The sequence below is a fragment of the Dryobates pubescens genome, chromosome 28 (genome assembly GCF_014839835.1).
Source record: "Dryobates pubescens isolate bDryPub1 chromosome 28, bDryPub1.pri, whole genome shotgun sequence".
In the NCBI taxonomy this organism is placed as follows: Eukaryota; Metazoa; Chordata; class Aves; order Piciformes; family Picidae; genus Dryobates; species Dryobates pubescens.
In genome coordinates this window covers 4,613,940-5,767,372 of record NC_071639.1, presented here as the reverse complement: position 1 = coordinate 5,767,372, position 1,153,433 = coordinate 4,613,940, and the positions used below count along the sequence as shown (strand labels likewise).

At 43.8% G+C, this 1,153,433-nt stretch overlaps 5 protein-coding genes and 1 long non-coding RNA gene across 7 annotated transcripts in view; 3 read left to right on the top strand and 3 right to left on the bottom strand.

Annotated features, from left to right (window-relative positions):
- Nucleotides 1-18,789, bottom strand: part of LOC128898621 (uncharacterized) — a 20,516-nt gene extending 1,727 nt beyond the window's left edge. Inside the window, exons 1-2 of the long non-coding RNA XR_008462921.1 lie at nt 18,724-18,789; nt 17,847-17,909 (exon numbers count right to left, since the gene is read on the bottom strand). This is a non-coding gene — a long non-coding RNA (uncharacterized LOC128898621). The remainder of the gene's footprint in view (nt 1-17,846; nt 17,910-18,723) is intronic.
- Nucleotides 18,790-30,441: 11,652 nt separating this feature from the next.
- Nucleotides 30,442-127,438, bottom strand: TRDN (triadin). The gene is made up of 13 exons (XM_054173987.1): nt 127,384-127,438; nt 101,080-101,289; nt 93,839-93,880; nt 86,880-87,020; nt 84,899-84,925; nt 70,441-70,491; nt 63,646-63,705; nt 61,112-61,171; nt 59,246-59,305; nt 55,674-55,733; nt 55,241-55,435; nt 50,642-50,701; nt 30,442-30,563 (listed from the first exon to the last, which is right to left on the bottom strand). The coding sequence occupies exons 1-13, from the start codon at nt 127,403-127,405 to the stop codon at nt 30,442-30,444; spliced, it is 1,110 nt and encodes a 369-aa protein (XP_054029962.1). The 5' UTR covers nt 127,406-127,438.
- A 68,643-nt stretch (nt 127,439-196,081) lies between these two features.
- Nucleotides 196,082-771,424, top strand: NKAIN2 (sodium/potassium transporting ATPase interacting 2). Of its 2 annotated transcripts, none has more exons than XM_054173996.1 (7): nt 196,082-196,253; nt 437,423-437,560; nt 492,503-492,583; nt 686,279-686,479; nt 743,339-743,399; nt 763,428-763,509; nt 770,788-771,424. In XM_054173996.1, exons 1-7 carry the CDS (start codon nt 196,200-196,202, stop codon nt 770,795-770,797), a joined length of 627 nt encoding a protein of 208 aa, XP_054029971.1. In that variant the 5' UTR covers nt 196,082-196,199; the 3' UTR covers nt 770,798-771,424. The 2 variants fall into 2 exon arrangements, with proteins under 2 accessions (XP_054029971.1, XP_054029970.1); XM_054173995.1 differs by lacking the exon at nt 196,082-196,253 and adding an exon at nt 327,675-327,754.
- A 56,914-nt stretch (nt 771,425-828,338) lies between these two features.
- On the top strand, nt 828,339-876,251 carry RNF217 (ring finger protein 217). Its single transcript, XM_009909539.2, has 6 exons — nt 828,339-829,136; nt 856,768-857,001; nt 865,516-865,680; nt 870,175-870,376; nt 874,286-874,357; nt 875,978-876,251. The coding sequence occupies exons 1-6, from the start codon at nt 828,474-828,476 to the stop codon at nt 876,049-876,051; spliced, it is 1,410 nt and encodes a 469-aa protein (XP_009907841.2). The 5' UTR covers nt 828,339-828,473; the 3' UTR covers nt 876,052-876,251.
- Nucleotides 876,252-906,222: 29,971 nt separating this feature from the next.
- Nucleotides 906,223-957,625, top strand: TPD52L1 (TPD52 like 1). The gene is made up of 9 exons (XM_054173986.1): nt 906,223-906,241; nt 906,634-906,654; nt 929,226-929,341; nt 934,497-934,645; nt 943,550-943,651; nt 951,288-951,302; nt 953,624-953,662; nt 955,913-955,973; nt 957,365-957,625. The coding sequence occupies exons 1-9, from the start codon at nt 906,223-906,225 to the stop codon at nt 957,494-957,496; spliced, it is 654 nt and encodes a 217-aa protein (XP_054029961.1). The 3' UTR covers nt 957,497-957,625.
- A 3,309-nt stretch (nt 957,626-960,934) lies between these two features.
- HDDC2 (HD domain containing 2) lies at nt 960,935-971,340 on the bottom strand. The gene is made up of 6 exons (XM_054174059.1): nt 971,273-971,340; nt 970,255-970,376; nt 969,420-969,522; nt 965,214-965,282; nt 963,119-963,257; nt 960,935-961,066 (listed from the first exon to the last, which is right to left on the bottom strand). Exons 1-6 carry the CDS (start codon nt 971,333-971,335, stop codon nt 960,972-960,974), a joined length of 591 nt encoding a protein of 196 aa, XP_054030034.1. The 5' UTR covers nt 971,336-971,340; the 3' UTR covers nt 960,935-960,971.
- Nucleotides 971,341-1,153,433: the final 182,093 nt, after the last annotated feature.

Genomic DNA, 1,153,433 nt, shown 5'->3' with positions numbered 1-1,153,433 from the left:
TCTGGACAATTCTTCCAGTAAGCAAATGTTATAATTTGGAGACATTTTTTGGTGTATTTGTAATGTTTTTCTTTTTTTCTGAAGAGCAGAAAAATTTAGCAAGAACCCATTCTTATAGCACACGTTGATAAAACAATGTAAATATTTTTATTCTCAGCCAAGATGCCTAAAGTTTGATTTCTAAAGCATACTTGGGCATCTCATAATGTGGCCAGCAGGAGCAGGGAGGTCGTTCTGCCCCTGTACTCAGCACTGGTTAGGCCACACCTTGACTACGGTGTCCAGTTCTGGGCCTTTCAGTTTAGGAAAGATGTTGAGCTGCTGGAAGGTGTCCAGAGAAGGGCAACGAAGCTGGGGAGGGGTTTGGAGCACAGCCCTGTGAGGAGAGGCTGAGGGAGCTGGGGTTGCTTAGCCTGGAGAAGAGGAGGCTCAGGGGAGACCTTATTGCTTTCTACAACTCCCTGAAGGGAGGTTGTAGTCAGGTGGAGGTTGGTCTCTTCTCCCAGGCAACCAGCACTGGAACAAGAGGACACAGTCTCAAGCTGCACCAGGGGAGATTTAGGCTGGATGTTAGGAAGAAATTCTTCACAGAGAGAGAGATTGGCCATTGGAATGTGCTGCCCAGGGAGGTGGTGGAGTCAGCATCACTGGAGGTGTTTAGGAAGAGACTGGATGGGGTGCTTGGTGCCATGGTTTAGTTGATTAGATAATGTTGGGTGATAGATTGGACACAATGATCTCTAAGGTCTTTCCAACCTGGTCTATTCTATTCTATTCTATTCTATTCTATTCTATTCTATTCTATGGTCTCTTCCAACATTGACAGTTCTATGATTCTATGAACTAGGCTGGAATGATTCATAGAAAATTGTTCAGAGGTTTTGTAGGACCTTGAACCACAGAGGTTCCTTTGAAAATATACAACATTCATATCTAGGCACCTCACACCTGAATGAAATGAAAGACCTTACTGTAACAATCTGAACAATTAGTAGATCTCACAAAAGGAGGGAAAACTGTTGAGGTCCCTAAATGTAGTGACCTGCTGTAATACACAAATAACTGACTCAAAAGGAAAACAAAACCAAAAGGGAATGGAAGAATGAGTTATATTAGTGTAATTTAAGTCAATGAGCATCTCACTTTGTTCATTTTCGTTTTGGTCTAGGGTTTAACTTTCAATCTATAGGAGTGTGGCTGGGAAACACATATTACATCAAGGTTTTGTAGCCATTATGTCTTTAAACCAAACCAAAACAAACCAAAACACACCCAAGCTCTCTGGCCTCTCTGTAGTCTGATTTTTTTTGCTTAGTTAAGAAGAGGAATTTTCAGATGAAATTCCCCAAAAACCATTGTTAGGCAGTATATGAACATCACCCTAAATGCATCTTTGCCAACTAGCCTACGAAGAACAATCTGCTGAGCTTTAAGGTATTTTCTCTTTAAATCTTTACATCTGAATTCTGGCAACAGGAAATGCAAGTGTATGGCATGAGAATGATGTCTACACTTCTTGGATGCCATGTAACTGCATTAGGACACACAGAACACATGAACTTCAGTCTGGGTGGTCTAGAAGCCTTGACCAGTAGTAGTATGGTCTAAATGGCAGTATGGTCTGAATTTCCTTGGCAGTGGTGATAGGGCTATTTGGTATCCAACACTAGGGAATTCATTTAATTTTCAAGAAAAGCCCCACTTTTACAAAATTCAAAAGAAACAAACCCTCCCTCATTCAATGGTTTTAAACTAGAGCAGGGTGGATTTAGACTGGACATTAGGAAGAGTTTCTTTACTATGAGGGTGGTGAGACACTGTAACAGGTTGCCCAGAGAAGCTGTGGACACCTCATGGGTGAAGTGTTTAAGACCAGGATAGAATGATCAGAATGAGTGAGGCTTTGAGCAACCTGATCTAGTGGGAGGTGTCCCTGCCCATTGCAGTGGGGATGGAACAAGATGATCTTTAAGGTCCCTTCCAACTCCAGCCACTCTATGATGCAGTAGACTTACTATAAGAGATAAAACTTCAAAATCTGATGCTTTTAGTAATTTGGTGTCTTATCTGAAACGTTAAATTTTGCAGAAGTGTTTGAGGACAGGTTTCATATTCAGATCTTCTTAAAGGGCTTATGTTAACCATCAAATACTGAGCAATTCAAAATACTTGAATAGCTCTGACAACCCTAGCCATGGGCTTTTTTAAAAGCACCTGTGACAGACTTAAGAGGCTAAGCACCATAGCTAACAAATCCATCAGCTCTAGAGGACTGTGAAGCACCCTTTTCTTTTTACAGTTATTCTCAGGAGATATCTGAGGACAAGTTATATTCTGGTCTGTATTCTCCAAAAGCAAGCATGGTTGTACCAGCTCCCTTCTTCCCAGGTGAATGAACAGGTTCCTGACTAAGATTAAAGTACAGTCAAACTTTTTTTCCTTTCTTTTTTAAACTGTGTTATTAAAACCACACCAAATATTTAAACAAACATGATCTGACTTTGTTCTTATCTGTACAGGCTAAAAGGATCAATTTTGAATTCTAACTAGGAATGAGCATTTGGCAGCCAGCACAGATCTATCTCAGCAGAACAGCAAAGCAGTACTTTATTCTTTTGCCTCTTTTTAGCACATAGCTCAATCTTTTCCTCAGGCCTCGATCAGCATTCTTTTGAAGTAAACTAGCAGTACACAGTAACTGCAAATGACATCTAAACTACACATGGGGCAAGGAAAAAAAAATCCCTCTAAGCTTATAGAGTGCCTTTCGTGCCACTGAGTCAGTAGGAAGTTGGTAACAAGCCATTAGACAAGGATGCCCCAGTGCAGTGTGGTTGGCTGAGTTTAAACAAACTTCCCAAATGGAACATTTTAAGTACTGCTCTGAAATGAATTCTAGATGTGAGGTTCTTGAAGCTTTTACAGCTTTTTTCTTTTCATGCATGGACCTACAATACATTTCAGTACAGCAGATCTTCAGCAGCTCCATATCACCCATAGTTTTTATATGTAAAACTTAGTTCTAAGAAATATAATGGGTCTCCAATTGTACTCCCTTGAAAGGCTTCAATATATATGAGCATATAAAAAATAACCAAACCAAACTTAGATTGAAACTGTTACTTAGAAAAATTTATATTGCAGAGTCAATATATTGATAGCTCTGCTAATGACAAGCTGTTTAAAACAGCTGCCTAAAACTGCTTTCCCTTTGGAAGCATTATTTTATATGTTGTATCTAAACTAACCTTTCTTTGTGGAAACTGATGAAGGAACATGTCAGTGACATCACATTTGCAAGCAGAAAGTGATCTGAGATCAGTAGGCAGCCACGGTGAATCATCTGAAAGGCAGCTAATATCCTATCCAAACACTCTGTAACCCAATAGCTAAGGTTAAGGGTTCTGAGGATGTAAGGATTCCCGTGTACTGGCTGATCAGTTCTAAGAACCAAGATCTTGAGGAATTACTAGATGCCTCTGAAAAGTATGATTCAGTAAATTAAAAACTAAAGAGAAAGTTAATATGTTAATCAGTTGCTAAGGGAAGAATCCTCATTGTCAGCCTCAGCTAGCACTGACCACCTTTCTTCTCTATCTTTTATCTTCTGATCACATACTAAAAGGGGCTTAATGAAACACCACTAACTGGTTAATTATCTACAGAAAACAAGTAGGCCTATGTGACCATAGCTCCACCAGCTGGCTCAAAGAAGAATTTTTCTAATAAGCCTTACACACATTTTGTGGTTTTGCCTGGCTTCTACCACTTCTTAGATATTCAATTTGGTTTGTAATTAAAAGTAAGAATGGAAAGAGAGAACAGAACAGAAAAACAAACAGGAAGTTCAAGAATTAGAGAGAATCATGTTATAAAGTGGAAATTGCGTTTTCCAATCTCTTGAATCTCTTCTATAGTCTCAAACTGCACCTGGGGAAGTTTAGGCTGGAGGTGAGGAGAAAGTTCTTCACAGAGAGAGTTGTTAGCCATTGGAATGTGCTGCCCAGGGAGGTGGTGGGGGTGTTCAAGAGGGGACTGGATGTGGCACTTGGTGCCATGGTTTAGTAGCCATGAGGTCTTGGGTGACATGTTGGATTTGGTGATCTTTGAGGTCTTTTCCAACCTTATTGATTCTATGATCCTATGAAGTTAAAACTGTGCTGCTTTTTCAGTTAAAAAAAACAAGGCTCCTTTTATTCCTGACCAAAGCACACTCAAGATCATGCTTTGGGATCTCGCTTCTGGCTTTGCAAATGCAACACACCAGCAGAGCTTTTTAGACAAGTATGACAGCTAATGTTCCCTTTGCTGTCTTCAGCAAGAGTTCACAAGAGTGGAAATAAAAATGATAGCAGGTGGCATCCGATGGCTGAGAATTTCCATCATGTGAATGAAAAACATGATTAAAGTCGCCTAGAGACCAGTCTCAGTACAGCCTGCTCCCAAGCTAGCAGATGTACCAGAATTTAAAAACAATTTATTAAGTAGCAAGATCTGCAGTTAATGTGATTTGCAGTGATAAAAGAGCAAGGCACCCCAGATAGCTGAGCACTATGAAAAATGAACTGCCATGGAACATATAGTAATTAAACAAGCATTCTCAAACCTCCTGTTGAAATACGCTGTGCTAGTGCTACAAGTTCCTTTTTCTTTTCATTTATCTGGAGTTCTCACAACTTATCTCCTCAGACTCTTACTGGTTTCAACTAATATTCCAACACTTTGAGAAGTGTTCAGTTCTGAGTATTTGTTGCTTTTTAATTTATCCCACTTTTGACATTTTTACACTAATTGTGTGGCATTAATGAAGTACTTGGCATCTCACCACATCTCAAAGCTTCTTCATTTTGATTTCAATCACTTCTGAAACAGCAGATACTCACATGCAGAGGCATTTTATCAGAGTGCCTACACTTCCTATTGTAATGTCTTCATTTTACAATTAAGATCTAAACAATTTTGAATTATAGAGAATTAAATCAGTGGTGTTTCATCTTTTCAGTGGACTTCAAGTCCAGGAAGGCTCTATCAAAACTGCTCATACTAATGTAAGACTCATCTTTTAACACACTTTCCCCCAAACCCTAAAAATTTGACATTGGCACAAAATCCTTGGAGCTGCCAACATTTCTCCCACATGGAAAATTCTGTGTTTGGACCAACAGTTGATTTTGTTCCCCATTTTAATCACTGAGCATGATGTTGCCATATGCTCTGTGACAACTGCTGACAAAAACTCCTCTTGCCTTTCCAAAATATCATTTCTTGGTGAGCAGAAGAAAGGCACCTCACTGCACTGGCAAGGCTGAAAATGTGCACAAGGGACTGCACTGCTGCTGTTCAAGAGCAGTTCCCTGACCCATTTGGTGACAGCAATAAACCCCCTGACCAGAGTTTAACTGGATCTCTTTAATAATAAGCTGGAAATAACAGGCAAATCCATTGGCAAAGGCCAGGGAGCCTTGAATCACAGTCTGCAGATTTTGGGTTTAAATTTCTTCAGGCTGTAGGACATGGAGTGAGGGGAAACTGCAATGCATGTTACTATTGCTAGGTAAAACTGGGAGGAAGTGAGGCTTCTGGAAGGTAAAATTGTCTTCTCAAGCAACATGAGACTGAACCATGGGGATACAGAGGGGTTTGAAGAATTTAGGGCTATGAAATCTAGCTAGCTGACTAACACCTTCTGTTGTTGATTACAGCAGAAAATTTGTGGTAGTGCTCTAAAATTCTGGCAGATAATTTTCCATTGAAGTGAGATAAATACTCAAGCTTTCCACTTTGTGTGAAAGGTGCTCTCTTTCCTCACCATCTTCCCTATTTACTTCCTACTCGGTTTTAGTTTTTAGCTTTTGGATACTTTCTTCATTTTTTAAAAGTCCCTAAGTCCCTTCTGCTCACCAGCCCTTGTGTGTTCCTTCCCCACTGCATTATAACCTCACACCACTCTGTCCATCACTATTTACTCTACGTTCTCTACTCTTACTCAGCCGTGAGCTGCACAGGACCAGAGGCAGGCAGCAGCCTAAAACCCTCAGAGCTTTCCAGAAGGTTGTATGGCTGTCATACTACATGTTGCCTCAAACAGGTTTCCCCAGATCATCAAGAAAGTTTGCTCAAGAGTGAAAAATAAAGCAAGGAGAGAGGGACGTGAGCAAACAAGAGATTCAGCTACACTTTAAGGCAGAAGCAGCCTGCACTCTAGGAATACCTAGTTTCAACTCTACCAGTGATTCATGGCTCCACTAATTAGTGATTTCTCCTTTCTACTTTGTAATTGTTGAAATGGCTTGAATCTCCCCCACTGCAGAGAAAGTGGAAATATGTTCCACTGCCTTTTGCTTTCAGCAGGGGTGGTTTAAAAAAGCAAAACTCTGGAGGACGGTGTGAGATCACAGTCATCCACACACAGGAAGCTGTAAGTGCAGTTAATTGCACAACCTGCAGTCCTTTAGGGGAAAGGTAATGCTTTTTGTTTTGTGTGGCAAATGCAGGTAATAACATTAATTCCTAAAATACAAGAATCAGATCTTTTCCTGGAATAAACTGTCATTTGAATTACTGTAAATACTATAACAGCTGAACATTTTCTTCAGCAGTGTGGAGACTAGATACTCTCTAAATCTAGAGACTAGATACCCTCTAAATTTTTCTTAGGAAAGCTCAGCACCATTACTTTCTGAATGATTCACAAGAGGGTGTGTTCTTTGCAGTCAGAATAGACTTTAAGTGTTTGTATATTATGTGTTCTCAACATAGCTCTCTTTTTATACCTCTCAAGACATCCCATTTTCTTTCTTTCTATTGAATAGATGGAGGTACAGATGGTATCTGTAGACATTTAGGTCAGAGAAGAGGAGGCTGAGAAGCGATCTTCTTAATGCTTGAAAATATCCAAGGGGTGGATTTCAGGAGGATGAGGCCAGACTCTTCTCTGTGGTCCCCAGTGACAAGACAAGAGGTGATGGGCATAAACTTAAACAGGAAGTTCCATTTAAACATGAGAAGAAAGTTCTTTACTTTGAAGGTGGCAGAGCACTGAAACATGCTACCCAGAGAGGTGATGGAGCCACCTTCTTTGGAGACTTTAAGGCCCATCACCATGGTGGTCATGATCTGCTTTAGGTAATCCTGCTCTGGCAGGGTTGTTGGACATGATGATCTTCAGAGCTCCCTTCTAACCCCTAGCATTCTGTGATTATCACTAGGATGAAGATATTTTCCATGCTCCTATACACAGATGCAGCCAGCATTCTCACTTGAATGATCTCATCCGTTCATCTTGATAGGTGACACATTACTCTGATTACACTCTTGTAAGTGAAGCAAAATCTATGAGAAAGCAACCTCATGCAGAACCTACTGCAATCAAGCTAAAAATCAATGCACTTATAACCACAGCTATGTATGGCTGTTCCACTTAAGAACATCTGCCCATTCTATTATCCTAATCATTCAATAAGACTTCATCCGATTTACTTTCTCAGAGTTACATATAGCAGAGCTACAGAGCTGGCTCTGCTTCTTGAAAATCAGATCAGGTAGAGGCATTTGAAGTATTTACTGAAAGGTTATGCAATTGCAACTAAGAGTGAAGTACAAAGGGTGTTCTAAGTCAGGAATACCTCTAGTCTATGAACCTTTGTATGGGAGATTCATCCAAGAAACTGAAGTGGCATGACAGTCTTTACCAAATCTGTGCTCACTGCAACTTAGTAAATGCATTTAAAACTTCATTTAAAAGTCAAGGGGAAATTTGCTTCTTATTTTTAAATGTAAAGCAAAAGAAAGAAAGAAAGTCAACCTGATCCCAAGCTCTGAAGATTGCTTCTGGCTTATTTAGCTTCGGGTCGAGCCTTCAACTCATCTGTTGAGTGACAGCAGAAAAGAGATAGCACTGCACAGATATATCATTGGAACCTGGCTGGTGTCTGTGCATGGGTGTTTCACATGGAATAATTATCCTAAACATCAGGCCTGCTGACTCAGATGTACATCTTATTTTGAGGGCACAGAACAGTTTTCCTTCATTAAAAAGATTAACTTTGAGTTGTTTGAGGCATAGGCATTCTAATCCTGTTATTTCTGGATGTGACTGGAAAAATAAACATTACATTAATCCCCAGAACAACACAAACAGAGTTGGTGCAATAAATTAGATTTTTTTTTTAATTAAAGCTGTGCTACCCAGCTGCTTGCACAGCACAGGTACTTCATTCTACACATCTGAAAGTCCAAAGGCAAACTGATTATTTGGCTACCTGTATGGACTTTAGACTGAGTGTGCTTCACCTTCAAGCTTGATTATTTCTAGCATCACATTTCCCCAAAAGAAATCTCTACAAGAATGACAGCACAGCATCAGAAGAGACTGCTTATCAGACACTGAAGTAACTCCTGTGCCTTGTTCAAGGAAGATTCTTTTGCTAACTGTTAGGAAGAAGTTCTTCACCATGAGGGTGGTGAGACACTGGAACAGGATGTCCAGGGAGGTAGTGGAGGCCCTATCCCTGGAGGTTTTTGCAGCCACGCTGGATGGAGCTCTGAGCAACCTGATCTAGTGTGAAGAGTCCCTGCCCATGGCAGGTGGGTTGGAACTGGATGATCCTTGAGGTCCCTTCCAACTCTAACAATTCCATAATTCTATGATCAAAAAGTGAGCTTGTAGCGCAAGCCCAAGCCTTGTCCCTGTGTTCTGTATTTATTAAAGGGTTGATACCTCTAATTTTTTGCCATCTAGATCTTTCCACTATCATTCTCTGCCTTTCTCAAATTACCCCCTGCATTGTGCAGTCAAGGATGGGAAAGACCAAACAAACACATCTGGGCTGAGCAATATTTGTTACAGCCTGGAATACCTCAACTCACAATAGTCAGAAAGGGGGCCACTGAAAGGTGCTCAAAGCTTATTAATCTGCTGCTAACTGAGAGGTGCTTAATGCTTATTAATCTGCTGCAAACTTCTCATGGACAGAGCAGGCACCTCAGAAAGTGAATATTCACCTTCTATTCTAGAGCTTTCATTGTGCACCACATGGAGGTGGTCAAGGATGGGAAGGTAGATAGTCTCCTCTAAAGCTGATTCATACTAAAAGAAATCAAAGGCCACTCTTTCACCTCAGAGTTGCCACATCAATCATGATGAAGAGTCAGTTGTTAATGTGAGGAGAGGGAGAGACAAAGGGAAGGCAGGAAAAACTCTATCTCTTTGCATTTTACATTACCAGTTCCTGAGCACTGCACCCTGACCATGTCCTGGAAAGGCACAAGTGTTTGTTTTGGTCTTGGTACACACAATATTACCATTCCCAGCTGAAGAACTCTTTCAACAGGCAGTAAGGGAACATGTTTTCAGGAACATCACAGTGAACTTGCAGCCTCTGTACTTTCTTTCAAAAGTTATAGAGGCGTTTAGGAGCTTAGTTCTCACAGAAAATCAATGGGAGTTATGTGCCTGGCCTACTTTGACGTGCTTGCAAATCCCACCAGTTGCCATGCTACATCTTTAGGTCTTTGAAATCATGTTGTCAATCACTGCTGGTGATGGAGCACAGAATTCAAAATCTGCTGAGTGCTTTGAAACTTTCAGTGTAGGACATATTTGATCTCCCTTTTGTCTTGTTTCAGGAGGAAATCCCCTTAACAGCCAGTCACATGGAGACCATGGGAATTGCTTTTCTGATGTGTTTGCATTTCTGCTCTGACAGATTTGTTGCCCTGTCCTTCACTGTGACCCCATTTCTATTCTTACATTTTGTTGAGAGATATAATTTGTTGGTTTTTCTTTTTCCACTCAATAGCCATATCTGCCTCTTGATGATTTTTGGAAGCACCAAGTAGAAAACCAGGATTTCCTTTTTTCCATGGAAGCCAGGATACTTAGAGGAAATCCTGGTTTTCAAAAGTCATGGAGAGGAAGACATGGTTATCATTTTTCACTTTCCCAATGAATCTGCGAGATGGTTTTCTCCAGCTGCACTCCTGCACTGACTTTCCACTGCACTCTCTTTCAGTTTATCATGTGTATTTCTGAGATTATAGGCCCATAAAGCTCAAGTCTAGAACACACCATCATGTTATCTAGCCTGACAATTTGTTGTCAAAAACTCCTGCATTTCAACTAGGCACCTTTTCAGCTAAGGTGTGTCGTCTGCTAGGTAAACCATCACCCTCTGCAGACTTCAGGGAAAGCTATATCCAACCTGTACTGTGGCATTTTATCGCTCTTAGTGTTAAGAACATGTGCCTCATTTTCAGTTTGGATTCAGTTAGCTTCAGCTCCCAGTCATTCATTCTTGTTAAACTCTCAGTGCCAGTTTGAAGGGAGCTATAGTAGCCAGAATCCTTTTATTTTTTTTCTCCTGTGAAGGTACTTAGAATCTTAGAATCAATAAGGTTGGAAAAGACCTCAAAGATCATCAAGTCCAACCTGTCACCACAGACCTCATGACTACTAAACCATGGCGCCAAGTGCCCTCTTGAACACCTCCAGGGATGGTGACTCCACCACCTCCCTGGGCAGCACATTCCAATGGTGAACTACTCTCTCGGTGAAGAACTTTCTCCTCACCTCCAGCCTAAACTTCCCCTGGCACAGCTTGAGACTGTGTCCTCTTGTTCTGGTGCTGGTTGCCTGGGAGAAGAGACCAACCTCTACCTGACTATAACCTCCCTTCAGGTAGCTGTAGAGAGCAATATGGTCTCCCCTGAGCCTCCTCTTCTGCAGGCTAAACAGTCCCAGCTCCCTCAGCCTCTCCTCATAGAGCTTGTGCTCGAGGTCTCTCCCCAGCCTCATTGCCCTTCTCTGGACATGTTCAGGAGTCTCAATGTCCTTAAATTCAGGGGCCCAGAACTGGACACAGTAGTCAAGGTGTGGCCTAACCAGTGTTGAGTACAGGGACCCTTAGTATACACAAAGTCACTTCTTTCCAAAGAGATGTGTAAAATACTTCCTCTCTGAAATGAGCAGATGAATTGAACTCCACGCTGTGAAGCATAGCTTTAATTTGTAAATAACTTGAATGACTTTTCTGTTCTTTCTCCAGTTTGGACACCATATCAACATGCAAGTTCCAGTCTTCTGAGTGATCTGAAAATGTGTGGCCATGGTAGGTGTTTCCCTTGTTGCAAGATGTATAATTTCATGAGTGTATGAAAAAATTTCATCCCCAGCTTGCCATTCACCTTGTCCATTTTAAAGATGCTTTCCAGATGTAAATGTAAGTGGCAATATAACATGAGGCAGCAGGGAATTGGACCCTGAGGTTAGAAAGACTATATATGTGTGTCACAAGAGAATATAACCCTGAGTAATGGGCTAAAATTAAGCAAGGGAAAATTTAGCTGGACTGGAATGAAACACTTCTTAACTGTGAGATCTATTAGGTTGCAGAATTATCTTCTGTGGGAATTGATGAAGGCCCAGTTCCTTCAGATATTTAAACCTAAACTGGATAAAGCACTAGAAGATATTCTGTAAGGAATTATCCTGCCTATCCAGAGGGAAGGATTAGATGACCCAGTAGGTCATTTCCATCTCCACTTTCTGTGATTTTGTTGTACAAAGCCCCATAAACAGGAAATTTTTATCAAAGTCAAGAGGTCCCACTAAACCCTGTCTGTGCCAGAGGAAGAAGAGTGAATAACATCATCTGCTGGTAACTGTGCAGGAATGCCAGTCCAGAATTTCTGTGGCTTAATAAATACCACAAGTGCTGAGGGCTGGTGCAGGGCTTCTGTCTGAAAAGCTTCCACTAATGCAAAACTGTATCGGCCTAAAGCATTTCAGGCAGTGTGATTTGCATCTACTCCTCTAGATCAGTGTGTATGCCAAGCATGGTGTTTTTTCCTGAGTGCAAACTTCTGTCAGAAGGTATATTTTGATTATTTTTTACTTTTCTGGCAGTCCCACAGGTACTGCAGAATGGTTCTTCTGAGGCTGGTGTTACGCATGGACGACAGCCTAACATCTTTCTACCCATGAAAGCCACAGGATAAGGAGCATAGGGAAATAAGTAACCAGCTTATCATTTCATCAGGGAAGTCTGAACAGCCACATTTGAAAGCAAACATAACACCAGGCATACAGAATGAAGAAAAAGATGGGTTACCACCAGGTGTCAGTAGCTGTTTTCTTATTGTAATGGAAGGACTCATGTCAAGACTGCAATAGCAATGGTTAAGCCAAGGAAGTCACAAAATTGAATGGATTTTCTGTTTGTTGTTCAGACCAGGAATTTTTAAATGATCAGAGGAATTTGTCTTCCTGTCTATATAGAGTGCACTAGCAAAGGACACTCTGTTGGTGGATTAAGTGGTCTTTCCCCTCCATTTCCTTTTAAATAATGGCCTCTCTGCAAATTGCAATCATGGCATTTAAAGCAAAGGAAGTACAGCTGATGATAATAAATATGACAACAAATCCGTGGACACTCACTGGGACCTTGTAGATCTTGTTTGGTCTTCCCTGATCACCTTTACTCAGCTCTGCCTATCTAGTACTGTAACATCCCTCCTCCAAAGTGTGATTGAACACAGACTTTCCCACCAGCTATGGAGTCTCACCTGATCACTGGTTAGCAAGAAGAATCTGGTTAGCCTGGTTCTGTGGCATTCACAAGGTAATGGTTTCAGTTTTTCCATGTAAGATTAACATTTATTTTAAGCTTTCACACCTGAAGAGTGAATTTGCTTGATTGTTACAGGGACATAATTAAAATATACCTCAGTGTTTGTAACTTTAGACCCCAGAGGCTTTTCCTATCCAGGAGGCAGATTTACTTTAGTAGCTAGAGAGATTATCACCACTCCCTTCCTCTGCCAGCACTGCCTGGTGTAAAATATATGACATGGTATCATGTGTCAAGATACAACTTTATCACAGACATATCTTTATCAGTGCTGCATATGAAAGGATTGAGTGCACCCTCAATAAATTTGCAGATGACACTAATGTTGAGTGGGAATGTTGATCTGCTTGAGGGCAGAAAAGCATTACAAAGAGATCTGGACAAACTGGCTTGATGGGCCAATGGAATGAGGTTCATCAAGATCAAGTATCAGGTCCCACACTTGGGTTGCAACAACCTGTTGAAATGCTCCAGGCTTGGGGCAAAATGGCTGGAAACTGCCCAGCATGTGTAAAGCCCTGGAACAGGCTACCTGGGGAAGTGGTGTAGTCCCAATCCCCAGAGATATTTAAAGGACATAGAGAGCTGGCACTTAGGTACATACTTTAATGGAACTTGACAGTGCTGGGTTAACAGTTGGACTCAATGTTCTTAAAGGCCTTTCCCAATCCAAATAATTCTGTGATTCTATGGTAGAAGTATCCACAGCACTGAATGTGCAGCCCACAGCAGCCTAGCTCCCTGATTTAGACAGGGGTCACAGTGGTCCTTTTCAAGGGCTTGGATGCTCTGTTGGGAGCATGCATGTACCAGCACAACAAAATACAAGTCAAATCACACTTTTTTCATCTGGGATGAGTAGATGCTCACACCAAGACCTTGACTTGTTTTATCTCTGCTAAACAGAACTGCTCAGGGAGGTAGCTGGCTGAGGGAGCTGGGGTTGTTTAGCCTGGAGAAGAGGAGGCTCAGAGGAGACGTTATTGCTCTCTACAACTACCTGAAGGGAGGTTGTAGCCAGGTGGAGGTTGGTCTCTTCTCCCAGGCAACCAGCACCAGAACAAGAGGACACAGTCTCAAGCTGTGCCAGGGGAGGTTTAGGCTGGATGGTAGGAAGAAATTCTTCACAGAAAGAGTGATTGCCCATTGGAATATGGTGCCTGGGGAGGTGGTGGAGTCACCATCACTGGAGGTGTTTAGGAGGAGACTTGATGGGGTGCTTGGTGCCATGGTTTGGTTGATTAGATGGTGTTGGATGATAGGTTGGACATGATGATCTTGAAGGTCTCTTGCAACCTGGTTAATTCTATTCTATTCTATTCCATTCCATTCCATTCCATTCCATTCCATTCCATTCCATTCCATTCCATTGCCTAGAGATTCTTGAATATTTGTTTGTTTCCAAGCAAAACCACTTTCTTTCTAAAAAATCACTTGCATTTGTTGGCATGCCTGCTTTGCTTTTCTTCATTGGGGAAATAATGAAAGTATGTAAAAGTTTGGGATCTTTAGTCCAGCCAGAACTGGCCTGGTGTTCAGAAGATATATAAGACCTATGCCTGAGTGACATGTCTGAATTTCCCTGTGTGGAAAGTGTAGAAAAAGGCACTGACCACTTCTGAAGTGGTTCTAAGACTGACTATCAAACAATGCTGCATAAGACCTTGGTATTTTTATTTCCATTATTATTTGAAATTATCTTGCAGTCACAGGAAGGCAAGATCATCAGTGACAACTGAGCAAAGCTTTAGTTAGGAAATGGTGTAACAATCCTGGCTGGCATTTTCATGACTTCACAGCCTCATTTATTGCCTGAGTTATTTTGATCCAAAACAGAGTGCAAAAGGAGTTTGCAGCAATAAAACTTTAAGAGGAAAGCTGTGTGTGAACGTCAAGAATTTGTAGGAAAGCTGCTACAAGAAGAAGCAGAGAGACTCCAGAATGTTGAATCTCTGAGAAAAGGACCATCAGGAAACACTCTACAAGCAACCATGAGTACCTGAAAATACCAGTCACTGTGTGCTCATTTGCATGTTCAGCTGGGCACCAAGGCATTAACAGAGGGTCCCTTGTCTCATACTGCAGGCTGGAGCCTTCTGAGGTGATGCATGCCAAACATCAACAGCTTTGGGGGAAGCTGGCAAAGGCTCATCTCTGCTGAGGCTCAGCAAGCCCCTTCACAGGGATTTGGGCATGCAGCTCCTTTATCCAGAGTAGTGATGGATAGACTTTTGTAAAGTGCTTTGAAGTGTAGCTGTGGCAGACCCTTGTGTCTGACAATTATGTTTGTTTAAGCAAGACCTCTGAGTTTGTAACAATGGAATTATCTATTTTTCAGGACAATTAACACAACGTTTTTGTATGAGCTGAAGGACAGAGGATTAATGTGGTTTTATCTACAGCGCATTTTTAAGAGCTAATTAAGAATCACTCTGTTCAGTCTGCACTAAAGACTGCGAACATTTCACACGAGATGACTCCTGCTCCTCTGCAGCAGCAGAAAACAAAAGAGAGAGAGGAATGGAGGAAGACAGGAACAGAGTGAGCTGACATGAAAATAAACAAATACATCACAGGGATTCAGTTAACAGAGAGCAGTAAACCACTCCATTCTCATAACACTAGAGGTAAAATTTTCTCCTGGACAAAAGCACTGATTTGCAATATTAATCAACAAAGATATTCAGTATTTGCAATCACATGCATTCCTTGTTACAGGAAGAGAAATGGAGAGGAATAGAGGGAAGTGCTGCTCTCAGAACATCATTTCAGAGCTGTTTTTATCACCTAGTGCTTACAGAGCATCTCTTCCTCTCTCTTTTGCACCTGACAGCCTGTACACACCACTGCTCCTCTGTGAGTTAACAGGACTCCTATCAGAGTCGTCTAGAAGGTGAGGAGCATAGGTAGGACCAGGGTGCCAGGCAGCCAGCTTCTGCCAGAAGGAGCTTCCTGCTGGCATGGGAATAGGTGTGGGTGGCAGCGAGGAGGCAGCATGCCCCACACACACCTCGGCTTTAGGAACTGCAAAGGTTGGGGACAGCAAAATGAGACACAAAATCAGAGGCACCCAGCAGTAACAGGGGGATTTGAAAACCAGGGTGAGGAGTTTATTTTTAATGCAGTGGCCTCTGCCTCATTTTTTTAAATGGAAAAGGTAAGAAAATTGGCAGCTATTCCTATGCTCTTGCATTTGGATCCTTATCTGTGCTGCTGATTCAAGCGCTTCAAGGTTCGTTTGCTGTGGCTGCTGAAAGCCTGTAAATACTATCAGACATTGAGGTGCCTCATTTCAAAACTGGGCTATGCACTACTATTCTGTTGATCAAATGTGGCAATTATTTCAGGCTTAAAACCTTTTAGGGATAACAATAGGTGCTGCCAATCACAGCTAGAAAGTACACACGCATTCAAAGAGCAAGCTGAATGAGGAATAACAGCAACATGTGTAGGGAGAATATATTATGGATTACCATCCTCTCACACAAAGGCTGGCAAACTCTTCAAAATGCAGGGGCCTACGGAGCTAATAAAAGGGACAGAAATGTGTGGATGTCTCGATTTGTCTAATTTGTGTCTTTCTAGCATTGGTAGGATGACTCACTGGATTTAGCAACAGCTTGTGAAGAGGAGCGTATTAATAAATTTATGCTGCAGCTCTGCCATAAAATGTAATCTTTTACAATTCTGTATTCTCAAGTGAAATACAAGCTTGGAGCCAGAATAAAATTAGGAAAGATATTTGAATTGTCAGCTTATTTTCTTTTTAAATCTATGTTTATGCATTTAAAGATGCAACTTGGAGCAGAGTATTTCCTTTCATCACTATCCCTTCCCCAGCTTGCCACTCCCTACTATGAAAGACTTAAAATATGAGGCTACCAGGATAGTACTCCAAAGTATTCTGTGTCACTCTGTGTATCTTTATGTTGCACCAAACCTAAGTTAAGGTTTTTCTTGCAATCCATAAATACTTGAATAAGAAAGCTTCTGTGGGACACATACAACTCGATGGCAAAGAAGCCAGGTGCGTATTGAAATTGGCCTGTGGAATCCAGTGGCAATAATCAATGAGATATGTGTCCTTTCAGCTTTTGGTAAAATTCAACAGGTTCCAATAAACAGGTAACAGAGGACAAGGCTTTCCTTGAGGCCATGGTACCTATGGGCCTGAATCCTGCAATTCGGCCTTAAACCTTTCCCCAGAGCACAGTACAGTGTCAGATTCCCCTCCCTCCATGCTTCTTTTGCTGCACCCCAGGATGCCATTGGCCTTTGGGGCTGAAAGTGCACATTGTTGGCTCATGCCCAGCTTCTCATCCAACAATAACCCCAAGTCCTTTTGTGCGGGGCTGCTCTCTATCACATCATCCCTCAGCCTTTATTGATAACAAGGAGTGCCCCAACCCAAGCGCAGGACCTTGCACTTGGCCTTGTTGAGCTTCATGATGTTCACCTGGGCCCACTTCTCCAGCCTGTCCAGGTCCCTTGGGATGACAACCCATCCCTCTGGCACACTGACCACACCGCTCAACTTGGTGTCATCTGCAAGCTTGCTGAGGGTGCACTCAATTTCATTGTCTGTATCATCGATTAATATATTAAACAGCACTGGTCCCAGTATGGGCCAGTTTCTCATCTAATTTTATGCTAAATAGCATGAAACACAATGAATTAGGTTCAGGGCACTCAATAACTTCATTATTAACTTTTGAATAAAAAAATCTATTGTCTAGCATGGATAAGCCCTCAAAAAAGATAATTATTTTCTACCACATTCTGTGCTTTGACTGATGTCTTGATGTTTCTAATTATTACTTAAAATAAGCTGAATTAGTTAAATACTTCATGCAGAAATCTGTGTCCTCCATTCAGTCTTTCCAAGTCATGTACCCTTTGAAACCATTTGTGTTCGTGATTGATTTCGTGTGTAGAGAAGGCAGTGTCTCAAATGTGCTTGCAAAAGTCCCAAACTCACAGAATACAAATTGCACATATATTTAAAGTACAAAGTGCTATATATATAAGATAAAGGAGACACATTACACACATAGATATATATTAATATACTCTGAGCTATATAAAGATCTCCAGCTTGGATTCTGTGGTGATAATTAATTACATACACCCCCTACCTCAAATCCTGCAAAACCTGAAAGTGTTTACACCAAGTAGTCAGATACCTTCTGCAGAGAAAGACAGGCTTCAATTTCTTACCTGCTTTTTTGCTTTCAGGGACAGCTGTCTTCTCATGAGCTTTCTCTTTTCTCCCTTCTTTTTCTAAGATTTAATTAAAGAGTGCAATTTAATATGCTAGAATTCTAAATCATACACTCAGATATGAAGTCAGCCAAGTCCTGGTGGGCGCATGCTGGAAAAAAACCTGTGACTTACTTGGAAGTTTAGTTCAGATTATTCCCTTATAGCACTTGCACCCAACTAGTCACAGAGCAATCAGCTGAAAATGAAAATTAATCAGCATGCATCAACTATGGATGATTTGAACCCTTAATAATTCATCAAAGGCTAGGCAAAACCCATCAGTGCGTGAATGTGGCACCTTTTAGCTTAAGCTCCAGTAGCAATGAGATCATTAAAAAGTAATGAATGACAAAAATATTTTCCCATGAAAGCAAGACCTTAGTGGATTTTGGATGCCTCCTGGGAATGAATGATCTGGAATGATATTTAGATGGATATCAAGGCTTTGTGGTTTAGTCGTTGCAAGTTTTGGTCCTTCAGGAAGTGGTATACCATGAACCAGGTGACATCTCCCATGAGTTTTGTGTTAGGCAGTACCTCTATGTCCTGCTATATATAGGGACTCCATTAATGGTTTAATAAGCCCATAGATGCCCACCAAACAGGATGGTTTATGTGTTAGAATAAGAGTTTAGTATGTATCAAAAGCTGAAAACACGTCAGACATCAGATACTGAAGAAGCAGTAAGATGCAAATACTGGCTAAGAAACTAAGAGAAGGGCAATTCAGAGGCAGAAACATGAGATTAACCTAAAAAACACCAGTGAGACTTGAACCATGAGGGGAAATCAAAACTGGATGAAATCAATAAGAAACATTCCCAAATCATACCTTTCTTCTTAGTTTCAGTCATAGCCTTCTTTGCATGAGTCTTTTCCTCTTTATTCTCTATAAAAGGAAGCAGAAGTTCAGCTGATTGCTTTTCCATAGCTATACATGGATGCATGTATAGATATTTGGGATGGGCATCTCTGAATTAACTGCAGCAGGTTCTGGACTGGATAAATTGGTCACCATTTTATGGGTTTGCTATTAGCAGCTCAGAAATGCATCACAATACACAGAGAGCAAATGGGGTACACAGGATAGACCTAGAACTCACATGTACACCCAGATAATTACTTAAGTAAGTACTAATTAAAGAAATGATGCCTTTTAACCTGGTGTAATTAAGAGCTTACTGTGGTGATTCAGTAGCCATGCACTTGTTTTGCTTTTCATACGGAATTTGACTGAAGGGAAACAAACCTTGCAAGTGGTACTTGAGCATCAGCACAGAATGCCATGGAAAGCCTGCATGCATAATAGATCTGAATGAAACTTTTCATGACTTGAACCTTTGAAACTGACATTACAGGAATTCTGTTACTCGTGGAGAATCGCAGCTAAAGCATCACCTGTACAGGAACGTGACTTGTTTTAAAGCCATCCTGCCTCTATTTGTCAATTAATTTGACAACAGTAGGAAGAAGGATAATGGCTTCACCCTTCTTTTTCTTTTTTCTCCACAGAAAGCTAAAATTTAATTACTTATTCCATGAATATTATTAATGAGAAAAATGAGAGTTCAGCAGAATTGAGAAAGCCACAATTCTTGGTTTTCTTTTGGGAAATGAGTCCCCATTTTGATGGGGAAGGATACAAGAGTATAAGAAGAGCTGGTCTCAATGCCTTTTTAACTGCTCATCTGAAAAAAACATAATGTTTGGGTTTGTTACCTTCAGTTTGTGCTGCATGGCTTTGGCTGGTGCTGTGGTTAGTAGAATTCTAATTTGCTTTTTGTGATGTTTTACAGTTGTAAATGTAGATAAGGAACAAGTTTTATTGCCATACAAACCAGCACAACCACAGGACCCTAAGCCTTTAAGCAAGAGATTGTGTTATTTTTTTCCACTTGAAAAGCATTTACTCTATAGGAATACCCAAGAAGCAATAAATTGCATAAATTAACATGAAGATAAAGGGGGGGAAAATAAGAAGAAACTTACTTTTCGCTTCTCTAGCTACCACAATAGACTTTTCTTCTGCATGAAAAAATACATCCAGAGAAAGAAAAGAATTAATTGAAATATTGCACAGCAAGCTTCCTAAACCAAAACAAAATATGTGTGTGTTTGCTAGAAAAATTGCTATTGCCACAGAGCACATAAACCCCACAGTCTGTCCATGCTGGTTTCATAAATAAAGTTATTTTGCTTATTGTGGAGGCAATCTGTTTACCAATATTCAGGGTCTCCCCAAACCACATTTCTGCTGATTTTCTGACAATAGCGTTTTATGTTACGCATCATCTTGACGTGTGCCAGTTCCTTCTTGTTTTAAACAGATTTGTTCATTGTGGCTGCCTTGTTATTGTCTGGACAAGATGAAGCAGAAAATCCTTACTTGTGTTTCACAGAATTTTTCTGCAGTGTTTTGTGTGCTTAATTCTCCCTGCTCAAACTCTGAGCACGCTGGAGTTCGAGCTACAAATTCCTGTGTGTTGTGAGTGTGCTTTACGATGCTCAAGTTTTTAAAGTGCACATAGAGTACCAGAGTAGAGCCCATTCTCCACAAGCTTCTTTGGAGCTTCATTTTCTCATATATTTTAATATTCTTGTTATTGTCCATCTCTAGGGTTCCTAGGAGTCTCTCTCTGGCATGCTGTTCCAGAGACCCATGCTAGAGATGATGGCTTTTGCCTCAAAATGGAAGACACTTCAGCCTCAGATTAAACACAAGATGTTCCATAGCTCCATTTTTTTGTGCCACTTACAAGTTTTCAGTGTTGTATTTCCACATACAATGTTCAACTCTTCTAATTTCTTAAATATGGTTTGGTTGATTACTCTGCTTGATTCAGCTGAAACTGTTTAAAATATCAAGTCTATCAGTTACTGTCAGAAAAAGTTTCCTTCTAACTGCCTGCCTTCCTCTAGTCATGACTTCTAGTAACGAGAGACTGAAGTGCTGCTGGTACTTCAGTCATTTCCATTTTTTTTCTGAGTTAGCTTCCTTATACTTCTGGAGCTAGGTGATGCACATAAATAATTTGTAAGCCCAAGGTCCATACAAACAAGACTCTCTTTAATCAGAGACCATTTCTGCCTTTGAATTTGTAGATTTTTCATGTTTCTGGGACCCAGCTAAGCCATATGAAATCTGCTCCAAGTTTCATAGCAAGGCTCAGAGCCATATGTGTCTTGAAAACTACGGGCTGAGATATGGAGCCTTGAGAAGTGGAGTTTTGTATGAAGAAAGTGCAGGAAATGGCAAGAATTTTTGATGCAAATAACCCAGAGTACAAGGAGAATACATCCCTAGCTGCAGAGTTTTTACTGCTGAGGCATTTCACCAATTAACTCTACTGACATAATTTTCTTTTCAGGATCTCATGCCACAGTATTCAAGGTGTCCAGGGAGCCTGGAGACATCTATATTCATTATGAATTTTCTAGAGGATGATCACACAGAGGTATTAAAGGATTGTGGCCCCTATTTCCCATTAGGACTGGCCAATGCAAGATATGCTCTCTTGGTCAAGTCCCAGGGTTTCCATTCACAACTCATCTTCATCTAGCCCTACTGGTGTCCCTCACAGCCACAACTAAGAAAAGCTTATGTAAATGAGAATGCTGGGCATGGTAAAAGGATATTATGGAAAGAGCTATTTCTGATTTAAGGAAGCGATTCTGTCTTGAGTAAATGTATTTCCTCTCAATCTGAGTCGCTCACATTTAGATTGTTGCATATTAAGTGTGTATGTAACACCAGCAAAAGTTTCTAAAGCCATAAATGCAGTGGGTTTGCTCCAGATATATATATACAGCAGAGAAAATAATTATGTAAGAGCTGACATAGGTCATAAATAGAGACACAGACATAAATAGGTCATAAATTATATGAGCTGCCATAGGTACCATAAAATATGAACCCCAGTTTTTAATGAAAAGTACTTATTCTTTTTAGCTAGGAACAGTAATTCTGTGGATCAGCTGCATGGAGAGGCATACACAAGGAAACAGAAGATGATTTGATGTTTTAGTGTTGACTACAACATGGAATTCAAGTGCAAATGACTATTGAAAAATCTATTGTTATGGTTACTGTTTCTTAATGTTGTAATTAAGGGTATTTTGTTCACCTGGAACACTATTCATGAACCATATTTTCCATGCAGACTACAAGAGAGATGCACACAGAAAGACCTTGTCTACAAAAGCCTTTACAAGAATGCAACAGGGATATCTGCAGATGGCAGTGTACAAGACAGAATCAGTCACCAAACAAGCAGTGGACATTGCATTTAGCAAATTGTTTTCTGTAGACTCCAGTGGAGCTTTATGTAGTGAAAGATGGAATCCAGCAAGCGTGAGAAGTGTGAATGAAAGCAGTGCTGTGCTACTGAATAGGAAATGCAGGTAAATTCTTTTTTCCTGGAGGGCAAAAAAAAAGAGGAAGCATAGAATAGTTTTCTTGGGAAGTGGCTGGAGCAAAAAGAACAGCCCTAAAACAAGGAAGCATGTGAGACAGAATGGTTTGTTTCTGAATAAGGGATGAGGGGCTGAGGACACTGGTGGAAATCAAGTTGGTGGATTCAATGTAGACCAAGGAAGAGGTGTTTCAGTCTGACTTGCCTTTGCCAGCTTTGACAATGTCTTTGTGTTATTCTCATGGGATGTCAACTTATCCTTGGACAGCTGGGGGAGAGGAGATAACAGAAACATGCCAACAATGCAGCACTTGAAAACAGGCCTGGAAAGAGCAGTGTGTGACTACCAGCACTGAGCGGAGCTAAATTTAGAGATGCATGTGAGTTATTGGTCATAGTGTCATGAGAATGCCTCTCAGGAACTGGAAGGTGAAGGTTCTCTAGGAGTTTCTCGGTATTGCTCCAGAAGCTCTATGAACTTATGGAAAGATTGACCCTGGAAGAAATTATCAGCTCATCCCATCCCCCGTGAGAAACTGAGGTAAGGAGGGCAGTGAAGCGCAGGTGCCATGGAGAGGCATTCATATAACAAACACTAACTAATGGGACTGAATTCCAGAAGTTTGGAGATGTTTTGGTTCAGTTAAGCTTTCTAAAGTTCAGGTACTTATACAAGAATTATCTGCATTTATCTCAACTGCTGTTGTCAGGAAATCTCAGAAGAAGAGCTCTTGTGAGAGACTTCGGATATTGCCTGGCTTTGTGAAATACTGCAACAGCTTTTCTTGCCTGCTGATTCTGGTCCTGGCAGAAATGAGGAGCAGCAGAGAGATGTGTATACTCACTTACACACAAAACAGAATAAAACAAACATTCCTTTAGCTTCTTGTGAGAAACTATAATGAGGCTGAATGTGAGAACCTCATTCCAGGTAAAATTTCATCCCCCTTTTTTTTATTGTCAAGCATCACTACACCTTAAGCTGTCACTGGCATAATTGTAAAGATCGTTCTAAGGAAACCCCAACAATAAATTTTAACTTAAAAATTGTATTTCCTTACTGATTTTTAAGAGATAATGGTTTTCTCCCTTTGTTTTAACTGGTGACTGAAATCCTTTCCCTGCTGAACTCAATGAAAGCTTTGCTGCTGATTTCGGTGGGAACTGGATATTAAAAATTAAATAGAATTAAATCAACTTCAACTTTACCAAATCAAACCATTGGAATAACTCCTTGCCTTTCAGCTTTTGATGACATTTCTTTCCCCTTTGCATGTTGTTTAGGGTAGAGACTGGTCGGTTGCACTTTGGATTCGAAACAATCTCACACACATTCACACAATGAGGCCCCTTCAGAGTTACAGACATTTTAGAGGAATTAAAATGCTTAGTTTGAGACATCTTGGAGACTCATAGCTTTAAATTGAAATCTAAATTTTGAGTAAAAAATGACCTCAGCTGTCTCTTTGAAAAGAGCCCCTGTCTAGGGTAAGAGTGTCCTTGTTGGTCTGGTTATTTGCTCTGTGAGAAACAATTCTGTCTTGTCTCTGCCAAACTACTGAAAGGTCAAGAAAGATCAAAGAAACCTAAATGGTCTTAACCTAAAGTTGTTAGAATTGCTTCATTTCACACACAAACACACATATGCATGTGTACCCACATGCACTCTCTCTGATTTACAGGTGAGGGTTTGACACAGCTTTGTGAGGGTCTGTTCAAGCTGCACAATTTCATTTCAGCAGAGCAATGTAATACCATTTGTCCTCGTATTGAGCAAGTGAAAGACTAATGGGGCACACAGGTCATTAGAGATGTAGTACACCCTGAAATCCTAGACAACCTCTCCAGCCTGATTTTGCTGGTTGAAACAGCTTCAGTGTTTTCAAACCTCAATCTGAAACACTATTTGGCAGGTTTGAAGATTGCTTGTGGAGGTATTTTTGAGGTCTGTAGAAAGAGTGTAATAGCAATATCATGCTTGAAATTCCTAGTGCTTTCATGTGACCCACAGAAGTGTTCCTCATTTCTTCCTGTAGTGATGATAGGCTCTTTTTTTCATGGTGCTGTTGAATCAAGTGCCATAGCTGTTTGTTAACGGTGTGGGGCCATATGTTACCCTCACTAAACAACACAGTGGGGAGCAAAAGCATACAGATACCAGTGCAATCAAACCGAGGTGTGAAAAAAATAAGAGGGCATTCCAGCATCCATAACAAGATCAGCAATAGAATCTCCACTGGACAATGTTCAGTGACAAATATGCTACAGGTATGATTATCATGAAGAATGAAACTCTCAGACTTCCTATGTTATCACCTTTCCTAGCCAAACCAACACAGCCAAGGAAGCAGGGTTAGCCTTCTTGTTGCTCCTGACATTCCCTTGTAGGCAAAACAGAGCAGCAGCAGCTCCAGTGCTGGGAAGGGTTTTGATGCTGCTTTTTGTGGAGAATGCTTTTGAGCAAGAATGTCTGAGGTTAAGGAAAAGTGAGATGACTCTTTTCTTTCCAAAGAAATGGGGAATTTCTTCCTTTGAAAGTCCAGTGAATCTTAATCTAAGTAAGTATTTTCCATCTGTGGAGTGTCCAAAAGATTGTTCCTTTGCTGTAATAGCTAAAACCCACTTAAATAAGCTAAAGTAATCTTCAGAGATATTGGGTGTTGTTTTATGGGGTAGATTTTGGTGCATGTTTATTTTAAATGCATAATCTAGTATATCTAGTATCATAAATTGGTTTATTATTGTTATTATTAGCAATAATGATAAAACATACTAATATATCTAGTCAAAATATACATATTTTATACATATATCTATAAAAATAGAATCTATTTACATTTTTTTTCTTAGTAAGCATTTTCCCCAATTTCTGTTGAATTTTTTTCTGTCTTATGCTAGAGTAAAAGCAGTAGAGAAGAGCCTCATGTCATTCAGCAAAATGTCATTCAGTGAAATGTCAAGGGCTTTCTGAAATAGTGAAGACTTTGGCTTTTCTTTTTTTTCACCATAGCTAAATCATTAGAGTTTACTGCTTAAATGCCTAATCTAAATCATTAAATAACTCACTTTGAAACCTTGTGCATATTATTTCAAAGGTTTTACTGTCTTCAGCACAGGCTCATGGAATTGTGGAGCCCATATTTCTCACAACAACTTGGGTTTATGCTGCATATTGCCCTCTACAACTACCTGAAAGGTGGTTGTAGCCAGGAAGGGGTTGGTCTCTTCTACCAGGCAACAAGCACCAGAACAAGGGGACACAGTCTCAAGCTGTGCCAGGGGAGGTTTAGACTCGAAGTGAGGAGAAAGTTTTTCACTGAGTGAGTCGTTTGTCACTGGAATGTGCTGCCCAGGGAGGTGGTGGAGTCGCTGTCCCTGGAGGTGTTCAAGAGGAGATTAGGCGTGGCACTTGGTGCCATGGGCTAGTTGTGAGGTCTACCGAGACAGGTTGTACTCGATGATCCTTGGGGTCTCTTCCAACCTTAGTTATACCGTGATACTGTGATATACAGCAGCTAACTAAAGCCACCTGAACTATTTCTTCCAATCAACCCGATTAAAATCTTTCTCATTGTATGATAATTCTGACAGGAACCTTTCTCTTATTTTTTATTTACTCCTTCTGGTTTGGATTAAAAATTAAACAGGGATTTTAAGCCACCAGGCATGTCAGTATTATTAAATGTGTTCTAAATTTGGAGTTGGGTGGCGGGGAAATAACAATTCTTTATTTAGGAAAGGTTGGTGGCGTATCTCAAATCACTGCCTTTTGCTAGGAGGGTGGGTTTTTTTTAAGGGTAATTGATTTTATTATACAGAAGGAAAAAGAAAAGGGTTTTTTTTGTTAATAGAACAATCTGTGTACAGAAGAAAAGACAGCCATTGACAGACTGTACAGAGGCAGATTGATTTGTACAAGATTTATACACTTCTCTACATCAAGGGAGCTTTGTCAAAATTTGTATTGGCTTTAGTAATTTAGATACTCTTGGTTATATCTCCTAATGTTATATTCATGAAGTGAGGTATAGACTAGAAATTCTTCTTAAGAGAGTCAGACAGTGTGCATCCTATCCAGCAATAACAGAGATGCAGATTTCTATTTCAATGTCAATTTAGCCTCCACAGGAGTTTTGCAGCAAGTTATGCATTGCGCAGCAACTCACTTTACTCCATTCTGCAAAATCTGTAATTAGAGGATTCAGACAGTGATCTAAAGAAAATAGATTTTGTTCCACAAACATGCTCTGAAGACATTACAAAGATGTGAAATTCTTCTTTTTAAACTCATTCAGTGTCAGAAATAGCAGCAAGATGGCTAAGAACAGCCAATGCACTTCAGTCAAAGGAGAGGGATATTTCAGAGCCCATCATGACCCATTAACAGATCGGAATGGTTGTGTTGATGACTCTTCTGTGATAAATGCTCTCCCACTACACAGTAAATTTCTAGGACAATATAACCTGGAAAAATCATGCTCAAGTGCAATGCCATTCAAAGCTTTTTTTGTGATATGATGCTCTTTAAAATGGTATAAAGCATGGCCTGTTTAAGATTGTAAGTGATATATGTAAAGATGCCTTTCTACCAAGAGAAGAGTTTTGATACAGGTGCTGTGATCTTGTGAGAAAGCAAAGACATGCCATTCCGGACTAATTAATATGAAACCTTGCTGATAACTAACTAAGCCTCTGACCTTAGTTTTGACATTTCTTGTCTAACTGCAGCATTTTCCTGAGATATTATCCTGCCATGTCAGAGAGTGTAACATGGCATGACTATCAGTCCTTCTGAGGTGAGTGGGAAAATGGAGGAAACTAAGAGCTGTATGAACTGTCAAGACCTGAGAAAGATTCAAGAGACCCACTATACACTGCAGAACAGGATACCAGAATACCAGTGGATAGTGAAATACATGAAAGCTAGAGTTAAAAGAAGTGGAGAAGACTATGGTAAAGGAAGAAATAAGGTTCAGATAGCCATGGAGAACAGATCTGATCAAATTGCAGCCAGCAGCAGTGTCCTCCCTAAATGGTAGCATCAGTGTCACCTAAGACAAGAACATTGCTTCCAAATCCTTTTGAAAGCCCCAGACAAAGATAAGATAAAGGCTATAAAATCAGTTATTTTGCTTCCTGGTTAGCCAAACAAGGTTTCAAAGCTTGGATCACAAGTAGAAGCTATGTATCTCTTCACAAATTCCCTTTCCCTCTTTCATTCATTTTTGTAGGATCTTTTGTTTTGTTTTGTTATTCTCTTCTGTTGGTGACCTGAAACTTCAAACTCCTCACTCAGCTTTGAGCTTAAAATCTCAAGTTAGCAGTGCTTTTTGAAAAGAGCCAAACCACCATGAAATAGGAAAGCAACAATCTGTTCTTTTCCCTTCTGACCAGACGAGTAGAAAGCATTTTGCTTTCCGACCAGAACATATCTGAAAAGTTCAATTCGTAAGCCCACACTTCAATGCAATTTATTGCATACTGCTGGAATATAGTGTACAAATCAAGATTGTCTTACATAATGACCCCTTTTCCAAGAGATTTATTGCGGAGGTGAAGGAAGAGAAAATGGCAATGACAAGGAGAGATTGAGATTTAATACAAAATAACAATATGCTGTTTTCCTAAGACCTCACGAATTCAGCAGAGCGTACTTTCTGCTGGGCATTGGATATCATCCAGGAACAGCCTTCTGTTTGAAAGTATCAAATCATCTAAAAATGTCTGAGACATCTGGCACGTGCACTGCCACTATTTTCACCTTCTCAGAAATCAAGAATAGTCCAAGATTACCTAAGAAGGCAGTGGCAATAGTGAAAACCTCTTAACCTAGAAAATGAGTCAAATCTTTTCAGCTTTTACCAGCTGCAAGGTTTTGAATCTAGCATCTGAATATCGCTGGGCTGTAAAAGCCTACGGTCTAAATAGACTGGTTTCATAAATTTTCTGTGACAACCACTCTGTTACTTTCTACAGTTTCACCTTTTTTCACAGCTGAATCTTTCTGTCAAAGGCTGGGCCAGTTCTTCCATGTTATGTAAAGTTATACATTACAAATCACAAATGCTTGCACTTGTCCCCTGTTCTGTAAGATTATTATCTTCAATAATATTTATTGTAAGAAGAAATCTTCTGGTTTGATGTGGAGCAGGATGCCCAGGGGGGTTGTGGGGTCTCCCTCTCTGGAGATAATCAAGATCCACCTGAATGCATTCCTGTGTGATCTGGTATAGGTGATCCTGCTCTGGCAGGGTGGTTGGACTGGATGAGCTTTCAAGGTCTCTTCCACCCCTAACATTCTGTGATTCTGTGTGATCTGTCCCTTCACCTGGTAAGTGCTATCTAGTGATGTGCCATAAAGGTATGAAAGCATTAAGAAATCACAGACAGATGTGTCTTCAATTATTCCACAGATTTCAATTTCTCTGCCTACTCCTCTTTACCACCCTCTGATACTGTGCCAAATATCCCCATAAATTAGTTAATTATTTTACCCAGGGCCAAAATAAAACTTGAGGGTTTAGAATTCTTGAAGGTTTAATGTTTCCTAAATATGCACTGTGGCAGATTTTCTCTTATATGGAAATCACACAATAGTGCAATATAACAGCAGCATTTTGCAAGCAATTTTTCCTTCTTCCTTTCTTCCAAGACTGTTGCTTTAACAGTATTGTATCCTAGTGACTGGCCTCCAGCCTTGAAAGGAATTTAGTTGTGTGATTCTGAGCAGATAATCTACCCCCCAATTTGTGTGCCAAATGGATGTCTAATTTACATTCCCAATTACCTCAATTGCATACATAAATGAGCTAATGAAACACACAAATGTGTTACTGGTCATAAATAGTCATTTCCACGTGCAATTGCAGTAATTGTATGCTTCTCATGATTTTTAAAATCAAGAACTTAATGTTAATTTGATGCCTGTTTATGCTGAATAACTGTTATATTTAAAGATTAACTTAATCACTCAGCAAATGCAGAAGTCTCTTTCTATTATGTCTTCCCTCCCCCCCCCCCCATTATGGTTAATTGGTGGGTAACATTGTTTAACATTTCAGAGACTACTTTTTACTGATAAGCAGCATTCCAACATTTCCTTAAACCAAGAAGGACTGCAAATCTATTTTGATGCTGTATTGTGGCACAATAACCAGAGTTTTATGGTCCTTTAAACACTGTGTTCATAAAGCAATACTCATTTGAAGTAAGAGAGGTTTCAGGGAGAGAGATAATAAGTCACGTATCTGCTCCTATCCAAATGTTCTGATTCACAATAATCACATTAGAGAAACATGTAATTAATTTAACTCTTTGTTTTAGGCATAGGTTCTGCCAAAATCTAACTCTAATTTTCTGTTTCCAAATGCAGGCGAATCTTGTAGCTCTTGTTACTTATTCTGCTGCCATCCCATCTGTTTTTCTCTTAGATTGCAATTGCTTTCTGGATAACACAGAACTAAGACCCCTATGAGAGAGATTAACAAATGCCATGGTGTGACTGAATGACTCCAAACTGCTATGCAATTACATGAAAAGCCTCATGTGTTTTCCACTATTAAATTGTATGATGTAGAGACCAAGAACTTATATTACAATGATAGTTTTAAGTCATCAGGCATAGTTAATTTTAAAATTAAAATGCATATTTCAACCACTCTTACTGATATGATCAGACTGCAAACAATGTAATTCAATTGCAGGGGTTGTGATTTAATCTTCTGAAGGTAGGATCTGACTTTGTATTTTTCTTTCAGTGTCTTCTAACAATAAGAATAGGGTTGATAAATGCAAAGCCAGAAATCTTGTGTTCATTGTTGCAGATAATACACAGAAACATTGCTGAATAACAATAGCTGAAAGCGTAATCCAAAGTATATTAAGAGGATAATGTTGATTATGTTTAGAGTTAGATGGCAGCTTACGGCTGAACACCACCCAAAGCATTTTATGTACTGGGCCCCCATCCTGTAATCTGTTTCACTCAGGAAACAACATGAGCCATCTGTGGTAGTCCTGTAAGGAATATTTAGGTCTTGTCATACAAATATGATTGTGCCAATCACGTCCCAGGCCTAGTTGTTTGATCAGTTTTGTAATGCAGCTTATATCTAGAAACAAAATCCATTAGAACCGAGTCAAGTTAAGGAGTAGAAGCCACTAAAGGAGGAATAAAACTCAAACTTGCCTTCAATAGCTGCGGGTTTCTTTCTTGGACTATGCTCTAGAAGAAGACGAGGTGGCATCATTTCCTTGTGTGCTGGACCTGAGTACACAGATTCAAAAGCATAGAAAATGAATTCAGTAACAGGCTGAGCAGATTCACTGGGAGGCTGAGCTCCCTTCAGAATTGTTTGTGTTTAAATTATGAGACCATGCATAAAAGCTATTACCTTCCAGATATCATAGGAAAGAAATGCATTTGTCAGCAAACAAAGTAATTTCTTTTTAAGAGATATGTTTTCAAACACTGAAGTCCAAGTGACTCAAGGATATGTTGAAATGTCTGCAGTTCAATTTTTCTTCATTAGACTAAAAACTCTGAAGAATAATACTGTGATAATAAGGTTACATGCTCATGATGCCTCTTCTACAGTAAAAGCTTATTTTCTTCTGTCAAACAAGTGAGCTTCAGCTGGTCCCTCAAGTCCACTTATTATGAACTTTCTGAAATATCAGTAAAAATTATTATGTTTCTTATCCTCAAGGATTTTTCTTAATTAGCCAGTACCAATCAGGTCACACACTGTAAACACTGACAAGGTTCTGACTCCAGCTGCTGACTGAAGCACCTCTAGTCTCTCACAGTGTTGAACTCTACTCTTGTATTATTGAACTGGGACGTTCTGTACTGACTTAGCCTATGTACAGATACTGTGCTTTATCCATAACATTTTTCACTTCATTTCCCCAAAGATTAACAAACAGATCTATTGCACTCTGATATTACTTATACTTCTTTTCTGGCTTGTAACAGCTTTTTGCAGCCTTTTTATTTCTTTTTGATTTCTTTCTCTGACATTTATGCTCAGCAGCTCTCATAGAAGCAGAGAATGGTTTGGATTGGAAGGGACCTTTAAAGGTCATCTAGTCCAACCCACCCCCTGCAGTGAGGAGGGACATCTTTAACTAGATCAGGTTGCTCAGAGCCCCAAACAACCTGACCTGGAATATTTCCATCTGCCACTTCTCTGGGCAAGCTCTGCCAGTGTCTCACCATCCTCAGAGTGAAAAATTCCTTCCTTCTATCTAGTCTAAATCTCTTCTCTTTTAGTTTAAAAACATCACCCCTTGTTCTCTCACAAGAGGCCCTGCTAAAAATACCATCCTCCTCATTCTTGGAGGCCCCGTTCTCATGTCATTGTGATTCGAAAGAACAATTTGTTGTGGCATGTGAAACAAAATTAAGTAGTTAAATATAATATTCACTCAGTCATATGCACCAGCACCAGGGTCCACACACAATCAGGCTGTTAAATCTCAGCTCCAGAAACTCAAAGCCATGCCTCATGCGTCACGACAGACTCAGAAGAGAAATTAAGATCTTAATGAGCCCTGGAAGCTGTAGTATCATACTTACCCCTCTCATTTTACAAAGGTATGTATACTCCTGAGGAATGCAGGAGGAAAACATCATCTTGAAGACAGCACTGGGATTTGAGCATCATGGTCGTAATGTTATTGCATCTCATCAGCATGTGTACGATTGCAGGCAAAGAATTTCCAAGTATCGACTCTAGTTCATCCAGTAATTTGTACAAAATATCACCATGGAGCTGCTCAAACTTGACTCATACCTGAGCCCCTGACAAAATGCCCCCACACTGACAAAATCAAAGCATTGAAGCCACTGCAAATGGTAAAAATCATAAAAATTTGGGGTTCACACAAATTTCCTGACAGGGCAAAAATCCCAAGTGGCTATTGACCAATCTCATTGCAGAATGATTCTAGATTTGATATGGGTAGTAGCCAAGCTACTTCAGAATGGACGTGAGGAGGAAGTGAAGAGTGGTGAAGCCCTGCAATGGGTTGTCCAGGGAGGTGGTTCAGGCCCTGTCACTGGAAGTGTTTAAGACCATGCTGGATGAGGCTCTGGCCAGCCTGATCTAGTGTGGGGTGTCCCTGCCCATGACAGGGGGGTTGGAACTCGATGATCCTTGCAGTCCCTTCCAACCCTGACTGATACTATGATACTAAGCTTCACAAATCCAGAGGTCTAGCCACGACTTTCCAAAGATATTATGCCTTTAAAAATATCACCTTGAAATTGCAAAGAAAGCTAATGAGATGCTGAATGCGATTTGCTGCCAACCAGAATGGAAAATTTATATCCATAACCTCTGTCAACATGCACTAACTTCATTAATTGAATCCCTAGTTCAGACTGAAAACAAAAACAGTATCAAAATTAGCACACAGGTAAATAATCTTCTTCTTTCTGCTATTTTTGATTAAATTCATAGATTCCAGTTAAGTTCTTTAGTTCTTTATTTTTGCCTACACTTGACCACCTATCCCTGGATGGAAAAAAGTGATACCTTTTATAACTTGTACTAATTGTTTTATGTGAAAGATGGTAAAGGGCAGTGACTCAGAATGTTGAGTACATCAGTAATGAAGAAGGATAGTCAATAATTTGGACTGCAGTGTGGTCTCTGCTGTGTGGGGCAATGATCTAAGCACCCCTAGGTCAAAGCTTAAGGCTGGCTCCATTATCTTCCTGTTCTGTGCTGTAGCAGCAGTTTTCTAATGATTGCACCAGTGTTAGTATAATGCCAGGGCGATACCGCTTCTTGCTAATGACTTGTCAAGTTCTATTTTACAGTTTTGCAAGTTTGAAGCAAATCATTTATTTCATGTAAATTGACCACATGATCCAATATGAGAGTGTTTTAAACACCCAAAGCTTAAGCTTCATAGATCAAAAACTTTCCCTTAGGCCGGAATGTTTGTTCTGAGCAGGTTCCCATCCACTCCGATAAAAATCTTCTCTAATGTTTCCATGTGTTATTAAATGCCTCTCTATTCACTTTGATGGGAATGCAGAGGACAGTAGCTGAATAAATATTTTATCCAGTCTTTTGATGAAATATGTTAAAGGGGATATCCAAAGTTAAATTTCTATTCCTTTTTCTCTCCTCTGTAAGTTATAAAGCACAAGTGGTTTTCTGCAGTACAGAGAGCTCATAAATAGAAATGAGGAAGTGGCCTCAGCAAATCAGACCATTAGGATTAATGGTGTCTACTCTCTTGACTCCAGCAGTGGCCAATTGGACACATACCCGTGATGTAAAGGAGAGGAAGGCAGGATGTTTTTAGTGATCCCAGTGGACAATCAGATTAGTCTATGAATCAGGAGAAGTCATTATCCAGATTACTGGTATTATTATTGGACACAGAGTTATCTTGCTGCTTTAAAACTCCAGCCACAGAAAAGCACTGAACTTTATGTCTGCATATTTATTTGCTTCTCATGTCAAATGTAGGCTTCCTTTTCCTGCCATGAGATAAGACAAAAAAGTTCATTTGAGTTGATTTTGTGGGTTTGGGGTTTTCTTGTTCATTTTGTTTTGTTTTGGTTGGTTGGCTTGGGGGGTTGCTTGTTTGTTTATATATTTATTAGGGCTTTGCTACTCCAAAAATTTCCTATTGTAATTGCAAACAGAAATATGAATACATTTCTACACCTAATTTGTCCTGTAGCAGTTGTGCTGCAAGTACCTCCCTCACAGGATGTTATAAACAGCTGTCTGATGACTAATTACAGCTGATAGAAACTGAAAGAGTGAAATGTGTTGACTTTAAGCTCATGGGAATGTGTTCATCAGGAGAAAAAGTGTCATGTTCAGACCCGAGCAGCTTCCTCTACTGCCTGAAAGAAAACAAATATGCTGCACACATGAGTAGAAGCTTTAAGATTCTAGATGGTAGCAAGTGTTCATTGAAAACAAGCTACAGTCTTCAAGCACTGTGAAACTCCTGTCATCAGTGTTTATTAAATCACTTGAGATGTCATCAAGAAATTCATTCTGACATCTTTTATGAATATTTTAGATTTTTATATTACATGATAAGGAATACAAGACAAACTTTAATTACCTTACTTTTCTCAATCTAGGAAGTGTCTTTCTACATGTGTCAAGAATGTCATGTCCAAGCATTGAGGATAAATTGTTTTCTTACGATAACAGCAAATTATGTGGGCTTTCTTTCTTCCCTGATCTGCTCAGTTCAATTTGTCTGCAGCAATCTTAAATGACATAGATAAAGTCTCTAGATTTATCTTACTGAATCATAAGATCATAGGATATAATAAAATGCTTCTAAAATTATTATCTTTAAATGACTAAAGGCGTTGTAGATAGCTGAATTTTCGACTTGGATATGGAATTAAACAATGCTGTCACAGACAGCAACAAGCAGCAACACTCTTTCTATGGCTGTGCACGTACCCATACCCTGGTTATCTGAACAGCAGGAATCCTACAATCCAACAGCACCAAGGCTTTGTTACAGTATCTTTCTTATGGCACAGCAAAATGTCTTCAAATAAATCTCCTTCTGCCCAGATGTGACATCTTTCCCTAATGATAATAGAAACAATTGAAAGAAAGTGAGTGCGCTCTCTGCACAGTCATTTGTTATGAAAAGTAAATTCAAATCAAATGTTTCATGAAGGCTGGAATCAGCAGAATGAGGTGAGACTGCCAAATGTGCTTTTAGGGGACTGAAATCTTCATGGAGTCCCACCATTCTGTTCAGGCTTCCCGTGTTGACATGTGAGCTACTTGAAGTTAAAGATGAGCCTTTCCCACGTTATCAGACACTCCTCTTCAGACATGTCCTGGTTTAGAGCCAGAGCTACTCAGGACCAGAGGACAGAAAGATATTCTGCTCCTAAAGGAAAGATGTTAAGATGTGGAGTTGCTGGAATGTGTCCAGAGAAGGGCAACAAAGCTGGGGAGAGGTCTGGAGCACAGCCCTGAGAGGAGAGGCTGAGGGAGCTGGGGTTGCTTAGCCTGGAGAAGAGGAAGCTCAGGGGAGACCTTCTTGCTCTCTACAACTACCTGAAGGGAGGTTGTAGCCAGGTGGGGGTTGGTCTCTTCTCCCAGGCACCCAGCACCAGAACAAGAGGACACAGTCTCAAGCTGCACCAGGGGAGGTTTAAGCTGGGTGTTAGGAAGAAATTTCTTCATAGAGCAAGTGATGTGCTGGACTCTTTCAAGCAGCTCACTGTCTTTCTTGAACTAAGGGGCCCAGAAATGGACACAATATTCCAGATGCAGCCTCACCAGTGCAGAGTGGAGGCAGAGGTTGGAAAAGACCTCAGAGATCATCAAGTCCAACCTATTACCTAACACCTGACACCTCCTGACAACTAAACCATGACTCCAAGTGCCACATCCAGTCCTTTTTTGAACACCTCCAGGGACAGTGACTCCACCACCTCCCTGGGCAGCACATTCCAGTGGCCAGTTACTCTTTCTGTGAAGACCTTTCTTCTCACCTCGAGCCTATCATAACACAATGGGTTTATGTACACTAGTAAGTTAAATGTTCCCTGGGAATGTTACTAGACTCTGGAATTCAGACCTACATATCCTGCAATGTTGTTTGTTTTGTTTTCTAATAGCCTCCAACAATGTTGATCTATTCCATGTGAGAATGTCTTAGCTCAGGACTTAGCAGAGGCCAGAGACCATTTCCACTAGACAGCTGACCCATCTTGACCTAGGGAAAGCATAATGGATGTGGATCACTCTATGACAGAAGGAATCACATTCAAAGGAAACTTGAATTGAGACTGATTTACTAATTTAGATGTAACCCAAAAGTGTCAAAAATGATACAATTATGTCAAAAGGAAAAAAAGAAGTTTAAACAGGGTCTTAATGACCTATTTGGAACTCAATTTTTGACAGTGACAAATGGAATTAATGGATAATAAGATAAGCCCTTAAAGGAGAAGTCTATCCTAGTAGTCAACATATATTTCAGTTTTTCATATACACTCAAGATCTGGCTCATTATTAAATGGATAATCACCAAACATACACTGAAGCTATTTTTGTGTGAGGTTGATACTACTTGAGGAAAAATACTGCTAGAGTATATGCAGCAATTACCAGTACCAATACAACCCTTTACATTCTCACATTCTGTTACCCTGGCTATCACTAATTATTATGATACATGAGAAAAGAAAAAATGTAAAGAGCACATGGATAATGTCCAATTTATCTATATGTTCCACTTGAATTTGAAGTGTATTAAAAACATCATAGATAACAGAGTGCCTGACTTACGTGTAAAGAATGGTACTGAGAGATGCTTCTCCTTCAACACAGAATCAAAACCAAGCCTGTTATAAATAACCTAACACCCTTAGGAGGTTATCCACCTCTTCAGCTAAAAGGAAAGACCAGCAGGTTAACAGTGAAGGTGAAGTAAGGATGATAATCCATATGCTGTTTTGATTTGAATATGGAGAAGGATTACATTTCCCTTCTCAAGGCACCAAGCAAAAAGTAGCAGTAACTTCATATTCTCCTCTGTTAAATATGTAGAGATCTGAGTTAATCTTGTTTTTCAATGGTGCATTCTCATACACATTGATACCTGTATAATATATAGAATAGAATAGAATAGAATAGAATAGAATAGAATAGAATAGAATAGAATAGAATAGAATAGAATAGAATAGAATAGAATAGAATAGAATAGACCAGGTTGGAAAAGACCTTTGAGATCATCGAGTCCAACCTTTCATCCAGCACCATCTAATCAACTAAACCATGGCAGCAAGCACCCCATCCAGTCTCTTCCTAAGCACCTCCAGGGATGGTGGAGTCACCACCTCCCTGGGCAGCCCCTTCCAATGGCCAATCACTCTTTCTACCAAGAACTTCTTCCTAACATCCAGCCTATGTGGACATATGTGCACATATGCATGTGCATCTACACACAAATGCATACAGATATTTCTTTAGTGATATTTCTGAACAGAAAATGCCTTTTCTAGCCCTACTTGATCTGGTAACTGAACAGGTGTGAGATTCCATCAGTGTGGATTCCCGGAGGTTGTGTGAACATCAGTTAGCTGCTGCATTTTCACTCAGCCACCAAACCAATTAAAGTCACAGCTGGGAATAGATGTGTTGTTTTTTTGGTGTTGTTTTTTTCCCCTCCCATATTCTTTTTCTTTTCCTGTGGGTTTGTATCTCACACAATTTAAGTGTGCATGACAAGTGCACCAGTTGCAATAGAAGCATGGGTGCAATTATCAGTGGGGTTTTTCTTTCGCTGTGTTAACCTACAGCCAGTGCTATAGGTCCCAACCAGAGATGTATGCAATGTATCTTAGCTTCACAACAGGCTTGCACAGTGAAACCCATTTCCCACACTATATCTGTTGAGAATCCTTTTCCAGAGCCTTTTTTTTTCTTGCCAAATTGAAGCTCCAAAGCCACTCTTAGCTCAATCCATATCTTGTGAAAGCTGTTCTAATTTTTGTGTCCAGGAGACTGCAGTCATTACAGAGTTAAAAGTTAAGTTTTCACAGTTTTGTCATTACACATTAAGTAAGAAGTCATGCAGCCTTTCCTGACATCAAAAGAAAATTGAACTGGGGAAAAAAAAAAATAAATGAATTGAATTGTCTCCACTTCCTCCCATTATTTATCACATGCATTTAGCAGGTAAAAAAAAGAATCCTGCATGTTGTGTTTAGAAATATTAAATGATGGATCTCAAAGAACTAAGTCCTAGGACAGTGAAAATGATGGGTTATTGTGTAGAAATTATGGGCTATTATAGTAATTGGTACATGCTGGAGAGCAAAAGGACTGTAAAAGCAGATTATAGAATGAAAAGACATATTCAGCCTTCCTTCTTCTCCCCAAATAACCTTTAATAAATTGGCATCATATACAGTGATACCTAGCATAATTAACGTATCAGGAGCTGGGGTAGATGCTTGCTTTCCACAATAGGAATTATCCACAGGAAAATAATTAGAACAGAGAAAAGAAAACACTGCAATTAAATACTTGCTGCTAACAATTAAACAGAATGGAGGGGACTGATAAGCTGTTCCGATGAAATGTAGCAGACTCTGACTATGCCGTGGGATCGCTGCTCAGTAATTTATGAGTTATTTGTATTTGGTCTATCACTACTTAGTATCATCTCAACTGTCATTAGTCCAAATACATCTCAGGAACATACAGTGTTAGAGTCAGAAAAGCTGCCTACAATTTAATCCAAGAATGCTGAAACTTTATGTTGTCATCAAGACAGGTCTTGCTAAACAAAGCTGCCTGGAGTTTGGTCTCTTCTCCCTGGATACAAGGGACAGGATCAGAGGAAATGGCCTCAGGTTGCAGCAGGGCCTGTTTAGGTTGGACATTATGAAGAACTTCTTCACTGAAAGGTTTCTCAACCACTGGAACAGGCTGCAAAGGGAGGTGGTTGAATCCCCATCCCTGGAGGTGTTTCAAAGACAGAGATGTGGTGCTAAGGGACATGGTTTAGCCCCAGCCTTGACAGACTTAGAGGATGGGTGGGCTTAATGATCTTAAAGGTCTTTTCCAACCACAACAATTCTACGATTCTAAAACCAGCTCTGCACTGACAGAATCAAATTATTTGCATTATATTCTCTCACAATTTGTGGATAATGAATATGTTTAATAATACAGAAGTCTAACTAAATGCAAACAGCTGTGACCTCAAGCCAAGAAGTTTTTCACCTCTTACAATCTTTTTTGCCAGTATGAGAGAAACAATTTAATGATTATGTTACCTGTCTTGTCTGTACTTGACAATCACCTAAGAGCATGAATCTATAACCATTTTTTCTGAAAGAAGACTTTCAATAATGCAGTTTGACATTAGAGGGAAAAGAATTGAGAGATTTTTATTAGATCAAATATCAGGAGCATGCCCCAAAAGTGCAGAGGTGTTGGCTACTAGCTGTTCCTCCCTCCTACTGAAATCAATGAGAGTTAAGTATTAGGTAGGCGTTCAGTATCTAATACCTTTGAAGGTTAAGCTCTGTGTGATTAAGAAACTCAGTGAGCTTTCTCTGTCTTCTGAAAGTTCTAAGGCTGCAATAGTTTCTGGAATTATAAGAACAGGATGTAGTGATAGTAAAAAAAAAAAAATCTATTGAGATCCGAGGCTAAAATTTCCACCCTTTAAAGCATATGGTGGTGTTAGGCTTGATGCAATGCTCCCCAGCAGCTGTGGCTTTACAGCCAGGCAGAATACATGGCCTGGACTCTTTTGGGATGAAGAAATTTCAACTAAAGCTGCTGGTTTGTGTAAAGGAAGGTAGAATTGTCCACAGGCAGGAAGAATGATGAGAAATAGTGGAACAAACCACCTATAATACTGTAGATAAAGATTACAAGAAACCCACCATATTTTTTGGCAACTTCTGATTCTTTCTTCCCTTTCCTTTTCCCAGGAAAATTCTTCTTTCCTATAAAGAGGTTATTTTTAGGACAGAGTCATAGGATTTGCTGCCATGAGTTCCAACCCTTGTGCTCAATGTATGGTAGTGGTGATTCTGACTTAGCTTTCCATGCCTTTCATTTCCACCTATAAATGGATGGAAGAGAAACTTGAGAAAAAAGAAAAACTGAATGTGGAAAGCATGGAACAACTAAGAATCCCAAAGTTTAAATTCTATGAAAGTAGCAGCTCCAAAAGCAGGATCTTAGTTTGGTTGGTAAAATTATTTAGGCTTCTTTTGTTTGGCATATTTGGCCAGGGAATGCCCTTCAGATTTATTCATGAAAACATTTCCCTGTGGTTTTTTTTTGTTCTTCCCTTTTCTTACTCCCACAACGCTACAGAAGTGCTGGGGTTCAGGCCCCAGCCCTGGAGACATTCAATACTAAACTTGATGGGGTCCTGAGTAACCTGATCTGATTGAAGATGTCTTTTCTCACTGCAGGGGAGTTGGACAAGATGACCTTCAAGAGTCCCTTTCAACCCAGTGCTTTCTGTGGTTGTGTGATTATTGTTACTCATACTTTTCAGAGGGACACTGCTTTGTTTCTTCACTGAGCAAACAGCTCCTCATAATACCTTTTGTAATGTCATAAAACCTTGTCATTTCAAGTCCTTGCTTGTGCATTTTTAACATAGTTTCTGAATGCATGTCGGCTCCTTCTCACCCAGACATTTAAAAGTTAACTTTTAGACAGTTAAATCTGGATAAGTCACCCTAGGGAACCATTTATAGTCAATGGAGAGAAATTGGTACCTTCAAAGAGCAATTAATCTTTTCTATCTTGGGCATCCTTTTTAGGATGAAATTGTCCTCTGGAGGTCTCCATTTCATACCACTGGCTGTAAAAACAGCTAAAGGTTAAAGTTTGGCAACATCTCCTTTTGCATTTCTACACAAAGATCACACTACACGCCACCAAAATATTCTAGGACTAAATTTAAGAGCCACATATGATTTTTCACACTCTTAACTGCTGCCTAGCAGCACACTGCTCTCTAAGCCCCCAGCAATTATATGAATGAATATCACATAGAGAGAGATAGGATTTTGTTGTCAAGCATTGTTTAGGTTTAATGGGTATGGGCCTTGAGTGCCTTTTGAACTTTTGGTGTTTACTCTGTCAGAGAACAACAAGTGTATTGAAGGACAAAGTGAACAGGAGGGAGGAAAGTGAAGCACCAGAGGGAAGAGTAGTATTTCCTGATGAAATAAAAATAAATTGGTCCTGACTCATCCTAGGTATATGCCAGTAAATTGCATGTCTTTTTTGACAAAGCAGATACGTGCAAAAGACATGACTGAACCAAGAGCGGTGAGAGGAATGGACCAGCCATAGTTAAATGTCACAGTGGCTGTGAATTCGATGAAGAGGGAAGTGGTCATAAGCAAGGCAGGGAGAGCACACGCTGCTTAGACCACAGCTGAATGTCTTTCTGTGCTCTCTATTGCATGTTCTCAGAGCAGAAGAGGTGAGGAATTATTGCCAAGGTGGAAATGTTTCATGATGAAATGGATCTTGTCAAAGCTTATTGCTGTGTACAACTACCTGAAGGGAGGGTGTAGCTAGGTGGGGTTTGGTCTCTTCCCGGGTGGCCAGCACCAGAACAAGAGGACACAGTCTCAAGCTGCATGAGGGGAGGTTTAGGCTGGATGTTAAGAAGAAGTTCTTCCCAGAAAGAGAGATTGGCCATTGGAATGGGCTGCCCAGGGAGGTGGTGGAGTCACCATCACTGAAGATGTTTAGGAAGAGGCTGGATGGGGTGCTTGGTGCCATGGTTTAGTTGTTTAGAGAGTGTTGGAAGATAGGTTGGACTTGATCTCAAAGGTCTTTTCCAACCTGGTTAATTCCACTCCTATTCTATCCTATCCTATCCTATCCTATCCTATCCTATCCTATCCTATCCTATCCTATCCTATCCTATCCTATAGTATATGTAAATCCTATGCTCTTCTCCTCTGGTCAGTGTTGTGACTGTGGAGTATTTCTGTATAAACTGAGCTTCATTGTTTTACAGCAAAGTTAATAGAATCTATGTTTGGGTGAGAATAGGAAATTCTCTCTGTCTCACAGTGAAGCTATATGTTTGTCCTTGTTGATAAAAAATTCAGAAGAAAGCTCAAAGACCTTCAGTATACATTTTTCCTTCATCATAATGGTTCAGTGTATGTAGCACCAGGAGGACTTCAAAGGCACATTTGCACAGATCTCAGCTATTTTCTTTTCTATTGAAGTTGACAGAGACTCCTTGCATGATGGTTAACCTCCCTAGCACAGTTTCAGGAGTATATTATAAAGCTAATGGATTTGTTAGCTCACTTACAATTTAAAAAATGCACACATTTTAGAGATATATCATCTGGGTTTATACAACTAACTGGAGAAGATAGTGGGTTGTCATGTCCTGTCAAACACAGATGCTCACTTGCAATCCATTTAAGCCTCCTAGTTTCCCAAAATAGTTGCCGTTTAGGCTGTAGCTGGCTGGCTTGGTTGGATTAAGCAACTCCATGATGGCCTTCATGATTTCCCAGGCATTGAGGAGATTAAGCAATTGGTTATGGTCCTCAGAGACTATTAGGTTGATAAGTGTTAAAATAGAGATTCTACAGTGCTCAGTGTTACAATACCAAAATCTTTCTACAGCTTGCTCTCCAACGTTAGAAAACGACAGAATAGAATAGAATAGAATAGACCAGACCAGACCAGACCAGGTTGGAAGAGATCTTCAAGATCATCGTGTCCAACCTATCATCCAACACCATCTAATCAACTAAATCATGGCACCAAGCACCCCATCAAGTCTCCTTCTAAACACCTCCAGTGATGGTGACTCCACCACCTCCCTGGGCAGCACATTCCAATGGCCAATCACTCTCTCTATGAAGAATTTTTTCCTAACATCCAGTTTAAACCTCCCCTGGCACAGCTTGAGACTGTGTCCTCTTGTTCTGGTGCTGATTGCCTGGGAGAAGAGACCAGCCCCCACCTGTGTACAACCTCCCTTCAGGTAGTTGTAGACAGCAATAAGGTCTCCCCTGTGCCTTTTCTTCTCCAGGCTAAGCAGCCCCAGCTCCCCCAGGCTCTCCTCACAGGGCTTGTGCTCCAAACCCCAGATTTGTTGCCCTTCTCTGGACACTAAGAGGTGTATCTATAGGTAGGTCCATGCAGATAATCCTAAACTCTATTTGACTACAGTATTTGCTAACAGGATGCTGCTGAGCAGATGCTCTAGCCTGTGAAACAATGAAGTGAAGCCTTTTAGTGCCTCTCACTTTTAGCCAGTTTAGGAACATGTAAAACATTTGAAAGAGGACTGAAGGAAACAAATTATGAATGGTCAACAAACAGGAACTAAGCGTTGGAAATCAGTGATCTTTACTAGAAGAATAATCTGCCATGGCGAGTTCTGAACACTACCAGCTGGAATTTGGCAGAGCCATGTGGAGCTGACTTCAGCGACAGACTTTTCTACCAACATTGCCTATCATGCAATCTCAGCTCTCTCAACAATTCTATCCCACCCCTTTAAATAAACAGTTCCATCCAGAAATCCTGTCAGCAAAATCTGCAATATATATTAGGACTGTCTGTGTTCTTTTACAATATATAAAAGCTAATAAATCTAAGCTTGGAAAGGAGGCTCTTCCTTTTGGGAATTGTGTTTTCCCCCATACTTGAAGCCATCCAAGCTCAGAGAAAGAAACATATGCTCTTACAAGCTGACATTTGGAACTTATAGTTTTTAGGTTTCTAAGCTGTCTTCATGCCAACTATGCCTTAGAAATATAGATAAAACTGCTTTTGGCTTAAAGAATTCTCTTCTAATATTTTTCACGTTGAATTCAGTTCTGACAATGCTGAGCACTCAAGAAGGGTTATAGGGCTCTTATAATGCATCCAGTTTTTAACCCACTTGAAATACCATCAGTGCTAACTGGAAATCAGTTTTGAGAATGAGTCATTAAATGTAATAACTATTTTGCAAGGTCATTGCCTAATCTTATTTTTACCTCTTTGATATGAGACTCACTTTGTTTCTTATTACTGGCTTTTATTGCTGTTTTGCATTTAAGTTTTGCCTTTAAGTTTTGCCTTTACTTTCTAAATAGCTTACTTTTCAAACCTAAGGTGTTTGAGTCTTTGGATGATCCTCCACAACACAACTAGATTTTTTTCAGACACCTTCAACAAATCTTTTGAAACTTGATTAATGAACTGTGAGAAATGTCTGTAATAAAATAGAATCCGAGTGTGAGAACACTTTTGTTAGTTTAGCATCTCTTCCTTCACAGAATGGATTGATTCTTTTTTCCCTCCATGAAAATCAAGGAATTTGACTCATTTACACCAGCAAAGACTTTTGGTGTCTTTTGTATCACATAAGTCTGACTCCTCAGAGTGGCTTGCAGTGAACTATCAAAAGAAAGAGATCTGTTGCTCTCTGCAGAAGCAGAATACCACACATTCCCTGGGTAGCTGCTTCTGAGAGAGTGAAAGTCGTTTGAAATTCCTTTGGCAAAGTTACAATAAAGTGCCACAAGAGTGTTGACAGATGCAGCTTTGTGTGCCAGCATCTGGCTCTGATTCGCAGTGGGATGATATAAACAGGGAATAATGGATAGCTGTTCTGCCTCTGTGGGATGGCATTGGGATTGTGTGGCAGTAGCGTCCCCAGCAATTCAGAGTTTGACCAAAGAGACGCTGCTTTTGGGAGTCATAGACAAGAATTTCATTAAAATGGTGTCAGTGGATGTCTTCTCCTAGTTTTAATTGACTGGATAGAAATGTAAAGAAGCAATATTTAGACTCCAAGTGACAGCTGAAGCTATTGGAAGAATTGCTTGTTAATAAATTAGAAATTTTTCAATAATTCAAAGTTAATTTTCAGTTTCTCAGACACACATTTAAAATTCTCCACTACTTCTTTCCTTTCAGACCTCTTGAAAAGGATTCAGAACGCTTGCAGGAGATTACTAGAGGAATAAATGCTTCTGTCATTCGATCACCTCCATTTGTGTCCTCAGCAGAAAGAAGTATGTCAAGCATTGCATCATGTGAGCATCTTCTTTGTAAAAGGATAGACCATTAGCTGGTGACTCTGAAGATGAATCCAGGAGTCTCTGCAAGTTTTGGGGTACAGTACTGCCCTCAGAGGGGGAAGACTTTTTAGTTCTTAGGTACACTTCCTGTTTAAAACTGGAACACTTTCATGGCTCCCAACATCTCCCTTTGACATTTCACTAGAAAATGTCTGCTTTGCTTGTTTTCTGCAGCAGAAGAGAGGGCTGTTGAGAAGGCAGTACCAAAATGCTTATCTCCATAGAAAAAATAATATTCTCTAATGTTCTTTCCCAAGCATGAAAACCTATAGCTCAGCCCACCATTGTGCATGCTGAATTTCCCCAAACAAGAAGCAAATAGCCTGCTACTTTCTTATTTATGTGACTGAATTTTTGTTGCACTGCATCAAATGCCTCCCCAGAGAAACAACACTGGCATCAAAACTGTCTCCATGTAAATGTAATGTGAGAAGGTGGAAAGTTGCACACTGTCATTGACATATCCACAGCACATCCTAGTCTTTAACCAAGTACAAGTGACACTTAAAAATACTTCAAGAGCCTAAAGCGCTTTGCTATCAGAACAGCAGAGGGCAAGTGTTGAACTCCTGCGCTGCAGCCCACCCACTGCAAATACAGGCACTACCACTTCTAAAATTAGACACTTCATCCCTCTAGGGTTTGGTTTTTTGTAGTAGTAGTAGTATATTCAGTGATCTTATGATGTTGATACACATTTATACCTGTATCACCAAAAATATTTTTGTATATGAAATGGCTAGCATCATACTAAATTCTCTCACCACAGTGTCTATTAACAACAGTCCCTGCTCTTGGGCAGGACAGTTCTTGACAATGGAAGAGACAAGCCTTGGAAAAACATCATAGACAATAAGGTCATACAGTCTATCAGCTCTTTCTGGGACTAAACAGGCTGTAGGGTTCCCTCCTACTATAATTTGCCTGAATTTCTTACCTCTGGTTTTTTGGGTTGTTTTTTTTTTTTTTTGAGCATGCATGCAAAGGGTGAGGCTTCGATGACTTTTTACCCTCTGACCATGTAAATGTGCCCAAAAGGCTGCTGAATTCCTCCAATGAAAATATGTTTTTCAGCAGTATAACATTAACAAAATCATCTGCATCACCTTGGCTTTCAGGCCCTGGCATGCAAACATAAGATAAACAACATGAGGATAACCTGAGGAAAGGAAATAGTATGGCCACATTCCTTTGCAGTCTAACTATTATTTGAAACAGTCATGTAGTGGTGTAAGCTCCAGAGCATAACTGGGTGCTTCAGTGCAATGGGTTTAGGTAGGCTGAATTGTCAATACTTTCACATCTGTGCTCCCACAGACTTTGTTGTCAATTAGGTAAAGATCACCCAGTAGTGAGTCCAGCATAGTGTGAAATGCAAGCTGCTTAACCAAAAGTAGAAGACCATAAAAATATGTACTTAAAACAAACTTCCATGTGAGGAAAATGAAAACAAAATTTGACTATAATTATACAGTATGGCTGTAGGGAACAAGGCTGTGACATTTGGAACCGAGAGATGCTTATCACTCTTAATTCAGCAGCAGGCAGCATGCACAACCACATGCTGAGGTAAGCATGCAAAAAGACAGGCACATAAGAATCCACTTTAGGTAGCAGCAAAACAGTAAAGACATTCCACTGAAACAAATCTTTGATCTGCCAGAGTAACTCAGGAAATGTAAATGTAAAGCAAGCTGGCAAACATTGCAGGGGAAGCAGAGGAGGAGCGGCAAAACAGTACGGCACAGGAGGAATAAAACAGAGGCGATTCAGTTAATGTAGTGAAGAACGTGCTACTAGCCAAAAGAGTGACCAGCTAGTATCCTTGAAATCCATCCACATGGGTGAAGATTTCAAATTCTCTAGGGGCAGAACACTCAAAATACTCCTCAGAACAAAATTTAGGAATATCAAGTAAATGAGCAAATACATGGAATATATCCATGAAAGCGGACCAAAGAATGTCAGTGGCCTTCTGTGGCGGGAAGGTTATCTTGGACCTCAGCTATATCAGTGCCAGTGGAAGAACAGAAGTGCCAGTATGTCAGAACCAGTATGTCTCAGCACCTCTTATTTATAAGTTTTCCTCTTTAGGTTTTAACATTTTGGAAGTTAAAATTTGGAAAATTAGCCCTGGAAGAAATGTGTATTAGTTTTCCATTTACTGGCAGCCTAAAGGAGATCAAAGCAATTTGGACACAGTGATTTGTTAATGCTAGGACAGTAGTGTCTGGACTTGGCGAAGAAACTGTAGCCCAGACATAAATAAGATTAGAAAAAATCTATCCTTTGGAGGAAAGGTGGTTCAGGAATCCATCTGAGAAACTGTAATTTATCACATGCATGTTAGACAGAAAGTAAAATGTGCTGTGAAGATCCATACTTCCTCAGATAAAAATCAGAAAGCAATTTTTTGTTGCTGTATACAGTAGAACTCAAGAGGGCTGTCTATAAATGTCTCAGTAGAATTCAGGGCAGGTTACTGTTGCAGTCATGATATTCATGAGATAGATTTCTGGTTTAGCAAAACCTATCTGAATCTCTGGCTAAAACTCTGCTGATATCTATTGGAAAGGGCTGAATAGCTCAGATATATTTTAATTGTTATGAAAGAAAAAAATCTCAGAAGCTAATTGATATTGATACAATTACTGTGTTTTACAGGAGGATCTGCATGAAACTGGTCAGTATCAGGGGCAAATGTTGGCCTGAGAAAGAAGAAAACCAGCTAATGCTTCCTGAAGCAGCTCAGCAAGAACTCTCCTTTCTAGGTCTTTCTGCCAATTCATTGTGTGCAGTTTACATACATGTCATTAATTTTTGAAAGCTACCATTGCAGTGACATGAGAAAAATTTGCATAAATCAACATTTCAGCCTCATTTGGTAAAATCAGCACAAAAGCACTGAGTGAGCTCCAATAGATTTTTCAGGTGATTGTCAAAATACATTAACTGATCCATTTTGAAAAGTGCATATAATTCAGCCCAAGGGCCCCAGTTTTTATCTGATCACTGCAAAAGGCCATCTCAAACGATCTACTTTGCCATAAAATGATATATAAACCTCAAATAACTTAATTAATGTGCTTTTTCAATAATGGATTTCAAAAACACTATCAAAGAATAAATACTGAAGGGTACTAATTAATATGATTTTTTCAGTAAGGCTATTTCAAAACCACTATCAAAGAATAAAGACTGAAGGGTGTTGTTATTCCTGGCATTGTAAATCTGTATACTGTGCCTAAGGAATCTGATGAGTGGACACTGCTCCTATAAACCCAAGAAGACAGAAATTCCTATTTGCTGTGAATATTCCTACAAAAATACCTATGTGAAGCCACTTTCTATGGGAAAAACCTAGTTTTTCTTCTTCACAAATGGCATTATTGGGAAAGACAGAAATGATTCCTGGTTTAAAAGTATTGTGGTGTCAGGGTGACTTTAATTAAATTCCTTAGATGGATTGCACTCAGATCTCTTTGTTTGGACAATGTAATTTACCATAAAATATATAAACTGATAAAATAGAGCAGATTTTAAAACTAATTAGATATTAAGGTTATTAAAGGAATTTAGTATGCTGGTGTTTTCTTCACACTTATCTATGCAAGAAAATGAATTACAGTAATATTTCAGTTCACAGAGGTCAGTGTGAAATGAATGTGTTGCCTGAGGAAGGCAGTACCAAACGATGAGCAGCTCTTGATGGCACTCTCCTCAATGACTTCTCTAAAGACCACGAAGCTAGGCCTCCCTGGTCTTTACCTTTTTTTCCTCAGAGACACAGTCTGGATGTTTCAGCATTGCCTTTCACAGCTTATGGATTGTCTAAAGTTTGTGTTGAAGGCAACACTTGATTTTATCTGCCACCAAAATGTACCAGCTCCAACACAACCACCATTCACAACATTTAACACCAGATGTCAACAAGCTCAAAGCACAGCTTATTTGCGGGTGGACTTTTGGAGAGCCTATGGGGCTGTCCTCTTCCTTTCACCTACATATAGATGATTCAAACTGCATGATGACTGATTTTTGAGGCCAGGCTGGATGTGACTCTGAGCAGCCTGATCTAGTGTGAGGTGTCCCTGCCCATCACAGGGGAGTTGAAACTAGATGACCCTTGAGGTCCCTTCCAACCCTAACAATTCAATGATTTCCACTATCTGAGGCTCAAGCTGTCACCCCAGCTGTTCACCTCTAAGGCCACCTGACCACACAATGACCATGGAACATTTTTTCAGCAGTTTAACCACTGATTTCTTAGCACATCTCTTGCACAGCATGCTGGAATAACACAGGGCAAACACTAGGAGACAAGCATAGACAGACATGTCTTTTATCTTCTGATATTCAGTCACTACAGACTTCCTTCCCTATATGCCTGCTCCTCTTTATGGTCTTCTTGGTTTCCTCATAGCACAAAACGTCAAAACTTGAAAAGCAATCCTCTCCAAAACTCCCTCCCCACAGAATGTCTGCTTTGCCTTAGGAGGCCATCAAACAGCCCAGGGAGCAATCCAGAACAGAGGCCTGATATGTCAAAGCTCCTTCCAAACATCAAGAGAACTACAAGAGAGATCTTGAAGATCTCCATGCAAGTCTGTGTTGTGATATTTATAAATAAGACAACTGTATGAAGTCAGAAACTGAGTGAATCACATCTGGTACTGGCAGTTATTTTGTAAACTGAAGTGTAACTGAGGGTCTCTGGAAGGTTCTGCTAATTGTTCTCCCACTCTGAGCCTAGATGAGTCCCTCTGTAAACCTAGAGATAATAATTTGCTCATTTCTAGTGGGACCTCTTGTCTTTCCACATCATTCTTTGAGAACCTTCTTCCTACAAAATCACAAGCTGCTTCTTCTTCCTTCCACAAAAAATCTGTGTCCTCCATTTCCCCATTTTGAGAATCTTTTTTTTTTTCCCTCAGCTACATCCTTAGAACTTCCCAGCTTCAAGTGGACCTGAGTACAAGAGGGAGCCTAAGCCACAATACAAAGACAGAAAATACATCTGGTTCAGAGAAGTGGAGAGCTGCTTGAGCAAATAACTGACTAAAAGCTTCTCAGGCTTAGTGAGTCCTTAAACATTCCATTCTTGAGTCTTTCCATAATTACCATTGCTTATCACTCTCAGAATCTTGGCCATTAAATAAGGTCATAATGGATTCATATTATGAGATGATGAACAATCATTACCAGTAGCTCTAGCTTCTCTTCTGACTAAGAATTGTTTGTTAGATGAGCACAGAGATGACAGAGGAGAAAAGATGAAGCACAGACGTGATGGGTCACCTAAGCTATTTCACATACTAGCAACACCAGCTCTATTTCTGAAGCATTCTGGGGTTAAGGTTTGTTCTTTGTGGGGGAAAAGCCCCAGTAAATTCCTTCTTCTTGCAACTCAGCCAAAAGGAAAAAAAAAAACACACACAAAAGCAGCATGGAAAAAATTAGCAATTTCTGTAGCTTTCCATTGGCTCTACTTTTAACATAACTTCAATTTTAATCCATGCATTGTAGACACAAAATTAAAAGCTTTAATAACACAGCCATTAGCTCTCACGCTTTATTAAAACCGTTTGCACACTCTTTGTTGCACTTGTGAGGCCTTTCAACGATACAAAACACACTTTTAATACATCAAGGAGCAGAAACTCTCAGAGAAACAGAAGAGAATTAGAACAGAGTTCACCAGCGTAGGAGAGTACCTGGATAAAAATCCCCTTGCGCAAACATGTCAATCACATAGCGACAGAACGCATATTGATCTAACAGAGCAAAAAGGAAAGGGAAAAAAAAAAGAGAGTAAAGAAGAAAGCAAATTTGATATAACTTCTATTTAACAGTGAAGATAAAGCTTGGCAGTGCAAAGACATTCCAGGGGTAGTCACACATTTGGGGATCTTTTTTTCCCCCCTGGTCTTCAATTGATTTGCGTGTTCAGAAAGTTTATTGTCCAGATCTAATGAAAGTCACCCAGCCAAGAACTTCAGAGCTATCAGCGACCTGGAGCCACCAACATTTCTTGTGGACTGGCAGGGCACAACATGCACCCCAGGTCAATGATGTTTGAGAACAAAGGATTTTGTTAATATTGTTTTAACAGTATAATCAATATGTACGTTCAGTGAATGAGAGCATGAGAAGAGCTCTGTGTACTTACGCTCCTGTAGCAATGAGATTTTGTAGCAACAAAACTTTATCCTTTCACTACAGAGTTATTTTCCAAACATTAACCTTTACAAATATATTTTATATATGCATATATTATATCTGTATATATTAAAACTCTATTATCCAGACATTAAGCCTTCTGAATCTAAATGAAACCCTGATTTCAACAATGTTGATTGCCTATTGATTTCTTCTATACATAAACACACTTGAAGACCTTGGTAAAAGGTTTTTGCCATCAAGAATGGTGAAGAAAAGGAGTGCAGAAGAACTGCAACATTTCTGCATTCTTCAGTAGGCTGGGGGGCAGGGGAGAAGGCACATTGCCAAGTGGAATCTAAGGGACTTTAACTTTCAAAGCTCATGTTGATGACTAAATGTCTACCCTAGTTGGCATTTGAACTACTTCACAATGGTCCTTTATCTAAGCATAATCATCCCTCTGTTCCAGGCTGGTCTAGCACACTGCCTAGACTACAGCAATTACACCTCTCTCCATCTCCATCTGCCTCTTACTCATCTCTAAAGTCACTTTCTATTTACTAACTTAAAATCAATAAATCAATAAATTAAGCATATGTTGAAATATTTACAATTTGTTCCAATGGCACAACTATTGCATTTCACTGTAAAATAAGGTTCCCAAGTAACTCACACTCATCATAGCACCTGCTTTCTTATGCAGTCCACTAGAGCATCAGTAATATTTGACATTGAGGCATTTAGGAGATTACTGCTGTGTTGGAACAACTGCCATACAAGTCCTGAGGTGGAAAGCTGCAGCTTCCTAGTCATGATTTCCTAGGTGTCTGTAGAAATTAGGAAGGGGTTGACAAGCTCAGCAAACATGCAGCTATTCCCTGTTATGGAAATTGTGAGGGGAACACTAGTCAGAGCTGGAGAACCTGGGGCAAACCTTTCAGGATGTGCACAGGGCTGTGGCTAGAACCACTGCTTTTAACATCTTAATGACTCTTCATAATAGTTTCCACTTTTGTATTTAGGAATTCTAACTAAGCATTCTGGCTGGCTCCAGCTTTGGATTCCATCCTGAAGGAATCACAAGAATTTGGCTGTGATACCTGCCCTGAGTCTATGTGGTAATTTTCTGAGAAAAGTAGCAGTGTTTGGGTGAGAAAACAAGTAGCTGCAAATCTGTACTTAATAAACCCACTGAAGTAAGAAAAGTGATGGAACCGACTTCAATACACTTGCAAATAGGATCTCAATGACTGCTACTGCTAAAACAATAAAAGGACAAATACCATTTTTTTTTTTTTTAAGCTCAGAAAGCAAACTGTAGGGCACAGCTCTTGTCCACAAAACTCAGTTTTTCTTACCCCTCTTTTTTTCCCCAAAAAACAAGCTGTCTTCATCCATGTTGTCTGTTGGGGAAAGCCTCTGGAGCATTTTGAGGCATTGTACAAAAGACTGTTAGACAGCACGGGACAAAACTATGTCAAGGGACATAAGCTGTATGGACAGCCACAGGACAGAGCACAAGCTTGTGCTGCTCCAGTGGAGGTTATGACAGTCACAGCCTGAAGGTCTAGCAGCTCGCATCACTCCATTGATATTAAAATAATCCATTCTTTAAACACAGGAGTATAAACCAGGATGAAAATAGACTGTGGGTGTTTGAGTGGGTTGGTTTGGGGGTTTGTTGTTGTTTGGGGCAGGGGGTTTATTGTTGTTTGTTGATAAAATTTGGATATTTTTAAAGCCTTATCTTTGACTGTACCTGAGAAGAATGATATTGTCTTAATCTTCTCTTCATAGGATTCAGTTGGTAGCACATAAGACCCTTAATGGGAAGGTCGTGAGTTCAAGCCTGCAGTGGGCAGTAGTGTCCTCCCTACTCTAGTCATGAGGTCTGTGGTGACAGGTTGGACTCTATGATCTTTGAGGTCTCTTCCAACCTTAGTGATACTGAATACTGAACTTCTTTAGTAACTCAGCCCCAGATAAATGGGATTTACAAAAATAAGTGAAGGCAGAACGTTAAACTTCAAGCAAAAAGAACATCTCGAGTGTATGTGAAATAAGGTGAACTGTAGCAGCCCATGGTAGTTCATGGGAATTTTGCCAATCAGCAAAGATTGAAAACTATGAAAATTCTAAGTGTTTCTTCATGGCTAAAAATTTATTTCAGTTTAAATTCTCTTGTTAAAACCATAATTTCACACTCCAGCTTTCACCTTACGACTCTACAAGAGTGGCACAGATTTTTGTCTGAGTACTAGGAAATCACATCAAGGACCAGGACCAGTCATAGATATTTCTGTCATTGGATCTCACATGATTTACCCTGGGAAATGACCTCTCTCTTGAAATTTTGAGCAAGGAGCAACGCAACAGGAGGGAAATCATAACAACTCCTCTGTGATTACTGCTCTGTTTTTCACATGGTTGCAGCAAAGCTGGCAGAATACTCCCTTGAGCGAGGAAAAGTAATGAGTGCAAGATCACGAAATCTCAGCAAAACCACATTGACTTCAAAATTATGCTCACCTTGGGTCACAGTGGGACTGAAATAGAGAGCTGAATTTTCTAAGAGCATCCAGCTGGGCAGCAGTGGCTTATGGTGGGAAAAGGAAGGACAAAAGTACAACATGCAACTTTCACTGAACATGTGCTGCCATATCTCCAGCAATAAGGGCAGTTAAAGAGGCTACTTCCTTCCTCCGCTGGAGTTGCTCATTCCCCCTTTCACCTGCCAGGCTTCAGTGCACAGTCATTGGGATGACACTCTGAAGCAGATTACAAAGTGATCTGTCAGAGATGTTAAGACAGATCACTTTGCTAATATTTATCAGCTGAAGGGAGGGGGGAATCCCATAAAATCCAAACCAAACCAAACTCCCCACCACTCTCAGCTGCTTTCTGCAATCTTTGACCCCCTACTTACTTAAAATATTTTGCTGTCAGAGAGTAAAGTGCCTCATCTGCACACCATTGCTCTTTGAGAGCCTTATCCTGCATGGAGTGGATTCCACTGCATGCTGAAACACACAGCAAATAAAAACTGAGAGAGATTTGCACCTCCCAGGAGAGCTCAACAATTTGCTGAATTTTGTCACAGCAATCAGCATGAAAGATCCTGCTTTGATTTTATGCCTCAAAGGTTCCAATATTTCAAGTCAGAATCTAAAAATAACTAGAATACAAATAAAGTTTTAAAAAAGACTAGTTCAGTATATCAGAAAGGAGGCTGCTAGGGTCTAGATTTGATGCTTATGAAATTGTGAGAGTCTGGCCAAGCAGATTCAGATATCCAGGCACATCCTTACTGAAAGAGTGGTCAGACATGGGAACAGGCTGCCCAAGGAGGTGGTAGATTCGCCATCCCTGGGAGTGTTCAAAGAAAACTTGTGGACATGGCACTTCAGGACATGGTTTAATGGCCATGGTGGTGTAAGGCTCATGTTTGGACTTAATAATCCTGAAGGTTTTTTTTCCCAACCAAAACTATTGTTGATTCCATGATAAAGCATACAGCTGACCCCTGTTCCATGTTGATTGTTTTATCACTTGATTTCATGCTTTCACCAAGGCAATGGCATTTCTTTCTCTTTTAGGATAAATTTGAAAGTTGTCCACATGAAATTACATCAGGCAGCTATATCACTGTGTCATGCAATACCTGACAACATGACAATGCCTCATGTAATAATTTGTCTCACATCAGATTATACTTTATTTCCTCTGTTGATAATTTTCTTGTTACAGAGGACATAAGCAGGAGTAGAAACAAAGAAGATTTCTCATAGGTGCTTGGGCAATCTGTATTTCCCAAAATAACTGTGCCACAACCACACTACACAAGGTGATATCAAGCAAATCCATGAGGACTGAAGCCTATCTAAGAGAAATTGGTCCTTAGTAAATAACAACTTAAACTGAAATAAATCTGTAGCCATGACAAACAGTTAAAAAATTCTGGTTATATAGATGAAGCTAATTTTAGTCTCAATAATCTCCCTCTAATATTGTGAGATTCATCTGGGTTTATTTGCACTGCACTCTTGTTTTCCATTGGCGGACTTTGGTCCTTGCCAGCTCTAACTACTCTCTCTGCTCTTTCCCTACTACCTTTTACAGATCTTCATCTGTTTCTTCCTGGGTTTCTTTACCTTTCCTTTCCGATTTAGTTACAGTCTGAAGAGCTTTTTCCTCCTTAACTTTCGGTTTGGCCTTTATTAGCCCAACTTCTGTTGTTTTAGTCTCTGCCTGCTTGGCCTTCTCAGCCATCTTTCCATCTCCTTTTCCATCCTTGACTTCCTTTTTGGCTTTTGCTTCCACTTTGGTGCTCTTCACTTTCTTCTCCTCTGCAGGTAAAAAAGAAAGAGCTTTCAGTGTCACTCTTCAACGAGTTTTAAAATGGATCAAGCATAGAAACAACCCCTGGATTTTCTAGAGACATTTTAACTCAAATCCTATTTTAATTTCATTATAGTGTCATGTGGCTGATTTTTCATACACAATACATCCTCTGCTCCAATAAAATAAAATATATGAATTTTAATGCAAATTCTGGTTAAAAATGTAGTATAAATAAATCAATACCTTTGGGAGGAGGTTTCTTTTCAGCTTTTTCATGTCTTTCAGGTTTGTCCTTTTGCATTACTAGAAATGAGCACAATGATGCATTAGGAACAAAATCCTCTACAAAGAATGAGAAAATATCGCTGATACAACAACATCCCTGGAAGTTTCACATTTCCTCGTGATTCCTGTTTCTCAGTTTGCAAAATTCATATTTCCATTTCTCAGGGTTACATACTAGGGTAAAGAGCTTCAAAACATCTGTTGAGACTCAGCTAATCAGAAGACAAGTCAGTCACACAGATTTGAACCTTTGCAGGGAGTGTTTATACTGCATATTCCAGATGACACAAACTTTCTGAGCTCCTGCTCTGAGCAGACACAGGCTTGATCTTGTACTCCAGCCAACAGGAAGCTGTGCAGCTACATTTGCCTTACAGAAAGGTGTTTTTCTTAGCTTGTGCTGTCACACAAACACAGCCACGAGCCTGGTGCTCACTTCAGAGCCCAGCTCGAGTGAGTTCATGTCTGCACAGGATGCACTGTGTAAGCACACACTGCTATGTCTCAGAAAGGCTGTCAAAATTTTATGCAGGCTTCTTTCTTTCCTCTCTTGGTCACTATCCAGACACATTGCCAGAACAAACCTGATTTGAGAGTTAATTACACGTCTTCCAAGTAATAACTATGTGATAACAACTAAATTCCAGTCTGGAACTGCTGCCTGTATGAGCCATGATTGATATTTAGACTTGTTTTTTCTAAGATAGCTGTTTCTTAGATGACGTGCTTCACTAGCATGCATGTCACTGAAGCTTTCTGAGGCATCTAACAAGGGCTGAAGAAGTGCTTTAAGTCTTTTTATGGGGTTCAGAAAAAAACCAAACCAACTGGCTGACTGTGGGGGAAAGAGCCACCCAATTTTCAGTGCAGCTGTTCACTCAGGTTGGCCTGGACCTGACCATCCTAATTTCCTAGGGACTTCATGTGCTTGAAATGATCCCTCAGCATTGCTGGGAGCTGATAGAGTTTAGAGCAGAGTCCAGAGGGAACAGGGCGAGCCTGGCAATAGATAGCTCAGCAGCACATCGCAGCAGAAATGTGCCTTGGGAAGTGCCGAGGGCGACAAGTGCCCTTGTGCACAGAATTCTCCTACTGGGACTTGCATGGCATGGAAACTATTCAGGAGAAGATAGCAAGGCTGCATGTCACACCACAGCAGCAAATCTCCCAATCTACAAAGTGTCCAAATTCTTCATAATTTTTTCCAGCCAGTGACTAGAGTCATGGCTGCTATTAAATGCATTAAATCATTAAGTGATGACTCCATTACCTAGCAGAAGATAAATGAATGAGCAGGCTGGCTGTTCATTAGCAAAATCTCAGTGATGCTTTGAAGGTTTTTGCTTTTTAGGTCTGCAGAGACAATAGGAATTTTTTTTTTCTGAATTATTTTGGCATGATTTTACTTTATTTAAAAAATCCTATGCTGCCAAAGAATACACTGAAAGTAGAACAGATGACCAACTGTCCCCTTCAAAGAGAGATTGGAAAATGGCTAACTTTCAGAGTCTTTTAGGGCTTTTAGTCTCCATTCCTCTTTTCATCTTTCTTTGCTCCTGCTTCCTCTTTTATATTCTTCCTTAGAGTAAGGTCAAGTCCAGTAAAGAGTGGTTTGTACTTTTGAATCTATATTATCATAGAATCAATCAAGGTTGGAAGGGACCACAAGGATCATCTAGTTCCAGCCCCCCTGCCATGGGCAGGGATACCTCACACTAGAGCAGGCTGGCCAGAGTCTCATCCAGCCTGGTCTTAAACATCTCCAGGGATGGGGCTTCAACCACCTCCCTGGACAACCCATTCCAGGGCTTCACCACTCTCATGGTGAAGAACTTCCTCCTCGCATCCAGCCTGAATCTCCCCACCTCCAGCTTCATTCCATTCCCCCTAGTTCTATCACTACCTGAGATCCTGAGAAGTCCCTCCCCAGCCTTCTTGTAGGCCCCCTACAGATACTGGAAGGCCACAATTAGGTCACCTTGGAGCTTTCTCTTCTCCAGACTGAACAGCCCCAACTCCTTCAATCTGTCCTCATAGGAGAGGTGTCTCAATATATTAAAATTAAGCCTAATTAATTCATGCATCACATCATCCTCAGATTAATCTAAATGACATCATGGACTGTTGTTAAGATACACTAAGTAGTTTCGGTTTTTAAGAGTTAACTGAATAGAAGAAGAGGGAAAGATTGAAACCCAACTTCATTATAGAAATATTTGGCTTCTGAAAAGCAATACATGGCAAAAACCCACCAAAAATTCAAAGCAAAAACAATCCCACCCCAAACCAAACAAAAAAATCCCAAAAATCAATCTAAAAAACTCCATCCCAAAACACTCTCAGAGCAAAAACATTCAAATGCCAAGCCCCCCAAAAAAAAAGTTAATCTTTAAAATACGGCACAAAAGTGCAAGCTGATTGTACTTTTTAAATCCCCTATCCAAATCACAGCTAATGATGGAATGATCAGTTGAAAGAATACTGAAAAATCACCTCTCACACACAATGTTCCTTCATAGAATCAATAAGGTTGGAAAAGACCTCAGAGATCATCAATTCCAACCTACCACCCAACACATCATGACTAACTAAACCATGGCACCAAGTGCCACATCCAATCCCCTCCACCACCTCCCTGGGCAGCACATTCAAATGGCCAATTACTCTCTCTGGGAAGAGCTTTCTCCTCACCTCAAGCTTAAACTTCCCCTGGCACAGCTTGAGACTGTGTCCTCTTGTTCTGGTGCTGGTTGCCTGGGAAAAGAGACCAACCCCTTCCTGGCTACAACCTCCTTTCAAGTAGTTGTAGACAGCAATGAGATCTCCCTTGAGCCTCCTCTTCTCCAGGCTAAACACCCCCAGCTCCCTCAGCCTCTCCTCACAGGGCTGTGCTCCAGACCTCTCTCCCCAGCCTCGTTGCCCTTCTCTGGACACCTTCAAGAGTCTCAATGTCCTTCTTAAATTGAGGGGCCCAGAACTGGACACAGAATAGAGATAATTATGATATGTAACTCTTAACCAAAGCCACTTTTGCCATGGAGGACAGAACAACTCATGTACTGAAATAAAAATGTTATTGCAATAAAATAAAATAGAGGCAAGTAAAGTAAAATCTATTTTTGGATGGAATGGAAGACCCAGACTGAGGGATAGTAAACACCCTTGCATTAGATCTGCACCAGACTGAAAACTGATGTAGAAGAGAAGGCTTTCTTTGGAGGCAAATTACTGAATCCTATTGTGAAGCAAAAAACATCAAGGAATGTAAGCATAATAATCTTAGACTTGGGGTTTTTTAGCTGTACAAGAATGATTCATCAGTACCTCTGTGCAACAAAACAAAAGACCTAAGGAAAAAAAATAATATTATATGCTGAGGAAGTCTTCTCTGAGGGTTTGATCAAGACCTACTCAAGGAAAAGTGAGAGCATTCACAAAATGTACATCACAGACTAGAAGAGCTTTATACTTTAAATACTCATTCCCCACTGGAAACTTAAAATTGGGCAACATCTGATGATTTGCATTACCTTTAGAAGGTGCTTTCTTTTCAAGTTTGTCTGGCTTTTCAGGTTTCTCTTTGTGAATAGCTAGAAATAAATAACAACATCAATGTTAGTAAGCAAGGGGAAAAGCTGCATTTTCAGGGAGAAAAAGGAGATAAAAGAGCAAGAAACACAAGCAGGCATCATGGCTGTCCATGCAAAGAAGAGAAAGATTGATTCAGCTGCTGCTGTCTGTTGTTGATGCCAAACCCTGTGATTTGAACTTCAAAAAACCCCTCATCTGCTATCCCTGAAGTCTTTGCCATTGGCTAAGGGAGGAGTGGTCTTTCTGGTACAACTCTAACCCCATGAAAGATATTAATCAAGAGGAGTCATGCTTGTTTATGTTGTTTACTCCTTCATTTTGTTTGTTTTGCTCATACTGCCATTTCTTGGTTTATTGCTATTTTTCAGCTTTCTTGTTTAGTTCATTTCTGAAGGATTTTCTGAACCCTGCTTAACAACCCCCAGTTTTTTCCAGCTATGAATGATTAAACACTGTAATTAATTACAAATCTAATTGCAATGGCATTATAACTAATGCTCTTTGGGGTTTTTTGTTTGCTTTTAATTTCCACTTTACAAATTGAAATAAAGTACACTGTAGTGACTAGCTTTCTGGCTCAGGTTTCAGAACACACTTGAGTTGTGCAAGTCACCGAGCGGCGGATAGCCTGAAATAGTCTCCTGTGTGGGCTCTGATTTGCCAATTTTTGGTGATTAATATTTACACAGTAACTTGCCCACAGGTGTGCAGAGCTGATCTTTGTATGTATTCATATTCCCTGAGGTACACTGCAGGGACCAGGAGTGTGAACACACACTCAGCTGCCTATTTGACTCCCGCCTAAGAGTTTCTGCTAAGAACACAATGTCTGCGTGAGTGTTGCTACGTGCTCTCCAGCCTCGTGTTGGTGTGTCAAAGGAAAGAACTGCAGAAGATAAAGCAGTGCTGGATAACCATTTGTTGCAAGTAACTGCTTAAAAAATTAGTCCTGCCCTGTCCAATGCCTATGGACCAGCCCTACTCAGTACTGCATTTTAAATGTGGGGTTTTTTTCCATATGGCCTGCCTCATAACCTTTGTCTCCAGGTAGTCAGGTGTTTCTCCTGGAAGATCATATTCTCTTAGTAACCATATTTACTGTGACTTTGGGAAATACTCAGAGATTACTAGGAGAGTATACTAACCCAGAGTATAAAATATATTATCTCCCTTCCTCAGAAAAAAACCTCATCAACAAATGTGTGGAAGGAATACAAAACATTACTCAGTCTCTATATCTGCAAACCGTTATATGATCTCATGATCTTTATTCATGAAGTTCTATAACGTTTTTCACAGTCATAGAATGCACTGGGTTGGAAGGGACCTCTAAAGGTCATCTAGCACAAAACCCCTGCAGTAAGCAACAAGTTGCTCGAACCCCATGAAGCTTAACCTTGAATGTCACCAAGGATGGGGACTCCACTACCTCTCTGAGCAACCTGTTCCAATGTTCCACCATATTCATAGTAAAGTACTTATTCCTATTGTCCAATCTAAACCTAACCTGCTCTAGTTTCAAACCATTTCTCCTTGTCCTAGTGCTACAAACCCTTGTAGACAGTGCCTCTCTGGGTTTCTTGTAGCCCTTCTTCAGGTGCTGGAAGGCTGCTATAAGGTCCCTCTCACAGAGCCTTCTCTTCTCCAGGCTGAACAGCCCCAACTCTCTCAGCCAGTCCTTGTAGGAGAGGTGCAAGAGACCTCTGATCATTTTTTGGCAAAGGGATACATCAATGCAAGCTGAGTAGACAATTAGTTCTGGGGTAACTCAAAATTTAAAACAAGTTCTGAAATCAAATTGTTACCTGTATGCCTTTCCTTTTTTTCAGGTTTTTCTTGTCTGTCCAGTTTGTCTTTTTGTGTCACTAGGAAGGAAATGTGTTCATACAGAGTGAAAACAAACAAACAAACAAAATGCAACACAAACAACCAAACCAAAAACCAATAAAAAGCTCCTAAACAACGCTGTGGAAAAGCTTTATAATAAAAAATAGTTCTACTAAGATAAGCCTTAGGAGACAAAACTGTGAACTGTGTGACTCCTGCACTATCCCATGCAGACCTGCACAGCACACTACATGGATACAAGCAGGTGACTCTGGCTAAGGTGTTGCTGCTTTCCACCCTGGCCATGGCAACATGCCTCAACTCTTCCCTACAGTAACATCATCACTTGCAATTGTTTGTCTTCCTGAAGAGAGATTGTTCAGAACAATGTCAAGGACATTTTAGGGTGTCAGGTAATGATAGGACTAGGGGAAATGGAACAACATCAGAAATGGGTAGATTCAGATTGGATGTTAGGAAGAAATTCTTCACCATGAGGGTGGTGAGACACTGGGACAGGTTGCCCAGGGAGCTGGTGGAAGCCTTGTCCCTGGAGGTTTTTAAGGCCAGGATGGATGTGACAGTGTGAGGTGTCCCTGCCCATGGCAGGGGGGTTGGAACTGGATGATTCTTGAGGTCCCTTCAAACCCTAACAATTCTATGATTCTGTGATGGCATGACTATCACAGCGATTACAGTAAATGCTGCTGCCTGCATGGGAAAAAGGACATCACCTGGGCCACCTAACACTCTGTCAGGTAAATGCTCATAAAAAGCCTGGAATCAGTCCTGGAACATAAGAGCATCACATGCACAAATGAGACATCTGTCACTTTCCAGCTGGCTTGAGATGGATAACCAGTAATGGATACAGATAGCTAGTAACGGACACTAGCGGAGATCAGTCCCTGGCAGTGATGATCTCAGAGCCATAATTAGACACCCAGTCTGTGCAAAGTGAAAGCCAATATTATGACAGTGGAAACTGCATTATGCTATCCACTCATTCATGTAACATTTTCCACTCACTTTCCTTAGGATTTTGCACAATCATTTTCCAGACAATGGGAAATAAGCATGTGGATTCAGAGCCCTTGGGAAAAATCAACTGTGGAACTGCAAGCTGGCTTTAACTCTAACTCCTGTGGAGATTTCAGCTCAATTTAGTAAAACTCCCTTTGTCAAACATGAGAAAAGTGGAATTTTTTACAGTACTGTGAATTCCATAGCTAACTGGAAGCAGAAGAGGAAAGGGAGGCAATATTCTCATGTTTTTAGCAATATAGTGATGAAGTATGAGAGAATAAGCTGCAGAGTTACTCTGAAGTGATTGAGACATATCTAATTACTCTTATTAGATACCTTTCTAAACTTGATCACAGAAGCTGGTTAGAAATTAGAGGAGGATGTCATTAACTCTTTTCAATAACTAAATCTTGAAAAGGGAAAATATTTACAATACATCCCCCCCCCCCCCAAAATGTTGTCTTGGTCCCACCAGTCCAGCTTCTAGCAAGAAATATCCATTCTAACAAAGCCTGAACTTACTTCTATGCCATTAGCATGAAGGGCTCTAGAGGTTAACTCCATGTATTTAAATTTATATGAAATGGGAAAGCTCCAATCAGAGGCCATTAGAAAGGCACAGATGTCAGGAAGGTGCACGTTCACTTGGGTTCTGGGATTCTTGTTCTTGGGCTGAAATAAATCAGCCGTGGCTAGATATTGAGTCTTGAATTTTTGGGGTGATTTATTATGACCATTAGCCTATTCTCTTCGCTAGAATGGGTTTCTTCTTTCAGCCTGAGGTGCCATTAATCACTTTTTTTCCATGTAAAGGACATGTTCTCAGAAGGCTTGAAGTATTTTGACAAGTAGACATAACATTCTACTTTGCCAAAAATTCCCTCTCAAGAGGTAAACTTGATGTTGGCTCTTGGGGCCCAGAGCTAACGCGTGAGTCTTGGGTGGAGAGGAAGCAGTATCCTGATTCTGACGCCTAGTGCAGGAAGATCAGCAATTTGTTATTGGCTTACACCACCAGCACATTAGTAAATCCTCTTGAATACATCTCTGAAATGAGCCTGGGGAGTTTGTTTATTTTTTTGCTACAGCAAGTCTCTGAAGCTGAATGCCCCCAGGGATTGTACCCTATGTATTATAATTTACTCATTATGTTTTGCTCAGTAGTATTCCTAACAACAAATATTATGCTTGGATTTATTCAGGAAGACTAAAAAAAGCACCTATTTATGCTCTGGGCATCTTTTACCTAAGTTAATAATACAGTAAAAACTTATTCATTAATCTCTGAATATAATTTTAGCCTTTTAGCAGAGTGATACATTCAAAGTGCTTTTAAAATCCTCATTCTCCTTCCAGCTGGCTTTCACACCACCTCCTCCACCCTTAAACATAATTGGGATTTACAAGAAAGGGCTAAGAGTCAATAGATTAGACTGTGCTGAACCACTAGCAAGAAACCAAAGAGCTTCATATGTTGAATTCCTACCCTTTAAGGGTTCCTTCCTCTCCATTTTTTCTTGTTTTTCAGGTTTGTCTCTGTGAATTGCTGGAAATAAGAAAAAGAAACAATTAAAAAAACCCCAAACCCAGACACACAGTAAATCTGCAATCTGCAGGCATTGTGTATAGATATTACTTCAAAGTGATCACAGAGAATGATTTGTAAATTCAAATAACGGACTTCAGCTCTGAGTCACAAGTCCTAAATGAAGTATAGACCTTCTCGGTATCAATATTTAATTCCAGGCCCAAGCCAAACATTACTTCTTGAAAAAGCCTTCAGATGTTAAACTATATTTTCACAAAATAAGTGATTATTCAGCAAACTTCATCTAATTTGTGGGATCTCTTTTTTGGTCCTATTACACAAGCAATCCGAGTCCAAAGATTTCTGACAGAGGAAATTATTTTCAATCCTTGACAGCACAGCTTTCTATCATTAGCATATTGCTTTCCATGCTCTTTTTCCTTTATTTTTAGCTGTTACTTCAGCCACAAGATGGATTAACATGAAAACATCTCTTTTAATCAGAGCACAACTTCAGGAAGAGCAGCTGTTCAAACACAACCAATTACATGACCTGTTAGAACCAGACAAATAGTAATCTTCACGGACTCTATTACCCTTCTAATGGCCAGGCCATGTTTTGGGACCTGGTTGTATTCCAAATCAGAATGATTTGGATGGGCAAAAGAAAAAGGATCCTTCTCAAGCTGTACTATTAGAAGACCAGCATTTGCCTATCTCAGGGAAAAAAAACAACCCAATGTTTTCTTTGCAGTGCTCAAGTTTCTGTCAACAAGTAAACCACAGAAAACACAACTCTGATTAGGAGACAATTGTGAACTTCAGACACAAGCACAGAACTGACTTTGCATAATTCATTTCACCAGCTTTGCAGCAAATGTAATTTCACAGAAGGGCAAACAATATTTAGTTTTGTTGGTTAAGTACTTCATTATAAAAAATAGGTCCACATCTTTAAGAGTAATTATTCCAAACATTCAGTAATTGCATTATGTCTTGGATGTGTGTTCAGCCCATACCTGGGGCTAAAATCTTAACAGTTGCTCTATCACCTGATAAGCCCTTCCCAACAGGGAAAATGATTAGGAAGAGGAGAAAAGACCCACAGATTGAAATGAAAATGGGCTTAAGGAAGTGGCCAAATGAATACCAATGTCAATACTGGATATATAACATCATGCTCTGCCCTGGAAAAGCACAGCAGTCACAATATCCAGGAAAACACTCTTCAAGAGCAGAGAGGAAAGAAGCAAAAGAGGAACAGGGCAAGAAGAAGCCCACACAAGAGACTCTTAAGCAAAGCTCCCATCAGTTTGCCAAACTTCCCCTTCTATACTGAATGAGATGCTCATGGTCTGGGATACACCTGGAGCCAGCTCCAGTCAGCTGTCCTGGCTGACTCAGAGATGCTAATGGCCTGCAGCCCACAGCTGGTCTGAGACTGTCCCACAAAACCAAGACAATGTTTGCATTATTCAAACAAATTTCCAGTTGTAACAGGTAAACTATTGTTGATAACAATTAGCTGTGCAGTGTAAAGAGATTGAAGGGAGATTTATCAAAGCCTTTTAGGAGTCTGGACAGCAAATTTACACTAAAAATCCAGGCTGTGAAGGACACAGCAGTACTGGCAGGGCATTACTGAATGAACTGCAGACTGTAACTCATGCATTTGCTGTAGAACATTTAGCAGTACACCAAGCAAAAGCAGTCTCCAATCCCCTGCATTGTGTAGAACTTAGACTCTCAAACTGCGCCAGGGGAAGTTTAGGCTTGAGGTGAGAAGTAAGTTCCTCACAGAGAGAGTTGTTGGCCATTGGAATGTGCTGCCCAGGGAGGTGGTGGAGTCACCATCCCCACCCTGGAGGTGCTCAAAAAGGGACTGGATGTGGCACTTGGTGCCATAGTTAAGTAGTCATGAGATGTTGGGTGACAGGTTGGACTTGATGATCTCTGAGGTCTTTTCCAACCTTATTGATTCTATGACTCAATGATATTTTTGCAGAAACTGTAGCACGCTTTTACATCTTCATTTGCACTAGCAGGTGCTAGCTCTGTGCAAAACATGGCGCATTGTCAGTTTTGGATGGGGCAATGGTACAGTTTTGCAAACAATCATTCTGTGATGGTCAGTGGCGGTGAAACCTGAGCTTGGACAATAGTCTCTATGCCAAAAAATGAAAGTAAAACTATAGCTGAACTATGCAGAACAGACTAGCAACCCAAAAGCTTGCTTTTGGCCACAGAACATCTTACTTGTGTAAGGGAGACTGTTGTGTGGGTCTTTTTCATTTATTCTAGTTTCTCCTCAGTAGTCCCCTGTTTCCTGCTTTGGGTAAAAAAAAACCAACCCAACCACAAACTGAGTCTTGAGTGACAGTAAGTGAATTGTTACCAGACCTTGAATTGGACCACAAAATATTTCACAAAATCTAATTTAAGGTTCCCTCCCATCATCAGAGTGATATAAATGGCTAAAATGCAAGGCAATCTGAATATTTGTATAGCCTGCAAGCTAAAAACAAAATGTGGAGAGGGGATCAGTCGGCTCCTGCTTCAGAAATAAAGGTAACTTGATGTATCTGGGCAGGGAGCCTGGAATGTGGATAAGCAGAGACCAGGCTGGCATAAGCATAAATTGTTTTTTCTCTTCCCAGTGATAGGCTGAAGGCGTCAAGAGCACTATCCTGCGTGTTGATATCCCCATAGCTTCAGAACTTGCTAATCTCAGATCGTAATGTTTACCACTACCTCTTATAGACGCTCTCAGAGCTATGGCTTTTGGGTACAACCTTATCCAGGAAGGGCAGGTGTTGCCAAAAATTAAAGGGTTCATATTTCAGGGCAGTGATGTCTGGCCATTTTTGACTCTTCAGTGGCAGCACAGCAGGGACACCAAAGTACGTGGAAGCTTTTGATCTGACAAACTTACATATGATTTTTCTTTCGCATATTAACTCTGGGTTCACCCCCACCCCCGAATGTTTTTGTGTTCAGCTTCATAGATGGTCCTAAAGGCTCTGTTACAGAAAATAGTTTACACTCTACAGATCTTTTCTAGATGTAGCCACTTGTATATCTCTTTCTTTACAAAGGCTTAAGACATGCTTCTTTTCCAAGCCCACATTGCTATAGGTGCAAGCATTAGGTTTTAGAAATAAGCCAGGCTGGGCATATTCCTATTTTTCTGTGAAACAAATTAGAGTTAATAGGATTTTCTTCTGCATATATATATATATATATATATACCAACAAAGAGACAGCATATAAAAATGGTTTTAAGGCTGTTAAGTCAAGCACACTTCACCTGAAAAATGCTGGAAGTAAAACCGCTCCTTCAGCCTTAATTCCACCATTATATTTGCTTCACAACACACTTTGTAATTAAAAGATCGCCTCTTTCACCTCTTTTATTTTTCACCTTTTTTATTTCTTTTTAGTAGGATGCTGGCTTCATCCAGAAATCATAATAACAATTAGAATTAGTTTTATGACAATTCTGTACGATAAAATTTTCCCACAGCTTAAAAAAACAAACCACATTCTTGAGCTTCCTCGCAAATACCCCAAACAGTATAAACTCAGAATGAACTGTTATTTGCATTTGGAAAAAAAAAAATACAACCCCCCCAACCTAATTTTCACTAACCTAGATTTTGGAAATTGCTGAAACATTTTGATATGACTTTGAATGAAAATTCAGCCTGAGGCAAAAAGATGAGCATGAAAAATTTCCTCCTCGGTGGCTGGAAAGTGGCAAATTTATAAATAATCTCAAATAGGAGATGATAATGGAAAACTTTAAGGTAATTTAACAATGAATTCCAAACTTCATCATATAAGAATATTTCTATGTGTTTCACATAAAATTAAAAGCAAGGGGCATAGCCTATATCTGAGAGATGTTCTCATATTTCAATCACCTCTTGGTTTATTTGATTTGCATCGAGTGGAAGACAGCTAAGGGGGATGCGATTTAGTTTTCCTTCTTTGAAATGTTTGAGGTGGAGATATTCCCCACCCCCCCCCAAAAAAAAAAGCAAAGAGAAGAGAAGTCATAAGGAGGCACTAATTCCATCCTTAAGGGAAGTAAAAATAGTTTCCAGCTGAGTAAGTCTTAAATCTGCTGCTTAGTATGAAGCTAGGTGATGAGTGCAGTGAGCATGAAGCAGAGATTGCTTGCTCCAGCTAACTGACTAAGTGCTTGTCCACAGAGCAACACACAGGAAAGTGAAGATAAATGAACTAATACAATGAAGTTAGAGTGCATTAGTCAGAGAGCATTAAATCTCTGTGTAGAAGCTTTTATTCAGAAGCAAAGTAACCTTAGATAGTTATTACTTAATCCTTCTTGAGGGAACACTGGAAAAAAGGGAAAGGGCTTGATCTTGGAGAGGCATGGGCTGCCATATCCAAAACAACTGTGTGAGGAAATCCCAGCAATTAATCAGCTGTGGAGGCATTTGTATTCCTTACAAACCACTTCAATTGCCTGTGAAGGCACAGTAGCCTCTTCTGAGGCTTGTCTCTGAGTTTGCCCGGATCTTCCCTGACCAGCCCCAGGCGTGCACACTGTGCCCTGCCGCACCTAACCCTGTGCTGGAATTAGCCCTCCAACACTGAACGCCTATGTAAGCATGAGACAATGCCTCATGAGTTACATGTTTGTGTCATTTAAAATGGGATTTAATTGCAACAGTCAGACAGCATCACATCCATCTGAACAGGTTTAGGTTTGACAGCTATTGGTGGTCATCAAATTGCTCACAGCATTGGCTTTGCCCAAGGCTGCTGTAAATTTGTACAGCTACAGAAATAAGTGACAGCTGTACCTGAGCCACTACAGCTATGGTGCTCTTTGTACCATGTCACCCTACTTCACAGTTAACTCAGGCATATCTGTAGCCATATCTGCAGAAATCAGGGTAGAGAGCCCCTGTGTCAGATGTAAATAAGCCACTAATGATGCTAATTTTGTTAATTTATGTGGGTTTGTGTGGTCCAGCTCTATTTATCTATATAGCTGTCTCAAATACTTTATCTTCTGGCTACACCAGATTGCATTATGGTTACACATTACATTTGTCTGTTAATCTCATCATTTATCCATATGCTAAAGCACAGACAGCTTTATTCTGTGATGTTTAATATTTCCATTATCAGCATCTCTCTATTAAGGATAAGGGTAGGAAGGACAGATACGTGCTATGGATAGAAAAGTAAATTGTTTTGAAGAACCTGGAATCTATTTGTCAAATCAGGCTGAATTCAGAGATAACTTCTTTAAAATAACAAAAAAACAAAACAAACAAACACATAAACCAAACCACAAAACCAACCTAACCAAAACCCAAAAACAAATCCAGAGAGGCTCCTGTCAATTCAGAGGCACGCAATTATCTCTAAAACTCCCTAAAGGTCCACACCTGTGTCATGCCCTAGCTTGTGGCCAGGCAGAATGTTTTCTTGCCACTGGTCCTCCTATGTATAAGAAGCATTTTGGGGACTAAATATGAAAATGAAAAAATAGGAAAAAAACAATTTGTCCTATGCTTCATTAAGTGATTGTGTAATTAAAGGCTGCATTATCAGGCATAAAGGGACTTAACTAATGACACCTGAGTGCTTTTTTTTCCTGGCATCTTGTAACTTCTCACTAATTATTTCTGCAACATTAACATTCTTGTGGGTAAAGCAATGCACTTCTGCATAGATGAAATGGTACACAAGAGGCAACTTCATCTGTGTTTTTAGAATACAGTGCTTGAAAAGATCTTAGCTGTCATGTCTTGTTAATGGATCTGAGTTCATTATTGCCTGGCTAGCCTACTGATACCCTAAAAAATTCATTATCATGCAACATGATTTATTAAATAGTTGGGAAGCAGTTCTAGGCACTCCAGATGACCCTGATTAGCAGGGAACTAAATAGCTAGCACTAGAGGTGAATATCCTATGAAAATGTATAAAGAATATAGACAGAAATGAATATAATTGTGTGAAGGAGAGTTTGGGTACATACACCATGTTTCACAAGCTTTCTTGCTTTCTCCTGCTACTGCTAAGCATAGCACTAGTACATCAGAGAGGTGCTCATCACATTTTATATGGCCTAACCTTTACAGAGGACACTTTCTTAGGCAAAAAAATCATATGGACATATCCCAGGAAACCTCTTTGTTTACATGACCTCTGAAAACCAGTCCATACCAGTGACTCTGTGAATTTTTTGGAAAGTGCCAGTTAGAGGAGATTAAACAGTCTGAGAAAGAGTAGGCTCTTAAAATGGAGGCTTTTCTTATCTCTGATACACACCTGGCTCAACATTAACTATGACTTCCTAACTTGGATGGCATCCACTGGCCTATAAATTTGCTTTCTTCCTTGCCCAACACTTCATGCCTTTTGCACCAGAGGAAGTTCATCAACACTACTTTCTCACACCTCTGCTACAAAACAACCCCAACAAAACCAACAACCAACCAAACAAAACCAAACCAAAACAAAGGTGTCTGGATAGTTTTGGGCAGGAGAATATGATCACAACCTATTTACAATACAATCACACAAACCTTCAAAGTCGGTATTTGTCAATGTTTAAGCTACACACAATTTTTTTATCATTTACAGTCTATGCCAAATGATCTTTGAATGGTCTTCTAAACCAGCAATGGTAACATAAGCAGTTAAAAAGTACACTGTATATTGCATATATTTATATAGGGAAAACAGACCAAAAAAAAAGGAAGTTACCCTTTGGTGGTGTTCGTTTTTCATGCCTCTCTGATTTCTGCTTTTGAATTTCTGAAAGCAATGCAAAAGAGTTATCAATATTGAAGTAATCTTCACACAAAAATATCAGATGCATTCCCAGAATAAAAAAGAGCTACAATGAAATGCTTCAAATATTACAGCAGAGTCATGGCTTTATCATCGTACATTAAAGATCAGTGTTGTATGTATGCAAACTATATGCACAAAAATCCATTAAGTGACTTATGATTCAGTTTTCAAGTGAGCAATACAGCTCTATCTAAAGTCAAGAATAGCTTTTGCTGAGCTATAACAGCTAGCCAGTAACATCTATTAATCATGAATCAGAAAAAAACCCCCATGCATTTTCTAAACATTTTTCTTTATGTATCTTGAGTTGTTTAGCAGGATTAATATTTAGTGTTTTCCAAATTACCTTTGGAAGGGAAAAAATGTTCATTTTACTGTATTTTCATTTTTTTGTTTTTAAAGCCCACATATGGAATTGCTAGCTCTAGCACACAATAAAAGGTAGGCTCAAGGCTGTATACAAATTCCAGAGATAAAAGTTCCCAGCTTAGGGATTGTTGTCTCAGAGAATGACTCATTTTAATCATGCTGTATACCAAATCGCTGAGAACTGCCTGTTAGAAGACAAAGTCATATGGTATTTACTTGCCCTTGCTATGCCATTTCCTTCAGACAAAATTCCTGTGACACTGATATTAAATTACTGCTATATACTTCTGCAGCTTCTTTACTATTCTCTTTATTGTGCCCAAACCAGCATAATACTGAAAATGCCTTCATTGAATTTGAGAGAAAGCAAATCAGAACGGAACCAAGCTTGCACGGCACTGTTTGCATACAGTGATGGAAACTGAAAGGCCACTTCTTCTAGGTGCACAATGAAGTAATTAAGGCTATACAGGGTGTGTGGTTTATGGTATTGTCATATATTTCCTGCAGAAGGAAACTGGTATAAAATACTGGATCAAATTCATCTTTGACCGAAACACATGCAAATCTCACTAGACTGTGTAGGAGAGGTCTCCTTCTGTGTTCAGTCTTAGGTCTGCAAGGTCTAAATATCAACACTGACTCCAAAATTAACTGAACAGAGAAGAAGCTGTACGTATTACATCCCAGCTCTAAGGAGCTACTTTAATGCCTGTTGAAGACAATCGAAATCTTCCACCTTACAAACTACTATGGCAAAACATTGCCAAAGACACCCAGGAGAAAATGGTATTTTCCCTTCCCAACTCTGATTTTGCATAGGTCCTTGAAAATAAATGCAGAATGATTTATGGGGTAGTACTTGCCATCTGAAATGATGATTGTGTCTGGTTTGTGAGAAACATAACTATTCTATGACATCAGGCTATGCTGTCTGCAGATAGAGAGAACATTATTTCACCAAGATAAAGGGTAGCAAAGGCCAAAATGCATATCACTGTTAGCCACTAATGTATGGCAGCATAATTAAGCTAATTATACAATGTCATTAAGCTAAAAGGACTTTTTATTTAGTTTTCATCTTGTTCTTTGCAGACTGAACTGGGTAGTTCATTTATTGTTCTACAGACCTCAGAGGTTGTGATTAGGAAGAAATCATGCCCTATTGATTTGCTGTATTTCAGCTGAGCCTGGATTATTTTTCTTTCTGAAACGATGTGGGGATTTTTTCTTTATTAATTTTCATATTAGGTGACAGAATCCAGACACTGAATTTTCAAACTTTTCCAACCTGTTCTGATTAAAAGGATAAGTAAAGTATTTTAGGTAACTACTAAGTTACCTAAAGTACTCAGTTACCTAAGTACTAAGTTACCTAAGTTAAGTTTCAGGAATGTGCAAGGCAAGAAGAATTGCTCCCTTATTCTGAGCACACCTGAGCAGTTCTCCAGGCCACTGTGCCAGACTGCCTCCAAATCCTGACTTGAAGAAAGCTGAGTCACTTCCTCTGCATTGCAACATACTGCAGAGACACCTCACCCAGCTCAAGAGGTCATCCTACACACAGAGGTGAGTATGGCCCACAAAGTGATAAATCATTCTTCAGGCAGAGTCATCTACACAGACAATACTCCTTGTTTGCTCAGCTCCACTGAGTTCCTGCCATCTATAATGTGTGTCACCACAGGAATAAAAGGCCTCTTTTTCTGGAAAAAAATAAGTACTAACTTTTGTTACTTAAAAAATAAGTTTGGTTTAAAATGGTTGGGGTTTTAGGGAATTTCTTACTGCGAGTTTGACTGGAAAATATGTCTGGAGCAACAACTGTAAATTAGCCTCGAGTTGTATCAGCCCTGAAGCTTACTTGACAGAAATCCTTCAGTAAGGTGCACAAAAAGACACCTTCCAGACAGCTCTGTACACTGAGAATCTCAGCTAGCTTGCTGCTACAATTAGGATTCCACATATCACAATCCCCATAAATTCCTTGAAGTGAAATTCATCTTCATAACACATGTATACGTGTCTATATGTTTTTATATATTGCAAAAGTGTGCCATCATTAAGGTCTCCTCACAAGCTCTCCATTACAGTCTGAAGCATCATAAAAAACATTGCAGCCTGGAGCTCATAAATTCTGATATATTACAACCTAAATTTCCCCAGCACAAATAAATCTAATCTCAGCGTATATTGATGTGGATCAATATACAGCAAAATAGTGACTCTTTGCTAAGTCCAAAATATTTAAAACAAGGAAACACATTAGATTGTTGAAGGGTTTTTTTTCCTGTTCTGAGAGTTTTGATACTCTCTGCTTCATCTTTTATGACAAATAGCTTTAACTTTCTAGTAATCACATCACATCTTATTGCTGAGTTGACAAAGCAGCTATAATATCATAGAAGACTTTCATGGCCAGTTTAAAGTATGTAATTTATCTCTATCAGTATGACACATTGTTAATAAATCCTAAATATTATGAATTCATGTTTAGAAGGATGACAAAATCAACCAGCAGCAAGGATAATCTTTGTCACCACGGCAACCATCCTGATTCTTTAGAAGATGACAGCATGGTTTATTAAATTATTGTAAGGGAGTATGTATTTTAAAAGCTGTATTTCATTGTTTGTTTTCTTCACTTATCACAACATGTCCCCTTCTATTTCTTGGCATAAGTATTTAATTTCCTTAAATATGGATACTTCTTGACAGTGACTTCTCTAGACCTTGGGTCTTGTGCAGATATTCGGAACATGCAGGGTGATTACATTAAATAACCCCAAGATGGGAAGCTGGTAGTGTCCTCACTGATCATTCCAAGATGCTGACAGGAGATATATTTGATGATATTGTTAGCAGGCTGATATCTCTATTTACTGTTGACCCAAAGCAGGCCCTCATGATCAGCTGAGGATAAGTACTGCAGGCAGCTGTACTGAAAATCCCTGCTGAACATGCAGTTTGGGCACTAGCTTCCTCAGCTAATTTGCATTAACACCAGTTCACGTTGTCTAATGATAGCCCAGCACTGCCTGTGCACTACAAAGTGACCTTTAAGATCATAAGGTCCAACCATTATCTATCAACTCCGATGCTAAACCATGTCCCTCAGCACCATAAGGAGATTCTCTGGATTCCTGAAACCTAATTCCCTTCTTTGTCTGCTCTTGTGTTTCTGGGTTTTATTTTGTGTTACCTCCTTTATTTAATATGACAAAATGAATACCATTATTCTTGTCTATTTTAATTGTATTGTATTATGATAATGCCTAAAATGCTTCAGGTACCACATGGAGTTACCACATATCTCACTTCTGTAACAGAGGAGTTCAAACACTATGAGAGGTACATTTCTTCTCTTAGTGAGAAAGCACAGCCCAGCATCTTGCTTCATTAGAGGCTGATGCAGTGAGTAGCAATCCAGCATTGCTGAAGCATCTCCTGAACCTCACCCTCTGATAAGTTTCCATCTTATGGATGCAATATATCCAAAATCAAATAAAAATTGAAAATATATAAGAGGCAAAGTGAGGAAAAGGTTAGTGTTCCTATCTGAAAGACAAGAATGCTTTACTCAAAGTGGCTCAAAGTCAGGAAAAGAACTGGCAGTTTAATTCTGATCCCTGACACTGAATATTTTCTCCTCATGCTTAAAGCCATCCTGCTTCTACTTAAATACAGTAGTGGATGGAATACAAGTTTAATGTATCTACTGTTTGAAAGGTATAACTGAACAGATGGAATTTCACCTGAAATGATAATATGTTGTTCTTACTAAGTACATTTTGCCAGTTACTCTTACAGGTAACAGTGCTTTAACATTCTTTCTCTTGTAAGTATCTAAGTCTAAAAAGGAAAGTGAGTCCTACTCAGAGTCCTGGTGAACCAGAGGTTAATAATTTGCTTTTGAGCAGTTAAAACCTTTACAGCTATTGCCAGCAATTTAATGGGGCTGTATCCTTGCTAGTTTATCAAGTCTAATTGGTAGCAGGCAGCTGATTATCCTGAAGAGTTGGTGGAAATAGATACTGAGGGCAAGGCAACAGTGAGTGGTGTTAAGAGCTTTAGAAGATGAGAGGGATGTCATTTCTAATGTGTTTCTAGAAGCTGTCTGTATGAAGAATTATAGTCAACTCTCTTGCTGCTGGTATCCTCAGGAGAAATTTGCAATTGTGCAGCTGATGTCTATTTTTAATCTAGATAGTACCAGCTGGTGAGGGTGACAGTTATCCTTGTGGGGCCAGGAGGAAAATAAAGTAACTTGTGCATTAGAGCAACTTCCAGCTAACTACTAATACATCATTTAGAGGAAAGAAAACAAATTTCACAACAGAAGAAACACAGGGAAGAAAAAAAGAAATAACCCAAACAAAAAACCCAACAGGAAATATTTAACTGGGGAATTAAAGTGGTGTATTGTGCATATATTGAAGAACCAAAGCCTGTAACAGAAGGGTTTTACCACCACCATTCAGTGTTGGAGTGACACATATGACTAATTTAGGTGACTTCCCTACTAGCTTGCTAGCAGCACAGTCTTGTCCCCAGTGTTTTCTTGGGTCTTGCCCTGTTCTGAGGACTCCTAGCATCTTCAGCTTGAGGTACAGAACGACTTCTCCTGAAGTCATATGTCAGAAGATCTTTCCTGAAAATATGACAGGAGATTAATTGCCTCTTACTGGAGCAAATGCTGAGCAGTTTGTGTGCTCATCCACTGTGTGATGCACCAGGCTGCAATGCCTCTTAAGTATGGTTTCAAAATTGTTTATCCATCTCGTTGGAAATCAAAAGTACAGTTTGGAATGTGCTTTTACAGGTTAGAGGGTTCTTTTTTCTTATCTTTCTTCTTTTGTATTTCACAGAATTACACAGCATCTCTTTCACTTGCTGCATAAGACTACTTTTGGCAGAGGTCATGGAAAATTATTTCTCATTCTTCTTGGTGCAGACCCTCTGCTCCCGTGTACACTCAGCCAAAACAGCATGCTGTTCTCAACTATAAATGTTGCTGTGAAGTGAGGTTGATTGGTCCTAAACCTATCCAGCAAAGCTCAACTACTTCACCTTAGCTGCCTTTATTCATTCCACTTGATACTTTGCCTGGCATATACTCAACAGCTATCAGAAATACAAAGAATATGGCCCAATATTTCAGGACAATTTGTCTAAGCTGAATAGCATACAGCACACAAGCAAGCTTCATGTTCCCTCAAAAATGCAGGAATTCAGCATGGCCAGAACAGCACAAACGTCAGTTAAATCCAGTTCAACAGACATTCAATTGTTTCTACATTATTGCAGCTTCAATAGAATAGAAGATGACCTGCTGACATCATTTTCCTCATGTTAAAGAGTTCTTTGATTTCAGGGTGGGTTTTTTGTTAATCTTATTTTTGCAAGATTCTGCAGAGAGGGAGCTGCATTGCAAGGAAGGCATTTTCAGAACGCTGTGCTTGTTATTCTCCTGACAACAAAGCATCACAGCCTCTTTAAAGACCTTATTGTAAGGCACTCTTTCATAGACTCCAACTTTCTAAATGGGATTTATCCCACTCCTCCTTTCCTTGTTACATTAAAGACAATTAAGCATGCACTTATTTTGCCATAGTTTGAAACAGCATCCTATTTGCTGAGGAAAAAAATAGGTTCAGCAATTAATGGTGAGTGGAATCTCAGAACCAGAATCCCAGAAATGTATCACTGGATTACTATGTGCTCATTAAAACAGTTTGATCACACAGTCATTGGGACCTTTCCTTTTGGTTTTCATATGTTTAGGTAATTTTTAATATCTATCAGGGCTGCCAAAAAAAAAAAAATTAATCCCAAAAAAACCCCTTTCAATACAAAATTATCTTTTAGGAATATATTTATTTTTCCTGAAAAGCTGAGATCAGACAGAATGTTTGATAGAAATCCCCAAGCCTGAAGTATTAGCTGTAAACATGGGAGCTGTTATATACATCTCATAAGATTTGTTTCTTTGAGATAAACTGAGAAGTTTCAATATATCAGCCACAAGGAAAAGAAGGGGGGAAAAAAAGAAAGGAATGGTTGTGGCTAATTTCAGCTTGAAAGCCTCAATTTGCCCAGTCAAATGGAACTTAACACAGTGCACAACTATTTATTTTCTTTCTGAAGCCTTGTTGAGTTTTTAGGGGTTCCTTTGAGGGGTTTTAGTTGTGGTTTGTTGTGGGGGGGGTGGGGGTGTTAATTTATTTTTGGGGGTGGGTTGGATTTGGTTTGGTTTGTGGGGTCTTTCTTGTTCTCCTCTGGTAAGGTATCCATTTGCAGCAGAAAAGTGAAATCTTACCATAAAGGTTTTTAAGGGCAGTATGGAACTTAAAATCATCTTTGACTAGCTATCCTCTATGTAGCATTGGCATCCTTCAGGAAGACCATACACAGACTGGTGTATATGAACAACTTCTAATGAGTTGGCTTTTAAAAGGTTGTAAAGTAGGAGATAGTGAAAGATACTCAACCTTAAACATTTTTTTATGTTAAAAGTCACAGAATCACCGAATCACCAAGGTTGGAGGAGACCTCAAAAATCATCAAGTCCAACCTGTCACCACAGACCTCATGACTAAACCATGGCACCAAGTGCCACGTCCAATCCCCTCTTGAACACCTCCAGGAATGGTGACTCCACCACCTCCCTGGGCAGCACATTCCAATGGCTAACAACTCTCTCTGGGAAGAACTTTCTCCTCACCTCCAGCCTAAACTTCCCCTGGTGCAGCTTGAGACTGTGTCCTCTTGTTCTGGTGACATTTCTTCAGTGACCATCATTGACATGCTGAAACTACTAACTTCTACTAACTTTATCTGCAGACAAAAGCAGTTGAAGAGTTGTAGATCCACTCTGCAGGAGAGAGTGACATTGGCTTTGGGGTAGCCCCAAATTCCTGAACAGAGACCCTGGTGCAGCTTGAGACTGTGTCCTCTTGTTCTGGTGCTGGTTGCCTGTCATTATTCTTGCAAGTTTATAAATATGTTGAGACTGTTTGCTTTTGAGTTTTTTGGTTTGTTTTTTTCATTCCCAGGCTGTAGTTCTGTAACCTTGGTTCTAAAATGTAAAAGGAATGCTAATTGCACTTGGACTAAAAACAACACAAAAAATAACCACAAAAACCCCAAACCCAACAAATCAGAGAGAGAGCCATGTGATCAAATCCAGGTTTTCCTTTTCTTTCTGCAGAAAGTAGAATTGTCTTGACATGTTTCTCTGTACAGACTCCAGCCTCCAAAGATGTTACTGGACTGGTTTTAATTTATCTTTTCCATAAACAATTTTATCATTTAATTTTAATGCAATTTTATGCAGAAAAAAAAAAATGCAGGCAAAACCTGCAGACCTACATAGAGCAAAATGATATCTAGAGTAATAGATAAAATCTCACATCTTGATTAGCATCCAAGAAATCTTTTCCCATCCAAGCCTTTTCAATAAGCATTTTTTGGTGAAAGGAGGAAAAAATAGAAATCACAAGACTAGCCACAGCTCCTCTGCTCATCTTTAAAAAATGCCTACTCTGCAGATCCTATCTTGAAGTATTAGTTACAAATATATATTCCTATAAATTCAATCACTCCCAGATCAAGTAGATTTTTTTTTAGAGGTTTGGCATGCAGAAGAAACATACTGTGTCTGGGGGTCATAAGCGTGCGGCTTCCCTTGCTATATCCTCTCCTTGGCACAGCAGTAGCTGTGAGGAACTCTGAGTTCAGCTCAGAAACATGGAGGACCCACAGTTTTGGTGCTGTGGGATTAATTTTTGCTCTGTCCAGTTCTAGGGCCCTCAACACATGGACACAGGCTTGGTTATGGCAATGATCAGAGGGCTGGAGCATCTCTCCTACAAAGACAACCTGAGAGAGTTGGGGCTGCTCAGCCTGGAGAAGAGAAGGTTCCAAGGAGACCTCATAGCAGCCTTCCAGTACCTGAAGGGGGCTACAAGAAAACTGAGGGAGGGACTGTTTACAGGGGTTATAGCACTAGACCCAGGGGCAGTGGTTTGAAACTAGAGCAGGTTAGGGTTTAGATTGGACAATAGGAAGAAATCCTTTACTATGAGGGACGTGGATCACAGGAGCAGGTTGCCCAGGGAGATGGTGTGAGTCCCATTCCTGGAGACATTCAAGGTTAAGATTAATGGGGCTCTGGGCAACCTTATCTACCTTGCTGACTGCAGGGGGGTTGAACTAGACAGCCTTTAGAGGTGCCTTACATCCTAATGAATCCTGTGAGTCTATGATTCAGTGATTCTATGAACTGAGTTTTGGAAGACCCTCTCATTTCCCAGGTCAGGCATTTGCTCAGCTTCAGTCACAGCAGGCTCCCAGCTGGGGAGGCATCTGCCAAAACATTCCCCTCCTCTCAGAGTAAGAACCACCTCAGTGCTCTATTAATGAGACACACAGGAGGATTTCCCCCAATGTAACATGGATAGCTTCACTTCAGTGTGTTTTTTTTCTGATTTAACAGGACAGCTTAAACAGCTGCAAACCTCTGGACTGTTGCACTTCTGCCCAGGATTCCTACTGGCCTTGTAGGTCAAAGTTCTCTCTGTATCTTTTAACAGACAGCTGGCAAATTTTGATTAAAAAAAACACCAAATCTTTAATAGACAAAGGAATTATAATTGAACCTCCCTGTTCCCTAGTGGTGTATATTTTCTATTTTTTTTTTCATCTAGACAATATGGAAAATATTTTCTTTACCTTATGAAATGCTATTTTAATAGTGGATATGCTATTACTGTATTGATCAGAGTAAGTAAAACAAGATGAGATTGTTAAAAGAACATTAATAAGAGAAATGGATACCACAAAAAATGCAAAATGCAGAAAGCACATAACTGCAAAAGCAGTTTAACATCTGAGAACTGAATCAATCAATGATTTTCATCTTTTAACACAGGGTGTACTTTACACAAAGATATGCAAAATGCTTTGTAGTAAAGTGTAGCCTAGGGAGACAGTGAAAGCCTTTTAGAGAGATCTATAATAACAACTCATACACAGAAAAGTGAACATTACCATATGGCAACATAAAAGAAACTGAATTCTGAAGGCATTACCAGTACAAATAGATATATACTTTAGGGATGAATGGAACTGCATAATTAATTTCTAAGAAACACATATATCAACCACACCTGCAACACAGTTTTCAGGTTGCACCCAGGGTATTCTGAATTTCTTCTCTCTAGTACATTGCCATTTTGGGGTTTGGTTGTAAGCTGTTTCCTGAACATATTAACTTCAGAAAACCCACTTGTTTGTTTTGCCTTATTTGTTACTGTACAACAAAAGTAGTTCATGAGGTTCAGCAAGGTCAAGTACAAGGTTCTGAATCTTTACAGGAAGGTGATGGCTTTTTGGACACCACAAGGTACCCCGATAGTCATCAGCTGTCCTATAAGTGAGCACTTCTCCCATAGGTCCTGTGTCATTTCTGCCAGTCCCATGCTACATCTGAAACACCATGTGGTGTCTCAAGTGGCACTAGTCAGCTTTGTTTATTCACCTGAATCCTGCACAGTATTTTCCCAGTGTGGAAAAAAAGGTTGTTGTTTGATGATAATGAGTTAAAAGTTAAGCCTCCTAATGTATATAGGACTTCTTTGAGTTAACAGATGAGTGTAACTAACTTCTGGAATCACTAATCACTTTTGGAAAACAAAACAAAACAAAACAGAACAGAACAACAAAAAGTCTTCTTCAAAGTCTTGGATTACAGCCTCACAAGAATTGTGTCCCTGTTGAGTTCAGTGACACCTTGGCTCAGGGTGTCCTGGACTGGGAAATGTCTAGAGTATGGAGAACTTCTGGGCAACCAGCACCAGAAGAGGAGGACACAGTCTCAAGCTGCACTAGGGGAGGTTTAGGCTTGAGGAGAAAGTTCTTCCCAGAGAGAGTTGTTAGCCATTGGAATGTGCTGCCCAGGTAGGTGGTGGAATCACTGTCACTGGAGGTGTTCAAGAAGGGATTGGATGTGGCACTTGGTGTCATGGTCTAGTAGTCATGAGGTCTTGGGTGACAGGTTGGACTTGATGATCTTTGAGGTCTTTTCCAATCCTGTTGATTCTATGATTCTATGAAATTATCACTAAATTTTGAACAGTTCTTGTATCATTCTGGAGACATTTGCCCCACTCACTCTTGGGCAGCAACAAGGACTTCCAATTTTGTGCATCAGGTTTCTCAGCTCTTGGACAAACTCACAACAGATATCAGTAATATACAGCCACCCACCCTGCCAAAAAAAAAATAATTCTCCCTCTTTCTATAACAATAATTCCTAGTAGAAAAGGATCAAAATAGGAGAAAACATACAGCTGTCAAATAATTGAATTTATCTCTAAAGGTTAAACTAACCCTGAAAAGATGAGTAAGATTGCCAGTCATAACCATTGTTCTGGAAAGAAATGAAGCCCAAAACATATTAAGCCTGCAAGAAAGTGTTATTAGGCTTCTCAATATCTTTTGTGAAAATGTTCTGCAGCTTGAGCATGTTGAGAATATGCTTTGTTAAAGACTGCAAAGTCCTCTGCAGGATAATCTTTTGCCACCTCCACTGAAGAATACTCTTTTATTTTTTCTCTCCTGGACAATATCAAATGTTCATTCACTTCTAATTATTAAAGATAAATATTAATGATAAGTCTTGGGCTGACAAAAAATATTTGCAACCAAAAAAAGGGCACTTGAGAGGCATTTTCATCTTTGGTGAAGGATTCTGAAAGTGATATTAGTCCTGTTGCATGTGCAGGGGCATTGTCATTACTTGTACTTTTATTATCTTGGCTTTCAATTTACATTTCTAGGAACTCCATCTTTGCTTGCTTTGAGTCTGTAATTATCATTACACTTTTATTTCATTACTAGACAGTGTCCTTCCCACTCCCCTTGATTTCCGCCCCCCCCCCCCAGAATCTAATTATCTTGTGGGAGCAGCAATCTTCTTTGGGGTTTATTTTTGTTTGATGCCTATCCTTCCCCTCTCAATCCCTATATTCTGTTATAAAGTAAATTTTGTTCTAACATTTTAGAATCCATAAAACCTGTTAGGCAACAAATCAGAAGAGTGAAGGTTTTTCCATGCACCAAAAATAGGAATGGAGACTTTTGGACAACTCTCAGCTCCAGAATACCATAATAAACTGCAGGATAGATCCAATCCAAATACTCAAAAACCAGGCACAGGAACTATAATGCACATTGCCAGGGTGAAATTTGAGAGAAGTTTCCTGTAAATACATGCAAAAAGGCTATCTATTCATCTTCTGGAGACAGCAGTGGTATACTGCACAGTCTCACTGGGCTGTGTTTTTGTTTAGTATTTCCAAATGCCACAAGCAGAAGAGGCATCTAAAGAAAGAGCATTCACAAAGCTAGAAATAACAATACTGCATGGAGTGAAAGGGAATTTGATGCAGAAATAGTCCTTTATATGAAATCAGAGAAGGCTCCATAAGCTACAGATTTGGCTCTGATTTTGTGGATCAAACTACCAACATTTGGATACCCCAAAAGTCTTCAACTTCATTTGCACAACTGGGCATCCTAGCAGGAGTTACATGGGGAAACTCACAGAGGCAATGGCTTGGTTTGTTTTAGAATGTTTTTTTTTCTCTGGAGCTCTTTTTCCTGGTCTATAGATATGACAGCACACATTAGTTAGGAAAAGCTGCTCAAAGAGATCTGCACCTTGTGCTCAGAGGAACAGATTGTGATGTTTGTGAGAGTGCTACCTGCATAAGCTTGTCTTAGCCCTTGCCTCCTGCACTCGTGATCTTTAACCCTGGAAGTGAATTTCACTGTGTCTAAGCAGAAAATCTCTTCACTAGACTTTATTACAGAGCTCTCAGAAAAATTCTGTGTAGGCTTAGACCCCAAACAATTTAGCTCCATGATGTTTACATAGTTTTAAGAGAAGTCTGCAAAGAGAGAGCTCAGAGCTGCCTGTACCTGAGCAGACTCACCCAATACTCTGCACTGGAGTTTCTAAGATACTGGTGGCTTCAGGACACGTATGCTGTGTTTCTGTAGCCTAGAATAAAAGGTGACAAAATCAAGTATAACCAAGGTCCTAGCTGCCAGGATGACTACAGACTTCCTCTATTCACCTGGAAAGGATAACAAGTTACTTGAGGATCTTGCTGTGTGAAAGCTTAAGGTTATACCCAGAAAGGGAATTAGAATACTTTCTTCATCAGTACTAGTCAAGAAACATCTTTCTGCAGAGGATGTCCTTTGTCCTTTGTCCTATGAATGACGAAGGGAAATATCTTGAGCACACATCCAGGAAGAGGAAAAGCCCACTCAAAATCTCTTTTTCTGAGAAGGCAGATGAAGCGTGTTTGAAACTGGGGCTTTTCACACCTGTGTGACTGATTTGATCTTTAAGAGACCATCTCCAGAGGAATCACCAGCTCCTTGTCCACGTTCTTCACACCAAAACTAGAGTTTCTTAGGTGTTTATCTCCAGAGCAGGGCTGTGAGCTTTGAATACTGAGGAAAACATTTCCAGTTCACACTTAGATGCTCAGTTCCTCGGATGGAGGGCTTTTAGATCTGAACAAGGATCTCATCAGTTCCAACTGACTAATTTAAGCAATTTCCTTCTTCTTTTGATGGCTTCCCTGAATTCTGTTTCTACATTCTAGTGTCCCAAAGCAAAGTGTATGGCATTGAGTGTCACTGATTTCCAAAGTAGGCACTGCAGCGCTGACCATAGTGTTCTCCATAATGTTTTAATGCATGAAGCCTTCTTAGCAGTGAATTATTTCCATGTTATACCCCACCTGGTTAGCTACACTGACCCATGATGAGTAGACACCTTCCACCCCTGTACTCTTCATCCCTACCCAACAGCTTAAGGCTCTTTGCACCCACTGTAAAATTCACAATGCATTTCTCTGTTTGGGAGAAGTGACAGGGCAATGCTGAAACTTTTATGATTTTTACTGAGGGAGTAAAGAGATGGAATGTTTCCCTGCACTGTCTGCAACTTTTCTTTAGTCCTGACATGAAGGATCACCCATAGAAAGATGAATGGCCCTGGTCTTCAGGTCTATTAATTCCTTGGATGCCCTATCAAGACTGGGGGGAAAAAAAAAAGTGTCATTAAATAGAAGCCTGATCCAGTTCCAATTATCTTCAGAGAAAACTGGATTGTAATCTCAGCACCAGCTGGGGTGATAGATTCCTCAATTAGGGAATTTACCTTTTGAGGATTTGATGGATACCAAATTCAGATGATATAGGCTGGTTGCACATCTTGTTACTATCAAGCTGTGCTCAGTTTGGAGGGAAAAAAAAAACACACCCTAGTTTTGAAAGGCTTTGCATCCTATCACCAGTATCTCAAGCTTTCTTCTGCACTTTCATTTTGATTTAATAGAAGTTGAGTTTAAGTTTTATGTTTCAGCATAACAGTTTTAATGTCTGAAAAGATTTGTGTGATAAATCCTACTTGCTTCACTTGTCTGCTTTAAAAATTCAGGGATAACTAATTTTTATCAGAAGACTCAGAAGCCATCCTTATTTAGGGATCTACATTGGCAGAAGGTAAAATGCTTTTACAACACCCCACCATTATTTATCCTTAAATAATATCCTTTCTATACTGTTATTTCTAAGTATTTCTCTCCAGGCATAGACATAACTCATATGGCAATGAATAGGAATCCCACATGCAGGGCAAGGGTCCAGATATCATTTCTGTAAGTCTATTTTTTGTAATGAACATTTTCAGTTTTTCTGGTTAATAAGGAAACAACCAAGAAGTCTCACAAGGCAGCAAACAGCACAGTAAACATTATTGCTCAAGTTTCTTATCTAATGAGTTTGTTAATCCACAACACAACAAGGTTAGCAGACTGACATGCAACTAATGCCAGAATCTCTATCACAAATACACTAGTTAATTCTCAAAGTGTTTGGAAAACCTTTGCCCTCTCTAGTCAGGCAACTGACCAACCTTTTTTCAGGGCAGGTTCCACTTCACCTAAAGCAAAAGAAAAGAATAAACATCAGAGAACAGATAGCATCATGAAAAAACCCAACAACACAAACCCAAACGATGACAAAACCAAAACAAACAACCAAAGGCAAGAAAATCAAAAGCAAAAGCAAAACCCAACAGACAATTTTTCTCATGTTAGCTCATTTCAATTAAAATAATAATTTCAAAAGTCTGTTTTTTTTTTTTATATGCTAAGCAGCAGGCACTCTAGCGAGAGATTTTTGATTTTTCATAATATCTCTCTCTCACCATAGAGGTTTTCCTGTGTGTAGGGTAGATAAATTCAACGTGCTGTAGTAACCAAGGAAACGTCCAAATCTGTGTTTGTGCTTCTGAATGTTAACTGGTGACTAAAATTTACAGTTTGCTTGATTTTATGCATGTTTCCATATTTTAAGGAGAGGCCCAGCGGATCCATTTTGGCTCCAACTGATAAAACGTGCACGCAGGTAAGGAAGGTTGTAAATCTAGCAATGCTCCCAGTGAAATCCAAGGCATACTAAATTTCAATGGAACTTTGAGCAATTGATTGCTTCAGTGAGTTATTTCACCTCCATGAAGGACATGGAATTTAAAGGAGTTAGACTGAATGACAGCAGTGAGTGTGCAGGCTCAGCAGCACTGACTGCAGCAACCAGGGGCACGGAGCTCCCATGCACTTACTTTTGATGACACAGAGCACTAACTTCTCTGCTGCTTTTTCACACCCCTGCTAGATGCTGATGAAATTCCACCCGGACCGAAGGCTGAGGTTTTCAAGTGCTTAGTGAGCATTCAGATCTTGAATTCTTGTATGCCAAATATTTTATGACTTTTCCTATTTGTATTAACATTTATCCACTCAAGTATTTGAAAGTTTGCAGGCACTTTGGGAGCTGTGAAACGATAAATTTACACACTGTTCACGCATTAGGAAGCTCTCCCTGTTTCTCCTTTTCTGTTTCTCAACTGTATGACTGACTTTCTGCTAGTTGCAAATCACGTTTCAGAACTGGATGCCCAGTTCACAGACCGATATGTGGCAGCCTGTCTATTGGTATTCACACACAGCACTAATACAAACAGCTCGTGCACACATTTAAAAGGTAGAAATTTGCTAATATGTCAAGCTGATGAACAAATGGGTAGAAGCCAGTTTCGGTAGAAGTAAATTCCAGTATAGCCAAATAGAATATAAAGTAAACTACCATGAAATGAAGATGTCACTCTTACACCCGTCGCTTGTCAAAATGACCAATGCGATGTGACGCGAGGATCCACTACTGCTCTGCTCATAGCAGGGAACTACTTTTTTTTATAGCAGAAGGATAGCTATTTCCAAACTTGAAATGCAATTTACTTACACTTATTGGATGATTTCAGATGAAGAATACTACAATAATGGCAGAACAATAATACCTAGTAAACCGAATTATTTGCAACATGCAATCCAGAATCCCCTTAGTTCAGCCAAAATGCTGCATTCTCTTCGGCTTTTATGTTGTTGATTGTTTGCAATATGTTGTCTTGTCATCAATATATCAAACAAAAAACCATTCTAAGATTCTTGGTCTATCCTGTATATTTATCAGAGTTCTTTAGATTCTTGCTGATTAAAAGAAAATAGCTACTGCTGTTCTCTGAAGCAATATCCGGGTGCATATTTTGGTTGTGGCTTTGAAGTCTGGTATAAATTAGTGCTCTTTACTTGAAGATGTACTAATGGTAATATTTAATTCTGACAGCTTTTGTGTAATGGTACATTAAACACTAGATGAAAGCTAACAAAGAGACCAATTTACTGATTGGAATAGCCAGTGGATGCTTTATTAGCAACAACATCCACTTTTCATTTTGTTTGACCTTCTTGTCTGCCAGGTTAAAAACCAAGCAAGCCAACATAACGCCTGTAAAACAGCAGTTAGAGCAGGTACAGAAGACTTTACATTACAAATACCTTCATCACTGTCATCATCATCATCACTCCATACGAAGTCAGACAGTAAAGAAATAAAGCCATAGAGCCAATCAGTGGATTCTTCCAATGTCTCATGAATGATTCTCAGTGGTTCTGTGCTGAGCTTGTTAACAGATCTTCCTGAGTGCAGAGTTTAAAACAAAAGCAGTTGGAAAGAGATACTCCTTCAGTGATTAAAGTTAACCTTCATTTTATACAGCACTAATTATGCTACCTCCTTTAACAGAAACAAAGATGGTGAATGTTAATTTTTATTATTCAAGAGGACAGCTCTCCTCCCTGTGCAAGACTGGTATAAACTGTATCCTACTGTACTTGCTGTTCACAGAGTGATTAACGACCCGGTGGATAATTTACTCAGATACTGCACTCCAAGTCCTGACTTGGACAAAATACAAATACAGATTTGATTCTACCTAATATTTAAATAACCTCTTCCTTTCAGCCTAGTTGTTTGGGTTTTGTTGTTTGGGGTTTTTTTTTTCCCTCTGGCACAGGTCCTCTAACTCTTGATGCCTGTTTATGATTCACTGCTCTCTGTGTCCCACTTCGCATGTCACATCTCCCCTTGAGCCTTGTCCTTTACACAAGTCTAGCTAAGGAAATCGACGAGCCCTGGCTTAACCTCACAGACAAGTCATATCATTCCCATGGAGTGTACACAAAGGATGGGAAGAAACAAGCTGTATATACTCTGGCCGAAATAAACCTGAGTTCAGAATGAAGGGGGATGCAAACCCAAATTGTGACCTAGAGACACCTACATCCAAACATGTACTCCTGTGGATCTGCTTCTTCTCTTAATATTCTGAAGTTTCTTTCACATATGCTGGTGCACATCTGTATACTTAACCATTTCTGGTCTTAACTGCTCCTGCAGGTAGTACGTAAGCTGACAAACAAGAAAGATGTGGAGTTTAATGTTCTTCACCTTCTTGGGACCTCTAATGGAGGTGAGATGCCTGCTTCCTACTGTATCCTCCCACAGGGAGAGCAGCCATCACTGGATATTGCCAGTATTCTCTTAAAGGCTTTTCCACCTATGATTTCACCATAATTCTCTCTACCCTGTTCGTGCCAGCATGTTGTATCAGAGAAGCTTTCCAGCCTCTGACAGAATATTTCTTTTGACCTTTCTGGAGATCTGTACCAAACACTGCTTAGGAAGAAGGACAACTCTCATTCAGTCTCTGTTTCTGCCCTTGAAATGGCAGACTCTACCACTGCCCTATCTTTCCCACAGATGTAGACAATTGAAGGTATACCACAAATATGAGTTGAGTCATCAGCCTGGCCTTGTCCCTAGGAGTTTCAATAGGAATACCTCTCCTGCATTTAACTGTATCAAGATGGGAACCATATCTCTGTTTACCACTATCATTCTCTATGGAAATATCTTAGTAGGAAGTGAAACACGTGTCTCTTTGGAACTACTTCTGGTTGCAGTGTTCTGACTCACAAGCCAAATCTTAGCAGTAATCAGAAATGATCTCACAAGATCTTGCAGGTTACAAACACAGGCAAGGTGCAGGCTTGAAGCAACTTCTTTGAAGGCAGCAATATGAACAGTTATTTTCTAAAGTGCTGTATGAAATAGACAATAACTTTATCTGAGATATAGATGTACCAGTAAATAATGTCTTTTATTTCTAATTAACTAATCTGAAACAGACAAGAAACAGGCTGATTATCTATGACTATGCATCTGCTTATTAATAATGTAGACCAAAGAATTATTTTGGCTAGTGTCTTTCTTGATGAGTCTATTATATGGATATATGCTACTGAACAATCAGGCACATCAAATAAATTTAATTAAGTGCCATGAGGAAATGGCCTAATTGCAAAGAAATATGCATGATGTCTTCATTTAGTGTACTATTGTGTGCACTCTTGTGTTCAGAAAGATTGAGTAGTATAACAGGGAATAGTTCTGATATGGTTTATCATATGGCATTTGTTATTTGCATTAGCCTCATGCATTGACATGTAGAGATTGAATTTTTTTTCAACTAATTTGCCACAGATGTTCTTCTCAAGTGTTTACCAGGACAGTGTATGTCTATATTTAGGCTATTTAAAAATACATCTGTAACCTCAGCCCTGATGTCATTTGCACTTTATTCTAATCTAGAGGTGCTGAGGAGTCCAAGTGGACTAACAGAATGGACATGGCCAGAGGGGTCTTAGCATAACTGAGGTTCTGATTCACAAGCAGGGATGGTTTAACTTTGGACAGCTGCTTTGATTTCCACTCTGGCTATCCACCTACCCTTTACTCACAGGTTTCTTAGGGGTGTCTCAGTTGCTTTTACAGCCACAGGCTTTCAGAGCTGCAAGGACTACAGCTGTAAACTAAACAAAAATTGGTGTCAATTTATTTTAATATACTGGTCTATCAACTAGAAGTTAAGAACTACTTCACAGGTAGCAGAGCTGTCCCCCCTGGGCAGGCAAGGGAAATGCTCAGAGAAGAACAAGATCAAGAGCAGAGGAAATTATTCCAACCACCCCAAGGCAAGCCATCTTTGCTGATGAATCATAGCCCTCAACGTCATATCCTGGTCTTTAATTCACAACATCTTCATACCAAACTATGAAAAGGGATTAGAAACTAAGTGTCCAGAGGCAAAATTCTCCAGTCACGTCTACACTAGATCCAAGTTACAAAATCCTCTTTAACATAAAAAGTTTAGAAAAATCAGTTTGGGGCTGTGGAAAGGACACTTTATTGGTATGGACAAAATTATATTTTATATACAGACACTATGAGATCCATGTGAGGTCTGATGCAAGTGGCACAGGCCTGGCAGGCACAGGCCTGTCTCCTTGGGTGTAGATCTTCTGTTTGACCTCTGCTCTATTTCCTACATTTTTCAAAAGCAGAGCTAAGAGTAACTCTGTGTTGCAAATGCTGAGAACACCACACCAGGTAATGCTGAGGTGCTACTGATCAAATCCATGCTTTTAGCTGTCCTGACAGCTTGGACCATAGCACATTCTTTCCCTCATAGAACAAAACACACGAGAAACAAAGGAGTCACAGCAATTCAGGTAGTAACAAGGAGAGGGAAAGAGGTCATTTTCCTCACACACATGTGAAGAAAGAGAACCATTTCCAGAGGATTTGCATACTCTTGCTTCAAGAAGCAAAGAGAATGCTGATTTGTACAGCAAAGTTTGAGCTTAATACTATGTTTTATTTTGAATGATTACTATCCTTTTTTAATTTACAGATGTTTAGCAAGGGTGCAGAATGAGAAACTGTTCCAGAACAGTCTTGGATTCAACTCATTCAGACTGAATTAACACCCCTTGGTCTGACTTTTTATTTCTTGACAGACCTTAGAACACAAATTATTTTAAAACTAAGCTCACAGTGTACTTCTTGTGGGGGGTTGAGACCTCAAACTACCACACGTCCCCTGCTAGCATATGTTATATAGTATGCAATGTATAATTTGTAACTAATCTGTAACTAGAAACTGTACTTAATATGTGACATGCCATGTATGATATATTGTGCTGGGAGTAGAAGGGGCAGGATCTTGAATTAAAACTGTGAAGAGCCTTTATAAATTCAGAATATTCCTCAGATAGATACAGACTGTGAAGTTCTGCCTTTTGCTCAGCTTGTAAACAGGGACTGAGCCAATTCTTCCTTTTAGATAATGCAATAGAAAAATACTAAATATCCATCAAAGGAAAATGGAGGAAGACAGGGAAAGGGACAGGGAAAGGAAGTGAATGGCTGCACAGCAGGTTAAGCTCAGGCATGAAACATGCAATATCAAAACCAAATTTGTCAACAGTATGTAATTTGATTTAATCACAACCAAAGTTCAGATCATCCTGTCTAGCCAATTGTACTTGAAAGCCAGATGTTGAATCCCTGGTGGTTTCTAGACTCCCTCAAAAGCTAGTGGAGAAAGACATATTGTGACCTTCAGAAGGCAAGTCTCTCACTTTCCTCTGACACCTTTCCTAGGGCTGTATGAATTTATTTCCAAAGACATCCAACCCTTTCCATTGACTATGATGGAAAGGAGGTCTAAAAAATTAGTGTGGATGTCACACTTCTTTTTCCTACGACTGAGGTAGATGACATGGATCCTATTAGTGGTGTTCTTCCATATTTAAACTATTCTTGTCATCCTATACTTAGATTTGTAACTTTACATTCATAATTAATTCCAGGTCAATATGACTATTCACCTTGATAAATTACTTGCATTCTAGAGTAGCACTTTTACCATCAACAATGCTTTGCTATGACATTTCATTTTGTTATGGTCCTTTATTCCTCGGTACAGTGTAAGAGATGTTTTTTCAGTTCAGTAAAAGTTCAGCTCAGCTTGTGCTGGCACTTTCACTGCTATGAGAATACTTCAGAGTTCTGCCTTTCACTTTTCATTTTTACTGGGAACATAAAAAATTTCATTCCAGAAATTTCTGGCAAATGCTGCAATTTGGAATACTTAAAGGTGACAGAAAAAGAATCCCAGTGAAATTGAAGGACTTTGTATACTTGGTGCCATGGTCTAGTCATGAGGTCTGTGGTGACAGGTTGGACTCGATGATCTTTGAGGTCTCTTCCAACCTTGGTGATTCTGTGATACTTCCTTCCAACAAAACCTTTGTGTATGAAAGCTCATCTGAATTTAGTTGGAGAATGTTTGCTACCTTTTGCAGGTATCTGCAAGAGAAATCAGAAGCTTGTTTGGGTTTTCTTTACTAAAAACATGCAAATTTGGTTAAAAAGGGTCTTTAAGAAATAATTCAGATGTGTTGTAGGTATTAAACACTTCAGAAAACTCCTATGTATTTTAAAACAGTTTTTCATCATTACATCAAAGTTAAATGGCTACAATGCTTTTTAGCTCTCCAGCATTATCGGCACAGAAAAGGTAATTTGGTTCAAAAAGTGAGAACAAGAATTCTGACCAACTGATTTCTTTAGTTTTGAACTTTCCTTGACTCACAGTTTTGACTCCAATTGTGTTTTAAAACAGAATCCATCTTTTTATCGGTAATTAATACCTCACATTTCACTCAGGGCTGCGAAATCAACCAGTGACAGACTTTGAATATCCATCAGTCAGCATTTGGTACTTTCTTGGGAGAGAGGACGGTTTTCATAAAGCAAAAAACCCACTTCATCTTCAGCAGACTTGTGGTATTTGGCCAACAGAAGAAACCTTTTTAAAAAAGAAAAATCCGACCTGCTGATGGGTTCTGGACCAGTGGCTTTTGGAAATAGGAATTGATTACTCCCATGGCATGGCTTGTTGTGGCGCCTCAAGCAAATCTGGCTATGTTTCATGGTCTGTGTCCTTTATTCCTATGAAGTGCACAACAAAAAGTGACTAATTGATTTATCTGTGCAAATCACTTCAGTCATTATTCCACTCTTAATAACTCTGTCAGGAATGTAATCTCCTATCAATCTTTCTTTTTTTTTTTTGCTTGTCAAATAGTTAAATATATACTCAGAGTTCGACCTATTTAAAACTTGGGTGTTTTTTTTCTTTTAATGAAGTGCAGTGAATTACTTAGTAATTGTTGGATTTTCATCAATTACATATTTTGACTCCAGTGAATTGAATGCAATTAAATCACAAATGGTGGTAATTATCTGGTGTATCTATGAGATATAATCTGATTCATTAATAGTGACAAGGTACTGATGATGAAGACAGAGAATTTCTGTCATGTTTGATAAAATAGAAAATCCTAACACTAGTTTGTAATAATAAAACTTATCCTAGTTTTAGTACAATAGTCTCTTATAAGTGTAGAGACCTTCATTTTAATTTGAAAGTTTATATACTTTTAAGGATTAGTAGTAGTTTGTTTCCACTCTGTAGTCTTCTAAAGAGTAGCATCTAACATAAAAATCTTGATATACTCATAAAGTCTTCCATTAATAATATTCCAGTTTATCAGCCCAAGTGCCCTTAAGGTTTTTTTCCTTCCCATTTCATACATAAATATTTTTGTAATGTTTACAGCTCTAAGCCTCATGACAAACTCTGGTGGGTATCACTGAGTTATAAGCATAAAAATGATCATTTGATTTTGAATTATAAATATATTGAATTGTAAGTACAAAAACAAGGCCAAAAATAACCCAACCAAAGCAACCCTCAGACTCAGCTTTACTCAGTAATTCCCATTTCATAGGTATTTAAATCTTAAATGTAACCACTGCGGTCTGTAGTCGAAGTCTTCTCTCTCCCTCTTTCTAACATCAGCCTTAGATAATTATATTGAGGTCAAGTCCACAGAGAAAACCCCACCTGAAAGTGGACAAAATCAGAACAAAGTACCCATAACTAGAGTCTACTTGCCAGAAAATATCAAGATACTTCTGATTGTAAGTTTAGGATGAGCTTTCCATGCAGTTTCTGCGACTTGATTTGATATCAGCTGAAAGGCTTCTGGTTCGGTGGAACAGACCCTCATTAGGTGGCACTTTCTGAAACAGCCAGACATTTTATCAAAAGTAATTTGAAGCTTTATTTTTCTTCTCCTACCAAGGATTCACTTCTCTGACGAAGAGCACAGATCTTAACTTCAGATTAAAAAAGGCAATGCTGTTAAATAGCTGTACAATGGCATTTCTAAAGGGCATAGACGAGGGTAAAATGAGTCTTGTCTCGGCTTGCCACAATTTCCCGGCAATCTCCTGCCTGAGGGTGTCTCTTTGCTGACAGCTCTATTTCAAGCATGATGTGAAAGTCAGGAGGAGGCTATTGCACTGATCTTTGAGGCCCAGCCAGCCAGAGTTGGGGTTAGCAGGAAGCGGTGCTGGGGTTAGCAGAGAAGCGGTGCTGCCGCGTCCCGGCCTGCTGCTCATGCCCATGCTTTGTTATCAGACTCCACAGCCCGCGCGCACCCACACGCAATTCAGAACACTGCAGGCAGAACATCTTTACCAGGTGGTAAACAGGGATCATCACAATGTTGTGAATAGGTGGCTAGAGTGGATGGCAACAAGATGAACCCCAGAAAGTCCAATAAAAAAAGAGGAAGAAACACCATTAGCAATCACGAACATCCTCAGCTGTCGCTTGACTAAAGGAAGCAGTTAAGGAGTGAGGTGAGGAGTTATTTAATCTCTGTGGGGCTGCTGTTATGAAGCAGAAATTGGAGTTCATTAAAAAGAGAAACAATATGCTGTAGGTGTGAGATAATCCATTATGAATCAGAGCAATGCAAACCCATGGTTAAATAAGGCACAGGTATTTGTTTTACAAGTTACAAACATATTCTGTTGCTGTAAAGAATATATTGCATATCGTTGATGCTAGCTGAATTATTTTTGTTTCCTCAGCAGCAAATAACCAAAGAATGACATTACTGCAATTGGTACTGAAATGAATTACTGGGTTGTTTGGTTGGTTTGTTTTGTTTATAATTAGAGATTTCCCAGATACCATTATGGGTTGGCAATTTGGTTTGTGTTTTGTATCCCATGAAGTGCATATAAGTATGCAAGACTTCTTTCTTTCCTTAGATCCTCCCCTATTCATTGAATCAGCTTTTGAAATTTCATGTTTTCAACTTCATGACCTCATAAAGTTTGATCTAGCACAGTTTATCACCCTGTATATGCCAGACCTTTTGGGATGAACATGATACTTGCAGCACTGCAGGACTTCGTAGACCATCATTCTTTCCCGTATAAACTCATCTTCTAGGGGTTTATATCTCAGCTATGAGATTTGCTGCAGAATGAAACATGGGAAACAAGATCTCATCTGGGCAGCCCTCCTAAAAACTGAAATTTGGTTTACATCCTTTCATTTTTATAATTATGAAAGAGAGTGTAAAGGAATGTTTTGTAAGTTTTGGGTACATTTGTGGAAACCTTATACCATTCAGTTTCATTATGAACTTTGAGATGAGGAAGCTGTTTGCTCATGCTCTGGACTGACACCTGTAAATACAGTAAAAATTGCATTTTAAAAGGCTATAGAACTGTTTTGATCAGTTCCAAGGTGAGCACACCTCTTTTTTGCATCTCACTCCTTTATTGTGTGGGAGATTTCTCTAGGTTTTAGCATGCCATGCAAAACTTCTACTAATTGTTTCAATTTGGTGAGAGTGTGAAGCACCTTTTCACCAGGTGTTAAAATGATATATTCCATTAAGTTTGCTAATGCTTTAAACTAAGCCAGAAGTTCATTCTTTTTTCCTGAACAAGTGCAAAGGTAGTATCAGTTTTAAGGCTGGATGTACAATCACAAAATACAAGAGTATTCATAAGTACACTCTTCTTTTTGAAGTTCTTAGAAGTTTCCAGTGAACATGAGCCTAACAGAAGGACTGCAGTGTGTTGGCATTCCAGGACAAAAATGGATACATATAACCCTAATTTATCTCAAAAGAAAAAGAAGAAAGAAACCCAGTGGAATAGCTGTATTTTGCTGACTTCTGCTTCTCTTAGTGATGAAACAAAACACTGCACCTAGCAGGTTTTGTACCTTAGAGTTTTATCATGCAAGAGACAGTGGGTGGGAAAAAAAAGTCCATCTGTCAATTTTTCAGTAGAAGTTGTTTGGAGTCTGGTTCCTTATCTTTGTGTGTGAGAGGTTTCTTCCTGCAAAATGTAGAGGTTCATGTGAATTTATGGTTCCTGATGATTTCTTTGATTGTTTTCCCATGCTGGAGAATATGAATAGGTCTATCATTCTGAATGCACAGGGCCAGCCAAAAGCTTTCTGTGGCTACAAGCTAAGACAGGGAAATGGTGACTTCAGACTGTGTTAGTCAGAAGCTGTTGTGGGAAACCCCCCCAAGAATTTCACTAAATGTTTTGACATTAACTTAAAAAGGGGGAAAAAAAGACCCAAAAGAAAACATTAAAGAGAACATCTGACTGGAATCCCTGCTGCTTCTTGTGGTGCTGAGAGCAATGTGCCTCCATGCCCTGTTAGCTCCCCATTCCTGGCAGTCACAGGTATTACCTCCACAGAGATATGCCTTTGCTGCAGGTCTCTAAAAAGACTCTTTATGGTTGAGCAAAAACGAATTATCCACAACAAAGAGCCTGTTCTTCTTCATTATTATTTTTTAAACACTCAGGATAAAATGGCAAGCTCATTGTGCTACCTGTGTGTTCCATATTTGCAGTTAGGTTGTTTTCTGGAGAGTTTTGGGTTTTCCAGACCTGGTGAGGTTTCATTAAGTTTGATTTAGTCTGGCCTTTAGGTGACTGGCTAAATCACCATCAATTTACTCTGAGCATTGGACATTCTGGATCGGAAATTAGGGTGGTGTTAATTAGCTGTAATTGGTCACAGAGATGGCAGGGAATTCTGAACACGTTATTAGCCCATTAGCAAATATGTGTTCCTGGGCAATCAATCTTTAGGGCTAAAATAATTTTGAATTATTTAGTTACATTTGCCAATTAAAATGTGTAATCCAGTTATGTGTACAAGGAATGCGTGAAATACATTCATGACTTACGAAGCCAATTAACAAGGTGTTTTCCCTACCACAAAAGGATGGTAGTCACAGCAATGTGTTGCAAAGCCCACATCAAACCAAAAGGATTGTTTTTTTCTGCATTTCTGAAAATACTGAGAGTGTAGGAGAGGTCTTCCAATGCAGTGTGCTATTTATTGCATATTCATACACTCTGTGTGCTGCATGAGATTCGTAGCTCCTTATCTCAGGCTTTTGTAATGCGTGTCACCTTCGTACCACATTCAAAATATTTCAGTCATGTTTATAGTTGTACAATACAACATGATAGGAATGCAGGCTTTCATTTCTTCCCTCAAAGGAATGAACATAACACACGAAAGCGAAACACTGCAACTTTTAATTTCCTTCTGTGTAGATAGAACAGGGCTGACTCTGTCAGCGCTGCTCTAATGCCTGTCTCATGCTTTCTTCAGGATCCACTACCAAAGCTAACTTGCAGAACCCATCTCTGTTCTAACCTTTAAACAAACTGAGGCTGGAGCACCTCTCTTATGAAGACAGGATGAGAGAGTTCCGGTTGTTCCACCTGGAGAAGAGAAGGCTCCAGGAAGAGAACTTAGAGTGGCCTTCCAGTACTTGAAGGAGGAATACAAGAAAGCTGGGGAGGAACTTTTTACAAGGCCATGTAGCACCAGGACAAGGAGCAATGGTTTTAAACCAGGGCAAAGTAGATTTAGCCTGGACATTAGTAAGAAGTTCTTTACTGTGACGGAGGTGGAATGCTGGAACAGGTTACCCAGGGAAGTGGAGGAGGCTCCATCCCTGGAGACATTCAAGATCAGGCTTGATGGGGCTCTGAGTTGAGGATGTCTCTGCTTACTGCAGTGGCCTTGGACTAGGTGACCTTTAGAGATCCCTTTCAAACTAGTGCATTCTCTGATTCTACATTCTGGATGTGCAAAATTACTCAAAATAAATATTAAATCTTTCTGTGAGTGGAACTTGGCTTCACGTAATCTAACTCCAGCTAACTAAAGCCTGTTATGCTCCCACAGCCTCCCTCAGTTCTAAAGGCTCCTTTTCAAATGCTGAATAGCAAGGCCCCCCACAAAAGTAATTTACCACATGCATGTTAGGATTCAACCAAACTCCCAATTTTCATATAGCTACTTCTGGGATAAATTTCATCTTATATAAGTTGTCAAAATTCCCAAACTTTATAGTTTACTTCTAGAACGTGAAACCATAGTAATCAAGAAGATAAAATCTGTGGGTTGGCACTGTAATCAGAATGGCAATGTGAAGATTATTCTAATAAGTTAAAAGAATGCATAAGAGCTAAAAAACATATACTAATAATACATGTCCTTTTTGCCTTTAAGATAATGAAAGCAAAATTGTTAATTGCTGAAATAAGAGCAATGCCTCAGTTCAAGTTATAGTCTGCTCAAGTTCGTACTCTGCTGCTGTGTTGTGTCCCTACAGACCTCCATGAGTTTCTGTGTAATCTCTCAGGAGCAAAGGCTGAGAGACCTTGGGCTCTTTAGCATTGAATACAGCAGACTAAAATGCATTTAAATATCTAAATGCAGATAGATTTCTAAGGAGCTGAGGTCAAGAGGATGGGGCTGGGCTCTTTTCAGCGGTTCCCAGTGACAGGACAAGGAGCAATAGGTACAAATTAGAACACAGGAAGTTTCACTTGAACTTAAGAAAATATTGTTACTTTTAGGGTGCCAGAGCACTGGACCAGGCTGCCCAGAGAGGTTGTGGTGTCTCTTTCTCTTGACACTTCCAAAACATGCATGATCATATCCCCGTGCAAGCTGATTTTGGGGACCTTTCTCCAGCAGGGATGTTGTAGTAGGTGATCTCCAGAGATCCCTTCCAACTGCTACCATTCTCAATTCTGTGATCTAAGCAACTCATAATTCAGGGCATTAGACTTTGTTAATTGGCCAGTCGCTAGCATCTCTGTAATCAGGAGAAGCAAACCTGTGTAATTTCCTCAGCCATACAATTCCCAGCCTTGTTTAGTATATCTCCCTGCTCCTGTTTTCTGCTGCAGTCAATCCTGTGAAGTACACTCACTACCCGTGGCTCTGCTATGGAGACAGTCATTGCTGGCACAGAGACATAATGGAAGTCTCTGGTGGGAGCTTGTAGGTCAGAGTCCTCTGTCATCTTTGTAACTGCCCTTCAAAAAGCTGCAGGCTGCTCCTAGGCCACCCCTCAGTTTCCTCTTCTCTAGAGTAGCAGAGTTCAGCTCTCTCAGCTTGCCTCATTCATATGCTGTGCATACTCTCTAAACTTCAACTTCATGGAACTTCAGGTAAAGAAATGGGAAAGAAATTGAATGCACTGACTTATGAAAGGCAAGTGATATTTAAGGAAAAAAAGACACAATATTCTGTGTTTTATAGATTAAAACATATACAGATGAATATAATTTCTTTCCCACTTTTCATCTACATTTGAAAACTAGGAAATTAATCTTAATCAGGCCTGCAAAACTAAACTCACAGTCTAGAAAATAACTATTCACTGGTTTTTAATCAGATCTGGTTGTTCAAATAAGAGTGTCAAACCCAAGAGAAAATATCACTGGCTTTTAGATTTAAGGAGTTGCTTAATAATATGCTCCAAATTCTGCTTTCAATATAAAGAGATGGAATTACTTCCAGGGTCAACCTGTCAGAGGGTAAAAAATTCATTCTAATATCAATAACACCAGCCACTTGTCCTATGTGAGGTCTTCAGCTATTTCCATGAATTTTTCATACAGTGGGTTTAACTTGGAAAAATCAGACTGTGGAGGAAATCAGGAGGTGAAGCCAAAGGGTCATGACAAAAGCCATGTAGCTATTGCTGTATTTGTGTAAATATTGAAAATAATCTACTCCCAGTCTGAAGGAGCACAGGAATTCCTCCTCTTAACATTTTGTTGTTGAGATTCCATTTAAATGCTGGCATAACTAATCACTTAGGAACAGAAATGTCTTTGGGTACAAAAAAAATCATGCCCATGAACCCCAAGTACTGCAGTATCACATCTCAGAGTTCTTCACAAAATACAATCTCACAATGTAGATTAAATTATACCTTTTATTTCTGCAGACTGTTTTGGAAAATGCCTGTTTCTAGAGACACTTGTGTGATTTAAATTCATTTAACCAATGCAACATGAACATCAGATTTCCATTTGCTTAGAAAATTTCTTCCAGTCTCCAGCATAAATACAGATTCCCCATTGCTTAGCCTTTCCCTGACCAGTATATCAGGAATTGTTTAGTTTAGGAGTTTAGTCTGAGTTATGCCCTGGTTCTTTATAGATCACTGAAAACAGATTAAGAACTTGACTGATTGATTGATAGTTAATATGGGAAATTAAAAGCAGAACATAGTGGGTTATCTCTCTTGGTTTATATTTACATTGCAGTGGGTGGTGTCCAAGTTCAAATCTGATGCCTGTTTTGTTGCCCAAAAGTAACTTTACATTTTGCTGGGACTCAAGTGACTTCCTTCTGAAAACAGACAGGTGAGAGGCAAAGAATTTAAGAGAGGTTTGTGATAATATTTTCTCTACACTTCAAGCTTCTTTGTCACCCATTGATCCAGGATTGGTTGGTTTCTTTCAAGATCTATTCATGTCTCAAAAGCTTTTAAAGGAAACGTTGAGGTCAATATTGATATATAGCAGGACAAAAGAATCTATGGATTTATCAGTAAACTAATAAAGTCCAGGAAATTAACTTTGAAACATCAACTCAATTTCTTTTGAACTAGAAGGCTGAAGTCTGAATTTCAATTCCTAGTTAATTATTGTGAAAGGAGGGATAACTTCAGAGCTGGAGTTCTTATTTAAGAACAATAAGGACTCTAATAATTTGGTTTCTGTTTCACGTATGTATTTCCCAATGGATACTGGCCCTTTACCTCACAGAAGTTTTACTGCTGAAGTGGCTTCATGTATGCTATGTACCCTTCACAAACAGGTAGTTAATTTATTTTAGTTTTAGTTATATGTCATTGCCAGATACAAGGCAGAAAAATCAATCAGCAGTGAGGTACTCCATTCCTCTCTTTTTATTCCTCAGCCACAATCACAGTCCTTGTATCACCTACTTTATCTTTGCCCTTAGTAACCAGTATGTACCTTGAAACCTGATTTCATTCAGTTTGCCAAGTCTTCATCTAAGCCAGAACTGTTGCCTTATTGAAGAGAAGGATTGGACTTCACTATTATCAAGAATTTGGTCGTCTGTGCTTCTGGTTTTTGAAGGTGAAATTAGGGTTAGCATGTTTAGAAATGATCCTTTTCATTTCTCTTGTCATTGAACTGTGCAAGCAGATGTCAGAATACTCAGGCAACCATGAAAGACCTCCAAATATATCTGAGAAAATGTCAACTAATCATTACTTTCATTTTTCCTGAAATGATTTTGTATAGAAATTGCAAAGCAGCAATCTGTCCATCCATCCTCACGTATGTGTTACATTATTGTCAACATACCCATTTTCCAGGATGAGGGTGGGCTGCAGAATGGAGAGACTTAAATGACAAAGATATACGAAGTGTAAACAAATATGTTTTGACATTTGTCACAATGTGTCCTGTCTTGGTAAACTCAGCAGAGGCACTGCTGTCTCCAGGAAGGTGAGAGGCATGCATATTTGCATACTACACACTCCTTACTATGTTTAATATACAAGATGTAAACCAGAATATGCTGAATTTTACCTGCAAAGGCTTTGTAATCCACCAAGTCAAACATCACGATAGCTACTGCTGACCAGGTAACAATCAGAGCAACGACAAGAAGCCATGCTGCTGGTGAGCTGAACGTTGTCACGAGGTCTTCTGTGACTGATTTCTTCCCCACTTTCATGGATGATGAGGGAATGGATCCGTTCTTACCATCTATTATTGTTGTGGTTGTAGACATACGTCCTGGGGAAACAGGGCAGAGGAAACAGAATGTAACACTTGGAGACTAAGAATCAAGACTGTGAGTGTTGTTTTGAAATTGTTCTGCAGTCTACAATCTAAAGGGTGAGTGTCAGGAAGATGGAACCAGACTCTTCTCAGTGGTGTCCAGTGACAAGTCTGTGGTGATGGGTTGAACTTGATGATCTTTGAGGTCTCTTCCAACCTTGGTGATTCTGTGACAAGGGGCAATGGACACAGACTGGAACACAGAAGGTTCCACATGAATGTAAGGGAAAAAATAGAATCATAGAATCATAGAATCAATAAGGTTGGAAAAGCCCTCAAAGATCATCAACCTGTCACCCAAGACCCCATGACTACTAAACCATGGCTTCAAGCGCCATGTCCAATCCCTTTTTGAACATCTCCAGGGATGGGGACTCCACCACCTCTCTAGGCAGCACATTCCAATGGCTAACAACTCTCTCTGGAAAGAACTTTTTCCTCACCTCCAGCCTAAACTTCCCCTGGTGCAGTTTGAGACTGTGTCCTCTTGTTCTGGTGCTGGTTGCCTGGGAGAAGAGACCAACCCCCACCTGTTTACAACCTCCCTTCAGGTAGTTGTAGAGAGCAATAAGGTCCCCTGAGCCTCCTCTTCTCCAGGCTCAACAATCCCAATTCCCTCAGTCTCTCCTCGTAGGACTTGTGCTTGAGGCCTCCCCCCAACCTCGTTGCCCCAGGCTACCCAGAGATACTGTGGAGTCTCCTTCTCTGGAGGCATTCAAAACCTTCCTGGATATGTGCAATTTACTCCCAGTGATCCTACTCTAGCAGAGGGGTTAGACTGGATGAGCTTCAGAGGTCCCTTCCGACCGCCACAATGCTGTGCTCAGAATACTTCAAGCAAGTGTAAGCACTTCTTTATTAAAGAGAGGTTATTGTGCTTTCTGGAAGAAGTTTTTCCTGAACTGAGGTCACTTTTATTAAAGTTAATTTGGGACCAAACATGGTGAAACAGCCATGGCCAGCCTTTTTAATTATAATATGACATTTTTTTTCAGTCTGCCACGAGCAGCTACAGACCTAGGAGAGTGATTGATGAAAGCATAAAGTATTATTACTCTCCAAAGAACTGTCTTGTTACGGGCTGCAGGCCAGGCTCTCAGGTGATGTGATTAAGTGTGCTTCCATTGACTGTAATGGAGCTAATGCATCTATGCCACTCCAGGTTGGCTGGAATTCTGCTGTCAAGGACGTGTATCAATGGCAATAAGAGCGTGTATGTAACGTCTCATCTAGCAGAAACACAAAGGATTTACATGTCCAGTGTCCTTACAAGTTGTGAAGAGGCTTGAAGCTGATTTTTAAGTACCTTTCTTTGAGGCATTTTTTTTTTAACATATTGAAATAATCTCTTAAGAAGCAGGAGCTGCAGTGTCAAAGCAGGGTTAATGCCATAATGCATAGGTTTGGTACAAGAAAGCTGGTAGAAAGGTAAATACATTTGATAAGTAAACAGCTGAGACACATGAATTATTTCGTGAACAGTTGCCTAGTGACTTCATCTACTTCTTCCTGGGGTAGTAAGAAATGTTAGCTCTGGACACTGTCTAAAACTATGGCAACTGAAAACTGTCCATGTTTGAAAGTTCTCCAACTACTCTTCTTCACCAAAGGAAGTAATCCTAAATAATGCTGGAACATGTTTTCTATGATAGAGAATAACAATGGTAAAAATATTAATGACCCCACAGTCAAAACCAGTAGAAGAGCAAAGTATCTCCATTTGCCTTAGTTTACACTATCTGCTTGTAAGCTGCTGTTAAAATATGCAAAGTTATGTTATCATAGAATCATACAATCAACAAGGTTGGAAAAGACCTCAAAGATCATCAAGTCCAACCTGTCACCCAACACCTCATAACTACTAAACCATGTTATGTATGTTCCTGGCCTGGTTGATGATTATCAGCTCTCCTAAATTAATCTCAGAGATTTCAGGAACCTTTGTCTGAAATGTCAAGGAATCAGGAGATGCTTAGTTTGCTCATACTTTTACTTCTCACCCTTTGATTGTCTATCTTCTCTCACAGCTGATATCTATAAGGCTGATCATTTTCTAGGATGACAGAGGTAGGGGAAGGAACAGGGCTGCTCTACACAACCATAAACAGATGTAGTTTCACTTTTCACATATAAAATGGTAAATATGCATTTGGAAACTATCACCAAAGCTAAGGTACAAGGTTGTTGGAAACACACAATTACTTGCCATCACAATATACATATAGCCTTCCTTTCACAATCACTACATTCATATTCCTAAGGCAATAAATGAAGAAAACATTAGATCCTTGATATTACCTATAGACACATATATTATACCTAAAAAAAAGGTGAAAACTGTGCTTTAAAATGATACTGAAATGGCCTTTCTGTATCTCACCAATATCAGTAGAACTGGGAAGGACAATTCCAGTGTCAGATGTTCCCTAACTCTGAATCTGTCACATCCATTGAGTGCTCAAATTCATGCTCTGAACTGTTCCACATTTATTTTGCTTAATCAGTAATGCGTTACCTTTGTGTCTGCTTCCCTTAGCTCTGTCTTTTAAAACTGCTTTTGCACAAGCATCCTGACACTGAGGAGTGCCTTGCTTCAAGCCCCAGAAAGCTGCTCTTCTGCACAGCAGTGGCGTCTAAGCAGAACAAGATTGGCATATTACACAGTTTTTTCTTACTTATTTGAAATTTAGTTTCATTTGTGGAATGTTTTATTTCTGCCTATGAATAATGCCTATCTACCAGCATAGAATGTATACACACACACACACAAAAATAAGAATTAAATTATTATAAACCCATCACAGCTTTCATGCCTCCAAACATAAATTTTAGATCAAACATTTAACAGCAGGAGGGAAAATCTGCCAAGTGACAACTGGCAATAAAGATCAGCTTCCTAAAGTCAAATTCAAAATCAATAGCATTTTGTTATCCTGCTGCATTCAAAATGCAAGTAATTTGTGCATGCAACAGGTCATAAAAGACACATTATGCATTTCTTTCCCCTCAGGGATATCAGTCAGAGTTTATGATGTGTAAGAGAGAATAGAAAGGTACTGTCTCATCTTGACAAATCTGCTTAGTGCCACAGCATATCTCCAAGGACATACTAATGACAGATATTTGCACAGCTATAATACAGGCAATTAAAACCCTATGTGTGTATATAGAAATAGACTTATACATATAATTAGCATTCAAAGGATCATTCATCTAGGTCTGTTGCTATGTAAAACCAGTTCCTTCCTACTCAGTCTACCTAACTTTTTTAATTCAGACTGCTGTGTCTTCTTTGGTGCAGAAAAGGTTTTCCTGCAATTCATCAGTCTGAACAACACTGCAGAGATGAAGCTCAAGCACGCTGGAAGGTTATCTATTGCATGCTTTTGGCTGCTGAGGTAGGCAAGTTAGATTCCTCTTAAAACTCAGAATGTTCTACAATAAAATCACCACTCTGACACTCATTGAAGTGGGAGTGAACAGCTGTTGACTCAAATCTGACTGGAAGTTATCTGAGGAAAATGTTATATGGCCAGAGGTTCCTGACACAGGTGCCTGAAGTATGACTCAAGTCGCTAAGAAAGGTCTCCAGTGTTGTTAGATCAGAGATGTCCTCACAGGACCAGCAGACAGCATTAATAAGACAGTAACTTCTGAACCACCTAGATGAATTCATGTAGGGTGCCTTAAACCACTGAAAAGAGAAATTAGATTTTATGTCCCTAGATGCTAACAACAATAAAATTGGCTGGAGGAGTTTAGCTGAGGACTCCTGAGGAAGATATTGCTTGCTACTGTGTGATTGCACGTGGGGTGGTTTGCATGTAGATACTGTCATAATTTCAAACAGAAGAGGCAATAAGATCAAGATGATTGCCTTCCTCCTACAACCATTCTGCTATTGCAACACCCATGGTGCTGCCCTGATGCTTTTCTCTGCCAGTTCCTTACTTTGCAGTACCCAGGTGTCATGTGCATATTTTTCCATCTCCTACCAGTATTAAACTTCTCTCCAAACCTGCAAGTGATGCTATTTACCCAGCTAGACCAGCAAAGAGGAGACCTGCACATGGGCAATGTTTCTGTCAGTTCAGCCAACAGCAATTCTCTTTTTTCTCAGAAAAGCACCAAAGTTAAGCAGAGCTCCTGCCCACGAGAGGTGTCCACTGGAGGAATGAGAAGACAGGCATTTCTGTTGCTTTGAAGCCACCTGCTGCATCCTAGTGAGTCTTACTTTTATGACTGACAGGAGTCATTCAGTGGCAGGTTAAAACTAGATTTCTGAAGTTCTCCAGACACCCATGCTGCCCATATCACACATGTTTCTCTTCTAAGACAAATGTCACTGTCTGTATTTCAGCCAAGCAGAATCCAAGTCAGTTTACACTGCAGTGGATCAGGAGATTCATGAGCAGATCAGTTGTCCCTGCTTTGGAGGAGGCAACATCCGTCACAGGAGTAGAGATGCAGCTGAAGGCTGTTACAATTTCAGCCATCTGATTTTAATCCACCACCACATGTCTCCTAAAGCCTCCTGGCACTTTGGGTTGTGATTGCTATTGATTTTCAATGAGGATGGGAACTTCAAAAAAAAAAAGTTATATATACATTTCTATAAAAAGGTTACTCCAGGGATAGATACCTCTGACTTCACATCCCAATTTCTCATGCACACAGAGCCACCCCAGCAGGTCACAAATGTCACCTTTGTATCAACAGATTGATTTGCTGAACTCCAAAAACCTGAAACTCTCAGATTTTTACTATTCCTCTGCTTTCAGAGTTGTCACTTAGGATATAATTTGAAGACCCATAAAGTCTGGTGAGTATAAATAAACTGTGACAATTGGTGACAACTTTGAGGAGGACACTATGTGGCTTTCAGAGTCTGGAGTGAGCTTGCAGTCTTCCCAGCTTAGATAAAATACCCTTTGTATTTGGAATAGAATAGAATAGAATAGAATAGAATAGAATAGAATAGAATAGAATAGAATAGAATAGAATAGAATAGACCAGGTTGGAAGAGACCTTCAAGCTCATCGTGTCCAACCTATCATCCAACACCACCCAACCAACTAAACCATGCAACCAAGCACCCTGTCAAGTCTCTTCCTGAACACCTCCAGACACCTCCAATAGAATAGAATATAATAGAACAAAACCAGGTTGGAAAAGACCTTCAAGATCATCATGTCCAACCTATCATCCAACACCACCCAACCAACTAAACCATGCAACCAAGCATCCTGTCAAGCCTCGCCCTGAACACCCCCAGCGATGGCGACCCCACCACCTCCTCAGGCAGCCCATTCCAATGGGCAATCACTCCCTCTGTGTAAAACTTCCTCCTAACCTCCAGCCTAAACCTCCCCTGATGCAGCCTGAGACTGTGTCCTCTTGTCCTGGTACTGGTTGCCTGGGAGAAGAGACCAACCTCTGCCTCACTACAGCCTCCCTTCAGGTAGTTGTAGAGAGCAATAAGGTCACCCCTGAGTCTCCTCCTCTCCAGGCTAAGCAACCCCAGCTCCCTCATCCTCTTCTCATAGGGCTTGTGTTCCAAGCCCCTCACCAACTTTGTTGCACTTCTCTGGACATGCTCCAGCAAGTCAACCTCCTTCCTAAACTGAGGGGCCCAGACTGGTAAGCATAGCAAGCATAGGAGTCCATGGTCAAGAATGGACACCTGATTCTACACTTCAACAGCTATAGTTTTGACTACTCCAGAAGAGAAAAAAATACACAAACCCAAACAAAACCCCCCAACCAAACCGAAGAATACATCTACTCCATTCAGAGTCATTCACATGTAAAATGGTAATTTTCTGTATTTATGTTATTTCATACTTATTATATATGTAGCATTCCTCATTCTGCCAACAGCAAACAGGCACACACAAAATAAAGTACTGAATGTACAATGCCTTTTTAAAGGCTCAGAATATTAAAAGCAGAGGGCTAGTCATGCTGCTAGAGAAACCCCAAACTTGTTCCTTTATAAATAATAATATTGTTGCTAGGGCAATTCAGCTGGGATGTGAGAAGCCTCAGTGCAGTCTGCCCTAAATGAGAGAGCTGTAGATTTTAAGTTCTGCTCCACATCTTGATGAACACTCCAATAAATAGGCTACAGAGTATTCTGGATTCAGGTCATTAATGGCTCCTGTTCGACCTATTCCACTTCAGTTTGAATATTTAAATACTAATTAAGGGAACAGAGAAGGGAAAGAATGACTATATAAATTGACACTGTATGTTAAGCACTGGTTTGAGCCTTGGGCTTTAACCTGGTGACCTTATCAAATCCACCGCTGTTGCAATTGGGCAGGCAGGTGTCTCAGCCTATGGTAAGGAGAGCACTGCAGGGAGAAGAGGACGAGGGATTAGAACTCTTCAGTGAAGGGCTGTCTAATGGATATATGATAATCTGCTGCATTTTTTCAAGCCCAGCTCATCACCCCTAGTGAGTCCACAGACCTCTGCAGCTCTCAAAATAATCACTCTTTTCCTATGCAGGAAAAAATGGTTTCTACCACAAAACCCACCCTGTACCTGTGCCTGTTGTTCAGGTGATATTTATCCCTGACTGTGACATCCTCCTCTTCTCATCTGGTGGGTTTCTGGTCTAACAACTTTTGTTCAGAAAGCCTTTATCTCATTAGAAGCATGTAGCCAATTTCCCAGCGCTTGCATAGGCACAAGGAATGGATAATGCTTCACTGGACTCATGTTTTTTACCTTTTTGATGCATGTATGTGGGAACAAAATGCTGAGCAGAGAGAAATGAAGCCCTTAGTACCCACTGTAGACACCTGAACAAAGAGCCTCCACCATCCTTTCTGGACAGCACCAGAGGCCAAGAGATACAGATGCTGGACAATAAGTAATAGAGTACAGAAGAACTCAGAGGAGGATGACCAAGAGGAGTCCAGCTGGGCACAAACTTTTGCTGTCCTCCAAATGCCGTTTAAGTACCTCCTTGCTATGGATAATCTGCAGTCCTAAACTTTAATAGTTTAGGAACCTACTTAGATCCACTAATATGGATCATGTTTTCTATTGGATATAGATATACATGGTAAAATATAAAGGCAAGAATAGAATAGAATAGAATAGAATAGAATAGAATAGAATAGAATAGAATAGAATAGAATAGAATAGAATAGACCAGGTTGGAAGAGACCTTTGAGGTCATCAAGTCCAACCTATCATCCAACACCATCTAATCAACTAAAGCATGGCACCAAAGACTCTTCCTACCATGCTAGAAAGACAGATGGAAACAAGTGAAGTCAACTTAAATAGACAAATAGACAAAACCATTGTCTGAAACACAGTCTGTGAGTAGGGTATTGATCTACAGCTCAGTCCTGAAATGGATGGTGGGTACCTAGTGTACATCTTCTGAGTATGAAGGAGATTCCATGAGCTGTTGAGTAGAAATTTGACAATTCAAAGTTAATTTTTGTAGACACACAGATTAAATCTTTTCTTGCCATGGATAACATTCAACTATTTCCTTTCTGCTGTGTCATTTTACATCCCCATATGTATGAATGAGTGCAATTGGAATAACTCGAAGGGAATAATATGTAAAAGGAGTTTTGTAACCAGTAGTGGAGTTTACAGACTTCCAGAGTCTTACTCTACACTTTATGTCATTGTGCAAAGAGAATAACCTCTCAACACATATCATGTATATATTGGCAAACTTGTCAGAATTAAAAGGTAGACTAAAGGCTTAGAAGGCTGTAACTGGGGCTGTCTGCAAGGGAACATTTGCAGATTTATTGGTGAGTGATAGTTATAAAAATGTAATATTCTTTATGAAATGTGAAAAATAGGGTTGGAGATTGTGCAGCAGCCAATTCTACATGACAAAAGAAATAGAATAGAGATTATGGAATATGGAGAGGATGATGCATGAAAATTAACTCAATGATTGGATTCAGAAAAGGGACTTATAATTACATATGGTGCTGTGTACTCTTTTAATTTCCTTTTCTATTATTGTACCTGTATCAGTTTTATTTTTTGATCAATAGAGAGCATCTGATAATTTAAAGAAGCAGATTGTATTAATCTTTTCCATTCACTCTCCAAGAAATTATGTGCCACCAATCTTCTGATCTCATCTATTTCAGTAAGAAGTTTGCAGAATAAAGGATACTTCCTATCAAGCTGTTTTATTATCTAGTGCAAGGAAAATGTGTGCCAGTAAATAACACTGTGAGCAGAACTACTACTAAATACTATGAGGTGAAAACTAGAAGTTAATAATGCAGTATTCCAAGAAGTGAAACGTATTTTGGGATTGTAGTAATGACTTTTTCTCAGGATACAGTGAGGAGTTAACCCTGGCTGGATGTGAAGTGCCCATCAATATGCTCCATCACTCTCCTCCTCAGCTGGACAGAAGAGAGAGAGCATAACAAAAGACTCATGGGTTGAGATAAGGACAGGGAGAGATCACCAATTAGAGATATGGGCAAAAGAGACTCAATTTGGGGAAATTAATCTAATTTCTTACCAATTAAATCAGAATAGAGTAATGAGAAATAAAAAGCTAAATTTTAAAACACCTTCCCCTGCACATCTCCATTCTTCCTCAGTTTAACTTTGCTCCCAATTTCTCTCTCCCCCATCTCCTCCAGTGGCACAGGGGGATGAAGAATGCTGTTTGCAGTCAGTACTGTTATAGTTGGAGACATCTTTGCTTACTGCAGGAGGGTTGAACTAGAAGACCTCCAGAGGTTCCTTCCATCCCAGTGCGTTCTGTGATACTGTGATTGTCTGCTGCTTTTTCCCCCTCAGAAGGAGGGCTCCTAACACTCCTCCCCCACTGCAGCATGGGGTCCCTCCCACAGCAGGCAGCGCTCCATGCACTTCTCCAATGTGAGTCCTTCCCACAGGCTGCAGGGAAAACCTGAATCCAGTGTCTGGAACCCTCTTGCTCCTCTTTCTCCACCGACCTTGATGTTTGTAGAGCTGTTTCTCTCACATACTCTCACTCCTCTCTCTGGCTGCAATTACACAGAATCACAGAATGGTGAAGGTTGGAAGGGACCTGCAGAGGTCATCTAGTCCAACCCACCAGCTAAAGCAGGTTCTCCTAGATCAACTTGCACAGGAACACATCCAGGTGGATTGTATCACAGTGAAAGTCTTGTGAAAGTCTTCAGAGAAGGAGACTCCACAGAAAGTAGTCAATTTGTCTTGTATAAGTTTGAAGGAAGTATTAAAAATGCCTTCACTTATTCCAAAATCTTTTCCAAGGCACACTATGCTGATAAGACCTTTAACCTTCTCCCTCTGTGAACATTTGCTCTGTGTGAATGTATTTCAAAGAGCTTTTACATCATTCTGATTACTCAAGGACAATGGACACAGAAGGGGACAGTGGTTAGTTAGTAGTTAAAAGATCTTGTGTGCTGTTAAGGCTGCTCAAATAGTCTCATATGACTGATGGTATTATGAACCTGTCTGCAATAATTCATACCTGAAATGACTTTGGAAAGAAAAGTAAAGGGTTCCTAAGGACCAGGTTTAAAAGAGAGCAGGTTTTATTGGGAAATTTTACAGATCATTTTATTTACAGCTATATCAATTTGTATAGTAATTTCCTGAGAACACAGCAGACCACAGGGGTTAACAGTAGTCAACGCAGGTGAAAATACTTCTATAAAATCAAACCTGCAGGAAGTATAGTTGATAAGAACAAGAAAAGTGTCATTTACTGCACTTTAAACCAGGAGCTAAGCGTGACAAAGGGACACTGAGCTGCTCCCTCTCCAAAAGGCAGCAGAGTTTATCTTCTCAGGATTTGGAAGTTGGACGTTTAAATGTTGATCTTTCAAATAACTCTCCTGTTTGATATCTCTTTTTTACTGTTGCTTTTAGAAACGTTTCATTTCCAGCTTCTCCATATGCATATGAGATAAGAACGTAACTGAATCCCAAACGCTCAATCCTAAATGGCCAGCACCCTGAAAAATCCATTATTTGTTTGATTCCACACCTGAAATTGGTATTGATTGGTAATAATACCTTCCCTTCTTTAGAAGCTGAAAATAGGTGCTCTTAAACACCAAAAAGAAGTTTTACCTTCCTGTTCATCTTAGAAATCTGACATTTCAGAGAGACACCAAAGGGATATTTAGATGTACTTGTGAATTGATATAAGCTGAGAGGTACATCTTATCTTTTAAAATGTCAAAATGAAGACTGGAGGAAAACAGTTGCCATTTATCTTTAAATAGCATGAAACCTTCTGGAGCAAGATCACTGTATGCATTCCCCTTGTTATTTGTTTTTGGAAACTCAGCTCTACACATCTCTGAAACCTTCAGAGGGGATTAGAGAAAAAACATTGACTTCTCTGTTTGCTTGTCATGGAAAAAATTAAAGGGGGGAGGGAAAAAACAAATCTGTTCCCATCTGTAAAATAATGATAGTCATAATATGTATTGAAACCCACTGGGGTAAATAGTAGGTTACAAAATCCTCTATCTTCACCAAGGACAAGTGTACCAGTTTAAAAACCTCTGCAAAGACAATTCCAGATTTGTTCTTCTGTGCTGGTTTTCTGTCTGGGGGATTGGCAGCAGAGGAGGGGGCTACTGGCATGGCTCCTGCAAGTAGTTCAATTTGTTGGGCAAATTCTTTTATTTTGAGAGCTCTTCTGTTTAGAAGAGGAGTGGGGCTTGAGAGAGAGGCAACCATGCAGACACCGGGGTCAGTGAGGAAGGAGGATGGAAGCAGATGAGCACTTCCACTGTCATACAGATATGGGAGAGGCAACCATGCAGGCACCGGGGTCAGTGAGGAAGAAGGAGGAGCAGATGAGCACCTCCACTGCCATACAGATATGAGATTCACAGTGCTTTCTAATTTATCCTAGTAATGGCTACACTATTTGTCTCCAGAAATTGAATCATTCTCTGTAATTCCTAGAAATATCCCTCATTAGGCAGCAAGATATCCATGTGGCACAGAATCCTAGAATCCTAGAAAATCTCAAGTTTTTCCTGTTTCTTGCAAAAGATCTTACTTTCCCACCTGACAGAGTATACCCAAATCCCAAATGAATGTTTTTTTCAAGTAAATACACCACAACATTTTGTGTTAATGGTTTCCACCTAAAGCAATAATGACACAATTTGAAAGTAAAATCTTTTCACTGAGAACAAAATTACCAACACTAGCAGAGAACAAGTTCCTCATGTTATGAACATATAGACATTGAGTATTACTTTGATGAGCAGCAGAAGTAAAAATGACTTTTTCAATTCCTCCTTGAAAATGTAAATATTATTCCATATAAAATTGAGGAGGATGTTTTTGTTACAGGGTTTAGGCCTTAGAAAGGGGGAAAAAAAGACTTTCATTCCATGGTTAAATTGTTAAGTGACTCAGAGAAATGATATCTTCATCTTGAAAATGATTCATGTGAAAGAGTTGGTGGTAGGCTAACAGTGCTTTAAAGTTATTCAGTGACAGATAAGATCTGAATTCAAAGATATCCTAAAGCAGAGGATGATTTATTTTTAATATCTATCTATATAGGGTATGTCTAAAATATTTATCTTTAAGCTTCTAAGCATACAACCCAAACTTCGAAGAATACATTGCCTATGTGTTTGCTTAAACAAAAGTAATCTCTAGTGAGAGACAGATTTGTGGCATTCTTTGAACAACAGATCCCAAATTCTAGCAAATACATTCGAACTACACTTGCTTCTGCAAAGCATAGAATGGTGCAAAATTATCACTCATTTTAGTCCACTCTCTTTGCATTTTTCTAATCAGCACTAGCATAGAAATGGAACAGAATTCTTGAAACATCTCTGTGTTGCCTTTTCTGGGCACATCTCTGCCCTGTGCAGGGGTGTGGGATCCATTTCCTTGAAGTTCACAGCCTCAGTTCTTGTGTCTGTGTTAAAATAGTAGACACTGACTGAGATAAAATAGGGCTTCACCTCATCTGGCTATGGAAGAGTAATTAACACCTATGCAGACTTCAGTAGAGCAGTCCTCAAAGAAGAAAATCTTTCCACTTTTTTTAATGGCATAATCAGTCCAAAAAGGATTCACAATGTTAAAATCTTGCCTCAGTGCAGGTTAAAAGATTTTATTCTGAGTTTAAAAAAGCCTTCATCTCAAGGTGGCCTCTGTATGCTGTTACGGTTAACTGGAATAGAAACTGAGCTACACCAGGGGAAAATTTTGACCTGATTGGAATGCTAGTTTCCTTATTTCCTCCCATGGATTTTAAATCAAATAATCTTCACCATCTGCTGTAAACATGCACAAAGTCATTGCAAAACCATTCAGGTCTCATTCACAAGCTGTAACACCTCCCCACATTCTCTGCAGTAGCAGATCCAAGCAGTAGGACTCCCAATATTCCCATCCCACAGTCACAGCAGGTGTTGCAAAGTTTCCACCCTGCTTAAGCATCCTGCATGCACATCAGGCACTTGCAGGATCTCTATAATGTTCCTGGCATCTTGCCCCAACCTTAGTTGTTCTGTGCTTTGTTCCTTGACTCTCCTGGTGATAGGAAAAGAGAAGAACAAGGTTGCATATGTGAGGCTGAAGTTCAGCCATGATGTTTGAAAAGGATATTGCTACATGTTTCCCCTGATTTCATCCCAATCTTTCATCCAGGAGAAAGCCCCTTTGGTTCTAGATCAATGACACAGAGACAGCAGCTGAAAGAACATTTTTCACACCGATACTGCTTTCCAAGCAGCCTGTGTTATATTCACAAATCTTCTAATGATGCTCAAACATGTCCACATGAACATAATATTTCCCTGTTTACTAGACCTTCACCTAGGATTAAGTCATTTTCAAAATGTGTAATTGTGTTCTGGGTATTTTCATAGATCTTCTAATACAGATTTATTTACCCCTGGTCTTCTAATATTTATCTTTCCTCCAGTTCACAGTTTAGAGATGTAAGGCCATAGTATTTTCATTAAAAACAAACAAACAAACAAAGAGTGATGGAGCAATCAAGTGAAGAGTAAAGGCCATATTGGAAGTCTACAGGACACAGAGCTGACCATGTGTTTTCTCTTCAAAGTTCTTGCTCATTGCTCCTCTACATTGCATAATGATAGAATCACAGAATTGTCAGGGTTGGAAGGGGCCTTAAGGATCATCTAGTTCCAACCCCCTGCCATGGGCAGGGACACCTCACACTAGATCAGGTTGCTCACAGCCACATCCACCCTGGCCTTAAGAAATTCCAGGGATGAGGCTGGGCAACCTGTTCTAGTGTCTCCCAACCCTCAGGGTGAATAATTTCTTCCTAACATCCAATCTGAATCTACCCATCTCTGGTTTTGCTCCATTGCCCCCACTCCTATCACTACCTGGCATCCTAAACAGTCCCTCCCCAACTTTCTTGTAGGCCCCCTTAAGATACTAGAAGGCCCCAGTAAGCTCTTCTCAGAGTCTTCTCCTCTCCATATAAATATATCCCATGCTTCCTCTAGATGTAATTGTTAATTTTCTTTGCCCATCTTTTCAATCCATTTAGATAGATAGCTAGATATAAATATAGAAATATATAAATATAAAGATATATAGATATATTTATATACATTCACTATGTGCAGAAAGTTTCTTGAAATCTTTGCATCTTGGATTTGAAGAATACCAAAGCAACTGCTACTTTTTCATTTCAGAAAACTTTCAAGCAACCCTCTGAAGTGTCTTGAATATTAATACAGCAGTCTCAACTCATAACTTTATCAGTATAATAAAAAGAGATGGAGATGTCCTGTGCAGATGTAAAAGTTGACAGTCCTCTCTAAATTTTTAAGAAAGCTTTTGAGCTCCACTTAGTCATTCTGTGTGCGTCCCTGCAAGATTTTGCTGGCTGTTATATTCTGGCCAAAGGCTTATTCATCACCTAACCTTTCTTTCTTAATTTCCTTTTCCATTATATCAATAGAATGCAGCTTCAGCTGTAATTAGATAAGTGCTAATAAATAAAAAATGCACACTTTCACATGTATTGAAGCTGAACATTTACATTGCAGTCGATATTTCAGCCTTACAGCTTACAGTGACTCGCTTCTGACGGTCGCGTAACTGATAATCTTCTGCTCGCGCACACAATTCATCCCTCAAAAAGTACAATACATTCAGAATGCTATTAAAGTGTTATGATGGAAGACAGGAATAGACACAAAATGTGGCTAAAATAGTTGAATGACTAATAATGAGTAACATTCACACTATGGAATAGAAGTAGGCCATAAGACACTGTAAGAACTTTCGTTAAGCAGCCAAGAAAAGTTTTACTTAAGGTAGTGCTCCATTTAAACCTTAGACCAGGTGCCACACAAGAAGTGTGGAAGAAACTCTGTAGGATGATGCTCTTAAAGAACCTACACAGTGAGCATCATCCCATGTGCTTCCCAGGACCTGCAGGCAGGCAGGCAGGCTATTATGTATAAATAAGTGGAGAAAGCTAAAGTGCCTTTATGGTTCTGCCACAACTGGGAACTGCACCATAAGGTTTGCACTACCTAACCAGGCAAAATAGTCTTACATCTATTTATTTAAATAAGACATCAGTCTTATTAATGGCTGAGCCTGTTTCCACATCCAAATCAACATTTCATTCCTGCTCCTTGTACTATCAGGACAGGAGTGGTATTACAGAATCACAGAATTGCCTAGACTGGAAAAGAACTTTCAGATCAGCAAGTCCAATCATTAACCTAACACTGACATGTCCTTGACTAAACCATATCCCTAAGCACTGTGTCTACATAACTCTTAAACCCCTTCAGGGATGGGGGACTTCACTACTGCCCTGGGGCTCCTTTTCCAATGCCTGATACCCCTTTCAGTAAAGAAATTCTTCCTAAAATCCAATCAAAACATCCCTTGGCACAGCTTGAGGTCATTTCCTCTTGCCCTGTCACTTCTGGCTTGGTTGAACAGACCAACTTCACCTCAATACAACATCTTCTCAGGTAGCTGTGTTGAATCATAGAATCATAGAATCAATAAGGTAGGAAAAGACCTCAAAGATCATCAAGTCCAGCTTTTTAGCTTTTAAAGGGCATTCATGAAATATCTGTGTGTGAGAGAGCTGCCATGTTTTCTTTGTCACCAAATGGGCAGGTGCAGGTTAGATTTTCTTCTGTCCATGTCCAGAAATGCTCAGACCTGGCAAACTACAACCTGACAGAGTGCCTTGGGTATGCATTTCTCAGAGGGTTCTATTCCCCAGTAAATCACTACACAAATGATCTTGAGAGCCCATTAAACATCAGGGCTTTGTTAAAGTTAGCATTATGCCCCTCTACTCAGCACTGGTTAGGCCGCACCTTGAGTACTATGTCCAGTTCTGGGCCCCTCAGTTTAAGAAGGACATTGAGACATTTGAACGTGTCCAGAGAAGGGCAACGAGGCTGGTGAGCGGCCTTAAGCACAAGCCCTATGAGGAGAGGCTGAGGGAGCTGGGATTGTTTAGCCTGGAAAGAGGAGGCTCAGGGGTGACCTCATTGCCCTCTACAACTACCTGAGAGAAGGTTGTGGCCAGGAAGGGGTTGGTCTCTTCTCCCAGGCCACCAGCACCAGAACAAGAGGACACAGTCTCAAGCTGTGCCAGGGGAAGTTAAGGCTTGAGGAGAGGAGAAAGTTCTTCACAGAGAGAGTTGTTAGCCTTTGGAATGTGCTGCTCAGGGAGGTGGTGGAATCACTGTCCCTGGAGGTGTTCAAAAAGGGATTTGATGTGACACTTGGTGCCATGGTTTAGTAGTCATGAGGTGTTGGGTGACAGGTTGGACTCGATGATCTTTGAAGTCTTTTCCAACCTTACTGATTGTATGATTCAATGATTACTGTGACCAAATGCTGAAAATGCTTATAACAATTCTGCAAGAAATTGTAAGGCCTATTCATCATGGGAAAATATTGTCAGGATTTGTATAATGCAGTATAGCTGTGTCCCAACCGATTCTTCAGTTCACATCACTTTCAGTCAGGAGCTACTCTTCTACAGAAAGAAGTATAGATTAAAAAGAGTTAGAGTACTGAAGCACTTAGTAGTGGAAACTTGGCCAAGTAACTTTCATACAGAATAAATTCAGATGATACCTTCAGAACCACACAAGCCATGAAAATGATATTTGCTCAAGAGATCTGTGGAAAATTAATAGTCTCTTTGTTGGGAAGCTCACATCATTCATGTCCATGTCCCAAAAAGTGTTCACAAAATGCTGGTTATAAAATCAGTGATGAATAAACTAATTTATGAATTCCTTATCTTCCCACTTCATTGCCCTAGCATTTCAGCAAGTTGGAAACAAAAAACCCAAAGGAAAAGTTTCTGCAACTGAAGGTAAATCAGCAACTTACTAACTGATAATAAAGAAGTGAAAAATATGTGCTCTTTCACATAGAGTGATCTTTTTTTCAGGTTATGAGACACTACTGTAGTTCTAGTTCTTTTCAAAACCATTGAAAACACTCTCTCCAATCACTGTGAGAATAAAAGGGAATATTTCTATATTTAATGTAGCCAAAAGAAAAAGGTTGATTCTTCCAATTAAAATCATGAAAAGCATAAAAGAAGAGGAAAGATTGAAAGCAAACATAGATATGAAGTTCTGAATCTAGTCCCAAGCAAGAAAGCCAAATTCAGAGACTTAACATACTTCCTATTGGCAGCCTTCTTTAAAGATGTAGGTAAACGCATCTACTTTTTGAAGATGTAGATCATAGAATCATGGAATCAATAAGGTTGGAAAAGACCTCAAAGATCAGCAAGTCCAACCTGTCACCCAACACCTCATGACTACTAGACCATGGCTTCAAGCAACACATCCAGTCCCGTTTTGAACACCGCCAGGGATGGTGACTCCACTACCTCCCTGGGCAGCACATTCCAATGGCTAACAACTCTCTCTGGGAAGAACTTTCTCCTCACCTCCAGCCTAAACTTCCCCTGGCACAGCCTGAGACTGTGTCCTCTTGTTCTGGTGCTGCTTGCCTGGGAGAAGAGACCAACCCCCTCTTGGCTACAACCACCCTTCAGGTATTTGTAGACAGCAATAAGGTCTCCCCTGTATTCCCCTGATTCAGTTAGAGACAGTAAAATAATGCTCAAGTAAAAGACAGCAAGGATTGTGTCAGTAGTAATAGCAACAATAGTGATTTCAAAGGTGTTAACTTGGCATATGCAATGAGTCCACAAATGTAAATGAATTTATAGCAAACAACCAGCTGTTGACCAACATCCCTGGGTCATTTCCCAACAGGCAGCCCCTCTTGCCTGACTCTGTAGCATTGAATGAGGTTGTTGAGATCCATGTGCAGGACCTGACGCTTGGCCATTTTGAATCTCATGCAATTCACCTTGGCCACTCGATGCAGCCTGTCCTAGTGCCTCTGCAGTAATCCCACTGAATTTGGTGTCACCTGCAAGCTTACTGATGGTGCATCAATCCCCTCATTAAGATCAATGATAAAGATACTAAAGAGAACTGGCCCCAGTACTGTGCACTGGGGAACACCACTAGTAGCTGGCCACAATCTGGAGTTAACTCTTTGCCCCCAGTCATCCAGCTAGTTTTTCACCCAGCTAAGTGTGCATCCATCCAGGTCATGAGCAGCCAGTTTCTCCAGGACTATGCTGTGGGAAACTGCATCCAAGGCTTTACTAAAGTTTGAGGAGACAGCATCCACAGCCTTTTCCTCATTCATTCATCAATATTTATAGCTAAGCTTGCAAAGCAAACAGCCTTTCCTGAAATTGCATTCTCACATATTTATCTATTTCCTCTACAATTTCCAGTTACTAAGTTCCTCTCTCTCCAGAATAACAGCCACCAGCAAAGTTTCCCTTGTGATCTTTCTTACATGAGCCCTGTATAAATCACTAAAAGAAAACAACAATAAATCACTGGAAATCTCTGGTTCAATAGCAACTTGCAGGCAAAATGTAATAAACTTGTATTACGAAATCTATGGATTTCTCACTTGTGATAAATGAAGGGCAGAGGCAGGGAGGTGTGTCTCTGGGCAGAGGGCCCTGCTGCATTTCTTTCTGGAAGGGGAAAGAAGAGAAAGTGGATTGGGGAAGAAGAGTTTTGACTATTACTAGCCTGGAAAATTGTCAGTCCATTGTTTACTAACAGCAGAGTAGAGCATTACATTGTCCAGAGCTTTTCAGGTGGCTTTTTTGTCATCAGTGCAAAAGTATGATGATGTGTTTTGGGATAAATCCTATCTCACAGGGAAGTTTGTATTCAATTCTAAGCTGCCATGGCTCTTGCTCAAATGATAGAATAGAATAGAATAGAATAGAATAGAATAGAATAGAATAGAATAGAATAGAATAGAATAGAATAGAATAGAATAGAATAGACCAGGTTGGAAGAGACCTTCAAGATCACCATGTCCAACCCAGCATCCAACACCATCTAATCAACTAAACCATGGCACCCCATCAAGTCTCCTCCTAAACACCCCCAATGATGACTTTATCAAATGTATTTACAAATTTTGAGCCCTTCCTTTTTTATTTTTTTAAGGCATTCTCAGAACTCACTCTCAACTGACAAAATCATAGCTGAGTCTGCAGTGGTTTTGCTCCAAGTGATAGGATCTAGCTATCTAGCCATGTAGCTGTCCTAGGGTCACATTCAACCTCTATCATGGTTCTTTTGCTGTAATTAGTGTTGCAATAATAGTCCTAGTAAAAGTACAATATTTAAAATTCAGAGGGGTCTAACTTTGGACATCTCCTTGTGAAATGCTCCTATTTTTCAGTCCTCTTATGAATGGGGATGCAATAATATTTTTAAACAGAAGAAAGTTTGAGGTTTTCCCTTTACAAAACAAGAAAAGCAAGTGAAATAATGTGCAATTCATGTTACAGTTGCAGTTTAAACATTGGCATTATAAAACTATGAAATATATATAGTCTGAACTCTATCATAAATGTGTGATATTGCCTCTTTAAGGATGTGAACTTGCACCTTGCATCATACATGCTCTTGTACCAATTCAGCTGACTTTGGTAGGACCTGAAGTCAAAATTAAGGTTCTGCATGTTATAGTAGAAAAAGGTCAAAGCATAATAAGGATCTTAACATTTGAATAGATGTATTAAATTATTCCTCTAAAAACAGTAAAATAGTTAGCAGAAAACTATATTTATGGTAATTGTGTCAATTGTGAATAACCTCTTAGCAAAGATTGAAACAAGATTTAGCCTTCCTGACATGCATAGAGAACCACAACTTAAATCTACATAATGGAATATGTGAGAAAATTGAATTCATTTGCATACCAAAGAAGTCTACAAAGGCTTAGAATCATTGTGCCTTGACAATTTGACTCCAGGCAAAGGTACAGAGATACTTTTGAAGTTGTGAGAACATAAGCATGTACAGGGAGTAGCAGGTCTTTACTCATTACATGTTTGCAAAGGACTTTTTGAAACCATCTTTGAAGACAGAAAGAGGAGCCCTCTCCAGTGAGAAATTTTTTCTGCCTGGCATTTCAGATTTTCTTTTCTTATGGTAAATGTCTTTGCACAGACCCAAGTGGAACTTTTAGGCCAGAGACAAGTTCAAACTGTGCTGCAGGACCGATGCTAAAAAGAGCCCAAATCAACAATGGGTCTTAAGTGAGGCTTATTCAGGACTTGAAGCCACAGCTTTTTCAGTCTGATGTCTAGGGGTGAAACTCAACACTGACCATGATTTGGAGCAACTGAACCAACTTGACTGAAATTGTAACATAGGTGAGATTAAGCATCGATGGAAAAAACCCCAAACACCTACTGTCTTCTACAGTTTCCTTTTGTTTAGCCTCCTGTACATTACATGAGTTGCTTTGTTAGCTCACCACTTTTCCTCCAAATCTAATGAGTCTGAAGAACAATGTGGCTGTTTACTGTGTGCTTTGTTATGTTCTGATTGTTTTGCATTTACAGAAGGGACCAAAGTTACATCTCCTGCATGTTACCTGTAGCATTATCTTGGATGAGGAAGGAGAAGTGAAAAACAAAAAGAGAAAAATAAAAGGAAACTTATTTTTTTCAAAATCATCAGACTATGAAGAAAAGGACAGAATGTGATACAGGACAAGACCCTTTGGCAGTGTCCTCTGGTGTCTCTTCTACATTTTTAGTCACTATCTCTACTGTTAGTCAAATATTTGGTATCCAGGTACTAGTTTAGTAATTCCTGAAATAGATTCACTTACATAAATCAACTGTGCTGGAGGCACATAGTAGGAATGAAACTAAATGCTAGATCTTGCTGGTCCCTCTTGACCACACACTGCTTGAACACAGTCCTGCTCAGAGATTCAGTCTGAACAGTCATGTTCCAATGCACCCAAGCAAGATTAATATGAAGATACAGGGCAAAGACTAAATTATGAAATAAGTATAATTTGCAACAACAACAACAATGTTTAAAGATGGTGAGACCATGAGAGTGGGATCATGAGGATAGGAACTATAGCCAGTTGTTCGTAGCTTTAATTCTTTAGTTGCAGTGACTTCACAATTCAGATCTGCTTATCTACATCACATTCCCTGTTACCAATTTGTTCTGCCAATGCAAAGCAGATAGGTGATTAAGCCTCCACATTTCTGTAAGGTTCTCTTCAGCCATACCTTTGAACTGGTTTTGAATCATAGAATCACAGAATAAACCAGGTTGGAAAAGACCTCAGAGATCATCAAGTCCAACCTATTACCTACTACCTAACACTTCATGACATCTAAACCATGGCTTCAAGTGCCACATCCAATCCTTTTTTGACCACCTCCAGTTACAGCAACTCCACCACCTCCCTGGGCAGCACATTCCAATGGCCAATTACTCTTTCTGTAAAGAACTTTCTCCTCACCTCGAGCCTAAATGAGTGTGAAAACACTATAGGAAAGGAAACAAAACAAAACAAAACAAAACAAAACAAAACAACCCACAAAACTTTGTTGCTGCTTTATATTTAACTATGCATCTACAACTATTAAAGACATTTGAATATGCATCTTTAATCAGACTCCTTTTTAAGCCCCACTCAAATGATGTTGCAGTGGGGAAGGTGGAGGAAATATTGTTGAAGGCTTTTTTAATCACAAATTGAATTGTTATTTAAATGTTTAAAAAAATCAAATATCAAGAAAACCTGTGCTAAGCACTGCACTTTCACACTACTATAGTCTTTACCATTACAATCTATAGCCCCTCCTTTATTTGAACAAAAAGCCATGATCAAGACATTACAGTTGTGATGGAAGTTAAAGAAATCACCAAGCTGTTGGAATTCACTGGCTGAGCAGTGAGAGTATAACTTGTACCCTGTTTACAAATGCAAGGAATATGTTCTTAATTTCAGTTTGGCTTACTACTTGAACTCAATGATCTTACTCCATCTCAAGAAGTAATTAGGATTTAAAAAAATAATAATTAAAAAAAGGAATACTTTTAAAAATGAATAATTAATAAATAATAATTAATAAATAATAATTAATTTTTTAAAGGGTGTCTAGCAATATGACAAGGGCAATGGTTTTAAGCTGAGGGAGAGTAGGTTTAGACTGGATCTTAGGAAAAAGTTCTTCAGTATGAGGGTGGTGAGACTCTGGAATAGGTTGCCCAGAGAGAGGTTGTGGATGCTTCTTGCCTAGGAGTGTTCAAGGCCAGGTTCAATGAGGCTTTGAGCAGCCAAGTCTAGTTGAGAGGTGGGGAGGTTGGATTAGGTGATCTCTAAGGTCCCTTCCAACCTCAGCTATCCTATGATTCTATGAATCATAGAACAAGAGGACAGTCTCAGGCTGCATCAGGGGAAGTTTAGGCTGGAGGAGAAAGTTCTTCACGGAGAGAGTCATTCGTCATTGGAATGTGCTGCCCAGGGAGGTGGTGGAGTCACCGTCCCTGGAGGTGTTCAAGAGGGGATTGGACGTGGCACTTGGTGCCGTGGTTTAGTCATGAGGTCTGTGGTGACAGGTTGGACTCGATGATCTTTGAGGTCTCCTCCAACCTTAGTGATACTGTGACACTGTGATGCTGTGAATTTGAAGTTTCTGTTGTCCTCAAAGTCTTTTTCACAAGCACTCATGGGTTGTCTGACCTTTAGTCTCTCCAAGTAGTTAGGCTGTTGATACTTCTGAACAGCAGAGGACTGATTCCTTCAAAAATCATTGCCAAAACTGTTGTATTTTCCTCACCCTGCTGCACAAGATAGACTATCTGCTTCCTTGTCAACACTGAAAACCAGAAAAAGAGGACATCTTCTAGTTTTTCAAATTTCCTTGTTGCAAATAAATTCTGTAGAAACCTCTTAAATCCTTCCCTTAACTTAAGGCAAGGAAATACCTCACATGCCTTTAGCCAGCAAAATGCATCATCTCATCTAATTTATTCATCTAGGTCCCTTTTGCAGTCAGCACAACTAGCACCTCTAGCAGCAACTCATGAATTACCATGAGAAGAAGCAATCTCCCTCTTGCCCTGTAGTGTGACTTTGCTAAACTTTTTTGCCAGCTGCAGACTGCTGTTAGCTTCTGGTCATCACATTTGTGAAGCTGTTATGATTTCACCCTCTGGCTTTTGTGTATTATATCTCATGCATTATCAGTTTCACATGTAGTAATCTTCAAGCCTACAGATCTTCTTAAATCTGCCTTTTGGAATGTTTTTCATCTCAAAACCTCTTGTAGTTATCAAACAGCCTGAGAAAAGGACGGAAATGCAGAAGGCAATTCTGATGTTGCCACTGACAAGCTGTGTGTGGCCCTGGGGCTAGCCTGTCTCCTTGCAGCAAGCTCCGAGACAGAGGACATGTGTAGTTCCACAGCTCTCAGCAGCAAAATAAGGACCAAATTGTGACTCATTGTCACATTTCTGTTTGACTCCTGCTTCTCTCTTGCTCCGCTGGGGAAATAAGTTGTGGCAGACAAACAGCTGGCATAGAAACCTTGTCTTTCTCCTCTCCTCACCTCCCTGCATTAGATCAGTGCACAGTCTCCAGAGCATTGCAGCAGGCAGAGCTCAGCCTCTGTTCATTCTTCCCTGCGTGGGAGGATAAAGTGCCAGGGGACAGCCATCAACCTTGCACTGTGACCTGCAGTAGATTGGACTAGAAAGGACCAACTACAGGGCTGCTGCTGGAGCTATTGTGCACATACCGATTAAGCTGTACGCTGGTAAAAGCCATTTCTCAGAGGTGCCAGGTTTTTGTACTACTTCAGTGGTGGCAGCTCTAAGTACATCTGCTGTTGGACAGATCCAGTCCCCATGTTCATAAACACAGCAGAGTACTTAGCTGCACACCCATGGCTTTGAAGGCAAGCTCCTAAGTGCATCACAGTCAAGTCCCTGCCATTACTGAATACTCAGTGACAACTGAAATGCAATAACTATAATAACACAACAGCAGCAATAAAAACAGCAGATCCTGAGGGTGTTGCAAAGACAGAGTACTTAGTATCTGCACTAAGGTTATTTCTTTTAAGGACTTTCACACTTTACTAGGACATTTCTGTGGTTGCAATTATATGTAATATGAGGATGCTGAAGATAATCCTTTGGAATCTTTTCCTAAATATTTGTCAGCAGGAAACCAAGGTCCTGCCAACTTTCTAAGCACATTTATAAATTGCTGTCTTCAGAGATCTCCTACTTCACCAGTGTTTCCACAACAATTTATGGCTGTTGAAATGGATCAGAAGCACATGTAGCTTGTGCTAGGAGTAGAGAGGCCAGGGTTATTGCTTGGTGGCTACACTTTCAAGCTACTGAGTGCCATTGTTGTTACTGCGCTACTGACCTGAATGAGCACCCCATTGAACCCATGCTTCTGACACAGACCATGGTATTGACATGGGCTGTCAGAAAAAGATACCAACAGGGTCACTCTGCCAGGGCTGGATCTTGTCTCTAAACCAGCAGCCATACTGTCCATGGCATTGTTGCAATCTACATCACTTACGCATCTGTGTCAGCGTGGTACCCCAAAAGGCAGGGAGCCCAACAGTCTAGCTGATGTCTGCCTGGCAGTGTAAAACCAAAAAGAGCAAGTACTTCCATCCTAATGAAGTCACTAAGACTCCATCAAACCATGGGCTGGGATGGAGTATGAAACAAAGTCAAAAACGGACTGTGTGAAACAAGAGATATTTTAATTGTTTTGGCTTGCTTTATTTGTCCAAACTGAAGCTGAGATTTCACCTTTCAGATTGCTTTGTGAGTGCCAGAAGTAGCCCCAGAGGAAAATAAACTGCAGTGAAACATTAGCCCTAGGCTGAATTCTAACTTTTCTGCCATAAGTAAAATTTTCATCTTCTGGATCCAGAGTCTAAAAATCAGCCAACTGACACAAGTCCATTGCAAGTACAAGAAAACTAAACTAAAGTGAACTGATTATATGGCTTGTTTACCTGTCATACTGAAGGTCAGGTTCTTGTGGTATTGATGCCCCTTATCACCTGAAGTCTATTTATTTGCACAGTATTGCAGCTGAGGAACCTCTGTAAAAACAGGTTCAGAATATATATTTTTTAATTTTTATTTTATGTGGCTTTAGTTTCTTTCTTTAATAAGTTAACTGACTGAAGAGTCTTCTACTTTTCCTATTAATTTGGGAATAAAAATCTTGCTAAACATTTTTTTTTCCTCTCAGTTGGAGAACCTTCCAAGAGGCGTATCGATACTGCTCCTCTGACACCGATGGCACTAATGCATTTTGGAAGAGAAATGTGATTTCACAGATTTCCCTCCCAGCAGCTACAAAACAACTAGTTTCCAACAAACCTCCTTAAGAATACCCAAGCAAAGTAGTGCTAACATGTGGGTTAGGGCTCTCAGGTTGAGCCACCTGTTTTGACACTATTTGCTGCCAGAAGCAAATTATAGATCTATCCTACTGCTAATTAAAATGTCGTGGGCACATCATCTCCTTTCTCTGGCTAACCAGACAGCAGGCAAGGGCTGTACAATTTGACACAGTCCTAACATCAACCCTTTAGAAGGCACCGGGCTCGCACTCTAATGGTGCTTAATGCAGATCCTTTTACAAATATTAATAATGAAAAATGGGAGATGAAAAGTACAACTTTCATACTCTGAAATGCCACATAATCTTGACAACTAGAATAAAAATAACTTTCAGAAGACTGTTGAAAAGCCTTTTCTTTTTTTTTCCCCCCATTGTAGTGTCATTATTAAATTCAGATAAACAGTGGAGTAATTCACACTGTGAAAAAGGGGAAAAAAAGATGGGATGAAATTCAGCTGAAATATTCAGCATTACATTGAAAGAAGGTTGCATTTTAAATATATCCCCTGTCTGACTGGGGTTTATAAAATATTGTTATGCATCTAAAATGTTATTTAAATATGAATGGTCAGGAAATATTAAAGTCCATGAAATATTCATATTTTAGAATATGTATTTATTGGTTAATACTATTGCTTTCCATTCTTGCAGGCTTAGCTCTGGTGTACTGATTTCAGAACAACTTTCCGTGACTCCTTTGGAAGTTTTGCTGGATAAGGATTGCAGAGCTGACTGCTTTTACCCTTCAGTAACTTCAGATGAACTTCATAAACACTCAGTGCTCCTTATGGCAGAATCAGGGCCACCAAGCAAAGCTATTCTGACTCTGGCAAATCTCCAATTATAGGGGCATGCCAAAGCTTTACCTGAGCAAAGACATGAGGGTGGAAACACCTGACATTCAGACGTCCCTTTCTTGTACCATTCTAATGGAGCTGCCTAAACAGTGTTGTTGTGCAAACAAGACTAATGCTATTTTTAGAGGTGTACAGAGCTCCAGCTGCAATAACTAGTAGAAACTCAGGCTATGGAAGTGAAAAAGAGCAAAGGAAAACCAGGAAAGAATGCCACAAAGCAACCCAACAAACAAAACAAAATGACACTGGAGCGAAAGTGTTATTTGCTAAGAGCAACAAATCATAGTGACACAGCAGCTCAATGACACTGTCAAAGTACATATCATTTTTGGTTAATTACATGTGAAAACAGTTACCATACCTTCTGCTGTCATCTCGGCCATGATGCTGATGGTAAGAGATACTCTGTTTGAAAGGTCAAGGTCTACTCTGGCAGCTTAGATAATACGTCTGGGTTGCTGGCTCTTGCAGGAGCAGCAGAAGGAGGAGGGAGGTCCTCTGCTTTTTCTAATTCTGTTCCTTCTTCTTTTCTACCACTCTGAACTTTCTGCTTCCTCTGCAGACTCCTGCCCTCCCAGAGCAACCTCAGGCCTTCTACAGACAACACTTAAAGCTCAGTCTAAAGTGTCAGCTCCTAACAAAAATAGCCATGGCTCACAGTGAATCGTTAGCATGTGTTTTCTAATATCCTAAGAATCAAGCATCCTACAAACAAAAAGTAAGAAGGCCCAGTTCTAAACAGGACAGGAACACATAGAAAGGCAGGGAAAAAAAAACCAAAAGAAATGGGATAGAAATGTATAACCCTCCTGCAGCCTCGCTAGCATAATTGCAGTTCTTTGAGGGGTATGTCAGGAACCATGAAATATAGAGTTCAAAGTAACCTTATCCATCCCAGCTCAACTTTATTCTTAGCACACTCAGTGCTTAGCACATTCTTCCTGGCCTTATTTGGTTTGGGGAGGGTCCTATGAAGCTTACCACTGACTAAGGGGGAGGGTAAATTTAGGTGATTTTCTTCACTTTGACTCTCAGTTATAGCTCAGAGTCAATTAAGACACCCCTTTAAACCTGTGCAATTGGTAACTCCTTAGGTTTGGATTTTTTTTGGTACTTTGTTTTGCTGCAATCTTCACACAGCTCATCTAAGTATTAAGAACGGAGTTAAAAAGGGAAAGAGCGATAGTTTATATACTCTACATGCAAAAATATTAAGCAGCTCAGATTTTTTTCCAGGTCTGATTCATTGAAACAATAAAAGAGCTAAAAAATACATTAAAAAAAGAAAAAAAAAATCTATGTCTTTAAACAAGATTTTATAAAAGTGAAAAGAAGTAGACTTCTAAACCAATTTAGTGGAACAAAACTATGAACAATTTAAATAAGAAGAAGGATTAAAAAACCTGAGCAAGCTTTTCACTGCATCGCTTGCAATTTCATAGCTGTGGAATTATGCATGTGGGGAAGAGCTAGAAAATGAAATTAGGAAAAAAGTACCCTCAAGCCTGCATACCCCTACATAAAAGTCATCACCACGTGAAATCAGATACCATCTTCACAGTTCTTACTAGGGAATCTATAGTCAGCTTGTCTCCACGGCATGGACTGGCAGCATTTGCACTTCTCATCTTGCCCCCAGGAGCTACACGCACCTGGTTCTGTGGCGAAATACAAGGAAAGGGATCTATTTATTCAGTGCAGAAGATGCAGAAGTGAAGGCTCAGTGACCAGCTTCGTGCCACTACTAGGATTGTTTTTCTTCCCTCTACTCTCACATGCTTCAGCTCTGCCACATCTGAAAATGTTAGCTTGTCCTAGCCAAGGCTTACAATCGGTGCTCTGTACCCTTCCTCGTTCTACCGACCAAGTCTTTTGCACTTACAAGTATTGATTGCTCACTAGTCAGTGCTTTTCTGATCATCCTCCTAACCTTTCATTTGATACTTTAGCCTGTCCTACGGAAGATCCACCTGACTAAGGCTGCTGAAAAGATTTTAGACAAAAACTTATCCCTTCAGGATTATTCCTCCACGAATACCAGAGTTCTGTGGAATCACAGTCACATCACAGAGCAGCTGCCCACAACAGTTCAGCGGTTAGTAAAGAATGCTAGGACGTGGGATACTGAGGCAAAGCCTTTCTCCTACTTAGTTGCTTCTTTCTCTTCTGCTCTCTCCTTTTTCTCTTTTTGTTTACATGAATGGTTAAATGTTGTGAGACTTATGTATTTTGACAGCTATGCTACTTGCTTGAGATGTGAGAGAGACCATCTCAGCCAAAGAGTTGAAGCACAAAGCCAATCAGTATTGTAAAGTCAGGGGGTTATTTTATTTTTTCACTTATATTGCTATTCAAATGGGAATGAAATAATAAATGTTCGGTTTGGGTATGTAAGAAGAGAGAACTAGGGAAAATATTAATGCCTGAATGTTGTTCTTGTTTTATGCAGCAAGATCCTGAAATAAATTGTGCGCTATATTCAGAGGTATCTGATTGTATAACTGTATGTGTATGGCTGTCTTTCCCTCACTGTTTCCATTTCAGCTCCTACCACCTGCCCTCTCGCCTCCATGCCTTACTCCCTTTGCTGCTATTTATGCTCACACTCAATCATGGGCTGATCTTCTGAAACCAAAATACAAGAGCAGAAGACGTGAGAGAGAGAGAGAGACAAAATCCAGCTGGAAATCCAGGTTCCACAACCCAGTGGCCACAAGGAAAACTGCTTGGTAGTCTCTGCATCCCTTGAATATGCCAAATATTCATTCTGGGAAGCAGGCTAAAACTGTCATATGCACAAATACCTTACAACAAGTACAGCTCTAGGCATCTGCAGTGGAAGTTACACAGTTTCTCCCTTAAAGGGGGACAAAGTCAGGGGAGGTGGGTGCGATATTTGTTAGAGATAACCATGGCCCTGGCAAAAACACACAGAACCAAGGTAAATTAAGTTTTGCCTTTAAGTATGTGTATGCACATTTGCTTTGAAAAATGAACATTATCATTTGAAAATGATACAGAATATCATATTTGTTCTTTAGGAATCTGACCAAAATTCTCAGGCTTGTTACAAATTTTGTTAAAACCTAAAGCTTGGTGCCTGGCTCAGGTTGAAGGGTTTCCTTTACACTAATCTGTGAAATTCACATTGCACAGGAGGAGAGCACAAAATCTGTACACTTCTTCACCTAGCAAAGCAAGCATTAATTCCCTGACCTAGTTTATATATTGAACTCGACCCTTCTCTGGCTAACCTGGTAGGAGGTCTTTGGCAAAATGTCCTTTCTCTCTCCTTGTTCATATTTAAACAATAAGAAACCTGCACATTTTGAAACTACTCTGGTTCTTGCAAACAATCTCCAAACCCAGGTGCACACAATTTCTCCTCATTTTCTTCCCATGAGGTCTTAGGCACAATGTGAAAATGCTCTTGGCTTGAATCAACAATAGGTACTTCCCACTCAGAGGGGCTACACAGCAAATAGAGTGTCTTGGGATCAGATCTCACATTCAGTGGTGATGGAGGGAGTTGTAGCAGCAGGCTGTGTTTCTCTTCACACTAGATTCCTGAGATGTGTAAGTCTGTGCTGAGGAAAAGAAAATGAAGGCTCTTTTTGTTCCATAGTCGCCTGGATAGGGAAAAGTAACAATCTGACAAAGAGGGAAGGAAATGCTATATGTTGCTATAGATCCCTGCATATAACCCTTGACCCCAAGTAATGGGTGTTTCAGTGAGGATCCTTACTGACTAATCAAAGAAAAGCCATTATTTGGACAGTTTATTTTAGGAAAATGGCAGAGGTTTACTATTTAACAGATTCTAATTCACATCCCTGGTTTGGGATGAAAAGTTGTGCTCATATGATCAAAGTAGCATTATACAAATTTTATGAGCTGATTTCCGGGTTGCCTTGATGATTTTATTAAAAAGGGAATAGGGCAAGACAAGAGATCACATTGAATTACTAGGTAATGAGAGGAGAGACTTTCATACTGACACAAGCTGGCATTTGAGAAATTGAGTAAAACCATCAGCCAAAACAAGAAAATGCAGAACAGTGTTTGAGCTTGCCTGCTAACACATTATTGGGGAACTCTGAGTTCAGTCCTACAAAGCAAAACTAAACAAAAGGACCTGCTACTGCAGTGCATATCCAACAGCACAGAAGAATCAAGGAAAGGGAACTGAACCTTAACCCTTTTATATCTGATGAATACTGGGAGTATGTTCTTGTCAGGAACAGCCAGTAATCAACTGATAAGAATTAAATATAGGATGGAAGTAAGGTGAGAGTGGGTGGTACTGGCTTGAGTGAAAAGTAAAGACACATGCAGAAGGAAATATAGGATTAAAGTGATGTCTGTCACTGCGCTTTGATATGCATATGAAGAAAAATACTAATACTCATTGGAATCATCAGCTGGTTTCCACTGAAACAGACATTTCTACTCTTTCTGTTTGTTTGTTTTGATTTTTGTCCAGAGTCATAGAATCATTAAGGTTGGAAAATACTTCTAAGATCATCAAGTTCAACCATCAACCCAACACCACCATGCCCCACTAAACCATGTCTACACAGCTTTTGAACACCTCCAGTGCTGGTGACTCCATTTAAGAAGGACATTGAGACTCTTAACTTGTCCAGAGAAGGGCAACGAGGCTGGGGAGAGGCCACCATCACAAGCCTTATGAGGAGAGGATGAAGGAGGTGGGATTGTTTAGCCTGGAGAAGAGGAGGCTCAGGGGAGACCTTATTGCTGCCTACAACTACGTGAAGGGAGGTTGCAGCCAGGAAAGGTTTGGTCTCTACTCCCAGGCAACCAGCACCAAAACAAGTACTAAACCATACCTAGGTATCATAGCTGACCTAGGTTAAAGCTTGGTGTCTGCACAGTTTTTCAATTAGAGAGTGCATACACAGTGCCTTTACACAATTTTTTCTTCAATCTGTAGGAGACAGTTAGTTGAACTTTGTAGGACATCTGCCCCCCATTTAATGTGACTGATCATCATGAAGCCTTGTCTCTGCAGGCAGATTGGTCTGAGTGCTAAGCAGTGTCTGTCTGGGAACAGCTGGCAAGCACACTGGGTCACATCACCTTGGCACTCTGAGGCACACTGGCTCATTAAGGGACATTTGGGAGATTAGGTTTCAGAAAAAGAAATTACTCCAAAGCTACACAATAGAAACTCAGCAGGTACAGAAGAAAATCTCTAACAAAGTATTCCATGGGCAACACTCCTGATTAGACATGGTACTGAAAAACTGCTTGTGGAGCCTCAGTTTGGGCATGTGACTGAATAATGAACCATACCTAACATCCAGAAAGACCCACTGATTGTAAAACTACTTCCAGAAAGCAAGGATGTTACAAGACATCCTAGCTGGTCTTCTTGCTGAAGTGAGCTGAGTATATCATCAAGGCTTGAGGCTTCAGGCCTCCCTCAGTGAAGCGAGATCAGGCTAATGCAGTCCCCTTGGTTAGGACATTGGGGGGTTCTCAGTGTTCTCTGCTCTAACTGTACCAAATACTAGCTTCAGGGAGGGCATCTGTGTCAAGGTGGGATGCATTTGCATGAGCTTTAGCAGTTCCATATTACACGATTTTCCCTTGATGTTCTTTATTCATGGTATTCATAATGAGTTGTGCTTTATTATCACCCCTGTGGCTTTGCCTTCACACCTGGGGAAATTCTCAGAAGCTGTCTCACAGATAAGGCAACCTCCATGGGAGTGAACAAAGAATAGCTGGAAGTGACCCTTTTTAAGAAGCAATGACAAAAAGTCCTCTTTAATTGTCCTTTACTTCAGGCCAAGCTGCATCCAAGGTTGATGCTGTACAGAATATAAAAAGTAGTCAACCCATTATTAGAGATGGGGATTGGCTGTGACTTGACATTAATTAACTCTATCAGAAATATTGATTGGGAATTATTCTAATATCCTAAATGAGCTTGGTGTGCTGGCTTGTCAAAAATGCTCTTCCAAAGGAAGATGGTTTGACTGCTGATTATTTTTCCTTTGAGAATGGGATTTAGTTTTGTTGGGTTTGCTGTTTTTTTAACACAGCATTCCTGTGGTAACAGAACAAGACAGAGATATATGTTACATAAACATATGAACTCAACTGTTCCTGAACTTCAATTTTCACACATAGTTCCCAGTTTCCATTGATGCATTTCAAGTTTGTCTTCAGACTCTGCTCTTGAAAAAAATGTTTCAATAGAAATCAGCACAGAAATTATTTTTCCCAGGTATGATCATAGATGATCCTACTGCCAAAACAGGTGAAAATAAAGACCATTTTAGACAAAAATCTGATGTGAGAAGACAAAGACAAATACATGTTCTTATGCCAAGCAATTAGGGAATAATATGGGGTAAAACTAACAGTCAAGTATCTTCACTAATGCAAAACTTTCTGGAGGATGCTCAAAATTGTCTGCTCAGCCTCATCTGACCTTCTTTTTCATGAAAAATATCCATGTTTGTTACTTCACATTGAGTACTACATGTTCCTAGGCACTCAGGCTTGACTGGACTTTCTGTAGTCACATTAGCAAAAGATTCCCCTTGTAAATAAATAATTCCAGACAAAGCCTCAGGAGCCCTGTTTGGATTTCGTCTCTTTCTGGCTTTTCAGCTTAGAATCTAAGCACAATGAATTAAAAGCCACTTCCAAGCTAAGCACCATTTATTTGGAAACACAACATTAGCGTGGAAATAGTCTTGGACAATAGCAGATTATATAACTTAGTCTTTTCTTGCAAGTTTAAGTAGGCCTTTTTGTCCCTGATGTCCTCCTGCGTGTGATATAGCTGTACAGACACTGTGTGTCTCCTGTGAGGCTTTTTTAACAGCAGATTTTTCTGTTGTTCCCAAGTCCCTGTTTGCCCTGAGACATTAGGACCTGCCTGAGTTATGCATTTCCACAGATGGGATAGATATCAGCTCCTGGCAGTGGATAAATCATTCTTTGACTCTTGAAATACAAGAGTCTGCAGTGGGAATTAACCCTCTATATGCCACAAAGTCACCCATCCAACATTGCACAAATTTATGATGCAAAAATGCTCAAGAAGAACTGTCATCTGTTGTTTGTCACAAGGATACAGAGAGACAGATTCAGAAGAAAGCAGAAAAGAATACAAAGCAGGCAAAATATTTCAGCAATTATCAGTGATAACAAAGAAACTGCTTGACAGAAACTAGATTTGTGAAACAAGAGGCATAATTTTTCCTTTTGTCTCATTTTCCTTTCTCCCTCATTCTAGCCACAGTCCTTGAAAGATCAAAGTCAGAACTGCAGATGAAGAGCACAGTTTTGTTGCTGCTATAGTCGATATTATCATTGTTATTAATAAATATATTATTAATATTAATAATAGTAACATTAGGAGTAGTACTGTTTGTATTATTATTTCTGTTACCATTAGAATTATTATTACTGTTGCTATTATTACTATCATTATTGCTATTACTATTTTAAAAGCTTTCTCATTCAACAATTTAGCTTCTCTACAGAGTGCAAGTAGAAGATATGAATTAGCAAATTCCACCTTGTCAGCACTGACAGCTGCAACTGCACTACAAAAAGTATGTCTGAAAAACAAAGGACCTTTTAAAAGGAGAATTAAATTTGAGCATTAGTGTCTTTACCAGTCTTGATGGTGGATACAAACTCTTTTTCCTTGAATACTATGTCACCATTTGTCCCTGTCAATCACACTGGACTCCTATCCAAGCTCCAACATACATCCAAAGTCAGCTTCCTGATGTAAACCATAAAGAATATTTGTCTAAAAGCATATACTGGAAAGAATTGCTGCCTTTTCCTTACTCCTTCCATCTCCCTGGAAGAGCAAAACTCTGACAAATCAAATGCAGAGGATCCTTAAGGGACAATTAAACCATTTCTTTTTCCAAATTCACAGCTGAAATGAAAAATAAAGGCATTACCCCAGAGACACAGAGTAGAAGATCCTCAACTGCGTCCCCAGAGCTCGGAAGGCAAGGCAAGGACATTGGGGACTTTTGGAAGCTCCCAGCAGCATTCCCAGGGCCTGAGGAAACCGTGCAGCTCTGGTACAACTGGCACAAACGGCAGCTGCCAAGGAGCTGTTGGCAGTTGTTCCCCGTGGGGTGAAGAGGTTGTGCAGCCAGATTCAGCAGTGCAGCGCGTCGAGCTGTTGTGTCACTGTAAAACAATCCAGACAGGGACACAAGAATTTTCTGTGTTAGGGAGATTTGGCCTCAAATGTAAAGGTTTGTACTCGAGATAATACTGTGGGTTCTGGAAATAGTTACAACTGCACTTGTGCATTTGAAATTCATAGACACTCTTTTTGAAGTGGGCATGTGGCTATAAAATCCCATTTTACATTTGTGGTTCAATAAAGATATTCCTCTTTGATCAGTTGTGGTTCTTCCCCTTTGCTGAGCTATCTGGACAGTTCAGACTCCTGATGAAAGGTTTTGTGAAGCAAACATAACCTAGGTGTTTGGATCCCACTTCAGCTAACAATGCTACCTGATGATGAACGTGGAAAAGGCATGCTCCTTGTTACTTAGGTAACAGGCAGCGGAGAAGGGAGGGGGCTTCTTTGTTTGACAGCGGTAAGGTAACTAGGGTTTTACTTAATCTCTGTGGAAGGTAGGTATAACAATACCTCTCTTCTCCACCTTTCAGAGCAAAAAATGTTATCAGCTCTTCAAATAGGAAACAGAGAGTGGCATCTGGGAAAAGCAACACTTTGGTACAGCTGCAGGAATAACAAAGGCCAGGCAGCAATAAAGCTACCCAGACATAGGACTAGAGCTAGAGGTGCACATTTCACACATCACCAGATTTGAGCTGATGTTCACAGCCATGTTTATGTCTCATATATTGGAAAGAGGTGCCTGACAGAAACTGGGGTGCTGCACAGCTGTCTGGGCTTAAGGAGTGAGGCAGGATCTCTAACTCTTCTCAAAGTAGAATCCTCTATTCTATCTATAATCTACCCTCCACCTCAAGATTGGATAGAATTAGAAGTTCAAATGGAAATACTATTCAAAACTACATATAAGCAGTGCAAAAGCATATAAGATACAAAGAAATCCATAGGCTTCTATCGAGGGAGCTGGGATTGTTTAGCCTGCAGAAGAGGAGGCTCAGGGGAGACCTTATTGCAGTCTACAACTACCTGAAGGGTGGTTGTAGCCAGGAGGGGGTTGGTCTCTTCTCCCAGACAACCAGCACCAGAACAAGAGGACAGAGTCTCAAGCTGTGCCAGGGAAAGTTTAGGCTTGAGGTGAGGAGAAATTTCTTCACTGAGAAAGTCATTCGCCATTGGAATGTGCTGCCCAGGGAGGTGGTGGAGTCTCTGTCCCTGGAGGTGCTCAAGAGGGGACTGGATGTGGCACTTAGTGCCATGGTCTAGTCATGAGGTCTGTGGTGACAGGTTGGACTTGATGATCTTTGAGGTCTCTTCCAACCTTGGCAATTCTGTGAGTCTGTGGCTGCAGCTCTCTAAAATCTCCTTAGGCCAAAGATGTCAAAAATCTCCCTCCAAACCAGGCCAAAATCCCAGGCCCAAATGCCTCCCACCCATATTGTGGCTCTCTGCAGTCCCCCATACTCAAGTGGTGCAGCCACCAGTTCAGCTTCCCAGCTGCAGGGACAGCCAGGCCACTCCAGCCCCAGACTGGCAGCAGGAGCAAGGCTCAACCAGGCCTCAGCCCCCTGCGCCGAACCCGAGAGAAGGCTCCGCACATCACCCCAGGAGCAGAGAGGGAGGGAAGAGGGGGAAGAACAGCTCATGGGAATGAAATAACAAAAGACTGAAAATTCCTGTCCACCTCCTGGACCTACCTAGCCTCTGGAAGTCTGTAACTTTGTGGTTCTTGAAGGCACCCAGCCTCAAAGCATGGCAACAGTGCTGGGGGAGGTTATGCACAAAGGCAGAAGACTGCAAGCAGAGGTAAGTGTCGCAAGCAGAGGTGTCACAAGCAGGATTGTGGTCCCGATCCTCCCCCTTTGCTTCTAGGCTTGACAGACCTACTCTGAAAATGACACCATCCTGCCCCCTTTACAGCTTCTGTCAAAAGAGTCCTTCTTACCTTGCTGTCCTCATTAGTGCATTTCTTTTCTTAGTTAAAAAAACCCCAATTCTTAGTTTGTGACAACAGTGTCCTGACAGCGATCAGCAAACTGGCAGACCAAACCATAATGGCCTTTTAAAACCACTCAGACTGACATTGCCAGTTCCTCCACTCCTTAGTAACACAAGTGGGCTGGGAAAAAAATACACTCCTGCTCTTTTCCTCCTGAAAGACTCCCATCAATGCATATTAGGTAGAGGACAGAAGCTCTTTTCCCTTGTCTGGACAGGCAAGGTCTGTCAACCCTTACATTGGAGTCAAAAGGAGTGGAGGATCAGACACTTAAAGCTGGTGGTCCTGAAGTAAATTAATGTCTTGGATAGTCCAGGTGTTTTTTGAGAGGCTAATTTAAACACACCTGTCACTCTAAAGTGCAAGGCAGTTGGAGGATATTAATATTCTCTTGAATTATTTAAAAGATATGACTAATGCTTCATGTACCATAAGACTTCCCTGCAAAAATAACGTCTGTGTCAGTCATTGCTGGGTGGTTAAGATTTGATCACTAACATTCATCAGTATTTCTGAGCCCTCCATTTCTGTATTCTTCCAGGTTACCAGCTTTCCACCTTCAAGTGTAAAACCCAGCCCACAGACTCCTTCACGGTGTACCTTTTGATCAGGGATGAATCAGACAAAGGTAGGGAGTCTCCATCCTGAGCAGAATCTTGCATAAAAAGATCAAAAATATTTCAGAAAGATTTCTGATAAACTATTTATTTTCACAACAAAGAGTGTGGCATAGATAAGTTAGACATCCTGGTGTGATGTAAGTCTTCCTTGGAGAAAGCAGAAATTGATCCCTTTTATCTGAGTCCTGAAGAAGAGCAGTAGTAATGCAATAACTCAGGGAGCTTAACTGAATACAATCCATTAACCAAAAGAAGTTATCTCTGCATGTCTTTAAAAGCCATCCAGATATGGTGCTCAAGCATATGGTGTAGTAGTGGCCCTAGTGGAATTAGATAATAGTTGGACTTGATGATTTTAAAGGTCTTTCTCAACCATAGTGATTCTGTGGTTTGGTCTGCTGTTAAAATCCAAGCTGGAAGGATGTCTAAACATTTCTGCTGGCACTTTCTGTGTTTTGTGTGTTCTGGAAGGTGCTGTGGTGGTTAGCTGTGTTAGATTCTGGTTTTCTAAATCCTAAGAAAAAATACTGGAAAATTTGGAGTCTCAAAAATTCAAGCAGATGCCCAGGTGTAGAAGTATGTATAGATCCAGCTTGAGTGGTAGCAGCATGGTTGCTCCTGGGCCTAGGTATGTTTAAAAGCACTGGGTCTATTTCTACATCACAGCTGGGGGAGGTGCAGAGTCAAGACCTGGTCATCCCACTTTCTGGATTCATGCCAACCTTCTCCAGAGAAGGTGTTTGAACTAAATGTATCTTTGAGTCAGTAAATAGATAGGGGTTTGTCAAATGATTTGTGAATAAAAGGTTCTGATCCAAATGCATTCCCACGCTCTGGTCTTGAGAACTATTTTCTACCGTATTTAGATTAGACAGCAATTTATGTCCACAGCTCTGAAGACGAGGTCAAGTGCCTTGTTTGACTGTGTCTCACATAGTTAATCTAGTTTTTACATTTCCGTTAGGATGATTTCTCTTGCACCCTGAGTGTCTAAAATGAAATACTGAGACGTGAAATCAGGATTGTTATTTTACAAACACTTGCTAGACTCTGGAGCCCAGTGTAAGAGGTTTACACCTGTGATCACCTACTGTGTGTGTTGCTCAACACCAAAACAACGTAGGGAGTATTCGTCTGTCACTATTAAAAACAGATAAAACAGGACTATTAACGTGTCAGCTCACCATAAGAATTTTAAATACTTTGACATATTTTTATTTTAAAAAAAAAGGAATCCAGTTAAAAGCAATTTTTCAAGTGATTAACATTGATTAATTCATGGCTAAAAAGATTATTTGCATAATTTTTAGGCTATATAATTAACACGGTGATTTGTATGAACACTTTAGTCACTGGAAGAGTTCTGAAAGGTTCTCCTTTCAAATCAAGCTGCTGTTTATTATGCATTCACAACCAGGAGGACAAAATAAAAAATACACACTTTGCTTTTTACATTGTTCATACTTGCTGCACAGAGAACCAGAGAGTGTTTTGAGGCTGTTCAGAAGGAGCTGCTGGTGATGGAAATACTGTGCCTGAGCCTTCTGACAACCACACAACCTGGTGGCCTTAAGGTGGAGGGATTCCAGTGGCAATTGCAGCGGTACTGGTTGTTAGAGCAGATGTTGCTGCTCACACCTGATCACTGCTGAGGGACAGTTCATTATTTTATACCTGTTGAATTCAGGATGAATCAAACTTGGGTATGTGAGAAAGTGTTTTTAGAAACTGAGAATGCCAAACAGTGAAAAGAGAAGGATATGATAAATCAGTATTTATGAAGTAAGGATGGCACAAATACTTTTCTCCTCTCCTTTCTGACTTAGAAAAAGAAAGAAAATGCACATTTTGCGGTTTTTGGTTTGGTTTGGATTTTTTTTTTTGCATTATCCACTCACCTCTTTTAAGCTAATCTAATGTTAGGACCATTGAAATCCCAATGGGCCAAAGTAAATTGGTGACAGAGGAAATGCACCTCTTTTGCTTATTGAATCTTTAGCTGCTGGGAAGCCCACACACACGTCTTGGAAAGAGAGAACACTCTCAACAATACCCAAAAAGGGTTTTCAGCACAGTGTAGAAACAAGTTTTCTGGCCATAGCCACCAAGGAAATACCAAAGAGCAGCAGGTAAAGAGGCACTTGATGTGAGCAGACTGGCATTTTTTATACTACTGATAAAAAAAAGCCATGCTCTAGCCAAAATTAATTGTGTCACATTGTATCAATAAACCCCAGCTACTTCTCAGATAGCATCTAATCTACATTCCTGGCAAACTTTAAAATGTTCCCCATATTTGGAGGATTAGAAAGTCTATTAATAGTAGGCTTGGTGACTTGTCAGCAGAAAGATTTGCCTTTGTATTGCAAAAACAGGGACACATATACAAAGATTTCCTTTAAAAGTTAGTTATAAAATGGAAGCCTCTTTTCTCTTTCCTTTCCCCCTGGAAAACCTAGCCTTCACAAATCTGATCTTTTGTCTTCCAGATTTTCAAACATCTCCTGAGTCTTTACAAATGTTGGATTGATTCTGTCATTGAGTTTGAGATGAAGTTGATAGCTTGATATCCTGACTTCACTGTTCTATCTCAACACCTTTATTAAAAGTCCCTTGAATTTATCATTTGTTTCTTTAGCTTTAAAATCATCTGACTCAAAAGAAATACTGGAACAAAATGTTCCCCTGGTATTTCCCATGCAGGTACCTCTGTCCTACTCTGGCAGTTTGAGTGCTCTGCAAGGTTCTATCACAGAGCCACAGAATGATGTGGGTTGGAAGGGACCTGCAGAGATCACCTAGCTCAATTCCCCTGCTATAGCGGTTTCTCCTAGATCAGGTTGCACAGGAGCACATCCAAGTGGGTTTTGAAAGTCTCTAGAGAAGAGACTCAACAATGTCTCTGGCAGCCTAGTCCAGTGCTCCCTAAAGAAGCTTCTCCATATGTTCAAGTGAAACCTTCTATGTTTTAGTTTGTGCCTGTTTCCTATCACTGGGCACCACTGAAAAAAAGGCTGGCCCCATCCTCATGACCTCTGCCCTTTAGGTATTGATCAGCATTGATAAGATTCCCTCTCAGTCTTTTCTTTTCCAGGCTAAAGAGCCCAGGTCTCTCAACCCCTCCTCATAAGAGAGAAGCTCTAATCCCCTCATCATTTCTATTCTTTTCAATTTAGCAATTCAGCACACTCACCTTAGCACTCCCTGGCAATTCTCCTTACAGATCAAAGCCCAGAAAGCAAGATTTGGATCTTTCTATTGGTTTCAAATTTGAGCCTAAAGTGGAAATAAAAAAAAAAAAAAAAGTAATAGAAAACCAAGAAATGAAATTAAAATTTACATAAAAAGGAAAGATTTGTCATTTTGAACCAAAGTTGAAGAGCTGATGGTCAGTGATCAGGACTAGCAAACAATTCCATGGAAAAAATTTTGCTGTAACACCACTAGCTGGCCATGCAAAGCTGTGCTGGTGCTTCCTTGCAAAGACTTAAATACAATCTAGTAACAAAAGGTATAACACTGCATGTCAGGACCAAAGGGACCTATAAACCTACTCCTGCTTTTGCAGAAATATCACAGGTTTTAGCTTTAATGTGATGAGTAGCACTATCAACCTACCCATGTCACACTTCATTGCAGTCTAACACTTCTGTGGAAAGAGGGAAAAAGCTTTCATGAGAATTGTGATAAATAGAAATATTGCCTTCCGAAAGAGTCCTGTGGCTTTCTCCTTTGTTAAGCCTTCTCTCAAGACTCCAGATTCTTACACATAGTTTACCCCTGACTCAAATTGTCCTTACAACTCAGAGCACACTGAGGCTGCCTCTGATACTGAGAAGGTTCCTTTAACAAGTTGTGTTAATTATTGTAGTAGTTTGCTTATTGCTGAAGTCACGGAAGATTTCAACTTGACATGTACTTCTCTGCATCATGGTAAAAGTTCATGAATTAATTTACTTCTTCTGTACCCCTTCCTAAAATACAAATGTGCAAATTATGTGTGTGTGTCTCCTTTAAATATGCACAGACCACTTGGCTGAAAGGCTTGGGATCACTGATAACTGTATAAATAATTCTATTAATTCTCTCTGACTAAGGACTGAATCACAGGGTTCTCCTCCTACCTGCTTATCCATATTAGTCTTTGGTGGATAAAAGCTGACTAAACCTATAGATAATGCATCGTTATCTTATTTACATTTTTTTTATTGTGGCTAGAAAGGAGGTACAAATTTACATGGAATGAAAAGAAAAGTTTGAAGGCAAATGAGGAGAGGCTAAGGGAGCTGGGATTGTTTAGCCTGGAGAAGAGGAGGCTCAGGGGAGACCTCATTGCTCTCTACAACTACCTGAAGGGAGGTTGCAGCCAGGAGGGGGTTGGTCTCTTCTCCCAGGCCACCAGCACCAGAACAAAAGGACACAGTCTCAAGCTGTGCCAGGGGAAGTTTAGGCTGGAGGTGAGGAGAAAGTTCTTCACAGAAAGAGTTGTTTGCCATTGGAATGTGCTGCCCAGGGAGGTGGTGGAGTCACTGTCCCTGGAGATGTTCACAAAGGGATTGGATGTGGCACTTGAAGCCATGGTCTAGTAGTCATGAGGTGTTGGGTGACAGGTTGGACTTGCTGATCTTTGAGGTCTTTTCCAACCTTATTGATTCTATGATTCTGTGAGAAGTTTTTTAGCAGTCTCCTGTCATTTCACTGCTGAGTAGCTCAAGCCGAAACACCCTAAAGGGGTTTAAAGTTTTGTTATCTTTATGCAGCTCCAAACCTAAATCCAGGACAATGCTCAGTGTTTTGGTAAAAAAAAGATGCTAACCTGTAGCAGAGCCTCCATTTCTGTACCTCACCTTTCAGGAGAGTGGAGAAGAGCACAGAGAGAACAGAGTGGAAGATGTCATCCCCAGCAAAGAAGAAAACAGGGAAAAGAACATATGACAGCAAAATTTACTCAGGGGGAAAAAATAAAAATCATAGGAAGTAAGAGGTTGGATCCAGCTGCTTCTCCCTAGCAAAGGATGCTGTGGCTTTCTAACTGCTGGCTGATCAATTAATTTTAAATGTCATACACCAGTTTTCACTTTGCCCTGACAGGAGTTAGTTGCAGATCAAGAGAAACAGACTTTCCCTGACCTCATTAAAGTTTAGAGTTGTGGAGCACATCATCAAGCTGTACTCCACAACCAGACTTCTGTGGGTTTAAAGAAAGACTTCAAAGAGGTGAGAAACCGTTCATTTCAGTATCTAACTGCTCATTTCAGTATATCAAGACTGGCTTCACACTTTCTAATCATTAGAGAAAGCAAAGCAGCAGCACCATCAGCCATTCTATGGGATTCATTATTTGGAAGGGTCCAAAGGCCTAAGAAAGGACAAGAAAAATACAATTTCTTAAAAGTCACATTGTAGCAGGGTGTAATTCTAGAAACCAGTGGGAGACACCAACAGGAAATCTGGTAACAGAAAACAATGGGAGTTCATTTTGGAGCTAAAGTGCTGTATCCTTCACCTGCCATTAGAGATAACCATCTGAAAGGCTGTTACTGCAGGCACCCCATGCCCAGAGGTTCAGTGAGCATTGGTTAGGAAAGATGAGTTAGAACTCATTAGGGTCAGTAAAAGGCAAAGGGTTTGCAGTACCTGAAATAAAACAGGGGTGTCCAAATGTAATTTCTAAAGTCAACCCTTTTGTATCCCGAATTAGACTGTATTTTTTTTTCCACTGGACATTTCTTATGGTATTTTTAGTTTTTCTAGTGACAGAAGACAACATCTTGAGTAATAAGAAATTAATTTCTTTTATGTTAGTGAAAGCAAGATGTTCAGTTCTAGGCATCTAGAAGAAAGAAAAGCCATGGCAGACATGAAAAAAACAATCTCCTTAAAACTTCAAGCACCCTGATTCCTCCTGTTCTGTGTGAGTGCCACTATTCTATGTGAAGAATGTTATGTTGTGATACTTTGGCAGCAAGGAATGGGAGATGCCACATTCACAAAAGTATATTAGAAATGTGTCTGAGCCTGAAAACTGTGGGAGAGTGATTGCTTTGTGAGCATGCACTCACAAGAGATATATCTTCCCCCCCCCAATTATTAAATAACCATAAGAGAGCTGCATTCTTTTGCCGTTTCTTGCACAGATAATGGGATTTCTGTCATTTTTTTCATTAATAACTATAATTTCAAGTCTATAAGAACTTTGTCTTTGCATCCCAAAGGAGCAAAAGCACTCTTAAGAAAAGGAAAAAGATGTAAAAGGGAGGATGAATGTTTTGCTATGAACAAGGCAAATATCTCTACTAGGTCTTTTCAGTGCTCTGAACTCTCAGAGTATTTCAGTACTGAACATTTCTTCCATGTTAGATCAAAGTTGTACTTGTTTTCCATTTGCAGATCAAGACTAGAATATTGAAGTTACATTAGCCATTGTTTTGAGGCAAGATTAGGCCAAAATCTAACTTAGAGTGGTAATTCTCAAGGAGGAGGGCCAGTACTATGAAGCCACAGCAGGTAGATTGATACTGAGTGGTCCTTGTCAGCCACATTACAGAAGGAACTGATTTAATTGAAAAAAAACCTATGTGCCCTGCCCTCCTGGTTGGAACAAGGATCAGGATGCAGGGAAGGCTACAGGAGCCTGAGAAGAGAGAATTTCTCTCGGCAGTGTTATTATGAACTGCAGAAGAACAGCACCAGCATACACGTTTTGAAAGTCTTTCCAAGGACTGTTAGCAATGCTGTGGGATTAATGACTGAATGCCAAATTCTAAAGAAGAACAAAAACCTTTACAGAGATGTGTGACAACTCTGTTTCCAGTTTCATACTAATTTGGGGATTTGTGAGAGCTAATAATAAACCCCTGGATAGCTTTGACACTCCCAGCAGATAGCTGTAAATGATGCCTGCCTACTTTCAGAGATCCCCGTTGTGGGCAGTGGGATGGCCCAGCTAGATCTCATGCCAGCCATGCTGTGTCTTGCCTCTGTCCCAAACATACCTCATAACTGCTGCAAAGTTTGTTAAAAACTCTACCTGCTTCTGCTTTCCTTAATTTCCAAGTCCCATGAGTCATCTTCAACCTGGACCTAGAGTTTTCATTGCTTTTTATTGTAGTTTAACCCTTATATATGACCAATCTCCATCTGTACCTCAAATTCAAGAGACCAAAGTGCGAATAAGCTCATAAGTGCCAAACACTGAAGGTTTACTTTTCTTGTCAAACACTAGAGGTTTGCTGGAACATGTCCAGAGAAGGGCCACAAGGATGATCAGAGAGCTGGAGCACCTCTCCTATGAGGACAGACTGAAGGAGTTGGGGCTGTTCAGTCTGGAGAAGAGAAAGCTCCAAGGTGACCTAATTGTGGCCTTTCAGTATCTGAAGGGGGCCTAAAAGAAGGCTGGGGAGGGACTTCTCAGGATCTCAGGTAGTGATAGAACTACGGGGAATGGAATGAAGCTGGAGGTGGGGAGATTCAGGCTGGATGTGAGGAGGAAGTTCTTCCCCATGAGAGTGGTGAAGCCCTGGAATGGGTTGTCCAGGGAGGTGGTTGGGGCGCCATCCTTGGAGGTGTTTAAGCCCAGGCTGGATGAGGCTCTGGTCATCCTGATCTAGAGTGGGGTGTCCCTGTCCATGGCAGGGGGGTTGGAACTAGATGATCCTTGTGGTCCCTTGCAACCCTGACTGATACTATCATACTATCCATGGGCCAGAATATACCTTTTTTGTCTTCAATTATGTTAGATTTGCAGTTTCATGTTGTCTCCCATATATTCATGCATTAACCGTTGTCATGATTAATTAACATTAAGTCAAACCAAGTAAAACACAAGACAAAACAGAAGCAGAGAACTGTTTTGATTGGAGAAGAAATGTAACACCACCAAGGCCAACTTCTCTAACTCTACCAAAGTCCCTCAGCAACCTGAAAATTATACAGAGATGTCTAAATAGCAATGCAAGGAAAGAGAAACTTCCTTAAATTTAAATTTCAAGAAAGAAAATATGATTAAGCAATGACACACTACAGGGAGTTCGATTATTCCATGCTAATAATTCCCCCAGGCCTTCCTGGCAGTCTTCAGTCCAAGGTATAAATAGCATCCCAGTAAATGCTAACGGCTGAGCTGCACAGTTTGTTTCCATGTCATCACTGTGCAGATCTTCGGGGATACATTGCTGACAATGTCCATCAGGCCCTTCTGTGAAATGAACAGGATTTCAAATGGGGCTCTGAACAATAGGTGCTAGAGAACAGCAGACCTTTTTTTTTTTTTTTAACATATCTTGGGGGAAAAAAAAACAACCCTGGAGTTGCTATTGTGAAAAATCTCACATCTCCTTTCATAGGCAAAGTGTAAAAAATGCATTTCCACCTATGAATCATATTTATGAGAATACCAGAACTCCAGTAATAGCATCATATTTCCATTAGTGTTTGTATTTTGTCCCTAGAATACAAAGGAATATTCTGTGGCCGCTAGAAAGAATATAGATTAAACACATGTTAAGCAGTAACTCACAGGGCTGTCTATAAGCTTTGAGAACTCTTGAGTCAAGAAAAATTAGTGAGTTCTCAATAAATTTGCAGAAGTTGATAGGAGGAGTTAAAGGCTTTTCATAGCTGGAAGGAATAAGAAACATTTGCTATTAGATAAGCAGATTTCAGAGAGTGTTTTATATACAAACTATGTTTTAGTACTTTTCGCCAGTATCTCTTTCTACCCCCAAATTCAGTGGTCTCAAGGTAAATAACGAGGTAAGGCAGCCATAAATCCATGCTGGGAAGGCATCATGACAAACTGGAATCCCTTCGAGGCACAGCTTACCATATGTGATCAAAAGTGACGTATCCTGATTAATGTGCAGTCTCAATAGCTTTCAGAGACAATGTTTGACAGGGTCCAGTGGTCCTGTTGTCATTTTTCAACTTACATCTCATGCATGGAGATAGGACAGGTAGCCTCACTTGCACCAAGTTTCTTTTTTCACAGATTGCATCAGGTTGGGATGCTCAAAAGTCATCTTGCAGTCAGCAGGGGCACCTCCATCTAGATCAGGCTGCCCAGGGACGCATCAAGTCTGACTTTGTCTCCAGGGATGGGGCCTCAACCACATCCCTGGGTAGTCCGTTCCAGTAGTCTACCAGTCTCATTGTAATGAACATCCTCCTTATGTTCAAACAGAGATGACAGAAAATACTGCTTCCTCTTATTCTAAAATGATACTTTTGTGCCAGAACATCCACCAAGAAAAAAATGCTCCTATTTAGCTGTATGCAACTTACAAACACACTTTCCATATTCTCAGCCATCACTTTGATGATCAACTAAGAATAAAGTGTAGAAAATACACAAACATTGGCCTTAATTTCTATGTCTCTTACAGTGGTTCTCACAGCTCTGTATCATGAGGTGACACTGCTGATTGCCATTTTCAGGCATGAGAGACAAAACATATATATATACACATATCACATACAAATCAGATTTCTTCAATCTCAAGTCATCACACTGTTTCTAGTTATTTTGTCGATTGCCTCTATACTCATCCATGGTTCAGATTATCCATTGGGAGCTAGGTGCATTTGATACTCCATTGCAGTTCTAAGCTTGCCAAAAGATCAAATCCACTTACAATGTATTTCCATTTCTATTTTTCCTCAGTGCATAGGCTTGCTTTCCTTTGTAAGTTTATAAAGAAAGAGAATTCCAAAATACTCAGAAAATGAATTTAAATAATCACAGAAGGAACATAATTTCCTGTTTCAGACACCCACTTACCTTCAGTTATTCCTTTTCTATTCTTATATCATGCCAGATGTTAATTTGGCTCACAACCCCTTGCATACAACCTTATTGCAACTTTAATCAAGTGATTAAGAGAGCTGTTATTTCATTAGTGCATCCTTTTGCTGATCATTGTGACACATTAGTCAGAGACAAAACAGGTACCAGAAGCTTGCCTCAAAAATTGCACTTTATGGTTTCAACAGCGACAGCACTTTTGTTGCTTTTTGTCTGTGTGATTGCTCTAAGTAATCTGATCCAGCAGTCCAGCAGCTTTTCTGTCTCTGCATAAAAGGTCTTTTATTCTAGAGCAATAACTATTCTGTTTCGTTGGTTGGATTTGGTTGGTTTGTTTGTTTGCTTTTTTTTTTTAAGGAAGGAAGGAAAGGAGGGAAGGAAGGAAGGAAGGAAGGAAGGAAGGAAGGAAGGAAGGAAGGAAGGAAGGAAGGAAGGAAGGAAGGAAGGAAGGAAGGAAGGAAGGAAGGAAGGAAGGAAGGAAGGAAGGAAGGAAGGAAGGAAGGAAGGAAGGAAGGAAGGAAGGAAGGAAGGAAGGAAGGGAGGGAAGGAAAATAAATGGAGGTGAATATTATATTTTCTTGTGTTATTTTCAAAGGGCTCTTGACATGAGAGAAAGACTTAGGAATAATAACAATATAACATTGACCTAGCTACTTAATCCCACTATGTTACACTTTTCAATTTCCTGCATTTGCTGGCCCGTGTATACAAATCACTCAGAGAATGGATATGTGGAGCTGAGTACTCTTTTGTAGTGGACTCTCAAGAAATGGCCTCCATAGTCCAATGAGATGTTTATAGGGACAAAAGCAATGTTATTAATAGGCAGAATTAAGGTATTTATGTTACCAAATGCCCATTTAGAATAGAATAGAATAAATCAGGTTGGAAGAGACCTTCAAGATCATCGTGTCCAACCTATCATCCAACACCATCTAATCAACTAAACCAAGCAACCAAGCACTCCATCAAGTCTTCTAAACACCTCCAGTGGTGGCGACTCCACCACCCCCATGGGCAGCACATTCCAATGGGCAATCACTCTCTCTATGAAGAATTTCTTCCTAACATCCAGCCTGAACCTCCCCTGGCACAGCTTGAGACTGTGTCCACTTGTTCTGGTGCTGGTTGCCTGGGAGAAGAGATCAGCCCCCTGCCTGTCTACAACCTCGCTTCAGGTAGATGTAGAGAGCAATAAGGTCTCCTCTGAGCCTTCTCTTCTCCAGGCTAAGCAACCCCAACTCCCTCAGCCTCTCCTCATACCAGAAGTTTCCACACAGGTAACACAAATGATACAAAATTTGGTCCTCTAGTGAATGCCATATACCTTAGATTTTAAAAATCCCAAACTCTGCAAAATCCATCCTAACTTCCCAGACCCCTTCAGCTTCAAACTATACCAACATCATTCAGCATATAAGGACAAAAACCATTTAGATCACGATTTTGCCATTTTGGAGGACTCTGTTCAGGAATTTGGGGCTACCCCAAATCCAATGTCACTCTCTTCCCCAGGGTGGATCTACGACTCTTCAACTGCTTTTGTCTGCAGATAAAGTTAGTAGAAGTTAGTAGTTTCAGCATGTCAATGATCGGTCACTGAAGAATTGTCACCAGAACAAGAGGACACAGTTTCAAGCTGCACCAGGGGAAGTTTAGGCTGGAGGTGAGGAGAAAGTTCTTCACTGAGAGAGTCGTTCGCCATTGGAATGTGCTGCCCAGGGAGGTGGTGGAGTCCCCATCCCTGGAGGTTTTCAAGAGGGAATTGGAGATGGCACTTGGTGCCATGGTTTAGTCATGAGATCTGTGGTGACAGGTGGGACTTGATGATCTTTGAGGTCTCTTCCAACCTCGGTGATTCTTTGATTCTGTGATTCTGTGAATTCCCTGATATCAATACTTAAAACAGTGTTAAAGGAACAATTTTTAGTATTTGAAAGAAATGCCTTTTCTGATCATGTACCATCAGCCACATAGCTCAGAGACCACTAGAAAATGTTACTTATTTTGGTTTGGGTTATTTTTGTGTCCAGAATTGGATGTGATCTGATCTAAGGAGTATGTCAACTTCCTTCAACAGAGAAGCAGGGCTTTTAATTTTGAGTCAGCAGGAGATCCTAATTGAGCAGGTCAACCTTTCTTTTCCATTTCAACCAGAATTTGTAAGATAAACGGATTTGTAAATAGTCATTCATTCCACCAAGAAAAGATGGCTTTCAGAAGAGCTATTAAAGCAGCATTTGACATCCTATTATTACAGTCTAATTGCTGCACACATTCACAATGCCATAAAATTGTGAAAGGCTATGCTGCTAGGTTTTGCTGGCAAGTGTATTGTGATGCAAAATGCATGGATACGTGGGGTATGAAAGAGCTATAGTGAAATTCAATTGCTGTGGCATACATATAAGATTTGGGGGAAATGTAACAGGAACATGCAGCTGTTTTACTGGGAGATAGTCAAAGCACTGCCTGCTTTTCATGGGTGTCGTAGGAAGGGATTTTCTCTTAAAGTTTGTTGGGTTTTGTTGGGGTTTGGGGGCGGGTTTTGTGTCTGTTTGGGTTTTTTTTCTTGTTGTTGTTTTAAAAGTGGAATAGGTGCTGCTTCTTTGAAGATTACACAAACACCCAAACAAAAGCCAAAAGAATGAAATGCATTTTAAATAAAATCAGATCCAGTCTCCTGTAAGCTCTCCTGCCTTCAAAAAACATGCAGGATAGCCCTGTGTTTTATTATAGGTTTCATCAGTAGATTCAGATCCAGAGCTGTGATTAGTGCCTGAAAATCTTAGGCTGAAAATGAAAGATGCACTTCAGCTGCAAATATGTGGCAATTATCATGAAATGAAGTTCATTTCACATTTTAGCTAATCACCATGGAAACCTATATTCATTGGCTCCTAATTGGAAACGTTCCAGACCTGGAAAACATTGTAGACTTAAGGCTGCATAATTTCTTATTTAAGCAATTGTACTATTCTTCTGTGTTTGTGACAGCACACCATGGCAATTTAGGCAATAACCCTAGAGAAAATCTATTTTTCTGAGAAGCCTGTCTTTGCAGATCTCTTTCACACTCTGGTGGGACTTCTGCCCCTGTAAGATTGCTTCATCAAGCCACTTCTACCATTTGTGACATTAATACCTGAATATCCAAAGACAAGTATTATAGAGGGCTGCTCTTCCAGTAACTCCTAGTTAAAAAACACACACCACCAAACAGTATTTGAATATTCCTAAACCCAAAAAGTATTAAAAATCCTTATCATATGATTTTACTCAGCTTTCCTAGTAGATTTAATGCTAAATTTTCCTACCTTTGTGTCAAATGTGAGCTGTCTTTACTGCAGTTTCTACAAAAATACTTGGAGTGGCTTAAGCAGAGGTGACACACTGACTTTCCTTCAGGCATTCCTAAAGCCACCCTCCAGATTTGAAGGTGTTTTAATAATCAGAAGCGATGAATACTTGTAGATTTCATTAATATGGAGACCTTTTCTAAAGACCAGGCAGACCTTTTCTAAAAATCAAGTTACACAGATAACTCATTCTCCATCACCCCCTTACCTTTCCTTTCCTGATGTTTTGATCAAACCCACAGATCACCATTTCATCTGCACGTCTTGTGCGTGTGTGATGTATGATCTCAGTTACAGAGCTGTTATTAAAGATGGCCATGAGTTCCAGTTGCGTGGATCACTTCAGAAAGGAAGCTTTAAACAAGTCCTTAGCTGATTGCTTTCTCTTTTGAATGATGCAATTACACTCTCTGACTTTCATTAGGATGCAACAAGTGATTTTCTCTACCTTTCAAAATGAAGTGTTCAAGTAAGTGTTGTTTTTTTCAGGAGAGAAACATTCACTGAATTTACAGGTTGACTTGTGAAGTTTCCAACTTCTTCATTCATTTCATAAGTATGTGACAGCTCACACATTTCTTCTCAGTTCCATTCATATAATTTACTGGGTTTGAATGGCATAGAGTTAATTTTCTTTACAGTAAGTTGTATGATGCTGTGCTTTGGATTTGTGCTGGAAGCAGTGCCAAGGACTTTTCTGTTCCTCCCCTCACCCCACCAGTGAGTACGGGATGGGAGTGCCCAAGAAATTGGAAGGGACACAGCCAGGAGACCTGATCCCAACTGACCAAAGGGATGTTCCATATCATGTGACACCATACTCAACATATAATGCTGGAGGGAGAAGAAGGAAGGGAGACATTTGGAGTGATGGGGTTTGTCTTTCTAAGAAACCATTATGCATGATGGAGCTCTGCTGTCCTGGAGATAGCTGCCTGCTGATGGGAGGGTGTGAATGAATTCCTCGCTTTGCTCTGCTTGCACATGCTGGTTTTGCTTTACTTTTTAAACTGCCTTTATCTCAACCCACAAGTTTTCTCACTTTTATCCTTCCAATTCCCACCGTGGCGGGGGGAGCGATCAAGCAGCTGAGTGGAGCTGAGCTGCTCACTGGAGTTACCTCACAACAAAAATGAAAGCTACATGTTTTTGTTCGAAAAACAGAATTGTGGTTCAGTGAAGGCATTAGGAAAATTCATTTACTAAAAAAATAATAATTTTAAATTCTCAGGGATTATTTAGTTTCCTTCCAGGACACAGTGCACCATGAGACAGGAAGCAGTGGTCATAGGCTGGGAAAAAAAGCTCTGTTTAAAGTAACCTCTAACTTTTAACATCATACCATTAAACTCAGCTCAAAAGTATTGCCACAGAGGTTTTGGTGTCAGAACTGCTTTAAAATCAATTCTGGTTCATCTGCAACCACACTGTTAGATTACAATGTAAATGCTTCCCAGACTGCTACCAAAAGTACTCCACAAATGTGTTTCTTTCATCTATTACTACCTTCAAGAAGTGAGAATGAATCTTTGTTAAGCAGTTACAAAAAGGGCACAAAATACTTCAAATTATGGGGAATAGTTCTGAGGTTTTTTTTCTCTTTTATGTGACTAGAAAGACTTATCATTCTTGTTCCCTTTTCTCCCTGAATTTCACAGAAAGCACACAAAGAAGAAAGAATTATCCAGACACTTTCACCCTTTTATCCATATATACAGCTGTCATACAGTGGTCATTAAAGAGAACATCTCAATGTGAGTTCCATGGTGTCTGCTATAACATTAAGTGACATTATTCTGTACAAACTGACAGGACCAGTTTGTTGGCACAGCATTCACACAGTCTGGTTTTTCTGCAGTGCAGTGCTCCTTCTTTCTAATCCCTGTTTTCAGGGATTTGCTACATTTGAGGTTTTGCCAGGGTTTTCTTGCCTAATATTGTGAAAAATATTTCTTTCTAATCTGGTCTTTCAGAGAAAGAAATCTTCAATGATTGGTTTACATATCTATTGTGTTGACTTAAAAACCTGCCAAGCTTTAGGAACCATTCTTGTTAAACAGCAAGGCCCAGGAGACTGACACCAAGAATACCTTCAGGTTTTGTTACACAGAATCAGAGTGGCAGGAGTTGGAAGTGACCTCTGAACATCATCTAGTCCAACTCCCTTGCTAGAGCAGGATCACCCAGACTAAATCACTCAGGAACATGTCCAGGCAAGTTTGGAATGCTTCCAGAGGTGGACACTCCAGGGCCCTTCTCAGCAGACTGGTCCAGAGCTCTGCCACACTCGAAGTGATTTTCTCTTTATGTTTATGTAGGACTTTCTGTGTTCCAATTCGTGTCCACTGCTCCTTGTTCTGTCACTGGCTGTCACTATGAGCCTGGATCCATCCTCCTGACACTCACTCTTCAGATTTGATCAGCATTAGTGAGAACCCCTCTCAGTTTGCTCTTCTCCAGGCTGAACAGCCTCAGGTCTGTCAACCTCTCCCCTCATCATCTTAGTGGCTTTAGCATTCCTTTTGAGCTTCAAGTCTTGATGTATCTGAGAGCTGAAGTTTGATCAGACAAGGCTTCTCCTGCTACATCTCCTGAGAAACTTACAAATGACCAGTCCTCAGATGACTAAATGTATTCGTTCACCGAATGCTCCCCACGTTTGAGTAATGTTCCTCTGTTCATACAAATCCTTGGCAAATTCTGAAGTTTTATGTTATTCTAGCACTTAACATTTTTATTTCAGAGAGCACTGATAGCTTTTGCTGAAGTATTCTCCCCAAGCCTTATTATGGCCCTCAAAAGAGCCATTTGACTCCTGTAAATGCTGACATGACAAATGAATGCGTGTTTGCTCTTAGTTACTTTGCAAAATGAGCAATTTTTGAGTTCCTGCTTTGAATCATTCTTCTTGAAAATACATTCCCCTAAATGGAGCTCCCAAATGATTGATGGGTCAAATTAGAGCATACCTATTTTACATCTGATTGCTCTCTTAATGATTACGTGCATGACAATATCTCCCTTCCAAGATGCTCACAAGTTTGCTCTCTTAGGATAGGAAAGAGGAGGCTGGGATGGCAAAGTGGGAGGTGGGAAATAAGAGGGGGTTTGCCCATTTCACCTTTGCAGAAAATAAATACAAGAAATTAAATATAAATTTAATTAAATAAAGATTTGCTTTTAAAAAAAATCATTCAGTTCAGGTGAAAGAATAAGAATTATTCATTATTAATTGCCTCCATTATTAAGAGCACTTTGTTAATTTATATAGAATATAGCCAAATAAAGGGCTGGGTTTTAAAAACTCATTCTGGTTACCATCTCTTTGCCAGAAGTGCAAATCTTGAAAGTCTCTCCCAGGATGTATGAGGTAAAGATTTACTTTAAATCCCAGTGTTTAATGAATTAAACAAACAAGCCCAAAGTGAGATATCTCAGTTCAGGCATAATATGGGAAGTTTTCAGCTTTCAGGCTGTATGTGACATGCTGTTTTGCACCAAGTGCATTAATACTCATCTAAGTGCAGACAAAATGACCAAATCTTGTCTTTCTCATTTTAAAAGCCACCACAAGTATCCAGGATACATCAGTCCCCAGTTTGGGATTTTCATCTTCTGTTGTCCTGCTGGGAGCAGCTACTGGAGGTCATGTTCAGATGGGAAAGTTTCTCATTAGATTTTAACTGTTTGAGACCAAATGCACCATTAAAAAAAGAATAAAAATAGATAGTGAACAGATAACTGAACCACAGAGAAAGTTTATTAAAGGATATAGCTCCATGCTTTCCAGAACATAACCTTCTTTATGCATTATTCTGGTGGTTAATCCTTCTGAGCCTGAGTTTCATTTCTGTTAGGTACCTGCCTTCAAATAATGAAAACTCTCCTAAAACCAATATTTTACTTTCTGAAAATCAGTTCTAGAGATAAAAGGTTGATGTGTGAACAAGATAGGTGTGGATCTAGATAAGCTAAACCCATTCTTCTACGGTAGACAAAGAGTTGGAGATGAGGATTGAAATGAATGTATTTTTTTCTTAAGACAGGAATTAAATTGAAATCTTACAAAGAAGGATAAGAGAAAATAGGCATTAGTAGGATTCTGGAAGCATAGAGGGCATTACAATTTAAAAACCTTAAAATACCCATTTAATAAAGTTAATTTCTATCCAGTGTGTTATTTAAGTCATTCTCTCTCTAAAAAAGACTATTTAGGAGCTTGGGTAGTGCCATGACAGGTGCTAATAGCAAACCCAAAAAATTGTAACAGTGCTGCATTAATTCAAATGGAATGGTTGGCTGGGCTTTATGAAGTTTTCCTCATACTCATGTTACTTTATAATACCATAAACAGCCAGGTTCAGAGTCTGAGCAGCGCGATAACAAACGCTATCCACAATCTTTTTAACTTCTATTAAAGATACAGAAATGAAAAGAGAAAACCAGTTAAACTTCATGACACATAAGGAACTAAAAAAAAAAAAAAAAAGGGCTAATTTTAAACAGCATCCTTTTTTTTCTACTACTTTCTGCTTTTGCTGTAAAGCTTTTAGAAGTAGACTCCTTATGGCACAGCTTTTAGATGGTAATAGCTGGCCATGTGGGATAAAGGGAAAAAAAAAGTTGTTTAGACAAATGCTGTTCTTGCTGCCTGTGTCCTTCAGAACAAAAGAAGATAAACACAGACAAAAAAAAAAAGAGAAGAGATAAAAACAGCAGAAAAAAAAATAAAGGGGAAAAAAAACCCAAAACAACGAAAAAAACAGCAACAAAACAAAACACACAAACAAAACCCAGCAGCTTCTGCTTCTGAGCTTTGCTATTGAATTATGAACTAGAATTTGACAACTTTTTAACTGTGTTGAAGGCTGTGCTCCCCTTAGCTAACCAGAAGAGGGAAACTTCTTTGGGCAGATATGACCCTGTGCAGGACTCAAAGACTGGGTCAGGGCTTCTCCTCCTTAGTTGTTTTTGGGTTTTTTTACATGTTGTTTCAGAATGGGTACATTTCTTTACCCATAATGAAGACTGCCCTGTGTTCTTTACAAAAGTCATGGTGTTCTAGCCTGCCCTTCAGAAAGGTGACATGAAGTTTCTAAAGTATGAAGGCTTCTCAAAATCATGAGCATACTTGGATACAGAAAGAGATGAGACGCTGCCTTAGCTAACCCACAATGTCCAGTCACCCCACAAGGGACATGCATCCTTTTCTGCTCACAGCTGTGCTGCCTGAAGAGGCAGCTAGAAGATGAATTGTTTACTCACCAGGTAGATATTCTCTGTGTGAGGCTGGGAGAACCTCTACCAGCACCAGCAGCAGATTATTTCAGAACATTGACTTAGTAAGATGAAGCTATAGTTGTCATAACCACACTCTTTTGTACACAGATGACTAAAAGGGAGAAAAAGAAATCAGAATAATAGAAAGAAGACACAAAGACATGGGAAGGAAAGGGTAGTGACATTAAGATGTTAGTTCATACTGTGAAGCTGGCATTTACCCTTAGTTATCTCCATCTGTTGTGCTACTCTCAGGGCATTTCTCACAACTGGCCATGAAAGTTTTGGGTGTTTGAAATGGAACCCCAAAGATCTTGGGTGCAAGACCCCACAGGCTGGATCTCAGTTCATCCAATAAAGAAAGTGATTATGATGCTAGCAAAATCCTATTCTTTTAGATAATTTTTTTATCCACTAAGTGCACAATTTTTGGTCTCACATGTTGGACATGATCTTAACACAGTCCTCTTCTTCCCTCTTTTTTTTTTTTAAAGGAAAGAACAGCTTGGCACAGTTGGTATAATACTGGCTTAATAATCTCGGTATGAGATGAATTCAGAGAGTCACAGAATTTGCATAGTAAACCAATTGCAATAATTGCACTGACAAACCAAAACCATTAATTGGAGAACCTGTGTTTGAAGATAATGCCTTTAATTATAATGAGGTTAAATATTTCTGACAAAAGCAAATCCTTCCAATGCCATGTAAGTTGGGAAGAGAGCAGCAATCTACAAGAAGTTCCATGGCTGTAGCTTATTATTCTTCCTAGACTCAAACATGGAAGTGATCTATATTAGAAGTTGCACAATACTGATCTTTTTACCCTTGAGACTGTTGCAAATGTCTATCATTAAGGCAGCTGCAACTAGCCAGTCAGTTTATGTCAATCAAAGCCTGTGAGGCATTTTACAAATTAGTCCCTATTGGTATTTAATGATATATGAATTAAAAGCAGGAGATGGAGCCATTTGTCATTGTAGCAGCACAGTTTCCAATTAGCCTATTTGGCTACTTTTATTGTATATGCCATGTGTATGCTGTGCATTTTTTATTGCTCAATGTATTTTAATTGAATAACACAAGCGCTTGAAGGAGCTGTCATTACATCCAAAATCCTTGGGCCCTTTCAATCTACTGTGTGCACAGAGGAAGGAAGAGAATAATGTTTCCTATTTTATTCTTAACTTCTTTTTGCATACACTTACCTCACATTTAGTCACCCACAGAGAGACTTAGGTTATTACCAAAGCCTTTCTGACAATATTTTGAGGCTAAATTTGGTGAAACAGAGCATTCTTGGAAAGAAGGAATACAGAGTAGATACATACATATACATAGAATAGAATACATAGAATACATAGAATAAACCAGGTTGGAAGAGACCTTCAAGATCATTGCGTCCAACCCATCAACCAATCCAACACCACCCAAGCAACTAACCCACAGCACCAAGTACCCCGTCAAGTCTTCTCCTAAAAACCTCCTATATCTCTCTCTGCAATTTAGACAGGTTTAAATGTGATGATGATAACTGAGCTGTTCTCTCTTGTCACCAGTGAAGTCTCAGCTACATAGATCATAGAATTATAGAATGTTAGGGGTTGGAAGGAAACTCTAGAGATTGAGTTTAATCCTACTGCCAAAGCAGGATCACCTAGGGCAGGTCACACAGGAACACATCCAGATGGGTCTTGAAAGCCTCCAGAGCAGGAAACTCCAAAACCTCTCTGGGCAGCCTGCTCCAGGGCTCTGTCACCCTCACAGTAAAGCAATTTTTCCTCATGTTGAGGTGGAACCTCCTGTGTTCTAGCTTGTGACAGTTATTCTTTTCCCTATCACTGGACACCAAAAGAGGCTGGCACCTTCATCTTGACATCCCCCCTTCAGATATTTATAGACATTAATAAGATCTCCTCTCATCCTTCTCTTCCCAAGACTAAACAGCCCCAGCTCTCTCAGACTTTCTTCACAGAAGAGATGTTCCAGTCCCTTAATCATCCTCGTAGATGTCCAGTTTGATGCCCAGGAGATCTGACAGGGAATGAAGAAACAGAAGAGAAGAGAAGGTTGAGTGACATCCTTGCAACTGTACCGCAGCGTTTCACTATTCCCTGTCTAGGCATCACCCAAAGCATAAAGAATCAATTCAGCAGGTGGCTGATAAGCTGCAGGAATGGAAAATTGATGATGTGTCAGGAGCTGCTTTTCTCTAGTTGGAGCAGGAAACTACTATTTTAATTATACTCTATTGCTCTAGATTTTTAAGTGGTGAAGTATCTTTGTTTATCTCCATTTCTAAAATGTAGCTCTTTCACTCATAATATTCTTTGAAGAGCAGTAATCCCACCAAGATTATTCTTGAGTTATTTGCATTCTACATGCTGATTTTTTGCATATCAGATCTTGAGTACTTTAGACATTGATTTGTCATTTTGCTAGGCCTCTTGTACTCAGAGAATATGATAGTTCCATTAAATGACTCTTGGGTGATTCTGAATTTTAAAGTGACATAATGCCACAAAGAATAGGATGCTTTTCAAAGAACAAGAATAAAGAAACCTTCAAAACTTCAGAAATAAAATTATGCATTTCACATAATGATAGCAAGCAGTTCCACAAATCTGCTGAAGTATGGAACAATAATCACAAGTAGAAGAGGAAGCTGCTAGAAACACTCTCCCAGCAGATTTCTACTCCAAAGCTTCTTGCCAGATACTCTGCTTTGAAAAACAGTTGAGGGAGTTAGATGGTAAAGATCTGCTGGAAGTGCCTTGGAAAGTCCTCCCTAGGAGAACATCCTGGAAGGAATTCTATGCGAGGAGTAATTAGGAGCTAGTGTGTACCTGCAAGGTGGGCAGATACAGACCAACACCATCAGAATTACAGCTGTAATTCCATGCAGAATTTAGGGCCAACCACTTCCCCAGGCTGGTGGTTGAACCCCCATCCCTGGAGGTGTTTCAAAGAGGCAGAGATGTGGTTCTGAGGACCACCATCCTCAGTAAAATTAGAGAATGGTTGAACTCGATGATCTTAAAGGTCTTTTCCAACTGAAGTGACTCTGCAATTCTGTGACTGTAGAAAAGGCAGCAATAAAGAGGAGATTGCAAGGAATGCTAAAGCCATGGGAGACTGCAGGAGAACAAGTGGGACAAAAAGGGATAAAAGAACCAATATGAATCAAACTCCTCTGAGGAAGGGGTTTTAAAGGCTATTACAGGTATGATCTACCTTCATGCTAGAGAACTCTCCACTGCTATAAAAAATGGTGGCAAAATTCCTGAAACAGTTTACAGATCTTTATTTTCCTGATCTAAATGAAGACTAAATGCCATTAAAATTGTGTGGCTGAGAAAAGAGTTGATTGTTCTCTCACAGAATGGATGCAAGGAAGAAGAAAGAGCAATCTACAATGAAGGCCAGGACTGGTATGAAACAAATCAGTGTGCATTGGTGAGAAATTAATCCAGGGTGGAAATCAAAAGCTATTTAACCATCTTGAGAGCAGGGTTCCAAAATGCTCGGCATGTGGCCCAGAAAAAGAATTCATTTTAATGCTAGAACATGAGAATTTATGAGGCCAGTTGCATGATACTTTCATATCCTGGGAAGTGCTTTGAAAAGTGAAAAATTCTACCCCAGACCCCTCCTGTCAAGTGTTCAGTTGGCCTGCTGTTTATCATTATGTACTTAAAGTTTAAGTAGTAATTATCTTCTCACTACATATTTGGACACAGCAAAGAAGAATCTGAATCAAATACAGCTAAGCATGGCAGAAATAATGGCAGAATACTATTGAGGTTTAAAGAGAGCTATTTAGGGAAAAGATTAAATTATGATAATGTCTTCCATAGAAAAATTCAATAAACCTGCCAGAGTCAGGTAAGTTCAGAATCAGTGAGATGAGGCTGTGACCACAGTTATTTGATAGAAATGACCCAACTGTGTCATTCCTGTGGGTGGAGAAAATCAAGGGGAGGAAAAAAATAGATAAAGAAAAAGGATAAAAGCTTTTTGGAAAAATGAGAACTTGGAGTTCACTCAAGACAAACATTCCCTGTTTCCTTTCTAAGCAAAATAATAGGGTTAAATCCTTACTTTGCAAGCACCACATTATCCTAGATGTAGCTCCTGCTTCAGATCTACACAAAAACATTGGTGAAGCAGACATGGCAAGTAACAAGGACCAAATAAAGAGAAGCATCTCTTCTTTGAATATAAATGTTCCAGTGTGCCCTTACTCTGCCTTAGGACTCATGTAGAATCAAGAGAGTATTATTGTGTGACGATGTTCTGTTCGATTCATATTATCTCTTAATTAAATTAATGTATGCTCTATCTCAGACACTCATTAGAGTAATTGTTTGCGTAGAGGACTACCATAGATACAAACATTCCAGTCATCTTGATATGATTCAGAGATCTTTGCTAATGACTTGCTTGAGTAAAAATCTGGATTTGGCTTGCCCTCTGTGTTAATGACTTACGAGAAATTTGGCTAAATTGTATGCAAATTCTTTACTAGGCTCGAACAATGAAAGAAAGATTAAAAGAGGTATCCTGCAGCTGTGAAGTTTGGTGTGCCTGTTTCCAGGCTCAAGTATCTACAGGCAAAACTTCAATTCATACAAAGCAAATCTGAGTGAGTAAAACCTGAAAGGAGGTTGGAGCAAAGTGAGACTCTGTCTCAGCAGCCAGGTAACAAGTGATAGGAGGAGAGGAAATGGCCTCCAGCTGCACAGGGAAGGATAAGTTTGATTATTAGGAAAAATAATCTTCACTGAAAGAGTGGCTAAGTCCTAGGACAGGCTGCCCAAGGAAGTGGTGGAGTCACTGTCCCTGAAAGTGTTCAAAAATCTGTAGATGCAGCACTGAGAGACATGGTTTGGTGGTGGGCTTGGCAGTACCAGATTAGCACTTGGACTTGGTAATCCTCGAGGTCTTTACCAACCTTAAAGATTCGGTGATTCTGTGAAAACCACTGCGCCCTTGCCTTGGAACAGGACATAAGAGAGAGTCTGGGACAGCTTCTTCTCTGGAGTCATGAATCTGCATCTTGACAATGGGCATTTCACTCAATTTCATCAACAGCTTTGAGGTTTTCAGCACCAATATCTCTAAGATAAATTTACTTGACCAAGACTAATGATATTATTGCCCACTTCTCTTTGACAGGAGACATTCCAAAACAAAGTTATGGAGCTGTCTGAGGATTAGTGAAAAAAAAATACTTAATCACACCAAGAATTTGAGGGAAAACAAGTGATATTTTTTTTTCACATACAGAGGTGTTCCCCAACACTAATATAATCTTAAATGAAGGATTGTTGTGACATGTTCTTTGAGTAGTACTTTTTAACAAAGTAATGATACTATTGTCTTGAACATCACCTCAGACATCTGCTATGTACAATGCTTAGGAATCAAAATCAGCACCAGATCTCTGCCTCTTTGAAACACCTCCAGGTATGGGGATTGAGCCACATCCCTAGGGAGACTGGCTACAGGGTTTGAGAACCTTTTCAGTGAAAAAGTTTCTTCTAATAGCCAACATAAATCTACTCTGGGACAACCTGAGCCATTTCATCTTGTCCTTGATCACTTGATACTTGAGAGAAGAGACCAACACCCACCTCACTACAACCTCCTTTCAGGTAGTTGTAAAGTACAAGAAAGTCTCCCCTCAGCCTCTCCTCCAGGCTAAACAGCCACAATTCCCCCAACTGTTCCTCACCAGAGCTGTTCTTCAGACCCTTCACCAGCTTCATTGCCCTTCTCTGGACCTGCTTCAGCATCTCAGTATCTTTCCTGTAGTAAGGGCGCCAAAACATGAACCCAATACTCAAGGTGTGGCCCCACCATTGCTGGGTATGGGAGGATAATCACTTCCCTGGTCCTGTTGGTTACACTGTTCCTAACACCAGCCGGAATGCTGTTGGCTTTCTTGACCACCTCACCACATTCTGGCTCACATCTACCATCCTTGTACTAAGGAAAAAACAACCACCTAATCCAGCTCCCCAGATTTCCCTATGTACATATGGCAACTTTACTCATGCTGAAGATGCACAGTATCCTTTTTGTATGAACTGTCTCAACAGAGCCAAATGCATATTCCTGAAGTTAAGGTTTTGCTGAATAGCTGAACTGGCTTTATAATACAGTAAAACATGGAATTGCTTATAAATTGTGGAATTGGCTCCCAACCCAGGAAGAGATTGGTTGCTATGGCTGCTGCTTGAGAAAGCAGCTGGCTTCTTCAGTATCTGATTATTGTTATATATTAAGTGGCAGTCTCCAAGCACCAGCATTAAATAAAATCCTCCAAAACCAACCAAACAAATGTTTAAAATACATCCTACACAGACAGCATTAAGGAAAGCATTATCTGCTTGAATATTCCTTGTCTCTACATTCCCCTTTCTGTAATGTTTCAGTTACTGGACTCAGCCAGACATACATTATAGGACTCGACGGACAAATTGTCTCTTTCAGTATTGTAAATCTGATGCTCCTACTTCTGATCAGTTCAGGTTGATGCCATGACATTTACTTTCTCTTGTAAGGAGAGGTAGGATAATTCACTCATAACTATTCCTCTCCACAGTTACTTTCTTCTTTTTTTAACCATGAAACCAGGAAGATGAAAAGGAAAATGAGAGATTATCTGGATTCTGGGCTATTATATCTTAAGGTTGTTTAGGCTGGAGAAGAGGAGGCTCAGGGGAGACCTTATTGCACTCTACAACTACCTGAAAGGAGGTTTTAGACAGGTAGGGATTGGTCTCTTCTCCCAGGCAACCAGCAACAGAATAAAAGGACAAAGTTTCAACCTGTGCCAGGGGAAGTTTAGGCTGGAGGTGAGGAGAAAGTTCTTCCCAGAAAGTGAGATTGGCCACTGGAATGTGCTGCCCAGGAAGGTGGTGAAGTCCCTGTCCCTGGAGGTGTTCAAGAGGGGATTGGATGTGACCCTTGGTGCCATGGTTTAGTTAGTCATGAGGCATTGGGTGACAGGTTGGACCTGATGATCTCTGAGGTCTTTTCCTACCTTATTGATTCTGATTCTATGACTCTATGAAAATCTGAAACAGATTTTTAACTGTTAGAATCAGCCTACCTTGTGAGTAACTTTTGCATGTCTTCTAGAACAGTGTGGTCAGTTTAGGTAATTTTATGGATCAAAGAATCAATTGCAAACAAAAAAATGAAGCAAGCATAAAAAAGGAAGATTTAATTCATAATTCAGTAAGACAAGGTATTATTTTTTTCTTTCTTTCCTTCCCCCCCTTGCTTTTTTTCCCTGTTCTAAAACTGCAAACTAGAAGGTGCTCTGTTCCTTTGGTGCACAAGTTATTACTTATGCCTGTGTGATGTCAGCTTGCTATATTGTAACAGGAATTTTCATGTTCAGTTACAACGGCTTTGAGAGGGAATCAGTTGTTTTCAAAGCTCAAGCTGCATTTGGAGGAGTTCCAAAGCTTTACCTAAATTTACATTTTATTCAGTCTGGCGATGTATTTTTATAACTTGCAGAACTTGTCTATTCTTTTTGAAGTCAGTGGGAACTTTGCAGCTGACTTCAGTGCGAAAAGAGCATCCCTGTAGTTTTTCAGGGATATCTGAGAGTCACAGAACCATAGAATCACAGAATAGCCCAGGTTGGAAGGGACCTAGAGAGCCCGTCTGGTTCAATGTTCCATGGGAAAGAGAGATGACAGCAGTTCCATTCTCCTGTTAGCCTGCTTAGATATCACTCATTGTCTAGGTAGCATATTTTATATTATTTTAAAATTGAAAGTGTCAAAACAACTAGAAAAGCCCTGTAGTCTTGCAGAGGATAGATGGTTATGGACATAAGAGTAATGTTCTCGCAGAGAAATATCTTTTATGCACATGTACTGCTGAGACTGACTTCTTTCATTTGAAGTGTAATGTAGCAGCCAGGAAATGTATGTAGGAGCTCTTTTGTATGACAGGGGGTGAAATCCTGCTTCCCTTAATCATCAGGTAGAATCCTTCAGGAGCAAAGGACCTGACTACTAATTCTGCTTTGAAATGGAAAACTTGGAGGGCAGATTTCACCACTTAAAAGAACAAGGTATACTGATATGAGTCATCTCAGAATTCAGATGGCTCCCTTGTTGCAAAGGTCGTGCTAACTATAGCAAGAGTTTTGAGCTGAGGAAGAAAACCTACAAAAATCCACAGAAAATTTGGGTCTATAAATGTTGTAAGGGTTTTTTGTTGTTGTTGTTGTTTGGGTGTTTGTTTGGGGTGGTTTTTTTTGCTATGTCTGTGAGACTTCTCACATACTTGCAATTAAACAAATGCTTGATTCAGACCAAATGCCACCAGTTTACAGCGATCCTTGCTAGACGAAAAGAATCTCATGCTTTAGGAGAACAGTGGAACAATAGTTGCCAGATTTGGCTGATTTATACTGTGAGTCAGAAAAAGAAATAATTAAAAAAGATGATTATTCTTTTCTGCAGTCACTCTCCTGCAATCTTTCCCTCCCAGCTTAAGAGCATTAACTCAAGAAGCAGGGAGACAAAAGGCAAGCAAGCCTTCGCCTAAAACAAATTTAAGGAACTTTTGGCCACAAAGGCATGTTCATATTTTTGGCAACGTGCATTATTCCCTCTGCAGCTGGAATTCAGCAGCTCACAGCTGTCTGCCAAAGCAGATGCACAATCTAGGCCATTGCCTCACAACTGCTCTGTGATTGTGGTTAAAAGGGAACACTTTCTAGATAAATACTGTGAGGATCTTAAAATTAGAGACATTGAATAAAAATGACAGGATTCACTTGGCCAGGCTGGATCAGAGGTAATAACTGGTTGTACAGTTTAGATATGGAGATTTTTTATTTCTCAGTCCTAATAAATACATATTATTATTTCCTCTTGAACTAGCCTTTAAAAAAAAAAAAAAAAAAAAAAGAATCTGTCTGGTAGTTCTAATTCAGAGGATGCTGTATTGAATGAAAATCAAGCTTTTTTTTTATTATATCCTAGCAATGGGAATTCAATCATCAGGTTATCTTGAATACAGGAAGAATGAAAACACTGGAAATGTTACCTTCTCACAGTGCCAAGGCTTTTTCAGTTTCTTTCCTGACTTTATAGCTTTCTTCTCAAGTATACTTACAGTGCTGGGGTGACATTTCTCCCTCTCCTTTCCCCCCTTTTTAATCTTGCTACTTGCTTCTCCAACTATCCTGTTTAGGTGGTGTTGGATGATAGGTTGGACACAATGATCTTGAAGGTCTCTTCCAACCTGGTTTATTCTATTCTATTCTATTCTATTCTATTCTATTCTATTCTATTCTATTCTTCTATTCTCTTCTATCCTATCCTATCCTATCCTATTCTATTCTATTCTATTCTCTCTCTTTCTCTTTCTTTCCACACATACACATGAATATATTCACCTATTCAAAAAAAGAGCCAGCCATATCCTCCTGGTTCTGGCCTGGGTAGAAATGGGTGCTTTGTGGTGGGGATTTGGAGATTATTTACTCATCTGTCTCCTTTGGAAGCACTCCCACTAATATTCCTGGTGAAACAAACCCATTCAATTCATCAGTCTCAATAATGCTCTATCCAGTGTAAGATTTTTATCATGTTGATAGAGATTTCCTTCAAATCAGGGCAACTTGGTGGAGCTGTCATTTGCCACATATGAGTAAAACACATCTGTGTTTCGTTCTTCACCTCTGGAGGTCATTTTTGCTTGGAGCTTAGAGCAGGTTTTTCAGAGCAAGATTTCACAGCCTTTCTGAAAAAACAGCTCCAGTCTTTGATTGCACTCACTCTGGTGTGGTTCTGTCTAATCCATGTCAGAATTCCTCTTGTTCTATCTTGTGCCTGCTGTCCCTTGTCTTTTCATTGCTAACAGCTTGGCTCTGTGTTTTCTGCACATGTTCAATAGGTGGTTGCAGTCCTCAGTAAGATCCCCCCTTGGAATGCAATTCTCTCAGCCTCCACTCATATGTCAAGTCCTCCAGCCCTTGATCATTATGGTGGTCCTCACCTGAGGACATTAGTCAATGGCTTTTCTTTGCAACAATGGTGTGTTGGAAAACCCAGCATGGTTGAAAGCCCCTGGTAGTGGTGGGTACAAGCTTGTTGCTTCTTGCTCTTCCACAAGCTCTGTATTCTCCTTCTGTCTGTTCCATCTTATGGGATGGCTGTTTAACTAGGGATATTTTTGATCCAGAAGCAGTCTGCCCTCTGTGTTCCCAATCCAACACTCCTTCCTAGCACCAAAAGGGCTGTGATACAGGGCTGTGGTACAGGTAGGTCCAACCAGCTCCATATTGGTCTGGGAGGGTCTGCAAAAAAAAAACCAACCAAACAGCTGGAGCTTCCCAACTAGACCTGGTCTGTTATGGAGTAGCCAAGTTTTCTCTCTGCTATCAGTTCCCAGTCTTCTGCAGAAATGGCTGCAGGAGCTGTATGAGCTGTCTGGTCATGCCAAACTTGACCATTCTCCACCAGGTCAGTTCAGAGGCACCTGTACCACAGAAGCTGAATCTCTGATTTCTGCACCATCCAAGAGTCATTCTCTGTAAATATGTGGTTTTAAATACCTGTGCATCTACCCAGGTATCTATCCCATCAATTACAGAATTACAGTTAATCTGGGGGGGGGGGGGGGGGATTATTTCAGCCCAAACCACTGAATCACTTCTTTATGGCCATTAACAACGCAAAGAGCAGGACATTAGGTGTGAATTAAACATCACCTCTGTACCACTGCATGCAAGGAAGAGCTCAGCATCTACTTTGTCATGCTTTTCATGCTAAAATATTAATTCTGTGTAGACACAGTGTGGTGAATGACACAGACTTTTTATTCCAAAAGACTCAGTTGTTATTCTCCATAAGCTTCCCTAATAGCTGTTGCTGACATCAGTTGTGGGAAAGAGTCGGTATGTTTCAATGGAATATCCTCCCTGAAAAAGAAAGGAAAAGAAAAAGGTAAATGCACATACTCCTAAATCCTGTATAAGGGTGTTATAATAATGGGAGAGGAGAGGGAGAGGGAGAGGGAGAGGGAGAGGGAGAGGGAGAGGGAGAGGGAGAGGGAGAGGGAGAGGGAGAGGGAGAGGGAGAGGGAGAGGGAGAGGGAGAGGGAGAGGGAAGGGAGAGGGAGAGGGAGAGGGAGAGGGAGAGGGAGAGGGAGAGGGAGAGGAGTTGTTAATATTGTCTTAAGACACACACACACACACATAATAATTGTATTAAACCACAATGGGCATAGCTAATGTTTCAAATCTTCCTGCCATGAAGTCAGAAGTGTTCCTTTTGCACTGCCTGACACACGCGTCCCTGAAGCAATAGCCACAGGAGGTCACTGTTGTTCATCCAGGAGTCCTAAGTTGGAACCGCAGTATTTTCAGTTGACCAATGCCAAAAGAAAATTGTTTGCATTATACACGGATGGAAAAAAAGGCAAAACTAATTTGTTGGCATGGGATATATTAAATGCAAACAGCAACTGTAAAAAAAATGCAGATTACTAGTAAGAAGTTTCTTTGCCTTTGAAAAGTAGTTAAAAATTATCCCACAGTGGCTGAAAAGAAGTGAGGGTATCATCTACTGTATTTACTGGAATGTTCTCTGTAGTAGTTACTGTGGTTGTAGAACATTTGATGGGTTGTGCTGAAACACCAAAAGTGTTTCAAGAAAGAATTTGAAGTCTGCAACGGTTTAATTCCTTCTTTCATGGGAGAGAATCCTTTTTCTTTAGTTTTTCCATTTTAAACGTGGAGCTTAGTGTCTTCAGAAGTATGAATCTGTAAAAGGTTAAACTATGTGAGATGCTCTGCATCAGAGAAGAAAGCACATAGGAGCATTGCCATAGCACACAGTCCTGAACTGTGGTGTGAAGCCATTCTGACTGTGAACTCACTCACTGTTTTGGGGGCAATTCTTATATTGCACCCATTATGCTAACAGAGTTTTTCTGAGTGATTCATGCATTCATGTGATTATATCAACATACATTACTGTAACATCCCTCTCTTGAAAGGTTGCTCAGTATATATGATGAATTCAGTGTTATGAGCTTCCAGGCAAGACACACTCCTTTTGTACTATATTCTTCTCATTGAAGCATAAGGTGTAGTATGTAGAAATAAAATTTAAAACAACAAAAAAAACAAACCCCAAACCTTATCATGATCAAAATCAGCAAGAGACTAGAACTGAAATAGGAATGAAAAATGTCAGCTCAATCCACAGAACTGCATAATTAAAATATTACTCCCCAAACTGAATCAAATTCATATTCATACACTGAGATTCTTTCAGCAAGGGGGTTTACAGCTGGTGGATTTATCACTATGCATCGAAGTGCAAAGACATGAGTTGTTCTACTAATACAATAAAAGATATATTTAAAAGTTGATTAGTTTTTGCAACATCTCTCATAAAAGTACCTTGTACATTTGAGCATTAAAATCTCCCTCTCTCTCTCTCCTTAATGTACAAAAAGACTGCTTTAGCAGGACACGAGTGCTGAGAAACCCCCTGTTATCTGCTCACCAGTTCTCTCATGCTTTAATTCATAGAGTCATAGAATCATACAATCAATAAGGTTGGAAAAGACCCCAAAGATCATCAAGTCCAACCTGTCACCCAGCATCTCATAACTACTAAACCACGGCACCAAGTGCCACATCCAATCCCCTCTTGAACACCTCCAGGGATGGGGACTCCACCACCTCCCTGGGCAGCACATTCCAATGGCAAAGGACTCTCTCAGTGAAGAACTTTCTCCTCACCTCGAGCCTAAACTTCCCCTGGTGCAGCTTGAGACTGTGTCCTTTTGTTCTGGTGCTGGTTGCCTGGGAGAAGAGACCAACTCCCACCTGGCTGCATCCTCCCTTCAAATAGTTGTAGAGAGCAATAAGGTCTCCCCTGAGCCTCCTCTTCTCCAGGCTAAGCAACCCCAGCTCCCTCAGCCTCTCCTCACAGGGCTGTGCTCAAGGTCTCTCCCCAGCCTCATTGCCCTTCTCTGGACACGTTCAAGAGTCTCAATGTCCTTCTTAAATTAAGGGGCCCAAAACTGGACACAGGACTCAAGGTGTGGCCCAACCAGTGCTGAGCACAGGGCACAATGACTTCCCTGCTCCTGCTGGCTGCACTATTCCTGATGCAGGCCAGGATGCCAGGATGTCATTCATATTTAAGCAGGTGAGTAAATAAAATTCCTCATATTTTACAATGATTTCATAGCTTTGGATTCCCATATGTGGCTTAAGACACTGTGGAGAAAACCTACAAATTTGAACATACCCATCTTCAGTAAAAGAGGAGGACAATAAAGATTCTTAACGGACAGGGCCTGTATAAAAGATGGATGGGGAAGTGGGGCAATACAGGACTTTATCCCAAGTTTCTACTGGCAGTATGTTATCTCAAAACTGGGGAAAAAAAATTAAATCCATTGATCTGATAATTAAATAATCATTAGCCTAAATTCTGCAGTAGATCTGGCTAAACATAATGCGACCTCCACGTTTATAGAAACAAAACACAGTATAATTACAAAATATAATTAACTGTACTAATTAAGCTATAAAATAGCAATAACTCTCAGTAAGTATCTCTCTACAGTTTGCTGCTTAGCTGAATTGAAGACTGTAAAGGAAGGCTAAAGGACTAGATGAGGGAGTGAGTGCAGGAGTTCATCCTGCCCCAGAAGACAACTCGATTTAGAAAATCTGTTGGAATAGTCGATGAAGAAAGCTCAGTAGCAACAGCGTGAGCAGCAGATGGCTGTTCAACAGCAGAAATGAGTTTCAGTGTGCAAAGCTGCAACCACTCTTCCAGTAGCTGGTGGCCCTCCTATGATCTGAAAAGACGAGAAGAGGTTTACTTCAAGATTTGTTAGATGGGTCTACAAAACAGCAGCTCATCCAGCGCTGCTCCCAAAGAGGAGACAAACCATTACCCTGAGAAATGTTTGATTGATGGGGAAGCAGTAATGTTTGGGGTTTTCTTCACTTGCAGAAACTTGCAAGAAACTATTTGCTAGTGCCATCATGAAGAGAGAAAGCTGCTGCATCTCCAGACTTAGATGATTACTGTGGAACAACTAAATACATTTGGTTTGGCTGTTCTATCCAAATAGATCTTGATCTATCACACCAACAATTGTCCTAACATGTCTGACCTTTTAAACCATACCAGCTGACAACTGTTGTACAAGATAAATATATGAGAGCTGTTTCCAGGAACAAGCCATATAACAATTTCAACTTTAGTGTTGCTCAGGTGTTAATCAAGTTGTGAGTTCCTTTGTCCTTTTGCCACTTTTCCAAGCAAAGTGTTTCTGCCTAAGCAAGCAAATAAGCTAGTGAACGAGCTAGTGTACCTCCTGCTACCTTGCTTTTACTCTCTATAATAAAAATCCTCTCTGAAAGAATTTATCACAACATAAGGAGTGTGGTGTTTGAGTGGAATCCCTTCAAAATACTGGCAACCCATGGATTCTTCAGGAAAGAAAAAAGAATAACAATCTCCTTTAGTTGAAAACATATATTTTAGTGCCAACTACTTTTCCACCATAAAGATCAACAACCCAGGAGACTACCTTTGATCATGGAGTGTTATTGCATAATGTGTCACTCCAGCAGATGATGATAGAGCAAGTGGAGGCTTCTTCTATTGATTTCTTTGCAGATGACACTAAATTGAATACTGATCTCTTTGAGGGAAGGAAGGCTATGCAGAGGGATCTGGACAGGCTGGTTTCATGGGCTGACATCACTTGTTTGAGGTTTAACAAGGCCAAGTGCTGGGTCCTGCACTTGGGTCAAAATAACCCTGTGAACACTCCAGGCTTGAGGCAGAGTGGTGGAAACTGCCTAGCAGAAAGGTACCTGGGGGTGCAGGTTGACAGGAGGTGAACATGAGCCAGCAGTATGCCCAGGCAGCCAAAAAGGCCAAGAGCATCCTGGCTTATGTCAGGAACAGTGTAACCAGCAGGTGTACTGGGTTCAGTTATGGGTTGCTCACTACAAGAAAGACATTGAGCTGCTCTAACATGCCCGAAGAAGGGCAACGAAGGTGGTGAAGGGTCTGAGGAATGGGTCTTATGAGGAGCAGCTGAGGCAACTGGGATTATTTAGTCTGGAGAAAAAGGGGCTGAGGGGAAATTATAGATCAGCAAGGTTCAAATATTATATAGAAGAAAGAAAAAAACACACCCCACACCCTTAATCACAGCCCTGTCATCTTGATTGTAGCCTTTGTATTGCATCTCTACAGATTGTAACTTGTAAGGATCAAATTTGTAGCATTCTTTAGAGAAATGCTTGAGATGTCATAATTTTATTTGTTCTACGTTAGATTTAAAAGAGAAAAAAATACCACAGTTGAGAAAAAAAATCACAGCTGGTGTTAAACAACCCATAGTGCTTTCATAAGAGTTGACATCGTTCAAATAAATGTTTTATAAACGTTGCCTTTCTTTGCTGACAAATTCGTCATCCACCCATAGAGATGTAGAGATCCCTGCTGGCGGACAAATCAGGACCTGAAGTCATTAAGAAGTATATAGTACTTCTACTCTGCCCTGGTGAGACCGCATCTGGAGTATTGTGTCCAGTACTGGGCTCCCCAGTTCAAGAGGGGCAGGGAACTGCTGGAGAGAGTCCAAGGAAGGGCTCTGAGGATGATTAAGGGACTGGAATATTTGTCTGACGAGGAAAGGCTGAAACACCTGGGCTGTTCAGTTCGGAAAAGAGAAGAGAATACATAGAATAGAATACATAGAATAAACCAGGTTGGAAGAGACCTTCAAGATCACCGCATCCAACCCATCAACCAATCAAACACCACCCAAACAACTAGCCCACGGCACCAAGCACCCCATCAAGTCTCCTCCTGAAAACCTTCAGTGATGGCGACTCCACCACCTCCCCAGGCAGCCCATTCCAATGGGCAATCACTCTCTCTGTATAGAACTTTTTCCTAACATCTAGCCTGAACCTCCCCTGGTGCAGCCTGAGGCTGTGTCCTCTTGTTCTGGTACTGGCTGCCTGGGAGAAGAGACCAACATCCGTCTGTCTATAACCTCCCTTCAGGTAGTTGTAGAGAGTAATAAGATCACCCCTCAGTCTCCTCTTCTCCAGGCTAAGCAACCCCAGCTCCCTCAGCCTCTCCTCGTAGGGCTTGTGTTCCAAAGAGTGGGAGGAGATCTTATTAATGTTTGCAAATATCTGAAGGGTGAGCATCAAGAAGAAAAGGCTGCTTAGAGAGGTTGTGGAGTCTCCTTCTCTAGAGACTTTCAGTATGTGACTGGGTGAATTCCTGTGTAACCTACCCTAGGTGATTCTGCTTTGGCACAGGGGTTGAATGCAGCAATCTCCAGAGGTCCCTTCCAACCCTTACCATTCTATGATTAACAGAAGGCTACAACAATGGTAACAACAATAACAATACCATCATTATCATTGTAACTAAACTTGTGTATAACATTAATAAGAAGCAACAGCTGGTTTCAACGATTGTGGAGATTTTTAGAACACCTTACTCTCTGAGTAAAAGTTCCTTCTCCCAAACCAGGGAAGTCAAGGTTCAGTCACAAAAGGACCACTAAATAAGTTTGACCCTCTTTCTGGGGTCCGCATACCACCTGTATACATCTTCCTTTAAGCGAGTGTGATTTTTAATCTTCACCTTATCAAGACACCTGGGCCATGTAAATATGCAATTAGTTATCATCAAGGCATTTTTGTCATCTAATTTTTGGTGGGAAATATGTGCATGCCTTGTGCACATTTTGGTGTGTGTAAACAGGGTCACAGAATAATTGAGCCTGGGAGAGACCTCTTCAGGTCATCTTGCCCAGCCTCCTGCTTAAGGCAGACATACATTCACTAATTAGGCTAGAAACAGAGAATTATTTATTTATATTAACAACTGGACAGCTCTGAAAAAAACCCCATATATCCATGACAAAATAGCCCAGTAGCTTGCAAGTCTGTAGTTTAAGCAACACCTTAGCTGCCTTCCTAAAATACAGACTCTTTACTTGACTGTGTGTATACACACCACGTATAAAAACACAAACACACAAGTTGGAAAGACATATGGAAGGGTGTGTAAAAATATATATATATATATGTGCATATATATGTCTGTGTGTATATATATATCTCAGAAACTGTTTGTAAAATGGAATACGCTGATGAGAACTGTTCTAAAATAATACTCCCTCCCTCTTGAATTAAAGGCAAAACCACACTAAGAGAGTTAAAAGAGGTCAGATGATAAGACCACTTATCTTTTTATAGAATCATAGAATCAATAAGGTTGGAAAAGACCTCAGAGATCATCGAGTCCAACCTGTCACCCAACACCTCCTGACAACTAAACCATGGCACCAAGTGCCACGTCCAATCCCCTCTGGAACACCTCCAGGGATGAGGACTCCACCACCTCTCTGGGCAGCACATTCCAATGGCTAACAACTCTCTCCATGAAGAACTTTCTCCTCACCTCTAGCTTAAACCACCCCTGACACAGCTTGAGGTTCCTCTTGTTCTGGTGCTGGTTGCCTGGGAGAAGAGACCAACCTCCTCCTGGCTACAGCCTGCCTTCTACTTAGACCAACCTTTTTAAACAAAAATATCGTACAGTGGAGGAGGTGACATTTTGAGAGCACATCACTTGCCCTTCAGTGCACTCCATATGAGCTTAACAAGTCAGTGCTAACCTAGGTGACTGCTAATTAAGACACTACTAATGAGGCTGTAAAATTTGGGGTCCTTAGAGATTTCTGTTTACGGACACCTATTGCTTTTTTGGTCATTATTTGCGGAGAAAAGCCCCTGAATGAAAGTCTGAGTGTTTCAAATAGGTTTTCCAGAGCACAGCTTTCTGTGGTAAACAGAAAACAAATGTAGTTAATCATGCAGACATCAGCAAAACATGGATCATTATGCTTTTGTGTTCATGCAGAAAGAAAATGTGTGTGATGTAGATGTTTAGCTTTATAATAGCTTAATAGAACCAATATTTGGCATATTCAAATGCTGAACTACAAACAAATGTGCTGTCACTCTGAAAGCTTTCATATGGTTGCAATTTTCAAATTAGCAAACTGAAAGTTATCTAAAAGGCAACATATTGTTATACTCTAATGGGCCATTATGGCAGAACTTATTTACTTATTTAGTTATCTCTTCAAGCTTAAATTCAATTTACTCAGACTTTGGACCCGCAGCCTACTCCTTTCTCAAGAAGCAGACGTTTTCTTCTGGAGTGTATTAGAGGAGCATGAACACTGCAGGGTGTGGTGATACATTTGAGTAAATGTGACCTGTACAGGCATTCCTTTCTCCTGTGCTTACCAGCCCTATTACACGGCCAGTGTGTTGTAAAGACTCCCTTGTCATAGGATGTTACATACAGCAAAGCAGGAAGACTGACCCAAGCCTATTCAGAGAAAAAAAAATATCTGATCTCAGCACATAGGGCAAAGTTGAGTGAAGCCAGATTGCAGCCAATTGACCTGAAAGGAAAACATCCAAGCTCCTGCATTAGTTCCATTGATGCTCTGCTGACTGAAAGGCATTTATACTGCCAATAATCTCCCTGCAATTTCTCTCCTGACATTTTCTATCCCTAGTTTTAAAGAAGAAAATGTGAAAAGGGTTGCTTTCTCTATGCCATACACATAACCTTAACTCAGTAATGCTGTTTTCTCAGATTCAGCACTATTCCCTGATCCAAACTTTCACTGCCCATAGGTAGATGTCTGTGTATGGAACTCTAAAGAAACTGGCTTTACAGTCAATGGGAATCTGGTCTGTGAAGTCACACAGAGTCTTCTTGAAAAGGAAACCCATTTATAGCTTCTTTTCATTTTAATTACCAGATCTCTGTTGACTGCAGAGATACCACATAATGATTTTCCAGATATCTTTTTTGTTGTTGTTGTTTCATCAGAATTACCTCAACTCATCCAATGATAACCCATTGCTCAGCTTAGTTACATCTGGAAATAAAACAGTGAAAACCTTATCTCATTCCTTTGACTTTCTTCTGAAGGGCTGTTTTTGAAAGCTTCCTGGTTTTCATTCTTGCACCTCAAAGTGACTTTCTGGACTAATTCTTATCTTCATTTACAAAATCAAAGCATACACAAGTGAGGAGGTAAAGTTCTCATCCATGAAACTCAGAGATAACCACAACTGGAATATTAGACTTGGTTTAATTTAACATTTTCCCTTTTTTTCTACAAGCATCTAAAAAATTCCACTCCATTTTGAAGTTTTATGCCAAGACTACTGCAGTCCACTAAAGGATTTCCAGCAGCGTCCACATTTACTGGATTGCATTATTATAAATCCAGATATTTTGATTTTTAAGGAATTTTGGTGGGGAAAAGAAAAGGATAATGGATTCTGAAATAAATTTGGTATTTATACTGTTGACATTTTCAGTGCTGCTGAATGATCTGGATGTGCATATTTCTACAAGCATACTGCATATGATCTTGGAATCTCTCGCAGTGAATGCTCTTCAAAGCTGTCTAAAAGCTTTTAAAGATACTTCTCAGAGCTGTCTTCATTTTTAACTTATTTTTTTTTTCCCAATATATTTTTAATGTGGAGATGTCCAGAACTGGTCACAGTGTTTCAGGTGTAGCCAGGACACATCTTTACATATGTCAAGCAAATAGAATAGAACTAGAATAGAATAGAATAGAATAGAATAAACCAGGTTGGAAGAGACCTTCAAGATCATCGCATCCAACCCACCCAACCCACCTAAACAACTAAACCATGACACCAAGCACCCCAATATATAGTTCTTTCCCTTTGTAGATGCAATACTAAAATCTCATCTCTCCTTTGCTGCCTCCTAACAGCCTTCATCCTTTGAAGAATAATAAAAATCAGGCTATTACCTTCTATAGATTATATTGTTTAATGCTGTTTCCCAAATGAAAGTGTATATATGTACTCAGTGGCACCAGCAAAATGAAGTGTATTGTCTCCTATATCATGAATGTCATTTAATCTACTTCTTCTGAGCTTTAATTTTAGAAAGAGAATAAGACTGGCTTACCATTGATTCAGTAGGAGTCATCTTATTAACTTTAGCTGTTGACAGTGTAAATAACTTTATCAATTCTTGGCTATATGATTTTTTTTCCCTCTTATAAAATCCTTCTGATTTGATGTCTCTTTGTTTTAGAAGTAATTAGATCTATTAAGGACAAACACACTGTGATTATGTTCAGGCTATTTTCAAATTATTCAGATAGGATTTGCAGTCCCTAATGTGAAATTGTGGTTGAAAATCAGCATAGTCCTGAGGATAGAGTTGGTGATTTAGACCTTCCTACTCCCTGTGTGTTTCTAATAATAATAGGATAAAATACACCAATGGTGCTTGCAGCAGGAACAAGAAACTTCCAGATCAATGATTTATTACAGCTGGGTTTCCTTGTTCTGCCATTTCTTTGGAGAATGACCTATTTTTACCATGAACATGAGAAACATCTTACTACCATGGTATAGCTGGTGGCTAGGACAGTTTCCCCAACAACATGACAGTACAATAGCTGTTTCCCCAGATTCCTCACACAAGATCTAGTAGCTACAAGTTATAGTACAACTTATGTGATTAAAAGGGGGAAGAAAGTTCTGTATCTGTATTGTGTACAAGAAACATTCAACCACATTTTCCTCATGTGCCCACATTTTATAGCTCAGTGATGACCCATTATACCTTTCTGAATGAAATTCAAAAAAGTCTAATTGCATTTTTGACTGCCTGTTTCCACCTTCACATACTTCACTGGAGAGAGGTATCCATTTGCAAGATTTCACCTAATCTACTCTTTACAGTATTTCCTGTTGAATTTTATTCACGTGAAAGATTGAAGAAATTACTGTTTGCAACTATATTATGTGATCTGTACACAGACAACCTCTTTCAGGTCTCTTACTGAAGCTCTTCTTGAAGCTATGTGTGCTCTCGGGACTCTTGGAGGTAGAACGCTATGAACCAACGCTCTTGATGAGCACCTCAGGTTGTTCCCTCTGGTTAAAAGCATTAACACATACCAGACCCATAAAATCTTCAGACAGTAACAGTAAAAGGAAACATTTCAGTATGCTGTCTTACCTACACTTGCAAGACCCTAAAACTTCCCACACAGGCAGGACTAAATGACTTCTCTGGGGTGCAGCTCTGCTGCCTTCTGCTGCACATCAGACTGAACCCTGAGGCCTGCAACATGCTGGCTAGTGTTGCTTGGAGTGCTTGTGAGATCCCAACTAGTGCACTCAGTTTTCTTTTTCAAGGAAACTACAGGCTATGAGGAAGTGAGGGGAGGAGAAGAAAATCTTGGCAAAGACCTGGTGCTTGCCCTTCTCTTGTCCCACCAGGATAATGTGATGCATCTAGGCTTGGGCTTTGCTTTCTGTAAATCAGGACTCCAAGCCCGAGTCATAATGTAGCACTCATGACTTCTACCTCACAACTCATGGCTTTCTGCACATAGAAACCTTCAAGCTTTTAAATAGATATTTCAAGACTGACCTGAGAATGCAAATCCTAGAGGAAGTCCCAGAGGCATCCTTGGTTACTGTGGCATTCTGTATTGCATCATGCTAGGGTTTTCCTTTCCTTCATTAAATCTTTTGATCTAACCCTACTGTATGTAATTTATCATACCAAATGAACTCTTTTTCGCTATGACAACAAAAAGAATGCAAGTGTTTCCCAGTTTGGCACACAGAGCACGTGTCACATCTTGTGACCAAATAACAGCACCACTCTATGTATAAACAAGAAGACACAAGTCTTTAATGATGTATCAGCTGTCAGCTGCCATCTTGCTCTCAAAAGAGGGTAACATAAAAACTGCTTGATGATCAGCTGCTTACTTTGGGGGTTGGGGCTTTGTCTGTTTGTTTGTTGGTCAGACTGGAATTTTTTGGTTGGTTGTTTTTTTGGTACGGGGCTTTTGGTTTTGGTTGTTTGGTTTGGTTTGGTTTGGTTTTGGAGGGGGGGGAGGTATTTTGGGGGGTTGTTTTTTTTAATGTAAAAGCCACATTTAGAAGTTTTCCCATTTAAGATAAAATGTACTCCTCCACTATTTTCTCATCATGCTTTTTTCCTGGAGGAAAAAAAAAAAGGGATTTAGCCTATTTGGACAGGACTCTGTTTCACTAACATATCTCTCAACATCCCACTGATAAGGGAAGCTTGCAGAAGTAATCAAAAGAAGTTTTCACAGCCTGTTTGTTCTGTGATTTTGACCCAGTGTCTCAGAAGATTAAAAACAAAAAATCCCTGTTCAGGACTGCAGTTTGTAGAAACAACAGAGAACCAGATATTCTGTAGGGCAATTTTCTGAGACAGAATAAATCTTCCCGTTGCTTGTGTTAGGACATGAAGAGAAGCAACACGCTGGAAGATAAATACAATGTTTATAGACATTTATATGTCAGGTTAAATGGAAAAATTATTCTGTTTTATTGAGAGATGATGATTACTTCTTATGACTAAATTTTACAGTGCTGCATTATTTACAGAGCTTTGGGCAGACATTAAAATGGTCATTACCGAGGGGAAGAGTCTCCTTTCATTCTGTCTCTGTTCTGTCACATAAAAGAACATATTGGAAATGTAAACACACTTTCAGCTGAACATATACAGTAATTCTAACACTTTTTCTGGCATCTTGCTGGCAGATGACTAGCTGTGATAGAGAAAAAAAAAATGGGTTTGTGACAATTGTTTCATGTGCTTTTTTAGTGCAACTTTTCCCTGATACATGTGCTGTCAGAATGCACATGCATAACATCTGTGCTCTGCTGACCAGCCAGACTGTCTTGGTTTTGCTAGGATAGAATTAAAGGATAAATTTTCTCTTCAGGAAAGCTGCGTTTTTGAGAAGACTGCAGCACCCAATTTGGTGAGAACAAAGTTTTGTTTTCACCCATGGCAAACCATGCTAAGTGAATCTCCATAGCGATCAAGGTCTTCAGCATATTGGAGCTGGCCAGGTGCTAAACCTTCCTTCTAAGGAAGGAGAGCCAGAGCAGCTGACCCATGCTAGCCAGCTGAGTTACTCCATACCATAAAAGTCACAGTCACTATCCCAGAATCACAGAATGATGGGATTGGGTGTGACATTTGGAGATCATCTCAAGCAGGTTCTCCTAGATGAGGCTCCACAGGAACACATCTAGGCAGGTTTTGAGTCTCCAGAGCAGGAAACTCCACAACTTCTCTGGGCAGCCTGCTCCAGCACTCTGTCAAATTCACAAAAAAAAAGTTTTTCCTGATGTTTAAGTGGAACCTCCTGTGTCCTAACTTGTAACCATTGCCCCTTGTCCTATCACTGTGCACCACTGAAAAGAGCCCAGACCCATCTTCATGACCTCCACCCTTTAGATATTGATCAGTGTTAAGAAGATCCCCTCTCAGTCTGCAATCTCTGAGCTAAAGATCCCCAGGTCTTTCAGTCTCTCCTTGTAAGAGAGATATTCCAATTCCCTCATCAACTTCATTGCCCTCTGTTGGAGTCTCTCCAGCTGAGGAGAGACAGCTGTTCTAGTCCCCTAATTATCTTCATATTCCTTTGCCATACCCTCTCAAGCAGTTAGAATGCCTTTGTGGTACAGGTTAAGAGCAAATGTTAGCCTATGCCACCAAGAAGTCACTTTTCCTCTCTGCTGGTTGTTCATCTGAGCTAATCAAAAAGCCTGTGAACCATGGAAAAGCAGATGCTACCTGCTGGCTGTGCAGCTTGGACAGGTTAGCTTAGAAACCAGCCTTGTGCCCACTGCCAGTGCAGAGCCGCTCTCTGCTTCCTGGCACATGAAGGCATAACTGCTGATCAGAAGTTCCAGCTGGCTGCACTGTTGTTAAAACCTGTGTGGGCCTGCATGAAAGGAATAATCAGGACTGCAAAGGGGTGGGAGGCTGAGCTCCATTTACATCTGTAAGATGCAGAAAGAAGGTCTGACTCCTCCATGAGAGGCACAGCCCTCAGGGAGCGGATTATTGCTGTGCAATTGATGTATCCCTAAGCCGATTGCATGGTGTGTGGGGTGGATGTGCAGAGATAGGAGGGAGAGAAGAGAAGCCTATGGTCTTATGGACTGAATGTGCTTCTGCTTAGGTTGTGATCCTTCAAAAGCCCCTCTATGCTGACCAAGATGGGGGCTGCCATATGTATGCTGCAAAAAGATCACCTTGAGCAAATCATCCCAAATAAGCACATCAAGGGGAGATCAAGTAGGCAAATTTGGAGAGAAATTAATTCAACTCATACAAGCTGCTGTTAAAAAAAAAATAATAGTAACACTGATCATATTCCTTTATTTACAATGATTTGCATTATCCCAATCAGCTCTATCCACTCCTAGAATCTTGTTTTATGAAATGAAGAGTGGATTTAGTAATATAGATTGCAGAGGGCAAGGAGAACAAGATTGTTTATTCTTATGTTGTAACTGTATTACTGTGCATGTTTGCAGGAGAAGTTGCTTACTATAAGGAGAAAAAGGAAAGTTTATGGCTTGAGTGTTCACTTCTGATATTTGTGGGTTTTTCACTTACATTTAACTTCCCATCTCATTATTAGCTAATTAAAAAGAAAGCTTCAAATCAAGTTAAGACTCACATAATAGGGAGCCCTGGCAATGTTGGAACCTGCATGATTTAAGTATCTTAATTTCTTGATTGTATTTTCAGTATGTTTTTATCAAACTGATATAATGGGAAAAATAACAGAAGTGGGAAGAATTCCCAGTATCTCTGAGTCTACTTCTGTTTTACCCTGTAGCCATATGTTGAATGTATATCTGTAGTGATTTTTTGCTCCCAGTGCTGTTCAAAGAATGCTCTGAGTAATGTTTTGGTAGTCAAGAAAAACAAATAAATAGGAAAGAAAGGCCCAGGACCAGCAACAAGTTCACCTTGAGAGTTTCTTGCTGCAGCTATCTGCAAATGAACCACAGAGTTCCTAAGAAAGTTTCGGATATGGAAAGTTTGGGGATATTTTAGCAAGGGAATAAAGAACTTCAGTGAAGTGAAGAAAGCTCAGTGACAGAAGCAACACCTACAGGCAGCGAGAGCAAAAAGAAAGTGAGTCAATATGTGTGAAAAGAACAGTGTCAGGGAGCAAAATAGCTGAAGAAAAAGTGATAAAGAAAAAAAAAAAAGAGGAATAGGAACAGGAATAAAATGTGATTGGAGAACATAGTTTCACTATGGATGATTTATTTACTTGAAATCTTCCTAGCAAGAAGTGAAAGATTACTCCAGGCTGGTTAAATCTTCTTAAACAAAATAATCCTGAGAAACCAACTTGAAGGGGAGATTCAGTTGGGCTTTTACTAACATAATGGCAGAAATACTACTGAACTTTTACCCTCTGAAGTAATTACATTGTTTATCACCTTATTCACCATCATCTGCCAGGCTGTTTCTTGGGGGTCAGTCAAAAAGAGGGAAATTATTTTCATCATTTCCAGGGAACTGTAGCAAAATGTTGGTAAAATCCTTATTTGCTAAGAAGTCTTTGAGTCAGTTCATCTGCATTCATTTTTGGTGCTTCTAGCACTGGTACATGGGACAGTACTACTCAGTAGCTGGCTGAAGGGATGGATGGTTTAGTAGTCATGAGGTCTTGGGTGACAGGTTGGACTTGATGATCTTTGAGGTCTCTTCCAACCTTATTGATTCTATGATTCTATGTGGAATGCTTGGGAGGTGTATATGTATCATTAGGTGAGGACATGAGGAACTGAAATGTACTTCAAGAACTTCAGTACTGAACAAGAAACAACACACATCATTTCCTAAAGATCAGAGATAAACTATTTGCATTTGCAAAGAGAACAAATCAGATCTCTCAAGGAGGATGATTCTCTCCAGAGAGAACAGAAAGAAATACTCTGGAGCATCAGCAAAAGGCTTAGGGAGAAGGGAGGAATTACAAATCTTAAAGAAAATTACAAAATGTAGGAATTACTACAAACAGAAAGCCCAAGATCTGGTGGCTGCAGGAACTGACAAACCTTTCTCATTCAAATCTAAGCTCAAGGCAGAACATGGAAAAAAACCTGAAACAATCATTAATTGCAAGGATACTGTGAGAGCTGATGTCCATCTGCCATAGCTAAAGAAAGAGAAGAAATTTAATCCATTTTAAATGTTTGGTTAATTTAAGAGCAACTGAATGAACCTGCAATACATTTTAACAGTACACACAAAACAGGAGCTTAAAGAACTGTGTTCATTAATGTTCTAGCCTCATTAATGTTCTAGTCTTCATTAATGATCTTGGAAGTATTTAGGAGGAGCCTTGATAAGGTGCTTGGTTGCATGGTTTAGTTGATTAGGTGGTGTTGGATAATAGGTTGGATGCGATGATCTTGAAGGTCTCTTCCAACCTGTTCTATTCTATTCTATTCTATTCCATTCCATTCCATTCCATTCCATTCCATTCTTAATGATCATTTTTGAAATGCCCAAATGTGTTAAACATTTTATGATGCCATTTAAAGGCTCACTCCCTGTCCTGAAGGATTCAATTGAGATTTAAAGTGCAACTGACAACCAAAGTGTTTCATAAAAAGAACTGAAATGGGTATCAGGCTGCATTGTCCAGGTGGTTGCTGGTTAAGTTTTTGTGTGTCTCAATGATCTGTGAAATCCACGTCAGAAAAAGCATCTCAGAGATTAATTCTAAAGAAAGGGTTAAGGAAGGAGAAGCTAATGGGATGGGTGAGAGAGAATAAAATAGACCTTCAGTTTCTAAAAATAACCAGAGACTGTTACTTGTAAATAATCATCTTGGTGGAATCTTCAGGAGCCCATTACTATGAGGAAAAAAGAATTGTAATTAAAGATCAAAGCTTAATCTCTCTTCATGGCTCTCTGGTAGGTTGCTAATAGCAGGGAAAAGATTTACTTCAAGGTTTTATGATAAGATGATAGGGTTTTTAAAGCTTTGTTAGAGCTGCTTTCCACCAAAACATCGAATTCCTATCCTGAGGAACTGTTTGACCTAAAGTTTCCTTACTGTTAAGCTAATACAAATTAAGTGGTCTGAAAGGTAATATTTTTCCAACATGTATCTTCTTTTAGTACAATAACATCTTCCTACTGTCATCTCTGCATATTAAATCCACCTCTAATCCCTGTGTCAGTTATTTAGTTGAAGAAACTCACCATTCAGGGAAAGATAAATGGGCAGGATCTTCAAGTAGCACATATAAACCACAGCACACTTTGCTGTTGTCAAATGCTGAGACACAAAATGTGCCACTGCTGTTGGATAAACTTTTCAAACCAGCAAAACCTGATCCAGTAAAGCCCTTCTTCTCTTTACAAACTGCTGAAATCACACAGCTGTTCCTGTGTTCTTTGTACTAGCTTTAAAAGATACAGACAAGGAGAATCACTACAAGACAGACCTTTTTTCCTATGTCTTCTCCACCATCCAGTGCCAAGGACTCCTGCTCAAGAGCCAGGAGGACCTGGAAATTCAGATGGCAAACATGAGCACTGCTTTCCTCTGCAGCTCTTACCAGGGGACTTTTGACAGCCAGCCCCAACTCCACAGGTCTGGGCCAAGGACTCCTGTGAGCTACACTCCTTGTTCTTGCTGTCTTGCTCCTCCATAGGTTTTTTTCAACCCAGACTGCAGGGAACTTCTTCTACTGGTCTCACTACTAGCAGAAACATAATGGGAAATTATATCCTAAAGGATGATTAATAGATGTGATTCATGGTGGAAGATTCTGGAGAAATTTCCACCGCCTATCTTTAGCAGAGCTGTGCTCTTGCCAGTGAGAATTTGCTTTCAGCATCTTGACATGAACTGCATTGAGAACATCTAACTTCCACTGCTCATTTACCAGGCAGCAAGGCACCAGGGTCCTATTGCACATGTTGTCTGAGGGTGATACACTAACAACAGAAGAGGAGGACAGAAGATGGAGGGAACAGAGCAGTCATTTAGCACAAAATCAAGACATTAAGAACAAAAATTAATGGTCAAGTGGATGTGAAGAAGAAGAAACTTTTAATTGCCTATACTGGAAGTCTAGGATCCAGGTTAGTAAACAAGAATTGGATTGGCTCATTTATGAGTGTGAATTTATCCTTTCTGGCATTACCAAGATTTGACTGGGTGACCTGCATGACTGGAATGTGGAAATCACTGACTGTAATCTTTTTTAAGAAAGATGAAGAGCAGAGAAAGAGTGGAAAATGACAACTTCATGTCACAAAGGGCACTACCTCTTTCCAGGTGCTGACAGCGTAGAAGTGATCAATATTGAAGGACTATGGGTGAATAGTCAGCTGGCAAAATACAAATTACCAGCTGGGATTTGCTGCAAGTTTCCATATCACAGTAGGAAGCCAGGTGCTCAGCTGAGTATCTGTCTATAATGCAGGAGGAATAAGTGGCTGTGTTATCAGAGGGACTTCAGCCTGAGTGACATATGCTGAGGAACTCTGGATGCCAGTGTGAAAACTTCTTGAGACTTTCAAAAAGTTATAGGTGAAAACTGCTAGCAAATTTGTAGATTAAAAACCATGGTTATATTTGTGCAACTTCCTAGATTTGCTGTTTGCACAGAGAACAAAGCCTGACCAGCGCTGCTTTAAGTGGGTTGATTTCAGAGAGTTGATAGCAATTAAGAACCAAATTAAATGGTGGGGGAAAAAAAATTAAAAGACTGCCACAATATAATGAGCATATATTGAAGTAGGAACTGGAGAAAATAGATAAAGGAAAGAAAAGTAAAAGACTTTACAATCATTTTATAATGAACCTCACCAAATCCAACTAAGTCAAGATGAATCAATTACAAAAGCGAAATGGCAGTGAGACCCTGCCATGGCTGTTAAGGTCAGTAGGAAGAGAGACTACTTGGGCTTTAAAAAAGGATATTAAAAGCAAATAAAAATGAAGAACAATATTTGCTTCATACTAGCAGATGGGAGTCACAGAATAAAGAATAATAGTAAAGGCCAGCCACACACGCTCAGCATATAGCTCTGTTCTGTGCTCAGGAGGGGAGAAAGTAGACATTTTGCTATAAGGCAACTCTAAAGCACTTTCCATTCCAGTGGTCACCCCAGAGAATTTAAAGGCACACACTAACAGTACAGATTTCCAAATAAAAAGGTCCAGATGATTTTCATTGAGGAGTTTTAGAAAAACCTGGCAAAGAAATTCTCTGGACCATTAATGTTGATTTTCAATAAGAGTTGGAGCGCCAGAAAAGCCCCAGAGAAAAGGAGGAAAGCTAAAGTTGTGCCAATAATTTAAGGAGGTAAATGAGATGACCTGGACAATTATATACCTGTCAGTCTAACATTGATCCAAACCAAAATGATGAAACAGCTGATATAAGACTCAATTAATAAAGAATTAAAGGAGGATAATATAATTAATGCTGATCAACATGACTTTATGGAAAACAGATCTTGTCAAGCTAACTTGATGGCTTTTATTGATGAGATTACAAGTTTGAATGATGATGGTAACTGTTGGTTTAAAAAGCTTAGACTCTTGTGAGCTCATTTTGATGACCATTCGATTACAAAAGCTAGACTGATGAGAAGTCAACACAGAGCATACTAAGTTAGTCAAAAAAAGGGCAGCTAACTGGTCCATTCCAAACTGTAATTTTAAATGGAAATCAACCACTGAATATGTCAAAAGCACTTGGTACTATCTGCTATTTTTTCTACATAAAAGGGAAAAAAAAGAGAAAGAAAGAAAGGAATTGCCATGAGTACAGTTTGAAGATGAAACATAGCTTCAGTGGCATGTTGTGAAGAGGACTGGCTGCTTTCTGTGCAGCTTGGGGAACTTGCCAAGCTGAACACAAAGAAATACTCTTGTCCCATAGACAAAGTCCCAGCGGCAAAACCTATCAAGGTAATTTAGAGGGAACCTGTGAGGGAGCCTTTTCCAGGAAAAAGAATCAGAGTAGAGGCCCTAGATGTCATGTGAGAAGCACAAGATGGACAGCATCTCTTCCCAGGATGACATAAGCAAAAATGCTATTTTGGTTGGGAATGACTCCTAAGATCACCAAGTCAAATTATTGACCTAACACCACCATACCCACTAAACCATGTCCCCAAGTGCCATGTCTACACATTTTTGGATGCCTCCAGGGATGGTGACTCCACCACATCCCTGTGCAGCCTGTTCCAATGCCTGACCACTCAGTGAAGGAATTATTCCTAATATCCAACCTAAACCTCCCCTGTACAAATTGAGGCCATCTCCCCTCTTTCTATCACTCAACAGTAGGAAAAAAACCCAAACAACTCCACTAAAACTTCATCTCAGGTGGTTGTAGAGAGCAAAAATGTCTCTCTTCAGCTTCTTTTCTTCAGGCTAAACAATCTCAGCTAAATTCCCTCAGCTGCTCCTCCCCTGACATGCTCTTCAGGCCTTTCACCATCTTTATTGTCCTTCTCTAGACACTCCAGCACCTCAAGACCTTTGTAGTGAGGGCCACAAAACTGAACACTGCTTACTAATGTACTTTATGCACTTCCACTGCCCACAGTTACAGAAAATACTGAACAACAAGGGAGGATTTCAAGGAATACTGTGAGAATGATTGAAGGACTGGAAAACCTGCCTGGTAGTATAAGACACAGGGAGACCAAAGTCTTCATCTTATAAGAAGGAAGATTATTTATTGAAATGGTAACAGTCTAGAGAAGCTTATAGAGAGAAGAAGACTTAACCTTATCTGTTTCTGAAGGCAGAAGTGGACCAAGAACCAGTTCTTGAAAACTAAGCTTTAGACTAGAACCAAAACACAATTTTTTAATGTTACATCTCCTACTGAATCCCTAGGGTGTATTACACAACACTTCATGCATTCCTTATTCTTAGAAAATTATAAATCATGTCTGTATTTGCTCAGAGTTTAGTTCAATTAGAAGTCAATCCAAGGAAGACTTATGACCTCTTGCAGGAGGTGAATCTGGGTAAAGAGAGACTTCAGTTCACCTAGAAAGCCATTAAAATGCTATGAACAAACATAATTAAAGTTATTCTTCTCTCTGATCTGTGATGTGAGGTACAAGTCCACTCATGCTCTCAGGAAAACAGAAGGGTTTTTTCCTGAGATGAGAGTCCAGAAGAGATCACAGAATCACAGAATGGCAGGTTTTGGAAGAGACCTCTGAAGATCATCTAGTCCAAACCACTGCCAGAGCATCATCACCCAGAGTAAATCAAGCAGGACATGTCCAGGAGGATTGGAGCCCCTCATGAGGTGGAGACTCCACAACCTCTCTGGGAAGCCTATTCCAGGGCTCTGCCACCCTCAGAAGTGAAGAATTTCTCCCTTATGTTTAAATTGAACCTCCTGTGTTCCTGTTTGTGCCCATTGCCTCTTATCCTGTCACTGGGCACCACTGAGAAGAATCTGGTTCCATCCTCCTGACACTCATCCTTTAGATATTGATCAGCATTAATGATATTCCCCCTCACTCTGCTCTTCTCCAGGCTGCATTTCTTTTACATTTCCTTCTGACATTCCATGGAGTCCATCAATCTGCTTGTGTGACAAAGTGAGACCGCGTTAGACAGGAGCCGTGTTCTGCAGCTTGGTATCTCTGCACCAGCTTCCACTGCTCTCTGAGAGCCGAGGGAGCAGCCGGGAGGAGCAGCCAGGGGAGGCAGCCGGGGGAAGTAGCCGGGGGAAGCAGCCGGGGGAAGTAGCGGGCAGGACCCGCAGAGGCGCTGGCTGGAAATCCGTGCATCATCCACAGGCTGCCTCTGCTCTCAGGTGGTGTCTGTACATGAACACAGTGCCCTCTTTCGACGGGTTCCACTTTACAAAGAGTATCAACGCTCAGCTCTGGCTGAGAGCTACTAGAACTCTTCCAGCTGCTCAGATGCCGAAGAGATCTCTCCACAAGGGCAATATGAGATTTCTTCCTACTTTTCTATTTGTCCATCAGATTTCCTCTTTGAAGATGAGATTATTTTTTTCTTCTTTTCCCAAAAGACTTATTATTTTTTTTTCTCCATTTCTAAGGTTGTAATCAGACTTCTGTCACAGCTCCATCACAGACAAAAATATCCTTGTGTTTTTCAAATGTCAGGATTTTTAGCCTCCAAGTATTGGCTGAAAACAGAGCCCACCTTTTTCAGAATAGAAATATTTTGTTAGATAGATTGTATTCACTACATCTTCAGAAATGGAAATCAGATTTGACAGCAGCTTATGGAAAAGGCAACTTTCAAGCATATTAATAGCAGAATGGCTAAAAACACATTCTTTATGAAAATGCATCCATGATTCCATGAGAATGAAGCAAATAGAAGAAACAATGCTTACAAGGAGTAATTTGACCTCTGCACTGGCCAATTTTACAAGTGAAAGGAAATTCCAGTGCTAGGGAAATGATTTCTCCCTTGTGTTACCTTGCCCTAGGCAAAATGAGAACACATTTATCTTCCAGATGAGGCATATAAGAGGCAGAATGTTTAAGCAACTTGCTAAAGGTTACACAAGTTTATAGCAGACAGATAACAAAAATCCACTCTGTGAATGTCCAAAGCACCTAGCATATGAAGTGTTTCAAATCTCTGCGCTCAGATCTACTGAAATGCAGGATCAATAATATTAACTTACCTATACAATGCTTTAACATCCTCAAGTGAGAAAGCATTGACTAAAAAAAAAAGTAGTGATAGCATTATTAGGCTCTTCTGTATTTTTTCTTTTTCCCCAGAAAGGCACAGAAAACAACTGTGCTAGTTAAGAAAAGCACTGTACAAATTATGTCCACAGAAAGCAGTGGTAAACCTCCAGGATGACAACTTTGCTACCACCCCTGTGTGAAGCAACACAGCACTCCGAAATCCCTCCTCCTCCTCTCTGATTCATTCTTTTTTCCATTCACCCACAGATGCTGGAGCTCTCTTGGAACTGCCAGAGGAGATGCATCCTTGCTATCTCTCCAACCTGGATGGAGACTAAACTCAGCAGCTAGGATGCAAAGATAGATTTGGCTTCAGAGCAGATTTTTGCCACTTGTGGTGTGCAGTAGTTGGTGGCTCAGCAAGGTCACAGATGCCCATTCCTAATGGTAGCCTTGTGCTGCATCCCAGAGCAGGATGTGAGCTGAGAAGCTCAAGTTAGGTTCAAGTTTCAGCCTCATGTATAATTTGCTATTAGTTGCAACTGGCATTCACAATGGCAGGTATGCGAGGGCTGCATTGTCTACAAAGTCAGTGTGTGACAGAGTGCCAGGGACACATCATTCTGTCAGCCTAACAGCTTGCTGAGCTTCCCCATGCTATTCCCATCACATTGTGAAAACTGGCATGTCCTTTGCCTGCGCACAAGAAGTTAGAAGAGTACTGCTGCTACTTCATATGCTCATTAGCAATAATAAAATACTTGGACATTTCCCTTACTGGTTAGAATTGCCAGCTAGAAATGATGCATCACATTATTTACAAAATCCAGTCGCTCAGAATCACCTGAGATACTGATTACATTCAGTGACTGGATCATCCTTATGACTTTTACTACTCAAATCTCATCTTAGGTATGGATATTGTTGAATAAGGAAGGTGAATCTTATTCTTCTCTACATACCAGGTCCAGTGGCCCAAGATTTCCGTGCAGAGGGGGAAGGGAGCCTGTTTTTCTCTCCAGTAGCCAGAGTGTATGACATGGCCTCAGACCTCCAGCATAAGTTGGAATAATGGGGTTTCCAAATAGAAGCTAAGCGTTTTTTCATCTTTGCAGCAGCTGGGAGGTATCACTAAGCTTCCCATTTCCATCACTCCTTTCATTCATGAAATGATGCCCCTCCTTATTTGCCTTGCCCTCTGGCTAGTTGTTGTCTGGTGACTTTTACGAGCCTTCAATTCCTGCCTGAAAGGGATAATGCTGGTTTTCTCATTCAGTTAAAACAAAGACTTGCTCAGAAAATGTACACATTTAAATCCACCTTAATGTTTCAAATATCATTATTTTCAGCAGAAACTGCTTCTTAGTTAAATGGCTTTCAGGCATCAGACTATTATATGACAGATGATTTTGTCACTATGCAAAATGTGAAACCTGTAATCAACTTGTTATGGCATTTCACAAAAGTATGTGACAGTAAAATAAGTAAACTGTCATTTGGGCAATCAAGTCTTGAAATCCTGCAGGAGGGGGGGAAAAAAAAAGTACCTGACATTCAATCTTCATGGTAGGTATGAGGTTCAAAAAATAATTTAATACTGCTACTGTCTTACAGGTTTGAATAGAATTCTTACTGCAGTGTGCTTAAGCCTGCAATAACTTTGTATTATGTTCTAATGATGTATTTTCCCCCTCTAATTGATTTCCCCCCCAGATAATGTATATATACGTCACACAGCAAGGTCTGCTCTGTTAACAAGCTGTTGGTTAAATTCAAGCAATATTTTCCCTTTATTATTGATGACAACATGATGAGTTACCAAGCACTCCCAGACTGGTTTGATATGAGAATGGCTGCAGTAGGCAGGAGCCCGTGCTGATTCACCAGTGCCTGCAAACTAGCAGCAGGGAAGGACAAGCTCCTTCATGGCTGGAATGCTGGGGATGTTGTGCCACTGAACCCACCATGCTGTGCTGGCTTTAATGGATGTCACAAAGAAGTTTTATTGAAGGAAAGGGATATACAAGCCATGGCTGATGTGCCGCTTGTGGCCCTTCAGGCCGGCTCATTTAGCCTGCAGCTTGCTCTCAGAAGTCTTTGTTCTCCCCTGTGGTTGCAGGTCTGATGCAGCAGGCTGGCAACTGCAGCCTGCCCTGGGCTCCATTCTTCCCCAGGCACTTCCCCAGGCTCAAGGAAGGAAGAGGCTAGGGATGGGCTTACAACCAATTCATAGTTCCTGTCAAATCACAGAGGGGAGCATCTTGGTGCTTAGAGGTGTGTTCCCCACTCTGCTCAAAGAGCAGACACCGAGTACCAACACCGGCAATGTACTTTTAGAACTGGGACTATAAAATGAATCTGTAGACTGTTTCTAGTCATTAGTGACAAGCACAAACTTTGGAAATGATGATTTCCCAGAGCTGAGTTATAAAAATAAGAATAAAATTACACTTGGTTATGAGAATCACACAATCATTTAGGTTGGAAAAGACCTTTAAGAGCATTGAGTCCAAACATTCTCTAACTCTACCAAGGCTGGTGCTAAACCATGTCCTTCAGCAGCACACCTCTGCAGATTTGAAAGACCTCCAGGGATGGGGATTTAACCACCTCCTTGGGCAGCCTGTTCCGGGGTTTGAGAAACCTTTCAGTGAAGAAGTTTCTTCTCAAATCCAAGTTAAACCTCCTGTGCTGCAACTTGAGGCTGTTTCTTCTTTTTCTAATGCTTGTTACCAGGGAGAAGAAATGGACCCCCACCTCACTACAACCTCCTTTCAGGTAGTTGTAGAGAGCAAGAAGGTCTCCACTCAGCCTCCTGTTATCCAGACTAAAGAACCCCAGTTCTCTCAGCTGCTCCTCACAAGACCTGTTCTCTAGATTCTTCACGTTTGTTACCCTTCCCTGCCCCCCCAAAATGAACCCAGTACTCCAAGTATAGCCTCACCAGTGATGAGCACAGGAGAAAGAGTGAAGAGAAACAGGGAAAGCTGGTTTTGCTTATTTATTTATTTTTCTTCCTTGTGGTCTCTGTGCAGTTGCAAACCACCCAGTGAAACCACTGAAATCTGCAAGTTAATATTTTGCACAGAATAACCTTCAGCAAAGAGCACTGCACAGCCTGGCTTTGCAGAAAATTGGTTTTGTTTTGACAAAGTTATGAATGTCTGGGAATTACTCACTGAGCACACACAACAGGCCTTTTGTTCAGGCTAACTGGGAACCTACAGAATGATATTACTGTATGTACACAGCTGATCTTGCTGCGTGCTGAAGCTGTGGAGTCCCAAGAGGCTTACACTGGCCTACAAAGGGATCAGGGTATTTGACCTAATGTGAGCTGAATCATAGAATCTTAGAATCATTAAACTTGGAAAAGACCTTTAAGCACAAATCCAGGCTGGGCAGTGACTGGCTGGAAAGCAGCCCTGAGGAGAGAGACTTGGGGGTGCTGGGGGAGGAGAAGCTCAACAGGAGCTCTCAGTGTGCACTTGCAGCCCAGAAGGCCAATCAGATCCTGGGCTGCAGCAAGAGAAGTGTGGCCAGCAGGTCAAGGGAGGAGATTCTCCCCCTCTACTCAGCTCTGGAGAGACCCCACCTGGAGTACTGAATCCAGTTCTGGAGCTCCTATTACAAGAGGGATCTGGAGGTGCTGGAAGGTGTCCAGGGAAGGGCCAGGAGGATGATCAGAGGACTGGAGCACCTCTCCTATGAGGACAGACTGAAGAAGTTGGGGCTGTTCAGTCTGGAGAAAAGGTGGCTCCGAGGGGACCTTATTGTGGCCTTCCAGTATCTGAAGGGGGCCTACAAGAAGGCTGGGGAGGGACCGCTCAGGCTATCAGGTAGTGATAGGACTAGGGGGAATGGAATGAAGCTGGAGGTGGGGAGATTCAGGCTGGAGGTGAGGAGGAAGTTCTTCACTGTGGGAGTGGTGAAGCCCTGGAATGGGTTGTCCAGGGAGGTGGTTGAGGCCCCATCCCTGGAGGTGTTTAAGAGCAGGCTGGATGAGGCTCTGGCCAGCCTGATCTAGTGTGAGGTATCCCTGCCCATGGCAGGGGGGTTGGAACTAGATGATCCTTGTGGTCCCTTCCAACCCTGACTGATTCTATGATTCTGATTCTCAAGCCTAACTCTCAGCAAGTTTGCTGGTGATACAGAACTGGGAGGAGTGGCTGGCACAGCAGAAGGCTGTCCTGCAAATCAGTGAGACCTGAACAGGCTGCAGAGCTGGACAGAGGGGGACTTCATGAAGTTTGACAAGGACAGGTGTGAAGTCCTGCACCAGGGGAGGAATAACTCCCTGCACCTGTACAGGTGAGAGGGCTAGAAAGAAGCCCTGTGGAGTGGGACCTGGGAGTCCTGGTGAACAGCAAGTTCACCATGAGCCAGAAATGGGCACTTGTGCCCAAGGCCAATGGTCTCCTAGGGTGCATTAAGAAGAGTGTGGTCATCAGGTCAAGGGAGGTTCTCCTTGCCCTCTACTCTGCCCTGGTGAGACCACAACTGGAGTATTGTGTCCAGTGTGTGTGTGGAGTGCTCAGTTTAAGAGAGACAGGAAATTATTGGAGAGGGTCCAATGAAGAGCCACAAAGATGATTAGTGGATGTGAGCATCTTTCTTATGATGAGAAGCTGAGATACCTGGGGCTGTTTAACCTGGAGAAATGCAGCCTGAGTAGGGATCTTATTAATGCTGATCAATATCTAAAGTGTGGAGACCATGAGGATAGGGCTGGGCTCTTTTCAATGGTGCCAGGACGAGGGGCAATGGCTACAGACTAGAACACAGGAGGTTTCACTTGAAGTTAAGAGAACATTTCTTTCCTTTGAGGGTGCTGGAACAGGCTGCCCAGAGTGGTCATGGAATCTTTTTCTCTGGAGACTTTCAAAATCCACTTGGACACATTCCTATGCAGCCTGATATAGAAGAATCTGCTTTAGCAACAGGGCTTGGACCAGATGATCTCCAACCCCCACTATTCTGTGATTCTGTGAAAATCACACACATCATTCTTGTAACTTTGCTATTTTGAAATATAAAGTGTTTTCCCTTGGGTTTTTTTTTGACCACCCAACTCCTCAGTCAAGCAGGATTCACTATACCAGAAGAGATCAGTACACAAAGCTAACATGTCTGGGATGAGGAGGAGGTAATTATATAGCAACTGCAGAGTCTACTGCTACATCTTGTCTAGTTCAAAGCTAAAGTTCAAACAACCATAATACCAGCTAATATCTGCACATCAATGCCACTTCTGTAAAATGCATGAAAGGCATGCTGAGGAAGTCAGGAAAGACCATTTGAGTCCAGAGGTACCTGAGCTACTCTCTGTCCCTTGCTGGATGTCTCTGCTCTCTGAGCCTCAGCAGCTCCACAGCTTTGTTTGTTCTCGGATACAGCTCTCCTTAGCTGTTGCCCCCTTAGGTTCTAAAGTGACTGGGTCTGTGGTGCTTGGTGCTCTGCATGACTAGCAATTTGACAGGTCAGTGCTGCTTCTGATAACAGGGAAACTGACAACCAGAAGGATGTCCTTATGGACTAGAGGAAAATCAGAGTCACCTCTGTGTATATCTTTTGCTCCCCTCTGCTCATTATGTTATGAGGCATTTTAGGAATCATAGCTGTTCATTTGGCAGCCTGACAACTATTTTGACAAACTGGCTCAGAAACTACGAGAGAAACTGCATAGAGTTCTGGGCTTCCAGTTTCATGGAGTATTTGTGCTGTGGACAAATATCCATGTGGGCTCTGGAAAACCAGTGATGTTTCTCCAGTTCATAATTGTTGATGTCACTGCTAAAACTGCCTCTGTTAATGGGCAGCTCAGCAAAAAAGTGACCTGGTCTGAATGCAATGTCAAGAATGCTGCTGATGACACAGCAAGTACAAGCCTTCGGAGGCTGATTGACACTTGACATATCATTTCCCACCAACTTTACGTATTCTGGATGCTTTTCAGAGCAGAGGAAGGCTGGACCATGCCACTAAGTGCAGACATTCTTCATCATGATGGCAAGCAGAACCAGTTCCCCGAAAGCAAATATTTTTTTCTAAATTTGCCCCCTCGTGTCCTCCTTTTCCTGCCCCCATCATCCAGCTCCCCGGCCTCTGCCAGAACCCTGCAGTCCTCCAGGCAGCCTCTCCTGCACTGCCCTCGTCTCTTTCCTCCTTAGGGCGCGAAAAGCGAGGGTGTGGGGTCAGGATGGAGACACGGCGTCCCTGCAGCTCTTGGGGAGCTCTCCCCGGTGCCGGCCGGAGCAGCAGCAGCAGCCGCCGGGGAGGAAGAGCCGACTGAGGCGTCTTCCCCTGCACCGCCGGCCGCGGTCCGGCAGGCGGCAGCAGCGCGTCCCCCTGGGTGGCTATGGCTGCGCCGCTCCGCTCCGCGGGCTGCGCTCTGCCCCGCGGTGCCCGTGCCCCGCGCCCCGTTCCGCGGCCCTGCCAACCTCGTGCCCCCGGCGAAGGGACCGACCTGGGCGGTAGCGGGGCTGCGGCGGGGGCCAGCTGGGGTTGGCACTGGCAGTGCGGTATGATGCCGGGGTAGTCCCGGGAGGGGTGGGCGCGGAGCTGTCCCGCGAGACAAAGGCCCCGGGCAGAGTCGCTCGCGCCGTGCCCCCGTACACAAAGCGGCAGCCGCCCGTTCCCGTCGCATCACGCCCGCACCTTCGCACCCTCCCACGGGGGAGCCCCCAGCCCAAGGGAGGTTCCCACTGCTGGGGCTGCCCGAGCTGTATCAGGAGGAAGAGGAGGCGGAGGAAAAAGGCGGAGTTGGGGGGGCGGCTGTGCCGCGGGCAGGAGAGAAGCCGCTCTCCGAGCGTGAACTGAGCTCAGCACCGCCGCCTGCCTCGCCTCGCCTCTCCGTCCCTCCCTCCTCCCCTCCTCCCGCCTCCCCCCCGCCGCAGACGGCTGCGAGCCCGGATGGTTTGCGAGCGGAGTTGAGGGGGCAAACTTTGAAGCCCAGATGCCTCTGGGGCTGCGCGGCAGAGCGCGGCTGCTCCTGCAGGCACCTGCCGCCGCCGCCGCCCTCCCCCCGGCGCTGCCGCCCTCCGCGGGGGCGGTGGGCCCCGCTGCCGGCGGCCGCCCAGGCGGCGGGTGCTGCGGCCGCGGCTAGGGCGGGCGGGCGGCGGGCGCGCCTCCATGCGGGTCCCGGGCTGGGGCGCGCCGGCAGGCGGGAGCCGGGCGGCGGCCGGGCGGTGCTCTCCCGCCGCCTGAGTGGGCGCGGCGCGGAGCGGAGCGGGACGTCGGCGCGGGGTGCCGGGAGCCATGGGCTATTGCAGCGGCCGGTGCACGCTGGTGGCGGTGTGCGGCGCGCAGCTGGTGAGTGGCGGCGAGGGCGGCCCGCGGAGGAGGGAGGGAGAGAGGGAGGGGGCGGCGGGGCGGCTCCTGCGATGCCCGGAGGGGGAGACCCGAGGGTGGGGGCCGAGGAAGGAGGGCAGCGCTCGGGGTTTGGAAGAGGGGGAACAGCTTGGGGACAGGTGTGAGGTGGCAGGGTGGGGAACGGGGGCCGCGTTACAGGTAGTTTGGTGGGGAGGGCGCGGTGGGCGCACGGCGGAGTTGATAAAGTCGGGCAGCTTGCTCCAACCCTGTCTCGAGTTGGTGCCCGGTTTGCTCGGGCAGGCCGGTGTTTGGCCGCCTTGGGTAAAGCAGGGACGCGGCCGTGGCAGGGGTGATGCAGAGCTGGACCAGTTTGCCGTACAGGTGTGTGTGGGAAGTTGTTACGCCTGAGCTCTTCTGCAGATGTGTCTCTTCTTCTTCTTCTTCCCTTCCTCCCCCGACCCCCCCTTTCATACTCACTGGGCAGTGTGTATTATCATTGTATCATTATGTTGTACGGAACTAAAGCAATTACATATTTATCCTTACCTTTAGAGGAGGCGTGGTGGCACTTGTAAGCTCTGCTACCAGCCAAACTAGACTGAGTTTAAAAAGTAGGCACTGAGATACAGTAACAAAGAAACTGAGTAAAAATAGACTTGCTTAGACACCGTGCAATTGTATTGTGGCACCTTAGAAGTGAATGGGGTTGAAGTTAAGTAAGTAAAGAAATGTCCCTTCCTGTAATATATACAAGGAGTATTTCATTGTTACCAAATCAGGTACACGAAGTATAGAATTCCTATGGACTTGGATGCAGTGACACACGGCTAAAGGACCTAGCAATGGAATATGCCCCATTTCTTGTTTTATTAGACTGTACTGGTAGAACAGGTGCTGGAGGCACCTTTGTCAAGCAGTTAACCTTAGGGCTGGAAGGAAATAATTCATGGTAGTCCATCCTCTACCTCTTACTGAATAGTTTCGCTGAGAAAGTGTTAGTCGGTATCAATAGCAACCAGCATTGTTGCCAATTCCTTTCCTGCAGACAGGTACTAAGAAAACTACAAAAGAAAAAAAAAAACCCAAACAAAACCAAACAGTTGATTTCAGGGACCAAAAATCAGTAAAACAGCATGTAGGATAAGGAAGATGCATTAGCAGATCAGAAATTAAAAATGCCTGTGGTATTTCTATGGGTTGTAATCAACCCTTAATCCTTTTGCATTCTGAGAAACATTTTATTTGGGTATGCTGTTCTCCACCTAAGTTATCTGATTCTTTGTAGCTGGATGTCTCTTATCAGATGTGATTTATTCATGCACACTGTCTCAAAAAAGGAGGCTTGAATAGAAGTAGTGAATCTTGAGTGGAATGGTAGGAATGTAACCTTTTCCAGCAGTTTGGAAACATAAAATTAATCACTTAAGTTCTTCAGGTCCATTTAGGTTTCAGAGACATATTTTCCATGTTATTTTTTTCTGCAGAGGGAAATAAAATAGTGTAAATTGTGCCTTTTAGGGACTAAAGGTTAATTTATTTATTAAGTTATAAGTGCATTCAGCAACCGGGAGGTTATGATGACTATGGAATGTAGTGAGACGTTAAATTGTTATTGTTTGGAGAGTCTGTGAAGAAAAACATATTTGCTAACTCATGGTGACAAAAATGAATGCAAAACTCCTAGTCAGAACATCAACAGGAATGCCCTGTAGGGATGTATCAGCAGGTGGATGAGCAGGTAAGCTAATGTAGAATTGTAGCAGTGCTGTGAAGTGGCTGTAAACTACAGGATGAAATGTATGTATATATTTTAGAAAGTAAATATTGTCTTCTGGAGTGGCCTAAGCAAACTTTTAAGGTATTTTCATAAACAGAAAGCCAAGCTGAGCGTTTTAGCTGAGCAAGAAGAGGATGTGCAAGCAGCAAAGCAGACCTCTGCATCACCCTTGGCCAACGTCCTGACATTTAGATGGGTTCAAAGCAGGAATAATATTTTACATGAGGAAAAGGAGTTGAGAATGGGGAAAATAAAACGTTGCACATCGTTAAAATCACTTGCCTTATTCCTTTGTGAGCCTTATACCATCAGGTGGGAACAGGTCATGAGTTTTAAGTCAAGGAGACTTAACTCTTCTAAGTAGGCCTATGGATAATTGATCAGTTGTCAGTACTTTTTAGTTAAAGGCCATTTGAAGGAGCAAATGCTGTCATGATTCATCCTATAATTAGCAGCCATGTTAATGCAGATGCAAATCAAAACCAAAAGGATGAAGAAGTTGTCTGGCCTGAGGGGGTGGTCATGGGAAGTATTTCTACGGTGACAACCATGCTTCAAAAGAAAAAAAACACATGAAAGTTTTAACCTGAAGATTATTTACTGCTGATGCCTGGGTTTCAGATTTAAAATGGCCATGTTTGAAGTAGAAAAATATACTTTTGTTTGGGGGGGGGGGGGGGGAAAGTTTGTAAAAAAAGTTTCTTCTCTTTTTTTGTTTTAAATGGAAATATTTTCTTCCATCTCTGCAGAGCAGAGGTGCGGTACCCTGATTGGTCTTTGTAGGCACTGTGCAATAAATAACACTGAGCAATGCTGCAGTTCATTAGAGGTGGTGTTGTGTATTGTACATATGTAAAGGATGAGGTGCCATGAATGGACAAAATAAAGGGGGCTGTTTCAAGAACTGGGGCAACTTGAGAGACCTTGAGCAAGCAGAACTGTTTTAATAAATGCATTTTAAATGCTTATAGCCAAGGCAACATACTGTGCCATCAAATGATCAGAAAGCTCTAGGAATGTTTCTGCTCTCAAGGGCATGGTGATCATTGCTCCCCTACTTATTAACATACATATACCTTCCTCTTTGTGCTCTCATTTGTACTATGGAAAGCAACCTTTGACAGCTCATTTTCCTCTGCATTTGTAGCCAATGAGAAGAATTACCAGCAAGTAAGAGCTAATTTTGCTGATGTTGTATACAAAGCTAATTATCTCAAAATATCTTTTGTTTTATTTATTTATTTATTGTTAGGTACTAATTTTGGCCTCTCTCTTTCTTTGTCCTTCTGAAGAGAACCTTGGGCACAAGGAGCTTTGCTTATTTTTGTTGTATGTCAACTATCCTGGTTTCATTGGAAGTATTCTCTGCTGTTGCATTTTGTCCTTTAAACCTCTGTATTTTTGAGTGTCTCCTTTTCTATTAATAGCTTACATCAGTAACACTAATATCTTGTTGCTTAAGCTTTTTAATAGCAAGAGCAGCAGAGGTGAAACTGCCAAGATTATTGTACTTTCTGGAAAGCTTCAAGGGCCCTATGGAAACCACTTTGAAACTTTCTACATGTCATTATTGTTGCTTGGGAAAACCTGGAGCAGTGGCAAAACAGTAGAAATTACTGCATGCTTTCAACTTGGAAGATGTCTGCCCAAGTGCAGTGATGAAAAAGGGCAATATTTCATAAGGAAACTTTAGGTCTCCAGAAATCATTGCCTTATTGTTTCTATCCATCAGATTGCCATACTCCCAAGGCTAATTATATAGCAGCTGGTTCAGCCTTTGTGCTGCCTTCTTTGTTTCCACCTGAATTTACTGAACTTAGTTATGCCATTCTTCCTGCACATTTTGTCTGGATGGTTTTGATTTTGCTTCTTTTTAATTCATTTATGTATTTATTTATTTTAAGGAAGTAAATTGTAATGCAGTTCAGATATTCCAGCTAAGTATTAAAAACTAGATCAGATCTGTACATGATCTGCATCTATCCCAAGGCTTAGTTAGTGATTCTGGACTATTCAGCCTGATGCCCTGAAAAAATATGCATTATAATGGGCACAAACTCCCCAGTTTCTGAAAAATCACTTCTGAAAATGTCTCTCACAGGCATCAGTCTGTGAGGCTTGCAGTCTCTCCTTTTCCTCACTAACACCTCACCCTTCGGTGCATAAGCACACAGACACACAACTTGGTTGTATCTCTTTGTGAACTCTACCTGTTAACAGTGCTGGCTGAAGCCAGTGGCCAAAAGTGTCTTTGCAGCCAAGCAGAATGACAAGAATATCCAGATTTGGTTGCCTTTTGATTAGGTAAGACCAATCTTTATCTTTGCTTTGAGATAATGAAAAGAATGACTGAAATGCAAGCAGCTTGCATGGAAATGTCCTTGTTCTGTGCTTTTGCACAAATGAATAATCATAGTATCATAGTATCAGTCAGGGTTGGAAGGGACCACAAGGATCATCTAGTTCCAACCCCCCTGCCATGGGCAGGGACACCCCACACTAGATCAGGCTGGCCAGAGCCTCATCCAGCCTGCTCTTAAACACCTCCAGGGATGGGGCCTCAACCACCTCCCTGGACAACCCATTCCAGGGCTTCACCACTCTCATGGGGAAGAACTTCCTTCTCACATCCAGTCTGAATCTCCCCACCTCCAGCTTCATTCCATTCCCCCTAGTCCTATCACTACCTGAGATCCTGAGAAGTCCCTCCCCAGCCTTCTTGTTGCCCCCCTTCAGATACTGAAAGGCCACAATAAGGTCCCGTCTGAGCCTTCTGTTCTCCAGACTGAACAGCCCCAACTTCTTCTGTCTGTCCTCATAGGAGAGGTATAATGCAAAGTAAGAGAAAGTTCAAATACTTTATTTCAAAACCTGTATCAGCCAAGATAATTTCTGTGTTCACCTGTGATACCACTGTTCACAAACACATTCATTTACCTTGTTGCACGTGAAGACACGTATTTGATCAGTGATAGCTACCACTCAAAGTCAGGAGATTAATTGCATGGAGACTGGGAAGTAGTATCTACCGTTGTGCCTTCTGCTCTCAAGTGAGAAGCCTATAATGCATGTTGCACACATACTCTGAGAAAAGTGAACTGTATCCTGTTCTCTTCCAGTTCTCACATGGCTTGTAGAACTCAACAACACATGTAACCACAGAGAACACAGGTTGGTCCTTCAAGGAAAAGGCTGCCTCAGTGATCAGTCCTGTCAAGTTTTGGGTTGCCTGTTTTAAACATGAGCAGCAAACATTCTTACGCTCATTCAGACCGTTCAGGAGCAGTGCTCATGGGAAGTTCTGGACTGTATTGCAAATCTACCTACAAGGTTTAGCAATTTAATACTGTGAATATCCTTGCTTGGGGGAAAGCTCATGTTTTAACAGTTTGAAGGTTGACTTGTCTCTGGCCCTTCAGGGAATGAGGTTTGCCAGATTAGAGATGAGGTCCCTCTGGGAGAAAAGCAAAGGCATTCACACCAGATGCTCCCTAGGGTTGGCTACTCTGCAATTTTATGTAATAAAGAACGATTGTTTTTAAATTATTTAATTTTTTTTTGGCTCTTACACAGTGATTATATTATCAGGGTACTTTCCAACAGCACACCATGCCACATAACTAGTGTCCATAGCTTGATTACCCTTTTTTTTTCCTGTAGGAAAGCAGTAGTGAAATTCTTGGTTGCTGCATTTTGGGGACAGTTGTATTTTTCTTTCTGTCTGTGTGTTGTAATTGTGTTTCATTGTCACTGTTGCCAGTGGCTTTTCAATAGCAGCTTTAGGAGAGAAGAGTCTGCAATGGAAAATTCTGATGACATCTACATGTTCCTACATTTTTCTGCTAGCTAAATGGGAATGAAAGGTGTGGGCTTTCCACGTGGAATGGAAAGTGATGTTGCTGCTCTAAGCCTGTGGATCTGTAGATTTGTCAACCTAAAAAGGTTGATAAATACTTAAATACAAATGCTGTCCTTAAAACTGTGAGTCTGTCAACAACTTTTGTCTGCGCTTACTTTAAAGCTCTGCTTGTTACTTTGTTTCGATTTTGGTGGGAAAGTGACAGCCTTTGTTTCATTGTATCCAAACCCGTTGTGCTCCTACTTGCAATGAAAAAGAAGTCCTGTGAGCAGCAGACTTCCAGCAGGTGTATGTTTGAAACAGTAGATTTTGAGATGTTGCAGGAAATACCTCAAACTAGGAGCTGACTGTGAATTCCGAGAGCTGACACGTTTTGTTGCTATGAGAGAAATATGGAGCAACCCTTTTAGTTTTAAGTGAGACCTTGGTAGAAATCCTAGGTTTGAGAGAAAATAACCACGGATTCATAACCAAACTGGGTTGTGGTGGGTTTTTTGTTTGTTTTGGTTTGTTTTCCTGATAATTTGATGTCAGAAATACTGGTGCATGCCAGAGGCAGCCATCCATTATGCCATTCTAATTTTCATAGCTTGATGTTCCCTGTGAATGGTACAATATTAGTTTTTATAGAAGTGTGAGTGAATAATAGTTGTGAATAACCAATCATGCACTTCAAGAAAAGCAGAGTGTGTTGTTTTAAGTTACAGGGGTAAAGGATTTTGCACTGGCTAAATGGCATGTTTACTTCACTGCTCTCTGAAGCTGAGCTTCTTCAGAGTTCAGCAGGCAGACTCAACATTCAGATGCTGTGGTGATGGGTAGGAGGGAAAGGTTTAAATAGATTGAGAGGAGCTGAATAAACTACCTGAATATAGGGACCTAGAATATCTAGCAAAGTTACTTTTCTTGTATAGCCATGAGGCAAATCTTTGACAGTAGGAATTAATTTCATATTGACAGAGATTTGAGCTAGCAGCTTGAATGATGAGCACCAGGGAAGGGTAGGTTTTTTTGTTTCTTTTTTTCTTTTCCCTTTTCTTTCCATATTCAGTTTCTTTAGTAAAAGCACTAAGTAAGCATTTTAAAAAGACACTAAAAACTCTGTGTTCACTGGAGGGAAATCACTCATTCTGTAGACATCAGAAAGGAGTAAGCTCCATTGCAGAGTGGTTGAAAGCAGAAACATGTTCTGAGTTGGCAGTGACTGTACTGTCCCCGGCTGTGGGAATGTACATAATAGAAGTGCAGCAGATAAGGTTTGTAAGCAAGTACTTGGTGACTTGCTCTGGGACTGAATCTATTTGAGGTCTTCTTGATGTCCTGGTGCATGTGATGACAAGGGTCTCAACATCTAGTTTCAGTTAGCATAAAGTTCTGAGATCCTTTCCTGAGCTTAGGGACTGGTGATATTCAGCCAGTGTCTGTTCTGGGCACTGATGTCAGTGCCCAGTATCCCCATACAGTACAAGCTGCCTTTTTGGTCCCATGGTTCCACTGAGCTCTAGAGATTATCCCAGGTGTACAATGCTGAAAGATATGGTTCTGAATTTAAGTGATATTTAGCAGAGAAAACCAATAATGAGTGCTTTCATATTTGGTCAAGGCTATTGGTGGTTTGACTACACTGGAATAGATTGAATCTCTAGGCTCCACTGTAGCTGGAAGAGGGCCTCCTTCAGGGGGCAGGTCAGAGTGCCTAACATTGTTTCTTGCTCTAAACTGCCCTTTAGAGATGGGCCTTAAGTAAAGCAGTTCTCTTAAGTAAACTTTTTGGGAGGGGCAGGGAGCAAAGAAATCACAGACCCATTGCATGCTGTTTTGCTGCCTACAGTACTTATTATTTACTTTTTCTCCTTCTTGCATTTGCAGTAGTCATTTTCTGAGGCACTTTTGGATTTTTAAGGATGATTCTGATCTACAGGATAAGAAATGCTATTTTGGAAAGGTATTTGCCTCTTTATTGACTGCGGAAGGAAACTCAGGAGCCTGATTTCACCAAATCAATGCCGGTTTCTATGCATATGTCCCTTATGATCTCTTTCTCTCCCCTTCCACACTCCCCACCCCTCCCCTCCCACCCCCCAAAAAAAAGCTGAAAAAAAAGGAGGGAAAAAAAAGAAAAAAAGGTGAAATCAAATGGCTTAAACTAATGTATGCTCACTTTGATTTTCAGGTGATCTTCTGTAGCTTCCAACAGGAGCGAAAAAGACAGGGACCACTGTAAATAGTGTGCTCATAAAGACTAAGTTGAAAACAGTAACTTTAAAGCACCTAAACAGTTTATTGTTACCCAGATTAATCTTTATTTGTTTTCATATTATGGTGAGTGAAATAGAGCTGCTGTTGAGTGCTGCCTGACTTGTAAAGCAGAATGGACACAATAGTTGAAATGACATTTTATTGCCCCTGTGGCAAATAAACATTTCACAGTTTGTTATTTTATCCCCTTTCCCCAGATGTATATGTACCAGCTGGATGGCATCTGACAATTGATGCAGCATTTTCTCATTCTCTAACCCCCTGATAGAAATGACATTTAGAGGAAAAAACTACTGATTTCTGTCTTCACTGAAAAGTAAACATGCATAGCTAATAGTGCTACTCACCACAGATTATACTTATGCATTTTTAATAAAAACTTGATTTTAATTCATACATATCTTATGAGAAATGTTTATCAGTTTAGGGCTCTGCTGATTCCCACTTAAATGTTTACATATATCCAGATACCTTGAAAACGTCTTTCATTTGAGGCTCAGGTTTACCTTTTGCACACAGGCTTGCTTCTCTGCTGCCTGTGTAAGGATGTAATGTATAGCAGAAATGCAAAACTGTTGTACTGATTGCTAAAATCAGTAAAAGTGCCATTTAAATGACATAAATGAATGTCAGATTTGTTCCTCTGCTGCTTCAAGTAATAGCTTTCTAACATCAGGGTTTGGGCTTTATTTTCTCAGTTGGTTTTTTTTTCTCAGTTAAGATGCTGGATTGTAACTTGAGTGACAAGTCACCAGTTACAAGTAACTGGCAAGTTACCAGTTGTATGAATGGGAATAGGAAGCATTTATTGTGTCTTGTACTCATACCACAACAAACTGAGGTCTGGTTCCTCACCCTTCTTTTCCTATGAAATAGTTCTAGTTAGCCGAGTGCTGTGCAGAAGGCAGCACATGGGGTTAATTCTGTTATTTCTGAGAGGCATGTGGGCATGATGGTGCCTGTCATGTTTGTATGTCATGCCACCTTTCAGAAGGCAAAAATGCAGCACCATTTGCAGATGGTGGGAGAGGTGTAGCTATCTCATTTAAGCATGGGCTCTGGACCACCTTCTGGAGGTGGCTGCCTCTTTCCATTGACTATATGGGGATCTTTGAGTGGTTGCCCAGCTGGGAGTGAAACTCCAGCCTCTCCTCTGCATGCACCTTTATTTACTTAATTCCATAATTAGACCACCTGATCTTTGTTGGTATTTTTGTACTAAAGGAGAGAAGACAGACAGGAGAATTTAGGCAAAATATGCCACAAGATTGATGCATTACGTTTCTTCTGGATGAATGGAAGTTGTGCCAGAGGCATAGAGCAAGGGTCAGAGGACTTGATGATCTTTGAGGTCTCTTCCAACCTTGGTGATTCTGTGATTGCCCCTGTTAACCTTGAATAATATTTTTCTGAGTGATCCCACAGTAGTGAATGAAATTGATCTACAAGGACAAGACAGTATTAAGTGATAGAAAGTCTTAAATCTAAGGTACTGACTCATATTTGTGTAAGAAAGCTTAATTGTCTTAGGAAATGATGTCATTCCTTTCCAGGTGACTCACACCATGGGTCAATTTGCTAATTAAAAATTCCTTTAAACTTCTTTATAGACAGACTACTAATTGGCCCTCAACAAGTATATTCTTCTTGTTTGAAGATAAAAAGCTTTTGTGAGGAAAGGAAGATAGATGCTACCATGTCTCTTTAGAACAATGAGTGGATCTCTGCAAAGCCATTCTTCAATAATTAAACAAAATGTGAAGTTTGCAAATTTTTTGCCATGACCAACAATGGCCCAGCATTTTTCATTATCCTCTGCTCCCAGGCTCTGTGGCAGGCTGTTCTGTTACAGAGCACAGAAACAAAAGGAGAAAAAAGCCTGTTGTGTGTCATTGCTGCCTTCACAAAGCCACAAATGCATAAAACTCAAGATACTCTTCATTGTGCACTTGAGCCACCAGTGACAAAGGTGCTATGAGTACCAGTGAATATTAGGCAGTCATATGCCATTACATCAGTGTTCAAAATGGCAGTGAAACAAAGGAAAACGCTACCAGCTAAAGGAATGCAAAAGAATAAGAGGCTTGTCTGAGGAAAAAAAAAAAAAGGAAGGAAAATATGGTTGTTGTTTTTGAAAGTGTGGGGGGTTTCTTTTTTCTTTTCTTTCTTTCTGTTATTTATTTTCACTTTTGCCTTCATTTTTATGTGCATGGCCATGCCCATCTCATGCTCTTGAGGCCAGTGAGGTTTTATTTTCTTTGACTCTAGTAGCAGTCACAGGCAGTGGCAGCAGCTGGTAACAAGCCAGATGATGGCACTGGTAGTGTTAACATAAGACATGGGCTCCAGTGGATCCTGAAAATAGAGTTCATTTTCTTGGATTTTATCAGACTGGCTTTCCCAAGTGTGGAACTGGCAGTAAATGTGGTACTTGCAGAGGGAAAACCACAACAAGCTGGATGCAGCATTCAGCTATATTACCTAGCAGTGTCTGCTTCTGGTGCTGGCAGCTTCTCAGAATATTTAGAGGAGCTGCTGTCTGGTATAATCTATTTTTTTTTCTCTGTCACCCAGGGATAGGGTTGTAATGGCAGGTACAGAAGAAAGTTGTTGGCCTCAACTGCTGGAAGAGATGGTGCCTGTTCTGTGTCGTGCTAAACTGTGCTTTTTCAGAGGCATAATAAAAGTTATTTATGGAGCCCGATAAAGTGGTGTCTGTTGTGTAATATCACAGATAGGCATAAGGACAATAACAAAAGGCAGCTGGTTTAGTAAGCTCTATTTGCTGCAGAAATGTGCTGTTCTTTGCAATTGGAATAAAAAAAGAAGGTGGGGGGTTAGAATGTGGTGGTTTTTTCTCCGGGTTCCTGGCATTTGCTATCATTCCTGCTTTGCAGTGTGACAATTATGTGGGTCCCATGTCAGTATTATATTTGTCATGACTAGTGTCTTATTAGAGGACAGCTGCTTCTCTCTGCCCAGCACATATATACACATAACTACCACTGACAGTAACAGAAGTGATGAGTGTAGCCCTCCTCTGCACTGTACCAATGGGGGATGCTGGAGATCTCATGGCGTCAGTTAATTAATGCAGGTGTAAAACCAGGAATGAAGCAGTGTTGAATCTGGGACTATTCCCATGCTGGTTCAGAGTGCAGTGCCTGTAAGGAGGCTTTGAACTTCCAGCAATTATTACTTGGCTCTTGTAACAGGTGAGTAAGAGAGGCACACTCTGAATGTGTAACATCTGAGTCTCTTTGATCATGCTGTGGACCTTCACTAGAAGGCCAGACAGACACTCAGGTCCCTGTCAACCTAGAGCAGCCTCAAGGAGGCTTGGTGTGCAAGGGATATTGCCAAGTTGTAAGTGTTTTATGGTAACTCCTTAGTATCTCTGATTCCATCAGCATTAAAAAAAAGGAGGTGACTGGCAGATTTCTCCAAAGCTTCTCAGATGCTGTAATGATGCTTTGGCTGCTGTCACTTCTGCTGAGAACTGAACCAATTTGGAACAAAGGAGAATACAGGAGTGGCATGGTGCCATCATGATGCTGTTAAGAGCTAATATAAACTCAGCTGGACAAAAACATTTCCAGTGAACAACAAGGTTTGTTGGCCATGCCAAACCCGAGAACATATTCTCAAGAACCACCTCTTGGCATTTTAGCTATTGGAATGAGTTGTGTGTGTAGATCCTTAAGCACCTGCTTCTCTCATCTTATACTGCATAGTGGGCAGCTCAGAGTGGCTTAGGGGCTCTCTGTGTTTGTGTGCTTCCCTTTTGTGGCTGTTGTTTGTTTGCTTTCCAATATTTAAGTCAATCAGAAGTTCTGCAGTGTTTGGGATGACTAATTTGATTTCTAGGTGCCCACAAGCCCTGACTTTTTTGGAAGGTGAAAACTATTATTAAAACTGCAGCATCTCTTCCAGGTAGTTTCCTTGCTAATTTAAGATGAGACAGTCCTACAAAGCTGTGGTGATGAATGGATTGAACAGTTAATACTTGACATTTCATTTTATGATTATACCATTTAAAAATAGCTGGATTTTGGCACACTGCTGGTATGTTTTTAATAAGATCCCTGTCACCTTTCAGTTTGAGGTCTCTGGAGAATGACCACACTGAAGGTCTTAGCTGCTCTGATGTTTGGTGCCAAGTATGAACACGTTCAACGAAGGTGTCTCGGGACGGTGGGGACATTCACTTGCCCCCACAGATGGAGTCAGTGAGAAACTCAAAAAAGATTTAAGAGAATTAATCAGAAGTTTTAAAATGTTTTAAAATAGAAGAGATTTTAACTCTCTGTAAAAAGTGAAAGCTGGTGATACCACCAAGTGCCAGAAGAGCACTTTAAAACAGCCCACTGAGGTGGTTTGGAAGGTATGTCTGTCATAACTGCAATATATGGGAGATGGAAACCTTGTATTTTAACCTCTCCAGGTTCAGGAGAACTTCATTCTAATCTCTGTCTCTTGAACGTGTCCAGAGGAGGGCAGCGAGGCTGGGGAGGGGTCTGAAGCACAGCCCTGTGAGGAGAGGCTGAGGGAGCTGGGGTTGCTTAGCCTGGAGAAGAGGAGGTTCAGGGGAGACCTTATTGCTGTCTACAGCTACCTGAAGGGAGGTTGTAGCCTGGAGGGGGTTGGTCTCTTCTCCCTGGCAACGAACACCAGCACAAGAGGACACAGTCTCAAGCTGCACCAGGGGAGGTTTAGGCTTGAGTTGTGAAGAAAGTTCTTCCCAGAGAAAGTTGTTAGCCATTGGAATGTGCTGCCCAGGGAGGTGGTGGAATCCCCGTCCCTGGAGGTGTTCAAGAGGGGCTTGGACGTGGCACTTGGTGCCATGGTTTAGTAGTCATGAGGTGTTGGGTGACAGGTTGGACTTGATGATCTTTGAGGTCTCTTCCAACCTTACTGATTCTATGATTCTGTGCCTTAGGCCCACCTGCACACTTAGAACAAGTTTTTGTCTGCTGGCACAGATGTCTCGCTGTGTTGGTTGGGGAAGGCTGATGAGTGCATACTCAGTGTCATCCATGTAAGGTGTGAATAGCGGCATCCAGGGGGCTGAGCCCTGCTGGCACCATTCAAGCTTCAGTGTAGTGATGGCAGCTGAGCTGGACACAGTCTTGCAGAATTATCATTGGTCAAGCAGGCTGCCCAGGGAAATGGTAGAGTCAGCATCCCTGGAGGTGTTAAAAAAACATGTAGACCTGACACTTTGGGATATGGTTTAGTGGCCATGGTATGTTGATGATGGTGGACTTGATGATCTCTAAGATCTAAGGTCTTTTCTAGCCTTAAGAGTTCTATGCTTCTATGAGTAAAAGATTTTGATGTGAATTGCATCAATTTCTCACCTGCATAATCGTCAGGAAGGTGGAGGGAAAAGTTTGTTCTCATGCAGAGACCTGAACCTGGCACTCTGGTCTTCTTCAGTGGAGCATTGCACATTAAAGCTTTTATCCCATTTGTTTTGGAGATGTGAATTTTGTTGAGGGGAGTGTACTGAGGCATGATTGCTGAGGGAAGGGCTGGGTAATCTTCCAGGAGCATTTCCACATAAAATGTCAACTTGCATTTGTGAGGAGCTTGTCTTGATGAATGATGTGGTCCTTGCCAATTCTGTTCTCTTAATTGTGCAGATCTCTCCTAGAGCAGCATGGCTTTGTGCTGCCTCTTATATAAGGTTCAACCTAAACCCAAATGAGGAGTCTGTGCTGGTGGGTAAATGGAGCTCCACTGAAAATATGCTCTACACCCCAGCCATCCTAAAGCTTGTGTAAGGTCAGTATGCTAATGCAGCCACCAGAATCCCTTTAGAACACCAAATTCAATAGAGATAAAATGTACTTAGTGAATATTTTCCAAAAGGTCAAAAAGTAAAGATGATTTATTTACTTCAATTGAAATTGAGCAGGTCTTAGGTTAAGGTGAGAGACAAAGAAAATAAATCTCTAGAATTAGGTTATACTTGACAGAGTGTTGATCAATAATTGTCCCAGCAGGAGCTGATGGTGAGCTGAAAATGTAGTTTTACAAATGCACATAGATATTTCTGATGTTCACTTCTCTTCATCACATTGCTTTGCCTAGATTTTTTTTTGTCCCACACTTTGACTCCACATTAATGTTTCAGGAATGTTAGACCCTCGTGATTTTTGATTAAAAATGGATTAGAAAGCTCTGTCTTTCACTTAATGTTCCTACAATGGAAGAAAATACTTGCTTGGCTATTATTAGCCTATGAATTTCATGAGGAGGAATATTTTATACCACAATCCTTTTACTGGAGAAGTGCTACCATAAGGAAGTTGACCTGGGAAAGGGAAAACACTTCCCATAGGCATTTACTAATCACTTAGGGCAGCTGTGTGTCTATGAAGTTCTTCTAACCAGAGTACTCATATTTGCAAAATATCATACAGTTATTTTCTTTCATAACTCCTTTCTTCTTGTGTTTACTTTAGTCCCTCTGTGATTGCAGAAGTAATACACTGCTTTTTTCTGGTGTATGTTATTGGAGAGTTGTGTCACTGTCTGTGCCTCTTTCTCTCTTTGCTGCCATTCTTTCCCATCCATACAAGCACCTGAGAGGAATTCCCTCCAGATACTTTAGCACCTAAGCTGCCTGTTGAGATGATAGGGGCAGGTAGGTGTCTCTAGGTGGGAGGATCTTTGTTAGCATTTAAGCAAACTTCACTTAAGGGAAAAATTGAAATCATGCTCTGGAAAAAAGCAGTATTTCTACTGATCTGATATAGAGCACTGGGTCCTAAATTAGGTGTCTAGAGTACACAGAATATGCCTTTTCTGACCTCATGTGTATCTGGTGTATACTTTGTGCTAAGTGTATAGTAGGTTAAAACATGGACAAAACTTTTTCCTTTCTCACCCCTCCTTCTTCTTATTTATTTTTCCTTTCCCCTTTTCTTTCCCCTTTCTCCTTTTCCCTTTCCTTTTTCTCCTTCCCCTTCCCATTTCTTTTTCTCTTTTCCCTTTCCCTGTATTTGCTTTCAAAGCCTTCTCCTTTGTAATCACCTGTAGCACAGGCAACCTCTCCTTGTTAGGTAGCCCATGATTTACCTGGACCAGCTGTAGGGCCCCAGTCTCTTTGTGTGGCACACTGAGAGAGGATCTGAAGAAGGCAAAATTCCTTTGCATTTCCTTATGGATATGAATGATACATCAAGAAAACAAACAAACAAACAAAAAGAGGCTATTCCTTCAGGATTGCTCATGTAATGAAATGGATATAATTGTAAATAAGAAAGTGTAAAACAGTTTTAATAAAATCCATCTTTATAAGGGCTGTTTACCCTCATAATGCTGACTGAATCCCTGCTTTTCCAGAGCTAATGGAGCCTGTGAGAACAGTTTTCTTCCATACCCTCTTTTAATCACTGTTCCTACCATTTCACTACTTGGATCCTGCTTGAGATACTTCCTTGAAATGTCTTGGTAGTAAGAAAAGGTAGATAGAGCTTAGTGATGTTTGTTGTTTTAGCTTGCCTTCTGCTGCTGCTATGAGGAATATTGCTTGTAGAGCTATAAAATAACCAATATAAGCAACAAGAATTCCCTGATACATAGTTACTAATAAATGTGAAACATTGCTGAATGGGATCCCTCTTTCTGGTTCTTTTCATATGTCATTGAGGCTTTCTGAACCTTCTTGGTTGCAGTTAGTCAGTGACCTGTTTGGATCACTGGTGACAAGGCAATCTCTAGCCAAACAAATCCACCTGCATTTCACTGGGCTGTCATCTTTATTCCCCTAGATAACTGTGGTTAAAAATTGGAGGGAATATCAATCCTGCCACAGGAAAACAGGAGAAAAAGAGGCAGAGAGGCTCTCCCAAAATACTGCACAGCTTGAGGAAATGCATCTTTAATGAAAGAAAGTCCATTGACAGTAAGTGGATAGAATGACAGTAGGGCTTGTGGTGTTCAAGAATGGCAGTTAGGAAGGAAAGAACTGACCCCTGACATAGTTACAGAACTACCACAAGACGTGGAGCTGAACAAATGGGGGGAAGAGATGAAGGGAAGATAAAGGAAAGAAAATACATCACAAATGAGACTGATTTTGAATGTTTAATTTCAGAGGGATGTTTTTTTCCCTAGACCAACCTCTCTTTGTACTGCTCTATAATGCAAAAGGTTGAAATGAACAGTTTGGGTTTTTAGTTTTTTTTTTCAGGGATATGTGATTCAGGTGAGATAAAGAGCTTGAAGGAAGCATGCCAGTTTGAACCATTTATTTGATGTATGTACATATATACAAGAAATATACCTGTGTTTATCTAACAGGAAAAATGACTATGTCTCAGTGATGTGTAAAGATGTCATATTTGACATCAAATTCTTAGTTAAAGCAGTGATGTGTCAGATACTGCAGTAGTGCTGCTGTGCATACGTGATGGCACTCAGTATATCACAGAACTGGGGGCTTGCAAAGAAAAGCTCACATGTCTCTACAGCTTGAGTTGGAAAACTGGGCTTCTTGGGCAAAAGATTAGTAGATGTAGCTTAGGCTCAGGCAGTCTTACATGATACATGGAACAAAGGGTACCTATAAGCAATGGATTACATATCCATTTTCAGCTCAGTGTTGCAACAAAGGCAACAGCAGCTTAAGCAAATATGCCTGAATGAAGTCATAGCTCTGAATGTGTGTGCTGTGAGTTTTTAAAATAGAATCCTGTTGAATCAAATCAAGTCATCTTCTCCTACGCTGCATGGGTGGTACTCAAGACTTGAGGAGAATGGATGATAAGTCTGATACTAATGGAAGTATATTAGAAAGAGATAAGAATTTGTCTTGATGCATGTGTCACAGGTGAATTTGTGTTTGGCAGACCTACAAGCTGGGTAAATGAGAAATATTTTATATTTATGTCATTGAGTTAAATGGGTAAGGTCATTTATTCTGCCACTTTCTGCTATTATTATCAATGCTAGGCTGGTAATTTGGGAGGAAAAAGGAAGACAAGTAAAAGTAACTTGGCTAGTGAATGGAGATAACAAGACCCAGGGCCCTGCTGGGAACACAGAAATGCACAACTCCTCTTCAAAGCTGGTATAAACCCCAAAATGGAATACAGAGGGATACTGATGGATCTTGCTGACCAGGGATCTCATTGGTTTTGGCCACTCTTTAGAGGTATTAAGCCAGCACCTTGGGGAATGGAGAGGTCTGTGGAGACAATGGGGATGGACAAACTGTCACATGCACACAGAGATGTCATTGTCATGCCAGTAACCTGTAATGATAACCATCAGAACTAATGTTTGCTTTGGTGGAGAAGTACCCTGGATTTATGTTCATTCCAGTCACCTAGAGCTTGCTAAGAGAGAAACCAGCTGAGCTGTTTCAGTGGTATGGCTGGCGACAGCCTATACTTTTAGCTTGTGTACTCCAGCAGCAAAGACACAGACTTGAAGTTCATTCTGTAAAAAAACCCTTACAAATATGCTTAGAATAGAAAAGCTATAAAATGCTCTGCATGTTAGATCAAATAGATTTAGAAAGCTGCCTCAAACTCAAGCTTCAGCTCGGATGTTGATGATAAAGAAATGGACATAAATTGAGGACTCTGTGTAATGTCAGCCAGGTGAACTTGTATTCAGACATTGTACAAAGGTTGGGTCTCAAAGCAAAAGTAAAACCACACTAATAAGGCACATGATAAGGGCAAGAATGCAGTGCAATTTGGCAACTGGAGGATTTTTAAGGCTACCTATGGTGAGAGCTCTTTTGGCTAGGACTAGGTGGTAGTTTTCAGGTTTCTCCTACTTCTGAAACCTGTTCTTTTCTGCTTTTTCACTCACTCACCTCCCAAAGCCATCAAATCATTTCCCCTTTTTCTTTTCATTTTTTTTTGTCAAGCGGTACATGCTTTGTAGTTGCTGAATGTATAAAAATTTGTGTTACTTTGATTTTGTGTGGGGGGGGTTAATTCTTGCAAATGTGGGCTTTTAACTTTGCTTTTTACTAACTTGATTTTTAGTACTCCTTTAAAACCTTCTGGTTGTTTGCTGGAGTTCATCAATTGCCACCAAAAAACCCCACAACCTGTTCAAAATGTAAATATTTACTGAATTCCCCTTTAGATTTACTGATACAATTTTGATATGTTTAGGCTAAATTATTTTTCCCTTAGTTTTCTCTTCTGTACTTACTTGTCCAGCTTACTGTAGCTGCTAGTCAGGTTTGAAGACTACACACTTTTGCTACTCTAGCTACTTGGTAAACTGAGAAATAGTCAATACAGTAAAACCTGTTCAAATGAATTCCAAGGACTTGTCTTAGGTGCTAACATAGGCTAAGTTCCTGGTTTCTCTGCAATGAGCAGGGCAGGCAGAAGTACTCCTGGCATCATGCTGAGTGTGGGAAAATTGTCACATCCTCCTTCCTGGCTGGGTTTAGGTGTCCTGTCACAGCCTGTGTGGGGTTAGGATCCACACTTGCAACCTGTGCTGGAATCAGGTACTGAGATTACTCTTCAGGAACTGGGGGGTGGCTGGGTTCTTTCTGGCATGATGTGTCTGGAGAAGCAGTAGTGTTAGGTATAGTGCTGCCCATTGTTCACATACTAAGTGACTTGTTGGTTGGTACACACAAGAAAAAAGCATCCATTTTTTGACCCCTTGAGCAGACTGAGGCTGAAGCTTTGTTTCTCAGTCATTTGAGAGAGAGGACCCTTGTCAGCAGCCCAGGAGCAATGGGAGCAACTATCCATCTCTTACTCAGGCTTGGCCAAGAATAGGACAGAGGAAGAGAAAAAGAGATGTGAACTCCATGTATGTGAAATAGAAGAGTTCCCTAAAGAAATGCACCTGGATTCAGCTCTTTGGACCACTCTGTTCATTATCTGATCATTACAAGATGCATAAACACTACTAAGGGCAGATCTATACTAGGAATTTGTTTAGTGTGATATTGCATTGGGCAGCAATAATCTCAGTCACTTGCCCAGCATCACGAGATCAATCAGTGGGGACAGGATCTGAAGCTTTAACCCTTGATGCTTTCCCTTTTAGGAGTGATCTTAGTCAATTTCTTCTTTAGTAAAGTGGTTCAAAGATTAGATACACTAATCATTGCTGGCACAAAAAAACTAGATGCAAGCACCAGGACAAATGCCTCTTTATGAAATAAAAGATTTCATTTTATATATTAACTGAACTCCTGAGAAGTTTCCTCATAAAAACTAGTTTTATTACAATATCAAGTCAGTTTGTCAGGAAAATCAGATTTAAGGTAGAAGGACCAAAGATAAGTTTGCTTTCCCTCTTTCTTTCCCTCTTTCCCTCTTTCCCTCTTTCCCTCTTTCCCTCTTTCCCTCTTTCCCTCTTTCCCTCTTTCCCTCTTTCCCTCTTTCCCTCTTTCCCTCTTTCCCTCTTTCCCTCTTTCCCTCTTTCCCTCTTTCCCTCTTTCCCTCTTTCCCTCTTTCCCTCTTTCCCTCTTTCCCTCTCTCTCTCTAGGATATGATTCTTTCTACCATAGAAAGAAAGAATTATTTCTGTTTGGAAAAGACCTTTAAGATTGTCAACTCCAACCATTATCTATTGAGTGTGGTGTTACACCATGTGCCTTAGCACCACATTTATGTGTTTTTTAAACACCTCCAGAAATAATGATTCAACCACCTCCCTATTAGTTATCCAAAACAGCCTTGTAAAGTGAAATTTCTTAAGCTGCCTTTCTTCTGGTAAGTTGTTGGTCATGGTCTGGTTTTATTCAGTAAGACTTTAAAACCATTTTCAACAACAACAAAAAATATCTGTGGTTGGGGTTTCTCTGTTCCTAGAAGACATCCTGAGTAAGCTCAGATTTGGAGAAATCCTGATAACTATCACACCATTGCTCTTTTCTCTTCATTCTCTTAGCTCTTAGCAAACACAGCCTGCCACACACTGGGTTTGAGAGCCCCCTTTGTGTGTGGGATGCCACATGTGAGGTGCTGAGGGCAGCACACAGAGCGCTGGCACTTTTCAGCGGGTTGTGGGGTTTTGCCTTTGCCATCCCTCCATGGCTCTTTAATTTCTCTGAATAGCTCTGTACATCAGTTTCTGGAACAGCTGAAGACATTCTGATGTTTGAATTGAGATTTTGGATATTTATTTATTTTTTTGAGTCAGCTTTCCTGGGTGCTCTTCTCAGTGTACCTGGTCCGTGGTTTGCACAGAATGGAATTGTTGCTGACCATTGTGCCATGCTCTATGTTGCTGGTGTCCCAGTGGCAGCACCGAGCTGTTCTTTTCCTAAGCCATGCTTCTCTTTGGCTGAGTTGTCCTTAGAATCAGGGGGAAAAAAGGATGTTGTGATTTATTTGTTGCTTATCCATCTGATTACTGTTGCTTTGAACTTACTGCCATCTGCTAGGCAGGGGAAAAACCCGTCACCACCATCAAAAAGAATAAAACCACAACCTTAAGGTTAAAATACATTTCTTTGTGACCTACAATCTTCATGAGAACAGTTCTGGTACTGTCAGGTGGATGGATGCTTTCTGAGCTTACCAAAGGTCAGTGATGTTTCTTCATGTTTCCAGTGTCTCTCAGTTCCAGCAAGTGTGCTTTCAACAGACCAATTCTGAGTTTGTGAACATAAAACTCAAGGTTTTGAAAGCTGCTTCTGTTTTCAGTCACTTAAATCTGTTAAAATTCAAATATAAAATGGACATCCAAATGCCTTTCTGGCAGATTTGAAAGTCTTGCAACTGCCAGAGTAACATTCCATGAAACCTGTATGTCAGCCAAGTGAGGCAAAGAAATTATTAGTAGCCACCATTATGGCTTTATTTTCATTGGCAAAAACATTAATGTAGTAGCTTTGCTATCTTCCCCCAGCTCTTTATCCAGACTGGCAGTAATAAGAAGAATGATTTCTTCACTGGAAATGTGAACACTTGCTGTAATTGCTGGAATCTTCTCTGTTGTGTTTTCTTTGTCTTGTTGTTATTTTTCTTACTGTATGCAGAAATAAGAATCAATTAAGCAGATGATGCGTCAAGCTTGGACTGTTGCTTACATTTAACAACGCAAAGCTCACTCAGGGAGCTCTTCCAGTTTTGATGACTTTTGTACATAATAACTTCTAGCTTTTACCTCCCCATTACCTATATCTGCAACTGTAAATATTGTTTTAAGAAAGATATATCATAGAAATCAAGTTTCCCGACTCCTTGCTTTCATCTCTCTTTTTTCTCCATACCATTTCACGGTAAAGTTTTAAAGCATATGTATCTGACTGACTTCCTTTTCTATAGGAAGTGATTAACTGTGAGATTAAATGTAATTTTTAGAAACAGATGGGCAATTATATGTATGATATCAGCTGCTAGCTCAGTATCTCTAAAATACATCCCTGCATGAGTGTTTACTCAAGTACAAGTTATTCTGTCTTTGAGGAACACTGTTAAGTAATACTGCGTGGTGGGCTGACCCTGGCTGGATGCCAAGTGCCCACCAAAGCTGCTCTATCTCTCCCCCTCCTCAGAGAGAATATAATAAAAGGCTTATGGGTCGAAACAAGGTCAGGGGGAGATCACTTCCCAGTTACCAGCAAGGGCAAAGTGGACTTAACTTGTGGAAATTTAATTTATGATCAACCAATCAGAGCAGGATAATGAGAAATTAAAACTAAGTCTTAAAACATCTTCCCTCCTACCCATCCCTTCTTCCCAAGCTCAACTTTACTCTTAATTATTTTCTACCTCCTCCCCCATAGCAGTGTAAGGGGGTGGGGAATGGAGGCTGTGGTCACTTCATCAAATGCTGTGATGAATGTTCCTTCCTTCTCAGGGGGAGGACTCCTCACACCCTTCCCTTGCAGCAGCATGGGGTCCCTCCCACAGGAGACAGTCTTCCTTCAGCTTCTCCAATATGAGTCCTTCCCACAGGCTACAGTTCTTTACAAACTAGTTCAGTGTGAGTCCCCCTGCGGATCCTGGAAGGCTGCTGTAAGGTCTCCCCAGAGCCTTCTCTTCTCCAGGTCGAACAACCCCAACTCTGTCTTTCTTTGTAGGAGAGGTGTTTCAGCTCTCTGGTCATCTTCATGGCCCTCATCTGGACTTTCTCCATCAGGTCCATATCCTTCTTGCATTGGGAGCCCCAGATATGGACACAGTACTCCAGGTGAAGTCCCACCAGAGCAGAGTGGCAGAATCACCCCAGACTCTCCTCCTTAATTCTGAAAGCTCCTCCAAAGGCAAAGGATCAGGTTATTTTGCCATTTATGTTGCCTCATCTCTTTGCAGCCTACAATATGAAGGATATCTGGTGAATGATAACATCTGCTTTTAGAGATTTGCAAATTTTCTTAAGGATCATAGTTTGGTGCCAGTGATAATGCCTGCTGAGATGGAAGGTCGGGTGCTACTCGTATTGAAAGCAGAGCTGAGAAGGTGACTTGACTGTGAAGTGTTGAGCCTTTAAGTAAAGGTCAGGTGAACAAGTTGTGCCTGTTCAGGTTAGAAATCTGTTGAAGGGTCGCAGCTTGTTAGCACCAAGCTGTGTGAGAGTGTGAAATGGCTTTGTTTTACTGTCATCTATGAAATGTTTTTACTGACTGGTAGAGTTTAACCTCTTGGGGCCAGTCCAGGAGAGTATAGAGTATAGAGCTCTGCTGTTCACCAATGCTCTGACTCTTAGTATATATCTACACACTTAGGATGTGTTGAGTCCTTGGCCTCACCTGCAATGCTCAGCTAAGCCATAGCAATACCTGGAGGATGATAATCTCTGCATTTCACACAGAAAAGCTGAGCTTGCAGCATTGCCATTGATTAAGCAGCAATTAATAATTGTACCAAAGTTTAGGGTCAGCTTTGTATTCAGCTGAATGGATTTCAAAATGCAAAGCATTCCTCTGAGAAGTCTTTTCATTAATACAGTCTTATTTTCCAGGCCTTGTTGCAATGATCAAAGTGAATCAACTCACATTCTCCAATTCAAACACATATTTGGGAATGCTCCTTAGTAAGCTCTGGGTGAATTTTGTGTAGTGTATTAACTTTAAAAAGTATTTGATACATCATGTTTAAAAGAAAGGAAAGAAAGAGAGAGACCTGGGGATGTTGGTTGACATCCAGCTGCACATGAGCCAGTGTGTGCCCAGGTGGTCAGGAAGGCCAACAGCATGCTGGCCTGGATCAGCAATGGTGTGGCCAGCAGGACCAGGCAAGTGATTGTCCCCTTGTACTCAGCACTGGTGAGGCCACACCTTGAGTACTGGATTCAGTTTTGGGCCTCTCACTACAAGGACACTGAGGTGCTGGAGGGTGTCCAGTGAAGGGCAAAGAAGCTGGTGAAGGGTCTGGAGGACAGGGCTGGTGAGGAGCAGCTGAGGGAACTAGGGTTGTTTAGTCTGAAGAGGAGACTGAGGGTTAGGGTTAGACCTCCTACCTTTCTACAACTCCCTGAAGGGAGACTGGGGATAAGTGAGGATTGGTCTCTTCTCCCTTGTAACAAGTTGAAATGGCCTCAAGTTGCTCCTGGGGAGTTTTAGGTTGGATATGAGAAGATACTTCTTCACTGAAAGGGTTGTCAAAGGCTGGAACTGGTTCCCCTGTTGAATCCTCATCCCTTAGAGATGTTTCACAGCTGTAGAGATGTGGAGCTTAGGGACATGGTTTAGCAGCAGCCTTGGCAGAGGAGGAGAATGGTTGAACATGATGATTTTAAAACTCTTCTCCAAGCAAAATGATTCTGCATTTCTATGATTCTTTAATCAAGTGTCAGAGCAACCAAAAAACACCAGAACAAGAGGACACAGTCTCAAGCTGCACCAGGGGAAGTTTAGGATTGAGGTGAGGAGAAAGTTCTTTACTAAGAGAGTCCTTAGCCATTGGAATGGCTGCCCAGGGAGGTGGTGGAGTCGCCATCCCTGGAGGTGTTCAAGAGGGGATTGGATGTGGCACTTGGTGCCATGGTTTAGTCATGAGGTCTGTGGTGATGGGCTGGACTTGATGATCTTTGAGGTCTCTTCCAACCTTGGTGATTCTGTGATTCTGTGAAACCAGTGGCTTTATTTTGGGTTGCATTCAGTCCATCCCTTTAGAGGACTCTCTTTGCAGACAGTGTTCAGGTTTTAATTAAACCTAAAATTTACAATTGGTAGAATGGATTCTATTATGGACTTCATTGTGCTTCACCTAATACCATGCATGTTTAGCTTCAAATATTTTCAGTGTTTCATTTCTTCCATGACTTTGTCCTAAAAAAAAAAAAGAAAAGGGTAGCATGCACTCAGAAAGTTATAATTTATTAATATTGTATTCTTTTCCATTGCCATTATACCTTAAACACTACTTAGATATTCTTGCCAAATGATTGTAAAGTGTTCTTAAAATATTTACCTTTTTTCCAATGGCTGAAGTGGCATGGAGGAAAAATTTACATATAAATTGCATCTCTGGCTATAGAAATGGCAGAACACACAGGACAAAAGGAGGGGGAAAGTGATTCTCCAGCTTTGCTCTTCTATCACAGGTGGTTTTCAGATTTGTCGTTGGCAAGCGCTCAACCTTGCAAAAAAAATTAGGCTTTGGAGCTGCAACCTGGATGTTTGCTCTGCAAGCTGACTTATTTTTGGAAGATAGAATCACTGTAGAATGTTGTAAACATGGAAAATGCTTATTTATTCTTTGTTTACAATTGGTTTGGATAGCTTCTGATTATTTCTATAGTGTGAAGTCAGTCATGCATCTATAAATGTTTTTTGAAGCCTCCTGCCTATGCTGTAGAGAATCTTAGTTTTTTTTCTTACTAAAAAGGAGAAGCAGGATTTCAGGCCCACTTCCTACACAGCCTTACATCTAAGCATCTAGCTGAGGTCTAATTCCTTATGTGGCTCTTTATGCTGTGCAGGTTCTTGCATTTCACTGCTGCTTGAGTGTCAATAAGGACTGAAGTGTATTGGCTTGCTGTAAAAGCTAATGCAGGGTTCCAATCCCTTTAATTCATCTGAAGATGCAAATATATGTTTAAAATTCCCTTCCCTCCCTCCTTCCCTCCCTCCTTCCCTCCCTCCTTCCCTCCCTCCTTCCCTCCCTCCTTCCCTCCCTCCTTCCCTCCCTCCTTCCCTCCCTCCTTCCCTCCCTCCTTCCCTCCCTCCTTCCCTCCCTCCTTCCCTCCCTCCTTCCCTCCCTCCTTCCCTCCCTCCTTCCCTCCCTCCTTCCCTCCTTCCTTCCCTCCTTGTCCTTCCCTTCTGTCCTTCCCTTCTGTCCTTCCCTTTCCATCTACCTACCTCTGTATTTATTCTTCTTTATTGTTATTCCCATATTTATTTGTATTGGCTATTTTCTGCCTTGAAAGGGTAGCCAGAGCTCTTGAAACAAGATCAGGATATAAGAATAGGCTTCTGAAGCAACAATCCAGATTTCTGCCTGATTATTTCTGCTCTTAGAGTGTGGTGTGTTTTTTTTTCCAACACAATTTTTTCCACCTACCTTTATCATTTTTGAAATATGTGCTGAGAAAGCTGTGTGATCATATGATTAAAGACAGTATTATAATATGTATCTTAATGGTATCACAAGGTTAGAAGATTAAATCTGCAGAGGCTGCCACTTGACATCTAAAATCTGCATGTGCCTGTTCTCCAAAACTCCCTTAGGGAAACTTTTGTGATTTTTCTTATTGAGAAGCACAGGTTCCACATAAGCACACAAAGCAGAGGCACTCACTTCCTCCATATGAAAACCTATTAGCTGCTAGTTGAGTCTGTAGGCACTCATAGCTATTGCATGCTGCTTGTCCTCCCTTATGGCAGCCATTAGTGGCATTCAGTGTCTGCAGAATGTTCTGTGGATGGGTCTCACAGCTTCCTGCTGACAGCAGAAGAGCGCAGAAACTTGCGTGACGTGCAGTTCTTTTGACTCTGGGTCATGCAAAATCAGAGGATCCTTCCTGCTGAACTTGGAACTTGACTCTAGAGTTGTAAGTCCTTACTGTTATCTGCTCTCAGCAAGAGAAGAAACCTTTTGTCAAAATGTCTTCTCTTCAGAAACAGTTCCTCAAAACAGCAAGGTCTTGCCACCTGCTACGTTCATTCATCTGGCTGTGGGTGGTTTTGTAACCTCTCACGAACCTGGGGCTTGAATGAAAACTTGGGATGTGAACAAAGCTTCCATATTCTGGGTAGGCTGTTATGCAATCTATTATTGCTATCTAAGCAATTATGATTCAAGTTTCCTGAGTCTTCAGCACTTGCAGGGTCAGTGTATTGCCAACAGTATGGAGGACAGTTGAATTTCAACACCGGCATCTTCCGTGACATCATGAAACCTGAAGTATCCAGACCATGAATTCTGCCTCTTACTGCACCAAATGTCTGCCTCCTTCATCTCCCTGTGCTGCACAAGGGTGTCATTTTTCCCTTCCCACTTCTGTACTAGGTTTGTCCACGTCCCATCTGTTGTATCCTTGCAACCCACCTACTCTTTACTCACTTACTTTCCGAATTTGGCTCTCCTAAAATAAAAAGGCAAAGAGCTCTGCTCCAGTATATAGTTCAATATTATGAGCAATAAACTGTGATGTCTCTCCCAGCATCAGATTGCTCTACCTGAACCACATCATCTGAGCCCTGGTTCATGCCTCCCATATACCTGTTCTGCTGTTCCTACTTTTTCCATTCCCTCCCACCAAGATCCTTCCCATTCTCCTGGGCCTCCTTCCTTATTTCAGTTGTCCTCTTTTTTCCATCCTGCAACCTGTTTCCTTCCCTGTTCCTTGTTATGCTTTGTGGGAGTCAGGCTGCCTCTTCCTTCATTTGGTATCATTTGGCATGACTGAAAGCAAATGAAACCAACATTTTATTGCACTGACACAGAAAAGAATCCCCAAATGGGTAGAAGTCGGATGGTGTTTTTCTCTGCACCCTCCTCTGGATATTGCTTCTCTACCTCAGAGGCATGTTTGAAGCAGCTCCTGAGCTTCAGCATGTAGGCACATCAGGTGGATTGTATGTGATAAAGATCCTGGGTCTGTTTCAAGTAAGGTCTGACACACTTGTGAGGTAACCAGCTAGAGGATGGGAGGAAGACATGGCTAGTGGAGCAGAAACTGTGGCAGAAGTCCAACTTTTCCTCACAAATCAACACTTTAAGAATGTAAGATGCGTGTGAGAGAAATGGTGATTTAGAAGCAGGAGGAGTGATTTCTGATGTTCTGATGCTTGTAGTCTCTGGCATGTGATTTTCTTCAGTATATGAGATGTGTTTCTCTAAAATCCCAAACAAGCACGTGAACTTAGGCTGTGGAACTTTGAATTGCATGATTAACGTGTGGGCAAAAATGTAATTGCTGGCATGTATTTTCATCTGCCTTTAAAAACTGGTAGGCAACCTTCCAGTCCCACATTCTGAAATTAAGATTCCTTTGCTACTTTCCAAATAAGTCAAATGTAAAATTGGGAAAAAAAGCCTGTAATGTATTCTGGTAGTTCCTCTGCTGATTATCCTGACAGTGTGATTAATAAAATCACAATGTGGTTTTACATCATACAGCCTTGGATAACAACTTGTGAGAGGATGCTTCAGTTCTGCTCACATTGAAAATATCTCTGCGTGGCTTCTTGCACACCTTATCAGGGAACTTCACAGGGGTTCTTCTATCCATTCTTGACTGCAAAGACCACTGGTTGCACTGAAGAAACAGGAAGAGCACTGGCTTTTGTAAAATACTGGCAGAAGCTTTCATAATGGAGTGACAGACACAGCAAGGATTTGTAGTCCTTCTGGGCAGTTTCTGACTTGGAGAGAAGTGTGAGGTCACAGTGAGTGTGTCTGTGGTGGTAGTGGTGAGGCACATTCTGTGGGGTCCCCATGTGTTTGGCTCTTCAAAGATACACATAAGATTAAGGTTGGGTGATGAAACAGTTACCTGGTCCCTGGGGGTGCTGTTTTTGGAAGAGCCCTGACATTGCATGGGGTGTTCACTGGCAGCATAGCAGCCTCACAAAGGTAGTTTAGTCTCACCATTGAAGTGATTGGAGTGGATCCTGCATGAAGAGCCCAAGTCCAGAACTGCAGCAGCAGGCACAAGGTCTGTAGTCACAGTCCTCTCTCTGAGCCATGCAGGGGTTTAAGGAGCACTGGAATGACAGAACAATGGCCACAGGCAATCCTGCAGCTGTCACAGTGTCTGAATAGCAGGGATTCATTAATCACAAAGTTTGTTGTAATGTGATTGTCTCTGATCTGGGGGATGTGAGGATGCCAGCAAGATTGTCAGGAATGCACTTTGACTCCCCATGGAAATAGTCTTTATTTACTGTATAATTAATTGGTAAGTTAAATGGCTGAATAAAACAAGGCCTGGCATTAAGTTTGATGCTGGTCTTCTGGCAGCCCCTCAGGGCAGTGCTCTCCCTCTCAGTGTTCGCAGCATAATTAAATATCATTCATCTTTTGAAGGACTTCCCAGGTATGAAGGAAAGAAAAAATCAACAGTGAGAGCAGGAAAAAGGTAAGAGAAAGAGAGTAGGATCTTCTCATGGGGGAAAAGGGAGAAGGGCAGCATGTGGGGCAGGTGGAGGTGGTTGACACCAAGTGAAGACAGTGCTGGTAGCAGCTGAAAATCTCAGGTGGCTCTGAGTCACAAGGAGGTGGTGGAGTCACCATCTCTGGAGGTGTTCAAGAAATGTGTGGATATGGCACTTCAAAACATGTTTTAAATGCCATGGTGTCAGTGGTTGGACTCAATGATAGATCTTTTCCAACCAAAGCAATTCTGTGATTTTATGATTCTCTTCTGTGCAAGCAGATCACAGTCTCAGCTCATGCACTGCAACTTCCTGTGCAGATTTTAAACCCCTTCTCCCTTCGGCTTTCCACTCCAGTCTTCCCTTTTATTTTTCTATTCCTCAGTGTAGACATACTTGTAAGCATTAGAAATATATTTGGGTAGGGTGGTGGACCATGACTTCAGAAGTGGCCACAGCTTTCTGCTGGCTCAATTTTTAAACACATCACCTGAAATACTCCAGGACATGATTTCACAGGGGCTGGTAGCCACAGCTCTTGTTCACTCTACTTGGAACTTTGGATACAAAATTTGTGGCATTTAAACCACTACTTTGCTTTCATGGATGGGATCTATGAAATTGTTGTTCCCCTGCAAAAATACTGGCCCAGAGTGATTTTCCAGTCCTCATATGGCATTATTAGAGGGGAAAAAAAAAAGCTAGATTCTGAGTGCTGTCTGTGCATTTTATTCAACTGTGAAAGAAAGTGAAAGGAGTGTTATGAGCATATGATGCTAATTTGCAACATCAGAAGTTTTTTCCAGTTGAATTTTCAAGTTCTGATTATGGGACTGTATTTTATAGAAGTTAAAAAGCCCCTTTGTAGCTTATGAAGTAAGTTAAAAACTACAACTTTGCAGTTTTCATTGAGAATCATTGATGATAAAGAGGGTAGAAATGTAGTCTTAGATGAAGGCCTGTGACTAATGCAGGCTTTTTTCTCTCTCAGCAGGGATGAAAGGGAAGGCAATGGGTGGCACAGGATGTATTGAATTAAAAAGTTAAAAATACAGAGTGAGTGTAGAATAGGCCTTAGGGTAACAATCAGAAAGCATTCAGAGAACAAGCCTGTTGATGAGTTTCTAGCTTATATATAGTAGGCAGTTTGTAGACAGATTAGATAAGTGATCAAATCCATAGATTGAGACTGAGATTCTAGCCCAGGGGAATTTGCCATTCCTTTGGGAATGTTTTGCTAGCACTACCTATCGTCAATGACACCAAATATTAACGGCAGCACGTGGCAATCCTGGCAAGGATTAAGTAAGGATTTTATGGTATCTTGAATTTTCTGCAGCTTTGCTGTCATCAGCCTTCATACATCTGTTTAAAGTACCCTTTTTTGCTGCGAGGGTAAGTGCTCAGAGCTAAATTGGGGCTGACTGCTGCTGCTGCTAAGGGCAGGAGGGCCACAGAGCAGAACGGTGCTGCTTTTGACCTCGAAACTTGCCAAGCACAAGCTCCACAGGGAGCTGCAGCCTAAGGTCTGCCAGGCTCTGAGCCCAGCAGTGTCACTGCTCTGGAGGATCTGTCTTTTTGCCTTGCACTGCCTTATCCAGAGCCCTTTACTGGAACTTGCTTCTCTTAGTTGCTTTCATTTCAGTGCTCTGACCGAGCACCAGCCAAACCTTTGCCATGCTGTATGTATTCATTAGGAATGCAGAACAAAGGGGCATCAGCTAAATGTTGTACAATTTCTTTGCACTGCTGTATGTGTTCATTAGGTGTGCAGAATAAAGTAGGTGTACAGTGAGCCTGTGGAAAGGAGACAAAAAATAATCAGTGAATCATTGGCTGGAGAAACACTGTTATTAGGCTGTCAGCTGTTCTCAGCAGAGACTTTCAGCTACCTGGTACATCAAACTTCAGCCAAGTGACCTAGAAAGGCGTATGCTTTATCCAGGAGTCAGCCAGCTTCTCGGGCAATAAAGTATCACGAATTAATGGTGGGTGGCTGTGTGCTGACCCCTGATGGGTCTGCCCTGCTGCAAACAGATTTCTGCTCTTGCCCCACCTCTGCTAATAAACAACACAAGTTCTTACAGCTTGCATGCACAGGGAAGGAGTTCTCTTACTGAGACATATTTTATTTAAGCTGTCCTTTTCCAAATCTCTCCATAAAACCACTGAAGCTGTGGCTGGTTTACCAGCAGGTAGGCTGAGGCTGCAGTCTGCTGTGCTGACCAGGGTTATAGCTTCCTGCTTCACTGGAGTGTCTTGACTGTCTGTGCACTTCTGCTGTCTTCCATACATACCATATGCTCTTTGGCTCTATCATATTTTGGGTTTGCACTGTGCCAGGACCTGAAATCTGACTTGGGTTTTACACACTGCAAGAATATCTCTATTGCTGTACTCTTGCTTTTGCAGGTGCTGTTGTAATTGTCCCTTTGCTTAAGGCTTCGTTTCCAGTCTAACACTGCGTTATTTAATGCTCTGAAATGAGGATAATGGGAATGTGGAAGCCACCAGCTCCTGCCTCATACTATCTCTAATCTTGAAGCACTGTTAATGATAAAAGAGCAGAGGAAAACATTCCAGGTATCTTTGACAGGATATGGATTCTCCTAGCTCACTGCTTCTGTTGGTTTCTGAGCACAACGCCAATTCTTAGATCCTTCTGAAATCCAGACATGGCAGCGCAGTCCAGCAGGAGCCCACATTTTTCACAGAAGTAGGCTATTAGCAGTCCAAATTCCTTGATGATGCGGGAATTGGGGCCTGCTTTGCCCCCAGCCTACCATCTGGAGCTCTCAGGCTCTCAGTGGGACCCACAGCCTTCTGAACACATGCAGGTTTTTCCACAAACCACGATTCTGTTCAAAGACACACAAATGCTTTGGCACACTATTTTCTACTGACCTGCTTTGAGTAGTAAGCATGGTTTATCTTGAGCACTCCAGAGGCCCCCTGGAAGGATTATAATGCAATTAATTAACTGAAAGGAATATCATGATGAGAAAAGAACAAGTTGTTGAGTTGTTGAATTTTCCTCACGCGTGCATCTCCTAGCTTCATAATGTGTGCAATCTGAGTATTCATTTAATGCCTTCTCTTTGTGTATCTCATTTCCCAGAGTTCCTCACCTGCCTACAGACAGTTCATAATTAAGAAACATGATGATGGAATCACAGAATGATAGAAAGAATAGAATAGAATAGAATAGAATAGAATAGAATAGAATAGAATAGAATGAACCAGGTTGGAAAAAGACCTTTGAGACCATCGAGTCCAACCTATTACCCAACACCATCTAATCAACTAAACCATGGCACCAAGCACCCCATCCAGTCTCCTCCTAAACACCTCCAGTGATGGTGACTCTACCACCTCCCTGGGCAGCACATTCCAATAGAATAGAATATAGAATGATAGAGTCATGGAATTGTTTAGGTTGGAAAAGACTCTAAGATAATCAGATCTGACTGTCGAGCTAACACTACCATGGCTGTCAAACCATGCCCCAGAGTGCCATGTCCACACATTTTCTGAATACCTCCAAGGATGGTGACTCTGCCACCTCCCTGGGCAACTTGTTCCAATGCCTGACCACTCTTACAGTATGAGACCCACATGTTTATCAGTGCTATTGGAAGCTCTTATCATTAATAGCAGAAGGCTGGCACTGTAAATGCTGATTGACTACTAGTGGTTGATGGGGGATACATATTGGCAGCAGGTTTTTGGTATAGAGTAAATCAGAATTCTCTCTGATGGTTTTGAGGGATGTACACAGTAGCACTTGTACTCTAAAAGCACCAGCAGCCAAAACACACTTTGCTCTGTAAAGAAAGAGTGTAATCTATAGTGTAATGTGCATACAGAGAGCTATAGATGCATGCAAACACCTGTGGACATACCAAAGACAAACTGAAAGGTGTTGACATGAATGAACTTTGACATGGGGCATGGTTGGACTCAATCTTGGTTGGACTTGATGATCTCAAAGGTCTTTTCCAAACAGCATGATTGTATGATTGTATGTCCAGGGCTTGCTTCTTTTGCTCGTTTTACAGAACCTGGCTTGTGATTTCTGCTCTGACTGGTTAGTGATACCTCAGTGCCAGATCACCTGTGTCAGACTTTCAACCCCAGCTGATGATATTTCCCCCATCCTCACCCACTCTTACCCTTCTGGATGGTAGCAAAGCTGTAATATTTTCCTCCTAAGTTTGACATTTCAATGCTTTCACATTGACAGTTTTGTGCTACAAGAATGGATGCTTTTTGCCCTCTTTTTCGTGTTCTTTAATTACCTCCCCTGGCTAGCCTAGCTAGCTTGCTCCTAGCAGATTGGTTCCTTATCTACCAAGAAAGAGGCAATCAAAATTATGCAGAAACTCTCTGTACAAACTGGCTTAACATTGCACCAAGCTCAAGCTTTCTGTTTTATAAAAGATTTGCTTCTGCAGCCTTTTGCTTCCTCCTCCTCCCCTTCCCAGTCTTTGTTTGTGGGACAAAGAGGCTTGCTGGAAAAAAAAGACTCCTGTCCTTTGTTGCCCCTTTCACTTAATTTTCTGTTGTCTGTGAGTGACTGAGGCAAACAGTACTCATATTGAAATCTGGAGCCCTTTGGGGTTTAATGATTTCAGAAAATCTGTTCAATGCACAGTCGTGGGAAACCATCATATCTATCATCCTCTTGGGCATCAGCCTTGAGCAGATTTGTTTACTCCTTTTCTTAGAATGAAAACTGAAACAAGGATCAGGTGGCTTCCCTAGAAAGTTGGAGATCTCTTTATTAGTACACTTCTAGCCTTTGGGCTGGCCTGTGCAGGTTCATAACAATATCTGTTCTGCTCAGGTGTTTACAATTTCAGGGGCATTTGGTGAAGTTTCCAAACTGAGAAACTAATGCTGCTGATTTGTCCTTTTCAGTTAGGTTTGTTTGTCTGTTTATTTGTTTCTCCTGGAAGCTTTTAGCTGTGTAGAATGTCACCTGCTGTATTTGCTTCTGGTAAATTAACTGCAGAGGTGTCTGATTTTCAGTCTCTTTTATTCAGTGCTTTCTTCCTTTGTTGCCTGATTCTTGTGTGCTAATGTTTAGTTTTCATGCATTTTTCAGGCTCTCACCTGTGTCAGTCTTTTCAAAGTATATTAAAACTTTTCTTCCACATTGTCCTTTCAGGATAGTTAAAGACACTTTCTAGGATTTGCAGAAGGCTACAGGAGAGCTGGAGAGGGACTTCTTACAAAGGCATGTAGAATGGAATAGGATAGGATAGGATAGGATAGGATAGGATAGGATAGGATAGGATAGGATAGGATAGGATAGGATAGACCAGACCAGGTTGGAAGGGACCTTCAAGATCATCGCATCCAACCCATCATCCAACACCATCTAATCAACTAAACCATGGCACCAAGCACCCCATGTAGTGACAGAACAAGTGCAAATGGCTTCAAACTGTATGGAGCTGGATTTAGATTAGACATTAGAAAGACATTTTTCCTCATGAGGTTGGTGAGGCACTGGAACAGGTTGCCCAGAGAAGCTGTGGAGGCTCCAAGCCTAGAAGTGTTCCAAGCCAGGCTCGATGAGGCTTTGAGCAACCTGGCCTAGTAGGTGGTATCCCAGCCCATGGCAGGGTCTTGGAACTAGATGATCTTTAAGGTCCCTTCCAACCCAAACTATGCTATGATTCTAAGTTAATCTTTTCTGACCTGAACTGGATAGTGTGATTTTTATTTTGTGTGTGTGTGTGTGATGAGTTTTGTTGTTTGCTTTATTTTTTCTGGTGCAGATCTGACTGTTGTGCTCTTGCCACTGTTTGTGGTGATATTCCTATCACTGGACTAAAATAACATCTTTGAGCAGGCTTAAAATGAAAACATTGTTGCTGTCCTCTTTCCTCACATACTACAGACAAGAACAGATACTGTGAGTTACTCTTTTTAGTAGGAACATGCAAAGAGGCACTGGGTTAAAGGATTATGGTCAGGGTAATATCAATTTCCTGGTTGTTGTGTAATGAGATTAAGGGAAAAGTCGGGGGAAGCTAGTCTACCTACTCCAACTAATGACTGTCTCATACTCCTCATTACTGGGAAAGAACATAGAATGGAGAAAGGCAGCTGAGCAGAAGAACAACAGGACCAGGAAAGTGATTGCCTCCCTGTACTCAGCACTAGTGAGGTCAAACCTTGTGTGCTGAGTTCAGTTTTGGGTCTCTCACTCCGAGAAGGACATTGAGGTACTGAAGTGTGTCCAGAGAAAGGGAACAAAGCTGGTGAAGGGTCTGGAGAACAGGTCTGGTGAAGAGCAGGTGAGGGACTGGAGGTTATTTAGTCTGGAAAGAAGGAGGCTCAGGACAGACTTTCCATAACTCCCTGCAAGAAGGTTGTAGAGAAGTGACTCTGTCTTTCCTCCCTAGTATCAAGTGATAGGACTAGTGGGAATGGTCTCAAGTTGCACCAGGGGAGGCTTAAGTTGGCTATGAGAAGAAACTTCTTCACTGAATGGGTTACCTATTAAATTGTCACTATCTCAACCCATGAGTTTTCTCCCTTTTCCCCTTCCACTTCTCTCCCCCATCCCACCAGAGTGGAGTGGGCAAGCAGCTAGGTGGGGATTAGTTGCTGGCTTGGCTTCAACCAGTACAGAATGTGAAAATGCAAAGCTTGCATCTTTGTCAGGGCTAGATTTTCCATTTGAGGCACTGTATTTTAGAAAGCAACTGTAATTATAGCATCAAATATATGCTTATGCTAGTGTCCCAGCTCAAACTAAATGGCTATCATGGGCAGTTCTCTATGCAACTCTGTAATTTACTGAGGCTTTTGTTATGCTTTGCTTTCAACTTTTAATTGTGGCCATTTATAACTCATCCTTTCTATGATGATGCATGAGGATAATCTACTAAGAAGAATATTCTTCAGTGTGGGTGGATGGATGGATGAACAGATTGGATGGATGAACAGATTGGATGGATGGATGGATGGATGGATGGTGTTTTCTTGCTTCTCTGCAGGATCACCTACAGGATATGCATGAAAAATAAATGTGTTTATCTAAACTACAGCTGAACCTAATTTAACTGATGTAGTTACTAGCTGGTTCTAACATCTGTGACAATTATTTCACTCCAGGCTCTTTTAATGTCAGCTTGTTTTCTGGGATTAACTGTGAACATGCAATTATCATCACATATTACATAGAATAAGCAAGCCAGAACAAGGTATACGTGGAAGGTTGGCCTCATAGCCTCAAATTACTTGCTCTTCTGTTTTGCTTTGTCACTTTCTCTATTCATATATTTACAGTTTATGTAAGTAATCTGTGCCTGTGTTTCCTGTGGCTGGGTGTTTCAGAGAGAAAAAAGGAAACATACATTCTTTAGGTGAGAGGAGTAAGTTTCTTTTCAAGAGGAGAGCAGCTCTGCTAAGGTGGGTAACAGTGAAAAGCCCATTTTCTGCAAAGACTATAGTCTCTTGCAAGCAGCCCACAGGAATTCTAGAATGAAGAGCTTGAAGCCAAACTGGAGCAATGGTCTGTGGGTGTGTGCACACTTGTCAAATGGTATTTTTGAGTCTTCACTGAACTTTGGATCCAGTACATGGTGATGGAAACAGGCTGTGCTGGCCACCTACAGTCATGATTCTTAAGCTACTGGCTCTGCTAATGTGTCCACCGTGTTCATTTCAAGTAAATCATCTAGAGAGGTGATGTAACTGGTCCTGCAAGAGGGTCCACAGAACTCATTGTTCAACAACATGAACTGATCATGAACACCACCTTACTGACAGTCAAACCTCCTTCAGAAAACTTGTCATAAACCAAAGTATACAATCTATCCTGTGTGTAACTTCTAGCCTTCCTCTGCTGGAAGGTTTTATTTTTCACAGAATCACAGTGGTTGGAAAAGACCTTTAAGATCTACCAGGACCACTGCTGCACCATATGCCTGAGCACCATATTTATACTGCTTTTAAATACATCTGGGGATGGGGATTCAACTGCTTCCCTGGGCAGCCTGTGCTAATCTTTGAGAACCCTTTTGGTACAGAAGTTTTTCCTAATGTATAGCCTAAACTTTCCCTGGTGTAACTTGATGCCATTTCCTCTTGTCCTATCAGTTATGACTTGAAAGAAGAGACCAACACCTGCCTTCTTACAACCTCCTTTCAAGTCTTTGCCTCAGTCTTTACCATCAGGACTAGTTGTTTGCTGGGTAGCCAGCCTCTGGACCTGGAAGGCAGGGATGGGGAACAGAAAGAGACCTCCATAATCCATGAGGTGGGTGACCTACTGAGCCACCTAGACATATACAAGCCTATGGGGCTAGATGGGTTACACCCAAGAGTTTAGATTTGAAAAGCAATTCTTCAGCAGTGACTTAGCAAGGTTCCATTTTAGATTCTTTTTGCCTTTCAGAAGTGCACAATTTAGAAACAAAGCAGTATTATTATTATTGTTGAATATGTTTATATTTTGTAACCAGTTAACAGCACACCAGGGACAGGATTCTTGCTGTAGACCATCAATGGGGTGTTAAAAGGTCTTCAAGGGGAATCCTTTGTTCAGTACCTTCATATTTGCATGTTCGTAGCCCATCATGGAATCATAAAATGGTAGAGGTTGGAAGGGACCTCTGGAGATCATCTTGTCCAGCCCCCCTGCCAAAGCAAGCTCAGAACTAGTAAGCAGTTCTGTTGGCTCAGAAATGAAAGAGCTCCACTCTGAGCTGTCTGTGTTAGCTCAGGAGGTTTCATAGGGACTAAAGTGCAGTTTTTGGTTTCATCTTGGTCGATAGCACGTTGTTCCAGTTCTGCAGTGGTGTTTCTTGAACATCTCCTTATGGAAAGCTGCAGCCTGCTTTGTGGACAGTTAGCTGCCAGGAACTGGGATAGGCTGGTTGCAGCAGATTCCTACCTGCAAAAGGCACCAAGTGGCATGAAGCTACTTGTAGAATGAGTGTGCTGAAAGAATGTAGTAAAGAGGCTACAGCAAATGGTAGGGTGATGAGAAAGAGGGAGCAAAGACAGATGTCTTTTCAGCTTTCATGGGGCTGAACCATGGTACAGAGTGCAGTTTCTTGCTAAAGAGTGCAGTCATCCTGCTGAATACTTAAGCAGAAAGGATCTGTTGAGTAAGAAGTGGAACTTTCCCACAGAAAATCATTTTTTGAAGGTATTTAGATGTCAGTCTAATACTGATTTCACCAAAATGCTTAAATAACACATCTGACACACGCTGATGTCATTGCTGTCTTGTGCGTTGCTATTATCTGCATCTGCATCTAAATGGTAGGAAGTGCTGGGCAAATAAAGATACACTGAAAGAGGATACCCTCATTCATTATAAAAAATGACCTTTGGAAAATACATGATGTATTAAGAAAATTGCTGTCAAGGTAATGTGACCTACTACATCCATGCTAGACACCAATTTAAAGAGAAATCCTGGGTAAATTGCATTTTAATACCAATGTCATTTCGTTCCTCCTTCCCCTGCGTATTTATCAAGCAGTGATGTACAACTGACAGTCCTCCTCAATGGCAGATAATTTTGTTGTTAAGCCTCAGTGTCCTGGCTAGAATTCCATGTTTTCCATCAATCTTTGTTGTCAGGTTATTATGGATTGTCCATGGTTGTTACAGTGTTGCTGTTACTTAATGGCATGTGGTAGATATGACACAGTATCTGATAGGGCAGTGGGCAGAGGCGTTTGGATTGTGCGTTAAATATCACTGCTGCCTGGCGGTTCGGCTCTCTCAGCATCTGGCATGCAAATGGTACTGGTCAAGGTGGTAAATGAATGTGAAGCTATCCTAAGTAGGTATTCATTTGAATGTCATTAGCTTAATTAGTCTGCATAGACTTAAAAATTATTAAGGCTATTGTAGTGTTATAGAGGAGCAGCAGGTTGGACACACTGCCTGTAACCTGTGACTGCAAATGTATCCCTGAGCAATTACAGAAGATACACAGTTCTGGGAGTTTAAGCAGAAGTATGTTGTGATCCTTCAAAGTAGCTGAATTACTGTAATGCTAAGTGAGCTGGAGCAGGTCCAGAGAAGGGCCATGAGGATGAGCAGAGGGCTGGAGCTCCTCTCCGATGAGGGCAGACTGAGAGAGTTGGGACTGTTCTGTCTGGAGAAGAGAAGGCTCCCAGGAGACCTAATTGTGGCCTTCCAGTATCTGAAGGGAGCTACAAGAAAGCTGGGGAGGGACTTTCTAGGGTATCAGGGAGTGATAGGACTGGAGGGAATGGAGCAAAACTAGAAGTGGGTAGATTCAGATTGGATGTTAGGAAGAAGCTCTTCCCCATGAGCATGGTGAGACACTGGCACAGGTTGCCCAAGGAGGTGATGGAGGCCTCATCCCTGGAGGTTTTTAAGGCCAGGCTTCGGTGTGGCTGTGAGCAACCTGCTGCGAGGTGTCCCTGCCCATGGCAGCGGGGTTGGAACTGGCTGATCCTTGAGATCCCTTCCAACCCTGACACTTCTATGATTCTGTGACCCATAATTTGACTGTTAGCTGTTGGGAGGAAAAAAGTAGGGGAAAAAATAATTTTTTATACATATATAATTTTAATTGTCATGAAGGTTAAGTGGAAGTCTTCAACTCTGTGTGGTAGTACTTCATGTTAGGATGTCTTTGATCACAAACCACAGTTGCTTTTCTAGTAGCATCTCTGTAACATTCTCTTAAGGATTTTTGTGAGTTCCTAGAAAACATCAAGTGTTCACTCCAGCTGCTAGGATATTGTCATTGTTTTAAGAGCATGAACAATGCAATGGTTTAATTAGGATACCAAACATGAAGGAAGGGAAAGAAATGCTACTGTAAGTTATTCTTAATTCTGACTACTCTGTCACTTTTTCAGCTTGCAGTGTACATGGATGTAGAAAAAGCCTTTTGTCTGATGCAAATCCTTTGCAAACAGTTCTTTGAAGGCACGTGAGTGATGGCAATCAACTTTCAAGTGGTGACCTGCTCTGTGTGGCTCTCATATATGAAAAATGCATGTCTGATCCCACCCTTAATGGATGCTGTTCCATTTTTACTGCCTCTTTTACCCATGGACCATTATGTCAATCCAATACAAATTCAGTTTCAGGGCATGTACCATCTGTACAATACAGTGTCTTAAAACTTCAGATTTAAACCTCTGCATAAGGCAAGGATTAAACAGATTGGTTTTGCAGCCAGAGTTTGTGATTGACCAGAGCAGAGCAGCTGTAGCTCTTGGCATAGGAATGTACTTCAGAGGTAGAAAAGTGAGTCCAAGACATAGATCTCTAAGGATACAACCACTGGGCTTCCCTGTTGACTTTGCTAAAAGCATCAAGCTGTTTAATTCTTTACCAGATTTGAGCCTAAAGCTTCAATATGTGACATACACTTCAATTCTGGAATGATAGATCATAGAATCATAGAATCATTGGATACAATGAGTTGGAAGGGACCCCTAGAGGTCATGCAGTTATTTCTCTTACCTTTCTTGATTGCTTTCAGTAGAGAATTTCAGCATGACACCTTTCTATAGATATTTTTTTCTTAATTTGAGTGCATTTAATTTAAAATATTAGGCTTGCAGATGTGAAATATTCAGTGGACATCCTATTGTCTCATCACCCTGTGTAAATATCACTGTGTACAAACACAGCCTTTGTGAGCTGTAGTTATTTGTGGGCTTTTCAGCCTATGTGTTCTGTAGCTGGCAGTCCTTAGGGGCTGTAAAGGAGTTGTAATCATGTAAAAAAAAAAATGTAATTAGGAATTTTTTTAGCAAAATACATGTACTTTTGTGTTGGGTTGTTGGTTTTTTTTTTTAGCTCACCCATAATGGCTCCAGTGTGTAAACATGTAATTATGGAGTTTTCTTAAATGCTTACTATTTACTCAATAGGCCGTGAGGGCTACAGAAGGAGCTCTTTATTGCTTTGCAGATCATTGAACTTATAGACTGCATAATAGCTCCTTTGAAGCCAACATGAGCTATTTTAATGTGGGTGCTGTGTGGAGTGCACATGCCCACATCCCATTTTAAAGAGAGAATAGTAAAATGATCTTCTCCTAATAGAAAAAAAAAGCAGTTGTTCCACACTATGGGAGGCCTCAAATGTTGTTTTTGAAGAACAGAAGCCCTTGCTGATTTAGGGAGATAAGGTTTAGGGGTTTGGTAGGTATTTTGTGACTTTTATTTTTAGGTTGTATGACCCAGATCAACATTTTTTTTTTGCTGCTCAATAGTGACTGACTGAATATAGAGCTTCATAAAAGAAAATGTGACTTGATTTAACATTTGGGACATGAACAAGCCAATTGTAATCTTTAGGAATCTGATGCTGTTAGGCTTTCAAGTGCTGGTATGGGTAAGCTGCCATTTTGGAGATCAGGAATGGCAAGAATGGTACTGAGAGTATATCTCTTCTGCCCATTGGAATTGGTGGTAATCAACAGTGTTTTGCTTTTGTTCAGCTTCCCAGCTCCAGTCCTGGAGTTGTTTGATGAGGTACCTGATATGCAGACCACTGAGCCTTTGAGGCCATACCCATTAGAAGCCTAAATCTCTTTCCAGGACAGAGGTGAACAGGAAGAGGGCAGGAGAAATTTTCTGCATTAATGGAGGAGAGAAATAATGAGGAGATGCCCAAAAGAAGCAGGACATCAGGGAGAAGGACCATGTTTGAAGCACTTGCCAAACCGGAGAGTGAATCTAGCTGGCAGCCTGTGGCAGGGAAGAAAAGCATCCTACAGGTGGCATGGAGACAAGGGTGGGAGGAATGAAATGCCTTGTTAGTTCCTCAGGAATCACAGTCTGGTTGTTGCTGTGTTCTAAGAGCTGGCATCAAACAGAAGATACTTTAAGGAAGCTATTTCTGCAGTAAAAAGGGGAGAAAATGCACAGTATTGTGAGGACCTCAGTAGTGTTCCTGAGCAATGTGGGAACAGAAGATCAAAGCTTCCATTTTCGTAATTTCATTTAACTTCTCTGATATGTAATTAGCTACATCCAGATGCCCAAGAAATTAAGTCTGAAGAATAAAAGTGATACAAACTTTGAGTCTGACAAGACTAATGAGCTAAATAGCAGTGCTTATTCTGATGACTGAGGAGAGGGTGTTGTTATTTTCTACTTTCAGAAGAGTTGAAGTCTATGAAATGCCTCAAAGCAAAATCAAACTCCATCTTGCAATGAATATTTTTGCAGGGAAAAATAGATAGGTCATTTCAATAAGGGCATAATAAGTGTAAATACCTTAATTTCATGTGCACCTTCATATAAAATAGTTGCTCACCAATGAGGAATGGATGAGTTTGGGGAACAGTGGTGCCTACATATGAATGCTGGCATTGAAGTGAGAGAATTGAGTTAAGATAAGAGAAATGCAGCTGTCTGTTAAGGTATTTGAGATGAGTGTATTGTGAATGAAAGAAGGTCTGGTGGACAAGGCACCATTAGGCAGCAATGTACCCTTGTGGCCAGGAAGGTCAGTGGTATGCTGGTGCGGCAAACAAGTTGAGCAAGCTTCACCTACCCCTTTACACTGCCTTTATGAGGCCTCATATGGTGTATTGTGTCCAGTTCTGGGCTCCCCAGTTCAAGGACAGGGAACAGCTTGAGAGGGTACAGCAAAGGGCTACAAAAATGCTGAGGGGACTGCAACATCTCCCTTATGGAGAAAGGCTGAGGGACTTGAGCCTTTTTAGTTTAGAGCAGACTGAGAGGGAATCTTATCATTGCTTATCAATATCTAATGGGTGGTACTGAAGAGGATGGGGCCAATCTTTTTCCAGTGGTGCCCAGTGACAGAATAAGAAGTAATGGGAACAAAATTGAACATAGGAAGTTCTATCTAAACATGAGGAGGAACTTCTTTACTTTGAGGGTAGTAGAGCACTGGACAAAGCTGCCCAGAGAGGTGGTGGAGCCTCCTTCTCTGGAGGCATTCAAAACTTGTCTGGATGTGTTCCTGTGCAGCCTGTTCTAGGTGAACCTGCTCTGGCAGGGGGGTTGGTTTAGGTTATCTCCAGAGGTCCCTTCCAACTGCTGCCATTCTGTGATTGTGTGATGTCAAGCAGCATGGCAGAGTTAGATACAGCACTGTGAAGTAGGAATAACACTGTCAGATGTTATGTATGTCTTTCATTTAGTTTTTATGATGTAGTCTAATGATGTTCTGTTAGCTAATTTGTTGATGTTCTACTGTATACAAAAGGGCCATTAGATTCACCAAGAGGAAAACACTTCCTCTCAGTAATTCACAGAAGACTTTATTTAACAGTAACATTGTGATTATCTGATTGGCTCCTAATCCAGTTTGTAGTTCGTTACTAGTGGCACTAATTGGCATTGACTTGGTAGAGATGAATAATGCTCTTTCTCTTCTGAGCCCTTGAACTGGCTTTTCCAGAACCATCAAAGCAGTGCACAGGTTGTGCTGCTTATACCTTTTATTGAAGCTGTTGCACTGATAAGACAGGCCCTTGCAGTCCAGAGCTTCTGGGAGTTGCTTTCTTCTAACATGTAACACAGTCATATATTCAAGCAAAATAGATGTAAAGAGAGAGTAATACAATTTCTGCTATACTCAGCTTGTTTTTCCCCCCTCAAACGGATTGAAAATTGGTAGAACTGAAAGAGGTAAAAACAGTTGCATTTTAGCCACCAGACTACTAAGTCTATATCTCACAGAGACAGGTGAGTAAACAATTTAATGTCCACATTCCAAAGAGCCCTGGTACAAAGATTTCTGAGAGAGAGGACTGAGAAAACTCAAAATCTTCCTTTGCCTAGGAAGTGGCAGTTGAAATGTGTCTACAGCCATCAAAATGAAACTGCTTACAGCTGCAACACAGAGGGAAAAAGTGAGTTGTTCTCTTGAAATGTCTGTCCATCCAGAGGATAGACCTGTTTGTTTCCACTCACCACAGGCAGCATAAAGTTTCTGGTTTAGATATAATGAAATTATTTATAGAGGTCTGAAGTCAGATGATCCATGTGTCACCATGACTGTGCTACCTATGACAGCTCTTGTGCATCTCTTTCAGTGCATTGTTTATTGAATGTATTGCTCAGAAGTCTCCATGAGCTTGCACACAGCAACTCTGAGAAATGAATACTGTTGTGTTTGTGAGGCAAACAAAGGAGATCATTGTGTATTCAGTATAAAGCCTACCATGTCAATGTAAGCCACATTTCAAAATGCCTCTCAGTAGAACATGCATCAGTAGAAAGTGTATGGAAAGCCTTTCATCCTAGCAACTAACATTTTGCTAATCTGTTGTTTATTCCCTTACTGATTCTTACTTCAACTACATGGATAAAATCATACTCTGTTCCCCATCTCCCAACTCTCTTAATCCCCTTTTGTTTTGTAAGCAGCTCCAATAAAAGGCATAGAGTTGTATTTCCAATATCACTTAAATCAATCAGTGTTTAGAACTGCTGTTTGGGGATTTCCTATTAAAAAATACAACAAAAAAATAACATGTGCAGGAAGATCACATTCAAAGTCCTCAGGCAGTGCCTCGTTTCAAAATACTCTTGTTTGTACCACACAGAGAAACCAAGCCCATCTCTGAATTCTTCAGCTATGAATCATAAAATCACAGAATCATTTTGCTTGGGAAAAAAACCCTTGAAGATCATTCAGTCCAACCGTTCTCTAACTCTACCAAGGCAGGTGCTAAACTGTGTCCCTCAGCATGACATCTCTGCAGCCTTGAAACATCTCTGGGGATGGGGATTCAGCCACCCCCCTGGGCAGCCTGTGCCAGTGGTTGAGAACCCTTTCAGTGAAGAATTTTCTTCTAATGTCCAACCTAAAACTCCCCTGCTGCGATTTGAGGCTGTTTCCTCTTGTCTTGTCACATCTTAGCAGGGAGAAGAGTCCACCACCCGTCTGTCTGCTTTAAGGTAGCAGTAGAGAGCATTAAGCTTTTGTCTAAGTTCCAGTGCTGAATGTTGACAGACTTTGAAACCCGGATTTTTTTGTGGGAATAAAGCTCTGCTTCTCTCCCCATTTTGCATTTGTTGTACACAGCTGGTATACAGCAGAGTGGTCCCAAAGCTGTACATGGAACTTGCCAATTGAAGAGCCAGTACAGATTTCGGCAGCCCTTCCCTTCTCCTGTGCCACCTGGAACCTAGGGACAGCATAGGATCTCTGCCAATGCTGTTGTCAATGCTTTTGAAGAGGCACACGGTTTGTTAGCTGTGTTTTGACATTGCATGAGTCTGGAAGGAGTTGTTAATACTGCTGAGGGAAAGAAAACAATTAAAAAAGGAGGAAGAAAAAGTGATGGCTCAGAAAGGTGACAGTTCCATCCTGCATGTGGAGTGTCAGGGCACAGAAACATTTGACAAGGCTGCTTTATTTATTAGTGTCTTTTCCTAAGATTCTCAGGCAACTCCCAAGCTTGGGGTGTGGAGAGGTTGCAGAAGAGTAAACTTTAGATCTCAAAACCTATGCAAAGTTGCTGAGCAGCGCACAGAAATCCATCATCAGGTTTTGGCACCTGAGAAATTGGTAAATGTTCTGATGCAGCATCACTGTTGTTGGGTTTTAAAACACACACACACACACACCTTTATTCCTTTTTTTAATTGATTTGTGAAAAGGGGAGAGACATGTGAAATAGTATGGACTTGATCTTCCAATTCATAGAAGTGGAACCATTTGTATTAATGAGTCACATAAATTTGACACTTTTGTGCACTCTGATCTGCATTTTCTTCCCCAAATTCCTATCGTTAAGCTGAACTTGGTTTGATCCTTACTCTGTTGCAGGTACTACTTGGGTGCCTCATAGGCATTGTAATGATTCTGTACATCACTTGATTTCACTTCCAGCAGAGATCAAGTAAAAGGTAGCTGGAGGACCTAAACAGGAGCAGATGGAAACACTATTCTGTAAATGTTAAGCCGAGTTCTTAGTCTCTGGATTGGCAGAGGTGCAGATTATCATAGGCACAAGCCAGCTAGGGAAGGAATGGGGTGATTCCTGGGAGAAACAGATGGCAGACCATGCCAGAATGTGTTTCTTTAAGACCCTTTATACAGCTTCATCTCTTCTGTTTGCTCTGTCTTCACTCCAAAATATCTACAATAGAATCTATGAAGTCAACAGTTTTTTGTTGGTTCCCCACCCCCCTCCTCCCCCCTCTTTTATTTCAGTCATGTCAACCAAGAATCCCAGGAATCTAAAATCAAAACAAGACATCATATGATTCCAGTGGAAGATGAACATTTCCATTCTTTTCCTCACTTTTGAAGTTTATGTTCCTTTCACTATGTAGATCTCTTGATCCTTTCAAATATTTCAGAATTTGATAATAAAACCAGTTACTTACAGGGAAAGGAAAAATACCAAACTCCCAAGACTTCAGCTGACACAGGCTGTGCTTTAATAGGCTACAGCTATACCACCCTATACAAAATCCATGGCTGGAGACACCATCTTCTGCTTTTAGGAGGGTTTTTGTACCAAACATTAGATATTTCCTGTTGAAAGAAAATTATTACAGTTCAAAATCTTCTAGTCTAAACAAGCTGCAAGCAGACATAGAAGGTTGTTGCCCTCTTCCTCAACTCTCCATCTCTGTAATTAGGACTAGGTTTGAAAACTAAATGATTGGTTTTGGCATTTGTGTTAAATCACAGGGGAAACAATGTAAAATAATATCATCTTGCCAAGAAATGTTGCCTCAAAAGCAGCAGACAGACAACAAAGTGCTGCTTGGAACGCTTGAATGAGGATCTGGGTGAGTTTCTTGAGCCACATAAAATCCCATTTGGTGACTGCTGAGCTTAACACTGCTGTGGGAATTATGGCATCACCCTCAGCAAGAAGCTCAGATGGGCACTACTGCAGCAGACTTTGGGTCAGGAGGCGAAGTGGTCTGTGAGGAGAGGATCCCTCTGGAGCAAATATGGACTTCTGAAGATAGCATAGGATTAGATGTCCAAACAGCTGACATCTCTTGGAGAACACACATCTTGGATGAAATCTCTGCCTTAGTACTGCTGTTGAATATCCTGTATGAAAATGCTGCTCTGATCAAAGAGAAGTGGGAGCAAACACTTGCTGTATTACTTGGAGCTAAAAGGAGCTGATGAGATATCATCTATATTATGCAAGCAGTTTAATAAAAATCTCATAACATGTTGTGTAACTTGGTAAGAGACTTTTTCCCAAATGGAAGAAAAGATTATCCTCTAATTGTTATTAGGGGGAAAAAAAAATACAATAAAATTGATATAAATGCAGGATATGCCCAGGATTTCTGCAGCAGATCATAACGGAGTGTTGCAGTGAAGAGGTTGTGTGGCATGTGCTTAGAAACAGCTAAGTAAATAAAAGCATGCTTTTCTAGCTCACTCTCCAGAGATTTTTGCCTGTTCTGGATAAACCCTGGCATTGCTCTAAGCATGAGAGGAACTAAATGTCATTGCTGGGAAATCCTACAACCAGAATGAGACACTGAATAAAAAACAGGCTACGGAGGTATTTGCAGCAGAAAAATAAGATGATGAAATTTCTCACTTCATGAGAACAAGGAAAGTGGATTTGACAAATTACAGATGCAGTGAGTGGCTTCTCATTCCCCAAAAGAGAGGTACTTCTGCTAGGAGGTTGTACCCACGCTGCATTTGCAGAGTGATTTTATACCATCAAGGGATTATAAAAGGGTCAAACCTATGATCCATACAGAGAGCACTAAACCAGCAATGTTATTAGAATAGAATAGAATAGAATAGAATAGAATAGAATAGAATAGAATAGAATAGAATAGAATAGACCAGGTTGGAAGAGAACTTCAAGATCATCGTGTCCAACCTATCATCCAACACCACCTAATCAACTAAACCATGCAACCAAGCACCCCATCAAGTCTCCTCCTGAACACCTCCACTGAAGGTGACTCCACCACCTCCTCGGGCAGCCCATTCCAATGGGCAATCACTCTCTCTGTGTAAAACTTCCTTCTAACCTCCAGCCTAAACCTCCCCTGGCACAGCCTGAGACTGTGTCCTTCTTGTTCTGGTGCTGGTTGCCTGGGAGAAGAGACCAACCTCCACCTGTCTACAACCTCCCTTAAGGTAGTTGTAGAGAGCAATAAGATCACCCCTGAGTCTCCTCTTCTCCAGGCTAAGCAACCCCAGCTCCCTCAGTCTCTCCTCACAGGGCTTGTATTCCAAGCCCCTCAGCAGCTTTGTTGCCCTTCTCTGGACACCTTCCAGCAAGTCAACCTCCTTCCTAAACTGAGGGGCCCAGAACTGGACACAGTACTCGAGGTGTGGCCTAACCAGTGCAGCGTACAGGGGCAGAATGACCTCCCTGCTCCTGCCGGCCACGCTGTTCCTGATGCAGGCCAGGATGCCATTGATTAAGCTTACATTTCCTTTTCTCTTCACATATTTGAAGTACTTGTTTGGGATAGATTTTTTTATATTTTTTTTTGAGAGCTCAATAAATTAAATACAATCCCCTGCACCTTAATAGCATAAAAAAACCTATGGCACAAGCAATAAAAGAATTCTGATCTTTTTAGTGTCTTTCATCATATTGTTTAAACACAGCAGTGAAGTGAGAGATAAGGTGTTAAATGTGGAATGTTCAAAGGCTCCTGCATGCCCATGCTGAAGAACCTGTACTCCTCACAGTTTGTGATGTATATATTTGAAGGCACCAGCTGGAAAAGTTCCAACAAACCTTTTCCAGATTGCAGACTTTATTGTGTGGACTTTTCACTGGGATTTTTGTTACAATGAAAAAAAAAACCCCAGGAATTCCAGTTGGTATTTCAGTGGGAGCTGACTAAACGGGCATAAAGTATTAAGTACACAACCAAAGTGTTAAAGGGCTTCTCTGTAGTCAATAACTGTGCCTGCTAACTTCCTGTCAGGAGAAAAAACGATGCAGAAATATTCCTGGGGAAAACTTGTTTTTAAAGTAGCTTAGGGTTTGGGTTTTCGTGTTCAATTACTTTGTCAATAATTTTAACACAGGGTCTCAATTATGTTTCTTGGTTAATTACTGCTTCGAGATGGGCAAGTGATGAGCATAAAAAGCCTTTGTGCTCAATCCAGAAAGATGATTTTGCAATCAAAGTGATGTTTCAGTGACAGAGCAATAGGGATCTTTGAAAAGCTACTGTAATAACCACTTTCTGTAGCCTTTCTGGAAATGGCCCTTCTTTTAATTTTTTTTTGGCAATCTTTTTCAGCAGCAGTTTAAAAAGAACTTTAACTGCCAAGCAGAACCAGTTAAATTAAAGCCTCCCAGAGCTGTCTCTGGGTTCATACTATCTCTGCAAAATACTCTGCTTGAATCCCTGATTTAGCTTTAATGCTGCTGAAGTGAAGCAAAATGGAACCAATAATGCAAAAAGACGTTCTTGTATAGAGTATGGACAGGAGGAAGAGCATGCCATGAGCAGGGGATACCAGCCTGCCTTGGTGCCCCATCCTGCAGAAGCAGCAAGCCCCTCTGCCTGTCCCTGTTCCAGATAGCTCTCAGGAGGTAATGAGGAGTCTCAGCCACTCTGTTCTTCTCCCAGCTCTCCCCAAAGCATTGCTGCCTGCCTTAACTGGCAGGAACACAAACACCTTTTCTTTTGGCTTCCTTTGGAAGGCAGAGCTTCCAAAACAAATCAGCAGCGTATCTCGGTAGCCTCGTGCAGACGTCTGAGATCTCACAGTTTTCTGACACTTGCAGTAGGATAGAACTAATTTTTTTGGTCAGCATTACACTGGAAGCAGACAAATGCAGATTTAGAAGCAGAAGCCACTCCACAGCAGTACACCACTGTAAATGTGTCACAAAGCTACATTTGTTGTTTTGATCATTTTCATAGCCTTCTCCTTTCCTTCTCCATATCTAAGTGCAGTAACTTCACTTAGATTTGTGCACCGAAATCAATCTCTGCTGTTAATGTTCTCTGCACATCTACTTCCACCTGTTTGTGGATGTGTGAATTTGAGAGTTTGACTTTGGTGAAATTTTGCTGGTAACACATTATTAGCAATCCATTAGCCTTAATCGTTTGTTTAGCCCAAAATGGGCTTCCATTAGCACCCTTGTGGAAACTAAAATGGAAAAATGATTTGCTTATGAAAGGCAGAAAAGGAGAAATTCAGAGAGATGAGTGCTTGCCTCATCTGTGTATCTTTCTGATCAACCAGCTAGAAAAATAGGACTAAAATCAGCATGGTCATTGAAAAAATCAGGATCACAGACCACTCACGCTGCTTTCCCATTGGTCTCTCTACAGATTGCATTCTTTGATTCCAAAGTGATTTCTCACAGAATCTTAGATATTCATGATGTCAAAGATGTTATTTAGTAATGTGTCAGCCAGTCTAGGTCAACTGTCCAGCAACAGGCTTACTCTTTCAGTCAGTCACTAATGAGTTGTGATGGTTGAAGGTGAATCAAAAATCTCCTGTAAGACAAAGAGCTTTCCAAAGATTTGGAATTATTTTCCTTTTCCTTCTCAGACCTTGCTTCATCTTTGGTCATGTTATGTAAAATGCTCCAGGATCGTGTTCACACACAAGGAATGGAAAATATCTACCCTAAGGTATGCAGAGCCTAAAGGTTTTCCTCCTCTCTTCATTTATAAACTTTGCTCATTTGCCTTTCATTAATGTTCTTAACACTTCTAGTCTAGGTTAGAACTGAGACTCCAGAATGTTGCACTGTAGGCCAGCCTGTACCTTGGGCCTTGTGGATGATCTTGCCTAGATCCTTTACTGCCCTGTGTGACCTTTTCTGAATCTCTGAGAGTAAGCAACATTTTTTGCCTAAATTGATGTGTAAATTAAAGTTCAGACAAAACCTTAATATCTTGCTAGTGCTTTTCAGCCACCTTGGTAAGTATATTTTTCTCTTAAATGATGCTTTATGATTTTTGTAGTATCTTCACCAAATACTTAAGATTAAAAAGCATCAGAAAATGCAGACAACTTCCTACATTGTTTTCTTATTCCTCTAATAATTGTTTTTTTTCCTTTTCTGTGAGGATGGTTTAGAGATATTAAGTAGTCAGAGAGCAGTTCTGATGAGGCTTCAAAGAAGAATCATAGAATCCTTAAGGTTGGAAAAGACCTCATCAATTCCAAGCTTCTTCCCAACATCTCCAGGACCACTGGATCATGTCCCAAAGTGCTACATCTGTTCATTTTTTGAACACCCCCAGGGACGGTGACTTCAACACCTCCCTGGGCAGCCTGTTCCAATGCCTGACCACTCTTTTGGTAAAGAAATTCTTCATATCCACCTCTTATAGTGCCGCTTGAGGTCATTTCTTCTTGTACTGTCATTAGTTACTTGGGAGGAGAGGCCAGCACAGGCCTCTTTACAGCCTCCTTTCAGGTAGCTGAAGAAATGAATTGATGTCTCCTCTCAGCCTCCTTCAGGCTAAACAATCCCAGCTCCCTCAGCCTCTCCTCATAATGTCGGACATTAGTATCATACAATAAAACTGTCTGGAAGAAGATTGCTCCTCTGCGGAAAGAAATGGAATTAGATGCTTCATGGTCAGTAGGTTTTGCTTTTTGCTCTTAGCTCCAAGGGGGAAGAGAGAAGTATGAGGTAGAAACGGTAGAAACATGGCAGAAACATTGTCTTCTGTGCGAGGGTTTCCTGTGAGTTGGGTTGGTGTTTTCCATGGGGGTTTTTGTGTGGTTCTGTTTTGGGGTTTGCTGTTGTGGGTTCTGGTTGGCTGGTGGTCTTTTGTTTTGTTCTGTTATTCTTGTCCTGTTGTTTGTTTGCTTTCTAATTCCTGCTTTTGTGAAGTTAATGGCATAATTGAACAGAAATCCTTGCCTTTATCTCTGTGGGGAAGGTGGAGCTGGCTGCAAGTGTTACGTAACTGAGGCAGCGCTGAAATGAAGCAGCTGACACTGGCAGAAACAACAGCAGTCTTTTTGTCCAGGCAAAATTACTGGGACTGAAAATAACATTTCAACAATAAAGCATCAAAGTGGTACACAGTGGGAGCTCATTAAAAAGTATCCTGTCACTTGAATCAGCCCATGCATTGTAATGCAGATTATATTGATTTGCTGCAAGTTTCAGATTGAAACTAGAGTTTCTCCCGAGTGAGCACAGGTGCTAAAACTCTTTGAATTGTGGTGGCAAGCAGCAGGGTAGTTGGTAAAACGTCTCTCTTACCAAAACTTGAGATCAGAAGGTTATTAGCAGGAGGTTTTCAGGCTTCTTTCCGAAAGCTCAATGAATTATTAACCAGCTGCATTTGTACTATATGCAGGGCTGCCAATGGAAAGGGGGTTAGAGATTTTTGTTAATTTATTTATTGAAAGGGGGGAAAAAAAAGAGCAGTGCTCTGCTCTGTCTTTATTTCTGTTGTAAAGTAGGGTATTATTCATGTTGTTCTTTTCAAAGAGGAAGAGACGTTATCTCAGGTAGAGACAAGATACGCTTTCTCGAGACCTGAATTCAAGTCTTCCCCGTTATGTTTCTCTGCAATTATCAAGGCTAGAAGGACATTCCTTGTTACTGCTTTCTGAAAATGGCCCCACTTGAAGAGTTTTACCTTTGATACATAGTGCATCCCACATCCTCCAAGGATGTGAGCAGGAACAGGAAAAGCCGTTATAGAAAGGCATGTCAAGACTATAGTTGAGGCTGCTATAATTATTCTCTCAAGCGATTCACTGTGACATTAGAAAGTATAAAATGCAAGCTTCTCAGAGTTAATCTGATTGGTCTGCATCATGCAAAACACAGGTTTCCTACCATTTAGGTGCTGTGATCTGTCATTTATGTCCTGCCAGATGAAGCAGCAAGTCACAAAAGGTTCTGTGGCAACATGTCTGGTGGCTAGTGTGCTGCTTTGGGGAGCTGAGGGACAAATAACTGAGTAAATCCACTTCTGAGGAAGGCTGGTAGAAAGAAGCCCAACTCAGATACATCAAGGTCTGTTAGGTTGCCCTACTAGCATGAAGCAACCTGGTGGTCACAGAAACAATTTCTATGTGCAGGGAGCAGGGAACATAGTACTGTGGGAGTCTGCTACAGCCCCTAAAAGGGTGATATCCATCTAAGGCTGAACTAGGGCTGTACTGGGTGCCATGTTTGCAGCCTCTGACAAGGAGAGGTGAGTTGTTGAGGAGGACCACAGGAAGCACAGCTTCAGGCAGAACAAGCTGAATTCCTACTGATTTTGCTGCTGCAGACATGGGCCAGCCTGTGTCAGCTGGAGTACAAAGTATTGGTGATTCAATGCTCATCTTCTCTCCTCAGATCTTTCCTCTGTGGCAAAAAATTGCATATCTGAGAGCTAGGAGGTAGTGGAATAAGATCAGAATTGCTCAGTCACTGGTGGTGATACCTTTGAGGATCATACCAGCAGTACTAAACACTGTGGTGGATTTTCATCACTTTTCAAAGAAACTGCATTCAGTTTCTGCTCTGCCTTGATGTAGCATATCAGATCTGTCAGAGTCTGTTTCACATTACATCTAGCTTTGAAAATAGTGTTTTACCATTTCTTTACCTGAAAGACTTCCCAACTAAAGTGAAAAGCTGTGTTGTGATTTTATTCTTCAGCTGGATGTATTACTCTGGAGCAGGCTCTCTCTGGTTTTGTGTATTCTTGCTGTTACAGAATTCAGGCCTTGCAGAAGAATAGCCTTTTAGGGTGTGTGTCCCTATTGCAGAAGAGACAGAACATGAGCACCTGCTTTCCTTCCCCAGCATTACTCTGAGAGCTTGTTCACCTTCTGCCTCCAGGAATCCTCCTTAATCATGAAGAACAGATCTTCCTCAGAGATCTGCTACATCCTGGGCATTTTTGTGGTGCCTGTTGTGATGCTGCAGAGTTCTAGAGGTGGGATTTTTCTCGTGACATTTTCTTAATTGGGTTTTGGAATGAGTCTGCTACCTTATGTCAAATAAACTAATGAATGTGGAGCACAGTGCAGGCAGTTCAAATCATCAGCCAACCTTAAGTAGCCAGTTTCTGTCAGTTCCTGTCAAAATTACACCTTTTATAATTTTGGAAGGATTTCTTCTTATTCTAAAAACCTTTCTGAGCTGTGCCCCCACATTGTGCCAGAACTTCAGCTGAACGTGTGCTGCTTTGTGCTAATATGGTGATTTTGCATAATTTGTGCATTTCTAAAGGGAAGGAGGGGAGATGTCTGACCAGGTGCATGGCTGAAAGCCTTTCAACACTGTTAAATTATTAGTATTTCAGTAGAGGTTAGTGAACATTGATTGAAAGCAAGTTCAAAAGGATTACAGGAAAAACAAAAACTCAACTGCAGACCTAAAGGCAATAGGTTTGTTCTCAAGAGGTGGTGAATGGTGCCACATCCAGCTGGAGGCCAGGCACTAGTGGTGTCCCCCCAGGGATCAGTGCTGGGCCCCAGCCTGTTTAATATCTTCACTGATGATTTGGATGAGGGGATTGAGTCAGTCATCAGTAAATTTGCAGATGACACCAAGTTGGGAGCAGGAGTTGATCTGTTAGAGGGTAGAAGGGCTCTCCAGAGGGACCTTGACCAGCTGGACAAATGGGCAGAGTCCAACATGATGACATTCAACAGGTCCAAGTGCCAGGTGCTGCACTTTGGCCACAACAATCCCATGCAGTGCTACAGGATGGGGTCAGAGTGGCTGGAGAGCAGCCAGGCAGAAAGGGACCTGGGGGTACTGGTTGACAGCTGGCTGAACATGAACCAGCAGTGTGCCCAGGTGGCCAAGAAGGCCAATGGCATCCTGGCCTGGATCAGGAACAGTGTGGGCAGCAGGAGCAGGGAAGTCATTGTGCCCTGTACTCAGCACTGGTTAGGCCACACCTTGAGTCCTGTGTCCAGTTCTGGGCTCCTCAATTTAAGAAGGATTGAGACTCTTGAAGGTGTCCAGAGAAGGGCAACGAGGCTGGAGAGAAGCCTCGAGCACAGCCCTATGAGGAGAGGCTGAGGGAGCTGGGGTTGTTTAGCCTAGGGAAGAGGAGGTTCAGGGGAGACCTTATTGCTCACTACAACTACCTGAAAGGTGGTTGTAGCCAGGAGGGGTTTGGTCTCTTCTCCCAGGCACACAGCACCAGAACAAGAGGACACAATCTCAAGCTGTGCCAGGGGAAGTTTAGGCTTGAGGTGAGGAGAAAGTTCTTCATAGGGAGAGTCATTAGCCATTGGAATGTGCTGCCCAGGGAGGTGGTGGAATCACCGTCCCTGGAGATGTTCAAGAGGGGATTGGACGTAGCACTTGGTGCCATGGCTTAGTAGCCATGAGATGTTGGGTGACAGGTTGGACTTGATGATCTCTGAGGTCTTTTCCAACCTTTTTGATTCCATGATTCTATGATTTTTGTGGCTATAATGACATCCAGGAGGTTACACCTTTATAGAGCTTTTCATCAGAAGATCTTTTCCTCCTAACTCATGCTATTTCCTGCAAAGACAAAGGAGAGAGGCTGTCTGAAAAAGAGCATCCGTGATTTTTCCTTGTCTTCTCACACGTGCTGTGCTGTGTCCCTGTTTGTTTCACATTGTTTTTATTTCCTCTGATATTGAAAATCTGCTGGAGGAATGGGCTAGGCTTTTGCCTGTTTTTCACTAGATTGGTGTCTTTACCAAATGTTGGATTTTTCAGCCTAATGTGAGACCATGCCAGAAGAAATAATTGGTTTTTTTTTCTTTTTCTTCTGTGTTTGGATCCTGGATAACAATGAATTGCTGTTATATTATTTATTACTGTCTTTAAGAAGACTTAGTAATACATTTGGACCATGCTGTAGCACTTCCAGAGGAGAGGCAAATGAATGGCAAATTCATGGAAGAGCTAACTGGCAAGAGAGCTAACTGGCAAGGGAAACCACTGAATTTATCAGTCTGAATTACAGATGAGGAGGATTGTTCGCTGTGGAGCTCATATATAGCAGGTTTAGACGTGCCAGTAGAACTAATGGCATTAGGGGGCTTTGTTCAGTAATTCTTTGATGTTGAAAAAGGTCAGCTTGATCTGCACAGTTCTGAGAGATAAATTCATTTCTGTAATCAACGTATTGTTTGTTTCAAGCTCCCATCCCTGATAGCTTGGAACTGCATTGAGAAAGGCGCTCATATTTTACATCCAAGTGTTTTTCTGGAACATATTCCTATCAGCTGGGGTCACATTTGCCTTTTTTTTTTTTCAGACATCTAAGATGCTTTTCACCCAGTAAATGCTGAAAGCTAAATCAGCTCACCCCAAGTGACTCAGTCACTCCTTTTACTTAATAGAGAGAAGCAGCTACATCAAGTGAGGGAAAATATCTCCCATCCTTACAAGGAAATGAAGCACATTTCTTTCTATCTGTCTCTTTTCTCTCTATCTCTGTATCTTTCTATTTACTCCTTTCTATCCATTGATGACAGAAGATCCTAGACTTGTGCTCAGTTAGTCTTAGCTAAGCTGTCAGTGCCTGGGTTAGGTAGAATGTGCTCTTGATTCTTACTTCCAAGTTCATAATTTGTCACTGAAGCTTCCCAAAACAGCTGAATTGTGCAACCAAACTGCAGGAATATCCATTAAAATATACTAAACCCCATTCCACCAGGAACTGAGAAGCACTTCCCTAGCTGGAGGTTATGCATGGCCCTCATTTGAACTCTTCCTTAAAACTGTGATTAAGCTCTGGAGGCAGGCTTTGACAAATAATATTCTTAAATCCCAAGAGCTGCACCATATTACTGAAAGAATACATTACTCAAGTGAGAGAACTGAAAGATCAAGGTAAGGGAAGACGTGAAAACTTCATGTGATTTAGCTGTTGGTCAATTGTTTAGATTCAAGAGACGCAGGGAGCCTTTGCTGACTGAAACCCCATCCAGTAAAGAAGGAAAACCAAAACCAGTCAGCAGAGTCACAGTGGCATATGTCACTTATTAATGTCCCTTTAATAAAAGATTCTGGGAGAGAATTTGTAGTTCTTCTCTTCTTACTGTTTGGAGTGTTAACTGACAAAGGAAGCTTGATGAAATCATTATGCACTCCACAGAAGTTTTGCTCATGTGATGACCTCCAGAGTAATTTTAATGAGTAAAGCGAAGGATGCAATTTATCAGGTAAGGGTAGAGATACTAAAGCTTCTTTCTAAAGATCAAGGCTATGTTGAAGAAGAAATTAAGCAGCTTGCTGTAGACTTGTTCATATTTTTGAAAGGCAGAGTTATGAGAAGTATGAAATTCACAGTATCTTTCCTAATGCATTCTGACAGTAAAAATTGCTCTACCCTAAGAAACTGGGGCTTGCTTATTTGTTCACTGAGTTTAGGATGTTCTTTTGCTTGGAACTCATAAAACAATCTGCACATTGATAAATGGGTAGTGCATTTTCACAGTTGTTTCCTATAAATAAACAAGCTATCTAGCATTAAAATATGGTAACGAGAGCACTGAAGTTTTGCAGTGACTTCGTTTTCTACATTCTGTATCTCTGTTCTCGCAGTATATGAGTACCACATTGCTTAGTTATATAGCCACTGAATTGTGTTTGGTATTCCACTTGTACTGGAAAGCTGCCCTTCTAGAATTAACCAAAGGAAGTTTTCCCACTTCTTTCATGCTACAGTTAGTTTTTCAGCTTCTCCCATGCTGAATGTGTTTTCAACACTGCCAGAAACCAGCTGGAAGAAATGTCCCTCCCCTTCAGTTCCAAAAAAAGAGGAAGAATTTACTCTCATCTCCCCAGAAAGAGCAAAACAAACAAAAACCCAAAACCCCAAAACAAACAAACAAACAAAACCTAACAAAAAACCTCACAAAAGAATAATTGAGCAAAACCATAGAAAACCATAATGTTTTATAAGATTTTATACTTTAGTTTCTTTAATTGCTCAAGCGACCTGCACGTTCTACGAGGGATTTCAGTAGGCAACTGCCACAACCAAAAATGTAGTTGATAAACAAGGAATGAATCTTATCAGCTCCATTTGTATTTAAAATGACTTTATTTACTTTACAGGACACATAAGGAAGCTGTGGAAGTGGCTGTCATTTATCCCAAAGGTCTCAATAGGTACCGAAGTCACAGGGAAGCAAAACAGGAGACGACTGCTAGTTGACAAAGGGAAAGGGCAGCGTCAGCCATCCTCCAGTACTTTCTACTCTTCCTTACAGTTCTCTATTGCTTCCCTTTATTCATCTCTTTTTAGCTTCCCAGTGATATCTTCATACTCAGAAGCATCTCATTTCTACCAGTATTTCCTTATTCCTTTGGTTTTAGTCATAGAATCGAACTAGATGATCCTTGTGGTCCCTTCCAACCCTGACTGATTCAATGATTCTATGAATTGTAGAATGGTTTCATTTGCAAAATACCTTTAAGATCATTAAGTCCAAGCATTCTCTAACTCTACCAAGTCTGGTGCTCAACCATGTGCATCAGCACCACATCTCTGCCCCTTTGAAACACCTCCAGGGATGGACACTCAGCCACCTCCCTGGGGAATCTGTTCCAATCTTTGAGAACCCTTTCAGTGGAGTTTCTTCCAATAACCAGTCTAAACCTCCCCTGGTGCAGCCCAAGGCCATTTCTTCTCATCCTATCACTTGTTACCAGGACAAGGAAAGCAACCCTCACCTCTCTCCAACCTCCTTTCAGGTTTTGAAGTGCCCTCTTTCAGTACAAACAGTACAGATTGCTCAGGCTTTGGTAGAGGACTTCAAGCATGACGACAGGCAGAATTTGAACTCTTTCTTTGAACTGCCTTTTATGAAATGCATCACCTATAAAAGAGCAAAAGAATGTAACAATTGGTTTATTGAGACGGAATATAACTGGTTCCTAGGCACTATTCTGTGCCATTCAGAAGGCAGCTGTCAGACTAAATAAAAATACATGATAAAACAAACTCATCTTTTTAATTGATTTTAATCTAGCTGCATCCAGCCATAAAATGCTCCCCATTGATGATATGGCAAATAGTGTGACTGCAATTAGTTAGCAATTCAATGTGCCTTCCAGAAAACAGTCTCCAAGCCTTCCTGGAAATATCTTTCTTTTGTCATAATGATCACAAGTCTTTTTTGAGATGTACAAAACCAGCAGGTTTTAGAATCTCTGCAGATTGCTTTACTGACAATTTGCATGCTCTTTGTGAAATTAATCCCAAAACTTTGGTGAGTGAGGCAGTGGATGCTGGTTTTGAAGGGAAATGAATAGCTGTGTGATATCCTAACATACACAAGCTCTTCTGAAAACATTACTGAGGGAAACATTTATGCATGATGTTGTATTTTGGCAGCCCTGGCAAACAGATAATCATGGAGAGTGCTCTACACAACCGTAATAACTCAGTTCACATTATCTTAAAGATAGTGTTACCATGATTCAGGGATAACCTTCTGTATGTATTTCTAATATTGTAGTATTTTGTGACCAAAAGAAGCAAGTCATTGCACTTCACCAAAAAAAACCCAAAATAAATCAAACTACAAGTCATAATCAGCCTATTATCAAAGGAAGCATGGTGAGCAGATCAAGAGAAGGAATTCTCCCCCTCTACTCTGCTCTGGTGAGACCTCACCTGAAGTACTGTTTCTAGCTCTGGGGCCCTCAACACAAGAAAGACATGGAGCTAATGGAGCTGGTCCAGAAGAGGAAAACAAAAGTGATCAGAGGGCTGGAACACCTCCCCTGTGGGGACAGGCTGATCAAATTGGTGTTGTTCAGCCTGGAGAAGAGAAGGTTCTAGGGAGCCCTTACGGTGGCCTTCCAGTACCTGAAGGGGGCTACAGGAGAGCTGGGGAGGGATTTTTCAAAAGGGCATGTAGTGATGGGACAAGGGGCAATGGTTTGAAACTAAGGTAGGTTTAGATTTGACATTAGAAAGCAGTTCTTTATTATGTGGGTGGTGGAACACTGGAACATGTTGCCTAGGGAGGTGGTGGAATCCCTGCCCCTGGAGGTGTCACGAAGATGCAGAGATATGGTGCTGAGGGACATGGATTAGCACCAGACTTTGTAAAGTTACGTAATGGGCAGACTCGACGATCTTAAAGGTCCCTTCTGAGCTGGTGCATTCTGTGATTTTATGATTAGTCTAGCATGTGCCACACCTAAGTGGTTGTGTGGCATCTTCTGGTAAAAGGGAAAGTCTTCACTGAGCTTCTCTGCTTCTCATACTAGTTATCCTAGGCTGATAACACAGGTTGTTCTTTCAGCACTGAATCCATTACAGGCTGGTGTTGGGCTCTGGTCCCAGCTCCTCTGCAACCTGACAGTGGTTGGCTGCTCTGCATTGACCCACAGTTTACTTGCTGAACATGTTGCTACATTCAGAAGGGTAAGCAAGCACTTGGTAATGTATAGCAACAAAACTAGGATCAGAAGACCAAAAGCTACAAGTGAAAAGTGCACTGAAGTGAGTCAAGATTGACTGCCTCTGGTTAACCTCCTTCTGTTTGCCCACCAACCTGCCACCTTCCATTCTGTGTTGCAAATATCCTTGTCATTGCTGATGACATGGTAAGCATCATCTTTTAATTTCCAAGCTGGTGCATCTGGATTTAGAGTGTTGGATGACTGTTATTAACCTCGTTCCTTCTTTTTTCAGCTGAGTCACTTTGGCTAATGGGAGTTATATCAGAGCATGAAGGCAAACTTGTCATTCACATGTTCTCAGTAGGAGGTAGACCTCTCCCAGCTCTTACTGAATCATAGAGACACAGAATCATAGAATGCACTGGGTTGAAAGGGACCTCTAGAGGTCATCTACTCCAACCCCCCTGCAGTCAGAAGGAACATCCCCCAACTAGATCAGGTTGCTCAGGGCATCATCAAGCCTGACCTTGTATGTCTTTGGGGATGAAGCCTCCACCACCTTACTAGGAAACCTGTTCCAATGTTCCATCATCCTCATAGTAAAGAATTTCTTCCCAATGTCCGATGTAAATTTACCCTGCTCTAGCTTCAAATCACTGTTCCAGCCCTCTGATCATTTTTTTTTTTTGGTGGTCTTCCTCTGGACCCTCTCAATCAGAAGAGTTGAAGGAAACCATCTCCTCTGGAGTTTTTCTTTTGCTGGGATTGAGGTACTAATAGCTAATAATGTGGCTTCAAATAATTGCCAGAAGTGAGTAAAAATCAGACACCCAGTTCTTCTCAGTGTGTGTAAAGTCAAGTATGTTTTACCCCTGGTTCCCACTCATTCCTAACAGAACAACAGCAGGTTGGAGCTGATTCCCTTGGCAACTAAAAACCTGATGAATTTTGGGCTGGCACAGGAGCTTGACTTTGGTTGTCTTATTGCTGTTGTGCTGGTTTGATGTGCCTGCCTTGTTCTTCAGCGTACTTCAGGGGCAGCCTGGCTCCCGAAATAACCCTGCTGCTGCTGTTATGATGCCTCTTTGGTGGACTTGAAAGTCTGCTGTTAATGAGCCTAGCTTGTCTGCAGGCCGTTTTCCCCCTTCTCTCACCAGGGGAAAATGCCTCTTGATTATTGCTTAATCTCATCTGATTTGCACTGTGGCATTTAACTATCTGTTGCTAAAAGGTTTGATATTTTTACTGGGAAGCTCTTTGAGACTTTTTTCATCAATGAACTTTCACAGTAGAGTGAATCCATTTCACTTTCCCAGCACCTGTTCCGATTCCTTGAGCTCCTGGTTTCTGTTACTTACAAATGTGATGTTGCCCTGTTCCACAAACTAAAGGTGGTTTAGTCTGTGGATTTCTCCACACTGCTCATTAATTCCACTTGTGCTAGTCCACATGAGGGAAGCCAAGACCTCCCTTGGTTCACAAATTTATCTTTATGGGCAGAAGGGAATGACCTTTATTAATGTGGTGATATTGCAGCTATTTCCTTTTCAAGAATTTTCTTTGGAAGTAGAGTTCCAGAGGTAATCTATTACTGTGAGTGGACAGAATGAAATATCACTTGAGGAAAAACTTATTTTTAGTTGTCACCTAATGATCCTTACCTTTAGTTTAAGTACTGTCAATGGAATAACATGAGGTTATTTTGGCCTGAAGGCTATTTCTGTTAGATCCATGAAAAATACCTGTAATTTGAATAAGTTGGCTTCTCCCTTTATTAATGGGTTTTGCCTGTAGGACTTTCAGCACTTTTTCATACTTCTTAAAGGTATTGATTCATTTGACATCCTCTGGAAGTCAGATCTAATTAAAAAAAATATTGAAAGTGTTTGTTTACTGGTTTGGGGGTTGTTTTTTTAATGCAGAAAGAATAATACAGTGCTCATGCTAGAAAAAAAGAATAATTCTGGTTATGAATCTAATGAGGATTATGCTGCTAAGTGCTTCTGTCTCTTAGAAGGCAAGAAATGAATAACCACAATACAACGTCTTACCACAAGTGGATGACTATAACAGCTTGGTTTCTCCGAGTCTTGAGCTGTTGTTGAAAGCAAGGAGATGTTTTGCATGTCCTGTGTAATGCAGTGGCCTTGGGTGGAAAAATGAAAATATGGAAATGGAAGATATTTTGAGTCTTAAAAGCATAAATTTCCACCGGGTCAGCAAAACTGCAGAGCAAAATTGACTGTAGTGACTACATACAGAGTGCATTTAAAGGCTCGAAAGAGGCATCTCACTGTTCTTTCCTTCTTTCTTTTGCAGTGGAAATAAAATCATTTGGGTGTTTCATTGGGGTTTGGGTGTGGGTTTTTGTTTGTTTCTTTGTGGGGTTTTTTTTTGGGTATTATTAATTTTTTCATTTGTTTATTTTGGGGTCATGTGTTTGACAGTTTCCCACTGTAGAAATAGGTAATAGATGAAAAAGGCTTCTAATTATTCTGTGAAGCAGAGCTCCTCCCCTGCCTTGCATGGCACTTGGTGCCCATGTAATGATGCATTTTGTTTCTTACCTGCACAGACTAAGAGTGCAAGGAAAGAAGATGACATACAAAATATGATTTACATAAGAATTCTTCCTATTCTGCTAATTTTGTAGGTTTACAAAGATGAAAAGCTTCCCATTGTGAGTACAAGTGAAAGGTTTGGAATGTTGATTTTAGAGGAGTAACTGGTCTAGTTGAAGACAAATGTATTTTGGTTTTGAGTAGATCCTAGCAGTGTGTGTTTATTTTAGATTTCTTTGACACATTAAAATGCACCCATTCAGGGTTGGAAATGCCTTTGACATTTGACAAGAATACAGTCATACTCTAAGCAATTGTTGATTCTTTCCATAATTATACAGCCTAGGACTCAGCAAAGCATGTGTGTGACTTTAAGTACATACTTAAATGGTCTGATGGGTAGGACAGCTTGGCTACTGCATGGCAGTTGAAGAAGAATAAAATGGAAAGGTCACGTTCTCTTCTCTGTTGGAGTCAATCTGCCAGGATAAAGACACCAGAATTTGGACACATTTTACTATGCAGGAATAGCAGAGGCAGATTTTATTTGACTCTCAGAACAGAGACAGAGAGATGTGAAGAGGCACGTGGCAGGCACTCATCAGCCTGCAGTACATCCTATGGCCGTTATAGTATCGGGTGAAAATGAGATCAGAAGGAAAAGAAATAAAGATCTAACATGATCTATGAGAGTTTAGGAGGTGATCCTGATCAGGGAGCTGCACCTAACCCTTGTCTCAAGTGCAGCTCAAACAACTGCAGTGTTGCAGAATTCAAAGTTAAGAAAACGTGGATCACTTAAAGGTTTTTTTCTGTTTGGTTCATTAGGAACAGGCGGTGCACTCCAGTTCAATTGATGGATTCTCGAGACCAGTTTTACTGCTCTCACAGCCTCTGTTCAAGTAGTCTTACTTAGTTGAATGGCCTGCTTGGAAAAAAAAATACTCCTGATATGATTCTCTGTAGGTCTTGCATGTTCCCAGTGACCTACATTTTTTTTTCCCCTGCCACTTTATGCTGTTATTATATACATATATATATAAATATTGGGATTTAGGCCTCATTCTGAAAAGAAAATGCTGCAGACGGAAGAGTAAATATACTACTTCTGTTATGTGTCCTGTTGAAGCCACCTGAGAGAACATAGTGAACTGTAAGAGGTGGGGGGTTGGCATGTGGTTTGGTGGCTCTAACCAGTTTGTATAGAAAAATAAAGAACCTTAGACTAAAGGGGAGAAATAAAGGTGACAAACAAAGAGACTTTAGGTCTATGCCTCATTTTACTGTGAAAATTTTAGGTCACAGGATCCTCCAGCATTGACATGGTCCTCCTTGACAGAAAGGAACCCCTTTCATTTAGGTGTCTTGTTTGAAAGTGTGTTTTTAATACAGAGTTATAGAGGCTTTCAAGGTGTTCAAGAGGGGATTGGCCATGGCACTTGGTGCCATGGTCTAGTAGACAAGAGGTCTTGGGTGAGAGGTTGGACTTGATGATCTTTGAGGTCTTTTCCAACCTTGTTGATTCTATGCTTCTAATATATTGAGCTTTAGCCTTTTCAAGGCAGAGGAAATAGTGCAAGCTATTCTCAGTCTATAACCCCTTGCATGTAAGCTGTGGCCAGCAGAAAGATTTCCATCAGAGATACTTAGTTCTCTTTTTTCGTGTGTGTGTGTGATGATTTCCTGACTGCAGGCTGCATTACAGTTGATCCATTCCTTCCTTCATGCATAAATGCCCAAGGAAAGGCTCTGGTTCGTGTGTGTGTGTGTGATGATTTCCTGACTGGAGGCTGCATTACAGTTGATCCATTCCTTCCTGCATGCATAAATGCCCAAGGAAAGGCCCTGGTTCTCATAGGGGCTTTTAACTCCCCGGGTATTTTGCTGGAAGGCCTACTCAGGCAGCCAGCCGCAGTCCAGGAGGCTCCCCCAGTGCATTGCTGGTAACTTGTTGATGCAAATGGCGGAGGAGCCAACTAGGAGAGGAGCAATCCTGAAGCTTATCCTCACTAGCAAGGAGGGTCTGGTTGATGTGGTGAGGCTTGAGGGCAGCCTTGGCTGTAGACCGTGAGAGGGTGGAGAGTTCAGGATTTTGTGCGGTAGGAGCAGAATGCAAAGCAGGATCACAACCCGGAACTGCCGCAGGGCCAACCTTGGCCTCTTCAAGCAATCGCCAGGAGAAAGCCCACAGGAGAAGGAGCTAGAAGGCAAAAGGGCCCAAGACAGCTGGTTAAAATTCATGGACCACTTCTTTCAAGGTCAAGATCAGAGCATACCAATGGGTAGGAAACTGAGAAGAGGAGCCAGGAGACCTGGATGGTTAAATAGGGAAATGCTGGGCAAAGTCAAGTGGAAGAAGAGAGCCTGCAGGTCATGGAAGGAGGGGCCAGCCACTGGGAAGGAGGATCAGAGTGCTGTCAGAGCATGTAGGGAGGCAGCTAGGCAAGCTAAGGCCTCCTTGGGATTAAGCCTTGCAAGGGAAGTCAAGAACAACAGAAAAGACTTCTTCAAATACATTGCAGGAAAAGCCCTAGCACTAGAGGCAATGTGGGCCCCGTGCTGGGTGAGGTGGTGCCTGGGTGACAGGGGAGACGAAGCAAGCAGTGACTGAACGACTTTGTCTATACTGCCAGAGACTGTCCTCAGGAGACACAAGCCTCTGAGGCCTCGGAGAAACTCAGGATAAAGCAGGAGTTTCCCATGATTGCTGAGGACTGGGTTGGGGAGCAATGAAGCAACCTGGACATCCATACTTCCATGGATCCTGATGGGAAACACCTGTGGGTGCCGAGGGAGCTGGCGGAAGTCGTTGCTAGGCCACTCTCCATCATCTTTGGTAAGTCGTGGGGAACAGGAGAGGTGCCTGAGGACTGGAGGACAGCAAATGTCACTCCAGCCTTCAAAAAGGGCAAGAAGGAGGACCTGGGTAACTATGGACTAGTCAGCCTCACCTCCATCTTTGGGGAGGTGATGGTACCACTTAGCCTTGGTGTTGTCTCAAGGCATATCAAGGATTAGAAGGTCATTAAGATCGACAACTTTGCCAGGTTGGAAGGGACCCCAAGGATCACCTGGTCCAACCTTTCTTGTTGATAGTGTAGATTAAATGAGATGACACATTGTCAGACCCTGCACCCTGTTAAAAGGAGTTGTAAAACTGTCCAATGTAGTCAAATCCACTTCTTCTCTTGGGAGATTATTCCAATGTCTAACTGTTCTCATTGTGATGGGTTTGATCCACATTCAGGATTTCCTTCCAGTGAGTAGCTGGGAAGTGCTGCATTCTGTGGACCTTTTAACATGGTTTTAGCAAGGGAAATCATGTTTGACCAACCTGGTGGCCTTATGATGGTAGAGCAGCAGATGTTGTGTATCTTGATTTCAGTATAGCATTTGACCCCGTCTCCCACAGTGTCTTTGCAGCTACACTTAAGGAAGTTTTGTCTAGTGGATCACATAGTGAGTTGGATTATGAACTGGTTGAAGGAAAGAAGTCAGAGAGTTGTGGTCAATGGGACAGAGTCTGTTTGGAGGTTTGTATCTAATGGGGTCCCTCAGGGGTTGATACTCGGACCAGTACTATTCAATATATTCATCAAAGAGCTGGATGAGGGCACAGAGGGCATCCTTCAAATGAGCAATACGAAAACACTGACAGTGAGTACCTTTTGAAACAGAAAACACAGTATTTATTGTCAATGTGGCTTAAAATAAAGGGTTTGACAGATCTCTCTTGCCCTTCCCGGCCCACTGAGTGGATCCTGTCATGCTATCATTCCAGCAATCATTCCAGCAACTTTCATCAGCTTTCTGAGCTCTAACTATTTCTGTATTGCCTCTTCTGAACCTCCATGAAAGTGTCTTTTTTTTCATCAGCAGCTCTGAGGTTTGTCTTTGAGTGTGCTACATGCTTGTCATAGGATTCTCTTAATCTCTGCTTTGGCTGGAGGATTCTAGACTGCTGAATTTCTCCATCATTCTGTCTGCTCCATCCTGCAATCAAACACATCTACCTCAAGGTAGATGAGACAAGCATTCACTCTGATTCAGCAGGCTCCACACCCATTCTCAGTAGAGTGTATAGATGCTGTAACTGGAATGTGCATGGGCCAGAATGGATGCTTTTTATCAGCCTCCCATCAGCTACCTGAAGGATGGGTTAACATGGAGAGGGAGATGTGCCATGAGTTTGAGGAACCTGGTGCTACCAGGAGTCAGACTGGTTGTGAGGAGAACTGTAAATGAAGTTATAGCCTGCTGTTGTGCATAACATTTAAGAAGAGGTGGAGAGGTGGATGCTCAAGGTGAAGAGAAAGTTCTTCACAGAGAGAGCTGTTAGCCATTGGAATGTGCTGCCCAGGGAGGTGGTGGAGTCACCATCCCTGGAGGTGTTCAAGAGGGGATTGGACATGGCACTTGGTGCCATTGTTTAGTAGTCATGAGGCGCTGGGTGAGAGGTTGGACTTGATGATCTTTGAGGTCTTTTCCAACCTTGTTGATTCCACGATTCTATAATAACAAGAAATTAAGGAAACAGATCTGAAGGTTGGTTTCCCTTCATAATGTATGAATGTAGCATCAATATTTGTGTTAAAGGGTTTTGGCTGTGGCTCCTTGAAGATTTATTGAGCACGAGAGGCCAAGCCTCCTGTTCCAAATAACGGTGAACAATGAACTACTGCTTCCAGGTAAATTCTTCCTCCCTCGCATGACAACAGACCAGAACGATGTGCAGAGCCTGTCACATGGTGATGAGATTTCATGAAATAAATGGAATAGTTCATCTGTCTTTTAAAATGTGGCATATAATAAAATAACTGAAAAGAATCAAAATAAAATGTTTCTCAGCTTGATTGCTGATTATCTAGCTCGTTTGCATTGATGAAAGCTTGGGAGGGAAAAAAAAAACAGCCCACTGAAAAAGAGTGGAGCCAACCATCACAGAATAAAGTATAGCATGATGAAAAAGAAATTTGGAGTGAGCAAATTTACAATTGACCAAGGCATAGCTGCCATCTGTCCTTCAAATAAATGAGAATGCAGCTGCTCAATGATGTTACATTAGACTAATGTACCAAGGACTGCAAGACTAAATGATGACATCTGAGTCATTTGGCATATATGAAATAGACATTGAAATAAATCACTGTCCCAGAGCAAAGATCTCTTTGAAAACAAATGATCCTGGCTCAGCGTTTATTCATGATCACTTCCTTGTCACCACCCCTGCTCTGTAGTCGCAGAGTGGTTGTACCAATCGTGTAGCTATCAAAAGGAAGAGTGTGTGTGCCCCACACAGGCCGCGCAGATGGAGCACAGCCACGTGATTCACAGAACAGCAAAGGACTTAGTGACTTAGTCAAAACTAATACATAAGTGAATGGGTCACTTTTAGCCATTTGACAGTTCTGACATTGTAAGTAGGTCACAGCATTGCAATATTAACGTATTACAGTGAACTTAATTACATGCAACAGCAAGATTGCAAGGGAAAGGATTTTAACTGAGGCTTCTGGATCTACACTGAGTTCTATAAGCTGAGAAAAGCAGATGATTGATTTCCTTTCTTGTTTTCTTTTGTAAAGGAGCCAAAATCATTTTATCCAAAGACCTTTTTATTTGAATGTATAGACTGTAGATAACATTTTATAATGCTCTGTCTTAATGGGTAAGTGGAGGGTGTCTTGTTGAGTGTATGCCTGTTTAGTTAGTTTTGCCACTACGTTGCTTTTTGAAAAGGAAATGGAAGTAATTTGAGAAAAAGAAGATGTCACAGGGAGAGCCTGACCAGACTTCACTCAAAAACACAAGCCATGTACAGAAGATAAAATCTGTGCTTTGAAAGATCTTGCTTTAAAATGCAAAGCTTTCTTTCATATTGATGCCACCAACGAAGAGCTTATTTCACAGAGGGTTCTGCTTTTAACTGCAGGGCACTATATGAAATTCCAGAAGATAAATGAATATGGAACAAATTTGTACTGTCTCTGTCAATAACTAATCTACCATCAGCATTTTAGCTCTCGGACAAAGGGAGCTTTGAGATCCAGCGACGACAAAAGGGCTTTTTCTTCGTGCTGAATTAAAATGTTAAATTTCTATCAGCTAAAGCTCTATGCTGTTAAATAAATAAATGCATAAACGAGGATATTAAGGGGAAAAAAAAAAGAAAAGAAGAAAAATGCAAGAAAGAAAGCTGATGTTTGCTTCTTTTCCAGAATGTGAACACATGCTGGTTTACTGAGACCTTTACAAGCTGCTGTTGGCTAGCCATACACTCCTGAGGCTGTTTTATTATTGTTCACCCTTTCTGCAGAAAACAAAATACAGCAACTTATGCCATGACATTTTGTGACATTTCCAGATATGAACATCTGGGAAGTTTAGTGTGACAGTGACAGCAAAGCTGACAATGATTTTCCTGTGCCACGTACAGTCTGGGCATCTGCAGTCATTGCCTTTTCATTTCATTTCCCTCTCCCTCCCTCCCTCCCTCCTTCTCCCACCCAAATGCTTAATACAACCCTTCTCTCTCTTGGCCTTGGAGATAGAATAATATCCCACATTTATTTCAAAGCCATGCGTGGAGCATTGTGCATCAAGTGCATCACAAAGCGGTTCAGAGCAAAAGGGAAGTGCATTCCAGCTAGCAAGAGGAAGCGCAGCTGCACAAGTTGGGCTAATTGCAGACATTGGGGTGGATTTGATCATCAGATGTCTACTCTGCATAAAATGGAAGTTAAACAGCTAAACATTAATTACTTCTATTATTGCATTTATATATTGAGCTGAAAGGGAAAAAATCCCCAACAACCCACACGTCTTGGGTAGCGAGCCAAAGGGGGAAAAAACACCCCACAACACAAAAACAAAAGCAACAAACAACTGCTGCATTTAAAATGTAGAATGTCTGGTTTGTGTGATGAAAGGTGCACTGGAGGAAGGTAATGCTTTTATAGATGACTCAAGCTGCAACACTAATATGGTTACTAAATAAAATAATGTAAACTGAATCAAAGTATGCTGAAACTTCTGAGAAATCCCAGAAACACAGAATGGTGGGGGTTGAAAGGGACCTCTGGAGATCATCTAGTCCAACCTCCCTGCTAAAGCAGGTTGAAAGGGACCTCTGGAGATCATCTAGTCCAACCTCCCTGCTAAAGCAGGTTCTACTAGATCTGATTGCACAAGAACCTGTCCAGGTGGGTTTTGAAAGTCTCCAAAGAAGGAGACTTCACAGCCTCTCTGGACAGCCTGGTCCAGTGCTCTGTCGCCCTCAAAGGAGATAAGTTTTTCCTTATGTTCAAGTGAAACCTGTGTTTTGGTTGTGCCTGCTGCCCTTGCACCACTGAAATGAGCCCAGCCCCATCCTCATGACCCTCACCCTTTAGATAACATCAGGATAAATGTTATCAGGATCATTCCTGTTTATATTCTGCCAACAAAACAATTCTGAAAAAACCGAGTATGAGGTGAACATATCAAGTCCAGTCCACTTCTCTGTTGAACATTGGACAATATTCCTAGAAATAATGTCAGCTTTCACAGATGGAAAACTATTTCCTATTATCAGAATCCACTGAAACACAAGGTTTTCTATTCCTTTAAAAATGCTACATTCCCCCTCTTCTCCTGGTGAAAATCTCACTAATAAACCTATTTATTAGAACATTTCCTGAAGGCAAATACTAAAGCAGTTTGGTAGCAGAGTGCAAAGGCTATAAGTTGTCAATTGAAAACAGAGCACTGTCAGGCTGAGCCCACATAGCAATTCCTTGCTCATAGCAGAGAAGCTGTCACTCCTAGAGGACAAGCAGAGCCGGAAAATATTTCCATGTTGCTTTCTGGTGACAGTCTGCCTGGCCAAGGAGTAGCAGTGACTGCTAGATGATTTTCTGTTTTCCCCTACAAATACATATGCCTGAGTTTTTTAAACTGCCATTAGCCAGGTATCCCTTTTATCCTGAAACCATTCTGGTTGAAATAATTTCCTTACCAAACTGAATATACGAAAACAATGGAGCTGTAATCTTAACTGGAAAGTAGCCTGATAAATCAGATTCCACAAAAGATTTGTCTTTTGCCTCTTCCCCCTTTTCCTCCTCCTCCAGCTTTCTCTTTGAATCTCTCAAACATCTTCCTTGTACTTTTCAAGACCTTTGTCTTATTTTGCTTTGTCCCTTTTTATCCTGCTGGAAACTTAAGCAAATTGATAGAGCAAAGCCCAAATACAGGGTCAACAGCCTACAGAGAGGTTTCCTTAGAAGACAGCAGGCAGCAGACTTGTATTCTCTGCTTAGCAGTGTGGATGCAACAAATATGACCAGCTGTTCTATGGAGAGATTTGGCACAGTTAAACTGTCTTGTGCAATGATACTCTGGCTTCTTTCTCCTAAGCTCCCTTACGCAGTGTATTGGATGGCTCAGCTGGCTGGGGGATGCAGCGTCCACCCTCCCTCTACTTCAGCCTCTTCATCTTCTCTGCAGTTTGAGCCTCCTGCAGAGAAGAAATATTTTTTCTATGTCTCTTGCTTTTGGCCCTTGCATACCAGTATCAGCAAACATAAGGTTCTTTGTGTCCCCTTCTTTGTCTAGTGGCTGGTTCACAGTGTTGCATCATCCAAAACACCTACTCTGCCTTTTGGTTTGGCTAAGTGACCCTCTGTTCACCCTGGCCTTTGCTTTCTCCTTTTGTGGCAAGAACAGCAAATTCAGTCCTGTTCTCTGTAGCTAATTTTCTTCCATTCCAAGGCATTTCTCCTGAATTTTTCACCTTTGTGAACTGACAAGTACTTTACTAACATTTAGAGACATTACTGCTCTTACAGCATATCACGTGGACTAGTCTGGGCAGGCACCTTGCTGGAAGTTTAAAAAGTCCTAAGTCTTATATCTGTTATGGTCCCTGGATACTGCTGGACCAATGTGTAGCTTCTATGGGCACCCAGGGGTGAACACACTGTAATACCACTGCTACAGGCATCACTTGAAATCACTTTAATTGCCATGCAAGAAGTTGGCATCCCAGGAAGTGTCATTGCTGATCATGCACCAGAATGGAATCTGAAAGTAGGAAATGGAATGAAGTAGGAAATACCTCTGGTGATGGGATCCAAGCTCATCTACCTCAAATAGACCATGGCACTTTACAGAGTTAACCAAAATATCACAGTATCACAGTATCACCAAGGTTGAAAGAGACCTCAAAGATCATCAAGTCCAACCTGTCACCACAGACCTCATGAATACACCATGGCACCAAGTGCCACATCCAATCCCCTCTTGAACACCTCCAGGGACGGAGACTCCACCACCTCCCTGGGCAGCACATTCCAATGGCTAACAACTCTCTCTGTGAAGAACTTTCTCCTCACCTTGAGCCTAAACTGTTGCTTTGGCATTTGGTGGATCCTGAAACTGAGAAGCTTCACTTGCCCTGTGACTCTTGCTACACCTTCAGGATGCTGGGCACAGTATTTTACATGACTTGAACTCTTCAAAGCTAGTTGCTTCTGCCTTGCTTGCAAGAGAGACTTCCGTAGATTTTTTTGACTGACATTGGTTCTTCCCCTAACTCCCTAAATTATAAAACCTCACAAAATGGTAACAAAGGTAAGAATGGCATCATGTTGCCTTTAAAATGACATAGATTGCAAAGTATATATTACATGAGTTTTGTTAAGTAGCTTGAATGTGAGTGTTGCAAACAGTTTACCTAAATGCATGATATGGAGGAGCACAGCAATATTACAAATATCAGATAAACTTAAAAAAATCCATCAACTTCTTGTCCTTCAGACCATAGCACAGTTCACAAGGGTTAGTTTGAAGTTGTGTGCTTGTTCTGTCAATCCATCCATTAGGAGCTGAGTTGTCTGACTAAGCCCCTGCCTGGGACTGCAGACACACTGATTTTCCCTCTTGCACACCCCGAAGCTCAGTATTATTTTATGCCATGTGTTAATTTCTTGCATGAATGCCTTATTTACCTTCATTTAGAGCATGCTGCAGGTGGAAACAGAACAGTACTTACTGGCAATAGGTTTGGTAGCAAAAAACTGAAGGACAGCTCAGGGTCTTGTATAGCTCCAGGGTATCACCACTGTGAAAGCAATTTGGAGGTGTGATTTGTCATTAAGGAGAACTGGTTTCTTATATACTGGTGCTTCATAGGACTAACCAGGAGCATGAAGTTTTGCAGTCTCTTTGCAGCAAGCAGATCTAACAATTTCTGGTCTCCATTCAAAAATCCTTCAAGTCAATGAAAGTCTTGCCTCAAATTTCAGCCAATGTTTGATTAGGCTTTCAGAGATATTTCATTTGTGAGAAAGTGTCTGGTAAGAAAAGCTAAACTCATGGTACTAAAATTACCACTGTTTTCAAACAACTGAATCATAGAATCATTAAGGTTGGAAAAACCCTCTTAGGTCATGAACTCCAACTATCAAGCCAACACCACTATGCCAAATAATCCATGTCACAAAGTGCCATGTCTACATGTTTTTGAACACCTCCAAAGACAGTGACTCCTCCATGTCCCTGGGCAGCCTGTTCCAATGCCTGATCGCTCTTGCAGCAAAGAAATTTTTCCTAATATCCAACCTAAACCTCCCCTGGTGCAACTTGAGGCAATTTCCTCTTGTCCTATTGCTACTGAGTACAGTTCTATTACTAAATTGTTAGTAGAAATCAGTGGCTGTCTTAACTACTTCTGGGTTTTTTCCTTGTAAGATACAGTATTTAGTGCACATTGCTCTGTGTTATGAACATTAGAGAAGTTTTATCCAAATTATTTATATGTTTGTCTATAACTTCAATAGTTGTAGTTACAGTGAATGTTAAAGAAACTAGATATGCACATACATTGCCATGTTTCCCCCCCGCCCCCCTTCTTTTCCTCACTGTTTTCCCTTGTGACTTTGGTGTATTTTCATAGTCAGAGAGGTTGTTAGACACGTGACTTTTAGATCATTTTAGAGGTTTTGCATCTGGTTTGTTCTGCAGTCATTTGATCTTCTGTTAATGATCTTTTGAACAGTGGAGCTGGTCTCTTCAAAATACCAGGGGACACTTGTCTTCAGTTAGTTTCAATGGCTAAATATATGGCTAAATTCCATAAGTTTTATGGGCAATAGACATTTAATTGTTCCATTTTTTTTTTCCTTTTTCTCATTTGTTGTTGTCTTCAAAAGCTAATAAAACTGATTTGGGGTGTTTAAAAATGTATTCCAGAATAGAGAGGCGTTAATACTTCTGTCTGTGTGTTTGTGGAATCAGATAATTCATATTTGTATGAATTATATATACATATATATATATTTATATTAGGGTGTCAGGTAATGATAGGACTAGGGGGAATGGAAAATAAAATAGAAATAGGTAGATTCAGATTGGATGTTAGGAAGAAGTTCTTCCCCATGAGGGTGGTGAGAGACTGGCACAGGTTGCCCAGGGAGGTGGTAGAAGCCTCATCCCTGGAGGTTTTTAAAGCTAGGCTGGATGTGGCTCTGAGCAACCTGATCTAGTGTGTGGTGTCCCTGCCCCTGGCAGTGGGGTTGGAACTGGATGATCCTTGAGGTCCCTTCCAACCCTAACAATTCTAGGATTCTATGATTATATATATATAGATATAGATATATGCATACTAAGACCATAATTGTGACACAGTAGGAAAGGAATATAGCTAAATGTAAAGTGTTTTCAAGCTTCTCTGTTACATGCTTCTCTTTGCTTCTCCTTCTAGGAATGTAGAAATAGTTTGCCTTTGCCTTGAGGATGAGCTCAGGGGCTGCTTATCTTGAAGCTACCAAAACTAACACCTTTGTAGTTCAAGAGCAAAAGTCCATCAAAAGTAAAACCACAAGGAAGTACCTTTAAAATTAAGCTGATACAATAATAGTTCAGTAATGCATTTGAGCAGTATAGAACTTGCTGCCATGAGATACCATAGAGGTCAAAAGTTTAACACAATTTCTATGAACACTCAAGCTGCAGGGCATAAACTAACTTCTACATTCAGATTTAAGCAGCAACTTTACTTATTGAAAGGTTATTCCATAATTGCCAATTTCACGGTTTCTTGCCCTTTCCTGTGATGCTGGTCACTGTCAGAAAGAGGATATTGGACAAGATGGATTTGTCTGCATCACTCTGATGATGGCTGTTTGGTCTTGTGAGGAAATACTCATGATGTATCTTACCAGTATGAGCACTTCCAACATGTAGGTACTAGACTGAGGAACAGTCTGTGATAACACACTTACACATTGTGATGGTTTTAGAATGCACAGCTTCAGAATGCAAAGCTAGAAACTGATCTGCTTGGAGAGAGTGTAATTAATGCCTTTGTCTTTTAAAAAAGAAATGGAATGGAGTGTTCTGTACAAGCTAAGGGAAGTTCAGGGTTAGCAAGCAATGTACAATACATGATGGGGAATGCTTTTCAGATCAGTAGCTTCCGACCTCAAGAAAACATATTTGACTCAGCTCCCAAGTTTCAGATCTTGATCACAATGATTTTTGGTTTATAACTTAGGCTTTGTCATGGGTTGAGTTGAAGGTGCTGCTAGATAATATATTTTTAATGCAAATAATGAACAGTAACAACAACACTGGCAGGCATGATTTTTCCTGTTGTTTTCTCCTGATTTCAGTAGAAGCAGCAAAACTAGCAGTCCTTTGAAAGAGTGATGAGATGTGCTTCATGGGAAACTCCTCTGTGGTAGGTTGCACAGAGACTTTGACCATTGTAAAAAAATATTTTCTTCTCAGAAAACACTCTCCACTAGATGTCCCAAGTACAAGGAATGTAAGATTCATGTCTTCTGGCTTTAAACATTGGTGTTTTTCCCAAGCCAAGCATTCCTGTTAGGATATATTCAGCGTTCATTTTACTTACAGCTAAAGGATTTTTTATAAAAAGGATATGAAAAGCTAAAAAGAACTCAGGATGCTTTTAGTAGTTTTTTTCCCCCATTAATTCCTGCCTCACATCCATTAAAAACAGACATCATGAGGGTCTCTGTAAACACTTAGCTGAAGGACTCTACAGAAGTGAAACAATTTTTGAGTAGTTTGGTAGGGCTTAGGCTTAGGGGAAACAAACAAACAAACAAAAAGATTCAATCCTTGTCTTAGAGCATAGGTTTGGTCCTTCTGGTAACTATGTATCAGATAATTCTTTCAGTTTCCAGAAACTGGTGAGAAAGAGAGCCAAATTGCTGCAAATTCCAGCCTAAAGGAATCTCTGGTTCTGTAAGAATATGCTTGGAAGCTGTAGATTGTTGGACATGCTGCTCATAGTGTGCTGGAGAGAAAAGTGTTTCCATTAGTGAAGCCTCATAGGAACCTGCAAAAATCTTGGTCAAGGACCTTGAATTGTCATTGCAGAGGCAAAAGGAGCAGGCAAAATATACATAAAGTATGTGCCATTTGTGAGGACGGAACAGACTGATGCAAGCTCCTGCTGAGAGAAAGCCAAGATGATCAGATCTGCTTGGTCATAAAAGTTGTTCATTGGCAAGCACACAGTTTAGAATGTCATATTATTAGGTCATTCTGGCATGTTATGATTTTCTTAATTATAATAAGTTTACAGATTTTGTTGATGAGGTCACCACAGGAGCATAGAAAAGAATTACAGTCCCTAATTGCTGAGGGACAGTTAGCGGCAAGAGCACCTTTCCAAAGAGCTGGAGAGGCTGCAGTTACCTCGTTACAGTCAATGGAAATGAGTGTGGTAATGACCCACTCACTTCTTGGCTCTGGAGCTCTGAGATCCCAGGAGCCGTGTAGTCATCAGAGGAGGATCTTGGGAATGATATGAATTAGTTCTGCATGAAAAGGGCAATGCCCTTCACACTTTGGAGGATTCCTTTGCTGATTCACCACCCCCCACCCCCCCACCCCCCCACCCCCAACCTGTAGATGACTGCAGAGAAAGCAAAGAGCATTTTCTGATAGCTGTCCCATCTACAGGGTAGGACAACAGAGAAAAATGTTCTGTTTGAAATGGCAGAAGACCCTAGAGCCTCTTCAGCTTACTATGAAATATTTCTTATTGATTTTCTCAAGCAGCAGTCCTGGGAAGACTCTTTTGCATCACCATTTTACCTTGCTTATGGATTTCAGTCACTTTTCCTGGTGTTGTTAATTACCTTTGTAGTTTATGCTCACTCTTGGTATTGAATTGCTCAACAACATGGACTGCAGGTTCAAAGGACATTGTGGGTTGCCTCCTACATGTACCCAGCTGTTTTCTCTTCCCCTCAGAATCTACTCTTGCCAGAATCTGTTGCCAGAGGAAGTGTATCTTCTCTTTGTTTTGTAACAGGGGATGAAATTCCTCATGAATAAGAAGGAAGAATTTCCATTCAAACTATTTCATGATTTTCCCCCACTAAGGAAGGCTTGAGAGCCTTCCCAGCCTTCATTCCCCCTGCTGGAATCAAGGAAGGCCTACAACATTTTGTTACATTTTCATATAATAGTCAGAACTTGACAACACCCACAGACAATCTTGCATTATTTGTGTGTGTATGTGTAGCAGCACTCCCAAATGTGCCTACACTGGATAACATTACCTGGAAACATCTTATAGCCACAATTTAGACCTATGTCTAACCATTTCTGCTTATTTATTTCTGATACAAAGAGCCTCCAAAGTAAACAAGAAGATTATTCTTTTACTAAGAAGAAGGTATTTTTTACTAAGAGGAAGGTATTTTTTACTAAGAAGATGGGTTTTTTATGAAGAAGATATTTTAACTTGAGAACATGATGACCCTCTTGGTTTGGAGATCTAAGCCCTCATAACATTTCTTTATATGATGTGCATGAGAACAAAGTGGCCAAAAAAGGACAGACCTAAACTTGGAAGCAGTCTAACACACTGCTTCCAACACCTTCCCAGCATGTCTTGGGAATAATATAGTTGCAGACCAAGCATGCAGTGATGCTTCCCCAGTATATTCTCAGCCCTCAGGAGTCAGTAGTCAGAGATGGCATCTTTATAGTTCATATGCCTACATGGGTTTCTTGAGCTGGTACAGCCTTTTCTGGATCCTTGAAACTTCTGTCATGCATCCTGGTTTTCATAATCATGTCTTGAGTTCCTGCTAAAAATGCATCCTAATAGATCTTACTTCTCTGCATAATCTCATCAGTTAGCAATTGATTATGGAGACCCTAATCTCTGTGTTTAGATGCTCCAGACTTTTTATGCAAAAAACCCCAACCCCTCCCCCCCCCAAATGCTTGTAGAAAATCCAGCTGACATATTGTTTGTTCCATATCAAAAGAAAGACCTGGTTGTGTCTAAAGATGATTTTTAAAGATTACAAAGATTATAAAGTATGTTATTAAGGTAACTGGTCTAGGTTCTCTGTGTGATACAGTTCCATCAAGCCAGGTGTGGATAGCTTTTCCTGCCTCTCTGAGAAGCATCCTACTCCCTTGACCATTTATTTATAGTTATATGGACTATTAGAGGAGTCTTCCACACTGTGCTCTTGTAAGAACAGTACTTTGCAGTCTAGGGAGGGTAGCTTCAAATACCCACAGTGTTTAGATCAAGTTACTGCATTTATGTTGTTAAGCAAACATTGAAAACTCTGAATAAAAGTTTGAATAAGAGCTACACAGCACCAGAGGGTTTTAGGCATTTGTTGCCTGTATTGCAAAACATGGCAAAAACTCTGTTCTGCAATGAAGAAAGACCTGTAGGTAGCTTCAGCTCTCCTCTTGTTGATACAGTGCAGCCTCTGCCAGGTACTGCAGCATATTCTGTTCCTGACATGGAAGCCTGACAGTACCGCATGGAGGTCCATCATCCATGACATGAAGAGTAGACACATCACAGAATCACAGACTCATGGAATGGTGGAGTTTGGAAGGGACTTCAGGAGAATATCTAGTCCAACCCCCCTGCTAATGCAAATTTTCCTAGAACAGGTTTCACAGGAACAGGTCCAGGTGAGTTTTGAAAGTCTCCAGAGAAGGAGACTCCAAAACCATTCTGGGCAGCTTGATCCAGCGCTCTGCCACCCTCAAAAGTAAAGAAGTTTTTCTACATGTTCAAGTGAAACCTCCTGTGTTCTGGTTGGTACCCACTGCCCCTTGTCCATTCAAGAAGCTGTATGTGAAGAATCTGTGTTCAGCTTCTCTATTAATCCCTAGTCTGTTTTGTCCTCAGCTCTGGGTGGGTGATGGAGGGTTCCTACCAGCTCAGTCACTTTCCTTGTTCTCTTGGATCTGCTTACACTTTGTGAAAAGTGTGATTGTTTTCTCAGCCCTGAGAATCATTTATAGTTTCACGTACAGTGAAGCAAGCACAACTGAAAACTATGTAAATTAACTGCTTGTTTTACCCCAAAGAAACCATTTTTAGCTGAGATATAATTCCAAGTATTCTAATTCTGCTCGATGCACTGCTGCACTAATTGGGAGAGTTAAGTGGTGCAATCTTCAGTACTCATCAGAAGCTCGGGGCAAGGAATGAACATTTTATGGCTTATCAGTCAGTGGTGTGGAAAGTAAAAGGAGTTTTGACTGGTTAATGCATGCATATTTGGAGACTTCTAGCCCTGTGAACATAATGTATTGTACTGCCTGAACAGGTGAGCAAAATACCAGCTCCCACAGTAGGAAAAAATCTGAAACTGCACTATCTCAGTTTTGCAGAGAATCTCTGCAGCTTTTTCTTTTAAAGGAGATTATATAGAACATCATGATGAGGAGTGGTTCTAAACTATTCCTGTGTAAATATGGAACCATAAAGACTGGAAAAGAGCTCTAAGATCATGAAGTCCAATTGTCAAGCCAACACCACCATGACCACTAAACCATGTCCTGAAGTGAACAAAATGTGTGGCTGTGTTTGGCTAGATAGGGCTTTCAGAATGGCTAGAGTATGTGGGGCTAGCTTCCCCATTGTTAATAGCAAAGTTTCAATGTTTAAAGCCTGTTGATCCATAGAGCTAACTTTCCAAGCTATTGTCAGCAGCCAGAGCCAACACACATCCAGATGTAGGTGCTTTGGGGCTGGGTTCACTAAGACAGCCTTCAGCCTCATAACAAAGCAGGATCTGTTTTCTTTGCATCCAAACTAATCTACCTTAACAGCTTTTCCACTATCAATTGTAATAGTGGAACTATCAAAATGGTGATGTATGTACCAGCTGCACCAATTGTCTGCACAGCGTGGCAGAGAAGGTACACTGCTTGCCCTTACAAGCAGCAACATCAACTGAAGTTAGGGCAGTCAAGGGGATTGTGCCTATAGCTGAGGATATTGTGCCTGTACTAAGGAGCTACTGGCTATTTTGACTCTACTTGATGGGCTAGGCAAATGCTACTTGTATGAGATATTTCCCTGCCTGTGGTTCAGTTATATGAGAGATGCTCAGCTGCTCAGATTCAGTGTCCAGTGTCTTCACCCCACTGAATGGGCAAAAAGCTGTAGGGTCACAAGATGGTGTTTGATCCTGTAGATCAAACTCAATACATCCAATATCTGAACTTCTTAGAACACTTTTCCTAGCAAAGCATCTTTCTAAAGTAATGGTCATTTCAGGAGTGTTCCTTAACATGAAATGTTGTAGAGGATGAGCCTGGTGATTAGAGCAGTCATTGTGAAGGAGTAAGGAGCTCTTAACTTAGGTGTCAGAAACCTAGCCAGAATTTGTAAGAAATTAAACCATTGTATTAAACTTCAGCATAAAATACCATGTAATAAACAGTAAAAAGCTATTACTCATGTTCAGCTGATAGGTGATTTCCTCTATGCAAATTAAGTATCACAGCGGAAAAACATTCAGACACTTAAAAAGACTTAATGAAAAGTTATGCCTCCATAAATCATCCTGTTACTGGTTCATTTCATCATTTTCCCAACTTACTCTGATGCATTTCAGAGCTACAGGCATAGCAGGAAAGGCAGCCCAGAGAGGTCTCTGGAGACTGAAAACTCAGTTCTAAACATGGACCCAAGTAATCAGGAACTCCAGCCCCTGAGAACAGGACAGCTCATTCCAAGATCATCCTCAGAGGCGAGGGACAGTGCAGCTCAGTATTGCATTCAAGTTCAAACTCAGTGTTGTGTTCATGGAAAATCTTCTTTACTTTGAAAGGAGAAACTTGTTTCCTGTGAGGGTGCCAGAGCACTGGGCCAGGCTGCCCAGAGAAGTTGTGGAGTTTCTTTCCTTCTCTGGAGACTCTCAAAACACACTTAGATGCATTCCTGTGCAACCTGATCTAGGAGAACCTGCTTTGCCAGGGAGGTTGGACTAGATGGTCTCTGGAGGACCCTCCCAACCACCACCATTCTGTGATCCAGCAGTGGTTCCAGAAATGACCTTCCTAGATACGTGGGATAAAATACCTGCTTCTGCAGGGATGTAAAGACAGAGTCAGCAATGTATCAGCTTTTGAGAGAGGTTTGTAGCTCAGAAAGAAGGTGGAAGAAGGCTGTTTGAAGGGCTGTAACCTTGTTGAAAAGCTTCTTTTGGAGCAATGGAGTTGAGTTAAACACAGGTCTGGAGTCTTAAGAAATGTAAAGCTGGGTGTTTATGCATCTCTGCCTCCACAATTCTGCTGCCTTAGGTTGCAGCTATTGCTTCCAGCAATTGGAAGTGCATGTTGGCAACTGTAAATCTGCATGTGACATGCCAGTGAGGAAAGACAACACTGTTAAAACACAGTGCTGTAAATGCACTGACTCGACTCCAGTGTCCCTTTTTCAGCAAGAAGAGGAAATAAGCCTTAAAACTGTACATAAAGCTCTCCTGTCATATATTGCTATTATTCTTGATTCATTAAACACTTTCTGGCTATAATCAAACTTGTGGGAAAATGGCCAGAGAACAAATGTGGAAAAATAAAAGCACAATTGCTTGTGCATTATTATTGCTATTAATCAGCACTGTGGGGCTTGTACAGTGGTATGATGTTTCCACAGAGTATCTGACACATTCTTAAGCACTACTTCATCTATGGAGGGTCTTACAGACAGGACAGTACTGAGAGAAACCAGAACAAAGCAGTAATTGTACAGGGGTAGGGCCTCATTTTAGTGCACAAACATCTTCAGTAGTTAGAATCTTAGAATCATAGAATCCTTTTGGTTGGAAAATACCTTTAAGATCATGGAGGTGTTCAAGAGGGGATTGGACATGGCACTTGGTGCCATGGTCTAGTCATGAGGTCTGTTTGAGGTCTTTTCCAACCTTAGTGATGCTGTGATACTGTGATACTGAGTCCAACCTTCTCTAACTCTGCCAAGGCTGGTGCTAAACCATATCCCTCAGCACCACATCTCTGCCTTGTTTCAATACATCTCTACCTGTTCCAGTCCTTCTATTCTTTCAGTCAAGAAGTTTCTTCTAATATTCAGCATCCCTTGGTGCAACTTGAGACCATGTCCTCTTGTCCTATTATTGTTACTAGAGTGAAGAAACAACATGCAAGTGTAAAACCTGGCAAGGAATAACTGCCCCTGAGGTGTCTTTCATGTTAATCTATTGAACATTTTTCTCTGATTTTTAACAGAGCTGACGTAATTTGAGAGTACAGTTTGCTTTTAAATAGTTTGCTGCATATTTCAAATAGTGTTAGGCTGGTGAATTAAGTGATTTACTTGGGGTTTTTTGCAAGCAGCTTGACTGTAATGGTCAGAGTTTGCTCATTGTGAGAAGTCAGACTAGGATTTGGATAAACACAGACCACTTATTAGAATAAAATAGAATAGAATAGAGTAGAGTAGAGTAGAGTAGAATAGAATAGAATAGAATAGAATAGAATAGAATAGAATAGAATAGAATAGAATAGAATTAACCGGGTTGGAAAATACCTTTGAGATCACCAAGTCCAACCCATCACCCAACACCATCTAATCAACTAATCCATGGCACCAAGTGCCTCATCAGATGTGTTTTGGTGGCCCAAACAATTTCTGGATGTAGAAAAAATACTTCACAAATAGTTCACCTATCTTAACATCTAGTTTAAGCATGTTTTAACAATAAGATGTCTGGTTTGTTCTTTCTTGCTTGCTTTCAATATGAATTGGTAAGTATCTTTTTCATGATCCTTGTTTTCTGCAGAGGACACAGTCTCAAGCTTTGCCAGGGGAAGTTTAGGCTGGAGGTGAGGAGAAAGTTCTTCACAGAAAGAGTAATTGGCCACTGGAATGTGCTGCCCAGGGAGGTGGTGGAGTCACTGTCCCTGGAGGTATTCAAAAAGGGATTGGATGTGGCACTTGAAGCCATGGTTTAGTTAGTCATGAGGTGTTGGGTGACAGGTTGGACCTGATGATCTCTGAGGTCTTTTCCAATCTTATTGATTCTATGATTCTATGATCCTTTGAACTAAGGAAGGGCACAAGACCTTAGTTTCATGAGAGGCAATTTTGTTCCAGGTTATTGGTTGGTTTTGTATCTTCAGGGCTGAGTATATCATGAATTAGGTTTAAGTGGCAGGGAAGAGGAGAAACATATATAGTTGTACCTAAGATTTCACATGGGAGCAAGAAGAGATCAATACAGAATTCCAGCTAGGGAATTCTAGTCGCTGCAAGATGTGACCATGATGTGAGTTATTTGATGTAAGGTGATAAGATTTTTCATTTTTAAGAAAGTGCCCAAAGGCCATTGTAATAAAAGCTCTTTTTTCTAATAAGGAATTGCTGGGTAAAATTCCTTGGCTGGTATTCTTCAGTGACTAGCTCTAGTTAATCACACTTAAAGCCCATAAAGCCAAAGGTGTTCTTTCTTCCTTGGGTTCAAGCTAGTGAAAAATGTCCTTGCTGAGGATTTAGCAAGTGAGCACTTGTGTACAGACTGAAGCTACAATAGTTTTTCTGTTGAGCAGAGAAATGAGAGCACTTTGCATTATTGAATACTATTGACCTAGACTGAATAGTCATAGATGCTGGTCTGAAAGATGATCTAAAGAAGTCTTCAGGTGGAAAGCTAGATAAAGTACAAATTTCCAGCTTTATGACTGAAGTAGAAATGTTCGGGAGGGAAAAGAAGTGCTTCAGATCAGAGTGTTCAAACCTGTGGAATGTCTGTCTTTGACAGCAGGAAAGATCAATAGAAAATTGTTGTCAATGCTCCCTGACAAGAGAAGTGGGTAATTCCTTATCAGTGAGCTAATTTACCAAAGATGCAATATAGTGAGCTCGCCAAAGTGCAAAGTAGTGTTATGAAAAAGTCATGTTCAGCCACTGAGCAGAACCATGGAACAAAGGAAACATGGGCAAGCCTGCTGGAACCATGGACTTGGTTAAGAACTTTGCTTGTTCTGTCTTGCTTAGCTTTGTGAAATCAAATCAGACCTGCAAACCAGAAATTGAGTGTGGTCTGTGTTAAAATGGAGAGTGCTGTACTTTGAGACCTTACTTGTGTATGCTGGAAGACAAAATGAAAATGCTAAAATCTTCTATATAAGGTGGCTCATTTGCTAGTCAGTCACTCTAATGGAGCTCAGCAGAAATCGACCAGTGTAAATCAGTCTCCTGTCTTTACTTGTCAGACTGGGAGATACCTACTTTGTTTTGTTTTGGGGTTGGTATTTCCCACCCACCCCCCCCCCCCCCCCCCCCCCCCCCCCCCCCCCCCCCCCCCCCCCCCCCCCGCCTTTTGTTTTATTTGGAGAATGGTTACAGCTGTATAATGTTTTGCATGGCTCTGGATTCAGTGTTAGATTAAAAAGATATACTACACCTAAGAAGCATTTCAGATTAAAGGCTGTATTGTTTGGAAGTGAGTGACTATAGTGCCCTTTAAATCAGCAATGGTGCTTAAAATATAAAGGAAAAATATGTAGGCCTTTTTATACTGCTGGAGACCAAAGGTTGAAAAGGCTTTATAGAAATACATGTTCTGAGACAAAACAGTATTTTTATAGCTAAATTCCTCAAGTGAGAGATGCCTGACTCTCCAAATTTTCTGTAGCTAGAGAACTATGAGAAATAGGAAGAGTAAAGTGCTTGGAAAATGAGGATGATTAACAGAGCTACACTTCTTTGTGTGAGCATAGTCTTTAATCAGCCTCAGGATACATACACTTTGCAGTACCATTCATCCCATAATCATATACATTAGTATTTATAATCTGACAATAATGACAGATTAGCTGTAACTGAGAACCATTCATCTTAGTGGTGCCTCCATTCAACTGGAGGGAAAAGCATCTCCCCTTCTGTCCTGGACTGTGCTGGATAGCAGCATGCGCTGTTTCCCTGATGCTGTGGGTGGCTTTCTCGTGTTGTGGCTTTCTCTTTTCCATCTGATTGCTTGATCGTGCTCTTTACTCCAATTATTGTATTTTTCCATAGTGATAAAGTGATTACATGCTTAGAGCAAAGTGGGTAATGTTCTTACTAATGTGCTAGGTTTTCACATTGGCTTTGCTTTAACCCTTTCCATCCCAAGTAGGACTAGCTGAAGGTTTGGCTGTTGTCAGCACTGTGGTGCTGATGTGCTTTTTGGTTTCTAAAACAAGTAGAAACCTTGTGGGCTTTTAGGACTGATCAGGGGTGCCAGAAATACAAAAGAACTGATACTCAAATTATTTAGGAAGCCAATCTCTAGCTGATATCATACATGTATAAGCCCTTGTGAAATATCTTAGCTTTGTGATTAAGACATAAGTGATGGAAGGGGAGGATAGAGCATGCCCCTTGAGATGAATGGTGGAACTGGGAGAAAGGAAATCTCTCCAATAACATGGTGAATTGAAGGGGCCATCCTTCAAGGGATGGACGTAGCAATAGGGAAGTGGATGCTGGCAAAAGAAGAGAGCAAGAAAGCAGACATGTGGGCTTTGATGCTTGATGTTTGATGCTCAGATTTGGTCATCATCTGGAATTCTCTGTTGTCTTGCTACAACTCTCAACTTAATTGCTGAGGGAGAGCTAAGAGCAAATTAACTCTCAGGATGAAAAATGTAGATCAGTGTAGGCTGTTTCATTCAAGCCAATGAAATTGCAAACCAAAAGAACATTCTGAAGCTTTTAGTGCTGCTGTGTTTCCAAAATTATCTGAAGCTCTACCCTGTCTCTGGAGTTCCTACTACTTGCCTTTTCAGGGAGAGTTGACAAGAACAGGAAATCAATAAGATAATGGGAATATCAGTATTTGTGTGATCAAGGTCTTTGGGAACTAGAGGTTTTTTTCAGCCATAGTGTATTTGCCTTTGCTTGGACTATTTCTATTTCCAAACATTTAATTCTGGGCTGGTTTTGCTGTTCTTGGAGAGATGCTTGGAGAAAAATGCCTGAATGAGAACTCTTACAATCCAACTGGTCCAAACCCTGACTCTATAGTCAGGTCAGATATTGCCTACTGAAGGAGCCTGGATTAAACATTGGAAGATCTAGAGGTTTTACTCATCTGCCAATAACTGGTGGTCTTGGGGGTAGCCAAGAGGCTGGGGAGGTGGTGGAGTCACCATCATTGGAGGTTTTCAGGAGAAGACTTGATGGGGTGCTTGGTGCCATGGGTTAGTTGTTTAGGTGGTGTTGGATTGGTTGATGGGTTGGACACGATGATCTTGAAGGTCTCTTCCAACCTGGTTTATTCTATGTATTCTATGTATTCTATTCTATGATCTGAAATGCCATAGCAAGGGTATGTAGAATAATGTCAGTGCACCACAAAATCAGCCAGGATCTTGACCCTGATTTGAGATATGTGGTCCTGAAAGTATTTTTTGGGAGCAATGTGACTCAGAAGCTTGCAGGTGCTAGTAATGTGATCCTTGCCCTGAAAGAGTCACACCCAGGATTTGGATGCTAGTTGTCAGATGGATGTTTTTAGTTAAATTACTAACTGTATGCTGCATTTTTAGCCCAGAATAATTGACCATCTTCTAGTTTTATCAACCCTCACTGAGATAATAGTACTACCACTGAGACAAAATTTAGGAGCAGGATAGTAACAGAGAAGTCAACAAAAGATTGGTTGTGCTTTGTCTTGATCCAGCCAAGGTTATTGTATGAATTTCAGTCTCTGAAGGTTGTCCTTGGCATACATTGATCTCTTATGTAGTTAAATGCTCTCCAGGATCTTTACAATTTTTTTGTCCTGGTTCCTACTTGGTAGTTAAAGCCATGAATCTTCCTTTGTTTTTTTGCTGGTATTACACTATAGTGTAATATATACTGGAGGGGTGGTGGTGGTGTATGCACACAATCTCTGTCACAGGTTGGAGGAGTTATTACTAGTAGTGGGCACCAACTACAGCAGATGAAACAGTTTGGAAGAAGGACATAAAAACCGGGAAGTTCCCTCGACAGCCCAAACATCCACTTTAACTTCTCATATTTAGTGTCTGTGAGCTTCTCACTGGCTGGGGAGAAAAAAAAAAAAATTAAAATAGGCTATTGTTTCTCATCAACAGCAGGAGTCTTTGCCAGCCCTTTGACTCAACAGGAGAATTTTGAGCTTAAGCAAATTTTGCAGTTGAGCAGATGGACAGCACACAGGAGGCCAAAAGGGAGCAAAGGGAGCCCTTGGTTTGTAGCACACTGTTTGGGTCTGTCTCTAGTTTACCAGCTTTGTGTGCTCTGCAAACAAGAGTGGTATAGAGAAGAGTACAGGACTGAGACTGAAAGAAAATTCTGATGACTGAGCACAAAATGTGGCTCAAGACTTTGAAACCTCCTCCCTAGTTCTTAAAGCCGGGTAGATAATGTGATAATTGGAAGATTGATACACAAAACGCTTTTCAGTCCTTTCTTACTCAGCACATGCCTTACAGCTGGCAAACACGGAGAGAGCTTTTGAAGTGTTTCCACCAAAACTGTTGAGGCACATTATTGTGACCCTGCAAGACCCAGGGTTCCTTTCTAGTGCAGCTTCACTTAAGATTTTCCCGAGCATAAAGAGCTTAATGCAAGAAGCAGCGCAGGGTCTGCCTGAGACTTCACACAGTGACCCTGGAAAAGTGATTAATGCAAGAGGATAGCCTTTCCTCTCCAGAATCAGGGATAGAAAAGACATTGAAGTCACAGGAAAGGGAAGGGAAAGGAAAAAAAAATATGAAAAAAATGGAGCACACTAAGATTTAAGAACTCATCTACTCCTCTTTTTCCTCAAAGATTTCTTCCTTTGTTGGAGGCTGAGGCATTGGCACTTGACCCACAGGACTTGAAAGAAGAAACTCAAGACAGATTGTTCCCAAAGGACTTCTTTGATACTGTGGTCAAATAGTCATAAGAATTTCCAGAGCTGCATCAGGCAAAAGGAGAAGGAGAAGTAAGCTGAAAAAAGTAGAAATGCTAATAGTTGAAAGGGGTTTGATTCTTTCCCCTTAGGACAAGACTTGTAGATCAATCCAAAGGTCCTTGAAGGAAGACACTGAAATGTCAACAGTCTGGTCTTAAAAATAAAAATAATTACAAAAATAATCAACACCCAACTTTTTAAAACTAAAGCATCGCTCTTTTGGTGCAATAAAAAGGAAATAGATACTGGGGGGGAAAAAGGGTTTAAGTGACACTGCATTAGATTTGGACTGCCCAGGGCAATTACTCTGAGCAGAAGCTTCCTTAACCTAATTTAGAATAGCCTCTTTTTGCCTCCCTGTGTGTTTGCCCCTAGATGTTTATGGTGGAGTGGTGGTGATGTTGCACTCTGTATATGCTCATAAGGATGACAAGAGGGAGTGAAAGGACTTTCTTGTTTGGTGTTCCTCAAGGCTAACACAAATGTTCTGCATAAGAAACCTGCATGCCTTTGATGGCAAGCTGATGGAGATGCTCAAACATTTGGTTTATGAGGTTTTGAATGTTAAGGCCTTCTGTCCACTCTTCTCTTTCCCTCTCAGATGAGACTTTTATGGAATGGGTTGTTCAGGGAGGTGGTCGAGGCCCCATCCCTGGAGGTGTTTAAGAGCAGGCTGGATGAGGCTCTGGCCAGCCTGATCTAGTGTGAGGTATCCCTGCCCATGGCAGGGGGTTGGAACTAGATGATCCTTGTGGTCCCTTCCAACCCTGACTGATTCTATGATTCTGTGATAGTGGTTCCTTTTGAGCTGGACATAACCCATTACAATTCAAGTGAAGAATCCTCACTGTAGGGGACCAATCAATATGTAATAATAGAAGTTTTGGGGTTTTTTTGCCATCTCATTCATGTTTTCATCTTACATAGGTAAGAGGTAGATCTGCTATCCTTCAATATATAATATGCACTGTTCTATCCTCTGCAGCTTGTACCTTGAAGCTCTTGATTATTGCCTCACACAGCTTAATAAATGCAATATATGTATATTCCTTTAATTACAAGTTCTTGAGTCTCTTGCTGATTAGGCTTTAAAAATAACTGTTTGACCATGGTGGAACAGGAGAGAGATGAAGAAGGAGAGATTCTGTTGAAGGAGCTGAATTTGAGAAGAGAATTTGGTACTGGTTGCAAGCTTAGGTGTATGGTGGTTAGACACCAGATTAAGAGGCAGTTGTGCAATGATACAGCATTACTCCTGTTGTTTTTTAAGTACCACAAACTACAGGTAAGTGTTGCTGGCTTAGGGAGTATTCTACTTCTACCTCACCTCAGCAAGCATGACGATCAACTGAGGAATACCCTTATGACTATAGTCTTGTGGAAGCTGGAGAAATGCTTGCAGAAACCCTTGTTTTGATGAGTAATAGCATTTATATATCAGAAAACATTAGCTTCATCATGTGCTGCTCAAGGTTAGAGTTTCACACAATGGTGTGAAATGTAGTTGTGCATATAAAACTTTATGGAAGTGAAGGCAGAATCACAGGATCATAGAATGCACTGCAATGGGAGGAGCCTTTAAAGGTCATCAAGCACAGCCTCTCTGCAGTAAGCAGGGACATCCCAGACTAGCTCAGGTTGCTCAAAGCTCCATCAAGCCTCACCTTGACCTTGAATTCTTCAGGAATGGGGCCTCCACTAGCCTGTGCCAGTAAAAAAAGAGTGGCACTGCTTTTAGCCATTTTAAAGCATGAATGTCCTCATTTTGGTTATTTCTTCTAAGGGTGCAGGTGAAGATTCAGATAAAGAGCAAGTCATTGTGTGGTTCATCAAACCCTTGACTTAGAAACAAGGGTAAATGCCTGAGTGGGATCTGCAAAAGCAAGGCACCTGCTTATGACCTGTGACCGTCTTCTCGTTCTCTATCTGAATTGGTTAGGTATAACTATACCTGCATGAAAAGCAAGGTTTTCTTTGTGTGTGTGTATATATGCATAAACATTTTGATTTCTGAGCAACAGAAAATGGCTGTTTGTGTTGGAATCTCCAACCTCCTTTCAGGTAGTTGTAGAGAGCAAAAAGGTTCCCCTTTAAGCCTCCTTTTCTCCAGACTAAACAACCCCAGCCACTCCCACTTCCTAGCCAGTCCTCCCACTTCCTTCAGCTGCTCCTCACAAGACCTGTTACTCTGGGTCCTTCACCAGCTTCATTGCCCTTCTGGATGTTGATTAGGATTAATCTTCACTCATTCTGGACTTACTGCAATGTGAAGACTTGTCTGCAACATCTATTTTATTGAAAGTTTGGGCAGTGAAAATAAATTAATTCATTGAGATGAAATTTCATCCTTTAGATGCCTACTCTAGGATGAAATTAATTGTTCCCAAGTAGTACCTGTTTCTCTCCCTGACTTCAAAAAAAAAAACAACAAAAAAAGCCTACAAACCCAAAGCCTGAAGTGTAGTCAGCTACAGTGACCTACAAAATAGATTATTATGTATTTTAAAACTGATGTGTTTCTGAGGTTAAACTCAGTTATGTTCCTTACTGATGCAAAGAAAAGGTAGCTGCTTCGAGGTTTCTTTTGGGGTTGTGAACACTGAGTTTGGATACCCCAAGGACAGGCATTCAAGGTCCACCATGGATGGAATTCAAAATATGCTCCAAAGTACTTGCAACAGAAGGTAAGAGCCCTCTAAATGCTTGCCCTGCTTAATATTTGGTGTTGTTGGGATTCAGTGGATGTGTTACTCTGGCCAGGAAAGCGTCTCTTAAGAGCTAGCTTTCTCAGTTCTTTGAGCTGAAGCTCAATAAATGTTATGTTTCTGCTTACAGAAGGTGATGTTGTATTTTGTAAGCCTGATTCATTCTGGGAAATGTGCAGGAACCCTGTTTTTGCTGACCTCTTGACATCATGGCAACATGTTTCTCAAGCAGGCGTTTGCATGGTGGAAGGACTCATTTAAATAGGTTATCAAACCCCTTCACAGAATATTTGGTACAAGTTTGTTACTGTAGCAGGAAATGAGTCAACATTTACAAAGCTGCTGAAATACTGTTTTAATACATTGTATCGAATCCTCAGCCACAATAGTGCCTGATTACTTGGCACCTGCAGCCTTTGGGTCTGGGCCATGCCTTCTACATCTTAGAAGTTACAGGAAACAAAGTGATTCCATCACTTTATTCTTCCAAATAGCATTTGTGAAAGCTTAGTAGGGTGTTAGGGCAATTAAAATAGTGTTTAGGTGTACTATTTGTAGTTAGGGTTGTGTGAACCACAATATCTTTCCCAGCTTCTGGGGTTTTGGCTTGTAAACTTCTGTAATATTAATGTTGGCTTTTTTTCTGTCATCTCTCCCTGGTCTCTACAGCTACTTGCAAGGAGATTCAAGTAAGGTAGAGGGTTGGTATCTTTTCCCAAGTAACTAGTGATAGGACAAGAGGAAATGGCCTCAGGTTCTGTCAGGGGCAATTTAGGTTGGCTATCAGGAAAAAAGAGTGGTCAGAGATTGGAAGAGGTTGCCCGGGGAGGCAGTGGAGTCACCATCCCTGAAGGTGTTCAAAACACATGTAAACGTGGTACTTTTGGATGTGGTGTCATGGTCATGGTGGTGCTGGGCTGATAGTTGAACTTGATAATGTTAGAGGTCTTTTCCAACCCTAATGAGCTTTGCTGCCTGAAGGTGGTTTTGGTGGTGCTTATTGAGGGCTTTTACCAGCAATAACACTTCTGCCTTTTTTGAGTGTATGGAAGCCAATGCAAAAAGACTTTCCCCTTCAGTGCCTCTTTGGATCTGTGCTTAAAGTGCTCTGCTAGCCAAGAGGTGGGAGCTGGAAAGCTGAAATAGCCCCTGCTGTGGAGAAGGAGATTTCAGTGTTCTGGTGAAAATTGGTTTTAGTTTGAGCAAATGAGGAGGAAACTGCAAAAAAATACCCAAGCAGAGTTTTTGTGTATTTTGAATAACCATTTTAATGTGATTTTTATCACATTTTGCTCAACTAACTGTGGATATTAACCAAAAGCTTTGCAATGGAAAAGCTGTCAGTTGTATATTCTAAATAGCACCCTCAAATACTGAGCAATAGCTGTTTGCTTACAGCATTTCTGCTCTTACTTTATCAGTGTCAAATAGATCACTGTTTTCAATATGCAGCTGTTCCACATTAACCCCGAATGTAATCAGGCAACTAAATTTTGTACGAGAGGGAAAACTAATATACATTACATCATGTCTAATTTCCACGTGACCTCACGTGTACATGGCTTGTTCTGAGTTAGAATCCAGGTTTTACTTAGTTTTTGCAGGCCTCAAATGCAACTTCTTGTTGGATTCCTCCACTGGAAAAAAAAAATATTGCAGCTTCTCATTGGTTGCAAAGCATCTTTAAATCTTTCTGAATGGTGTCTAAAGCTGATGGCAACAAGGTTGTAGAAATTCACTTCATGTGGCTGATGCGAATTAAGTCCCAGTGGTAAAGATTTTAAATGTCTAGCTTTCAGGTGTCAAAGGAATTGTAGTGGGAATGTTAGAACAGAATAGAATTAACCAGGTTGGAAAAGACCTTTGAGATCATCGTGTCCAACCTATCACCCAACACCATCTAATCAACTAAACCATGGCACCAAGCACCCCATCCAGTCTCTTCCTACACACCTCCAGTGATGGTGACTCCACCACCTTGCTGGGCAGCACATTCCAATGGGCAATCTCTCTTTCTATGAAGAACTTCTTCCTAACATCCAGCCTAAACCTCCCCTGGCACAGCTTGAGACTGTGTCCTCTTGTTCTGGTGCTGCTTGCCTGGGAGAAGAGACCAACCCCCACCTGGCTACAACCTACAACAAATATAGTGATATCAGAAGATAGCAATGGTCTGAAAGCTGTTGGCTTTTGTTTTGTACAGTACACTGATAAGAGAGATAGTATTCATGTATTTGTCATTTATCCACGTCATGAAAAGAGTTACTGTGCCTCTACAAGGCAGGTTTTGAACAGGTTGATGTCCTGTGTCTGGTATGACTGGGTGATCAAAGGTCTGCTCTGGTGCTTTTCTAAATGGAGATGAGAGCCAAATTAGTGAAAGAAGCGTTAATCACCCACGTCCTGGGGTTTCTGAGAGCACCTATTCCAGTAACATACTTACTTCTAAAATTCAGTCTCTTTCTGTGTATCAGCTTAAAAAAGAACCCCAAATAATGAAATACCTTTTTCTGTAGTATCCAAATCTTTTCATAACAAGCTGCCTTTTTTCCCCTTCCACAAGGGTGGTAGGACATGGGGGGAAGTGGGAGTAGAACTGGCCCAAAACGTTCTGTAGAAAGAGATGAGTGTGTTACTTAGAAGGCAGCATCCGTCACTGCTGACCTACAATTGAATACCCATTGCCTCTCATTAACTTCAAGAGGAAATTGAGACATTTCCAAATGCCACCAGAAATAAAGAATATGAATTGGTTGATTCAGTATTTTTGAAGAATGGAGTGCAAAGCTGTTAATGAGCTGTAGTGGCTGCCTTCTCTAAGAAAGACAAGTTGCTTTAATCAGAAAGGTCATGCATGTCAGATAGCATTATTGTTTCCTGTGTTAGCTTGCCTCTGCCCTGCTCTGGGGGAATTAAGATTTCAGTGAACGTTACTAAGAGTTAAGACACACGTCTGGGGATGTGGATGCTTCTGCATTCGGCCCTGCTGAAATTTCACTTCTGATTTATTGGCACTGCTGTTAAATACTGCTTAAATGCAACCAGCTTATGTGTGTCACTGAAGCCCCTGGAGTCATGAAAGTGTTAAATTTATAGCACAGAAAGTAGCTCAGGGAGCAGTGAAGCACAGCTAGCTCCAGCTTGGGCTTGAATGCTAAGAACACCTTCATCATCCCCAAGGTTCAGGCTATGTAGTCATATTTCTTAGATGTGCTGGAAAGAAAATGGAAAGGTTGTGGTTCAACTAGGCTGAGACTTGACTCATTTGGGAATTCTCTGCAGCTAGCAATTCTCTGCAGGTGGTCAGACCATCCTAGAGATTTTCTTATTCAGTGATCCAGGGGGTTAGAGGCATCTGTTTGGATGGGGTATCCCAAAGACAGTCTAAACACAGACTTTGCTTTTTTTTTCCTTCTTTTTTCCCTTCCTGTTCACATTCCTCATTTTAGAGGCAGTGTAAGCTGCATTGTGGATGGCAAGTCAGTGGGTTTAAAAAAATCAGGGCAAATATGGGCAAATACCATCAGCTATGTCTTTATGTGGTATAAAGCAGCAGCTTCTCAAGATACCTTAAGCCTTTTTTGACATGCTTTTGCAGTAGATGATCTAACTGCATCAAACAAGTTTACAGTTTTCAGTGGAGTGCTGACTGAGGACTTGTTGAGCAAGTTTTCTTTTCCACATCTGGATGAGTACCATCCTCCTGGATGCCACTGGTTCAGGTTTGTTATCCATCTTGCTAACACATCAGCCTGAATTTTGTCATCTGAGTCAGGCATTAAGACTGAATTCCCATTATTTGGGTGGTTGTTACTCAACCCTGTGATTTCTTAGGCAACCCGAAGGCCTTTTCTGGAATAGGACACCACAGGCTCTCTCATTTTTGGTGTTTGACTTCTGAGCATCTTGACCAGCCACAGTACTGCTGTCAAGTTAGTTTTGTTCTTGGAGTGTCTGAGACCCTTCAAGGAAGTGGTCAAAATGAAAAAAGATGTTTTCTAAATAGTGTTTCATAGACCAGGCTGGACGAGGCTCTGGCCAGCCTGATCTAGTGTGGGGTGTCCCTGCCCATGGCAGGGGGGGTTGGAACTAGATGATTCTTGTGGTCCCTTTCAACCCTGACTGATTCTATGATACTATGAAATAAAGCTGCATGCAGGGTAATCCAAGATAATGTCTTTAATGTGTTGTGTTGGCCAGTTTCTATGATCATAGTTTTATTTTATGTGTGTATCCCCCCCTAATGAATATGTTCATCCATTAAGAGTATGACAAAACTGGTTTTGTCCTTCATCTTCCTGCAGACTAAACTCCACTTCCCTCAGCCGCTGAAGGAAAAAGTTTTACTATAGCAAAAGAGCAATAATAATGGCAATTCTGTAAGCAGAAGCTCAGTTCACACTGCAAACAGGGTCAAGGTATGCTAAGCTACGTTTGCATCTCTCTTGCTACTCATTCTGCTCTTTCTTACTCATGTCCAGAGCAACCTTGGTACAAAGGTTGCTGCTGGAGACTGAGCATTGGGGAGCTGTTAGTGCTTCGCTTGCCCTCTAGTGGCACTTGAATGGCTGGGGTTACCCTCTAGGTTACACTGTTCTGATAGCCCTAAAAGTGGTTGTGTTTAGTCAATGAAGGCACAAACCTGAGAGTTTTTGTTAGCAGAACATCCTCATTCTACTTCGTGTTTGAGGCAGGATTCTGTAGTGCAAAGGCTATAGTGCAGTACAAGTACAAAGGATTTCCTGGTCACATGTGTGCGAGAAAATGCTTTGGCTTCAAGGAGCAAAGCTGTTCTTCCAGATAAAATACATGACTCTGTTCACAGGAATGATCAATGCATTAGAGGCAAAGAATTGCAATTGAAAGAGATGGGAATGTTGTCTCACTCTCATGTTACTGGAAGACATTTTAATATTTTTTATAACACAGATATTCTCTGTTGACATTTTTGCTTCAGTGATTTCTAGAGAATAATGTTAATTACAAGCCATTAGCTGTTTTAAATTTAAAAGACACAATGGAATGTTAATTTCCATTTATCTCAGAAAATTTCCTTATCTTGGTCACAAACCAAATAAATACTTATTGATTTGCCTTACCATAGTGTCCTTTTCCTCTAAATTGCCTTTTGGTATGTTTGCTAGCTAAAACTAGCTTCTGCTACCCACACTTAAAACTTTCTGCAGGCAGTGAGATGGATACACCTTGTTTTATAGAACAGTGATCAAAATGCCAATTCTAGTTGCCATCATGCAGCTAAATAGCCTCCATTGCTCTTCTTCAGGAAAGTTAGCTGCAACATAATGCCTTCCATTTATTGCCCTCAGGTATTAGGTGCCTTTTGCCATTGCTACATGTACTGTTAACTATTGTTAGCCTTCAGCTGATCCTTTATCAGCTGGGACGTTCACTGGCCAAGACTGAAGTCTCTGTGTTTCATTGTGTTTGGGGTTTGTTTGTTTCTAAAGCTCAATTAGATTGACCAATCAACTGCATGGAGGTTGTCCCTCTTACCTCTTTGACTGGCAAAGGTGTCAGCCTGTGCATTTATAAGATGCTCTAAAGGACTTTGTCAAATAAGCATTTCTCCAAGAAAATTACCCATTTCAAGATGCTTTCAGCCTGTTGTTTCTGCAAGATCTTTTACAGTTAAAAATGCTTGGGGTTTTGGGGTTTTGCAAGCACTTCTTGCAATGAATTTAGTACCTTTTCTGCTGATATAGTGATTTTACATGTTATAATAAACATGGCAGCTCGTTAGTCTTGAGCTTTTAAGTTGATGGAGTATCATGAAGAATCATTTCATTCATGCTGACACTTTAAAATTATCTACTTTTACTAAGCATTAGTATAAAGTAAAAGGAATTGGATACTTTTGTACTAGTTAATTACATACAAAGCATCAAATCTGTAAAGCCAGCCTTCAAATGCTTTCATGCTGAAGTAAATTCATCAGTTTAGCTTTATTAGATGTTTGCTGAAAGCACAAGTGAAAGGTAAAGTGTATAGAACCACAGAGTGGTGGGGGTTGGAAGGGACCTCTGGAGATCATCTAGTCCAAGGCCTGCTGCTAAAGCAAGTTCTCCTAGATCTGGTTGCACAGGATAGCATCCAGGTGGATCTTGAAAGTCTCCAGAGAAAGAGACTCCACAAACTCTCTGGGCAGCCTGCTTCAGGGCTCCAGCACCCTCACAGTAAAGTTTTTTTCTTTAAGTTCAAGTGAAACCTTCTGTATTCTAATTTGTGCCTGTTGCCCCTTGTCCTGTCACTGGGTGCCAATGAAAAGAGCCCAGACTCATCCTCTTGACCCCCACCCTTTAGATATTGATCAACATTAATAAGATCCCCTCTCAGTCTGCTCTTCTCCAGGCTGAACAGTCTGAGGTCTCTCAGCCTCTCCTTCTAAGAGACATGCTCCAGGCCATATCTGCATGGACTACAACTGTCTTTTAGCTGCTGTGTTGAAGTAGTCTTAAACAGTTGGATCACTGAGGGAAAAAAACAACAAACCAACCAACAAACCAAAAAACCCAACAAACCCAAAACCTCTTCTTGTCAAAGCTCCCAGTACAGGGGCTTCTTTGTAACAGTCAGGCTTATGGAAAAGCATATATTTACCAATAGGAAGTGTATAATAACCTGATTTACTAGCTTCAGGCAAGTTGTTTCCATAAAATGCTGCATATAAAACTACTTTATCAGGTGCTTTGAAGTTGGCATGTGATTCATTGATACCCATGTATAATTTGTGTGGGGTTTTTATATGGCATAAATGTTAGTCTGTCAGATTCTTCTGACCTGTTTAATTTCAGTTGTAGACATATGAGCAGAGTTGTGTGATTCTAGGGTATGTATGCCTGTTTAGAGCAAGTCAGTTCCAGTAGGACAGCAACAGAAGCTCAGATCATGATGGCAAGAGAAAGATGAAGATATACTAAAACTAATTTGGAGTCTGCCTGGAATAGACACCCCAGCCTTAAAAATGTACAGAAGCTTCCAGAAACTAGTGATGCTTTTTCAAAGGAGAGTCTTGGAAAGAGGGGAATGCGTGAGAGTGGAGACTGCTCAGGATCCAGCAGTGGTTTAGAGGGAAGGTCAAACTGTGCTGAACTGTCAAGCTCATCACTTCATCCTGCTGTGCACGTTGCTAATAGTTTGTACTTGCAGGGATAACACCTGTTTGAAGGAAAGCATCAGATCCAGTGAAAGTGAGCCTGATAGGATGCATGTGACTGTTACTCTGATTAGAAATGAAGTCCTACCACTAGCAGTGTGACCCAAGATCAGGACAAATTGTCCAAGGAACCTGAGGGATGGTCACAAGGAGCAAGTTTAGCCTATTGAGTTGAATCTTCCTTAACTGTGTATTTGACTCATGCAAAGAGGGGAAAGAGAGAGCTTAGAAAGATTTCAGTAGGCAAAACTTAGCCCTCTGATTTAATCTTCCCCCATTTCCTCTGGGAACTCTATAGTAGGTAACACACTGAATCAGAGAAAGGAGATGACTGGTAAATTGCATTAACATGGACAGCCTCCAACACTGCCGCTTGGTCATCAGAACTCAAAGGATTTTCAGCAGGGCCTCTGGCAGACAATGGATAACAAACACCTTTCCTTCTGAGACAGTTATTTCTTCACAATGCCCTGGAGCTACCTTTCCTACCTTGCTAACATTAATGTTGTACTTTGCCACTGCAAAGCAGCAGTTTTGAAGGTAGATGGGCATGAAGCCCAGGAAAGTCAAAAGGAAAGGGAGACCTTGTCACTTCTCCACATGCTGAATAGCCTGATCTGGAGGAATGAAGGTCCTGCTTGCTTTGTAACCGAGTCAGGGTATAGAAACAACATTTCTGAGATACAAGGAGTGCTTTGCTACAATGAATGTGATTCAATGTACATGTTGATAGTTGGGGAATTTCCTGAGAGGAAAACTAATCACCTCAACTATTTCAAACAAACCATGAAGTAAAATACAGCACATGGCCAAGGCTGTGGGAATTTCTCCTGCCTCTTCAGGTAAAACCTTGAGTAGCCACTATTTTTGTGTCAGCTTATACACCATGGCACCTGACTGCGTTATAAGTTTAAAGTCATTTAAAGTATTTCTCTGAGCAGGTTTCTTTTTATTGCTCTGCTCAGGGTGTGTTCTGAGTACCCTGAAGAAAACAGAAGTGGAGAGAATTCTGCTTTCATGAGTGGTCTCAACAAGTGTGTTGCTTTTTATCTCCCCTTTAATGGGGGTTAAAAAAAGGCTTAATTTAAAGTTATATATTTTACATCACATCTTAACATAAAGTCTGCATATTAGCCTGAGTTTCTTGTATGTGTTTTACTGCTGAGGATCAAGTTTAGTCCCTTTTAAGACTTGAAAGCATTTCAGTTTCTAAGATGTAAATAATGTGAGTATTTTCACACCCACCATTTAAATGCATTTAACCACCACACCATCAAACCTGCAGCTAGTGTGGCATTTAATATTGAGGCTTCACATAGGATGGGATTTTTATTTTCAGTGCTCTCATAAATTAGTTTTTATCTATCATCTGTTTCTGGGTCTCCAGGGAAGTCAATACAGAGTTTGGTTCCCTCAAGAAAGAAAACATTGGTTTTAAGGTTGGGGTTTTTTTTCATGTTAAACTAGATTCTGTAGTCATCAGAGGTAGTAGCAGGACCTCACAGGTGTCATCATTTCACAGGAGTTATTAACCTGAACCAAAGGAGAGAGGCAAATATGATAACAGGTCTTAGTTCTATCTTTCTTCCATCCTTTAAGAAAAAGGAAAAAGAAAAGCAAGAATTAAGGGAAGTGGAAACCTAACATTTAATTAACATGAAGCTGAAGCATTTGTAGCAATTGCTAGCTGTAAGTCTGAGTCATTAACAGTTAGCCAGATCTAAAATCTGCATCATGGAGAAATCCAATTTGAAATGCATGAAAAGATTTGGAGCAGTCGTGAAGTTGGAGAGCATGCAAACCAGAACAGTAACCTTTTCATAATGGCAGTGTAATTCATTAGCAAATACTACTACAGCCATTTCCTTTAGGCTTATTTAGGAGGCATCAGCTTGCTAGTTTGGGGTTTTTTATCCTTTTATCCATGGCTGGGTAGAATTTGAAGTGTAACTTGATATGCTTGAAGCAGAACAATCATATATAGCTATACTAAATCTGTAAAGTCAACAAAGGCTTCTTAGAGAACTATAGAACTGATACTACAATTTGTTTTCCTCTCCAGGTGTCATGAAGTTCAGTAATATTCACCCTGAGAAATCAAGTAGGAATGTATACTGGGGAGAAGGGGAGTGAATAGAAGAGTAAGTTTTTAAGAGGCATTAAGTTCAGGTTGGACAGATCCCTGAGCAACGTGGTCTAGTGGAAAGTGTCCTTGCCTGTGGCAAGGGGGTTGGAACTAGATGATCTTTACAGTCCTTTCCAACCCAAACCATTCTCTGATGAAGGACCCACAAAAAAGATCTAACCAGGATGTGAATATAAGTGTCCTCTGAACATACCAGCTACAAGAGCTTTTGAGGGCTGGCTAGTATGTCCAAATCAGCAAGCCATTAGCTCCATGGACCTCCATGTGCATTTTTAATGTACCTCATTTGGATCCTTTGCATTCTGGCCAATGTTTCTGCTTCCCTGAAAATACTTTGTGAAGCTGCTGTGGCATTTTGCTCAAGAACATACTTTCTGCTTGGGGAGAAGCCTCTGAATAGATCAAGAACTCAGGTTAAGCCTTTTTAAGAGGTTGAAGGTAACGGAAGGAGTCCAAAGTGAGAACTTCAAAAAGCACACAGATAACTCTGCATGAGTCTTGCCTTAAAGTCTGTCATGACTCAGTTTGCAGCTGTGTGTGTACATTATGTTTATTTTTGCTGAATGCCTTTCTCACTGACATAATGCTATTTTAGTGTACTTTGTGATGCTGGAGATGGGAGGAAGAAGCACAACTGCCTTTCTTACTGGCTCTGAGCAACTTTCAAAATGAGAAAATACTAGTCTCCAAATACACTCATAGTGGTGTGACAAAATCCTGACCCTGCTGAAGTAAACAGAAATTGCATCCTGGCCTGCATCAGGAACAGTGTGGCCAGCAGGAGCTGTACGTTGCACTGGTTAGGCCACACCTTGAGTACTGTCCAGTTCTGGGCCCCTCAGTTTAGGAAGGAGGTTGACTTGCTGGAATGTGTCCAGAGAAGGGCAATGAAGTTGGTGAGGGGTTTGGAACACAAGCCCTATGAGGAGAGGCTGAGGGGCTGGGGTTGCTTAGCCTGGAGAAGAGGAGGCTCAGGGGAGACCTACAACTACCTTAAGGGAGGCTGTAGCCAGGAGGGGGTTGGTCTCTTCTCCCAGGCAACCAGTACTAGAACAAGAGGACACAGTCTTAGGCTGCACTAGGGGAGGTTTAGGCTGGATGTTAGGAAGAAATTCTTCATAGAGAGAGTGATTGCCCATTGGAATGGGCTGCCTGGGGAGGTGGTGGAGTCACCATCATTGGAGGTGTTCAGGAGGAGACTGGATGGGGTGCTTGGTTGCATGGTTTAGTTGATTAGGTGGTGTTGGATGATAGGTTGGACACGATGATCTTGAAGGTCTCTTCCAACCTGGTTTATTCTATTCTATTACAGTAGTATCAGGATGTGACTTTTAATTATCAGTACTTGCAGTGTGCTCACACAATGCTCTCCCAGTATAGATTAGTAATTGCTTGCTGCTTCAAAAGTCTTTGCTCAATTATATCTGGGAGAGAAGAGTTCCCTTGAGCAGCTGATGTGCAATGAGAGCTCTCTTATAGAAGCGAACCGGTGTTGCCTAAGATTTCATTGATGCTGTCAGGTCAGATTTTTAAGAAGTATCCAAACCCAGTGTGGTAATCAGGTTAATATTCCATCTTGAAATGGAGCTGAGTGTAGCTGAGCCTCTTGGCCTGCCTTTGAGTTACAAACTGTCTGGAGAATGGTATAGGTGAGAAAACTGCCGAGTGAGATGAATGATCTTTAGAAACTAATGAAATGAACGTTCAGAAAGAAGCAAAAATCTGTGCTGCCAATTAAAAGTTTTTACTTACAAGTAATCTTTTTCCAAATGATGTTAATCTTAAGAATACTGAGAGGTCCTTCACAGAACAATGTGTACCAGCATCCAGTTTAATATTCTCATGAAGGCAAGAGGCGTGCAATCCTGACAAAGGGAGTTGCTTAAGTTGGGTTTATTTTGCTTGATTTTTTTTTTTTGCTTGTTTGGTTTTTTTTTGGGGGGGTGGGGGTTTTTGTTTCTTTTGTTTGGGTTTTGTTGTTGTTGTTTCTTGTGGGCTTTGTTTGGTGTTTTGTTTCATTGTGGAAAACTGAGATTTTTATTCAACCTTCAGCTCAGACTTTTTGAAAAGCAGAGGAAGGAGAGCGTTTTCTGTTTAAAGTGCTTTTGTTTGCCAGAAAGGCAAAAAATGCCCCATTGTGTTTGATCTATTCCAATAACAGCTCTCTTCTCCAGGAAATGGAATGATTCTAAAAAGATGTGGAATGAATGAAACTTAGACATATGTGAATACTTTCATGTTCACTAAAATGGCTCGAGTGGTTACTCAGGTGCTAAATGAAAAGGAGGACTTAAAATATTCCAGGCTGGAAGGTTAAAATATTAATGAATCATGAGAGCTCTAAAAATATCTAGATGTTTTATTCAGGTTCTGTTAAAAGAATTTGAGGTGGAAAATCACTTTCTTTCTTGCCTTTGGTGCCTGTGGGCATGTACGTAATCCTACCATCTTCACAAAGCAACATCATATCCAATCCAGTGAAGACTCCACTTGAAGTTCTTCTGCCAAATAGTGCCTTCCATTTTGAAGATGTGACTGGAGAATTCCACAGGGTAAAGTGTACTGGGATACAATGAGTTGGATATGTAGTGTTGAAACTTTTGTTATTATTTTAGGGTTTGGGGTTGGTTTTTTTTGCAAGAAGCACAATAGCTGTGAGGGAACAGAGGAGTAATGTTAAGAATCTCAGTTGGAAAGAGTTGACAGCCCCTGCAGTTTTAGACTGGATGTGAATTCACAAGCCCAGTGCAGATGAGAAGGTGCATGCAGTTGATTATAAATAGACTCTAGTTAGCTTTGAAATGCATCCATTTTATTCTGAGCTTCCAGCAAAGTCCTACCGATATGCAGCTCCAGTGAGAGCTCTAAAGTTGGTAATAAAGAGAAACTGACAGAGGTTTTATTTGGAGTATTCTGACAGCTGTGGAAGAAAAAGAAATCCATAGGTTGTTGTGGCTGGCTTTGGTGGTTTTTTTGCTACAGACAGCCAAGTAATAGATAAAAAGCCTTTCTGTTCTCAGGAAAGAAGTTCTTGTTCCAAGAGCAATGTGCTGTTTGTGACTGGAAAGGCCTAAGGTTCTTGAGCCCTTGTCTTCACCCTGTCCTTGCTTATACTCAGGTGCAGTAATCCTATATGTGCTCTGGAAGAAGCCAGGTGCTGTTGTTTGCTTGTGGTCCACTGGAGGTGAATGGCAAGACTTGTGCTTTTGCCAGCAGAGAAAAGAATATGGACCCATAAACTGATGGTCACCTGTGAACACACACTTTATGTACAGTGCTTTTCATGACACAGTAGTAAAAGCAGGGCTATGTGCTGGTCAGCATGAATTCCTAGCCTTTGTCTTGTAGAAGGTTGACTTGGATCCAAGGGCTAGCAGTCCCTGTTTGACTAGAGTATCTGCAGAGTACACTATTGCAGTGTAGCGTTGTCCTGTCCTAAGGACATTGCTTACTAAGGAGTAATTCTTTGTAGATCTTCCCTGCTTAGCACCTGAAGCAGAACAGCATTTCTTCAGCCTGTTTTAAAATACATATTTAATGACTGGACAGCATGTTCTTCTAATATACATCTCAAACATGAGAGGTTTTGAATTCAGATAGTCAATTTAACTTTATTTAGAACGTCACTGAAACAGACACTCTGTGCCTTCATCAAGCATGGGAAAGGGTGATGAGTGTGTTTTGCTGATAAACAAAATCAGAGCACAGCCCTGTAGATTCTCCAAGTAATTTGATATTGCATCAGGAGACAGATGGCAATAATAAACCAAGGGAGAGCTGAGAGTCTTCAGCTTGCATCAGGAGCGTGTTGGTCTCTTAATTGCCACCAGTTTTGGACTCTATCTAACCATAAGCTATTCTTAGAAGGGACATAAAGTATTCACTTTGCATGAAGTGCAGAGATCTTCAGCATAGCCCTTTGCACAATTTATTTTCTGTGCAGGAGCTACAGTGGGGTTTCCTCAGCAGCAATGTACAAATGCTTGCACACCCTAGGATTTGTCTTTGCACAGACAAGAGGTAAAGTGACCATAGTGCATGGTTTCATTGCACATAGCTTGCCAAATAGGGAAGGGATCAGTTTGTGCTAATCTGGTGACCAGCCTAGCTCTTTCAGCTACTGTGGAGGACTTCTAGGCAGTAGGTGAGTTGATGTGTTCCTAAATTGACACTACATGTCAAACTCTTGTTCTCATGGACTTTCTGTAATGCTGACGTAGTTGCTTAGGTGTGAAGTAAAACCAGGCACATCTTTAATCTATAAAAAGGAAGGAATAGTGCTGTTCCTCCTAAGAACTGATATACTGTGTGACTGAGGCCAGAAGAACTACCCACCTCTGCACAGGTTCTTTTATTGCATCTATGCTGGTACTGGGATTCCAACAGGAAATAACTAAATAAGGTTTGTGCATCAAACAGTTTGCATTTTGCAGGCATCTCAGTACTTTTGGGTGGAATTAGCAATCACAGTGCTGCATTGATGTTAGCTTTTGGGTTCAAAGGCACTTCTACTGTTCACAATTCCTAAGAGCTCAATGAAGAGCTTGTCTTGGCATCTTTCACTTGCAACACTGCTTGCTAAGGTGATACAGGACTGAGCCTGGCAGTCTTTGGATTGTCTGCATTTTCCTGGCAAGTGCCTTCCCCATCTCGTGAGTTGGATGTGTGCATCAAATAGGTAGTAAGTGAACCTGGCTCTTCAAAAGCCAGTGCTGCATGTTGTGTGGTGGTGGTACAAGTTCAGAGGCATGTTAGGTCACTTGGCACTCTCCAGACTGGGTAGAATATTTAGGTGGAGCCAGGATTTAGCAGGGCAGAAAGAATTCATATAGTCCCTAATCAAGGCACTGCTGATCCCACAGTTTGATCTACATTCAACAGATGATTTTTGCTGTTGTTTTGGTTCAGCACGTGTCAGAAAGATGTGATAGTGATTAGAGAAAAACTGTGCTGTAATTGGAAGGGAATTCTGAAGTATGAGATTGCTTTTGGTGTCCATGGACTCTTTTTTTTGTCTTGAAACAACTACAAATTTTTCAGTTCTCTGGGTCCTGAAATCTCCTATCACTGGCCAATGATTAAACTTGTTAGAATTAAACTAACATGAAACATTACAAATCCAATAGTGAACAAAACCTAGCAATAAGAGTCTCTTTTCCCCCTTCATTTTTGGTGCTTTCTGAGCATTTTTTCTTACTGTTTCTCTAGCTTCCAGGCACTGTGTTCCTCCAAGAAATGGGATCTCCATTCTCTCTGGCTGTTTGATTATCAGTCTCTGTTCTGGTGCTTGTCTCTCTGCCTGACTGACTCCTAGCAGATCCCAGTGCTGTGAATTTTTGAAGGCAACTTGCAGTCATTGTAGTTGATGAAATGTTTTGGGGCAATATCTGTTCTCCTATGCTAAACCTAGAATATTGTGTTCAGTTTTCTTATTGCAAAGCACTGAGAACAAAAACATTCCTACCAGTACAAAATATTACTCCAGTCTTTACACCAAGTCATATTATCTTGAGAGCATGATTCTTATGATTACTTTCCAAAATATTCTTTTGGGCTGCATCAAGAGAAGCATAGCCACCAGGTCAAGGGAGGTGATTTTTTCCCCTTTACCCCACTCTAGTAGGACACCACCTGGAGTACTGTGTCCAGTTCTATTACAAGAAAGATATGGATGTGCTGGAATGTGTCCAAAGAAGCATGATCAGAGGGCTGGAGCTCTTCTCCTATGGAGACAGACTGTGAGAGGGTTGGAGCTGTTCAGTCTGGAGAAGGCTTTGAAGAGACCTTATTGTGACCTTCCAGTATCTGAAGAGGCCTACAAGAAAGCTGCTGAGGGACTTTTTAGGGTGTCAGGGAGTGGTAGGACTGGGGGAATGGAGGAAAGCTAGGAGTGGGTAGATTCAGATTGGATGTTAGGAAGAAGCTCTTCACCATGAGGATGGTGAGGAAGTATTTAAGGCCAGGCTGGATAAGGCTCTGAGTAACCTGATCTAGTGTGAGGTGTCCCTGCCTGTGGTGGTGGGGGTGGAACTAGATCCTTGAGGTCCCTTCCAGACCTGACAATTCTATGATTCTATGAAAATTAATACCCATTTTTGGTTACATTTTTCCAGTGTGACTGTTCTAGCCAGGGGGGGGTTGGTCTCTTCTCCCAGGCAACCACCACAAGAACAAGAGAACACAGTCTCAAGCTGCACCAGGGGAAGTTTAGGCTCGAGGTGAGGAGAAAATTCTTCACAGAAAGAGAGATTGGCCATTGGAATGTGCTGCCCAGGGAGCTGGTGGAGTCACCATCACTGGAGGTGTTTAGGAAGAGACTGGATGGATGAAAAGATGTTTTAAATATATCTGCAAACAGCACTGCTGCTGACTGTGACATACTGTAACATCCAGATAGAATCACAGTTTGTGTTTGTATTTATTTTTGAATGGTCTTTACTGAAATACTTGCATTTTCGTGACAGAGTGTGAAACAGCTTCTTATGGCACAGAAATCTAGGTAGAATCAGATTCTATCTTGGTGTTTAAATAGTCTGTAGTGAGAAAACAACAACTTAGATTTTTGTGACAGAGTATGAAACATCTTCTCCTGGCACCTTTTCAAACATCAGGTGTCTTAGGCACTTCCTGCTGCCTTCAGTGTATGCTGGGTTGGACTCACAATGAAGAAACAGGGGGAAAACATCTATGGATGCAGTTGAACACATCTCTGCATTTTGAAGAAAAACCTTTTTTCCTTCCATTTCTGAACTTTCTTATTTAAGCCTTTCTCAACTTTTTGCTGTGTGTGTGTTACTGTAGGATTAAGCAGGATTTGGCACACCTTTATTTTAATAGGTAACTTAAAATCCCTCCAAGAATTGCTCCTTTATCTTATTTTAACTAGCTAGGGTGCTACTCTTGCTTTAAATCATGTGGTTTCCTTACCACATTGAATGCTAAAGGAGAAATAAGTTCTCATGGTGCCATCCTGATTCATTATGCTGCATCTTGTAGTTCATTGTCAATAGAGAAAACTTAAAGCTGATCCTGGGGTTATGATGTCTTTTTCACATGCTCTTAAAATAGACTATCTGCATTTAAGAGCTTTTCTTCTAGAGCTCAGCCTGAGCCATCTGCCTAGGAGATAAAGTACATCTCCTTAGGCTCCAAGTCAGTTTCTGACAGGCCATAGCCAGACCTCCTATCATATAATTTTTTCAGCTTAATTTTTCCTGATGTTTCTCCAGATATCATGATTTTTCTCATTAACTCCTCTCCTAATGGTACCACACCACCTGAGGTGCTTCGACACTTCATTTCTACTTCAGCTAAGTATTCTGGCTCAGTGATGCAGGGTGATTCCCATTCATCACTGGCACAGTGCTGTTCCTGACTAAATCCCCCTGCTTTCTTAATGCACCAAATTAATGAAACAAATTTTGTCTCCCTCTTCACATTTCTTGGAGTGCTCAGTGACTCTTGAAACCTCTCCTTTACTTTGCGGAGCAGCAGACCTTGCTGCTTGTTTCATACAGGCAAACCAGGCTAGCAGGGAGCAACCCAGGTGCCTAAACAAGGGCAGCAGAGGAATACACAAGAAACCTAAGACATCATCAGTGACTGGGCAGGTGGGAGATGTGATTAATGGGAGACACTTCTGGAGCAGCAGCTGAAGAACACACAGGGTACTTCAAAGTAGCTGCCTGGATTTAGGTTCCCAAATCACTCCCTAGAATTACTGCTTTGGGGAAAAAAAAAAATCAAGTTTAATAAAGGCCTCAGTCCAAAATCCAATTTTTCATTTTACTTTAGACATTCTAGTTGTGATGGCTTCTCTAATTGCAATGCATGAAGCTTTCAAAACATATCACAGTATCACCAAGGTTGGAAGAGACCTCAAAGATCATCGAGTCCAACCTGTCACCACAGACCTCATGACTAGACCATGGCACCAAGTGCCACGTCCAATCCCCTCTTGAACACCTCCAGGGACAGATACTCCACCACCTCCCTGAGCAACACATTCCAATGGCTAACAACTCTCTCTGGGAAGAACTTTCTCCTCACCTCCAGTCTAAACTTCCCCTGGCACAGCTTGAGACTGTGTCCTCTTGTTCTGGTGCTGGTTGCTAGAGAGAAGAGACCAACCCCTTCCTGGCTACAACCTCCCTTCAGGTAGTTGTAGAGAGCAATGAGGTCACCCCTGAGCCTCCTCTTCTCCAGACTAAACAATCCCAGCTCCCTCAGCCTCTCCTCATAGGGCTTGTGCACATATCTGTATGTGGTCAGATCACCTGAAAAAAAAATCACAAGAAATGTTTGAAATATGGCCAGAGAAAAGAAATTCAGGGACAGGGTGTCTGCAAAGAGCCCATTAGCTCTAGCAAACATGACAGAACAACTTTTAGTGACACTGTTTCTGAATATTCTCTAGTCCTGCACTGCAGGGAGGGGAGGGTGGGTAGTAAAATACTCACACAGAATTTAAGTCTTATTTTCCCCACTACCTCTTTGCTCTCCCTTCAGCCTGAAGAGTAAAACAGCACTGAGCCATTCTTAGAGAATTTCATTTTCTGCTCTTTGTACTGCTGGGCTGTTTTAATTTCCTGATAGCAGTGGAACACAGCCACTTTGAAATTTCAGGTTTCATTTTCTTGAAATTGTAAAAGCATTTTTTTGAAGAATGTCTCTTTCTTCTTCTTCTTCTTCTTCTTCACATCCACATCTTGAAGGGGGAGGAGTGAGGGAATGAATATCCACTTATAATAATGTTGGAAGTAAAGTAAGGCTGAAATATAATTTTCCTTCAGTAGAGAAATGAAAATGAGAAGGGATGCTTAAAAAGTGCTAATGAAGAACTCTGTTGTCAAGAAGCTGCAGAGCTCAAAGAGCACCCAGGAAATTGCCACTTCATTCATATTGTGGTGAAACACATTTGGTCCTATTGGATAAAAAAATTTTTTTCATGAGCCAAAGACATCATTATTTCAACTGTTGTAGAGCCTTGACACCCACACACAGCTGCACTGGTATTTGGGTTTGGACATGCAGGAATTAGCATCCATGTGGCAAATATCTCCTCTTTACTACCTGAAGGAAGGTTGTAGCCAGGTGGGGGTTGGTCTCTTCTCCCAGGCAAGCAGCACCAGAACAAGAGGACACAGTCTCAAGCTGCACCAGGGGAGGTTTAAGCTGGATGTTAGGAAGAAATTCTTCCCAGAAAGAGAGATTGGCCATTGGGATGTGCTGCCCAGGGAGGTGGTGGAGTCACCATCCCTCGAGGTGTTTAGGAAGAGACTGGATGGGGTGCTTGGTGCCATGGTTTAGTTGATTAGATGGTGTTGGGTGATAGGTTGGACTTGATGATCTCAAAGGTCTTTTCCAACCTGGTAAATTCTATTCTATTCTCTACTTGCAGTTACTGTCAGTTTCCTTTTGTTCTGGATCATAAACCAACCACCTGGAAAGCCAAGGGGAGAATCATAAGAGAAAAGCTATGTTTCACTGGGAGTTAAAGAAATATTCAGTCTATGATTTGGAGAGACTGGGGCCTGTTGTGGTTGGCAGGAGGACCACAGTCAAGCTGTACTAAGTTGTAAAATGGAGTCTATGGCTCTTGAAATGCTGACTTTTGTGACAAGCTCATTAGAATTGATTGCTAGTCCATAGGGCTTGCCTGTTCCCCTGAGCATTTACTCATCTGGAAAACATCCTGCTGGGAGTGGGGAAAGCAACTGTTACAGGAGTCTCTATTTCAAAACTTTTGGCAGCTAAAATAATTAGTCCTTCTTCATCTGTTTATTCCCTGGTTCTTAGTGTGTATTCTAGCAGGTTAGCAAAACTAGGCAAAGGGTTTTCAGCCACTGAATTGTAGATCACTTGGTTACTGTAAAGGAGCAGCATTCATTTATCTTAGACACTTAAAGGAGACAGTATATGACCTACACTGACTATAATCAAATACTAAAGATCTATTATTCAGCAGCTGATCTCTTGAAGTTTTTGTGCTAAATAGGAGCAATCATGAGCAATCATACCACTAAACACTGAGAAGACAGATATAATTCTCAGCTCCCAGGGTGGTCTAGATTTCCTAGGACAATGCAAGAATAACAACTGATGTGAAGCCTGGAATCAAAAGGCATGCAGTAGTCTTTGACCAGCACAATGTAGAAGATGATGCTTTAAAGTATTAAACCATGTACTGTTACACAGCAGTCCTATGGTATCTGGAGCCAGGTTTTTCTGAATCATCATCACTGCAATTACAATAATTATCAAAGTAATTTTTGTCTTCCTCATTCTCTTAAGTACTGTACCAATCTGCTGTCCTCAGGGTGGATAGATAGAAATATGTTGGGAAAGTACAAACCTGGTGATGATCTTTACCATTCAGATGTGCAATAGAGAAAATTGCTTATTACTCTTGAGTATTCCAAATCACTATTTCAGTTTATCTCACCCCTTTACAGTACTAGAAATGATATGGCTTGCTATCAGCATAATACTGTTGTACTCTTAGATCTGAATACTGTTATTTGGTTTACTCAGCTAGTTGTCTAAACCCCCTTTGTACTTAGCAGAGATGCAGTAGCACTATGCTCCATCCAACAACTCAAATACCTGCTGGCTTTGTGGGAATGCCCCTTCCTTTGGATTGACAAGAAATGGAGTCTGGACAGATGGGCAGAATCCAACATGATGACATTCAACAAGTCCAAGTGCTGGGTGCTGCTCTTTGGCCATAACAACCCCATGCAGAGCTACAGGCTGGGGTTGGAGTGGCTGGAGAGCTGCCAGACAGAAAGGGACCTCGGGGTACTGATTGACAGTAGGCTGAACATGAGCCAGCAGTGTGCCCAGGTGGCCAAGAAGGCCAATGGCTCCTGGCCTGCATCAAGAATAGTGTGGCCAGCAGGAACAGGGAAGTCATTGTGCCCCTATACTCAGCACTGGTTAGGATACACCTTGAGTCCTGTGTCCAGTTCTGGGCCCCTCAATTTAAGAAGGACATTGAGACACTTGAAGGTGTCCAGAGAAGGGCAAGGAGGCTGGGGAGGGGTCTGGAGCACAGCCCTGTGAGGAGAGGCTGAGGGAGCTGGGGTTGCTTAGCCTGGAGAAGAGGAGGCTCAGGGGAGACCTTATTGCTGTCTACAACTCCCTGAAGGGAGGTTGTAGCCGGGGGGGGGGGGGGGGTCATATCTTCTCCCACGCAACCAGCACCAGAACAAGAGGACACAATCTCAAGCTGCGCCAGGGGAAGTTTAGGCTTGAGGTGAGGAGGAAGTTCTTCCCAGAGAGAGAGTTGTTGGCCACTGGAATGTGCTGCCCAGGGAGGTGGTGGAGTCCCCATCCCTGGAGGTGTTCAAGAGGGGATTGGACATGGCACTTGGTGCCATGGTTTAGTAGTCATGAGGTATTGGGTGACAGGTTGGACTTGATTATCTTTGAGGTCTTTTCCAACCTTGGTGATTCTATGGTTCAGATACCTTAAGTGTTTAAAGCTATACCCAGGCAGATGAAATGCACTGAACTGACAAAGGATAATTAAAATTACAGCTTGTATTTGGATATGAAAATAAACCTTTTCTCAATTAGACTTTCTTAGATGCTGAAGCATTTCCCAGCTGGTTAAGAGCCTTGAATAAAAATTATCCTCCAAGTTGCAGAGCAGTACTTTGGGTGACAGAAATTTCCTTTGTACCTTTCACAGTCTATCCAGTACTGTGTGCTGCAAACAAAATTATGCTGTGCAAGAAAATGTCTATCAGAATTAGTTCCATCAGAACTTTCTCTTCTAGGGAAAAAAAAAAAAAGGAGCTTTATTTCTTTTCTTACTTATATGTTGAAATAACTTTACCTGGACTAGCAAGACAACAAAACAAATCTCCAGCTCCTCTTGCTTATATTCTTGTTTGGTTCTTTTGCAAGCAAACCTTTTACAGTTGTAACAGTAAAATAAAACTCTTTACATTGCCTGTTAGCAAAAGGAGGAAACAAAACTATACCCCATAGTATTCAGCATCATCAAATCCATTTCTTCTCTATTTCAAAGTAGTGGTTTTTTAACTGCTAATGAAAGCATTATAAAGATGGGCTTCTGAAGGGGGGAAAAGAGCTTTCTCGCCCTCCTCCCCTTATATTCTCTCTGCCATCCAGTTATGGTTCAGAAACAACCATTTTGCTCTTTGGGACTAAATTCATTTGATGCACTATCAAAGAGCATTCAAACTATCAAAGGCTCGTTCTTGCCCTGGAATATGGTATTGAATTGAGAGCGCTGATCTGCTGGCATTTCATGGGTAGCCTGAAAATATCAAGCTGGAAACTGCAGATGAAATTACTCAAAGTTTCTGCTTGAAGGTGATTATCTGTTTTCCCCTCCTACCATGTATTAAAGTATTATTTCCCTGTAGGTTGTTTTCTCTCTTATCTAGTCAAAAGCTTCTTTCTTTTTTTTCCCCCTTTTTTTTTTATTCTCTTTAGTGATCACTTAAACTGGGGGCACTGAAGCTTTCACAGCTGAAGAGCTACTTTAATATCAAATATAGAGTAAGCCATAAAAGCCTTACAATAGAGCCTCAAAGAAGAATGCAAATATATTTATCAGGGAATCTTAGTCAGAACTCTTATGGCAAGTGAAGATCAGATTCTTACGTGAGATTTGAAGGTGTTTTTCCTAAGTTCTACTGTCATTAAAATAGGACATGGCACTCATATCAGCCTGTAACTCTGATTTCTGCAGCAGTCTGGATGAAAGAGAAGAGGAGCTGGACTGTAAATGTATGTGAGAACAATGAGGTCATCAACTTTTCATGTCGCTCTCCAATCCCCTTGACCATCTACCCCCTCAAGTTTCCCATGATCTGCAGATGCATTCCTGAGCTAGTGTACTACTCCTTGCAACATGTAATACTTCAGCATGTTTCAAGTAGCACCTCAATGTTAAAATGCTGTTGTTCTATATGAATTTATGACTTACATGACTTTGTCCTTCATGCATTGTTTCTAATACTCAGTCTCTGTTCTTAAGGAAGGAAGGTCGTTAGAAAGTACACATTTAGTAGAAGAGGGGAAAGAAAGGAATTGGTTAGTAATTAATGTTGTTGTTTCCATTTTAAACATATAAACACCTGTCTACAACTGGGAGCTTCAGAGATGTCCAAGCAACTTCATGCCATTGATAGAACTACTTGAAAAAGTTACTGCTGTCTCTGAGTGTGTCTCTCTGAACTTCTTGGTGCTTTTGGTTCATTTGCATCTGGATGCAAAACCAGTGATACTTTCTACCTTTTCCTGACAAAGTGCCTTACTATCTGTTGATGTGTTTGTAGCCCTTAGTAAAAAGATGGTAGTTGTGTCAAGTGACACCAGCTACACAAAAGCTACCTGCAATGGAAACGATCTTTATATAAAGAAAACCTTGAAGTAATTAAAATCTCTTCTTCAATGCATTATTAGACCTTGCTGGATGATGCTCCTGGAAGTCTTTTTATGTTTCTTTCTATCTAGACATTTGCTTCAAAACACAAGAAAACCCAAACAAACCATGAGCTACAAATTTATGGTGGGAGTTCCTTCAAGGTCAGCATGAAAAGCCTGAGGTCTAATTAGCACAAGATGCTTTGCACAAAGCATAAAAATCAAATTCCAAGTCTGAATTTTGGATGACAAAGATCAAGACATTGCACAGATGGAGAGAGATGACAGAAAGGAATGTTTTTTTTTTTTTTGTTCCTGCATTTAATGAATGGCTATGGGAGCCTACAATCCACCAACGTTTCCTTGAATCATAGAATAGAATCATGGAATCAATAAGGTTGGAAAAGACCTCAAAGATCATCAAGTCCAACCTGCCACCCAACACCTCCTGACTACTAAACCATGGCACCAAGTGCCACATCCAATCCCCTCTTGAACACCTCCCAGCTCCTTCAGCCTCTCCTCACAGGGCTATGCTCCAGACCCCTCCCCAGCTTTGTTGCCCTTCTCTGGACACCTTCCAGCAACTCAACATCTTTCCTAAAGTGAGTGGCCCAGAACTGGACACAGGACTCAAGGTGTGGCCTAACCAGTGCTGAGTACAGGGCAGAATGACTTCCCTCCTCCTGCTGGCCACACTGTTCCTGATACAGGCTAGGATGCCATTGGCCTTCTTGGCCACCTGGGCACACTGCTGACTCATGTTCAGCAGAATGAGTAGGGTAGCACCACTCTTCTGATGGTGAGAAAGGGAATGGTGCTGTTAGTTCACAGCTCAAACTGAGTCAGCAGCAGCCAGAAGATTTCAGGGGAAAGCAGTGGTATCTGGCAAATATTTGGATTAAAGGGGCCATTGGTGCCTTGATCTGTGTGCTTACTGCAGAAAAGGCTCCCAAGAGCTTTTCTGGTTCATGTACAACCACTGAAAATTATTTTTGCTTCTATTTCATGCTGCCTGTGCAAAATAGAGAAATAGGAGTTTCACCAGTGTTATGAGTTATAATTTCCATATTTATAGATGAAACTCAATAATTAGGTATTTATATAATCTACAGTAATTAATTTTGTTGGCCTAGTGTTGTAAAATATTCACACTTGATGTATTTAACATCTTTTTTTTCTTGTGACTAATTAGTGAAGAGACAATATTCACTTATTCCAGTTCTGTGCAGGGAAGTCACATGATGGTAAAATGGTCATTCATCATTAATATGTATAGATGAGGAGGCAGCTTCATTTTATAATCCTTTCAAATTACATATTACATTATATTAATAACATGTTGTGCTGGTCTCTTTTGCAGCTCTTTTTCTGCAGTTAGTAGACATCCCAGTTTGCAGCCCATACTCCCCTTGATCCTTGGCACTCAGTGAATGCTGCTCTTATTGCAACTAATTTAGAGTGTTAAAGGGAAGAACTTCTGCCATCATTTGTTTAACTATGTTCAAGGACCAATATATGAATTAAATTGTACTTTGATGGCTTTCTATGCTGACTCCTAGGGAAGTGACTTGTTCCTCACATCAAAATATGGAAGGCTTCTTAGCTGCAGTGTAGTGTGGCCAGCAGGAGCAGGGAAGTCATTGTGCCCCTGTGCTCAGCCCTGGTGAGGCTACACCTGTAGTACTGGGTTCAGTTTTGGGCCCTTCACTGCATGAAGGACATTTAGATGCTGGAGTGTGTCCAGAGAAGGGCAATGAAGCTGCTGAAGGGTTTGTAGGACAGCTTTTGTGAGTAGCAGCTAAGGGATCTGGGGTTGTATAGTCTGGAGAAGAGAAGGGTGAGTATTTATAGGCATCCCCTCGCGGTCTGCTCTTCTCCAGGCTTAACCGCCCCATCTGTCTCAGCCTTTCCTTGTGAAAGAGGTGCTCCAGTCCTTAATCATCCTCATGGTCCTCCATTGGACTCTCTAGCAGTTTTCTTTCTTTTTTGACCTGGGGAACCCCTAACTGATTGCAATACTTTGAGTGTGGCCTCACTGGGGCAGAGTAGAGGGGGAGGTGACCCTTCCTCAACCTGCTGGACACACTTTTAATGCACCCCAGGATACCATTTGCCTTATTGGCCACAATGACACTTTGGTGGCTTGTAGTGAACTTGTCCACCAGTTACACAGTTTAAGAGAAGACTGGATGAGGCACTTTGTGCCATGGTTTAGTTGATAAGATGGTGCTGGGTGATAGGTTGGACTTGATGATCTCAAAGGTCTTTTCCAACCTGGTTAACTCTATTCTATTCTACACTCCCAGGTCTTTCTACACAGAACTGCTTTCCAGCAGACCAACCCCTCACCTGTATTGGTGCATGGGTTTATTTGTCCTAAGGGGGAGGACTCTACTCATTTGCCCTTCTTGAACTTCCTCTGTTGCTATCACTCAGGAAGCTTCATATATCTGTAATTAGCTAAACCATGACAAAGTGGAGTCAAAAAGTGATATGCTTAATTTTCCATGCCATGCAAAATGAAAGTACTGTTTTAGAGCTTAGGACCAGAATTCATGGCTTCAATAAATGACAAGGCACTGGCCTGTGGAGTTCTGTTCCACAGAAAGCTGGGTTGGTTTGTGATGGTGGTTGGTAGTGCTGAGATGGACTCGTGGGAAATCTACTGCTAATGGTTTATTGCAAGCTTGTCAGAAAGATTAACTAATGCTGGCAACAAAATTCATTCTTTGGGTTGAGTCTGTTTGAACACTTATGAAATGAATCAATTTCCACTTTTTCTTATCATGCATGTTTGCCCTTGTCTGAACAATTGTTGAAAAACCTCAGGCACAAGAGCTTAATTCTTCAGCGACAGAAAACAGGGATGGTAACCTAGTAACCTTTGTCTTGTTCAGAGGCTTAAAAATGAGGCTAAGTGGTTCTTTCATGGTGGTAGTGATTATAGACTTTCAGCTTATTCTTTTTAAATTACATTTAACTCACTTTTTAAAAAATCAGAAATGATACAATGCAGGTTTCAAAAGGACTAAACCAAGACCTGGGTTACTCTAGTTAAATCCTCCTTTCTTGTTGCCTGCTCCCTCTCCCCATGCTCAAGTAGTATATAAAATTAATGTTAGCATTGTCATGAGAATACAGCATGTGCTTGTGTCTTGTCTGTGCATCTCATTGCAAGTGTGATAGATGACAGCAAAATCCAGGCAGCGAGTGCTCTCGTTTCTATAAGCAGCTGATGCAGACAGAACATGGAATAATAGTGTAGCTTCCTTCCTCAGATATTTAATCCTTGTACAAAAAAAAAAAAAACCAAAGCAAAACAAAGCATGGGTTTTCTAGGAACTCTTTAGCAGAGCTTGGAGTCTTAGCCAAATCTGATCCGTGAAAGCCATCCCTGTTGTCTTGAATTTAAATAGCTACACAATCTTTCATCAAGCACTATCTAACTTTGGAAGCAGTGTCTAACTTTTATTGCTAATGCTTTTCAGTATATAAAGCTTAAAGTACAAATTCTTGCTGTTCCTTGTCTACCAAAAAAATGGTCTGCTGAAGATGGAATTCCTGTAGTAAGGCAATGCTTTTAGGAAGCGTAACTAGGGACAACAATGCATCTTAACATGAGTCTCTGGGGAAACATCTGCTTCTAGGGGGAAAGAGAGAAAAATCATCCAAAAATTGCCTACTTACTGATCAGCAGGACCAGGGAAGGGATTGTGCCCCTGTACTCAGCACTGGTGAGGCCACACCTGGAGCACTGGGTTGAGTTTTGGACCCCTCACTACAAGAAAGGCATTGAGGTGCTGGAGCAAGTCTAGAGGAAGGTAACAAAGCTGGTGAAGGGTCTGGAGAACAAGGCTGGTGAGGAACAGCTGGGGGAGCTGGGGTTGTTTAGTCTGGAGAAAAGGAGGCTGAGGGGAGACCTTTTGGTTTTCTACAATTACCTTGAAAGGAGGTTGTAGTGAGGTGGGTGTTGGTCTCCTCTCCAAAGTATCAAATGATAGGAGGAGAGGAAAAAGCCTCAAGTTCTACCGGAGAAGGTTTTGGTTGGCTATTGGAAGAAACTTCTTTACTGAATGGGTTTTCAAATGCTGGAGCAGGCTGCCCAGACAGGTGGTAAAATCCCCATCCCTGGAGGCATTTCGAAGAGGCACAGATGTGGTGCTGAGGGACATAGTTTAAACACTAGCCTTAGTGGAGTTAGAGAATGGTTTGACTCAATGATCTTAAAGGCCTTTTCCAAATGAAACAATGCTATGATCTAGTGTTATGTGGGAAGAGTTTGAGAGAGAAGAAGGGAACATGAGAATAGGAAAACTCATTTGAATAGGAAAATTCATTTGAATGCTTGAGTTTGGGGTTTTTTTCCCACTTTAACACTTCCTTGCTGGACATCAGATTTTTTCTTTGAAGAGTGGTTTTTTATTTTCATTACTAAATGACTGAGCAGCATTATTATGACTGAGCAGCATTATTATTAACAGCATAAATAGAGGAATTAATCTGCTGAAGTGTAGCAAATAATTTTCTCCTTTGAGTTGGTGAAGACTTACAAGTAGAGATCATGAGTTTGTAACAAATAAATAGAAGAAACTCTTCATAAATTTATATATAGTTTTTTTTTTTTTTAATGATTACTTTTATAATTTACTTTTATTTTTATTTATGGCATGTTTTGGCCACTCAAGCATTATCTATTTTACCCAGAAAGTCTGACAGGTCACCTCTCTTCTCCCCCCCTACCCTGTTATGTTAGTTACATTAGAAATGTTACTTTTGCAGTGAGGTAAAGCACTAAGATTAATGGATCTTCATTACCATGTAATTCTAAAAGTGATTAGATAATTCTAAGGCAACTTTATAGCACAGTCAAAATAATTCTAATTTATAGGTGTGCCTATAAACTTGCTGGGGAAAGTCTCTGCTTGTAGGTAAATAACTTGCTGCCTTGCTGCTTTTTTTTTTATGCTTGAATGAATAATATAAGCCTCTGTGGAAGTGAATAAAATCAAACAAAGACATTCCCAAACACACTGAAAATAGGGAGCAAAAGGAATTCATCTGCTGTGGGTTCTGAAGAGGATAACTGTGGAGAGAAGTAGCCCTGGAATGGGTTGTCCAGGGAGGTGGTTGAAGCCCCGTCCCTGGAGGTGTTTAAGCCCAGGCTGGATGAGGCTCCGGCCAGCCTGATCTAGTGTGGGGTGTCTCTGCCCATGGCAGGGGGGTTGGAACTAGATGATCCTTGTGGTCCCTTCCAACCCTGACTGATACTATGATCAGTACCCTGATTTTACTTGAGAGTAGTAGTGTTAGAAAACCTAGCAGAGCATTAAGTGCATGGTCACTAGAATCATTCTGTTTTTGCACTGTGCCTTTTCATTTTTGGAGAGTACAGAGTCTGAAGAATTTATTTGTCCTCTTCCCCTGCTGGAGCAAGACTCTGAAATCTTGATGAAACAATGTTTTGTGCTAAAATAGTCCAACTCTGAACCATAGTAATGTGAATTACTACAGATGGATCTAGAGTCATAACAGTAGTTCTCGCAGGCAGAGACTCCAACTTCTATATGTTATCCAAGGCTGGTAAATTTTCAGGTAGCTTTACATTTCACTGATCTTAGTCTTCTTTTGCTTGTTTGTTTGTTTATAGCTCAGTCAATAATAAAAGCAAATAGGTCAAAGCTATTAGGCAGCCTTTGTCTCCTTAAAATAAAGCAAACAACTCACTACACCAAACCCACAAACCTAAAACCCCTCTTTATTTTTTTTAACTAGCAATTATTATCTTATAATTCTTCAATACAAATTAGACATCTGACTTCACTGTGGATTTAATATCATCCTGGGCATTAAAGATACTCTTGGAATGACCTATGACCAATTATATAAAAGGAAAGCCACAATCTCACTTTCCAGCTTCTTCAAAGCTCTGAGCCTGAAACAACTTCTGGCAAATAGGTGGGAAACAAACATACTTGAGGGTATTTTGGTGAGGGTTGATTTTATTTAGTTAGTTATTGTTACTATACTTAATAAATCTGTGGTATTGAGCAAGTATTTGTGAACTGACCACATTTTAGGAAACTGGGAGGATAATGCTGGTGATTAATGTGCTTTGTGTATTGTAAATCTCTCTAGGCCTAGGGGAAAAATAACAGCTCTAAAGCAGGTCTTTATGGGAGGCACTTCTTGTGAGTATAAGAATATTTTTCAGAAGGAATCATTTAAATATTAATTCATCAGAAGGAAAAATTAAGGAAAGCTATTTCTGGGTAAGGCATTGATGATGGTTTATTCTAATTATTGTTTCTCACGTTTGAGTCATGTTCAGAAGGGATGACGGTTAGATTTATGGAGGTCTAAACCAGATGTCATTTCCACATCTATATGTAGTAGAATTACAAATTGTTTTGTATTTTAAGATTACATTGAATCTGCTGAGCTAAATGGAAATATAGCAATGATTAAGAAAAGAATATGAAATCTATAACAAATATGTGCTGTTCTACCCTCTGTTTCTAAGTAGCTCATTGTTGAGCATCATCTTGTCAGAGGACACAGTCTCAAGCTGCACCAGGGGGAGTTTAGGCTGGAGGTGAGAAGAAAGTTCTTCCCAGAGAGAGTTGTTAGCCTTTGGAATGTGCTGCCCAGGGATGTGGTGGAGTTGCCATCTCTGGAGGTGTTCAAGAGGGGATTGGACGTGGCACTTGGTGCCATGGTCTAGTAGTCATGAGGTGTTGGGTGAAAAGCTGGACTTGATGATCTCTGAGGTCTTTTCCAACCTTATTGATTCTATGACTGTCTCACAAGCTTAGCTGCTGTCAGTCCTTAGACTGTAACATTCATTATATTCAGGTAACAATGAATAACAAAACTTATAAAATGATCTATTTTAAGTTAATTCTACACTTCAGTAGAAGTGATAAAGCAGGTTTGTATTCGTACAGGTAGCAGCTGCTGAGATGGGCTTCTTGGGTATTAACATAAATTAGGTCTGAGTAATGTAGTGAAGGCATAAGTCCCCCAGCTGGGTGCAGAGCTGCTCTGATCAGAAATGGGAACAGGTGATTTCCAAGACTTTAAAATCTGAAATAGAGAAGAATTCATTCCGCTGGCAAATTTCTGCGAGCTGCTGTGTTGAAAGAATCTTTGTGGGGGCGTCAAGTGGAGGGGACCAAGCTCTTTTCAGTGGTGCACACTAACAAGACAAGGAGCAATGGGTACAAGGTTGAACATAAAAGATTTCACCTCATCATGAGAAGAAGCTTTTTTACAGAGAGTGTGACGGGGCACTGGAACAGGCTGCCTGGAGACGTTGTGGAGCTTCCTTCTCTGGAGACTTTCCAAACCCACCTGTATGCATTCCTGTGTGGACTACCCTAAGTCATCCTGCTTTGGCAGGGGGCTTGGATTCAATCTCTGGAGGTTCCTTTCCAACCTCTATTGCACTGGTGTGCTTAGGAAGAGACTGGATGGGGTGTTTGGTGCCATGGTTTAGTTGATTAGATGGTGTTGGATGATAGGTTGGACTTGATGATCTCAAAGGTCTTTTCCAACCTGGTTAATTCTATTCTATTCACTGTGACAGATGTCTCTGATAACAGCAATGCCAGCGAGAGGTGTAATTGTGCCTGTAGAGGAACTCTTCCTGAAACAGCCAGCTAATACTTGCCTGTGCTTTAGTCAGTGACAATATTTCCACTGGCTTCAGTGGTTTCTGAACGTAGCCCTTTTCATCTGCCTTAAAGTCTGCTGTGGAACAACCTCCACTTTTTCTAATTATCTTAACTTTCATTTTTGGATGAGCAGTTCACCTTGGACCTCATGAACTCATGGGTTTATTATGGATCAAATTATCATTTCTTGTCACGTACCTCACCTGCTGGAAAAGGTAAAGGTCTTTTAGGATGAGTAAGATGAAATGTCCATCTAACCTACTTTATGGGCATAAATCACCTATCCTCAGGCATCTGCAACATTTCCAACCTTAATTATTTCTCTTTCTCTGATTATGGTATGTTAAAATAATGTCTTTAATGTTTCTCAGCTTACATCTTTTAATGTGCCACATAGAAATGTAGACTTAAATATTGAAAAGCTTACCTAGCCTCTTCTTTGAAGTTCAACTGTGTAGTCAGCAGATCCATATGGATTCTTATGAAGAGCACCGATAGTAATTCATGTGGAATAAGTTCAGTTTGCCTTGCCTTCAGAAAGTGTATTGGATTGGGAAGGCAGAGCAGCTGTAAATGTAGAGCAAGCCATTTGTATGTGTTAGCAATTCATACAGAAAACATTTGTGGTCACTTTCTCAGACAGCTTTTGTTCCCAGAGTCCCTTGGCTTATTCCATTGTGTGAGGCTTATTACGTCCCATGGTCAGGACTGTTACCCAGCCCTGGCAAGAAGCACATTAGTAGTCCCCTTGCCTTCACCTGGGGGAACCTGCCTTCTCCAGCTATTGTACCCTTAGAGTTGGGAGCTCTCTCTGCTTGTGTCAGGGTGAGAGAAAGATCAGAAGGATTCCACTGCTTGTGATATTTTAACCTATTGAAGACAAAACACAGTGCAGAGGGCGCTTTTCCTTATTTGTGTGTGTGTTTTCTCCTGCTTGGAATATGCTAGATCTAAACTAGGCAAATAATAACTGTGTATCATTAATCATTAATAGGCTAGTAGCAAAGCACAGGATCAACTTAATCCTTTTGGACTTTGACGAGTGCACACTGCCACTTTAAATAATGGCATAAAAGGCATCATTGCTACCCAGTATGGATTTACCATAGTAAATGAGCTTGAGTTACTGTATATATTTTGCTCTCCATACCCTGTTATCAATAACAATCCTCAGGCCTCACAAAGGGCAACATGAGCAGGAAAAGAATAATTGCCCTTCTGCATGGAGCCAGTTTATTGATGAGGTGGACAGAAGTAATATTTTTAGCCTGCTGGGTGTCCATCTGTAAGCAGTTTCCTGGAGCTGCCACTTCTCCTTTCTCTGGAAACTGTTATGGCTTTGTCTGCCCAAGGAAAATAATGAGATCCATCTATCAAAGGGAGAACAAACAATAAACTCTATACCTTCCAATTAATTTGTTTTTCACCTCTGTTTACCAATGTGCATGCAGTTAACTATCCATCATATTATATGCATGTAAAGAAGTACATTTTTCAAAAGGTTGAATCTATTAACTCTTTTGCTAGCAAAATATATTTGCATGCCCTCCAGCTGAACAGGAGACCTGGAAAAAAATCAATCTTTTTGAAGTGCCAGAACCTAACAAAAGAAGTCTATATCCTCTGTTATGTTAGGAGCTTGTAGTCCATAAAAAAAAAATACAAAAAAATCTTTTCATGGAAATAAAATAAAGCAATACATTTCAGCCTGACCCAAGCTCTGCAGTAATGAGTCATTTCAGGATGTAGCATGGCTGCATTAAATGTAGAGATCTCTCAGAAAATGCATGAAACTGGTGCTTGAAGCTGGAGTGGCTTCTTGCCACGTCACAGTAATTTGCTTGATCTTAGCTGTGTTTCCCTTTCTTAGGTGGTTTTTTCCACTGTGCTTGCCCAGGGATTTTTCAGAGATTGTGGCAATGGCTGTGCCAGATGCTGACCAAACTGTGTGAGTCCTTTTGGCCATTGATATGATAATGTTAGAGCTTGGGTGGGGTTTTTTGGTTGGTTTTCGGTTTTTTGTTTGTTTCAGAACATTGGTCTGCTTAGGGGGGTTGCTTCTGTGTCTACAGTCTTGCCATTTGCATAATGAAGAAGCACTTGAACCCAGGTATTATCCATCTACTTAAACAGGTTTTTGTGCTATTTCCATGTACAAAACATGTGAGTTCAATTTTTCAGGACACAGATGGCATGCAAAAAAACCCCCAAAACCCTAAGAAGCCAAGTAGACATTAAAAATCTGGCTGTCTACCATCACACACACACAAACCCAACTGAGGAAATCAGCTCCTAGGGATCAACTTGGTTCTAATATTTTGCTAACTTTTACTGCCTGAATGGCTTGAGCGCAGAAGGTGATTCAGAGCAGAACAGTCAGCTTTCTCAGACTGTGTCTGAGGAAATGCCTAGTGCTAGAAAAAGAGTCATGGTTTAGATCTTGGGAGTCTGGCTGGTTGACTATGAATAATGTTGTCTGAATGGCTCAAGCACTGTATCATTGCCATTAGCCTCTCTGAAATCCACCAAAATCCCACTAGGGAAGAGCTTGCTTGTCTTTTTTCTACAAAAAGAAGAGGAATCTGTTGTGAAGGAGAAGGTTAAAAGTCTTCATAACTGGAGTGTGACGAAAGGAAAACATGATGAGAAAGATAAAGCCAAAGGAAAAAAAATGTCTTCCTGTGTAGTTCTCTCTAAATCAAATCAATTTGTAGCTGCCTTGAGTGAAACAATTGGTAGATGACATTTTATGCAGATGAATCAACGTGTTCCTGGTGTTAGTCGCATGTACGATATCCAACACGCAGGCAGCATTTTGTAGCAAACTGCTCTGAGCTCACCCACAAATATGTCACAGACAAGTCTGTATGTTCTGAAGAAGTGTGAATTAGACAGGGCAGATGTATAACCTGGGAAGACTTCCAGATTCATCTTTCTTACAAATGGGTGTGTTCAGCATTGGCTGAACTGATCAGGATTTTTCTTTGTTCCACAAGCTGTCATCAGCGTGATGATGATTCAGAAATAAGCCCAAACTCCTAGATCGTGTGTGTGTTTGCTTCAGCCATAGGATTTGGGAAGTCTCAAAGGACAGAATGTCTGAACTGGTGCCCTCCTAGAATCACAGAATCATTAAGGTTGGAAAAGACCTCTAAAGTCATCAAGTCTAAGGATTAACTGAAGACCACCATGGCCATTAAACCATGTCATGAGGTGCTACGTCCACACATTTTTTGAACACCTCCAGCAATGCTGCCTCCATCACCTCCCTGGGCAGCCCATTCCAATGCCTGACTACTTTTTCAGTAAAGAATTTTTCCCTAATATCTAATCTAAGCTTCCACTGTTAACTTCTGTCTTGATATTTGGTGGTCGAACAGTGAGTATAAATTGGGCCAGCGTCATTCGATTCAGTGCTGAGGTAGTTATCTACATGAATTAAAAAATCAAAACCAAGACACAGCACATGTATTGGTCATTAATTTTATTAAACATCTGAAATTGTGAAAAGCTCTCCTGCACTTCCCTGCATTTTGCTTCTCTTCCCATCTGGCTGTGTGTCTGTGGCTTCAATTTCTGTCTTTTCGCTACCGCACAGCTCATCACTGCTGCTCTGCCTCTTCCTCTGAAATAACAACTGTGTCTATAAAGCTGTTACACAGTCCTAGACCCCAGAGTTGTTCATTTAGTCTGAATTTCAGCACAATTCCTTTAAAAGCCATTCATGCAAAGTTCATTTCAGTAGGATCAGCCTTATTTCAGGAGAGCTCCGTTTATTTGATAATGCTGACATGTTCATACCAATTCACTATGATATCTCACCATATGTAGTGTTCCCCCTCCTATAGAGGATTTTAACATTTATTGCTATTATTTTAGCAGTATCTCCCTGGATAAAGATTGATAATAACCAAAGTGTGTCTCATGGGAGATATAACTTATGCAATTTGCTTGTAAGGATTGTATTTGAAGGGAGTTCTTATAAAATGATGACTAGCAAGTAAATATTGATGAGACTCTTGCCCATGGAGCATACTACAGCCGAATAAAGTACATTTTATGGAAATTCTTGTTCAGAAGAAAAGGATTTTAAAGCCTGATTGGCAGCTGAAATTACTCTGAAGAACTTCACTGAAGTCTGCAGAACGTACATGAATTTATGCTTTCTCAGAGCACAACATGGTGGAATGGGAAGAGTTTGCCTTAAGATAACTGAAGAACCAATCTGTTTCATGTGGTCAGACTCCTAAAGTCAAAGAGTTTAACAATTAGTTTTTTCTCATTATCTATAATTCAGACCATACACCATCATGTAACAAGAAGATTCTTTTTCCTAACTTGCTCTAAACTAACTTTGGTTGGTAAGATATTAAAGTTTTTGTCACTCAAAGAAATTTTACTCAGGATGTTTTTTAACTGTCGCTGAAGAGGCTGACCAACAGCTCCACAGACAACCACTATTGAGAAGCAAAATGGATTATACTAGACAGGTTGCTACAAAGAAAAGAATATTTAGTGTTGGGGTGTTTAAAAAAAAAAAAATCAAGATAATTTAAAGAAATGGTGCTATATGAGGCAGAAGTGCTGTACTACTGCACAGAAATAGTATGTAAAAAGCAAAGACTTTGTATAAGGGTTGTCTGAGGTGAGGAGAAAGTTCTTCTCTGAGAGAGTCATTGGCCATTGGAATGTGCTGCCCAGGGAGGTGGTAGAGTCACCAAGAGGGGATTGGATGTGCCACTTGGTGCCATGGTTTAGTCATGAAGTGTGTGGTGACAGGTTGGACTTGGTCTTTGAGGTCTCTTCCAACCTTGGTGATTCTGTGAGGGGTAAAATGAATTAACCTGAGTGATGTAGGCTTCTTTCTGCAAGATTATAATGATAAAGATACTCCAGAGATTTTAATATACATCACATATGTTCCAAAAGAAGGCTTGCTATGACAGACTGGAATAGGCTGGGGAGTCCAGGTACTGTAGTACATAGGGTTTTTTTTAAGTGCTTCAAATATTGCATCATTGAACAATATGACTGATAAACTGCAAGTGAGTGTGTGAAAGGCAAGTTTCCAAGTAGAACACAGACCCTTCAAGTTCTGCAGGAGATAAGCTAGCTGGCCTCAGTCCACTAAGGCACAAAAATATGTACACAGCTTTAAACACCTGGCAGCCCCAACATCTCACATTTTAGATACCAAACCACAAGTACACTGTTTGTGTACTTCCGTTTATTAACATGCATAAATTGTTTGCTAGATTGGCATAGGCCTAGAGAACTAAGCTGAAAAAAATGTTTTCTTCAGGTAGTCTTCTGCAGTGTTGGAGGGAGTGGTGAGCATGTCTTGTATTACTTCATCTCCAGAGCAAAGTAGAAACTTTCTCTCTTTGCTGCTGCAAGAAATTCGATAGGAAAAAAGAGATTAAAAATTGCTGTTCTTGTTTTGATGATCTTTGTATGATTTTAATTACTTGTTCTAAAGGATACCTTCAAAATGTGGCATGAATGATCCTTAAGCCATAGCCATCCACTGCTGCATGATTAATACATTTCTGAACCAGATTAGATGTGGTACACAGTGTGTGATGGACTGTGAATTGTGAAGAGAGAGCATTTGAATAATAAAAATCTGAAAAAGAGTATAATATGTTATGAAGAATATTCAGATCTGATTCAGATAATATGGTGTATTAGAAAATAGAGTTCCAGACAGCTTGAGTTTCTTTCTTTTCAAGTTTGTTTCTTGGAAATAGAAAATCTAAATCTGTTAGAAAAATACTTTCATTGAAGGGGAAAAAAGAAAAGTTCTATGAACTTCTGTGAACTATGAACCTCAAGGTGAGGAGAAAGTTCTTCACAGAGAGAATTGTTAGCCATTGGAATGTGCTGCCCATGGAGGTGGTGGAGTCACCATCCCTGGAGGTGTTCAAGAGGGGATTGGACGTGGCACTTGGTGTCATGGTCTAGTAGTCATGAGGTCTTGGGTGAAAGGCTGGACTTGATGATCTTTGAGGTCTTTTCCAACCTTATTGATTCTATGAAAATAGAATCTTATTGTGATTGGGATTTGCAATGATTCACTTCAAGGGGGGACTGTCAAGAGATTCTGGAGAGCCTGGGCATAAAGAATATAGGCAGGAAACTGAGAAAATCCAGCAAAACCCAGGATAATCAGAAAAATCACTTTGGGTCAGTGGAGAAAAGCTTGCAGCATGAGAACACACTGCCCAGGGAAACAGTGGAGTCACCAACCAAGTGTTCAGAAAATGCATGGATGTAGCACTTTGGGAGATGGTTTAATGTTTGGTTCATGGTTGGACTTGATGATGTTAGAGGTCTCTTCCAACTCTCTTCTCTGCTTTTGTAAGAAGATGTAGATTTGGAGAAAGTATGACTTGGGAGATGTGACCCAGCACTGAAGAAGGTGGCACAAGGCAGATATTGCACAACAGAAAAAAAACTTGGAATGCATAGGAGGAAGTGCCATGGTTTTGTGTTCTTTTATAGCATTTTAACTTTACCTGTAGTCTGAGACAAATATTTCTGGGAAACAATCAGAAGTAGACAGTTCTTGTAAAGATAGGGGATTATATTAAGCCTATTACCCTGGTACTATGTGTATGACTTAATTCCATTACAACCTGATTTGGGAAGTATTTCTACAAGCCTGCATAGGTGTACTTCTGGGGTTACATCTTAAATCCTTTTTCAAACCCAAAAGGAAGTCACAATGTGCAAGTGTTCACAAAAGGAACTGCATAGATAGGCCACAACTTGAAATTCACACTTTGCTAATACAATTTTGTCATGCACACAGTCATAAGATCACAGAATAGCTTTGGTCAGAGAAGACCTTCAAGATCACACCTTCACTAAGTCTGGTGCTACCCATACTTAAGCCCTGGTTACCTCTGTAGTAGATGCTGGAATGGCGCAGATATTTTTAGTAGCTGTCATTGCATCGCCATAGAAGCAGTTAGAGGTTATTTTCAAATCAACCCTAACTGATCTAGAACAGTTAAGTCATTGGAAGTAAAAGTGACAAGCTAAATCATCATCCTTAGCAGACACATGGAAAGGAGGAGAACACAAGCATGTGGAGTAAAAACAAAAAAAAAAAAGAAGGAAAAGTGTAATCCTTTAAGCATGTTAGAAGCAGAAGGGCAAGAAATTCTGGCTAACCATGTAGTAGCATCCTTACTTTTCTTACTTGCTCTTTATACTTGGGAGTAGCCAAATCACTCATCATAGAATCAATAAGGTTGGAAAAGACCTCAAAGATCATCAAGGCCAACCTGTCACCCAACACCTCATGACTACTAAACCATGGCTTCAAGTTCCACGTCCAATCCCTTTTTGAACACCTCTGAGGACAGTGACTCCATCACCTCCCTGGGCAGCCTATTCCACTTAATCCAAAAGGGGTTCCCGTTGCAGAGATGAATTCCTAATCTTTCAAGCCACTAAGAAGCCACTGACACTTCTGCACCCAAACTCCAGTGCCATGGCTACTCCTGCTGCTGTAAAGCGCGTTGGCCATACCTACGGCATCGGAATTTGGGAGGAGGATGCTCTAATTCAGCAGCACCTCAGGAACAGCAGCCACTAGCTACAGGAGCTCTAACAGCTCCTTCTCCAGGACTCCTCAAGTGTAGGAGAGCACATCCCTCCCAAACCTGCACATCAGTAGCCCATAACCTTAACATGCCTGTCATCTGGCTTACTCTTCAAAAAGGCAAGTTTGTTGTTATGTGTTTCAACTAGTAGAAGTGAGGCAAAAACAGGCATGAAAAACAACCAAACAAAACCAAAAGGTAATCAGTTCAGTTTGTAGTTGTAGCTTACTGGTGATGATGCACCAGTGATTCAAAGGAATTTGTCATCAGGAATGAAGCAGATAAGATGCTGTAAAAATCAGCCCCTGATGATGGTCTTCTGCTTGCTTAAATGGTCAGAAGATGCTTCCTGTTGTACAACTGGTTTTGTTATGTTGGTTTTCCTTTTTTTTAAGGAAGATCTTGACAGTATACTAGGAGTTAAACTATTTTAAACCTCACTTTGGTATTACTGAAAGGGGAGAGATTCCCTATGAGGAGAGACTGAGGGAGCTGGGACTCTTTAGCTTAGAGAAGAGGAGACTGAAAGGTGACCTCATCAATGTTTATAAATGTGAAGCGTGAGTCCCGAGAGGATGGAGCCAGGCTCTGCTCAGTGGTGCCCAATGACAGGACAAGGGGCAGTGGTAGAAGTTGAGGCATAGGAAGTTTCACATAAATATGAGGAAAAATTTTTTCTCTGTGAGGGTGACAGAGCCCTGGAACAGGCTGCCCAGGGGGGTTGTGGAGTCTTCCTCTCTGAAGATATTCAAAACTTGCCTGGATGTGTTCCTGTGTAATCTGGTGTAGGTGATCCTACTTTGGCAGGGGCGTTGGGCTGTATGATCCTTTGAGGTCCCTTCCAGCAAGGGAATCTGTGTGATTTTAATAAGAGAGTTAGTTCCTTTACTAAAAGAACTTACGATGAGATCAGGTCTACTTTCTGCAGATGTTAAAATAAATAGTGCTTGGTTTATATGCACAATATTTGTGTTCTTGGAAGAATTTAGAAATCATTTTTTTTCCTTTGGAAGTGTTAAGCTTACCCACTTGGTTAGCAGAAGGAATGCCCCAGCTATTCCCCCCAGGACTCAGGCTCCTGCTATTTAGCTCTTAAGTTAACTTAGAGTTTTTCATGTTTACATCTGAGACCTCAGACATCAATAAACTTATCCCCGGTGAGATCTGGTGATCCTGACCTGAGTATCCCCCCAAATTTCTGTATGTGCTGATTTTCAGGAGACCTGGGAGACTAATCCTCTCTTCCTGCGTGAAGGAACCATACTGCTTCTCTTGCTTGTCAGGTTTTATGCATGAGAAATAGGACAAATTTTACCCATAGGGTTTGACTTTTTAGAGAACAAGATGAAAACTTGGTACTGAGAATATTATAAAGTCATCCTTGAATCCTTTTTCTGAGGTATATTTTTCCTGTGGAATGGCAAGTGGTAATAAATATTTCACTTTGAAAGAAGGCTAGAGATGTGAAATGGTGCCAATAACTTCAGTGTGGTGTTACAGAGTTTCGAGAAATGAAATGAGATACTCAAAGCAATTAACAAACATCAGATTTCCATTCTGGATGCTGAATGTGATTAGAAACTGTAAACGAATAGTGCCTCATTCCAGCTGTTCTGGGAGCAGAATTTCATGCACCACAGCCATACTAAGCATAGCTGTACTACTCTTTATTTGCACAGTCCATCAAAGTATCATTTTGATTAATGGGCTCAACTCTGTTAGAAAATTGCAGAGTTATAAACTATAGGTCTCTTTATTATAACAACAAAGACTATCTCTGTGATATATGGTAAAAGATAGAATAGAATAGAATAGACCAGACCAGCTTGGAAGAGACCTTCAAGATCCAGCCTATCATCCAACACCACCTGATCAACTAAACCATGCAACCAAGCACCCTATCAAGTCTCCTTCTGAACACCTCCAGTGATGGTGACTCTACCACCTCCTCAGGCAGCCCATTCCAATGGGCAATCACTCTCTCTGTGTAAAACTTCCTCCTAACCTCCAGCCTAAACCTCCCCTGGCACAGCCTGAGACTGTGTTCTCTTGTTCTGGTGCTGGTTGCCTGGGAGAAGAGACCAACCTCTGCCTGTCTACAACCTCCCATAAGGTAGTTGTAGAGAGCAATAAGGTCACCCCTGAGTCTCCTCTTCTCCAGACTAGTTGTAGAGATTCCTTTTGAATCAACATCTCTGGACAAGATTCATATTAAGGTTCAATTTAGCAGTAATGTTCCAAGGTGAATTTTGGTTCTTTGTTTCATGCAATAGATGTTTTTTATGTTTATGGGCTGCAGTAGTAATTGCAACAGGAGCTAAACTTTATTACCATCCAATTCCCCAGCATATATTCTGCTTTCATCCGTTTAAAACTTTGAGGGGCTTCATTATTTTTGTTTTTAAATCTCTTGTTTGTTTGTTTTTGTCGCTTCCAGATCCTACTAAAGGAAGAAAGAAAATCCTCTGGCAATTTTATTTTTTGCATGCTGATGACTCTGTGCCTTTGCTGCCAGTACACTAAAGGAGCTGTTTTTATTAGGCAAGAGAGGAATGTAGCAGTTTTATAAAAACAAATCATGGACAAGCTGTTGGCATCGCTGGAGATGGCTCCGATTTTAGTGCTAGTCTTAGGGGAACCCTTTTCAGTTAATCACCAGTCACACCCTCCTGATAAAGTTACTATAAATCTTTGTGGTGTTTTCTTTCCTGGTGATTATGTGATGCTTAAACAGAAATATAGGTTTTTTTGATAGTTTAAAGTAGTGCTGTCAGTTTGGAGGTGGGAATTAAAAGTCTTCCAGAAAATTTTCCTCTGTGTCCTTTTTTGGTCACGTTAATTGTGTAAAAGAGCTTTTGTCTGACTGTACTTCCAGGGTTTTAATCATTCATGTGCTTGCTGAGAAGCAGCAGCCTCTCACTTGATCATGTATTATCAAAATGACATTAAGTAATTTCTGTATTAACTTTTCTGTTTGCTTACAGCAATTTTATGAATGGCTGTTGTGCTGATTCGCTCCCCCCCCCCTCCTTCTTTCCCTTCCCCTGTTCCCTTCTTGATGCACAGAGGCTTGCTGATAGAGGCAGAGAGCAGGGAACTGCAAGTCGCTTGGATTACCTGCATCTCTTTATGCTTATGTAGCGCAGTTCTTGATTAGGGGACTAGAACATCTGTCTTATGAAGAAGAGCTGAGGAGCATGGGGCTTTTGAGCCTGGAGAAGACTGAGGGGAGATCTTATCAATGCTTACAAATACTTAAAATATGAGTGTCAGGAGGATGGGACCAGTCTTTTCTCAGTGGTGCCCAGTGACAGGACAAGAGGTAACGGCCACAAACTTGGACATAGGAAATTCCATCTAAATATGAGGAAGAACTTCTTCATTTGAGGGTGACAGCACTGGAACAGGGAGTTTGGGTTTTTTCCTGTTTTGATTTTGGGGTTTTGTTTGTTTGGGTTTGTTTTTTTGTGATTCTGTTTTTGTTTTTGTTCTGGTTTTTTGTTGGTTTGGTTTGGTTCTTGCATTAGGTTCTTGTGGGGTTTTGTGTTTGGGTTTTGTTTTAAAATTATTTCACTTTTTAACAAAGATGTTCACATTCAGTCCCCAAGAGTTCTGCTGCCTTTTTTTGTTTTCCTCATTCTCATCTCTTCTTGTCTGCCTTTCACTTGTTACCAGCACTAATCTGTGCAGCTTTGGGAACTAGTTCTTAATTAACCACATTTTTATCAAGGGTGAAGCCCGCAGACAGTGTGCTTTTGTGGACAGTGATCAAAATGCAAGCTTGTGTTTTAATTTCACTGCAAGAACACAACTTTGCTGGGAAATAAAGTGATTAGATATTGGTTATATCATCCCAGATTAATTTTCACACTCTGAATTGTTTTAGTACTTTTGCTATAAAAGCAATGCTGTAGTCTTACAATTTGGTATAAAAAATGCCAAGCTAGTTGCAAAATCTGACTTTAGAAGTAACAATGTGGACATTAATCTGATCAAAGCACTTGGTGGTTGTTGCATTTTAAGAGATTTTATTTGACTTGGCTATTTTAGTCATATTTGCAGTACTTAGCACAGAGAATAATTGTTTCTTGACATTTACTTACATATGCACACACACAGTATGATGTATATGGGTTCATTTTCATCTTCAGTTGAACACTGAGTTTGAAGTGAGGGAAGCACAAGCTATTTGATCCCTTTCTCAAAAGTTAGTCATAATATTAAATGCAGGCACCTCGTCCCAGTAGTGTCCTGAGCTGTTGCAGCAAAAGAGGCATCAGGTACTTTCTGGAAGCACTGAGCACACTCGTCGCTGCTGTTTTGCTACACCTCAGCACTCACCTCCCCTCAGATGACATCCTTTCACTGCATGAAGAATTATTCTTCAGAGGCTTGCCTTTCTTCTGCTAATCAATGGAGCTGACATTCTATTCTCCCCTTTTTGCTTTTATCATCATCCACTTAGCTTATTTTCCTCTAGCATCAAACTCTCTCTAGCTTTAATTCATCTCTCACATAGATAAGTCAAAAGCTGCAATTATTTACAGTGAGCGAGGAGGACGGAGGGAGTGCATTAATTTATAAATCATTTAAAATTTGTTATTCATAAGAGGTGGTGTATGGAGAGCCCTGGCCTCCTTCCACTCAGCTTAGCCAGAGAACAGCAGAACTGTTTAGTCAGAAGTAGTGCCAACTATTTCTGTCTCCTACAACAGCCTTGTTCTGTGGAGACCACCTGAAAGATGAGAGCTCTGCCTTTCCCTGACCCTGCACAGGTCCTGGCTTTGCTGCTGGAAAAGTCAATATCCTTTCTAGATATAATGCTGAGAGTTTTGCCATGCTGGAGGTGCTGGGTTGTGGCTGTTGGCTTGTTGTGCCTAGATTAGAGAATTTCTTCACTTTTACTTTGAGTCGTGGCCTGGGGGGCAGACATTGGAATACTCTGTAGTGCGTATTAAGGTTGCTGGAGTTGGTGAAAAAGCAGGGGGATGGGGAAATAAAAAGGCCACAGAAAATCAAAATCAAACCAACAAAAAAGGGAAAACAACAACAAAATCCAACCAAACAAATAAAACTGCAAACAAAACAAACTACCGGCAACATGAAACCCCAACAAAACAACCAAACAAAACCCCAAGCAAACAAAACCCAAACCCACCCATAAACCACCAAAACCCCAACCCAGAAATGCTCAGAGTTACTCAAGAACTGCAGCCCTGGGGTAGGTCTCATGCTGGACAATTTCATGGAGCTCTGACTCATGGAAGTCCTGCTGAAGCAGGAGAAGAGAGTGAGCAGTCCTGAGGAGGGAGTGGCAGAAACTGTGCGTGATGAACTGACCACAATCTCCGTTCCCCCTTCCCTTGCACTGCTGGAAGGGAAGAGGTAGAGAAAATCTGGGGTAAAGCTGAGCCCAGGAAGAAGGCTGGGGTTGGGGGATGTGGTGAATCACAGGGCATAACAACCACTGTGGTTTTTTTTAATGCTCTGTAACATGGAGCAGTTGATTCTGAGAGCTTAAACCTGTGTAGCTGATGCAGGAAGGGAGCTTTGCAACTCAAACGGCGCACCGCACTTTGGGAAATGGGTCCCTGTGGTGTTAGAGTGGGAAATGAATGTCCAGCAGTGGACAGTGGGGGTTTGCAGGAGGTTTAAATACTGCAGCCTGTGACTAGGTGTATTTTTAGAATGTTATTAACCTCAGTGAGAGCACTTGCTTGCTTTAAGTGCAGCAGGCTCTTAAATATTTTGCTAAAGTAAAGGGGCAGGATACTCAGCATCTAGGCTTTTCAAATATTGGATTAATGCAAAGGTTATACAAACCCTTCTGTTTGCTTGGAGTATTGTGAGTTCCAGATGATTTCTCTGTGAGGATATGCACGGGAAGGCATCTCAGAGCTGTGCGGTGGGAACAGTGCATTTGTTTCAATGTTGTGAATGCTGAAGAGCACAAGGACTCATTTGGAAATGAGTAAATAAATGGTGGGGGAGTCAGAGTATTTTATTTTTGTAATTAAAGTGAGAGTTTATGGTGCAAATGTGTAGTTAGAAAACAGCTAATTCTCAGCTGACAGGATTGGAATTCCCATGGAGAAATGTACATTAGAGGGTGTAGTTGACTGTTCTATTGCAGGCTCTTACTTTGTAGATTGAACTAAATTGTTATTGCTGGTCATCTTATAAATGCTGTTGGAGAATTGGTGTAGTGGTACTGTTATTGCTGTTTTCTTGCTGCTAGATGGTAATCTTTGAACAGAAATAAGGATCAACCATAGTCCCCATGAGAGGTGGCAGAACTGGATGGAGGGAGAGGAGTTTGATGCACACAAGGCTCTTAAAAAGTTGCTGTGCTGCTTTTTGTTTTAGCTAGTACATCTGGATTTACAAGGCATTTCTGACAACACACAGTTAGCCTTGGAATTATGCAGTGATGCTCACTGACAGGAACCTCAGGAGGAAAGCTGGAACACTCCTTTATATTGTCAAGGAATGGATTCCCTATGGCTTTATGTAATATTTCAGCAATTGAGAGGATAACAAATGTTAATATTGTGGTTTATAGCAAATTGTACAGAGGTGTAATGATGGGAATCCTTAATTGTCAGTGCTTCTAGAAAGCCATATCCTATAAAATTGTAAAAGTTATGACAATCAGAGTAAAAAGCAATGATATGGCTTTCTGGGCTGTAACTTCTGAAGAAAAAACTTGATATAGAGAGAAATCCAATTTCTAACTATAGGGAGTAACAGAGAGAGTGGGTCTTGTAAGTTTGCCATTAATACCATTTTCTTGTCAGTTTTAAATCCCACAAACTAACCCATAAATAAGGACAAACAGCAGCTTTTCACATCAAAACTACCTAAGTTTTAAAAGACATTAGAAAGCAACTGCATTTTGAAAAGGCTGCATTAGTAATGGTTTATGCAAGTCAACTGCATGCTCTTTAAAGGTTTGGCTAAATCAGGACTTGCTTTTGTGAGCAGTAAAACTTCATGAGTCTACTCCAAAGTGGATGCCACCCATAAAGACTGATTTAATTCAATAATTCAAAGCTACTAAAGGTGGTTGTTATCTTGTCCCACACAATTTGAGGTATAAGGAGGAGATTGGAGGCAAAAAGGCAGGTGGAAACCAGGCACAAGAGCTTCTCATTACACGGCCATTAGTTCAACTGCAGGAGACACTGCAGCTGGAAAGATGGCCCAGTGGACTTGCATCTCCAAAGCAGGACTTTGTTAGGTAGGGTGCTCACTGTTCAGGAAGCAATGAGAGGCTTAAAGGCCCAAGAAATAGGGGGGAAAAATATCCTGCAGGTTAAACCTTCCCTGCATTTTCACCACTCCAAGGCATTCCAAATACTCTTTTGTCATTGTTTGCCTAGCTTGGACTCTGGTCTCCCTGTTAATACCTCATTTGCTCTGTCTTCATAATGCTGTCTGTGTAGATGTTGGATCTTGAGCAGCTAAAAACTGTTCCCTTGGACCGTTACCTTCTCTGAATCACAGTAGCTATGAGGATTTATTTTGGTAAAAGCATGAGAAAGAACTAGGAGTGTTTACATGTCCCTTTTCTATCCCTTTGAACTTCCCCCCCATTTTCTTAAACATGAGGATTATCTATTTTTCAAGCTCAGTCACATAGCCAAGTTTCTCGTGGCTTGTGCTAGCCTATTGTTTGGGGCTTTTATTTCCTTCTTGAAGTGACCATTCTGGTGAATCATGCTCATTGTTCCTTCTTGAGAGACGGTATTTCACAAGATCTTTTGAAATGTGGGCACAAACACTGCCAGCAGAGCCCCATGAAACTGAGAGGATGTTCAGAAACAAGTGGAGTTTTGAAGTTTATCTGTTATATATGTGCCTGTATATAAGCACAGGGTTGTATATATGCACATCAAAATGTGCATATACAATGTTCACACAGGGCTGCTACGTTGTAACACACCTTAAGGACCTGACATGGTCATCAGATCTAAATATGACCTTGAAAATCTCTATTTCTTCATGTTCTTACTCTTCAAGTGAAATAAAGAAAAGGAGATTCAGAACAGAAGGCTTCTATTTTTCACAGGAGCTCTGGATGAGGACCAGCTCTGAAATTTAGGGATAACTTATTCTTGTCTAATAACAGCTAGTTCAGTTCAGGTATTTGAATGGAAATATCTGTCTCAGCCTTCCTTTATCTCTCCAAGATATATACTTGGGCACACTTTATCAATTAAAAGGAAAGGCTCTTGGGCTGAGTTGCTGAATTCCAGCATAAATTTTTATGCTGAAGTTATAAGCCCCCAAAAATAGCAAGGGAGGAGATTATAACTGTCTGACACTACCTTATCTATACAGCTGAGAACAGCAACACTACAATAAAAGAAGATAGCAGTGTCTGCCATTGATTGTTGTTTGATGAATGTAAAGCAATCTACTGGAATGCAATTAGCATTCGCAATCATGTTACCGTGGGGAATTTTGTTATGCTGCCTTTGAATTCCAAGATCTATACATTTTTCTGTCCATGAGTCACTTCTAAGGAAGCATTCTTTCTTGTTCTTTTATTTTTTCCTCCCCCTTTATTTTCTTTTCTTTCACAGCTATAATTTGTGGAATGCTGAAAAGTAGTCAACCTGGAAGTTAATATACTGAAGGACAAATTGTACAGTGTTTCTACTGCAGTAGATGGCTTGGATTTAAATTTGTAGTGTTGGCATTGCTGGGGAATTAGTTTTTCAGGGGTTTTATAGGGAGAAATACATCTCTTGGAAAACAAGTGGCTTCTAGATATGGATATCTTAGCAAGCTTGAAATAATTCTGCAAGTGCATGAATTAAGATGCTTGAAGTACACAGGTAAGTAAAGCAATATGCTGAAACAGTAAGATCCTGCAGCCCAGAAGGCCAATAACTTCCCGGGCTACATCAAAAGAAGTGTGGCCAGTAGATCAAGAGAAGTGCTTCTGATACTGTACACTGCTCTAGTGAGATCTCACCTGGAGTACTGTGTCCAGCTCACAGCACAAGGACATGGACCTGATGGAGCGGGTCCAGGGAAGGACCTCAAAAATGATCAAAGAGCTGGAGCGCCTCTGCTATGAAGACAGACTGAGTTGGGATTGTTCAGCCTGGAGATGAGAAGGCTCCATGGAGACCTTATAGAAGCCTTCCAGCACCTGAGGGGAGGCTACAGGAATGCTGGGGGAGAGACTATTTACATGGGCACGTAGCACTAGGGCAAGGGGCAATGGTTTGAAACTAGAGCAGGATAGATATAAATTGGATACTAGGAAGAAGTTCTTTGCTGTGCAGGTGGTGGAACACTGGAACAGGTTGCCCAGGGTGGTGGTGGAGGCCACATCGCTGAAGACATTCAAGATGAGGCTTGCTGGAGCTTTGAACAACCTAGCTGGAGATACCCCTGCTTACTGCAGGGGGGCTAGACTAGATGTCACCTAGAGGTCCCTTCTAACCCAGTGCACTCTGTGTTTCTGTGTATGATGGCAGGGTAACTACAGTGCAAGAAGGAACAATGCTAGCTTTTCACAAGTGTCCAGATTACCCCCAAGAAATGTACACACAAGCAAATGCTTAGTTGGACACACTGTTGTCTCTGCACTTCAAAGAGGTGTAAGGTTAGTTACACCTCAGCTGTGATTATTTTATACAGAGGTTGTAGAAAAAAATACACAGTTGTTGTTGACTCAGTTTGAATTTTCTGTAGATCTGTATGCTAACAGTTGCCAGTGTTACTGGACAAGCTCCAGAGGGTACCAGTGAAAAATATATCTATGTGGTAGTGGGCTGTCAACAACCTCCTGATGGTGACACATGCATATAACAGCAATAATAATCTGCAGAGTGCTTTTTAATGGCTTCTGCATCTTATGGACCAAGCGCTGCTATCCTAACTGAAAGTCAACCACAGAGAGCTATTTCCATGGAGAACTAGCTGTGAATGTCTGGTGTTTTCAAAACACAGTTATTTTTAACACTATCAGTTAAAGTTGTCTTGCTCTAATGGTATCTAGTGCACCTTAACCACTTTGGGAGAAGCTTCTCTTTTATGTGGTTGACCTTAGAGGTCTTACTAAGTCCCGTTTTGTATTGCACCTTGTGTACCTTAATCTCTGTGAGGTCTGGAAAGAATTGCTACTGAATTCCTGGACACTATATTAATTTTCCCACTGGGATGTTATCTTCAGAGCTTTCAAAGGATTATTTTTTTTTTTGTAATGAAGACCTTTAAAGAAAGTAAAAGGCACAGAACAAAGGAGTTTCTGTGTTTAGAAATATAGTGACAGATCTTGGCAGTTTTTATGGTTTGGGGTTTTTAGTTGTTGTTTTGCCTTTTTTTTTTCCCCTCCACTGAGGAAAACTTCCTTCCATTTTAATGGTAACAATGGCACTGTAATGGTAACCTTTTTAACTGGCCTTTGAATTACTATTTTAGTGGAGTTAGAATTGTCTGTGTGCCCCATCCCTGCCTTGCTTAGGGACAAGAATGTTACCCCCATTTATCCCCATTTGCTGCTGCAAGCAGGCTATACACTGGCATCATAAGAGGCTGGAGGCTTTGGGAAACATCTTGTGTTGGTAATAAGCAAATGCAATTTAGGAAGACTCACCAGGGTAGCAATGCAGCCCTGACTTATTTCAGAACTTCTGTTCTGTTCTATTCTGTTCTGTTCTATTCTACCTGCTCTAACAAGAGGTTGGACTAGATGATCTTTGGAAGTCTCTTCCAACCCCCACCATTACTGCATTTTACTTTTAACCTCTGTAATTGGTTAATTACTTCATATTCCCCATACTTTCTTCTTGAGGACAAAGACTAGATGCTTTTCCCACTTGGACACAGCCTCAAATTTTATGAAGGCCTGAATCAATCAATACAACAGACAAGGAGCAAGGTAGTTTTGACTGTGTGAACAGAAGCCTTACTCATTTTCTAAACCCAAAAAGATTAGATGTTCTGTTTCCCTAGTTGAAATAGCAGAGATTTTTGTATCACTGAGTTTCAAGACTGGATGTGTTCCAAATCTAATTATTGCAAAGAAGTTTCCTGAGGAGAGAGATTTATATTCTTTTACACAGTAATTTTTTGCATTAACATCTTTATGGAGTTGTGCAATCCTTACAGTTATAGAAGGCCTCCAAGATCATCAAGTCCAACCATCAACCTAGCACCACCATACCTACCAAACCATGTCCTGAAGTGCCATGTCTACGTGGGTTTTTTTAACATCTCCAGGGATAGTGACTCCACCACTTCCCTGGGCATCCTGTTCCAATGCCTGACCACTTTTCCACTAAAGAAATGTTTCCCAATATCCAACCTAAACCTTCCCTGGTGCAACTTGAGGCCGTTTCCTCTCAGTCCATCACTAGTTACTTTATGCACCTCCTGTATCACTGTCTTCCCCAGGCCACAAATTACTATGCTCTTAGTTTCCTCACCAAACAGTGAGTGCTCAGGGTAGAAGCAGACAGCAGCTTTATCCTGTGTGGGGCAAAATATTTTCTTCAAGCCTGTGCTGTCGTTTTGCATTTTTAAGGCCAGCTTGGCACTTCCAAATAAATTCCTCCAATTTGTCTTTAGCTGCTTTTGCTGTCAAACATGAGTATTTCCTGGGCTTCAGCAGAGTTCAGTGTCTCATCCAGAAACTGCTGAGACTAAACTGTGTGCAATTTGTGTAATTGAGTGCTGGGTGGCTTCTACCCAGTGCCCAGACGGAGGGAGATGCTGTGCTGCTGTTTGTTCTATTCTCTGAGTAGTGACATTGTGGTGGAGGGACAGGAACTGTCACCTGGCACAAAGGCAAGCGTGTGCCAGGCAACTGTTTAAGTTACTCTGCTCCTGTGTGATCCTGGTTCCTGAGAAATTTAACAGGAACTAGTGCACAGCAGGCGTAGGAGCCACTGTTTGTTGTGTTATTGATTATCTGATTAGTGTTGTCTTATCTCTGTGAAGACAACGGCTCCTGTTTGTTGAAAGGGTAGGACCTGTGGCTTCGTGCAGAGTTCTTACAGGGGCAAAGCTTGGTCTCTTGGCCTCTGCAAACTCACTGCCTGTCTTGAAGGAAGGCAAGTATCAGTGAAAAGCCCAGAGCTGGAGTTTCACATGGAGGCAAGAATATAAAGATCATATCAGACAGAATATGAGAGGTAATTGCTCCTGCATGGATAGTAAACAAGCAGGAGCTCCCTCACACTGGAATTTAGATGGCAGTAAGAGCACATAAAATACCTTTCCATGACCATGTAGGGTAAGCATCCTAATTTAGAAGGTTAGTGCCACTGTCCCACACCCACCCCATGCCCTTCAGACATGTACAAGGATCTTTTTGATAGCTGGACTTTTAGAGGTCTTTTCCAACTTTAATGTTTCTATTCTATGATTCTGTGACTTGTTTTATCTTTTTGAGGCCCTTCACCAGAGGTAAAGGGTGACAGCTGGTAAGCAGATACTTTGTAGTGCCCTTGCAAGGTTAGACTGTGCTGAGCCTATGCAAGTTCTGTGCAGTGCTTTGATTCTTGCTTTGAAATCTTTAGAAATTACTGAGGGGAAAGAATTGATCTTGGAGAACTCGCCTCTCTCTACCAGCTATCGTATCCTGCCCAAGCCAGGGAAGGCTGTTGCACAAGTGCCAGGCTGGCACATCAGATGTTTTTCATGGGGAAGCTGAAGGATTTTAATTCAGGCTAAGTGGTGAGGGCTCAAGACATGGTAATGAGTCTGGGTGTCTGTGGCCCTATGGGCACAGGCGCAGGTCCCTGGCAGGACATGTAGTCTCATGGAGACAAGAGCCCATGCTGGAGCACACTTGTGACCCTGTGAGTGACCCACATTGGAGCAGTCTGTTCCTGATGGACTGCTCCCTGTGGAAAGAACTCATGCTAGAGCTGTTCATGAAGAAGTGCAGCCCATGAGAAAGACTTACTTTGGGAGGAGTTCATGGAGCACTGTCTTCCACGGGAGGGGGAGCAGGGGGAGAGTGAAGAGTCCTCCTGAGGAAGGAGCTGCAGCAACATGGGATGACCTGACCACAACTCCCATTCTCCATCCCCCTGTGTTAGTTGTATTCTTGTGTTTGGATATTAAAATAATGAAAGCTCAGCAGTAACCACCCTTTATCTAGCAAACACACACTTTCCCAGAGTTTTTAAATGAAATCTCTGTAAACATTGAAAGATATGCTAATATGACCATCAAGAAAGGCTTTTGAAAGGGATATAGCTTCCGAAATTTTAGTAGGGAGGATTGTTATTGAGAATGACTGAGATAATCTTTGATGTAGCACTGGTTTGTTCATGGTTCCCAGGGTAAAAGTTCACAGGAAAAATAACTTCTCCCTTCTACCAATGTAATCAGTCTGTCATATTCACACTTCAAAACATGCTTCTTCCTCAGCTTGTCTTGGGTTTGGGTTCGGTTTTGGGGGTTTTCTTAAGTATCAAAAGCTCTTCAACTTCAAAAGTGGTAGTTTAATTTTGATTAATATAAGGGTTGCTGCTTTTTAAATCAAACTTGAACTGTGTTTCATATTAATGACTCAGAGAAGCACGTGCCTTAGCTGTTCTTGAGCTGAGCAGAAGGAAACGTGAAATTTATACATATAATTCTCCAACGTGTAGTGAGATTAATCATTGTGTAACACAGAAAAGTCAAGTTGCTTGGAAGTCCAGGACCTTGTTCCTGCAGACCTATAAAAACTTACTTTCTATTGTGATTGTAAACTAGAAAATTCTGGTTCCTTTGGGGTTTTGTGCTTCGTTCAATGAAATCTAGTTCTACCAGACTAAAATCACACCATTTCACAGAATCACCAAGGTTGGAAGAGACCTCAAAGATCATCAAGTCCAACCTGGCACCACACACCTCATGACTAAACCATGGCACCAAGTGCCACGTCCAGTCCCCTCTTGAACACCTCCAGGGATGGTGACTCCACCACCTCCCTGGGCAGCACATTCCAATAGCAAGCAACTCTCTCCGTGAAGAACTTTCTCCTCCAGCCTAAACTTCCCCTGGTGCAGCTTGAGGCTGTGTCCTCTATTTAAGTTGTTTGGCTTTGCTGTCTTTTTATTTATATATTTATATATATATATGTAAAAAAAGTCTTTCTGTATTGTCAGGAGAAAACATTTCTGGGTGCAAAAGGTGCTCTGAAGCTGTGTTGTGACTTAAAATGTTCAAACTTCTCTCCTGGGAATGGATAAATGAGTGCTAGCTTTGATCAGGCAGGTAGGAGATGACAAATTAGCCAAATCTGCACGACTTTTATAAATACACACATCTCCTCCAGCATCTATTATACAGTTAGTTCCTCTTCTTGTGAACTTGCTCCATATTTTGGGGGAATATTTCATATTTTACTGCAAATTCCTTCTGTAAGAGTCGTGTGAGCTCTGATAGGCATTCAGTCTGTCAGTATACAGGAAACAGCTCTTAAGAACTCCAATTTTGTCTTCTTTCTTTTGGAGCAAGAGTAGGAAGTGATCATATTTTTCAGCAAGCTGCTTTGTATAAAACATCAGATTTGGTAGTTCCCATGGGTGCTATTAGATGTACTATCATGATGGCTGCTGTGCTGTGTGGAATAGCAGCTCGTGAAGCCACGCTGTGTGTATGCAAGGATACGAATGTTCCCCTTAGCTTGTCTACATTCATACCCATGCATGAACATCCTTCAAACCTCTGTTCGTTCTCTGACCAGGTTACTTTTGGTTCTGGTTTATGCATCAGATAAGGTCAGTTATAGCAGCTGGAAAGGCTTGGTTTGGAAACCACAGAAGAACATGACAACACCACCACCCCTCTGAAAGAAGTAAGCATTTATCTGACAAAGTAAACAATGTTTTTGAGTCATTCATTGCTCTGTTTGCTGAACTGATTGGCAGAGGAAACAGAATTAAGCTCTGCTTTTGAAGAGGGTTGTGCTCCCTTTGCTGGGCATGAGCTAGCAACATACACTTGCAGCCCAGACCCAGCATGTCCTGGGCTGCATCCCCAGCAGTGTGGGCAGCAGATGGAGGGAGGGAATTCTGCCCCTCTACTGCATGCTGCTGAGTCCAGCTCTGGAACCCTCAGCACAGTAGAGACACGGACCTGTTGAAGCAGGCTGGAGGAGGGCACAGCAATGATGGGAGGGCTGGAACTCTGCTGTCAGGACAGGCTGTGAGAGATTGAGGTTGTTCAGCCTGGAGAACAGAAGGCTCCAGGGAGACCTTCTTGTAGACTTTTCAGTACTCAAAGGGGCTGATCAGAAAGCTGAGGGCAGACTTTTTTGCAGGGCCTGTTGTGACAGGACAATGGGTAATGCCTTTAAACCAAAGGACAGATAGTTAGACTAGACAGAAGGAAGACATTTTTCAGGCTGAGGGTGGTAAGACCCTGACCCAGGCAGCCCAAAGAGGTGGTAGATGCCACAGCCCTGGAACCATTCCAGATCAGGTTATTTGGGGCTCTGAGCAACCTGCTCTAGTTGAAGATATCCCTGCTCACTGCAGGAGGGTTGAACTGGATAATCTTCATATGTCCCTCCCAATCTCAAACCGTTCTATGCTTCTATCTGAAAAGTTAACCTATAATTAGGATCATAGAATGGTCTGGGCTGGAAGGGACCATTGAAGTTCACCTAGTCCAACCCCACCCTGCCGTCGGCAGGGGCATCCTCAACTAGGTGAGGTTGCCCAGAGCTTTGTTCAGCCTCACTTTGAATATCTCCAGGGGTGGGGCCTTAGCTACCTTCCCAGGCAACCTGTTCCAGTGTTTCACTACCCTCATGATAAAGAACTTGCTCCTAATTTATGTGTCCTTCAAAGTCAGTGAGGTTTTCCATGCTCCCTTCAGATAAAATTCATGATGTCCAAAACATTTCTTAAAGAAAATAAACACAGTGCTGCTTGTCATAATCTGTACCAGCTGCAGATAAGGTATGGTTTAACCTCATAAACTATTCTCTTAGTAGACCTGATTTGGCATTATCTTTCATCATACTGGGATTCTGTTGGCAGGGGATGTATCAGGCAAACCTGGTAACTGGTAACTCCAATTCTACTGCCCCTCTTCTATACTGCAAGTCATAGTCTTGCTCAAGATTTATTGGTATAGCAACTGATTAATCAGCGAGTTGAATCTGAAATGATTATATTATTCAGGGGAGATTTTATTTTCTAGTAACAGTTTACCTTTGGGTATTTCTGCTGCTGGAGGTGGTGAAAAGAGTCAGGCATTGGAACAGGCTGCCCGGGGAGGTGGTGGAGTCACCATCCCTGGAGGCATTCAAAAATCATGTAGATGTGACACCTCAGGACATGGTTTAGTGATCCTTGTAGTGTTGGCTCGATGGTTGGACTTGATGATCTTTGAGGTCTTTTCCAACCTTACTGGTTCAATGATTCTCTGACTGTCCCAGTCCCTGACAGCCTTGCTCAGTTCTTTCCCTGGAGCAGCAGCTACACTGCTACTTTCCTCCTCTGTGAGGGGGCAGGTTTTTTTGTGCTGATTGCAAGCCTGGTTTTGCAGAGCAAATGCATGAACGATCTGAAAGCTGTTTGTCTCTCTGCTGCACCTGGTGGTTTAGATTTCCACCGAGTAAATTGCACCCTTTCTTCTGCTGCGCTTTCCCCCAAAAGGCTTAGCCTTTTGAATTTAAATAATAAAGGCCATATTTAAATCATAAAAACCCAATTTGCCAGTGTCAGAAAAAAATTAAATAAATAAATTGTAGCATCTACAAAATACCTACATTCACTGCAAACCACCTGTAAATGCATAAATTGAGTCTTACTACTAGTAGTTATACCAGTAAACCAGTCATTTTACTGTAGTTAAATTACCACTCTGAATATTTGAGAGGCCTCTTGTCATTCAAGTTAACTCTTTGGCAGACACTGATGCTTTAATATTAATCTGTGTTTAAAGACTAGTATCTATGTTTAAAGACTAGTATCTGTGTTTAAAGACTAGTATCTGCTGGCCCCACTATTCAAGAACAGTGTGGCCAGCAGGAGCAGGGAAGTCATTGTACCCCTGTACTCTGCGCTGGTTAGGCCACACATTGAGTACTGTGTCCAGTTCTGAGCCCCTCAGTTTAAGGAGGACATTGAGACACTTGAATGTGTCCAGAGAAGGGTAACAAGGCTGGGGAGAGGCTGAGGGAGGTGGGATTGTTTAGCCTGGAGAAGAGGAGGCTCAGGGGAGACCTCATTGCTGTCTACACCTACCTGAAGGGGGATTATAACCAGGAGGGAGTTGGTCTCTTCTCCCAGGCACCCAGCACCAGAACAAGAGGACACAGTCTCAAGCTGTGCCAGGGGAAGTTTGGGCTGGAGGTGAGGAGAAAGTTCTTCCCTGAGAGAGTCGTTCACCATTGGAATGTGCTGCCCAGGGAGGTGGTGGAGTCCCCATCCCTGGAGGTGTTCAAGAGGGGATTGGATGTGGCACTTGGTGCCATGGTCTAGTCATGAGGTCTGTGGTGACAGGTTGGACTTGATGATCTTTGAGGTCTCTTCCAACCTTAGTGATACTGTGATCCATAAGTAATAACTGGGTTTTAGCTGGTTTCTCTGGAGCTTCAAAGATTAGGTTGGAAAGAAGGTACTACTGTAATTTGATAAGCTTGAGTGGAAAATCCATGCTCCTTCCTCCTGTTTTGACAAGGGGAATGAACAATCAAATCCCAGACAAACAAAATACCAAACAAAAAGAGAAAAACAACCAAAAAACCCACAAACAAAAACCAGCACCAAACAAAAAACAAATGCAAACACACAAAAAAGCCCAAAGCCCAAAACAAACAACAAAAAACCACCCCATAGTACCAAAAAACCTCCTTACACACCTGACCAAAACCAACTATGGCAAACAAAACCAGGCAAAACCAAACAAAATAAACACAAAAATAAACAAAACAACAAAATCCAACCAAAAAACCCAACCCCCAACCAACCAAAAGAACCAGACAATCCCAAGCATAAAACCCCAACTGAACAGAATCCTTGAAGGTTACAGTCAAAGGCTCATTTTTCAGCTTTCCTATGGGATTTTACTCAGATGCCCTACATCCTTCTAAAGTACCACATCTACACTCTCCGATCCCTGTGTAGAGTTTGTTCCCTGCCTGTGATAATTTGGTAGTTTGGCTGTGGGGGCTTTTTGGGGTGGGTTTTTTGTTTGTGTTTTGTGGTTTTGTTTGGATTTGGTTTGGGGTTTTTTTGTTTGTCTTAGCACAAAGCTGTGAGCCAGGTGAAGTAACTGAGATGCAGCAAAACTTAAAGACTGGCAGTTCTGAGACCCTTTGTACCTTTCATCAGCTACTTTTATAGCCAGACTACTACTTGTTTAGCTTACTTAAATTGTTTCATGCCTTACTTTATGAAGCTGCAGTGTTTTATTGCTGAGAAAGCTTTTGCAGCTGATCCTGAAATGGCACTGCAGTAGTCACAGAAAGGTAGGGATTGGAAGGGACCTCTGAAGATCATCTGACACCTGACCAAGAGTACTGTGTCCAGTTCTGGTACCCCCAGCACAAGAGGGACAACGAACTGCTGGAGTGGGCCCAGAGTAGACCAAGAAGATCATCAGAGCAATGGAGAACCTCTCTCCTATAGGGACAGGAGGACAAAGTTGGGGCTGTTCAGCCTGGAGAAGAGAAGGCTCTGGGGGGATCTTATAGTGGCCTTCCAGTACCTGAAGGTGCCTACAAAGAAGCTGGGGAGGGACTTTTTATGAAGGCTTGTAGTGATGGGAGGAGAGAGAATGGGTTAAAACTCATGGAGAGAAAATATAGGCTGGAGATAGGAAGAAAAGTTTTACACTGAGGGTGGTGAGACACTGGAAGAGGTTGCCCAAGAAGGTCATGGATGTCCCTTCTCTGGAGGTGTTCAAGGCAAGGCTGGATGAGGCCTTGAGCAACCTGATCTAGTGTGAGGTGTCCCCACCCATGGCGGGGTGGGGTGGGGGTTGGAACAAGATGAACTTTAAGGTCACTTCCAACCCAAACCATCTAGAAATCCAATAATCTAGTTAACAATTGCATGAAGCCTTCAGCTGAATAAAGAAAACGCAGTAATTTAATTACAGCAGCAGAATTTCAGTTGTGATGGTTTTGGGAAAAAGCTTCTCTCACCCAAAGCATTCAAGTGACCCAAAATGGTAGCCTACATAACTGCTAGAGTATGAAAACCATGATATACTAGAGTCATCAAAGAATGGACATCTGAACAGATGAGGAGAAAGAGTAAATGTCACTGAAATAGAACAGATAATGGCTTTTTGCTGCCACATAAATGCTGAGGCCACAAGGTGAAGCAGAAGACATTTCCAAACAGGCAGCATTGATCCTGTGATAACAGTTCCATTACCATGATTTTATTTCTGTGACACTGCTTGATTGATACAGATGTAATAATTTCATTTCCTGGTTGCTGGTGCAATAGAAGGGTATTTCCTTAGTGTGTACCATAGCCCTTTCCTTGCACAGCAAGGGCTCCCATTCTCATCTCTGTGCCAGTACTAACATAGCAGGATGCAGCCTGCTGACAGAATACATCTGGATTTTGCTTTGAGGCAACCATGTGTAATTGTATGTGGTGGTTTCATTACATATTTTTGTGGATAATCTAGATGCTTCCTGAAGTTTCATAATCCTTAAGCTGCACTGTTAGTAAATCATGGATGTGTATCTAGCAGTATGAGAAGTCATAAATACTGAAGCTGCTAACAAATATAAAGTAGGCTTTTTATCAAAGCCAAACCCAAAACAAAACCACCAGAAATGAAGTGAGCAGTTTTTAAATGTGGGAAGGTAGTTGAAAGGAGAAAACTCACACCAGAGCATGGGAATTCTGCTGCACATCTAGCCCCCAAAACCTTGTGGCTGTGGGATGTTTTATTTTTATGTTTTAAGATGTCAGAGTATTTTCTAAGTAATGTTGCAGTTAATAAGGAAAGTTGTAATTGTCTAACAAACATTTAAAAGGAAAGTGTGCAGTGTGTGTGTGTTTTTCATGGTGTGATTAATGACTGCATAGTTGTGATTGCTTAAGGATGTAAGTGGGGAAGTGCCAGGAAACAATATATATTTTACTAAAGCAACTGATGTAGTTGGAGGAGGGAGACAGACAAGATTGCTGGCACACAAACCCTTTCTCCTGCATATGTTTGTTCTGTCATTCAGGAGTGAAGTTCAGAGACTTCAAAATACGCCGTGCATCTTTCCCAAAGTGTTTATAGTTTGTCTTTCTTTACTGTATACAAACATATTTCAAGTTTTGAAGAAGTTCAAGCTTATAAAGGGCTTTTTCAGTCTTACAGGAATTATTTCATAATTGGCCTTATCCAAATGGCTAGTACTGATGTTAGGCAAAAAATAAATTGAATTCTGGAGCTCTTGTTTCAGTGGTGGTATTTCCTTAGACTGAGGGAGTTGGGGCTGTTCAGTCGGCAGAAAAGAAGGCTCTGAGGTGACCTAATTGTGGCTTTCCAGTATCTGAAGGGGGCCTACAAGAAGGCTGGGGAGGGACTGCTCAGGATCTCAGGTAGTGATAGAACTAGGGGGAATGGAATGAAGCTGGAGGTGGGGAGATTCAGGCTGGATGTGAGGAAGAAGTTCTTCACTGTGAGAGTGGTGAAGCCCTGGAATGGGTTGTCCAGGGAGGTGGTTGAGGCCCCGTCCCTGGAGGTGTTTAAGCCCAGGCTGGATGAGGCTCTGTCCAGCCTGATCTAGTGTGGGGTGTCCCTGCCCATGGCAGGGGGGTTGGAACTATGTGATCCTTGTGGTCCCTTCCAACCCTGACTGATTCTATATTCTAGATGCCACTCTCTGCTTGTCTGTTTGAACACTCAGACCAGCATGCACTGGAATAGGAATAGAAGGATCTTTTGTTCTCAATCTATACACACACACACACACATATGTACATTTCTGATCTCTCCAGGTAGTATCTTAGTCCCAATGAAGTCACTTCCTGAGTAGCTTGATAGAAACAAAATCAGAATAAATAATCACAGGATCACAGAATGTTAGGGGTTGGAAGGGACCTCTGGAGATCTAGTATCAGGGTGTGTTTTGCTTGGCTTTATCAAAGAATTAAAAATGTGAGAAAAAGTTAAAACATTTCTGAGGCACACCATACCAAAGATATTTCTGGTTTAGTACCTTTCAGAGTATTTTCTGCCTGATTTTTAAGACAGATGTGCTTTGGAAGATGACAGGCAAAACAGATATTCTGCAGAGCAAAGAATGGAGAAATATGTTGCCAGGGCTGCTATTATTTGAGATAAGTCTCCTATTTTGAGATGTAAATTTTGCCAGCCCCTGAGCTTGTATGCTACCTAAATCCATAATAAATAGAATCAAGCAGAAGCTGCCAAATTCGTGGTGTCGCAGTAGGAGAACTGTTTCCACTTCGAGGTGGTTGTTTTACAGAAAACAAAAGAAAAAGTGAGGAAATAAGCAGTAATTTTCTTGCAGCTGAAATACTTCTGAGATCTGGTAATGCCTGATTTTGTTTCACTTGTTTATGAAAAAGTCTGAAGAATAAGAAACAGCAGCAAACCACTAGAGCAAATCCATCTCACGACTTCTGTAGTGGTGAACCTGAGCATGGATGAGTAGGGAAAAAGTCAATGAAATAAAAACTACATCTTCTTGAGCTTGCTGTTTTGGCTTTATTTGCAGTGGTTTCTGAGAGACAAGTTTTGTAGTTTTCTTTGTGTTAATTAATAATGCAAAGAATGAACTCACTTAAAGGAGTGAAATTTTTGAGAGTGTAAGAATTTTTTTTTCCCACTGATGATCATATTTAACCAGGTAATATTAATTTTATGTTGAATGTGTCATGAGCAGGGAAGTCATTGTGCCCCTGTACTCAGCACTGGTTAGACCACACCTTGAGTCCTGTGTCCAGTTCTGGGCCCCTCAGTTTAAGGAGGACATTGAGACACTTGAATGTGTCCAGAGAAGGGTAACAAGGCTGGGGAGAGGCCTCAAGCACAACCCCTATGAGGAGAGGCTGAGGGAGCTGGGCTTGCTTAGCCTGGAGAAGAGGAGGCTCAGGGGAGACCTTTTTGCTGTCTACAGCTACCTGAAGGGTGGTTGTAGCCAGGAGGGGGTTGGTCTCTTCTCCCAGGCAAGCAGCACCAGAACAAGATGACACAGTCTCCAGCTGTGCCAGGAGAAGTTTAGGCTGGAGGTGAGGAGAAAGTTCTTCCCAGAGAGAGTTATTAGCCATTGGAATGTGCTGCCCAGGGAGGTGGTGGAGTCCCCATCCCTGGAGGTGTTCAAGAGGGGATTGGATGTGGCCCTTGGTGCCATGGTTTAGTCATGGGAGCTGTGGTGACAGGTTGGACTTGATGATCTTTGAGGTCTCTTCCAACCTTGGTGATTCTGTGATATAGCATCATGTTTAGTACATAATACAGGAGCCCAGTTGTGTAGATATTGCACTGGTGAACTGCTCAGGTAGACAGGTTCCTTTTTTTTTTGCTTTGGATGATACTAGTTTTTGAAGCTAGTATCTGCATGGCTTGTGCTAAATGAGTGTATATGTAAATCCAAATAAGTAATGAAGCATGCATATATTCTCCTTTATAATCTATATTTAAGATCCCCTTTACTTCATGAAGGCAGGTTTCTGGATTGCTATTTATAGTGGGGTTGACAACTTATGAATATTCATGACATTTAATATGTCTTATATCTGATTATTGTGGGGGGAAAAAAATATGTACAGTTCCCATAAATAAATATTCAAACAGGGAAATGAACTGCAGGAAAAGTGTAATGCATATCACTGTTATCCAAAGAGGAGTGAAGCAGACACTTCTGGTGAAAGACAAACCTCTAGATCAAACAATTTTCACATATATTTTATTTTCTGAATAGGACAAAAATAAATTATATGGAGTTGAGTATGACTTCTCTAATTAGAATCATAGAATCCTAAAATGATTTAGATTGGATGGGACCTTAGGCATCATCTACTCCAACCTCCCCACCACGGGCAGGGATGCTTCTCAATTAGTCTCAGCTGCTCAAAGCTTCATGCAACCTGGCCTTGAACACCCCCTAGGGAGGAGACATCCACAGCCTTCCTGGCTAGCCTATCCCAGAGTCTCACCACTCTTGTACTGCAGAACTTCTTCCTAAGACCCAGTCTAACCTTATCCTCCCTCAGCTTCAAACCATTCCCCCTTGTCCTATCGTTAGACACCTTTACAAATAGTCCCTCTGCAGCCTTCCTGTAGGATCCCTTCAGGTATTAGAAGGCAACTCTGAGGTCTTCTTGGAGTCTTCTCCAGGCTAAACAACCCCAGCTCCCTCAGCCTGTCCTCATAGCAGAGATGCTCCAGCCCTTGGATCACCTTTGTGGCCCTTCTCTGGACATACTCTAACAGCTCTGTGTGAACATAGAGGTGAACACGGAAAAGTTGTCCAGAATCACATAACTAGGAAGGACTCAGATATTCCCTGAAAAGTCCTGAACATGTTAATTAAAAAGTCTATACTCACCATTATCTCTATTCTGTTTCAAGCTGCAGAGCACTTTATGATATCAAGATCTGCAAGAATTTTGCTTACATTATGCCCTAAATGCAAATATCCAAGACTGAGTGGGAGATGATCTGTGGAAGCATAAATTGAAAGCAAATGAATCTTTCAAAGTGTAGTTACAAATAAAATTAAAAGGAACTACATAGATGGTTCTCCCATTCTGAAGTAGTGGAGAAAGCCATTTAGGAACAATTTAAACAGCTTGTAAGAGATTTTTCAAACCTTAAAAGAAAATGGATCTGGAAAAGCTGAGGAAAGCAATTATGCTTTTTCTGGGTGTTCTGACTATTTAGGGTCCTGGTGGTGCACTGCAAATTCAACTTAGATATATAGTTCCCATAAATGTTTTCAGATCAAACAAACTTGAACTAATGGGAACTGCAAGTTATTTTTATAATCCTTTCAGAGATAACCATGCCTGCCTCACTTAAAAGATAAAATTTCTCCCCTTCTTGGTACTTAAAAGAGGTGTTTGGAAAAAAAAACTCAGGGTTCAATTTTTGCTTCCAGTGAACTAAACAGTTATATCCCTTTTATGCTATAAGGACTGCAAAATGAAGCAGCTGTGCCATCTTTGGAAACAGCTATGCCATCTTTGCCTTTTTTGGTCATTTTTAAGGGGGGACAGGACAGGTTTTTTGCATTCTATCTGTTCTGTCTTGTGAATCAAATGGGCACCAGGGATGCCCAGGGCAGAATTATCGCCCTCCAAAATGCTTCATTGGTGAGGAGCAGCTTTATTGTTATTTGTATTGAGTTGGTGCTGCAGTACTTAATAATCTGTTGCACCTTTCTTCTGAAGGTGCTACCAACTGCAAACTGGAAATAGGCTAGGATCAGGCACTCACCAACCATCAGGCTTGGCAGCTTCTGGCTGTGCTGTTCTCAGGGAAGTGCTGATGGTGGTGCGATCCCAGATACGGCCACTGCACCGGCCTCTTACTCTGAGAAGTAAAAGGCTACCTTCTCAACTTAGAATCATAGGATAGTTTGGGTTGGAAGGGACCTCCAAAGGTCACATAGTCCAGCCATGGGTGGGGACATGACTTTAGAAGAACAAAAGTTCTTGTAGAACGTTTAGCTAGGAGTCCTCCCATCTCTGTCTCAATTTGACCCAGCACTCTTGAGGATCATGTAGACACATCATCCCTAAAGCGGTCTCTCTGGCATCGCTGGTGCAGGTTGTACCTTCGAAGCCACAATCTCTCCTGTTGCACACATGTGCTAACAGCTGGATTGCACCAGACCACAGCATGGCAAATGAAACACCAGAGTCTAAACGTGCCCAGGTTATGCTGTGGGTTAGAGTGCATACAGATGAATAAGACACGTGAGGGAGAGTGCAGCAAGACTCAGCATGGGTTACTCATAATTAGGATAGAGAGAATGAGTGACCAGCATACTAATTACAGGAGCCTGAAATATCAGCCTTAGGATCTCTTTGCAGTGATTGGCAACTGCCAGGTCAGAGTGTTCAGTGTAGAGCCTGAGCAAAAGCTGTGGATATGTGCAAAAATGGATTTGGTGAGTTAAGTTGGTTGGTTGGTTGGTTTTTAAACCTTTACTACTGCTGGCTAGATAGGTTTGTGCTATTGCTTAACATAAAGTGTACCTGAGGCTTCTATTGCTCTTAGCCTAACACAATTTACCTAGTATCAACTTATACTTTTCCCAAGTATACCAGTCTGAAAATAAGGAGCTAGTACAGGCCTGTCAGCCTGACCTCAGTGCCAGGAAAGATTATGGAGCAGGTCATCCTGAGTGCGATCACACAACACTTAGAGGATGGCCAAGGGATCAGGCCCAGCCAGCATGGGTTTAGGAAGGGCAGGTCCTGCCTGACCAACCTGATCTCCTTCTATGATCAGGTGACCCGCCTGGTGGATGTGGGGAGGCCTGTGGATGTAGTCTACCTGGACCTCAGCAAGGCCTTTGACACTGTTCCCCATAGCAAACTCCTGGCCAAGATGTCAGCCCATGGCTTGGATGGGAGCGCACTGCGATGGGTTAGGAACTGGCTGGAGGGCCGAGCCCAGAGAGTGGTAGTGTAGCCCTGCATATTGTTGCAAGAGTTTTGTATTTTAATGCAGCTTAGCTCAATTTTATGAGGGTAGGGAAACACAACCCAGAATTTGGAACTGATATAAGAAGTTAATGCCTTTTAGCATTTAGACCTAGTTTACTTTGGATGATGTTCAACTCTTGGACTTGATTCCTTCCAGGCAATTCAGCAAACAGACCTATACAGAATCACTGTGACTGCCTTGAGTCTTGACTGAGAACCTTCCAGACAAGAATCACTCCTCTGACTTTTACCAAATGCTCCAACCTAGTCCACTAGCTAACTAGTTATTGTCAAGAAGACTACCACTTCCAGAGGGCAATTCAACTCCCCATGTTTAAGATGTCAACTTCTTGGATCAAATGAATGACCCAGCAGAGGTCCCTGTTGCTTTCTCTTTGTTATAGACACTTAGTCAGTATCTAGGAGGTGCTGAATCTAAGACAATTTTGCTATTTTAATTCAGTATTCTCTCTTTCCTGATGAATCTTTTAGGTTAAAATCCCAACATGAGGGTAAGGGCAGTTTACTTTTAATAATGGTGATGTTTTCAGGAAGGGGGCTCCTCTCCTCTGTTTGATCTCTTGTAGTAAGGCAATTGTTTGAAAAAGGTAACAAACAGCTTAGGGTGGTAGGGACTGAGGTCACACTGGCTCAGTGACCATAGGAACTTCAGAGAGAGACTTACAGCACCCTATAGACTGCATATTTCCTGCTTACCTGTATTTTCATTGTTAACAGCAGATATGGAATTGTTCTTTTAGCCACAGTCCCTAAGTGTCCCTGGTGCTGTCACATCACTCCAGTTCCATTTCAACACTGCACTGCTAGTGACTCATTTCTCTTATTTGAGGGAAGAGCCTCTCTTTTTCTCACCGCAGCTCACCTTGTCCAATTCCTGTTTGCTTCCATCTCTTAAAACCTGTTCATTTTTTTTTTCTACTTTTCTCTGTCTTTTAATACATTTGCATATACTTCCCAGCAATATTAAAGGCTCTTGAACATAAAAAACACTGCCAACAGAAAGCTGGAATGTCTTCCTTTGCTGGCTTTAGTGTTTCCCCCCACACACACTTGACTCTTTTAAGGTATTATTTTCTTCTTTGCTTTTCAAAGCTAAATGCAGCTGTCTAATAGACTATGTTGCCTTCTCCTACTACTTCAATTGGTGTTTTACCTCCTTGACCTCAAAGAACAAGGACATTTTCTATTATAATTTTTTTTTTTCCTGAAAGCAAGCAAATTATATGCTTCAGGTTGTGTAGCAACATGGTGCTGATGAGCACCTCCCTTAAAGGACTTCTGGAGAAGGTGCTTTCAAATTACAATATACTGAATTAATAACAGCCACATTTATTTTTTGAGCAGGGTAATTCTTATGGTGCTGTTAAAAATGCAGATCTAATCCCATCATTAAATTCAGTGCAGTGCAATTATATTATTATTTTTTTGATATCTAAATTTAGCTCTGAAACATTCCAAATAATCTCCAAAATATTGTAATAAGAGTAGTTATTATTAATCTAGTATTTTCATTAGTTCAAATCCAACTTTGGAGATACTGAGAAAGGGAGAGAGAAAAGAAAGCAAGGAAAATAGACTGTTTAAAAGTCAAGCTTACAGAGCACAGTTTCTAGAAATTACCAAGCAAAAGCTGTCTTGTTGTGCAGTTGGGAGTGGACATAACCTGAAAACCTGGGCTGCTTATTTAAAGTCTTCAGCTATGTGTATGGAAGAAAAGAAATGTTGGTTAATCTCAGAACTTCGATGCGGCTGAATGTCAGAATTGTGCAGCAGTGCTAGAGTTCAAACCCTCTCTTAAACTCCATGGGGATTGGGGTGATAATTAAAGTCCCCTTCCATCCCTCCCTGAGGTCTGACCATTAATTCCTCTTTCCAGAGAGGGTTGAGATTCTCCTTCATGCTGCTCATTGCCACAGATCAGCAGAGCTTATGGTTTCTGTAACCGGGGACTGGATGTAGGAAAACAAGGGCTTTGGCAACTGGAATAAATTGGCTGCCAGCATGGGACTGTAATTGAAGCACAAAGCTAGACAAAGCTCACCTTCCCTCTGCCCAGCAGAGAGTCATTTGCAATGCTCTGTGTCACTAGCACAGCCATGGAGGAAGATGTCAGCCTCACCTTTTTTAATTAGGTGCTGAAGGCTAAAAATACTCTCCTTGTATGCAATGGAAAGACAAGATAAGGTACACATGCTGACTCCCACATGCTGCAAAACGAGTAAGGTTGCATTTGCTGAATGGCAATTGAGTTAAACCCGAGCAAATGTAGCTTCAATGCGAGCTTCAGAAGGGAAAGCCGGAAGGAGCTGTACATTTCACTTGCATACAGAAAACTTCACCTCCCACACGCTGAGCTCTAATAGCAGCAGCGTGTCCCACTCCAAACCTGCAGACAGGCACGGGGTCATACAGCTCTCTTCAGCTCTCTCCAACTGCAGACCATTGAAAGAGCTGAATAATGTCACAAAGGAAAGAGAGCTATAGTTCTCTTAGCAAAGACATCCTGACACCTTTTGAAACTGTATCTTTCTGTAGCAATTCAGAGACGCTTTAAGCTGGGAAATGGTGTATGTTTTTTTGGCAGGAATTAAACTTTTTAAAGAAGATGTAGAGCACTAGAAAAGAAAGAAAAGGGGGGGGGGGGGGAAGATATTTCAGACTTAAACAGAAAGACAAAAATAATTGTGCTGTGAAAAGTCCCTTGGCAAGGAGCTGTAGCATTTTCTATTCTCACAGAGTTTTGTCTAGTTTAAAACCATCTCAGCTACTCGGCACTGAAAAGCACTGCCATGCTGAAACTTGCACGTTGCTCTATTTGCATTCCACTTGAAGAGGACCTGAATCAAAAGCAGTGGGCAAAATAGTGGACAGAGCACAATATTTAAACCAGCCTTCCTTGTCCTCAGACATTGATTCCCGTGGGAGACTTCAGTGAAGTTATGAAAAATTAAATGTGATGGTGATCTTGTCCCTTTCCTGACACGAGCTGTCTGGTTGCATCAGTGTAGCTGCTCTGTCAAAAGACTGCTGAAGTATGTGATCTTTCAGGTCAGCTTTCCAGTTGAGCAGCAATGGCATTGGCTTCTCAGGTTCTTCTCTTTAATATACCTTATTTTATTTGCACATGGACATCAGTGTTTGACCAGAGGTGGCCTCATTAGGATGTAAGAAAATAGCTTCCTCTTTTCTCTAACAGACTCCCGGTATGTTACATAGTAATGAGAAGAAAAACTAAGATGTTCTGGTTATGGTATATCTGTCCCATGCAGGACAGTCTATAACCCAGCCAAAAACCACCATATGCTTTCCTTCTGAGGCTGAAGTCATTAAGCAATCAAGCAAAGCAGCCTACAATTATCTTCAGCCGCAGTCACCTCCCAGATTAATGTTACACTCCAGTGTCTACAGGTTGCCTTTCTGATGGGAACAGCTGGTGTCTTAAAACCCTGATATATTTTCCACCTTTAACACTGGGAAAAGAAAAATCTCCTGAGAGGAATATGCTGTTCAAGTACAGGAAGAAAAGAGTTATATTGAACTGTATTTATAGAATAGAATTAACCAGGTTGGAAAAGACCTTTGAGATCAAGTCCAACCTATCACCCAACACCATCTAGTCAACTAAACCATGGCACGAAGTGCCTGATGCCAATCATGTTCTTAGTTTTATTTGTAAAGGTTGGGGTTTTTGGAAGGATTGGTGGTTTGGGTGGATTGGCACCAGAAGACCCAATCAGCTTGCAGTTGAGTAGGGAATGAAAAGTAAATACCATCAGATGTCAATGGTTTCACATTAGAGGAAAATGTCTCTCTAAGGGTTGGTTTGTTTGTGTGAATTGCTGTTTCTATGTTTTCATAAACACCTTCAATTACTTCAGAAGAATCTCCGTCTTGTCCATGTACTGAACAGATTGGGCTTTCCTACATTACTGCAAGCACAGTCTGTAAGGTTCCTGGATCTACCCGTGTTGACAAGTTCTAAAGATGGTTTAAAACCTTCTTTTTCAGCATTGATAGTTCCACCTGCTCTTCAGAAAGGAGTCATTAATGTTTTCTTGTTTATTACTGCCATTTAAAAACTCTGTGCCTTTAGCTGGTTTTGTGAAGTCAATGATGGCCACTCACACTGAGAATAGTAGGATCAAGCCCTTCAAAGTGCCTGTGCAAGGTTTTCTGATTGTTTATAACTCTCATCATCCTTTAGAGTTGTAACCAGTTGCACAGTCAACATTTTTTGCCTATATGTCCTTCTCATGGAGTCCTTCATCCATAATAATCAAATCACTTTCTTTCTGGTAATCTAAACGTTCTTCTACACCCACACACACACACCCCAACACAAACCAAGATGTTTGATTCAGGAGATTTCTTTCCATACTTATTAATAAAAATACATAGGGCTTAAAATCAGGCCTTCAAAAATCAGAATAACCTTAGTTTTAAATCACCTTACAGGTGCTGAAGTAGTGTTATCCAAGGGGTTGCAGTCAGTAAAAGGGCCAAGGTAGCAATGAGAAAGGTGGTGGAAGGATTTAGAGAAGCTTTCAGCATGAGCCAGCAGTGTGCCCAGGTGGCCATGAAGGCCAATGGCATCCTGGCCTGTATCAGGAGCAGTGTGGCCAGCAGGAGCAGGGAGGTCATTCTCCCCCTATACACAGCACTGGTTAGGCCACACCCTGAGTCCTGTGTCCAGTTCTGGGCTCCTCAGTTTAGGGAAAATGCTGACTTGCTGGAATGTGTCCACAGAAGGGCAACAACGCTGGGGAGGGGTTTGGAGTACGGCCCTGTGAGGAGAGGCTGAGAGAGCTGGGGTTGCTTAGCTTGGAGAAGAGGAGGCTCAGGGGAGACCTTCTTGAAAGGAGGTTGTAACCAGGTGGGGGTTGGTCTCTTTTGCCAGGCAACCAGCACCAGAACAAGAGGACACAGTCTCAAGCTGAGCCAGGGGAAGTTCAGACTGGATGTCAGGAAGAAGTTCTTCATAGAAAGAGAGATTGGCCATTGGAATGTGCTGCCCAGGGAGGTGGTGGAGTCGCCATCCCTGGAGGTGTTTAGGAGGAGACATGGTGCTGTGGTTTAGTTGATTAGGTGGTGTTGGATGATAGGCTGGACACGATGCTCTCAAAGATCTCTTCCAACCTGGTCTAGTCTATTCTGTGCTATTCTGTTCTATTCTTTTTTTTTTTTTTTCCAGTAATCTGAGGTATGTGAATTATAAAAAATTCATTCTTTCATAGGATGATCAATGAAAGATTGTAGTAAATGAAAGGGGAGTGTTATCATAGACAAATACTATAGACATAGAGTTAATACCCAGGACAAAGCACTTAAACCAAAAAGAAACAGGTATGTTCTGATGGAGAGCTTCATTTCACTTGAAAGTTCAGTATATAGGCTCAGTTCTTACCCAAGAGAGTAAAGAAAGCCCTGATAAGTTTATCAAGGAGAGTTCAACTTCAAGATAAAGATCTATCTTCTGGAGGCAGATTGCCACACCATTGTATTTTTTTTAAAGGCTCTTGACCCAGGTTTTACAGAGAATTGCTTATAGTTGTATGGCCAGTGAAAATGTTTAATGGCTGAGTTAGTTTCATACAGAGAATTATGTGACAGAAAATTTTATCGAGTCAGTGTATTGAAATTTGTGATGAGAGGAGAGAGATGATCATTCAGGGATGCCTGGACAAAGGAGAGTACAAGTGCAAATGGAGTGGAGTGAATGAAATTGATCACCCATCACTCAGGAAGATTAGTGATAATTAAACCACTGTGGGGAGGTCTGATTTATCACAGCACCAGATATCACAGCAGTTGTGGTTAGTGATGAAAAGAATGGTTAACAGAAGTGATGTTTACCTTTAGGAAGTCAGTCATATAATTTATGTCTTCTTTTGGTGGTTGATGGAGCCCAGTACTCCCTATATACCATCATCCCACTCTCTAGAAGTTATATTTGCAGTTGTGACTGGTGCAGCATAAAGAAAGGACAGCCATGTTCTGCCACTGTTGAAGGGCAATGAATTTAATGCCTGTTGCTAGTCCTAGATACATAAGATGAACCTGTACCTAACAGACATCATGAAGTAGATTGCTGTATAGCCATCCCAGATGGCCATCCCCATTGCACGTGCTGTTACTGATAGAAATTCCTGCATATAGAGTCATAGAATCAATAAGGTTGGAAAAGGCCTCAAAGATCATCAAGTCCAATCTGTCATGTAATTACTGCACCCCCCAAAAGGATGTATTTTTCTCCCAAGGAAGAAATCCTGTGTCCACATAGCTTGCGGTGGGGCACTCTACTTACTTCAGCCTTGGATCTACACAAGGAGAAAGCATTTCAAGGGTATTTCAAGGTGCAGTTGAGGTCATACCATGTGACTCAAATACAGATGTAATTCATTTCTGCTGGTTTGCAAGGGAACAGGATGGTTCCAGGACACTGGGTTATGTAGATGAATCCTGCGCAGCACACACTGCTCCTGCACTATCACATTATTTGTCTTGCCAGTCCTGTCAGGCAGATAACCAGAATTAATCAGTTTGGTTAGAAAAGCCCTTTAAGATCATCAAATCAAACCATTCTCTAAGACTACAAAGTCTGGTGCTAAACCATGTCCCTAAGCACCACATCTCTGCCTCTTTAAAACATAAACACCTCCAGGGATGGGGTTTCAACCACCTGCCTGGAGAGCCTGCTTTAGTATTTGAATTAGAAACTGCCCTGGTCAATTTCTGGTCTCAGAAAATATGCTGATTGTCTACAAAGTTGAAGTTTTCCTGTTCTTTTGACAGGCCAGCTCTGAGTTTACATGTGTTTTATCTGGAATATGCTTTTTTTCCAGTGTTCCCCCATTTTATCATAAAGTTAAATGTTGATACAAGGTGGGCCATTCTGGTTTGGGGAAGATAAACCAGATTGTACCTACAGAGATGTGTGGATAAGGGGTTGGTTCTCTTTAGCATATACAATATTTAGGTCATTATAGCTATGAATGGCAACTTGAGCATGTAAGCATCTCATCTCTCCTTCTGTAGCATGACATAGCTTTTAAAAAGCCTCACCAACTGCATAGTATTACCAAAAATCTAAGTATTTAACTATCCTCATTAATTTTGTGGATGAAGTATTTGTGTTTATGGCACCTGTTCCACATAAACCTTTCCCAGTGTATAATTCACATCTTGGAAGTAGCATTGGGCCGAGAGAGAACCTCCTATACATATTTAATCTGGGGAGCAAGTTCATTTGTACCAGGCTTATTTTTCCCCAGGGTGTCTATCCACCATCAGTGATTTGTTTAATGAATGCATTTTAGCTATTGCTTCAAATCTCACAGGGTTGGAGTTCTTAAATATTTTAATGTCATTAGCTACCACTGGAAAGCTCAGCACAATTCTGAGCAAGATAGTTGCACCAAGGTGTTCAGTGTTCTGTCAGTGTTGTGTGTATTCTTCCTCAGGTAAATTTTGAAGGGAGTTCTGCTGCTTCTGTGTACACATAAGAAGTTTGATATCTTTCTCTTCAGCACACAATGACCTTCCTTAAGGAAAAAGACAGTAAATGCTGGTTGCCATTACTCTGTATAGATGGTTTAATTTGTGTGTTCTTCCTATCTGAGTTTCTGGTTTTGTTGGATTTTTTTTTTGTTCTTATTGTTTTGGGTTTTTTTTTTTGTTGGTTTTGGTTTGGTTCTGTTTTCTATATAGATTGCTTAGAATTTATTCTTGATTTCATCTTTTATGTTGGGGTGGTTTTTTGTTTGGTTTTTGAGTAGGGCTTCTTTTCATTTTGTTTGTTTCTTTGGTTTTGTGTGTGTAGGCCTTTGCAATATTTTTCTTGAACAGTGCAGTGTGACACTGCCTGCAGGTAACAGAACACTGGATCAGGCTTCTCAGAGTCATCTTCTGTGGGGACATTCAAGTTGGCCTGGATGATCTTTGAGGTCTCTTCCAACTTTGGTGATACTGTGATACTATTCAAAGCCTGCCTGGACACATTCCTGGGTGGCCAGCCCTAGGTGATACTACTCTTGCAGGGGGTTTTGGACTTGATCTTTCAAGGTCCCTTCTAACCTCTAATGGTCTGTGATTCTCTGATTTCCTGCTGCCTGTTCCTGGGTTTGGCAGTGTGCAGCAGCATAAGAAGAGTTGGTTCATTGAAGGATTCCAGTCAGTCACTGATGAATCGTATAAAGGCAGTCTCTTTAAGAAGTCACATTAAGTAGTATCCACGCCAGCTAGGTATTTATGACAAGAAGAGACACACTAATATCTATGCAGGTTGATGCTGCTGATCATCTTACTCGAGCCATTATTTTCAAATTCTACTAGGTCTGAAGATGTTAGTGGTCTTTCTTCAAAGAAAGAAACCAACTGCAGTTCTGAGAAGCAAAAAAAAATCTTTCTCTTAAAAATATTTGACCATGTGGATAACATTCTTGAGGGGCTGTGACTCTCCTGAGGGACTGTAATCCTCTCGAGGGGCTCTACTCCTTTGATTCAAGACACTGAGTATTCTCGTGGGAGTATTAATGTTCTCTGTGTCCTAATGTAAGTTCTATAAATCTGCAGAAACTGGAAATCTCTCTTCCAACTTAAAACAAATGTTTCAATTGTGGGAAGCATACCTTTCTCAGTCCTTTCTTTTCCAAGGTGCTGCCTATATTTTGATGAAAAGGATGTGAGGGAGAGCTGCTGCCACCCAAGAGAGCACTTATCATGGTGCATGATCTAATATGGGGTTGCTTCTTCAAGTAATAAATATTTTGGCTTCCAGCAGGCACAAGCAAATTAGGAGTGCCAAAATTCTGGATTTACTCTTCTGGATTCTAATTTTACCATCATGGCTTCAAAGTGATAGGATTTTGTGAAACCGATCATGTTGTTGATGATGAAAATCATGCAGCATCTGGCGAAGTTGATCCACTTGTATGCACTTAATGTTTCATTTAAGGATTCATTTGTTTTATTTAATTAGCTGGGCTCTTGTACTCATTCCCCTGAAACACTGCAATGTAATGCTTGTGGAAGTGCATGTGACCTTGGAGATAGACTTCTAGCCATTCCCTTGTCTTCGGAGAATACAAAATCCATATGGTACTCTCCAAAAAGGAAAGTGTTTATGCTGCCTTCTTGCCAAATTATTTGTCATTACATTTGAATAAAAGGTGAACAGTTTGAGGCAAAATCTAATTATCATCTATTGCTGCTTATGTTCTTTGTGCAAATTGAACATTTACATTTTTTAATAACAATGCAGAAGATCAAAGTACATCTTTGTCAGTTCTGCTCGTTATTGGCCTCTCTGCTGGTGTCATAAACCCTGGTCCTGACAGACCAACTGACAGAATAGCTGGGGAGCTAATTACCGGGAAGAGGTTCCATGAAAGTTATTAATAAAGTGTTGCAATTACCACGTGTGCAGACATGAAGAGAGTGCTGGATTGGAGCACTTTGCTTCTAATGAAAACTTTGTTTCTATTGAAGGATGAACATGACAGGATCTATTTACAAACGTGTAATGAATTTTTCATTCGAAAGAATTCATCAAGAAAGTAACTGCCTTACATAGAATAGAATAGACCAGACCAGACCAGGTTGGAAAAGACCTTTGAGATCATAAAGTCTAACCTATCACCCAACACTCTCTAGTCAACTAAGCCATGGCACCAAGCACCCCATCCAGTCTCTTTCCAAACACCTCCAGGGGTGGTGATTCCACCTCCTCCCTGGGCAGCACATTCCAATGGCCAATCTCTCTTTCTGAGAAGAACTTTCTCCTCACCTCCAGCCTAAACCTCCCCTGGCACAGCTTGAGACTGTGTCCTCTTGTTCTGGTGCTGGTTGCCTGGGAGAAGAGACCAACCCCCATCAGCTGCAACCTCCCTTCAGGTAGTTGTAGCGAGCAGTAAGGTCTTCCCTGAGGCTCCTCTTCTGCAGGCTAAGCAACCCCAACTCCCTCAGCCTCTCCTCACAGGGCTGTGCGCCAGACCCCTCCCCAGCTTTGTTGCCCTTCTCTGGACACCTTCCAGCAACTCAACATCTTTCCTAAACTGAGGGACACAGAACTGGACACAGGACTCAAGGTGTGGCCTAACCAGTGCTGAGTACAGGGCAGAATGACCTCCCTGCTCCTGCTGGCCACACTCTTCCTGGTACAGGCCCGGATGCCATAAATGAAGGAAGTGTCAGCTTTTCAGCTCAAAACCTTTCATTTCCAACTGCACTTTTAAAACTGGTCAATGTGATTCACAAAAATTTGCTCCTCAACTAAAGGAAATCTTCAGTTAGTAGTCAAGTTTCATTTGATAGGAACTGGTTGCTTGAGCAAGCACATCTGTTTCAGATTGCTGTGGAAAAAAGGAATATCCTCCTGTTTTTAAGCCTACTAATCAAAACAATATCACTAGACTAGAACAGTATTTCAAAGGCTGTGAATGTTTGTGGAAGAAATGTTGACATTTAAGAACACATTTCATTTATGGTAATATAATTAATATAAAAAATGGTAGGACCGGAAGGCTGTAGGAGGCCATTAAGTAGGTCTCTAAGTTCAGTACTCCAGAACAGCAGATAGATCTCAAGCAATTAAATTCATGATGGTCCAGTGAAGGCCTGCCCCATACAAAACAGGCCATAAAGCATTTTTCAGTTTCTTATATCCTCTTAAAGGACTGAAGATGAAATATTTTTTTTTTAATATAGTATATCACAGAGAGAAAGAAGAGAGATCAAAGGCACTGCTGGTGTCCTAACTGCCTCCAGGTGGGCCTGCAAGAGAACTTTTTTTGGAAGTCAGACTTGGGAGACCAGTCCCTGACATGACTGAGGCTGAAATTCCAGCCAGTCCTCAAATCTGGAGATCAAAGACCCTAATTGCATGATCTATACACTGACCAGATAACTGTGAGAGCTGAAATCCCGTGCTCTTTATTTTGTGTAGCTGGTTGACTGCCAGTTTCTGGAGTGTTTGATGTGACTATCCAATCACACAGAGCGGAGTTTTAGCCTGGAGAAGAGGAGGCTCAGGGGAGAACTTATTGCTCTCTACAACTACCTGAAGGGAGGTTGTAGACAGGCAGGGGTTGGTCTCTTCTCCCAGGCAATCAGCACCAGAACAAGAGGACACAGTCTCAAGCTGCACCAGGGGAGGATCAGACTGGATGTTAGGAAGAAATTCTGCACAGAGAGAGTGATTGCCCATTGGAATGGGCTGCCTGGGGAGGTGGTGGAGTTGCCATCATTGGAGGTGTTTAGGAGGAGACCTGATAGGGTGCTTGGTGCCATGGTTTAGTTGATTAGGTGGTGTTGGATGATAGGTTGGACGCGATGATCTTGAAGGTCTCTTCCCACCTGGTTTACTCTATTCTATTCTATGCTATGTTATTCTAAAAACATTCTGAGATGATGAGGATCCTTCCTGATCATGCTGTTACTCTTAAAGATTTGAGAGAAGCAAAAGGATGCAGTGAAGTCCAATCCACTGCCAGATTCAAACAAATATTTGTGGAAATATTTTCTGTTGACTCAGCTCTGGCCAAAAAGAAAAATATTCTCACTGACATTTGAAACGATGCATTCAAACTAGTTCAGGGCCAGATTTCTAAGCTCTTAGTATCCACTTGTGGGTCACAGAGCTGAAGAAAGTTAAACTCTTATTTTCAGTTCATCAAAAGCATGTCCTATGGCGACACTGACCAATTTCTTCAAAGGTCAGCTGCTGACATGCTGATTTTTCCCTTGAAAAATCCTCTCCTGACTGTGGGAGTCTGCAAATGCTGGGGATGGTTGGCTCCCTGCAGGATGCACCTGCTGAAGCTTCCCCAGCAGATTTCAGTTTGAAGGATTTTTTGCTTGTATAGTTTTGTAGCTAGGCTGCGTCGAAAGCGGATTTCTAGTGTGCCGTGCTCACAGATGGTTTCATCCACAGCTACATTATTGATGAGTAGACTTGATATCCTGTTTGGGTGTGCTTTTGCATTAAAACAACAGATTTCCTGAGAGGAGTATGGCTGGACCTGTCTGTACTCCAGTAGCTAAGAAAATTTCCAGGCAGAGCGCATTTTAAGTGAACATCACATAGTCGGCTGCCAAGTAATGGCACTTCTGAAACGCCTCAAACTTGTCACACATACATATATTTGCAGGTGAAAACAGACTTTTCTTGTTAATGGTAAATAAATACTATCTTCCTTCAGCTCCTGAAAGCCACCTGAAAAGTCTTTTCTGCCTAAAATATGTGCTTGGCTTAATTCTTAACATCTCAGGTACAACCTTGTTATTTAAATGGGTATTTTTAACATGTATTAATTTTAATGAATGACTGGGAGGTTTATTGGAGGGAGGTAAAGTGGAGTCTCTGAAGCCTTACTAGTTAATCAAATTGCTATAAATAACCTTTGATAGTCTAAGCCCCTACCCCTAGATGATTTCTCTCATCATTATCCAAGATGTTAAACAAGTGACATCTGCTTGAGGTTTGCTTTCAACTGTTGGAAATGTTCCTGAATGTAGATCCTCCCCTTACAACAAATACCTTTTAATAGAGTTTGTAAGTAGCATGTAGCATGCCAAATCTTTCTTCTGTGTACTTTTGGCAACGAAAACTCATTTCAGCTGGGGTAGACTGGCATGCCTGCTGATGCTTAGATATCATACATGGAAGGATGACTGAAGGGAAAAAAGTTCACACCGTTGCCCAGATGCCTGATCTGTGCTTGCTCCATGCAGTCCCTGCAGCAAAAATGAAGAAATTATCAGAGAGAGATTTCAAAGGGAAGGTAAAAACAGGTAGGACAATGCTATAGTGAATCAGTGGTATGATCTGGGAGACTTCTCTCTGCAACTAATTGTTCCTAGCTGTTGTGCTTCTAGTCTCAACTGAGAAATTGGGTATCGAGTGAGGTACAGAACAGGAATCGCCTGTGCTCACTGGAAATTATCAGTTTAAAATTAGAGCTACTTTGACAGAGCTGATCTGATTGTCAAGACACAGGAGGTGTGAAGGATTTTTTTCTGCAGTTTAGATTCCATTTTAATATAACTTGAAGGCTTTGTGGTCTGGACCAAGAGCTAGAGAAAGTCCTTGCATTCACACAGATCTGTCGGAATGAGAAAGGGAAGATGTGAACATGTTTTGCACTCATATTTGTGACAGTCTTGGGTTTGAAACCTTGAAATACACAGTTCCCTCTGGTCAATATGGACACTGCATTTCCCAAGTAAGGTTTAAAGAATCAGTTTTCCCTGGTGTACCTAGTTAAATACCTCCCTTCCCATCTTGCTTTGTTGTTCACTGGGCTGCACACCAAATTGGCTGTATGTCAGTGCTGCCAAATGTGTACAGTTTGATAAGCACGTTGTAACAAATCTTCAGGACGAAAGGCATCAAGTTATTTACCCATTTTAGAGCAATTTATCCTCCAGAGCCATAAATCCAGCAGCATTTGCTAGCACAAAATTAACTTCTTAATGCTGTAGCGCCTTCCAGCACTAACATTTAATGCAACGTCCACATCCTTGCTGGTGGGGAGGCAGAGGGTTGATATGTGTAGGAGATGAAGTTTCAGCAGTTGAAGTGCTTTATTGACACTGGATTTGAGGTTACATTAATAGACCATACCAGGTCTCAGTTCAGCAGTTCTGTCACCCTGCCTTCTCTTATGTGCAGTATGGACCATACATGGTCACATACACAGAGTCACCACTCAGAAGTCATCAGGAGCAGCAAGCATACAAGCAAGGGAAGTATAAGACTCTCAGTTTCTTACTGATGAAGTTAAAATAGGGTAGCACATTGTTTCTGTGTATAACTATATTTGCTTCATAGAAGATTTATGACTTCTTCTTTGGCAATTAGTTGTGGTTGCCTGAAAACTTGAAGAAAATAGCAGAAATCCTCCTTGTTTATTTCCAGCCTGGTGGTGTGTTACAAGCCATGTGTTTTATCTTTTGGTGGTGCTCCATCGTGAATTGCCTTTTTTTCTTGTTGTTGTTCAGACTATTTCCTTCAGCTTTCTGTTGCCTAAGTTTGTCTTACTACTCTCACATCCTTTTCTCATGTGAAGCAATCAATAGCAAATGCTTTTAGCAGTGGCAGGGCACAGTGCTTTACTGCAGTGTAGGTGCTGGGTGGTGTCAACACTCCTGACCTTCCGTATATTGGGATTTTGGTTAAGCAGCTGATATCATGTGGTGCTCCTTTAATATGTGTCTTTATGGTGCCTGGGCATGTCTGGAGCTGGGCTTTGCTACTACATGTTTGCTTTAGATTCTGAAAGAAGACTGAAGACAGAATCTTGTTTTACCATTATTAAGGAATATTTGTTCACATCTAAAGCATTTCTATTAACAATATCATACTGAGAAAATGGAACACAAAAATACCAAGTATGACAATACATTCTATCTTCACTGCATTTTTGCTGCAATTGACAGTGGGTTAAAATATTACTCCTCCTTCCTCATTCTTAGTCTTGTAGATGCAGTTCATAAGTTAAAAAGCTTTAGGGTAAGGTCCATTTTCCATTCAAGCCAGTATATGTGAGATTTAGAGTCCTGAGACCTAAGTTCCAGAAGGAATTTTATGTGGAATCAGAACTAACTACAAGTCATAGCCAAAAAAAGTCATCAATGGCCCTCGTATTCATGGCCCAAAGAAGTGCAATTTGGCAGAGAAAAGTGGGAGTCACAGCACATCTGGTGAGATAATGGAGGTTTCTGTCTCAGGTGGAAGACCTCAGCTCTGGGCTTTCTTCAGGTCTCATGGGACTGACTATGTAGCATACCCTATTGTCCTAGCTTTGTCTTTCTTCACTTCATCCTGTATTACACTTTCCTCCTGCCTTTTGTGTAATTATAGCAGTTAGATATCTTTTGTTTTCTTTCAGAATTGTAACGTCTGACTGAAATTAGGAGACATCAGTCTCCAGATGGCATGAGATTTTTCACAGGCCTGAGCTGAGTTGCAGGAGGAAGAAATTTTTAAAAGCATTGCCTTAGAAACACAAAATAAGATGTAGTGTTACTACACCAGATACAATCCTTTTTTTATAAGGATGATGTAGCTTGTCACAAAGCTGTGAGATAAAGCCTCACAAATTCTAGGGCCTTTAAGCTCAATCTTGTTCTTTGCTAAAGTTGCCTAGGATTGATGTCTGTAAAGGCAAAGAACAGAAATGGAGAACCTGAGTGGTAACATCAGAAAGGTTCTCTGATGAAGGCTATAGTCTTTTCCTGGAACAAAATTAATGGTGGCAGTGCAAATAGAAATGACTACCTGAAGCCAGCTTATAAATACCTTTGAGAATCAGTGCAAAGTCATTTGTGAGAATTAACAATAAATTACTGCATATTATCTTATTGCCTTTTTTGCTTCCTGCTAATGAAGTTAGCTTAGCTGCAGAAACTTTAGGCAGTGCATTCTATACAGATATGTGTGATTCCAAAGGATTTGAATGCAGAAGAAAAAGCTGCACTAATGAAATGCCTTATAGTGATAAACACAGGAAGTGCTGGTTTGCATTTTGGCTGCTTATTTATCGTTCACAGAGACAAGTAAAGGTCATCCTTTGCTAATGGCATTACAACCTTGGCCTCCTTCATATTAAAATGTTAAATATTGTAAAGAAATGTTTCTGTGAGAGTAGGATTTTAATTACAATAAATCTCTCTGTTTTCATTTTAGCACCAGTCCATTTGCTTTCCCTACTGAAGTTCTCAGTAATTTATTCATGACCTTTAACTGCTTTTAAGAAATGTAGATTGGGAATTATTGCTCTTCTCCCCATTGGAAGTGCCAAGGCAGGAATGCCTTGAGAAGCTTCAAGGGATTTTATTAATGAGATCCACTTCTAACATTAGAACAAAACAGCTGAAGCTGCTGGTTTTGCTCACCTGGGGTATAGGTAGATGATCAACATTTAAAACCACGTGGAGGTTTTTGATCTGAACTAAACAAGTGGTCAGGCCATGTAAAGATATGCAATTTATGATGGATAACCTGGTTGGTGTAGGATTAATTTTCAGCCTTGTGATTCTGACTTTCTTTGCCTGAAAAGCTGAGATAGTGATAAAACTTTTTTTGGGGAAATCTTTCATATCATAACCAGTTTTTGAACAACATCAGGCCCACATGATGCACCTCATCACTGGATTTTAGATCTCATTGCAAAATGCAGGCATCCAAGTTGTAATATTTGTCAGGTGTGCACAGATTCAAAGGTACAACTCTGAATCGTTTTTACACAATCAGTTTTACTGCATTATGTGCATGACCTGTAAGCATTTACCATTAGATGCCTGGTTTTTAGCATCAGAAGACCTGATATCTAGTTATTGCTCAAAAAATGCCTGTTTAGGTTTAAGGAGGTTTAGGGAGGTGAGGAGCAAGTTCTTCACAGGGAGACTTATTAGCCACTGGAATGTGCTGCCCAGGAAGGTGGTGGAGTCCCCATCCCTGGAGGTGTTCAAGAGGGGATTGGATGTGGCACTTGGTGCCATGGTTTAGTAGTCATGAGGTCTTGGGTGACAGGTTGGACTTGATGATCTTTCAGATCTTTTCCAACCTTATTGATTCTATGATTCTCTTCTATGATTTTATGACAGCATTCTCCATGGGTCAGAGAAAATTAAGCAAGTTTAAATGAGTGAGTCTAGATATTAAAAAGAAGCATCTCTGTGATGCCCTCTGTGAGCACTCAGTATGCTTCTGCTATTAGGTTGGCTCCTTCAACTTGCTATGTTCCTCAGTACATTCTGTGGTATAGTTAGCTTAACATTCAGTGTCTGAAGGAGCATGCTAAGGCTAGGTGACTAAAGAAGTTTGAAATTGAGGTGCTAGACTTGTACAGGTTCAGTCTGGTCTAAAAGTGCAACTGAGAAAATGTTCAAAGATGAGAAAGAAATAGGAGAACAGACTGGAAGAAGAGGAGAATAAAGGTCAGACCTGTGAAGACCAGGCAGAGGAGTCTGTCCCTAGATAGTCAGTGCCTTGAGATGGTCTCCAGGCTTCCTGACCATGATCACACTCTGACTAGCTAGAAATGTTTCTGTAAACCTCCAGCAGATTCTGAAGAGATGTTTCAGTTGGTGGTGATCAAACAGCACCTGCCTGCTGCCTTTGCTACTTACTCTGCTACCTTGAGTAGAAAAACTGTGGTGGACCTACATGCTCCCCAGATAGCTGATGTTGGAACACTGAGGTTTGGGGGTTTTGTTGGTTTGCTCTTATAATCAAACTAGACAATAAAAATTAATTTGCAGATCTAGCTTTACAGCTAATGTACCACAAGTAATGAAAGCAGAGGTTCAGGTTTGGAAACTACATTGCCCTGGTTGCTTTCTGCAACTTCACTCCTTCCACTTCTATCATATATGTAAGGTTGGTGGTGTTTTTTTTTTTCTTGTTTACACTTCAAAGAGCAGAATGGCTCTGCTCTGGGAATTCACTGAGTAATGAAAAGAAAGTTCTCTTTTCATGTGACTTCTGCTTCACTTCTTGCAGAAGTTGGAAAGCCTACTCTTTAAGTAGGCAAAGGGGGGAGGGAGGTAGAGTTGGGAAATAGATCATCTCAGGATAGAAGTAGTTGCCACTTGCTCTGAGGGACTGCATTCTAAGTCTGGTGCTGACACCAAGTCCCTGTCTTATGCCTGATAGGTATGGCAGAGTTTTCCTAGGTGTGATTTTATGTTCCTAATTTTTCAGATTCCTGGCCTGAGATACAAACTTGCAGATGCAAAGCTTGTCCTTGTTCTTGCAAAATGGGCTTCAATGTAGGAATTGTTACATCTGCTCAAACCCTTGAAAAGCAGGTCTGTAGTATTCTTATCCTGATCTTCAGGAAGTAATGGATGCCTGACCTTAATCTGTCTATGGTACTCTTGCAGCAGCCACTCATGTGAAGACTGTTGTGAAAATAAACTAATTGATTTTTAAAAATCCCAAGAAGCTGCAGCACAGTGACTGAGAAAATCAGCTAGTCTGAGAAGAAAGTTCCATCTGTGGTGCTGAGGGCCATGGTTTACCACCAGCCTTGGCAGAGTTCAAGAATGGTTGGACTCAATGACTTTAAAGGTCTTTTCCGATGAAAATGAGTCTGTGTTGTTATGATGAATAGCTCTGTCTTCAGAACAGGATGTGAACAGTATGCTCTAGGTAATGCATACAGCAACACGGTGAACAACAAAGAGAAAACAAAATATTGAATTATTACCTAATTAAGTGGTGGTTGTCCATCAGGAGCCCTGAATAAGGTAGAGATTATGCAGGAAAAAACAGCATGAGAGACACAATTATTGTGTCTATGCAAAAGGGGCTACGTGAAAGCTGCTCAGTCAGCCCCTGGAATAGCCTTACATTTAAGTACTCAACCTTGCAACCATTTTAATGTTCTTCCATTAGAATTTTGTTTCATAAAAACTCATCTGCACATAAATCTGTGTATATTTCTGTGCAAATGTTTATGATGCAGATTCTAATTGGGTGATTACATTCTGTTTCAGTAACAAACTAGATTTTTCCTATTCAAGCTTTAGGTTTAGTAGACCCTAGAGACTTCATCCAGGCTTGAATAGTAAAATTCAAGCCTGATTACAGCAGTCTTTTTACCACAAGTGTTAATACTGTTGTAAATTATTTGGGGTTAGTGCTCAATATGTTCTGTTTCCTTAATGAATTAAGTCAGTTTTCTTAGTGTTTTGACTGTGAAGGTCTTGTCATGCAACTGGTGGAAACATTGTGTATATCTGATAACCTTTCCTGGACATTTTGAAGTCTCTAGTTTATAGTTTATTATTATTATCCCTGGACCCCCACCAACTTGTACAGGTTAACAAAATGCCATTGGAATGGGCTGCCCAGGGAGGTGGTGGAGTCACTGTCCCTGGAGGTGTTCAAGAGGGGATTGGACGTGGCACTTGGTGCCATGGTTTAGTCATGAGGTTTGTGGTGGCAGGTTGGACTTGATGATCTTCGAAGTCTCTTCCAACCTTGGTGATTCTGTGAAGGTAAACTTGCATTCAGCACTGCTGCAGTGTTTGTGGATTATGACAAAAACATGGTTCACATGAAATGCAGTATGATAGGTAGTGAAGGGAGTTAGATCCAGTTGGCACCTCAGCAGTCCCATAAATGCTCCAGTCTTGGGGCTAAGTGTCTGGGAAGTTGCCCAGCAGAGACTGACAGACCTCTGAAGATGAGCCAGCATGTGCCCAGGTGGCCAAGAAGGCCAACAGCATCCTTCCCTGTGTCAGGAATAGTGTGGCCCATAGGACCAAGGAAATGATTGCCCCCCTGTATTCAACACCAGTGTGGCCACACCTTGAGTCCTGGCTTCAGTTTTCAGCTCCTCATTACAAGAAAGGCATTGAGGTGCTGGAGAGTGTGAACAGCTGCTGAAGGGTCTGGAGAACAGGACGGGTGAGGAGCAGCTGAGGGAACTGGGCTTGTTTATCCTGGAGAAAAGGAGGCACAGGGGAGACCTCCTCACTCTCTACAACTCCCTAAAAAGAGATTGTAGCCAAGTGAGAGGCAGTCTCTTTTCCCTGGTAACAAATGATTGGATGAGAGGAAATGGCCTCAAGTTGCACCAGGGGAGGTTTAGGTTGGATTTTAGAAGAAACTTCTTCACTGAAATGGTTCTCAAACACTGGAATGGGCTCCCTGGGAAGGTGGTTGAATTCCCATCCCTGGATGTTTTTCAAAGAGACAGAGATGGGGTGCTGAGGGACATGGTTGAGCACCAGACTTGGCAGAGTTAAATGTGATGATATTGAAGGTCTTTTTCAACTGAAATGAGCCTATGATTCTAAAAGCCACACTAAAAGCTCACCCAGTAGTTGAATATAGATTGGCTTGCAGCAGGACATCGGCTGTCTACAGTTTGAAATAGTGTCAAAGGAAAGGGGAGCTCATCATTCTGAGTGTGTGTATCTTGAGAGCATTAGCCTTTTACTTTCCTAGGTGCAGTAGAGCTAGGAAGAGCTGGGCTTGTGCAGGTGATGCAGGAAAAAAAGTGTGGGTACCACTACTACAAATAGTGATTTAGATAGGTTGGACTCAATGATCTTGAAGGTCTTTTCCAACCTGGTTAATCCTGTTCTATTTACATGCCCTGAGAACCAGAAAAAAAATAGAAAAAGAGGTTTATATTACTGCTGCTAGAGGTGGACTCAGTCAAAGGAGCATCCTGTCCTTTGAAAACATTGCAATCCCATCTTTTGCCAACTCCTCATAGCTGCCAGTTATTGCACTGCCTGCCAGAGGTGCATGTAGGCTTTCCATCTCAGTCAGCGAAAGGTTAGCAGCTGGTCTTTCTATACATTTTTATGCCCATTGTAAGGGGACTTCCAACCAGTGCATCTTATGAAAATGTATAGTAGCAGTATGATGGTTTGATTTATGGAAACTGACAAAATTATTTGCAGTGACTGCAATCTCCTCTTAACCCCGGTTCTGAAGAGCCTGGAAAGCTACTCTGCCTGGAATTGTTAACAAACTGAAATTCGTTACACACAGAGAATTCTGTGCAGTCCAACCTGGCAAGCTTCAAAGTCCAAAAATTGATCTTAAAATTGCAATAAAAATATGTTTTAAATGAAGCAAAAAATACTGAGACATTTTGCTGTAACATAAAATGGTTTCACCTGGAAGAGACCTCCAAAAGTCTTCTAGTCCAATCCCTCTGCTGACAGCAGAGGCATCTTCCACTAGATCAGCTTGCCCTGTCAAGCCTGACCTTGAGTATCTCCAAGGATAGGGCCTCAGCTCCCTCCCTGGGAAACCTGTTGCAGTGTTCCACTACCCTTATGGTAAAGAACCTGTTCCTGACTTCCAATCTGAATTTGCTCTTCTTTAATGTCAAATTGCCCTTCATTCTATCCCTACAAGCCTTTGTAAAGAGTCCCTTTGCAGCTTTCTTGTAGGCCCCAGCTTATTCCAAAGTTAAAAAGTGAAATGAAATTTGATCCAAAATCATATACTCCTGTAATAAGTTTCAGTGTGTGCCTTTCTGTGGAGTTTTCCAAAACTGAAGATAGTTTCTGGTGGAAAGTGGTTCTGTCAAAGCTATCTTAACCTGTGCAAGTGGTACCCCTCTTTTATCTAAGTCATAAGAATAAATGGCTTTCATTGATATGGAAATGTGCTTCTGAGTAGGAATAGGAAGTCTTTTTCTGAGCATACAATGCTTTAATTAAAAGTTATGTGAGTTTAGCTATTGTGCATGTTGCTGCACTTGACCACACTTTTCTCAGCACTATCAAATTACATGATGAGATTATAAGATAAAGATACAGATGAAGTCTCTTTTTGGTGACAAACATTCAATTTCCTTGTGAATGGACTGGACTGTAGCAAAGCAGATACACACTGAAAGAGAGTTTTTTCTTCTTCTTAATTTTCTAAAGTTAGAGCTCATTCTGACTTGGAATGAAAGCTTGAAAAGTGCATCAAGAATAGTGTGGCCAGCAGGAGCAGGGAAGTCATTCTGCCCCTGTACTCAGCACTGGCTAGGCCACTCCTTGAGTCCTGTGTCCAGTTCTGGCCCACTCAGTTTAAGGACATCGAGGCTCTTGAATGTCTCCAGAGAAGGGCAAGGAGGCTGGGGAGGGGATCTGGAGCACAGCCCTGTGAGGAGAGGCTGAGGGAGCTGAGGTTCTTTAGCCTAGAGAAGAGGAGGCTCAGGGGAGACCTTATTGCTCTCTACAACTACCTGAAGGGAGGTTGTAGCCAGGTGGGGGGGTTGGTCTCTTCTCCCAGGCAAGCAGCAACAGAACAAGAGGACACAGTCTCAAGCTGTGCCAGGAGAAGTTTAGGCTTGAGGTGAGGAGAAAGTTCTTCCCAGAGAGAGTTGTTAGCTGTTGGAATGTGCTGCCCAGGGAGGTGGTGGAGTCCCCATCCCTGGAGGTGTTCAAGAGGGGATTGGATGTGGCACTTGGTGCCATCGTTTAGTAGTCATGAGGTCTTGGGTGACAGGTTGGACTTGATGATCTTTGAGGTCTCTTCCAACCTTATTGATTCTATTCTATGAAAATATATATATATATATATATATGTATGAATTCTAGTTGCCTGAAAGCAGAAGTACCACTGACCATTTCAAATTCATGAGGCAGAGAGAATCCAAAAGTGCGGTGGGTTTCATGCAGGCTAAAGTCTTAAGTTTGCTTGCAAGCATGTCTTCCAGGGCTTCTGTGCTCTCCAAATCTTCTCCATGGCTTTTTAGCTAGGCTACAGAATAAGTGAGAGATTTTGAGATGGCTTTTAGCATCTCATCTCACATCTTTTTTACTGCCTACTATGGTATGAAGTCTGGAAGCTCAAAATACTCAGATGAGCATCTGAAGCTGGCAGGTGGATTAGGAAAAGCTTCTCCTATATATTGACAGAAATGGAATAATCTCCATGAAACACAGCTTCAGTGAATCAGCATTCTCCTACGGAAAAACATGCCTCATAGCACATTCAGTGAAATCTTTCTTCTGTGGCACAGCTGCTTTGGCAAAGCTCTCTGCTGAAGTCCTTTTTCACAGCAGGAGAGCTAGAATCATAGAATCATTAAGGTTGGAAAAGAGCTCTAAGATCATCAAGTCCAGCCACCAGTGGCTATATTTGACTGCAACAAGCCAGATGTCTCAGTGCTCCAACTTTTTCTCCTTGGCTCTGTCAGATATGGCTGAGCAAGAAAAAGCAGAATCCACAATACTGAAAACCAGTGGTGATGAGAAAAGACCTACAAACCAGCACATCAGTGCCAGAGGAGTGATTATCTCAGTGACTGACATATGTCACAGCTGACAAATAAAAGTCAGGGCTCATTGGGAGGTGCCACTTGAGATAGCCATGCACATTGCCAGGTTCCAACTGAGCAGGGAAGACCTGACATTGTCAGAGGTTGTTCGATGACTGCAGCAGGAACTGAAAAAGCAAGCAGGGTGCTGGGATGATTAAGTGGATAGAAAATAGTGCTATGGTACATGGAAGTCAATTAAAACCCTTCAGCTAGAATATGACATTCACTTCTGGTCAGAAAAGATAATTCAGGAAACAGAGGAGGCATGTGAAGGGAGGCTGAGTAGAAAAAAAATCCACATTATGACTCATCATAATATTTTAAATTAGAAAGGAATAAAGAGAAGAAGTCACAAATTGAGTAAGTAGATACACCCTGAGAAGATAAAGCACAGTCTCACAGTTACATTTGGTTATTGTATAAGAATGGATAACTGAAAGGAAACAAAGAACAAAGTTGCACTTTTGTAAAACACAAAATGTGTAAGTGCAGACAATGTGTGACTCTCATTATCACAGGCAGGATAGAATGGAGGCCAAGATCTTCATACAAGTGTTTTGGTTTTTAATTGAGTGAGACATTTGCATGCTTCTTTTGACTTTGTATTAGATCAAATAAAGAATTTGTAAGCAATATGCCTTTCAGGGTTAGAAGTCAAGAAGAAATATCCCCAACAGGCAGATTATTCCATAACTGTTCATTAACTTTCCCCAAGGCATCATGTCATGCTCTCTGTTTGAGACATGCTACTGGAAAAATACCAGTGTAACAATGTGTTAATGAGAGTGCAGTGGTTTTAATGACATTAGGCCTGGCTATGTTCAGACAGTGTGGCTTGAGCTTTTGAGAACCATACAGGCATTCCTAAAAATTATTGCCATGACTCCATTGAGGATAATTTTCTGCTCTACCTCATTCTCTGTGTACTAGCGATACAGATAACAAAGACAAGAAGCAGTAGAAAGCACAAGAAGACTTAGCAGCCAAAGGAAGTATGACTCGCTATATAGCACTGTGACTGGCTTGACTTTATAGTCATTCCCATTTTTTAATCTTTCCCAATCATAACTAATTTTGAACACTAACAAAGGCTCTTCAATCATAGAAGCACAGAATTGTTTCAGCTGGAAAAGACCTCTAAGATCATTGAGTCCAACCAGCAAGTCCAAATCACCATGGCCATTAAACTCTGTCCCAAAGTGCTGTACCTCTACACTTTTTGATCATCTCCAGGGGTGGTGATTCCTCCACCTCCCTGGGCAGCCTGTTCCAATGCCTGACCACTCTTGCAGTAAAGAATTTATATATATTTGCTATTATCCAACCTAAACCTTTCATGGCATGATTTCAGGCCATTTCTTCTTCTTGTATTGCCTGATACTAGGGAGAGGAGACCAACTCTTGGTCTCTTCTCCCAGGCAACCAGCACCAGAACAAGAGGCCACAGTCTCAAGCTGCACCAGGGGAAGTTTAGACTCGAGGTGAAGAGAAAGTTCTTCCCAGAGAGAGTTGTTAGCCATTGGAATGTGCTGCCCAGGGAGGTGGTGGAGTCCCCATCCCTGGAGGTGTTTAGGAAGAGACTGGACGGGGCACTTGGTGCCATGGTTTATTTGATTAGATGGTGTTGGGTGATAGGTTGGACTCGATGATCTCAAAGTTAATTGCCAACCTGGTCTGGTCTGGTCTGGTCTGGTCTGGTCTGGTCTATTCTATTCTATTCTATTCTATTCTATTCTATTCTATTCTATTCTATTCTATTCTAACACCCACCTTGCTCCAACCTCCTTTCAGGGAGTTGTAGAGGTCTCCCCTCCCCTTTTCTCCAGACTAAACCACCCCACTCCCCTCAGCCCCCTCCTCAGAAGACTTGTTTCATGAATGGAAAGGTCATTTCTACAATGTTGTTGTTTTAGCACTTATTTTTCTTTCAAATTAAACTAGGAAAATAAAAATATTATTTGCCTGAAACATCAAGGGAACCAAAACATTCAAAAACATCATGAAGCATTTAAGATACTTATGATTAATTAGCTAATTATTAATGAGAGGCTGAGGAGCAGTCAGAAATATTTGAAGTGTGCTTAATTAATAGTCTTTTATGATCCCAAATGCTTGTTACACTTTGCTCATGGAATTCTGTAAAGTTTCAGTGTTGAAATGCTTTAGATCATTGACAGCTGGACTTGGCAGTCTTGGAGGTCTTTTCCAACTTTAATGATTCTGGGATTATATGATTCTATGATTTGAATATGAAGGTGGCTGCAGTCAGTTGATCCTTTGCATCAGCATAAGCATATCACCAGATGTGGGACCATGGCAGAGTGGCAACAGTAGAAACAGGAAAGGACAGGCTTGGGACACAATTAAACTGCAGAGTAGGTTCTCTAAGGTGTGAGAATTAGCTCAAAGTGCCTTGCAATAATATTATGGCAAAACAATATAAACTGGATGCAGATATCCAGGCAGAATTCAAGGAATTGTGGTTTAGGATTTTAATGTTGTCAGTCGAAATTGAGCAAGAGTCCTATCACTGACTTGAATGGAAATTCAGTGTGGTTGCTCTTTAGCAAGGTGGCTAAAAACAGGCTTGGTTTTCAGTCCCATGAGTAATTGACTTCAGAAGTACCCCACACATGTGTAAATACCTTAATGAATGGTGACTGTATTGAATGTGAAGCTGCCTGATAGGAGTAACTAGGAAATGAAGAACATAATCAAATGGATAGAGCAATCTCAAAGGAAGAGACTTCTTTTTTTTGCTAAACATGCTGCACTTCATTCATGAAAACCTTCCTTAAAACTCTATTTGTAGTGGTCAGCTGTGCTGTGAGAAGGTTAGTACTCTTTTGACAGAATTTAAAATCATAGAATAGAATCATAGCATCAACAAGGTTGGAAAAGACCTGAAGGATCATCAAGTCCAACCTGTCACCCAAGACATCATGCCTACTAGACCATGGCACCAAGTGCCACATCCAATCCCCTCTTGAACACCTCCAGGGATGGCTCTTAAAGGTCCAAAAGGAAGCATGTTGCAAACTCAAAATATATATAAATGATACAGAAACCAGTCCTTGCTATCCCCCAAAAGGTAAGTGCTGGAGTTTATGGAGTTGGGTTGAACTGATAAGAAATATCAGAACAGATATGCTTTGTAAAAAGGCATCACAATGGGGTGGGAGGTTGCTCAGTGTTGCTTTTATGCCACCTGCCTTCATTTCTGTGGTAATTAAACAATGGCTACAGCGTCTGTAATTATTCACACAGGCACATTTGAGGTAATACTTCATTCTTTCACATGCAAAACTATTATTTGTAAGTGACAAGGGGGAGAAATAAGCTCTTTATGGCTTTAAATTTAAAATACCAAGTGATATGATAGCACAATTTTTAATTGTCAAAAATATATATATATCCTAAAGGTTTTTCTTTTGATTTTGCTGGCCTTAAGTTTATTTAAAAGTATCAGCCAACTTGCAGCAACTGCATTTAAGCCAATAAGGATGGTTCTGACGTTCTATCATTATGGTAATTGATTCAAAATATCAGGGTGAAATCCTTTTTGAGACGTTTCATCGTAGCTGTGAAGCTGTCAGCTAGCAGAAGTCAACAATTTCTACTCCATCTTTATTTTTTTGCTGGCTGTCAGGACATGCTAGTATCACAGTATCACTAAGGTTGGAAGAGACCTCGAGGATCCTCGAGTCCAACCTGTCACCACACACCTCATGACTAGACCATGGCACCAAGTGCCGCGTCCAATCTCCTCTTGAACACCTCCAGGGATGGGGACTCCACCACCTCCCTGGGCAGCACATTCCTGTGACAAATGACTGGCTCGATGAAGAACTTTCTCCTCACCTTGAGCCTAAACTTCCCCTGGCGCAACTTGAGACTGTGTCCTCTTGTTCTGGTGCTGGTTGCCTGGGAGAAGAGACCAACCCCTTCCTGGCTACAACCACCTTTCAGGTAGTTGTAGAGGGCAATGAGGTCACCCCTGAGCCTCCTTTTCTCCAGGCTAAACAATCCCAGCTCCCTCAGCCTCTCCTCACAGTGCTTGTGCTCAAGGCCTCTCACCAGCCTTGTTGCCCTTCTCTGGTCTATGAGTTTCAGTGGTCTGGCTGTGCTTGTACATGATTCTGTACGAAGAGAAGCTCTGAAATATATAATATTGCTGTGCTTGTTACAGAAAATACTAGAAGCTTAATAATTTCTGGTTTTGTATGAGTTTATTTTTGGAGTGACAGCAGGATAAAACTTGAAGAGCAGAGCAGAGATGCAAACACTCATAAATAAGTTTGTAAGCCACAGGTGCTAAATGAAGGGGGATTTATCCACCTTTATTTACTTTAAAGTACAACTTTCCATTAACTTTACCTTTCCATAGGCAGTTATCAACAGGAGGTGTCAAATTCTGAGAGTTATTTGGAAAAAAGCCTGGAATTCACTGTTTTTCTCAGTTCCCATTTAATACAAGTTTTATATTGTTTACTAACCATCTGGGCATCTGTTTTGACACTGTGGCAATCATTTGGTCTGAGCTTCTTCCCTCATGCTAACTGCTAGTTATAAAAGCTAATTACTTGGAACACACATCTCACATGGGTAGCACCAGCTATTGTTTTAGCTCGCCATGCTACTCTGTGTATGCTGGTGCTTTGTGTTCAAAAGAAGAATAAGCCCTCAAAGTCTCATACTCTACAAAGGACCTGATGTACAGTGTGTAAGGATATGCTCATCTTTGTACACTCTGCATGACCAAGTCTGCAAGAGCAAAACAAAGATAAAAGCTTTTTCCTCCTGAGCATTTTGTGTTCATAGAGACTAAGAGCCAATTAAATAAAAAAGGAAATATTTGATGGCTAAAATCCAGTAATATCATCTGCCCCAGGTCAATTTGACATTTAATATGTTGTTTCCTTTTCAGCAATTTCACTACAAAGGGCAATCTGAGTATTTAAAGGGAGGAATTGAACTCTGTCTTGTGCAGTGGATATTTTTTCCTTCACAGAGGTGATGTTTTGTCATTACAACAGTGATGTTTGTTTAGCTCCATGGATGGTCCAGAAAGAAGATGAATTTGTATAATAAGGGCTTTATTAAGACTGATAATGACCTTCTGAAGAATTATATTATTTCAAATATTTTAAGGCTGTCAAACTGTTGGATGAGTCTTTCCAGAACTGAGAGTGAAAAAATAGGGGGGAAGCCTTTTGGTATGTGTGTGTATTTTGGTAGATTAGTGGAGGATTACTGAATAGCTTTGTTATGGACCTAGAATTCCCTGGTCAGCTTCTTCTGTGTGTACAAGCATGTGACACACCCTCTTCTAGTATCCAGAGTTCTTAGCCATCCATAAGATTTCCCTACATTAAGTCAGATTCCTATTCCTATTCCTGCCTCTGTCTCGGTCTGGAGAGGGAAAGAGCCTCAGTTCTTTTGAATATTCCCGTGTTGTGAAATTAGAGGCACAAATGAGGCCAAAATATCAACAGCTAGACTATTTATTACATAAATAAAGTGGATGGATCAGAAGGGGAGAGAGAGAGAGAAGAGGAACTATATTACCACACCACTCACCCCCCCCCCCCTACCTCCCCCCAAGACAGTTTGAGTCTGTGGAGGAAAGGTGCTGTAGGAGATGTTGGGTCTGTAGAGAAAGGGTGCTGAGGCTTTGGCTGGAGAAGAGATGTGTTCCTCTGGGCAGCCTCTTCAGCTCCATGAGTTGCACACAGAGAGGGTTCAGTCTGCTTCTCCCAGGCTCCATGGCCTCTTTTCTTCGGAGCAGCATTGTCCTGGGCTTTTCCTTCTCTTGTGCTTTCTTTCTGAGCGGCATTGTCCTTCTCCTGTGTTTTCCTTCATCTGTGTTTTCGGTTCTCCGTTTTTCTTCTGCGTTTTGCTTCTTCTGAGCCAGTAGTTGCTCAAGTCTTTTATACAGTTTTTTAGTCCTTAGGTATGTGTCCAAGTATTGTCCCTCAGGAAATCGGGGGCCAGGAAATCATCTTTAGGTAAGTATCCAGGTATCGTTCCCCAGGAAATCTTTTCTGTGCATTCCTGTGTGTTTGGGCAGGGGTCTGGATGGATGGGGGAGGCCTCTGCCTCCTCCTTCTCCATCTACCTGCCCACACACTCATTACACATCAGGAAACAGGTGGTGAATCCATTGTCTCACCATCCTCCCTTTCCAGGGTACTTGCTGGGTGGAGATTATCTTGTCTTATGAATATTCCCAAAGGTGGCCTCGGTCCATCGTTGTCAGGCCAGCTGTGGTCCAGTGAGTGATGTTATCTTTGCACCTTCCAAGAGTCCTTCCAGTGGCTCTGCCCAACACACATCAGCTATTGTCTGGGCAAGCAGCAAGTGATTTTATCTTTGTTGAGTCACACCAGGAGAGACAGGCTTTTAGTCTCTCACAGCCTCTCTTCAGGCTTTCTTACACAGTTAAAATGGGCTTCAATTGGTTAAAATCGTGCTTTCTGTAGTTTGCATTGCAAAAGGAAAAACATCATGTGAGAAGTTCCCTGGTCGAACAGTTCAGGTCTGGTTTACAAAAACATCTCTGCTGTTTCCCGTTACAGGGTGAAAAAGAAAATGTCCTTAGCTAAATCTCTGCAAATATAATGATTAAGTAATATTATAGAATCCGTGAGTTAGTAATGCTGGCTCCAGTCCTGCAAATACAGATGTCTTTTCAGATGTGTGCCTTTTTGTTTGTTATGCTTCAGTGCTTGCATTCCTGTTGCAAAATATTTTTCCATTCTAGGACAGTAAAAGAGACTCAGTGCTTCTGTCTAGTTTTCTGTAGTGTAGAAATGAATTATTTTGTTTGACTTTTATCACTTCTGCTTATTAATAGTGAGTTGTGAGAGCAGAGCCTGGAACCCAGACATTTGCAGCCTCTCTCTCTTGCCCACCTGTTAAAAAGAGACTTACATGTTCCCCTGATAAGGGGTATACATGTTCTTTTGATAAGATTGGACTAAGAGATATTTGTTCCTGGTTGAATTTTGAAGGACAGATCCTCATGTACACTCAGCATGAGTTGATGTCTCTGTGAGGTACAGCAGGTACGTGGTACTGTTTCCTCCCTTGTTAAGGGAGATCCTCTCCACAGGAAGAGGGGAGGGAACAAGTTCAGCTCCCGCCTGGAAGGGCTCTGGCACATCCTGGTTGCATGTCCCTAGGAAGGAAATAGTGTTCAGACACTAATGGTGAAGTGCTCTGCAGTGAGCCTGCTGATAGGGAGCAGCATAAGCCCTACCTAAAACAATTCCTCTCTTCTACTCAGTTTTATGTACAGGTCAGCTGCAGCTTTCTGCCAAGCCCTCAGTCCCCAGAGGACAGTGGTATTTTACAGGCACATTGGCATTCAATTCTTTTGGGGTGCTGAATGCTTTGTTATAAATGGGGACCAGAAGCTTAACTCAGAACAACACCACTTTTATTTATCACAGAATCATAGAATAGTTTTTAAGCTGTTGAGTCCAATCACTCTGTAACTCTACCAAGTCTGGTGCTAAACCCTCGGCACCACATCTGCTGCTTTTAAACTCCTCCAGGGATGGAGATTCAAGCACCTCCCTGAGGAGCCTTGTTCCAGTGTTTGAGAAGTTTCAGTGAAGAAGTTTTTTCTAATACCCAACCTAAAGCTCCCCTGGTGAAGCTTGAGGCTGTTTACTCTCATCCTGTCACTTGTCATTAGGGAGAAGAGACTGACCCCCGCTTCACTACAACCTCCTTTTGTGGTAGTTCTTAGAGGGTGAGAAGATCTTCCCTCAGCCTTTGAACTAAACCATGCCAGTTCCCTTAGCTGTTGCACTTAAGACCTTGTAGGTCTCATGTGTGTTTGAACGTGTTCTGGCAGTATTTGAGGAAAACTTGCCTTCTCAGTCACATGAAAATCCTGTTGTAGCAGCTAGTGTATGAACACTGCGTGGAAATACTGCCCTTGCCCAGAGGTTATAAGACAAGGGATGGCAGGTTGCTACAGACAGATGGGGAAGTGGGTTGAAACAAGGAGACAGAACTGCTCAGCTGAAGAGGAAGTATTGCCAGCCTAGCAGAGACTTAATCACTGTCAGGCAGCAGAACATTTCAAGGAGGTATTTAAAGGAGGTTAGAGATGATTCTCTGTGGGTGCTCACAGGGAATTCCAGTTAGACATTAAAGGCAACTCTGAAGACTTCATGTGTTTGAAAATACAGCTAGTAGCAATGCAAGAGATAATTTGATTAGGGACAAAAGTCTTTGATGCTGTGCTTGACATAAAGTTTTCCTAATGCCCAACCTAAACTTCCCCTGGTGAAACTTGAGGCTGTTTCTTCTCATCCTGTTACTTGAGAGAGCAGACCAAAACCCACCTTGCTACAACCTCCTCGCAGTTAGTTGTAGCTAGGTTTTCTTGTCAGATTTGGACTCCCATTATGTCTAAGGATGTAACAGAGATGTTCTTGTCATTCAACTATTCCTACAGGACCAGCATTAATACTTACACAGAGCTATTTTCCACAGACTTTACAGGAGAAGTGGTTTTCTGGTGTGCCACTTTCCATTGAGGGATGGCTCTCTGATTGAAGTAAGCAATTTGTATCAAACTTAGCAAATTGTTTTGACTAAAAGGATTTGAAAAAGCAAAACCACCAAAAAGCCCCAGATCTCTAGAACAAAGTATTCCCATGTCTTATCTCAAAATACTCTTTTTTTACCCCTGAAGTTAGTCTTTATTTCTGAAGTACTGCCCAAAAGGTGAGTTTCAGATGAAACCAAACCAAATCTTTTCTTCACCTGAAGCACCTTTGCACTATTTTAATATTTTTTTTTCTAATTGCAGCAAATTTTTGGCCTAGTTTGTTCATCAGGTCTGACAGTGAGGCCTTATTTGTTTGCTAAATTGATTAGAAATTAGAGTTTTGATCTCTCAGACCTTGTGATGGTGGCCCAGATTTACATTGCATGCAGGATTGCTGTGTATGTTGTCTAGATTCCTGCTGTATCAAACACCTTTGGCTACTACACAATTAGGGTAGATGAGTATAACAGTTCCCTAATTTTCATATGCTTTAGAATACAATAGGATTAACCAGGTTGGAAGAGACCTTTGAGATCATTGAGTCAAACCTGTCACCCAACACCATCTAATCAACTAAACCATGGTACCAAGCGCCCCATCCAGTCTCTTCCTAAACACCTCCAGTGATGGCAACTCCACCATCTCCCTGGGCAGCACATTCCAATGGCCAATCACTCTTTCTGTGAAGAACTTTCTCCTCACCCCCAGCCTAAACCTCCCCTGGCACAGCTTGAGACTGTGTCCTCTTGTTCTGGTGCTGGTTGCCTGGGAGAAGAGACCAATCCCCACCTGGCTACAGCCTCCCTTCAGGTAGGAATCTTTTTCCCTTTGGGGGATTGGCCATTTTTATGTGCTAAGATCTTTCTCCTCCTCTGGGACCGATGTACTCCATCTGTTGCTAGCTGACCTGGTGCCATAGAAATTACCCCCAGATCAAAAAAGCCCAAATTCTTTTAGTACCACCAGCCTCTGAGCCACTTGTTAATTACACCTGCTGACCTGTTCCTTTTGGTATTCCTTCCTGCAACTAGGGGTATTGATGATAAAAGCTTAAGCTTTGTGTACATGTTGAGTTTTGGATGACCTAGAAGTTGTATAAAGCAATGAAAAGTGCTTGTATATGAACTGTTTCTTTTTATCATCTTATCTGCTTGTGAGAGCTCTTACTCTTCCCCCAACAATAAAAGTGCTTCCTAGTTTCTAAATCACCACTGTATGGGATATATATTAGCCAAAACTGTCAATGGGAAACGTGTAAATTTGTTATGGGACTGCTTTAGTAAGCATGAAATGTATTTAAGAAAGTCTGGCAAGGATCCACAAATCTATTTTTATAGAACTAAGAGATTTTGTAAATGGTTTGGAAATAAAGCTATGGAAGCAGTGCAAACCTGAGTGCCATTTCTCATCTGTAGCCTTCATGCTACCAATAGCTAGGGAACAAAAACGTTTCACTTGTGGTCAGGTCCACCTGAAAGCTCTGAAACAAGAAAATAAGCACTGCTCTCTTCCTTTGTTTTGAAAGCATCCATATTAATTTCAGGTTATTCTTTCATGCTGAATGCTGAGTTGCTGCAAGAGTCCTTTGGGTTAGCAGTGTGACCCTCCTTGCTGTCTGCACCCTCTTTTGCTGGCCGTGAAGATGGCTCTGCTCCTTCTGAGCGGTGCACATGTGCAGAGTTGATGTAGTGGGAATAAGGAATGCCATGTCTGATTCATTAGTTGCAATTACTTATCATTATTCATTATTTATTTTGATTTATAATGGATAAAAAGAACCTACCCAGGGCCATTTTAGCATGAATGATAAATGGAGTCTCATAAAACGATTAAGCTGGCAACTACTGCTTGTCTCTTAAGTGGACAATAATTAATGTAAGATTGAGACAATTCCAGCCAATGCTTGCCTCAGTCTTTTTTATGTAGCTCTAATTACAAAATCTGGCCAGTCTTCCCCAAAGCTAGGAAACTTCTGGAAAAAAAACTAGGAAATTATGAAGCAACAAATTAAGCTCTCCTATGAACTCAGGCATTTTTTTCATCATAGTCAACAAAACAACTTCTTCAATATCAGCAGTCAGTTCAGTGTGGAGTCTGCAGGGGACTGGAAACCTGTCAGGCAAAGGTGTTTGTGACAAAGTATTTTGTTCTTACTCAAGGTGTCCATCAGAAGATCTAGAACCACTGCTACAATCTGGAAATGGTCTTTTGTGATTCGTTTTGTATAAATAAAATTCCCCACTTAGAACAAGAAAGGCTAACAGCTCTTAGATAGCAGAATGTTGACAGCTGGCTGAACATGAGCCAGCAGTGTGCCCAGGTGGCCAAGAAGGCATCCTGGCCTGCATCAGGAATAGTGTGGCCAGCAGGAGCAGAGAAGTCATTGTGCCCTGTGCTCAGCACTGGTTAGGCCACATCTTGAGTCCTGTGTCCAGTTCTGGGCCCCTCAATTTAAGAAGGACATTGAGAGACTTGAAGGTGTCCAGAGAAGGGCAACGAGGCTGGGGAGAGACCTCGAGCACAGCCCTATGAGGAGAGGCTGAGGGAGCTGGGGTTGCTCAGTCTGGAGAAGAGGAGACTCAGGGGAGACCTTATTGCTCTCTCCAGCTACCTGAAGGGAGGTTATAGTCAGGTGGGTGTTGGTCTCTTCTCCAAGGCAACCAGCAGCAGGACAAGAGGACAGTCTCAAACTGTGCCAGGGAAAGTTTAGGCTGGAGGTGAGGAGAAAGTTCTTTCCAGAAAGAGTAATTTGCCATTGGAATGTGCTGCCCAGGGAGGTGGTAGAGTCCCTGTCCCTGGAGGTGCTCAAGAGGGGATTGGATGTGGCACTTGGTGCCATGGTTTAGTAGTCAGGAGGTGCTGGGTGAGAGGTTGGACTTGATGATCTTTGAGGTCTTTTCCAGCCTTGTTGATTCTATGATTCTACGACTTGTTAAATAGAGTATTAAAACATACCAATCAATTCAATGCTTCCTAAAGCAGTGATATTGAAAAGTACCATATATATACACCAGTATTTTTCAACAATTTATGTCAGAATTATGCTGGACAAAGCCTGTCCATAATTCACACACTTTGGCTGATTCCATCACTGCTGAACACTTAGGGGCTACAGTATTTCCATTTCTGTCTGCTTAGTAATGTTACTCACTTTGCTGTTCTCTTGCAAAAGAAATCTTGGAGCAGAGGGAAGCCTTGCAACTGTAAACCTAAGTATAAACATATTTGAGCTTGCAGTCACCAAGAAAACAATTCTAAATATCTTGGATTCAAAGACAAAAGGCTTATTTTACCTATCATTACACAAATATCCTGTCTTAGGGCCAAAAAGAATCTCTTGGAAAGGGCTGCCTGCCCATTCTGTGGCAGGCATATCCTCATTATATGCTTAAAGGAAATTAGCTGTCTTTTGGTGGTTGCAGTGATTTGTGAGCAGAGCTCTTCTCTGTGTTGTGACTTGGTACATATAAATGTGAAGCAAGAGCTATCCTTGGCAGACTGTCTCCAGTGAAGCCAAGCCTTGATATTTTGTGAAATTAAGAGCTAGAAGTCCTCATGTTTGCACCTTGAGGAAAAATGAAATGCAGTGGCCAGTCATCTGTGGGACATTTCTTAACTAGAATCTGCGCCATGGGGTCAGTATATTTGTAGGTAACAGGAGCCTGGGTGCTTCAGTTCAGTAAATCTTCCAAGGGAAAACATAGCCTGTGGTACCTCCCTCAGACTTTCTGTTGTGGACTTCAAACAAGACATTTAGGCACGGCTCTCATCATGGGAACACCATGTGTCCTTCTGCTCTGGCAGTCTCCCCACAAAAAAAAGTGATATTTTGTTAACCAATATTATCTGTCAATGTATAAGCACCACTCATACCACATAACATTGAAAGGCTCCCACTTAGCCACCTAGGAAGGCGCTGTGTCTTGGGCATCCTAGTGAATATATGTAAGTATAGTACTAGCTGTTCTGTCAGCTGTAGAGCTAATGAGAGTGCCTGGTTTCCTACATACTTTTGTCCTTTAATCTCTCAGATCTGTCTTCCATGGCAATAACATCTGTTCCTTCCTGGATCTGTCTGTGACACCCCTGCAGATAAAGCATTTTGTCATTAGTCTGCAACTAGATATGTGCAGATTGCTGGCCCAGCTGCCTTCAGCTGGGGTGTGGAGCTGTTGCATTCCGCCTACCTTCCTCATAGGAAACTGTATCTCAGGATGTAGCTGTGCACACAGTTAGTTGTTCACCTCCCCTTTTTCTAGTCTCCAATTTTCTATCATCACTTAGGAAGTCAAATTCCCTTTAAGCCTTTGTCCCTTTGTTAAATATGCTGGCTCAAATAATTTGGGGAGGGCAACAGGGAAAGACAAGAAGATAGCAGAAACCCTTCTGTCTCAAGACACTTTTAAAACAAACCTATTCCTTAAAAGCCTAACTTGTAAGGTATTTCAGATATATGGTTAACTTATTTGATAGAATGTGGTGTTATTTATTTCCATAATGGACCAAAGCACAATAATCTATATTCAGTACATCCACAAATGTGTGTGGGCACTGTATCCTACTTAGACTGCAGTCTTCATTATATTAGTCCTCTCTTTGTGAAACTCAGTAGCAGCAGCACAGTATTTGAATGTATTTTGGTTTTCAAAGCAGTGTCTTGGATGTTTTTATTAGCATTCATAGAGCAACTAACAGGATTTTGATTAACATATCCAATGCCAGGATTTGCACAGAGTTTAGGTAAAAGTGAGAGCAGGGGTGGTGACTTGTGTCCTAGAATCATTTTAGAATAGACACTCAGACCTCTCCTTTTTTATAGCTTCTTGCAATGTTTTCTCACTCTCTGTGTTCTAAGAAGCCTCTGTGCAAAGGCTGATGTTGTAGAATTCTGAGATCTTGTTCATCTCAATCACAGATTTTGCTGTATAAAGAGTATAAATGGGAAAGCTTCTAGACTTCTGTTGCACATACCTAAAAGAACAGATTGTATGTCAGGTAAAGAAAATACTAATGCACATGAGAATAATTTGCTTTATTTAACACTAGATATATTCCCCCCCCCCCCCCTCTGAATTAAGAGTTAAATTATGCATAGACAATATAAAAGATTATTCCCCTCTATGCCCTGATACTTCAGCACTTAATGGATAGTCAGGTGGAACTTCAGAAATAAATGATTACCATTAAAAGAAAAAAAAATCGAGTAGAACAACTTGATTACCACTGCAAGACTTGTCTTAATATTAAGCTTGAGGTGTGTGCTGCATGTAAATGCCTGTTTGGGTGGAACACAATAGAATAGACCAGACCAGACCAGGTCAGGTTGAAAGAGACCTTCAAGATCATCACGTCCAACCCATCACCCAACACCATCTAATCAACTAAACCATGGCACCAAGCACCCTATCAAGTCTCCTCCTAAACACCTCCAGTGATGGTGACTCCACCACCTCCCCAGGCAGCCCATTCCAATGGGCAATCACTCTTTCTGGGAAGAACTCCTTCCTAACATCCAGCCTAAATCTCCCCTGGTGCAGCGTGAGGCTGTGTCCTCTAAGGACAGGATGGACAGTCCTCCTATCATGTGCTTACTAATTAACCAGCATTGAAGACAGTCTTGTCAGGAGAGATCATCTCCAGTACAACTAGGAAGCAGTTAGACCAAAGGATGAATACTGAAGCAGGTTGGGTGATGCTGAAACAAAAGGAAAGCAGCTCACAGAAGACAAATAGTGCTAAAGACTGCTTTTGGGTTTGGTTGGGTTGTTTTTTCTTTGCATTCTGTGTCAAGAGTTTGGGCACTGTAACATCAGTGGACTCACAGTTTTTTACTGGTAGCCCTAAACTAAATGGACAATGAAAGAATGAAGCAGAAAGGAAGAACTTAAGCAGACAGTGCTGCCAAGGTCCATTAGTTTTATTCTCTATCATCAATTTTCTGCTCTTCTTCCAACAACTTATTTAATACCTCCAACACTTGCAAGAACTTTTGCTCTGCATGTATTTGTGTGCAACAATGAAAATAAGTTAGGGAATTGTTAGATAATTAGTGTTTTATGATCAGTTGCGATAATTCTCTTTGGTTTTATTGTATTAGGAATCAGCCAAATGTAATACAGTTCTCCCAGACAGTCTCATTTTCCTCTCTGGAGCTCACAACACATTTGTCTGTGAGCACCTGGTTTTAATAAATAACTGAAGCTGCTGATCTTCTGTTTTTCAGCAGCGTCACACTAAGATAACTGATGTTGGAAGTGTACTGTGAAGCAAGCTTTTAGATTTTAAGAAGCCAGCTATTATAATAACTTCTAATAGGAACCACAGCAGTTAAAGGAAATTAGCTCTCTATTGTTGGTGGAAGTAATTTGGGAGTGCTGCAGTTCTCAGTGTTGTGACTCTCAGCACATAGAGCTGGATATCCCACCGTTTCTAGCCCAACCAGCCGATATGGCGAAGTAATTGAAAATGAAATGAGACAATGCATTTCTACTTGTGGGAAATATAAACAATTATTCTGCTTTGAACATCACAAAGTATTAGAAAGGATAAGATTTTAATCCTGTGAGAATGCAGACTGTAATGATAATTCCTTGAAGATACGTTGTTTTTCTTCTGAGGAGTTTGGATCCCTCAAACAAAGGAATATGTAACCCCTCTTCCCCCCCCTCTTTCCCCCCCCTCTTTCCCCCCCCTCTTTCCCCCCCCTCTTTCCCCCCCCTCTTTCCCCCCCCTCTTTCCCCCCCTCTTCCCCCCCTCTTTCCCCCCTCTTTCCCCCCCCTCTTTCCCCCCCCTCTTCCCCCCCTCTTTCCCCCCCCTCTTTCCCCCCCCTCTTTCCCCCCCTCTTTCCCCCCCCTCTTTCCCCCCCCTCTTTCCCCCCCCTCTTTCCCCCCCTCTTCCCCCCCCTCTTTCCCCCCCTCTTTCCCCCCCCTCTTTCCCCCCCTCTTTCCCCCCCCTCTTTCCCCCCCCTCTTTCCCCCCCCTCTTTCCCCCCCCTCTGTCCCCCCCCTCGTTCCCCCCCCTCTTTCCCCCCCCTCTTCCCCCCCTCTTTCCCCCCCTCTTTCCCCTCCTCTTTCCCCTCCTCTTTCCCCCCTCTTTCCCCCCTCTTTCCCCCCTCTTTCCCCCCTCTTTCCCCCCTCTTTCCCCCCTCTTTCCCCCCTCTTTCCCCCCTCTTCCCCCCCCTCTTTCCCCCCCCTCTTTCCCCCCCCTCTTTCCCCCCCCTCTTTCCCCCCCTCTTTCCCCCCCCTCTTTCCCCCCCCTCTTTCCCCCCCTCTTTCCCCCCCCTCTTTCCCCCCCCTCTTTCCCCCCCCCTTTCCCCCCCCTCTTTCCCCCCCCTCTTTCCCCCCCCTCTTTCCCCCCCTCTTTCCCCCCCTCTTTCCCCCCCTCTTTCCCCCCCTCTTTCCCCCCCCTCTTCCCCCCTCTTCCCCCCCCCTCTTCCCCTCCTTCCCCCCCCTTCCCCCCCCTCTTCCCCCCCTCTTCCCCCCCTCTTCCCCCCCTCTTCCCCCCCTCTTCCCCCCCTCTTCCCCCCCTCTTCCCCCCCTCTTTCCCCCCCTCTTTCCCCCCCTCTTCCCCCCCCTCTTCCCCCCCCTCTTCCCCCCCTCTTCCCCCCCTCTTCCCCCCCTCTTTCCCCCCCTCTTTCCCCCCCTCTTTCCCCCCCTCTTTCCCCCCCTCTTTCCCCCCCTCTTTCCCCTCCTCTTTCCCCCCCCCTTTCTCCCCCTTTCTCCCCCTCTTTTGCCCCCCTTCCCCCCCTTCCCCCCCTTCTCCCCCTTCCCCCCCTTCTCCCCCTTCCCCCCTCTTTCCACCCTCTCTCCCCCCTTCCTCCCCCCTTCTTTCCCCCCTTCTTTCCCCCCTCTCTCCCCCTTGCTTTCCCCCCTTGCTTTCCCCCCTTGCTTTCCCCCCTTGCTTTCCCCCCCCCCTCTTTCCCTCCCTCTTTCCTCCCCATTTTCATTTTGTGTACAGTTTTCAATGAACAGTTCAGTGTCTGGAGGTTTAGGTTGGACATTAGACATGAAATTCTTTCCCAAAATGGTTCTCAAGCACTGGAACAGGCTCCCCAGGGAGGTGGTTGCATTCCCATCCCTGGAGGTGTTTCAGAGAGGCGAAGATGTAGTTCTGAGGGACATGGTCTAGCACCAGCCGTGACTTACTTAGAAAATGGTTGGGCTCAATGATCTTAAAGGTCTTTTCTGACCAAAGCAATTCTATTCTGGGATTCTATTTACAGTGCAAGCATGATCAATCCTTTATTTTCTTTGATTAAAGTTTATAATTGTTACATGACTTCTGGATAGCTAAACTCTAAAATGGAAGCACAAAAGTGGTGCAGGTTACATGTCCAATAAATATTCCTGAACTCTTGTGGAACAGCCAAGGACACAACCACTGAAGAGCCCTATGGGTTCCACTCCTGAAGACATGCAGTTCATGCAATTCAGGCAGCAAGCAGAGGCAGCCCAATCCTTTTAAAGTCATCTCACATCTACAAGTACAAAAAAACCCCAGTAGTCAGTGTTTGCTGCATGTCTCCTTGAGCTGTATTTTGCCTAACCTTCTACTGTGGGTGTGCTCCTGATAGGGTGTGGGTTGTACCCACACTTAGCACTTTACTACTGCTGCTTCTGACCTCCTTCACCTTCTGGCAGAGAGAAGCCCCATCTGGGCTCTTGGCACAATTCATTTTAAGAACAAGTGAACTCATCTTTTTATGTCCTAATCCCTATTCTGAATGGCCACATGTTCATCTCTCCATGCTATTCTTCTGCACAGTGAGTTAGAAGACAGAAGTCATGATTGATAGCTCACTGAAGGGGAGGAATTCTCTCCTTATGTCCAGGGAAATTAGAATGGACACTACTGAGTTGCAGGTAAGTCCCATGAACAGGAACATATTCTGCTTTGTGCTCTTTCTGGTCTTTTGGCTCTTGATTGCTGCATGCCTGGCTACTCACAGCTAGCTGAAAGGTGGAGGATGGAAAACACATTCACCTCAGGTTAGAAAGTGGACTGTGTTGGTGTGGACCTAGATGAATTAGAAGTACTTAAGCAGCAATTTAAGTATGGCTTGTTAAATGAGCATGGAATGACAACTTTTCTCCCACACCTGCAAATACGTCTACCTGAACAGGATTACAGCAAGCAGCTGCTGCCCACACTCTCTCCCTTCTTTGTCAATAATAAGGAAGTCTTGAGTCCTGAGCAGATGGTCTAATAACTTGATGGACTGCAGAATTAATAGTTAGCTGAATATTTAATCTGCTTTTCTACTTTCACCAAAGTTTTTTATGATGTCCTGAATTAGAAACAAAATAAGTGTATTGTCAGGTTAAGATTAGATTAGTAAAATCTATTGTTAGTAGAAAACTGGATTATGATTATTGTAGGTTTCACATCTATTACTTGCAAATCCATTTGTTGCATCATTCTGTGTGATTAGAACCACAGAATGATTTCAGTTGGAAAAGCCCCTTAAGATCATGCATCCAGCCATTCTCTTACTGTTCCAAATTGGATGCTAAACCATGTCCTGCAGCACCACATCTTTGGCTCTTTGAAATACCTCCAAGGATGGAGATTCAACCACCTTCTGGGGAACCTGTTGCAGTGTTTGAGAAGTTTTAGTGACTAAGTTTCTTCTAATACCCAACCTAAACCTCCACTAGTGCAACTTGAAGGGTGTGATAGGTTGGACTTGATGATCTCTGAGGTCTTTTCCAACCTTATTGATTCTATGACTGAGGCTATTTCCTCTTGTCCTACCACTTGTCGTTAGGGAGAAGAGACTGACCCTTACTGGCTCCAACCTCCTGTCAGGGAGTTGTAGAGAGTAAGAAGATATCCCCTCAGCTTTAGCTTCTTACAACCTTCCCTTTAAACGAGCTGGGTGTTTTGGCTACAAATTCAACCAAATTCATTTCATTTAAGCCTGCCTGAAAGCTTTAGGAGATAAACAAACCCTACAGACCAATCCCATGCAGCACATGGGTCAGATTGCCTGGTACACAGCTCTAAGAGATTAAAGGTTCTTGCTAATGATGGTGAAAATTATTATAGAAGAACCATAAAGCTCTGTGCAAAATAGAACAGAAGCACCTGGCAGAAACGAGCCCTGTGCTCAGAAATGACAGCATGAGGAATAGCCACTATCTTCTACTCCTATTCATCTGTTAGTCAGATAGTTACAGTAAATATTTTTCATATTTGTCATAGCAAAATGCTGTGGAGTTTATTTTTAGAGTATTCATGGTTTATTTAGAATTAAGACCTATAATTTTCAGCAGCTGTCGTTCTCAGTATAAGGATGCCAGTGCTGGTGCCCAAGTGGCAGTCTCATTAACAAAAGCTCTGCTAATTTGCATGTCAGCATAAATGTCCTATAAATCATCTCTTGCTGTAGTCTAGATAACATTTTTTAAAAGACTGTTGCTATCTTGGGTGGGGGACAAAAAAAAAATGATACAGAATGGTCTGTTGGGACCTGTAACCACGGTAACCAGAAAGCCAACTCGCTGTAATTTGTTGCAATTTGAAAACCCTAATAGTGATTTACTTTGTGATTCAGAAAATCTAATTGAATCTCTAATAAGGAATCCACACTAGAAAGTGCTGTGCTCCTACCCAGCACAGAAAATAATTTGGTTTATCTGTGATATTGAAATAAGTTTTTTGTCTTCAGTTGTAAGACAAAAAAGATTTTGTTTCAATGATCCTACTCATGAAGTGAAGTTAGAGTGCATGGGTTGTTGTAGTGAATATCTAGGAAGTACTTGCATAAAGCACTTCTAGTGACTCTCTAATGTCAGTCCTAGCTGTATGTATATCAGGACCCTTGGTGCATGTATATCAGGACCCTTGCTGTACGTATATCAGGACCCTTGCATGTTCCCCTTCCACCACTGACGGTGCAGTATCCTTCCATGCTGGTCTTACATTTCCACTCTAGGCAGCTTTTTTGCATCAGTACCTAAAACCTACATTGAAGACAGCTAGAAAGGGTGAAAACTAAGAGCTGACACCCAGAATACATCCCCAAGCACTGTTGGAGGAGCTGGATGAGAGGGAGGCATTCCTGCAAATCAAGTCTCTTCTGGGACAATGAAAAGAAAGGAAACAGAAAACTCAAGTCACCACTTTCTGGATTGGAAGAAAGAGCTGCTCTCTTTAATTACAGTTTAGTATTGGAGAACTTTCAAGTCAAGGATTAGCAACATTCCTACTTTGAGATTTAACTAAAATAGCTAATTAGCTCCCAAGAGAGGAAAGGAGTCCTGCAAAGTTGAGCTTTTGGCTTTGTCTAACATTTCCATGACCTCTGAGGATTGTGAAGGTTTTGTTTTGGAAGTAAAGGATCCTTTTGTGGGCAACTATAGCTTGGTGGGATTCCTGCACGAGCTCTTTAGAACCTGTGGTGGTTTTGTTGCAGAGACTGACCAAGTACAGATTTCTAAGAATTAAGGTGCAGGTATTGAAAGAAAATTACTTCTGTCAAATGCTTTGGCTCTCAGTGCTTGCTGAACAAAACATATTCTTCATATTCCTTTCAATTATAGTAATTGCCTTGTTCAGATAAAGACTTTTTTATATTTTGCTTGTACTTCCAAGGAAAGGATGACATTTACTGTTAATTCTTGAGAGAGAGACAAACTGCAGTCTCCTCTTATCCTCTCCCTTTCTCTCATCCTTGCAAGATCTCTCTTCTGCTGTAGTTGTGAAATACCAGCCTCTTTCAGTATCTGAAGTTCACAGGTGGGTTCTGACAGCATAGCATAGCATAGCATAGCATAGCATAGCATAGCATAGCATAGCATAGCATACAATAGACCAGACCAGACTAGACTAGGTTGGAAGAGACCTTTGAGATCATCATGTCCAATCTATCATCCAACACCATCTAATCAACTAAACAATGGCACCAAGCACCCTATCAAGTCTCCTCCTAAACACCTCCAATGATGGTGACTCCACCACCTCCCTGGGCAGCCCATTCCAATGGGCAATCTCTCTCTGTGTAGAATTTCTTCCTAACCTCCAGCCTAAACTTCCCCTGGCACAGCTTGAGACTGTGCCCTCTTGTTACAGCCCTTAATCCCAATATCTGCAAATTTAGTGGAGAAAGCTGTTGAATACAGAGTTTTAAAAAACCAAAAGGGGTGAACTTCATATCACTTTGTCATGTCCACATCAGCAACTGATGGCAGCTTCAGAAACCACCATTAACTTAGAATATCACAAATGAAATTGAGAGTTTTCAATACCCATCAAAACAGGAACAGTTTACACGGTTTCTGTGTAGAAGCCTATCCATTTGAAGAATCACCCTAATAGCAAGCTGACTTTTTATACAATTTGTGTGCTTTGAAGCATCTTTCTTTCTATCAGGAGTGACTACATGATATAAACTCAGCCAGATCGCTTTCCATAAAACACATCCAGATTTTATGAAAGAGTTATAATGGAAGAAAACAAAGTGAGGCAATTAGTGCAAATCAATCAGCCTGAAGCCAGAAGGGCTAAGAATATCTTCTACCCATCGCTCCGCTCTTCACAACGTAGCGCTTTTGCCAGCACGGTTTCATCTGAGATCTCCTTACAAATGAACTTTGAAGTGTAGTTCATTCTCTAATATGACGTTTTGTCAATAAAGATGTTTGAAAATCACTATGCCTGTGCGAGAAAAATGTCAGCAGAATTTCTCCTGCAGGTACCTAGCTGCCATTCTGCCAAGTCCTAGCTGTTCTTAGAGTTCCTTTTTTTTGTCCTATTATTTCGAAGGTAAAGAGTTTCTTCTGTGGGAATTATGAGCTTGAGACAGCTCAAAATATTGAACTGGTTTAAAAATAACATGCCCTTAATAAAGAGAGACCTGACTCAGAGGGTAGTATATCATTATGTAATTAAAAGGTACATGAAAAATTTATCTGCACAAGAAATAAGGCTTCAAAAGTTGGAATGTAACTTTTGAATCTCTGAGTTTTGATGAGAGAAAATAAATGTTGCATGAAAGTAGATTCTTACATGGAACACAACTTAAAAAGGAAGACACAAATATCATTTTATAGTAAGAGCTGGTGTTGCAGGCTTGGAGTTTTTGGTTTGTTTTTACTTTTATGCTATTGTTATTTTGTCTACCTTTATGCTATGCTTATCTCCACTTTAGTTGCATTGTTATTTAAAAGTGTAGTTTTAATTTAAAGTCACATTTGCTTTCTTTCCTCTATCATGATAGAGTAGAGTAGAATAGAATGGAATGGAGTGGAATGGAATGGAGTGGAATGGAATTGAATGGAATGGAATAGGATAGAATGGAATGGAATGGAATGGAATGGAGTTGAATAGAATGGTATAGAATAGAATGGTATAGAATAGAATGGTATAGAATAGAATGGAATGGACCAGACCAGGTTGGAAGAGACCTTCAAGATCATTGCGTCCAACCCATCATCCAACACCACCTAATCAGCTAAACCATGCAACCAAGCACCCTATCAAGTGTCCTCCTAAACACCTCCAATGATAAAGCCTCTCTGTCTCATATAACCCTTCTCCAGAAGAAAGTTTTAGATTCTCCTAGGAAACCAGCACCAGAACAAGAGGACACAGTCTCAAGCTGTGCAAAGGGAAGTTAAGGCTCAAGGTGGGGAGAAAGTTCTTCATTGAGAGAGTTGTTATATATTGGAATGGGCTGCCCAGGGAGGTGGTGGAGTCCCCATCCCTGGAGGTGTTCAAGAAGGGATTGGATGTGGCACTTGGTGCCATGGTTTAGTCATGAGGTCTGTGGTGACAGGTTGGACTTGATGATCTTTGAGGTCTCTTCCAACCTTGGTGGTTCTGTGATTATTGTTTCAGCAGTGGTTCTACCCTCATACAAACCCATTGTTTGAAACAGCAACAACCAAAGTGTTCATAAACTACTGAAAGTGTAGATTATTTTTTTCCTGCAACTGGAGAGGAAAAAGTTTTTTTTCTTTAGTGTTTATTTTTTCTGCTGCTCTGACCTGGAGTACATCTTTGTCCTGACAGTAGTGCACCTGAAACAAAATGCACTCAGATAATCTTCTGTACTAGGTTTCGCCACAATTAGTGATAACCCATGGAAAGTTCTTTCCACCAATTACTGCCCTGTGATCTAACTTGGAAGCTATCCTGCCTTGAACAGGAATTTAGTCTAGATGACTTTCAGAGACCTCCTACATTAATTTATGTTTCTATGATTCTTTCTAAGGAGAAAATAAATACGTAAATAGATTTTGTGGCAAGTGTGGTTGCGAGCTGATGCACAGAAGAATTCCATATCCCTAGCATGCCAGGGATGCAGACTTGAGTCTGTGTGCCTTTGTATATTTGCCATGCTGCAGCAAACATGAATCACCTCTGCTTTCTATGACTGCACGGTTTTGTACTCCATGCCTGAAGTGTTCAGCTATTGTAAGCAAATTACCCTCTGCCCAAGGTATAATGACTGTATATGTAATGGATGTTTTGCTGGCCTGCTATTTGGCTGTAGTTGGCAGGCTGCTATTCTGACACTGTACAATGTCAGCAGCACAGCTGGCACTGCATTGCAGGGAGGTGGATCTGAGAAATCTCAGTTGTTCTTTTTTTAACCTACCAAATTTTTTCTTATGTCTCTACTTTATAACCTACTGCACAAAAGTAGAGAGAGAGAGGAACTTCTACCAATTCAGTAAAGTATAAACAGGCACTAGGAGAAGCTTCTATACCAAAAGGGTTACAGAACTACAGAATTAATCAGGTTGGCAAAGACCTTTGAAATCATCGAGTCCAACCTACCACCCAACACCAGCTAATCAACTAAACCATGGCACTAAGTGCCTCATCCAGTCTTATTTTAAACACTTCCAGTGATGGAGACTCAAAGGTTGGAACAGGCTGCCTGGGGAAGTGGTGGAATGACTGTCCCTGGGTGTATTTAAAAGCCATTTAGATATAGTGTTTCAGAATATGTTGTAGTATTGGCCCTGGTAGAGTTAAACAATAGTTGGACTTGATAATTTTAGAGGTCTTTTCCAACCATAGTGGTTCTGCAATCTGCTGCTCAGGTTACAGTAGGAGGTACACATGAGTAGAACTGGCAGCTAGGCAAGATGATATCAGTGAGTCCATGTATGTTGTGAGCTAATCATCTGTAAAATTTTGAGTATAATGGAAGCAAACTAGTTCACAACTTGTTGGTTTTGTTGCTTTCTAAAAGTACCTGCTGAATTGCTGTTCATTTGGAACTCTACAAGTGCTTTTGGCTCATTCACATCCTTAGTACATACTACATATGTACTCCTTACCAAACCAAGCATCTGAGAGGAGATCATAGTGGTTAGGAGAATATAATTCTTCAGGCAAATGAATATGATTCTACTGGGGGAAAAAAAGTCCTTGTAGTGTTGTAGACTATATTCTAGCAAAATCCTGTATGAGAATAACTTAGTGCTGTACTTTTCTTGTGGTGATATTCTGCTCCAAGCTCCATTCCTGCCCTGATTTGGTTGAAAAGCTTTCCATAGTCCTCAGCAGTCCGTTGTCCTAAATCGATGCCATTCAACTGGGAGCTATCAAGGTTTTATTATTCCTGGTCTAGGAGACCCATGGTATGGGGTACTTTGAGACATTTAATGATGCAGCAACTTCATACCCTCAATTAGAATTCTACTTGCATAGAGAGAGATTCCCTAAGTTGTCATATCCTCCAAACACATCTCCTCTGTTACGTAAATGAAGTGTAAAAATGGCTTACAGCTCCTGCAAGATGCACTGCTGTACAAAGAACTGCTCATAAAATTACTGAGTAGAATGAATGGATTAAGAACATTCATGCTGTTACTTTCAGTGGATTAAATCTCCATGCTTTTTATTTCAAGTTAATCAGCACTTTGTACTGCAGGACGAAAAACCAACAACCCTGTTGACTAAGCCTCAATAGTAGGAATCATTATCATGCTAAAGAACTTCCATTGCCATGAATACACTGCTGAACTTTTTGAGGTGCCAAATGGCACTTTGTGCTATTTCTGCTCTTTTTAAAGTGAGCACAGAGGTTTATGAAATGATGGATTCGAAAGTTTAGAGCTGAAAAAGTTTCCCAAACCATCTAAGCCACGTTTGTTCATTCTGTCTCAACTGTAGTACACACTCTTGTGTAATTCAGCTCAATAAACTTCCCACACATGATCTGAGCTTTTGCTGAAGGTGGCTGGATGGCATAGTGTGGTTTTATTTTTTCAAATTGCATGAGGTTTGGAGGTTGACTCAGTGAATGCACAAAAATCCCATATTATTTTGTGGTTTACCCTGGAACACTTAAGCAAGTAAGGAATATTTTTCATGAAGATAGAAGACTCCTGAATGTGAAACCAAAATAGAAGCCCTTGCGTGACTTCAGCTCTGACTTGCTACATGAAGTGTCTCTCAGAGCTATTCTGTCTTACACATATTGTTATTTTTCAGTTGCAAAGTGTATTTGCAAACTGAAGGCAGTAATATGTACCTGCTACTTCTTCCTGGTAGAAGGAAGTTTCCCTTTGACTGTGCCCTGTCTAAAAAGGCATAATAAATTTCAGCTCTTTTCTCTAATAAATGCTGACAGATGTGCCATTTCAGTACCAAATGCTGAAGAATGATGAATGGGTGATTCTAAACAAGTATCATGTGTATAATGCTAATTGCATCAAAGCTTCCCAAGTATTTTCTGGGTATTGCTTATTTTATTAGATTGATGGGATGAGAGTTAGGGATGTTAAGCCAAGGCATATTTATGGCAACTAAGGTATTCTGGAAAGACTGTGGGATTTGGCATTGTCTATTTAATTGTATCCTCTCTCACCCCTCTCTTTTGGTAGGAATTTTTGTAGCCATTGGAATATGCTGCCCAGGGAGGTGGTGGAGTCCCCACCCCTGGAGATGTTCAAGAGGGGATTGGACGTGGCACTTGGTGCCATGGTTTAGTCATGAGGTCTGTGGTGACAGGTTGGACTTGGTGATCTTTGAGGTCTCTTCCAACCTTGGTGATTCTGTGATTCTGGGAAATGTTTCCTTTGTCGAGCACCTTGAGATTAAATCCCTGTTTGGGCATCCAAGCAAGTGAAGTTTCTGTTGTCAGTCCATCAGAATCCACAACATGAAAGAGAGCAGGGAGAAGCTTCGCCTGTATTGCCTCATCATGCATAGGTAATTATTCCAAATTACCTTAGGTTACCTTTGGGGACCTTCAACCACCCCAAAACTCTCATTCAGACATTACTAGCTGCCCTTCTTAGGTGACTCTTTCTCCTTTGCTCCCTAAAGTGAAACCTGTAAGAATGACCAAAGTCACTGTCAGAGCTTTTGTAGGGCCAAAGCCAATGTTTGTTACAGTTTGAAAGTATAATTTGGTTTACTTCAAATATTTTCTTAACTTGAAAACTACCCTAGTCTGTTTGCATGGGATATTAGTTTGCTTGTGTGACACAACTAGCTAGTGCTAATGTGGGGCAGTGGTGAACAACCTTTTAACCCAGGTTTATCCTCAACAAACCTCTGCTTGGAAGTATAAACAGCTGCCAGGAAAGATAAGAGAACACATTTTCCTGGTTTACAGCTCAATGTGCTTCTGCTAGGCGACAGTGAATTTATTTCTTGGAAACACATAGCTGAAGGATGCTAATTTTGTCCCCACTCACCAGAAAAGACAGAGGGATTTGATTGGAGACCTAATACTTCACATGGTGAAAGCCCTGATGTACCTTTTCCTCCTAATCATCGAGCATCCATGCTGTATTAAGCACAATTAAACTCTTGAGACTTTTTGCCTGTTTTCTGTCAAACACTTCCATTCGGGCTGGGAAGTAAGGATCTCAAGCTGGATCCGTGATCGTATCTGAAACATACCTGTTTCTTCCACCTTCCTAGGAACTGGCAATACTTACAGTACTTACTTTCCCCCCTTCTAATTGTAATTTATTTGTGTTATTCTTCTATTGTTCTCTCTCCGACAGATCTCATCATTTACAAATGCAACAAATGTAGCAGGTGGTGTTTTACCTCCTCGATTTGGTTGTGTCCTTCTGAGTCTGTCATGTCTCTGTACAGTTGCTGTTATAGACCCAAGAGAAAGGATCCATCACTTTCCCAGATCAGTGGAAAGTCAGAACTGCCCTGGAATTCTTTATCACCCTATCAGAAGTCATCATGTCATCCTTATTGAAAAGTGTAAAGCCCAAAAGTCAGTCCTGTTTTCCTTGATTTTAGCAGCTGTATCTGCATGCAGGGTAATTCTTGATTCTACCCCTTGCTGCCTCCCAGAGGCTTACAAGCCTTTAGATCTGCCAGCATGATGACTGAGATAGTTGCTACCTCACCCATTGCTATCAAAATGAGACAGCCTTAACACTGCTACACTGAATTGAGCCATGTTGGCCAATTTAAGAAAGACAATTTAGACTCTTAAACCCATAGATCTATGCTCTACTGTCTTTGTGGTGAAGGGCAGTGGGGCTACTGTTACTTTAACCTTGTTCAGCTGTAGACAATGTGTAACATCCTCATGTGCTATCACAGCCTGATCATGACTTTTGTAACTCTGTGGTTGTGTATGTGCATAAAAAGTGCTCCTGGACTTACAGTATGGATTACAGTTGGTCAAGCACTGCTTAATTGTGCCACTTCTGCATCAGTTCTTCAGTCGTTGGATAGATCTGATGGTTCTTTACCAAATCACTAAGCACCTATGTGTCTGACTATAGGAGCTCTGGGACTTCATCCAAAAGCCATTAGGTCCTGCAAGGTCCTGTTTACTTCAAGCTTGAATAAGTTCCTAATAGGACATGCCATTTTGGTACCATGGCATGGTTGAGGCAGGGGAAGAAGCTGAGCTGTTGCAGATTAGTCAGGGCAGCTTATGATTTTTATGCTTCAAAGCATGTATGCAGTTGCCATACCAGCAGAAGGGGTCAACATTTTTAGAAGGGGCAAGCTGCCAGAAACAAATAGCCAGTAAAATTATGCTGTCATTTAAGTATAGCAAAGTTGTCACCACAGGAAATTTCTCCAAACCTCTGCCCATCAAAAAATACTGCAAATAGTTTTTGGAGTAAGCTAATGTCCATATTTAAAACAAACCAAAACCTTTTTACCTGATACTGAATGTCAAGAGCATGAGCTTGGTGACTGTTTGTAGTAAAACTTTCCTTCTTAGTGCTATTTAGCTGAGTGACTATTTAATCTCATCAACACTGGATGAATAGCTGCAGAGGTAACTGCAAGCAGACACCATTTAAACCACAAAGTTATCATCAGAGTGCTAATACTTTCATCTCGACCCAGGTCATTTCCATCCTGCTTGCAGTGGCATGGACAATTCAGTTAAATTGTTTGGTCAAAAAAACATCCCAAATGATAACAAAAAGCCATGAAATATATTGTCTTGAACACAATTGCTTCGTTTGAAAGGGTTCTTATGCATGCCAGCCAAAGGAATTAAGCAACTTGCATTCATCCAGAGCACTTCCCATGCTTTGCTGTTAGAGTTGCTTGTGTGGCAGGAACTGATCACCTCATGTGCTCCTTCCTCACTGCTGAAGTCAGCAAATGTGCAGAACTCCAGCAGATGGCCTTGTTCTCTTCTGATGATTCCTCTTATCTCATGGACCAATTTATAGCTTGTGCTTGTTCAGTTGGTACCTTTAAAGATACACTAATAAATAGACAGGTCTTGTAGTTCAGCTCTTCATGTTTAAAAGGTGTCATGAAAAACAACTAAAAAGATGAGGCCAGTTGCCTTGATTTGAGTAACCCCATGGGAGATTTATGCTTGATGATACAAACTTTTTCCCCCTACAGCAATCCCAAATAGATAATAGTATGTGCTCTTTTAAAAAGCAAGAGCTCTGTTTTCTATTCTAGTGAAACAGATTATCTTGCTATGACTTACAGTGCTGAGCTGTAGTCAGATCCCTTGCTGGATCCACTGAATGCCATTCTGACAGTTGTCTTCTAGATTAAGCTGTGGCACAAATAGCTGAATAATTTGTAAAAGCCATTAAATATCACTTAAAAGCCAGGATGTATAAGGCCTGCTCAAGACAGAATTGAAACTGTAGTCATCATGGTTGCTTCTGTGGTCAGATTAAATGTACTTTACAAGGACAGGGTAGCAATGCTAGGGAAATTTGTACAGTAGATATGAAACCAGGAGATTTGGAGGACAGCAGCAGCTAATAAAGCAGGACTGTAGGAGGCAAACATGCAGGCATTAGAGAATCTCACCTCAGCTATGCCAAGCAAACAACAAGAAGATTATTCAAATTTCCATGCATCTCTGTCCCTCATAATATTTTAAAGCATTTAAAGCAATCCTCTCCTGTTTGAAAACAGAACAAAACAATAAGGTCCTGCACACTCCAAACACTGTTGTTTGAAATAATGTCTTTGAGAATAGAGCAAAAATGGATTAGGCATCTCTTAATTAAAGCAAACTTTGAGTAAATTATGTTTTGACTCTGGGTTTTGTGATAGGAGGGCTGTGGGCCAGGATGGAGGTTTTGGGGGCTTAGTAGCTCTGACAGCTCTCTAGTAGCTACTGTAAGCTCTGATTCATTCTGCAGTGTGAGTAGGGATGTGCTTCCATCACTTGATGTTAAAAAAAAATAGCCATATAATTGGCAACAGCAATTGTCTGGGGACTGAGAGGGAGGAATTTTAAATAGGTCTCTTCAGCCTGAAAAGATACTCACTGTTTATTCAGTTTTAACAGAGATACACTAACAGCAGCCTTAATTCTAATGTTGTAGGAGATTTTATTACTATTATATGTATGGATATGCACACACATTTTGAAGAGTTCAAAACACATTCAAGGCATCAACTAAAAGCTGATGGTTTTGGTTGGCATCATGTGTTCTGCCTTCGTGGGGTGTGGGAAGTTACTGGGAAGCTGGCATAAATGATCTCTAGATTGCTGTAGACCTTAACATTTGAACGTGTATAGGTATCATGCAATCAGAGAACACACTGGAGTAGAAGGAGCATCTTGGGGTCATTTTTTCCAGCTCCCCTGTAATGATCAGGGACATCCCCGACTAGATCTGGTTGCTCAAAGCCTTGAATATCTCCAGGAATGGGGCCTCCACCTGGGATGCAATCTATTCCAGCATTCTACCATCTTCCTAGTAAAGAACTTCTTTCTGAAGTCCAATCTAAGTCTCCAGTTTTAAACCATTATCCCTTGTCCTGTTGCTATGTGCTGTTGTAAAACAGTCCCTCCCCAGCTTTCTTGTAGCCCCACTTCAGGTACTGGAAGACTGCTACAAGGCCTCCACAGAGCCTTGATTGTCTTTTGATTTCAATATGATACGTCTCTTGAATCTGATAAAGGCAATAATTTTGTTTACACTGAACTCCTAGAGTCCTCTAGTAAGGTGTCTTAAAGTCAGGGAGGATGCAGGCAGGGAGAACTCTTTGGGTCTTGCAGAAAATCCCCATTGATCCTGCATGGCGGAGACAAACAGCATTTATTGTAAACCAGCTTCTTGGGTTCTCCTCATCATGCTGTGTGGCTGTAGCAGGAGCAGAAGAGGAGAGCTGGCATCCTTTCCCTTTCTCCCAACTGTCAAAATCCTCCTACGTCCTGGTGTTTTCACCAGAGATTCCTGCCACACACTCACCCATCACCCAGCCTCTGCAGCAGATGTCCTGTGTATTATGGAGTTTGCCTGGCTTGCTGTGTCTTGTTTGAAGCAGAAGCACCAGCTTTGCTGTCTTTCTAGAACAATTTTGACAGCTGTAGAATTCTATCAACTGCAAGAATACAGAATCTAATCCAACCTGAATCAGTGACAATCCCTGGGTTCATAGAGAGAGGGGGAAAAAAAACCAGGCCTGTTTAAAATACCAAAATCTTTGGTAAAATGATGTGAAGGGACAGTTTGAAGCCAAAAGAAAAAAAAAACCATCAAATATACAGCAAAATGCTTTTCTACCTTTAATCCGATAACTTTATCTCTGTGTTTCAGCTGACACACAGCAGCATACTGCTGTGTAGAATAGAATAGAATTAACCAGGTTGGAAGAGACCTTTGAGATCATCAAGTCCAACCTGTCATCCAACACCATCTAATCAACTAAACCATGGCACCAAGCACCCCATCCAGTCTCTTCCTAAACACCTCCAGTGATGGTGACTCCACCACCTCCTTGGGCAGCACATTCCAATGGCCAATCTCTCTTTCTATGAAGAACTTCTTCCTAACATCCAGCATAAACCTCCCCTGGCAACAGCTTGAGACTGTGTCTTCTTGTTCTGGCGCTGGTTGCTTGAGAGACCAGCTCCCACCTGGCTACAGCCTCCCTTCAGGGAGTTGGAGAGAGCAAGAAGGTCTGCCCTGAGCCTCCTCCAGGCTAAGCAACCCCAGCTCCCTCAGCCTCTCCTCATAGGGCTGTGCTCCCAACCCCTCCCCAGCTTTGTTGCCCTTCTCTGGACACCTTCCAGCAACTCAACATCTTTCCTAAACTGAGAGACCCAGAACTGGACACAGGACTCAAGGTGTGGCCTAACCAGTGCTGAGTACAGGGGCAGAATGACCTCCCTGCTCCTGCTGGCCACACTGTTCCTGATGCAGGCCAGGATGCTATTTGCCTTCTTGGCCACCTGGGCACACTGCAGGCTCATGTTCAGTCTACTATCAACCAGTATCCCCAGGTCCCTTTCTGTCTGGCAGCTCTCCAGCCACTCTGACCCCAGCCTGTAGCACTTCATGGGGTTGTTGTGGCCAACGTGTAGAACCCAGCACTTAGATGTGTTAAATCTCATGCCCTTGGACTCTGCCCATGTGTCCAGGCTGTCAAGTAGTGATGTAGTGGTGTAACTCAAGAATCAAGTGATTTAATCAGAGAAGCAATAATTTGTCTTTCATTTCTTTATTTATGCTCTGAAGAAAAATGAGGAAATGAAATTTAAAAGAAGGAAGTTTTAAAATCAAGACAGTTGCAGACTTTGTTAGCTTTAGTTTTAATCCTCTCTTGATATTTCTATGTTTCTTCAAAACTCAGAGTTGTAACTAGAAAAAAAGACTCAAGTGCATCTACATTTATCAGCTATGAAAATAATTACAAGTGATTAGAAAGCTGTTCATATTCAGGTGGTTTTTAAGTTCTCTCTTTGCCAGGTTAAGAAGCTGAGCACCTTGGGTTCTACCTTTCCCAGGGTTTGCAAGTGACTTTATATTGAAATTCTGTATTGTTGTACAAGGAAGTAAAGATAAAAAGGAATTTCAGAAATGATTGTTAGATCACCACATTCCCTTGTACACCCACGTGGAGAGGAGTGCTTATGTTATGCATTCCTGTGTGGACTACCCTAGGTGATCCTGCTTTGGCAGGGGGGTTGGACTTGATGATCTCTGGAGGTCACTTGCAACCTCTAATGTTCTGAGATTCTATGATTCTATGCTCACCAGCCCACTACACCTAGTAACTAGTGAGGAGTCCCTTGTCTTATTTACTAAGCTTCAACATCCCTATAATAGAAGGGGTAAGAAATGACCCAAAGTTGATACAGTGATTCAGAAAATCTTCCTTTTCTGTTTTGTTTTAGTCCTAGAAAATTATCTCTGTCCCTATAAAATGGTCAGTGTTAGTTCAAGACCATTATCATAGTATCAGTCAGGGTTGGAAGGGACCACAAGGATCATCTATTTCCAACCCCCCTGCCATGGGCAGGGACACCTCACGCTAGATCAAGCTGACCAGAGCATTTTCTCAGCTTGAGCCAAGAGTGATCCGAATGGGTTATCTGATGCTAAATTCCAGTCTTTCAAACCCAGTCTTGCCAGTTATTCTTTTAGGAGTTGCACAAATGTGTTTGTTGTCAAGATACCAAACGCTGAAACATCATCAACATTAAACCTTACCTGGTTTATCTGTCTCTGGGTTAGTTAAATGCACCACTCAAACCTCATGTTTAGTACCACGTGTTTAATGTGATAGGGGTATGACCAGTTTTCCCACCAGTTTCCTAGTGACATTAGTCCTGTAGGTCCTGGATCATCACAATGAAATTTTGTCACATTTTTCTCAGGCTATTGAATTTTTTGGCTGTTTCACCTCAAAATTGCACATTAAAGGAAAATGGTGCTGTTCACAGAAATGATGTGGAAAAAACAACAACAAACCAAACCAACATTCTGTGTGAGAAGGTTCACATGGTAAGGGTAAAGTTTTTCTTGCTGGCAAATTATCTCAAGAAGATTTCACTGTTTATCAGTTTGTGAGGGATTCCAAAGTCAATTTGTCTGTTCTGGAGTTGTATTTTGCTGCCAAGAATCCTGGAACTTGTCACATGCTACAGAATAGCAGCCTGCAGCTCACTTAAGAGGTCTTCTCTTGTGAGCATTTGCTATTTGCAGTCTGTGATGAGCATGCTAAGTCATATGATCATTTTCCTGTGATTTATATATATATAAAACAGTAAAAAATTGGACACAATGTCTCCTCCCTAGAAAAAATATGTATCAATGCTTCACACTGCCTTAGGAATAAAATTAGGTCGATTAACTACCAGTTATAGCACAGAAAAAAATACAATGGCAATAAACTGATATGGCAAAGGCTCTGCTGTGAGGCTCTGCTGTTATCTCTAATACTATAGAGCATTACTATGCAGATGCCTGGTATTAAATCAGGATGAATGTAACTCTTAGGGCTTCTGCTTTGTTGTCTAGCTTTCCTGGGTTTATTAATGTATTGGTTTATTTTTAGAGGATCCAGTTATGGCTTAGGACTGAAAAAAAAAACAAAATTATGTTCTGTGCATACAAAGAAAGGAAACTGCCCCATCAGAGATGAGAGAAGAGGCAAAGTTGATGTGTGTCAGGGGCAGTATGTTAACAATGCAACTGGTGTCATGGTTTGTGATGGCCTCTTCAGAGGAAAGAAAACGACTATGAAAGCATACAGGCTTCATAGTGGTTGGACCTGATGATCTTAGAGGTCTAATCCAACTGAAAAGATTCTCTGATAGTCTGAAGGAGAATAATAAGGTAGTTTCGCGTGGGTTTGCAAGGTAACCTTCCAAAATCTGAAAAGCAAAAGAGAAAAACTTGCTTTTCAACCAAGTGAAAACAGGTGGAGGCTTGGAGCATGAGCTAATCGTGGCAGATGCCAGTCTTCACACCTGATGATAGTTGAGGCTGATGATTGGGTCCACAGTAAAGGGAAGGCAGGAAGTAGGCTGGAGTGAAATGGCTGCCCCTGAGCAACTCAGTGGAAACAAAGATCCTTGCAAGAGTGTTGTGCAGAAAGATAAGGGAGCACAAGAGCTGGTGTGTCCAGGCCAGGGCACAGGACGGTGCTGCCTCTGAGGCTGCAGGTAAGAGAAAACACTAAAGTTTTATGGGCATGTGCAAGGAAAAAAAATTGAAAAATGCATAGTGTGCTACATAGATGAGAGAAGAGGTAAAGCTGGTGAGTGTCTTGGGCAGTGTGTTAACAGTGTAACTGCAGTCATAGTATGTGATGGTCTCTTCAGAGCAAAATCATAGAATCACAGAATCAATAAGGCTGGAAAAGACCTCAGAGATCATCAGGTCCAACCTATCACCCAACACCTCATGACTAACTAAACCATGGCTTCAAGTGCCATATCCAGTCCCCTCTTAAACATCTATGAAAGTACACAGACTTCATAGAGTTCTATATTGGTTGGACCTGATGATCTTAAAGGTCTTACCCAACTGAAAAGATTCTGTGATTCTCTGAGGGAGAATAATAAGGTAGTTCTGCATGGGTTTGCAAGGTAGCCTTTCAAAATCTGAAAAGCAGTAGAGAAAAACATGCTTTTCAACCTGGTGAAAACAGGTGGAAGCTTGGAGCATGAGCTAATCAGTGGCAGATGCCAGTCTTCACACCTGATGATAGTTGAGGCTGATGATTGAGTTCACAGTGAAGGGAAGGCAGGGATGGAGTGAAATGGCTGCCCCTGAGCAACTCAGTGGAAACAAAGATCCTTGCAAGAGTCTTATGCAGAATGATAAGGGAGTACAAGAGCTGGTGTGTCCAGGCCAGAGCACAGGATGGTGCTGCCTCTGAGGCTGCAGGTAAGAGAAAACACTAAAGTTTTTCTGGGCATGTGCAGGTAAAATAATTAAAAAATGCATAGTGTGCTACATAGTGAGAATCTGCAAGGTCAAAGCTAAGCAGTACTTAAGTATTTCCAGGCTACTCTATGATTTAATACCTTAATTATTTCAAAGGACTAAATGATGTTTTAATGAAATTTGTAGATAAGACAAGCTGACAGGGCATGCAAACATGTTTAGGTGAGGTAAGGTATCTAAAGACTGGCGGAACTGGTTAATGAGTAAATATATAAATGCAAATGTAGTAAAGCAAGATTGTTTACAAAGTTCTAGGCTATTAGGAGAAAAAAAAGAGGGGGGGAGAAAAGGCCCACAATCAGCAAAATTACAGCTTTAGGTCAGAATGTGTGACAGAAATGTAGAAAAGATTCAGAGGTCTAATTTGAGAGTTTGTTACAGATTGGCAGCATTAGGTTATAAGAAGTTTGGTGCAGCATTGTTAGTGTTACAGGAATAAACGTCCTTTGGGAGATTTCAAGTTGCCTGATTAAAGAATAACTGCTGTAAATTATAGTAGGTTTTTACATCTCTTTGCACCACATGATGAACTTGCAACATAAAGGACTCTTTTGTTGCTATGTTGGCAAATCACTGTGTTAGACCTGTTGCTTAAAAATAACTCTGCATGTGAGTGTTCCTAAAAATGTTCATTTAGTGGATTACCTCAAGAATAAATAAAACCTGTACAATGCTCTTAATTTTAGAAGAGAAACTGTGAATTGTTGTGTAGACTGTCTGGGGAAACGAAGGGAAGTAAGCAGTTCTAGAAGTTAAAAATTAAGAAGACTTAGAATTTCTTTCAACATGAATGCAAAAGATGCTTGAGCTAAGGGAATCGATTTCGTGAGGAGGAGTTCAAGTTCACAAAGATAAGTAAATAGCTTTTAAAACTGTTATTTAGAGGAATTGAGTGCAAGCAGATAACTTCTTTTTAGTTAATGTGGAAGCTTCTTATTAGAATTCAGCACACACTGGGAGTGTGAATTTTGGCAAACATCAAGCCAAGCTACATCATACAAGAAGTAATCAAAACACGAGGACTTTAGCCATGTAAAATTGAGAACAAAAAGGGAAGAAAAAAAAGCTCTCAAGCCTAGGGAAAGGCAGATGTTAAAAAATGGTTTGTTTGTTCCCAGTCCTAAATGAATATTCTGTCAAAACTTTCAGCAAGAACAGTGGTATGAAATAGGGAGAAGATTATGAAAATGAGGACATGGGAATGTGATTTACTGCTTCATGGGAAGGAAAAAAAGCCTTAAAAATTCCATGTGATACAGATGGGACAGATCAGATACTCTTCATTGCAGAGTGGTGAAAGAAGTACACTTGAAATCACAGGTCTCATTGGACCCAACTGTCCCTAGTCAACCTTTCTCAGCTGATACCATAATACTCCAAGAGCAGTGGTGAAGCCTACACTTAGTTTAGAGGGAGAAATCAAATGACTTGGGACAGTGGGTTCATCTGGCCTTAACAGCATGCAGAGTTTTAGTTCAAATTTCAGCTGAAATGAAAATGAAATGTGTGAAGACAAGCAGAAGTGGGACAAAACACAACATGTCTCTCACTGCAGTTTTTCTTTGATAAAAGATTTTTGTAGGCAAATGACAGGCAGTAAAGCTCATCCATTTGGACTATACTTAAATATTTGATTCAGTGCCAAAGAGTAAATTAAAAATAGGATTACTGCAAGAATTTTTATGTGTTTGCAAGGAAATGACTAAAGGGGAGAACACCATGTGTGATATTGAAACAGATAAGGTACACTGCAGGGGATGGAGGTTGCTGCAGGAGCTTTGTAGCGCTGGTTTGTAAGGGGGTCTCATTTAACATTCTCCTTAAAGTCCAAAAGGTAGGAGGATGTAATTGTATGGTGCTTGTTTAAAAGGATGGTTTTTTTTTTCAGTTCAAAGAAAAACTGTCATAGAAAAAGGAACCCAAAAAAAAAAATCAATTGAAAACCTTAATAATAATAATAGGAGCAAAGAATTAAATTCCTTAGCACAGTGAATAGTCACAGATTTAGGGACTGTTATGAATGTATACAATAAAGTAGGAACTATTCAGTAGGTGAAGAGGGAAAAAGGGTTGGGTGTATTAGATGACTGAATCATCAGAATCATTCAGATGTGAAGAAAGCAAACTCAGTGGAGGGGTTGGCTCTGAAAGTGAAAAAATGCTAATGTTGTTGTGTAAGGAAGTATTCAGGCCTCCTCTGAAAAGCTTTGCAAAATTGAGGTTACTGAGTCTAAGAAAAAATGAATTCACAATGTAACTGGTGAATGAAAGCATCCTGAAAGAAACAAACAGAGGGAAACCATAACACAGTAGAAGATATCAGGAGGATGGGAAATAAAGATGAGAGCAGGTATGATTGTTTCCTATAAATCCACCACCATGATAAATACAGGAAGAAGAGAATTACAGATTTTGAATGCAGTTATACCAAGGGAATTAATGGTCTGTAAACAACCAGTTAATTATTTTAAGCTGGAAATGAAAAGATTTCTAACAAGATATCTTTGTGTTTAAAGCTTTTCATTGGAAATAGTAAAGCAAGCAACTGCTTTTAAAATAATACATATTTACTTCACAAAATAGGTTACATTGTGTAGCACTATATCAAAAGTCATTGAGCCATAAATTAGTGTTCAATCTAATGAGCCTTTTATAGACTCAGAGAATTATCTCACTTGGAAAAGACCTCTAAGATCATTGAGTCCAACTATCAACCCAGCACTAATATAGCCATTAAACCATGTCCCAGAGTGCCATGTCCACACATTTTCTTTAACACCTTCAGGGATGGTAACTCTACCACCTCCCTGGGCAGCCTGTTTCAATGTCTTACCGCTCCTTCAGTGAAGAAAGTTTTTCTAATGTCCAGCCTAACCATCCCCTGGTGCAACTTGAGGCCATTTCCTTTCATCCTGTCACTTATTACTAGGGAAAAGAGACCAACCCCCCCACCTTGTTCCAACTTCCTTTCAGGGAGTTGTAGAGATCAAGGAGGTTTCCCCTCAGCTTCCTCTTTTCCAGACTGAAAACCACCAATTCCCTCAGACTTTTCCTAACCAGGGAGAAACATAGTACAAGCATCCTAACCATACTTCATTTCCCCTTTGCATTATTGTTTTTGATGTGGTGGATAGTGATAGCATTACTGTGACAGTGCTGAAATCCACTATCAAAAAGGACAAAATTCCTCTTTTGGCTCTGAAGTAGGTCTTTATGAAAAGTGATGGTAGTTTCAGCTCTGGGGATTTTTAAAACCAGATTCAATGCACCACTAAAGTAAATACTGTAGAGAACAAAGTGACAGTGAAAAGAAGAGGCTTAATAAATAGTTTTGCCTCTCCTTGTTTCCTGGAGTGCCAGCCTTTCTGCTGGAGGTGTTCCAGAAAGGATTGGACGTGGCACTTAAAGCCATGGTTTAGTTAGTCAGGAGGTGTTAGGTAATAAGTTGGACTTGATGATCTCTGAGGTCTTTTCCAACCTGGTTGATTCTATGATCTCCAGGTCCTGTGCACCACACGCCTGCCCTTCCGAGTGCAGGGTCGTTAGCGCAAACGTCGAGCAGCTACTTTCAGATTTGTGTCATTTTTCTGTTTCCCTTCCCCTCCCCCCTTTTAATTATAACAGCCACTCGCCCGTAAATTGTGCATACCCTTTGATTGTTAATGGGAGATTTAATTTTCTGGTTGAATATTCTGTTGAATATTCATTCTGACTGAAGATTCGACTCCAAGAAAATAGCAGTTTCTGGAAACGAGTAGCATATCACCAAAAACTATTGAGAAAACTGTAGAACTGTGCAAGTCTGGTCTGTCTCTCTCTTTTTTTCACTGTAGAACCAGTAAGTGGATAAACTTTTCCAAGAAAAGTGAGTACATGCAATTTTCTGTGAGAAACTTTGCTTACAAATAAAAGCAAAGCATCTTAGGGGGCCTGCGAGAAGGCTGGGGAGGCACTTCTTAGGAGCTCAGGTAGTGATAGGACTAGGGGGAATGGAATGAAGCTGGAGGTGGGGAGGAAGTTCTTCACCGTGAGAGTGGTGAAGCCCTGGGATGGGTTGTCCAGGGAGGTGGTTGAGGCCCCATCCCTGGAGGTGTTTAAGAGCAGGCTGGATGAGGCTGTGGCCAGCCTGATCTAGTGTGGGGTGTCCCTGCCCATGGCAAGGGGGTTGGAACTAGATGATCCTTGTGGTCCCTTCCAACCCTGGCTGATACTATGATCTTCTAAGACTTTCCTGAATATAATCATTATTGCTTTGGGAGTAGAGCAGAAAAATCCCCATACTGGCACATCAGAAAGATCTGGTTTTACTTTCACAAAGAAAACAACATTTATCTGACAAAATATCCCATGTCTGTCTGTTAGGTGAAGTGAAAAGTTTCACAAGTTAGAACCTTCAGGCTGACCATTCAACATTTGTAGAGCCTTTTAGACTTAATGGTGTTCCATCAAAAGATAGTTGGTCCATACGTGCATTTTAGCTTTCAGAAATGCTCATACTGTGAGGAGCAATTATAGAATCAGAGAATTTGTAGGGTTGGAAGGGACCTCAAGGATCAGCCAGTTCCAACCCCCCTGCCATGGGCAGGGACACCTCACACTACAGCACTTTGCTCACAGCCACATCCAACCTGGCTGCAAAAACCTCCAGGCATGAGGCTTCCACCACCTCCCTGGGCAATCTCTTCCAGTCTCTCACCATCCTCATGGGGAAGAACTTCTTCCTAACATCCCATTCTGCACTGGGATGGAAAAGGAAGTAAATTAATACCTAACAATATATTTTTTTAAATCATTAATTCCTTTTCCCCAAGTTCATAGAAAACCTTTACCCTATTGGCTCAAGATTTTTCAATACATCTCTTTTAAACTTGAGTTGATTAACCAAGTGAACAATTTATGCCAGGATGATTGAATTCTCACCTTTAAGAGAGGAACTAAATTAATTTTGGACTTTTGTTAACACTGGTAGGGGGAAGAAGAAAATTTCACTTCCTGTATCCAGTGCTGAACTACTGAAATTGCCCAGTTTGATTCTTCAGATGTCTCTGTGAATTACTAAACTGACACTGTGACCAAGAAGGCAAATGATATTCTGGAATGCATTAAGAAGGGTATGGCCACCAGGTCAAGTGAGGTTCTCTTCTCCCTTTTCTTTGACCTGGTGAGGCTACATCTGGAGTATTGTGTCCGGTTCTGAGCTTCTCCCCAGTTCATGAGAGACAGGGAACTACTGGAGAGTCCAAGGGAGGGCCATGAAGATGCTGAGTGGACTGAAGCATGTCTCATAAAGAGGGACTGGGAGACATGGGTCTGTTTAGCCTGGAGAAGAGCGGGTTGAGATGGGATGTTACCTATGTTGATCAATATCTAAGGGTGGAGGTCATGAGGATGAGACTAGACTCATTTCAGTGGTTCCCAGTGACAGTGCAAGGGGCAACAGCTACAGAGTAGAAAACAGGAGCTTTCACTTAAGGGAAGATTTCTTTCCTCTGAGGGTGTTGGAGCACTGGACCAGGCTGCCCAGAGAGGCTGTGGAATGTCCTTTTCTGGAGACTTTCAAAACCTGCTGGGTTGTGTTCTTGGGTGGCCTGATCTAGGTGCCCCCCTGTTTTAGCAGGTGGGTTGGACTAGATGGTCTCCAGAGGTCCTTTCTAACCCCCAGGGTTCTGTGATTCTGTGACATAAAAGCAAAACTTCTCTTGCTTCTACTGTAATTATTCCAAAGAAAATATCCCTCCCTGTCAAGAAGAGAGTGTTGCACTTTAAAGAAAAAGCATGTTCTGGCCTTGTGTTCAAAGTCTCTTCCTTTCTTTAGAGATGTGTAATATCAGAATGCTAATTTTTCTGTGCTCTATAAAATACTGAGCAGTTCATTGAGGTCAACAGGAAATAGTAGAGTTGCTAATATTTATTGGCCCCCTTTTCAGTCAGACCAGGTTGCTAGGCAAAGTATTGTTAGGTGCAGAACAAATTTAACAATAACATATTATTACATGTGTAAATGGCCTAGAAATACTCCATTTAATAAGTACATCTCGTTAGTTGACACACAATTATGTTAATGCAATAGAATTGGAGAGTAATTTAAATGTAATTATCATTTTAGGGCTTAAAAGATAAATCGCAGAGAACATGGAACGTGTTCCCAGAGTATGTCTGAAATACCTTTCCACATTTGAATGTCTTTACATTTTTTGTTGTTTGTTGGTGGTTGTTTTTTTTTTCTGTTCCAAATAAGATAGAAGTAATTTGTGAATCAAAATACAATCACCCTGCTCAGTGCTTCAGTTCCAAGTTTGGACTTGCACAATTAAGATAATCAGAAAATCTATCCATAGCAGAGGTTCAGAATAATCATGTGTGTGTCATGGCTGCAGGTTTTCTCTTTTAGTAATGTAGCCCTAATAAATAACAAAGCATTCTGCTGCATTTCTAATTCTATGTTGAATTGCTTACCAAGCTTACTTCAGCACCTCTCTTGTGTCTCTGTGTCTCTTTATGTCTTTTAGTTTGAGATAAGATTCATTTGCTGCTATCATAGAATCAACAAGGTTGGAAAAGACCTCAAAGATCATCAAGTCCAACCTGTCACCCCACACCTCTTGACTACTAAACCATGGCACCAAGTGCCACGTCCAATCCCCTCTAGAACACCTCCAGGGCTGGTGACTCCACCACCTCCCTGGGCAGCACATTCCAATGGCCAATCTCTCTTTCTGGGAAGAACTCCTTCCTAACATCCAGCCTAAACCTCCCTGGTGCAGCTTGAGACTGTGTCCTCTTGCTTTGACCTTTTTTTGCTAACAGTTTACTAGTGACTAGTTTCACTGATCATTGCTGAATGTGTACAATTTCCCCCCCATCTTTGTTTTCCTTGAGGAATCGATTTCTTTTCCAAATTATTCTTGGGAATACATTCTTTAATATTCAGCTTAATTTTCCCCTTTTATACCCCCAGGCCATTGCTCCTCCTTCCTGTGCTCATACATCTTATTTCAGTTCACAAGTACATTCAAGCTAATAACTTTTTTATTATTATATACTTAGGTCTTTGCTTCTTTATTCATTTATTTTTAATTCTCCTCACTCAAAAGCATTTTTCTCTGCTTCTCTTTGTATTTTCCTGTGTTTTGCTTTGTTCTCCTTGCCAGCTAGGAAAAAAAGCTTTATGGGGGAAAAAAAAAAGAGTGAACAAGGAAAAACAAACACAGTTCTAGTTAGGAAGACACACCTCTGTCAGAGAGGACCTAAACATTTATTCTTTTTATTGCTGTCTATGCACCTGCTCTGCATCAGCAATAAAATCCTCTGCATACCTTGGAGGGAGAGACAGTCTCCTCCCAGTTGCTGTCTCTTATCCTGATGTATCCCATTTCCTAATAACCATGAGACTAAGGTACAATGAGGGCTGCCACCAAATCCACAGTGGCTTTATCCTTTCTCCATGTCTTTTACTGTAAGTGGCTGAACTGCTGTAGATTGTGCTGAACTCTTGAATGTTTAGACCTTGAATGCTCCCAGTAGGACCAGGATCTTCTTGGGCTTTAGGCACCTGGTTTCAAGTCTGAAACAGATGGGAGGTGTGGAGTTGCTCACCTCTGCAAAGAGTTTTATGCCATCAGTCTTTATCATGGGAGAAATTCAGTTCTTTTTACTCAAGAAAATGCAGGCACTTTCACCTTTTTTGTTTTGTGCTTTCAGACATAGGGCAAAGCCTAATCCAGTCCTTTAGATACCTAACACTGACTTCCACCACGCATCACATCTTCAGGTGTCTGTCTTGGATGTCAATGTAGCCAAAAGCTAACTGGCATCGCTAGCTGCCAGAATGATTACCTAAATTCCTTACAAAGTAGGTGGCAACAGATGAAGCCCTCAGTAGATCTGTGGTGTTAGTATGGATGTTTTAGCCTGCCTAATGTTGAGTCTTTTCTCAGGTTTCACATACATAGAATAACAGAATACATGGGGGTGGAAAGGACCTCCAGAGGTCACTGGAGGAAAGGACCTCCCTGCTCACTGCAGGGACATCTCTAACTAGATCAGGTTACTCAGGACTTGATCAAGCCTGACCTTGAATATCTGCAGGGATAGGGCCTACAGCACCTTCCTGGGCAACCTGTTCCAGTGTTCCACCAGCCTCATAGTAAAGAACTTGTAATGTCAAGTCTAAATCTACCCTTCTTTAGTTTGATGTAGCCAGCTGCAGAAGTCAGTGTAGGTTGCTGATGCTAACAGTCTGCATCTTATGCATGAGCTTTATGAACCCAGTAGGAAATGGTACTCTCCTCCTGACTACCCTCCTTGCATTGCCACCTTTTCCTTGGCAGAACAGCTTCAGCAGGACACAGAGTTCTTACTTCCAGGATACCATCAAATAGCTGTGTGTCACAGAGAGTGTGCTTGAAGAACATCAAAAGCTATCTGTGCCTTAGAATGACCATTGGATGTTTTTTGGATCAGTGCTTGACCACTAAGCTGCTAAACAAGTCATAAGCTCCAAATCCAAATTTTTTTTTAATGAGATTTGCACAAAGTTCATGCTTCTCTGTCTGATTCAGGATCATAACAATGCCTTTGGTAAGAAATGTCATCATCTCTGCCTTTTCAGGCAATTTTGAGCATGCACAGATGAGTAAACATGATAAGACAACCTGGTTGCTTTAACCACCTTCAGAATTCTTCTGCTGAAAAGCAGATTTGTTGGAACTCAGCTAGGGGACCACGTTTGCTTTTAGGCAAAAAGGAAAAAAAGAAAATGTAGCTAAGGCAGTAAAGTGGCATTCTAAGCATTTTTCCTGGAAACTCCCCAAACATCTCTGAAGGCACAGATTTTTCCTTTTCCCTACTGCACGGCAACGCTAAGAAGAGAGCGGCGCAAGGGCCCATCCAATCATCTTGAGAAACCTGCATTGGCTCCCCCAGTCTTCAGACAGCCAGGGCTGTGAAAGGACACCAAGTTCTTTGGTCTGAAATCCTTGAAATACTAAGCAAAGTCTTCTTAATTCAGAAAAACTCAAACATTTACAATGATGTGAAGCTGAACTATAGCAAATGTTTCCAAAATCTTGCAACTATGGGCAAAATCCTTGGGCTGCTGTGAAGGCTGCTCTGCTCTTTTGTTTTGGTTTAGAAAGTGATTGGCAACAAATCTTGTTTGGCAAATGGAGATGTTGTCTTGTGCGTGACATTCTTGTGCACTTTTTTAAGCAGCAGGGATCTCTGGCTGTCAGAATGGTCTATAGGCATAAGTGGTTTTCACTGAGGGCACTGACATTATTCCAGGCCATCTGTTGTAGAATAAATTCCATCCAGTATGGTTTTTGGTTTTGTTTTAATTGGTATGGGTTGGGGTTTTTTTGCTGTTTTGATTATGTATGGCTGAATATTTTATTTAGACAGTGTCCATCACTAAGTATTGGCCAATCAACACAAGCCACCATTCTCCTTAGGAAAGCCTAGGCTGATTCAGGTCTTTGCACTGGAGTAGAGATAAAAATGAAGTTTAGTAATGAACTTCTACAGAATCAGAATTGTATTCAGAATGTATTGTTATGGAGGAGGTAAGAAGAGGGAAACTGCAAGACAAGCAATCAAAAACCAATTTAATAATCCCAGTGGCTTAGTACAAGCTCATTCAAATGACAAAGCATCTTTTAAGGGATATAAATTAACATTGTACGTGAAATTTTGAATTCTGTCTGAGGAGCAAACCCTGCCTTGTTTTGCTAAGTATAGCTTCCTGAAGCATAAAGCTGTCTCCATAAAGTGCCCTTGAAAAGTCACTCAGAAAAATTTCCCATCTGAACAACAGAACGTACAGGAAGAAAAATTACACAGACAGAAAATAAAGAACTTGATAGAAACTAAGGCTAATGGGGGAAAATTAGATTGGCACAAGGCTAGTTTATACAGAGTGGCAAGGGGAGGAGGAATGCAATTGGAGTGATATAGCTTGGCAAGTGCTTCTCCCTCTAGGACTCTGAGCAAGAGGTATTTGCCTCCAGAAGACAGATTTAAAAAGCCTGCTGACATTCTTTCATATTTCCTAAAGTGTTATCATCCTCCCTCGCACAACAGTTACAGTCTCAGAACCAGAAGAAAACTTGCACATAAAGTGCTTTCAGTTCTCTGGTGGAGCTTCTATGAGCAGCTTGTATTTATATAAAGTAATGGATTGGATTTGGTCAATGCTACCTAAAACTCACATTTACTTCATACATGCTTTTTCTTATCTATGCCTTAATTACTTACATTATTTTTCCTATAGAAAAGATCTCACTAACATTATGCTGCACATTTAGGCAAGACCCTGAATTAGTGGCCTTGGGGGTGAGTCTGCAGGACTGCTGGGGAATTTTGTAGTTACAGGCTTTTCACTCAGATCTTTGATGGCCAGAGTATACACACAGCCCTTAGAGTGTACGTGGCTCTAAACTGCCTCAGATGAATCTCCTCTTTTCCTCAAGTCATTGCTGAGAGCCCTGGGAGAAGCAACAGAGAGAGTGGATATGAAGATTGAGGGTTATCGTTAGTATCCGGACATACTGCTGGACAATCAGAAGGTCATAAAAGACAGGGCAAGGAGCAAGGCTGTTGTGGCAGTAGTGGTTTGAGGTTAGTGATTTAGATGACCTACCCATCACTATGGTTGGTGAGATATAATGTCTACATATCAATCTTTTGGCTCCAGGTCAGGGAAGTCATATTGAAAAGCCAGGATTTCATCAGGGCAGCAGTTTGTCACCAAAAAACACCCTGGGATGTAAGTGTCAGTGCAGCAGTGGGCTCAAGGACGTATCAATTCATCTTCTGTGTGTTCCAACACAGGGAGGTTTTGGTTACCCTTTGTCAAACCTACACAGTAAACCCAAGTTGATTTTTATGGATTAGGAGACTGTTTCTGAAATACTTGGCTGAGGCCTTGGGTCCTGAGTCCTTTATCTGTCAGGAAGAACTCAGAATCAAAAACTGGTTTCATCGTGTTTCATTCCAAACCATTAATCCTTCTTGTTGTTGTTGTTTTCACTGTGAGATTTTCTTCATCAGTGAAGGGAAAGGGTGGGGGGGGGGGGTGGGGGTGGGGGGGGAAGGGGTAAAAATAAGTATCTATTCTCTTTGGAAGAGTAATAAGAAAACAGGCTTTCTTCCATTCCCTTTTCAGATGTTAATCTTATTCCAACACATTCAGGAACAGGGAGAGACCCCAGTTTATACGTAATCCTGACACCCCAGGAACCACAGACTCATACCTGCCAATCTCTGCCTTTGTTGCCATCCTTGCTATGCTGAAGTCTTCTATACTGAGGGTGTTTATTTGTTTATGCCTAGCATACTCAATGGAAATGGGCTGAAGACCTGCGGAGAGAAAGTAGAGGACCTTACATCCCCAGCATGAGAATTACAATTATCCTCATTCTTGCAGTTCTGCAGGTTGTTAGAGAGCTCTGTCTCTAGAGAAATGAAATATAAAACCTCTGCATAAAATCCTTTTTCCAAAGGAGCTATTTCAAATCCAGGAGCTTCAATTTGCAAAGGAAAGCACCACAAAACGATCTAATTGTTATGCGACAGATTTCATTGTATCTCCGTTCTTTCATCAGTTTGTGAGTTTGCTTTGTGTGTATTTCTTGTAACAGTACCACTTGCAACCTCTTCTTCACTTTTCTCCTTGAAGGGTAATACTCATCCACAGTTTGACCTTTTGCCAAAGAGCTTTGTCGACTGTATGCCCTCTTCTCTCCCTCCCGCTTTCTCCAGAGTAATAGCTCTCTGGGAAATGTATGGCTTCCTTCCCAGGCTATCAGGGAGCCTCACTCCTTACTAAGACATGTGCAAGGTGCTGCAGGCATGTTAACTGGAATGTGCTTCACCCCATTGACAGTTTGTTGGTTTGGCATGTGGGAATCATCATTTATTTCATTCAGTGTTCTGCCTCTGGCAGTGGCTTATAACACACGGTGCCAAAAAGGAGATCATACCCAAGGCACCTGAACAATTGTGTGTTATTCTGGATGAATAGATTCTTTAAATGTGAATGTGAATATTGTTTTCAATTATATTGACTCATGCATCTATGACTGCAGCATGCCTTTGAGTCCTTCAGCTGGGGTTCTTTTGTCTGAAATAGAAAAGATGAAGAGCTGGCCCTGTGTGGTGATGCAGGGTGTTTTGGAGGCAGAATGAGGTTCAAAGATGTCCCATCATACAAGGAGTGAGGAGTGGAGCGTCCTTGTGAGTCCTTCATGATCACAGCAATGGTATGAAAAGCACTTTGGGCCAGTGTAGGTTGGGAACAGCACCAGCGCCTAGTATCATGTTGTAATTCATGTTGAGGTTAAAGAAAGGAAACATCCAGATCCTCCTTCCTTTGGGATAGGTTTAAAAAACACAGGGCTTTATCTGCAATGTGTAATATCTGTGCTGTTAGCGTGTCTGTATTTGAAAACACTTCATGATCTCATACAGCTGCACTTAAAAAGATACCCAAAGTCAGACTAATAATTCATGAGCATTGCACCCAGTAATCGCATATGGATTTTTCTGATTGCAAATTGAAGGTTGTTTGATGTTTACATACAAGTCAGATTCTGATTTTGGCTCTTTGTTTTTTTTTTTTAGCTGTTATTTAATCTTGTCATTTGGGGTCTTTTGGAGACAACAGGGCTGCATGCTTTCAAATGTCACAGCCAGAGGTATCTATTTTTCAGCTGGAGGGTGGTTATTGTTTGTTGGTTTTTTTTTCCATGGGTAGGGAGAGATGAGCAGAGGAGTTGACTAATTAAAAGTGATTTGTTTTCATGATCTGGATGAAGTGTTTTTGCCAGATGCCTAAGATACCTCTGAGATTCAGGCAGAATTTTGTCGCATCATCCAGGAAATCCTTATCAAAACACAGCTTGGATCTCTGGCGGCACTGGGTGTATGGTTTGATAAGTGAGTCCTATTTTCTTGTCCTCACACCAGTCCTTTGTAGCAAAGGACATTTATTAAGGAAACAGATGGGGAAACATCAGTTATCTTTTGTGCCTTCTGTTTTCTGTAAAGGCCAGCAAGACAAGGCAAGCTCAACCAAAATAATTGAAGGCTTGGTGGAATAAGTCAGGCAAGTCAGGGGAGAATAGATTCACTACAGCTCCGGTAGCAGTATAGTTCCAGATAAAACAGAGTGTTTTTTTCACAGAGGTTAGCAAAACAGTTCAAGTTTTGAAAATTCAAAGACCTTATTTTCCAGAGGAATTTTGATCAATGAAATTGCTGTGTACAGATGTGAGCTGTTGTGCTATTTATACATGTAACTTGTATAAACCAATTCTCAACAGAAGCTGTGTAAAAAGTGCAAGCTTCAGAAGTGGTGAACCAGTTTGCATGGGCTTGTATGGAAATGGTCAGTGATTAGAAGCATCCTAAGAGAGTTTTCTTTAAGCAGAATCATAAGAAGGAACAGTTTTGGTCTAATAAATACTATTAATTTGGGTCTAATGTGTTCCTATTTCTCTTAGTTTCCTCCTAACTAGATGATACAGGGAGGAAATTCCCCTATCCAACCTCTTTGCCACTGTCATTGGCATAAAAATAAAGAGCTCATTCACCTTCTGTGGCCTACAGCAAATAGGTTGCTAGTTTAGGTATGAAAATCTTCAAGGTAAGATAGGTATGTAGAAGAGGTTTCTTCTCCCTAGAATCAGGTGATGGAAAGAGAGGAAATGGCCTGAAATTGTGCCAGGGGAGGTTTAAGTTGGATACTAGGAAATATTTCTTTCCTGAAAGAGTGGCCAGGTATTGGAATAAGTTGTCCAGGGGTATGGTGGTCTCTGAAGGTGTTAAAATGTGGGAATATGGCACTTTGGGACATGGTTTAGTGGGCATGGTGGTATTGGGTTGATGGATGGATTTGTTGACCTTAGAGTTCTTTCCCAACTGAAGCACTTCTATAATTCTATGAAAACTTACACAAGACTTTGTGGCTATCTAGTCTTGTATCTTGCCCACCACTTGCTCTTTCAGTTACCTCTGCTATTTTGAATGCAGAATTTCTTCTGTCTAGTGTAAGTGCTGCATCATTGCCCAAAGTTGCTCCACTAATGCCAACTCATCTTTCCCTTTTAATAGCATGTAGCTTTTTTTCCCCACTGGTCACCATTCAGTGACTGGCAGGTGGCTGATGAAGTGCTCACTGGACTTATCCACCTGCTGTTCCATTCTTTCTATCCAGGCTTCATAAGGCATGCATTTCTCCTCAATCATTGCCCTTCAAGCTTGCAAGACTTTCTCTGTCTTCTGTTCCAGCTTGCATGATGTTGCACTCATCTACAGTGTCTGAAGGACACTTTTTCACTGGAAAATGCACTCAGTGATTTGTTTCTATTGTAGAGACAGTTCTGAGTGGGGGTCTGTCCTATAGCGGTTACTTAGTGTGTCACCTCTTAGTCCCATGGCAGATAGTGTTCATCCCATTAAAGGGCTAATTAAAACAAGAAAATGTTTATGTTTTGGATGGCTTTACAGCAGCAGAAAGGCCACCACCTTATTATATATGTACCTCACAGTCTTCAGTTTTTTCAGTGCATATTATTACAGCAAGGTAATAATACAGGTAACAGATGTTTATTAGGAACAGGTAGATGGCTTTGTTCTTGATAATGAAAGGAAAGTGCTACCTAACAGTTGTCTTTAGTGTGAACAAAGGTTGTATTTCACTGGCTAAGACTCTCGGGAGGATTGAGGACATCAGTTGAATGCTCCAGTGGTGATTAGCTCTTATTTGGGTGAATTTTGGTGTATGTCCTTCTTGTGCTTCAGGTCCTTATTTGCCAAATTAAGATAGTAGTGTTTCATGTCCATTTGCAAGAATCTTTGGGTAAAACACACAGCAACAGACTTCCAAAACTATTGATTTGTTTGCTTATGTGTGTGATTGTTTAGGTTTATTAGTGGGCACAGAAGAGCAGGCAAAAGTGACCTGTTGTGAAGAACAGGTAAATCCAAACAGAGGCCAAGGTTTCTTGAGGTCTCATTTTATCCACAAATATTGGATTTGTGCCTCAGCTTTGCCCACTCTCTTGCCTCCACTGTACCTTGACATATGAGTGGAGCCTTTTACAGTGTTTTTCAAGATTTTGGGAGCTAGTGTTGTTCAACATCAAGGTTATATAACCTTGATGAGATTAAAGTGGAAACAAATGGACGGGGATTTGTAGATAAGGAAGTGATTTCATTCCATATTCTCCTAATTCCTGGTCTTTCCCATTAGCCACTAGAGAGCAGCTTTTTACAGGGCCTAAGAAATTACTGTCCTACAATGGAACTGAAATTTTAAGGGGGGGATAATTCTGTGCCTAAAATGATGGTATTTAAAAGTCATTATACAAATGTTTAGACAGTGAGAGTTTAGATCATATAGGTGTTGTTCCTGACCCAGTGTAAGCACTTTCAGAAGTCTGAAGGCATAATATCCTGTGACTTAACCATGAACATCCATGTTCCTGTATGCTGTCAGTGGGTATGATTTTAATATGACTTGTGATTCTGCAGTAATTTAATAGCAATTTAAATGGGAACAAAACCAAAACCAAAAACCCAAGCCTCTAAGCTGCTTCAAATGGAAGGTAAAAAAAGCTTTTGCAGATGAGAACAAAAGGATCACCTGAGCACAGAAACTTGCCTCAAGTGGCAGCTGGTAGCAGCTGCCTAGTGAGCAATGAAGGACCTTGTGCAATGTGGCCATTCCTTCAGTTTTCCCTCTCAGCTTTAGGCAGCTGGTAATTATGAGATGTAAAACCAAAGGCTGTGGCCAGACCATTGTTTTAAACTGCTCTCAATGGACTAATTTTCTGTAAGATTCTCTAATTTTTTTGTCTGTCTCAACCACCAGGGTCTGTGGCAATGTTTTTCCCAGTTTCACTGTTCACCCTGTGAAAATGTTTGTTGTTGTTTTTTCGGTTTTCCTCACATCACTGCACCTGGCTGCCTCTGCTACTGGCACTAGGAGAAATAATAGAACTGGTTCCCTACTTACTTACTTTATATCAACTTGGATTTTAAAGACTTTTTTTCATGTTCCCCTACAGCACTCTCTTTACTGACTTCAGGAGTCCTAATTGGTTTAGTTGGCCCTCAATAGAAATCCTCCATCCTTCTGATCATCCCTTTTGTATTTCTTTGTTCTGCAGTTTTACTGTCTGCTCCTGCAGGTGTGGTGCTTTCTCCAGCAGTGCAATTCTGCCTTTCATTGCCCATCCCTTCCTAATGATTTCTAAAAGGTAGAGTTTGTTGACCATCAAGCTGGCATTTGATGCTAAATCTAGGGAATAATTTTATTTCCTGAGTAGCAATAGTTAATTTAGAGCCACTCACTGTGTATGTTAAATATTATTTCCCAGGGGGGGACATTATATTGCAATTACTAGGTATCTGCCATTTTGATGCCTAGTCATTCAAAGCTGTGATAGCCTTTGCAATGAGTGGCTGTCACTTTCAGTGTTGTCTATCTTGCAAATTTGGACAGTCAGAAAACTTCAGGACTTCCATGTAACCTCTGCTTACAGCATGCTTTCTTCAAGTGTTCAGTGTTGCTGAAGCTTTATGAAAGAACAGCTATCCTAGGAAGCTTTGGTCACTAATTCTGAACATCCTTCAGCAAAAGTTCTCCCACAACAAACTATATTCATCAAAATATTTTCCCAACCCAGCCTAATTTAGTCTGTAATACAGGAAGAGAAGAAATTGGTTCAGTAGCATTTGACCAGAGTTATATTCCATTACACTGACTGTTTATAGGTCACTAGCTGGTCTCACCTCTGGTTCCTGATCTCCTTTTACAAGAGTGGAAGAGAAAGTCCAATGTATAGAATAGAATTTACCAGGTTGGAAGAGACCTTTGAGATCATTGAGTCCAAACTATCACCCAACACCATCTGATCAACTGAACCATGGCACCAAGCACCCCATCCAGTCTCTTTCTAAACATCTCCAGTGATGGTGACTCCACCACCTCCCTGGGCAGCACATCCCAATGGCCAATCTCTCTTTCTGTGGAGAATTTCTTCCTAACATCCAACCTAAACCTCCCCTGGCACAGCTTGAGACTGTGTCCTCTTGTTCTGGTGCTGACTGCCTGGGAGAAGAGACCAACCCCCACCTGCCTACAGCCTCCTTTCAGTTAGTTGTATAACAATGCTGAAAACTAATCTTTAAAGACTTACCAATGAAACTGATAGACAAAATAAAATATTCAGAAACATTTAAATAAGATAGGAACTAATAATTAGAGAAAGTCAATGAAATGCAGAGTTCCAAGTGACTTCATCTTGAAATCAGGATTTAAACCTTGTGGTAACACACCTAGGCAGCATTAAAACATTTTGTCTCACTCCCCTGGGGATTCTGTCGCACTTCCTGGGACAGCAAACAGCCTGACACTTTATTCATGGACTATCAGCCATATCAATTAGTTTAGTAATAATTATAACTCCTTTAGATTAAATGAATGGATCAGATTCAGTTTCTCCTACCTGGGTACCTGCACTTAGCTGGATCAGATCTCCCTCTGGAGGCCTTCAGACATAAGTTCTTTCATTGAGTCAATCAGAAATTTAGTGGAGGTCTAGTACCTCAGGCAGTTACACCTAAGGAAGGAGGGCTGTGCAGGAAGCAGTTGTTCTCACCTGAGCTTCTCACAAAGTCAGAACATGAACATCACTTCAAAAATGTCATAGACACTGGCAGCTGTTGGCAGCTCCTGTCAGAAATCTGCTGGCACTTTGGTCAGTTGCCCACGATACAAAGCTGTCTGTATTCTGAAGTTTTTACTTCCTGGCATGATTTTCTTTGGATAGTGAGATAAATTAAGGGGAAATTCAATGACTCCTGCTTTTAATACATATTTTCCCAGGTGTGCACAGGTTTTCTCTCTTTCTTCTCACCAGTGGGGACTAGCTTGTCAATAGCAGAGTATTTTGAGCAGATATTGATCCTTCCTTTCCTTGGCTTTAGTAACAGAGCAGCAGTGAAAGGGGTTGACTCTACTTTGGTTATTTTTTTTACTGTTCAGAAAAAAAGCAGTTCTCATTAACGTGAGTTCCTTTTCCATGCTGTTTTCCAGGGAGATCATTTGATTGCATCTTCATGACAAACGGAGTTCCAATCAGTATGTCATCGGGCTAGAGATAAACCACAGGGTAAACCATTGCCCCAGTCAAAACAGTGCAGTGGAACACAAAGCAGGAGCCAGCACATGCAGCTTTCATTGCATGGATGTGTGCTCTTGCTTTAGCAGAGAAGCAGCACACACAGTATTATCAAATTATCTTTCCTCAAGTTAAAAATACTTCTTTGAAGAGGTCACCTATACCACTCTCAAATGCACAGGCATTTGGGTTTATGTAAATGTTATTTTTGTTCCCTATTGTTTCATTAATAATAGGAGTCTGCTTTGAAAAAGACATTGTAGTTACCCTCAAATAATTGTATTAAAAGCTACTCTCTAGCAAGGGTTAGAAAGGCAGTAGACATGCATCATTTAAAACACTGACTAATATGATGATAGGGGGGAAAAAAAAGTTCCATTGCCTGATGTTACTTTTTTTTCACAGTCTTGGGTAAGATAGCCTGCATTATGAAATTAAATAGAGCACTGTCAGCTGCCTTCTCCTCGTCTGAGCCACACTAAACTGGTCAAAACCAATTATAAACACCTCTTTTTGGACAAGTTATGATTAGCTAGGTGGTTGGGGGTTTGTACAATTTGAGGAGGTCACTTGCTAACAATCTGAAGCATTTAAAATGTCTAGGTTTAAGCAACTAACCTAAAACTGTCAGTTCTTTTGTATATATGCATTTTTTTTCTTGCTAAACACAGTGGAAGAGTCTGGCTCAGGCAATTTAATTTCCCTTTCACAGTCCCTTGCAAGACTTGTGATTATTTCTTACAACAAAATATTCAGTGCAACAAATTAGTAGATTCTGCTATGTTAGTTGGGCTGCATTCCAACTCCTGCCTTAGTGATGCTGGCTGCCTTCAGCACTTCCAGCACAATAATTATTGCTGAGTTTTCTAGACCTCATCAAACAAGCAAGGTGATCACCCCCTTGGAACAGCTGGGGATATGAGGTATGGAAAAGTGGAAAGAAATTGCTGCAACTCTGTGGTATCATGCCAGCAAGTGCCACTTGGCTGATGGCAGATATTGGCAGGGGTAGGGCTCTGCTGGAGGAGGGCTTGCAGCAGTTCTAGATTATAGCTTTTGCTGCTTCCAGGGAAGCTTGCTGTGGGCACTGAATTAAAGCAAGTTGGAAAGGGGCAAAATCGAATATTTGAAGGCTAATGTAGGAGAGGAGGTTTTTGGTTTGCTCTATGTGGTTGGCTCTTTCCTTCAGCAAAAGCTTCCACAAACACCATGAAGTCCTCTATGCAGCTTTGTTAGGCAGCCCTTTCCAACCACCATCACACAGTTAAAGTACCAACTGGTATCAGCAAACTGGGGTTATGCTTGTTCCAATACAGAGAAGTGTACTACCATTTATCAGTGGTTTACCATATGAAGTACAGCAGCAAGGTAAAAAGAATCCTATCTTAGGTACTAAACAATTTTGTCATCTTCACAATAACCTGCTGAGAGAGTTCTCTTGTGCTTGAGTGCATATTTTGGATAAACAAATGGGCTTATTCCAGGGTACTCAACACTGACCTTTATACAAAATAAACACCCAGCAAAACTCAGAGTTTAGCTTCAAATTAGCTGATGTAAATTATCTCTGTGTAATTCAGAGAAACCTTACTGACTGCAGTAAACATTCATGCAAATAAGAAGGCCCATTATATGCCTATTAATATCTTTGTTTCCTTCACTGCTTCTCCCTTTTGTTGGAATGTTTTGATTTTGATCCAACCACGTTTTATTTGCTGTGCAATCTACTCTGGCATGGAATATTTTGACACCATGCTCATCACTGGGATACGGTGGACCTGTTAGCATTGTGGATATAGCAAGCATTGACCACTGTGTTTAGCCTTGTGTCAGAGCTTTGTATCCATCCTTTTCCTTATCCCTCTCATTTTTAACTTCTCAATCTTAACAGACAAAGCTCTACTCTTAGTGATTCACTGTCTCTTAAGACAGAACTTTATTGCAGTACTCATTTTTTTCACTATTTATTGCCTTGCAGGTTGATAGAGCTTGGCTGAAAACAGATAATACTTCAGAAACAATGTTACTTAAGGAGATATTTGTATGCAGCCTTGAGTTGGTGTACTAAAATGAGGTCAGTGTGGAGTATTAGTATATTAGCCATCACAGACTAGCTTTTTATCCATTACATTTGTCATCAGGGCTGGGGAAAGAGAGTGGCCAGTCTGCATTTAATTTTATTATAGCTTTAATGGTGGAAGAGACAACAGAATGAGAATGTAATCTGTACTACTTGTGTCTATCATAGAGCCTGTGCTTTTCCAGGGGCAGGTACTGGATTTTGTGTTTGATTCTGTGACTGACAGCACAGAGTGTTTCCTAGGCTGTCTTTTTTCCCCTCATTTTCTTCTTATAATCGTGTTCCAAAGCAGGTTGTATATGAGGAGTGAAATACTGAAAACAGCTGCAAATTGCCTGGCTCTAATCAACAATTTTTGACTTGAATCAACAATCTTGGGCTAGCCTCTAATAATACTCCATTTTTCTTACAAAAAATTAAGGCTTCACCCGTAAGATACAAATTTCTGCTTGTGGAGCTGGGTTGTAGATTACAATCAGTGTAACTTAGCTGTGGTTGAACTTATTGGTGCTGGACCTGGATCACTGGAAAGTGAGATCTGAGACTTTTTACTTGTCTTTGGGACTGTGGTGCAGAGAGCAGATGACAAGTCTGACTCTTAAAGGTTGTTGCAGAAAAGATGCATTGCTGCCTTCAGCACTGGTTGGAGTTCCCCAAAGACTAATGGCTTTATATTCATGTTATAGGCAAAGTTTAACAGCTAGAAACTTACTCTGACTATAACTGATGTCAATTATCTCGCTCTCATAAAGTGACCTGGGTAGTTTAAATGTCAATTTTCAGGTTATGCCAAGGCATGAAAGTGTAGTAGGTGCTTCATGTATTCTGTATAAGGATAATGGCTATTTCATCAGGAGCATCTTCAGAGAGAGATTTCTGTAAGGTCAGACAAAGTCAGCATTCTGCTTATCCAGGTTTATTTTAGGAATGAGGAGCCCTCTGTGCATTGCAGTTCAGGCATGGATTAGTTGTCACTCTCTCATTTTGTGGAAATAGAGTCTGAATACAGGTGAAAGCACCAGAGTGAGTCTAGCCTGGCTATTTTTCACTTGGCATAGCCCTCTGATACTGAATCCCCAGTGCTTATTTTTGCAGAACTCGGTCCTGATGAGACAGTGAATGATCCCTGCCAATAATACTCAGAATTATTTGGCTAATGAGGTTTGTTACAAGTGTTCCTTTCCTGCTGAGGAGCAGAGACTGATTGGTGTTGCTAGAAGATAGTTTGCTTATTTTTGTAAAAAAAAGATATTAGACTCCATTCTACTTTTGGCTGAAGAAACAGACACAGAAGTTAGTTTCAGTACCTCAGGTTAAGATAGACTAGATACATCTTGTCAACTCCATAGCCACAGCATCAGGTCTTTGCTGAGTTTACAAACATAATACACTGTAATTTGCATCGCTGTGTAGAACATAGCTGAGTCTTTGTGAATGAAAGTGAGATCTGTTTTATTGTCCAATCTTTCCATAAAGACACAGGCAATTTGAAAGTATTAGATAAGGCTAATCTTTCTGAATGCTCCCTGAATGCTTGATTTTTTCGCCTTCAAGCTTTGCACAGTTTGAGTTTTCCTGCAGTAGTTGTAAAATGTTGCAGAAGTTGTATTTTTAGAATAGACTTAACCAGGTTGGAAAAGATCTTTGAGATTGAGTCCAACCTGTCACCCAACACCATCTAATCAACTAAACCATGGCACCAAGCACCCCATCCAGTCTCTTCTTAAACATCTCCAGTGATGGTGGGTCCACCTTCTCCCTGGGCAGCACATTCCAATGGGCAATCAGTCTTTCTGTGAAGATCTTTTATGTCAGAACTGGCTCAAGGCTTCTCAGTAGGGCTATTAAAATTGCTTTTTGCCACCTTAAAGATGAGGTGCGGGATCCAGGGCTTCAGTGCTCTTGCTAGAAGAAGACTGCAAAGGAGAGACAACAGGATAGGGCAGAGAGGTGGAAGGGAGCCTCTGGGAGTCTTAATTTGATCTTCCTGTGGCAGAATGGGACAAGATGGAATTGAGCATGTTGGCAGTGTTAAAATTTATTCCCACCAGTGGTCACTAAGCTCTACACAGAGAGAGTGATTGCTCATTGGAATGGGCTGCCCAGGGAGGTGGTGGAGTCACTGTCATTGAAAGTGTTCAGGAGGAGACTTGATAGGGTGCTTGGTTGCATGGTTTAGTCGATTAGGTGGTGTTGGATTAGTTGATAGGTTGGACACAATGATCTTGAAGGTCTCTTCCAACCTGTTTTTTTCTACTCTATTATCTTCTTGTAATTCCAGGTTATTATCAAAGGTCACTTTGATCCTGTACAATAAAACAAACATAAAACCAGCTAAAAAACAACCCCAAAACAGCATCACAACAAAAGCCAACACCAACCAACCAAAAAAAACCCCCAAAAGCTCACCAACATTCCAACCTAGAGACAATTTTCTCTACCCTCTGTGTGTAGCTACGTAAAAGTGTCCTGAGCTCAAGTATTTGCTCCAAGTCTCAAAGTTGTGCGTGTCTTAAGTGCAACATTTATTTCATTATTGATGAATCGCTATTGATTCTAGCAATATGCTTATATATAAGGTTATTCTAAAAAATAAACATATATATATGTATATAAAATGTTTTTAGGAAGCAGTATTAAAAAAATCAACATTTTCAGTGTCAAATTTGAGGCTTCCCCTATTTTTTTTTCCCCCATCATTTATTTCTTTCCATGGATATTGACGTTTCATAACGTTTGAGGAGGAAGTATTTTGCAAGAGCAGAACTTGTTAATCAAACATTTTGTCAGCAATTTCTGCCTTTTTTTCCTACCTACTCACACAGGAGTCGATTCTTTCAGGAAAGCACTTGGAAGACAGGGGTTTGATTTTGTTACTGTTTGAGTCAGTGGGTCTCCATGAGTGGCTGGTGGAGTCTAAATGTTTATAAATCATGAATATAATACCCTGAAGATATATTCAATGCACAGTAAATCACTTTTATTTAAACCAGCTGTCAGCTTCACCAGCTCAGATTTGGCTGGAATCTTTCCTATTTCCATGTCATGAGTAATAATGACTGAAGTGTTATTTAGATAAATTCTGCTTCTCATTACCACCTAGCAGAAAACCTACTGCAGAAAGCTTGTATTTACCAGGTTTTTATTATTACTGTATTCAGTCTGAGAAGGCAGCAGCTGAGCCTTAGAATACACTCTGTACCTGTGGAGAGCCCTGTTGCCCTCAGCAGGTCACAACAGCAATCCACTCATACACAATACGATGCTGGGATGTGGTCCTACACGGGATTTTGCAAAACTGTGATTACCTTCTTATCAAGTATAGTGAAGGTCTGTTCCTGCTCTCAGCAGCATCAAATGGATTAAGGACAGGGGCTTAGCATTGTATATGTGAATCCTTTAAAGGACCAGTGGACAAGTGGAAACTAATTCCTTCTTGGTTTTTAACTTGAATTACCTGTGCTCGCGCTGGCTTTTGTTCGGTGTGCTGAGAACACCATTGTGCTCCACAGCTCAGCACAGAACTTCATTTCAGTTTTGCCTTTTCTTAATACAAATCAAATATTTTTTGTTTGTTTTGTTCTTTCCCTACTGTCCTGCAGTAAAGGACTTGGCTCACATGCACAGGCACACTTGCAGATGTGTAGGTGTATTTTGTAGGGATTTGGCTTTCAAAATGGGATTCTGTTTTTTTCTGCTGAGTAACTGTGGAGAATTCGTTGAGTATCTGGGCCATCTATCTCAGGATGCTATCTGAAATGTTGATGAAAAAATTAAATGAACCTCTCTAAGGAATGGCACACTTGTGTGCACTCTGCCTCAAAAGGATGGAAGTGCTGGGGGAGGGTTGGCTGGGAATGTTGTGTGGGATGCAGTTAGGCTTTAGCATGAGAATTCTGCCAAACAGAAAGGGACCTGGGGGTGCTGATTGACAGCTGCCCAAACATGAGCCAGCAGTGTGTCCAGGTGGCCAAGAAGGCCAATGGCATCCTAGCTTGTATCAAGAATAGTTTGGCCAGCAGGAGCAGGGAAATCATTCTGCCCCTGTACTCAGCACTGCTTAAGCCACACCTTGAGTCCTGTGTCCAGTTCTGGGCTCCTCAGTTTAAGGAGGACATTGAGAGACTTGAATGTGTCCAGAGAAGGGCAACAAAGCTGGGGAGGGGTCTGGAGCACAGCCCTGTGAGGAGAAGCTGAGGGAGCTGGGGTTGCTTAGCCTGGAGAAGAGAAGGCTCAGGGGAGACCTTATTGTTCTCTACAACTCCCTGAAGGGAGGTTGTAGCCAGGAGGCAGTTGGTCTCTTCTCCCAGGCAACCAGCACCAAAACAAGAGGACACAGTCTCAAGCTGCCCCAGGGAAAGTTTAGGCTGGAGGTGAGGAGAAAGTTCTTCCCAGAGAGAGTTGTTAGCCATTGGAATGTGCTGCCCAGGGAGGTGGTCACCATCCCTGGAGGTGTTCAAGAGGGGATTGGATGTGGCACTTGGTGCCATGGTTTGGTCATGGGGTCTGTGGTGACAGGTTGGACTTGATGATCTTTGAGGTCTCTTCCAACCTTGGTGATTCTGTGATTCTGTAATTCCTCCATAAGCCACAGGCATTTACTGGGCTCTTTCTGGCTTTCTATGCCACAGAGCTGAGAACTGAAATTCATTGAAAAACTTTGCATCTACCTTAAAAGCAGAGGCAAATATTGGAAACTGTGGGTGTCTGAGGCAAGGCAATTGAGCCAAAGGGAGTTAATGAGTTACTGATTACAGTTTAATTGCTGTAGCTCATTCTTTAGCCTACACCAGTCATGATATAAACCACGGGTGCTTAATTCTCCTTCACTACAATTTAAGCTAATACTCTCTTCTTCCTGCACAGACCCCATAGTACTGGGTGCTTCTGTGCTGGGTGTGCTGCCCAAGAGCCCTGGCTCAGGGAAGCAGTGCATACCTGCTTGTGTGTGCTTCTATCAATGCACACTCTCGATTCTCTGTCATTGTGAACTAGTCGTGGTGGAGTTTCTTCTCAGGAGCTTCCTGAGGAAAGGCATTTTGTCATTTTCCATTTGGGGATTTGTGTTATAAATCATCTTTTGACTGGTTTCTCCTTTGTGGTTCCTGTCTGAAATTTTCTACACTCTATCACATACTCTAAGAATCATCTCAAAATGTTTTTCTTTATCCTCTGAAAATTCAGTTCTTGCATCCCTCAAGGTCGGTAGCAGCTTAACCTATTAACAACCAGCCTCTGACAAGAATCTGGAAATAGTTTGAGCTATGCTAACTTCACAGAACATTAGGGATTGAAAGGGACCTTGAAAGATCATCTAGTCCACTGCCAGAGCATGTTCACACAGGAACAGATCCAGGCAGGTTTGAATATCTTCAGAGAAGGAGACTCCACCACCTCTCTGGGAAGCCTGCTCCAGTGTTCTGTCACACACAGTGAAAAAGGTTTTTTCCTTATGTTGTGTGGAACCTTCCAGCATCACTGTAAGTCACTGAGAGGAGCCTGGCTCCATCTTCTTGATGTCCTCCTTTTCTCCAAGCTGAAGAGACCCAGCTCCCTCAGCCTTTCCTCAGAAGGGAGATGTTCCATTCCCTTAATCATCCTTGTGGCTCTGTGATGGAATCTTTCAAGCAGTTCCTGAGGTCCTTCTTGAACTGAGGGGCCCAGAACTGGACATAATATTCCAGATGTGGCCTCACCAGGGTGAAGCAGAGTGGGAGCAGACCCTCTCTCAACCTATGAACCACATTCCTTCTAATACACCCCAGGATGCCACTGGCCCTCTCAGCCACAAGGGTATACTGCTGGCTCATGGTTATACTTGTGTCCACCAGGACTCCCAGGTCCTTTCCTTTAGGCTGCTCTCGAACAGGTCCCTATGTCATTTCTACTTACAGCAAAATATCATAGGGCTACACTCTAAGATGGAAGTAAGGAACACAGAAGTACAATGGTATTGTTTGTAATGTTATTGAGAGACAGTGAAGAGACAACTAAATATGACTTGATGGTGTAGAGGCTTGTTTTACTTTGTATTTATTTTTAAAACAGTAGAAGTCTGGGGAAAAAAATGCATTAGTAAAAATGATTCACTGTAATTACACTGAACTCCTCTGTAATTTTATTAGTGATTACATAAGATAATCTGTCTATGATCTTCTCTTTATTTGGAAGCCTATTAAGAGAATGTGGTAGTTGTTTATTTTCTAGGAACTGATTTTTCCCATAACCTTATATTTTGGGTTCACTGTGTTATTAAAATGGAGCTAAATTAAAACACATTTTTCTTTTCTTACCTTAGTGTGCATTTTCATCCCAAGCATCCATTTTTTCCTCTCTTCTGTTCTCATTTTAAACTCATGCTTCCAGTACAAAAAGAAAGGAAATGGGCTATTCTTTATCTAGTCCCAGACTTTAATACTTCTTTATCAGTTCCTTCCTTTCTCTCTAAAATGTTCCTGAAACATCATTAAACATTGAAGCAGTGGATATGATTTGGGGAAAGAAGTGCAGCTGTTTAAGCTAAACTTGAAAGTTGTTGAAGTAAAGAGGAAAAAAAAAAGGGCTTTCAAAATCAGGTCTATACTTTCTCTTACTATGTAAGGAAATCCCTTATGATTCTGGCATCTGTGGAAGAGGAGGAAGCTACATAATACTGTTTTTAATAGATTTTCTGTCAGTATTTTGTTCTTCTTTTAACTTTTCTCCCTTTAGAAACACAGATGCAGTGAGAATTCTTTCTCTTAAGTAACTCCATGTAGAAAGTCGGTGTAATTTTTCCCCATTTGATTGGGGGTCATTTTTACTTCCTCCCTACCTTCCTTTACTAAGGAAGTAGAAACAAAGGTATAATTCTGTCCTGTATTTTTCCATGTGGTGAATCTGTGATACACCTTGCTGTAGTAGTAGTCTCATCTTCTAAAGAACAGCAGCTGCATTTTTCCACTGCATTTTATTTTTGCACACCACCATAAATAAGTTTGGATAGAACAGCTGAATATTTCTCAGGGAAAAAAACCCAACCCTCCAAACCAAAATGTGCTTTGTTCATGGCAGTGCACTTCCTTTTAAACCTGAAGTTGCAGCAGGTGTATTAGGCTTTCTACTTATTAATATAATTAACTGCCATAATGCAATTTTCCTCTGTAATTAGTATACTAACCTGTATGATCTCCTACTGATTGAATGACTTGCATCATCCCATGTATGTTTTTGTTTGCTGAATCCCTACTGTTACTCTGCTAGAAGCTTGTGGAGTCTAGACTGGGTCTGCTACTGATTTGCTATTCTCATTTGCTGTTTGTTAAGCTGGTGAAAATAAGAACTCTGTGCTGAGAGTGAGAATTTTCTTTGTTACCTGTTTAACAGCACTTCAGGTGTAGCAGTTCTTTTGTTGATACCCCTAATAGACTTCACACAGGCCTACATAATAGTGCTTTATACCACATGTTGATCTTTTTATAGAAGTGACTAGGTTAGTAGTCAAGGAATTATTTCTTAATGATTGACTTAGAAGCAGAGGCAGTCTGAGAATTCAGGAAGTTCCTACTACAACTTGGCCTTCCTTTACATTCTTCTTCACATTGTCACCATTTGAATATTATGTCTTAGAATCATAGAATCAATAAGGTTGGAAAAGACCTCAAAGATCATCAAGTCCAACCTGTCACCCAGCACCTCGTGACTACTAAACCGTGGCACCAAGTGCCACGTCCAATCCCCTCTTGAACACCTCCAGGGACGGCGACTCCACCACCTCCCTGGGCAGCACATTCCAATGGCCAAACTCTCTTTCTATGAAGAACTTCTTCCTCACCTCCAGCCTAAACCTCCCCTGGCACAGCTTGAGACTGTGGCCTCTGGCTCTGGTGCTGATTGCCTGGGAGAAGAGACCAACCCCCTCCTGGTTACAGCTTCCCTTCAGGGAGTTGTAGAGAGCAATAAGGTCCTGGGAACTCTTTTATGATGTTGCTTTGCTAGGGAGAGGTGTAAGACAGCACAAATTCATTCTTCCATAACATAGGACCAGAATCTCTTACTGTCAATGCATCTGCAGCATAAAATGGTAGGCAAAATACCAAGACTGGCTATGAACTGAGTGCACTGTGTGAAAGGATTCTTTGTTTTAGAGAGGAATTTTACAGTTGACATGAAATCCTGAACTTTCAAATTCAAAATATGGCTAAGAAACTTCCCCAGGGTTCTTCTCACAATCCATGTCTTAAAGTTCAACATATGCCAGCGAGTACTACATAATTAATGCTCTATACATTTGCAGCGCTGGTATTAGTGTAGGCTGCCTTTTGCATGGCAAATTTTCTTACTTAACTTCAAGAAGAAAGGTGTTGGTGTCCCAGTGGTCTGCCTTGTGAAATTCTCCCGTTGCTGTACCATGTCAAAACAGTGAGGAACAGGAGTTAATTATTTGTTTTAGTATTTGATCTCAAAGGAGGGTTTTGGTTGGTTTGTGGTTTTGTTTTGGTTTTAATGAATGTAATGTGTGGCAGATACACCACATGCAATTTCTTTATCCCATAATAGAAGCTGAATAAACATTCACCTCTCATTTAATGAAACTTCATGAAGAAGCTGCCTGCTTTTTCTTCCTTTTGTGTGTCTGCTGTTGGTGTAGTTGGTTTTGTTTCTCTCTAAATTGCCTTCACCCTTACATTGCTTCCTAATATTCACAACACTATTGGTTTTGTTCAAAACATGCTATTCTACCTGTGGTTTGGGATGTGGTTTGGGATACAGTGCTGTATTTTGACATAATGCCCAAACAACAGTTAAGGGACACCTGCTGTTTGAGATCTGAAACTATTTGTACTGATTCTGGTAGAATTGTAGTTTTTCTACTTTCTGAGCTAGCTGCTTGGAATGGTATTGCTTGAAAATAGTCATCAACAGCCCAGGGTTATGAATTTAATTCAATTTTTAGACTTAAATATCTGGAATTTTGAGTAACAGCTTATACTTTGGCTTACGTTTGTGGTAGTGGAGGAAGCAGTCTCATTATCACTAGAACCAGGTCAAAAAGTTGCATGCTTTTAGTTACAGGTAAAAGCCCATTGGCAAAACAGCTAGGGATAGAGGGAAGAGGAAAAGAAAATCCAAGTAGGTGAATAATGGAACTAGAGAGACAAGACTAGGCTGAAAGATGGTGTTTGTGAAGGGAAGCAAAGCAGCTGAGAGGTCATAAGCCTGCCACTTATTTTCAGCACTGATACTCTGGAACATTATAGCATTTCCTGGTGTGTATAACAAAATTATTTGTGTATATCAAAGTGATTTGTTTCTCCTCCTGTAAGCAAACCATCCTAGTGTACAGTTCAGCATCGTGGTCAAATTGCCCACATGAATATTTTAGTTAACTTGGCTATAACTCAGTAAAGTGTCCGTGAGAAATGCATCTTTCATTAAAACAAGAAGGTGAAACATTGCAAACTCTTTTTATTTTACTGCTGACTGAAGTGGTTTTGTTGCTTGATGTTTTGTTTTTAACCCAGGGCTATTATCTTGCATATGGGAAGGGGAAATGCCCTAATAGATGTTTTCTGGTCTTTTCTAATCTATTTATGCTTTTGCTTTTTAATCCTAGGTTACTGTGCTCGAGAGGCAAATATTTGACTTCCTTGGTTATCAGTGGGCACCCATCCTGGCAAATTTTATACACATTATTATAGTCATACTTGGCTTATTTGGAACCATCCAGTATAGACCTCGTTACATAACAGGAGTGAGTATCTAATTTTATTTGCTTGTATTGATGTGCACTGGGGTGGGGTGGGGTGAGGGCAATCCAAACTTTATTTCTTATAAATAGAAACCTTTTTCTTGAACTTTTTTTTCTGTAATACTTTGCTTACCATGCTTTAGAGCCATTTGCAATACTGAGGTGGTAACAAGTTACCCTAATTGGAAGTCAGTATGATCACAGACGATATGAACTTTGAAGAAGTGATGTCACTTTAAAGAATTACAACATCCTCAGAGTTACAGGGATTCAGAGCTAGGATAAATGGTAGTCATCACTTTCCCAGATACAACTGGACCTCCCCAACAGATCCATGATTCATTGTAGTTACTCATCGTTATTAATTACCATTGCTGGAGTGCCTATCCATTATGTATATCCATCCTAGAAATGAGAGTCCAAGTTGACAATGAAGTATGAGAATATGGTAAGAAATGCAGATTTGATGGCTATGAACCCAGAATTAAAGATTTAGACCTTTGTTTTTAATAACTTTTTTTTCCTCATTCAGCTACCCCTCACACACAAACTCAGGGTTGCTCTACTGTGTAGCACAATACAGTAATCCTCATTTCATACTTTGGGTTTGTTTATTTTCTTTATGGGTCTATAAACATAAACCAACAAATCTGAAAGGGGTCTTTTGTTGAAAATAGATTTGCATAACAATATTTCTATCCAATTTGACTGCTAATTTGGGTAAATTGTGTATTTTTCATAAACAGCAATCAAAAAGATTTGCCCATTCTGAACCATACTTTAAACCAAGTGAAAATAACTCCACTGAATTTATACCCACTTCTGCAAAGCCTCTTTTCCTCTTACACAAATTATGACTCAGGAGATAGAAAGGTTTTTTCTTGTACACCTGTCCTACATCCATATTGCAGGAGTGTGATGCTAACAGCACTATGTTAGGATTTCTGTCTGTTTCTCTCTCTCTCTTGTTTGCTCTATGCAGAAAATGTCTGTATAAAGCCTTTATGTATGCACACAGCTTAATATACTGCGAAAGGTGTATTATCAACACTGAAAAATATATTGCAAGCCTTTAAATATTTAGAGTGTTTCTTTCAAGTCACCACTCAGGGAGTCATGTGAATGTTATCCTTCCATTTCTAGTGTTTTGACCTGTATACAAAGCTTGAAAACGTGAATAGGAAGTTCAAGCAAGTGTCAGTTAAATAAAAAGAGTAAGAAATTCTATCCAAAGGCTATTTCAAGACACAAAACCAAGGAGAAGCATACAGTGCTTAGCTAGGCTAAACAAAATGCTTGATTTTAAAGGGCTTGTTCAACAGTACAGAAAATTAATTACCTGCTACAATGGTGAGCTCATTGTGAATGGGGAGGAATACCAGCCTTATAAATAGATACTAACATGTTTTTCCTGGATGGTATGGTTTGTGCCATGCCATCCTACTAATTTTCACACATCTCTTTTCTTAGAGCTCACCCTCTCTCTGCAGCCCATCTGGCTTTGTGGGTTTACCTCCCTGCATCTTCTCACTGAATTGGCCAGAAGCAATCTAAGATCAAATTGTTTGTCTTGCTCAGATTTGGTGACAGACAGCTAAATCTGCCACCTCTCACAGACTGCTTAGATAAGGAAACAATGATGAAACTTCATCCTTGATTTGGCTGGATCAGTGGAGGACTGCTGTGATTTTTTTTCTTTCATTTATTCTCCTCTTCTCTTTGGAGAGCATCTAAAGTCAGGATGAGGGAAATGGTACAAGTCACTAAATGGAAAGAGGAGAGCACTAAATCCTTTTATGCACTTCTACTGGGCCCAGATAGGCACCTTGGTGAAGCTTAGCAAAACTCATGTGGGTGTTATGAATTCAGAGACAACTTTGAAAGACAGTGGTCTATAAGCCTGTAAGGATGTAGCTATTAGGTCTGCAGGTGAGCGGATGTAAATGCTCAGCCTTTGATAGACTGATCCTTGCAGAATCTATCTGGTGTGAACTCTGTAGGACCTTTAATTCAGTCACATTGGTACCCCAAGTATAGCTTCTTCAATGAGACCACAATAAATTCCCTTTTTACTGGGCATGCTTCATAAAGGATATCACAAAAATGTTTTCTAGAGGTTGTGAATCATAGGTTCAAGAGAGCAGGAGGGTTTTAAGGTGAGATTTAAAGAAATGATTTAGTGACTTAGGGAGAAGAGGAAATAAGTTTTAGACAGATGGGACACCACAAGTCAAAGTGTGTCCTTGAACTCACAAGTCACAGGGACGTTTAGAAATGAGTCTGGTTTCAGGCCTTGGAAAACAGTTCAGATTACATAGGGTGCAGGAGTTATGGCAGACAAAGAGACAGTAAATTGAAGTTTAGTATCAGAGGGGTTAGTCTTAATATAGGTTCAGCAGAACATTCATTTTTATTTATAAACCTAAACTATTAACTGATAATGAGCAACTGATGCAGGAGGTGAAGCATCTGTTCTGAGGGTGGGAATGAGTGTCTTTTCAAAGATCTCTTTTCAAAAGATAGTAATTAAGTCATTCTTTGGTGAAACCAATGATGATAAAAGGACTGCTTTGTGCTGAAACAGAGAATCAGGATTTCAGTAGGAACAAAGGTTAGCCAGTGTAATGACTGAGATGTGTGTTTGTTAGCAGTGCTGTTATAGGATCCATCAATGCCTGAGAAGTAATACCAGTGAAGATTATAAAGGGCGCTGGAAAGAAGCAATGCTTCTCACCAGGATGAGGCTCTGCCTGGAGGCTCAGTTTGTCCTCATTCATTTTGCAGAGGTATTCCAGCTGTGCTGATATGTTCAGCACATATTCCTCACTCTGCTATGGATTAGTAGTCACCTGACTAATCTAGTGACCCTTCTACAATGGAGTGACTGCATCAGTAGACAAGGGAAGAGCTATGGGTGTAATCTGTGGACTTCTGTAGACTTCTGTAAGACTTTTGATAAGGTTCCTTAAGATTCTGCTCAGCAAATTGAAGTGATAGGAGTTTGACAGATGGACTTATAGATGCATAAAGAAGTGGCTGAATGGCCTCGTACAAAGATTTGTACTCAAAGGTTTCCTGTCCAACAAAAATCATTATCTTCATCAGTGACACAATAGGACTGATTGCTCCCTCAGCCAGTTTGCAGATGACACCAAGCTGGGTGGTGCAGTCAGTTTGCTGGAGGTAAGGGATGGCACTCAGAGGGACCTTGGCAGCTTTGAGGAATGGGCTCATGTACTGTACTTGGGTTGGGGCAATCCCTGGTATCAGTACAGACTGAGGGATAAATGGGTTGAGAGCCAACTTATGGCAAAGGACTTAGAGGTACTGGTGGAAGAAAAATTGGTTGTCATTTGGTAATGATGGTGTTGGGTGACAGGTTGGACTTGATGATCTCGAAGGTCTATTCTATTCTATTCACACTTGCAGCCCAAAAATCCAATGGTATCCTGGGTTGCACAAAATGAAGCATGACCAGTAGGTTGAGGGAGATGATGGTCCCCCTCTGCTCAACTCTCCTGAGACTTCCCCTGTAGTACTGGATTGAGCTGTGGGGCCCATGGTACAAGAAAGACATGGAACTGTTGAGAGAGAATCCAAAAGGAATTCTCTTGTTTCAAACCTGTAAAAGTAGGAGATTGTGCAAAGTGTTTTCTCATAATGACCTATTAATTTGACAATTCAAGTGGGATTTGGTTTTATGTGAGGCACAATTAAGCAGTAGACAACATTACTAACATTTTCCTAGGGATTAATTGATTCTGTTCCAGTATTCCTCCTCTGGAACATAATAGTAGCACCCTCAAATAAAAGTGAACATAAGAGGGACTCCTACAAACCACAATATACTAGAAGATAAGAACAAGGATCTCATTTTGACATAAAGCAAATTTGCAGCCTTCAAGAGCAAAAAGAATCTCATGAAGGATCACATTAAGCCTGGGAGAAAAGGGTAGAATATTACTGGTACATTACTTAACACATAATTGCTAATATATATTAAAAAAGAGGAGGCAATTACCTTATGTCTGAGCTTCTTGCAAGCTTCATCAGTCTGCCAAACCATTAGGCCCCAAAGAGCAGAAGTGTGTTAATCTCAGTCTTTTTAAAGCCCGGGTGTTGTCAATGGCTTCAGCACTCCTGGTGGGATTGGCTGAATGTCTGTTATGGCAGGTAACCCTGAATCTACCAGAGCTGCTTTGGAGAAGTTCAGTTGCATATTGCAATTTACTATCTTCTGTGGTCTTTAAATGCTTAAAGCAGTAAATGAAAGTGTGCAGCAGCTCATCTGTTGTACATAGCTGGATATTATCAAACCACTCTAACTGTGCCGTAGGAAACTGTAAAGCCAAGAGCGGCAGAGAACCTGTTCTACAGCCATGCTCTCAGAGCTCCTTTTTGTGGTTTTAAGCTCAAAGAGTCTCTCTATAGTCACTGATTTGGCCAGAATTTTTGGTGAGAAAACATTTCAGGAGATCTTTTTATAAGGAGATCTTGTAAGAGAAGCTGTTTTCAGTTCTTGTTTCTGATTAAGCAGTTGTTTGTAGAATCAAATGATGGAATGATTAAGGTTGGACATGACCTCTAACATCAACTCCAGCCTTCTACCCAACATCTCCAAGACCACTAGAACATGTCCTGAAGTGCCATGTCAACTTTTTTTTTTGTCTTTTTCTTTCACACCCTCAGGGATGGTGACTCCTCTTCCCTGCCTGACCACTCTTTCAGTTAAGAATGTTTTCCTAATATCCCACCTAAACCTTCCCTGACAGAACTTGATGCTGTTACCTCTTTAAGGGCAACAAAGCTGGGGAGGGGTTTGGAGCACAAGCCCTGTGAGGAGAGGCTGAGGGAGCTGGGGTTGCTTAGCCTGGAGAAGAGGAGGCTCAGGGGAGACCTTCTTGCTCTCTACAACTACCTGAAGGGAGGTTGTAGCCAGGTGGGAGCTGGTCTCTTCTCATAGGCAACCAGCACCAGAACAAGAGGACACAGTCTCAAGCTGCACCAGGGGAGGTTTAGGCTGGATGTTAGAAAGAAATTCTTCCCAGAAAGAGTGATTGGCCATTGGAATGGGCTGCTCAGGGAGGTGGTGGAGGTGTTTAGGAAGAAACTGCATGGGGTGCTCGATGCCATGGTTGAGTTGATTAGACACTGTTGGATGATAGGCTGGACTGGATCTCCAAGGTCTCTTCCTATTCTATTCTATTCTCCTGTTGTTAGTTACTTGGGAGCAGAGGCCAACACTACAACCTCTGTTCAGGTAGCTATAGAGAGCAGTAAGGTCTCCTCTCAGCCTTGTCATTTTCAGGATAAACAACTCCAGCTCCCTCAGCTTCTCCTCATAAGTCCTGTTCTCCAAATTCCTCACCAGCTTCATTGCCCTTCTCTGGACACACTCCAGCACCTCAGTGTCTTTATTATAGTAAAAAGAAAAAGATTTTTGCTGTTAACATGTTTTTAATAACTGAGTTCTTCTGAAATTCATTTACCTTACTACCCTAATCCAATTTATTTCCCACACTTGTTTCATTTAAAATAAGACAGTGTGTGCACTCAAGCTCACTACAGGAATTATTAAAAACATAGATTTTAATTCTGCATTCTTTATAATTGTTGGAAATATGTATAAACATATATATAGAGAGAGATAAGTAGGAGGATAGATAGGTAGGTAAAAATCCATGTAAGAAAGAGAAGGATGAAATTAAGTGGAATGGTGATTGTCCATTCTGGTCAGTCTGTGAAGCACAAAGGTCTTGAGGTCTATGAAGTTCGGTTCCTATCTTGGGCCTCCTCCCTGTAAAGGGTTTCGCAGGCAGTACTTTTTTCCTCCATTCTGCTACAAATCACTCAGTGCTTCACCTCAGCTATACTTACCTGGTAATTTTCTGTGCTGCAACTGAAATTTAGATGTTTGTTTATAGAAGGCACGTAGTTACCCAAACTAGTTCTGTGCTCTATGCAACTTTTCAGAGCAAATGATGGTTTAGGGACATAAGCAATAATCTTCTGCATAATCCTTTAGAGCTAAAGCTGAATAATACCATAAGTACAATTAAGTAAATAAAGACCTTGAACATTGTAGCAGCAGATTTATCTGTTGGCTGTCACAGGAGACTGTGAATCAGGATCCTGAGTCTGTTTCAGAATGTGCCATTGGCAAGATGTTTTGTTTGCTAACATGTCATTCACACACACATAATGATATTCTTCAGTTTGTTCCTTGATTCAGTAGTTTGCCATGGATAATAAGGGAGGTGAATGTTTATTCTGTAGCTCGTATCTATGCTCTTTCAATATATTCAGTTACTGAACACAATACTGTTAATATTCAACATAGATTTCTGGTCATTTTAATTGTAAATGAGGCAACACAATAGCTATATAAATAGTTATTATATCTACTTGCCTTTTAAAGAAGGGAGGCCTCTTAAATTCCCATTTCTGAGACAAATGTGTTTCAATAGAACAGAATTTACTTTCAGCTAACATCACTAATATCAGCAACAGAATGATTATTTTTATTAGCATATTCTGTCACTATATTTAATAAAATGTTTGCTGAATGAGAACCAGAAAGCCAACTGAACAAGACTGAAGTAAATCCACTTAAATATGGAAATGGTATTTGTAGGAAATATCTTTTTTTTTTTTTTTCATTGCCCATGCTGTTTCCATAGTAAAACTCTCAGAAGTTCTTGATTTCAGTCATCAGATTGAAAGTATCATGACATGATTTTAGTACTTACAAGGGAGATCAAAACGAGGAAATGTGTGACCATGGAAGTTGTACTTCCATGTTAGGTGAAAAAATCTGTTTCAGTAAAAACTTAAGTAATGGCTAAAAAGCCAGAGGTCATCAGCAATGTGGCCAAGAAGGCCAATAGCATCCTTGCCTGGATCAGGAACAGTGTGGCCAATAGGAGCAGGGAAGTCTTTCTGCCCTGTGCTCAGCACTGGTTAGGCCACACCTTGAGTCCTGTGTCCAGTTCTGGGCTCCTCAGTTTAGGAAAGATGTTGAGTTGCTGGAAGGTGTCCAGAGAAGGGCAACAAAGCTGGGGAGGGGTCTGGAGCACAGCCCTGTGAGGAGAAGCTGAGGGAGCTGGGGTTGCTTAGCCTGGAGAAGAGGAGGCTCAGGGGTGACCTTCTTGCTGTCTACAACTCCCTGAAGGGAGGTTGTAGCCAGGTGGGGGTTGGTCTCTTCTCCCAGGCAACCAGCACCAGAACAAGAGGACACAGTCTCAAGCTGTGCCAGGTGAGGTTTAGCCTGGAGGTTAGGAAGAAGTTCTACACAGAGAGAGAGAGATTGGCCATTGGAATGTGCTGCCCAAGGAGGTGGTGGAGTCACCATCATTGGAGGTGTTCAAGAAGAGACTGGATGGTGCACTTGGTGCCATGGTTTAGTTGGTTAGATGGTGTTGGGTGATAGGTTGGACTTGATGCTCTCAAAGGTCTTTTCCAACCTGGTTTATTCTATTCTAAATGTATATGTAAATATATTTGTTTATTCAAAGGCATATTTAAAATGTTATTTATTCATACACACATATATATTTAAACACTTATTTGTTTATTTACACACACTCTGGAAAAGTCTAAAGAGAGGTCTCCCAGTAAAAAGCAATGAAAGGGAATGCTGGCAGGACAATAATTTCCCCAAACAGTAGAATATTAAACATTAAGTACTGTATATTGTGCGCCTTATCCAGGAAGGACAAAAATAGCTGTTTTATTCAGGAATTGCATGTGCCTGAAGAAGTTCTTATACATGGGAAAGGAATAAGTGGAGGTACTTATCCAGCAGTTTCAGGTCTTGGTACTCTGAACACACTACCATTACATATTTATTTATTTTTATCAGAAAGATCAAAAAAGATGCAGAAAACACAAACTTTACAAGATCAAGGAGATGGTAACATCCCATAAATTGGCCATTATGGAAATCACTGTGTACACCTAAATAGAACAAGTGCTCAGTCAGGCCAAACATTAGCAAAATAGTTCCTCAATTGGTGCTCAATTTATTCTTCGGGTTGTTGATTAAGAATTAGTCACCTAGAAAGTCTGCCTTCAGCTGAAAGCAAATCAGGGGAGCTGTTTGAAAAACAGTTATGTCTGAGTTATTATTTGATAACTACAATATTAGTGGTCACTGCGCCTCAGGAAATATCAAGAAACAAACATTTATTACTAATCTTCTTCTTGGTGAACAATGGGGAATAAAATCTTGATCATAATTTAGCATCCTCAGTGACTTTCAAATTAAAAAGGACACAAAGCAAAGGAGAAACAGCACACACATATATGCCTAGTAGAGATGTTTAACTAAAATAAACCCCTCTGTGACCGCTTATAATGATGCATAGTATTATTGAAGTACTTGAATGTCCAGAGAAGGGCAAGGAGGCTGGGAAGAGGTCTTGAGCACAAGCCCTACAAGGAGAGGCTGAGGGAGCTGGGGTTTCTTAGCCTGGAGAAGAGGAGGCTCAGGGGAGACCTTCTTGCTCTCTACAACTCCCTGAATGGAGGTTGTAGCCAGGTGGGAGTTGGTCTCTTCTCCCAGGCAACCTGTGACAGAACAAGAGGACACAGTCTCAAGCTGCACCAGGGAAGGTTTAGGCTTGGGGTGAGGAGAAAGTTCTTGCCAGAAAGAGTAATTGGCCATTGGAATGTGCTGCCCAGGGAGGTGGTGGAGTCCCCATCCCTGGAGGTGTTCAAAAAGGGATTGGATGTGGCACTTGGAGCCATGTTTTAGTTAGTCATGAGGTATTAGTTAACAGGTTGGGCTTTATGATCTGAGGTCTTTTCCAACCTTATATATTCTATTGTACAGAAGGAAGAATAAGCTATGAAGAGCAAAGTGCATGGCCAAGAGTACAAAAGCAGGGGGGGTGGAGTGGGATGGAAATTACAGAATAAAAATTGAGAGCTTTAAAAATCCCTAACAAACCTCCAAAATAAGTATTGCAGAACCATCTTTGGGACACTTTGGTGAAGCTCCAGATGATGACATGAATTAAGACTATTACAGTGCTGGAGAATCTACCTCGACCCTGAATTAAGTCCAAGTTTCATTCATGGCTTGATTTTCATTATGCCAGATAAATGGATGCTAAATGAAGCACTAGTGTTTTATAGGATAGTAATTACTGCATAGGGGCCCTTACATGAAATGTTTTCCGTGCCATGAATAGCAACCTGGCTTCTCCTTAGCACTTCCCACGATAAGTATTCACTATCATGAACATTCTCTTCAAGCAGAATTTTATCCTAAATAGATGGGTTGAAAGATGCTTGTTGTTTGCCAAAGCTCACCTTCCTCACAATAGAATAGAATAAACCAGGTTGGAAAAGACCTTCAAGATCATCACGTCCAACCTATCATCCAACACCACCTAATCAACTAAACCATGCAACCAAGCATCCCATCAAGCCTCCTCCTAAGCACCTCCAATGATGGTGATTCCACCACCTCCCTGGGCAGCCCATTCCAATGGGCAATCACTCTCTCTGTGTAGAAGTTTTTCCTAACCTCCAGCCTAAACCCCACCTCGCACAGCTTGAGACTGTGTCCTCTTGTTCTGGTGCTGGTTGCCTGGGAGAAGAGACCAACCCCCTCCTGGCTACAACCTCCGTTCAGGTAGTTGTAGACAGCAATAAGGTCTCCCCTGAGCCTCCTCTTCTCCAGGCTGAGCAACCCCAGCTCCCTCAGCCTCTCCTCATAGGGCTTGTGCTCCAAACCCATCAACAACTTTGTTGTCCTTCTCTGGACATGTTCCAGCAAGTCAACATCATTCCTCAACTGAGGGGCCCAGAACTGGACACGGTACTCAAAGTGTGGTCTAACCAGGTAAGATCCATTGTCCTGGTCACTTTCTTAGCTTCCTTTTAGACCTCATCAATATTTTTTTTAAACATCTCTGTGTAGGGGAAAATAAAAAATAAGAGAGCAACTTTTTCTTTTCAAAATTCTTCGGTTGCTGGTAACAATTTGGATACCACAGAAAAGTGGAGCTTGAGATTGTTTTTATAGTCTATCCTTTCACTACTGGATGCTAACTCCATAAGAATGACCTTTGCAGACTTTGCTAACTGCTATTTTAGTGGAGAGTTTTGCTCACTTCTGGCAGATGCTGTGAGAAGTCGGTAGGGATGTAAGTAGAAGGCTGCCCTTTGGACTTTAAACAACATTTGCTGAAAGGGATTTCAATTCCCAGGGAGGTGTGCTGCTTAATAGAGTGCTTTTGTTGCTGTAGTGTTAAAAGATTAGATTTTAGTGTGTTGTGGATTTAAATGTACTTTCGTTTATGTTGAAAAAGACAAGCTCAGGAATCTGCCTTTGAAACTGATTCTAGCTTGCTATATGGTTGTGGTGGGAGTGTGAAGGGAGTTAGTGAACAGCTAGCTGGTCAGTGTCTTAGCTATAGGGGTTTGATCCTAATTCTAACTCTAATGCTTTGCACAAATAGACAACTTGGACCAAAAAAACCCAAAACTTAAATATGGTCAGATGAGCCAAAAGTAGTTTGTTCTTTATGCCTATTGGTTAGTGAATTGATGGAGTATTAAATACTGAGTTGTTGGAGTATTAAATACTGAACAGATGGAGTATTAAATACCACCTTAAAACAGGTGGCCTTCTTTTTTACCTGATAATCAGTCCAGAAAGCTTGTCTAGGCTTTGTCACTGGTGGCTTTTAGAAACATTTTGATAACTTGCAAAGGATCCCCACAGGTCTCAAATTGTTCAGCCCTGGAGATTCTGCTAAGCCTTGGGTAAACAGGTCAGAGAGTCACTGAATTCCAGCATAATAATACGTAGAGTGCATCTGTCTTGACCATGTTGAAGTACATGAAAGAAAGTAACCTACAATAAATTTCTCTGTCATTTTCTGCCATTTTTTGGCCCTTGACTTGAAAATTTTCCTGCTACTTAGAATAAAGGCCATAGACATGTTTTTGTCTTCTTTTTTTCTCATGGAACTTGTCTAAGTTTGACTACTTTCATCTGCTGCCTTCACTAGAACATATTTAGGTGTGAGGCACTGAGGTACAAAAGGATTAATCTAAAAGAAATTATGAAAAGGAAATTTCTTCTGCACTCAGAAAAACCTGACCCAGCTTCATAAAGGAAGAATATTCTTTCAAGATTAAACAGTACCCAGTCTGCCAGCTCTAGGGAAGCACAATGGGGGGAAAAAAAAACACCCAGCTGATCAGAGAACTAGTCAAGATGTAAAATGGAAATTATCCCAGTTAAGTCTCCAGTTCCTTTAAGTTTTGTACAGGATGCTACTTTTTCAGAATTCCCCCACTCTGTCAGAAAACAGAGTTCTAAAGAGGAAAAAGAACACCAGACCTCTGGAGTTTCAGTGCAGATAATTGGGTGAGAAGCTGTCAAACTCCAAGAGTCCTTTTAAACAGTAAACATTTTGAAAGCACAATAAATTCTTCTCACTTGTTTGAGCAGGCAATCCATTGGGTTCTTAGAGCAGCTGAGTCTTGAAAATTAGTTTGGGGCATTTTCAGAAAACATGGGATCATAGAATCATACAGTCATTAAGGTTGGAAAAGACCTCTGAGATCATTAAGTCCAACTGTCAGTGAGGGAGCTTTTCATACAAATTGACAAGCAAAATAGGATACAATACACGCTGGACAAGACTCAAGGACAGAGGTTATAAATTCATAGATTCATAGAATGTTTTGGGTTGGAAGGGCCCTTAAAGGTCTTGTTCTAAACTCCCTGGCACTGTCAGGTTGACCTTCCACTAGGCCAGGCTGCTCAAGGCCACATCCAGCCCGACTTTGAACACCTCCAGGGAGAGAACATCCATGACCTCCCTGGGCAGCCTGTTCCAGTGTCTCACCACCCTCACTGTGAAGAATTTCTTCCTAATACCTAATTTAAAACTACCCTCCTCAAGCTTCAATCCATTCCCTCTTCTCCTAGTTCAGCAACAGTTCTGCTTGGAATTTTGTGTTCTTTTACATTGAGATGGATATCCCTTAATTCTTAATGTTTTTTTCAAGTTTTCCACTCTAACAGGATTCTTTTAAAGATACTTAGCTAATACTGTTTTAAAAGCACTATAGGTATGTTGAGTATTAAAAGATGAAAGATTATAATTTGCATCATATAATGAAGCACAGCATTGATTTCCAGGAAACTTTATGCAGAACCTATTCAGTGTGTGAAGCTGCCTGATATTTTTAATTTTAATCCTTAATTATTATTTTCACAGCAGATTTAACCAGTGGTAGAATTCAGCTACGTTCATCCTTTCCTAATGCTTTTATCTCCTTTCAGTGAATCATATGCATAGTTAAAAAGTAGCCATTCAAAATGTCTCTTCCCCCCCACTGATTTCCCCCAGAAAAGGCAGAGAGTTTTCCAGGGAGTCTCCACTAAGGACTACAGTTCCATGCAGCACTGCTAAATAACACATAGCAAATACAGTGTTTTCTTTTCATTCAAACTAGAGAGCTCACTAGCAGAAGCGCTGGAAAGATGCCAAACCCGTGAAGTTCCTTTACGTTTTATTTTCTCTTTCTTTAGAGTAGATCTTCTGTTTTCTCCCTGTAATGATGAGTGGGTTTTATTCTACTTTTTTTTTTTTTGTGGGGTTTTTGTGGTGGTCTTTTTTTTTTCTTCTTGGGAACTAGCAACCCTTTCTGTTCAAATGATGTCTAATTGGCAGTTTGTAGTTGAAATGCTATAAAAAGCATGGAAAATGAACGATTTAACTGAGGATGTCTTTAACAGATACTCAAAGGAAGAGATTAGAGAGAAAATCCATGGGTTTTGTTACTGTTACCTAAATTGCAGTTGAAAGCATTAAAATTCTCTCAAATACCCAATAGCTCTGGCCAGCTAGAGATAATTAAAAATCAAGCAAGGATAAGGTAATGTTTCCACTGCTCTGAGGTGACCTCTGCAGTTCAGTTCAAAATAGTTCTCTTTATCTAAAGTAATCACATTTGCTTTTATTTCCCATAGTTATTCCTAAAGCTGTTACTATGGATTTCCACATTATTTAATATTTTTTTTCTAGCTGACATACATTACTACTGACATTCACTTGTCTAAGAGGCTATAGCTCTGCCTTCTTATCTTGTACATATTTACAGCACCCATTTATGGAGTATCTGTCTACCTCTGAACTTCTAAGGCCTCTGTCCTTGGGTCACACTAGGGAGGTACTACATCCACTGCTTTACAAATGGAGAACTGAAACACCAAAAAGCACACATATCCTCAGTGCCAGAGGAAAGGCTGTGACAGATCAACATGGGAATCCATTTTTCTCAAGTTACTAGCCAGAGATTTTGCCCCCTGCAAATACAGAGATGCCCCAAACTCTGGAATTTCTAGGAAGAAAGATTGGGATCACAGCTGCTTAACAAAGTGAAATACTTCTGTGAAGCAGGGGGGGGGGGGGGGGGGGGGTGTAAAAAAATCATAGTCTTTGGACAATATCTCACCAGGGAAAAGCCTGCTCATGCCTCAAGCTGTCTTTGAGATAATTCCTTTGTCAGACTCAGTGTCTATTATGAGGGTGGCTGGGACCTGTAGTTTCTTTCCTTCCAGGAAGAGATGAAAATATTTTAATTAACAGCTTGCACCATAATGAGATAAGCATTAGAAAAGAATAAAGAAACATTGCTTCTAGTCCAAACTACCTGTCCAAATCTCACATTCCACTGCCTCTTATTGCAGCAGGCTGCTGGTCCAGAAGCGCTCTTGAGTAGTTACCTAACAATGGTGCTGCTGCTGTTTCTTTCTCTCCTCTTCCATCTCCATCTCTACTTTTGTTTTTGTCTTCCTCTGTTCTCTTCGCTTTCATTCGGCCACTAATCTCTACACATGTGTTTAGAATGGCATGTAGCTAAAATGAAACTGTCCATTTTAAATTCAGTGAGGTCTGGACAGCAGTAGTACTTACCAATATGTTGAACTGAACCCTGGTTCTTCATTTTGGCCAGCTGATGAAGATTCAAGCCATCTCAGCCATTCAAGTGAAGCTGACTTCAGTCATAGTCATTTTATATCTCTGCACAGGATGACCTACCCGTGCCTGGAATCTGTCCTTATCTTTTTTTTTTCCCCCAGTCTTTTTTAGGCAATGTGACTGATTCTCTTCTTTTATGAGCTTCATTGTTACCCTGAGGTTATGCTTCAGGAAAGGTGCATTGAAAATCACACGGAGCTGTACCATCCTATTCAGTTGCAAATCGCCATTTCCAGTTTTGAGAGGAGATGGAGATGAGCTTCTTCAGTCACATTCCAAACGTGACTTTCCTGCTGAAAAAGAACCTATATAAAAATAATTCCATAAGTCTCTTTGTCACAAATCTCCATTTCACCACCTCAGAGATGGTTCTTGCTTCCTGCCTGTACTTTCTTTTTCAGTTTTTAATGTTGCCATTATGATTTGCATACTGAAGCCCCATAAGAAAAGGGACACACTGCACCGTTCAACCTTTGCCTGTTGCATGACCACTGAAGATGCATTTTCTGAGTGACACTGAAAGGCCTGAAAATTGAGTGCAGCTGTAAAATTCACTCTTAAATATGCTCCAAAGTTTCCATTGATCCTTATTTCTGTAACTTAATTGTCAAGGGCACTATTTACAGATTGTTTTTATGGGCTGTTGTGTATTTTGGGGTATAGAAGTTAACGCTACACACATTTGTTTTGGATAAACTGAAGTAGAGTAATAAATACATGGGTGCCCAGAGAGCTTGTGGAGTCACCTCTGGGGGCTTTGAAAACCCTCCTTGCTGAAATCCTATGTGGTCTGCCCTAGGTGAACCTGTTTTGGCAGGGGGTTTGGATTAGATGATCTTCAGATGTCTCTTCCAACCCCTACCATTCTGTGATTCTGTGGCGGTGGAATCGTTTCTTTCAACTGATCTAGTCTAGATCTAAAGTCATCTTTAAAGTGTTTCTGTTGTGTATAAACCCCCATATGCTAGGCTTAGCCTGTGGCATGGGGCACTCTTTGTATTTCAACCTAATTATGCACCTACCTGAACGTGTTTGAAACTGTATGTTGAAGCAAGTGTGTCGCTGGCTTTACTTACGAGTTCAGTTTTAATGACTCACCACTTCTGCCTTCTTTGAAACAACAATCTTCTGTCTGTCTTTAGTCTTGTTGAAATACAAGACTGAAGACTAAAGAAATGGTTTCAAAATGGTTTTGGTGGTCTAAATGGTACAAAGGGTCTAGCTTCTACACCACCTACTGTGTTTGTGGTGAATGGTGTCCCATCCAGCTGGCAGCCAGTCATTAGTGGTGTTCCCCAGGGATCAGTGTTGGGCCCCATGCTCTTTCATATCTTTATCGATGATCTGTGTGAGGGTGTTGAGTCCATCATCAATAAGTTTGCAGATGACACCAAGGTGGGGGCAGGAGTTGATCTGTTAGAGGGTAGGAGAGCTCTGCAGAGGCACCTCTGCAGATGGGCAGAGTCCAAGGGCATGAGATTGAACACATGTAAGTGCTGGGTTCTACACATTGGCCACAACAACCCTATGCAGTGCTACAGGCTGGGGACAGAGTGGCTGGAGAGCAGCCAGGCAGAAAGGGACCCAGGGGTACTGGTTGATAGTAGGCTAAACAGGAGCCAGCAGTGTGCCCAGGCAGCAAAGAAGACCAGTGGCATCCTGGCCTGTATCAGGAACAGTGTGGCCAGCAGGAGCAGGGAAATCATTCTGCCCTGTACTCATCACTGGTGAGGCTGCATTTTGAGTCCTGTATCCAGTTCTGGGCCCCTCAGTTCAGGAAAGATGTTGAGTTGCTGGAACATGTCCAGAGAAGGACAAGAAAGCTGGGGAGGGGTCTGGAGCACAGCCCTGTGAGGAGAGACTGAGGGAGCTGGGGTTGCTTAGCCTGGAGAAGAGGAGGCTCTGGGGAGACCTTATTGCTATCTATAACTACCTGAAGGGAGGTTGTAGCCAGGTGGGGTTTGGTCTCTTCTCCCAGGCAACCAGCACCAGAACAAGAGGACACAGTCTCAAGCTGTGCCTGGTGAGGTTTAGCCTGGAGGTTAGGAAGAAGTTCTACACAGAGAGAGAGAGATTGGCCATTGGAATGTGCTGCCCAAGGAGGTGGTAGAGTCACCATCCCTGGAGGTGTTCAGGAAGAGACTGGATGGGGTGCTTGGCGCCATGGTTTAGTTGGTTAGATGGTGTTGGATGATAGGCTGGACTTGATCTCAAAGGTCTTTTCCAACCTGGTTTATTCTATTCTATTTTGTTCCATTCTATCCTACTATGCTATTCAAGCCAATTTCAGATTTTGTCTTGATGTTCTATGTTCTGTAACAAATTTGCATCCAGCTTCTCTCTGAAGAGATCTACCCTTGTAATAAATTTAATTACTAGCAATATTAGTGTTTTTACTTGTATGTCTTAGGTTGATTGACAGGGCTTTGCCCTCATGGAGATGTGATTGTTAAACTCACATAAGTATAGACAGGGTGTGAATAAGCAGCCTTTTGTGATATGTCTCTGTTTCTATGATACGTTGTTCTTTCTGTGTCAGACGTGTCTTTGAGACGACTTTATTGACACTGCCTTTAGCCATTCAATAATTGGGTTCTAGCATAAGTGATTCTAAAAACATCCAGTTTTATTTATGGCCACAAAAAACCTCAAAGTGAGCTCTAGTCAGCTGCCTACATTTCATTTCAGACCACAAATAACCAAATCTTCATGTATTTTTCAGGGACCTAACCCTGATATTTAGGTTTCTTTGAAGCACTGCAAAGGAGTTTAGATGTCCTACAGAAACTCAAGAACCAATATTGTACTTTAGAAGATGCAATCTCTAATCAAAGTGCAAAAATGTGTAGCGTCAAAGAAAGGAAAATGGAACCAAAAACCAGGCTACTCTAAACTGTCAGGCAGAGAAGAGAAAAATAAGAATCCACATGTTGTTGACTAAAGAGCCTCAAAAGAGCTGACCTAACAAAAGGAATGCAGAGTACAGAGTACATGCCTGGAAACAAACAATTCAACTCTGGAGAATTTAGTGATAAAAACACGGTAGCTGGGCTGCTGGTTAAGGAAAAAATGTTGATATATGAACACTGCACATATTTGTTTTGGTTTCAACTCTAAAGACTGATGTGAAAAACAGCATGGAATAGAGTTATTCCATTAAGTTGGAGGTTATAATAAGATAAATAACATGACTCTGTCCAGTTCTGGGCCCCTCAATTGATGAAGGACATTTTGAGACTCTTGAACATGTCCAGAGAAGGGCAACGAGGCTGGGGAGGGGCCTTGAGCACAAGCCCTGTGAGGAGAGGCTGAGGGAGCTGGAGTTGTTTAGCCTGGAGAAGAGGAGGCTCAGGGGTGACCTTATTGCTCTCTACAACTACCTGAAGGGAGGTTGTAGCCAGGTGGGGGTTGGTCTCTTCTCCCAGGCAACCTCTGACAGAACAAGAGGGCACAGTCTCAAGCTGTGCCAGGGGAGGTTTAGGCTGGAGGTGAGGAGAAAGTTCTTCCCAGCAAGAGTTGTTAGCCATTGGAATGGGCTGCCTGGGGAGGTGGTGGATTTGCCATCCCTGGAGGTGTTCAAGAGGAAATTGGATGTGGCACTTGGTGCCATGGTTTAGTAGTCATGAGGTCTGCGGTGACAGGTTGGACTTGATGATCTTTGAGGTCTTTTCCAATCTTATTGATTCTATGATTCTGAGACTGCAATGTCTGCCTGACTGCATTCAAGTCCCTTTTGGACTTCAAGATAAAATCTATGTCAGATAAAATAAGAACTAACAAAAATTGCGTGGTGCTGAGGGACATTGTTTAGCACCAGACTTGGTAGAGTTAAATAATGGTTGGACTCAATGAGCATAAAGGTCTTTGCCAATCAAAATGATTCTGTGATTCTGAAATGGTCTTGCAGTGGAGTAAATAAGTTTTTATCCTTATATGCTGTGATTCAAGCTTCACTGCACTTAAGAGATATGACTACATACTAGGAAGATTCCAGTACAAACCTTATTGCTGTGTCTGCTCTGGCAGGGGGGTTGGACTAGATGATCTCCAGAAGTCTCTTCCAACCCCTAGCATCCTTTTCTGTAGGAGCTACACATCTGATGAAGCCAGGGTAGCTTTGTGTATGTTCATGCATGACAGTGACTGGAGATTTTCAATACAATATTGCCTTCCCCATATGACTAGGCTTGATTCCTCTGGTGGGAGAGAAGAGAGGACACTCAGATTAATCCCTTTCTGCCATCTGGGAAACAGAGATGCCAAGTGCATGCTGGCAATATTGAAGTCAATGGGGATTTTTTTTATTGTCTGCTGAAGGGTTGATTTTTTCTCTCTGTGACACCAGAATGCTCCTGAGCTCCAGCTGGCACAAACACCCTTGCTCTGCTAGTGCCAGGTATCCACATTCTCCTGGCCATCACTCAGAGGCTGTGTAGACATCCTGGCAATCCAGTCACTGCTCTGCACACTCTGACAAGGTTATCAAGCAACTCACCTTTCAAAAGAAGAGGAGAGATATTCCATATCTGATTTTGTTGGCTATAAAATGGGACAGACAAAAACTTTGCAACAATGTAAAGCACAGAGCAACCGACTGAAAACTTGTGCTGAATAAAATAATTGGGGGAGCAGTAAACAGTTCCTAAGTTCTTAAAAAGCATTCAAGTGATCTTCAGCAAAGAGAAGCTAAATTCATCAAAGGTATTTACACTGTAGGCAAATTAAAATGCTGGGAAAAAAATTCTAGCTAATAGATTTTGCAGTGGGGTTTATGTGTAAGTGGTACCTCGTCAAGTAGGAGAGAAAGGAATAAAATCAGAACAAGCAGATTACAAAAACCTTGGTAGAGGTGAAGAGGCACAAGCTCAGCAATTTGTGTGGTATTTACTGTGAGGTATATGAATATTTACCTAAATTATTTAATGTTATCAGCAGTTATTTTTCTCTGTAGGAGTTCTATCCATACACACGCCTGATGATTTTAAACTAGGAACTGTTCCTGAAGAAACAAGAGACTCAGAAATGTTCAAATACAATGGTCTTCAAAGTAAGCACAATATAGACTGAATCACACTGTATTATGTTTGGTCTAGCTTCTCTACAGAAAAAAAAAAAACCACCTCAATTCAGTAGCTGCAAACCTTGTTGAATGCTCTGTCCTCGCCACTCAACTTAGGTCCCTGTATTAGATCTTGTGCTCCTTAACATGTGTTGTGTCTGGGCAGTGATGGGATACTCTGACATCTCTGGGCTTAGCTGTGGTGCAAATTCTCTGCTCCAGTTCCCCTTCTCAAAAATGGAGTCTGCACAGTTTTGCTGCTTAGGGCAACAAAGCTGGGGAGGGGTCTGGAGCACAGCCCTGTGAGGAGAGGCTGAGAGAGCTGGGGTTGCTTAGCCTCGAGAAGAGGAGGCTTGGGGGAGACCTTCTTGCTCTCTACAACTCCCTGAAGGGAGGTTGTAGCCAGGTGGGGCTTGGTCTCTTCTCCCAGGCAGCCAGCACCAGAACAAGAGGACACAGTCTCAAGCTGCACCAGAGGAGGTTTAGGCTGGATGTTAGGAAGAAGTTCTTCATAGAAAGAGAGATTGTGGCCACTGGAATGTGCTTGCCAGGGAGGTGGTGGAGTCACCATCCCTGGAGGTGTTTAGGAAGAGACTGGATGGGGTGCTTGGTGCCATGATTTAGTTGATTAGGTAGTGTTGGATGATAAGTTGGAATCAATGATTTCCAAGGTCTTTTCTAACCTGGTCCAGTCCATTTCATTCCATTCCTCTGGTTAACCTGTCTGTGAAAATGGTCCCTCCCAGCTTCAACTCTGAGAGCTTTTTGTGTCTTTTCTGTTTTTCTAAATTCTTTTTAATCCTTCCATGAGCCTTCATAGCTCTGTTTGCCTTTCTTACTGGGTCTACCATCCAAAACAAGTCCCTAGGATAAAGGAAAGCTATTTTTCAACATCTTTCCACATCTTGGAAATCCAAACTTTTATTCCTCTCTCTAAAAAATAAAATAGGATAGCAATTTTTATTGGTGGTTTTTGTCCCCTGTTTTCTTTTGTTGTTTGTTTGTGGGGGTTTTTTGGTGGGCAGGAGGGGGGCTTGGCTGTTCTCCTTGGCATGATTGCTACTTCCTAAGGCTAAATTATTCCCTGCTTAATTTACATGTTGAGCTTGACAGATTCCAGTCCCACCTCTGAATGTAGTCTTGTACATATATCTTCCAGACAAGCCACCAAACTCCCTGTGTTTCACAGAGAGGTATTCCTCAAGTCATTAATACTATGCTTATGAGATGAGCTGCAAAATATTGGCTTAGTGATAAGAGATCTGGAGTGCTCTAGTCCTAGACTCCCAGGGAGTTAAGGGTACATTAAACAGCAGTATGTAGGGCTGACAGTAGTTTTGACATGAGTATCTTCCCATTATTTGAATGACAAAGTATTTCAGGATGTTTCTGTGCTTTTAAAACACTATCTCAGCTGTCCAATATCAACTTTAATATCTAGCAACTACCCAGGTTTAGCTCAATCAATTTGGCAATTTGCTTTCATTACCAGTAATGTACATTTTCACAGAATCTGGCATTTGTTAACATCAGGGATTAGTATTTGCATACATTATCCTCTCTGTGAAATCCAAGCAGAGACAGGGGAGTGCCTCAAGCTGGTTTTGCCAAATCAACCATGAGTTTACCTCCTGATAAATACAAAGTGGCTCCCAGTCACCAGCATTTTTTGATGGGTTTGTTGCTATTGATACAAGCCTCATTTTATTGCCATTTCAATTTACCATGGCAATATACTTACTTTTGACAATCAACTCTTTTCCACCAAGGTATTTCAAATCTAGCAACATGGAGATGTTGATAGGTGAAAGCAGAATAAGGTCACACATTAGCAACTGCTTCTCTGTGATATGAGGGATGATTTAAGATTCTGTATGCTCTGCATTGCTCCTACACATCCTGTGCTGTATTATAAGGTCGTTGTCTGCTCTCCTCTGTTTAGTTGGTGACTTCATGAGTGTTTTACTCTTTTTTTCCCCCTTTTCTTTTTTCTCCAGTGTACTTTGAAAACATATCTGAAGTGTCAAACCTTATTTTGCAAAATGGGGAAAGGGTTTCTTTGGGCAGCTTTGCTAAATATCCTGTGGGAGATTTTTTGCTATTTTAGGTTTGTCATTTGTGGGTCTTTTTTTTTTTTTGAAGTGAGGTCTTAGATTAGGTAACTATAGCATTTGATGCTTCCCATCTCATTTAAATCTCTCAGACTAGTCACAGTCAGATCCTGCTATTACTTGCATGGGAGGACAGTTTGCATTTCTTTACAGTGTAACCTTTATCATGAGGGAGTAGGAAAATCAGAGAAATGTAAGCCCTCTCCCTGTAGGGGTTGACTCTCAATGAATAATCTATCATCTGCCTCTCCATCTATTTCATGTAATCTATTTGAAGCTCCATGGTGAGTGATGAGTGCTGAATGTTGATGACAGCTATGTTAACCTAGCCAGGAATATTCATGAATATGCTTGTGCAGAGTTTTCTGTTTAATTTCTCTGGTATTTGGAACTATTTTTACTTGCTTATTTGGAAACATTTACACTTAGGAATGTTTGCTTGGGAAGTTAAATATGAAAAGCAAAGGGATTTTTGAGAACCAGTGTTTTAGTAGAATACTATTTGCTTGTGCCTTGGTCTAAGCAGGGCCAGGGAAGTGTTTCTCCCCCTGTACTCAGTGCTGATGAGACCACACCTTGAATACTGTGTTCAGGTTTAGGGCCCTCACTGAAAGAAAAACACTGAGGTGCTAGAGCAGGACTTCATCATGTGTAATAGTTTGGTAGACAAACACTCCCCTCTTCACTAGTTTTGCCCCCATGTTTGTATGCTGAGCACAGTGTCATATCCCTTTGACCAACTGGGATCAGCTGTCCTGACTGTGTCCTCTCCCAAATTCTTGCGCAGCAGCAGCCCACACACTGGTGCGGTGAGGTGGGAAGCAGAGAAGACCTTAACTCAGTGTAAGCACAGCAGTCATGAAATCAGTCCTGTGTATTAAGGCTGTTTTCAACACAAATATGAAGCATAGCCCCCTATTAGCTACTATGAAGCAAATTGACTCTATCTTAAACAAAACCAGCATAAAGCTGCACTAGGAACCTATAGAAGGAAATAGGGACAGGGCTATGTGAACAGCAACATACAGATGGCATCATGGTACCATAATAAGGCCAGTACTGTAGAGAATTATAGAGATGATTTGATTGGAAGAGACCTTGGGAGGTCTCTAGTCCAACCTCCTGCTCAAAGCATTGTCAACACTGAATGTATATGAGGTTGCTCCAGTTGGGTCTTGAAAATGGCTAAAAATTCACAGTACTTAGTTTTGATCTTTTATACCAAAACTACAAACCACTTTCAAACTCTTCTATGTGGCTGAGATTTGCACCAACTCTTGTGAAAAGCTTTAAGAACAGCATTGTAGCCAGATGGGTAAAGATCTGGATAATATAACCATGATGAATCCATCTTAATATGCCTTTCTTTAAAGCTAGACTGCACTGCTTTCAGTTATACTTCTAATTATATGCACCAAGAACAAGATGCCCATATGATAAGGGGGCATTTAGAAAGTCAAGGCACGTAATGAATGTGCCATACTGCAGTGAAAACTCATTTCCACCCCTGTAAGAGTTTCCCACTGTAAAACTTCTGTCAGGAGTAGCATGGTAGGAGAATGTGGACTGATATTGTTATCAGTTTAACTATTTGATGTTCTCCTGAGCTATAGATGAAATATTTATACCTACCAGAGGGAGAGAAGCTATTAATCCACTCCTCAGGAAAGGTTTCTAGTCAATAATGGTGTGCATGCTGTGGTTGTCACCAGTGAAAATGGAAAGCTTTTAATATGCATAATGGATAACAGTTGTAATTGAAATTCTCTTTCTTTCCTTTCACTAATCCAGAGGAAAAAACTGTATCTTAACCAATAAATATCTGCATTTTGGCTAATTACCTTTTCAAAAATCCTTCTTCAGTTCAGTCTTCTTTTACTGGTTTGGTAATTCTCTTATGTCCTTACAGAATAACCTCTTCACTAAGAATTTTCTTCAGCTTTTCCCAAATGAGGAGACTTTTGCTGTAACCAGTTTACAGACAAATTCAGTTTGAGCCTAATAAAAAGAATGCAGTCCACAAAAGGCAAGCCCTAGCTGAATATGCATTGCTGGCATTTCATTACAGTTTATGGACCTTTTCTAAAGCAAAAATGGGTACAAAATACCTTTTTTTCTCTACTTTTACATCCTTTAGCAAGCATTACAAATATTGTGAAAGGGTTCTAAGAATGTTAAGGGTAAAACATGTTGATGCTAATGAAAGATCTGATTAGAAGGCTTTAATCTCACTAATTCATTAAAGTAGTCAAACCACCTATTCTTTGATTTGCTGTGAATAGACAGCTGTGGTGGAGTCATGAGAGGCTTGCTGAAGTGAACAAAGATATTCAGACAGCTAAGGAAGCAATCCTGCACACACCTACGTGCATATCTGAATGTTTTACCTAGCAGTAAACCACTGAACTCAGCAGGACTATTTAGGCATAGAGTATTAACTCATTTGGAGAATTGTGCCTCTAAATTCTGATCCACAATATGAATTACTGGAAAGAGGATTGTCACTGGAATTTGATACAGACGTAAAACAGGGCAATGAAAGCAACTTCTCTTTCAAAAATTAAATCAAATGTAAACACAAATATACAAAGTGAAAGGATTTTTTTGTTTCTTTCCTACTGAGCTCTGCATTTGAGATTTATGAAGGATGTGAGAGGGTGCATTTGAGATGTCAGGGTCTGGAGAAAAGCATAATGAGGAGCGCCTGAGGGAACTGGGGTTTATTAGCCTGAGAAAAAGGAGGCTGATAGGAGACCTCCTTGCTCTCCATAGCTCCCTGAAAGGAGGCTGGAACCAAGTGGGTGTCAGTCTCTTCTCCCAAGCAATAAGATGAGAGAAAACAGCTTCAAGTTCTGCCAGGGCATGTTTCAATTGGACATCAGGAAAACTTTCTTTACTGAAAGAGTGGTCAGGTATTGGAACAGGCTGCCCAGGGAGATGGTGGAGCCACCATCCTGGAGGTGTTCAAAACCTGTGTAGACATGACACATCAGGACATGGTTTATGGTGATGTTGCATTAATGGTTGGTCTTGATCTCGGAGCTCTTCTCCAGCTTTAATGATGCTATGAACTTGCAAGGGGAGTTTTGATGATCTCAAATATATCTGCTCAGCCTTACAAAAAACCTTTGGAAAATGTTTATACAACATATCAGATCAATTTACCTTGCTTCCAGGAGGGATTTAGTCTCTTCTCCCAGTCAACCAGCACCAGAACAAGAGGATAGTCTCAAGCTGTGCCAGGGGAAGTTTAGGCTGGAGGTGAGGAAAAGGTTCTTCACAGAGAATTGTTAGCTGTTGGAATGGGCTGCCCAGGGAGGTGGAATCACTGTCCCTGGAGGTGTTCAAGAGGGGACTGGATGTGGCACCTGGTGCCATGGTTTAGTTGTCAGGAGGTGTTGGGTGACAGGTTGGACTTGATGATCTCTGAGGTCTTTTCCAGCCTTATTGATTCTATGATTCTGTTGTTTTCTCTACCTGGCAGTTCTCTTATAAATGACCTTCAGAAGCATGAAACTTCAAGGCAGAGAGAGACAAAAACCTGCTGTGACTGCAATAATGTACACTTGAATCAGAAGATTAAGCTACTACTATTAAGCTTAGTAACCAGTACCCAATGCATCAAGAAGTTGTGTTGTGTAGTGCTCAAGTCAAACTTCAGTGTGATCATGTATTTGCATAAATATTTTTGATTAATTGGGGAGTTCAAAAGTACAGTTTGCAAAATTTTATTCCTTATGCATTTGCAGTTTTGAAAATGCATTTATGAGCATTATTACCTGCTTATGCAAGTAATAAATTATACTTTCTCTGGAAAATTGCAGGCTAATTTCACACCTTTTAGTTTAACTAAGCTTTCTTGGCAGAACGCTGGGATTTGAATTATCACCCGGTAAAACGGATGGTCTGAAAGGTTGCTGCTGTTAATATCATTATTAATCACTTTTGTTACAGCAATTTCTAAAAGCCAACCAAGAATGTGCTCTGTTGTGCTAAGCAGTGCACAAACACAGCAACGGTGGGGTACGATAGGAGCTTGGAGAGAAGAGCTGTGAAGTAAGGAGAGAAGAAAGTAGCCACCACAGTGACAAAGGGAAGAGTAAAACTGACCTGAGGAGACAGTTCCTGTGTTTTAGGGCAAGGACATCAGGCTCTCATTTTGAAAGGGATGCCCTGTTCAATCCCAGCACCTCATGGCCACACAGTAAGTCAGGCTGGATTTCTGATATGGTTTCCTGGTGGTGTCATACTCCTTGGAGAGACTGGGAATGGAAGCGTCACTCCTTGCACACCCTCAGTACGCTGAAAGACCCTAATGGAACAAAAGAAAAGCATGGTCATGCAGGGGCTCTGCACAGGGAAGTCTAGTCATAACTGCAGTAAGGTGTCTGAGGCTGATGTTCCTTGTCTGGCTTCATTCTGTGATTGTTATGGCAGGAGAGTCTCTCTGAAGTTACACCTCACTTGCTTGGGGAGCACAGAGTGATCGCTGTGGCTCTGCTTGTTCTGTGTCTGCTGTCTGAATGCTGCCAGGATACAATTATTATGGAAGAGTTTATTGATTATCTTAAAATAAGGGCTTACAGATAAGTGTCTTTTCAGCTTTGTCTCCTTTTCTAACAAGATGACACATTAGATGCCATAGAAGTTATTAAATGTCTAGCTTGTATCAGATAGGGAACGTCACAAAAAGATCACACAGTTATCGCAGGCCAGCAGATGGGAGGTTTTAAAATCCTTGTCTGGATTACAGCCCTGGTGTAAATATGTGGGAAGCTTTTGCTTTCAGTGGAACTTGACTCAGTGCACCATTTAAGAACGAAGGTAGCACTGACAGGATGTTTGGGTTTTCCCACCACCACCATAGTAAATGAAAATATACAAGAGCAACAACCAGAAATCAGCATCATAACTGCAACAGTAATTACATTGGAGCCTGGAAAAAATAATCTATGTCTGTTTTCTCAATCCTTTCTTCCCTTTCAGAAACCTGAGCTCTTGCTTTTTGTTTTTTATAATGTGGATTTGTCGTGGAAAGAAGCAACGTGATAGCATTAGAAAATTAATCATGGTTTTTATCTAGCGAACAGACACAAGGACACTGTGGTCCACGTGTGTGTTAGCATCTACATGATATCAGCTTGCCTGGGTACCTTCTCCTGGGTCAACAGGTCAAAGAGTAGCTTAGTTCCAGCACTAATGTATGTAAATTTTCCATGACCAAATATTTCAATGTTTAGCCTGTCTGCCGTACATAATCTAATTAAAGAAGAATCATAGAATCAATCACGTTGGAAAAGACCTCAGAGATCAAGTGCAACCTGTCACCAAACAGCTCGTGACTAACCAAACCATGGCTCCAAGTGCCATGTCCAATCCCCTCTTGAACACCTCCAGGGATGGGGACTCCACCACCTCCCTGGGCAGCACATCCCAATGGCCAATCTCTCTTTCTGTGAAGAACTTCCTCCTAACATCCAGCCTAAACCTCCCCTGGTGCAGCCTGAGACTGTGTACTCTTGTTGTGGTGCTGGCTGCTTGAGAGAAGAGATCGCTCCTTCCTGGCTACAACCTCCCTTCAGGTAGTTGTAGAGAGCAATAAGGTCTGCCCTGAGCCTCCCCTTTTCCAGGCTAAACAATCCCAGCTCCATCAGCCTCTCCTCGTAGGGCTTGTGCTCGAAGCCTCTCCCCAGCCTCGTTGCCCTTCTCTGGACACATTCAAGAGTCTCAACGTCCTTCTTAAGTGGAGGAGCCCAGAACTGGACACAGTACTCCAGGTGTTGCCTATCCGTGCTTAGTGGACTTTGCTTGAAGTTAGTCATGTAAATTTTGAATGAGGGTTGAAATTATTATACTGGATTAGAACATTAGATCTCAAAGAAGTGAAGATTTCTGCCCCTGCAATAGCTATATCCTGATGATAACCCCTTCATTTTTTGCTGGTAACTGAAGATAAGTTGATTGATCATGCCACAGAAAGGAAATGGTTAAGAAGTCTTTGATTTGTCTTCCTGAAATCTTCGTAGTTTTAAACCTGCATTTAGAACTGAGTGTTGAAATTCCAGAGTGTCCTGGGTAAATGTTTTCAGTGGCAGCTTAATATTTTTCCACTTAACTTACCACATAGCAAATGTACTGTCCAATTTTGCACCGTGTGGAGCTTGCTAAAGGGGAAACACAAATGGACATGCAGGAGTAACGTATGGCATGCATGCAGAGAGAGTGTAAACATTAGTAAACAGGTTCTGCAGCAACTCCAGTGCAGGTCATTAAGAAATGAGAACTTCATAAGGAAGTCATGCTAAATTGTAGCATTGTGTCTCCAACCAGGGAACTGTGAGTCAGGTTTAATTATTAACACATTTGGGTGGTAAAGGGGAAAATACTGAGGGATAAGAAATTCTAACAAGCGACTGCGCGGGTGGGCGGTGAGAAACGGCACTGTTTCTATTGTGAAGGTAGAAACAGTTGTCATAGATACAGAGCTTGTTCCAGAGACAGTTAAAATCACACAATCACCAAGGTTGGAAGAGACCTCAAAGATCATCAAGTCTAACCTGTCACCAAACACCTCATGACTAAACCATGGCACCAAGTGCCACGTTCTTGGTGCCGTGGGTTAGTTGTTTGGGTGGTGTTTGATTGGTTGATGGGTTGGATGCGGTGATCTTGAAGGTCTCTTCCAACCTGGTTTATTCTATGTATTCTATGTATTCTATGTCCAATCCCCTCTTGAACACCTCCAGGGATGGGGACCCCACCACCTCCCTGGGCAGCACATTCCAATGGCCAATGACTCTCAGTGAAGAATTTGTCCCTAACATCCAGCCTAAACCTCCCCTGGTGCACTTTGAGACTGTGTCCTCTTGTTTTGGTGTTGGTTGCCTGGGAGAAGAGACCAGCCCCCACCTGGCTACAACCTCCCTTCAGGTAGTTGTAGAGAGCAATAAGGTCTCCCCTGAGCCTCCTCTTCTCCAGGCTAAGCAACCCCAGCTCCCTCAGCCTCTCCTCGTAGAACTTGTTCCTGAGGCCTGTCCCCAGCCTCATTGACCTTCTCTGGACATGTTCAAGTGTCTCAATGTCCTTCTTAAATTGAGGAGCCCAGAATTGGACACAGTACTCAAGGTGTGGCCTAACCAGTGTCCATGGAAAGTAAACCAATATGTGACAATATTGCTAAAAGTGAAAGGAAAAGGATAAATGGGAGGGGGGGAAATCCCCAACATGGTGGAGTTCACAGTCTACACCTATCCAGTTTTACTTTCAAGGGTAAATAGAGCAGAATTATTGCATCTCTGATTCCCAAGAACTGGTGAACTCACGATTTTGCCTAGAGCTGTATGCTCTGGGAACAGAAGAGGCACCATGAGCTGAAGTTCTTGGGTCCTGAGCTAAGGCTTGAGCAACAAGTGTTGCAGTTGGGATAATATTGTAATGCTCTTCAAAACTTCTTCCAGATCATTAACATTTGCTGGGTTTGGAAAAGGCTCTTAGAGTTTCTAGTGGGAAGAATGAGAAGCTGATGCGGAGGTTGCTGTTTGTTGGGGGTTTATTCATTTGTGGAATCTGTTAGAAAATATGGCAGTGTTGGGATTTTTTTGTTTGTTTCTTGGTTTGCTTTTTCTTCCTGATTCTTGTGCTTGCAAATGAGGCAATAAAGCCATCAAAGCTTCTCAGACACTCGGCCACAAACCAGCAAGAGCTTAAAGATGAGACTGAAGGGTGTTGTTTTTTCTTTTTCCCGAGGAAATTGCAAGAAAATAAGCAGCTATAATTTATGTTACTGTGCCAGGGAAAACATTGAAGGCTGCTTACCTGATCTTTGTTAGGATAGCAACACAAGGCAGGGAATCTCGCACCACTGGGAAATCTCTAAATATGCCAGAAGCAGTTGACAAGTGTAAAGCTATTCGTGGAGCACAGCAAACCTACACATAAGCTAAAAAAAATGATGTTTCAACAGTATGTCTGACAATGGAATCAAAAAAGTTAAAGACACAGTTCAGCTGTAAAGTCAGTCTTGGACAGAAACGGTGCTAGGCTGATGTTTGAAATTTGCTACCTACTCAGGTGATGTTTGTATTACTTGCTTGGGTATATTTGCACAATTTTCAGCACATCTCTCATAACAAATCTGATTTAAAACAAAAATATCCCTATAAATAGCATTGGAATAGGAATTTCATAGTGGGAAGCCTTATTGTGGTCTTTCAGAACTTAAAGGGGTCTATAAGAAAGGTTAGGACAGGCTTTTTAGCAGGGCCTGTTGTGATAGGGTGATGAGTTTAAACTGAAAGAGGGGAGATATAGAATAGATGGAAGGAATATATTTTTCTGCAATGAGGGTGGTGAAACACTGGCCCAGCTTGGTAGATGCCTGAAGACATTCAAGGTCAGGCTTGATGGGACTGTGAGCAATTTGATCTACTTGGCAGAGCCCCTACTCACTGCAGGAGGATAGGATAGAATAGAATAGAATTAACTAGGTTGGACAAGACCTTTGAGATCATCAAGCCCAACCTATCATCCAACACCATCTAATCAACTAAACCATGGCACCAAGCACCCCATCCAGTCTCTTCTTCAACAGCTCCAGGGATGGTGACTCCACCACCTCCCTGGGCAGCACATTCCAATGGCCAATCTCTCTTTCTATGAAGAACTTTCTCCTCACCTCCAGGCTAAACCTCCCCTGGTGCAGCTTGAGTCTGTGTCCTCTTGTTCTGGTGCTGGTTGCCTGGGAGAAGAGACCAACCCCCACCTGGCTACAACCTCCCTTCAGGGAGTTGTAGAGTGCAATAAGGTCTCCTCTGAGCCTCCCCTGGATTGTACTAGATGACCCATTTACTGGAAAGGAGGTTGTATCCAGGTGGGGGCTGGTCTATTCTGCCAGGCAACCAGCACCAGAACAAGAGGACACAGTCTCATGGGCTGCCCAGGGAAGTGGTGGAGTCACCATTACTGGAGTTGTTTAAGAAGATACTGGATGGGGTGCTTGGTGCCATGGTTTAGTTGATGAGATGGTGTTGGGTGATAGATTGGACTTGATGATCTCAAATGGCTTTTCCAACCTGCTCTATTCTATTCTAGTAACGAAGTAGTTTTTATACTGATGACTTAAGAGCAGTCATGTACATGTAGTTTGATTTCCCCCCGCCCCGGGTCTCAAACATTTCTATTGAGAACAAAAATGCACCTTTATTTGAACAGTAGAGCTAAAATAATTCTCTTTCTTTTTTATTAGAAAGACAGAACTTTGTTTCTCTCCTTTTCTTCTCACTGTGCTGTATGCACATTTAGAATTTATTAACATTTGGAAGTTTGTTCTTCCACCTAGAAAATGCTGATCACAACTTAAAATGTCATCACAGGAGGGCTCTGAGTAAAACAGTATCCCTTTTTCTCTGGAGGCATCTAAATTGGCTGTGCAGCACTCTGACTAGAGAGTAATGTGTAACAAGCAGGAATAGAAATGTACTTCAACATCTTCTTTTGTGTTATTCATTATTTCTCTATCTGCAACACATTTTTTTCCCTTGTTTTACCATAGTCTTTTAAGCTCAGATTTAAGTCTTCAGAACTGGAGGCTATTCGCCATGTGAAGCTGCACCAGAAGAAGTTTAGGCTTGAGGTGAGGAGAAAGTTCTTCCTAGAAAGAGTAATTGGCCACTGGAATGTGCTGCCCAGGGAGGTGGTGGAGTCGCCATCCCTGGAGGTGTTCAAAAAAGGGTTGGATATGGCAGTTGGAGCCATGGTTTAGCTGTCAGGAGATGTTAGGTATTAGGTCATAGGTTGGATTTGATGATCTCTGAGGTCTTGTCCAACCTGGTTGATTCTATGATTCTATTGCATGAGACTCTTGCCCATCCACAAATTGTCTTCTGTGGTGTTTCTCCTGCACTAAGAATGATCTTATGCAGATAGAGGGTGGTTAGCCTTAAACAAGTGCATTGTAAGCACTTAGAGAACTGATCATTCACATTCATTTTCCCCACCTGATCTTCAGTTCAAGATTGTTATTTATATCACATAATGGGTTTCTGTGGGGTGCCTGTTACTGAAAGGGTTAGAGCAGGTTTACCTTACATCGTCTGGGGATGTTTCTTCTTGATAAAATGCCATTCAGAAGTGCACAGTGAATTCCATGGCTATCTCCATATCAAGACTGTTTTCATTCACAGAACTGCTGGCTAACAAATATCTGTGGAAATGCCACTACCCTTGTGACAGATCCTTTAAAAGTATAGCTGTGTAGGTAATACTTTTGGGATCAGCCAGATGTGAAGCAAAACGAACCAAAGTCTTCTTTTCTTTGCTTTCTACTTCCTAAAAATTAATATAACATGAGAAATTTAGTCCAATACCAACTCTCACAGCATTCCATTCATTGCATCTCTGTGTACCAGACATTCTATACTTTACATACCCAGTATAGGGTGCATTTCTTACTTGTGTCCTAACACACAGAAAGTGAAGGAGGCAAACTAATCCTACAAAAGGCTTTGAATTTGCTGGACAGCAAATTGTCTCTTTCTGCTGACATCCTGTGATTTCCTTATGCTAAATCCAAAAGGCTTGGAAGAGGTTTGATATCAAAAGGCATATGGGAAGGAGCTGTAGACTTGCCACACAGAACAGATATTCTCACTCAATCTGTCAGGCTGGCTACAGATCTTTTTGGGGAAAGATTCTGAACTGTGTAGTTCATGGCAGAGTCAAGAATTTAAAGGACTGATATGTTTCTTAAGGATTTAGGACTTCCCTGTGGTTAAACAGATTTTCCCTTCTCTTTCTTCCATCAATAAAAACATTGCACTGTGGGCATTATGAGGCTTAATTTCTGCAGGTTTATATACAGTGCTCTTTCAGTTTCTACCACAAAATAAGGTATTAAGACAAAAATCCCTGCAGAATCAAAACAATTGTCCTGGCTTCTTTCCAGTGAGAGTTAGGGGCTCACATCTGCAGTCTGCACTTGAGACCTCCTGTAAGACTTGCCATTTATTAGTTTGAATGTCTTCAAGAATATCCCATGGGATAACTAAAATGAGATCCACTTCATTGCTTCCTAATACACCTTCAGCAGGCAAAGACATCAGCCCACTTAAAACGGCTCTAGGGTAATTGAAGAATGTGAGTTGGATATCCCAGCCCCACGGCAGCCTCTTCCAATGCTTCATCTGCTTTCTGCAGCATTTTCGTCTAAAATGAGTGCCATGGGAATGTCATCATGACAACAGTTTCTCACTTAAACTGGGGGCAGACAAGGTTGCCACAGAACTAATTCAGCCAAAGACACTGCAAATGTTGGAGCTGGGTAGAGGACCGGGATGCACTACTCTTTTCTCCCCATCTATGTGGGCTCAGGCTGGGTGAGACAATTGAGTGCTCATAATGGGAAAGAACAGAGTTCTGAGAGTTCTCCTGTCCCTAAGTGTGCCTTTGGCTACTCAGCCCAGTTAACACAGTGAGCGTTTACCCAGGCCCCAAGGTGAAGCCAGATTGATACTGCTAAGCCAAGACTTGCTGATTCCTTTGGAACACGATTGGCTGGTGGGAGAGAGCTGTTTTTCTGCTGTTCCAGCCAGAACTATGTGATAAGTCTCTGGGTGTTCTAGATTTCCATCTTTCATTTTAATGCCAAACTGCTTTGTAGTTCCTTCCATTGCTTTTCTATGGAAGTGTGGCTCTGCAGCTAAGAGATTGCAAATATAAGCTAATTGTTCTTTTATCTTTCTTGCCATTTTATTAGCGTTCTGGGACAGATTCCAAGTGCCATGGAAGTTTTCTTAATCCTTCAGCTCTAATTTCTCGCTGACCACTACTGACCTGATAATGACAGTCATGACATTTATTTTCACCCCCCCTTGGAGTTTTATACTTATCTTTCTGGCTTTTGTTCCCAAGTGCTTCTGTGAGGCACAGATCCTGTCTGCATTTTAGAGAATTATCTTTTTCTTCTGTCAGTGAAATTACCCTTTTTATTCCTTAAAGATATGACCATATTCTTCAATGACCTCTTGTGGTTTATGTGTTTGAACATTATCTTATTTACTTAACCTTTCACTCATTCTTTTCTGTTCTGAGACTTTTTTTTTGCTAAGTCTCTTTGCAGTATTAATATTCCTATCTTCCTTACCCTCCTTGCTTTGGAGATTCTTCTATTTGTATTACTATTGCTGTGAGATGCCTGTAATGAAGGAATTAGGGCAAAAGAATTTCTGACAATGAGGAGAGATGACCAGCAAAAAGCAGCAAGCTTTGGGTAATCCACAGAAATTTCTTGTAGATGAAAGGACAGCAAAGCTTTTCTATGGGACTCTGTTTCTTTTGATGTAGCATCAAAGACTGGGGACATATCTGCTGAATATGACTGAAATCCCAGCAGTGCATTTACTCAGCATCTGAAGTTCTAAAAGAGGATGGGGAAACAGAAATGACTGGATTTGTTTAATGATTTACATAATGATAGCCAGGTTTGGCAGTAAGTGTTTACACACAGAGTTGTCTAGCATTTTCCATCACAGTGCCTTGATACTTAACCATTTGTATGGCTGGACTAGAGGTAAACCTTCTGCGACAGTTAAGGCACCCTTCAAACTAAAGTTTTGCCTAAGTTTGTTTATTCTTTTCTGATCATATGGAACTAAAAACAAACAAAAAGAGTTGGTTCTGTTGTTGGTTTTGTTTGGTTGGTTTGGTTTTTAGCTGTGACACTAGTAATTTTTTCCTCTCTCTCATTTTTTAAGTGTCAATTTGACATTTAACATGGGAAGAGGAAAGAGATGTGCACAGGGCATTGTTTCAGGCTGTCATTTGTCCCCCATGCAAATTCATCTGGCTTTGTTTGAATGGGCAGTGATTTCAAATTAGGAAATGGCAGCAAACTCTAGGCAAGACAGCCAGAGTGCAGCCATCCATCCTGCAACAGCCATGGTGCTGCGGGAGCAGGATCTGCTCCTGCTGAGCAGACAACAGACGGGTGAGCCCTGGGGGCTGTGCAGGCCCTCGCTCTGTCTGGTGCCTCTGCTGGCTCAGGCAACTGGCAACTGTGCAGGATGAACAAAGGAGACCATCCTTTCTTTGCACCAGGAGAGAGGAGGAGAGGAAGCAAGCCGTTTTTCCCTTCAGTGATCAGGATGAAGGCAAAGCACAGGAGCCTCTAGCCCTTATAATCGTAGAATCATCATCACAGAATCATAGAATGTCTTGAGTTGGAAGGCACATTAAAGATCATCTGGTTCCAACTCTCTGCCATGGGCAGGGAAGCCTCCTACTAGTCCAGGTTCCTCAGATCTAATTGTGGCTGGGGGGGGTGCTGCCTCCTGTGATTTTTGTTGACTTGGTTGGCACAGACCCATTCTGAGAGGCTGCAAAGTCTCACATGCAGATCAGCATCTCTCTCTAGCTGTGCTTTAGGGTTTCTTGTTGTTTTCAGTGTCTCCTTTTAATAAGACAGAGTTGTTTATACCTGTGTATTAGTAGAAGACTTCTCTGGGAGCTAAAAAGGCAGTATCCTCCTGGTATTATTGGCTCACTCGGAGGACACTGCTCAGCACACATTACCAACTGTGGCTACCTGGCCACCTAACACCCACTCTCCACAGCATGAGCACAGCTGTGAAAATACCTGCAGCCAGGCTTTCACATGCACTCCAACAAGAGTCTATTAAGGCTGCAAATGCAGTACCCAAGACTGAGAAAGTTCCAGATTGGAAGGCGCCTCCGTGACCTTTATTTAACCACCTGTGTTTTTGAATTATGCTACAGTCTTTAATTGCGTGATCAAAGTGAGCATCTCCTTATTAGTGCACAACATGGGTTTCTCTCACTAGTAATGAATAATGTGGTTGCCTTCAGCACTCCAGACTCATTTGCAGCAGAAATTTTTCATCTCTAACATGGGACTAATAACTATTACCCTGCCCAGGCAGGGTCTCGGGAAGGTAATCCATGCTCAGGATGTACTCAGAAGCTGCAGTAAATCAGCTAGCCTAAGAAAATCCAACAAACAACTGAATGTGGGTGATATTCAGTAAATAAAGCACAAGGCTGAGCTGGATGATGAAAGTAAAAATAAGTATTGAACAGCAACATCCAGTGAACCTCTGCTGTGACAGATGAAAAAGAATAAGATGATAGGACAAAGGGGAATGGGTTTAAACTGGAAGAGGGGAGATTTGGAGGGGAATATTAGGAAGAAATTCTTTACAGTGAGGGTGGTGAGACACTGGAACAGGTTGCCCAAGGAGGTTGTGGATGCCCCCTCCCTGAAGGTATTCAAGGCCAGGTGGGCAGAGCCTAGAACAACATGGTCTAGAAAATAGAATAGAATAGACCAGGTTGGAAGAGACCTTCAAGATCATTGTGTCCAACTCACCATCCAACACCATTTAATCAACTAAACTATGCAACCAAGGACCCCATCAAGTCTCCTCCTAAACACCTTCAGGGATGGTGACTCCACAACCTCCCCGGGCAGCACGTTCCAATGGGCAATCACTCTCTCTATGAAGAATTTCTTCCTGACATCCAGCCTAAATCTCCCCTGATGCACTTTGAGACTTGTGTCCTCTTGTTCTGGAGCTGGTTGCCTGGGAGAAGAGACCAACCCCCTCCTGGCTACAATGTCCCTTCAGGTAGCTGTAGAGAGCAATAAGGTCTCCCCTGAGTCTCCTCTTCTGCAGGCTAAGCAACCCCAGCTCCCTCAGCCTCTCCTCACAGGGCTGTGCTCCAGACCCCTCCCCAGCTTTGTTGCCCTTCTCTGGACACTTTCCAGCAAGGCAACATCTTTCCCAAACTGAGGGGCCCAGAACTGGACATAGGACTCAGGGTGTGGCCTAACCAGTGGAAGGTGTCTCTGCCCATGGCATAGGAGTTAAAACTACATGACCTTGAAGGTCTTTTCCCTTTTTTTTCCTTTTGCCTTTGCAGGAAATATTGTGCTTGGACAGTAAATTATTTTTGAAACATCCAAGCAATCAAGCCAGCAGCATATTCTAATGTAATTCAAGCATGAAATAAATGCATGAACTTTAGCTTGCATAATCACAGATTTACTTTTTTTTTTCCCCCAATGGTCACAAAGTTTTCCTGCTGATCTTAAGGTAACAGCAATTAAAAAGTGACAATGTTTTCCTACTGGATGTTTCAGTACTTATTTCCATATGCCAGAAGGAGGATGCACTCGATCTAGCACTCTGAAAAGGAAGTGGAGAGTGGAAGAAACCTGTTCAGCTTTCATTATATCTTACTGAGTTTGGAATAATTCAGTCTGGTCTCTTCAAAATCCCATTATTTTTTTCCAACCAAAGTTCTCAGTCTGTCATGCTGTTGTCTCCTGTCACAAAACTGTCATCACAGTCTCTCTGATGTGGCAATGCTGGGGGCACTGGCAAGCCTTCTTGGCTTAGCAGTGCTCAGATTTTGCATGGCAAGCTCGGTTGCTGCAATGAAAGTCACACAGCTCTTCTGCCACAACGTGGGAGCTACCATGCCTTTCATGACTAATGTCATCAAATGCCATCTTGGCATCTGGGCTTATTCCCACTCAATTTGAAATATCAGCTGTTTATTCCCTCACTGTTGACCTTTCTTCCTTCCTTATAATTCAGTGAGCTATCATCCTTTCAACAACCTGCTTTTTTGTTCTTAATTTTTTTTACATTTTCTTCTGAAAAGTGCTGGGAAAGGGTCTGGAAGTGCTGGGAAAGGGTCTGTGGCACTATTTATCAAAATAATGGGCATGCATTTCCATCTGAGCTCTGTGGAGGGTCATAATGCCAAGGAATATCTAAGAATCTGAGGAAAAGCTGCCCTGGGAGGAATCCCTGAAAATCATCTTGCCCAATGACCCTCTAAAGGAAAGTGAAGCTGCCTAAGTTTAAGTTTTGAGTCAGTTTTTGGATTGTGTAGTCATACTGGTAAGTTTCTTTGCTATATTTGCTCTGCCTGCTGATTAGGGGACTTGAACATCTTCCCTGTGAAGAGAGACTGAGATCTCTGGGTCTGTTTAGACTGGAGAAGACTGAGAGAGGATCTCATCAATGTGTATAAATATCTGAGGGATGGGTGTCAAGTGGATAGAGCCAAGCTGTTTTGGGTGTTGCACAGTAGTAAGACAACAAACGACAGGTACAAGCTTGAACACAGACGATTTCACCTCAACATGAGGAGAAACTTCTTTACAGTGAGGGTGACAGAGCATGGGAACAGGCTGTCCAGAGAGGTTGTGGAGTCTCCTTCTCTACAGACTTTCAAAACCCACCTGGATACATTCCTGTGCAGACTACCCTAAGTGATCCTGCTTTGGCAGGGGGGTTGGGCCTGATGATCTATTGAGGTCCCTGCCAGCCTCTGATATACTGTGATACTGTGATCTAGTAGAATAGAATAGAATCAACCAGGTTGGAAGAGATCTTTGAGATCATCAAGTCCAACCTATCACCCAACACCATCTAGTCAACTAAACCATGGCACAGAATCATAGAATTGTTTTAGTTGGAAAAGACCTCCAAGATCATCAAGTCCAACCATCAACCCAAGACCCCCATGGCCACTAAACCATGTCCCAAAGTGCCCATGCATGAAGCAAGAGAGCTGTGCAGCATTTATGTCCCACCTGCCCATCACCACATTACATACAACCACAGTTACCATTTGGAGTTGAGATACCAACAGGTTAATCATAGAATGGTAGTGGTTGGAAGTGACCTCTCGAGATTCTCTCAGTGGTATAGGGCAAATTCATATGCATCTTGTACGTTGCAAGTCAGTTTAATTTCCTCATCATATAATTCTCAATAATATATATTTTTAAGACTTGTTGAATTTAAAGCTTAAATAATCTCCTTATATTCCAGTTTGTTGAGTTAAGGTGGCTCTAAAAAGTGTATTTAGTCTAATTTTAGCTTGAAATCATGTCTGTGCTGAACAGGGCTTGTTTTCAGGTGGTACATCCAAAAAAAGCTATATTTTAATTTGCTTTTCTACACTCCCCATGTATTTTAATGATGGATTTACAAGAACTCTAGAACACTGCACTCCCCTGAGTGTGTTTTATTTAAATCTCTTCCAACAAGTCCCCAGCCTTTGGGTCTTTCATTAATCACCAGTTTGTTGTAGAAAAATAATCTTCTGATGTTGTAAATGTTTCCTGCCAGAATTATTTTAACTAGGTGCTTTCACCTCATAATCAGTACAATTTTGGTGTTTGTTTGTTTCATCAGAGGCAATAAGTAATGTTTCCCTGATCCACTTTCCATTAAATTCCTCTTGAGGATGGGAAAATGACAGACTACTTTTATGCCTGAAGAAAGAACGTGATGGTTTTACTCGGATCTACTCTGTGTTTAAAGGTTCACATTTCAAACAGCAGTGACTTCTTCTGCTCCCTTTATATGTAGATCCAATTTTATTCCCTTTTAGCTGTTAGTTCTGATGCAGTTGTGCTCTCCATAGAAGTTTGTGACCCTGACTCATGCAGTAAGGGGAAAAAAAGCATTTTGAAGATAATGTGTTTCTTTAATAGAGCTTGTGCTGAAACAAACTGAAAAGAAAACATTACAAAATGTTTGTTAAATTTCTGTGGGATTGTTTTGACATCTCTGTAGGACAAGCTAGAGCTATTTAAAACATCTCAGCTATATGTTGCCATTAAATAATCTGTTTGAATTCAGAGATTCATAGAATGGTATGGGTGAGAACAGACCTTAAAGGTCACCTTGTTCTAACCTCCCTGCCGTGGACAGGGACACACCTTCCACTAGCCCAGGTCGCTTAAGGCCTTATACAAAGGTCTTGGGTGACAGGTTGGACTTGATGATCTTTGAGTTCTCTTCCAACCTTATTGATTCTATGAAAGTGACCTTGAACACCTCCAGGGAAAGGGCATCCCCAGCCTCCCTGAGCAACCTGTTCCAGTGTCTCCCCACGCTCACTATAAAGAATTTCTTCCTAATATCCAGTTTAAATCTGCTCTCCTCAAGCTTCAATCCATTCCCTCTCAATGTGATCCAATTCCTGCATCTGTAAAGCTTTCTTTGTTTCAACACATGTGAAATGAGATGAGGTATTTTGGGGTAGTTTATTTGTTACTTTGAATTCCTGACATCTGGTGCACAATACTTAAACCATACCTGCCACACTCTGCATTTTATCTCCTAATGGCTTTGTTCCTGAGTGGTTTATCTGCAGATACTGCTTGCTTTCCCTTTGACTACCAGTACCATATCTTTATTTGTAAAAGAGATGTAAAAAGGGGTTTGGCAAAACCTATCTTCAGTGAGTGCAGAAAAACCCAACCCTCACAAAGATGTAATCTATTAGTATCTCAGCACTAACATTTCTTCCTACAAAAGGAATGGTGCTTTCAGGGTTCTGCAGGCTACCCATGTAAAACCTTTATTTGGCATCTCTGCATACCGAAGCTCTCCACCTCCCTGATAAGCAGGCACCATGCCACTGAAGCAGATGGGCATAGCTGTAGAGAGCCAAAAGACAATGTATGTGCATCAAGTGTGGATGTTGGTGGCAGGCTTCCCAGTCAGTGATGTCTTCACGATTAAATGTCCCGAGCTTTTTACATCTGTAGTTAGAGAGATGCCAGCCTTACTCCTAGATGGTGTTTGAAAATCTCTCCTGGTTTATTTTTAAACTATAAAGTGTTGCTTGAGAGTGGTTGATCTAAAGGATACTTGCAACAAGAGGCAGAGCAGTAAAGGAAATAATGGTGATCATAGAATCATACGGTACACAGGTTGGAAGGGACCTCTAGAGGTTCCTAGTCCAAAACCTCTGCAGTGAGCAGGGACATCCCCAACTAGATCAGGCTGCTCAGAGACCCATCAAGCCTGACCTTGAATGTCCCCAGTGATGGAGCCTGCTCTACCACCCTCATAGTAAAGAACTTCTTCCAATCTAAATCTACCTTTCTCCAGTTTAAAGCCATTGCCCTTTGTTCTAGTGCTACAAGCCCTTGTAAACAGTTCCTCTCCAGCTTTCTTGTAACTCCCTTCAGGTACAGGAAGGCTGCTCTAAGGTTTCCCCAGAGCCTTTTCTTCTCCAGGCTGAACAGCCCCAACTCTTCCAGCCTTTCTTCATAAGAGAGGTGCTCCAGCCCTGTGATCATTTTTGTGGCCCATGGGAGGGCTGGGGTTATTTAGGCTGGTCATGATACCCTTTTCCAGTCCAAAACTGGCACATGCTTTCACCTGAAACTGAGGTGCAGACTGCGGTTGCAGAGGGAGGAGAGTGAAAGCATTATTTAGGGTATTTGAGATATGCAGTGGAGAGAAGCAACAGGTACTTTCAGAGAAAGAAAATCAGGTACAATCAGAAATGCAATTATAGTAATTTTAGCAAAAAAAAAATTTGGAGGTTACATCATGAATGAAAAAGAGGCCAAGGCATGAACAAGCAGCATTATGCTATTCTTTGATTGCAGCACACTTAGGGAAATAGAATTTGGCCAGTCCATGCCTATTAAAGGGCTGGACCACAAAATTACCTGATTGACTCATCAGCTGAGTCTCAGAACTGGACAGTCCTATTCCATGTCTTATTTTTAACTAGTACTTTTTAATGCAGGTTGAAAGAGAAGGAAAATAAACTTTCCTCAAGATACTCTAAGAGAAGGGTTTTATTTATTTTATTTTATTTCCCCTGAATAATAAACAGCCAAATGCACACAGACCCAGGATAAACCTTCCTGAGGAAAGGCATAATTCATCCAGTAAACAAGATGTAATGTGTGCAGCAGTTTGGGCCAGGTGCCCCCTGCTGTGCCCACATGAGAAATATCTCCTGTGTGCCTAAGAGGTCCAGCCCAGTGGGTGGACACAGGAAACTATGCATTTCATCCCATAATGTCCTGCTCCCTACAAAAGCCACATGTGGGGTCTGGCACTTCCTCTTTTTCTTTCCTCACTGCTACCTGGTAATGGGGGGAGCTGTCTCCCTGCCTTTTGGACCTGGCTAGGTGGAAGGGCAATCTCAGATCTGGCCAGCTGAAATTAGCCTAACAGTGGAGGGAGGGGGGGGGGGTGGGGGGTGGGGGGTGGATTAGAAAGAGCCCTGGGGGGTTTGGGTGTACCCTCAGGTGGGGATGGGATGTTTCTGGGTGTGCTTTGGGATCTCTTTTGTCACTGTGCTTCTGGTTCTCTGTAAAACATTCACTGCTTTTCCATTTAAACTTTCCACCAGGTGGTGGAGTCGCCGTCATTGAAGGCATTCAGGAGGAGCCTGGATAGGGTGCTTGGTTGCATGGTTTAGGTGATTAGGTGGTGTTGGATTAGTTGATAGGTTGGACTCAATGATCTTGAAGGTCTCTTCCAACCTGGCTTATTCTATTCTATTCTAAATTTGCTTTCAGTTTAATAGGTGCCAGGTTGGACTTGATGATCTTTGAGGTCTTTTCCAACCTTCTGGATTCTATGATTCTACCACTTTTTGCAATCGGTTTGAGTTTCATTTCTGCCCGTGGCGGGGGAGGGTCGGCCTCAACCCACCGCAAATGTGTTGTGGTGATTTGGGGAAATTCAGATAGCGATTGATTGATGATTGAAGAGGCTATTTTTAGAACAGTACTTCCTTTGAATATGTGCAGTCTGGTTTCAGTGTGAAATAAATATTTTTTTTCAGAAGCATATGCTCTTTAAATTCTCCTGAGGCAATTAAAGAATGGAGTCCATTTTGCTTTATATGCTCTTTTAGGAAGTGTGATGCTGAGTGTCTGCTTTTAGTTTTCTAAGTTCAGATTTCTTTCCTCTTTTTTTTTTCTTTTTTTTTTTTTGTCTGCTTAAATACATTCAAGACTGCAAAAAGCCTTGCTGTGCTGAAATAGAATCATAGAATCCATAAGGTTGGGAAAGACCTCAAAGATCATCAAGCCCAAGCTGTCACCCAACACCTCATGACTACTAAACTGTGGCACCAAGTGCCATGTCCAATCCCCTCTTGAACACCTCCAGGGATGGTGACTCCACCACCTCCCTGGGCAGCACATTCCAGTGGCTTACAACTCTCTCTGGGAAGAACTTTCTCCTCACCTCCAGCCTAAACCTCCCCTGGTGCAACTTGAGACTGTGTCCTCTTGTTCTGGTGCTGATCTTGCCAATCAGATGTATCAGAAGGGAACAAGGGAAGGAGAAGCTCCTTACTGTGAGGGTGCTGCAACACTGGAACAGGTTGTCCAGGGAGTTGGTGCTGGCCTCATCCCTGGAAATATTCAGGCTGAGGCTTGATGGGTCTCTGAGCAATCTGATTTAATTGGGGATGTCTCACTGAAGGATGGTTGGACTAGATGGATTTTAAAGGTCCTTTCCAACCCAGTGTGTTCTATGATTCTAAGTGTGCTCTGTGGTTTCCTCTATCCCCTCCTTGTGTTTCATTAATGTCACTCAGTCTCCTGGGCAGGGTGACAGTCCCACAGGCATACACACCCTGCATAAAGAAGTTGCATCTAACCCTGTACTTACCATACGATATCATGAAGCTACTTTTTCTGCTCCTAGAACTTTTCTCCATCTATTCCAGTTGTCTTAGCCCCTTAAACAAAATACAGTCTGGCTCCATGCTATGATGGTTCTAAAGAGTTGTGCTTAGCTGGAGTCCCTTTAAAGGTGGTTGCTCTGCAGATCTCCTGTGTGTTTGTTACCTTGAAAGAATGGGAAGTGACCTTTGCTTTCATACTCTCAAAACAGCCACCAGCCTCCCACCAGCGAGGTGGTGAAGTCACCATCATTGGAGGTGTATAGGAGGAGACTGGATGGGGTGCTTGGTTGCATGGTTTAGTTGATTAGGTGGTGTTGGATGATAGGTTGGATGTGATGATCTCAAAGGTCTCTTCCAACCTGGTCTGGTCTATTCCTTATTCTAGTCTATTCCTTAGTCTATTCCTTATTCTAGTCTATTCCAACACAGAGCTTCCAGCAAGCATCTTTGATAACCTGTGTGCTCTGCTCCCCATCCCTGAAACACAAACTCTCCTGGTTTCTTAGCCACCTCCTAGTTTTATCTTTTTTTGTTTTTCCCCCAAAATGTTGGAGTGTTTCAGGAATTTTTGACTATTTGTGCTTTAGGAAAGAGTTCTAAGGTGAGAAAGCACCTGATGGTCTGCACTTATTTTTCCTATGACCAGTTCAACTTTAGCTTCAATTAAGTCTTTTTGAATATGAATACTGAGGACACTCGATGTTTAGGCTTCTCCCTCCTCACTACCCTGTGAAGACATTAATGAAAGCAAAGAGAGGGGAGAAAAAACCTACCTGGGAAGCTGAATACAAAACTCTCAATTTAGCAAAAAATATCTTGTTGTAAATAGCTTAGTTTTAGCGAGGATTTTGATGTATTCACTGAGGGAGATGGATTCCCGTTATAAATAGTTGCAGTTGGCACTCATACTGAGGCATCAATAAAAGAATCAAGATAAATGTCAGTAGAGTTCTGTTCCTAGCAACAGTATCTATTGATTTTATTTTTTTAGGGTTTTGGTGGTTGGTTTTTTTTTGCATTCTGTTAAAATGAACACTGAAAGAATTCTGAGTGTCCTGATTTGTGTTTTTAGTAGAGAATTTAAATGGGCACAGCTGCTAAAAAAAAAAACCTGCATTTAAACAAACTCTTCAATGACTGAATTATAATCAAGACTTTTCTTTTTGCATGCTTCTGGAAAGGCCAGAGACACCAAGGAAACAGCCAGGACATGTGTAGCTCCTCCTGTATGCTGAGCTCTAAAGCAAATTATGTTTTCCCATATTTCCAGTCAGAAGCCATTCTCAGATTCATAGAATCAACCAGGTTGGAAAAGACCTCAGAGATCGTCAAAGTCCAACCTATTACCTAATATCTAGCACTTCCTGAGAACTAAATCATGACTCCAAGTATCACATCCTATCCTTTTTTGAACACCTCCAGGGATGGGGACTCCACCACCTCCCTGGGCAGCACATTCCAATGGCAAATTACTCTTTCTGGGAAGAACTTTCTCCTCACCTCCAGCCTAAACTTCCCCTGGTGCAGCTTGAGACTGTGTCCCCTTGTTCCAGTGCTGGGAGAAGAGACAACCCCCACCTCCTTTCAGGTAGTTGTAGAGAGCAATAAGGTCTCCCCTGAGCCTCCTCTTCTCCAGCCAAAAGAGATGTGATTTTATCTGGAGAAAACCACCTTACCTCCCTGGATGCACAAGAAGCAACGTTTCCACCCAATTGTGGTCACTCAGCAGGGCAGAGAGATTGTTTGTAGGGCTGCCCGAGGTTGAAAAGGGCCAAGAGGAGTGGGCCTCAGGTGGTGAGGCTGGCTTTCCCACTGTGAAATCAGTCACAGATTGTTAGAGGTTAGAAGGGACCTCCAGAGATCATTGAGTCCAACCCTCCTGCCAAAATGCAAGCATATGCAGAGTGAACACAGCACAGATTCCACACGGAGAAGCACTGCTACCCCGCAGTGGGGCTGAGCAGTCAGTGACACTTATTGAACCACTCTCAGGAACCTATACCATCAGTGGAGCCTCTGTGGGGTGGTGGTCCCCAGACTGGGCAAAGGCAGGGAGGAAGCAATGTCCTTGCTTTCTAAGGTGATGTTCACATATTAGAATCATAGAATGGTCTGGGTTGGAAGGGACCTCCAAAGGTTATCTAGGCCAACCTTCTCTGCAGTCAGCAGAGGTATCCTCAGCTAGATCAGGTTGCCCAGAGCTGTGTGGAACCTCTGCAGTTACACAATCTGTTACTGAACACTTCTCCAAATACTTCTTAACAGCTTAGGCAGACTTGTACATAAAAAAAACATCCTTCCATCTATCACTTTTATGCTGAATGCATGGAATTTTTTGGCAGCAGGTTCATTCCATAGTAAGAGTCACTGTGAGGTGAAGCCCCAGGTAAAGTAATAGCAGTTTATGGTAGCCAGTGATGTGTTCATGTTTCCTTTTTCATTTGTAATTCATTGGTAAGATATTCTGGGGTGCTACAAGTTACACTGAAATTTTACAGATGCAACCTGGCAGTCTCCTATGATATAATAATAAAAAAATATCCATAGAAGATAACTTGGAGTCTGATGGATGCAATTTCTATGCTGATCACTATGCATGGACTCTGAGGATATCTAGGGCTTGAAATGCCTAATGTCTTAAGAATCATAGAAACATAGAATTGTTAAGGTTGGAAGGGACCTCAAGGATCATCTAGTTCCAAGCCCCCTGCCATGGGCAGGGACACCTCACACTAGATCAGGTTGCTCACAGCCACATCCAGCCTGGCTGCAAAAATCTCCAGGGATGAGGCTTCCGCCACCTCCCTGGGCAACCTGTGCCAGTGTCTCACCACCCTTGTGGGGAAGAACTTCTTCCTAATATCCAATCTGAATTTATCTATTTCTGTGTTTTTTTTCCAGTCTCTCCAGTCCTATCACTCCCTGACACCCTCAAAAGTCCCTCTCCAGCTTTCTTGTAGCCCCCTTTGGATACATGCAAGGCCACAACTAGGTCTCCTTGTAGGCTGGGTTTGGAAAAATTCTTTCAAAATGTCCAAATGACCAATGATCTTCAATATCATCGCATTTGGATCTCCTCCTTTCCTCCTTTCCTCCTTTCCTCCTTTCCTCCTTTCCTCCTTTCCTCCTTTCCTCCTTTCCTCCTTTCCTCCTTTCCTCCTTTCCTCCTTTCCTCCTTTCCTCCTTTCCTCCTTTCCTCCTTTCCTCCTTTCCTCCTTTCCTCCTTTCCTCCTTTCCTCCTTTCCTCCTTTCCTCCTTTCCTCCTTTCCTCCTTTCCTCCTTTCCTCCTTTCCTCCTTTCCTCCTTTCCTCCTTTCCTCCTTTCCTCCTTTCCTCCTTTCCTCCTTTCCTCCTTTCCTCCTTTCCTCCTTTCCTCCTTTCCTCCTTTCCTCCTTTCCTCCTTTCCTCCTTTCCTCCTTTCCTCCTTTCCTCCTTTCCTCCTTTCCTCCTTTCCTCCTTTCCTCCTTTCCTCCTTTCCTCCTTTCCTCCTTTCCTCCTTTCCTCCTTTCCTCCTTTCCTCCTTTCCTCCTTTCCTCCTTTCCTCCTTTCCTCCTTTCCTCCTTTCCTCCTTTCCTCCTTTCCTCCTTTCCTCCTTTCCTCCTTTCCTCCTTTCCTCCTTTCCTCCTTTCCTCCTTTCCTCCTTTCCTCCTTTCCTCCTTTCCTCCTTTCCTCCTTTCCTCCTTTCCTCCTTTCCTCCTTTCCTCCTTTCCTCCTTTCCTCCTTTCCTCCTTTCCTCCTTTCCTCCTTTCCTCCTTTCCTCCTTTCCTCCTTTCCTCCTTTCCTCCTTTCCTCCTTTCCTCCTTTCCTCCTTTCCTCCTTTCCTCCTTTCCTCCTTTCCTCCTTTCCTCCTTTCCTCCTTTCCTCCTTTCCTCCTTTCCTCCTTTCCTCCTTTCCTCCTTTCCTCCTTTCCTCCTTTCCTCCTTTCCTCCTTTCCTCCTTTCCTCCTTTCCTCCTTTCCTCCTTTCCTCCTTTCCTCTATAATAGGAATTTAACAGCAGAGAAGAGCTGCTCAAAAAATAATGCCCTTTCCAAGATATGATTTTATAGTTTTTAGACCTGGTACTTTAATTTCTAGTGCTAGATTCTGGTAGATTCATGTTGAAATTGAAGCAGGTGGGTAGAAGAGGATCAAAAAAGTACCATTTTAATGGTCACAACTGCCTGAGCAGCTCAAGCTATGCCTTGAGAAACAGAGACACTACAAGAATTCTGATAGAAGGGAAGCATTCTGAGTTCCATTTAAGTGAGAATTATCTCTATGTCATTTTCCTGTTACTTACATTCAATTAGTCATTTCTATTTTGAGCTTTTTCTAATCCCTTCCATGAACAAAAGAATGTTGCAAACAAATGGACGAGTAACATGAGAGGAAAAATATCAGTCCATCTGTGAATATATGCATGTATATGTCTGCAGCTGGGTGGATACCTACTGTGTTGCAGGAAACTGAGTATTCAGATATTTGAAGTTGCTTCCTGCTGGTAAATGTTTCACAACAAAGATGTGATCAAAAGATGCACAGGGATTGAACGAAGAGTGAAGCCAAACCAATTAAATCTCTACTGCTAAGTCAAAAAGAGAAAAATACATATGTCCTATTAAAATCCCTGCCTTAGTTTACTTTCTTTTATACACAAAAATACACTTTTGTTCAAAGGCCATGAGCTTTTATAGATGGATGCAGAAGGAATCTGGGGGGGGAGGGGAAGGGAGGTGAGGGGAAGGGGGGGGAGAAGTAAAACGACTCCAAAAAATAAAATAATTTAAGATTAGAAGAAAAATCTCTGCTCCCCATCTGTAAGAACCAGAATCAGAACAAGAGGACACAGTCTCAAGCTGCACCAGGGGAAGTTTAGGCTCGAGGTGAGGAGAAAGTTCTTCACAGAGAGAGTCGTTGGCCACTGGAATGTGCTGCCCAGGGAGGTGGTGGAGTCACCATCCCTGGAGGTGTTCTAGAGGGGATTGGACATGGCACTTGGTGCCATGGTTTAGTCATGAGGTGTTGGGTGAGAGGTTGGACTTTTGATGATCTTTGAGGTCTCTTCCAACCTTGGTAATTCTGTGGTTCTGTAATGGCAGGAAAAAAAATAATCTATAAAACTCTATAAAGTAGCTGCTTAGTTGCAGAATACTTTGATTCTGCAATTGGAGAATTGGTTCTACAATTGATTCTGGAGTTGGAGCTAGAGTTTTTGTGACACCCTGGAGTAATGTGGTAGATTGACTGAATAATGGTAGCATGGAAGTTCTGTATTTCCCTGTGCTTACTTCTACAATTTGGGCATGCATCCTTACAGCATCCTAGGGAAAGTGTTTATTATATATTTAGAATGGCTACAGTGAGAAAATTCTGTGCATCTTTCTTCTGAAGGCTGTATGAATGGAGAGATGTGTCATAGAATCTGTAAGTTTGGAAGAGACCTCAGAGATCCTCAAGTCCAACCTGTCACCCAACACCTCATGACTACTAAACTGTGGCACCAACTGCCGCATCCAACCCCCTCTTGAACATCTCCAGAGACAGTGCCTCCACCACCTCCCTGGGCAGCCCATTCCAATGGCTAACAACTCTGTGAACAACTTTCTCCTTCCAGCCTAAACCTCCCCTGGTGCAGCTTGAGATTGTGTCCTCTTGTTCTCCTGAGTTGTTCATAGGTTCTTGGAATGCAGGTTTGTCCTTCAGTGTTTAGTGTAGTGTTTGAAGATGGTGGAGTTGGACACCGAAGCAGAAGCTGAAAGAGGTATAAAAGCAATGCAGTACCCAAAAGCAGCTGCATGTTTGTACTTCTCCCAGTCTTTTCTGCTAAAACCTGAGAAGCTCTGAATCTGAGAGAGAGAAAATGAACAAAGGAATGATTCAAGCTTAAGCATTAGCAGACTATAGGAGTGTGCAATGTTCAAGAGCGAGAAGTTCTCAGGAGATGTTTTTTCAACAGACCTTTGGGGATATTTTACATTGGTGATGTTTAAATTGCTTTGTTCTTTTCGTTTATGTGGGGGAAAAGGGAGTGCACATCTGCATAGTGCAGTGCTGCTGTCTCGTTTTTGATGTCACCAGTACAAGATTTTTAATGGCCTCTGCAACGTTGGGAATTTTGCCTTGGAGTTTATCTTTCCAAACAGCAAGGATGGAGCGATCTGACAGATACTGAGAAATGAACAGAGCCCTGGAAGTGGTTTTTCCTCTCAATTGACTGCAATGGGAACCCAGACACTGCTCAGAGGAGGACATCTGCATTGCAGACATCTAAATGTGGGCAGATGGGTACCACTCTGGCAGTTATTTGCTTTGTAGAAATCCAGCTTCTTGAAGCAGAAGGATTTTGAAGCTCTGTCTTCTGAAAAAAAATAACATAATAAAGCAAAGTAAATCCCTGTTGCATGTCCTGGGCCCAGCATAATTCTGGTGCACAAGGAAATGGACACAAAACAGAAGACACAAAAAAGGGAGCCCAGTGAGTCCCACCCAAGCTGTAACTCCATGGCTGTGAGTAGATATAGGGGATCCTGCCCATCATAGCAGTGTGCTAAGCTCTGAGCTGGCCCTTCATCCATTTGTGACCTGATCAGAATGTGCTTCAGCTTTCTTCCTGACTTGTGCTTATGAATCCTTCCCACACCAATCAAGGAGAAAGAGAGTTAATACACTTCTATAAAATACTGGCTTAAAACGGAGCCCAAGGAGCCAGAAAGTTTATGCATAGCCACTGGGAAGCCTCTGGGAAGAAATTTTAAGTAGCACTTGCTTTCTAACTGCAGGCAGTGATTGCTTAAAAAACAATCCCACAGTAATTTCTGTTTGGTAGTGACCAGTTCTGATGTGCTTGACAGTTCAGCAGCTTACAGTCAGACGCTAATTATTAAAGCATAATGCAAGGGAAGTAAAATATCACAGAGGTTTTTTTACCCAAGGGAGCAAAGTGAAGGAGAAAACATTTGTGACAGGCTGAGAACCCAAGGACTTACAATGCTGAAGGGTTAACAAAACTCCCTGATAAACACGAACAGACAAACTAGATTGCCGTTGCGGTTTGAGATGGAGAAGTCCAACAGCTCAGAAATGGATTGTACAAAATCAATTCACATCTGCTTAGAAACAGAAGCTCACAAAGATGGACAGTGCTCTGACACCATAGCCAGGATTGATTAAAAATAAATAAATAAAGCCAGCAAGAAAAGCTCTAAGTCTTAATGATATGAAGAATTCAGCCGAGCAAAGCTGGTGCAAGCTGCAGGCTATGACAATCAACACGCAAGGGAGAAAAAAAATCCTGAGGATTATGTCGTTCTGCAAGAGTTTCCCAGCACATTTAAGAGAGGGAATGAACACTTATTGAAGTTGAACTGGTTGCACAAAGCCCTCTGCTGCCAGGAACGTTATTATTTGTTGTAAAGGCTACTGGTCTTGGTCCTGAGCTCTTTCCACTTGAGGCCCATAGGTAACTGCTGGGCAGGGAAGACTTTCGTCTGGATCACTGAAAGCAGAGTGTGGTTGCTCTTTGTGTTAGGCTGCTGAGAGCAGCAGTTCTGCTTTAAAACAGCTGCTCCTCATGCATTCAATAACTGAATCTCTCCTGGATGCGAGTTTGGCTCATGATTTCTCTTTGGAGTCAGGCTGCAGTGTCTGTCCCTGCTCTATGCTGGAGGCTTTCCACCAAGATGTGGATGCTGATGGATTCTTGATCTGGAATCTCCACCACACTGTGCTGTCCAAAGCCTCCTCAACTCGAAGGTGAATGCCTCAGGCAATGGAAATGGGAAGGAAAGGGCAAAATGCACAGAGCAGATTAAGTTAGAGAACAGTGCTTACTGAGTGGCCACATGAAGTCACCCTGTAGACTGCTGTTGATGCCACCTCAAATGGACTTCTCCCCAGGGAAGTCTGTGTGAGGTGCTTTACTAGTTCCCAGAAGGTGGGAATGAGGCAGAACTTTTGCTCTGTGGCACTGAAGCATTTCGAACAGCCAACACCACAGAAGCTTAAAGCAACTAAACCATGGACACTGCTGTTCAGGAACAGCTGACTCCACCAGACAGTTGTTTCTATTGCAGAGAGGCTTTTCCAAAGGTTAAGCAGGGCTGTAGGCACCTCAAGGACTAGCTGAATGTTACCAGTATGTTGGCAAATAATGCCAAGCGTTCAGGATTCCACTTGTTACCAGATTTGATAGCAGAAAGATAAGTTTGAAAATTCTAAGTGATGCATCTTCACAGACAGAGGAAATGAGGAGAAAATAAGTGGAAGCAAAGATGATGATAGTTGTGGACAGTTGTTACCATGTTACTGGAAAGAGATGCTCCTTCCAGACATGCTGGAGTCAGGGTAATCTTCGAACAACTCAAGTACTGTTGCCCAAATACCATAAGCAAATCACATCTTTAATTATTGTGGCAAATGTAATAGTTATCATTTGTGAATTTCTATTTTTTATCTTGAATGGAGAATGCAAGGGTCTTGAAGTGAAGTATTTTGAGCTTTGGGAGAATCTGAAACTAAACCTATGTCTATATCTAAAAGGAAAATAAGTCAGAAATAACTAATTACAACAAAAAAGTCAGTTGCTTTGAATTGCACAAGTTAAAATCTTTAAAGTCTGGAGCCCTTGTATCCTTCAGTCACTTGCAAGTGTGATTGTAATTGACTCTCATATCCCAAAAGAATTTGGGAGCAAGAGAAATGCCATGTGAAGTCCTGTGGAAAAAAAAAACACACCATAAATGTAAATTTGACATGCTCAGAGATGTCAGAGGTGCTCACAATTTATACTCAAAAGGTATGTGACATATTTCCCCTTCAGGCAAAGTGACAAGAGTATTAGATGTGAGTTCTGGAGACCAGGTTCGTATCAAAGGCAGTTGTGGTCTACCTGGGCCTTTGGTCTTATGCCCTGCAGGATCATTTTTCTATTGGGCTATGGAATTAAGTCTCGTTTCTTTGACCTTCAGCTTCACTGTTAGCAAAATGGAGATAATGAGACTTAGCTTTGAGAGAAGTCTGAAGAGGGCTGTATGGATTCTTAGTGCTGTTCCAAGCACTTTCATATTTCAATGTTCAATTCCTCAGGAAAAATGATATCCTATAATCGTTTGTGATGACTTGTAGCAAATTTTCAAACCTTCAAACCCTATCAAGAACTTCTGCTTATGTGCTACAGCTTTGCAAAGTAGGAAATACTTAAATCTTCAGTCTTAGCTTTCCAGTAACACCTCTTTCCAGTGTGGACTGCCATAAAAACAAGAATGTGTGTTGTCATTGCTGTGTCTCCTGTCAGTATCTCCTGCTTCACTAAGTGTCTGTTCATCAGGGTTCTTGTCTTGTGGATGTGTGACTGCTGTAGCATTGTGATGGCTTCTGTCAGATAATGCAGCTGTCCTGAACTCCCACATATGTCTAAAAAATACATCTACAGCCCTCTGAAGAACTCTTCCAAATTGTGTTTCTAATTAGAAACATATAACAGAGAATACCAGAGGGATTTGTTCATTGTCACAGACCTTCAGAGCTGGATTTCTGCAACAATTTGCTGAAGCACATAGACAACAAGAGGCATTTATGACTGCATGTGATCCAGAGATAAGAGATGTGCCAGATCTGAAGCATCTGAAATAAGCAGTGGGAAGCAGAAGCATCCTTGTATTTCAAGACAATTATACACAGTGTTTATCCACAGAATTCAGGCAGCAAACACTTAAAATAACATTTCAAAAGGAAGCAGTTTGAAACTTATCTGTAGTCCAGTAACAGCAGATGCTTGTTAAAAGAGTGTATCCAAAAGTCAGATGACTTTGCCATTTTCTTGGTGACAGACTAGACTGTGGAAAAGAGAATTTTCTCTTCTTCATGTAAGCATAAGGCTCTCTGCTGGGACAAGCGGCTCCAAAGTGCCTTGGAGTGTGCTGCTTAATGTTCTGTGCATGGGGAGCTTTCTAATCAGGTGTTGCTTAGGTGCAGTGGGACAAGTTGTGCCATGAGCAACCAATGTAATGACACCTTGCTCCCAGTGATTCCCTCTCACATTTTTTGCCTTTCATGTTGACTGATAACAGATGATCTTGCAAATCTTTCTGTATGAGAACTTAGAGTAGCTCTTCCTGTTTGTTTGTAGGCACAGGAGCACAGAAGCAATTTCCAGGAACTAGCCATCACACACAAACATTACTCCTTAAGTTTCATGTCTTTGGGAAGCCAGTCTAAACGCTGTATTTACAATTTTCTCTAGAAGAAATCCAGTTACCATTGTGTGTCAGAAGGAATACTCGTAGTAACTCCATCAGAGTATGTGCATACACTTGTATATAACATAAAGCTATTAAAATAATTGGTAAACCCCAGCAAGTTAAAAGGCTGCCAAGTCAGACAACAAATGCCAAATTAAGATTATAGAATCTACATTAATGTTTTCTTCTCTTTGTCTGATAGTTGTAATGTTCCATGTTACCTGAGAGGCCAGCTGTGCCATGAGCAAGCTGCAGAAAAATGAAATGCTCAATGCACTCAATGTCTCAGAGCTGGGTTAAATAAACCCCCAAAATAATGTGTTAAGACCCTGCATCTGAATTAAGTTCCTGTGTTCTGCTTATTCAGAAGGTGATACAGGACAGAAGCGTGCAGAAAACAGTGTTTCCTGAGGTGGAAAAATAGTTTATCAAAATGTAATCAGTGCAGTTTGGAGAAAAGACAACAAAAGAAGAGCAGGTCTTTAAATACTTGAGAGAAAAGGGTTGGTGATTTGACAGGAGGAAGTAGCCCTCAGCTATGACAGCTGGGGAATCGTGTGGTGCCTCTGTTGCCTTTCACACACATGCAGTGCCATGGGTCTGTGGAATTAAATTAGCAAACATGGAGAATTGAATTGTGCCCAGCTAAAGGGTAACTACAACAGGCATTAGAAATAAAAAAGCATTTGTAGCTCCTAAGGTTTATTAGATGATGGAATCATTTGTCAGGGGAAGTTCTCAAGCACAAACATTAGATAAGAGTATCAATGGTAGGTCAAACTATTACACAAGATCCTCCAGTGTTACAACAAGGGAAATGTAGATTCCAGTCCTAGCACGTAAGGTCTCATGAATACAAAAAAAACCCAAAGCAAAGTAGTGGATAGAAGGAGAGAAGCATGCACTCTATTATTCACATCAGATATGTAAACAAGAAGTTTGGCAACCACCAGCGAAGAGATACTGCTTAAGCATAAATACTTCTCCCCTACACTGTATCCCAAACCCAAAAAATCCAAGAGACTAACTGGCAATTTAAAATAGGCTGCCAGTGAGGGCACTGGATGATTATGAAGCATGTTTTGGAATGCCACAAAGTATATTGCTAGAGGCTGCTGTCATGACCACCCCCCTCCCCCTTATTTTGTAGAAATACTGCAAAATAATCTCTCTCTATATATAGAGGGAGGTTTATTTTCTTGAGGCTCTATGTAGAGGTTGGGGGGTTTTTTGAGACTAAATTCAAAGTATTACAGAATCCAGTGCCTGCTTCAGTTAGACTTTATTTAGTAAGTTATAATAAGCTATATAACTTATTAAAAGTTATTCTATGAATAACCATTTGAATACACAGCTCTGCACTCCTCACATGCAGTTGATATTACATGCCTCTCTTGATCATAGAATCATAGAATCAATAAGGTTGGAAAAGACCTCAAAGATCATCAAGTCCAACCTATCACCCAACACCTCATGACTACTAAACCATAGCTTCAAGTGCCACGTCCAATCCCTTGTTGAACATCTTCAGGGGTGGTGACTCCACCACCTCTCTGGGCAGCCCATGCCAATAGTCAATTACTCTTTCTGGGAAGAACTTTCTCCTCACCTCCAGCCTAAACCTCCCCTGGTGCAGCTTGAGACTGTGTCCTCTTGTTCTGGTGCTGGTTGCCTGGGAGAAGAGACCAACCCCCACCTGTCTACAACCTCATTTCAGGCAGTTGTAGAGAGCAAGAAGGTCTCCCCTGAGCCTCCTCTTCTCCATTTGAAACATGAGATCCAGATGAGTCTCAAATTCAGCTATCAGATGTAGCAACAGTTGTTTTTTATTCTCAGATACAGGGGTTTTTTGAGTATTACTAAGTGCTCACCAGGTTTCTCTAGACTGTGTCAGTGAAAAGGAAGAATTCATTGTTTATTCTGTTTTATATGTAACATTTCTGCTCATATGCACCGTGTTTATAGTCTGTTTTTTGTCTTGGGTTGAACAAACTAAGTTTATCTCAGTTGATAGTGGAATTATTAATGCCCTGCTTCTCTCTTCCTCCCTGCAGTATGCTGTCTGGCTGGTCCTTTGGGTTACGTGGAACGTGTTTGTTATCTGCTTCTACTTGGAGGCTGGGGACCTTTCAAAGGTAATTTACTACTGGATGCATTTAAGCCATCAGCAGTTTGTTAACATGCCTGAGTCCAAAGGCTGTGTTTTGTTCGACTCACCCACTTAACTGTTATTGGAATGAGGGCAGTATGGTGGTAATGTGGAGTATTCTGGATATGTGAGAAATCTTCAATCTAGCCAACAATGAGCATATACCTTCCCTTGCTCACAACAGTAGTGGTATACAGGTTTTAAGAAAAAAAACAACAAAACAACACACCACAAACTCTTTTTGCTTGCCCAGTAAGTATGCAATGCAGATTTCACCTCTATGAGAGGTAGTGATGGTTTCACTCTTACGAAAGATTAGCATCTCAAGGGTAAACAAGTATTTTTTTGGTGCCATTTAGCTTGCTGTTGCTTAGCTGGATTGCTTTCAGGGGTCTTGTATCACAGCATAACAATTGTAAATGGAGGAGGGAGCCTTTCATGAAGTGAAAATATAAACTGAGGTGCCAAATTGTCACTTGGCTACAGCAGTGCCTCTTAACTTGCACTTCTGGTAGGAATGTTGTTATTGAGCTTTACACACAGTCAAAATCCATAGGAAATAAAATAGATTCTCTTAAGAATGACATATTTATAGGGTTTTATTGATACTGTAAGACAACACAGCAAGTGGCAGTTGGTAATGGACTCAAGCCAATATCTCAAACCAAACTTCCTGCTTTCTAAGGCATGCCCAGAAGGCTGGCAATTTGTGGGATAAAAGATTAGCAGTGGTGACAAATTTTTTTGGGTTAATGAGCTTCAACTGAGGCTAAATATTGCCGCCCATGTTGAGTTATGCTCACAGGGTTGTGAACTGACCATCAAGGAGAATCCCATGTGAAAGAGATCGCATTATCTTCTTGACTCAGCTATTTAATTGTTGATTAAAGGGAGTTTAGCCCAACTGTAAATTACAGATGTAATTCTCTGATCCTTTGTGAGTCACTGGTGCGTTATGATGCAGAAAGTTAAATGCAATTACAGAGAGAAGAAATGAGGCAAAGATACTTCCTTACCTGTATTTTCTCTCAAATCACCCTCAAAGTATAATAAGTACTAGAGGCTGAGATATTTCATCTCCACCTATTCTTTTTTTTCCCCCCCAAAAAAGCTGTTGATTTCAAAAGGATTAGAATTTCATTTCCTGGTGGTGTAATTTTCTGCAGGTAAAACATTACCACTTTCTCAGATTTGTACCTTTAGACAGTCCCAAGCTCATCAAAAGCTTGGCAAAAACCCAACAGTAACTAAAGAAATTGAATACAGTATCTTTTCTTTGGTTAAAATGTTTCCTGAGTGTTTCTAACACCTGTTGTACAGTACTCAACCCAATCCACCCTGTTCCCACCTGCTTGTTTCAGCCACCTGCATTCCTAAACGTGTAAATGTTAGGATGCTCATCATTCATGATGAAGTGAAAGGGGACAGGGAGGAAGAAAGGAGAAGCAGCTGCTTGAGCACTGTGTTTTAATGGGTGTAAAAACGGCTGAAGAACACTAGTAAGTGCTGGTTGCAATAAGAATGGACCATACCCACTATCTAAAGCTGGACCTTTAAGTCTAGGGCTGTGTTGTCTAGAGTCTTTCCCAACTAACCATATGGTGCAGGCTTATATTTGGAAGCAGTTACAAATGATACCTCTTTACAGGTGTTATTTGTTCCAGTGATATGATCTGACACAGTATACACAGTAGAGGACATTCCTTCCACTTCAGGTGGTTTTCAAACCAACAGTATTGATAAAGAGAGGGAGATAAGGAAGAGGTCTTAGGAAATGTGTTTTAGAAATAGACACAGATTGACATGAGACATCACTCTCCTCTCCTTTCCTCACCCTTTCAACTGCTAATGGTATATGAAAACTTCCCCACATGATCAAAGCTTCTAGGACCTATAGATATGTGTTTAATGGAAAGATATCCAACTGTGTGGAGGGATAAAACTTCTCTTCTGGTTCTAGATTCCTCAGAGGCTCCAACTGTTTTACAGTTGTAGGCATTCTACAAAATGGATCTCTTTGAGTTTTATGCCTGAGTCACATTCATGTGTCTTGCCCTGAATCTTCTTTATCGTTTATATTTTCACCTGGAAATAACTGCAGCTTCAAATCTTTAATGACACTCTTGTGTATTTCTGTGTGTTTGGAATGGCACATAGAACCTTGAAAAAAAGCTCTGGGTCTGAATCAGTTCTAAAGGGACAATAAAAAATAACCTTTAGGTAAGTACCAAGGGGATGCCTCTGAGGTTGTAAAGCACAAGAGAGAATCCTGCACAGCATGGCTTTAGGAATTGATAGGTTAAAATTACAGCCTAATAATAGTTCAGCTGGGTATAGTTTATTTTTATACATATAATGTATAGCTTTCTACTAAGTAAAAGAAAGACTTTCCAAAAAGTTTTGAGAACAGCTTTTATTCTGTGTATACATGCATTCATTTCTTTCCATCAGCACCTGCTGATATAATGGAGAGGACATATTTCACTTGTTAATATACCTTGTTGCAACAGGGTTGCTAACCTCATCCTTAATTTAGTTATGGGGGCAGAGGTGTCCTATACAACACCACCCTTCTTACAGCTTCTCCTTACTACACTGAAAAAGGCCTGCAAAGGCTCAGAACTTCAGTCTCAAGCTGTGCCAGGAGAAGTTTAGACTCAAGGTGAGGCGAAAGTTCTTCACAGAGAGTTGTTAGCCATTGGAATGTGCTGCCCAGGGAGGTGGTGGAGTCACTGTAGCTGGAGGTGTTCAAGAGGGGATTGGATGTGGCACTCGGTGCCATGGTCTAGTAGTCATGAGTTGTTTGGTGACAGGTTGGACTTGATGATCTTTGAGGTCTTTTCCAACCTGGTTGATTCTATGATTCTAACTTTTAGAACAAGTTAATCATCACTGAAGAGACTGAAGACTCTCAAGGATCATTAGTGAACAGCCATGCAAATCTATTTGCATTACTCACCAGTGGAATCATATAGATCTTGTGGCAAATGGCATCACACAGTATTTTCTGTCCTGGAGGCACAGATGTCTTTGCTGAAACTCTTTCATAGCAAGCTGTAATATTTATGGCTTTGCAACAAAAGTTGGTAACAAAGAGGAAGGGCAGTCACTTATTCTTAACCTTGATTGTTATGTGGATCTGTGAATTCACCTAGGAACTCCATTTCTCTGACTTCCTTTTCAGTATTACTCTTCAATAATATTTAATTAGGCTGTGTTCTTTTGTCATGTTCATTATAAGCAGGGCTTTAAGGCTTCAGGAGTGGTAATATTTATTTTGGCCTGTGGCAAAAATATAGCATAGGAAAAGCCTAACCTCTTGTCTTGAATGAGCCACCTTTGAAGTACACTAGTGAAGCAAAAAGGAAAGCACCTCTCAAAAAATGCAACCTTGCAATGATTAAATACATCAAGAAAAGACTGAAGGAACCAGATTCGGCTATCTCAGGAAAAAAAAATAGGAGCCCCCAATACTTTACAGTCTGCTTATCATTTTGTTTTACTCTCTTCTTCAGAAAAAATACCCTATGTACTTCTGTGGGCTTCAGCTGCAACCTCTGAATAAAGACCCTCAGTACAAATGAGCACTGCACTCATGTAATGAAGAAACAGCAACCTTGCTTTGGGGCCTTTAAAGGCTTCTCTTAACGATGTCTAAGAATGCACAAGCACAATAGACACTACCAAACTTCCTTTTTTGCTTTACAAATGAATAGTCATTTTTTGCTGTATAAAATCCATAGCTGAGGTTGCACATCACACATGCAGGAGTGTAGAGATTTTGCTGTCAGTTACTGCAGTCAGGATAGAAGCTGGACTTGGGGTGCCGAATGAGGGGGAACTGTATCACTCTCTATATATTCTTCATCATCATCATCATTATTATTACTATTACTATTATTATTACTATTACTATTATTATTCCTGTTGGTTTTCCAGTCGTTGTGTTGTTCTGTTACACTTTCCATCTCTCCACCCATGAGGTTTTGCATTTTGGTCCTGATTTTCCTTCCCGTCCCGCTGGAGGGTGGGAGTGCGGTGGGGCTCAGCTGCCAGCTGAGCCTAAACCATGGCAAGTCTCTGTAGTACTCTGTGAATGTGATCAAGAATACACTTGTTAAAAATTCTAAAAATTGACCCAGTTTCTATTTGTGTGACATTTGTGACACGTCTCTTATTTTTATCTAATAACACAGAAAGGTTATACTTAAAATATTAAATCAGAAGGTTGTACTTGTGTGTCTTTTGACACAAAAATTAGGTGTTTGAAATCAAATGCTCCAGCAGCCAGAAACAGCAGAATTAAGGTTGCTTGCATAAGCATAATTTAGCTCTCTATACATTCATTTTTATATAGCTTTTAATTATGCCATCACAGCTGTACTTTTTTTCCCCCCCTTTTTCATGTTTTCTTTTTCCCCTAATCTCTGTAGAGCATGGCCTATTTTAGAGATGAATCAGGTTTGGGAATTGAGTGAGGCTGCCACACTGGCTCTTACAGCAGTTAGAAAAAACCTTAGTGAAAGGACAAGGTAGAAAAGGAAAACAAGGATTGTGCCTTTCTTACCACGTGTGGCCATTGTATATTTTATTTTCTCCTTCTTGGTCATTATGTGATTAATTTCTAGACTCCATGCAGGTAAATCCTGTACTTCCACTTTGCTCTGAACATATGTAGAAGAATAATGTGAACGCTTATGCACAGATCCATGACACCTAAGAACCCTGTGGCAGAGTGGCTACAGTATGTCCACAGCTCACCACTGTGTGCTTCAAGTACAGTTCTTTATGATTTTAGCATTCATTCTACAGATCCCAGTTGCAAGCTACTGTTCCTATTTACATTCAGATGAGTTTACTTCCTTTCCTGTATTGTCCTGGAACTTTGTGGAAGCAAGAGGAAGGCAGCAAAATGGCATTGCTAGGGAACCACCCCAGGGAGAGAGACAGCGCTAGGAGTGCAGAGGAACCACTGGAGAAATGAAGGTTTAATGAGAGAGTGTGCTGCTGGTTTATTTATTGTCTTCAAGTATTGCCCACTCTGTAGCTGAAATACAAGTTTGATTGTGTTCCACATCATGGAAGCTGAGTGATAAAGGCAAACGTAAGAGATCATGTACGTGGCATTCCCCAGCTGCCAATGTGTGCTGTGATTGGAATCAGTTCACATAATCAAGTTCATAGTAAAGTAAGGCCAGACAGAACTTCAGGATATGGCTTGTCCATTCTCCCACCTCCAGCCAGGCTCAGCAACCAGCCTGGACTATACAAGACTATCTGATGTTAAGAAGAAATGAGCAGTTTAGAAATCTACCCACAGCTGACATTCATGCATTAGCAACTTGCTGCAAAGTCTTCCTTTCCCTTGCTGACATGAGATGTTAGTTCAGGATTAGCCAGGTATGGCTGATTTTTAGGGGCTGTAGTGTACTCCATCCTCTCTCTTTTCCTTTTCATTGGATGACACTAATGGAAAGAGGCAGTCAGCAATGGTCCTGCCAACAGACAAATTAACATCAGCTCTGTGTTGCTGGTGGGAGTAAGTGGGAGGGCTGAGAGGAAATGCAGAGCCCACATTTCCTCCTGCCCTTCTCATTTGTTCTCACCATCTTATCCAGCAAATGTATAAGGACCGACCAGAAACAAACATCTTGTAGTATTTTTCCACTTGGATGTGTCAACACTGGCAAGCACAAATCCACCTATGTGTCTCACTTTCACATACCACTGCTTGGATTGATACCTAGTTGCTCTGAAATGCAATTGATATCCATATGCAAATTATCTGCAATAATGCAAATTACTTCAGGATATGATTTGCATAGCTTGTCACTCAAGATGCTGAAAGAACACGCAGGCTGAACGTGTTGTACAGCTCATACACTCTGATTTTAAAGGGACAGTTTGGTGTCTAGAGGAAGCCGGGGGAAAAAGAAAACAAAAGAATTGGTTCATTCATGTTCAGCATAACTCAGTTGTAACAAAGCAATGGACTTGGCAAGTAGATTGAAGTAACACCAGGTACACATTCCTTCTACACTGCTCTGTGTCCATTAGTCTAATTGTTATACTGCTTTGATTCCATATTTAATAATTACTTTGTTAAGGCAGTGCTTGTTAACAGTTAAATGTTAATGCTGCCCACACTCTAATAAAACAACCTGCAGGATGTTTAATTTTTGAACAGATTACCTACTTTTGGATGTTGTTTTAGCAGATGTCCTGTTAAGATAACAGAGAAATTAAATTAGGTTTCAACTCAAAGCATCTGGTTAACTTTGTAGGTGAATGCCTTTGAGCAGTAAATCTGACCAGGGTTTTCAGATAAATAGCTATCAGGATGTTTTAAGTAAATGACTTTATTTTTTTTTCCAGTTCTATTACTCAGGGCAGATTTGACATGCTTGATCATATATCTAACAGATGAAAATTGAAAATAGTGCTGGCAACCAGCAGTGTTAGGTTATTCCGAGGCTAGTGTCATGGGTAGGTACTGTTAAGCATGCTTATGGTTTAAGATAATTTAGTTTTGCAGCAATTTTGAGGCCTCAAGATCTTTACCAGCCAGAAGATAACTTCTTATAAAATTTGAACTGTTTATTATTGCAAATGTAGCATATGGTGGAAAAGCATTTAGATAAAAGGGGATTTTCCAGCCTCTTTAATGGTGAAATAGATTGTGCTGGGAAATCAAAGTATACAGGAATATGAAATATTGTGTAGATTTTGCTCATTGTACAAAGTTTCTTCTTTTTGTGGCATATAAATTGAGTTCCTGTGTAATCTGCATAGTGATTTATATATGCACACTGGTCCCAGAATCTAATTGTTATGCACTACATAAGGAACACATGAAAATGAGTAAGCATAGTGACTGATCAGATGATAATCCCATCTGATCATATCCATATGTGTGTACATACTGTGTAAATATCATATATGTCTGTATATAGGTGTTAAGTGCCTCAGTTATACTATTAAGATCAATAAGCAGATATTTTAGCATATGCCTTACAACTGCATACATTACAGTTGCACGATGGCTTTAACATATATATATATATATAGGCAGTGCCATGGGTGTTTCTGCAAGTCTTTCAAATGCTACAGCCAAGATACTGCAGAAAACCAAACCAAAACAAATGCATATTTATGAGATTACTTGTTAATATTTATTAATTATATTGCAGTACCATCTAGTGGCCCCAATTTGATATCAGGGTGTTGTTAGACTATGAGCCCTAAACACACATAGTGTAAAGCCTGATCTAAATGGTGCATAGCCTTAGTATGTGATGACATTCTTTACAGTAAGGGTGGTGAGATGCTAGAACAGGTTGTCCAGGGAGGTTGTGGTTGCCCCTTCCCTGAGGGCATCTACAAGGTCAGGTTGGATGAAGCCTTGAGCAACCAGGTCTAGTGGAAGCTGTCCCTGCCTATGGCAGGGGCTTGGAACTAAATGATCTTTGAGGTCTCTCCCAACACAAACTGTTGTGTGAATCTTTGACTCTATGAAACAGAAAAAAGAAGTGGAACCCAGCAAATAGGGGGCTCCATGGAGAATGCAAACCAGTCTTCTATCCTTGAAATTCCTCATGAAATCCAGGTTTTCTCAGCTTTCTCATCAAGGTTTCACTGTCTTTCTCATCCCAATGAGCTTGGATAGGCAAGTGGCACAGAGCCCTGCTTTTGGCTGGGCAGCGTTTTCTGATCTTCCTCTGTACTGAAATAATTCCTGAAGACTACTACTGCATCTTACCAGTTGTTTAAGGCACTTTTCAGTGAAGCAGATGCTCAAATGACAGCTACAGAATGCACATTTGCAGTGACAGCTCTTCTGGGGAGCTGTCTGTGCCTTTCATGAGTAGGACATTTCCACGGGTGTATAAATCAGGCTCTGGAATCTGGTTATGGACAAGGGCTAAAGGGTTCTTTATCACAGCTGAAAGCTGGGGAGGCTGCCAGAGCGCTCACTCATCTTTTGTGAAAGTGTGAAAACACAGGAAAATATATTCTGCTTTTTAGAACTGAGCTAAATTTCACTTTGCCGTTTCTCATGGTGTCAGCTTTTTATTTATTCTTTCTGAGTACACATGCAATACTTGAAGATAGTCCTCAACAATTCCTTGTTCTAAAAGGGGCTGCAATGGCTAGCCTACGCTTTCTCAACACTTGCCTTTCCTCTAAATATGAATCAGTAACTGACTTTCTGTTTATAATGTATCAGATAAGCTCCATCTTGCGAACCCGTGGTCTACCAGGCATTTCAAGGTGACATGAAGTTTCCAGGGAGCTTTGTCTTACTTGGAATTTCTGAAGGAAATAATTTTGATTCTTATGTCATTGAAAAATATTCCAGTAGGAAATAAAAATTCTGCATTGCCTTCAGCATCTTTTCACATATGAATAAGCAATTATTGAACCTGGGAAAGCAACCTGAGCTCTGAAGCACTCTCCTTTTTCAGTCCTGTTTGATATTGTCCTCATCCCAGTGCGAGTGGAGCCAACAAGCAGCACAGTGTGACCTTTCCCACACTCCTTTCTCACCACTGCAGTGGTAGCAAGGAGCTCACAGTCCATGAGGCCAGGCACTGGGGATGATTGTGGAGGCTGATCATCTCTAACAGTAGGTCAGCTCTTCTAATGCTTCCCTGGAAGGTCCCACTCCCATTGCCCTGCTGGCCACTGAAACACTTGAACATTCATGATCTTAAGGTGCTTCTTAAGCCACTCCTAGCAGCCACATAAAATATATTCTTGCTCAAGAGTGCACTTAAGCAGGTGAGCAGCTCCTAGAGAAGACACCACTAAAAGCTGAGGAGGCAGTAATGTGCTTAAACTGTCTCAAGTATGTTAGAGTGAATGTTTGCCCTAGTCACAGAGCCCTGCTGTGCTTGCTGCTCCCCAAGAGAATTCCCACTTACTAAATAAATCTCCTTAACATTTGAAGAGATCTTTCTAGAAACATGATGGAATGTAACTCTTTTGGGGTACAAAAGACATTTATATTCCTTCCTGGAAAATTGCTACTTCAGCTCTGTAGAATGAATTTTAAATATTAGTGATTTTTTTTTTTCCCCTTGTCATTTTCTTCCTCTCTCATTCCAATGAAAAGAATATTTCAACAACTGCTACTGAAAGGCAGCAATCTGTATGGGATGGATAAGTGAATTAACTGATGTCAGCTTTGATAACTCTGTAGAATTTGGTGATGGATCTTTATTAATTGCCCATAATAAATCAGAAACATTATTCTCTGGCAAAAGCTCATCGACTACAGTGCTGTCACGCTGCAGCTGACACCGCACTCTCAACTTGTTTTGTTGATTCCACATGCTCAGAATGAAGGACTAGCTATGAAAAATATTGGGTCTCCTTTTCTAACAACCCACTAAACTCCATGATTACCTTTGTGAATTCATCCCCAGAGTCTGAGTCTACTCTAGTATTGATGTTTTCAAAACTTGCTGCTGCTATTTCAATGACATTAATTTTAGGGGGCATCCTATCTATTCAGGAGCAGACTGCTGTACCATGGCATTATATCCCACTTATCAGACTACCACAAGCAGCTATTTGAGTAGAAATTGGATTCTGTGTTTTGAGGGTAGGATTTGATTGATTAAATAACCTTATGAATTGAACAAAAGTGTGGTTTATTGTGGGTTTCATTCTAAAAGCCAGTTCTTCAGCAGGCCACAGTGAAACTTGAGCTGTTTTTCTTCCACTCTACAATAGTTGACTAATTCAGCCATAATGAGGTGATCAGTAACGTGCTGTGGCTGAGTATCTCCCTGGTATCTTTAAACTGCCAATGAACCCTTGTATAGGAAAGCTGCTGTTTGCAGTGTAGAGGGAGAATAAGATCAGAGTGCTCAAAACTGTGTTGGGGAAAACATAAATAGTTCTCTATCAGTAATTTAGACATATTTCAGTATCCAGATGAAGGAAAAAAGCGAAGTTGTTGGATTTGTAAGGCTTCTGACCCTCTCTTAGAAGTGAAGGGCTCAGCCTAGCCCTATAAAGGTCCCATCCATGACTTCTAAGCGGGACACAGAATCACAGAATGTTAGGGGTTGGAAAGGGACCTCCAGAGATCATCAGGTTCAACTCCCCTGAGAAAGCAGGATCACCTAGAGTAGGCCACACAGGATGCATCCAGGTGGGTCTTGAAAGTCTCCAGAAAGGGAGACTCCACAACCTCTCTGAGCAGCCTGCTCCAGCATTCCATCACCCTTATAGTCAAGAAGTGTCTTCTCATGTTGAGGTCTCTGTTTTCTTCTTTCTCTCTTTTCTTGACAGTTCTATATTTGTCACTCCCCTTTTCCTCACAGAATACACCAAACATTGTAATTCTCTACTTCACTGCCAAGTGTACTCAAATTCACCTCATTCGTAGTATTGCTGCAGCTGTCCCTCAAGCCCATGTACACAACGATGGAGATTGGTTTATGTTAGTTGGAGAAGTTGAGCAGTTGGAAGATATTTCTTTGTCTTGAAGTTTGACTTCAGGAAGTTTTAAAAACTCTCCTTAGTAGAATATTCAGTATCACATTTGGCATAATTCAGTCAAGGTCCCAGGAGGTGTTCAAGAAACGTGTGGACGTGGCTCTTCAGGACATGGATCAATGGCCATGATGGCTTTAGGTTGAAAGTTGGAATCAGTGATCTTAAAGGTCTCTTCCAGCCAAAACAATGGTATGATTCTATGTTTCTTTTTTCAGACACCACATATGACATCATAATGTAAATGTTAATGAAACATTAAATACATTGCAGGTATAGTCTAGATAATACACACTAAAAAACCCCAAGCAACTCTTTGCATAAGAATAATGGAACAGTCTGCCTAGAGAGGTGCTGGAGTGTCCACCTCTGGAGTCATTCCAAACCTGCCTGAACGCCATCCTGTGCAACCTCCTCTAGGTGAATCTCCTCTGGCAGTGGGGTTGGACTGGATGGTCTCCAGAGGTCTCTTCCAACTGCTGCTGTTCTGTGAACAATGTAAAAATAGATGCTGTGGGTTCTCCAAAGGGTATCCATGAACATCAGCATCTACCCAACTGCAGTTAATCCTAGGTGTTTCAAGAGCCATGGAATACTGCTATGGGCAACTGAAAGGAGTCTTTCCACTGGAGAAACTTCTCCTTAAGCCTAGGGAATTAACCATTCACTTTCATTGAGGAACAAACATACGCATATTATTAGCTCAGTGTTTTCCATTTCATTTAACAGCACTTATGTGCCATTCTGTGATTATTTTATTTATTTAATATTATATTAGCCTGGAGAAGAGGAGATTCAGAGGAGACCTTATTGCTTTCTAAACTACCTGAAGGGTGGTTGTAGCCAGGAGGGGGTTGGTCTCTTCTCCCAGGCAACTAGCACAAGAACAAGAGGACACAGTCTCAAGCTGTGCCAGGGGAAGTTTAGGCTGGAGGTGAGGAGAAAGTTCTTCCCAGAAAGAGTAATTGGCTATTGGGATGTGCTGTCCAGGGAGGTGGTGGAGTCACCATCCCTGGAGGTGTTCAAAAAGGGATTGGACGTGGCACTTGGTGCCATGGTTTAGTAGTCATGAGGTGTTGGGTGACAGGCTGGACTTGATGATCTTTGAGGTCTTTTCCAACTTATTGATTCTATGATATTTTCCATTTTTATTCTTATAGGCATGGATGCTAATAAATGGTAAAAAAGAGCCAACTACTGTTCTTAGATCTTGTTTATTTTGCTCCTTTTGGTTTCATCAGATGTTTACTTGTCTTATGGTGCCCTGGTTTACGTTGTGTGAAAATATCCCAGCTTCTTTTAGCTGTTCTGTCTTGGAATTGTTCCTATCCTACTTGCCAAATCCTATCAGCGCCTTTGTGAACGGTTTAAAGTATTTCAATCACAGAAGTAGTTTCAGCTTAGCACAAGGATATACAATAAAGCATAATTGACATGGAATGGGAAAGCTCTTGAGCTTCTAACTGTGCATTTTTCATGGTTGACAAACAATAATGGGGTTCAAAGCAGGAGATGTTTCCTAAAACTACAACTTCTGGTGCTGTGTTTGCCTTCCTGAGTGCTGTGGTTTTAATTTTTAATAAAGGAAAAAGTTATGAGCCTAGACAGCTGTTTGGAAGAAAAGGTTAGAGGAGTGCTTAGTAACAACAGACTATGATACTATGTAATTAGTGGTTTTTTTTTTTTTTCCTCTTCATTAGCATATACAACCTGCTACAGGAACGAGAATATAATGATAATTGCCAGACTCTTGGGTTTTTACACTTTGGAAAGAGTGTAAAGTACAAATCTGAAGTAATTGGGATTCTTTCAAGAAATGTTTCTTTCCACATAGTGAAATCAGGAGCTCGTAGCAGGCTGTGGGAACATAATTCTGATGTTACATTTCTGGCAAAGCATCTCCAGGAGATAGTAGTACTTACCCAGATTCAGGTCTCAAAGCGAAAATGGCTGCAGCAATCTCTACCTTCTCAGTAAAAGATGTTTGTCAGCGTCACAGCGTGTAGCATTAATGATAAATTCCGCAGTGGAGAGTTGCCTCTCTGTGAAGAGTCACCAAAGACTAAAGTTTATTGAGAGACTTTATATGGGGATTTGTTTGATTTTTTTGTTTGTTTGGTACCCATTCTGTTTAGCTTTAGGCAATGTTTTCAGTTGTTTTTCACAGGCTCAAAAATACATCTGTTAGGAAGAATAGATAAAAAGTAATAGATTATTTTTTTTTCGACTGATACCATTGTGTGCTGTGTTAGGCAGCACTCCCTTGTGTCCTATCATAAAGAGGCATGCTTTCAGAGTTGATAGGTATCAAGTACCATCTCTTCCATTTCTCAGACAGAGGCAGTGCAAAATATAACAAGCATAAGTGGCAAATTGCATGTAAGTAGAGTGTAATTTCCCCTGTAACTTAGGTCTTCAATAACCCAAGCTCTAAAAATTCTTTTCAAATTATCTTCAGCTAATCTGCTGTTTATTTAAGATGGTAGGTTTATAGGCATGAAAACATGAACTGAAGGAAACCAGCAAGCCACTCTAAATCCAGATATATGATGAACTATATCTGTCTCAGCAGCAAAACAAACCACTCCTCTGACCATCTAACTTGCCCTTCCCATGTGTAATTCATAGAATCATAGAATGGCTTGGGTTGGAAGGGACCTCCAAAGGTCATCTAGTCCCACATGCCTGCAGTCAGCAGGGACATCCTCCACTAGATCTGTTTCTTTAGAAACTTGTCCAGCCTGACATTGAATATCTCCAGGGATGGGGCCTCAACTACCTCCCTGGGCAACATGTTCCAGTGTTCCACTACCATCATGGTAAAGAACCTGTTCTTAACATCCATCTAAATCTGCTCTTCTCTAATTTCAAACCATTGCCCCTCATCCTATCACTGCAGGCCTTTCTCAACAGTCCCTTTCCAGCCTTTTTGTAGCCCTCTTCAGGTACTGGCAGGCTGCTATTAGGTCTCCATGGAGCCTTCTCTTCTCCAGACTGAACAACTGTAGCTCCCTCACCCCGTACTGACAGGAGAGGTTTTCCAGCTCCCCAGTCATTTTCACAGCCCTCCTCTGGACCTGCTCCGTCAGGTCCATGTCCTTCCTGCATCGAGCTCTCCCAAGCTGGATGCAGTACTCCAGACAAGTTCTTACCATAGCAGTGTGGCAGAATCCTGATCTGCTGGCCACACTTCTCTTGATGCAGATTCTTCAGTATCTCTCACTTTCTTTTAGACTTCCACTGTTCTCCTAGACACCTATCTTGCAGGTGGTTATGGGCTGAAACGCTCTTTGGAGATCTGTGTGGCTCTGTCTAGACTGCCAGCATGGCTCACAGTAGATACCTGACTTGTAGACAGCTAAAATTAAATGAGCTGAATCCAGCCCTAAATGCTTATCTCCCATTGAATGCACGGTAGTTAAACACAATGGGATGCCTTCCTTTAACACCAAGCTCCAAACATATCTAGAAATCTGGTGCCATGGAGCCTAGATTGCATTAAATTAGGATTTGAGTGTTCAGTCTGTTAGTAATTTCTTCAAATGAGGTTTGAGTTCTAGGAAAAAGTTCCTTTTTTTGTTTTTAATTGATTTGCATTCAAGAGAAGGAGAAAGAATGGCAATGGGAGAGTTTTCATTTATAAACATAGTGAACAACTGCTTCAAGTTTTCAGCTGGAACTGCGTAGTTTATTTGATTCTCCTCCTTCATTGCTTATCATTTTGTTTCAGAGTAAGCCACTGATGCTGCATATGAAATAAATTGAAAACCTGCCTACCATGTCCATGAAACAATGAGAATCACTTCTGAAAACCATATACAAAAAAACCCCAAAATAATCATACCAACATGCAAATGAATAATAAGCAGTTGGCTTTTCAGTTCAGAGCATGGAATAGCTGAATTTCAAACCCCTAGGATCCTTAAAAAGGCAAATGAAGCAAGTGCACGCTTCAAAGCAAAGAGCAATGTCAAGAGTTTGTGGCTCTCTATTGATTGGTACTAGAGAAGGCACTCATAACAAGAAAAAAATGGAAAGACCACATGAAAAATTCAAAGCAAAAGATCTGATCTGAAGATTTTCAATACTGGGCACGAGATATATGTTCAGCCTACTGAAAAATTTAAGGACATCTTTTTATTAATGGCTGTTTCTTTTTCCTAGTGTTTTCTTTGTGATGGGCTTCATGGTACCTGTTAGATAAGGTAAAAAGTAGGTGGGGGGAGGGGAAGGCAAACTGTTGAATATGTAAGCCCTTGAGCAGATAAATAATTTAGTTTACTTTTACAGAATGAAATATTAAGATGGAGAAATATGGGACTTCTGTGTTCTATGCCTAGAAAGTAGCACAACATTAAGTAAAAAGTCCTCTGGATGAGGATTTACTTTATCATTAGAGTCAAAAAACAACCACACAATAACAGAAGCAAACAAAGTTATATACTAATTTGTTGCTGAAGCATCTAGAGAGATAAATTAGCCATAGCAGAATTAGAGAAACACAAAGATGGAAGAGATCTTCTGTAATATTTCTTGCACATAGGAGCTAATACTAATATTTAGTCTTTAACACTTGGTTAGCTAATTGATTATAAACTAGTAATATGGATTTTGTATCACTGCCTGCATGCAGGAAGTTTTTCCTAGGATCAAACCAAAGTGATTGTACTGATTATCTTTAACCTTTAGTGAATAGGTATTACAATCATTTTACTACACCATTGGTATGTTGAAAGAAATTTCTTGTGTGATTCCTCATTTTTTATGCCTTTAGGCAAAGTAGTCACATTTCTTTCACACAGAATCACCAAGGTTGGAAGAGAGCTCAAAGATCATGAAGCCCAACCCATCACCACAGACCTCATGACTAAACCATGGCACCAAGTGCCACGTCCAGTCCCCTCTTGAGCACCTCCAGGGATGGTGACTCCACCACCTCCCTGGGCAGCACATTCAAATGGCTAACAACTCTCTCAGTGAAGAACTTTCTCCTCACCTCCAGCCTAAACTTCCCCTGGTGCAGCTGGAGACTGTGTGCCCTCTTGTTCTGGATGCTTCCTTATCGCTGGTATTTTCTATGTCTCTCATTGTTCTCTAAATGCTTCCTGTATGCTCTGTGTTCCCCACCAGCACCAAGTAAAGCAGACCTTATAGGACCTCTGATATTTTGTCTCTAAAGCTGCCATTAAAGCTTTCCTGACTCAGATTTTCTGGGTTTTGCAGAGCACTACGGTGTTGATTCTCATTTCTGAGTCACTATTGCAGTCTCTTGCAGTTCTCTCTGCCATATTTTGCTGTTTTGCCAGAGATTACTTACTTTCAATCTGTCTGATTTCTCCAGCTTTATAGGAAGTACTTTGCTCTTTTCTTCATTTAATTCACCTTGTTGTTCTTGGGTCATGTCTTCAATTTGCTGTGATCGTTTGGATTGCAGCCCTCCCCTCTACGGTGTGTACTGTCTTTCTTCTGCATTATATAAGTGTTCAGTCCTACCACCCAAAGCATTCATGGAAAATATTAAGTTGAATCCGGAGTGGATTGCACTTCAAGCCCTTTCTCATTTAACAGCCAAACACTGATAAATACATTTTGTGAACTGGTTTTAAACCAGCTGTGGATGGTGATTTACATCCATTATGCACTTTCTTAGTTGGCACAAAAGTAACATCACACAGCACAGTGCCAGAAGCCAGAATAAAGCCATGTATGAGTGGAAATGGCCTCCAAACGCACCAGAGGATGTTTAATTTGGATATTGGGTAAAACTCCTTGACTGAACAGGTTTTCAACCACTGGAACAGACTGCTCGGGGAGGTGGTTGAATTGCCACCCCTGGAGATGCTCCAAAGAGGCAGAGATGTGGTGCTGAGGGACATGGTTTGGCAGCAATCCTGGCATAGCTGGAGAATGGTTGGACTTAATGAGCATTTGGTCTTTTCCAACCAAAATGATTTTATGATTCCAAATGCTGTCTACAGCTCTGCCACCCCAAAAGAGCCACACACAATTCACCTCTCATTGCTGAAGAGGGAAACTCATTTTAGTATGAACTGTCCTAGAAAGTTTAGATAGCTATGTCCTACGTGTTACAATTTCATGAGAACACGTGGATCGATGGATTAGAGCAGTTTTGTCACAGAACCTCCAGATTGAATACATCCTCTGTCTTTCTGATTCTCTGTAGTTCCTCCTTCAGCTTTTTAATTAGATCTGCCCTTTTTTTAAGGCATAAATTTCAGGTGAAATCATGTTCCTGTTGAAGTCAATGCATGGGTTTTATTTGTTGGGGTGGTTTGTTGTTGTTGTTGTTCCATTGACTAAAATGAGGCCAGGAGCTGACATAAACTCTTCAAGGGCCTCTCAAAGTGTCAACTCTTATTCCTAAAAGCATGATGATGTCTTGAGAATTCTGCACATCAAAAACAATTTGATAATAGAAGAGAAGGGTTGGGGTTTTTTTCTAGTTTCATTGATATGGAAATCATGTTATGAGCAGGCATCGTGCAAGCATTCAGTGTCTAAACTGACACCATGTAAGGCACGCATAGATAATTTCCATCCTCACCAAAATGTTGTTAAATTAGATTTAGTGGAAAAAAAGGCTACTGGTATTTATCATCACAAAACACAGATAAACAGATGAGTAACGATATGAGTTCTGTTTTGGTATTTTTGGCTTTCATATTTCAGTGAACTTGGAATACAAAAGATGTGCAAATGCTAGGAGATCTGAATCTGTACATGAAGAAGTAAACATTTATTAATGTACTAAATTGCATCTGCTCACTGAATGAGACAGTTATTTAAGTGTAGAAAAGGGACATGCCATTGTAGCTCAAATCACTTGATTGAACCTTGGGAGATTTGAGTCAGTTTTTCAGCTGTGGCCCAGATTTCCTGTAAATCAAAACTTCATATCCTGTAAATCAGAACTTCTGTCTCAACTTCTGTTCTCAGTTCTTGCCACTGTCAAACAAAGATGATTGAAGCTGCCTGCATGAAAACAGCAGCACCAGAGTGAAGTTAAACTCAGTAACCTTCCAGTAACACAGAGCTAGTGGAAACACTTTTTTTTCTGATGCTTCACCCTGTGTAGTCCTGTTCACATTGTGGAATTGCTTGTGGCCTTGTCCATAGAAATGAGTCCCATTAAGTTTTCTTATGCATGATTTGTTCACTTCCTCAGTGAAAGACAACTAGTCATCAAGACATCTCACCTTTCTTCTGCTAGCTTTTGTGATGAGTATGGTTATCATAATTGTATTCCCAAACTTATTCCTAACATCCAGCCTAAACCTCCCTTGGTGCAGCTTGAGACTGTGTCTTCTTGTTGTGGTGCTGGTTGCCTGGGAGAAGAGACCAACCCCCTCCTGGCTACAACCACCCTTCAGGTAGTTGTAGAGAGCAATAAGGTCTCCTCTGAGCCTGCTCTTCTCCAGGCTAAGCAACCCCAGCTCCCTCAGTCTCTCCTCACAGGGCTTGTGCTCCAAACCCCTCCCCAGCTTTGTTGCCCTTCTCAATATATACAGTTTGATGAGGAAAAAAAAAAATCACTTATTAGGACCTTCACCACCTAATGACTTACAATTAATGTGGTCTGAAGATATTTTTCTTTCTAGTAATTTGATGAGTATAATTGGATCAGGGTCTGTTTAGCATATTGAAGTTGCCAAGCTATGGAATGTTTGCTTTCTTTAAGAAGCTGTTGAGAACAATCTGGAAGAGAAGGAAAGTCGAGAGCAAAGTAGCCACTTTCTCTTCTTTTTCTGGCTTTCAAAAAAGAAAGTACTATGCTGGGAAACACTGATAAAAACCTGAAGAATTTCAGTGTTCCTCAAAGGTGCAGATCTACTCTTTTTTTAAGTGATATTTTCCTGGGGTTTTTCTCATTAATTCACAACAGTAAGTGAAAAAAAAAAAAAAATCAGTAGGAAATATGTGGCAGAAACCTTGTAATTATTTCTTTTGTCTGCATTTTGGGTGAACAGATCTGGAAAAAAGACCTGGAGAACAGATAAATAATTCAGTCTGTTCTATATGAACTACACAGAGTTGTGATTTACCTTGTAATTTACCTGGTGAGGGGTTTGGAGCACAAGCCCTGTGAGGAGAGGCTGAGGGAGCTGGGGTTGCTTAGCCTGGCGAAGAGGAGGCTCAGTGCAGACCTTATTGCTCTCTACAACTCCCTGAAGGGAGGTTGTAGCCAGGTGGGGGTTGGTCTCTTCTCCCAGGCAACCAGCACCAGAACAAGAGGACACAGTCTCAAGCTGCACCAGGGGAGGTTTAGGCTGAATGTTAGGAAGAAGTTCTTCCCAGAAAGAGAGATTGGCCATTGGAATGTGCTGCCCAGGGAGGTGGTGGAGTCACCATCATTGGACGTGGATAGGAAGAGATTGGATGAGGCACTTGGTGCCATGGTTTAGTTGATTAGATGGTGTTGGGTGATAGGTTGGACTCAATCTCGAAAGTCTCTTCCAACCTGGTTTATTCTATTCTTTTGCTATTTATTCTTGTGCTTGATGTTATAGAAGCCACAGGAACAATATTGTTCTGGAAACAGTGTGCTCAGCTATTTAATAAGATAAGAAGTGGTCACAATGCCGTCTGTCCATTTAGATGGATTCCTGCACCTGTGTTTCTTTTTTCTTGTGTGTCATGGAGTAAATGGGGGAAGGAGGATGGTACACTGAACAAGTTTCTTGTAGAATTTCATTGACAATTGCTTAAAGGTTATTCAGGTATCTCTTAAATGGCATTTGCTTTGGGGATTATGAAGGCTAAACATTTGCACAAAATTCTAGGTTCCTAAACCAAATATTCTAGCTTAAATAATTAACCACAGGGCATTTAAGTGAATACTGATGAAATGAAAATGTCTGCTTGTCATCATTTGAAGTATCATATTTTGCTGCCTGGAGAAGTTGTGGAATCGTCTTCTCTAGAGACTTTCCAAACCCACCTGGATGCAGTCCTGTGCAGGAAAACCTGGACTGGATGGTCTCTGGAGGTTGCCTCCAACACCCCCCCCCCCCATTCCATCATTCTGTGCCAATTTGACCTCAATGTTAAATATACAGTGATAGGCTCTAAATTAGCTCCTGCCACTTAGAGAAAAAAAGTTCTGTTGTGTGACTTGTTTTCTGAAAACTGCTTTTCAGCACTGAAAAAGCAGTTCAGAAATGAGCAGATCAGCTGCAGCCAAACCCCGTGGTCAACCCCACTATTAACTACTGTGTTCAGTTCTGTTCATTTGTATAAAAAATACATACAAGAAACAAAAATTGTTCAAGAAGAAGCACCAGGGATGCCAGAATGGTTGTATGAAGGGTGTATGACTGTCACAGCCTAATGGAATACAGAGTATTTTTCCTCCAGCATGTGTTTGGCACGTGGTGTGTCAGGGCTGTATATGGAGCTATACTTCCCCTGCTTTTTTCTTCTTGAAAACAGAACATGACTTGTGACTTAAAAGCAGTGAGGAAAAAGTCAAATCCACAATAAAAGTAAAAATAACTGAGACAAAGAGAGCTGGCCAAAATTATTTAGGAATTTTTGGGGTTTTTGGGGGGAATTGCTTGGTTTTGCTTTTGTAGCTGGTGAATCACCCTGTCGACGTTCCCTCCTCCTCCTCTTCTGCTCCAGTAAAGCAGAGAGGAAGACAGCGGTGATAATCCTCTTGGATTGAATTATTTTACACTTGTTTGGTAGGTGATAAATGCTGCATCCAAGGGGATTAGCACAGGGAAACTTTTGCTAAAGGAGCGAGTGTTTCTGTGTGCACACTAAAGAATTCAGAGCCTTCATAGAACTGTTAGGGTTGGAAGGGACCTCAAGGATCATCTAGTTCCACACCCCCTGCCAAGGGCAGGGATACCCTGATCAGGTTGCTCAGAGCACATCCAGCCTGGCCTTAAAAACCTCTGGGGATGAGGCTTCTACCACCTCCTTGGGCAGCCTTGTTGGATCAGCTGTAATATCCATAGTTTTACTGTGGGAAAAGCTAATAGAGGAACAAGAGCCATATGAAGTTAATCAGAAACCACTTTTTTGAACCAATTCTGTTACTATATACATTTTATATACATGTAGCTATTGCAGCTGTGAACATTTTGAATTCTTGTGGTTCTGGAGTTCTTCACTACTTTACACTATTTGTAAACATAGTTAATCTGAACTGATTGAGTAACATGTATTGTGTCTTCTTACTGACTGAGTAACTTGTATTGGCCTTTACTAAAAGGGAACACGTTGCCCAGGGAGGCTGTGAGTGCCTCATCCCTGGAAGTGTTTAAGATCAGGCTGGGTGAGGTTTTGAGCAACCTGGTTTAGTGTCCCTGCCCATGGCAAGGGGTTTGGAGCTAGGTGATCTTTAAGGTTCCTTCCAACTCAAGCCATTTTATGATTGTGTCTTCTCAGGGAAGAAAGGCAATTTAAGGCAACTAAATGTTCTAGCCCAGATGAAACACCTGCAATGAGCAGCATTTGAACCAACTTAAAATCCTACTAAACATGGATTCTAGCCCTGGTGAAACATTTGTAAAGAGCAGTATTAGAACTAACTTAAAATCCTACTAAACATGGATTCTAGCCCTGGTGAAACATTTGCAATGAACAGCATTAGAACCACCTTAAAATCCTACTAAACATAGATTCTAGCCCTGCTGAAACCTTTGCAATGAGCAGCATTAGAACCAACTTAAAATCCTACTAAACATGGATTCTAGCCCTGGTGAAACCTTTGCAATGAGCAGCATTAGAACCCCCTTCAAATCCTACTAAACATAGATTTTTAGCCCTGCTGAAACCTTTGCAATGAGCAGCATTAGAACCCCCTTCAAATCCTACTAAACATAGATTTTTAGCCCTGCTGAAACCTTTGCAATGAGCAGCATTAGAACCCCCTTCAAATCCTACTAAACATGGATTCTAGCCCTGCTGAAACCTTTGCAATGAGCAGCATTAGAACCACCTTAAAACTAAACACAGCTGCTAATAAATGCCAAGGGTATAATATTGTGGATGAAGTCTTTCTGCTTTTATTTGGTTTCTATGATTACTTTAATCACATTAAAACCAGTCCTTGAAAAGACACACTGAATTTTGGGGAAATTCAGCTGAAAGAGCATTTTGCATTTCCTGCCTAAATCTATAAGCATTTAAAAATACCGTTGAGAGCATTCGCATTTATTTATCACCTTAGTAAAAATAACTTAAGAAGCACACCATCCTTAAAATGAGAAATCAATGTGATGATTACAAGCTGCTTTAATTTCCTTCTTCCAGATATGTCAAATGTATAGTTTAAAAAAGCTGTGCCTTGAATATTCCTCAGTCTGCGTCGAACAGCAAGGCAAATAACCTGATGCTGAATCCGAACGTTGTGAGATTCAAAGGACTGTATGGCTAGAGAAAAGCAAAATGGTTTTCTGGTTTCTTGATGTTTAAGCCCAGAATGTCATCAAAAGTTTTATGGAAAATGTTGATTTGGGGATATTTTCCTTCAGGTTTTTTTTTCCCCTCTTCTGTGATGTACTATTCCTAGTCATGTCCAGGCAGAAGGCTGCAGTCAAAGACCAGGAAAAAAAAAAGAACCCACTAGCCCATCTCACACTAGATGTTTCTACTACCAGATGGTATCATATGGATGATTTTAAATTGGGAGCATTATGCTGGAGATGAGTGCTCCAACTGTGACAGACTTGTAGCTACCCAAGATGGAAATACCACTCTTCATCCATTTCCCTGATGCAGACAGAATGCATTATTATTTAAAAAGCAGTGCTTTGAGCACAAGTCTATTTACTCTGAAGCTAGCTCCATGTCCAGTGAACTGATGCCAACAGATTGAGGCATGCTTGCTTGAAGATGGGCTTTGTGTTCATTGTGTGGGCCATTGCCATACCTGTTCTCAGTGTTGGAGGTGTTGAGAGTTGCCATACCTGATCTCAGTGTTGGAAGTGTTGAGGGGGGATTTGCAAAATTATCTTTTCTTCCCCCTTTCTTTCCTCCCCTCTTTCCTCCCCTCTTTCCTCCCCTCTTTCCTCCCCTCTTTCCTCCCCTCTTTCCTCCCCTCTTTCCTCCCCTCTTTCCTCCCCTCTTTCCTCCCCTCTTTCCTCCCCTCTTTCCTCCCCTCTTTCCTCCCCTCTTTCCTCCCCTCTTTCCTCCCCTCTTTCCTCCCCTCTTTCCTCCCCTCTTTCCTCCCCTCTTTCCTCCCCTCTTTCCTCCCCTCTTTCCTCCCCTCTTTCCTCCCCTCTTTCCTCCCCTCTTTCCTCCCCTCTGTAGTTTCTGCAGTTCCTCATCTAAAAACATATGATTATAAACTGAGTAAATGTACCCACATTACAAGAATCTGTGGATATGTAGTGGGGAGGATGAAGGAATAGCAGGCCAGAGTGACAGAGTGCATCCAGTCTCTGTGAAATGGTTCCTGGGAGTGTTCAGATGCCTTCCCCTGAATCCTGAGATACCTTGCCTAGATAAGACCCTTTGGCAAGTTTTATCTCTAACGACTGGCTGGCTGCCAAGTGCTCAGGCTGTGTCTACTTCAGGCTGTTTTATGAGAAATCTCCATTTTCAAAATAATATCAGAATCCAGAAAACATTGGCTGCAAGAATCTTTTTTTCTGTCTTCAGTGCTTTGCCATGAATTGCACAGCTTCAATGCTGGGCAGTGCATTTAAAATAAATAGAAGGGCAACAAGGCTGGGGAGAGGCCTTGAGCACAGCCCTATGAGGAGAGGCTGAGGGAGCTGGGGTTGCTTAGCCTGGAGAAGAGGAGGCTCAGTGGTGACCTCATTGCTCTCTACAGCTACCTGAAAGGTGGTTGTAGGCAGAAAGGGGTTGGTGTCTTTTCTCTAGCAACCAGAACAAGAGGACACAGTCTCAAGCTGTGTCAGGTGAAGTTTAGGCTGGAGGTGAGGAGAAAGTTCTTCACTGAGAGAGTCATTCATCATTGGAATGTACTGCCCAGGGAGGTGGTGGAGTCACCATGGAGGTGTTCAAGAGGGAACTGGATGTGGCACTTGGTACCATGGTCTAGTCATGAGGTCTGTGGTGACAGGTTGGACTCGATGATCTTTGAGGTCTCTTCCAACCTTGGTGATGCTGTGCTACATATAAATATTATAATATATATATAAAATAATATAAATAAATATTAGAAATAAAATTAAAATCAATATTAAGGAGAGGAAAATCCTAGTAGCTCACCCTACTGTGTTTTCTGAAGAAAATGCCATTTTTAGTGTTTGAATAAAGGTACCAGAGATGACTAATTAGACCTTGAATTTAATGCTAAAATATTGTCATTTTTGTCTTCTTTTTCTTTTCTTTTTTTTTTTTTTTTTTACAACCCTCACACATAAAAAAAAAAAACCTCCTAAAACTGCATTTATTGTGCTTGGCTTAGACTAGGTTATTTCCTGGCTTTGTTCTGGCTTTCCACTCTGAATTGCATTTATGATGCTAGAAGATAAAACGATGCTTCCTCTGCTGATTTCGGCTGTAACATTTAAATGCTGCAGTATCTGGGAAAGCTGTCTGCATCTTAGTGGTAATTGTTAGCAATATTTTGAACTGCTTCTCCACACATGCAAAAGAGAGGAGCAAAATATTTCTGTGTTAATGCTGCAGCACTGAAAAATATCCAAATATTGTCAGAGAACTGATTTGATGGTTAACACTAAAATTTATACTTTTCCAAAGGGTGCACTTGAGAAGAAAATAATCCTCCTGGCAATAAACTGCACAGTACTGGAAAGCCCATTGACTAGATTCCCAGGTAGATGAAAGGTTATGTGACTTTTTATTTTCAGATTTGTGCTCTAAAAAGGGCAGTAAAGTTTCTTTTATCACACAGTGATATCCGATAGCCGAAGTCACATCTTCATCACCGACTTCAAGAGGTGGGGAAAGTTTAGTGGAATTAGTCAAAGCTTCCTTAACTTCTCTAATAATGAGCACCAGAAGAAGAGGACACAGTCTCAAGCTGTGCCAGGGGAAGTTTAGGATGGAGGTGAGGAGAAAGTTCTTCCCAGAGAGAGTTGTTAGTCATTGGAATGTGCTGCCCAGGGAGGTGGTGGAGTCACCGTCCCTGGAGGTGTTCAAGAGGGGATTGCACATGGCACTTGGTGCCATGGTCTAGTAGTCATAAGGTCTGTGGTGACAGGTTGGGCTTGATGATCTTTCAGGTCTTTTCCAACCTTCTTGATTCTATGATCTCTTTCCTTAAGATACATGTCTTAGTTCAAATAGTGGCTTTAGGACTTGGAAAGTACTTGTTTGTTTGTTTTTCAGAGCTGACTGTATAAAAAACTCTGGAGATGGTGTTGTCTGTGATGGTGCTAAGGGGTTCTGCATGGGGTGACTTTTGAGCTGTACACATCAGCACGGGTTGTGTGTAGGTGACAGACTTAAGATAATAAAAACTGGTGTAAAAATTCCTCTATTCACCCTCTTCACTACAACCTCCTTTCAGGTAGCTTTCTATAACTACCTGAAAGGAAGTTCTAGTGAGGTGTAGCTGTTGATCTTTTCTCCCAAGTAACAAGTGATAGGATGAGAGGAAACGGCCTCAAGTTCCACTGGGGGGATGTTAAGGTTAGTTATTAGGGAAGCTTCACACTGAAAGAGAAGTCGAGCATTGGAACAGGCTGATGTGGATGTGGCATGGTGATGTTGTGTTGACAGTTGTACTCAATGATCTTAAAGGTCTTTTCCAACCTTAATGATTCTATGTAGAAAAGCATAAATACAAAACCTGTTTTCCCTCAACAGAGCTGATATTTTGGAGCATCCCATTTTTCCTGCCAGAAGCAGTGTTTGTTCCTTTTTATTGCATCATTTGTTGGCGCAGATATGAGCAGGTAGACAGATTTTTAAGCCTTTGCCTTATCAAATGTCAAAAGACATTTGTGGTGTCTTTTAATATACATGAAAATTGTGACAAGACTGTGAGCGTTCACCTACCTATGAAAATTTTAGTGTGTGAAAATCAAGGAAGGTAATGGGGGAAAAAAAAAAGAGAGCTGAAATTGTTACCAGAGAGGCTGGATGCTGTGCAATAGGAGCTGTGAAATATTTTGAATGAGAAGGATGTAGTTTCTTATTGTTAGTGCAAAGATGACATATTTAAGTAGCCCACTTGAAAAATAATGTGACTTGCCTTAGCAGGAGTAGGACATTCCTGAATTTCTGCTGCTTTTTAATGGGAAACTCTTTCCATTCAGTCCAGCTTCGCATCAGAATATACGCTGCCTGTCAGAAAAAGTCATTAAAAGGCTAGCTCCTGTAGGGAGGGAGAAAATAGACCCATATTTTGCTGAAGGACAGTAAAAAGGTCAAAGGTACTTCTTGAAATGTTATGGCAATTTCTCCTTTACAGTTGCTCTGTACTCTTCTGTTGAAAATTACACAGTTGTGATCTGAGATGTAAGTAATCTGTTTTAAGGCTCTGAGAGCCCATCATGATCCCCCAAGTTTGATCTTTTGAACAACACAAGCCTTGGAGTTTCACTGAGTAATTTTTCAAGTTCTGCTGGAGCTTCTTCCTACCTTTTGGAATAAAATGCATTTCTTTCTGTAAGATTTGAAGTGATGGAAAAATCCCTTCTTTGCATACGTTGTTCTGCTGAGTAGATATCTCTAGTGTTAAAACATTGCTTTTCTCTCATTTAAATGTGTTTAGGTTCTACTTCCAGCCTGTATGTCTTGTTTTACCCTGGTCTGGTAAATGTAGCATCTTCCATCATCAGAAATTTTCTGTTTATATTTATCCTGTCATGCACCACTTGTAATGTGTTATCTTTATCAAACCTGAACTATAAAGCTTACTACTATTAAATTATCATGCTAAATTGAAAAGATTCCAACTCTTAAATCTCTCACTGTTAATTCAGCCTTCCCAGATCCAGAATAACTTTTTAAGCTCTTCCCAGAAAACATTTTTCACTTTTTCAGTGTCCATATGAAAAGGTGACAGAGTAGGTAGAATAAACCAGGTTGGAGGAGACCTTCAGGATCACCACATCCAACCCATCATCCAACACCACCTAATCAACTAAACCATGCAACCAAGCATCCTATTAAGTCTCCTCCTGAACACCTCCCATGATGGCAACTCCACCACCCCCCTGGGCAGCCCATTCCAATGGGCAATCACTCTCTCTGTGTAGAATTACTTCCTAACATCCCGTCTGAACCTCCCCTGGCACAGCTTGAGAACTGGAAAACATGAGAACTGTTTCCCAGGAATGGTCTCAGCAGTGTCAAGAACAAGGTAAATAAAAGGTTCACTTCTCTCACAGACATCCTTCATATATATGTTCAGGGACTCCATCTCTTCTCTTCATCCTGATTTTACTCCAGGAATTCTATTTCCTTAACCATTTTAGATTTGGAAATCCTGTCTGAGAATGTTTTTTCCAAAATACAGGCATTCAATAGAAAACCTGTGACCTGCATTCCTAGCTCCTCAGAAGATAGTAAGATGAATTATTTAGAGTTCACTTTACTCTGGAATTCAGGCACATGTGCAGCAGTGTCTGCTCCTTATTGCTGTTCATCACTCCACTATTTCTGTATAAACCACGGGTTTTTCTCAACATCAATGTGCAGTTTCTTCTGGATAAATGAATATGGGATAATAATTGGTCAAGATCTTTCCACTAGCTCACTTGAAGTTCCTCTTTGCACAATTATTCCCAGTTAGCAGCTGGTTTCTGAGATTTGCCTGTGAGCTAATGATTATTGCTTAGCCTGGGGAAGAGAAGGCTCAGGGCAGACCTTATTGCTGTCTACAACTCCCTGACGGGAGGTTGTAGCCAGGTGGGGACTAGTCTCTTCTGTCAGGCAACAAGCACCAGAAAAAGAAGACACAGTCTCAAGCTGCACCAGGGGAGGTTTAGGCTGGATGTTAGGAAGAAATTCTTCATAGAAAGAGTGATTGGCCATTGGAATGTGCTGCCCAGGGAGGTGGTGGAGTCACCATCCCTGGAGGTGTTGGATGGGGCGCTTGGTTCCATGGTTTAATTGATTAGATGTTGTTGGATGATGGGTTGGGCTTGATGATCTCAAACATCTTTTGCAAGCTGGTTAATCCAATCCAATCCTATCCTATCCTATCCTATGATACAAGGGATTTTATATCATCCTAATTTTAATCTGAATGTTGAGCAGACAACTGCCCTTACCAAAGCTCTGTTATGTCAACACGCTTTCCTCTGTGCACTGAACTCATCACCTCATCAGAAGTTTTGACAAGATCTATTTTCCATAACACTGTGCTGATTGGTACTAATTATGCTGCCATCCTTTAATTCTTCAGTACTTTTATGTTGCATCAGCTTTTCTGTGACTTTGCCCAGAACAGAAGTTCAGCCAAGCAGACTGTAATTATTTGGGTCATCATGTCTACTTTTAACAAAATATGTTACCAGAGATAATTACAGGATTCTTTTTTTTTTTTCCCCCTCCCCCTTCACATGATGTTTTAGAACTGTAGCCTTAGATCTCCACACAGAATAAAAAGTACAGGTTTGTGTGGAATGAAAACTGGGAAAGTGGCACAATCAGAAAAAAAAAAAGGTAAAATTAAAACACTTCAGCAAAAAACCTATCTAATATTTGAATGCCTGCTCTTGCCCTTTCAGTGGTGCACTTTTAGGAAGCAAACCTTAATTTCTGCCCTTTATAAACTTAGGCTTCTCCTGTGCAATAAATAATTTGGCCTTTATAAAGGGAGCAGCTATGATTGGGTAATGTTATTTTACCAGCTAATTGGGTATACATTTTGTTGCCATCTTGTTCTCAGAAAATAATTAGAGGACAAAGTGTTCTCAAAATGTGCCAGGAAAAAAAAAACCCACTATATTAGAAGTCCTTTTATTTGGAGGTTGTGAGTTATGCAGTGTCTGTGTAGAGTAAGAGCAGTGTTCTCTTGAAAGCTGCCTTTAGAAGTGTAAGTTTTCCTTCAGAACCATCATGCCTTTGATAAAAGGGAGTACATATAGTGCTTAGCCTTAATAAGGACAGGGTGTTTTTTTCCCTCTGTGGTAAACTTCCATTTGCAAGCAATGTAGTCATTATGAATTAAAACTCATTATATCTCAGAACCTCCTGCATGCTGAGGTACTTTGCTGAAGCATCACGTGGCTCGACCAGAAATAGTTATGCAGACTGCATCCTGATAAGGCTGTCCAGTTTTCTTTGCAAATGGCTTGCCACAGGCACAGCATTAACACAACAAGAAGACAATTCAGGCTTTTCAGCTCCCTGGCTCTTCCTCGATCTGATGAGAGCCGTTCCTTTATCTAAATTATATGTTTTTAAGGGTGCCTAATAATCCAATTACACTGCATCTGAAAACTCTGTCCTGTCTCTCTAGGAAGAATGCCAATAGTAATGACTGGTAAGTAATGCCAACAATAGTCCAGAGTAGATTGCAAGAGTTATCACCAAACACTTTGTGTAAGCTTGTGTGCTCATGGGCTCTACAACAGCCTTTATGATGGCATGTCCCATTCTTTCCAGCCAGCTCAGCAGTTTACTGCACGAGAGGCTGAGGGAGCTGGGATTGTTTAGCCTAGAGAAGAGGAGGCTCAGGAGAGACCTTATTGCTGTCTATAACTACCTGAAGGGTGGTTGTAGCCAGGAGGGGGCTGGTCTCTTCTCCCAGGCAACCAGCACCAGAACAAGAGGACACAGTCTCAAGCTGTGCCAGGGGAAGTTTAAGCTTGAGGTGAGGAGAAAGTTCTTCACTGAGAGAATGATTGCCCATTGGAATGGGCTGCTCAGGGAGGTGGTGGAGTCACTGTCTCTGGAGGTGTTCAAGAGGGGATTGGACATGGAACTTGGTGCCATTGTTTAGTCATGAGGTCTGTGGTGATAGGTTGGAGTTGATGATCTATCTTCCAACCTTGGTGATTCTGTGAAAATGCTCTTTTACTTTCTCACACTGCAAGAAGTTCCCCAGATATCTTGTAACAGCAAGTCTATGCACCGATTGTATATTCCCCTGGAAGCTGGCACACTTGAGTTACCAAACAGTTGCTCTATATTATGCTGAGACATTGGTCTGCTACTGAACGGGGGGGAAGGATGCCAAATAGTGAATCACCAGTGCTGCTTTCCTTAGCACCTGGGATTTTCTTTGGAAAGTTACCAACCAATTATCATGCAGGCCAGAATCTGCTTACCTTATGACATCTGACAAGATCACAACCTGGAGAGACACAGATGGTAAGGCATTCCCATCATTACCAGCATCCACAGGCAAATGAACTATTTTCTGTTCAGAGATGCTTTCAAGAAGACTTAATATTTGATGGATGTAATTATGGTAAACGAGGCTGAATCTAGGAGTAGCTGTGGCACAGTGTCTGTAGTGCATAGACAATGTATCTCAGTTATGGATGCCTGACAGTGCTAATATCTCAAATATGTATGCAGAGCAAAGGGGTCCCAAAGGAAGATTCATGAGAACTCTGTATCTCTTCATTTTGTTGGCCATCAATTATAGGAAAAAAAAACAACCAGCAGAGCCAAGGAGTCATATCAAAGGAAAATATTTTGTTTGCAGGGTAATTTCTATACATTTCAGAGAATCTGGAAAGAGCCCACAGGAGTGGCTCTGCTCAGAAGGAAGAGGAGAGGTCTTTTCCAACCTGAATGTTTCTGTGATTCTGTGAATAAGGACATTCTGTGATAATAGGAGAAGCCTAATCACAGAAGTCATTCTCACTTTCTGATTCAGTGGATACCTTACCATTTTACATATCAGAAAAACTCCCAAGCATGGACTTAAAAGGAGGGACTGCTACTAGATCTACCTGAAATTTTAGCAAGCAAGGCTGAGAGACATGTTTCAAAATGCATTATAGCTGGCAAGGGTTAGTGTTTGTCTGAGTGAAGGGAAAGTTTAGAATAGAATCATAGAATAGAATCACTAAGGTTGGAAAAGACCTCAGAGATCATCAAGTCCAACCTGGCACCCAATACCTCATGACTAACTAAACCATGTCTTTGAGTGCCACATCCAATCCCCTTTTGAACACCTCCAGGGACAGTGACTCCACCACCTCCCTGGGCAGCACATTCCAATGGTCAACAGCTCTTTCTGGGAAGAACTTTCTCCTCACTTCCAGCCTAAACCTCCCCTGGCACAGCTTGAGACTCTGTCCTCTTGTTCTGGTGCTGGTTGCCTGGGAGAAGAGACCAAATCCCTTCTGGCAACAACCTCCCTTCACGTAGCTGTAGACAACAATAAGGTCTCCCCTGAGCTTCCTCTTCTCCAGGCTAAACACCCCCAGCTTCCTCAGCCTCTCCTCATAGGGCTTGTGTTCAAGACCCCTCCCCAGCCCTGTTGCTCTTCTCTGGACACATTCAAGTGTCTCAATAAATCAGGTCAAGGGTCTTTAAACCTCCCACGTGCGTTTTGTCTGATCACCAAACACAGAGGAAGAGGCAAAAAAAGAGAATCTCTGGTGTTACAAGTGGTAGTTCATAGAAACATCATTTTGTTAAGAAATCTTAGTTGTTTAAACATGCTTCTCATTTGGTGTCCTGCAAAGATAGATTGTGCAGCCAAAACAAAATGGAACAAATGAAAACAGTTAATGAGACTCAAGAAATAAAATACACCACAAGTGAAATGTTGCTGTTCAGGTTACTTAGACATCATGCTACAAGGAGCTGCAGCATCTTCCTTCTCTGCTTTTTTTGAACTCCAGGTATTGTTGAATCCCACACTTTCTGACAGTGTTGCTTTGCAGTCTGTTAATCTTTCCAAAATCTCTCTGGATTTTCTACCTTTAAAAGGTCTATTTTCTTTTTCACAGAAGTAATTTTGCAATTCTTCTCTCCCTTCATCTCAAGATGCCTTGCTCATCCAGCTGAATTGCAGTGCTTTGGCTCAGAAAGTTTACAGTCCTTTTTTTTTATTGATCACAACCCGTGACCCTCATGGAGCACCTGCAATTCATCTGCAGCAGCAAAGATGAGGCTGCCTGCCTTCTTTATCTGGTAGCTTTGCTGTCCTTCAGGGCTATCATCTCACCAGCAGTGAAGCTGTGTTTATAATATTCATATTTCTGTCTGGAATGTGGATGAAAGAAAAAACCAGCCTGATTAATATACTAAGAAATATTATTCATTAGGATGGGAGCAAAGAAGTGTCTGAAGAAAGACTTTTTTGGTGGTGTTTTTTAGCTCTTGTGTGTTCTCCAATCCGTAAATAAACACAGGGAAGAATATCAGCCACCCAAAGAAATAAAACCCTCCCATAAAATGCCAAGACAGACTTGCTTGCATGCCCTTGTGTGATAGTCAGCATCTCAATCCTCTCTGCAATTATGATACCATTTTGCTCCACAAAACTGCAGCAATTAGCATCTTTAAACATAGCCATTTCAAAGTATGCTGTTGAGCTCAAATTTATCAGCATTTTCATTGTACAAAATTCCATCTTAATAATCCATGAAGGTCAAGCTATTAACAAGACACACACAAGCTCCCAAAAAGCATGCCTGGAGCACAGCGGACAATTCACGACACTTAAGTGACTTGGCCATAATTCCTTTTCATCTCCCCAACCCTTAAAACTCTCCCCATGAAAACAGCAATAACCTTCTGACAGTTGCAGGGCAGTGTGTTTGCTGGACATTTGCTCACTTGACTTTTGTTTCTTTTAACCTAAGGGTAACGTACAAAGTCAGCACATTTGAAACAAAATTTAAAGGCAGAAACAGGCTTCAAAAGTGGGATATATATTTTTTTTCCATGAGAGCTTTTACAATGCTTGCAGAAAAATAGACTAAAAACAATAGACTAAACAAACTATGTAGATAGGATAGGATAGAACAGAATAGACCAGACCAGACTGGAAGAGACCTTCAAGATCATTGAGTCCAACCTATCACCCAACACCATCTAATCAACTAAACCATGGCACCCTAACAGGTCTCCTCCTAAACACCTCCAGTGAAGGTGACTCCACCACCTCCTCCTGCAGCCCATTCCAATGGCCAATCTCTCTTTCTGTGACGAACTTCTTCCTAACTTTCAGCCTAAACCTCCCCTGGCACAGCTTGAGACTGTGTCCTCTTGTTCTGGTTGCCTGGGAGAAGAGACCAACCCCCACCTGGCTACAACCTCCCTTCAGGTAGTTGTAGACAGCAATAAGGTCTCCCCTGAGCCTCCTCTTCTCCAGGCTAAGAACTCCAGCTCCCTCAGTCTCTTCTCAGAGGGCTGTGCTCCAAACCCCTCCCCAACTTTATTGCCCTTCTCTGGACACCTTCCAGCAAGTCAACATCCTTAAACTACAATTGTGTGTGTGCAGTGTTTGCTGTGGATAGCCTGCATTTTCTGAACAGAAAACAAAATCCAGTTTGGCTCTCATGTCCTTTTTTTTATACTACAAAACATTGTGGGTTTTTTTCCCCCAAACACTTGTTGAGCTGTCTTTCTGAAATGATTCTTTCTTCCAGCTCTGAAGTCTGCATAATGCTGTGAACTTTATACATTAATTTAGCTAAGAGGAGAAATTCCATCAGGATCATTTTAACAATTTGTCTTTCAATGGGAAGATCTGAAAACTGAAGCATTTGACCATAATTGTTGCCTGTCTTAATTTTCACAGCGTCAGACAAACAAACCCCAAAGGAAACTGGACGCTTTAATAAGTACTCCTCCTCCTCCTCTTCAAATAGCACCATTAAGGCTCCAAATGCATTCGAAGCAGGAGCAGGGAAGTCATTGTGCCCCTGTACTCTGCACTGGTTAGGCTACATCTTGAATCCTGTGTCCAGTTCTGGGCCCCTCAGTTTAAGAAGGACATTGAGACATTTGAACGTGTCCAGAGAAAGGCAACAAGGCTGGGGAGAGGCCTCGAGCACAAGCCCAATGAGGAGAGGCTGAGGGAGCTGGGGTTGCTTAGCCTGGATAAGAAGAGGCTCAGGGGAGACCTTATTGCTCTCTACAACTACCTGAAGAGAGGTTGTAGCCAGGAGGGGGTTGGTCTCTTCTCCCAGGCAACCAGCACCAGAACAAGAGGACACAGTCTCAAACTGTGCCAGGGGAAGTTTAGGATGGAGGTGAGGAGAAAGTTCTTCCCAGAGAGAGTTGTTAGCCACTGGAATGTGCTGCCCAGGGAGGTGGTGGAGTCACCATTCCTGGAGGTGTTCAAGAGGGGATTGGATGTGGCACTTGGTGCCATGGTTTAGTCATGAGGTCTGTGGTGACAGGTTGGACTTGCTGATCTTTGAGGTCTCTTCCAACCTTGGTGATTCTGTAAATTGCCTTCTCAATGCCTTTAGTGTTGGGTTTGATAAAAAATTTCTGAACACTTTAAGTACAGTTGATGGTCCTAACCTGGACCTCCCAAGGATCTTCATATTTTGTTTTTAGCTTACATTTAATTCAGATTTGTCTTAGATTTATTTTTTTCTGCATACTTCAATCATACCTATCTATCAGTTGTGCAAAATCCCTTGTTATTAGTAGAATTAATAGGGCAGTCAAGTGTCCATTGTCTAATGATACGGACACCCTGATACAAAAGCAGATAGAATAGCATAGACCAGACCAGGTTGGAAGAGACCTTTGAGATTATCAAGTCCAACCCATCATGCAACACCATCTAATCAGCTAAACCATGGCACCATCACCCCATCAAGTCTCCTCCCAAACATCTCCAGGGACAGTGACTCCACCACCTCCCTGGGCAGAACTCTCTCTGTGAAGAACTTTCTCCTCACCTCAAGCCTTACCTTCCCCTGGTGCAACTTGAGACCAGATCCTCTTGTTGTAGTGCTGGATCCTCAAGAAAAGACTGGATGAGGCACTTAGTGCCATGGTCTACTTGATTGGTTAGGACTGGGTGATAGGTTGGACTGGCTGATCTTGGAGGTCTTTTCCAACCTGGCTGATTCTATGATTCTAGTTTTTCACATTTTTAATAGAGATGGCTATTTGCTTAAGGATGGCAAGTTCTTTAGTTCTGGAATTACTGACTAATGTTTACATAGTGCCTATCAACTCATCAGGGGTGTTGAAGGAAGATGACTCAGTAACTTTGCCTGTCCTGTGCTAACCAACCAGCTTTGGCATTGTATCATTCTGCTTGTTGGTGATTGTCTTTCATTTTTCTAAATAACAAATTCCTATGCCAGTTTCAAGATCATAACAGAAATCCACATCAATACTTGTAGTGTACTCAGCCTATTTTTCTAGTTCCTATTTTTATTAAGAATGGAAACAGAGGAGAGCAGAGGGTTTGTTCTCCACTCAAGTTGTATTGTGTAGTGAAGGATTTTATTGCTTTCTTTTGTTCAGGGAATATGCTAGCAGACATAAAAGTCAAAATGAGAAATTAACTTATCAAGAAGTCAAAGTAATTGTAATTTGCAAGTTCACAGGGTTGTAATCTTGGATTATTTGCCCAGCAGAAGCGAGCCTGATTGGCTTTCCCTCCCTGTCACCCTGTCAAGTGTGTGTGCATGCGTATGCACGTCTGGTTAGTGGAAGTCAAATTGCAATTTTTTAGGGGAAAGTTAAACCTTGCCAGATACATTGCTCTCCAGCAACAAGATGGACTGTGAGTCTTATTTCTACCACCAGCCTCTATGACTTCATATAAAATTCCAGAATTCTGATAAACTGTCACGGGGAAAAATGATGAAGTGATTTATACTCAATTTCGCTGGAAGGGAGAAATGCAGAGGCTGTCAGTCTGGGTCTTCAGAACAAATGAGTTACAGTTCATGAGGCAGCTCAATAAGGCTATCATTTCCCATCAGCTCCTATCACTGACAGCCACAGATTTACTGGATGGGGAAAGGGAAAATGGCTGAGTTTTGGTGCCAGGTGAGTCGACACCACTACTCCATCAGCCAGACTTGTGTCGACAAGAGGCAACCATGAATATTTGATAGAAGCCTCTTCCCAGAAGTGCCTGTAGAAAGCAGTAAAGCTGTTCTTTCATTTGTGTTAAAAAAAAACCCAACCCTTTCTGTCTCTCTGTTTGGATCCTGTTGAAAATGTCCATTTGTAAACCACTAAGGTTTCCCTGATTTATTTGGTGTGTGTGCATTTCTTTCATTCAGCAGCCTGTTTTGTGCCACATGGCTTGTTTATAGCCCTCGCAGAATGGAACAAAAGAATCCTCAATCTGCTGGGATTTAATATACAATGCATTTGTCACTCTCCATCTCCCAAAATGGCAATACACAAACACAGCCTCAGAGCCACCTGTGCATGCCCAGGGGAAAGAGGCCTTTGATCTGCCACAGTTACAAATCATTAGAAATAGGTATGTTCCACCTGCAGGCAGAAAAATGTTCAGGTCAAAGCTGAAGAACTTATGCCTTCCATATTCACATTAAAATAGATCAACAGAAATTACTTCCATATTATCCCAGCTCTCTGTTGCACAAACCTTTCCCAGCAATTGTTGGCATCAGTTCAAAGAGCTGCTATGTATGCTACCTGCATCTTGTTGAGGATGGTCGCACAGCAGGATTTCTTAACAGAAATCCAGATTTGCCTCACTGGTACTTGGATGCTAAAACATTTAGCTTTGGGGGTTTCTTTCCCCTTTTTTTCTTAATAATCTTAATGATCAGTAATGGATTTGGTCCCTAGATGTCAGCATTCCCAGGCTGGATTGTTGTGCTACAAGGATGGGATAAGACCTGCAGGTTTATAATACCTTGCCTGCTTGGGGGTTTTTGTTAAGACAGAGACATATACTTCCAAAGGAAAATTTAATATGACAGTTAGGATCAAGGCTAGGATAGGATAGGATAGGATAGGATAGGATAGGATAGGATAGGATAGGATAGGATAGGATAGGATAGACCAGGTTGGAAGAGACCATCAAGATCATCGCCTCACTCACACTGATATACCTAATTCTGTGTGCAGGTCTGAGCTGCGAGTCAAACACCCCTGTACCTGAATCAGTCATCAAAATTGCCTCACTATCCTCTATGTCTCTCTCCAAGCCTTTGCTTTTGTCTGTGCCTTAGACAAAATACATTTAAAACATCTCTTCATTTACACAAAGCCCTTCCATCACCTACTCAGAGAAAAAAAAACCAAAACAACAAAACAATAAACCAAACCAACCAACCAAAAAAAAAAAAAAAAACCATAAAGAAATAAAGATCTCACCAACAAAAATTGAATTATTACTAAACATTGCTTTGATTACAAACAAAGCAAAACAAGGCACAAGCAAACCTAACAAAACCCTTATACCCAAGAAAAATCACCAGCACAAAATATCATTTGGATAGCTTCTCAGAATCCTCCAGGCTATTTGAGAGAACCTTCCCTCTCATAGCTGCAGCTCTTTTCTTAGATAATAAGCAAATACAGAAAGAAAAAGCATTATCTCCCCAGAATAACCACGGCCTGCTTTGTGATTGTGTTGCTGAGTTTCCACGGGGAACTTATTCTTTTCATTTGAGAATCCGAGCAGGGTATCCAGGCACCGTGGCTATGACCGACGCAGCACCGAAATGATATCAGATTTGATTTGAGGCAGAGGTGGTTTATGTTGCCTTGAAGATTTAGAATAACCTTAAACCTTTTCACAGTTATGGAAAAGGGCAGCTGACACATATATATTGCTGATCTTAAAATGATGGTTTCTTCCCTGATATTTTTTTGACCAATGCTAACTGTTGATTTGCTTGCTGCGTCTAGAAATTAAATGTGCTTCCAAACTGTTCATGAGGCCGGATGTTAGGAAGAAATTCTTCAGAGAGAGAGATTGCCCATTGGAATGGGCTGCCCATGGAGGTGGTGGAGTCACTGTCGGTGTTTAGGAGGAGACTTGATAGGGTGCTTGGTGCCATGGTTTAGTTGATTAGATGGTGTTGGGTGATAGGCTGGACACAATCTCGAAGGTCCCTTCCAACCTGGTTTGGTTTACTCCTATTCTGTTCTGTTCTGTGCTATGCTGTTCTATGCTATGCCATTCCATTCCATTCCATTCCATTCCATTCCATTCCATTCCATTCCATTCCATTCCATTCCATTCCATTCCATTCCTCCCATGTGCTTGAGTCCTCCCCATCATTTCTGAGAGGCACCATTTCTTTGTTTCAAATTCTTCTCTGCTTCCATTGGCTTGAATAATTGAAAGCTGTGTGCCAGCATTATCTTTAATCTTTTTTTTCCTCTTAAGCTTCAAGAATCTCAGTAAATAAACTTTCTAAAACAGAAATGCAACAAACAAACAATAACAACAACCACAAATGCAAAGTCAGATTATATTAACAGGTTTGTCTTTACATGGAGTATTTTTCCTCCAGGAATAATAAATGCAAAAGGATATTTCCTGGTTTAGATGTCTCTCTCCTGGAGCTAGAGATGCAGATTGATGAAAACCAGAAGCATGCTGTAAATGGATCGGAGTCTGTAGACAGACAGAGCCGGGTGACTGCACTCCTAGTCCTCATGTTTTCATATTTGTCCTCTGTCATGTTAAACTCTGAGTACACAGCAAAATGCACACTAATACAATCTGAGAAATCCTGATACAGCTATTGCCACCTGAGTGTTTTCCACTCTTTTTATTCCCCTGGATTTCTCTACATGCGGTAGATACTGATGTTACAGCAGAGCCTCAAACTTTGGATTTGGAGCTAGTGCAGCTACACTTTGTCTTCTGTACTTGCAGCAATCCTTCTGTACAAATACTGCACATTAAAGTTATCTTCAGGAAGAAGAGAATGTCTTGTGAATCCCTCAGTTACAGTTTTGCAGGTGACTGTGTGCACGACTGTATGACATTATCTCTGGTTTATTTTCTAGTAAAACTGTAAGAGCTGCTAAAGGTAGAGAGCCTGTGGCAAAAAGATAAGAACTTACTAGAAGGTATTAATTGCTGCCACAGTTATTCATGGATGAGGTATATAAATTCTGCTGTGAAAGTGGGCATGTAAAAATGCACCTGCTGAGCTGTTTTCAAACTGTGTGCAGTTGGATAGTGAGTGATGAGCAGACAGTGCACGCTTGCCACCCAGAAGGCTAATCACACCCTGGGCTACATCAGAAGATGTGTGGCCAGCACATCCAGAGAGGTGATTCTGCCACTTTACTCTGCTCTGGTGAGACTTCACCTGGAGTGTGCCCAGGTCTGGAGCCCTCAATATAGGAAGGACATGGACCTGATGGAGCAGGTCCAGAGAAAGGCCACCAAAGGCATTGGAGCACTTCTGCTATGAAGACAGGATGAAGGAGCTGGGGGTGTTCAGCCTGGAAAAGAGGAGGCTGTGAGGAGACCTAATAGCAGCCGTCCAGTACCTGATGGGGGCTACAAAAAGGATGGAGAGAGCCTTAATATTTTGAATTTTGCAGTTTTGTTGATGAATGAGAATAGAATCCACAGTGAAGAGTGACTTAAATGTTAATAAAGTTAATTCAGGAAGTCCTTAGATCAGAGTAAATTATCACTGCTGACAGCAGAAGCCTTGAATGCTAACTGTCTAATGACACTATTTTTAATCTCAGAATTTTTAATCTCAGATACTATTTTTAAACTCAGAAGGACTCTGGAAAAAATATTTTCTTTTAATCTGAGAAAAGAAAAGAGAAAATAGGAGAGGGAAGGGAAGGGAAGGGAAGGGAATGTTTGGGAAGGGAAGGTTTGGGAAGGGAAGGTTTGGGAAGTTAACAGCAACAATTAACAGCTGACAGACATAAAATGCAAGACTCATCTTGATATGGTTGATGGGGAGGGAAGGGGCATCTACAACATCCCTGAGCAACCTGTTCCAGTGTCTCGCCACCCTCACTATAAAGAATTTCTTTCTAATATCCAGTTTAAACCTTCCCTCTTCCATCTTAAAGCCCTTCCCTCTCATCCTATCACTGTAAGCCCTTGTTTTAAAAAAAGGGTTTTATTTTCCTCAGTGGAGTCAGGGGTTCTTTAGAAGTTTTGCCTGTTCTTTCTTAGAAAGATTGCAAAGCATAGTATATATTCCTGGAGCTGAGAAGAACATGGAATGTCAGTGCTTTCTTAAATAGTATATGATTAATAGCTTGTTTCAGTGAAAACAGAGTAAGAACATTTGCAAATCTTTCTTTCTAAGCTTAACATTTTGCTTCCTGTCTTTAGTTTTGTGCGAATGATTTACTTAACTGAGTTTCAAAACAAATTAGAGAGGGAAAAAAAGAAGGAAAAAGAATATATTGATGTTTGTGTCTAAAGTAAGCCTTCCTGAATCTGCTGCTGCTCTCATGAGACATTTTCTGTTATGTTAAACTAGCATTTCAGGACAGCAACTGTTTCAAAAACCTTGGTATGTTTATAACATGCCTTTGTGCACTTCTGGCTGTGTTATGGCATTTTGTGGATTTCCTCCACCTTACTCTCAGCTTTTGATGATACATTCACGTTCTGTTTAGACTTTGCTATCCTACACTTTGAAGAAATGAGTAAGGCAGACTAACACTTTTATTTCCACTGAGTTAATTCTCTGCAATTTCTACTGATATTTTCCAGCTGTCTTGGCTGGTGATGATCCTAAACCTATGCAGTTTCTTTAGCTTTTCTGTTTGCATTTTCGTACTGGCTTTACTGTGCTCTACTAGCTTTACTGCTTGCTACCTTATGAGCTTGGCTTTTCTATCTGGTATTATCACACTTAAAAAAACCCAGCACCACATATCTTTAGGATAGGATAGGATAGGATAGGATAGGACAGGATAGGACAGGATAGGATAGGATAGGATAGGATAGGATAGACCAGACCAGGTTGGAAGAGACCTTCAAGATCATTGCGTCCAATCCATCATCCAACACCACCTAATCAACTAAACCATGCAACCAAGCACCCCATCAAGTCTCCTCCTAAACACCTCCAATGATGGTGACTCCACCACCTCCCTGGGCAGCACATTCCAGTGGCCAATCTCTCTTTCTGTGTAGAATTTCTTCCTTACATCCAGTTTAAACCTCCTCTGGCACAGCTTGAGACTGTGTCCTCTTGTTCTGGTGTTGGTAAGTCATTCATTCATTTTCTTTATGATTATTTCACTTCTCTTAATTTACAACACTTCCCTCCTTGAAGGATAAAATTTGACTGCTAATACTTGAAAGGGCAATTAATGCAGTGGGTTTTGGGAAGATAAACTGTTTGTTAATATGCTTGGATGGAAGTATTTGGAATTTGGGGGGGGGGGGTGGGGGGGTGGGGTGTTACATTGGTAATGGGGGGAAAAAATCAGTATTAAATCTTCCCTTCTATTTCTATGACCTGTATCTTGCCCTGTCTGTCATACATGAAAAAAATCCACAAACACAAACCACAAAGTGCATGTTATTGGACTATGTTAAAAGCTTGAGGGTCTGGGGTTTTTCCACTTGCTGTGATTTAAGCCATCAAAGTAGGTGGCCTAGTTGCTCAGCATACTATTCTGTGTCTCACATAGCAGCTGATTGAGTGAAATGATATGAATTTTCATCCTGGTGCTATCAGACTGTTTCAAAAGTGGTATAAAATGGGCATGTCTGCTCAGAGGAGCCCCAGGAGTTAATTTTCCCCATGTAGGAATCAAACAGCAGCTCAAATAAAACTTGTCCTTTTTCCTTTCCTTAATTCATGTTACTTTCTTCCCAGTGGGATGAAATCATTTTGTTCAGTTCTTTAAGGGAGAAAATGGGTTTGCTTTTCTCATTGGAAATGAGAGCCTCTGTGAATGCCTGAGCTTGTATGGGGCTGTGGATCATGCTCTGAGAAACCTATTGCCCTCTTTTGGCCTGACTTTGGGGAAAGGCTGCAGATCCCTAGCAATTCTGGAATCAAAATCTGAAACATCTTAGTTTGACAGTTGATGGATCTCATCTCATAGAATCATAGAATGAGTGAGGTTGGAAGACACTTGTGGATATCATCTAGTCATCTCATCCTGTTCAGTCAGTGACAGTCATAGCAGGCTGTCCAGGACCACGTTTGGGGCAGTTCTAAGCATCTCCAAGAAGGGAGACTCTAAAACCTCTCTCTAGGTAACCTGTGCCAGTGTTTGACCACCCTCCCCAGAGGACTCTTGTGTTTCTTGTGTTCAGATAGAATGTCATGCTGCTACAGGCCACACCTAGAGTACTGTGTCCAGTTCTGGGCCCCTCAGTTTAAGAAGGACATTGAGACTCTTGAACGTGTCCAGAGAAGGGCAACAAGGCTGGGGAGTGGCCTCGAGCACAGCCCTGTGAGGAGAGGCTGAGGGAGCTGGGGTTGTTTAGCCTGGAGAAGAAGAGGCTCAGGGGAGACCTTATTACTGTCTACAACTACCTGAAGGGAGGTTATAGCCAGGTGGGGGTTGGTCTCTTCTCCCAGGCAACCAGCACCAGAACAAGAGGACACAGTTGCAATCTGTGTAGGAGGAAGTTTAGGCTGGAGGTGAGGAGGAAGTTTAGGCTGGAGGTGAGGAGGAAGTTCTTCACTGGGAGAGTTGTTGACCCTTGGAATGTGCTGCCCAGGGAGGTGGTGGAGTCACCATCCCTGGAGGTGCTCAAAAAGGGATTGGATGTGGCACTTGGTGCCATGGTTTAGTAGTCATGAGGTGTTGGGTGACAGGTTGGACTTCATGATCTTTGAGCTCTTTTCTAACCTTATTGAGTCTATGATTCATCCATGTCCATTTCCTCTTGTTCTTTCACTGGGCCTTACAGAAAAGAGTCTGGTTCTCTCATCTTCATTCCTTTCCTTGCTTTGGCTGATGAGGAATCTCTCCCATAATTTCTCAGAGCTGCTGTGGGGAAGATGGATCTCCACAACTGCCTAAGCTCATCTAGCACAGTGAGCCAGCTGTTAGGTTAATGCATCATGGGTAACTAAGAAGCACCAGTCTCATATTGCAGGCAGTACCTTCTGGAATAAAAGGAGACTGCGAGGAAAAATGTAACACATGAATCCTTTTATCTGGAATTTGAGCAGGTTATAAATATTCTCAGTGTGCCTTTGCTCTGTAACTCAGAAATGATAAACATTAATAGAAAGTAGATATAAAAAAAGTGTGATAGTGCCTGCTTGTGCTTGACTCATTCTAAACCAGTTATAGTAAGTTCCTCTTCTTTAAATTTAGTTTCAATTTCCAACCTCAAAAACATGCCCTGAGCTTAAGAGTGGAATTTCACTTAAAATTAGGTCATAGAAAAAGGTGTCTGAATCATTCAGTGATGCTATCCATAACAGAAGAGATAAATCAGTATCTTATGTACTGTTCCAGACTTGTAAGAGCTGTAACACAAGCCCTGTGAGGAGAGGCTGAGGGAGCTGGGGTTGCTTAGCCTGGAGAAGAGGAGGCTTGGGGGAGACCTTCTTGCTCTCTCCAACTACCTTAAGGGAGGTTGTAGCCAGGTGGGGGTTGGTCTCTTCTCCCAGGCAGCCAGCACCAGAACAAGAGGACACAGTCTCAAGCTGCACCAGAGGATTTTTAGGCTGGATGTTAGGAAGAAGTTCTCCACAGAGAGAGTGATTGCCCATTGGAATGTGCTACCCAGGGAGGTGGTGGAGTCACCATCATTGGAGGTGTTTAGGAGGAGACTTGATAGGGTGCTTGGCTGTAGGGTTTAGTTGATTAGGTGGTGTTGGATAATAGGTTGGACTTGATGATCTCAAAGGTCTCTTCCAACCTGGTCTGGTCTATTCTATTCTGTTCTGTTCTGTTCCGTTCCATTCCATTCTAACCTGAAGCTGAATATTAGTTAATTGAAAATCTCTTTTGAACTTGGAGTAAAGGAGAATCAAAAAATAAACTAAACTAAACCACAGCTGCCAGCACAAATATATCAGTCTTTGATAAACTCATCTCTCAGTCCCTATCATATTCTGTGCTCAATGCACACACAGACTTCTAGGACTTTCACACTATTGTCAGGGGAGTGTTCATTCCACAGGCTGCATAGATATATCAGTTTGTTTCACATCACTGACTCCAGTAGTTCAAATGTGGACTATTCTGATGTATTTTTAAGATAAAGCATACTATCAGAAAATATCCATCTAGATCATCAAATCAGCTGAGAGAAATGGGATTACTGACAGAACATGGAGGGGACTTTTTGTGATGAAAAATGCTTTGGAGAAAGCATTGGAGGGTTGTTAACAGAAATAAAAAGGGGATGGGAAAAAGAACAGCAGGATGAAGACATAATTGTTCCAAGGTGTTAAAAGCTATTTTTCTAGAACAGCTTGTTAGAGCAAATACAATGTTTATGCTGTGTGTCTGGTGATGTGCTATTTGCCAGAGTTTCATTCAGCCTTTTGCAGAATGTGAAGGTGTTTGCAGCAAACCATATTTTTCATTTAATCTACCTGCATTTTTTGTCAAAATCACTGTACTTCTGAAATGGGATGGGATGGGATGGGATGGGATAGGATAGGATAGGATAGGATAGGATAGGATAGGATAGGATAGGATAGGATAGGATAGGATAGACCAGATTGGAAGAGACCTTCAAGATCATTGCATCCAACCTATCATCCAACACCACCTAATCAACTAAACCATGCAACCAAGCACCCCAACAAGTCTTCTCCTCCTAAACATCTCCAAGGATGGCAACTCCACCATCTCCCCAGGCAGCACATCCCAATGGGCAACCACTCTCTCTGCAAAGAATTTCTTCCTAACATCCAATCTAAACCTCCCCTGGCGCAGCTTGAGACTGTGTCCTCTAAAATAGCCTTCTGGTGTTTCAAAACTGAAGGTGTGTGTGTTCCAGATTGCTTAAGGGTTGGAAATCTGACAGTTAGGAGTTCAGTGTTCATAGTGATACATGAAACTTAGACGTAGCCCATCTGTGAAGAGATAGTGGAGGAGGCTAAAATACACCTCAGCAAAACTAGTAATGGAAAGCCAGTTGAAATCAGGATATTCCTCACTACAACCTTCTTTTCTGTGTGTAGCAGTTTTATTGGGATTTTGCAAGTTCTCTATACATATTTATTGACATAAGATCCAGTTATGTCCAAAGTTACAACTCTTATGTCTAATTTTCTGCAGTACAATGTGTGTCTTCCTTTCTGCTGATATCTTTGTCATTAATAAATGTGCAATCTAAAAATAGTAGAGTCATAGAATGGTTTGTGTTGGAAGGCACCTCTGAAGGTCACCTAGTCAAACCCCTCTGCAGTGAGCAGGGACATCCTCCACTAGATCAGTTTGCTCTGAGCCTTATCAAGCTTGACCTTGAATATCTCCAGGGATGGGGCCTCAACTGTCTCCCTGGGCAGCCTGTTCCAGTGTTTCACCACCCTCATGGTAAAGAACTTATTCCTAACATCCAATTTAAATCTGTTCTTCTCTAATTCCATACCACTGTCCCTTGCCCAATCACCACAAGCCTTTGCAAACAGTCTCTCTGCAGCCTTCTTGTAGGCCCCCTTCAGGTACTGAAAGGTCACTATTAGGTCCCCCCAGAGCCTTCTCCTCTCCAGTCTGAACACCCCCAGCTCCCTCAGCCTGTCTTCATAGCAGAGGTGCTCCAACTCTCTGATCATTTTTGTGGCACTCCTCTGGACCCACTCCATCAGGTCCATGTCCTTCTTGTCTTGAGATGTGGGGAAACAAAGCTCTCTACTTATACCACTTTGCTGGTGCTTTACTTTGAGAAAGTCATTTCACTTTGGATTGAAACTTTGATGAAGGGTGTTTCTTTTTACAGTTCAGCTCCATAGATACTTCAGTGCTGGTGATGTTTTTAGAACTACTGACTGCAGTTAGTAGTTGTGGTATCATTTTTAGCTCTATGGAAAGTTTTGACATAATCTGGTTACTAAAATTCAGAGGACTATTTTGTCTTCCCAGTGAGGGACTGGAAATGTTGTTTTTAGGAGCACTGGGTTTGGTTTGGAGGGATTTGCAAGGAATAAATGTATGGATAAGTTTAATGACTGTGTTGGCCGAGTTAATAAACATGCAGTCTAAAGATCATAGAGTGGTTTGGGTTGGAAGAGACCTCCAAAGGTCACCTAGTTCCAACCCCCCTGCAATGAGCAGGGACATCCTCCAGTAGATCAGGTTGCCCAGAGGGACATCCTCCACTACATCAGGTTGCCCAGAGGGACATCCACTACATCAGGTTGCCCAGAGGGACATCCTCCAGTAGATCAGGTTGCCCAGAGGGACATCCTCCACTACATCAGATTGCTCAGAAATTATTTTTCCAATTAAAAGGCTTTGGAGGATTTTTTCCCCCATGTCTTTGCTTTGATCAGTCCAAGAGCAACAATTGCTCTCTCTTGGCGGAGTTTTTCTCTCATATGGAAGGAAGTATACAAATAACATCAATATTGTGACACTTTGTGCTTGGATGGTTTCAGAATTCTTGTGTATTTTGGAATGCTGTCTGCTACAGGGGCTGGTTGAAGGCAAGAAAAGGAGGCCAGAACCCAAAAATACAAAAGCATTCCCTGCCTCTCTCACTTTCTTAGCACAGCTTCAGCACAGTTGTAATCCAGTGAAAATTAATAATGCAGTAGAAACTCCAGCAAGCTCTGCTTCTGCAAATAATGTTAAACACTATGCCAAAATTAATTGTGTATGTAAATGTGAATCCTGTAATAATGCTATAGTGGATGCAGCACTGGCATGTCACATCCATGGTCATTTAAATCTAACCCGAGGTTTTAACCACAATTAGAAGAGTGTTTTAGCATTATTACCTCTCAGACAGTAGTCCTCTGTTATCTTTAATAAAGAGAACATAATTTATCACAATTAGGCTTAATTGGCAATCCTTTGTCTGTGCTCAGCAGAATACACCAGGACTGAGACAGCATGGACAATCACTTTATTCTTTCCGTCCCCAAAGGTGATTTTTCTCAAGTCATCTCCGAGCTCAGTGCTGAGCAGCATGAAGATCTCTTTTTTAAACAGCATTCCATTCTTCCCAAAGGCAGGCAGTCTGGGCAATTCAGTAAGCAGGCAGAACACTTCAGTCAGAAGATATTTCAGAGTGTATGACATTAGATGCACAGAAATTGGAAACAAAATGTTCTTTACAATGCTAACAGGCGTGAATAGGATTAGATTGGTGAGTGCTGTTGAATCCTGTGATGACAAACCTTTGTATGCTTAGAGAGAACAAATAATAGCTAACAGCGTCCCAGGTTTGGCAAGCTAGCCTGTCCAGCACTCAGACTGCATGTCTGGCAAAGCTGTCACCCTCTTCAAGCTTTTCCCTGTGTTCTGGAATGTTTGAAAACCTTTTCCACTGCTGGTGAAATTGTTACAAACCTGCAGCTTATGCACAAGCAGCAGCTCAGCTGACTTCACAGCATTTGTTAGTCTCAGAGGACATCCTTCCTTATCAGCTGCATTTAACTTTCACTTATTATCTACTACAGCAAAAATATACTATTATTATATTTTTTTTTGCAGCAACCTCTGTGACCCAGCACTGACAAATGCAAAATGTTCACAGGCAAAGAAAAATCTCTGGCAGATGTCTGCCTATCTTTGGTGCAGTTGCTCCATAGGAACAAGAGATAATGGGGGTAAATGAGCAGACCTAGGTTGTAATTCTTTTCAGTATGTGAGTTGTGCATTTCAAAACCCTTCCAAATTTTGTTCTTCTAGAGATCAGTGTCAGGGTGAAGCATGAAGGCAATAGCTCTACTTCAGAAATGAAAAAGAAGACAAAAGTAAATTCCTAGTGTAGCCTGTGATATGTTCAGATTAGGCTAATCTAAAGGACAGTTATATTCTTGAGAATATGACACTAGATTTAGCTACATTATTAGAATCAAAGAATCACAGAACTGTTTTGGTTGGACAAGCCCTTTAAGATCACTGAATCCAATGATTCTCTGACTCTGCCAAGGCTTGAGCTAAATCATGGCCCTCAGCACATCTTTGCCTGTTTGAAACACCTCCAGGATGGGGATTCAGCCACCTTCCAGGGCAACCTGTTCCAGTGTTTGAGAACCCTTTCAGTGAAGAAGCTTCTTCTAATACCCAAACTAAATCCCCTCTAGTGCCATTTCCTCACAGAATCATTTGTGTTGCTTGAAATACAGTAATTAGTCTCTTAGATTAATGTGAAGTAATCTCATGATATACAAGACTTGCTTACTGAACCTGGTATTAAAGATAACTGTGGATAGTGATGACATGGTATGAGGAACAGTAAAATCTACCACCTTTTCCTCGTGGTGAATGCTTAAGCAAGAGCATTTCAGGCTAAGTTTCACATTCAAATTATACTTTCCTTTTTCAGTTACAATGAGTGACTAGAAGTGTTTGTGTTTGGAAGGCTTTTTGTTCTTAAAAGAAGCATTGAGAAGTTCTTTCTTCACGGGGTATAAATGCAGCATTCACTTCCAGATGCTGTTCTGCCTAACAACTCTTTTCCATTACACCAGCATCACCTCCTTTGACCTCTGTAAGTACACTTGTCCAGCATCAGAAATATGCACTCTATCTGTAATTAAAGCAAAAGCAAATGCAGATGTGGGGAATGGAACCACATATTTTGATAAGAATAAAGTATTATAGGGCTGTTTATTGTGTTGTGAACTGGTGGAATAAGAAGGGAATAATCTGCCTCGAAGCACATGAATGCAAACTAGTCCAGGATCTGAAGCCATTTATATAATGAAGAATTAATCTTTTACTCTTTCACCTGAGATATTAGATCTGTGTCTTGAAATGTGCTGGGTTTTGACCTATGAGCAATGCAGAATTTAAACAGTCTCTTCAGTGCAGTAACACCACCATAAATTTATACAGCATCTTCCCTAAAAGCGTCACAAGGGGCCTATCTGTGATCTTTCAGTATGTCAAGCATGCTGCCTCTGTCTAATTTCTACTGTGGTGAAAGGAAAAATGAATGTTGTTTATGTTTCCTAGACAACAGTCTGTGCTTCAAAAGTAAACTGTGAGATAGGTGTATATTTGATTCAAATCTAGCATTCAATTTGGGAGTGAAAGAACATGAGTATCTGGCATGGTTTGCCTGGGCTGCTGCTGTTGGAAAAATAAAACTCAGCCAGGCTTTGGTATTCTTCATTCCAGAGAATAGTTCATGATGGTTTTTTCCTGGCTATTCAGACAGAAATATTTATCCTCCATTTTCCTTATAGAAAAATGAACTCCATTGTTTGAGTGGATTGAGCTTTCTGGTAGCAGTGTGAATTTTGTCTCCCAAAGGGGCAAATGTGTACTATAAACCAACAAACAGTGATGCACTTCTTTCATGGAATCATAGAACTGTTGAGGTTGGAAGAGACATTTGAGAGATCATTAAGTCCATTTGCCCACCTAGAGCTCACAATCCCAACGCTACTGCTAAGTCACTGCCACTGAACCATAAGATGACTTTAAAACATGTATAAAGATGGACTCTTTTCTTCCTTTATCTCAGCATTCCTAGCACAACAATTCTCTGGTATTTGAAGGATTTTTATAAAATCACATCTCAAGTCTCTGTGTCACAAATCCCTGACATGAAGAACAGAAAACCTTTCTAGCTTCAGTGAGACTCTCTCCTGGTATTCTAATATAGGAGTTCATTTGCACAGGGAAGGGCTGAGGAAGGGTGGGGTGCAGGATCAGTGCCTAAATAAGAAAAGCATCTAGCCTGGTGAATTAGGGAATACAAAGGGTGACAGACTTTTCAGTCACTGGCAGTTTTCTTGTTATCTGACCTCCATGGGAGAACCAATGTCTGACCTGTAGAGTACAAATGCTGTGCGTTCTCTGGTTTCCAAATTTCCCAGCATTCAGAGGCTGGTGCATGACAACAGATCAGTCTGTAAGGTGCTAACTAATGAAAGCTGGAAGAATGCATCAGCAAAGAATGACTGAATACTTGCACACACATGTTCCCCTTGGAAGCTTCCACAACTGGTTAATGCCATAAACAAATACACTGTCAGACTCTTCTGGTATGAAATAGAATAGAGTAGAATAGAGTAGAGTAGAATTTCTATTCTACTAGAATAGAATAGAATAGACCAGACCAGGTTGGAAGAGACCTTTGAGATCATCAAGTCCAACCTATTATCCAACACCACCTAATCAACTAAACCCTACAGCCAAGCACTCTATCAAGTCTCCTCCTAAACACCTCCAATGATGGTGACTTCACCACCTCCCTGGGCAGCACATTCCAATGGGCAATCACTCTCTCTGTGGAGAACTTCTTTCTAACCTCCAGCCTAAACCTCCCCTGGCACAGCTTGAGACTGTATCCTCTTGTTCTGGTGCTGGTTGCCTGGGAGAAGAGACCAGACCCCATCTGGCTACAAGCCCCCTTCAGGTAATTGTAGAGAGCAAGAAGGTTTCCCCCGAGCCTCCTCCTCTCCAGGCTAAGCAGCCCCAGGTCCCTCAGCCTCTCTTCACAGGGCTGTGCTCCAAGCCTCTCCCCAGCTTTGTTGCCCTCCTCTGGACCTGTTCCAGCAAGTCAACATCTTTCCTAAACTGAGGGGCCCAGAACTGGACACAGGACTCAAGGTGTGGCCTAACCAGTGCTGAGTACAGGAGCAGAATGACCTCCCTGCTCCTGCTGGCCACACTGTTCCTGATACAGGCCAGGATGCCATTGGCCTTCTTGGCCACCTGGGCACACTGCTGGCTCATGTTCAGCCTACTATTGACCAGTAGTCTTGCCTGGATGGACAGGCTTTGCTTTGGCACTTTGGGAGCTGAAAGGTCAAAGCAATGCTGCATATTTGGTCACCAAAATGCTATTTGAAGCTTTTTTTAAGGTAGAAGGCTTTGAAGCAGCACAGCCTTCATGTCATATTGGCATGACTTGACTTTTGTCAGGTTACATTTAATGACAGACTGTTAGAAGAACCTCAGAGTACACATGGTGTAAGCACTGACATTTGGCCACAGATGCCACTGTGAGATCCCAAACTGTCGTCGCAGATAGCTATGGTATTACTGGGGAATTAAATCTCTTCCCAGTAAAAGATGGAGAGAGCATCTTCTTTTATGCTTCCCTGCCCTGTCTGAACTACTTCTCTTTTATAATGGCTGCATTTCTGCCAACTGCCTCATCATTCCAGCCAGGAGCCATAAAAGCAAAGTGTCCTTGCCATTTGGGAAAGATGTTGACAGGAGGTAGATGCAATGATCCCCTGCATACTTCTGGCATCAATTCTTTCCCAGCAGTATCACATATGAATAAGTGACTAACTGCCAAATGTCATTCTCTGGAATAGAGACATTTAGACAGTGCTGGAGAGTCTAGTTTGGATCCCTAAACCAACAACACTGGAGTTCCCCTCTCTGCATAAGAATGAGCTTAGTTAGTATTAAAACCAAGTTTATTACTAAACAAAGTAAGTGGGCTTAAATAAGGCATTGGAGTGAACATTCACATTTTACAGATAAGATGTGAGCTAGAGGCATCATATTCAACAGTGAGTTGGCCACTGGGTTTTATGAGAATGTAAGTTATTTTCCAAGGCTAAGAGGACAACATGGGTCAACCTTTGGTCCTGAAAGTTAAGCAATGCATTTCACTTTCAAGCTGACTGCAGGGATTCTGTTAAAAATTAGGTAAGACTTCTAAGTCTTCTTGTGCCTAAGTAAAACACATCATAGTATCAGACTACCCCCTGTCCTAATATGTAGTGAAAATGAATGCACTGGTATGATCTGAGTTTTTAATTCTTTGCAGCATAGGCTTGGTAAGTACCAGCTACAAAGTTAAAACTCTGCTTCCTCAGTGCTAAATGTGGGCATGCAATGTACATACAACTGTGATGCTTGCCAGGCCAAGCAGATGGTAAACCAGGGCTCTGCAGGTGTCAGGACATGGAGCATACAAGGGTGGTTGATCCAAAGAGCTGAGGGGTCCTGCAGCATCCAGGTGGTGAAGCAGTGCAGGAACTTTTCATGTTGTTCTACTTTAAAAGTTGCAGCAGATCTTTTAGATTAGTAAAAGCCTATTCTGCATGGATCAGAGCAATGCAAATGGTAGCTATAATGTGGGTTTAGTTTCCTTGGGAGTCCTGGAAGCTAGCCTGTTATTTACTAGCTGCTAGGCAACTCAAATGTCACTGCACAGAGTCACAGAATGATAGGGGTTGGAAGGGACCTCTGGAGATCATCTAATCCAACACCCCTGCCAGGCCAGGTTCACCTAGATCAAGCTGCACTGAAGGGTGTCCAGGTGGATTTTGAAAGTCTCCAGAGAAGGTGACTCCACAGCCTCTCTGGGCGTCATAGTCCAGCACTCCACCACCCTCAAAGTAAAGAAACTCCTCCTCATGTTTAGATGGAACTTCCTCTGCTCGAGTTCGGCTGTTTGAGAAAAACAAAATTATGTTATGTTAGGCCCCTCAGCTGTTTGTCCACTGGGAGCAAGTTGGCTCTCCTTAGAGAAATCAGAGTTGCTTCCCCTGTCTAAATCCAGTGTTACAATGTGCCAAAACTAACACTCCTCCTTGTCCTCGCTTTCTGTCTGGCTCGTGTTGCCTCTTAAATGACTGTAACTTCTCAGTGAGGAAAGAAACACTAATGCAGAAGACAGGTTTTTAGGAATGAAACTGGCAAGCATTTCACACTGTGTAGAGGTGTGATATGTTACAAGTAATCCGGGAAGAAACGGAGTGGTGGGCAGGAGGCAGGTGGAGTGTGCAGAGCTGCATGTGTAACTCGCACTTAATGTGGTGGGTGCTATAAAAAAAACACCCAAATCAATACCTCAACTGGGAGGCAGATGGAATTTGTCACATATCTCTGCTGTTTGTCACCTGAATATCACCACTATGTATAGATGCACTTGTATAATTTAAACTTGTTTTCCTTCTAAAAACACATTCTGAATGCATATTGGTTCCTGTACGCAGAGCTGGAAGTGGTTTGTGTAAAATGTCACTGGGATGTTGTGAGATTTTTAGCTGGAGATAACTTGCACTGTGCCAGAACAAAACACATCTTTTCTGACTGAAGAGTTTGCTTTACACCTTGAGTCCTGTGTCAAGTTCTGGGCCCCTCAATTTAAGAAGGACATTGCGACACTGGAAGGTGTCTAGAGAAGGGCAATGAGGCTGGGGAGAGGTCTGGAGCACAGCCCTGTGAGGAGAGGCTAAGGGAGCTGGGGGTGTTTAGCCTGGAGAAGAGGAGGCTCAGGGGAGACCTTCTTGCTCTCTACAACTACCTGAAGGGAGGTTGTAGCCAGGTGGGGGTTGGTCTCTTCTCTAAGGCACCCAGCACCAGAAAAAGAGGACACAGTCTCAAGCTCTGCCAGGGGAAGTTTAGGCTCAAGGTGAGGAGAAAGTTCTTCCCAGAAAGAGTAATTGGCCACTGCAATGTGCTGCCCAGGGAGGTGGTGGAGTCCCCATCCCTGGAGGTGTTCAAAAAGGGATTGAATGTGGTGCTTGAAGCCATTGTTTAGTTAGACAAGAGGTGTTGGGTGACTGGTTGGACTTGACGATCTCTGAGGTCTTTTCCAACCTTCTTGATTCTATGATTCTCAGTGAGAGATCTGTCACATCAGTGCTCCATTTTGGGTGGCTCAGCCTGTTGAAATGTGCAATAATTATTTAACCTGGAATTAAAAAAATATGACAACAAACCCTATTAATAGCAACAATCCTGCTAGCACTCCAGTTGTACATACTGTACTTCATCTCCATAGCTGGACCCGACACTGATTTCTGACAAGCAGAGCCTTCTGGTTTTGCAGTTTGAGATCTGCAGCGTAATCCTGAAAGAATGAGGAATGGTTGAGAAATCTTATGTAGGTTCTTGCTGCAGTGAATAAAAAATGGCCTTCAGGACTGATATGATATTGAAAAATGGCCAGTTATAGGAGAACAGTAGGGATTTGAATTACAATATAGAATTTTCACTTTTCTGAGAGGGACCTTCCTGCCATTTTAAATTGTAAACACCTGAAAATACACTGTAAATTGATGTTTTATTTACTGTGCAGCAGTCACTTTAATATACTTGCCTTAAAGCCTCTAAAGCAAAATCCCATGTATTAACACTATGACTTCGGAAACGGGAGGAGAAAAATAACCACTGATGCTTATAAATATGGAGCCTGCAGCATATAAGCCAAAAAAAAGTATAAAAATTATGGAGAAAACCTTGAACAATTCCTATAGCAACATCAGCTCAGCTTCATTCTGAGCTGCTGAGCCAGAAATGTGAGAAAATGAAGTGACTGAAGCCTGTCAGAAAAGAAAAACAGCTAGTGGAGGGATGATGTGAATCCACAGACGGCAGCACTGAATCCACTATCTTCGCTGCATTGATTAAAGTCTGTTGCCATTCAGGTGAATAGAAACCTGCACTGAAGCCATGGTGGAGATGAGCTCGATAAAAAGTTGTTTGTCATTTGTAACTCAGTAGGACTCTGAAGTAAGGAACTGATTTCTTCTGTGTTTTACTTCAGATGGTTCAGGGAAAGAAATACATGTTGTATATGGGTTGTGGTTTTTTCCACACATACCTTGGTTTAGAGTATGTTTTGGCATTCAGATTAGGTAAATTCTACAACTAAACTTTCCAAATACAGCAGTACCTAACTGCTGTAGCTTGTAGCTTGAGTTCACCCAGTGAGCATATACAGTGTCTCATATTTAACCTCATTAGAGAATTCATAGATTGCTGGAATGATTTGGGTTGGAAGGGGCCTTGAAGATCATTTAGTTCCAACCTTCCTGCCATGGGTAGGGATACCTTCCACCAGACAAGATTGCTCAAAGCCTCAACCAACCTGGCCTTAAACACCTCCAGAGAGGGGGCATCCAACCTATTCCAGTGTCTCACCACCCTCACTGTAAAGAACTTCTTCCTAATCTGCAGTCTATACCTGCCCTCCTCAAGCTTCGATCCATTCCCTCTCATCCTGTCACTACAAGCCCTTCTAAACAGTCACTCCTCTCTAGGCCCCTTTCAGGTACTGGAAGGCCACTCTAAGGTCTCCCTGGAGCCTTCTCTTCTCCAGGCTGAACCTGAACCATGCAGATGCCACGGGTTTCTACACCCTCTGCTGATCCAAACTGCTATCAGTATTTCCTGCCAATTGTGACAGAAAACAAATGTTTTTCTTGACAGAAAACACTTCAGAATTTGTCCAGTATTTGTAACTTCAGAGTGTTTGGGGTTTTTGTGAGTGGATAGCAATTTCTATTAAACCCTTTCTTAGCATTGCACAGCTTGAGGACAGATTCGTTGCTCAAGATCAGAACCATCACCCTGGAGTTACTCCTGTGGCCCAGATGACTGCCAGTGTGGAGGCATTTACATGGAGCTTTTTCCCTGATTCACAGAATCACCAAGGTTGGAAGAGACCTCAAAGATCATCAAGTCCAACCTGTCACCACAGACCTCATGACTAAGCCATGGCACCAAGTGCCACATCCAATCCCCTCTTGAACAGCTCCAGGGATGGGGACTCCACCACCTCCCTGGGAAGCACATTCCAATGGTGAACGACTCTCTCTGGGAAGAACTTTCTCCTCACCTCCAGCCTAAACTTCCCCTCGTGCAGCTTGAGACTGTGTCCTCTTGTTTTGGTGCTGGTTGCCTGGGAGAAGTGACCAACCCCTTCCTGGCTACAACCTCCTATCAGGTAGCTGTAGACAGTTCAGAACTGTGTACCTAACCTGGGTCACACCTATGTATACAGCCTCTTGGCACTATGAGTTGGACTTCCTAACATCTTGTGTAGGAACCGCTCCGTTTGGAACAGTTACTTCAAAAGTTAAGTTTGACCTGGTCTGCCTTCAATTCACTGAAGATAATCTTCTTGCCTTAAAGCCCCCTTATTTTAATGCCATTATTAAATACATTATTCATGACAGGCCAGGACCTGTCTGCAGGAGGTATGTGGAAAATGCCCACACAGCCTAAAAGAGTCATCCAATATTGGAGGCATGTCAGCAGTTTGGCATTGCTTTAAGTGAGATTCAGCAAAACACTGTAATAAATCTTTCTACTCCTTACCATGAAATAAGCCTTGTAGTTTACAGCACATCACAAAGGATGACTTGGCTATCCTGCAGGCAACACACCACAGCAAACCTCTGCTCACTCTGTCACTTACGTATGCACTTCAGCAAAATCAGATAAAGAGTACACACTGTAGTTTAGAGATAAAATACTGATTTCTTCCAACAGTTCTTAAATTAAGTTGGCATTATGTTACATCCATGAAGTTATATTAATTCAGAATCCTTTTTGTCTCTCAGTCAGTTATAAAACAGAACATAGATTTTTGCTTATCCCTCCAAAAAAACAAACAACCCCATGAAAGTGAACCAGGCAAACCTTCTAATTTCTGTGAAACTGCTTTGAAATATGACTTATAATAGTAGGGTTTGACAAAGCATCCTCAGCCTGACAAAATCAACTAAATCAAAATGATCTGCTCTGTTGTTGTTTTCTTGCTTCTGCTGAAAAGCTTTCAAACATCAGTAGAGAAATCCCTGGTGGTTTCACAAGATAACCTCCTTTTAGCAGTCGAAAAGTCAGCTTTTTCCTGCACGCCCTATCCTCTCTCAGTACTCTTTTGGCATCACTGCAGAAGTGACCTGAAACTTTCAGGAGGTATTTGTTGATCTGTTAGAATATGAAGAGCGTGTTTTGAGTTTGCAGTGTGAAGTTGTAAAAGTCAATAATTGTTCAGGGCTTTGGATGGAAGGAGTTTCTGTTTCAAATGACAACAGCTAACAGTACCATATGATTCCAGCAAGCTCACACTCTTCATGACATAGAATTGTGACTAACTCAGCATTCTCTGATGTAAGCTTCTTTAATTCAATATGATTATTTAGAATTTATGAAGTTATGACTAAGAAAGCTTTCTCTAGCATTTTGTAGGTTGTTCAGAACTTTTTTGCTTTACTCTTTAAAGTTGTTTGTATTATTCCAGTCGACTTCATAAAATCATAGAATTGTTTCAGTTGGAAAAGACCTCTAAGATTACTCAGTCCAATCATCAACTTGAAACCACTGTGCCCACTAAATCATGTCCCACAGTGCCATGTCTACATGCTTTCTGAACACTTCTAGGGATGGTGACTCCACCATATCCCTCTTCCAGTAAGAAATGTTCCCTAATATCCAGTCTAAACCATCCCTGGTGTATCTTGAGGTCAATCCTTCTTTTCCTATCGCTCATTATTAGGGAGACCAGAACTGAACCCAGTACTAAAGGTGTGGCATCGCTAGTGCTGACTACAGGGTAACAAACACTTCCCTGGTCCTGCTTACACAGGAATAAGCAAAGTGCTTCTCTATCCATCCTTACACAAAACTTTTTGAGTATCAAAGGAAAATGTCAATCCTGCTGATGCAAATCCATGTGGCAGGCTTAAAGGCAAAGCAAACTGGCTGTTACGCACTCTTAGTTTATGTTTGGTGCACCTGAATGTAATTAGATGCAAACTGTTAGTTAAAAACAAAGTACTGAGCAAAGACTACCCCTTCAAAGTAGTTTCCTTAGTCACAAATTTTGCAGGTTTCTGTAAGATCTGCAAGATGAAAAATGGTCAAAAAGGGAGCTTGATCAAGCACTCAGGTCTGACCTTGCTTTGTTAATTTAAGAAACTCATTACTGCAATGAATTATTCCCTTGGTTGCAGGGAACACAAACTAGCCTGCTAGCCCTCTCAGTCAGCTAGAATGCCAAGCATGTATTTCTGTGGTGCTCTGTATTTTCCAACAACTACCAATTAACCTTAAGGTGAAATTCAAGGTGTTGGTACATAACCCCAGCTGCTTAACATCTCATTTCCTTCAGGACGGCTTTTCCTCTGCAGAGCTGTTTCCTATGCTTAGTTACCTGTCCCATGGGCAGTGAGGTTAGAAGTCTCATGCTACTCATGGTGCTGGGCTCATGTTCCTGGAACTGATCCTTGCTGGACAAGTCTTAAGTGTGATGACTTTCAGAACATGACATAAGCTGTGAGCCATATTCTGGTTTTCTACTTTACATCCCTTGTCATTTAGATTCCCAACGGTTTCTTTTTCAATTCTTTGATCCTTCCAGGGAGTTAGATTACTTGCTGCAAGCAATTACACAGCAAAGTACTCACTATCACAGAGAAAAATGCCCCTTGTCATTTTAGGATAGGATAGGATGGGATGGGATGGGATGGAATGGAATGGAATAGACCAGACCAGACCAGACGAGACCTTCAAGTTCATCGTGTCCAACCTACACCACCTAATCAACTAAACCATGCAACCAAGCACCCTATCAAGTCTCCTCCTAAACACCTCCAATGATGGTGACTCCACCACCTCCCCAGGCAGCCCATTCCAATGCGCAATCACTCTCTCTATGAAGAATTTCTTCCTAACATCCAGCCTAATCCTCCCCTGGTGCAGCTTGAGACTGTGTCCTCTTGTTCTGATGCTTCTTGCCTGGCAGAAGAGACCAACCCTCAGCTGGCTACAATGTCCCTTCAGGGAGCTGTAGAGAGCAAGAAGGTTTCTCTCCTCTTCTCCAGGCTAAGCAACCCCACCTTCCTCAGCCCCTCCTCATAGGGCTTGTGTTCCAAACCTCTCCCCAACTTTGTTGCCCTTCTCTGGACATGTTCCAGCAAGTCAACATCTTTCCTAAACTGACTGGCCCAGAACTGGACACAGGACTCAAGGTGTGGGCTAACCAGTGTGTTGTACAGGGTATAAACCCAGTGTACAGATATAAACCCTATAAGGATACCACACTATGGAATGGAATCATTACTAATAAAATTCCTTAGGCTCTGTGGCGCTGTGCAAGTTTAGGAGGAAAATTCTCTGCGCACGAGAAGCAAGGAGAAAGAACGATGAATCAGTCACGGTACAGGGAGTGGGGGGAAAAAAATAGATGTTTCTTTCCCAGAAATGTGAATATTTGATATGATCTGAAGCAGTTAGTATCAGTCTTTGGGAGAACGCTCAGTATTAGCAAGCCCACTGCAACCACTCATCCCAGTGTGTATGAAATCTTGCAGCAGCTTAAGTGGAAGACAACTGAGAGATGAGAGTATTCCGTGTCTTCCAAATTGGAGCTCCTTATCATCTATAATAAATTTGGTGTCGGTATTCATTTTTGCTCCTTTGCTTTTATTTACCTCATATAAGATACAGGAATGAACAGAAATCTCAGCAAATGTACAAATTTTGTCTGGTGTGTGTCAGTGGTTAGGCAATGAATATTACAGCAGAACAAGCAGATTTATTTCTCCTCGTGCATCCTCCCAGCTTCAGTTAATCAATATTTAAAGGGCTTTCTGAGCAAGAAATTCTGAACAACAGATTTCTGAGCAGCAAGGATGTGCATCCAGTTTATTTTGTTCACCACTCTATCATGCCCATTTCGTCCACAAATTTCTCAAGCAACTTTTCTGGTCTGTTTAAGTTTCTGGCATTCAAACACCGTGAGAGCAATGATGGCCACAGCTGAAATGTGAAGAGCATAAAGAAAGTAGTTCCATTTTTTTAGCTCTCAATTTCATCTAGCATCCCTAGTAGGAGAAATAATGGAGAAAATATTTTTGTGTTCACTCTTTCATCATGTCTGTCATTGCATATAAGTTTACAGCCCTGTCTTGTCCAGGATGTAGAGTCACAGGCTGCCAGCTTCTCCCTGGCACACTCATAGCTTCTTTTATGGAAACCATTCCACTTGTCTGATCAGCCTTATCCCATCTTCTTCATCTTTTCAAGTTATTTCAGCTTCATTTATTTGAAGATCAGGTAAGTAGAGCTGTGCACATAAGCCATAGTAAGGCTGCTCTATGGCTTTAAAGAGGTATAGTGCCATTTTGAGTTGTTTGTGCCATGGTCTAGTCATGAGGTCTGTGGTGACAGGTTGGACTCCATGATCTTTGAGGTCTCGTCCAACCTTGGTGATACTGTGATACTGTTTTAATATCTTCTATTTGTCTTTTAAGTACCTCTGAGTGTTAAGTTGGGATTTCCAAAACTATCTGCTGGTGCTTTTTCTAGGCTAGAAGGACTTGAACTCTCTTTCTGGCCTCTGTTGTCAGGTTGGAAGAGACACTTGAAGGTCAGCTTGTCCAGCCCCCGTGCAGTAAGCAGGGACATCTCCAGCTAGATCAGGTTGTTCAGGGCTCCATCAAATTTGACCTTGAATGTCTTCAGGAATGGGGCCTCAACCACATCTCTGGGCAACTGTTTCCATGTCATACTTTTGTGCATAACTTTCTAGGTAATTCTATTCTTTCATTTGCTATTTTCAGTCTGCTCAAAACCTTGCAGATGAGTGTTTGTTGTTCAGACCAGCATACTGTTTTGGGGGGCACACAAAGTCAGTGAAATCTAGGCAGACTTAGATAGCAGACTGCAAGCCAAGAATAAGCCATACCACAGCACCTGGGTCCCTACATTGCTGGCTAATGAGAGCACACCCATAATTTATCTGAATGTCCTTGCTGTGTTTTGGGCACTACCCATGATCACAGCAAGCATTTTATCTTTTAAGCTTTTCCTTTTCATTTCTTTATACAAACATCCTTGCTTTCTCATTTAGAAATTAACTATTACTCTGTGGATTGTGTTTTTTGAATGTGCCTTCTTTAAGGATGCAGATGGGGGGTAGACAGGTGGGGGTTGGTCTCTTCTCCTAGGCAACCAGCATCAGAACAAGAGGACACAGTCTCAAACTGCACCAGGGGAGCTTTAGGCTGGATGTTAGGAGAAAGTTGTTCGTAGAAAGAGTGATTTGCCATTGGAATGTGCTGCCTGGGGAGGTGGTGGAGTCACCATCCCTGGAGGTGCTTAGGAAGAGACTGGATGGGGTGCTTGGTGCCATGGTTTAGTTGATTAGATGGTGATAGGTTGGACTCGATGATCTCAAAGGTCTCATCCAACCTGGTTAATTCTAGTCTATTCTATTCAGATAATGAATATGTTACTATGACTATTATAAAAGGACTCTTATAGCCATTATTCCTTAAATCAGATTCTTCACAGCTATACCATTTAACACAAAATACTAAACAGAGTTTTTTTAATGTATATACATAAATAAAATATGAAATAAGAATGTAAATAATTGGGGGAAAAAATCATTTACCTAGCTATAGAATATATCAAAGACTGAGGATTCCACATTGAAAATCAGGTACAAAGTCTGCTAAGATGATAAAACACCCTCAAAGAAAAGCATTTTTTAATAAAAGCAGTTACACATTCATCTACTACAGGCAAAATCCTAAATCCATCATAAATATAGCTGCTGTTATTATATGACAGAACAGTGGAAAGCAGATGGACCTTATTTGCAATAATGTAGCTAGGCTGAAGGTATTTTTCCGCCTCTCTTCCTGCATTAATAATGACAGGTGGTGTTGGAGATAATTTTAACCAGATTATGATGAGCTGTAGTGCAGATTCAAAGGCTTTTTCCCCAGCTTCTCGTGCTTGGGATGTGACTGAACATACTTTTAAATGCAATTCTTCAAAAAGAGCATTTGAAGATTTGTGTGGGTGAGAGCTGATGAGGTGCTTGCCTTCTCTGAAAGGAATTCTTTGAAAAACTTGAAAAGGACATATATATTAAAAAAAAAAAAAAAAGAGAGAGAGAGAGAGGTTCCTCTGACTTTCATGTGAAGATATCTATTTTGATATGAAAATGCTTGTAAATGGAATTTCTTAATAGCAGATTCCCCCCTTCCTGAAAAAGGATCACAAACGAGATGAAGAACAAGAAAGAATCCCATGCTTACCTTAGACCTTGCAAGCTAACAAGGTAGTGTATTAATTGCAAACTGATTGTAAAGTACTTTTTCTTCTTTTTAAGAAGGAAATAAGTATATAAATTTATCTGGTACTTGGCTTACCTCTCAGCTCAGTGAGCTGCCTTCAAAGCTAACTCAGCCCTTGAAGAGAGTTTCAGTTTCTTAACTCGCTCACTTTGAGTTTCACCTTCTGTGCTATGTGTATTTATGCATATGAATGTGTGCAGATGTATGCAAATCACTGCATATGTTCAAACTTTCTGTCATTGTCTAACTGTGTGTGGTGAGAAAGTAAAATAAAACCATGCTTACACTGTGGTTTAGAACCTAAGTGGGGGAATAAATGATTTGAGGTAGGGTTAATACCCCTAACAGCCTTATTCAGCTGAATGAAGATGCATGCTAATGAAATATTAGATAGAGAACTTGTGCTTTCTGTCATTTGTTTGTGAGGAGAAGTTTCATTTTATGAAAAGCAAAGTCTGTTTTCAAACATACAACACTGAAGGTACAAACAAACCACAAAAACCCCTTCATTTAGCCCAGCCACATATTTATTTGGAATGACATCTGAATTACCAGGCTGCAACAACAGAAAATATGGTGGCTACAGGTATTCAATCATCTCGAAAGGCTTCATTTGCTTGGGAAAAACAGGATAAAGAGCAGTGGTAATTGAGCATGTTCCCACTCATTGAGTCTGAATAATTGCAACTTCTGTGTGTTTATTCTGGCTGTTAAGGCTAAAATTTGATGCACCTCGGTTCTGCCATCTGAAGTTGCTCTGCAAAAGTTTATACTACTACAAATACCTTCGAGTAATAATGTGGTGCTGCCTGAGTGTGTGTTTGCATTCATTTTTGCCATGAAGGAGCTATTCCTCTCCTGTGTCTCCTCCTTTCTTCTGCTTATACATCAAGTTTCTTTGTTAAAAGTTTTGCCCAGCTGAATCCTCACACATACTTGAAGCAAGCTTACAATTTGTTTAGGAATGCAGTTGAAGCAAGAGGAGATCTCATGAGCACTGAGTTCCCTTAGAATCATAGAACGGTAGGGGTTGGAAGGGACTTCTGGAGATCATCTAGTCCAACCCCCCTGCTAGAGCAGCTTCACCTTTATCAGATTGCACAGGTGGATCCAGATGAGTTTGGAAAGTCTCCAGAGAAGGAGACTCCACAACCTCTCTGGGCAACCTGGTCCAGTGCTCCGTCACCCTGAAAGCAAAGAAGTTTTTCCTTAAGTCCAAATGAAACATACTGTGCTCTAGTTTGTACCCATTGTCCTATGACCAGGCACCACTGAAAAGAGCCCAGCCTCATCTTCATGACCTCCACCCTTTGTATATTGATATACATTTGTAAGATCCCCTCTCAGTCTTCTCTTTTCCAGACTAAAGAGCCCCAGGTCTCTCAGCCTCTCCTCATTAGAAAGGTGTTCCAGTCACCTGGGCTAGGGTTATACATAGCAATGCTTTTAAAAAGTCCTTAGAGGAGTTATAGTAATGTTTGCCCTTCTCCCTGTGAGCTCATTGAGCCCACTGGAAACAAAGATGTTTCTCCCAAACTAATTCCTTGCCATAAAGAGGATCTGCATGAGGCTCAATTTTGCTGCATTTAAGGATTGTTCCAATCCAGTGTTTTAACTTGTCCTTGGTGTGAAGTGTTTGGTAGATTCATAGCATTATAGAGTGATTTGGGTTAGAAGGGACCTTAAAGATCATCCAGTTCCAACCTCCTGCCATGGTCAGGGACATCTTCCACCAGATTAGGTTGCTCAAGGCCTCATCCAACCTGTCCTTGAACACCTCCAGGGAGAGGACATCCACAACCTCCCTGGGCAATCTGTTCCAGTGTCTCACTTCCCTTACTTGTAAAGAGTTTCTCTTTAATCTCCAGTCTGAATCTGCCTTCCTCAAGCTTCAATCCATTCCTTCTCATCCTGTCAATAAAAGCACTTATAACAAGTCCCTTCCTGGCTTCCTTGCAGGGTGCTTTCAAGTCCTGGAAGACCTCTCTAAAGGGTATAAGATCCTTGTGGCACGCTGCTAAGCCTCACTCACATGTGCTATACAGCAACCCTTTTCAGACGGGGGCTTCGTTAGGTACTTCCCAAAGGGGCAAGATAATTAGCAATTGCAGCAGACATCTGCTGCTAAAAGCTGGTAAACCTGCCAGGCTAAATGTTAGCTGAACATTTCACCTTTGAATCTCTGGTGCTGTTACTTGGTTCAACCAAATGCAATAAATCTAACTAATTCAACTAAACCAGGAAATGAAGTTGTGCCGCTACTTTTATTGCAGTTCAAATGAGGCATTTTTCAATTTAGCATAAATTGGAATCTGTTTAAGCTAAACTGAAGTAAACTGCTTTTAAACTGAGTTATACATCCACAGTTTAACTAATTCACTTTACAAAACAGCTTAAGTTAATAAGCCACAAATCTTGTGCGAGCAGAACTTCATTCTTCCTGTTGGAAGACTGTGAAATAAGGGTTTCCTGCCTTAATGGAACAGTGTAAAAGGAGTCATGTTTGACACATGGTAATCAGGTGGCATCTGTACTTTGCTGAAATACACTCAGATAGAAAGTAAAGGTCTGAAATAGAAATTTGGCTTGATTAGAATAAAACAGTAAGTGCAAACACTAACAAAATGTTGTGTGAGGGAAAAGCAGAGCAAGTGCTTGTAGCATCAGGGAGAGGTAAGAACAAAACCTATTGGTTCAGGTGCTGGATTCTTTGCTGTAATGTAGACAGTGAAACTGCAGTGATTTATTTCTATTATCTAATGATCTGCCTTCTCATATACTACTAAAATGTGATTTTTTTTTCATGCAAAAGGAAAACATTTAAGATAAACAGTTACTAGTCTTCATACCTATACTTCAGTTCTGTCAAACTCCCAAGTAAAATGAAACTTAAACACATACTCTGCCCTGGTGAGGCCACATCTGGAACATTGTGTCCAGTTTTGGGCCCCCTCAGTTCAGGAAGTACCTCAGGGAACTGCTTGAAAGAGCCCAGCATAGAGCTACAAAGATGATGAAGGGAGTGGAACATCTTCCTTATGATGCAAGGCTGAGGGAGCTGGGGCTCTTTAGATTGGAGGAGACTAAGGAGTGACCTCATTCATGTGTAAAACAGCATGAAGGGCAGTGTTGAGAGGACAGAGCCAGGCCCTACTTAGTGATATCCAGTGACAGGATGAGGGGCAATGGGTGCAAGCTGGAGAAGAGGAGGTGCCATGTGAACATAAGGAAAAACTTTTTCACTGTGAGGGTGACAGAGCCCTTGACAAGCTGCCCAGAGAAGTTGTGGAGCCTCCTCTGGAGGCTCCACAAAATCCATCTAGATTTGTTCCTGTGTGACTTGCTCTAGGTGATCCCACTCTGGCAGGGAGGTAATTCTGTGTGTCACTTCTGACTGGACAGCATGGTATGAATAACGGCACAGGTTCAACTCAACAATTTCACTTAAGCAACCCTGTCCTTGATATTGTCTTGTTGTGCAATCCAGGTCTTCCCTATCTGAAGCACACTGTTTGCACAAGCAAAGTATGTAGGAGAAGGTGATGGGCACCTTCTCCACAAGAAGGTGGACTGCACTTAAAAAGATGTGGAGCTGGTGGTTGCACCAGGACAATTAAAGGGAAGACTGTGGCTCCATGTTATGTTTGCTCTGCAAGAGCATGTCTCAGGCAATAGGGAGGAAAAGGTCTGAGGCCATAGGTAAAAATCACAAAGATATTTTGTTGATCAGTCATGAGGAAAAAGTAAAGAGGTCAAGAGCCAGCTTAAGTGGATACTGTCTATCCATAGCAGAAGGCCGAGACGGAATGTCTAACCCCTTTTAAACTGCGTGTTTCATTCAGGGTAAAAATGTTGCCAGAATTCAGTTATTTAAAAATAAATAAGCAGCAGCTTGAATGCAGATAAAGGTACTCAACTCAATTAGGAAGGAATTATTTTTTTTCTCCCAAATCTGAAAGCAGGCATTATCCTCCTTCCATAGAAAAACACAGCTGTGCAGTGCTGAGATACTAATGCATTCTGCATTCAGCAGATTGTAGGGAAAACAGACATTCTTCTTTTGGATACAATTCAAACTTGTGGCAGTGTCTTCCAGCTTCTGAGGTCATTTACATCACTTCATTACAATGCACACACATTGTTCATACCTTGTTATGTGCCAATTGACTGTAAGTAAGTATTTGCATATTATTGCTCTGCAGCTTATGGAGAGGCATTTCATTTCAGGGTTTTAAATATTTTAGTGACCAGGTGTTTAACTGCCAAATACAAATTATCATGTCTGTTTCTTCTGAGGGAAAAAATCCAGCCAATCCAATAAGACATTCTCAGCACCCAGCCAGTGAAGTGTGTAACAAAATGTAGTGAGCCAAATCCTGTTTCAAATGGCATAAAAGTGCAATTATTCCTCTGAAGCAAAAAAAAAATACACCACCAGATAGATTTGGGTTTAATTAAAATTAGAATGTGGACCCTAAGGTATTGGTAGAGTGGAATAGAATAGAATAGAATAGAATAGAATAGAATAGAATAGAATAGACCAGACCAGACCAGACCAGACCAGGTTGGAAGAGACCTTCAAGATCATTGTGTCCAACCTATCATCCAACACCATCTAATCAACGAAACCATGCAACCAAGCACCCTATCAAGTCTCCTCCTAAACACCTCCAAGGATGGTGACTCCACCACCTCCCTGGGCAGCACATTCCAATGGCCAATCACTCTCTCTATGAAGAATTTATTCCTCACATCCAGCCTAAACTTCCCCTGGCACAGCTTGAGACTGTGTCCTCTTGTTCTGGTGCATGTTGCCTGACAGAAGAGGCTAGTCCCCATCTGGCTACAACCTCCCTTCAGGAAATTGTAGAGAGCAATAAGGTCTCCCCTGAGTCTCCTCTAATCCAGGCTAATCAACCCCAGCTCCCTCAACCTCTCCCTCAGCCTCTCCTCACAGGGCTTGTGTTCCAAACCCCTCCCCAACTTTGTTGCCCTTCTCTGGACACATTCCAGCAAGTTAACATCTTTCCTAAACTGGTTAAAACACAAATATAATGGATGGAATCACTAAGCATAGGAACTTCTTGTCCAGCAATACCTCCAAATGCTTTTCTGCAGGGCTGCTCTCAATCTTATCATCCCCCAGCCTGTATTTATATCAAGGATTGCCCTGATCTAGGTGCATGACCTTGGCCTTCACCTTGTTGAACCTCATGAAATTCTCCTTAGCCCACTTCTCCAGCCTGTCTAGGTTCCTCAGGATGCATTCAGATGCAAGGTTACAAAGATGATCAGAGGGCTGGAGCACCTTTTCTACAAAGTGACAATTGGGGCTGCTCAGCCTGGAGAAGAGAAGGCTCCAGGAAGCTTTCTTTGGGCTGCATTTCAGTATCTGAAGAGAACCTACAGGAAGACTGGGGGGAGGACTATTTAGCAGGGCTTGTAGCCATAGGATGAGGAGCAATGCTTTGGAACTGGAGCAGGGTAAATTTAGGCTGGGCATGAAGTAGTTTCTCACAATGAGAGTGGTGAAATTCTGGATCAGGCTGGATGTGGTTGAGGCCCCATTGCTGGAGACATTCAAGGTCAAACTTGATGGGGCCCTGAGCAACTTGATCTAGTCCCTGCTGAATGTGGGAGTGTTGGGCATATGATGATCTTTGAGGGTCCCTTCCAACTCAGATGAATTCTGCAATTCTGTGAATAAAGAAAGTAAAAGACAAAATATACCTGAAGTGTTATGGCCATTGTTGTTTTCATCTTTTTTCCAGTTACTCATATTTCAGTGGGTTCTGTTGGGTTATTTTTTGTTTGGATTGTTGGTTTGGGTTTTATTGTTTGTTTGTTTTAATTGATAGCTGACTGTTAGACTCTTTAATATGTACCTAAATGAAAATAGCTTGATTTTCAGTGTTACAAAGCATCTTCTGCTCTCCTTGGTTCAGTAGCTTTCATTATTTGACCATGGAATGACTAATAAGATGAATGTAATGGGATCATAAAAAAGACAGATGCAGCCCAGGGTTATGTTAGATAAGGAATATCCACTAGAGAAGGGGAAGTATTTAAGCTATTTTAGAAGATAGAGCTGAATCCCCTCACAAAATGCAGGGTATTGTCCCAGTATTTGCATCAAAACAAGTATTCAGAAGCAATAGATGGAAACAGAAGCTGCTGGGATAATCAGAGGCTTGAAGAGCTTGCAAGAACTGACTGAGAAACTTCATCTTATTCAGTTGAATAAAGAAAAAAACCACAGGACAAAGGGCAAGAGGAGGGTGTTCTTTTCCTGATACCCCTTCCTGCCTTTCTGGATGTATTGAAGTTGTCTTGAGGTGTAGAAAGTGGTTCCATACTACCAGCCATCCTTGTCACTTGTGTGTACTGTGATTATTATCCTAGCCTCATGTCAAGAGATAAGTGGCCTGAAGTATTCAAGATTTCCGTCTATTCTATATCTGTACAGTGGCATAAATGTTTTCCTTTTGTCCTCTTTTGTTTAGTTTCCTACTTTGTTCAGCAGAAAATCTTCTATTTGCCTTTTTTAACATTATTGATGTTTTCAAATTTGTAATCATTCCACAATCTCCTTCCTGGCTGATCATATCTAATCCACAATCCATTCATGACTAGACCAGCAGCCAGTGTTTATACTTACCTGTAGTTTTTTTGTCACTGACCACCCCCCCTGATTCTCATTCAAGCTGCAAGGTGTTGTGATGTTCTCAAGGTGAAGACAGTCTTCCTCTGTTTTTCCTGGCATGACCTTTCTCCCTCCTTAGCAGTTCATTGAACTGTATCCCAGCATCAGAGCAGCCAAAGTATTCTTCTTGCCATCATTGCTCAATTAAGTATTCATCTCCACATTTCCCTTCCATGTCTTCTTTTATCCTGTCCTAGCAAGGACAGACCAAAATCCCCGAAAAGGCAGCCTGTGATGTGGATTAAATCACCAGACCTTCAGGTCCCCATTTGTTACTCTTGGAATAGCCATTTGTAAAACATAATAGAGAGAGAATAAATGTAGCTTTTGTGGCATCAAGTAAATACACAGGGCTGACAGGAAGCCCACCCAGTCTTCCTCTCCCCCATTTTAGGGAGATTGTACCAGTGCTACTGCAGAAATTGAGGTACTTTTCCTAACCTGAACCTGTTTTTCTTCAGAGATATTCCTTTCTAAGAGCCCTTCAGAGGATGTGCAGAGACAAAACACTTTTTATCCACTGTATTTCTTATGTTTGCAGTGCAGCTGATAATCTCCAAGATTTCTAGGTGCCAAGGCTATCATTTGTTTCAAACAGCCTGGACTATCTTAATCAGATGCCTATATTTCATTGCAGTGTACAGGTATGCCTTTATCCATCAACTTTGAAAGAGAATGATTGATTAATGGAGTTTCTAATCAAAGGAAATGGTTGAAACTTCAGCTTTTAATACTTACTTTTGATTATGGACTCGTTTCTTTTACTGTTTTACCTTGAAGCACCACAGTCATAAATGTTTCATCAGACAAGTTTAGTGTCTTCAACTAGCAAAATACTCTGTTAGGTCAGATGACAGCTAAAAGTTTGAAGGATCTCTGACTGAAGTGCTGAGGGCTGTTTTATTTCCTTTTACATCACAAAGCCATATTCTGAACCCATTTTTCAGCTAAATAAAAAAAATACACATTTTAATGTGGAAGACTTCTGGACATTTTCTTTCCTTTTGCCTGAATCGCTGAGGTGGAGAGTGTGTGCTTATAGGAGGAGTGAGTTCTTTGTAAAATAGGTAACCCCTGGTAGTCTAAAAACTGTGGCCACTAATCTTTTGCAAATATAAGCAAGCAGATGCTTTCTTGTTATGAAAATCATCTTTCTGCAAAGTTTTAACCTTTCTTTGAGTGATGTTCTATTGCTTGAAAAGAAAAGGTTATTGTTTACCTGCTGGCAAGCAATGATCTGGTTTGATGTTGATCTCTTAGAGGGTAGAAGGGCTCTGCAGAGGGACCTCAACAGGCTGGACAGATGGGCAGAGCCCAACAGGATGGCATTCAACAAGTCCATGTGCCGGGTGCTGCACTTTGGCCACAACAACCCCATGCAGAGCTACAGGCTGGGGTCAGAGTGGCTGGAGAGCAGCCAGGCAGAAAGTGACCAGGGGGTGCTGACTGACAGCTGGCTGAACATGAGCCAGCTGTGGGCCCAGGTGGCCAAGAAGCTAAATGGCATCCTGGCCTGCATCAAGAATAGTGTGGCCAGCAGGAGCAGGGAAGTCCTTGTGCCCCTGTACCCTGCACTGGTTAGGTTACACCTTGAGTCCTGTGTCCAGTTCTGGGCCCCTTAGTTTAGGAAAGATGTTGACCTGCTGGAACATGTCCAGAGAAGGGCAACAAAGCTGGGGAGTGGTTTGGAGCACAGCCCTATGAGGAGAGGCTGAGGGAGCTGGGGTTGCTTAGCCTGGAGAAGAGGAGGCTCAGGGGAGACCTTATTGCTGTCTACAGCTACCTGAAGGGAGGTTGTAGCCAGGTGGGGGTTGGTCTCTTCTCCCAGGCACCCAGCATCAGAACAAGAGGATACAGTCTCAAGCTGTGCCAGGGGAGGTTTAGGCTGGAGGTGAGGAGAAAGTTCTTCACAGAGAGAGTTGTGCTGCCCAGGGGAGGTGGTGGAGTCCCCATCCCTGGAGGTGTTCAAGAGGGGATTGGACGTGGCACTTGGTGCCATGGTTTAGTCATAAGGTCTGTGGTGACAGGTTGGACTGGATGATCATTGATGTCTCTTCCAACCTTGGTGATTCTGTGTGATATACTGGCTCTAGGAAAGACCATTTTTTTAAGCTAGGAATGCCAATTGTTGCTTTTTGGCTTATTTATATCTGCTTTGCGTTTTTTTATCATCAGTGTTGCATTTGGAACTTTGTCTTTACACATACCTGTAGTGTCAAACCAGAGAATCTGAATACATTAAATAAGGTGGGGTTTTGTAATTGAAAATTAATCTTATGTCTTAACATCTTATGCTTTGTTGAGCTGCAAACCAAATCTTAAACACTCAAATTCTAAGCAATCAAAAGATTTTAAGATGACCTTGATAAAGGATCCATAAGAAAAGCTATAAAGCCATCAAGTACTAAGCTGCTGTAACTTAATACATATTGAGAGTTATTTTCAGCCTTTTGCCAGAGTTTCCTGTTGAAAATAATTGCTTTTTTTCCCCCCAATTTTACTCATATAATGTTATTTAGTTTTCAAAGGCACTGTACTAACAGAATCACAGAATTGTCAGGGTTGGAAGGGACCTCAAGGATCGTCTAGTTCCCACCCCCCTGCCATGGGCAGGGACACCTTCCACTAGACTTATAAATATGTCAGCAGCTGTGCCTGGGCCTCACTTTAGCTTCTGGTTATTAATTTGCCTTGTTGTGCTATTATTTATGTCTACTTGAGTGCCAGAATAAAGAGGATGCACAAGTTAGCTTGTGTTTTATTTTTATTTTATTAACTCCAGCCTTGGTCTCCTGTTCCCTTTTTCTTGCTTAGTGCCATTACAGACATTTCATTTATGAGTACTATCAGCAGTTATGAAAGAGCAATAAAAAAGATTGAGGGTCTGGAGGGGACTGATTTATGAGGAAAAGAAGGGCTAAATATGGAGTGCCTGTCTAAATAATGATTCATGAATGATGTATTAAATAGCTGTAAGTGTTTTAAGAGGGTAAATGAGAGAGGAATCAGGTAGGCTGGTTCAAAGAGAAGTAACCAGGAGTGATTGAATAGATGTAAATAAAGGAAGGATTTAGGTATCTTTTTCTTTATAGCCATATTTGTGTTACAGTAAATCTAAGAGCAATAAGAAACAATCTCCTGGGGTGCTTAAAGCAGTGCTGTGACTTGACTGGATCAAATGCACCATCAGGATGCTTTAAGAAACCACTCTTCTTGAATCAGTAATAGCTGTTAGAGTATAGGTGTCTCAAAGTGCTCTGCAGCCAGTACTTAACATCTTATGACACCTTTTGTGTTGGGTGAGGAAAGAGTCTTAGTGAGCAAACTCAGTCTAGACACAGCTGTTTACAAGTTTTGACATCAATCACTCAGGACTTTCATCTTAAATGCTTTAGTTTGAATCACAAAATTGAGAAGAAAGAAATGCTTTGCCCAGCAGCTTAGTTACAGCACTCTGAAAATCTCAGTGCCTGGTTCCATCCTCTCTGTTATTTATAGGTGTTTGTCGCTGTCTGTTATCTCCTAGAGGCCCAGTCACCCATGCATAGAGCTAATGACTATGATGGTTCTGTGGTGGTGTTCTTTTCAGCTGCTTCGTAGGAAATTCTTCCGCATGAACTGCAGAAAGGCCCTGAGAATGACTCTCTCTGACAACCCCGGCAGTCCTTTGGAAGCTGGACAATATGTGCCAAGTTTCCCTCAGCAGAGGAGGGAGGGTAACTTCCAGAACCTGGGTTTTCTGATCTTAGTCACTGTGGTTGTATGACAAGGACTGTGTAGAAGGAAGCTAGGGAATTAAAACGCTTCCTTCACCCTTAGCAGGATTTTATTTGCTGTTTACACATAATATTGTATTCACTTTAACCTGACTATTTATTTTTTTCAGTTTGTCAGTTCAGCTTCCAAACCAAAAAGAAATCTGACTGACAGCACCTAATCTTATGCACGGATGCTGCCATTCCCTTGTAAGTGCCAAACATCCTTCTACCTGCAAAGCTGGATGACCTAGAAACTTTCACAGCACTAAGATTAGGGAGACAAAGCTAACCCCCAAACCTCTCACAAAAATACCAATGAGACAAGCAGCACAGGGGAGCTCTGAATCCTGGGAAGTTGCTTTCCTCTTTTTGGAGGATCTGGTTTACTCTTATTTTTACAGCATGGAATTGGGAAGACAAAGAGCAGTGACAGTGTTTCCCCTACTCTGACATTCTATAAACTGATTTTGCAATCAGAGCATGCTGCTGGCTTGGTAACCTGCAAAAAACATGTAGGTTTGCTTCCGGCTCTTCATAAGGTGCTCTTCTGTGGAGGTGAGGAAGTGGTACAGCATGTCAGCTCTGTAAGAGAGCATGGAACAGAACTGCACAACTACAGAGCGGGTTTGGTTAAAAGGGATCTCTGGAACTCATGTTGTCCACCCCCCACCACACAAATGGGACCACTTACAACCACTTCCTCAGGACCATGTTTATAGAGCTTTAGAACATCTCCAGGGATGGAAACTCCACAACCTCCCTGAGCAACCTGTGCTAGTGCTTGGTCACCCTCACATATGGATTGCTGATACTCAGAGGGAATTTCTTGTGATTCAATATGCGCCCATTGCCTCTGCTCCTGTCTGCTGCTGTCTTGTGCCTGGCTCTGTCCTCTTTACACCTTCCATTCAGGTATTTATATACCTTGATAAGATCCCCCTCAGCATGCTCTGCACTAGGCTTACCTTGATAAGAACCCCCTTATCATGGTCTGCACTAGGCTGACCAGTCACTGGTATTAACCTATTTCATATGAGAGATGCTTCAGTCCCTTAATCATCATTGTGGCCCTTCACTAGAGTCTCTCCAGCATATCCATGTTTGCTTGTACAGAGGAGCCAAGATCTGGACCCAGCACTCCAAGACTGGCCTGACCAGTGCTGAGCAGAGGTGAAGGATCACTTCCCTCTTGTTGCTGGGATTTCTCTGTCTTCCAGTTAGCCACCTTAGCTGCATACTACTGGCTCATGTTCAACTTGATGTCCACCATGATCCTTTTCTGTGGAGATGCCTTCCTTCAGCAGATAAACTGATACCTGGAGATGTCCCTTCCCCAGGTGCAAGTCTTCACATTTACTGTGTTGAACCATCAAAAGGTCAGGGTAATGACTCTCAAATTTTAAATGAAATACATCTATTTTTCCTACCACTCCATTTTACAGACATCAGCTTCTCATTTTTCTCTTCAGTGTTTTGGTCCTGCCAAGGAAGTTCTCTTTTGATAACTGGCATGCTGACATATACTGATTCAAATCTTGTCATGGATCCTGCCAGTTTGGGCTGGGCAAGACCCAACTAAGATCTGTGAGCTGGTCAGAAATCAATATGTTTGGTGTGCTTTTTAATTTCTTCAGGGAAAGCTGATATATGGAGGTCTTCTGATCCCTAACATGTAAGGGAGAAGAGGAGGCTCAGGGGAGACCTTCTTGCTCTCTACAACTACCTGAAGGGTGGTTGTAGCCAGGAGGGGGTTGGCCTCTTCTCCCAGACAACCAGCACCAGAACAAGAGGACACAGTCTCAAGCTGCACCAGGGGAAGTTTAGGCTGGAGGTGAGGAGAAAGTTGGAATGTGCTGCCCAGGGAGGTGGTGGAGTCCCCATCCCTGGAGGTGTTCAAGAGGGGATTGGACGTGGCACTTGGTGCCACGGTTTAGTCATGAGGTCTGTGGTGAGAGGTTGGACTTAATGATCTTTGAGGTCTCTTCCAACCTTGGTGAATCTGTGATTCTCTGATTGTTAACTTTCTCTGTGGTTGCTCATTTCATGTCTTGCAGAAAAGATTCTCCATTCACTCTCATATTTTTCTTCCTTTACACCATGCTGCTTGCAAGAACTGGAGGGATTATTACCATAATAAATTGTCTCTGGCAGTGTAAATGAAAGGAAATTGAGGAGAAGAATATTCCCCCCCCCAGCATCCAATCCTTGAATCCTAAAAGCTGTTTTGGATCTGCATTGGTTTATGTACCAGCATTAATTGCATAACCAATATATTAATATACCAATATTTTCTTTCTAGCATACAGCAGTAGGTGTATCATATATCATCTGTGTTCATGGATAAGTATGACTAATGCAGTGTACATCAAAAAGAAATCTATCCTGAGGTGCAATGCATGAGTCACAAAAGCCCTAGGATTATATTTAGAGTAATAATCAGACAAGAAATAACAGACTCCTAAAATTTAATGAGGTCATTTAGCTAAATAGTGTATTCCCAGTCTGTGGCAAGCTACAGGCCAGTGTTATATGTGCTTGGTTCTTTCTTTCTTTTAAATTCTCTTAAAGAACCATGTGCAATGGAGCCATAAATTACCACAACATTAGTCCATAATCTTAACGAGGTAATATGAGGTGTCTGCAGTTTTGTTTTGTAATCATATTGCCTGCATATTATAGGAATCACTGTGGTGAAAGTAAATATCTCTAACACAGACAGCCTCAAAGGTGAGTAATCCTTATTGTGTCACTCTAGGTGGTAGAGGCAGCAAAAAGAAACAAACAAAAGTGCTTCAGAGATCACAGAATCATAGAATTGTTAGCATTGGGAGGCACCTCAAGGATCATCCAGTTCCAACCCCACTGCCATGGGCAGGGACTCCTCACACTGGATCAGGTTGCTCACAGCCACATCCAACCTGGCTGCAAAAACCTCCAGGGATGAGGCTTCCACAACCTCTTTGGGTGACCAGTTCCAGTGTCTCACCATGCTTATGGTGAAGAACTTCTTCCTAACATCTAATCTAAATCTGCCCTCTTCTATATAATCATGTAATTAATCATGTAATTGTTTTGGTTGGAAAAAAACACTAAGATCATCGAGTCCAACCATCAACCAACATCACCATGACCATGGCCTGAGATAGTAGGCTGAACATGAGCCAGCAGTGTGCCCAGGTGGCAAAGAAGGCCAATGGCAGCCTGGCCTGCATCAGGGACAGTGTTGCCAGCAGGAGCAGGGAAGTCATTCTGCCCCTGTACTCAACACTGGTCAGGCCACACCTTGAGTCCTGTGTCCAGTACTGGGCCCCTCAGTTTAGGAAAGATGTTGACTTGCTGGAAGGTGTCCAGAGAAGGGCAACAAAGTTGGTGAGGGGTCTGGAGCACAGCCCTGCGAGGAGAGGCTGAGGGAGCTGGGGTTGCATAGCCTGGAGAAGAGGAGGCTCAGGGGAGACCTTCTTGCTCTCTACAACTACCTGAAGGGAGGTTGTAGCTAGGTGGGGCTTGGTCTCTTCTCCCAGGCAACCAGCACCAGAACAAGAGGACACAGTCTCAAGCTGCACCAGGAGTTTAGGCTGGATGTTAGGAAGAAGTTCTTCATAGAAAGAGAGATTGGCCATTGGAATGTGCTGCCCAGGGAGGTGGTGGAGTCACCATTGCTGGAGGTGTTGAGGAAGAGACTTAATGGGGTGCTTGGTGCCATGGTTTAGTTGATTAGATGATAGGTTGGACTCGATGGTCTTTTCCAACTTGGTCTGGTCTATTCTATTCTATTCTATTCTATTCTATTCTATTTATTCTATTCTCTGTCAGTGTGATCTCTGGTCACACTAGCTTGGACCCATTCCCCCTAACCTTATCACTACCCGACACCCTAAAAAGCCCCTTCCTGGTGACAGCCAAGCCCAGACAGCCAAATACAAACAGGTAGGAGATTTACCTTGTGAAATGGTCATGAGCCAGTAAAACTGCATTGCTTCTTCCTTCTGCTTGGAAGAGAAGTGATAATGGGTTAAACACCACAGGAACTGGTGTCATGGATTCCTCTCAAACGAGAGTCTTGTCCAGTGTAGCTACTCTTGCAGAAGGGAGTGCAGGTTCTATTAAGTAAAAGAGCAAGCTGCAGTTCCTTTTCTTTGGGGATTTTTTTCCCTTTTCCTTCTGTACTAGTATAGGCTCTGAAGAAAGGGTGTTTTGAATCAGTTGCTTTTCTTGTCTCTTCTATATACATCTTAAACAAAAAACCCTCTTTCATTTTCTTTTTCTTACATTAATTTTCTTTCTTTCTTTTTTAATTTATTTTTTCCTCTTTTTATTTTTTTTTCTTTTTCTTTTTTCTTCCCCCAAAACTATACAAGAGCAAAATGTTGGGCTACCAAGAAATCAATGTAATTTTTCACTCCAAGCTGTAGCAACATGTTTTTTTCGTACCTATCTATCACTAATGTGCAGGCCAAGCAAATACTGCAAAATCCTGGTATTTGGAACTATTAGTGAAATTGTATATGGGGAGGAGATTTAGGTTTATTCAAGAGCATGCTTACTGAACCTCACATAATCCACTCTAAAAGAAAAGGCTCTCTAAATGTTAAAATCATCATTCTTTTGTATATTCCATAAACTCAAACACTGTCAGGCTACAGGGCACCATGCAGGGTTACTCAAGACAGTCTTGTGCCATAGGCAGGTATTTCAGCAGAGGATTTGAAAGAATAGTGGAGAATCCCGTTCCACTCGTCCATGTTTGCTCACTTTTTGGTTTTCTGAGACCTCTTCTACCTTTTAATGGCTTAATTTAGGCTCAAGGTGAGGAGAAAGTTCTTCACAGAAAGAGTAATTGGCCCCTGGAATGTGCTGGCCAGGGAGCTGGTGGTCCCTATCCCTGGAGGTGTTCAGAAAGGGATTGGATGTGGCACTTGGAGCCATGGTTTAGTTGTCATGAGGTGTTAGGTATTAGGCAATAGGTTGGACTAGATGATCTCTGAGGTCTTTTCCAACCTGGTTGATTCTATGATTATACACACAGAGCAACATAAATTAGTTATCCTAATATTTCAGTTGCAAATGATCTTCTTTATTGCTCCAGTCCTGAAGCTAGCTGCTAGTCCTGAGTTAGTTGACATTGCTGGGGAACTGGGGAACAAAAAAATGCTTTAGAAGCAAACAGGCAAAACAAACAAACAATTCACAAGAAGAAGGCGGAAGAGTTTTTGTTTCTCTAGAAGGATTTTCTGCTTAGGCCAGTAATTACCTTCTAAAATAAAGCTTAAAAAGTCACCTTCTTAATACAGCATTTGCTATCCTTGACATTGGGCATGCAAAAAACAAGAGGTTAATGTGAAGATTTTTGTTTAGGGTGCCCTGCACTTCACACTGTGTACTAGATACTCTGAGGCTGATGTTATCATGCAGCAGAAAATGAAATGCATTAGCATTAAGTGAAGTACTTTGTTGATACTTATCTTATTGAAGAAGAGGACTTCGGACTCATGCCAGCATGTCTGGTAATTAATTGTGGTGGTCAAAACTCATGATGCTGTCAAAGACTTTCAACTTCTGTATAATGCTGGTGCGTTTTAATCCCCCACAGAGATAACGATTGGGTTGCTAGGAAACTTACTTGAGTTTAACAAAGACCGATGTAGACATCTCGTCTATGGAAATAATGCATGAGCCAAAAGCTGTGTTCCTTAAGGAGCCACTTACCCTTAAAGGCCTTTATTTTTGGCTTACAGTTAGTGGACAGTTGCACCTTCTCTTCACAGGAATATTTTAGTGTCTTCCTGCTTTGCAGATGGCACTGCATTTGGAGATTAAGAAGAATTTCTTTACCAAAAGGGTTATCAAGCATTGGAACGGGCTGCCCAGGGCAGTGGTGGAGCCTCTGTCCCTGGAGGTATTAAAGTTGTGTAGACATTGTGGTTAAGGCTAAGGTTTAGTCACAGACTTTTCAGTGATAGATAAATCATTGGACTTGGTGATCTTAAAATTCCTTTCCAATCTAGGCATTTGTGTGATACTCTGTTTCTGTGACTTGTTAGAGTAGATAAATGTACCTTAATCTAACTCCAGACTCTTCCCTGAGTCTTGTTGGGATCATTTCCTTACTCAGAAACACACAAAGGTCCAAGCTTTAAGTATCAGCGAAAGAATCAAGGGACTCTACCTGTGCTGGCTGAGTCTGTCTCTAACAAAATAATCCTATAAGCAGAAAGGGGGAGAGTTTTTCTTTGGTTTTGTCCTTTAGGCAAGAGAGCTTTAGTTCTGATTTTCTTTGCCTTAGCCCTGAAGCCTAGGCTGTCTGTGTGTGTTGTTTGGTGCTGTTCCTTTATCTATGCAGCCTTTCCCCTACAGCGAGGGACAAGGCAGCTTCAACAATATAGTTGTGCCTTCCCCACTCTGAATGAAATGCAATAATCCCTGAGATCATTCAGGCAGCTCCAGGGTCAGAAGCCTCATCTAGATGATGGGTTCCTTTAGATGTTGCTGCCATGTCAGCATCACTCTTACACAGGGTTTAGAAAAGGCTTCTATTAAAGGATGAATCTGTATGAAGGCAGTGATGACACTGATATACCTCTCTTCCTTTTACCCTAGAGACATTTCCCGCCAGGCCACAGATTTACTTTTGATTCATTCCTGTTACCTGCAACTGTAGGCAGACATGGTCAAGGTGATAATCTGAGTTTGTGATATTTTTTTTTTATTCCAAAATAAATAAATAACTCTGTAGGAACATCCTGGGTCTTGGTTGAATGCTGTTGGCTTTATCCTTTTTAAATTGTATTAAAATTTCCTTTGAGCTTTCTCTTCTCAGAGTAACCATGGCAGCATGATTACTTTACCTGCTACTCCCTTCTTTCCCTCATGATCAATATTTTCTTTTTCTAGAGGGTTGTAAGTACATATAAAAATAAACCCCTGCTTTACAATGACATTAGGAGGCTTTAGTGACATTTCTACCCTCCCAGTTTGATGATCACTGAAAGCAGATTCACTTTTGGCAATGGGGCTATCACAGCTGTCCCTTGCACCGTGCAGGGCACTTTAGCATCGTTGAAGTCATGGAAATAACATCGACACCTGATGCTTGATGCTCTTCAGGAGGAAAATTTCTTTCTGTTTCTTGCTGTCAAAACAATAATATGAATTTAGAATAACAAGCCAAAGAGAAAATTCAAACTGATCTTATGGTTTCCAGCCTTACACCGGGATTCCTCAGAGCCAGCATCTAAAATCACAGACATTCAGGATATTGAATATGGCTTTCACATGTGCTGGTGAATATATATATATACAGAGAGAGAGAGAATGTGAGTGAGTGAGTGAGTTAGTTTTAACCCAGACAGACTGATAGAGTTAAGGCTGTTTAGTCTGGAGAAAAGAAGGCTTCGAGGTGACCTTAATGTGGCCTTCCAGTGTCTGAAGGGGGCTACAAGAAGGCTGGGGAGGGACTTCTCATGATATCAGGTAGTGATAGGGCTAGGGGGAATGGAATGAAGCTGGAGGTGGGGAGATTCAGGCTGGATGTGAGGAGGAAGTTCTTCCCCATGAGAGTGGTGAAGCCCTGGAATGGGTTGTCCAGGGAGGTGGTTGAGGCCCCATCCCTGGAGATGTTTCAGAGCAGGCTGGATGAGGCTCTGGCCAACCTGATCTAGTGTGAGGTATCCCTGCCCATGGCAGAGGGGTTGGAACTAGATTATCCTTGAGGTCCCTTCCAACCCTGACTGATTCTATAATTCTAAGTATCATTTCAGAGAAAAACAAAATCTTTCCCTAAACTTCACTCAAAAATACTCACTTGATTTATCAAACTAATTTTCCTAGAGACTCTGGAAATACCTCTGTGGAACTTGACACTCAAGCTTCTCTGTGTGTTTTTTTGAGTATGTGCTGGCACAGAACATATGTTTGTGTCAGGAATAGCTCCTTACAGAAACATTGTCTGTACAGCCAACAAGATTAATCTCAAGCAGCATTGTAGGGAAGAAGCATCCCCAGAACTCAGTCATCTCAGATGGGGCAAATATAAGAAGGATTTAGAGAGATTCAAATCTGTATTAAAAAAACCCCACAACTTTCCAAAATTAAAACTATAAGAGTAATGAGAACAGCATTTTTATTGTCATGAAAGCAATTGCAGACCTGAGGTTTAGTTAAGAAAATGAATGTATCTATCCTGCCTATAAGAAATAATGTGGGAAGATTGGAGTGGGGCATTTGCCCCTCAGTTTAAGAAGGACATTGAGACACTTCCACGTGTCCGGAGAAGGGCAACGAGGCTGGGGAGAGGCCTTGACCACAAGCCCTATGAGGAGAGGCTTAGGGAGCTGGGGTTGTTTATCCTGGAGAAGAGGAGGCTCAGGGGAGAACTCATTGCTCTCTACAACTACCTGAAAGGTGGTTGTAGCCAGGAGGGGGTTAGTCTCTTCTCCCAGGCAACCAGCACCAGAACAAGAGGACACAGTCTTAAGCTGCGCCAGGGGAGGTTTAGGCTTGAGGTGAGGAGAAAGTTCTTCACTGAATGAGTAGTTCGTCATTGGAATGGGATGCCCATTCACCATTCCTGGAGGTGTTCAAGAGGGGATTGGATGTGGCACTTGGTGCCATGGTCTAGTCAAGGAGACAGGTTGGACTCAATGATCCTCGAGGTCTTTTCCAACCTTAGTTATACTGTGATACTGTAACTCTGGTGGAATCACAAAGGTCCTCTGAAAGGTGAGCAGTTGAGATGGCATCACTTGGCTGTCCATAATGTAGGCTGCACTATTCAGGTTTTACAGGGTAGGAATGTCACTATTTTGAATGTAAAAGCAATAATCAATATTGCAAATTTGATTGTTGTTCACTGACTATCATTAAAAAAAAGAATGTGTGGCTTTGTCCAATTCTGCATGACTGAGTTTGAATGAAGGAGAAAGAATCGAGGGATTCTTGTTTGGAAGGGATTTGAACTAAGAAATGCTGGTCCTTCAGGAGACTGAAAGGATTTCTGTTGAACTGAAAAAGCCCAGCAAATGGAGTTGTTCAGATTCTTCAAGATCAAATGTGCCACTGACTGAAATTTTGTCTAGTGATGAGCAGAAAATTGATGAGTTTGATGATCCTGCAAAAGTGACATTTTTATTTCATCATCTTCATTGAAACATCACAATGTCAATTGATGTTTTTCCTTCAGAGCTTTCAGCAACATTTTAACATCTGCTATATTCAGGAGTAGTTTTTATCCATTTCTGGCATCTAAACCACTGCAGGGATCAATCTGTGCTGCATGACTTTAAAACAGCTGAAAGGGAAAAGCTTCAGCTTGATCAAAAAGCTAATGCTTCCTTTTATATTAATAAAATTGCCTTCAATTGAATAAAATCAGCATTAAAAATAGTGGCTGGAAGGCTTACATTCCCAGATTTGATAACAGATCTGGTAAGCAGAACGCATATATGTGATAAAGGAAGAAAAGGCTTAGGTCTTTAAAGGTTGTGAGCAGCTAAAACATGAATTGAGCAACAGGAGCAAGAGAGCTAAAGAAGAAAAAAAGATAAAAAGAATAAGTATTATTCTGACCACAAAGGCATCATTAGTCACATCACTGACTTAAAAATTCTTTAGTGCCCAGTGACTCTGTCATGTCCAGCATTGCCATCACTTTAGAAGCCTGTTTCCCACCTAAAACCTATGATATTCTGTATTCTCTAAAGTACTTAATCTCTAACTTAATACAAACTGTGACAGTCTGGCGGCTAGATTTCTTGTACAGGAAGCAGGTCATCTGGATTCAGTTCTTTCCTTCTCATAAGGGCATTCGAATACAACAACAGCAAAAGAATCTCCCAGCTCCTAGAAAGATGCCTTAGTCAAAAAGCGATGCAAAAATACTTCAGAATAAATCTCTCTCCATCATTTTGAAGCAGAGACTTTGCAGGGAAGCACTCAAGAGAAGGAGTGTGTAGAAAATTGAGTATGTATCTACAGCCTTGTGACTAATGCATTCAATTTAGGGAAAAAAAATACACTAGTTATGTTCTGTTTGTGCATTTACAAGATCACAAGATATTAGGGGTTGGAAGGGACCTCTGGAGATCACTGAGCCCAACCCCCCTGCCAGAGCAGGACCATAGAATCTAGCACAGGTCATACAGGAATGCATCCATTTTGTGTTTCAAAATCACTGGCTAAAATATTGAATAACATATCCTGCAGAACAGATCTACACCAGATCTCTTCTCTCCTAACGAGCATCTTATTACCATACTTTCCAAAGCCTTGTGGACCGAAATTGTCCCCTGCAGTGAGGCAACTTCAGAAAGATAGCAGGGATGTATCTACAGCCTGAAGAGCAAACAGCACCTGGTGCTTTCTCTGGAAATGCAACATTTAGGTTGGACTCCTTCTCAGTCTTACATTCAAGATCCAACAGAGGGGGTTGGATACCAAATAAAAATAAATTGCTTACCATAGGAGTAAATCTAAGATTGATACAAGGTGGGGTTCATATAAGATCTTATTTCATGTGGCTAACATTTCTTGTAAGCTTGTTCAGTGATGGAGAATTTTAGGTTACCATTCTGGTGCTTAGCCCAGTAAGCCCAAATTTCATTGAGGACCAACGTGCTTAAAATTTAATTGCTCCCACACCCAACTTGTAGATCCCTAAATGGCTCATCAGAGCTATCACTAAATAACTCAACAACTACAGTGATGCCAGATGGTTATTCAGGCATGACGCCTGCTCTAACAACCCGGACTGTCATCCACACAGTTAAATGTTCTCACTGCTAAAATACCTTGTGCAGAACTCTTGTGCCTAGGTTGCTAAGGATGCAGTCTGGCAACCCAGGGGTTGCAAACCAAGCTCAGTGCAAATTTGGCACTACCACTCCAGTAGTCACAGCTGTAGCCCTGTAGGAGAGATTTGTAGAGGGAAGCTGTTGATGCTGAGGACCTGACTTGCACACTGTGTTCAGGGTCAGGTCCTGTGGATTTAATGCCTGCAGCAGTGAGAAAGATCCCAAAAGGGATCCTGGGACTGCTCTGCAGTGCAAACTGAGGCTCAGCAAGGGAGGTGATCTACAGTCCTGCCCCAGACAGAACCATTGCATTAGTTGTGATGTGAAAACTGAGGAGTTTTCAATCAAAGTCTAAAAGTATCTTGAGCTGGCTACATGAAACTATGGCCTTAGAAACGTTCTGCAGTGTCTGGTTAGCCTGGCAGGCCAGGCACCTTAGGCTGAGAATATCACAGTATCACAGTATCACAGTAACTAAGGTTGGAAGAGACCCCAAGGATCATCAAGTCCAACCTGTTCCAACAGACCTCACAACTAGATCATAGCACCAAGCGCCACGTCCAATCTCCCCTTGAACACCTCCAGGGACGGCGACTCCACCACCTCCCTGGGCAGCCCATTCCAATGACGAATGACTCGCTCAGTGAAGAACTTTTTCCTCACCTCGAGTCTAAACCTCCCCTGACACAACTTGAGACTGTGTCCCCTTGTTCTGGTGCTGGTTGCCTGGGAGAATAGCAATGATCTGTGCAGCAGCAGCAGCTACACACCAAGCAGCACACCTGAGCCTGGCTCAGCACCTGCAGTAGGGAATTCCCTTGGTGATGCCTTTAGCTCAATATTAATATTCAAAGCTATATACCTTGTGTACCTATGCAGCTGTACTGGAGTATTGTGAATGGCCATGCAATGCTGTGGAGCACACAATGGAGTCAGAGCAAGTCTTTTCATCTGGAAGTAGATACCTATCACCTGGTCATCTGAATCACTCCTTAGGCTCCATTGTATTTACATAGTTTGTGTTACAAACCCAAATAATGGGGCTGTAGATACTTGGCACACAAGGAGATGCCTACTCGAGATATGAAGCTAGATGTCTTAATCTCACTCTGGATTTGTTCCTTCAAATCAGAACTTGGCCATGCCGAAGTTCCCAAAGAGTTGGATAAATCTCAACAGAGTATTGTTGCTCAAATCATTCCCATTAGGGTTATTCAGATCTATATGAACCTTTAGAAATGTTGAGCCTTTATGCAGGAGTGGATTTTGAAAGGGCAAGTAACTTCAGCCAGAGGAATGTCAGTGTCTCAAAAGAGACACAAAAAGCTGGTTGCCTTTCATAGTGAAACTAGATTAGTTTATGCTGTGTGCTGTTTGCAGAATGGTGAGTTTTTAATTTCAATATCCATTTATTTTTGGTTTTGGAACAAATGTACTTTCTGAGGAAATGTAGGCTGTTGAGGATTCAGTAGGAGAGTAATTTTTAGCAATGATCGATTCACAGGGAAATCTTGCAACCACTGAAAAATTCTCCCTCTGGCTGCCATTATTCATTCCTCTCCTGAAGAAGAGCAGTAACTCATTTTTCCATGTGCTGAGGGACAGCTTGTTCCTCTTCACATGCAACAGACACAGACAGTGCCTCACACCCGAGGGGCTGGGGTCATCTCTCTGTACCTAAATCACTTCTGTTAGCTTTACAGCTCTTGTTTTACTCCATACACTTCCTTTTGCTTCCTCCTTCTACATCACTCATCCTGTAAAGTGAAGGACATGATCTCCCTGGGCTACAGAAGCAGAAGTCCCTCTGTAAAGAAAAATTTTAGAGTTATAGATGGGAAAGAGAAAGGCTGGAAGCTGCTAAGCATGGACATCTGTGTTTTAAGAACGAGCTCAACTGTGGGAGAATCCAACTCCAGCATTTTATTATGGGAAGGCTAACTGCAGAGTGAAGGTGTTTCTTAAAATGTGGCTGATATGGAAGTGTAGCATTTGAAAAGATAAAAACTGTTTCAAAAACAGAAAGGGAAAAAAAAAAGAGAGGGGGAGATGAAAGTGATAAAGAGGATAAAATGCTGAAAGTATTTTGGAAAGGCGGTGGCTGAATCCAAATACAGATGGTGGTATGTGAACAGGAGGAAACCAAATCCACCACACCTTGCATCCTTCTGAAGAGAAAACGCAGCAGTGACTCTCTGGCAGCAGCATTTGTTAAGGGTGGGCTGTATATTCCATGGGAGAGGGGAGAAAGAAGAGAGCATGGGTTTTTTTGTGTGCATGCATATGCCTGTCCTTGAGATTTTTAATATGGCTAAAATTACCCTTCCTTTCCTTCTTCTCTATGTTTGTCCTTTATACATGGGGTGGGGGGAAGAAAGAAAGGAAAAGAAAGAAAGTAAAAAGGTTTTAGTAATTCAAAGCCCTAAACCAGGAAGTTGCAAGCTGTGAAGGCTACATCTTACCTGAACTATTACCTTAACCCTTGAAGAAAGGCTAAATGTCTTTCGAAGGTTTTGCTGCCCTCAGGCCTTGCTGTAGCACTTTGGTCAGATACTCAGAAATCACTCCTCATTTTTCTGGAAGGTCTGTGTTGTTAGGGAAAGAAACACTCCTTTGACTCATTAAGGTGTTTGCATTTTTGAGACAAAGAGCAATATTGCAACTGGAAAGTGTTTGGGGTTTTTTTTTTGTGTGTATATTATGCAAAACATAACCTACAGCAGCTAACTGCACAGGATTCAGAAAGGGCCTTCCCTGTTTCCTATTCCTGACAACCCAGGGTTTTATTTCTAGCTAAGAGCCAGAAACAGCTGACATAACCTCATGTTAAAATTGTTTTCATAACAATATTAAACTGATTTTAATATTGATTAAAAGGCCTTTAATATTGAGATGACAGCCAGAAAATTTGGGGCTTGTCTTTAATTCATAGAAATGTGTTGAAAACTGCAGTTTCAGGGTCCAGATGTTCAAAAAGTTTGGTCCAAATTAGCAAATGGCTTTCAAGAAAGAGGAAAATGTTTTGTAGTAACACTGTTTAGGTAATTGTTTAGCCTTTTCTCTTTGAAAGAAAGATATTCTTCCTTTAAACAGTTCTAGAGTATATTTACAGAAGTGTTAATCAGCCTTTCAGTAGGAAAGAAATTGTTTTGATTTAAGTCATATTAAAGAGAATAATCACAGAAATACAGAATGGCAAGGGCTGGAAAGGGACCCCTGGAGATCATCTGCTTCAACCTCCCCTGCTAGAGCAGGTTCACCCAGAGCAGGTTGTGCAGGATCTTTTTCCAGGTGAGTCTGGAATATCTCCAGATAAGGAGACTCCACAGCCTCTGTGAGCAGCCTGCTCCAGTGCTCTGTCACTTTCAAAGTAGAGAGGTATTTGTTCACGTTCAGATGGAACCTCCTGTGTTCCATCTTGTATCCTTTGCCCCTAGTCCTTTCACAAGACACTACTGAGAAGAGTTTGGCCCCATCCTCTTGCCCCTCACCCTTTAGCTCTTGCTGAGAGTCAAGAAGATCCCCTCTGAGTCTGCTCTTCCCCAGGCTAAACAACTCCACATCTCCTCCTTAGAGAGATGCTCCAGGGCCCTCAGCATCTTAGCTGCTCTCCATTGGAATCTTTCCAGTATTCCCTTGCCTCTCTTGAACTGGAGAGTCCTGAACTGGACACAACACTCCAGATGACAGCCAGAATGAAGTGCATCAGACTAATAATTAGGATTTGACTGTTAATTCCATATTACTTCTGTACAAGTTGAGCTGTATTTGCACACTTCAGCGATGTTAGTTTGGCCACTGGTTGGAAAAGTCCTTCTCTATCTGTTTTTGCAACTGAAATCCATGTACAAAATACACCTCTTTATTATCTTTTTTTGTGATCAAATGATAGCATAGTTTCACTGACAAAAAAATTCATGTCTCTTTTTCAGAGTACAACTACTTCAAGGCAGCATTTTTGTGTTTTGCATACATAATAGGAAAGACAAATAGGATTCCTTGCTTTCAAACACTTATCCGTGCTTGACATGGAGAAAATGTCATTCATTACAGGGCTGCTAGCACAGTTTCTGTTCATTGACCTCAATTATATAAGCTATCACTGATCAGGCTTAAGAAAGCACTTAGGCACACACTTGAGTTCCATTAATGGGACGTTGAATGGGGAAAGACAGACACAGCCTGGAGTGTTTTGCTGAATAGAGGCCATCTTAGGCCCTAGCCCTGCCAGCATTAACATCTCGAGGCACAAGAATAATCTCATTGATTGCAGCAGGGCAGCTCACACAAATAAAAGGTCAAAATTAAGCACAGATCTGAATGCCGGAAGAATCAGAGGTTTAATGTCTGTCCATGTAGTTAACTGCAGATAAGTGCAAGCTAGACCCATCCACAATACCAGCTCAGATCCTGTGGCTGCTGGGAGGATACTCCTAGACTATTTCTTGAGCAGCCACTGTCTCTGGTTCTTTAAACCATCATACACTACTTGATGCAGAGAGGTGTTGTTTTCTCATTAAAAGAAGAAATGGTGGTGGTGGTCAGGGGGAAGAAAAAAGGCAATTAAAATCATCTTATGTTAAAAAGTGGTTTATCTGCAATAGCTGCATCTTCCAGAGCAGAAGAGAACCTTCTTGAGTACTGTGTCCAGTTCTGCGCCCCTCAGTTTAAGAGGGACGTTGAGACACTTGAACGTGTCCAGGGAAGGGCAACAAGGTTGGGGAGGGGCCTCGAGCACAAGTCCTACGAGGAGAGGCTGAGGGAGCTGGGGTTGTTTAGCCTGGAGAAGAAGAGGCTCAGGGGAGACCTTACTGCTGTCTACAACTACCTGAAGGGTGCTTGTAGCCAGGAGGGAGTAGGTCTCTTCTCTCAAGCAACCAGCAGCAGAACAAAAGGACACAGTCTCAAGCTGCACCAGGGGAAGTTTAGGCTGGAGGTGAGGAGAAAGTTCTTCCCAGAGAGAGTTGTTAGCCATTGGAATGTGCCGCCCAGGGAGGTGGTGGAGTCCCCATCCCTGGAGGTGTTCAAGAGGGGATTGGACGTGGCACTTGGTGCCATGGTTTAGTCATGAGGTCTGTGGCGACAGGTTGGACTTGATGATCTTTGAGGTCTCTTCCAACCTTGGTGATTCTGTGTGATTCTGTAAGTGTACATAGCCGTAGTTTAAAACACATTCATCAGCCCTTGCGTCGGCACAGAGCACACAGTTTTCAGATGCAGGAAAAGAATCCACAGGGAGACAGTATGTGTAATTCTGCACCAAATCATAAGCTAAATTTACAGTTTGTCAGTCACTTCCCTTTGCTTATTCCACGTTCTTCGTGCTGAAGTGGTTTTTACTTTCACATGACAGTCCACTGAGTTGAGCACGAACCTGTAGCTCCCGTCGTGCTTGACAGCCTCAGCCAGCCTTGCAGATGAGATTACGCCAAACAGCCTTTCTCTCCCTGATGTTCCCATGAAAGCTTCCACTGATGCTTCAGGTGCAGAGCTTGTTGCTAAAAATATAAGCTGCCAACAAGGAAACAAATGTATATATTGCCTTTGGCCAGCCATCATATTTAATTGTTTTCTTAAACTGTCTTACCTCCTAGGCACATGCTGCAACGCTCTTGTATCAGAACAGATAATACAGCATCATGAGTTTTCAGAGGCAAGAAAGGGATCTTAATGAAAATGCCACATTTAATAAGAAAATTCAATAATATTCAGTCATGGTTGTTCCAGCTGAGATATTAATGTCTTCTTTTTGGAATTCAATAACCGAGAGGGAAAAGGGTAGAGCTGGAGAGTTAAAAAACACTCAGCTAAGCATATAAGGTCACTGGAAATGGCGGTGGGGCTGATCTAACAGCTCTTGCTCTTTAAAGTGTTTTTTTCTTTTTCACTGCTTTTCAAGCTAGCTAGAAGGGAACTCCCCACCTGCCAAAGGCTAGAAATGATAACACAGCTTTACTGGGAGGCAGAAGCTGTATCCCACGGAGGCCAAGAATATTCTGAAACTATCTGGAGTGTGCTGTCTTTGTATTACCAGCACCTTGCATGCAGGGACAATGACTGAATATAAATGCTCTTCAAAGCCATGGACTGCAATTGGGGAAGACCTGGTAGTTGGGTATTGAAACAAGCAGGTTTTTCATTCACCAACTGTTTTCTGCTTTAAGATGCTCTGCTTGACCTTTAAATACAGAGACCTGTTCACTGGAGACCCTTTCTATGGAGTTATGTGCTTAATGTAACAAACATGAGCAGAACCATTCACTCTTTATGAAGAAAATGGAGTGGCTAAAGACTGTTCTGTGTGTAAAATGAAGTGCTTTTAGACCCCAGGAAATTAGGTCCATTATTGCCATACATTTTTGTGATCAATGTATTTCAGTTAGAGATTCAGGTATGAATTAGGAGTCTCTGCTGAGGAGGTATAGTTGAGATGAACTGGCTTCTTTTCACTGCTCGCCCCTCACTCCACAGATGCTGGATTCAGATTGCTGCGCGTCCAGCAAATCTCCACACAGCATAAAGAAGCTGTGGGCAGCAGCTGAGAGGTATTTCAGTAGAGATATTTCAGTATCAGTGGTCAGTAGAGAGATTTCAGTTAGAGACTCAGGTGTAAACTAGGAGAGTGTCTGCTGAGGAGGTAGTTGAGAGGAACTGGCTTCTTTTCACTGCTCGCCCCTCACTCCACAGATGCTGGATTCAGATTGCTGCACGTGCAGCAAATCTCCACACAGCAGAAAGAAGCTGTGGGCAGCAGCTGACAGACATTTCCATAGAGATTTTAGCAGGTAGGGCTTCCAAATCTTTCCACTGCAGCCACACTGCATGCTTAAATGCCGTTTCCACAATCATTGCAAAGAGTAATGTTTGGCTTCTTCCTTTTCCTCCCACTTTTACTTCTTGTTGCAGGATATATTTTAATGTTTAAATCAATAAATAGGAATAAAGAATGAGGGAAAATCAGAGATACTGACTGAAACCAAGTCAGTCCTTTCATCTGCTGTTTGCAACTACCTGAAGGGAGGTTGTAGCCAGGTGGGGGTTGGTCTCTTTTCCCAGGCAACCAGCACCAGAACAAGAGGACACAGTCTCAAACTGCACCAGGGGAGGTTTAGGCTGGATGTCAGGAAGAAGTTCTTCACCAAAAAAGAGATTGGCCATTGGAATGTGCTGCCCAGGGAGGTGGTAGAGTCACCATCACTGGAAGTGTTTAGGAAGAGACTTGATGGGGTGCTTGGTGCCATGGTTTAGTTGATTAGATGGTGTTGGGTGATAGGTTGGACTTGATGATCTTGAAGGTCTTTTCCAACCTGCTTGATTCTATTCTATACAATCTCATTCTTTTTGAGCAAAAGACAAACTCCATTACTTTTCATACATAACTTTCTTTACCAAAAATGTGTCAGTATGAAAAGGACAAGCCTGAACATTCTACAGTAGCCAGCTTTGTGCTCTCAAAAGCAAAATCTCCAGCTTTTTGTTTTAAATATTTTTTTTTTATCATTGTAGCTTCCAATTCTAGAAGCTAAAATCAAACAAACAGCATAAAAAAAAGTATTGTATTTGAAGTTATTTTGTAATCACAAAGCATTCTGATTACAAACTTGGTAAGTTATTCTTTGAAATATTACAAAGAGGTGTGAGACCTCACCTGGAGTACTGTATCCAGTTCTGGAGCCCCTATTACAGGAAAGATATGGAGGTGCTGGAACATGTCCAGAGAAGGACCACAAGGATGAGCAGGGGACTGGAGCTGCTCTGCTATGAGGACGGACTGAGGAAGTTGGGGCTTTCAGTATGGAGAAGAGAAGGCTCTGAGGAGACCTAATTGTGGCTTTCCAATATCTGAAGGGGACTACAAGAAAGCTGGAGAGGGACTTTTGAGGGTGTCAGGGAGTGATAGAACTGGTGGGAATGGAACAAAACTAGAAGTGGGTAGATTCGGATTGGATGTTAGGCAGAAATTCTTCCCCACAAGGGTGGTGAGACACTGGCACAGGTTGCCCAGGGAGGTGGTGGAAGCCTCATGCCTGGAGGTTTTTGCAGCCAGGCTGCATGTGGCTGTGAGCAGCCTGCTGTAGTGTGAGGTGTCCCTGCCCATGGCAGAGGGTTTGGAACTAGATGATCCTTGAGGAGCCTTCCAACCCTAACAATTTCATGATTCTATGATTATATATTAAATCCAAAGTATTGTCTTTCTTCTAACTTGGTCAAGGAAAAAAACCCACAAAACCATAGTACAAGTGAAAAGAAAGAAAGAAAAAAGATGATGATTATTCAGTGGGAAGGTAGGTTTCTAATTCAGGGCTGAGCATTAAGCCTCAGAGTTTATTCAAGCTGAAATGTACAGAATTTAGGTAAGTGCCCAATGGACCATGCTTCATTCATTTTAAAAAGTCATCTGCCTTTGGGTAATGATGATGGTCCTTATCATTTGCAAATAGTGTAATAAAGCATTTTCCCACTTGATCTAAATCTGAGTTATAGTCAGATTGCAAGGTTTCAAATTCTGATCCTCTGCTTCCATAGAAAATTTCTCAAGTGAGTAGGGCACAAAACATCTGGGGGAAAAAAATGGAAAAACCAAAACTGTGCCACAATGCAGCAAAGTATGCAAGATTAAGAAGGACATTGAGACTCTTGAACGAGTCCAGTGCAGCAACAAAGCTGGGGAAAGGTCTGGAGCACAGCCCTGTGAGGAGAGGCTGAGGGAGCTGGGGTTGCTTAGCCTGGAGGAGGCTCAGGGGAGACCTTATTGCTCTCCACAACTACCTGAAGGGAGGTTGGCCACTGGAATGTACTGCCCAGGGAGGTGGTGGAGTCCCCATCCCTGGAGGTGTTCAAGAGGGGATTGGACGTGGCACTTGGTGCTATGGTTTAGTAGTCATGAGGTGTTGGGTGACAGGTTGGACTTGCTGATCTTTGAGGTCTTTTCCAACCTTATTGATTCTATGATTCTATGATTTATGAGGGCAAGAAGAGAACACAAAAGCATCTCACTCTTTAGTCAGAAGGTTAGCTTACTCCCCTTCAGGGGGAAAAGCCCAGTTCATGTTCTTGTCCCCAGGCTGTTTCATTTATCACAATATCACCAAGGTTGGAAGAGAGCTCGAGGATCACCAAGTCCAACCTGTCACCACAGACCTCATGACTAGACCATGGCACCAAGTGCCACGTCCAATCCCCTCTTGAACACCTCCAGGGACGGTGACTCCACCACCTCCCTGCGCAGCACATTCCAATGATGAACGACTTGCTCGGCGAAGAACTTTCTTCTCCCCTTGAGCCTAAACCTCCCCTGGTGCAGCTTGAGACTGTGTCCTCTTGTTCTGGTTCTGGTTGCCTGGGAGAAGAAACCAACCCCTTCCTGGCTACAACCACCTTTCAGGTAGTTGTAGAGGGCATTTATTATTCATTAGAGATTATTGCATGGAAAACAAAAAAGTAAAGTAAGCAAATCACTGCAAGATAAATAACCTACTTTGAAACAAAACTATTATTTTCAGGGTTTTGTTTTGTTTAAGGAAGAGAGGGTATTTGACTGCTCATTAGATTGAGGTGTATCTAAAAGGTGCATCCACTAAGTAGAAACAGCTTCAGGGAACTAATCAGTCAGTTTGGAAGGGACCTCTGGAGGTCACTTAGTCCTTTCCCCCTGCCCAAAGTAGGATCATCAGGTTGCCCACAACCATGTCTAGCTTTTTTAGTATCTTCAGGGCAACATATGCCAGTGCTCAGTACCTCTCACTGTAAAATTGTTTCTTGATGTTCAGAGGGAACTTCCTGTGTTTCAATTTATACATTACTGAAAGAAACCTAGCTCCATCTTCTTTGCATCTTCTTTTTGAGTGTTTGTGTACACTGGTGAGTTTCCCCAAGCCTTCTTTTCTCTGGGCTGACCAGCCCCAGCTCTCAAGTCTCTTCTCATATGACAGGTGCTTCCCTTCATCATCATGGTAACAGTGGCTCTGTAGCTGCCTTGTATAGGAAAGCCCAGAAATGGAGTTAGCACTCCAGGTGTGGCTCTACCAGTGCTGAGCAGATGGGAATGATCACCTCCCTACCTGTCTAATGCATCCTAGGACACCACTGGCTTTCTTTGCCATGGCAGCACATTGATGGCAGGACCCAGCTTCTTTTCTGCAAAGATGCCTTCCAGATCATCATCCTCCAGCCTGTGCTGGTGCTTTGAGTTGCTCTTCCCCAGGTGCAGGACTTTTCCTTTCCCCTTTTTAAGCTTCTTCAGATTTCTGTTCATCTCTTTTCTTAACCATGTATACACAATATATGTAGGTTCCTTGAATTACAGCACTTAGCCTGATGTGTTGCAGCTTTCCAGGCATTTGCAGTAACAAGTCCTCAGGCAGCAGTGAATCCTTGCTGCAAAGTAACAACTGATGTTTATAATCTTACTCAGATCTCAGTTGTGTCAAAACTGAGCCACTGAAAAGTCTTGAGCTTTTCAGGTACACTAGAGTGATAGGGATGTCTCCTGCTGGCTGATGCAGAAATCACATAAACAGATGATCCGCTTCGTTTTTCGATGGCGGTATCAAATGCAATCAATAGATGTACTTGTCTGCAGCACTGAAAATCAAGGATCAAACTGGAGTTCTTGTAATGATGACAAGCAGAGCTGTCATTGAAGCACAAAGTCTTCCCTGTCCCTGCTGAATTGTTTGTACCTATGTAGCACTGTGACATTCCTTGGGGTTTCATATTCTAGTGCAAGCAGTGGCTTGGCTGTGGTGGCTCCATCAACTCCATCTTGTCATCGTCAGTCTACTTTTGTTAGCTTCAATTAATGTATTTCAAAACCAGCTGTAAGAGCCTTGTAAGCCCCAAAATCTAGGCCATTGTTCAAAGCACATGCACAAGTGTCTTGTTAATGTCAGATATCAGCAGCATGCTTGAAACATGGGTGAAGAAACACCAATTGCTAGAAAGAAAGAGGTTTGGAGCAGGCACAACATGGATCTGTGTATGCAGGGCTGGAATTCCTCTTGTAATTCTACCACTACTGTAAATAACACTTATAAATAAAGAAACACTTCAGACTTATAAAGTACAAGCCTTCTAATGCAATTAGGTAGTGCAGAAGGCATGAAACAAAGTAGAAGGGATCTGTCTGCTAGCATTCACAGCAAGGGAGGGAGGGTGATTAATAGGTGAAGAAAGTGACATATTGGAACAGAGCAGCAGGCAGCATGGAAAGATTCAGACTACCTGCAATCCTTATTTCCAGGAGAAGAAACCAGCCTTGCATATAGAGGAAAGTGGTTGTGATAGGAATGAAATCTGTTTGTAGCCAGTGTAGGGCATGAGGATACAGAAATGAAGTGATGAATATAAAGTTCATTGTTAACCCTTTTAAAAGACAGACTAGGCAGTCAGTGAGATGGTGTGGCTAGCAGTGTCTTTTCAAATATCAGATGGCTGCCAAACACTTGAGTGCTGCCATATGAGAGAGAATAGATTGGATGTGACCTGTCTTTCAGGGGAAATTGATCTGCATCCACCATCAGGTGCCCAGCCTAGACGTAAATCACTCCAGACTCCCCTCTGTAGTGAACAGAAACAAAACTTCTCTCCGGAAGCAATTCATCTCATCCTCAAACAAACAAAGTCAAAGATTATTTATGTCTCCTTTTTTTGTCTTATAGACATCTCCTGGTAGTTCAAATGTAAATGTGAAATTAAAAGGTTAAGTGAAGCAGAGGCTAGAGTGATGCCATTAAAAGTTTTTAATTTGGGGGGATTTAATTTAGAAGCAGGAATAGGTCTCAGCAAGTTCTTTATCCCTAGGGCTGCCACCTAGGAAATTCCTAGCATGCTTGTCACATCTTTTTGTTAGTTTTTCAAGCACCACCACAGCCCTAGATAATTTCTCCTCAGTTTTCATTACCTTTAACATGAAAAGATAGTTATCACAGAAAATAAATTCCATGGGGATTATTGAACACATACATTCCACTGTGCTGTAAGAGCATTTCAGGAATTACAGGCAATGCATTTACCCCTTCTTATCTACCTCCCAAGGCACTTGCTTCTGGCCATTGGCGGGGACAGGACACACAGCAGGATGCATTTTTGGTCTGCTTCATTGAAGCCCTTCTGTCTTTCTAGTGTTGCTCCTCAGTTTTCTCTACCCAGTAAAGCTACAAAACACCAGTTGCTCTGGAAGAATATAAAGTAGTTTTTCAGAAGCAGCAGAGTGGAGATCAGCTGTGAGATTTGTAACACAAATTTCCAGGAGGGATTCTTTCAAAGAAACAAATTTAACCACGCTGAAGCAACCCCAAAACAAGGGTGACCAAGCTATCCAGGGTAAAAGTTGAAAGGTGACAGTCCCCGCTGGAGAACAAGAGCACCTGGCTAAGTTTCCAGAGCTCATGCAGCAGGAGAGAAACACCAAGTGTTTAGGCATGCAGCATCCAGTGCAGGTATCATTAAGGTCAACATGATTAGAAGGGAAATATTCACTTGCTGTTCAGCTGTGAAAAGAGAGTGAGAAATAATTCTAGCCATCTCTGAGGGCCGCCTGTATTCTGATTATCCCAGCAAACCTGTTTGAGCCCAGCATCAGCAGCTGTGCTCCTTCTCAGGCAGTGTCCAAGCTGCCCAGGGACAGCCCAGCTTTTAGAACATAGTACTGTTTGTTCAGAACAAAAGAACAGAGGAAATAGTTCAGAGCAATAAGCAGCCTACAGTCACACCTTGAAGTTAGGAAATACCACTGCCTATTGCACCTGCAGCAGCAAATCCTGATATTCTTTCGTTTGCTCTGGTTCAATGACCCCTGCCCCACCAAAGCAATGTCTGTTAATCTCTACCAGAGCTATGGATGAATTATAGGAACAGGTAACACCAATATACTGTAACACAGGGATGTGCTCAGAAACACATCTAACGCTTGTAGCACACTGATGCAATAGTGTCTGAATATTTCATGTGCCCACAGCATCTGTTGCGTGTCCATAGAATATTCATTACTATTTGCTCATCTGATACAAAAGGTGATACCCATTCTACAGCTACTTTTTTGTGACTGTGCTATTAGGCCAGTGAAAAATCAGTTGATCTGGGGAGGCAGCTGCACTGTAACCCTGGCCACGCTGAAAAGCAGAGGTATTGTGCTGAAGGAGTATGGCCAAGTGCTACTGGTTTAGAAAAGGAAAATATTCTGAGACTGGTAGCCAAATGCAGCAGTATGGGAAGAAATTCCTGAGAAAGAGAAGTTGTACAGAGGTTTGCCTACTTTAGTGGCACCAAGTGTTAGGGAGCTGGGCAGAGAAATCTGTATACTGGATTTCAGTACAGCAGCAGAATATCCTTGTACCGAAAGAGAAGAATTGTAAGGGGCTTGTTCAGCTTGCTAAGAGATAGTAAAGGCATAGTACTAGGAAATAGCCACTATGATAATATGAAAACTGTGAAGTACATCCTGAAGTGCAGAAGAAGAGAACACAACACATTCTCAGGAGTGAAAAGAAGCAGGGAGTAGGACAAATAGTTGAAGGGGGTGCCTGGAAAACAGTTTACATGTTGTAAACAGCCATACGGGTAGGCAATTGCAGTATCCCTGAGAACAGGTTTTGTTGTATGAAACTTTAGCTTTACACATGCAAGCAACAGACATCAGGACAAAGCTGAATACCTTTAAAACATGAGACTAGAAACTATTCAAGTCCTCTGTCAGCCTCTTGCTTTCCTATAGACAAGCTGTGCGTGTCCAAACTGTCCTGATGGTAGAATCTGGCTGAAGGAGTAACACAAGCAGAGCTGCACTGATATGGGAAGATGAGCTGAGGGAATGAGGGTGCCCACAGTACAGGCAGTGCCCTCAAGGACTTGGGCACAGCTGCACAGCTCCCAGCAGGATCCACGTGGAAGCAGTGACAAGGCTTGTTGACAGCCTTAAACAAGAAGAGGTAATGGACCAGGTCCAGGGTCCATCCTGTTGAACACTAGGATGTGAATGGAGTCAGGGCTGGACACAAAGATATCCAGTTCATAATCCAGTAAGCTCAAGACTTATATATGGGCCACCCTGCTCCTGCTGAGGGTTCAGCCTCTTGCAGCTGAAGGTAGTTTGCAGTCAGACTATGTTCATTACTCCAGAAGTGTTTCATTCAATGCTAGCAGGGCTCAGTTTTCTATATGTACAGGACCACACACTTAGGATTCAAACCAGTGGCAGATGGGCCTACCATGCTTTGCTGAATTTTTTGAACTGATGAAGATACATTATTTAGACAAATGTAGTCAATAATTTATCACAAGTCATATAGTATTAAAAGACCAGTGTGGCAATAGTGCATCAGAAAGCTCTGCTTTCCCTGGGTTGAAGTAGGAGAAAAGTGTGTTGATTAATATTTAAGAACTGTTCCATAACTGGCCAGACCTGGTTCTTATTGATAAACAAAATGGGGTGAGAGTCCTCAATGTATTCTGTGGTCTATAGTGGAGAATTTTCACTTCTGGGATGGTAACCTTAAACCCTTTGAAAACTCTGCAGAAGTAGATTGCATAGTTTGCCACAGTTTGATGGTTGGTAACAGATGAGTGAAGTGAAAATCAGAGAGGTTCCACTTCATGAATGCATTCATTTGGATTGGCAGAAAATGCAGCCAAAGTGGTCTCATAGGGGTGTGTGTTGAGTCAGTGAAAGCCTCTGACTTTCCCAGAAGAAGGAAGGGTTGTGGCATGGGATGATACAGTTACCATTCCTGGAACAATTGGATGGGAAACTGAGTATCATGCAAAGATGATTGTAAGGATTTGCCTCTATAAAGCTCTATGTTTATCACATAAAAAGTTATGTCTGTTTTGTAGTGAAGTAGCCCCAAAACAGGAGGTAGAGCCTAAAACTACCACACCCTGCAAGTGGCCCTTTAGAATCATAGAATCGACAAGGTTGGAAGAGACCTCAAAGGTCATCAAGTCCAACCTGTCACCCAACACCTCATGCCTACTAGACCTTGCACCAAGTGCCACATCCAATCCCCTCTTGAACACCTCCAGGGATGGTGACTCCACCACTTCCCTGGGCAGCACATTCCAGTGGCTAATGACTCTCTCTGGGAAGAACTTTCTCCTCACCTCGAGCCTAAACTTCCCATGGCACAGCTTGGGACTGTGTCCTCTTGTTCTGGTGCTGGGTGCCTGGGAGAAGAGACCAACCCCCACCTGGCTACAACCTCCCTTCAGGGAGTTGTCGAGAGCAAGAAGGTCTCCCCTGAGCCTCTTCTTCTTCAGGCTAAACAACCCCAGCTCCCTCAGCCTCTTCTCCTAGGGCTTGTGCTTGAGGCCTCTCCCCAGCCTCGTTGCCCTTCTCTGGACACATTCAAGAGTCTCAATGTTCTTCTTAAACTGAGGGGCTCAGAACTGGATGCAGTACTGGAAGTGTGGCCTAACTAGTGCTGAGTACAGGGGCAGAATGACTTCCCTGCTCCTGCTGGCCACACTATTCTTGATACAATAAATACCCAGTCTCAAAATGATGATTTTTTTGCATGCCACGTGCTGCAGCAGGGTGCTTCCTTACCACAGTTTACACAGAAGCTGATCATATCTCAATAGGTTTTCCTCTCTTTTATTTCTAAAGCACATTCTGAATTGTACCTTGAGAGTGGATTGGAAAGTCAGAGTTGGAAACTGAGACTGCCTAGCAGCAGTTTCTTACTTTGAAAGCAAGATTCTCTGTCTGGGCTGAGTTCTGTCACTGTAGGAATTGCCAATAATTGTATAAATTACTCTGGCTGAAGCATAATTGCAGATAGCAATAATAGCAACAGGTTCCACTGATGCACCTCAGCACTGAATCCCCAAAAAAAGGAATACAAAATCTCCCAGGCAACCAGCACCAGAACAAGAGGACACAGTCTCAAGCTGCAACAAGGCAAGCTTAGGCTGGAGGTGAGGAGAAAGTTCTTCACTGAGAGAGTTTTTAGCCATTGGAATGTGCTGCCCAGGGAGATGGTGGAGTCACCATCCCTGGAGGTGTTTAAGAGGGGGTTGGACATGGCACTTGGTGCCATGGTTTAGTAGTCTTGAGGTCTATGGTGACAGGTTGGACTTTATGATCTCTGAGGTCTCTTCCAGCCTTATTGATTCTATGATTCTATGAAAAGTAGCTGAAGCATCGAGCTGGCCACTTGTTAAAGAATCATTTGGTTTCTTACTTAACTGAGCCTCACCTCCCCTCCTCTGACCACTAAACACTTTCAGTCTCTTTCCACTTACTTCCCCTCCCAGCTGAAATAAGAATTATGTGCATAGAAGCTGAAAGCACCATGTGCTGCAGAACTAGGGGAAACATCCATGATGTTGTTAAAATATTTATACAGCTGGATTCACTAATGTGCAGCATCTCCTTTCAAAGTTAACAAGATTGTGTCAACTGCTGGATAGAGAGAAAAAAGAAATAGAAAGAAGGAAAAATACCCACACCACCTTTACAGCCAAACCCCTCTCAGACAATTGTTGTGGTAATCTTATGAACCATGTCATTCCCAACGTCATTTAAGTCACTTATGCAGTGCCACATGCCAAATACAGACCTGAATATGTATATAAGTGCATGTAGAGTACACATATGCTGCTCTTCAGCCTCTGTGTTTGGAAAGATTTTGCTTTAGTTGTGACTCTGGGAAGAGAAAACATTTCCAAGACAACAGGAAAATAATTTGGTCAGGGTCAAGGTGAAGCCAAAGTCACCCATTTGTATTTCTGTGTAGGGGGTGAGATCAGAGAACAAATATTCCTCATAGCAGCAGTCAGAGCAGGGTTGCTTTCATGTGGTTTAGATAAAGCTCTGATGCCAGGAGTAAATCAAAGGTTAATATATATTATTTATTCCAGTCAGCCATACCATTATTTTGGCACTGACAATAACATCTGAAATTACTGATTTGAAATCAGTAATACAGGAAGCAGAAAAGAAATTCTCTATGCACAACCACAAGCCCTTGCTGTGTACAATATTCCTGGTGTACTGCGGCATGCACAGTCTGGATGCTCACAGGGGAAAAAAGAGCTCGAAAACATGAGCAGTGGAGGCTGGCAAGCCACAGGGGGAATCAAACCCCCTTCTGATGTGTGCCTGTCCTTCAGACAGGTATTTATAGATTCACTTTGGCTGGAAGAGATCTTCAAGATCATCAAGTCCAGCCATTAGCCCAGCACTGCCAACTCACCAATAAACCTTCAGCACCGCATCTACAGTCTGTGGCCACAGAGGCTGTGGAGTCTCCATCTCTGGGGACATTCAAAACCCAGCTGGATGTGTTCCTGAGTGACCTTCTCTAAGTGAACCTGCCTTGGCAGGCAAGTTGGACTCAATGATCTCCAGAGGTCCCTTCCATCCCCTGCCATTCTGTGATTCTGTGGAATTCTGGCTTAGGCAAAATGAATCCCTTTGAAAAGCAGGTGTAGATTGGTTTTTGGGCCAGCTGCTTTCAATATTAGATGTTCATAGACTCTGTATTATAAATATATCTCATGGTTTGGAAAACTTAATTTTCTGAGTGAGTCTTTGGGAGGAGGTTACTTTGCTGGACAGATCCCAGACCAGCTTACTGTCCTGCTCTGCTCCAAGAGCAGGCAGCATTGGTGGCTGCTTCCTTCTCTTCCTTCCCTATCACAGAGTCTGAATATCCCAGGCTGTGCCTGACCACTGCTGCAAGCCCCTGGGAACACCTTATCCCCCATGGCAGTGTTCTTATAACCTCTCAAGATCAGTTTGCCATTTTCATCTCCACAGTGTAGTTCTGGTGATGGGGTCTGGATGGTTTAAGCGCTCAGTGCCGCTCATGAATTTGTGTGAGGGGAAATTCACCTATTCCATAGGAGGGATGATACAGAAAGCCAATGGCAAGTCTTTGTGCAAGCTTCTTCTCTTTGATTTTGGACAAAGCTTCCTAGGTGAGATGCCAACAGGCTGTGCAGATTGTGACTTTGGGATTCAGATGTGATTTCACAAACCCATAATTGTGTTAGCCCCTCACTGAACTTAATAAAGCAGCTACATCTGGTTTTTTACAATTGTCAAGGTAACAAATAAGTGGAAGCTTAAGAAAATGATGCTCCTGACAGTTTTCCTGCAAACATACCACAAAACTGGAATGACAAAAATGTCGCTTTTATTTAAAAGCCACATGGTGTTATTTGTGTGGTCAGTGCCCTGGAGCAGTCCTGCCAGGTCCATGTCTAATTTGAACATGAGCTGGGATCTGATTAGGACCAAAACTAAATTATAAGCAAAGAAATAAAATTCCCAGCAACTGATGGGGAAGGGAAAAAAAAAATGGTTTTGGCTAGCTCAACTGATAAATAATGACAGGGTCAAGTCAGCTGTATGGAGCACAAACCCTGTGAGGAGAGGCTGAGGGAGCTGGGGTTGATTAGCCTGGAGAAGAGGAGGCTCAGGGGAGACCTTCTTGCTCTCTACAACTCCCTCAAGGGAGGTTGTAGCCAGGTGGGGGTTGGTCTCTTCTCCCAGGCAACCAGCACCAGAACAAGAGGACACAGTCTCAAGCTGTGCCAGGGGAAGTTTAGGCTGGAGGTGAGGAGAAAGTTCTTCACAGAAAGAGTAATTGGCCATTGGAATGTGCTGCCCAGGGAGGTGGTGGAGTCACCATCCCTGGAGGTGTTCAAGAAGGGATTGGATGTGGCACTTGAAGCCATGGTTTAGTTAGTCATGAGGTGTTGGGTGACAGGTTGGACTTGCTGATCTTTGAGGTCTCTTCTAACCTTACTGATTCTATGATTATTATTATATTGTTTTATTATTTTATTATTATTATGTGTGTGAGATGACAAAGTATCTTGGGCTGCACTGGTGCTGGCAAGAATTTGGAGGCATGAGTGATTAAGGAAAGTCTCAGGCAGACCTTGTACCTCTGAGGATAAGCATGAGCTATGGGTATTGGTACATGGCTGCTAGCCTCCTGAAAGCAGTTTTGTTGTCAGCATATATAAAAGGATAACAAATAGCAAGAGGGAAGTTGGGAAGGAGTGATTAATAAAACATACCAAGAAACAGAAGAATCTCAGTGTATACAGTTTTTCTCACAGAAAATAAAAACCCCTCTGGATACTGAACAGAGATTGTGTAGCAGGTTGGGGGTTTTGGTGGGGTTTTTTTCCTCTTCTATCTAGGAGAAAACAAAGTTGTAGTAAAAACTAACGCTTGAAAACTCTAGGTAGACTAATTTAAAGTGTTTGTTTATAAACCAGTTGTAATTAACCTTCCCTAAAGGAGCCCTCATCACTTGAAGCAGCTCAGATAAATTGTACACTGCTTTTGTACACTGCTTTCTAAACAGAAGGCCACTGGACAGTGTCTTGGTGACACCCTCTGAAATTCTCTGTCCTGCCCTGCAGAAAATGAAGTATCACATTAGCACTCCCTGTGCCTTTAAAAAAACCCAGCTACATTTGTTCTAAATGTGAGCTTTTCCTCCAAGGAGCTCAACGCTGCAATTCCCAAACTCCTGGTGGCATTTAGCATCTCCTACTTCCCCTTGCTTTCTGTGAGCTAGTGAATAAAATAGTAACCAAATTCCATGGGGGAAGCCTTGATTGTGAGCACATTTGTAAGGAGGTTTCTCTATGGATGCATATGACAAATTGGCTAACACAGCTGGTTTGAAATCTTACCTAAAGCCCTGCATCATTGTTCAGTCTGTGTACTGAGGTCTGGTCTGCAGCTATCTGCATTCAGACAGGAAATAATTACATTTACATATGCAAACGAAATCATCTCCAGTAACCTAGGTCTTTGGAAGCAAGGTCATTGTCTTAAACTGATTACTTTTATCAAACTGTCCTTGGAGGAGGGGGAGGAAGAGAGAGGAAGAGAGCAAACTTATCTGGGTTTCCATAGCTCTTCAATCAGTGCAGGGATTACAAAATTTGAGTGTGTTTTATATGGTTGGTTGTAGAGTCTGATTCTGTTTGCTCCTACTATCTTTGAGGATGCTATTCATGAAGAGAGGCATCACTCATCACAAGCAATAGTCCCACAATTATGCCTTTCAATAGCAAAGTCAACAAGCCAAATTACCCACAGCACACAGTGAAGGAAACTTTGTCTCTTTTGGACAACTCTATTGAAACAAAATAAATTAACTTGAAGCAAGAGTTCTGATCTGAGTTTGTTTTCCTGATTTTAGGATGACTTCAGAAGCTGTGATGGAAAGAACCAAAGAGACTAAGTTGTAAAACACACCACGGATTATCAACTTTTGTTTATTGTTATTTATTAGCCAAAAAAAAAAAAAAAGAAAGTGTGTATATATATATATATATATATATATAAGCAGGCTTGATTTGATGTTCTTGAGCAGAGAGAACCTTACCTTTGCATCCTTAAGCATGACCAGAGCAGGGCCCCTCAGTTTAGGAAAGATGTTGAGTTGCTGGAAGGTGTCCAGAGAAGGGCAACAAAGCTGGGGAGAGGTTTGGAGCACAGCCCTGTGAGGGGAGGCTGAGGGAGCTGTGATTGCTTAGCCTGGAGAAGCGGAAGCTCAGGGAAGACCTTCTTGCTCTCTCTAACTACCTGAAGGGAGGTTGTAGCCAGACATCCTGTGACAGAACAACAGGACACAGTCTCAAGCTGTGCCAGGGGAGGTTTAGGCTGGATGTTAGGAAGAAGTTCTTCCCAGAAAGAGAGATTGGCCATTGGAATGTGCTGCCCAGGGAGGTGGTGGAGTCACCATCACTGGAGGTGCTTAGGAGGAGACTGGATGAGGCACTCAGTGCCATGGTTTAGTTGATTAGATGGTGTTGGATAATAGGTTGGACTTGATAATCTCGAAGGTCTTTTCCAACCAGGCTTGTTCTGTTCTGTTCTGTTCTGTTCTGTTCTGTTCTGTTCTATTCTATTCTATTCTATTCTATTCTATTCTATTCTATTCTATTCTGTTCTGTTCTGTTCTGTTCTGTTCTATTCTGTTCTGGTTCTCTTCTATTCTGTTCTGGTTCTATTCTGTTCTGTTCTATTCTGTTCTATTCTATCCTATCCTATCCTATCCTATCCTATCCTATCCTATCCTATCCTATCCTATCCTATCCTATCCTATCCTATCCTCAGGCATGTGGCAATTTAACTTCTGTTCATTTGCTAAAAGTGTTAGGCTTCCTAAAGGTGTTTCTTCAGAAATGTTAGTCAATGATTTAATGTGAATGAAATGTTGCAGTTTTCATCTTATCTGTACAAAGTTCTAACATCCTGTCACGCTGTCCTTTGTGCATTAGAATTTCAGACCTGAAAGCCACCCATACATTAAGCAGTCTGGCTCACAGCAAGGTGTTCAACTTGACATTTTGAAGAGCATGGATATTTCCATCCTCTGTTTTTTTTCAGCTTAATGCATGATAATTATGCATTTTAAAGCATTTTTCCTCTAATTTATTGCTCTTCTTCCAAGCAGTGTTGCTCTTGAGTCTCACAGAACATGTATTTCATGACAAGTATAATTAATATTTTTTTTTCCAAAGTGCCTCCTTTGTGTATACTCTGCTGCATCCAGTGTTATTTTCTCAGAACTCAATATAGAGAAATTTTAGGGAGGGGAAAAAAAATATATCCTTCAATCTCTGGTTTATCTCTTGCTCTGCACATGCAATAGAACCAGAAATATCCATGCTTCTGAGGAAATGAGCCCCATACCTACTGTACAGTTCAGCAAACTCTAGTAGAGTATGGTGAAATACTCACACTATGTGCTTATGATCAGAGCAGACCTGGGCTTCCTGGGTAACTTAAGCCATGAAAAATTCTAATTATCTCTCTCTTTCACTACATATCTTCTGAATTTTAGGAACCTGAATCAAAAACAGCCAGCAGAAGTTGGTGAGGGGTTTGGAACACAAGCCCTGTGAGGAGACACTGAGGGAACTGCACCAGGGGAGGTTTAGGCTGGAGCTTAGGAAGAAATTCTACACAGAGAGAGTGATTGCCCATCAGAATGTGCTGCCCAGGGAGGTGGTGGAGTCACCATCATTGGAGGTGTTTAGGAGGACACTTGATAGGGTGCTTGGTTACATGGTTTAGTTGATTAGGTGGTGTTGGATGATAGGTTGGATGCGATGATCTCAAAGGTCTCTTCCAATCTGGTCTGGTCCATTCTATTCTATTCTATTCTATTCTATTCTATTCTATTCTATTCTATTCTATTCTATTCTATTCTATTCTATCCCTCACTCTATTTGAGCTGGAGGTTCACAGAGTAGCAAGACATATGCCTGTGTTCTGTGGCTCTACCTCTACTGACTTGTTTCAATCACACAGTGATTTTTATTCACATACATTTGTACAAGGAAAGCTTTATTAATGAGACTAGTCAAGGAAAGAGAATGGGGCATAAATAGGATAAATAATAGATTTGTACAGCATTCACAGCTAGTGGAAGGCATCCTGGGCCTTTATTAAAGCCTCTTTTTTTGTCTTATCACAAGAGATATCAATACCTGTGGATACTAATGTATAATTCATTAACAAACAAGACATTTTTGCTGTTCAGAATACATAGGTCATCCATTTTTGGAGCAGGAATAATATCATCTGATTTTGGCGATTAACCAAAGTGCACAGAGTGAATAGGAAATAATCACACTGACCAGTTCTGAATTAGTTCTGCAGGAGGTAAAAAACTCTGCATACAAACCACTACAAATAAACACATATGAAGATTTAATTCACACCCTGCTCAGGGATAAGATGCAGACTTATTTTATTCCTCAGAATGGACAAAGCAATAAATGTTCACTTTTTGATGTTGTATTGAAGTGCTTGGGCAAACAAAGTGTGTTCACATACTGAGGTTTGAAAAGCTTTGGGTTATATTGATGGATAAAATGGGGGTGTTGGGTAGTTCCACTAGTTAGGATGTAATCTTAATGGAATGGAATGGAATGGAATGGAATGGAATGGAATGGAATGGAATGGAATGGAATGGAATGGAATGGAATGGAATGGAATAGAATAGACCAGACCAGACCAGCTTGGAAAATAACTTTGGGGTCATCAACTCCAACCTATTACCCAACACCATCTAATCAACTAAACCATGGCACAAAGTGCCTCATCCAGTCTCTTCCTAAACACCTCCAGTGATGGTGACTCCACCACCTCCCTGGGCAGCATATTCCAATGGCCAATCTCTCTTTCTGGGAAGAACTTCTTCCTAACATCCAGCCTAAACATCCCCTGGCACAGCTTAAGACTGTGTCCTCTTGTTCTGGTGCTGGTTGCCTGGGAGAAGAGACCAACCCCCACCTGGCTACAACCTCCCTTCAGGTAGTTGTAGAGAGCAATAAGGTCTCCCTTGAGCATCCTCTTCTCCAGGCTAAGCATCCCCAGCTCCCTCAGCCTCTTCAAATAAGCAAATGCAAAACAAGTTGGTGCATGGGCAGAGTAGCTCAGAAAACCTGATCTGCTATGCTTTTACATCCTTTACAGTCATTATTCTGTGTCTGCCCTCTGCCCAAACAGTTTATTTTCCCACAATATTGTCCTTTGCCATTTCAGTGCCCCCCCATGAATAACCCTCTGGTCTTCTCCTGATCACCCACTTCCTCTCTACTCATCTATGATAATACCTCAGGTTGCCAATAAAAAAACCCACCAAACACACACTTTCAGAATGGTTATCACCTTGTCAACCTGTTTGCCCCCTGCCTGATCAGACATGAAAGGCCACTTGTACTGAGTTGCAAGGAACCTTTGTGCTGGTCCAGGTCCATCTGCGGCCCCATGAGCCGCCAAGCCAGCCTGCAGAAAAACCTGTAGAGATGTTTTAACCTTTCCCTCAGTGGATATAGAAATAGTTTGTCCCTCTTCTTCCCTGTTTCCCCTCTTCATGAAATTTGTACAGTTTTAACATGTAGATGTCTCTGTCAGACTCAGTTAAAACCTGCCAGCAGGCTCAAAGCTAACACAGCAGAGGGGAAGGAGTTATACAGAGAGAAAAATAACAGAGGAGCAGTAGGATACTGGAAGCTCCTTTTTTTTTTCCTTAGAAAAGTAATCTAAAGAGTTTCCTGCAATACATAGTTAAGTACAGAGCTTTAAATATGTATTTACTGCTAATTAATACACAAGCTATGGAATCCAGGGCGTGCACACAGTTTATGTGAAACATGAGCTGTAATTGAAAATAACAGTTTTCCAAAGACAGATGATGTTGTGTAGAATCTGTGGCAGGTCTCAGCAGGCAGGTGCTTAGTATGAAGTATGAAAAGCCTGCAGAAATGTTAGCAGTAGTCACCTAAGAAATTCTCATTTAATCCTGGGGCTGGAGGGAGCTCAGAGTGGATGGCACGTTTAGCTTTGGTGGTGTTTCACTGCTTGGCAGCCAGGAAGCCCAGGAGAGACATGAGCAGTGCTGGTTATTGAGAGCAAAAGTGGACACAATAGATCTGTCAGGTTCTCCACCTCTGTGCTGAGAGAGCCTTTCATAGAATCATAGAATCAATAAGGTTGGAAAAGACCTCAATGGTCATCAAGTCCAACCTGTCACCCAAGACCTCATGACTACTAAACCATGGCACCAAGTGCCACATCCAGTCCCCTCTTGAACACCTCCAGGGATGGGGACTCCACCACCTCCCTGGGCAGCACATTCCAATGGCTTTGATGCAATCAATGCAGTGCCTGCTTGTCTCTCCATTATAAATGCCTGGGCATTTCCTGAAGATAAAAAGACCAAAAACAAAGACACAAACCCTTCAACATACTCTGTTAATGGAAGACTAAGCAAACTTGTATACTTCTTATAAGAAATCACCTTCTAACTGATGGAAATGCCTGAAAGTATTCACATAGAGCATGCAGAGAACACAGAGTTCTTTGCACTTGGCATAATACTTTTCAAGTTTCTTACTGTTGGAAGAGGAAAAAATACAAAACAGAATTAGAATAGAATAGAATAGAATAGAATAGAATAGAATAGAATAGACCAGGTTGGAAGAGACCTTTGAGATCATTGTGTCCAACCTATCATCCAGCACCACCTAATCAACTAAAACATCGCACCAAGTACCCCATCCAGTCTCTTCCTAATCACCTCCACTGATGGGTACTCCATCACCCCCCTTGGCAGCACATTCCAATGGCCAATCTCTCTTTCTATGAAGAACTTCCTCCTAACATCCAGCCTATACCTCCCCTGGTGCAGCTTGAGACTGTGTCCTCTCTTGTTCTGGTGCTGGGTGCCTGGGAGAAGAGATCAACCCCCACCTGGCTCCAACCTCCCTTCAGGTAGATGTAGACAGCAATAAGGTCCCCCCTGAGCCTCCTCTTTTCCTGTTTCTTCCCAAGTACCCCTTTTATGAATGATGAGTTAGCCAGGTGCCTTTGGATTAATGAATTTAGATGCTTTGTTATTAGTGACGTCTCTTTTTTGTGCAAGCATAGTACCTGGGAGTATCACTCATTGACCAAGACTTGCTCTGTCAGCTGTTGTGCAAAGATTTTTTTAAAGTATAGGACAATAAAAAAAAAACACCCAAAGGCTATAGAATGTAAGGTTTATAGATTGTATGTTTAGTTGATTAGATAGTGTTGGATGATAGGTTGGACGCGATGATCTCAAAGATCTCTTCCAACCTGGCCTGGCCTGGTCTGGTCTATTCTATTCTATTCTATTCTATTCTATTCTATTCTATTCTATTCTATTCTATTCTATTCTACCCTACCCTACTCTACTCTACTCTACTCTACTCTACTCTACTCTACTCTACTCTACTCTAAGTTAGAGGAGGGGAATGTTAACTTTAAGATACTTTAACTCTGCAGCTCTGGGCTTTCCCACATTTTGCTTTAGCTTTGGTTATCTGGTTGCTTTTCTCCCTAATATTTTTGGGTTTGGGATTGCAGTATTCCATTTGTTTTAGCCATGTATTTACAATCACACTCTATTTTAACAAAGACCTGGGAGATGGAGGGTGTCCAAAAAATAGTGTTTTCTTGTGATTTGTGACTTGTAATTCTTAGCCGCTCCCAGCCAAGGACCATTTTCTCCACAGGCATCAATCCTTAATATTTTCCCTGCAAAACTATTGCACACTTGCAAGAGAGCAGCATATCTAGGAATTAATTTCCTGCATGGAGGATTTAGTATGAGCCCTCTTTACCTTCTCACACTGTGTCTTGAAAGTACAGAAGCCCATTAACTTCAGGGTGTGGGTCTGTTGCACCACCTGCTTCCTTTGCTCCTGCAATAACTACAGTAAACTCAGCACTAGTAAACAGGGTAGATTGTTGGGGTTTTTTTCTGCCCCAACTTTACATCTCCATAGTGGTGGCTTTTAAACTAATTTCCTCTCCTGCCTATGAGGTGTTAATAATTCTTTGTGTGCTCCAGTTTCTCCACAGAGCTGGATGAAAGGCAGGATGAAGTATGGCTATCACTCAGTGTATTCTGGTGTTGGTTCCCCATGCAAGCAGTTACATCTGCTGATAACAAAATGCATTTATCTTCAGTGGCATTTTAGATAGCTCCACAACCTGCTGTGTATTCTAATGAAACCTGTATCACTACCAATTAGACACCTGCAGAAGAAGTGGGCTATGCAAATGCCTTGCCCCCCAAATGCTTTTTTCCCTCTTTCATTAAGCTTTCAAGCTAAATTGTATCACAGTGAATGGCTGAAGATTCCCCCCTCAAATTTTAGTGTTGCATGGAATTTAGCCAAACATCTCCCTCTGGTTTTAAGCAGTTGTGTGACTGCTGTAAATGGATTTGAATTGTTTTCCACCTGCCTAACCTAAACCTGTACCTGCCTGCCTTTCTTTGCACACACAGAGAAATTCACTTCCTCCTCCCCTCTGTCCTCCAACCTTCCATCCCTGTGACAAAGTATTGTGGTGGCCTTAGCAAACTGTAGGTCATTGTTACACTTTTCACCTCTGGAAGTCTTTGAGTTAGAATATTTGTTGGTTGTATGCAAAAATTAGAGAATAAACAGCAAGTATCTCACCTTTATTTCCACTAAGGGTTTCCAACTATTTCCTAAGCCATCAGTGAAGAGCAAACAAGATCTCTGAAGTTGCCACAAGTCCCTAGACAACTCTCTTCTGGTAATTCAGTTGCCAGTGTGTTTCATGCACATGTCGGGACCTGTTGTAATCCCTGCCAGGGACATGGTCCCCCTCTTGCTCTCAGGGGGGCTGCATTAACCTTTTAACTGGTCCTGGCTCCTGCTGTTGCTTCCCCAGATTCCAATTTCTCTGCCTCTTGCTCTGGTTGCTTTCATCTCCTTCTCCAGAGTGCTTTCTGCTGAACGTCTTGGCAGGAGCTGTAAGCATTGCACCATATCTTTTAATTACACATGCAAGCATATTTCTGAAAGCAAGCTGTGCATTCCTAAGTCAAAATTGGATTATGAGATGCCTAAACAGTTTGTGCTCACAAGTGAGTATATATACATGATCATCTCTGAACATGTGGACAGCACAGATTTGGGAGCTGGCTTTAGATTCCTCCTGCAATTTTGGCCATTTCGTTTTACACATGCCTTGAAGAAAAATATCAGAACAACAGCTGAAAAGAAACTTGAAATGTACTTTACAAAGCTAAAAGGAGGATATTGATCAACTATTGCACTGGAAATCGATGTACTATCACTTTAGCAAAATCCTTTGCACGTGTCAGTAACTGCAGCATGCCCTGTACAGGAAAGCCACCAGTGCTCTGCAGGGAGAAAATGTTTGTCTTTCCAAGCTGGATTATTCCAGCCACCAAAATGAGGCTTACTTAATTGTTTTTGTCTGTCTGAAGTTACCATAAAGAGTGAATATGCCAATGACTTAGGCATTTTTATTGGACAGCCTCAGTGAGACCAGCTGTAAGAATGCCCCTGCTTTATGTAAATAACAACATAAATTAACATCATCCTATCTTTGTGCATATTCTTGTGTCCTAAAGTGGAGGACAGGCTGAATCTGGTAGTGAGCTTCACTTCCTACATGCAACAGTGGTGGTTTGAGCCTGAACTGGGATTTAAGAGCTCAGAAGGAGGGCAAGACTGAGAATCCCTCCCCCGCTCTCCCCTCCTCTTTCCCCATTGAGAGGTAAAAAAGGGAAGGGGAAAGAACAGGGAGAGATAAGGGAAGGGAGGGGAAAGGAAAGAAAGAAGGGTAAGGAAAAAGGGAGGAGGCAAATCTACTGAGAAATAATTTGGAGTCATTTTGGAAGTAGAGAGGTAAAATTTTCTTTAAACTATAGATAGATAGATATAACAGTAACAGGAAGGGTTCACAAGGGTAAGGAATAAGGATGGATGGGGAAAACACCCACCCCACCCCACTTTCAGGATGGGCATAACCCATCACAGTAACTTTACATTTTAATTTATACCAAAATTAGAATGAGTCTAAGGCATTATACCACATTTTAGCTGCCCTAAAAACAAGTAGATTCTGACCTAACTCTACTCAGTCCTACACAGCTGCTTGCTCACTGAGCCTGAAGGGGTGGGCGAGATAATTGGAAGGGTAGAAATGAAGACAACTTGTGGTTTCACATAAAGACAGTTCATAGGTAAAGCACAAACTGTGTGTGCAAGCAAAGCAACATAAGCAAAACATCAAAAATCACAAAATCACAGAATGGTGGCAGTTGGAAGAGACCTCTGAAGATCCTCTGGTCCCTGCCAAAGTAGAATCACCAGGATCAGGTTGTGCAGGAATGAGTCCAGGTAGGTTTTGAAAGCCTCCAGAGAAGGAGACTCCACAGCTTCTCTAGGCAGTCTGGTCCAGTGCTCCAGGACAGAAGTTTCTCCTGAAGTTGAAGTGAAACCTCCTGCATTGCAGTTTGTGCCTGACACCTCTTGTCCTGTCACAGGAGACCAGTGAAAATAGACTAGCCCACTCTTCATGACCTTCACCCTTTAGATATTGACCAGCATTGGTAAGCTCCCCTATCAGTGTCCTCTTTTCTAGGCTAAACAGTCCCAGGGCTCTCAGCCTCTCCCTGTAAGAGCGATGCTCCAGTACCCTCATCATCTTTGTGGCACTCTGTTGGACTCTCTCCAGCAGTCCCCTGTCTCCCTTGAACTGGGGAGCCCAGAACTTGACACAGTACTGCAGCTGAGGCCTCACTGGAGCAGAGTAAGACAGGGAAGAGTACCTCCCTCCACCTGCTGGCCACACTCTTCTCAATGCACCCCAGGAGACCATTTGCCTTCTTGGCAAGGAGGGCACAGTGCTGGCTCATGGTGAGCTTGTCCACTAGCATTTCCAGGTCCTCCTCCACAGAACTGCTTTCCATCAGATGAATCCCTTACCTGTACTGGTGCAGGGAGTTGTTCCTTCCCAGGTGCAGGACTTTCCACTTGCCCTTGTTGAGCTTGTTGAACCTCATGATGTAAATAGAAAATGTACTCCATCCAGCCAAACACAGCTTGGATATGAGCCTAAAATGTCAGGGTTATGCAACCTGTGTCAGTTTATGCAACCTGTTGACAGTATACATTATACCTATATTTAATGATCTATTAAAGCACAGATCTTTCTAACAGTTATCATTTATCTGGAAAAGAGGAGCAAATACTGTTTAGCTTTGTATTTAAGTTCTTGAGCTTTTTGCCCTTTTATTCTTACTATGGTATTCATAGAATTGATCACCTAGTTCCACCCCTGCTGCCATGGGCATGGACACCTTCCACTAGACCAGATTTCTCAAGGCCCCATACAACCTGGCCTCGAACATTTCTGAGGAGGGAGCATCCATGACCTCCCTAGGCAACCTGTTCCAGTGGGTGGTGAGGGCACTGGGTGGTGAGAATTTCTTCCAGTCAAAATCTCCCCTCTTCCAGCTTAAAGCCCTTGCCCCTCTCCATATCACTACAGACTCTTGTGAAAAATCCCCTCCTAGCTTTCTTGGAGCCTGCTTCGGGTGCTGCAAGGCTGCTATGTGGTCTCCCCAGAGCCTTCTTTTCTCAAGGCTGAACAACCCCAGCTCTCATAACCTGTCAGCTCTAGTATCTTTGAAAAATGCAGGCAGAAGATTGGACAGAAGTATTACTCTGATAGGAACATCAGCAGTACTGTCTTCCTAGCTGTCTCAAAAAATGGCAAGAAATTTGCACAGTAATGTTAACTGCAAATATTGCCTTTAGCACAGTTCACTGTAGCTGGCTACAAGGCAAGCGTTTACAATGTGAGCTTATCTTTATCACAGAGACCCTTGCTCAAGGGGTAAACTCTGTGAAAAGGGATGTTAAATGACTATTTAGTGAGCAAGGCTTGTGTTTATTCTCTGGATATATTTCTTGGGTTTGGTATTTCTTTTGTTAGCTCACTGTAACATCTGTCTGGGTGACAGAAAACATTTGAGTTTGCTTTATTTGCTCTCGCTCACAAAACCTCAGAGAACAGGAATGTGCAATTATTCTGGGGCTTAAGAAAAGGAACATTTTGGATACTGCAAGAAACCCTAATCCTAACCTCTTTACATGGAATATTTTCCTGACAGTACACAAGATTTTCCTGTTGACTGCCTGAGAAGGAAATATTATTTGCTATTGATTAAAAGACATTTCTGTTTTTAATTCATCATTGAGGAAGATTAGACTAGACTAGACTAGGGTGGAAGAGACCTTCCAACCTATCATCCAACACCACCTAATCAACTAAACCAAGCACCCTATCAAGTCTCCTTCTATACACCTCCAATGATGGTGACTCAAACACCTCCCCAGGCAGCGCATTCCAATGGGCAATCTCTCTCTCTGTGTAGAATTTCTTCCTAACATCCAGTCTGAACCTCTCCTGGTGCAGCTTGAGACTGTGTCCTCTTGTTCTGGTGCCGGTTGCCTGGGAGAAGAGCCCAGCCCCTGCGTGTCTACAACCTTCCTTCAGGTAGACAGCAATAAGGTCTCCCCTGAGCCTCTTCTTCTCCAGGCTAAGCAACCCCAGCTCCCTCAGCCTCTCCTCTTAGGGCTTGTGTTCCAAACCCCTCCCCAACTTTGTTGCCCTTCTCTGGACACATTCCAGCCAGTCAACATCCTTCCTAAACTGAGATGTATTCATTTAAAGCTTATTGTCTGGTTAGCTTGCAGAAGAAGATGAGAGAAGTTTAGGACATAGGTCTGGGTAGGCTGGCATAGTCCTGACCAAAAATACAGGGCAGTGAATGGAAAGATTCCCTGGGTGAGCATGTGAGGGAGTTCAGCACCCAGAACCCAGTGAAACAAGTGACTTTTGGTAACTCAGGGCAACTTCTGCAGGGCTGACTTTAGACCCTTTCTCTCACAATTGTTTGGGGTTGTTTTTTAATCCAGTATGCGTTTCTGCCTGAGAATGGAAGGGCATCAGTGGAAGGGGAGAACAATATGAGAAAGAGAGAATCCCCCTGCTACAGGAACTTGTCAGCAAATTTGTTCTGGATCCCTAATGGATCTTTCCAGCCTTCTCCATAAAATACTTATTAATCCACAGGTTAATAGTGCTGTCAGAGTCCTTTGGGCTGTACAGGGTACTATGACCTGCTTATTAATTTCTTCTTCCTTGGAAGCCTATCCATTTCTCTCTGCAGACCAGCTAGCTAAGAAGGGAATTTAGATGTCAGACCCAAATCTGTCCTTTGTATGACTAAAACCAGGTCCTCTGTATGACTAAAATCTTTGGTGGCAGCATTACTTAATACTTGCACATTAAGAAGGATTTGGTGCTGTTCCCACGCAACCAATGCTACTTTATCAATGTTTGTTTTGCTTTATGAAACAACTGAAGGATTGTTTTGACAATAATGCTATTGATCTGGAAGAATCACAATCAATAAGCATTATAGCTACTCAGTGACCAGATTATTAGAAAAATAAATTAGGAACTATCCTGCTTGCAAATAGCCATTAGCTCACACGATGGCTAGAAGAAATGGTCTGCATGTCATGGCTTACTGTTCATTTGCAAACACAGAGAGACCTCTTCTGATGTTATAAATTTCACTTATTGATCAGAGATCGTGATAAAATGGTTGCTTTTGGAGTGCTCTTTGTCTAAGCCCTCTCTTTTAAATTAAGAATCTGTGTTACATTACCACAACCCGACGGGAAAGCTTTGTGCCTGTGTGTGTGTGTGTGAGCAAGTCCCTTCTCCCTTCTGTTTCAACATAATTGACCTGGCAGGCCTCCTTATTAAGAAAAACAAAATCTCTTTTTGCCTTTCTCCAGCTGATCTGTGTGTTCAGGTACAGCAAACACGCTGCTTCCTATTGTGGCTTATCCTGCAGGCAGTTCTGACATCTGCATTTGTCAATCATGTGTGCTTTGAAATAAAGCAGTAACAGCTTAACTCCATGTTCAACACAGGCTTCTACGTTGGTACTCCTCCATAGTGTGTTTTATTTTGGTTTGGTTTGCTTAGCTTTGTTTCCTCTGCAAGATCTTTGAGGTTCTGTGTTTGAGGTTTGAGATTCTCTGATCATGCAATCTGCCGGGAACATTTTTTTTTGTCTTAGAGAAGGAAGAGAAATATAAATCCCAAAGTAGTTGGTGCAGAGTAAAATTGCCAGAAAGCACCAGACATGGGTAGAGATCCCAGCCTTTGGGTCCGCAACAATAAAAATACACCAAGGCAGCCACATTCCCTGAGGGGGAATTTGCCCTTTCCAAGCACACTTCTCACGTTGCCTTGATCGAGGAATGACAGGGTCTGAAAACACAACTGCTCATCCTTAAACAAAGTAGAAGGAGGTTATGATGGAGGAATACACAGAATTCAGTACACAGAAAGAGGTTTCCAAACTGTGACATGCACAGCTCTGGTCTCCCTTGTAAACAGCAATAATCAAAAGCATCTGGCTGCCTGTGTATGTGCCTTTGCCTTACTTGGGGCTAGGCAAATGCCAGCTCGCAGCTAATCACATGTGAACAGCTGGCAGAACTGAATCATAGAATCATTTGGAATCACAGAATTGTCTTGGCTGGAAGAGACCTTTAAGATATTGAGTCAAATTAAAAGTAAGTGGATAGATGCAGAGGGATGAGGATGGGGTTTTGAGAAGTGGCAAGAGTAGTGCCTGATATTGTGGTACAAAGGAGATGTGTGGTAGGGGGGAAAAAAAAGCTTTAAGGACCAAATGATCCACATGCTATTATTTCCATTAGGTGCAAATCCATCTGAAAGTTCAGTATCTACAATATCAAAGTTTGAAAGCTGAATCAGTACAAATCATTGCTGCTCAGGTCAGCTTGAGATTCTCATGGCATGATAAGGTGAGTTAATACTGAACCCGAAGCAGGACACACCAACTGTCTTGGCACAGTTACTTGGAAATACCAGGGCAGAGAATTGATTAATAAATGGCTACAAGGTTTAAGAGAAAATGGGTTAAAAATATTAGCTGACCAAGTTCAAATCTTGTAATAGTGCAGCCTGAAGAGTAAAATTATACTTCTGTGGTGCAGAAATTGGTTGAGGACAAAACTGAGGTCTAGGGATGCACGGTGGCTGTCCTGTATCAGCCTGCATGGCTCAAGCCCTTCACCCTGTGTCAAGCACAGAAGTACAGGGCTGGCAGCACATCCAGCATCAACCAGTCCTTTCAGAAAGGGCTACAAGTGCCATAATGTGCAGAGGGAAGACCCTTTTATTCCCATTCCCTCACAGCAGGTGCAGCTGACTCCTGAAATTACAAGTCCCACCAATTCAAAAGCATGACTTGCCAAATCTGATCTGGAAACCTTGCCTTCCTTCTGTTCTCCCAGCCCTCACTCATCTGGGGGTAGAAGAGCTTTGACAGAGCCAGTATGCTCTTGACATTCTGGAGTGAACAAGACAAACCTTTAGCCTTGAAAGACACACTAAACTTTCAGTTCTTCTATTCAGCTTTCCCATGTGAAGCCTGATGTTTGCGTGGCTGTCCCACCAGTTCCGTCACTCTTAGCAAGAAAACTGAGGAGAAAAGAATTATTCCACATCCAGCAGCACATTTTCCCCAGTCCATCTTTATTATATTCTTTCCCACTTTATGGCTTCTTGCTGCTGTTATGCTAATGGCTTTCTGGTGACATGGGAAACATTTTCTTCTCATTTCCACGTGAGCTTGTATTTCTTTGGTCTCAGAACCCCAGTGACCTGACAGACAGGTTCAGTAGCACATCTTCTTGGTTTATATTATTTCTTTCTTCCAGTTAGAGGAGTGTCACATACTGGTGCCTGAAGAGAGTTTATGAAGCACTAGATGCACTATTGGCTTCCACAGGCATTTGGAGGCATCCTTTGAAATAATGGAGATGAGCTTGAAGCACTTAAAAACCACACCTTGGCCATGGTCTCATTGATAATCCAAGGGTGAAACACTGTGAGGGGACCTGAGGACATTGTTGATACACATTAAGAGCAACCATAACTAAGCAAGAACTCAGCCAGAGCTTAAGGCTCAGCCAAAGAGTGCTCATAGAATCATAGAATGCATTGGGTTGGAAGGGACCCTTAAAGGTCATCTTAGGAAAGATGTTGACTTGGTGGAAGGTGGCCAGAGAAGGACAACAAAGTTGGTGAGGGGTTTGGAACACAAGCCCTGTGAGGAGAGGCTGAGGGAGCTGGGGTTGCTTAGCCTGGAGAAGAGGAGGCTCAGGGGAGACCTTCTTGCTCTCTACAACTACCTGAAGAGAGGTTGTAGCCACGTGGGGGTTGGTCTCTTCTCCCAGGCAACCTCTGACAAGAGGAGAAGAGGACACAGTCTCAAGCTGTACCAGGGGAGGTTTAGACTGGATATGAGGAAGAAATTCTTCCCAGAAAGTGAGATTGGCCATTGGAATGTGCTGCCCAGGGAGGTGGTGAAGTTGCCATCATTGGAGGTGTTTAGGAGGAGACTGGATGGGGTGCTTGGTGCCACGGTTTAGTTGATTAGATGGTTGATGGGTTGGACGTGATGATCTTGAAGGTCTCTTCTAACCTGGTCTGGTCTATTCTATTCTGTTCTATTCTATTCTATTCTATTCTCCCACCCCCCTGCAGTCAGCAGGGACATCTTTGACTAGATAAGGTTGCTCAGGGCCCCATCAAGTTTGACTTTGAATGTCTCCAGGCAGGGATGGGACCTCCACCACCTCTCTGGACAACCTATTCCAGTATTTCACTACCTTCCTCGTCAAGAACTTCCTTTGACTATCCAACCACAACACCATGCTCACAAAAGCATCACAGTGCATACACACCACAGGAGGATTTCTCTTTCTTTAGGTGATTTTCATGGCACAGATGCAGCATTTTCTACTGTTCTTTCTTTGTTAGACTTAATGTGTGAGTCTGTGGTACTGCTGTATGCTGGAAACTAGGCAGTACTGCTGACAGTAAATACTGACAAGCCTTAGCTTTTGATGGATGATTTTTGAGTCTTTAACTTCAGAAATGTAACACTACATTAGTTCTAGGTTTTGCATCTGAAAGAGAAGACCTTGTTTTACACAACATTTTCCTTGAAAACAATTGAATGATTGACTCTTTCAGTGGAATCAATGCCACTGTAAGTTTATTTTTTTTTGGGGGGGGGGGGGTTGCTTTTTATATCATTCCATTGGAATTAAAGTGAGTGTAGCACTTTAGAGAACGTTTCATGTTTGCCAATCTTCAGAATAATGCAGGTAGTATCTGCTCTCCAGTGTACAAATTCCTCCTCCAGGTTTTATGAAGGTACAGATTCTGGGGAAGTAATTCATACCCTGCAGTAATCCAGTCCCTGGCTTTGCATCAAATGTTGAAAGCACCTCTCACAAAAATATTTCTTCCTTCCTCTTTTTTCTTTGATAGATTCCATAAAAGGAGCCTGGGAGTAGTGTGTTGTAAGAAATGTGAGCAAGGAGTGAAGCAGCACAATAGGAAATAGGACGTTTGGAGAGAGGCTGTTCTATACTGCAGGAAAGTTTATGGTGGGCTCTTACTAAACTGTACTCTGAGGTGGTCAACCTGTGTGACTCAAAGTCATGTTTATGCACAGATCAAGAAGTGAGAAGCAGTTGAACCTTTCATTTTTTAATGAAAATCCCTATTTTAGGGTGTAATGATATAAATGGCAGATGCTGATGACCAGATGTGTCCAATCACCACCGTCCCATCTCACCCCCACCAATATTATCTTTAGGCAAACTCAACCCAGACCTTCCAGAAGATAGTATCTGCCTGCTGAAGAATTTTGTTTCCTTTAGAAATAAGATCTGCAGATACTCTCCATCAGCACAAAACAAATTCTTTACTGTTTCTGTGCTTATTCATCCATTCTCACTACTCCCTGCAGGGGAGGAGAGGTCAGCAAGTGATTCCTGCTGTCTACCTGCAGCCTTCTCTCTGGAACACCTCATCCTTACAGACTTTATCTTGCCTGTGTTGCTGTGAGATAAGAAAGCACTATCTCCTGTTCAGCAAACAAGTATAAGAAAGATAACTTCTTCCTTCCCCCTTCCCTGCCCCAAATGATTAATATACTTTTACCAAATCTTGGAAATCTGAGCAGATATCTTTACATCTCAGGCCAGTCATCCTATAATCATGTGTGGACTTAAAATCTGGGTAGCATCATTTTTCTTGTTTAGCTCTTCTTACCTCCTTGTTCTCTGATAAAGGAGAATGTGCTCTGAGAAAATCTGAAACAAGAGAATTGCTCTTTTCTGACGACTGGGTGCTACAAACATCATCAAAGTGCCAATCTGTGTGCTGAGAGACAACATGTCAGGTGTTGTACAAGGCACTGAATAAAGACACATCCACCATTCTTATTGGATGAGGCCGGGTTGTAAATGAAATACACTGCCAGAAGAATTAAGCCAAGTCCCCTTTTGTCTGATGAGATGGCCTCCTTGGGAATCCTCTGACAATTCCTTAAGTTGTCCTGAAAATCAGATCTTGCCAATTGAATGCATGTGTTTCAGCTCTGGCACTGCTTATTTGCAGCAGCAGAACTTGGTCTATAAACAAGCACCGCTGTTATCTGTGTTTTACTGAGATTAGGACAAACAATCAGATCAGTCCTACCTTTTGTATTTATGAAGCAGCCCAACAGACAGTCAATACAGCACTATTCTCTCAGGAGTAAGGGCAAGCTGTGCAAAGCAGGCTTTTCCCACCCTTTTTTCTCTCTTTGATCATTATTCCTTCCTTTAATGTTGTTTTCAGCTAAAAAAAGCACCGCATGACCTTTGAGAAATGCCAGCAAAACATTTTCTCTGTGCTGCTCCAGATAGTGGACATCAGCTACATCCTAACTTAGCCCTGCTCAGAACAGTGCCTCTGAGATGGGTCATGCTAAAGTGTCTCTTGCTGTGCTCTCAGGGGTGCCAGAGGAGCATCCTGACCCTTCCACTGCTAAATGTGACTGTGGGAGGTTCACTAATGAGCAGTATTCAGCTCCCACCGTTGTGCACCTCTTTAGGGTGAGGGGGGGCAGCAAGATCTGCCGCTTTGGTCTGACTCACAAAGCTGCACAGCTGCTGCTCTTGTGTTTTCTGCTTGCCTTCCTTCCTCCCTTCCTCCCTTCCTTTCTTCTTTCTCTCTTTCTTTCTCTTTCTTTCTCTTTCTTTCTCTCTTTCTTTCTCTTTCTTTCTCTCTCTCTTTCTTTCTCTCTCTTTCTTTCTCTCTTTCTTTCTCTCTTTCTCTCTTTCTCCCCTTCTTTCTCTCTTTCTTTCTTTCCCTCTTTCCCTCCTTCCCTCTTTCCCTTCTGCCTTCCAGAATGAATCAGATGCATTCTTTCTCAAAAATATCCCCAAAGGGCAGAAATTCTAAATGCATATCATAGAAATTGTCATAAAGTACTTATGATAGGAATAAGTACCTGGTGCTTTTACTGTTGCACTGACAGCAGCCTTAACTTTAGTTGTTGTTGTCTGGATTAAAAGAAGGAACAGGTGTAATAAAAGAGATCATAGCACTCCCTCCTCCCCTCTGCCTACATCCTTATGCTTCTCCAGGACATAAATCAATGGCCTCAGCCCAAAGACAGCAGTGCATCTTTCTTTCCTTCCTGTGACACCAAAAGGACCTGAGCTCCTTTTTAAGCTGCTCAGGTAAGATCCCATTTATGATTTGCAGCTATGATTAAAAACAAAATCAGCCCTTCAAGAGCTTTGGTCCTGCACTGGGGAGCTAGGTTGTAGCACCCAAGATGAAACACAGGCTTTCTCTTAGGGGTGGGACCTGTCGTGTTAGCAACCACTCAACAGCAAGCTCTTTAAAAGCCACTTTTCTTCAAATGTGGTTCCTGAGCCTGCTGTGGAGTAGCTTGAATAGGAGAGGAGACTAGAGAAGTTATTTAAAGGATGTAAGAGATTTATATAGCAAACAAAATGTACTAAATTCTCCTTGCCAAGTAAAGATCTTGTTCTGAAAAATTCTTTATATGATAAATAAGCTACTGAGCCAAAAAAGACATTAAATCTAGATATAAACTGTGGAGACCTCTTCAAATAAAAGGATTTATGCAGGTAATTCCATTAATGGTATTGAAAGCTGTTTGCATAGATCCCAGCTTTTTCAAGAAAAGAAATGTTTATCACAGAACCATAGAATTGTTAAGGGTGGAAGGCACCTCAAGGCTCAGCCAGTTCCAACCCCCCTGCCATGGCCAGGGACACCTCACACTACAGCAGGTTGCTCACAGTCACATCCAGCCTGGCTGCAAAAACCTCCAGGGAAGAGGCTTCTGCCACCTCCCTGTTCCCACCCTCATGGGGAAGAACTTCCTAACATCCAACCTGAATCTACTCATTTCTATCTTTTTTTCCATTCCCCCCAGTCCTATCACTCCCTGACACCCTAAGAAGTCCCTCCTCAGCTTTCCTGTAGCCCCCTTCAGATACTGGAAGGCCACAATTAGGTCTCCTCAGAGCCTTCTCTTCTCCAGACTGAAACCCCCAATTCCCTCAGTCTGTTCTCATAGCAGAGCAGCTCCAGCCCCCTGCTCATCCTTGTGGCCCTTCTCTGGACACCTTCCAGCACCTCCAGATCCTTCCTGTAACAGGGGCTGCAGAACTGGACACAGTGCTCCAGGTGGGGAGGTTTCTTCATTAAGAAGTCATCTGGACATGAAATAAGGTGTCATTGTGATCCTTACTTTCAGTTAGGAAGGGAGGGGTGGTCTTCTGGATGTGATTACCAGATATATTTGCAAATAATGCAGCGAGACATTTTCAAGGGATTTTTTATAAACCAGAGTGAAAAATAAGACCTTTAGTTATATCTCCCAGACAGCCAGAGCAAATCTGCAATATGAAGTCCCATTTTTCTCCATCCAAATCATCTGTAACACTTGGAAATTGAAATACTCCTTTGCTGAGATGAGTTAATTCATTTTTATCAAACAGGAAGGAGTTTATGCAAAAGAGCTACCAATGATACATTGCAAGATACATTTCCTAAAACCCCTTATGAGCTCTGCACCCAGCAGCTTCAAGAGCTGTGGGGGTTTTGATAATTGCTTGTGAGTACTGACAGTATGAAGCTCTGGCCAAATAGTAGAGAGGCTCTTGTGATCAAATGACAACATTTGGTTCAGTTTTTGTAGATGCTTTCCTTTGTGTTGGATCAGAATCCTACCAATGAAGCCCAGGAGAGGGATGCTCTGCCCCTGTACGCTGCACTGGTTAGGCCACACATTGAGTACTGTGTCCAGTTCGGGGCCCCTCAGTTCAGGAAGGATGTTGACTTGCTGGAACATATCCAGAGAAGGGCAACAAAGTTGGTGAGGGGTTTGGAGCACAAGCCCTGTGAGGAGATCTTTGAGGTCTCTTCCAACCTTTGTGATACTGTGAGAAGCTGAGGGAGCTGGGGTTGCTTAGCCTGGAGAAGAGGAAGCTCAGAGGAGACCTTATTGCTCTCTACAACTACCTGAAGGGAGGTTGTAGCCAGGTGGGGGTTGGTCTCTTCTCCCAGGTAACCAGCACCAGAACAAGAGGACACAGTCTCAAGCTGTGCCAGGGGAGGTTCAGACTGGATGTTAGGAGGAAATTCTACACAGAGAGAGTTGTTAGCCATTGGAATGTGCAGCCCAGGGAGGTGGTGGAGTCACCATCATTGAAGGTGTTTAGGAGGAGACTTCATAGGGTGCTTGGTTGCGTGGTTTAGTTGATTAGGTGATGTTGGATGATAGGCTGGACATGATGATCTTGAAGGTCTCTTCCAACCTGGTCTGGTCTATTCTATTCTATTCTATTCTATTCTATTCTACTCTACTCTACTCTACTCTACTCTACTCCACCCAAAAAATTGGTTTGTATTTTGCAAATTGTGGATCTGATCTCCAAACTGGAAAGAGCACCTGGGTCTTCATCATCCTTTTCATGAGTCAGGCTTCAGGAAATGTTCATACTTCCAGAAGAAGATGAATGTACCTCTAGCAGTGTAGCTGTGCTGGGAAAGTGTGCTACTCTTCCACTGCCTGCCTTTGGCTTAGTGACCCACACCAACTGCAAGGATACTGCAGCTCAGTGCTCAACTGAGCTAGCTGAGACCTGTCAAACCTCTCTGTGTGCACCACAGCTGCATCTCTGACATAACCATAGAAGACTTAGAAGTCCATTTAATAACACTACAGCCAGGAGGAAATCTCCAGCAGATTTCCATGTAGACCCTTGTGCCCAGCTTGTTTATCATAGAATCAATAAGGTTGGAATAGACCTCAAAGATCATCAAGTCCAACCTGTCACCCAACACCTCATGACTACTAAACCATGGCACCAAGTGCCACATCCAGGCCCCTCTTGAACACCTTCAGGGATGGTGACTCCACCACCTCCCTGGGCAGCACATTCCAATGGCTAACAACTCTCTCTGAGGAGAACTTTCTCCTCACCTCCAGCCTAAACTTCCCCTGGTGCAGATTGAGACTATGTCCTCTTGTTCTGGTGCTGGTTGCCTGGGAGAAGAGACCAACCCCCTCCTGACTACCACCTCCTTTTCTCCCTCCTGCACTGATTGTGTCTTGGCTTTTACATTCTAAATAATAAAAACTCTATGCTTAGTGGCCACTTGGTACAGGGAAGTCTAGAGATGCACTCCTCAGTGTCATGTATTTATCAGTGGTGGGTGCCAGCTCTACACTAGGCTGTAAAGTAGGAAGAAGGAGCATCAGGTTTTGTACTGAGGTGCAGAGTGCTGTCTAATGCACCCTGAGAGAGTGAGAGGTGGAGCTCAGGCAATGCAACATGCCGCAGGGCTCCTCACTGCACGGATGTACCTGCTCAGGTGGACATCTACTCCCCTAGATAAAGGTCTCTTCAGTACTCCTACAAAAGCTAGAGATTTGCAGCATTCTTTCAAGGGGCTTTTGAATCCTGTTTCTGCTGTGTTTTTTAATTGAGTATCTTATGTCTTCGAGTAAGATTTATTAGATTTAGTATGATCAGAACAGTTGTATTGCTCTCTGGTTTATGTTACCTTGGAGACAGTAATAAACCAAGCATTGAAAATGTCTCTTTGCTGAGGGGGTGGTGGCCACATGGTGACACTCGGAAACTCTGGCTGGCTGCTGGTAGAGGAGGGCGAAAGAGGCCTGTAAGCACAATGCTCAGGACAAAATATACTGGGAAGGCTTAGAGGCACACTGTGAACATCTCCTGGAAAGCCTGAAAGGCTTGAGCTGAAAAGGAGCAAGCAGAAGGGGGAAACCAGATGATGCTCTTTATGTTTGCATCTTACAACTGACAGCAAAGATCTTTACAAACTATTCTTTGAAGAGGGTTATTTATTTTGGGTTATTTTATCTCAGGTCCATGCCACTGATGTGTGTTTTGATGCCTGTTCCTTCTCTTAAATGCTTCAACCTGTTCCAAAGTCAGCAATGCATCTGTTTCTGTTTTTCTCCTGCTTCTGTACAGTGTGCAATCATTAGTGAAGCCTGTGGCTGGTATTTTATGCTCCTCTACACCCAACAGTAACGAGAAACTATTTTATAGGCACACATATCTTCTGACTGTTTGCTTTAGAGAATCCAAAATTTCCCCAGAAGCTGACAGAATTAGAAAGAACTTCCTGGAACTACTGTTAAGAATTATATTTATTCCACTAGGATTCATTGCACCATTTCTTCCATAACTTAGATTTTATTAAAAGCTTTGATAGCAGTAAAATACACTATCAATTATTTTGCAATGTTCATTGATCTCTAAGGAAATTTTCAAGCCCAGCTCTTAATAAGAAATACCTCAGCAGGAGAAAAAAATTGCTGAAACTTCAAATATCCATATCTGATGCAGCAAAGGGCCTCCAAGAGTACATGGATGTTGTTTGATTTATGTCACCCTTGGAGGATGGTTCACTCCCCCTGAAGGCCAATGGCATCCTGGCTTGCATCAGGAATAGTGTGGCCAGCAGGAGCAGGGAAGTCATTCTGCCCTGTACTCAGCACTGGTTAGGGTCCAGTTCTGGGCCCCTCAATTTAAGAAGGACATTTGGATACTTGAATGTGTCCAGAGAAGGGCAATGAGGCTGGGGAGGGGTCTGGAGCACAGCCCTGTGAGGAGAGGCTGAGGGAGCTGGGGTTGCTTAGCCTGGAGAAGAGGAGGCTCAGGGGAGACCTTCTTGCTCTCTCCAACTCCCTGAAGGGAGGTTGTAGCCAGGTGGGGGTTGGTCTCTTCTCCCAGGCAACCAGCACCAGAACAAGAGGACACAGTCTCAAGCTGTGCCAGGGGAAGTTTAGGATGGAGGTGAGGAGAAAGTTCTTCACAGAGAGAGTTGTTAGCCATTGTTCCCTCTTGAGAAACAGCAATCTGCAGAGCTCTGACAGGAGGAAGATGAGGATTCTGCATTCCAGATGCTGGATTTCCAGGGGTTCTCTGATGACAGAGATGATTCATTGATTTCAGACTGGATGAAATCCCCTCCTTCACCCAGTCTGTAAGCAAAAGTCACTCACTGCAATCAAATCTACCTGAAGGTCCCGAGTGTGGACTGTGAGGGTGACAGAACCCTGGAACAGGCTTGTTGTGGAGGGTTGTGGAGTCTCCCTCTCTGGAGATATTCAAAACCTGCCTGGATGTGTTCCTATGTGATCTGGTATAGGTGATCCTGCCCTGGCAGGGGGTTGGACTGGATGAGCTTTCGAGGTCCCTTCCAGCCCTTAACGTTCTGTGCTTCTGTGAAGTGTGGGTTGTTACTGAAACCAAAGCTACGTGCAGGGAGCAATTTAGTTTCACATATGTGTAATTCTCTGTTGTTCTGAAGCTTCAAGGAAGACTTTTGGAGAGGTTAAATACCAGGTACAAACTTCAGAGGAGGAAAAGAAGCATGGTCCCCTGCCTCCCAGGAAGACCACTTTCAGCATAATGACTGTACTGAGCGGCAGGTGTGCAGTCCTGCACTGCACCAGTGCAGCTCAGGGGCTGACCTGCTGGAAAACAGCTTTGCAGAGAAGGACCTGAAAGTGCTGGTGGACAAGTTCACCACGAACCAGCAGTGTGCCCTCAGGATATTATGGGGTACATTATGAAAAATGTGAACAGCAGGTCAAGGGAGATTCTAGTTGCCCTCTACTCTGCCCTGGTGAGACTTTACCTGGAGTATTGTGTCCAGTTTTGTCTCCCCAGTTCAAGAGGGACAGGGAAATACTAGAGATTGTCTAATAGAGGGCCACAAAGATGCTGAGGGGACTGGAGCATCTCTCTTGCAAGGAGAGAGGCTGAGAGACCTGGGGCAGTTTAGCCTGGAGAGGAGCAGACTGGAAGGGGATCTTCTTAACACTGACCAATATCTAAAGGGTGGCCATGAAGGTGAGGCTAGTCTATCTTCAGTGGTGCCCAGTAATAGGACAAGGATCAGCAAGTACAAACCAGAACACAGGAGCCTGCACTTGAACTGGAGGAAAAACTTCTTTGCTGCGAGGGTGCTGGAGCCCTAGACCAGGCTGCCCAGAGAGGTTGTAGGGTCTCCTTCTCTGGAGGCATTCAAAACCTGCCTGCACACGTTCCAGGGGAACCTGCTCTAGCAAGGCTCTGGACTAGATGATCTCTGGAGGTCCATTCCAACCAGTCATTTTATGCTTCTGTACCCACTGCTGAGCAAACACTTCACAGTATCACAGTATAACTAAGGTTGGAAGAGACCCCAAGGATCATCAAGTCCAACCTGTCTCGATAGACCTCACGACTAGACCATGGCACCAAGTGCCACATCCAGTCTCCTCTTGGCTCATTCAGAGTTACTTTAGCATTGCTTTCTTTCCCTTTTAAAATACATAGAATACATACATACATAGAATAAACCAGGTTGGAAGAGACCTTCAAGATCATCGCGTCCAACCCATCAACCAATCCAACACCACCTAAACAACTAACCCATGGCTCCCCCAGATTAGCTCAGAGTACATTGAAACTAACTCTAACCAAGTCTTCCTAGCAAATGCCACATTATGGTTTCATCTTGTGTTGCCACACAGGGAATCATTTCTGATCCACTTCAATATATACTGGTGCATCTACTCAGCAAATGACGTAGTCTCATGAAACTTTACAGGAAAAATAGATTTAATTATCTCCTCTCTTACTGGAGAAGGTACCAGGCTGAACGGCTGTAAAGTGTATTTAATGCTATTTTAAAAGATAAAAACGAGGGGGGGTATTGAGGGGGAGGGGAGGGGAAGATTTACATTTAAATCATATTTCAATCAACCTTAAAGGTGCTGTTTACACAGCGAGGGGATAAAATGTTAGGTCATTAAATATGCACCGTGCTTTGCATTGCAGAGAGGATGTGGATTATACTTTCGATTTCCCAGCAAATTAAACCCGCTGTCAGAAGGCACGCTGCAACAGGATACAGTGGGCTCTGTGGAAACCAATTTCAACAATTTATGCTAGTGCTTGAAAAAGCTGGGTGAACTTGGAGTTCAGATAAATTCTCGGTGACAAACAGGCTCCTCTCGCGTGAGCAGAAGGGATACTCGGCTCGTGCAAGCGTGGACAGGAAGGACTGTATCAGGAATGGCGTGGCCAGCAGGAGCAGGGAGGTCATTCTGTCCTGTGCTCAGCAATGGTTAGGCCACACCTTGAGTCCTGTGTCCAGTTCAGGGCCCCTCAGTTTAAGAAGGACATTGAGACATTTGAACATGTCCAGAGAAGGGCAACAAAGCTGGGGAGGGGTCTGGAGCACAGCCCTATGAGGAGAGGCTGAGGGAGCTGGGGTTGCTTAGCCTGGAGAAGAGGAGACTCAGGGGAGACCTTCTTGCTCTCTACAACTGCCTGAAGGGAGGTTGTAGACAGGAGGGGGTTGGTCTCTTCTCCCAGGTAACCAGCACCAGAACAAGAGGACACAGTCTCAAGCTGTGCCAGGAAGGTTTAGACTGGATGGTACAAAGAAGTTCTTCATAGAAAGAGAGATTGACCATTGGAATGTGCTGTCCAGGGAGGTGGTGGAGTCCCCATCACTGGAGGTGTTTAGAAAGAGACTGGATGGGGCACTTGGTGCCATGGTTTAGTTGATTAGATGGTGCTGGATGATAGGTTGAACTTGATGATCTCAAAGGTCTTTTCCAACCTGTCTTATTCCATTCCATTCCATTCCATTCCATTCCATTCCATTCCATTCCATTCCATTCCATTCCATTCCATTCCATTCCATTCCATTCCATTCCATTCCAAAGAGTGTAGCCAGCAGGTTGAGAGGGGTTCTCCTCCCCTTCTTCTCTGTCCTGGTGAGGCCTCCTCTGGGGTACTATATCCATTTCTGGGCTGTGCAGTTCAAGGAAGACAAAGAACTACTGGAGAGAGTCCAGCATACCCTGAGGAGACTGGAGCATCTGTCTTGTGAGGAGAGGCTGAGAGCTGGGGCTGTTTAGCCTGGAGAAGAGTAGACTGAGAGGGATTTCTTGTCAATGCTGATCAATAGCTAACGGGCCAGTGTCAGGAGGATGGAGCCAGACTCTTAGTGGTGTCCAGTGACAGGACAAGAGGCAGTGGACACAAACTGGAGCACAGGAGTTTTCATGTAAACATAAGGGGCAAAATTCTTCCCTTTGAGGGCGGCAGAGTCCTGGTGTAGGCTGCCCAGAGAGGTTTCAGAGTCTCCATCTCTGGAGACATTCCAAATCCATCTGGGTGCATTCCTGTGTGATTTATTCTGGTAGGTTCTGCTCTAGCAGGGTAATTAGATTACATAGTCTTCAGAAGTGCCTTCCAAGCCCTGCCCTGCTGTGATTCTATGATTTCCTTATTTTCTGATCACAAATTAAGAGCCATACTTTTACCCTTCATACAAACCATAAGTTAAAAGAGCTGGAATAGGAGATCCTACACAGGAGGCATAAATGTGATGCAGTGGAGAACCTCCACTACTGAGTAACAACTGGCTACATCTTGCCATGTACCCATCAGGAGTTGGTCAATTAGCTTGTATAGTTTACAGCCCAGCTCACTCATGCCCACCTTGCTTCTGTGACCAGTGCTGCTTTCCTTTCTCATTTCAGTTCACAGACACATAGAAATGTTTTGGTGGTGGTGGTTGGTTGGTTGGTTTTTAAAGACCGTGTGAGGTGCCAGATTGTACACCTGCAAAATTAACTCATTCCAGCTGTCTATCACATCATAGTTTTCAAGGGCCATTAGCACTAGGACAAGGGGTGATGGTTTGAAACTAGAATAGGGTAGATTCAGGTTGGACATTAGGAAGTTCTTTATTATGAGGATGGTGGAACACTGGAACAGGTTGCCTTGGGAGGTCATGGAGGCCCCATCCCTGGAGACTTTCAAAGTCAGACTTGATGGGACTCTGAGCAACCTGATCTAGTCAGGGATGTCCCTGCTGGGGGGTTGGATTTGATGACCTCTAGAGGTCCCTTCCAACCCAATGCAGTCTATGATTCGATGCTGCAAAAGAGAGGAGAGCAAACCCTGCCTGTCCAGTTTTTTGCTTGCTTGTTTGTCATAAGGTGCAATTAGGAAACTACAATGAAAATGAAGTTTTAAAACACCAGTTTTCTGCTCCTTTAACGAGCAGCCAGGGATATATCTCCACGTATAACATTTTATGCTAGTCACTGTGTTTAAGAAAGCTATACTAAGAACTTTCCAAACACTGATTTATCATTCAGTTGAGAATGCTGAGAATTCATCTGTTAGGAAAAATGTTTATGGTAGAGATGAGGCCACAGAGTAACTGCTGGCATTTAATTGAAAAGCATCTCAAAGAACATAACTCAAGCAATATAAACCAAACCAAACCAGTTTGGAAGATAAGCAAATGTCCAAGGTAAGATAATTCTATTGAACAAGTATAATTCCTTGGTAATAGTGCACTTATGTCTTTAGCTTAGAGGATTCTAAAGCTCTTTACAGACTGTATGCACAGTCTTCACTATATTCATAAAAGCAGGCAAAAGGTTCTAGATGGTATTCTTAGAAATGAAGTGACTCAGCAATGTCCTTTAATGATTCTTCCTCAAAAAGAGTCTGGGATATTTAGTGTTGCCATCATATCCTCCCAGTCAGCATGTTGTTAAATTACTGCCACTACTGAAAAAGTTGGGTTCTATTTGTACAACATCCAACTGCCTTTTCAGCCATCTTATCTCTGGACAACTATCACACTGAGTCCAAATTCTAGTCTATTTCTCCAGAAGTGGCATCTGTCTCCTGAAAGATTCCCATCAGACACTTCTGTGTTGAGGAGGAGACTTGATAGGGTGCTTGGTAGCATGGTTTAGTTGGAGGTGGTGGAGTCACCATCATGGGAGGTGTTCAGGAGGAGACTTGATGGGGTGCTTGGTGCCATGGTTTAGTTGTTTAGGTGGGTTGGATTGGTTGATGGGTTGGATGTGATGATCTTGAAGGTCTCTTCCAACCTGGTCTGGTCCATTCCATTCCATTCCATTCCATTCCATTCCATTCCATTCCATTCCATTCCATTCCATTCCACTCCATCCTTTTAATATCCTTCAAGCTTCCTCTGGAGGAATCTGTCATGCAATTAGGTTACTGATGTGCTGCCATGACAAATAAGTTGCCATTTGCCTTTTAATGTACTTTAGATTTCGATATTTTAAGTATTTTCTGCCTCTGCACCCACTCTGGTTTATGTTTGTGACTAAAATCCTTGTAGCAGCCTCATTTCTTTCTGAATCCAAAAAGCAGACTGTGATGTGCCATAATTTTTTTTTCCAAGAGTGAATTTTGTTTTGAGTACTTATTGCATTGTGGTATAGTCTGTAGGTTAAAGAGCACATTTAGTTACTGTTTTTTCTCTGGCCTAAGAGAATAAGCCAATAATTCCCAGTCCATTACTGATAATGTACAGCTGCTTAAACACTGAAATCTTCCAGCTGCTAAAATAAATACTCTCATTTTTTCCAGAATATCTAAATGGCAAAGTTTTCATGCAGCCTTCATTTGGCTCTGCTGTCTGTGGTTTATGATATAATCCTTAATTATTTTATAGTTTACTATCTTTCTTCAAGAATTCTGCCTTGTCCACTGCACAGTGAGTCTGCAGAGAAATCACATCCAGGCAATGAAAGAGACTCTTGTCTGAAGGACCTCCTTCAGACTGAACCACCTGGAGTTGGAATTGTAAGGCAGGAGCCTGCAAGAGGGAAAAACTAAGACATCATCCAACACCATCTAATCAACTAAACCATGGCACCAAGCGCCCCATCCAGTCTCTTTCTAAACACCTCCAGGGATGGTGACTCCACCACCTCCCTGGGCAGCACATTCCAATGGCCAATCTCTCTTTCTGCAAAGAACTTCTTAACATCCAGTCTAAACCCCTCCTGGCACAGCTTGAGACTGTGTCCTCTTGTTCTGGTGCTGGTTGCCTGGGAGAAGAGACCAACCCTCTCCTGGCTGCAACCTCCCTTCAGCAATAATGTCTCCTCTGAGCCTCTCCTCTTCTCTAGGCTAAGCAACCCCAGCTCCCTCATCCTCTCCTCCATAGGGCTTGTGCTCCAAATCCTGCAGCAGCTTTGTTGCCCTTCACCAATGCCAAATGATTACAAAACACAATGCCAGTTTCTTACTGATGGTGGAAGCCTCATCCCTGGAGTTTTTACAGCCAGGCTGGATGTGGCTCTGAGCAACCTGATCTAGTGTGAGGGGTCCCTGCCCGTGGCAGAGGGTTTGCAACAGGATGATCCTTGAGGCGCATTCCAACCCTCACCATTCTATGATTCTATGTAATTTTCCAGTTTCTTCCTATCTGTTTTTTGCCTGGCTTTCTCTACAGCAGTATGGAATAATTCAGGTCAACAAGGCTTAATTCATTGTTAAAATTATTTATTTAAATTCCAGTCCACACAAGCTTTCGAGAAATTAACTTCAAACCCTTGTGCATTGCTGCTCTTCTTTACTGTGCTTAATGAATAAATTATGAAAGCAGATTTTAATGACATAAATGTGAGGATATTGCTTTTGAATTTTGCAACACATCTCGAGGCAAAGAAAGAAAGAAAATGTCCCCTTAACAGAAATGTTTGCTACTGCAGGTGGTTAGGCAGCTCCTCAGCTCTTCTGCACATGATCAGTGACTACTCCTATAGTTCATTTATAAGAATAGAATAGAATAGAACAGAATAGAATTGAATTAACCAGGTTGGAAAAGTCCTTTGAGATCATCAAGTCCAACCTAGCACCCAGCACCATCTAATCAACTAAACCACAGCACCAAGCGCCCCATCCAGTCTCTTCCTACTCACCTCCTGTGATGGTGACTCCACCACCTCCCTGGGCAGCACATTCCAATGGCCAATTACTCTTTCTGGGAAGAACTTCTCCCTAACATCCAGCCTAAACCTCCCCTGGCGCAGCTTGAGACTGTGTCCTCTTGTTCTGGTGCTGATTGCCTGGGAGAAGAGACCAACCCCCTCCTGTCTACAACCTTCCTTCAGGTAGTTGTAGAGAACAATAAAGTCTCCTCTGAGCCTCCTCTTCTCCAGGCTAAGCAACCCCAGCTCCCTCAGCCTCTCCTCATAGGGCTGTGCTCCAAACCCCACCCCAGTTTTGTTGCCCCTCTCTGGACATTTTCCAGCAACTCAACATCTTTCCTAAACTAAGGAGCCCAGAACTGGACACAGGACTGAAGGCCTAACCAGTGCTGAGTATGTGGCAGAATGACTTCCCTGCTCCTGCTGGCCACACTGTTCCTGATACAGGCCAGAATGCCATTGGCCTTCTTGGCCACCTGGGCACACTGCTAGCTCATGTTCAGCCTACTATCAACCAGCACCCCCAGGTCTCTTTCTGCCTGGCTGCTCTCCAGCCACTCTGACCCCAGCCTGTAGCACTGCGTGGGGTTATTGTGGCCAATGTGTGGAACCTGGCACTTAGATGTGTTCAATCTCATGCCCTTGGACTCTGACCATCTGTGCAAACTGGCAAGGTCCCTCTGCAGAGCTCTCCACCTTCTAACAGATCAACTCCTTCCCCCAGCTTGGTGTCATCTGCAAACTTACTGGTAATGGACTCAATACCCTCCAGATCATCAATGCATAATACAAATTAGGATCTTCCCCTACACAAGGCAATTGCCTTGCTAAACAAATTTGGGTCGGGTACTGAAGAGTACTGTTGTTTGAGGGCTTCACTTCTAGTTTTATTGTGTTCTTCACATTGCTTAACGTCCTTGTAACAATAAACGAAATGGCTTGGTGTTAATGAGGCATAATTACTTTCTAATCACTGCCTAGTTTGTTTGAGCTTTTTTTCCCTCACACATTTCTAGGTAGAAATACTAAATCTTAAGAACAGTTCTGCATTAACACTTTTGATGTAGACAGTTAAAGGATGGGTTTCCCCAAAGCAGTTAAGTCATTTACGACTGCAAGTTTTAAATGAAACACCCTGGTCAGCATAAGGTAGCATAAATAGAGTAGAGTAGAGTAGAGTAGAGTAGAGTAGAATAGAATAGAATAGAATAGAATAGAATAGAATAGAATAGAATAGAATAGAATAGAATAGAATAGAATAGAATAGAATAGAATAGAATAGAATTAACCAGGTTGGAAAAGACCTTCGAGATGTTATAGAGCTCTTGATACACTGAAAGTCAAACGTATCAGAAGATGTCTGTGGCCTGAAAACACTTTGTCAATATCCAGGTTATAAAATAAAAAGTGCTGAAGAAGTGATTTTAAAAATTTAATGAAATAATATAAATTAAAGTTACTAAAAAATTTCCCAAGCTGACCTGCATTCCAAATTCCTTCTACAAGTCTTTCTTAATAATGGACATATCCTAACTTACTTTCATGCTGTCATTTTTCTGTTGCAAGCAGTGTGCCCAGGTGGCCAAGAAGGCCAGTGGCATCCTGGCCTGGATCAGGAACAGTGTGGCCAGCAGGAGCAGGGAGGTCATTCTGCCCTGTACTCAGCACTGGTTATGCCACACCTTGAGTCCTGTATCCAGTTCTGGGCTCCTCAGTTTAGGAAAGATGTTGAGTTGCTGAAAGGTGTCCAGAGAAGGGCAACAATGCTGGGGAGGGGTTTGGAGCACAAGCCCTATGAGGAGAGGCTGAGGGAGCTGGGGTTGCTTAGCCTGGAGGAGGCTCAGGGGAGACCTTATTGCTGTCTGCAACTACCTGAAGGGAGGTTGTAGCAAGGGGAGGGACATTGATCTCCCAAGCGGCCATCACCAGAACAAGAGGACACAGTCTCAAGCTGCACCAGGGGAAGTTTAGGCTGGAGGTGAGGAAGAAGTTCTTTGCAGAAAGAGAGATTGGCCATTGGAATGGGCTGCCTGGGGAGGTGGTGGAGTTGCCATCACTGGAGGTGTTTAGGAGGAGACTGAAGGGGGTGGTTGGTGCCATGGTTTAATGGATTAGATGGTGTTGGATGATGGGTTGGACTTGATGATCTCAAAGTTCTTTTCCAACCTGGTCTATTCCATTCCATTCCATTCCATTCCATTCCATTCCATTCCATTCCATTCCATTCCATTCCATTCCATTCCAATTAACTCTTCAAACGACGTGTTTAAGCTGAAAGAGAACATACCGAAATGTAGGAGGGAAGACTTCCACCTTTTTTTTCATACAAAACCTCAACATATCTGTGAGCTTGACTTTAATACTGAAGCTGCTGCCTATTTCATTATCATGTGTACCAACATGGTCAATGTCTTCTGCACACTTTTTGTTATCAAAACACTGGTACTTGTGTGAGATAAGGAGGCCTAGGTCATGAGGGAGTTGGGGCTGTTCCGTCTGGAGAAGAGAAACCTCCAAGGCGACCTAATTGTGGCCTTCCAGTAACTTACAAGAAAGCTGGGGAGGGACTTCTTAGGGTGTCAGGTAAGGATAGGACTGGGAGGAATGGAAAATAATATGAATGGGTAGATTCAGATTGGATGTTAGGAAGGAGTTCTTCACCATGAGGGTGGTGAGACACTGGAACCGGTTGCCCAGGGGAGTGATGGAAGCCTCATCCCTGGAGGTTTTGAAGGCCAGGCTGGATGTGGCTCTGAGCAACCTGATGTAGTGTGAAGTGTCTCTGCCCATGGCAGTGGAGTTGGAACTGGATGATCCTTGAGGTCCCTTCCAACCCTAACAATTCTATGATTCTGCCACTTAAACTGTGTTTTTCATGTAGAAGAAGTTGCAGGCTTTGTGTATTAAGGGTGTTGCCTTTCTACTGCATACTAATGGAAAGTAGTAGAAGCACTACTAACTAGCAAATGTAACTGCTTCTTCAAATATTAATGGACTCCCCACACAGTCATTATGAGTAAAAGGGGAAAAAAATAGTTTTTTAGCATTTCATATTCATCAATAGTTCATGAAAATACATAGCCAGTTATGAGACATCTAATAAAGATGAAAGGGATGAAAATCCATGTGAATCTTTAATAAGGATAATAAAAGGCATTAATACAGCTTAATTATATCAATAAATAATTAAAATTACTTTTTAAACTATGTTTTATTTTTGTTTGAAGTAAATTTACATGGTAGGCTTGGAGGAGTTATATACCTGGCACTGCAATTCCAGCCACTCTGCAAGGGAAAGTCAAAGTTGTTCTGTTGATTATCAGAGCAAAGCCTAAAGCATTCTTAGAATAGTTCACCTAAGATGCCAGATATTTTCAAAATGTCTTTTTAAGTCCCCAGTTTAGATAAATATTAAATAGCAATTAAACAAACCCCAATGGTCCAGCCTGAGACTGGACAGCTGCTTGGGCTGCCACTCTTCAGGCAGATCACAGTAATCACAGTATCACTAAGCCTGGAAGAGACCTCAAAGATCATCGAGTCCAACCTGTCACCACAGACCTCATGACTCAGTTTCTCTCTGTGTCATCACACCAAGGTATAATGTGGCTGGTTCTGGTGGGGGGACACAGTTGGTTTTCAGACAGCTCATGTACAACCTCTCTGGGCAGCTGATCCTTCAGCAGCTCTGGCACCTTCAGAATGAAGAATTTTTTTCTTTAAGCGAAACCTCCTGTGTTCAAATTTGTAGTTGTTGCTCCTTGTCCTATAACTGGGAAGCACTGGAAAGAGCCCAGCCCCATCCTCATGAACTCCACCCTTTAGATATTGATCAGCTTTCAGAAGATCACCTCCCAGACTTCTCAGGCTAAAGAGTTCCAGGTGCCTCAGCCTCCCCTTGTCGGAGAGATGCTCCAGTCTCCTCAGCATCTTTGGGGCCCTCTGAGTCTATTCAGTAGTCCCCTGCCTCTCTGGAACTAGTGAGTTTTTATGACTTATTGTTTTCCCTCAAGGAGTCTGCAGTCACTTTTCAGATATTGCACTCCCAAATCCTTTTCTGAGACAGGCACAGCTTCTCCACTGTAGTTCTTGAGAGAGTCAAGCTTTCTTCTCCTCATATATATTATTTATGTGAGTACACAGGCAAGTTGAGCAAAATGGCAGGTCCACCATTCAGCAGAATGGTCAACCATAAAATGTGCACCATAACTTTCCAGATTTTGCTCAGCACTGTGGAATGCTTTGCCTTTCTGTGGGCAAGATGTCTGGCCTCTGCCAGCATACCTGGACATTAACCCCAAACACCTGTGTGTCTTGTACACTGCCATCAATGAACCCAAACTGCAGCAGTAATCCAGAGCATACAAGCTTTTCCTTTACTACTTTTAAATAACACAAAAAGTCTGGTAAAGAAAATGCAATGGTGGAATGTGTTTCAGGTAAGATAATTTGTGCAGGTTATTGATATCTTACATCTTCCCCATACAGAATTGTCTCTTTGTCTAGCCAGTGTGTTAGAAAAAAGGAGGGGAATAGCTATTTGGGGAGTTTTGTCTACACCTGTTAACTAGGTGACAGGAACAATGGGAGCAGTAAAGTTGTGTGAATGTAGGTCAGCATTAAGTTGCTGGGTTTCTGCATAGAAAGAAGAGGCTATTAGTATAATCTCTTCCCTGGGATCTTCCTGGAGTGGAAGAGCACTGTAGCATCTGTTGGAATAGGCACTCCCACATGCTAAAGAGCTGCTTAAGTAACACATTTAATCATAGTAGCCCCCCAAAAAACCACAAAACCTTGACCTACTCTGACTCTAGGCAAATGCAATTCAAGACTACAACTCAGTGTGATAAGCAGCAAGGCAGAAAGAAATTAGGATCTGAGCCGAAGCACCAACCTGAAGGTGAAGTGTGTTGGTGTGCTCCATGGTGAAATCCCCAAGTCAAAGCACAGAGAGACTGTTGTCTGCAAGAAGCATCCTAAAAATGTAAAAATCATTTAAAAAATCTAAATTCAAAATGAAGTTGAATTTCATGACAGGAAGTGTAAAGCTCTGTGTGCTGGGCTAACACCCATCCTGAAAACAAAGGGGAGAATGGCTTACAGGTGCTTTGCCCTCCCTGCAGGGCGTTTCCCCCCTGGGAAACTGAGTCTGTTCTACTCCCCCCTCCCTGCCCAGCTAAGGGTATAAAAAGCAGGGCATTGCAGCCATTAGCTGCTTTTGGCTCCTGCCTCTCCTGGATGAGAGCTACTGCGGCTGCCCTCCTGCTCCTCTGACATGTGGTCAAGCCTGTTCCTTCTTTCTGCTGCCTCCGTGCCTCTTCAGAGAGAGACTGGTTTTACATTCTTCTCCTTTGTCCCACTCCCATCCATCCTTGTTCCTTGCCCTTGTGAACCTTACCTTTTATTGTTACATATATATCTATTTTGTTTAAAGAAAACTCTTTACCTCGCTACTTCCAAGCTGACTCCAAATTATTGTTTGGTGGTTTTGCTCCTTTCCTTTTTCTTCCCTCTCTGTTGGGAGGGAGGAGGGGGGAGCTGGGGAGAGATTCTCAGCCTTGCTCCCATCTGAGCTCTTAACTCCCAGTTAAGGCTTAAACCACCACACTCTGCACAGTGTTTCTAAAAGGAATGATGCACACATAGGTAGGCTGTGGGAGCCATAGCTCTCCACAAGTGTTTCTGGTCTGCTTCACTATGTTTTCATGCTCAACTCTCACCAGTAAGAGAACGATGCAGCTGTTACATTTTATGAAGGAGAGAGAAAGCTTTGTTTACCACAGATGAACATTTTAAACCAGAAAGTTAGAAGATATATGAGGAAACTTCTCCTAGGAGCACTTCCATTAAAGAGTTTCTCATCTTTAATGATTGCCTTCTATATTCATAGTGTCCTTCAGAGCTTTGCATGCCATTTAATTCAAGACTACTACTGTGAGACCGTTGTTTGCTGATAATCCTTACTACTATCCATATCCTAAGTATTGTGGTAATATCCTATCAATCTCTATCACCATGAAGGCTGAATTTTTCTTATGTGCTCTGCAAACACATCTAAAATGCTAATACACATCTAAAATGCAAATGCACACAAATACAACATAACTTTATCAATTTGTTTAGAACAAAACAACCGCTGTAAAATTTGTTTTAATTATAGTTTTTGTCACTGTGAGCTTTGCATGGTTTTCTTCAGAGATTATTCAAGTCATAAATTAGACAGGACAAAACCCCAGAATATCATTTCTGCACTGGCAGGTAAAGAGACCTGCAACAGTGTGTTTTAGTTAAAGCTTTCACAGAATCACCAAGGTTGGAAGAGACCTCAAAGATCAAGTTTGTGCTCGAGGCCTCTCCCCAGCCTTGTTGCCCTTCTCTGGACACATTCAACAGTCTCAATGTCCTTCTTAAACTGAGGGGCCCAGAACTGGACACAGGACTCAAGGTGTGGCCTAACCAGTGCAGAGTACAGGGGCACAATGACTTCCCTGTTCCTGCTGGCCACACTATTCTTGATGCATGCCAAGATGCCATTGGCCTTCTTGGCCCCCTGGGCACACTGCTGGCTCATGTTTAGGTAGATGTCAATCAGCACCCCCAGGTCCCTTTCTGTTTGGCAGCTCTCCAGCCACTCCAACCCCAGCCTATAGCTCTGCATGGGGTTGTTGTGGCCAAAGCACTTGGATTTGTTGAATGCCATCCTGTTGGACTCTGCCCATCTGTCCAGCTGGTCAAGGTCCCTCTGCAGAGCCCTCTAACAGATCAACATCTGCTCCCAGCTTGGTGTCATCTGCAAATTTGCTGATGACTGACTCAATCCCCTCATCCAGATCATCAATGAAGATATTGAACAGGATGGGGCCCAGCACTGATCCCTGGGGGACGCCACTAGTGACTTCCACAGTCTGCATATCCTCCTGAATACGAGCACAAAATAGAACTGAGGAATGGAAATTTGTAAGTTTTCCCTGTACTGCCCACTCTAAAAAAAATCAATTTTTCTAGATTACTGAAAGCAGGCAACTAAGATGGAGAAAGGATCAAATTGTGATATGTTTTACTGCTGTATCTAAAGCTATTTGGTGATGGAGCAAACTAAAAAGTCAGGTTACCATTCAGATTCTGTGTTCACAACAGGCAGTTCTTATTTGCTGATGTAATGAATCTAGAAAGTTTAAATTTAAAGAGCTCTCATTCATTTCAAATCAAATGCTGGTTTTGGATTTCTTCACAAACCACTGATGTAAAGGATGAAGGATTGTACGCTATTTTTTTCCCTATTGATTTTGGAGTTTTACTGCTTGCAGAGTCTTCTTTCCTCTGCATAGTGAGTTATTCAGTCTGCTTCATCTGCTACTAGTTTGCTATTACTTTTGCTGAAAGTGCTAACTGGATGCAGGAGAAAGGTTTGTTAATCAGGGCAAGTAGTTCACAGGATTTAGCAGGGCATTCCAGGTCATTATGTGTCGTGTTCTGGTCATTTCAATTACAATTTTCCTGACCTGGAAAAACTTTTCTAGCTGCAGGTATTTTCTCTGGCTAAGAAAGTTCATGGTCTTCCCCTCCATTTGTGGAGGGAGAAGAATCTGTGTGAGAGGAGTAAAAGCAGAGAAAGGAGAAATAAAGTGGAGCATGTTGCTTCTCAGTTACTGCACATGTAGAGATTCATCTTCCTTACTGTCTCCATCTGACCTGATTACCCAGATTGCAACTTTAAGTTAATGTAGAAAAGGTACCTCTGGAGTATGATTTCTCCACCCTATGTTATACAGGGCAAAGACCTATATATATAAAGGAGAAAAATGTATTTACCACTACAAGGGACTGTTTTCTTTGATGGTTGCTTAGCTTGCCTTTGCTAGTCCAAAAATTATAACATTTTAAATGCATAAAACCAGGTCAGACAAATCCCACCCTAAGTGCCTAGAAAGAAGTTGGATTGAAGCAAACCAGTACCTTACTTCAGTCCCAGTGACTATGCTGAGTGGCTAAAACCTGCCTGTATGTTACTCAGGTGGGATTCAGCTGGTGGCAATGCATAAGTCTGTGTTTAAATCAGTCAGCTTTCTCTCCTTTGACAGTTTTGGGCATTAATAGTGTTAATTTGCTCTAGGATACCATTTAGCTCATCTATGAAATGAAGGAAAAAAAAATGGAGCAGGGCAAATTTAGGCTGGACATCAGGAGGTTCTTCACAATGAGGGTTAGGAAATAGTGGAACAGGTTGCCCAGGGAGGTGATGGAGGCCCCATCCCTGGAGAAATTCAAGATCAGACTTGGTGTGACTCTGAGCAACTTGTTTTAGTTGGGGATGTCCCTGCTTACTGCAGGGGGGTTGGACTTGATGACCTCTAGAGGTCCCTCCCAACCCGGTGCATTCTATGATTCTCTGTTTTCTGCTCCCTTCAGCCTAATTCATTCACATAAACTAAGTTACACTCTCTCACAATTAGCATGCCCACAGTCCCTTGTACCTTCTCAGCTGACAGGAGGCAGCTTGTTAAGTCACCACAATTCAATTGTGTTTGATTGTACCACTATAACCTGAAGCTTTGGCTTTCCTCTGCTGTGGGTTTAAATCACAAGTGACTTCCCTGAAGACAGTCGATTTATTTCACAGAATAAAATCAACATGAGATGAGAACTAGTGCTTCAGGCCACCCAGCTTATGCAGCAATAAAAGAAGTAGGGGAATTTATGGATATCAGCAAAGAGGGTCATAAAACCAAACTTACAGCTTGAAATAGCTATACTAATTAAGAAAGCGGATTGAAGAAGTTGGAGATTGTGGTGTAGATAACAACACAGCACAAAAACTATCAAGAGTGATTTTTTCTTTCAGTAGAAATCCAACTGTTGAATAGCTTGAATAGTCTTGACTCATTGTGGTGGGTTGAAGTTTCCCCCCTCCAGGATTAACTTTTAGCCAGCCCAACTCAGTTAGAAGCAAATGAAGCTGTATTTACAAGCAAAAACTACACTCTACAATGGAATGCAATGAGTATGTACAAAATATACAGGACTTACAATATTATACAGATATTTACAATTACCAAACAAGACACAAAAAACCCTGGTCAACCCTAGGCTGGATGTTAGGAAGAAGTTCTATACAGAGAGAGAGATTGCCCATTGGAATGGGCTGCCTGGGGAGGTGGTGGAGTCACCATCACTGGAGGTGTTCAGGAGGAGACTTGATGGGGTGCTTGGTGCCATGGGTTAGTTGTTTAGGTGGGTTGGATTGGTTGATGGGTTGAATGTGATGATCTTGAAGGTCTCTCCCAACCTGGTTTATTCTATTCTGAAATACCAGGGAGAGTTATTTCACTGCCCTCCCACCCCCCTGTCCCAAAAGAGGAGGGGAGGAGAAAAGCAGTGGGTTAGACTTATCTAAGGCCAGCCAGAAGCACGTTATCTCTCCCAAGCAAAACAAAACAGCTGAGATCGGAAGAGAAGAGAAAAAGAATGGGAAAGGGGAAATGTGAAGAATTGTTCTGGTACAGCTCTTCTTATCCCAGACATTTATCCAACGAGTTTGTTTAGAACCATCTTTTGTTTTCCTTTCTACACCCAATAGTGATTTGTTTATATTTTTCTACTTTTCTGCTCGAAATCTGCAGCTAAATTTTAAAGGCATAGCCTAAAACCACCACACTCATGAGTGGTTTAACTTCATCAAGCATAGGCATGCATGTCCTGCACAATGGAAAGACAAATCATTGACTATGAAGCCTTTAGCTACCTAAGGTAAACATGTCCTAGCAGACTGTAGGTACATGAGGCACAAACAGCATTTGATTATTCAGTTAAGCACATTCAAAACCAGAAGCAAACCCAACACACTGTTCAACATTACAAAATAATTATTCTCTTCAGTCAGTGCTTTAAAAACAAACTCATTCCACAACAGCTGGAAGCCTGCAGAGTGACATTTGTAACAATTGCAAGTAGTAGTTAACATAATGTGGTAAAAGAAAAGATTGACTCTTTTGGACTTCTTTTATTCAACCCACAAATTTGACTTTTAAATTTATGATTAGTTGATGATTTTCATGTAATGTCTTGCCTATTCTTTTGGCTCTCCTGCAAAGTTCTAATTAAGAGTTCTCACTGGCTTTGGTGCACCTGTCACTAGAATTCCTCCTGATGTGTTTTAACTTGCCCAAAGCCTGGTCTAGCAGTGCTTCCACCCCAGTGTTTTGCTTGGTGGTTTGTTTCAGACTCAGCTACACCCCTGTGAGCACAGGTTTCTCTACCAAAATTAACTGTGCATGCTGGTATCACAGTGCTCAGACCTGATGCATTACTTCTAATCCTACCTGCAAATAAAGGACCATTTCTGAGGTTTACTTCAAATCTCGACAAGTGACTTCTCATGGATTTGTGCCATTGAGGGCAGATGTCGGTAAAAAGCGTGATAAGCCACACCAGAGAGACTCCACAATGACTCATGTCTGAAGGAAAAGCAAAGCAGCTGGGAGCAGAATGGAAGTGTTTGGTTTGAAAGGCTCTAGCCTGTTGTAGCTGCCTCGGTGAAGATGAGTCATTTGACTGACTAACACCAAAGCAGATCAGTTCAGACTCAGGTTCTCAGCGCCAGCCGTGACCCACTGAACTGGATTTATTGTGCTAATATGTTAGGACACAATGCTGGCTGTGAATATCCCTGTTAGCAGTGCAGCCACATGAATGGCTATTTTACTGCAATTACCAGCCAGAAGCTATAAAATCAGACCAATGAATGAAAATCATTCATTGAAAGGCTGAAACACATCATAGTGGGTGGTCAGTCACCTCATATATCTTAAGGCAGCAAAATGAGTGGGTGAGGAGTTATGAGCTGAATTTACTTTGTCATCCAACAGACTTAAGAAATGGAGTAGCTGAAGCTGCTCTGCTTCACAGAGACAGCTCCAAAGCCAAGTTTGTGAGCAGATTCAACAGCTGCAGAACCATTCCTGCAAATGCCTTACCAAGTCTGGGGCAAATCAAGGTAATGCTACACAGCTTGCACTACATCTCAGGTTATGTTTGCCTGCCATGGGAGTGAGCTCCAGTCCTCATCCGTGGCATCTGCTCCTACTAGGGCTTTTATACAACCAATGCCAGATGGTCAGAAGGTGCTAGGATTCATCTGAGGGAAGCCCTGTGCTGCTTACTGCTCAACCACAGATTGCTCTAAGGCTTCCTGCACAATGCAGGCACAAGCTATGAGGTTTTGGGGACACCCAAGACTTCGAGCACTCAAACCAGCTGCTTGGCTGCCCTGTGCATGTCCCCATAAGCTTCTCCTTAATGTAGTTGTATCTCCTAAGTTAATCTCCTGCTCTGTGTGCCACTTTAGGGGTTTCAGCCATGCTCTAATGACTGTAAAAGTGCAGGGAGGCTAGACTTCTAAATTAGATACTTCAGCCTGCTTCCCTGGTGCTGAATAATGAAAATGTCCACCACCATACCCATGCTGTCTGATTCCCAGCACCACAGGGTGCTGGAATGAGCTTGTGCAATAGTTAGAAACATTAATTTGAGCTGTTGCATGTATATACATAATATTTGGTTTCTTTTAAAAAGCCTCCTATTTAGGGGGCTGTATATCAATGGGGAGGGTTGTTCATCTTCCACAGATTTCTTTCAGACCCTCAAAGAGGCATCCCACCCTGGGGATTTCAGGGCAGCAGGAGAGCAAAATGGGCAGCTCTGTAACACCATGCAGTAGTACTTTTATTCCTCCCCATCCCACTTTAGATTTCTTCATGTAGCTCAGCTGACCTGAGCAAGAATTGATTAGCCTCTATAGTGCTCCATCCACATCCTATATGTAGGAATTTTTACGGTAGAAAGCAGCCAGAGACAGCATGTTGGGAGAGATCAATGAGAAAATGTGGTTTAGAAATCTTTACTCTTCAATGATTAGTAATGTCGTATTAGTAATGTACTATTAAAAGACATTCTAAAATCTTAGTGGATTTTTACTTTCCTGGGTGTGTTTAAGCCACGAGTGGACCTGGCACTTAGGGACATGGTTTAGTGTTGACCCTTCAGTGCTGGCTCAAAGTTTGGACTGGGTGATCTTCTAGGTCACTTCCAACCAATCTTCTGTGATTCTGTGATTCTTGTGTTGCCAAACCAATGGTTTTCAGTTGTTGTGACTTCCCCTCTGTACAATTTTGTTTTGCTACTGGACCTGGTCTAATTCCCCTCCCAGCAGTGAATGGAATGGAATGGAATGGAATGGAATGGAATGGAATGGAATGGAATGGAATGGAATAGAATAGACCAGACCAGGTTGGAAGAGACCTTTGAGATCATGGTGTCCAACCCATCATCCAACACCATCTAATCAAATAAACCAAGCACCCTATCAAGTCTCCTCCTAAACACCTCCAACAACTCCACCACCTCCCCAGGCAGCCCATTCCAATGGGCAATCACTCTATGAAGAATTTCTTCCTACCATCCAGCCTAAACCTCCCCTGGTACAGCTTGAGCCTGTGTCCTCTTGTTCTGGTGCTGTTGCCTGGGAGAAGAGACCAACCCCCTCCTGGTTACAACCTCCCTTCAGGTAGTTGTAGACAGTAATAAAGTCTCCTCTGAGCCTCCTCCTCGCCAGGCTAAGCAACCCCAGCTCCCTCAGCCTCTCCTCATAGGGCTGTGCTCCAAACCCCTCAGCAGCTTTGTTGCCCTTCCCTGGACATGTTTCAGAATCTCAACATCTTTCCTAAACTGAGGGGCCCAGAACTGGACACAGTACTTGAGGTGTGGCCTAACCAGCGTACAGGGGCAGAATGACCTCCCTGCTTCTGCTGGCCACACTGTTCCTGATGGAGAAATCCATCCACTAGCAGTGGTTGAGCTGTTCTCATGCTGAAAGAAAAAGAGCTATTATTATAGCTGCTACTGTGGCACAGCCTATATTTTCACATATAATTGTCTGTCATGTAACACCCAGCCAATACCATCCAAAACTCTCCAACACACAGAAAGTTCCAAGTGAATTTTACAAATGAGTATCAGTGCAAAATGTGGTACTTCATTGAGGAGATAATTGCAGTTATTTAACAGCAAGGATAGGCATGTCAGGATCTTCATGTTTGCTCATGTGGGGTGGAAAGGTCCAGAGACCTTTTCTGACAGTGTTTAAACAAAAAAAAAAGAGGAGAATGAATTCACTATTTGCCTTCCTGACTTTCTTTATTTGATTTAATTCTTGTGGCCTGTGCTTGGAGGAGTGAGATGCCAGGCAGCTTCTAGTAAGCATTTGGTGTAGTCAGTTTTAGCCACAGAAATAACTCAGAATTTCTTTCCTTGCCTTTTAATTTCAAGCAAATGAGAGTGAAAAGAAACAGAAAGAAATAAAAATTAAAATTAAATAAAAATAAAAATAAAAATTAGAATTATAATTAAAAATAAAATTAAAAAATAAAATTAAAAATAGAATTTAAAAGAAAAATAAAAAATAAAAATAAAAATTAGAATTAAAAATTTAAAAAATTAAAATAAACTAAAAAATAAAATTATAGTTAAAAAGAAAAAGATAAAAGTAAAAATAAAAGTAAAAATAATAAAAATTAGAATTAAAAATAAAAACAAAAAGAAAAAAGTAAAAATAAAAATTAAAATAAACTAAAACTAAAAATTAGAATTAAAAATAAAAACAAAATTAAAAAAGTAAAAATAAAAATTAAAATAAACTAAAAATAAAAATTAGAATTAAAAATAAAAAGAAAAAGAAAAAATAAAATAAAAATAAAAATAAACTAAAAATAAAAATTAGAATTAAAAATAAAAAGAAAAAATAAAATAAAAATAAAAATAAAAATAAACTAAAAATAAAAATTAGAATTTAAAATAAAACAAAAAAAATTAAAATAAACTAAAAATAAAAATTAAACTAAAAATAAAAATTATTATTAAAAATAAAAAGAAAAAAGAAAAGAAAATAAAAATTAAAATAAAGTAAAATTTAGAATTAAAAATAATTTTTTAAAAAATTACAAATAAAATAAAAATTAAATTAAAATTAAAATAAAAGACTAAATTCCACCTCCCTATCCCCCCCTTCTATTGATTTCAGGATGCTTTGTTTCTTTGGTTGTTTTTTTCCCCCTCAGCTTGATAATTGTGGCTGGGGACTTGCTTCTCTCCTATGTTCATAAACCTGACAGAGTAAATTATAGAAGTTGCTGCCAGTTCAGATTTTAGTGTAGGCTAAGGCTTGTCTGAAATTGTTTACCCAGAGCACAGCTTCAGCTTGTGACAGGTCCTGAATCTGTGCAACCTGAGGTTTATTTCAAACGTTTTGGGCTGTAAATCTCTTGACATCTCCCCAAACCTTGTCAGCATTAGTGTTGATGCCTGTGGTGCTCAGAAAATTAAGGAAAGGTCAATACCATCAATTCAGCTTCAACTGAGGTCGTGCCAATATCCAAGGCAGATCCTCATATAAGAGATGATGACTCACCTGCTCGAAGAAACCTGCAACAATGTCCTTTTCTTGGTTATCATAGAGAGATGTATTTAGTCATCAAGGGCTCCTGCTACCAAAGAAAGGAAAAGAAGGAGTTGTCTAGCTCTCAACTTTGGGAACAAATCTAGTTTAGTTTTCCATCAGCAGGCATCTGTATTCCTGTCTGGTCACAAAGCAGTTGTTTATTCATGGATGTCTTACTGAACACGAATGCATTATGCATTTTATCAGCATAGTCATGTTCAGAGCCAGATAGTGCCATATACAATAAAATCAGGGAGAAGCACACAATCCCTCCACCAGCACAATCTATAATCTGATAGGTGATAAACATCCAGAGAGTGAAAAAGATAGGGGGAAAAAAAAAAGAAGTCAGTATAACTTTTGCATTTGGCACAATGCCTTCTGTTTCAGCATGTCTTTCTTTTAGTAAAAGCTTCTGGGCAAACCTGATGGCCTCAGAGCATACTAAACCCATCTTTCCAGAGGATAACCTGTACAGGGGTCCCTTCCACAGAATGACGAGCCTGAAAGCTGGGAGAAGGAAGGAAACCTCTGAAGGAAGCTTCAGATTCTAGGAATCAAAAGAACTGCCTCCAAAATATCTCTCTGCTCTGTTTCAAAGTTGCTGATGGTTACCTCAGGTAACCTGGTTCAGTATGTATCTTTGTTCCATATGTCTGCACAGATTTCAGGACAAAACTTTTCTGCTTGTCTAAAATTTCCAGACAAACTCTGATCTTTAGCAGGAAGGAAATATAATTCAATATAACAGTCTGTAATACTACTAAAGATTGTGTGAGTTCTAGTCCATAGTGAAATAATTACATTTAAAACTATGAAGTGAAACGAGGTATTTCCTACCATACTTTGTTGGGAACAAGTAAAGATTAATCATTTCATATATCTAGATTGAGTTTAGAAGCCTGGAAAGCAAAGCAAGGCATTTCATTAAATGGTGAACAAGCAGCATGAAGGGTGGTTGTAGCCAGGAGGGGGTTGGTCAGTTCTCTCAAGCATCCAGCACCAGAACAAGAGGACACAGTCTCAAGCTGTGCCAGGGGAAGTTTAGGCTGGCGCTAAGGAGAAAGTTCTTCCCAGAGAGAGTTGTTAGCCATTGGAATGAGCTGCCAGGGAGGTGGTGGAGTCACCATCCCTGGAGGTGTTCAGGAGGGGATTGGACATGGCACTTGGTGCCATGGTTTAATCATGAGTTCTGTGGTGACAGGTTGGACTTGATGATCTTTGAGGTCTCTTCCAACCTTGGTGATTCTGTGTGATTCTGTACTGAGGAAACTCCATTGATGGAGTTGGTATCATTGGTATTGTATCATCTGCCAGCCTTCTGTTAGTCAGGGTCTCAAAAGGCTGCTCCTAAATGGTCTTTGCACTCTTTGTGGTTTCTGACCATGCTGGAAAGCTGTGGTCATCCACAGCTGTGGTCATCCACTGCCTCATGGCAGCAGGTACAGGGGATCCAGACACAAACCAGGCAGTTGGATCCCCAAAAGGAGCATGACTACTTGCGGCACAGGGACATGGGGGTGTTGTGCCTGCTCATACAGGTGGCAAAGAGAGAATCTTCCTGTTCCCTTGAAACATCCACCTGTGGGCTTTTCAGAGTGGGTAAACATTGCCTAAAACCCATATCACCTCCTCTTTTGTTGCAGTCTAATGCTGTGAAAGTCTGGCACTGCCATGAGTAGGAGTCATCAGCTGCAGCTGTCTGACAGTGAGTTGTCTATGGGGAAGGTAATCAGCTTGAGGTAATCATCTGAGTAGGTGGCATGATTCAGCCACCGGAGGTGACAGTCACTCCTCAGTCCTGCCAGAGGAACCTGAACAGCTTGCTTAGGCTACAGACTAAGCAATTGCTCAGACAGAGGTGAAATGAATTTTAACTTCTACACATAAAATTACTCCTATCTAGCCTGAAGCTCTCCTTAGTCACAAAGTCTCTTAAGGTGATAGATGCCAGTTGATACCTTTCACTCAGGTAGGTGCAAGAGTATTTCAAAGCTGTGCCAGAGCAGATTTAGGTTGGACATTAGGAATCACTTCTTTCCTGAGAGGGTGGTCAAACACTGGTTTCCTAGAGAGGTGAATAAGAGGCATTTGAACACTGCCATTAACAACAGGTTTTAACTTTGGATCAGCTCTGAAGCTGTTGAAATAGATGGTCATTGTAGATCCTTTCCAACTGAAATAGCCTATTCTTCTCCTCTACCCTTCCCTTCCCTTCCTTGCCCTGCCCTGCAGGAAGGTCAGAAGACCAATGCCTTTTATTATTTTTTTTTACATTATCATGTAGATTTCACAATTTACTTGTGTTTCAATACTTGCAGTGCTCTCTGCAAGGTTAAAGAGAGTTTAGTTTACAACAAAGAGAAGCATTCTTACTGATTTCCAGAAAGCTTTAATTTGTGTTGGGATATTGGTCAGCAGCAAGAGGAAAATAGGGTAAGGTGTTACGGGTTTCCCTTTAGGAGAGGAGTTTTGACATTCAACAAGTCTCAGTGCCAGGTGCTGTACTTTGGCCACAACAACCCCATGCAGCACTACAGGCTGGAGAGCTGCCAAACAGAAAGGGACCTGGGGGTACCGATTGACAGCTGGCTGAACATGAGCCAGCAGTGTGCCCAGATGGCCAAGAAGGCCAATGGCATCCTGGCCTGCATCATGAATAGTGTGGCCAGCAGAAGCAGGGAAGTCATTGTGCCCTGTACTCAGCACTGGTTAGGCCACACCTTGAGTCCTGTGTCCAGTTCTGGACCCTTCAATTTAAGAAGGATATTGAGGCACTTGAACATGTGCAGAGAAGAGCAATGAGGCTGGGGAGGGGCCTCGAGCCTCTCTGTGAGGAGAGGCTGAGGGAGCTGGGGGTGTTTAGCCTGGACAAAAGGAGGCTCAGGGAGACCTTCTTGCTCTCTACAACTCCCTGAAGGGAGGTTGTAGCCAGGTAGGGTTTGGTCTTTTTTCCCAGGCAGCCAGCACCAGAACAAGAGGACACAGTCTCAAGCTGTGCCAGAGGAAGTTTAGGCTGGAGGTGAGGAGAAAGTTCTTCATGGAGAGAGTTGTTAGCCATTGGAATTGCTTAGGGAGGTGGTGGAGTCCCCATCCCTGGAGGTGTTCAAGAGGGAATTGAATGGGACACTTGGTGCCGTGGTTTAGTAGTCATGAGGTGTTGCATGACAGGTTGGACTTGATGATCTTTGAGGGCTTTTCCAACCTTATTGATTCTATGATTCTATGAAAGGGTACAGCGAAATATTTGCTGGAGTAGGAGTCCTTGCTGTTGACAATCTGGTATATAGGGATTCTATGATTGAGAGCATCTACTTGTGCTGCAAATGTTCTGTGAGCACTGAGAGGGTCTGTGTGGGGAAGGGGAAGTGGTGGAGTGGAGCTGAACTACCTGCTTGAAGAAATTCATTATGTCTTTCTATATTTATCTTTGGAGCTATCCAGAAAAAAGTTTTTTTATTACAATTCAAGGCAATTTCATGCAATTCAGGATGTTTTCTTTCTGCCACCTGCTCTTTGAAACTGTGGAATTATACTAGGGTAGGAAGAGTCACATCTGCATGTATTTTAAGAAGCTTTATGTGTAATGTGACTTTGTCATTTCCATCACTTTCCTGAAGTAAAACACCACCTCTATTAGCTACCAGATAGACATACTGGCAAAATCTATTTTCAAAGCTCAGCTTATGGTCTTTTGTGAGCTACCAAGCTTATTAAGTCTAGTCTTGATGGTAGAAAAAGCCAACTTGAGATAAACAGAGATCCTACCAGACTGGAATTGTATTGGAGCTCTCGCTGCTGTAGCCCTGAAGAAATCTGTTCTGAAAGGAGCCTCAAGGTCCACGAAGAGATTGATCATATATCTGACAAAATGTTCCTTTTCTGATGTATTCTGTTTGTGCAGCCACTGGAAAAACACTTCCCTTCCTGACAAAAGCCTTGTTCACCATCTGAGGGGGCTTATGAAGCCATGAGAAATACTTCATTTTGCACCAGCAGATAGAATTCTTATTAAGTACTTTGCCATTTTGTTAAGTAATTTTCTGCATGCTTCTTGGCTTCTATTACTTTTCTTTTTTTCCCCTTGCAAAAAAAAAATCTATTAATTGTACCTGCTTTTTCTGTACTTTGGGCACAGTGTGATAGGTTTTATAAAATCCTCTGATTCATTTCAAGTGCAGTGAAGAGTTTGACCACTGAAGTGCACCACAAAAAAAGAATCAAATAAAAAAGACTGAGGGAATTTCAGAGGGATTGACTGACTGCTGATGTAGGTAAATCTTTTAACACAAAACCTGGCAACAGACTGTAGGAATTAGGAAAGTTGGGGAGTCCCTTTTGCAGCCTGTATCTCCTCTTCCTCTCATTTGTTGCTCTGTTTGTCTGCCCCTGTACTCAGCACTGGTTAGGCCACATCTTGAGTCCTGTGTCCAGTTCTGGGCTCCTCAATTCAAGGACATTGAGACACTTGAAGGTGTCCAGAGAAGGGCAACAAGGCTGGGGAGAGGCCTTGAGCACAAACCTTATGAGGAGAGGCTGAGGGAGCTGGGGTTGTTGAGCCTGGAGAAGAGAAGGCTCAGGGGAGACCTTATTGCTCTCTACAACTACCTGAAGGGAGGTTGTAGACAAGTGGGGATTGGTCTCTTTTCCCAGGCAACCAGCACCAGAACAAGAGGACACAGTCTCAAACTGTGCCAGGGGAAGCTTAGGCTCGAGGTGAGGAAAATGTTTGTCACAGAAACAATTATTGGCCACTGGAATGTGCTGCCCAGGGAGGTGGTGGAGTCCCCATCCCAAAGGACTGAATGTGGCACTTGGAGCCATGGTTTAGTTGTCACGAGGTGTCAGGTCTTAGATAATAGGTTGGACTTGATGATCTCTGAAGTGTTTTCCAACCTTATTGATTCTGATTCCATGCATTTCAAAAGCACCTCACATTCAAATTCATATCACAATGGAAAGAAGACAACAAATGATAGATAAATAAATAGATAAATAAACAACCCCCAACAAGCAAACAACAAACCAGCAAAAAGGATAACACCATTCTCATCCTTCTAACATTCATTCAGCAGGATGTTTAGGCTTGTACCTGACTTTAGCCATTTAAAATAATTAGACTACAGATCAGGCTGAGATTTGTTGGAGTCCTAAACACCTTGCTTATCATCTGAGCCTCTGAGCAGAGCACCCTGTTCTAACATTATTGTTGTAACAGAATTCAAGCTGAAGGAATTGCTTCTATCTTCATTTGGGTTGGAGTTACTCGTGGTTTGCTGCAGCAGTTAAGGATGGTGCAGAAAGTTCCCAGAGAGTTCCTTAAAGTGAGTGACACTTGAGCAAAATGGCTATCAAATTAGTATTGGTTTTCTGATAGAGCTAATCCCTTTACTCCAGTGATAGAGTTCCCTTTGAGCATCAGGTGAAATGTTTACACACTTGAAGGAAAAATCTAATTGAGTGAAAGTCTGCTTGGGATAGCAGGTGTGATATGCACTGTACTTTCTTTTATGGGTGATACTCTTCTCATAAAAATACCTCTTTAATAATTTGACTGTTAAAAATACTCCTTTCCTATTAACAGCCTAAACTCTTAATTGACCACAAGGCAAGTAGAATCATAGAATTGTCAGGGTTGGAAGGGACCTCAAGGATCATCCTGTTCCATCCCCCCTGCCATGGGCAGGGACACCTCACGCTACAGCAGGTTGCTCACAGCCACATCCAGCCTGGCTGCAAAAACTTCCAGGCATGAGGCTTCTACCTCTTTCCTAGGCAACCTCCTCCAGTATCTCACCACCCTCATGGGGAAGAACTTCCTAACATCCAATCTGAATCTACCCATTTCTATATTTTTCTATTCTTCTGTCACTCCAGTCCTGTCACTCCCTGACACCCTAAAAAGTCCCTCCCCAGCTTCCTTGTAGCCCCCCTTCAAACACTGGAAGGCCACAATTAGGTCTCCTCAGAGCCTTCTCTTCTCCAGACTGAACATAAACAAAGTAATGTTTCTGATGTTGTCATGAGAAAGGATATCTTGCCTCTTAAAAGGTGATTTCTCTTAAGGTATAGGAGGAATCACTAACTAATTAAAAATCTAGCTGAAGGGAAGAATTATGGACTCAGTCCGTAATTATATCTCAGATTCATTGGGTTTATTATGAAAGGAGGGTGAACTCAGAGGAATCTGCTGGGATTTCAGGCACTGTACTCAGACCATTAAAATAATTCTGTGACACTGTTACCTAGGACTTTAATTTCTTTCTTTCATTATAGAGTGAGTTATCCCTCATGTAGAGATTATCTTTTAATTATTTAATTGTAGCAAACAGTTAGTGATGCAGTTTTGTAGTAAAATGTATTTTAGAAGTGATATGCATCTCAGTACACAAAGGTATACAAAATCTGACCTAGATTCAAGGGAGGATGTGTTGATGCAGGGATGGAATGGAATGGAATGGAATGGAATGGAATGGAATGGAATGGAATGGAATGGAATGGAATAGAATAGAGCAGAACAGGTTGGAAGAGACCTTCTAGATCATCATGGTGTCCAACCCATTATCCAACACCATCTAATCAACTAAACCATGGCACCAAGCACTCCATCAAGTCTCCTCCTAAACACCTCCAATGATGGTGACTCCACCACCTCCCCAGGCAGCCCATTCCAATGGGCAATCACTCTCTCTATGAAGAATTTCTTCCTAATATCCAGTCTAATATGGAATCTAATAGGACAAGAAGAATGTGTTCAGCTGTTTCATTGATAGATTCATAGAATGGATCTGGTTGGAAGGGACATTAAATGTCATCTACTTCCAGTCCCCCTGCCATGAGCAGGGATGCCTCCCACTAGCCCAGGTTGATCAAGGCATCACCCAACCTGGCCTTGAACATCTCCAGGGAAGGGCCATCCACAGCTTCCCCGGGCACTGTCTCACTACCCTCATTGTAAATATCTTCTTCCTAATCTCCAGTTTAAATCTCTCCTTCACTGGCTTTAATCCATTCCCTCTCATCCTGACACAATAGGCCTTTGTAAAAAGTCCCTTCCTGGCTTTGCTGTAAGCCCCCATCAGGTACTGGAAGGCTGCTTTGAAGTCTTCCTGAAGTTTGCTCTGATCCAGGCAGAATAGCCCCTGGTCTAGGCCCCTGACTTAGATGAACAATAATGGGAGATAGAAGGGGAAATATTTCTCTCCTACTGAAGACTGGCTGGGAAAATTAAAGGAGAAAAAAGTGGAGAAGCATCATGGGGGGAGGATTTGCTTTAAAAAGTGTGCTTTAAATATTATTTTTCAAGTTCAAAAAGCAATCTTTTTGGGTTTTTTATCTGTTCATCTTAAAGGAGATTTTTAAATCCAGTGAATGACCTTTTTATGTACAATCAACAGTCACTGAATATTTAAATGATGTATTCTAATCAATCCCGAGGAATAAGCACTAAGGTGGAAACATCAGTGATAAAACCATCCCCATGGAGCTGAGAAAAAGTGGACATGAAATAATTTCTTTTCTAAATGTAACCTCATAGGAATATTTTTTTCTGTAACCTCATAGGAATATTTTTTTTTTCCCCTTCTCAGCATGAATTAGTGATTGGTGCTGAAGAACAACCCAAAAATTAGACTTGAGGTATATCCATATCCTAACTATAAGAAAATTATTAGCAATGGGGAAGATGCTAAAATAGGCTGAAACAAAACCTCTTCTTTTGAGGCCTTAAGCTGCAGTTCAAGAACCATAGAATCAATCAGTTTGGAAAAGATGTCAAAGATCATCAAGTCCAACCTGGCACCCAGCACCTCCTGACTACGAAACCATGGCTCCATGTGCCACATCCAAACCCCTCTTGAACTCCTCCAGGGATGGTGACTCCACCGCCTCCCTGGGCAGCACATTCCAAGGCTAACAACTCTCTCTGTGAAGAACTTTCTTCTCACCTCCAGCCTAAACCTCCCCTGGTGCATCTTGATACTGTGTCCTCTTGTTCTGGTGCTGCTTGCCTGGAAGAAGAGACCAACCCCCACCTGTCTACAACCACCCTTCAGCTAGTTGTAGACAGCAAGAAGGTCTCCCCTGAGCCTTCTCTTCTCCAGACTAAACACCCCCAGCTCCCTCAGCCTCTCCTCATAGGGCTTGTGCTCCAAACCCCTCACCAACCTCCCTTCTAACCTCTATCATGTGATTCTATGACTACAGCAAAAACTTTCAAACAAGAAAACTTTCTTGATGTATTACATTCAATTGTCCAAAAATTGAGTTTAATGTCCTTACTTTACCCTGAACAATGCTTCCTTTGGAAAGAAATTAATGTAATTTGATCCATCTGTTAGGCTGATCAAGACTGAGCTCTCCAACAACATAATGAAAAAAACAATACTAATAATAAAAAGAATTCCTTCAAAGAATTGGACATGTTGTGAAAGTGGGTGGAAATGTGCTTTATGCTTGCATTGAATGTGTAGAAATATCAAACAAAAAACCCAAACAAACAAAAACCCCCCCCACAAACCCCAGAATTTGATAGAAACTTTATACTGCTCCCAAAAAAAAGCTGTAATAAAAGCAAATGTGGGAGAAAAAGCTTTGAGGTATTATTGCAATGCATTTCCCTGGTTATTTTGCAGAGTCTAAAATCCCCATTCAGCAGCATGGCTTTTGTCCAAAGGCAGTTTCCCTAGGTAATCAAGGCAGAGCTTTGCCTTTGCTAGCACAACTGTGTAATGCACTTGCTGTATCTAGACTGGCAAAGCCATGGAAAAGAGCACTAAATGTCTTCTGTTTTCCCTGACCCAGCAGAAAAGTTCAGAGGCTTTTGATTAAAATGCATTTGACCTTGGATTATTAACTATGAAAAGAAATGGAGGATGTATTTTTGAGAGTTTTCTTTTGATAGTCTTTCTGTTCTTCAGCCTGTCATCCAATCAAAGAGAATGTTCAAGTCTTACTATCAAACAGCTCTAACTACTCTGTCTGACTTTTTAAACCTGTCAAGCAGTCGTAGACTCATAGAATCAATAAGGTTGGAAAAGACCTCAAAGATCATCAAGTCCAACCTGTCACCACAGACCTCATGACTACTAAATCATGGCTCCAAGTGCCACATCCAATCCCCTCTTGAGCACCCCCAGGGATGGGGACTCCACCACCTCCCTGGGCAGCACATTCCAATGGCTAACAACTCTCTCTGGGAAGAACTTTCTCCTCACCTCGAGCCTAAACTTCCCCTGGCATAGCTTGAGACTGTGTCCTCTTGTTCTGGTGCTAGTTGCCTGGGAGAAGAGACCAACCCCCTCCTGGCTACAACCTCCCTTCAGGTCGTTGTAGAGAGCAATGAGGTCTCCCCTGAGCCTCGTCTTCTCCAGGCTAAGCAATCCCAGCTCCCTCAGCCTCTCCTCACAGGGCTGTGCTTGAGGCCTCTTCCCAGCCTCATTGCCCTTCTCTGGACACATTCAACAGTCTCAATGTCCTTCTTAAATTGAGTGGCCTAGAACTGGACACAGTACTCAAGATGTAGCCTAACCAATGCTGAGCACAATGAATTCCCTGCTCCTGCTGGCCACACTATTCCTGATGCAGGCCAGGATGCCATTGGCCTTATTGGCCACCTGGGCACACTGCTGGCTCATGTTCAGCCTGCTGTCAATCAGTACCCCCAGGTTCCTTTCTGCCTGGCTGCTCTCCAGCCACTCTGACCCCAACCTGTAGCACTGCATAGGGTTGTTGTGACCAAAGTGCAGCACCCAGCTCCTGGACGTTCTGAGTGCCATCCTGTTGGACTCTGCCCATCTGTCCAGCTGGTCAAGGTCCCTCTGGAGAGCCCTTCTACCCTCTAACAGATCAACATCTGCTCTCAGCTTGGTGTCATCTGCCAATTTGCTGATGACTGACTCAATCCCCTCATCCAGATCATCAGTGAAGATATTGAACAGTCCTTCCTTTCCTGTTGCAAAACATCTGACTTCAAGCTTCCAAGCCTGCTTCCCAACCAGAAATTTCAGAAATATCTGGTAAAAATCACACTTTGTAAACAACTTTTGGCAAACTCTTACTGAAAGAAACAATTCTTTATATGAGGGTGGTGAGACACTGGAACAGGTTGCCCAGGGTGGTTGTGGATGCCCTCTCGCTGGAGGTGTTCAAGGTCAGGTTGGATGAGGCCTTGAGCAGCCTGGGCTAGTAGAAGGTGTCTTTGCCCATGGCAAGGTGATTGGAAGTAGATAATCTCTAAGGTCCCTTCCAACCCAAACCATTCTAGGAATCTATGAACAAATCCTGAAAGATGCTTCAATTAGCATTCCTGATCAGAAGCTGTGAAAATGACCGAGGGGACGGAGCACCTCTGCTACGGAGACAGGCTGAGGGAGATGGGGTTGTTCAGCCTGGAAAAGAGGAAGCTCCAGGGAGACCTAATAGTGGCCTTCCAGTACCTGAAGGAGGCCTCCAAGAAGGGTGGAGAGAGACTGTTTACAGAGGTCTCTAGTGATAGAACAAGGGGCAATGGCCTCTTGTTTAGATTGGATGATAGGAACAAGTTCTTTGCTATGAGGGCAGTGGAATAGTGGAACAGGTTGCCCAGGGAGGTTATGGATGCCCCTTTCCTGAACATATTCAAAGTGGGGCTTGGCAGGGCTCTGGGCAGCAGCCTGATCTAGTAGAGAATGCTTCTGCTGACTGCAGAGGGGGTTGGACTAGATGACCTTTGGAGATCCCTTCCAAACAAGGCCATTCTATGATTCTGTGATTGCATAGGTCTGCAGTGACGTCAAAACAACTTCTCTGAACAATAATTCAGTGGGAAGCTGTGGGAAGCAACCAGTATTCTGTCCCACTGCTTACCACCTGTCAAGAATTCAAGTTCTGAGGTATTCTGTTGTCAAACTGTCAACATTTGATTAAAAGTAGTATTCTTCAGTTGTAGCACAGGTTGTGTAATTAAAATGTTGTCTTCTTGTACTGCCACCTCAGCAGGGAATCCTAACATTAAGTCTGTATCACTAATAAGCTACTGAAAATAAATGAAAATTACTTTATCTGGCACTGAATAGTGATAGAAATTTCTGTATGAAGCTGCCTACTGCATTCTGCTAAGAAATCCCAGTTTGGAGCAGCCCATTGCCTTAGGTCAGCTTTTCATGCTGAAATTTTCCATCCTTGCTCTCAGCTTCAGGCTTTTCTTTTTCTATTGGGGAGATGGGTGTTAAATTTCAGCAAAGGTTCAGGTACTTCAAAGAACAAGAGCAGATGGTAGTTATACCAAGGAGAATTCCCAGGTATCTGTCTGATGCATTCTGGTTGCACTTCAGAACAGTGTTTTTTGCAAGTGTAGTGAAGGCTGGTGTTGGAGGTACATGCCTCTTCACATTTGGCCAAAGAATCAGAGTACTGTTTTATCAGTAATCACAGGATTGTAAGCACCACCAGGGGAGGTTTAGGCTGGAGGTTAGAAAGAAATTCTACAGAGAGAGAGAGACATTGCCTATTGCAATGTGCTGCCTGGGGAGGTGGTGGACTCACCATCACTGGAGGTGTTTAGGAGGAGACTTGATAGGGTGCTTGGTTGCATGGTTTAGTTGATTAGGTGGTGTAGGATGATAGGTTGGGCATGATGATCTTGAAGGTCTCTTCCAACCTGGTCTGGTCTATTTTATTATTCTATTCTATTCTATTCTATTCTATTCTATTCTATTCTATTCTATTCTATTCTATTCTATTCTATTCTATTCTATTCTATTCTATTCTATTCCATTCCATTCCATTCCATTCCATTCCATTCCATTCCATTCCATTCCATTCCATTCCATCCTCTAGGTGAATGGTTGGCCATGATGATCCTAAAGTTCTCTTCCAACCTCGACAGTTCTATGATTCTGTGATTCAAAGGATGCTTTAAAGATGATCTGTCTTCAATTTCATACCTGCTAACAGCGAGTCGGAGCAGGGAGGCAGGATGCTGCAGCTGCTATAACACTGGGCAAAGCTTTCTGCTTTGTCCTGCCTGGCCATGACATATTTTAAGGGCTGGTTTTAACGTTTACTCTGAGTAATTAGTGGGGCAGGACATTCATCATTGCACTGAGCAATTCTAGAAGGAAAGATTGCAGATCATCTCAAAATGTGTCAAAGCTGGAATGTTTTCCCTTGGAAAATGGAGTACAGTCTATTGTAAATAGCAGGTTCAAGGCAGTTTTACAGCTTCAGTCAGGAATCCTGAGACCAGTAAATAAGCAGCATGTCATAGAATATGCAATTAAAATTATTTATATCCACAAATAGAGAACAAAAAACTTGCTTTCCACCTACTCTTTCCCCCTCAAAACAATAAGAAAGGAAACAAACTGCATTATCACAGATATGAGTCATGTTGTTTCAGTCACTACTGGAGAACAGCAAGAGATTATCATGATGAGGTCAGTGCAAGGTTCTATATTGAAGGAAATGGTATTGCTTAGCGACAGCAGAGAGGCTGGATTTGTGACAGCAATTCTGGAAACTTGCACTGAGCACAGAGCAAGGTGGAACAAAATGCTCATAAAAGCATCCAGAGCCATGTTTCAGCTCCCAAAGCTGGCACCGGTGGCAGGCTGCTTGGCTTTGCATTAGGTTAAACACACAGAGTGTGTCTCGTCGTGGTGCTCGAAAACTTCATGAAGCTGGATGAAAGCGTTAACCTGTGAATGGGGGGCTTAGCAGGAACACAGGAAAGCAAAGGTCCTGCCCTTAGGAAACAAAAGCATCTTTTTACATCTTGTTCTGAAATGCAAGACGCAGACAGATTTCATCCCGTTATAGGACATGCTCCAGAGAGAAGAAAGAGCCTGCTAAACCACCAGGACATTCTCACCAAGCCTTTGGGGCTAGTATGAAATGATTTATTTGCTTTATAGGGCTTTGTAGTTTTTCATTCACAGTGAATGGCTGAACTGGCATACAATGGTTAACTCTTTGAATTCCCTTTGCAGCATGTTATTATTCCCTAATCCTTTACTTCTCTAAGAAATTAAAGTGGTCTTTTGGTAAACCATTTACATCAGAGAGCAGCTTTTGCAGGCATCTAGGCTTTGGAGACTGGCACATCTTTCCCAGATTCACACAGAAACAAGCACCTCCAAAATGATAAAAAGCCCATCCCAAGCCATGTGTCTAGAATATATTCCTACTGGGCTTCAAATCAATTCTGTGTAGGACAGTATTAAGACCTTTCAGGGAAAAAAAGAAGTCCATATTATTCCCTAAGCTTGGCACGTGGTGCCATTGAAATTTATGTGGTTCATTCTTTAACTTCTGCATGGGGCAGAGTCAGCTGGGGCAAAGAATATGACTGTATTATAGTCAGAGCAGAGATACAATTGAAATATGGAGCAAGTAATATAATGAGTTGCTGAGAAGCTAAGATCTACTTCATTATTTTTAGTGTCACTGAACACATCTTCATAACATCACTTTTGGGTTTCTCTGAGATGAAATGATGAAATAGTGTGTTTTATTTTTTATCTTGGGTAGAAGTAAGGGGCCCTGGGAACAGAGCAGCATCTCACTGTGCGAGACCTTGAACAAATACAGAACAAACTTTAATTCTAACAATTTTTCATGATAAGCATTTTAATTATTTCAAGAAGTTATGCCCTGTGATGAAAAATGTTCACATCACATTCAGATGGATTTAGTGGCAGGTTATATTCTAAAGGCTGGGCCTAAATAAGTTTGAATTTACACTGGCAAGCTGAAGCCATAAGAAAATGGTTTATAATTTTGTGTTGCCACATGAGGTCATGAATAACTGCCACATATTTGGGTGCAGGCTCTGCATTACTGTATCTAACTCATACATAGATATGGAATGGAATGGAATGGAATGGAATGGAATGGAATGGAATGGAATGGAATGGAATGGAATAGAATAGAATAGAATAGACCAGACCAGACCAGGTTGGAAAAGACCTTCGAGATCATCAAGTCCAACCTATCACCCATCACCATCTAATCAACTAAACCATGGCACCAAGCACCCCATCAAGTCTCTTCCTAAACACCTCCAATGATGGTGACTCCACCACCTCCCTGGGCAGCGCATTCCAGTGGCCAATCTCTCTTTCTGGGAAGAACTTCTTCCTACCATCCAGACTAAACCTCCCCTGGCACAGCTTGAGACTGTGTCCTCTTGTTCTGGTGCTGGTTGCCTGGGAGAAGAGACCAACGCCCTCCTGGCTTCAACCTCCCTTCAGGTAGTTGTAGAGAGCAATAAAGTCTCCTCTCAGCCTCCTCCTCTCCAGGCTAAGCAACCCCAGCTCCCTCAGCTTCTCCAAACCCCTCTGCAGCTTTGTTGCCCTTCTCTGGACATGTTCCAGCAACTTGATCATCTGGTCTAACTTCTCTTGGCAAAAGCACAACCTAGACAAGATGGCCCAGCAACCTCTCCAGCTGGCTTCACTTTATAAATGTCTGTAGCTTACCTTATCTCTTGACATAATGCTTCATTATGAACCTTACATAGGTTTCTAGCATGTGACCAACTCCAAACAGGATGTCCATGAGGGGCTGGGGCTGTTCAGGAGATGGGACTGAGATGACAAGAAGCCATGTCCCAGGCATATGATTCTGCCTCCCTGTGCCTCTCAGATCTGCCACACCTTGCACTCATGGCTCTGAAACACTTCTAATTGCCAACTGGATGCTGACAGTGTCAAATGCCTGGAGCCGTGGAGACCACTGAACACCATGTCCAACCCAGCCCAAAGCCACATACAAGGTATTTCCCTCTGAAGTGGGAGCAGGTACTCCCCAGTCCCACAGCATGCAGCAGCTGCAGGATATGAAGCAAATGACTGAATACTTGTCCTTAATATGACTCAGAATACATTTTACTCCAGTCCCTCAGAGCCTGCAGTAATTTTGGTGTATCAGAAAGACCTGTGGGAGGACCCTTGGTGTGGAAAACACAAGCTTTGACTCATCTTTGTGTTCTGTCACTTAGCAGCAAAGATCTTTTGGCAAAAGTCTTGACTGCAGATTGTAAAGCTGTACAAAGAAGTAAGGATCTAGTCCTCATCTCATTTGTGCCTGCTTTCTCCCTGGCATTAAGTAACATTTGCAAGGCTTCTGACAATTTCCTGCAGTACTCACAGCCTTAGCTTCATTCTTATTCTATTGCTACTACTAAATCTCTGCAAGTCTCTCATAAATAAGGAGAGATGATCCTTCAGCTAGGCAGTAGTGCTACTTCCTTTTGCACAGAAGGATGATACAGGAGTTTTTTAATTATTTCATTACTACAGGCTATTTTGCCTTTGTCTCTACAGTAGGCATATCATTAAGCTTGGTATAATAGCAAACTTTTGTTCTGTATTAAAGAATGTGTTATGTAGTTGGCATAAAATTACAGACATCTCCAGTGGAAAAAAAAAAGGTAATGACATGACTCAGGAACTGGTGAGGGCTTTTTCAAGGAGTGGTGTGATAGAAGAGCAACAAGTCCGGTAATGAGCACCATGAGTGGCTGGAGTGGCTGGAGAGCTGCCAAACAGAAAGGGACCTGGGTGTGCTGATGGACAGCTGGCTGAACATGAGCCAGCAGTGTGCCCAGGTGGCCAAGAAAGCCAATGGCATCCTGGCCTGCATCAAGAATAGTGTGGCCAGCAGGAGCAGGGAAGTCATTGTGCCCTGTGCTCAGCACTGGTTAGGCCACATCTTGAGTCCTGTGTCTAGTTCTGGCCCCTCAGTTTAAGAAGGACATTGAGACACTTGGATGTGTCCAGAGAAGGGCAACAAGGCTGGGGAGGGGTTTGGAGCACAGCCCTGTGAGGAGAGGCTGAGGGAGCTGGGGTTGCTTAGCCTGGAGAAGAGGAGGCTCAGGGGAGACCTCATTGCTCTCTACAACTACCTGAAGGGAGGTTGTAGCCAGGAGGGGGTTGGTCTTTCCTTCCAAGCACCCAGCACCAGAACAAGAAGACACAGTCTCAAGCTGTGCCAGGGGAGGTTTAGGCTGCAGGTGAGGAGAAAGTTCTTCCCAGAGAGAGTTGTTCGCCATTGGAATGTGCTGCCCAGGGAGGTGGTGGAGTCACAGTCCCTGGACAGGTTCAAGAGGAGATTGGATGTGGCACTTGGTGCCATGGTCTAGTCATGAGGTCTGTGGTGGCAGGTTGGACTTTGTGATCTTTGAGGTCTCTTCCAACCTTGGTGATTCTGTGACACTGTGATAATTTATCTCTGGTTTTAGTCTGCTCGTGCCAGATTGTCAGTCTCATAGTCAGGAGGAGCAGGTTTGTTTTACCATCCCACCTGATGAAAATTGGGTACAGAGGACCCTCCATATAGAAGATTTTGGGATCTTTCCTCTTCCCAAGTAGGTTGGAAAGGCTCACTTTGTTCTCTAAATGCACTCACCTGTACTGAGAGAGAAAGAACAAAAAAAAATGCAAAACACCAACAAAAAACCCCCAGCCTAAAATTCAAACCAAGGAGAAAACGAGCAAGAGAAAAGCAAAGCTTAACAAATGAGAACTAAGGGAACACTGGATCACATAAATATAATTGCTACATCACACTTTGGCTACAAATGTGCCATGAAGCATTTTATGGCACCTTGCAATCCTATTTCTGCCTGTGAGGTTTGTGCAGAAAGTACTATTCCAGCAGGTTTTGTCAGGCAAGTGTGCTTTTGTGTCAGTAATTTGCTAATGCTGTCACCTTGCAGAAAGCAGCAGCATTAATCTTAGGGGCAGCACACTAACACTCCCCAAATGATCACAGTAGTCAAAGCACCTGCATCTGGTCTCTGCCTGCTGCTGGTGCTAAATCCTTTTCTCACAGTCACCTGCCTTTTCATCTTGGGTTTGGTCTGAGAAAGGGAGAATTTCTCATTAGCTGAGTGACTTCAGCACAGGACTTCTGGCTCTGACAGATCAAAAACTCCAAAGTGACCAATTATAAATCACAATTATAAATCTTTACATTCTCAGGCTCATTGCAGGCACTAATTCAACTTATTTTATAATATGTCTGTGGCACTTCTGCCACAGATCTCCTCTTCTCCAGGCTAAACACCCCCAGCTCCCTCAGCCTCCCTTCACAGGGCTGTGCTCAAGGCCTCTCCCCAGCCTCGTTGCCCTTCTCTCGACACGTCCAAGTGTCTCAATGTCCTTCCTAAATTGAGGGGCCCAGAACTGGACACAGGACTCAAAGTGTGGGCTAACCAGTGCTGAGTACAGCACACAATGACTTCCCTACTCCTGCTGGCCACATTATTCCTGATTCTGAGGTGTATTTCCATCAAAAAAATTATCTATCTCTCTGTAACGAAAGATCTAGTAATACAGGATAGATTAAAGAACAACATTCCCCCCCCAGCTTGGAATTCCTCTGTAATATTATTCATGGAGGTTTTACCCAGCTTCACATGAAGTATTTGCTGGTGTTATCTAAATCATTCTTAGGCTGCTGTGGTGGCACGCCATTGAGAGAACGGTGTGCCACATGGAGATTACATTAATAGCTTACATCATGATAGGGTTCTTAAATTTGCCTTGTAAATATAGCTGGTAATTGATCTGGAATGGGAAAACATTGATTATTGTTCTCATTTCCTCCATAGTGAGGTGTTTCAGACGCTCAGAGCCAGGGACAAACGCAATTCATTTGCTATGTACCGCTATCGATGGAGCTCACCAGGAAGGAGGGGTGGGAATTGCTTATGCTGGTGATGCTACCACCAGTGGAGGAAGTTTTTATAAGCTCTGAAGTACATATCCCTTGCAGTTTCTGTGGTTTGCTGGGAGGAAGATGAATCTGGGCTCTTGAAGCCTGTGGGCTGCCAGCTGACGCTTGTAGCCACAGATTGATAATATGTTAAACTGAGATGGTATCTGTTTACTATATAAGCAACTTGGAGTACAAAATAGGCTTGATGCAGCAAACTTTCCTTATTTCTAAACTGTAAGTGAAGTGCTAGTGAAGAAACATCCTACTGTCTTCCATACAGAAGAGTTTATGTCTATTATGTATCCTTACACTGATAAAGATTTTTTAAGTCTTTTGACATGCAGTGCTACAGGCTGGGGTTGGAATGGCTGGAGAGCAGCCAGGCAGAAAGGACCTGGGGGTACTGGTTGGTAGTAGGCTGAACATGAGCCAGTAGAGTGCCCAGGTGGCCAGGAAGACCAATGGCATCCTGGCCTGCACCAGGAACAGTGTGGCCAGCAGGAGCAGGGAAGTCATTCTGCCCTGTGCTCAGCACTGGTTAAGCCACACCTTGAGTCCTGTGTCCAGTTCTGGGTCCCTCAATTTAAGAGGGACATTGAGACAATTGAACATGGCCAGAGAAGGGCAACAAAGCTAGTGAGAGATCTCGAGCACAAGCCCTATGAGGAGGGGCTGAGGGAGCTGGGGTTGTTGAGCCTGGAGAAGAGGAGGATCAGGGGAGACCTTCTTGCTCTCTACAACTACCCGAAGGGAGGTTGTAGCCAGGTGGGGGTTGGTCTCTTCTCCCAGGCAACCAGCACTCTTATGGCTACCAAGCCATTAGTGACAATCATCTAGAAACATACAATATTCAATACTAATGTATTCACCAGCACCCTCAGAGGTAAGGACTTAAAAAGAAGTCAAAACTTCCTGTGCAGAGTGTGCTTTTCTAAAAGCATTTCATTTGCAGCCCCATGAAAGGTGATAGAAATTGTATTAAGACTTTAATTCCCAACTCAATTAGGCTCGTGAATAAAAGTAGTTGCCTAAAATACTTTTTGTTCACTGGTATCAATTTCTCATGTATGAAATAGATAAATTGCTCTTGTCTTTGTCTTCTGAAAGGATCCTCTACACTACTGGTAGCTAAAGCAAATAGTAATCTTGTGTCTTCATTAAGCAAAATAAGGGGGAGAGGCAATTTGGCCTAATGGCCCCAAAACAAAGTTGGAAAAGAATAACTCTTTAGTCCTAATTTGTCAAAATTGAGTCACTTCCCTGTCTCAGTGTCTCTGCCTTTAATGATTTTATAACTGCCCCTCTATATCTCCTGCTATTCATTAATTCTAAAGTGGTTTGAAAATATAAGGAGTCAAATGTTGTTATTAAATCACTAAACAAAATAATTACACTGTCTAAACAGAATTACAAAGAATAATTAGCAATTAAACAGGATGCTATTATCTGTGCAGTGTGATGATGAGAGCAAAACCAGGAGAATGCAGAACCCATCTGAATACAGAAGAAATATGCAGCAGTGAAAAGTTATGTGTGCTTCAATTCATTCCAGTGCACATAAATGGCTATTAAATTCATTTTTATCTGATATTAAATGATCTGATTGAACACTTAGAAAAGAATTTTCCCTTCTAGGGTGAATGGAGCAAAACTAGAAGTGGGTAGATTCAGACTGGATGTTAGGAAGAAGTTCTTCACCATGAGGGTGATAAGACAGGTTGCCCAGGGAGGTGGTGGAAGCCTCACCCCTAGAGGTTTTTGCAGCTAGGCTGGATGTGGCTCTGAGCAACCTGACCTAGTGCAAGGGGTCCCTGCCCATTGCTGGGGGGGGGTTGGGGCTGAATGATCCTTGAGGTCCCTTCCAACTCTAATGATTCTGTGTGCAAACAAATTTTGTTATTCAGCTGCAGCTCTGCATGATCAAGCAGAAACTCCTTCCTCAAAGTATCAATGGAAGGAAAGCCTCCAGCAATTTGACCAGTTTCAATTATTTCTACTTAGAACATAGTACCTGTAACATATCCTTCATCTGTGTGTTCTGAAAACCAAATATTCCCTTTAGCTACCTTCATTCACCTCTCAATGGAATTGTAGCTGGCATCTCTGGGCAGAATGTGACATTTATTTTAGCAATATGTGCTTTTACAGTTTACAGGTAGATTGTTAAACACCATGGCACGGTGATGGTTGTGTTGACAGAAGGAGACCTGCAACTCTGAAAGAAAACCCAGAAACTATCTTAGCTCTTATTGCTCTAAAATGAGAAGACTGATTCTGTCTGGAAGAGTAACAGGTGTGAGTTTCTGCATGGATGTGATGACCTCTTTGAATCATCCCATTGAAAATGTTAATAAAATATAACAAAGCAACTTGATCTAGTTGGAGGTGTCCCTGCTTACTGCAGGGGGGTTGGACAACACGACCTTTGAGAGGCCTTCCAACCTGATTCTATGAAACATATTTTCAGAGTCAGAGATTATGCCTAGAAAACCAAATTTGAGAGTAAATCCCACAAAATGATCAAGCTGGCAAGCTAGGATCTGGGAGACTACTTCAGGTCCATGTGTTGCCACAATCTTCATCAAAGTCTCTTAGATCCAGATTTTCCAGTGGGTTCAAATGCCTGTCAATATGGGCAGACATTTAAAAGCTATGGAAATTCTGGGCAATTCTCACTTCCCCCAAAGAAAAATGTGATAAGAATATTGTTCCATAGAGACTGGAAACTAGGAACATAAGTGCAATATCTTGAGGGGTTCAGACACAACAACGCTACCTAAAATAGGTGGAGTTGCAGAATGATGTGCTTTTCTCTAGAGCAAATGTGAGCATGTCAGCATCTCTGTGCTGCCCCAAATAACAGACACATCAGTGAGGTACAATGGCACTCCAGAGGTGGAAATACCTCATAGGCTGTGTATAGGATCAGGCTACAGGAAATTCAAATGAGCTGCCTTGAACAGGCACCAACCTGCTGACTTCTCACCAAACAGAAGGAATGTGGAGGAGGCATTCAGCTTGGTATTCAGCTTGCAATGTGCTTTCTCTTTTAGAAGCTTTTCCAGATTGTTGTGTTATCATTAAACACACAACAAACAAACAAACAGCAGAACAAGGTTTCTTCCTTTGGGTACCATGGAGAGTGGAAGCAATACAACAGGACAGCTGTAGACTCTTGCCAGCCCAGGTACAGCAAAAATAAAGCTGTGTCTGAAGGTTGCCTTACTTGCTGTTTACAGAATCACAGAATCATTCAGACCCATCAAGTCCAACCATTGACCCTACTCTGAAAAGTAGACCCTACCCCTAAATCATATCCCCAAGCACCACATGTAAATGACCTTTAATCCCAACCAGGGATAGTGTCTGAACTGCCACCCTGGGCAGCCTCTTCCAATGCCTGACCTCCCTTTCTGTGAAAAAAAATTCCTAATGTCCAGTCCAAACCTACCCTGATGCAGATTGAGGCCATTCCCTCTTGTTCTATTGCTAATTACCTGTGAGAAGAGACCAGCAGCAGCCTGTCGTCAATGTCCTTTCAGGTAGTTGTAGAGAGCCGTGTGGTCTCCCCTTAGCCTTCTCTTCTTCATGTTTTGCTATTAGACTTGATATAGAGTCATAGTTTCCAGTTTCAGCTGGAAAAGACCTTCAAGATCATTGAGTCCCATAGAATAGAATAGAGTAGGATAGGATAGGATAGGATAGGATAGGATAGGATAGGATAGGATAGGATAGGATAGGATTGGATTGACCAGGTTGGAAAAGACCTTTGATATCATCAAGTCCAACCTCTCATCCAACACTATCTAATCATTGCCTGGCTCTACTCAAAGCCTGATGCTAAACCATGTCCTTCAGCATCACAACTATTTGAATGATTTGAGAGTTTGCAGTGCATACAGATGAGCATTTTCAATTTCTGCTTGAGGACAAAACAACCAACCAACAAACCAACAACAAAAAGCACTAAACCCCCCTTAAGTTTTAAGGCAAGTAGAAATAAAATCCCTTATTAAGCCTCCCTCTTGAGAGACAAACCCTGAAAAGCATTAGGACAAAGTGCATTGCAGCTTCAAAAAGCACAATGACATCAAGGAACACTAATGCTATACGAATGAATGATCAAATGTACTGACTAAAAGCATAAAGAAGTCAGAGTAACCCATGCCAGCTCAGCCCTCTTGCACTGTATCATCCTGTCCAGAACGTGCACACTGTGAAATACAAAAGGATGGGCAGAAAGGGAAGGATTCATTTTGTCCCTTTTATTAGTCACCTCCTGGTTTTCTGGATACTGCTGAATAATAAGGGAATAGTCTTCTCTCTCTCTGCTGTGGGTTACATTATCTCAGATTAATTTCACATGTTTCATAGAATTGTGCCCCAAGAAAGGACTATTACATGAAGTTCTGAGCTGAATACTGATGTGGCATTAAGAGCCTTTTACAAATAAAGCTTAGGGGTTTAGATGACAGAGTAAGCTGGGTCAAGTCACAGCAAACTAAGCCTTTTAGCATTGTGTATGTTCGAGTCAAATTTAATAGTTTCTAATGAAAAAGCTGGCTTAAAGCTTGGAGGGTTTTCTAGGGAGTAAAAATAAATGAGCACAGCCTCTCAAAGCCAGAAAGATCTAGTTTAAATCCCATAAAGGAACACTAGAAACAACCTGCCAGAGGGATAAAAAAAAAAAATAAAGGCTTAAAAATAGTAGTGACAATAGCATTGCACGTTATGATCTTGATATACCAGAGGAGGCAAGTTTGGAATCAGTACTTTTAAACAACAGAAAAAAAATATGTGAACTGGTCTAAATGAGAATGGACAAGAACCTTTCTGCAACAATATCTGCAGAATATCTTTTCTCTCTGTAGTTGATGAACAACCAAGAAAGCTTAGCAGTAAGGTCTTAAGGCTATTCACAACCTATAGCCATTGCAAAAATAGTTGGGAAGCTGAAGCGTGGCATCTATAAAGTCCTGGAATTAAGCTTGTTAAATGGCTGCAGTTCATTCTTTCCTTTTTGTACAGGGGACTTCATATATATTTCCCATCTTACTTTTTTTTTTCCCCATAAACATTTCCAGAGAAGGGCAAAAAAGCTGCTGAGGGGTTTGGAGCACAGCCCTATGAGGAGCAGCTGAGGGAGCTGGGGGTGTTTAGCCTGGAGAACAGGAGGCTCACCTACAAATGCCTGAAGGGAGATTGTAGCCAGGTGGGGTTGGTCTTTTCTCCCAGGCAACCAGCACCAGAACAAGAGGACATAGTCTCAAGCTGTGCCTGGGGAGGTTTAGGCTGATGTTAGGAAGAAGTTCTTCCCAGAAAGATAGCTTGGCCATTGGAATGTGCTGCCCAGGGAGGTGGTGGAGTCACCATCACTGAAGTGTTTAAAAAGACACTGGATAAGACACTTAGTGCTATGGTTTAGTTGATTATATGGTGTTGGTTGATAGGTTAACTTGATGGTCTCTAAAGTCTTTTCCAACCTGGTTTATTCTGTATTCTGTATGTGTCTAGTTCTGGGCTTCCCAGTTCAAGAGGGACAGGGAACTACTGAAGAGTCCAATGGAGAGCCATGAAGGTGACAGGAGACTACAACATCTTTTATGAGAACGGGCTTAGAGACCTGGGGCTGTTTAGCCTGGAGAAGAGGAGATATAATTATCATAATTGCTCGAAGATGGATGGGATTCCAGTAGAGATTATAAAACTAAATATTCATCAGACCAATTGCAGTATGGTTGTCTAAGAAAGAAAACTCAGGGTCTGGATCAGTTACAATAGAATTAGAAATGGCTTATTTTTTTCATATACAGTTTCCTGATTGCAATGGAATCTGCAAGACATGCTCAAGATTTCTGAAATTAAATATTGCTTATGGTGCTGAAAGGAGGGTTGAATGGCAGAGGTTCTGTGCTGCATTTATCAGATGTGCTGAAGTAGACATTATAGACCCTGGCTGGTTTATCTTGTCCCTAGTTCTTTTGCAGAGATCTGACTGATCCTTCCCCACTGGGTGTACATATTGCATGTATAACACCTGTACCAGTACAATCTGTTGCCTTCCTCTTCTTGGTCATAGAATCATAAAATAGAATCATACAATAATGAAGGTTGGAAAAGACCTCTAAGGTCATGGAGTCCAACAATAACCCAGCTGCCATGGCCACTAAACTATATCCTGAAGGGGCACATCAGCACACTTCTTGAACACCTCCAGGGATGGTGACACCACCACCTCCCTGGGCAGCCTGTCCCAATGCCTGACCACTCTTTCAGTAAAGAAATGTTTCCTAATGTCCAAACCTCCCCTGGCACAGCTTAAGTCCATTTCCTCTCATCCTATTGATAGTTACTTGGGACAAGAGACCAACACTGGCCTCACTACATCCTCCTTTCAGGATGCATGTATCTCTGAATCAGTTCAGTTTGGGGTGTTTCTTCTCAAGATGTTTCTTTTTAGTGGTGTAGAGACAGCCCTGGGCAGATTTTCAGGTTTATTAAGCAATGTAAAGATGGCAGCTTAAAGAACTCAACATCATTTCTAGCAACAAGCAGAAGACTTCTTATATCCTATTGTTGCAATCCATTTGTCACCAGATCACAGGATGTTAGGAGCTGGAAGGGACCTCCAAAGATCATTGAGTCCAACCAGGACCATAGCATCCTGCACAGGTCACCCAGGAATGCATCCAAATGCATCTTGAAAGTCTCCAGAGAAGGAGACTCTACAACCACTCCAGGGAGCCTGTTTCAGTGCTCTGTGACCTTCATCTCATAGTGAAGAAGTTCTTCATGTTGAGGTGGACCCTCCTGTGCTGGAGTTTCTATCCATTGCTCCTTGTCCTATTCCAGGGTGCAAGTGATCAGAGCCTGTCTCCTCCCTCCTGACCCCCAGCCCTCAGATATTTGTGAACATTTATTAAATCCATTCTCAGTCTTCTCTTCTCCAGACTAACCAGCCCCAGGTCTTTCAGCCTTTCCTCACAAGGCAGTGCTCCTGTCCCTTCATCATCCTCATAGCCCTCTGTTGGACTCTCCATCAGATCCCCGTCCCTCTTGAACTGGGGAGCCCAAAACTGGAAGCAATATTCCAGGTGTGGTCTCACCAGGGCAGAGTGGGGGGTAGGGGGGAAGGGAGGAGAACCTCCCTCGATGTGCTGGACACACTCTTAATGCACCTTGGCCACAAGGGCACATTGCTGACCCAAGGAGAGCTTGTTGTCCACCAGGACTCCCAGGGCTGGTGTGAATGGTTAAAGGATGGGCAGGGCTTGCTAAATGAATGAAGATCTAATTCTATAAAATATATCCAATAAGTGTCCCCTTACTGATAAGAGGTTTCCATCTTGTCTGATCAGTTTCCCATGCAGGTTTTATCAGAGATTTAATTCTATCTTGTCATTGATCATTTCCATGTTTAGTCAAACTGTCTGCACTGTATCAGAGGGGGAATAATACATCTCTAAGAAAGCAATAACTGGATTTTAATAGGGAATGTAAAATTTGATTGCTCACTTTGATTCATCATTCAGTGGTTAATATCAGAAACTCAATTGCACAGAATTCTATCCAGAGCTCCTGTGAAGGTGTTTATCACTGCTGAGCAAACACTGCCACGAAGGACTGATTTACAGACTTGCAATATTGAATAGAACATGGCACACTGTAAAGGAATCATAAACTTTGATCTGCTTGTTATCAGGAGGGCATATTGTATGTTGGTCCAATGATGAATGTCTAGTTTGAAGCTAGAACTAGAAGCCTTACCTGCTGATGTTTCAAAACCATGTGGATTCTGTGCAGGGATCCAGAGCCACTGGATCTAATACATCCATAGAACCACAGGGTCACAGAGAGGTGGGGATTGGAGATCAGCTAGTCCAACTCCACTTCTAATGCAGGTTCTCCTAGATCAGATTAAACAGGGACATGTCCAGAGAATGAAAATCCACATCTTTCTGGACAGGCTGGAACTTTAACATTATATATTTAACTACTTTAACATTATATATTTAACTATTTTAACATTATATACTTAACACTTTTATAATGCACAAAGAAATTTCCAACTTATTGAAGAATTGTTCTGCCAGACATCTCCAGTTAAAGGGCCTTCTCAGACAGCTGACTGCAGATTGGCTCACAGGTTATATACCTAGTCTTTACTTTTCAGCCTATTTGCAGATATTCCAGGCTATCACTTGATGATCTTTGAGGTCTCATCCAACCTTGGTGATTCTGTGATTCTGTGTTCTAGACTTTATTTCTGAAGGATATGGAGTTGAGTCTGCCTTAGGATTACTAGCCAGATCTGCTATAAAGCCAAAGGATTCACAAGCAAAGGACATGTTAAGGTGTGATTCACCTCATATCGATGAAGACTTTTGTGTCTGGTGAGATGACTCATAGCCTTAAACTGCCTTTTCAGCTCCATTGAGTATATAGACAACTAGCTCAGAAGTAGATAACTGAAGCTAGAGAAATTATAGGTCATGCTCTGTTTTAGGAGCTCACAGAGTGGACTGTGCAATACTATAGGGATCATAGAATTGTTAGGGTTGGAAGGGACCCCAAGGATCATCCAGCTTTTCACAAGGCAACATTCACCAGCTCTTTCCTTACAGACTCCTAGGAAGTTAAAAGTCTGAGAGAGGCATTAGAGAGGTTTTGCATGTAAAAAAGAAATTATAAAATCATAGAATTGTCAGGGTTGGAAGGGACCTCAAGGATCAGCCAGTTCCAACCCCCCTGCCATGGGCAGGGACACCTCACACTACAGCAGGTTGCTCACAGCCACATCCAGCCTGGCTGCAAAAACCTCTAGGCATGAGGCTTCCACCTCTTTCCTAGGCAACCTCCTCCAGTATCTCACCACCCTCATGGGGAAGAACTTCCTAACATCCAATCTGAATCTACCCACTTCTATTTTTTGTCCAATTCCCTCTGGTCCTATCATTCATTGTATAAAGCTTGAGAACGTAAGGAAGAAGAAAAGTATTACAGAGAATCAGTCACTTAAAATTGCTTCTATAAACAAGGCTCCATTTTCTTGCATTAACATTGCTCATATCTGGTAGAAATCTCTGGGGGAAAGTGTTGTATTTAAATTCAGTTATGTTTGTGCTTTACATGTTGGCTATTTCCAATTATTATATTAAATATATCAAATCTCAGTGGAATGATGGGTGGCAAGCATTACATATTTATAAGTATTATGTATTCCCAGAACTATGCTTTCAGTCATTAGACTCATAGTTTCTCATGGCTGAATGACTCAGTAGGTCAATCAGGCCATGTCCCCAGCCTAGGTATGTATAAAAACATGACAGAACTTTGCCTGTTTATTCTTAAATGCCAACAGCAACAGATCACAGTGTCCCCAGGCAGTCCTTTCCAGTGAGTTCTTTTCCATTGCCTTCAGAAATATTTTTTCCCCAGGATCTAATTTATCATAGTATCATAGTATAGTAGCAGTCAGGGTTGGAAGGGACCACAAGGATTTTCTAGTTCCAGCCCCCCTGCCATGGGCAAGGACACCCCACACTAGATCAGGCTGGCCAGAGCCTCATGCAGCCTGGTCTTAAACACCTCCAGGGATGGGGCCTCAACCACCTCCCTGGACAACCCATTCCAGGGCTTCACCACTCTCATGGGGAAGAACTTCTTCCTCATGTCCAGCCTGAATCTCTCCACCTCCAGCTTCATTCCATTCATATCCTCTCTGCAATGTACCCTAGTGACTGGGCCAGTGATGGACATCTCTTCATGGTAGGCAGGGAAAAAGGTTACTCAGTTCTTTTCAACAGCCAGTTATTCTTGCAGTCCTCTCTTCTGAGCTGGGAAACCCTGGCTTCTTCTACCTTTCTTCACAGGTCCTGTTTTCAGACATCTGCTCATTCTCATTGCTCCCCTCTGACTCCTATGCCATCAGTTCACAGTTTTTCTTGAAGTCTTTTGAGTTGAAGCCTTGCCAATTCTAAGCTTACATGAAGTGCACCAGTGCTGCAGACTGCCCACCAGAAGGATGACTCTGTGCAGCACCACAACAGCATGGACTCCCATTCAGTTTGGGAACAGTGATAACCTTCTGCTCCCCTGTGAGAGCACGCTTACCTCAACCCAAGTGTCAGACTTTCCACTTGTCCTTGCTGAACAGCACTTTCCAGGACAAAGTTCAGGTTTCTCAAGATGATTTTGAATGCTAGTCCTTTCCTCAAACATCCTTGCAGTCTCTCAGCATACATTTTATATTTATTTACAAGATGCATGCCTTAAATGCAATAATCATAGAATCATAGAAACAGCCAGGTTGGACTCCATGATCTTTGAGGTCTCTTCCAACCTTGGTGATACTGTGAAAAGACCTCAGAGATCATCAAGTCCAACCTAGTACCTAATACCTGACACCTCCTGACAACTAAACCATGGCTCCAAGTGCCACATCCAAGCCTTTTTTGAACACTTCCAGGGATGGTGACTCCACCACCTCCCTGGGCAGCACATTCCAGTGGCCAAGTACTCTTTCTGGGAAGAACTTTCTCCTCACCTCGAGCATAAACTTCCCCTGGCACAGCTTGAGACTGTGTCCTCTTGTTCTGGTGCTGGTTGCCTGGGAGAAGAGACCAAACCCCACCCCTCTACTATCTCCCTTCAGGTAGTTGTAGATGGCAATGAGGTCTCCCCTGAGCCTCCCCTTCTCCAGGCTAAGCAACCCCAGCTCCCTCAGCCTCTCCCCAGCCTCGTTGCCCTCCTCTGGACACATTCAAATGTCTCAAGGTCTGTCTTAAATCTTTCAAATGTAATTAAACTATTTTATTTTTGGTTGGAATTTCCTAGGGTTTTGCTGTTACCTTCTCTGGGCAAATTCAACTCCAAGTGTTGTCAGAATTGCACCAATGCACATCACAGGAAACTGAACTGCTCCTAGGACTTTAGGGATGCTTTAATATTTCCAGTGGGTTTGTTGAAGAAAGATGAAAACCCATGAGTGATGTTGCTATAAGTGCTGTGTGTCTTTGTATAAACAAAAGATCTCTCTTATAAGTATTTTATGAGAGTTTAACTCCAAAGAAAGAGGCTGAACACATCTGGTATATTGCTGGCACTTCGTAGTGAAGTGATTATATAGGTACTGCAAAAGTGAATTATTTAGTGAAGGCTTCTAGTGGGCAGGTAAACATTTCCTTGGAAACAGTTTTACCCAGTCTCTATTTAATAAACCAGATAGCCTATGCTCATTCCTTAAGAAGAAGAAGAAAAAGGATGTCTACTTCTTTGAATGCACAGCCTTCTGCAATATTCTTAAGCATCAGGAAATCAAAGCAGAGCTCTTTGTATCATTCTTTCCCCCCCCTGCAACTGTTCTATTGTGCATAGCAGCTTTCCAATGCGAAGCAATGAAAGCATCGATCTTCTCACATCTTGACAGTGGAGTTCCTCTAATTCTGCATTAGCACTAAACACAAACAACAAAAAAAAAACCCCTTTAGTATAAGCAGCCCCAAGAGAGGCTTCAACTGGATTTCTGCATTTCCCTGGGCTAAATCAGCTGCTGAAAACTTAATTTAAGAAACTGACACAGACACTGCAGTTAGAATGGTAAATCTACTCCCCGTCAGTCTCTTAAATAAAGTTTTCAATCACTGATTCACTCTGCAGAGATAGAGCTCTCTTCTACTTCTTCCTCCCAAGCTAACCCTCTCATTGCTCCCAGTGTTTCATCGTAATCCTGGCAGGGAATGGGAGGGTCTTCGGATACAGAGCTGGAACCCAAAGAGAGTTTTCTTCAGTGAAATTTTATCTAGCCACCATGAAATCCTTGCAGATAAACTCTGCACGCCTAAGTAGTGTGGTGTGATTCAGATGGACTGGTATTTAACTGGCTTCAATTGCTACAGTTTCCTTTGCACTACAGAATACAGACTTAAACAGGTTGGAAAAGACCTTCGAGATCATCAAGTCCACCATCTAATCAACTGAACCATGGCAGTAAGTGCCTCATCTAGTCTCATCTTAAGCACCTCCAGTGATGCTGACTCCATCACCTCCCTGGGCAGCACATTCCAAGGCCAATCTCTCTTTCTGGGAAGAATTTCTTCCTAACATCCAGCCTAATCCACCCCTGGTGCAGCTTGAGACTGTGTCCTCTTGTTCTGGTGCTGGTTGCCTGGGAGAAAAGACCAACCCTCACCTGGCTACAACATCCCTTCAGGTAGCTGTAGATGGCAATGAAGTCTCCCCTGAGCCTCCTCTTCTCCAGGCTAAGCAACCCCAGCTTCCTCAGCCTCTCCTCACAGGACTGTGCTCCAAACCCCTCCCCAGCTTTGTTGCCCTTCTCTGGACACATTCCAGCAACTCAACATCTTTCTTGAACTGAGAACTGGACACAGGACTCAAGCTGTGGCCTAACCAGTGCTGAGTACAGGGGCACAATGACCTCCCTGCTCCTGCTGGCCACACCAGTTACCTTCCTTCACACTAGCTGCAAAAGAATCTAGGATGGCATCATAACGTTATTCCTCAGGGTGTGCTTCTGAAAACCCTAATAAAATCCATCTATTTACCCAAAGCTATCCACTGAATCTTTTTAAGTGGTTTAGTCATGAGGTCTTGGGTGACAGGTTGGGCTTGATGATCTTTGAGGTCTCTTCCAACCTTGGTGATTTGGTGATTCTGTGATTAATTGTTCCTGGGAGTTTGCAGTTCAGAACAGCACCGGGCAAAGTCACAACATAGCAGCAGCTCAGGAGAGGAAAGGATATGCACTGGAAATGTTTGCTAACATTGGCTTGGTTTGCTATTGTGATTTGTTCACTAATGTAGGTGTCAGTTTGTTTCTGCTGTTTCCCTGAGCCTTGCAATGTCAGAATAGAAGCCTGTACATGGCTTATTTTTAATTTCTGAGTTAAGGATTTGAACAGCAGATATGTGGGAGTGCTAATGTGTTCTAGTTTGCAAATGTAGCCCTAAGCACCCTAATATGTCAAGTTTGGAACAGGGTAACCTTTCCTCCTGAAAATGTTGAAACATGTGCTTTGCAGTGTTGTTAACATTCTTGCTCTCCACATTTTGAAAGTTCAAACTGGCTAAAATTGGAAGCCCTGAGTAGTCTTGTTGTGCAAAATAATTTCATGGATTGGATTGGAAGGGACCTTCAAGATCAAAGAATCACAAAGCTGTCAGGGTTGGAAGGGACCTCAAAGATCATCCAGTTTCAAAGCCCGTGCCATAGGCAATGATACCTCACATTGAATCATCAAGTTCCAAACCCCCTTAGAATCATAGAATCAATGAGGTGGGAAGAGACCTCAAAGATCATCAAGTCCAACCTGTCACCCAACACCTCATGACTACTAAACCATGGCACCAAGTGCCACATCCAATCCCCGCCTTGAACACCTCCAGGGATGGGGACTCCACCACCTCCCTGGGCAGCACATTCCAATGGCTAACAACTCTCTCTGGGAAGAACTTTCTCCTCACCTCCAGCCTAAACTTCCCCTGATGCAGTTTGAGACCGTGTCCTGTTGTTCTGGGGCTGGTTGCCTGGGAGAAGAGACCAACTCCCTCCTGTCTACAACCTCCCTTCAGGTAGTTGTAGAGAGCAGTAAGGTCTCCCCTGAGCCTCCTCTTCTCCAGGCTAAGCAACCCCAGCTCCCTCAGCCTCTCCTCACAGGGCTGTGCTCCAGACGCCTCCCCAGCCTCATTGCCCTTCTCTGGACACCTTCAAGTGTCTCAATATCCTTGAATTGAGGGGCCCAGAACTGGACACAGTACTCAAGTTGTGGCTTAACCAGTGCTGTGTACAGGGGCATAATGACTTCCTTGCTGGGGAAAAGTCCCTTGACAGGGACATTTCAGAGGCATGGTGTAGGGAAAAGGAAAAATAAGAAAAGGAAGAAAGAAAGTATTTTCAACTGTAGAAGAGGAGAAGTTGTGTTCCTTGTCCCTTAGAACTGACTCAAATAATTGTCAAATGCAGGAAGCAGCTAATATATAAACCACCTCTAATTGACTCTGTGCTCAAGTTAAGGTAGATTTTATTCTTTCAATGCTTTGATGAGAGTAATGGATAACCAAATGAGTTTTAATAAAATTAATCTGTGGTCCATGCTGAGTGACATAAAATCATAGCCCCCAAAAGAGAAAGCAATTTCACCTGGTGTTAAATTAATTCCTGCATGTAAAGTGAAGAGAGTCTGATTTATCAAATCTGAATATAACCTTAGATGCTGTAATAACCATCATCACCTGTGAGGACATAAATGAACCCTTTAGGAAGTGAAGTTTGTCAGACAGAAAAGATATTGCTGAGACAAATGGCTTTTTCATTTTAGGGAATAAATAGAACCTTTCAGACAGAAACTGGAGGTGGTTTGCAAAGCCTGTGGGGCAGGCATAGCTCAGGCAAAAGGAGCAATTGCCACACACTCCCTGAAAACTGATGGACTTGCAGCTCTGCAATCCCTTAAAATTGGTGAGAGTCACATCTAGGTGTAAAATACACCATGATCAGAAACTCCTTGTTATAAACACTCAGCAGTGGCAAGAGAGAATGCCTCACACAGGCTTTGTGCACCTTGTGCTGCATGTGCATTGCTATGGCTTTGCTGACCTCACGGATAGGATAGGATAGGATAGGATAGGATAGGATAGGATAGGATAGGATAGGATAGGATAGGATAGGATAGACCAGGTTGGAAGAGACCTTCAAGATCATCGTGTCCAACCTATCATCCAATACCACCTAATCAACTAAACCATGGCACCAAGCACCCCATCAAGTCTCCTCCTAAACACCTCCAATGATGGTGACTCCACCACCTCCCTGGGCAGCCCATTCCAATGGGCAATCTCTCTCTCTGTGAAGAATTTCTTCCTAACCTCCAGCCTAAACCTCCCCTGGCACAGCTTGAGACTGTGTCCTCTTGTTCTGGTTTGCTGTTTTGCTGACCTGAATTTGCAAGCTGCATGAATGGTGTACAGCTGTAGATTTGAATCTAGCTCTATGGATGATAACATCTATCAGCCTGGGCAGTATAGTGAAAGAGCCTGAAATAGTGGATGCAGGGTAGTTATTGCACATCCGTTCCTGAACAGGGCAGAAAGGCTGTATAGAGATGGCCACGCTTCCACTGCTGCCTCTGGGCTTCCTTACCAGCAGTCTGTGGCTGGCTTCATGCTCAACATCTAGGTTCCCTAAGCAGCTTTGCAGACTCCTTTGGGAATACTTAGCACTCTCTTTCAGCTGGGTCCTTTCTGTTGACTGCAGAGGAATTCAAGCCATTTAAATCTGGCTATTTGCTTTCATACTGAGAATGCAAGTGGGTGGTGAGGACTAGCTACGCATTTCAGAAGGATGCTTTAGCTCATTGTAACCTCCCCACAGAACTAAACCCTTCTGAAATATTCACTTGGGCTAGACTTGAATCAAGCTGAAATGACTCCATGTGCTTTTTGGCAATTTCTCTACTCTGCCTAGTTTCTTTTTAATTATTCTTAAATCTTAATGTGCATAAAATCACTGCTGGCTAGAAGTGCTTAGAAAGTAGGGCGTAATGGGCATCATTTGTTTATCCTTATCCTGATACTTTGTGAAGCACTACTGCATGACAACGATTTCATGGTTCCCACCATCACTTCTGGGATAACAGTGATTGTTCAAGTCTACTGTCTAAGTACCTAAAGGGGCAGAGTCAGGAGGACGGAGCCAGACTCTTCTCAGTGGTGTCCAGAGACAGGGCAAGGGGCAATGGACACAAACTGGAATAAAGGAGGGGCCACATAAACATAAGGGAAATACTTCTTCCCTTAGAGGATGGCAGAGCACTGGAGCAGGCTGCCCATTGAGGCTGTAAAATCTCCATCTCTGGAGGCATTCCAAACCCAGATGGGTGTGTTCCTGTATGATTTGCTCTGGCAGAGGGCTTGGACTAGGAGATCTTCAGAGGTCTCTTCCAACCCCTGCCATTCTGTGATTTCTGTGACTCTACTTGCTTGTTCCTGCACAGGTTTCAGGTCATAGATTTTTTTTCTAGATTTGACAGCAGAGGATAATTGAAATAACAAAAACTTCTTCACTGTAGACATGAGCTCCACTCTGGGGTCATGAATTAACTGAGCTTTTAAGGTAATCCCTGGAGGTGTTTCAATGGCACAGAGATGTGGTGCTGAGGGACATGATTTAGCAGAGTGAGAGAAAGGTTGGACTTGATCTTAAAGGGCTTCTCCAGCCTAAACAGTTCTATGATTTGAAGATAATTATTTACATTTGGAAAGATAAAAACATCCTAGGTAAGAGGTTTAGGCTGGATGTTAGGAAGAAGTTCTTCATAGAAAGAGAGCTTGGTCATTGGAATGTGCTGCCCAGGGAGGTGGTGGAGTCACCATCACAGGAGGTGTTTAGGAAGAGACTGGATGGGGTGCTTGGTGCCATGGTTTAGTTGATTAGACGGTGCTGGATGATAGGTTGGACTTGATGATCTCAAAGGTCTTTTCCAACCTGGTCTGGTCTGGTCTGGTCTGGTCTATTCTATTCTATTCTATTCTATTCTATTCTATTCTATTCTATTCTATTCTACTCTATTCCATTCCATTCCATTCCATTCCATTCCATTCCATTCCATTCCATTCCATTCCATTCCATTCCATTCCATTCTATCCTATCCTATCCTATCCTATCCTATCCTATCCTATCCTATCCTAGTGCACATCCATCTTGTCTTACAACACCTAACACTATACAATAGCTAACACCAAGAGACACTGAACAAAGCACATCAGCTGGAGTTTCTGCACACACTCTATAACCCTAGTGATGTTTAAGTTCTACACAATATACTTCTCCATCCTTCATCACTAAAAGTTAGACCATACCAAAATTTTGCTTTTGAGCATGATCAAGCAAAGTGTTCTTGAGGTGGTTTGGTAACTCAGTAAATCAGTTATGCTACAAAAGGGAAGAATTTGTAGTCATGGGGTCTGTGGTGACAGGTTGGACTTGATGATCTTTGAGGTCTCTTCCAACCTTGGTGATTCTGTGATTCTGTAATTTGAGGATAATTATTTCATCCTGTTGTTTTACTCAAGGCCCACACCTGTCTGTTTGCAGACTGCAGAACTGTATTCCCAGCTCACTAGAAGCTCTGTCTAGTCTTCTGGGTATTAGCCAAATGTAAGATGTCCTTGTGCTTAGAAGGTTTTTATTGAGAATTAAGAGGTTATTTATATTTGTGTCTGCAAATTCTAAGCACTATTGATCTGTGTATTTGCCTGAGTAAACCAAGACAAGAGACATCCCTTCTTTACCATTTAAAATGAGAAAATGAAACAGTCCCAAGAGGCTAAATAGCTTAAACTTCTTCAAAAGGATTATGCCTTACTCATAATAAACCAATATTGATATATTGTGAAAGCAATGAAATCATGGGGTTTTCAGCTCAAAATTAATAACCAGGGCTTGAGAACCATGCAGAACAATCACTTCACTTCAAAAAGAGATCCAGAAGCACACTGGATTTTGCATAATCACAGAATTGTTTCAACTGGAAAAGACCTCTAAAATCTATCAAGGCTGGTGCTAAACCATGGCCCTTCATGCACATCTCTGCCTTTTTGAAACACTTCCAGGGATGGGGATTCAACCACCTCCCTGGGCAGCCTGTGTCAGTGTTTGAGAACCCTTTCAGTGAAGAAGTTTCTTCTAATATCCAGCCTAAACCTCCCATGGTGCAACTTGAGGTCATTTCCTCTCATCCTATCACTTGTTAGGAGGGAGAAGAGACCAACACCCACCTGGTTCTAACCTCTTTTCAGGCAGTTGTAGAGAGTGAGAAGCTTTCCCTCAGCTTCCTTTTCTCTGGGATAAATGACCCCAGTTCCAATCATAACATTCTGTGTTAGTTTTGTTTCTTGGCACACACCTTTGGTATGGGAAATGAGACCCTGTGCCACCTTCCTGTTTCCAGCTTTGGGCCCCTGCCCTAAGTTGAGGGTCCTGAATCAGTGGACTCCTGCCTACTACACACCTTTGTTTTCCTCAAGTTTGGAGTCAAGATGTTTTCCTCAGAGAATGGCACCTTGTGAAAACAAAAATACTTCCAAACAAGATATTAAATTTACCTCCATTTCCTTCAACAAATTCTCTCAATTTCAGAATGAAATCCCTGATTACTCCCCAGTGAGAAACAAATCAGAATCTAGAGCTGGCTGCTACTGTGGGGATGTGACTGCCTCTGGCTGGCTGCCTCTTTCAGGGTATTTTATCATGGCACAGGCTTAAACCCTTCAGAAAGTCATTTTCCAAGATACTACAAAAATTGTGGTGCTCAGGACCTAAATGTGTACAAGAGCTAAATTATAATTCCTCTGTGATAGCATAGGGATTGCAAATTCTCTGTCCTCATGATAAGTGACATTGGACTACTGGGATGGGCTTAATTTTCTTGCTCTGCACACACACACACACACACACACACACACACACACAAAATCAAAGTATTGTTATCCAGAACATTCTTAGGCTAAAAATATCTGTTTAAATCCAGCCTGATCCAACCTGATCTCCTTCTGTGATCAGGTGACTGCCTGGTGGATGTGGGAATGGCTGTTGATGTAGTCTGCCTGGACTCCAGCAAAGCCTTTGACACTGTCCCCCACAGCAAAGGACACTGAGACACTTGAAGGCGTCCAGAGAAGGGCAGCAAGGCTGGGGAGGGGTGTGGAGCACAAGCCCTGTGAGGAGAGGCTGAGGGAGGTGGGGTTGCTTAGCCTGGAGAAGAGGAGACTCAGGGCAGACCTTCTTGCTCTCTACAACTACCTGAAGGGAGGCTGTAGCCAGGTGGGGCTTGGTCTCTTCTCCCAGGCAACCAGCACCAGAACAAGAGGACACAGTCTCAAGCTGCACCAGGGGAAGTTTAGGCTGGAGGTGAGGAGAAAGTTCTTCATTGAGAGAGCTGTTAGCCATTGGAATGTGCTGCCCAGGGAGGTGGTGGAGTCCCCATCCCTGGAGGTGTTCAAGGGGGGATTGGATGTGGCACTTGGTGCCATGGTTTAGTAGTCATGAGGTGTTGGGTGACAGGTTGGACTTGATGATCTTTGAGGTCTCTTCCCACCTCATTGATTCTGTGATTCTGTGATTCTAAATATGACAAATGTTGATGGGATAGCAATAATCATTTTAACTTTGTGAAACAGAAAGTTTCTCCCTTACTTTTAGCATGTTTTTAATAGAGGAGATAGGATAATACAGATAGGAACTTTTTTGACCAAAGATGTTAATGGAAAACGTCGATGCCACTGAACTGATTAAGTTAATATTCTGGAGTTTAGCAGGTATCTTTTTTTTCCCTTTAATGAGTTGAAACACAGCAATTAAAATGGTTAGGTTTAGGTTTGTCAATGTACATACTCCAACCCCAGAAAATATGGAGATCTTAATTAAGATAGCAGTGATTGCAGCACTAACAATTTCACAAGAGTATTGCTAAGTGTCAAATAATGCAGCAGTAAGTGGCCATGTCAGTCCCTGTATGGCAGCACCTATCATTTTTGAGGATTATTTTAGAGCATTCCTGGGGAAATGTTGATGTTAGGAAAAAATTCTTTCCTGACAGAGTGGTCAGGCTTTGGAACATGCTGCCCAGGGAGCTGGTGGAGTCACCATCCCTGGAGGTGTTCAAAATAAATGAGATCATAGAATCATAGATCATCAGAGGTTGGAAGTGACCTCCAGAGATTATCAAGTCCAACCCCTCTGCCAAAGCAGGATCACCTAGAGCAGTCTGAAGAGGAATGGATCCGGGTGGGTTTTGAAAGTCTCCAGAGGGGGATACTCCACAACATCCCTGGGCAGACTACTCCAGTGCTCTGGGGTTGCTTAGCCTGGAGGAGACTCAGGGGTGACCTTATTGCTCTCTACAACTCCCTGAAGGGAGGTTGTAGCCAGGTGGGGGTTGGTCTCTTCTCCCAGGCAGCCAGCACCAAAACAAGAGGACACAGTCTCAAGCTGCACCAGGGGAGGTTTAGGCTGGATGTTAGGAAGAAGTTCTATACAGAGAGAGTGATTGGCCATTGGAATGGGCTGCCCAGGGAGGTAGTGGAGTCACCATCACTGGAGGTGTTCAGGAGGAGACTTGATGGGGTGCTTGGTGCCATGCTTTAGTTGATTAGGTGGTATTGGATTGGTTGATGGGTTGGATGCGATGATCTTGAAGGTCTCTTCCAACCTGGTCTATTCTATTCTATTCTATTCTATTCTATTCTATTCTATTCTATTCTATTCTATTCTATTCTATGCTATGCTATGCTATGCTATGCTATGCTATGCTATGCTATGCTATGCTATGCTATTCTATGCTATTCTATTCTAAATATCAGTTCAGATGCAATGGGATAAAAAAGATCAGGAACATTAAATATCCATGATCCCTACACAGCTCTTCAATAATTATTTCCTGTGTATCAACTGTGGATTAAAAAGGAATAAAAGGGAGAAAGCAACACAGTTTTCAGGCTGTGTTTTGGCTCTTCAGGTTTTGCCTTTAGACAGGAAAAGGTCTGCTTGCATGAGAAAATGGTACTGCCCGGTGGGAGCTGGGTTTAGTGGAAAACTGAGATAACAGAAGGAAGGAAAAAAAAATACCTGTAGAGGCCTCTGTGCATCCAAGGCATCCAGAACTACAAATGCTTTCAGACCCTGATCTTTTATCACTGAAACCTCGTGTGATCATTCAGTCTCCAAGCAGCCTGTTCTTGCCAGTTTGAGTCTGAAAAATGAAACAAGTAGGTACACAGTTGTGTTTGACAAAACTGGTACCAAAGCTTGGCAGCTTTGCACAGATTTCAGCAATTCCTAATTACAGAAATGGAAGAAACTTATTTCCCATGACACAGCCAGCCACAACCATTGAAGTCTGTACAATTTAATTTCCCTGAGCCTGTGAGATCTCCTGGACTTCTGAAGAGAACCACCCTGAACTGCTGCTGCTGCTGCTGCTTTTTTGCACTTGGTGCTGTGTTTGGAATCAGCTTCTTTAGCTGCACCCAATAAGAATTATTGCAGCAGCAATGCACTGTGATTACCACACAGAGATTGTACACTAATATGTACTAGGAGCAATACAATGCACACACAGCTATCTTCATTTTGAGCACTGCTGTCTCCCTGCTGCTTCTCAATGCAAAGAAGGTTGTATTAATTCCTGGCAGCTCTTCCAGAGCTTTCTGCTGCCATGTTCTGTCATCAGCTGTCCTCAGCCAGAAAATGTTCCGTACTGTGCAGTTAACCCCAGCAAATGCTGTTATCTACTGCATTAAACATAGGCACAAACACATCAGAGCTCAACACTTTTGTACAAACTAAGCTGGAATAAAATTAAAGACTCCATTTGGAGATGTCTCAGATGTGAGCAGGGACATCTTTAACTAGATCAGGTTGCTCAGGGACCCATCAAGCTTGATCTTGAATGTCGATAGGATAGGATAGGATAGGATAGGATAGGATAGGATAGGATAGGATAGGATAGGATAGGATAGGATAGGATAGGATAGGATAGGATAGGATAGGGTAGGGTAGGGTAGGGTGGGGTAGGGTAGGGTAGGGTAAGGTAGAAAGAATAGGATAGGATAGGGTAGGGTAGGGTAGGGTAGGGTAGGGTAGGGTAGGGTAGGGTAGGGTAGGGTAGGGTAGGGTAGGGTAGGGTAGGGTAGGGTAAGGTAGAAAGAATAGGATAGGATAGGATAGGATAGGATAGGATAGGATAGGATAGGATAGGATAGGATAGGGTAGGGTAGGGTAGGGTAGGGTAGGGTAGGGTAGGGTAGGGTAAGGTAGAAAGGATAGGATAGGATAGGATAGGATAGGATAGGATAGGATAGGATAGGATAGGATAGGATAGGATAGAATAGAATACAATAGAATACAATAGAATACAATAGAATACAATAGAATAGACCAGGTTGGAAAAGACCTTTGAGCTCATCAAGTCCAACCTATCACCCAACACCATCTAATCAACTAAACCATGGCACCTAGTGCCTCATCCAGGCTCTTGTTAAACACCTCTAGTAATGGTGACTCCACCACCTCCCTGGGCAGCACATTCCCATGGCCAATCTCTCTTTCTCTGAAGAACTTCTTCCTAATCCAGCCTAAACCTCCCCTGGCACAGCTTGAGACTGTGTCCTCTTGTTCTGGTGCTGGTTGCCTGGGAGAAGAGACCAACACCCACCTGGCTACAGCCTCCCTTCAGGTAGTTGTAGATGAGGCCACCACCTCTCTGGCTGACCTGTTCCAGTATTTCTCTACCCTCACTGTAAAGAACTTCCTCCTAATTTCCAGCCTAAATCTACCTTGCTCTAGTTTCAAACCATTGCCCTGCACATATCCTACTAAATGGCTTCCTCTGGGTTCTTCCTTTTCCCCCTTGATAAATAGCAAAATCTACTTTAATGCAGCAGTTTTCATTAAGAGCCAGCAGGATTTACAAAAGCAGCCCAGTGATCATCAATAAAGCTCATACAGATGTAGTTCTGTGTCCATGAAGGAAGCAGCTGTTTGTTGAATTTAGGATAATGAAATCTTCCTTGACACACAGGCTCAACGACGCTGCATTGGCATGCCCAGTGTGTATCAACAGTTCCTGTTAGGTTTCATAGCTTCAGGGGCTTATCAAACCATTTCTCTGCATGTCCCTGAATGATGTTGGAGCCACAGATGTTGGAAAGCAAACAGACAGCAAATACACAGGAGAGTTTAACAGATCTCCAGCTTCCAGTGTAGGCATTGTCTGTATCTGCTAAAACTGTATTCAGAAGGTGAACAAAGCAAATAGCAAATGAAGCTTGGCCCAGAATAGTTCTAAATGTTTCCCCTGCAAGACGTGTGAATAGAATAGAATAGAATAGAATAGAATAGAATAGAATAGAATAGACCAGACCAGGTTGGAAGAGACCTTCAAGATCATTGCATCCAACCTATCATCCAATACCACCTAATCAACTAAACCATGCAACCAAGCACCCTATCAACGCTCCTCTTAAACACCTCCAGTGATGGTGACTCCACCACCTCCCCAGGCAGCCCATTCCAATGGGCAATCTCTCTCTCTGTGTAGAATTTCTTCCTAACCTCCAGCCTAAACTTTCCCTGGCACCTAAACCTCCCGTTCTGGTGCTGGTTGCCTGGGAGAAGAGACCAACCCCCACCTGTCTACAACCTTCCTTCAGGTAGTTGTAGAGAGCAATAAGGTCTCCCCTGAGCCTCCTCTTCTCCAGGCTAAGCAACCCCAGCTGTCTCAGTCTCTCCTCATAGGGCTTGTGTTCTAAACCCCTCACCAGCTTTGTTGCCCTTCTCTGGACACCTTCCAGCTGTGACAGATGCATCATCCCCTCCTCAGCTTTCCCACTTCTACAAGGAGATTCAAGTCCTTGGCAGTTTTCTTACTGGGAAGTAAAAGCCAGGTGGCCTTCACTAGTAAGCAATGGGAGATGCTCTGCTAATACAGTGGGATACAGGGGAATGATTTGAAGGTTGTAGGCAATTCAAAGCCCTTAACAGTTTACACCTAAGAACATTTCACTCTGCAGATGTCTTTCAAATGCATATAAATATCTGAAGTGTGGAGGTCATGAGGATGGAGCCCAGTGGTGCCCAGTGGATAGGACAAGGGGCAGTAGGTACAAACTAGAAAACAGGAGGTTTCCCTTGAATCTAAGGAGAAACTTCTTTCCTGTGAGGGTGCTGGAGCCCTGGACCAGGCTGTTCAGAGAGGCTGTAGATTCTCATACTCTGGAGGCTTTCAAAACCCACTTGGACCCATTCCTGTGCAACCTGCTTTAGCAGGATGGTTGGACTAGATGATTTCCAGAGGTCCTTTACAACCCCCATAACTCTGTGACTTCCTGATTCTGTGACCTTGCAGTGAATAGGTTTCTTCTGCTTTTGTTCTTACCCCACCTATTTTGGCCTTAGGAATTTGGAGGGTCTAACTAACACACTGGCTTGTCAAAACCTGATTTCATTCTCATTCCAGTCAAGTTTGACCTGAGCCAGTGCTGTCTAACCTTACCAGAACCAGATTTCATGTCTGCTTCACTCTTTTTTGCTTTCTGAAGTTTATCTTGCCTTATAATTGGTTTAATATCTAATAGCTGTAATTATAATATCTAATAGCTACAATTACAATATCTAATAGCTACATTCCTTGAAAGCCTTCTCAACCACATTAGTCAAAGTTCTTTAAGATCTGAATTGGGAGCTTTAGTAGGATTTATTTGTGTCTACTGTTACAAAGAATTGAGGAATGTAACATTTCTGGAATAGGCACCAGGTCTATTTTATGAGCAGAGGAAGCAACATAGCATTTTGCTGATTACTCAGAGATGGAAATAGAATATAGATCTGTTCAAGATCTGTTAATTTTTTACTGGCAAGCACCAAGAGGCTATTCCTGAGCAAGACAAGCTTATTATTATGTAGCCAATGGGACTGAGTGCACACTCAGCAAGTTTGCAGATGACAGTAAGCTGGAAGGTGTGGTCAACATGCCAGAGGGATGGAATATCATCCAGAGGGGTGTGGACAGGCTGGAAAAGTGGGCCCAGGTGAACCTCACAAGGTTCAACAATGCCAAGTGCAAGGTCATGCAGTTGGGTCAGAACACTCCTCATTATCAATACAGTTTAGGAGAGGATAATGAAGATAGAGAACAGCCCTGTGGGAAAGGACTTGGGGGTACTGGTGGATGAGAAACTGGACATGAGCCTGCAGCAGGCACTTGCAGCCCAGAAGAGCAATCACATCCTGGGCTGCATCAGAAGCAGCATGGCCAGCAGACCAGGAGAGGTGGTTCTGCAGTAGGCACTTACAGCCCAGAAGGGCAATCACATCCTGGGCTGCATCAGAAGCAGCATGGCCAGCAGACCAGGAGAGGTGGTTCTGCAGTAGGCACTTGCAGCCCAGAAGGGCAATCACATCCTGGGCTGCATCAGAAGCAGCATGGCCAGCAGATCAGGAGAGGTGATTCTGCAGTAGGCACTTGCAGCCCAGAAGAGTAATCACATGCTGGGCTGCATCAGAAGCAGCATGGCCAGCAGATCAGGAGAGGTGGTTCTGCAGTAGGCACTTGCAGCCCAGAAGGGCAATCACATCCTGGGCTGCATCAGAAGCAGCATGGCCAGCAGATCAGGAAAGGTGATTCTGCAGTAGGCACTTGCAGCCCAGAAGAGTAATCACATGCTGGGCTGCATCAGAAGCAGCATGGCCAGCAGATCAGGAGAGGTGGTTCTGCAGTAGGCACTTGCAGCCCAGAAGGGCAATCACATCCTGGGCTGCATCAGAAGCAGCATGGCCAGCAGATCAGGAAAGGTGATTCTGCAGTAGGCACTTGCAGCCCAGAAGAGTAATCACATGCTGGGCTGCATCAGAAGCAGCATGGCCAGCAGATCAGGAGAGGTGGTTCTGCAGTAGGCACTTGCAGCCCAGAAGGGCAATCACATCCTGGGCTGCATCAGAAGCAGCATGGCCAGCAGATCAGGAGAGGTGGTTCTGCCTCTCTGCTCTGCTCTTCTCTGAAAAAAACTAGAGCAGGGTGGATTTAGATTGGACATTAGGAGGAAACTCTTTACAATGAGGGTGGTGCAACGCTGAACAGGTTGCTCAGGGAGGTTTTGGAGGCCCCATCCCTGGAGACATTCAAGGTCAGGTTTGCCAGGGCTCTGAGCAATCTGGTCTAGATGAGGATATCCCTTCTCACTACAGGGGGGTTGACTAGATGACCCTTCCAACCCAGTGCCTTCTTTGATTCTATTATTCTATGGTTCAGTCCCTATCACAGCCTGCAATTTACCTGGCAAAAGACAATTTGAGGACAAGGGAATTTTCTAAATGCAACAAATCAGTTCAGAAAAATCACCTGGCGATAAAGGAAGGGTTGGAAGGAAGCTGGACTTGGTGAAGCTTTATTTACAGGTGTAATCATAAATGTTCTAATGTGTGATTGTAATTTTTGTGCAACTTGGGAATTCAGTTGTGCTTTTAACCTGTAAAGCTTTGGGTTGATGCATTATTTGTGAGCAAACACAACTGTCTCTTGAGCAATGATGTTCTAACCACAGAGCCCAGTTTTGATTTTCATGTTTAGCTCCTGAGGATTCTTTTTAACTTCCTCTGGCAGATGCATAACAAATACTCAGCTCCTGCAAGACAGTTTAGCCCTTTCTCTTTCAAGAAATACATTTTTCATCCCTTGCCTGTGCTTTGTAAAGTGTTTTCAGTCCCTCACAATTCTTCTGGAGGTATTGGGAATGATAAAATAGAGCCAGACAATGAGTCCTATTCATCCATTCTGTGTCTCTGATAAGAGACCAGAGGTTAACATTTCTCCATGGTAACTACAATGGCTTAAAGGTCTTCTGATAATAACATGATGGATTCCAGTCAAGTCGCTCAGGAATGAATCTATTACTTTAAGCAAAGTTGCTCCAAAGATACCCATTCTTCAGCTAACACCAGCAGAGAAGGCCAGTGTGATACTGAGGGGCTGTAGCACTCCTGACTCCAGAAAAAAAATAATAGTATTCAGAGAATCACAGAATTGTTAGGGTTGGAAGGGACCTCAAGGATTATCTAGCTCCAGCCCCTTTGAGATCATTGAGTCCAACCTATCACCCAACACCATCTAATCAACTAAACCATGGCACCAAGTGCCTCATCCAGGCTCTTCTTAAACACCTCCAGTGATGCTGACTCCACCACCTCCCTGGGCAGCACATTCCAGTGGCCAATCTCTCTTTCTATGAAGAATTTCTTCCTCACCTCCAGCCTAAACTTCCCCTGGCACAGCTTGAGACTGTGTCCTCTTGTTCTGGTGCTGGGTGCCTGGGAGAAGAGACCAACCCTCACCTGGCTACAGCCTCCCTTCAGAGAGTTGTAGAGAGCAAGAAGGTCTCCCCTGAGCCTCCTCTTCTCCAGGCTAAGCAACCCCAGCTCCCTCAGCCTCTCCTCACAGGGCTGTGCTCCAAACCCCTCCCCAGCTTTGTTGCCCTTCTCTGGACACCTTCCAGCAACTCAACATCTTTCCTAAACTGAGGGGAAATAACTAGGACTGTAAAAATGTCTCTTTTTGAAGGGAGGGTAATGTAGACGCAACATATCTGCTCCAGAATGGCATTTCTATTCCTTTTGGCACAGTAAACCTAATTAAATTGTTATATTTTGAAATCTTTATGAGAATCTTAATTATTAATGTCATCAACAGGCTGGGGGGGAAAAAATGTAGGTTAGATGTGGGGAGAGTTTGGCTCTGCAAAGACATTGCTTAAAAGCACATTTTTTGTCTTGCATGACTGAGCACATGTGCACACAAACTGGATAGTCACACTTTACAATGAGGTTACACTCATAAATTATTTACAAAGGGTTGGTAAACACTGTAGGCTATTACAGAACCCACAAAGTCCATAGGTTTGTTCTAACTACATATTACACCCTCAAGTAATGTGCAACCAAGTGTAATTTATGAAAGCCCTCTCCATAGTATTGTTTATGATGTATATTAATCATTTATTAATCCTTTATGAACTATTTATAAGTGCAGTCTTAATGGAAGGCACAGCTGATGAGTTACACCACTGCACTGGCTGCATGGGAGCGGAAGGCTGCAGGTCTCTGCCCTTCCTTTCAACAAGCTAAGCGGCTGTTCGCAAGGCAACGTTCACCAGCTCCTTCCTTACAGACTCCTAGCAAGTTAGAAAGCTGTGAGAGGCATTACAGAGGTTTTGCATGTAAAAGAATAATTATCTCATCATAGAATTGTTAGGGTTGGAAGGGACCTCAAGGACCACCCAGTTCCAACCCCCCTGCCATGGGCAGGGACACCTCACACTAAATCAGGCTGCTCACAGCCACATCCAGCCTGGCTGCAAAAAACTCCAGGCATGAGGCTTCTACCTCTTCCCTGGGCAACCTGTGCCAGTGTCTCACCACCCTCCTGGGGAAGAACTTCTTCCTAACATCCAATCTCAATCTACCCATCTCTAGTTTTGTTCCATTCCCCCCAGTCCTATCATTACCTGCCCATGGCAGGAGCGTTAGAACTAGGTGATCCTTGAGGTCCCTTCCACCCCTAACAATTCAATGATTCTACCTAGCACCCTATAAAGTCCCTCCCCAGCTTTCTTGTAGGCCCCCTTAAGATACTGAAAAGCCACAATAAGGTCTCCTTGGAGCCTTCTCATCTCCAGATTGAATAACCCTAACTCTCTCACTCTGTCTTCACAGGAGAGGTGCTCCAGCCCTCTGATTATGAACCAAAGTAAACCAAACCAACATAAATTCATAAATAAAATAGTAAAATAAAAAAATATAATAATCATATGAAAATAATAAAAAACTATAAAATACAAGAAATAGCTAAAATTTGAAAATAAAATAAAATGATCAAATAAAATGAATCCTTTTTCTACATCTTCACCAATATTTCAGTAGGTGTTCTTCCCCTTGTCCATGAGACAAAACTCCTTGCAGATGACCCCAACATGTATTAAGTTCTAGGAAGTCTGATTTCTCTCAAGGCCTCTTGTATAATTTGGAACATCAAACCACCAAAGCATGGGCTATGATTTTAGGAACTGAGCAGAGGAAGGTTGCTGTGTGAATGTGGATGCCCATCAATACTTAGGGTTTCCACAGGAAAATGAGCAGTGTAAGAGAAATGACCATCACAGAATGGTAGGGGTTGGAAGGGACCTCTGGAAACCATCCAGTCCAACCCCACTGCCAGAGCAGGTTCACCTAGAGCAGCTTGCACAGGGCAGTGTCCAGGCAGGTTTTGAATGCCTCCAGAGATGGAGACTCCACAACCTCTCTGGGAAGCCTGTTCCAGTGCTCTGCCACCCTCAAAGTGAAGTTCCACCACATTAGGTGGAAGTTCCTATGTTCCAGCTTGTGCCCATTACAGAATACAGAATTAAGCAGGTTGGAAAAGACCTTTGAGATCATCAAGTCCAACCTGCCACCCAGCACCATCTAATCAGCTAAACCATGGTACTACCTCTTACCTCTCATCTGTCACTGGGCAGGCTGGTCACATCCTCCTGACACCCACCCTTTAAGTATTGATCAGTATTATAAATAAGCATTATAAGCATGGCTGCTGTACTCTAGGCAACCATAATATCTAGCAACAGATCCTGGCTTGCAGGGTTATTCTTCTGCTCCAAAGCAATTCTTTCTGCCAAGGTACAGCTCCTTGTGCTTGCTGCAGGCAAGCTCCACTCACTTTCATGTGCACTTTTATCACTGCTCTTGGCTTCTTCATGCATCCTGTGAAATCCCTTGCTGAGGTGTTTGATACCAGAGTCCAGTCCCAGCACATAAACCCTTCACTTGTTCTTTTGCAGGAAACAGATCTCATCCTGACCTTTAATATCTCAATGCATCGCTCCTGGTGGATGGAGAATGGGCCAGGATGCACCGTGACCTCAGTAACCCCAGCACCAGACTGGGCACCAGAGGACCATCGTTACATCACTGTCTCGGGGTGTTTGCTGGAATATCAGTACATAGAAGTGGCTCACAGTTCTCTTCAGATCTTCCTTGCAGTAAGTGTTTGCAGATTGCTTCATTTCCATCACCTTTTCTAGGTTGCTTCTTGCAGAACATCATGAGCAGAACATCATGGCCAGAACGGTGGAGCGTGATGGCATTTGTTCACAATGCCTCACTCCCAAGTGTCAGTTTTGGTATGAAACTCTGGTGTCTCACAGCTGATTCAAGACACCTGTACATAAAAAGCTCCAACCTGTATGTTTATTGCTGTGAGAACTGCTGACAGGACACACTATGTTTGCCTGACCTCCATTCTGACCATTGACCATGCCACTAATGATTTGTGGCAGGTTACATTCAATCTAAACTATAGGACCAGGGGGAATGGAACAAAAATAGAAATGGGTAGATTCAGATTGGATGTTAGGAAGAAGTTCTTCACCATGAAGGTGGTTAGAGACTGGAACAGGTTGCCCAGAGAAGTGGCAGAAGCCTCATCTGTGGAGGTGTTTGAGGCCAGGCTGGATGTGGCTGTGAGCAACCTGCTGTAGTGTGAGGTGTCCCTGCCCATGGCAGGGGGGGTGGAACTGGCTGATCCTTGAGGTCCCTTCCAACCCTGACAATTCTATGATATAAGTTGTACATAATAAGGAGTTGCAGCTATAACTGCTATGCTACAGCTATATACAGCTGTAACTGAGTTGGTTTGGCTGAAAGTTAATGCTGGGGGGAAACTTCAACCCACCACACTGTGAAAACCAAATGGAATATAAAAGAAAAGCCAACATGAAGGAGTAAAGAGCAAAAAATAGAATCCCTGACTCAAAAATGGTTCACAGGACTCAAAACTGATCAGTTTGCCTTTACCCATAGTCATCAATATGCAGCAAAGGAGAATGGGAAAGGTTCTTCTCAAAAGAACAAAATAAAGTACTTGGTTGAAAGCCAAACCCAGAAATCTTAAACCTTTTTAGGAGGATAAGAATCCACTGTTACACTGCAGAAAATGTGTAAGGAATGAAAACAGCTTATTCTGAGGGAAATGGGTAGGGGTTTCAACCATATTTACCTGTAGCAATCATTTTGCTTTGTGTTGTCTCAGCCCTAGGTGGAAAGATGAGCTAAAATGCTGAATTAATTACACTGAAGGACAAGCTGCATTTTGATGTTTGCTCTAGGGATATACCTATGTTTATTATGCCCAGGTGGAGTTGTGTACAACTGCAAATGTAACTGTTACTACACAGATATGTTTTGGACCACTGCAGTACCTCAGTGTCCTTGTAGTGAAGAACCCAGATTGGAATGCAGGAGCTGAGAGCAGCCTCAACAGTGCCAAGTGTTGGGGCATGTTCACCTCACTAGTCCTGTTGCTGATCCAGGCCAGGATGCTGGCCATCTGGGCATGTGCTGGCACATATTCAGCCAGCTGTCAACCAGCACCCTCAGGTCTTTCTCTGCTGGGCAGCTTTCCAGACACTCTGCCCCAAACCTGGAGCATTCATGGGGTTGTGATGCAAGCGCAAGACCTGGACTTAACATTGACCCTTACATCATGGCCCTTGGCCCATCAATCCAGGCTATCCAGGTCCCTCTCTAGAGTCTTTATACCCAAAGCCCTCCAAAGGAGATACCCAGGCTTATTCTTTTGACTTATTTTTATGCATGTAATGACTGATGAGCACAAAAGTCAAGGAAGATCTAATTCAAGCTCAGTTCTGTTCCTGATGCAGCAAGGCTTTCTGTGTGTCTGTGTCTACATGGAGCTGTGTTTCTAGATAAGGTCAGGCTCTGCAAACCAGAGGAATGATTCAGAGGAAACAAACTATTGGCAATCCATTAACTACAGCCAACTACAACTGGGTTTATATTTCCATTTGTGTTATGTAGGATGTTGGGTAAAGAGCTACATGCTGTAAGTAAGGGTCGATTTTCCAAACCTGCTGCTTGAAACTTTACTGCTTGCATCATTTTCACATTTCCACTGTGAGCACAGAAATGCTGGCATAATTATTTCTAATGTAACAGGACAGTGACAGGACAAGGGGCAATGTCTTGTGCAGTGACAGGACAAGGGCAAGGGCTTCATACTAGAAAAGAGCAGATTTAGATTGGTGATCAGGAAGAAGTTCTTTACTGTGAGGGTGGTGGAACACTGGAGTAGGTTGTCCAGGGAGGTGGCTGGGGCTTCTTCCCTGGAGATATACAAGGTGAGGCTCAATGAGGTCCTGGGGAACCTGATCTAGCTGGGGATGTCCCTGCTGACTCTGGGGAGGTCAGACTGGATGACTTTTGGAGGTCCCTTCCAGCCTGGACCATTCTTAGCCTGGAGAAGAGGAGGCTCAGGGGAGACCTTCTTGCTCTCTCCAACTCCCTGAAGGGAGGTTGTAGCCAGGAGGGGGTTGGTCTCTTCTCCCAGGCAACCAGCACCAGAACAAGAGGACACAGTCTGCACCAGAGGAGGTTTAGACTGGATGTTAGGAAGAAATTTTTCATAGAGAGAGTGATTTGCCATTAAAATGTGCTGCCCAGGGAGGTGGTGGAGTTGCCATCATTGGAGGTGTTTAGAAGGAGACTTGATGGAGTGCTTGGTGCCATGGTTTAGTTGATTAGATGGTGTTGGGTGATGAGTTGGATGTGATGATCTTGAAGTTCTCTTCCAACCTGGTCTATTCTATTCTATTCTATTCTGTTCTGTTCTGTTCTGTTCTGTTCTGTTCTAAATGTTGTGAGAAATAGTGGAACTCCCTGGCACTGCTCAGTGGCACATACCACCAAGTGAAAAGAACAGATATTGCTTGGTTCTCAGCAAACTACTTTTCAACAAACCCAAGCCTTAGATCAGATTTATTTCCAGCTAGCAGAAAGGAATGAATCTTTCCTTTCAATTTTCTTTTACAGGCACTTAAGTGGATCTTGCACTTTAACTGTAAAACTACAAGCTGCAAGCTCCAAATTGGTGACTTGCTTTCTGCTTGGATTTGTGTGTTCACACTAATAATGTTCATCTGGACTTTTTCACTGACTGTTGGCACTACAGCATGGTTTTAAGGGTGTTTTCCACTGCCTACTGATAAAAAGTTACAAGGTACTCATCTTCACTTATATCAGACATTGAAAACATTATACTGAGTGTATTTTGTACAGCTTGCCAGTAAGCTACAGATGGTGAGGCTTCCCCTAGATGTGATATTTGCTGTGGATTACTTAGTGGAAAGACTATGACAGCTGAGATAAAAGCTATAAAACCCCTCATGGTTTATACTTTCTCAAAAACAAGTCTCAAGGTGGGCTGTGGAAGATTTCAAGGTAGAGTGGTGAGGAGCTATAGAATACTCAGGGTGTCTATGAGGCCGTACCTCTTTGGAGGAACATGTCCCAGAAACAAACAGAATTACAGCATCACAAAATTAGTCAGGTTGGAACTGACCCTCAAAAGTCATCTTGGCCAAATTTCTCTGCAGTCAGCAGGGACATCACAGAATCACAGAATCACCAAGGTTGGAAAAGACCTCAAAGATCAAGTCCAACCTGTCACCACAGACCTCATGACCAGACCATGGCACCAAGTGCCACATCCAATCCCCTCTTGAACACCTCCAGGGATGCTGACTCCAGCACCTCCCTGGGAAGCACATTCTAATGGCTCTCAGTGAAGAACTTTCTCCTCACCTGGAGCCTAAACTTCCCCTGGTGCAGCTTGAGACTGTGTCCTCTTGTTCTAGTGCTGGTTGCTTGGGAGAAGAGACCAACTCCCTCCTGGCCACAACCTCCCTTCAGGTAGTTGTAGAGAGCCATGAGGTCTTCCCTGAGCCTCCTCTTCTGCAGGCTAAGCAACCCCAGCTCCCTCAGCCTCTCCTCACAGGGCTGTGCTCCAGACCCCTCCCCAGCCTCCTTGCCCTTCTCTGGACACCTTCCAGCAAGTCAACCTCCTTCCTAAACTGAGAGGCCCAGAACTGGACACAGGACTCAAGGTGTGGCCTAACCAGTGCTGAGTACAGGGCAGAATGACCTCCCTGCTCCTGCTGGCCACGCTGTTCCTGATACAAACCAGGATGCCATTGGCCTTCTTGGCCACCTGGGCACACTGCTGGCTCATATTCAGCCTACTATCAACCAGTACCCCTAGGTCCCTCTCTTCTTGGCTGCTCTCCAGCCACTCTGACCCCAGCCTGTAGCACTGCATGGGGTTGTTGTGGCCAATGTGTAGAACCCGGCACTTAGATGTGTTAAAGTAATAGAAGAATAGAAGTAATGGAATATTCAGTTTGATGGTTTCTATACTTTGACTAACTGAATGCTAGTGGTTTAGAAAAAAATCTTCAAAATGGGTAAATATTGAGAACTAGTGTGTGGGGGCAGAAGCTCTGATTAAACAAGGATTATCCAAATTTGAGTATTTAGCATTTATTTATGGAAAGCTGGGCTGGAGTAACCCCCAGTGAGAACAGGGGCTGCAAATCAGCCAGTCACTCCTTTGTCCCATGACATAGAGCACTTAGAATCACAGAATAGAATCATAGAATCAATAAGATTGGAAGAGACTTCAAAGATCATCAACCTGTCACCCATGGCCTCATGACTACTAAGCCATGGCACCAAGTGCCACATCCAGTCCCCTCTTGAACACCTCCAGGGATAAATGCTTCAGACCCTTCACCAGCTTTGGTGTCCTCTGGATACATTCCATCACCTCAGTGCCTTGAGCACAAGAACCTTGAGCACCCAGAGCATCTTGGGCAGCTGGACCACCCCAAGTTTTCTCCAAGGAACACAGCTCTGCCTGTCCTTGATGCCTGCATATCATGCAAATGAACTGGTCTGGTGGTGGTATGACTTGGATACCTATGTGCTTCATACATTAAAGTCTCCTTATGCACATAATGGTTATTGATTCTTGCTGCTTACATCAGAGAAGCTATTTCATTTTCAGGACTCCTGGGTTATCTAGGATATATATATTTAAATTACAGGTCTCTGGAGAGAATCATTCCAGGTAAAGAATGAGGTCAGTGGTACTAATGGAGATTTGATTTGCTGCTGGTTTATGAAATTCTGTATAATATTTGCAGAGCTGAGGTTAGGAACAGGGAATTGTGGAATAGTTTTTATTATACAAGACCTCTAAGATTGTTGAGTCCATCAACCTAACACTGCCATGGCCATCAAACCATGTGCCAGTGTGCCATGTTTACAAGATTTTTTGAACCTCTCCAGGGATGGTGACCCTACCACCTCCCTGGGCAGCCTGTTCCAGTACCTGACCACTCTTGCAGCTCAGAAGTTTTTCTTAATACCCAACTTAAATCTCCCCTGATGTAACTTGAGGCCGTTTCCTCCTGTCCTATCACTCGACACTAGGGAAAAGAGACCAACACTCATCTCTACCACCCTCATAGTAAAAAACCCTCTTCCTAATGTCCTATCTCATTCTGCCCTGCTCTAATTTAAAACCATTCCCTCTCATCCTGCCACCACAAGCCTTTGTAAGCAGTGCCCCCCCAGCTTTCTTGTAGGTCCCTTTCAGGTACTAGAAGGCTGCTGTATGGCCTTGTGCCTTCTCTTCTCCAGGCTGAACAAGCCCAACTCTCCCAACCTGTCTTCATAGGCTTCATACTCCAGCCTTCTGATCACTTTTGTGGTCCTCCTCTGGACCCTCTCCATTCTTGGGAATGTTATTTCCTCTCTCTGTGCCTCTTCCCAAGTGTTGCAGAGATGAAAGCATGCCTAAAATGTTCACACTCAGTTTACATGACATTTACATGATCAGAGGGCTGCAGCACCTCTCCTATGAGGACAGACTGAAAGAGTTGGGGCTGTTCAGTCTGGAGAAGAGAAGGCTCCAAGGGGACCTAATTGTGGCCTTCCAGTATCTGAAGGGGGCTACAAGAAGGCTGGGGAGGGACTTCTCAGGCTCTCAGGTAGTGATAGGACTAGGGGGAATGGAATGAAGCTGGAGGTGGGGAGATTCAGGCTGGAGGTGAGGAGGAAGTTCTTCCCCATGAGAGTGGTGAAGCCCTGGAATGGGCTGTCCAGGGAGGTGGTTGGGGCCCTGTCCCTGGAGGTGTTTAAGAGCAGGCTGGATGAGGCTCTGGCCAGCCTGGTCTAGGGGGGTTGGAACTAGATGATCCTTGTGGTCCCTTCCAACCCTGACTGATACTATGATACCATTCACGTAGACCGAGAGCTCTTGGATCCCCCAAGCAGCCTGTAAATGTGGGTGGCACCTAGTACAGTGAGGCCTTTCTATGGTAAAAAGGAAACTCTAATGATGGTAATTGCATTTCATACAGAAGTGGAGCTCTGATTCTCTACATCTCCTTTATTTCCCTTCTTGCTTATGCATGACCTGCCCCGAGCTCCCACAAGGCTCTTCTTGCAGAAGTCGACAAATTGAAATCCATTTGGAGATTAAAACTTTGAAAATATGCAAATCAAAAGATCAGCCTTGGAGATAAGTGTGCCAGAATTACACATCTATTTGCCAAAGCAGGATTAAATAAGTATTTATCATGCTTGTCTTTTTGCCCCCTCGCTTACCCACTCCCAAGCCTATTGATTTTCCTGGGACTAAGTGCCCGAGTTATGGGAATAAGGCTCACGTGAAGGCATCACCTTAGCCAGGTTCTGGTTTAGTTATCTAAGATGAACTGTCTCATATTATTCCAGTAAGACCAGTAGGGAAAAACCATTTTTTTTCAGTGCCCTGCACCTACATTATTGATGGCAAAACACACACAAAATAAATAAGCCCCTAACTAACCCATTGCACAGAAATATTGACCATTGCCATTGTGATCCTGCCCGCTGGCTTTTATGTGCTGCACATTAGTTGCAACTCCCAGCCGTTCCTTCCTGTATTTATACCTCATGCAGTCATTGCTTCATTGCAATCATTACAATTATTATTTCATGCTTTAAAATGTGTAATATGCAATTATCCACCCATAGCAGTTACTGGAAATGTGTGCTGGTTGGAATCCTGCGTGCATGCAGACTACCTTCCCAGCTCTGATGCTGTCAGCTTGATTTAAAACATCACAAAGCATAACTGTGTTATTAAGATGCAATAATACACTTAGGCAGTAAGGATGCCAGCTTCCAAATCTCTGCTTTGCTGCAGACTTAGAGGATGACCTTTGGCAGAGTGCTTAATTCACGCTAATTACTCTCTGTGCTGTATAAACAATGGTTCTTAAATATTTCAGGAAGATGTTGCCAGGATAATTCCATTAAACACTGCCAGGTAATCAAATATTGCAGAAAGGTGGTCTGTGTATGTATTTAAGCACTTGGAACAGTAGAATGGCATTAACGTTCCCTGCTTCTCCCAAGGATTAATAATAATTAGAATTGGGTACTCTTAAAAACCTTCCTGTTAGCATAGCACAGGTGACATTAAACAGTCTCATGCCCGTGTGGAGGGATGAGGGGACTGAGTAATCACAAAATCACAGAGTGCTGGGGGTTGGAAGGGACCTCTGGAGATCAGCTAGCCCGACCACTCTGCTGCAGCAGGGTCACACAGAGCAGGCTGCACAGGAACCCAAGTGGGTTTGGAAAGTCTCCAGGGAAGGAGACTCCACATACTCTGAGCAATCACCTGTTCCCATAGGATTATTTTTTTACTGGACTGCCTATTTGTGCTTTAAACCCAGATGTTCAAACCTTTTTCTATCAGTCTATCACTTAAAAGCCCCCAGCAGTGCTGTGGACGCCATGATTGCAAAGCATAGCAGCAGTTCCAGTCCAAAAAGAGCTAACTTTCAAAGTGTAACACAAGCCAGTCAATCCACAAAGACAGAAAAGAGGAGAAAGACAGGAAAACAGAGAGGGAATGCTAGTTTGCAGTTTCAGTGCACCTTCTGTTTGATCACTGACAGCTTTTTCATGGCTTGCTAGCAAAGCCCTACAAAGGGCTGTGAAGCAGAGTAATGAGCAGACTTTGCATTGCCTCCTCCTAAAATGCAGCAAAAGAGGAAAGTGTGTGAATGTTTGAAATTCATCACTGACATAAAGCTGGTGGCTCATCAGTGGTGTACTCTCATAGTGACAGGAGGGGACAAGTCAGGTGGGACAAGCTTTGCCGGTGAGTGGAGCAGTTGAAGTTCACTGGAAGAAACTAAGGAGAAAAAATGAAGGGAGAAAGCAAGCTGTGGCAAATGATCTCTGCAGTAGTCTTCCAGATGGGCCCAGTCTAGACTGAGGCATTGGTCAGGGGCAAGGACAAGAATGTGGAACACATAGAGGCAGGATGCTCCTCTGAATCTGAGATGCACTGAGTGAGAGATCAAGAGGGAATCAGCAGGGCAGCAGAGGTTAAAGGAACAGAAAGCTTATCAAGCTGCTGCTGTTAGAGCAGGAAAGGGAAATAAGCCTTCTGCAAGGGAAAAGTAAAGTCATTCTCTTCTATCTATTTGCCTTTTAATTGTTGGGGGTTTGTTTTGGTTGGTGTTGGGTCACAGTATCACAGTGTCACTAAGGTTGGAAGAGACCTCTAAGACCATCGAGTCCAAGCTGTCACCACAGACCTCATGACTGGTCTTTTTGATTGAGTTGGTTGGGTTGGGTTGGGTTTTTTGTGGGCTTTGTTTGTTCCTCTTTTTTTTTTTTAGGGAAGATATTGATGAGACCTGAGCAGAGAAAGAGACTTGCAGCTCCTCCAGAGACATAAGCAAATGAGAGAGCAGGACTTAAAGAAGTGAGCAGTGGGTGTAAAGTGGGTAGATGTAGCAGCAGGACAGGCTGCAGGATAGGAGAAGGGACAGAAGAGCCAAGGCTGGCAATCAGTGCAGGAGAGAGTAAAGGAGATTGTAGCCAGGAGGGGCTTGGTCTCATCTCCTAGGCAACCAGCACCAGAACAAGAGGACACAGTCTCAAGTTGTGCCAGGGGAAGTTTAGGTTTGAGGTGAGGAGAAAGTCCTTCCCAGAAAGAGTTGTTAGGCATTGGAATGTGCTGCCCAGGGAGGTGGTGGAGTCCTCATCCCTGGAGGTGTTCAAGAAGGGATTGGACGTAGCCCTTGGTGCTGTGGTTTAGTCATGAGGTCTGTGGTGACAGGTTGGACTTGGTGATCTTTGAGGTCTCTTCCAACCTTGGTGACTCTGTGATTAACTAATGACATCATTAGAAATGAAGCAAACAGTAAAAGGGTGTTTCTGTGGCTCTCAAGCTGTGCATGAGTGAAATACATTAAAAAATAAGTCAAGCCCTGGCTTGTACAGATTGAAATGCTAAAAGTAAACTGGCAGGTCCTTTTGTCAGAGCTGCAAAGATTCAGGCCAAGGAGCAATCTAAGAACTTGTACTCTATTAAAGGCCTTCACTGAGTTCAGATGGATAATACTTATCTTTTAGAAAGTGTCACCAGGCTGTAGGTTCTCCTAATAAAGCAGCATATCCCATTCCTGTGCTGAAAATACATACAATGTGATAGACTGAAAAGAAAAAGAAGATAGAGATCAGATCTGCTTGCTGCTAATAAAAGAGCCCCAGCTCTTGCAAAATGTCTGACCCTCAAATGGAGCAGGAAACTAACACTGCATCTTTAATTTTCCAGTCTTCAACTCCTTTGTCCTGACCAAAACTGGCATCTAGTGCATCTATTTGCAGCAAGAAGCCAGATGCCACTTTCCTTTCTACCAACACAAAGGTCTTCAGTTGTGCAGGAAGCACATCTCACACATAAAAGCTCTCACTCAGAGCTACCCTTGCTAAATTTGTTTCCCCACCTCCCTTTTGACAGCAGCCTCCACCTTTTCCTCACAGCCTCATGCACATACCTTGTGCATCAGCTGTCTCTGCCTGTGCTTGTGGAGTGGTGAGCATATTTAGGGGAGAGAAAGGAGACAAGGGATTCTGCAATCAAATTTGAGCTCTTTGAAGCTAATGGGGGGAAAGAAATATTACTTAACTAAGGGAGAGTTCTCCTCTAGGGCAACACCATCTTCCTAGAATCATGGAATGGCTTGAGTTAGATTAGACCTCAAAGATCATCTAGTTCCAACACCCCTGCCATGGGCAGGGACATCTCTCACTAGACCAGGCTTCTCGAAGCCTCATCCAGCCTGGTATTAAACACTTACAGGGATGAGGCATCCACAAATTCCCTGGGCAACCTGTTCCAGTGTCTCACTACCCTCACAGGAAATAGCTTCTTCCTAATGGGTAATCTAGATCTACCCTTCCCTAGTTTAAAACTATTGTCCCTTGTTCTATCATACAGTTCCTCCCTAGCTTTCCTGGTGGCCCTTTCAAGTACTGGAGGGCTGCTCTAACATCTCCCTGGAGCCTTCTCTTCTCTAGGCTGAACAGCCTGAAATCCCTCAGCCTGTCTTTGATCATCTTTGAGGTCTCCTCTGGACCCTCTCCAGCAGGTCCATGTCCTTTTTGTGTTGGGAGCAGTGCTAGAGGTGGGGGTCTCACCAGACCAGAGTAGAGGGGCAGAATCACCTCCCTTGACCTGCTGGCAACACATCTTTTGATGCAGCTCAGGACACAGTTGGCAATGATTGCAAGAAAATTAATCCTTAATGCTATATATTGGCACCTCAGGAAAACTTGGGGTTTTTTTCCACTGCAGGACTAGGCAAAATCAGCACAATGGGACGAGACATGAATCATTGTAGAGTGCTAATTGAATAACACTGTCATGCCATGTTAGCAGAGGAGCAACATCAGGTTCAGGCATCTTTGACCTCACCTCAGAGCACAGTGGATTGCTGTTTCTCTGTTTGACAGCACTGTTAGAGCATATGTCAGTGGTGTTTTGAAGGATTAGTGTAAGAAGAGATTTCTTAATGCCTCCACATGTTACCCATTGTTGCTTCTCTCAGACTTTACCTTCATTTCTTCACTGCTCCTTGCAGAAAACTCAGTTGTGCACATCAAAGCATAAGCACTTTTTGAAAGAGCAGGGAGCTTTGTCAGTAGGATTGTACTCATTCATTTCCCTAAATGCTTCCCTTCTTAATGAACTGGGCTCATATAAAGCTAAGTTATATGTTGATTGTCTAAAAACAGGTTTGCTCCAACTCAGTGGAGAGCAGCCAGCTATAAGCAGAGTTACCTGACCAGTGCACACAGGATTGTCTCTGAGAGGTTTATTTCCCTGATGGAATGCAAGGCAAAAAGCAGTAGAATGTGCTGAGCCTGGAAGAAGCCTCATACATCCTCTTGCACTCACAAAGGCAAGATGTTTTATCTTGAGGGGGGGATTGGAATGGTGATAACCAAGAGCTGACCATTAGACTCATTACTTTGAGGCCTGAGGGGAGTTTCCTGAGCATTTGTTTTGACCATCTCATATGTATTCCCTCACACAGGGGACTCTGATTCTGGCTGACTCTGCAGGGTAGATAGTTATACGATACCACAATGAGATTATGGTTCCTCAGGTTCAGTGCCTCATGGCTGTCCTGGGGCTATGTGACACTGGTGGTGCTGTGCTGACTGGTGGTGCTGGCTTACTCACTCGCTTCCTCCCACAGCTGGGATTTAAATTATTCCACAGTTCTGCTAGTAGCACAGTTCTGTTACCTTTCCTGACACTGTCATTGCACAAGAGCTGCATGCAAACACTTTCCAGCTCTACACAGGTGTAGGATTAGGGTTGGGTGTTTCTTTTTTACCTTGTTTTGTTGAAAGCTTTCATTTGTTTGGTTTTGAAGAGATTCTGGACAAAGAGCCTAATCCATTCCATTTTAGAATGGCTTCCATTTTGAATCACAGAACCATTTGGGTTGGAAAAAAACCTTTAAGATCCTCAAGTCCAACAGTCAACCCAACACCACCACAGTCTTTAGACCATGTCATGAAGTGCCATGTCCACATGTTTTTTGAACACCTCCAGGGACAGTGACTCCACCACCTCCCTGGGAAGCCTGTTCCAATGTTTGAGAGCTCTTTCAGGGAAGAAATTTTTCCAATCTAAACCTCCCCTGGCACAACTTGAGGTAATTTCCTCTTGTTCTATCACTTGTTACCAGGTAGAAGAGACCAACATTCACCAGCCTCAAATATCCATTCAGATAGTGGTAGAGAGTGAAAAGGTCTCCCCTCAGCTAATGTTTTGCATCATGCTGTGGCCCTGCAGCTTGAAGTTCAGTACAGGACTATGAACTGTAACCTAGTAAAGGAAGCAAAATTACTTGAAGGGGGAATCCTGTATCTTTAGTGCTTATGCAGCATGCAAAACATTGTGTGAAAGACCTTCTGTAGATATATTCTTCTGAGTCCTCTGACTTCTGCAGTGCTGCAGGTTGAAGGAGTGTGAGGCCAGAGATAGCTTTTTGTTGTAAATTTGCTGAAACTTCCACCTGAAGCCCAGCTTTTCAATGACAGGCAATATTCATTAGTGAAAATCATCTTTGTTCCATCCAGCTGAAGAAAATGACTCTCTCTTGAAATCAGAGGTAATCTGCTCTTTGAATGTATTCTCGGTAGCCATCAGCCAGTTCTCAGCACTGTTTAATAGATGTTATCTTCAGCACTGGTTGGACAGGAGGAGTGGACACTCAGGCACCACTGATGTGTTTGGGGGGACTTTCAAGATGTGTTCCTCAGCAGCACCATTCACCTAAACTGCAGGGCTATTGAGACATCAGCTTTTCACTAACTGCTTGAAGCTGATGGGCATGAGGTGATTCCTGTTTGCAAAACCAAGAGAGCAGACTTTCTTTTCCCAGCAGGCAGCATTCTTTTAACTCTATCCTCAAGCTCTGCCAACTTAACTATTTCCTGCACTGTGCAGGACAGGAAGAGTTGACACTCAGGCACCACTGATGTGTTTGGGGGGACTTTCAAGACGTGTTCCTGAGCAGCACCACTCACCTAAACTGCAGCACTATTGAGACATCAGCTTTTCAGCTTGAAGCTGATTGGCATGAGGTGATTCCTGTTTGCAAAACCAAGAGAGCAGACTTTCTTTTCCCAGCAGGCAGCATTCTTTTAACTCCATCCTCAAGCTCTGCCAACTTAACCCTTTCCTTCACTGTGCTCAGAATAGAATGGAAGCAATTTCTTAATGTGTGTACAAATGAATAATGAAATGTTGGGGCTTTTCCTCTGCTGCATTTTCTTTTTGGGTGTCTGTTTTTTTTTCCTGTGAACAAATCACTCATGTGTGCATAGACACCACCTGAGGGGGGGAAAAAGCATCTGCAACACCACAGGAGTGTTTGTCTGCTGGTAACAATTGTTGCCATAGATGGGAATTCAACATCGACACGACAGAATATATATCTCCTTGTATGTAGACACTGATCAAGTAGTGACATCTGGAATCTACCCTAGAGGTTCAAGCCAATAAAATATTAATAGCTGCCATTTCCAGCAAGAAGAGTGGAACCAGAGCACAGCAGAGGAATCTCTGATATTTTTTCGCACCTATTGTTCTTCCTAACTCCTTAACTATTTCCCCTTCCACATACTCTGCTCCTGAAAAGGAGGATTCTCCCTAAAGGGAAAATAAAGCTGGGGCTCAGGCACAATTCCCTGTCTCTGATTTAGGTAAAGTGCTGTTCAAATAGCCTCGTTTTCTCGGTGTGCTTTGTTGGGAAGTGGCTATGGAGAAGGGACCCTCTCTGGTCCTTCTCTCTCCCACAGAGGCTGGAAGGAGTACAAACTGACCACACGTAGGTGATTCACACTGTAAACCAGCCACAGAAAGCAAGGCAGGGCCAGGGAGTCTCATCTGCAGCATTCTCCATTTTACCCAAGCTTGCTTTTGTTGCTGGATTTGATGTATTCAGTCGTGATGAGCAGGGAGAGTAGGTGAAAGAGGAGAACTGTTGAGCCTTGCTTCAGACAGTCCCATTCTTCCCATTCCTCTCATTCAGTGAATAAGTATTAATAGTCACTTATGCATAAGAAGAAATAATGAAGTTTAATGAATCTCCAAAGATCAGCTACTTCATAAAAGCAAATGCCACACTTTTCTCAGTTAAAGGCCTCCAAGTCCAATATCAGCAGCAGAGGGAATTTTTATTTTCAAGAAAATTGCACCCAGTTTCGGTAAATTATCATAGAATGATTACTCGACTTTTATCCAGTCAATGTTATGCCTCCCCAGTGAATTGGTTTATTGTCAGCATGTCTGCTTCAAAACATGTCTTCCCTAGAAAGCACTCCTTCATTCAGCTTCTGCTGCTGGAAGCAGGCAACAGCTTGAAGCTAGCAGCTGCTCTTGAACAAAGCAGGTAGAGAGATGCAGCAAGGCTGCTGAATCCATAACAATAAGCACATCATGACATAATTACAGTGAATCTCCAGAGTGGGCTCCACACACAAAATGCCATATGTTTTGTGTAGAGGAAGTGTGCATTAGTAAAACCAGAGTACAACATAAGCATTTTCCACGGCGCTCCTGTTAGCATGAAATTGATTTTTTATCTTGCAGATTAGCGTTGACAGAACAGAGGATGTTATTTGAATGGCCAGCTAGTTAGACTTGGGGGGGGTATAATTAATATCCTGAAGAGCAAGAGCAGGTGATAGAAAGGTTTGGGGGAGCTTTCCCAGTTGTAACTGTGCATAATCTAATAGCTGGTGCATCCATTTAACCTTTCTTTGATATGGCCTTCCTTCACCACCCCATGTAATAGCTGTTCTGTTTTCTAAAGGTCTCCATTTGACTTTGAGCAGGTTAATAGGATTTACTGCTGCTGCAACCTGCCTAAACAAAACAGATTGTCAATATGGACAATACTTTGTGGTCTGTCAGGGAATAATAGACTGCTTTCTCCATCCCTGCTTTTAGGAAGTGATTTAGTTTCCTCAAGATTTAGATCCAAGTGGGAGAAGTTGGGGAAAGGTATTTTTCCTGTGTGGCTCTAGCATGTGCTGACACTGCTAAATAGCCACTTGGCATTTGTTGTATCAGCTGGTGATGGTTGTCTCCTTTTCAAATGGCAGCTTCATGATTCTCCCTTAGAGATGTCTGTGGAAATTTCACTATGGCTAGACCCCAACCTTATAGAATACATAATCCAGATACATTTCAAAGACTGCAGTGGACCCTTGCAAGCATTTCCTGCTATGAACTACATGAGTTGCTCTCTTCTTCAAAAGCACTAATCTCCTAAATATATTATTTTCTCTGCCTGAACCTGCATTTTAGGTTTCAGTGGCTTTGCGTGTTGCAAAGATGTTTCTAAAGTCCCTGTGTGCCCTAAGAAAAGGATTTTTCCCCTGGCTGTTAGCTCTCTCTTGCCATGACTACTGCTTCCTGCTGCACCAATCAGAATATAACGATGCAGCGAATTTTACAGGAACTTAAGCTGCATGAACCAAACAGAATTGCCATTTTCTGAAGTATCAGGTCCTTTCCAAATGCTGCCTGTGCATTTACACCTCTATGAGTTGTGAAGCTGTGTAAAAGAGCTTAGTGTTGTTAAAAATGATGATACTGGTTGCAGGTAAAACATCTGTAAGCAAAACGTACTGCGTTTCCAGGCTCTTCTTGATCTTGCAAATGCTGATGGTGGTTCACTGTGATTGTAAGAGCCTAAAAATTACCAGAAGTATTAGTCATTTAATCCTATGACTTTTAAATGTCAGGGAAGAACAAAATCCCACCACAGTGCATGGTATTCTCTATCCTGAAATGCTCCTTTTTTGTGGCTGTTCGGTTTCCTTAAGCGTGCTGATTCACTTTAAGTAAAACAATATAGAAGAGCACCAGAAGGTCTAGCTGGGGGTGTCCCTGCTCACTGCAAGGGCTTGGACTAAATTACCTCTAAAGGTCCCATCCAACCCATGGCATTCTCTGATTCTATCATGACCAAGGGAAAGGACTGTGGTTTTTGCTTTCTCATCCTGTCATTGTCCAGAACCCTAAAAAACAACACCCACAGAGTTGTTTGCAAAGTCACACAAAGATATTTTCCTTTTGCACACTCGCTGGGAACAACCTCAGATGGTGGGAGATGCATAATCTCTGCTTGGATACTAACAAGAGTTGATGTCCTTCCAGATTAATAAAATCAGTCCCATCTATTTCCAGGCAAGGGACAGCCACAGATGACAGTTGTCACCAGGAGACTGAGCTAGTACACAGCGCTTGAGCAGTGTCTAAGCTGGGGAGTTTGATCTCAGAGCACCTCTGAACACTGGGCTGAACTTTACAAAGACATTCAGCATTGGCACACTTACGAGCAACAGGCACTGTGTCATCCACAGCTCCTAGGAGAGCTCAGCTCATCACTGGAAGCTCCAAATATGTCTCAGGGGAAGTTTTGAGGTGGATATGAAAAGCCACTAGACCATTACCTTGAGTACTGTGTCCAGTTCTGGGCCCCTCAGTTTAAGAAAGACATTGAGACACTTGAACGTGTCCAGAGAAGGGCAACGAGGACAGGGAGAGGCCTGGAGCGCAGCCCTGTGAGGAGAGGCTGAGGGAGCTGGGGTTGCTTAGCCTGGAGAAGAGGAGGCTCAGGGGAGACCTTCTTGCTCTCTACAACTACCTGAAGGGAGGTTGTGGCCAGGAGGGGGTTGGTCTCTTCTCCCAGGCACCCAGCACCAGAACAAGAGAACACATTCTCAAGCTGTGCCAGGGGAGGTTTAGGCTGGAGGTGAGGAGAAAGTTCTTCCCAGAGAGAGTTGTTAGCCATTGGAATGTGCTGCCTAGGGAGGTGGTGGAGTCCCCATCCCTGGAGGTGTTCAAGAGGGGATTGGACGTGGCACTTGAAGCCATGGTTTAGTTAGTTATGAGGTCTGTGGTGACAGGTTGGACTTGATGACCTTTGAGGTCTTTTCCAACCTTGTTGATTCTATGATTCTATGGAAGAGCAGACAGCCATCTGGAGCATCCACGGGGCTGCATTTTTTCCCCTCACCACCTCCATAAGAATCCACCTGCGACTAAAGCAGGCGATTGGAAGTGGAGCGGCTGCATCCAGACGGCTGGATTAAGACAGCAGCAATTGTGCCTGCACTTGATTACAATATTAACAGGCTCCAGGTGATTCCTATTTTTCACAGCATCACTCATCTCGGCAAATCCCAGCAGGCTCGGAAGCGGAGCAGGGGCGCATCCTGCTTCTTGCATGAACCCCTTTCCAGTGTGAGCACTTAGGAGAGTTCTTCTGCCGAAAAGCAATTAGCTTCTGCAGTCTAGGGTGCCATTTAGAGCATCCAGGCTCACGTCTTTCAGCATCAAATTGACCTTTTTTTAATTTTTTATGCCTGAGATTCGCCACTAAAAGAGGAAGCAGTAAAAAAAAAAGAAAGAATAAAAATATAGCCCTAGAGAAAATACTGAAGGCAGACGGAGAATGCATGAAAGGATGAGTGGCCCTGAAGTGCTGCAGATAGCAAATCCATCGGAATGTAATACGTGAAGCAGGCAGCATTCTCTGCTTAATTTTGAAATAATTGGTGTCATTAGGTAGCATAATGATACTGATCACAGGAGAGGCACAGGACCAGCAGTATGTGACCTCATCAACAGAATGGAATGGAATAGACTAGAATAGACTAGACTAGAACAGAATAGACTAGACTAGACTAGACTAGAAAAGACTAGACTGGAATGGAATGGAATAGAATAGAATAGAATAGAATAGAATAGAATAGAATAGAATAGAATAGAATAGAATAGAATAGAATAGAATAGAACATAACAAAATGAACATAATAGAACAGAATTAATAGAATAGAATAGAATAGAATAGAACAGAATGAATAGAATAGAATAGAGTAGAGTAGAATAGGATAGGATAGAATAGGATAGGATAGAATAGAATAGAATAGAATAGAATAGAATAGAATAGAATAGAATAGAATAAACCAGCTTTGAGGCCATCAAGTCCAACCTATCATCCAACACCATCTAATCAACTAAACCATGGCACCAAGCACCCCATCCAGTCTCTTCCTAAACACCTCCAGGGAGGGTGACTCCACCACCGCCCTGGGCAGCACATTCCAATGGGCAATCACTCCTTCTATGAAGAACTTCTTCCTGATATTTATAAGTATGCAAAGGGTGAGTCCCAAAAGGATGGAGCCAGGTTCTGCTCAGTCGTGCCCAATGGCATCACAAGGGGCAATTGTGGAAGCTGAGGCATAGGAAGTTTCATGGGAAGATGAGGAAAATTTTTTTCCCTGTGAGGGTGACAGAGCCCTGGAACAGGCTGCCCAGGGGGGTTGTGCAGTCCCCCTCTCTGGAGATATTCAAAACTCACCTGGATGCATTCCTTTGTGATCTAGTGTAGGTGATCCTGCTATGGTAGTGGGGTTGGATTGGATGAGCTTACAAGGTCCCTTCCAGCCCCTGGCATTCTGTAATTCTGTGATGTGCTGCTTTGCCACACTCACACATTTCCTCTAGTAATTCCATTTCCATACAAACACTGTCTGCTTGTCAATACCTTTGAATAGCTGTGTACTAATTATCCTATTTGCTGTCTACAACTACCCAAAGGGAGAGGAGGCTCAGGGGAGATCTTATTGCTGTCTACAACTAGATAAGGCAGTGGTTGGTCTCTTCTCTCAGGCAACCACCAGCAGAACAAGAGGACACAGTCTCAAGCTGCACCAGGGGAGGTATAGGCTGGATGTTAGGAAGAAGTTCTTCCCAGAAAGAGAGATTGCCCATTGGAATGTGCTGCCCAGGGAGGTGGTGGAGTCACCATCACTGGAGGTGTTTAGGAGGAGACTGGATGGGGTGCTTGGTGCCATGGTTTAGTTGATCAGATGGTGTTGGATGATAGGTTGGACTTGATGATCTCAAAGGTCTTTTCCAACCTGGTTAATTCTATTCTATTCTAAATTTAGAAGGAAGCAAGAATATCCACACACACACATACATAGATATGTGTGTGTGTGTTTGTACATAATGATTTCATAAAGTCTAACTTGGTTGACTGCCTCACAGTCACAGTATTTCTTAGAAATTAATGAAGTAGAGCTCACTGCAGTCTATACAGAAGAGACCTTCAGCTCTTGTGGTGTAGAACTTAACTATGATATATAAAGAAATTGTCACTTATTTGGCTGCATCCAGCTTCAGAGCCAGCCTGTGCTGCCTGGACACTAAGCTACAGAAATTCAGCAAAGCCATTGTTACATGGACATTATACAGGCATTAGAATAACTCAGTGGTCAGTCAGCATCAAAACCCTATTGCTGACACTGCCAGTGAGAAATGTTTCAGAAGGAGCCATGTGGTGATTCATTTCCCACAATGAATTAACTAAGTAGTAATGCACTCTGGTCTGAATGATGACACATGAGAAAAAGCTTTTGCTTGGGGATGAATGGAATGGAATGGATTGAAACTGGAGGTGGGGAGATTCAGGCTGGATGTGAGGAAGAAGTTCTTCACCGTGAGAGTGCTGAAGCCTTGGAATGGGTTGTCCAGGGAGGTGGTTGAGGCCCCATCCCTGGAGGTGTTTAAGAGCAGGCTGGATGAGGCTCTGGCCAGCCTGATCTAGTGTGAGGTGTCCCTGCCCATGGCAGTGGGGGTTGGAGCTAGATGATCCTTGTGGTCCCTTCCAACCCTGACTGATACTATGATAAGCCATGTGGTGATTCATTTCCTACAATGAATTAACTAATTAATAAGGCACTCTGGTCTGAATGATGACACATGAAAAACAGCTTTTGCTTGGGGATGAACCATCCATCAAGAAAGCAGCAAACTGCTTAATTTTCAAGAAAAGGAAACAAACCACCACAACAACCACCAAAGAATAAACCCAAAGCAAAACCAAAGGCCATCTGTCTTGTGCCATTTCATCTCTTGGAAGTCTCCTCCTCCTCATTTCTGGATCTTTTCCATGTAGCACATTATATCACTCTTCTTTCTTCCTCTGCTCACTGTGGATGCTGTAGCTTATTAAACAGGACAGCCTCTTTTTCTTACCATTTTCCAAGATCCCAGTTTGGCACTTAGGTTTCAGAGATCATCAAGTCCAAACTGTCACCCAAGACCTCATGACTACTAAACCATGGCACCAAGGTTTGTACTTGTAACGATTTCTGTAGCCTTTCTCTTGTCTTCCTTGCTCTTTGGCAGGCCAGGTGCTGCTGTTTTTCTTGCGCCCTCTTTTTTGATGCTTGCTGAATCACCCTGAAGCCTTCTGCTTTGCCTTGCAACTTTTCAAACATTTGAATATGTGGAAATGATCACTGAATGGCTTAGGTTGGAAGGGACCTTAGACACCCTCTAGTCCAGCCTCCCAGTCATGGGCAGAGTTGCCTCACAAGTAGACTCAGCTACTCAGCCTGGCCTTGGACACCCCAAGGGAGGAGGCATCCACAACCTCCCTGGGCAACCTGTTCCAGAGTCTCACCACCCTTGTACTGAAGAACTTCTTCCTAAAATCCAGTCTAAACCTGCTCTCCTCAGCTTAAAACCTTAACCTTTTTCCTAGTCATCCCAGTTATGCTTTGTTTTCTAACTCCTTCCCATTAGCAACTTTTCTCTGTTCCAAATTCCTCTTTCATGGAGTCATAGAATTATTTCAGTTGGAAAATACCTCTAAGGTTGTTGAATCCAATCACTGACCAAACACCAGCATGGCCATCAAGCCATGTATCAAAGTGAAACTCTCTTGGAACTCTCTTTTTTCTCATGGCAAATCAGCTTTTGCTCTGTCTTGTCTTTACTGTGTATGTTTGTCTTGTGTTATTTAGACACCAAGTCCTTAAGGGCACATGCTGTCACTTTATCTGTGTTTTAGAGTAGAATAGAATAGAATAGAATAGAATAGAATAGAATAGAATAGAATAGAATAGAATAGAATAGAATAGAATAGAATAGAATAGAACTTCTTCTTAACATCCAGCCTAAACTTCCCCTGGCACAGCTTGAGACTGTGTCCTCTTGTTCTGGTGCTGGTTGCCTGGGAGAAGAGACCAACCCCCTCCTGGCTACAACCTCCCTTCAGGGAGTTGTAGACAGCAAGAAGGTCTCCCCTGAGCCTCCTCTTCTCCAGGCTAAGCAACCCCAGCTCCCTCAGCCTCTCCTCATAAGGCTGTGCTCCAGACCCCTCCCCAGCCTCATTGCCCTTCTCTGGACACCTTCAAGTCTCTCAATGTCCTTCTCAAACTGAGGGGCCCAGAACTAGACACAGGACTCAAGGTGTGGCCTAACCAGTGCTGAGCACAGGGCACAATGAGCTCCCTGCTCCTGCTGGCCACACTGTTCCTGATACAGGCCAGGATGCCACTGGGCACACTGCTGGCTCATGTTCAGCCTACTCTCAACCAGTACCCCCAGGTCCCTTTCTTCCTGGCTGATCTCCAGCCACTCTGCCCCCAGCCTGTGGGGTCTGCATTGTAAGCCATTGCCCTCCATACAGCCATAGCGAGGGCACAATTATTTGACTGATAAATCAATTTGAAGGAATTCTTGCAATGATTAATGAGGCTGTCGTATCAACTAGGACACCTGCTCATTGTTTTTTGAGGTACTGACAAATATAACAGTTGTTAATTATGCCAGCCATAGCCTGCTTAGTGCTTGAGTAAAGTCTGACTGTCATTGCCATGGCAAAAAGAGTCCCTGAAAGTTACCTTGCCATTGGTTCCTCCCCTTCACAATACCTGCTGGAAGAGGAAACTGTGTGCTCTGGATTTTCCTTGCTAATGAGCTCTTTAAGCTTAGGCTCTCACAAAATGCACAGGCAAAGATGGAGGACTGAAGCAGCCAGCAGAAGAAAGCACTGTACTTAGAAAACTAATTTTCCTCTAAGTATGGTAGATTGCAGCTCCCTGAAGCAGAGTCCTTGCATTCAGAAAACCAATTTCTGGCAGATTACAGAGGTTATTCCCCTTTGGTTTTCCAGCATCAGACAGGAGATGGGAATGGAGAACCCTCTCTCAGGGGGCTGGCAGCTTCACAAAAAAAACCCAGATGGGACCTGACAGGCTATTTCCAGGAGATGGAGTCTCTGAAGCAGGAAGCAAGGATGCCTGAACGGGTATGGGGAAAGCTCCTGCTCTTAAACTGGGTGAATCAAGGACTCATTTGACAGGAGGCAGCATCCTTTCGCAGGCTACCAACTGTCATGTTTGTTATGTGGCACTCTTATCACTCAAAGGTCGTGCTAGGGATTGTGAAATATTTGGCTAGTGGAAAGTCTGACCTGTGCACCACAAGCTGTCTCTACTTGGTTTTGACAAGAACCATTTGTTTGGCTTTGTCAGCTGGTGCCCCTCCCTTAAGCTCCAGCCTCCATCACGTAAAAAACCCACCTCAGAGCACATCTCTCCTCTCCTTGTGCCATCACTTAAATCTCACCCCCCGGGGATTCAGTGCATCCCACATTTCCTTATTCCTTACCCATTCTTTAAAGCTAAAAAGCAAATTATTTTCTGAAAATGCTCCAAATATAAACAGTTAGAGGTCTGCTCCTGCCAGCCTTTGAAACTCTAATCTCTCATCTTGAAAATGTAATTGAGTGTTTGCAGGAGCTGCACACCACATCTGTCAGAGTAAGGGCATCCCCAAGGAGCTGGCTCTGTGCTTCACAGAGTGCAGGCAGGTACTCTTCAGCAGCTGCAGGGAAGTGTGCCAGCTTTTTAGCTGTTGTTGAAAACAAGTTGGAAAGGAAAGGGGAAAGGGAAAAGGGAAAGGGGGAAGGGAAGGGAAGGGAAGGGAAGGGAAGGGAAGGGAAGGGAAGGGAAGGGAAGGGAAGGGAAGGGAAGGGAAGGGAAGGGAAGGGAAGGGAAGGGAAGGGAAGGGAAGGGAAGGGAAGGGAAGGGAAGGGAAGGGAAGGGAAGGGAAGGGAAGGGAAGGGAAGGGAAGGGAAGGGAAGGGAAGGGAAGGGAAGGGAAGGGAAGGGAAGGGAAGGGAAGGGAAGGGAAGGGAAGGGAAGGGTAAAAAGGGCTAATACATAGGATCTGATCTAGTCTGCCAAACATAGGTGCTAAATGTAAAGTTATTGGAGAAAGGTAGATATCTGTATTCCTCCAGAGGGCTGTTCAAGGCATAAATGCTCATTCTACTTAAAACAGAGAGGTGCTGAAAATGCAGCTTTAAGCTTGGGATATGGTATGTGTGCAAGACAACGTGTGTGGCTCTTAGTGCAGGGTATCACCTGTGAACAGAGTCTGAGGGCTTGGATAGAAGGGGGCTAAGAAAATCCATATCAGCTCCAGTGTTGATTTGAAACACTTGTCTGGGAGCAGGTTCTTCTCATTCTTGAGGGGAAAAAAGGTAGGGGATGGCAATAAAACCTAACCAACACAAGAGGCATGAATTAAAATACAACCTGAGCCCAAGTGGTGAAAGGTATATCAGACTCCATCAGCTCCAGAGGTCCTTTCCAACCCCTACCATTCTGTGATTCTATAATCCCATGATTAGGAGTCATGAACCTATGCAGTGACTTTAGATTGAAGTCACCTCCCACCTTCCTGCTCCTGGGCTGGGGCAAGGTCTGAGGTGACCTCCAATTGAATCCCTGATGATGCTATGGGTACCTCTGAGAGCTGGACTGTGGGTACAGCACTTGGAGTTCTATGCCACATGATCTCATTTACAACTAGGAGGCTCTTGGTAAGCAACTTTGTTGCTGCAGCTTACAGAGCTATTCCAGGGGATCCCTTCCTGGGTCCCTTCAACCATTGACCCAACCAAAAAAGCCTGTATTATGGCCACACATCATTACATCTCACATAGATACCACCTGCCCAGGGAGGTGGTGGAGTCCCCATCCCTGGAGGTGTTCAGAAAAGGACTGGATGTGGCACTTGGAGCCATGGTTTAGTTGCCAGGAGGTGTTAGGTATTAGGTAATAGGTTGGACTTGATGATCTCTGAGGTCTTTTCCAACCTGGCTGATTCTGTGATTCTCTGATATTCAGTAGAATCTGGAGCAGCTTTTTGTCTTCTGGGAAAGTCACTGCATCCTAACATGGTTAATACAGTTACTGCTTGTGGCAACGTGAGGAACAGGTTTCTAATGTCTTTTGCCAGCACAAGTGTGCATTCCAATGAATTTCAAACATGTAGGAAATGAAATCTGGTATAATGTAGGCATTGTGTAAAGTTGGACCTTTTTTTATGTGCACACCAACGTGCTTGTAGCTGCACACCCATTCACACAGCAAAGATATGCATATGCTCATGGAGTTTTAATTAATAGAATCCTTGCCAATTCCTCTTTAGACCTTTATTATCCCTTTCTTTTAATGTCCTCCATTCATCACTTTTAAAAATTAGGCCAATTTAGTAACATAATTTGAATCCATAATTGAATTTGCTAGCTCCTCTCCGACTTAGCCTAGTTTAAAACACATTTGCAGGGCTTGGGAAAAACTCTGTTGGTGTCCAATGGGCCCATTGAAACCTGGAAACTCATAGCTCATTCTCAGCCAGGTTCTGTGCTGATTAAACTTTCTCTCCTCACAAATAATAGACTTTTTCTGTTCCCTGATAAAAATTAATAAGGGGAGGCTGCGAGGAAGGATGAATAAAGCATAATTCCAGTTAAAAATGGGAAGTGACAAATAAATGAAAAATGTTAAGTGAGGTGGAAGAGAGATGTGTAATTGAGCAGCACTAGAACCATATGTCAAATGCCTTCACGGGGAAAGGCAGGAAAGGAAAATCCCAACAGCAGCTCTGTGAAAGCACCAAAGCAACTGCTTCGCTTCCATCCCGAGTTCTGTGCACTCACCAGGGACATTTCATGTGGGCTAGCACTTGACAGGTTAGTGTCTCTCTTTCTGTGTGCTGCTACACACACAAGCTTTATTTTTCTCCCCCTCTTTCTCTCTCTCTTGGGCTAATAAATGCTATTCAGATGAAGCTACCAGAAATTAACTCAATTTAGGCTGGACTGGTGTGCGTCATCTATGGGAATGAGTTGCTACATCAGGAAGTTGGCTTCTTTAAAAGATATGTTGGAATTATTGCTTATCAGATTTGCCTGAGTTTGTGTCAGACTTGATTTGAAAAGCCTGGCAACCAACCAGTGTGTAGATATGTGTAGCATGTTTCTGAGGATCTGTGTGTCTGTGGAATAGGAGAAATGAAAATGCTGGCTCTTTGTGGAATGTCAGCGTAGAATCGTTAAGGTTTGGAAAGACCTCTGCAGTCATCAAGAAAAGCATCAGATATCTGTGCCTTAAAAGTTTGATTAACTAGACAAAATACAGAATTAAGCAAATATATATATATGTATATACATATATATAATAGAATGGACTACTAGACTAGACTAGAATAGAATTAACCAGGTCAGAAAAGACCTTTGAGATCATCGAGCCAAATCCATCACCCAACACCATCTAATCAACTAAACCATGGCACCAAGCACCCCATCCAGTCTCTTCCTAAATACCTCCAGTGATGGTGATTCCACCACCTCCCTGGGCAGCACATTCCCATGGCAAATCACTCTTTCTGTGAAGAATTTCTTCCTAACATCCAGCCTAAATCTCCTGTGGTGCAGCTTGACACTGTGTCCTCTTGTTCTGGTGCTGGTTGCCTAGGAGAAGAGACCAATCCCCACTTGGCTACAACCTCCCTTCAGGGAGTTGTAGACAGCAAGAAGGTCTCCCCTGAGCCTCCTTCTCTCCAGGCTAAACAACCCAACTCCTTCAGCAGTTCCTCATAGGGCTCAGGAAGTCAGCATTTGATTTTGTACACAGAGAAACCTGGGTGCACATCATGTTAACCCTAGACCACCACGTCCACTCAACTATGTCCCCAGGTACCATGTCTACACATCTTTTTAACATCTCCAGGGATGATGACTCTACCCTCCCTGTGGGCATCCTGTTCCAGTGTTTCAGAACCCCTTCAATGAAGAATTTTTTCCTAATATCCAATCTAAACCTCTTTTGTCACAACTCAAGGCCATTTCCTCTCATCTTACTTGGGAGAAGAGACCAACGCCCACCTCACTCCAACCTTCTTTTGGGTAGTTGTAGAGAGCCATGAGGTCTCCCCTCATCCTCCTTTTCCCTAATCTAAACAACCTCACTTCCCTCAGCTGCTCCTCACTGCTCCAGTTCTCCAGACCCTTCCTGTGTTTTGAACGGCTCCAGGGCTGGCGACTTCACCCCCTCCCTGGGCAGCCTGTTCCATAACATATCCTTATATCAAAGAAGGATTTGAGAATTCATGCAATGCCATTATTAATGGCTTTAGAAGCAGTTTGTTTTCCTCCCCCTAGCTGCACAAGTTTACCAACAAAAGCATAAACATCCATGCCATTATATTTTGTTAAGAGAAAAGAGATCCAAAATCCGCTCATGAAAAGAGCTGAAGCTATAGCAGCAGAAAATTGATTTGGTCAATATATTCCACATCTCTTTTAGAAATCTTTGTTTGTGTGGCTGTATTGATTCTCAGTGCAGATCTGCTCCTTCATTTTAATATTATCCCTCTGTGTTTGGTTTTTTTTTTTTTTTCCTTCCTTACTTTCTTGGCTTGTGAGCAGAAATGTTGAGCAAATGATTCAGCACAAACAACATAACCCTTTCACCCTTCCTCTCAACAAAAGAAACATTGTCTGCAGTGCATAAAATATACAACTTTTAGCAGCACCAGAAAGTCTTCCAGATGACACATTGTGGCTTCGTGACATAATCACTATGAGCCCTCTGAACTCCTTTCTTAACAGCTTTTCTGGGCAGCCAGTAAAGGCACCCCAGCTAATGACATGTGGGCAGCACGGGCTTCACTGGAGACAAAAGGCAGCGGTCCCTAGATGGCAGGGAAAAGGAACTGGTAAAGGAGAGGTCATGTGCTGGCACTGAAATGAGAGATGTTTCTTCCCACTGCTCTTACTTCTCATTCATTGGTTTGTTGGGGTTTTTTTTTATTTCTTTTTTCCCCTTTGCTGATGGCATCACCCAAATATTTTCATGCCCCTTCCCTTTCCTCCTGTCGCCCGTTTGACAGAACAAACCGGCGACATCTCGGTTGCCTAACGCGCTGCAGTCAAATCTTCACCCCAGTTAAGTGAGAACACATTCAACCTCTCGTTAGCTTCCCAGCTGTAAGACTACCTGCCTCTCAGAGCATGAACTTCTGTCAGGTCTTTGATGTGCACATGAAACTGGGATGTAACAACAGTAATTGTGTTGCTAAACGCTTACTGGTGGAGACTCCTTCCTCCATTACCTTCATCAGCTGCCTCACCTAACTCTGCCTGAACGCAGGAACTGTGCTGCTGCTGCTGCTTTTGCAGCAGGAAATGAGTCCAGCATCACTGCACAGTGCTGTTTCACCATATTTTGACATTTCTTTTAATTGGTAAAAGCCTGGACTACCTCCAAGTCACTCTTCTATTAATTTGAATGTTTCTGTATATTTTTATCCTAAACAGAATATGTAATAAGTATATTAGGTATAATGAAGGGGACTGTGGTTCTTTGTTGCCCTTTTTTTTTTTTTCCATTAAATAATTAAATGGTGGGGAAATGATGCTTAAATTCCCTTTTATTCTTTAGCAGTCATTTTAAAACCTTACAGAAGGCGTTTCCCTGGCAGTATTGCTCCTGAACTAGCCCACAACAGAGAAGCAAACTAGTTAATCGAGTTAGCGATAATTTTGTGAGCTTATTTTCTGTCCCCATTTAGGACTTTCAATAAAGGTCCCAGCAATGTTGCACTAATTTTATCTTTAAACAGCAAGAAGAATAAAAAGTCAGGGAGCATTGGTCAGTGAAATAGTACTTAGAGCTTCAATTAACGTTTGGCTAAAGGCCAAAGAAAAATTAACAAAGATCTGGAATACACTTCTCAGACTGATTTTTTTTTTTGCCCTGATAGAATTATACTTTTAAAAGTAAGTGCTACCAGGCTTTAACTCTCCCCAAAACCTGGGCTCCTTTCCAGATTTAAGCTTGAAGATTTATTGCATTCCCCACTCCCCCACCCCCTCTATTCTGCTTCCCAGGCACTATCTGCTTTCAGCAATTAATACAAACGTTATGGGGTTTGATTTGCTTCACTGCAGCATGTGAACTCCATTTCTTTTCATTTGCAGCTCTGAAATAGCATAAGCCTCTTTGTGACAGACTTTCCCATTGCAGTAGTACTGCTCACTGAGCCATGGGCTCACAGCATCAGAGTCAGCTGCACAGGCTGCATCCCTTCTGTTTTAGTTTAGATATGCTCCTGTCTAAGCAGTCAGGATTCAGTAACACCTGAAGGGAGGTTGGAGCAAGGAAGGAGCAGCCTCTTCTTCATGGCAAGAGACGGGTCTAGAGGAAGTGCTTACAAGCTGCACCAGGGGTTCAGTCTTGGTATTAGGAAATATTGGAATGGTCTGCCCAGGCTAGTGGTGGAGTCACCATCCCTGGGGATGTTCAAGCAGTGTGTGGACAAGGTGCTTAGCGACATGCTTTAGCGTTGACCCTTCAGTGCTGGATCGACGGTTGGACCGGATGCTCTCTGAGTTCTTTTCCACACGGATGTATTCTGTGATTCCCTCAGCTCTGTACATATTTCACAATATCCAGGCTGCTAGAAAAAGGAGTCCTAATGTCCAAAGAAGTGTGAGCAGGAGCCCTGCTGTGAAAATTCTTTTCATTGTAGGTTGGAGCTGACATTTGTAACAGCAGCAAAGCAATTGTTGGAGCTTAATAGCATGATGCATTCTCAGCTACTGCTATGTGCACACATCAGCCAAGATAGCCTCTCCTATCAGCTGATATCAGGCAATCTAGGTTAGCAGTCAAGAGACAATGATGTGTCATCTTGTCACAGTTAAAAATAATTCTGTGCAACTTAAGAGTATCACACAGTTTGTCAAGTATACTTAATTGAGTTAAAGCAGCTCAGCTACTGATCAAATCCCTGTGGTATCACAGTGACATAACAGGCAGCAGCACATGACACTACAAATTATGGAGAGGCTTCAATGATAGGTAAATAATTTGGATAGCAAGAATGGAGGTGGATCGGGGGATGCTGAGAGTGCAGTAATAAACCCTAAATGCAGTGCCCCAGTAGTATCACATCTACCTGCATTCATTTTCATGTCCACTTTCACACCCTGATGAGCTACCTGTGAAACTGCAGCTTCTAAAAGGAGCCATTTTGGTTTATCCCTTTAAAATCTGAATTCACACTGGTTCGAGTTCAGTCTGATGCCCGTTTTCCATTTATCACAGGTGTTTTAATGCATCTCATCTCTGTGTTCCTTATTTAATGAGACATACACCACACAGGGCTGAGCTGTGAGCTGGCATCGTTTTTCATGTTTTATTCAGCTTTAAAATAAAGAAAAATTCCCCACTCTGATTCTTCCCACCTCGCTTTTGTATCGCCACCGTTCGCTAATTCTCGACGGGGCTGACTGGAATATTAATATGAATATGTCACATTCAGCAGCACAAGGGGGTTTGCATCCAGGGCTGCATCTCCTCTGAAAGGCACTTGCAAGAGCAGGAAACAACTGTCACTGTGAGTTGTTGCTTTTTCTGCAAGTTGAGAAGGAAAAGAAAAAGAGTCCAGCAATTTAAGATGGAATCTGTACGAGCCCAAAGGATGCCAGGCAAACATCTGGTGGGAGGAAACAGCTCCTAAGCTAATTTTATTATCAGCTTATGCAATTTGTAGTGAATTTCTGTTAATTTGTTTCTAGGCCAAGTCATCCACTCTTTGACAACTTAGTCCAGCCCATACATGGAGATGTATTGCCTGATGTCTGGTGTAGGTCGGTGATAGCTGCATATCCAATTGCATGATGTGGGTATGCTAGTCATCAAAGAAGATACAGACACTTGTACACAGAATCCCAGAATCCCAGTATGGTGTAGGTTAGAGAGGACCTCTAAAGATCATCTCATCCACCTCCCGCTGCTAAAGCAGGTTCTCCTAGTTCAGGTTGCATCCTAGTGCATCCTAGTTCATCCTAATGCATCCTAGCTCATCCCAGTGCATCCTAGTTCATCCTAGTTCATCCCAGTGCATCCTAGTTCATCCTAGTGCATCCTAGTTCATCTTAGTTCAGGAATACATCCAGGTGGGTTTGGAAAATCTCCAGAAAAGGAGACTCCAAAACCTCTCTAGACAGCCTGATCTATTGCTCTGCCAGCCTCACAGCAAAGTTTTCACTTAGTATTTCTTGATGTGCTGAAAAAAACCCACAGCCATTGTCAGAGCAGGGTAGAGGCACTGTCAGTTCTGCATTTTCCTCATTGCATCATAGAATCAATAAGTTGGGAAGAGACCTCAAGCATCATCAAGTCCAACCTGTCACCACAGACCTCATGACTACTAAACCATGGCACCAAGTGCCACATCCCACCCCCTCTTGAACACCTCCAGGGATGGTGACTCCACCACCTCCCTGGGCAGCTCATTCCAATGGCTAACAACTCTCTCAGTGAAGAACTTTCTCATCACCTCCAGCCTAAACTTCCCCTGGCACAGCTTGAGACTGTGTCCTCTTGTTCTGATGCTGGTTGCCTGGGAGAAGAGACCAATCCCCACCTCCTTTCAGTTAGTTGTAGAGAGCAAGAAGGTCTCCCCTGAGCTTCCTCTTCTCCAGGCTAAACAACCCCAGCTCCCTCAGCCTCTCCTCACAGGGCTGTGCTCCAGATCCCTCTCCATCCTCCCTGCCCTTCTCTGGACACCTTCAAGTCTCTCAATGTCCTTGTTAAATTGAGGGGCCCAGAACTGGACAGAGGACTCAAGGTGTGGTCTAACCAGTGCTGAGTACAGGGCAGAATGACTTCCCTGCTCCTGCTGGCCACACTATTCCTGCTGCAGGCCAGGATGGATTGGATTACAAATGCTATTCTAAATATGAAAAAAATGAGCCTCAGAAGATCACATCGTTGTAGGAGGACAGATAACATGAGGATAATATGGGAATATTGTAATAATATGGGAATTTCCCCTATTGCTAATGCTTTCCTTCATCTGAAGAAAACAAATGGTGGCTGATGAGCTCTGTAGATATATCAGCTTCCAGTTTAAAGACAAACACAGTGATATCTGCTTTCCAGTTTCTAATAAAGCACTGTCACTTGCTCCCATTTCACCCACAATGTAAGGAAAAAAAAGTAAAGACAAAGAAATTTCTGTGGCACATCAGAGGATTTCTCACCTTCCAACTCAATGAGCTACTAAATCATTCGGACACTCTGTTAAAGAGTCTTCAGTTGGAGGTCTTGTCATTCCTCTTCATCTTTAAAAAGAGTGGTGTTTTACTGTCATTTACACTTGGCCTACTAAGTGCAAAACTGAAATCTTATTTTCTCCTGTAAGAAAGAGGAGCTTGGAGCACACACCTCCTGTAAGCTGTGTTTCTCTCTCCTTGTGTAGCTGAGCTCAGGTTGAAGAAGAAGTAGTTCTTTTGATCTTTGAACAAGCTCTCCTCCTGGAACAGCTGTATTTTTTCTGCTTCTAGACTATCAAGTAGAATCAGGATGTACATCAATTGCACTTATTCCCAGGTTAGCTGTCCAATACCGTAAGTCCACAAAGAAAAAAGAGGGGGGGAAAAAAGAAAAGCAAAAAGGTAAAGAAATGGAAGCAGAGTAAAGTGGAATAAAGGAAAGAGGATATTTCTAGCCAAGTTTCATCTTGAGTGTGCAGATAGACTCCCTTTTTGATGACTGAAAAGCATAAGTAACATTCACCTGGTCCAACATCTGGCCTCATGGCATCAGATTTCGCATTTGTTTTCCTCTGAGAAAGCCTTTTCTGACATGACTAAATAGTTTAGCACAGAAATCCAACAGCTTTGTGAGCTATTCCTTATTATTCCTCTGCTATTTGGGATCTGCATTTGATTTTCATTCAGCCAGAAGATACCTGCAAACTGCAACTTTTACTGGTGTCACTGATTTTATCCTAGCTCTTGTGCTTCTTAATACAGTGCATTTATCACAAGTAAAAGTAGGCCTTCTCTCACTTTTCCTAATAGGCTTTCAGTTGTGTCTATCACAACTTTTAATTTACAGCCTGCTAATACAACACTCAGGAAAATCACTGCCAGGTTCCACTCCTCTTTTCTCGCTGTGCTACAACAGCACTGTCTCCGAGATAGACGAGGATGAATTGTGTTGATGAATTATTATTGTTATCAGTCCAAGCAAAAAAGGTCTGAGGCACTCTAGACCCTCTCTCAGTGGAGGTTTAGAGAGGAAATAATCTGCAGTAACAGATTGTGAACAGCTGTTGAACAAGAAAGCAAATCCTGTCATCATATCAGCACTTAAACCAGTAATAGCTGGTTTATAATGGAGGGAAGCAGAAGACATTCCAAGTACCAGGGACAGAAAGACATAGTAGATTGCCTTCAGAAAATCTTGTCTTTACAAGGGTACTTAAGTACTCTTTAGATGTAATTCATCATCTCAGTTAACCCTGTAGGATGATGCATTTTTCTATATACTTCCAGTTTCTTCCCTCTGAATGCAGTTTGCATCCTCATAGAATCATAGAATCAATAAGGTTGGAAAAGACCTCAAAGATCATCAAGTCACCCATGGCCTCATGACTACTAAGCCATGGCACCAAGTGCCATGTCCAATCCCCTCTTGAACACCTCCAGGGATGGTGATTCCACCACCTCCCTGGGCAGCACATTCCAATGGCTAACAACTCTCTCAGTGAAGAACTTTCTCCTCACTTCCAGCCTAAACCTCCCCTGGCACAGCTTGAGACTGTGTCCTCTTGTTCTGGTGCTGATTGCCTGCAAGAAGAGACCAACCCACACCTGGCTACAACCTCCCTTCAGGTAGCTGTAGAGAGCAATAAGGTCTCCCCTGAGCCTCCTTTTCTCCTGGCTAAACAACTCCAGCTCCCTCAGCCTGTCTTCGTAGGGCTTGTGTTTGAGGCCTCTCACACTCAGTTGCTTAACGTATTCATTTTTATCTGTTTATCAGTAACAGGGCACAGGCACTGTCTGAGTACTGATGTGATCAAAAAAATTGAAGGATTACTTGCAAGAAAAAAAAAAAAAAGAAAAATAAAAGAGGTACAGGTAGAAATCAGGAGAAACCTTTTTATTTCCTTGCAAGAGCAGTAGGAGTTGAATTTCTCTCCAGTACGAAAACAAATTAGGGAAGAACAATGCTGCTGTTTGCAGACAGATTATCTGTGCCAGAAGAAGAGAGACCAGATACAGATTCACAGTGCTGAAAAACAACTTTGCATGAACTGTTTTATCACATCTTGCATAATCATTTTGCCAAAGCCAGTGCAAGCATAGCAATGTTGCTTTATTATTATGTTTTTGTTAATATATGTTTGTGATCGCTGCCATTCTTCGCCGGTATTTATTGTGTTCATTTTGGAAGCGAACCCAAGGTGCTGTAGAACTTCCAATAAAACAAAGATTTGCCTCAGGATATTCACAGTGCACACACACACAAAAAAAATAAGAGAATTATCAGGGGACAGGTCAAGGTTATGTTTGCTGCAGCGCATTCAGGATTGCGTAGATGTTTGATTTTTCAGGTTCCTTTCCAAGCCAAGAGCAAGGAAAGGAAAATATTTCACTTCCTTCATCATGTTATTTATTGCTCTCTTTTAGAAGACTCTGTGAAACTTTTGTAGAATATAATTAACTGAATCCACTGAGCATCAGACAAGTTGACCAGGAGCTTGAAGAAGCTTGAATCTGTACTCAACTACCTGAAGGGAAGTTGTAGCCAGGTGGGGGTTGGTCTCTTCTCCCAGGCAACCAGCACCAGAACAAGAGGACACAGTCTCAAGCTGTGCCAGGGGAGGTTTAGGCTGGATGTTAGGAAGAAGTTCATCACAGAAAGAGAGATTGCCCATTGGAATGTGCTGCCCAGGGAGGTGGTGGAGTCACCATCCCTGGAGGTGTTTAGAAAGAGACTGGATGAGGCACTTGGTGCCATGGTGTAGTTGAGTAGATGGTGTTGGGTGATAGGTTGGCCTTGATGATCTCAAAGGTCTTTTCCAACCTCCTCTATTCTATTCTATTCTATTCTATTCTATTCTATTCTATTCCATTCCATTCCATTCCATTCCATTCCATTCCATTCCATTCCATTCCATTCCATTCCATTCCATTCCATTCCATTCTCCTCAGCAAGTAAAATGTGAGAATGCAAATGGTGCTGAGCTCTACCACTCATCCCAGCATTGCTAACGTAGCTTTTTGTTAGCGCTGCTGGAACAACTACACCATCTGTTCATGGAAGGTCACAAGATCATTTTAATGCTGAAGTACCTGAAATCATTTCACAGAAATAATAAACCCAGCACAAAGCTGAAGCATCACTGATCTCTCCTAGGCGAGCACAAGTGGCACAGGGACACAGTGATGGGGACAGAAGAGCATTCAGATGATAGGCAGTCTCAGGCAGTGCCTTTAACCTTAGAACAGCCTCTGTTTAGCTGTGATCCATTTAAAAGCAGTTAAAGTTTAAGTATTTGCCATCAAGTATCCAAAATACAGTGAAATTCAACTGTGTCCAGTACCATTCAAAGCTAAAAGAAGTCTGTGTTGCTTATTTGCCAGTAAAGGACAGCTGTCTCTCACAATTAAACTAAATTTTCAACACATTCGAGACATTTTGAGGACCAGAACATTACTTTGAGCCTTAACCTGTTTACAACTGCTGAAGCATATTGGGATGAATGCAGGTTTGCTCATCTACAGTCTGCTTGGCAACAGTTCTCTAGCACTGGAGGCAAGCAAAAGCAAAAATAAAAGGAGGGATTGTGTGCTTTCAAGCTACATAATACAGAATAGTGTTTGTCAGTACTCAAATAGGAATACTCTATCCATGCCAAGCTCAAATTCTGGACACTGCACTGCTGTAAAGGTGCTGCTCTGCATACTTTGCTGTGCTGGGGACCAGTGTACATTAGAGATGGAACATTTCAGTAGGTCCATAAAGACCTCTAAACCAATTGGTTTTCCTTTTGCCTAATAGAGCAGATTTGCAGTTGCCACCAGTGAGTCTAATAAACTACAAGAACTCAATGAATTATTATGCAATTTATTCCATGGAACAATTCTGAAGTACAAATAAGATTTCTGCACTCAGCAACAAGCAACAGGAAAAGAAACATGAATTCCTGTTAAAAGAAACATGAACTCCTGTTATTGCTGCTTTCACTATTACAGCTGTTTCCACAGGACCAGCTCTGGCAGTCAGATCTACATAGAAACTAATCATCTAAAGGGGGGCTTTTGCAGAGTAGAACTGTTCACATTTGATTAGTGAGGCTCAGACTATACCAAACTGGATGTGAAATCCCTTTACAGACAGCGGAAAGACAGAGGTGGTTCAGAGCACCAGTCAGATCCCTTTGTCACGCAGCATGATTAACTGTTTGCTGACATTGCTCTGCTGATGTGTCACCCTATGAGTGCTTGTACCCTCCATTTGCCTGAGCTTTCACCAGCAGACTTGCCTTAACATCTAACATTTTGGTGTTGCTCAGATGTATTAGTCTTGCTGCCACTGAACAATTAAGTGACTGTATTTAGTCTTTGCCCCTCTGGCCTCTGATTTTCCACTTAGCTGCAGGTGATGTCTGGCTGGGAAACATTGTGATCATCTGCCCCACAGTGCCCAGCACAGGCACTGGAGAGCCAAACCACCACAGCAGCTGAGAAACAACTACAAGGGCTGAAAGCTGATTCTGCAAAGAGAAAATGGTGGTGTGTTTGCTTCTGACTTCATAATTCCAGGGTTTACTACAGGTGAAGGCAAGAAGGCTGCAAGCTTGCTTCCATGCTGGAATAGCAAGGTGTGAGCCCAGACCCAACTGGAGTCCAGGACTGGGCACAGCATCTGCTTTCAGATCAAGCACCAGAACCCAGGACTCTTCCTTCTGCCACCTGATTAGAAAATCCATTTTAGTTTCAGGAGTGAACTCTAGGAAGGAAAATAGGAATACACTTTTCAATCTCTGGTTTCACTTTTCAATCTCTGGTTTTACTAAGGCATCAAATTTTGGCTTTAAATTGCAAGGAGGAAGATTCCAAAGCAGGATAGTACTTCTGTGCTGAAGTAGGGAATTAGTGGCATGGATCAACTGGGAGAATCAAAGACTTGCTACCAAGGGAGATTTGTAAGACACACTTCACTTCTCCTGCAAAGCATCTGCCAGGAACAAGACAGGTAGAGCTGCCTCTGCCTTGAGGTTGAAAGAGGCAGTAGATGTGCTTCCTACCCTTTTTTCATATCATCCCAAGTGTTCTTTAAAAATAGATTATAAGCCTGAGAGGTGGAATCTGGGAAGCAATTCTGCAGATAAACACTGGTGTGAAAGAGAGAAAGGAAATTTGTATGATTGTCAGAGAGGAAAAAATCATACATCAGCTCCTCAGAGGGGACAGAGCAGGGCTGAGTACAGTGGTTGCCAGACTTTTTCTTAGATTGGCCCCAAGTTCCCATTACTTCCCAAGGAGTTCTTTCGAGGCTCTTATTTTTGACTTTGCCTCCCACACCATTTTTGGACACAGCACATTACCTCCAGGACAGTCAACATTAGGACTTATACAGCGGATACATGGAGCATAACTAGTCTGAGACTTTCTCTGCCTGGCTTCTGCCTCACCATGGCTGGAAGGCTGGGGTGAGGGTTTGCAGACCATGGGTGGCAAGGAAAAGTCAGGTGATCCATAGGGTGGGTGTAAAGAGAGGCTACCTGCAAGCCCAATTGTACTCCATGACTTCATGAATAGAATAGAATAGAATAGAATAGAATAGAATAGAATAGAATAGAATAGAATAGAATAGAATAGGACAGAACCAGGTTGGAAAACACCTTTGAGATCATCGAGTCCAACCTATCACCCAGCACCATCTAATCAACTAAACCATGGCACCAAGTGCCTCATCCAGTCTCTTCCTAAACACCTCCCCATCACTGGAGGTGTTTAGGAGGAGAATGGATGAAGCACTTGGTATGATCTCAAAGGTCTTTTCCAACCTGCCCTATTCTATTCTATTCTATTCTATTCTATTCTATTCTATTCTATTCTATTCTATTCTAAAAGCTATCACGAGTATAAGTGAAGAGAGATGATGGTGCTGCAGTGTAGCTAGAAAAGGAAATGGCGTTGTGGCAGTTGTATTCAGTCTGTGCCATAGACACTTAAGGATGTGATGGCCTTCTTCCCTGGTGTTCACACATACAGAAACTGCAACATGGCCCATTTGTTTCAAAGTGCTGCTGCAGTTTAAGACTGATTCCAACTCCAGTGGAGCACTGTTAAGTAATAGAGTGTTGGTATTAAATGTGCTACTTCGAAGTCTCCCTCTCTGGAGATATTCAAAACCTGCCTGGATGCCTTCCTGTGTCATCTGGTATAGGTGATCTTGTTCTGATAGGGGGGCTGGACTTGGATAATCTTTCAAGGTCCCTTCCAGCCCCTAACATTCTGGGATTCTGTGAAAATATGTCCAAGGGATTTATGTATATAACTCCTCTGTACTGCTTTAAACACTTCATCCCTAAGGGCTCTTATTCACCAGACTGTTTGTTTGGGGTTTGTGCAGCGCAGGCAGTCAGAAAACAACCCAGCACTGCTAGGATGTTTATCAAGCAGGGTGGCCAGATGTTCAGAAACATCAGCAAAGACTGAGGTTAAGTATCTCCCTCGGGGGTTCCTCTTCTGAAAATATTTTCTGACTCTGGGTTATTCTGAAGAGTATGGAACTGCCTTTTTCTGTTGCCTTCCTGCAGCGTCACAGAGAGCACAGGGAAACAGAGGCAGAATGACAAAGCTGTCATTTACATTTCAGAAGCACTCCCATCAGTTCCATTAATATAAAAGACTAGAACCTCAAGCAGAAAATAAAGAACTGTAGCTTAACACACAGTATTGTGTTATAACAAAAAATCTCCCTTAAGATCAATGCCTAGCTGATTTATAAGATTTACCTTAATGAAGTTAGATTCCTCTGAGTTACAACAAAAACAATTAAAATTAGATAGCTCATATGAATAAGTACCAAGTATATAGGATAGGATAGGATAGGATAGGATAGGATAGGATAGGATAGAATAGAATAGAATAGAATAGAATAGAATAGAATAGAATAGAATAGAATTAAGCAAGTTGGAAAAGACCTTTGAGATCATCAAGTCCAACCTGTCATCCAACACCATCTAATCAACTAAACCATAGCACCAAGCACCCCATTCAGGCTCTTACTAAACGCCTGCAATGATGGTGACTCCACCACCTCCCTGGGAAGCACATGCCAATGGCCAATCTCCCTTTCTATGATGAACTTCTTCCTAACATCCAGCCTAAACCTCCCCTGGCACAGCTTGAGACTGTGTCCTCTTGTTCTGGTGCTGGGTGCCTGGGAGAAGAGACCAACCCCCACCTGGCTACAACCTCCCTTCAGGGAGCTGTAGACAGCAAGAAGGTCTGCCCTGAGTCTCCTCTTCTCCAGGCTAAACACCCTCAGCCCCCTCAGCCTCTCCTCACAGGGCTGTGCTCCAGACCCCTCCCCAGCTTTGTTGCCCTTCTCTGGACACCTTCCAGCAACTCAGCATCTTTCCTAAACTGAGGAGCCCAGAACTGGACACAGGACTCAAGGTGTGGCATAACCAGTGCTGAGCACTGGGCAGAATGACCTCCCTGTTCCTGCTGGCCACACTGTTCCTGATGCAGGCCAGGATGCCATTGGCCTTCTTGGGCACACTGCTGGCTCATGTTCAGCCTACTATCAACCAGTACCCCCAGGTCCCTTTCTGCCTGGCTGCTCTCCAGCCACTCTGACCCCAGCCTGTAGCACTGCGTGGGGTTGCTGTGGCCAATGTGTAGAACCCGGCACTTAGATGTGTTCAATCTCATGCCCTTGGACTCACCCATTTCAGGTGTCCTGTTACAAAATCAGGACAAAACCCAGGAGGTCTTGCAAGAATTGGAGATTTTGGGTTGGTTTGGGGTTTGTTTGGGTTTTTTGGGGGAGTTTGGTGGCTAGTTGAGCAGTTCTGCTTTACACATACATTAGACGTGTGTGTGTGTATATATATGTGTGTATATGTATATATATATATGTATTTACTCTCTTTTCTGCTCTATGATGATCATTTTGAAAGCTGATCATAGTAATAGTGATAGGACAAGGGGAAATAGCTTTCAGCTGGAAAAAAGGGAGATTTAGACTGGATGTTAGGAAGAAATTCTTTTCACTGAGGTTGGTGAGACACTGGAACAGGTTGCCCAGGGAGGCTGTGGATGTCCCCTCCCTGGAAGTGTTCAAGGCCAGGTTGAATGGGACCTTGAGCAAGCTGGGCTGGTGGGAGGTGTCCCTGCCCATGGCAGGAGGTTGGAACTAGGTGCTCTTTAAGGTCCTTTCCAACCCAAAGCACTCTGTGATTCTATGATTGCAGTGTGACATAGACTTTCTGGCTAAGAACCAGCTAGCTGTCCATTACTAAACTTCCTTCCTGGTGTTTAAAGCCTTTCCAACATTATTTTACTAGAAAAGAGGTTTGTCTCTCTTTTTTTCCGCCCCCCCCCCCCACTCCTGTGCTTTGGGGTTTCTTCCAAGAACATATTTGCAGTCATAATTAAGAAATGTGTTAAACCCTCTGTCAATTAGCCTAATTGATGTTAAAACCTGATTGGGTCCTGGGAGAAATGAATTTCCCAGCTGAACCTTATCAAAGAACAGCTTAGCACAAACTAAGGGGAGAAACCAAAACATGCAAGACTGCCAGGGGATTAAAAAAATTATATATATATAATAATAAATAAATAAAAACTTGTGATGCTTTGAGATAAGGTGAAAGAAAAAATTCTGTCTGCAGACTGCTCTGTAGTTGTTTTCAAAATAAGTGTTTTCAAAATGCTTTCCTCCTGGTGCATGCCTAAAAGAAAGTCTTTAAGAGGGGAAAAGAGGAAGAAACGTCTGCAAGATAAAAGGTTTATCAAGAAATAATATCAGGATGTGGGAAGAATAGGGGCTGCATAAAGGCAGTTGTCAACAGGCCAGGAGAGTGACTTGGTTTTTTGTTCTCTTTTTTTGCCTGGCAATGCCTATTAGAGAGTACAGTGACTCCAGAGTGTCAGAGGGTGTGATGACAGTAGCCTTAGCCATTTGCTGCTATCAGCAGAACTGTGTGTAAACTGATAAAGCCTCAGGTAACAGCGAGCGCGCGAAGCGCCGATGCGAATGGGAAAGAGCTCCTGCAAATGGTGTGCGTGCAAGTGGTGGAAAACTCTCAGCCAAATGACAGGCTTAACTGCCAAAGCATTCTAAAATAGTCCACATTTCCCCAAAGAAAACTTCCTTTTGCTTCAGGTGCGTGGAGTTAAATACTGGCTGAGAGCCAGGTGCTAACGAGTTCCAATCCTGCTGATAGAGAAATATTATTTGTATCTGCCAATACACAGGAATCCAGTCAGGATTAGAGCCTGTTCTCACATTCTGCTCAGAGTGTGACCTCCTGGTAAACCACTTGATCTCACCATATCTCCCATTCTCCACTTGAAAAAGGAGGTAATAAGTTACCTGCTGCCCTGCTGCAACCTTGTCATAAATTCCTTGGCTTATGTGGAGAAGGGGAAAAGAAATTGATTGGAATTACTTATTTTTGTTGGCTTGAAGGTGTATGAGGGGGGAGGAAAGGAGTTCAATTCATCAGTTCTGATGAAGAGCTGGACAAGTGGTGCTACACACAGACCATCATCTACTGGCAGGTTTTACTGCATTTAATCTAGGTCACAAACATGGCTTCAGAAATTGATACAGCATTTGGTGTGTTCTGATTTCTGCTAGTGCACTCTTTCCTAATCAGTATATCGAGGATGGAGGTCTTGAGGATGGGGCTGGGCTCTTGTCAGTTGTGCCTAATGATGGGGAAAGAGGCAACAGGCACAAACTAGAACACAGAAGGTTTTCCCTCAACTTAAGACCAGGCTGGATGAGGCTCTGGCCAGCCTGCTCTAGTGTGGGGCTTGGAACTTGATGATCCTTGTGGTACCTTCCAACCCTGACTGATACTATGATTCCATGATTCAAGGAGAAACTTGCTACTTTTAGGGTGGCAGAACACTGGACCAGAGAGGCTGTGGAGTCTCTGGAGACTGAAAACCTACCTGGACCCATTCCTATGCAACCTGATTTATGAGAGCCTGCTTTAGCAGGGGTGTTGGACTAGATATCTCCAGAGGTCACTTCCAGCCCCCAGCATTGTGTGATTCTGTGCTGCTGACAAGTCAGTCTACACAGTTTGGCCTTGAAGCCAGAGACTGGCCCTTGGCCTTTCCTGTTTAGCAAGGCAGCCACAGCCAGAGTATCTTTCCCTGTGTTGTTAATTACCCAGGTCCCAAGGATGTACTCTACTTTACGAAGATAAAATGTTTCCAGTTCTTTAGGCAGTGTGGTGCCTCTGCCTCATTAGTGTGGCCCTATTCCATAAGAGATTTGATTTATGTCACTGTGCAGCTTCCTGGCATTGCTGGCTCTACAGTTCAATTCTTTTCATCCATTTCATGAGGGCTACTTGCTGATGAGGGAAGGCTCCAGCCCTGATGTGCTGCCCCAGCCTACTTGTAGCCTTCAGCCACTGCACCTGATCATTTCGGAAGAGCAAATGCCTGATGCTGTGGTGCTGTGGTTCTGTAGTGATGGGCAGAGAGGAGCTGTGTTTGCCTCAGGCATCCTCCTGCCAGCACTACAATGCTGATTTTGAAATGTTGTCCCTCTGCACATTTCATCCTAATCCACAGCCCTCTGTGGAGCAGAGAAGTCTGAAATATTGTGCTCCAGAAAAGGAAAGAAAAAAATTAAAGAGAAGGAAGAAGTGAAAGAAAGCATCAAGTTATCATGTTCCCTCACTCTTTTCTTGTGGCCCTACTCCCAGGTGCTCTTCACTTGCTTTAAATTCTCTGCATGTTGTTTCAGGGGTATGTTTTAAGATATTACTTTCTTCCTTTCTAGAGGTCCAGGTGCAGTTCCTGACACGTGGGTTAAAGCTTTTAAGGTGTGCCTTCTTAACCTGTATTTGTACTCTGCCCTGGTATTGCATCAACTTCTGGGCTCCACAAGGACAGGGACAAAGAGAGAACTACTGGACAGAGTCTAAGGGAGGCTACAAAGATGCTGAGGGGAGTGGAGCCATTGCTCTGATGAGGAGAAGCTGAGAGACCTGGGGCTGTTTAGCCTGGAGAATAGAAGACTGAAAGGGCATCTCAATGCTCATCAAGAGCTAAAGTCCTGTGGGGGGCAAGAGGATAGGGCTGGGTTCTTTTCAGTGGTGCCCAGTAGCAGGACAAGGGGCAATGGGTACAAACTAGAGCACAGGAGGTTTCAGTTGAATGGAAGGAAAAAATTCTTTACATTGAGGGTGATAGAGCCCTGGAGCAGGCTGCCCAGAGAGGTTGTGGAGTCTCCTTCTCTGAACACTTTCCAAAACCTCCTGGACACATTCCTGTGCAATCTAATCTAGGTGAACCTAGTGGGGTTGGGCTGGATGATCTCCAGAAGCTCCTTACAACCCCCACCACTCTCTGCCTTTGTGTTTCTGTGATTTGCATATTAAATATTAGGCTGAAGTCTGGCATAAGCTGGTTACTCCTCTCCTGGGATTCTTTGGATTTAATGCAGCACTTATATAAATAGCAATGTAAATGACATATCTATTGAATTAGGTGTAGGTAATAATGGTGTAATGTGCACCATGCTACATATTACTGAATGTGCAAATTGAACTTAATTTACTCAAGAAGAAAATAGTAAAAGAAATCATAATACAGCTGAAGGTAATTGTGCTCCACTGTACCTGAGCGAGCTAGACACTAATTGCAAACACTTTACTGTCACTGCAAGTTTCTCTCCTCTTTTTCCTCTAAAGCAAAGTGCTCAGTTTTCCCCATTAGTGGAATTAATTCCTTTCACAAATACTTTCAGTATTTCACCACTCTTGCCATAAAGAAATGCTTTCTAATATCCAAACTAAACCTCCCTTAGTGCAACCTGAGGCCGTTTCTTCTCATCCTGTCGCTAGAGGCCAACACCCATCTCGCTTCAACCTCCTTTCAGGAGGACCATCTAAAAGTCTCCAATGAGCTCCTAAGTCCCTTGGTGGATTTAAAAATGAGGTTTCTGTGTAACCTTTACTTTATATAAAACATTTGTCTACTTTGCCCTTTTTTCCCCCTCTTATGTAAGTGTGGAAGAACTTGCTAAGCTTCCTGTCTAAATCACAGAGTACTTGGTCAAGTGGATTGCTAGTTTCCTGCAAAGATATGGCCTATAGGAGGAATCACTTTTCACAGTGGTTTGTGACAGCAGGACATACCTAGTTTTGCTTTAATGATCATCTCTGGCACCTTGTCACTGTGGAAGGCAAAAGTCCAAACAAGATGTTAAGGGCTGTTTGCTAGCTTAAAGGAAGGGTTTTCCACACAGCATCATCGAGTGTTTGTCAGATCCTCTCTCTTCACTCTTCCTAGCACAACACTATGGCCAGATTTAGCTGCCAAAGTATCTAGGAACTGTACTCAGCACTGGTTATGCCACACCTTGAGTCCTGTGTCCAGTTCTGGGCTCCTCAGTTTAGGAAAGATGTTGAGTTGCTGGAAGGTGTCCAGAGAAGGGCAACAAAGCTGGGGAGGGGTCTGGAGCACAGCCCTGTGAGGAGAGGCTGAGGGAGCTGGGGCTGCTTAGCGTGGAGAAGAGGAGGCTCAGGGGAGACCTTCTTGCTCTCTGCAACTCCCTGAAGGGAGATTGTAGCCAGGTGGGGGTTGGTCTCTTCTCCCAGGCAACCAGCACCAGAACAAGAGGACACAGTCTCAAGCTGCACCACAGGAGATTTAGGCTGGATGTTAGGAAGAAATTCTTCCCAGAAGGAAAGATTGGCCATTGGAATGTGCTGCCCAGGGAGGTGGTGGAGTCACCATCACTGGAGGTATTTAGGAAGAGACTGGATGAGGCACTCAGTGCCATGGTTTAGTTGATTAGATGGTGTTGGGTGACAGATTGGACTTGATGATCTCAAAGGTCTTTTCCAACCTGTTTAATTCTATTCTATTCTATTCTATTCTATTCTATCCTATCCTATCCTATCCTATCCTATCCTATCCTATCCTAGTCCATTCCATTCCATTCCATTCCATTCCATTCCATTCCATTCTATTCTATTCTATTCTATTTTATTCTATTCTATTCTATTCTATTCTATATATATTGCTTATGTCATATAGCAGATGATTATGGTAAGGTTAGGGTTGTTTTATTTTTACTTTCTTTTTTTTTTTTTTAACTGTGTATTTGTTAGCTTGTCAAGTTATGCACAAAGGCATGACCCATGGTGCTCCCCAGATGTGGCACACAAAATGGCACAGGAAAAGTTGAGGATGCTGAGAGTGACCAGTTGGTGAAGGCACCCTGCTTTGTCCATTCTGTAAAGCTGAATGGTTTCAGAAATAAACAATGTGGTAATTCCCTGTTATTCCTTGCATATATATAATGGGTTAATAACAATACAAGACTGGAATGTGTAGCTGTAACCCTTTTGATGCTCTCCATCTAGAATCTCCAAGTGATGAGTGGAACCTTACAGTGCCCTGGTGGAACAGGCACTGTTGTCTCCATTTTACAGCTTTTGTAAGGCAAAAAATAGAAATGAAAAGACAAAGAAAGCAGACAACCTGATTGCACTGTTTTGAAGCCTCTGTTAGGGAGTACTGAGGCTCTGCATTACAGAATTGTGAGCTTATGGGGGCAAGGAGAAAGGCAGAGCATTTTCAGGGACAAAGAAGGAACACAGCTGCTGTACCAGCATGGTGCTATTGTGTGTGCTGCCACCAAAACAGAAGGAAAGTGCTATGGCCTTTTCTCTCACTTCATGCAGTCCATTGCCTGTGTGGAGGCTGGGTAGTGATTGCCCTTCTCTGCTGGTGCAGAAGATTCCACTCACCTCTCCTGCAGGGGCCAAGGCATCCAATCTGCTGCCGGATGGGTTGCCCTGAGTGGCCTATGCCTGGAACAGGTGACAGAGCTGCAGCCTTCACTACACATGGGTTAAAAAAACCACAAACCTCACATTTTTCATCAAGACTAACATGTCAAAGTACTGCTGTTGCTTGTGCTCTTCCTAACAGAGCAGCTTCTGCATCAGCATGTTAAATAGCCTCTTACTGAGACCTGGGGAAGAGATGTGTGCCGGCTACTGAGAGCTGCACAGGGCTTCAGAGCTTGCAGCTGGCCACCGCTGCTTTAGAGGATAATGAGAGACATGCCCAGCTCAGATGAAACATTTCATTTTAAATGGGCATCTGATGTCTGTTGATGGCAGAGGTCTAATTTCGACTTCTTTGATCACCATGGCTGGCAGAGTCCCAGGCACTGCATTATATTAACAAGGTTCATAAACTCTCAGCTATAACTCAGCCACTTCACTCTCTGCAGTGAGGACGTGGCCTTTCCGAGAACGGTCTCTCTCTACAATCCCTCATTCTCCCCAAATGCCTCATGTGAGAGGATGTTACTGGAATCTTCAGCTAAAAGGATCAAGCCTCCTTGGGCACACGGGGTGCAGGATTTATTCCTGTGTGTTCTGCCACCCAGGCACTGCCTGGGACCTTTGCCATCAAGCTATTTCCATTCGGAGCAAGGAGATGGCTGTTTTTCATGCTGAGCTGACACAAGAATCATCCCCTGCCCTTCAGCAGAAGGACTGTGAGGGGAAAGGTGCCTTTGGTCATGGAATTCAAACTGTCCTCCTGCTTGGAGGCTCCAGAGGGTAATCTCTCTTCTCACCAGCTTGGGCTGCATGGTGTGATACTCCTTTAAACTCTCCAGTGGTTCTCCTTTTGCAGGAAAGGTTTCACAAAGCACTTGAGCATTTGCTTTTCTGAAGCCTGCTTAGCTGGTTTTGCTGAATGGAAAAGGTAGCACTGAAACATATCTTTTATTATAGATTACAAAGGTGGAAAAAGCCTGCAGTAGGCTAATGCTGAGAGGAAAAATAGCGTGGAAACATGAGCTGAGTTCAGTTGCTTTAAACATTAGATGCCACAGGAAGAGGTTTTATTGACCTTGAAACCCCCCTGACACTTGATGCTGTTGTATTGTGCATCTAGAGCAAAATGTTTGTGCTAAGCAGTGCATTTGCTAGACAGGTGGATGCTAGGGAGATGCAATGATGTGGAGCACCCCATGCAGACTGCTTTGTATTTTCACTGAGATCATCTTCTTTCCTTACTCCAGAGCAGGAAGCTTGAGGGAGCTATTTAGTCAAGTTCGTTCTTCTTCATGTTCTTTAGGTGCACTTCCAGAGAGAGAGGCTGTCCTGGCAGATATCCCATCTTCCCATCTTGTGCATGGGCAGAGACAGAAAGCACAGGCAAAGCCTCTGCCTAGACTTAGTCACTTTTCTGGCAGCTCTGTTGCTGGTGGGACTGTCAAAGAGATCTGTCTGTTCCTCTGCTGTAGGTCCACAGTCCCCACCAGCCTTCTGAATGGCCATTACTGTATTTTAATGGTCAGTCACCAGTCAGGTTTCATCACTTTGGGCCCTGTTCATCTAGATCACACCATCTGGAGTTTTTCCTGGGATTGCTTGAGTTGGTTTTGGTTTTTGAGTTAATGAACTTGTCTCTTCAGGCTGCTGAAGAGCTGCTCCAGGCTGTACATGGGTCTGCCTGGTCAGCAGGGCCATCACCAGCCATCGTAGGGGCACTTTGATCAGAGCATTGTTAGGCTGCTACACCGTGGCCACCACCATCAAGCCAGCATAGTGCCAAGACTGTCACATACCATGAAGCTTCCTGACCTTAAAGACCACCCTCAGAGCCTTCAAATAGACAGCAATTCATCACAGTGAAAATAAATAACATCACAGGGAGAGAATCAATTGTTACTGGAAAGTCTCTCTCACCTCTGATGAAACGTTCTGGCTCTTGCCATTTATATGACAGCTTTGCTCTAGCTGAATGTAGTCTGTAATGATGGAGAAGAGCAAAGTACCTTGTGGTGGGCTGAAATTACCCTCCAACAGAAAATTGCCACACACCTGCGCTTCCTTTCTGAGCCTTTACTCTACACAGTTTTCATGACAGACCACAGTCCTGAGAAGCTGGCAGACACACCAACATGTTACTCCCTTTCCCATCCTCTACTCAGCTCTCCTGAATGCTTCTGCTTCCCAGATCCAAGGGCCCAGTGTTCACACTCACAGCATCAAGTTTCACTTGCCATATGGGTTCTTCAGCATGGACGGATGGGTTTCCAAGGAGCAGAAGCACTCATATGTGTTTGTTTAGCAGGAATTCAGAGCTCTCTTGCACCACCACCACAATATTTTCCCCTCTCCAAACTGCACAGACTTCAAACATGCTTTTTCATTCCCTTTCTCACTGCCCCTCAAAAGAGTAAGTAGCATTAATAATCAACTGTTTCTTCTGAAGCAGTTGAATTTAAAATGCTAGGCATTCATGTGGTGGGCTGCGAGAAGTCTGTGGCTTTTTGTTAGATCTGCAGCATAAAGAACCAATTTTTCTTATCCTAATCCTATAGCTGTCTGGAAAAGGTGTCACACAGTCAGACATAACGATAAGAAAAGCTACTGCTGCCAAAGGCAGTCTGATACCACAGCCAGATGATTAAACCATTCCAAAGCATTCCCAGAAGTCAAGAGGGGGGGGGGAAAGGTCCAAAGTTTTTTTTTCCCACTGAAGTTTTCTTGCTCTAAAGCATTCAGAGCAAAGCCCCCATGCAGGCACATGCACACTTTCTATTTAATAATCCATTCCTGTTATGAATAGAAGGACCAGGGGGGGATGTGTATTTTAAAGCCTTTCACTTGAGGGGGTTTTCGTTTGTTTGTTTCAGCTTCATTCTTTGCTTTGTTGTTTTGCTGCTGCCAAGTGGACACAGGCAACTGACCTTGTTTAAAGAATAAATGGGATGATTTGTCCCAATCTACCCAGCTCTAATGGCTAAAGCCCTTTGATATGAGCAGCAGTCAATGCACACTGTTGACCCCTGCACAACCAGAGCTCTGTTCTAACAGTGACAGTTTGGGTTGGGAAATGGATCAATAGACTTTGCCATTTTCAGGACTTCCCAGAGACTTGGTCTGGATGGAATTAACAAAAATATGTAATCAAATACATCCTGAAACCCAAATCCAGTGGGAAAAGGTACAGTGGAAGCACTTCCACAGAAGTAGAAAGGGAAAAAATAAAAGTCCTCTAGTTTTTAGCATGATTTTTTTGCACCATGGATGCCTTCAGACTGCACTGAGCAATATGCACTTGAGCTGCATCCAGTACTTGCTGAATGCAGTGGAGAGTCTTCTCCTGGACTCCCAGCCCTATCATTGCTCTCAGCTGCAATCTGGGTTGGGTGGTGTTCTCTTCTCCCTAGTATCAAGTGGGAGGAAATGGTCTGAAGTTGTGCAAGGGAAGGTTTAGATTGGATATTGGGAAAAATTTCTTTCCTGCAAGAGTGTTCAGGCATTGGAACAGGCTGCCCAGAGAGCTGATGCAATTGCTGCCCCTGGAGGTGTTCAAGAAATGTGTGGCCATGGCACCTGGGGACATGGTTTAATGGCTGTGGTGGTGGTGGGTTGACCATTGGACTCAATGACCTTAGAGAGCTTTTCCAGCTGAAATGATTCTATGAGTCCATGAGCCACACAGGTCAGGGTTCCCTCTCCCCCTGGAGATGTGTCTGCTTCAGCTGCTGAGAGAATCCAGCTGGGGCATTTTGCCAGGGGGAGCAGGAATGTAAAGTTAGTTCAGCACCAAGCCTGAGTCTACAAAATGCTCTGCAGTGCAGTGAAGGCAGGATCAGTGCTAGGAGAGCCTTAGCTCCATCTCCTACAGGCTGGTAGCCCCCACATTTTGGGTTGCCCTCTATGTCTGCATTAGGAAAAAGGACATCATGGGAAAGCACCAAATATTGTGTGGTTACCTAAAGCATAAATCACACTGAAATACATAGGAAGAGGGAAGATTCACAGAAAGTTTTAGGTCAGATTTTCAGAACAGTCTCATTAAACTTGCCAGAAATCTGGGTCAAGCCAAGAGTCTGTAAGACAGCTTCAAACCAGGGAAGTATCTCTTGCTTGCTAAAGGTTCTTGCAGAGATCTTACCTGACAAGCCACAGTGCTGCGATTCTCAGCGCCCCTTTGGTCTCTTCAATTCATCAGGTGAAGAAGCTTGCCAGGGAAGACATGAAGGGAAGGGCTGCCCTCAGACAAGTCAGAACCACTCTCCAGCTGCCAGCAGCACTTCCAACAAAAGCCTTGTAGCAGGGCTTCATGGTGATCTTTAAACGCCCGTGCGAAAAGGAAACCTCCAGAAAACTGAGTAGTCAGCTGGGAAATAAAGACAGATGTTATGCTAAGCACCTTCTAGACAGCTGATATAAAAAAGATGATGATGCACTAGTTGAAATAAATGCAATTTTCATCACACTGCCTTTTTGCCAATGTGTCTAGATTTATCTGTATTTGTGATTTATGTTTTCACTGTGCCTGCTAGGGAAAAAAAAACACTATCAGAAACCTCTGGGGCAGCTTTTGACTTGAGATAGAAAACAAAAAGAATTTGACATCTGTATAGGCTAAGAAATGCTGGGTTGGGGTTGTTTTTATCTGTCATCATTGCCCAATAGAGATTATTGTGGGCATAGCAATCTAACATTGTTTTTCTTTAGTAAGTCTTTCATTGCACAGAATGAAGTCACCTCCCTGGAGGTGTTTGAGAAGGGATTGGATATGGCATTTGGTGCCATGATTTAGTCATGAGGTCTGTGATGATGAGTTGGACTTGATGATCTTTGAGGTCACTTCCAACCTTGGTGATTCTGTGTGTGTGTGTATGTGTAAACCCACTTGACCATACTAATGAATTGTTCTTTCCATACAGCACAGAGATAGTTAATTCTGTAGATGAGTGACTGTAAGGCCACACAATCTCCATAACCCACCAAGAATCTGGCCTGATATCAATAGTCAACTAATGCTCCTTTTATGATGAAAGAGTCAGACCTGATGGAATGGTGTGTGTGTGTGTGTGTGTGTGTGTGTGTTTTGTTGTTGGGGCTGTTTAGCCTGGAGAAGAGGAGGCTCAGGGGAGACCTTATTGCTCTCTACAGCTACCTGAAGGGAGGCTGTAGCCAGGAGGGGGTTGGTCTCTTCTCACAGCAACAGAAAAAGAGGACACAGCCTCAAGCTGCACCAGGGGAATTTTAAGCTCAAGGTGAGGAGAAAGTAAGTTCTTTACAGAGGAAGGAATTGGCCACTGGTATGTGCTGCCCAAGGAGGTGGTGAAGTCCCCGTCCCTGGATGTGTTCAAAAAAGGATTGGATGTGGCACTTGGAGCCATGGTTTAGTTGTCAGGAGGTGTTAGGTGTTAGGTAATAGGTTGGACTTAATGATCTCTGAGGTCTTTTCCAACCTGGCTGATTCTATAATTGTATGAATGGCAGAGTTCTTATAATGTTCAGTGTAAGCATAAATAAGAGTGTATCTCAACAGAGGAGTTTCCATGGAACACAGCTTAACTTTTATACCAAACTCTAGGAGTGATGTCCAGCCAATAATGTGGCACTGCTGCAGGCAGTGAAACCATGCTTGAAAGGGTCTTTGCAGGGGGCAGCTTTAGAATCCCCTACAACACTGACTTAATTGTACAGATATTGAGAGAAAAGCCTCTGCTAAATAATGACTATATTTCTGAGATCAAGACACTGGAAGCTTTCTAGATAGTAACTCTGCAGTCCTTCAGGTGCTCGTTTTTTGATTATGTTCATCTTTATCTCCAACCTCCAAAAGTCCATTTTAAAGAAAATTTGTTCTTTACATGCACAACATTGGAATGGAATGGAATGGAATGGAATGGAATGGAATGGAATGGAATGGAATGGAATGGAATGGAATGGAATGGAATGGAATGGAATGGAATGGAATGGAATGGAATAGACCAAACCAGGTTGGAAAACACCTTTGAGATCATCGAGTCCAACCTATCACCCAACACCATCTAATCAACTAAACCATGGCACCAAGCACCCCATCCAGTCTCTTCTTAAACACCTCCAGCAATGGTGACTCCACCACCTCCCTGGGCAGCACATTCCAGTGGCCAATCTCTCTTTCTGTGAAGAACTTCTTCCTAACATCCAGCCCACACCTCCCCTGGTGCAGGTTGAGACTATGTCCTCTTGTTCTGAAGGCTTTATCAGTGCAGCCCCCTGGAACCTTAAGAATTATGATTAAAATGCAAGTGTGTAGACTTGCAACATCACATCTTTGCAATATGAAGTTACCAGGGCCAAAATTAACCTCTGTGTAATTCTGATTATTGCTGGTACAAGCCTCTTGGTTGCTAAGGTCTTAAAACCACAATGTTTGCAGAATCCTGCAAAAATATTAACTAATGTAAAGTAGATTCAGAAGCCTCAGCTGTCTCAGAAGATGCTGTAATATCTCCACATAGGAAATCACAATGGGGTTTTGGTTTTTAAGTCACAGAATCACAGAATTGTCAGGGTTGGAAGGGATCCCAAAGATTATGTAGTTCCAACCCCCCTGCCATGGGCAGAGACACCTCACACTACATCAGGTTGCTCACAGCCACATCCAGCCTGGCTGTAAAAACCTCCAGGCATGAGGCTTCCACCACCTCCCTGGGCAACCTGTGCCAGTCTCTCCTCACCCTCCTGGTGAAGAACTACTTCCTGACATCTTATCTAAATCTACCCTCTTCTAGCTTGGATCCATTTCAAAGTCTAAAGTCCATTTCTTCTGGCAAAGTCCACTTAGAGAATAAAACATGCTCAGTCAGAGAAGCCAAGGCCATCTGCTATTTCCATAACCCTTAACTCATTCATCTTCCTCTTGAGCCTTCTCTTTATCACCTTCTCCCACTCAGCTCTTACCCACTTTTAGTTTATGTTTCTTCCTGGCTGTCATTCTTTTGCTTCAGATGTCTGGCTTAATAAAAATAACTCCTACTAATTATCTGTATAGAGATTGCTTTAAAGGAGGGAAAAGTGGGGGCTTTGACCAGGAATGATGGGGTTTCATGTAATAGCCTTTTCCCCAAACGTGGTGCTATTTTCAGTGGATGAAAGCATTCATCTCCATTAAAAGAAGGGAGGAAATAAAATAGCAAGACAGGATTTTGATCAATAGCAATTGTGATTAAGTTTGATCACAGCACTTGACATTTTGAGCAAGTCTGAAAGTGCACTCACAGAAAACTCCGGATCTGCTAAGAGTCTCTAGTGGTGTAGCAGAACAATGGCAACCTGGGTAAGGAATATTCTCTCTACTTTCTTGTTTGCCTTGCATGGCTGTAATAATGCAACAAGATGCATTAACTTAATCCTGTGATTAGTCTCATTGCCAAACCTTCATTAGTGCTCTTAGATGGCTGATTTATTTTAGGCTTTTGCTTGCCTTCTTTTTTTTTTTCCTTGGCAGAAGTATTGATGCTTTTATCAAGGGGTTTACAGATGAACAATCAGAAATTACAATATTGGATTTCATTTGTACAATGTTTCTGATTTTCCACAAAAGAATGGTCATCAGATGCCATCAAAGTGCCATCCAGGGAGCTGGTGCAGGGATGGGCACGTGTCACTTTTAGAAGGAGCAGTGTTCATTCACAGAATCACAGAATCACCAAGGTTGGAAGAGACCTCAAGGATCATCAAGTCCAACCTGTCACCACAGACCTCATGACTAAACCATGGCACCAAGGACCACATCCAATCCCCTCTTGAACACCTCCAGGGATGGGGACTCCACCACCTCCCTGGGCAGCACATTCCAATGGCTAACAACTCTCTCTGGGAAGAACTTTCTCCTCACCTCCAGCCTAAACTATCCCTGGCACAGCTTGAGACTGTGTCCTCTAGTTCTGGTGCTGGTTGCCTGGGAGAAGAGACCAACCCCCTCCTGACTACAACCTCCCTTCAGGGAGTTGTAGAGGGCAATAAGGTCTCCCCTGAGCCTCCTCTTCTGCAGGCTAATTAATTTTGTGCTGTACAAAGCCATGTTGCAGTGTGGGGTTTTTTCTTAGAGGAAAAAAAAAAGGTCAAACAAATCCATCTTGCTCTATAACAAAGGTGGTAAATTTTGTGAGAGCTTCTCATCTGAGTGGGAATTCATTAATCATTCCAGTTGGCTGTTCCCAAAGGAATCTCTGCATGCCTACATGAGCTATACCTTTCCCAGAGGTAAGCCCTAGTCCACTGGGGAGGAGGCATGTTCCTGGTCTTCATCCCAGAGATCTCTGTAGTCACCACATGCTCAGACCACTGAGCATCCACAAAGTGAAAACTGCTACTTGTGGATCTGAACCTTGGCTTCAAGTGTGAGCTCTCCTCTGATGATGCAATTAGAAGATAAACCCTGAATGGACATCACTGGATCAGAACTGATAAATTGCTTAGTTATAAAAGGGAAACAAAACCCCCAGAAAGCTAATGTGAAGTTCAAATTAAAACGCAAATACTGTGTGTACCAAGCTAAAATGGGAGGAGGAGAGGTTTCTTTTATGAGCTCTGATTATCTCATGGGAAACAAACTTCCAGTTGTATTTGGAACAGAAAAATATCTGGCTTTAAGGCACTCTTTTAATCAGCAAGCTCATCTGATGAAATGCTCTAGGATTTGCTTATATATCAAAGGAGTTCCCTAGACATTTAAGGGATGCAACTGAATACAATTAAAAGATCAGCTGTAAGCACAGTTTGTGATCGTTTGTTTGCTGTGCTTTGTGAGAGTTTAGTTAATCACATGTGAACTTCTTGTGTTTGAGCAGATAGTGGAGTATGCAACTGCATGACAAGAAAAGTTTTAACACTGCAGCCTAGGAGAGATGCAGCAATTCAGCTATCTTGAATCTGATGGTCTGTAAAAGGAGAACAGAGAAACTATTAAGCCAGCGTTCACATCCAACAATCGAATCATTTATGAACAACCTTTCTGAGCCTAATTCGTTGCTGAATTAAACCTCATGTAATGTCGTTGGAGTCAATGGGGTTATGCAGGGCAATAAGTCAGTGAAGCAAATTAGCCCTCTGTCTTGGAGCCAAGAAACCAAAGGAAAGAGTGATCCAATAAAAGAGAGATGAAATGCTGATATTAGCTGAATGCCACTGCTCTTGGTGCGGCGTGCGCTTTGTGTCCAGCGGTGAATATTTCATCCTTCCCAGGTGTAAAATCTTCCCAGCAGCACTATAAAGCAGATTTATAATAAGTGACAAAATTAATGATTTAGTTCTGTTGTAATGCAGCTGCTTCTGGGCTCCCAACAGGAATTGAAACAGTTAGCAGGCAACATCTGAGTTGCTGCGGTGTGATTTCCAAATCAAGTCTTGATCTCTTTAGAAAAGCCTTGGGACTGGCCTTTGGGGTTTTTTCCTCCTTTAAGCTGCGTCGTGGTTTTCCTGGGCCAGGATCCCAGGCCAGCCATGGGCTGCAAGTCAGCAGCAGCTCTGAGTCAGCCAGGACAGCTGACTGGCTCCAGGTGTATCCCAGACTATTAGCATCACACTCGATATCAAGGGGGAAGCTTGGTGAGGAGGAGAGCTTCTTGCTAGAGCTTTCTGTTTGGGCTTTTAATGTTCCCCCTCCTGCGGTTGAGGACTGTTTTCCTGCATATTGTGAGTGTTGTACCTTTGCTGGGCTGAGTATAATTTTATATATCTTGTATTGACAGTGGTATCACTTTGGTTATTTCACTAAATCCATTTTCATTTCAACCCATGTGTCTTCTTTCCTACTCCTGGTTTCCCTTCTCTACTGGGAAGGTGTCCTTGGGTGATAGAGAAACTGCTATATAGTTTAGCCCCAGGTATGGGCTAAATGTAGACAAGCTCTCTCTTACACATACAGATGTCAGAAGCTAACATTTGTAGGTATGGAGGGATTTCTACATAGAAAACTTACAGAAACACCAGGGATATCTGGGTAAGAGCTGGAGTAAATGGGGCATGATCACAGCCTTGGGAATGAAGGCACAAGGCATGGATTTATTTGCATTTCATATATCTGGGTAGTATTAAAGGCTCAAAGAAGCAGCAATATGGCAGTGATGTGGCTGTAGGCACACCCTGGAATAATGAAAACAACTCAGCCATCTGCACTGACCAGCATTGATAGCAATACACAATCTTCTCTCACTTTTCACCCTTTTTTTCTTTTACTCCCTGACCCATTGATTACTTTGTCTGAAGTTAAGATCATTTCCATCAAATGAAGACTTCAGATTTTTCACCACACACAGAGCTCATTCCTGGCTGGAGCCTTTAGGCATTTGTATTACCCACATAAAGAGCTAATTCCCAAGGTCTGCAGTTGCATTTGCAGCTCATGAAAAGATCTCTGTGAGGTGACCTGCACAGAATAATGCATTTGGACAGCACAGTTCACTCTTTCACTACAAAGAGATCAAACAGCTTGATATCCTACCTGGGAAAGTTCAGTGATGAGCTAAAGGATGAAATAGTGTTTGTTGGCCATCAGTAGAGAAAGCTCTTCAGGCTTACATGTAAAGGAGGCAACGTGTTTCATGTTCTTGTGCTCCATTATTTGTTCTGTTGCTGCTGGTGGAACTTGTCAGTGATGAAAGAACTTGGGGGAGGGCCTAGCAGAGGACTTGCATGACACTTGACTTGTGGTGTGGGTGATATTGGCCACTGATACACTTTTTAGTTCTCCAGATGATAGCGTAAGTAGTCTGTCATGGTAGATAAGATTCACAGATTGCATTGGGTTAGAAGGGACCCTCAAAGGTCATCTTGCCCAACCTCCCTGCGCTCAGCAGGGACACTTCCAACTAGATCAGGCTGCCCAGGGCCACACCAAGTCTGAACTTGAATGCCATTTTGTTTTTAATCCTGTTGCTTCTGTTTACAGTTCACTTCTGGACATGCTCTGAGGATAAGAGTGTAGGGAACAAGACAGGAATTTTCCATCTGCAGCATGAGACACTGATATAAGCACATTAAGTCCTACCCTTAGAGCTAGATAGGTCTTGAGCCATGGGGGCTATTTGAGCTATGGGTTCAAGTCCCACTAATCCACAGCCCCAATTTCCAGTGATAAAATATCACTGTGAAGCTGTGCACTGAATTTGGCCTCCGTTAAGCTGACAAGGTGCTGCTAAAAAGCAGAGTTCTGTCAGGTTTTGTTGGGTAACAGATCTCCTTCTGACAATCATTTCCATTTTGAGGGGCTAAAGGTCCATCCATTTAGCTGCCCATTTGATTGTTCTGCTTTGGATTAATTAAAAGAAAGCAAGCCAGGTAACAAACATTTGGATCAATTTTGTGGCAGTTTTATTGAAGGGTGTGTTTGTAAGAAAAGGGAAAAACTCCCCTTAACCATTTCCAATTAAAATTCCAAACTGTTGTGTAGTACTCAGCATTGCTGAGGACTGTCTGCAGTTCTGTGCCTCACACTTCAGGAAGGATATTGAGGTGCTGGAGCAGGTCCAGAGGAGAGCAACAAGAGTGGGGAAGGGACTGGAGGGAAAGACTGATGAGGAAGGGCTGAGGAAGCTGGGGGTGTCCAGTCTGGAGAAGAGGACACTTAGAGGGGACCTTATCACTCTCTACAATAACCTAAAAGGAAGTTGTAGTGAGGTGGGGGTCAGGCTCTTCTCCCAGGCAACTTGTGACAGGACAAGAGGGCATGGATGAAGCTGCACCAGGGTAGGTTTAGGTCAGATATTAGGAAGCACTTCCTCACAGAAAGGCTGATTAGGCACTGGGATGGACTGCCCAGGAAGGTGCTGGAGTCACCATCACTGGAGTTAAGAAAAGCTTGGATGCGGCACTTGGTGCAGGGTTTAGCTGATGTGGTGGCGTTAGGTCATGGGCTGGACTCGATGATCTCCGAGGTCTTTTCCAGCCTCAACCATTCTGTGATTCTGTAGAATTATCATTACCTCAGCAGAGAAAGTCTGATGAATGTTGTTGTTTCTGGTTCTGTGGTTGCTTCTTTGAAACCACCTCTGTTGTGTTTGCTTTACATCTAACGCTAGTGCATTCCATTTCAGCTGGCGGGCTTCATCTACGCCTGTTATGTCGTGAAATGTATTACTGAAGAAGAGGACAGCTGTAAGTACTAAAGCTTTATTGCATAGAAAATGAATTTATTTGTTGGGGGGTTTTAAATCACCTCTTCACTCTGCTGGCTCCTCCTGATTTCCACCTAAATGCCTTTCTTACACTGAAGCCAGATCATTCCTTCTGTCCCTCCCTCTGCATCTAAAATCTGCAAATGCCTGAAAGACAAAGGGATCATGAAGTGTAGCTGTGAAAAAATACACACTGCTTGCTTCTGAAAATGATCACTGGGTTTGGTGGGGTTTTTTTCTTCTCAGCTTAGCTGAAGACAGAAAAAAATAAACAGAACTCCCAGCTGGTAAAGACAAAATAAAAGCTGCCTTTTCCCACCCCCCCTCCTTATTCCAGATTGTTATTAACTGTCTTCATAGAAATTGGTTCCCACTAAGGGTATCTCTCTTCTGTGTGGACTTCTGTGTTGGCTTGTAAAAGCATTTCTGGCAACATCAACAACAACAAAAAAAAAGCTTTAGATCATTGCAGGACCTCCATTTATGAGAGGTGAAACTGTGGAGCTCCTCTTTGTTCTTGCTGCTCCCAGGGTACAATTACAAGGAGCGAAATCATTTCACAGAGATGTATGTTTCTGTTTCTTCTGCTTATTTATACCAATAGAAGCCTGCTGAGCAGAATTTGCTCTTATTACATGCTAGGAAGGCAGGCCATTTCATTTTTACTGTACTTTAACCTTGATTTTCTTTTAATTCATTATTATTTTTTTTAAAGGGAAGGGCCACTGCATCATTTGAGTACATCTTGGGGATTCATACTAAAGCCCTTTAGAAACCAGTATCAGAAGTGCATGTAACTTTGATAAAATATACATGAATCCTGGTGAGAGCTGTGCCACAGGAAGCTAAAGGGGGTTGGTTTGATTGAGAGGGTTATTGAAGCTGGTGGGGGATCCTCTGCTTAGAAAATAGCTGCAAACCTATAATCTATGGGCAAGAGAGTGCCACCGCGAGCTGTCAAGGGGAGATGTAGTGCTGAAATCAGATCACGCTTTGGAGGTCTCTCTGACTATGCTCATTTCAGTTGTCTTTATGTTTCTGTGGAGGTGAGGAAAGCATAAGAGCAAAAAGGTTGGGAGAGGCATGTGGAGCAGGGGTGTGTCACAAATAGGTCCTATCTTTTTAGGGAAGGACCCAGGCTTATGGACCGTCTCCTACCCTCCTGTAAAGTGCATTTGCTATCTACAGAGACAGAGGAGAGCAATTTCTCGCCCTCAGAAACAAAATCCCTTTTAATGCTGTTCTGTCCTCTCTTTGAAGGGCTTTAATATTTTTTGATTATTTTGTTGTTGTTGTTGTTAGTCTTCTGTAGTGCTTTAGGGCATGAAATAAGTGAAAAACACAGAAGATATTTTGTGACTTTTAGCTGTTGGAATGTGCTGCCCAGAGAGGAGTTGGAGTCACTGTCCCTGGAGGTATTCAAGAGGGGACTGGACGTGGCGCTTGGTGCCAGGGTTTAGTAGTCATGAGGTCTTGGGTGGCAGGTTGGACTTGGTGATCTTTGAGGTCTTTTCCAAGGTTATTGATTCTATGACTTGGCTCACCAAACAAGCACTGAAGTCAGAGCATGTTTGAGAGATTTCTTCCCCCAGTCTGTACATGCCATTCCTGACAGCAAATCACCACAGCCAGGATGCTTTTGCTTTGTCCTCACTGTGATGGGAGCTGCCTGCTGTGCAGAAGCCACAGATCATCCTGCTTCTTTGAACCCTTGTTTGCTATCATCTTGCCTGTTTTAAGGCTGTTATTGCTTTGTTACCATGCATTGCTCCAGCCTCATGTCCTGCACTGAGGCTCTGCCACAGAGCAGACCTCTGTTCTACCTAGGAGTCTGAGACAAAATTTGACACAAGCCCTATGAGGAGAGACAGAGGGAGCTGGGGTTGCTTAGCCTGGAGAAAAGGAGGCTCAGGGGAGAACTCATTGCTCTCTACAGCTACCTGAAGGGAGGTTGTAGACAGGGGGAGGTTGGTCTCTTCTCCCAGGCAACCAGCACCAGAACAAGAGGACACAGTCTCAAACTGCACCAGGGGAGGTTTAGGCTAGAGGTTAGGAATAAATTCTTCGCAGAGAGAGTGATTGCCCATTGGAATGGGCTGCCCGGGAAGGCGTTGGAGTCACCATCATTGGAGGTGTTCAGGAGGAGACTTGATAGGGTGCTTGGTTGCATGGTTTAGTTGATTAGGTGGTGTTGGATGATGGGCTGGACACGATGATCTTGAAGGTCTCTTCCATCCTGGTCTGGTCTGGTCTATTCTATTCCATTCCATTCCATTCCATTCCATTCCATTCCATTCCATTCCTCATCTCTGAGCATCTCCTTCAGGTTCTGTAGCAAATCTTTAGCCGGCACCAGCTCAGGTGCTGCAGCTTCATTTTTGCTGGGGTTTGGAAGCATGACTGGTGGGGGGGATGTGTTGTAGAGTAAAAGAGAACTTCTATGTCTGTGTTGTCCTCACACAGTAATAATATTCAGCTCAGATTTGGCTCTTCAAGGTATCATAAAATTAAACCAGCTTTAATTTCTGCTGAGAGGCTGCATGTAATAAAAAGCAAGAATGATTGCAGTTCCCTCTCGACTCAGACATCCCCTGTGACACGTGCTGAGTGCTCACTGTGACAGCCAGAGGTTGCACTCCATACAGATACCTCCTGTTCAGGTCTGATTTTAGAGTTTTCACTTACATTAGTTACATTTTCTTGCCTTTTCCCTCCCTTTTGGCAAGACATCCATCTGTTGTGCTCCCCCAGGAAGTAACATATCCCTTGTGGATGCCATGTTAGTTGGTATTTATGCTCCAGGGGAAGATGCCCAAGCCTTAACTTCCTCAGAATGCTCACAGATGGGGTTGTCTCTTGCAGACTGACTGACTGCAAAGGAGAAAAGCTTTCAGCAAAGAGTGGAATGTGTTCCAGAGTCATTGCTACGCTGTCCTGCCCATGCAAGTCTGGGGTCTGAGATTAGTTCAAACCTTTAGCTGTGTTTCTCTTCCCACTTTTCCAGTTCCTCACTCCTGCATGCTGCTATGGAGCAAGCTCTGTGGCACAGAACAATGAAGACACTTCTCCTGCCCACTGCTTCCTTTAGACTTGATTGACTGAGAGCAACATCAGTCCAGGACAGGAGAAAAAAGAGGCAGAAACACAGCCTGGCAGGAATGGGCAGCAAGGGTAGAGTCTAGAGAGAAAAATCATGCAACATTCAAGAGCCAGATGTGGGCATGTCCCAGATTTTAACCTGATTAACACAGGGACACTGCTTCAAAGCAGAGAAGGTGCCTCATCTTCTTTTGGCACAGAGCCTCAACTGTAGAAATACAATCAAGTTGCTCTTAAGCTGCTTCAGCTGAATTAGCTTTGCTCTCAGAGTAATTGGAGCAAGCTGGAAGAATTACTATTTCTCCATTCTTTATGCAGATTTTATTAAGAGAATAAATGAGGGAGGGCAGAATTAAGCAAGCATTTCACCAAGATTAACCTGCTCCAACTTCACTAAAGGATTAGGAATGGAACAATACAGTGATCAAATCAGGGCCATAACTAGGGCTGAGTCAGCAAGTCTAGAGGTTTTAATTACTCACCCACCAAATAACTCCAGCAGCAGGCCCCTTAAATCAAAGCACAAGTCCACACTACCTTTCCTGAGAACAATCTGTCTGGGGTTAATTCTGCATCAAGAATTAAAGAGAAAGCTGCTTTCCTTCCTGGCACAGCCCCAAGCAGTGTTCTGGCACTGAGTGTACTGAAGCTGACCTGCAGCACCCATCTCTAGGGGTTAGACAAGAGTGGCTTTCCCTGGTTACTTCCCTTGGTGGTGGTTTGACCCTCCCAAAGGTCCCTTCTGCATCCTGCATTGTATTCCCTGTGGCTGCCTAGGGAGGAGGAGCTCTGAGGCTTGGGAGTGCCTTGCATCTCCATTTGGGAAAGATGAGTTCTACTGATAGAACAACAGGGAACAGCCTCAAGCTGCACCAGGAGAGGTTTAGGCTGGACATTAGGGAAAAAATATTCACTGTAAGGGTTGTCAGGTGTTGGAACAGGCTGCCCAGGGAGGTCACCATTCCTGGATGTCTTTAAAAGCTCTGTAGATGTGTTGCTTACGGGTTTGGCTAAGTGGTAGATTTGGTAGAGTATCATTAATTGTTGAATTCGATGATCTTTTCCAACCTCAATGATTCTGTGATGGGTGCCCAGCAGGGCTGCTGCCAACAAAAGGCTCTCCTCTTCCCTCTTGCCACCGGTGCTCCTAAACCATTGTCATTCTTACCTCATTAGCATTATTAGCTGCAGCAATTAAAAGTAAAGCATAAAAATGCCTGCAACAGCAATGTCATTACTTGGAGGCACTCAAGGGCTGTAAACTTGTTTGAGCTCTGCATTTGTTTTCCAAAGTGGTACCAGGCCTGCCATTTTTGGTGTGTTTTGTTTTGTTTTCAGAGGCTGCACATTATTTCTAATAACACTGAAATGTTCCTTCAATGTGCATTTCCTCAGTAGCAGTTTGGCTCCCTGCTATAAGCTGTTGCTGCCTCACTAAAAGAAAATGCAGTGTAGTTCTGAAACTGTTATTAAATATATAGATATTTTGTGGGGAAAGCCTGGAATGTAAGCAGTAAAGCAACATCCCCCTGGGGCCTTTTGTCTGTAAGCAATTAAAAAAGGGGGGAAAAAAAAGAAAGCTGGGTTCCTGAAATGGGAATTTTGCACTCTCCTTGCAAGCCCTGTTGAGGGAAAGGGGATGGGCTTGTTATTAGAGGGACAGCTTTGGCTGGGGAGGAACCTCAGACTAAAGAAAACCACCAGTCTGTTCCCCACAGTGAAATTCCAGTCCAGAAGGCTGCCTTGCTGACCCAGACAGGGAGAAGAAACAGGTAATGATAGGACTAGAGAAAACAGTGCAAAACTAGAAATGGGTAGATTCAGATTGGATGTTAGGAAGAAGTTGTTCCCCATGAGGGTGGTGAGAGACTGGCACAGTGGTGGAAGCCTCCTGTCTGGAGGTGTTTGCAGCCAGGCTGGATGTGGCTGTGAGCAACCTGCTGCAGTGTGAGGTGCCCCTGCCCATGGCAGGGGGGTTGGAACTGGCTGATCCTTGAGGTGCCTTCCAACCATGACTATTCTATGATGTAAGTTGTACATAATAAGGAGTTACAGCTATACAGCTATAACTGAGTTGGTCTGGCTGAAAGTTAATGCTGGGGGGAAACTTCAAGCCTTGAAGTCCCTTCCAACCCTAACAATTCTGTGATTCGCCTTCCATAGCACAATGGCAAGGCAGTCAGGGAACAGTTATGAGCTGTCTGTTACCTGAGTATTATGAGGCCTCCACTGTCTCTTGCCAGCAGGGATTCATGGCTTGTCTTCTTTTCTCTTGGCTTTGTTTCCAGCTAAACTGTGAAGCAAAAAAAAATTGTGACTGGGTTAAGTAGGTTTTGTTTGCAAAGCCCAGCTTTTGGGCATCTCTGGCACAAGAAGCAGAGCTCTAGTAATCTTTTAGTAGATTTTTCTTTTCCTTACAAACACAGGTTTTGAGGATGTCTGCCATGCAAGTAAAGCTCTAGTAACATTTGAGTACATTTTTCTTGCAAAGCCCTTCTTTTGGGGATGTCTGCCATGGAAGTAAGGCTCTGGTGATCCTTTAAAGTTATTTCACTTCTTCCCATAAAAAAAAAAAACCTTGAAATCAGAATCCTATTTGAATATTGAAAACACTCCAGAAGACTATCCCAGGGTAGGGATGATCTACTGGGGAGCAATGAAGCCAGCAATCCACTCTGTGATCCTAGACTTGGCCTGGAAAGTATGAAGATGGCTAAAGGCTTTCTTGTAAATGACAATATTGAATTCATTAGATGTTTGTCAGAATGTCATCTCTCTCACATATGGGATAGGTAAAAGTAGCCTTTTATTTCTAGCTCTGTTGCAGGCTGCCTTCCACCTTTGGGCAGGTTATTTAACCTCTCTGTACTGCTGTTTCCCATATTTAAAATGGGAAATAATGACAGGGACAAACTCACAGGCGTGTTGCTTTAGAACTGTGAGCTCCTGGGATGAAAGGCACTATTGAAATGCAGAATATGCTCAGGTGTTCACTTTTATTTCTGTGCCAAATGCTCTTCACAATCTGCTTAGTGAGAGGTTGCAGAAAAATAACACCTCAGCTTCCGTCCCTGATAAGGTCTTGAAAAACAAAGACAAAGAGAATCCAGCAGCAAACATTCAGCTGTGAACTCTGCTCCTTTGTGTCCCTTCCCATTTTCTGGGGGAGGTGGCTGTAAGCTTTAAGACTGCTAGGACAGGAGAAAGCTGGGAAGGATGCAGAGCCTAATGCTGATGGAGATCACTGAAGATAACTGCAACTGTCCTTCTGTTCTCAAGGCTGGACCTGAATGCATCTCAAAGTGAGGAGAAAGTTCTTCCCAGAGAGAGCTGCTAGCCATTGGAATGTGCTGCCCAGGGAGGTGGTGGAGTCCCCATCCCTGGAGGTGTTCAGGAAGGGACTGGACATGACACTTGGTGCCGTGGTTTAGTCATGAGGTCTGTGGTGACAGGTTGGACTTGATGATCTTTGAGGTCTTTTCCAACCTGGTTGATTCTATGATTCTGTGTTGTCCTGGGCAGCTTGTCAGGCCACAGAATCATAGAATCAACCAGTTTGGAAAAGACCTCAGAGATCATCAAGTCCAACCTGTTACCTAATACCTGACACCTCCTGACAACTAAACCATGGCATCAAGTGCCACATCCAATCCTTTTTTGAACATCTTCAGGCATGGTGACTCCACCACCTCCCTGGGCAGCACATTCCAGTGGCAAATTACTCTTTCTGTAAAGAACTTTCTCCTCACCTTGAGCTTAAAACCTTCTCTGGTGCAACTTGAGACTGTGTCCTCTTGTTCTGGTGCTGGTTGTCTGGGAGAAGAGACCAATCCCCACCTGTCTACAACCTCCTTTCAGGTGGTCATAGAGAGCAATAAGGTCTCCCCTGAGCCTCCTCTTCTCCAGGCTCAACAACCCCAGCTCCCTCAGCCTCTCCTCACAGGGCTGTGCTTGAGGGCTCTCCCCAGCCTCGTTGCCCTTCTCTGGCCAGGTTCAAGAGTCTCAATGTCCTTCTTAAATTGGGGGGCCCAGAACTGGGCACAGTACTCAAGGTGTGGCCTAATCTGCAAACTTACTAATGGTGGACTCTATCTCCTCATCCAGATCATTTTCCTGATCAGATCTTTTTCATCCCAGCTGAAAGGTGACACCACAGCAACGGTGTAACCTGCAGCCCTAGCAGTGCAGCATTAGCTCTTACTTGTGGAATACAAAACAGGATAGGAGGTACCAGGTCTGTCAAGCCCCATATCTAATATCCACTAATGAAGAACATCTGATTTACAGCCTGTGGCTGAATTGGAAGCTTTTCCTGTTTACTTGTTGCTGTGTGAACTAAGCAAACCAAAGGGAGGGAGATGGGATGCTTTAGGCTCTTGAAATGCTGATGGAAGAGTGGAGGGACAGAAGCTTTTGATATTTCATGGTACTGAGTCATCACAAATGGAGCTGCCTTGGAGAGCAGCAGTGCCACCAGGAACATCTAAGAAATTCATTTAGGAATTTCTTCTCCCTAGTATCAAGTGACAGAACAAGAGGAAATGGTCTCAGATTGGGTCATGTGTCTGTTAGATTGGATAGTAGGATAGTAGGCTGCCCAGGGAGGTGGTGGAGTTACCATCCCTGGAGGTGTAGGCTTGGCACTTTGGGACATGGTTTAATGGTCATGGTGGTGTTGGGTTGGACTTGATCTTGGATGTCTTTTCCAACCAAAACAGTTCTCTGATTCCCTGAGGTGGCTGCACAGCAGCAGCCTTTGCACATATCAAGATCTAGTTCCTGTGTCATCATTTCCAGTCATGTCCTGTTTTGGAGAGGACCTTTCACAGAGCTAAAGGTTGGTGGTGTGTGTCTCCGTCTCACCACCACAGAGCACAGGCACACAAGACATATTTGTTGGTTTGAAAGCACAGGCTGGAGATGTCTGAGCTGCAGTGTGTGAGGCTGAAGCACAGGGAAGGAAGCCTATGGTGGGAAAATATGACACGTGCAAGTGGCTGCATGTGAGATGCAGATGGACCTGAGCCCTCCATGGTATCACAGGACTTGGCAGACATTGCACAGCCTGCTCTGATCGTTTGGCACTGCGCTGCAGAGACAGAAGCAAACTTAAAGCTCAGAGGAGGTGCAGTTTGTTTAAATAATAGCAAGTAATTAGTCTGAAGACAAAATCAGTGATGGTATTTTATAATTACAATTAATTTAAAGGTTAATTTCCTTTGGTGCTAAAATCTTATTTAAAACATTTACCAGGAAAGGAAATTAGGATGTTACTATCTAGATGCATAGAATGCTTCTGGGAATCCATGCCTATTATCACTAGAAAATTAGGTTAGGCTCAAAGTGGGAATTTCAATTCATTTTAGTGTGTAATAGATGGTGGTCAGGGCCTTGAGTCAGGAGGGTTGCTGAGGGTAGACTGTACCATTTGCATTTTCTTTGTTTGTGGGATTAATTGCAAATGTTTCCAACAAAAGGGATGGGTTTATACATGAACAAGCTTGACATGGAAAGAAAATTGGTTATGGATTGCTGCCTTCGTAACTAATGAAGTTGATGTTCAAGGAATCCCTAGGAGACAGGGTTGTGGTATGAGGCAAATATATAAAGAAGATCACACAGGGGGAAATGGTGGTGTTGCTGGCTCCATCTAGGATAATTTCTCCTCTCCCTCACTGTCTTGCCTGCCACTCCCCTTGCATCCATCACCGCCCCCTGAGGGGATTGTCAACCTCAAGCCTGAAAAATGTCTAAATAACACAATGTAAAGCTTGGAGGAAGCAACATTTCCATTCCAGCAGCTCATCACAATGGGATGCTGCTTGATAAAATCAATGCACTGTAACAGCCAGGGAGATGCACCTACCTTGCACGGGTTTGTTTTTAACTGCTCACTACTCATCTCTTTTATCTTTTCAAAACAGACATTTTGCAGAAGTGTTGGGAAAGATCTGCACATGTGAGAAGGGAATGAGCAGCTAACAGCTTTTATGAGGAGAGATATGTTGCACACAAAACCATTTTGAGAAATATTACTTGTCTTGTCATGAATTAATTGTTTCAGGAAGGGAACACAAAGAAGTCCAGATCACGAAACAATACCCCACACGGCTGCATCCAAGCAGTGTCAGAAATGAGGTAGTAAATAGTGACAGTTTTGACAACAAAAGCCACAGCTGATTCGAAGAGACACTCAAGTTGTTGCCACAGCTGAATAGGATGTGGTCTTCTTGCCATGGAAATGTTTTGACATTTAAAAATAAACAAAACTCTTATTCTAAGGCAGGGAAAATTAGCAAAATCCAAGGCTCCCTACCAGCTGAGAATTGAGTGCATGGAGAACAATTTCAGGCAGACAGTTGTGTTTTGTTTTGATACTGGAGAAAGACTTTGTTTTGATGTTAGTCATCTGTTGCTACTTGGTGCTGAATGTGGAGGGCAGGCTTTGGAGGCAGGTCCTCCTCTGCTGTGCCAGGGAGAACCTCTCCTCTTTCACCCCAACAGAACGAGAGAAGCTCAGGCCCCACTGAGCACAGGCAAAGGAGCAGCCTCCAGCCAGCTGTGTGGGGCTATGAGCCCCTTTCCTACCCCAGGGCTCCCAGCCTTGTTGGGTGGGTGGCTGCCTCCTTAGGAGCGCAGTCAAAATGACCAAGTGTACCACACATCCTGGCCAGCCAGGCTCAGCCAGAACTGAAGGACAGAAACTTCTAGGAGAGGAGTGGTAATAAGTTGCAGTGGGTGGACTGGACTCCTTAACCCTTTCTGTTGGCCCTGGAAAAGACAGCTGTCCACAACCTGAGTGTCTTCCCTGCTGAGGCAGTCAGCGTCAGCTCCTCACAGTTTCCTACATTCCTGAGCCGCTGCTTTCTATTACATTATTTTTATCAGCATGCCTTCTGTTCAAGTTTTCCTTGTTACTTTTCCTTTTAAATATCTACATAGGTCTTCATTAGCACTGAGCTGTTAACTTTCATAGATCTGAGCCTTAATTCTCCACTTTGTTGCACCTACTAATGACTCTTATTCTAATTTATTAGTGTGGTGGTCACCCTTGGAGGCTACTGCCCCAGGCATTTTCTTTTTCCTCCTTTTTTTCCCTCTCTTTATTGCTTGCCCCTAGCAATGCTCTGGCTAAGAACAATTTTTTTTCCTAATGATTCATTTGATAACTTCTATGATCATTCAGTCTACCCCACGTTTTCTTTTATTCTTAGAGTGATTTGTTAGTCAAACCCTCTTGCAGGGCTAGATGGTGGTTTTTGTTCAGTACTCAAGCATGAACATCTGAAAGCAAATGGCTATTATCCAGCAGGGTCCTGGCCTGTCCAGTTTAGCAAACTAATATATTGTTCCAACTATTCATGTTCTCATAGCTGAGTGGAAGTCTTTTACAGACTCTGTACTGAGCATTGGGCAGGTTCTGCTGCAAGGTTGAACAAGCCCTGCAAAGCCTTGCAGGGGTCAAGTGGCAGCCTGCTGCCTGAAACTCTATTTCCAGGTCTATAAGCTTGACAGGTGGCTTGCTGCATTTATCAGATGTAAAAGGCAGTGCTGACCAGTTCAGTCCAGTAATTCTCACTGTAGCTGTGCTCCAGCCATCTTCTCCTGGCCTCTAGCTCTTGGTCTTGCCTGCCTTATCCCTGGTCCCTCTTTCAGCTGCTGAAGTCTCACTCATGCCTTTCAGCCCTTACTCCTGGCTGCTTTCATCCTGGCTCTGTTCTGCTCAGCCATGACCTTGGTTCCCACCTCTTCAGTGTGGTCCTGCTGGTGGTGAGCCCTGCTTTGATGCATTGCTCCAGCCTCATGTCCTGCACTGAGGCTCTGCCACAGAGCAGACCTCTGTTCTACCTGGGAGTCTGAGACAAAATTTGACACAAGCCCTATGAGGAGAGACAGAGGGAGCTGGGGTTGCTTAGCCTGGAGAAAAGGAGGCTCAGGGGAGACCTCATTGCTCTCTACAACTCCCTGAAGGGAGGTTGTACAGGCGGAGGTTGGTCTCTTCTCCCAGGCAACCAGCACCGGAACAAGAGGACACAGTCTCAAGCTGTGCCAAGGGAGGTTTAGGCTGGAGGTTAGGAATAAATTCTTCACAGAGAGAGTGATTGCCCATTGGAATGGGCTGCCCAGGGAGGTGTTGGAGTCACCATCATTGGAGGTGTTCAGGAGGAGACTTGATAGGGTGCTTGGTTGCATGGTTTAGTTGATTAGGTGGTGTTGGATGATAGGTTGGACACAATGATCTCGAAGATCTCTTCCAACCTGGTCTATTCTATTCTATTCTATTCTATTCTATTCTATTCTATTCTATTCTATTCTATTCTATTCTATTCTATTCTATCCTATTCTATTCTATTCTGCAATTTCTGACCTTTCAGCACTGTTCATCTTAGTATTTTCTGCTGAGTACAACCTAAGCTGGGCTCACCTTGACTGCAATATCTGCATCCCTGCTTGGTCCTAGTTACAGGGAGTAGAAGGCTGAGATCCCTGTCAGTACCTCTGTAAGGGTAATGACACCAGATGGTGCTTCACAGGTTTCACAGAACCTGCTTACCGCCCCAGTTCAGAAAGGCTGAACAAAGAAGATCAGCAGCAACAGAGACAGAAAAAGATGCTGCAGGCCCTTACCCAACAAGAAGTGTAAGAGGAGACAAAGCTGGAGGGAAAACCCCTGTGAGGCAAAAAAAAAATTACAAAATAATTGTGATTGTTGTAGAAGTAAACAACATGGAAACAGTGGCAGTGAGGCATAAGCTGAGGGAGAAGCCAGCACCATTTGTGTAGGGGCTTTTCTTTGCTTCTCCTGTGGCCATCCTAGGGGTCAGAAGTGTCATGAGGTTATGGTTTGAAAGGGTGAGGTTTTAGTGTCACCTTGGAGGGGTGAGTGAAGGGTACTGACAGGCCACCACTGGCTGTTTGGCAGCCATACAGTTCACTGCACTGCATGAACCAGACTGAGTGTCCAAGTCCTTATGATGTTTCTGAACCTCCCTGTGGTGGCAGGCAGGGCACAGCCTCACGAGTTGGCATATGGCCTCCTTCCCTCTGCTTTCCCAGTGCTTGGCTCTACCCTGGCTTGCAAGTCTAAATCACTGTGCAGTCAGCACAAAGACCACTAAGGTTTGATTATCCTTGTAAACAAACTTTTATGGAGGCTGTATCCAAGCAAACCTCCTCCTGTGTGATCTGCTGGGGAACAGCCATCAGGACATGCTCACAGCATTGAAAAGCAACAGCACTAAAGTGCTTGGAAGTGCCTTCACCACACAGTGAGGCAGGTAGCAGGAGACTGGCAAAACCACAGGAGCAAGGGTGTCTCCATATGTTCTTTTAGATTAGAAATGACATATGGGAAAACAAATGTTATTTAAAACAAGCCTAATTTTACTCCACTCCATTTTTTAATCATTTTTTTCCCCTTCTTGGCCAGTTTTTAGCTACCAGCATTTGTGCACAGCTCTCTTTTATTTCACACTGCTGCAGCAGCAGTGCCTCCACTGGTGGTGTTAGCTGTGGTTGGTTTGCCATCTTTGTGTGTGCAGTGGAGTGCCTTGTGGTGGTGCTGAAGGCCAGTCATGGCATTTCCAAGGCCTGAGTCCAGGGGGGGTCAAGTCTTTGCCTTTTGGACCCAGTGTATACAAATTTAAGATCACAGAATCACCAAGGCTGGAAAAGATCTCAAAGATCATCGAGTCCAACCTGTCACCACAGACCTCATGACTAAAACATGGCACCAAGTGCCACATCCAATCCCCTCTTGAACACTTCCAGGGATGGGGACTCCACCACCTCCCTGGGCAGCACATTCCAATGGCTAATGACTCTCTCAGTGAAGAACTTTCTCCTCACCTCCAGCCTAAACTTCCCCTGGTGCAGCTTGAGACTGTGTCCTCTTGTTCTGGTGCTGGTTGCACAGATGTTTAGGCATTACCTGGATGTCCAAGAAGCATCCCTGTGCACACACATACAGAAGCTATGAGCAAGCATTACTCACCGTGGTAGAAAAGACTGTAAGGACATTGGCAACCTAATTCTTGCCAAGAGATCAAGGATGAGTTATGGAGAAAATAATGAGAGAATTGCTTGTGAGGACATTCTCATGTGGAAAGAAAAGGTTTGGAAAGTTTACAACTATGAAGGTCAAGCTGGCAACATGGGTCAGAATTTAGCTTTTTGGACTTGAAAGAGAGATTGATGTGGAGTGCCTACAAAAGACTTTAACTGTAAAATGATTTAGCTTCTGCTTGATGTAATATAGACAATTAAATCAGCAGCAGGATGCAGAGAAGAGTGACCTAGCCAGAAAGGCGAGTCCTGCAGCCTTTGTCCCTTAACTCCACGTTTGTTGAGTTGGGGGGGGGGAGAAATAGGAACAATTGTGGTGGTTGACAGTGAGAGCCCTGGGTAAATGTTATAGCTGTGTCAACAGATAGAAAAGTCTTCCTCTTCACTATGCAAAAATGCTTGGAAATTAAGTTGTGCCCAGCCTAAGCCGAGTTGACATCTAACTTACATCCTCAAATGGCAGACAGACTTGAGGGTACAAGTGCCATCCTTCACTGTGTGAAGTAGCAAAGAAGGTTAGGGATGAGCAGCTGAAAGTTCTGGTTTTAGCCATGCTGAACTGGAATGGATGTGTAATTATCCATGGGTAAATATCACAGCAAGAAGCTGAGATTTCAGTTTGTAGAGCGGGAGCAGAGCGAGCACATGCCAGGGTCTTGTGACACCTTGAAGAGCCAACAGCAGAGCTTCCATCTCCAAATGAGACTGTCCACTTAGCAGGAGGTGAAGAAAAAGAAAAGGCAGAGGCTCCTGTGCTTGTGCCACTGGGGGTGTGTTGGAAGGAGAACCATCAAGAAAGGAGAACTTAAGGTGTGGTGGGTTGAAAACTTGAACTTAAGGAGAAGCTTCTTTACTTTGATGCCAGAGCACTGGACCAGACTGCCCAGAGATTGTGGAGTCTTCTCTGGACACTTTCAAAACCCACCTGGGCACATTCCTGTGCAACCTGATCTAGGGAAACCCTGCTCTACCAGGGGAATTGGACTGGTTGATCCCCAGAGGTCAGTTCCAGAAACAAAAAATTAGTTCCTTAATGTACCTCATCCTGTCCTGATACACACCAAAGACAGGAGAGACCAAGACTGTGAGCAGAGGCTGAAACTTCACATCCCTGTGGATGCTTAGTAGTAGAAAAGATGCCTCTGTTTTGAGCCACATGTCCTGTCTGTGTTAGAATTGTAGCCATAGTCGTGCCTGACAAGCCCTTTAACATCAGCAAAGGAAGAAACCACTCAGCCTGAGTTCCTTATAAGACACTTTACAGATAAATAGTATTGCTGTTATCCTATTCAAATCCAGCTAGGAAAACAAGCATCTCAGCACCCAGGCTTTCAAAGGAATGGCATCTGTGTTTGTGTGTATATGAGCATAGGATTTTACTGAAGCAAAGCATGGCAGAAGAGCCACTTCTGATAAGTGATATGTGAGATTATTGTGAAACAGAAGAGCCAAAACTGTGTTTGGTAGACGAGGCTAGGGCTGGAAGCCTCTGTAGCAATCCAGCTAATGAGCCCTGTTGTATTCATCTGACATTACTGCTGCTGGCAGGGTATCAGTGGTAGGACACTTTGACTGACCTTTCAGACACAGCCAGGATAAAATGCCTGCAGAAAGGGCAGCATTTTGCATGCTTTAAGAAAATACCTCAAAGCCCACAGGGAGCTTTCAGCAGAGTGTGGACACCGCAAGCTTTGTGGTGCTGAGGCACTGCTGCTATCGAGAAACCTGGCTCCAAAGAAATGACTGAGGTCCTCTTGTATTGGAGTTCACTTTTTCATTACCTAACTTCACCTACTCTGAAAAGGTCCTTGTTGTGTGTAAGAAGCCATTGCATGTCTGCAAAGCTGCAGTAGTCCTCTCTGCCCTACCATCATTTGGTTACACAGGTGGGGAATTTTGCTGGCAGCTGGACACAGATACGTCTCTACAAGCTTGCTTTATGTCTCTCTTGACAGTCTGGCTCACTAACACTCTGTTTACTCTATACAACAGGGCAAAGACACAATGCATGCAGAGGTATTCACTCTGCATCTTTCTCTCCTGCCCACACAAACCCATTTTACTCAAAGGAAACTTCTTCTTAACGTGTTGGTTCAGCATTCTGAACACAAGCCAAAAATCACTTCCAGACCTTTTGCCCCGCGGCTGCAACAGGGAGTATCTGTGCCTGCAGCCCTCTAATAATGGCTTACTGGTTGCCTGAAGGGTCCTGGAATGTACACAAGAAATGTAAAGCTGGTCAAATGCATATAAGCAACATCCATAAAATGACAGGTTGACATCGTTGAGACACTCACTCCAACGCAGCTCTCTCCTGACTCCTGTTGTCAGAGGTCAAGCACAAAGCCAAAAAGGAAAAGAAAATGTTCTTCCCTTTGAGGGTGGCAGAGCACTGGATCAAGCTGCCTAGAGAGGCTGTGGGATGGCCATCTGCCTGGATATGTTCCTATGGGATTGACTCTGGGTGATCCTGCTCTCCCAGGGGACTTGCAATAGATGCTCTTCAGAGAGTCCTTGCAGCCTCTGGAGTGCTGGGATTCTGTTTAACCCAAACCACAGCTACGGCAAAGACATGTCCATTATTGCTCTCTACAGCTACCTGAAAGGAGATTGGAGTGAGGAGGGGGACAGCCTCTTCCCAGTAGCAAGTGACAGGACTGGAGAAAATGGTTACAAGCTGTGCCAGGGGAGGTTCATGCTGGATGCTAGGAAATATTTCTTCACTGGATAGGTTCTCAAATATTGGAATGGTCTGTCTAGGGCAGTGTTGGACTCACCATCCCTGGAGGTATTTAAGCAGTGTGTGGATCTAGTGCTTAGGGACATGGTTTAGTGGTGACCTTGCAGTGATGGGTTGGACTGGATGGTATTGGAGGCCACTTCCAGCCAAAGACATTCTGTGATTCTGTGATAATTTTTGCTGCAGCCTTTGTATTTGAATGAGAGGGATGGCTTCCTCCCAACCTTGCCCTTCACCCAACAATATTCCTATAGTGAATAATTCATTCTGTGCCTGTAAACCTAATATGCTTCCAGAGATATGATCACATTGTAATTAAGTTCTTCTGATGGCTACAGGCAGTAGTTAAGTAGGAAGCAATGAGTGGCATTTGCCTTGATTGTAGGAAGATGTGATCCCACACAAGGTTTGTAAGCAAGCCAGGGAAGCACTGTCCAGACACAGTCATGATAGGTTGTGTGCACAATTATTTCAAGGTCTGTTTGATATGTAATTGTCAACCAGCTGGGATGACATTTCAGGTGGGATCCCACTGGATCATTGGCTAGGGAAGTCACTCGCTTCATCACTTTTGTTAATAGCAAGGATGATAGAGGAGACAATGTATGTAAAAAATTCAGGTGAAGCCAAACTGAAAGGAGTATGAGCACTTGTAGAGCAGGATTAGCAGTCAAAGTGAACTTGAGAAATGGCTTGAAAGCAAGAAGATGAAACTCAGTACTGACTAGTGCAAAAGAACTCCTGTAGGGAAGAAGCACAGAATTACAGAATCAGTAAGGTTGGAAGAGACCTCAAAGATCATCAAGTCCAACCTGTCACCACAGACCTCATGACTAAACCATGGCACCAAGTGCCACATCCAATCCCCTCTTGAACACCTCCAGGGATGGGGACTCCACCACCTCCCTGGGCAGCCCATTCCAATGGCTAATCACTCTCTCAGTGAAGAACTTTCTCCTCACCTCCAGCCTAAATTTCCCCTGATGCAGCTTGAGAATGTGTCCTCTTGTTCTGCTGCTGGTTGCTTGAGAGAAGAGACCAACCCCCACCTGGCTACAACCTCCCTTCAGGTAGTTGTAGTGGGCAGTAAGGTCTGCCCTGAGCCTCCTCTTCTCCAGGCTAAGCAACCCCAGCTCCCTCAGCCTCTCCTCACAGGGCTGTGCTCCAGACCCCTCCCCAGCCTCATTGCCCTTCTCTGCACACATTCAAGTCTCTCAATGTCAATCTTAAACTGAGGGGTCCAGAACTGGACACAGTACTCAAGGTGTGACCTAGCCAGTGCTGAGTACAGGGGCACAATGAATTCCCTGCTCCTGCAGGGAAGCATCTTCAGATAAAACATGGAATACCTGGCTAAACTACAGTTATTGTCAAAACATAACCTTAAAGGTCTGGTTGTTAATTGTTTGTATGATACTGGTTTGTGTGGGAAAAAAAAAGGCTAAGAAAACCCAACCAAACAAAAAACAAAGGAGAAAAACAAACACACACACACAAAAAAACCCCAAAGCTGAAGGAACATTTTCAAGCTTAGAAATTCAGAGGCTTGGAAAATATGTAAGAAATGAAAACAGAATGGCAATGGAAATGGAAAATATGTAAGAAATGGAAAGGGAAAATATGTAAGAAATGTGGAAAATCTGAAAGAACTAAGTGCTCTGAAATCTGGAGAAATATATCTATTTTTGAAAATGCTTACAAGTAGTTTTAAAACTTGAGTCCTGTGTCCAGTTCTGGGCCCCTCAGTTTAAGAAGGACATCGAGACTGTTGAAGGTGTCCAGAGAAGGGCAAGGAGGCTGGGGAGGGGTCTGGAGCACAGCCCTGTGAGGAGAGGCTGAGGGAGCTGGGGTTGCTTAGCCTGCAGAAGAGGAGGCTCAGGGGAGACCTTCTTGCTCTCTACAACTACCTGAAGGGAGGTTGTAGCCAGGAGGGGGTTGGTCTCTTCTCCCAGGCAACCAGCACCAGAACAAGAGGACACAGTCTCAAGCTGTGTAGGGGGAAGTTTAGGCTGGAGGTGAGGAGAAAGTTCTTCCCGGAAAGAGTAATTGACCACTGGAATGTGCTGCCCAGGGAGGTGGTGGAGTCCCCATCCCTGGAGGTGTTCAAGAGGGGATTGGACATGGCACTTGGTGCCACGGTCTAGTCATGAGGTCTGTGGTGACAGGTTGGACTTGATGATCTTTGAGGTCTTTTCCAACCTTAGTGATTCTGTGAAAAGGGGGGAAAAAATGCTCATTTGTCTTCATAGCTCTAGGGAGAAAAGGCCAAATGTAGAAAAGTAGTTCATATGCAGGAAATTACACTTAAATTAGACATTAGGAAGTGAAGTTCAGGGAAAAGCAACACAGAGAGACTATAGGACCTCCTTCATCAGAGATGTCGGAATCAGTCTAGTAAAACATCATTCTAGGCTAGGAGTGTATGGAGTGCTGCCACAGAGCACAGAATTGGCTGAATTATTTCTGAAGGGGCCCTTATTGCCAGGGAAGAAGTTGGATGGCAGGTTCAAGATGCCTGTGGTTGCAATGGAGATGTACTGTACTGGTCCAGTGTAGTGTTTTGGTGGCTTTTTTGCTTGCAGAAAGATGTGATCGTGTACCATGTCTTGAATGGATGTGACTGCATTGATAAGCGTGGCACATGTTGAAGGGTGCCTTAGGATAAAATAACCTCATCAATGCAAGTGTTGAGGACTCCAGTCACTGTGGAAGTTCTCAAAGCCAGCATTTTAAGTTTACATTTTGTGCTTTGTATGTGAATGGAGCTGCATTTTAGATCCACCAGTAGCTATCCTCTATCAAAGAACCTTTTATCTTTGGTTTGGGTTTGTCTGGTGGGTTTTTTAGCTTTTAATGCACACAGAGCCAGGCTGTTGGTAGCAGTGCCCACATCTGTGAAAAATGCACTTCCATGCCTGAACTCTTTGGCCTTTTTCTATCAAAGTGAAGTCAAATTTATATCCACTAGGTAAGAGGCAATGTTTCAGAGATGAGAGCTGCCCACAAATAATTCCCAAAAGCCAATAGTTGGGTCTCCTGATGCAAAGGAAGCACAGGGTGCACTTGTACCTGTGTAGAGAGAGTGTTGTGGCAGCAAAACAGGGGGCTCAGGCTCACAGGAGATTGAATTGCCCTGGAAAATGTTTAAAATAAACATGAGAAGACCATCAGGAAATGGCAATGATGTGAATTAATAAATCTCTCCCACCCTACAACCTTCCTGCAGACCTCCAGCGCCTTGAGAGAAATGCTGGTTTCCTTAGATCTGCGAAGCCTCCTGTCTTGAAGCTCAGATAAATTGTTCCAAGCCTCTGTCCCTGCATTTCAACCCAAATGTCAAAGCAGGGAATCAGGGAAACCTCTGTCTCTCAGACAGAGTCGGATCAATGTGCTTTGTCCTCTCCATCCCTCTACCACAGTATGACAGCAAGCCAGACACAGCAAGCACAGTCAGAAGCAATGCATTTAGGCCAATAAGCAAATGAGTTTCAACATGGGTATCTGAATAGCAGTTGATTTTGTCTTCCTCTGATTTCATAATTCATTTGATTTATAAAAACAAAAAGTAAAATGTAAAGGACTCTACCATTAATTTCCTTTTTTTTTAATCCTTTTTACAAGAAGGCTGGGAGAGGCTTCTCAGGATCTCAGGTAGTGATAGGACTAGGGGGAATGGAATGAAGCTGGAGGTGGGGAGATTCAGGCTGGAGGTGAGGAGGAAGTTCTTCCCCATGAGAGTGGTGAAGCCTTGGAATGGGTTGTCCACGGAGGTGGTTGGGGCCCCATCCCTGGAGGTGTTTAAGCCCAGGCTGGATGAGGCTCTGGCCAGCCTGATCTAGTGTGAGGTGTCCCTGCCCATGGCAGGGGGGTTGGAACTGGATGATCCTTGTGGTCCCTTCCAACCCTGACTGATCCCATGATACTATGACACTGTGATACTATGCTTTTTCTGCATCTCCACAATTAACTGATCTCATTTTAGCAGATTACTAGAGGGCCTGTCAAAAATAATCTGTGTGCTGGGTGATTTTTTGAGTGATAGTGCCTATTACTTCTGAAAAAGATGTTGCTAATGAAAGCTTTTTTTGTTTCCCCCCCTTTCAGTTGATTTCATAGGTGGGTTTGACTCTTACGGCTATCAAGGTCCACAGAAGACATCTCATTTACAGCTACAGCCCATGTATATGTAAGTACTTCCCTTCTGAGAGATCCTGCAGAGTGGCAGGCTGATATTAAAGGATCATTAAGCTGAAAGGTGATGTGACTTAAAAATTCAGAATAGGCAGAAACCTTTTTTGAGAGACCAAATTCAAGCTGTAGTGAAGCACCACCATTAGCCTGCTGTTGAATGGTAATGACTTTTTTAGGGTGTGTTACACTGTGTCACAGCTGTTTAAATAACACCCAGCTCTCAGCTGATTTTGTTTCCTTCCCCCCTCTCCCCCCTCTCATTTTCCTTCAAGCACGTTCCGCTCAGGAGCAAGGAGAATGTGGGGTAGCAAAAAAATCAGTCAGAGCTGACAAAACTTGCTCACAAAAAAAAATATGTGGGTTTAGTTAAGATTTATCAGAAGTTCAGCAACTTGCTAATTCAGTGGATGAATTTTGCATTTGTCTTCCCAGCACAGCTGTTCCCTGAGGCGATTCTCTACCTCATTTCCACTCTCCACATTTAAACTACAGCACATGCAATGACATGTGGCCATTCAAACCGATTTGAAGCCAGTGTCTTGCCTAACCAGTCAAGTGACAGCTCCACCCATGCCTAGCAGTGCAACCTGGTATATCTGGGCATTAAAGGCATAACCAAAGCTCAACACAGACACTCAACTGGGGGATGGTCACACTGGAGATATCACTCAACCATAGACCAGATATAATCATCTCCAGCTACTTCTTATACTCATGCCAACTGCAATTCAGAGCTGTCAGAGTTGTTTAAATCATGGAATCAATAAGGTTGGAAAAGACCTCAAAGATCATCAAGTCCAACCTGTCACCCAACACCTCATGACTGCTACACAATGGCACCAAGTACCACGTCCTATCCCCTCTTGAACACCTCCAGGGATGGTGACTCCACCACCTCCCTGGGCAGCACATTCCAATGGCTAACAACTCTCTCTGGGAAGAACTTTCTCCTCACCTCCAGCCTAAACTTCCCCTGGCACAGTTTGAGACTGTGTCCTCTTGTTCTTGTGCTGCTTGCCTGGGAGAAGAGACCAACCCCTTCCTGGCTACAACCTCCCTTCAGGTAGTTGTAGAGAGCAATAAGGTCTGCCCTGAGCCTCCTCTTCTCCAGGCTAAACACCCCCAGCTCCCTCAGCCTCTCCTCACTGCCCAGGTAAATTTAACCTCGCTGCAGCAACATTTCGAAGTGGTTTTGATGTACCATCACTGGCCTACATGGTAAAAGAACAGCACAGAACAGCTCACAAGTAGGCAAAATGTACTTTCTTCTCCCCTCCTCCCCCCTGAACACCTGTTTGGAGGACAAGACCTAAACACAGGTGAACAACATCCATCCCACCACACACTTCCATTCACCCTTGAATGTAATTTCATTTCTTCCAATCATTGGAAGCAAGTCTGCTACCAGATTAGTGCATTTTTGCATGGAGCTGGCATTTCCTCCTCCCCAGTGGCACAGTGAGTTCTGTGGCAGTGCTTAGGATGGGATCCTTTGGGAGCCTTGCTAGGAGCTTTTTAATAATCTCAAATTACAGCAGCGCATATCTCCGATGCCATCTTAACTTCATCTCCCCATCTGTCTGTGCTCAAGCAAAGCTTTCTTCACCTGCACTTTTGGCACAGTGCTGTTGCATTTAGAAACCCTTATTTCCTTCTCAGCATTATGTGTGGCTCACAGGTACTTAGAACAGTGCTAATCCTATTGCTTTCTTAGCGTTCCCTACCTTGGCATCAACATATGGAGCCCTCTAGCCGAGATATTATCCTATTCTCTTTGCGCTCTCAGTGTTTCTTCCAGAAGAGCAGATTGTATTTACTGAGCATCTTCATGCAGACTGGGAAGAAAAAAAACCACCACATAATAACCTGTGGAAAATAAAACAAAACGTCATTGTTTTCAAGCCTGAAGAGATCATAGAATGATAGAATTGTTTTGATTGGAAAAGACCTTTAAGATTGAGTCCAACCATCAACCCAACATCACCATGGCCACTAAACCATGTCCCACAGTGCCATGGCCACAGGTTTCTTGAACACCTCCAGGGATGGTGGCTCCACCACTTCCCTGGGCAGCCTGTTCCAATCCCTGACCACTCTTTTCAGAAAATATCCAACCTACACCTCACGTGGTGCAACTTGAGGCCATCACCTCTTGTTCTATCACTTGATACTAGGGAGAACAGAGCGACCCCCACCTGGCTTCAACCTCCTTTCAGGGAGTTGTAGAGAGAGATGAGGTTTCCCCATCAGCCTCCTCTTCTCCAGACTCAACCACCCCAGTTCTGTTCCCTCAGCTGCTCCTCACCAGCAAATTTCATCATCTCTCTCAGCAATAACCACAGAGAAACATCCCTACTGCCCTACCACCACCATGTATTTACCAGATGGATTAATATACAGAACTAGTGCACACCTTAAAGCCATGCAGAGTTGAGTGGTAGATCTCAATCATCATCCATATACTGCTTGCTGACTTGTATGGTTATAGAATAGAATGGAATAGGATAGGATAGGATAGGATAGGATAGGATAGGATAGGATAGGATAGGATAGGATAGGATAGGATAGGATAGACCAGACCAGGTCTCTTTGGAAGAGACCTTCAAGATCATCATGTCCAACCCATCATGCAACACCATCTAATCAACCAAACCATGCAACCAAGCACCCCACCAAGTCTCCTCCTAAACACCCCCAATGATGGCGACTCCCCTGGGTTGCAATGAGAGAATTCCCTCACCACAAACTTCTCTTACAGTTCAAGCCAGACAGATTTACACAGAAGTGATTTAAACCCATTTTAACTCTTTTATACATGCACAGCTTAATTATTATCCTGAAGGAATGCTGGTTTCAGTAATTGCTAACTGTTAAGCCACACTGTTCTGTAACCAGTTTCCTCCTGTGTGCACTTCATTTTGTTAATTTGGAGGTTGTACTGAACTTACACAAACTCACACATGCAATTAAATAATTATATTGATTTATTCAGGCTCCTCATGGTTGCATTTCTATGATGGGGTGCTTTTATTTTTCATATTTTTTCTTTTAATCTAAAGAATTCTTAGGTTTTAATTTGTGATATTATTAATGTGATGTTATTCATTTGGCTCTGGCCAGCCTGATGTAGTGTGGGGTGTCCCTGCCCATGGCAGGGGGGTTGGAACTAGATGATTCTTGTGGTCCCTTCCAACCCTGACTGATACTATGATATCAGTCTATGATATCATATGATACTATGCTCATATGATACTATGATATCAGTCAAGCTTCTCCTGATAAGAACATTCTCATTCTGCTTAAACACACAGAGGACATTTGTCACACAAAAACATCCAAGGAGCACCTTCAGGATCACCAAGTCCAACCATTAACCCTACTCTACAAGGGTCACCTACACCATATCCCCAAGCACCACATCCAAAGCACCTTTAAACACATCCAGGGTTGGGGACTCAACCACCTCCCTGGGCAGCACATTCCAGTGCCTGACCACTCTTTCCATGAACAAATTTTTCCTAATGTCCAAATTTGTATGTCATTTCATTTGCTATACACAACTACCACAAATGAACAGGATTCTCAAGGGGAAAAAAATCAATCTTGATTTATAAACAAAACAGAAGCATTACCTGTAGATAATAAATTGAGGTGACTGTCTCTGGCTACTGTTTCCTTAACTAGTCTAGAAGTATTAGATTCAGGCTCAATTTGTTTCTATTCTCATCATTTTTAGGCTTTGAATTCCACTCACAACTCTCCTGCTTTCACATTTCATAGACTCATAGATTCAGCCAGGTTGGAAAAGACCTCAGAGATCATCAAGTCCAACCTATTACCTAACACCTCATGACTACTCAACCATGGCACCAAGTGCCACATCCAAGCCTTTTTTGAACACCTCCAGGCATGGCGACTCCACCACCTCCCTGGGCAGCACATCCCAGTGGTCAATCTCTCTTTCTAGGAAAAACTTTCTCCTCACCTCCAGCCTAAACTTCCCCTGGCACAGCTTGAGACTGTGTCCTCTTGTTCTGGTGCTGGTTGCCTGAGAGAAGACACCAAACTCCACCTGGCTACAACCTCCCTTCAGGTAGTTGTAGACAGCAATAAGGTCTGCCCTGAGCCTCCTCTTCTCCAGGCTCGACAACCCCAGCTCCCTCAGCCTCTCCCCATAGGGCTTGTGCTCGAGGCCTCTCCCCAGCCTCTTTGCCCTGTGTCCAGTCTAAAATTGCATGGAATTTCATTGCTATGCAAAACTAGCATCAATGAACAGGATTCTCAAGTGAAAAAAATAAATAAATCAAGGTCTTGATTTATAAACAAAACAGAAGCATTGTCTGCAGATAATAAACTGAGGTGACTATCTCTGGCTACCATTTCCTTAACTAGTCTAGAAGTATTAGATTCAGGCTCACTTTGTTTCTTTTCTCTGTATTTTTAGGCTTTGAATTCCACTCACAACTCTCCTGCTTTCACATTTAATTTAGATCAGCTTACTTTGTAAAGGGAAAAAAAAATGTATTGGGTTCAGAATTATATTTCAAAGGTGTTGTGATGGGTTATGCCCATCCTAAAAGCAGGGGGAGGAGGCCTTGCTCTCCCTGGAGGATGTTTTTCCCCTGGGGAACTGAATTAGTCTGTTCCACTCCCCCTCCCTGTCCAGCAACTCTATAAAAAGGAGGACACTGCAGCCATTGCTCTCTTACTTCTGCCTCATGGGGATGAAAGAGAGTTGCTGCTCTCTTCCTGCTTCCCTGCCACATGGTCCTCCCTGCTACATCCACGCCTCTTGAAAGGACTGGTTTTGTATTCTTATTTTTTCCCCTTCCATCCTTGTTCCTTAACCTTGTGAACCCTTCCTGTTGTTGTTTATATATATATATATATATATATATATATATATAGTTTAAAGATTTTTTCCCCCTCTCTACTTCCAAACCAACTCAAAAATTATTTCTCACTGGATTTGCCCCCTTTTTTTTCCCCCTCTATTGGGAAAGAGGAGAGGGGAACAGGGGAGGGATTCTCATTCCTGCCCCCATCTGAGCTCTTAAGTCCTAGTTAAGGCTCAAACCACCACAGGTGTTTTTCAGGGAGGACTCTTCTCTTGCTGTTTATCTACCTGCTATAAATGGCTTTTTTTTATGATTTAAGTGCCAACAGTGTGCTCTGTGCTGTGCAAGCCAAGAAGCCTAGGCAGTCCCTTCCAAATGAATATACTTTCTAAACAGCACGGGACAGAAGCGGCGCTCAGGTGCCTCCTGACAGTGTGACCACAGCTGGAGTGCTAAAACGCAGCTGCCTGGCATTCTGTGCGGGAGATGACACTGCTCACGGGACAAGAACACCATAAGAAGGTGGAAATCAATTGTCAAGAGAAAATTCTGCTCTTGGGAGGTGGCCAAGGAAGGTGACTAAATGCTCCATGGCACTGATTTTGTTGCACTTAAAAAAAAGCAAGCCAAACCCTCACAGTTATCGTTGTGGAACGAGGCTGCACTGCATGATCACTGCTCGGAGACCAGCAGGAAGGAGGGAGGGCAGGAAGGTTTTTCTTTGTTTTTTCACAGTAAACTTTTGTTCAAGAAAAGAAGGGAAGAAGGAAAAAAAAAAAAAGAGACAAAAAAATGCATGCCTGATGCTGATGCCTAATGCACTGAAGAGAAATTGCTCAAAAGCAGTTCAGCCCTGCAGTGAAGCTTGCTTGCCTTCTCTTCTGTGCAGTCTGGGAATCTTTGTCTGATAGAAATATATAAACACACATAAGTAGTGCACATAGAAGCATACACACCTCTATGCACACAGACTCCTCTGTAGATATGTATTTGTATGCCCACTGGTGTGTATTCTGCTACTGGCTGATATTGGTTCTCACTAGAAAAGGCTTAATGATGGTTCCTGACTAATGGGATCCTACCTGTCACCAAATGTCTGAGAGATTTTTGAGGCAATAACATAGGGACAGAGGGATTTGGGAGAGGTTAATGTATTTGGCTTAGTACTTGGTCTCATCTTTGCTTTCTGTTGTGTTCACCTGTGCATGGTGCTGGTCATGGTCTCCTAGTCTAAAGCTGTAGGTATCTAGTTACTTGAGGGTAATACTTACTCAACACTCTAGTTACTTGAGGGTAATACTTAACACTCTAGTTACTTGAGGGTACTACTTACTTAAGCATTCACCTGGAGCATAAATGAAACACGAACAGGACAGGAAAACCCAGCACCTACATCGTGTGACACTCAGCAAACTCCTGCAGTACCAATCTGCTGTGTAATTGTCTCCTTGACCCTCCCATTTGTGGGATTCAGCCACAATGGGCAGCATTCCTTTCAGTAAACTCCCAGCTAAGGCAGCTGCCAGCCTAACTCTAAGGCTGGATTGGGTAGCACCAAGTGTGCTCAGCCAATGGATCTTATCAATGCTTATAAATACTTTCAGGGTGGGTGTCAGGAGGATGGGGACAGTCTTGTTTCAGTGGTGCCCAGTGACAGGAAAACAGGGAACAGGCGCAAACTTGAGCATAGGAAGTTCCGTCTCAACATGAGGAGCAGCTTCATTACTTTGAGGGCAGTAGAGCACCAGAACAGGCTGCCCAGAGAGGTTGTGGAGTCTACTTCTCTGGAGACAAAGCACAGATGGATGCCATCCCATGCAGCCTGTTGTAGGGAAGGCTGCCCTGGCAGGGAAGTTGGACTAGGTGAGGTCCCTTCCAACCTCCATGATTTTGTGATTCAATGACAACAGTTTGTTGCAGTTGTAGCAAATAACATCCTGCCTGCTTTGGACTAAACTCTGGGGTTACAAAACATGGGTTTGGGACAGGACTGTTCAGGGGTCCAGGGCTGCATCACTCACATGTGCAGTCTGCTTTGTGAGTGAGACTCAGACGGCTTTCCCAGAGCAATTCAGCCCTTCTGTCCTGCATGCTGCATCGATTCTTGCTTCCACAAAGCTAGGTACATTGCTGGTGGATTGCTGAAGTTCAGGTCATCTTCCAATTAACACATGGTTGTATAGTTAAGATTCTAATCAAATATCACTCCTGCTTAGGACCATTTAGGAAACCTGGTGCTGACTTCTCTGACAATGTTTCAGAGACAGATGAGTGATCACCTGAGCCAAAACCTTGCCTTTTCCAACCTCTGCACCCTGTGTGTCCCTGGACTGGTTTTGGTTGGTGACCTACAGTAGCTTGCAGAAGAGCAGCAGGGCAGTGATAGGTAGGTGTATGGTGAATTTTAAGTACCTTTCTTCTTCTCTTTCTTCTAGGTCAAAGTAAACAAAGGGGCTACTCAATGTGGGCTGAAGGACCTGTCAAAGAAACTGTTTCAGGATGTCCCCCTGGCTCCTCAAAGAGAGAGAGAGAAAAAAAAAAAGTCCCGTTTTGTGCTGAAAAAAACCACAAAACAGCAGCTGATTGAACAGCGAGACAAAAAAATTAACACACACCTTCAGCCCCTCTTTCTTAACAGGTACTAAGTACTAAGGGATATGTCCCAGACCCCCCACCTTGGACCTCCTGCCTCCCAACACCAGAGGACCAGAGCAGAGGCATTGGTGCCACCTTCTGGCTCTTCCCTCCTCCTAGCCACGGCCGGCGTGGCCCTCCTGGACTGAGACATGAGCCCAGCTCCCCCGGTGCTTTCGGAGCCCCCTGGCCGTGTCGAGTCTCCTTAGGCAACGCAACCCTCCCGACACCAGGATGACCTTGCAGCAGAAGTTCAACGGACAGCACGTCGTTTGCCCTGAAGGCTGTACAGTTCATACTTGCCTTAACCCAACTGTGTTGCACATCAGAGAAACTCCGTGCAGGCTTTCTGAAGTAACAAATGCTGCTGTTAAATTCTGAACGATTTCTAAGTCAGTGGTTTTCTTCTGGGTTTTGTTGGTTGTTTTCTTTCGGCGGGGTGGGGGGGGGGGGGGGGTGGTGGGGGGATGGTTCTCGTTTGTTTTTGTTTTGTTTTCATGTCAGGGAATAAGGGTCTGTTGCTCCACGGCTCCAGAGGGCCCCCGTAGAAAACTGCCAGCTGTTTGAGAAGTGCTTTACTTTCGAGGCTCCACGGTGGTCAAGGAACAAAGAGTTTATAATGGGTTACAAAGGGAAAAAAACAAACCAACAAATTAAGACCTTTTTGGGGTTTTTTTTGGGGGGGGAGGGGGAGTCAGGGTGGGGCAAGGGATAACACAAACTACTAATTGAACCTACTGGAAATAAGCAGCCGAAAGAGTGCTCCTTAACCCCGCTGGTTTTATTTCTGGCACTGTAGGTGCTTTTATAGCTCTCTCTAAATGTCTTTTACTAACTACAGAGACATCTGCAGATTTCTATCGACAAAGGCCAACTGAATATGTAGTAGCTACGTTTCCTCTTTTATATCACGTTTCAAAATCCTCTGTAAGCCTTTTGGGTTTGGGGTTTTCCCCCCCCCTCCCCCCCTCTTACTTTGGTTTTTTCCCCCCTTTTCTAATTGCACCCTAAGGGATCCATATATTTGAATCTTTATTTTCTATTATTATTATTATTTCAGGTTGGGGAGGGGGGGAAAGGGTAGAGGGGGGGGGTGGGGAAAGGGGGACTAGTCGAGTCACAGAAATATTGGAGACCTTTTTGTGGTATATTTGGGGGGGATCTGTTGTGTGTTAGAATGTGTATTTTATCTTCCTGTATTATTGTGGCTGATAAAAGAAAAAAATAGAAGAAAAAAAATAACCAAAAAAAAAAAATTTATTACTGTGCTGTTAAGTAGTTGGCAACAAGATGCCTTTGGGAATTTTGCTAGTAGGTCAATGTGTATATGAAATACTCTGAACTCCTAGGAGCTTATGGTTTATGTTCTACATCTGAGCTGTGTTTTCCAGTACTTTTTTTAGGTGGCTTTCATTAGTGGGGGGAAACCCACCCACCCCACCCCACCCCCCCCAAGTGTTTTGCTCAGGCTTTTCAGAATCTTGGATTGTCATGGTTTCTTTGCTCAGACCTTGCATAAGAAAATACACACACACACACAGCCCCCCACACCTGAAGTGACCAAGCAGCTGTTGAGGGCAAGAGGGAAGGGCAGCACTTGGAAAGGCTCAAGATGCCCCCAAGAAGCGACTCACTTTTCCTTGCTGGCCGAGCCCTTGCACCTGCACAGCTCCCACAGCCTGTGTGCTCACACCACCCACCCATCCCTGTACAAACAGTGCCCTTTGCTGTGTCTGCATGGATGTACAAGTGTCACAAGCAGCAGCTCTGGCCACTGACAGAGGAACAGGCACCCAGCAGTGAAAACAAGATACAGGGTATGTTCAGGAACTCTACTTACATTTATTCAGTGAGGTTTGTATACGTGTGTGTGTGTGTGTGTGTGTGTGTGTGTATAAAATACACAGGGATCACTACTGACAGGGGTTGCAAAACCCAGGAAGATTCTGAGGCAGGGGGGCCAAAGTGCTCCAATCCCAAATCCTGTTAGGAATTTCCTGCATGTTCCCTAGGCCTTATTCCTTAAGGTGTTCCTTGCTGATTTGGATCTCTAATTGAAAATTTCAAACTTGGGGATCCAAAATTCTGAGCTCATTCCAGGTAGAGCTGCTTTTCACCCCCTGGAAAACCCTGCAGCTTCCAAGTGCTAGGCTGCAATTTCCCATAAACTGCAACGAATTTTGAGAGTTTCTTCACTGGCACAGGTTGTCCAGGGAGGTGGTGGAAGCCTCATCCCTGGAGGTTTTTAAGGCCAGGCTGGATGTGGTTCTGTGCAACCTGATCTAGTGTGAGGTGTGAGGTGGGGGTTGGAAGTGGATGATGATTAAGATCCCTTCCAACCCTAACAATTCTATGTGGTATTAAATACAGCAGGGGCAGTGTGTTAGGCACAATACAGAGGTTTAAATGGAATGAAAATGTCATAACGGGGTCTCTTAGCTTTCCCTGTCTACCAGTTAATCAAAGTCATATTTCTATGAAAACCTTTTGATTTTTTCAGGTTTTTTTTTTTTTTTCTAAGGTGAAAAGGAACCATTTTGGGCACCTAAGCAGCAATCCAATTTTCTGGAGATAATTTTTCAGCCCTTTCAGTGATTTCCCACGGAACGGCAGCTAGTGGGAAGTTAGCAATTGGAGACGGCAGACAGCTTAATGAAGTGTCTGCACACAGCTTTTAGGCTTGATTTTAATGTAGAAGATTTTTGGCCTTAATTTCTCTCTGTCTTAGTCTTCCCATCTATAACGTGGGAATAATAATATGCACCTCACGGGGTGGGGGGGGGTTGGTGATTTTTTCTTTGTGTGTGTGTGTGTGTGAGGTCTGAGTTGTTAAATGTTTGTAAAGTGCTTAGGGATAGGCAGCACATCTAACTAGTGAGGGCTGCAGTCTAAATGCATACTCAGATGGGACAGCTAGGGTAGATAGATCTACACACACTCACATACACACAGGACACATCTCTGCATCTGCACACATCCCGACGAGAAGCTGGTATTCATAACCCTGCTTAAGTTGCAGTTTGAGCACCACCCTTTGAAACAAAACAGAAAAGGAAAAGGAAATAAATTAGGGCTGTTGACTACTAAACTGAATGCTTAGTGGGCAGAGATCTCTTCTGGAAGCAGTTTAGAGCACAGTAATGTGAAACTATTGGGCTGACATTTTTGATTTGTACAGCTGTATCCTCCTCAAAATCCACTAAAGAATGTTATTTTTCTAGGCTGGGCTTTTGTTATAAATTTAACTCTTCAGAAGGCAAGAGATGCAATCCAAATGTGTCTTCATTTTTCTTTCTTTCTTTTCTTTTTCTTTTTTCCTTCTTTTTTCTTTCTTTTTTTTTCTCCTTTCTTTCCTCTTTCTTCTTTCCCCTTTCTTTTTCCTTTCTTTTTCCCTTTCTTTTCTTTCTCCTTTCCTTTTTCCTTTCTTTTCCCCTTTCTTTTTCCCTTTCTTTTCTTTCCTTTTCCTTCCTTTTTCCCCTTTCTTTTCTCTTTCTTCTTTCCCCTTTCTTTTTCCTTTCTTTTCCCCTTTCTTTTCTTTTTCTTTCCTTTTTCCCCCCTTCTTTTCTCTTTCCCCTTTCTTTTTCCTTCCTTTTTTCCCTTTCTTTTCTCTTCTTTCCCTTTTCTTTTTCCTTCCTTTTTTCCCTTTCATTTCTCTTTCTTCTTTCCCCTTTCTTTTTCCTTCCTTTTTCCCCTTTCTTTTCTCTTTCTTCTTTCCCCTTTCTTTTTCCTTCCTTTTTCCCCTTTCTTTTCTCTTTCTTCTTTCCCCTTTCTTTTTCCTTCCTTTTTTCCCTTTCTTTTCTCTTTCTTCTTTCCCCTTTCTTTTTCCTTCCTTTTTTCCCTTCTTTCTTTCTTTCTTTCCTTTCTTCCCCCTCTCCCCTTTCCTTTTTGGCATTTGTTAACTCTTGAATGTATTTTTAACAAAAGTGATTTTTTTTTTTAACTTGGTAGTGTAATTTGCATTTAAAAAAAAAAAAAAGAAAGAAAAAAAAGAAAAAAATAAATGGGAAAAAAAATATATAGGTTTCCAAGCTATTCATGGGCCCCCCTGCTGCTATTCACAACTTACAGGAAACTTAGCATGACTGCTCCCAGCTGAGCAACAATGCAGAATAAAGGATCCTATTACATTTACATGATGCCAATCGTGATCTGTGCAGTGCATGGATGTGACAGCACTGAATAGAAATTGCCAGGTCATGACACCATTTTAACTCTGTCATAGGTAGCAGGTATTTTCATTATCACTGACACTAAAAGGTTCCTTTTACAAGGCTGGCTGCAATCAACTCTTCCCTTAGGAAACTGGGCCTTTTTTTTCCCCCTTTTCTGCCCACTCATCAGGAATTTTAAGCCTGTGGTAGGTTTACAGTTGCCAACAATGTGAAGCAGTGCAAAAGCAATCCTTGTTAAGAAGGAGCTGTGTAGTGTGGATATTGCCACTGCATTAATATTCTCTTATATGCACTTCATTGTCCCTACACTGAAATGATGAAATCCTGTCTTGGACAACATCTTTATAGAGCTCGCACACCTTGACAGTTTGCCTGAGGTCATTTAATAAAGGCAGAGCAGAATGGTATAGATTTTGAGATACTTGGTCTTGCTTTCCTAAGACTATTCCTTAGAAGGAGTCCGTTAGTTAGAAGAAATAGACTTTAGACTTTGAAATGGATCCAAGCTAGAGGAGGGTAGATTTAGGTAAGATGTCAGGAAGAAGTTGTTCCCCATGAGGGTGGTGAGAGACTGGCACAGGTTGCCCAGGGAGGTGGTGGAAGCCTCATCCCTGGAGGTTTTTAAGGCCAAGCTGGATGTGGTTCTGTGCAACCTGATCTAGTGTGAGGTGTCCCTGCCCATGGCAGGGGGGGGGTTGGAACTAGATGATCCTTGAGGTCCCTTCTAATCCTAACAATTCTATGGTGCAAGTGATACTTTCCAGTCCAGTTAGGAGAGGCAATTTGTCCTGCACTTGGTTAATTTAAGTAGTGGTTGCAATACTCAGCTGTTAGGCAGCACTTTGATAAAGGCTGCATAGGGCTCCTGTAGGGCTCTATAGGCTCCATAGGGCTTCTCTTGACCTCTATAGGCTCTCTAGGCTCCTCTAGACATCTCTAGACCTCCATAGAGCTCCTGTAGGGATCTATAGGCTCCATAGAGCCCCTCAAGTCCTCTACAGGTTCCACAGGGCTCCTGTAGGACTCTTTAGGCTCCATAGGGTTCTATAGCATTTTGATAAAGGCTGGTGCAGCATGTATTGAGCCCTGGATGTCTCTGGGTAGGAGTGCTTATTAACTCACTGTCTGAAGGGTTTGGTCACTTGCACTCCCCCCCTGTGTTTGAGCACTTTGATGCATTCTGTGATCCTATGATAGCAGGCAAACCCATGAGTCTTTCCAGACTGTAATATTTTAATTTCCAGTCCCCTGTTGAACCTTTAAATGCACTGACTTAGAGGAGGAGGATTTTCCTGTCAAAGATGAAAAGCCCCATGGATAAGTCTATGTGTGTGTATTGCTTTCTTTCCACTTACAAATCTCTTCAACATAGCTGAGACAAAGCTGATAGACTTTTGGAGTGTGTTTTCTAGCTAATCTGAACATGCCTTCTTCCCAGTGCCATGTGGATGGGCAACAGATTGGGTTTTATTGAAGAACCTATGCTTAGAGACACTGCAGAGAGCACTATGTCCACTGCTCCTTGGAGAAAGATGTAGACAGTTGTCATGCTAATCAGTCCCCTCCAAGCTATCTGCAATATTGAATGTAATTGACACAAATAAAAGAAACTTCCCTTGAGACTGCATTCATCCATTCACATAGAGAAGTGGCACAGCCCAGCACGAGTCAGTAAGAGACATTTCCATCCTGTAGTCACTAATATGCTTCATCCCTAGCCACGGACTGGAGAAATCAGCTTTGTTTGGTCGCACATCCTGACAAGAGCCTCTCTTCAGACCTTCACCAAGAGGAGCAATGACAGCCAGCTGGAGTTGAAACCTTTGCATAGCTGAGCAGGATAGAAAGGTATGGTAGCAAATGTGGTGGTTTCAATAGCATCACAAATGCATTTGTTGCACGTCTCTCTCCATATGCACTCGTTCTTTCTTTCTCAGAAGCCAGCTGAGACAGAGAATGTCTTTTGCAAGTGTCTTCCAAACCCTGCCAAGACCACTACAGAGATTTTCCACCAGGTCAGATCAAAACACCATCTTTTCTGCTCTCTGTTGAGTAGAAGGCTGAGCTCTTGGGACTCCCAAATGCTTTGGGATTACTACTTTGGTTTGATAGGAGCATGGGGAAACCTCTGATTTAAAATGAAATCTCCTGCTAAAAATAAAGTCAGACTTCTGCCTGCACCAGTGGAAGCAAAGCCTTGATATCAGCTGTTGCCTAAGCACCTTCCCAGCTTTGCCTTTGTCCTGGTGAGAAGTAAGTTGTGTGGAGCTAAACACAAAGCAGCACGCCCTGCACATCTTTTAACCATTCACACCAGCTCTGTGGAGAAGGACCTGGGAGTCCTGGTGGGCAACAAATTCTCCACGGGTCAGCAATGTGCCCTTGTGGCCAAGAGGGCCAGTGGGATCCTGGGGTGCATTAAGAGTGTGTCCAGCAGATCGAGGGAGGCTCTCCCCCCCTTACTTTGCACTGGTGAGACTACGCCTGGAGGAGACTTGATAGGGTGCTAGGTTGCATGGTTTAGTTGGTTGGGTGGTGTTGGATGATAGGTTGGACACGATGATCTTGAAGGTCTCTTCCAACCTGGTCTATTCTATTCTATTCTAATATTGCTTCCAGTTTTGGGTTCCCCCCAGTTCAAGAGGGACTGGGGAGAATCCAAGGGAGGGCTACCGGAATGATGAAGGGACTGGAGCACTGCCCTGTGAGGAGAGGCTGAGAGCCCTGGGGCTGCTTAGTCTGGAGAGGAGAAGGCTGAGAAGGGATTTAATAAATATTTATACATTTCTGAAGGTTGGTTGTCAAGAGGGAGGGGACAGGCTCTGCTCAGTTGCACCCCAGGATAGGACAAGGGGCAATGGATAGAAACTGCAGCACAGGACCTCAACATGAGGAGGAACTTTGGGACACAGTCTCAAGCTGCGCCAGGGGAGGTTTAGGCTTGAGGTGAGGAGAAAGTTCTTCACTGAGAGAGTCAGTCATCACTGGAATGTGCTGCCCAGGGAGGTGGTGGAGTCACCGTCCCTGGAGGTGTTCAAGAGGAGATTGGATGTGGCACTTGATGCCATGGTCTAGTCATGAGGTCTGTGGTGACAGGTTGGACTCAATGATCCTTGGGGTCTCTTCCAACCTTAGTTATGCTGTGATACTGTGATACTATATCTTCTTCACTGTGAGGGTGACAGAGCCCTGGAGCAGGCTGCCCAGAGAGGTTGTGGAGTCTCCTTCTCTGGAGACTTTCAAGACCCATCTGGATGTGTTCCTGTGTGACCTGTGCTGGATTCTGTGGTCCTGCTCTGGCAGGGGGGTTGGACTCGGTGATCTTTGGAGGTCCCTTCCAACCCCTAACATCCTGTGAGCCTGTGAAAGCAGTAGCTATGGGAGAAGAACAGTGCTGAAGGGACTGCAAACTGATGCCATCACAAAAGGCTGATGGATTGATTCAATTAATCAGCAAGCCCTTTCTAAGGGTTCTGCAGGGGTTTATTTACCAAATGCTTACATTGTTTAGTTTGCTCTCTGGAGGGTAGGTGTACTGTCATTTCCCCCCCCCCCCCCCCCCCCCCATTATTCACCTTGTTTCATTCATCAATTTCAGACAAATATTTTCATGCTGATCTGTGGCATGTCAATTGCCCATATTTACTGATTTAAAGCAGTACAGGCCAAGCTGCCAGGAGCTGGGGACTTTTGTTCGTTTCCCTCAGGTGCTGAGAAATCCTAGCCATCTATCATTAATAGAAAGCTGTGCTCTCCATTTAATGTTTGCTTCCACTGTCTGCTCAACGTGATGGGTCTTGTCTAGCATAGCACATGGGTGCCTGCTCACACTTCAGAGGGAAGCTTCCTATGGAAACCCTTTTGAACACTGTCCATGGTAAATGAAAGAACCATTTCATCTTGGGGTTAGCCCTACACAGAATCACAGAATGCTTTAGGTTGAAAGGAACCTTTAAAGGTCACCTCCCTGCAGTGAGCAGGAACATCTCTAACTAGATGAGGTTGCTCAGAGCCCTGAGCTGGAATGGTTCCAGGCATGGGGCATCTACCACCTCTCTGGGTAACCTGGGCCAGTGTTTTACCACTGTAAAATCATTAAGGTCCCTTCCAACCCAAACCATTCTGTGATTCTATGTCAGCATGAGAATGGGGCTGAGCCCTCTACCAGGTACCCCTGAGTGACTTTAAGGTGTAACAATGCCTGAGCTGCATGAACCATGATGCTGTGCTGCTCCTTGTCTCTGTGAAGAAGGTCTGGGATCAAGAAAGGCAGCACAGGGTCACATCGTAGGTTGCAGCAACTCTCAGGCTATGATCTTCAGGACATACATTAACAGCCATGGTGATGTTGGTTTGACAGTTGGACTCCATGATCTTAAAGCTCTTTTCCAACCACGGTTCTGTGAATTCAGAGGGTCACATTACATACATGCAGCACCATTTGCCTCTGTCTTCCCCTTTTCCTCTGTCCACCAGTTTTGCTCTCTGGAGGTGGTTTCCAATAATGTGAACAGCTGCTGCAATTTTTGTTCCTAGCTGTGATCAAAAGCAGCTTCCTTCTTCCAAACAAGGTTGAGAATTGCACCCCCTCAAATATAACAGGCTGTAGTCTTAGCTATAAAATATTTAGCTCTATCTTCAGATCTGGCTTATAACAAACAGATGGAGCTAGGCATTCCTCAGTGGTGTCCTGAGACAGAACCAGAGGCAATAGGCACAAAATGAAACACAAGAGGCTCCCTCAACATCAGGGAAGGCTTTCTTACAGTAAGCTGACCAAGCACTGACAGGTTAGCAAGGCAGATTGTGGAGTCTTCATTCTTGGAGACAGTCAAAGCCTGACTGGACACAGTCCTGGGCAACCTGCTGTAGGTGGCCCTGCTAGAGCCGGGTGATTTAAACTGAACAATCCCCACAGGCACTTTCCAGCCTCAGCCATTCTCTGATTCTGTGGTTCATTTAAGCTGCATTTCTTTCCTATTGGAAATACTCCAGGCATCTCAAGAGGATGCAACGATTCTGCTTGCTCTACTGGGGGAGTCTCAGAATTAACCTTTGTAGTGACAATAAGAATCTTATGGATTTACCAAAAAAAAAGCTTTCAGGGACAACATAAGTCTCTAAAATGTGTTGGTTGTTATTGTTCCCTGTGAGTCTCCTGCAGCTGGCTACCTGGATGAAATCCCAGCTCCATTCAGGTCAGTAGGAACTTTGCTGTTTGCTTCAGTGAGAGTTCAAGTTTTCACTCTTTGCAATTACAGTGCCTTGCTTGAAAGATAAAACCTCACAGCCATTGCCCTGAATAATCTTTAAATGCCTCAACAAAGCTTCCATATTCCCCCCTCCCCCCCCTTTCATGTTCAGCATTTGTGAAATGCAGGGTCTGATGACAGAGAACCTTTGTCTCTACTCATTTGTGCTGACCTACATAACTTGCTCATTGCCACCCTTGTGCCAGTAAAATCTTTCTATCATTCCCTCTCCTCTGCGTACTTCATTTCATGTGAATGAGAATCACTCCAGGGGATTAGCACCCTGGGAGAGTTTCTGCAAAACAGGAGCATTAAGGAAGGAATCAGAAGCCATTTACATAGCTATTTGGCCAATGTGATAGTGGGAATCTGCTACACAACCCCTTCCCCCTTCATAAATAAATGTCAAATAGTAGCTGTAACCTGCAGTTCTCAGCCTACACATTTCACCTCCTTCTAGCTTCTTGCTCGGGTGCACAGAGCTCTCCAGACTCCACGAGTTTTCCATTGAGCAAACTCAATTAGCAGCAGGGAAATATTTGCATCTAAACCAAAAGATAAAGCCTGGCTTCAAAAGATGGGCCAAGGATGCACAGCGCTTCTGGCAATCCACTGCTTCTGCCAGAGGATCCGCGCAGTCTGGAGCTTCTCTTGTGCAAAACATTCCTCTCCTTCCATAATTCACAGCCTGAAATGTAGCCCCTGACTAAATCCTGTCCAAGTTAGAGTCCCATCCTGACAGGCAGTGGCCTGTCAAGGACCTCACTGCAGAACCCCATGTTCTGCTTTGTGAAAGGAAATGTGTGGAAGAGGAGCACTGCTTAGAATCATAGAACTGTTTTGGTTGGTAAAAGACCTCCAAGAGCATCAGGTCCAACTGTCAACCTCAAACCACCATGCCCACTAAACTGTGTCTCAAAGAGCCATGTCCACACATTTCTTGAACACTTCCAGGGATGGTGACTGCTCCACCTCCCTGGGCAGCCTGTTCTAATGCCTGACCATGCTTGCAGTGAAGAAACTTTTTCCTAATATCCAACCTAAACCTCACCTGCTGCAACTTGAGACCACTTCCTCTCCTCATACTAGGGAGAGCAGACCACCACCCACCTCAGTGCAACTTTCTTTTAGGGAGTTGCAGAGAGCAATGAGGTTTCCCCTCAGCCTCTTTTTCTTCAGACTAAACAACTCCAGTTTCCTCACCAGACCTATTCTCCAGACCTTCATCGGCTTTGTGGCCCTTCCCTGGGCATGCTTCATCACCTCAACGTCTCAAAATTGACACAGTATTTGAGATGCAGCCTCGCCAGTGCCTAGTACAAGGGGACAATCACCTCCCTGGTCCTGCTGACCACACTGTTGCTGATCCAAGGTAGGATGATGTTGGTCGTCTTGGCCTCCTGAGCGCATTCTGGCTCATGTTTTGTCCACAACAGAGCATGGAGAGAGAGACCAGGGAAATTCAAATAAGGACCTGCTAGTAAATAAAACTACAGGACTTTCTGGGGAAATATAGATGGGGAAGAGTGTCTCTGGCTGAGCCTTCTCAAGCATTAGGGGACTGCTTGCAGTTGTAGAGAACTGGACACAGCCACTCAAGCCACTTCTGGCACCTTATTCCTGTGGTGCACACGAGCAAAGTTAACCTCAAACCAGACCCCCAGCTTCACTGAATGTCAGTGACTCTTGAATTCCTCTTGGGTAGTGAGCTGCTTACACCACAGAATCACTATGGCTGGAAGGGTCCTTCAAGATCATGAATTCCAACCCCTATCCAAATCTACCAGATCTATTTATTTTTACTTTTTAAGTCCCACTAATGCTTCTTTTCATTTTCAAATTGCCCTGAAATGGAGCTGAAGAATCAGTGCTCTGTGATTAGACCCTGTGGACAGGGAGGCTTTTCTTGTTGTCAGGTAAAATAAGCACAGGGACACGATTTAGCCCTCGAGTTCCAGGGCTCCACATGCCTTACACTCTGCTAATTTCCCAGAGATTTTTCACAGCTTGTGTGGAGGGAGAAACAGCAACTTCATCCAGATCTGCTCTGATAGTTTTATTTTGCCATTGGTGAGGGCTGTTTGAGCTCCCAATATAATGGCTGCGTGTCAGTGGTAACAAAAATAGCTGAGCTGTGGCAGCCCACTCACTGCCACAGCGTGGGCAGTACATTGTTACCCTCCAACTCCATCACTTCAGAATCCCCTCTTCTCCCATCTGTCCTAAACAAGTGGGAGATTTTGGGGGCTTTGCCAGAAAATGTATGTATTTTATGTTTTTAAGTGTATCTCTGGAGAATAGCATAACAACTCTGCCTTGAGAAAAAAAAGTTGGGAGCCCATCTCGCATGTCAGAATGTCACAGAAGCATTCAGGTTGGAAAGGACCCTCAGGATCACCACATCCAGCCATGAACCCAGCTCTGCAAGGTTCACCCCCTAAACCATCTCCCCAAGCACCACATCCAAACGACCTTTAAACACATCCAGGCTTGATGACTCAACCACCTCCCCGGGCAGCACATTCCCGTCCCGGACTTTTCTTACTATCCACTCTAAACCTACCCAGTCGCAGCTTGAGACCATTCCCCTCTTGTTTTATCACTATTTACCCTTGAGAAGAGACCAGCACCGACCTCTCTACAACATCTGGGTCCCCACAGCTCTACTGACAAGAGCCCTCAGCCTGGTCGTAACCGTGGCTGGAACTCTATCACCGACTGGCACCACAGGCTGCGGGGACACCCCCGCCCCGAGCTGACTTACCCTGCCGTGTTGAACGACCTTGCTCAGGGCACAGGGGGCACAGATCCCGAAGAACTGCGGCAATCCATGGAGCACTCACAATCGCTGTTTGATCGCCCTGTGCCGTGTGGGCAGAAACTTGTCCTTGTCCTTGTCCTTCCAGAGACTTCTTACCGCCTAATCAAGGATGGCTGGCACCAGCTGGGGCCCGGCAGGCGTGTGGCGGGCGGTGCTGCTCTCTGCACCAGGTGCCCCTTGTTTGCTGTGTTAATGCCTCCTTTAGCTTTACCGGGAGGTGCTGGTTGTGCCCAGGTGGGTGAGCGGTGCTGCTCTGTGCAGCAGGTGGCTCTTGTTTGCTGTGTTAATGACTCGTTTAGCTTTACCGGGAGGTGCTGGTTGTGCCCGGGTGGGTGAGTGGCGGGCGGTGCTGCTCTCTGCACCAGGTGCCCCTTGTTTCTATGTTAATGCCTCGTTTAGCTTTACCGGGAGGTGCTGGTTGTGCCCGGGTGGGTGAGTGGTGCTGCTCTCTGCACCAGGTGCCCCTTGTTTCTATGTTAATGCCTCCTTTAGCTTTACCGGGAGGTGCTGGTTGTGCCCGGGTGGGTGAGTGGCGGGTGGTGCTGCTCTCTGCACCAGGTGCCCCTTGTTTGCTATGTTAGTGCCTCGTTTAGCTTTACCGGGAGGTGCTGGTTGTGCCCGGGTGGGTGAGTGGCGGGTGGTGCTGCTCTGTGCAGCAGGTGGCTCTTGTTTGCTGTGTCAATGCCTCGTTTGGATGTACCGACAGGTGCTGGTTCTGCCCAGACGGGGGAGTGGGGCTGCTCTCTGCAGCAGGAGTCCCTTTGCTGTGTAATTGCCTCGTTTGGATGTGTTTGTATGTTACCCCATGCAGTCCTACAGGCTGGGGTCAGAGTGGCTGGAGAGCAGCCAGGCAGAAAGGGACCTGGGGGTACTGGTTGGACTTGATGACCTCTGAGGTCTTTTCCAACCTTACTGATTCCATGATTCTATGATCCTGGGAGGTGCTGGTTCTGCCCAGGTGGGTGGGTGGTGCTGCTCTCTGCAGAAAGTGTCCCTTTGCTGTGTTAATGGAACATCCTGAGGATGCAACTAATCACAGAATCAGAGTGGTAGGGGTTGGAAGGGACCTTTGGAGATCCTCTAGTCCAACAGGGGATCGTCTGGCTCAAACTACCCAGGGACACGTCCAGAGATAAAGACTCCACCACCTCTTTGGGCAGCCTGGTCCAGTGGTCTACCACCCTTAAAGTTCCTCCTCATGTTTAGATGGACCTTCCTATGTTCAAGTTTGTGCCTTTCGTCCTGTCACTGGGCACCAGTGAAAAAAAGACTGGCCCCAAACCTCCTGACAGCACTGATAAGACCCCCCCCACACACTCAGTCTTCTGTTCTCCAGGCTAAAAAGACACATGTCCCTCAGATGTTCTAGTCCCTAACCATCTCTGTAGTCCTTTGCTGTACCATGTCAAGCAGTTCCCTGTCCTTCTTGAACTGGAGAGCCCAGAACTGGACACAGTACCCCAGATGAGGCTTCAGCAGGGCAAAGTAGAAGAGGATGAGAGCCTCTCTTGACCTGCTGACCAAACTCTTCTTCATGCACCCTGGAAAGCCATTGGCCTTCTTGCACAACAGGGCACAGTGCTGGCTCGTGGTCATCTTGCTGTCCACCAGGGCTCTGAGGTCTTTTGCCACAGAGCTGCTTTCCAGCAGGTCAGCTCCCACCTTGAACTGATGATTGGGGCTATTCCTCCCCAGGTGCAGGACCCTACACTTGCCTTTGCAGAACTTCATGATTATAGCTAAGAGCCTGTCAGCTACCTGAATTCTCTGGCAATTCTCACAAGATCCTGAAGCAAGTGAGCTGACACATGAAGAGGAATGTGCCTTCTCAAGTCACTAGGAAAACTCTCTCTGCTTTCTAAACCCTCCTGTGAGCTCAGGGCAGCCACAGCTTTGTGCTGCATCCCACTGCACACCTGGAGCTGGTGTGGACAGCCTGATCCTGGCTAGTAGCTGTCTCCAAACAGGCACATCCAGAGCAGGCTGTGTGATAGCTGATGATTTTTCTGACTCATCTGGAGCATACTGGAGATTTGGACAACAGAGGGGGAAAAAATCTGTCACTCAGGCTCCTTTACCTGAGGAACTAAATAGAAAAATCTCTCTCCTAGTCCTGCTCTCTTAAGTAGAACAGAATCTGTATTAAGGTGTCTCACCAGGCTCCATGGGGGTTTGGTATAGCCATTTAGACTGTGTACTTTGTAGGATCCACATGGACAGAAATCTTTCTGCTGAGTTGCCTGGGCACAGTTGGTGTTTTTGCAGAGCCAAGACTTCCCCAGGGACCATTCCTGCAAGCCTGAGTGCACACAGCAGGAGTGTAAACCAGAAAGGGCTGTGTCAGTGAAATACAACCATCTTCAGTTCTGAGACCTTCTCCTGCCTCTCTAGAAGAGTAAATGGACCTTCATGGGAGTGAGAGTGCAAAACACACCTTCTGAAGGTTCCTGCTGTTGCCAGAAGGAGCCCAAAGAGAGTACATGAAAACAGGAACCCAGCCCAATGCTCAGCAGGAGGGCAGATAAAGCTTTTTATTGTTATTCATAAATAATGGCAGGTGCAGGAGCTGATTTCTGGTTTATAGGTTTTTTTTCCCAAAAAAATACACAGCAATATCTGTTTGTTGAGGGTCTGAGAGATGGGATTTCTCAAGCCCAAAGCACCCATGGAATCTCGCTGACTGGTGCTGGAGCACAGCAGTTCCCTTCCCCTGGCCATGCTTAGGTAGAAGATGCACTGAGAGCATCTTCCTGCACTGAGAGCAAGAGAATTAAAGGAGGAGGGGGAAGAGGAGGAGAGATTAACAGGCAGTGAGGAATGCAGTGTACTCAGGAAAAGCTTAATGAGAGAATCCCATGGTAACCATCAGGCTTGGGCTCCTGTGCACAGCTCTCTGCAGAAATGCCACGTGTGTGTGTGGCTGCTGCTGACCCTTTCTGCTAAAGGGAGAACATTTCTGACAAGGTCTGGACTGTTCACAGGCTTGCCAATGGGCCATAAAACCAGGGGCACAGCAGAAGCATCTGAGCATGGTACACACACTCTGGTGTCCTGGAGAGGACAATTTCATAGAGGTCTTTTCCAACTGAAACAATTCTGTGCTTCTAAGATCATCATGTCCAACCATTAGCCTAAGACCACCATGACCACTAAACCATGTCCTGAAGTACCAGGTCCACACATTTCTTGAACACTTCCAGGGATGGTAACTCCAGCACCTTCCTGGGCAGCCTGTCCCAATGCCTGAGGCCATGCTGGTGGCTGGCATCACTGATCTCAAACATCTCTTCCAACCTCAACAGTTCTATGAGAGAGAGTTCTTCCCAGCAAGAGGAATTGGCCACTGGAATGAGCTGCCCAGGGAGGTGGTGGAGTCCCCATCCCTGGAGGTGTTCAAGAGGCGATTGGATATGGCACTTGGAGCCATGGTTTAGTTGCCAGGAGGTGCTGGGTGACAGGTTGGACTTGATGATCTCTGAGGTCTTTTCCAACCTTATTGATTCTATGGTTCTATGGTTCTATGATGTTATGATTTCAGCAAGTGACAGGAAGCATTTCATACCAGGTACCAGGTCATTTAGCAGCTCTCTGAACTAAGAGTCCAGAACCTTTAACTTTCCCATTTTTTAACAGCCTCATTTCACCCTGACTTCCACCCAGCTTAATATCAGCTTTTGGTCTTAACTACATGGTGGGGGGGGGGGGGGGGGGGAGGGGGCAGGGAAGGAAACCAACAGTATTGCAGAGGAACAAATTATCAGTCCATGCAATGACAGTCTGGGAACAGAGGTCTTCTTCCAAATCCTCTTGGGTTTGAGGACAGTCTCTCAGTCCTCCCTCTTGCACTGGCTTCTGGGAGCAGTGGTGGCAAGAAAAAATATATCAGGCTTTCAAATTAATAACATTCAGTTGTTAGCAGCTCAGGCTTGGCACATGCTGATAACAACCAAGAAACACTGCTTGGGGGGGATGACTGACTCTGCCTCTTGAAGAAGTAGCATTGCAGACAGCAAACCTCGTGAGTTATGGCAGCACAACTGCATTCTGTCACACTCTGCCACAAATCCCAACCTGCAGACGCCAGCCCTCATGGTGCTGAGGGTGAATTGTGGTGGCATGTACAAGGTGGGGAGCCAGAGAGTCTCACTGCAGAACCTGGGAGTCTGGGGTGCTCTGTCACTGAGGAGTTTGCAGTCTTTACACATGCCTGATGGGTTTGCAGCTCTGAGTCACACCATGAGTCATGCTGTCAGCCAGCAGCAGTGGTAGGTGTCACACTCAGGTCTCAAGCCATCTTCTCATCTCCCAGATGCTTACTCCTTGCCTTTGGCTGATAGCAAGGGATGTTTCTTGGCAACCCATGTTACTGGTTTGTGCTGGTTAACAGAGAAGTGCCCTGGATGCAGCAGGCATCTTCCAGAGGCCTTTCCCTACCTGAAGAGTGAAAAGTTTCACATTTATCAGGTCAGCCTGAAGTAGCTCCTGAATGGAAGAAAACATAATGTTGAAGAAGAAATATTTACTCTAGAAAGGATGGGAAAAGGTCAGGGAACTATTTATTGGGTTTGGGAGTGAGTACAAAGAAATGAAATGACAGCTCACCTTAAACCTGCTCCGTGTGCTGCCTGAGTCTTGAGCTGTGTTGTCTGATTTGCTCAGCTGACAAAGCTGACATGACAGCTTCACACTCATCAGAATTAGGGCCTAATTCCTTAGACAGATCCTCTCTCTTGAGTGTTGTCTTTCCAAAGAAGGCCTTAAGCTGATGTAAAAGAATCTGCTGCTGTATCTTCTTATTCATCAAGAATGCCTTGCACTGGGAATCCACTTTTTCCTTCATCCCATCACCTGTGACTTTGGTACTCCATAGAAAATTGTGCTGCCAGCTCTGAAGCTTCTTGTTAATGAAATGCTGTCACCAGGTAAACCTTGAATATGTAAGGCAGCTTCAGAAACCCAGTGAGAAGCAGCAAGCTGCTCTTGGTGGCCCTGCTCAGCTAGGGGCTGGACCAGCCCATCTCTTCCTACCTGACTTCTGTGATTCAGGAAAACATTTCTCTGTGCTGGGCAGCAGCAGGAAACAGAACTTTTGGTATAAGACTAGCATGGCCCTCCTTACAAACTCAGGGTCTGTACACCTCCCTGTTACATTCTCCCAGGCAACCAGCACCAGAACAAGAGGACACAGTCTCAAGCTGCACCAGGGGAAGTTTAGGCTTGAGGTGAGGAGAAAGTTCTTCACAGAAAGAGTAATTGGCCACTGGAATGTGCTGCCCAGGGAGGTGGTGGTGTCCCCATCCCTGGAGGTGCTCAAAAAAGGATTGGATGTGGCACTTAGAGCCATGGTTTAGTTGTCAGGAGTGTTAGGTATTAGGTAATAGGTTGGACTTGATGATCTCTGAGGTCTTTTCCCACCTGGTGTATTCTGTGATTCTGTGACAAATTTAAGTATATAAAGTCATAAAACATGCTGTGCCAGGATCACTGCTTCTAGAAGATCACAATCAGAATGCAGCTCAGTACCTGCCTTGCATGCACAAATGGTGATGGAAAACAATTCAAGCTTTAAGACAGTAAGGTGTTTGGAACAGACAGTATCCCAGGTCCTGCCTGTGAGTTATGGAGGATCTTATCACAGCAAGTTGCTACATCTTGAGCTCCTGTGTGGGCTGAATTCTCCTAGAAAGCCCAAAGAATTGGCTTGTGCTGTTCTGCTTCTTTCTTAAGAGGGGCACCATAAGGTCATCAACAGCTAAACAAGGAAGGCAAGTGCTAGAAAGGAGATGTGTGCATGGCAGGGGAAGATCCTTAAAGACAAACCAGTTTCAGAGCAGGTGGAGACCCAGGTGAGTGTAGTTCACATCAAGTGAAAGTCTGCTCAGGTTATATAAGATCAAACCACAAGCTGCCTCCCTGCTAACCCCGATGCAGGTGGACACAACTTTTGTTTCAGCATGTGATAGGTAAGCTCACTTCTTTCACAGGTAACAGCAGTCCAGGCATGGGACATTGTATTTAGGAAGCTTACTGCATGGAGTAAATGTCTCATGTTGTAAGTAAATGCCTCTTTGGAGTCTTGGAGCAGAAGTTTTGTATACCTGCCTTCACAGGGAACATGAAGCTCAAGGAGAGCAGCAGGTCTGAATCAGGGTTAGAATGCTAGGAATTAATGTGCTAAGCCATGGAGAGGAGCACCTCAGCAGATGTTGGTGCAGTTGAATTGACTTTTGAGTTTGGATTTTCTCCCACATCTCTATCAAGGTCTGCTCTGTGTGTTCCCATGCGTTGCCACCAGCCCAGCCATGAAGCTGTGAGCTGTGTTGTCTGTTTTGTTGCTGGGGATCACTTTCCACATGTCACAGGGCCTGTGTGGTCACCACCCACTCTGGTCATATGGATGCAAGCAGCTCCCAAGCTTCTGTGATTTCACCCAGGGGGGAAGCCATTCTTTGGCTCTCTAACCTCCAGCCCGAGGTGTTCAAGTTATTTCACTGGAGTAGCACTGCTGCTTATAATCCTGGTTTGGAAGGGATTTTGTATGCTGGCATTTTTACAAGACTAGTATTTCTTCCTTTCCCCCCCTTCTATTCATTCAGCTGTTTTATTTCACCCCAATGTGAGGTTCTGAAAGGACATTCTCTTCACAGAGATTGCAGCTGTATGTTCTCTGCTTGCTAGAGCCTGTGGCGATGAAATGCTCAGCTCCAGAGGTGCATTTCAGAAACTTAAGAATCAAAAAGGCAGCACTCTTGATCACTTTGAACAGTATCAGAAGCTGAAAATCTACCTTAGGTGGAGAGGCTGACACAGCTGGGACTGTCTGGCCTGGAGAAGAGCAGACTGAGGGGGAGTCTGCTCAATGCTGATCAATATTTAAAGGGCGAGTGTCAAAATAGAATAGAATTAAGCAAGTTGGAAGAGACCTTTGAGATCACAGAGTCCAACCTATCACCCAGCACCACCTAATCAACTAAACCATGGCACCAAGCACCCCATCCAGTCTCTTCCTAAACACCTCCAGTGATGGTGACTCCACCACCTCCCTGGGCAGCACATTCCAATGGCCAATCTTCTCTTTCTGCAAAGAATTTCTTCCTCACCTCCAGCCTAAACCTCCCCTGGTGCAGCTTGAGACTGTGTCCTCTTGTTCTGGTGCTGGTTGCCCAGGAGAAGAGACCAACCCCCACTACAACCTCCCTTCAGGTAGTTGTAGAGAGCTATAAGGTGTCCCCTGAGCCTCCTCTTCTCCAGGCTGAGCAACCCCAGCTCCCTCAGCCTCTCCTCACAGGGCTATGCTCCAAACCCCTCCCCAGCTTTGTTGCCCTTCTCTGGACACTTTCCAGCAACTCAACATCTTTTCTAAACTAAGGAGCCCAGAACTGGACACAGGACTGAAGGAGGAGGAAGCCAGATCCTTCTCAGTGATGTCCAGGGATAGTACAAGGGGCAGTGGGCACAGACTAGAAGACAGGATGTGCCACATAAACACAAGGAAAAAAATCATCACTTTGAGGGTGGCAGAGCACTGGAACAGGCTGCCCAGAGTGGTGGTGCAGTCCCCATCTCTGAAGGCATTCTAAACCCTCCTGGGCATGTTCCTGGGTAATTTGCTCCAGGTGATCCTTGTCTAGCAGCAGCATTTGACTCGAGGATTTTCATCCTGTGATTCTCTTTGCTGATCCATGTGCCCTTCAGCCCACCCCTGAGTCGGTGGGCAGTGCTGGTGGCTGGCTCTGCTGCTGCTCATCTGCATGTGCCTGCCTGGAAAGGAAACATCAATGCTTTGAAATCTGTGAGCTATGCCCTGTGGTCAATTTTGTGAAGTAAGGCTGCTGAGGCTGCTTTAGCTGCTGAATGCCTGTGCCACCCAGTCCAGGGATCAGCAATGCATTGTCTATTTGAGCTCCTTAGAAAATATTTATAGTAATAATAATCTAGCATCAAGTTATGAATATCCTCTAGATGAGTTATCCATTGCTCCTGGGCTCTCTAAAGTACATTATCTGGTAGACATAAGAGCCTCTGCTTCTGCCTCTAGTAGCTTCCATAATGGAAGTATCTATTAATTCCCTATTGCAGATTAGCTTATTCAAGTGTTTCCGATGTTGCTGTACACGTTCCGTTGGCACATGAAAGAATAAGAGACAAATCATCAGCATGTCCTGGCCCTGTCTAGTGTTTCACACACATTCAGGGCTGGAGAAGTATGTTTGATCCTCAGACTTCTCATAACATCGTTGTCAGATCCATAAATCTCTTCAGATGCCTGGAGGGAGTTTTCTTCACTGTCACTTTCTTTCCTTTTCATTTCCCTGGTTAACTTTGGGTTTTTACACTCCAGAAGTCCTGATAGGCCAGGAGAACTTGGTTTTGGGCAAGCTACCCTGACCTATTCTTTTAAAAGATTCATCACATCAATGCTCTCTATTTTTCCCCAGAATTTTGCCTCCTTTTTCTTTCTCCTTTTTTTTTTTTCCCCTTCAGACACCAGTACATGTTGCTACAGGAATTTCTCTTCTGGGCTTGTTTTTCCACTTTGAAGTCATGCCTTTGTAGGTTTATGATCATGTGTGAAGTCTAGATGTTGCAGAAGCTTAAGATTTGTCAAGAATATCCCCCTAAGGTTTGTGATCTATTTCAGCTGCGCTGCACAGCTTGTACTGACATCCAGTGACAGTGGTAAATTCTCTTCTCCTTGAGTATCATTTTCCTGTGATAGTTCTGCACTCTCAAGCCTTCTGCTCCCAAAGTGTGACCTGCAAAGCACTGCTTTGTCCACTATTTATGGCCTAGCTACCTTCTCAGTGTTGTGACCTGAATTTCTAGAAGCATCCCTTGGAACACATCCAGCAGCCTGGTTGCTGCCCTTTATTGTTGCCATTTATTGTGGTTTAAAAAACGTTTCAGCCCTTGTGTTCTCAAAGTTCTCATCACATTTTCCCAGTAAGATGTGCCTTTTGCTTTTCATTTTGGTCTTCATCACAAGGATCTGTATTAATCTGTGCTTGGTAAATCATTATGGCTGTTATGGATTCTGATTTATGGTGGGGTTTTTTCCCCCCCCCCACCAAGAAACTGGGGATTTGAAAATGCTTTACTGTTTTCACTTAATCTGAACAGATCCAGAGGTATTTGTTTTTCCCAAGGTCTGACCAAAGAAACTCACCCAACACCAATTTTAACTTTGCTATGATTCAGTTTTAGATGGCACTCCATCTTCTGGGTAGTGCTCTCAGGTTTCTGTTGAGTGTCCCTATATACCAGACTGTCAACAGCAAGGACTCCTACTCCAGCAAATATTTCTCTGCACCCTTTCATAGAATCATAGAATCAATAAGGTTGGAAAAGACTTCAGAGATCATCAAGTCCAACCTGTCACCCAAGATCTCAAGCGCCACATCCAATCCCCTCTTGAACACCTCCAAGGACAGGGACTCCACCACTTCTCTGGGCAGCACATTCCAATGGCTAACAACTCTCTCTGGGAAGAACTTTCTCCTCACCTCAAGACTAAACTTCCCCTGGCACAGCTTGAGACTGTGTCCTCTTGTTCTGGTGCTGGTTGCCTGGGAGAAGAGACCAACCCCCACCTGGCTACAACCTCCCTACAGGAAGTTGTAGAGAGCAAGAAGGTCTCCCCTGAGCCTCCTCTTCTCCAGGCTAAGCAACCCCAGTGGTTGGACTCAACGTTCTTAAAGGTCTTTTCCAAATGAAACAATTCTATGATTGTAGTCTAGCAGGAAAAGGGAGCAGAGTGGGAGCTGTGCAGTAGCTCAGGCTCAGTAGAGCCAGTCATCCTAGTTTTGCTACTTGATTTTGGCAGCCACAGAAGGCCCATGCTCACTTGTGTTGGTAGTCCCAGCTGCTGAGGCTTCTCCCTTTTCCAGTTCTGCTCAACCATATGTTGTTGTCCCCCCATCACTAATGGCAGTCATGTAATAGTCACTCTGCATTTGGAAGTAGCTGAGTCTTTGGAGTCTGAGGCATCAGTTCTCTTTTAAATGCACCAAGAAAAGCTTCCTTGATCTCTTCTGCTGGAAGATGAGTTCACAAGCATCTGATAATCTATGAAATTGATATCATGCTTCCTGATGCTAAGGCAAATGTTCCTAGGAGTGGCTCTGCTGTCATGGCTATCTCCCAGGCATCAACATTTGTCCAAAACCTTGCATCTCAATATGCATTTCCCCAGTATGCCCTTGTGACATTTTCAGCCTTGCTGATATGAGTGTTGTGGCTTAGGCTTGACATCCTGGCAGACCAGTTCAGGTAACATAAGCACAAGCCTAATATTTGCTCATGCTGCATTGCAACAGATGTGAAACTGGCTGCACTGTTTTGCTAGTTCAGGTTGGACTTGATGATCTTTGAGGTCTCTTCCAACCTTGGTGATTCTGTGATTCTGCAAGGACCTGGCTGCATTTTTCTCTGTGCTTCTGCTGTGCAGGATGCTTTGCTCTTACACCTCATGCATATCCTTATCTGACAACACTGGCACAGCTCTGGTGTCTCTTTCACCTTCCAGAAAAGGATGAGTGTGGGCAGGCAGATACCCTGAAAACCTAGACAAATAGTCCCTGTCCCCACACAGGGTGGCTTTGTCTCCTCTTTAAAGCAAGTCCAACATAACTGAAGTGCACTAAACCCACTGGGCACATGCTGGCCAAGGGATCTGCACATTCTCTGCAAACCCAGGCAGCCAGTGCACGCAGAGCCATCGGACAACACGTGGCCAACGTGTCTGATGCTTGCTGTTGATCTACTGCATTTGTATGCTTCTTGTCTGGGCACTTTTGATCAGAGAAATGTGAGGTCTCTAGCCAACAGCAAATTTATCTGGGCTTGGAACATCAACTGTTTGGCAAGAAGCCCTGCTTGGGGCATTTTTCTCTGAACGATGTGTTCTGGCAGACACTGCACCCTTCCTCTCATTGTGCTCTGCCACATAGTTCTTTTTGATTGTATTTTGGTTTGGGGTTGGGGTTTTTTGTTGTTTTGGTTTTAATTTTATTTTATTTATACTTCTCATTTCCATCTATACAACTCTCCATCATATATAATTCATGAATGATTCCTATAGCCCAGGAAGCAATCTTTGGCTCCTTTCTTGTCTTTCTCGGTGCATATATTCGCTGTGTCCTCCCCTGCCTCTTTTTTTTTCCTCTTGAAGATGTTTCTGTGTGAGTACTGCAGCTGTTGTCACTTTGTTCCTTCTCTACATATTTTCCCATTTAAATTCATCTGATGCCTGAGAACCACTTCTTTTGCATATCTCTTTGACTCTATCTCTTAAATTGTTCCACAAGTCTCTTTGCATCACCTTCAGATTGTATCTTTTCTATTTCCTATAGAAAATATCATCTTGTCTGCCCCTGACAAGGTCTGTATCTGAAAGGTCTCGAGCACAAATCCCATGAGGAGAGGCTGAGGGAGCTGAGGTTGTTTAGCCTGGAGAAGAGGAGGCTCAGGGGAGACCTTATTGCTCTCTACAACTACCTGAAAGGAGGTCATAGACAGGTGGGGGTTGGTCTCTTCTTCCAGGCAACCAGCACCAGGAGGACACAGTTCAAGCTGCACCAGGGGGAAGTTTAGGCTGGAGGTGAGGAGAAAGTTCTTCACAGAAAGAGTAATTGGCCACTGGAATGTGCTGCCCAGGGAGGTGGTGGAGTCCCCATCCTGGAGATGTTCAGAAAAGGCTTGGATGTGGCACTTGGAGCCATGGTTTAGTTGTCAGGAGGTGTTAGGTATTAAGTAATAGGTTGGACCTGATGATCTCTGAGGTGTTTCCCAACCTGCTTGATTCTATGACAAACAATTATTTACCTTTCCCATGGCTGAATTCTGCTCTGCCACCAGCACTGGTCCTGACTATTGCAGACTGGATTTTTGTCTCATCAACATCTTTCTACTTATTTCCATCCTAACCACTACGTTTGTAAGGACATCTCCAAGCTTGGCATGAAGTTTATTTTATTGGATATTGGGGGAAATTTCTGTACTGAAAGATTAGTCAGATGTTGGAACAGGCTGCCCAGGCAGGTGGTGGAGTCACCACCCCTGGAGGCCTTGACACTTTGGGACATGCCTTAGTGGGCATGATGGCTTTGGGACTATGGTGGGACTTAATGACCTTGGAGGTCTTTTCCAACTGAAATGATTCTGATTCTACCAACCCAACCAAAAATACTTTTGTCCTGGTCCTAAAGATCTAGTCATGAATAGCTGATTAGGTGATTCTTCTTTTTTTTAAGGGAAAACACACAGCCAACTGTGCCTTCTGACTCATGTAGGCTTCACTTTATAGTATTGTCATTCTCCAGCTTTTTCTACCTTCTCCTTGCTTACACTGCCTTTCATTCATGCCTGTTGTAGCCTCTGCACTCTTCCACAACATTCCTGTGAGGAAGCATTGTGTTTTGTATTGGTGGAATGAAAGACAAGTGTGCACATGACATCTCCGAAGTCCATAACTGAGTGAAATGAAGGTGCAATTTAACCAGCAGTAGGCAAAGTCACTTTGCTCTGAACGGGGCTCTTCTTAAATTCAGTTTGAGGAGAAGCTCAAACTTTGTGTCCAATCCAGCCATCCTCTGCAAAATTATCACAATGACACTCTACCACTAGTTCAAAATAGCTCTTTGATTGCAAATTCTCTCAAAGCAACTTATTAGGAGGCATGGAAGTGTGAGCCGAGCAGCTTGGCTCTGGAGCATGATGGTTGTTGGTTTGGATGATTTAATGGCAGGAAAATAGCTCAAATTTCCCTGTGCCTTTGGTAATAGAGTCTGTACAGCTGATTACCAGGTTGTCATCTTTAATGACATTGAAAACATGCTGACAACTCAGGAATGTTTTCTTTTCAGCTGTACAAATGCTGTGGCAACAGATTACAGCTGGATTGGAAGTACTTAAACAAGGGAATTATAAAGAGGAAAGAATAATTGGGATGAGAGAAGCAAAAAAAAAAACTAAAGAGAGAACAACACAAAGATAATTTAATTTAAAGAAAAACAAATACTTTCCATGAGTCTGAAATGCAAAACTTCTGCTACAGAAGGTTTAAAGATTTCTGTATCAATTTTTAAGCTTTCTGGTCGGTTTTGGTTGGTGTTTTTTTATCCTTTGTCTTAAGGGGGGGGAAAAAAAGTCAACAAATTAACTTCTGCAGAGTCTAACTATTAACTAGAATGATACAGCAAAGATTTCACTGGAGGCTTGTGGAGCTCCAGCATAACTGTGGTGGTTTAAGCCTTAACTGGGAATTAAGAGCTCAGATGGGGGCAAGGCCATCTCTCCCCCACTCCTCCCTCCTCCCTCCCAACAGAGAGGGGGAAAAAACAAGGAAAGGAGCAAATCCACCCAACAATAATCTGAAGTCAGCTTGGAAGTAGAGAGTTTTCTTTAAACAATATGTATATATAACAATAACAGGTAAGGTTCACAAGGGCAAGGAACAAGGATGGATGGAAGGAGGACAAAGAAGAATAATACAAAACCAGTCTCTCTCTGAAGAGGCACAGAGGCAGCAGGGAGAAGGATCAGGCCCGACCACGTGGCAGAGGAGCAGGAAGGCAGCCGCAGTAGCTCTCATCCAGGAGAGGCAGGAGCCAAAAAAGAGAGCTAATAGCTGCAATGCCCTGCTTTTTATACCCTAGCTGGGCAGGGAGAGGGGAGTGGAACAGACTCAGCTTCCCAGGGGGAAAATGCCCTGCAGGGAGGGCAAAGCACCCACAAGCCCTCCCTGCTTTGGTTTCAGAATGGGTGTTAACCCATGACAATAACCCATGGCACTCTGATCTTGTTCCAGTGGAAGGTGCTTTGGAGATCTCCAAAGCCTCTCCTGAGGCCAGAAATTCTCATGGGTCCAAGCACAAACCTCTGCACTGATTTGTAGCAGGGATTTAAAGAACAAGTTTAATTAAAGCCATGTCGGATGTCTTGGAGGTGTTTTCCTCTCAGAAGGCTGGATGAAGGACTTGAGTGCAGGATGCAAAGTAAGAACAGCAGCTGCGCAAAAGGATCTGCAGGAACTGAGTGAATGTGTGTGTGCTTGTGCATGTGAGCACGTTGCAGGGGAAAGAGTCAATAAGAGCATTGTAGATGAGCTGTCTGTCAGAAGTTCATGAGGTCTGTGGTGCCAGGTTGGACTTGATGGTCTTTGAGGTCTCTTCCAACCTTGGTGATTCTGTGAAGTCTCTTGACTATTGGACATGTCCAGAGAAGGGCAACAAGGCTGGGGAGAGGCCTCGAGCGCAAGCCCTATGAGGAGAGGCTGAAGGAGCTGGGATTGTTTAGCCTGGAGAAGAGGAGGCTCAGGGGAGACCTTATAGCTGTCTACAACTCCCTGAAGGGAGGTTGTCGCCAGGAAGGGGTTGGTCTCTTCTGCCAGGCAACCAGCACCAGAACAAGAGGACACAGTCTCAAGCTGCACCAGGGGAAGTTTAGGCTGGAGGCGAGAAGTTCTTCCCAGAGAGAGTTGTTAGCCATTGCAATGTGCTGCCCAGGGAGGTGGTGGAGTCACCATCCCTGGAGGTGTTCAAGAGGGGATTGGACATAGCACTTGGTGCCATGGTTTAGTAGTCATGAGGTGTTGGGTGACAGGTTGGACTTGATGATCTTTGAGGTCTTTTCCAACCTTGCTGATTCTATGTCTATCCAGGTCGTTGAAATAGAGTTCAAACCATAGAGAGTTAAAAACCTCCAAACAAATAAACAAGCACACAAGAGCAAAAAAGGAGCCAACCAGGGCAGATGTTATATGAGAAAATGTTTTCTAGGATTATGAGAGTGGTCAATTCATATTTAGAACACAAATAGAAGGAGAACACACTAGAGCAGGCACTTGATTAATGCTGTTTATATACAAGTTAACAGAAGTTGCTCTGCTGTGTTTCCCATGTTCTGTTTTAAGAGTGCTAGTCGTAAAATATGTTTACAGCAGAGCTAAATATTCTCCTTCCATCCAACCAAGCTGGCAGTGAAATTATCATGCAAGGAGACTGTAAAGCTCTGGTAGGCTGCTATTTGCCATGAATCGTGCACTCTCTTACTATATGACAGCCTGTAAACAACTATTTTAAAAGCAACATCAGCAGTAAATACTTTTAATTCCCAGCAGACTCACTGCAATTGCTTTGCTTAGAGTCAAGGAGTTCGGTTTGCAGGGAAACAGTTGGTGCTAAGCTGTAAAACAGCTTAGGAGGAGAAGGCAGGCCACTGTTTCACCAGTTTGGTATTGGATGTATTCAACCTCTTTGGAGATCCTGGGAAGGCCAGGAGGGCTTTCATGTGTTTTTCTGAATCCTGCATCTACATGCCAAGCACAGGTGAGTGCAGGGCATGCTGGTTTGGGGCCACCCCACCACCAGCCTCTGGAGGAACACCTCCCATAATCTCTGTGCTGACATCTGCACTCCGTGGCCAAAGGGGCCAGGAGCTCAGTGCTGGTAGGGACCAGCTGTTTTCATGCCCACCACACAACCAGCTATAACCACCCAGTCATCACTTTTCTCCTGGCTGAGAGGAAGATATTTTGGGCCTGAGTTGAGAGGCAAGTTCCAGCTTAGGCTGCTGGGTTTACCCCGCAAGGTTCTGGCAGATGTGTTTGCAAGTTGCAGAGTAACTGGGACAGGAGTTTCTTTAAGACACTGTCCAAGAGCTTGCTTACAAATGCACCATGATCAGGCACTTTAACATTTAACAACATACCTTTGAGCAGTGGCTCCCCTGCTATCCTGCACCAGATCATTGTGCAGTTCCATGCAGCCTTTGCATAACTCTGTATTTGAAGGTCTCTGGCATCTATCAGCTGGAAGAGGTTGCTGTCTTATGTTGCAGCTCAGTTTAATTGATGCCAATCAGTGGGGTCTCTGACCACTGAAGCACAGAATGGTGAGGGTTGGAGGAGACCTCTGGAGCTCCTCTAGTCTAACCCTCCAGCTGCTAGAGCAGGTTCACTTAGAACAGGTTGCACAAGAACACATCCAGGCAGGTTTTGAAGGACTCCAGAGAAGGAGACTCCACAACCTCTCTTTCCAAAGAGACCTCTGCCATAAAACTTTTGTGTTTAAGCTCGAGGTGAGGAGAAAGTTCTTCCCAGCAAGAGTAATTGGCCACTGGAATGTGCTGCCCAGGGAGGTGGTGGAGTCCCCATCCCTGGAGGTGCTCAAGAGGGGATTGGATGTGGCACTTGGAGCCATGGTTTAGTTGTCAGGAGGTGTTAGGTATTAGGTAATAGGTTGGACCTGACAACCTCTGAGGTCTTTTCCAACCTGATTGATTCTATGACTGATTCTAGGTGAGTCCTCTAAAGGTGGGGTTTGAATGAGTGGCATTTTTAGACAGACAGCTGGGTAGGTTTGGAGGGGTATCACCCTTCAGTTTGACATCTGCAAGGAGGAAAGACTAAACCCAGGTTTCATCAGTGCTCAGAGAACAACTTCTTGGGCCTCCGTGGCGTTAGATTTACATGGGACCTGAAAGCTATAGCTGGAGACATTGTGATGTAAGGCTGGTAAGCACCTTGTTGCAAAATATGCTATGTGGCTTTTATATGGTGCCAAAGTTTTAGTTTGCATATTTATGGCAGTAAAAGAAGTTGTTGAGGGTAGTGTTTCCCAGTGATGATTTGACTCTTCCCAGCAGCAGCACAAAAAGATGCTCACAGCATGAGGATGAACAGGCTGACTGTGACAGTGAAATCAGTCACTTCATAAAATGCCTGAATGTTTTAAACATTTTTAAATAGGAGTGTATTGAAAAATGGAATATTCTGCCTAGGATGTCTTAGCCATTTGATGAAATGATTTGTTTCCCAACTACACTGTCAGATAAGTAGCTTGAGCTTTCTGAAGCCCTCTGAGCAGCACAATCTTCTGTCTGCCGTCACCCACAGCCCTCTTTCAGCTGTGGTGCTTCCCACATCCCTGTGTCCCACTCAACAGGCTTGAAGGTGTCCAGAGAAGGGCAAGGAGGCTGGGGAGAGGCCTCGAGCACAGCCCTGTGAGGAGAGGCTGAGGGAGCTGGGGTTGCTTAGCCTGGAGAAGAGGAGGCTCAGGGGAGACCTTATTGCTGTCTACAACTACCTGAAGGGAGGTTGTAGCCAGGAAGGGGTTGGTCTCTTCTCCCAGGCAAGCAGCACCAGAACAAGAGGACACAGTCTCAAGCTTTGCCAGGGGAAGTTTATGCTGGAGGTGAGGAGAAAATTCTTCCCAGAGAGAGTTGTTAGCCATTGGAATGTGCTGCCCAGGGAGGTGGTGGAGTCACCATCCCTGGAGGTGTTCAGAAAGGGATTGGACGTGGCTCTTGAAGTCTAGTGGTCATGAGGTGTTGGGTGACAGGTTGGACTTGAAGATCCTTGAGGTCTTTTCCAACCTTATTGATTCTATGATCCTGGGACATGCTGGTTCTGCCCAGGTGGGTGGGTGGTGCTGCTCTCTGCAGCTCTTTGCTGTGTGTTAATGGAACATCCTGAGAATGCAACTAATCACAGAATCACAGAGTGGTAGGGGTTGGAAGGGACCTCTGGAGATCCTCTAGTCCAGCAAGGGATCACCTGGATCAAACCACCCAGGAACATGTCCAGGAGGGTTTTGGGTGACAGGTTGGACTTGATGACCTTTGAGGTCTTTTCCAACCTTGTTGATGCTATGATTCTATGATGCCAAATTGCACCCACTCACTTCCCCAGTGTCTTACTCTGCAGCACATTTTGTTGTTTTCCTAGCCTGGTCCAACCAGAAGATATTCTGAAAAACCTAAACACACACTTGCTGTGATCTTCTTCACTTTTATGAGATTTGGGATTAGGATGTTATTACTCTTTGTCTATTTGTCTTCCTGGCTGTTGGTGTTTGCTCCCAATATCTGCACAGCTCAGCAGTCTGTATGCTCCCAATGCAATCCCTTGCTGCATGGAAGATAAAAGCTCCCCCTGGTACTTCAACCTGCAGAGCAGAGGAGCTGTTTCCAACTCCCACCTACGGTTCAGGCTGTGTTGCAGCTGTGTTCCAGGCTCTGTGCAAACCCTCTGTTCCAGTCCTGAGTTTCAGCTAAGAGACAATTCCAACCTTTGCTCTTCACTTAGTGAGTAATTTAATTCTTCTCTAAGTTGTTAAATGACAGCAGTCCTCAGAATCACCACGAGGCTCTTCAAAGGGGGTACATCTGTATTTATCATCACCCTTTGTATATGGCCCTGCAGCCAGCTTGCAGTTTGCAGGCTTCTCTTTCCAACCCAGTCAGAACTCATTTTGAGATTACAGTTTGGTGTGACACTGCAATTAAAAGTGGAAGTGGAATCCAAACACAGAGCATCTACAGCCTTTCCTTCACCCTTGAATGTTGAAATCTGGCCTTCTTAAAAGCAGCTAATGACTGTGGCAAAGTATATTCCTAAGGCTGCTTGCTGCTTGTAGCTCTTTTGTACAAGCCAGACCCAGCAAGCATAAGCAAACAGAGGCACCACCAGGTCTCCATTGTTTATGATTACACCAGACTGTCATCAGCATTAAATCATGACTCAGGAACAGTCCCTAGCACATATTGGAGACAGCAGCAGCTACGATGGGGAAGAGTTATCTCTCAGCCCAGCACTACATGCAGAGAGACCTGGACAGGCTGGATTGATGGGCTAAGGGCAGTTGTATGAGGATCAATAAGGCCAAGTGCCAGGTCTTGCCCTCATGTCACAACAACCCCACGAATGCTCCAGGCTTGGGGCAGAGTGGCTGGAAAGCTGACCAGCAGAGAAAGACCTGGGGGTGCTGCTTGACAGCTGGCTGAAATGGGCAGAGCAGCACTTTGTATCTCATGTATTGGACTCAAATTACAGAATGGTAGGGGTTGGAAGGGACCTCTGGAGATCATCAGTTCTGGGCCACTCAGCTTAGAAAAGATGTTGAGTTGCTGGAAGGTGTCCAGAGAAGGGCAACAAAGCTGGGGAGGGGTTTGGAGCACAGCCCTGTGAGGAGAGGCTGAGGGAGCTGGGGTTGCATAGCCTGGAGAAGAGGAGGCTCAGGGGAGACCTTACTGCTCTCTACAACTCCCTGAAGGGAGGTTGTAGCCAGGTGGGGGTTGGTCTCTTCTCCTGGGCAACCAGCACCAGAACAAGAGGACACAGTCTCAAGCTGCACCAGGGGAGGTTTAGGCTGGATGTTAGGAGGAAGTTCTTCATAGAAAGAGAGATTGACCATTGGGATGTGCTGCCCAGGGAGGTGGTGGAGTCACCATCACTGGAGGTGTTTAGGAAGAGACTGGATGGGGCACTTGGTGCCATGGTTTAGTTGATTAGATGGTGTTGAATGATAGGTTGGACTTGATGATCTCAAAGGTCTTTTCCAACCTGGTTTATTCTATTCTATCAAGTCCACTCCCCCTGCCAAAGCAGGACCACTCAGGGCAGGTTTTGAATGTCTCCAGAGAAGGAGACTCCTCCTGTTGGTCTTATTGTACCTTCTTCTGGGGATTTGATATACTTTATCTTGATCCCCTCAGAAAAATCTTAATCCTGGTCCATGAATGTTGGTTGTTTATTTTTTACAAGAGCTAAAAGCACCTTATCTGCTCTCCCCTTGCTTTTCTTCAACAATCACAGCCACAGAGTGAATGAGACATGCTGCAGAGGGATTAACTACTTTGACCTGGTGGGAAAACTTGTAGAGTTACAGGTGAGATTTTAACACCTGTCTCCTCTTGGAAATCCACTGATATCACGTCTGCTTGACCTCCTTCTCCCATGTGATAGATTCACAGCATTCATGGGATCAGTAATTCATGGGATTCCCTGACAATCACCTCTTTTCTTTCCCCTTCTCCTCCTTCATGAGGTGTTTTCACACCTTACAAAATGACCTGTCAACAGCTTCAAAGTTGTCTCTTCTTCCCCCCGGGAATAAGTGATAGGATGGTGTTAAGTTGCACCAGGGGAGGTTTAGGTTTTAGACATTAGAAGAAACTTCTTCAGTGAAAGGGTTCTCAGACACTGGCACAGGCTGCCCAGGGAGATGGTTGAATCCCTGTCCTTGGAGGTGTTTCTAAGAGGCAGGGATGTGGTGCTGAGGGGCATGGTTTAGTACCAGCCTCGGTAGAGTTAGAGAATGATTGGACTCAATGATCTTAAAGGTCCTTTCCAATCAAAAGGATTCTGTGATTCTGTTCTAAGTGTTCTCTACAGCTCAGAACAGTGCTGAGGAGCCTGATCTGAAATTATGGGTACAAACAAAAGTCAGGCAAATCAAGATCAGAGTTTCCACGGAGAAAATGACCATTGTGGGTCATGCTTACACCCTTAGCTACGGAATCTTCATCCTCACCTTTACTGAGTCTCTTTGTGAGAACTCGCAGCTTCTTGTTGCATCTGTTGTCTTTTGTAAGTGAGGAATTTTTGAAAGAGTGGCAGAATCAGGGAAAAGATGATCTTAAGCCCTAGAATGTACATGGTACCGAGTACAGAAACAGCCTACTTGCGGATCAAAACTGTCATGAGCAGACGTGGCTCTCTTGCTAACTGCCTACTGCCATCTATTGATGAAAGAGTAAAAGCCCAAAGCATTTGCTGCAAACTGCATGCAATGACCTTCAGCTAGACAGCACAGGAAGGGGGAACTGTCTGCAGTCTCCACGGCACTTGTGCTGAGCCTGGGCTATGTGCCTGTTCCACTTCTCAGACTCTGAAGGTCTCCTGGGAGCTGCAAAGAGGCAGGAGCTGTCCTTGTGCTCCCCATGTGCTGTTGTACAGACCCTGTGTCCCCTCCATACCTGGCAGCGCTTCTCCTTTATGCCCAACGTCAGTAGAATCATAGAGTCATTAAGGCTGGAAAAGACCTCTAAGGTCATTAAGTCCAAAAGTCAGTAGGGAATGGAGGGGTCAGTAGTCCCTCAGGATCCATGTTGGATGGCAGGAGGCTTTTCCCACTCCACACAGGGGAGCACTGCAGCCACCTAGACAGGTTTCATTTCTCTACCAAGTGTTCTCATAGCCCAGGAGGAAATACCACAGGTGTGAACCAGCTCCAGATTAGGAAACTGATTTAAGCCTCTGCACATGAGCCATCAGTGACATGCAAGGGTTCAGTACCTTTGCTGAAACATTCATGCACAGAGTCAGGTAATACATGCAGGAGTGCCTCACTAGCCTCCAGCTGCTCTCTCACTGAGAAGAGAATGGCCTCTTCTTCTTTACAAATACCTTAAGGGTGGGTGTGAACACTGATAAGATCCCTTCTCAGCCTTCTCTTTGCCAGCCTAAACAGCCCCAGGTCTCTCAGCCTGTCTTGTAAGAGAGACCCTTAATCATCCTCTTAGCTCTCCTTTGGATTCTCCCCACCAGTTCCTTGTCCCTCTTGAACTGGGGAGCCCAGAACTGGACACAATACTCCAGATGAGACCTCACCAGGGCAGAGTAGAGAGGCAGAAGAGCGTCCCTCAACTTGCTTCTTACACTCTTCCTAATGCACCCTAGGATACCATTGGCCCTGTTGGCCACAAGGGCTCATGGCTCTCTCATGGTCAACTTGCTCTCCACCAGCACCCCAAGGCCATTCTCCATGGCACTGCTTTCCAGCAGGTCAACACCTCACCTGTATTGGTGCAGGGGCTTATTCTTGCCCAGGTGTAGGACTCAGTGTGGAGTCTTACACCTGGGCAAGAATACTCCTTAAAACTAGTCAGATGGTTTTGCTGCTGTGTCTGAGCTCCTCACATGCACAGGCCCTTTAATTGAAAACTTTAATCTCTTCATGGCTAGCTTATTCTCACCCTATCTGATTGTGCACAGTGGTAAGGTACAACAGATTACTTCTTTTCTGAGCTTTTAGCTCTGCTGCTGTCTTTGGATCACGCTGGAGACTCTCAGCAGGTATGAGAGTCCCATTGAGCCAGGCACCCCGCCGGGATCATACAGAACAACACTCTGTCTCCAGGTTTTAGTGATGTGCTACACAACATGATATAGATCCAGACCAGGGTCAAAGTGAGCAGTTGCCAAGGCAGGATCAGTCTGGTTAATGAGGCTTTCATTCCAGGGGAAGAAGAGAAAGTGATTCCTCATGTCTCTGGTTCTGTATAATAGCTACTTTGGTATAATGATCAAAGTAGGGTAAAATATTGTTAGTGATTCAGAAGAACAAAGTAATAAAAGGGCTTGAGTAGCTTGGAGGGAAGAGAATGCACTGAGCTTTAAAAGATACTTAATGCACCCATAAATAAGCTAAGATAATATTATACACAGCTCATGTAGACTCTCACAAGGAGCACTAAGAAGTGGAGAGTAATGACTCATAAGAAAATAAAAGCTAAGGACAAAAATACACATTTGCTCTCCCCTCCCCCAGAAAATCCCAGTAAAGATCAGGAGGGTGTCCTAAAATGATACCACCACCTCCAGAACCCCTGCAGTACTTATTTGACACATAAAAGTCCTTAAAACGTTCCTCTCTGCTACATTTCATTGCTCTCTGCTTTTTTTTTCCCCCTGCTACTGAAGACCAGGATATCCAGGAGGTGTGGTGTATAGAGATACTGGTTCCTGTATAGACAGAGAATCATGGAATTGATAGGACTGGAAGGGACCCCAAGGACCATCTAGTTCATACCTCCCCTTGCCATGGGCAGGGGCATAAATTCCTAGGTCCAATTGGTCAGAAACCTTGAAAGGCCACAAAGATTTGGGGGGTTACAATGGCTTTTCTGCCAAATAGGGGTTTTCAAGAGCAGAAATTGAAGACACCCCCACCAGCCCCTGTAAACCTGAAATTTATCCCTTTCTATTTTTCCCTCAGAGAAGGTGAAGCAAACATTGAGGGATATAGGGCAGGAAAAGCAGAAGTAATATGATGGGGTTTGATGTTGCCAGAGGAATCCCCAGGTTCTTGTTCCTCCTCTGAGTGCTCTCTGTTCACGTCACTCACACCTCTGCTTGCACAGTGTGAAGTCAGAGAGCAGCCTGTGGAGCCAAGAAGTGAAGCCATGGGGTTGTGCCAGCAACCACAGAGCTCTCTTTGTCTTCAGATTCCCATGGAGTGCTCGTTACTGCACGGGAAGCAGAGGGACTTCCACAGGAGGGCTGTGAGTTGTTCTCGCTGGTGAGTTACCACTCCACAACCTGGGATAGACGTTTTGGGGGTGGGGGAGTGTGTTGCTGTTGTGTCCCAGAGCACCCTGGAGGAGATCTTATCAATATCTAAAGGGTTGGGGTTTTTTTCAGCTGGAGAACAGGAAGCTCAGAGGAGACCTTCTTGCTCTCTATAACTACCTGAAAGGAGGTCGTAGACAGGTGGGAGTTGGTCTCTTCTCCCAAGCAACCAGCACCAGAACAAGAGGACACAGTCTCAAGCTGTGCCAGGGGAAGTTTAGGCTGGAGGTGAGGAGAAAGTTCTTCACAGAAAGAGTAATATTCCACTGGGATGTGCTGCCCAGGGAGGTGGTGGAGTCACCATCCCTGGAGGTGTTCAAAAAAGGCTTGGATATGGCACTTGGAGCCACGGTTTAGTTGTCAGGAGGTATAAGGTAATAGGTTGGACTGGATCATCATTACCTTAGGTATAAGGTAATAGGTTGGACTGGATCATCTCTGAGGTCTTTTCTAACTGGGTTGATTCTGTGGAGGTGGTGAGGATGGGGCTGGGCTCTTTTCAATAGTGCCCAGTGACAGGATAAGGGGAAACAAGCACAAACTGAAAGGCAGGAGGTTTCACTTGAACTTAAGGAAAAATTTCTTCACTTGAAGGTGCCAGAGCACTGGAGCAGGCTGCCTGGAGATGTTGTGCAGCCTCTTTCTCTGGAGACTCCCAAACTCAGCTAGAGACCTTCTTGTGCAACCTGTTCTAGGCAAACCATCTCTAGCAGGGGGGGTTGGACTGGATGATCTCTAGAGGGGTCCATTCCTACCCTCACCATTCCGTGATTCTGTGAGTTTAGTACATAAAAGAGGCTCCAGCCAGGGAACAAAAGGCTTCACTGGTTATCATCTGGCCAGGAGTTTACCACTGCTGTGCTCCCATTGTGTTGCCCAGGTGGAGGCAGCCCCAGTGTCAGTATTGACCCAACTGTGTGTGACAGAGAGGTCAGGCAACCTGGCAGAGGCATCTTTTGTGCCACCAGCACAGCAAACGCAACTATAAAATTAGTTTCTGCTTTTGCCTGAGGAACGAAGATTGAATCCCTGGCTTAAGCTCTGACTCTGCCAGGCAAGATCTGATTGACCTTGGAGTGACACTGAGAAATTACATCCTGCTCTCAACCAGTGCAATGCCTCCACCAGAGCCTAACCATGCAACTCTTCTCTGGGAAGCTATCAAAGGTGTTTAGAAGCCCCGGGGTGAAGGCTGGCATTTAGCAGGCAGACAAACACAAAGAGGTCCTAATAAACTCCCTTCGAAAATCAGATGCTGAACCTGCTCAGGCATTTCTGAATAACCCAGCAGGTGCTGATCTGTATCTTATCATAGAACCATAGAATGCATTGGGTTGGAAGGGACAGGCCAACCTCCTTGCAGTGAGCAGAGGCAGCTCTAACTATCAGGTTGCTCAGACCCCCAGCAAGCCTTCCCTTGAATGTCTCCAGGGATGGGGCCTCCATCACCTCCTTGCACAACCTATTTCAGCATTCCACCACCCTCACAGAACTTCTTCCTAATGCCCAATCTAAATCTACCCTGCTCTAGTTTCAAACTGCTGTCCTTTGTCCTAGTGCTACATGCCCTTGTTAAGCAGTCCCTCCCCAGCTTTCTTGTGAGCCCTTTCAGGCACTGAAAAGCTACTGGTGAGACCCCACCTGGAGTACTGCCTCCAGTTCTGGAGCCCCTATTACAAGAGGGATCTGGATGTGCTGGAACATGTCCAGAGAAGGGCCACGAGGATGAGCAGAGGGCTGGAGCTCCTCTCCTATGAGGACAGACTGAAGGAGTTGGGGCTGTTCAGTCTGGAGAAGAGAAGGCTCCGAGGTGACCTAATTGTGGCCTTCCAGTATCTGAAGGGGGCTCCAAGAAGGCTGGGGAGGGACTTCTCAGGATCTCAAGTAGTAATAGGACTAGGGGGAATGGAATGTAGCTGGAGGTGGGGAGATTCAGGCTGGAGGTGAGGAGGAAGTTCTTCACCGTGAGAGTGGTGAAGCCCTGGAATGGGTTATCCAGGGAGGTGGTTGAGGCTCCATCCCTGGAGGTGTTTAAGCCCAGGCTGGATGAGGCTCTGGCCAGCCTGATCTAGTGTGGGGTGTCCCCCGCCCATGGCAGAGGGGTTGGAACTAGGTGATCCTTGTGGTCCCTTCCAACCCTGACTGATACTATGATTCTACTACAAGGTCTCCCTGGAGCTTTCTGGGCTGAAGAACCCCAGCTCCCTCAGACTGTCTCTGTAAGCTTTCAAAAAGTAGCTGCTTCTGCCTCCTTTTCAGCTGCTGACTGTAACTTTCCTGCCCTAGCACACCGAGGGCCATGACTGTAGATTAACTGCTAGCTGCAGACAGCTGAAACCTGGAATAAAGAGCAAACTTCGAGGTCCCACCAAAAGTGTGCAAGAAGCAAATACCCCAGAGCTGACCGAACTGCTGAGTTCCTTGCACCGATGATAAATGCACAGGAGATGGGGCTGTAGGACCAGATTGTGGCTCGTCGAAGGAGCCTTGCAAAGATGAACACATGAGGATGGCTAAAGGATGATAGAAATACAGGAGAAAACAACTTGAACTTTCATGTTGGCCTTTTTCTTTCATGTTTCTGAATAGTTTTGTGTTAAATGGAGCCAAGAGATAAGGACTTCAGCATCAGTGAAGCGTGTTCCAGTTGCAGAAATGCATCTTTAAAAGATTCTTTAGTGCTTTCTGGGACAGAAACACCACCTAGGATTTTTGAGATCATCGTGGCATAAGTGTTAGTGAGTGCAGAAGGGGCAGGCAGATGGAAAACAGACTCCAGGAACTACTGAGATAGGGCAGCTTGCAAGGTAGGAATTGGATAGCAATCAGGGTAGTTTTACATTCACCCAGCAGAGACATGGAGCTGAGAGATAACAGTGAAAAATAACTTTCTTCCCTGAAGATGTCTGTTCTTGTCACTTTGTGGTGTGCAGAAGGTCTGCTGCAGGCTGCTCCTCTTCAGGCTTTTTTTGATGTAATGTACAACTAGTGCAGCAATAAGAGTTGCACCCCCCAAAAGCTACAGCTTCTGGCAGATTATCCACACTCTGATTGCAGTGGCCCAAACGATTGCACCAGGAGATAACTTGCTGAAAAATAGCCTAAAAACTGAGCTAAGAAGATGGCTTCAGCAGACTCAACCACAGATATCCAAGATAAATGCTCCCTCAAACATAAAAGAACCAGTAAAAGACAGCTCCCTGCAGCACTTACCAGGAGGACCTATCAGGACTTTACAAATAACCTGAACTGTTGTCCAGAACTGTAATACATGTTGCTGATCTTTTGCTTCCCACATGCAGGGTATTTGTCTTGTCCAGGCACTATTTGTTTTCTAACAGTGAGTTTTTGGAGGCTATGTCTTCTGTGGTGCTCTGCTTATGGACTCTAATGCAGCCTGGCCATCTGATTTCAGGTGCCTCTGATGCCGTCACCAGATTTAAGGAAGAGTGTGGCCAGCAGGGGCAGGGAGGTCATTGTGCCCCTGGACTCAGCATTGGTTAGGCCACACCTTGAGTCCTGTGTCCAGTTCTGGGCCCCTCAGTTCAGGAAAGATGTTGAGTTGCTGGAATGTGTCCACAGAAGGGCAAGAAAGCTGGGGAGGGGTCTCAAGCCCTATGAGGAGAGGCTGAGGGAGCTGGGGTTGCTTAGCCTGGAGAAGAGGAGGCTCAGAGGAGACCTCATTGCTGTCTACAACTACCTGAAGGGAGGTTGTAGATGGGTGGGGGGTGGTCTCTTCTTCCAGGCAACCACCAACAGAACAAGAGGACACAGTCTCAGACTGTGCCAGGGGAGGTTTAGGCTGGATGTTAGGAAGAAGTTCTTCACAGAAAGAGAGATTGGCCATAGGAATGTGCTGCTCAGGGAGGTGGTGGAGTCACCATTGCTGGAGTTGTTTAGGGAAAGACTTGATGGTGCACTTGGTGCCATGGTTTAGTTGATTAGATAGTGTTGGATGATAGGTTGGACTTGATGATCTCTTCCAACCTGGTGTGGTCTATTCTATTCTATTCCATTCCACCTCTGGGTGAGTAAATCTTCACTTCCCCCTGTCTGCACTCCTCAGTTTGCAAACTGGTTGTGCAAAGGTGGGACTGCCCTGGCTACACTTGCCCCAGTTGAAAGAGTCAGCTGAAGACAGGATGAGCTGTGGCTCCTTGCCACCTTTCATACCATCTTCCCACCTCCCAAGACAACCAGCAAGGCAGATTTCTAGGTGACTCTGCTCTGGCAGGGGGTTTGGACTAGATGATCTCTGGATGTCCCTTCCAACCCCCTCCCCCCCTTCTGTGATTCTGTGAAGCACAGACTGTTCATCCCAGGGGTCTCCAACAGACACATGCTGGCTGCCCTGAGCCTGGGCTGCCCTGAGCCTGAGCTGCCCAGGTCTCTGTTTGAAGGGGCCCCTTAATAACCTGTCTGTGACTGGCTAGTGAATATACCAATGGTGGGGGTTTGATGATAGTCTCTCATCTTAGGCCTCCTATTCTTTATTTTTGTGAAGTCCCTTTCATTAGGCCCCAACATAAACCATGCAAAGATGTTTGCAGAAAAATTTCAAAGTAGCAACGGTGGTGGTGAAATGTGCAAGCAATCTCCCTCCACCTCACCCCTGGATCCCTAACAGATAGAAGCAAGTTAAGTGAGGCAGGATGTCCTGTAGCAGACCAGGTGGCAGAGCTGCAGAACACAAGCAAGCTTTGAGGCACAGAAGCCTTTCTTCCCATCTGAGGCCAGAGCTCCTCATTATGAGTAAAGAATGGCCAGTGTGTTCCCAGACAGCTCCTGATTATGAGTAAAGAATGGCCAGTGTGTTCCTGCCTGTCTGAGCCCAGAGGAAGGGTTGTGTGCCCAAGGTCACAGTGCCTGGGCACCAGCAATGCCCAAAGGGTTTTTCCTGCTCAATCAGTCTAACTGATAAAACAATTGCAGAATAGAATCACAGAATTATTTTGGTGCTCTAACCCTACCAAGGCTGGTGCTAAACCATGTCCATCAGCACGGCATCCCTGCAGCTTTTACACACCTCCAGGGATGAGGACTCAACCACCTTCCTGGGGAGCCTGTTCTGGGGCTTGACAACCCTTCAGTGAAGCAGTTTCTTCTAATATCCAATCTAAACCTCCTCTGCTGCAACTTGAGGCTATTTCTTCTCATTCTATCTCTTGTTCCTGGTGAGAAGAGGTCAATCCCCACCTCACTGCAACCTCTTCTCAGGGAGCTGTAGAGAGCAATGAGGTCTCCCCTCAGCCTGATTTTCTCCAAACTAAACAACCCCAGTTCCCTCAGCCTCTCCTCACCAGACCTGTCCACCAGTCCCCTCAACAGCTTTGTTGTCCATCTCTGGACCTGCCCCAACACCTCAATGTCCTTCCTGTAGCGAGGGGCCCAAAACTCAACCCAGTATCCAAGGCATGGCCTCACCAGTGCTGAGTACAGGGGGGCAATCACTTCTCTGCTCCTGCTGGCCACACTAGTGCTTATTGTTTTGTGTACTGTTTCTTCTTCACAAATTGCTGCATCTGTATCCTTAGATACCACAATTGCAACGGTGTTGCCACTTGTATAAAATAACCTCCTAACTCACACCACTGACAGGGAGCAATTTGTTCTCTGCCTCAGTTGCCTTTTGTCTTTCAGTGAATGTCCCCTGTTGCCCATATCTGCATCTGATGGATGCTAAGGGACCATCATGGGAAAGCAAAAGTTTCCTTTTGGAAGCTTCTGCCTTCAGTGATCATGAAGGCTTTGCTTTCCTCTCCCCTCTGAAGAGCACCTGCTGAAAATGTTCAAGGTCTGGTTAACTTTCAGCATTTTATACCTAATTCTAGCTTTAAGGAGAGGGGAAAGAAGGAAGGCAGCAAGCAGGTAAGCAGCTCTGGGGCCCTCAACACAAGAAGGACAATGGACCTGATAGAGAGGGTCCAGAAGAGGGACACAGAAATGATCAGAGGGATGGAGCACCTCTCCTACAAAGACAGACTGAGAGAGTTGAGGCTGTTCAGCCTCAAGAAGAGAAGTCTCCAGGTTGACCTTATAGCAGCCTTCCAACACCTGAAGAAAGCTAAAAGCAAGCTGGGGAGGGACTTTTTACAAGGGCTTGTAGTACTAGGACAAGGAGCAATGGTTTGAAACCAGAGCAGGGTAGATTTAGACTGGACATTGGGAGGAAGTTCTTTGCTATGAGGGTGGTGGAACACTGAAACAGGTTGCCCAGAAAGGTGGTGGAGGGCCCATCCCTGGAGACACTGAAGGTCAGGCTTGCTGGAGATCTGAACAACCTGATCTAGTTGGGGATGTCCCTGCTTACTGAAGGGGTGGTTGGGCTAGATGACCTCTAGAGATACCTTGCAACCTAGTGCTCTCCATGATTCTATGCTGCCCAAGCTCGTGGTTTATTTTGTGTAACAATCCCTCTGACCCATTGTGCTCTTGCAGAAAGTAGTCATAGAAATTGCTCAGAGAAGGGGAAGAGTAAGAGCAGGACAGCTTTGTGCAATCCATACTTCCAATGGTCTCTTACAGCCATCTATTATTCCCAGCTTGAAGACTTTCAGGCTAGGTATAACTTCTGTATCTCCTCTAGGAAGTTGTTCCAGCTGCCCTTGTAACATCTGGCTCTTTGGATTGAGAAGTTAGATCCACCTCTCACAGAGGAAAGGTGTGCAAGCACAGGAGCAAGGTGCGATGACAAGGTATCTCCTAGTGCTCTCAAGGATAACTTCTGACTGCATTTAGCCACATGGAGCTAGAACAGGAGCATTCTAGCTTGATTACAGGGTGGGGGGAAATCCTTGAGAGCATCTAGTTTTCCACCTTCTGAGATGGTCTACACATCTTCCAGGCTATGAAGCAGGACAGCCTGATCAGCCTGGGTCTGTACTCCAGTACTGCTGCTGCTCACACACATGCTGGGCTGCTGAGCTGCTTCACAAGCTGCATGACAGCAAAGAGTCCAATTTCATGTGCTGAGAGCAGTTGCAGGAGAACAGCCAGGCAGAGATGTTCTGCTCACATAGCTGAGCCAACACAATCTTCTCACCAAGGATCAGCTATGACCAGAGGCAGAAAGTGCTTTCCCCACACCACCCCGGCAGAAACCTACCTGGGCATTGTGGTTGCAATGATTGGACCCCCTCCCACTTCTCACCTTACACGTACAGCATCTCCCTTCCCTTCTCTGTTTTGGAGAAGAGAAGGCAGACCTTCTTGCTCTCTGCAACTACCTGAAGGGAGGCTGTAGCCAGGTGGGGGCTGGTCTCTTCTCCCAGACAACCAGCAACAGAACAAGAGGACAGTCTCAAGCTGTGCCAGGGGAGGTTTAGGCTGGGTGTTAGGAAGAAGTTCTTCATAGAAAGAGAGATTGGCCATTGGAATGTGCTGCCCAGGGAGGTGGTGGAGTCACCATCCCTGGAGGTGTTTAGGAAGAGACTGGATGGGGTGCTTGGTGCCATGGTTTAGTTGATTAGATGGTGTTGGATGATAGGTTGGACTCGATCTCAAAGGTCTCTTCCAACCTGGTCTGGTCTATTCTATTCTATTCCCAAGCTCTTCTGCATTACTGAGGACAGAATCTCTCTGGTAGTCAGTTTCAGTGGAGCTGGCACAGTTCTGGACAACAACATCATACCTCACTGGCGGGCAACCCACAACTGTGTGCGTCTGGCTCTAATTTTGTTCCTGGCCAGCTGCTTGTTTTCCTTTCCTTCCCTTCCCACCTCCAGCCCAAACAAAAATAAAAGTCACTGGAGCTGGCCACCTTAAACAGACACCAACCCTGCTCCTAGCTCAGATTCATGAGCACTCACACAGGGACAAGCCCAACCTCCATGGGTTTATATCTGGATAAAAAAATATCATCTTGTATCTATCATGCTGCCCCACTCCACTGCTACCAGGGCTAAGAGCCCCTCTGCCCTCATCCTCACCACCATTCTGTTCCTTGCTGGCCTTTGGCAAGGATCCTAGTCATGATAAAGACCTCTTCTGAGCACAGCCAATATACTGGCATTCCTGGGAGTGAAGAAATCCTCTCAGGCAGTCAGTCATGTTCTGGAGAGCAAAGACAGCATGGAAGATATATCTAAAATATAGGAGGGATGATATGTATAAGATATAGGAGTTGTGAGGGAACAGGTATTGGACCAATATTTCTTTTTCTGGTTCCATGCACACTACTGAAACACAGAGCAGAACCCTTGCCCTGGGATGCCTTAAAGACAACATCCCTCTAAACTAAGCAGCTAAGGGGTTAAAGCTCCTACTGGACCAGAGGAAAAGGCAGAGTGGGCTGGGAAGACCCTCCAGGAAGCAAAACCGGTCCTGGTTTCTCCAGGGTATCCTGTGCTGCTGCTGGAGGCGACTGAAGGAGGTGCATTCCTGGAGCTCACCTCCTGGGTGGGCTGGAGCAGAGGAGCATGGCTGTCCCCACAGCAGAGGGAGGTTTCTCCACAGGGCCAAGCCTGGAGCCCTGCTGAGCCTAAAGCCTGCTCTAAGTTCTTGTTATATGACCTGATTCAGGCTGTTCTGGTGCTGTTCAGCAGCTCTTGCCAAAAGCAGCTGGTGTGACTTCTGCAGCACCCTGGAGCATGGAGCCTGCAGGGAGGCTCCTCTCTGCAGCATGGGGGACATCTTCACCTCAGCCTCTGCAGGAGAAAAGCACAAAGCTATTCTGAGACCTGAATAACAAAGCCAGGTTTTGTCTCTAACCAGAAATAGCATGGAGCACTTGTCTCCTGACTTGGTGCCCTGAGGGGAGGACTCAGTCTCAGAGCCCCAGCTCTCCCACACTTATCCTGCACATAAAGCCAAGGGAGGTGTTCACACTCATGTTCCTGGCACCACTCAGCTCCACCTGCCCCATGTCTGGGTACCAAATGTCATCACCTGAGAGGCAGGAGAGGGACCCCACAGGTCTCTGGTCCTCTGGCTGGCTGGGGGATGACTAAGTTTGCAAAGCAAGCATTCACCCTGTAGAAGCACAGACATGTCCTGAGGAAGAAGAAATCCCTCAAGTCCCTGAGTTTCTTCTACCAGTGCCAAGTACAGTGTGGTACTGGCAGAGGTCAAGCAATGCCAGTTGTGTAGATGGCATATTCAGTTACAGGCTGACCTTGGTGCAGCCAAGGGTTTCCCTGTATTAATAGGACTTCTGTGGACCAGGGTGAGAGGAATGCCTGGTAGCCAAAACAGCACTGGGAGTCCACGTGGACATATTCATAGAATCATAGAAACAATAAGGTTGGAAAAGACTTCAAAGATCATCAAGTCCAAACTGTCACCAGAGGCCTCATGACTACTAAACCTTGGCACCAAGAGCCACATCCAATCCCCTCTTGAACACCTCCAGGGACAGGGACTCCACCACCTCCCTGGGGCAGCACATTCCAATGGCTAACAACTCTCTCTGGGAAGAGCTTTCTCCTCACCTCCAGCCTAAACCTCCCCTGGTGCAGCTTGAGACTGTGTCCTCTTGTTCTGGTGCTGGTTGCCTGGGAGAAGAGACCAACCCCCTCCTGGCTACAACCTCCCTTCAGGTAGTTGTAGACAGCAAGAAGGTCTGTCCTGAGCTGCCTCTTCTCCAGGAAGTAACATAAAGATAAACAAGTAAAGTAACATGAAGACTGTAGGACAGACAGGGATGCCTGTGTCCAGATAGGCATGGGGGACATTCACATGATGTTTAGCACAAGCCCTACAAGGAGAGGCTGAGGGAGCTGGGATTGCTTAGCCTGGAGAGGTGAGGAGAAAGTTCTTCACAGAGAGAGTTGTTAGCCATTGGGATGTGCTGCCCAGGGAGGTGGTGGAGTCACCATCCCTGGAGGTGTTCAAGAGGGGATTGCACATGGCACTTGGTGCCATGGTTTAGTAATCATGAGGTGTTGGGTGACAGGTTGGACTTGATGATCTTTGAGGTCTTTTCCAACCTTATTGATTCTATGACACACACAAAGTCCCAACAAAACTTTGGATTATAAAAATCTTTCCTTCTCTTCTCTAAATAAAGGAAGAGCATCACTTAGCAAAAATACCTTAGGCAATGTAGCTAGCATCGGTCTGATCTCTGTGTGCCTGTTCCAAACATGGCATAAATCTAACTCCTGGCCTCTTTTAGTAAGTTAAGATAAACCATAGGTATGGTGCCTCCCAATGCTTAAGCAATGTAACAGTTAAGACCTGGTAACTTTAGATTCCTTCCTTTCCAGATTTAAAGAAACCAAACAGAACATTTCTTCCTGCTAGCAAAGAAAAATATAATTGAGCCATGCTCTTTCCTTCCAGGGATGTTGTGAGGATGTTTTTTTTTCATTCTTTAAAAAGGATAGACCTGTTGTTTGGTAAAAAAGCTTAAGTAAACTTTCCTGTTTGAGAGACAGAAAGAAGTAATCATAGAATCCTGGAATGGTTTGGGTGGGAAGGGACCTTTAAAGGTCATCTAGTCCAACCTCCCCGCAGTAAACAGGGATTAGGTCAGGTTGCTCGAAGATCTATCAAGCCTAACTTCTTCCTTGCTCTGCACTGGGATTAGATCAGGTTGCTCAAAGACCTATCAAGCCTAACTTCTTCCTTGCTCTGCACTGAAGGAGATAACATCCATTTATCCATGTTTCTCCTTGGCTACCCCATGGCTCTCCATCTTGACCTTAAGTTTGAAACATTCAGATGTTTTTACTACAAACTCATTTCTTCTTCTTATCGAGTGGCTGGAAGCACGTCCCACAGGAGTTTGGGTACGACTGAATTTCACAGGGAATGGGAAAAACAGACAGATTGCTCACTGCTAAGTTTCTTCCAAGTCATTTTGCAAAAGCATTCCACATTTCTGTCACTAAATAAACAGAGAACAGCCAAAGGTTTTGAAGTCTGTCACTAGGGACCCCCCCAGTGACGTTAATGTTCCTGGAATGTCATTTGACCAGTTCTACCAAATGGGTTGTTTCCTTTGTCCCTGAATGGAACTTCTCCTTTAAATAAATTGGTAAACATTCATCATCATCATCATCATCATTCTTTATAAAATAGCTGAGAATTAAATGTTAAGATTTTACTCTCCTGTGTGCTGTTGGGCAGGTTTAGCTGCGTGTGTGAAATGGGAGATGCTGTACAACGCAGAAGCCAGGGAGATGCTGCTGACAAGTGGCTGAAAAAATCATCTATCAGATCCTAACCAACAGTGGGTGTCAGGAAGGTGAGGCCAGAATCTTCTTGGTGGTCCCCAGTGACAGGACAAGAGGTAACTGGCATAAACTTGAACATATGACAGGTTGGACTTGATGATATTTAAGGTCTCTTCCAACCTTGGTGATTCTGTGTGACTCTGTCATAAGAAGTTCCAGCCAAACTTGAGAAGGAACTTCTTGACTTTGAGGGCATCAAAGTGCTGGAACAGACTGCCCAGAGAGGTGGTAGAGTCTCTGAAGACTTTCAAGGCCTGCCTAGATCTGTTCTTATGTGATCTGCTTTAGGTGATCCTGATGTGGCTGGGGGTGGGGCTGGACTTGATGATCTTCAGGGGTCCCTTCCAACCCAAACCATTCCAAGATTCTATGATTACTTCTTTCTCTCAGACTGGAAAGTTTACATTCTGTGACTCTGTGATTCTTCATAAAATGCAGTTCTAGCAGAAAAAATAATAATGAAAGCCACATGCCCCTACCCAAACCTGCAGAAAAAGAGGGGAACCCCCCTTTAAATGTATCTGCAGAAAGAAAATACAAGGCGTACTATTTGTTGCCTGCACCACATGAGTGGTGACTCAGAAATGGATTTACCATTTGCCTGGTGGGCACACACTACCCCTGTGGTGCCTATGGTGCCTCTCCCATTACAGAATAAATGGAAGTGGTAGAGCTTCACCCTGCTCCCCATTTATATCCTCTATGCTCCCCCTCTCTGTACCTGGGAGACTGATGCCTGCCACGTAGAGAATGACCTAAAAGGGCCTGGAGAAGAGGAGGCTCAGGGGAGACCTTATTGCTGTCTACAACTACGTGAAGGGTGGTTCTAGCCAGGAGGGGGTAGATCTCTTCTCCCAATCAAACAGCACCAGAACAAGAGGACATAGTCTCAAGCTGTGCCAGGGGAGGTTTAGGTTGGATGTTAGGAGAAAGTTCTTCACTGAGAGAGTTGTTCACCATTGGAATGTGCTGCCCAGGAAGGTCGTGGAGTCCCCATCCCTGGAGGTGTTCAAGAGGGGATTGGATGTGGCACTTGGTGCCATGGGTTAGTCATGAGGTCTGTGGTGACAGGTTGGACTTGGTGATCTTTGAGGTCTCTTCCAACCTTGGTGATTCTGTGATTCTGTGCTGGTCCTGCAAAGCAGGAAGGTGGGAAAGTCCCCAGGTAAGAAAAACACTTGAAGACATTTACAGCTGAAGAAAATGTTGCAGTGCCATTGAAAGCTAAAGGACTGGAGAACATTTTTCAACCCCATTAGCTTCAATGAGATTTAAATAAGTTGTTAAAGGTAAGTGCATAATTTTGTGAATAAGAATTCTTTAATGACCCTTAAATCTCCATCTGTCTCATCAATATTATCTAGAGTGGAACCAGAAATTATTTCTGGTAATCTGAGGCTAAGCTACTTGAAAATTAAACTTTATGATAAGCAAGGGACAGTGATTCATCTTAGAGATTTACAGTTCCTTTTCTTTCTGTCACTCAAAAGCAACCCAAACCCTTCCCCTTGCACACACAAAATCCTGAAGGGTTTTTTGTTATTGCCAAACTACTCAAAAATTAAACCTTCTGATGAGCAAAGGAGAATGATTCATCTTAGAGCTCTAGAGTTCCTTCTCTTCCTGTCACTCAAAATCAAACCTAAATCTTTACCTCACACACACAACCTCCTAAAGGCTTTTGTTACTGCCCATTTTTATCACTTTATTTGTAGGTTTTATTTTTGCCTTAAAACTAGAGAGAAGCTGCCTAATAACCACGTTTACCCGGACCGAGACTTCATAAAACCCTCTTAAAAATTGATGGCCTCATAAAGTAGCAGTCAAACATGGAGAAATTGTATTTTTCACAGCTTAACTGAGTAAATCTCTAAAGGAAAACCTATGCAGCTTTAAAACATCAGCAGCCCACGCTGTCAGCTCCCATCCCACTGCATGGAGGTGTTGGATCCTGCGGCGTGCCACCCTTCAGAGCAGAGCCAGCACAGATGCTGCTGTCCCACAACCCTGCTGAGCAAAATGAGGTCTACATGTGGGGCAGGTGGCCACATGGACAATGCTCATTAGATGGGCAGCAGCTGGTCCTGTGTCCCAGCAGTGTGTGGAAACCCCCCCAAATCACAGCCCCAGCAGTCAAGGTTCTGTATTCATGAGCTGTGTTAGTCAACCTTATCACAGTGAGGACTGCTTAAGTGAGGTCTTTTCAGGATGTTCACTATTTCCTACAGACTTATTGAAAGTAAATTGTGAGGGGGGAAAACCCTGACCTCATAACCTTTGACATTCCATAATTATTCTGGATTCCATAATTATACTGGAGGCACAAATTGAGATCCAGACCTAAATGTTTCCAATGCTTACAGCTTTTACTGCACAGCTTTGTGATCAAAACTAATGCTACACCAGGAAAGTGCTTTTGTTCTTAATCTAGTGGTCTCTGAGCAGATCCAGCTCCAAACAGGGGTGACCTGGTTACCAGCTGAAGGAGCACTTGGCCCTTAGAAGCGTGTATTCCTTGTCTGAAAGTGGAGAATGACACTCCCATGCATTGTGTTTTCTTAACAATCCCTCTGTAGCTTTTGCTATTACATGCATTAAAAAACCTTGCCTTTTTAGCATTAGCTCTGTGTTGGTATTACACAGGGTTCTACATTCACTAGACTCACTGATGATTTTGATTCCAGATCTCAGAACCAGTAGGAAAGGGAATTCAGCCTTGTTGGTATTGAATTCATAGGTGAAGACAGGCTCTCACACTGAGCTGAAAACAAACATTAAACCCTTCCATGCTTGGTTTCCTCTAGGCTACGGCCAAAGCTGTTTGAATGCTTTAGGGTTTGAAATTGTAATACCCTTTGTCTTTTCCCCCCAGCCCAGAAGAGATTAGAATTAAAGCACTTACAGTGGTTCCTTACATAGGTGTAGAGCTTAAAGATGTTCAGTGGAGGAATAACTGGGGGGAAAAAAGAGAGAAAGAATGATACAAAATCTGCAAAGCAAAAACCAGTAGCAGGCAACATCACAACCACTTCATATATGGCAAGCTATCACAAAAGAGAATAACGTCCTGGAACCCTCCATGTTCAAAAACTGAGGAAGAAAACTGAGAAACAAAGAGCTCTGTACTGCCAAAGTCACACAGAAGTGGCAATTCAGGAAGCAAACCTGTAGAGAAGCAGAGGAAGGACTTCCAAAAGAGAGGGGCAGCACAGGCAGGCTGTTTATTTTCCTGCTGGATTCTCTGCAACAGGATTTCCTCGTCACACCATGTGGAGCCATGTAAATATGCCCCCTCTGGGTACGTGACAGGAATCATTTCCTCCACCATGCTTGCAGGGAAGGAAAGCAAAAAAAAAAAAGAGAGGTCAGGATCCTGGGGATTTGTATTAGCAGATAGCACTTAGTCAGGAAAGGGATAAAGATTACAGGGGAAGTGGTGCTATTGGTCTGTAATCCTTTTCTGTCACACATACTTTTTATATTAATCATATGTGGGGAGGGGAAAAGAAAAAGCTTCACTGTTCTTCACTTTCAATTTCTGATTGGTGCTTAATGCAGGGTATAAAGGCTTCTAAAGGTACAAATGTACCTGGAACAAGCTCACAAGCTGGAATTTTATTAGCATTCACAAATGTGAAAGTAGAAAATCTTTCTGCCCAAGTTTCCCAGTGTTTCTGTGCCTGTTTCCACCACCCAAGACAATTTGCTTCTGAAATCACGGCAAGCTCATTTAGCATATTCTTAGCTGTGTTCTCTGCTTCATATATTTAAATGCTTCATAATAGCCTTTGAGCCTAGCAATGAAGGAGCCACGAATGCCCCATGGAAACAAACGGTACAGAGCAAAAATAGTGACATTACCTTTGAGGGGATAACTTCATTGATTCCCTGTTAATTGCTGTGTCTTAGCAGCCCTTCAGAAAAGTGCCACCCAACACTGTGTGGTGTCCCATATTGGATGTGCATTGCAGCAAGCAAAACGTTGAGTTTTGTCAAGGCAGTTTGCTGCCTGTTCCCATTTCTGACACCTCTCAATCCCCACTGCAGTCAAACCAATACTCAATCCAACAGACAGAATCCTCAATCCAACAGACAGAATCATCAATACACCACTTCTTAAGTTTTGCAGGGTCATAACTCAACCAACCTCCTTTTTGCCATCTGACTGTGAAGATTTTCTGAGCATGGCAGCTGTAGAGTGAAGCTAGCCTTATAGGCTGGAAAACACTGGGGGGTTGCAAATGAGTGCTAGAGACACAAAATTAACCTTTGTTTCGAGCTGGCAGTATGAAACTGGCATCATTTTGCTCTGCTGGATGACTTACTGGGTGTAAGTAAACATTGCTTATAGAATCACAGAATGGTTTGGGTTGGAAGGAGCCTTAAAGATCATCTAGTTCCAAGTCCCCTGCCATGCACTGGAACACCTCCTACTAGACCACATTTCTGGAGAGGAATTACAGTATTTTGCTCCTGCTAGTGTTTTACATCTTATCCTGGCATTTCTTGCCTTGGTAGTGTTGTCCCATATGTCCTACCAAATATCTGGTTTGGTACACTCAGTAAAATCCCACTGGAAATCTGGAGGTATTACCTGAGAAAGGGGAAATCTTTAGCTTCCTCCTTACTTTAACAAAGAGAGTGTGAAGCTGCAGGTGGATTAAATTCCTGGTGTCAGCTTATTGGTGTAAAACCCTCCTAGCACACATGTGCTGCTCAGTAATTGCTGCAGCCTAGCAGAAGAATTTGTAGCAATATGTGGTTCCCAGTCATTTGAAATAAAAATGAGAGCTATGTGAGCATATATAATTTAATGTAACCTATAAGATGTTTATTAGGTTATTTTGATTAGGTAATTTAATTACCTATTAATTAGGTAATTTCATGTGACACATTGAATGTTGAAATCACTGCATTTTGTCCCTGCTGTGGCAATTAGCCAAGACTGAGGCATTTGTAGAATCATAGAATAGTAGAGGGTGGAAGGGACCTCCAGAGATCATCAAATCCAACTGCCCCTGCCAGAGCAGGATCACCCAGGGTATTCCACACAGGAATGCATCCAGGTGGGTTTTGAAAGTCTCCAGAGAAGGAGATTCCACAACCTCTCTGGGCAGCCTGTTTCAGTGCTCTGTCACTCTCACTGTAAAGAAGATTCTCATGTTGAGATGGAATCTTCTATGATCAAGCTTGTACCTGTTGTTTCTTGTCTTATTCCTGAGCACCACCAAAAAGAGCTTGGTCCCCTCCACTTGACACCCACCCCTCAGATATTGATAGACATTGATCAGATCCCCTTTCAGCCTTCTCTTCTCCAGACTAAACAGCCCCAGGGGTCTCAGTCTCTCTTCATAGGGAAGATGCTCAAGTCCCCTATTCATCCTTGCCCCACGGCACTGCAGCTGCAAATGCTCCTTGTCACACACAGCTTATAGCCTAAATAATTGAGACAGGCAAAGGGTAAAGGAGAAACAGAGATACAGGAGTATCTCATCCAAGGTCACATGGCTGGTCAGTCACAGAGCTGAGATTAGAAAAGGGGCCCCCACTCTGGTGCCCTGGCCACCAGACCGTGCTGCCTGTCCCTGCTGGGCTGGCGAGAGCAGCTCGGTTGTTAGAGCAGCTGCATGCAGGGGAGATAAGTCTCAGCCGAGTCACAGAGCGTGTAATGAGAGCCTCTGCTGATAACAGTGGGGCTTGGTGAATTACAAGCATAAGGAAGACTTCAAAATCATTCCAAATTTGGCTGCAAGAAGTAAAGCAGCATAATTTAAAAGTAGCTAATTTGAATAGCTCTATGTATCCCCACTGTCTGATCAGGTTAATTACTTAATTTGATTACTTTCTGGAACCCTTTTAAATTATTAACATTCTATAAAATAAAATAAAATAGCCCTCAAGAACAAAACAATAAAAAGCCTAATTTGATAATCCTGCAATAAGGGAAGACAATTGTTTTAACAAATGTTGAGCTGCTTTTCCAGGCCTGAAGCTAAGAAGCAGAAGACAGCAATTTGCACACAAGAGAAGCACCGTATTTCCAAAAGCATGGCTGCTAAGTCTTTAGTTTACAAAGCATTCTATTTGTGTGTCGTTCTGCACAGTTAATTAAAACAATAATAGCTTGAACAGATATTTTCCCTTCAGCAGAACGTGCTCTCACTCTGCTGTTGTCAGGTAATCCTGTGGACAGCTATTACCACAAAAAGAAACGACTTCAAAGGCATATTAATGAAAACAGTGCAGTAATGAAGGATTCTTCCTTTGGGAGAGTCTAAGAATGCTGAAGTAGTTTGAGCAGTCTCATGCCTGTACTGCTGCTGGAGGTGGGGGGGGGGGTGTGTGTGTGAATAACTTCAGCTTCTCCATTTCATTCCAGATTAATGCTGATAAATGATTAGGATGTTGCCTGCTGTTAAGGAGCACATTGGTGATTGTGGGTTGCATGGAGCATAGCTGCGCCAGGGGAAGTTTAGGCTGGAGGTGAGGAGAAAGTTCTTCCCAGAGAGAGTTGTTAGGCATTGGAATGTGCTGCCCAGGGAGGTGGTGGAGTCACGGTTTCTTGCAAAGATCTGAAGATTTCAGTAAAGCATTTTCTCTCCCTAGCCCAGGTGTGGATAGTGAGCACACAAATGGTCCAAAAGCTTTGATTGTCCAAAAGCTTTGATTGATTCAGGCAATGCTTTCTCTGCTCGAAGAACCTCAGACATGAATTTGAGCAGTTGAACTTGATGATCAAAGGTCTCTTCCAACCACAGCAGTTCTATGATCCCATGAAAATACCTATCTTGTAATTCCAGTGGTGTGCCAATGGCTGAGCTCTCCCAAAGCCTTCTCATGAAAACCTGTAAAAGCTATTTATTGGAACTTCTGGAGGTACTGTCAAGAGACACAGTTAATATTTTGAAGGTTGTTTCCATAGCACTAGATAAAAATAATGGTACAGACTGTTTGCAAAATAAATACTGTAACAATTAAACTAGGCACACAGTCATTCTTCCTGATTTAATAAGGATGCTCATAAAAAAAATATCATTCTAGTGCGAGCCTTTTTCTGCCTTACACTTCGTAGAACATAAATGATTTCTTCACCTCACAAGATGAACAGAAGCCCAAAGAGGGAACTATGCGCTTTTTTTCCTAGCTGCAAAAGCATGGTATGATAGTGTCACAGAATCAGTCAGGGTTGGAAGGGACCACATGGATGATCCAGTTCCAACCCCCCTGCTATGGGCAGGGACACCCCACACTAGATCAGGCTGGACAGAGCCTCATCCAGCCTGCTCTTAAACACCTCCAGGGATGGGGCCTCAACCACCTCCCTGCACAACCCATTCCAGGGCTTCACCACTCTCATGGGGAAGAACTTCTTCCTCACCTCCAGCCTGAATCTCCCCACCTCCAGCTTCATTCCATTCCCCCTAGTCCTATCACTACCTGATATCTTGAGAAGTCCCTCCCCAGCCTTCTTGTAGGCCCCCTTCAGACACTGGAAGGCCACAATTAGGTCACCTTGGAGCCTTCTTTTCTCCAGACTGAACAGCCCCAACTTTTTCAGTCTGTCATACTGCATAACTATTAAAAACAAATACTGTTAAGGATAATTTCTTCTATGTACTATAGTTTAGATGCTAGGAGTTTTATTTTGAGACAAGCTATTTGACTACATCTTCTCTGCCACATGTTGTGCCCATGAATCCCACCTACATTCAGAAGTGGAGATGGAGAAGCTTTAAGAGTTCTGTTCTTGCTGGGTCGTGTCAGAAAACTGTTGTTATGACTGCCAGTGGGATGTGCTGCCCAGGGAGATGGTGGAGTCACCGTCCCTGGTGTTCAAAAAGGGATTGGATGTGGCACTTGAAGCCATGGTTTAGTAGTCAGGAGGTGTTGGGTGATAGGTTGGACTTGATGATCTTTGAGGTTTTTTCCAACCTTATTGATTCTACGATTCTATATCATTGCCACAAGCTTTTGTCACAGAAGGTTACAGACACACTTGAGTGAAAACTGTCAAGCCAGCATAGCCAGTTCATAACATCTGAGAGCAGGACCATGTCCAGAGTGTAAATGGTACATATAGAATAGAGTAGAGTAGAGTAGAGTAGAGTAGAGTAGAATAGAATAGAATAGAATTAACCAGGTTGGAAGAGACCTTTCAGATCATCGAGTCCAACCTATCATCCAACACTATCTAATCAACTAAACCATGGCACCAAGCAGGAGACCCTAGCGCAGTTTTCCAGTACCTGAAGCAACCTACAAGAAAGCTGGGGAGGGACTTTTTACAAGGGCTCATAGTGATAGGACAAAGGAGAATGGATTTAAGCTTGAGGAGGGGAACTTTAGACTGGAAATTAGGAAGAAATTCTTTACAGTGATGGTAATAAGACACTCAAACAAGTTGCCCAGGAAGGTTGTGGATGCCCCCCTCCATGCAGGAGCCAGGTTGAACAGGGCATTGAGCGGCCTGGTCCAGTAGGAAGTGTTCCTGCCCAGGCCAGGGGGTTCGGAATTAGATCCATTGGTGGACCTCTTCCAACCCAAACCATTCTATGATGTATTCTGGAGAATGTAAGACAATATATTACATGTGGGGTACAAAGAATAGTGGGAATGAAAAGTGTCTGGGGGCCAATTTTCTAATACACTTTTAAAAGTAAATACAGGCATTTGGTTAAAGACAATCCATAAAACACTCAGAACACGTCTCAAATGAATATTTGAAACACCCACACACACTTAATTGCAAAGTAAAGAAAGAATCCCCTCCAAAAGAGTAAATTCTACACCAAATGACCCAGTGCCACGACACCAGTTACTTACTGCTGTACATTGGAAAACAACTCTTCAAATTTCCTCAGAGGCCATCAGCACAAGCCCAGAAGAATAAATGTTAATTACTCATCCTAGAAAGATTAATTATTTTTAACAGAAGTAATTTCATGAAGTCTCAAGACTGGAGCCATGGGAAATTGAGTCCTCCTTTTATAAATGTCTATGCATGCATAGATATATATGGAGAGAGTCATAGAATTGTTTTGGTTGGAGAAGCCTTCTAAGACCAACCATTGACCTAACACCACCATGGCCATTAAACCACGTCCCAAAGTCCCATGCCCACGCATTTCTTGAACACCTCCAGGGATGGCGGCTCTACCACCTCCTTGGGCAGCCTGCTCCAATGCATGGTAGTTGGCACAGACAGCACAGGCTGCAAAATGTATCCCATTAGTTTGTTAGTTCACCTTAGAACTGCTTCAGGGATTGTGTGTAATAAAGATCTCTGCAGTTTGCTTAAAGACTGCATAGCCCAGAACTTCTCTTTTTTTGATGAAGTTTTATGTAAGCTTCTGCCCTTTGATTAAAGGTAATGAAGAAAGAAGGAAGAGAAGGGAAATTATAATTGTCCCAACTGGGAGAAATTTAATTCACTCATGCAATAGCCACCCCAGCTCCTGTGTTCAGTGTGAATAAAATAACCCAGCTTTACATTCAGACATGAGCAGAACTGTGGCATTCAATGACATTTACTGTTTGAAAACACAAGTGCCTGCCCTGGATCTTAGCTGTGGAATTTAGAAATAAGACAGGAGTAAAAGGATCACCTTTTAAGCACACCTGCTCAACTCAAACTCTCCAATAGCTGTAACAAAGAGAAAAAGAACAGTGGATTTTGCTGCACTCCCAGAGGTAAGCAAATCGAGGTTCTGGTGGACAAGGGGACAGATTCATGGAGCTGCTCTGAGTCTTATGGGGCCTGCATGAGCCTGAGGTAGAAAGCTCACTGAGGTCGAGGTGACAACATGCAGGCATTCTTGGTATTCCCCACTGTCATCTACTTCCAGACCTCCTTCATCTAGCCCAGTCCCAAACCCTCTCAATCTCTGGAAAAGGCTGCTCAGGGAAGTGACTGAGTCACCACCTCTGGAGGTGTTTGCAAGACATGTAGATGCGATGCTGGTGAACTTGGCACTGCTGGGTTAAAGGTTGGACTCAATGAACTTAAAGGTCTTTTCCAAGCTAAACAATTCTGATTCTATGAGCAGAGCCACTGAACTAGCACTGTAGACAAAGTCTGGGCTGGAAACATGACAGTCCCTGTTAAGTTACTTGGTTGCTGCGGGATCACTTCCACGGCATCTACCCTACGCGAAGACGTAACTGATGATGTCAAGGTCTGGAGATAGTACCTTCAAGAAGAGGCACTGGCATACTGTCAGACTCTCAGAGCACCAAGTGCAGATGTTCCCCTAATCCTCCTTTTGGACCTACGTCAGCTGGGTTTAGTAGTTTACATTAATGTTGTGACTCTCACTATCACCTGTCTTCAGTGCACAGCTCTCACGGCAGCGCTGCCTCTGCTCGCTGCGACTCGTCTTCCTTGGGGATGATGTTTAACTGGATGCTCACAGTTTGTTCGTGGGACATTACTCAACCTCTGTGGCCCTCTCCTGTATTCCTCTCCCCGAGGAAAGGCGCAGGAGCGGGTCTGAGCCGAGGCAGGCACGCCGGCAAGCAGTGACTGTTTACGGGTGAATGAGGGGCGAGACCAAGGAACGCGGCGTCAGAGCGGGGCGGAGGCAGGCGGCAGGCAGGGGCGGGGCGGCCGCCGTAGGCCGGGGGCGGTGCGGGGCGGGCCGGGGCGGCTGCGAGGCGCGGCGGGGCGCGCTGCCCCCGCGGCACCAGGGGCGTCTGCCCGCGTCCTGCCCGGCATGGGGGTCTGGCTCCGGCCGAGCCCCCAGGGGCGCTGCTGACCTGACCGGCACCCGCCGCTCCCACAGCTCCGCGGGGAGGAGGAGGAGAGGCGGTGGTCGTTGCCCGCGGGCGGGCGGCGCGGATCTCGGCTTGGCGGACCGCGGGGCTCGGGACCCGGAAGCAGAAGCGGGGCCGAGAGGCAGCTGGATGGGAAGGAGCGGCGGCGGCGGCGGGCGGCGATGGGGGAGCAGCAGAGCTCGCTGAGCGCCCCGCGGGCGGTCGCCACCGCCGCTCCGCCGAGCCCAGCCGGGAGCCCGCGGGAGCCCGGCCCAGACGAGCCGCCTCCGCTGAGAGAGGCAGCTCCGGGCGGTGGGGCGGCCGGGCCGGGGCGAAGCGACGGGGAGCCTCCGCCGCCGGCAGCCGGCAGCCCCGAACGACGAGGGGCCGAAGAGGAGGAGAAGGAGGAGGCGGCGGGCGGGCCGGAGCAGCAGCCGGCTGCGGAGGAACCAGCGGCCCTGGCGGAGGAGGGGCCGGGGCTGGAGGGAGGCAACGGCCGCCGCCGCCCCCCGCGGCGGCACGTGTACTGCACCGTCTATTGCGTGGAGAACGACCGGCCGGCCGAGGCCCCCGCCTCCCCCAGCGGCGGCGGCCCGGCAGCGGGACAGCCTCCGGCGCGGCGCGGGGTGCCGGTGGGCAGCGACCCGCTATCGGCGGGCGGCAGCATCGAGGTGGTGGACTTGTACCTCCTGCCCGAGCCCTTCTCCGGGCTGATCGCGGGGGAGTTCGGGCCGCTGCTGGTGCTGAGCTGCCGCGTGTGCCTGGAGGAGAAGCCCATCAAGCCCCTGTCCTGCTGCAAGAAGGCGGTGTGTGAGGAGTGCCTCAAGCGGTACCTCAGCTCCCAGGTACGGCCCGGCGGGCGCTGCTGGCGGGGCGCAGCGATAGGCGGGACTGTCTTCTGAGGACAGGCTGAAGGAGCTGGAGCTGTTAGCCTGGGGTTCTCATTAATGCTGATCGATATCTAAAGGGCCAGTGTCAGGAGGATGGAGTCAGGCTCTTCGCAGTGGTGTCCAGTGGCAGGACAAGGAGCATTAGGCACAAACTGGAACACAGGAGGTGCTACATAAACATAAGGAAAAGACGTTTCCCTGTGACGGTGGCAAAACCCTAGACCGGGCTGCCCAGAGAGGTTGTGGAGTCTCGTTCTTTGGAGGCGTTCTAAACCCGCCTGGACGTGCTCCTGTGTGATTTATTCTGGGTTGATCCTGTTCTAGCAGGGGATTGGACTCGGTGTTCTGAGGTCCCTTCCAGCTCCTGCCGTGCGGTGATTCAGAGAAGCGGGGCAGTGGCCGGAGCATCGCTGCAGACCCGGCTTCGCGGGCTGCGTGCCTGGCCAGCCGAGCTCCGGTGGGGAGATGTGGGGTAGGAACCCGTCCCGTCCAGAACAGCCGCCTGCGTGTGAGCTGCTGACTCAATGACTGTTTGCGCCCCAAGGATGTGTTTACTTGCTGTTACACTTTAATGTTTTCGGCCTCTTCTCATCTTTTAAAGGATCTGATCTTAGAATTCTCCAACGCTTACTGCTAAGTGGCTGGCACCAGTTTCCTCTAAAGAGGAGTGCAGAGGATGGTGAGGAGGGTTTGGGAGCGTTGCCAGCTGCCCCTGAGGTGACTCCCGGAGTCAGGAAGATGGGATGCTGCGGTGCTGGGATGCTTGCTTGCGTTCCCTTACACCACTTGGTGCTGATGCTGCCATGTCTGTGAGTGGGTGTTAGGTGCACCCCGGGTGGGGACGCTCAGCACGAGAATACATCAGGTTTGGTATTATGTCAGCTATATAAGGTTAAAATAGTGTGTGAAGGGTGAGGGGGGTGTCTGTTGGCCTGTTTTCAAGGAATCACAGTTAAAACAGTAAACAAAAACTTGGGAGGGAGAGGAGTTGGGAACTCAAATGCAGCAACTTTTCCATCCTGGCTAGATAGCTGCTCACCCTGAGGAAGAGCAGCTACCCTACCCATTTATAGGCTGCTTATATCTTCATCTCTGTTGTGCTGATCAGAGCTGCTGCTTCAAACTAAAATCAGCAGCTTGAAAGGAAAGCTCTGTCTTCCATAGTGTTTTTAGTTTAGCATCACAAAACACTTGTGCATTGTTTCTGCTGCTAGTGTAGGCATGCCCTAAACCCTGAGAGCAATGAGACAAATATGGGTGGGAAAAACAAAGCCAAATAAACCCTTTCCTTACCACTTTCCTGTTTGGGTGTTTTTTGGTTATTACTCAGCAGAAACTTTTGGGATGTGCTTGGTGGATATGTGATGGTAGAATTAATTTTTCCACCTGCTGGGGCTGGGAGCCTTACTGAGGCTGCCTCTGGCCTGTGTGCATAGGGATGGGATGGATAGCTGCAGCTACCCCCACACACTATAAATAGTCATCGGCCTTTTTCTGACCAGGGAACATTTCAGTGCTTGGAAATTTCACGTGCTGGCTGAAGTGAAGCATGTTGTCCTCCTCCTCTCTGGTAACGTTTACTAGGTGGTAGCATTTGTTCTGGCTAATAGTAAACACGTTAGTGGTTTTGTGCACCACCTTTGTTATGTTTCGGTAACAGAGAAAGGCTTCATGTGGGAACTGATGGATGTGGGAGAAGCGGAGTTGTGCTTTATATGTTCTTGTAACACTGAAACTCAGGAACACTTAATAAGCTTTCTAGAGACTCTGTGCCCAGAGCCCTGAATGATTTGGTTTGTAGCTCAGTGGCGGACTGGAAACTCTCAGGAAGTTTTTAGGGCATGTTGCCAGTGCACATTTGTGCCACTTCCAGGTTTGAAAGTGAGGTCATGTGTCAGAATACTGCTTAGAAGCTGCAAAGTGGTGTGATGTCAGGGTGGTCGTCTTTAGCTTCTGCAGAAGCCTGCATCTTACGGTCATCTAATGGAGGTTATGCGATCGGGTTGCTGAAGCCATTCCAAAGAACTCCTCTGCTAGTTTAGGCTGGCCTCTTGGAGGATGATCCAGCATCTTGGTGGCTGGCCTGGGAACCAGGTGTATGCCCCATGAAGCGGGCTTAGCCCTGCCCAGCTGTTGGATGTGTGTGCAGGGATGCCCTTTCCAAGGAAGCCACTGCTGTTGTTGGGCACTCTGCAGAGCTTATCCCAGCGGCTATTAAAAGGTGTGCTTGGCAGACAGCCATGTGGGTACTTAATCCTGTACATAAAAGATGGGACAGGGATGCAGATGCAGAGGAAGGAATGTCTGCAGCAGGAATGCTGCTCTTGAGAAGGGCAATTCACAGAGCAGTCCTGTGGGCATGTTGTTACAGATGCTGCTGTTGGGACCAGGCAGAGCTTTAGCTGCTTGACAAATTTGTTCGGGGACAAAGGAAACAAAATGCCCTCAAATGCAGACCAGTGTGTTCTTCCTGTATCTTGCCTTTTTGAAAAGAACAAGAAAGTGATATTTCTTTGAGAAGAACAAGAAGTGATGTATCTTCCTTTGTCCTGTGCAAGGACCCTGTGACTCATGCCGAGGAGAGAGAAAAGGCTCCTCCATGTCAGTTACATTAGACGACTTTCTGGGAAGGATGAGTGGAAAGGCAGCACAGGATAGCAATAGAGTTGCCTTTCTTCTTTGAGACTTCACACTTCGTGTAGCAAAGATAAAAAGGAAATTTACCACGAGTTCAAAAGGAGTGAATGTTGAAAAGCTGTTTCCGTTTACAAACGTTAGCAGATTTTCTGTTTGAGTACAGCCAGGTTGATTTAGGAATGGACCTGAAACTGAAAACAAGAAGAAACAGCTGAAGGCGAAGCCTTAAGCAGCAGTGTGGATTGTTTAGATCTGGTTTCCTTGTCAGAGAAGTAGCAATCTGTGCCCTTTGTTTGAGAGGACCCTGGCTGACTTTTAAGTCTTTGAAGGAGTGGTCTTGCATGCTGAAAATGTGGAGTGTGTTGGTAGAAATACAACACTTAAGATAATTCATAGTGCCTTTAGTGTCTGTGTGTTTTCCCACAGAAGAAAGCTGGATTCTCGATGGTGGTTTCATTATGATTTCTGGAACGAGGCTTAATGAAGTAGCAGAATGAAATCCCAGTTCATGCACGCTGCCCTTTTCTATGCAAACATGTAGCAGCATCAAAACTTCTGCCTTGGAGCCCTTTATAGATCAGAAAGCCAACTGAAGTCTTAGGCATTGTTGAAAATGAAAATGCACCGACTGCAGCAGAGTTCACTCCCAGTGTTAGTGGCAGGCTGGAAAATTAGGATAATTGATTGAGGAATGTTGCATCTGAAGGGCCTTAGAGATCAAATCTAGTCTTTTTTATCAGCAGCACCTTGCTGCATAATCCCTGTCAAAGATTTAATGGCTGGAGCAGAAGCTTAGCAGGCAAGCCTGGAGCACCCAGGCTCATCTGGAGCCTGAATATTAGGAAATTGCCTAACTCTACCTCTGCTTCAGTTTAGCTATTCTTTGTCCCAGCCTAATTCTCACAGGCACCTCAGAGCTTTTCAGGATCTGGCTACAGTTTATCTACTAGTCACAAAAAAATACAAATATTCTGTGACTTTATTCTCTTGGACCCAGAGAAGTTAAGGAAGGGTAGGGTTAGCCTGAAAGTTGTCTCTTGCACCTCAGCATGTGGTGTGGGTCCCTCAGAGCCTGGATCAGGTCCCAACAAGCCAGTCTCTAGGAATCAATGTAGCCTAAAGCTGTTCTTTGCTGATATGATTACTCATGAAAATAGACCTGAAGGGTGGTTGTGGCCAGGAGGGGGCTGGTCTCATCTCCCAGGCAACCAGCACCAGAACAAGAGGACACAGTCTCAAGCTGTGCCAGGGGAAGTTTAGGCTGGAGGTGAGGAGAAAGTTCTTCACTGAGGGAGTTGTTAGCCATTGGAATGTGCTGCCCAGGGAGGTGGTGGAGTCCCCATCCCTGGAGGTGTTCAAGAGGGGTTTGGATGTGGCACTTGGTGCCTTGGTTTAGTCATGAGGTCTGTGGTGACAGGTTGGACTTGATGATTTTTGAGGTCTCTTCCAACCTTGGTGATTCTGTAAAACATGAGGATGACTATCTGAAATACCAATGCTCTTCTAGGACCATGATGCTTATGGAGGCAAGCTCCATGGGCTCTCAGGTATGTGCCAAATGAGGCCTGGGTCAGAAAGGTGGACGAACCATTTCCACTTTGTCTGGTAGCTGTGGGCTTCTACCCTTGTGGATCCAGCATAAAAACTGGGGCTGGTGGGGCACAGAACCAGGGCACTCTTGTCTTGCAGATGCAATATTCACTTCTTCACTTCCCATCTTCCTCTCCATTCACCATGGCACCAAACCCAGGCTATTCCAGAAGCGGTGTGCACACATAGGTTTGCTAAATCAGTGATTCACTTCCTAACCTTTCCCAGCTGCTTGGATGTCTGAGTCAGAGGGAGCATTTATGCCTGGTTTTGCTTTTTGTCCATTTGTGTCCAGCTTGAGGGGGTTGTTTGGAAATTCTGTTTAAAAAGAAACAAAGTTTAACTAGGTTTTTATATTAAACTTATCCCAGACTAGCAGAGAGGCAAACATTTATATGTGTGCTTTCATCTCCCTAGTCTGTAAACCTGGCAAGTGCTGCTCAGAACAGTCCCACTCTTCTTGGTAGCAAGTATTGACTAGACCAAAATAGCATTTTGCTGTTCCCTAACTTCTCCAAAGTACAATGTGTCCTCTGATACATTGTTGAAGAGGTATGTGCATCATTATACCTGCTTCACTTTATAGGAAAAAAGTGGCTGTAAAAGTTTTACAGAAGGTTTGGTGGGTTGACTGCCTGCTTTTTCGACATGCAAATGAGGGAACCTGATAATCCAGTTTTGATCCTATGCTCATTAGCAATGCTTTCTTTTGTGAATCTTGTAATTCTCTTGGAGCAGTCATCTTAAAGGACTTGGGGTGAGTCAATTTAAACAGCGTGTTGTATTGTCTATCACATATTATGGTGCTTTAATTATAGGAGCTCTAATGAGATTAGTGGCTGTGAGTAAATCAGAAGGGATTGTTGGGGGTGGGAAGGGGCCACATTCAGCAGTGTTTTGTGCATGGCTGGTTTTGGTGGGACTAAAATCCTGCTCTCCTCTCCTGAGCATGAAATGTGGAGATTGTATTTGCCCTGCCTGAGACCTGTTTCCAGTCTTGCTCTCTCTGTGACTTATAATCATGGTTTTGACCCTTCTGTTTTCTGTGCATGATCTCTTTCTGAAAGGCCTGAAGGAAAAGGCAGGAGACTGTCACACTCAGGATTTTTGTGGGAAATGGGATTGCAAAGAGGTGAATTTCAAAGCAGGCTGTTGCCTAGAAGTAGTGCCGGCTTGGAGCCAGAGGGACTTGACACCTGTGTGCCTCTTCAGGTGTCTGATGGTATCATATAAATGATACTCCTTCAAAGCTCTAGTCTGGTTGCTGATGAAAACCAGCCAGCATAAACACAGGCACCAAGTGCTGAATCATCTGATGGTTAATGAGCTGCTTGTGCCCTGAGTCAAACCAGAGCTCTGAAGGGCCACTCATTCAATTGGAGAGAAGCTCTGTGTCTGCAAGGGTTGTTAATCCAAAGCCATGCTTAGATGCGTCCTAGTGATTTGCTAGATGGCTGCAGACTGGCTACCAGCAGGCTGTGGCCAGTTGAGCAGCCACCCTCCAGCTGAAGGGGCAAAACAACAGAAGCTCCAAAGGAGGACCTGCTAGGTTATAGGCTTTCTAAACCAAATCACTGTAAGGTGGCTGTGCTCATGAGGAGGCAGAAAGACCTGGTCATTCAGCTGAGAGCGGCCTATAAGCTGCAGGGGCACCTAAAATTCTTCACTATCATTTTCAGCAAACAGCTTCTGAAAGCCTCCTGATCCTGATGTGTCATGTGCAGTACCACTGTTGAAATGCTGCTGCCCAGCCAGCTGCCCAAGGGTTGCTCCCAGAGCTCAGGATGACACCTAAATACCTTTTAGATTGTAAAGCATTAAAGTTTGACTAGGCATATAGCTGGGTTTCAGTCCCTCTTGAATGCTTGTTGATGGATTCAGTTTGGGCCAACACTGGAGATGGTGTCACCTCTTGATGAGTTGCAGGAAGGGTTTTGTTAATGGAGGAAGGTCTGAATGGCTGGGTTGAGGATAAATGGTGCCATGAGTTGTTTGATGTTGGTAGCAAGAGGCTATGGTGCGTGGCAAGTCCTACAGTAGTGCTAGTCTTACAGTGAATGTGTTAGCATTGATAAGTAAAGCTGAAAGACTTCCTGTGGAAGTGCAGTGGGAGCTGAAGGAGAACTGGTTTCATTCTAGCTTGGCTTGAAATCTTAATTTTGAAAATGTAGAATTTCTGTGAGGCAGAAGCTGTGTGTGTCAGCTGCCTCCTGTAGAGGGGTGCCCCTTGCTGGTCTGTTGGTGGTGTTGGCATTGGCACCATAGGCAGGCTGAGCCATGAGGAGATTGTCTGCCACGTGCCTTCCTTCCTATTTGCTACCACCAGCTGTTCCCAGGAACTACCAGGACAGGTAGGGACTCAGTCCAGGACCTTGAAAGTGAGATGAGTGAAAAACTGAACTGTTGGTATTTCAATTGCCATAACAAAGAGAAATGAAGGAGTTAAACAGGGGCTGGAAAGGCCTTCAGCTCACCCCTGCCCCATTCCCCTATTTCTCTACTCAGAACACCATTCTTCCAACTGCTCTGGGGCCTCTTGGCCCTTCATTCCTCTCTTCTTGTACAAATATCTTGTTTCCTTCTGTCTAAACCAGCCAGGCTTGAGGAAAGAAGATATCTTGCGAGGCCAGGATGTAAGGACATTGTCAAAATGATTTAAGAGTTGTAAGGGATGTCATTTCTTCAAAAGAATTTGAAGCAGTGAAGATGGACATCACCTCCCTACCCTGTTACACTGGTTTAGCTGTCTTTTAGTATGCTTTTGCTGCTAGCACTTCTGCTTCTCGTGTGTTTGCTTGGGTCTTTTAATGCTTTCTTTATGAGTTAAGTGGTTTGCTTTTGAAGACCACATTGTCTGTAAGATTTTTGTTAGCCAATTACCCAGGACTTCTTCTAGGATAGGAAGCTGACAAATTTGTCTGGTGGTGAAGAGGCTGTTTAACTGCTGGGTCCTTGAAGAGTTGTGAGTAAGGCAAATTAATTTCATTTGGAAGTTAACATGAACCCAAACCCAGCATTGCCTGTTGAATAGCTTGCCCTTAATGGGTTTATTTTTCTGCTGTGGCACACCTACATTTGTTGTGTAGGTAAATGAGCTTTGAGGTCTTTTCCAACCTTATTGATTCTATGATACTAAATGAGACTTGTGAGCGCAGTTGCTTAATATAAGTGAAACAGGGGGGAAAGTCAGGATGAAGAACAAATTCAGGACTTTACTTGCAGGGAAGAAAACCTTACAGATTTCAGAAGGTTAAGTGTAGTTTAAGCCAGGTATGGAACTGAACCTGAAAAGCTTTAGAGTGCACATGGACCTCAGTAGTTGCCTCAGTGCATCAGTTTGGTGTATGTTTTCATTGGCAAGCCCGTTGGGCTGTACAGTTGCTTCTGTTTATTTACTTGTGAGAAAGGCAGAAAGGCTGTGCACTTCCTCCAGCACAATGTCATGAAAAGTTAAGTTTCTAGAGCCATCTCACTTTCTTTAACTTATGAGCTTGCACAGGCATCCCTTTTGTAAGGAGTATCAGGTTGGAATAATAATAACAACAACAACAATTCCTTCGCCCTCTCTGTGGACTTCTTTTGCCCCAATACTGTTTTTATTAAGTGCAGTACAAACTGTGGTGGATATGGTAGTGGAGGGGCAGCTTTCTTCACCCAGTCATGCTGATGTCATTGTGTATTGTTTTCTATCACTGAGAACAAATGGAGGTACCTCTCTAGCTTAATTGTTTTGCCTCCCTGATCTCCTAGCAGTGGTGGCTTATCAGCTGAGGGGTGTAGGATGGGGGTCTGAATGACTCTTTCTCTTTAGCTTCTAGGAAAGGGAAGTCCTATCCAAACTGCTTCAGCAGTGGGGGTTGCTCACACAATACAAGGAAGGAAGAAGAAAGAGAAAATGATTGCCAGGCTGGGAAGTGCTTGATGATGTTGTAAGAATCAGTTTACCCCAGAAGGTAGGCTTGCTCATGATAAGCTTTCAAGAAAGCAAAGGAAATCATGAAGACTGGTGGCCCTCTTAAAAGGTAGATCTTTGGCCTCTGTTCCAACTTGCAGGTTAATGACTGGCCAGTTATTCTGGTAAATGGTGGCCAGAGAGTGAAATGGGACTACCTCTGTTTCTGGTTTCCTAGTGGGTGGGGGGCAGACAGGAAATCTAACCTTAAAAAAGGAAGAAAACAAACAAACAAACAAGGTAATGGATTTTAAGCACAGTTTGAAGTATGTAACTCCCAGGACAATAATGGGTTAGTCTTTTACTGGACTGCTGGAAGACTCTTATAGGGTCTGGGCAGTAGAGAGAGGTGAAGTGGGTAGGTGCAGGATGTCATCTGTGACAGAGTGCTGTGAGAGGTGTCCCTTTCCTGACCAAGCAAAAAGCAGTGCTTCACTCTTGGCAGTCCCATTGCTGCTGTAGGGCAGCAGAGAAGTGAGGGGAGGGCTTCTTAATGCTTTCAGCTATTCTAATCTTGCTTGCTGTATTGAGTGTGCTTTGGGGAGAGGACACCTAGCACCTTTCCATTCCAGCATACCTCTGCAGTGCTGGGTATAATTTGTCTGCTGAGCAATGGGAGTGGTAAAACACTGGGACAGGCTGCTCAGGGATTGGGTTGAGGTCCCAGCCCTGGAGACATTCAATATCAAACTCAATGTGGCCCTGGGCAGCCTGATCTGGTTGGAGGTGTCACTGCTGACTGCAGGGGAGTTGCACAAGATGATCCTTGAGGGTCTTTTCCAATCCAGTGCATTCTGTGAACATGCAGAAATGTTCCTTTTAACATGAGAACTGGGAGGAGAATTGACAAAGGGGCTGAGTTGCATAGGCACGTCTTACATGAGCCTTTTTGTTTAGAAGCGAGGGACCTAGGAGTGTTCTTTCAGCTTTTGAGTTTGGGAAGAAGGGCACAGATCTGAGCTCTTCTCAAAGCCAGCACCTTTGATGCTGTCACAAAGCACTATTCTGTGCTGAATTTGGATGGAAAGGGTGCCCATGCTTCTCTGTGTTCTGCTGAAAAGCTTGAGTCCACTGAGGAAGTGACAGAAGAGTTTTATTGTCTGAGGTTAACTCTTTTTTAACCATTGTAAACAGTAAAGGATTTTCCAAAGCCCAATGTGTGCCTGCAGTCAGTGCACTTCAAACCACGCTGTCTGACATGTTTTGGTCTCTAAGGAATCTGGAATCCAATATCTCAGGCTGTTGTTAGAAGTGACTTAAATTTCAGCCCTATGTTTTGGGGACTGTTTTGGGTTAGACTGAATCAGAGCAATTTCCACGTGGTTCCTTCCATCTGCTGATGGAGGAGAGACTGCACTGCTGTTACCTGAGTTGACCTGGATGTTGAGGATGCCTTTGTGAAATACACCTCCAAGGAAATTCACACAGGCTGTGGTATAAAGCAACTTGGGAGAGAGAGAACCCATTTGCAAAACCCAGTGATTGTTTGGTTTAGTTGCCACAGATGGCTTTTACATGAAAGCAGCGAGCAGAACAGATGGTCAAGGTGCCAAGGGGAAAAAATCTATGCAGCATTTAAAAATGATCCCTGAAATTGGATGGTTCAGGTGTGGAGTTTGATTTTATTTCTTTCCCCCCTTATTTTTCTTTTTGTATGTGTGAAACTGCAGCTTCCAGCTGTAAATGACTGGAAGATGGTAGCTGGTGGTTGTCCTTGCCTTTCTATTAGGCTTTGGTTTGGCAGTATGCATCACTTGGCAGCCTGCAGCAGCCTGCTGGATTTAGCTCCTGATGTCTCATTCTAAGGGCTTTTTTTTCCTTCCAGCTTTTGATACCATCATCTGAGAAGTGTTATGGAAGGGTTTGAAGCATCCTCAAAGTACTTACACTATCTGCTGTGTAGTCTTTTGGTGGCTCAAGGTGGTTGCAAGTTGCTTTATTGGGGATTCTGGTGAAATCCACCCTGGCTCAGTGCCTGGCTTAGTGTGCATAGGGGAGGGCTTTGCTGCTGAGATGCAATCAGTGTGGAATTTTTGTGTTCATCACAAAGTACACCTGCAAGGCCCGAATGGCCTTGCTGAAACTGTTGTGCTCTTCTATGCAGAAGCTGGATCCACAAGGAAAAATCAAAAAGCCTGGCACAGAGGTAGGGACTGGGTAGCCAAGGCCACGTGTCTTATGTCTATAATGTCCTCTGTGTGTTTGCACCTGTGTAGCATTAAAGACTATTTTTATTCCATTCTTTTGAAGTTAGGTTTATATCAGACTAAACAGATCTTCTGCAGGGCTTTAAGTCCATCTGGAAAGCTAAATTTTGGTTGGACTGGATGATCTTTGAGGTCTTTTCCAACCTTGGTGATTCTGTGATGCAAGTTTTGGCTCAGAAAGCAGTGTCAGGAACTAATGTGGTCACAACAAGCCTACTGCTGATCTGAGCAAACCTTACACAAAGGTGACTACTGAAGACACACTGACACCAGCATGCATTGAAACATTGCATGGATTTTTAATGGATTACTTCATATGTGTAAGCCAGGGTGGAAAACCTGATGAGAGCTGTTATCTGGAATGTGTAAAACAATAGGATATCTTCTGTAATGGTCTGCTGAGACACTTGAAAAAAGCAAACTACTGCCCAAGGAATAAGAAAAGAAGTAAGTGGATGGCTGATTTCCTGTTCATAGAATAGAATACATAGAATACATAGAATAAACCAGGTTGGAAGAGACCTTCAAGATCATCGCGTCCAACCCATCAACCAATCCAACTCCGCCCAAGCAACTAACCCACAGCACCAAGTACCCCGTCAAGTCTTCTCCTAAAAACCTCCAGTGATGGTGACTCCACCACCTCCCCAGGCAGCCCATTCCAATGTGCAATCACTCTTTCTGTATAGAACTTTTTTCTAACATCCAGCCTGTATCTCCCCTGGCGCAGCCTGAGACTGTGTCCTCTTGTTCTGGTACTGCTTGCCTGGGAGAAGAGACCAACATCCGTCTGTCTACAACCTCCCTTCAGGTAGTTGTAGAGAGTAATAAGGTCACCCCTCAGTCTCCTCTTCTCCAGGCTAAGCAACCCCAGCTCCCTCAGCCTCTCCTCATAGGGCTTATGTTCCAAACCCCTCACCAACTTTGTTGCTCTTCTCTGGACTCGTTCCAGCAAGTCAACATCCTTCCTAAACTGAGGGGCCCAGAACTGGACACAGTACTCGAGGTGCGGCCTAACCAGTGCAGTGTACAGGGGCAGAATGACCTCCCTGCTCCTGCTGGCCACACTGTTCCTGATGCAGGCCAGGATGCCATTGGCCCTCTTAGCTGCCTGGGCACACTGCAGGCTCATGTTCAGTCTACCGTCGACCAGCACCCCCAGGTCCCTCTCAGCCTGACTGCTCTCCAGCCACTCTGACCCTAGCCTGTAGCTCTGCATGGGGTTGTTGTGGCCAATGTGCAGAACCCGGCACTTGGATGTGTTAAATCTCATGCCGTTGGACTCTGCCCATCTGCCCAGCCTGTCGAGGTCCCTCTGCAGAGCCTCTCTACCCTCCAGCAGATCAACTCCTGCGCCCAGCTTGGTGTCGTCAGCAAATTTACTGATGATGGACTCGATGCCCTCGTCCAGATCATCAATAAAGATGTTAAAGAGCAAGGGGCCCAGTACTGATCCCTGGGGCACACCACTGGTGACTGGCTGCCAGCTGGATGTGGCACCATTCACTACCACTCTCTGGGCTCGGCCCTCCAGCCAGTTCCTAACCCATCTCAGTGTGCTCCCATCCAAGCCATGGGCTGACAGCTTGGCCAGGAGTTTGCTATGGGGAACGGTGTCAAAGGCCTTGCTGAGGTCCAGGTAGACTACATCCACAGGCCTCCCCACATCCACCAGGCGGGTCACCTGATCATAGAAGGAGATCAGGTTGGTCAGGCAGGACCTGCCCTTCCTAAACCCATGCTGATAAGTATTTTGAGTGGGTTATAAAGCCTTTATTTATGGCAGGAAGCTGAGCTTCTTCAAAAGGTATATGCTTATCTGATGAGTGCTGCGAAGGTCCTGGAGAGTGACCTCTGTTCTCACCGGCTTCCAACTTTTCCTCTCTCCTTCCCTTTCCTGGATGAGCTTCCTTTCCACTGCCAGGAGTTCTTTCTTTAATGGTATTTCCTTTTCCGAGGGATGCCTTTGCTTACAGTCCTGCTCTGAAGAGGTAGAGGTTTATACAACTGAAGACTGCCTTGGCTGTGTTATAGGTTATTCATCGATGCCACTGAAGTGGTAGCTTTGTACTGGAAGAAATCTAACATCTGTTGTATGCTGTTTGACTTTGGATGCAGAAATTGTTACTCAGCCATGTTCTTATCTTTATCATATTATTGGAGTGTCTGTCTTGTTTTTCTTCCTGACAATGTATAATTGAGCAAGAGAGAGAGAACTCCTTGCAGGAGGATCTTTGTGACCAGATGCCACATCCTTTTGACTGTTCATCTGCTTTTGAGCACGTGTGACCTGTGTAGCACATTTCTCCAAGAGCTGACCATGCTTTGCACTGGTGGTGTCACTTTGTAGCTTAGACTAAGACACTTAAACCAAGGCTGAGCCTTCCTGATCAGTTAGAGCTGGATTAAGAAGCTCTTCACTGTTCCTTACCATCCCTGTACACCTCTGAAAAGGGAGGTAACATCATTCACAGCTGTGAAGGGACAATTTCCTCCCCTGCCCTTACTGCGGGGTCAGGGGAGGTGTTGTTTCTTGTGGCTTGGAGTTGTGGATTGTTGTGTGGTACTATGTTACTCAACTGATTTCAGCACACTGGTTAGGAAGATCAAGCTCAACAGCATTGTGCTTCTATTACACAGATATTTTTGGTGGTAAAGTGGAGCAGTTGTGAAATGTGCAAGTATAAAATCATAAAAGCTTGTGACAGAAGACTGTCTTATTTTTACATTGATGGTTACAAGAAGTCTTTTCAGGGCACTGCTCTTCCCTGAACCAGAACAAAAGTTACTGATTTTGCTTTCCCTTTGCTTGCCAGTTTCTCAAGACCTACAGATGAGAAGAGGGTGGAGTAGCCATGAGATTAAGACTTCATTTGTCTGCTTTCCCTTCATTTTTCACCTTCTCTCTTTCTGTTGGAAAACAATTAGGGTATTGGTAAAAGGGGCAGAGTTCTCTGCAGCTGTAGAGCTCCTGTCCAGAGTGTTTTGCAGGTGACATCCATCTGTGTGATGACACAGGGGACAGGTTTGCTCAGCTGCAATGTTCATGTTAAACCTCTGTACTGTGATGGATGTAAGTGGAGGTGTTTTGGTTCCATGTGCTGGTGCAGGAAGTGACTAACACTGCTGGGTAGGTAGGGCTGCACTAATGAGACCAGAAAGAAAATGAGCTTTATTTAAAACAGAGCAGCTGCCACCACCCAGTTTAGAGAACACATCACATGGCAGCAGGAAATTGATTGTTGATTTAGCATCCTGGTGCTTTGAGCACTTACATTTTAGAAATGATATTTTGGGGAGTTAGGATTTTGAGACGTTATGTGTATGTCACATCTTGGAATCACAGAATTGTCAGGGTTGGAAGGGACCTCAAGGATCAGCCAGTTCCAACCCCACTGCCATGGCCAGGGACACCTCACACTACAGCAGGTTGCTTACAGCCACATCCAGCCTGGCTGCAAACACCTCCAGGCAGGAGGCTGCCACCACCTCCCTGGGCAACCTGTGCCAGTCTCTCACCACCCTCATGGGGAACAACTTCTTCCTAACATCCAGTCTGAATCTACCCATTTCTTTTTTCCATTCCCCCCAGTCCTATCACTCCCTGACACCCTAAAAAGTCCCTCCCCAGCTTTCTTGTAGCCCCCTTCAGATACTGGAAGGCCACAATAAGGCATCCTCGGAGCCTTCTCTTGGTATCTATGGTTGTACAACAGAGATATACATTGTGCTAATACTGTGTGTTGCTAATCCTGTGTGGTGCAAGCAAGGAGTTGCTCATAGCTTTTAGTTTCTTTGATTTTTAAACTAGAAAATGACAGAATTAGGATGGTTAGACTATACCTTGAGTCCCATGTCCAGTTCTGGGCCCCTCAGTTTAGGAAGGACATCAAGACACTTGAAGGTGTCCAGAGAAGGGCAACAAGGCTGGGGAGAGGCCTTGAGCACAGCCCTGTGAGGAGAGGCTGAGGGAGCTGGGGTTGCTTAGCCTGGAGAGGAGGAGGCTAAGGGGTGACCTCATTGCTCTCTCCAGCTCCCTGAAGGGAGGTTGTAGCCGGGTGGGGGTTGGTCTCTTCTCTCTAGCAACCAGCACCAGAACAAGAGGACACAGTCTTAAGCTGTGCCAGGGGAAGTTTAGGCTGGAGGTGATGAGAAAGTTCTTCCCAGAGAGAGTCATTTGTCATTGGAATGTGCTGCCCAGGGAGGTGGTGGAGTCCCCATCCCTGGAGGTGTTCAAGAGGGGATTGAACGTGGCACTTGGTGCCATGGTTCAGTCATGAGGTCTGTGGTGACAGGTTGGACTTGGTGATCTTTGGGGTCTCTTCCAACCTTGGTGCTACTGTGATTTTTATGTTTGGACTCTTGCTATTACTTTCCTTCTGAATTTGCACAACTCAGGAGATTCTAATACTCCTGGAGTGGAGACAGAATTGGAATACTCCTACCTTAGTGGTAGTTAAACAGCCTTCTCTTGTCCCTTTTCTTGGCCTTTCCACTCCATAGCTTTTGTGCAGAGTAGTTTGTGTTTGGGTTTGTTTTTTAATTGTTTGGGGTTTTTTTGGTTTTGCTGTTGTTCCACTTTCCTGGTTAGGTCTCTTGAGCAGTTTCTTCTGGTAGGCCATGTTTTCTTTGCTGTGCAGCACTTGAATTTGTGACTCAGTGGTTTTTCCTTTCCAAGTGTCTCTTAAAAGCACTTTGGTTGTGTGGCAGTCCATACTGCATGTATGCACTTTTAGTCCCATGCAGGGCATGAATCCATCACCTTCCATCATAAGATATTTCTCTGCTGTCATAGCTAAGGAGGAACATCACTGAAGTCCCACTTGCTCTTCAGGTAAATTGCCCTGTTCCCATATGTGGTTTGATTAAAAAAATGAATCATAAGCAGTTTCAGCCATCTCCACTGTCACCCACATGGGGAATCTGTAGAGCCTGGTAGGGAGAAAAGGCAAAGAGTGGCTTTCAGTCATGCTCTCTGAATGTTAATATGATTAGTCACTAAAAGTTTGGTGAGGCTGTGTGTTTGTAGGAAGTGATGGAGTTGCACATGGACACAGCAGGGCATCAGCTGATGGTACTGAGCAGGGAGGAGTGCCAAGGACTGGCTCTTCCACCACCCCTCTGTATCCAGATTGGATTAAGGAGGTGGGGAAAATCTCAGAGCCTGATCTCTTTCCGCCAAGGCAAGTGCTGCAACATCTTCTAACAAGTACTAGAAATTTTAACTGTTGGGGAAAGTGGTTTTGGGAGGACTGCCAAGCTGCTTCTCCATCATACTGGTGCTGCCAGAAATTCTCAGCTTTTCTGATACTTCTGGTTCAGAAACCTAAAGCATGTTGGCCTGGTGGTGGGGAATCAAAAGGAGGCACATGTGGCCAGAAATTCCAAAATTGCTGAGTTGGCTGGGAAATGAACAGGGCCATGTTTGTTTTTTTCTGCAGCTCTCTTTTGATTCTTTCAGAGAAATGCCAGTACAGCTCAGAGCTTTGCTCTGCAGCAGGCTGCCACCCGCTTCCCTCACTGCAGGCACTCGTGGGGTGAAAAGTATCTCACACATTGCTTATCTTAGTGGTTGGATCTGCTCCCAAAACCACAGTAGTCACAAACACAAACAGTGCTGCCTTCCTTTTGCATGGTGCAGCAATGTGCTTTGGGGCAGCAGTTTCCTGGGCAGCAGCAACAGCAGTTACCAGCAGCGGCTTCTGCTCTTTGGTAGAGGTGCAGCTTAAAAGGAGCCTTAGCAAGTGTGGAGCCTTCCATGGATTGGAGGTGTGGGGCAGCAGGAGCAGTTCAGAGGGCAGCCAGCCTCTCTCTGTGTTAACAAAACGAGGGGAATTAGGTGGCTTTGGAAAGTTTTGAAGAGTAGACTTCTTACTCATCTTGTATGGCGGGCAAGAGGACATTATGTTCCAGGGAAGAACTGCAGGAGAGAAAAGATGTGACTTGTGGGAAAGGTAGGCACTTCCTAGGAAAGGCTGAAGTGGATGCTGCTTCTCCCTTTATCCTGAATTTTCACTTCTTGTCTCCTCCAGCTGCAAGAATTTTTTTTACTACTCTGACCAATTTTTAGTTGAAGGTGGTATCTTCCAACCTGGTCTATCCTATCCTATCCTATCCTATCCTATCCTATCCTATCCTATCCTATCCTATCCTATCCTATCCTATCCTATCCTATCCCTACTTTTGGAACAGAACAATGAAATGTATCTAGTAAAAAATGTTTGCAATGTATGTCAAGTTAATGAGGCTTCATTTTCATAGTATTTTGAATTACAGTATTTTCATTCTTCTAGCCAGCTGCTTCACAGGGGATTGCAGCACGTGTGGCAGTTGGTGGTGGAGTTTCCTACCTGCTGCTTTGTCTGAAGTTGGTGAAGATACCTGTGAAGCTAGTTGTCTTGTTACAAGTAATGCATTTCTTCATCTGAAAAAGCCTAGTAATTGCCCCCTTTCCTTCAGCTTCACAGATAAGACCTGTATCCTTCAGGGAAACAGCTGAGAGAAGAGCAGAAATAGAGCCAACAGCAAGTGGAAAGTATGAAGACCATCTGAAGGGCCACAGGGCAGGTGTCAGGGCAGATGCCAGACCTGAAGCTCAGTGAAGGGTTTCCATGCATGCTGTTGAGTGTTTGAAGTACTCTTCCAGATTAGGAAAATGCACATTAGGACTCATAAGCCTGAAAATCAGCTATGCCAAAACACAGGCTGCTTTCTGAAGAGTGGTTTAGAACATGGTGCAGAAAACACTGATGCATAGACTCACGTGGAGAAGGGGTTGGGTGCAGCCCTCCAACCCTTCTGCTGGAGTTGCCATTAACTCTCTTTCCTGAGGGGAGCTGCTGAGCATATTTCAGGCTTGTAGCTTCCTAAAGGTAAACAAAGTTAACATGAGAAGTACCTGGTACATGATCTGAAGGTGTAAATTGACATGACAGGTAAGATGACTGGTGGCCAGCTACCTCTGCCAGAGAGAGCCTCTTTCCTCGGCCATGCACTTCCCACTTTTTCTCTTGGGTTGCAAGCTAGTGATCATGTGTCACAGTGAGAATTAATTCAGCTGCCTGATCAATTGGAAAACTAATTTTAAAAGCACTTCAGTCTCCTGTGTTAGCCAGTTGAAACTTCTCTCCTTGCAGCCTCATGAGCGCTCTCTGAAGCAGAGGGAGAAGGGAAAGCTTCAGTGACTTCTTCCATGATTTTTAGATGTTAGGCAGGGTGCAATCTGAGGTAATGGCAATCTTGGCCAACCTGTGGCCTGATGGAATGGCTGAAGGGCTCTGAGACCTGAACCAGCTGGGATGTGAGAGGTCTGGCTGAACCTGCACCCCAAACCTTTCAGGCCCATATGTTTCATCACGTAGCTGGAGATCTTCATAGTGGATCTTCATAGAGTGATTTGCCATTAGAATGGGCTGCCCGGGGAGGTGGTGGAGTCAACATCATTGGAGGTGTTTAGGAGGAGACTGGATGGGGTGCTTGGTGCCATGGTTTAGTTGTTTAGATGGTGTTGAATGATGGGTTGGATGTGATGATCTCTAAGGTCTTTTCCAACCTGGTTTATTCTATTCTATTCCATCTTGAGCTAAACTGGTGGTGCCGAGTGAGCCTGATGTAGCATCCAGAAAGAAAAGTCTGTGTGGGTAGAAGGTTTCTTTTGTCTTTCTATTCCAAACCAGTCGAACCATCCAAAAACAATGGCTGCAGAGAACTGAATTCAGGGATTACAACAATTATATCCACTTTTCCTTCCTGTTCAGACCCTTGCTGGGACTGGGGTTCTCCTCAAAGGAGCAAAAGTGATTACAAATGTGACGAAGCAGGGAAGGGAAGCCTTCTTTTACTTTGGGTTTTTTCTCCTTCATGCAAGTGTTTCCACAGCCTCATCAGATCATAACAGTATTTCTGCAAGAATCAGATCTCTTCCTTGCTTAACTCTGAAATTTTAGCCAGGAGCCTAAGGTGGGGCATTTTGACTTTACCCTACCTCTGTTCTTCACTTGTGCTATGGAACAAAAGCAGGCTGTCAGAGCACATCACTGTATGTAGCTGAGCTAGTTAAAGGGTTTGTAGTAGAGCTTTTATGTTGTTATACTTTTATTACTTTTCTTTTTTATCCTTTTTTTTCCCTTTGGACAGATTTACATATATAAACAGCAGGTGAATAAATTATAGTGGTTTGGTTTGGTTTGTTTGTTAAAAGAATTAGAAACACATGGGAAGTTGTAATCTCTTCCCTCGTGGCAAACCTGATGTGAAAGTGAGTATTTAACAGACTGGGAGAACTGGGGCTGTTTAGTCTTGAGTAAAGAAGGCTGAGAGGGGATCTTATCAATGCCTCTAAATATCCGAGGTATGGGTGTCAAGATGAAGGTGCCAGCTGTTTTTAATAGTGCCCAGTAATAGGACAAGGAGAAACAGGTACAAGCTGAAACACAGGAAGTTTTAACTCTGTATGAAGAGAATCTTCTATACTTTGGGGGGTGCTGGAGCAGGCTGCCCAGAGGGGTTGTGGAGTCTCCATCTCTGGAGACTCAAAATCCACCTGGATGTGTTCTTGTGTGACCTGCCCTAGGAGATCCTGCTTTGGCAGGGCGGTTGGTCTCTTCCAACCTCTACCATTCTGTGATAGAACAGCTTATTGGTGTGAACTTTTTGTCCATGTTTAAGAAAGGCCTGGGAAAGGATTTGGTTGTGGTACTAACTATTGTTAATAGTTAACAGTATGATCCATTGGAGTTGATCTGAGTCTGGGTTCATCCAGTCTGAACCTGGTTGAGGTTGGAGCTTGACTGTTCAGGACTATGTTGTGAGCTGAGGAAACAGCTCTGTACCTTTTAAAGCATTGTTCCTGTAGGGGAGCAGCACATACATCAAAATTACCTGCTGAAGAAACCAAACACACTTTGCTTTAGTCTTCTGAATTGGAGTCTAGGTGTATTCTGAAGAATATCTTCCTAGGAGAGTCTGTATGTGACTGTGGAGGGGAAAAGAAGAGACTGAGTGGAAAACACACTCAGTGGTTTGGGGTTTCACTCCAGGCTATGGAAGCTAGGGGTTTTTCAGTTACGGTTTTGGTTGGTTTCTGGGGCTGCAGCCTCTCTGGTTGTTGCCTGTGCAGTGGTGCCAGCTGTGTCCCTGGCTGGTGTGTGGCTGCACCATCCCACAGCACCCCCGTGGATGTGGGTTTGTGCAAGTGCTCTCCCCAAAGCAATCCTCGGTGTTAGTGGCAAAGCTGGAATCCGGCCTGTGGCTGAGGGTGTGAGCGCTAGAGGAGCTTGGAGAATTTAAATTGATACCACATTTAAATGCATGTTGTAAAGCATTCAAGAGACATGTTTTTGGAGCAGGGAGGTCAAACCTTTGATGTGCTGCTGGTGGCTGGGTTGCAGCTATGTATGCTGCAATTCCCTCCCAGCTTCTTGCCTTTGAGTGCCCTTTTGCTGAAGGATGAGATACTGACATGTTCTTCAGAGGCCCCAGGACCTTACTTCTTTTTGTGGCTTATTTTCAGTGTTAATAATGTGACTAGAAGAGGTGGTGACTGCTCGTGCCTGCAACATTTGAGCCCAAGTGACAGTCTCTTTCTGAATGTCACACAGAGCAGGAACCCCCACATTGTTGTCATGGCTTCACCCAGATTGTGTGGTACCAATGTGAAAGGAAAACAAAGACTTGTGTCCACAGAGGGTTCATGAAGGGGGACATCCTGATGGACACTTTCAGAGTTGGTGTGTGTGAGTGTGTGACACAACAGAAATCTGATGATTTTCCCATTTTTTGTAATGGAAGTCTGTGGTTGTACTTAGTAATTGGGCATTTGAAACGCAACTTGCATGGACATCTGTCATGAATATGTAGAGAAATTCATTGCATTGTTTTGTCTATGAATACCTGTCAAGCACTGATGCTGGGAGAAGTTAGTTTTCTTGGACTAATTTTAGTCCCTGAGGTGGGGAAAAGTGGGCTTTTTTCTTTTTATTCCTTCTTTTTCCTCTCTTAGACATCCTAAAGGTGCTGTTGACATTTGCCACCTTCTTTCAATGGCCTCAATCACCTTCCTCAAGTCTCCACTACCTATGAAGACAGTGTGGTCATTCTGGTTGTGTTGGTGGTCACTTGGCTGTTTCCTGGCTCAGCAGAAAAGATGAATTAAAGGAGGTGGCACACAAGAAACCCAGTCTGTTTTCCTGTTCAGTGGAGACACTGCTTAAGCAGCCCCTCAGCTAATTACCGATAGTGCTAGCTGATCATTCTTGCTTGCTTTGCAGCACTGAGGGTTTGTAGCATTTTCGCAGTAAGGAGGGATGGACTCAAAAAGTATTTCATAGCATTTTATTTTATTTTTTGAGGTGTAAAAGGAGTTGGATGGAGGATGCCAGATCATCACTGGCACAAATCTGAGGCAGGGTATCTGGGCCACTGAAGTTAAGACTGAAACCCACAGAAATGGTCGTAGAACCTCAGTCTTGAAGGAGGCCCAAAAAGCTTAGTAAAAGTTTGCACTGTCCTTGGTTTGCACTTTTGAATCATGTCTACTTGGATTTGATCTGTTAGCACCTCAGATTTGTTTGCCCCTCAGTTTAGGAAAGATGTTGAGTTGCTGGAATGCGTTGCTGAATGTGTCAGATTTAAACCACGTATTTGGAACAGTGTGGCCAGCAGGAGCAGGGAGGTCATTGTGCCCCTGTACTCAGCACTGGTCAGGCCACACCTTGAGTCCTGTGTCCAGTTCTGGGCCCCTCAGTTCAGGAAAGATGTTGAGTTGCTGGAAGGTGTCCAGAGAAGGGCAACAAAGCTGGGGAGGGGTCTGGAGCACAGCCCTGTGAGGAGAGGCTGAGGGAGCTGGGATTGCTTAGCCTGGAGAAGAGGAGGCTCAGAGGAGACCTTCTTGCTCTCGATAACAGCCTGAAGGGAGGTTGTAGCTAGGTGGGGATTGGTCTCTTGTCCCAGGCAACCAGAACAAGAGGACACAGTCTCAAGCTGTGCCAGGGGAGGTTTGGGCTGAGGTGAGGAGAAAGTTCTTCCCAGAAAGAAAGATTGGCCATTGGAATGTGCTGCCCAGGGAGGTGATGGAGTCACCATCACTGGAGGTGTTTAAGAAGAGCCTGGATGAGGCACTCAATGCCATAGTTTAGTTGATTAGACAGTATTGGATGATAGGTTGGACTTGATGATCTCAAAGGTCTTTTCCAACCTGGTTAATTCTCTCCACCTAGCACTGTGGAATCATGAACCATGGTGAGCCCTTCAAGTATTTTCCAGTGACTTTGGTTGTGGGGTTTTGTGTGTTTTGTTGTGAGGTTTGTTTGTGGTTTGTTTGTTTGTTTGGGGGGTTTTGTGGGGTTTTGTTGTTGTTTGGGGGTTGTGTTTGTTTTGTTGTTGGGTTTTTGGTGGTTGGTTTTGGTTTGTGGGTTTCTTTGCTTGCTTTTTTTTCAATATGGTTTGGTTTGGGCTTTTTTCTGTTGCTGTTTAAAGAAAACAAATTCAAAGTGGCACTTTCTGCAAATCAGTTCTTCACTGATTTGCAAGTTACCAGCAGAAATGGAAGAGCAATGTTTCCAGTGAACTAGAAAGCAGTGGGATTTTGTGCACAAACAAAGGCAACTGTAGAGCAGGCTGTCCCTTCACTTGCATCTGTGGATATCCAAAGCATATATTTATTAACTGGTTTTTCTGCATAACATCCTTGGTATTTAGAGGGGAGAATTTGGTAGAAGTAGTTTCTCTGCTTCTCTGCAGAGCTACAGATTAGACTTTTGCTTGGTTTTGGTATTCATAGATGAGAAGCAAGAACAATTTCCTGGTTGATTTAGCACATGCATCTCTGAGCTCAGAGCAAGGGTTGGACATGATGATCTCGAAGGTCTCTTCCAACCTGGTCTGGTCTGGTCTATTCTATTCTATTCTGAAAGTTTCAGTTAGAAGATGCTCCTTTCTGTGTCACTTTGAAAGTAGAATAGCCCCTTCTATAAGCATGGGGTTGTTTAGTCTGGAGAAGAGGAGGCTCAGGGGAGACCTTATTGCTCTCTACAACTACCTGAAGGGAGGTTGTAGCCAGGTGGGGGTTGGTCTCTTCTCCCAGGCAACCAGCACCAGAACAAGAGGGCACAGTCTCAAGCTGCACCAGGGGAGGTTTAGGCTGGATGTTAGGAAGAAGTTCTTCCTAAAAAGAGAGATTGGCCATTGGAATGTGCTGCCCAGGGGGGTGGTGGAGTCACCATCACCGGAGGTGTTTAGGAAGAGGCTGGATGTGGCTCTTGGTGCCATGGTTTAGTTGCCATGGTGTTGGGTGATAGGTTGGACTTGATGATCTTGAATGTCTTTTCCAACCTAGTTATTCTTATGTTACCACATTACATTTGTAACACAGCTGCCCAAGTACAGCCTTGCACACCTTACATTACATCCAGCTTGGGCCAGGCTAAGTGACAGCTGTAAATCAGCGTTTCTCTGGTGTAGTTTGAACTTTGCTTTCTGTGTAGCTCACAAGGATTTCTTTTTAACAGAATGCTTAAGGGAACAGAAATAATTTTCTGCCCTGGAGTTCCATGCTATATGTTTCTAGTTTTGCTAGTACCACTGCATTTTGGGCCAGGAAGTGGGCCACTGGAGAGCCTGGTTGACCTGGGGAGGAGAGCACAGGGACCTTTACAGATGAAATGTCAAGGAGTGTTTGTGTGGCAGGCCTGTGTGGCCCTCCTGATAGTTTAAATGTTACCTTTCTGCAGGAAGAAAGTCACAGGAGTGTGCTTTCTTCTGATGAGCTGTAAGCAGAGCTAGCCCCTCCTGAGAGGCCTTACAGAAACGAAGCACAGCTGGGCGGAAGAACTGGATGCTGCCTGGCATTTTTCAGCTGCTTTAGATGTATCTGAGGTGTTCCCCATGCTGTGAGAATGCACCATGCTGTTGTCTGTGCTGAGAGTTCTGAAGTTCTTAGCATGCAGTGGCATTTTGATATTGAAAGACTTCTCAGAACTCAGGTGTTTGGCATTGTGACAAGCTGATAGTAAAGCATAAGGCTCTTCCAAATAATAGTAATAATGATTAAAAAAAGTCAAGAAGAATAAATCCAGTTATTTTTATCTATGTTATTAGAGCTTGTTGAGATTCTTTCTTTCTTCTTTCCTCCCTCCTTCTTTCCTCCCTCCTTCTTTCCTCCCTCCTTCTTTCCTCCCTCCTTCTTTCCTCCCTCCTTCTTTCCTCCCTCCTTCTTTCCTCCCTCCTTCTTTCCTCCCTCCTTCTTTCCTCCCTCCTTCTTTCCTCCCTCCTTCTTTCCTCCCTCCTTCTTTCCTCCCTCCTTCTTTCCTCCCTCCTTCTTTCCTCCCTCCTTCTTTCCTCCCTCCTTCTTTCCTCCCTCCTTCTTTCCTCCCTCCTTCTTTCCTCCCTCCTTCTTTCCTCCCTCCTTCTTTCCTCCCTCCTTCTTTCCTCCCTCCTTCTTTCCTCCCTCCTTCTTTCCTCCCTCCTTCTTTCCTCCCTCCTTCTTTCCTCCCTCCTTCTTTCCTCCCTCCTTCTTTCCTCCCTCCTTCTTTCCTCCCTCCTTCTTTCCTCCCTCCTTCTTTCCTCCCTCCTTCTTTCCTCCCTCCTTCTTTCCTCCCTCCTTCTTTCCTCCCTCCTTCTTTCCTCCCTCCTTCTTTCCTCCCTCCTTCTTTCCTCCCTCCTTCTTTCCTCCCTCCTTCTTTCCTCCCTCCTTCTTTCCTCCCTCCTTCTTTCCTCCCTCCTTCTTTCCTCCCTCCTTCTTTCCTCCCTCCTTCTTTCCTCCCTCCTTCTTTCCTCCCTCCTTCCTGTAGCACCTCCTGGGTCTGCAGCAGCTGGTAGCCTACCAGGCTACATCTAGAGCTGTACTTGCATCAGTCGCTGATGCTAGTGCACAAACAAAGATGGTCTGTTTTGGTAAGACAAGGCTTCATTGAAGTTACTACTAATAAGCAAACCAGCTCTGTTCACTTCAGTCCCATTCAGAACACAGGAAAAGAATTAATCATTGCCAAACTTGAAAGGCTGCAACTGTTAGGGAGGATAAAAATTATTTACTTCAAGTGGGTGTTAAATATATTTTCCAAACAAACACTGAAACCACCCTTGACTCTCACCACATATTAATCCTCTTCTGTGTGGGCATGAAAAGTGAAAGTGCTCAGCTTTCTGGTTTTTCATGTTGTATCAATGCAGGTGTGTTCTAGCTGGCATTTCATGTGAGCAGTACTTCTTTAGTGCAGGCCTAGGTGCCACACACAATGTGCCTGCTCACTGTGAAGGGCTTCCCTTGTAGTGTTTCCCTAACAAGGCCAAGTGCTGGGTCCTGCACTTAGGTCACAAGAACCCCATGAATGCTACAGGCTTGAGGTAAAGTGGCTGGAAAGCTGCCTGGTGGAAAAGGACCTGGGTGGTGTTGATTGACAGCTGGCTGAGCATGAGCCACTGTGTACCCAGGTGACCAAGGCAGCCACCAACATCCTGGTCTAGATCAGCAATAGTGTGACCAGCAGGACCAGGGAATGTGGTTGCCTGCCTGTACTGGGAACTGGTAAGGCTGCACCTTGAATACTCATGGAGTTTTGGGCCACTCACTACAGTGAGGGGCTGGAGTGTGTCCAGAGAAGGGCAATGAAGCTTGTGAAGGATCTGGTGAACAGGGCTGGGGAGGAGCAGCTGAGGGAACTGGGGGTATTTAGACTGGAGAAGAGGAGGCTTGAGGGGACATCTCATTGCTCTCTACAACTCCCTGAGCAGGGGTTGGAGTGAGGTGGGAGTTGGTCACTTCTCCCTAGTATCATGTGATTAAAATGAGAGCAAGTGGACTGAAATTGTGCCAGGAGAGGTTTAGATTGTATATTAGCAAAAAGTTCTGTTCTGTAAGAGTGGTTGGGCGTTGGAACAGGCTGCCCAAGGAGGTGGTGGAGTCACTATCCCTGGAGGAGTTCAAGAAACATGTGGCCATGGCACTTGTGACATGGTTTAATAGCCATGGTGGTGGGCTGGTGGTTGGACTTGATGATCTTAGAGGTCTTTTCCAACTGAAACAATTCTTGGCTGTCTTGCTGGGAGAGCTGCATCTCTCCTCTGTACCGGAGGCAGACCTGCCTCCATCCTGACCTGCCTGCACCTGAGCTGAGGGTGCTGAGGGCGCTGGCAGCAATTGTTTGCTGAGGTGTTCTCAGCTCTGATATGTGATGGGCTGCCACCATTCTCACCCTGCTTTTCTCTCTCTGACATACACCTAACCCCTCCATCAGGCTTAGGTTTCGCTACAGTGCTGAGGCAATAGAAGAAGTCACTATGAACAGCTCTCTCAGTCCTCTGGATCCTGACTCATTAATTATCAGTCAAGTAGAGGCAGTGTGGCTGCAGTGTTGAGGCTGGAATGACAGAGCTGTGTTGTGTTGGTTTGGAGGGTTTTACCTTCCTTTCTTAGCTTAAATACTGAATCAGTGGAGTCTCTGACATGTGTTCTGATGCTGCTATGCAGCAGTGAGATCTGAATCCAGACCTGAGGTGTTCCTAGCATATTTAGTGGCTTGTTTAGAAGATCCCTGCAGTGGAGTGTGTTAAAGAACAAGCAGTCTAGGGAAACCGAACATGCCACCTTCAAACAGTAATTCCTAGAAAGAGGTGCTGGTTTTCTCTGCAGGGAGGTGGTCAGGAGGGAGCTGGGCTGGTGGTCAGCTCTGCTTGTGCAGCCAGCAGTTCTCGGGCAAGATGGCTTGAGGCAGACACAAACATGCTCAAGCTGGGTCCTTGCAGGCTCTCAAAACCCAGCAGGGTTTATTAACTCGGGCTCAGCGCCAAGCAAATGCAACTCTGCTGCTCCCAGACCAAGTAGGATCTGCTGGTTTGGCACAGAGTCCGAGCTGTTAGAGCCTGCCAAGCGTGAAGGGTGCAGGCCTGGGCCCAGGCGCTCTGGAAAGGTGCTGTGGGCGTCGGAGCAGATGGATCAGCATCACACCACCAGGGCTCATTACACCAACAGCATTGCAGCCCTGTTCACCTTGAGCTTGCTTCTCTGCTTTTGTTTTGGTTGTCTTTTGAAGTTGCTTATTGAAAGGCTTTGTGAAGGATTGTTTTGAACTCTGAGTACTGGGAAAATCTATTAGCTTCAGCAGCCCTGGGCTCAGCCAGCACTTTCTGTGCCTCAAGTGTGGCATCTATGGAGCTCCTTGGAAGCAGACTTGCAGAGGCACTGAGCCTGCTGAGCAGGAACCAGCTTGGGGCTATCACTGAGTTGGAGCTGCTAGACTCTGATGATCCTAAACTGACCTCCATTTCTTTGTGCTGCAATTCCCAGCAGGTTTTGCAGTGAAGTACTTTACAAATGTGTCCACTGCCTACCTTCCTGTGGCCTGTATGAGCCCTGGTAGTGAAGTGCTGACCATTACACCCAAAACACAGGGTGCTGGATGAGTGCTGCTTCTTAGGATGTGTGGTTTGGGGTCTTAGTGTGTAGCTGAGACTAGCCATACAGTAGCTGTAGTTCTCATGAGGGTAATTTCCTTTTCTGTCAAGGTCACACCTTGAGTACTGTGTCCAGTTCTGGGCTTCTCAATTTAAGAAGGACATTGAGACACTTGAACATGTCCAGGGAAGGGCAATGTGTCTGGGGAGGGGTCTGCAGCACAGCCCTGTGAGGAGAGGCTGAGGGAGCTGGGGTTGCTTAGCCTGGAGAAGAGGAGGCTCAGGGGAGACCTTGCTTTCTCCAACTCCCTGAAGGGAGGTTGTAGTCAGGTGGTGGTTGGTCTCCTCTCTCAAGCAACCAGCACCAGAACATGGGGACACAGTCTCAAGCTGTGCCAGGGGAAGTTTAGCCTGGAGTTGAGGAGAAAGTTCTTCCCAGAAAGAAAAATTGGCCATTGGAATGTGCTGCCCAGGGAGGCGGTGCAGTCCCCATCCCTGGAGGTATTCAAGAGGGGATTGGATGTGGCACTTGAAGCCATGGTTTAGTTAGTCATGAGGTGTAGGGTGATAGGTTGGAATTGATGATCTCTGAGGTCTTTTCCAACCTTATTGATTCTGTGATTTGAAAATCGTTGGGGACTGCAGTGAGCTTGGACTAAATCAGAATGACTGTAAGACAAGATGCTTGACGGTCTGTGGCTTGTTAACAGCGTTTGAAACGAAATTTCCTCACAGAATTCACAACTGCTTGCTTAACTTTCCCAAGCAAAAGGTCACAGAGCTCTCCTGGGTTGTTTTTTCTCACGTGCAGGTGCAGCTGGGACAAGCGGATATCAAATGCCCCATCACGGAGTGCAGCGAACACCTGGACGAAACAACTGTCCTCTATAACCTGCCCCATGACGACATCATCAAGTATAAATACTTCCTGGAACTCAGCCGCATTGACTCCAGCACCAAGCCATGCCCTCAGTGCAAGCACTTTACAACGTTCCGGAGGAGAGGCCACATTCCTACCCCTGCCAAATTGGAGAACAAATACAAAGTGAGCGCGCTCGCCAGGGCCCCGCGTTAGACGGCGCCACAAAAGTAGGGTGGGCGTTAAACGAGGGGCTCTTTTCCTGCAAGCTCTGCTGAGGAGTACAAATCTGTAGTACCTCGTTGATTAACTACTTACATCCAGCTGGCAGCCAGTCACTAGTGGTGTGCCCCAGGGATCAGTGCTGGGCCCCGTGCTCTTCAACATCTTTATTGATGATCTGGATGAGGGCATTGAGTCCATCAGCAGCAAATTTGCTGACAACACCAAGCTGGGGGCAGGAGTTGATCTGCTGGAGGGTAGAGAGGCTCTGCAGAGGGACCTGGACAGGCTGGACAGATGGGCACAGTCCAATGGCATGAGATTTAACACATCCAAGTGCCGGGTTCTGCACATTGGCCACAACAACCCCATGCAGTGCTACAGGCTGGGGTCAGAGTGGCTGGAGAGCGGCCAGGCAGAGAGGGACCTGGGGGTGCTGAACATGAGCCTGCAGGTTGCCCAGGCAGCCAAGAGGGCCAGTGGCATCCTGGCCTGCATCAGGAACAGTGTGGCCAGCAGGAACAGGGAGGACATTCTGCCCCTGTATACTGCACTGGTTAGGCCACACCTCGAGTACTGTGTCCAGTTCTGGGCTCCTCAGTTTAGGAAGGAAGTTGACTTGCTGGAACATGCCCAGAGAAGGGCAACAAAGTTGGTGAGGGGCTTGGAACACAAGCCCTATGAGGAGAGGCTGAGGGAGCTGGGGTTGCTTAGCCTGGAGAAGAGGAGGCTCAAGGGAGACCTTATTGCTCTCTACAAGTACCTGAACGGGGGTTGTAGACAGGCAGAGGTTGGTCTGTTCTCCCAGGCAACCAGTACCAGAACAAGAGGACACAGTCTCAGGCTGCACCAGGGGAGGTTTGGGCTGGAGATTAGGAGGAAGTTTTACACAGAGAGAGTGATTGCCCATTGGAATGGGCTGCCCAAGGAGGTGGTGGAGTCACCATCACTGGAGGTGTTCAGGTGGAGACTTGATAGGGTGCTAGGTTGCATGGTTTGGTTGATTAGGTGGTGTTGGATGATAGGTTGGATACAATGATCTTGAAGGTCTCTTCCAACCTGGTTTATTCTATTCTATTCTATTAATTGATTTCCTAATGGTTCAAGCAGTTGAAGGTCAGCCCTTTATTTTCTTGGCTGGTGGCCTCATTGTTGTCACCTGTGGCAATTTGGACACAGATTTTAATTTTGAAGAGATTTTTGTCTCTGAAATGCCAGCAATATTGGTTGTGATCAGAAGGGACTGGGGAAGGGGAGTTATCACTGTCACCAATGATTTTAGACATACAGCTGTGGCAAAGATAAGTTTGCTCTGAAACCTGGGGCAAATGAATTCTGGGCATTTATGGTGCTAGGCTTAGAAATAGAGCTGTTGTCTGTCCTGCTTCTTGGCTTTGATGTCTTCAGTTCCTTATCACAGGTTATACATTAATGTATATTAATATAGTATATTAAGTATATAATTAATATAGTATTAATTGTATAAGAATATACAATTAATATATACATTGATGTAGTCTCTCTTAATGCAGAAAACTTGAGAAACAGGAGGAAAAAAACACTTCTGCAGCATTTCTTTTAGTACAAGCTTTGCTTGGACTGTGATTTCAGTCAGAGTTGATCTCTTGCTTTTTATAGGTAGAAGAAGCTTTGAGCTACTGAAGGTCTGTCTCACTTCCAAAAGGTGCAGCTTCTGTCTGCAGCATCATGCTCTGCGTTGGTTTTCCATCCGGTTATTAGATTTGTTGTGGTTAATTTCATGTTTAAGCTGGCTTTTCCTGGACAAACCAGTTCTTCTCAGGCAGGAGTTTAGATGACTGTTTAGATAGCCCTAATTACACAACACAAGATGCAGCCCAGTATGGAGATTAAAAGGTAGAAGGTTGTTTTACCCGGTGGAGTTGAAACCTTGGTAAAGCCAGCTCTGAGTTAGGAGCTACTGAGGTGTCTCTGTGCAGGGCATGGGTTCCATGCCACACTGTCTGGACTCAGCACTTTCAGATTTTTTTTTCTTGACATCCAGTATGGAGGTGGAGAAAATGGAACTGCAGGTAAAATTCCTTCTGCCCACAGCCAGTCTCCTTTTCCATTTCACTCAGCACTTCCTCAGGTGTAGACAGGATGTAGCCTGCCAGTGTGGGTTGTGGGTGGTGTAGATGTAGTATCATGGACATGCCAACTCTCAGAGCATTCCTCGAGGCACAGAATGAGTTGCTCAGCCCACTGGTGTGCCTTTATGTGTTAAAATACTACAGTTAAAGTGTTCCCATCAATTCCTTATTAACCATAATCAGAAGGAAGGGGAGGCTGTGTGGTACATGAAATACTGCATCCAGAAGCAGTTTTCAGGTCCTGTGGCAATGCATTAGCTCTAGCTCTGATCTGCAGAGCTCAAGTCTCCTCTTGGGAGCAGACTCTGATGACATGTGGCTTTTGAGCTGTACCCAAACCCGCAGCCTAGAAGAATATGCAGCAGATGTTGGTCAGAAATATTACTGGGAAAGTGCTAGCACACAGTGTGGGTGATGATAGTCCAGGGCTTCAGCCTCCTCCCTGAACCTGAGTTGCTTTCTAGCAATAGTACAGTTTCAGTGATTTATTTTAAGCTTAGTACAAGGAAGAACTTTTCTGCAGGGAGAAGATTTTAAAGGAGAACTGTAGATGACATTTGTGTATTTGTGAGTAATTACATATGTGTGTAGCTGTGAACCATGATTATCTCAGTTTTCTTAGGGCCTCATGTGATTGCTTGCATGTATCTTGACTTAGGGGCTTCTTGGAGAGAGAGGCTTCTTTTTCTTCTGAGTATAGCATGAGAGACATCTGGCTGGAGAACGGGAAGCTCACAGATTCACATGCAAGCAATAGAAACAGCAACTGCAGCAGATGAGTTCTGCAGCAGTACTGAAAGTGCTGCCTTCAGAAGGACTGAGTCATTTGTGGGGAGAGTCTACGTAGAAGCCTACTTGGATCACTGCACACCGGGGCTCAGTGCCAGTACCCTCTCTCTCCTACACGCTGCAACAGGAAAACACTCTGCAATCCAAGAGCACTTTTGAACAGATACTTTAAAAAAGCAAAGTTATTGGATTGATTTTCCTCATTATACCTCTCTTTTGTCAACTGAGCTGATTTAAGCCCAGCAGTTCAATTTGCTGCTGGTTATGTTTCAGTTTTGAGATCAAAGTCTTGGTGTCCTAAGCCTAGAAAGTCAGCTGGTGCATGCATATTGAGGGGAAGAAAGGGAAGCTTGCTATCCAAACCTTTCTTATCCCATCAGTGCCAATTAGGACAGCACAGTACAGCAGTGTGACTGTTTTGTTTACTGCATCCAATATTTCTGTCACAGATGGATCCAGTTTTAAGTAAAGAAATATCTCTTCCTTGCCACCTCTCTTATGATAACCTGCCTTGGGAGTATAAGACTTGGTTGTAGTCAAGATCCTAACAAACCTTTGGTAAAAACTGGTGTGCAAAGGAATTGGGAATACCTGGAAAACAGGTAGTGGAGTTGCTGTGCATGGAACAGATACAGGTGTCACAAGAGTATGTTCAGTTATTCTCTGAGGAGTCTGAGAGGGTTGGGTTTTTTCTTTCCCCCTTCCTAGGCCCTTGATTTCTTCTGTTGTTTTAATGCTAGTTCTGTGACCTGCCACACAGCAGCAATTCTTGATTCATGGTTTTCTGCCTTATCAGCCTGTGAGGTTCATAATGAAGTTCCATTTCTGTCAGGAGAACAGACATTACCTAAAAGAAGGGCTTGAGTGCTTGGCTTTGGAAATGTGAATGTTTTTGCAGTGCAGTTGTTATAGGAACTATCTTTTGTTTGAACTGCTGAAGAGTTTCAGAAACTCTTGCTCTAGACCTGGTGGGGATCTGTATCTGCAAAGATGCTGTGATAAAGCAGGTCTCTGTAGTTTTCCATCAATCTGTTCTCATCTTCTTGGATCAGATATTAATGCTGAGTAGCAGGTATCTTCATGGCTACACATCACTGCAGTGTGCCTTCAGTCTGAACTGCTACAGCTGTGGTGATTTTGCTGTGGTCGGTCTCTTGGCTCTCTACTGTTCTTCCCTGCCAGCTTGCTTTCGCTTGTGTTGATGTTTTGGTGTCACACTGGCAGCTTGATCAAAGATCAGCTCCAATGGCATACAAGATGTGTTTTTGTTGTTACTTATTTTCAGCTGGTACAAGAGAGGGGCCGTGTTGGTGACAAGGAGGTGGCAGCTGTTTTGGCAGGAGCCCGTGTTTATTTTGGAATGAAGCGTCTGTGTAGCTGGAGCTAGAGATTGTAATTCACATAATCAGTTGGTTGCATGATTAATTTGGTCATCCTGTTTCATAGCTAGCATTCTCCTAAGCAGCAGAAAATCCCACTAAGCTTTTTGCAGCTTCAGGCTCTCAGAGTATTTTTAATGTGAAGTCAAATATGCTGCCGTCACGTCAGACTGAGCAGAGTTTTGTGTTGAAGTTACCTACCAATTTGGAGAGGCCCTTCCCTGGGAGGTGAGGAAAATGATAGACTAGTTTGCAGGAAAGAGTCTAGCTAGGAAAATGGAAAATGTTAGCCTGAGAGGTCAGTGTTTCAGAAAGCTGAGAACCAAAAGGGTTAGTATGAGAAGGTGTGTAATCTTTTCTGTTGCAGGGGAGACTGACCTCCAGATGGCAGTTTGTGTGTGGATCCATCCTCTCAACTCTGCTTGACTGAAGTTGTAAAATAAATGGGAAAATGTTTCTGTGAAGAAAATAATATTTTTAACAAAGATAGACTAATGTTTTGGGGTTTGTTTTTTTTCAGGTATAGTTTGTCTGCTTGGCTGGGCAAGCTGCTTTAAATTATATGTAGATAACATTTCTTTGCCCTTGTTATGATAATCTCATGCCCCAGTGCTGAAGCATAAAGCAAATCATACTTGACTTCTCTTTCAGAAAGGCAGAGAAAGAATGGAATAAGAATATGAAAGACTGCTGTAATTGCCCCATTGTGCTCCTGTTTCTTAAGCATGCTGCCTCCAAGTTTGAATAGGTCTAGAGTTCTGTTTTGTGGCCACTATTTCCAACAAAAGATTCATAAATACTTCAAAGAGCAAACTGTTCATTGCCTGCCATGTCCAGATAGCATTGAACAGCAGAGAAGTCAAGTGGCCCATTCAAAATAGAAAAGTGTTTAGCAGTTCAGTTTTGAGGAAGGTGCTGTCAAGGGTGGCAGCTGGGAGAGGAAACCAGGAGCTCCAAACCTAATGATGAAGCTGATGGTTCCCACTAGTTTACTTCAGGTAGTCAGGGTCATTCATGGCAACAAGGCTTTGAGGTTCAAGCAGTTGTAGTCTTAGTTCTTTCTGAGGAAAGTATTCTATTCTATTCTGTTCTGTTCTATTCTGTTCTGAAACATCTGATATCTGTGTGTGTGAGATTAAATATCAGTCTTGGTGGCTGCTGTGTTTCCTTCAATTCTACACATACTATAATAGAAAGGTAGAGCCTGCAATGAATTTGTGTTAGATGTGCACCAAAAAAGCCACCAAGCCCAACCCCAAATGTGCAGAGCTTATGTCTTAAATTTCGTTGGCATTTTGCTTCAGCCAAAAAAGCTTTAACTTGCTGCTTCCCAGATCTTGGTACTTTTTAGCACTCCCCTTCTATCTCTAAAGTCTGAGTGCTGGGACTGATGAAAGCATTTGGGTCACAGAGCACTTTAATTGTGGCTCCAAGCTGCATCTTTGGCCGAGGTAAAGCAAATTCTGAGTAATGCAGTGTGTGATGCTGGCTGGAATCTGTCTGCCCAGCAGCAGGGCACCGTGGCATGCGTCACTGGGAAACGTAAATTCAAAGCCTGGAGGGGGTGAGTGGAACACAAAAGATGCAGAGGGATTGAGCAGGGTAGTTGCTAATAATCTAACCCATCTTGTGCGGATTGGAAATGTGGATCAGTGCTCAGTATTGGCTTGGTGTAGCAGAAATCAATATGCTATCCTTTAGGTCCTTCAGAGTGGGAATTGTCCTCTTTTCTGTTCAGTTGAGAAGAATTCACCTGGGAAGCAGAGATGAAGGATAATGCATTTCCTTTGGCTTAGCATCTGGGCCAGTAACCCAACACACAGTTATATTTTGTATCACTTCTGTGTTGCCTTTTATCTTGGCTTTAGGCATTACTGTGTTTTTGTGGGGAAAGTAATCATGTTTCTAACCCACACTTTTCAGCTTTAAGATGTCATTCCCCTACAAACATGCTTCATTTGTTCTTCTTTCCTGGGTTTGTGCTGCCTCTGTCTTCAAGAACTTATGTCATTGACAGGAAGCATGTGATGAGGGCAGTTTTCTTCTATTAAGGGGGTGCCTTAGCAAAAAAGCATCACTTTGTAGCTACAGAAAGCAGTAAGGCATTCTTGTACCAGGTACAGGAGATCAGAATTTAATGCATTTTAATATTGCACTCCCTTAAAGTTGCTTGATATGAAGGAAATGTGTGAGTTTTAACACTTACAGTAGGAGTGTTTTGTTTATTCTTGCAAGGACAATGCCTAGTACCTAGTAACTAAGATGTTAATAAGAAGGAAATCTGTCAATGTCTTGCTGCTGCCTTTCTGTGCACTTTAGGCTTGTGCCCAGGCAGAGGATCCTGGAGGGGCAAAGCTGTCTTGTGGGTAGTGGGAAAACTGTGAATTCACTTAACCATTAGCTGCCAGTCTTGCACTGTTGATGTGTAGCTGTGAATTGGCAGGTAGAGCTGAGCTAAAGCAATGCACTGAGTCCATTATTAAAGGTAAAATACTTGGTGCTGCAGACAGAGCTGCGTCGCTTCATGCAGCTGACTGCTGCACACTGCTGCACACTGCTGCAGTGTGAAAAAAAGAAAGAAAAAGCTCTCTGCAGGTGGAGTCTCAAACACTCCAACAAAAATGGATCAGCTAGGGTCATGAAAATGCTCAGCTTGAGCTGTTGTGTCAGTTAAGTTTGCAATGTGGAGCATTAAAGGCAAAAAAAAACCCCTAAATGTTATCTCTGTATAGAACTTGAGTAGCATTAAGGGCAGCAGACAGCTTCATGCAGCTCTGGCAGGTCTGGCTCAGGTCAGCTTTGTCTTAACATGCTGTTAGTGATGGAGCTAGGGATTGCACATATAAATAATAATTTTGGCTGCCCCCCAGCAAAAAGCTTAAGGGAGATCAAAGCCTCTGATTTGGACTCTTAGCTGGAGCCAAGGCAGCATGCCACCAGTCAGTCTGCCTAGGCAGAGAGCACAGCAACCAGTGGGAGCAAGGACTTCAGCTGTAACATTCTGGGGGCTTCACGTGTGACTGCACTCAAGGATGAGTGCTCTGAGCAGAACCCCTGCACCATGCATTTCCAGCACTGAACCAGGCCCATGGCTCAGGGTGTAAACCAGGTCTGGACATGGATGCAATCAAAAAACTGTATCTGGTTTTTGGGCTAGTTGAATTCTTCAGTCCTGTCCATCAGCTGGTGCAAAGCCAGGGCAGTACCAGGCTTGGGCTGCAACTGGAGCTGGTGGACAGAGCTCAGCAGTCACTTGAGGGATGTCTTTTCCTGTCTTTCAGTCTGAGACATTTGGCTGCCAAACACAGCAGAAGCGAAGATACTGTAGGAGCCTGGATGTACCTGTGTCTAGTTGTGGGTTTTTGGTCTTGCTTTCCTTAGTCACCATCCAGACAGGAGGCCTGGCTTTCATCAGAAGAAACACCTGCAATGTGCCTCTGTTTATTACTTTTAGAAATACAGCAGCTGCCATGGCTTAGAAAAAACAAACAAAAAAGAGAAGCCAAGCTCTGGAGGAAGACATGATGATGATGATGGTACCTGTTTGATGCAATGATTTAGGGAGTGGGAAGAATAGTTCCTTCTTCATTTTAAGGAGCTTGGTTTGTGGGTTTTGTGGTTAGGTGTGGTCTGTGGCAAGTGGGCTGTTGGGGACAGCCTCAGCTCACCCTTTATCAAGAGCAAGAGGAGGTGCCCAGCTTCCAGGTAGTAGTTGTGGCCTTGTGGCTGAGACTCTTGCTTGTGGCTCCTTTTCCCAGGACCTTTTTCTAGCAGAAGCTTCATAATCATTGTAAGATCTGTAAAGCCTCTTCAGAAGACCAGGTACTCTCTGGTAGTAACCTTTGCAGTGAAGTTTATGACTAGAAGACTGGCTGCTAATATTTGGTGATCTCCAATCAGCAATTGAAAAAGCTTCCTGGCTTTTGCCTTTTGGCACTTAAGCCTAGATGGTGAATTCAGGAAGCAGTTCCTCTGCCTAAACCCAACTCCTTGTGCTTTGGCAGTTAGTGGTGTATTTTCTCCCTTTGAAGGAGACCAGGTTAGCTTCCACAACTTCCTGTTTTAAAAAGAGACCCTTCAAAAGATCTTAGACCTTTGGGCAGCTCCTCTCTTAACTGAAGAGCAATGGGTTTAAAATGAGCTTTCCAGTTGGGTCAGCACCTAGCTTGCAAACATGTGGTGTTTTCTCATTTGTACAGATCCAGTGTCCATCTTGCCAATTTGTCTGGTGTTTCAAGTGCCACTCTCCCTGGCATGAAGGTGTTAACTGCAAAGAATACAAGAAGGGAGACAAGCTGTTGCGTCACTGGGCCAATGAAATTGAGCACGGGCAGAGGAATGCCCAGAAGTGTCCAAAATGCAAGGTGAGCTGCTCTCCCTTGGCTTGCAGGTAGTGGCTTCCAACTGTTTAAATATGTATTTAAAGTAAGTATCTGGAGCTTCTGCAGGGCATTGGAATTGGAATTCACACGTGCCATGCAGGTTCTCGACAATAACCTGTTGAGAAAAGCAGGTCAGATGTTTTACTTGCTGGTTCCTGCACTGATTCTGCAGAATCTCTGCATGTAAATCACAGAATTGTTTTGGTTGGAAAAGACCTCCCAAGGTCATCAAGTCCAACCTTCAACCTAACACCACCATGGCCACTAAACCATGTCCTGAAGTGCCGTGCCATGTCTATACAGTCATTGAACACCTTCAGGGACAGTGACTTCACCACCTCCCTGGGCAGCCTGTTCCAATGCCTGGCAAGAAACATTGTAGAAATCATAGGAGGGGGCTTTGATGTGCATTCATAATGAATATATGCTACAGAATTCCTCAAATGAAGCTTTAAAGAAGTGTAAAGCTTTAGAGGAATACAGTGCCCTTTGTTAGGTTTTCATGGAATCACAGAATGACTTAGGTTGGAAGGGACCTCAGAGATCATCAACCTTCCCACCATGGGCAGGGACACCTTTCAGCTAGACTCAGTTGCTCAAGGCCTGATCCAGCCTGGCCTTGAAAACCTCCAGGAAGGAGGCATCTACAGCCTCCCTGGGCAACCAGTTCCAGAGTCTCACCACCCTTGTGCTGAAGAACCTCTCCCTAAGATCCAGTCTAAACTGACTCTCCATCGGCTTCAAACCATTCATCCTTGTTCTATTGCTAGACACCCTAATGAAAACTCCCTCTCCAGCCTTCCTGTAGGATCCTTTCAGGTATTGGAAAGCAGCTCTAAGATACTTCTGGAGTCTTCTCCAAGCTGAACAACTCCAGCTCCCTCAGTCTATCCTTATAACAGAGGTATGTCAGCCCTTTTATCATCTTCCAGCCCTTGGATCATCAAAGATTTCCAAAGAGCTTGGGTGACTGCAGTTTTGAAGCAAGGCAGAAAGCACTCTGTCAACAAGGTAACCAAGGGAGACTTGAAAATTTGTCCAAACCCAGGACTTTTTAATGATGAAATGTCAGTTCTTCACAAGCCTTTCTCATGAATTCATTGTCAATACTGATGTGCAGTCCCACACCCTAAAGATGTCATTAACCTCTTGTAGGAGAGGAGGTATATCCTGCTGCTCTAATGAGGTGCAACAGCCCTGCACACCCCTGCCTGGCTGCCCCTAGGGAAGGTGGCTGTTATGTTTGCTCTCTTGTTTTTTCACAACACTTCTTTCCAGCAGTAGTAAGTCAAAACCCCAAGAGCACCATGGTGATTAGAAACTCTTCTTTATTTGGGAAGGGAGTACCTAATCTGAACCTATCTATTGCTCTGCATCTGCCTCATAGAGAGGACAAAGTAAGGAAATGAGACCTATTCGGTAGGAAATAAATACTGAATGGGAAGATTGGCTTCTAAATGTCCAAAGTATCATTTTGTCACACTTGGAGCCTTACCCTCTGCCAATTAAGAGAATGTTGATCAGCTTGGTTAGTATTTAGTTTGGTCTTGGGAAAAGAAATGCCCATGCTGCCATAGCTTGAAATGAGAAGACTGCAAAACACAGAGCAGAATTCAGAAAGCTCTGAATTCAGCAGCTGGTTGTTTACCCTGCCTCCTGCACACAGGGGATGTTTTAACAGAGTTTTAACAGCTTGCTGGTTAGTCAGAGCTGATAGGCTTGAGCCAGTTCTAAAAATGTTCACTTTCTGGGAAGACTTACAGTAAAATACAGACTTTGTTCCTTTGGGAGTGGGAAGAAGTAAGTGTTTTGCTTTTTAGTCTTTGACTTGTGTCCAGATACAGCTTTTTATGACGATGCAAATGATGCAATTACTGAAATAAGTTGTCCCCCAGAAAAAGACAACAACACAAACACAACACACACCAAAAAAAAAACACCAAAAGAAGAAAAGAAAATGCATTAAGCAGAAAAGAATGAATGTGGAAAAGCAGGGGAAAGAGGGCTGCTAAGCTAGAAATGAACCAAAACTGCTGACTCTTAACACACAAGAACAAGAGGACACAGTCTCAAGCTGCGCCAGGGGAAGTTCAGACTGGATGTTAGGAAGAAATTCTACACAGGGAGAGTGATTGCCCATTGGAATGGGCTGCTCAGGGAGGTGGTGGAGTCACCATCCCTGGAGGTGTTTAGGAGGAGACTTGATAGGGTGCTTGGTGCCATGGTTTAGTTGATTAGGTGGTGTTGGATGACAGGTTGGATGTGGTGATCTTGAAGGTCTTTTCCAACCTGGTCTGGTCTATACTAATACTATACTAATACTATACTTATACTATTCTATTCTCTTTATAAGTTTTACATTGAGCATGCCAGGTGTAAAACTGTTTTTGCTGGCTTCAAACAAGAAGGCTGGATGCTGAAAACATCTGCAGGTCAAGGCACTAATTTTGAAGCCTGAAGCAGCATGATTTTGGCTATTGATTTCAGGAGGACTTTTCAAGTTTCTTAATCAAAAGAAAATAAAACTTGCTGCCTGGTGGGAGAGGCAGTATGGACAGTTAGGAAAGCAGCACAGCAAAAGAACCTTTGTTAATGAGTCCTTTCTGGAAATGTGGTATCCTAAGTGAATATTGAGGAGGGGAATTCAAGCTTTTCCTAAACCTGTGGTGCTACTCCCACTCCTGATATTCATTTACTTTTATTTAGAGGTGAAGAAAATTCATCCTGCCTATGACCTCCATAATGTTTGTATCAACACAAGGGGGAACGTCTTTACTGTAAGGGTCACAGAGCACTGGAACAGGCTCCCCAGAGAGGTTGTGGAGTCTCCTTCCCTGGAGACTTTAAAGGCCTGTTTGGATGCATTCCTCTGTGATCTGAGCTAGATTGTATGGTGCTGCTCTGACAGAGGGGTTGGACTCGATGATCTCTTTGGGTCCCTTCCAACCCCTGACATCCTGTGAGCCTGTGAACACTTGGTTTTTAAATCAAATCTGTAACTAGGAGGTAATCATAGAATCAGAGAATGGCTTAGGTTGAAAGAGACCTCAGAAGTCATCTGCTCCAACCTCTCCTCCATGGGCAGGGATGCCACTCAACTGGACTTGGCTGCTCAGGGCCTCATCCAGCCTGGCCTTGAACCCCCAGGGAGGAGGCATCCACAGCCTCCCTGGGCAACCAACCTATTCCAGAGTCTCACCACCCTCACACTGAAGAACTTCCTTCGTAAGATCCAGTCTAACCCTACTCTCCCTCAGCTTCAAACTATTCTCCCTTATCTTATTGCTAGACACCCTTATGAAAAGTCCCTCTGCACCCTTCCTGTAGGATCCCTTCAGGTATTGGAAGGCAGCTCTAAAGCTTCTATATGGGTTGTGGAATGCTGCTCTTTTAACAACAAAAAAAGCCCAGCCATAAAATTCAGTACTTTTCAAACCATTCACTCTTGACAGCTGAGCCTTTCTGGTGCTTATCACAAAATGCCAAATCAATTTGTGATGGTAATGGGAAAAGGGGTAGGGCCACAGGTGGCATCTGTGGAAGGGTCAAAGAGAGTTCAGAACTATATTTACTGTGCTGCTTTTATTTTTAATCAAGTTTGGTGCTGAGGTGTCTACTTCAGTCATAAAAACAAATTGCCAGTAAGGGCAGGGATCACTCAGATTCTCACCTTATACAAACAGTGTTCAAACAAAGAAGGATTATGTAGAATGAGGTGCATTGGAAGAGTGGGGCCAGCAGGTTGAGGTTCTCCTCCCTGTCTGCTCTGCCCTGGTGAGGCCTCATCTGGAGTACTGTGTTCAGTTCTGAGCTCCCTATTTCAAGAGAGACAGGGAGCTACTGGAGAGAGTCCAGTGGAGGACCACAGGATGATATGGAGCCTGGAGCTTCTCTTACCAGGAGAGGCTGAGAGAACTGGGGCTGTTCAGCTTGGAGAAGAGCAGCCTGAGAAGGTATCTCATTAATGCTGATCGATACCTATAAGGTGACTGTCAGGAGGCTGGAGCCAGGCTCTTCTCACTGGTGTCCAGTGACAGGATGAGGGGCAACAGACACAAACTGGAACACAGGAAGTTCCACATAAATAGGAAAGGAAAAAATTCTTCCCTTTCAGGCTGCCCAGAGAGGTTGTAGAATCTCCATCTCTGGAGGCATTCCAAACCCACCTGGAGCGTTCTGCGATTTGCTCTGGGGGTTGGACTGGATGATCTCCAGAGGCTCCTTCCGACCCCCACCACTCTCTGATAATGAGCATTATGCCTGGAAATCCATAAACAGCTGCACCTCACATCCAATGCTTTGAAACATGCCTTAGAGCACCTTCTTTGTCTTAGCACAGCTGCAGCATTAACGCAGGTGCTGAGCTGGGCAGGGGGCTGCCTGCAGTGTTGGACTGCCCCAGGTAGTGCCCGCTGCCCTGTGCTGTGGGAGAAGAGGGGGGCAAAATAATCTTTTTCTGTTCTTCTGCTGATACAGATCCACATCCAGAGAACAGAAGGGTGTGACCACATGACCTGCTCCCAGTGTAACACTAACTTCTGTTACCGTTGTGGGGAGAGATACCGCCAGCTCCGCTTCTTCGGAGATCACACCTCAAACCTCAGTATCTTTGGATGCAAATACCGCTACCTCCCCGAGAGACCACACCTAAGGAGATTAGTGCGAGGCTCTGTCTGTGGTGAGTGCAGAAGTGTGCCTTGTGGTGAGTGGAGAAGTGTGCCTTGTGGTGAGTGGAGAAGTGTGCCTTGTGGAGAGCTGCGGAGCCAGGCGATTGGAGTTGGGCAGGTCTAGAATCACAGAGTCGTTAGGGTTGGAAGGGACCTCAAGGGTCATCTGGTTCCACATCGCCTGCCATGGGCAGGGACACCTCACGCTATATCAGGTTGTTCGCAGTCACATCCAAACTGGCCTTAAAAACCTCCAGGAATGAGGCTTCCACAACCTTTCTGGGCAACCTGTGGCAGTGTCTCATCACCCTCACAGTGAAGAACTTCTTCCTAACATCCAGTCTGAATCTACCCATTGCTAGTTTTGTTCCATTCCCCCCAGTCCTATCACTACCTGACACCCTAATTACATCAGGGCCTGTTTAGTCATGCACAAAGTTTTTCTTTCAGCAGACTGTACAAATAAGTATGGTGTTCTCTTCTGAAACCTGCTCTTCCCTAACCCTTGTTAATAGCACATAAGCAATCTGGAAAGAACATAGAATCATAGTTTGTGTTGGAAGGGACTTCAGGAGTCTTCTCCAAGCTGAACTCCAGCTCCCTTAGTCTATCCTTGTAACAGAGGTGTTTCAGGCCCTTTTATCATCTTCCAGCCCTTGTATCATCAAAGATTGCCAAAGAGCTTGGGTGAATGCAGTTTTGAAGCAAGGCAGAAAGTACTCTGTCAACAAGGTAACCAAGGGAGACTTGAAAATCTGTCCTGTGTCCAGTTCTGGGCCCCTCAGTTTAGGAAAGATGTTGAGTTGCTGGAAGGTGTCCAGAGAAGGGCAACAAAGCTGGGGAGGGGCTTGGAACACAGCCCTGTGAGGAGAGGCTGAGGGAGCTGGGGTTGCATAGCCTGGAAAAGAGGAGGCTCAGGGGAGACCTTCTTGCTGTCTACAGCTACCTGAAGGGAGGTTGTAGCCAGGTGGGGGTTGGTCTCTTCTCGCAGGCACCCAGCACCAGAACAAGAGGACACAGTCTCAAGCTGTGCCAGGGGAAGTTTAGGCTGGATGTTAGGAAGAAAATCTTCATAGAAAGAGAGATTGGCCATTGGAATGTGCTGCCCAGGGAGGTGGTAGAGTTACCATCACAGGAGGTGTTTAAGAAGAGACTGGATGGGGTGCTTGGTGCCATGGTTTAGTTGCTTAGATGGTGTTGGATGATAGGTTGGACTCGATCTCAAAGGTCTCTTCCAAGCTGGTTTATTCTATTCTATTCTTTTTAATGATGAAATGTCAGCTGTTCTTGTGTTGGAAGAGACCTTAAAGATCATCTATGTCCAAGTCCCCTGCCATGGCCAAGGACACCTCCTTTTAGGCCAGGTTGCTCAAGGCTCCATCCAGCCCAGTTGTCCTTAAAAACTAGCTTTGAGCATGACCACAACGGCTGTCAGAACCTACTGCTGAGTTCAGCACATGGACTAAATGTCCCAATACTTTATTCAGGTCTGAGACAGGTTTTACATTTGCTTGCTCTGCCAGCAGTCTTGGAGCTAACAGACATAGGACAGAGGAGCTTTGGGGAATTGAGTGTCCTTAGTCTCAGCGGCGTTTTCTAGCGTGTCATGATTTCAGTGGCGTTTTTTGATGTGTGATGATTCCCCCTGATTTAAGAGCCTCATAATCCTTCACACTGACAAATAATGTGTGAATCCTGAGCTTGATATAAATGTTCAATGCAGATGTGCAGAAAGGAGGATGGATGACATGGGGTTTGGAGATGTTCCCAGGGGAACAGAATCATGGAGTGCTTTGGGTTGGAAGGAACCTTTAAAGCGCATGGTTCACTTTGTTGCTGAGGGACATGGTTTAGCACCAGACTTGGCAGAGTTACACAGTGGTTGGACTTGAAGCTGTTTTTCAACCAAAATAATTCTGATAATTATTCCATCCAATGCTGATAGAGATAATTGAAGTGAAAGATAAATATCTGCTGCTTTGCTGCTGTTGCTGCTTGTACTCTTGCTGCAGCTTGTGCAAGCCTCCTTCACCTTGTTTTAACTTGTTCCTTACTTTTAGTTTACAGAGATAAAGAAAGATAAAGGGTTCAAATGTGGGAGCTGTATAAGAAGAACAGGTATCCTGTTATGGTTTTAAATAGTCTTTAGACTGCACTGGTTAACCATCAGCAGATTCTGTCCAGTGATGCTGAAAGGTCTTTTTGTTTTCCCCTGTAAGATCTTGGAACTGCACAATACTCAAGATGTAATATTTGCAGGCAGAAGTCAAAAAACCACTTATGCATGCTTTGTTTCAGCTCTGAGTTAGTTTGTCAAAGGCAAGTAAACAAGTTCTTAAACTGAGTTTGATTAGGAAACATTCTTTGTGTCTGCAAAGGAATTACCCCAGTTGAAAGCTAGTTTGGCCCTTTCTGCAGGCTCTGCTTCCACACACTTGGTGCCCAGTTCAGTGGTTGAAGTTTTGAATAATTTTGATGCCAAACATCCTGATTTTCTAACATTTTAATTACAGGGCTGTTAATAATGAGTGTTCATGGCTTAAAACAATCTTTTATAGGTTTAACTTCACCAGAGCCTTTAACAATCTCAGTGTTTTTAATCACTCACTCGTAGAGTTTTCTTGAGGTTTTCCATCACTCCACATTCCTTTTCCTGTCTACACTTAGGTAATTCCTTTGACAGCTCCTGTGTGTATAGAATGCAGTGCCAGGGGAGTCCCAAGAAAGCCTGCCATTAGGCTGCCTAGCAACTAGAGTAGTACTAATAGTATTTGCCAATATTTTTCCTTCTAGGAATTCATATTTGCCACCTGCAACACTTGTGAAACTTGAAAAGCAATTGAATCAGAGCATGGAAAACGCCAATTCGTGTAACTGCTGTAAATGCTTCCAAAATAGCTCACTCTTCCTTCAGACTGGCCAAATCAGTGGCTTAAGTTATGGAGAGGTTTGCATCATTATTAAGTGAAGTCATCCATTGACTGAAATCAGATACAAGTGGCTTGAGAGAGGGAAGAACAGGGAAGAGAGAAACAACCAACTTACTTTTCCTCCCTTCCTTGAGGTGATCTTTCAAACACAGGCTCAACTTAGAATCATAGAATCATTTAGGATGGAAAAGAGCTTTAAGATCTTCAAGTCCAACCGTTCTCTAACTCTACAAAGTCTGGGGCTAAACCACGTCCCTCAGCACCACATCTCTGCCTCATTGAAACATCTCCAGGGGTGGGAATTCAACCAGTTTCAACTTAAGTGTTCCAGAATGAGCCTTGCCTTCCCTCCATGCATTTTTGCAGATCATGAACTCAGCAGAAAGGAAGAATGTGAACATGTTTTGTTTCTGCTTAGTCTGTTCTAGTCAGTGCGCTGCACAACCTTGCTGCCTTACTCCTGTAAGAGCAGCAACATATCCTCTTAAATGCTGATCCAAAATAGACTTGGCTGTGGTTTGACTTAGACCTAAACCACAACTGCACAAGGGGACTTCACCACAGCCTTTTAAAGCAAGCAGAAGCATATTTCGAGGCGATGGTCTCATCGCCTTCAGCTAACCTAAACTCTCAAAGATGCAGGTTTGCTTGGCATCTTTCCAGGGTGGTTGCTGTACAGGAGGAATCTGGAGAGGCCAAGTGATAGTGGCTTTATAGCTATCATGTGCCTGAAGGATTCCAGTGCCTGAAGGATTTCAGAATGGAAGCTGAAGTAAATGCAGGCTAACCGTTCATGTACAAAATGAGCTGTGCTGGGAGAGTTGTGAGGGGGAGTGAAAAGGGCAATGTTTGCAGGGAGCTGGCTGGGTGGTGAGAGCTCCTAGCTGGATTTGTAAGATGGGTTTGCAAGTGGGAGTCTGATGTCAAAATACAAGTGGTTGGAAAGGGAAAATGCCTGCTTTGAACTGTTTAATGAATTTTGCATTGCAGCTGGAAAATTACTCATCACACCCCTAATACTGGTTCTGGGACTGGCACTGGGAGCCATAGCTGTTGTAATAGGTAAGAGCTACCTATGTGAATGATGATTTTGCAGCTCTTTCTGTGTGGTATTTGCATCTCAAGAAGATGCACACAAAGTCCAGATTTCATTTCAGTACAGAGGACATGACATGACTTCTTGCTAAAAAACTTGTTTATTTAGTGTCTTTCTTCTTTTCTTGCTTGCATGTTATGCCTGTTGGCTTCCCCCCTCACAATTACTTGGTTTTCTGCAACAAAATCTTTTAACTAGTACAATTAAACTGGTAAAAGAGCCAGAGTAATTTAAACATAGTCTCTGGGGCTGGCTGACATGGACCCTCCCTTTAATCACCCCAGTGGGTCAGAAATTTAAGGGGCCACATGCATGGCAAGACCTTTTGGGGCACTGGGCTTAGGCCCAAGAGCCCTTGAGCTTGAGGATACATCACCAACAAAAGAGTAAATGGGGATCTCAAATTGGGATGAATCAAATTCAGCGCATGGGCTGCCAAATTGGCTTCCATCACAAAACCCAGTCCTGTGAACTCCCCTGATAGCATCTGAGAGCTCTGGTGAGGTGGTTGTATTCATGGGGATGCAGTTATTCTAGCAAATCTGCCCTTTGCCTGGCTTCACTGGATTCTCCTGCAGAAGTGAAATGAGCCCTAGTGATAGCTGTGTCATTTTGCTCGTGTGAGTGCACAGCCACCGTTTTTATTGGTAGTAACGTCAACTGGGGATCATGCTGCTTCACAGCTCTTCACCAAAACACTTACTCCATGGAAGATTGTCAGTGTATGCCCAGCTCTGAGGCATGCTCACAGAATGGTTGGAAGGGACCTTAAAGATCATCTACTTCCACCCTCCTCTCCATAGGCAGCAGCACTTCTCGCTAGCCCAGATTGCAGAAGGCCTCATCCACCATGGCTGTGAACACCTTCAGGGAGGGGGCATCCACAAACTCTAGGAAACCTGTTCCAGTGCCTCACCACCCTCACTGGCAAGAATTTCTTCCTAATGTCTGGTCTAATAAAGTCAAAATATTCCAGAAGAGTTCCATTTATAGGATTGTATATAACCAATCAGCATATAACCCAAATGCTGCAACAGCTTTCTAAACTGCAGCTGGCTAAGGAAGAAATCCTGCTGATCATTTCAGCCTTTAGGCTAAAAGTATACATGTTTTTTCCCTGTAACAGTGTTCTTAGTTGGATTCACTAAAGATAGATCTGTGGAATCATAGAGTTGTTTTGGTTGGAAAAGTCCTCTAAGATCCTCCAGACCAGCCATCAACCCAACATCACCAAGGCCATCAAACCATGACCCAAACTGCCATGTCCACACATTTCCTGAACACCTCCAGGGATGGGGACTCCACCACCTCCCTGGGCAGCCTGTTCCAACCCCTGACCATTCTTGCAGCAAAGAATTTTTAACTAAACCTCCCCTGTTGCAACCTGAGGCCATTTCCTCTCATTCTTTCACCTTGTACCAGAGAGAAGAGACCAAACCCTACCTCACTCCAGCCTCCTTTCAGGGAGCTGTGGAGAGCCACAAAAGCCGCATCTGAACACTCTTATGTTCACTGCAGGAACAGTGCCACACGCAAAGGATTGTATTTAATCACAGTTTTGTTCTTCCTCTCTTCTCTTTTGGCAGGTTTATTTGTGTTTCCTATCTATTGCCTTTGTAAGAAGCAGAGGAAAAGGTCACGGACAGGTATGCGCTGGTAAGGATGGGCCTTACTCAGCAGAACTGAGCTGGTCCTGCAAGGGCTATATGCACTTTGAGCAGCAGAGCAATACAGTGCTGGTAAAGCCACCGCCCTGGAGGAATGCAGCATCTCCTGCCACCTTCCCTTGGCCGAAAACACTACTGCAGACCAGAAAGCCTCTTTGCTCTGGTGCGCTCTGGACAAGATGGGCCCCCCTTGACTGCTGCTCTTTAAATGTTTTGGGGTTTGTTGGTTGGTGGTTGTTGGTTTGGGTTTTTTTTTCCCTTCTTTTTTTTTTGGTGTTTTTTGTTTGTTTAATTATTATTTACTTTGGAGGGGGGGGGGGGTTGAGTCTAAGTTTCTGAGCTAGACAATCAAAGTCTGTATTGTAGCCACAACTCTTACTACCGACTTGGCCTGTGAAGAAAGCGTTTAACTGCTAACATGTGCTCTGTTTAACTTCAGTGTTGGCCTTTAAGGGGGAAATGCTTAGAAGTGTTTGCACTCTTACTGTATACTGAGCATACTACTTTTGGTATTAAAAACTACTTCTGTAAATAACTTCCATCACACAGCATTCTGTTCAGCATACCGAAACCCCGTCACATGCCAGAGCACGACAGCTGGTTAGCTTCTGAGTCCTCCTGCTCCTGGGCGAGAGTGTGGATTGCCACCACCAAACTGCAGTGCCTCTGAGGGAGAAATACCCTCAGTACTGAAGCTTTGTGATACTTACAATTATGCTGATTGGTATCTAATTTCTATTCATGTGGATTGGGATTATTTTGGGGTTTGGTGGTGGTGTTTCTTTTTAGAAGAGGAAAATCTCCCAGTACAGAAAAAAATCCTTGAGGTTTAGGTAACAAGAAGTGTCAGGGGCCTGCTCTGTCCCAGGATATCCCTGAAGTGGGTTTGCAGGGATGCTGGAAACCTGCTCTTCTGTAAAGACTTGTGTGGTAGTTTTTACACCCAGTAGTGATTTATTTACACTTTACTACTTTTCTGTTCAAGATCTGTGGACAATTTTAAAGGCATAGCCTAAGACTACCACAGCTTGGCATGCAATAGAGATGTTACACATCAGCTGTGTGAGGATTGGCTTGAAATTCTATAACCTAAACAGGACATTGTGTTTAAATAGACTACAAAGACCTTAGAGCATCCACTGCTGTCTCATGAGGAAAAATCTGTGAATTTTGGGTGAGGGGAGGGTTCACAAATTCTTAACAAGACATTTCATTCTTGCTCTCTACTTCCAGTGTTTCTCTGTGGCACATCACAGATCTGAAGAGCCATCCTTGCTCTTCCTTCCTATCTTCAAAGCACCACTGCTTGCTGCCAGACCTCCTCCTCAGTGTGCTCCCACAAGAGCTACATAATTCAGCATTAGGGATCAGCTACTGAGACCTTGGTTGGTTTGTTTGTTTGTTTTCTACTTTTAGTTATAATGCAAATTTATCATATAAATATAACTTTAAGGAAATAGAATCAAATAAATTTGCATAAGCAGAACACTGAAAGAATCAAGAAAGGAATTGAATGAGAGACATTGTACAGATTTGTACTGTGAAGGTACTTTTTTCAGTGTGTGTGTTTGAAAATATATAGGTTTGTGTGTATATATATATATATATATATGGGGAGAGGGGGAAGCAGGGAGTTGGGCAACATCCTAATGAGTGTAGGCTCAAAATGCAGGCCTGCAAAAGTAGCATGTCCTTGGAGATGATGTGCTGTGCTTGGAGAATTACTGTTAAAGCAGAACACAGGTGGGAATTTTGGAGTGAGCAGTACTCTGCCCCACCAACGTAATGCTGTTACAAGATGCTCACTTTGACTTCAGAGCCTCAGTGGAAGAATCTGATGAATTTTGTTTACCTGGAAAGATAAAGATCAGTTTGCCACAGCTGATAAGTGTGCTTGTTTTCTGCCAGCTTCTGCTTTTGTTTTCTTCTTCAAACAGTGGCTACAAGCACACCGTAGCAGTCAACAAGTATTTCAGATTGCCATTTGGATTTGAGGGCGTGTTGCCCCTGTTGACCTTAGATCAGAAATAGCACCTTTCTGACATCTGCAAATGGAGTGGAGAAGCAGTGACATTTAGAAGTTCCAAGCCTATTGTCAGTGCAAGTCCACTTAGGAATTTGATTTCTTCTGCTGTGAAACATCAGTTTGCTGTTTGTGTTCTGTCTGAGGTTGGAAAGCTGCCTTAAAATCGGTCTTGGGTTTTGAGTGCGTTTTCTGAAGCTATACTTCTTAGTTGTCTTTGGCTTACTCAGGGATTTTTATTCCTTTCTTTAAATGTCAAATAATGAAGATATTTTTGTATTATTTAGGGGGGGAAAAAAAAAACCTTCAGACCTCAGAGAGCGAGATATGGGTAGGTTTGGATTTGCAGTGCAGTCTGTAACACGGTGTCAAACTGTTCCACTTGAGCATATTTTAGTACTTGAGATTATCTGTAATTAACTATTCAGTGGATTCATTTCCTTTCTTTTCCTGGTTCTTTCGAAAGAAGTGTGAGATTCTCACAGCCTGGAGCTGTTTTCACTCTGCTGTGGTTGCCATTTTCAGTTTCTGATGGGAGTTACAGTCAGATTTGAAATGAGGATGCTAGAATAAAGAGCATAGAAAAGAAGACAGTAGGTCTGCGCTTATTTATATTCTTTGAGTGGAGAAAAGGAGCACATCTCAACTCCTACCTTCTCATTTCATCTGGGCCATGTTGATTTTTATCAGAACAGATTAAAATCAAAGGGAAACGGTTCTTCATTTTCTACACATAGCAAAACAAGGCATCTTTGACCTTGTGAGAATGAGGGAGTCGAGCCTTCCGTTCTCCAGAGAGGGGGAAAACAAAAGGACTGACAAATACTATTTGCTTTTGCTTTTCCATAGAACAGGAAGATGTTTCAGGAGCCAGGTAAGGTAGGGATACGGAAGTCTCTTTCCATCCATATAAAACTCTTCTCACTAAGTACATAAATACAATTTTCCATCAATATTATGGCACATAACCAACCGAAAGCGTGGTAGTACAGAACTTCATTCAATACAATGTTAGCTTTTAAACAGCTCTGCTCATACCACAGGCACTCTCACATGCATCACATTTGTTTTACAAGCATTGATCTATCACTTTGAGAGAAATCACTTTGAGGGCACTTGGTTGTAAAGAAGTCCAAGGATGTTTCTCTTTTATTAACTGGGTCTTTTTTTGTGTGACTGTACGCTGAGGAAACCATCAGGCTGTTCTACCCCACCTTTATTAGCTGTAAACTTCATCAGGCAGCTGAATTAACCTGCTAAGGCAGATTTCCTGCTGCTGTATATTGATCATCACTGATCACTGGGTTTGCTTTCATTGCATTTGATTTTTAAGATTATTTATCCTTGTGCAAAGTTGTTGCTGATGGATATCTGTATTCAGACTTGGAAATGCTTAAATCCATTCAGCTCTAGCTTTCTCTTTCAAGCTTGCCTGGGAAATGGCTTTGCCCACCTGCTTGGACCTCTTTGCAGGCATGAGGTCAGAGCAGGCACCCTCCTGGCAGCACCATTGTGTGTACTTGCACCTGCTGGGGAGGGTTGACTGGATATGCCAGTCTGGACAGGGCTGCCTTCCTTTTCTCCACTTTCTCTGCTAATTAGCTGTATTTCATTAATTGGGTCAAGGTTTGGGGCTGCTCAGCCATGTCAGTGGCAGGATGAGTCTGAGTTGATATTAGTCCTCAGTGTTTGGTATATTTGCAGAGCTTATCCAGGTGCATGTGACTGGAAAACAGCCCTGCTTTTCCTTGCATCAGCCTGGTAGGAGGTGAGAATAAGAAGCTGATAGAAGTGAGAGGCAGAAGTGCAGTTGCGAGGAGCCTCACATTGCACCTGACCCATCAGTCTGAGCTCTGTTCAAAAAAGCCTCACCATGTCTGTCCCAAACAGCACATTCACGTCTCTCCAGTGTTATTGGAATGCAGTGAATCACTCTGTGTGATCTGTTCCCTTCCTCTGGAGCACTACAAGTGTGTAAGGAAGGAGGAGTTAATCTTTGGCTTTTGGTGTTACTGATGCTGACTTCCTCACTCCCTGGCACCTCAGGGGTTTTATTTTACTGATTCTGAAACATTGATCAATGTCAAGTTTTACTTTCTTGAAGATACAGATTTGCAGGGCCTGTTGCCAACTTAACTAGGTGGTGGTTTGGATCACCATCAGATACTCTTTTTAGGCAAGGAGCTTTCTGTGCTTCCAGAGACTGCCAGAGCTTGTGTGATGTTGAGTGGTGCACTGGTAGGGCAGAAACTGTGGCAGAATACAAATCCTCCTGTGATTGAACGGTTTCTCTTGCCAGTTAGATCTGAGAGACTGTTTAATATTCAATGGCCAAACAATTTGCCATGCAGACTCTTGAGGGTTTTAAATTTCACTTGTGATGTTTTGTTTCTTGAGCAAACCTCACATCGATCTTCATCCTTGGTATGATAATTGTGTAGGCCCCAGTTGTAGGTCAGAAATATGGATTACTGTTACTGGTGTGATCTAACTCTTCTCTTGCTGATGGAAAGAATCCTGCCTGAGGAAACTATTAGATAACGTCTTAGTTGCTCTCAGTTTTACAGCCTGATAGTTTCAGAGGGTCAGCTCCATTCCTGATGTCAGTCACAGCCCCGTTTTTATGCAGCGTGGAATTTGCTCACACATACTTGGATAAAAATATCTGGAAGCATGTCAATAGCCCTTGTGCAGCCACTTCAAATTCTGGTTCACTTCTGAAGCAGCACAAACTACTTTGGAGCTTGTCCCCTCACTTGCAGAGAGATACCAGTGCTGTCATGTAAGTGCAGGAGAAGGCAGGGAGTAGGGGAAAACTTCCAAATGACATTCAGACCATAAGGAAATTGTCAGGGGTCAAGCTTTTTTCACAGGAGAGAGACCTTCTTTGTGCTCTGAGTCACTGATCAAATTAAAACCAGCATCCATAGGTGGTATTAAATACCTGAACATCCTGCTTCCTCCAATGTAACAGACACTAGCACAGTGCCAGAACTGGAATTAAAACTCTTCACTGTCTTTTGGACTTAGCACAAACTTGAACAAGGAGGCACACAGCATTGCCTGAGTTGCATTGATGATCTGGTTGGTAGCTTATCTTGCTGCTGGTACGTGAAAATCCAGCTGAGCCTTGTCTCAGCTCCAAGCCTAGCAGTGTTTTCACATAAGGCCTGCTCAAGTTAGGAAACAATACCCTCAGTTTGGGTTTTTGTCTTAGAACCAGCAAATGTAGCTTCTTGCAGTTAGACAGGACAACAGCTTCCTGGCTGAGTCTTCCTTTGTGTGCATAAGGGCTCCAGATCTTGACATTCTCTCTCCGGTAAGGAATGGAGCTCTCATATGAGGCAATTAATCACTGATGCTCCTCTTAGCCTGTCAGTGAAATACCATAAGGTAGGGAAATGAAAACTGATCTTGGAGGGCATGCTCTGATTTCAAAGGCAAAAATGTGTAATAAGCTTTAAGTACTCCCCAGGGAAAAAAAAATTACTTACATTTCTAAGTGTATTTCCAGCTGTTTGTTTCTAAATATATATATGCTTTAAAAAAAAAGAGTTATAGCAGCAATTGGTTTATTTAAAAAATGCCTGTTGTGCAAAAATCAAACAGCAACAGAGACCAGCAAACCACTTTTCAGAGCTTATTTGGCTTATGAAAACTTGCAGAAGCAATCTGAAGTGGTTTGGTTAATCCAAGTCAGAAGAGGAGAAATTTATTGTGTAAAATATATTAGGTGGTTTGGGGGTTGGTGGTTTTTTTTTAGCTTAAACCTGGATTTTGCACATCCCTCCTTCAGCACTGTTGCATGCTCACCCCCTGCAGTGTTCATCTTGTTGAACACTTGTCAGCCTGGAAACAGTGTTGTTGAAATGGTCACCTCCTGTTACTCTGAGGGTGATGTTACGGATACCATGCCATGTTTACCTCATTTCTAGAAGGGAAATCTCCTTACAGCATCCAAACAAGCTGTTCAGGTATTTTACACCTGTCCTGCAAAAAGTGCTGGTGCAGTCAAGAAGCATTTTCATGCCTTATGCAAGCTCTGGCTAAGAAGCAGGCTTCAGTCTTCAGTCATGGACTATCTTTTTGCATCAAAAATGTGCTCTTAAGAGTTTTTCAGATCAATTTACATTCTGCTGCTTCACATCCAGCAATTGCAAGGACAGGGGGTAGATTTACAGTTCACTGTTTACTCTCTCAGCATAACATGTTTACTCTGTTTCCATGTGTTTTACACTTGTAATGCACTCCTTCCTTTTCATATGTCATCATTTTGAAAGTGACTTGTGAAAATGGCTGAAGATAAAATGGGACCTGGCAAATGTGATCCCCTACAAAGCCATTTCAGTGATGCTTTACTTAAATACCAAGTGCTGAAATATGTCTTTCCTCTTCAGGGCTTTTAATTTTGTGGGTTTTTTTTTACATGTAATGAAACAGCACATTTGTCTCTGTTACATAGCTAACCACCCGAGTCCAAATAACTTCTTAAGGTATTTGATAATTGCTGTGACTGTGGGAGGGATGAGGATAATAGGTGCTGGGGTGGGGGGACTGGGGGTGGGAACACAACAGGAAAAACCGCTGAGGAGATTGTCCCAGCTGAACTTTATCCTAATTCTGTTACAACTGCATGAGAATTCTTCCCCTGCTTATACTTTAAGGTGAAGAATTCCCTCTAGAATAGAGTCAATTTGAATGGCAGGAGGGTAGTGAGATGATGGATCACAGCCTTTCCAGTGTACAGATTTCTGGCACAACTACAGTGCTGGCCAAAACACTGTGGGTTCGTCAAGAAAGCAATTTCTAAGTCCACATTTGGAATTGCTTACAAACTTAGGTGGCATCAGTGCTTAGAACTTTCTGTAGGCTATTTCTTAGATGGCTAAGAAGCTATAAAACCTGAAAGTAGGCAATTCCACGTGGTCAACACTTGAATTCCAGTCTTGAGCTTGTTTTGTATAATGAGGACTTTTCACTGTGTAAGTGCCTTACTGCTTGAAACAAATGGAAGTGTTGGTTCCCCTCCATAGAGCAATATGGGATGTTCTGTTTTGTGGACTCCAGCAGACAGGTTAAGCCAAAGGAACCAATGCTGCTCTGCTCAGAAAGTTGAAAAATGTTGTGTTAGTGAAGTTTTCTTCTTCTGACTTACAAAAGTCATCAGGCATATATCTTTTCATTCTGATGATCTCATTTCTGAGGTTTTTAACTTGCTGTGCACAACCCCCACCCCCCTATCTCACTTCAGGCTTCTGCAGAAATTCATCTGCTCTTCTTGTCAGAATGAGTTTGGTCTTGCAGTGTAGCCAGCTGTGAGTCTGCAGCCACTTGAAGAAATGCAACTCTTTGGAGAAGAGTGTTCAGCTGAAGTCAGGTTAGACCACAACCTCTGTAGTAGATGTTACCTTCAAGCTCCAGGGCTCTATTGTGCACTAATTCATGAAGATGGAAGCACTGAGCTCCCACTTTTGTCAATCTATTGGAAGTCAGGTGCCAAGAATGAGCTACTGTGCTAAGATTATCTGGAATTGTATGACTTTCTGATAGACCTGACCTTTTAAAAGATATTGAAGCTATAAAAAGATAGGAAGGAAATGAAGTTACTAATGCTAGGGGGTTTAGAAGAAAAATGATGCTTAGAAGATCTGTTCATTGTAGATTCATGATCATGGCATGGTTTTCACAATCTCAGGATGGTAGTGGTTGGAAGGAACCTCAGAAGATCATCTAGTCCAGCCCCCCCTGCTAAAGCATGTTCTCCTAGATCGAGTTGCACAGGAACGTGCCCAGGGGGGGTTTGAAAGTCTCCAGAGAAGGAGACTCCACAAACTCTCTGGGCAGCCTGGGCTACAGTACTCTCAAAGTAAAGAAGCTTCTCCTTAAGTTTGAGTGAAACCTCCTGTGTGTGTTCTAGTTTGTACCTGCTGCCCCTTGTCCTGTCTCTGGGCACTACTGACAAGAGCCCAGCTGCATCCTCTTGACTCTTTAGATATTGATTAACATCAATAAGATCTCCTCAGTCTGCTCTTCGCCAGGCTAAACAGCCCCAGGTCTCAGCCTCTCCTTGTAAGAGAGATGCTCCAGTCCCCTGACCATCCTCATGGCCTCTCTGTTGGACTCTCTCCAGTAGTGTCCTGTCCCTCTTGAACTGGGGAGCCCAGAACTGGGCACAATCCTTCAGTTGTGGCCTTACCACAGCAGAGTAGAGCGAGAGTAGACCCTCTCCTGACCTGCTAGCCACACTCTTCATGGAACCCCAGGAGACCACTGACTGGCTCAAGAGGGAACTTCTCCACCTGCACTCCCAGGACCTTCTCCACAGAGCTGCTTTCCAGCAGGTCAGACCCTCACCTGTACTGTAACTGGGTTTGTACTTTGCCAGAGGGAGGGATCTTACACTTGTCCTTGTTGAACTCATGAGGTTCCCCTCCCCCAGCTTCAGCCTGTCCAGGTCTCACTGAATGGCAGCACAGCCTGAGAGGCTGTCAGCCCCTCTGCCCAGTTTCAAATCCCAGTTTTGTCTGGCTGTGGTACATTTCCTCCACCAAGGGTGTGTGAAGGAAGGAAAAGGGGGAGAAATTAAGATGAGAAGAGCATCTCTTGGAACCTTCTGAAATTCCTGAGTCTGTCAGAACCACAGCTAGGTAATTCAGCTGTCACTAGCAATGCTGTTTCTTCCTGAAGCATCCCAGATGAGTGTTTAATTAAGTTTCAGCTTGCATATCTGAAGGTTTTGGTGATAGGGAATTTGATTTAGAGTTGTATGGCAATAAAATTGTAAGTGAATTATCACTCTTACAGATATCTTAATAACTTCTCTTGCAGTATTATCTCCCAAGATTTAGGCATTAACTAAGTTATTTTATAACCCACTGAATAGGAGGCACCATGTGTCAAAATATTTCTTCTGAGTTACTGTTTATTTTAACAAGTGCTTTCCTTAAATGCAATTCTTCTCTTGCAGCCAGCAGGCCCACAACCAAAATGCTGATAAGGTTTTTTCCATCCTCTTTCTCTTCTGTTTAGCAGATAACCATATTTTTGTTGTTGTTGTTGGATAGCAGTGCAGCAAGGCTCTTCATGCTGTAAATCACTTGATGGAGATACAACAGAATCACAGAATGCATTGGGCTGGAAGGGATCCTCAAAGGTCATCTTACCCAACCCCCTTGCAGTCAACAGGGACATCTCCAACTAGGTCAGGTTGCTCAGGGCCACATCAAGTTTGACCTTGAACATCCCCAGGGATGGGGCCTCAACCACATCTCTTGGCAAAACATTAGGTAGTCTTGGGCAATGTTTTACAAAGAATCCATCTTTAATTTGTTTGGTGGGGTTTTTTCCCCAGTGTGTACCAGTGCTCTCTGCCGAGTGTGCTGCCTTCGTGGCTGCTTCAGGCCCTGCCAGTGTTCTGTCCATTATTTCTCGCCGCCCTCTTCAGAGTGCCTTTTCATTTTTGGAGGTCTAGAGACGGTTCACTGAAGTCTGCTGTCAAATCTGCCATAGTGATGTCTGACTTTCAAACTGATGAATGTACAACTAAAAATCCTGTCCTCTAAAAAGCTGTAGTAGACCCAGGTTGCATATGCACACGTGCATGCACGGATACAAGGGAAGGTGTTCTGCCAATGTCTGTCCCGCTGGCCGGGACCTTTTGAAAAGTAAGTGAATTTTTTAACAGTTTTATTTTCCAGATGTTACCTCACTAGTATTCAGTGATAGGTTTGTCTCTGTACTGCTTCACTTTGCTCAATACAATCACCATCATGGTAGGCAGTTTCATTTCAAAGACCCTGCGACGAACCCGGTGTCTGAACTGCGGGTGAAGTTCCTGAGCCCGAACTTAGGGTGCTCGGTTTCCGTTGAAGGCATTCCTTTCACTTCCACTGATACCCTAAGCCCCTGTTACCAACAAACTGAAAATAAAGTGCTTCCCCATGATGAAATGGAAGAATGTAAAGTAGCATTTGAATGCAGTCCACCTGTCTTAGAATCAATATTCGGCGATGGGGAGCGGGCGGGCGGGGGGGGGGAGCGTGGATTTGATGGGTTGTGGGAAGACAAAACGCTGTACAGTTCGTTCACTTGCACACAGAGGGGTTTTACAATGTCATCCAGTGATGTCTACCTAATAAAGTTTTGGAAAAGAAAGGAAACTTGTCTGAAGTTTTAACTCTTCTTTCAAAATCTGTGTGCAGGAGTGACGTTTGGCCAGCTCCGTGGGGTTTTGTTTCGACCTGCGATGTTTTTCAGGACTCTGATGGAATTGTTGAGGAAAAGAAGAAAATGCCACAGAATGACTTAAACTTCAGAACATTTCTGTTCACAGACACTGTATTGCAGGCCCTTCAGTCCAGAAGAGATCCAGAGAAGGACAGTGAAGCTGATGGAGGATCTGGAGAACAGGTCTGGTGAGGAGCAGCTGAGAGAACTGGGGTTGTTTAGTCTGGAGAAAAAGAGGCTGAGCAGAGACCACCTGGGTCTCCTCAACTCCCTGAAAGGAGGTTGGAGTGAGGTGGGGATTGGTCTCTTTAGTATCATAGTATCAGTCAGGGTTGGAAGGGACCACAAGGATCATCTAGTTCCAACCCCCCTGCCATGGTCAGGGACACCCCACACTAGATCAGGCTGGACAGAGCCTCATCCAGCCTGGGCTTAAACACCTTCAGGGACGGGGCCTCAACCACCTCCCTGGACAACCCATTCCAGGGCTTCACCACTCTCATGGGGAAGAACTTCCTCCTCACCTCCAGCCTGAATCTCCCCACCTCCAGCTTCATTCCATTCCCCTTAGCCCTATCACTCCCTGAGATCCTGAGAAGTCCCTCCCCAGCCTTCTTGTAGGCCCCTTTCAGATACTGGAAGGCCACAATGAGGTCACCTCAGAGCCTTCTCTTCTCCAGACTGAACAGCCCCAACTCTTTTGGTCTGTCCTCATAGGAGAGGACAGTAACAAGTGGTAGCACAAGAGGAAATGGCCTCAAGGTGCACCAGGGGAGGTTTAAGTTGGATATTAGAAGAAAATTCTTCACAGAAGGGGTTGTCAACCACTGGCACAGGCTGCCCAGGGAGGTGGTTGGATCCTCATCCCTGGAGGTGTTTCCAAGAGACAGAGATGTGGTGCTGAGGGCCATGGTCTAGCACCAGCCTTGGTAGAGTTAGAGAATGGTTGGGCTCAATGATCTTAAAGGCCTTTTCTACCCAAAATTAGTCTGTGATTCAGTCCTCAACTGCATTAAAACACTGAAAAGGAAGGCAGGTAAAAACCAGTTTCCTGTGGGGGACGTGTTGACATCAACACATCCTGCCATGCAATGTCATCACTCAGCCACTGCTTTCATTTTCAAAGCCCTCTTAAGATGCCACAGCACATTTTGACCTTCTCCTGAAATGTTCAAATGTTAGCTTAAAATACCACAATACAAAATGAGGAGGAAATACAACGCTCCCATTCCCTTGTTAGGACCACTTCCTAAAGCTCCGTCTTTCTGAAAGACAGCTTGGAGAGAAAGCAGCCTGCAGCTATGCACTCGAAATCTGTAATCCTTTGTGAGCTGACAGTATTGATGGCATGTTTTGTCTGATGTGCTGGGGCTTTTTGAAGCACTGTGCCTAATTACAAAATTGCATGTGCATCTTGGAGGTAAAACACTCGCCTGCAGTTTTGTTTCTGTAGGCAGTAAAGCTGGAAAACGATTCCCTGCGCTGGAACCCGCAGCGGAACTCCTGAGGCCTGTGCTGAGTGCCTCTTGCCAAGGACAAACCTTTCAGCCCTCACCCCAGCCCCCTCCCAAACAGTCAAGATTTGCAATGAAATGTCAAGGGCATCATACCAGAGGTTCCTTATCTGCAGGAATTCCAGCAGGCAGCCTGCAGCAGGGGAAGGATGGTCGGGAGGCCAAAGAAATCGATATCCCTGGAGCTCAAGCTGACGTTACAGGCTCGCTCCTCACCCCCCATCTCAAACTGGCTGACAAAAGGCAGCAAAGCAGACTTTGAGCATAAACAGGGGTGGTGTGTGTGTGTGAGGGGGTGGGGGTCTCTAAGGAAATGGCACTAATGTGCTCATTACAGCCTGGCAACTGCAATTTCTAGATGCTTCCCTTCAAGAGGATTGACGTGCTTCTGTGGGTACTTGCAGCGGTGATGACAGGAAATAGAGAGGTGTTTTCCCTAAATCATTCATGCACTCGTGCCTCCTTGTAAGAAAGAGCATTTGGCCATTAACAATTAAATTAACACCCCCCAAAATGTCAAATGAATATTTGAACTTGTCATGCATTTGCTTAGCAGTCTGGCTGCAGCACAGCAAAGTGAGGCCCGGGCTGTGCTGGAACGTGGGCTCAGGGAAATAACCAGCTAATGAGAACAGGGTTAGAATTAGCAGCCACGTGGGCAAAGCTGTCCTGCTGGAGGAAAGTCACCGTGGCTTTTAGGAAAGGGTCTTGCTTTCCCAACCACAAAGTTCATTTGGCAGGTCAGGAAGTCATCCTGTTTGCATAGTCCTACTGGAAACTTGGGAAAACTCTCCTGGAATTCCTTACTAACAGCCTGAAATGAATGGTGGGCGAAGGATCTGGCATGGGCAACGTGGACATCCTGTGGTCAGAAGGCAGAATGTGGTTGGAGTAAGTAGCTTTTTGTGGTGAAGGAAGGATGGCAGCTGGACTCTGCTGCAGAGAGCTGTGTGTGGATTTGGCTCTTGAGCAGATTTCCAAATGATGTGAAGAAAAAGGTAGGTGACAGGGTAACAAATGATGCTGATGATGGAGAGCTACCCGGCGCAGCAAAGAGGAGAGCTGGGAACAATGGCTGAATGAGTTTTGGCCAACAAAAAGCAAAATAGAGGGAGACTCCTCAGCATGGGAATGATAAAACTGATACATGGTGGTTATGATTGTTACAAAGGTCTTCACTCTTCAGTGGTGTTGGAAAGACAGAACAGTGACCAAGTATTTCCTTTATCTGAGAAGATGATGAACCAGGGAGCATCAAATGAGGCTAGCAGGAGCTGTAATTAAAACAACAAAACAGGGAAGTCTTTATGCAAAGAGCAAAAGACTGATGGGAAAGGGCATTGGAGCTGCTGAGGGCTGAAGTGGAAAGTGGAGCAGTTTATAGCAGGGAGATTTGTGCCAAGTCCCTACATGTCCAGAGACTGCATCTGTGTCTTTGGAGACCTGGGTGGTAGTAGATGGTGGCATTTGTTTGCTGCACCCTGCACCCTTTCCTAGACATCTGGGTTTGCTGACTGTCAGATAAGAAATTGGGCTTCCTGGAGCATCATTCTGAGCCATTATTTCTAGGTCATCCTCTTATTATCTTTACTTTGTAAGAGCCCCTATTACAAGAGGGATATGGAGGTGCTGGAAGGTGTCCAGAGAAGGGCCACAAGGATGAGCAGAGGGCTGGAGCTGCTCTGCTGTGAGGACAGACTGAAGGAGTTGGGGCTGTTCAGTCTGGAGAAGAGAAGGCTCCGAGGTGACCTCATTGTGGCCTTCCAGTATCTGAAGGGGGCTACAAGAAGGCTGGGGAGGGACTTCTCAGGATCTCAGGTAGTGATAGGACTAAGGGGAATGGAATGAAGCTGGAGGTGGGGAGATTCAGACTGGATGTGAGGAGGAAGTTCTTCCCCATGAGAGTGGCGAAGCCCTGGAATGGGTTGTCCAGGGAGGTGGTTGAGGCCCCATCCCTGGAGGTGTTTAAGCCGAGGCTGGATGAGGCTCTGGCCAGCCTGATCTACTGTGGGGTGTCCCTGCCCATGGCAGGGGGGTTGGAACGAGATGATCCTTGTGGTCCCTTCCAACCCTGACTGATACTGTGATGCTATGAAAATGCCATAATAGATCCCAGCAGTGATGCATTGGGGATGGGTGGGGAGGTGTCCATCCTACTTGGCTGTGGAGGACGCTCCCCTGCTTCTTCTCAGGTAGAGAGATGCTGATTGGTAAGATACAGACTTACAGAGCTGAGCAGTGGTGCAAGCCTGTCCAGTGTCTAGGGTGCTATTGTCACTGTTGCCTGATTCTGTTTCACCTGATCTGAGCAATGCTCTTGCCTCAGCCCTAATTTCCACCTGGCTTGTCCATTTTACCCCCTTTTGGGTCACCTCAGCCTTTCCCAGGCTAGTTTGGGGTTTGTTTTTTTACTTGGTTGCTTTTTTTTCCTCTTCCTTTACACTTCTCTCTGCTGGAATTCTGAAATAGTCTGAAGCTAATCTTTAGGTTTGCTGCCCAGAACATCCCTGTCTGTGTTCTGGGCTGGACCAGATATCATAGAATCAGCATGGTTGGAAAAGACCTCAGAGATCATCTAGACCAACCTATCACCCAACACCCTCTGACAACTAAACCATGGCTTCCAGTGCCACATCCAGTCCTTTTTTGACCACCTCCAGGGATGGTGACTCCACCACCTCCCTGGGCAGCACATTCCAATGGCCAACAACTCTCTCTGTGAGGAACTTTCTCCTCACCTGCAACCTAAACCTAAACCTCCCCTGAAACCTCCTTGACCAACCTGGAAATAAATATATTACTTCTTTCTCAAAACTTTCATTTCTTAGCTAGAAAGCTGCAATCCTAGGGGTCCATTGCCCCCTTTTGCCTGCCTTCTGCCTAATCAATTGCATTGTATTTCTTTTTTTTAAATGCAGGTTTCTATTTTCCTCCCTTTCATGCTAAAAGATGTGGGATGGCTTCTCCAAATGTTCTAGTAGATGGGAAGGAAAGTGTAGTAAATCAGTGTAAAATTGCAAAGCCAGTTAAGCCTGAAAAGCAGCATTTTGTGACTGAATAGCACTTTGCTAGAGATTCCCCTGCTGGCAATTGTGCACTTGCAGGCTCCTTGGTTCGTGATTTTCATTTGGGGTGGGGGGTGTGGCGTGTGTGTGATGCAGCTGAAGTGTTACCTGCATACTTCTTGGGGTTTGTTTTTGCTCTGGGTTTGCTTGTGGTGGTGTGGTTTTCTTCTCTGCCAGGGTCAGTGAATGATTGAGCTGATGGCCCCAGCCAGCAGTGTGCCCAGGTAGCCAAGAAGGCCAATGGCATCCTGGCCCGCATCAGAAATAGTGTGGCCAGCAGGAGCAGGGAAGTCATTCTGCCCTGTGCTCAGCACTGGTTAGGCCACACCTTGAGTCCTGTGTCCAGTTCTGGGCCTCTCAATTTAAGAAAGACATTGAGACTCTTGAACCTGTCTAGAGAAGGGCAAGGAGGCTGGGGAGGGGTCTGGAGCACAGCCCTGCGAGGAGAGGCTGAGGGAGCTGGGGTTGCTTAGCCTGGAGAAGAGGAGGCTCCAGGGGGACTGGTCTGTTGTCCCAGGCACCCAGCACCAGAACAAGAGGACACAGTCTCAAGCTGTGCCAGGGGAGGTTTAGGCTGGAGGTGAGGAGAAAGTTCTTCCCAGAGAGAGTTGTTAGCCGTTGGAATGTGCTGCCCAGGGAGGTGGTGGAGTCCCCATCCATGGAGGTGTTCAAGAGGGGGTCAGATGTGGCACTTAGTGCAATGGTTTAGTAGTCATGAGGTGTTGGGTGACAGGTTGGACTTTGTGATCTTTGAGGTCTTTTCCAACCTCTCCTCACAGGGCTGTGCTCCAGACCCCTCCCCAGCTTTGTTGCCCTTCTCTGGACACCTTCAAGTCTCTCAATGTCCTTCTTAAACCGAGGGGCCTAGAACTGGACACAGGACTCAAGGTGTGGCCTAACCAGTGCTGAGTACAGGGGCACAATGACCTCCCTGCTCTTCTCCTAGCAGCTCTCCCCAGGCCTTCTTGATGTTACCTTTTATTCCTTTCAAACAATGAATAGCTTAACCTTCAGTGTGACCATGTGTTGATTATTTATTAGCAAAGCTTTCCAAAACGTGGCTTCATCCTGGATTCATCTAACTTTTATGAGGCAGTGGACAAGTCCAAGCTAATAATAAATAGGTAGTGGCCAACCTCTGCCAAGTCAAACAAGCATTAATTCAGCAAAGCTTTCCAGCAACACCTTCAATGTTTCAGTGTCTGCTGTTGCCTTTTTCTCACATTCCTTTACAACAAGCACTCTGTGTCACCTCCCTGCTTATGTTGTTAATAACACAACCACCCACCCAGATTCTTTTTCTACCATGTTGTGGTCTACAGGCCCAGCCCCAGCCAAGCCCCATGTAGCAGCTCTCACATCTGCCCCACTCACTCCCCCAGTAGGATGGGAGGAAGGAATCAGGAGCAAAATGCAAAATCCAGTGGGTGTCATACGGAGAATTTCACAGAACTAAGCCTCCCATAATCTAGCAGGCATGATGGTTATGGGATGGAACACTCCACTGCTGGGTCAGCTGGCTCTCCTGGGCATGTCTCCTCCCAGCATCTTGTGAAGAAAAAGAACCCTATCCTAGCTGCACACAGGACACACCATCATAAGTTTCCCTCTGGGGAGGGATGTTTTAAGGTGTCAGGGAGTGATAGGACTGGGGGGGATGGAGCAAAACTAGAAATGGGGAGATTCAGCTTGGATGTTAGGAAGAAGTTCTTCCCCATGAGGGTGGTGAGAGACTGGCACAGGTTGCCCAGGGAGGTGGTGGCAGCCTCCTGCCTGGAGGTTTTTGCAGCCAGGCTGGATGTGGCTGTGAGCAACCTGCTGCAGTGTGAGGTGTCCCTGCTCATGTCAGGGGGTTTGGAACTGGCTGATCCTTGAGGCCCCTTCCAACCCTAACAATTCTGTGATGCTGTGATTTTCCTGCACTGGGGAAAGACAGAGTTTTCTGCTCTTACGTTACTCCATTCAGAGGCTTTGATCCCATTCGAAGAACCAGCCACAGGGAGGATCTAGGGACTTATGATCCTCTGGACAAAGCATAGCTAGAACAGCAGGTATGCTGCCTAAGTGCTTTTTACAGCCCTTCTCTTCTGGAGTAAAGCTTTTTTTGGAACATCAGTCTGGAAGCAAGTGCTCACCCACATGTCACTTTCCTGCCTGGCAATAGTGAGATTAGCAGTTGGCTATAACCTCACTTGTCCTTTTGCCCTGCTTTTGGTTCAGCAGGAGCCATTCAGTCTGTCAAAGTCATTCTCCTTACCTAGATAGAGGCTAAAACCATTAAGGTAAAGAGTTCACCTTCAGAAGTTCCAGTGTAGTTCAATGTGCTGGGAAATGTGATTCTATGGAAAGCCCTTTCTGCTCAGTCTGGTTCTGTTGGCAAAGCTATGAAGCCTTAGAGACAAAGTCCTTCATTTTCCTAAGTCTCTCGTGTCCCTGCTCCCTTAACTTTATTGACAGCCCACCATGGCAGGAAAAGGAAATGATCAAGTGAGTTCAGAGACGTGGCATCAGATTTATTGTGTGCTAGTGGCTTACATCATGTTGAAGTAATCTTGTATGACACACTCCTCTGTAAGCAGACACTTCATGAATTTGTGCAGGAGCTAATGAAAGTTAAAAATGACACCCCACCCCACCTCCCAGAAGAGCAGCACATCCAGCATGTTTGCTATTATGGACTGAAGTAAGGCATTTGTATGAGGCATGGAATGTAAATAGAATCATAGAATGGTCCATGCTGGAAGGGGTTTCCAAAGCTCATCCAGTCTGTGCTCCCTGCAGTCAGCAGGGACATCCCCAGCTAGATCAGGCTGCCCAGGGCCTCGTCCAGCCTCACCATGAATATCTCCAGGGATGGAGTCTCAACCACCTCCCTGGGCAACCTGTTCCAGCATTCCACCACCTTCATAGTGAAGAACTTATTCTTGATATCCCATCTAAATCTGCTCTTCTCTAGTTTGAAGCCATTGCCCCTCATCCTGTCCTTGCAGACCTTTGCAAACAGTCTCTCTCCATCCTTCCTGTAGCCTCCTTCAGGTACTGGCAGGCTGCTCCAAGGTGTCCCTGGAGCCTTCTCTTCTCCAGGCTGAACACCCCCAGCTCCTTCCACCTGTCCCCATAGCAGAGGTGCTCCAACCCCCTGCCATTTCACTGAATAAGAATGTTGTGCTCTTTGCTCATGAACAGGAAAGTAAATTGGGCTGAACATAACCACTGGAATGCTGCTCAGAAATGCATGGAAATGGGGTAGGGTCACTGTAAGAAAGATTCTGAGGTTCTAGAGAGTGTCCAGAGAAGAGCAGTGAAACTTGAATCTTGGGCTTGCTCTCACCTAACTGCTAGCCCCCACAAAAATCTTGGGCTTGCTCTCAGCTAACTGCTAGCCCCCAGAAAAATCTTGGGCTTGCTCTCACCTAACTGCTCACAGCGATGCTGAGCTGCAGGCTGAGTCGGCCTCGTTCCACTGCTGAGTCAACCTGCTCAAAGCAGCTCATTTTATTCTGGGCTCGACTAGAACGGAGAGGCTTGCAGATGGTGAGGACAGGATGCTGATTTTGGAAATGAGATGACTGTGGGGGAGGCACCCACACTCACAGGGATGTGTTGGGATGAAAAGAGCACACTGCAGACGTGTGCCTGCCTAGCTGGCCTTGGTGTGAGCACCAAGGGGGGTGGGTGCCTGAGAAGGGGAGGACAGATGAATTGCTGGCAGATACACACACTGAAAACAGTTTTTATTGCTGAAGTTACAGCAGTCAGCAGTAACACCTCAGATTCATATAGCCACTGTATCAAAGAGAAGTGTGTGTGTGTGTTGTGAAGATTAAACAGAAGAGACACTTGGCCTTAAACCCTGTTCCAAAGGGTGACCTGGTTTGAAAGGGGTGCGTGCCTTGGCTCGCTGTGCAAAGCATTTGGCGCCACCAAGTGGTAAAATGTGGTACTGCTCACCCAGAGCATTCGTGGCATAGACGAGAGCAGTTCAGGGAATCGAAGACTCACCAGGCTTGGACCTCTAAAGGTCATCCAGTCCAACCTCCCTGCAGTCAGCAGGGACATCCTCAGCTACATCAGGTCGCTCAGAGCCCTGTCGAGCCTCACTTTGAATATCTCCAGGGATGAGGCCTACCTTTCTGGGCAACCTTTTCCAGCACTCAACCACCCTCATTGTAAAGAACTTTCTTCTAACACCCAGTCTAAATCTCCTCTAATTTCAAACCATTACCCCTTATCCTGTCATTGCAGGCCCTTGGAAACAGGCCCTCTGCAGCCTTCCTATAGCCCCCTTCAGGTACTGGAAGGCAGCTATTAGGTATCCCCAGAGCCATCTTTTGTCAAGGCTGTACAGCCCCAGCTCCCTCAGCCTGTCTTCATAGGTGTTCCAATCCCCAGATCATCTTTGTGGCCCTTCTCTGGACCTGTTCCATCAGATCGATGTCCTTCCTCTATTGAGGACTCCAGCACTGCACACAGTAGTCCAGGTGAGGTCTCAGCAGAGCAAAGAGGCAGAATCCCCTCTCTGGATCTGCTGGCAATGATGCAGCATTGCAACGATGCAGCCCAGGATGTGATTTGCCTTCTGGGCTGCAAGCTCACACCGCCTGCTCATGTCCAGCTCCTCACCCATCAGCACCCCCAAGTCCTTTTCCTCAGAGCTGCTTTCTATCTGTATAGCTGTAGGTTAGAAAGGAGCCTGATGGAATCTTTGAACCCATTTTACTGATGTCATTTGAAATAACTCCTGAGATTTTCACAGGAGTTAAATGTTTGTGTTTCTAGCAGAACTAATTTGGATTCATAATCATAAAATCATAGAAGGGATTGGGTTGAAAGGGCCCTTCAAGATCATGCAGTTCCAATCCCTCTGCCATGGACAGGGACACCTTCCACCAGACCAGGATCCTCAAAGCCCCATTTAATCTGGCTTTGAACACCTCCAGGGAGGGAGCATCCATGACCTCCCTGGGCAACTGGTTCCAGTGTCTCACCACTCCCATGGTAAAGAACTTCTTCCTGACATCCAATCTGAATCCACCCATTTCTATTTTTATTCCATTCCCCCTGGTCCTATCACTATGTGACATCCTAAAAAGTCCCTCCCCAGCTTTCTTGTAGCCCCCTTCAGATACTGGCAGGCCAGTACTGAGTGGGCTTGAATGGGGCCAGCCCCTAGTAAAGGCAGTCTGCAAAAGAGACAGCTGCAGGCAGGCAAACTGTGCAGTAGTAAAACGCAGACTTTGAGAGAGCACAATTAATTTGGCTCTGAAAGCATAACAACAACACAGCCCTTTGGTAGGCCAAACCCAATTCTGCAGTCTGAAGAGACTGTAAATTATGCAGCAATCATGCATCATTCCAATCAGCACCAGCCATGCTGCAGATAACACTTAATATATGCATAACTTGATTAAAGAAATAATTGACCTACCTGTGGGGTAAAATGGTCTATAATTACCCTGGTTGATTGTTACATAAATGTTTGTCATTTTGTCAGTGTGTGCTTATCAAATAGAAAAAGAAGCTTTTTATTTACCAAAAGGAAAAAAAACAACCCACCTTGCTCCCATGAAGTAACCTTTTTCATTACTTAAATTACTTTAATGAGAAGCAGGCTGGAGTGGATGAGATCACACAGCTGAAGAGAAAGAAAGAGACAGGCAGATGAGCTGATCTCTGAGAAGGAAATGGAGATATGTCCTATGAGGACAGACTGAGGGAGTTGGGGCTGTTCAGTCTGGAGAAGAGAAGGCTCCAAGGAGACCTCATTGTGGCCTTCCAGTATCTGAAAGGGGCTACAAGAAAGCTGGGGAGGGACTTTTTAGGGTATCAAGTAGTGATAGGACTAGGGGGGGATGGAACAAAACTAGAAATGGGTAGATTGAGATTGGATGTTAGGAAGAAGTTGTTCCCCAGGAGGGTGGTGAGAGCCTGGCACAGGTTGCCCAGGGAGGTGGTGGAAGCCTCATGCTTGGAGGTGTTTGCAGCCAGGCTGGAGGTGGCTGTAAGCAACCTGCTGTGGTGTGAGGTGTCCCTGCCCATGGCAGGGGGCTTGGAACTGGATGATCCTGGAGGTCCCTTCCAACCCTAACAATTCTATGATTCTATAACTTATGCCAGGCAGGTATTGAAAGAGCAGAACAGAAAATCCTTACCTTTCAGTCAAAGGCATTTGCCTTGGTATGACTGAACAGCTCAAAGCAGGCATTTGGATTGACTCCTCATCTTTATCTGAGGACAATGAGGACAAATCTGAGGACAAATATCTGTTGCAGAAAAATATTTCTTCATTTTGCTGTGGGTTGTGCCAGGTTGAAAATTCCCCCCGACCATAAATTGCCAGCCCAGACCAGTGGGAAGCAAGTGAGGCTGTACTTACAAGCAAAACTACTATCTACAACGAAATGCAAAGACTATGTACACAATACACAGCATTTACAAATGCTTACAGGTGTTTACAGTGTATAAACAGCACCAGAAACCCCCTGGCCCAAAACTAGGGGAGCTGCTAAAAGCTTCCCACTCCCTGCCGCCCTCCTTACCCCTCTGGACACAAAGGGAGAAGAGGGAAGAGCAGAGAGTTATTTTGTTAGGATACTCAGCCAAAACAACACAGCCAAGGTCAAGCAGAAGCAAGTTAGTGTCTCCCAGAGTGAGGAAGCCAAGCTTGTATTACCAGCCTGATGTTTGTTGTCTGTTCAATGGGATTGATTAGAACTTATCATTAGTTTCCTTTTTACACCTCATAGTGATTTATTGACATTCCACCACTTTCTGTTCAAGATCTAAAACTGCCACAGGGGTGAAGAAGGTGGAGTTCAGCTTAACAGAAAATGAAATGATCACTGTTGCAGTGGAAATTTCTTTCTTTAAACCCCACTCTTCAGTCACAGAGGCACAAAAATTCAGTAGCAGATGAAGACAATTCTCTGCTCTTTGTCTGAAATCAGTGTTAATTGAGTCCAGGATTCTGCTGTTAGGAAGAGGAGAGCATTTGCTGACTCTAAGAGGATCTTTGAAAGTCAGGATGCTCAGCATCTTCCCACATCCATAGCTTGTAATGTTAGGGTTTTCAGAGATCTTTTGGACCTTCAAAAAGGGACAGGGAATTTGGCAGGTCTTCATGAGAACTTGAGCACACTTTAGGAAGCTGCATGTAGGAAAAGTCCTGAAATGATCTTCTTAAGGCCTGGGTGTGACTGCAGTAGCTTGGCCAGCGTCAGGAAAGGACAACATAGAATCATTTCAGTTGGAAAAGACCTTTAAGATCAGTGAGTCCAACCATTCTCTGACTCTACGAAGGCTGGTGCTAAACCAGGTCCCTCAGCAGCACATCTCTGCCTCTTTGAAACACCTCCAGGGATGGGAATGCAACCACCTCCTTGGGGACATGTTCCAGGCTTTGAGAACCCTTTCAGTGAAGAAGCTTCTTTCAGCTTAAACCTCCCCTGGTGCAACTTGAGGCCATTTCCTCTCATCTGTCGCTCGTTACTAGGGAGAAAAGGGCCTTTGATTCCAGCAGTAGGCAGAAGTGCAGTTTGTCCCAGTGTGAAATGCTAGAATCTCAAATACAAATGCAGAGAAAGCTGTGTTGTTTAGTAAACTGTCACCCCTTAGTGATTAACTCAGACCAAAATGTGCAAGGCTGCCTCTCTTAGAGTATCACAGAGGAAAGGCAGGCAGACAGACACCTGCCAAAGAGAGCTAGGGATAGAGACAAGGGAGATGTGCTGAGTTTTATGAAGCCTACAACAATTCCTTTGTGCAATTCCCTTGTACAGACCTCAGCCACTCATCCTAAGAGAGTGACTGATAGCAGCAGTCTGCTGTCATCCTCTGAACCACAGCGTTCAGCAGGGAAGAGGAGGGGTTGCTGCAGGCTTTGTCAGCAGGGAAGATGATCATGCAATGGCAGCTCAGTGCTCTGCAGGCAGAGGTGTCCCAGCTCCCCCCAGATGCTCCCAACAGGAGCCATGTGTCCCCAAGTTATGTGGTGGGTTGAAATTTGCCCCCCAACATTTTAAAGGCATAGCCTAAAACTACCACACGCTATACAGCTCCGAATGCACACAGTCACACCTTGCCTTCAGCTCGGCTCTCTGCACACAGCTGCCTCCTGTCCCTGCTCCAAAAGGCAACCTGCTGCTCATGTCTGCCTCCCAAAGCTTTTGTAGGCAGGCTCTGAGGGTTTCATTTCAGGCCTCTGAGAGGAGCCTGCTCTATAGATCATAGAATCATAGAATCAGTAAGGTTGGAAAAGACCTAAAGATCATCAAGTCCAACCTCTCACCCAAGACCTCGTGACTACTAAACCATGGCACCAAGTGCCACATCCAATTCCTTTCTGAACACCTCCAGGGACTCCACTACCTCCCTGGGCATCACATTCCGATGGCTAACAACTCTCTCTGGGAAGAACTTTCTCCTCACCTCCAGCCTAAACTTTCCCTGGCACAGCTCGAGACTGTGTCCTCTTGTTCTGGTGCTGGGTGCCTGGGAGAAGAGACCAACCCCTTCCTGGCTACATCCTCCCTTCAGGTAGTTGTAGAGAGCAATAAGGTCTCCCCTGAGCCTCCTCTTCTCCATCACTTGATCCTCACAGCATCTTGGCTCTCCCTGAATTCAGAATTTGCAGTGCCCAAAGAAGCAGGCAGGGATGTCACTTCATGGATAAAGCCATGCCTTAGCAAGTGGAGCTGGCTTCGAGGCAGCCTGCAAAAGTACACAGGCATGTCACAAAGAATATGTAATCTGTGATCTAGTTGCTTACAGTGAGGGTGGGGAGACACTGGAACAGGTCACCTGGGGAGGTTATGGATGCCTCCTCCCTGGAGGTGTGCACAGCCAGGTTGGATGGGACCTTGAGCAACCTTAGAGATCACCTAGTTCCAAGCCCCCTGCCATGGGCAGGGGCCCATGGCAGGGGGCTTGGAACTAGGTGATCTCTAAGGTCCTTTCCAACCCAAATCATTCTATGATTCCATGATCAGGGAAAGATGAGGAGCCAGTAGAGGCCCTGCTCTGTTTCTAACCACTCATCATTAAGCAGAAGACGAAAGCAGACTGCAGCAGGTTGTCAGTAAGCAAGCTACCTCTTCTCCTGGTGTACTGGCAGCCAAAATTAGTGGCATGTTTTACAGGTCAGCTGGCAGTTAAGCAAAATTTCAGTCCTCACGGTGATGCTATTTTGCCTCCTTGTATGTGTACCACGACCAAGCTGAAGCACTGCACAGAACAGCAACCAGCCCAAGAGCAGCCCCCACAGGAGGCATTCTGAAACGGCCAACGGCTGTGCTTGACATGGAAGAGGAAGTATGCTCTAAGACAGTGATAGTGCAGGATTAGATAGCATGAGGGTAAACCAACTGCAGTGGTTTGGCTTATGGTAGTAGGGGTTTTGAGGACACGGGACTCAATTCCAGACCATTCTATTTTCAGGCATTGATTGTGTTCCTGGGGAGGCTAAGTCACTGCACCGGGGCACCCAGCTCTCTGAATGCACTCTGCTGGTTGTGATGAGTCATTGACAGCTCTCCCTTACTCACTTCTCTCCAGAGAGAACAAATAATGAAGCTTTGTTCTGATGGCTGCTGATTCCACAATTGATTCTGCAGAGGCATCCTTTCCACCATGAACCCCTTTTAAAGAAATCCTATTTCCCTCCCCCCCCTTTCTTTTTCCTTAGAAGAATCAATCTCAAGTGTTTTGCATAAACTGGAAAGAAACCTTAGAGACCCTAACCTTTCAGTGCAGTGTGATTCACGTTTGCATCATGATGCTAAATGACTGCTTATGTAAGGACCTAAAAATAGAGTTTATATATAATCTATTCCTTCCTGGTGGATATATTTATTTGTTAAAGAATTATAATTCCCCCTCCCCCCCACCTTGGTGATCTAGATAATAAATAGGCAGGAATGCTGTCAGGTTGGTTCAGTCACTCCCAGTCACGTGGCAGGATGAACTTCCACTTAGAATCACAGAATTGTCAGGGTTGGAAGGGACCTCAAGGCTCAGCCAGTTCCAACCCCCCTGCCATGGCCAGGGACACCTCACACTCCAGCAGGTTGCTCACAGCCACATCCAGCCTGGCTGCAAAAACCTCCAGGCAGGAGGCTGCCACCACTTCCCTGGGCAACCTGTGCCAAGCTCTCACCACCCTCATGGGGAAGAACTTCTTCCTAACATCCAATCTCAATCTACCCTCTTCTACTTCTGTGCCATTCCCCCCAGTCCTATCACTCCCTGACACCCTAAAAGGTCCCTCCCCAGAGGGAAACTGTTATGATGGTGTGTCCTGGGTTCAGCTAGAACAGGGTTCTTTTTCTTCACAAGAAGCTGGGAGGAGACATGCCCAGGAGAGCCAGCTGACCCAGCAGTGGAGTGTTCCATCCCATAGCCACCATGCCTGCTAGGTTATGGGAGGCTTCCTTGTGGTAAAGAACCACTTCAGACTGGAGATGAAGGATTTAAGCCCCAGAAACAGGCACTACACCTGGCACTACATCCAGCACCCCTGGACTACAAACAGAACTCTAAGGTGAGCAGGTAGCAGCTGCAGCACCAAATACTTCAGTGAAACACAAGCAGCACAGCCTAGCCTTGGTCTTTCCATCCATGCCATATTGCTGGGAAGTTTTATCCTGTCCATTGCTGGGGGATTTCATTTTTTATCACAACTAGAATGTTGTGTCCACTGAGGCCTGCCATTTTTCTGATGGAATGTGTGTATACATATAAAATAGGCTCAGAGAATCATCTATGTTGGGGGAAATAACACCTCTAAGATCATTGTGTTAAATGATTCTCTAACTCTACCAAAGCTGGTGCTAAACCATGGCCCTCAGCACCACATCTCTGCCTCTTTGAAACACCTCCAGAGAAGGGGATTCAACCATCTCCCTGTGCCAGTGCCTGTGCCAGTGTTTGAGAACCCTGTGCTGCAATTTATCCCACTAAACAATCATCCAGCCAGAAGAATCACAGAATCACAGAATCACCAAGGTTGGAAGAGACCTCAAAGATCATCAAGTCCAACCTGGCACCACAGACCTCATGACTAAACCATGGCACAAAGTGCCACATCCAATCCCCTCTTGAACACCTCCAGGGATGGTGACTCCACTACCTCCCTGGGCAGCACATCCCAATGGCTAACAACTCTCTCTGTGAAGAACTTTCTCCTCACCTCCAGCCTAAACTTCCCCTGTCATAAACATAGCAAATTGGTTTAATGCCTATTGTGACAATCACAGAATCAATAAGGTTGGAATAGCCCTCAAAGATCATCAGGTCCAACCTGTCACCCAAGACCTCATGACCACTAAACCATGGCACCAAGTGCCACGTCCTATCCCCTCTTGAACACCTCAAGTAACACCTAAGTATGTAAAAAAGGTCAGTATTTTGCTTTTGGTTTTTGCTGTCTGACCTCTTTAAAAACCAAACAAATTAACCCCCCCCCCAACAAACACAGCAACCAACCACCAAACAAGAACAATCAGTCTTTAATTTCAGCGTGATGGGAGAGACAATGTCCATTCTCAGGCAAGAACTAAGCTGCTACAGCTTCATTGAGACCTTCCAAGAGAGAGAAAACAAAGTCTGAATTATGTCAGCCTCTTCAGAGAGAAAAGCAGGGGGGGAGGGGAGGGGGAGGGAGAAAAAATCTCTCACAAGGCAAATTTGATGAGGAATCTCAGCAAATCAATGGTGAGTGTGGAACAACATGAAAATGGGTCCTGCTGTAGATGAAGCAGAAAATGAAGCAGCTACTTGACAATTACATGACATCATTTCAATGGGATATTAGTTTCCCAATCAGATTTACCTTCAAAGTGCTGACTCCTACCTGTATGTTACAGCAGAGTATTCACTTGCAAATGACTGATTTCTCTTGCTGGGTAACATGCCATGAAATGAACTATGGATCTCATAGGATTATAGGTTTGTTTCCCTGAAGGTATTTATGAATCTCTTCAGATGTAGAGCCAGTTTTCTTGTTTGCTAATGCTTCTTGGGTGAAACACTGCTTGTATTGTCTTTAGAGTGCATTGCTGCTGTGGAGAACTAAGTAATATATATGAATATAAAGAATAAATCTAATACAGCAGAACCATAGCACCCCAGAATCACAGAATCACTAAAGTTGGACAAGACCTCAAAGATCATCAAGTCCAACCTGGCACCACAGACCTCATGACTAAACCATGGCACCAAGTGCCACGTCCAATCCCCTCTTGAACACCTCCAGGGATGGGGACTCCACCACCTCCCTGGGCAGCCCATTCCAATGGCTAACAACTCTATCAGTGAAGAACTTTCTCCTCACCTCCAGCCTAAACTTTCCCTGGTACAGCTTGAGACTGTTCTGGTGCTGGTTGCCTGGGAGAAGAGAACAATCCCCTCCTGGCTACGACCACCCTTCAGGTAGTTGTAGACAGCAATAAAGTCTCCCCTGAGCCTCCTCTTCTCCATGCTAAATCATAGGATGGCTTAGGTTGGGAGGGACCTTAAAGACCATTTAGTTCAAACCCTCCTGCCATGTGCCTTCCAACAGACCAGGTTGCTCAAGGCCTCATCCAACATGACCTTGAACACCTCCAGGAAGGAGGCATCCACAGCCTTACTGAGCAACTTATTCCACAGTCTCACCAACCCCATACTGAAGAACTACTTCCTAAGATCCAGTCTAACCCTGCTCTCCCTCAACTTCAAACCATCTCCCTTATCCTATTGCTAGACACCCTTATGAAAAATCCCTCCCCAGCCTTCTTGTAGGATCCTTTTTGAGTATTGGAAGGCAGCTCTAAGGTCTTCCAAGAGCTCTCCTCTCCCTCTCCCTCTCCCTCTCCCTGTTCCTCTCCCTCTCCCCCTCTCCCCTTCTGCTCCTCTCCCTTTCTCCCTCTCCTTCTCCCTCTCTCTCTCTCTCCTTCTCCCTCTCTCTCTCTCCTTCTCCCTCTCTCTCTCTCCTTCTCCCTCTCCCTCTCTCTCTCCTTCTCCCTTTCCTTCTCCCCCTTCCCTTCTCCCTCTTCCTCTTTCTCTCCCCCTCTCCCTTCCCCTCTCCCTCCCCCTCCCTCCCTCTCCCTCTCCCATCCACAATACATTTGGTGCCACTTTCTGTTGTTCAGCAATTGGAGCGGCACATGCCTCTGTAAGATGCTTAATTATGCTTCTCCATAAACAGTGTTATTGTTGTCACAGCCCTGCAAGGAAATTGAGTGCTCAGTTTTCATTACGCTTTGTAGGAGCTGCTTGGGCTGAATTAAAAAACCCCTGCCTGCATTTGCAGGAAAAGTGCATGTTCTGATTATGCAGACAGAGATACTAATATCTATTATACTAATGATGCTGGGAGAGAAATTTCTCAGCTGTTTCATGCCTCTGTTGCTGGACCTGGATTTGTGTGCTGTCGGCTGGCTTCTTTTTCCCCACACAGGAGTCGATGGCATTTGGGAGCTCAGCTCTTGTCACGGTGGGATGTCTCTTTATTTGAAATGATAAGAGTGCAGGAATTCATTCTTCTGACAACCTCTATTCTGCTCTTCTAAGTGGTAAATTCCAGCCCAGGGAGATGTCAAACCACAATGAAGAGAGGCTGGCCTAGAAAAAAAAACCAACCTAATGGTAATTCATATTCTACAGCGATTCCAATTCAAGCCCACCAGCGTGTGCATATTAAACCAACACATCAGTGCTCAGCACTGCTTAGGCCACACCTGGAGTCCTGTGTCCAGTTCTGGGCTCCTCAGCTTAGGAAAGAGGTTGAGCTGCTGGAAGGTGTCCAGAGAAGGGCAACAAAGCTGGGGAGGGGTCTGGAGCACAGCCCTGGGAGGAGAGGCTGAGGGAGCTGGGGTTGCTCTGCCTGGAGAAGAGGAGGCTCAGGGGAGACCTTCTTGCTCTCTCCAACTCCCTGCAGGGAGGTTGTAGCCAGGTGGGGGTTGTCTCTTCTCCCAGGCACCCAGCACCAGAACACGAGGACACAGTCTCAAGCTGTGCCAGGGGAAGTTTAGGCTGGAGGTGAGGAGAAAGCTCTTCTCTGAAAGAGAGATTGGCCATTGGGATGTGCTGCCCAGGGAGGTGGTGGAATCCCCATCCCTGGGAGTGTTTGAAAAGAGCCTGGATGAGGCACTTGGTGCCATGGTTTAGTTGATCAGATGGTGATCAGTAGATGTATGCAGGTTAAAGCTGCCCTGGCCTTAGTTTTCTAATTCATTAGAAAAGCAAAGTTGAGAAATCAGTAAATTTGACACTTTGCTCTGGCTGCCCAGGGAGGTGGTGGAGTCACCGTCCCTGGAGGGCTTCGAGAGGGGATTGGACGTGGCACTTGGTGCCATGGTTTAGTCATGAGGTCTGTGGTGCCAGGCTGGACTTGATGATCTTTGAGGTCTCTTCCAACCTTGGTGATTCTGTGATCCTGTGATTCTTCTGGCTGGATGATTGTTTAGTGGGATAAATTGCAGCACAGGGTTCTCAAACACTGGCACAGGCACTGGCACAGGGAGATGGTTGAATCCCCTTCTCTGGAGGTGTTTCAAAGAGGCAGAGATGTGGTGCTGAGGGACATGGTTTAGCAACAGGCTTGGCAGACTTAGTGGTTGGACTCGATGATCTTGAAGGGTTTTTCCAACCAAAATGATTCTGTGATTCTATGTCCCTGCTCATTGCAAGGGGGTTGGGCTAGATGGACTTTGAAGATCCACTCCAACACAAATCATTTTGTGATTCTGATGTGCCCTTGTATCCAAGAAGGCCAGTGGTATTCTGGGGTGCATTAAGGTGTGTGGCCACAAAGATGATGAGGGGACTGGAGCATCACTCGAACTGAAGAAGAAACTTTCTTTCCTGTGAGGGTGCAGGATCAGCGGAGCAGACTGCCCAGAGAGTTTGTGGAGTCTCCTCTGGAGACTTTAAAGCCCCACCTGGGCACGTTCCTGTGCAACTTGATCTAGGAGAACCTGCTCTAGCAGGAAGGTTGGACTGGATCTGCGGAGGTCCCTTCCAGTCCCCACCACGCTGGAATTCTCCCCGAGGGCAGAACCGCAGTAAGCCGGGAAGCTCAGCAGTCCGAAGGGCTCTTCTTAATACTCGTCCCCCTACCCCAGGGGCCATCACCCCACCGGCCGCCCCCCGGCGCCCCTCACCCGTCCCAGCCCCGCCTGGGAGGCGAGGGGCGGTGGCAGGTGAGCGGCGCAGGCGGCGCCCGGCCAGCAGGTGGCGTGGTGCGCCCCGCGCTGCGCTGGCGGCCCGTGGGCGGAGAGCGGCGGCAGCGGCAGCTTGGAGCCGACCGGCAGCGCCGCTACAGCACCGGGACCGCGCGGCGGCGGAGCACCCCCCGCCATGGAGCCGCAGGCACAGGGTGAGTCTCCTCGGGACACAGCCCTCCGGGCCGGAGCGGGGGGTCCTGTTCCTTCCCTTCCGACGCTGGGGAAGGGCCGAGCTCGCGGGGGTCAGCCGCGGAAGGGACCCTCGGTGGGGAGAACCTGGCCGCCAGCCGCAGCCCGGGGCACCGCCCAGCTCGGCAGGGAGGGACCCGTGCGGGGAGCGCGGCGTGAGGGAGCCGTGCGAGACTCCCTGGCATCCCGGCGGCGGTGGCGGCCCCGGGCTGCGCGGGGGAGCGCGGCGCTGCCCGGCTCCAGAGCTTCCCCGCCGTGATGCCCAAGTCGTCCATCCCGACCCGAGCTCCCTTTGGCTTTCCTTCTTTTACTGTTCGCTTGGGATGGTGACTGCCGTTTCCTCCTCCTCCTCCAGGTTTCAACGTTGCACGGTCAAGTAGCTGCGTTACAACTTCACGTTCATTTCGGGGAGGGTTTGGGGGTCGTAAGGTTGTCTGGAGGGTCCTGCCGGTTCTGCAAACGCAGCTGTAGTTACTTTGAGGCGAACATTTTCTGCTGCAGCAGTTGCGGTTAACCTCGCTGTCCGTATCTGTCTCCGGGTAAAGTTAATTGGCATCTAAAGAGGAGAAGAAACTTTTCAAGCGAGGTTCAGGTGATGTTTTGGGTCAGCATGTGCAGATCTTACCTTTATGGCCTTGCTTCTCTTCTGAAGAACCTTATGGCTTGGCCACAACGTCCGCAGGTGGACAGTTCTGACCAGGAGCTTCGGATAGTTCTGCAGAAGCAGAGTGTTTAGAAACCGTTTTCATATCATCTGCAAAACTGGGAGACGGAGTAAAGGGGAGGCGTATGCCCATTGAAATTAACCAACAAAAAGAGTTAACAACTGCCTTAAATGAATGCACATAAAAGAGGCAAATGCTGATTGCAAATATAGAAGAACACAGTGGGAAATTTGAGTTTCTGATGCTTGCAAGAAGAAAGCCTATCTAGCAGAAGTGTGGGGGATGGTGTTGCTACACGGCTGAAGCACATGGGCAAAACAGGTCTGTGCTCAGCTCCCCCAGGGCTTTTAAAAGCCAGTGTTAAGATTATCGATGAACACTCTCCCTTCAGCTAATTTTCAGAATACATCTGTGCAGATACTGTGGTGGGAGCTCCTGCCCCTGAAACAGGAGCTTCATATGGCAAAAGATTTGATCATTTCTTGTTTTGCAGAACTGATGGAAAACTGTGTCTGGTTCTAATTAGCCAGGTGGTGGGATATGTGCATGTGATTTTTTTTACCTTCCCTGCTTAGCAAGATGAGTAAATGTGTTCTGAGTACATCTAAACAATTCAAGCCAAGTGTTTTGCTAACATTTCTTTTGGTTAGCAACTCTGTTCTTGCTCCTGGCCTTTGGGTGTTCAAGAGGGGATTGGATGTGGCACTTGGTGCCATGGTTTAGTCATGAGGTCTGTGGTGACAGGTTGGACTCGATGATCTTTGAGGTCTCTTCCAACCTTGGTGATTCTGTGAATATCTGTCGGCAAGTGAGGGAATATAAAAATAATGTTGTGTTGTTTAATTTTATCTAATTAGAGGTCGTTAGCCCTTGGTTTTTCTGCATGCAATGCAGGAGCCTTTTTTTGGTAGTCTTAGTTGGGAGAAAGACAAACAAAGAACTTGAGTTTAGCCTTGAAAAGTCCTTGAGTCACTTTTGGCCTTCTATTTCTCACCTGTGTGGCTTATTTCCACAGTTTCTCAGAACAGCTTCACGTTACTTTAAGCAACCTTTCTTTGATGCACAAGCAGTAAAAGCTCAGATTTGTGTGGTAGATGTTTGCATGCCAGCAAACCTCTATTCCAAAATATCCCTCTTTCCCTTAAGACTTAATTCTGTGCATGCTCCTGCAGTGAAGGAGCCTTGCTGGTTAAGAGAATGTAACCTGTATGTGTCTAATTCAGTTGAATTCATTTAGGTTTATTTAAGCCTTGGCCAGAAATCTGAATTCTGCAAGCCCACTATGCAATTTGCAGAGCACAGGACAACCTTCCAGCATAGCAACCTCCTAGTTCTAGGAGATTAGTTGCAAAACAGTAGCAATTTGCTCGGAGAAAAGGGAAACAAAACCAAACCACTTCAGGTATCTGCTTAAGCAGCAGGAGAAACCTGTATACACCTTAATGAATTTATGAGCTGCTTTTAAGGAACCTACAGAGAAACAAATCCTGAATGGTTTGTTGCAGCCTGGTCTGCCTGGAGATTGCATTCCAATTGAAAAGATAAAGTAGGAGCTCTAGATCTGAAAGCACTGCCACATTTCTCACATTTAACACTTGAAAGGTTTTCTTCAAAAGGACTTTTTTACGTAATTGTGTAGTTTAGAATAGAATTAACCAGGTTGGAAAAGACCTTCAAGATCATCAAGTCCAACCTATCACCCAACACCATCTAATCAACTAAACCATGGCACCAAGCACCCCATCCAGTCTCTTCTTCAACACCTCCAGTGATGGTGACTGCAGCACATCCCAATGGCCAATCTCTCTTCCTGGGAAGAACTTCTTCCTAACATCCAGCCTGAACCTCCCCTGGTTTGTGCCATTTTATAACGTCCTGAAGGGAGCCTATGCCAGAGTAGATGAATTTCATGTCCCAGAAATACACTCATGCAAGTAGCTGTCTTCAGGGAAATGATTTTTGTCAGCAATTTTACATAACCTTAGAAATCTTAATGCTGCTATAGACAGAGGGGAAAAAAGAGGAAGGTTTGTTACCTGTGACTATCAAGGTACTGCAAAGAGCTCAGAGCTAACATCAGGAGACTCTGTGTGGTTGGAGGCACAACTGAACGTTTGTCTACACCCCAAAGACTGTGAAAGTGAAATGCACTGATGTTTATCTCAGAGCAGTAGGGAAGGTTCATGCACTGAAACAGAGTCACTATTGTGTATACTATTCAAGTATATTGAATATCTCTTGCAGCATTCATGCTACTGAGATGAAACAATCTACCAGAAACAAATAGCCATTGGTGGTAACATTATGTTCTAAAGAGATAATCACATGCTGCATGTAAATAAATGCATAGGTGCAATAAGAATCATCAATTGTTCTTTACACCAGTTGTTCTTTAAGGCCCCTGGGTGTGTTTGTCTTTGGTCACTTTTTCCCCCTTGATGGTCCCAGAACTGGCTGATCCCAGGAACATACCAGCTGTACTGGATGTTAAAAGCTCTCTCAGAGCCTATTTGTTTTCCATCCTGTGGCTGTCAGTCATTTTGAAAGTGGTAAGTTTGGGACAATGTTTCTGAAAGGCAGGAAAACCAGAAGTGTGGATTTGCCTCTCATCATACTCATTCTGCTCCAGGTCCAGAGTAACTCACTGCTGTAGTCCTGCTTTCTAGTTTGAAACTGAACGTGCTGTAATGAGGTCTTCACCTGTCTGATCTGAGAGTCCCAGGTGACTTTTAACACTAGAATTTTGCTCTTTGTAGGTGTCTCTCCTTTTGCAACAATTCTCCTTTTTTCCTTCTTCTTGTACCCAGCTGTAATTGTACCTCCTCCTTTCTCTGTTGTATCCTGTCTTGATCCTCTCCCTGGTAAAGCTTTCTGCCTTTTTACCTACCCAGGCAAGCTCAATCAGCTTCTTGCACTACTAATGGTTTCTGAGGCATCTCCCTGTCCTAGCAAGACTTCTCACAGGTATCCTGCATTCTCTACCAGTCATGCTTGTAGTGAATTGTCACAGCTGTGGCTGTGCATGCCCCTTTAAACTGTTGTGGTGAGAGCTGTACTTAGTTCAGATCACAGAATGAAGGTTGGAAAAGACCTTTAAGTTCAAGTCATAGAATCTTAGAATCAATAAGGTTGGAAAAGACCTCAAAGATCATCAAGTCCAACCTGTCACCCAAGTCCTCATGACTACTAAACCATGGCACCAAGTGCCTCATCCATTCTCTTTTTAAACACCTCCAGGGATGGTGACTCCACCACCTCCCTGGGCAGCACATTCCAGTGGCTAACAGCTCTCTCTGGGAAGAACTTTCTCCTCACCTCCAGCCTAAACTTTCCCTGGCACAGCTTGAGACTGTATCCTCTTGTTCTGGTGCTGGTTGCCTGGGAGAAGAGACCAACCCCCTCCTGGCTACAACCTCCCTTCAGGGAGTTGTAGAGAGCAAGAAGGTCACCCCTGAGCCTCCTCTTCTCCAGGCTAAGCAACCCCAGCTCCCTCAGCCTCTCCTCATAGGGCTTATGCTCAAGGTCTCTCACCAGCCTCATGAGAGGCCTCAAGCTTAAGCCCTACGAGGAGCACCTCCACCTCATGAACACCTCCAGGGACAGTGACTCCACCACCTCCCTGGGCAGCCTGTTCCAATGCCTCATCACTCTCTCAGTAAAGACATTTTTTCTAATATCCAACCTAAACCTCCCCTGGCACAACTTAAGCCCATTTCCTCTGGTCCTATTGCTCATTACTTGGGATGTTAGATGACTCCTCCTCTAGGTCTGCAGCACTGCTTTCCTCTGCTCTCTGCATGCTCCATCTGTAATTTTCAGACCAGTTGCATCTGGTGTGTGAGGTTACAAAGCAGAGAAGCAGCACCTGAGTGGGCATGTGCCATCTGGCTGGTGCTTGCAATCAGAAGGCAATCATTCCAAGCTGCAGCATAGCCCAGTGGCCCTCCCCCTGCCACAGTGGCACCTGTCATCTTACAATCAGGTGGTGTGAGATCTCCCTTGGTGGGAAGCACTGGTGAGAAGCTGTGGTGTTACCTGTGATAAGACTGGTCCAAACTGGGCATTGGCACCTTGGTCAGCATTCTCTTTCCATCTTGGTCTTCACTAACTGCTCGTGTGGTTACTAATACAGATATGAATCTGGATGGAGTGGCAGCCTCAGGGCTGGGAAGGTGAGGATTAGGAACACATGGAATTGTCAGGGTTGGAAGGGATCTCAAGGTTCATCCAGTTCCAAGCCCCCTGCCATGGGCAGGGACACCTCACACTACAGCAGGTTGCTCACAGCCACATCCAGCCTGGCTGCAAACACCTCCAGGCATGAGGCTGCCACCATCTCCCTGGGCAACCTGTGCCAGGCTCTCACCACCCTCATGGTGAAGAACTTCTTCCTAACATCCAATCTGAATCTACCCATTTCTATTTTTGCTCCATTCCCCCCAGTCTTATCATTACATGACACCCTCAAAAGTCCCTCCCCAGCTTCCTTGTAGCCCTCTTCAGATTCTGGAAGGCCACAATGAGGTCTCCTTGGAGCCTTCTCTTCTCCAGATTGAACAGCCACATGAAGATATTACTTCACTGTGGCAGCAGTACTGTGGTGGTCACACCAGAGTATAGTCTTGCTGGAGAGGAAAGCATCTTCCCTAGCCTTACAATTGGACTTTTGTCATGTTTTTGTAAGAATTGAAAGTATTTTTAACAGGCTCAGATTAGTATTCAGTGCAACACAGGAGCTAGGGCTCTAGTGGAGCTTTGGCAGAGAGAGATACAAAAATGACACTCTGAAAGCTTTCTTTCATATTCATGAAAGCCTAAAGTTCCTATAGATATGGTGTTGGTTTTCCCAGTGAAAAGTGCAAGAAAGCTGGGGAGGGACTTTTGAGGGTGTCAGGGAGTGATAGGACTGGGGGGAATGGAGCAAAACTAGAACTGGGTAGATTGAGATTGGATGTTAGGAAGAAGTTGTTCCCCAGGAGGGTGGTGAGAGCCTGGCACAGGTTGCCCAGGGAGGTGGTGGAAGCCTCCTGCCTGGAGGTGTTTGCAGCCAGGCTGGATGTAGCTCTGAGCAACCTGATGTCCCTGCCCATGGCAGTGGGGTTGGAAGTGGATGATCCTTGAGGTCTCTTTCCAACCCTAACAATTCTCTGATTCTATGAAAATGCTTTTGTAGCAGGCAGTGCAGTTTATGTGCATCTGCTTTCCTGCTGAAAGGACTGCTTTTGTTTGCTGCTCAGTGAAGTTGTAGTTTGCTTTCCCAGGCCAGATCCTGCCCCAAACTATTTCTTCCTCTTTTGAGAACCACTCTTTCTGCTGTTCCTTTCCATTTGTACAGTCTGATTTGTGTCTGGCTCTTGCTTTAACTCCTGAAACAGCCTTCCCCTTTAGCCATACAAATATGGAACTTGTCTCTCTCTTTAGTAGCTGTGCTACATTTTAAAGTGGTACTTAATAACTGCCTAATAACTGAAGTTACTAAATTTTAGATTCACAGAATGCAGTGGGTTGGAAGGGACCTCTAGAGGTCCTCTAGTCCAATCCCTCTGCTGTAAGCAGGGACAACTTTAACTAGACCAGGTTGCTCCAGCCTGACCTGGAAAGTTTTCAGGGAAGGGGCCTCCACAACCTCCCTGGGCAAACTGTTCCAATGTTCCACCACCCTAATTGTGAAAGGATGTCCTCTTAATGTCAAATCTAAGTCTGCCTTTCTCCAGTTTAAAGCCTTTGTCCCTAGTCCTAGTGCTACAAGCATTTATAAACAGTCTCTCACCAGCTACAGGTACTGGAAGGCCACTCTAAGTTCTTCCTGGAGCCTTCTCTTTTCCAGGCTGAACATCCCCAACTCTCCCAGCATGTCTTTGTGAGAGAGGTGCCCCAGCCCTCTGATCATTTTTGTGGCCCTGCTCCATCCTTCTTATGTTGAGGGCCCCAAACTATGTAAGTAAAGTATGGAAAGCAAAATTAAAACCAATGTATGGTGCTGGTTTCAAAGGCTGTGTGGTTTGTATCTGGTAAATAATTAGAAATGGGGACTGAAGGGAGCTGATACTTAACCATGTTTGATTCTTCAGTAAAGAGTTAGGGCTTTCTGTGTTCCAGGGAGAAAGGGACCTGGGGGTACTGGTTGATAGTAGGCTGAACATGAGCCTGCAGTGTGCCCAGGGAGCCAAGAAGGGCAGTGGCATCCTTGCCTGGATCAGGAACAGTGTGGCCAGCAGGAGCAGGGAGGTCATTCTGCCCTGGACTCAGCACTGGTTAGGCCACACCTTGAGTCCTGTGTCCAGTTCTGGGCTCCTCAGTTTAGGAAGGAGGTTGCATTGCTGGAAGGTGTCCAGAGAAGGGCAACAAAGCTGGGGAGGGGTCTGGAGCACAGCCCTGTGAGGAGAGGCTGAGGGAGCTGGGGTTGCTTAGCCTGGAGAAGAGGAGGCTCAGGGGAGACCTTATTGCTCTCTACAACTACCTGAAAGGAGGTTGTAGCCCGGTGGATGTTGGTCTTTTCTCCTAGGCAACCAGCACCAGAACAAGAGGACACAGTCTCAAGCTGTGCCAGGGGAAGTTTAGGTTGAAGGTGAGGAGAAAGTTCTTCCCTGAAAGAGTAATTGGCCATTGGAACATGCTGCCCAGGGAGGTGGTGGAGTCACCATCACTGGAGGTGTTTAGGAAGAGACTGGATGGGGTGCTTGGTGCCATGGTTTAGTTGATTAGATGGTGTTGGGTGATAGGTTGGATGTGATGATTTCAAAGGTCTTTTTCAACCTGGTTTATTCTAGTCTAGTCTGGTCTAGTCTCACCTGTTTGCTCAGGTAGTCTCTTTTAACCCCTTTCCTCATCAGGAAATTGCCTTGCCACCTGGCTAGAACTAAGGTGGTGCAGGTTTGTGGTTACCCCAAGAGGCTGCTCATAACCATCATAAAGCTTTGCAATACTTCTGCATAGTTTCCTTGGCATAATTATTTTCATTGTTTAGGTGGATTCAGTAATAAGTTGTCATGCTGATGTTGGCTCGGGTATTTTAGGTGCTTATCTAATCCCCCTGTGTTCCACACTTAAATGAACATGATCTTAACTCCATTGAGCAGATCACACAGAGGTCAGGCTAGGAAATGCTGGCAGATTTTTGAGGGGATGATGCAGAGCCCATGTGTTTAGGCCTCAAATACATGATGTTCTTTCTCTGCTGGTTTTGGTACACACCAAATTCTCATGCAAAAGTGAACAGAGAGAGTTGTATTTAAACACAGCCAGATTTCCCTTAGAGACAAGTCAAATATATGTACATGGCAGAGTTAGAGGGGCAATTATGCCAGGAACAGAAGATTATCTTCTGCTCAAAGTACTTTAATAGGCAGATGGCAGCTATTAACTTATTATTGTGGGAGGAAGGAATCAAAGTCGTAATCAGGGAGAATGATGTTTGCCATGTAATTAAGCTACCTAACCAGTGCTGTACACTGTTATGTGCTATGAGAACAGTGGAGAACCAGTGAAGTTGTGTGGTCTTGCAAGAGGAAGTCCTTCAGTGGTGTTGTGGGTCAGATTTGATAGCAAAGAGAAGATGATGGCAGCCAAGGAACAATTACTTGAACGACCTGACTGATTTCAAACTAATCATAATGACAGGAAAAAGGCTGCTGAATAATGTCATTCACAGAACCTGACTCACAATGTGGCTGTGCAGATTTAAATAAGGTCTTTGCAGAGCTGTTGTCAGGAAACTGGAATTCATACACTGCAGGTAGAGGAAAAAATGTCTCCACTTGTGGCTTTAAATTGCTTCAAGCACTAGAGAAGCGTAGATAGGGAGCCATAGAGATGTAGTCTATACATTAAGCACAAGAAGAGTATGCAATGGTAGTTTGTACCCCTTTGAGAGAGGTTCAGAGATAGGAACTGGATTTAGATCTAGATCCAGAATTACAGCTTCTCAGACTGCACTGGTTTGGAAGGGACCCTCAAATGTCATCTTGTCCAACTTTCCTGCAGTCAGCAGGGACACCTCCAACTAGATCAGGCTGCCCAGGGTCACATCAAGTCTGATCTTGAATGTCTCCAGGGAGGGGGCCTCAACCACAACCCTGGGCAGCCTCTCCCAGTGTTTCACCACTCTCATTGTGCAGAACTTCCTCCTGATGTCCAACCTAAATCTCCCCTGCTCCAGTTTCAAACCATTGCCCATTGTAGTAATACTACAAGCCCTTCCAAACAGTCCCTTCCCAGCCTTCCTGTAGGTCCCCTTCAGATATTGAAATGTATGACTAAGGCCTTCCTAGAGCCTTCTCTGGCCAAACTGAACAGCCCCAGTTTCTTTCAGCCTGTCTTCATAGGAGAGGTGCTCCAGCCTTCTGATCATCTGTGATCATCAGCTGCTCCTCTGTGTCCAGGTTTGCACAGAGCATGAACATGTCCTGAAAGGGGAGCAGCAGTATTCTAGTCATACTTAGATGCTGCATATGGTCACCAAGGGCAGGGAAGGATAAGAAATGATAATATTTTAACAGTTAAGTTGAACAGAGATAAAGATGTGACTGGAAGTTACTAGCAGAGATGCAAGCTTCATATACTGGTTTATATTGGGGGGGGGGGGAAATGTGACATGTCCATCCTGCAGCCTCCTCAGAAAAACCTTACACAGAGTAGTAGAAGAGTGAAGAGAAGACAAGGACTGGCTTGTGTCCTCTTTCTAGAGCTTGTTAAGGCCCTGAAGTTACCATAAACCACTGGAATGTGCTGCCCAGGGAGGTGGTGGAGGTGTTCAAGAGGGGATTGGATGTGGCCCTTGGTGCCGTGGTCTAGTAGTCATGAGGTGTTGGGTGACAGGTTGGACTTGATGATCTTTGAGGTCTTTTCCAACCTTATTGATTCTATGATAAACATGATAACACATTAGGTGATCTGTATGGATTAGGGTAGAGGTTTGAATCATGTTCTTGCCATTGAGTGTGATCTGATGCAGCCTCAAGGGTGTAGCAGCTCGTGCTGTGTGCTTACTTAAACACCTTCCATCTCTCATGAATTGGCCTGCCATTACCTGTGTCCAGAGCAGCTGTCAGAAGAGCTTAGGGGTTATCTTCCCTGCTGACCTTCAAGGAGCAGAAACCATGTTCTGTGACAGCTGCTGGTTTTGATTGCATTTGAGGGTGAATCAGAGACCTCAAAGAAGCTATACCATGCATCTAAAAGCGCCACTGTGTCTCCTGGTCTGATCAATAGCCTCCCCTCCCACAGTATGGTCACTTGTGTAACTTGGGCCAACTGCAGAGGCTGCCTTCTGTCTTCAAACCCTACCCAATGAAAGGAAGTCCAAGAAACCTGTTTCTATGGGAACTTCACAAATATCCAGGACCTTAAAGCCCAGATGTCTCCACCCACAGCCTCACCAAGCAAGCACATTTCTTTGTGTGCTGCAGAACATTGAGTGGGCAAAGTCACAAAATTAATGATCCCCCAAACTCTGAAGGCCTTGCCACGGAGCTTAACATGAGGAGCAAAATGATAAACGCTTCATTCCAGAGTTCAGGGTGCTGGCAAAAGCCTGGAGGAAAAACAAATGGACCTTTGAGGTGAAGTGGCCTGGCTAGATGGTGCTGTGCCAGTGGAGAAGTATTTTGTGTGGCCTGTGTCCAGGGAATCAGCTTCACACTAGCTCCAAACCCAGCTTTAGGAGAGCAGCCCACTGCAGCAGTGACTGCCAGGCTGTTTGCAAGAAGTGAGGTGGTGCAGATTAAAGCTGCTTTGCTACATGTTGGGAGTCTTTGCTTTAACAAATAAAATGGTTCCATTTAAACAGAGGTTTGGGGTTTGTTTTTAATCTTAAACAGGTTTCCTGTGTTAGGGAATACATGGCCCTTGTGTTTGGTGAAATGCAGTGCTTTCAGGTGACATTCATATAAATGAGCTTTATAGTTCTTGGTTTCACATGGGAATTCAGTTGTGTCGCAGGCATCATAGAATCACAGAATGCCAGGTTGGAAGGGGCCCCAAGGATCCTCTGGTGCAGCCTTACTAGGTGTGATGGGTTATGCCCATCCTGAAAGCAGGGTGAGGAGGGCTTGTGAGAGCTTTGCCCTCCCTGGAGGGTGTTTTCCCCCTGGGAAACTGAGTTAGTCTGTTCCACTCCCTCTCCTGTCCAGCAAGCCTATAAAAAGGAGGACACTGCAACCATTAGCTCTTCTGGCCCCTGCCTTTGCCTGGATGAGGACTGCTGCTGGCTCCCTGCTTCTCTGCCACGTGTTCCTCCCTGCCACATCCACACCTCTGCAAAGGACTGGTTTTGTATTTCATAGTTTTTCCCCATCCATCCTTGTTCCTTACCCTTGTGAACCCTTCCTGTTATTGTTACACATATATATATTGTTTAAAGAGAACTCTTTACCTCTCTACTTCCAAGCCAACTCCAAATTATTTCTTGGTGGATTTGCTCCTTCCCTTTCTTTTCCTCTCTATTGGGAAGGAGGAGGGGGAGAGTGAGGGAAGGATTCTCAGCCTTGCCCCCATCTGAGCTCTTAAATCCCAGTTAAGGCTCAAACCACCACACTATATAATAGCATAGATGAAATGAGCTGGCCCAACACTGTGCCAAACTGAGGCAGCACTCTCCAGTGTAGGGTAATCCACTGCTTCCTTTGGGAGATGATTCCCATGTCTGCTTGTTCTCATGGTGAAACATTTTCTTCTGGAACTCAGTCAGAAGCTCCCCAGGTAGATGCATCCATGAGCAGGTCAGGTTTGTTTAGGGAAGCCTGGAGGAAGTCTGCACTGGCAGAGGACCCTCCCTTAAGAAAGCAAAAGTGCACTGATGCAAAGTAGCTGGTCTTCCATTATGATGGGGTTAGGGGGTGTAGCACAGCAGGAGATGCTTAAAGCAATGGAAGAAGTGAAGAGTGTAGGGCACAAGACATGCTTGCTCACCGGTGTGTGTTGATTCACTGCCTCTTCCTCTCATTCATCATGGGAATGATGAATTTGAGCCCAAAGGGAATAAAGAATCTGTTGTGTACCCAGTTATAATCCAGCTCTGATGCCCTCAGCATGTGGACTTGATGGAGCAGGTCCAGAGGAGGGCCACGAAGATGATCAGGGGGCTGGAACAGCTGCCCTCTGGGAACAGGCTGAAGGAGCTGAGGTTGTTCAGCCTGGAGAAGAGAAGGCTCCAAGGAGACCTATTAGCAGCCTTCCAGTACCTGAGGGTGGGCTACAAGAAGGCTGCAGAGGAACTGTTTCCAAATGCCTGCAGTGATAGGATGAGGGACAATGGTTTGAAATGTGAGAAGAGCAGGTTCAGGTTGGATGTTAGGAACAGGTTCTGCACCATGAGGGTGGTGGAAGACTGAAACAGGTTGCCCAGCAAAGTAGTTGAGGCCCCATCCCTGGAGATATGAAAGGTCAGGCTCAACAAGGCTCTGAGCAACCTGCTCTAGTGAAGGTGTCCCTGCTGACTACAGGGGGGCTGGACTCAATGACATTTGGAGGTCCCTTCCAAGCCAAATCATTCCCTGATTCTATGCTAATTGTTTGCTGTGTGCTTTCCCTTATTGAGTTTAGAGGCTCAAAAGTGACACATCTGCCTTACATCTTGAGATGGCAGGATGGAGCTGTGGGGAGAGCAAGGAACTGGCTGTGGCCGCTGCAAGAGCTTGCTCCTTGAACAATTAGACTTCCAACAGACTGGTTAGCTAGGTGATCTAAAGGATACAAATCACAGCTGCTAGAGGAACTGATTTGCAAAGCTACAACGTTATCACTTCTTGCAGCAGAGGTGCTTTTGGGGGAGCTAATTGAGGAGGCTTGTGAGTTCAATTAGGCTGCAGTTAGATCGCCCTCGAGCGCTGCTCTCCGGCGCCTGGCTTTAGGAAGGTACAGCCAACTGCCTCGTTCTTGGGAGAGGAAGCTTATTCAATCCTGCCATCAGGTTTCTGTGATTTTAATTCAGTGAAGCAGATGTGGAGCTGAATTGTACAGTTGATGGGAGCACAGCCACCGCTGCCAGCTGAGGATGGGACCCAAGGTGCCTAATTCAGAGATTAGAAAAATGCACCCCGTGTATTTTTAGTCTGAAAGGGTGGGTTAAGAGATGTGACTGACAGCTTCCACCTCTGACTGCCAGTATTTCCATGTCATAGCTCTTATCTCCCCCTACATTGCCTTTTCTGTGGTCTGATTATCTATGCTTTATTCCTTCTTTTGGTTTCTGCAGTCTGTTACAGTTTCTAGAGCACCTTATCAGTAGAGAACAAGTCTCTTTTGTGACTCAGTGTCATCCCCTCTCTCATTCCCTATTATTCCATCATGACTTGATATTTTAATATCTTTCCCCCTGTTCTCCCTAAAGAAAGAGATCACAGAATCACCAAGGTTGGAAGAGACCTCAAAGATCATCGAGTCCAACCTGGCACCACAGACCTCATGACTAAACCATGGCACCAAGTGCCACATCCAATCCCCTCTTGAACACCTCCAGGGATGGGGACTCCACCACCTCCCTGGGCAGCACATTCCAGTGGCTAATGAATCTCTCTGTGAAGAACTTTCTCATCACCTTGAGCCTAAACTTCCCCTGGCACAGCGTGAGACTGTGTCCTCTTGTTCTGGTGCTGGTTGCCTGGGAGAAGAGACCAACCCCTTCCTGGCTACAACCTCCCTTCAGGTAGTTGTAGAGAGCAAGGTCTCCCCTGAGCCTCCTCTTCTGCAGGCTAAACAACCCCAGCTCCCTCAGCCTCTCCTCACAGGGCTGTGCTCCAGACCCCTCCCCAGCCTCCTTGCCCTTCTCTGGACACCTTCAAGTCTCTCAATGTCCTTCTTAAACTGAGGGGCCCAGAACTGGACACTGGATACAAGGTGTGGCCTAACCAGTGCTGAGGACAGGGCAGAATGACTTCCTTGCTCCTTCTGGCCACACTGTTCCTAATGCAGGCCAAGATGCCATTTAGCTTCTTGGCCACCTGGGCACACTGCTGGCTCATGTTCAGCCTGCTGTCAATCAGCACCCCCAGGTCCCTCTCTGTTTGGCAGCTCTCCAGCCACTCTGACCCCAGCCTGTAGCTCTGTATGGGGTTGCTGTGGCCAAAGTGCAGCACCTGGCACTTGGACTTGTTGAATGCCATCCTGTTGGCCTCTGCCCATCTGTGCAGTCAGTCGAGGTCCTTCTGCAGAGCCCTTCTGCCCTCTAACTGACCAACATCTGCTCCCAACTTGGTGTCATCTGCAAATTTGCTGATGACTGACTCAACCCCCTCATCCAGATCATCAATGAAGATGTTAAAGAGGCTGGGGCCCAGCACTGATCCCTGGGGCACACCACTGGTGCCTGGCTGCCAGCTGGCTGTGGCACCATTCACCACCACTCTCTGGGCTCGGCCAGAGATGATGCTAACCCTTCCACTTGTGGCATTGTTTTCTTACCCTTGACCACAGGGAAAGCCATACAGAATGAGCAAAAAGAATGCACAGTAAGTGGTACAATGCTGCCATTAACTTTCAGTATTGACATAACAGAAAGAAGGATCTGCTGCCTTTAAACTGTTACATTTCACAACAGTTGCTTTGTATTTCCATAGCTACAGCTTTGAAAGCAATGTCTGCCTCGTCTTCCCCCAGGCAAGAGAGAGAGCTATTGTGGCCTTCCAGTGTCTGAAGGGGGCTACAAGAAAGCTGGGGAGGAACTTCTTAGGGTGTCAGGGAGTGATAGGACTGGGGGGAATGAAAGAAAACTAGAAATGGGTAGATTGAGATTGGATGATAGGAAGAAGTTGTTCCCCATGAGGGTGGTGAGAGCCTGGCACAGGTTGCCCAGGGAGGTGGTGGAAGTCTCATGCCTGGAGGCTTTTGGAGCCAGGCTGGAGATGGCTGTGAGCAACCTGCTGTAGTGTGAGGTGTTCCTGCCCATGGCAGGGGGGTTGGAACTGGCTGATCCTTGAGGTCCCTTCCAACCCTGACAATTCTATGGATAAAATGGGCAAGGTCCTGCCTTGCATTTCTGGAGGTTCCAGGTAATTATTTCACTTGGAATTTCAGTTCCCAGGTTGAAGCTTGGCCCCTATTTTTACTAAGTGATGTATAGACTTTATATTACTTTTCACTGTGATTGCTTTCTCACTTTTCTCCATTGCACTTCTGTCTCTGGGATGATTATCAAACTATTTACCTTTTCAGTGAGGAAGTCAAGCTGTGGAGTCTGTTTTCTGCCAGTTATTTGTGTGTATGGGGATTGACTCCTTTTGCTGGTGTAGATTGGCAGCTGTGTTAATGGCTTCCAGAGGAAAAATAACCCAGAGAGAGAAAGATTCTCAATGTATGATTAATTGCTTTCTATTTTACTGAAACAGAGGAAAGAATGAGCCCATTACAACTGGCTGTTTATTCAGGAGCTTCAGATAAAAGTGTTCCTCTGTTTGGAAACTTGCCAATCTATCTTATAGCTGTGGAGGTTCAGAGATGGAATGGAGAGCCTTAGTAAGGTCTTGTCATGAGCTGCTCCAGGGCAGCTGGGGACACTGGCTCTGAGGTGGCTGACTACACCCTGGAGCTCTTGAACACCCAACAGCTTTCCTCCCTCCCTCTCCCTGACACCACCCCCAACCCAAAGCCCAGCAAAGAGGACATAAAGACACTTGCCCATCCATGTCTCTCTTCCAAGGAGCATACTCAGGGCAAGGCAGTTTGAGCCCCCATGGTCATAGGAAGTAGAATCTGCAGTTTTGATGTTTACCCTTCTGATCTACACGACCTGTGCAACTTGAGCTCTTCCCTCTCTGAACCAAGACAAACCCAACCTCTGGGTTTTGTTGTCACATCATAGCTCCAAAATCAGCCTTCCTTCCCTTCTGTGTTCTGAAGTCCTCTCAGCAGAAAGCCTGTGTGGGAATTCCTAGGCTCAAATGGTTCAGACTTGACCACAGTTAGAACCAAGCAGGGAAGGGAAGGTCTTCCTTCAGGTAGTTTGTTTTCTAGGTGGGTGAAATGAAAGGATATTTTCCTATTTAGAGCCTCCCATGAAACCTTCAGAGTGGGAAAATGGTCCTGGAAATCCTTGCAGTTCTTAATATGTAAAATCTTTGTTCTAATCAATTTAGCTATTTACTGTGCATGCTTCTAGCCTTCTTTCCCCCTCCCCCCTCCTTAATCTCTATATCTGGCATTAAGGCTACACTATAAAGAAGATCAAAGACACTAATGCAATGTCTGGACAGTTCCTTTGTTCTTCTTACCACTTCATCCCTTTGAAGACTTAATTGCAAATTTAAATCTGTAAACAAGTGTCTCCCAGGTTTAAAATAGGAAACAGTTCTGCCGCATACCTTGGAATGTTGTTTGCTATGTGTAATTACACGGCAAAAGAAGCTGGAAGGGTTATATAATCCCAGATGTGTTCTCATTATTTGCTATGAACACAAGACAACTAGGTGGGGGATGCTATTTTTACTTGATTGGGGAGCAACAGCAAAACCTAGCAAAAAGCAAAACCAAAGCAGTAAAAGGGCTTCAGTTCTGAACTGTATTCGATTTTATCCCATCCTCTCCTCCTTCTTTCCATCCCATCCTCTCCTCCTTCTTTCCATCCCATCCTCTCCTCCTTCTTTCCATCCCATCCTCTCCTCCTTCTTTCCATCCCATCCTCTCCTCCTTCTTTCCATCCCATCCTCTCCTCCTTCTTTCCATCCCATCCTCTCCTCCTTCTTTCCATCCCATCCTCTCCTCCTTCTTTCCATCCCATCCTCTCCTCCTTCTTTCCATCCCATCCTCTCCTCCTTCTTTCCATCCCATCCTCTCCTCCTTCTTTCCATCCCATCCTCTCCTCCTTCTTTCCATCCCATCCTCTCCTCCTTCTTTCCATCCCATCCTCTCCTCCTTCTTTCCATCCCATCCTCTCCTCCTTCTTTCCATCCCATCCTCTCCTCCTTCTTTCCATCCCATCCTCTCCTCCTTCTTTCCATCCCATCCTCTCCTCCTTCTTTCCATCCCATCCTCTCCTCCTTCTTTCCATCCCATCCTCTCCTCCTTCTTTCCATCCCATCCTCTCCTCCTTCTTTCCATCCCATCCTCTCCTCCTTCTTTCCATCCCATCCTCTCCTCCTTCTTTCCATCCCATCCTCTCCTAGCAAAGGATTATTATATATTTCCCTGAACTGAGTATCAGCAAATGTCCAGGAGCAGAAATTTGGGGTTCTTGCCTCGAATTCTTGCTGTCATGATTCATCCAGCAAGTGTCCCAACCAGCAGTGTGAGCCAGGTGTTTTTTTTGCTTGTTTGCTGGTTTGGTTTTGTTATGGGTTGTCTGGGGTTTGTGGGCTTGGTTGTTTGGGCTGGGTTTTATTTTAGCATAGTCAACATACAAGTATTGCTCTGATACATAATACTTCAGAACATGGGTCTGAGATGAACGTCTTGGAGATCTTGAGAGCTGTCTTGAGGAGAAGGACTTAGGGGTGTCAGCTGATGGAAAAACTTCACATGAGCTGGCAGTGCTTGAAAGCAGCCCAGAAGGCAGCCATGTGCTGGGATGCATCAAAAGCAGTGAGAGCAGCAGGACAGGGAGGGGATTCTGCTTCCCTGCTCTGGTGAGACCTCACCAGGAGTACTACGTCCAGTTCTGGTGCCCCCCAGCACAAGAAGGACATGGAACTGCTGGCACAAACCCAGAGGAGGCCACAAAGATGATCAGAGGGCTGGAGCACCTTCCTTGTGGGGCTGGAGCACCTTCCTTGTGGGGCTGGAGCACCTTCCTTGTGGGGCTGGAGCGCCTTCCTTGTGGGGACAGGCTGAGAGAGTTGGGGCTCTTCAGCCTAGAGAAGAGAAGGCTCTGGGGAGACCTTAGAGCAGCCTTCCAGTACCTGAAGGGGCTACTGGAGAGCTGGGGAGGGGAGTTTGACAAGGGCTTGTAGCAACAGGGCAAAGGGCAATGGCTTTGAGCTGGAAGAGAGGAGATTGAGACTGGAGATCAGGAAGAAGTTCTTGATAGTGAGGGTGGTGAGACACTGGAACCAGGTTGCCCAGGGAGGTCATGGAGCCCCCTCCCTGGCGGTGTTCAAAGGCAGGTTGGATGAGGCCTTGAGCAACCTGGGCGGGTGGGAGATGTCCCTGCCCATGGGAAGGAGATTGAACTAGATGGTCTTTGAGGTCCCTTCCAACCCAAACCATTCTATGATTCTATGACTCTGTAGAAACACCAGAAGAAAACCCTAATGAATAAACATCTTCCTGCAGTTAATCTTCAGATACCAACCATACGCAGAGGTACGGCGCTGAAAGAGTTTGTTGGATGAAATCAGATTTAACAGCAGGCTGTAGGGTTTGGGTTCCTAGCCTTAGCACAGCTAGCATGACCTTTGGGAGAAAACTCCACCCTGCCCATGCAGTGTTTCAGCACTCTGCAACCCTCTGTATGCTTTGCTGTATTGTCACCATGTCGTGTGAATCCTGCAGGAGATCGTGTTCAGTGTGTTCCCCCAGCTATCCACCTCCTCCTTTTGCTGTATAAATATCCTAATACAAAGGGTTGTCTGCTCAATCATTCTGAGTTAGCTCCTTCTGTATGACTTGCAGTTCCTGACTGCTGAGAATCCCATACTTTTCGTGCTTCCTGCATATTTTATCTAATTATCTGTGACAGTAGGTACTAAAACTTTCTTTACAGGAAAAGCCAAACAGCTCTGCACTGATCTGTACCTTCTCTATGCTTCCCTGCACCTGATGGGTTTGGTTTTTAGTTTCTTTTGAAGTAAGATATGTCCAGACAATGACTGATCTGCCTGTTTTGGAAGGATAGGTGTGTTGCACACATTTATTAGGAGTGTAATTTGTAGTAGGAATGAGTATGACCTTCAGGTCACCTTCCCAGTAACCTTAAGCCACAAGAAAAGGGCCTGTCTGGAAGAGATAATGAGGCAGGTGAGCTGAGTCTTGCATCCATCTCTGAGCAGAGGCCTGTGATGGGACATGGGTCTCAGAGCCAAGTCTAGATTGAGCCTGACTGCAACTGGAAATGGAGGAAAGGAAACAGACAATGAGGAGTCCACAGCTGACAATGGAGAATGAAGGATGAGAAGTTTCATAGATTCATGGGCTCACAGAATGGTTTGGGTTGGAAGCCACTAGGAATATTGTCTGGTTCCAACCCCCCTTGTCATGGGCAGGGACACCTTTCACCAGCCCAGGTTGCTCAAGGTCCCATCCAGCCTGGCCTTGCACACCTCCTGGAAGGAGGCATCCACAACCTTCCTGGACAACCTATGTCAGTGTCTCCTCACCCTCACTGGAAGGAGTTTATTCCTAATCTCAAGTCTGAATCTCCCCTCCTCAAGTGTCAGTCCATTCCCTCTCATAACTCCAAGCCCTTGTAAGAAGTCCCTCCCCAGCTTTCCTGCAGGTCCCCTTCAAGCATGGGAAGGCTGCTGTAAGGTGTCCCTGCATTCTGCTCTTCTCCAGGCTGAACAACCCCAGCTCTCTCAGGCTGTGACCACAGGGGATGTGCTCCAGTCCTCTGATCTTCCTAGTGGCCTCCTCTGGATTTGCTCCAGCAGTTCCACATCCTTCTTGTGCTGGGGACACCAGAACTGGATGACTCTTCTTCCCTGCTTGGTTTCTCTGATGAGCTCATCTAGCATTCTCTCTGTCTGTGAAATCACTTTAAATCTTCTCTGCCAACTGACTGGTTTCATCTAATTCTGTTTGAAATCTAATGCAGAGCTCAGTGGTTATTAGAGGGCAGACAGGCACAGGCACATGAAAAAATAAAGAGTAAGAAGAACAAAGTCTTGGGAAGCTTGCCCACATCCTTTGCTCTGCAGTTGCTTGAAATTGAGGATGCTAAAGTCTCTAGGACATAAATCACAGGGACAGAAATTGTTGTTTACATTCTCAGCAGGCAGAAGGAGGCAGAATCTCTGCTGCCTCAGGAAGCCTCTTTGCTTCTTATTAATGTGTTCAGCTTTTGTTCCTCCATTCCCTAAACTGAAGAGGATGGCAATAAAATTAGAGCAGTGGTCTGTGAGGGCAGCCCCAGACACTGGTGCAGGGGCCTTTCCAGTTGTGATTCAAGAAATTAGTTTCTGTTACTCAGGTGGGGAAAAGAGACTGAAAAATTCAGAAGACTTAGCCCTAGAACCGAAGCATCCAACCTGTGCTGACAGACCTGGCTAGGACCTAAGTGGTCAGAGGATGCTGGTGAAATTGTCTTCAACAGATTAGAATGGCAGCAGAAAATGAGGTCCAGGGCTGAGCTGCTAGGTGTGGCTGGAAAAGACAAGGATCATGAAGGAAAGATGGAGACTGAGAACAGCAAGGCAAGAGTGAGGGAAGGTTGCTCATGACAGGGCTCATGTGGGGTAGTTTCACAGCTGAGACTGAAAGAAAATTGTGACCTGCAGTGTGGTGAAGGGGCATTCAGACTAGAACTCTGAGGTGACTGAAGCAAAGGCTTTGTGGGAGGACAGTGACCATTAGGGAAGACTCTGGTAGAGGCTTGAGCAAGCGGGGCATGAAGGATCAGATTTTAGAGGACTTAGAGGAGAAGCAAGGCACAAGAATTGGGACTGGCACTGGGTGAGGTTTCAGAGGATCATGCAGAAGGCTGACATGTATGTGCTAGTTCAGAATGGGTTGTAACTGCAGCTCAGTCTTGCAGTTTGAACTTCACCTTTGGGTCTAGTTAGGTGTTCCTCAGTCATCCTTGGTGATGCCCGTGTTGTCTTCCATCTGTACCTACAGGCTGTCCGACAATCCTGGGCCCTTTACCTAGACAATCCCAAACTAATGCTGCTCCTTGAGCGCAGATCTGCCTTTTTTTTTTTTAGCTCAAGTATCAGTTGCTCCAAGATCACCTCACCTCTACCCCCAGACTTCCCTTAAGGGTTTTCAGGCTTAGCCCTGTTGCCCCTGGGATTCACAGACAGTATCACAGTATCACCAAGGCTGGAAGAGACCTCGAGGATCATCGAGTCCAACCTGTCACCACAGACCCCATGACTAGACCATGGCACCAAGTGCCACATCCTGTCTCCTCTTGAACACCTCCAGGGATGGGGACTCCACCACCTCCCTGGGCAGCACATTCCAATGGCTAACAACTCTCTCAGTGAAGAACTTTCTCCTCACCTCGAGCCCATACTTCCCCTGGCACAGCTTGAGACTGTGTCCTCTTGTTCTGGTGCTGGTTGCCTGGGAGAAGAGACCAACCCCCACCTGGCTACAACCTCTCTTCAGGTAGTTGTAGAGAGCAAGAAGGTCTCCCCTGAGCCTCCTCTTCTCCAGGCTAAGCAACCCCAGCTCCCTCAGCCTCTCCTCACAGGGCTGTGCTCCAGACCCCTCCCCAGCCTCCTTGCCCTTCTCTGGACACCTTCAAGTGTCTCAATGTCCTTCTTAAACTGAGTGGCCCAGAAGTGGACATAGAAACTCTTCCCAGAGTTTCCAAGAGCTGCCCTGTACTGCTGCTCCTCCATCCACAAAACAAGAGTCAGCTTTCAAGACCCTGGGGACTAAGCTTAGCCTGATGTTCTTAGCAAGGCTATTACTCTTCAAACAAATGCCAAACAACAATTGTGTTTGGAAATAGAGGGATGTTAATAAAGGTGATTTGGGGATATTCCTACTGGATAAATGTGCTTTGCTTTTGTTGTGACTTTGGCAACCTAGGTTTTACTGGCAGGCTGCTTTCTGGGTAATAGCTAAGGTATCAACTACTGCAGTATGCTTTTATGATTCTTAAAAGGGTTTGTGCTTAAGGGTGGTGCTCTGTTCTTGCACATGGTGCCAGGCAGGAGCTCAGCACCTGTGTTGCTGCTCTTTATCTTCCCACTCAGGGGAGGCTGTAATTAACAAGGCTGAGTTCAGCACATTGTGCTGTGCAGTGAAGTATGAATCGAATCTGTTCTGTTTTATTATACAGGGGAAATCCAGGTACAGTGGGGGACTCTAGGTGAAAGAAGAGATAGAAAGCTAGAGGGAATTTTGCTTTCTGCATGAGGCTGTAAAGTACTTGATTGCAAGCTGTGAAATAGTTGTTTGCCATTGGAATGAGCTGCCCAGGGAGGTGGTGGAGTCACCATCCCTGGAGGTGTTCACAAGGGGCTTGGAGGTGGCACTTGGTGCTGTGGTTTAGTCATGAGGTGTTGGGTGACAGGTTGGACTTGATGATCTTTGAGGTCTCTTCCAACCTTGGTGATTCTGTGAATACTCTAGGCTTGCTGCTTGTGACCTCTGCTCCCTGCTGCCAGACTTTACCAAGGTTAAATTCTAATCTCTCTGTACCAGAGTACACAGGCCCTTGTGGACCTGAGAAAGGAACACTTCTCTCCTGGTTTAAGCAGGAGACAGATGTCAGGAGTCAGCTGAAGTGGCTGATTACCCCACTATAGCTCTGTGACACAGGGTGAGTGCTGTCCCAGACATTTTGCACGACAGAAAGAGATTGAGAGCTTTAAAACCAGTTCCAAGAGAGCAAGAATGTTTTGTGTTATCCCATGTTTTGTGTTGTTTTCTTTGCAGACAGTGAAGAATGAGAGGCTATCAGTGGCTGGGACCCTAGCAAACCTCCTCCTCTTTGCTGAGTGATGAGGAGATAGGGGGTATTTTGTTTCCTCTGGATGGATTATGCCAGGCAGGCCCAGGGCTCACAAACATTTCTGCACGTGCTTATCTTGGTTATCATACATGCTGCTCCTGGCCTTGGGTATGCAGGAGAAGAAAGAAACTGGAGGTCCAGCTTAATTGTTCACCCTTCAGAGGTTTAGATTGAACACTCAAGATATGCCTCTCTCTAGTGTTTAGAACATTCAAACAGGGGATCTGGCAATTGCTTCTGCAAACTGTGGAAGGGTTGCAAAGTGCTGCGGTCAGAGGGGCTCCTAAAGCAAGCTTGGCTCAGTAATACCCTGCCTCTGTTGCTGTACAGCTCCCTCTACTCACACCAGTGAACCACACCAAGCAGCTTTCTTGTTTTGAAGAGAAAGCTTTCTTTTTGTCTTTTCCAGTGTTGTTAGAAGCACAGAAATGCCTCACCAGGGACTACTGGGGTCCAGGGTGAATATTTTTTGGTCTGAGTGGTGCTTTCTCATCTCAAATTGCTTTTGTGCTAGTTACCATCCAATACTTCCAACAGCTTTTCAGTAGCCAAGAGAAGCAGAATCCCCTTGATCTTTAGCAGGTTGTTTTGTTTTGCACTTGGTGGTGTTTGTTTTTCCCCTCCCAGTGGGTTAATATTATCTCATCCTTAGATTTTTAGGGGAGGTCAGCATCAGAGCTGGAAAAATTGCTAATGTGTGTCTTGACCTTTTATCTCTTTTACTTTAAGGCCTCTTGGAAACCCACTCTTTGCATGAAGCAGATGAAGATGTGGTCACTGATGTTGATTTCACCAATGTGATTTCTGAGGAGGAAAAAGAAGAGTTAAAGATCGAGCTAGCCAAGGTAATGAACTTGGATTTCTGTGAGTGTTACTCTTTCTGCTTCCTCAAACCAGAGAGTATTAACTGTAGGGTGAAGTCACCATGGAAGTCTGCTCTTCCTTAGTAGTAAAAGCAACACATTCCAATGGCTAACAACTCTCTCGGTGAAGAACTTTCTCCTCACCTCCAGCCTAAACTTCCCCTGGTGCAGCTTGAGATTCTGTCCTCTTGTTCTGGTGCTGGTTGCTTGAGAGAAGAGACCAACTCCCTCCTGGCTACAACCTCCCTTCAGGTAGTTGTAGAGAGCAAGAAGGTCTCCCCTGAGCCTCCTCTTCTCCGGGCAATGAGACAGGAGTTGGGATGTTCATTCCAGGCTTTTCATTATGACCACAGAAACGCAGGAGGTTCCCTCTGAACATCAGGAAATATGTTTTTACTGGGAGTGTGACTGAGCACTGAGTTTCCTGGAAAGGTTGTGGAGTCTCCATCCCTAGAGATACATCTGGGTACAGTCCTGGACCATTGGCTCCACGTGGCCCTGCTTGGGCAGGAGGGTTGGGACCAGATGACCTGCAGAGATCCCTTCCAAATTCAACCATTCTGTCATTCTCTTCTCTTTTTTTTTTCTGGTGAAAGGGAGTTGAGAGACATGTGGAAATGAGAAGCAAAGCAGTGAACCCTTGCAGCCATCTGGGAATGATGTGCTTCTCCCCAGAGAATTAATCTCAAGGGTTTCTGGGCATCCTTCCTGCTTGCTGATGCCCGTGGGAGCAGGGAGCTCTCGGTAGCTCATGGCAGAAATGCTTTAATTCATGTACCAACACACAAGTGAGAGATTGCCTTTCAAATATTATGATCTTGGCTGACATAGAAATTATTTTCTGAATTGCTCACAGCAGTTTACTGGCACACAACTTAGGCTTAAAAAAAACACAACCCCAAACCCACAACACACCACCAAAATAAAACTGATAGTTATGCTTCAAAAAAAACAAACCACAAGGGGGGTTGGAAAACTTGAATTTAGAGTGAGCAAACTCTTAACTTAAATGAGCCTTATGGTTCCTAGAAAAGACTGTGGGGGGAAAAAAAGGCAAGTGTAAAACCTTGACTCCTCCAGAAAGAAACCCCTAGGGGAATTGGTTCATGTTTCTGTTTGAAAAGCTCTTAGGCTTTGCTTCCAAGCCCCTTCTGCTCCCCTGGTGGTAGTTTTGTTTTCTTCCATGCCCTTATGTGCTGGGTAACACCTGTGTGAGCCTGGAGGAACAGGCACCTCTCTTCTTATTGCTCTGAAAGGTTCAAACCTTCCTCAGTCCTAGAATCAACAAGGTTGGAAAAGACCTCAAAGATCATCAAGTCCAACCTCTCACCCAACGCCTCATGACTACTAAACCATGGCACCAAGTGCCACATCCAATCCCCTCTTGAACACCTCCAGGGATGGTGACTCCACCACCTCCCTGGGCAGCACATTCCAGTGGCCAAATACTCTTTCTGGGAAGAACTTTCTCCTCACCTCCAGCCTAAACTTCCCCTGGCACAGCTTGAGACTGTGTCCTCTTGTTCTGGTGCTGGTTGCCTGGGAGAAGAGACCAACCCCCACCTGGCTACAACCTCCCTTCAGGGAGTTGAAGAGAGCAAGAAGGTCTCCCCTGAGCCTCCTCTTCTCCAGGCTAAACAACCCCAGCTCCCTCAGCCTCTCCCCTAACAACTCTCCCTGTGAAGAACTTTCTCCTCACCTGGAGCCTAAACCTCCCCAGTGCTGCAGTCACTCAGTAGTTGATGTAATGGGGAGCTGTTGTGTGCACCAGTTGTGCATGTTTAAACACTAAACACATGTGCAGTGCTTAAACATCAAAAGGGAGAAGGGAACTTTGTTCTTCTGCCTGTTGCACCTGGAAGGGAAACAGAACTAGAAGCTTGTATTTCTGTTGCCTGAAGCCCTCCTTTATCAAAGAATCATGGAGGAAAGCATTTTAGCATAGAATTGTTGTGGTTGGAAAAGCCCTTGAAGATCATAGAGTCCAACCATGGCCATGGCCATTGAACCATGTCCCAAAGTGCCATCCATGTCCACATGCTTCTTAAACACCTCTCTTTCCAGAGCTGTGGCTTTCTTCACTTGCATGCTGTAGTCTGTAGCCCCATGAGACGCACCTAAAGAAAGCCTGGTGTGACTGTGCTATGTCCTTGTTCCCTCACAGCTCCCAGCTGTGCAGCCCTCCATGCTGGCTGAGCTGACCCCCAGGTCCTCCAGGTGCAGTGCTGGGCATTGCCCTCACCCAGCAGCATGGATGTTGCACTCTGCCAGTTTCTGCCTGGTGTTGTCTGACACCACTGACAGACAGCACCAAGCAGTGTCTCAGCCTGGCTTCTCCTGCTGAAGCCCAGCCTGAGGTGTGCAGCAAGAGCACTCCAGCAGCTTTTGCTGCAGTGCTAGCCCATATGGCAAGCATTCATGTTGAAGTACACACAGATATGCTGCTGCTGGGCTAAGTTCTTCAGCAGTGCTCCTCAGACAAACTTGTGCACTAGCTGGTTTGCTCTGGGTAGGAAACAACTAAAAGGAGCTGAGGAACGGATCAGAGGCTTGGCAGCCCTGCCATGTGAGGAAAGGCTGAGAGAAGTGCCTTGTTCAGTCTTGAGAAGAGAAGGCTTAAGGGAGACCTTATTGCCATGGACCAGTACAGAAATGGTGGCTGCAGGAGGATGGAGACTCCCTTTTTGCAAAAGGGCAGGGGGGGATGGGGGCAAGTTACTGCTGGGGAGATTCTAGTTGGACTCCAGATGAAAATGTTTCCTCAGGTTAGGAAAGATGTTGAGTTGCTGGAATGTGTCCAGAGAAGGGCAGCAAAGCTGGGGAGAGGTCTGGAGCACAGCCCTGTGAGGAGAGGCTGAGGGAGCTGGGGTTGCTTAGCCTGGAGAAGAGGAGGCTCAGGGGAGACCTTCTTGCTCTCTCCAACTCCCTGAAGGGAGGTTGTAGCCAGGTGGGGGTTGGTCTCTTCTCCCAGGCAACCAGCACCAGAACAAGAGGACACAGTCTCAAGCTGCACCAGGGGAGGTTTAGGCTGGATGTTAGGAAGAAGTTCTTCATAAAAAGAGAGATTTGCCACTGGAATGTGCTGCCCAGGGAGGTGGTGGAGTCACCATCACTGGAGGTGTTTAGGAAGAGACTGGATGAGGCACTTGGTGCCATGGTTTAGTTGATGAGATGGTGCTGGGTGATAGGTTGGATGTGATGATCTCAGAGGTCTTTTCCAACCTGCTCTGCTCTATTCTGTTCTATTCCATTCCTCATGAGAACCATCAAACCTTGGAATCATCTCTCCCAAGGGAAGCAGTGGAATCCCCTGCACTGATCAGTGTTAAGACTCATCCTGTCAGGCTGCTGGGCCAGCTCATTTCAACTACACCATCACCTAGAAAGGTTGGACCGGATGATCCTTGGGGTCCCTTCCAACCTGGCATTCTGTGAATGCTGCCACAGTGATTTCTTCTTCCTCTTAGCATGTCACCAGTTGCCCTCTCGGAAGAGAAACTCGAGATGCCTCTTGACAGCTTTTGTTTTGGAGGATGGGAATAAAATGGAGTAGAGGCAGAGTGGCTGGAAAGCAGCCCAGTGGAGAAGGACCTGGGGGTGCTGCTTGCCAGCCAGCTGAAGATGAGCCAGAAGTGTGCTGATCTGAGAGGTCTTTTCCAACTGGAACAGTTCTGTGATCCTGTAAAGGACATGGGGAGGAATAAAGCAATTTTAAGTATGTTGGCACCACAGATATTATCTGCTTCACTGAGGCTGTGATTCTGCTGTGGGTTCAGTCTTGGGGCTTAATTCCTGAGCTGCTTGAATAGTTTAGGGAGCAGGTAGTGACAGAACAATACCTGGGGGAATCAAAGGTGAGACTTTTCCTAGAGCTGGCAGCCAGCTTCAGAGGCCAGGGGAATGTGTCAGTGTGTAAAACAAAAGCAGTGCAGGTTCTGCCATCCTAAATATAGGCCTGGAGGTCAGCAGCTGACTCAGCTGGTGCTTGCCTCCTTCCCTGCAGCCTATGGAGTTAACTCACAGGGGGACTCTGGTTCCAGGGAACTTAACATATGGTAATCAGATACATTACCATATGTTATCCTATTAACATATGGAGGAAGGAACACAGTTGGTAAGGGAATTTCTAAACCTGAAGTGAAAGGCAGCTGCTCTGGTGTCACTTGCCCTTGTTAGCTCCAGTACCTCTGAGTGCTGCTTGTGTAATTAATTGGCTTGGGAGGCTTCATGGTGAAGAACACAAACTGTGCCCACAGGAGTGCTGCTCCAGCAGGAGCATCCTGAGCCAGTGGCAGCCTGCTTCAGTGGTCCTTTCTCAGCCAAGTGTTCCATCCCATGCCCTCCTAAAACACTGGCTCGGTTTAGCTGTTCCAAAGCCCTCTGCAGGGAGAATGATGCTGAGCTGCATCTTTACAGCTTGAATCCACACAGTTTGGTTAATGACTAGGAGCTCTGAAAAGACTAATCTGCTGTGTCTGCTGAATGCTTCTGTGCTTTAGGTAGGGCTTCTTCGCTCATTTTAACAGTCCATCTGCTACATAATTTTGTTAACCACTTTGAAATCTAGAAGGGCCTAAAATACAGAGATGTGACAAGGCTGTAACTCATTATGATACTCTCAACCACATTGTAATGTGATGTTGTTGCTGTTGTTGTTATTTTAACCTGCTCCTTAAGAATTTGCATCTGTTTTATTGAGTGGGAGACTAAAAAGCTGCAAACATGAAATTAAAAGCCTGGGCATTCATTCCAGAGGGCTTTGCCTGGCTTGCCCAGCCTTCTCTTGTTCTGCCTGGTCCTATTTTACAAGTGAGTGACAAGCTGAGGTTTGAGACTCTTAATGCTCTGTGGCAGATCTTGGTCAAGTCTCTGACTAGTCACCTCCTCCCTGGAGAATTCTCTCTTGTTAGATGCATGATGGTGCACACAGGTGACAGTTTGGGGCATTGATTTCATGGAGTGTCAGCTCTGCTCTGATCATTTCTTTCTTGTCTGCACAAGCACCTGACTCTCTCCCCAGTCACCTAAGACAAATGCAAGTTTGTGTGAGATCCACTTAATCTCTGAGCATTGTGTTCATCCTTCTGTGGGAACAGGTTCACACCTTTCTCCTTTCCCCTCCCTCTTTTTCTCTCAGCTAGAGGATGAAATTTCAACTCTGAGGCAAGTGCTAGCAGCCAAAGAAAAGCACCTGGTGGAGATCAAACAAAAGCTTGGCATAAGCCTGATGAATGAACTGAAGCAGAACTTCAGCAAAAGCTGGCACGATATGCAGACAACTTCTGCGTGAGTACAGACCTTGCACAAACCCATCCTTGCATGCTGTGCAGCATGTTGGGGGGATTGTCTTGATGAGCCCTGGTATGAAATTTACCAGCTGAAATACCTGCCAGGAGGAGCAGATGGGCAGGGGTGAATCTGTGAAGCTTTTCAGAGCAAGGAGACCTGAAAGAAAGCCTCCCATAGTGGCTAGGTGCTTTGCTGATGTGTTGCATCTCTTGCAATGTCACAGCAGCTAAAGATGTTGTGATCCTGAGCTTGTGCTCCTGAGGTGATTCTCCTGTCTCACTGCACATTCTTACAGTCCATGCTGAGGAGAGAAGGAGCCTTTTTTACTCTCAATGTATTATTGTTTAGCCTGGAGAAGAGGAGGCTCAGGGGAGACCTTATTGCTGTCTACAACTCCCTGAAGGGAGGTTGTAGGCAGGAGGGGGTTGGTCTCTTCTCCCAGGCAACCAGCACCAGAACAAGAGGACACAGTCTCAAGCTGCACCAGGGGAAGTTTAGGCTTGAGGTGAGGAGAAAGTTCTTCCCAGAGAAAGTTGTTGGAATGTGCTGCCCAGGGAGGTGGTGGAGTCCCCATCCCTGGAGGCGTTCAAGAGGGGATTGGATGTGGCACTTGGAGCCATGGTTTAGTAGTCATGGGGTCTGTGGTGACAGGTTGGACTTGATGATATCTGAGGTTTTTTTCCAACCTTATTGATTCTATGATTCTAACTCCCAGTACAGAATACAGAATTAACCAGGTTGGGAAAGACCTTTGAGATCATCAAGTCCAACCTATCACCCAGCAGCACCTAACCAGCTGAACCATGGCACTAAGTGCCTCATCCAATCTTATTTTAAACACTCCCACCACCTCCCCGGGCAGCACGTTCCAATGGCAAATCACTCTTCCTGTGAAGAAGTTCTTCCTAACATCCAACCTAAAGCTCCCCTTCCAGCCCTCTCAGCATTGCTGTGGCCTCCTCTGGCCCTGCCCCAAGAGGTCCCTGGCTGTGCTGAGAACTCCAGAGCTGCCCCAGCACTGCAGGTGAGGTCTCTGCAGAGTGCAGCAGAAGGGCAGAATGTCCAGAAGTGGTTATGTGGCTCTGAGCAGCAGGACTCCATTTGTGGCATTGAAATGCCTCCCTGATCCAACTTCCACATGGTTCTGGCTGGCACTGATGCCAGCACACTGATGCCAGTACAAGTCATGGCAATCTGGCATTTTTCAGAATGGAGCTGTTCACTAATAGGGGTGATTCATTGCTGCTGCACCAAAATAGCACTGGGATAGCATTACTCACCCAGTTTCTCTGAGTTAGAAAGAATCACAGAATAGAATCACAGAATCAAGAAGTTCTTCACTGGGAGGGTGGTGAAGCCCTGGAGTGGGTTGTCCAGGGAGGTGGTTGAGGCCCCATCCCTGGAGGTGTTTAAGCCCAGGCTGGATGAGGCTCTGGCCAGCCTGATCTAGTGTGGGGTGTCCCTGCCCATGGCAGGGGGGTTGGAACTAGATGTTCCTTGTGGTCCCTTCCAACCTTGACTGATTCTATGATTCTAACAAGGCTGGAAAAGACCTCAAAGATCATCAAGTCCAACCTATTACCCAAGACCTCATGGCTACTAGACCATGGCAGGGAGATGATGGAAGCCTCATCCCTGGAGGTTTTTGCAGCCAGGCTGGATGTGGCTCTGAGCAACCTGCTGTAGTGTGAGGAGTTGGAACTGGCTGATCCTTGAGGTCCTTTCCAACTCTAACCATTCTGTGATTCTATGATTCATTGAAAACTGTGTGAACAGCTTAGTTGTGCTGATAGGGAACCTGAGGACACTCGTATGGGTTTCCACAAAGAGTGGGAGCTTCATATTTTGCAGTTCAGGTTTCTGCCAGGTGATGAGAAAATGGACAGCAATAGCTGCACTGTGTGTGTTTTAGCCTACAATCTGCAGTACCTGCAGTTTTAATTAGCATAACTTTAAATACATACTTTAAACACATTCCAGAGGTTCAGAGCTTTCTCAGGAGGTTGGATATAATTTATGGACAGCCACAGTCCTGCTGTGACTCTGGAGAGTTCAGTGTACTGTGTTCCCACACACATGCTTGTTAGGAGGGCTAGTAGAAGAGCTGTGGGTGTTGCTGTTCCTTGCAGTGTGTAATCACCTTTTGACATTTTCCTCACCAGATCTGCAAGACAAATGAAGCACTTGTGTAAGGGAAGAAACTGCCTCTTGGCTTCAGCAGGCACATTGCCCATGGGTGAACCTGTGCTGTGTGGAAGTAGAGGCAGCCCTCCCTCCCTTCAGCCCTCCCTCCCTTCAGCCCTCCCTCCCTTCAGCCCTCCCTCCCTTCAGCTCTCCTTCCCTTCCTTCCACTGGCTTTGAATCATAGAATCAACAAGGCTGGAAAAGACCTCAAAGATCACCAAGTCCAGCCTATCACCCAACACCTCATGACTACTAGACCATGGCACCAAGTGCCATGTCCAGTCCCCTCTTGAACACCTCCAGAGATGGGGACTCCACCACCTCCCTGGGCAGCACATTCCAATGGCTAACAACTCTCTCTGGGAAGAACTTTCTCCTCACCTCCAGCCTAAACTTCCCCTGGCGCAGCTTGAGACTGTGTCCTCTTGTTCAGATGCTGGTTGCCTGGGAGAAGAGACCAACCCCCTCCTGGCTACCCCCTCCTGGCTTTGTGCCCTTTGGGTCAGAGCAGGCAGTGTTCAAAGCCTTCTTCAAAGCATTTTTTCCTTGCTGCTTTTCCATGTGTATCTCTGGCCTCAAATTTGGAGGAGTGGAAGTAGAAGGTTGGAGAAAGGACTTCAAGAGGGTTAACTTAGGCTGTTCTCATTAACCCTTTTCTAAGAGGTGTGTCCCCACTTGTTTGCACCAGAACCTCCAGCTAATGGAAGCTCCCCAGCAAGGCCAGGTGAGCTGTTCCAGATCAATGGGTCAAGTGATAATTCCCTGGAACTGGAACTGTCCCACAGCTGCTTGGTTTCCCCCTGTTCTATGCAGCATTGCACAAATAGTGCCTTTCACACTACTGCATCCCAATTTTTCAGCAGGTGTTTTGAAGATTGCAGTGCAGGACAGCACAGGCTATTTCTCACCATTGCCTGGCACCTTTCCTGACCTCCAGCCTACTGAACAGTTGTCACCTTTAGTGTGCTGTGCACAGATATCTGGCCTCAGGCAGGTCCCCTGCCACCTGCAGAGGTTTGGTTCCTTCCCCTCTCTGTGGGAGAGGAACTGCCTGGGGCACACTTCCTTGCACTGATCTAGGCATATGTACCCATCCAAGTGCCAGCACAACAGTTAACTAGTTGTTGACCTTGATGGCAAGGGGAAGAATGCCTAAAGAAGTTCATCTGTCCTTTGCTTTTGAAGCTGAAATAGGTACCAGGTAAGCACTGAAACCAAACCAAACCCAACCAAACAGAAACCCCCAAACAGACAAAAATGCACAACACCTTAGAGTCCATCTGAGGGCAAAATATGAGCCCTCTTGGAGTATGTTTTGTGTGGATGTTACCTGCTGCTCATCTGTGCATTGAAGTCATGTCAGCATTGGCAGGGTTTAGGTAGAATCATAGAAACAATAAGGTTGGAAAAGACCTCAGAGATCATCAAGTCCAACCTGTCACCCAACACCTCATGACTAACTAAACCATGGCACCAAGTGCCACGTCCAGTCCCTTTTTGAACACCTCCAGGTACAGGGACTCCACCACCTCCCTGGGCAGCACAATCCAATGGCCAACAGCTCTCTCTGGGAAGAATTTTCTCCTCACCCAGAGCCTAAACTTCCCCTGGCACAGCTTGAGACTGTGTCCTCTTGTTCTGGTGCTGGTTTCCTGGGAGAACCAGCACCAGAACAAGAGGTAATGCTGAGCCCTGCTTCTCCCAGAAAACCAACAGTTCAGCTTTCCTAGCTGAGAGCTTCCCAGAGATCCAGATGCTTTAGATTGATTCCAGAGCTGCCATTCTTAGGCTGACTAATGGTTGGGAGAATAAAAGGAAGCAAGCTCCATAGGGCATGGCTTGTGCCACCAGGCTCTGCTCTACTCTGTGGATTTGTTGTCAGTTGTTTGCATTTTGTTGCATCTTGTGTCAGCTTTTATCACAGAAGAGGGTTTCTCAAGGGGACTAATTTTCCAAGAAAGCATTGATGGAGAGGCACAATGCTGAATGATGTTCTAGTTAGCAGATGTTGTAATTCTGCAGCAGCTGAGTTTGGACTCTTCAGTTTACTGTAGTAGGTTGAATGTGCAGCTTGTGTTCGTAGCCTCTGCACTGCTCCTACAGGGGAAGGTTAGGTTTAACTCTGCCTTGTGAAGAATGGAATGGAATGGAATAGAATGGGAATGGAATAGAATGGGAATGGAATAGAATGGGAATGGAATAGAATGGGAATGGAATAGAATGGGAATAGAATAGAATGGGAATAGGAATAGGAAAAGAATGGGAAATGGAATGGCAATGGGAATGGAATGGGAATGGGAATGGAATGGCAATGGGAATGGGAATGGGAATGGAATGGCAATGGGAATGGAATGGCAATGGGAATAGGAATGGAATGGCAATGGCAATGGGAATGGCAATGGGAATGGAATGGGAATAGAATAGGAATAGACCAGACCAGGTTGGAAAAGAACTTTGAGATCATTGAGTCCAACCTATCACCCAACACCACCTAATCAATTAACCCATGGCACACAAGTGCCTCATCCAGTCTCTTCCTAAACACCTCCAGTGATAGGGATTCCACCACCTCCCTGGGCAGCCCATTCCAACATTCAGGTGTGTAGGAAGAGACTGGATGAGGCACTTGGTGCCATGGTTTAGTTGATTAGATGGTGTTGGGTGATAGGTTGGACTCGATGATCTCAAAGGTCTTTTCCAACCTGGTCTGGTCTGATCTGGTCTAGTCTAGTCTATTCTATTCTTATTCTATTCAGCACCTGGCTTGATGCTGCTCAGCTCAGGGAGGCTGTGGTGACTTTGTGTCAGTGTAAGGAAGGCACAGAGTGTAATGATGTGTTGGTGTGAGAATGCATGCCATGGGTTGGATGGGAGGTGGGACTGCTGGGATCTCTCTGTCCTAAATTCTCTGAGTTTGGTTCTGCTGGAGCATTTCTGCCTTAAGAGTCAGGGTCAGTGCTCTTATTTCAGCTGACTGCTGATATTCTGGCAGCTGTACTGATGAGCTGGCTGGTCAGTACATGTCTAAGATTTGCTCAAAGGATGAGAGTGTGCAGGTGGTGGAGAGGACCAAGCATGCTGGAGCAGATGGTGGTGTTAGGAGGACAGCCTCTTCTGCCTGATGGCAAGTGACAGGACTAGAGGAAATGGTTCCAAGCTGCACCAGGGGAGCTTTAGGCTGGATATTAGAAAATATTTCTTCATTGAAATGGTTCTCAAACATTGGAACAGTCTGCCCAGGGCAATGGTGGAGTCACCATGCCTGGAGGTGTTTAAATGGTGTGCAGACCTGGTGCTTAGGGACATGGTTTAGTGGCAGCCTTGCAGTGCTGGGTCAAAGGCTGAGCTGGATGATCTTGAAGGTCTCTTCCAGCCAAAGATCCTCTGTGATTCTGTGGCTTAAGCCATATGTACAGCACCTTTCCCACTGATTAAATGTCAGTAGGTGTTACCTGGAGTATCCATCTTTACTTTTGCTCTCCAAGGTTTTTGGAGACCAAAACATCTGTTCAGTGCATTAAAACAGAACTGCAGTATTCTGCATGAGGATATGAAAACTGCTGGCTCAGGTTGTCAGTGCCACCCACAACAGAAGACTGGCAGGGGTCAGGGAGAGTGTGCTGAAGAGATCATTGCTACCAGAGTGTTTGGCAAGGCATCAAATGAACGCTGTAAAGATGCTGATAAAAATAGCTGAGCCAAAAACCCCTGTGCTGTGTATAGTACAGAGCATCACTAACAACTGTGAGGAAATGTGCTCTGTGGCAAGATTCTGTCTGGATGAAGAAGGCAGAGTGATATGCACAATGGTGGAGAGGCAGGGATGCAGGGGGCTTGGTTTTGAGCTCTACTAAGAGGCAAATCACTCTTTGAGCTCTGCTCTACTGAGTCTCTGCTGACAGGCAGTGCAGGTTGCAATGCATTTTTACCTTTGTGAGTTTGTTGTTCCTTAAAGATCCTCCTGAGCACTGCCAAAGGCAGGAGGGGTTCACATCCCAGGCCACTTTAGTTGCAGTTGGTGCTGAAAAAAGGCCAGTTGTGTAACAGCCTTAGCTGGCTTTACACTGTTATGTAATGTCAAAAGCATTAGGAACATACAATCATAGAGGGTAGAAGGGCTCTGCAGAGGGACCTCTACTGACTGGACAGATAGGCAGAGTCCAACAGGATGGCATTCAACAAATCCAAGTGCCAGGGGCTGCACTTTGGCCACAACAACCCCATGCAGAGCTACAGGCTGGGGGCAGAGTGGCTGAGAGCTGCCAAACAGAGAGGGACCTGGGGGTGCTGATTGACAGCTGGCTGAACATGAGCCTGCAGTGTGCACAGGTGGCCAATGGCATCCTGGCCTGCATCAAGAATAGTGTGGCCAGAAGGAGCAGGGAGGTCATTCTGCCCTGTGCTCAGCACTGGTTAGGCCACACCTTAAGTCCTGTGTCCAGTTCTGGGCCCCTCAGTTTAAGAAGGACATTGAGAGACTTGAAGGTGTCCAGAGAAGGGCAAAGAGGCTGGGGAGGGGTCTGGAGCACAGCCCTGTGAGGAGAGGCTGAGGGAGCTGGGGTTGCTTAGCCTGGAGAAGAAGAGGCTCAGGAAAGACCTTCTTGCTCTCTCCAGCTCCCTGAAGGGAGGTTGTAGCCAGGAGGGGGTTGTTCTCTTCTCCCAGGCAATCAGCACCAGAACAAGAGGACACAGTCTCAAGCTGCACCAGGGAAGGTTTAGGCTGGATGTTAGGAAGAAGTTCTTCATAGAAAGAGAGATTGACCACTGGAATGGTCTGCCCAGGGAGGTGGTGGAGTCACCATCACTGGAGGTGCTTAGGAAGAGACTGGATGGGGTGCTTGGTGCCATGGTTTAGTTGATTAGTTGGTGTTGGGTGATAGGTTGGACTCAATGATCTCAAAGGTCTTTTCCAACCTGGTTTATTCTGTTCTGTTCTGTTCTGTCCTGTCCTGTTCTGTTCTATTCTATTCTATGGGGTTGTTTATTAATCTCCAGGGCATTTTGGTACACATTTACAGCCTTGCAGAATGGGTTCAGAGAGGAATTAGAACCAGTGGAATTGTATTTCTGCTGTGTTGGGTTTTTTTCATGGCCAGCCCTTCAGCTCTTGCCTACCAACGCACACCACAGGACACAGGGGTGACTAAATGTGCTCTCTTTTTGTTACTGGGTCAGTGCTTCTAATTCTGGGCTTGTCTGCATCACCAGCAGTAGCAGCTCATGTACTCAGAAGGGAGCCTCTGAGATGCTCAGAGTCAGTTTGCTCAGCAAAAAAGCCTCTGTGCAGAAAGGCTTATTGATTCCTCTGAGAAGGAAGCTTAGGTGTGCTGAAGAGCCTGGCTGGGTCAGGGCAAATAGTGCAGGTCAGGAAATGAAGAGAATTCTGGGTTTGAATGTATAATACACAGAATGGTTTAGGTTGGGAGGCACCTCAGAGAGCATCTGCTCCAACCTCTCTGCCATGGGCAGGGATGCCTCTCAACTAGACTTGGCTGCTCAAAGCCTCCTCCAGCCTGGCCTCGAACACCTCCAGGGAGGAGGCATTCACAGCTTCCCTGGACAACCTGTTCCAGAGTCTCACTGCCCTTGCACTGAAGAACTTCTTCCTAAGATCCAGTCTAAACCTACTCTCTCTCAGCTTCAAACCATTCCCCCTTGTCCTATTGTTGGATACCCTCACGAGAAGTCCCTCTGCAGCCTTCCTGTAGGACCCCTTCAGCTAATGGAAGGCAGCTCTAAGGTCACCTCAGCCTGCTCTTCTCCAGGCTGAACACCCCCAGCTCCCTCAGCCTGTCCTCAGAGCAGAGCTGCTCCAGCCCTTGGATCATTTTTGTGGCCTCATCTTGACTCAGACCAGCAGTTCTGTGTCCTTCTTATGCTGGGAACACCAGATCTGGACAGAGTATTCAAGGTGGGGTCTCAGCAGAGCAGAGTCAAGGGGCAGAATCCCCTCTCTTGCCCTGCTGCCCACACTCCTTGTGGTAGTTTTAGGGTTAATGTGTGTGTGTGGTGGGGGGAATTTCAACCCACCACCACTCCTCTTGATGCATCCCAGCATATGAAGTGAAAAGGATTCAGGCCTGATTAGAACATGCTCTTGGGTTTTCATCTTTCCTCCCCCTGTCCCTCCCAAAACCTTCTTCCTTTAAAGACATTTTCCTAATTCTAGCAGATGGAAACAATTAGATCAATTTTGTCTCATGAGAAATCATTCTGAAGCACAGCTGTTACATGGACCAAAGAGCTCTATGCAGGGAAGGAGAGCAGACCTGCTTATGTCCTGCTTCTTTTCTCTGCTTCAGACAGCAGGTTGTGCTCCCCAGTCAGTGTCTGCTGCAAGGATGCTTATTTGAGGTAAAGTGACAGAAATTGCATCAAACAGCTTCAGAAATTGTATCCAAGAGCTGCTCAGCAAATCACTGGGGTCTGCTTGGAGACTGCCTGCAGTGACCTGCTGGGGGGTGTTCTCTGCAAAGGGGAGAGGCACAGTGAACTGAATGCCCACAGGAGGATTAAACTGCACTCAGGAAGCTGTGCAGGAGCAGCATCTCTCATTGTTGTGCTACAGTTCTTTTTGCTCCTTAACCTTTCAGTGGGTGATGGGTCTGGTAAGATGTGGAAATAAGGGGAAAGTGAATTGATGGGAGGGGATTCTATAGCATCTCTTTTTTTAATGCTCATTACTTATGTCTGTTCTCCTTCTTTGCTTGTTTCCAGTTACAAGAAAACACATGAGACCTTGAGCCACGCAGGACAAAAAGCAACAGCAGCTATCAGCAACGTAGGAACTGCTATCAGCAAGAAGTTTGGAGACATGAGGTACAGGCAGCTACTCCTTCTCTGGTTTTGTTTTGAAGACAAGAAGTATAAGTTTATCTGTCAGCTCTTCTTTTTCCTTCTGCATGAGTGTTGTGAATGTCCAGGCAGTTTGTAATCAGAGTATTTCAGAACATTGCTGGTGTCAACCAAAAAAAGAAAGGATAACAATGACTGAAGGTAGAATTCTTGTTCCACACAGAATCACCCAGAGCGAGTCCTAGCTTTTAAGTAAGTGCAATCTGAAATCCTTTTGGAATAACTGTGCAAGCTCCAGGGAATGGAATAGGAATGGAATGGAATAGGAGTAGGAGTGGAAAGGAATAGCAGTGGAAATTGAATAGGAGTGGAAAGGAATAGCAGTGGAATAGGAATGGCAATGGTAATAGGAATGGCAATGGGAATAGGAGTGGAAAGAAATGGGAATAGGAGTGGAATGGGAATGGGAGTGGGAATAGGAGTGGGAATGGGAATGGGAGTGGGAATGAGAATAGGAGTGGAATGGGAATAGGAATGGGAATAGGAATAGAATTAACCAGGTTGGAAAAGACCTTTGAGACCATCAAGTCCAACCTATCACCCAGCACCATCTAATCAACTAACCCATGGCACCAAGCACCCCATCCAGTCTCTTCCTAAACACCCCCAGTGATGGTGACTCCACCACCTCCCTGGGCAGCCCTCAGGTCCTGTTGCTTGTGCCTTGCATAAGATGAACTGCAGAGGGAGAAATGTCTTTACTGTAACAGAGAACTTTAATATTGCCCTTCATTAACAATTGCTGCCAGATTCCTTTGTCCTACCCCTCAGTGCCAGCCCCCACCCCCACAATGATGCTTCTGACTAGCACTGGGCAAGCAGATGGGTGACATTTATCCCATTAGCCAAAGGCTCAGAGGAAAGTCTAAGTCCATCAGCATTTTGATTAAGCAAGAAGCTTGTTTCCAGGAGCTGATTGGGAATTGTTCAGGAAAAGAGGAGCTGCCAGCATTACTTTTTTTTTGTGTGTGGACAGTTCCTGGTTTCAGTAACTTACCAGGGTGTTCTTGACACTTGGTAATGAAGAAGCAAGTGGTACAGCCAGGCCCACACAGTGACACAAAGAAGGCATGGCTTGGGCCTTCTACATCTGCTAAACATCCTAAATGTGGGCAACTGGTCAGTAAACTCCCCTCAGCAGCAGAGCTGGCCACAGATCTTGGCTCAGCTTGGGCAGGTGCAGTTCTGTGGTGGGTTCACCCTGTAAATCTTCTCTCTTAAATCACCTGCTTTAAAAAATCTTAGAATCATAGAATCAATAAGGGTGGAAAAGACCTCAGAGATCAGCAAGTCCAACCTCTCACCCAACACCTCATGACAACTAAACCATGGCTTCAAGTGCCACATCCAATCCCCTCTTGAACACCTCCAGGGATGGGGACTCCACCACCTCCCTGGGCAGCACATTCCAATGGCTAACAACTCTCTCTGGGAAGAACTTTCTCCTCACCTCCAGCCTAAACTTCCCCTGGCACAGCTTGAGACTGTGTCCTCTTGTTCTGGTGCTGGTTGCCTGGGAGAAGAGAACAACCCTTTCCTGGCTACAACCTCCCTTCAGGGAGTTGGAGAGAGCAAGAAGGTCTCCCCTGAGCCTCCTCTTCTGCAGGCTAAGCAACCCCAGCTCCCTCAGCCTCTCCTCACAGGGCTGTGCTCCAGACCCCTCCCCAGCCTTGTTGCCCTTCTCTGGACACCTTCAAGTCTCTCAATGTCCTTCTTAAATTGAGGAGCCCAGAACTGGACACAGGACTCAAGGTGTGGCCTAACCAGTGCTGAGCACAGGGCAGAATGACTTCCCTGCTCCTGCTGGCCACACTATTTCTGATCTTCCCCTCTCTCACTCCAGTGCAAGCAGTGTTTGGAGCAGTAAGCTGTAAGGAGGCTTTCATTCTTTTACTTCAATTCTTGCTTGGGGCTTTTTTCCTAACCCAAATCATTTTCAGTGATCTAGTGTATGGATTATCACCACCCCCTCCCCTCATGCTGATTTAAACACACATCAAATTCTGCCTTAATTCTCTTGGGTAGGCATTAAAGCTGAGTCACCAATGGCATCCAGATGCAAAACCCTGCTCTGCTTTCAGCCAGAGCAGGCACTTGAAACTGATTTCTGAAATCCAGATGATGATGATCATCATCATCATTCCAGCATGTTCAGTAGTTTTACCTCCTGCCTGTGGTGATGGTGGTTTTGAAGGGGTCTGCACGTCAGTCTCACTCTAAATATTGAAGCCTGCCTTCTTTGTGAGACAAAACACTGTTTCCCAGCTTGCTTGCAGTGTGGAATGCTCAGAGCCCCACAGGAAGCACAATGCTGTCCTGAAGATGCAGGATCTTCATTTTCACCTTGGGTTACCTCAGAACACACTGCTAAAACAGTCACCTCTCAGGAGGAGGCCAGAGAGATTCCCCTCGGGTGCTGTTCTGCGGTGCTGGAGCTCGAGATGAAATAGATAAGAAAGAGAAAAATGACAAAATTCCATGTGTGGCCCAAAGAACAGAGGAGCCACTCTCTGGGGACAAAGTGCTTTTCATGCAGCTGCTGTGCTTTCATCCCTACCCCAGCTTCCCAGCCTTACAACTCTCCAGTTGGCTTGGTGCGTGAATAATCACTGGCGCTTTGCAGCTCCTGCCCTTTGGATTGATTATTAGTGCTGGCAGGGTCTTGTTACAGTTGTAATCCACAGGACAGAATGTTAGGGGTAGGAAGGGACCTCTGATGGTCATCCAGTCCAACCCCCCTGCCAAAGCAGCGTCACCCAGGGCAGGTCACACAGGAACTCATCCAGGTGGGTTTTGAATGTCTCCAGAGAAGGAGGCTCCACAACCTCTCTGGGCAGCCTGCTCCAGGGCTCTGTCACCCTCACAGTGAAAAAGTTTTCCCTCTGCTCCCATGGAACCTCCTCTGCTTCAGCTTGCACCCATTGCCCCTTCTCCTGTCCTTGGACATCCCTGAGCAGAGCCTGGCTCCAGCCCTGTGGTCTCTCCTGTGTGAGCATGGAGACAATCTGAGTATGAGATGGAAGCCCTTTGTTCTCCAGGCACAAATGCAGGAGTTACAAAGAACAGTAAAGAGAAGAGAGAGTTCTTCCAGCAGGAGAGCTGCACTGCTCTACCATGAGTGGTTCTCTGATCCTGGTACATGGGCAGCAGATCCAAATTTGAGTAGGGAAAGATCTGGATGAGGCCCTTGGTGCCATGGTTTAGTTGATTAGAGTGTGTTGGGTGATAGGTTGGACTTGATGATCTCAAAGGTCTTTTCCAACATTGATTCTGTGAAATTCCATCTTCATCCCCAGCAATGAGGGCAGCCCTCAGGCTCCTCTTCTCCAAGCTCAAAAGCCCCAGCTCCCTCAGCCTGACCTCACAGGGAGATGTTCCACTGCCTGCAGCAGCTTTGTGGCTCTGTGCTGGACTCTTTCAAGCAGTTCCCTGAGGTCCTTCTTGAACTGAGGGGCCCAGAACTGGACACAATACTCTGTTCTCATATTCCTAGAAATGCCAGCAATGGGCAGGAAACCAGTGCCCTGATTCTTTTGCTATAGGTCACAAACCAGGCACTGGTGATATATTTAAGGTAAGAGATTTCTTCACTAGTAGCTGTTGGGATCAATTATGTGCCATCAGTATTTCTTTTACCCCTCCACTTAGCCCATACTGTGTCCTTTAGCATTTTCTGACATGGAAAAGGAAGGAAAAGAGGGAGGGAGAGTCCCAGGTGACTCAGAGGGCAGCAGTGTGGGCTCAGCTATTAGGAGCAGAGGTGACACTAACATTTCAACGTGGCTCTTGCCCTGTGGAGCACAGAAGTCATGTGGAGGGGAAGGGTCCTTGCTTCTTTGCGTGGTGGTGAGGCTCAGAGGAGCTTTTCAGGCAGTAGTGCTGGACTGCTCTGCAGCTGTCTGTGAGGAGTGAGGAGTTTCAGCCTTGCTTGATAGCCTTTGTAGGCATGTGGTAATCAAGTGGGACTTTTCTGAGCCTTGGAGATGCCTTACAAAAAAAAAAAGGAAAGGGGGGAAAAAGGAAGGAATAAAAAAAGGAAACAAGACACTACTTGCTACATGCACACTGCCACATATGTTACTGCCACATAAGTAAATGTGTTTAAGCATTAAGCTAACAAAGGCTTGCATGCAAATGAGGATGTCAGCAGTTGCACTGCTTATACATCCTTCATTCAGCTGTCTCACAGATTTCCTCAAATTACACGATCACAGGGACCCTTTTCAAATGCAGTGCCTGGGATGAGCCAGCTCTCAGGATGAATGAAGGTAATACAAAGCCTCATTACTGCCAGGAGTTGGAAGGCACTGAGGAAAGACACAGCCGACTGCAGGGAGGGAGAGCCTGGGGGCATGAGTGGCAGCTGAAGGTGCCCCTCAGAGGTGGCAGCAATCGGGGAAGGAGGAGTATGTGGTCCCAGAGGGGTGGGGGAAGGCAAAGTTCATCCCTCTGGAAAGGGGCAAGGGAAGTTCAGGGAAATGCAAAGCAGGTACTGGGGGGTGGGGGGATGCATTAACCTGTTCTTTTCTAGGCAGCTAGAAGATAGGATGATGGCAAAAACATAAAAGGGTTTGTCAGGAACAATTACCTTGAGCTGACAGCACCTGTCATAGGGAACAGAGAGGAGGCAGGAGATGTGATAGAGCTTGGCTTTGATAAGGCTGTCCAGGCTGCTTCCACAGTGCCAGAGAAATCCAGTCTGGGTGTTACTGCTTTTGCAGGAAGAGGGCACAGGGAGCTGAAAATTGCACACAAAGAGAGCCTCAGTGGCTCACAGCAACGCTGGATTTTGCAGGCATCTGTCCTGACTCTGCTGCTCTTCAGCATTTTCATTCCTGCTTGAGATGATGGCATGGTGTGTGCATTTAAAAGCCCCAGATGACTGCAGTGGGAGGGAGTGCAAGCACTTTAGACACCAGGATTAGAATTAGAATGGTAACATCCAGTGTAGGAGAGTGTAAGATGCTTTACTGACAGATGGAGGAATAAAACCCAACCAAAAGCTGAGATGGGGAGCTCTGACCAGGCAGCTGAGCAGTGGCTTTGCAGATAAAGGCCTAGCAAGTGCTGGGCTGGTGGCTCACAAATGCAGCTGTGCAGGGGCACAGGCTGCTCCTGGGACACAGAATCATAGAATCAATAAGGTTGGAAAAGACTTCAGAGATCATCAAGTCCAACCTGTCACCCAACACCTCATGACTACTAAACCATGGCTCCAAGTGCCACATCCAATCCCTTCTTGAACACCTCCAGGGATGGGGACTCCACCACCTCCCTGGGCAGCACATTCCAGGGGCAAATAAGTCTTTCTGTGAAGAACTTTCTCCTCAGGCTGTGAAATTGGAGGTTTTTAGAAGCAGGAGGCTTTTTAGGGGCAGCTGAGGCCAGTATCTGTTGGAGGTGGCACAGGTAATGAATCTGCTTTAGTGCTGTGGCAGATGCCTTTTGTTATGGTGGTGGTGGAGTTCTTACACAGCCTGGTGACTTGCATTTCCAGGATTTCTCTGTTCTGGGCACTTAGAACTGTTGCTGAACTCCTGGAAATGCTGTGTTTGTCATACCCAAAACTACCCTTCTTAAACCTGTCTTTGATGCCTTGAAAATGGTAATACTGCCTTGCAATTCCCCAAGCCTTTCTTTTGGTGATGGGTGAAGCAGTTACAGAAGACAGAATTAACCAGGTTGGAAAAGACCTTTGAGATCAAGTCCAACCTATCACCCAACACCATCTAATCAACTAAACCATGGCACCAAGTGCCCCATCCAGGCTCTTCCTAAACAGCTCCAGTGATGGTGATTCCATCTCCTCCCTGGGCAGCACATTCCAATGGCCAATCTCTCTTTCTGGGAAGAACTTCTTCCTAACATCCAGCCTAAACCCCCCTTGGCACAGCTTGAGACTGTGTCCTCTTGTTCTGGTGCTGGTTGCCTGGGAGAAGAGACCAACCCCCACCTGGCTACAACCTCCCTTCAGGTAGTTTAGAGAGCAGTAAGGTCTCTCCTGAGCCTCCTCTTCTGTTTTCTTTCATTTCTACAGACACTTGCCCCTTGATTTGTGCTGTTCCAGAGCTCTGCAGTGACACAGATTTCCTTATGTGGCTCTACAAGTGTCTGTGTTAGCATGGAGAAGGGGTTGGCTGTTCCTAGGAGCCAGCAGGTAGTGGCTGTGTATGGCAGCATTACCTGAGTTGGTTGAAGGAGAAATGGGTTGTGGAGAGAGCTCCATGAACGTTTGGGGAGACCCCAGTGTAGGTGAGGATGAGCCCTGTAAACAGCCCTGTAGCACACAGTGCTGTTCTTCAGAGTTACTATGCAGCATAATGCATCACACCACACACTGGCAAAAGGATGTGAGAAGTAATTATTGAGATGTTCATTAAGTGTGCACCATCTCTCTGGCTCCCTGCAGGAGGCAGGTGCTGCCTTGAAGTGGTCTGTAATTAAAGACTACATCAGTAACACACAGATGAAGGAGAGGCTGGCTGCCTCATTTCTCAACTTCAGAACCTTAATGACACCCTTGGAATATTGACTATCAGTGTGTCTCTCCCATTACCTTGCTTATGAGCTGGAAAAGAGAGTCAAAGTGTTTCAAGTGTTGTTTTGAACAAGAAAGAAGTATTGCAGGAAATGCCATTTTGGCAATAAAAAGCCCCTTATTCCCTCCCCCCTGCCCCCCTATAGCCTTCTCAGTTGAGAGATGATTAAGAAATCCAGAGGGGGGGTTAGGGGGGGAGAGATTTGCTGCTGATGTACAATTGCACTTCACCTCTACTTTCACTTATGTGAGATCAAGGTAAGATCTGGGGAGGGAAAGCAGTTACCACTGCCACAATCTGACCTGAGGAGGAGAGCACACAAGTTCAGGCACCCAAAGCTTGGTTGTTCATGGCACGCAGAACAGGTGACTGCAGAGTGAAGGAATGGAATAGAATGGGAAATGGAAATGGGAATGGAATGGGAAGAGGAATGGAATAGAATAGGCAGAGGAATGGAATAGAATTGGCATAGACTTGGCAGAGGAATAGAGTAGGCATAGACTTGGCAGAGGAATAGAGTAGGCATAGCATTGGAAGAGGAATAGAGTAGCATTGGAATAGGATAGGAATAGGAATGGAATAGAATTGGAATAGGATAGGAATGGAATGGAATAGAATTGGAATAGGAATGGAATTGGAATAGGAATGGAATGGAATTGGAATAGGAATAGGAATGGAATGGAATAGAATAGAATTGGGATAGGAATAGGAATGGAATAGACCAGGTTGGAAGAGACCTTTGAGATCATCACGTCCAACCCATCATCCAACACCATCTGATCAACTAAACCATGGCACCAAGCACCCTATCAAGTCTCCTGAACACTTCCAATGATGGTGACTCCACCACCTCCCCAGGCAGCCTGGGACACTGTTTTTCTTTGAAGGAATTCCAGCTGATCCACATTGCAAGTCTGAATTCCAGCACTGGGATTTGAATGGAAATGATTTGCTTTTTCTCCTCAGGCACTTTGACTTGCTGCAGCTATGTGTGTGTGTTGTTGTCAGAGTTTCCTAACACTGTTCACCCTTGCTCTTCTTCCCTTGTGCATCCACCCCAGATCGCATTCAATTGGGTAAGACACATTAATCTCCTTGAATGCTGCCTCTGTGTGTGACAGGATGTGTTTTGTGGGCTGGCATGCAGTAACCTCTTTCCTTTCAGCATGGTTGTATATGACAAAAACATATGCTGCTTAAACTGCAATGCCTCACTGCTACAGCATGCTGAGTATCATGTGAAAAGGACCAGGCGGCCAGAGTGTTTCTGCCTTGCTCTTAAGCAGATTAGTCTCAGATTCAAATGCTGAACTCATAGAATCAGGCATAGAATTGTCAGGGTTGGAAGGGACCTCAAGGGTCATCCAGTTCCAACCCCCCTGCCATGGCCAGGGACACCTCACACTACAGCAGGTTGCTCACAGCCACATCCAGCCTGGCTGCAAGAGCCTCCAGGGGTGAGGCCTCTACCACCTCCCTGGGCAACCTGTGCCAGGCTCTCACCACCCTCATGGGGAAGAACTTCTTCCTAACATCCAATGTCAATCTCCCCATTTCTATTTTATTTCCATTCCCCCCAGTCCTATCCCTCCCTGACACCCTCAGAAGTCCCTCCCCAGCTTTCTTGTAGCCCCCTTCAGATACTGGAAGGCCACAATGAGGTCTCCTTGGAGCCTTCTCTTCTCCAGACTGAACAGCCCCAACTCTCTCAGTCTGTCTCCATAGGAGAGCAGCTCCAGCCCTCTGCTCATCCTCGTGGCCCTTCTCTGGATATGCTTCAGACCCTATAATAGGGGCTCCAGAACTGGATGCATCCAGAAGTGTTGCTCTTTGTATGTATTCCCATCCTGTCAGCCATCTTTTTTGGCCAGAGACTGGAACATAAACCACAAAACACTCAGTCAAAATCCTCTTCAGCCAACAGAGTTCTGTGAGGATTGTGTCAATTGCCTCCCCTTCGATAAAGCAGCCAATGTCTTGCTCAGGAAGTGCACCTGGTGGCTGTCTAAAAGTCTAAGAGATTTCCAAGAGTAAGCCAAGTTCTTGATATGGTTGAAGGGGTTCCTTAGAGCATGGATGTATCAATGCTGTGAGGTATTCCAGTGTGTGATGAGTTATAGAATAGTTGTGTGTGTGCTGAAAGATTCTCTGAGTGGCCTGGCTCTGTGTCAGCTCACCCAGCAGAGGGGCTGAACAGCCCTGAATCTCCTGCTCTGCTCTTGGAGCATCCCCAGTGCACAGAACAGCTCAAGGATAAATGATCAGCTAAGTGGTCCTAACACAGACTCTTACTACACTGAGAACTTCAAAGTGGGGCCAAGCTGACCTTCTTGTCTTACTCTGGCCTAAAACCAAAATGTGATGTTTAGTGACCTTTATCAGGAAGGATCTCTGCCTCTGCACTGATCACCAGCACACATATGTATGGCTTTAAAAAAGCTTAATGGTTTAGGCTTCTAGTAAAAGATGTGGCTGCATGAATGGCTTAGGTTGGAAGGGACCTCACGGATCATCTACTCCAACCTCCCCTCCATGTGCAGGGACACTTCTCAGCTGGACTCAGCTGGTCAAAGCCTCACCTAACCTAGCTTTGAACAGCCCTAGGGAGGAAGCATCCATAACCTCCCTGGGCAGCCTGTTGAGCAGGAGCCTGCACAAACTGGGGGCCTCTGATTGAAGCAACCTCTTGCTTGGGCAGCCTGTTGAGCAGGAGCCTGCACAAACTGGGGGCCTCTGATTGAAGCAACCTCTTGCTTGGGCAGCCTGTTGAGCAGGAGCCTGCACAAACTGGGGGCCTCTGATTGAAGCAACCTCTTGCTTGGGCAGCCTGCTGAGCAGGAGCCTCACAAAGTGGAGGCCAGCACTGGCTGTTTGGGCTGTGCATGCTGTACCTGCAGCAAAGGCAAGTGCCTGCTTACCTACTGCCTTGAGCCAGCTCTGCCTGTGCTCCCAAACCTGAGGAGCCCTGCCCATCCCCTGTCCTTGTGGGACATGGAACCTCTGTTTGTGTGGCATGTTGCATCTCTCTGCAGGTAGCAGGGCTCTGTGTCATTTACATGGATGCTCCCAGGAGCTGGTTCTCCCCACTCCTTGGAGCCCAATGAAATTGCTGATCAGTCCACACGAGAATGTGTGGTGGTAGGCTCTTCAGTGCTGCAAGTGAGCTGGCATTCACAGGTGAGTCTCACAAGCTGCTGCCTTCAGGAGGGGAAGAGTGCCTCAATAAAAAAAAAATCAGAACAAACCCAGAGCTTTTCTTAAAGGTAATACAAAGTGTTTTAATCAGAAGCAGTTTCAGGGAGGTTACAAGTGCAGTGAAAAATGTTTTCTCTGTTCTGTGTTGCAAAGTGGATTTTACAGCTTTGTTTCTTACCTTCTGCTTTCACCCCCCCCCCAGTTACTCCATTCGCCACTCCATCAGCATGCCTGCAATGAGGTAATCTGCTCCCCAGCTCTGTGTGCTGTGGGGATGGGTCAGAGGGGGGTTGGGGGGGGGGGGATTTGCAGGCTTTGATCCTGATCCTGCAGTGCTTAGCTGGCTGAACAGCCCCACTTCCATCACTAAGGTTGTTCATGCAGACAAGGGCTGCAGGCCAGGCCGGCTGTGGGGGGGTTCCTGTTAATTGTATTAAGTGTTTAATCCCTTGTACGAGCCTCTGGGTAAATGAAGCAGCTCTGAGATGTGTTTAGGTAGTTGACTGTCGTCAGGTTTGCATTCCTGAAGCTGAAATTCAGTTGTTCTGCTGTCTCTAAACATCATCCAAAGCCCATTAACGTCAGAGATGCTTTCTGCTCCTGCATGCTTTGGATCATGCTCCTGTGGAGGGATTTTATGAGGGCTTTCATATTTTAATGGCCATAATCATGCTTTACTTGACTGCAGCCAAATATTGATGTCTGTTGAAGGAAAGCTCCATCTGTTTCCAATACATTTAGGATCCAGCTCTCTTTTTTACCCCCCTGGCCTCTAAAGATAGGAGTATCTCCATTCCCTCCCAAGCATGTGGGGAAAACAAATCTCCTCACTGTGTGATGGATGCTAATTCATTCAGCTTCAGCAGGTGGACAGTGCAAGGCAAGCACTGAGCAATGTGACCTATGGGTCAAATGAGAGCCATCAAACTCAGTTTCTTTCTCCTTTTGGACCCCTCTTGCCCTATGAAAAGTTTGGCTCCTACTGAACAGAGAGCAAATCTGTATTATTTCCCCAGCTGGCTTCTGTTTGCCCTTTCCTTACCTTAGGATCAGTTTAATTGAGCCTGATGAGGGATATGATGTAAATGTATTTACAGACATTTACCATCATGGAATCAGAGAATGGTTTTGGGTTGCCCAGATTTTAATTGTTTATGTTCAGCTCACAGTTTTTTGGAAACCAAGGATGTGTTCTGTTCTGCAGGGAGGGGAAGGCAGAGGAAAGCTTAACTTTGTCACAGGGGCACCCCAGGAGCACAGTCTTCCTAATGTCTTTGCCTTTGAAAGCAGCAGGATACACCTGCAGGCACAAAACCATGGAGCTGGGGACTCAGGATTACTTCAAGCCATTTGGGAGACCCTTCCTACATCACAGAATCATAGAATTGTTAGGGTTGGAAGGGGCCTCAAGTTCCAACCCCGCTGCCATGGGCAGGGACACCTCACACTACAGCAGGTTGCTCACAGCCACCTCCAGCCTGGCTGCAAACACCTGCAGGCAGGAGGCTGCCACCACCTCCCTGGGCAACCTGTGCCAGGCTCTTACCACCCTCCTGGGGAAGAACTTCTTCCTAACATCCAATATGAATCTGCCCACTTCTAGTTTTGCTCCATTCCCCCCGGTCCTATCACTGACACCCCAAAAAGTCCCTCCCCAGCTTTCTTGTAGCCCCTTTCAGACACTGGAAGGCCACAATGAGGTCCCCTCAGCACCTTCTCTTCTCCAGACTGAACAGCCCCAAATCTCTGTCTGCCCTCACAGCAGAGCAGCTCCAGCCCTCTGCTCATCCTCATGGCCCTTCTCTGGACATGCTCCAGCACCTCCAGATCCTTCCTGTAATAGAGGTTCCAGAACTGGCCACATTGCTCCAGGTGGGGTCTCACCAGAGTGGAATAGAGAGGGAGAATCTCCTCCCTGGCCCTGCTGGCTCTGCTTCTCTTGATGCAGCCCTGGATGGGATTGGCTTTCTGAGCTGCAAGTGCACACTGCTGGCTCCTGTTAAGCTTCTCATCCACCAGCACCCCCAAGTCCTTTTCTTCAGGGCTGACATCATTCCAGTCTCCTTCACCCTAGCCTCAGGATGTGACACTGTCACCTTTTTGGGGATGTAGATTATGAATTTGCTCAGCAGCTGAAAGGAAAAATTAATTTCTTGCCAGCAGCACCCCAAATGAGTCAAACCATCCAAGGGCAGCAGTGCAGGTGGTGCTGTCTGGTTGCTCTGACAGCAGGCTCAAAGTAGGAGGAAAGGGAGGCCAGACCCTGCTTGGATTCAATTTTGAGGCAGGTCCTGCTTTTGCTCAGCAGCACTCACACAATTATCCCAATCAGGTTTGAGTGGCAGGGCACAAGTGACTGCCCACAGCTCAGTCTGAAGCCCTGTGCTGCCAGCCAGCCTCCTCTCTGCCCCAGCACTGCTGCCTGGGAAGAACACATCAGCATCTGCAGTTACCTCATTATGCTTGCAACTGACTCTCCTTTTTCTCCCAGGAATTCTCCAACATTCAAATCATTTGAGGAGAAGGTGGAGACCACTGTCACGAGCCTTAAGGTAAAGGTTCTAACCCTGACTTGTGTGGCTGTGCCTGTCAAAAGGTGACAGCTTAATTGTCCCTGTCACTTGTGCAAGAGACTGGTTGTAGTCACTGCTCCATCAAGAATGGGATGGAACTGCAAGAGCAGTAATGGAGGATGAAAAGAGTATGCAGAGGAAGATTCTTTCTCTGCTCTGTTACTCAGAAACGACTCCTGTTGTCTGTCAGGGCGGTCTCAGGACTGCCCAAACCAGGGCCACACTACAACAGAAAGCAGAAACATCTCCTAAGGCTAGCAGTGCTGTGCAAGGCACAACTAGGTGGGGATGCAGGGTCAGAATTTGAAGCAGTGTGTCCTGATGAGTTTTGTGCTGTGCCCTGCAGAGTGAACCTGAATCCCCAAGCTACTCCTTTCAGTGCTGGAATGGACTCACCAGGACCCCCTTCCCCACATGAAAATGCTGTGCAGTTTTCTGCAGCAGTATCTATGCAGCTACAAGTATCTGAAGGGAGACAACCTGCTGGGTTTGTTCTTTGGTTACTGTCTGCTTTCCACTGTCCAAAACCCCAGCAGGGGGGCTGTGTGTTGAGAGCAGCTGTCACCACGGCTAGCAGATGGGGCACTAGACTCTCAAAGCAACCTGTTGGTTTCTATGCTCTCACCCCGAAGAAACAGTGACACCAGAGTGAGTTACTCCTGTAAAGAACTGACCTAACTGTAGTGGTAGGAGCTGAGATCCTGCTTGCTCTCTACTTAGGGACTGGTTCCTTTAAGCATAGGTTAAATGCCACTGGCAGGTTTTCTGTCTGCAGCCTAGGAGTTTAGGACTTAGGGGAGGAAAGGGCTTGCTTTACTTGGCTGCTTTCATGCTCACAGAATTGTCAGGCTTGGAAGGGACCTCAAGGGTCATCCAGTTCCACCCCTCCTGCCATGGGCAGGGACACCTCACACCACAGCAGGTTGCTCACAGCCACCTCCAGCCTGGCTGCAAAAGCCTCCAGGCATAAGGCTTCCACCACCTCCCTGGGCAACCTGTGCCAGGCTCTCACCACCCTCATGGGGAACAACTTCCTGATGTCTAATCTAACTCTCCCCTCTTCTAGTTTGGATCCATTCCTCCCACTCCTATCACTCCCTGACACCCTGTAAAATCCCTCCCCAGCTTTCCTGTAGCCCCCTTCAGATACTGGAAGGCCACAGTAAGGTCTCCTGGCAGTCCTCTCTTCTCCAAACCAAACCACCCCAACTCTCTCAGCCTGTCCTCACAGGAGAGGTGCTCCAGCCCCACATTCTCTGCCTGCTCAGAACAGCCCCCAGCCCTCCACACCCATGGGGTGGAATGCAAATGGCACTCACTGCAGTGTGAGCTGAGGAACTCACTCTTGTCTTTTGTTTGCTTTGTTTCAGACCAAGGTTGGTGGCACAAGCCACACAGGGGGCAGCTTTGAAGAAGTTCTCAGCTCCACAGCCCACGCCAGCGCTCAGAGCTCTCTTGCTGGCACCAGACTCCCTGAGAGTGAGGAAGAGCTTCAGTGTTAGAGCTCAGGCCCTCCTGAGCCTCCTGCCTCTCCTCAGGGACTTGCCCAGCCAGTGATTTTGAGACCCACCTCACCACCCAACTTGTGCAACAAGGTTTTGTCAGCTTTGGAGAACTGCTGGAGAAACTCTTCCTCTGTTTTTGGATGGGCCAATTATCATCAGGTATTTTGTACACCACACTCAAGCCATTGACTTACAATGCTCCAAATTCTATGTGAAGTGACCAAAAGAGTTTCCATTTCCACCTGACTTCCCTCCAACTATCTCCTAGCCTCTGTTTCTCGTTTTACTCTTCTCTGTCCCCTCTCAGTGCCACATCAGACAGATGGACCTAGAGCTGTGCAAAGACTTGTGCTGCCAGCAGCAGTCCGTGTACCAGCTGTCCACCAGCCAGACCAGGTGCCCTTTGCTCAGGAGTCTGTACACAAGCTAGCTCCTAACAGAATTAAAATCACTTACTGCCACATGAAGCTTTTTCTCTTTTGCTGGTGCAGTCTGGCACTGCCCTCCCCCCCATTAAGGAGGACAGGATGAGACACCCAGTTACACAGAAACTGATCCCAGCTGCTCAATTAAGAGGATTATTGTAGCTGGATAGCTGCCATTTAGGGCATGTTCCATTGCTTGCTCTCTGTGGATTCATTAAGACTTGACAATGTGAGTTAATTACAAAAGGAAGTGGAGTGGAGGGAACCTCCAAGATGTTTGCCTCCATAGCCTCCCCTCAGAAATAAGGGGAAGGCTATTTGCAAGCCTCAGTCAAGACACAGCCTTAAGTGCAAGAACACAAACCCAGCCAATAGCTTAAGATGTGCCATAGGTTAGAGAGCCTTCAGCCCACATCCCAGAGCTGCTTGCATCCCCCCTTACCTCACCCCCCTGCCCCATGAGGCACTTCACGTTTGGTGTCAAGCTTCATTGTGCTTCGCTCCAGGACCTTCCACCAACTGCATCCTGCTTCATCACCAGAGCCAGCCCTCTCCCAGCTTCCATGCAGCATGGCTTCTTGCAGCCTTTGACCAGCTGCTCTAAGAGCAGAGCAGCACCTTTGTGACAGCAGGTGTCAGTCTGTGGTACTCAGGTTGGGCACAACTTGCTGAATGACCAAGCTGGAGCCCAGGCTGGCTGCTTTTCTTGAGCGCAAAGCCAAAGCTTCCACCTAGTGTTAGTGAGTTTGGTGTTACAGACTGCTTAAACTCTTGTGAGAAAACCTGGCTTGAAGGGATTGCCTTCCTGTATGGCTTTTGTTAAGAGTCTTTAGAGAGCTGGAAGCCCTTTTGTACCATTCTCCTGGAGATGAGTTACCTTTGGACATTTCTGTCCGATGCCTCTGATGATTTTTAAGCATGGAAGCAAATCTCGTTAGGGTTTGTTGTTGTGGGGTTTGTTTTTCAGCCCAGGTTTCTTGTGACACTTTGCTAGCTTGTTTGATGTGGTTTTGTGGATAAATGTGAATGTATTTCAATAAAGAAGGATCTCAGTAGTCACTTTAGCTTGTGTAAATGAGGTTAGTGATACTGAAATAAATTTCTCTCCTGCTCTTTTACACCTTGTGGTGTTTTAGTTTGGATTCTGTGGCTTCAGCAGCATACCTGCACCCCCTCTCAGCCTTGCTGTGTCACAGCAGAGCTTCAAGGTGACTTGCAAGATCGTGATCTGCCCTTTCTAGAGCTTTTGAAAGCTGTTCATAGAATGGTTTGGGCCAGAAGGGACCTCCAAAGGTCATCCAGACTGACCTCGCTGTCAGCAGGGACATGCCCAACTGGAGCAGGCTGCTCAGGGCCTCGTCAAGCCTCACCTTGAACACTCCCAGGGAAGAGGCTTCAACCACCTCCCTGGATCTGAAATTCCCCAGGTTTTGAAAGTTTTAAGGTTCAAAGGAGAAAAACAAATGAAGCAGGTTCAGGAGAAGTGAACCACGTGGCAAACACCATCCAGGTTTAAAACTACTGGCCTGCTCCTCAGCTGTGGCACTTAAGGACACGGCTCAGTGGTCTTGCCCAGGGCTTGGCAGTGCTGAGTTGAGGCTTGGACTTGATCTTGGAAGTCTTTTCCAACCTAAACAGTTCTACCTATAAAGGGGATAACAACTTTAGTTCCATGCTGCCTCCTCTGACATGGCACTGGACATAGCAAAGCTTACTCCAGGTGCAAACTTTCCTTACCTGGCCATTGTGACAGTGCCCTGGTGATCCCCAGCTGCACACAGGACCCAACAGACACTGTCCTCATTATAGCATTGACCACCATTCCTCTGCTTTCTCCACAAGCAGACTTTTACATCTGCATTATTGTTGCCACCAAAAGCTGAATCAGCAGCAGTGGGGAAGAGCAGGAACAGGGGACAGGCAGCAGTACATAAATCATAGATTTGTTTTGGTTGGAAAAGACCTCTAAGATCATGGAGTCCAACCATCAACCCAACACCACCATGACCTTCAAACCATGGCCCAAAGTGCCATGGCCACATATTTTTTGAACACCTGCAGGGATGGGGACTCCACCTCCCCCCATGGCAGCCTGTTCACTCTTACAGGAAAGAAATCTTTCCTGATATCCAACTTAAACCTCCCCTGATGCAGCTTGAGGCCATTCCCTCTCCTTCTATCACAGGGAGAATAGGCCAACACTCACCTCACTACAACCTCCTTTCAAGCAGCTGTAGACAGCAATGAGGTCTGCTGCACAAGCCAACCCCAGCTGTTGTGTGATTCTCTTCCCTCTGCAGCCAGTTAGGGCTGAAGGGGTCTCAGGAATGGTGACCCTAGGGAAATCCCAGCACCATTCCCTGACACATCAAGTGTAAAAGCTGCACGAAACAATGAACACACTGAGGAAAGTAATGAAGGAGATGCTGAGCAGTTATATCCCCCACCACTTCTTAAGGCTTATGCACTCTACAGACATCTCATCCCCAACAGGTGGATCTCTCAAAAGCTTCTAGAGGTGTTTAGGAGGAGACTTGACAGGGTGCTTGGTTGCATGGTTTAGTTGGTTGGGTGGTGTTGGATGATAGGTTGGGCTTGATGATCTCAAAGGTCTCTTCCAACCTGGTCTATTCTATTCTATTCTATGGTCTCACTTGTGTGTAGCAGAGAGAACAGCCACTAACCCATCTGATGCAGAAGGTACTTAGACCCAGTCCCAGCAGAGCCTGCCTGTCCCAGCTCTGCCCATCAACAGCTTCAACTGCAACCAGCTGATTGTTAAACTCACCTGAATTTCCCTAGTGGAGAGTCTCTTTGGAACCAAGACTGCAATCAGAGACCAATTAACAACAAACCAACCCCAAACAAACTCTTTCAAGATACCTGGTCCTTGACACAACCTCAGCTCTGGCAGGTTCACTGTTCCAGGTGCTCCTGGGATATTTCAGCAGCAAATGCAGGGACAAAAATCAATCTGCTGGCAGAACTGGTGTTGTTAGGGGATGAAAAATGATGCACAGAATATAAACCACCTGTTTATTACCACCTCAGGACTGGGGGGGAGATGTAGCAGCTATTTTCTTGTTCCTTTCTGTATTAATCAGAGCTACAAGGTGGAGGATTTCTGGGTGAACAAACTTGCCTGCAAAACAGAAGAAAAAGCAAGTCAGTTGAAAATGCTCTTCTTTTCCTGTGCCTGAAGGGCTGGCAGTGAAACATCAGTAGAGATGTTGCTTTAGGCTGAAATGCCAAATTAGGCTTTTAAGGAGAGAGTTTTTCACTCCAAAACTATGGGATAACTGTAAGAGTACCTACAGCTATTCCCCCCCCCCCCAAATAATTTGTATTTCATGCTCTATTAAGATCCTTCAGAGGTGAAAAAGGAGGTGACCAGGATACTCCCCAGCTCAGGTTACTGAGTTCTAGTCAAAGGGCAAAGATGTCAAAGAATCACAGAATTGTTAGGGTTGGAAGGGACCTCAAGGATCAGCCAGTTCCAACCCCCTGCCATGGGCAGGGACACCTCACACTACAGCAGGTTGCTCACAGCCACCTCCAGCCTGGCTGCAAACACCTCCAGGCAGGAGGCTGCCACCACCTCCCTGGGCAACCTGTGCCAGTCTCTCACCACCCTCATGGGGAACAACTTCTTCCTAACATCCAATCTCAATCTACCCTTTTTTATCTTCTTTCCATCCCCCCCAGTCCTATCACTCCCTGACACCCTCAAAAGTCCCTCCCCAGCTTTCTTGTAGCCCCCTTCAGATACTGGAAAGCCACAATAAGGTCCCCTCAGAGCCCTCTCTCCTCCAGACTGAACAGCCCCATGTCCCATGTCAGTAAATGAAGCATTCCAGCTATGCTAATGTTGCCCCTTTCCCCCTAATCAAATCATTACATCTTTCAGACAGCTTATAGCTTCTCTGAGGATTCATCAAAGTATAAATGGGACTCATGAGTACTGGTCCCTTCCCTGAGTTTGCCTGTCTGCTTCCCAGGACAGGGAAGACCTGAAGTAGAGAGTCCTCTTCTGGTGTTCAACTCCCTCACTAAACCAATCAAGACTAATATTTAATCTATTTTTCCTTTCAACTATCAATTTCTTGGGCTGCCCAGGGAGGTGGTGGAGTCACCATCACTGGAGGGGTTTAGGAAAAGACTGGATGGGGTGCTTGGTGCCATGGGTTAGTTGATTAGATGGTATCACAGTATTACCAAGGTTGGAAGAGACCTCAAAGATCATCAAGACCAACCTGTCCCCACAGACCTCATGACTAGACCATGGCACCAAGTGCCATGGTGCTGGGTGATAGGTTGGACTGGATGATCTCAAAGGTCTTTTCCACCCTGGTTAATTCTATTCTATTCTAAAATGATTAGAGTATTTCTTCTGGAAAGGATTAAAAGCATTAGAGGGGAAAAAGAAGTAGTACATTTCACCTTTACATTTTCCCAGGACAATGGCTTTGAGCTGGAAGAGAGGAGACTGAGACAGGAGATTAGGAAGCAATTCTTTCCAGTGAGGGTGATGAGACACTGGAATAGGTTGCCCAGGGAGGCTGTGGATGCCTCCTCCCTGGAGGTGTTCAAGGCCAGGCTGGATGAGCAACCTGGGCTGGTGGTAGGTGTGTGGCTGGTTGGAACTGTATGACCTTTAAGGTCCCTTCCAACTCAAACCATTCTGTGAGTCTGTGACTCTGAACATAAACATTTCACTGAGCTAGCTCTCACATCTATCTTGGGCAGGTCACACAAGTCCACAGCTCACATAGGAATGACAAACTCTACTTCACTGGCTCATGAAACACTAACAAGGCAGAAACAAGCTGCTGTCACAGCATGGGTGAAGACTGAAGCCTCCTTTACACCCCCTCTGATGTCACAGGCAGCCCCTTAAACACATGCAAGGGTCATGAAAGCAGGTCCTGTGGCTGGGTAAAAAGTGATGTGAAAGGACATTGGCAGACAGGGTATTGAGGTTCCATTCCTACAGACAAATGTCAGCCATTTTCACACTGCAGGAACCTTCCCAATCAAATCTACTTGAGCACTGAGTCAAGTAACTACTTCTCCCTTGCTCTGCATGTCTGTCAGGAGGGGGAAATAAAAGAACAAGAAGGGGGGCAAAACATAAAGCTCTTTGTACATTTCATTTATGAAAGAAAGACCAAACCATGAAGCCCAAATGTCCTACCAGCAGTTGAGTCATAAAAGTCCTGCAGCCTGCCAGGTGTGTTTTCCAGCTCTTCATACTCAAAAGCTTGCAGGATCATCTCACACTGATCCAACTGTTTCACAAACTTGGCTTCTGCAGTGCACTGGTTTTCATATTCCTGAAGAGATTTGCAGTTGTTAGAGGGGGGAGGGGGGGAAAGGAAAACCAATACATCCATTAGTCTGAAACAGAATATCAGAAGCTAGAGTTTTCCCCCTTAGCCCAAGCCACCCCATAAATATTCATGAGAGTTAGGTTCTGTCACTGCTGATCAGCAAAACACTTGAAGGAACTGTGCCACATTTCTATTACTGCAGTAAGACTTCAGAACACAATGCTGTCATCCAAACGTGCCAAGGGCTGAACCAGGGCTGAGGGGGAGACAACCTGACCTGATACACACAGTAACCAATAGGTTCCATGTGATAAGACCCCTTCAGGCCTGGCTAAGGCTACAAAGGACCCACTGTGTGCCTGTGCACTACCATTATCATCATAATGTCAGTCAGGGTTGGAAGGGACCACAAGGATCATCTAGTTCCAAGCCCCCTGCCATGGGCAAGGACACCCCACACTAGATCAGGCTGGCCAGAGCCTCATCCAGCCTGGGCTTAAACACCTCCAGGGATGGGGCCTCAACCACCTCCCTGGACAACCCATTCCAGGGCTTCACCACTCTCATGGGGAAGAACTTCCTCCTCACCTCCAGCCTGAATCTCCCCACCTCCAGCTTCATTCCATTCCCCCTAGTCCTATCACTACCTGTATCAGGGCTGATGGGGGAGACAACCTGACCTGATACACACAGTAACCAATAGGTTCTATTTAGTAAGACCCCTTCAGGCCTGGCACTGTGTGCCTGTGCACTACCATCAGTCATCTTTAAGACCTCTTTTGCACTTTTCTCCACCACTTGCTGTTTTCACAAGGAGTTGCTCTTCACATTTCTCCTGTCACTCCTCCTTAATCTCTTTGGTCTAATCTGTCTGAGCTGCTTATGTCTTTATGTCTCTCCTGAGGGAGAGGGAGGGGAGTCATTGAGGGGTTTTCCCCCGTGCAGACTTTAAGTCCTTTAATCTCTCTGCTATCTTTTCCCTCTCTCCAGTCATCATCAGCCTGCATTTGTGAGTCAGTCAGATTTCTAGTCAGCCTGTGCTGTCATCTGCTTCCAGTCATGGCTGTGGACAGCCTTGCTATTTCATTTTCTCTTTTCTAAATCTCTTGAAGGTCTCTTCCATCCTGGTTGATTCTATTCTATTCTATTCTACTCTACATCTCACCAGCTGGTCTTCTCCTGACTTCCACAACTAACCACAGCAAAAGGCTTCTTTCTGCACAGGTTACCATCACCTTGATACCCTCAGCAGATCCAACCCCATTCCTCAGCAACACCAGCACATAATAATCACACCAGAGGCTTAAGGACATGGTTTAGTGGTGACCTTGCAGTGCTGGGTTGAAGGTTGGACTGGATGATGTTGAAGGTCCCTCCTAAAGATATTCTGTGTTAGGAAGAAGTTGTTGCCCATGAGGGTGGTGAGAGACTGGCACAGGTTGCCCAGGGAGGTGGTGGAAGCCTCCTGCCTGGAGGTGTTTGCAGCCAGGCTGGAGGTGGCTGTGAGCAACCTGAAGTAGTGTGAGGTATCTCTGCCCATGGCAGGAGGGTTGGAACTGGCTGAGCCTTGAGGTCCCTTCTACCTCTAACAATTCTCTGATTCTCTGATACACACTGGGCCCACCTGTGCTTTCAGAGCCACACAGGCCCTGGCACACAGCAGCTCTGCAGATGAGAGCAGCATGAGTGCAGGAAGAGCTTTTCCTACTGACCAAAACACATGGCATCTGGTCCTGCATCTCAAGAAGACAACTGTGAGTGCAGGTGTCATTCACACAGGTAAGATCCTGTTGTAACTCCAGCACAGTGCTGCTCAGCTAAGTGTCATCATGAGTCCTTTGTTTGACAACCTACTTATGCTAGAGGTCCAAAGAAGGGATGACAGTTTCACAGGTAAACAGGCAAAGGACACTGAGTCACCCTGAATGTTAGCAAAGGATGTCAAGAATGCAAACTTACTTCCCAGAGCTCATAGATCTCTTTTCTGAGGTCCTCTGATAAAAGCTGAGTCAGCTGTTGCATAGCTGCCTGGAAACAACAACAAACACCTCACATAAATCAAAAAGCCCTTTCCATATATCCTTTTTTTGAGGCAAGCAGCCTTCTGGCATGATTATTTTAACACCTTCTTACCAAGTTTGTAGACACACACAGCACACAGTGTATTAGGCCACAATGCCTGTGGACATTAACCTGCCACAGAAGCAGCTGGACCACTCAGGGAAGAATCTTTTCTGGGAGCTGCTTAAACAAATTGTTGGACAACTAATCTTAAACACAAGAGAAAACAGCCTGAAAGTGCACCTGGTATCTTCAAGAGTCCAAAAAGAAGCCCAGAGCAAAACAGGCAAGGCAAAGGCCAGGGAACTGCCATTGATTGCAACCAGCAGCAGAACAAGAGGACACAGTCTCAAGCTGTGCCAGGGGACGTTTAGGCTGGATGTGAGGAAGAAGTTCTTCATAGAGAGAGAGATTGCCCATTGGAATGTGCTGCCCAGGGAGGTGGTGGAGTCAGCATCACTGGAAGTGTTTAAGAATAGAGACTGGATGAGGCACTTGGTGCCATGGTTTAGTTGATTAGATGGTGCTGGGTGATAGGTTGGACTGGATGATCTCAAAGGTCTTTTCCAACCTGGTTAATTCTATTCCTATTCCTATTCCTATTCCCATTCCTATTCCATTCCCATACCTATTCTCTGCCTTCCAGATTTAACTGGTGGAGGCAACATTTGAGCTTCACAGGTTACAAGTGCAGCTTCAAAACACTAACTCCTAGTGCTGACAAGCAGCTGCCCCCTCTCAGACACTCAGCTAGCAGCTACTGACAGTGGGGCAGGCAACACAACATAAGCCTTTGAACACCTCCAGCTTTAAAACAGAGGGGGAAAAAAATCCCTGCAATGCCCTGCAGCAATGAAACAGTGCTCCCAGCCTCAGATACCATTTGTTCAACAACAACAATCTTGGCACAAAGGCCTAACACAGCATCAAACTGAGGGTACAACCCACAAGCAGAAATTGCTCTGCATGCTCTCCCAGCTGAGCAGTCTCACTTCTGTGCTATTTCTGTTTTCCTAGGATGCTAAGGGCTGCTTCTGAAACAGACAAGATCATAGGCAAGGTGAAGGGTTTGTGCCACAACTGTTTCTCTACTTCAAACACAGGATTTAGTTTCACAGCATGGCTTAGCTGAGCCAGCTGCTCCCCACCACTGAAGCACCAAGGTCTCATTCCTTTCCCCACCTCCTTCCAGCCCTGGAGCTCAGCAGATTTCAAGGTCAGCTGGGCAAAACAACTTACCTCCCCAAACCCCCCAACAAAACAACCCCAAACAAAACACACAGAGCCCCAAACCAACTGAACAAACAGACCACCCCCCAAATCAACTAAACAAACCAACCCAACCAGACAAACAAACAAACCAAACCCACAACAAACTCTTATTGACTTATTTTTGATCCAGTTCACTTCCTGCTGCTTTAGCCTGGGTGAGACCAGCTGATGGGAGTGCACAAGCAGCAAAAGAGAGAACCAGCAACACACATCAGCTGCAGGGCAGAGGGAATAAAAGCAGAACTCTGCAGCAGAAGCAGCATGTTGGTAATTCAGCTCAAGCCACCTCAGGAAACTGTTGTCCTTGGTGTACTTTTACAACAAAGTATTTCAGAGTCAGCCTAAACCTTTACTGCTCCACCCTCCTCCCCACAGCCAACCTGAAATGGGAGCAGAAGGAGCTGCAGATGCTTAGTAACACTTTTGAATGCATTTAGGCAGCAAAACATCTTTTCATTGCCTCAATACAAATGAGAATTCCCTCCAGGCAAAGCTGAAGCCTAATCTTTGGTGGTAAAACAAGGGAGAAATGAGGGCTGGGGTTTGGGGTTTGGTTTTCCAGTGTAAGAACACACAAGGAAGGCTGGAGGTGAGGAAGAAGTTCTTCATAGAAAGAGAGATTGGCCACTGGAATGTGCTGCCCAGGGAGGTGGTGGAGTCACCATCCCTGGAGGTGTTTAGGAAGAGACTGGATGGGGTGCTTGGTGCCATGGTTCAGTTGATTAGATGGTGCTGGGTGACAGGTTGGACTCGATCTCGAAGGTCTTTTCCAACCTATTCTATTCTATTCTATTCTCTTCTATTCATTGTAAAAAATAGAAAGAGCAAAATTGCTGGGAAGATAAGACTCCAAAAATGCTGAAAATTCCTTGGCTCTTTCAATTTCCACTTCCTTAGCAAACAGCTTCCTCCCCCAGTTTGTCACAGGCTCCCCCCTGCCAAGCTTTAAATTGATAAGCATAGAGGTGTGGGGGGGAAGTAATCAGTGCAGGGTTTTGATAGCTCTCCTGGAAGAACTAATTGGAGGCTCTGCAAAGCAACACGTTGCCCTCTAGCTGCGGCTGGAGGAGCTGTTTACAGGCTCCGTGCTCTTCAAAGAATGCAACAAAGCAGAAATGACAGGCCCCCAGTTGGGGTGTGTGCAAGGACAAAACTGCATCCAGTTCTGGCGTCCCCAGCATAAGAAGGACACAGAGCTGTTGGAGTGAGTCCAGGGGAGGCCACAAAGGTGATTTAAAAGCTGGACCACTTCTGCTGTGAGGACAGGCTGAGGGAGCTGGGGGTGTTCAGCCTGGAGAAGAGCAGACCCAGGGGCTTAGAGCTACCTTCCAATACCTGAAGAGATCCTGCAGGAAGGCTGCAGGGGGACTTTCAATAAGGGTGTCTAGAGACAGGACAAGAGGGAATGATTTGAAGCTGATGGAGAATGGGTTTCTACTGGATCTTAGGAAGCAGCTCTTCAGTACAAGGGTTGTGAGACTCTGGAACAGGTTGCCCTGGGAGGCTGTGGATGCCTCCTCCCTGGAGGTGTTCAAGGCCAGGATGGATGAGGCCTCGGGCAGCCAAGTTGTGAGGCATCTCTGCCCATGGCAGGGAGGTTGGAGTAGATGATCTCTGAGGTCCTTTTTAACCTAAGCCATTCTAAGATGCTATGCTGCATGACAAAAGAAGACACCTGTGTCCAGAGTCCTGTGCCAAGGAGTGAAGTAAAATCTCTGCCACAACCAATCTGGCACCACACAAATGACTCCCCATGAACAGTCACCCACCCTTCTCAGTGCACCTACCCCCTGCTCCCCACCTCTGCTCAACATGACCAGTTCAGGCTACCAAAAATCCAGGTAGATCAGGAACAAATGGTCAAGGTGAAGACTATTTCAAAGGCTCTCCTTCCTTGTTTGGTACTTAGTGATGTTACATGGACAAAAGCCACCAGGAGCTGGAAACTTTGGTTGTTTCTTGCATATCTACCTAATGTGCTGGGTGCTGCACTTTGGTCACAACAACCCCATGCAGTGCTACAGGCTGGGGTTGAAGTGGCTGGAGAGCAGCCAGGCAGAAAGGGACCTGGGGGGACTGAGCCAGCAGTGTGCCCAGGTGGCCAAGAAGGCAAATGGCATCCTGGCCTGTATCAGGAATAGTGTGGCCAGCAGGAGCAGGGAGGTCATTGTGCCCTGTACTCAGCACTGGTTAGGCCACACTGGTTAGGCCACACCTTAAGTCCTGTGTCCAGTTCTGGGCCCTTCAGTTTAAGAAGGACATTGAGAGACTTGAAGGTGTCCAGAGAAGGGCAATGAGGCTGGGGAGGGGTCTGGAGCACAGCCCTGTGAGGAGAGGCTGAGGGAGCTGGGGTTGCTTAGCCTGGAGAAGAGGAGGCTCAGGGGAGACCTTCTTGCTCTCTACAGCTCCCTGAAGGGAGGTTGTAGCCAGGAAGGGGTTGGTCTCTTCTCCCAGGCAACCAGCACCAGAACAAGACGACACGGTCTCAAGCTGTGCCAGGGGAAGTTTAGGCTTGAGGTGGGGAGAAAGTTCTTCCCAGAGAGAGTTGTTAGCCACTGGAATGTGCTGCCCAGGGAGGTAGTGGAGTCACCGTCCCTGGAGGTGTTCAAGAGGGGATTGGATGTGGCACTTGGTGCCATGGTTTAGTAGTCATGAGGTGTTGGGTGCCAGGCTGGACTTGATGATCTTTGAGGTCTCTTCCAACCTTGTTGATTCCATGACTCTATGCCAGTGACAGATTATGCTGCTTAGGTAGGATTCCTTTACTACCACCAGAACATTCAAAACATGCAGAACACTTCACAGATGTGGCTCCACACCTTATGCCCATACCTCTTCTCTCCTGTGCTTCTCCTCTTTGGGGATGTTGTCTGCAGGAGCAATGTCTCCAACGATGCATTCAGCCATGTCATGAACCAAAGCTAATCGTATGCACCTGACCAGAAACAAAGACAGAATGATTAGGATTTCAGCACTGAAAATTCCATCTCATTCATCACAAAGCCAAGACACTGCACACTTCATCCCCCTTGTCCATTTGACAAGGGCTTTTCTGGCGTTGTTTTTTCAATTCTACACAATTTTTTCACTTCTGTGCTAAGGAGTGTCCATCTAGACATGAAGTCCAAGTGCCAGGTGCTGCACTTCGGCGACAACAACCCCATGCAGAGCTACAGGCTGGGGTCAGGGTGGCTGGAAAGCAGCCAGGCAGAAAAGGACCTGGGGAGACTGGTTGACAGGAGCTGAACATGAGCCAGCAGTGTGCCCAGGTGGCCAAGAAGGCCAATGGCATCCTGGCTTGGATCAGGAAGTGTGGCCAGCAGGAGCAGGGGAGTCATTGTGCCCTGTACTCAGCACGGGTCAGGACACACCTTGAGTACAAGTTACTCCTGGAGAGATTCCAGATGGACTCCAGAAGAAAACTGTTCACCAGAAGCACAGTTAGACATTGGAATCATCTCCCAAGGGAAGCAGTGGATTTCCCTACACTGGTCACTATTAAGGCTCAGCTTCACAGGCTGCTGGGCCAGCTCCTTTCAGCTACACCATCACCTAGAAAGGTTGGACCTGATGATCCTTGAGGTCCCTTCCAACCTGGCATTTGTGTGATTCTGTGGTTGCAGCTCTGCCATTAACAGGCGGTCATGACAACCACAGGCAGCCTCACCTGTCCTTGTTGAGGCTTTTGTCTTCAGTCAGCAGAGCCATCATGGCCATCCTGTACATGTGGTCAGACACGCTCTCTGGCTGTGCCACCTTCCTGTACACCCAGCCCGTCCGTGGCACTCTCTGCGTGAGGAGCGGCACAGCAATGCCAACGTTAGAACCTTGCCATTTGAGGGACCTCGTTTCAGAGACGGCAGCAGAGAGACTGCCCCGCCATGACCTCCATGCTCCAGGGACTTTTCATGCTTCTGGGAAACACCTGCCTCAACCGCCAGGCTCCCCTGAGGTCATGCCTGAAAAGCTTTGCATTGATGTTCACAGGCAAGATAAACGCACTGCCACCACCACTAGCACCACCAGCATCACCACCATTAGTACCAACACCACCAGCAGCACCACCAGCACCATCACCACCATTAGCACCAGTACCACCAGCATCACCACCATTAGTACCAACACCACCAGCATCACCATTAGCACCACCACCAGCAGCACCACCATTAGTACCAACACCACCAGCAGCACCACCAGCACCATCACCACCATTAGCACCAGTACCACCAGCATCACCACCCTCAGTACCAACACCACCAGCATCACCACCCTTAGTACCAACACCACCAGCATCACCACCAGCATCACCACCCTTAGTACCAACACCAGCAGCACCATTAGCACTAGCACCACCACCACCAGCAGTACCAAATGTCTCCCTGCTTGGCCTCTCGGTGCTCGCTCCGAAGCGCGGGGCCCACCCTTGTCCTCCCCCAGCCCGGCGCCTACGTTTCCCGGCGGCACCCCCAGCTCGGGGGCCGGCGGTGTGCGCTCCGCAGGCGCCACCGCAGGCCGGCGGCCCGGGCTCTCCGCCTGCCGCGCCGCTACCAGGCCGCCGCGGCCGGGCCGGCAGCCACCATCCGCTCCAGCAGCCCAGAGAAGGCCGCAGGCGGACACGGCGCCGGCCGGCGCGGCCCACAGCAGCCCTGCCGCCCCGGGCTCACCTTGAGCCGCCCCGGGCTCACCTTGAGCTGCCCCAGCAGCCGAAGGAAGGGCAGCAGGCCGCCGCCGCTCGCCCCCGCCGCCATCAGCCTTCGCAGCCTCCGCCTGCCCTGCCTCCTCCTCCTGCCGGCCCGGGCGTCCGCGGCGGCTCTGGGCGGCGCCAGGGGAACGGAAAGCGGCGGTGGGCCGGGGCCATGCTCCCCGCCCCGGCAGCGAGCGGCGTGAGCGCAGCGGAGGGGTCCCTGGGGTAGCGGGGAGGAGGAGCTGCGGGGTCCGGGCGGCAGGCGCTGGGCCGGGCCGTGCAGCGCTGCGGGCGGCGCAGGCTCCGCTCAGCCAGGTGGGCAGCAAGGAGGGCTCGGGTGCAGTCCCAGCGCGGCGCCGCCCGCTCGCCCCGCGGGGCCGGTGCGCACCCCGCGGGGCTGCTACTGGCCTGAGCCCTGCGCAGAGCCGGGCGGTGGGCACACAGCTGGGCTTGCCTGTGTGCCGTCTCACGCAGTTCTGCAAGTCCCAGTAACGTCCCCCGCTTCTCTGCACCTCTGTTAGTCTACTTCTTGACTTCAATTAGAGCATCCCGCTACTAGCGATAGGACGAGAGAGAACAGCCCCAACTGCATCAGAGGAGGTTTAGGTTGGATATTAGGGAAAATTTCTTTGCTGCAGGGACTGGAACAGCCTGCCCAGGGAGGTGGTGCAGTCCTCATTCCTGGAGGCGTTCAAGAAAAGTGTAGATTTGATACTGGAGGATATAGTTTAGTGGTTGTGGTAGTTGGGTTAAGATTTTTAAGACTTTTAAAGGTCTTTTCCAACCTTAAATGAGTCAACGTCATTGAACATGGTGGCAGAGAGCAAATTCTCAAGTACCAGCTACAAATAATGACTTGGTTTATTTTTCAGCACAGAATGTCTTTTGAAGTCTAAAAAATTATGCTATTTGCATGGGATCAAATAGAAGTGAAATACACCTGTACTTCATCCGGCTGTCACAGTACTTTCATTACTTGTCTTTGTGTCAATTAGTATGTCTGTAATTTTTGGTAGCAATTGTAATGCTTTGAGATACTTGTGCCTACGTAATTAAATGCATTTAAGTCATATTTGTGGCTTTTTGGTCATGCTTGTGAATTTGGAAGGGTTTGTGTGTATCCAACCCTTCAGCATGCACTTTGTATGCTGTTTTCATGTATTGCTTGTTGACACTGGTTTCCAGTCATTTTGGGGCAGCACTAAAGGTATAATTTATCTATTGATTACTATAGACCATAATTTATACTAAGGGTATAATTTATGTATTGATTACTAAAGATATGATTTATACATAGAATACATATACATAGAATAAACCAGGTTGGAAGAGACCTTCAAGATCACCGCGTCCAACCCATCACCAATCCAACACCGCCCAAGCAACTAACCCACGGCACCAAGCACCCTGTCAAGTCTTCTCCTAAAAACCTCCAGTGATGGCGACTCCACCACCTCCCCAGGCAGCCCATTCCAATGTGCAATCACTCTTTCTGTATAGAACTTTTTTCTAACATCCAGCCTGAACCTCCCCTGGCGCAGCCTGAGACTGTGTCCTCTTGTTCTGGTACTGCTTGCCTGGGAGAAGAGACCAACATCTGTCTGTCTACAACCTCCCTTCAGGTAGTTGTAGAGAGTAATAAGGTCACCCCTGAGTCTCCTCTTCTCCAGGCTAAGCAACCCCAGCTCCCTCAGCCTCTCCTCGTAGGGCTTATGTTCCAAACCCCTCACCAACTTTGTTGCTCTTCTCTGGACTCATTCCAGCAAGTCAACATCCTTCCTAAACTGAGGGGCCCAGAACTGGACACAGTACTCAAGGTGCGGCCTAACCAGTGCAGTGTACAGGGGCAGAATGACCTCCCTGCTCCTGCTGGCCACACTGTTCCTGATGCAGGCCAGGATGCCATTGGCCCTCTTAGCTGCCTGGGCACACTGCAGGCTCATGTTCAGTCTACCGTCGACCAGCACCCCCAGGTCCCTCTCAGCCTGACTGCTCTCCAGCCACTCTGACCCCAGCCTGTAGCTCTGCATGGGGTTGCTGTGGCCAATGTGCAGAACCCGGCACTTGGATGTGTTAAATCTCATGCCGTTGGACTCTGCCCAACTGCCCAGCCTGTCGAGGTCCCTCTGCAGAGCCTCTCTACCCTCCAGCAGATCAACTCCTGCCCCCAGCTTGGTGTCGTCAGCAAATTTACTGATGATGGACTCGATGCCCTCGTCCAGATCATCAATAAAGATGTTAAAGAGCATGGGGCCCAGCACTGATCCCTGGGGCACACCACTGGTGACTGGCTGCCAGCTGGATGTGGCACCATTCACTACCACTCTCTGGGCTCGGCCCTCCAGCCAGTTCCTAACCCATCGCAGTGTGGTCCCATCCAAGCCATGGGCTGACAGCTTGGCCAGGAGCTTGCTATGGGGAACGGTGTCAAAGGCCTTGCTGAGGTCCAGGTAGACTACATCTACATATACTAAGGGTATAATTTGCCAAGTATTTATCAAATGCATCATGTGTAGAATTAGCTTCAGATTAGATTCAGAGATTCCCTGTAAGCTAAAGCTTACATATAGTAAGCATATAGTACATATAGTATACATATAGTACAAGATTTAGCTCTGTTATAATCTGCCTTGACTTTATTCTCTGCCAAGTAGCCCCTGAAGCAGAAACAAAATTGGGATGCTCAGCTTGCTTGCAGTTTTAAGCTGCTTTTTTTAATTTGCTTTGGAGACATCAGCAAGGATTTGTAGTCTCCCTGCAGGATATTCATAGATGCATGGAATGGTCTGGGTTGGAAGGGACTTTAAAGATCACCTAATTGCAACTCCCCTGCTATGGGCAGGGACACCTCCCACTAGCCCTGGTTGCTGAAGGCTTCCTCCAACCTGGTCTTGAGCACCTCCAGAGAGAGGACCTCCACAGCTTCCCTGGGCAAACCTGTTCAAGTGTCTCACCACCCTCGCTGGAAAGAGTTTCTGTCGAATATCCAGTCTCGATCTACCCTCCTCGAGCTTCTTTCATCAGTCTCAGGTGGCTTTGTCGTCTTCATCTGTCTCCCAGCACAGATGACAACTCCGAAGGAGAGAGTGTGCGAAGTTACCGTTTTGTTTCCACAGGTTAACGATCATTTGCCGGCTGGAGATGGCGCTCTCTGCCCACACATTTCTGCTTCGACCTCGTTTGCTGCTGCCCAAGCCCAGGCTGGAGTTATGCTCCAGTTTCTCAAAGAACTTGGCTGTGGGGGGAAAAGGGAATGCCTCACACCTGGTGCTGTAATGTGAAAAATCAGCTCCACAAGTGACTGGGGACAGAATCAACCATCTCTAAGGTGGATCTTAATCAGCCTGTGGTTGACATAACATAAAGCCACCAATAACATCTGGGGCTTCAAAACCTCCTCTGTTCTGCCAGCACAGGCACTGCAAACCTCTTGCTGGCAAAATGTCTTCAGGAAAAGTAATTAATTGAGTGGATTCAGCTGTTACCATCTGGCAGGAGGGTGGGGGGAAAGGTTCTTCACTGCATATAGCAAAAGGAAACTGCACCTGAGGAGGTTTAGGCTGGATGTTAGGAAAAATGTCTGCACTGAAAGAGTGGTCAGGCTTTGGAACAGGCAAGGAGGGGATAGCCTGAGGCAATCTCAGAGCATTAAGCTATCAGTCATTTGTGGAGCAACCATAGAATCCCCCACAGAATGGTAGGGGTTGGAAAGGACCTCTGGAAATCATCTAGTTCAACATTCCTGCTAAGGCAGGGTCACCTAAACCAGGTTCCACAGCCTCTCTGGACAGTCTGCTCCAGGGCTCCTACACCTTCAAAGTAAGGAAGTTTTTCCTTAAGCACAAGTGAAACCTCCTGGTTTTGTGCCTGTTGCCCCTTGTCCCATCACTGGACACCACTAAAAACAGCCCAGCCCCACCCTCATGGCCTCTACCCTTTAGCTGATGATCAGCATAGAGAAGATCCCTTCTCAGTCTGCTGTTCTTTAGGCTAAACAGCTCCAGCTGGCCATTTTCTCTCCTGCAGGTCAGGTGTGGCTGCAAACTGTGAGCTATCCACAGCTGCACAGAGTGAAAGGAGGAGAGACACTGCATAGAAGGGACACGGCAGAGAAGGGCTGCTCCAGCTGCCCTATCACACCAAGCAGTAGGTCAGAGCCACCACATCAGAAAAAGGGAGGGAACAAAAAGCAGATAAGGAGATTGCTTGAGTCTTTCATGTGTGAACAGCAAGGGAAGTGATATAAGAAGGCTGAGGAGAAAGTATACTTCTGGTAGCCTTCTTATAATCATCAATAACTGACCAGAGCAGGGCTGTTCAGTGCATATGAGTTGTAGGATCACTGCTGATCACTACCTCAGAAAGAAAATTGTTCTTCTCACTGTGGTTTCCTAACACCTTGAACTTTCTGTGATAAAGCAGAGTTTTCCATCAGAACCCTTAGGATTAGCCTATCTAAACCTACAAAATAAAGAAGAAAAGGTTCTTCCCTTATTTGTGTAACAGATCTAGGGAGCCAGGGGGAGAAATTGGGGGGGGGGGGGGGGAAGTCAATTTAAAAGCAAATCAAATCAATCTTAGATGAGCAGAACATTTCTGATGTAAAAAGGCAGCTGAATTAGAGGATTAGGTCACACTGCCCGATTAACATCATTTGATCTTCTGCTATTGAAAAGCCACTGGGCTTCTCAGAGAATGGAAGCATTCAAAGTTTAAATGAAACCACAATCCTGGCTTGGAAAAAAAGCAAAAACAACCAAAAAACCTGCTAAACTGAAAACAACTTGCCTTGCTTCAGTAGTTGGTGGTTTCTCCCTGCTGCAGGGGGATGCATCCAAATCAGGAGTTAGGGATCCTTCACACTTTGATAGAACAAAGGGCTGCAAAACTGAGCGAGGGCATCCCAGGCACCGCCTGGGAGAGGCTTACAGCATGTGAAGCTCACCTTGCTTTGCCATCTCCTGTGTGTTTCTTGTTTAAAGGTGAAAGAAAGACACTCAAAGAACTGTTTGGTGCTTGTTTGCTTTGTAACGTTCATTGTTGGTTTTGCCTCTTTAGCTTTGGAGGAGGGAGGTGGCAACAAAAGAAAACCTGAAGCTCGCCCTGGACCACAAGGCCCACTCCAAGGGCATGAGATTGAACACATCCAAGTGCCAGGTTCTACACATTGGCCACAACAACCCCAGGCAGTGCTACAGGCTGGGGTCAGAGTGGCTGGAGAGCAGCCAGGCAGAAAGGGACCTGGGGGTACTGGTTGATAGCAGGCTGAACATGAACCAGCAGTGTGCCCAGGTGGCCAAGAAGGCCAATGGCTTCCTGGCCTGCATCAGGAACAGTGTGGCCAGCAGGAGCAGGGAGGTCATTCTGCCCCTGTACACTGCACTGGTTAGGCCACACCTTGAGTACTGTGTCCAGTTCTGGGCCCCTCAGTTTAGGAAAGATGTTGAGTTGCTGGAAGGTGTCCAGAGAAGGGCAACAAAGCTGGGGAGGGGTTTGGAGCACAGCCCTGTGAGGAGAGGCTGAGGAAGCTGGGGTTGCTTAGCCTGGAGAAGAGGAGGGTCAGGGGAGACCTTCTTGCTCTCTACAATTCTCTGAAGGGAGGTTGTAGCCAGGTGGGGGTGTCTCTTCTCCCAGGTACCCAGCACCAGAACAAGAGGCCACAGTCTCAAGCTGTGCCAGAGGAGGTTTAGGCTGGATGTTAGGGAGAAGTTCTTCCCAGAAAGAGAGATTGGCCATTGGAGTGTGCTGCCCAGGGAGGTGGTAGAGTCACCATCACTGGAGGTGTTTAAGAAGAGACTGGATGGGGTGCTTGGTGCCATGGTTTAGTTGATTAGATGGTACTGGGTGATAGGTTGGACTTGATGATCTCAAAGGTATTTTCTGACCTGGTTAATTCTATTCTATTCTATTCTCAGGATCTGAGATGTATCTACAGATGACATTTGATAAGAGAGCAAGAGAGGAAGGGAGTTCTGGTTGCATTTGTTGCCTTTTTTAACATGCTATTTGTTTTAGCTTGAATGAGCAATGAGCATTTCTAATGAAGGAAACTCTTGTTAATGTTTTAACTCTTGCTTGGCAGCCTCCAAGGAAAATCATGATCGATTGGCCTTGATATTCTGGAATTTTCTAAGGTAAAGCAAGAAGGGAAAAAAACCTTTTATGTGCTATAATGAAGCCCTTTGTCAATGAAAACACAGGGAACAGTACACCCTACATAGAGCCACCAACCAACCAAAACTCTGGTTACCTCTCATATCTTTCCCATTTAAAAGTTTATACTATTTTCACTTATGCTTTAAAGGAGTTTTGAAGGGACTTTGACAGCTCCTCTCCACTGCCAGCACTTAGTGAATTAAAGAGCAAAGCAGAGAGAAATTAAAGACTTTCTTTCCTGTCTCTAACGACCTGAGGAGCAGGGTGCTCAAAGGGCTTTTCTGTGCTCTTTGGAAAGTATTAGCAATTATTCATGAGCGGCCTCCTTTTATCTCTTACCTGAGAAATGCTTATTTAAAGGCTCACGATGTCCCTTTCATTCATGGTGGTGTTCAGTTATGGAGAAGGACAAATCTGGAAGAGCTGGGAGTATTCTTCTCATTCCTCCCCAAACCATGCTTTCAGGCCCTGCCTTGTTGATAAGCTGAGCACACAGCCCTTGCATTTTCAGCAGCCTCCCCAAATGCCAGCCGAGTCAGACCCTGCTTAGCTTCCAAAATCAGATGTGATGGGGCTTGTAACAATGTAAAGAAAAATAAACCCTGAGCGGCACTCTGAATTAGAATGTCAATTTTTACCCTTTTTTCTCCTCCCCCCCACCCCTGACATGCCAGGAAGAACAAAATGGAAGTTTTATCACAGCTCTGCATCCTTTGGAGTGCCCCCACCCACCCTTATTACTGTGAGCAGTGTTTTCTCAAAATAAAGGCACACTGATTTGTTTGTTATTTTAGGCTCTGAGAAAGAAGGTCAGGCTGGAACGCCGTCCAAATATATGCCTCTGCTCCCATTAAGGACCTCTCAGTGGACTTATCTCTAGCCCTTGCAAACTGCTTCATTGTCTCCCAGGGACAGCTCATGACACTCTTCACCTCTGCATGTCACTGCAGCTGGAGGTGTCCAGGTGTCCTCGCAGGAGCTGAAGCTGCTTCAGCCCTGTCGTTTTCTCTCACAGGGAGGGTTGCAGGGAATTAGTTGCATTAGCCTCATGTCCCCTTCACTGCTCCCCTGGTGTTCTGGATGATGAGAGCTCTGAAGCCTCCCTTCCCCTCAGTCACCCTGCCTGGCAGCCACAGCTGGGTGGCCAGATTTGTGCTGTGCCACCCCAGAGAGCTGCAGCCTTGAGGCCACAGGACTCTGCTAATGGCAGGACCCATAGCCACAGCTGGAGGCTGTGCCCCCTCCTCTCTCCTCTGACCTACTGCAGCCCCAGTGCTCAGAAAAGAAATTCTGCTTGCTACTTCTGTCCAAATATATCTGCTCCTTAGCCATCCCTGGACTCTGCACTGATGAGGCCACACCTTGAGTACTGGGTTCAGTTTTGGGTTCCTCACTACAAGAAGGACATTGAGGTGCTGGAGTGGATCCATTGCAGGGCAACGAAGGTGATGAAGGGTCTGGAGAACAGGGCTGGTGAGGAGCAGCTGAGGGAAATGGGATTGTTTGGTCTGGAGAAAAGGAGGCTGAGAGGAGACCTTATTGCTCTCTACAACTCCCTGAAAGGAGATTGAAGCCAGGTTGGTGTTGGTCTCTTCTCCCAGGCAACCAGCAATAGAACAAGAGAATACGATCTCAAGCTGTGCCAGAGGAAGTTTAGGCTGGATGTTAGGAAGAAATTCTTCCCAGAAAGAGAGATTGGCCATTGGAATGTGCTGCCCAGGGAGGTGGTGGAGTCCCCATCACTGTGTTTAAGAAGAGATTGGATGAGGCACTTGGTGCCATGGTTTAGTTGATTAGATGGTGTTGGGTGATAGGTTGGACTTGATGATCTCAAAGGTCTTTTCCAACCTGGTTAATCCTATTCCTATTCCTATTCCTATTCCTATTCTATTCTATTCTATTCTATTCTATTCTATTCTATTCTCTGTTCTCTCTAGTAACAAGTGGTAGTACAAGAGGAAATGGCCTCAAGCTGCACCTGGGGAGGTTAAGGTTGGATATTAGAAGAAATTTCTCAAACACAGGAACAAGCTGCCAAGGGAGGTGGTTGAATCCCCATCCCAGGGGGTGTTTCAGAGAGGCAGACATGTGGTGCTGAGGGCCATGGTTCAGCACCAGCCTTGGTAGAGGCAGAGAATGGTTGGACTCAATGATCTTAAGAGCTTTTCCGACTGAAATGATTCCGTGATTCCCTGACAAAGCACACAGCTCTTGGCATGCTCTTGCTAATCCAAGGGAACATTTTGCATGGGCCTCTGCTTTCTAACCTGAGATTTACTTCAATTATCCATTACTTTGTCTTTCCTCCCTGTGAGCCTCTCACTGAGTGCATTGTGCCACCCAGCACATCAGTCAATCATCACAGCTTACCCAGTGCTGCACTTTACATCTTGGCTTCAGTGCCATTCATGTGCACTGAGTGGAGACAGCAGGCAGCTTTGAGCCGCTGCCTAGGTTTAAGCATGCTAGGGCCTGTCTGGCCCTCTGGTAAATAGCTCTGCTGACATTTAAGCTGCACATGGCTTGATGTTAGGTCAAACAAAAATGTCACACTATAATCACTTTTTAAATAGCTGTTTCCGGCTCAGTTAGTGCTGTATAGTTCCAGGAGAGAAAGCACTCACAAGCTGACAGACAGAAAGAGGAACCCTCTGTATAGGATGTTTGCCTAATCCCATCCCTGCCCTTGCCTGTCAGGCTTGGAGCCTTCCTTTGCTGTTGTTTTAAAGAAATAAAAAAGGGGCATACAGTCAATGTATGCACCCTGCTGCTCAGCTGAGAGCAAGCTCAGGAATTCCGTTCTGGGGAGAGCACTTTGGTGTAGCTGTGAGGAGTTTGGGTGGCCCTCAGCAGCATTTGGGGCTGAGGCTGTGACTTGGGGCACTATGCTGCTGAGATGCCATTGCTGGGAGGAGATGTAGGTCAAATCCTGGTGAGCTCTGACAGCTGGAAATGTGAGGAGCTTCACATTCCCTAATACCACTCCTTCACTTAAGCTCTATTCTCCCTAGTATCTGTCTCTTCTGCCTACTAACAGGTGGTAGAATGAGAGGAAATGGCCTGAAGTCATGCCAGGGGAGGTTTAGGTTGGAGATTAGAAAAATTGTCTTTGCTGAAAGAGTGGTTGGGCACTGGGCTTTGGAATCCTTGGAGGTGTTCATGAAGTGTGTGGACATGGCACTTTGGAACGTGGTTTAACGGCCATGGTGGTCTTAGGTTGAAGGTTGGACCCAGTGATCTTAAAGGTCTCTTCCAACCAAAACAATTCTATGATTCTATGATTTTTCAGCCTCTGAAACAGCCTGTGGAGAACACAGACCACAGGGGAAGCCCTTCAAGACTAACTTCCAGTCTCAGTCACTTCCAGTCTCAGTGACTGTCTCCATATGGCTTCAGAGATGCTCTGGCATCCTGCCCTTCCCTATGGGGCACAGCGATGGATGGCCACAGGGCACAGCAGCACTCATTCCCCAGAGGCCTGGTCCCCATGCTACCTGGATGGGGCAGTGGATCACAGCACCCTGTGGTGAGGCTGAGATGTGTACATGGCTTTCCTCTCCACAGCCCAAAGATGGCTGGAGGGAATGCCTGCAGCTCACCACCTGGAGGCATGTCTGAGGTGGCTTTTTACAGTGCCCACATTCCCAGAATTGGCCATGTGCTGCCCGCCTTCAGCTTATGTCTTTTGCCTTACAAACCTTCCTGAGCGTTATGAGCAATCAGTGGCAGTAACCAGAAGGTGACAGGTGAAGTTTTCTGTCATGGAACAGCTGCAGAAGGCAAAACATGAGAGATGAACTATGATGAATGGATCTTGGGTCCAGGAAGAGTGGTGTTAGAAGAGCTGTGGGGAGCCATAAGGAAATAAAACAGTTTTGTCATCAGCAGTTTGGCAAGAAGGAGGGAACCAGCCTTGCTTGACTTCCACTGTAACCCTTTTCTTCTTGATTTGATCTTTGCCTCTGTTATTTCTAGCAAGCTGGGGGGGTGGCTGAGAAGGTGCTGTAGACATGACTGAATGCCACCAAGAGAGCTGAGCCTGAGCCTCGAACACCCCTGACTGCTGCTGACCCTGACTTGTAGGTCTGACTTGTAAGTCATTTCCTTTACTGAATAGGTCAGACCAGTGGCACCAACCTCAGTGTGTCAACATGGGGATTTCCTGCTCTGTTGATTTTGGTCAGTGCTCTGAAGCAAGGTGTACACTATGATTTTAAGTTGCAAAGCAAGTTTATTCCTGTAGAGGTAGATTTGCTTGCTGCCTTTAGACAGTAAGCAGTAAATCTTCACACATTCCTCGTCTCCCATCATAGTTACAGTGGTGGCTGGTGGCTATTGTCTAATCACATAATAAAGAACCTGATAGATAAGCAGACCTCTTCCACATCCAGACTGTGGAAGATAAGCTTTTAGACAAATGCTGTTACAAACTATGGGGCACTATGAAGGGAGAGCAGAGAAAAATATTACAGCCCTCAAGAGGTAGGGCAAAGGAATCTTTCGTTTGCAGCTACCCAGCATTTCTTAACCTAGAACCAGCTTTTGTTAAACCTTAGAATCAGCAATCCTTTTTTTCCATGTAGAGTAGAATGGAATGGAATGGAATGGAATGGAATGGAATGGAATGGAATGGAATGGAATGGAATGGAATAGAATAGAATAGAATAGAATAGAATAGAATAGAATAGAATAGAATAGAATAGAAATGAATTCCGTGTAGTCAGCTGGGACTGACTGCACTTTCACTGAGCCACTGGTGTGAAGGCAACAGGTTGCTGATGCCTGATGCAAGCTGAGGGGAGCAACTTTCACAGAATTATAGAATCACAGAGTGTTAGAGGTTGGAAGGGACCTCCAGAGATCATCAAGTCCAACCCCCCTGCTAAAGCAGGATCACTTAGGTCAGGTCACACAGGAATGCATCCAGGTGGGTTTTGAGTCTTCAGAGAAGGAGATTCCACAGCCTCTCCAGGGCTCCAGCACCCTCACAGTAAAGAAGTGTCTCCTTGTGTTGCAGTGGAGCCTCCTGGGCTCTAGCTTGTACCTGTTGTTCCTTGTCCTATAACTGGGCATCCCCAAAAAGAGGCTGGCACCCTCATCTTGACACCCACACCTCAGATATTTATAGAATAGTGCCATGTCCAATCCCCTTTTGAACACCTCCAGGGATGGGGACTCCACCACCTCCCTGGGCAGCACATTCCAATGGCTAACAACTCTCTCTGGGAAGAACTTTCTCCTCAACTCCAGCCTAAACTTCCCCTGGCACAGCTTGAGACTGTGGCCTCTTGTTCTGGTGCTGCTTGCCTGGGAGAAGAGACCAACCCCTTCCTGTTGTGTTTCTGCTCTGTATGTATTTTGGGTTTTGTTGTCTTGCTAAGAGTAAAATTAGTGAACGATTTCATAAGCTGAGGAGCAAGATCCCTGTCAGAGAACTCTCTGGGTGTGAGAGTGGCTGTGGCAGGTTAGGCTGGGTGCCTCCTGTTACTGACACATAAGTTACACTTCTGATGTCCCAAGCAGGACACAGGAAACAGCCTATTTCTACCCATAAATCCTGTACCCTATAAATCCCTCTGCAAAGTCATTCTCTGCCTCTTCCTTCCCTCTGCTCCCATGGGAGATGATCCCTATTGGGTAATGGTGAGGGAGTTTCTCAAGGCCTCTTAGGTCTGCCTGGGTTTAATGCCAGGAAGAGAAGGGGGGGCAGGCTCAGACCTGGCCAGCCTGAGACTAGCCTAGCAGTGGGGGGGCGGGGAGGGGAAGAAAGAGGGTTTGGGTAGACCCTCAGGTGAGGTGAAGGGAAGTGTTGGGGGCCTTTGGGTGTGCTGTAAGGGACTCTGTAGGCTTTAGGATTCTTTGCCACTATGCTTTGTAGTTTCTGTAAACCACCAATTGCTTCTCCATTTCAACTTCCCATCACTCTGCAATCCATTGGTGTGAGAGTCATTCTTTTGCCCCTTCCCTGGGGCAACAGAGGATCTGTCCGGCCTCAAACCAGGACAGTGGCACAGCACACATACAAAGGCTCAAGAAAGCATTTGGAGGCTGCTGGTGGTTGCAATATCCCAGTGCAAGGCACCCTGATAAACCGCTGTGCAAAGAGTGTTCCGCTGCGGGGCACTGACAGGTTGGTGCCATGACATTAGGAAGACGACAGCAACGCCCGAAGGCTGATCCAACGTGAAAAGCATCCACTGCTTTGGAGCCATGTGGAGAGTCCTTCCACATCAGGGCACAACAGAGTCATGCTATAAAACTGCTGGGGTGAGATCTGTTAATTGCCTTGGCTAACCGAGTTGGCTGACCTTTGCAAACCAGTTGCTGTGTGCGAGCCGCAATGAAGCCTGCCCCAGGAAAACGTCTGCACCTTGGCTGCTTTCTCTAGCTGCTTTCTTTGGCTTCAGAGGGTTGATTTTTACAGATTGGGGTTAAGATTTTTTTGCTGTTTCAAAATTCTGGATTTTTTTTCCCCCTTTTTCTTTTTTCTTTCTTTTTTATTTTTCTTTTTAAACTGTGTGGACATTTCAGTCAAACCAAACTGAAAGAGGTGCAGATGGCTCTTGGGCTGGAGAGGACTCGCTGAGTTCACAGTATCACAGTATCACTAAGGTTGGAAGAGACCTCAAAGATCATCCAGTCCAAGCTGGCACCACAGACCTCAGGACTAGACCATGGCACCAAGTGCCACATCCAATCCCCTCTTGAACACCTCCAGGGATGGGGACTCCACCACCTCCCTGGGCAGCACATTCCAATGGCTAACAACTCTCTCTGAGAAGAACTTTCTCCTCACCTCCAGCATAAACTTCCCCTGGCAAAGCTTGAGACTGTGTCCTCTTGTTCTGGTGCTGCTTGCTAGAGAGAAGAGACCAACCCTTCCTGGCTACAACCACCTTCCAGGTAGTTGTAGAGAGCAATGAGGTCTCCCCTGAGCCTCCTCCTCTCCAGGACAAACAATCCCAGCTCCCTCAGCCTCTCCTCACAGGGCTGTGCTCAAGGCCTCTCCCCAGCCTCTTTGCCCTTCTCTGGACACATTCAAGTGTTTCAATGTCCTTCCTAAACTGAGGGGCCCAGAACTGGACACAGGACTCAAGGTGTGGCCTAACCAATGCAGAGTACAGGGCAGAATGACTTCCCTGCTCCTGCTGGCCACACTATTCCTAATGCAGGCCAGGATGCCATTGGCCTTCTTGGCCACCTAGGCACACTGCTGGCTCATGTTTAGGTGGCTGCTAATCAGCACCCCCAGGTCCCTCTCTGTTTGGCAGCTCTCAGCCACTCTGACCCCAGCCTGTAGCTCTGCATGGGGTTGCTGTGGCCAAAGTGCAGCCCCTGGCACTTGGACTTGTTGAATGCCATCCTGTTGGACTCTGCCCATCTGTCCAGTCTGTCGAGGTCCCTCTGCAGAGCCCTTCTACCCTCTAACTGACCAACATCTGCTCCCAGTTAACTGGTAGAAAGGGAACCTTTCTGCTTGGCTGCCTGAAACTCAGCTCTGCTTATTTATTAATGGCTGTTTGCTCAGCCTCAGTTGAGGGCTGAAAGTTTTCTGCCTCCCCTGGTGTGGATTGTGACTCTGCTCATGGTAAGCATGCTGGGTTTTATCAAGTTATCCTAGGGGGCAACTGTAAATTTCCCTCCCCCCAAGTTTCACATCTGGGTTTAGGTTGCGGTTGGGGTTTTTTTTGACACTGGATGTTATTCATTGCTGTTATTTGACTTCCTTTAGAATGAAATGGAATGGAATGGAGTGGAATGGAATGGAATGGACCAGACCAGGTTGGAAGAGACCTTCAAGATCATCACGTCCAACCCATCATCCAACACCACCTACTCAACTAAACCATGCAACCAAGCCCCCCATCCAGTATCCTTCTAAACACCTCCAGTGATGGTGACTCCACCACCTCCCTGGGCAGCACATTCCAATGGCAAATTACTCTCTGTGTAGAATTTCTTCCTAACATCCAGTCTGAACCTCCCCTGGTGCAGCTTGAGACCAGGAACCAACCTTGAGATTAGGAACCAACTCAAGGAGTTTCCAGAGATCCGGTGTGGGAGCTGAGGGTGTTTAGCCTGGAGAAAAGGAGGCTCAGGGGAGAGCTTATTGCTGAATACAGCTACCTGAAGGGAGGTTGTAGCCAGATGGGGCTGAACTCTTCTCCCAGGCAACCAGCACCAGAACAAGAGGACACAGTCTCAAGCTGTACCAGAGGAGGTTTGGACTGGATGTTAGCAAGAGATTCTTCATAGAGAGAGTGGTTGCCCATTGGAATGGGCTGCCTGGGGAGGTGGTGGAGTCACCATCACTGGAGGTGTTTAGGAGGAGACTGGATGGGGTGCTTGGTGCCATGGCTTAGTTGATTAGATGGTGTCGGATGATGGGTTGAATGTGATGATCTTGAAGTTGTCTTCCAACCTGGTCTGGTCTACTTTATTCTATTCTATTCTATTCCATTCTATTCCATTCTAACTGTCAAACATTCTTCACTTCAAATCAGCCGAGCACTTCAGGCTCTTGGCTTTCTCTTTCCTTCAAGTAGGAACCTGAGGATCATGTAGGATCATTCCAAAATTACATAAATCTTTCTGCAAACGTTTTTTTGCTCTCAGTTCTGGGTCTACTCTTTTTCATCCAAGGCAATTTGTTTGATTTAACACAAATTCTTGCATAGTTTCAACATGTGCCTGCTTCTACTGACAGCTAAACTGCACAGGTTAAACAATTACTTGCTCTCCAGGGTAGAAGAAATGTATCTGTTAACAGCAGCAGTTAAGACTACTTCCAGTTTACCACCCAGCCCTGTGCCACAAACCAGGTTACCTTTTTAAAGCACAATACAGCCCTGCAGGTCCTGCTCTTTGCTTTGGAACCACCCAACGCTGCTGCTTGAGAGCACACATTTTAATGAGAGGGACGGTCTGCCAGACCCTGCTAGTAATTAATTGCTAGTAATCAATTAATTAACTTGGATGTGCCTTTGTGATGCAGATAAACAACTAATTAACACTTTTATAGAAGTTAAATGGCTTCCTCATTATTGCTGTCTCCTCCCCTTCCCCCTCTTCTTCACGTGGATGTTGCTTGGGCATGAGGGATGCCTCGGGGTGTACCAAGCCTCTCAGCCTGGCCTTTCTCCCTCCACAAGGGAGTTTAATCCAAGTCAGGCTGCTGTCTGCCTGCCCTCATGCTGCTGTGCTGGTGGCAGAAGCCTTCTGAAGAACAGAAAGAGCTTTTTATATGAGCTTTTTCACAAGGCAATCAGAAAGAGAGTTTGGGCAAGAACGTGGTAATTTGTAATGAGATGTGACACTGCCAGAGGGTCTGAACTGCTGTTGAGAGCCTGGAGAAGTAGCCCAGGTCACCAGCTTAGCTCAGAGGACTAAAGGGGAAAAAATGTGGCCAAGAGTAAGCAGTGAACATAGGCACCAACTAGGAAATCCAGAGGAATCTGTAACATGGTGTATTACAAGCAGCACAGAGGTGCAAACTAGTCCTGTGACCTGCTTATCTGCAGAGCGCTGGGACTCGCTCCAGCCACTTTGATCCTCTGAGAAATGAGAGAATGCAGCATCATGTACAGCTAATTTGGTAGAGTTCACCTAGAGTACAGCTCCTCTCCTAACGTGGGCTGGGCAGCATGACCCTGCTGCTGCCTGGGAGAGCTGCCTGCCCTCCCTCCCCGAGCACGATGCTTCTCTCTGGCAGCCTTTCCACAGGGTGGGGCTTTTGTCTTCAGAGTTACTTTAACAACAATAGCACACACACAAAAAAATGCCTTACACTTCTTTTACTCCAATGAGGGACCCACCTCTTGAGCACAGTAGTCCTCTGTTTCCACCAGTGTGTTAGGAAATCTTTACAGCATTGCCCCAGAGCCAGTGCAACCTGGGTGCTGTATTTCTCAGCAGCACAGCAAAGATGGAACATATTACCTTAGCAGGGAAAGTCCTGACTGGGAGTATTGCTCTGGCACCTTCTGACTGGTCTCCTCACACTGCATCCCCAAGTGCCTCACAGGGTAATAAATTACATTACCCACAGCCAGTATGACCTCAGTGAGATCCACCTGCAGCCAAGAATAGCTCCATGTAACTGTCAGTTAATTAGTGGTGCTAGTCATGTACTGAGGAAGTGAGAGCCAGGAAGCTCTCCTTTACTTTCTGGCTGGTGTTGAGGCATGACACAAAAGCCATCTAACCAGTCACTGGCAGCTGGCTGAAGATACCTCCAGGAATTTGTTCCTCTGGCCCATGAGAGGATCATGACCCATAAGCATGGTCCCCCTTGCATGCACAGAACAGGCATGGTCATGCCTGGGGTTGTCATCCCACCTTCCTGCAAGTATGGCCTAGTTCACTCTTACCCTAAACTGTGCACAGCTCTGGCCTCAAAGCTGTGCAATCCATTGTGGGTGTCTCTCCAATCCTACATCTTTGTGCCCTCTGAGCTCAGGCAGCAGCTTGTTCCTGGAGCATACAGACACTGCTATGTCTGAGCACACCCAGAGCTGGCAAACCCGGTTAGGCTGTTTGCTGCCTCTCTCTGGACCATCTGTGGGGGCTTTCTGGGAGCAGGAATCAAAGAGTCCATATTCTGATGTAGACTGCAAAAGGCCTCTCTTCCTGTGCAGCCTGGCATTATTAGTGCCCAGCCCCACTTCTTGCAAGCCTAAGTGAGGAACTGAGGCACAAGTTGATGGAATCACAGAATCAACCAGGTTGGAAAAGACCTCAGAGATCATCAAGTCCAACCTATTACCTAATACTTAACATCTCCTGACATGGCTCCAAGTGCCACAGCCAATCCTTTTTTGAACACCTCCAGGGATGGGGACTCCACCACTGGAAAGCCAGAGGAGCAGCTTGCAGCTGCTTGTGCTGCAGAGGAAAAAATTCACTCTGCCCCTCTGGCTGGAAATGCTGCATTGGACATTGCTAAGCAGAGGGGCAGAGCTTCTCACTTCCCCACACACAGCACAGCCAGTGCCCAGCATTGCCCTCATAGCCCAAAACATCCATCTCCTGCCAACAGAACCGGAGTTGAGGCGTTAGGAGGATTTTGATCGGTGTGGAAGTCGGGCAGAGAGCAGGGTAGGGACTTGTGTGAGCCTGAATGCAGCTGTCAGTCTCAAGATCCCATAGGTATGCAGATGTGCTCTGATGGCCTCCCCCTGCATGCTAGCATTCCTGGCCTTCCTGCTCTTTCACAACTTTTGACACCCCTCTGACAGCCTAAAGGGTTCTTTGGTGTCACTTCTTGTTCCATTCAGAGTTCATCCATCTCTCTTAACTCCCTTCACTCTATTAGCAATCTTCCCTATTCTATGGACAGCAGACAACCAGTTCCTTCCTAGAGTCTGGGTTGTTTTAACATATTAAAAATACCTTCATGCTTTTCCCTCTCCTCCCCTGCTCTGCTCCACACCACATAGTCTGGAAGTCACCTTCAGACCACACTGGAGTGTTACCTCTATTGCCCAGGGCTGGGATCATGTTACAGCTTTCCTCTTCTCACTAAAGATGTGTGCCTCTGATTTGAACTTCTCCAAAGTTCAGGGATGTTTGGAATCTGGGCTTTTGGCTTGGACCCCTCTCAGTGCCTCGTGTTGGCATCCAGGAGTTGACAGAAGATGCTTGTGACCAAGGCAGCCAGACCTACAGGATGCAAGTGACCAAGAATAGAAGAAAAAAAATCTCAGCACTCTAATGAAGAGATTAAAACCTGTCCCAGGATAAATTTTGTAGCCTTTGGAGACATACCCACACCTCTTTCTTTTCACCCAAACCACAGGCCAGGTGGTGCTCAGCAGGCTGCTGGAAAGCCCAACAAGCAGGGAGGCTTCAGGAGGCTAGGGTCACACACACTGGCCTGGTGGCACATGCTGCCATAGTCTCACTTTCCCTGCAATGGACCAGGCTAGGGGAAGGTGATGGAGAAGCTCATCAGAGACACAACTTCATTTGGCACATGGCTGCTCTCCATTTCCAGTGGCTCTGGGGAGGATGGGCTGTGGGAGAGAGAAGGTGATGGGGCAGCACAATTGGTTTTGCTTTTTCTGTATTTTCTCACAGTGGGGTTGAAGAGCTTGGCTTATTCTCAAGGTCAGGACTCAACATGCACAGGGCTGGGACAGGAAGGTAAATCATAGAATCATTAAGGTTGGAAGAGACCTCTAAGACCATCAAGTCCAGCCCTCAAGCCAGCACCATCATGCCCACTAAGCCAGTCATGAAGTGCCACGGCCACACATTTCTTGAGCACCTCGAGGGATGGTGACTCCAGCACCTCCCTGGGCAGCCTGTTCCAATGCCTGACCACTCTTGCAGCAAAGACATTTTCCCTAATATCCAACCTGAACCTCTCCTGATGCAAATTGAGGCCATTTCCTCCTGTCTAAAGAGTCGAGATTTGTTTCAAAGCTCTTCTCAAACTGCAGGTTGCTCTCTGGGTGGCACGGCATCACATCTCGAGGCAGCCTGGCATCACATCATCTTGAGGCAGCCTGGCATCACACCATCTTGAGGCAGCCTGGGATCACATCTTGAGGCAGCCTGGCATCGCATCCCTCAGGGTTATGCCTGCCACTGCCAGGGGTTGCGATCAAGGCCGCCCATGGCCCCATGCCACCATCCTGTCCCTCAGGGAGGAGGCCCTGCAGCACCAGCTCAGTCAGCCTGCCCAGTGTCAGAGCAAGCAGGGCTGTCATTTTCTTCCCTGCCTGCAGGAACCAAAAGCTCCCTCCCTGCCCTTTCCCCCTGGCAGGCAAGGAGCGGCTGCGAGGGCAGCCGAGGGTGGGAGCAGCAGCAGGCTCCATGCCCCGCGCAGGGCTGGGAGCTGTTGTGGCTCAGGCTATTTTTAACCTGTTTTTGTTGCATGCTGGCAGAGTCGCCTCCCCAGTTACTTTCTTCCTTCTCTGTGTCTCTCTGTGTCTCTGCTGCTCCTTCCTGCCACCATGAGCTGTGTGAACTATATCTGGCCTGGGAAATCTGTGGCAGGCAGTATTTTTAACCCACCCAAGGCCCCCGGGTTGCAGGCGGCTGTGACGCAGTTGATCCGACGCTGCCAGTTTCCCATGGGAATGCAGGGTGCCCAGCAGCAGCCCAGGGTGCTTGGCTGTTTATTTTTTGCCCTCCAGGATGCAACCCTTGGGGCCCAAGATGTCATCTTGAGACTTGGGAAGCAGCAGAGCTTGTGTGTGAGCAGGGCTGGGGTTTAGCACAGCTATGGTCACGGTCTGGCTTCCTCGAGGACAGCCACAGGTCTGCAAAGTGAGGAGACTCTTCCAAGTGTTGCTATCGAACCAGGTGGGCTCTCCCCATGTGGAGGAGCTCCCTAAGTGCCTGCCCTTCCTGCAGAGCATGTCTCTCAGCTCCAAGTCCCTGTTTGCACCTTCTGTGGAAATGATATCACTCCATAACATGTAGACTTTAGCACCACCGAACGTGTTTTGGTTTGGCACACCTCTCAGTCTCCCTGCCCTGCACCCTCCGTGCCCTCTCCAAATACGGTGAGGAGGCTGATGGAGGCTGATGTGGTGCCCTTAAAAGGCAGTATCCATGAAGACTGAGCATCCAGCTGGGTCCTGTGGGTTTTGGTCATGAAGCTTGCGCACAGCAGTAGATGATCTGTGTTTGGGGCAGCGCTCTAGCTAGGCAAAAGTGCTGGATGTGGAAAGGAAGAGAAGCAGGAGGTAATGTCCAGGCTGTGGGAAGGCTGATTGAAAGAAAAGCCATGGGAAGAACACAAATCCTACAATAAGCCAAGGACATTCAAGGTCAGGCATGGTGGAGCTCTGGGCAACCTGATCTAGTTGTGGGTGGCCCTGCTTACCGCAGCGGGGGGATGGACTAGATGACCTCTAGAAGTCCCTACCAACCCAGTGCTTTCTGTGATTCTGGGACATCAAAATCAGATGGAAGGTGCAAGGAAACAGGTTTACAGTGATGAAATTCTGGTCCATAGACACTTGGTGTAGAAAAGACTGAGTGAAAAGGAAGAAACACTTGGGAGCAACTCCTTCCTCTAGCTCCACTTACCCAACAAACTTCTGTTCTTACCTCTTCTTCCACAGCTAAAATTCTCCCTGAATGAAAAGGGGCTGCTCAGGACAAAGTGTTTCCTGAGGAGTTGTTTTGCTTTTGGTGGGTTTTTCCCCCCCCCCCCCCCCCCCTTTTTCTTGTAGCCACCTTTTAAATTCTGGCCTGTATTCAACAGAGAGAAATAAAATGCTGGTTTGAGGCACTGCTGGAAACATCCTGTTCATTCTTTGAGCATTTTCACTGCAAGAATAGGCAGGAGCCACTTGTATTGTCTACAGCATGAACATCCATTTTTCTCATGGTGCTATTTTCTTTCTGAAGCTCTTCCTGAGGATAAATAATATCTTTTAGTCATTCACAACCTTGTGGATTAAAATTTCTCTTTGTCAGGTTTTCCTCAGTGAGCCAATGATTGCTCTCTGTGTTCCTCAGCTCTTAATGTGGACTCTCTGTTTCCGGAGGCATTCCAAACTCGCCTGGACATGTTCCTGGGCAATTTGCTCTGGGTGATCCTGCTCTAGCAGGGGGTTGGACTGGATCACCCTCAGAGGTCCCTTCCAACCTCCACTATTCTGTGATTCTGTCTAATCATAGGATCATAGAATCAGTCAGGGTTGGAAGGGACCACAAGGATCATCTAGTTCCAACCCCCCTGCCATGGGCAGGGACACCCCACACTAGATCAGGATGGCCGGAGCCTCATCCAGCCTGGGCTTAAACACCTCCAGGCGTGGCACCCCAACGACCTCCCTGGACAACCCATTCCAGGGCTTCACCACTCTCATGGGGAAGAACTTCCTCCTCACCTCCAGCCTGAATCTCCCCACCTCCAGCTTCATTCCATTCCCCCTAGTCCTAGCACTACCTGAGATCCTGAGCAGTCCCTCCCCAGCCTTCTTGGAGCCCCCTTCAGATACTGGAAGGCCACAATTAGGTCACCTCGGAGCCTTCTCTTCTCCAGACTGAACAGCCCCAACTCCTTCAGTCTGTCCTCACAGGAGAGGTGCTCCAGCCCTCTGCCCATCCTCGTGGCCCTTCTCTGGGCACCTTCCAGCACCTCCAGATCCCTCTTGCAATAGGGGCTCCAGAGCTGGAGGCAGGACTCCAGGTGGGGTCTCCGCAGAGCTGAGCAGAGGGGGAGAATCACCTCCCTTGCCCTGCTGGCCACACTCCTCTTGATGCAGCCCAGGATCTGATTGGCTTTCTGGGCTGCAAGTGCACATTGAGAGCTCCTGTTGAGCTTCTCCTCCCCCAGCACCCCCAAGTCTCTCTCCTCAGGGCTGCTTTCCAGCCAGTCCCTGCCCAGCCTGGATTTGTGCCTGGGAGTGCCTCGACCCAGCTGCAGGACTCTGCACTTGGTCTTGTTGAACCTCCTGAGGTTGGCTTGTGCCCACCTCTCCAGCCTGTCCAGGTCCCTCTGGATGGATCCCTTCCCTCCAGCCTGTCTGTTGCACCACACAGCTTGGTGATGACTTTAAATAACCTCTGTCTGCAGTATCTCATGCATGACTTTGCATGAGAACTTGACTGCAAGCACATGATTTACTTACAGATACATTTTGTGTTCCTGTATAAATAGGTGATTTTACCTGCTGTTGTCTCCACTCTGTTTCCTCAGTAAGAATCCTAACTCAGGCAGTGAGGAAGTTTATTCCCAGTCTTTGTCATGCAGTTGATCCTCAGAGATGTCACCACCGTGCTTTAGACCAGGCCCTTCCAAAAGCTGATTTCATTGCTCAGTTCATGAATGTAACAGTAATTTGTGAAGATTATCCTTGCAGGCTTTAAGGATTTACAGGGTTTAAGGAATGCTAATCGGTTTTTATATGGTAATGATTTGACCTCTGCCCTGTGCCATTCAATTTACTTGCTAATAAGGCACAATATTCCAGTTTCACAGAGTGACAGAGTCACAGAATGGTAGGAGTTGGAAGAGACCTCTAGAGAACATCGACCTTATTGCTGTCTACAACTACCTGAAGGGAGGTTGTAGCCAGGAGGGAGTTGGTCTCTTCTCCCAGGCAACCAGCACCAGAACAAGAGGACACAGGCTCAAACTGCTCCAGGGGAAGTTTAGGCTGGAGGTGAGGAGAAAGTTCTTCCCAGAGAGAGTAATTTGCCACTGGGATGTGCTGCCCAGGGAGGTGGTGGAGTCCCCATCCCTAAAGGTGTTCAAAAAGGGATTGGATGTGGCACTTGAAGCCATGATTTAGTTAGTCATGAGGTGCTGGGTGACAGGTTGAACTTGATGATCTCTGAGGTCTTTTCCAACCTTATGGATTCTATGATTCTGTGATTCGAAGATGCATTCCCATATAGTAAAGACAATTCAGGACAAACTTCTGTCAAAGCTGGAATGGTAGATCAGGTAAAGCAGGAGGGTTTCATCTTGCTTGGTGAGTGTTATTTTCCAAGCAGATGCTTGCTCATGGAAATGCTTTGATATTTTTTTGCTTTTCTTGACATGCCACTACCCCCAAATGTGCCTCTGATTGTCTTTTTCCTATCAGAGAAAGCCTTAGTTTAAGCACACACATTATTTTTGGGTTCAAAAATGGTTTTGTCATTCCAGAGATACTTTCCCAAGTGTTCCCATGACATGCAGTGGTCAGTGGACTTTGGGCTCTGCAGATGGCAATTAGAAAACAAGGCCTAAGAGGAAGTTCATTTCTGGGCAGTGAGAGCGCAGTGTGGGTGGCCGTAGACGCCACAAAGCCTACAGCTTCAGCCACCTGAGAAACTCAGTAATGAACCCTGCCTGAGGAAGCTTGTGGGCATTACATCATTTACACATAACCCCCACCCCCCCAAAAAAAACTAGATTTATAGGGCACAGGGGTGGCTGTGACATCACCAGCAGCCAATCTGGAAGCCTCAGCTCCAATCCGACAGGCTCATGCCCTTTAATGTCATTCCTGGTAGAAGGGGATCCCACAATCCTACCTCTCTGCTTTGAGTTCTTGGGGGTTTGATTGTTGCTACAGACTGACTGTGGCATATTGGCTCTGAGCTGCAGCTATATGAGGTGTGCTTTGGAGGCACTGGATGTGTGCTGGGGGTTAAAAGGAATACAGAATACAGAGCTAACCAGGCTGGGAAAGACCTTTGAGATCATCAAGTCCAACCTGTCACCCAACACCATCTAATCAACTAAACCATGGCACCAAGGGCCTCATTCAGACTCTTTTTAAACACTTCCAGTGATGGTGACTCCACCACCTCCCTGGGCAGCACATTCCAATGGGCAATCTCTCTTCCTGTAAAGAATTTCTTCCTGACATCCAGCCTAAACCTCCCCTGGCACAGCTCGAGCCTGTGTCCTCTTGTTCTGGTGCTGGTTGCCTGGGAGAAGAGACCAACCCCCAGGTGCCCAGGGATTGCCTCATCCAGTCTTATTTTAAACACTTCCAGTGGTGGTGACTCCACCACCTCCCTGGGCAGCACATTCCAATGGCCAATCTCTCTTCCTGGGAAGAATTTCTTCCTCCCATCCAAACGAGCAGAGCCCTGGAGAGATGAGCTGCTGCTGCACTTTTAACAGAGATTAGGAACCAACTCAAGGAGTTTCCAGAGATCTGGTGTGAGCTTAAAATATTTTATTATGGTGGTACTGGCTGCCCAGAACTTGGGGTAAGGCTGTTCTAGTGGAGCAATTATCCTAAAGACTTTCCAACAGTCTTAAAAAACAATTAGCTGGGGGGAAGAATTGCCTAATACAACAGCTTGAGAACTAACAGCTTATGGCAGCAGCTAAGCAGCAACAGAGACACAGTCAGTGGTGGCAGAGGGCATCACTGCAGAGGTGCTTGTTGGAAATTGTGAGAAGAGAGCCCTAGGACTGGCTTGAAATGAAAGAGGAGCTGTAGGAAGAATCAGGTGATGGGCAAGAAGGGCAGTGAGGCTGACCAACAGCAGAACAGCTGCTGGCAAAGAGAGGAGGCATGCAGGAGCCTGAGGAGCCCTGGGAACAGTGGTTATTCCTTGGAGTCTGGGTCTCCATCTATGCAAAGGCTTCTCCTGAGCTTAGCCCGTCTCTATTGCTTTAGGCTCTTCAAATCCTCTCTCACCCCAAAACACACCCCTGGGCATGACCAGCTCCTATCCCTGTGCAAGCACCCTCTGCACGCTGACCCTGGGCTCTCTTGCTGAGAGCATCTCTGAGCTGTCTTTCATTAAACCCTTGATTCAGGCTGAAGCAAGAGCGAACAGGCATCGTCCGGCCCCAGCGTTCAGAAGCCTCAATGCAAGCCAGATGTCACAGCTGGTTCCTGCAACTGCTCTCCCTGTGGTAGCTGCGACCTCCTGCCGCACGCTGCAGAGGGGCAGCAGGCAGGGACGAGCCCAGTAGCTGGCTCACGGAGCATCTTGCTTTCACATTTAGTCTCAAGGTCGGTTTCTCGGTCTTGCGATTCCCACATCTCTCTTTCCTTTCTTTTTTTTCTTCCTCATCTCTCTTCCCTCCCACCTTGAGACTTGGCACACAGCACATCGCCCAAGGAGCAGAAAGAGGGGAAAAGAGAAGAAGAAAGGAGGAAAGGGGGGGGCGGGGGTGTGGGGGGAAGTCTGTGTCCCTTTGTTTGTTTCTAAGGCAACAGGTAGGAGATGCAGAGCGCTGGCATCCTCCCAGCTGCACGCCCCTGGTGTCAGGGCTGCTCGGTGCCCCACGGGGACTGGTGGGAGGCTGTCTGTCTGTCAGCATGGGCGCTGGGGAAATGGTGTGAAACAAATGAGCCTTTCTTGTGCTCCCATGTCAGCCCTTTGTGTGGGGCTCCCGCCGCGGCTGCCGGGGCCCCGGCTCTGCTTGCCGGGTGACTGGAGACAGACGAGCAGGCAGGCAGGTGAAAAACGTGCCTCGGGTGGCCTCAGATGCCAGCCTTAGAGGCTCAGGGACATTTAAAACAACAGCACTTGAAATAAATTGCTTCCTCCTCCCAGGGTTACAGCCGGGTCACGCAGGAGGGAGGGCAGGATTATCACTGCAGGAAAAAGAAGATGCATTTGGCAGTTACAAAATTATACTGAAGCAGATACAAGAGAAGGCTTTCCCTGCCATTTCTTCCTTCAGTCTCCAACCTTCCTTCATCTGCCTCCACTCGTTGCCAGCAACCATCATGGAAGGAGCCATGAAGCTGGGGTTATGGTCCAGTAATGGGCAGGAGGACATTCAGATTAATATGAACTGAAGATGCTTGGAGAAGAGGAGGTTCAGGGGAGACCTTCTTGCTCTCTGCAACTCCCTGAAGGGAGGTTGTAGCCAGGAGGGGGTTGTTCTCTTCTCCCAGGCAACCAGCACCAGAACAAGAGGACACAGTCTCAAGCTGTGCCAGGGGAAATTTAGGCTGGAGGTGAGGAGAAAGTTCTTCCCAGCAAGAATAATTGGCCCTTGGAATGTGCTGCCCAGGGAGGTGGTGGAGTCCCCATCCCTGGAGGTGTTCAAGAGGGGATTGGATGTGGCACTTGGTTTAGTAGTCATGAGGTGTTGGGAGACAGGTTGGACTTGATGATCTTTGAGGTCTTTCCCAACCTTATTGATTCTATGATCCTGTGATTCTATGAGCAATGCTGAACCCTGCATAGGCACTGCTGAAAGTCATACTGGGGACCCTCCAGAGCCTTATGGGTGCAGCTGGGGGCATGGGCTAAAGAAGAAAGAGGTTTGTGGAGATGACAGCAGCCTGCAAGCTGGGTCCTGCCCCTACCTCAGGAAGAGGGCAGTCTGGACATAAAATCACTGTGGGAGTGAGGGCCAGTAAAGCCTCTACAGCCTGCCCACCAGGCTGGGGCTGGGAAATGTGTTCATGAACAGCTTGTTTTGAGCTAGGCTGCTGGAAAATACAGGAATATGTTGCAGGAAGATAGAAGCTGTGATCAAAATGTGGTAGCGGTTTCTGAGACAAGAGGAGATGTACTGGAGGCAGGCTATGAGGGTTTTGCCCCTTCCCTGCCCATCTCTCTCTTACTGGTGGGGGGACATGCTCCAGCACTATGTGATATGGGCTACACAGCCAGTCCCACGTGAGGTGTTCAGGAGGAGACTTGATAGGGTGCTTGGTTGCATGGTTTAGTTGATTAGGTGGTGTTGGATGATGGGTTGGATGTGATGATCTTGAAGGTCTCTTCCAACCTGGTTAATTCTATTCTGTTCTGTTCTGTTCTGTTCTGTTCTATTCTATTCTATTTTATTCTATTCTATTCTATAGACTGAGGACAATGTTGTGGTCTATCACCTGATTACAACTTTGATGCTCCAGCCCTGACTTTGCCTGGATGCTTTTGAAGGCTACAGTTAAGTTACCTGGAAAGGTTTCACTGAGGTGAGCAATCTCCATGAGCTCAAGCATATTGAGCATCCAAGTTCCTGTTGTCTTCAAAACTAAGGAGACTTGCAGAAAGCTCTGTGGAGTTTATTACTGAGGTTTTCAGAAGTCCTGAGCAGCTGACCCATCTTCCTAAGTGCTGCACTAAATGTCAGAGAAAAGGAACACACCCAGGTGGGTCTTGAATATCTCCAGAGAGGGAGGCTCCACAACCCCCCTGGGCAGCCTGCTCCAGGCCTCTGTTACCCTCACAGGGTAAAATATACACGAAACTTCCTCTGCCTCAGCTTCCAGCACTGCCCCTTGTGCTGGCACTGGGCACCACCCAGCAGAGCCTGGCTCCAGCCTCTCAGGACTCACCCCTTGCATATTTATAAACATTGATGAGGTCACCGCTCAGTCTCCTCTAAGCTGCAGAGCCCTCAGCTCCCTCAGTCTCTCCTTGTACAGAAGATGTTCCACTCCCTTCATCATCCTCCTGGCTCTGTGCTGGACTCTCTCAAGCAGCTCACTGTCTTTCTTGAACTGAGGGGCCCAGAACTGGACACAGTATTCCAGATGCAGCCTCACCAGTGCAGAGTGGAGGGGGAGGAGAACCTCTCTCGACCTACTGGTCACAGCCCTTCTAATCCACCCCAGAATGGCATTGGCCTTCCTGGCCACAAGAGCACATTGCTGGCTCATGGTCATCCTTCCATCCACCAGGACCTCCAGGTCCCTTTCCCCTTCACTGCTCTCCACCAGGTCCATCCCCAGCCTATACTGGTGCATGGAGTTGTTCCTTCCCAATGCAGTGGTGCTCCACTGCAGGGAGTGACCATGTTTCTGTCCTGAGTTCTGATGGTTAAATTGAAATATGCAGCTAATAAATCACCTCTTGCTCAGCCTAGTGGAGTCTTCCATCTGTAATAATGACTTTTCCAGGCAGGGTGGGTTATGCATTGGCAATGAACAGCAGGCTGTAAATTCCCTGAGACTCTGTCTTTACATAAAGAATCAGAGAATCAATCACAGAATCATAGAAGTGTTTCAGTTGGAAAACATCTCTAAGATCATTGAGCCCAACCATCAACCTAAGACCACCTATGTGTGTGGCTGTGTGTCTGGAAGGTGTGAAGCCTGTGTGTGAGTGCTGCTGGGGATGTTTAATGAAAGCAGAGGCAAGAGCAGTGAGGAACAGAGCCACTCTTTATGTGACTAGACTCTTCACTTTGGGACATGGTTTAATGGCCATGGTGGTGTCAGGTTGATGGTTGGAGTCAAAGATCTTAGAGGTCTTTTCCAACCCAAACAGCTCTAAGGTGATTGCAGAGATCCACTGGCACAGCTGCTCCTCTGAGAATTGCTTGCCATGGACCTTGTGCCCAGCCTAGATTAAAAGGATGGGTTTGCTTCTAAATACCCAAATACACATGGAGAACTCTGATGAGCCCCCATCTGGAGTACTGTGTCCAGCTCTGGGGCCCCCAAGGACATGGCCCTACTGGAGCAGGTCCAGAGAAGAAGATCATGAAGATGATTACTGGGCTGGAGCACCTCCCCTGCAGTGGCAGGCTGAGAGAGTTTAGGCTCTTCAGCCTGGAGAAGAGAAGGCTCCAGGGTGACCTCCTAGCTACAATTCAGTGTCTGAAAAGAACCTACAGGATGACTGGGGAGGGACTGTTTAGAAGGGCTTGCAGTGATAGGATGAGGGGCAATGCTTTGAAACTGGAGCAGGGGAGATTTAGGTTGGACATGAGGAGGAAGCTCTTTAAAATGAAGGTGTGAAATACTGGAACAGGCTGCCTAGGGATGTGATTGAGGGCCTGTCCCTGGAGACATTCAAGAACAGACTTGATGTGGCCCTGGACAGCCTGATCTAGTTGGAGTACTGTGTCCAGTTCTGGGCCACTCAGTTTAAGAAGGACATTGAGACACTTGAATGAGTCCAGAGAAGGGGCAACGAGGCTGGGGAGAGGCCTGGAGCACATCCCTGTGAGGAGAGGCTGAGCGAGCTGGGGTTGCTTAGCCTGGAGAAGAGGAGGCTCAGGGGAGACCTTCTTGCTCTCTCCAACTCCCTGAAGGGAGGTTGTAGCCAGGAGGGGGTTGGTCTCTTCTCCCAGGCACCCAGCACCAGAACAAGAGGACACAGTCTCAAGCTGCACCAGGGGAAGTTTAGGCTGGAGGTGAGGAGAAAGTTCTTCCCAGAGAGAGTTGTTAGCCATTGGAATGTGCTGCCCAGGGAGGTGGTGGAGTCCCCATGCCTGGTGGTGTTCAAGAGGGGACTGGATGTGGCACTTGGTGCCATGGTTTAGTAGTCATCAGGTGTTGGGTGACAGGTTGGACTTGATGATCTTTGAGGTCTCTTCCAACCTTGGTGATTCTGTGATTGTGTGAGATGTCCCTGCTGACTGCTAGGGAGTTGGACAAGAAGACCTTTGAGGGTCCCTTCCAACCCGATGCAATCTGTGTGACCGTGTGTGAACCCCCATGCTACCATGGGGAACCCCCGTGCTTGACAGCTCACTCACAGATCTGGCAAAGGGGAATGCAGGTCTCTGCCATCCCATTTTTGAGAGACTCCAGCATGATCTGAGCATCACAGAGTTTATGTTTCCCGTGGCAGGAGGGGTGGCAGTCACTGCCTGCGTGACGCCAAGCGCCGGAAACCCTAGAAGCCTGTCCCAGCTCAAGCACTTGAATAATCACATCGCAAGTCAAATGTTCACCCAGGAGTGCTCTGCACTGTCTGGCTCATAACATTTGGTGTTTGGCCAAATGCATAAATTAAAAATAACTTCTCCTGGCTCTCCTAAAGGCACCAGGACTTTTGTGTCAAAGGAAATACCATTTTTGTCCCATGTATCCTTTGATGGCCAAAATGTCTGTGCTGATCTAACCTGTGGCTTCTTTTTCATCAGGCAGATGATGCAGGAGGGCTGCTCATGCCTCTGCTGTGCAAGCTCCATTGCATTTAGGTCACTGCCTTTGCACTGACTGTAATGGAACAAGACTATTCCCCAAGGTTTGGGGAGAAAAATTGCTTTCTAAGGCAATTCCCCAGCAAAGGCAGCAGGAGTGCAGAATCTCTCTGCAGGTCTTTTTAAACTAAGCTGGGGTGCTCAAGAGTCTGCAAGTGCTACCCAGGAGAGGGTTTGTAGCATCTCTGCTGCTTTGGGGGATGGCACAGGCCTAGTGCTGAGGAGCTTTTGGTAATGCCCAGCAGAGGACTCATTAATGATGGTGCTGGCTGTGGGACTGTGGAGAACCCACATCCAGCATGGAGGATAAACTCCCTAGGGATGCTCCAGCTAAGGCTGGAAGCCCTGAATGAACCTTCCCAGAGAAAAGACAGAGCACCGTGGAAGGGACCCAAGCCCAAGAATATCATTCCCCTGAGAACTGAATGGCCTTTTGAGCAAGGCAAGTGCCTTTGACAGGGAACTTGTTGGCAAGTCTGTGAACAAGCAGTCTGCTCCCACAGCATGGTGGAGTCATGGCTAGCAGTGTGACAGCTCCTTCCTCCTGCCCTCCAGGTGTCCTGCCTTAGGTTTCATTAATAAGACAACAACCTTTACCTTCTTGTAAGAGTTAAAATGTGACACTATCTGATGCTGAGACCAGAGACTTGTAACCCTGGCTGATGCAGCAGCAGTACTGGAGGCGTTCAGGAGGAGGCTTGATAGGGTGCTTGGTTGCATGGTTTAGTTGATTAGGTGGTGTTGGATGATAGGTTGGACACGATGATCTTGAGGGTCTCTTACAACCTGGTTTATTCTATTCTATTCTATTCTATTCTATTCTATTCTATTCTATTCTAATCCATTCCATTCCATTCCATTCCATTCCATTCCATTCCATTCCATTCCATTCCATTCTATTCCGTTCCATTCCATTCCATTCCATTCCATTCCATTCTAATCCATTCCATTCCATTCTATTCTATTCTATTCCATTCCACTCCACTCCATTCCATTCCATTCCATTCCATTCCATTCTATTTGCTTTTTGCCCTTCCTTGCCTCTCTGCTTCCACCTCCACTTCTGTTTCCATCACTGTTCATTACCAGCTGAGCTTTCTCCGGAGGCAGGAGGAAGGCAAAACAACTTCAGCTACAATTTTACTTGTTACAGGGATCTTCAGAAACTTGAATGGCTGCTGCTTGACTCTCTAAACTAGACCCTCATTGACAGCTTATAAATTACCAGCATTATTGCACCTCTCCTTTCAACACTGACTATACTCTTGGCCTGCTGAGATGAAAATGGAAAAATACAGGGAGGCACCAACACCATTTTCCAAGGCCAGCTCTTGTGTTCTCAGGATTTTGTGCCCAACAGCTTTCTACTCAGTGAGGCATTAAAATGCTGAGCTTTCAAGCCAGTAAACTGCAAAAAATAATCTGCTGGTCCCCTCAGCACAGAGAGAAGTCTGTCCAGCTGGATTGTTTCTACATATGCTGTCAGGCAGAGAAAGATGTCCACCAATTGTCACCTCCTCCTTTGGCTGCCGAGGCAACTCCACATCATTCCCTGAGTGTGCAGAGATGCTGCTGGCATGCACAGCAGTGCAGCAGCAGGCAGGAGGGCAGACACTACCAGAGCATCATGAGAGCACTCTCAGCACCTTCCCTCAGATGTGTGTGCACAGGCACACACACACTCACCTCCTGAAACAGGAGAAAGAAGGGAGAAACCGGAGAGCAAGGGAGCACAGAGGCTGCCCAAGGAGGAGGGGCTTGGCTGTTGTGGCTTCTTTTCAACTGCAAGGATTTAATGCAACATTAATCTCTTGACATCCCTGATCACAGTCTTCTGATTTCATCTGGGTTGGCAGTCCCAGCACAAATGTCTATTTTCTGTGGGAGAATTCATTCCATGGGGGGCGGAGGGGGAAAGGAAGATCTCAGCTCAATACTGATATTTAGCCTCTAAATAATTAAACCACAAAACTCTTTCCACCCTTAAGTGACAGAAATATAAGAAAGCTCAGGGATGGCTGAGGTTGTGCAGCCCCATGCAGTGCTACAGGCTGTGGTCAGAGTGGCTGGAGAGCGGCCAGGCAGAGAGGGACCTGGGGGTGCTGGTTGATGGTAGGCTGAACATGAGCCTGCAGTGTGCCCAGGTGGCCAAGAGGGCCAATGGCATCCTGGCTAGCATCAGGAACAGTGTGGCCAGCAGGAGCAGGGAGGTCATTCTGCCCCTGTACACTGCACTGGTTAGGCCACACCTTGAGTATTATGTGCAGTTCTGGGCCCCTCAGTTTAGGAAAGATGTTGAGTTGCTGGAAGGTGTCCAGAGAAGGGCAACAAAGCTGGGGAGGGGTTTGGAACACAGCCCTGTGAGGAGAGGCTCCTTATCATCCCTGAAACATGGCTGGGAGCTGTTTACAAACTACCAACAAAAGGACTGAATTACTTGGAATATTATGTGGTAACAGCAAAATACTTGAGCTTCTCTAAGCTGGTCTTTGGTCCAAAACCTTTCATAGAATATTAGAATCAATAAGGTTGCAAAAGACCTCGAAGATCATCAAGTCCAACCTGTCACCCAACACCTCATGACTACTAACCCATGGCACCAAGTACCACATCCAATCCTCTCTTCAACACCTCCAGGGATGGGGACTCCACCACCTCCCTGGGCAGCACATTCCAATGGCTAACAACCCTCTCTGGGAAGAACTTTCTCCTCACCTCCAGCCCAAACTTCCCCTGGCACAGCTTGAGACTGTGTCCTCTTGTTCTGGTATTGGTTGCATGGGAGAAGAGACCAACCCCCTCCCGGCTGCAACCTCCCTTGAGGGAGTTGTAGAGAGCAATAAGGTCTCCCCTGAGCCTCCTCTTCTCCAGGCTAAGCAACCCCAGCTCCCTCAGCCTCTCCTCACAGGGCTGTGCTCCAGATCCCTCCCCAGCTTTGTTGCCCTTCTCTGGACACGTTCAAGAGTCTCAATGTCCTTAACCTGAGGGGCCCAGAACTGGACACAGGATACAAGGTATGGCCTAACCAGTGCTGAGTACAGGGCAGAATGAGTTCCCTGCTCCTGCTGGCCACACTGTTCCTGATGCAGGCCAGGATGCCATTGGCCTTCTTGGCCACCTGTCAATATAGTCCATCATTAATGTGGTTGTTGTGCATGGTTGACAACAGGAGTCCAGCTGCTAGGATATGTGCTCAATACATGCCAAGTGGCAGCCCTATATATGGTCAAATTATCATTCAAGAGAATGATGGACAAAATGCCCAAATACAGATTTATGACCCAGAAAACACTATTTATTGCTATGTCTCTCCTGCACAGTTTGATGCTGTTTCAGCATAGCTCTGTGAATAGGATTTAAAGCCACAGGGAGAAAAGTTCAAAGAAGACAGAAAATAGTGACTTTAGAGAAGGAGCATGAAGTCAAGACCAAAAAGTGAAGAAAGTGACTTTAGAGAGTAAATTGGGATTATAAAGCCATTATTTTTCCCTTTAAGCTGTGGTTTCTCATGGCCTGCTGGAGCAGACTGGTAACCTGAAAGCAGGGAGAAAGAAACAAAAGCAGAAAGCATACTTGCAACACGTATCTGAGCACTTGGGCTAAGCTGTCCTTTGTGCCAAGTTTGCTCTCACATATGCTGCAGGAGAATTGATTGCCTTTGTGATTTTTATCCTAGCTGAAACAAATGCACATGTTGTTCTTATTTGTATGAATGGCTAATCCATTTTAATGCCCTGTTTTGACACATGAACATGACTTCTGCAAGTTAATAGAGGTGATTCACATCTGTCATGCCTTCCCCTCGGTGCTTTTCCCTCTATACTTAAGGATAACAAGGAAACAGATCCCTTTGCCAATGCTAATGGCATGGAGTTTTTTGAGGCCTGATATGCCTCAGCTTGGTGCAGTCCCAGTAACCCCCATCATGTAGCCCTTGTGGAATGACCCCAAATCACCACTGTATGAAATTCCTCTAGGCATTTTGCCTCACTGCCTCTGCCTGTCCCCAGAATGCCTTCTGCTGGAGCTCTCTGTGCGGGGATTAGGATGAGGACAACCTTTTGGTGCAAGGGATAGTCAATGGGAAATTTGTGGTGACTCCTTAATGCTTTTTCTTGCCACAAGGCAAAAGTCAATTGGGCATAAAGTGGCAGCTAGGAACATTCATTTCTTGCTTTGTTTGTATGTCTAAACCATTTGTCTGGATATTAACAGTTTCCTCTGAAAATAAACAGATCCCTTAGCAAATCTCCCCCAAGCTGGCCATTAGTCATCAGAAAGAGCCAAAGGAAGGAATTCACTTGGCCTTTACCTTATACACCTAATTTTGGTGCCTTTGCCAGATCCAGAGCAGCAGCCTGAAGTGGGAGATGTGAATCATCACTTGGAGGAGCATCTGTCATTCCACTGATTGTAGAGGGAATCCACAGAGCTACCTTGAGCAAGACCTGGAATTCCTCTCCAGAGAACTCAACGGTCCTATGGAATTTCAACTCCAACTCCAAAGCTTGTAATCAAGATGTTCTTAGGAGAAGAGGATAATCTTGTGCTCCAAGAGATTGGAGAACATCAAAATAAGAGTAATCAAATTTTAAGCTTTGGGGGGGGGGGGGGGGGGGGGGGGTGGAGAAAGAAAAGAAAGGGAAAAAAAAGAGAACAATCTCCTAATGGAAACTGAATATTTTCCTGATTGTTTCCATCTGCACTACACCCTGGCTATCCCAGGCAATTGTAACTGATTAGCAGGGAGGGGGAAAACAGTTTTCCTGAAATATTTTTTGCTGCACTCATGCAATAAGCAGAGGCCAGGTCAGAATTCCTCTGGATGTAAAAGCCAGGTCCTTCTACAGCGTTTGTATGGAAGGAGTGACCTGGAGAGGGGCGATGCACAGGGTAGCTGCCAAGGTGCTGCCCACATGGATACCCTGAGACATAGATTTGGCAAGGATTAGATCAGACTTGTTGTCTTGGCCAGGCTCCAGAGTAAGTAACTCAAGTTGGACAACCCCAATTTTCTCAGTTTCAGCAGGAGGTACTGAGAGTGATGCTGCTGCTTTGTATTTTAGGTAGTTGCTCTCATTATACAAGGAGGATATAGATACTGTCCTCTTGGCAGTACTTTCATTCTGGCTTTCCAGAAGCAGATATGGCAATTTATCATACAGGGCAGTCACACCATCACATGGGGCTTCTAACTCTTTCCTAGCACTACTCAATAGCTGCTTCTCTTCGGTGAGGTGAAAGGAAAGCCCCTGTACCCTCAGAGGACTTCACCAGGCAATATTTTCTATTGATTATTTCCAGTACCTGAAGGGGGCCTGCAAGAAAGCTGGGGAGGAGGTTTTCACAAGGGCTTGCAGTGATAGGACAAGAGGGAATGGATTGAGGCTTGAAGAGGGGAGATTGAGACTGGAGATTAGAAAGAAATTCTTTCCAGTGAGGGTGGTGAGACTCTGAAACAGGCTGCCCAGGGAGGTTATAGATGTCCCCTCCCTGGAGGCATTCAAGGCCAGGTTGGATGAGGCCTTGAGCAACCTGGGCTGGTGGGAGATGTCCCTGCCCATGGCAGGGGATTGGGACTGGATGTTCTTGATGGTCCCTTCCAACCCAACCCATTCTGTGATTCTATGGCTTCAGCAAACTATCTGCTTGCTTTGCTGACAGGGTCTAAGGAGAAGTTTATCTCAAGATCATTAAGTCTGAGAAGCAGTATGGAGTGAACTGAACATCACAACAACACAATACACACTGCTAGATCAGAGACCTCCATTAAAGTTTTTCCTGGTGCTTCTGGGAAGCACAGGACATCTTGCCTTCTCATTGCAGGGTGAGTCCTGCAGCAAAGAACAAAGGTCAGAAAGAGCTAAGTAGCTGTGACTAACAATTAGAGCCTGTTATGGCTGTGGTAGGAGGCATCAGATATCCACAAAGAGAGGTCTGGGATCCTTTAGGCAAAAAGTTCTGTCCCAAAAGCACACCCTGCACATGCCTTTGTGCAGCCAGAGCCTTCATGCTAACAGCACATGCTATGGGCACTGTGAGCTCTGCTAAGGGAGCTGCTGGTTAAATGGAGCTGGGCACAAACAAGGCAGACTCTGCGTTGGTCTCTGATTAGAATCAGTGCTTGAGACAATGCTGCTCTCGCAGAGCAGGCGTTGGCATGGAGCTAGGACTCCTAGGAGATGGAAATGACTTTTTCTCCCAGGGCTAACACTCCCATCAGCTGGATACATGACGCCCCACCCCCCTTGCCACAAATTTAAGTTGATATCAGCCTCATTACTCAAGTTCCCTTCATTCAGACAGTGTGGCAGGCAGCAGAGTACTGGCCAAACACCATGGAATGGGTATAACACCCTGCAGCTGGGATCCAGAAGTCACTACCCAGGCTCTCTCTGTAAACAAAATACTACTAAAAGATAGTATTGTGTGTTTGCTCCTCAGCTACACACATCACTGTACACATCTCATACCTACACACAGCAACTGCTGCACTGCAGAAACAGCTGACCACAAAAGCATCCTCATCACTGCTGCTGGAGCTCTTCCTGCTTGCAGGCACTTTCAGCTAAAGCTGCAGGTCTCTTTGGGCTGGGTAGGTTGTAGACTTCTTGCTTCCATTAACCTGCCACCATCCACATAACTCAGCAGTGTTCAGCATGTTTGCTGATTGCAGAGTCAGCCATAGCTGGCAGGTTCCCTGCTGGTACTCAGGTACCTTTTTCTTAAGCAGCATGGCCCTGGTTTATGTCCCAGCTGGTTTTGGAATGAGCTGTGTGTGTGTGTGTAAGTAAAACCAAGATTAAAACCCAATCTGTACCGATTGAAAACCAGGTTGCCATTTCATCAGGGTAGCTCAGGACAGCCTCACTGTACCCTGCACTGGCAGCTAGGTCCTCTGCCCTGGGACACAAGCATTTGGCTGAGGCCAGGGGAGCCATGGATCTGCTCCCTCCTGCTGCTGCACACTCCCAAAGGGAAGCACAGTGCTCCTGCCAAGCCTCCCACACAAAACTCACACCTGAGCCAGAGCAGGCTGCTGGAAACCAGCCCATGCCTGGGGTGAGCTCTGCAACACAACTGCTGCTCGCTGGTGAGTATGCTGGGCTCAGCAGCTGGAAAAGCTGGAGGGCAACTCAGAACCCTGGAGCCATGTGAGTTTCACTGTTCTGCGTGGTTCAGGTCAGCTTCACCTTGACAGGGGAATTTATTTGATAATGATGCCTAGAAGATCACAGAATCACAGAGTCACAGAATGTCAGGGGCTGGAAGGGACCAACCCCCCACCTGCCAGAGCAGAATCACCTAGAGCAGATCACACAGGAACACATCCAGGTCGGTCTTGAATATCTCCAGAGAGGGAGGCTCCACAACTGCCCTGGGCAGCCTGTTCCAGTGTTCTGTCACCCTCACAGTGACAATTTTTTCCCTCATGTTTCCATGGAACTTCCTCTGCCTCAGCAGAGGGTACAAGGCCACGTGAACCAAGGAGAAAGAAAGGCTGGGGTTCAGTTCCAGCGTGAATCACGCTGTGTGACAGTGGAGCACGAAGCGCTCCTGAACTCCCTCTGACATGAAACCACGTACTAAAATCAAATCAAATCTGGGTGTTTTTAAATGCAGGCTATAAAAAACTTGGAAATGGCCCTGAATCAGAGTTTTGTTATCTGCTTCCACTAAAACAAAACCACCTCTGGCTCAACTGCAGGTCAAGGCTTTCATTGATACCGGGGGGAATTGTCCTGAAAAGTGATTGCATGAAGACTCTAAAGGCTGTTTGATTTAATTCCCTTTTAATTACCCCCTCAAAAAAAAAAGAAAAGATAATAATAAAAGAAATCTGTTCATTTCATCTTTGCTCCAGTCATGTGTTTTAACCCTTTGTGCTTCCTCAGTGCTGCTTCCAGAGGGCTTTAGATGCAGGTGGAGTATGGCTTTCGTTAAAGTTAGCAGAGCTGATGAAATCCCAGCTTCATAGGATCATAGAAGGGTTTGGGTTGGAAGGGACCTTGAACACCATCCTAGTTCCAAGTCCCCTGGCATGAATAAGGCAAAGCTGACATTTGTCCAGGTAAAAATCTGGATGCTGGGTTAATTAAAACTCCATTTTGAAAACTCTCATAGAGCAGCCCTGTCAGTTCAAGTCCATTTAAGTTCCCAGCCATTTCCATTGACATCTTCTATTTGCTGTTCAGGCTCTATCCACTTTTGCTATTTAATTATATAGAATATTTTTCTTCCAATACATTCCACGAGCCAAAACCTAATGAAAGCCAAAGCTTTCCCAGCTATGGACAAACAGACTCAATTTTGCAAATTCAATAGGGCAGTTCAAGAAGGACAAGAGATTCCTGTGGAGAGCCACTGAGAGGATGAGAGCACTGGCCCAGCCATCGTTTCAGGAGAGGCACAGAGAGCTGTGGCTGCTCAGCCTGGAGAAGAGCATCCTGAGAAGGGATCTCATTAGTCCTTATCAATATCTAAAGGGCCAGTGTCAGGAGGATGGAGCCAGACTCTTCTCAGTGGTGTCCAGTGACAGGAAAAGGGACAATGGGCAACAAAGCTGGGGAGGGGTTTGGAGCACAAGCCCTGTGAGGAGAGGCTGAGGGAGCTGGGGTTGCTTAGCCTGGAGACGAGGAGGCTCAGGGGAGACCACCTTGCTCTCTACAACTACCTGAAGGGAAATTGTAGCCAGGTGGGGGTTGGTCTCTTCTCCCAGGCAACCAGCACCAGAACAAGAGGACACAGTCTCCATCTGCACCAGGGAAGGTTTTGGCTGGAGGTTAGAAAGAAATTCTTCACAAAGATTGGCCATTGGAATGTGCTGCCTGGGGAGGTGGTGGAGCCACCATCATTGGAGGTGTTTAGGAGGAGACTGGATGGGGTGGTTGGTGCCACGGTTTAGTTGATCAGATGGTGTTGGGTGATAGGTTGGAGTTGATGATCTCTAAGGTCTCTTCCAACCTGGTCTATTCTATTCTATTCTATTCTATTCTATTCTATTCTATTCTATTCTATTCTATTCTATTCTATTCTATTCCACTCCACTCTACTCTGTTCTATTCTATTCTACTCTATTCCCCAGCTACGGCCTAGAGACTCCTGCAGACTTCCTGATTCAAGCAGTCTGCTTCCCCAGACCAATTTCATTAAACCACTTCTGCAGAGCCTTTTATTATTTTTTTGTGTGGTGCTTGTTAGTCTCTCCCCTGGTGGAAGGCCCATGTTGCAAATAGGCCGCTCCCCGCTCCGCTCCTAAAACAAACAACATGCAGATAAATATGGTGCAAAGCGCTTACCACAACTGAAAAATAAACTTCTAACCACAGGGGAAGGGGGAGGGGAGGGAGGGGAAAAAGAGATGGGTATTTTGTGGTCCCTGAAGGAAATTGAAATCTGCTTTTTGGTGGAGACATGCTTCAAAAGAAGAAACCAACCAAATGGGGGGAAATGTCTCTTCTCTCTCTCTCTCTCTCTCTCTCTTTCTTTTCTTCCCTGTGTATGTGCACAGCACATATTAATGGTTGCCATAAGTGGAGTGGGAAGTCCCATTGATATTATTGTCTGTTTGCTATTAAACACACTCAGCTGGGCTTTGTTCTCCTCTCCAGTGGATTAAAGGAAGACATCACCCTGAATCAAGCCTGATGGAGTTGCGTTTCGGCGTATCATGCCTCGCTGCAATGTGCTGCAGACAGTCAGTGGCTGCTGCAAAGCATTTTGTTTAGTGCCTTGTTTATTGTTGTTTTTCTAGGGGACAAATGGTCCCCCAGCATAATTTATTTTTCTCCCAAATTCCAGTGGTCTGCTATACTTTAAAGGGAAACAGATGATCAAGGCTTCTTGCAAGGGTTTGTGCCTTCTCGACGGGAGTTCACAAGTCAACTGAAATTGTTTCCAAGAGAAAGGGGAAGGGAAGGGAAGGGAAGGGAAGGGAAGGGAAGGGAAGGGAAGGGAAGGGAAGGGAAGGGAAGGGAAGGGAAGGGAAGGGAAGGGAAGGGAAGGGAAGGGAAGGGAAGGGAAGGGAAGGGAAGGGAAGGGAAGGGAAGGGAAGGGAAGGGAAGGGAAGGGAAGGGAAGGGAAGGGAAGGGAAGGGAAGGGAAGGGAAGGGAAGGGAAGGGAAGGGAAGGGAAGGGAGAGAAGAAGTGAGTCGAGGTAAGACTTTGAAGTTAGTTGATGCAGTCAGTGAGTCTAGTTTTTCACCTAAAATTACTAGGATTTTCTAGCCTAGTGTTTGTCTAAACATTCAGAAAGATGTTTGTGTTTGTGTGTACTTCAGAAGTCCCCAAAAGGATTATATGAAAATAATTTATATGTTATTGAACTGGACGTTTTCATGTCTCCACAGACTGTCAGATGATTCATGTCCCTTCTTAATGACAATAATACAGTAGGCTTTGGCTGCTAGCGAGCAGAGCTGGCTGGGGCTGGTGACCTGGAGATGAAATGTTTACTGCCCATCTCCCGGGCAACCATCTCCCCCTACAGGCACCTTTAAATAAATCTTCCTTGCTTTAAAGGGACACTCTGGAGACACGCCATGTGAAGCTGTTGGGAAGGCTTCCCCAAATCCTTTCCTTCAAGGCTTGTTTTCAGAAGTATTTTGTATAAGACAGGCAAAGTTTTCTGTCCTTACATTTTAAGTCATTGGCAGATCCTAATATGGTTTCCTTCCATTTCCCAGGGTCTTATGCCATAGTCTGTGGCATGGCACTTTGCCCACGAGCATTCCCATGTTAGACAGTGCTTAGGCACACGAGTCCCAGCTGTCATCTTTGCTCCAGGGGGGAACCAGAAATGCCCCCAGCCCAGCTTCCTCTCCCAGCCCATATCTCTTGTAAACCTCATCTTCAAATGGAATTCTAAGGGGGGGGAGGGGAATGGGAGCAGGAAGGGGGGAATTAAAATGATGTCAGTATAAAACTAGTCCTAAAAGAGTTTTAAACCATAGAATCATAGAATCAATAAGGTTGGAAAAGACCTCAGAGATCAAGTCCAACCTGTCACCCAACACCTCATGACTGGAGGTGTTCTAGAGGGGATTGGATGTGGCACTTAGTGCCATGGTTTAGTCATGAGGTCTGTGGTGGCAGGTTGGACTTGATGATCTTTGAGGTCTCCTCCAACCTTGGTGATTCTGTGACTCTGTGACTAACTAAACCTCAAGTGCCACATCCAATCCCTTTTTGAACAAGGGAAGAGTAAATTGCTTCACTGCAGCCCAGCACATGTATGCAGTATTTGTGTGTAGAAAGAACCTGACACAAAGCTGTGTTCTTGGAGGTCAGCTACTAATCTGCATGGTTAATATTCCCAGAAGGCAAGGCTTGGTATTCCCATTGGTTTCATTCAAAGACCTGCCCCTCTGTTTGTGAAACCATCACATCAAAACAATGGCTCCAGTTCTCAGTGCCTTTGTGAAATCGCTTACTGGAATTTTCATCTGGGCTAGGAATTCAAAACAAGGCACAATAAGTAAGTTATAATTCACATTCTAATGTGATGAAACACTCAGAATGAAAGTTGAGCCTAGTTTTTTGTAACTCCCAGTGCTAAGAGGAGATCCTGACCACACTGGTAAAGGCTGCGCTGCAACACTCCCAACATGTAGTGCCCCTCCTCACGGCTCCACATGTGCAGTGTTAAGTTCACTCTGCCTCCAGATTTTTACCAGCCTGTGTCTCTTAAAGACATGGATGAGATACTTACTTAAATGCATTCTCAGAGCCCTTTCATTGTGGATTTCAGCTACAACTTTAGTGAGCTGGCATTCTGCTGAGAAAAGAACAAAGTGAAACAGCAAAGAATTCCTTTCGTACAGGTGAGCCACTCACAGCTTTGTCTTAATCACAGAGACACAGAGTGGTAGGGATTGGAAGGGACCTCTGCCATAGCAGGATCATCTAGGGCAGGGCACACAGGAACATCTTCACATGGGTTTGAAAGTCCCTAGAGAAGGTCTCCACACCACTGCTGTGCTAGGCAGATGCTTGTAACTCAGTGTGCCCGTGGCGAGAGCAGCAACAATGCTCCTGCCTCATACAGTGAGCTCATCCCTTGGTGGAGAGGACAAGACACTTCCCCTTCAGGCTCCCACTTCACTCCCCTTGCCAGTTCAGGACCTGTGGTCTAATCTTGTCACACCATTGCATCAGGCTTGCCCACAGCTGCATCTCCGTACTAGGCAAGCTCGTCTGGGCCAGTGCAGCTCGTCAGCCAGTTGTGCACATGACAGCTCTACACTTAGAACATTTGGATGATGCCTGAAAATCCAAAGAATGTACATGGCTCTCATTGCTGACAATCACCAGAGCAGGCTGCACACTCCTTGCCTCCAAGGAAGCCACTCTTTCACTTTGAGGATATTTAAACTAGAGGGAAAGGGAAAGAAAAGCTCCTGCCTTCCCCTCACTTTTCTGATGGGATGGATGCAGCCTCTCATGGGGAGAGCAGAGAGAGCTCTGTTCTCCTGAGCATCTGGCTGACCTGATGCTCATTCCTGGCAGCTGGAGACAGAAATCACTTCCCAAACATGACTGAAGTCACAGGCAGCAAGGGAACCAGGAGGACTGAGCTGAATGGAAAGGATGTTCTAGAGCAAAAGATCATGGAATCATAGAATTGTTAGGGCTGGAAGGGACCTCAAGGATCATATAGTTCCAACCCCCCTGCTTTCTTTCCTGCAAGAACCACTGGTAGTGATTCTAATGATCTGATCTTCCTGGGAAAACTCCATGTACACCTTTAGAAAGCGAGCAGTGATCTCCATCAGCATCATTATATGCCAGAAATACATGGACAAAAGAGCTACCTTTGTGGCTTCCTTCTGCCTGTATGGGGAACCATCATCTCTGTAGGGGATCTGTTCCAGTTTGGATGCTCCACTCAAGAGGTTAAGAGAGCCATCAGTGGCTCTGGACCGGATAGGATAGGATAGGATAGGATAGGATAGGATAGGATAGAATAGAATAGAATTAACCAGGTTGGAAAAGACCTCAAAGATCATCAAGCCCAACCTATCACCCAACATTATCTAATCAACTAAACCATGGCATCCAGTCTCCTCTTAAACACCTCCAGTGATGGTGACTCCACCACCTCCCTGGGCAGCACATTCCAATGGCCAATCTCTCTTTCTGGGAAGAACTTCTTCCTAACATCCAGCCTAAACCTCCCCTGGCACAGCTTGAGACTCTGCCCTCTTGTTCTGTTGATGGTTGCCTGGGAGAAGAGACCAACCCCCACCTGGCTACAAACTCCCTTTAGGGAGTTGTAGAGAGCAAGAAGGTCTCCCCTGGGCCTCCTCTTCTCCAGGCTAAGCAACCCCAGCTCCCTCAGCCTCTCCTCATAGATGACTTTTAAAACCTGGCTAGGATTTCTTGTTTTCCTCAAACTCCAGTACTAAAAGGAGAGAAAAAGCTTGAATCTTAGAGTGTGTGACCCTGTTGTGAGCAAACACCAGAGAAGGCAAACAGTATCTGAAGTAAAGGTCTTCCCTTGAGTTACACAAGAGATGCCACAAAACACCCTTGTGCAGGCTCAGCCTTATGGTCATCAGAGCAGAGAAGTTCTCTTAGGGTGGTGATTCACAAGTGCACAGATTCCACTACACAGGGGCACAGGCTCCAATCCCAAGTGGGTTTTGTTGGTGTGAGTCACTTGCTGAAGTTGTTAGGAGTCTCCCTGCTACAAAGGGAAACACAAAGAATTCAATGCCTACTCTGATGTTATTTTCTCTGGGTCCAATCTCCATGACTGGAATTCAGCCTAGAGAAGACCAGAGTCTGGGGGCACCTTAGAGCTGTCTTCCAACACCTGAAGGGATGCTACAGGAAGGCTGCAAGAGGGACTTTTCATAAGGATGTCTGGTGATAGGATAAGGGGGAATAGCTTTAAGCTGAGGGACAGCAGGTTTAGACAGGATCTTACAAAGAAGTTCTTTAGTATGAGACTCTGAAACAGGTTACCAGGGAGGCTGTGGATGCCTCCTCCCTGGAGGTGTTCAAGGCCAGGTTGGATGAGGCCTTGAACAGCCAAGTCTAGTTGTGAGGCATCCCTGCCCATGTCAGAGAGGTTGGAGCAGATGATCTCTGAGGTCCCTTCCAACCTAAGCTATTCTGTGACTCCATGATTCTATGACTTTTGCTGAGACCATGAAGCATGAATGTTGCTGAAAGGAGAGAGAGCAAGGATGCCATGGAGAGTCCTGAACAGTGTTAAAGTAGAGAATACAGTGAGGTGGTTGATCAAGAAAATAAAGAATACTGTGGCAAGAAACTCCCACAGAGCAAGTGTCCAGGAATCTCAGATGCTGAGGATGAATGAATGGCTTTCAGGCAAGTTCTCAGCTTGGCTGCCCATTTTCATATACTGCATCATAGCCACAGGTAAAAAGAAAGAAGGAAACCAATGGGAGACATGGCACAGAGTTGCTGGCAGTGCTTTTTTTAACTGCAGTGACACGACAGCAACCGAGCAGCACAATGAGGATTCTGAAGTGATGAAATGAGTGATGCAAAGAGCACCAGAACATGCTGAGATGCCACCTCTGAAGGCAAGCAATGGATTTTCCATCTTGCAGGAGAAGCAGGTATTCCATTTCACTGCCTGTGTGCATCAGGAGCAGATGAGGAGTTGCACAACCCACAGCTTGCTGCGAGCCAGGCTCGAAGAGGCAGGGGCAATGGCTGCTGGCTAGGGCTGTCAGGAATCACGTCCTTGATTGCTCAACAATGCAGTTGTAATTAGAAGAGTAAAGACAAATTTATGGAACAACAAACAATTTAGGAGTTTTATTCTCCCCAGTGGGAGGGTAAGAACTGAAGAAGCAGAGCTTGGTGGCCTCCCTGCATTCCTTCTCACAGGGCGTTCATGCGTGCTCTGTTACAGGCCTGGGGTGGGACGTGCAGAGCCTTTGGAGACATCCTCATAGACCCACCATGGGCAGGTGGGTCTCAAAGACACTGATGAAAACGGGGGGGGGGGGAATGTTTAATTTTGAATAAGAGAGTTGGAATCAGTCACATTCACAAAGAATACTATAAGGAACTTCTCTGATCAGGCAGCTTAGCAGGGAGCTCTAAGGATGGAAGACAGCTGAAGGGTATTGAGTGAGCTGCACTTGTGACAAATAGTTTCTTGTTCTCTGCAGTTGCTTTTCCCCTTTTGAGCAGCACTACAAGTTTTCAGATTTTGGTGACTAAAGAAACCATAAGGGTTTGACTGGCTGGCTGGATCTGCCCTCCTCATGCATTTTATTGCATGGCTATGCATTTTTGCTGTGTAGCTTTTTATGGGTAATTGAAGAGGAGACAATGCCAGATCCTTCCTGTATGTATCAGCACACCCTCTCTGCAGCCATCCAGTAGTGTCCTGGTTTTGCTGGGCCAGAATCCCAGGCTGCAGGCCATCAGCAGCTCTGAGTCAGGCAGGCCAGCTGACTGGAGTTGGCTCCAGGTGCATTCCACTCCAGACAATGAGTACTATACTCACTGCAAAGAAGGAGTTTTGCCAAGGGGAGGGCAGCTTCTGGCTTGGGTTCATCCTCACTTTGCTCCTCACTCATCCCTTGCTCTGGAGCACTGCCTTCCTGGATATGATGACTGCTGCACTTTTGCTGGGCAAAACATATCTCTATATTGACATTGGTATTCATTTGGCTGTTTCATTAAATCCATTGTCATTTCAACCTGAGAGTCTTCTCTCCTTTTCTTTGTTCCCCTTCTCTGCTGGGGAGGGGTCATTGGGTGGCAGAGTAACTGCTGGAGGTTAGCCCCAGATGTGGGTTAAATGTAGACCAGTAGGCATAACAGGATTCTGTGGGGGAGCCAAAGTGGGAAAGGGTCTATGATCTAGCTCTGCAGGTGCCATGGGTTTTCCAGAAAGGTGGGAAGGCTGCTAAGCAGCTTTGGAAAGAGCAGCATGCTGCTAGAGACCTTGTGTGCCTTGTGGCCAGGAATAGTGTGGCCAGCAGGAGCAGAGAAGCCATTCTGCCCTGTACTCAGCACTGGTTAGGCAACACACTGAGTCCTGGTTCTGAGCTCCTCAGTTTAAGAAAGATGTTGAGATGCTGAAACATGTCCAGAGAAGGGCAATGAGGCTGGGGAGGGGTCTGGAGCACAGCCCTGTGAGGAGAGGCTGAGGGAGCTGGGGTTGCTTAGCCTGGAGAAGAGGAGGCTCAGGGAAAACCTTCTTGCTCTCTACAACTCCCTGAAGGGAGGTTGTAGCCGGGTGGGGGTTGGTCTTTTCTCCTAGGCAACCAGCACCAGAACAAGAGGACACAGTCTCAAGCTGTGTAGGGGGAGGTTTAGGCTTGGTCTTAGCAAGAAGTTCTTCATAGAAGGAGAGATCGGCCATTGGGATGTGCTGCCCAGGGAGGTGGTGAGGTTGAGGTCCCTGGATGTATTTAAGACAAGCCTGCATGAGGCATTCAGTGCCATGGCCTAGATGATTAGTTAGGTGATCAGTTGGACTTGATGATCTTGGAGACCTCTTCCAACCTGGTTGATTCTGTGATTCAGAAGTGAATCCTGGGATCATAGAAATGCAGAGCTGCAATGGAGCACAGGGGATTATCCATGACCTCCCTTTCCTCAGAGGTAGGATGCCATTTGTCAAGATTATCTGAGGGGGAGGTTTGTTTTGCATCCTTTCCAAACCCCCCCAGTGGAGGAAACCCTCTACTCTCCCTGGGCTGGCTGTGTCACTGCTTCTGTATTTCTTTAGTAAGATTTGCTTTTTTCCTTTATATGTAGCTTCAAATGCTCTCCACTTAAAACCAATCTGATTATTTCTTGCCCTAGGACTAGTGGGCACCATGAGCAATACATTAATCTTCTTTGTAACTGTTTACATCTCAGAAAACTGCCATCATGTCCTCCCTCAGTTTTATCTGTTCTAGACTAAACAAACTCGCTTCCTCTGACCCTTCTCAGGTCACATATCCCTAACCTCAGCTGCTCCTTCCTTCTATTCTTCTTACTACATGCTTCACATGGGGTCCTGTCCTGGGGTCTCAAGATCCTTTCCTTTCCCTAGGTCAGGTTGGAACCACTGAGGTCTCGTGAGATGAAAAGACCCAAACCTCCTATACTGTACACACAAAAGTCCTGAAGTTACACTCCAGAGTTGTCCTCATTTCACAGGATCACAGAATCACCAAGGTTGGAAGAGACCTCAAAGATCATCAAGCCCAACCTGGCACCACAGACCTCATGACTAAACCATGGCACCCAGTGCCACATCCAATCCCCTCTTGAACACCTCCAGGGATGGGGACACCACCACCTCCCTGGGCAGCACATTCCAATGGCTAACAACTCTCTCTGGGAAGAACTTTCTCCTCACCTCAGCCTAAACTTCCCCGGCACAGCTTGAGACTGTGGCCTCTTGTTCTGGTGGTGGTTGCTTGAGAGAAGAGACAGGTACAACTACCTTCAGGTAGTTGTAGAGAGCAAGAAGGTCTCCCCTGAGCCTCCTCTTCTGCAGGCTAAGCAACCCCAGCTCCCTCAGCCTCTCCTCACAGGGCTGTGCTCCAAACCCTTCCCCAGCTTTGTTGCCCTTCTCTGGACTCCTTCAAGTGTCTCAATGTCCTTCTTAAACTGAGGAGCCCAGAACTGGACACAGGACTCAAGGTGTGGCCTAACCAGTGCTTAGCACAGGGCACAAGGACTTCCCTGCTCCTGCTGGCCACACTATTCCTAATGCAGGCCAGGATGCCATTGGCCTTCTTGGCCACCTGGGCACACTGCTGGCTCATGTTTAGGTGGCTGCTAATCAGCACCCCCAGGTCCCTCTCTGTTTGGCAGCTCTCAGCCACTCTGACCCCAGCCTGTAGCTCTGCCTGGGGTTGCTGTGGCCAAAGTGCAGCATCTGGCACTTGGACTTGTTGAATGCCATCCTGTTGGACTCTGCCCATCTGCAGCTCGTCTACAGTCTATCCTCATGGCAGAGCTGCTCCAGCCCTTGGATCATCTTTGTGGCCTCCTCTGGACTCACTCCAGCAGCATTGTGTCCTTGTGATGGAGACACCAGAACTGGAGGCAGTATTCAATGTGGGGTCTCAGCAGAGCAGAGTCCAGGGGCAGAATCCCCTCTCTTGCCCTGCTGCCCACACTCCTCTTGCTGCAGCCCAGTGCACAACTGCCTGCTGGGCTGCAAGAGGACACTGCTGGATCCTGGGGAGCTTCTCAGCAACCAACACCCCAAGATCTCTTTCTGCAGAGCTACTTTCAACCCACTCTCCACCCAGCCTGGATTTGTGCCTGGGATTGGCTCAACCCAGCTGCTGGACCTTGCTCTTTAACTTGTTGAACTTCACACAGTTGGCACTGTCCCACTTCTCAAGCCTGCCAAACCCCTTCTGGATGTGGTGCAACTTCTTCATATTCTTGGTGTCCTGTACACCACCACCATGAACATGCTGCCTGAATATTCAGTGTTTGGATGATATTTTTTCCTTCAGGTTCTCCCCAGCTGCTCATGTAACCCAGTCAAGAGAATTGCAATCTCTTTGGCAGTTAGGGAAAGAATGGCTTAGAACTTGGACTTCAGCTCTCAGTGAATTTATGTCTCAAAGAGTGAGGAATGGCTGCTCATCTTTCAGAGGAACTAAGCACTGGCATGGAAAAATTAGAGGATTTCTGCAGAGAAAAGATCATACCAAGGTTCTTGCCCTTCTGCAGCTCACCAGGCTGCTTTCACAGGGGGCTGGGTTGTTTTTCTCCCTACTAGAGGTTTCTCCATTGGAAAAATTCAAGCAATTGTACTGTACCACAGGGAGCAAGTTGAAGAAATAGCTCCAGTGAAAGGTCCTCAAGGAAGATTTCTCAGAGCATCATCAAGCAGCCTTGCATTGATTACATGGCTGTCTCAGTGGGGCACTTTGTGCATTCAGAGTGGCAGCAGCCTCCTTCAGTGCGTGGATAACGGTGACAGACATTCTTAAGGCCACCTTGTTTGACCAGACACAGCCTATGAGAAGAGCACAGGACAGCCAAGACTGACCCCCCCAGGCAGTTGCTGTGGATTGAAAAAGACTCTGAAGGGTTTGGGGGGGGGGGTTTGTTCTGTTCCTTTATTATTCAAGATGAAATTGAGAGATCCAAGAGCAAACCTGTAACTTCTGAACTCCTTGAGACCTTGCAGGTCACCTTGTCTTCTCGGTCAATGAAAGCTATTTTTGCCACTTTGTTTCAGGTCTTCACAGTTATTGCAGAAGTTATCTTACCTGTGGCCATGCTGCTCTGGTTCAAGCTGTTTCTTCACTTATTGGCTAGGAAAGTCTGGCAATATGATGCTCTGGTAGACACAAGAGCAAAGAAAGAGAGAAGAAAATTCCTTGGGGAGGTTTAGATTGGATATTAGGAGCAATTTCTTTGCTGGAAGAGTGGTCAGGGATTGGAACAGGGAGGTGGTGGAGTCACCATCCCTGGAGGCATTCAAAACACATGTAGACATGGCACTCTGGGACAGGGTTTAGCAGTCATGATGGTGTTGGGTTGACAGTTGGACCTGATGATTTTAGAGGTCTTTTCCTATTGTCATGATGCCATGATTGTAAGAAACTTATTTTTCATTCTTAATGTAAAAGCAAAGTATTTGACCTGCTGCCCTGGCATAGAATCATAGAATCAGGTTGGAAAAGACCTCAGGGATCATCAAGTCCAACCTGTCACCCAACACCTCATGACTAACTAAACCATGGCTTCAAGTGCCACATCCAATCCCCTCTTGAACACCTCCAGGGATGGTGACTCCACCACCTCCCTGGGCAGCACACTCCAATGGCTAACAGCTCTCTCTGGGAAGAACTTTCTCCTCACCTCCAGCCTAAACCTCCCCTGGCACAGCTTGAGACTGTGTCCTCTTGTTCTGGTGCTGGCTGTCTGGGAGAAGAGACCAACCCTCTCCTGGCTACAACTTCCCTTCAGGTAGTTGTAGAGAGCAAGAAGGTCTCCCCTGAGCCTCCTCTTCTCCAGGCTAAGCAACCCCAGCTCCCTCAGCCTCTCCTCACAGGGCTGTGCTCCAGACCCCTCCCCAGCCTCATTGCCCTTTTCTGGACACATTCAAGAGTCTCAATGTCCTTCTTAAATTGAGGAGCCCAGAACTGGACACAGGACTCAAGGTGTGGCCTACACAATGACTTCCCTGCTCCTGCTGGCCACACTGTTTCTGATGCAGGCAGGATGCCATTGGCCTTCTTGGCCCCCTGGGCACACTGCTGGCTTGTGTTCAGCCTACTGTCAACCGGTCCCCCCAGGTCCCTCTCTGTTTGGGAGCTCTCCAGCCACTCTGACCCCAGCCTGTAGCACTGCATGGGGTTGCTGTGGCCAGTGTGCAGCCCCTGGCACTTGAACTTGTTGAATGCCATCCTGTTGGCCTCTGTCCATCTGTCCAGCCTGGCAAGGTCCCTCTGCAGAGCCCTTCTGTCCTCTAACAGATCAACACCTGCCCCCAGCTTGGTGTCATCTGCCAATCTACTGATGATGGACTGGGCATCTAGGCAGTGTCCATAGCTGCATTTTCATTTTGGCAAATTTGGTTCCATGAAGATGAAAAAGAGGAAGGGTAGGGGAAGAACAGCCTGGTTCAAAAGCAGCATATTAAAATCACCAGGACACTCCCCATACACAGCAGTCAGTGCTGGGTCATCTCCTGAGCACAGCTACAGGGATTTGCTTAAGGCATGAACTGCAAAATCTCAAACACCCTGAACTAACCAACCCCAGAAATCCATCACCAAGGTGGAGGATGAGAGAGGTTTTGTCTGTCATTCATGATTAGCTGGAATCTCAGGTTTAACTCTACAGCATTGAAACCAACTACCATTTAGTCACTGCCATAAGTAAAAGAGAGAGGGAGAACAGTTCTCCCCAAACTCTGCACTTGGCCAAAGCTCATGCTCAAAAGACATTAAAAAGGAGAGAAGGGAACAGTCTGAACATTGTAAATTATTTAGCCCCATTCATGCACAACTGGTTTTTATTAGCACTTTCTGGAGGCTCAGGCATTTGTGACCTAAACCTTTAAAGCCTTCATTTGGAAGCAATGAAGGTTGAGGGACTAAATTCAAGGCATTGAAAAGAGAGTTAGATAGTTTTGTCCTCTGGATAAGTTGCTCTGGAAAAGCAACACAACCTGCAGTGTCATGAGTTGAGTCTTCATTTTGAGGCTGAAAATGTTTCCCACGTTCATCTGTTGGCCTTTTATAGGTGCATCCAGAGGTCTTTCTCAGACCTGAAGAGAAGGCTCTGAGGAGACCTTCTTGTGGCTTTCCAGTATCTGAAGGGGGCTACAAGAAAGCTGGGGAGGGACTTTTGAGGGTGTCAGGGAGTAATAAGACTGGGGGGGGATGGAACAAAACTAGAAATGGGGAGATTGAGATTGGATGTTAGGAAGAAGTTGTTCCCCATGAGGGTGGTGAGAGCCTGGCACAGGTTGCCCAGGGGGGTGGTGGAAGCCTCATGACTGGAAGTTTTTGCAGCCAGGTTGGATGTGGCTGTGAGCAACCTGCTGTAGTGTGAGGTGTCCCTGCCCATGGCAGGGGGTTGGAACCAGCTGATCCTTGAGGTCCCTTCCAACCATAACAATTCTATGATCTATAATGTTATTTATCAGCAGAAACGTTGCCTCCTGATGTTCCCCTAAAGCTGCCAGCATGGTTGGTAGGAGCCTAATAACAAAACCTCAGCCGCTGTTTGCTAGAACCCCAGGTGGACACCACCATTGTCTCAGCAGACATGCACATTTGCATGTAGGACAGCAAAGATGCCAGTCTGAGCTGTAGTGCTGCCAGGCTCAGGTTCCCTTCTGCCCTCCTGAAGTTTGCCCAGAGGAAGCACTGGTGTTGAGACTAGTGGGTTAGACAATTTTTGCTTTGGCCACAGACCTATTCCACTTAGTAGGATTTAAGGTAAGATTATTGAGAGTCATTAAACAGCAACTGATTTAAAAGCAGCTCTGAAAGGATTACTGAGCTTTCATGCATTCTTTAACATGCAACTCCTAGCCTTTTCCTCACAATGAATATATAAATTATCCCCCACACACACCCCCAGGGAGAGGCATAAACAAAGAAATGGGAATAGGGCATTAATTACAATGGTAACATTAAAAGATAATTAGTGTTTGTAAATCAAGGCTGAGGTTTCACGAGTGGCTTAGCCCAGGCTGTGAGCAAACCTATGCCAAAGCCACGGTCCCTCCTTCACTGCCTCCTGTTACACCTTCTGGCCTCACACACACTTGGGTCAGCCAAGCAAGCAAAAGAAAGCAAGAATGAAAACTATCCCTATCCAACCTCTGGTGTGTGAGGGGGAAAGAAAAGCTGCAGAAGCTCAAAGGAAAGCAGGAAGATAGAGAAAAAAGTTGGACACTTTGGGCAAATAACTTCAGCTGATATAAATCTAACATCAACAGATTTAAGTACATTTGGAGCAAGTGAAGCTGATAAAAATCAGCCATTGTTGTCAAATGACTTCTGCAGCTGATCTCCAGTAACCACTGTCCCCATCAGAGCCTTTATTTCTGTGCTTCTGCACAGGGCAATCTGTTTTTTCCCCCTGACATTGCTGCTTATCCAAGCACTCACTGACCTTAAAGGTCTTTTCCAAACCCAAATGATTCCATGTTTCTTGCAGCAGCACCTTGAAAGTGGAATCATTGGTACCAACTGGTTCTCTGCTGTGATATTACACAATCATAGGATCAGTAAGGCTGGAAAAGACCTCAGAGATCATCAAGGCCAACCTGTCACCCAACACCTCATGACTAACTAAACCATGGCTCCAAGTGCCACATCCAATCCACTCTTGAACACCTCCAGGGACAGTGACTCCACCACCTCCCTGGGCAGCACATTCCAATGGCCAATCTCTCTTTCTGGAAAGAACTTCTTCCTAACACCCAGCCTAAACCTCCCTGGCACAGCTTGAGACTGTGTCCTCTTGTTCTGGTGCTGGTTGCCTGGGAGAAGAGACCAACCCCCACCTGGCTACAACCTCCCTTCAGGGAGTTGTAGAGAGCAAGAAGGTCTCATCTGAGCCTCCTCTTCTGCAGGCTAAGCAACCCCAGCTCCCTCAGCCTCTCCTCACAGGGCTGTGCCCCAGACCCCTCCCCAGCCTCGTTGTCCTTCTCTGGACACGGTCACACATTTCTTGAACACCTTCAGGGATGGTGACTCCACCACCTCTCTGGGCAGCCTGTTCCAATGCCTGACCACCCTTGCAGCAAAGAAATGTTTCCTAATCTCCAACCCAAACCTCCCCTGGCACAATTTCAGACCATTCCCTCTCATCCTATCACCTGCTACTGAGAAGAGACCAACCCCCACATGTCTCCAACCTCTTTCAGGGAGTTGTACAGAGCAACAAGGTCTTTTCTCAGCCTCCTCTTCTCCAGGCTAAGCAACTCCAGTTCCCTCAGCCACTCCTCATCAGACTTATGCTCTAGACTCTTCACCAGCTTTGTTGGCCTTCTCTGGACCCACTCTAGCATCTCAAGGTCTTTGTTTTTTTTGTAGTGAGGACCCCAAACTGACTGAACCCAGTATTTGAGACGTAGCCTCACCAGTGCTGAGTCCAGGGGCACCACCACTTCCCTATAGCACATACTCTCCAGAGAAAGCCTTACTTCCCCCAGCCCTAACCCTTTCCATCTTGCTAAAAATGTCAGAACCTTACCATGGAGACAATGACAGCACAAAGGTAAAGCCAATACAAAGCCTGGGCACACAGTGAATTGACATCAGCAAGCGGTGCCACACTCGAGAGTGTGTGCTAATAATGCGTATAAGATTACACAGACATGTGGGAGGGAGAAGGGTTTTACTTACTTCCAGTGCTGAGGCAGACAGCAAGATTTCTGTCTTCAGAGCTAGGAAAAGGACTCATCTGGTTGTGCTGAACGTGTGGTTGCTCAAGGAAGATGTTTCTCAAAGCCTGTCAGGAAAGGGAAAACACAACCAGGGCTGCTTTCGTATTTCCATGTTTAGTGGTTTGCAAGAGTGGAATCTGGGGCCTGCTATCTATTATAGTGCAGGGAGTATGTAAGTCATGGCATCATCTGGCTTAAAGGCCCATAGCTGTTGTTCTTTTCCATCTAGGATCAGACAAAGAGGCATGAGGCTCCACATAATTAAGAGCAACTATCCCACAGAGGCAAGGAAAGCAGAAGAGATTTCATTGGGAAGCATGACTGACTACAGCACTTCAGAGACATGATTGTAAACAGAAGAAGCAAACCAGAGAACTTTTAACAGGAAAATAGCACTCTGACCCTCTCTGGATTAAATGCTATCAATCATGCTTAAATTTAGCTCCTGCATGGTCCCACATGAGAAGAAGGCAGTAGGGGCAAGGAAAGCTTAACGCCTGAGAATATTTGTGTTGCATGGCAAGAAAAACAAGCCTAAAGTCAACAAAGGGCAGCCTGTAAAAACAAATAGTCCTGATGAGAACAGCACTGCCACCAGAAAGCTCATTAGCAGCCAGAAGCAGAACTGCCTCTCTGCTCTTTCCGTGCTGGTTGCCCCCCAGCCCAGCGCTACCACAGTGCTTCTGAGTCAGCTGCTGCCTGCCTCCTGGTGTAACCCCTGAGCACTTGCCAGCACCCACACAATGCACACCCTCAGCATGAAGAGCGCTTCCCCAGGGTGGGCTGGCAGATGGTGGGAGGCAGGGGTGGAAAGAAAGAGCAGCAAACATCTGAGGGGTTTATTTTACATCACAGCAATGTATACACGCACACACAGTAATTGTCTTGAGCTGCTGTAAGATCAAACCAGCAGAGGGAAATTTTGGGTGTAAAACGATGAGAATAAGCCCTGCCACGCCCAACAGCAAGCCCATGGGACTTCAGAAATCATGTGAATTCCAAACCCAACGTCCCATCTGTCATCACCTATTCACTGTGGGGGGAGTCACAGCTGTAGGGCAGTGAGACACTCTGTTTCCTCCAGGAGCTTGGGAAAACACAGCGGTGCCTTCGGACGGAGCTGAAATATTTGGTGCTCAGCAAGGGACAAAAAATACCTCTTTTTCTGGTTTTTTTGAGCCATGAGAGACAGGATGGACACAAGCCTGCATTTAGGTACCTGCAAATGAGCAGCCTGAGGATGTCAGAGCCCATTTGTACGGCAGTTTGTGATTTTGCAGCCGCGGGTTTTAAGCTGGTCACGAAGGTCTGTTTTGGAGATCAGGTTCATCTTAATGTGTGGCAGAGAGGTCTCCAAGGTGACAGCCATGTCTGCAAGGGTTGTAAAGGATGGCAGACATCAGGTGTTTTGTTTGACAATGCCATTTTCCCCTTTTGTCTTCTGTTAGGACCCTCAAACTGCTGAGAAATGGAGAAAAAGGGGGAAATAGCTGAGATGTTCCTCAAGCGTAGCAAGCTGGAAAGGAACCTCTGCTCTCTCCAAAAGTCTGAAGACTTTTCTGTGTCATCATCCCACCTTCCACCTTCCCAGCCCTATGGCACTATTTAATTCCTTTCCCCCTCCAAACCTGCTTGTGCACATTAAGCAGCTGACACCTGGGCAGTGTCCTAGTGCCTTGAATCACAGAATGCATTGGGTTGGAAGGCACCTTTAAAGGTCACCTAAGCCCAGCCCTCCTACAGTAAGTAGAGACATCCCAAACTAGATCAGGTTGCTCAGAGCCCAAGCCAATGTGACCTTGAATGTCTCCAGGGATGTGGCCCCACCACCCCTCTATACAATATGTTCCAGTGTTGCACCATCCTCATGGCAAAGAAACCCTTCCTGATGTGCAATCTAAATCTACCCTGCTTCAGTTCAGAACCACTGTCCCGTGTCCTAGTGCTACAAGCCCTTGCAAGCAGTCCTACCCCAGCTTTCTTGTAGCCCCCTTGACTGCTGGTATATGTTGAGGTGCATAAACACAGGAATCTAGTCTTTATTTTTCATGAGCTTTGTGGGTTTGCCTGTATGAGCAGAAACAGGGGTTAGTAGCTGATTTCCTAGGTCAAATGCACCCACCTAGTTACTCTCTGTTCCCTCATGGAGAAACCCACATGACTGTCTCATCTGAGCTAGGTCCTAACAGCTGGGGTAAATGTAGTTCAGACAGGTCACCTGTAAAAGTGGTGGCAAAGTTCCACCGGTTCAGCAGGCAAAACCCTGCTCAGAAGCTGACTCTTCATTTCTTTGCCTGTTATCTAGGGCACAATGAGAAGATGAAGCTCAAGATAAAACTCTCCACACTGGTACACAGCTTGGAGCTGGCTTCATTTTCTGATGTCTGTGTCACTTACTTGCCCATTTAGATGCATGCAAAGCAGAAAGGAAATCCATCAAACTACAGGCACCCTCCACCTTCTCTGCACATGTAGACATCTACATACAGTGTAAGATGAAAAGCAACTCACACTTCAACCCAGCCTCCTGCAAAACACATTTAAAGTGAAATAGTGAGGACTTAGAAGAGTCTCCTCTATGCTATTTTCATTTCACAAATGCCATATAAACGACAGCAGCATAATTACAATGAGGCAACCAAAGCATCGAGCATTGCTGGCAGGAAATAAGGAAGTTCTGAGGTTCAAGAATTTCCAATGCTACTTATAAATCTATCACTTCAGGGCTTTGATTTCAGAAGTCTGTAATCTACAGCTGGGTTGGTTTTTTTTCCTTAAGGGGTAACTTTTACCCTACAGATTGTGCAGTTAAACAAGATCCATCCTGACTCCATTCACGTTCTTTTGGGGTGTTTGGGTTTTTTTGGCACTGCCTTCAACGGTGACAGGAGCTATGGTTAAATCACATTTCCTTTTACAGGCAGAATGAGGAAACTGAGAAATAGAGGCAGAAGAGCCTCAGTTCTTTTGAATAGTCCAGTGTTATGAAATTAGAGGCACAAACCAGCCCAAAACATCAACAGCTAGGCTATTTATTACACAAATGAAGTGGATGGATCAAAAGGGGAGGGAGAGAGAGAAAATAGAGAGGGAGAGAGAGAAGAGAGAGAGAGAAGAGGAAAGGAATTATATTACCACACCCCTCACCCCCCAAGACAGTTTGAGTCTGTGGAGGAAAGGTGCTGCAGCTTTGGATGTAGAGGAGATGTTGGGTCTGCAGAGGAAGGGTGCTGCAGCTTTGGATGTAGAAGAGATGTTGGGTCTGTAGAGGAAGGGTGCTGCAGCTTTGGATGTAGAAGAGATGTTGGGTCTGTAGAGGAAGGGGGCTGCAGCTTTGGATGTAGAGGAGATGTTGGGTCTGTAGAGGAAGGGTGCTGCAGCTTTGGATGTAGAAGAGATGTTGGGTCTGTAGAGGAAGGGTGCTGCAGCTTTGGATGTAGAAGAGATGTTGGGTCTGTAGAGGAAGGGTGCTGCAGCTTTGGATGTAGAAGAAGGTTGCTGCAGCTTTGGCTGTGTTGTCTTCTGAGCAGCCTTTTCATCTCCATGAGTTGCAGCAGGCAGAATTTAGGACACGGAGAGAGGGATGCTCTTGGTCTGCTTCTTCCAAGCTGCATGGTGATGTCTCTGTCCTGGTGTTCTCTCCATTATTCCTTCTTGGAGGCATTGTCCAGGTCTTTTCCTCCCTTGTTTTCCTTCTTCTGAACCAGTAGTTGCTCAAGTCTTTTTATACAGTTTTTTTAGTCCTTAGGTATGTGTCCAGGTGTTGTTTCCCAGGAAATCTTCCTGTGTATTCCTTTGCATTTGGACAGGGGTCTGGAGGAAATGGCAGGGGGGGCTCTGCCTTCTCCTCCATTTACCTGCCCACACACCCAATATACATCAGGGGCCAGGTGGTGAATCCATTGTCTGGGCCAGCAACAAAGGTGATTTTTATCTTTGTTGAGTCACATCAGAAGAGACAGGTTTTAGTCTCTCACAGGCAGGTGCCTACAGTGCTGCATAGGAATAGAGTAGATTTGATTATTTTGCTTCTAAAACTGATTCCTCAGTGCCTCACAATATTTGCAGACCCTTGCTTCAGGTTTAGAACAACAGTTCTGTGAAGCTGAATTTGGGGATCTTCCCCTAAAGAAAAAGTCAGGCAATAGAAAGAAAATATGACTCTAACAAGGAAGAAAGGCTGAAGGTTCCCTGTGTTGCTGTGAAGAATGCAGGGAAATCACAGACAGACTGACATATTATTTCCCAAAGGTATTTAAAGTCAAGTCTCCTTTGAAATCCCCTGAGAAACAGCCTTCTCCTGGTATGTCTGATGGAAAGAATGCTGGCAAAAGTCTTCCAACAAGTCACTCCAGTGGTAAAATGTAGGTAAAACACATTGGGTAGGTCCATGCTCTACAGCATGATACCAGACTGGTATTCACCTTCCAAACACATGCTTTTCTAACTCGGCAAATATGATGGTGAGGAGGAAACAAAAAGAACAACTACAGGTTGAGGTTATTCCAGGCTCTACATGTGTTCATCCTTGATTGCTCAACAGAGGTTGTGAGCAAGCATGCAGACTCATCTCAGTGCTGCTGGCAAATGCAGTGACAAACACAGAAAAGCACCCCCAGGGCTGTAACCAAGCTTCTGCTGTCCCAGTTTGGTGTCAGGCACTGTGAGGAGTGGTGTGGAGCAGCAGCAAGTACCTCCTGCAGCCCGGCTTGCATGGCATTGCAGGGCCAGCTATATGTGCCTGGCCAGCTGCAGACCCGAGTCAGAATGGAGAAATCAAAGGGCAGAAATGGTAGAAAATCGTGACAGGCACTCAGGATCTCACTGTTTAACTGCCCTTCAGAAGCGTTTGAAGATCTGTTTGGGCGAAGGGATGCTTCCACGGGGTGCCCAAGACCGGCCACAGAAGCAGAGCTGGTAGGTCTTGACCTCCCTTTCCATTTACCTCCCAAAGGGCCTGACCACCATCTGAGGCTGCCTGGCTGGGACTGGGCAGCTTTGGGAGTGTTTATTGTGTTAAATCCCTGTCACAGGTCAGTTACTTCCCCCCCAGTTGTACTTCCCCTAAAAATACCCACGTCTTGTGGCTTCTGTAGTCACATAACTTCATGTCTCCGTTACTCCTTCCCCAGAGGAATGAAGTATGTCAAGCTGCTGGCAGCTGAACTGTATTTCAAGACATTTTTATTTTCTGAATCATATTCAGCGTGATGCTTGTTTTAATTACGCTTCATGCGGGGTGCTGTGAGATGCATGCATGAAAGCCTGCCCATAAATAAACATGCCTTTAAAAGCCCTTATTTATTTGCCCTGAGTCGATCCCGGCAATCCTCTCCCGAGGTGCACAAAAGCTGGGATCTCTGCTCTCCAAACCCCAGCCACAAACACCAGAGACCGCACGATGTCAAACAGCCTCTCCGCACCTCTGCGGCGAGCTCTCGCCCGCGCCGCAGCGCCGAGGGGACACCCACCCCAAGGGCATCCATGCTGGGACCTCTGCAGGGGGCAAAAGCAGCCAGGATCTCCAAGGGGAACAGCTGTGGTGTCTTCTGCAGGGACAAGCTCCCTCCAAAAGGCACTCATAGGGCGGTTGTGGAGGGAAAGACAAAAGCCTGGCCAAGGAAACCTGCAGTGAACACCCTGCAAGTGGTCACCTCCCACTCTGGGAAGCCGCTGATGGCTGCGGGGGCTGCGTGTGTGGGATGCAGGTCTCAGCCCAGAGCACGGGTCCTGGTAGAGGTGCTGTGGCCTGGCTGTGCCCCTTGTTGGGCTTCAGAACCCCCTAGGGCGCCAGTGGGCCAGGAGGAACATCATCTGCCAGCTGGCTGGGGTGTCAGGGTCAGCACGGCAGGGGGAGGATCAAACAGAAATGGCAGGCGTACGCCTGCCTGTCAAAGGCCCTCTTTGAGGCTGATAAAGAAAGCAATTAATTTTCTGTTCCCTGTTGGGCCCTGTGGAAGAGGCGAGGCTGAGAACAGGCCTGTGAACGGCCCCAGCTGGAGGGCTGCCAGGGGAGGCCACCCCGCCAGCTTTCACAGGACCTCTTGCTGCCGCTGGTCACCCGCAGGCAGCCTCCAGCGGAGTTCAGGCTGCCCGGCCCTGGCCGCCCTCCTCCCCCGTGCCCCACACCCCACGCCCCTGGGCTGCCTGCGGAGCCACCCCACGCTCGGCTCTGCCAAACCAGCTGTCTCCTGACGGGAGAAAATAATCTGGGATCAAGGACAGGAAACTGGATCCGCACACGCAGGCGAGATGAGAAACTCATGTTTTGCGGCAACCTCCCCCCCAGCCTCTGCCGATGCTCTCCTCCTCCCCTGCCCCAGTAAAGAGAAATGAAAATAAAACAAATGGAATATAGCCAGGTACACCCTGTGGATTTCTCTAAAAGTCTTTATGTGAAGAGAGAAAAAAAAGAAAAGAAAAGGGGGAAAAAAAAGAAAGAAAAAAAAGAAGAAAGGAAAGCATCCAAGCACATTTTTTTCTGGCATCAGCCTGCTCTCCTGCTCCCGTTCCCATGACAGCTCCCGTGCCCTCACTCAGACACATGTGGCTCTCCAAACACCCCAGAGTTTTTCAGAGAGGCTTTTATTTTTCCTTCTTGCAGAAACCCACCAGCGAAGGGAGCTATACAGCTGCGAGCCCCAGCCACCATCTACCTCCTGCTCCTGCCCTTGGTGCGTTTGTGTTTGAACGCGAAGTCCACCCTGCCTGGAAATGTTTTGAGCGACCGAATGTGTTGCTTAGAAGATGAAGAAGAAAATGGCCTTTGATATTTTTCTCACACCCCCCCCCCCACAAAAAAAGAAGCAATTAAAGAAAAGCAACCCACAAGCCTTCTGAGCTGACCCATCAGCTGGAAAGTGGCTACCAGTCAGTCCTGCGCAGAGCCACGGGCAGCTGCCGGGAATGAGTGGAACCATCTGGTCCTGCTGCCCTCCAGCCCCGTTGCCCTCGGCGGGCAGGGGGGGTATGTCTGAGAGGGATGTGCTCTCCTCTCTGGCACCATTGCCCTAGCAACACAACCAAAGTGTTTGTCAGCACGAGAGCGACGTGAATGATGGTGCCTTGTCCGAAGGGCTCTGGATTGCATGTGTGGCTCTCCTTCACAAAAGCTGGTTTCACCACTCGCCCCACAGACAGCCCGAGCGGGAAACCGGGAGCCGGGAGGGGAATTTCCCTGGGAGTCAAAAGCATATTTTCCTTCCAGTTGCATACGAACTGCCTTGGCCTTTTGGAGTCGGTGGCGTCTCAACTAATAAACGCACCAGTCTAAAGCTGTGGAGAAACAGCTACATCTTTAACAAGTCTCTGCTGGTTTTAGGTAGAAGCAGATCTCCTGCAGAAGCACTGGAAGCCTGCTATGCCCTACCACAGGACAGTATCAGCCTTCTGAGGGCCCATTTCCTTAAACCTTTACTGAATTAGGTCTAAGGAAGCTGTTTATATCTCCCCATTGTCTTGCTGTCACTGGGTTTAAATGGCAATCCATTCGTTCAAATCCCTTTTTTCATCAGCCTGTTTTTTCCCGTGTGGAATCAGATGTCAATAACCTCTTTAATGGGAAGGAGCAGGGTCATGCCTGAACAACATTGTGGGTTGGTGTTTTTTTTTAATGAACAGCACAGGTTTCTGCAGCTTACCTTTCACTCCCTCATGTTCCCACAAGAAAATCCCCCCAAATCAAATTCCTTAGTGCTATCCCTCATGACACCTTCTTCTTCTTTCCTTTTCCTGCTCTGCTTCATGTCAAAGTGGACATGTTTGCCCATGACCAGCTCATACTGACACACGCCTCTGTCAATTAGCAGTGCAGTTTTTCCTCCATGAGATGCTGCAGCAAGACTAAAGAGAGGCACAAATACATGAAACCTTTCCTTAACCTGACAGAAACGATGACACAAGAAAAACCTTTGCAAGAATCTGTTGCTTCTGTGAGCTGCAGCCCAGGCCTTCCTCATTCAGTGAACAAATCTAAACCAGACAAATCTGGTGGAAGAAAAGAGAGCTGATCTACTAGATGGAAAGACAAAATCCAAGATGTCCTTTATGCAGTGTCAATCTAGTCCAGGTGGCATGTAAACTTACAAGGATATCCATACCCTCAACCTTTATAGACACCTGAAAGGTCTACTGTGGGGAAGCATAGAATCATAGAATTGTTAGGGTTGGAAGGGACCTCAAGGATCATCAAGTTCCAACCCCCTGCCATGGGCAGGGACACCTCACACTACAGCAGGTTGCTCACAGCCACATCCAGCCTGGCTGCAAAAATCTCCAGGCATGAGGCTTCTACCACCGCACTGGGCAACCTGTTCCATGTTGTGGATGCCCTCTAAGCTAATGCTGTGTATGTACAATGCAGGGAGTCCAAGATGCCACACCTCAGGGATTCTGAATTCCTCTGTGGGGGACAATATCTATATGCTGTGGTGCTCGGATTTTTATGTAGGTAAGGACAAGACTCAGCTCTTACAACCTGATTCCAGGGGCAGATTTACATCTCCTGTCAGTATGAAGGAGAAACCAGCATGCCATGGTATAGTTTGTGGTTGCATCACTGCTCTTCACAGCCTTCTCTCTAGCATTCTCCAAATTCATACAGCCCCGTAGCTCCCACTGAATCATAGAATCATAGAATCAATGAGGTTGGAAGAGACCTCAGAGATCGAGTCCAACCTGTCACCCAACACCTCATGACTACTAAACCATGGCACCAAGTGCCACGTCCAATCCCCTCTTGAACACCTCTAGGGACAGTGACTCCACCACCTCCCTGGGCAGCACATTCCAACAGCTAACAACTCTCTCTGTGAAGAACTTTCTCCTCTCCTCAAGCCTAAACATCCCCTGGTGCAGCTTGAGACTGAAGTCACTGAGACACAGAATATATGTGCATAAATACCTCTGTTTCTGCAAAAAGCACAGAGTCTCTGTAGGTCCTCTAAGCATCCCTCCAGAATCACAGAATATATTTGTTTGGAAGAGGTCTTCAACCTCATGCAGTCCAACCTTCAATCCAGCACTGAAGGGTCAACACTAAATCACATCCCGAAGCACCAGGTCCATACACTGCTTAAACACCCCTAGGGATGGTAACTCCACCACTGCCCTGAGCAGACCATTCCAATGTTTGAGAACCCTTTCAGTTAAGAAATATTTCCTCAGATCCAGCCTGACCCTCCCCTCGTGCAGCTTGTAACCATTTGCTCTGGTCCTGTCACTGCTGTCCCTATAATTTATGTTGTAAACACCCTAGAGTGGAGCAGAGGGCTGAGCTGACTGCAGAGGTGGAGAGACAGAGCAGAGCCTGTCAGTAGTATTTCTTGGTAATCATCAGAGTGCAACTTGAGATGTTCCCCATACTGTCCTCACTAACATCTGTATACAAGAAACAGAGCGAGCTGTAGCCACAGAGGGAGGCGTGTTTTATGTGGTACACTTCTGTTTGGAGTATGCTGTTCTGGATGACTTCAGTGCCTTTGCACGAGTAAACGATGTTCTTGTGTTTGCATTAAGATGTTAATTCGTCTTTTTTAAGTTTTAAGCTGCAATTTTAAAGAAATATGAGAAAGATCTTGCCCCCTGCAGATGTGTATCAATCTACAAAAGATGTAATGCAGCTTGCAGTGCCAGGAGGCCTGGGATAGGTCCTTTGATGCTTAAGTACAGGCCTTTATGAAGTGTATTTAGTGTTCTCCCCAGCGGTCCAGTGGAAATAATGTCAAATGAGATTAAAATGGGGTTTGGATGTGATAAACATGAGGGCAAAGGGAGAGATGAGTCTTTAGGATTGCTAAGTGGTATGAACAGATTTCAGAAGTAGCTGCAAGGATGTTGAGGGAAGAGCTGCACATCATGACGCGACCAGGCTGGCACAGAATGAAACAGGAAGAGCAGCACAAAGTCTTTTGGTGGATCCAATTTATTTAGGCTGGAAAAACTAAAACAAAGTGCTGGCAAGGCTTGGGTGGGGAGCACAGCCTCAAAGATGTTTTACTCCTCAAATAAGCCCAGAAGTGATAGAGCAACTCCATCTTCCATCTATTTTTCCATCACTCTCTTTTAGTTGGAAGACAAAAGTTATACTCCATCTTCCATCTCATTTTCCACACCTCTCTTTTACTTGATGGACAAAAGTTTTACTCCATCTTCCATCTCATTTTCCACACCTCTCTTTCAGCTGATGGACAAAAGTTTTACTTCATCTTCCATCTTTTTCCACACCTCTCTTTTACTTGATGGACAGAAGTTTTACTCCATCTCCCATCTCATTTTCCACACCTCTCTTTTACTTGATGGACAGAAGTTTTACTCCATCTCCCATCTCATTTTCTACACCTCTCTTTTAGTTGATGGACAAAAGTTTTACTCCATCTTCCATCTCACTTTGCACACCTCTCTTTTACTTGATGGACAGAAGTTTTACTCCGTCTCCCATCTCATTTTCCACACCTCTCTTTTACTTGATGGACAGAAGTTTTACTCCATCTCCCATCTCATTTTCCACACCTCTCTTTTACTTGATGGACAGAAGTTTTACTCCATCTCCCATCTCATTTTCCACACCTCTCTTTTAGTTGATGGACAAAAGTTTTACTCCATCTTCCATCTCACTTTGCACACCTCTCTTTTACTTGATGGACAAAAGTTTTACTCCATCTTCCATCTCACTTTGCACACCTCTCTTTTACTTGATGGACAAAAGTTTTACTCCATCTTCCATCTCATTTTCCACACCTCTCTTTTAGTTGATGGACAAAAGTTTTACTCCATCTTCCATCTCATTTCTGACACCTCTCTTTCAGTTGATGGACAAAAGTTTTACTCCATCTCCCATCTCATTTTCCACACCTCTCTTTTACTAGCTGGACAAAAGTTTTACTCCATCTTCCATCTCATTTTCCACACCTCTCTTTTAGTTGATGAACAACAGTTGTACTCCATCTTCCATCTCATTTTCCACCACAGTATCACAGTATCACAAAGGTTGGAAGAGATCCCATGGATCATCGAGTCCAACCTGTCTCCACAGACCTCATGACTAGACCATGGCACCACTCTCATTTGTGGACAAAAATACAATTTGAAGTAGCTAAGTACCTGTAGAAAGGATGTTATCCTCAAAACATCATCCTTTTTGTAAAAACAAAGCCAAGAAGCAAAAAACCCCAAATCTCCCAACCTTGTTATGGTTGGAACAAGTATTTGCTCACCCCAAATTAAATCAGGTTTAGGACAAAAGTTCCTCTTTCAGAGAAAGGAAGGATATTTAATGTTTAAAGCTTTAGAACTGGTGAATGCATTGCAAAGCTGCCACTGGATCTTGTTAGTTCCTGCATTCAAGTGTAGGGGCAGAGAGAGGTGACAGTAATAGGGAAGTCATTGTGTCCTATTTGTCTACCTTGCCCGTGGTGGTGTGTGTCAGTCATGTCTACCAACTGTGTGCACCTGCATGTCATGCTTTGTCCAAATGTTTCCCCACAGACAAAGGACATCTATAAATCATACTTTTGGAGTGGTTGGCCTGTGCTTCAGGAGCTTTGCTTCTGGGAGTTGAGCATTGCAAGATGGAAACCAGATGATCAAAAGTTAACATAAAGTATTCTGCCTCTAGAGGATGGCCAGGGCTGATGCTAGCCATGAATTACCCATGAGAGAGATGAAGAAGCACCTTGCACACTTCCTCAATAGAAAGCCAGGGAGAAGATGGAAAGCCTTTACTAGGAATGAAAGTGCTGCTAGAGACACAGGAGTCAAACCAGGAATGAAATGTGCTCACTGCATGCTCAAGGAATCGATTTATTATGACTCCTCACGAACAACAGCTGCAGATCCCTCTCTGATATCTCCAAACCCTCTCTTTCTGCCAGGACTTTCAGATTTTATGTCTACTACATTTTGTTTGTCTGAATGAAACTGTTTTGTCAGCAAGAGCCTCCATCACTGTGGCATCATTTCCACTGTCTGCACCTCAAGTCAGAACTTTACTTCTGAAACTACAAATCTGTGATTCTCCTTTGACATTTCTATTTTGGTCCTTATCTGAATTTTGACTGCCTTCTCCAAAACATTGCCAGGATCCATCCCTGTAACAATCCTTCACAACCAAGCCATAATTATTCCCTCTGTCAGCTACTGTAATTCTCATTGTAATGGTTCTCCTGAAGTCACCAGGCTTTAAAGTGCCCAGAAAACTGCAGTCAGACCACACCAGTTGCTGGCAGGCTTCATCTCCTCGTAACTTTACTTAGTTATCCCTCTGCCCACAGAACTCAAATCAATTGCTAACTCTTTTAATTCACTTTTGGCTCAGTCTGTATTCAGCCCCTGGCCTAAGTGTAATTCAGTTCTGCCCAAACTTTTCCCTTCATTATCATTCACATGGACCAGCTCCCATGAAATCCCTCCGAGCTAATGCTGCGAAACCGGGAAACTTTTCTAGAGCTTTCTGTGAAGTCCCCCAGCTGAAGAGGCAGCAGCAGGTGCTCAACCTTTGAAGTAAGATTTCTGTTTTAAGGAGGAGGCTACTAAAAAGAAAAAGCTACCATTTTCAATTCTTTCCTGCATTTCCCAGGGTAGACAACAATCAGAGAACCGTATCAGTGGCACTCAAAGCAGTTCTGTGGTGATGATGTCTGGAGGTCCCTTCCCGCCCCTACCATTCCATGATTCTATGCTTTTATGTCTTTTCCTTCCTGCCACTGGTCCCTCACCTTGTAGAAGCATGGGAACTCTCTCTTCATTTCTCTTCCTTTTAGTTTTACACTTCCAAGCTTCGTAGACATCAATATGCCAATGGTTGTCCTCCAAAAATGCTGTTCACCTTCTGTGCTTCCAGGGGAGTCTGCTATCTCAGCAACCTTTTATTTCTGGTCTCCCAGTTGGTCATAAACCTGTACACAACCCATTTGTCTCTCACTTTTCTATATGTTATCTTAACTCTTTTGGACCTTCCCTCTGTCTCATTGTACAATAATTTGCCTTCTCAGCTTCTAACCCATGGTGTAATGAAGGCTGCTGTAATCAATTACATCACTTGTTGGGTTGGGGTTTTTTTGTTTAAGTAGTAGATGTGTATATTCAAGGGACTGATTTCTGGGTCAATCAACACTTCTTAACAATGGGCTCATATATCTCCTAATGTTGATGACATTAGAGTCCTGGTTACATTGCTCCAGCAGTCCTAAGAACGTCAATCCTGAGCACACCAACCATATGTGGCTGGAAAACTTTACAATTAAACATCAGAAGGGTAGGGGGAGGAAAGTTTCTTTTGCCTCTGAAGAGACTGCATTGTTTAATTTATTCAAATATAATTGGAATGCTCATATTAAGCCACTAGATCTTCCTAATTTCTTAAAGATGTTTCTTCATATGATGAAGTAGCATCTGTCCCAACAGACCAACTCTGGCCTGAGCTTGTAGCTTCACCAAAAAAAGGAGGCATTGCCCAACAGCCTTCCCCCTTCCCTTCCTTTTGGTTTTCTGTATGAATGAAACCCTTTCAGGGAAATGTTAGAATGACATTTTCAGACCTCCAGATAATATAGGATCAGACCACAGAATTAAAGTATTTTCTTTGTCTTAAGATAGCTTTCTTTAAGCATGGAAAAAGCACTTGGATTAGATCAATGGGCACTTGCAGCCCAGAAAGCCAATGGCAGCCTGGGCTGCATCAAAAGCAGCGTGGCCAGAGATGGAGAGGGGAGATTCTGCCATTTCACTCTGCTCTGGTGAGACCTCACCTGCAGTACTGTGCCCAGCTATGGAGCTATGTCACAGCAAGGACATGGACATGGTGGAGAGGGTCCAGAGGAGGGCTGCAAAATTGTCTGGGGAAATGGAACAACTCTGCTGCAAGGACAGGCTGAGGAAGCTGGGGGGTGTTCAGCCTGGAGAAGAGAAGGCTCTGGGGAGACCTAATCACCACCTTCCAGTACCTGAAGGGGGCCTACAAGAAGGCTAGGGAGGGACTGTTTACAAATGCCTGCAGTGATAAGACAAGGGGCAGTGCCATGAAATAAGAGAAGAGGAGATATAGATTGGATGTTAGGAACAAGTTCTGCACCATAAGGGTGGTGGAACACTGGAACAGGTTACCCAGGGAGCTAGTTGAGACTCCATCCCTGGAAATATTCAAGGTCAGGCTCAACAAGGCTCATGCAAGGAGAAAAGACAATCAGAGTGAGCGGAAGCACGATGGCCAGCATTTCCTCCCCTTGGGAAAAACTTTCTGTCACCTCCTCCATCTCTGCACATGCCTGGGTAGTCCTCTCTTGTTTTAACAGTCAGGCTTGATGATCTTAGAGGTTGTTTCCAACCTTAATGATTCTGTGATTCTCTGGAGGCAGAAAAGAAGGAGGTGACTCACAGTCATCTTAGAATTATCCAAGGTCTGAATCAAGACCAAGTCACCTTAATTCATCAGGACAGCATGGTGAAAGTTGGCAACCCTGTGCATGGAGGTCTGGCAAAAGCTTCCATATGACTAAGAGCTGCCTCCTCCAGACCTCGGCTAGGACTAGCTGGGTCTCGTGCTCTCAGTTTTCTGTTTCCAAGAGGACCAAATGTTGCTATAGAAGTGGCAGAGGAATGAACAGCATTTAAAATAAGCCAGTTTAAAGCCCAGGCTTTTGCTGAGCTTTTATAATCTGCCATTTACTGAAAATATCTCTGTGTGTGAGATCTTTCCCCCTAAGAACACATGTCCTTCCTGCTTGTTCAGACTCCGATCCTAATCTCAGTTGTTTGATGTCATAATCTGCAGTATGGGAATGCAGGGAAATGCCTCCAAACCCCCTTCCAATGCTAATGAAGAGAAGGTGCCTTCTGGGGGGGTTTCTGTGTGCAAGAGTTTCAGGAATGACTGCAAGAAACAATATTAATCAATTCTGCAGATGATGTGCAGTGGGAAAAGATCATAAACCACTTAAAGGCTGGGAATAATAAAGAGCAGAACTTTCATCCAACAGGGGGAGAATCTAGCGTCACTTGGAACCTGATGGACATCCAGATCGCTTCTCATAGCTGCTCAGCAAACATTTTGGAGAACACCCTGAAAACAAATAGAGACCTGAGAATGAACTGATGACAAAGGAAGAAATAGGTTCATCCTTTAGTCTCTGGAAGCACCAGAACAAGACATTAGTGCTTGGAGGCTTTGAGTGTAGAATCATAGAAATCCAACAGGTAGGAAAAGACCTTAGAGATCATCAAGTCCAACCTAGTACCTAAGACCTAACACCTCCTGACAACTAAACCGTGGCTCCAAGTGCCACATCCAATCCCTTTTTGAACACCTCCAGGGATGGGGACTCCACCACCTCCCTGGGCAGCACATTCCAATGGCCAACAACTCTGTCTGTGAAGAATTTTCTCCTCACCTCCAGCCTAAACTTCCCTTGGCACAGCTTGAGACTGTGTCCTCTTGTTCTGGTGCTGGTTGCTTAGGAGAAGAGACCAACCCCCCACCTGGCTACAACCTCCTTTCAGGTAGTATCCAATTTATGCTCCTAAATTCCAGATTTGTGTATTGTGCTGCTCATCCAGCAAACATGAGCAAGAGCAATCACATGGCCTGTTCAAGCACACTGTATGGTGAGTGCCACTTTATACTGATAGAAAAATGATTGCCTTTAGAGTGCCTTTTGATTTCATAGTCCATAACAAGATTTACAGTCTTTCCTTCCAGAGAAGATGACTTTTGATAATGAAACAGAAGAGAGACATGGACCTGCTAGAGTGGGTCCAGAGAAGAGCCATGAAGATGATCAGAGTGCTGGAGCACCACTCCTACAAAGACAGGCTGAGAGAGTTGGGTGCTGTTCAGCCTGGGGGAGAGAAGGCTCTAGGGAGAATTTAAAGCTACATTTCAGTATCAGAAGAAAAAGACAATGATTCTTTATGAGTTTCCAACATGGGAGCTATCAGGGGAAAGGAAAAAAATAAGGGTATAAAAGTATTTAAAAGTCAGAGCAAAGTCTGATCCTGTATGTCTCCAGGGATGGAGCCCCAGTCACATCCCTGGGTAACCTGTTCCAGTATCTCACCACTCTCATCGTAAAGAACTTCCTCCTAACGTCCAACCTGAATCTTCTCTGCTCCAGTTTCACAGAATCACAGAATCACCAAGGTTGGAAGAGACCTCAAAGATCACCGAGTCCCACCTGTCACCACAGACCTCATGACTGCTAAACCATGGCACCAAGTGCCACATCCAATCCCCTCTTGAACACCCCCAGGGATGGGGACTCCACCACCTCCCTGGGCAGCACATTCCAACAGCGAACGCCTCTCTCAGTGAGAGTTCAAACCATTACTCCTCCCCCTATCACTAAAACCCCTTCTAAACAGTCCCTCCCCAGCCTTCCTGACTGCTTTCCCATTGCCTTTTATTTACAAAGTACAAAATATTTAAGATAACATTTTTTCCCTTGACTTTGAGACAATTTTATACCTTATCTTTGTTTTCCCCCCCTGATGCAGATGAAGTCAGTTCTAGCTCTTGCATCTACAAGACTGAGAGAATTTTGTATTCCTATTGTGTGAAAGGCTTTGCTTACAACTGACTTAGTGTAAACAAGTAGGATCAGGGTGAATGAAGACAGATGGATGCGTTGTTTTTCTATTGAATTTCACACAGTTGGTAATACTCCATGGGCCTGTCCTTCCTCTGTCTCCTGCACCATACCTATGTGGTGAGAAGTGCCAAAGACTTTTCAGGGAAGAAGATCAGAACTTTGACTGCATCTCAGGGAAAGGAAGGAGAGTTTATGGTTGTTGGAAGAAGGGGCAGGCAGCTCAGGAGGACTGCAATGATGTTGTGAGGCTATGTAGGGAGACAAACAGAAGCATCAAAGTCCAGCTAGACATTGATCTGTCTTCTGCTCTTAAAGACAGCAAGAAATGTTTCTATAAACATTAGCAACAAAAGGAGGACTAAAGAGAATCTCCATACTTTATTGGATGAAGGGGAAGCAGTAGCAGTTTCTCTGCTGCTGGATTAAAACAAGGTGGATGCAAATGGCATGAGCAACATTGTCGGCAGCAACCTCATTTGCTCGACCTCAGTGCATAAAAAAACAGACCAAATCAAGCCAAACCAAACCCAAACCAAACCAAGCCAAGCCAAGCCAAACCAAACCCAAACCCAAACCAAGCCAAGACAAGCCAAGACAAGCTAAACCAAACCAAATCAAACCAAGCCAAGCCAAGCCAAACCAAACCAAACCAAACCCAAACCCAAACCAAGCCAAGCCAAGCCAAGCCAAGCCAAACCAAACCAAATCAAACCAAGCCAAGCCAAACCAAACCCAAGCCAAGCCAAGCCAAGCCAAACCAAACCAAACCCAAACCCAAACCAAGCCAAGCCAAGCCAAACCAAACCCAAACCAAACAAAATCAAACCAAGCCAAGCCAAGCCAAACCAAACCCAAGCCAAGCCAAGCCAAGCCAAACCAAACTAAATCAAACCAAGCCAAGCCAAACCAAACCCAAACCAAACCCAAACCAAGCCAAGCCAAGCCAAGCCAAACCAAACCCAAACCCAAACCAAGGCAAGCCAAGCCAAACCAAACCAAACCAAGCCAAGCCAAGCCAAGCCAAACCAAACCCAAACCCAAACCAAGGCAAGCCAAGCCAAACCAAACCAAATCAAACCAAGCCAAGACAAGACAAACCAAACCAAATCAAACCACATACATACCCAAACAAACACCAAACAAACACAAAACAAACACACAAAAAGTTTTCTTGGAATACAAATATTATTGTGAAGTGAAAACACAAAAATGAAGAAGAAAAAAAAAGGAGGAAAGAGGAAAAAAAGAGGAAAGGAAAAAATATAGGTTATGCATGGCTGCTTTTAATGGAAATAGTATGATGTCGTTTCTCCCTTTCTTCATGGTTTGAAGTCAGTGATCCCCAGAGAGAGAAAAATTCTGCAGTTGTAATGAAAAGGGATCATTTCAGAACACATAACAGGCAGTTCCCTCTTCTTTTATGTTCTAGGGAGAGAGAATGTTTCCATTGTATGTGGCTTTTTGATATATGACTTTGAAAAGAATACTCGGTCCTTCCATGAAAAGGTTGAATATTCTTCTCTTTGCTTAGTTCTCATTCCTGAATTACATTGAAATCCCACTCCCTGGTAATTCATAACTTGCTAAAGTTTCCCTGTGAGGCTTAAAATTGGAGTGCTCTAGCCTAGTAAAGACGTTTAAAAGAGAAAATACCAAGCTAAAACAAATAATGCATTGCAGAATAAACAATATCAGAGACATAGGGGAGGGGGAGAGCCAACCCCATGTTTCCCTTTTTCTTTCCCTCATGGTGAGTACAGAAAAATTTATGCCAGTAAAGGCTTTGCTTACATTAAATTGTGAGGCCATTTGTTGGTGCAACACATGTTAAGCTCAAAGGACACTTGGAGGCTGAACTTGAGACATTCTTACTATGCAGTAATTGCTCCATTTAATGACTAAATCTTCAGCAGCTCTGGGTTACTGTTTCGAAGCCTGTCTTGAAAACCAATCCAAGAGTCTCCTGACAGTGCCTGAAAGAACACTGGAGCTTCAAGAAATCCATGGTGTAGGTCTTTCACTGTGGCTCTTCCCAAGCTGCCAATGCAGTTCAGCATTTATCGTTGGGAAGAATTCCTAAGAAGAGCTGAAGTGAAAATAGATCTCAAGTGACACAAGGTGAAGGAAGTTGAAGTGTGGGTTTGTGGGAGTGGGGTGGCATGGCAACAACTGCACACAAGTGTGGGTTTGTGGCAGTGGGGTGACATGGCAACACCTGCACACAAGTGTGGGTTTGTGGCAGTGGGGTGACATGGCAACACCTGCACACAAGTGTGGGTTTGTGGCAGTGGGGTGGCATGGCAACACCTGCACACAAGTGTGGGTTTGTGGGAGTGGGGTGACATGGCAACACCTGCACACAAGTGTGGGTTTGTGGCAGTGGGGTGACATGGCAACACCTGCACACAAGTGTGGGTTTGTGGCAGTGGGGTGACATGGCAACACCTGCACACAAGTGTGGGTTTGTGGCAGTGGGGTGACATGGCAACACCTGCACACAAGTGTGGGTTTGTGGCAGTGGGGTGACATGGCAACACCTGCACACAAGTGTGGGTTTGTGGCAGTGGGGTGACATGGCAACACCAGCACCAGAACAAGAGGACACAGTCTCAAGCTGTGCCAGGGGAGGTTTAGGCTGGATGTTAGGAAGAAATTCTTCCAAGAAAGAGAGATTGGCCATTGGAATGTGCTGCCCAGGGAGGTGGTAGAGTCACCATCACTGGAAGTGCTTAAGAAGAGCCTGGATGAGGCACTTGGTGCCATGGTTGAGTTGATTAGATGGTGTTGGGTGATAGGTTGAACTTGATGATCTCAAAGGTCTTTTCCAACCTGGTTAGTTCTGTATTCAGTGATGGCATTCAACATTTATTGACTGTAGTGGTTTTGTGGGATTTAAATTATCTTTGAAATCATGTATGCAGGGTTTAAAGTTCTACCTGACATGCCCAGGCAGCTTGCATCTGCATTCATTACTTAGGGATTTTCCAGCAGTGTTTAGTGGAATTCATTTTCCATTTCTACAACAAATAAGGCAGTGGCTGCTACCAAGTGAGGCACCCTAGGTTTAACTCACCCAGCAGGGGTCCATTCAGGGTGACTTCCTAGCTTTTTGGTGCATCTTGAAGAATAATAACAGCCCCATAGTGAATAGTCTTGTGAATTCCTGCTTGGAAATGCAACCCCCCCTTCCTGTCCCACACATTCTCTAAGAGCTACCACAATTAAGTCTTTTGATGCAGGATTCAGCTGACCTAGTCTGAGACACAGAAGTTCAGCACCTTGCCAAAGTTAATCATCTTAGACAACTTCTGGTTTCAGTGGAGAGACACAGGCAGCTGCATCTGAAAGCAGATGCTTCAGATAGGTGCCCTGACTTACTTTCCTGAGTTGCCAACATCACTCCTTCCAAAGGAGCAGAGGTGGCAAAGGTGGGCCAGACACTCAGCCTGAAGAAGGCTCAGGTGAATCCAAACACAATGAGGTTCAGACTTTATATTCTCTTGATGCAGAACCTTTTTCCTACAGGCTTCACAGAAGACTGAGAGTATCATTAAGCTTTATTGAGAAGAGCCCTTTCCACTATAAAGACAGAAGGTATTTTCCCTTTTCTTGCCACAGAATCACAGAATCACCAAGGTTGGAAGAGACCTCAAAGATCATCAAGTCCAACCTGTCACCACAGACCTCATGACTAAACCATGGCACCAAGTGCCACGTCCAATCCCCTCTTGAACACCTCCAGGGATGGGGACTCCACCACCTCCCTGGGCAGCACATTCCAATGGCCTTTCATTCCACCATATAAACCCCTCTGAATGTATTGTGTTGGTTTGCAAAGTGTCCAGAAAGGTGAGGAAGGGTGGCAAAGGCAGGGGCAGTCTGAGCAGAGACAGTACTCAGAGAGAAGAACCTGGGATTCAGCTGGGGCTTGCTCACTGCTAGGCAGTGAGTGCAGCAGTGAGATGATGACACTTCCCAGCAGAGAGTGGGAATGGCTGGACTAGCAGAATGACACTGAGTGATGGGGAGTGACAGGGCTGTAATGGGAACAATTTGGGCTTATCAGCTTAGAGGGAAGAAGTAGGACTTGTGTAGGGCTACTGTTTCCCTCTGTCACTTTACACTCCAGCCACAAACACTTGAAACTCATCAATACCACAGGTTTAGCTCATCCCCAGCCCATATAATGGGTTGTTCTGGCATGACTCCACTCAGTCTCATTCTCTTCAGAGCTGGATTTGTACTTAATGCATTTCCTTGCTTGGTTTCTACAACCAGTTCATTTTGGTCACTGTGGTTTGGGGATAGACTTGACCAAATGCAGATCTCCAGCTATTTTAATCACAGAGATCACAGCATCTTCAAGTGGTCTGTGTTAATGACCAAAATCCATGAAAATCTGCAGCAATCTCATGCCTAAACAGCATTCAACAGCATCAGCTTGCAGTTGGGTGATGAAAATTTCAGCCAGTGTACTGTGGGAACCCAATCACCATACATTGGATGCCAGCTGAATATTTAGCCTGAAAATGCAAAGCAGAGAAGCATAACAACTTGATTACCAACTTCCTTTCCATAAAGAAAATACTGTTTTAAGTGAGCTGTTCTAATGATCAAGTATACCACAGGAATGTGTCAGCAATTACAGCAATCAACACAGCAAGGAGGTTTGCAGCTCCTCTTTATCTAGCATCTCCTAAACACTAAGGAGAGCTCTGTCCTTTGGCCCTAGACTATATGCACCAAGAATGCTGGAAGCCAACTTTAAGTGGTTAGTCCTAAAGGAATGCCCATGCTCACTGTGTGATCTCCTATCTCAAGCAATATTAGGTTGTGCAAGGATGATGTAACTAAGGGAGGTTGTAATCTGCTGAGGAAGAGGCACAGAGAACTGAAATAAATGATGCTTTTTTTGAGATAAGGCTTGAAGCCTGTGACTAAGCAACAAGAACCAGTTCAACACTCACCTACAGCACAAGGAAAATTGATGTTTCCTGCCCCAAGCATGAAGGCTTGTGCCAGGCAGCAGCCTGATGATTCCATCCACAGTCAGAGCTGGAGCAGAGCTGAGGACACAGTCTCAAACTGAGCCAGGTGAGGAGAAAGTTCTTCACAGAAAGAGTTGTTAGCCATTGGAATGTGCTGCCCAGGGAGGTGGTGGAGTCACCATCCCTGGAGGTGTTCAAAAAGGGATTGGATGTGTCACTTGGAGCCATGGTTTAGTAGTCATGAGATATTGGGGGACAGGTTGGACTTGATCTCTGAGGTCTTTTCCAACCTTATTGATTCTGTGATTCTATGAAGGAAGAGGCCAAGAGGAGCAAGATAGATACAGCTTCCAAGGAGTGATAGAGACAAAGGCAGACACAGTCAGTGTTGCCTCACCAGGAACTGCAGCCCTGTGTTTTCTGCTTTAGTCATCAGCAGTATCTTCCATCCTGACTTTCCAAGGCTTTGATGCTGGCAAGGTTTTGATGTCCTATTACAAGCAGAACTTGTAACAACTAATTGGAGGTGTATAGTGAAGCTGGGCTGTACAAGAGGATGTAAAGAGAGTGTAAAAAAGAGAGGAAGAAATAAGTTCTTAGGAAAGAAAGAAAAAGAAAGAAGGAAAGAGGGAAAGAAAGAAGGAAGGAAGGAAGGAAGGAAGGAAGGAAGGAAGGAAGGAAGGAAGGAAGGAAGGAAGGAAGGAAAGAAAGAAAGAAAGAAAGAAAGAAAGAAAGAAAGAAAGAAAGAAAGAAAGAAAGAAAGAAAGAAAGAAAGAAAGAAAGAAAGAAAGAAAGAAAGAAAGAAAGAAAGAAAGAAAGAAAGAAAGAAAGAAAGAAAGAAAGAAAGAAAGAGAAAGAAAGAAAGAAAGAAAGAAAGAAAGAAAGAAAGAAAGAAAAGAAAGAAAGAAAGAAAGAAAGAAAAAGAAAGAAAGAAAGAAAGAAAGAAAGAAAGAAAGAAAGAAAGAAAGAAAGAAAGAAAGAAAGAAAGAAAGAAAGAAAGAAAGAAAGAAAGAAAGAAAGAAAGAAAGAAAGAAAGAAAGAAAGAAAAAGAAAGAAAGAAAGAAAGAGAAAGAAAGGAAGGAAAGAATGAAAGACAGGAAGGAAGAAAGAAAGGAAGAAAGGAAGGAAGGAAGGAAGGAAGGAAGGAAGGAAGGAAGGAAGGAAGGAAGGAAGGAAGGAAGGAAGGAAGGAGAGAGAGAAAGAGAGAAAAAAAAAAGAAAGAGAAAGAAGAGAGAAAAAGAGAGAGAAAGAGAGAAAGTGAGAAAGGGAGAAAGAGTGACAGTGAAAGAAAGAGAGAAAGAAAGAAAGAAAGAAAGAAAGAGAGAAAGAGAGAAAGAGAGAGAGAAAGAAAGAAAAGCCCCAGAATTATGCTGTCACTTTTGAAATGTTTTTCCAAGCAGTATCAAGATATATTGAGCCCTAAGGCAGCAGCCTAAAATCTCATCTAAGTTGTTTGTGGAGAACACAGCAATAATACCACAGGTTTCAGCCCTGATTTACAGTGATATGAATGAAAGCTGAATCTGGCAGAGCTCCATCTGCTTAATGAAAAACTTGCTGAAGAAAAAGAGAAGGAAAAAAAAGAAGACTGCAAAAAGAGTACAAAAGATTAGGAAGGGCTAACAGGAACATGGCTACAGCACTACTGTATCTCTCATTGACCACCACCTCATAACTAATTTATATTAGTTATAAATAGTTTGTTTCCAGGTTTTTAATTGCACTATTCCCATTCTGAACCTACAGACTTGCAGTTATCTGCTAGCTTCTCATAGATGTCACAGGACCACAGGATGTCAGGGGTTGGAAGGGACCCAAAGAGATCATCCAGTCCAAACCCCCTGCCAGAGCGGGACCATGCAATCTAGCTCAGGTCACACAGGAATGCATCCAGACAGGCCTTGAAAGTCTCCAGAGGAGACTCCACAACCTCTCTGGGCAGCCTGTTCCAGTGCTCTGCGACCCTTACAGTAAAGAAGTTCATCCTTGTGTTGAGGTGGAGCCTCCTGTGCTGCAGCTTCCATCCATTGCTCCTTGTCTTATGCCAGGGAGCAAGTGAGAAAGAGCACGTAAAAATCTTGGGCGAGGATTTGACATTCTCCAGTGATCCTCAAGGAAAGCCTCTGCACAGTGGTGTGACAGAAAAGATGAAGGTAGTGATAGGAAAAACAGACCCAAAGGGACACCAGTGACCACTTTGTTTCTCAGCTCCTCATAACTCTATCAATGTTTGCCCCTAACTCAGTGTCTCACTTCTGAAGGCACCTTGAATACAGTGCAAGCATGGAAGGAAAGCAGTGACTTGACTATCTCCTCTTTTTCATCATTCCTTCTGAGGCTCCAGGCCTCTGCTTAAAAATTCCAAAGAGCAACACTATATGCTCAAAGGCATAGAAATAAGAGCTGAAAAGCCCTCTCTTACATCACTTAACACAGCCCCTGCCAAGAAGAATTGCTCCCTGCAGTACCTTCATAAGTGTTTCCTACTACCCAGCTCTAAATGACTGAAGTGATGGAGCTTCTGTTGACCTCCCTGGGGAGGTTTCACCACAGTCTATTCAAGTGTGCTGCTAGGAGAGCAGGAGACAGTGATTCATTGTGTCTCACATCTTAGGGTTTCTGCAGAGAGGTTGGCTCCATGCTCCACCTGGAGCAATCCTGATGACGCACCGATGACATTTCCTGCTCGCTTGTCATCATGGACCTGATGGGCAACACTGCCATCAGCCAAAGCACTGGTGAGCCAAATTCCCAGCCAGGTCAGATTGAAATAGATGCCATGCTAGGATATGACCCTCAAATGGATCACAGAATTGTGAGGGTTGGAAGGGACCCCAAGGATCTGGGTCTGGGGTGCCAAGGGCTGGCACTGGGTTTTTCCAAACATGCCTCTGTTCCACTCAGATCAGAAAGAGCAATCAATTGCTCAGCCTGGCAGCTTTTCAGTCAGTCATGCCAGACTGGAAAGCTGGCTGGTACATGAAACCAGAACACCATAGACTCATAGAATTGTTAGGGTATGGATAGAAAGCCAGGTACGTTTGGTGTAAATTAGCATCACTCTGTGACGTCCCTGGAGCTGTGCCAATATATACCAGCTAAAGGCATGGGCCATCATTCTGTACATGGAATCATAGAATTGTTAGAGTTGGAAGGGACCTCAAGGATCAGCCAGTTCCAACCCCCTTGCCATGGGCAAGGACACCTTCCACTAGATCAGGTTGCCCAGAGCCACATCCAGCCTGGCTGCAAATACCTCCAGGGATGAGGCTTTCACCACCTCCCTGGGCAACCTGTTCCAGTGTCTCACCACCCTCATGGGGAAAAACTTCTTCCTGACATCTAATCTAACTCTCCCCTCCTCTAGCTTGGATCCATTCCCCCAAGTCCTGTCACTACATGACAACCTAAAAAGTCCCTCCCCAGCTCTCTTGTAATGTCTTGTAATGAAAATGTCTTGCAGCTCTGCTTGGCTTCAAGCCACGTTCCTTGGAAGTCATTGAACAAGGGAGAAAGCCCTTCTAGCAAGTTCCTGGGGACAGTGACAAGCAGGCCCTGTGCACTGATTATCATAAGTAAATAATAGAAATGATAGTAGTAATAAAAGTTGTCAGAAGCCAATCTGTGCAATTCTGTCAATAAATTACCATGATTCACTTGGGCTAGGGCCAGGAAATGCCCAATTCCCTGATTATGAAAGAGATGGGATGAGTGGTTATCAACTGTTCTCAGGGGACTCATGAGTTACACAGTTAGGAAAAATGCAACACTTCAGTGGTGATACAAGGCCTGATCTTGATCTAACTCCTTCCTTCTGCTGGGGCACCTCCACCAGCTCCTGTGGGATTCCTCCTGACTGACATCAGTGAAGTGGAGCAATAGCACCTTGCTATGCAAGCCACAAGTGCTTGGTAGCACACACGACGTCTGCAGCATTCCCTTCTGCAAAACAGGGCAGATGTTCCTGGCATGCCGGCACCAGAAATCACCACAGTGGTATCAAACATCTGAAACCATTAGCTGCTTCAGCTTTCTGCCATGTGAGTAAATATGGCCTAAAAACAAAGTGCTCTTTGCAACTGATTAGAGCTGCTACACTTCCCAGAGAGACAGAAAAGAATCTTGGCTTAATAACACATTTTATCTATTCTTCTTCTCCTTCTTTCTTCTTCCTCTTCCTCTTCTTCCTCTTTCACTTCTTCCTCTTCTTCCTCTTCTTCTTCTTCCTTTTTATCTTCTTCCTCTTGTTCTTCCTCTTCTTCCTCTTCTTCCTCTTTTTCTTCTTCTTCCTCTTCTTCCTCTTCTTCTTCTTCCTTTTTATCTTCTTCCTCTTGTTCTTCCTCTTCTTCCTCTTCTTCCTCTTCCACTTCTTCCTCTTCTTCTTCTTCCTCTTCCTCTTCTACCTCTTCTTCCTCTATTTCTTCTTCTCCTTCTTCTTCTTCTCCTCCTTCCTCTTCTTCTTTTTCTTCTTCTTCTTCTATTCTTCTTCTTCTTCTTTTCTTCTTCTTCTTCTTTTCTTCTTCTTCTTCTTTTCTTCTTCTTCTTCTTCTTTTCTTCTTCTTCTTCTTTTCTTCTTCTTCTTTTCTTCTTCTTCTTCTTCTTTTCTTCTTTTCTTCTTCTTCTTCCTCTTCCTCTTCTTCTTCCTCTTCCTCTTCTTCTTCTTCCTCTTCTTCCTCTTCTTCTTCCTCTTCCTCTTCTTCTTCTTCCTCTGTGTGGTGTTTGCAGGTTGGTAACAGTGCAATGCCAGTGGCTCAGCTCAGAATTCTGCCATTGTGGAATACATGAAAACTAAGTAACTAAACTAACTAATAACAACCCCAACCCAAAGCACAGCCATCCGTGACGGGCTGCGTGAAACAGGCAGGCTGTGAAAGGCAGGCAGCAATCTGTGCAAGGCACATTCCAGCCCTTTGTGTGACAGACTTTCCCAGCAGGCTGGCAAAATGTTAACTAGCAACTGGGCATGGCATTAGAAAGGGCAGGGAGTCAGCTGACCTGAGAAAGCTCTGAACTCCTCGTTCTTCCCACAGCCAGCTGTGTCACATCCTTCTTTTTTATCATCATCATTATTATTATTATTGTTTTCTTTTTTCATTACTTTTGGTCAGAACCATTCTGCCTGATAAAAATCTCCCAGGCCCTGAATATCCACTACTCAGTCATTTATTGTGCTTTTTTAATAAGCAGGTCAAGGGAGGTATTTTGTGAACATGGCATATTTCTTTCCAAAGCCATCAGGCAGCCAATATTTTTCAGTACAATAACCTACTTGTCTTGGGCATCTTTCTTCCTTCTGAACAAGGGCATGAATGTTTCAAAACTAGGGAGACAAGAGACTTATTTATGTTTACGGAGTGGCTGCAGAGCTGCCAAACAGAAAGGGACCTGGGGGGGACTGGTTGACAGCAGCTGAACATGAGCCAACAGTGTGCCCAGGTGGCCAAGAAGGCCAATGGCATCCTGGACTGCATCAAGAATACTGTGGTCAGCAGGAGCAGGGAAGTCATTCTGCCCTGTGCTCAGCACTGGTTATGCCACACCTTGAGTCCTGGATCCAGTTCTGGGCCCCTCAGTTTAAGAAGGACATTGAGACTCTTGAACATGTCCAGAGAAGGGCAATGAGGCTGGGGAGAGGCTTTGAGCACAGCCCTGTGAGGAGAGGCTGAGGGAGCTGGGGTTGCTTAGCCTAGAGAAGAGGAGGCTCAGGGGAGACCTTCTTGCCCTCTCCAACTCCCTGAAGGGAGGCTGTAGCCAGGAGGGGGTTGGTCTCTTCTCCCAGGCCTTTTGAAATGGTCTGCATGAAAGGGAGATCTTTGCCTTGCACTATTTCTGTTCCTCAACTCAGATGAAGCAAGTGGCTTTCCAGGCTCTCTGCCCTCAGTGCTCCAACTGAAGGATTTCTTTTCATAATGTTAACAAGAGGCAGGAGTGTAGACACAGCTGAGCAGAGTGCTCCCCCTGCTCTCCCTCTGCCCTGCCTGTGTTTGACACAGCACACCTGTGGCTCTGGAGGAGATTTGGAAGACAAATAGCATGGGGTGAGGGGGATCCATTTTTCAGTAGCTTAATACAAAGAGAGAGCAGGATGAATGGAACTGGAGTCAAATGCTGCCCTGGGGACACAGGAAGCTCATAGAGATGGTGCTATAATGTTGATCTAGTGTGAGTAGTATTTTACACAACTATGTTTCTATGACTGAACCAAGTTAGTTTCTCATTAATTCTTTTTCTTTTTTTTTTTTTTCTTTTAATGTGTAAAAATCTCCTTAGGGAGTCCTGTGAAGCACAACACACAGTGCTGCTTCAGCCTGTTGTCCCACCTGAACTTCCACAGCAGACTGGCACTGGGGGTTTCTGAACATGCCTCTGTTCCACTCGCATCAGAAAGAGAGGTTGGTTGCAATCAATCGCTCAGCCTGGCAGCTTTGCCATCAGTCATGCCACACTGGAAGGCTGGCTGCTACATGAAACCAGAACATCACAGAATCATAGAATTGTTAGGGTTGGAAGGGACCTCCAGGCTCAGCCAGCTCCAGTCCCCTGCCATGGGCAGGGACACCTCACACTACAGCAGGTTGCTCACAGCCACCTCCAGCCTGGCTGCAAAAACCTCCAGGCAGGAGGCTTACACCACCTCCCTGGGTAACCTGTGCCAGGCTCTCACCACCCTCATGGGGAACAACTTCTTCCTAACATCCAATCTCAATCTCCCCATTTCTAGTTCTGTTCCATTCCCCCCAGTCCTATCACTCACTGACACCCTCAAAAGTCCCTCCCCAGCTTTCTTGTAGCCCCCTTAAGATACTGGAAGGCCACAATTAGGTCTCCTCAGAGCCTTCTCTTCTCCAGACTGAGTAGCCCCAACTCTCTCAGTCTGTCCTCATAGCATCAGCCACATCATGTCATACTTGAACGAAATGATGGAAGCATTAAGAGTCTGCTTGCAAGCCTTAGGATTCAGAAGAAGAGGAGAGTCCTTGAAGAGAGCATCACTCCTTGCTTTCCTGTTTGGAAAGAGGTTAGCTCCCAACAGGGACACACAGACACACAGTGCCCTTTGCCAGGACCTACTCTCTGGGCTTGGGGGGAAAGTGACACGAGCTATGTAATCCATATGGGCAGAGAGGTAAACTGCAGAGGGATGACCTTCAGCAGGGTGCCCAGATGTCAGCTTGTATTTCCTTTCTATTCTAAGGTAAGGAGGAAACTGTTTATTTGTGTTGCTTGTCTCACAAAGCTAGGATTTTCATTTCCATCTGTAAAAGATCTGCCTGAGCATGGAAGAGGAATGACACAGGAGTTCAGCCCAGGTGACCACAGCTAATCATTTGACTTCAACCAAAGTTTTAAGGGAAGAAGCTCTCTACCAGTACAAATGGAAGCAGTGCAGATGGACCACATCAAAGAGCTCTAACTTCAGAATGTTATCATAGTATCAGTCAGGGCTGGAAGGGACCACAAGGACTATCTAGTTCCAACCCCCACCCCCCACCAGCACCCCCAAGTCTCTCTCCTCAGGGCTGCTTTCCAGCCAGTCCCTGCCCAGCCTGGATTTGTGCCTGGGATTGCCTCGACCCAGATGCAGGACCCTGCACTTGGTCTTGTTGAAGCTCATGAGGCTGGCTTGTGCCCACCTCTCCAGCCTGTCGAGGTCCCTCTGGATGGCATTTTTATGTATCCATGCATGTCTGCCAGCTCTGCAATGGAAATGTCTTAGGTATACAGATTAGAAGCCACCACAACAACTTACAGTTCCCCTCCAGCAACACAGTGAAATAAACACTTAGCAGACATCAGACCTGCACAGTTTGAAAGTTAGGAAGTTGATCATAGAATCATAGAATCAATAAGGTTGGGAAAGACCTCAGAGATCATCAAGTCCAACCTGTCACCCAACACTTCATGACTACAAAGCCATGGCACCAAGTGCCACATCCAATCCCCTCTTGAACACCTCCAGGGGCAGTGACTCCACTACCTCCCTGGGCAGGACATTGTAATGGCCAACAGCTCTTTCTGTGAAGAACTTTCTCCTCACCTCAAGATGGACAGAGCATTTTGGTTAACAATCTTTCCCCCTTCTTGAAAACGTGGCTCTTGAAACGAGCAGCACGGAGCACGCAGCGCATGCAAGCTGTCAGCACGGTAGCACTGGGACAGACAAACCCAACCCAAATACACGACCTCATTTGTCCTGCTTCTGCCAAAGTGCTCACCCAGAGCTCTCCAAGAAGGCCTTGGCCTTCCACTGCACTGACAAATATCAGCTTTTACTGCAGTTCTGGTAGTGTGGAAAGAGTGTCAGCTAAAGCTTTGGGGACAGATTTGTCTCTTCTCTTTTGGAAAGCTTGGGAACATAATAAACTGAACAGGCTTAGAAATGAAAAGGAAGTGTTGCAAAGCATTCTCCAGGACAATGTCAGTGGAAAGTTGCTGAGCTGGTTTTGCTCTGCAGAAATTCTCCTGAAAGAATGAGGAAAGTGTTCTCTTGTGAGGGAGAGCTGTGAGTGTTCCACCAGCATACCTCTCAAAGCCCATCCGCTCCATGTCAATGCAGCTCAGGTCACCTCCCACACATGGTGGGAGAACAGGCAAGTATTCATGCTTCAAGGAGAGCAAATGGTAGAATTCTGCCAAGCTGGGCTTGTTTCTGATGTGTGTTTTTTGTTGTTGTTGTTAAATACATATCAGACCAAAAAATAGACCCAGGCCTTGCTTTAAATGGCTTTGTGTGCCAGCTCCTAACTTCCAGCAGTGATGTTAATGGCAAGGCAGATTAGAAAACTGAAAAAGCAGTAGGTGAACAGGAGTTCAGACACACACACCCCCCCAAAAAAGGATGGGAAAATATCCAAGCAAGCAGCATCAGCAAGAGAGTTTATAATTGAATTAAATGATGAAAAGAGTAATGGGTCAAGTGATGAAAACAACAATACAGCCTTTCAAGGCAGTAAGGATTAGAGAAGCCATCTTCCAGCTCCCAGAAAATCAGTCCTTCATCCTGCTAACACAAGAGCAATTGTAAATCCTGTTGATGAAGCTTGCATGCAGTGAGGCATTAGATTTCCTCTCAGATCTGCAATTCACAGTTTAGCAACGATGCCACAAATGGCACAGTGAATCTTCTGGATGATTTGATGTCCATAGGATGTTTACAGAGAAGATTGTCTGAAAGACTTTTCATTATGCTTGACCTCTGGGAGACATTATGATACAGGCTGTCAAATTTAGCACGTGGGCCACTAATTGCTGGATAGACCCCACAGAAGCAAAGCCATCCTTGATTTCGACCAGGATCTCTGTAGCCCTTCCTTGCCTGCCTCCTATCCTGTTTTCCTACCCCTGGGCAGTAAGGTCCAGTCCCTGAATGTCCCATTCAGGATTTTAGGCATACATTTTCTTTGGGTATTTGAAACAGTTTTCCTTTTTCTTAGTTGCTTTACCCCTGTGGTCTGATTTGCTTTAGCCAAATTCCTTCATACCATGACAGCAGGTTTGCTGATGACACCAAGCTGTGTGGTGCAGCAGACAGGCTGGAGGGAAGGGATGCCATCCAGAGGGACCTGGACAGGCTGGAGAGCTGGGCACAAGCCAACCTCAGGAGGTTCAACAAGACCAAGGGCAGGGTCCTGCAGCTGGGTAGAGGCAATCCCAGGCACAAATCCAGGCTGGGCAGGGACTGGCTGGAAAGCAGCCCTGAGGAGAGAGACTTGGGGGTGCTGGGGGACAAGAAGCTCGCCAGGAGCTCTCAATGTGCACTTGCAGCCCGGAAAGCCAACCAGATCCTGGGCTGCATCAAGAGAAGTGTGGCCAGCAGGGCAAGGGAGGGGATTCTCCCCCTCTACTCAGCTCTGCTGAGACCCCACCTGGAGTACTGCCTCTAGTTCTGGAGCCCCTATGACAAGAGGGATCTGGAGGTGCTGGAAGGTGCCCAGAGAAGGGCCACGAGGATGAGCAGAGGGCTGGAGCTGCTCTGCTGTGAGGACAGACTGAAGGAGTTTGGGCTGTGCAGTCTGGAGAAGAGAAGGCTCTGAGGTAACCTAATTGTGGCCTTCCAGTATCTGCAGGGGGCTCCAAGAAGGCTGGGGAGGGACTGCTCAGGATCTCAGGGAGTGATAGGACTAGAGGGAAGGGAATGAAGCTGGAGGTGGGGAGATTCAGGCTGGAGGTGAGGAGGAAGTTCTTCCCCATGAGAGTGGTGAAGCCCTGGAATGGGTTGTCCAGGGAGGTGGTTTAAGGTCAGGCTGGACGAGGCTCTGGCCAGCCTGATCTAGTGTGGGGTGTCCCTGCCCATGGCAGGGGGCTTGGAACGGGATGATCCTTGTGGTCCCTTCCAACCCTGACTGATACTATGATACTATGATGACAGCCTGGAGGATGTGTACAAGAAGAAAGTACCTGGGCTTCTAGTAAGTATGTGACAGCATTGCATCACTTGGGGTTTTAAACTGGCTGTAGGTGTGATAGTTTTCTCCTAATGCCTTTTCTTATTGGAAAGCTGTCAGCAGTCCACTGAAGTTCTATGATAAAATATTGGTCATACTAATCATTCTCTTGCTGCAATTTATGATTAAAGGAATAACTCAGGAGTCTAGGTAATAAACCTTTAGTCACTTACTTAGCCTCTTAGGAGCTGGGGTTGCTTGGCCTGGAGAAGAGGAGGCTCAGGGGAGACCTTCTTGCTCTCTACAACTACCTGAAGGGAGGTTTCAGCCAGGTGAGGGTTGTTCTCTTTTCCCAGGCAACCAGCACCAGAACAAGAGGACACAGTCTCAAGCTGTGCTAGGGGAGGTTTAGGCTGGATTTTAGGAACAAATTCTTCCCAGAGATATTGGCCACTGGAATGTGTTGCCCAGGAGTCACCATCACTGGAGACTGGATGAGGCACTTGGTGCCATGGTTTAGTTGATTAGATGGTGTTGGGTGATAGGTTGGACTTGATGATCTCGAAGGTCTTTTCCAACCTGGTTAGTTCTGTATTCTGTATTCTGCAATTTTACCATGAAATGATCATTCTGAGCTTGGAAACTGCTCTATGTTCAGAAGAAAACAACAGGCTTGATCCTATCCTGCTAGATTGGTTGGTCCTGCTCTAGCAGGGGGGCGTTAACTGGATGATCTTCAGAGGTCCTTTTCATCCACCCCACCATTCTGTGACTGTGTGATTCTGGGGTTCCATGCCAGGCTGCACCAAAAAGAGCTATTAAGAGAAGTTGTCTTTTCCTAGACCATACTGACAAGAAATCTAGGACTGAATTAAGGAAACCTATAGGCTGTTGAACACAGCAAATCAGCCTCCAACAGAAAGTGAACTGATTTGATTTGTAACAGCCATGGGAGCTGCTGCTTTTGGCCTTGTATGTCTGCATGGTGACCCTGGACCAAAAGCTTGCTTAAATGGGCTCTCAGTGTTATGACAGAGACACAATAAAGGATCTGTCTGTGTGATTATATCTCTTAAAACTGCTCCTCTGTAGGCATTGTGGCTCTCTGTGGCAGCCCTTGGTTAGTGGTTACTTCAGTGGTGATCAAAGGACTTGCAACAACTGCTGTCTAACCATCTGATCTAACTGTATTAATCAGCTGTGCAGCTAAAATAACAATATCAGCAGTGGTGGCTCCATTTATAGAGCAGGGTTTTAGTTACATTTTAGCTGTAGAGATAGTTAGTGCAGTTTGCTCACCTGGAGCAAGATGCTGCAATGTGTTCTTTGAGTGCTGTATTAAGTTGAATTGTTAAAATCCTTCACATTTTTTTTCCTCTATCTGTACTGCAGGGGTTGATACAGAAAGCTGCTAAGACAGAAGAACAAGACATTCCTGCATGAAAAAAAGATCTGAACAAGTAGCACAGGACTGTGTCTGAGGCATGCAGGAGTGACAAATACTGAACAGATAACGTGAGGCTCTTTATCTCTTGCTCGGTGCTTCAGGAGTTTGAATATGCTAAGAGACTGAAGAGCTCAAGTGCTGTAGCAGGAGTGGTCTGGAGAGCAAGAAACATTGCCTAAGTGCCACGACTGTCAGGCTGTCACATTCCTACCTGGGCTGGCTCTCAGACAGAAGAGTGCCCAGAGGTCTGCAAGTGTCTCCAACGCTGTGCATACCACCCACAAGCTCACAACATGGGAACACTCCAAGCTTTGGGACCTGTTGGAAAATAACATTTAGGATAGGATAGGATAGGATAGGATAGGATAGGATAGGATAGGATAGGATAGGATAGGATAGGATAGGATAGGATAGAATAGAATAGAATAGAATAGAATAGAATAGAATAGAATAGAATAGAATAGAATAGAATAGAATAGAATAGAATAGAATTAACCAGGTTGGAAGAGACCTTTGAGATCATCGAGTCCAACCTATCACCCAGCACCATCTAATCAAATAAACCATGGCACCAAGCACCCCATCAAGTCTCTTTCTAAACAATTCCAGTGATGGTGACTCCACCACCTCCCTGGGCAGCACATTCCAGTGGCCAATCACTCTTTTTACGAAGATCTTCTTCCTAACATCCAGCCTAAACCTCTCCTGGCACAGCTTGAGACTGTGTCCTCTTGTTCTGGTGCTGGTTGCCTGGGAGAAGAGACCAACTCCCACCTGGCTACAACCTCCCTTCAGGTAGTTGCAGACAGCAATAAGGTCTCCTCTGAGCCTTCTCTTCTCCAGGCTAAGCATCTAGGCTGGGAATATCTTACTTGAGGAGTGTGGGAGGTGTGTGTCTGTTTTTCCTCTGAACTCTTGATTTAATGCTTAATGCTATATAGCATGCAAGGTGTGAGTCAGTGTCTTCCACAGCCTGAGAGCTTTCTGAGGAGAGCAAGCAAGCTCCTGTGGGCAAGTTGGTGCAGTTCACAGAATCACAGAATCACCAAGGTTGGAAGAGACCTCCAAGATCATCAAGTCCAACCTGGCACCACAGACTTCATGACTAAACCATGGCACCAACTGCCATGTCCAATTCCCTCTTGAACACCTCCAGGGATGGGGACTCCATCACCTCCCTGAGCAGCACACTCCAATGGCTAACAACTCTCCCTGGGAAGAACTTTCTCCTCACCTCCAGCCTAAATTTCCCTTGGCACAGCTTGAGACTGTGTCCTCTTGTTCTGGTGCTGGTTGCCTGGGAGAAGAGACCAACCCCCTCCTGGCTACAACCTCCCTTCAGGTAGTTGTAGACAGCAATGAGGTCTCCCCTGAGCCTCCTCTTCTGCAGGCTAAGCAACCCCAGCTCCCTCAGCCTCTCCTCACAGGGCTGTGCTCAAGGCCTGTCCCCAGCCTCGTTGCCCTTTTCTGGACACCTTCAAGTCTCTCAATGTCCTTCTTAAACTGAGGGTCCCAGAACTGGACACAGTTCCTCTCAAGTCAGTGAAAATCTGACTTTAGGGAATTGTTTAGCAAGTGGTTCTTGTTTTGGATATTTTCTCTTTCCAGGCCACTTCTCACTACTGGTCAGGCAAACACTTCCAGCAAGTCCAGAACTCTGTGTTACAGTGCTGATACAAATATCTTTGTCCCAGCCAGTGCAATATTAAATGCAGAAGAACTTTACAGTTTTGTGATATGCTTTCAAGTCTGAAAGGAACTCATTTTTATGGAGAAGCATGCCAGGGGTCTGGAAACTGTCATCATATGAGACTTCGAAATATGTCATACAACAAAGAGGTTGACTTGTCAGAGCTTGGAACATTTGGGAGAGCAGCCTGGTGCTTGTCTGGTTTTAGGTTTTGGGATGGATTGCCTTTGGGTTGGGGATTCCCCCCCACCCCCCCTTCATTTCTAATGCTGCTTCCAGTTCCTCTTTCTTTTTCTTTTCCCTTTTCTTTGATTCAAACCTTCCTGTTTTGCTAGGGCCCTCACTTGTACTATGTGCTCCAGACTGAAGTCAGGATATATTTGTGGAGACAGGGCTGTTCTCTTACATGCTGCTGCTGCAAAAAAAAAAAGGTCAGCTTTTCATCATTCACTCATCCCCTTGCTTTTCTGTGTCTGTACGAATCACTGCATTGGCAGGCTATAATTTATAGCTTCCTCCCTGTAATAGAAGTGCAAATGCTTCATTTTACTGACAGAAATTGTATGCAAAGGACATACTTAAAGTTAATCAGGCTTGCAGGCCTGCTCTTGCAGCATTAATTTGTGCCTTATACAAGAGGGAAATAAAAAATGGGGGGGGGGGGGGGAGGGAGAAGTATACAGGAGTGTGAAAATTAAACTGGGTGGGTAAGGAGGAGGGGAATCTTTTCCCTGGGAACTTAATTAACACTAGATGAATTCACAAAAGTTCTCTGTAATGAAATAATCTGGGGTTTATCTCTCAGAGGGATAACTCCTTGTGATTTAGTGGAAAAATGGAAAGGATAAGTTAGTATATAGCCACCCTTCTGGATATGGGATAAAGGAAAGGGGAAGGGAAGGGAAGGGAAGGGAAGGGAAGGGAAGGGAAGGGAAGGGAAGGGAAGGGAAGGGAAGGGAAGGGAAGGGAAGGGAAGGGAAGGGAAGGGAAGGGAAGGGAAGGGAAGGGAAGGGAAGGGAAGGGAAGGGAAGGGAAGGGAAGGGAAGGGAAGGGAAGGGAAGGGAAGGGAAGGGAAGGGAAGGGAAGGGAAGGGAAGGGAAGGGAAGGGAAGGGAAGGGAAGGGAAGGGAAGGGAAGGGAAGGGAAGGGAAGGGAAGGGAAGGGAAAAGGAAAAAAAAGAAAAGGAAAATAAGAAAAGGGACAAAAAAGAAAAGGAAAAAGAAAAAAAGGGGGAGGAGAAGAGAAGAGAAGAGAAGAGAAGAGAAGAGAAGAGAAGAGAAGAGAAGAGAAGAGAAGAGAAGAGAAGAGAAGAGAAGAGAAGAGAAGAGAAGAGAAGAGAAGAGAAGAGAAGAGAAGAGAAGAGAAGAGAAGAGAAGAGAAGAGAAGAGAAGAGGAGAGAAGAGGAGAGAAGAGGAGAGAAGAGAGGAGAAGAGAAGAGGAGAGAAGAGAAGAGAAGAGAGGAGAAGAGAAGAGAGGAGAAGAGAAGAGAGGAGAAGAGAAGAGAGGAGAAGAGAAGAGAGGAGAAGAGAAGAGAGGAGAAGAGAAGAGGAGAAGAGAAGAGGAGAAGAGAAGAGAGGAGAAGAGAGGAGAAGAGAGGAGAAGAGAGGAGAAGAGAGGAGAAGAGAGGAGAGGAGAGGAGAAGAGAAGAGAAGAGAAGAGAAGAGAAGAGAAGAGAAGAGAAGAGAAGAGAAGAGAAGAGAAGAGAAGAGAAGAGAAGAGAAGAGAAGAGAAGAGAAGAGAAGAGAAGAGAAGAGAAGAGAAGAGAAGAGAAGAGAAGAGAAGAGAAGAGAAGAGAAGAGAAGAGAAGAGAAGAGAAGAGAAGAGAAGAGAAGAGAAGAGGAGAGAAGAGGAGAGAAGAGGAGAGAAGAGAGGAGAAGAGAAGAGGAGAGAAGAGAAGAGAAGAGAGGAGAAGAGAAGAGAGGAGAAGAGAAGAGAGGAGAAGAGAAGAGAGGAGAAGAGAAGAGAGGAGAAGAGAAGAGAGGAGAAGAGAAGAGGAGAAGAGAAGAGGAGAAGAGAAGAGAGGAGAAGAGAGGAGAAGAGAGGAGAAGAGAGGAGAAGAGAGGAGAAGAGAGGAGAGGAGAGGAGAAGAGAAGAGAAGAGAAGAGAAGAGAAGAGAAGAGAAGAGAAGAGAAGAGAAGAGAAGAGAAGAGAAGAGAAGAGAAGAGAAGAGAAGAGAAGAGAAGAGAAGAGAAGAGAAGAGAAGAGAAGAGAAGAGAAGAGAAGAGAACCCCAAATCCAGTGAGTTGCTTTGTGCTTTCAGATGCTGATCTCAGCCCTGGTAAGGCTGCTACCCTGGGGTTCCTGAGAGCCAGGATTACACTAAACCAGGGTGGGAAGGAGGGAAAGCAACCTGGAAGGTGAGATAGTTTGGCTTTTAAGGAAGGATAGCTGAGAAGTTAATTGTACCCATACTTCATAGAATCATAGAATCAATAAGGTTGGAAAAGACCTCAGGGATCATCAAGTCCAACCTGTCACCCAACACCTCTTGACTAACTAAACCATGGCACCAAGTGCCACGTCCAATCCCCTCTTGAACACTTCCAGGGATGGGGACTCCACCACCTCCCTGGGCAGCACATTCCAATGCCTAACAACTCTCTCAGTGAAGAACTTTCTCCTCACCTCCAGCCTAAACTTCCCCTGGTGCAGCTTGAGACTGTGTCCTCTTGTTCTGGTGCTGCTTGCCTGGGAGAAGAGACCAACCCCCTCCTGGCTACAACCTCCCTTCAGGTAGTTGTAGATAGCAATAAGGTCTCCCCTGAGCCTCCTCTTCTCCAGGCTAAACAATCCCAGCTCCCTCAGCCTCTCCTTGTAGGGCTTGTGCTTGAGGGCTCTCCCCAGCCTCGTTGCCCTTCTCTGGACACCTTCAAGTATCATCTGGCTTTATTTTAGTTCTTACTTTCATTTAACCCTTTGGCATCAGTTTCCCAGATATTTCAAAAGAGCAGCGAGAGGAATCTTCATCATTTTGCCTGGCATGCTGTTAACACATCAATTAGAAAGAGGAGGGTCATTTAATGAATAACCATCTTGACAACAGGAATGAAATGAGAGCTAATTACAGGCATTCCATGCTGCATTTTTCTCTGAAACAGTGCTCTCAGGTATCTACTGGAAATCTGCAGCTAATGGTGTTCACACCATTCCATTCAGGCTGGTGGTCATGGTTTAACATAAACATGTTCTGGCTTTTCCCATTATACCTCAGATGTAAGAAACTCCAGCAAGGAGAAGGTGTTCAGAAATGCCAGGAGCACCTGCATCAGAGCCTGCCTGCCTAGCTGCCAGAGTCAGGAAAACACTCCCAAGGCAGACAGAAGATCAGTTAGTACATCATGTCTTGCAGCAGCCTTCACTTGAAAGACTTCTTTCAGAGGACTCTGAAAAAAAAGTTGACTTAAAGTCAGCTTTTATTTGCAGTGAAGTCATATCCTTTGTATTTTACCAAAAAACAAGTATGTGCAGTCAGTCTTTAATGTTCTTGCTGTTCTACCTGCTACAGACCAGCTCGTTCAACCAGGCAAAACCAGCACTCAGAGAATGCTTTTTGGCCATCTCCAGCTAGCTAAGGGACTCTGTCTCATTCTGGTGGGGTATTAGGTGACTGCAGCTGTGGTCATCTTTGTCACTTGGTAACAGGGCCAGGAAGACAGGACAGGAATGGACATCCTAAGTGAAGTTTGTCCCAGTGCTCTTCTTGGCACCATGTCATAACAAGCTCTTCCATAAATTTGTCAAGCTCCATCTTACAACAGCTCACCTGGGCACGAAGCCAGTCAGACCTCTGGCATGCCAGCTAAGTGCTGGCTGTTAAAGCACAGCCAGAAACACATCATATCTGTCCAGTGCTGTGGGTCCCAGCTTCCCACCAGCACACAGATCAATCTAGTCGTGCGTGACCCTCATTCTTCATGCCAACAGATCCGGCAGCGCGGCGAGACTACACAACCCTCTCTTGAAAGCCTCCATCTGTGGTGCTGGTGATCACCCTGCTGCTCCTGAAAAGCAGCCACGTGAATGAGAGGAAGCCCTATCTCCCTGCCTGAGCCGAGGGCCTTGTCTTGTGTGGCTCTGCAAACACTCATATCTCCCTTGGCTTTCCTTCCATTCTCACCACACCTTGGAAGGGAGGCAACCTCCTCCTGGAGCACCTCGCATCAAGTTAAGGTTTTAACAGTTTAAAGAGGGCAAGCAGGGCTCAGCCCCTGGCTCTGATTTGGATTTCATGTCCAGTGTGAGCTCATCCAAAGAGCACAAGTGAACTGCCTCTGATAGATGCTCCCAATGTTGTTTTACACATATCAAAAATACTGTGTTGATCTGAACCTACACCAAGCCAAACACATTCCACTACTGAAGCAGTGTCAGGTCCAAGAGCAAAAATCCAGGGCATGATAAGGAAACTTTCTACTGGCTTCAGCCTGTGCTGGCCTGAGCCTTTATTTGGCAATTTTCCTGAATGATGGAAAAGGGAAAAAAACAGCCTGCCTTTTCTCCTGGGAGACAGAAAGCATCTCCTCTGCCTCTCCTTCAAGCTCCCAAACAATAATTCTCCTTTATAACTGTGTATTGTTTCTGGCAATAATTATGGATAGAAAGCCAGATATGTTTGGTGTAAATTAGCATCACTCTGTGACGTGCCTGGAGCTGTGCCAGTATATACCAGTTGCAGGCATGGCACAATAATGTGATGTCCCTGGAGCTGTGCCAATATAGACCAGCTAAAGGCATGGGCCAGCATTCTGCACATGGAATCATAGAATTGTCAGGGTTGGAAGCTACCTCAAGGATCCACCAGTTCCAACCCCCTGCCATGGGCAGGGACACCTCACACTACAGCAGGTTGCTCACAGCCACATCCAGCCTGGATGCAAAAACCTCCAGGCAGGAGGCTGCCACCACCTCCCTGGGCAACCTGTGCCAGTCTCTCACCACCCTCCTGGGGAACAACTTCTTCCTAACATCCAACCTGAATCTACCCATTTCTAATTTTGCTCCATTCCCCCCAGTCCTATCACTCCCTGACACCCTATAAAGTCCCTCCCCAGCTTTCTTGTAGCCCCCCTCAGATACTGGAAAGCCACAATAAGGTCCCCTCAGAGCCCTCTCTCCTCCAGACTGAACAGCCCCGTGTCCCATGTCAGTAAATGAAGCATTACAGCTATGCTAATGTTGCCCCTTTTCCCCTAATCAAATAATTGCATCTTTCAGAGTGCTTATAGCTTCTCTGAGGATTCATCAAAGTATAAATGGGACTCATGAGTACTGGTCCCTCCACAGCTTTCTTGTAGGCCCCCTTAAGATACTGGAAGGCCATAATAAGATCTCCTTGGAGCCTTCTCTTCTCCAGACTGGGCTGCATCCCTCTGATCACTCTCGTGGTCCTTCTCTGGACACCTTCCAGCACCTCCAGATGCCTCCTGTAATATGGGCTCCAGAACTGGACACAGTATTCCAGGTCGGGTCTCCCATCAGCATCATTCACGCTGGGCTCCTTCATCAACAGCTGCTACGGAGTCTAAAAGCAGAAGGCAGAGTCCTGCCTCCCAAGGTCTGTGGAGCAGGGGCTGCCTTCTCATGACAACTCTTTCATAGGCTCCCTGACAAAGAGGCACCATCTGATTAAGTTTTCTGGGCCCCTTCTCTCTGCAAATAGCAAATAATAACTTCATCACAGTGCATGCAGTGTTTCTGCATGTCAGAGGTGCTTTGGACCAAGTGATCTGGCATCCTTCTAAGCTCTGAAAGATGGAGAGATTTGGGGCTGCTCCATTCAGCTCCCCACCTATAGTCAGTGCTACACAGGAGGCTCTGCTTCTTTTACTGCATCCCAAAGGCACCTGCAACTCCTGCCTACATCTGAGGTACATTAGAAGACAAGTGCTCAGGCACAGGGGATATTTATTCAGTGATTAACATTGTTAATATCAAAGGCAATGAAGCTGGTGAAGGTCTGAGGAACAAGGCTTACAAAGAGCAGCTGAGGGAGCTGGGGTTGTTTAATCTGGACAAGAGGAGGCTGAGGGGAGATCTCATTGCTCTCTACAACTCCCTGAAAGGAGGTTGCAGTGAAGTGAGGGTTGGTCTTGTCTCCCTAGTATCAAGTGATGGAACTAGAGGAAATGGCCTCAGGTTGCAAGAGGAGAAGTTTATGGAGATTAGGAAAAATTTCTTTCCTGCAAGAGTGGTGAGGGGTTGGAACAGGCTGCCCAGGGAGGTGGTAGAGTCCCCATCCCTGGAGGTGTTCAAGAAATGTGTGGCCATGGCACTTTGGGCCATGATTTAGAGGCCATGGTGGTGTTGGGTTGATGGTTGGACTGGAAGATCTTAGAAGGCTTTTCCAACCCAAACAATTCTGTGATCATTGCAGGTGCAAATGTTTAATGAACGTCACTGAATGCATTCATAGGTGACTGAAGTAAGATTTTTTTTCCTTGCTTGAAAGTAAACCACCAAATTCTAAGCTCCAGAAGATGTTAGTGTTTGATATGTGCATTCTGTAGTCACTGCATTTTGCCCTGCAGTTGAATACAGAACATGAGCCTTGCTCCAGAGTTTTTACAACTTCATATTGACACAGGTAGCAATTTTTTTTCCCCTTTGCCTAATTTATTCTAGAGTCAGCTACATAGCTAAAGCCTGTAACTGCCACCCCCATACTAATACTTGAGCTAGACCACCTAAAAGCTCTTCTGTTACACAAATACAAATGAGGGCAATTGCTAAGGATCAGTCTTACCCAGCAGACAATGTCACCTTTGTTCAGCTGATACTTGCTTGGCTTTTGTGGTTTGCTGTTTCCCTCTGCAAGAGAGGTAGCAAAAGTGCAGCCTTCCCATTTTGTCTTGGAGCCTGGGATCCTAGGACTGTTGAGTGTGATTTCTTGGCTTATCTAAAGCTCTCAGTGATGGTCACTCGGGAGCAGACAGGCAATGCCACAGACAGGAAAAAGTGGCCCCAGAGGAAAAGATTGAGCAGGTCTCTGCTTAAATGGATCTGACAGCTTTGCTTAGAGAAAGATGTTTGTCCCTGTGTATAGATGTGTCCTTTCCCCACTTATGATTCCCAGGACCAGCCTTACTTTTTACTGTGTGTCTGACTGCCTGGGTTGGGAGCCTGAGGTCATGGTCCCTCAGGCAGTGGGGATGGGTGAGAAACAAATCCACCAAGCCTCCTACTGGTAAAGGGCTGGAGCCCCTTCCACAACATTTCCATTATCCTATTTAAAGTTTAACACTCCAGTGCTGGGAGTCTCTCCATTTCTTCCACTGGAAGCAGGGTCAGTGACTGCCCTAACCTGCACATGCATGTGTATTTTCACATGAACCCTCCTCAGGCTGCAAGGCCAAAAGCATCCAAAGGATTTCAAGCGGTATTTAAGTTATGGAATGGAAATCAATTGTTAATGAACTGCTTGTACAAAGTCACAGCTCTGTTTTCCAAGCTGTATTCAAGTTCCATTCTTTTACCTGTCAGATATGATAGGGGCTGTACAGTTTTCAACACCAAAATGTTCCATGGGCTTTATTTTTAATGCTGTCAGTGTTAGCATTTTGATTGTGCCTAGCAGAAGTCTCCAGCCAGAGTTTAATTTCAGAGAGGATATATGATACCTTACTTCAAGATTTGCTTAATCAGTCAGATTTGCCCTGACTTTCAACTCCAGATAAGAAAATAGGCTGTTTTATCACAAGGTTCTACTGTGTGTGAGGTTTACTGCCAGTCAAAAGTGGCTGCCAGTATCTTCCTTATTAAAGTCAATTTGCTGGTGATTATAGACTATTTCCTGCATAAAATGAAGCCTCCACAAGTAGTTAGGAAGTCAAAAGAAGTCAAATAAATGGCATGCCCCTGGAAATATGACATAAATTAACATTTTCCTGAGACTGGAGGATCTCCATGCACTGGCTTAAATGTGTGCAGGAGCTTATGTTTATCCCTGATAAAATCTGAAGCATGCTGGGCCCAGTGAAGCTTCCCCAAATAGAATCAGAATCACAGACTCATTTGGGTGGGAAAAGCCCTTTCAGAGCAGCAAGCCCAACCATTCTCTAACTCTACCAGTTCTGGTGCTGAACCATGGCCCTCAGCACCACACCTCTCCATTGCTTCCCTCTTCCAAGATGCTGGGGAAAAAATGTAGTTTTCCAAGCTGGAACTGAACACTGTTCCCTGTCCTGTCCCAGCTACAGTGCCTGATGGGAGGCCATCCTGTACTTCTGATGTTTCCCAGGGGCATCCTCTGTTCCCATCTTCCTCTTGCTGTCATAGAATCAATAAGGTTGGAAAAGACCTCAAAGATCATAAAGTCCAACGTTCAAGAGTCTCAATGTCCTTCATCCAGATCTTAACAGGACAACAATATAAACAAGCCCCTGGGGAAATGATAAGGGTCAGGGAGGCAAGAGATGATGTCCCAGTACCAGTGGAAGATAGAGGTGGGACATGAGGGCCTTGTGAATCCCTGCAATAAAGAAGAAGGGGCAAGTCAGCCACTGCACCCAGTAGTGTGTGTTTAGCTAATAAGCAGCAGCTTTATCTTTGTTTTCTCTGCTTTGGTGTAGGGGAGCCAGCCACCTTCCACCACTACACAGAATTAGAAGTCAGCTTTCTGTTGTGATCATAATCACAGAATCACCAAGGTTGCAAGAGACCTCAAAGATACAGAATCATAGAATCAGCCAGGTTAGAAAAGACCTCAGAGATCAAGTCCAACCTATCACCCAACACCATCTAATCAAATAAACCATGGCTCCAAGAGCCTCATCCAATCCTTTCTTGAACACCTCCAGTGATGGTGACTCCACCACCTCCCTGGGCAGCACATTCCAATGGCCAATCTCTCTTTCTGGGAAGAACTTTCTCCTCACCTCCAGCCTAAACCTCCCCTGGCACAGCTTGAGACTGTGTCCTCTTGTTCTGGTGCCTGGGAGAAGAGACCACCCCCCACCTGGCTATAACCTCCCTTGAAGTAGTTGTAGAGAGCAATAAGGTCTCCCCTGAGCCTCCTCTTCTCCAGGCTAAGCAACCCCCAGCTCCCTCAGCCTCTCCTCACAGGGCTGTGCTCCAGACCCCTCCCCAGCTTCATCTAGTCCAACCTGTCACCACAGACCTCACTACTTAACCATGGCACCAAGTGCCACATCCAATCCCCTCTTGAACACCTAACAGATGAACTCTTAAACCCCCAAAGATTTGTATAGAATCATAGACTCATAGAATTGTTTTAGTTGGAGAAGACCTTTAAGATCATCCAGCCCAACCATTCTCCAACTCTCCCCAGGCTGCTGCTAACCCATGTTCCTCAGCACCACATCTCTGCCTCTCTAAAACTCCTCCAGGGGTGGGGATTCAACCACCTCCCTGGGCAGCCTGTTCCAATGTTTGGGTTACTAACTGCAGTTCTCTTAGTCAGTGTTTTTGGTGAGATTTTTTTGCTGTCAACTTTAACAGACAGGTTGGCCTTGATGATCTTTGAGGTCTCTTCCAACCTTGGTGATACTGTGACATATATATACATATATATCTCAGATGTAACTTCATTGTTTCTAAATGCTTATTTAACAGGCACTTCTCATACTGTGGCTGCAAAACAGAGCAATGTGGTGGGTGTGAAGTTATTGCTATTGACTTCAGCCTACAGGCTGCAGGAATAATCTTTTGAAAGTCCACTGGGCTGGTCAGAGATGAAAGGGACTTTTCAAAATGACAAAACAAAACCAACAAGTGATTGCAGTGTCTTTTCTTCCCTTTCACACCATCTTGGATTTCTGAAACAAGTGCCTGCCAGGCTGGGTCCAAACCTCTTTGAAGCTGAAGGGAAGTGTGCTGTGGAGCTTGGCTCTGAGAGCCCTGTGCTCCAGGTTTAGAAGCCTACCATAGTGACCCACTGAGGGATGGCCACACTTGGTGGTTGCAAAAAGACAGACCTTATTGCTCTCTACAGCTACCTGAAAGGAGGTTGTAGCCAGGTGGGGGTTGGTCTCTTCTCCCAGGCAAACAGCACCAGAACAAGAGGACACAGTCTCAAGTTTAGGCTGGAGGTGAGAATAAAGTTCTTCCCAGAAAGAGTAATTGGCCACTGGAATGTGCTGCCCAAGGAGGTGGTGGAGTCCCCATCCCTGGAGGTGTTCATAAAAGGTTTGGATGTGGCACTTGGAGCCATGGTTTAGTTGTCAGGAGGTGTTAGGTATTAGGTAACAGGTTGGGCTTGATGATCTCTGAAGTCTTTTCCAACCTGGTTGATTCTATAATTCTAAGTGGATTGCCACAGTGTGATTTGGATCCTGATAGTCCTGTGCCTTTGATGTGAAGGGCAAAAGGAGGTGTCTTGTACTTGACTTCAGTGAACATGAGGAAAGCCCAATGTAGGAGGAGTATCTTGGAATAATGACTGACACAACAATGATGACAGAAGACCAACTAAACCCACGTCATTACAGTTCAACAAACAAATGAGAGAGGCCTGAAGGAAAGCTTGAAGGCCACAGCCAAGAAAACTAAAAGCATAGTCCTTGATGCAGATGGAAACAATGATTTGCCTGCAGCTTTTCACTGGGAAGAACCACAAAGTTGTGAACATGGGCAGAGTATGATCTATTCAGCTATTAGTGCCCACACCCTACCCAATAATGGCAGAGTGTTAATTATATTGAGCCATATCCTAAGATCCTAATTCATTTTTAACTCTGGCAAACTGTCAGGAAGTTGATCAAAGGTAGCAACTGAAGGACTTGGCCTGCTGTAGCTTGTAAACACACATCCACCACTGAATTCTCTGAGTAGGTTTGGCCAGATGGGTTTGGGCAGCTGCAAATTAGAGTTTTGGTGGTTTGTTCTCCTTAATGAAAATCTTGTTCAAATTCCCTGAGATACAAATTATTTGCAAAAGGCAACTTAGTCAAGGCTCTGAGTGTCCACCTTGATCTTTTCCCTTGATCCAACCAAGCTATCAGCAAACACTGCTGTACACAGCTGAGTGTGGAGATTACTGCCAGGAGTGCAGCTAAACTGTTAGGTGTTAGGTAATAGGTTGGGCTTGATGATCTCTGAGTTCTTTTCCAACCTAGTTGATTCTATGATTAAAGTGGACTTCTCCCTGGAGAAGAGGAGGCTCAGGGGAGACCTTATTGCTGTCTACAACTCCCTGAAAGGAGGTTGTAGCCAGGAGGGGGTTGGTCTCTTCTCCCAGGCACCCAGCACCAGAACAAGAGGACACAGTCTCAAGCTGTGCCAGGAGAGGTTTAGACTGGATGTTAGGAAGAAGTTCTTCATAGAAAGAGAGATTGGCCATTGGAATGTGCTGCCCAGGGAGGTGGTGGAGTCACCATCCCTGGAGGTGTTTAGGAAGAGACTGGATGGTGTGCTTGGTGCCATGGTTTAGTTGATTAGATGGTGCTGGGTGATAGGTTGGACTTGATGATCTCAAAGGTCTCTTCCAACCTGCTTAATTCTATTCTATTCTATTCTATTCTATTCTATTCTATTCTATTCTATTCCGTTCCATTCCATTCCATTCCATTCCATTCCATTCCATTCCATTCCATTCCATTCTATTGCACCACCTTCCCTGGGCAGCCTGTTCCTGACCACTCTTGCAGGAAAGAATTTTTTCCTAATATCCAGTTTAAACCTTCCTGGGCACAATTTCAGGCCATTCTGTCTTGTTCTATCACCTGATGCTAGAAAGAAGAGACCAACCCCTACCTGGCTCCAACCTCCTTTCGGGGAGCTGCAGAGAGCAATGAGATCTCCCCTCAGCCTCCTCTTCTCCTGACTAATCAACCCCAGTTTCCTCAGCTGCTCCTCATAAGCCCTCTTCTCCAGACCTGTCACCAGCTCACAAATACCCCTTGAAGTTTCTAAACCACCTCCCATTGGCTTCAGAGGGAGCTGGACTGGACTTGTGGGCACAACTCCAAGTCTATTCCCAGCAAGGCACTGTTTCTGTTAACTGGGAACTTGGAATCCCCTGATCATTTCCAAACTTTAAGGGCTCCAGCTAGGGCATACAAAGTGCTTGAGCCATGCCAAGAAGCCAGCTCAGATAATTTTCTTCACAAGAGTTAAGCTGGTATGTTAAGTTGGGTGCCCTGCTCCAAGGGATTCAAAGGCAGAGGTGAGCACCAGAGGAGAAGCCCAGTGCCCTTCAGGTGAGCAGTAGAGGGGACTGTGATTATGCTGGCATGTGAGTAGTCTGGGGCTGGCCAGCATCTGCACTTGATGTCTTCTTTCCCAAACTTGTGAAAAGGTTGCAAGGACCTGCCCCAACCCTCCCAGAAGGGCTTGGTCCTGTTGCTCCTGGACCTGGAGCGTGTGGCTGCCTAGGCGCACAGCTCATCAGGGAGCTATGTGTAAGGCAAACAAACCCCACTCCAAGGGCCCGTTTATCTCCTGCTGCAGAATGCCACATGCCCCCAGATCAAAGCCGGTGGGAACAGATGCTGTTAGCAGGGCAGCAGCTGCACTCAGATCCTGTCCACACCCTTCCTGTTTGCAGTGGCCTACCCAGGGGCTATTATGTTCCCAACAGGGCGATGATTGCCCCTCCTTCCCACCCCGGGGAGGGTGCACTGGTGCTCGCCTCGCTGTCTGCCTTTGGGTTCTCATTGTTTCCTTGGGAAGGTGCAGATAGTGGGCTAGACACTCCTTGGCTGGTGCTCTGATAAGGGGCTGGAAATTGTTCTCATGTGTTACACAGAAGCCTGCTCGAAAGAAGGAATTCTACCCAAAATAACAAACCTGACCCCAAGAGTCATTATTTACTTTTAAGGAAGGAGCTTGTGCCTGTCCAGACTGGGACAAAAAATGGATCAGGTGGCCAGATTCTTTTTTCTCCTGCATTTGAGTAAGGTGACATTAAAGTTAGTGATGTTACTGTGCTTTCCTGCAGGTGCTCTGGAGAGCATATCCAGCTCTGCATGCAAGGACATGCAGAGTGGACTTGATGATCTTTGAGGTCTCTTCCAACCTTATTGATTCTATGATTGTATGAAACCTCTATATCCTCACTCTCCTGCAGTTCCACCTGTTGTCCATGTCACTTACATCAAGTCTTAACCAAAGTAACCCTAAGTTTAGACACTAGTCTCTCTGGCAGTAATGTAGGAAGGGCTGCACTCAGTGCAAAAGGAGGTTCAGCAGGAGGATCTGGAAGAGAAGGAAGCATGGCTCTTTTCAGCCTGGTAGTGTAACAACCTTTGGTTAGTCTATTAGCTCATGATCAATGTGTGAAACACAGTGGACTTCAGCTTGCACTCATGACAATCAGGAATAGAATACATAGAATAAACCAGGTTGGAAGAGACCTTGAAGATCATCGTGTCCAACCCATCAACCAATCCAACACCACCTAAACAACTAACCCATGGCACCAAGCATCCCATCAAGTCTTCTCCTGAAAACCTCCAGTGATGGTGACTCCACCACCTCCCCAGGCAGCCCATTCCAATGGGCAATCACTCTTTCTGTATAGAACTTTTTCCTAACATCCAGCCTGAACCTCCCCTGGCGCAGCCTGAGACTGTGTCCTCTTGTCCTGGTGCTGGCTGCCTGGGAGAAGAGACCAACATCCATCTGTCTACAACCTCCCTTCAGGTAGTTGTAGAGAGTAATAAGGTCACCCCTGAGTCTCCTCCAGGCTAAAATAGCTGGCACAGGCATCAGTGGGGCTAATCAGGAGAATTTAGATTTTTAACTGCCTTCTGATCTGGATCTGTACCAAAGACAGAAGTCCTTCAGGCAGCTTTGGCCTGGCAATGCCAATAGGCAACACAAGCATTCCTATAGGTAAGCATTTCTCACCCTGCTTCCAGGGTGAAGCTTAATTAGTTTGGAAGAGCCATCACCTTCAAAAGAGCATTTTTAAACCCACTGCTGGCAGGTAAGGTTTGTGGTTTCCTTTTCCACGGTTCTTGCAAGTTCAGCAGCAAAACCAACACAGCTGGACATGATCTAAGGTCACTTCTCTCGCCCAGCACAAATATGATGTCATATCAAAGTTCTAGATTGCCCACTAGCTTAGCTTTTGACAAGTCTTTGCTTGCTGCCTTACTGTCTCATACAAGGGAAACAAAAAAAGGCAGCAAGCAGATTGATGGCAAAAACAGCAATTGCATTACCTCACATCAAAGAGTTTCACAGGGTGCCTGCCAACCAGTTTCTTCTTGGATAACAGACAGCATATGTCTGTGTGGTATTGGTGTTACCTACCTCAGACTTGCAGCGTGGGAGCGTGTAGTTAGGGCTTGTGGCCATCAATCTCTGAAATAATAAATGTGCTTCATCATTACAATTCTTCATTGCACCCTGGCTGCAATGGCAGCAGTCATAAGAGCCTCTCCTGGTTTAAGCCTGGCTTCTCCCCTCCCTGCCAACAGCAACAGCTGATAAACTGGTAGTTCATCTTCAGACCGTTGCAAGGGAGATGTTTTTGAAACAAAAATAACCCTGCAGTGGAGGGAGGGTTCTCAGAACAGGTACACAGGGTTTAGCAGCCAGGTTTGCTAGTTTCCTCACAGCACAAAGAAAAGCCATGATAATTAGAGGGCTTTTTTAACCCAGAACCCCAGAACAAGAGGACACAGTCTCGAGCTGCACTAGGGGAGGTTTAGGCTGGAGGTTAGGAAGAAGTTCTTCATAGAACTTCTAGAACTTCATAGAACTAGAACTTCATTGGAATGTGCTGCCCAGGGAGGTGATGGAGTCACCATCCCTGGAGGTGTTCAAGAGGGGATTGGATGTGGCACTTGGTGCCATGGTTTAGTTGATTAGATGGTGCTGGGTGATAGGTTGGACTTGATGATCTCAAAGGTCTTTTTCAACCTGGTTTATCCTATCCTATCCTATCCTATCCTATCCTATCCTATCCTATCCTATCCTATCCTATCCTATCCTATCCTATCCTATCCTAATGAACTACTGAAGGTTGATCCATGGGCCCTGGCAGTGCTTAAGGCCAAATTGGATGTAGCTTTGAGAAACCTAATCTAGTAGAAGATGTCCTTGCCCATAGCAGGGGGATTGAAACTAGATGATCTTTAAGATCACTTCCAGCTCAACCAGTCTATGATTCTGTGTTCCAAATGACCCAGCCAATGTGAGTGAATGGACAAAGCAATGATAAATATATGGTGGGCTGATAAATGCAAAGTGTGGTTTATAATTTAGGATCTCCTGGAGAGATGATATGAACTTGTCTTTCAAAACACTGATTTGCAAATTAACTCATTCAGAGGTACAGTAGGAAGTGGCACACACTTGTGCACCCTGGGGACTATGCTGGACCATAGGGCACCTATCCTGTAATATACAACTATCTGAAGGGAGATTGTAGCCAGGAAGGGGTTGGCCTCTTCTCCCAGGCAACCAGCACCAGAACAAGAGGACACAGCCAGGGGAGGTTTAGGCTGGATGTTAGGAAGAAGTTCTTCCCAGAGAGATTTGCCATTGGAATGTGCTGCCCAGGGAGGTGGTGGAGTAACTGTCCCTGGAGGTGTTCAAGATGGGATTGGATGTGGCACTTGAAGCCATGGTTTAGTAGTCATGAGGTGTTGGGTGACAGGTTGGACTTGATGATCCCTGAGGTCTTTTCCCACCTTATTGATTCTATGATTCTGTGACTTTCTGAAAGGTCACGCCTCGGTGCAGTTTAGCCAAGCCACTTAGCAGCTCTCTCAAGGAGTTCCTGGTCACAGCTCACACGTGGCTTGTTCCCAGCAGGCAGCCTGCCCATGACCACTCCACTTTGGAGGTTAAGGGAGTTTAATGGCTGTGGATGTGTCTCCAGCTTTGGAGCCAGAGAATGGGCTTTAGCACTGTTTAGTTTACTGATATACATGTAGCCAATGTCTTAAAAAAAAATATCTTTCCTTGAAATAATACTGCAGAGGGAAACTCCCTGCCCACAAATCCTAGATCAGGTCCTCTCCTTCCTGCATGTTTTCTCTCTATTCATTTGTTATTTCCCCTGACAGCTTATTTGTTTTCCCAGTTCCACTTGCCTATCTGGCAGCCTGTGAGAGTTGCACTGTCCTTTCCCATTTCCTCTGTTTCTGATGTTTCCTCTCTCATCTTCATTTTACAGCATGACATTTTTGGAAGCAGCTTTCCTTCCTCCTCATTGCAGCCAGAACGTGCTCACTACAGCCAGGCAAGCAGGAGCAGGGAGGAAGGCAGCTCTGCTTAGTGTTTGGTGTTTGCTTGCTGCTTAGTGCTTGGTTGGTGTTTGGTGCTTGGCTGGTGTTTGGTGCTTGGCTGGTGCTTGGTGCTTGGTTGGTGCTTGGTGCTTGGCTGGTGCTTGGTGCTTGGTTGGTGCTTGGTGCTTGGCTGGTGCTTGGTGCTTGGTTGGTGCTTGGTGCTTGGCTGGTGTTGGTGCTTGGTTGGTGCTTGGTGCTTGGCTGGTGTTTGGTGCTTGGTTGGTGCTTGGTGCTTGGTTGGTGCTTGGTGCTTGGTTGGTGCTTGGTGCTTGGCTGGTGTTTGGTGCTTGGTTGGTGCTTGGTGCTTGGTTGGTGCTTAGTGCTTGGTTGGTGCTTAGTGCTTGGTTGGTGCTTGGTGCTTGGTTGGTGCTTGGTGCTTGGCTGGTGTTTGGTGCTTGGCTGGTGCTTGGTGCTTGGTTGGTGCTTGGTGCTTGGTTGGTGCTTGGTGCTTGGCTGGTGCTTGGTGCTTGGCTGGTGTTGGTGCTTGGTTGGTGCTTGGTGCTTGGTTGATGCTTGGTGCTTGTTTGGTGTTTAGTATCTGGTGTTTGGTGCTGGTCCCTCCCCTGTGCAAGGACTGTCCCATGCTGCAGCAATGGGCTTGAGGTAACACACAGGGTTTTCTCTCAGGGGAAGAAGAAAAGGCCAAGAGATTTGGTGTTTTGCAGTGATCAAAAGAAGGGAACAAGTGGTAAATTAGTTGCATATTTATAGTGGTAAACTGTTGAACACAAAAAGCACTCTGTACATTTTTAGGGCTGGCAGGACCATCTCAGCTATGCTGCCATTCTGCATGGCACTGGCCACAGGACTTCAGCTGTATCTCAGAGCTGAGTTCCTACATTTAAAAGGTGGATTTTTTGGTGACAGTACGAAAACGTGGTGTGGCCTCTGATCTCTGCTGTCAGGATTATTCTGGGGTTTTGTTTTATCATTCAGTGTCTCTGTAAAGGCAAGAAGTTGGTCTCTGCCCTGCCTTGCACAGTTTGCTGCCCCGCAGAGCATCCCCCAGGTACACAGAAGCAGCTGCCAGGATGGGATGTGCAGAATGGCAAAGCATGGCATGGTGTGCAAGAGCTCCACATCTTGTTACTTAACAGTCCATAACAGCCACTTAATAGTTAATGACATACAAAATTGAAGAAGCTGAATCTTGTTTTGGTGGCTGTCCTGGGACCAGTGTCTCTTAGATTTCCCACAAAGAATGGGTAATGAGACCAAAGGGTTTACTTAGGTTCTGCTGAAGATTTTGGTAGAGAAAGTGCCTCTTTGTGGCAGGAATGGAAGTATTTCTGTCAGAGGAACTGGTGTGGAAAGATGAAGCTGGCATTTGAAGAAATCTCTGCTCTGTTACAAGATGAAATAGCAAGGAAAATAAACTACAAGGCTGTCCTCAGGACGATACAGCAGGATGGTCCCAGATCTCACCTTCTGCTTATCTGGAGCCTTGATCCCAGCCTGCACCATTTGATCCACATGCCTACTACTGCAGGAGAATAATCTCCTCCAGCAGGAATTTGCCTGTGCCTCATGCACCCATCTTACAGGCCACTTACAAAGGGGATTACAGGACTAACACTTCAGCACTCACAAGTGGGAAACCTGAGAGCAGGTCATGGTCTCCATCACAGGCGAGGTGTAACAGAGTCAAGTGGGAGGTCAAGCAGAACTAACAGGGTGAGGCACAGCGTATTTTGTGACTCTTCCCAGCCATAGAGACAATAAGTGTTGTCAGTGTAAAAGGATCACCAGAAGCAGATTTAGAAGCTTAATTATTTAATCAAATCTAAGTCATTTTATCTTTGACTTAGATGCTTAGACTGGCTTGGGTTGAAAGGGCTCTTGAGGATCATCTAGTCCAATCACCCTGCAATGGGCAGGGACTTCTTTCATTACATCATGTTGTGCAAAGCGCCATTCAAACTGATCTTTAACTCTTCTGGTACAGAGGCATCCACAAGCTTTCTGAATCATGTGCTCAGTATCTCACAGTCATCAAAAAAATCATAAATAAATTCCTCCTTATATCTGGTCTGAGCCTGCCTTCATTCAGTGTAGGAGTGCTGCCCCTTCTCCTATTGCTAGAGACCTGGTTCCAAAGCCTGCCCTCATCTTTCCCACAGCCTTTCTATGCAAGCACTGAAAGGCCTCAATGAAGCTTCCCCACAGCCTTCTCTTCTCCAGGCTGGGCAACCCCAACTCTCTCAGTCCAGGCTCATAGCAGAGGGGTTCCAGCTCCCAGGGGCATTTCTGTGGCCTGTTCTGGCCCCAGCTCAGCAGGCCCTTGTCCTTCCTGTGCTGAAGGCTCCAGAGCTGGACCCAGGGCAGCAGGTGCTGCCCACACTGCTGCAGATGCAGCCCAGGGCACAGTCAGCTTCTGGGCTGTGAGCACTCATTGCCAGCTGCAGTCCAGTTTTTCCCTCACCAGCACCCCCAAGTCCTTCTCCCTCCTTCTCCCTCCCCTCACTGCCCAGCCTGGGCCGACTCTGGCCCCTGTCCATGCGCGGGAGCTCGCGCTTGGCCTTGTTGAGCCACAGGAGGTTCACACAGGCCTGCCTGGTGGTGGAGTCACCGTCCCTGGAGGTGTTCAAGAGGGGATTGGACGTGGCACTTGGTGCCATGGTTTAGTAGTCACGAGGTCTTGGGTGACAGGTTGGACTTGATGATCTCCGAGGTCTTTTCCAACCTTATTGATTCTGTGATTCTACTTCTCAAGCTTCTCCAGGTCCCTCTGGCTGGATCCTGACCCTCTGGCTGGATCCTGTCCCTCCAGCACATGGACTGCCGAGGGTGCTCTCGACCTCTCTGTCCATGTCTGGTGGAGACACTAAACAGCACTGGCCCCAGCAGGAGCCCTTGAAGGACACAACTCATTACTGGTTTCCTCTTGGGCATTGCTTTATTGACTGCAACTCTTCTTTTAACTCCCCTTTCCCCAGTCTGCCCCAAGAGGAGCCGGTAAAACCGTTGGGGTGGGATGGAGCGAGGGGAGCCCCAAACATTCCATCTCCTGGGAGACAGCCAATCAGCAGCAGCCAGACCTGGCAGCACAGTTGGCCGTGGCACTGCCAGCCCACTGGCAGCCACTCTCTGACCCTTGGTCCCCCCCCGATGCCCAGGGATCTGCAGCCATCGCTCTCCCCTAAGCCTTCCGGCTCCAGAGGTAAGCACTGAGCCCCATCCTGTCAGCCCAGGGATGCCCTTTGGGGAAGTTGGCAGGTCACCCCCACAGCACCCCTCCCTCCTTCTCAACCCCCTCGTACACTGTCCTGCTCCATCTTGTGACCACCTACAAACACTCATGTGTCTCTCTTTCAACCTGAACCCTGCCAACATTCTGGGCAGCAGCAAGAGCCCCTCCCTGCACCCTGGCCTTCCCCAGTGGGTATGGCATCCCAGGCTGCCCTGGCACCACACCATTCCCATCTCCTTCCCAGCCTCACAGCACCTCGGGCACCCATGGCTCCTTCGTCTCCCCTGTCCCGCTCTGGCACCTGCAGCAGCTGTTACCCTGGCAGTGCAGCATGCAGGCTCAGCAAGACCCAATGATCTGTGTCTGTCACCTGGGCAAGTCCTGCCCAGTAAACATGATTTACAGATAATTTCACAGGCTCTTGGGGCAATCTCTCCTGTTTCCCCACTCCAGTTCTTAACCTCTCACTGGGCACCGACGCTGACATGGAAAAGGCCACCTACCCTGTTCTTGACATCTCCTTGGCCACTGATGTTGACATGGAGGAGGACAGCTATCCAGTTCTCAACATCTCCCTGGCCACTGATGTTGATATGGAAGAAGACATTTGTCCAGTTCTTGACATTTCATTGGGCACTGATGTTGACATGGATGAGGACACCCTCCCAGGTGGTGTCATCTCTGCGGGCACTAGTGACACTGCCGCCCATCACAACACCAGTATCACCAAGATGAAGCCTAAGCATTTCCAACAAGATGTGGGGACAAATGGCCCACCAGCCCAGGACAGTGTGTCCCAGCAGAACATCAGTTTGGAGAAGTGCACAAATGTCCCATTGCAAGAAACTGGCAGAAAGGGCCAGGCAGCCTGTGCTGGGGCATGAGGGTGGGATTGGGGGTGGGCATTGGAGGAGGTGGGATTAAGGTGGGCATGACAGTAGGATTAGGGGATGGGGTTTGGAGGAGGGTGGATTAGACCTGTTGTAGGGATCAGACTGTTTTGGGGAGGGGAGGAAGGAAGGTGGGATTAAGTTGTTTTGGGGAGGAGGGTGTGGGGCAGTTGTTGATGACTGTTTTGTTGGTTATGTTTTCCATTAAAAGTTATTTGTCCAGAACTTCTCTGTGTCTGCATGGGATGGGGAGGGAGTGTAGGAGGCACCAGGAAATGACACCAAGGAGGTACAAAAGCATTGCTGAGTCCCAAATCAGCTGCACCAAGCCCCAGAGGGCACCAAACCATCACCAGGACTGAGACATCTCTAGAGATGAGGGAAATCCCAGAGGGTGACTCCTCTGTACCCTTCTTGCTTCCATCCTTCTGAGATTTGATCTTTACAAAACAATTTCTGGAGAAGAGGAGGCTGAGGGGGGACCTCATCACTCTCTGCAACTACCTTAAGAAGGACATTGAGACTCTTCAACATGTCCAGAGAAGGGCAACGAGGCTGGGGAGGGACCTTGAGCACAAGCCCTATGAGGAGAGGCTGAGGGAGCTGGGATTGTTTAGCCTGGAGAAGAGGAGGCTCAGGGGAGACCTTCTTGCTCTCTCCAACTACCTGAAGGGTGGTTGTAGCCAGGTGGGGGTTGGTCTCTTCTCCCAGGCAACCAGCACCAGAACAAGAGGACACAGTCCCAAGCTGTGCCAGGGGAAGTTTAGGCTTGAGGTGAGGAGAAAGTTCTTCACAGAGAGAGTTGTTAGCCATTGGGATGTGCTGCCCAGGGAGGTGGTGGAGTCCCCATTCCTGGAGGTGTTCAAGAAGGGATTGCATGTGGCACTTGAAGCCACGGTTTAGTAGTCATGAGGTGTTGGGTGACAGGTTGGACTTGATGATCTCTGAGGTCTTTTCCAACCTTATTGATTCTATGATTTTATGTAGCCTACCAGCTGTGTACCAGGAGATGTTGGGCTATGGTTGGACTCAACCTTTAGGTCTTTTCCAATCTGGCAGTTCTATGATTCTATGCCTCTGTGCTACAAGATCCTTATCCTAACAGGGCTGATGCTAATTAGGGTGGCACTGATCAAGGCAGTGAACTCTGATGCCAGTACATTTGCACTTATTCTATGATTCTGTGATACCTGAAGGGAGATTGGAGCAAGGAGGGGCACAGCTTCTTCTTAGTGGCAAGTGACAGTACCAGAGGAAGTGGTTCCAAGCTGCACCAGGGGAGGTTCAGGCTGGATGTTAGGAAATATTTTTTCACTGGAAGGGTTCTCAAGCATTGGAATGGTCTGCCCAGGGCAGTGGTGGAGTCACCACCCCTGGGGGTGTTCAAGTGGTGTGCAAACCTGGTGCTTAGGGGCATGGTTTAGTGTTGACCCTCCAGTGCTGGGTTGAGGTTGCACTGGATGAGCTTGAAGACCTCTTCCAACCAGATATATTCTCTGATTCTGTGGTAGGCCTCTAGACTTTTTCTAGAGCTCGGTGTTTGCTAAGGCTTGCACTGGGGCAGCTGTCTCTTCCAGCTTACACTCCTGGCTACCTGGCAGCCAGCAAACAACAAAATGCCAATGGGGGAGCTTTCCTGAGCAACTTCTTGAGACACTAACCGCTGCGGGGGGAGAGGGGAGCAGGCGGAGGCAGGAGGCTGCCATCACTGCGAGCGAGCAAGCAAGCGCTCGGTTTCATCTGGTGACACACGGCTGTCTAAATTAGAGGGCTCTGAAGAAAACGCAAACTATCAAAGCCATGTGTCTGCTTGTGGGTGCCACATTCCTGAAGATCACAGTGGCCTTCCTTCTGCACGAATGTCACAGCAAAGGCTCCGTTCCATCCCACCCGAATGATGTGGCACGATTGTGAAACGCGGGGCGGCAATCAGGCAGGAGAAGAAACCGCCAGCGAGCTGGGGAAGGGGCTGCAGAGCACCCCTTCTGCTCTCACTTGAAACAGGCGCTGGGCCTCGGGGCCTTTGAAATCATTTATCACAGAAGCCATAACATCTGCCACCATCTTGGACTCATTCGAGGAGCGCGTCTCAGTAGCCATCTTAAACATGTTTGTTTCCAATTCAAAACACATAATTAAGGCCAGGCCAGGGCAGAATGTATGCCTTGAGCTGCTTTCCATCACCCTGCTTCAGAGCATGGCTTCTTCACAACTATGTGCTTTGAATTGAAAGCTTGCTTTGCTTTGCTTTCTTTTCTTTATTGTTTTGCACTGCTCTTTTCTTTTCTTGTCCTGCCTTTAATAAAATTTATTTCTTCTTCTGTTTTCTTCTTATTTTTGTTTTATTTTTCTTCTTATTATTTTTCTTCTTTTTCTTCTTTTGTCTTCTTTCTTCTTTTTTCTTATTTTTATTTTCTTTCTTCTTTTTTTCTTTTTCTCCTTATTTTAATTTTATTTTTTCTTATTTTGATTTACTTCTTATCATTTTTCTTCTTGTTATTTATTTTTATTTTCTTTCTTATTACTAGTATCTTTATTTTTCTTATTTTTACTTTCTTTTTTCTTCTTTTTTCTTTTTATTTTCTTTTTCTTACTATTATATTTATTTTTCTTCTTTTTTATTTTCTTTTTTCTTATTTTTCTTTTTTCTTCTTTTCTTTCTTATTATTATTTTTCTATTTCTTCTTTTTTCTTCTTTTCATTCTTATTATTTTTCTATTTCTTCTTCTTTCTTCTTTTCTTTCTTATTATTTTTCTACTTCTTTCTTCTTTTCTTTCTTATTATTTTTCTACTTCCTTTTTCTTTTCTTTCTTATTTTTCTACTTCTTTCTTCTTTTCTTTCTTATTATTTTTCTACTTCTTTTTCTTATTTTCTTTCTTATTATTTTTCTACTTCTTTTTTCTTATTTTCTTATTATTTTTCTACTTCTTTTTTATTTTCTTTCTTATTATTTTTCTATTTCTTCTTATTTTTATTTTCTTTTTTCTTCTTTTTTCTTTTTTTTTCCTCTTTTTTTAAATTTTCTTTTTTTGTTTTTCTTCTTATTTTAAATTCTTCTTATTATTTTTTTTTTCCTCCAGGGCCTACTGTTTCTTAAGAATAAACTGAAAGTAAGGCTGCAGATTCAAAGGAGCCAGTCTGATAGAAGCCTGAGCATCCTGGGGCCAAAGGAGCAGCCCAGCCTGCTGGGGCTCCAAGCAGCTCCTTCCTCTCGAGTGTGGAGCTCAGCCCCAGCAAACTGCAGCTGAAGCCTTGCTGTCAGATAACCGGGCTATGCCTTGTGCTTAATTAAGCCATCTCCCATTTCACAGATGAGAGTCACTCAGATGATTTGTGATCATGGAAGGAATAAGAGACCTTGTTATAAGTCTCCAGAGAGGCTACCAAAAAAAAAAAGGTAGTTATGTCCTTAATATATTGTCCTTACTAAACTATTCACATCTTTCTTCCAGACTTCTTAGGAGGCACTTGAGAAGGACAACGTGAAGACAGTACTTGTCTGTTTGCATTGCCTTTGATTCAGCCAACTTTTGTCACCCTCACTGACACGTTGCAAACAAGCCTGAGGAAAAGATGAGCTCAGGAATGAGCTGCTCCAGACTGGCTGGGGATGGGCTCTAATGATATCTCCTAAACATGGCATGAAAAGCAAGTTGCTGATATAGGAATGAGCTGGAAGCTTAAGTAATGCACTTCTCAATCCACTCCCCCAAATAAGAGGGTTTTGTGTAAGGCTGGGAAAAAATCCAGAACAGCTTTTAAACATCACTGAATTTGGTTCCCTCTGGTGAGTCTGAACCATCATTTCCAGGGGCTTCAGCTTCCCCAAATGACCAAGGTGCTCAGATGCCGGGGCTGCTGCACAAGCGCTGCTGCACCATTCCCTCTCCTCAGTTCAGGTCTCTGTCAGCAGAGACCTGCTCCTCACCTCCTGAGCACTGTGCTTCCCAGGCTGAGGAAAATCAGGTGTGTGCATTGGCCAGGAGCTGCACACTTTAACCACAGATTTTCAGGCTGAGATGGTTTCTGAATGATGGGGAAACTGGGACTCTGTAATGTGTCATGGTGAGCCAGTATGTGCAGCTTATGTTAATGAAAACCAGGAAGAGATGGGCTCAGATTTCAGTTGACTCCATGCTTTTAAACATGACAGCTTTATTTTAAAACACAGTGTGTACAAGGCACTTTGTCTTTCCTGGAGGTGCCTGGCAAAAGCTGAATTCAGAACTGTGCAAAGACAGAAGATCCCCCTTGGACATCTGCAGTGAAATGAAGCAGCAATGGACTTTGGAGTAACTTATGCTACAGGTTTCTGTGACACAGACCTATTTTGACATCAACAAATACGTTGGTCCAGTGATGATAAAATATTTTCACTCTGCTGGCAGTGTTTTAATTAAAAGAAGTAAAAATGGGGGGAGGGAGGAGAGGAAATTAGCTAAAATCTTACTAATGACAAGGCCCCTGTAGGAGACACCTTCTGTCTGTGATCACAGTATTGTATAAAGGAGAAGAGCTCACAGAACCACAGCAGGGTGAGGGTTGGAAGGGACCTCTGGAGATCACCGAGTCCAACCACCCAGCCAGAGCAGGCTGCACAGGACTGCAATATTCAGATGGGTTTTGAATGACTTCATAGATGGGGACACCACCACCTCTCTGGGTAGCCTGGTCCAGTGCTCTGCCACCCTCAGCATAAAGAAGTTCCTCCTCATGTTCAGATGGAACACCCTATGTTTAGGTTTGTGCCTGTTACCCCTTGTCCTGTCACTGAGCACCAATGAGAAGAGACTGGCCCCTTCCTTTTGACCTCCACCCTTTAGATATCAGTAAGATCCTCCCACCAGTCTTCTCTAGGCTAAAAAGCCCTGAGTCCCTCAGCCTTGCTTCATGAGAGAGAGGTGTTGGGGTTGGAACTAGATGATCCTTGAGGTCCCTTCCAACCCTAACAATTCTATGATTCTACCTTCTAGTCCTCAAATCGTCTTTGTAGCCCTTTGCTGCAGCCTGTGTGTTGAAAATCAAAGTGTCTGCTTGGTGAGCATGCAGCTGGCTCGCCTGTGGGAGCAGACTGCAGTTCTGCTGTGCAGACGCCACAGGCAGCCAAAGCGAGATACCTGCTGCTGCTTGAGCTGGAGCTTCCCAAGCCAAAGCTTGTAGTTAATTCTGTGTTACACCCTTCCTTTTGAAGTGTCCTGTAACCACGTGAGGGGGGATGGTGCTCTGGATTTCAAGGAGGAGGGGATTTTCTTCCTTTTTTCCCTTCCTTACAAATCTGCTTGTTCAGAGGCTGTCTCCTTTGGGCACACATTCCAGCGTGAGAGAGGAGCGCTGAAATTACAGGGGTGAGGGCGCAGCCAGGAATGAGCAACAAACACACAGCCATATGCAGAGAACAGGAAACATCCTCTCTGACTAGGTGATAATTAGAAAGGCTGCTGCAGTGCCATGTACACAAACAAAGCACGGCCCCTTTGGGAATGTATTTGCTTTCCTTCTGATGTGAAAACATTAACCTCCTTTCCCGCCAGCCCCCCACGCCTTCCCTTCTTGTTTTCCTTTCTTTCTTCTTTTTTCCATTATTTCTTCTTTTTTTTTCCTTCTTTCTTCTCTTCCTTCTTTCTTCTTCCTTCCCTTCCTTCTTCTTTCTTTCCTTCCTTCTTTCTTCTTTATTTCCGTCTGTCTTTCCTTCTTTCCGTCTGTCTTTCCTTCTCTCCTTTTCTCCTTTCTCTCCTTCTTTCTCCTTTCTCTCCTTCTTTCTCTCCTTCCTCTCCTTTCTTCCTTCTTTCTCTCCTTCCTTCTCCTTTCTTCCTTCTTTCTCGCCTTTCTTCTTCTCTCTTCCTTCTTTCTCTCCTTCCTTCTTCTCTCTTCCTTCTTTCTCTCCTTCCTTCTTCTCTCTTCCTTCTTTCTTTCCTTCTTTCTTTCCTTCTTTCTTTCTTCTTTCCTTCCTTCTTTCTTCCTTCTGTCCTTCCTCTCTCCTTTCTTCTTTCTTTCCTCTCTTCTTCCCTTTTTTCCTTTTCTTCTTTTTTTTCCCCCATTTTCTTTCTTTTCTTCTTTTTTTCCTCTTTTCTTCTTTCCCTTTTTTCTTTCTTTGTTTTTTTTCCCAGCAGAGGACAGAGTTTTTTAACTGCTCACTGACCTATTTTTAAACAAACCTTCTGCCTGCTCCAGCCACTGCTTCCAGCTACAGGCATATGACTGCTGCCCAAATGGGTCTAGCTGGGATGTTGGAGAACTGAACTAGTGCCTGATTAGAAATGGTTGATAAGTTATCAGTGCTCCCTGTTACTTGACTAAAGCCAATTAAAGGTCTCCTGGAAATGAGCATTTGTCTCCTCATCTTCAGCAGCAGCATACAGACTGATAACCCTGTAGCCACAGCCTGTGGCTGGCAGGCTGAGCTGACTATGAGCCCCTGACTTCCATTACAAGGATCATCTTCCCTAACACACTTCCCTTGAGCTCAACCCTGAATGCATAAACATTAATAGTATCCTTAAGGTTGGAAAAGACCTCTAAGATCATCAAGTCCAACCATCATCCAAACATTACCATGACCACTAAACCATATCTGACCCATCCTCAACATTTCTTCACCATGGTCTGACCAGAGAACAGCTTGAGCTGGAAGGGACCTTAAAGATCCTCTAGTTCCAAACCCCCCTGCCACGGACAGGGACACTTCCCCCTAGACTAGGTTGCTCAAAGGCTCATCCAGCCTGGTCTTAAACACTTCCAGAGATGAGGCATCCACAACTTCTCTGGTCTACCCATTCCAGTGTCTCACCACCCTCATGATAAAGAAGAACTTCCTAATGTCCAATCTGAACCTACCCTGCTCTAGCTTAAAACCACTACCTCTTACCCTATCACCACAGGTCCTTATAAACAGTCCTTCTTCAGCTTTCCTGGAGGCCCTGTCAGGTACTGGAAATCTGCTATGGTTTCTACCCAGAGCCTTCTCTTCTCTTTCAGTCTAGGGTGACCTTCCCCAAAAAAGGCCACTTCACACCATGCAAACTATAAAGGAATACTTTATGAGTAGTTAACAGACATTACTGTGAACCTTTCAGGTGAAATGCATGGTGGACTGGACAGTGTGCTGCTGGATGACTTGCAGTGACAAATATGACACACCCATAAACTTTCAAGGGAAAGGAATGAATTTACTCTGCCTGGAAAGAAAGAAAGAAGCAAGGAATGAAGTATGGGAGGATGGAAGGAAGGGAGAAGAGGAGGCTCAAGGGAGACCTTATTGCTCTCTACAACTGCCTGAAGGGAGGTTGTACCCAGGAGGGGGTTGGTCTCTTCTCCCAGGCACCCAGCACCAGAACAAGAGGACACAGTCTCAAGCTGTGCCAGGGGAAGTTTAGGCTGGAGGTGAGGAGAAAGTTCTTCACAGAAAGAGCTATTGGCCATTGGAATGTGCTCCCCAGGGAGGTGGTAGAGTCCTCGTCCCTGGAGGTGTTCAAAAAGGGATTGGACATGGCACACGAGGCCACCATTTTCCAGTCATGAGGTGCTGGGTGACAGGTTGGACTTGATGATCTCTGAGGTCTTTTCCAACCTTATTGTTTCTATGAAAAGAAAGGAAGGGAAGAAGTAAAGTGGAAAGAAATGAAAGAAAGAAAAAGAATAAAGAAAGGAGAAAATACTTTTTTTTTTATATCCTTCCTGGGTGCATTGACTTCAAGAGCTATAAACACATTCAGAACCAACCCTTCTTGCCAGGGCACAGCACAGGGATTCTGCTGGAGCTGACCCTCTCCAACTGACCCTGGTTGCTGTTCTGGTCTAAATGGAAGCAAAAATATCACAGCAATGCTTAAAGTGCCAGGAAAATCACACATAAAGTAGGCTCAGACACGTGAGAAACAGTGGCAGGTCTTGCTGGTGGATGATGAGTCCAAGTTCTGTGTGATCTCCAGGAAAAAGAAACTATGTACATTAAAAGCACTAGTCATTAAGTGGCATACAAAGATTGGCATAGCAAGGAGGACACAATGGAGGGTTTATGGTTTTATTTAGATTTGCCAAACATTCTACCTAGCATTCCACAGAGAAAAGGACAAAGCCTCATAGAAGCCAACTGATGTGTTTTCAGGGTTGCTGTTGCCAGCAGGTGAAGAGGAGGCACGAGAGCCTTTGCTTTCCAAACACACAGCTTTCAATAGTTGGATGAGTTTATGTTCAACTAAAGCAAAGGGAAATTGATGAAAGGAGAGCAGGTAATGAAGGTGCAACAGAGTTGAAATGCAAATCTGTGTAAGAGAACAGAATGGTTTCTGCTTTCCATGCACAGTGGCAGCAGCAGGTTAACACTGATGCCTTTAAATATGTTCAAAAGGCCTAATTTGCACTTTCCCCCCAAATCTGGTGGTGGAGGCCCCGTGCCTGGAGATATTCAAGGTCAGGCTTGCCAGAGCTCTGTGCAACCTGATCTACTTGGAGCTGTCCCTGCCTACTGCAGGGGGTTTCAACTGGTTGACCCCTGGAGGTCCATTCCAGTCCAGTGCATTCTATGATTCTATGATAGATGCAGCTCTCAAAAGGAGCTTTTGAACTGAGATTTAGGCAGGATTAACAAGACATGCTCCTAAATGAGCACAGTTGAAGAGCTAAGCAATTCTGTGCACAGATTTCCAAGTAACCAGGCTTGTGCTGGGTGAGGCACTACCTGCCACTGCATTCTGATGGCACTGCACATAGAAACAAAACTAGTGGAAGCAGCTGCTCTCTTGCAAGGTTTGGCAAGATTCAGAGTGGTCAGGTTTGCAATAGGTTTTGTGGGGTTTACTGCAGCTACATGCTACAGCATTGAGTGCTTCTGCAGCAGGCCACATCCCAGCACAATCAGGTCCTCAATCAACAAAATTCATAATGAAGTACCCAAGTGCTATGATCTTGCAGAAGACATCAGTGCAAGCCAGCCTGCAGTCCTACCAAAGCCAGCCTTCAGTCCTATTAAACTCAGTCTCAGGTCTTCACCACTTTTGGCACAGGCTAAAGTGATGCCTTCGGATTCAGAGCCACTCTTCCTCACCCACTGTTGCCAGGGTTAGAACCACTGCCCTGCCCAACCCAGCTCCTCCTGGCTGCTGTTGGTCCTGCAGTACAGGTTAGGACCCCCTTTGGCTGACCAGCAAAGGCACTCAGGAGTGCAAAGCACCCTGTGCCCTCTTTAGAGCCATTGTGGCAGCCTGGGGAGTGGATGAGCCCCACAAGAGACAGGAGCAGGGCTGACCAGGGCATTGGTGCAGCAAGGCAGGGGGAGCTGCCTGCAGCCCCATCAGCTCAGACCCAGATGCAGTCAGCTTTCCTAGGGCTTGCAGGAGTGTGGGAGGCTTTCCACAAGTCAACAGGAACAAAGGAGCCAAAGCACATGGTTTCATCTTAATTACAATACATGATACAAGAAGGAGCTTTGTTATTCTGAAGATATTGAACTCGTTCTTGGCTAAAATCTCTGCGTGAAGCAGAGCTCCTCCCAAAGAAATCCCCCGGAGTAGTCATTTTAAGTCATAAAGTATTCAAAGGCTTGCTAAAGATGTTTAGGGTTTTTTTGGTAGAGGCAAAGCAGTGTCCCTGGGCTGAAATTCCTTTGAGAGCTGTAGAGGCCTTGCTGACAGTTATTTTCCAGGTCTGCAGCTCAGCAATCATGCCTCTGAACGGTTTCCCACGTGAAGTGTTTGAAGAAGCGGTCGACGTGTGACTGATCTCTAAGGCCCCACCGCCTGGGCTTCTTGAAGGATGAGGCAGAGGCAGAAGGAAAGGTGGTGCTGATAAGGGAAGCTGAACCAGAGGTTGTCACCTTCCAGAGATGATTAGATGCCCTTGCTGTGACTTATTTCACAACCCAAGAGTGGAAACAGAAAGCCTCATGCCCCAGGAGGGAGAGATGCTTCTTGCAGCAAAGAGCAAAAGCCAAAGCAGAAATTGTTGGTCGTGCCTAATATGGGGCCAGGAATCAGAGCATTCTCTGTGCCCTGGGATAGCTGTGATGCTGCAGCTAATCTTCCACCAGCACCAGAACAAGAGGACACAGTCTCAAGCTGTGCCAGGGGAGGTTTAGACTGGATGCTAGCAAGAAGTTCTTCATAGAAAGAGAGATTGGCCACTGGAATGTGTTGCCCAGGGAGGTGGTGGAGTTGCCATCACTGGAGGTGTTTAGGAGGAGACTGGATGGGGTGCTTGGTGCCATGGTTTAGTTGATTGGATGGTGTTGGATGATGGGCTGGACTCGATCTCAAAGCTCTCTTCCAACCTGGTCTATTCTATTCCCCCACAAACACAGAATCATTGAGGCTGGAAAAGACCTTCACGATTGAGTCCAGCCTGTGACCTAACGTCACAACATCAGCTACACCATGCCACTACGTGCCACATCCAACCTTTTCTTTAAGACATCTAGTGATCTGCACTTATACCTTCACAAACTGCTGCTTGTCTTTCAATAAAGAAGAGGACAATGCATTGAAAAGGAGCTTTTGACTGACCTGAGTTAGTTCAGACTTTAGCCTTTTGCCTTACATACATTAATGAACAAAAGCTTTGAAGCCTAATGTATGTAACAGATTTAAAAGACAAACTTGAAGCCCTCTCTAAGCTTCAAGAAAACCTTTGGAGATTTGCTTGTGAGAAAGACTGATGCATACATTTTGTACAAGCAATACACAACTGAAGGAAAGAGCAGCCTTTCCCCTAGATCTTCATTTTCTCTTAGAACTCTCATTACCTGTAGCCATATTCACATGTGGGAAGCTGGAAGTGGCCTCTGGAGATTGAGTCCAGCTTCCCTGCCAAAGCGGCTTCACCTAAAGAAGGTCACACAGGAACACATCCAGGTGGGTTTGGAATGTCTCCAGAGAAGGAGACTCCACAACCTGTCTGGGCAGCCTCTTCCAGTTCTCCATCACTCTTTAATTTAAGAAGTTCCACCTCATGTTTAAATGGAACTTCTATTGTTCAAGTTTGTGCCCAGTACCCCTTCACAGTATCACCAAGGTTGGAAGAGACCTCAAAGATCATCAAGTCCAACCTGTCACCACAGACCTCATGACTAGACCATGGCACCAAGTGCCACGTCCAATCCCCTCTTGAACACCTCCAGGGATGCTGACCAGGGATGGTACCCCTTGTCCTGTCACTGGGCACTACTGAACAAAGCCTGGTCTTATCCTCCTAACACACACCCTTTAACTATTGATCAGCATTGATGAGCTCCCCCTCCACACTCTTCCCTTTTCCAGGCTAAACATACACAATTCTCTCAGTCTTTCCTCCAAAGAGAGATGTTGCAGTACCCTCAGCATGGTGGCAGTGCCACTCTTGCCATTAGGTGTGTTTTCTCTCTACCACCTTATGGTTTTACTATGAAGATAGAGTATTTTTCTCCACAGGAAAGAGAAGGGAGCTTGGGCTTCTGGAGGGTTGCTTTGATCAGAACACTGCAGTGCACTCAAGAGTGCTTTCAGATCTACAAAACACTCTTTTGGACAGCAACAGCAGAAAAGATTCTGCTGCAATGGGAAGTACTGCTTTGTCACACGGATACACGATCTGTCCTGCACAGCCACTGCTGCAGGGCTTGGTTTGCACTGCAAATACACAAATTACATCAAATATAACTGCTCAAGATATCTGCCTTTGACTTTCTCATTAAATGCACCTTCAGGACTGATCTGATACCTCAGAAACTAGTAGCAGTTTTTCCACTGATGGCAGGACAGGCAGTGTCACCCCTTACCTCCACCTTCCTGCAGGTCCAAGGGGAGGTAGGAGCAGAGCTCCCCCATGGTGCTGCTGGGTCTGTGGCTCAGAAAAGGTGGGTGAGTTGATACTGTTTTGGAAAAGGAGTCTCATTCCTTCTGTGAGTCATGGCTTATGACATAGCAAACATTGGAATGGTCTGCCCAGGGCAGTGGTGGAGTCACCATCCCCGCAGGTGTGGACCTGGCACTTAGGCACATGTTTTAGGATTGACCCTAAACTGGGTCCAGGGTTGGACTGGATGATCTTTGAGGTCTCTTCCAACTGGAAGATGTGATTCTGTATTCTTCTGTGATTCTGTGAAGTATTCCCAAGTTTTCAAGAAACCTTTTTATCAAGCTTGAGGATCCTGAAGGAAGGATTTAGACTAGAATAAGCCAGGTTGGGAGAGACCTTCAAGATTGAGTCCAACCCATCATCCAACACCACCTAATCAACTAAACCATGCAACCAAGCACCCCATCCAGTCTCCTCCTAAACACCTCCAGTGATGGTGGCTCCACCACCTCCCTGGGCAGCACATTCCAATGGCCAGTCACTCTATGTAGAATTTCTTCCTAACCTCCAGCCTAAACCACCCCTGGCACAGCTTGAGACTGTGTCCTCTTGTTCTGGTGCTGCTTGCCTGGGAGAAGAGACCAACCTCTGCCTGGCTACAAGCTCCCTTCAGGGAGTTGTAGAGAGCAATAAGGTCACCCCTGAGCCTCCTCTTCTCCAGGCTAAGCAACCCCAGCTCCCTCAGCCTCTCCTCACAGGGCTGTGTTCCAGACCCCTCCCCAGCTTTGTTGCCCTTCTCTGGACACCTTCCAGCAAGTCAACATCTTTCCTAAACTGAGAGGCCCAGAACTGGACACAGGACTCAAGGTGTGGCTTAACCAGTGCAGTGTATAGGGATTTAGTCTATTCTCCTTGTGCAATTTCAAGTGTGTTCCCCACAGATGTGCACTATGGTACATGCTGATGCAACAAATCAGTGTGCAAATGAAAGTTTTCTGACTGCAAGGGAAGAAGAGGCAAATTCCTCCTTAACCAGGTGACACACTTCTCTCTAGCTTTGATACCCACCACATACAGCCTTGATTTGCTCTGCCTCTGGATGCCAAGATACCTACTAACTTTACCCCAGCTTACCATTTACTTGTTGAAATCCTGGCTGAGCTATGAGGCCATGCAGAAACACTGGTCACCAGCACATAGCCCAGAGATGCAATGGATCCTGAGCAGCTTTCCAGAGTATGCAAAAGGATTCGGTGCAAGCTGGATTTTAAGCTCTCTTTGACAGTTACCTGCACTAACTCCCTGTGCTCAAAGTAGGACTGATACAGCACAAGTGTGCAATAAGTGGTGAGGCAGCCAGCTGCTGCTGATGTTGATGAGTAAACTGAAGAGCAGGCTGGGGCCAGGCAGACCTCCTGAGGGCACCAGACAAGGAGAGGCAGCTTCAGCATCCTGTTGCTCTTTCCTAAGGTGGCCTCAATCAGGTCTGTGATTGCCTAAGTAAATCCCTGGGTGATTATAATGAACAGAAGCTCTGTAGACTGGGAAAGATTAAAGTGAGGGCTCTACCTGTTACCTCACTTTGACAGCTCAGGAGGAACCATAATGAGACTGAGGTCTTACCACGATGTAAATTGTTGGTTTGGGTGTCCCAAAAATGCATGTCTGGAGGCAGCCAGGTGGTTAGTGCTGCTCTGCAGGCAGCTGTGGTGAGTGCTGTGTGGAGCTGAGATGATTGAGCTCAGCAGGAATTTGGGTTGGGAGTGTGGCTGAGACAGGCAGAATCTATGGCTTGAAGTTTGTCATCCCTCCACCACAGGATCGTGACTCATTGTGTCAGGAAGGAGGTCATAGGAAGGAAAAGGGCAACAAAGGGACAAGGAGAAAAATAAATCCTCCCCTCTGGATTCCTATCTTCCCTGGTGTCTTACCTCAGCAGGCTGAGAAACTCATCCTTTTCTGTCTCCTCCTATCCAGGGATTTTAGAAACTATCTAAGTGCTACCCTGGAACTTTCTGTCCCTCTGCCCCTTGTCCCTTCATCACAAGCACTTGCCCTCACCTAAGTGGGTGTGTGGTATTGGAGGTGCTGGCAGAGGAGGAGAGCTGCTTTCAGCACACCATTTTACCCCCATGCTGCCCTTCACCCCCTACACAACCTTGTTTCATTGCTGGCAGCCTCACAGAGGTCTAAGTAGCTAATCCCTGGCTTTGGGGACAAAATATAGAAGAGCTAGAGTGAAGGCTCTGCCTTCTGCTTAGTTTCTGTTCCCCAAGTAAGCAGGAAGCTTTACTGCTGCAGCACAGATGCATGGTTTCTAAGCTCCTGCCCCATGTTTGTACAGTGCCTACCCATCAGGAGGCCCAGCCCATAATAATAACCATGCTGAAACCCATATGGATGTTGTAAAAGCTGTCTGTGTGCAGAATGAGGATACTGGAGTGGTAGCAAAAGTTGTGTCCCTTTCAGAGATGAGCTGGGCACCTTGTGCAGTTCCTTGTGTGAAGAAGAGTGTGGATGCTCTGCCCAGGTGTCAGGAGGGTCTGACTGAAGCCTGAGGCCATCAAGGAGAAGCTAAGGAGGACACAGCAGCATATGACACAAGGGCACTGCAAAAGGACTGCACATAACCACACACCGAGTGGGGTTTGCCCTCTTTCTCACCCCTGGCAGCACATTCAGGTATATGGCTCCAGCCTGCTCTCTTGAATCAAGGCTTCACTCATCCTTTTGCCAGGAAGACAAGCTCAGCATCGTTTTCCCCCTTAGGCAGGCTATCCAGCTGTCTTTCTGGTTACTGAACATAGGCTCATGTCCACTGTCACTGCTTTTAGCAAGGAAGCACAACCCCCCTTTCACAGATGTGAATGTGACGCACAGGGACCTCACTGTGCAAGGGACTCCCTTCTGCCCCACCAGCTCTCTTCAGTCTGTTACACCGCTCTTCCCAAAAGCAAGAGGGGAGGCTGAACTTCAAAGGCAGTGGGCACAGGAGGGAGCAAGGAAAGAGAAGGAAGCTGTGGCATTGACTGAATGCCAATTGCTTGCCAGGCTTTGCTCTGCGTGTTAGCTTTTGCTTAGAGGAAGCTAGCGAGGCTGTCGGTCCAGGCTCTCAAAAGGCACTGGCACAAATCCTAGATGATGAAATAAAAGCAGTCAGAAGGTCACTGATGGAATTCCTCCAGGTGAACACACACACTTCAGGCTGCATCCCCCCAAGTCTGCATCATAAACAGGTGCAAGATCCATTTTCTGACACATCCCTAGACACTGTGGGCAGGAGAAGGAGGGACTTGCTCTCCTCTCCCTGCCTCTTGTAGCACTTCCCTTTGCCTGCCTTCCTCTCGCAGTTCATGTAACTATGTCCTGCTCTGTCCTCACCTTGCTAAAGGGTTAGAGACTGCTCTACCACTTCAGCTGCTAATTCAGCCTATACTTTTTCATAGCTAGCTATAGACTTGCCTCCAGCAGAGGAGAGCATTTTAGCTGCTGGGCTTGCAAGAGGAATGCACTGTGAGAGTGTCAGCAGCTCCTCCAATTGCTGCTGAAAGATGAGCTAGCTGCCCCCAGCACATCAGACGCCAAGACCGTGGGGAGGAGCTGGGAGAGATGAAAGACACAGATGAAAAAGCAGGGGGAAAGATTTGCCGTTTCTGTGGAACACAAGATTTTACTCAAACTCAGGTTTTTGCATCCCTGACCCCTATCTGACCCTCTGACCTCTCCTCCCAGCCTGACTCCAGCCCAGCTGTTTCTCCTGAAGGGGCCAGACTCACCTCCTGCTCTCTGCTTGAGACCGTGTCCAGGCAGACTCCTTCCTCCCAGAGTAAATACAAATCAAAGAGCATCGTGCACAGGGTTCAGGCCACATAACACCAAAGAGGTCAACAGGATGGGTGCCCCAGAAAGCCCCAGTGTGACAATGCCATCAAAACAAGTAAATAAATGCACATGTGCTACTCATTCAGGTTTGCTGGTTGCATAGGTTAAGCACTGTTGGATGTTGCTTCTCCTCCACACAGAAGTGAAAAGCTGTAAAATAAAGACCTGAGCCCACAAGGTTATGAATCCACTTTCCAGAAGATGTTTGCTAATCACTTTCCTAGTCAAAAGGCCCTCATAAAGAGAAAGGCAGGGTGAAGGCTAAGTCAGCACAGAGCAGTGAAGAAGTGAGAGATATACAGCTAGCTCCTGGGGAAACAGGTAAGTGAGAGGAAGAAGCAACACTCAAAAAGCAGCAGAAAAATCATCTAGTCCATGTCCAGGACAAAGCAACTACAATCACACATGCTTGTGTTAGGAAGGAACAGTGGTTCCATTGCTAAACTCCTTCCTCAGGCAAGGGATCAAAGGAAATTACACCCAGGAAAAGAATTTCTACAATGCCTCACCAATTAAGCAGCAGTTGGTTCATGTAATATTGAAATCAAAAAACATGTAAACAAACACTGAGACAGGGATGAATAGTTTCCATGCAGACATGAGCCTGGACAAACCCTGTCTTGCACCCTGCCTGAATCTTTGAGAGGTGTGAGTCCAGAGATGGATCCAACTTTTGTGCTGCAGAATCATCTCCACCTCATTTTAACAAAAGGCAACTCCCTGGCAAGGAAAATAAAGCACCTTGAAGGGAAATGCAGAACACAACCCATCACAGCAATAGCATAGAATAGAAATAACCAGGCTGGAAAAGATCTTTGAGATCATCAAGTCAAACCTATCTCCCAACACCATCTAATCAACTAAATCATGGCACTAAATGCCTCATCCAGTCTCCTCCTAAACACCTCCAGTGACAGTGACTCCACCACCTCCCTGGGCAGCACATTCCAATGGCCAATCTCCCTTTCTAGGAAGAACTTCTTCCTAACATCCAGTCTAAACCTCCCCTGGTACAGCTTCAGACTGTGTCCTCTTGTTCTGCTGCTGGTTGACTGGGAGAAGAGACCAACCCCCACCTGGCTACAAGCTCCCTTCAGGGAGTTGTAGAGAGCAAGAAGGTCTCCCCTGAGCCTCCTCTTCTCCAGGCTAAGCAACCCCAGCTCCCTCAGCCTCTCCTCATAGGGCTTGTGTTCCAAGCCCCTCACCAACTTTGTTGCTCTTCTCTGGACACTTTCCAGCAAGTCAACATCTTTCATAAACTGAGGGGTCCAGAACTGGAGATAGGACTCAAGGTGTGGCTTGGGTTGGAAGGGACCTTAAAGATCATCTAGTTCCAATCTCCTTCACACGGGCAGGATCACCTCCCACCAGCCCAGGGTGCTCAAGGCCTCATCCAGCCTGGCCTTGAGCATCTCCAGGGAGGGGACATCCACAGCCTCCCTGGGCAACCTGTTCCAGTGTCTCACCACCCTCAATGGAAAGGATTTCTTCCTAATCTCCGGTCTCAATCTCCCCTCCTCAAGCCTCAATCCATTCCCCCTCATGCTGTCACTCCAGACCTTTGTAAACAGTCCCTCTCCACTCTTCTTGTAGACCCCCTTCAGGTGCTGGAAGGCTGCTAGGAGGTCCCCCACAACTTTCACTTCTCCTGCTCAGTCCCCAGAATGAGCAGCCCCAGCTTTTCCAGCCAAATGTCCACCTACAGTGGTACCAAGACTAAAAATGAGAGTGACTCCTCTCACATAGATGCAAGTGTAGGACATTCAGGAGTTTTTAAGCTCCTGTAGGTAGAAAAAGGAATGAGCTTTGCAGCAGCAAAACCAGTGGCAGAAGCTTCCAGCATGACTTGAGGTCCCCAGGCTGGTGACAAGTCAGCAGCAAGGGCCAGTAGCATCCTTCTTTCACTCTCCCCTCTGAGTGAATTTACCTCCAGGAAATGGAGTGGATGAGTGCTGCAACTTGTGTGGTGCTGAGCTGGTCAGAAAGGGACAAGATAATAACTAGAGCTCACCACAGCTTTTTGTAGCAACACCACCGGAAATCTATGAGCCCTGGCCCCCTCACACCTACAAATCTCCTCTGACAGCAGCACAGTCTGTGTTTTGAAGTGCCTATTGCTGCAGCCTCATGTGTTCATCTCTAAGAAAATGATACCAAAAGCCAGGCAGCTTGGGATTTCTTGGCTCTTTTCCCCTCACAAGTTTGCAGTGGGAACTTGCAGCATCTCTGCTTTCCATTACCAGTTTCTTCTCACTGATTTAGGGATTACCTGCAAGGCCTCTGTCCATCAGAGACCCAGCAGGAAACACAGCAGGTGTTTTCCCCTCCTTCACAACAGAGATCTCTCTTCTCCTAAACCAGCTTCTGCTCTGTGTTTGCTGGTGCTGCCCTGGCTACGTCTGCTCCAGTAAGTGCAGCAAGGCCAGGAAAAAGGATCAGGCACAGGTCCCCAACCAGCTCTGCAGCACATTTGGTTGTGGGTAGAGTCCTGACAGCAGCACCAATGTCTGCCTGCTAGCCCTTGCATCGCTTGAGCATGGTTTGCAAATGCCAAGAGCCATTTTCTCACAGGGCAGGTAGCCCTGCAACTTCCCATCCTTCCTAGACACTGCCCCTTCCTCAGATTCAACAACAATCCCACCTGCTCCCCAGTGAGAATCATAGAATTGTTAGGGTTGGAAGGGACCTCAAGGATCAGCCAGTTCCAACCCCGCTGCCATGGCCAGGGACACCTCACACTACAGCAGGTTGCTCACAGCCACCTACAGCCTGGCTGCAAAAACCTCCAGGCAGGAGGCTTCCACCACCTCCCTGGGCAACCTGTGCCAGGCTCTCACCACCCTCATGGGGAACAACTTCTTCCTCACATCCAATCTCAATCTACCCATTTCTAGTTTTGCTCCATTCCCCCCAGTCCTATCCCTCCCTGACACCCTCAAGAGTCCCTCCCCAGCTTTCTTGTAGCCCCTTTCCGATACTTCAAGGCCACAATAAGGTGTCCTTGGAGCCTGCTCTTCTCCAGGCTGAAATTCCCTTCCAGCTAACCCAGGTCTGTACATAGAATAGACCAGGTTGGAAAAGACCTTCAAGATCATCAAGTCCAACCTATCACCCAACACCATCCATGGCACTAAGTGCCTCATCCAGTCTCATACACACACAGCCCATTACCACATCCAGCACTAGTCCTGTTTTTCCCCTTTGAATCATCACCCTGGAGCCCTGCCTCTCCAGAAAGCCAAGTTTCTCTCAGAGGAAGATTTACAAAATGAGAATTTCCTTCTCAAGAGCTCATCTACTTAGTGCCCACCTGCACTGCTAATCCTGCTGCTGACATCAGGGGGGGAACAGGCAGACAGTTGAATTTTCAGCAAGAGGCAAAAGTGATCTCTCTCCTATTCAGCTCCTGCACCCACACCCACCCACTCCCAACACAGCAGGAAAGCAAAGCTTAACAAAAAGAGACAACAAGCAGAAACAGCCAGAAGCCCTCATGGCCAGAGCTGGGACAGAACCATACTGTTGCTGCAGGGAGCGTTGCTGTCCCCTGTAAGGACACACTGGACACAGGGTTCAAGCACCCTTTGGATTTAGCAGCCAGGGGCTGGAACAAGAAGAAAAGTGTTTGGTATGGATGTGGCCTCCCACCAAGGGCAGGGGATTCACAAAGGTGACACTTTCTCCTTCCAAAGGCAGAGCACATCTCCCTCCTGGGATCCAGGCTGGCCACAGACCTGCCCCAGCTTCACAGGCAGCCCAGAATATCCTCACATCCTTTATGTTTGTCTCCAAAAGGATGTTCCCTCCTCAGCCCACCTGTGCCAAGCGCTTCCCTCTCAGGGTGCCTCAGAGCTGTGCTACCACAGTCATCCACAGAAGGCTCTTCTGCAGAAAGCTGCTTCTAACCAGCTTAACCTGCACAAGCTTTTTGCTTTGTTGCAGGAGTACATTGCTCTTAATCACACCCTGGGAAATGCCTGCACACACTCACACACACCTTCAGCTGTACACAGGCAGGTACCAGCCACAGCCTGGGCATGGCAAAGCTGGTGAAGGGCCTGGAGAAAAGGTAATGTGAGGAGCAGCTGAGGCAATCAGGGCTGCTTAGTCTGGAGAAGAGAAGGATAAGGAAATCTCATTGGTTTCTACAACTACCTGAAAGGAGGTAGCAGTCAGTCTCTTCTCCCTAGTATCAAGTGATAGAATGAGAGGAAATGGCCTGAAGTTGTGCCAGGGGAGTCTTAGGTTGGAGAGTAGGAAACATTCTGTTCTTTTTGGAACATGCTGCCCAGGGAGGTGGTGGAGTCACCATCCCTAGAGGTGTTCAAGAAATATGTGGACATGGAACTTCAGGACATGGTTTAGTGGCCAGGGTGGTGTTACATCAATGGTTGGCCTCAATGATTCAAGAAGTCTTTTCCACCTGAAGCAATTCCATGACTCTGGGCTTCTGTGACAGGCCTATTCAGCACAATCTTAGAGCACAACCCCCCAGGAGCCCCTCACTTTATGAATAAAAATGTCTTGGGAGGAGAAGTCCCCAGGGCTGTTACAGCTTTAACAGATTCTGTGTGCTCACCTCAAGCTGAGAGAGTGATTTCATGGCAATAATTTGTCTAAAGTGTCGCTGATTGCTTCCTATTTCTTCTCAGCAAATGACTTTTGCACCTTTCCACTCTTGCTTTTATATGAGCTGCTGTGGCAATTACTCTGCAGGATGCTGTGTAAACATCATACAGACCCCTTTTATCTGACTAGTAAGGGCCACAGAAGACACTCCTGAGACCTGATAAAGTATTTTCATACATTTCCCCACTTCCTTAGAAAAAAAATCTAGTTCCCAAGTTGCCACCAGAGTTGTCTATACTCTTACAGAAGATACTCAAGTGTACTTCCAACAGAGAGTGTGATCCCTGCAAGCAGCCTCTCTGACAGGAACATCAACAAAGCAATAAAGTTACTGATAGTTCCTCGAGGCAGGGAATTGCCCCTTCCATCTCTTCCACAAGGAGAATTTCTCTGATAAAGTTATTCTAAGTCAAGTTGACTCTTTAAGCAGAACTGCTGGTTACCCAGTGCTGGTGGCTCACCACAGGAGTCTTTCTGCTTCATTCTGTGTCCAGTTCTGCAGCCCTCAGTTTAAGAAGGACATTGAGACTCTTGAACGTGTCCAGAGAAGGGCAAGGAGGCTGGGAAGGGGTATGGAGCACAGCCCTGTGAGGAGAGGCTGAGGGAGCTGGGGTTGCTTAGCCTGGAGAAGAGGAGGCTCAGGGGTGACCTTATTGCTGTCTACAACTACCTCAAGGGAGGTGGTAGCCAGGAGGGGGTTGGTCTCTTCTCCCAGGCAAGCAGCACCAGAACAAGAGGACACAGTCTCAAGCTGCGCCAGGGGAGGTTTAGGCTCAAGGTGAAGAGAAAGTTCTTCACAGTTGTTAGCCATTGGAATGTGCTGCCCAGGGAGCTGGTGGACTCACTGTCCCTGGAGGTGTTCAAAAGGGGACTGGACGTGGCACTTGGTGCCATGGTTTAGTAGTCATGAGGTGTTGGGCAACAGGTTGGACTTGATGATCTTTGAGGTCTTTTCCAACCTTATTGATTCTATGATCTTTCTATTCTCAAGTGCCAATGCTAGGTGTCAGCCACCCAGTTCTCCTCTCTGCTGGGAACAGGTTGATGCAGTGATGCTCAGAGCCTGACCACGGCACTTTGTATGTTCAAGTGGGGCCCCAGCCCGAGGATTTGGTTTGGCCCCATCCAGTTTTCTTCTTTATCCCAGCTCCAAGGTTTCTGCATCCTCCACCCTGCATCTCTCAGTGCTGGAGCCCTGTCAGATCACCCAAGCATCATCACAAACCACATCTCTCTCAGATTAACCACAGCACACACTTCAGAGTCCCGTGCCAGTTTTCGGCTTCCAATTTTACTCTGGCTTTAACAGGACTCAAAAGAGCTGAAGCAGCACAAAGTCAGAGCAGCACAGGAAGATAACACAAAACCTGGCTTCAATCCTGCTGGCAGAAAACCAGGTTGTCAATGGGTTTTAGCACATTTATGCTGATGATGCAAGTTCATTCTTGATCAGTGTGTTGTGTCAGGTGACCTCAGTGGGGTTTTCTTCTTATCAAGAAAATAATGACATTATTCAATGGAGAGTGAGAAAGGCACTCTGATAGCAATTAGCAAAAAGAGAGTGACAGAGTATGAAACATTTACAGGATGATTAATTCAATATTGTAGAGAAGGTTGTGAGGCAGGTTCCATTTTAATCCCTGGGTTTCAGCTGTTTGAGGAGGCAAATTTGAAAGCAAGCACACCAGTTGGCCTCTGCAAGCTGCCAGTTCCAGTCACCCTGTCCAAGGGATAAAAAGCATATTACAGTGTGATTGCAAGACTAGAATAGAATTAACCAGGTTGGAAGAGACCTTTGAGATCATTGAGTCCAACCTATCACCCAACACCATCTAATCAACTAAGCCATGGCACCAAGCACCCCATCCAGTCTCTTCCTAAACACCTCCAGGGATGGTGACTCCACCACCTCCCTGGGCAGCACATTCCAATGGCCAATCTCTCTTTCTAAAGTGTTGAGAGGATACCACTCAGTCATTTTTACCTTTGTTGTAAACAAGGAAACACTTCTGAATTTCCTCTTGGGGTTATTTAGGCTGGAGAAAAGGAGGCTGAGGGGAAACCTCCTCACTCTCCACAACTCCCTGGAATGAGGTTTGAGCCAAGTGGATGTTTTGTCTCTTCTCCTTACTAAGAACTGATGGGACAAGAGGAAATGGCCTCAAGATGCACCAGGGGAGGGTTGGATTGGATACAAGACTTCTTCACTGAAAGGGTTCTCAGAGACTGGCACAGGCTGCCCAGGGAGGTGGTTGAATCCCCATCCCTGGAGACATTTCAAAGAGGCAGAGATGCGGTGCTGAGGAACCTGGTTTGTCACCAGCCTTGGTGGGGTAGAGAATGTTTGGGCTCTGTGATCTTGAAGTTCTTTTCCAACCAAAACAGTTCTCTGATTCTATGACTGACAGGTCACATTAGTCTTTCAGAGCATTGACTTCCATGCTGATCCCTCTGCTGCTCATCCAGCCCTACTAATACATCATTAATAAGACAATGACACTTATACTAACCCACCCTCACCCCAACAAGTTACAGGCAGGGGTTTTTTCAGTATTTAAAGTGTTACCAATATCAGAAAAGGACTCTAGTAGGTAATGGATTAAAATCATATTCAGTAGAGGCAATAAAGGAAGTTGTGCATATACTTGAGTCCTGTATCCAGTTCTAGGCCCCTCAGTTTAGGAAAGATGTTGAGTTGCTGGAAGGTGTCCAGAGAAGGGCAACAAAGCTGGGGAGGGGTCTGGAGCACAGCCCTGTGAGGAGAGGCTGAGGGAGCTGGGGTTGCTTAGCCTGGAGAAGAAGAGGCTCAGGGGAGACCTTCTTGCTCTCTCCAACTCTCTGAAGGGAGGTTGTAGCCAGGTGGGGGTTGGTCTCTTCTCCCAGGCAACAAGCACCAGAACAAAAGCACAGTCTCAAGCTGTGCCAGGGAGGTTTAGGATGGATGTTAGGAAGAAATTCTTCCCAGTAAGAGAGATTGGCCATTGGAATGTGCTGCCCAGGGAGGTGGAGTCACCATCACTGGAAGCGTTTAGGAAGAGACTGGATGGGGTGCTTGGTGCCATGGTTTAGTTGATTAGATGGTGTTGGGTGATAGGTTGGACACTATGATCTCGAAGGTCTTTTCCAACCTGGTTAATTCTGTATTCTACCTACCCATAGAGTTACCTACACATGGAGTTTTCTCCTCATCTCCACTTGCACTTCTGGGCAGTGAAATAACTCCCTAGCTTTAAGAGAAGAGCAGCTACTCATGACTAGGCTCCACAACATGTGTTGAAAGGTGTGCTGTGTGGAGCACCATGTCAAACAGAGGGGGCCTGAGCTCGTTAGGAATTCATGAAAGGAACTTCCTTGTTCCTAGGACTGCAGGCTCGTTTGTAGCTCCAGGTGGTGAAAACATGAAAATAAGACCAATAGTGCATTATTCTCACTGCTTATTTCACACAAGCACAAACTGGTCTGCTACAAGAACTGTCTGTCAAGGCAGTGAAATGAGATAAGCAGGACTAACACAGTATTATGCACTTAGCACAACAGTAACTGTGGAACCATTATCTAGATGGCTACATAAATCGCTCTTAAGTACTCCAAAGTGTTGCTGTGTGCATTTTCTTTACAAACAGGCTTGGTACCATTGTTCTTATGGACCTCTGCACACACACCTACAGGCTCCTTCAACCCTCAGAAAGCAAGAAGTGTAACTGCATGAAACAATAGCAGCACTAATTGAGATCATAGCAGCCTTCTGAGATCATAGAATCAGTAAGGTTGGAAAAGACCTCAGAGATCATCAAGTCCAACCTGTCACCCAACACCTCATGACTACTAAACCATGGCACCAAGTGCCACATCCAATCCTTTTATGAACATCTCCAGGGACGGCGACTCCACCACCTCCCTGGGCAGCACATTCCAATGGTCAATCACTCTCTCTATGAAGAATTACTTCCTAACATCCAGCCTAAACCTCCCCTGGCACAGCTTGAGACTGTGTTCTCTTGTTCTGGTGCTGCTTGCCTAGGAGAAGAGACCAACTCCCTCCTGGCTACAACCACCCTTCAGGTAGTTGTAGACAGCAATAAGGTCTGCCCTGAGCCTCCTCTTCTCCAGGCTCAACAGCCCCAGCTCCCTCAGCCTCTCTTCATAGGGCTGTGATCAAGACCTCTCCCCAGCCTCATTGCCCTTCTCTGGATACATTCAAGTGCCTCAATATCCTTCTTAAGCTGAGATGTGTTCGTGTGTCCATGGGTATGGGAAAGCACAGTGCCGTGCCGCCCTCTATTACATAAACATTTGTTTGCCCAGTGTAAGCCAGGTAGTGGAAAATCCTGATTCCAGCCCCAAGGTTTGTGTAAGAGCAAGCACTCAGAGCAAACAAGGAGGTACTGTTGCATGGCATCTGATACCCACTTGCAACCCAACACGGTGCTAACTAATTCATCACTGTTCCTCAACATTCAATCCCAAAGCCTCACTTGGTGTGGAGGGTGGCACCATTCCACCACAAAACCTGGGTGCAGAGAATAAAGCATACACACTGTGTCAGTGTCTAGTCAAAGCTAACTCCCCAAAGACAATCCCCTTCGAACCATTTAGTGCAAATGTGGCTATTTCTGACCTGAAGAAGAGAAGTACCTAAAATGATTCCCACTTCCTCAGCTTAGGATTTTCTGTTGCTTGCTCATTCATCTCTAGCTGTCCCTTCAGAAGCTCTGGAAATGTGTGGGGTGACACCCCTGGAGAGGTTCTTGTTTCCAGCAATCTCCATTTCTGCACCCAGCCTTCCTCAGCTGCCTTGCAACCAAAACAGTTCACAGACCTGGATGGAAGCAGCTGCAGAGCAGCCATATTATCTGCCCTGCCATCCCTGAATGAAGGGAGATCGCTCCTACCTTAGAGTGGCCACAAGGGAGTAGTCCTGGGACTTGGGTTCCTAAATCACTACTGTGAAAGCTTGACTGCAAATCTGAAGCTGCTCCCTGCAAAGGATTTCTCCTCTTTATGGTTTGACTCTGGTTCCTTCCTAGAACAAACACTTTAACAACTTGGTCTCTGGAAGCCTTTGAATTTCTCTTTGCAATATTTGTCCTTAAATGGTCTGTTGCAAGAAGCACTTCATATTTCTCATTCTTTCTCTATCTGCTAACATTTAAACTTCATGCCTATAATCCTCCTCTTCTGACTAATTGCAAGTCTTTACTACATCTTTCACAGTCCCTTTCCTCTAGGGACTGCTCAGGGAGCAATGGCTATAACCCACAATCTGCAAGATGAATGGTGAAGTGGAGAAGACAACCAGTAGGGCCATACTGCTTCTACTCTATGCCCCTCTTCCATCTGAAAACAAGAAGCTGCTGTCCCCTTTTAATACAGATTTTGTTGGAGCCACACCTTGAATACTGGATTTGGGGCCTTGGATACAAGGAGGACACTGAGGTGCTGGAGCAGGTTCAGAGAAGGGCAATGAAGCTGCTGCAGGGACCTTTAAGATCATTAAGTCCAACTGTTAGCTCAGCATTACCAAGTCTACCACTAAACCACATGAAACATCACATCTGCATGTCTTTTAAATACCCCTAGGGCTGGTGACTCAACCACCCCCTGGGCAGCCTCTGCCAGTATTTTCAGTGAAGAATTTTCTTCTTGATACCCAATCTCACAGAATCAGCCAGGTTGGAAGAGGCCTCCAAGATCATCAAGTCACTTCACAGAGCTGTCAGCCATTGGAATGTGCTGCCCAGGGAGGAGGTGGAGTCACCGTCCCTGGAGGTGTTCAAGAGGGGTTTGGAAGTGGCACTTGGTGCCATGGTTTAGCAGTCATGAGGTGTTGGGTGACAGGTTGGACTTGATCTTTGAGGTCTCTTCCAACCTTATTGATTCTATGATTCTACAAGTCCAACCAATCACCCAACCCTAGCTAATCAAGTAGACCATGGCACTGAGTGCCTCATCCAGTCTCTTCTTAAACATCTCCAGGGCCACAGAATCATAGAATTGTTAGGGTTGGAAAGGACCTCAAGGATCATCCAATTCAAATCCCCCTGCCCTCACATTACAGCAGGTTGCTCACAGCCACATCCAGCCTGGCTGCAAAAACCTCCAGGCAGGAGGCTTCCACCACCTCCCTGGGCAACCTGTGCCAGTCTCTCCCCACTAAATGTAAACATTCCTTAGTGCAACTGGAGGCTATTTCCTCTCATCCTGTCACTCATGGAACCAGCACCCACCTGGCTCCAACCTCCTTTCAGAACAACACCTTTAGTGCAGTTGTCATTCTCCTGGAGGGATTCATGAGACTACATATTTCTGGTCCCTGCAAGCAAAATTATTAGTTCTCTGTCATCATTAGCCACCTGATTTCTCACTCACAAATGTTCAGTGCAGCTGTCAGAATTGGAATGTTTTCCATATTTCTATGTTTACTTGTATTTTCTTGTCAGTTTTCTCAGGAATATAAAAATCCTGTGCCCAGTTCTAGGCTCCTCAGTTTAAGAAGGGCATTGAGACACTTGAACGTGTCCAGAGAAAGGCGACAGAGCTGGGGAGGGGTCTGGAGCACAGCCCTGTGAGGAGAGGCTGAGGGAGCTGGGGTTGCTTAGCCTGCAGAAGAGGAGGCTCAGGGGAGACCTTCTTGCTCTCTACAACTCCCTGAAGGGAGCTTGTAGACAGGAGGAAGTTGGTCTCTTCTCCCAGGCAACCAGCACCAGAACAAGAGGACACAGTCTCAAGCTGTGCCAGGGAAGGTTTAGGCTGGGTGTTAGGAAGAAATTCTTCCCAGTAAGAGATTGGCCATTGGAATGTGCTGCCCAGGGAGGTGGTGGAGTCACCATCACTGGAGGTGTTTAAGAAGAGACTGGATGGGGTGCTTGGTGCCATGGTTTAGTTGATTAGATGGTGTTGGGCGATAGGTTGGACTCAACGATCTCTTCCAACCTGGTTAATTCTATTCTATCCTATAAACCTTTATCTACTTATTGTTTCAAAGTTGTCAGATGCTGTTAAGCTGAACCACAGACCAAAAGAGAGGTCCCTGTTGCACAGAGTGGCCATGCTAGTATCACTCCTTGGAGAAGCAATGCTTCATTTTGGTTTAGGAAAAGAAAATACAGCAAAGCATTCAGAGTATTGATTAAAATGACAGTGTGGTCCTTACCTGTGTGTGAAGGATAAAACTCCTTAACGTTACAGTCAATGCTGTTCCCCTTTGCACACTGGAAATGCTTATCAGCTGAGAAAAATGTTTTCCTCCCAAGGCACAAGCTGTAGAGGACTCAGACAATCTGGCACTCTGTCTGGCAGGAGACAGCATAATACCTATTGTTCTTAAACCTCTTTGAAATACAAATGAAATCCAGCAGAAAATTAGAACCCCGTCTGACTTCACTCATCATCGGTGGTTTCATATAACCAAGCAACAGCCAAAGTCTGGATCCCACTCTGGGAAGGAAATGCCAGTTAGCAGCCTATTACCTTGAGGCAATTCCACTCCCAGCAAAATACAAAGCTCCCCCAGTTGCAGGGAAGCAGAGCTGCAGTGAGTGAAGTTATGGAGAAACAAAGGAACTAACTTAACTCAGAGAGGTGAGGTGGGATTAAAGAAACAAAGAGGGAGTGAAGAATTCTTTGCTTCGAGTACAAACTACACAGGTGCCTTAGCTGCCTTTCTTCATGGGAAAGGAGAGCTGGAGGGTGAGCTGGGAGGGTTAGAAACTGCATTTTAACAGAGTTTTAGCCCAGAGTGTAGTCAGCTTTGGCCAACACACCTTCATGTTATCCTTCCAGTAGGCTCAGGCTGACTCTTGGGCTGCTCTGCATTACCAGAGCAGCACTAAGCAGGGTAGACTCACAGAAGCACTAAGCAGCAAAGCAGCCTGCTTCCACATTTGCTCTTCACCTCTTCAGCAATCCAGTGCTGACTGTACAAGCTTTTTGTCTGCTCCTACAGCACCTCTGACATGTTCAAGCAGGAGATGACAGCCAGCACACCAGCATGTGCCATTTTGTGATGGGATCTGTGCTTGCAGATCTTAGCACCTGTACTATAAAGGTCCTCATCTGTCCAGTGTTAGGTTTGAGAAGCATTGTTCAACTTGATGTGGCCCTGGGCAGTCTGATCTAGCTGGAGGTGTCCTTGCTCACTGCAAGGGGGTTGCTGGACAAAATGACCTTCAAGAGTCCCTTCCAACCTGATGCATTCTGTGCCTGCATACCTGATTGTATGATTGAAAACATGGTGGGGAGGCATCTCCTGGGCTGAAGGGAAAGCTCTGGAAAGACCTTAAAGTGGCCTTTCAATACTTATAGGGGCCAATAAGAAGGCTGGGGATGGATTTCTGGTAGGGCCTGTGGTGACAGGACAAGGGGTGATGGCTTTAAACTAAAAGACAGAGATTTAGACCAGACAGAAAAAGAGAAACTTGTGCCAGTATTTCACTATTCTCATCACAAGAAGTTACCCAGAAGGTCACAGGTACCCAATTCCTGGAACCATTCCAGGTCAGGTTGGACAGAGCTCTAAACAGCCTGCTCTAGCTGCAGATGTCCCTGCTAAATGCAGCAGGGATGGACTAGATGACCTTTAAAGGTCCTTTCCAACCCATTCTACGGCTCTCTGCAGCAACTTCGGCATCCTGCAGTAAGAGCTCCTCTGAGATGATCCACAACATATTGCCCAGAATATTTATTAAGCTGTTCAGAACCTATATTTCTCCACTATCCTGATTTCCTCTGCAGCTTCTGATGGATCAAATGCACCTCTGAGGATGGGTTGAGCTCTGCAGTCCTTCTGGGGTTACTGCTGTGGGCTTTTGCTCAGGAAAGACATCTTTGTGTCACTTCTCTTTTCTCCCCTTTCCCACAGAGAAAGGGAATGATCTCTTCTCCTTCTCATTTTGGGTTGCAATCACCAAACTGTGGCTGCCCTCCCCACTGCTGGGCCTCTGAAGGTCATCTAGCCCAATTCTCCTTCCTACCCTTTTTCTGACTCAAAATTTATGGAGTCAGGCTGCAAAATTAAGCATGGATTAGGGAATTTTCTTTCTAGAATGACATAAAGATATTGGTAAGACAACTTGTCTTTGAGTTATGACTTTCCTTCAGTGCTTCCACTACCTACACTTCAGACAAAGACTAACTTTGGCTTGGAAATGGCCTCAAGGTCATCTAATTTAACCCCCCTGCCTCCCCCCCGCCTTCATCTTCCCAAAGCAGCTCCTGCTCCCTCTACACCATCCTCCACCCTGCCTAAACAGCTCCTGCTCCATCACCACCACTTTTGCAACCATTCTAGAGCCAGGGACAAGATCCTCCACCAGCCAACATACCACACAGAGGAGCTCAGCCCCAGTAAGGAGTCCCAGCCAGCACCTGTGGATGATATTGGAGCAGTCACCAATTATTGCCCTAACAACCAGGGGGCCACCAGGCCCCCCGGCCTTTGTTGTCACCACCACCATCACCCAGTGTGCACCAAGGGCACTCACCAGTGATGAGAGGAGGATCCTCCAGCCCAGATGGGCTCAGCTTAGGGTTTCTGCCTCTCCTGGAGGGGATTAAAAAGGGGAGTGGGTGGGGAGGGCCAAGTGGCCACACCTGGGGTGGGAGGAGACTCCAATAGAGCCCAGGTGCTCTGGGATTTGAGGGGGAAAAGGGGTGGAAAAGGGGCAGACTGTGAAACCAGTGTTCTTGAAAAAGAATGGATATTTAAATGATATTAAAATGTGAATGATTGACTTTTAGTGATTGCTAGATGCTTAATATGGCCAGTCTCAGGATGCTCCACTACTCTTGCATATTAGATAATTTATTGACAAACTCAAACAAGATGTTGATAGGCCAATATTAAGCTCAATAAACAAACAAACCATCTCACCTTCTGCTAAGGTGAGCAACCTGATGTAGCTGAAGATGTCCCTGCTCACTGCAGGGGTGGTTGGAACCACAACCATCGGAATGTGCTGCCCAGGGAGGTGGTGGAGTCACCATCCCTGGAGGTGTTCAAGAGGGGATTGGATGTGGCACTTGGTGCCATGGTCTAGTAGTCATGAGGTGTTGGGCAACAGGTTGGACTTGATGATCTTTGAGGTCGCTTCCAACATTGGTGATTCTGTGATTCTGTGACTAGACTGTGTCTTCCAATCCAAACCACTCTATGATTCTCTATGATCCTTTTCCCATCTGTATTTGATACTTTTAGTAACCTAGTCCAGTTACTGAACCTTACATTCAGAGAAGCCTTCAGCATCCTGTCCCTAAATCCAGACAGAAACAGATTGGCAACCCAGTCCCAGTTACCCTGCCCTCCTGTTGTGCAAATGGAAAAGAACAAGAAAGTCAACCTCTAGCAGGGCAGCTCTGAGCCTCCTTTGCTGGATTTTCCCAGAGACATCAGTTTTTGAAGTGTGAGAGTCAGCCTCTCATGGAAATAGATGCTTCCCAAACTATTTCTGTGCTAGTGTAGCATTTTCAAAGCAGGTAATAACAGGCTACAAGGCCTCCACCGTAAGCTTTCTCTCTGTTTCACACTGCACACCTCTGGTAATCAATTTTATGCAACTGATGCTCCTGATCTACTGCCCAAATGTGCCCTAGAGAGCTCAATATGATCTACTGCAAGCCTGACAGTGTATTTCTTAAATTAGTTTGCCTTAGAGGGGAAAAAGATTAGGGCCCTTGAGCATCTACTTTTAGGTCTTTTAGGTCTCCTTTTAGGTCTTCGCCAGCTGTATCTCTTTTATCTCTCTTGCAGAGAAAATTTCTCTCATTTTGTGACACTGGAGGTAACACTTCAAAGTCATCCCCTCTGAACTGAAGGGCAGAAATCTGAATAGCATTAGTTCATGGCAGCCCTGTTCCTGGCTGCAGGGAGGAGAACAAATCCCGATATGATCGCGGTGCAGTTTTCCTTTGCGCTGAATCTGGGTCCGCCTCAGAGGACGCACTGATTCAGCTGCTTCCACTGCCATTACTTTTGGCACAGTGTGCAACAGGTTTAACATCCCAGGATACTTAGTGCTTTATCTCTGGGTGGAATGTTTGAGTGGAGAGGCAAAACACCAGCGGCCACAGATATTTTCTATGGGCAGTAAGTGGGAGCGAGCTAACCAGCGAATGTGGTGCTTTCTGGAATCGATTCTCTCTGGCAGGATATCTCCACTGTTGAAGAGAAACATTTCACTGGAGTTACTTTAGCATAAACAGATGCAGAAGAGAAGTGAGTATTTGACTGCATTTTTGCACAAAACTCTTCATTATCTGTTTCACTTGCAGCTTAATACCCAAGTCCACTGCAGAACAGCAAATATTAGTAATGCAATTTAGATAGAGCTCTGCTGGTTTTTCCCCTGCCAGAGTTTCATAGAATCATAGAATCAATAAGGTTGGAAGAGACCTCAGAGATCATCAAGTCCAACCTGTCACCCAACACCTCATGACTACTAAACCATGGCACCAAGTGCCACATCCAATCCCCTCCTGAACACCTCCAAGGATGGTGACTCCACCACCTCCCTGGGCATCACATTCCAACAACTATCTCTGTGAAGAACAACTCTCTAACAACTAACAACTCTAACAACTCTCTCTGTGAAGAACTTTCTCTTCACCTCCAGACTAAACTTCCCCTGGCACAGATAGAGACTGTGTCCTCTTGTTTCTCCACAAACCTCTTCTGCAGTCCTACTCCTATCAACCTCCATACAGGCACTTTGGAGAAAAAAATATACCCCACCCCCTAAAAAAAACACCTCAGACCAAAACCTGCTGTGTCAACCTCCATGACTTGAAAAGTAGAGGACTTATCCCAAATCTAAAGCAGTCAAAGCCACATCTATAGTCTTAATTAAGTAGCTATGCCATGTTGTTTACATATTCACCAGAACAAGAGGCCACAGTCTCAAGCTGTGCCAGGGGAAGTTTAGGCTGAAGGTGAGGAGAAAGTTCTTCACAGATAGAGTTGTTAGCCATTGGAATGGGCTGCTCATGGAGGTGGTGGAGTCACCATCCCTGGAAGTGTTCAAGAGGGGATTGGATGTGGCACTTGGTGCCATGGTTTATTCATGAGACCTGTGGTGCCAGGTTGGACTTGATGACCTTTGAGGTCTCTTCCAACCTTATTGATTCTATGATTCTATTTACCAACTGTAGAAGCTGCAAGCACCCACTGTAGAAATGAATTAAATGCACTTTATTGTGGCCTTCCAGTATGTGAAGGGGGCTACAAGAAAGCTGGGGAGGGACTTCTGAGTGTGTCAGGGAGTGATAAGACTGGGGGAATGGAGCAAAACTAGAAATGGGGAGATTCAGATTGGATGTTAGGAAGAAGTTCTTCCTCATGGGAGTGGTGAGAGCCTGGCACAGGTTGCCCAGGGAGGTGGTGGAAGCCTCCTCCCTGGAGGTTTTTGCAGCCAGGCTGGTTGTGGCTCTGAGCAACCCAATCTGGTGTGAGGTGTCCCTGACCATGGCAGGGGGGGGTTGGAACTGGCTGATTCTTGAGGTCCCTTCCAACCCTAACAATTCTATGATTTAAACCATATTTATAACTACCACAGAGTAAGCAAACAAATTATTTTGTGAAGGTTTGTACCTAGTTCTCCACTGTTGGTTTTGGCTTCCTGTAAATGTCTGCTTCAAATCATTTCTAAGAGAGGAATTTATTGTTTATGATTAACATCAACATTTCATCTTTCATTAGGGTGTCCCTCACTTCTGGCAGCCCTATTGGAGAGCCAATCCATCTAAATTTAAACAATTCAAGTGACAAGCTAAGAGTCTGCCATGGTTAGGGGCAGCCTAATCAAGTACACTCATTAAATGCCCCCAGATTGTCAAGTAACAGCCTTTTATGTCAGTGGGAATACTGTATTGCCCTACTACCAGCTTGGGACCCTGAGAAACCAGGTCCAAAATGCTAACTGTTTGAAGGCCTGGCATCTCCTTCCTTCTGCAGTGGCCCTTCTTGATATCCTAACATGAAGCAGCAATCAACTTGGAAGAATTAACAGCAAACAACTCTTAACTCCAAGCATCTAACACAGATTTCCAACAACCAGATGATATATAGTTAAGATTCTGTTTTATCCTCCTTTGAAACATTTATTATTATGAAGCAATCCCAGATTTCCTTAATACATTCATTATTCCAAATAGTTCTCCAGTGCACACGATTTGAGAACCTGTAGCCTCCAGGAGGCCACTAACTAACATGCAGAGGAAGTGCTTACACATCCACACTTCCAAGACATTGAGGTGCTGGGATGAGGCCAGAAAAGGGCAGCAAAGCTGGTGAAGGCTCCTGAGAATAAGTCTATGAGGGAGCTGAGGTTTAGTCTGGACAAAAGGAGGCTAAGGGGAGACTTTCTGGCTCTCTACAGCTGGCTGAGGTAGTATTGAGGTGGGTGGTGGTCTCTTCTCTCAAGTCACAACTCACAGGACAAGAGGAAATGGCATCAAGTTATGCCAAGGGAGGTGTAGATTGGACACTAGGGAAAAAAATTCAGTACTGAAAGGGTTCTTAAAGACTGGAACAGGCTGCCCAGGGAAGTGGTTGGATTCCCACCCCTGGATGTATTTAAAAGCTGTCTAGATATGGTGCTCAAAGATATGGTCCATTAGTGGCCCTGGCAGACTTAGGTAATGGTTGGACTTGCTGATCTTGGAAGTCTTTTCCAACCATGGTGACTCAAATCAACCTCTTGTCCTCTCTTTGACTCCTATCCCTCCTCTGTAACATCTGGTTTTTTGTGTATGGAAATACAAGCAAATCCATGCTGGACTTCCCTTCCTCTCTCCTTTTTTTTTACATTTTAACTGTAATTTTTATTTCTTGTTTTGGTTTTGGTTTTGGTTTGTTTGGTTGTTGTTTTCACAGCATCACAGAATCACCAAGGTTGGAAGAGACCTCAAAGATCATCAAGCCCAACCTGGCACCACAGACCTCATGACTGAACCATGGCACCAAGTGCCACGTCCAATCCCCCCTTGACCACCTCCAGGGATGGGGACTCCACCACCTCCTTGGGCAGCACATTCCAATGGCCAACAACTCTCCCTGGGAAGAACTTTCTCCTCACTTCCAGCCTAAATTTCCCCTGGCACAGCTTGAGACTGTGTCCTCTTGTTCTAGTGCTGCTTGCCTGGGAGAAGAGACCAAACCCCCACCTGGCTACAACCTCCCTTCAGGTAGTTGTAGAGAGCAATAAGGTCTCCCCTGAGCCTCCTCTTCTCCAGGCTAAGCAACCCCAGCTCCCTCAGCCTCTCCTCACAGGGCTATGCTCGAGGCCTCTCCCTAGCCTCGTTGCCCTTCTCTGGACATGTCCAAGTGTTTGTTTGGTTGTTTGTTTGTTGTTTTGTCTGTTGTTTGGTTTGTCTGTTGTTTGGTTTGTTGGTTGGTTTGGGGGGGTTTTTTTGTTGTTTTAGTTGCTGGTTTGTCTGTTGTTTGTTTTGTTGGCTGGTTTGTTTGTTTGTTGTTTTGTCTGTTGTTTGTTTTGTTAGTTGGTTCGTTTGTTGGTTAGTTTGTTGGTTTGTCTGTTGTTTGTTTTGTTGGTTGGTTGGTTGGTTGGTTAGTTTGTTGGTTTGTCTGTCTGTTGTTTGTTTTGTTGGTTGGTTGGTTTGTTGGTTAGTTTGTTGGTTTGTTTGTCGTTTGTTTTGTTAGTTGGTTGGTTTGTTGGTTAGTTTGTTGGTTTGTTTGTCTGTTGTTTGTTTTGTTAGTTGGTTGGTTGGTTGGTTTGTTTGTTGGTTGGTTTGTCTGTTGTTTGTTTTGTTAGTTGGTTGGTTTGTTGGTTTGTTTGTTGTTTTGTTTGTCTGTTGTTTGTTAGTTTGTTTGTTTGTTTGTTTGTTTGTTTGTTTGTTTGTTTGTTTTGTTTGTGGTTGTGAGCCACAAGCTTGAGGCAGCTTGATACTTCTGGATGTAGAGTTTTAAGCTGAAGAGAGTGAAGCAGAAGGGCACCTGAAGCCCAGCTCACCTTCTGCAGTGCCTGGGGGGGGTTGAAGAGCAAGGCGAAGGCGCAGCCTGAGCATCCCACGCTGGCTCCCAGCACAAAGCCAAAGCAGCCCCGTCGTATTTGTGTCACTTCTCAAGAATGCAATGTCCCACCCTCTCCCACTCTCAGCTTTAAACTTTGTCTGATGAACACCAGTTTTCCAGTAAAGACAACATGGTATTTGGCCAGAGTGGTGGAATAAGAAACACGATTCTTTTCGTGTCGGACACTTGCATAATATTTCTCAACATCCAGAGCTGGGTTGAGGCAGGATTACAGCAAGCCTTAGGTTATTTATGAAAGATGACAGCATGTCATGTGATAATGTTTAAGTCAGTCATCGTGCAACCTATAATAGCCTACATGGAGGGAAATACAAAATTGTAGTGATGGAAGTTTAGTGAAACCTTTAATTAATTTCATCTGTCCCACAGTTGCTTTGCTATTTTTTTTTTTACCCCAAGCAGTAAATATCTTCCAACAGATTCACAGAGCAGAGACTTCTCTTACAGCAACAGCTATGAAAAGTGTGGGGGGAAAAAAGTGCTTGTTAAGCTCTGAGCCTGCCATCTCTGCCTGACACCGCCAGGTTTGGCACGCCGCTGATCTCAGAGCTGCGTGAGAAAAACAGATTGCACACAACCCCTTGCAGCTTCTCCAGGCCTTGCAAAGGCTTGCATGGTCCACCCTGGAGAAGGGGGTCCTTCCCTGGCAGAGGAGAAAGGTCTCAGCTCCTCGCCACCATCTCTGCTCTGCCCTGTGGGGAGGCCACATCTGGAATATTGTGCCCAGTTCTGGGGCCCTCAGTTCAAGAGGAACAGGGAGCTACCAGAGAGGATCCAGCACGGAGCCACAAAGATGATTAAAGGAGTGAAACATCTTCCTTATGAGGAGAGGCTGAGGGAGATGAGGGCTCTTTAGCTTAGAGAGGAGGACCCCGAGGGGTGACCTCATTAATGTTTATAAAAATGTAAAGAGTGAGTGCCAAGAGGCTGCAGCCAGGATCTGCTCAGTGATGCCCAATGGCAGTACAAGGAGCAATAGGTGGAAGATGAGGCATAGGAAGTTCCCTGGGAACATGAGAAGTTTTCTCACTGTGAGGGTGACAGAACACTGGCACAGGCTGCCCAGGGGGGTTGTGGAGCCTCCCTCTCTGGAGATATTCAAGACTTGCCTGGATGAGTTCCTGTGAGATCTGGTATAGGTGATGCTGCTCTGGCAGGGGGTGGGGGGGGCTGCATGAGCTTTCAAGGTCCCTTCCAGCCCCTAACATTCTGTGATTCTGTGATCTCCTTGTATATTGCTGCATCCTTCACCAGGGCAGGCAAGGCATCCTTCCAGGGAGAGATGGAGAAACAACAAGGAAAACCACACATCAGGCTCATTGAGATTAGCACGTCCAGAAAGTCTCCAGCTGACTCTCTGGGTGCTATAAATAATGTTACTTGCAGATGACCTTCCCAAGGCAGTGATAGGAGGCATAGATGGGTTCTGTGGCAGTATAACCATAAATAATTAAATACAATGTTATAAAGGAGCCTGTCCAAACCAGCTGGCATAAAATTAGACCTGCTAATCTGATCTGACTGCCAAGATCAGCATGCAAGCAAATATCCATCTGTGAGCTGACTGCCCAAGGTGTTCAGGGCGCGTGTTGTGCATGCCCCTGTCAGCTACCCGGAGCAAAGATGATGCTGGGAGGTGCCCCATGACAGCAGATGGATGTCCCACAGGACAGAGGAGTGTAGAGGTCAGTACTTAGCTGCTGCTGCACACAAGTATGTGCCCTAAGTCCAGCCTGTCTCTGGATTTTCATTTTTATTTCCAGACAGGATAAAAGACTTGAGGGAGTCTGGTGAGAGGCCTTGAGCACAAGCCCTATGAGGAGAGGCTGAGGGAGCTGGGGTTGTTTAGCCTGGAGAAGAGGAGGCTCAGGGGAGACCTTATTGCTCTCTACAGCTACCTGAAGGGAGGTTGTAGCCAGGATGGGATTGGTCTCTTCTCCCAAGCAACCAGCACCAGAACAAGAGGACACAGTCTCAAGCTGTGCCAGGGGAGGTTTAGGCTGGAGGTGAGGAGAAAGTTCTTCACTGAGAGAGTTGTTAGCCATTGGAATGTGCTGCCCAGGGAGGTGGTGGAGTCACCATCCCTGGAGGTGTTCAAGAGGGGATTGGATGTGGCACTTGGTGCCATGGTTTAGTCATGAGGTCTGTGGTGCCAGGTTGGGCTTGATGATCTTTGAGGTCCCTTCCAACCTTGGTGGTTCTGTGATCCTGTGTGAAAGCTGACTCTCCAGTAAAAGCTTTTCCTTGTATGTACATGCACCACTCTTTGCCTGCGTGAGCTGCACTAATAAAATGCCTCTGGTCGTGTGAAAATTAACTCTGAGGCAGGAAGATAAAATGACACCCTTAGCTCAGAGGCTTCAGCACTTTCATACTGTGACTTTTCCCCTCCTTCACTGTGCTTAAAAAAAAAGAATAGAAAAGTAAGGAAAATAATCCACAGCTGACCAAAACACAGGAAAAAGGCTTCATTTAGAAAACCTGGCATTTTGAGAAGATGCTTATTTGCCACACATTGGTGATGTTATTGGAGGCTTTCCCCTTTAAGCCCAGACATTTAATCTGAGTATTATGAACAAATCATTTGCCAATATTTTTTTTTTCCTCCTTATGAAGCCCTCTTTTTAAGATGGTTATTGGTTTGTTTCCTTTGAAATTGTGCTTCAAGCGTGGTGTTTAATGGCACCTCAGCAAAAAAAGATCTCTTTTATAAGTCAAATACCTTTGGGGGAAGCAAAACAAATGGCTCCAAATGGAGATCTTGCAAACACAAATCAGCCTCAACACTTGCTACAGGCTGCATTCTCCTGCTTCTGACTGACCTTCCAGTTCACTGAATTTAAAACACCAAACAGCGAAAGGTGTTTGCTGTGTGTGTATGCACACACAGACTCACCTAAAAACACACACAAATACACACACAACTTTACTGAGGTCAATTTGGAAGCCCACAAAAAGTTGCTAATGCCTTAAAACAAGGATCTCTGGTGGGCATAACCGTGCAGCTACATCAGGCATCAGGGTTGCCAGGAGCGTGCTGTCTTTGTTCCATCAGTGTTCACCAGTCTGGGGAGGATTAGAGATGTTGTAACTGTAATCTGTTAGGTCAAGATGATGAGCAGGGTAGGTTTAGGTTAGACATCAGGAGGAAGCTCTTCACAGTGAGAGTGGGGGAATACTGGAACAGGTTGCCAAAGATGTGGCTGAGGCCCCGTCCCTGGAGACATGCAAGGTAAACTTGACAAGGTCCTGAGCAACTTGATCTAGTTGGAGATGTCCCTGCTGACTGCATGAGTGCTGAACAAGGTGACCTTTGAGGGTCTGTTTTAATCTGATGCATTCTGTGATGATTCTATGATTTCTTGATGGTCCCTTCCTGCTCTGAGGGGAAACTTTCACTTCTTTTAGTATTGCTTTGCAGTTGGATGTGTTTTTGTGAGTATCCTCCACCCTGCAACAAGACCAGAGTTAAAGCAGCTGAGAAGCATTTAAGTGTTAAAGTTTTGTTGACATTTGCACACCCTTGTCTGCCTCTGTCTTTCACACGAGGACAATGACGAGAAGGGGATATTCTCCTTGCAAGTACTGATGGAACATAAATATTTGGAGTTTAATCCTGTAGATAAGGAGAAATGATCCTGTTTCTGCCTCTCTTTTTGCATCAGATTTCGCCAACGGCAGCTTCACTTAGCTCTTGTCAAGCACCCAGCATCAGAAATACGTGTGTGCTCCGAGAAGGGGTGACGTCTGAGTCGGAGCGAAAGAGCAGCAGGACAGATGTGACTACAGCTGTGGAAGCTGTGAGCTGTCACCCAGCGCCTTCCAAGGATCTTCACACTGATCGTAAGACCCGCGGCTCCAGAAAGGCCTCCAGCCTTGACTTTAACGACGTCAGGAGCTAGGTCCAAGCGCTGCATCTCTCACTCCTCCCCCTCCCCGCTGGCGCTGGGTGCCTGCGGGCGTCTGGGTTACAGCACGGCCGGGCCGTGCGTGCCACGAAGCACCGTGCCTCCACCTGCTTGCCAAGCCTCTCCGCGGCCCACTGCCAACAAATATGCCAATAAATCTGTTGCCTGCTCATGCAGGGCCGCAGGCTGGCACCCACCTCCTCTCCACCCGCCTTACAATGCTCCTAATCACTCTTCCTGCAGGAGCAGCCGGCGGCACATTTTTGTGCCCGGTACCTGCCTTCTCGGAGGCCTTTTCTTTTGAATTGCAGGTTGTGGGCAGCTGGGCAGACTGGCGAGGAGGCTCGCTAGGGAAGTCTGGGAGGAAGGCAGCCCCGTGCGGAGAATGGCAGGAAAGCCGCTCCGCTTCCCGCTGGCTCCAGCGGCCGGCGGGCAGCGCGGCGCCGGGAGCCTGGCAGCCCTTCGGCGCGTCCCGGGATTTCCGAGTCGCGGCCACGGCTCCCGCTAACAGCCAAATATTTCACTCTGGAGACATACTACACTTCCTGATATAGGATGCACTTGCATGTCTCCTGGTGACCTTAAACACTAATAAAGGAGTCATAATATGACCCAGACGGGCCTTGAGAGGCAGCGAGTGATTGAAGGGGAGGCTGAAGGGGTGGGGGCGCTTTGGCAGCTTTCGCGTCCTGCTCCTTTCTTCCTTTTGATTACGTGGAGGAAGAGATTTTAAAATACAGCCGTGTCGCCCTTTCGCCAGCAGCAGAAGTTAATCCACCGTGCTGTGAGAGAAAAGTCTCTGTGCGCTGACAGTTAGGGCCGAGCAGCAGCTCCCACCCGTCGCCTTGCTCTCGCCCTGCGCAACCACCTCCTACCAAGGCAAAGATTGGCGCGGTGCAGCCCCGGTCCTGCTGCACACTCGCTAATGCCCGCGGGCTGCACAGGCGAGGAACAGTTGTGGACATTTGCAGTTGTGCACTCTGAGGTCTCCAGCTCCCGTCCTAATCACAGGCTGGAGAAACAGCAAGGTTCTTGGTGTTCTTGGAGCGGATTTGCCTCTGCTGCCAACAGACTTATCTGCACTCAAAACAGCAGAGGACGTAGCCCCTTTGGTGTAGGGAAACACAGCAGCTATCGTCTGCTGCTTCCTGCCACACGTTGAGTTTCGTGCTGCCTTGGCCTTACAGGCTAAGCAAGAATAAGCAGAAAGCAGCTAATTTTGGAGGACGCTGGCAATCCAGCTATCGACCATGTGTCCAGACTTGCTAAGTAATGAGTGAATGATGACTTTGTTGCCACCAAAACGGCCAGCATTTCACAGATCAGATGTCGACGAGGAGGAACAAGAGACCACCAAGAGAAGAGGCAGACTTTCTCATCAGCAGAGAACTGGTTTAACGGCTTTAAGAGCTCTAAAAAGTACTCAATTTGCCCATGAACCTGTTATTGGGATCTGTTTATTTGCAGAAGGAAGGATAACAGTCTGTCTTCAACTCTGTATTACATGAGATCAGCTGACATTTGCTATGATATCATAGACCAACAAAATTGAAATAATGTGCAGAGAAAATATTGACTTTCTTTGTCTGAAATGAAGCCAGCAGACAGGAGAGAGATGAATATGAAATAAGAGAAAATATTAGAGCACTCATAGCCACACTAAATTTAGATGCAAGTGATGCATGACCCAATTACAGGAAACCTCAAGGAAAAAAATAATCTTAGGCATTATTATAATTAATATAAAAGCTTTAAGTTGCAGAAGCAAATGAGCAATGCAATGAGACAACACTCACGAGTGATGAATACTTCAGTGCATCATGATCTCATCATCCTACCATACTTTCACATAATTCCCCCTGCTTTTGACAGGAGTTCTGCACACTGTTTGGAGGGAGGCCTTTAGTGGCATGGAGAAACAGGAGGCAGAACCTGTACACATGCTCACTGGCAGTGTACAACCCAGCAGCTCAAACTGTTAGAGAACTGTTCTCAGAGAGGACTCTAATCTAACAACCTCACATCTGACGTGCCCTTGGAGGATCAGTCTGCCTTCAAGACTTTCCCAGGATCTGACTGACAAAGGCAATTAATCAGGGCTGGGTCTACTGCAGCCAACAATGTGACACCAGCGCAGAGCTGGTAAGAAGTCCATGCCAGACCTTTTTATCTGCACCAGCTTTACTCTTGACATAGTGCTGTTCCTCTCCTGCCACCTCATTTTTTAAAAAGAAATGCACTTCTGAAGCTGTGACAGGATGCATGGCTCAGTTTCATTCAACCCAGTAGTCTTAGAATCATAGAATTGTTAGGGTTGGAAGGGACCTCAAGGATCAGCCAGTTCCAACCCCGCTGCCATGGGCAGGGACACCTCACACTACAGCAGGTTGCTCACAGCCACCTCCAGCCTGGCTGCAAATACCTCCAGGCATGAGGCTTCCACCACCTCCCTGGGCAGCCTGTGCCAGTGTCTCACCACCCTCATGGGGAACAACTTCTTCCTAACATTCAATCTGAATCCACCTATTTCTATAGGGGAGGTTTAGGCTGGATATTAGGAAGAAGTTCTACACAGAGAGTGATTGCCCATTGGAAAGGGCTGCCAGGGGAGGTGGTGGAGTCACCATCACTGGAGGTGTTCAGGAGGAGACTTGATAGGGTGCTTGGCTGTATGGTTTAGTTGATTAGGTGGTGTTGGATGATAGGTTGGATACGATGATCTTGAAGGTCTCTTCCAACCTGGTCTATCCTATCCTATCCTATCCTATCCTATCCTATCCTATCCTATCCTATCCTATCCTATCCTATCCTATCCTTGCTCCATTCTGCCTAGTCCTATCACTCCCTGACACCCTAAAAAGTCCCTCCCCAGCTTTTTTTGCAGCCCCATTAAGATACTGGAAGCCCACAAGCAGGTCTCCTTGGAGCCTTCTCTTCTCCAGCCTTTAACTACAGATCCCACAAAATCATGTTCACTCATTCTGCTTCTTTACAAAGAGAGCAAAGCAATGACAACCCTTTGAATATTTCCCTCTGTCCCCCCTCAAATTTCTTCTGTACATTCAAAACTGTCTCCTGAATAACTCTTCTAGGGCCTGCAGTGGCCACTTTGTTGTTTTAATTCACCATCACAGCTATGGAAAGTGCTTATCCTGACAGTTTCCCTAAGTCTTCATTCGAGAATCAGTACATCTGAACAACTTATTATCTCCCCCTCATCCTAGCCTTGGTGGGGGTGAAATGCTGTCCCCTGTGTGCCCCAGGGTTTTAGGATGGCAGAAGATTTGAATGTTGTCTATCTTTAGTATTTATATTACACTAGATCCTCACAGCCAAGGTTGCCCTTGTGTTCAGAAATCATGCCAGATGAAGAACTGTGTTGAGGACCTGACCTGTGCGGAGCTCAGATTGAGAAGACTGTGGAGACCTTGCCACTTCTCAGGCAATCCTGGGCTGTTCTGTTATTTCTGGTTTCAATAGCATTTTATTAAGCAATAATTCTGCCTCCAGTTACCCCTCACCAGATCTATGCAAGCAGGATTGTCCAACATCCTCCCCCCCTCCAATGCTCCAGGCCTCTCTGTTTCTTTCCTTCTCCACGCTGGCCTTTTGTCTGCTGTTTCTGTTGGGTATTTCTGCAGAGCGTTTCAGTTGCTTTAAAGGCAGCACTATTGCAGCCTCAGCTGATCTCAATTTGCATGGCACACAAGAAAGAAGGAGGGGGGGGGGGGAAAAAAGCAAAAGGCTTTGCTTTTTACTGTCTAAAGCACACCATAAGTTCACCTCATGTCATGTGCGTGTTTCCATTCCCCTCTACATCAATTTTTCCATGGAAACTTGCAGCAGCGTCATGTAGGGCAGGAACACCCCATGCCTGGGCTGCCCATGCGTGAGAGGAGGAGGAGGAGGAGAAGAAGGGGGTCTCTGGGAAGGTGAGTGTGACAGACAGACAAACAGCCTGCAGCTCTTTGGGCACATATGTTTCTCAAGCTCCAGTTGTGAGCTGACATGTTTGCAGTTCAAACCGCTCGCAGATTGCGGCGGGTGCAAACAGGCATCTTCAATTATTCCTGTGGCCTCTTCCCCATAAATAAAATATTAAGAAAGAAAGAGAACTGCCTTCTGGCCTGGTTACTGCTGGGATTTATCCCATCTTGTTGCACTTGAGCAGAGTAACTGTGAGGAGCTGCTCAGCTGTCGTGGAAATAAGTTATGACCAGGGTCAGGTAGATGCACTCCCTCTGGGGTCGAGAGAAAGAGCCCCAATGAGGGGATGGCTCTGCAGCAGAGGGGGCACCAGGGCTCTGGCTGGCACACACACTTCAGTATATCATTGCTGCCTGGCTCTCACCTCAAAACAGGGAACGAGTGCCCACATCAGCCCCTCTTGCCTTGGAGATGGGGTGGGCAGGAGTGCAACAGCCCCACAGCCTCCCCAGCTACTGCCAGCACTCCCAGCAGCTTTATGTGGCAGTTTAGGCCAGCTGACATCTATGTCACATCCAGTTCCTATGCACCCCAATGAAACTGCACATTGGTGCTAAGGGAGCTTCTTTGGAGCCATGATGTATGTTTGATCAGTCAGACACCTGCCCATGAAAGATTCTATAACCCTACAGGCAGGGGTTATAGACTCACAGAATGCGCTGGGTTGGAAGGGACGGTTGGAAGGGACTTCCAGAGGTCACCTAGTCCAACTCCCTTGCAGAGATATTCCCAACTAGATCAGGTTGCTCAGAGCCCCATCAAGCCTGACATTCAATATCTCCAGGGATGAGGCCTCCAGACCTCCCTGGGCAACCTTTTCCAGTGTTCCAGCACTCTCAGAGTAAAGAATTTCTTCCTAACATCCAGTTTTCTCTATTGCCCCTTAGTGAATGATGTCATGTGTGAATATCACACAGACAGAGAAACCACTTCAGTTTAGGCCTGCAGCCCTACCTCCTTCCAGCTTTTGGTGAGGCTAAAGGCTTGTCCTAGCTGACAATGACGTTGCATCACATCACATGAAGCTGGGATTCACTCTTTCTGACTAACAGATATCACCCCCACAGTGGACATTCCTGCCAGTGCAGGCACAAACATGGAGTTATCTTCCCTATGCTTCTGTTTGCACACAGGTTGAAACAAGCATTTCAGTTCAAAGAGTGCAGGGGCAAAAGCTTTGCCAGTGCCCTTTGAAGTTTTTACAAACCCATGAAAAATAAATTGATAGGCAAAGAAACTCAGGAGAGCAGAGCACAGCCACACATTTGAGAGCAGCCTCCTGCAATCTCCTGCTCAACAGTACTCAGTCTTCTTTTGCACTGTTCTCTAGGAGCTGATTCTGTCTTGCCTCCAAGAGCCGGTGCCCCTGCTTAATCAGGTTTATAACAAGCCTAATATTTACCTTCTCCAGAACAATCTGAGATTTCCTTCCAGTGAACACTAGAAAATGATACTGTGATTAGCCAGCATATCTCTCTGACTGGGACTGCTAAACAAAACAAGCAGCTAGCACAGCTCTTGGGTTGGGAAAGAAAGAGAAGCAGGAGTAATGACAGCCAGTTTCCAGGTTTTTATTAGAGGAAATGTTTTTTGATACAGAAGTCCCATCCCAGCTGCCTTTAAGTTTGCATACTACAGAACACAAGTCATTTTTAAAGCATGGAAGAGTTCAGAAAAGCTGATTTTCAATGACTGCTTGCAGCCCCCTGTTCCCCTTTTCCTTTATGCAGCACCAAAAAGTGAAAAGAATGAATAGAATGAATAGAATAGAATAGAATAGAATAGAATAGAATAGAATGGAATAAACCAGGTTGGAAGAGACCTTCGAGATCATCAAGTCCAACCCATCATCCAACACCACCTAATCAACTAAACCATGCAACCAAGCACCACATCAAGTCTCCTCCTAAACACCTCCAGTGATGGTGACTCCACCACCTCCCCAGACAGCACATTCCAATGGGCAATCACTCTCTCTGTGAAGAATTTCTTCCTAACATCCAGCCTAAACCTCCCCTGGTGCAGCCTGAGACTGTGTCCTCTTGTTCTGGTGCTGGTTGCCTGGGAGAAGAGACCAACCCCCACCTGGCTACAACCTCCCTTCAGGGAGTTGGAGAGAGCAAGAAGGTCTCCCCTGAGCCTCCTCTTCTCCAGGCTAAGCAACCCCAGCTCCCTCAGCCTCTCCTCATAGGGCTTGTGTTCCAAACCCCTCACCAACTTTGTTGCCCTTCTCTGGACACCTTCCAGCAACTCAACATCTTTCCTAAACTGAGGAGCCCAGAACTGGACACAGTACTCGAGGTGCGGCCTAACCAGTGCTGAGCACTGGGCAGAATGGTCTCCCTGCTCCTGCTGGCCACACTGTTCCTGATGCAGGCCAGGATGCCATTGGCCCTCTTAGCTGCCTGGGCACACTGCAGGCTCATGTTCAGCCTACCATCAACCAGCACCCCCAGGTCCCTCTCTGCCTGGCCGCTCTCCAGCCACTCTGACCCCAGCCTGTAGCACTGCCTGGGGTTGCTGTGGCCAATGTGCAGCACACGGCACTTGGATGTGTTCAATCTCATGCCCTTGGCCTCTGCCCACCTGTCCAATTGTGACATAAAAGATAACCAAAGGGTCATTCCTGCCCAAAGACATAGTGGTCAGTTAGGGCAAGAGCAGAATTTTGCCTGCCTTTGCCTTTGCACCTACAAAAAGAGACAACCTCGTTTTTCCTTCTGAGTAATATGCTGTCAGTGGAGCTCCTGAAGGATAAACAAAATCATTTCCTGCACTGTGCCACAGTCTTGGTAAAACAGCAAGCTGACTTTCTTCTCCTATTTTTTTTCTTTTTGCCTCGAGTAGTGCACAAGGCCCCCCAAAAATTTGCCCAATAGGTTCTGAAATTTCAAGTTAGAAAGAGCTTGCAGATTTCACCACCATGGTATTGAAACAAGTGACAGAGCAGAACTGTTTGCTTTCCGTGGTTCAGTTTAACCCCTCTTAAGCAGAGCAGGCCTAGCACTGGCTAGAAGGTTGTTGCTTTTTCTTCACATCACAGAAATGCAAACTTCAATCTGCTTTTTGCTCTGGTCTGAAAGTGGTTTAAAAGTAAACATCTGTCTTTCATCTGCTGGATGACAATTGAGGCAAATCTGTCACTCTCTCCCAGGTGCTGCTGTGGATTCTGGATCCCTTGGAGCAAGCAACGTTGGGGCTTGCTAGGGTGCTGGGCAGGGGAGGAATCCAGTGCACCCAATCCTCCTCCTGTGAAGGGGAGAGTGCAGCATCAGGGCTGCATCCCTTTAATACAGCTGGGAAACAGGGGGAAAAGTCATAAAAGGGTCCTAAACCAAAGCACTGCCTACAGTAGTTGCCTGTTCCCACATGTGGTCTCAACAGTGTCCTGCAGACAGATGTGTATTTCATTTTTAAAATCAAAAAAGAGTAGCAACTGAACAAAGAATGAACTTCATGGTGTTTTCACGTGTTAAAACTCCTTCAGACCTTCCTGTCATTTCCCTCCTCTCATGTTTAGCTCCCAGGGCTATCTACTGTTCTCTTCTGAAGCAACCTTAGGAGCTCACCTAGAAAATACTTGAGCACCTTCAAGGTGTGAGCAGTTTGCACTCTGGGACGTGATCCAATCTGTTAAGAGGAAAGGCAAATCATTTCCTCCTTTCTTTGGCATGCCACCTGATATGTTTCAGGGAATATCTCTGTCTTCAGTGCCTCCATAGAGGCGTTTCCATGTCCTTGGGATGAGCACTAGATACCGTTTCTTCAGCGAAGAGTTTGAGCTTTATCCCATCCCAAACTGGCTACCCCCCAGGCTGTGGAAAATCCAGACATGATGGTTTCAGGGAATTTAAACTGTGACCTGCTAAATGACTGCATAGCCATTATGCTACTCCATTCTGGCACTTTTCAGCCCTTTGGCCCGGGACTAAGCCAAAACACGATGGTGGTTTAGCCTGGGGAGACCTAGGTGCTGCGACTCACTGCTAGGACATTTGGTCTGCTGCAGCCAGCATTTAACACAAAGCATTCAAGAGACAAATGCCTAAATACCTTGCAGTCTATTCTGGTTTGTTTTACAGGGATTACTGTGTCATGCATATTACCACAGCATCTGAGAGGTGCACAAAGCAGCCTACATCTAGACCTGTCTGTTGTTGCCCTTGCTGGTTTTCAAGGGCTTCAGTTCACAAGTCAAATAAGATGCTTTGGAACAGGTTACTCCCAGTTGAACTAAGCTCCTTTGGCTTCCTCTAGAGAAGCAGCTGGGATGCCTGAGACCTACCAGCACAGAAGCAGTTAATTTCTATGAAGACTCTGAGAAAGAAAAACAGTCTAAGAACAGCCTTGTGTTGGGAGGAGGGCTAGAAAACGAGGCTGTTGCTGTTGTTTTCATTGTGTGCACTCTAATCAGAGAGAGTAAGAACAATAATGCATGTAATGCTGATTTTGGACCGTTTCCATGCAGCTTTTCCCAGGCTAGGCAGCCTTGGGAACCACTGATAGTGTGGCACACCAGGGGCACAGCCTCAATCACCAAGCACAGGGCAGGGCAGCCTTTCTGCGGGTAAAATATGTGAGGGATGACAAGAATCTTCCCAGCATGGGAAGTGGCAATAACACAAAAAAATATACAAGGGGCTGAAGCTGAGTGCAACATCCACTGCAGAGTGTGCCTGCAGGCAGCACTCGGATTTGAAAGGTGGACTCCTATTTTTTCATTTCCTCCCCCATTTTGTGTGTTTGTTTGTTTGTTTGTTTGTTTTCCCTTCTTTCCTTAGATGCCCCCCCTCCCCCTCTCAGCACCACTTTGAAGCCAAGATGAAAGAAATGCTGTGGCTGCTGGCACAGAGCACACACAGGGAGACTGACTGAAGTGTGCTTTAGTTTAAGATGCCATGGCTTTTCCACCCCCACCCCCACCCCCCCCCGACCCCCCTATTTCTTTCTTCCTTAAGGAGGGGAGGGACTAGGGGGAGGGGAGAAGAGAAGAAGAAGAAGAAAGTTATTCAGCTAAAAACAATATATTACACTTCATTGAAAAGCATACTGTACAGCTTGGATGGAAACATGGTCCTAATTTTTCAAGGCTTTGCTCTTCAAGGACAGAGGGTTTGGGATAGCTAAGATGTGGCATCCTCCCAGACAGCAACTGCCCATATTTTATTCATAAAACCTGTCACATCAGCAGATGATGAGAACTGACACTACAAGCTGTAGCTTCATGACCTGTTTTGAATAAGTCATAGTGCTGTTTGCCCCTTAGTAGCAGAAATTCATGTAGCCACTGTGGGGTGGAGGAGAAGTCACTCGCCACCATTTTTCGCCCCTGAAACAAAGGGAGGCTTTTGAGCACCAACAATACAGGGATCAGCTTGTTTTCTTTTCTTTTCTCTAGGCAATTGATTTCTTTTGACATTCACTTTAAAAGAAAGAGAAAAAAAAAAAAACTAAAAGGGGAAGAAAAGAATGACAAATGTGGCAGGGGAAGGGGTAGAATTCACACACCTCTGCCTTGGCACTCTAAATGCTGGCAGATGCGATCAACTCCAGAGGCTGAAGAACTCTTTGGGGATATCCTGGCGCCTGTGACATCAGCAAGGTATGTGTCAATGACCTCAGCATATTAAAGGGGTTCAAACCCCACCAATTCCATTAGGTGACATCCAAGAACAGGGCCTTTCCACCCACCCAAACCTCGTTCCCATGCTGGGAAAGTCGTGCAAAGGCTCTGTAAAACCTGGGAGGGGGGGAAGGAAGGTCGCTGTGGATGGTTGCAATATTTCCTCCTGCCTCCGGCTTCCAGCCCTTGCCCCTATAAAAGTGTCATTCAGCACTAGAATTTCATGCTTATTTAATATCTGTTAGTCACTGTGAAACTGCCAACAGCTAGCTAAATCCACACTAATGTTCTTTTAAGTATGCAGCAGTCCTACCATTTACAATCATTATGGAATTAAACTGTAGAATTAAACTCTCAGGTCAAATACCTTAACATATATCTAAACCAGCATTAATTAGCATGTCCAAGGATTTCTCTCTCTTTTTTTTTTTCCCCCCTTCTTTCTTTTTGGAAGCCCTTGAAGAGAGCAATTACAGCAATTGGTGAATATCCTTTGAAGGGTGGATTGCATGCAGCTTAGCAAGTTAGAACTTCTGACTATTAATTTATTTTGAACTAATTCTGACCCTGCTTCTGTCGGCTAACCGCATGCCAACTTTCAAAGGCCAAGCACACTGCTGTGCAAAGGAAGCCAAGTTTACTGGGGAAGGGAGAGCAGTAAGCCAGGTCTCGAAGGGATGGGGCTAGTTCAGCAGCAGAACTGAAGGGAGAAACAAAAGCATCACAAAATAGGTGTTATCGTGATCTGCTACACAGGAAAAGAAGGCGGGTTTGTAGCAATATGTTTTGTACAGGGAGCGACCCAGGGTCCCTGTTAGGAAACAGCACAGCCAGTCTGAGAGTTTATTGTCACCCCAGGAACAGAGAGGATTTGTTTCAAACTAAGCAGTTTCCAAGTGAGTAGTAAGCAGGGGAACAGACCCATTTGTGTTGATGCATAGAGAATCATCAACAGACAGACTGTAGATGTTGCAGAGGATCTCTGATGACTCCAGGGAAGGATCAGTTATCATAGAGTCATAGAATGGTTAGAAGGGACCTCCAGAGGTCATCAAGCCCAGCCCCCCTGCCAAAGCAGGATCACCTAGGGCAAGTCACCCAGGAACACATCCAGAAATCCCTCAGTTTCCACAGGTAGCTCAATTCAGTGTGCAGCTGGCTTCATATAGAAAATCATTTCTAAGCTCTTCCCCAACCTCCTCTATCACTGGTATGCATTGTCACATTCTTCTGGAAGGCAGCACTCAGGACTTGGTAGCATTTTCATTTGGGCTGCCTTTATCCTTATCCTTAGTAGGTCCAGCCAGCTCCATCTTTCCTCCTCGTGGCTCCAGGAGGGTGCCACTAAAGCTGTCACATGCTCCAGCTCTTTTATTTGCTGCATTTTATGCAGCTAGATTCTACTTGTAGGAGACCCTTTTGTGATGCACTTCCTATTGCCATTGTTTTAAATACAGAGGCCCTTTCAGGAGAGTAAGGAGGAGGGGATCAGAGGAGGAAATGCTCAACATTTAAATCAGTTGCAGTAACTGGGTGCCAGGACATCAGGCAACAAACGTTGCAGTATCAGATGACCACATGGATCTCACTCACTCTCTACTGACAGGTGAATAATACACCAGAAATAGAATAAGAGAATCATAGAATGGTCCAAGCCGGAAGGGATCTCCAAAACTCATCCAGTCTGACTCCCCATAATCAGCAGGGACAACCCCAACTAGATCAGGTTGCCTCACCTTGAATATCTCCAGGGAAGGAGCCTCAACCACCTCTCTGTGCAACCCGTTCCAGTGTACCACCACCCTGATAGTGAAGAACTTATTCCTAACATCCAATCCAAATCTGCTCTTCTCTACTTTGAAACCATTGCCCCTCATCCTGTCACTGCAGGCCTTTGTAAACAGTCTCTTTCTATCCTTCTTGGAGCCTCCTTCAGGTACTGGAAGGCTGCTATTAGATCTCCCTGGAGCCTTCTCTTCTCCAGGCTGAACACCCCCAGCTCCCTCAGCCTGTCATAGTATCATAGTAGTATCATAGTATCAGTCAGGGTTGGAAGGGACCACAAGGATCATCCAGTTCCAACCCCCCTGCCATGGGCAGGGACACCCCACACTAGATCAGGCTGGCCAGAGCCTCATCCAGCCTGCTCTTAAACACCTCCCTGGATAGCACCCCAACCACCTCCCTGGACAACCCATTCCAGGGCTTCACCACTCTCATGGGGAAGAACTTCCTCCTCACATCCAGCCTGAATCTCCCCACCTCCAGCTTCATTCCATTCCCCCTAGTCCTATCACTACCTGTCCTTGTAGCAGAGCTTCTCCAACCCCTTGATCATTCTCCTGTCCCTCCTCTGGACCCTCTCCATCAGGTCCATGTCCTTCCTGTATTGAGGGCTCCAGACCTGTACACAGTACTCCAGGTGAGGTCTCACCAGAGCAAAGTAAAGTGGCAGAATCCCCTCTCTGGATCTGAAGCCATTTCAGTTTGAAAGGCAGAAAGAATCAAACAGAACAATTCTGCAGACCATTATTCTCTGCTGCAAATCAGAAACAGCAGAGAGCAAAGAGCAGGAAAGGATCCATAAAGAGTTGGGGGCTTTTTTTTTTTGATGTGGTGAGATTAACAGAGTCCCCCAAAACTCCCTCTTCTTAAATCAGTGGGTTTGATGTTTTCTTGGGCTAATTGTAAAGGAGTGACACAGGAAAAGGCACAGCAAGTTGCCATTTTCACACAGCATCCGATAAATACTTCAGTTATCCTAAGCACCACTAAGATTTGGGTACCTTCTGGAAGGGCTCAGTAAAAATGACTGTTAAATGTACCTCTGAGAGAGAAAACTCCACTTTTTAGTGCTGGTGGGAGAGTTAATATTTGACAAAGAGATTGGATTATTATGTGAGGGATAAATATAGATGGAGTTATAAAAGATAATGCTGAAAACAATCCAGAGGACACATTAAATCTAATACTTGGGGGTTTAGATGGCTCTAAATATTAGTGGTAAGGAAGAAATGTGGTGGGGAGGAACACAAACCTGCCTGCCTGTGGAAGGCAAAGCTTTCTCCCCACCTGTTTGGTGCTGGCTGGTTTTGAAGGTAGTGTCCAGCAGGAAGAGCCATATACAGGTCCAGTGTTCCTGACAAAAGAGATATGGTTAGTAATGCCAGAATCAGCCTGAAGATAGCCCCTTTTCCCATCTCCCCCATCATATCTGGCACAGAAATGTGTGCACTGGTCACTGTTTAACCTCATTTACTTCTTTATCCTTCTTACCAGCTGAGCTGCAAGTGTCAGCTGCAGCGTTGCAGCACTATACTGGCTTGGGATTTCTAACCACAGCAGCCTTCTCCCATGACATCTGTGTGCTCACCAGCCACAGGAGGCTTTTCTTACAATCACAGAATCAACCAAGTTGGAAAAGACCTCAGAGATCATCAAGTCCAACCTAACACCTCCTGACAACTAAACCATGGCTCCAAGTGCCACATCCTATCCTTTTTTGAACACCTCCAGGGATGGGGACTCCACCACCTCCCTGGGCAGCACATTCCAATGGCCAATCTCTCTTTCTGGAAAGAACTTTCTCCTCACCTCCAGCCTAAATTTCCCCTGGTGCAGCTTGAGATTAGCTGTGCATCTAGCCCCATGAAGCTCTGTGTGCAGAGCCCCACAGATAAAAAGCAGTTACCTCCTTCCTCCAGCACCTTTAGAATCATAGAATCAATAACATTGGAAAAGACCTCAAAGATCATCAAGTCCAACCTGTCACCCAACACCTCATGACTACTAAACCATGGCTCCAAGTGCCACATCCAGTCCCCTCTTGAACACCTCCAGGGATGGTGACTCCACCACCTCCCTGGGCAGCACATTCCAGTGGCTAATTCCTCTTTCTGTGAAGAACTTTCTCCTCACCTCCAGCCTAAACTTCCCCTGGTGCAGCAAGCCTGCACTGTCCTACAGATACATCAACCACAACTTCCACAAATCCTCCAGCTTTGCCTAGCTTACATGACTTAAAATGCCAGATAACTAAATTCAGTTGATTCAGCCCATTAGTTCTGTCAGTGATCTTTGAGCTTCATTTAGTGTCCAGCAATGATTTGGGGTTTGTCAGCTCTCATCTCCACTCGATAACAAAGACAGGGGCCAGATGCAGCCGGGATCACTCTTACTAATCAACTCATGGTCAAGTGTCTAACAGGAAAGCATCAGCTGAAGAGATTTTTCTTTGCATTAAACAAACATTCTTCATTAAGTAACACTTTGATACTAGAATACTAAAGGGTTTGTGTTTTTTCATCCCTTATGAATTCTTTTGACAGGCAGCAAGTCCACAGGTTCCTTCCTGCCTGCCTGCCTGCAGCGCAGAGCTTTGTGAAAGCTTACAGGAGAATCCTGGCATTTGTTAACAAGTTTGTCCCTTCCTATGCATGACTTGTGTAATCAAGGGGAAACAGGTCATGGATTACCTCTAAGGAAGAGAGTAGATGTGTTTTAAAGCACAAATAAATCTCCACCTTTGCAGTCTCTCAGCAGATCTCAGCAGGCAGGCCAAGGGTTTGTGGCGCTGTTCCTGAGCTGCTCATTACCAGCTTGAAAACTTTGCCTCCTAAGATTAGTCCAAAGCTGAGGTTTACTAGCCAGAGCAAAACCAGCTGTGCTGCCATGACCCACAGCTTTTAAAGGGAATAAAACAATTAGTGGAGTTATAAATAACAACTTTTGAAGAGTGTAAGTCATGCATTTCGGTTTTCCCTTTGTGTTCCTTATAAGCAAAATATCCCTTAAAATAATGGAGTTAGGAGTAAAGACACATGAGATATATGACTGTGACAAATCATGGCCTCTTGTAAAATTATGGGAGTTTGGGGGTTTTTTTTGCATGCCTAGTATAATAAAGCAGATCATGAGCTTTTTTCTTGGGAGGAGTGTAACAGCATCTGAGAGAAGGGCATGGACTGCCACTGACATTTGGGTCTCTCAGTCAATTATGTGTAGGCATAACTCATAGTAATGGCCCCACTGTCTTACCCTGCCAGGAGCAAGGAGAAGCTCAGAGAGCAGGAAATCTCAGCCCCAGGGTCCCAGAAGCCAGAGCTTTTGCCTCTAGCACAGTGGGAATGGCAGCAAGCAGGAACACAGAGCAATGTGGAATCAGCTGGGTGGGAAAAGGTGGCAACACCATTCTGGTCAAGAGGTCAGCTCCTTGGAGTCTTTCCCATCTGCTCTCACTCACTGCAACTTTTCTGGTCTTGTGCTATGTGTGGTTTAATTAGTGCTGCCACATGAAGTCTTCAGTACATCAGAATGAAAGGCTGATGAATGTCTCTGCCCTCCAACCCAAACCTGATTGTAAGATCAGCAAAAAAAGTGCTTGGGCTCAATGCCCTTTGCTCAGGTAGGGCAGATTCTGGCATTGTCAGAACACTCCCGTTGCAAAGTTAACTGCTGACCCTCTTGCGAACACAGCTGGCAGCACTGGCAGGGGTCTCAGGCAGGCTGGAGCCCTCTGTAAGGCTGGAGCCCTCTGTAAGGCTGGAGATGCATGATGCTGCTGCTGGAGGGGCTGTCCATGGCGAGGGGACTGGCTTGACAGCAGGCTGAAGACATCCCAGACATGATGTGCTGGCCTGCCCAGACAATGTCTGCTGTCCTTCCCACTCTGTCCTCCAGCCTCTCGCATGGAAGCGGCGATGACAGTGGGGACGGCAGTAGATCCTGCTCAGCTCACTGCTGGTCTGCAAGCAGACAATGCTTGTTTGGTTTTATTACATCCTTTGCCAGAGTGGAGTCATTGCTGGAAACATTCATCCTGGAGCTATAATGGCCAGTGCCTTGCCTAGGAGAGTTCTGCTATTGCCTTCACCTTCAGTACAGATAGTCTGAACAGCAGGGGAGAGTCCTCCTGTGCTGGTGCCCTGGTGTGTGCCTAACTCCCTCCCTCTAACCTTCATTCAGCTGTGTTGCAAGCAAGAAAGAAGGTGTGGAAGGGAGACTATGGTTGAAAGGAGAGGAGGCTTTCTGATTCACTGTCTCTGCCTCTGGCTTTGTCTGTTGCTATCACGCAGTGATTGAGTTACAACGGTGCAAATGAGGCTGTGGGAACTTCTCCATCCTCTGGCCACAGAAAGAGAGAGGTCCCCCCTTAGCCAGAGCCACAGCAGTGATACAGGGCAGTGAAGGAACCCTCCACCTTGACGAGGCCAGGTAGGCTCTGCAGCAGCTTTTCCCCATGACACACAATTGCTCCCAGCCTTCCTGCCTTCCAGACACTACCACACAGCACCAAAGTTCAGCCTTTTCCTCTTAAATCTCACTTGCTGCACAGCACTTTCTTAAAGTGACCCAGATTAGAGTGGCCCTCAGATTGCTAGCTAGGGAAGAACGAAACAGAAGAGGAAAGGGAACAGGTGCTTTCAGTGTATTCCACAAAACACATTTTCTATGATCTGCTTAGCACTGCCTGTACACAGCAGCAAAGGGAAATGTCACACAATGAAAAGGGGGGGAAGAGAAAAAGAGGGGAGGGGAGGGGAGAGGGGAGGGGAGGGGAGGGGAGAGGGGAGGGGAGGGGAGGGGAGGGGAGGGGAGGGGAGGGGAGGGGAGGGGAGGGGAGGGGAGGGGAGGGGAGGGGAGGGGAGGGGAGGGGAGGGGAGAGGAGGGGAGGGGAGGGGAGGGGAGGGGAGGGGAGGGGAGGGGAGGGGAGGGGAGGGGAGAGGAGAGGAGAGAGGAGAGGAGAGGAGAGGAGAGGAGAGGAGAGGAGAGGAGAGGAGAGGAGAGGAGAGGAGAGGAGAGGAGAGGAGAGGAGAGGAGAGGAGAGGAGAGGAGAGGAGAGGAGAGGAGAGGAGAGGAGAGGAGAGGAGAGGAGAGGAGAGGAGAGGAGAGGAGAGGAGAGGAGAGGAGAGGAGAGGAGAGGAGAGGAGAGGAGAGGAGAGGAGAGGAGAGGAGAGGAGAGGAGAGGAGAGGAGAGGAGAGGGGAGGGGAGGGGAAAAAAAAAGAAAAAGAGGCAAGAAAATAAAAGAAATAAACCTGTGGCATAGCCCCTCTGGGAAGACCATGTCCAAAAGTGACATTCTTGAGGCTAATCTTCCCATATGTCCTCTTTAACAGGCACGGTAAGCAATAATTGCAACCATTCCTGCCCCAGCCGCTGTTGCTGGCAGAAAAGCTTTCCCCAGCAGAACATTTTTGTGTGTGAGTCCCTGAGGCCCACGAGAGGCTGAAGGGCAGCACTCATACCCCAGCACTCCTGCTCTCCAGAGGGTGGCATTCAAGCAGGGAGCCAGTTGTGCTTTCTGCTACAGCAAGTAAAGGTGACTCTCACTCTTCCTGTAAATTAGCCTGTCACCACTAGCCAGAGAGCTGCAGCCAATACAAATAATGGGCCTGCAAGTGAAGGGATGTTGACACAGCATTTCAGAAAGTGAAGTTCAGCACTTAAAAGGCTGCAAGGGTGCTAAAAATGTTTTGGTTGTTACTGTTTATCTTTGCCAAGCTTGCTTGGAAAATGCAGAAAAGTGGGGAGCATCACAGAATGATAGAATCACTGAGGTTGGAAAAGACCTGTAAGTTCTCCCTACTGAGAGAACTGGCAGATGAGGTTGTTAAAGCCCTCTCTATTCCATTCCAAAAGTCATGGCAGTCTGGGGCAGTCCCCACAGACTGGAAAAGGGGAAACACTACTCCCATTTTCAAAAAGGGTAAGAAGGAGGAACCAGGGAACTGCAGGCCAGGCAGTCTCACCTCTGTGCCCGGAAAGATCATGGAGCAGATTCTCCTGGAGGCACTACTGACTCAGAAGAATAGTGAAGAGGTGATTGGGAACAGTCAGCATGGCTTCGCCAAGGACAAATCCTGCCTGACCAACCTGGTGGCCTTCTATGAACAGGTGACAACGTTAATAGCTGAGGGGTGAGCAACTGATGTGGTTTGCCTGGACCTGAGCAAAGCCTTCGACGCTGTCCCGCACCACATCCTGGTCTCCAGGCTGGTGACACATGGGTGTGATGGGTGACCACCAGATGGATACAGAACTGGCTTGATGGCTGCACCCAAAGAGTGGCTGTCAATGGGTCCATGTCCCAGTGGAGGCCAGGGACAAGCAGAGTCCCTCAGGGATCAGTCCTGGGACCAGGCTTGTTCAACATCTTTGTGGGTGCCATGGACAGTGGCATTGAGTGCACCCTCAGCAAGTTTGCTGATGACACCAAGCTGTGTGGGGCAGCAGACAGGCTGGAGAGAAGGGATGCCATCCAGAGGGACCTGGACAGGCTGGAGAGGTGGGCACAAGCCAACCTCAGGAGGTTCAACAAGACCAAGGGCAGGATCCTGCAGCTGGGGCAGGGCAATCCTAGGCACTGATACAGGCTGGGCAGGGACTGGCTGGAAAGCAGCCCTGAGGAGAGAGACTTGGGGGTGCTGGGGGACGAGAAGCTCACCAGGAGCTCTCAGTGTGCACTTGCAGCCCGGAAAGCCAAGCAGATCCTGGGCTGCGTCAAGAGAAGTGTGGACAGCAGGAAAAGGGAGGTGATTCTCCCCCTCTACTCAGCTCTGGTGAGACCCCACCTGGAGGGGCTGCATGGGATTGGTTAACAAGGCTTTTCTTAAGACTCTTACTGGCTAGTGATACTCATTAAGCTAGCACAGCTGACTCCTTTCTCATCTACTATGGTTACTCGTTAAGCTAGCGCGGGTGGTTCCTATCTCATCTCACAGTTTCTCACCCTTCAACATTTGGCCCTGGGGACTTTCCAGATTCTCATGGGAACACAGATTCATCACAGTCCCTCACAGGGTTGGAACTAGACAATCTTTAAGGTCTCTTCCAGCTCAAGCCGTTCTAAGAGTCTGTGAGAACATCTTGTTCCCTGAGCCTACATCCTGAGGCGGGAAAGTTCATTTGTTGGAGTATTGGCTGTGGAGACACAAATTCGATGCTCCTCCTTGTGTCTGCATTGCAGAGAGCAACACACTTGAATTTGGGCCCTTTGCCTCTCAGGAGCTTGTCTCAGCACTCAGAAGAAGGTGGTCTGGCGTGGTGGTCTCTCAGTACTTCTAACTGCAGCTTTAGCTCAATTTATAGAGAGCAATTAATCAATGACCCACTCAGGCGATTGCTGTGGACCCCAACATAGAGGAACGGGTTGCAGAGGAAGGATGTGCAGCCATTCCTTTCTTCTCTGCATTGTGCAAGCCCCTCAGTCACCAGCCACATGAATCAAGCCTTTCAAAATGCAATGTTTCCTTCTGACAATGTCAAAAGGAACCAGTTGGGCACTTCCAGAACTTTATTTGCTTGTTGGTTTTTCGCAGCAGCCAAAGTTAGTTGTCCTGCTTGACCCAGTGTCACAAGCCTGAACTTTGTTTTTTCCCTTTGGATGATCTCTTGATTTATTGGGGGGGGGGGGGGGGGGAATGTGGAAAAGAGAGAACAATTGCAGAGTTCTGGGCTCTGCCACTTCCTTCTCAGCTAGGTCCAACAGCTGGGGAGCAGAGCCCGTGCTCCATCCCGCCTGGGCGTAGCGGGCAGCCTCTGACCGGCAGCAGGAGGTTAGCTACTTGTGTGGCAGCATGTGGCATTTCTTCTTCATTAAAAAGATGAGGGAGGCAAAAAAAAAAGAAGAAAAAGGAGAAAAAAAAAAAAAAGAGAAGAAGAAGAAGAAATCACCAAAGCAAAACCAGATGATAGAGAGTAGCTGTTGCTGAGATACTACGAGTAAGTAAACAGTCCTTGGGCTCCGCGCTGTTGTTGTTTGTCTTTAATGAGGACTGTGGGTGGGAGGCCCTGGCGCCTCTTCAGTGCACCCAGCCTAGAGAAAGGGCACTTTTCCTCCCCTGATCAGCTGGATGAAGCCACAGGAGGGGTACCTCCTGAGCAACTCGGCTCACAGCTGGGGAGTATTCCTCCGCTTTGAAGGTTTCTGTTGCTGCCATCAAAATAAAAAGGGAGAGCCCTGTCTCTTTCTCCTGGGTCGAGTGGTACCACGCAGCTCTGCTCCCACGACAAGCAGCTGCTGTCAGGGACTTGGCAGGATTCCCAAAGCTCAGCAGCTGAGTGACAAGGAGGTGGGAAGAGCACAGTACCAGGGCTAGCGATGATTTTTTTTAAGCCTATTATTAGGTATTAAAAGCTATAGAGAAGATGTCCTCACAGGCGCAAATCATCTCAGTTGTAAGCTGAGGGCAGGAGGCATAAAGTCTCATTCTGAGGACCAGCCAAGCTGTACCACATCACTCACAGGCTTTTTGGGCACACTTGCAAAACATTTCCCTGCACTCTCCAAACCTCATGTTTGTCCATTGTGAGACATGCTCAACAAAACATAATGATACCAGAGGGAAGGAGGTGCAGGCTTGTCCCTGGAAACACCTTCAGGCTACAGCTACCATATCCAAGTCTCCTCCTGCTTTAGAAAGCCGCAGTCTAATTGCACTTACACATGGATTTAACAGTTCTGCTGTCTCTGGACCTCCATGTCTCCTTCTTTGCACACAACTGGCCTCATTACTGGGAAAGGAGAATTAGATGGTCGTTTGAGATTCCAGCTGGACACCGAGTGGATTGTTCTTCTCCACGATGGAAACCCAGTCTCGTGGGAGCCCACAGAAAAGAGGGCAGCATTGCCGTTTCACTGCCCCTGCGCTCCCAGGCACTGCTGGTTCTTGGGGGGGGTTGCATCTACAGCCCTGCTGCCTTGTGGGTTTTGAAAAACAGCTCTCAATAACGCTGTTTACACTGCTGTGGTGAGGAGATAGAGTAGCTCACACCTAGTTCAGGAGAGGAACTGCACTGGGCAAGGGCTGCTCCCCTTGTGAAGCATCCTTTTGAACTGGAAAGTCTGCAGCTGCTCCTTTGGGGTTCTGCACTGCAAATGTAGGTTGCTTCCTCTCCCTGGTAGCTCAGCAAAACCTGTTGCTATTGCTGCCACTTACTCCTTTCTTCAGGAGCAAATGTACAAGAAGTACTAACTGCAAAGACTAATGAATGCACCTTTATGTTGGAGGGGAAAGCAAGAACAATGTGGGCCGAGCAGACCAGCCGGCTGCCCGCAGTCGGCTGCTGCCAAGCGAGGTGCGAGGGGGGAAAAGCGAAGTGCCCTCCAAATGCGTCACTCTGGGTGCCAGCTCAAAGGGCACACAGTTTCCCACAGACTTGTGTTTCAAAGCTGGTGTCCAGAGAAGAGTAAAGTTTCTCCTTTGGAAAGTTCTGTCTCCAGTGGATTCTCAAGTGTCTACTATGGTTGCACTCCCTCAACAGTGTTTATCTCAGCTGGGGTGGTACAAAAGGCTTCTGTGATCTCAGGGAGCTTGCAGGGATATCATTAATTCCTTGATGATCCCTACCAATTCCAGTTAGCCAGTTGCCAACTGGTTTGAAAGACATTGAGATGTGAGTATGAACAAACACAAACATACTACATGCAATGGTATGTTGGGAGCCTTACTTCTTACTTTGCTTAATACCCAGCTACTAAGTAAAACAAAACCACAAGTAATGTCATTGGCATTAGTGTCAGCAGTACCTGTCATGGTGATGAAGGCATCTGCAGGCTTTACTGATCCCACATCCAGAGGCTTTACTGATCCTAACCAACCTCCCTTCCCCTGTCCTGCCCCAGCACCCATTGGTAAGGACATGACCTGTGGCAGGGTTCCCCTCTGCTCACAGCTTGTCTGCCCTCAGAAGCAGACTCACTGCACTCTGTTACCTATCCATCCTTGAGTCCTGTGTCCAGTTCTGGGCTCCTCAGTTTAGGAAAGATGTTGACTTGCTGGAAGGTGTCCAGAGAAGGGCAACAAAGCTGGGGAGGGGTTTGGAAGACAAGTCCTAAGAGGAGAGGCTGAGGGAGCTGGGGTTGCTTAGCCTGGAGAAGAGGAGGCTCTGGGCAGACCTTATTGCTGTCTACAACTACCTGAAGGGAGGTTGTAGACAGGAGGAAGTTGGTCTCTTCTCCCAGGCAACCAGCACCAGAACAAGAGGACACAGTCTCAAGCTGTGCCAGGGGAAGTTTAGGCTCGAGGTGAGGAGAAAGTTTTTCACTGAGAGAGTTGTTAGTCATTGGAATGTGCTGCCCAGGGAGGTGGTGGAGTCACCATCCCTGGAGGTGTTCAGGAGGGGATTGGACATGGCACTTGGTGCCATGGTCTAGTAGTCTTGAGGTGTTGAGTGACAGGTTGGACTTGATGATCTCTGAGGTCTTTTCCAACCTTATTGATTCTATGATTAGCACATGGTGCAGTCTGTTCTTGATGCTTTTAGCCACCTCCTTCAACAGCCCCTAGGTTTTGTCCTCTGTGTCAAAATCCTCTCTAAGTCCTATCAAAGTTACCTGTGGGCCAAGCCTAGAGGCCAACAGCTTTCCATGACAGCTTCATTGCTGGGGACAATGGAGCTGTCAAGGTGCACGAATCCAAGCCTTGTGCTCAGGTGGCAGGGGCTCCACAGCAGGCAGCCTGCAGCTGCAGCATGTGCTGTACAAAGACAGCAGCAGGACTCAGATATCAACATCCACAGCCTTTGAAAGGCAGTAAAGAAGCAGAGTGGATCATTAGCCCACCACCCACTTAGAGCTCTTTAAAAACTCCTGGACATTTTCTGTCAGAAAAGGGAGGTGGAGATAGAAACAGAACTCTCTGTTCTTCTTTTCACAAGTTGATGAGCTATTCAAAAAGTGACATGATGAGCACAGGAGAAGAAGCTGGCAGATGACTGTCAGGTTATAGTCACAAAATCACAGCCAGATCCTGCCTTTTTTTTTCCCCCCTCTTGTTTTTTTTTTCCCCCAAAAGAATTGCTGCTGTCATTGCCTATAGGTGATGTAATAAATCCACTTGGTTGTGTTTTTAGCTGCAAACCTAGGAAGAAAGGTTAAAGTGTCATGTTCCTTGTTTGGCACCATACAGATAATGATAAAAGGTGACTAATTTTCATCATTAAAGTGTGAAGTTTGCACTTACAACCATTGGTATCCAACCAGCCAGATGTTTTGTGGTGTATATCTGGGTGGATCTAGTCCTTTCTCCAATTTTTCTTCTAGCTGTAAAATTCCAGATATCAGAGAACCATAGGACTGTGTTGGCTGGAAAAGGCCTCTAAGGTCATCCAGTCCAACCATCCACCCAACACCACCATGGCCATTACACCATGTCCCAAAGTGCCATGGACACAGCTTCCTTGAACACCTCTAAGGATGGTGACTCCACCACCTCCCTGGGCATTCTGTTCCAGTCCCTGACTACTCTTGCAGCAAATAAAATTCTCCTGATCTCCAACCCAAACCTCCCCTGGCACAATTTGAGGCCATTTCCTCTCATTTCATCACTAGGGGGAGAAAAGATCAACTCCAGCCTCACTGCGACCTTCTTTAAGGGATTTGTAGAGCAGGACTCTAATGGATTCCCAGTACTCCAGCGACCATCCAGCTGAAACCAGTGCCTAACATGTAAGCACACTGCTTTGCTCTCTTCTAGTGTACTGAGAGCCCTGGGGCTGTTTAGTCTGGAGAAGAGAAGGCTGAGAGGGGTTTTTAGTCATGGGGGCTGTGGTGACAGGTTGGACTTGATGATCTTTGAGGTCTCTTCAACCTTGGTGATTCTGTGATTATTAATGCCTATAAATATCTGAAGGGTGTGTGTCAAGGAGAAGAGGCCAGGGTTTTGTCAGTGGTGTCCTGTGATAGAAGGAGAAGCAGTGGATGCAGACTGGAACACAGGAAGTTCCACCTCAACATGAGGAAAAGCTTTGCCATGAGGGTGCTGGAGCCCTGGAGCAGGCTGCCCAGAGAGAATAGAATAGAATAGAATAGAATAGAATAGAATAGAATAGAATAGAATAGAATAGAATAGAATAGAATAGAATAGAATAGAATAGAATAGAATAGAATAGAATAGAATAGAATAGACCAGACCAGACCAGATTGGAAGAAATCTTTGAGATCATCACATCCAACCTATCATCCAACACCACCTAATCAACTAAACCATGGCACCAAGCACCCCATCAAGTCTCTTCCTAAACACCTCCAATGATGGTGACTCCACCACCTCCCCAGGCAGCCCATTCCAATGGGCAATAACTCTCTCTGTGTAGAATTTCTTCCTAACCTCCAGCCTAAACCTCCCCTGGTGCAGCTTGAGACTGTGTCCTCTTGTTCTGGTGCTGATTGCCTGGGAGAAGAGACCAGCCCCCCTCCTGTCTACAACCTCCCTTTAGGTAGTTGTAGAGAGCAATAAGGTCTCCCCTGAGTCTCCTCTTCTCCAGGCTAATCAACCCCAGCTCCCTCAACCTCTCCTCACAGGGCTTGTGTTCCAAACCCCTCCCCAACTTTGTTGCCCTTCTCTGGACACCTTCCAGCAAGTCAACATCCTTCCCTAAACTGAGGGGCCCAGAACTGGACACAGGACTCAAGGTGTGGCCTAACCAGTGAGCCTGTGGAGTCTTTTTCTCCAGCGACTTTCAAAGTCCACCTGGATGTGTTCCTGTGTGCCCTGCCCTAGGTGATCCTGCTTTAGCAGAAGGGTTGGACTCAATATTCCCCAGAGGTCCCTTCCAAGTCTTGCCACTCCCTGATTCTCTGCCATGTTACAAAGGTACTCAAGCAAGCACCCAGAGTCCCCAAAACCAAACCCTTCAGCTTCTGCATTCTCGCAAGCCCGAAGACCTCTGATCAGGAAAGCATTTATGGACGTGCTTAATTGCAAACAGATGCCAAAAAATATGGACTTCCAATTATGCCAACTTCAGTGCAACTTAATTGCAACTGTGCTTAAATATTTCCTGTTTGAGGCCTAAAAGAACAAGAACACAATTCCTCAAAACATAGGACAGTCCATTGTGTGGAGTAGCAAAGGACTTCTTGTGCTGGGTATGCTGGCATCCCTTACCCCCAAGACGTGGCTGTTTCTAAGGTGGAACGTTTTGTGTGCTCTTGGAAGGGGCACCACACTGCCACAGCTACAGACAATGAGTATATCATGCCCAAATAAAAACCACTTTAGGAAAACAGACAACCAGAACATAATTTCTCAGCTTGAAATTTAGAGCAGACACTAACTGTAACACACACACAAAAAAAAGCCTTACTGGAGCTCTGACAATGAGCACGGAGGTCTGGAGCCCTCAGCTTCATGCTGGGATGCTGATTCATTCCTTACTCCCGGGGAAGAATGACCTCTTCCTTAACAAACCACCAGGAGGACATTGTTTCTTGTACAGCATTCAGTTGTTCTGCAAGGTGTCCTTTCCCAGAGCCATGCTTAGCTTGCAAAGAGTGTTGCAACCTGGCTGCCCTGGCCATGGGAAGAAGGCTGCCGAGCAGCATGGGGAATGTCAGGCACTGGGGTTTGCTGCGGTTGTGGCCTCCCACTTAGGACACTTTATCCTTTGCAATTATTTCTGAAAGCCACTCTGTGCCATCACTTCTTTAAAAGCACTTAAGAATTAATCACCCAATATGGAATCACAGCATTGTTGCAGCTGGGAAATGCCTCTACAAGCTTTGGGTCCAACCATCAACCTAACACCACCAGTGGCCATTAAACCGTGTCCCCAAGTGCCATGTCCACAGGTTTGTTGAGCACCTCCAGGGATGGTGACTCTACTACCTCCCTGGGCAGCCTGTTCCAATTCCTGACCAATCTCTCAATAAAGAAATTTTTCCTAATATCCAACCTAAACCTCCTCTGGTACAATTCTGAAGCCATTTTCTCTCATCCTATCACTTAATAACAGGGAGAAGAGACCAAGCCCCACCTCACTCCAGCCTCTTTTCAGGAAGCTGTAGAGACCAGTGAGGTCTCTTCTCAGCCGCCTTTTCTATGTGGCTAGGATATAATCACAGAGCATGTTAGGGGCTGGAAGGGACCTCAAAAGATCATCCAGTCCAATCCCCCTGCCAGAGCAGGATCACCAAGAGAAAGGTCGCACAAGGATGCACCCAGGTGGGGGGTTTGAATGTCTCCAGAGTAGGAGCCTCCACAACCTCTCTGGGCAGCCTGCTGCGGTGTTTTGTCAGCCTAATGAGGGCAACATTCACTTTGTTAACTACCACTATATTGCAGTCAACAAGAGCAACAAGAACAACAAGAACAGCAAGAACAGCAAGAACACAAACAAGAACAACAACAACAAGAAGAACAAGAACAAGAACAACAAGAAGAACAAGAACAACAAGAAGAACAAGAGCAACAACAACAAGAAGAACAAGAAGAACAAGAACAAGAAGAACAAGAAGAAGAAGAAGAAGAACAACAAGAAGAACAAGAACAGCAACAAGAAGAACAAGAACAGCAACAAGAAGAACAAGAAGAAGAAGAACAAGAGCAACAACAACAAGAAGAACAAGAAGAACAAGAACAAGAAGAAGAACAAGAAGAAGAACAAGAACAACAAGAAGAACAAGAACAGCAACAAGAAGAACAAGAACAAGAAGAAGAACAAGAACAAGAAGAAGAACAAGAACAAGAAGAAGAACAAGAACAAGAAGAAGAACAAGAAGAACAAGAAAAACAACAAGAAGAAGAACAAGAACAAGAAGAACAAGAACAAAACCAAGAACAACTATTATTATTATTATTATTATTATTATTATTATTATTATTATTATTATTATTATTATTATTATTATTATTATTATTATTATTATTTCTTAGCTCTTTGGCTCAAAACAACCTGACTGCACTATCACAACAGAGATTTTGTTCTGGAACATACAGTCCAAAGAGTGTCAGTCTAGAAATATGGAGGCCGGGGGGAAAAAAAGGAAAGGAAAAACCTCTGTTAGCACCATTTAAAGTTGAGCAGAATCTCATTTCTTCTCAGTTTTGTCCCTGTTGTTGTTTTTTCTATTGCTTGATGTCCTCTTTGAGGAGTGGTATAAAAGGCTCTTTAAAAGGACATTTGCAGCAGATTAGTCTGTGATGTGAATTAATCCCAGTCTGTGTTCTGCAAGCGTTCAGCGTGTCAGAGTTTACAAGGCAGCCTCAGACTGATCACTCATCAGTCACAAAGGAGCCCTGCCTGGCTGAAGTTGCAACTCTGCAACATACACACAGCAACAGACATAAAGGGACAACAAAGTAATGTACTCCACTTACATTCAGTAGTAAGAGGAGGATGGGAAAAGAGTTGGACCACCATGCAGTGTAGAAGGAATGACAGTATTTGTTCCCTCAGGCTAAGGCAAAATATCTTTGGAGCAGCCTCCAGTGCAAAGATCATGTGCAATCCACCACCATGAGTGACAGAACAGAGAATGGGTTGGCTTGGAAGGGACCTTAAAGATGCAAATAGACTAGACTAGACTAGACTAGACTAGAATAGAACAGAATAGAATTAACCAGGCTAATTCACCCAGCACCATCTAATCAACTAAACCATGGCACCAAGTGCCTCATCCAGCCTCTTTTTAAACACCTCCAGTGATCATCTAGTGCTAAGTCCCCTGCCATGGACAGGGGCACCTTCCACCCTCCCAGGCTGCTCAAGGCATCATCCAGCCTGGCCTTGAACACCTCAAGGGAGGGGACATCCACAACCTCTCTGGACAATCTGTTCCAGTGTCTCACCACCCTCACTGGAAATAACTTCTTCCTAATCTCAGCCTAAATCTCCCCTTTTCCAGCTCAAAGCCACTTCCCCTCATCCTGTCACTACAAACCACTTGTAGAAAGTCCCTCCCCAGCTTTCTTGTAGGCCTCCTTCAAGTACTGGAACACAACCTACATCAGAACTCAGCTGCCAGGCTAAGAGGAAGATTCAGTTGTTGAGCTGTGCTCTTTTCCAGATCAGCTTCCTGATTAAATTTATCTTGGGGATGTTTAAAGAACTAGCTGAAACCACCTCAGAGGTTCCCAGGACTCAGATGGACAAATGCAGAACAGACATTCATGCCACCCAGTGTGGACCACCTGAAAGTCAGGCATCATTAATAACCCATATTGCACAGTCACTGGAGCCAAGTGTCTCCTCCAGAAGGTAATTTGCTCATCTTACAATGGCTCCAAAAATGACTCTCTTGAGGCACTCATCCATCTCCCAGAATTACAGAGGGTTCCTTGATGGCTCTTTTCAATGGGACATATAAAGCACCAATGTCTCATGTCATATAAACTGAGTTGGAATTACATCTTCAGAAGAAGAAGATGCTATGGGATAGTAGGGCAGCCATAGACTCATGGAAGCATAGAATCTTTTTGGTTGGAAAAGACCTTAAAGATCATTGAGTCTAACTGTCATCTAACTATCAAGTCTGGTGCTGAATGTAGGAAGAGTACTAGAATGAAGAATCAAATAAACCCTTCGTGAGTCACTATGAGATAAGAAAGAAAAGGAGACAGTCAACAGGGATTAGTCCAAGCCTCTGCACTTCAGACCTCCCTGGAGATCACCATGGCTCCTGGTATACCCTGCTGAGGGGCAGGTTTTCTCAGTTGATGCCTATATTTTGTGTGGCATGTACAGTTAGAGGCTGAGAACTGTATTTTCCACGTGCTTTAACCAAGAAGCAGCGCTGCTGGGTGTGCAGGGAGCACTTATGGCATCTGGGAACCCCCTGGTGCCTGCTTGGGCAGTCTCCTGTGCCACCACCGTGCCACATGTCAGAGGTGAGGCACAGGGAAAGCCATGAGCAGCTGGATGAAGACAGTGCCAGTGCTGCTGCTGCAATGTCCCCTCCCAAGCAGCCCCACAGATCAGGCAGCCAGCTCTGTCTCACCCCCACTGTGGGCTCTGGCTATGGGAACTGAAGTGGCTGCTTGGCTGCTGTGAGAACCAGCCAGGGCACAGCGGTGGATGGGGCGAGGCCGCTGAGAGCTGTGGTGTGATGGGAGATGGGGATGGCACAAGGGGAGAAGAAAGAGCGATGCTTCTGCCAGGGGAGGGTGTGAGAGCAGTGTCAGAGGGAAAACTCTTTTTTCCAGCAAGCCTATTGTGTTATTCAACCCTTCCCCAAGGAACAGCTTGCAGACAATGCCCAGAGTTGTTCTCTTCCTTTAGATGTGGTACCTAAGGAAGTCACCTCTGGGCAGCTGGTCCTCTGGTCCTGACCCATCACCACATCTTCTGGCAGGGGGTGTGTGTGATAGTCAGACCACTGTGTACATCTGCTGTGGGAAGCACCACTGGGGCAGCTTCCTGGCAGCAAGGTATCACCTGGCTCTCCATACTCAAGTGCCACACAGAACTGCAGGCACTTGGGGAATCCTTGGAACTTTAGGTTCTTTTGCCCCCCACATCAGCCTCTGCACAAGAGTGCTGTGCAGGTGTCTTTACTTGCCTATTTCACACACAATAAAAACAGGTGACAGTGCAAAGTCTCAGAGTACTTATAAAGAGATGTGGTTGAAATAAAATACATGTGGACATGCAGCTATGCTGTAACACAGCATCACATCACTGCTGACCCTACTTAGGAAAATGTATGACCAACACAAAGCTAAATATAGGTTCAGATCCTTGGCTATTTGAGAGCTAAAGGTTACCTGCTCCCTGCCCCCCGTGTCCCATTGAGACACTTGAGTGTCCAGAGAAGGGCAACGAGGCTGCGGAGAGGCCTCGAGCTTGAGAGAAGAGACCAACCCCCTCCTGGCTACAACCTCCCTTCAGGGAGTTGTCAACAGCAATAACATTTCCCCTGAGCCTCCTCTTCTGCAGGCTAAGCAACCCCAGCTCCCTCAGCCTCTCCTCACAGGGCTGTGCTCCAGACCCCTCCCCAGCTTTGTTGCCCTTCTCTGGACACATTCAGGAGTCTCAATATCCTTCTTAAACTGAGGAGCCCAGAACTGGACACAGGACTCAAGGTGTAGCCTAACCAGTGCTCAGCACAGGGCAGAAGCAACCTCCAACCAAGCAACCAGCACCAGAACAAGAGGACACAGTCTCAAGCTGTGCCAGGGGAAGTTTAGGCTGGAGGTGAGGAGAAAGTTCTTCACAGAGAGAGTCATTCATCATTGGAGTGTACCATCTGCAGAAGAGAGCAGAGCCTTTGCTTGCCTCCATAGCTCTCAGATGGAGCAGAAAGCATGACCATCTCTCTACCTTTAGGTTAGGGGTTTCCCAAATGGTGAGGAGGGTGAAATGGCAATTCCTAGTTTGAATTACAGAAATAACCAAATACAAACCCATCCTGAAGCTCTGTGCTCTGCAGGCTGCTCGGTGCTTTCACAGAGGACCCACCTGATGGTGACTTACACTGCCTTGGCTGGGCTAAAATTAAACTGATGATAGATCAAATCACTGCCCACCTTTGTTTCATGCTCTTATTTCCAGCACTAACTTTGGAACTCAAATCACCTTTCTTCTCCTTTTCCCCTGTGCCTTCTCGTTTCTCTGCTTTCAGCCACAGGATTGTATCTGGGCTGCTTGTGCTGCTATAGAGGTTACAAGGTGCCAGATCAAAACACCCCAGAAGCAGGAGTGACCTGCTTCCAGGATACTGGGTGGTTTGATTTAATTTTCTTAGATATTCCATAAAGCAAATAATTTTTCCCACAAGGTGAAATTGATGTAATAAATTTTCAGCACTTGCCTTTGTGGAGGGATTTCACTCTCATAAATTCAGTGCAGTGCCAGGTCAAACATTCCCTGGAGAAACCAGGGCGTAGATTACAGCTGAAGCCATGAGTGGCACAAGCAGACCTGTGGCTGTACCTCCAGCATTCATTTGCAATGCATGACACCTTGAGCTTCAAAGGATAGAGCATTACAATAGAGGCAAGAGTGAGCAGGGGAGAGGGCAGGCTGATACAACATTCACTTCTGCAGTTCTTAGGTACAGAGCCAGAAGTGTTTCAGAATACAGAATTAACCAGGTTGGAAAAGACCTTTGAGATCATCAAGTCCAACCTATCACCCAGCACCATCTAATCAACTAAACCATGGCACCAAGGGCCTCATCCAGGCTCTTCCTAAACACCTCCAGTGATGGTGACTCCACCACCTCCCAGGGCAGCACATTCCAGTGGCCAGTCTCTCTTTCTGGGAAGAATTTCTTCCTAACAGCCAGCCTAAACCTCTCCTGGCACAGCTTGAGACTGTGTCCTCTTGTTCTGCCACCTGTTGCCTGGGAGAAGAGACCAACCCCCTCCTGGCTACAACCTCCCTTCAGGTAGTTTTAGACAGCAAGAAGGTCTCCCCTGAGCCTCCTCTTCTGCAGGCTAAGCAACCCCAGCTCCCTCAGCCTCTCCTCACAGGGCTGTGCTCCAGACCCCTCCCCAGCTTTGCTGCCCTTCATGTTCTGCACTCACTCATCTGAGAGACAGCAAATCAGATCTGCATTCCTCCAAAAGAAATAAAACTGTGGACATTTCGATGCCTTGCTGCTCACACACAAATGCAAGCCATAACCTTATGCTTTCCTGCTTCTTCTTATCTATCAGATCTTTCCTAGATTCCTAAGCACTGCAAATGCAGCCCTTTGGTCCCAATCCTTTGTTTTTAATGCAGCCAAATACTGTCTGAAACACGAGAGATCTGAAGCCCATCCAAACTCCTTCTGACATTGTTTATCCAAGCAGGGCCCCAGTTTTGCCACGACTCAAGTGAAGTTTGAGGCACTGAGGCCCTGAACAAAAATAAAGCAGCATCCAACAGCTTGCATAACGTAGCTATCCATGAGATAGAGATGAAATCAAAGACTTGCAGGGGTTGGTAAGGAAGAGGCATCCCCAGCCAAAGTTTCAGGCAACTGACAAAGCAAAGACCATCAAGATTTTGCAAGAGAGGAGGGCCATGTGTTTTTCAGTGACGTTAAAGATGAAAGAGATTATGATCATTTTCAGCTGTTAGTAGTGCAAGCCATCTTCCAACCTCATTTCAGCCCCAAAAGGACCCAGATATGGGCCAGACAATCCCATGCAGAGCTTCCCATGTAGCCTGTCCAGTGGTGCACATCCATCAGAAGCACTATCAGACAGATCACAAACGTGTTTGCTGCAGGAGGCCAGGCTCTGTACGCTCCCCATGTGTTTGACCCGGCCAGCCAAAGAGAAGGCTTCGCTCTGAGGATTTGTCCATCATAGACAGTAAGCAAATCTGATGACTTGCAGCCTGGAGATGGGAATCACAGAATCACCAAGGTTGGAAGAGACCTCAAAGATCATCAAGTCCAACCTGGCACCCAACACCTCATGCCTAATAGACCATGGCACCAAGCGCCACGTCCAATCCTCTCTTGAACACTTCCAGGGATGGGGACTCCACCACCTCCCTGGGCAGCACATTCCAGTGGCTAACAACTCTCTCTTGGAAGAGCTTTCTCCTCACCTCCACCCTAAACTTCCCCTGGCACAGCTTGAGACTGTGTCCTCTTGTTCTGGTGCTGGTTGCTTGAGAGAAGAGACCAACCCCTTCCTGGCTACAACCTCCCTTCAGGTAGCTGTAGAGAACAATAAGGTCTCCCCTGAGCCTTCTCTTCTTCAGACTAAACAATCCCAGCCCCCTCAGCCTCTCCTCCCAAGACATTCTCTCCAGTCCCCTCACCAGCTTCATTACTCTTCTCTGGACACACTCCAGCACTTCAGTGTCTTAATTTTAGCTATGGGAAGGGAAAACACTACAGTCACAACGCGTTGAGTCAGCTCTTTGAGTACTGATGTTGCTGATTCCTTTTGATACAGTCATCAGCTCTTCCTTCATCTTCATCCACTATGTCCCTGCTTTCTCCCACACTCTCAGTAGCACTACTGCATATTGGTGGCTGTTGTCTTTGTCTTGATATTCCCAAGATGGCTCCACCTCTGTAGCAAACCTCCCTCACTCTGCATTACCCACTCATAACAGCAGTCCAAACAACTCTTAGGCTTCGAGTATTTCCTAACTGGAAGAGCATCCATGGCTCCGTTCTGCAGTGAGAGGAGCAGCAGCACTAAGAGATAAAATCATCTTTCCTTGGCAGGAAGCCACTTACAGAATAGTTGGGTTTTGTTAGCTTTTTTTTTCTTCTCCTGGGTTTGTATTCCAGATATCTTGTCTTTCTCTTTCCTGCCAGCTCTCTGCTTTTTCTGCGTGCTCTTTGCCTTGTTTCTTGAGGTGCCTGCACTTTTAGTTGCCTCTCCCTAAGCACCATTTCGTAGAAGAAAAGCTCCCCTGCCCTGGCTGCACAAAGCCCTTCGTGAACTATCCAGCAGGACCAAGACTCAGCATACCTTGCTCTACTGTTGTCCCACTTCTCTTGGTCCTTTGGATCCGTTTACCGCTGGTTCAATCCATTCTGCGCTGAACTTCCAACCCTCCCCCATTCTCCGCCGCCGCCTCCCTATTTTCTTTCTGTCTCTCTCTCTCCTCTTTTCCCACCAGCTGGACATAAAGGGACCAGGATTTGAAATACCAAACAATAGCTTTTCAGATCTTGGTATGTTTCCTAAGGACTTCACAGGACTGGAGTCTATGGGAGGGGGAGTAGCCTTCAAAAAAATAAGTAGATGTTCCTAATCATTGCCAGGAGATGCACTAAGGGGAGCCTAAAAGGACTCAGTCACAAGAAGGGAGTGGTATTTTCCTTGCCATGAGCCCAGTATTGCACTAGCCAGCACTCTGAGTCACTGGGGGAAGCTTTGTTGGGAGAAGTCATGCAGGATGTGCAGTCCAAGAAATCAATCTCAGAACAGCCATTGCCCTGTTGTGGAGAATATTGAATATCAGCACAGACTTTCAGGAAGGTTGTTGATCTTCTCATTATGGGGGGAAAAAGCATCAACTATGCCCAAGCACAGTCCTCCTAAACAGTTTCTCCCTGGTATCCTTTATTACTCTGCTGTTAACATGCTCACTATGACCCAGGGTCATCTGCTGAGTAGAGGCTGGTGGCATATATGCAAGACACCCTTACATTCCTTTAAATAGCTCAATAAAGAGTTCCCTCCTCTCTATGCATTTTGGAGACACCAAATGAGATCAAATAAGTCCAACTGAGGGTGCTGGGAAAGGAGTGTGTGGACATGTTCCTTTCCCAGCTCCCTGCTGTTGTTCTTTGTAGCACCAGGATTTGTTTTGTCTGTTTCACCCCCAAAATTACCTGCAACAAAGGTCAGTAGAATCCAAACACTCTGAGGTGTCCCCCTGCATCCTGCTGCCCATGACATAGTCACAAGCTTGGGGGGGGGGGGGGGGGGGGGGGGGTGGAAATGTTCTTGTTCTCAAAGTGCTCCCTTCAACAGAGAGAGAAAAGAAGAAGGAAGAGACAGTTATAGAAAATATTGTGAGGGCTGTGAGCAAACTGGCACAAAAAGTAAGACATAAACAATGGGCATCCTCTTGCCTCAGATATCTATCACAGGCTCACAGGATGTTAAGGGCTGGAAGAGACCTCCAGAGATCATTGAGTCCAACCCACCTGCCAGAGCAGGACCATAGAATCCAGCACAGGTCACACAGGAATGCATCCAGATGGGTCTTGAAAGTCTCCAGAGCAAGAGACTCCACAACCTCTCTGGGCAGCCTGCTCCAGGGCTCTGTGACCCTCATAGTGAACAAGTTCCTCCTCACGTTGAGGTGGAACCTCCTGTGCTGAAGTTTATATCCATTGCCCCTTGTCCTATCACAGGATGCAAGTGAGCAGAGCCTGTCCCCTCCCTCTTGACCCCCAGCCCTCAGATATTC

Excerpts from the sequence above, each read along its gene's own strand:
- TRDN (XM_054173987.1), bottom strand. The coding sequence starts at position 127,405 with ATGGCCGAGATGACAGCAGAAG. Across the intron at positions 70,492-84,898 it reads GGAACCTGCCCTGAAAAAAG|AAATTCAAAAGCAGAAATCA; the intron begins GTTGGTCAGTTG and ends CATTGCTTTCAG. Across the intron at positions 50,702-55,240 it reads AACTAAATCGGAAAGGAAAG|ATCAATATGCGTTCTGTCGC; the intron begins GTAAAGAAACCC and ends TTGCTCTGTTAG.
- NKAIN2 (XM_054173995.1), top strand. The coding sequence starts at position 327,695 with ATGAGTGTCAGGAGGATGGGACCAGTCTTTTCTCAGTGGTGCCCAGTG. Across the intron at positions 327,755-437,422 it reads GCCCAGTGACAGGACAAGAG|GTTACTGTGCTCGAGAGGCA; the intron begins GTAACGGCCACA and ends TTTTAATCCTAG. Across the intron at positions 743,400-763,427 it reads TACTGAAGAAGAGGACAGCT|TTGATTTCATAGGTGGGTTT; the intron begins GTAAGTACTAAA and ends CCCCCCTTTCAG.
- RNF217 (XM_009909539.2), top strand. The coding sequence starts at position 828,474 with ATGGGGGAGCAGCAGAGCTCGCTGAGCGCCCCGCGGGCGGTCGCCACC. Across the intron at positions 865,681-870,174 it reads AGAAGTGTCCAAAATGCAAG|ATCCACATCCAGAGAACAGA; the intron begins GTGAGCTGCTCT and ends CTGCTGATACAG. Across the intron at positions 874,358-875,977 it reads AGCCATAGCTGTTGTAATAG|GTTTATTTGTGTTTCCTATC; the intron begins GTAAGAGCTACC and ends CTCTTTTGGCAG.
- TPD52L1 (XM_054173986.1), top strand. Across the intron at positions 953,663-955,912 it reads ATCAGCATGCCTGCAATGAG|GAATTCTCCAACATTCAAAT; the intron begins GTAATCTGCTCC and ends TTTTTCTCCCAG. Across the intron at positions 955,974-957,364 it reads CCACTGTCACGAGCCTTAAG|ACCAAGGTTGGTGGCACAAG; the intron begins GTAAAGGTTCTA and ends GCTTTGTTTCAG.
- HDDC2 (XM_054174059.1), bottom strand. The coding sequence starts at position 971,335 with ATGGCGGCGGGGGCGAGCGGCGGCGGCCTGCTGCCCTTCCTTCGGCTG. Across the intron at positions 970,377-971,272 it reads GGCTGCTGGGGCAGCTCAAG|AGAGTGCCACGGACGGGCTG; the intron begins GTGAGCCCGGGG and ends CTCCTCACGCAG. Across the intron at positions 963,258-965,213 it reads AGATCTATGAGCTCTGGGAA|GAATATGAAAACCAGTGCAC; the intron begins GTAAGTTTGCAT and ends AAATCTCTTCAG.